The following is an 847,101-nucleotide window of genomic DNA, read 5'->3' on the forward strand; positions in this document are numbered from 1 at the left end:
CACCATGAAGGAGTTAGAATCAGGTTTAAAAAATTGTGTTCTAGGCTTGCCTCCTAAATTACCCTTGATTTGCTGTAGGGACGCACCCGTATACCCGTATATGTAGGGACACACTCCATTGGCCACCCAGGAAGGTTGAGGCCTGATCCTACCGTCACTGACAATAGGGTTGCCACTTCTGAGGCCTGGTCTACACTACAGGGTTAGGTAGAATTTAGCCGCGTTAGGTCGATTTAAGAATGAACGCGTCCACACAACCAGCCCCATTCCGTCCATCTAAAGGGTTCTTAAAATCCACTTCTGTACGCCTCCCCGATGAGGGGAGTCATGCTAAAATCGAGCTTGCGGGGTTGAATTTGAGGTAGTGTGGATGCAAATCGACGGTATTGGCCTCCAGTAGCTATCCCAGAGTGCTCTATTGTGACTGCTCTGGACAGCATTTTCAACTCCGATGCACTAGCCAGGTACACAGGAAAAGCCCTGGGAACTTTTGAATTTCATTTCCTGTTTGGTCAGCATGGCGAGCTCAGCAACTCTGGTGACCATGCAGTCCTAGAATTGCAAATGAGCTCCGGCATGGACCGAAAGGGAGACACTGGATCTGATTGCTGGGTGGGAAGAAGGATCTGTGTAGGCAGAACTTCAATCCAAAAGAAGAAATGCAAATATTTTGCAAAAAATCTCACAGGGCATGTTGGACAGAGGCTACACCAGGGACACACAGCAGTGCCGCATGGCATGAAAGTTAAGGAGCTCAGGCAAGCCTAAAGGATAATGGAGGCAAACGGTAGCTTCTGCTCAGAACCCCATACATGCTGCTTCTATGAACAGCTGCATGCCATTCTAGGGGGGGATCCTACCACTACCCCACCACCTGCAAGGGGGGAGTCTCACGTTGCATGGAGGAGGATTTTGTGGATGAGGAAGAGGAGGAGAATGCGCAGCAGGCATACGGTGAATCCATTCTCCCCAGCATCCAGGACCTTTTTATCACCCTGGAGCCAATACCCTCCCAAGACAGGATCCCTGACCCTGAAGCCGGAGAAGGCACCTCTGGTGAGTGCACATTTGTAACTACAGTACAGGGTTTAAAACCAATAGTATTCATGGTCATGTGGTTGAAATAGGGAAATTTTTGTAAGGGAACAGAAAAAGGACCCCGTTCATGCTGGGCTGTTTACGCTTGGCTAAAAGGGATCATCTCAGAGAATAGCTACTCAGTGGGGTGGGGGTAGGTGTGTGCTGCACATCTACCCAAATACTGCAGCCCCTCCTTTTAAATATGAAAGCCAACCCGTTGCTTGCTCTGGGAAAGGGGGGTGCTGCAGTTTGAAAACATTTCCACATGTTATGAAGGCGTAAGAAGCCACCTCAATTTTACGCTCCCTTTTTATCTCCACCCAGGTGCAAATGTTTTTACACTCCCCCTATCGTCTCTGTCCCTGAAGTTATCGCAGATTAGAAGGTGAAAATAGCGCACTCGCAATGACATGTTTTCCAAGCTTATGCAGTCCTCCCTCACTGGCACAGCTTACTGCATGGAGGCATTCTATGGCAGAGGCCAGGAAAGAATTAAGTGAGTGCAAAGAGCGGAGGCAGGACGCGATGCTGAAGATAAGCGGGGAGCAAACGGACATGATGAAGCGTCTGTTGGGGGAGCAAACGGACATGATGAAGCATCTGTTGGAGCTGCAGGAAAGCCAACAAGAGCACAGACCCCCGCTACATCCTCTGTATAATCTCCTATCCTCCACCCCGTGTTCCATAGCCTCCTCCCCCAGATGCCCAAGAACACGGGTGGAGAGGCTCCAGGCACCCAGCCACTCCAGAGGATGGCCCAAGCAACAGAAGGCTGTCATTGTTTGATTTTTAATGTGGCTACAATAAATAATGTGGCCTTGTTCTTCCATCCTCCCCCATCCACCTGAGCTACCTTGCTTGCTATCTCTTTTTTTTTCTTTCTTTAAATTAATAAAGAAAGAATGCATGGTTTCAAAACAATAGTTACTTTATTTCGAAGGGGGGAAGGTGGTTGGCTTACAGGGAATTAAAATCAACGAAGGGGGGAAGGTGGTTGGCTTACAGGGAATTAAAATCAACGAAGGGGGCAGGTTTGAGGAAACACACACAACTGTCACACCGAAGCCTGGTCTGTCATGAAACTGGTTTTCAAAGCCTCTCTGATGCACAGAGCACCTTGCTGTGCTCTTCTAATCACCCTGGTATCTGGCTGCTCAAAATCGGACGCCAGGCGATTTGCCTCAACCTCCCACCCCGCCATAAACGTCTCCCACTTACTCTCACAGATATTATGGCGCACACAGCAAGTAGCAATAACAATGGGAATGTTGGTTGCGCTGAGGTCTGACCTAGTCAGCAAACAGAACCAGTGAGCTTTTAAACGTTTAAAGCCACATTCTACCACCATTCTGCACTTGCTAAGCCTATAGTTGAACTGCTCCTTACTACTGTCCAGGTTACCTGTGTAAGGCTTCATGAGCCATGGTAACAAAGGGTCAGCTGGGTCCCCAAGGATAACTAGTGGCATTTCAACATCCCCAATAGTAATTTTCTGGTCTGGGAAATAAGTCCCTTCTTGCAACTGCTCAAACAGCCTGCAGTTCCTAAATATGTGAGCGTCATGCACCCTTCCAGGCCATCCCACATTGACGTCGGTGAAACATCCCTTGTGATCCACCAGTGTTTGCAGTATCATTGAGAAGTACCCCTTGCGGTTTATGTACTGGTTGGCAAGGTGGTCCGGTGCCAAGATGGGGATATGCGTTCCATCTATCGCCCCACCACAATTAGGGAACCCCATTGCAGCAAAGCCATCCAGTATGACCTGCACATTTCCCAGAGTCACTACCCTTGATAACAGAACATCAATGACTGCATTGCCTACTTGGATCACAGCAGCCCGCGCAGTAGACTTGCCCACTCCAAATTGATTCCCGACTGACCGGTAGCAGTCAGGTATTTCAAGCTTCCACAGGGCTAATGCCACTCGCTTCTCACCTGTCAGGGCAGCTCTCGTCTTGGTATTCCTGTGCTTCAGGGTGGGGGAAAACAACTCATAGAGTTCCAGGAAAGCGGCCTTACGCATGCGAAAGTTTCGCAGCCACTGGGAATTATCACATACCTGCAACACTATGCGGTCCCACCAGCCTGTGCTTGTTTGCCGGGCCCAGAATCGGGGTTCCACTGTATCAACCAGCCCCACTGCCACCATGATGTCCCAATTGCCACAGCCCGTGCTTTCAGGAATGTCTGTGTCCATGTCCTTATCAAAATCCTCCTCGTGCTGACATCTCTTAGCCCAGTTCTGCATATACTCCAGAATAATGCACGAGGTGTATACAATGCAGCAGCAGTGATGATGAGCTGAGTGGGCTCCATGCTTGCCATGGTATGGCATCTGCAGGAAAGCAGGAGAGCAGAGTTGCAGCGGAAGCGGTGGATGATGACGGTTAGCAGCCCTACTGCACCATCTGCTGACAGCAGCACCCAGGACACAACTCCAGCAATGATGGTGAGCTGAGCTGAGCGGGCTCCATGCTTGCCGTGGTATGGCGTGTGCATGGAAAAAAGGCACAAAACGATTGTCTGACGTTGCTTTCACAGAGGGAGGGGTGATTGACGATGTGTACCCAAAACCACCCGCGACAATGCTTTTGCCCAGAATTCCAATGGGTGGCGGAGACTGCGGGAACTGTGGGATAGCTACCCACAGTGCACCGCTCTGTAAGTCGATGCTAGCCACAGTAGTGAGGACGCACTACACCAACTTAATGCACTTAGTGTGGACATATGCAATCGACTGTATAAAATCGATTTCTAAAAATCTACTTCTATAAGATTGACCTAATTTCATAGTGTAGACATATCCTGAGTTAAAAAAAATAAAAACAGACATTCAGGACTGTGATTAGCTGATAAAACTGGACAACTGGCAGTGTGCAGGAGCCCCCTTACCCATTTCCCTAGGACAACTCTCTCAAAAAAGGAACAATCCTGCAAAGACCTGGACAGGTGGCAACCCTTGCACTTGTGAATTCTGTAGCTTAAAATCAAACCTTGAAAAATGGGCAGGTTTAGTTTATGACAAGGTGACAAGGGATTGGGAGGGAAAGTTCTTCACTCAAGCAGAGAAGAACACACATTTCTCTGGTAAGTAGATATTTTTTTCTGTCTTTGAAATTGTTCAGGTGTGTGGGTTCTTAAAATAAGTCCTGGTCAGAGAAGGCAGGTGAGCTGACCAAAGATTCATTTATTATAACACATCTTCAAATGTATGTGCCTAATTATGTTTCTAGTCACCTATAATTTTTGGGCACCCATTTTATCCAGCTAGATAATTGAATCACTTAATTCACATAACTTCTGTTTTGGTGTTATCTGCTCTCACTCTTGTGAATGACTATACACTCTTTAAAAGTACAGAATGTATCTTGGAACTACTGAGATATAGATGCAATTAAACTGATCACATGAGCAATACTTCTAACCCCAGTATTATGTTCTCTGATACCCTCCAGATGTACAGTTGATCTGGGGGGAAAAGCACTGAGGCATCCCTGAGAGGCTGAATATTGATATCATGATGATTTAAGGAAGTGGCTACAGGGAAAAGCTAGAAAAAGAGTGATGAGGGACAGTAAGATACTATCTGGTACAGCCAAGTTCTTTATCTGTTGTACTGGTAGTTGTCCAAAAAAGATTAGGAATCAGTGATACAGAGAATATGATGGAAACTTCCAGACAGACTTTTGAACTCTTGCAAGAGAAGTTCTAAAGAGCTTATATACCATGGAGGGAGAAGGAGGAGAAAAAAGAAGAAATCTAGAGTCAGCAATCAGAAAACCTAGAGAGGACTACTAAATTAACTACTAAAGTATAGTAACATTCATGGCTTCTAGTCTGACATCCTACCAATGAAAGAAATTTTAGTTCTCGGGTAGAGGACTGTGAAAGAAATTTAGTTCTCCAGATTACGCTAATTTTCTTAATCATAAAATAAAAGCTGAAGAGATAAAACTAAAAGACTGGATTACTGATACCACATCTGACAATATAAACTGAGAAGACTCCTTTTTACAATATGTAAGAAGATGTTTATAAATGTATTGTACATGCATACATAAATGCATTCAAAACCAAATTAGCAAAAAGCTATCAATATGATATTGTCCAATAAACTCAGAAAACTGCAAGGATGAAATGCTGTAGTGAAAATAAGATAAGCATCATTAGATGATAATATCATTAACCCAGTTCAGCACCAGCATGTAGTCCATCTCACAGTCCACTGGACATCTGTCTTTTCCTATCTGTCCATCACAAATCAAATGGATTCTCAGAATGTTGCCAAAGTGCTGACCTATCTTCTTCCAATTTGCTTGAGAAACTACAAGACCACTGACAGATTTCTGGCAGGAACTGATACCTACATTTCTTGTTTCTCGCTGTGGAAATAATAAGGAAGGAGAAGTGGTGGAAACTTTCCCATGAATAATTGCAGCCTCTGCTTAATCTTTGTGATGAAAAATACTCTTGATTCGCTTTAAAATTATATAGAAACCTATAATAAGTAATAAAATGCAATGTTAAAGTTCAGGTAACTTATTTGAAACAATTCAGCATGATAATTTATCCTTTCACATCTTAACAGCTAAAGTAAGATAGACTCCTATTTTCTAACTGCTACACTGCCTGTTAGAACAAAAGAAAGTAATGCATGATTATAGCTTTGAGAAGAAAGGATTTTAAATAGGAGTGTCCATTGTCTCAATAGTGGACTTTAATGAGAATATTTATATAGTACCTTACACTCAGAGAAAGCTCTCAAAGTAGTTTACAAAGTTTACATACTTTTTCTGTTTTACTTAGAAATTAATATAATTTGTGCCACCTCATAAATCACACGTGTATGCGGCATTTTACCGACATATTAGAAAACAAGGTGTAAACCTCTTGACAAATTTACAAAATCAGAAATAGCACAACAGACAACAAAAACCTCACATGATTTGTTTAATTGTACATGTATCTCAGTAGTTCTAAGATATCTTCTGTATTTTTAAAGAGTATATAGTCAAACACAAGAGTGGGAGCTGATAACACCAACATGAAAGTAATGTGAAATAAGTGATTCAATAGCTGGATGATAAATGGGTGCCTAAAATTATAGGTGACTAGAAACATAATAAGGCATCCACATATGAAGATGTGTTGAGCCATGTAATAAATTAATCTTTGGTCAGCTCATCTGCCCTCTCTCTCCAGGGCTTATTCTAACAGCCCAAAACCCCTGAAGAGCTTCAAAGACATAACAAAATCAACTTGCCAGAGAAATGTGTGTCCTTCTCCCCTCAAGTGAAGAATCTCCCTCCCTACCTCTTGTCACCTTGTCATAAACTAAACCTGACAATGTTTCAGGGCTAGCAAGATTTAATCCCTGGGCCAGTACCAGCTTTCCTATACCTAAAAGTGCTGTAATTTTAATTTTTAAATGATATTTTGGGGTCGAGAAAAAGGTACCATAGGGCATTTTTAGAGATTTTTATGTCTTTCTTTAGGATCTGTATAGTTGCATGCTGATAACCAAGGGTTTCAAGGCTAAGGGATATGAAAAAATCCTAGTATAATTTAAAAGTCAAAGGCATTCCCAAAATAGTGTTTCTAGTTAACTTATGTGGCACATACAGAATGCATGATGGTGTGGTTGTGCTGTAAAGATTTTAACAGCATTCTTATGGGATCACTTACATAAATCATTTGATATCATGCCAATAAAATCTTTGTAATCACATTAATGACATCTATATACTACACCATGTATTCTCTAAATCCAAAACCTATATATACATATGCACATATATGTACACATGCTGTAAGAAACCCAATTCTCTTCCTTCAGATCCCTCCTTAAACATATATATTCAGTCGCTTCACCTGTCTCTGAAATGCAGCAATTTCAGAGCTACTACTGCTAAACTTTGCGGGTATTACAGCATCTTCAATGATGGCTGATGATTAGGATCTCTGCTTTAGGTCTCAATCTGCTTAACTTGTGTCAAGACTAGAACTAAGGCTATGATTTTGGCATGGAAATTTTTAGTAAATTTCATGACAGAAGTGCAAGTAAAAACAGTAAGTCAGAGAAAGATCACCAAATAATATAGTTTCTGCTACATCAACATACACGAGAGTATAGTAAGGATGCTGAAAGGTGAGGCAGACAGGGAGAGGGGCCTGAAGAGCAAGCCCACCCTGCAGTCACCCTTAGCAGTGGCTCTTGTCCTATGGGGCTGAGCCCAGCTTTCTGCTCTGGGTTTTGCAACCTGGTGTATGGAGTCACAGTGCTACTCAAGTATGGCCTGTCCACTCCCCTTGAGATGGAGATGGAGGAGCTGATAGGTGGGTCAAACCTGAATTGTGCTGTGACTCAGTGTGCCAGGTCATAATGCCACTCAGTTTGGGGCCTAATCAAATGTATTTTTATAGCCATTTCCAAGATTTCTCAGAGTTTATTCAAATTCACAATATCTGTGATCACCATAATCTCCATGACAAAATCATAGTCCTTACTAGAACATATCTCAAGATCAAATATTGTTGCAATACAACATGGGAGAATATCAGTTTCCGTCACAGGCTCTTTGAATGAGTTAACAGCAATATGTCTTCTGACTCTACCAGTGGGCAGGTCATTCTGTTATTCTTTTTTAAACGTCTGCCCATTTCAAAGTCTCATTAATAATGAGCATAATGTGATTTCCTTTTAGAAGTATAGGGCTAAGTTGGACATTCAATTCTTTGTGGCAGACATATGATAGATGTGCTGCTTCTTGTCCCCATATTTTGAGTTCTCAGAACTGTTCAAAGGTAGAAAGCATGAGACGCTTAGACTATGGAGCTAGTTTGAAATCTGTCAGAATAAGACAGGATATGACGTGGGAACTAATAGCAGAAATTTTTGTTTCTCACCGTGTAACTAATAAATCTTTTGAAGCACTCATTAATTTCACTGCTGCCTCCTGTGTCACCTGGTTATTGGAGTGAACAAGCATCAGTTTTCCTTTTTATCACAGTAGATAGCTTTCCCCCTTCCCTTCCTTGAATTACCTAGTGGTGCAAATACTAGGACAAACTCATTCCTGGTATAACTCCATTAGATTCAATGGACCAGAAATGAATTTAGCCCTGATGACTCCCTGCTGGAGAGGTGAATCATCTAGCTACTGCCAATGACTTTATTGTGCTCACCACTTTTAAGTATGTGTTTCAATATATTCCAATAATTACAATGGCCGGTAATAGAAGAAATGTAATGTATTAAAATAATCCACTGGTGTCAGCTCTCATTTGTAAGACAAGCATTGAAAAGAGTGGATTTAAGAAGCATATACATTGGAGTTTATATTTTGCACTATATGAATTTCATCCTCAAGCATTCTCTTGTAGTTTCAAAAATCTGAACTTTTTTTTTTACATGTACTATATCTGTTATAGCTCCTTCTAAAGAAATGATCCTCAGTCTGTGGCGCCTTGAGATCCTGCATATACCTCTCATGGAATCAACATCTCACGCACAGGTCTGGTCTTAGACAGACCAAGTGAAGATCACAAGGATGCTCCCCATGTCTCAAACATAGGAGACAACACAGGCAGCCTTGAGCAAACAGGCCAAAGCTGCTTTGAGCCTTTCAAGTCCCCTCACATGGAAAAAATAAAAAGAGATGAGAAACCTTGTTTTCCTCTCAGCAGTCAGGATGGGATTGGAAAATGGTATAAAATGGTGGTGTAGTGTAGTGTGTTGGCTTGAGGTTGCACTGTGATGATCGATTGGCATCAATATGATTAATTGCATCACCATGATGCAAGGTCACAAAGCAAATATTATAATGGTAGGTCAAGATTAGGATTACCAACTTTCAAATCACACAAAACCAAACTGGCCAGCCCTTCCCTTCTCCGAGGCCCTGCCCCCACTCACTCCAATCCCCCTCCCTCCGTTGTTCGCTCTCCCCCACCATCACTTACTTTCACCAGGCTAGTGCAGGGGGTTGGAGTGTGGGAGGGGGGTGAGGGCTCCAGCTGGGGGTGCAGGCTCTGGTGAGGGGCTGGGGATGAGGGGTTTGGAGTGCAGGAGGGTGCTCAGCACTTGGGCAGGTGTTAGGGGAGTGCAGGATGCAGGCTCCGGGAGGGAGTTTTGGTGCGGGAGAGAACTCCAGACTGGGTCAAGGGTTGGGGTGCGGTAGTGGGTTCGGAGTGTGGGGTCCCGGTGGTGCTTACCACAGCTCCTAGGAAGCAGCTGCCGGGTCCCTGCAATGCATCCCCTTGGCGCATGGGTGGCCACGGAGGCTCTGGTGCTGCCCTCACGCCCACAGGCGCTGCCCCTGCAGCTCCCATTCATCATGGTTCCCAGCCAATGGGAGCTGTAGAGCCGGCACTAGGGGCAGGGGCAGCACACGGAGCCTCCCTGGTCACCCATGAGCCTAGGGGCCACAAGGATCTGGTGGCCGCGTGGAGCTAAGGGAGATAGGGAGCCTGCCTTAGCACCAGGCACCTGCTGCGCCGCCGACTGAGCCACCAGGGTCCCTTTTCAACCAGGCGTTCCGGTCAAAAACTGGATGCCTGGCAACCCTAGTCAGGTTCTCACTTCACCACATTGTGGCTGTGCGTGACTCCAACCACTGACAAAGTGGCTCTACTGCCCTTTAAGGTCAAAGATCAATATACTAGACCCCTTCAGAATCCTTAGATAGGAGACCAGTGTCAGAAAGCTTACCGAAAGAGGTAGGTATTAATGAGAAAGAGGTCTCTTTGTGCATTGGGGAAAGGATGCTGTTCAAAATTCAAAAAGTAAACAGGTAATAAAGAAGATTTCATAAGTGACTGTCAAATCTGGGGCAGTGAAGGTCAAATCTGAGGCAATATCTTCTCAATTCCTTGCCCCTAAATATAGGAAGCTATTAAGACTCATCTGAAGTATTATATAGGTGTTCAGGTTGTACAGCTCTTTGCTCGTTATCTGGTAGTTTGTATTCTACAATGTAAGATTCTGGAAATACAACTCCTACAACTAAATACAACTGGATAACATCCTAACAGCACATTATGGAATCAACCTCTGGACCTGAAGACTCTCTTGTCGTCGTCCTCTATAATCTAGAATTTAGTAGTGTTATTAACACCTTAAGAGTCCCTAAAGGTCAAGCCATTTTATTTCAATCAATATGTATTAACACACAGAGAACTCTTATAGGATGATAGCTTTATCACAAGGTACATTTGGATGAGGGTAGAGAATTCCTAATCATTTTCCAGTTTATTTTCCTCTGTCCCTGTCCCTACCCAACTTACTTTTCTTTGCAAATCTAATAAGCTGATAAAGCCTGTGATGCTGAGTGAGCACATGCAGAAAACACAAAAATTCACCCCTCAAGGGACAGCAGAGACATGAGAACCAATGTCCTCTAGCTGTTAAAAGCAAAGCACAAAGTCCTGAGTACCAGATCTCATTCTTCCCTTGAAAACCTGCTACCACATTCAGAAAGTTGAAGGCAGTTTGAAACTAGATCAGTCACTGAAACAGAAACAGACAGAGACACAGAAAGAAGAAGTGATGCAGTATGAACACCAAACAGAACTTACAAAGATTTGTTTTTTAAAAGCATCAGGAAAAATGAAAGAAGAGATAGGAGCAGGGAAGCATTGTGTGAAATACAAGTCACAATTTTGAGTGATTATTTTTTATGTCTCTCTGATAGAGGAATGGGGGGGTGGAATTGAAGAAGGGAAACCAATATCTGAGCTAAACAATTGATAGAAATATAGAAATGCACATTGGGTTCTGACTGAAAAGATTCAAGGATGTTCTCTTGAAAGAAATTCATATAATATTTAAAATTATTTTTCCAATACTTGTTTGTGCTGTAAGAAAGATCAAAGCAATAGGAGGATAAAAATACCATAAATCCATTACATATCAGCATAGGCATGAAGCTAATTGCATTATCACTCTCATCATATACAACCAGAGGAATTTCATTGTGCTCATTTCAAATCCCTCTCATAATTCCATTCTACCCCCTGAATAAGTTATTTCAGTAAATTTAAAGGTTTTACTGTTCTTAAAATTCTAATGTAATCTCCCAATTTGATACAGAATTTACTAGCTTTTTTTTATCAGATTCTACCCCCATCCCCACCCCCATTCTTAGTATTTCTACCTTAGCCACGGACAGTCACTTCCTCTAAGTGTATGTTTTAGAATGAGTATGGGGCCATGTCAGTAATCCTGATGCTTCAAGATTGCAATTACATCCAGCAAGGTACTGAGCCAACTCAGCTCCTATGGAAGTCAGTTGGAGTTCACAGTTCTAGGCAATGTATGATTAAAACTTATGTATCCACCCAAAATAGACAAGACTTTCAGGAAGTCTTGCATTTGAAAATGAAAGAGCACAGAGTCTTTGAACCTGATGTACAGTACCTCAAGAAAGCAAATAAAGAAAACAGCAATACTCAGCTAAAACAAACTATCAACCAGAATGCGGAATCCTGCCAAATCTGTCTCAATAATGAAATGTTTTGAAATAGTTTTTAACTAAAATTGGCATTTCTGAAACTGCTAGCATCATAGTTAGTCAACACGAAAAAACCCTGTTCTTCCGATTGTTAAAATAATATTACAACAGGCAGGAATTGTTTTACAGTCACTTGGCTTTGGGTTTTTCCTCTCTTGGGAGTTCATGTTGCTGATAAACACAGATGATGTCATTTGTCTGGAAGACAGCCTTTACCACTGTCATGATGCCTTATGTGATATGGAGTGGAGTGGTAAATAAGTCCTCTATACTCTGGGTGTGACACACAGAATTTTTTATAGAGAGGTGAGGAAAATAAAACAGTAAATAGAGCAACAAATATACATGAAATATTCTCAGACATAAAATGATTTTTGGATAAGCTAAAGAAAGAAGCCTAGAGTGGTCCTAACCCTTTCAGTTCCATCTTTGGCATGCGTGCCATAGTTTGCCTACCCCTGCTCTATAACCTACATCAAAATAAAACAGAGAAAAAAAGATACCCTTATTAATATTTAGTGTTACAACTCCGGGTCTATCAGGGTGTCTGAAAGTCTTTTGGTTATGGATGTAGGAGAACTATATTTCAAGATTAGTTACCAGTCTTACCTGCTTCTCCTCCTGTACCAGCTCAGAATGCTTTATGGGTTGAATACAAATCTTCAAGAAAGCACTAATTTAAGATTTCTTTGATCTCTTCATGAGCTACAATATTTTACAGCCAGTATTTTTTAAGCTCTAGAAGAGATCTAAGGAAATCTGATTTGAAAGACTAACGCTTGATTTGGTTTCATTTCACTTGGCAAAGCACAGCCAATAGGAAATCATTTGATGAAGCGACATTGTAGTGGCAGATTCCTACTGTCCTTTGTTAGACTAGTATGGTTGTAACTATGGCAACATCTTTTCTCCAGACCAAAGTTCAGTTATTTTACAACTTTATTACCACTGTTGTTAGTTCAAAGTTTACTGGCATAATTTTCTACCAGTACAAAACTAGGTCTATAATCTCTAACAGCAGGGAACAGTCTCTTTCAGCTTGGAGCTCTCATTAACAAGACTAAGAAAAGAAGAAAAGTACAACCTGCACCACAAGAACACACATCTCTATGATAAAATGCCATCCAGAAAAAAAACATTGATGTTTGCATCTGCCTGTTTTACCAGTATTTGCTCTTTTGTAATAGTCTGCCTCGTTCTTGCAAACAAAAACTGGGTCTCAAGTAATGTTAACTTTACCGAAGGAAATTCAAGTGCTATTATAACTGTCACATATGGGGTTTTTGAAGGTGTGTGTTCAAAGAAGGTGATTGATGGACTTGAAACACCAGCCAAAAATTTCCAAGGTAACTACTATAGTGAATATAAATGGATACTGTTGTGTTGTCTTAGCTTGATACACTTCATTTTAGCAGATATTATGAAGAGCAGTTCATGTCTTTTATTTGTTTATACTGTTTATACATATATTTTTATTGAAGACTAGAGTATTTACATACTAACATTATGGGATTTAGGAGAGTTGTAAAAATAAGAGAACAAATAGCACAGCACATAATAGCAGCAACACATTTGCAAACAGCAACCCTTTCACATTATCCAGGATCTTATTAGTTCATAGTTTTGTCTGTGGGAAGTATCAAGGTAAAAGGGAAACAGTTGTATTAAAAACAGCAAGTCTAAGTTTGCAGAAGCTTTCAGTCAATAGCAGAAAAGTAGATAGTGCTCATTTTATTATCGTTTTTATTAAAAATTATTTCAAAAAGATAATAGAGTTGCTTCTGATTAGGAATGACATAATCGTATTTATTGTGATTTATAAAAGGTTACCTATCCTAACCTCTAGGTTTTTCCTTTTTTTCCTCCAGATTATTAAGGTGAAATTCATTGTTTGCTATTTCAAAAATGTTATATAGAAAGTTTGTTACCTGCTCAACTCCCATTCACAAGATCACACCTTATGTGATTACTGACAGGGAAAAATCTAGAGTGCTGGATATATACATACTAAATAGGTGTAGATAAATGAATACAAATACTAGAGAGAGAAAAATGCTTGCAACAGACAATTATGTTTTATGTATTGTTTTTACATAAAACATGAAATACATACAGTGTTCTGATCAAAATGCTAGGTTTTAGACAGTAATTTTATTCTAAAACATGATTGTCACAAGTTTCATGTTAGGCTGTAAAACATTTAAACAATTTAACAATGCCAATACAAATATTTTGGCAAAATTTGTATAAATTGATTGTCATTTTAGTTAGGTATTGGGTAATATTCATTTTTAGCCTTTTCTTTTAAGGCTTCTTCATTTTAACTTGTAAATAATGGAGCCAGTCAGGTCAACATATAAACTAGTATTTTTAAAATCTTTTATGTTTTCATGTTACTGTAGCTATATAGTATTAGCAATTCCTTTTTGACTAACATGACACTATGGAATGTACCTTGCATGTGAGCTTGACATACAACTTTTATAGTGATGTTTCTCCATGAGACTACCAAAGGGTGCCTTTCAACATTCCACTTTGATAAACTATGACATGAGATCTCCAACACAACTCAGGGAATTAGAATAAGTTATGTTTTTCCACCCAGACACATCTTAGACTTCACAACATCTGAAAATGTCCAGTAGATTGGGTCAAAGCTGAACTTTACACTTACAGAAAAATCAGACATATATATCTTCAGTTCTTCATATTTACTCTTACTAGTAAATTTACCATAGGACAGAAGGATGACAGGCAAAAAACAAAGAGAAAGTAGCGGGGGGAGGAGGAGAGAGAATATAGATAGGCTTGGCAGAATTCAATTTTTATATTGTTATAATTTTGTTGGATAATATGGATGTTTATTTTTAAAAAAAAATTCAATTTTTATCTATTAACAGCTCTGGAAAATGATGGGGCATGTCAGATAATAATTAATTACAGTAGATGTTGAAATTAAAAACGTTAAAGCTTTATACTATTAGAACACATATTGTCGACATCACATGTCAAAATATACAAAGTAAATACCCTGAAATCAACCTCTAGCAAGTTCCTAACCAGTATTTTCTTACTCTGCCTATATATATATTTAAGTTATCATCGGTGGAAATATTTTTTCATCGCTTTGTGTATGTTTGGTGAAATTGACGATTACTAAATTTACTGATAAAAATCTCATCCTTCCAAGCCTAGATATAGACAAGAAGAGGGGAAAATGAGGAAAGAGAGAGGGAAAAACAATGAAAGATGAAGTTTTACCTAGGCGAACCTTGAACAAAGATGCTATAGATGTAAGACAAGCACATATTAGAAAAATATATTAGAAAAAGCAAAATGGAAATAGTAAAAGCTAGGCATGTACGTAAGTGTTTGCAAGGATCAGGGCCTTACACTGGATTTTACACCAGCATGACTCCATTGGCTTCAAAGAAACTATTCTGATAGTACTCCTTTGAACGAGAGAAGAGAAGCAGGCCACAAAACCTATTGAGAAAGTCGGGGAAGAATGGTTTAAAATAATTAGCAGACAAGATGTATATTTTATAGATTATTTTATATATGATAATTTTGACAAAGACCATGATGCCACAAACAAACAAAACTGACCCAGACAGGACCCCATCCTAGTCTAGGAAATAGTAATCAGGATAATTTATTTTTACACACTTAACATAATCTTTTCTGAGGTTAGTAAGGAGACTCTACCTGCACCCAATGACAAAACATTACCAAGACCACAACAATATGTAACTTTGACAAGAGACTTTCTATATGGTGTAACTGCACTGAAGTCATCTTTGGCTGAATATCTATGATAACAGCATATTATGAAAATTATGAGGATGGCAACGTTATTTCAATGCAAGTTATAAGGACCACATTACAATGGGGAAAAAAACAGTTGCGAGTATTAGTAGCAGAATATCTTAAATATTTTAAAAATGAAAATAGTGACACAGTTTGGTATCAGTCCATTGAAACAATTTCAATTAGAACAAAGGTTTTGGGGACAGATCAGCCCTATATTTGTCTAGTTAAAATATTATTTTAATTTCAAATTTTGTATATAAAAAAGGTTGTTTACATTTGACTATATTCCTCTCACACCAACTGACGTAGGTCCTCATCCTAGCTCCATGCAGACGGACCTTCATTGACTTCAGTGGGACTCCATGTGAGCACAACAGTCTGCCCACACAGAGCTCATTGCAGAATCAGGGCCTTAGATTGGAAGAGTTCAGGGTATGCATCTCGTCTTTGTGTTTTTACAACAGCTAGCACAATGGAGCCCCAGTTCTGATTATGGCCTCTAGGTGCTATTATAAAATGAAAATCAGTCACAGAATACTTGTATGGGTAGGGCAAGTAGGCTTTGACCAAGCAGAGAGAGATTTGTGACCCTGTTTTGTTCTTCTCTAATTAAAGTAGAAGTGAGATTTAAAATACGACATTACTAAATGATTAGCTTACCACAACAGCAATTTATAGTTATTGAAAAATAAGAATGCCTGAGATATTTAAATTTGAAAAGACCCAGAGTTTATTCTGGCCATGAAAGCTACTTTAAGGGAAATTTTTATTATATAGACAAAGATATGTTTAAAGAATAGTCTAAATATAGTTTTCTTTAAGTTAAAAAGTCTCTCAAATAAATTCCTCTAGGAATAAAGTCAGTGTAGAGTGCACTTGTTGTAAAATAATTCTTAGGGTCTGTATTGTACATTATTATTTATTTGTTAAAGTCTATTGTATATGATTCTATAAATTTTTAAACATACATACACTTCTGTGAAAGATTATTTTCTTCATTTTTTAACTTCATCTGTTAAAATGATCATCAAAAAAGTTAGACCACAAAAGTCAGAACATTCCAATACAGTACAATGTCCTCCATCCAAGGGTCTTGAGGAATAGTCATACCTTTAGGTTAATGTGATAGCGGATGGTGAAGAGAGCTCTTCTGCCATCTTCACAAAGGCTGCATTCCATGACCACCTCCCCATCAGTGAAAAAGAAGAGGCTCTCAAAAGGCCGCATTTATGTGAGAAAACAGAAGTGACAATACAAGTTATGCACCTTTAATTAAAAAAAAGTAACCTCAAGAGCAGTGATATCTTTTATTGAACCAACTTCTGTTGGTGGAAAGGATGAGTTTTTGATCTTGACAAAGTTCTTCTTCAGGTCTGGGGAAGCTAACCGGAGTGTCTGAGCTAAATACAAGTTGGGACAGATTGTTAAGCATAAGGGTCTCCACATGCTATTGGAGACCACTTAAAATGAAGTGAGCAATTAAGGGTTAGCATGCAATTGGGTGTGTTACAAATTTTAATAAGCCATAAAACCATTGTCTGTATTAAGTCCATGGTGTTTAGCATCTAGCAGAGTTATGAATTTCAATTCCCAGGCTCATTTCTTGAAGGTGTTGTGCAGGTTTCCTTTGAGAATGAGGATTGAGAGGTTACATATGGAGTGATCGCTTTGTGAAAATTGTTCACCCATGGGTGATTTTTTTTTGGTCTTATTTTTCTGTTAGTTCATTTGAGAGTATAACAATTGTCTGGTTTCACCCACACCACATAGTTGTCGAAGGCGCATTTGATGCGCTGGATGAGATACACCACATGTGTAGAACCTATGGATCTTGAAAGGTGAGTTGCAGAGGGAGGGAGGAGAATACTGATGACTGTAGCAGTGGAGATATGTCTGCAAGTTTTGCATCTGTTGTTCTGGCAAGATCTGGTGTCGCTTTCAGGTCTATGGAGAGCCTAATTCTAATGATAAAGAGCTCGGGGAGATTGTACTGTTGTTTGAAGGCCAGAAGAAATGGTTTGGGAAAGATTTTCTTTCAAGATGTGGTCCCCATCAAGTATGGACTGTAATTGCTTGATTATACCCATATGGGTTCCAGCGTAGGGTAGCAGGTGAAGTTGTGGTGAAAAAAAAATCTATGAGGGAAAAAAAATATCATTGATGTATCTCAGGTATATGGTTGATTTCATAGTACATTTTTTCAGAAATTCTTCCTCAAGGTGATCCAGGAAGAGACATTGGCATATTGAGGAACCATTTTACTGTCCAGGGCTGTTCCCATGGTTTGGACAAACTGTTTATTGTTAAATGTGAAGTTGTTGTGGGTGAAGATGAAATGTATGAGTTTGACAATGTGTTTGGGTTGGATTTCTGAATGTTGTAAATTATCTTGTAGGTATTTGAGGCAGGCAGCGAGTCCATCATGGTGAGGGATGTTGGTACATAAGAAAGTAACATCCATAGAGACAAGGGTGGTGTTCTGGGGGAGGTTGTTAATGTTGCAGAGTTTCTGGAGAAAGTCAGTACTATCTCATAGGAGGCTGGCCCTTTGGGTTGTGAGTGGCCCTTTGGGTTGTGAGAGGATGAAGGAAGGCAATCAATGTGCAAAGTAGTGCACATTGGAAAACATAATCCCAATTATGCGTACAAAACAATGAGGTCTAAATTAGCTATTACTATCCAAGAAAGAGATCTTGGAGTCATTTTAGATAGTTCTCTGAAAACATCTGCTCAACGTGCAGCCATAGTCAAAAAAGCTAACAGAATGTTAGGAACCACTAGGAAAGGAGTAGATAAAGACAAAAAAGATTATAAAGCCACTGTGTAAATCCATGGTATGCCCACATTGGGAATACTGAATGCAGTGCTGATCACTCCATCTGAAAAAAAGATACATTAGAATGTACAAGTTACAGAAAAGGATAACAAATTTGATTGAGGGTATAGAACAGCTTCTATATGAGGAGAGATTTAAAAAACTGAGACTATTCAGCATGGAAAAGAGAAGACTAAGGGGGGGGCGTGATAGAAATCTACAAAATCATGAATGGTGTGGAGACAATAAGGAAGTGTTATTTACCCCTTCACATAACACAAGAACCAGGGGTCACCCAATGAAATCAATAGGCCGTAGGTTTAAACAAACAAAAGGAAGTACTTCTTCACACAATGCAGTCAACCTGTGGAACTTGTTGCCAGGGGATGTTGTGAAGGATAAATAAATGGATTAAAATGGATAAATGGATATAAATGGATTAAAAAAGGTTGGTTTTTTAACCAACTGGTTGAGGGGTTGTAGTTGGTTCCACTTTTTGTCTGTGTGTGGAATGGCAATCATCGGGGTATCATTATTTGATAATTTTGGGTTTCCTCCATGATCTCCAGGTAGGTTTACTGATTTTTTTCTTCCAGCATGTGGGAGCATGTAATGATTTCTTGTCTGAGGTGGTGTAGCGATGCAAGACTCACCCCTGCAGCGCCTCCTGCTGGTCATCCAGGGAATTAGCGTTCCAGCCTCCAGAGCACCCTCTGCAGGCTGGTGTCCCACTGCCACTGGGCCCTGAGTCCCTCCTGGACCCTAGTGCCCCCTTTCACACCAGGGTGCTGCCACCTGCGGTACCCTGCACAGATTTGGGTCTCCCCTCCCCGGGGAACCCCCAACCTTCACCTCACCTCAGTCTATGGCCACTGCTAGTCCTGACCTAGCCCCCATTTCCTCGGGCCAACTGTAGCGTAAGTGCCACTCATCATAGGCAAGGGGGACCTACTGCCTCTGCCTACCCGTGGGCTGCCCTCTGCAACACCAGTGCCTACGTGGCCTTACTCTAGGCCTGCAGACTGGAGAGTTTCCAAGTCGGAGCTCCCCAACTCCTCTGGCCTTCCCCCAGCCCTGCTCCACTACAAGTACTCTCTCAGCTTCCCAGCAGCCAGACCTCTCTCCCTCAACAAGCTAGAGGAAGAGTTCTTCTGCACCTGGCTTCACTGGCTTTTATAGGGCGAGCTGGGTCTGTTTGGGGGGTGGCCACAGCTGAGGCTGCCTCCCAATAAGCCTAGCTTTTCCCCTTCCCCAGCCCTCTCCCAGGGCTGTTTTAAGCCCTTCAAGGCAGGAGTGGGTGATCACCCCTCTACAGGTGGTCATTTGTGGAGTATATAAGGTGCAGGAGATGGTTCCTCAGTTTTTCTAATATCCTTCTGAAGAGCAGTTCAGCATCTTTGGGGAAATAGATGTTATTCAGCTTGGCTTCCTTCTTCTTCATGTTGTGAAGTTTCTATTTTAAATGTCAGAATTTGAAATCTTCCCGTAGTTTGCATTGTTGTTGAGTAGAATTTTCAGCAACCGTTTTTAATCTTTCCAAGAAAGATTCCAACAATTTTAACATATCATTCATTCGTTTTATTATGTGCATCTTTATATTATGAGACTAGCAATTTGCTTCATAGCAATTTAAAAACTAAAAGGATTTTAAAATGCACAAACTATTTGTCATCATTTAGCTCCCAGGTAAAAGTGGAAATATGTCTAGCTTCAGAATCCTGAAAGATGGTATTTTTTCAGAGTATAAAAAGGATGATAAAATAAACGTGCACAAAGAAAATGTGAAGGGAGAGGTATGCTTTTTCTTCAGTAAGTTTTATACAACATCTATTTGGAAGAGTTATGAACATACTTTTAAATATACAGCACATCCTCTCACTAATAGCAAGCATCTTGTGCACTATGGATCTCTATGACATATTCTGTGCTGGTTTCTCTTGCGGAACTCCCATTGATCTCAGTGCATGGTGTGTGTGAGAAATGGAATGAGAAATGTGCTATAAAGATCTGCAGCGTGAAATAAAAAGGAGAATTTTGCCCTTGTAAGACTGTTCTTGGGAGCTAAGGAATTTGCTGGCAACAGCACTGTGATTGTTTTTAAAGGGTTAGTTAATTAGTAGCCTTACAAACAGACTAACAAAGACCTTTACAATGACAGACCTCCCAATTTATTCATTTACTCCTCTGAAAGATATATTGGATTTTCTGTTGTACATTTTGAAAGTTAAAGTATAGAACACAAAAAACTTGACCAAGGTAAAGCAGCCTACTAACAAGCTGCTAATGATTTATATGGGGTAATTCAAGTACTTTATACTTTCATGAGCTGGGCAGAATGAGCTGGCAAAAATTCAGAAGCTGTTAGTACCTCAGAACATTTGTGTACCTACCAAAGTATAAGGAGAGTTTGTGTTTTGATTATTTACCTATGGCGGGAACAGCGGAAAAGTTCTATTCAGCTAATACCGGGTGGGAAGTGTTTTGTCAGTGGCTTGGCTTGTTTTCAATCTGAAAGCAAACTTGGGCCATTTTTAGGGCCATTTATTTTGTGGAGAAGTGGCAGGGTGAGGTGTGCATACATGCCAGTCTTGAACTAACTTTATTAAGAAACAGGAAGTGACATCATTAGAGGAAGTTTTATTATTTTTCCAGTACCTTACAGAAACTCTTGATAAACACTTGAAAAGTACTGATGCTAGAATTGACTTAATTGATCATCAATTTTCATGCAGACAGGTGTTCTGTGATGCCTCATGGGGATGTATCAAGTTGGGTTGGATTATATTGTACTTTAAAAAATTATAGTATGTAATGTAAATTTTTAAATGAATGTAAAACTTGTGAAAGGTATCAAACTGGTAGCACTGGAGATTGAAGACACCAAGGACAGTAGCCTAAACTTGTTCCCACTGAAATCAATGAGAGTTTGAGCATTTAATAGGGTCCTAATGCCAATACATTGTCACAGTCCTAAATATAGTCCAAAACCTGATCTATCCTGTGGTAAAAATAAAATAAGCAAATAGATGTAGGAAAGGCCAGGTAGGGTTGTGGGAGAATTCCACAGGTGGGGGCAAATGTCCATGGCCTTCATATGTGGAGTGTTTTGCACTGTAAATGCACAGAGAGGTTTATTTACATGTAGATTCATAACGATTATTTTCAATAAAATCTGCTTTTGCAGATTCATTTTGCTGGTTACAGCTGTGAAGTATGGGATTTTATTCTAGCATCCAACAAAATATTACAAACCCTAGAAAGGCAACCTATAACATATGACCTAAAAACCTTTTTTTAAAAAAATTCTATGCTGGATGGGACATGCTACTTAGTGTGCCTCTAAATACACTGCACCAGTGTGAAGATATATTGTATCTGCTAACTTGGGATTGCAATGTGCCTGCATAAAATCAATTACTCGTGGTCAGGGAGTGGAGTGGGTCCAGACTCATGATTAGGCTCTCTCATGATTAGTTAAACTTGAGTGAACAGGTTAAAGTAAGTTTGGCAGAGAAGAATGGACTGATCCTATCGATACAGATCCAGACTTATTTTGTGAAATAGACAAAAATTAGTAATAAGGCTATATGCATAATAAAGCTGAGGTAGCACTTGCTTCACTTCAGCTTTGTGAAATGTCCACCTCCTGAGTCACCATCTTTTCCTATTTATTTCAAACAGAATTACTGACATTTGTATACAGTTTACATAACAGAGCCTCATCTGGTGTTACATAGAACAAAGTTTCCAGAAATTGGCTTATGGTATCAAGTATCCTCAGATCCCAGGAGTAACATGTAAAACAGGAGACAGCAGTTTCCTTTCCTGTTTATTTTCAATAACCTATTTTAAAAGAAACACAGTGGAGGCCTGATTACTGTTATGATTTCTCTAGTTATAGACAGTAAACTCAATACTCTACAATAATCTGTTGTATCCAAAGAAGGGGTGGAAATGAGTTTTTTCTGTGGATGCTGACTGGCACAGTTCCTGTTTGAATGATTGTTCTAATGTGTTTGGGGTTTTGTTGCCATACTAATTACGTGTAAAGGCACCTAGAGCTTTGTATAGGTATCTTTTTAATATTATTTAAATCAAAATAAGTAAATAAATAAAATATCCAGGTACAATGGTACCCTAGTCTCAGCATAGACCTACTGTGACTGCACCTGGAATATTGTGTTCAGATCTGGGCATTTTATTACCAGAACAATATTGACAAATTAGGATTTTATGGAAGAGAGAAAAATAATAGACACAGCAATCTACACATATAAAGTAATAACGAAGGTCCAGATCCTGAAATGTATCAAAGCCCAACTGCCCTAGGCTCAAGGCCCAACTGTACCCCAAGTTCCCATTCCCAAACAGATATCTGAGACTTAGGGGCTGTAAGTATATGCTCACAATCAGTTTTGTATTTTCAGCAAAACTTGACTTTTATTAATATCAAATATTGGATCTGGTATTAACGCTGAGCTATCATATTTCAGTGACAGCATTGGGAAAGACAGAAATGAAAAGTTTGAACGTTGTGATTATCTTGCTCCTGGTTCTCAGTTTGCTTAGCTCTCTTATGAGTTCTGGATTTACATGCTGCAACACCGTAACCAATCCCTACCAGACATTTTTGGGACCCATTGGAGTCTATACATGGAATTCCCTAAGTGGTAAGTATGTCATGCATTCTATTCTAAAGGAATTATATAATATACTGCACAGAGAATGCCTGATTGTCATGTACATTAAGGCCCCTTTACACCACTCTGGTAAAGCAAAGAAGGGGGGGGAGTGTGTGAGTGAGAGAGAGAGAGAATGTGCATGCATACATCAATTATAGGACTTGATTCTCATTTACTCATGCATGCATACACACCAACCCATTTCTAAATTATATATTATATAAATTATATATATAGGGTAGACTTCTAATCTCTAGCAAGGGCTCTGGCACTTATCAGGAGTGACAGCAAGTCAACATTATCTTCTCACTAGTAAGATTTAAGGACTGCATGTCTATGAATTTAATGGTTATGGGAGAACTATGAAAATATCACAAACCAGCAACATTTGAAAGAGAATTCTATTTTATTCAGGTTTTATGCCATACCTGTCACCATGGTATCTGAGCACCTTGTTCCTTCAGACAGCAATTAAATTGTAATGGTTATTTTAAATGAATCCATCATTCAGTAAGTTCCTGGGTGCATTGATTGCAATAATGAAAACAAAAAAATAGAGGTAGCTATTTACAACATAATTTAATGCAATTAAATACATGCACATCACAGCAGAGATCTGAAGCTGACCCTTCTCAAACTACTGAAATCAAGGCAGACATGCAGGAAAATGCAGGTATTGGAAGTGACTAAGGACTAAATTTGCAAAGGTATTTAGGCATCTATGTGCTTTTGAAAATCCCACTAGATACCTATCTACATCTTTATGCACCTTAATATCTGGACCCGTGTGTCCAGTTCTGTGTGGCACTGAGCCTCATTAATTTCACTCATTTCTGAAGAAAAGTCAAACCTATCTTAAGAGAGCTTCAGCCCATTGTTTATGCACATGCGAGTGTGTAGGGCCACTCAGAGCAAATTTAACAAGGTCAGAGGAGATAGAAATGCAGAAGTAGTAATTAGGAAAGTACTCATTCTCAAGGAGAAAATGATATATTTTATATTTATGTTATAGACCAGTTTTTAAACTAAGGGCTGGGGGAAAGTTGCGGAGGAGCACGTGGTTCAGACATCCCTTAAGGGAGATTCTATTAATAGATAATGTCTATGTCCTAATGAGGATGAGAGGATGGAAAATGATAAAATACAGGCTGGTCTGATCAGAAACAGTCAAATAAAAAAAAGTCCCATTCAGTCCCAATCCCATTGTGTAATGGCAGACAGCTAAAAGGAGACAAGTTTTTAAAGTGCTTATATAACAGTGCTAGAAGTCTAAATAATAAAATGTGTGAACTAGAGTGCCTCATATTAAATGAGGATATTGATATAATAGGCATCACAGAAACTTGGTGGAATGAGGATAATCAATGGGATACAGCAATACCAGGATACAAAATATATCTGAAGGAGAGAACAGGTTGTGCTTTTGGAGGAGTGGCATTATATGTGAAAGAAAGCAGAGAATCAAATGAAGTAAAAATCATAAATGAATCCAACTGTACCATAGAATCTCTATGGATAGAAATTCCATGCTCTTATAACAAGAATATAGTGGTAGGGATATATTACCAACCACCTGACCAGGATGGTGATAGTGACTGTGAAATGCTCAGGCAGATTAGAGAGGCTATTAAAATAAAAAACTCAATGATAAAAATGCGGGATTTCAATTATCCCCATATTGACTGGGTACATGTCACCTCAGGACGGCATGCAGAGATAAAGTTTCTTGACACCTTAAATGAGTGCTTCTTGGAGCAGCTGGTCCTGGAACCCACCAGAGGAGAGGCAATTCTTGATCTAGTCCTAAATGGAGCACAGGATCTGGTCCAAGAGGTGAATATAGCTGGACCAATTGGTAATAGTGACCATAATACAATTAAATTTAATATCCCTGAGGCAGGAAAAACACCACAGTGGTCCAACACTGTAGCATTTAATTTCAGAAAGGGGAACTACACAAAAATGAGGAGGTTAGTTAAACAGAAATTAAGGGGCACAGTGCCAAAAGTGAAATCTCTGCAAACTGCACGGAAACTTTTTAAAAACACCATAATAGAGGCTTAACTGAAATTTATACCCCAAATTAAAAAAACATAGTAAGAGAACCAAAAAAGAGCCACCGTGGCTAAACAACAAAGTAAAAGAAGCAGTGAGAGGCAAAAAGGCATCCTTTAAAAAGTGGAAGTTAAATCCTAGTGAGGAAAATAGAAAGGAGCATAAACACTGGCAAATAAACTGTAAAAATACAATTAGGAAGGTCAAAAAAGAATTTGAGAAACAATTAGCCAAAGACTCAAAAAGTAATAGCAATTTTTTTAAGTACATCAGAAGTAGGAAGCCTGCCAAACAATGGGGCCATTGGATGATCGAGGTGCTAAAGGAGCACTCAGGGACAATAAGGCCATTGCAGTGAAACTAAATGAATTCTTTGCATTGGTCTTCACAGCTGAGGATGTGAGGGAAATTCCCAAACCTGAGCCATTTTTTTTAGGTGACAGATCTGAGGAACTGTCCCAGATAAAGATATCATTAGAGGAGGTTTTGGAACAAATTGATAAATTAAACACCAGGTCACCAGAACCAGATGGTATTCACCCAAAACTTCTGAAGGAACTCAAATGTGAAATTGCAGAACTACTGACTGTAGTCTGTAAGCTATCATTTAAATCAGTTTCGGTATCAGATGACTGTAGGATAGCTAACGAGATACCAATTTTTAAAAAGGGCTCCAAGCTGATCCCGGAAATTACAGGCCTGTAAGCCTGACTTCAGTACTGGGCAAACTGGTTGAAACTATAATAAAGAACAAAATTGTAAGACACATACATGAACATAATTTGTTGAGGAAGAGTCAACATGGTTTTAGTAAAGGGAAATCATGCCTCACCAATCTACTAGAATTCTTTGAGGGGGTCAACAAGCATGTGGACCAAGGGGATCCAGTGGATATAGTGTACTTAGTTTTAAGAAAGCTTTTGATAAGGTCCCTCACCAAAGGCTCTTAAGCAAAGTAAACTGCCATGGGATAAGAGGGAAGGTGCTCTCATGGACTGGTAACGAGTTAAAAGATAGGAAACAAAGGGTAGGTATAAATGGTCAGTTTTCAGAATGGAGAGAGGTAAATAGTGGCGTCCCCCGGGATCTGCTCTGGGACCAGTCCTATTCAACATATCCATAAATGATCTGGAAAAAGGGGTAAACAGTGAGGTGGCAAAATTTAATAATACAAAATTACTAAAAATAGTTAAGACCCAGGCAGACTGCGAAGAACTACAAAAGGATCTCTCAAAACTGGGTGACTGGACAACAAAATGCAGATGAAATTTAATATTGATAAATGCAAAGTAATGCACATTGGAAAGCATAATCCCAACTATATATATAAAATGATGGGGTCTAAATTAGCTGTTACCACTCAAGAAAGAGATCTTGGAGCGACTGGGGATAGTTCTCTGAAAACATCCAGTCAATGTGCTGTGGTAGTCAAAAAATGAACAGAATGCTGGGGATAATTAAGAAAGGGATAGAAAATAGGATAGAAAATATCATGTTGCCTCTATATAAATCCATGGTATGCCCACATCTTGAATACTGTGTGCAGATGTGGTCGCCCCTTCTCAAAAAAGATATATTGGAATTGGAAAAGGTTCAGAAAAGGGTAACAAAAATGATTAGGAGTATGGAACGTCTTCCATATAAGGAGAGATTAATAAGACTTGGACTTTTCAGCTTGGAAAAGAGACGGTTAAGAGGAGATATGATTGAGGTCTATAAAATTATGACTGGTGTAGAGAAAGTAGATAAGGAAGTATTGTTTACTACTTCTCATAACACAAGAACTGGGGTCACCAAATTAAACTAGTAGGCAGCTGGTTTAAAACAAATAAAAGGAAGTATTTATTCACACACCGCACAGTCAACCCATGGAACTCCTTGTCAGAGGATGTTGTGAAGGCCAAGACCATAACAAGGTTAAAAAAAGAACTAGATAAATTCATGAAGGATAGGTCCATCAATGGCTATTAGCCAGGATTGGCAGGGATGGTGTTCCTAGCCTGTTTGCCAAAAGCTGGGAATGAGCGACAGGATGGATCACTTTATGATTACCTGTTCTGTTCATTCCCTCTGGTGCACCTGGCACTGACCGCTGTCAGAAGACAGGACATTGGGCTAGATGGACCTTTGATTTGACCCAGTAGGGACATTCTTATATTCTGATATACTGCAATTTAGACTAAAGAAATAGAATCCCACTGTCTACTTTATTCCTGTAACTTCTAACCAAACACAAGGATTCTTCTTCAGTCATATTAATACAGGCAACACATTTATGCTCTAGCACCATTTAGGTAACTTCTAAAGTGACTTACATCTCTACATATCTTCTAAAGTTTGTGGGGAAATGTGGCTCTTGGATCTGCAGTTCAGCTCTCTTGTCTTTGGTAAGATCTCTATTATGTATAACATGCAAATGCCTATTGGTGTCAATAGGATTCCTGTATATGGGTCAAGTGGATAATATACTATGCATATCTTTGCTGTGGGTCCAACAGCAAGACTTCCCCCTTAGATGGCTTTACTCCCACTGAAGTCAAGGGGAATCCTTCCATTGGCTTTAATAGGAGTTGAGTTGGACTCAGAGGTAGGTACACGAAACATTGTACATCAATTGTTAGACAGGGCACAGTAAATTCTTTCAATAACTCCCCAGAATATTTTATTTATAGGAAACTCCAGATTTTTCTTCCAATTGGTTGAAATGTCTAGAATGAAATAGATATTAGAGCTGTTATATTTGCATAAGTGTATCCATATAATATCACAGTGCTATTTGTAACATTGTATTCCTATTTTCTAGGCATCTTCGTTCTTCTAACCATGATATTGTTTGCAGTGAACGTAGAGGCAAACAAACTGTCTGTAGAGTTGGCTTCAAACTGTGTGGTTTCTTCAAGTGAATATAAAAACTCCAGAAACAATTATGAATATTCATATTGGCTCATGCTTCTTATCTTTCTTTTGAATATTGCAACTATCATCATCATCGTCTGCTATCACCGTGCAAGGTATTCCAAGAAGAAGGAACAGGAAAGACCCATTGAAAATGCACCAAAAGATGGTATTTTATTTTAGTGATACTAGTTCTTTCATTTAAAGGTGATGTGGAAGAAAATGGCAACTCAATGTGGACAATCATGGCTGATAATTTAAACTCCAGATGTATATTGTTGTTCACTTCAGTTGTTCATTGTGCTGTATGCCTATCTTTAGTACTGACTGAATTAATCTTCATCATTTTAGATCTATTTTTCCATGAATGTTTACAAATTATTTATTGATAAGGGTATCAGTTAAATGAAGTTGTATAATGATCCCTATGTGCATCATTTGACTGTGGGCCCTTTAAGAATGAGCTTTGTGTAGCTCACCTTCCTGATTCCTCCCCTGGTGGAGCCCCTATGTGAAGGTAAGTTTCTGGAAGGAACAAATCAGCAGCTATAGCACAGTGAAGACCAGGACCTCTCAATGGGTGGAACACAATCCAGAATTGAGTTTTTAGGGGATCCCCACTGCACTACTACTGACTGAGTGGGCAGCAGCAAAGTGTAAAGGGCATTAGGACACAGAGATTTGAAAAGTGAATGCAAGGAAACATTCCGTCTTCATGCTGCTGCTCCTTCAGTCCTACCCCATTCTGCATCCAAGCAAATCCTATTGCAGCCCTTCTCTCCCCATCCATGCACCATTCAGCATAGCCAGTTTCCACCTCTTGCATTCTGGCTTTTCTTGGCTGCAGAATGGCCTCTAGGCGCTGTTTAACTTGCAGTGAGGGCTAAACCAGCCCCAGGAACAGGGTGGCTTAAAAATACAAAGACCCTTTACTCTGCCCCTTGAAGTCTGAGCTCAATCAGATGCAAGGACAGGCCCACTATTTTGATTATGCACATAATTCCTGATTGGAAAGAGGTAGACTAATCCAGAAAACATAAGAAATCTTGAAGATTATAGGACAAAGTCACTGGGGCCTCGTGCTTCGCCCTCTACTGCAATCAGTTGCCATTTCCCCCCTCCCTTTTTTTCCCCATCTTTCACTTACTCTTTGAGCCCTATAGTAAATGATCCCGTCCACACTTAGAATTCACTGCTGCTCTTTGCCTCACCAGTCCTCCTCAGTTACTTTATTCTGGAGTATGTACTCACTTCTTCTAGTGACTACACTCACAAAAGGCCAATTAGAGTAGCAAACATTATGAACACCAATGCAAAGTCAGTGCTATTGCTGGAGTCTTATTCCTGTCTAGAGTGGCTAAATACAGACATTGTGGTTTACATGGTGACCGTGTGTTAGAGGGACATTATGTAATCATAAATAGGGAAGGAGATAGTCTGTTCAGTTAAGAGTGAGATGGTGGGTATCTACAAGTCAATTATTAACTGCTTGTTCACATTTGCAAATGTTTTTTAGGACCCCTGTTTTAGACTATATAAAGACTTTTCTTTTATTAACACAGCTAATGGAATGATAAAGCTGCACCTTGTACAGGTGTGGTCCTCCTGTTTCCTGAAAATAAAATCATACTGCCCTTTTGCACTGATACAGATAGTGAATATTTACAGGATAATATAAATGCCATGGCCAAAGCTCTTATTCATTACATGGAGCTGAATAATTAAAGTATAATGCTTCTAACTAACGGAACAAAAAAAAAGTATTCTGTAATATTTAAAGGGAGTTTTATTCTCTAGCTTTCTAACTTCCTGCAGCTAGGCTGATCTGACTCCTTCCCTTTAGGTGCTGCTAATTTTCATCTACTGTATTAACATCTTCCTCTGGGCAGGAAGGCAGATCCCATGGCATCCTGTAAGCTTACGCTTAATGCTCATGTTGCAGGGATGGGTGTTCACAGAGTGAAGTGATCAGCACCTTGCACTCTCTTGTCCCTCACCCCCAACTGCTGGGAGACCTTTCCCAATGGATTAACTGTATCACACAGTCTCCCTTTACCATACCTTATCAAGCCTGATTTACAGATGCATTCATTACATGGGAGGTATATCACGAAATACCACAGCGGCTCCAAAAAAGAACACTTGAATGGATACAGGAGTTTTGCCAAGAACGTAACTTCTCAGAAGGTTGACTTAAACAAATAAAACCTCTTCTGGAGCTGTTGGTTATGTCAACATAATTTTCAAGATTAAAGTATAAAATCTCCAGTGTATTTTGCCAGATGAAGATATAACCCGCTGCAGAAATCCTGCATTAGAGCAGTTTATATGGAGCTGATCAGTACAAAGTTAGGGTGGTATTCTGAAAAAAAGCTTGTGTCTTTTATCTTTGAGAGATTGAATAGGTGCATCAAACAAGAGACCTTTCCAATTTTCACTTTATGATAAAACCCTTGCATAGAACCACTTTCATCACTGCAAACATTTCAGCTGAAATGTCAGATACTGTGCATGCACAAGCTAAACTGGCACAAAGCCAAACATTTGCCAGTTTTGCTTCAGCTACAAAATTTTTCACACAGCTTCCGTGAGCAATTGTTACAGCTTTGCTAAGCCAACATCCATCACGCAACATGACTAAACCTGCATCTGTCATTAGGTAAGATAGAAAGAAAGTAATTGTAATAGAGCATTATTAGAGGACCTATGTCTCCTCCTTTGAAAATAAGAGGGTCAGCATTGTTTCAGTATTTGTAGAGCAGCAACAGATCATTATCAATAATGGACAAACTGCAGAAGATTCAACAGTTTGCTTCTAATAAGCAGCCTCAGTTCTGGGTCCTTATCTGAACCTCATGGGTCTGTAAAAATCAGGCTAAAAATCTCACAAGATCTCATGCTTTTCTTGTGAGATTTACATGTTTTACTCCATTAGTAATCTTTTTGATATACTGTGTAGACTGGCACCGGAATTGAAGCCAAAGTGTGGGTCACGGCAGAGTTGGTGGTTTGTCTACATTCACTACGTTTACAGTACCAGTAACCTAAGGCTAGATCCTGCAACTGGTTTCACATGGGCAGACTCCTGCATGGAGCCTCACTACAGTTAATAGGGCTCCATTTAGGCCCAAGAGCCTGTCTGCATGGAGTCTCAGGCAGGATTGGGGCCTTAGAGACTATGGGCCAATGGCAGTTTTGCCATTGACTTCAGGTGAATGAGTATTTGGCCCTAGACATGAACTTTAATCATGGTACTTATTTATTCACTTGGTTGAAATGTAGATCAAAATTATAATGTTGCAGAAATCGAAATTTTAGCAGCAGACAGTTAGGATTTTCCATACAAAGGCAGATCATTTACTTTTTGTCTGAATGTTTTTAGATTATGGGACAAGAAAACAAGCATGAAAGAAAAGAAAAGTTTCCCTTAGAGAGCACAGAGTTGGGGGAAATGGAAAACTGTTTGCATAAATTGTTGTGCCCCATTTTTCACTGATAATGTTTTGATTGTAATTTTCCTGCCATTTCTAGTTGTAAGTTAGATAGCTACATACCACTGCAGACTAGGAAAATGCATCTGTTGGTAACAAAGAATTTACATGAAACAACATTGATGTTAGTTACCAGGTAACTGTCATGGTTTCAAATGCAACTGCTGTGAGTTTATCACATTATTTCCATAGAATATAGTGCAGAGGTGTTTTGTGGTAATAGTGAAATTAACTTACATCACAATGCTGAACCAAACAAGTCAGGAAACTATTCAGGACAGGGACCAGGCCTTTCTCTTTGATACTAAAGATGTGCTTAGAAAACCTTTGGATGCTGTAAAATAATCCATCATCATCAGACAGTATTACACATACATGCCCATAAAAGAGCTTAATAAAAGGAATTTATCATTCTGCAATAACGTCTATTTCTATTACAGCAGTAAAGAGTCTGCCACTGGATGACCTTGCATTTAGCCTTAGGATAGCAAAAAGAAATTGTTTTGGCTGTTGCCAACCAGCCAACCCTAAAAATGAATACAGCTGTATTCGGTACATTTATCCTCTTAATGAGAACAGATTCTGGCAGTTTTGCCTTAGGTGAAAAGGAAAAAGCTTGCTCTGTCAGCTTGACATGCTATTGAAATAAAATCAAGTGTCCATCTCATCTGAAGACCAGAGTGAGTTATTTCGTAATTAAAGGAGCTGCACATTTATCACTTGCCAACAGTTCACCATAGCTTTCCACAATTAGCAATGTTTGGTCAGGTCCGAAGAGGGATCCAGTCTTGAGCTAGCCTAAAGATGAATTCCCTTGTAACTTTATTTGGCTGATGTTTATCACAGTGAGATCAGAAAGCATGCAAAGCATTGCTTGCACTGTAGCTTATCTTTGGAGAAAGCCCTGTGTATTATGCGGGAAGCTGACCTAGATTTTTCCGTCAAAGCTTGTGGTTTCTTTTATAATCTGGCACTGAATTCTGAAATACACTGGGAATGCTGCAACAGAGTCAGGTAAAGTCAGACCTTCTACACCAGTTAAGCCTGTATCATCAGGTAGAATGGATCTCCTTTACAGGCTAGCATGGAAAGGTGTAATAGGTGCAGGCAAGGGGAGGGCTGATGTTTAAGTGTATCCACTGGCCATAACTCCCTGCACAACTGGGGTGGAAGGGCTGCAGATTCCAACACATCCACCACCACAACCCCTTGGCACTCCACCTATGTAGAGCATGACTACCATAGGCTTTATGTGGGTGAAGTGGATATCACACACATCAGAGGGATGTTTTTGTTGAATTACACATAAAAATGAATAATGATCAGTTTTCCTTGGGTTATTTACTCATATTAAACTGAATTTTTGCCTGACAAACATTTCCAATTTGCAGCTTGCTGTGGAATCAACAATGCATAGAATCATAGGACTGGAAGGGACCTCAAGAGGTCTTCTGGTTACTCCTGAGGGCATTCTGCACCAGAAAATTAAAAGTTCTGCACTAGAAAATTAAAAATTCTGCACACAATATTTTAAAATTCTACAGAATTTATTTGTCAAATAAAAGTAGAGGCTCCAGCATGCCATTGGGGAGCACAGATCAGTAGCTGCACAGAGGTAGATCTCTGTGCAGCTCCCTACCCAGGACATGGACTCAGCGGTGAGGCTGCATCCAACCCTGACACAGCGCAAGGACAAGGCCTGCCCCAAAAACACCCAAGGGCCCTGCCCCTCTGTACCAGGTGCTCCAGGTGTGCAAAGGCAAGCTCCAAGTGTGGAAGGGCTTAGTGAGGGGGGATCCAGGTGTGAGCTGAGAAGATTCTGTGTTGGGAAATCTGGATGCAGACGGCTCAGTGGGGGATTTGGTTTCGAGGGGGGATCTGGATGCACAGGGCCTTGTTGGGGGGTTCTGGGTGCAACAGTAATGGGACTCTGCAGGGGGGTCCAGGTGAAGGTAGTTGGGGCTCAGTGGGGCAGGTAATGGGGTGTCTGGATGTGGGGTCCAGATGCTGGGGGATTGGGGCTCAGTGTGGTGGGGATCAGGGCTCAGTGCAGTGGGGATCCAGGTGCAGCTGGCTGAGCTCAGTGGGTTGGGGATCCAGGTGTGGGTGGCTCAGCTACAGGGAGAGTGAGGCTCATCTGGGGGGGGCTCTGAGTACAGGTGGGGGGTGAGGCTCACAGGAGGGTCTGGGGGGTCTCGATGCACAGGGGTTGGGCAGATGGGGGAGCAGTTCCCTGTACAGGGATACCTCCCCCTGCAATTGAGGAGCAATGAATACAGGAAGTGGGGGGGAAGGGGGTTTGCAGAGCTTCCTGCAGCTGGGGGAGAAATCTGGGGGTGGGTCCTCCCCAGCCCAGCTGGGACTAGCAACTGAGCCCGGCGCAGGGTAGGAACCACCAGCTGGGTCTTCCCCAGTCCCACTTCCTTCCCCACAATAATTTATCTCTCTGCTGGCTGCCCTGGGCACCCGAAACATACGGCTGGAGATGGTCACATGACCACTCTTGTGGCTTCCATTTGCTTCCCTGTCATTTTTCTGTGGGGAAGCAAAGAAATCTGCAGGAGACACAAATTCTGTGCATGTAGTCCCCTGCACTCAAGGCAGGACTAAGTATTATCTAGACCATCCCTGAGAGCTGTTTGTGTAACCTGCTCTTAAAAAACTCCAATGACAGAGATTCTACAACAACCCTAGGCAACTTACTCCAGTGCTTAACCATCCTGACAGTTAGAAAGTTTTTCCCAATGTCCAACCTAAACTGTCCTTGCTGCAATTTAAGGCCATTGCTTCTTGTCCTATCCTCAGAGGTTAAAGATAACAATTTTTCCTCTCTCCTCCTTATAACAAACTTTTATGTACTTGAAAACTGTTACGTCCCCTCTCAGTCTTCTTTAGCCAGACTAAACAAACCCAATTTTTTCAATCTTCCTTCATAGGTCATGTTTTCTAGACAGTAACAGTATTGCATAATGGATGTTGTAAGGCCAGCTTGAGAGGACAAGTTTGTGGGTTTGGCACCCAGGAAACTGTTGAGGCTTTCTGCACTGGGAACTGATGCCTCTCTTCTTTCTGAGCTAAGACAGAGTGACTTGAACTGTTGAGGGGTAGAGACTGGAACTCCTAGTATCCTGCCCCACCAGCCCCTGACAACAACCACCGACCCCCCTCTTTCTCCTGCCTAATATCCACCCCTGTATCCAAAACAGATGGATAAACAAGTCAGCAGGATGTTTCTACTAAAATGACCAGCATTGAAATAGTTAACAATACACATTACAATTGACGTAATTGGCTTTCAGATTCATCACTACACAGTAATAAATGGGGCAGCTCCAACCTCTCAGCGCTATTGCTTCATGTTTTGTGCAGACTCAAGAAGGCAGCAGGGCTTCACCATTTGTCACACATTTGGAAATTTTTATTCACAACCATGAGGATTTGTGACAGGCGTTACAAACCCCACACTAAGGCAGAGACAGAGGAAGGGCTGGCGCAGTACTGGGCCAAGGAGGCTTCGTCTCTCAGCCACCACTGAGCGTACTTCTGGGAGAAGATCAGAATCAATGGAGCTTCTGCAGCCCTGGGTGGGAGAGAAGAAAGAGTCCATTTCCTGGAGGAGAACTGCTCTGCAGCAACAGGAGAGAAAGCTTGTACTGCGGGAACTTGACTGAGTCTCCCTTCCCCTATAGATGCTCCACAAGAGAAAGGGAGGGAGAACCAGCAAAGGCTTGAAGACTGCAAGCATCAGCCTAGGTTGTGGAGGTCTGGAAGTAAAGACTAAGTCCACTGTAACCACACCCCAAACTGAGATGCAATTGTGGTAGGAAATGGCTCAGAGGAAGTGAGCAAGTGGGCCAGCCTAACTTAAGTCAGTATACACAGTTTCACTTTCAGGTTCTCAACTGGGACCTGGGGGAAGGGAAGGGCCAGGGTCCCCTTTTACCCAGCCCTAAAGAGGGTAGGGGTAGGGGTTACGTCAAGGAGGCCAGTCCAACTAAAACTACATCCAGAGGGTGAACTAACAGAAAGGTTGGAGTTGAAGGCTCAGACCAATAGGCCTGTTGACTGCCAAAAGCACCCCACTACAGAGCTATGAATATTTTGTTAAATGAATTATTATAATCTTCTAAACAGTTCTGTGAGCCTGGCTGGATTGTGCGGAAAATGCTATGATTGCAGAATCTGTATCTACGGATACAAAGAAGATTTCCATAATTTAGATGCCTCATGAAACTTTCAATTGTCTTAAGCATTAACAACTATAAAATATATAAATATAAAAACACTCCAATAGGGAACAACAACTTTTAATATAGGGACATCAACTTCACAGCATAACAAGGTCTCATTAATCTTATAATTATAGCCTTATAATTATATCTTATACAGGGAAATGACTCTACCATAGTTTTGCTGTTTTCCAGAGACAGAATGAGACTCAGTAGTATTTAGTCAATAAAACCAATTCCTATTATCCAAGGACAACCACGCTAAAGAATGAGCCAGCCTTTACTACCTAAAATTCTCTGCTTGGAAAACAGCCAGGTATAATAATCAATTCTCAAAATAAACACAGTTTCACTAACATGATAGCTGTTTATGAACCATTTAAAAAGTGAAATAAATTTTTATAAATAGTAATAGTGCTAGCATGCTACAGATTTTGGAATCTGTAAAGCTGGAAGAAAGAGATCCCATACAGCAGGGGTGGCCAAACTGTGGCTCCGGAGCCACATGCAGCTCTTCAGAAGTTAATATGTGGCTCCTTGTATAGGCAGCAATTCCGGGGATGGAGTTACAGGTGCCAACTTTCCAATGTGCTGGGGTGGTGCTCACTGCTCAATCCCTGGCTCTGTCACAGGCTCTGCCCCCATTTCATCCCTTCCCACACCTTCCCCTGAGCCTGCCATGCCCTGGCTCCTCCCTCCTTCCCTCCAGAGCCTCTTGCACACCACAAAACAGCTAATCAGGCAGTGCAAGGAGGGACAGGGAGGCGCTGATCAGCAGAGCCGCCAGTGGGTGGGAGGCACTGGGAGCAGAGTGGGGGAGCTGATGGTGGGGCTACTGACATATTACTGTGGCTCTTGGGCAATGTACATTCATAAATTCTGGCTCCTTCTCAGGCTCAGATTGGCCACCCCTGCCACACAGCATCGTACACAAGGGCTGGAGGCAGGGCTGACTCACTTGCAGCACTGTAATGAAAGAAAAGTACACAATAGTTTTCTCAATAGTGAAGAAATAGCAGGGCAGCTTTGTATGCAATGTGGAGACTTTAGGGAGATAGTTTAGTCATTTGCTAATGACAAGATCAGCTGATGTACTGTTGATTAGAGGCAAAGTGAGTAATTTAAAACCCTTTCTCTAAATGTCCCTTTACATTGTGAAATCACTTTGATAGCCCCTTAAATATAGATCAGCCTAAAGAACTTCTATGCAAAGATCTATAGCAATGCCTTCATCTACTACTGCAGCAAGCTGTTTGCTCTTTTAATAAATTATGGTGAACCATATTTGCTAACTTATGGTCCTTTATTTAGCAATGTCACTTTTCACCAGTCTTCTCTTGTGACTCGCTTTTGTACAAGAAAAACAATTAATCAGATCCATCAAAACGTGACTGTCCCTTAAATTGAGTAAGCTTGCAATCTTATTGCAATTACCTTTGCCATTCATCATCCCACATCTCATCTCCTCCCTAATGTTTATCACTCATGTTTAAAATTGTGTGTCATGTTTAAAGTTGAGCTTGTAAGTTCTGGTGAAAACATATGCTTGTGCAAACAAAAAGACATAATATGCCAGGGGTTAACATTAACAGATCACTTTTAAATTACTTTATGTAATTTTCATTGTGAACAGCTTTAAAAAAAACAAACACACCCCAAGACTCTGATACAAGACTGTTACAATCTGATGCTGCAGGAATACTAGTATTCCTCGAGATGAGATACTCTACCAAGCTGACTGATATAATAGTGATGGACAACCCTGAAAGGGATTTCTCAGCTTATGGTACCTGCTATCCTGGGCAACACCTGGGACTCCAGTGCTAGATTCATGAGTTGCTCCAGCTTGAGCTAAAGAGTCAGGTTCTCAAGCTGAAAGCTGTCACTAGATAAGGCATGGAGGGGGATGTGTAATGTGCACTGACCTGTAGGTTACATACTTCCTCTGAAAGAAAAGGAGTACTTGTGGCACCTTAGAAACTAACAAATTTATTAGAGCATAAGCTTTCGTGAGCTACAGCTCACTTCATCAGATGCATTCCGATGAAGTGAGCTGTAGCTCACGAAAGCTTATGCTCTAATAAATTTGTTAGTCTCTAAGGTGCCACAAGTACTCCTTTTCTTTTTGCGAATACAGACTAACATGGCTGCTACTCTGAATACTTCCTCTGGATAGACAAATCTCATCTTTAACAGCTGAGGCCCTAATAGTCCAAATCCCAGATGAGGCCCCCATCTATGTAACATACCATGATCTGTAAGTTATGCAAGCAAGTTTCTCTGGCACAATAAGCCTCTTAAAGCAACTCCTTCAACCACTCTTCCCATGGCACCTTTGTTATGAGAAGGCTTCTCCATTAGTTCTGATGGCAACATCGTGACAATCCCACCCTTGCTGTCAAAGTTGCTGCATCTGCCACATGCCTTATGGCATCACTTGGGTGCATTTTGGTGAAAACACTCCCAAGGAATGCTTTCCAAAGAGTCAGACCAGCCTTTAAGTCTGCAGTTTTCAGCCTGAATGTCACAACATTTGAGATGTTGCCTTCAGATTGGAAGTGAATTGAAAGAGGAATATGTTGGCACTTGGGAAGCTTTACTGCCATAACAAAAACTCTTACACTAATTTATCCTAGTCCATACAACTTCCTTGGGCAGGGTTCTTGTCTCTATACAGAACTCTTGCTAATTTTGATTTGCCCTCAACCCCATTGGATTGGCTTGCCCAGACTAACAGTTTTCCAAATAAAGGGGGAAAGCACCCAGCTATCTCATTAGCCCTCATGTTTTCCCCATTCACTCTCCTATTTCCCAGAACAGTATTGATGGGAGACACAGTGAACAGCTTCCTACAATGTTCCAGCTTGGAACTATATCTTGCATTTTAATGTTTTTTTCTTCAAAACACCGGAGGTGACTTCTATCAACACTTGTGTCCTGCTCTGACACCAGCATCACCTTTCTGCTGAGCCGTAGCAAATAGCCAAAGCCTTGCAGGCTGGCTTTCCAGGGGAGGAGAACTCTGTGAAGGGGAGTTGTCATGGGGTTCCCTCACCACTAGTGGCACCTCCTCCTGGAAGTCCTGGAGATCAGCTTTGCCAGGTGTTGCGCCCTCCCCCGGCAGCCTCTCCAGTCATCTTCTCGCTGTGTGGCCCCGCCATATTCCAGGAACCACAGATTCCTTCTTATGATTCGGCCCTCCAGCCAGGTCACCATACATGTTCCCCCTTTCCAGGGTAGATATAACAAAGTCTTTCCAGGACTCCCAAGCAGACTGCTGTCCTCTGCCACATCCCCAGTGGCTGGTAGAGGAACCTGGGTCTGCCCTATAGTCTGGGTTCCAGCTTAGGGGCCCTCCAGTCATCAGCCAAGGTCTGTACTCCCTATTCCTTGCTGCTATACCTGAGCCTTCTCTTACCTTCCTGCTTCCCCCCTCTCTAGATTTGCCAGCCTCCGAACTCCCTCCACTCAGGAAGTGACTTCAGCCTACTTCCCTGAAGCCCTCTTCTGTTGCCAGATGCCTGGCTTTTTACAGGTCCCAACTGTTCCTGTCCAGCTGATCGTGCATCCAAATAGTTCCCTGCTCCCTGACTCCTCCTTCAGGTGTACCCTCTGGAGTTAATTGGCTTGCCTGGCCATCTTAACCCCTTCCAATCCTAAGGACACCCCATCACAGGAGCCAAGTGCATTCTAAGTGTAACTTGCTTTATTTACATATATGCTCCTGTCCTGGAACAGAGGTGATCAAACAGCATGCAGGCAATCCCTTTTTCCAGGAATATCACCTCAATGCCTGATTGCCAGGGAGAAACTCTGCTTCAAAAATTGACTTCAGAAGCCAAAGCAGAAAGCAGATTCCCCACCTCCTTGCTCAGTTCCCTTTCCTGGGGCCACTGCCTTTACACATAACCTTGCATAATAAATACTGCCTAAAAACAACACAGCAGGTATTCTCAAGACTAAACATTTTCTCACATTCTTAAACACCCTTGGAAAATTATATGCGACAGCGCCACCTTGTGATGCACAACAGTCAATTTGACATTGTCATTTGTCATTTAACACTGAAGTCAATGGAATTACTAATGTGCTTAACGTTACACGCATGCTTAAGACTTTACTGTATCACAGCCTTACAGACTAGACTTCATTGACACCTTTGAATGTTCCATCTGTACGTTCTTGAACTTTTAGATTCACCTAGGAATTTACTTTTGTGAGCAGAATGACTTAGGTCATAGTGACAAATATTCATGTAAATGTTGTAATTTCACTTAATTGTCCTGGAAAAGAATTTTGGCTACTAGTGAGCTTTCTCTCTACTAGCTGGTTTAGATAGTGTGACTCCTGCCCCTATTCATTCCTTTAGGCCCTACTTTCTAACTCTCTTGTATACAGATGGCTAGTTGTTTAGCAACCATTCACTTGTATTTGTCAGGCACTACTGCTTGCCCTTTAATTCTGTACATCTTAAAGAACAGCTAGAACTGGAAATTTTCCATTCTGTCTGACTAAAGAATGCAATGATCTTCAGCGTACCACAGTAACTCTCATCACTGAGTAGATTCTAAAGGACCTAAGAGACAAATATTTTAGAAATTTTCCTGGAGGTGCATATGTACACTCAAACACACATTAATAACAGGAGTTAAAAATGTCACAGAACTCAATACAAACAAGAAATACTGTGTTTATTCTCTTTCCTATCCACATTCCATTAACTAGAGACATGCATCTTATCTATAGTAGGTTGGAAGCTGGTGATGTCGATATCCTTTACTTGAACTTTTCAAGGTGGCCCTGCATGTAGATTAGTGTCACTGAACACTTCTCTGTGAATCCAAATTGGAGAGTGACCTACTGTCTTGAATACAACATAGTATGTTAATAGGATAACTTATTATCAGTGATATTAAATAGCATGATGGAATCATCTGTGATGTATTGCTATAACAATTTCTTATACGGACCATAAATGTACACCACACTGAACAATCACATCTTCCTCTCCTAAACATCTTACATTTAACAGACACGAGTTGGTGCATTACAATATATCAAAATTCAGAACAGATTTTAGTTCTGTTAATATTATTTATTAATCCTTTCAAGCCTCAGCAATATGTTCAAATCTCCAGATCTGCTGGAGCCCAGCAGAATAAGACAAATAACTGTTCTAAGTCTCATATGTGAAGTATATTGCATTTAAGGTATTTGCAAACATCAAAATGTATTTTTAAACAGGAAAGGTAATTAAAATAAGAAAAATAAAATCCATTAAAACAGCTTATTTGAATGAATCTAAGTCATTTAGAATTATTTTTATTGTAAAATCATTATGGTCACAATTTAATATTATCTTTTATCAGACTTACATTCTCTAGAAAGATAAACTGAACTCTTGATGTCTTCTTAAATAACTTCCTAGTCGTTCTTTGCACTGAAAACCATAAGAGGGCAGCATAATCCTTTTCGTCTTAACCATCTCTTTGAGAAAACTGCTTTGATCTGTATAAACTACATGTAAGATATTAAACAGACTGATGTACTGTCCATTCACCATTTATAGTAACTTTCTTTCCCTGAATAAAGGAAAACAAATGAAAGAGCCTTTTGGCTTTATAACTCTACTTGCATTAGATCATCATAGGCAGAGACTCAGAGGTATTGCAGGAGCACCAGGATAGATTATTTATACACGCCCTATGGAAATGGGTTTTTTTCAGTTCCTAATATAGAAAATATGATTACAAAACAACCAAGAAGCTGATGTACACAAAAATGAGGGCTGGGGGGGGGGGATAAAAAGAGTACAGAGCCACTTAATGGAAGTACATGATGTGATTATGGTGTGACTAACTTTATTGATAGCTTGGAACTGAACCATTAAAATGTAAAGTTATCTCATTTTCAGTCCCAATTTTCAGTGTATGGGAAGAATATAAGGCCAGTTGGATAGCAGGTTTTAATTGTATGCCACATAAACTGCTTGATTCATGAAGTAACAACAAGGATTCTACAAACAACAGTAGAAACTTTCCATAAGATATAACATTTTCCTGGGGCCATCTTATATGCAGAATGTGAGAAGGAGATAGATCCATACCCATATCTTGGGTTGTTGCACCAACCCACAGAATTTTAAAGTACGTATGATTTTCATGTTGAAAGGCCATACCCAGACAAGTCTCACTAATGGGTCAGAGTCCAGTTTCAACCAAGCAGAGCATTTGTTGATAAGGAAAGCCATACTCTCTACTACCTCTTACAATGGTTAAGACTGATGAAGTGAGCTGTAGCTCATGAAAGCTTATGCTCAAATAAATTTGTTAGTCTCTAAGGTGCCACAAGTACTCCTTTTCTTTTTGCGAATACAGACTAACATGGCTGCTACTCTGAAAAATGGTTAAGACTGTGTCAAAAAGTCCTTAAGTTTGATGTGGGTTTTTTTCCTGATCAGTTCTAGTGGTTACCTAAACAAATATTGGCTTTTATTATTTTCCTTAATTTAACAATGATTTAATCATTCTATTCTTATTTGAGTGGTACAGCATTAAGGGCCAAATTTACTCACCTTATGTAGAACCTTAGGCTATGTCTGCACTCAAGACCTTACAGCTGTGCCGCTGTAAGGTTTCCCAAGTAGCCACTCTATGCCGACAGAACAGAACTCTCCCATCGGCATAATTAAATCAGCACCAACAAGCGGTGGTAGCTATGTCAGCAGGAGAGTGTCTCCCACAGACATAGCGCTGTCCACACTGGCGCTTCTGTTGGTGAAATTTATGTTGGTCAGTGGTGTGTTTTTCGTCACACCCCTGATCAACAAAAGTTTTACTGACAAAAGCGCTAGTATAGACCTAACCTTACTCCTTGATTAGGAGTAATATCAATAAATCAATAGGTCTACTTTCAGAATAACACACTGCTAATTTCAGTAAGACTATCAAAAACAGCCCCAATCTATTTAAGGGAAGTGATCAAACCGATGTTTAACTGACCAGAGCATTTTTAACACTGCAGTTTCCCTTAAAAATAATAGAATACTTTCTTACAAAAATCTTTGAAAATCCTTGCTTTCCTATGAGTTCAAGGGGGAATTGAATTATTTCAGTCTGACTCTTCATCATCAGAATGGAGCTGCTGCTGGAAAACGTCTGTACAATGACAGCTTCCACTCAGAGACCATTCCCAGTGTGCTGGAGATAGTGACATACATCATGTCTAAAAAGTGTTCATCTCAGTGGTACTACCTGAGGAGTAAGGCACTACTCAGTGAGAGTAATGGTGTCAAGATCTGGCTCTAGGTATTTACTGAACTATGTAAGATATAATAATCAGTCACTCCAATAATTATTCGGTGTCCAAGTGATGGGAAAAGCTTAAGAGCTGCATAGAACAGGACAACACATCAGTGGAAAGCAGTGGTGTTTGGTTTGCGTATAGTCCCAAGGTAATTTCTTGTGCTAATGAGACCACCAAAGGATGCTAACATGTTTAGATAATATCCTAATTATAGCAGGTTCAAAGAATATCTTCCAATGCATATAATATAAATACAAACAGTTTATTAAGGGCTTCGGGGTTCATTTTAGACAAAAGACAAATATAGTCAAGTCTACAGTTCCTGGTCTCTATAGAGAATTCCAATATATTATAGTAAAGATTTTATGGCAAAAAGAAAGAGAGAGAGAAAACATTACATTAAAATGCGCCAGGAAATCAAGGTTTCAGGTTCAGACACCCAAAGAGAATTAGCAAATCTAGTGAGATCCTTAGACGCTCTATTGCCAAATGCTTCAATGGAAACACTATATTAATAGAGTGTTTGTGAATGTATCCACAGGACACAAGAAAGTCTAAAAAAAATTGGATAAAAAGAGTAAAGCTGTAGAGGAAAACTTGGCAAGATCTAACATGAAGGTTAGCTTTAATAAGAATAACCCCAAACTCTTTCATAATCCTACTAACTCCTCCAAATGTGATAGAAGTAGATTATAATTATCTTATATTTATACAGTGCCTTCTAGAGCCACGAGGAAAAGACCTGGAAACATTCCTGAATGATCAAAATGCTAGCTGCCTTTGGCAGCAGTCTCAGCACAAACAAGCTGGAACAGACTTCAGCCTGGAGAGCATCAGTGACAGCCTGTGAAAGGAAGAGATACTCTTTCAGTGCTAACAGGCCACAAGATAGTTAGAGCTGGACAAAATTTCTCAGCTGAAGCTTCCCCCACCCCCCCAAAAAAAACCACAGCTTTGGGTTGACAAACACATTCTGAATTGGTGTCAAATTTACCAAATTGTTTCAGTTGGGGGGGGGGGGGGAATACTAAAAGACATTCCAAAAAATCTAGATGTTTCATTTTTAGATTTTTTAATTGAAACGTTAATTTTTTCATCCAAAATTACTTTTTTGTTTCAGAATTTACTTCAATTTTTTTAATTAAAAAAAATCTCAAAAATTAAATATTTAATTGTGGGCCAAACAAAACATTTTGTTTAACCCAAAACAATTTTATTTATTTTTCTCATTTTCAGAATGGCCAGCGAGCTGAAAAATCAGTTTTTCACACAGCTCTAAAGACAGCGGTGTCATATGACAAATACAAGAGGAGTCAGGTCAGAGCTGACAAATATACTCACTGGCAATAGGGTGTTGAAAGTGAATCATGACAAGAAAGAAAAGGAGGACTTGTGGCACCTTAGAGACTAACAAATTTATTTGAGCATAAGCTCTCGAAAGCTTATGCTCAAATAAATTTGTTAGTCTCTAAGGTGCCACAAGTCCTCCTTTTCTTTTTGCGGGTACAGACTAACACGGCTGCTACTCTGAAACCTGTCATTATGCATTACAAGAAAGGTATCTAAACATCAAATGCACTTGCTGAGCAGGGGTGCTGGAACAATTTTTATAGTGTGAGGTCCTGAGAGCCACTGAACTAAACTGTAAAGCCTGTATATAATGGAAACCACTTCAAATCAGGGGGTTCTACAGCACTCCCTGCACTCCTAGTTCTAGCACCGATGTTTCTGAGTGCAATTTGCCATTCAGCCACTCTCTTCAGAATTTGGAACTTTCTCTTGACATGGATTTTCAGCAGGGGGAGCTAGATTAAGCCATTTAGCCACAGCCCTGAGTAAGCTGCAGAGTGAACGGTTTCAGAGTAGCAGCCGTGTTAGTCTGTATTCGCAAAAAGAAAAGGAGTACCCGTGGCACCTTAGAGACTAACAAATTTATTAGAGCATAAGCTTTCGTGAGCTACAGCTCACTTCATCGGATGCATTTGGTGGAAAAAGCAGAGGAGAGATTTATAATGTTTCATGTTCTCTGTGTGTGTGTATATAAATCTCTCCTCTGCTTTTTCCACCAAATGCATCCGATGAAGTGAGCTGTAGCTCACGAAAGCTTATGCTCTAATAAATTTGTTAGTCTCTAAGGTGCCACGGGTACTCCTTTTCTTTCTGCAGAGTGAAGTCACACTGCCTCAGGAGAAGTTTGGAGAGCAAGTTGACCTAAAAAAATCTTAGGCCCTGTTTGCATTAATGTACTTGTGTCACTGTACAAAGTGGAGCTTATACTACTAGAGACACACTGGAGTAAGCTATATAAATCCTATTTTGCAAGTCAGCAGCACATCTACATTAGGGGTTTGCAAAAAATATAGATTAAAAATGGTCTTTTTTGAACCCAGCAAAGTGAAAACAACTCTGAAATTCAGATAATTTTCAAGAAAATCATTTTCCTGCATATCAGCTCTGATAATACCATTGAAGAGCCCTTAGATGAGGAGGTAGAAAGCATAAATCTTCTTGTAACAACAATTTGACCCAGAATCTCTCTCAAAAATAACTTATTCTAGTGCCAAAAAATATTTGCTGCAATTGAATGTTTTAATTTATAAGTTTCTCCCTCCCCACCAAAAATGCACACAAAGAGTACGTTAAATATTTGGATATGATTTCTCCATATCAGCCAACTGATAAGCAGTAAAATTTGAATTAGCTTGTAATATAAGATGCACTCCATTAATGATTTATTCCCCTTTGAAACGACTTACATATGTTTCAGTTGCAAATTCCATGCCACTTAATCATGCAAATCATTGTGCTCAGATCGCCTCAGAGAGGATTTAGCTTTCATCTATTTTCCTGCACTGTTTGCTGTTAGAGATATTGTAACTGAACTTTGTGAAAAGCTATGAATTGAGAGACCAGGCACTCTGATCTAGAAAGGCCTAGCTACTAGCCAGGCTATGGCACCCATAAAGCTTGCGGTTGTGAGCCCCCTGATTTTGGGACCCAAAAAATTTCACTTAAATTTAGAACAAAAATGTAAGGGCCTGATTCTTGGATACGATAAGTTGTTCTCTGTGCAGGAACAAACAGGATGAGGGTACAGGTGGCTTTAGGGCATCTTTGTTTTCCCCTGAACCTTGGGGCACATGGGGGGGCAGTTTAACCTGACATGGCACCTAACTGGGGATTGCCAGAGCACAATGGCACACTGGTCACACACTTTTTTTGCCTGGCTATTCCCCGTATGCTACGATGGGGTGGCATGGAACTGGTTTAAGAGAAAAACCGCAGGAGGTCAGTTAGCCAGCTCTACTGACTTTTTCAAGTCCTGGAACAGTGGACAGGAGCCATAACAGAGCAGAGAATCTGACTAAAATCTCCAGCCATTTTCATTGCGGAGATAGTTTTCACTGATTTAATTGCCAGTTACTTTTCCTGGAATTCATGTGATCCCCTTTTTGGCCCAAGAAATACCAAGGGTCAGGCAGAAAAGCACCATTGCCACCATAGTGCTGTGTACAAATTAGATTAGCTAACCTTGAACAACTTCTGCCTGCCTCTCTCCATGGGATTCATGGGCCAAAAGAGGATAACATCTATCTCACAGTCCTTGCTGAACCTTGTAAATGTGAAGCTTTTGCATCAGAGAGACAGAGAGACTAAGGAGGTCCTTTGAGAAACTTTTAGCCATGGTGAGAGAGATGAAAATGTGGGAGGCCAAGGCTATGTCTACACTATGAAATTAGGTTGATTTTATAGAAGTCTGTTTTGTAGAAAGCGTTTTTATACAGTCGATTGTGTGTGTCCCCACACAAATGCTCTAAGTGCATGTAGTCGGCAGAGTGTGTCCACAGTACCGAGGCAACCGTCAACTTCCGGAGCGTTGCACTGTGGGTAGTTATCCCACAGTTCCCGCAGTCTCCACCGCCCATTTGAATTCTGGGTAGAAATCCCAACCCCTGATGGGGCAAAACATTGTTGTGGGTGGTTCTGGGTACATATCCTCAGGCCCCCCCTTCCCTCCCTCCCTCTGTGAAAGCAACGGCAGACAATCATTTCGGGCCTTTTTTCCTGGATTACCCGTGCAGATGCCATACACAGCAAGCATGGAGCCCGCTCAGCTGACTGTCTCCGTATCTCTCCTGGTTGCTGGTAGATGCGGTACTGCATTGCTACACAGCAGCAGCTCATTGCCTTTTGGCAGCAGACAGTGCAGTATGACAGGTAGCCGTCGTTGCCGCCATACTCCAGGGTGCTCTTTTAGCCAACCTCAATGAGGTTGGTCAGGGGCACCTGGGCAAACATGAGAGTGATTCAGCCAGGTCATTTCCCTTTTAAGTTTCATCTCATAGCGATTCAGTCCGGCAGTCCTACTGCACCATCTTCTAATGAGCACCCAGGAGATGACAATGGCCAGCAGTCGTACTGCACCGTCTGCTGCCAGCAAGATGTATAAAGATAGATGAAGTGGATCAAAACAAGAAATAGACCAGATTTGTTTTGTATTCATTTTCTCCTCCCTCCCTCCGTAAAATCAACAGCCTGCTAAACCCAGGGTTTTGAGTTCTATCCTTGAGGGGGCCATTCCATTTCTCCTTGATGCAAAGCCACCCCCTTTGTTGATTTTAATTCCCTGTAAGCCAGCCCTGTAAACCATGTTGTCAGTCGCCCCTCCCTCCGTCAGAGCAACGGCAGACAATCGTTTCACACCTTTTTTCAGCGCAGACGCCATAGCACTGGGAACATGGAGCCCGCTCAGATCACCGCGGCAATTATGAGCACTATAAACACCGTGCGTGTTATCCAGCAGGATATACAGAACCATAACCTGCAAGAAAAACGAAACCAGGCGAGGAGGAGGCGACTGCAGTGCAGTGACAAGAGTGATGAGGACATGGATATAGACTTCTCACAAAGTACGGGCCCCTGCAATGTGCACATCATGGTGTCAATTGGGCAGGTTCATGGCATGGAACGCTGATTCTGGGCCCGGGAAAGAAACACAGACCGGAGGGACCGCATACTGTTGCAGGGCTGGGATGATTCCCAGTGGCTGTGAAACTTTCGCATGCGTAAGGGCTCTTTCATGGAACTTTGTGACTTGCTCTCCCCTGCCCTGAAGAGCAAGAATACCAAGATGAGAGCAGCCCTCACAGTTCACAAGTGAGTGGCGATAGCCCTCTGGAAGCTTGCAATGCCAGACAGCTACTGGTCAGTCGGTAATCAATTTGGAGTGGGCAAATCTACTGTGGGGGCTGCTGTGATTCAAGTAGCCAACGCTATCACGGAGCTATTGATATCAAGGGTAGTGACTCTGGGAAATGTGCAGGTCATAGTGGACGGCTTTGCTGCTATGGGATTCCCTAACTGTGGTGGGACCATAGACGGAACCTATATCCCTATCTTGGCACCGGAGCACCAAGGCAGTGAGTACATAAACCAAAAGGGGTACTTTTCAATGGTGCTGCAAGCATTGGTGAATCACAAGAGACGTTTCACCAACATCAACGTGAGATGGCCGGGAAAGGTACATGACGCTCGCGTCTTCAGGAACTCTGGTCTGTTTCAACAGCTGCAGCAAGAAACTTACTTTCCAGACCAGAAAATAACCGTTAGGCATGTTGAAATTCCTATACTTATCCTTGGGGACACAGCCTACCCCTTAATGCAATGGCTCATGAAGCCATACACAGGCACCCTGGACAGTAGTCAGGAGCTGTTCAACTATAGGCTGAGCAAGTGCAGAATGGTGGTAGTATGTGCATTTGGACATTTAAAAGTGTGCTGGTGCTTACTGACTTGGTTAGACCTCAGCAAAACCAATATTCCCATTGTTATTACTGCTTGCTGTGCGCTCCACACACACACACAGAGTAAGGGGGAGATGTTCATGGCAGGGTGGGAGGTTGAGGCAAATCAACTGGCTGCTGATTATGCGCAGCCAGACACCAGGGCGGTTAGAAGAGTACAGGTGCGCATCAGAGAAGCTTTGAAAACCAGTTTCAGGTATGGTAGGCTATGGTCTGAAAGTTCTGTTTGTTTCTCCTTGATGGAAACAACTCCCCCACCCCGGTTTTACTCTACTTTCCTGTAAGCTAAGCCCCCTCCTCTCCCACCTTTGATCACCACTTGCAGAGGCAATAAAGTCATTGTTGCTTCACATGCATGCATTCTTTATTTATTCATCACACAAATAGGGGGATAACTGCCAAGGTAGCCCAGGAGGGAAGCACCGGGTGGAGTGGTGGAGGAGGAAAGGACAAGGCCACACAGCACTTTAAAAAACTTATTGAATGCCAGCCTTCTGTTGCTTGGCCAATCCTCTGGGGTGGAGTGGCTGGAGGCCCCCCCACCGCGTTCTTGGGCATCTGGGTTTGGAGGCTATGGAACTTGGGGAGGAGGGCAGCTGGTTACACAGGGGCTGTAGTGGTGCTCTGTGCTCCTGCTGCCTTTCCTGCAGCTCACCATACACTGGAGCATATGAGTTTGATCCTCCAGCAGCCTGAGCATTCACTCCTGCCTTCTTTCAGCAAGCTGACGCCACCTACCATCTTCAGCCTGCCACCTCTCCTCACGGTCATATTGTGTTTTCCTGCACTCTGAGATTGTCTGCCTCCATGTATTTTGCTGTGCTCTGTCAGCATGAGGTCAGAGAACATTGCATCACGAGTCTGGTTTTTTCGCCTTCTAATCTTCGCTAGCCTCTGGGAAGGAGAAACATATGCAGCTGGTGGAGGAAAAAAAAGAGGGAGAGTGTTAGTTAAAAGACCATTTTATAGAACAATGGGTACACTCTTTCATGGTACACCTTGCTGTTAACATTACATAGCACATGTGCTTTCATTACAAGATCGCATTTTGCCTCTTATTGAGGGTATGCCAGTTTGGTGTGAGAGATCAAACACACAGGGCCAGGCAGCAGAATTCAGCTTGCAGGCAGCCATGGTAAGCCACAGTCTTTTGGCTTCTTTAACCTTCATAACATGTGGGAGTGGTTTCAAAACAGCAGCACCCTCATTTCTCATACGAAGTAGCCATTGGATAGGCCATTAAAAATGGGCTGGCAATTTAAAAGGAGGGGCTGCGGTTTCTGGGTTCACGTGCAACAGAAACCCAACTAACCCTCCCCCCTCACACCCAATTCTCTGGGATGATGGCTTCACCCCTCCCTAACAGCGGGGAAGATTTCTGTTCAGCCACAGGCAAACAGCCCAGCAGGAACAGCCACCTCTGAATGTCCGCTTACTAAAACCACCCTATTTCAACCAGGTGACCATGAATGATATCACTCTCCTGAGGGTAACAAAGAGAGATAAAGAACTGATGTTGTTTGAATGCCAGCAAACACCGGGACCGTACGCTGCAAAGTTTTGTTCTGCAATGATTCTCGACTACGTGCTACTGGCCTGGTGTGCTAAAGTGTCCTACCATGGAGGACGGAATAAGGCTGCCCTCCCTAGAAACCTTTTGCAAAGGCTTTGGGAGTACATCCAGGAGAGCTTTATGGAGATTTCCTGGAGGATTTCCGCTCCATCCCCAGACACGTTAACAGACTTTTCCAGTAGCTGTACTGGCCACGAATGCCAGGGAAAATTAATCATTAAATACACTTGCTTTTAAACCATGAATAATATTTACAAGGGTACACTCCCCAGAGGTCCCTTCTCTGCCTTCAGGGTCCAGGAGCCTGCCTTGGGTGGGTTCGGGGGGGTACTGGCTCCAGATCTGGGTGATCCCGGCTGTTGGGGAAACCAGTTTCTCCGCTTCCTTGCTGTGAACTATCTTCTTCCTCACCTCCAAAACCCGCTTCCCTGTTGCCTCCCACTCCTTGGATGGAGTCAAAGCACAGGGTTGGGGTAGTGGTGGCTGCACCCCCTAAAATGGCATGCAGCTCATCATAGAAGTGGCATATCTGGGGCTCTGAACCGGAGCGGCTGTTTGGCTCTCTGGTTTTTTGGTAGGCTTGCCTGAGCTCCTTAATTTTCACACAGCACTGCTGCAGATCCCTGTTATAGCCTCTGTCCTTCATGGACATTTCATGGGAGATTTTTTCCAAATATTTTGGCATTTCGTCTTTTCGAACAGAATTCTGCCAGCACGGATTCGTCTCCCCATACAGCAATCAGATCCCGTACCTCCCGTTCGGTCCATGCTGGAGCTCTTCGGCAATTCTGGGGCTGAATGGTCTCCTGTGATGATGAGCTCTGCATGGTGATCTGTGCAGATGAGCTCGTCACGCTGGCCAAACAGGAAATGAGATTCAAATGTTCGCGGGCCTTTTCCTGTATACCTGGCCAGAGCATCTGAGTTGAGAGCACTGTCCAGAGTGGTCACAACTGAGCACTCTGGGATAGCTCCCAGAGGCCAATACCATCGAATTGTGTCCAGGTACCCCAAATTCGACCCGGCAAGGCCGATTTCAGCGCTAGTCCCCTCATTGGGGGTAAAGAAATCGATTTTAAGAGCCCTTTAAGTCGAAAAAAGGGCTTTGTTGTGTGGATGGGTGCAGGGTTAAATCGAGATAACACTGCTAAATTTGACCTAAACTCATAGTGTAGACCAGGCCCAAGAACAGACAGCATAGAAAGGGATAATGAAGAAAAAGAATACATTGGTGATAGTAAAGAATACAGCTGTGGCTGGCTCACTGCAGAGGGAGAGTCTACCCATGAAGTGAGCTGTAACTCATGAAAGCTTATGCTCAAATAAATTTGTTAGTCTCTAAGGTGCCACAAGTACTCCTTTTCTTTTTTTCTACCCATGCTACAATCACTCCATTTGCTCTGTAGGCATATCTTTTATGTAAAGAACTGGGCTAGCCTTTATTTTCTGAGCCTTTTGTTTTTGCAACAATTGCTTCACCCAAGATAAGAATCAATAACATGGTCCACAATGTTTCTAGTGAGGCTCTGGGGGAAGAACTGAATTATCCTCTGATAGCAACCGAGGCAGATTGCTACAAAGTTGACAACACTTTGCCCTTTGGATGCAGGGAGAGCACTAAGCTGACTCCTTAATGAGATCAGAACAATTTTGAACTCTTAAAAAAAAAAAAGTAGGGCCTGATTCTCCACAGCCTTGAACTTTCGCTAATCATTGACACCTGTGAGAACTGGGAGAAAAGTGCTTGCAAAATTCTACTACACTAATTTGATGGCGTTTTACACTCACATTGCCAACAAGTAAACGGCTGCACAAGGTGCAAGGTAACAGAAAATCAGAACCAAAGTATTCAGCTATGACGTACTGGAAGGAAATACGATAAACAGAAGAATGCATCAGCATCATGGAGGACAATTTTAGAAGGATGAGCAACTTGCTTGCATTGGCTTCACAGAATGATCATAGAATATCAGGGTTGGAAGGGACCTCAGGAGGTCATCTAGTCCAACCCACTAGTTATCTCAGAATAACTGAGTGGATGGTGTGTTGTTGTAGCCTTGCCGGACCCAGGATATTAGAGCGACAAGGTGAGTGAGGTAATATCTTGTATTGGACCATCTTCTGATGGGGAGAGAGACAAACATTCAAGCTTACACAGAGCTCTTTTTCAGATCTGGGAAGCTTAATCAGAGGGCATGAAGAAAAGGAGTACTTGTGGCACCTTAGAGACTAACAAATTTATCAGAGCATAAGCTTTCGTGAGCTACAGCTCACTTCATCGGATGCATCTTATGCTCTAATAAATTTGTTAGTCTCTAAGGTGCCACAAGTACTCCTTTTCTTTTTGCAAATACAGACTAACACGGCTGCTACTCTGAAATCAGAAAAAGAAAAGGAGTACTGGTGGCACCTTAGAGACTAACAAATTTATTAGAGCATAAGCTTTCGTGAGCTACAGCTCACTTCATCGGATGCATCGGATGAAGTGAGCTGTAGCTCACGAAAGCTTATGCTCTAATAAATTTGTTAGTCTCTAAGGTGCCACCAGTACTCCTTTTCTTTTTGCGAATACAGACTAACACGGCTGCTACTCTGAAATCTGAAATCAGAGGGCATGGCTACACTGGAAACTTCAAAGTGCTCCTGTGGCAGCGCTTTGAAGTGCAGTGTGATTGCATGCAAGTGCTGGGAGAGAGCTCTCCCAGCGCTCCTGGTAATACACCTCCACGAGGGGATTAGCTCCGAGCACTGGGAGCACGGCTCCCAGCACTGGGAGCCTGTTTACACTAGCACTTTAAAACTCTCTGGGGGGTGATTTTTCACACCCCTGAACCAGCAAGTTAGAGCACTATAAAATGTAAGTATAGCCAAGCCCTGAGTGTCACAGCTAAATACAAAGTGGAACAGATTAACACATATTTCAAGGGACCATTCAAGGTGAAGTGGCTCATTAACATCCCTCCAGTCACATGAAGGAAAGGGGGTGGGTGGACGAGAGATTGTTAGTAGGTTATAGGTTTCAGAGTAGCAGCCGTATTAGTCTGTATTCGCAAAAAGAAAAGGAGTACTTGTGGCACCTTAGAGACTAACAAATTTATTAGAGCATAAGCTTTCTTGAGCTACAGCTCACTCATGAAAGCTTATGCGCTAATAAATTTGTTAGTCTCTAAGGTGCCACAAGTACTCCTTTTCTTTTTGCGAATTCAGACTAACATGGCTGCTACTCTGAAGCAGGTTATAGATTGTAATAGTAGGTTATAGATTGTAATAAACCATAAATATGGTGTCTCTATTCAGTCCATGATTTTTAGTTTCTAGCAAAGTTATGAATTTAAGCTCTCAGGCTCAACTTTTGAAAGTGTTGTGCTGGTTTCCTTTGAGGCTGAGGATTGATAGGTCAGACATAAAGTGGTCTCTTTGTGAAAAGTGAGTGGATGGCTACATTCTAGAAGGTGAGGAGCTGGAATAATTCTACTTCCAGAAGAACAAGGCCAAGAAAGGAAAATAAATGTAAAAGTGATCACAATTCAAAGACTGAATAAAAAACAAGTCTAACTATAAAAATGAAGGGCCAGTTCCCCAGCTGGTATAAATCAGCATCACTCCTTTGACTTCAGTGAAGCCATGCCCATTTACACCAAAGTAAATTAACTTGACTGAAGTATTCCTAGAATTCCCTAAACCAATCCTTGCTTGCAGATCAAAGGACAGATCTGCTGCCCACTGTCCAAATCAAATAGCTGATCTGGGTGCTGGGATAATTGGGGGGAGGAATTCTTTCCCACCTCCATGTCCATGGAGCAGCTGAATGGCTGCTCAGCAGTGGCCACTGAAGCCCTCTGTAATGCGGAACCTTACTAAGGCAGTTCAGCAACTAGTGAATGCAGGGCTTTTCACAGAGATATTCAGCATTGTATTACATAAGGCATAGATACGTACAGAGTTAAAAACATTTTTTTTTAACTCTACTCAAATTTTCTTTGTCCTTCATCATTTTCTTCTTCTGTGGGGGATGGAGGTGGGGAATGAAACTCCTGTTTGCCTTCTCAGAGCATTAGAAAGTTGGGGAGGGGAAATGTAACCCATTGTAACTGATTTTTCTTTCAATATCTTCACCGAATAGCCTATACAGTTCCATTGAGGCAGGAAAAGTTGCTTCATGGATGGTATGAAAAAACCCTTGATAGCCGTGAGGTATCCCTGCTGCCTCCACAATACGGCTGGTTCGTTTTTTGTTGACAGGTTCTGACAGAACTCTGCTTTCCCATTCAACAAAGTAAACACTAGTGCACACAAAGAAAACCCAACACACAGATTTCCTAAATATGCTCTAAAGCTTGACCTGTTTTGAACAACAGAGAAGGGAGTTGATTAAAGAAATGGATTGTTTTTAAATACGTAGATATTGGGACAATTTCTGGCTTTGGCCTATGCATACGTTATATGCCCCAAAAGCTACAGCCAGGAGAGGAACTGCAGGGCCCAATTGTTGCAGCCCTATCATTTATATGCGACAGTCCACATAGTTGACCTTCTAGTTTTCCATGAGGTGAGGTCCAAGTCCCCTTGTTTTAGCAGGAACTCAACAATTTCCAATCCACCTGCAGTTTTTATGCACCCAACCATACTTGAATTACAACTAGCAGGAAGAAAAGGAGTACTTGTGGCACCTTAGAGACTAATAAATTTATTAGAGCATAAGCTTTCGTGAGCTACAGCTCACTTCATCGGATGCATCCGATGAAGTGAGCTGTAGCTCACGAAAGCTTATGCTCTAATAAATTTGTTAGTCTCTAAGGTGCCACAAGTACTCCTTTTCTTTTTGTGAATACAGACTAACACGGCTGCTACTCTGAAACTAGCAGGAGTTATCTGTTTGTGGTAATTGTGGAAGAACCCAGGGTACATCAGAATATACATGAAAAACAGCATTGTGGAAACAACATTAATTTGTTGTTCTTAACCAAGAATTATTCAGTGAATAATTTTAAATAATGAATATATTTGAGAAATTTCTGAACAGTTAGCTGATAATTCAGGAATAGGAATATCAGTGGAATGCCTCAAGTGAATCAGTAGTTACAAGCTAGTCATCCAGCTGTAGTTAAATAAAGGATGAATTGTGAACTGGGATAACTTTACACATGAAGACAGTTTATAGCCCTGAATTTGCAAGTTCATTGCCATGGGCAGCTCAAACCCATCCCCGCATCCCAAAAGATCCAATCTTATTTATGAGCTTGCAGGATTTTGCCTAAAACAAAATTAGAGGTAGGCCACACTGGAAAATTTGGATCTGTGAATTCAGCCCATCTCAAGCAACCATACCATGCATAATGATTAGCGCCCATCCTCACTAGTTTTTTTTTAAAAAAAAGTCCACACATAACATTGGAAAGTATTTCTCCCCCAATTGTTTGATGTTATTATGTATCAAGACACTGGTTTCTAGAGCAAGAGAGTTTAGGCCCAGATTTTTAAAGGTATTTAGGCACTTCTGCATTCAGCATTGCAATACCAAGCTATTTGCATAAGAGATTTAGGCACTTGTGCCAAAATTCCATTTACAGTAGGATTTAAGTTTCAAAGTGCCTAAATCATTTTTAAAAATGAGGCAGGTTCCTAAATTAGTTAGGTTGCAGTTATTGAGAAAATAATCAATCACTCGGTGTAGTCTAAAGATGATATTCCATTACATATACATCTTTAATTAGAACCCAACAGACAATTTTCTGTATATTTTCATTCTGTTTCAACATATAATTCTGTTACAAAAGTTAATGCAAGAGGAAGTTAGCACAAGGAGGCTTTGCTGCTCTTGTACACACTACTACTATGTCCATGAAACAATCTACCGAAAAGTTAGCCATTTCTAAAGAAATGATCCTCCAAAGACCATAGTAACAGCAAATGCAGGAACAAATTTCCTTTTCTCTTAGTGCATGGATTAAACACAATCAAATAGCTAACTTAAAATACACACACACACACACAGCAGCTTCTTTCCATCAGTTCTATAATCCCAGGAATAGCACTGTTACCATGGCACAGATGGAAGGAATGAGGAATTTAAAAAAATAGGAGACAGTTTTTAAACATTTCCCTGAAATACACTGTCAATTTTTCTTCATAAGAGTTGCTTTAAAACTTCCAGTATGAGATGGCTTCCAAATGAGAGAGACCTGATGCATCCACACTACAAACTGCATGAAATAAATAGAGCCTCTTTGAACATACAGAAAATGCTCTTACTGTATCTAATAATGATACCAGAGTAGCTGATAGATGACAATATGTTGCCTCAGCATTAATTCATAGCATGTGCACAATGGAAATTACAAAGAGCAAATAAGCATGAGAAGGCCAGGTTTTCAAAATAAGACACACGATTATGAGTTCATGCCTAATTATGCAGGGAAGTGGCTTGTGTGTGTACATTAATGTAATTGTCTGATATGTCTGAACATTGGATATATGCAAGCATAGGTACGGTACACATCAATAATTGCATGCTCGTACACAGGACCCTCTAAGCCACAATATAATGAACAGGTATCTAGAAGCTCAGATTTCTACCCAGGTTTCAGAGTAGCAGCCATGTTAGTCTGTATTCGCAAAAAGAAAAGCAGTACTTGTGGCACCTTAGAGACTAACAAATTTATTAGAGCATAAGCTTTTGTGAGCTACAGCTCGCTTCATCGGATGCATTCCGATGAAGTGAGCTGTAGCTCACGAAAGCTTATGCTCTAATAAATTTGTTAGTCTCTAAGGTGCCACAAGTACTGCTTTTCTTTTTGAGATTTCTACCCAGTTTATTATTGCACCAACTTCTAGCTGCTTTTCTGAGTGTTTTTCCCAAGACTCAATGAATTTCTAAAATATTACCACCTGTCAGCATTTCTAACAGAGAAGGTAAAAAGATAATTAATGAACATCCTATCTTTCTTCACAGATTAGCTTCATACCTTCCTGAGTTGAGGAAAAGAATTGATGACTGATCCAAAACCATTGAAGAAAAAGGAAAAACTCTCATAGACTTGCATGGGCTTTGGGGATCAGGCTCTTAATGAATTAACATGACAATGATGGGAATCTCTTCTTGTTTACCCTGTAAGCAAAAACTGAAGGGGATCAAAATATCTCACTAATCTCTTCTTCCTTTCCTCACCTTCATTTAAACAGAAGATAATATGGATTAGAGGGACCTGAAAGGTATTTTTGTTTTGTCCCTGAAGTTCTCTAGCACATTTTACATCTCTTTGGGGACAAACGGGGCAGGGGGGTGAGGAATAATCTACCAGTGCTTAACTAAACCTGGAACCTTAGTGTATACAACATCATCATCTAGATTGTAACATTTGCCAGTTAGGTTAAACCTATGAAGTGAAATAGATATTTAAAACAGTGATACATGAATTGCTTAATTCACAGCTAATTGTACCATACTGCTACATTGCTAGCAAACAATGTAACAAGAATGCCAAATTAATTAATGAAACATTTAATCAAAATCTATTCATATAATTGCCTATCCATTTTTTAAACTAAATAAATATTACATTTTAATGCCTCAGTACTGGCAAAACAATACTGGATTTGTTTATAGAGGTCATTAAACAGAGATGGCAGAGGTACAAAGAGATTAGGTATGTGTGTTTGGATCTGGATCTGGAAGTATCGTCAAAGTTACAACTCAATGACCAGCTCCTGAGCCGAACATTCATGGCTGTTGGGCTTCAAATTTGAATTTAGCAGCTGACTCAAAAGTCTCCTGAGAACAACTGTTTCTGTAACATTTCTGCTACCTGTCCGTAGAGCCCCCAGAGATCCTAGCCTTGCCCAGTAGTCAATAGGTCATCTGAATAACCAAGATGTATCTATGCTTAACCTGAGGATCTGTAACCCTTGCCCCACCCCTTCCGGGTGGATGTGATAATTAACTTATCTGTCCAATCCTTTGTTGTGATTGTAAGGCATTTCTATGAAGTACCTACCACACTCGTGAGCAATATTAATACATATATAAAAATCTTTGAGGGAGGCAAAAGGGGGTAGGGATTTCAATCGTCCACATGCTCCTTTTTCGTGGAGCTCCTGGGGGAGTTTCTGGCTATCCTCTCCCAACTACCTTCTGAGGTCTGCTATGTCAGACTATTGCCACACAAATCCTATGCAGTTTTTGAAGAATAGTAATCTTCGCACAATACCACTCACATGGCAACAGGGAACCTTTACTGCCAGCTACAATACAAAAGCCCTTTGCAGTTTCCTACCACAGCTGGGAGGTGGTATCACTAACAGGGAGAGGGATCAGGGCCTGTGCGGAGAATGGACGCAAAAGAGACCAGTGTGGTAAGGGAAGAATGCACATGGGACAGCTTCCAAATGTGGAAGATTGAATCTAACCCACATGTTTGGATGTTGAATCCTGACTCATGAGATCTAGTCCTGAATATCTCCCAATTTCAGAATCTTAATTTGGGCCCATCCCTGAATGAGATGCATAGATACAGAAACATATATTCCAGACAAAGGATTCTCGGATTTTTGCACAACGTGGACCATATCTTCATGAAAAGGACTACCCTCTTCCCCATTCTTGATTGTGTGGGCCACCTCCCTCTCATCTGTGCCTTCTGGCAATCACAGCAATTGCTTCCATGGAAAAGTAGCATTAGGGAAATTTTTAGTGTACTTTTAGCTTCTTTTAATATAATTTAGCAGATGGAAACAATGAGGCGAGCCAGGATCATGTGACCAAGCACTTTCCATAGACGATTGGTGGATTTGCCATCACTTGAAGTCTTTATATCAAATTGAGATATCTTCCTGATACAGATGCTCTAGCTCAACCAGAAGTTATGATCTTGATGCAGGAATTACTTGGTGAAATTCTATGACCTCTGTTAAAATCTATGAATTCAAAACAACACTTTTGGAACTTCTATGTTAGGCATGCATTCGATATAACTGAAAAAGAACAGGAGGAGGCAGCCAAATTTATTAAAGGCAGCCTCACCTCCACATGCAGGTAGATGGTAGGGAAATCGTAGCCATCTTGCTGGCTTCAGCCCCGTTGCCAATATTAAGAGATGATGGCCATTTTGAATAAGGGAAATTTATGAGTTAGCATCCTTTCAACATGTTTCATCACAATCACTGGAGCTGTGATAAAATTGCAAGACTTGGCAATACAGGACTTGTCCCCTTGTCCACAAACTGCAAAGTCATGGTCATCATTTTAGTTAACGTAACTCCTTAAAGTTATTTTCTAACTCACTTATTTCCTAGTATAGACAAGCCTTTAGACTCCACCCTGATGCACTCAGAACAGTTATACCAGGCTTTAGAGCACTGGTGTGCCCATGGCCTGACAGCGAGACAGTGTTTACATTGACCATCCACAGGCACGGCTGTCCAGAGCTCCGAGTGGCTGCAGTTCGCCATTCCCAGCCAATGGGAGCTGCAGGAAGCGGCACGAGCTGGCTACCACTTCCCGCAGCTCCCATTGGCCAGCAAGGGAGAACTGCGGCCTCTGGGAGCTGCAGGTGGCCGCGCCTGAGGATGGTCAACGTAAACACTGTCTTGTGGCCTACAAGCAGATTATCCCGATGGGCTGTGTGCAGCTCTCGGGCCGCAGTTTGCCCACCACTGCTTTAGAGAGAACACTGTCTATTGCTCCCTTAGCTAAATGTAATATTGATGCAACACAAGTTCAAGAGGTAGAGGTGAGTAAACAGGGAGCTCAGTGAATCTCTACCATCTAGATAATGTATTACCCTAATTTTCTTTATAATTTCAGTTTATTATCACAACACAGTTAGGGAGAGAATATAGTAGCAACATATTTCCCAGTGCATCCAGTTTCCTACGTCTCAATTACTTAGAGCAAATCTCTTTGGGATGGGAGTCTCTTCCTAGTCTGTCTATTGTACAGCATCAAGTACATTGTCATCACTAAGTAAATACTGAACAGTGTCAGTGAGCTCTTGCTGTCTTTATGTTATTGTACATTATCTCAAATGCAATCATGTTAACAGTTTTCATCTAGTGCAATGTAACCAATACGTGGCTGAACTAAACATTTTATCACTCAGACACCAAATTGTCTTTTTTTTTTTATGGTTGTAATCACAGGAAAAAAACCCAACACCTCAAGCCAAAATTTCATCTGACCTCTTGCATCTTCTTTGAAGGATTTGGAGCACATTCACAACAGTTATAGAAAAGAGGTGGATGTGTTGCTCCTGGAGTAGGAAGAGACTGACAGACTGTTTTAAAATAAATACAATTTAGGGCATGGTAAGCAAAGCCAAAACTTGCCTAAATACTTTTCTCCACTGTGCTTTCCTAGACATGCAGTCACAGCCTTGCAGTTTCTAGATATGGAGTTACAGCACTATTGCAGTGCATAAGATGGCAGGTAGCAAATAAAGCAGAAAACATTTCCATAAATATGTGCAAGCCACAGAAAATATCTTTCCAATTTCACTTAAACTCACAGCATTTGAGCTTTCCTGTGCTAAAACTGCAGTAAGCATTATTCTCAACATTAGAGTTACTATCTTTAAGGTTTTAAACCAGAGCATCAAGAAACTTAGTTTCTAATATAATGATGTAGCTCCCCAAATACTAATGGCTGATATATACTGATCAATTCCTTTGTATTTTAGGTTCCATATAGTACAGGATTAATTCAGAATTTTCTCCTTAAGCACCACCCTGTAAGGAGCATATGGAGTTCTCCACTTCGCCGGTGGGTAAATATGTACTGATGAGATGCATTTTTTAAAACACATTATCTTCTCTCAGATGCGGTGCCAAATTCCGACATTGGTGACATGGGCCTAATTCCTTCAGACTACACATACGCACAGAGCTATATGAAAAATCCAAATGATTTTTGCCTATGCTCCAAATGAATTAATTCATCAAAATCAAATACAATAATTGTTGCCCTTGTTTATACATAACAATATCATTAAATGAGGTCTTCTAGCACCATGTACTCACATCAAAAGTTGCCTTATACAGCGATATATCAGGTTACCCAATGGTAAATTGCTGTACCAAAGCATACACTGGTTGCTGGAACTTATTTGCAGGCAGCCTCCTGTGGGGTCATTTTAATCTAGTAGTTACATGTCACTCTGTTGATCAGATGACATTTACAGTCTAATTTAGAGTCAAAGAATCATAGAAGATTAGGGTTGGAAAAGACCTCAGGAGGTCATCTAGTCCAACCCCCTGCTCAAAGCAGGACCAACACCAACTAAATCATCCCATCCAGGGTTTTGTCAAGCCGGGCCTTAAAAACCTCTAAGGATGGAGATTCCACCAGCTCCTTAGATAACACAGTCCAACACCCTCATAGTTTTTTCTAATATCCAATCTAGACCTCCCACACTCCTTGTTCTGTCATCTGCCACCACTGAGAACAGCCGAGCTCCATCCTCTTTCGAATCCCCCTTCAGGTAGTTGAAGGCTGTTATCAAATCCCCCCTTACTCTCTCTTCTGCAGACTAAATAAGCCCAGTTCCCTCAGTCTCTCCTTGTAAGTCATGTGCCCCAGCACCCTGATCATTTACCTATGAGTCTCCTCATCAAGAATGTTTACCGACAGTGAAGTTTTTTCAGAAAAGTAATGAAAGAATAAAAGCAGTCAGCATGTGAGATGCAAATGAATTCAGTATAAATATATTTTCAATTAAGTTATGCTGCCTTACTTTTAGAAATGGTATCAGAAGAGAGAGGAATCTAAATGTTTATTAAAGAAACAATGGTTCTTAAAGTGCACCTATCGTACCAGTCTTTAAAGAGCCAGGGAAAGAAAGAGTTCTTTAAAGTATGAGTGAGCAATGTTTAATCATTATGACTCTTAACCATGGCCTTAGTATATTTACTGTACACTCAAAGGTATTTTTTTCTTTTCTGAAAATGTTTTTCTTGTTTTGAAGAATTTTTTAGTCCAGTTTGCTTTTTTCTCTAAGGGATTTTCAAATGCCTATTTCCTTTTTTAATGGGGAATCTCAACTTGTCCCAGAGAATATTTAGAAACATTGACTTTAGCTAGTTCTCAAAGGACAATGTATATATTATGATACATACAGTTTGAACTTTGTAGGAAGCAGCTTTCATTTCTTTTCTGTTCTACAGAGGTTCTTTTACCACCTTTATTCCGTAGTATCTGAGCATCTTCTAAGGTGATCAGATGTCCCAATTTTATAGGGACAGTCCCGATATTTGGGACTTTGTCTTGTATAGACGCCTATTATCCCCCACCATCTGTCCCGATTTTTCATACTCACTGGCTGGTCACCCTAGCATCTTCCAGCAACACATTAAACAATGTGATTAACATTGTCACATGTGGTTTGTTCTTTCTCTCAGAGCATGTCTACACTACAGCCCGACGTCGGCCTCACTGTGTAGTGTAGACCTGGCCTCAGTCTCTCTAGAGGATGAATTGCATGTGTATTGTGGTATTTTGTTTTGGTAGGGTTTTTTTGTTTTGCTTTTTAACTTTTTTGTCCGGACACATTTTCTAGAGCCCACATACTAGGATATGCCATTTTTTTAAAAGGGCATTTGATATTTTTATCCCTATAATCCTGTTGCTTCTGCCCCCTTATGCAGGCATAAAGTAGCAGAGGCAGATAGTAGTGGACCAGGTACTGTGTACAGGACAGTGGGGAGCAGCTGCTATATAGCATATCTTCTACTCTGCATTGATTGGCAGAAGTCCCCTTAAAACAAATTAAGCTATTGTAGAGTAAAACAAAAGAAACAACAAAGTGAATTTGTTAGTTTGTAAGATTTCCACAATCTGTTCATGGACATTCAGCAAACAGAAAAAGAAGCTAACTTCATTGGGTCATATTATGTGCTATAATTATTTGCTCTATTCTGAGCACTGATATGTATACGCCTTCATCGTGAAATCTACAAATGGATGGAAGGGTGGAATAAAAGAAATTACATTTAAAAACCTTGCATGTTAATATATCTGGTGCGTGCTGTTTTTAGATGCATTGATTGTGAGGATGTGTATAATATTAAATCAGCTAAGTCAGCAAATGTCTTAAATTACAAAATATTGTATACTTCATAGATCATTAATTACTGATGTATTGTGATTTACGTAGCATGCCACATTAACAACCATATAGCCAGTCCTTAAATCAACTTGAGGACAAGAAACCCAACAACCCACCCTCATCCATCTTAATTTGTCTTTCACAAATGTAGGTGATGGGAGCAATAATTAGGGCTGCCATTTCACCATTCTAATATAAAGTGGTTAAAATCTTCATAGTTACACTCTTTGTCTCTTTATCTGGTTTCCCTGAATTCTGACAGCTGTATCATTTTGGCCCTGTGACGTTAGACTTGAAATAAAGATGATGCTTGCATCTTTAAACAATTTTTAATAATACAATCTGCTGGAGAAGGAATGTAGTCTTCAAAAAGTAATTCTAGACCAAAGCAGTTACATAAGAAAAATGTCAAATGGAAGAGGGAGTGATGCAATGGAAAGAATACAACAGAGTGGACAGCATTAAAAATTAATATTTACCAGCTACACTAGCTAAATTTGTTATGTTATTTGCAGTCCTTTCCATTGTAAATCTACAGGTGCTCCTATAAACCCAAAATAATGTGGCACTGCAAATGATGATTTTAATAGCACCTTTTGTACTAAGTACAAAATTGTGGGAGAAATATAATATTAAATATCAAATATCCATAATTGCTTATTATGCAACATGATTTATATCACTTAAGTCAAGGCCAAGTTTTCATAGATTCATAGATACTAAGGTCAGAAGGGACCATTCTGATCATCTAGTCCGACCTCCTGCACAGCGCAGGCCACAGAATCTCACCCACCCACTCCTATGAAAAACCTCACCCATGTCTGAGCTATTGAAGTCCTTAAATCATGATTCAAAGACTTCAAGAGCAGAGAAGCCTCCCTCAAGTCAACCATGCCCCATGCTACAGAGGAAGGCGAAAAACCTCCAGGGCCTCTCCAATCTGCCCTGGAGGAAAATTCCTTCCCGACCCCAAATATGGCAATCAGCTAAACCCTGAGCATACGGGCAAGGTTCACCAGCCAGATACCCAGGAAAGAATTTTCTATAGTAACTCAGATCCCATCCATCTAATATCCCATCTCAGGGGATTTGGCCGATTTACCCTGAATATTTAAAGGTCAATTACTTACCAAAATCCCATTATCCCATCATACCATCTCCTCCATAAACTTATCGAGTAGAATCTTAAAACCAGATAGATCTTTTGCCCCCACTGCTTCCCTTGGAAGGTTATTCCAAAACTTCACTCCTCTGATGGTTAAAAACCTTCGTCTGATTTCAAGTCTAAACTTCCTGGTGGCCATTTTCAAATGGGTCTCTAAAATTATTCGCTGAAAAACTGGCTGGTGCACCAGTCTGGACTCTGAATCCGCTACATTTGTACATGCAAATTGGATAATTATGCAGCTAATGAACCTTTTGTATGTGCAAATCTGTTTTGCATGTGTAGAAAGTTTCACAACAAGGTGTGTTATGAGGGTTAATTTGTCTGTAGAATGTTTTGAGAATGTTAGATGAAGAATGCCATATAGACTAAATTTTTCTTATGGTGATAATATTTTGTAATTGGTAGCTACTATTTAATATTAAATTAAGAAATAATCTCCCTTCCCTTGGTCCTATCTATACACAAGATGGCGTGCAAGGGTGGCTTTATTTCCCCAGGATGATGGAGATCATTTTGCCAAACTGTTGCCATGCAACGGATATAAACAAACTTTGGGGATCCACTTCAGTCCAAAAAGCAGGTTTTCTTCAGCCCCTGAGGTGACCTTGCCAGGTCCCAATAGTCATAGAATATCAGGGTTGGAAGGGACCTCAGGAGGTCATCTAGTCTAACCCCCTGCTCAAAGCAGGATCAATCCACAATTTTTGCCCCAGATCCCTAAATGGCCCTCTCAAGGATTGAACTCATAACTCTGGGTTTAGCAGGCCAATGCTCAAACCACTGAGCTATCACTCAGATGCTTTTCAAACCAACGATGGAGAATTTGCCTGAAGGGATCTTGCTTCCTCTAAATTCTTTTTGGAGGAAAGCAAAGATTTTTATGCATTCCATCATAGAAATGGCAGGCAAGTTCTATTTTGAAAATCCAACAAATACAACTCAATTTGTCAGTGTCAGGGCAGGGCAGTGGTCTGTCTTCATCTAGCAATAAGAACCCTTCTAGCTCTTAATGGAGACGAATATTAAAACTGTGCGTGCAGGAAATATTCTCTTTCAAATTAAAATAAGACCAGTTTTCTAGAAAGTGGTATTTTTAATGATAGTATATCACAAAATTATTATACATAATGTGCCTTATGCAGTGTTGTTGTAGTTGTATTGGCTCCAGGATATTAGAGAGACAAGGTGGCTGAGGTCATTTCTTTTATTGGACCAACTTCTGCTGGTGAAAGAGTAAAGCTTTCAAGCTTACACAGAGCTCTTCTTCAGGTCACCTTGTCTCTGTAATGTACTTTAGGCAGGTTAAATAGCAATTTATACAACAATTTTATGATATAATAAATTGTGTGGGACATCTATATATTTTCCCTTACGGGAAATTTGTTCACAATTCCAGGCAGTTAGAGATTGGCTTATGCCCTGAAGCATGTGGGTTTATAACCCTTACAATTTTTTTTATCTTATCTAATGTAATTTATCAAATATCCCCCCATTATCCATATAAATATCTAGTTCCTCACTGAATCCTACTAAGCTGTTGGGCTCAATCTCTTGAGGCAAGGAGTTCAACAGGTTAATTATGGGTTTGTGTTTAAAAAAAAAAAAGGGGGGGCGGGTGAGGGAGTGTTAAGTAAGCAAAGGCTGAGAGTTGGGTCCTAGAAACCTGACCTCTACTCAGAATTTCAGTGTTTTTCAGGCCACTTGGATTCCTGGAATGATCCTTGGGAGACCTGTAACTTTGGCCTTTAAAATGGTGCTCTAGTAACAAAGCAACAACATCAGGACCATACCCAAGAAGTATGTGACTAATAGAGTCCATATCCTTAAGTGAAGTAAACCTGGAGAAGATAATACCAAAGGAGGACTCCATTTTGCTAAGGAAAAGATTTTAAAATATATTAAGTTGTCTAAAGATCAGATCAGTCTATGCTTTTCTCCAAATCCCCATCTCTGGTAGGATTTTCAAAACTCCCTGGGAGTTGGGATTTTCAAAAGTGGCTAGGCATTTAATTCCTTGCCTGCATCTTTAGGTGCACACATGCCTTTAAAATCTAGTCTCAGAGGATTAATTAGTTTATACATTATCTTTCAAAGTCTTGACCTATCAAGTCTTGACCTATCCCATAATAACTATAATACTAGGATCCAGTGGACCTGGGCTTTGTCAGTTGATATTATTCTGTGGATCACTGGCCTAAGATTCCTGGTTCATTAAAGGCATTTGCGCAATTTTCACAAGTAGAGTTTTGGTTATGCTAGAAGTCCCCTTTACAAAAAAGGTGCACATGTATGATTAGCTCTACACTCCACCACTGAATCACTGAAGTATCAGTGGGCATAGTATGCCCCAAGAAGCTTAAAACTGGAAGGGTTAATTCATGACAGAGACAGACGATGTTTTTACCCAAAGGGTACATTTTAACCAGTGCGCATATAGTGTTGATGCATCCAGTATAGAGGGTGAAAGAGAAAAAAAAATACTGAGGTCAATGGGGTCTGGGAAAGAGAAGAAAGGGCAAAGGAAATTACAGAAGGGACCAGCAGCAAGGAAAAAATGTCGTAAGGTCAAGATTCAAGAGTCATTGCAAGACATTTTTAATGATGAAGTACTGTCTGCAAATTATGAATGAAGCATTTTAGCTATGCGTGCCAGCAGGCTGCAACAGATATTCCAAGCTTTGTTAATGTGTGCACATTTTTTGCTTTGGTTTAACAAACTCTCTCTCCCCCCAAATTCTATCCAATGAGCTGTATCCAAGAGGAAAAAGCAGCAAAATTTTAGTCTAGAGGAAACTGCAAAAGACTCACAGCTATGAAGATCTCATGTTTTCCACATCAATATTGGGAAAGTAAGCCTCTAAGTTTTGCATGGGCAGTTCTAGTTCTGGTCTGAATCTTAGCGGAGATGCAGGGTGCATGTTGCACACACCATTAATTCAGCCAATGGAAGAGGGTCTCTATTACATGACAAAGTCTACCTGAAAATTGCAGCCACTAGCTGGCAGTCACAAAGGCCAGAGAGCTCACAGGCAGAAAAACACTTTCATTCTCTTTTTTTTTTTTTTTTTTTTCAGATGAAACTTTCTGTTACAACAATTCACCACATATAGGTTTGGATTTTTTTTGTATGTAATGCTCCTGTTCATAATTTGAGTTAATTACTTGCAAAGCAGATTTGATTAATCAAAGCTATTTCCATAACTATATGTTTCTTAAGGGATCGCAAGGTAGATAGGTAGGTCTCCAGTACTTTTGTCAACAAGCATATTACAGTGATTATCTTCTGATTACGCTAACGGATTATTTGAAATCCGCTGCACATGGTTGCCCATGAGAAAACTTCTCCATGCTCCTGTGACTGATCACAGGTTATCTGCCCTTATTCTGTTTTTCTCCCATACCAGTCGAGAAGCAATGCATGTTCTGTAGGTCCTCCACAACAAAACAGGGTTGTGCCAGGGAGTTGGTCTGCATATATATGTTCATACACCCTCTCCCACCATGATCTAGCAGTAGTTCTTACACACATGCTCTTATGCAAATAATGTATAGCCATATTCTCAGCTGATATAACTCCCTTTGCCAGAAGAGGATTTAGTCATGTGTTCCTGGCAGAAATGACCTGCGTGTGAATAGTTGTTGCAGTGCAGGGAGTTATTTGTGGGGATGCTGCTAGACAGAATATGGATGCACATTATTTTCAAAATTGTTAAAGGAAATTTGTTTTTCCACAAACTTTCTTCTTATTGAAAACCCAGTTTCAGTAAATAATTTAAAAATGATTTCAAAAAAAGTTAGTGAAAAACAGAGACTGGGTTCATTTCAAACTCTGCAAAATGGAAGCAACTTTGAAATTTTGCGCTACATCATAAACCTGTTTTTTTAAAATCTATCACTAAATAGATGTTAGATGAAATCAAATACAGTTCACTATCCTGAAGAGACCAATTTGCATTTTAAAAATAGTTTGCTGCCCTGCAAAGCATTTATTTCAAGGTCGTAGCCTGAAGAATGCAAGGTTCATTAGCCAATCATATTGCTGCAGAAAAATCAAATAGGTTATGTGAGCCTAATGTAGGAAGCCATGTCACTCAAAAATTTGAAAGATCTCAAGTCTATCACGAATCAGTGTAAATTACTGCTATTTGGCAACTAATCTACTTGGGCTTCTGTCAAGACATAAAAAAATTGGCAAGATTCAGTATGCTGGAATTTAATTAGTAACTCAATGTAAACAAACTCTGGATGCACATTTTGAATGGGTGAATCCATTTTTATAATAAATTTTTAACAGCAGACAGACAATACAATTTAATTACCACTCTGATCAGCACTGTATCATAGCATATAAATAGCTTGACTTTGGAAATGACTCTGAAGTAATTTGTTAGTCAAGTGTATTAATTATGAAGACATGCTTTTTATCATCTTTCCAATCTCTTTCATATTTAGTCAGTCATTTTCCACTCATTTTAAAAGAAAAAAAAATCACACATTTCTGGAGGAGATGGAAATCCAAATGCACAAAAAGAAACCCAAAACAAAACATCAACTAATAGTCACACCCAATGCCTGAATGGCTCTCAGCTGTCCACTCATTGAAAGAGATGTTTGATTTTTCCAGTATCACCACTGTAAACAGGTCAGACATAGCTCACATTAGAAACTGTAAAAGACCAAGACAGGACAAAGCACTCAAGATCTATTGCAGAAAAGAATAATGATGAAAGCTAATGGAATTCTAAATAGATCCGGTTATCCCCTTGACCTGTAGCGACCCTACTGAAGTACTAACTTCTGGAGTGCTACACCCTTAACACCTATCAGTGTTTGTTAATTACAGTCTGGTACAGGATTACATGCCAGGGCAGAAGAAGGAATAAAAAGGAATACATTTTAGTCCTTTTGTTTAGTCCATCAGCCAAGCAAATTTGATTTAATAACCTCATATTAATAAACTCCCAAAAACCTTTCATTGCAGTTATTACAAATTATGGAGTAACAGCAGTGACATCCTGTTTCTCCAGTTAAGGCTCCAAAACCCATTCAATTCTAAATCTTATTTTTAAGATCTCTTTTCTGGAAGGTCTTAGAAATTATATTGTTTTGGGCCCAGGATTGTGCAGAGCAGTCTCCATCCAAATATAATTGCTTTTTGAACAATTACAAGACAATAACAAAAAAAACGAGGAGTGGCACCTCAGAGACTAACAAATTTATTTGGGCATAAGTGTTACAGTTGGCATGGCAACACCCATTTTTTCATGTTCTCTATGTGTATATATATCTTCCTACTATATTTTCCACTGTATGCATCCGATGAAGTGGGTTTTAGCCCACAAAAGCTTATGCCCAAATAAATTTGTTAGTCTCTGAGGTGCCACAAGTACTCCTCGTTTTTTTTGCTGATACAGACTAACACGGCTACCATTCTGAAGACAATAACACATTTTGGTGCTCACTTTAAAAAGGGCTTAAATTTTTTGCTTTTGCATGACTCAAAACCAACTTGCTTTTAGAAGTTCAAATGTGGCACACACAATTAATAAGCATGTGTATGTTGCATGTTTGAAAATATTTGGTTTAGAAAGATGCTCTTAATGTTCAAATTGCTATTATTAGTTACTCAGAGCTTAAAATGTACTCCGTGTTATAAAATAGAGTGAGGAAGATTTGGGGTGAACTCCTGGCCCCACTGAAGTCAATGGGAATTTTGCCATTGACTTCATTAAAGCCAGGATTTCACCTAGGGAGTCTACCCCAGCCAGCTACAATCTACACTGAAGTCAATGGAAAAAATTCCATTGATTTCCCTCATATCTGGATTGAACTTGACCTAAGGCAGATTATACAAATCAGATGCAGTTACGTAAAATACGATCCTGTCTCAACATTTTGTAGGTTTAAAACATTGTATTCTTCTTAGGATTATTGTTGAAAAACTTTGTAGTGAGAAGCGTGGATTTGAATGAAGAGAGTCTGGCTAGTTAGTGTACTATTCTAACTTTATGGGTTCAGCATAGAAGACACATAGAAGATAGATGACAATGAGAGAAGGGTACATTTGGAGAGGTGACAAAGGCAGTAAGAAAGGAGAGGGAAGGATGGGTTGTAGAGATGCTGTACAGGAAGAACATACAGAGCTCTGCCTGCCTAAATGTGGATGAGAAGGAGAAATGGGTAGGGGAGGACAACACTAAAGTTACAGGAAGAAGACTGAAATAATCAACCATGACTGAGGAAAGAAAAAAAAGGGGGAAGATTCCATGACAAAAGATGAGTAATTCTTTGTTTTTGCTCTTTGGAGTTTCAGCGTGAACATCCAAAATGAAAAATAAGACACATTCAGCCCCACTTCATACCACCACCTGCTTATCTTTAAGTGAGTCCCATTATCAATCAATGGGACTATTCAGGAGTTAAAGTTAAAGCATAGTTGAATCAAGGCCTCTGAAGATGGGAGCTGGAACAGATATGCTGGAGATATCCAGGTAGTGCATGTTACTTGTCAGAACCAAATATACAACAGTTTAGTTTTTTCAGTAATTGCTTCCCCTTGCCTCAGAATTTTTTTCTCTGTGGGGTGATCTTTCACTTCCTAGCTCTGCTGGTAGTCATTTTCCCTCTCTCCAACTGGATAAAATAAGCAAAATTGCATGGGGGAGGTGGAGAGATCAGGTGAAAGAATCTCCTTACCCCTATTTTTTCTAAATTTGGGCCCACTGTATTGAGGAATTAAGAATTTACAGATTGCTCAATAACTCTCAAATATCTCTCTTTTCTTCTCTATTTGTTTCATTGTGTCAGCACAGTAGTATGCAGTGTCAAGACCGCCTTAAAAAGTTTCACATTAATACATATTGTAAGAAATCCCTGGCCTAGTAGGGGCATCATAATTGCTATTACTCTGGTCATGAGAAGTTAAGAGTGTAAGGAGGGAAATTTCAGATCCTGTTGCTCCAAAAGTACAGGGACCTATCACTTGAGCTATAGAAGAATCTCCATTAACTTTGAGCAACACAAGGCCTATGACACACCGTTGTCCAATAGAGAGTAGTGGTATTCATACACTTATGGTTTCAGAGGGCTGAATTTGATCCAGTGCTCCATGTGGGCGAGCTTAACAGTTAGGGGAGGTACTACTGTCAATAACTTTGTGGCGTGGAATTGTTTCAAATATGCGGATGGTTCCCTATTTTCCAAGAAGGGGTTTTGTTCTGATGGTTGTATGGGAGATGTCTTCCTTCATTTCTGCAAGGTCTGCTTGGCTATTATTACAGGTGGTGAAGGAAGTGCAAAGCAGCCAGAAAGAAAAGGAGTAGAAATCAGGAAAATCAAGGAAAGGGGGGGAGGGAGGAAGCATGGTCAGCAGAGAGCGTTTGCCTGAGACAGGATAAAATCTTGTTTTAAAAACGAAGTTTCGTAAAGCTACATTTTAAGGATTTATAGCCTACCTGAACCTAAGATTAGTTTCTCTGTTTCTCCATGTGTGTCTGAAAATTTTCTTATCCTCTGGTGCCAGGTATAAAATTGTGTTGTCTGTACAGAAACTGGTATTTCAAATCATGTGGGAAACACTGGGACAAATGTATTTCGTAACTGAAAAGAAAACATTTTAAGAACTGCAAGAATTTTGCCTCAGGAAATTTGCTGTTAATCTTCACGACAACACCTCTCTCAGATACTTTTGAGCACTTTAAGCCCTACAAGAGGCCAAAGTGACTATTCCCAAGGTATTTAGTTTCTGCTCACAGATTTTTCCAATGATTATGTGACTTCAGAATGAAAAAGCTGCTCCTGTTGTTGTTAGACCAACAGATAATTGAAAGAGCGTACAAGAGATTGAACAAAGACATCACCTTCTGGACCAACTTCTCCCCTCCCCCCCCGTTCACCCTCCCCCAACACCTACACACAAAAAGACTGACAAAAACCCAGTATCTGTAAACGTAGTGACACCATCAGCCAAATCCTTTCTTCATTTTTTAAAAATAAATTCAATGGTCTCCAGATTTATTCTGTACTGAGATATGCAGGAAAGAATATTTTCAAGCAGCATGTGACAGTAAGTATATTAACAAAGCTGAGGTGTACTTAAACAAATAAGCATTCTGGTCCATGACATGCAGCCTATAGCTTCTCCCAAGTGCACTGAGCATCACAGCTGTTGTGATGGCATCTTCCTCTACTGCAATCCAACTCCTCTTTAGAAGAGGTGGAGTACATGAATTCTCTATGAAGCTGGATACTGGAGATCAATATCAGAGAAAAGTAATTCAGTATAATTAATTGTGAAATGTACTGGGGCCCGACTGTGAACCCCATAATCCCATCAGTGAGCAGTAGTTATCCACACAACTAGAAATATTCCCACTGAAATAAATGGGACTTTTCATATGATCAGCTCATCAGTAGAAGAAACAGTTTCAGAATCTGTCCTGAGTAAATATTTTTTCCAAAGAACCTCAACTTTATTTCTAATAAAGTTCCTGTCACGTACTGGCTGCAGAGTGCAAATGCATTGGGACACAGGACAATAATATAAATGCACTAGAGGCAGATAGAATAGGGAGATGTAATGGTCCAAAACAAACAAATACATTTGGTACACTGGCAGACCAGGTGCCAGCTTGTGCCAAGGTCCCCATGTCTCAACGGAACACTGACAAATGCATATAGTTGTTATAGTGTCTGAGGGGGATTATTCTTGTTAATTTGTTGGTGAAATCTAAGTATAAAACTTCCAGCCAATTTGGGGTGCGTTCCCTGCTTTTTAAACAGTCTGCCCTGCAGTTGGTACTCATGCTATTGAGTCACTGCAGGCAGCTTTTCCTTCCAAAGAGCTTCAAAAACTCTACCCCTAAACACAACTGTTAGCCAGGAAGCCAAGAGGGGGCACACTGGACAGAGAGAGAAGATGACAGAAATGACGCTGAAGTAGCACCAATGCTCTGCTGCCAAAATCAAAGGTATAATCTGTTTAGGATCACATCCTGACCACTGTCTCTGCCCTTGCCTCCCTTAGATCTCAGGGAGGTAGGTCAACAATTTGAATGTGGCAGCGTGGGGTAAGAGCTAATTTGCATGACATCTGTACTTCCCTGTCAGAGTTGAAACAGGTACTGAATAGTTGGCTGGAACTAACCATGCTCATTGGCTGGCACTGTCTTCAGCTGGTTTACATAATCATATGGAACATCTGACAATGATCAAGGATCACAGAAAGAGTTGCTTTCCTCTAACACTGAACAAGGAATTTTTATTAGAATAAGAAGAACACTTACCTCTAATGCTACTTGGGATTGTCTACACGGTGGGGTAAGCAAGCTACAGCAGTGTGATTTTTATAACACACTATCTCAATGAACATTATTTGGTCTATGTAGACTCTGCTGGTGCACACTAATGATCCCTTACTGTGCTTTAACATAGTACAAGCTGGTCAGTGTGTTTTAGAACTCACACACCTGTAGGCCGCATTACCCCACTATGTAGCCAAGGACTGTTATTCTCTGCTTCACTATATAGTTTCTGCCTGCAAACTTCTCCAGCCATATCCTGCTTGGATTTCTGCTACAAATTTAAAGGAACACATATTGGTACACTGCCTTTTACTGATGTGTGAACTGGGCAAAAAGTATAGCCTCAAATGAATAATCATAACTTAAATTAATAGAATGGGCCCGATTCACCACTGTGCTATTCCATGCTTGTGCCAGCATATTTAATTGACTTCAATAAAGTGACACCACGGTGATTGAGGCCTAGGCTATTTAATCTCAAAACACTTCATAAACTATACCCAGGGATCATTTCATCCATAGCTGGGATGAAATGTAGTGTCTGTTTAACAGTGCACAGCAACAGTTCAACACAGTTTAGGACAGGAAGTGGAGAATCCACATCTAATTGAAACTGCTGAGGGAAGTCAGGTAGGCAGAAAATAAAGTTACCCGAGTTGAAATTTGACCAGGACATGATGGCTAAATCCCCACCACCACTCTTACAAAAAGTCCCATGGGATCTTTAAGCAACTCAATGCACTGGCTCAGCACCAACTCACAGGGAAAAAAATCCCTATTTTCTATGGCATTTAGGTGTTCCTTGGTGGCCCCTTATCTAAGATCTTGTAACAGCTGATAGAAACCCTGCGTAAGGAGCATGCATGTTACTATTTCCTTTCTTTCTTAATAAAAATAATTTAAAACAGATACCTGCAGTGATATTCTGGCCCCACTGAAGTCAATGGGAGTTTTGCTATTGACTTTAACGGGACCAGGATTTCACCTCCATATATTAATATTATTTATTATTTCTATTGCGTTAGCACCTAGCAGCCCCAGCCATAGACCAAGATCCCATTCTACTACGTGTTGTAGAAACACAGAACAAAAAGACTGTCCCTGCCTCGTTTTGATGCATGGGCACATGTGTAATTTTAGGAACATAAAACACTCTGTCAATGTCAGTAAGTGGTTTACATAATCATATGGAACACCTGACAATGATCAAGGATCACAGAAATCCTTGGAATTAAGGATAATTATTTGGCAAGTCTACATGCAATGAGTGAAAGATATAACATGGGAGAAATCCTGGCCCCACTGAAGCCAGTAAAAAAATCCCATTGACTTCAATAGGGCCAGGATTTCACCCTATAGATTCTGAATTATATTTCACTAGTTTATAAGCATATATTTGATGACATTTACCACTATAAAATATTGTATGGGAATAATTTCTTATGTCACACGAATGTTTTAAAACAATTAAAAAAAATAAGAGAGTGCGCTTAATAGGTAAAATACTTGGATATATGAACACAATCTCCAACTGAAGTCAGCTGGGGCTTCATGTGTGTGCCTGAGATAAGAATTTGGACAATGGAGTCATGGCCAAATAAAAATGATTAAGAAAAAAAATATTGGTTTATTCATCCAGTAGGAGTTCAGTGAGTAAAACAGTTCAAATTAACTAGGAAAAAAATCACAAACTGCAGTTTATTTTAATAAAAATCGACATAAATCTACAATAATTTATTTTATTCTGCAGATTAAGGCCCTGATTTAGCAAAATGCAGACCTTTAAGCATGTGAATAAAGTAAGTAGGGCTGAATCAGGGCCTATATTATTTATATTACCATAGAATGGCATTCGTGCAAAATGCTACATTATGCAAAGGAAAGAAAAAGTGTGCTTTCACGACTCTCCCTGATATATTTACAAACACCCCTGGAAGCTGCCAGCAGAGGTCACAATCAGAGATTTCCCTATATCCCCCCTGAACTCCCGCATTTCCCCCCGCCGCGTGGTCAATTTAGTCATTTCCAAACACCCCTGCCCCCATAAATTCAAACACCCCCTGCGTCACAATTCCATTCCCAGTAGTCCTAACCTTTTCAGTGTTAGTATTGAGAAAAATAGCAGTGGTACTTGCCTGCTATAAATTCCTTGTTATATGAAGAAAGATTCCATAATGGTGCAATAAAACTGGAGAGATAAGAGAAAGGCTCAGGGTGACATAAACCTGCCAGTCATGACAACATTACACACGGTGAGGAAGAAAACAAAAATAAAAGTGCACGTTTCAATGTGATGGTTTTCAGTAGAAGTCCCAGTGAGATCAATGGGAATGTTGCTCAGCCAGGTTTATTCTTGAGAGCTATAGCTGCAAAGCAGCTCCTATGAACCCCTTCAAACATGCCAGGGGGCTCCCAGAAGAGAATCCAGACCTTAGTTTACAGTACAAATGCAGGGCCACTGACCTTATTGAAGGTTTCAGAGTAGCAGCCATGTTGGTCTGTATTTGCAAAAAGAAAAGGAGAACTTGCCACAAGTTCTCCTTTTCTTTTTGTGACCTTATTCAAACTCCTAAATTGTCTCTTTTATAAATTAAGTTCAGAAACTTTTAATAACTACTTAGGGAGTAATTTTTAAATGTAGGCTGCTTCTGCCATGCGCTGGAGATTTTTTCCCCCTCAGCAACAGCTGGCCAGCATAAAGGCCTTATTATATGATAATTAGCTGTAAATTGGTTTTCATAATAGTGAGATGGAGCTTCCACAGATGGAACAGCCAATGGCCTAGTTATTTAGTTGTTATGCAACATTCCAATTAAAAAGTATTTCCTAAACTATAAAGGCATTTGAAAAAATATTTTGAAATAAAGGCTATTTGATGCTCTTAAACTAGGAGGCACGATACATTTGCCATAATGCAAACATTGCTCTAGTCAGAACATAAGAATAGCCATACTGGGTCAGACCAAAGCTCCATCAAGCCCAATATCCTGTCATCTGCCATTGGCTACTGTCAGGTTCCCCAAAGAGAACAAACAGACAGGTTATCATCAACTGATCCATGCCCTGCCACCCAATCCCAGATTCTAGCAAACAGAGGCTAGGGACACCATTCCTACTCATCCTGGCTAATAGCCATTGATGGACCTATCTTCCATGAATCTGTCTAGCTCCCTTTTGAACCCCGTTATAGTATTGGCCTTTACAACACACTCTGGCAAGGAGTTCCAGAGGTTGGCAGTATGTTGCGTGAAAAAATACTTTCTTGTGTTTGTTTTAAACCTGCTACCTATTAATGTGGTGCAAAACAGCTTCCCTTTCCCTAATTTCTCCAGTAGCACATGCTTGAATTCTTTAGAAGGACTAAAAAATATACGGTAAAAATAGTATATATTTTGATGGCATACTTGCTTAGCCATGGAATAGCTCCATTACACATAGTTGCTTTGAGAATCAGAGCCGGTGCTAGCCCATTGGGAGCCCTAAACAGGAATAGTCTCCCGCCCCCCACATACTAAAATAGGCAAGTTCTTTACTCCCGAGGGAATTGTGCACCAAAAAATTAAAAATTATGCAAATGTTATTGGTCAATAAATAAATGTGGCTCCAGCATAGCAGTTGGAAACACAGGCCACTGGCTGCACTGAGGTGGGAGATCACCCTGAAGCCTGCACTTCCCCCAGTACTGGGACTTGGCAGTGAGGCTGCACCTGACCCTGACAGTGCAAGGTCTGGGCCTGCCCCAGAAACACCTCGGGGCCCTGCCCCTCTGTATCAGACACACCAGGTGTGGGTATGTAGGCTCAGCCTAGCAGGATCCAAATGTGAGGTCAGAGATTTCTCTGTGGGGCAATCTGGGTGCAGGCAGCTCAGTGTGTGTGTGGCGGGGTGTTTATGTACGGAGGGATCAGGATGCACAGGGGCTCGTTGGGGGGTTCCGGGTGCAGGGGCAATGGGACTCTGCAGGGGATCCAGGTGATGGTGGTTGGGCTGGGGGCGGGGTGGGCAGATGGATGTGCGGAGATGGGGCTTGGCTGGGGGGTCTGGGTGGTGGGGGAGTGTGGCTTGATGGGGTGCGGGTCCAGGTGCGGCTAGTTGGGGCACCGTGAGGTGGGGATCTGGGTGTGCTTGTCGGAGGGATCCAGGTGTAGGGGGGCAGGACTTGTCAGGGTGAGGGTTCGATAGGCCTGCTTAACGGGGGAGTCCCAGCTGCTGCCAAGGGGACGCTGCATGCGAGGATCCCGCTCCCCCCCCCCCATGATTCCCCACCCCCCTTTTTTCTCCATCCCTCCCTCTGCCCTATTCCACCCCTTCCTTCCTTCCTTCCCTCACTTCCCCCGCGGGCACTCACAGTTGCACAGAAAACAGGCGGGCTCCCAGCACACAGACCGGGAGCCCCACTGGCCCTAGGACTCAGGAGGCTGTGTTCAGCGGGGCAGCTCTGTGTTTGCAGAAATGAGGAGGGAGGGGAGCAGTGGCACGTAACCTGTGTGCCCCCCCTCCGCATGCCTCTGTTTGGGGGGGCAATTCCCCCCCCACTTAAAAAAAACTGCACACACGGTCGCCCCCCACCGGCTTCCGGGCCGTTTTCTGCAGGGGAAAAGCACGACATGTGTGCGGCGGCGGTGGTGGGGGAGGGAGAGGGCTGCTTTCTGCTCCGGGCGTGCAGTCCCGCACACTCCCCCCAGGAGTCAGGCACCGGGGCGCGCGTACGCCCGGCCCTCCCGTGGCGGTGATCGCGCACGCCCAGGCCCCCGCCCCTGTCTCTGAGGCGGCTCCAGGCCCGCTGCCTGGCCCGGATGGCGGGCGGGCCACAGGGATTCTGCGCCCCCATATGGGCGCAGAATCCCCCGGGAGTTGTTTTTGTAATAAAATACAAATAGGGGCCCCTTGAGCTGCTGGGGGCCCTAAGGAATTGCTTAGTCTGTTTACACCCAGCATCCTGTCCCCCTGTAAATTCAGACTGAACTATTAGGTTTCAGGAGCAGCAGCCATGTTAGTCTGTATCTGCAAAAAGAAAAGGAGGACTTGGGGCACCTTAGAAACTAACAAATTTATTTGAGCATAAGCTTTCCTGAGCTACAGCTCACTTCATCGGATTTTCCACTGAATGCATCTGATGAAGCGAGCTGTAGCTCACAAAAGCTTATGCTCAAATAAATGTGTTAGGCTTTAAGGTGCCCCAAGTCCTCCTTTTCTTTTTTGAACTATTAAAGGTTTCTCGGGGCTGGCTCAGTGTTTAAAGAAATAAAGTGCCTGCAGTTCACTGCTGACGATACTGTACCAGCATGACACAGAGAAGTACAAGGTGTTCATTGTCAGACAGACAGAGGGGCATAAAATTAACTGCTGTGATGTCTTTCACTATCCCTCAGTGGGAGCCTTCACAGTAAAGTACAATTTACCTCGCAGCTAGAGCGTTCATGCTGCAGTTACAATTTCAATAATGAGGTAGTGCACAAAAGCCAGTCAATACCTTACTCTTCAGGATACCATACCCAACTGACAACATCTAGGTAAATTATGGGATTGACTTAAACGCCAGTAAATCTTCATCTCAATGCAGAGAGATTACACACATGATTTACGTTACATTAAAAAAATCCATACATGTCAAGATAGAGGTATAGCCTTTAGCAACAAGTTTAACGTTAGTGGTACAAATTCATACTACATCCATAAATCCTACCATACCCGCCACTTAGGCCATAACAGTGATTTTCTCTGTCCCTCCCAGCTTCCAGGTAATTTTTTCTACCTTTATCTATTTTCTAAAGTCATTCTCTCTCTCTCTCTCTCCTGTAGCTTGAAATAGTTTTGCACATCTCGGACATAGTACTATACATGGGCCTGGAAGCTTGGCATATTGTTAATTGCTTTTTTTATTATTATAATCCATGTGCAGGTTGAAAACCAGATACGGTTATGCAGCTGTAGAATTACCAGCATAGGGCACATGTCATCTCATCAGTGTCTAATGAATCTTTTACAGGCAGCATACATCGGCTAAGTTTTGCTGCCCTGAAACAGTTCTGGGTCAATGGAGTAGTTTTAGTTAGGGCTAAAGGGCAGTTTTGCATTGTCCATGACCTTAGTTTTACAATACTTTAACCGAGCAATGTTTGTGTTTTCTCATTTCTTTCATGTGCATAAGTAAATCCAGCTGAGGAAAATAGAAGGTGCTTTCATCTCTAATGCATTTGAAATCCTCAACCTGATGCCTGCTGGAAGTCATGTTTTTCAGACCAGGTAATGTGGAATATGGGAGCTGGAAATTCCAGGCGCAGACTAATACTCTTCAATTCATGCTGTGTCCATTATGAACAGCATTAGTCTGAGTGACAAAGCAAGGCAACTTATAGCACTTTTGAGATATCAGCATTTAAATTAAATTATCTTGTACATATAAAAGGCAGAATTTTGCAATAGAGGGAAAGTTTAGATGCAGACTTTTAAATAAAGTCTAACTTCAACTCATACAGTCTCTCGTCATTTTATTTTAAATGTTATTCAGTACATGAATGAATGGTAAGACTGGGTTGCTAAATTTGCACAAAAAGGTCATATTGGTATATGTCAGTGTGTACTTTGCACATCAGTTCACATATGCAAATTAGCCCCAGAAACAAAATTCTCAATTTTCAGTCTGGAAAACAACACAGTGGTAATTAGACATTCTCTGGACAAATTGGCCCCCCAAAATGTTTTTAAAAAGTAATCCTAAAAAGGTTTCCACAATTAGTTAAAAAAATTCTAATGAAAATAGTTTTTAAAGCATTGTATTATATTTACAGCCTGCTTGGATATTGATTTCCTGGAAACTTCAAACAAGAGAGATTATAGTTTGCAGAGTAAGGAAAGTTATTTATTTTAGAAACAAATAGATTCATCCATTTATAAGCAGCTTGTAATTTCTGATATATGCAGCATAATTTTAGGGTGACCAGATGTACCAATTTTATAGGGACAGTCCAGATATTTGGGCCTTTTTCTTACATAGGTGCCTGTTACCCCCCCACTCTCTTTCCCGATTTTTCACACTTGCTATTTTGTCACCCTAATTAATTTACATATTCTTGATCAGTGGAACGTTGATAGTACATCATACAACATGCAGGCTGTGGCCTAGGTGCCATAGGTCTTATATATGAAAGAGTATATTGCAGATTCTACATTATTTTATGGAATTCTTCTAAAAGTTTTAAATTTCTTCTGAGCAGTTACAAGGTAAACTCTCATATCCGTCTCAGTGAGGAAAACCTGGGTTGATGACATGTTTCTTTACTAATTTGTGGGAGCATGAGTCTGTCAAACTATCAACAGAAGATTAAGGATCGCTGTGTGAAGTCAATGGGCAACATTTAATTTTTGAACTACTCTCTAATAGTTAAGCAAAGATGAGGGGAAAAAAATAAATCATAAGGGAAACATTTCATCAATAATGTTACCAAGTTTCTGGTAGAGCAAAACGAGGCCCTACACTCAACTTGATGACTTTTCTCTGCTTGTCTGTTCACAATGGGAGTAACTTTTGACTACCACTTTTGATTAATTCCAAAGTTTTGGGGAATGTTCCAGTCATCAATGGGCAGAACCCTATTGTTTTGGGGAAAAATTGGAAGGGAGAAGTAGGGGGGGACAGAGCCCCTGGCATCTTGTTAGTACACCTATCAGCTTTATATAAGTTGGTAATGGTCTATAAAATAAAAATAAAAAAAAAAAAAGTTGATGGCAGCCATTCACATCTTCCAGCATAGCTCCTTCCCATCTCAGCTCTGTCCATCCTCCCAATAATGTTTAAAATTTTGATACCCTGAATTACTTATCTCCCATATAGAAAGGGGAAAATAATTTAACAAATTGTGGGGTGAGCAAAGAGATGCAAAGAACCTCAGGTGTGTGCAATGAGCTTGACCAACAGAAACAATGTAGTGTGTGACCCACTAGCCATGGGTAGATTAAGAAAGGAGAAGTCACAAGAGAAATGGAGGATACATGGAACCCCTGGAATATGGTGGAGAGAGCAATGGGGGACACAGCCTTTGGCACAGATGGGAGAATAGGGGATACTGGAAGATGGAAGAGAAGGGAATGGGCGACACATAGAACGCCTACCATTGAATGGGAAGGGTGCACACAGAGCCCCTGGCACTGTGGAGAGTGGAATCTGGGAAGCACTCAGCGTATGACTACACTGCAGCGGAGAGGTGCGAGCCCAGCGCAGGTAGACAGACTTACACAAGCTTAGCGTGTGTATTGAACAGCAATGGACGTCCCTTGTTCCAACACAGACATAAATGATAGTTGTGCTGGAAATATTTCTTTAAAAAAAATTCTGTTTTAAATTAAGTTTGATTATCTGAGTGTCCTGAGATCCAGGACAGATCAACAGGATGTAAAGTTATTACACTTTACCAGAAGCTTTTCCAATTGTACTAGGGATGAGTGAACTGATTCAGAATAAAAATAAATACATAGTTAAAGGAGAACTTTCTTCTGTGTGCTTTGTGTCTGAACTGTGTTGATTGTAAGTCCCTGAAACCTTTTCTTTATATTTGGTTTCTGTATGTGGCAGCTAGCACATCTGCTTTCCTTTTCTGTTCCTAGTGTTCTATCAGTATGCCTGAAAGGTGTCATGTACACTTTGTACATGGCCCACAATTGTAGCAGGTCAGACTTCTGTACTGATTTGGACTGGCTACAGAGATTCCTTCCCAGAGAGGTACACAAGCTGCATTCATGGGAAGATCCTTTGCCTGTGCTGCCAGGAATGAATGGCTACGGTGAGTAATGTATGTCTCACACTGCACCACCTAGTGGCTGAACTGTATAATGCAGTTTAGCATTCCATTCCAGCCTGTTCCCCCTGAAAGTCAGGTTTAAGCAATTTGGAAGAAAATCCCCATTCTGGAACAGGAGTCACTGGATCTCACTGCTCTAGCACTTCCATTATTAAAAGCACTCGAATTTTGAAATATCTTGATCTCACTTACCACCAAGGATCATGGAATACAGTGCACTCTGGATATAAACGGCATAGTGCTTTCTGTGGTGTAGGTAAAACTGTTAAAATTAGAAGCTATTACTTTAAACTGTAAGGGATTCCCTAGTCTTACTTGCAGGCTAGGGGATTCTGAAGGAAGCCATATGAGCTGGATCCTCAGTTCGAAGTCTGTAAAAAGCCAGCCTGGAGCAAGGATGGATGAGTTGTGTCTCTGCCTTATATAGCAGCCTGGTTTGTCTCTCTGTTTTTGGTTCTTGTGTGTTAGGATTCTGGATTCTAAGACAGGGAGTCATGTTACATTGCCGTCTTCCTGAAAGAGTATTTTATAATTTTTTTCTAACTTCTCTGTGCGCATGCTGTGAACACAACACTTTCAAATATTGAAAGGAACAGAACAGTGAACCCTAGCTGAGGAATTTCTAGGTCCAGGGTCCACGGTTCCAGAACAGGAGAGCTGATTAACCAGTCACCAGAGATGCTCACAGCTCTGGGGAGGAGATGTGGGTGGAGGAGCTGTCCTGCTAGCTGGCCCCTGAAACTGAGAACATTGGTTAACTGACTGCCCTCTGAGGTGGGAGAAGGCCACTCAACTGTTCCCAGAAGCTAGACTGGGGACAGTGAACTTACCTCCTAGATCTTTGAAAACACTGGAGGTAGGCAGGCAGTGGGCTGTCAAATTGCTCCCACGAAAATGAGTCCAGGCTCTAAGGGAATCAGAACAGAGAGGATGGGTGACAGACCTCAGGGCCTCCCATGAGGTAGGAGGAAGATGACTTCTGTTGGAAGGAGGCAATTGCATAGCAACAGTGGAAAGTCACACAGCTTCAGGTGGACTGAAGCATCTCAGAACATTCAAATAAGCTTTCAAGTACTGGATACTTAGCCAAGCTGAAACTCTGATCTTTTTGATACTGTTTATTATTTGTAAAAGCCCTGATAGCGTGCTAAGTGCTCAGGCTTCATCAGTAATTGTATAGGAGGAAACATTCAGGGTGAAAATTCAAAGTACCTTAATCAGAACTATTCGTCCTAAAGCAGAGATCTGTTTTTCTTCCTTAGAAAGTTTTGAGTATGGCAGAATACACACTTTTTTTTTCCACCCCAGAGAACAGGCATATTAACTTTTTCGCCATTTTATAAAATCTGCAGAATTCTGATGCCTTGATCACAGTTAACAAAAGGTGACCTTGGGTTCCATCACATTATTTAGTCTGAATAATATTGACAGTAAATACAGTCTGGAGTTGTTTCAGCTGTTAGGTAGGTAGGGAAGACAGGTGTCTTGGTTTGATTCTTACTACTGTGAAATAATAGCAAAACAATAATAAAAACAGATTTAATTGTCCAAACGTTTACAGTAAATTACCTGCTCTGGACAAATATCTTCAGAACATAAGCAAATAGTGGAATGTATATTTTCTTGGCAATAGCAAGAGCACAATATAGTAAAACAGTTACAATTTCTTGTACCAGCTGTGGCTGGTGGGGACTGTGAGAACTGTGATAATACATTCTTGCTGCAACCACCTTTTCACTAATAACAAAAGTATTTCTTGGGAATAAACAAGAGTCAAATCACTGTTAGACCTGTGATTCAACAGTTATTGCTTATTCCCACTCTTTGTACAAATATACACATGCAGGGAAGGGAACTGCCAGAAATGAAAGGAAAAAGTTTGTCTCACTGATGCTTGCTTTACTCATATTTGCTGTGGTACACAGGTCTGTCAGAAACAGGTGTTCTTTAACCTTTAGACCATCTCACTTCCCCAGCTGGTGACATCTAGCTGGCATGCTCTGGTCTCTTCCCACCAGAGCAAGACTGCTTATGCTATCTTAGCTTGTCATGCAGTTTAAGGCAAGGACATAATGGAGTTCAATTAATTCCAAAGCTGGTCAAGCTTGGAATCAATTAAACAGAAGCCAGAAATAAGGGACAGGAAAGACAATGTAAAATGAAAGTGAACTGACACACAAGACACTGGCTATGAGATATAAAAGACTCCTATTACTGAAATGTTTCAGGGTAGCAGCCGTGTTAGTCTGTATTCGCAAAAAAAAAAAAAAAAAAAAAAAAAAAAAAAAAAAGAAGGAGTACTTGTGGCACCTTTGAGACTAAAATTTATTTGAGCATAAATTTTTGTGAGCTGCAGCTCACTTCATCGGATGCATTCAGTGGAAAATACAGTGGGAACATTTATATACACAGAGAACATGAAACAATGGGTATTACCATACACACTGTAAGGAGAGTGATCACTTAAGATGAGCTATTACCAGCAGGAGGGGGGTGGGGGAAGGGAGAAAACCTTTAGTAGTGATAATCAAGGTGGGCCATTTCCAGCAGTTGACAAGAACGTCTGAGGAACAGTGTGTGGGGGCGGGGGGGAAGTAACATGGGGAAATAGTTTTACTTTGTGTAATGACTCATCCATTCCCAGTCTCTATTCAAGCCTAAATTAATTGTATCCAGTTTGCAAATTAATTCCAATTCAGCATTCTCTCGTTGGAGTCTGTTTTTGAAGAATAGCCATTCTTAGGTCTGTAATCGAGTGACCAGAGAGATTGAAGCGTTCTCCGACTGGTTTTTGAAATGTTGCTTTAGGATTCAGCTTATCTGATGGCAATGGCCTGCTGTCCTCACTGGCTTGTTTGTATCAGAGAATCTCCCCGGACTCTTTTGGAGGAGACGTTGAGCTGCCATAACACGAGGACTTGAGAACATTGCAGGACCTATAAAGATGCCCCCTATGCCGCTCTCAAAAATATTCAGAATGAGAGTACTCAGCCATTATTTTCACACCCATCTGACACTCAAAACCAGTTTCTGGTGTCCCAAACATTTATTTCCATTTAAAGGTATTCTAAGCCCATCATTAGGCCAACTTGTGTCTTCACAGAAGTCTGCATAGATCATCTCTGTCTCAGATTTCAGCCTAAACGAATTCGCTTAATGCAATTCCGTAGACAATTGCATGTGGCAAGTTTACAAGTCTGGACAACTCACGGCCACCTTTGACCCACTTCAAGAACCCGAACATCATAGGCTTCAACACAACAGTAGTCCCCTTGATACCAATGTGAGTGCTCCCATCAGTAAACATTACAGTAAGGAGTAAGCATTTACTGAAATAGTCCTTTATCTTTCTCTTCATCTGAGTCCTTCACTGTTGAAACTCTTTGTAACTAAGGATAAGATTTACAGATGAAGGAATAAGAACATAAAAATGGCCATATTGGATTAGACCAATGGTCAATCTAGCCCAGTGTCCTGTCTTCTGACAGCGGTTAATGCCAGATGCTTCAGAAGGAATGAACAAAACAGGGCAATTATTTTGTGATCCAGCCCTTGTCGTTCTGTCCCAGCTCCTGGGAGTTGGAGGTTTAGGGATTCCAGGATCATGAGGTTGTGCCCCTGACCATTTGGCTAATTGCCATTGATGGTCCTATCCTCCATGAACTTATCAAGTTATTTTTGAAGTCACTTATACATTTGGTGTTCACAACATCCCCGGCAACAATTTCCATAGGTTGACTGTGCATGGTGTGAAGAAATACTTCCTTTTGTTTCTTTTAAACCAGCTGCCTATTAATTTCATTGGGTGACCCCCGGTTTTTGTATTGTGTGAAAGGGTAAACAACACTTTCCTATCCACTTTATCCATACCATTCCTGATTTTATAGACCTCTATCTTATCCCACCTTGCTCAACTCTTTTCTAAGATGAGCAGTCCCAATCTTTTTAATCTTTCCTCATATGGAAGCTGTTCCACGCTCCTCATCGTACAAGACAGTTTTATTTTTAAAAGAAACCTCCAACATATTTTGTTACAAGTGACAGACACAGAATATGTGGTATTATGGTGTGGTATACAGGTTCTCTCACTCAGGGCCTTACCATGATGCCAAAAGAAGTCATCCCAAACTCAGATCATCATGTTCTCCTGGTGTGCATGTGCATGGATAACGTACAGTAATTTGTATTCAAGTCCTGATTGAGTAGTTGTTTTCTTGATTTTTTCAGTGCTCTACACAACTACTGTATCACTTTTCAGTGATTGAGACAATACTTACAGATGGGAACAGAGAACACTGACCACATTAAAAAAAAAAAAAAAGGATCACGTGAATATCTTTTAAAGCAGATGATTGGTATCAAGTTCTTAAATGGGAAGGAGAGGAATCAAATAACTGTGCTGTCTAGGACACAACATAGTTCAACAAAGGATATACATAGCTTAGATACATCAGCCTAAGAGGCATCTCCAAAGCCACCAATACACTATATTATATGAGCTCCCAAGGAAATTAAACAACACGGTTGAGATAACCATAGCTAACATGGATTGTCATGTGGATCCTTGACAATCGCCTAAAGATAACCAATAAAGAAAGAAAGAAAGAAAGAAAGGTGGTGCAACCAGTTAGGTATACATTTGTTAGGCTGGTATAAGAAAGAGACATATAGACAAATACATTTAATTTAGGATCTCCTTAAGTTTTTTCAAAAAATAAAATTAAGTATTTTGAATGCAATGACACTACATGACTAGCAAAAAAAAAAAAATTAAGGAGGATTACAAAATACCCAACGTCTCATTTCAGGAACTGAATATTTCATATGATTTTGCATGGAGGAGAACCTTTAAAACAAAATACTGTGATTCAAATTTGCATAAAGCACAGAGTTTTTTGAACTGTAAATGATGCCTTTTAAAAGTCAGTAGGAAAATGTTATTGTTGAACAGATGAAACGCCACTCTACTGAATAATTAATTTTAATAATCAATGTCATAGCAAGCTCATACAACACCAGTAGCATCTGGCTAGTTATTTACAAAGTAAAACAAAATGCCTGTACTCTAAGTGGAGGCCTCAATGACATTTTCTATGCATGATTTGGAATTCAAGTTTCCATTCAATAATAATAGGCAGTGCTTAGAAGGGCTTTTTTAAAATCCTTTTTTACAGCCAAGAATGACAAATTTTTATATTTCTTCAAGTTACTTTCAGTAAAATTTAAGTATTATTTAGACAAAGGAAAAAAGATATTTATATGACTGACTATGACTCTCAATGAGAGTCATGAAATAATGCTGGGGGATAATTTTAATCAAACATTTATCAGGAAAAAACAGGTCTGGAGTTTTAAATCCTTTGATATAACCTGGAAATGAGGCAACCTGAAAATTTCTGATAATATATTTTTTAAAAGAGCTTTGCTGGAGGCTATGTATCTTGATGGGGTTTTCTTTTCCTTACAGTACAAAAGGTGGTGGTGTATATCCTGAGGTATTAGATTTGCACTGACATTAAGTTGGCATTTGTTCAGAATTTACTGTTTAAATATACTGATTTACAAACACTTCTTGCAGTGTCATGAAGTGACAAATATTTAGTTTCAACTGATCCTGTTTCACTATTAATGTACTAAATGCAGTTTTTGTACTTTAGAAGGTCTGCTTAGATGTATCCTGGGAAGCAGAAAGAAATACTATGCTAGATCAGTGGTTCTCAACTTATTTACCATTGTGGGTGGCATATGCAGCTCTCTGTGTGTTATGTTGGCTGCATCCACACACAATGTATATATACACAACTTGTATGGCCCTGAGGATGTCACATGGACTGCAAGCAGCTCATGGGCAGTGATTGAGAACCACTGGGCTAGATTCCCTTTTTGGTCAGGTCACATTACATCAATAGGGTGGTGCAAAGGGACCTAAACAAGAAGCTGGAATCTGCAGAGTTGGAGATTTCCCCCAGTGTTGGAGTATCCCATCTGGAGCAGAGTCAATATAGCTAGCTCCTACTCCATCCCACTGCAGCAGAGGGTTGGTAGGGAGAATCATAGAATCATAGAATATCAGGGTTGGAAGGGACCCCAGAAGGTCATCTAGTCCAACCCCCTGCTCAAAGCAGGACCAAGTCCCAGTTAAATCATCCCAGCCAGGGCTTTGTCAAGCCTGACCTTAAAAACCTCTAAGGAAGGAGATTCTACCACCTCCCTAGGTAACGCATTCCAGTGTTTCACCACCCTCTTAGTGAAAAAGTTTTTCCTAATATCCAATCTAAACCTCCCCCATTGCAACTTGAGACCATTACTCCTCGTTCTGTCATCTGCTACCATTGAGAACAGTCTAGAGCCATCCTCTTTGAAACCCCCTTTCAGGTAGTTGAAAGCAGCTATCAAATCCCCCCTCATTCTTCTCTTCTGCAGACTAAACAATCCCAGCTCCCTCAGCCTCTCCTCATAAGTCATGTGCTCTAGACCCCTAATCATTTTCATTGCCCTTCGTTGTACTCTTTCCAATTTATCCACATCCTTCCTGTAGTGTGGGGCCCAAAACTGGACACAGTACTCCAGATGAGGCCTCACCAGTGTCGAATAGAGGGGAACGATCACGTCCCTCGATCTGCTCGCTATGCCCCTACTTATACATCCCAAAATGCCATTGGCCTTCTTGGCAACAAGGGCACACTGCTGACTCATATCCAGCTTCTCGTCCACTGTCACCCCTAGGTCCTTTTCCGCAGAACTGCTGCCGAGCCATTCGGTCCCTAGTCTGTAGCGGTGCATTGGATTCTTCCATCCTAAGTGCAGGACCCTGCACTTATCCTTATTGAACCTCATTAGATTTCTTTTGGCCCAATCCTCCAATTTGTCTAGGTCCTTCTGTATCCTATCCCTCCCCTCCAGCGTATCTACCACTCCTCCCAGTTTAGTATCATCCGCAAATTTGCTGAGAGTGCAATCCACACCATCCTCCAGATCATTTATGAAGATATTGAACAAAACGGGCCCCAGGACCGACCCCTGGGGCACTCCACTTGACACCGGCTGCCAACTAGACATGGAGCCATTGATCACTACCCGTTGAGCCCGACAATCTAGCCAGCTTTCTACCCACCTTATAGTGCATTCATCCAGCCCATACTTCCTTAACTTGCTGACAAGAATGCTGTGGGAGACCGTGTCAAAAGCTTTGCTAAAGTCAAGAAACAATACATCCACTGCTTTCCCTTCATCCACAGAACCAGTAATCTCATCATAAAAGGCGATTAGATTAGTCAGGCATGACCTTCCCTTGGTGAATCCATGCTGACTGTTCCTGATCACTTTCCTCTCCTCTAAGTGCTTCAGGATTGATTCTTTGAGGACCTGCTCCATGATTTTTCCAGGGACTGAGGTGAGGCTGACTGGCCTGTAGTTCCCAGGATCCTCCTTCTTCCCTTTTTTAAAGATGGGCACTACATTAGCCTTTTTCCAGTCATCCGGGACTTCCCCCGTTCGCCACGAGTTTTCAAAGATAATGGCCAAGGGCTCTGCAATCACAGCCGCCAATTCCTTCAGCACTCTCGGATGCAATTCGTCCGGCCCCATGGACTTGTGCACGTCCAGCTTTTCTAAATAGTCCCTAACCACCTCTATCTCTACAGAGGGCTGGCCATCTCTTCCCCATTTTGTGTTGCCCAGCACAGCAGTCTGGGAGCTGACCTTGTTAGTGAAAACAGAGGCAAAAAAAGCATTGAGTACATTAGCTTTTTCCACATCCTCTGTCACTAGCTTGCCTCCCTCATTCAGTAAGGGGCCCACACTTTCCTTGGCTTTCTTCTTGTTGCCAACATACCTGAAGAAACCCTTCTTGTTACTCTTGACATCTCTTGCTAGCTGCAGCTCCAGGTGCGATTTGGCCCTCCTGATATCTTTCCTACATGCCCGAGCAATATTTTTATACTCTTCCCTGGTCATATGTCCAACCTTCCACTTCTTGTAAGCTTCTTTTTTATGTTTAAGATCCGCTAGGATTTCACCATTAAGCCAAGCTGGTCGCCTGCCATATTTACTATTCTTTCGACTCATCGGGATGGTTTGTCCCTGTAACCTCAACAGGGATTCCTTGAAATACAGCCAGCTCTCCTGGACTCCCTTCCCTTTCATGTTAGTCCCCCAGGGGATCCTGGCCATCTGTTCCCTGAGGGAGTCAAAGTCTGATGGGGTGTGGCTCTGTGCTCTAGGGTACACTAGCTTGCATGTGGCATCTTGGAAGCTGTAGCCAGTAGGCATAGATTCAGAAGCAAATTAGGGGTTTGTGAGGCCCGGGGCCAGAGGAAGTGGGGGTCCCTCCCCCCCTTCCGCCTGCAGTTTCCCCCGTCCCCGTGCCAGGGAAATGGAGTTGGGGCACAGGGGCTTGCGCCACTCCACCTGACGCTCCTGCTGGGGAGCAGGGTTGGGTGCAGAGGCTTCCCCTGCTCCCCAGCAGGAGCACTGGGTGGGTGGAGCAGGGCAAGACCCCGTGCTTCGACCGGCTCCCCGGCAGGAGCGCCAGGAGGGCAGGCGGAGTGGGTCGAGGCATGGGAGCATCCATTTTTCCAGCCTCCACCACTGCTAGATTAGAGAAGCCTCATATTGGTGCTGGGCATGTAAAATGTGCAAGTCAGAAATGGTTCCTTTGTGGCCGAGACTTGAGGTAATGGAGAGAGTGTGTGGTCCAATGGACAGGGCACTGGACTTGGACTGAGAGGAACTAGGTTCTGCTTCTGTCTCTGACACTGACATTGGCAACTGTTTATGCCTCTGTTTCCCCTTCTACTCCCCCACCAGCCCATCTTGTTCATTTAGACTGTAACCTTTCGGCGGCAGAGGCTGTCTTATTATGTGGAATCTTGGCTTGGGGCCTCCATGCAACACCGATACAAATAATTATCCAAAAGTATATTTGTAATAAAGTAAATCTACATTGAGAGTTCCAAGTATCTAGAAAAAAAATAATACAAACAGCTTGCATATTACATTCCTTATGCAAACACTATACTTACAAATTCCAAATGAAGCAACACATACAAGACATTCAGTAAGCTAGATGCTTGTGCTTCTGCAAGTAGTTACTTCAGGTTTAAGCTCAGCAAAGATACATGAGGGTTTCTGAAATGTAAAAGCTTACTACCCAGATATCAAATGCATTCAGGAAAGCAATTTACCAAGCAAGCACTGAATTTCAGTGTGCTGAAATCACGTTTGCAAAGTACTGACTTCCTGTCACATGGACTGTATTTAAGAAGCCCATGAAGCACAGGACTAAATAGCTGTTTGCTGAAGTGTCACTTCCAGGCTGAAGGGGATTGCCACCCTGTGAAAGCCAGAGAATGATACAGGAATGCCATCTGGGTGGGTAAAAGATGAAACCATAAAGGACCACAGTGGCTCCATTTTACCTTTGCTAAAAATCAGGAAGGCTCTTGATAAATATGACAATGTATCCTCCCATATTTTTATTATTTCTACCCTCCTGTTCATCCATATGCCACTGACTAATTTCATATAAACATTGGTCTTTTTTCATTGGGAAAGTGTTTGTGAACAGAGTTTCTAGTGTAAGTTGTCTGTTTCAAACAGCAAGAATTTTATAAACTTGCTGTTCCAGCAAGACTGACTGATTGCTAGGCAGCGCTCTGTGAAGCTTTCCAAGTGTGGATCACAATGGACATATTATATGGAAACTCAAAACAGATTAAAACTGAAAAAAAAATGAGATCTTTTATTCTGGTCCAGGTTCACATAGGTAATTAATTAGCCTCCATTTTGAAAAGCTTCATCACAGGCACGCCCAAACTGCTGGAGCATGCTCAGTACAGCCCTAGGGCTTCTAACATTGGCCACCAGGTGGCAACAAACAAAAATGCCTACAGCATTACTACATACCATGGGTGTAGGTATATAAAATTCAGGTGAGTTTTCTGGCCCTGAGTTTGTGTTCAAATCCCTTTCCAAATCCAAAGGTAAGGTTCAAGTTTCTGAAATGTTCACCATCTTACATGATGCAGGATTAGCAGCCATGTAGGATAGTATCAAGTTACTTACCCATTGTTGCTGTGAAAAGTCATATGGGGTAACTCAAAATGTACCAGTGAATAGTAATTTCAGACTGTTTATATATATCCTGATGCAGTGGAAGAAAAGTCCATATCTAGCATTGGTTAAAAGTTCATGGATGAACTGCTAGTTTTTACGCATGTCAACCTCAAACCAAGGTTGATTTTGAGCACGACAAGGCTTCCATGTCAAGGTAGGTGGAGGTATGGGGTAGGCACCCTTGCTGATGTTCCCATGGAACTGTAGAACTCACCTCTGACATGGAAGCTGACACTCGCTGCTTAACTAGTATCCCCGGGTGAAAGCATTTTCTCAGACTGTGTTTGTGCAACTTGAATAAAATAAAGGCTTCTCTACATACAGTTAAATCCATACAATTTTTGTATTTGTGTAGTTAAAACAATACACCCCCTGTATTGTAGATGCAGTTATACTAAAGGTGCTTGTACCAGTACAGCTTATTCCTGTACAGTAAAGGGAATAAACTATATACAGATATAAACACATCTTTATACCAGTTTAACGGTGGCCATACTAGGGGTTACGTCAATAAAAATCAACATACCCTTAAACTATAATTGTTAAACCAGTATAAAAAAATGTGTGTCAATCAGTCTAAGACACCGTTTGAGTGAATGGAGTCACAAGGCCATGGGTAGAGCCCATCAAATCTTAGAATTTCCAATTTCTACAGGAAATTCTGGCATTTTGAGATCTGTTATTGTTCCAAATTGGAACAAAAATAAAAAAATTCAAAGTTTCCCATAAAATGAAAATTTGCGGGAAAAAATTCTTTCAGGTCAATCAAAACATTCAGTTTCAATTAAATCAAAATTTTTCACAATGGATTTTTTTAATTTCATGTTCTATTTATAATTGACAGTATAAAATTTCAAAAATGAGAAGTTGCTTTGAAATAAACAAACAAAAAATATGATGTTCTAAAAGTGGAAATGGAATGTTTTAACTTATCAAAATGGCCCCCCTTTTTAAAAAGAACAAAATGGTTAAAAAAAAAATCAAGATTTTCTCATAGGAAGTTTTGTTTTTGCTGACGTGGCATTTTCCAATGGAAAAAATGTTCGGTCAGAAAATTTTTAACCTCCTTTAGTCATGGTGTTCGAGAGCGTGTGCGAGTCCCCTATTTTCTATTTTTTCCCTTTACTCTCAGAGATGCTGCACAGTATGAAGGACTGTGTTTAAACTCAAGGAAGTTCCAGCAACACTTCATTTAAATGCTCCACACTCCACTATACAATCTCCTATATGTGTTTGTGGGAAAGAAGATATAGGGAAGCTAATGGGCAATACCCATGTCCTAGCAGCACAAGATAATAGAGTTTTCTAAGGACATTTGCTCACATTTGAAAATTGATTTCATTCAAACATGCTTAAGTCCCTTTTGTCTGTCTTCTCTGAAAATCCAGACAAATGAATTGTACTCAGACAGTTGCTCACAGAAAGTGAATTGTAACTTTGCCTGCTCAGGATATTTATACTAGAAGCAGTATAAAACAGGGCATAATTATTGACACAGTGTGGGGCTTCTAAAACCCTTTGCAGAGCCCTGGCAAATAGGCAATTAAACCCAGGGCCGGCCCACAACATTTTGGCACCTGAGACAGGGAGCTCAAATGACACCCCCATTCCCCCTCGCTTGGGCCAAAACTTTGAAAGGTCTCAATCCTGCCTTCTTCCTTTTCTACTCCTCTCATGGTACTGTTCTGCTACCTATCCCAATAAAGGAGAACTAACAACCTTAAATGCCGTGTTCAAAAATTTTAAGTAACACAACTTTCAAATGCCTGAACAGCAAATGTAACTTTTCAGCAGAGTAAACACTGGCATTTTTATCTGTTTGATTATTCAAAGTGGTGCTTTCTGTGCTTTCTTGGTTGCAAAGATTTGAACTGCTTCCTGCTGAAGGTTCACAGTCTGGGCCAGCTCGTGCTCTATTGAGATTGTTACATTGTTACCAGCCTCTCCTGTGTCATTGTGGAGCGAAGATGTGTTTTTATTAACTTCAGCTTGGAGAAACTGCATTCTCCACTAGCAACTGTTACATGAAGTATTAGGAGTATGCGCAGAGCAACAAAAACATTTGGAAAGAGGGTGGTCATTTTATTTGTGCACACATGTTCCAGAACAGCCTTTGGAGTTGATCCTGCTGAAATGCATCTTGAAAGGGCTTTCAGTTCATCAAATCACTCATATCAATATCGCGCATGTCATCATGTGTCAACACCATCTCTAGTGCCTTGCATTGCTGGTGTAGGTCTTCTTCAGGTATAGTGAGGAGTTTTGAAATATCATACAACATCCCAAATATATTGCTGTGTTCCTTGAGCTGCATGAAACATTCAACTGACTGTATTGCACAATCTAGCACCTGATTAAAGAATTCAACTTTGAATTGTTGTATGGGGTCTCTTATGGGATTATCCTGTGCCTCGTAATCAAAATGTCATCTTCTTCAGGGTCTCTTGTATTCTTGAATAGGTGGGAAAATAGCTTCAGTGTGAAGTTCCTTTGCCAACTTCTGTGCACTCTTCAGAGCATTTTGAAATCCCTCATCTGACCGGTAAGACTGTAGGTCTGACTTTGCTTTGTCCAGTTGTTCCATTGCTCCAGATATATCAAGGTCAACACCTTGGAGTCTCTTGCATAGAACATTTATTTCAAACAGTATGTCATGCCACAACACTAAGCCACACAGAAATTTGAAGTTATATAGGTTTCTGGTGATTCCATTTCCCTCTGCCACTGTTCTCCCACAAACAGTTCCTGTCATAGCATTATCCTCCATAATGTCAACTATGGCATCATCTATCTTCCCAATTTGGTGTTTGATAGCCTCCGCTCGACTTTCCCATTGTGTGGCACTCAGTGGTTTCAGTGTCAGAGAGGATGTTCCCAGATGTTGCTTCAAAATTTGCTATCGATGAGTTGATGTAGAGAGAAATACATAGATGCTTTGAATTACATTAAAAAATTCAGCAGCCTCACTGGAAGCTGATGCTGCATCACTGACCACCATGTTCAATGAATGAGAACTGCATGGGACAAAAAAAGCTCGAGGGTTTACTGCTGATATGATATGAATGAAGTCACTTAGAAGGGTCAATAACCAACAGTATGGTAATTGTTGTACTGAATCCTCATGAAGAGATCTGGCAGATATTTTGCTAACCACGCATTTACTTTCCTGATGTTGGTGCTCCCACTTTTCTCCCAGAAGTATTTTCTCAGGATACTGATACTTATTTCCATGTGTTGTAGAATTAGTTCCTAAAAAAACACTTGTAACACCTTGTATTATTGTTAGAGCTGGTAAAAAAAAATGCAAACATTTTCAGGGTTCTCCCCAATCAAAAATTCAATTTGTCCATAATTCAAAATTTGAACCAGCTCTAATTATTATAGAATAATATCAAACCCTGGTGGCTATGACCGTGCTACTGTAAGATTTGCTTTTCTTGGATAAGGATTGAAAAAGAGTTTTATGATAATAAACAACAACAACAATCCCAAATCATAAGGTAATTTTGTAGTGCTGATATGCCAGAACATTCTAGACACCTCACAAACAAACATACAACAGAAAACATGAGTTAGAGCAACATAAATACTTGAAACTATGTCACTATACCTTGCCAAAAGTGTTTTTATTTTTAAATACAAAAACCAAAAAGCGTCTTTCACCTCTCTTTAAGCATCATAATGTCTATGGATACTGCTCATTTCAACTACAAAGCTGAAGAGGCAGAGATTTTGGCGGCACCTACTTGGAATTTGCACCTACTTAGGACAAAAAAATCACCCATTTCCCCATCTTAGAGGGCATTGGAACACTCAGCAAAATATTGGGACCCAGTTTCTTTAGAGCCAGTAAAATTAAAGGCATAAAACTTAGAATAGACTCTCTTATATGTACCATGCAGTGCCTTTTTCCTATTGTATGACTGGCTCAATATGTACACCACTTTACATGAGAGATGTTCCGAGTACTTCAAGATTATACAGTATCACAAGATTTGTTTATTAATAGTCACATCATAATCCCAAGGAGTGTAACTGAATTTCTTCATTATGCCATATGATACTTAAAGCAATAATTTTGGAAGAGTGTCTGAAGGGAATTGCTGGATGTCCCATTAGATGTTGACAAAGCACAGGAGAATATATAGTAGGGAATCGCCTTACAATGGCAGGGGCAGATGGACACTATAACCCAATAGGCCTTATCCAATTCTAACTTGTATTATTCTGTGATTTACTTTCAAAGGTGCAGTAAGACAACATAGAATATCTGGATTGGAAGGGGCCTCAGGAGGTCATCTAGTCCAACCTTGCTTAAAGCAGGACCAATCCCCAGTTTTTGCCCCAGATCCCTAAATGGCCCCCTCAAGGATTGAACTCTGGGTTTAGCAGGCCAATGCTCAAACCACTGAGGTATCCCTCCCCCCCCCCCCCATCTGAATATAGTACATTTCATATCCACCTTTTACAATCCCACTTGAAGAAGTCATGCAGAACAATTGTTAATAAAAATATTAAGATGATATATAAAAATAAATTTGTCACCTGAAGACTTTTTCTGTGAAAGTGTGATTTATGAAAGACAAAAGTTGGAAACAGTAAGCAACTTTATTTGCATAATGAGATCTGGAGCCTTTCAAAAAGCACAGTAAACCTCGCCTTTGGCATCAAAGCCTGTGGGCATTATGTTACAACTGAAATGTATCAGTAAATAGTAGGTTGCTTTGCATGAGCTTAAAAAGGCATCAACTAACTTGTCCTGACAATATGCAAATTGCACAATGAAGAATGCACCAGAAGTTTGTGTGCAGCACTTCATTTTATGTTTTGGTTGGTATAAATAGCTAATCCTTTTCTTGCACATGAACAGGAAATCAGAGAGGGGGTCAAACCCAAACTCTAGATCTGAATATCCCCACACATTTTGGAGAAGATCGAAGTTTGGCTCCAAATTCATTGTTCAACTATAGCCAAGTAGAAACCTCTTGCAACTCTCCACCCTCCTCACACCCACAAAGCTTATTGAAGTGAAGCCATCAAAAGATGGCTTAATAATTATTTGCATATATCAAGTGCTGATTTCCCTCATTTCATTCAAATTTCTAATAGGAATAAATAAATAAAAAGACACTGGAAAGTAATATAATTTCTGGCTGCACTTTCACATAATACTGACTACTCATGCATTCAAAGTGCTAACAAAATGAAGCTAAATAAACTCTACAATTATAGTTAAAACAAATGAACAATGGTGTTTAAAAATATAATTTATTGGGAACCATCTAAAAAATACACTTTAAAGTAAAATATGGGTAAAATATCCTTTGTCTTCAAAGCTGCTGTTTTAAAATAGTATCAAGGCAATTTCACATACCATGCAACAGTATTAGAATTTGACCCCTTTCACAAAGAAATGAATACAACCTAGATCCAATGCCATTTTTGTTGTTTACCATAGCTGTGTAGATCAAGACATAAAGAACTTCTGGACAAGAGGCAATATAGTTCAACATTCCAATTCCATACATAAATAGGTATCAATACATCTGTTTTGACAGGAAGCTGAGACAGCGAGGTTCACAGGACTAGGAGAAGCAGGTTTAATGCTGCTTCTGCAGTATTGCCAACCCCATATGTTCAAAAATCATAAGCCGTACTCCCCAGAGTCCTAAGATTGACTTAATCATGAGATTTTAAGATGACAGCTTTTGTGTTGTTTTGTCACTGGGGCCTTTACAGCTCACATTTTCAAACTTATCTCCACAAGCCTGAGGTTTATACATTTTTAAAAAAATGAAAACACAGAGTCTCATGTAATCACATAACTCCAGGGGCTGGGTCTTCAGGAAAAGCACCAAATATCACGAAGCTTGCAATAAAATCCTAAGAGTTTGTAGTTCTATTTCTGACACTATTAAACATTCACAATCTTTAAACTAAGACCTAACATAACTTAAAATCTTGCTTATCCTCTATTGGGAATGGTATCTTGCATTTTTAGGAGGACAGACTCACTGATCCAATAGCTATTTCCCATCTCTAACTACCATAAATCCAGAAAGCATTACACATAGGAGAAGAGATATTCAGTGACTAAGGTGAAACACACACTTAACTTTAGCTTAATGGAGAGGTCCAGTGCAGGTAGTAGTAGCTCAGTAGGGTGCTCTGCCCTATAACACATTAATCAGGTTGAAGTGATACTTTAGGCCTCCCTGTTCTTTGGCAGGTGAAAATCAATGACATTATGTGGGTGAGAGAGTTCTGGGTGGAGATTGATTGTGAAGAAGGAAACACAGCTGAGCTAATTTCTTCTCAGTACCTCTGACTAATTGATTAATAATGCCACACTTGAAGGAGAACATGTGTTTCCTGTGCTCTCCTTGCCTGTAACAAAAGCTGCAATGATGATTGGTCAGAAGGGGTGAAGTTGAGGGGGGAATTCAGGGCAAAATGTAGCTTTTCAGGCTAGGAGATAGATTTTACCCACAAGTAGATCCTGGGGTTCCACATATTAGTTAAAAAACAAAACAAAAACAAACAAAAAACCCAAACCCTAAAATTAAGATTCTTTTTGATCATTTCACCTGAATAAATGTGAAACATACAAGTATACACTCTACTGGTGAATTCATTGCTATTGTGACTTTAAAGGGACACTGTCAGCCTAAGTTTGGCCCAATATTTTATTTTTATAAAATGAATCAAAGATAAACATTCCTCTTAAATGTTTTTGTACAAAACATTGACACATTCTGCCAGTTCTTGAGATCCAGAGAGTGAAAATGATTAGAAACCTACTGGAAACAAAAGAGAAATTGAGTAGTCCATCTTCATGGCCCAAGCTGACAGTAATGCACCAAACAAACAGAAAATTAGATTTTTAACATACTTTCATTTAAAATTACTTAAGATATTATTTGTAGTGAAGAAATGTGTTGCTTTTTTTTAAATTATTATTAACATGGCAGTGTCACTTTAAGTTTGCAATGTGTGCCACAAAGCTGTGGAAATGGTTTAAATAGACATGACTGTGGAGTTCAGGTTGTTTTTTTTTAAGAGTAAATTTCTGCCATGGTGAATGTTGTATAACAATTTGTCCAGGCATCTCCTCCAGAAGGATTAAGCATGGCTTTTGTTTCCATAAATATGTCATACAAAACTGCTTTAATTTGCTCAGGATTAGTCTTATTACTGCTGTCTACTAATTTTCTCTATTTTTATTTGCTTTTTTTTTACCCAGTTATTTTTAATATGCTGCAGTTTTATGGCCTTTCCAGAAGCCATGTCAATGGATTTTGCTGTACTGTATTTCATGATGCATTCACTCATGTCCTTCAATACTTCCAAGCTTCTGCAGACACTTTAACTCTGTAGGATGAAAAAGCTGCATGACATGCACCAGTGCTCAGCAGGCATTGAGGCCCCTGTTAGAGAACTTTAAGATGACATAAAGGCAAGGTTGATAATCACTGTTTGTGTCTCTTTGTTGTTTAAATTACTGCTTGCAGGTGCTATTAATATAATCACATAGGACACCTTGATTTAGAGCCAGTTACGAGTATTTGAAGGGAAATGTTATGTGGCCTAATTATGTCTTTTAGACTGTAGCAACAGTTTCAGTTTGTAAGGGTCAGACTTTTACAGGAGTATTAATTATGCTTAAAAAGACTGATTCTTTATTTAATGTAACTGTTTTAGCTTGTTTAATGGCAAGTGATTATGTGTTCAGTTATCAAGAAAGCAGTAAATCAGTGCGACATCTTTAATAAAAAAAAGTGTTTATGTGAAATAAATTTTTTTGATTGATAATTTCCTGTAGTGTGTCTTTCCTCTTCCCTCCCAATCTAATTTCTCATTTACCATGTATCACTTTTCCATCCTGGTGCCCATATGGAGTAAAACAGTCAATCTTCTCTTGCATGCTACCTGGTATTATCCACACATGAAGCATTGTTGGTCCTATTTTCTTCATTCAGGAAATGACAGATACTTCTTTGCCTGCTCAGGAAACTGTTCTTAATCTGACATGATGCTCTTTGAAAAATGAAAGCTCAATGCACTGATGCAAGACTTCAAATAAAATGCATTCAAGCAGTGCTAAAATCTGAACTCCTCACAACTGACAACAGATGTAGGAAAAAGTCCTTTGTCCTTGAGGCATAGTTATTTATAATCCGAAGTTAGAATGAAGTGAAGGGCAGAAATAAGAGTTCATAATGGCAAATGGAAAGAAACATGACACTTCCGCTATGAAAAAACTGTATTTATACACTTTCCCTCACTGTTTATAGTATGCTTCTCCTTGCACTTTGTCATGCTTTTCAACAGCTCATTTTCATAACTTTGGCAATATCTTCTGCTCTCTTTTTCTTCCTTTCCCACTAATCACCCTTTTTCATGCCACTCCCTATACTTGGGACAGCTTTCCCATTAGTGTACACTGAGACCTATCTATCTCCTGTAAATCTCTTCCCAAATCCCCAGCTCTTCTGCCAAGCCTATCATGATAACATCTACATGTTACTCTTTGGACCTGATCTTCCTGCCTCTTCCAACTTGGAGATATGCCTGAAGAAAAAGTGGGGGATCAGACCCTTTGTCCCCATTTGTGCTTTTGGCCCAGTCTCACAAAATCAAGCTCACGGGTGTAGTCCTTAATTAGGGCTTGTCTTCAATGCAAAGTTAAAATCAAGTTATAACTTGCGTATTGCTCTTAATTCAAGTCCCATCCACACACAAAAATCTTTAACTTGAGTGTGCTGATGCTTTTAACTTGTCTTGGCTAGCTTGTCCGGGTAAAGGCTAAACCTCAACTGAGCACAATTTGTTAGCTGCTCACATGACCACTCTGTATTATGAATGCAGGCTGGCTTCACTTGAGGCCACTAGTCCCCCAGTGCCTTCCCTCAATTCCCTCCATGAGCCTGGAAGGGCTAGACCAGTTCTGCCATAATTCCCTGGGAAAGTACTCAGGGTTGCTCAGGTCACTGTGAGGCAAAGAACCAAGGGATGCACCTGCAGAATTCCTAGTGCCAAAATGATGAGTGTAGCACCAGGGTGGACACAGTAGCTCAAGTGCTATTTCAACTACATGGCCCCTCTCACTTGCGCTAGGCTAACTCATGAGAAGTAGGTTGCATGTAGATGACTTGAGTCAAATCTAAAGTGAACACAACCTCTACACAGCTAGTCATATTGACTTCAGCAGAGAAAGTCCCATTGAATGTCCCTTGAGAAAAAGTTTGCAGAATAAAGATAACAGGTTGTAAATTCTTAACTGGGGCAAGTGTTTCTCTTCTTTATTTTGTGCTTAGTATATACACCCTACTCTGAAGTACCTTGTCCAGTCACTGTGCTATATGGTGAACAATCAGTACAAGCATGAAAAAATAGGTTGACTATTTTCTGCTCTTGAGTTCTGCTTCTGCAGGGGTAACCAATTATTTTTGTCAAGGTCCAAATTTCTTAGTCAAGGTATTGTCAAGGTCCAGAGTGCAGAGAAAATAATACAAAAACAATAATGATAATAATAAGTAAATAAAAAGATGTCACGGTCCGTTCAAAAGCCTCTGGCAGTCTGGATTTGGCTCACGGTCTGCCTATTGACTATCTCTGTGCTTCTTTTTCTGAATTTATTTCCACCAGATTCTGAGCCTTTAGTTCTCAAGGGACTGTCCAGAATTCTAGACCAGGAGTCCAGTTCAGCCCCAACATGAGCTGGGGTGACTCTGTTTACTTCATTAGTGTTGCATTCATATCAAATCTTAAAATGCCTTAAAAATAAAACAGTTGATTACCCTAGTGTCATCTACTGACCTAGAGTATGTGTCCATGCATTTACTAAAACGTGGGCTTTATGACTGGGGTACAGTATGCCAGAACATTGTGGTTTTGAAATCAGATGATTAATTTATATTACAGTAGCGTCCAGAGGCCCCAGTCAGAACCAGAGCCCCATCTTGCGGCTAAGAACTATTCCTAATGCCTTTGGACTTGTTCTGTAACAGATATATATTTAGGTGTTTATGGAAAATAAACTGAAAAGACCAATAAAGGTTGCTGGGTAATCTAAAGGAAAGTATTCTGAAAGAATTTTGAATGCAGTTAGATTTTATGCATACTCTAGGAACCAGTCATAATCAGTTGTAAGGCTTTGTTCATGGCACATAGCAATACACGGTTCATAGTCCATTCTCAAAAGAAAAAAATCTTATTGACATGCTTAAAATGTCTTCACTGTAATGGATTTTTTATTGCTTTCTGAAGTATTCCAGCAGACAAAGGATGAGATTATTATTAGATGTTGGCATCAGGGCATCCTGAGGATGAAAGCATACCTGTTTTAATGCTGATCTCTGATCTTCTTAAGCTTTTGCTCTTTCTGCTTGTCTCTGTGAACTACCTGAATAGTATGATAATGAGCTTCTGTGTCTACCATGGCTTAATGTATGCACATGAGTCTGCCCACCCCATTCTTTTTTTGCAGGACTGGGGCATAAATCAAAGGCTCACTGCTAATGCATAGTACCCTCATCAGAATCCCCCCTCCCTCCGCTCCCTTACTTTATGTCCTGGAAAACTCACAGATCCTTTTGTCACCAAAATGTCAATAATCAGGGTAAAAATAAATGTCTTTGGCCAAGCTTACATAAATGTGATTTATTTTAAAGTTTAGGTATTAAGGGCACTGCATACACTCATAGCCCTTGAGTACTCAGCCACTTCCCTTCCTCACATTCATATTTCCCTTCCAGAGTGGGGCAGTTTTTCACATTCTCAGAAGATTGTATATTTTAAAATGGAGGGTCCATTTGCATTACTGCCCTGTTTCTCCTACCTGCTCTTCCTCTGCCACCTAGAGTCATGGAGGGCTCACCAGAGATGGAGCAAACATGATCCCACTGAGCAAGTTGAGCTTAAGATGCCAAGAAAGAGACAAGATCAATGTTCTGTTCCCGGCTTTGCTGACAGAATTCCTATATGTTCTAGTGCAAGTCACTTTGTCTGTCTGTAGTAGTGTTTGCACTGCCCAAAAAGATGCAGGGGAGGTCAGGGGGTTTACAGTGAGATAAATAATGTGAATGAGCTATCGTGCTGTAAAATCCTGGTGGAGCCAAGGCACAGGTAGGTTTTACTATGATGTAGCTGTAGCTAAGAGAGGTCAACACTATACTCCACCCCATCTGTGGCTGACCTCATGTAGGCATGGTGTAGTAAGAACTCCCTGCAGCTTCTCCTCGCTAGGATTTTACAGCAAGAAAACTAATGCACATTAGTTAGATAATTGTAAAAAAACATATACCTTTACTAGAAGTGAAGATATAGCTTGATACTAAGGCTATGTCTATACTGCGCACCTTACAGCGGCACAGCTGTGCCACTACAGCTCAGCAGTGGGGTTGGTGTGCAGCAGCAAACAGGCCACATGTCTTCTTCCCTGACTTGACCCCAACTGGGCTGGGGGCTCCGCCTTTTGTACTTCCGGCCCCACTTCTCAATTTCCAGTGGAAGTGCTGGGCCCAGCCGGACTCCACCCAGCTGGGTGGAGAGAGTGATCCCTCCCACTCTGGCTCTGTGGGGCCTATTTCCGTTCCTCCCTGGCCTCACTCATCCGGCCAGAATTCCTCTGGTCGGCGTCCACTGTCTCCCTTGACAGCTTTGAGGAGCAGTGTACCTGGGCCAAGGGACAGTCATTGTGAATGGCTCCCTTAGTACTGTTTTATATATATTGTAGTTGTGTCCAAAGATTCAATATAAGGGATGCAACAGAGATAGTTGTGGTACTTGAAGTAGTATGAGATTAAATCCTGTATCATTTATAACATTTCCTTAAACCTTAGCTGTATGATTCAGCAGTTCTGATGCTGGTACTTACAATAATGAGATAACAGGTTTGTGAAGAATGGAGATAAATTTTGGTCAGCAGAGCTATGGCTGTGGTCCATCTGGAGATCAGTCCTGCTCTGTGTCTGCAGCAACACTAGAATAATCATCCTACTGTATATCAAAATGTAGCTTGAAGCTGTCTTCAGTAGGCCTATGTGTTTATGTTAGTTTAAGCAAGATTTGGCCCTCAGGCAGCTGATCAGGTTAGACATTCCTCTAACAACATAGTAGTAAAGCTGCATATACATTTTGTAGGCCTACTTGTGTTTTAGCTCATTGAATAGAATTGCTTTATATGATCAGAAGAAAATGAACTGAATGCAATGTGAAGTGGGGTCCAATGGCTAGGAAAAAAATGGTCTGATTGTTCTAAACACACGTGTTATTTATTTAACTACATAAAAGAGTTTTGGAGTCACATTGACTTTATGAGTGAAAAAAAATCATGCTGCATGTAGTACTTATTTTTCCAGGTTTAAAATGTCTCTGTTCCTCAATTTCTTTCTGTATTGGTTTCACTGCAATTTTAGGCTCTGTCTACTCTAGCATTTTTGTTGGCATAACGTATGTCGCTCAGGGGTGTGAAAAAAAAACACACCCCTGAGCAACATACATTACACCGGAAGAAGCACCAGTGTGGACAGTGCTATGTCAGCGGGAGTTGCTAACATACCTACAGCTGCTTGTTGCGGGTGGTTTAATTATGTCTATGGGAGACCTCTCTCCTATTGGCATAGAGTAGCTATATAGAAGATCTTACAGCAGCGCAGCTGCATTGGTACAACTGTGCTGCTGTAAGGTCTCTAGTGTAGACATAGCCGTAGACTCTACTTCTTCCCTTTTGCCTCCCAGCTGATGTCTGTGGGGAGCATCCAGAGTACAGCAACTGTGTTTCACAAAGGACACAAACTCAGAATCCAAACAGCTCCAATAACATGGCCAGCCAAAGATGTGGAAGGCTGGGGCTTAATTTTCTTTCCCTGTCTTCAGTTACGTCAGGGCTAGTGATTAAATTATTAAAATACAAACCTTATGGCGAAGAGAACTTATATTGATGTTTAAGTCAATAAGGACATACTGTACCACCATGACAATGAAAATAGTGTAAAGTATTCAAGAATAATAAAAAAATACAACAGGCTGCTACTCTGTATTGTTTGGAGCAATAGTATGTAATCATATGTAACTAACAACTGTATCATAATGTATAGGCAGACTACATATGAAAACTTCACTTCTTAATTTCCCAATATCTGAGTGCTTAACTGTGCAACCTGAAAGGTTTCTTAATACACATGCATACATATTAATATATTCAATAGTACACAGTGTGGAATATCGCCAAAGTCCAAAGTCCACAAAGGTGTGTACAATGAGTTACTTTTCCAAAGATGCTGTAAGCTACTTATAAAAAAAAACATATAAGAAAGGCTGATATTTAGTTTAATTACCACCATAAACACAAAAAAGTTCGTTTTCCTGAATGAACTGACCTTTGAATTCTCTGATGTGTATTATCCACAAAAATAGCATGCAAACAGACCAATGGCAATTGCTGACACATGCAAACGGAGGTAACTCTATGGAGCAACATTCCATCAAAAATGTAGAGAGAATACTATCAAGAACAACATTTCTATCAAAACTAGAAGCAGCAGCCTTGATAAAAAAAAATAAAGAATACCTTGAATGTCAAGACCTGGCAATGAATGCACTAAAAATATGATAAAAGAATGGATGCCCTTTCAAAGTGTATCATTTAGTCATCCATTTAGTATCCGTGTCATCTTCAGCTGTATACAAGGAGAATTGAGATTCCTATCACTCTGATGCTGTCCATCATAAAGATGTATTAAATTGTAGGAGCCATGACATTTATAGGATGAGGTGCAGTCAAGGCTCTTGTCTCCGATTAAGCAGTAGGTACAATCTCCTGCGGAGACGAATCTTACTGATAAAATGGACATTGGAGTTTCTTAAATAGCCGTGTGTAGAAGTTCCTTTACCAAGAATATGCAAGTAAAAATTCCTGTCATGAGGAAAAAAAAAAAAAAAGAGAGAAAGTAACTCAGAAATCTCTTGTTCGTTAAAGAAAACAGATCAACCAATGACCTCATTCTCATTACCTTTGTTGTATTAAGAAGACTGTTTGTTTTTCCTAGCTGTTTTTGAATTTGTGTAAGCAAAGAATTCCTCAAGAGATTTATGCAATGCCAATAGATATTGAGAGGGTACAGTTTTGCATTAAATTGATGTTACCAACTGAGAACAAATACGGAGCCATGGATTAAGTATTCTTCTACATTCTCAGGGCCCACTCCTGAACTCTTGCTAAAAAAGGACTCAATTTTCAAATGGTTTTGGCTCCAAACAGGGCTTTTGGACCTGTAAAAACTGCCACAGATGGAAACTGTGCCCACCCAGCAAATTCAAAGGACAATGCAGCTGGGAGTTGTGTGTGTTTGTACACAGCACCTGGGTGAGGCATTCCCAGGGAAAAAAATCACACACCATTGTATTTGTGAAGATGCTCTCAGAGACAAAAATGTGGAGAGACAAACATGTGACACCTCAAAATGGGCCCACAGCAGCTACCATTCACCCATTTGTCTGTATTCTCTCAATACACCAGCCATTGTAAACACACACACACAGGCAGATCCTCAGCTTTGTGTGGATTGTCACTGAATTCAGTGGAGCTAAACAATTTACACCACTGAAGATCTGTCCCATATGCTATTCAGCAAAATGTATACACCATCCAAATCACTGCCAATATCCCCACAGCTCATAGACAGGCCAAACTAAGTTCTGACAGGATGAAAAAAGAGTAGGAGGAATAGGAGAAGACCCAGACACAAACTTCCCAGACACTAACCAGGCACCATGGGACTACTATAATGTCTGGCTGTACTTCTGTGATCTCCCATAGCTATGAGGGGAAAGGGCAGTCCCAGATGCAGGCGTGACAAGGAACTTAGCACCTATCAGTGACACACCAGGGCTCATAAGTCACTTTGCTTCTACCAGGTGCAGAGGGCAGTTTGGAGATGCCAATCCAAGGAGAGGGAGTTGTTAGGAGACATTTCCCCTAGGAAGGGTTTAAGTCCTAAGAAAGTCAGGGCACATTGTAACGTATTCATTCAGTTCTGGATGCTGTAGAAAATAGTCACCAGAGTTAAATGAAAAAAAGATAGTCTCTTTCCTATGATTTTTCAGTATTTTGGAGCTTTCACCCAAATGAAAGTAAAATATATAAAACCATTAGAGATGTTTGATATGAAGCAGTTACAAAAGGATTCTTAATAGACTACACCGATTTTATCCCATATTAAAATATTTCCGAAAGAGTAACATGTTTGATAACATGTTTGCATAATTTAAAAACATAGGTGAGGCAATTTCCTTCAATGTTCTCTGTATATTTCAGAAGTATCCTAGTGATGGACTTTCAATAACAACACTGTTGGAGTCAAATCTTGCTTCCCTTACTCTCTTGGGCAGTCCCATTTAAGATAATGGACTTGGGAAAGTGAGTCAAGAACAATTTGGCCTTTGGAAATATTTTGTATTCAAATAGCTCTGAAAACAATCTGGAAATATAAAGAGCCCCTGGGGAATGGAAAAGTTAATTAACACTGTATTAACTTCACAATCTACTTCTAATCCCCTGGAGATGCTGGTAAAACTCATTACTTCTTCATCTATGTCCGGAGTGGAGTTGACTGTCCTCTTGAGACAACAAAGGTCCCACTCCTCTTCCCATTAACTTCTCTGGCAGGAGGACCAGATCCTGTCTTATGTATGTACTCTACAGGGTTTTTTTTCTCTGTTTGCTTTTCTATTTCCAAATCAGCTGATCTTATTCCTTTACATCATTAGTGATGGTGGATATTTTTTCTTTTACAGTAACCATACCAATATAGAAACATTTAATTTTAAGTCTCCTAATGATGGGGTCACCCTAGTATTTTAGCTACTAATTTTAACATCTCAGAGACCTTGGCTTATTGGATATTTCAGAGCTGGATCTTAGGCAAAATGAATATACTATCCAAATCACAGAGATGGTTTCTCTGCCTCATCTCTGCTTCCAGTGGTTTATTTTTCTCATTCTTTCAGTTTCCAGACACCCATTTTATTCTCTTTGCTCCCAGGTCTCTAATTCTCAGATCCATTGATAACTGCCAGAAATATCCTTTGGGTGAAATACTAACATTAAGGTTGCTTAACAAAGTTGCTTTGGCATTAGAGCTGTGACACAGAGGGCTGAAATCTCTATTGCAGCCAGTGTATCTGTTGGGGACACAGCAACAAGGGAAATTCATTTAAGCAACCTTAGTTCTATCACTAAAATATAATTGCAATGCCAATGGACTATATCATGGATTCCAATTTCTTACATCATATAATCTTGCCAAGCAAAATGCAGTAACAATTAATATAATCATGACCTGTATTTCTTTATAACATGAATTAATGAGCTTCTACTGTCATTTTCAGTGAGAAATATTGAAAGTGTGTATTATTTTCAGGATCTCAGGAGTGTGAGAAAATATCAGAAGCATGAAATATCTCACCCCCTTAGCAAACCCTTTTTTTCGGTTATTTTACAGCCAGCAGGAGAAAACTCTTGTAACTTACTCTGAAAATTGATGACTACTGGTAAAAGATCTTGTAATGATTTGGGTCACTTTGAATTATAAAAGTCATCATTGTACTCTTTGCTCTGAAGTATCTCAGAATATAGTGTTGTAAGTGTCAGACTGAATGATATGTAGTATATTTAGCTAACCTCTGACTCAGAACTTATATGTCTCTGGTTATACACTGATGATGAGAAGTGCAGATACTCAGTGGGGCATCCCTTATAGTAGAGGCACAGCACCAGATATTGGGGCAGTAATTCTGGAACTCTCTAAACATACTTTACAGAAAGCAAAGTTTATGTGAAAACCCACAGTTCTACTGTTTACTTCATAGCTCTACTGCATAATGCATTACAGTTCTCCCAATGTATTGGGTGGGCACCTTTCTAAAGCTAAATAATGCCATGAAAAATATGGAATCATAGCAAACTTTTCCTCAAGTTAACATTTTAATCTCAGAAGCACATCATACACTCATGATAACCTCCTAAATGGAGGACTTTCTACTCCTCTGCTCATGCCATCAACACACCTCCTATGCTGGAGCCCTGAGTGGCTGCGGACAAACATAGGGCCAGCTTTGCTCTATGCCTTTGGAGGATTTTCTTACACCCAGGGAATCCTCAGCTGGACACTTACGCCAACACTGAGTCTGATAAATTCAAGTTTATCATTAAAATGGCTGAAGAACCAAGAGAAGGACAAGCATTGTACAAATGAACAGAATGCAAACATTGTATATACCACAGATGGGGAGATCATCTTTCCTCCAGTGAGTGATTACAAAAAGGCAGTCATCTCCTTAGAGAAGGGTCAGATCCTGCCTCCTTTTTCAGTTTGACTTAAGGGACAAGGCCCCCAGTTTACATGTTTAACCTTTGGATGCTCAGAGTGCAATGTTCCCACCATCTTTTTAGACTAACTGCCTGCTTTAAAGACTTGAGACAGTTTGTTCTCTCTGGGACAGGTCTATGGTGAAGCCTTCTAGGGCCTTTGTCTTATGCTGAACATTGCACCCCAATCTCAGTCTCTTCTCTTCTGTTTACAACAACAACTTCCTGCTCTAATCAAGACCCTTACAGATGCTACTTCAAGTTACTGTATTTTTCCTGAGTCAGACATACTTCACTTGCTGTTTAATCTGAAAACACATAGTCTTATCTCCCGATTTTTCTGCTGCAAATGCGTGGTTGATGGCTGATAATCCCTGAAATCTAGTTTCTGATTCTTGCCAAGATGATACGTTTGGACACCCAGTCCAATACTAGCACAATGAACACCAACTTCAGAGGGCACCATTAAAAAATTCCACCAATTTGAGAGGTCCTACCAACTCCAGAGATATTCTTGACCTTTATAATGTTAGAAGTGGTAGAATCCACTGTTCTGGTAGAATCTTTCACACCAGGGGACTTCATCATGGTGTTTGCTGCAATCTCCAGCATTCAACCTGTGGCAGCTGCCATCTTCACAATCAAGATGGTTACACTTATAGAGAAGCCAAAGCCTTGCAACCCATCTGTGTGACCAGAGAGGCTTCCTTGAAACTGTCTCATGGATGTGTTGCTTGGATTTAATTTGGTGGTGGCTATCTTTAAAGCCCTTCAGTGCCCCAGATAGTTCCCAGCACGATAAATATGTAGTGAGTGGGTTTCACTGTTTAGTTTCCTAAAATATCTTTAAAATAATGTACTGTTATATGATTAGCAGGGGGTAGGAAAACTTTCAAAAAGGAAAAGGACAAGATGATCAGTTGAGCTGTCAAGAATTAACATGTAGATTGAACTACATTGTCACTTCTAAGGAGGATTGAGAATATCGCTGCTACTTCTGTAACTTCTGAGAATACACAAGAGGTCTCGATCTCCGTTAAAATCAACCTGGCACCTTACACAAGCCTTAGAAGTCGCTTAAATGGTTTTAATTTGTTTCCTTTTCTTTTGAGTTAGTACTCTTGACCTGGTAATCTGACTGAGTATAGAGAGGGTATTGCATTTTTAATCACATCAAAATGACGGGATCCCTTAATAGTTCATTATCTTTTGCCTGTAACCATTTAATTAGAAACTCATCCACGAGTGGGGAAGCTGACAATTCTCTCATGAAACTGGCTAAAGACCCAACTAACATCAACATCCATCACAAGCATGTGCTCTTGCATGTGTTAAACTTTCTTCTAAAAGCTTTTTTTAAAGCTCTCTTTCTCTCATTTAAGTTACCAAGCAAATGATTTCCCTGATTTATTGCTGAGATCTTAGTTTAAAAAAAATGTTGGGCTCTATTAAAAATGAAGCAACTAAAAACATATTCAGCCTCTTCATCACCCATTCAGGGACACTGAAATTAACCCCTTCAAAGACCAAGCCTTGGTTTTGACAGTGTTTGGGGAATTCTTCAGGAAAAGGAGATGACATTAATTCCCCCTTCTGCTAGTAGACTGCAGCACTCAGATCAGGCTTCCACAGCTGCTCCACCAGCCCATAGGCTGGAAGAGTGGCTGTTGCTCCTTTTGCACATTTTTTGGATGTGTAACTGCTGACCCAGAAGCCCATCCCCCAGTCCATGCAACAGCCCCTTCCATGTTTTCTTATTTAAATATGTACAATATAACTTTGCTGTGGCTTGGCTAAATGAGGACATGATAATCTACAAATGTCTGAATGCTATAAACATCAAGGAAGGAGAGGAACTATATAGATAGCACATGGTGATATAACAAGGAGAAAAGATTGACAATGTGTATTGTGTTCTATAAACTTTGATTCATAAACCAGAAATTGTCCTGTGAATAATTTACACTACATATATGTGGGATGGAAGTTAATTGAAGTCTAAAACTTAATCTGCACTCAGACACTGGAGTGGTTTAATTTAAATTTTTTTGCTTAGACATTTTTATTTTGGTTAAAGAGGTTTTATCTGGGTTTAATGTAATCCTTTTTTACCAGATTAAGATAGACACTTTCATTTGGGTTAATACACAAAATTTAATTAATTTAATTTCATTTGAAAGCACAACTTTAGTTAAACCAGTATCAGTTTGTCTGTGGACAAAACCTAAAATAAGGGTCAAACCTAGCAGCTGGGTAAAGCTGAAGGTATGTTAAGCTGTACTGCAAATTTGAAAGCACTGAAATGAAAATATAATGAAAGCAGGCGTGAAGCACTTAAATTACAAACAAAACTATACTAAACTAAATTGACTTACTGAAGGTGTCTAGTTCAGCAGGAGTCAATATTTCCTTCATTTCCACCAAAAAGATGACGACTATTGGCCACTATTTCCCAGAGGGTGGCAGCATGATTCTCTCATATCATGCCGTGATTCCCATAGAAAGTTTTTATGAGCGGAGTTTGTGAAATTATGTAACTGATCCGATTTACGGTTGTAGAGAGCCATTAGACTCACATATCAGATATACATTTCATCTCCTTTACAGTGGTGTGAAATGAAGAGGCCATTCTTCATTGAACAGCAAGGATTTGCCCTAGCTGTCATCATACTGTAGAACTAAATATTTAACTGCCACCTGAGATTAGGAATATGCCTGGTTTCACAAGAGCTGCACAAACAAATAGAAATTTCATATGACTAAATTCAACATTCTATTTGTTCCATCATTTTCCCAGACAAAAAGTGTGTTATTTTTTTAAATAAAAGGATTGTAGAATATACCCCCAAAAATGAAAATTCAAGGCTTGTGCCCTATAAAAACATCCTCGAGACAAAAATGCAAGTAAATACCATAGAGAGTGTAATTTCACTTTGTGCTTATTGTCACAAACTCACAGATGACCTGCAGGAAAAAAACCCACAGTAGTCTATCACAGAGGAAATTAATTGTGCTAACTATTAATTGGTAAACTTTTGCACTTTGCCACTGAAATATGAAACTTTAGCATTACTACATTGCTGCAAAATAAATAATTATATCATAGTGAGAAGATGACATTGTTGGTAATGCTAACGAATCAGACACTAACAGCAGCAAACAAACCCATTTATTTGATCCTGTCCTTTGTGGATTGTGATAAGGAAATGTTAACATCAGATTCTTGCTGTAGACAAAATTATATTCATATGCACCTGGATTAATAGGATTTGTCTACTTCAGGTATTTACAAAAATAATATGATGTGTAATTACTAACTGTTGGTTTTTGTTGTTTTGTTTTGTTTTTACAATTGAATGCGGACTTTTTCAGCTAAATTGAAACTACGTCTGACAATTGTAAAAGGATAATCTTTCACAAAAGGTGTATCTATTCCCAAACCTCCTAAACACCTTACTTCTGGAATCCTGATCTATGATATAGCACTTCAAGGAAATCCCCAGCACAATGTCATTTGTAGAGTCAGAAGAGATGCAATAATTAAATTCATTCCTGTTGTAAGGAGGGACAACATTTTTCATTTCAGTGGAGTTGCAAGCCACTTACACAAGATCTGATTATGGCTCTAAATGCTATATTATTGGAAGAGATTAATTCATGTTTTATTACCATTACCAAAATATTATAACTAGACCTGGTCAGAACCCAGAATTCTTATTTCCTAGGAAATTCCAAAAGTTTGATTTTTTTTTCCATTTCAAATCAGAATGAAAAAAACAAAAACAAATTTCTCACAGAATGAAATTCTGTTTTGACCTTATCAAAAAGTTTAGTTTAAATAAGGGAATCACCATAGATCTGAGCACCTTCCGTTAGTGCATTAAGCAACATGGCTAATGTTTGTCACATGTTTTTTCTCTCATCATCTCCCAAGTGGGAGAAATGTGAGCAGTGAAGTAGGGATTTTTTTGGATTTTTACACACACACACACACACGTTGCTCTATGTTGGTTGGAGAAGGCAAAGTCAAATAAATGTGCCTTGCTGTTAGGATGGAAAGAAGGTGATGAGATTTGCAATGGTCCTTAATTCCTGGGAAGGGCATTCCAGAGTCTTGGGCTGGCCCTGAGAAACTTCCATCTGCAGCACAGCTGAGCTTTACCATTATGGTAGAAAGTTCTGTTGTTCTAAAAAGAGTGAAGTCATCAGATATGGTTTGCATCCCAGAGTTTTAGTCAATATTTTAAATATCCTGGGCCCAGGCCATGGAGCACTTTTACAATAAGGACTGAGACCTTGAACTTCATCCAATATTGTATGGAAATCCGATGTAGAGAGTGGAGGACAAATTTGATGTACTCACAGTAGCCAGGATTGCTGAGGATACCTGCTGTAGTGTTGTGTACCAGCTGGAGTTTCCTAAGTGCTGATGGCTTCATGGCCATGTATATTGCATTGCTTGCCAGGAACAGAAGATTTGACACTGGCCAGTAGTTGGCTAGAACTGATGTAGCCTGGGAGTAAAACATAATTCTTGTTATAAATATATTTTTTCTATTTTGTGCTTTAGCAAAAAATAAAAATGGGCATACAATTTTAAAAGTAAAATTATTGATGCTGAAAGCAAGAAGAAGAGCATGAAATAATCCCGGACACCAATCCTGCAAGTTTCTCCATCCATCCAGAACTCCAGGTAAGTCAACAAGGCTGCACAGTGTGCCCATGCACCATGAATTGTAGACTGGGGCCTTATTTTTGTACGTACAAACACTAGTCTAATTTCATGTTCTGTTCTAGATAGAGCCTACAGTAGATTGTATAATTATTCTCAACCAAGTAAATCCAAGTCTCACTCCCCTTACAGTCTCATTGGATCCGATTCTGATCTTCCTTTAAGTAGCTTTACGTTCCAGCAACTTAAGTGAATGTTACTTCTGATTTAGATTGGTGTGGGCTCAGAATCAAGTCATACAATAAAACTACACGTGTGAATAAGGTGAGCAGTGTTTGGCCCATGTTAGGAATAATTCATAAAATAGTCTAGGGAGATGATTGACATCAATATTCACTTAGGGCCTAGCTCTGCTGCCTTTATTTAGGTTGTACAGTGACTTCAGGTGTGTCTATGCTACAATAGCACAACTACAGTGCTCACTTAACTACATTTCTCAGGGATGAGTGTGAATTCTTCACAACCCTCAGCAACGTAGCTAGGTCGACCTAAGTTTTAGGCATAGACCAGGCCTTACTCTATGAGTATTCCCATTGGTTCCAGTTTTGGGACGAGTCCAGTGTGTCTACTTACAGCAGGGGAGGGCAAACTACGGATCCAACCCATCAGGGCTTTCGATTCGGCCTGTGGGAATGCCAGCCCCATGGCGCACTGGGGCTAAGGTGGGCTTCCTGCCTGCCCTGGCCCCACTCCGCTCCTGGAAGCGGCCAGCACAACATCCCTGTGGTCCCTGGGACCCCTCCTGCACCTCAATCCCCTGCCCTGAGCCCCCAACCTCCTGCCTTGAGCCCCCTGCCACACCTGCCTGAACCCCAATCCCCTGCCCATAGCCCCCTTCTGCACTCCACCCCCTCCTGCACCCCAAACCCCTGCCCTGAGCCCGCTCCCACATACCACACTTCCTGCCCCAGCCCTACATTCATGGCCTTGTATATAATTTCCCACCCAGATGTGGCCCTCAAGCCAAAAATTTTGCTCACCCCCGACTTGTAGAATAAGGTCCTGACTCAGGTCTGCGTTTAAACAAATGCAATTCTAAACATGTACTCAAGTCCAAGTGACTCAGTGGGACTTAAATTAAGTACATGCTGTCCTTAATAGGGATGCTTTCCTGAACAGAGGCTTAACACCAGGAAGCAGAGTTTGACCCCTAAGATTACATTACAAATATTTAAAGGCAGTGATTGCTGAGCTAAGCTCACTTTCCTGAAACGATAGTTTTAAAACATGTTTTCTTGATCTGCTATCTTAACCCTCATGAGATGTTTAATTATTATTACAGAAAGAGAACAGTGAAAAGGGAATTTAAGGAAAGGTACCGACTCCCTTAAAATTACACTGGGAACACAAAGGCCATGTCATTTAAAAAAGTCCAGAGTTTAAAATTGCTTGTTTGAATCTGAAACCTTTAATTAAAGTATTAAATCTACTCATTCTTAAAGTCATTTCCATCTCAATGCAATCTAAACAAACCTGCCCCAAGGCTTATCATAGCAGAGGTTTCGGACCAAAAAACCAAGGTTACATCAAACCGGCCAGAGTTACTTTGTGTCAGGTGCTAAAGTTAATGTGTGCCTCAGGCAGATGAAGAGTATTAGCCCATACAGCAATGAAACATCGAAGTACATGTGATAAATTACCATGTATGACAATCAAATACAAGTCAAAGCCTACACATTGTGGCAAAAAGAGTAATATGTATGAAACACATTGTGCAATAAGCTGCTAAAGAGAATTCTCATTGAAGCTAATAGAGAGTTGTGCTCAAAAATCAATTACAAAATATTGCTGTGTATACATTTATATTATAAATGTAATATCTTTATATTGTATATATCTGTGTGTGCACATATTGCCCAATTATTGTAATATGCACATACCTTATCAAATATTTCTTTTTTCTAACTTTTCTCTTGTGATTGCCTCCCTCCCCCTCCTTATGTTCATATAATGACTATTCTTGATAAAGGTTTGTCAGAGACTGCACAGATGAACAAGGGAACTGGATGAAATTGTCAGTAATTCTGGAGACTAAAACAATGTAAGTGTTACAAAGAAAAATGAACTTTGTTATCAGGCTTAGAGACAGGCAGCCAAATCCTATATACATTAATGCTCTTTTATACTGCTTAGGAAGTTTGAGGAGACCTAAAAGTGAATGCAAATTATATTCACCGTATTGGAAAGTACCCTTCATGTGAATGATAATAAGGTCCAGGATATGTAATTATTATTATAGCAAATTTCATAACAATCTAGATACACTGTATTGAACTTTCATAAAGCACCTTAATTTTCACACGCAATGCAGATGTGAGCCTTATATATAAGGCTCTGTGTACATGGATTCAGCAGCATTCTGATGTGGCAAACTAGAAATTTTGTGGTATCTTCATTTAAATTTTAGAAATTGAGGTTTTAATGAACTAAATGAGAAAATGAGATAGTACAGTCATAGATACTAAGGTCAGAAGGGACCATTCTGATCATCTAGTCCAACCTCCTGCACAACGCAGGCCACAGAATCTCACCCACCCACTCCTACGAAAAACCTCACCTATGCTTGAACTATTGAAGTCCTCAAATCGTGGTTTAAAGACTTCAAGGAGCAGAGAATCCTCCCTCAAGTGACCCATGCCCCATGCTTCAGAGGAAGGTGAAAAACCTCCAGGGCCTCTTCCAATCTGCCCTAGAGGAAAATTCCTTCCCAACCCCAAATATGGCGATCAGCTAAACCCTGAGCATATGGGCAAGATTCACCAACCAGATACTACAGAAAATTCTTTCTTGGGTAACTCAGATCCCATCCATCTAATATCCCATCTCAGGAGATTAGGCCTATTTACCCTGAATATTTAAAGTTAATTACCAGTTAATTACCAAAATCACATTATCCCATCATACCATCTCCTCCATAAACTTATCAAGTAGAATCTTAAAGCCAGGTAGATCTTTTGACCCCACTGCTTCCCTTGGAAGGCTATTCCAAAACTTCACTCCTCTGATGGTGAGAAACCTTCATCTAAATTCAAGTCTAAACTTCCCAATGACCAGTTTATATCCATTTGTTCTTGTGTCCACATTGGTGCTGAGCTTAAATAATTCTTCTCCCTCTCCTGTATTTATCCCTCTGATATATTTATAGAGAGCAATCATATCTCCTCTCAATCTTCTTTTAGTTAGGTTAAACAAGCCAAGCTCCTTAAGTCTCCTTTCATAAGACAAGTTTTCCATTCCAAATATCATCCTAGTATCCCTTCTCTGTACCTGCTCCACTTTGAATTCATCCTTTTTAAACATGGGAGACCAGAACTGCACACAGTATTCCAGGTGAGGTCTCACCAGTGCCTTGTATAATGGTACTAAAACCTCCTTATCCCTACTGGAAATGCCTCTCCTGATGCATCCCAAAACCGCATTAGCTTTTTTCACAGCCATATCACATTGGCAGCTCATAGTCATCCTATGATCAACCAATACTCCAAGGTCCTTCTCCTCTTCCGTTACTTCTAATTGATGCGCCCCCAACTTATAACTAAAATTCTTGTTATTAATCCCTAAATGCATAACCTTATATGTCTCACTATTAAATTTCATCCTATTACTATTACTCCAGTTTACAAGGTCATCCAGATCCTCCTGTATAATATCCCGATCCTTCTCTGAATTGGCAATACCTCCCTGCTTTGTATCATCTGCAAACTTTATTAGCACACTCCCACTTTTTGTACCACGGTCAGTAATAAAAAGATTAAATAAAAGATTGGTCCCCAAACTGATCCCTGAGGAACTCCACTGGTAACCTCCCTCCAGCCTGATAGTTCGCCTTTCAGTAGGACTTGTCGTAGTCTCCCCTTTAACCAATTCCTTATCCACCTTTTGATGTTCATATTGATCCCCATCTTCTCCAATTTAACTAATAATTCCCCATGTGGCACGGTATCAAACGCCTTACTGAAATCTAGGTAAATTAGATCCACTGCGTTTCCTTTGTCTAAAAAATCTGTTACTTTCTCAAAGAAGGAGATCAGGTTGGTTTGGCACGATCTACCTTTTGTAAAACCATGTTGTATTTTGTTCCATTTACCATTGACTTCAATGTCCTTAACTAATTTCTCCTTCAAAATTGTTTCCAGGACCTTGCATACTACAGATGTCAAACTAACTGGCCTGTAGTTACCCGGATCACTTTTTTTTCCTTTCTTAAAAATAGGAACTATATTAGCAATTCTCCAATCATTCAGTACAACTCCTGAGTTTACAGATTCATTAAAAATTCTTGCTAATGGGCTTGCAATTTCATGTGCCAATTCCTTTAATATGCTTGGATGAAGATTATCTGGCTTCCCCTATTTAGTCCCATTAAGCTGTTTGAATTTTGCTTCTACCTCAGACATGGTAATATCTACCTCCATATCCTCATTCCCATTTGTCATGCTACCATTATCCCTAAGATCCTCTAGCCTTATTAAAGACTGAGGCAAAGTATTTGTTTAGATATTGGGCCATGCCTAGTTTATCTTTAGCTTCCACTCCATCCTCAGTGTTTAGCGGCCCCACTTCTTCTTTCTTAGTTTTCTTCTTATTTATATGGCTATAGAACCTTTTACTATTGGTTTTAATTCCCTTTGCAAGGTCCAACTCTACTCGACTTTTAGCCTGTCTCACTTTATCCCTACATGTTCTGACCTCAATAAGGTAGCTTTCCTTGCTGATCCCTCCCATCTTCAACTCCCTGTATGCTTTCTACTTCTTCTTAATCACCTCTCTAAGATGCTTGCTCATCCACCTTGGTCTACAACTCCTGCCTATGAATTTTTTCCCCTTTCTTGGGATACAGGCTTCTGATAGCTTCTGCAGCTTTGATTTAAAGTAATCCCAGGCCTCCTCTACCTTTAGATCCATAAGTTCTTCAGTCCAATCCACTCCCCTAACTAATTTCCTTAATTTTTGAAAGTCAACCCTTTTGAAATCAAAAACTCTAGTTGCAGATTTATTTTTGTTAATCCTTTCATTCAGTTTGAACTGAATTAGCTCATGATCACTTGAGCCAAGATTATCCCCTACAACCATTTCTTCTATGAGGTCCTCGCTACTCACCAAAATTAAATAAAAAAAGGCATCCCCTCTAGTTGGTTCAGCAACTACTTGATGAAGGAATCCATCAGCTATCTCATCTAGGAAAATCTGAGCCCTATTATTATTACTAGCACTGGTCCTCCAATCTATATCTGGGAAGTTAAAGTCTCCCATGATCACGCAGTTTCCATTAGTATTTATTTTATTAAACACATTAAAAAGGGCTCTATCCATATCCAAATTAGATCCCGGCGGTCTATAGCACACCCCAAGCACTATCGTAGGAGAGGCTCTACGAGTTATCTTCCCCAATGTAATTTTTGCCCAGACGGACTCTGTCTTATCCATTCCATCGCTTCTTATTTCTTTACATTCTACCTCATCATTGATATACAATGCTACTCCACCACCTATATCTTTATTTCTGTCTTTCCTAAACAGCACATACCCTTCAATATCTGTGTCCAGTCATGACTATTGTTCCACCATGTTTCTGTTATCTCTATAATATCTGGTTTCACTTCCTGCACCAGTAGCTCTAGTTCCTCTATTTTGTTACCCAGGCTCCTCGCATTGGTGTACAAACATCTTAATTTTTGCTGTTTGGCCTCGCTCACATTTTGTACACTATTAGGCACAGTCATTCTACAGCCAGTATAACCTATTAGACTGGTATCCACACTGCCCTTGCTCCTTATATACATTCTCCTACCCATGGCTGTATCCTTTCTTACTTCGTTTTCTTCCCTTTCAATGCTAAAATCTGGCGTGGAGATTACCTGGACATTTCCCAACCATCTCCCCCAAATTCCTAGTTTAAAGCTCTCTTTATCAGTTGTGCCAGCCTCCATCCTAGAAGTCTATTTCCTTCCCTACTCAGATGAAGTCCATCCCGAGAGAACTGTCCTCTGTCCGTGAATGCCTCCCAGTGGCCATAATCCCAAAGCCCTCCTTATAGCACCACTGCCTAAGCCATCTGTTGACAGTCATAATCTTGTCACACCTTTGTTGCCCTTCTCTAGGAACAGGCAGGATCCCACTAAAGATCACCTGAGCCTCCATTTCCTTAAGTGTCTTCCCCAGCCTAGCATAGTCTCCCTTAATACTTTCCAGCGAGAATCTAGTTGTATCATTTGTTCCCACATGAAGGATAATTAGGGGATTCTTTCCCACTCCCTTTAGAATCCTTTTCAACCTCAGGTCTACATCCCGTATCTTAGCACCTGGAAGATAGCACACCCTTCATTACAGATGCCCCAGTGTTGTTATTTATTTTGATATTAAATCCAGCCTATTTGAAATTATTCACACATTTTCCATTTTTAATTATGTCAAATTGAAAATGCAGAACTACATCATAGAAGTTGTCGAGGGAAGTTGAGGATTATGACACTCGGTAGGTGGCAGATGTAGTATGAAGTGGTTTAGGATTGTGGAATTAACACATTAGTTGGATGCATCTGCTAAATGATCAGCAGTGAAGTAGTTAATATTGACATTTAAACTGACATATTTAGGTTTCAGTCTTAACAATATATAGGAGATGTATTTTTAAAACATTTTGGCTAATATGTTTTAACTAAAACTAATGCAGACAAGGCAAATTGTATGTTAACATGTGTTAGTTGGTCATTGTGAACAGTAGGCTTGCCGTTAGGCTTCACCTCAACCAGTTTGTGTTAAAATACAATCATATAAATGGCAGAACTGCTAACTATGGTATGTAACCTATAGCTGAAATCAGCCTGTGTGCCACACGACTGAAGGGTACCTAATGTGACACCAATTTTAAAAAAAAAGTTCCGAGGGGAAATCCTGGCAATTGCCAGTAAGTCTCATTTTAGTACCAGGCAAATTCGTTGAAACTGTAGTAAAGAACAGAATGATCAAAGACACATAGATGAACACAGTATGTTGGGGAAGAGTCAACATGGCTTTTGTAAAGGGAAATCATGCTCACCAATCTATTAGAATTCTTTGAGGGAGTCAACAAGCATGTGGACAAGGGTGATCCAGTCAATATATTGGATTTGGACTTTCAGAAAGCCTTTGACAAAGTCTCTCACCAAAGGCTCTTAAACAAAGTAAGAAGTCATGGGATAAGAGGGAAGGTCTTCTCATGGATCAGCAACTGGTTAAAAGATAGGAAACAAAGGGTAGGAATAAATGGTCCCTTTTCACAATGGAGAGACATAAATAGAGGGGTTTCTGCAAGGATCTGTACTGGGACTGGTGACATATTCATAAATGATCTGGAAAAGAGGGTGAATGGTGAGGTGCCAAAATTTGCCGTTGATACAAAATTACTCAAGATAGTTAAGTCCAAAACTGACTGCGAAGAGTTACAAAGGGATCTCCCTAACCTGGATGATTGGGCAACAAAATGGCAGATGAAATTCAATGTTAGTAAGTGCAACGTAATCATAGAATCATAGGACTGGAAGGAACGTTGAGAGGTAATCTAGTCCAGTCCCCTGAAATCATGGCAGGACTAAGTATTATCTAGACCATTCCTGACAGGTGTTTGTTTAACCTACTCTTAAAAATCTCCAATGATGGAGATTCCACAACCTCCCTAGGCAATTTATTCCAGTACTTAGCCACCCTTACAGTTAGGAAGTTTTTCCTAATGTCCAACCTAACCTGACCATGCTGCAATTTAAGCCCATTGCTTCTTGTTCTATCCTCAGAGGTTAAGAAGAACAATTTTTCTCCCTCCTCCTTGTAACAACCTTTTATGTACTTGAAAAGTGTTATGTCCCCTCTCAGTCATCTCTTTTCCAGACTAAACAAACCCAATTTTTTCAATCTTCTTTCATAGGTCATGTCTTCTAGACCTTTAATCATTTCTGTTGATCTTCTCTGGACTTTCTCTAATTTATCCATATCTTTCCAGAAATGTGGTGCCCAGAACTGAACACAATTCTCCAGTTGAGGCCTAATCAGCGTGGAGTAGAGGGAAGAATTACTTCTTGTGTCTTGCTCACAACACTCCTGCTAATACATCTCAGAATGATGTTCACTTTTTTTTGCACAGTATTACAGTTGAATCATATTTAGCTAATGGTCCCACAGATCCCTTTCCGCAGTACTCCTTCCTTGGCAGTCATTTCCCATTTTGTATGTGTGCAACTGATAGTTCCTTTCTAAATTGAGTACATTGCATTTGTCCTTATTGAATTTCATCCTATTCACTTCAGACCATTTCTCCAGTTTGTCCAGATCATTTTGAATTTTAATCCTATCCTCCAAAGCATTTGCAACCCCTCCCAGCTTGGTATCATCCACAAACTTTATAAGTATACTCTCTCTGCCATCATCTAAATCATTGATGATGTTATTGAACAGAACTGTACCCAGACCTGATCCCTGCGGCACCCCACTCATTATGTCCTTGCAGCATGACTGTGAACCACTGATAACTACTCTCTGGGAATGGTTTTTCAACCAGTTTTGCACCTACCTTATGGAAGCTCCATCTAGGTTGCATTTCTCTAATTTGTTTATGCACATTGTTTATGTGCATTTATAATGCACATTTGAAGAAATAATCCCAACTATACATACAAAATTATGGGGTCTACATTATCTGTTTCCACTCAAGAAAGAGGTCTTGGAGTATTCATGGATAGTTCTCTGAAAACATCTGCTCAAAAAATCTAACAGAATGTTAGGAACCATTAGGAAAGGGATAGACAATAAAACAGCAAATATCATAATGCCACTATATAAATCCATGGTATGCCCACACCTTGAATACTGCATGCAGTTCTCGGTGTCTCATATCAAAAATGGTATCTTAGAATTGAAAAGGGTGCAGAGAAAGGGCAGAGATTAGGGATATGGAACAGCGTCCATACAAGAAGAACTTTAAAAGACTGGGACTATTCATTTTAGAAAAGAGATGACTAAGAGGGGATATGATAGAGATCTATAAAATCATTAATGGTGTGGAGAAAGTGAACATACACAAAACACAAGAACTAGGTGGTCACTTGATGAAACTAATAGGCAGCTGATTTAAAACAAACAAAAGGAAGTACTTCTTCACACAATGCACAGTCAATCCACAATGGAACTCATTGCCAGAGATGTTGTGAAGGCCAAAAGTATAACTGAATTCAAAAAAGAATTAGATAAATTCATGGAGGATAGGTCCATCAATGGCTATTAGGCAACATGGGCAGGGATGCAACCCCATGCTCCTGGTGTCCCTAAACATCCACCTGCCAGAAGCTGAGACTATATGACAGTGATGAGTCATTCAATAATTGCCATGTTCTGTTCATTCCCGCTGAAGCATTTGACACTGACTGCTGTCAGAGTCAGGATACTGGGCTACATGGACCATTGGTCTGACCCAGTATGGCCATTCTTATGTTCTTAATTTGCTCTGTCTACTCAGTGTGTGAAAACAGAAAATAAAGCTAGCAAACAAATTTCATTTGCCACTGCCTGTTTGTATTTATAGTAAACATCTTCTGTTTATCCAAAAATCCAGTGTACCATAGAGAATTATTGCATTTACTATACCCTCTAGAGCTAAGACTAAAATGAATGGGCTCAAATTCAATCCATTTACAGACTAAGGTGTTTTGTGGTGCTGTTTTGTTAGTTTGTTTTTCTGAAAAAAAGTAATTCCCTGTTTGTCAGCGTATTATAGATTTTTTAAGAGATAAGTGGCAAAAAACCACTATCTATCTATCTACACATATATATATATACACACACACACACACACACACATATATATATACACACCAAAATATATTATTTGGAATTCATCATCCAACTCTTCCATTTCTGTAAATTAATCTACCTGGCACCTTACAGGTCTGGTTTACATGCAGCTGAAATTAAGTGTATCCTTATGAGCCAGAGGTCATTCATTATGCACTCTCCAAGCTCACTCTATGCCATTTTGTGGGGAGGAATAGTAACCAAATTATGCCTAGCTGTTTTTGTAAGGAGGACAATTGGTTGCTTAAAGAAACTTCCAAACTCCCTTGGTTTAGGATCTGAGGCTGGGTTCAAACCACAGTTCCAGAGTTAAATGTTAAAGCAGGTTAGCCACTAATCCACCAGCTACAGTATCACTTAGCACTGCAAATGGTTGATCACATTTTGCTTCCAAAAAAGAAGCATTTTGATTATCCTATAGCCTAATATCTGCTTGTATACAAAAGCAGTGCACTGCTTTAGATAAATAGTGGTGGCTTTGGTATATTGTAATCTCAATGTTAGTATAATTGGTCCAGATTCACCAGTATGCCCTGACTCAAATCAACCATAAACCTGTTGTAACTAGCTTCTTGAATATTCTCCCTATGTAAGAGACGCCTTGGTAGTAGTGTATAGAGCCTTCCCTACCCACTCTATGCTTGAATGAAAGGAAGTATTATTATTATGCCTATATCCAACTGTTCCCTACATGGACAGCTAGCACAAGATAAAACAGCCCTCAGATTGCTCTAATTTTCTCTGAGCAGTGAACCAGCTCCTGCACTGTCCCGGATCGGGGGAAACCTCAAGATGTCCTAAACCCACCTTTGCCATCCCCCTAATCCTGCCCCAAGTGCAGTTTGGCTCGGCTTGGAATTCTGGCTCATTGCCTTCAGATGTAGTGAGTGCTGAAGCTCAACAAAATATGTATCGTTTGGCAATCCTGAAAATCTCCAAGAAATAACTCTGCAACTAAGACTACTTCTGGGCTTCAGTGGGCTTTTGGCCTGAGCAAAGAAGGCAGCGACAGGCTCAGGTCTCTAACCACCGGTGGCCGGGATGCGAAAGTCTTTTGTACAGCCCTAAGCTCTTTCAAGTAGGAGCCTGACAAACAGCAAGGCAATGCTTCACTCAACTAGGCAGGGGGAAAACGCGTAGGTTGCTTATATACAACAGCATATATGTATACGTTTTCACTAAAATCAGCAATTATACCGTTTGCCCCACTGCTGACAGAATTCTTCCCGAAGAGATCCATTTACGTAAAGGAATTACAACTTCACCGCGTAGTTTAGACTGATCTGTATTTCTTCCGATCTGAAATGATGCATAAATAGAATTAGACCACAGCTTATAAATAGACAGACGGCTGGCTTTCCTAGACATTTGACATACATTGAGTAAGTGGGAGCAAGATCAGGAAAAGGGATCCAGATTCTGCTCTCGCTGAAGTCAATGGCCAAACTCCTCCGGATTTTAGTGGATGAAGGATCAGCCTCACTGTCTACGATAAAGTGACACAGAATGTCCATGGTCGAAAATGGCTAGACACCTATAGCGAAGTGGAATCTCCTGTTCCAGTTTTGCTGCGTGTTTTTAGGAGAGCTGTAAATGTTACTCTTTACCCTGATGTAAATTGCCCCAAGGTAAAAATACCTCACTCGGTCAATATAGCTGGATCCGGATCACTGTAATCCTGCAGCAGAAGAAAATGTGGTTTGAGTGATACAATTTGTTTCCCAGCTCTGAGGTCACAGTGTCTTCAGTCTATCTCAGGGGGAGTTCTTTGGCTCTGCCAACACGTATTGTCTAGCGGCTGCTAGCACGGAACTTGTTTGTGGGACTCATGTCAATTTCACTTTACTCCTGACCGCAGATGGAAAGAATGCGTTCAATTATAAACCAATTATAAGGTGTTTTACTTTATTTACTTGCTTTGATTTCAGCACATCATGTCTCTTATAAAAAAAAAAAAAGATCACGCGTTTATCTGGGCTAGGGCTGTGTTCCCCAAACCCCTTCCCATCTCCTGCCTTTTATTATCTGTGTTTCATTATAAATTAGGTGTAGTTTCTTTGTTCTTCCTAATAAAACGCAGTTTATTTTAATCAGTGCGTTTCAGAACCTAAAAGCAGATTTTATAGCTTAATGTATCTCTCTTTATCCGTTTGCTGCAAGAAATTTAGTAACAGGAATTTGTCAAGCTGCAAGTTGGCTCTTCACATTATTCTGCAAATTAGTTATTTACTTACCGTATTCACCAGCATTTTATAAGGAAGCAACTAAAATTAAACGTCCTGCAACAAATAACTTCAGTGTTACAGCCAGTTGTTACTGTTTTGAAACGCTATGAAACAGTATTTTGAAACATTGTTTTTTTATTCTGACCGGCTGTAAAATAAACTTAGCGACTAGACGTGAAATATTGTTTTTAATTGACAGTTTTAGAAATAAAAATATACGTAAAAATACAGGGATTATATTTACTCTATTTTAATGGCCAGGCTTGGAAATAGCAATTTTTCTCATATGCAGTATTCGCAACTGCTTCATTAAATAAATGTTATTTACAAGACTACAGTTCGACACTGGTCAAATGCTATAGTTACAGTTAAGTCTCATTCTAGGCCTGTTTTAGAGTTGGATTCTCTTTTAAGACCTCTGTCTAGCTAGAAAACCCCATAACACATAAATCTTGCATATTTAACTCCTCTTTTCTGGAAACACACAATCCAACATAGTTTTAAACTCTTAAGTGTAGTTGTAGTGCTGTTTATGCTTGCTGCTTTAAAAACCAACACATTTTCCAGCATATCTTTCATCAAGTGAATCCAAGGTAAATCAGTAATTTATCCAGCTTTTTCTTTTTACCATACTTATATTTTTATCATGTGCAAGGGGTGGAGGTGGAGCCTCCAAACTCATTTTAACAGATTATGTAATACATAATATTGTTTGTTATTCAAACTCATGGACCTTCAAAGCACGATCTAAAAGAAAGAGGAAAAAGGCACCAGGCAATAAGAAGTTAAGTGAGTACTATTAGCCAAACCGATCTTGATTCCTATCAAATATTTAATAAAAAGTACAAACTTAACCTGAACTTTTGCCCAAACACTCCCCTCTCACTAATTAGAGCCATTGCACTGAGCCAGCTTTATGTAATTGACAAGCAACCAAGTGATTTAGAAGTTTGAACTTTGCTAGCTAAAATCTGCAATGTCAGATTTAGGTTTCTAGTTGTTTAAAGCATCTTATATTATAAAAATATATATAACTTCGGAGTCTTTTCTCCAGTTAGCACTTAGAAAAGGACAAATTAGAACATGGCCTGTTGAAGCAATAATGTTCATTCTCTTTTAATAAATCTCCCGCAAGTACTATCCCACATCAGACATGTTGCAGCACCAGGCATACCTAGGAGAAAAGTTTGTTGGCCTTAGTTTTTCATAAGACTATCCCGAATGGTAAATTAGTATCCTGCAAGCTTCCCTGCCTCAGATAACTCTCTTCCATTTATTTAATTTTAATATTGAGAAATAAAGCTTTTTTTCCCTCCTAACTGGCAATTAATTTTCAAAAATCTATCCTTCTTAAGCAATGACTCACAGGAAAAAGCGTGATACAAGATCTCGGACCGAATTTTGGAAGTCTCCATAGTCGGGGTGGGAGAACAGGGATTGTCCTCTAAATTTCTACCCTCCGCCCCAGAAGAAAAAAAAAAAAGATCGTTGAAGAGGTTAGCATTCAGGAAACTAGTAATTAAAGAGCTCCTCAGCGGGGATCCGGATTAATTTTGGACGCTCGATTAAATCTGAAATACTTCATATAAATTATTGTCAGCTCCATGGGCTGACACAAAGATGATCTTTTGTGTGGGAAAAAATAAAAGAGTTTATTTACAAACGGTCCTGAAGATTGGACGCTCAACACGCGAACCTGCTGATAGTACCGCAGTGTGAAAACAGGGGAACGGATTTTACGCCCTGTAAAACAAAATAAGGACTGCTGGGCTCTGCTCATGGCTGGGTTTATTTCAACAATGTAGGCACAGCTTTTGCCTCAGTCAGCCAGGCTCTATTTGAAGTTAAGCAGTCACTTAAAACGCGTCCTAACCGACACCAAATTCAGCTTTCAAGTTCAGCTTTCAGAGTAGCCCCCGTGTTAGTCTGTATTCGCAAAAAGAAAAGGAGTACTTGTGGCACCTTAGAGACAAGTTCAGCTTTGAAATCTTTTGTCTATTTGGAGCCTCCGTTTAAATCTCTGCAAGGCAGAAAGACAAGACTCACTTTTAACCTGCTGAAATCCTAGCTGGGTCCAGTTGTTTGAAGGCTAATATTTTAAATGCCAGTTCGTTGTAAGCCAGTGCTCACAGTATATTTGTGGGTTATTACGGTAGAGGAGAATGAACAACAAGTAGAATGAAGAAAAACACCTGCTGCTAAAGTATCAAAAATATTTCCCCAGCGTAAGATATGATTCTCTTTCTCCCCCTTTGGCACACCTGGAGCAGTCGGTTGTCGTCCTAAAATAAGCTAGGTATTAAGAGATACTCGATTTACTTAACACAGATCCTTCCACTAGTGAAGTCTCCTTTCGACACACTTGCAGGAGGAGGTGGTAGGTTTTCCTGGCTGCAGGAGAACTCTGCACAGCTGTAACTATCTTCCTAGCGCTTGCAACCATGGTAAACCATTTGGCAGTTAGACTCGCATAAAATCAAGAATGGTTCCCTGGCTCTGTGCTCCTTAAAATCCACCGGCGCCTTGAGAGAGATTTAAGTGGAAGGAACATGACTGCGATCGGATTATTTTGTTCGTTTGTTTTTAAATATAGCAAACATTTAATGACTATAGTATAGTCAGAAGGCCGGATCCTCAGCTGGTATAAACTGGCTGAGGATCTCCCCAGTTCAGATGTATTTACAAATCATTTATATGTTTGACAAATCAATTTCATGGCCGGTTCCCTGAATAAAGGCCCAATCCGAAGCGAAACCCCTCAGAAAAGACTGAATTAGAAATGGCGTTTCGAATAGCAGCCTTAAGGTGATATTTTTCTCCTCTTGCGGGGGCTTTAAGCTCCATTTTATCTTGTCGAAAAATCGGTTTAATCTCAGGTTTGACGTTTCGATTCCGAATGACCTTCCTACCAGACCGGAAAGTCTTTCCCAGCTCTTATTCGCACAAGCGTTTGTCTGATCGCAAAGCTGCTGTACTCCACTCCATTCACCCTCCATCCTATCTGCTCGAAAGCCCTTATCGGCTCACCAGGTTTCAGGACAAATGTTAACTTCGATAACAGACACCAGACTTCCAAGATCAGTATCGGGAAATACTGCGCTTTACTTGAATGTATTAAAGCGCCGAAGAACAACTTTGCAGTTAATTGGCTTCAATTCTGTGTTAAATTCCCAGTGATAATTATTCGTAGTCATTATTTTAGTTTAAGAAGGCACCCGTTTGTTTAAACCAAACTCGTTATGCTGTTAAAGTCTGGAGAAGAATAAAATGGATACCATGCATACAGTGTGTCCAATATCTCAATTATACCAAGCTTAAAGAGCCTCTTTTTGGTATTGCCAACATTAGCATTCCGGGACTGAAAAATATACCGTGTATACAAGAACAATGACAGTTTGAAACCCCGAAGTCATTTGCTATATGGAAAAACCTGAAACAACAAATAAACCTCATTGTCGTCTGTAAGGAAAAGCCATTTTAATTTTAAGTATTAGATGGAAAAATGTTATAATTCCATAAAACGTAGAAAAGAAGAAAATAGTTTTGCATCGCGTTAGAATTAAAAAAAACAACACCCCACACGATTGGGGAGCTTTTTGTTACCTAGATTGCAGATAGCAGCAGCACATTACCCGGGAATGTCAGGTCTAGGCGCTCTCACCTCGATTTTCAAAAAACTTTATTCTAACAGCTGTACAGAGCCATTATATATAATGTATATATTACAAAAATATTCCTATCTTGTGTATTAGTGCATTTTGTTAAGGTCAGTCGTCTAGATCTGTATGCATAGTATCAATACTGTAAACAAACTACTGGCTGGGATCCTGGGTGTGAGGACACCTCAGTCAAATAGAGTCTATAGACATTTAATTCGTGTGTGGGTGTGTCGGTGTGGGTGTGGGTGTGGGTGTGTTCGTTCTAAGGCACAATAACACAGTGTCCAAAACTAACAAGAAACTATTTTGAGTACCATGGTATGTACAAACTTCTAGGCCCAGAACATGACTTCTGTGATTTGCACCGAAGTTATTCCACAGTCAATTCAAACTTCTGTCCCCTCCCTGCTATAAATCAGATGATTGACGCTGAAGTTGTTAATGAGCCCACTGTGCTGGTCGCTGGCACAGTGGTTCATTCTCGAGTGGGCCAGGGGACTCAGTTCGGAGTTCTGGGCAGTGCCGCTGCCGGACGTGGAGCACGAACTCGGAGCAGGCACGTCTTGCCTCCCGTGTGAAAACTCGCCCGCCAGCCCTCCCGAGAGCTGCCTCGCGAAGCCCTGGTCCCCATGGACAATGGCCTGCATGTTGGAGGCGAAGCTGGAGAAACACGGGCTCCGCTGGAGCGCGGCCGCGGATTTGGGCCCGCTCCCGGCGGCTGGAGAGTGCCGCGGTGCAGGGGAGCCCAGGCCCACCCGGCTGGAGGAGTCCGGAGACTTCAAGGCACCGCCGCTCTTGTCTTCCGCTTTGTCGGGCGCTCCCGGGGCGCTGGACCCAGGAGCGTCCGATCGCCTTTTCCTCTTCCTTCGAAAATTGCCGTTGTCGAACATTTTCTCGCAGTTCGGGTCTAGGGTCCAGTAATTGCCTTTCCCTGTGAATAAATGAACAGCACATGGGCTCAGGGGATGAGGGTCCAGCTCGGCCAGGGCTTTGTCCCGTTAGTCAATACCTGACTGGTCAAAGCTTCACAGGGCAGAAGCGCAGAACGCTGCCGGGGCAGTCGCCAATCCCCTGCCCCGTGGCGACAGCACCTTTGCAATGGTTAACCGTCCTGTAACTAGCCACCCGCACGCACACACGCTGCTAGTTGCGTTTACAGCCAGCGTGCTCATGTTAACAGGCCCAACGTTTAGCATCCAAAGGCGTCTCTACTCACCCTTCAGTGAGCTCCGCTGTTATTTCCACCCTTGAGAAATAACACTCGCGTTTTACACTGGGCCTGGGAGCTGGTCAGTTGCAAATGCCAGCGTGGGGGTGACTTTAGTCCCTTGGCGACGCGGTACCTGTATGCAACGTGCTCCCACTTAGGAGAAGAATGGGGGTTTCCTTACCTGGATCGTCTTCATCCCTGGGCACTTTCTTAAAGCAGTCGTTGAGGGACAGGTTGTGCCTGATGGAGTTCTGCCAGCCAGCTTTGCTCTTCTTGTAAAAAGGGAAGTTTTCGGCCACGTACTGGTAAATCTGACTCAAGGTCAACTTCTTCTCCGGAGCGTTTTGGATGGCCATCGCTATCAGAGCCGAGTAGGAGTAGGGGGGCCTCACCATTTTAAAAAACTCCTGCTGGCTGGAGAGAGACAACCAGCTGAGATCTGCCCCAGCAAAGCCTGATGCAGGGGCCAGGAACTGTCTCTGGCTGGTCCCATAACCTGAGGGGATGAAAGAAGCCCCATTAGTCCCAGAGAGATAAGGAGACGAGTTGATGGCAGGTCCATTGATCCAGAGGTAGGGGTTCGCTGCTGGGGGACTATATTCGCTCAGCCCATAGCCTGCTGGATGAGCTGATGGCCTCTGTGGGTGGTGATGGTGGTGCAGGTTTTGCGGGTACATTAGGTTATCACAGTACATCGCCATGTCCAGTAAATCCTGTGCATTGGGATGCTGGAGGGGGGTCGACTGTGGATTTGCGGGCTGCTGCCCAAAAGAGTTCATAATCCCCTGTGATCGGTGGAGTTTGAAGGACTGGAGCACAGATCATCAGCCCTGGATGTCTCGGACTACTGAGCTCCCAGGCACTAGGGAAAGGCATTTAAATAATGGCCTGGGGTAGACTCAGGCTGCAGGCGACCTCAAACCAGAGAGCAAATAGCAGAAACAGGCTGGAGCAGGGGGCAGCACCGCCCATTCGGCACTCCACCTCCACTCAACCAACGGGCTGCCACACCTACCCTGGGCACAGCCTCTCCTCACCCTCTGAGCAACCCACACTACCACCACATGCACCTCACCACTTCCTCCTGCACCCCCCACAGACCACCCGGCCTCTGCACAACCCATGTATCATCCATCCTCCGCATTGCCCTTTCACAGCCTATATACCAGCCTCTCCCGCTCGCTGCACAACCCATCCTCCGCACCGGCCCCTCCCGCACCCTCTGACCAACTCACATAATGCCCCATCCACTGCATACATTCCTCCTGCACCCCCACGTGCCACCCAACCCTCCGCAGCACCCCTCCATACCCCCATCCTGCACCCTCTTCTTCACGATCCAGCTATGAGCCCGTCCTCTGCACTACCCCTCCACTACACCCTCTAAAGAGACACCTGAACTGAGCACCCCCTGCACCACCCCGACACCCCACTCCCCCCTGTACACGACGTCACCTTCTCCCAAGTGCAGCACCCTCCCTCCCCTCCTCCCCCCCCGTGCTCACGACAACCCCACCCTCCAGTCACCCATCCTCTACACAACAGAACACAACCCGCCTTGCACCGCCCCAGCCCCACACAGCCCGCCCCGGTCCCTTGCCACCCGCTGCATCCCCCCCTCCCCCCCCACACTCCCTCCGCCCGTTGCAAAACAGCGGCGCCCGCCAGCGATGCCCGCCGCAGACTGCTACCCCCCCAGCGGCGAGCTCCGCCGAGCGCGCACTGCCCCAGGGCAAGCCACTCACCGGCGCCCCCGAACCGAAGGGACGCCGCGTACCCGCCTCTCCTGCGCCAGAGCCTGCCGGATACCCAGCCTGGGAACGCGCGCAGAGCTCTTCCCCTTCCCGGGGCGGCTCGGTCACAGCCGGAGGCTGGCAGAGCGGAGCCGGGTGTACAGAATGGCCATGCTCACAGAGCAAACAAGCAGATGGCCCAGGAGGGGAAAGAGGGCAAACGAGATCCCGTTTGTACCTCAGAAATCCCCTCTCTCTCCTTAGGCAACAGCAGCAGGGGAAATCACTTTATCGCCCAGGAGCAAATGCGAAGAAGCTGGCAGCCCACGCTGCTCAAGTTCAGCGCTCAGGAGGAGGAGATCGGGGTTCCTGCAAACAATCCGTGCTTTTCCTCCCCGCTTCCCTCCCCCGCATCAAACCGAAACAGCGGGACTCGGGGGTTCCCTGCCATAGCTATTCCGCCCGTGGGTTGTTGCCTGAAAGAGCTGCTAAAGTGCAACTCTTGCTTATTCTCAGTTCAACCGAACATTTCCAACAATATGTGGATTTAAGCCAAAATATTACATTTCCACATATTTCCTAATCATGTTTTCTAAACAAAGTAGGAAGGACACTGTCACCACCCTGTGGTTTTCAGGCAAGCAGAGGCGAAACAAACCTTCAAAGGAAATACAGTATCGGCAGGTGCAATATATAGCTCCAAGGACAGAGTTGCAAAGTCAGGCACACAACTTTTGTATACACCTCAGGTCCAAGAGTGCAAACTGACTTCACCTGTACAGGTGCCCACATACATGGGAGACCAGGGGAGGGGCAGGTGCAAGCTAGAGACCTGTGCCTCTGCTGGCCTGATCCTACTCTGCTGTGCACCCAAACTTCCCATTGCACCAAACCCTGAGGACATTAGTCCTGCAGATAGGAACTTCCTAGGAACTCTGAAGATGCTCAGATCACAGGGGGTATGAAGAGGCTGAACAGCTATTTGTCACAAAGGTCCACAAGGGAACAGTGCCAATATACATGTTTCCCACACTTCCTAGCCTACTTCAGCTGGTCTTGACCTTGTTCTAAGCTGTGTGCACAGACCAAGGAGGCTATTACAGCCCTACACCTTCCTGGTGCAACCTGTACTCAAATGCGAAATTGGAGAACTACTAACTGTAGTCTGTAACCTATCATTTAAATCAGCTTCTGTACCAAATGACTGCAGGATAGCTAATGTGATGCTGATTTTTAAAAAGGACTCCCGGGGTGATATTGGCAATTACAGGCCAATAAGCCTGACTTCAGTACCGGATAAACTGGTTGAAACTATAGTAAAGAACAAAATTGTCAGACACATAGATGAACGTAATTTGTTGGGGAAGAATCAGCATGGTTTTTGAAAAGGGAAATCATGCCTCAATCTACTAGAATTCTTTGAGGGTGTCAGCAAGCATGTGGACAATGGGGATCCCATGGTATAAGGTAGTTAGATTTTCAGAAAGCCTTTGACAAGGTCCCTCACCAAAGGCTCTTAAGCAAAGTAAGCGTTCATGGGATAAGAGGGAAGGTCCTCTCATGGATTGGTGACTGGTTAAAAGATAGGAAACAAAGGGTAGGAATAAGTGGTCAGTTTTCAGAATGGAGAGAGGTAAATAGTGGCGTCTCCCAGGGGTTTGTACTGGGACCAGTCCTATTCAACATATTCATAAATGATCTGGAAAAAGGGATAAACAGTGAGGTGGCAAAATTTGCAGATGATACAAAATTATTAAAGATAGTTAAGTCCCAGGCAGACTGGGAAGAGCTACAAAAGGATCTCTCAAAACTGGGCAACAAAATGGCAGATGAAATTCAATGTTGATAAATGCAAAGTAATGCACATTGGAAAATGTAATCACAAGTATACATATAAAATGATGGGGTCTAAAGTAGCTGTTACCGCTCAAGAAAGAGATCTTGAAATCATTACTCCTTCTCATAACACAAGAACTAGGGGGCACCAAATGAAATTAATAGGCAGCAGATTTAAAACAAACAAAAGGAAGTATTTTTTCACACAATGCACAGTCAACCTGTGGAACTCCTTGCTAGAGAATCAAGGCCATCCCTAACAGGGTGCAGGACCCAGGACGGAAGTGACGGATTTGTCTCTTCTGGGACCGACTGCGCCGGCCAATCACACCAGCCCATGAGGGACCCCAAAGTGAAGGGCCAGGAACGGTTGCCCCAATTCACCCTACCCAAAGGATGGCTCTGCAGAGGATGTTGTGAAGGCCAAGACTATAACAGGATTCAAAAAAGAACTAGATAAGTTCATGGACGCTAGGTCCATCAATGACTATTAGCCAGGATGGGCAGGGATGATGTCCCTAGCCTCTGTTTGCCAGAAGCTGGGAATGGGCGACAGGGGATGGATCACTTGATGATTATCTATTCTGTTCATTCCTTCTGGGGCACCTGGCACTGGCCACTCTCAGAAGACAGGATACTGGGCTGGATGGACCTTTGGTCTGATCCAGTATGGCCGTTCTTATGTTCAGGGGAGATACAAGGGCCTAGCAATGGAAGGGCTCAGCCAGTGGCCAAGGCAACAAAAACCTGAAAAACCTCTGCCCTTGTTTGCAGGTATGAAGGAATGGATCTTTAGAGATTTCAGCCTAAATTTTCAAAAATTGCCTCCTATAATGTGGGGACCATTAAAGGTGAGCCCATTTAGAAGCCTGGCTGTGTGATTACATCCTCAAATCAGGCAGTTCAGATTCTAAATGGGAGCAAATATGTACATATTTAATTGGGGATGCTAAACTTTACCTACAGTATTGGAGGCTGGGTTGATGCTTTGTTAAACATCAGGGCCTTCCTGTGAAAATAAGCAGCTCACTGTGCCTGTCTCTTGTATGAATTATTGACACTGAAACCATTGAATGAATGTTTGCTATGACAACATTTGATTTCCAGCAAACAAATAAATTTGCAAGAAATCACATATGTTCTCTTCCACCCCTCCCAATAGAATTTATTGACATTTGGAACTGAAACTGACTATTTACGAAATAGTCAGGAATATATATGAACTCATGGCCTTTTACACCATAAGCTGCATGTATCTCTTTCCACATGCTAGTTGCTAATCATTTTCAAATCCAGTTCCCCATGTGCACATCTGTCTGTGGAAAAGCTGTGGGAGATATTACCTAATGCTCACCAGCCAAACACATGATCTAAGTTCAACTTATTGCAAGCCCTCCATATCCAACTTTAAACAGACTAAGTACCATGTAATTTAGCATGCTGGCCCTGAGATAAGTTATGCTTCCTCTTACCAACAGATTTGGTTTCAAAAGAATAAAACAGATTTGTCCTTTTGGTATCATTAGCTGTGCACATCAGTGAAACGATAAGCATGTCTCACAGTTTGCTTTTTGGCTATGGAAGGCCTTCTAAACTACTAGTGGTATGTCACAACCAAAAAACATGTGTATGTGACACACCTTTCACATCACTGAGTCATACAAACAACATACCACAAAAGAAAACTCTCCATCCATAAACTAGTTATCCTGGATATGAGATTTTCAGAATTTAATGCCCAATGGATTTTCAGCTTTATTTCTGTGACTATCCTCACTGTGGAAATGTCTTATCCTTTTAAATTTTAGAGTGTTGGTCTTAGAAAAATGGCTACAGTTCCTTCTTACATAACATGGAACATATGAAGACGTGATTTTAGCCTAAGAGGCTACATTAGGTTAGGGAGCTAAAGTACTTCAAAGGGTGTCTCAAATGAATAAAATGCTTTAGAGTGCTAATGTGTGTAATCAGTGTTTTAGATCAGAGAATACAGGTGTGTGGCAGTAGACGCATACCCATCCCCCTTTGGGGTGGAGCATGGTTGTGTGGACACCACAGTTACAGTCTACCAGATTGTCCTGGGACTCAAGACAGTGAGGTTCACTGGCCAGAGTCAACACAGGAGCCCTCAGGTGCTGGGCTGCATGGCCTAGTGGCCAAACCCAGGGGCCAATACAAAAGGCCCACCCTATGTCACTGAATCCCAGCCCAGGGCCCTAGAAGTGGCAAAGTGGTCCACCACTGGGTCAGTGGGAAATCCAGTTACAACAGGCTGACCTTACATGTGTGGGAGATACCACTCATTCCATCTCCTTGGCCTACTTCCTACCATGCTTCTTGAAGCTGTAGTCCATATGAAGTTGGGGTCTCCTTGGCACAGGTAACTCCCTGGGACTCTTACTCCAGCCGGTCAGCTGTAGGCAACAGGTCTCTGGTCTGGGTCTCAGGCTCCCGCCAGCAGGGGCTGTAACAGCTTCCGGGCTGGAGCCTCCGCCAAGCGTCCTTCCTCCTTGGCAGTTAGCCCAGACTGAGCTGGGCTGCTCTCCTTTATACTAGCAGAGCAGTTGGAGCGTGCCCTAGTGCAGGGTATGCACATCCCATCACAAGGTGTGATATTATATACAGCTCACATGAACCTCTGAATTTTGCAGCCTGATTCTGAAGCTTTAGGGGATTGGTTTCTTTCCAGTGGAAGATAGGAAGTGGATGGTTTATGTCCTGAAGCATGAGGGTTTATATCTATTATATATTTTTATTCTACCTAATGAAAATGTGGATGTTCTCCATGAGAAATCATACATTTTTCCCAAATGCCCCCTTGCCCACACAACTATGTCAGTTGAAATTATGCTCTCACCTCTCAAAGATGGGGTGTCTCAGAAGGCAAAATGTAGTCCTTTTTTTTGGTGAATGCAATATGTGCCATGTGCTGCCTTTGATAGGAACAATATCTATTAAGATCAATAGGAGGTATCACTAATAGCCACATGTTCATTGGTTCTGGCATAATGTTGTGTATATGGGGGGCATGGGTGGATTGGGGATTGCTCTGGCTCTCTTTCCTCCACCTGCACACTGCCTGGCTTTGGGGCAATGGTGGTCCAAGATGCTGTGAAGATGGCACAACAGCTTCTTGAAGTGTTGCTTGGGTTGCCCACACAGGACTTGGCTTTGGAGCAGGAGGAATGGGGGTGGAGGTGGGAGACAGGCTGAGGACTGGGAGCTCCCCTTGGACTGGGTAGTGGCTGGGGGGAGAAAGACAGAGGCTGAGGCAGCAAGGAGGGAGTTTTTATTTCATTCACTCCCTAGTTTCCTGCTGCATCCTAGAAACCCAAAGATTTTGCTTCTATCAGCCTCTGGAGGGTGATTCACCAGCAGACACCTCATGACCAATGTTCCCTCTAATTTTTGACAGGCTGTGTGCGCAAAAAAATTCTTCTGTGAAAATTGTTGTGCTTCTGTGCAAATTTCTGTGCGTGCAGTGTTTTGCCATGTGCGCAGGGTTTAGGATCTGGGTGTGCATGCACACGCGCACATCTTAGAGGGAACAGTGCTCATGACCCACTCCTGGGTTATGCCTCATCAGTTTTCACTGAGGGGCTCTTCACCCTGAAACTTGCTTCCTTATCTTGGTTTGGTAGAAGAGCCTAGATCTGTTGACCTTCAAGATACGTTGCAAGGTCCACCTGTTTTCCTAAACTTTTGAGAAAGCATTAGGTTCAGGAGACTATGTATAGGTTTTGGGGGTGAGACTTCATAGGATTTTGTGGTGGCTAATTTGTGGGGTGAAGCTAGGTGAAGTCAGGGTGACTCTGTGATGGTTCACTTCTTGTGAAATTATTTTACTGGAGGGGCTCTTAGAGTACATGGACAGACACATTTTAAAACTATAAATGGATTAATTCATGTCAGTGAGAAGGTGAGTGGATACTGAAGGCAATATATACCTATAAAATTTTTGTCACATTTTAAAACCAATTGTATTCACATCAGAAAAGTAACAAGAGCTATGTCCTCCCCACTTCGGAGGAGTTATTCTGGAAAGAAAATTGGCTCCAAATGTAAAACGATTAAATTATAAGATATTTAATAAATATTTCATTACCTTGTGCTCATCACTGGGCTAGAGATAACCAAACCTGAACAGTTGTCTTTTTCTAAGTAGCAGTGAATGTGTTGATAGATTATAATAATTGGGTTGAAAGGTTGGGTATTTTATTTTGAGTTACAAAAGACAGATAGGTGTCAACTAAAAGTGCAAGGGATAGAAAATGTAATTTCCACATGTGAACAAGATACATGCACGATATCAAACCTAGAGGCAGATTAGTCACTAAAATGCAGGAAAAGAAGATTGCTGCCACCTGCTGGAGTTCTGACTCATTGCATATTTTCAAAGCCAGACTCAGGGAAGATAGAGGGGCACTGAACATACTATAGATTTTCAAGCATAAATTCCTTGTGGGAAAAGACTTGATATTGAAGTTTGAAGTGATGTTGTTGTTTAGAATTTCTTTTAATATACTTCAGTGCAGTTGGAATAAGTCATACTCCCCATCCAGTAGCAAAAAGCAAAATTTAAGTTACTAATAGGAAGGGGATTTGTGCTGTTTGGGAGACATGCCTTTTGCTACTGGGAGTTTTCAACTCTCACTGCATGTGATGCAGAGAGCAGCCAGTCAGCATCAGGCAAACAAGCACTGAGGACTGTTGATCCGGACACAGCGCAATGAGGATAAACACAAGGTGGATTTTAAGTGGCACTCCAGAACTTTCTTAAAACTTAACATAAGGGAGTGGGGTTACCCGCCCTATCATGCAGACTCCCACATACCAGCCATTTTAAATGGTTCCTATGAAGGGGTTATGGGGCTTCCATCATATAACCCATAACTAAGGGTAGACCCTTTTCAGCCTGCTCCTGGGACTTAAGTTCATAATCTGAATCCCACAAGAGCAACAGAAGGGACTAAAGGATGTGGGGGAAAGGGGAGAACCTTGATCCACAAAGGCCACAAAGTCTTCCCCTATCCCATGAGTACAAGGCCTACCAGAAAAACGCAAGGTCTTTTACCTGTGGGAACCAATCCTTTTAACTGGACTGGAAACCAGATGTGAGTTGCGACAAACTAACATCCTTATCAGGTACTACCTTAACTGAGCCTCAAAATGCTGTGAGGCAGGCAAAAACTCTGGGGCCCAATGCCAATTTGGCCCCTATGGGAGGAAAAATTCCTTCCTGACTGACCCCAGAACGGGTGATCAGTCAGACCCACAATATTCACAAAACACAGCTCTGAACCTCTCCGTAGATGGTGGAACTTCAGAAACCGAGCAAAGAGAGGCTCCCCATGGCCTGGGCTAGGGTTTAAATAGAAATCACACAATACCAGCAGATCTTTAATTGTGGTATTTGGAGCCCAGATCTCTAGGCAACCACTCACATTTTAGCAACTCTGACCATCAAACTCAGCCATAGGCCTTTAATCTGAGCCACATGCCTTATTCTAAATGTAATTAAAATCTGTTTCCTTGGCTCATCTCTACTTTTCTAATTAGTCTCTAATCTGCCAGAAAAAATACTCAATGCTACTATTATGGAACTTGACCCATTCTTTCTCTTTTCATGTTTTCTTATATGAGGCTCCACATCAAGGGATCACAAACTGAAAAAAAAAAAAGTGTCAGTAATATGATCACAGAACAGTAATCTTATCCTGGCTGTTGTAATTTTGGCAGCTCTGTGCTCAAAGTGGTTAAAGTGTCATGGCAACTCAAGAACATAGTTTCTGACTCTATATCATGTGTTTAATAATCAAATGCCAGATAGCTGACCGAGATGTGCGTATGCACAAGTAAACCCACAACTAAGAAGTGGCAAATAGTGCACGTGTAGTTTTACAATAGTAGTTTACCATTGCAGCATCTCTATTTCACTGCACGTGCTGAAATCTGAACTCAGACAGATCACAATATTTCTAAATCCAGTTCAAGTACTGTGCATGTGTGCCCCTCCCACTTAAAATATTTTTTGTTTTCTTAATTGTGTGACTGTAGTGCCATCTAGTGGAAATTGTACCAACTGAAAATAGCCCACTTCAATAGCTAGAATCACACATTTTCCAGCATTACTTAATATACAGGAACTGTTAAGACACAGTTATGTGTGTATATGGTATATTATTGACAGAGAGAGTTATGGAATAGAAACAAGTAGTATTTGCCCTGCAACCTTTGTCAAATGGTACCATCTGTTCCTACCTGACGTATTGTTACCAAGCTTAATATTTGTAAATGTGATGAAACAGAACTTGTTAGAAGCTACTATCCCATATAGCAGGAAAACAGAATACATCTCCAATTATGTTACAGATTTGGTCATAGAGAGTGGAGTTCAGGATCAGGTGTTTGGATAATAGACTATTAAAATCTACTTTTGTCTCCCTCTCCTTAAAAATTATATTGCTTTAATTTATGAAAGCTTATGTTTGGAAATGAGCTTCTTCAGTGCCTTCAATATTTCTCCATTTCCTATAACTTGTATGTGCTTTGTTATATCTGCTTTAAGGAGCTGTATTAGTAGAGTTCACATATATGAAAGGTATTGGGCAAGGTGGTTTGTAGGGCTGATGCAAAGTAGTCATAAAGGATCGGAGAATGAGTCATTTGTTTTAAACATTTTATTTATACCTCTTAGTTATTAATATCTTTTATGAACTATAAATTGGATTGTTGACCATATCCATTTTCTTACACCCTGGTAAGCAGTAAGACAGAGCATGTCAGATATAAAGGCTGAGTCAAGGTTGTAGAACTGAGTGGTTATTGTAATTATACACAGTGGTCTGCCTGTACTTTGTACAGTCTCATGTTAGGGATGGTGTAGAGTGGCAGGCTGAAGGGGACCAGAGGTAAAGTGAAGGCTCAGCTCCTCCCTGTTCCTGACTGACCTTTTGGGGGGTGTGGTTCACCCCTGCGACTTCACAGAGGGAGCAGTCCTATGTGAAGGATGTAAGATGCAGGCAAGGTACACAAAGCTATCTGGCTATCATTACTATAAAGCTTGTATCCATGGTTATTTTTTCCATCAGTTCATCTGACTTGGTCCATCTTTCTTCAATTAGTTCAATTGTTAATCTAATACAGTAATTTGTTCTGTGTTTCTTAATCCTTCCATTTTTGTCATCTACATTTCTAGAGTGGGCATTTATTTTTGCAATCATAGCACTGACATACATTTATTAGCTGAAGGATTTTAAACAGGTGTCTGTTTAACTTCAATACAACATTACATTACCCTAAAACCATAATAAATAGGAATTTACGGGATAAATTATTTCTCCAGAACACTGTGGTCGCTCCATAATTAACATCAAGTTAAGGTGAAGAAAGAGCTAGATTTCTTGGTTTTACCAAAACTTGTCTAATCCAAGGTTCCTAATTTTAGAAAGTTTAACTATGAGCAGCCAACAAATGACAAAGCTCAGTAAAATGAATCACATTATTTCTACACATGTAAGTGATTAAAGTTTTTTTATGAGGCAATATGAGTAACTAGCTCTTCTGACCTATGGATAGTCCCTTGTAGTTTATCAGCTCTCAACATTAAAGCAAGACCTCCTAAATTCAACAGACTCAAAGATTGTTTTACAAGGTTAAATAACAAGGGAATAATTTGCGTAAGAGCAAAATATGTGTTCAGCTAAGTATCTGTGACAGACTGCTAGAAGACGCCACAATTCTTACACACTAGAGTGTTATCAGAGGAGGAAATGAGAAGAAAAATAATCCCTCTAGTGAGGCAAAGAGCTTTTTGGAAAAGCTTACTTGGATAATGCTGCTGCAGGGCAAAGAAAGAGAGCAAATGAATTGACATCTCTCTGCCTCAAGGGAGCAGGTGAAACAACTTACTGAGCACTTTACTAACCAGTTGGAGACTCACATGAAGAGCAATGGACATCTTTCACAAAGGGATGCAGCTATAGTGATGCAGATAGTGTCTCCAACAAAATGTAACTCTATCTTCCATATGTCACTATAATTGATGAAACATTAGGTCTTGAGACTGAGAGGTTTTAAACACTTTGCATAGTTCAAACACTCAGCCATTCTGTGTTACTGTTACCCAGTGATGGGGTATGGATTTGTGTCACTTCTTGGACCTCAAGGCACCACTTTTCAACTATTAATCACAGACAGAGGCTAGGAATCCAGAACCTTCATTAAAATGTAGGTGACAAAGCTTCATAATTCTTTCAACACACTGGTAAGTTACCTCTTTGTTCATAGCACTGTTTGCCTTAAGGGATTTTATTTCTCCTCCTTAAATAAGATCTTATTTTAAAACTGTGAAATTTATCAGATAATCTTATACCTAAGGCCAGTAGATCTTGTATTTAGCTGCAAGAACAATGAATTAGTTACAATATAAAACATAACTCTTTAGTAGGCATTAGGGACAACAATGCCTAAATATGCCTGTAGCAACAAACATATTGAACCATGCATAAAAATGCCTATCCATTTAAATTAGTGTCATTAATGCTTCAGTAAATAACATTCTCATTTCTAAATGTTAAAGGGTTAATCTTTGCTCAAGAAAACCAGGACATAAATGTTTCATTAAAAATGTTTGTGGGTTTAATCTATTTTTTAAATGATATTCCTGATGTTTACCAAAGACTTGCATATAAATGATTCTCTCTCTCTCAACTTCCATTAAATGATTATTATATATTATATATATATATTATATATATATATATATATATAAAAACAGACTCACTATGTGAAAGTGTGTACACATACACACAATGGCTGACCACTGCCTGAGAACAGGAAGCAGAGGGGTCAATCCATCTGACACACTGACTGACCTAGGACTCTCAAGTAAGGGAGAGAGCATATAAGCTTTTGTTGTTTTTCCTCTTTCTCTCCTCCATATGCAGATGTCAGAGCTTGAACTCCAGGTTCTGTAACCAGAGAACAATCGGAGGCTAGGTGTAATAGACCACCTTCCAAATGTCAGGTTGGGCACTCTGCCACCACATCAGTTATTAGCTATAACACTGCTCCACAGTCACAGGATGGGGAGGAAACCATGCCAACCTAGTTTATGGTTGTGGCAGAACGCAGCCTGTTGAGCCTGGTCCAGGATCTATGATCAAGTGGGCAAGAAGCAGCAATGGACTCCTGAATGTACTTAGTGTGTTAAACTTCCTTTTCCATAAGAATGGACATACTGGGTCAGACCAATGGTCCATTTAGCCCAGTATACTGTCTCTGACAACTGCTAGTGCCAGATGGTTCAGAGGGAATGAACAGAACAAGGCAATTTTGAGTGATCCATCAACAGTTGTCCAGTCCCAGCTTCTGACAGTTGGAGGTTTAGGGACTCCAGGTGCATGGGGTTGCATCCCTGACCACCTTGCCTAATAGCCATTAATTGGCTGTCCTCCATGAACTTATCTAAATATTTATTGAATCCAGTTAAACTTTTGGCCTTCACAACATCCCATGGCAACAAGTTCCACAGGTTGACTGTGCATTGTGTGAAGAAATACTTTCTTTTGTTTGTTTTAAAATGCCATCAGGAGTTATAGTGTATCACAAATTGAATTTGAGCCTACGAAGTGATGCAGTTGCAAAAAAGGCTAATATTTCAGTGTGTATTAATAGGAGTGTGGTATATAAGACATGGGAGATAATTGTTCAGCTCTACTTGGCTGTGGTGAGGCCTCAACTGGTATACTGTGTTCAGTTCTGGGAACCACACTTTAGGATAGATGTGGAAAAATTGGAGATGTTCTCCTCTGGACTAACAAATTATGAAAGGTTTAAAAAACCTGACCTATGAGGAAAGGTTAAAAAAAAAACTGGTACATGTTTAGTCTTGAGGAAAGAAGACTGAATGCGGGACCTGATAACAGTCTTTAAATATGTTAAGGGCTGTTATAAAGAGGATGGTAATTAATTGTTCTCTATGTCCACTGAAGGTAGGATAAGTAGTAATTGGCTTAATCTGCAGCAAGGAAGGTATAGGTTAGATATGAGGAGAAACTTTCTAACTGTAAGGATAGTGAAACACTGCAACAGGCTTCCAAAGGAGGCTGTGGAAAGCCTGTCACTGGAGATTAGAACAGTTTAGACAAACACCTGTCAAAGATGGTCTAGGTATACTTGGTCCTTCATCAGGGTGTGGGGGCTGGGCTAGATGACTCTTAAGGTCCCTTCCAATCCTAAGTACCTTTTTATATAGAGAGTGATAAACACTGCTTATAGTTATATAGACAAAACCTGTACTGTGGCCTATGATTTTTAATCTTGACAGCCCCTTTACATTTAGTTCTCTGCCCGGGAACAGTTTCTCTGTAATCACTTACTTTATATTATTGTAGATAAGAATATACAGACTTTCAGTCATATTTTGGGCTGCAGCTGAGGAATACCTGGCATGGCTCACAAGGGAAGGGAAGAAATGCATTAAAGCCCATGGAACCTAGATGGCTCCAGCTATTTAAGGGAGCTCTGGCTACACTCCCTGCACTGTTTCAGAGTAGCAGCCGTGTTAGTTTGTATTCGCAAAAAGAAAAGGAGTACTTGTGGCACCTTAGAGACTAACAAATTTATTAGAGCATAAGCTTTCGTGAGCTACAGCTCACTTCATCTGTAGAGATGAGGATGGCAAAAAAACTACAGCTATACACCAAGCTAGTATTTTCCCCACTCTGGAGGAATCAGTGGCTGAGGAAATTGCTTAAGGGCAGCTTTTTGAAGATGCAGTGGCCTCAATATACCAAAAGATCTGGACCTTTGCAGACTGTAGTGTAAAATGCAGACTACTATGATTAAAAGTGATGGAACTTAAACACTTTGTTCTGTGAAGAACATTAGAAAGCATGATTTTGCTGCAAGGCCTATAGGGAGGGTTTACAGGGACTCAAGAGAATCTGTACTAGGACCTGCAGGGACAAGTTTCACTTTTCAACGGTTTTCACTGAAAATTACAACTAGAGGGAGATAATTAAAATGTATGTTCAACAGAGATGGTTTTCAGGTGCCAGTTCTTTTACAATAGAATGGGACAAAAATTTTTGCCAACAGTTGTCTGTCCAAAAAATGCTGATTTGACATGTTCTGTGGGAACAAGTCCATTCCATTGAAAGTTTCAATGGAAAGCAGGCAGGCAGGATGGTTGGCTTGGCCAGTGGACTGGAAGACTGCCCAGCTCCCCACCTTATGATCTAAATGGCTCGTGCCACCTTCCTGGGCACACAGCTAGGTGGCTGCCAAGGATCAGAACAAAAAAATGTCTACAGTCTGAAATTTCCTGCAAAATAGAAATTCCCTTTTGATGACCAGTTCTACTTTAGAAGTACACAGAAATTCAAGCCCATCTGAATCCAAACACATCAAGCCAGATTCTTTGGTCTGTTAATGTTGCTTTAAGATGATCTGGTGATACAAAGCCAGCTTAACTGGCCAGTGGAGGATTCTTTTTGCATAGGGGAATCTTCCTGTGGTGAAGGGCCAATCTAGTGACTTCTGTGGCATCCCCATTCCTATCTCCCAGCTCCCTGTATAGCAGGTATGTCCATCCAACCCGTTAGCCTTAAAGTAATCTTTCCGACTTCCTTCGTAACCTTGGGCATCACTTAGACTCTCCGTGCCTCAGTTTCCCATATGGAAAAATGGGTATAATAATACTTCCCTACTTCACAGAAGTGTTGTGAGGCTACATACAATAAAGATCGTGACATACTTTGAGATCTACTGATGAAATAGCACTATATAAGGGCTAGGTATTATCATTTGAAAAACAAACTGGGTAAAAAAAATCTTCAGTACCTCAACATGCACAGTATTATTATTGTTTCACTCTCTTCCAGTTGTTGCTGCTACATTCTGCCTCTGTCTAAAAGTCTGGTAGGGAAGTGGGATTTGATTTCTTAGGGAACAGACATCTCTGCCTTGCAACTTACATAGTCATTTATACCCGAGCAAAGTGAAAGGAGAGTTCTGATAGGGTAGCATTCTGAAGCTGCTTTGCACAAGTGTAAAGGGCTATACAAGGTAATGGAGAATGAGGGTATGTCTACATGGCAATTAGACACCTGCGGCTGGCCCATGCCAGCTGACTTGGGCTGATGGGGCTTGGGCTAAAGAGCTGTTTAATTGCAGTGTAGACTTCAGGCTCAGGCTGCAACCTGAACTCTGGGACCCTACCACTTCTCAGGATCCTAGAGTCTGGGCTCCAGCCTGACTTTGAATGCGTACACCACAATTAAAACAGCCTCTTAGCCCGAGTCCCATGAGTGTGAACCAGCTGACATGGGCCAGCTGTGGGTTTTTAATCATTGTGTAGACACCTGAAGGCACCTGAAGTTGAAATGTCCTGAATGGTGTATAAGAGGTAACGCAATCATCCTTTGTATGGCAACCCAGATAAACTTTTGCAGTTTCCAGGAAGAGGAAGAGCATGATGGACATTCCTATGACTTTAAAATCCCTAAATGCTGATCCCCTTGAGCTGCGTGAAGCCAGGTGTAAATTAGAGCAGCTCTGAGGCTGCTCTAACTTGCACTAGGGTCCAGATTGTTTCCTGGTAGGCATCAGGATCAAGGAAATGCAAAAGTAGCATAAAGCCATCTTTGCCGCACTCCCTAGTGCTGTACCAAGTGCAGCTTGATTGAACAGGAGAATATGGGCAAGAATGTAGACTCAATTATACTAATCCGTGGATTACAGCAAATATAACTGATAAGATACAGGCAGAAAATGGTACCACTACTGTATATAGCTTTAGAATTTTTTAAAAAAGAAAATCCTATTTTAGAAAAATAATCAGATATAATACAAAGCCTACAGTCAATATTTTGCATTTCCACAGCTATAGTCTTCTTTGCCAGATATTGTTCTTGCAAACTGCACTGTACTAGGGTAAACACAGTAATACATTGTTCAGACTAATGTCTTGTCCTTTAACTGTTCATTACACTAAGTATTTCGTAACTTCCAATTTCCCTATAAAGGGAATAAAATGAATCTAAATGATTTCCAACTTTGTCTCTAGGCATCTCATTAGATATTTCAGCACTAAGAAAATATAATCCAATTTAAGATGGCACTCTAATTTGATGCCTTTTGTAATTTGCAATGCCTTCTAAGATTCCTGTGATATAAAAATCAACTTGAAACAATAGAAACTTTTCTATCCCTTGCACTTTTAGTTGACACCTATCTGTCTTTTGTAACTCAAAATAAAATACCCAACCTTTCAACCCAATTATTATAATCTATCAACACATTCACTGCTACTTAGAAAAAGACAACTGTTCAGGTTTGGTTATCTCTAGCCCAGTGATGAGCACAAGGTAATGAAATATTTATTAAATATCTTATAATTTAATCGTTTTACATTTGGAGCCAATTTTCTTTCCAGAATAACTCCTCCGAAGTGGGGAGGACATAGCTCTTGTTACTTTTCTGATGTGAATACAATTGGTTTTAAAATGTGACAAAAATTTTATAGGTATATATTGCCTTCAGTATCCACTCACCTTCTCACTGACATGAATTAATCCATTTATAGTTTTAAAATGTGTCTGTCCATGTCTTCATTTGTTCAATGAGCACATGCATTCACTGTGAAAAGGATTAGATTAAAAAGTAGTGTATGTTAGAATTATTCCTTTTAGAATATATTTTACAGTACAAGGAGATAGCTGGTAGCAAACTACAAGATTGATTGTGCATTAAGGCATTTTTTCAGGGAAAAAAATTGATGTTACTGCCCGGAAAAATGTTTTTACATGAAGCAAAATACATTCCTCATATTACCAAAAGCCCTGCTTCTTGCTCCCTACTCTCCACAGGCCTTTTGTTTTAGGAGGGTACCACTTCATTTTCCTCCTAGGGACAAAGTTAAATTATTTCCATCAATTCCATACTCCTAGTACATGTAAAAGAAAATTGTTATGCTGCATCACCAAATCATTTTGCCCTCACAGGGAAGCTGTCAGAAGCAAGTGCTGGGTACTGAAAAGAGAAGCAGAGCAGCACTGTGATTCAGAAGTCAAAGTTCTATTCCTGGTTCTGCCAGACACTTGCTATATGACCTTTTGCAAGTCTTAGGGCCTGATTCTAAGGCCAATGGGCTTTGCATCAGGCCTTTAACTTCCTTATATTTCAGTTTCCCCATCTATAAAATGATGGTATACTAACCTACATCAGTAGTTTAATTGGCTTAATTCTTGTTTTAAAGTCACTTCAAGGTCTTGAATGGAAAATGCTATAGAAGATCACTGTTATTATTGTTGTCATTTATTATAATATTAAGCAAAAATCTAAGCACATACATTTCTTTGAGGACCAAACCTTGGAACTGAAATGAACTTTAAATGCCCCCAAAACCATTAGAGTATTTCTTTTGGCCTTCATTTTGAAGGAAATGTCTCCTGCATCAGTTTCTCATAATTTCAGATCTCAACATTTTAACCAAGTAGAGTTCCACTTTCCATGTCACCTGTTTTTGCACCCAGACTAACACAAGTTAGAGATGTATAAAACAGTTTAATTTAGAATTTTTGCTTTTCAATATTTCATTCCTCACCTCTTCCCAAAAGGAAAAAATTTTAATGCTCATGAATGAGCTTTGATTCACATCCCTAGAGAATAAAGCTGTCTATGTGGCCAGAGAGCAGGTATAGCAGTGTAAACTTTCACATACAAAAATAACATTCACTGTAAATATAAAGTATTTCACAAGCAATCTTCTTCTCATAACATAATATATTTTAACCAATGAAAAACAGAGGGCCAAATTAATCCCTTGTGTAACTTCACAGAATTCAATAGAGTTAGACCAGAAATGTTGCAATGTGTTGATATGACATGAAAATAAAACACCACATGAATCAGTCAGTTATAGTTAATGTTCATAATATGACAGGTTACAGGTAATAATTCTGTTGACATTAATTGGAAAAATGTTGAGGTACTATATATAATGGAGTGGAAACAGAAATGATAGATGTAAAAGAGATTTGCTTCTTTGTATCTAGTTCTTTTTCTAACCAATGACCAAGACAGATTAAAAACAGCCAAGTCACTGATGTTAAACAGGGTTGCAAGTTTGTCACCATATTGGCAGAAAACCTATTTTAATACCTTCATTCCTGAGTAGGACTAAAAAAGTAGCTTCCATTATACTCTGTGCATTGGCTGACTATTTCCAATAAAAGTCACCCAACAGCTTGTAATTATACTGAATATCTTCCTGGAACCTTACTTCCATAAATGGTGCTATCTTTTGAGTAATATATCATCAGTGTGCCTTGCTCAGATTATTACACTAATATATCATTAGGAGAACAGCTTGCTTTTGTGATGGATTAGTATAATGCAGCTTGAGAGCCAGCACTCACTTGGATAATGTACTACGCTCTCATTCGGATGTATAAATATAATACAGTACATCATCAAAAGGCGCCACTCTGCTGATATATTCCTCAGAAAGTGGAGCAGCCTAAGGAAGAACAAGCCCAGGAATTTATGATGGGGTGTTTCTTAGCAACCAGTGTTTGGAACCACATCAAAATATAATTTCCATCCCTGTCAAGAGACCCTAATATCTTGAAACTTGATATAAATAGGAAATTCAGTAGTTGTTACTGAACCATGAGGTCAGATAACCTGCCCTGAAGGAAGTGTGACCTAGAAAACAAAATTCAGAGGAAATTTCAGAGCAAGGTCGTAAATGCTCGATTTTTACTTTTGAGATGTTTCATCCTTTTTAGCTTGCAGCGTGAACTCAGGCTGAGGTGTTAGTGAATAGGAGCTGTATCATTGGACCCTATTTATAAGATGAACTGATGTTCTTTATCCTCTCCTGTGTTCCTGTCTAGGATCCAGATCTAAGGTGGGAAGGTGTTGATTGATAACTCATATGTACTCCTTTTCCCTGACACATGTTTAGCAGTGGTACTGCTGGAACTTTTATGGCCCTATGGAGGCAAGGGGTGGGGTAAGAAGAATGTGTCTTAGATATTTATGGCAGGGTAAATTGTAGTTTTCCAATTTCAAAAAGTGTATGTGTGGGTGCTGGCCAGGGGGACAATGAAGCCTAACATAGTGGATATTTGTGTATAGCTGCATTTTCAGTGGTTTTTAGATCCTCTAAAGTCTTCATTACATTTTTACTCCAACATCTCAGAAATTGTTCTCTACAGCTACTGGAGGCTGAGGCTGCCATATGGCAAACTAGAATACATATAAGAGTTTAGCAATATAGGCCTCACAAATATGAAAATTGTTTAAAAATGTAAAATCCTGTAATGGCTTAAATCCCTGTCTATCTTCACAGGAGTGGAGAAAGCCTGGCCAGCATTTGTTCTGGTTTTACAAATTGTTGAACTGTTTATGTTGTTAAGGTTTTTTAGTAAAGTTTAGTTTAGTTTTACTACCTTGTATCCAGGCTAGGGTTGCCAACTGTCTGATCACACAAACCCAAACACCATTGCCCTGTCCCCTTCCCCACCCCTTTCCAAAGGCCACGCCCCTGCCCTGCCCCTTCTCTGAGACCCTACCCCCCCACTCACTCCAGCACCCTCCCTCCCTCCCTCCGTCACTCGCTCTCCCCTGCCCTCACTCACTTTGACCGGGGTGGGGCAGGGGTGCAAGAGGGGGAGCAGGCTCTGAGCTTAGGGAGTGGGGCTGAGGGTTCAGAGTGTGGGGGGGCTCCTGGCCGAGCCTGGGGCAGGGGGTGAGGGGGCAGGAGGAGGTGCGAGCTCTGGGAGGGAGTTTGGGTGCGGGAGGGAACTAGGGCAGAGAGTGATGCTTACCTCAGGTGGCTCCCGAACGCGACTGGCACATCCCTCTATCAGGGGCTCCTAGGTGGGCAGCCAGGGGTCTCCGCACGCTGCCCCTGCCTGCAGGATCCACTCCTGCAGCTCCCATTGGCTGCAATTCCCAGCCAATAGGAGCTGCAAAGTCAGAGTCGAGGCAGGAGCAGCGCGGGGAGAACCTCTCCCCTCCCCGCCCCCAGGGACTGCAGGTATGTGCCGGCCGCTTCCTGGAGTGGCGTGGAGCCTGGGAGCCTGCCTTAGCCCTGCAGGACTTTTAGCACCTAAAATCTCCCAGTTTGGCATCAGTAGCCTCTGAGAGATAGGGCCTGATTCCAGGAGACTCCCGGCAAATCCGGGAGCGTTAGCAATCCTAGTCCAGGCTTTTATTCACTGTATGTTACAAAGAGCTAAGACCAACTTAGTGATGCCTTTGTTCCTCTTGTGTCAGCCAAGAGTTTTGAGGAGAATAGGGCAGAGCTGAGTGACCTCTTGGATGCTCTGAGACAGGTGAGGGAGAAGCAAAAGAAATTGGAATAGGGGCTAAGAAAGGCAGAGACAACAGGCAAGGAAGCCACCAACCACTCTTGAACCCATTTTCAAAAATTTTTGTGCTGTATCCAAACACTGACAATACATTCTGGGAACAAATTGGTGCTAAATGAAACTTTTAAATATATTTTTTTTAGAGTTGGTTTTGGATTTTAGGAATTTTTTTTGTAATGTGGGAAGAGTCCTAGTGTGAACAAGGCCAAGCCATGTTCAAACTCTATAGAAACTCCTAATATTTTTACCTTTCTGGCTGTACATATGTTGACCAACCAAATCATGACACAAATCTTCACCTCTCATCCACACACAGTGAACTCTAAGACTTATTATTCTACTGTGTAACCCCAGCATACAATTAACACAAATTTATAACTAGCAACTCATTTTTTTGTAATGGGATCCTGGATGTACTCAAGGTTCTGCCATTTCCTAGTTATTTGTTAAAATGGGAAAGTGTATTTTTGCACATATGCACTCAGCCAAAGATGGCAAAAACAATTTTCCTCAAAGCTTGCAAAAAATCCAAACCCATAAACGTTTAAAAAAAAAAAAAAGAGAGAGAAAATACAAAAACCACCTTTGGGCGGAGCACATGTAATTTCAAACCTGAAGGAGAATTGTTTGTGAAAGTTATGGCTGAGAAAAAATGAGTCTAAATGAAACCATTTTACAACTTTAGCTACAGTGCTTGCTACCAAGAGACTGCACCATGTTACAAGGACCCCTTATCTCCATTATGGTCCACTTCCTCCTTGTTACTCCAACAAAAAGAAAACACCATTTTAAAACATCTCCTTCAAAATCTCTTTCTGTACCAAAACAAAAATCACAGCAAGAACAGTAAATTAAGGAATGATCATCTATTTTTGATTTTTTGTTTTCCAGAAGCCCACTAACCTCTCCATGATCTTCCTGCTGTCCTCAGATGCTAGTACTGTATGCTATGCATCACATGGGTGACATTCAAATTGACTGGTTGATGAAGAAGATTTACTAAGTTAAATGTGTGTAGAAATAAAAACGTTATACCTATTCTACTCTCATCTGTTCTGTTGAGGTTATGCTGCACTGATAATTGTGTTATCTGAATGCATGACAGAGGTACAGTATTAAGTGATATGACTAGCATCTATCATGTGTGGGTGTTTCTCCTTTCCGCTCCCCCGAGTTAAAATGTGAGAATTTCCCCCCATAAAATATGGGGAACACCCCCCCCCCACTGGAAAACCTCACGACACAAAACTAATTTGTTTATACGGTATTTGGCACCCTCAGACATAGTCCACTTCATGTACATTTCAGGCAGATCTCAGCATGAGAATCTACTCTTCAGTGGCAGAATGTAAAGTGTGACTGTCTGCAGCCGTACATTTTCCTATAATCTCTCCTGAGCCTTGTTAGTGACACTTAAGTTTACAAATCTGACTAGGGTAGTCAGCCAATATCTTCACTGAAGGGCTCTAAAGGCTGTGAGCTAACCAGCCAACAACTTCCTAAACTTTAAAATGTAAGTCCTCTACAAATGGGAATAACAACGAGGCGTCCTTGTGGCACCTTAGAGACTAAGAAATTTATTTGGGCATAAGCTTTTGTGGACTAAAACCCACTTCATTATCTGCATGGAGTGAAAAATACAGTAAGCAGTATTATATATATATGTATATATATGAAAAGATGGGAGTTGCCTTACCAAGTGGGGTGTAAGTGGTAACGAGGCCAATTCAATTAAGATGGAAGTGGTCTATTGAATTGGCCCTGTTAGCACTGACCCCCACTTGGTAAGGCAACTCCCATCTTTTCATATATATACTGCTTACTGTATTTTTAGTCCACGCATCTGATGAAGTGGGTTTTAGCCCATGAAAGCTTATGCCCAAATAAATTTGTTAGTTTCTAAGGTGCCACAAGGACTCCTCACTGTTTTTGCTGATACAGACTGACACGGCTACCACTCTGATACAAATGGGAATGTTTTGGTCTCTGAAATACTGAGCCCTGACAAGTTAATACTCAGTTACATTACCTTTCTTTCACAGACCAATACTGCAATCCCTGCTGAAGGTGCTCAGTGGCCCCTCCCTCAAGCCTCACTGTTTCGTCTCTGCCTTCCTGAATGATTACTTGCACTATTGCTTGCTGCCCTTTTGTTTATTTGGCTCCTCTGTTTCATGCCTTTTGCTGTCAGTCACCCTCCTGTTTGTTTGGCTGGCTGTGCTTGCTGCTACTCCTGGCCTGGCCAGCTGTAATTCCTGCAGTATAATTCCTTCTGCTCCTTTGGCTCTGGTGCCTGAGGCTACCACTTAAATTAAACTCTGCTCTCAATGCTGCAACTCATGCCGAGTGTTGACTCTAGTCCTGAGGATGATTGTTGTTTAGTCTAAGTATTTAAAATAACCTTAGTCTCCTTCCTGTCCCAGATCCCTCTAACTGGGGGGGGGGGAGAGAAGAGAGAGAGTGTGCACTGTTGCTGTTTGCTGCCTGGGGCAGGCAGAAACTACAACACCCTGAACTAAAAGACCTGCCCTGCTCACCTCTAGGGTGAAGGGAGAGAAGGAGCAGATGCACTTTGCTGCCTGGCGTGAGAAGAGAATTTCAGACACTTGGGAGTGTTGTGGATTATCTGCTTTTTAAAAAAAATCATTCAGTGTATGATGTAGCTGTCAACATGTAAGCCAGTGTATTTGCGGGGAAGGCAGTGCAGTGAATGGGAGAAGGAGGAATAGGTGCTTTATTAAAGAACCACAAGAAAGGAGATTGTATTGGGCTTGAATTTTTTCTACCAAAAAGGGGAAACTAGCTACAGGTTAAACACCACTTGTGACCCTCCCTTCCCCTTAAAAAATAATCAGTTAAAGACCTCTACACAAAGTAAATTGATAAGGGTCAAAGGACAAAAGATCAAATAAGCACATCCAGCCTCTTGATTAGGGTTCCTAAGTGCTACCATAATTCAAAATATCAAAAATAAACAATCCTAAAAATTCAAGGTAGTGGAAGAATTATTAAAATAGACAGTAATAGCAATAGGATATAGTGGTTATTTCATGGCTTTAGCAAGTATCGGTTAGTGGGAGTTTATCTAGACCGAAATTTTCAGAAGACTGAGTGTAGTTTATGGGTATAGTCTGTGCCTACAAAATATGTGCCTGGAAATCTGACTGCCTTCATCTGAATTACTGACACAAATCTTTGTAGTTATGTATCAACCAACCTGATTTAGGGAGCAAACTGGGTAATCAGACATATACTTATTGAAATATATGCACTCAATCTGTGGGTGCAAGAAGTGCAGGTGGGCATTTTACATCCACCAATTTTGAAGTTGCATGTTTCACATTAAAAATTATATCTGTAAATAGGGAAGCTGGGCCTCAGCCTAGATAAAAATTTGCCTCAATGTGGAAACAACTGCAGCTTTAAGAACTGAGTAACTAGAAAGATAGACGATGTAGAGAAAATAACCCTAATGGAAAAAAGTCTTATAGAATTGAATATGGATCAAACCTGTAATAGGGTTCATCATAAACTATCTAGAAACCTCTGTCATGTAACGTAACAGAGAATGCCATCCTTTCTATATCACTATATCCTAAGGGTATCATTTTCTATTAAAAGCTATAGGATGGTCCCATAAAACTATAGAAAAATGTTTGTTAATATTTTAATATTTGTATTACAGGGGTGCCCAGAGGCTTCATTCAAGACCAGGGCCCCAGTATACTAGGCCCTGTACAAACACATAGTTAAGTTCTTGTCCAAAGAACTTATAGTCTAAATAGACACGGGCAATTTGAGAAGGGAACCAGAGCTAGAAATGGAAGTCATGTATCCAGTTTAAGGATCACATTTTTTTTTCCCCCAATAAATTCTACAGGAGTTTTTACATGGAAGATTTTACACAAACTTTTGGTTAATATCATTTGCAGGACCAAAACTTTGTGCCTTGGAAAACACGGAGTTTCACAAGGGAAGTATGCAAAGAGCTTTTCCTCTCCTTGACCTCTGCTCCTACACAGAGGGACACAGGGACTTGTATTGTTTACTTGTTAGCGATGTGCCATGGCAATGAAAACCTGGAGGATGAAGGTAGAGCTGGCAGTTTTCCTATCCTGCTAAAAATGTTTGAGGTGTCAGAATCTTTTCCAGTTCCACATGTGGATGAAACCATGACACTTAACAAAGAATAGCCAGGTGTTATGGCACTCACTCAGAATGGCGGAAGATATGGGTTCAAGTTCTTGCTCTGAATCAGGCAGAGCTGAGCTGATCTTGATCTGACTCAAAGCAGCGAAATGGAGCCTGGATTTCCCCCAGCTACATAAGCCACCTGGCTATTATGGGGTCTCTGTGTTTCTCTCATTTTGATCAGAAGTTCTATCCAAGCCCAAAGAAGAGAACTTTTTCTGATGATGAAGTTACATCTAAATAGATATATTCTAGTGAAAAGTTTTAGTTTTGATGAACATTTTCCAGTGAAAAAAAATGTTCTGTCCAAAAGTTTCCAACAAGCTCTTGATGAAGGAGGTTAATGTAATCTCAGGATTGTGTTTTGTCAATTTTGTCCCTTTTACAGTTTTATAAATAGTTTATACAGTGTAATTATTTTGCATAATAAATCTTATGTAGCTAATAAAAACAACTAGGATGTATATTTTGGCTAAAAGAGGTTGGAAGTTTATTAAAGATATAACTTATGGATTTGACTAATGCAGGATAATAAGATTGAGCTATGTTGTGTATGCACTAGAGTAATCAGTCTCCTATTTTTTCCTGATATTCTGTAGATATTAGAAATTGTGCCCTATTAATCTTTGAACTTCTTCCACAGCTTCTTATTGCTATAAAAATGAATAACTCGCAGAGAATCCTAGTGCAACTGCTAGTCTCTCAATTCAGCAGCAAGTTAAGTTACAAATTACAATCAATAAAGCAAACATCAGTGAGAACATAACGATCCCCTCTCTTCTACTTACTAGGAAAAATACCCTCAAGCTAAAAGAAAGCGAACTCTTCCAGAGCAAGATAAACATCTAAAAATTACATTTACACCAGCATAATACTTCAAGTGTAAGTGCTTAAAGCAGAGTAAGGGATTTCAAGTCAAAATGGTTTTTAACAACAACAAACAACTTACTATTTTACAGCACCTTTCATGGAATAGATCCAAAAACCCTTTTAGAGATAATGGGCTAATTTCAGCCCAGCTTTCCCAGGCATAAACGCTTTTGGAGGCACCATACACAGGAAAAATCTAACAAGGAAGAATTTTCAGCATCAGGAAGTATATGTCTGACAACGGTTAGGGAGATACGGGAACTAGTGCATTTAGTGCTATGCAGGAAGGAGGGCATACAAGAGTAACTGGGGCTTGCATTGGCATGGCACATCTTATCACTTTGCCAATCAGCTCCATGCCAACAAAAGAATGATCCCAGCCATCTAACCCATACCTGATTCATCACCTGTCGCTACACTGCATCTGGTGAGGGGCATGGATCAGCATTTATGTCACTCTACCCATCAGTACCCAGTGTGGGGAAGCTAATGATCCAACCAGCGGACCAAATTTGGTGATGAATACTGGTCATGTGTCACCTGAGGTACGTTGCACATACGCTAAGAAGACGACTGCATCCAGTGGTATTCTAGAAAAAGCCTGGAAAAGCGGGCCTTGCTGCATACACTGAAGGTAAGATGATCAGATCTGGCAGACTGAGATGGCTTAATAGAACGGTCTACACAACAATGTCCTCTCGGTGCCCTCCCTCACTTGAACTACTGTCCCGTGTGACATCTTTGCTGGACTATGAACTCTTTGTGTTTGTGACTTACAGCTACTACATTACTTCCATAGGATTCTGTTATGATTTATGAAAAGATATAGCTACAGCGGGTTCAGTCCTGGGCATCAGCTCCAGTGGCTTTGCGCTGGTCAGGGAGTACAAAGAAGCTGGAAAGCTGCCCTAGAGGGACAGAAGAGGAACACGGGAATCCTCAGGTGGTACAAAGTCCATGGAGCCGAGTATCCCCCTTCCAACTTGGAATATGGTGAGTTGACAGAAAACAGCCCTTTGTCATATCCTCAACCATTTATAGCAAACTGTTAGCTTCTTTAAATTATGTAGGGGGCTGGTTTTGCCCTCAACTAGCCGAGGACCAGAAAGGTGGTTTAGATTCACCTTCTTTCAGCACAGTGAGGACTGAGCCCAGTGTATTGTTTTAAAGATAGGTTATTCTCAATGAGGAATGAAAAAAAAACCACACCACATTGCAAGGCCTCTGTCATTCTCTGTCTGCAAATATTCTTGTTAAACATTCAAAATTGCATCTTAAAAATAAAGTTGCTTCCACTACGCATCATCATCAGGGTTTAAAATTAGGACATTTAGCACCAAAGCACACACCACTAGCTCTTGAGCTAAAAGAGTAATTCCCTTTAAGTTGCAGCAGTTGCTTGCCGTCTTCTAGGTGTACTAATTACTAGAAGGGGGAATAAGACAAATAATTTACAAGTGTGTTTCATAAACATAGTGTTTATTACCATGAGTGGTCCTAGTGATATCTGAATAATAATGTTATTTTTCCTAAAGGAGGTGACAATGTTGATTTTGAGGATTCAATAAACTTAAAAATTTAAGTACACAGTCAGCTCTACAATCTTTTTCCAAACTATAGCAGAGTAGACAATTGTGAGATACAGTTAATGGTTTTTCAAAAGTGCATTGGCAAAATCCTGACCGATGGCCTTCTTGGAAAACACTATTCACTGCCACACCGTATAGCACTAATATGTAGTACAGTAGTCACCTATGGTAATGGAGCTCCAGCAGTCTTGCTGTTTTAGCTATGACTCTGTGGAGTATAAATTTAAATATTTAGGGGTTTACAACTTGCTCATATAAATCACATCACTGTTAACCTTGGACTACAGTCCGAGTCTAGAAGTGATTTTATTTTCTTTACAAAATGTAATTCTTATCTGATTTTTTTTTAAATCTTATGTGCAGGATAATAAAGGAAAACTTGTACGTTCAGTGTTGATCATTTTTCTGCTTGTCTAAACAAACGTTAAATAAAATCTTACGGGCCATTGACAGTAAGGCAAACTAGGTACCTATGGTATTTAAATAGGTAAATTATTAAAATTTTTAAAATAGGCAACTCTGCATGCAAAGTAACTTTAAAAAGAAGTCTTACTGCTCAATTCTCGTTTTATATGCAATCTGTAGTAGTATTTGAGTGGCTCTGTATCACATCAATGATCTTATATTTACAAATAACTAGGCCCAATCCTGCTTTTGTGATGGTACCTCAACTCAAAGCAGACTTCAGCCTGGCAGATCCAGCCACCCGAGGATTCTTCCAGCATGAGTGAATCCTCCAGTGTCTTAAGGCTACATCCTCCCTCACTCCTAGTTACTAGCACCTGGGCATGGCCAATGTACCCCTGCATCTGGGGGATACACAGCCGTTGGAACACTTCCTGGGAGTCATTGCAGCTGACATACAATTTATTCTGGGGCCCAAGCCAGCATTTGGGAGCACCTGGATTTGGAGAAAGTGACAATTGGCTTAGTACCACCTTCGTGCTTTCCACTTGCCCAGGTCTTGTGTAGAGCACACTAAGCTGGAGAGAATCTGGCCCAGTTATGTTTAATGTAAAACAGACAATGTACTTTCTATAACAACTTTGCATACAATACATAATCATCCCAAACATAATCCAGAATAGTCATAGTCTTTACAGTGTGTATTGTTTTGAACGGTCAGCAAGAGCTTATATGCAATAAAACTATTTGGGGGGGAAATAGGGCATATGTGAGTGAGGGGAGGCTTTCAAGGCTACACTGAATTCAGCATTCTGAGGAAGTGCTCTGTATCTGTAGTCCACTGAATGTTACCATTCACATTGAAAATGATGAATTCAGAATATATGCTGATCAGCAGGCAGTTAAAAAGAGCATTTCCAGGTGTGTGGAATAGCAGTTTTAAGTGCTACTAAAATTTTACCTGTAAGTAGAATAAACCATCTCCACTTTCCTCTCTTTAATACGTTGTGCGTGAATGCCAAGTAGAAATATGTCACAAAAAGATAGAAACATGGGGGCTATAAAGAAAGGAGGCTTTTTGAGGGAAGGTGAAGCATTCTGTCTCCATGATTTATATTGCAGTCCAAGGAACAACAAATAGGCCACCCTAAATTGAGGCATTTTTAGAACTCCATGAATTTTCATGTCAAGCTAGCACGAGTGTTTTTAGTGCAGGTGTTTCTGTAAATATGAAATAGGGGGAAATCCACAGAGGGTCAATGGGCAGACACACTTCTAATTGTGCTGTGTATGGAACTTTAGTGCTAATGCCACTAGGCTGTGCTATAATACAATAGCCACTGCCTGCAAGCAAGTGAAAGATTTTTTTAATAAGTTTAATGCCCTTGGTGCAACTTTATTTAGATGTTTCTTGTGATATTCCCACATTTATATTCAGCACATTTTAAATACCGTTGAAACATCTCTCTCTCTATTGTAGGAAAGAGAAATGCGGAGAGCAGGCACTAGTGAGCAACTGATGAAATCAGGCATGCTTCTGAACCTTGCAATGCTCTACTTGTTACTTGTTTTTTGTATTGTTTGGAACTATTCATGTTTTGCCTGGTCATCTGGGGCCCAATTTTATACCCTAACTTGTGATGGGTAGTTTCTTATATCATGGAATATACTGACTGGAGCCCATGGGCCTAGTCAGAGACTAAGGGATTACTCAGTAAGGGTGCCAGAATCAGGCCCATTATTTACACTCCTTTTAATGGTCAGATAAAGTTTTGAAAACTGCATGCTATGAATAAACAGAGGTCACCTTAAGAAAAGCAGATTTTGTAAGCATGGCTGTTCAAAGCAACAGCAAAGCTGCACCACACTGAAAAGAGAAAAAGCCTGATGAATGTGAAAGGCAAAAGGTTGTATAATCTGCTAATGAAAAATGACAGAGACATCATTAGAAATGAAGGTCAGTGGAATAATTTCTCTGACCATAGTACAGTGAGGCTTGCCAATTTGATGAACAGCTGTAAGTGTGCTGATTGCCTTGGGATATTTTGGAAAAATGCTTCAGGGCAAATAAGCTCTTTTGAAACCAACTTTCAATTTTTAATGCCTTCCCACCTAGAGAAGCAGGGCTCAGGGCTATCAGCTACTAACAAGGGTGAGCCAACGTTGCAGAAGTTTTTTGAAATTAATGAGACAGAAGGCTTTCAAGAACTGATCTTGACTCTCCGGATGAGACACAAGAAGCTTGGCACCAAACTTCAAAGGAAGAGAAAGGTGGCAAACTAACCACAGAATCACCTTGGCTACAAACATGGAGCCTGAGTCTCTAATGCCTGGCACCTTGTGCCACCATTTATATCCATGCAAGAGTGAGTGAATCGTGTGTATAAAGTGCAACCAACTCAGACTGACAGAATTTTACATCCACTTTTCACTTTGCACATGGTGCAATGCCCTGGAGAATCAGGTCCCAGGACTCTAAAATCAGGTTGTACACAGATTATAATGGGTGGGGCAGATACACTGCCCTGCTCCACTCCAGTTGTGCTGTCTGGGGTGGTACAAACTATCCATATCTCCTAACTGGCATAGAGCTAGCATACCTGGCTCCTATGCCACTTACTTCTTCAGCCTTGCGTAGAGGCTATAGGGAAGGTATGACATTAGAATATGATGCTTTAGCTATCTCCAACTGACAGACAAGTCATCTGGGAACCATTGCAGGCTGATGTACATTACAGCAGCTCACTCTAGACTGCTCTAAACCTAAACAAAGGCTAGGGTGCAGCTGAGCCCTCCTGTTTGCTGCACTGAGTACTTCTCAACAGATAATTTACCCCAGAAAGACAAGTGCTTCTGGGGATGGAAAATCGCACCTGAGAGGTCTCTAAATATGCTCTGAGAGGTCATGGATCTGCATGATGGGAAAGAGAGAATAGAATAGAATATCAGGGTTGGAAGAGACCTCAGGAGGTCATCTAGTCCAACCCCCCTGCTCAAAGCAGACTAACGCCAACTAAATCATCCCAGCCAGGGTTTTGTCAAGCCAGGCCTTAAAAACTGCTACGGATGAAGATTCCAACCACCTCCCTAGGTAACCCATTCCAGTGCTTTACCTCCCTCCTAGTGAAATAGTGTTTCCTAATATCCAACCTAGACCTCCCGCACTGCCACTTGAGACCATTGTTCCTTGTTCTGTCATCTGCTGCCACTGAGAACAGCCGAGCTCCATCCTCTTTGGAACACCCCCTTCAGAGAGTTGAAGGCTGCTATCAGCCCCCCACCCCTATACACTCTTCTCTTCCACAGACTAAACAAGCCCAGTTCCCTCAGCCTCTTCTGGTAAGTCATGTGCCCCAGTCCCCTGATGATTTTCATTGCCTTCTGCTGGACTCTCCAATTTGTCCACATCCTTTCTGTAGTGGGGACCCCAAAACTGGGCACAATATTCCTGATGTGGCCTCACCAGTGCTGAATAGAGGGGGGATAATCACTTCCCTCAATCTTTTGGCAATGCGCCTACTAATGCAGCCCAATATGCCGTTAGCCTTCTTGGCAACAAGGGCACGCTGCTGACTCACATCCAGCTTCTCATCCACTGTAATCCCCAGGTCCTTTTCTGCAGAACTGCTGCTTAGCCAGTCAGTCCACAGCCTGTAGCGGTACATGGGATTCTTCTGTCCTAAGTGCAGGACTCTGCACTTGTCCTTGTTGAACCTCAGATTTCTTTTGGCCCAATCCTCCAATTTAGGACAAAAGATTTCTTTGGGCCTAGTCCTCCAATCCTCCCACCACATGGTCTGCCATACATATTGCTTATGAATCTTCCCTTCTGTCTCTGGGGTTCCAGCCAAGTCTGGGGGCCTTCAGTCATGCTCTCCCAATAGGTTTGTTTGAAATAGCTCTCCTTAGCACAGTGTTCAATTAGACATCATTTAAGGGGAACAAGGGCCTTTCCATTCTTACTCAGCTTAATCAGTACTCTCAACCCCACTTTTTCTGGGAACAACAAACTGTCTTAGTCTTCAATAAATTCAACCCTGAATTAGTGAAGGCAGTTTTAAGCAGCTCAGTGCAATTTAAGTGGCTGCCATACTATAGGTATAGCTTATACCTTAGGACAAATGAAGCCACGTTTTGTTTCCATTTTCATTTGGCAATGCCAGTTTCAGGGGGAAACCACCACAGTGAAACAATATCCTGCCACTGCTCTGTCAATATTGTATTTACTTTTTTATTAACATCCCCCACCTATCCACACATACAAACCCCTTTTTTTAGTGGTATATTTTGGGGGCATTCTATTGTTACAGCATTGAAAAAAATAGCAAAAATTAAAAAACAGAGCAAGAACTAAGTGTATCAGGTGATTTAGTTATAATCTTAGGAACATTATGTTTGAGAGTTATGGAAATGTTCTATCTATATATGTGATATAATATTTTGAATTAGTCTAAGCTGCTGATGTACTTCTTTAGAACCCATACAGTTTTATGTACACACTTAAATCTGTTAGTCTTTAAAATGCCACTAGACTCCTCATTGTTTTTGTGGATACAGACCTACATGACTTCATCAAGCAGGAAAATGGGTAACTGATATACATCAGAGGGGTAAACTTCCCATGCACAACTTGGGAAGCCACTTTAGAAAAACTAAATCTTAAAAAAGGTTCGTAAAATGCCCAAATAAGGACAATGAAGTGACCTTAGCATGTCAAATGTGGTGGAATAGCAAGCCTTTTACAAAACAGATGAATTGTGAACCCTCTGGCATAAGTTATGATGTCTACCTTCCCCCTTCCTTCTCACTTATCAAAAGTCACACCCAAACTAATGAAAACCCTGTTTTAGATTATACTGTACACCTAATTCATTCATATGTAGCCAAATACAGTACCATGGTATTGCTGCAGGAAAGAAAGAAAGACATCCTTATTCACATTGTATTCTTATAGAATACAATGAATTTTACTAATGCCAAATCTGTTCAATACTCCCTCAGACAGAGCAGTGAGTAAAGCAAAAGATATATATTGAATAGCATGGCATTATTGTCCTGGTATAAAGCATTAGTGCACTTGCTTCCTTTGTAGGCATGATGATGCTAAAGGAATTGCCACTGAGGAGTAAGCAACTCACTTTATTTCTGCTGTCTATGATACTAACAATGCTTGCTCTCAAAGATTGTTAGAGGTAAATGATCAAAATTACCAGCACCACCACCACACCAGTGTCTGCACTGAAGAAAAATGATGTCTGAGAAGGATCTGCTAAGGGAACAGGAATAGTCTTGCAATCAATTGCTTATCACAGTTATCCAATATAAGTGGATATTTTCCCAATAAAAATGCCTCAGTACCCACATTATATAGTGCTCCATTGTACATCTGTTTCACAGCCATTCTGGGAAAAATTTGCCATATTATTCGCTATTTAAAAGCAGAAATTAGACACTAGCACGTGTATGTGTGCGCGCACGCATGTGGAATTCAAACCTATTACTACATCTGATATCTTGTTAAGATTACACAGCTGTTGCAACTACAAACATACAGGCCAGATCATAGTGTTTTGCACAAAGTCAGACCACTTTATGTTCAGGATTTGGCACTGCCTGTAAGAGGATCCATATAGCAATACAGGCAGTACACAGGTTTGATAAATCCTGAACTTTGACTAAACAGATGTATTTGCATCCATATGTGAAGCACCGACTTCATGCAGGAAGCAGCAAGACCTACTAAGAGAATGTGTGGTTTACTGCAATCATTTGCACTCTGTTTGCAACCGAGGTAGACAAATTCACCAATGTTTTGCACAGTGCTTGAACTAACCTGCACTGCAGGTTCTGGAAGCTCAGCTCCAAGGTTCTGGACTTTGGTCTTCTGCCCATGAGACATTCAACCTCATAGTACAGGCAATAGCTTGAACACCTTGAAGGGCAGGGCTGAAATTCTCTTGCTCCTCCTCAAGAAAAGTAATGTCACTGGCATAGCCTTGATCAGTGAACACTTTTTGATCAGCTTTGATTCTGACATGGAGAGGCAAGTCCTAATATCCAGTTGGTAGCTTGATGGAATAGTGAGAGTACATCCCTGACACATACCTCACGTTGGAAGAAACGCAATGAAAGCCGTGAATCAATGTGCACTCTGACACCAGTACCAGTATGAAGATCACATACCAAGGTTAGCAGAACATCTTGAATGCCATCTCTTTTCAGTGTGAGCCAAAGTGCGGACATGTTGCCCAAATCAAAAGCCACTTTGATATCAATATACTTCATGTGAAGCAGGCAGATAAATTCTCAATGTAGCTCAGCCAGAAGCCAGAGAGTAAGGGCAGCATCCATAGTCATCCACCTGTCAGTGAAACCTGATTGCTGGGGATGACGATGTCAAGGAGAACATGAATGAAGACCTTTCCTTGGACCAATAACAATGAGATCAGCCTGTGTAGTTTCCACACTCAATATAAGATCCTTTACCATTGTACAAGTACACTATGACAGTGTTTCCATTCTGCTGGTACTCTGCCTGATGCCCACAATTTTATGAACAGTTGATGCATGCCTATGCTTACTGGTTTCAAGACACCTTTTGAAGTTCAGGTGGAATATCAGCAGGTTCATCAGCACATCCATTCTGTAACTTTCAGATGGTCTTTCATACTTCCTTGAGTGTCAATCAGAATTCATCCCTGGGTCTGCAGCCCCATGGTTTTGCTAGGTCACGTAGCTGTGGATGGTCATCAGCAGGCGTGTGGCTCTGCACACCTTCAGAATGTGTTTTGCATATGTCCAAGACTTTGTCTGCTGATGAACAGGGAGAACCATTTGGTTTTGTGATAGGAATTTAGAAGACAGTTTATAACACCAGCTAAGCATATGATAGCTCTGTAGGCAGAATGCAGATTGCTGTGCTTTAGGCTGTCCTCTGCTTCGCTAGCTAGGGAATTGATGTAGATCCCACAGCCACATTTTGCCATGACCTGGAAAATGCCTTTCAATTGTTTACATTCATGGACATCTCTCTGCTTGATATATTAGTGAAAAGGCAGAAGCATCCAAATGCCTCTTTAGAAAGCCAAGGTTTCTTGTGCAATCATCTGAAGCTGATTGTTTCAGCTTTCTGCAGCATGATATAGCACTACATATACCACTCCAGATAATCTCTGTGTTGTACAAGAGGGTTCTGAGATTATGTATGTGATCTTCAGTGGTCTGTGTGCATCTCATGACTTTAACAGGATCCTGGGAAAGATGCTGGATGTTGTACTGGTAGTGGATGTCTGGCTTGTGAGCAGATGGAAGATGCAGCGAGAGCTGAGTGACAGCTAGTTTATGGTTTGTGTTTGCTGGTGCTTCTGCATTGCTGATGACCCACTGAAATATCACTATGGAACAATTTCTGATGAGGATGTGGTCAGTTTCTTTCATGGCATGTTCATTGTTTAAAAACCAGGTCCAATGATGGTTATTGCACTGTCTAAACCATGAACCCATGACAGACAAGCTCTAAGCTGTACACAATGTCAGAAGTTGAATGGTGTTGCCATTTGGGAAGGCCAAACCACAGGGGTCTATCACAGTTTCATACTCAGGTCGATCACAGCCAGTCATAGCACTGAAGTCTGAGCACTAGCAGTGTGTTACATGGTGGAATAAACTGGATTTTTGCAGTTAGGTGGTGGTAAAATGTGTCCTTTTCCACAGGTGATACATCTTCTTTTGGTGTATAGGCCACAAGGACAGATAAACGTCCATGATGGTGTTGAAGCTGAGCATAAAGTAAACATGAAGATTAAGGTCTGTGCCAGAGGTTGTCTAACCATAAGTGCCACACCTGGAGTACACTATAGACTACTGGAGTGGAGGAAGGTTGCTCCTTCTTCAGTGACTTGATCACTTTCTGGAAGGTGGGGCTCTGTGATGCCAGCAATTATGAATCTGTAGTGGGTGAGCTCTTGGACAAGGCCTGTCTCATACCCCGTACTATTCAGTGTCAACACATTCTATGTGGCAACATGGAATGTGCCTCTGAGGTCTGACTTGGACTTCTGGGGAGTTAGGGCCATCTGGGCTGCACCTTCACTGAGCAGGATTTGGTTCATACCCATCATATGCCTGAGAAAAAAATGCCTGACCTCCTGAGGTTGGTAATAACTGGGGATTTAACCCTTGTGCTTTTATCATAATCTATCATGGCTGGCTGCCTGTTCATTTTGCTCTGCCTCCTTGGGAAAGAGTTTCTTTTTGAGGGGCAAACCATCCCCATTTCCAGGAACTCTTCTGCCAGAGGCCATTGGTTCCTGAGGGCATGGACGACTATTTCAAAGATCTAGCTCCTCTTCCTACCTGTGTGGTTTGATGAGTGTTTAATCCAATGTCATAGCTTATCCACCTTCACCACCATTGGTTAACATGACCCTCATCTGCTGGGTCCATCGTTGGCCTTTGCTTGTCACCCTGAGCAGAGGCCCTTGTGGAGTGCTACTGACTGGAGCCAGTCAGATCCCAGGCTTACATGGGCAAGGATGTAGAGCAACACACACCACTATTACACACTACTGGTAGCAGTAGTACACTATTATTCTATGTGTACACAAGCCATCAGAGATTGCCAGGACAAAGTTTGCCAACATGTAGATGCATTCTGGATGTGCCTCTTTGACCATTATATTTAGTTAGTTAATATACACATACTGAGAAGACTAAATATTAAAAATAATGTAAAATATCTGGAGAAACAGAATTAAGTCCTCTCACCTGCTGCCCAGGCTTAGAGATGCTACCAAAGGGTCACCATAATTCCTCTTCCTTGAATTCCAGATAAAGGGGAGCCACGGCTGGTCATGTTTAGCACTTTACTCTCCCCCTCCACAAATCCCACAGAAGGTGACAGCATTGGCAGCTGCCTTGGGGAAGTATTCCACTCTGAAAAATAAGATCAAAGTAAAATAAATTTTTCATCTCAGTGCACTACATTACTCATCCTCATCATTATTCCTTTTTATTAGTTGTATTATCATAGCACCAGCAGCCTCACATGAGATTGTAGATTCAGTGTGCAAGGTGCTGTACAAACACATAGTGAAAGAAAGTCCCTACCCCAAATAGCTTGCAGTCTAAATAGACAAGACAGAACAAAGGGCAGAAGGAGAAAAATAGGCAAAGAAGAACATTTCACAAAGGAGTAATTGATGTATGGATTAATATATTAAAGATTGTGAGATGCTCAGATACTACGGTGATGGGAGCCACAGAGAGAGAGAGAGAGAGCGTGTGCGCGCACACACGAGGTGATCTAACCAAAGTCACAGAACAGGTCAACAATAGAACCAAGAATAGAACATGAGTCTTCTATCCACTGGACCACATTGCACCTCACAGCTATTTGTTCAGCAGCATAGCACTTCTACTTTCCAAATAAGAGATCCATATAAGGCAGCCCTTCATGTGTCTCAGGCTGTGTAGCATATAAATCACAAAGTGTCTATAATTAATACCTAGCTCTGATATAGCATTTTTCATCAGTAAATCTCAAAATGCTTTACAAAATAACCAAGATTTTGTTGTCTCACCCATTGTATTCTCTCTGTAGCTCATGCTTGATCTATGAATTCCATCAGATGAGATACACATTTTCCCCATATCACATGCGATGCTTTAAGATGCCATTATTCTTACAAATAAGATGTTTATGTGGAATAATTTCAGGCATGTCAACATTCCAGTGGGAGCTCTCCCACTTTCTAAGGATTAATCTTTTTGCAAAACTAAGGCCAATTATAATAAATTTTTTAAAAGGACTTTTTAGTCACATCTCTCAGTCATCAAGTGTCAGCTCTGATATGGAGGTTGTCAACCAGCACCTTCCATTTTTCACAGTTGCAACAGATCTGTAAAGCTTCCACTTTCCTTTGGATATCAGTCCATTTGACAATATTTCTCAATAACTGGCTCTTTCTGGTTTGCCTGTGATCTTACCAGAGAGTATGAGTACTGTTCTAGTGATTCTGAAATCAGCACACAATGTGTCTGTGGACAGATGTTATTTTTTACCTAGGGTCTCCAGTAATTGTGCTCTTTTTACATTCAACCTTCTCAGCATCTCATTCATAGTTTTGGTTATCCCGCTAATTGTGGTCACTTATGGATGAAAAATCATGGAGTAAACATCATTCTGACTCAGCCAGCAACTGATCATTTCATATGATTTCTAGACCATTAACAATGCTAGGGTAAATATTACTAATATTAGGATATTGCCAAACAATGTGTCAAATTGCCAATCTAATTACCACACCACCAACACAAACCCTTATGCAGTAAGACACATTTGGCTATATTTGCAGCAATTCAATAAATTTGGTGTATTATTAAATTGTCAATTTAATTTTAGATTCACTTGCACATGTAATACTGGCATCATGCAATTTGTACTCTTTAAGCACACATATAACTCATATTTCCAGTGATCTGGGGCATTTTCTAAAAACATCAGGAAGTTGAGTACCTTTACAGTGAAAAAAATCATTTTGGCTTACAGTATAACTGGCTATCTGTGTTTAGAATGCACAGCATGAAAACAATACTATTTCTGAGAAATTTCATTTGTGTACCTTTCCGGGAGACATTAAAACGAAACATCACTTTGATCAATAAAAGTGACCATTTGATATTTTCAAATGGTTAATGCTGTGCAATAAACAGTAACGTACCACAAATGAAATAACTTCAAAGGATCCATGCAAACCCTGCTTTATTACCTTTGAAATTATGAAAAAATGAATGAATGAATATTGGAACCATTACTCACCATTAATGGGATCTCAAGACTTATGACAATTTATTACTTTCTTAATGTACTCTAGTTGTAAGATTCTCATGTCAAACAGATAATGAAGCTAAATAATTTGAATTAACATCTGTAGTACAATGGCAGCAGCTGGTTTTTCCTCATAAAAAATACATTCAATTCTTTGCTTTCAGCAGGAATACTGCAGGATCTAGATAATTCATACACAAAAACTGTGTTTAAGTAACTTTAGGGCTGTGATGCAAATCATCAAAAGCAAGCAAAATTTTGCATAGATATTGTAGCACGTGATTGTTTTCATGCTGTGCATGTCATCATGTCCCGATATGGCGTGCTTATAATTATGTATTTTAATTAATATGATTCTAAATTGAGCATTGACAATAAGGTGGCATGGGTGTAATATCAATTATTTCCTTATTAGCTCTAGTTCTTGAAGCTCCAGTGGTGCTAGAACTTCGAATGCTGCCACACCCCCGGACTAGAAGTAGCCATAACAAACACCAAACACAGGGATTCCATCAGCAGCAGCCCAACTTTAAAATTGTCCCACTATCCCTGCAATGCGCCGTAATTAATTCCAGGTTCCAAGGTCAAATTACCTTCTTTTGACCATCATCCCTTTCCATTTTGACATCACTAGACAGTTCAGAAAAACTTGGCTTTTCACAAAAGTTCTTCGTCAATATATTCTTAAGTGTTATTCCTGTGGGAAAAAACCCTTGCCTTACCTAAAGGGACATGGCTAATAGCTTATGGCAAAAAAAGGAAGAGGAGGTATCAGTCTTAATTTTGAAATCCACTTTGTCTGTTGGTGTCAGGACAGCGTTAATGCTATGTAAACATAATTCTGTAGGCTAATTTGCTGGTTGGCAATCTTTTGACAATGAAAAATAATCCCTTAAAGACAAGAGTTGGCAGAATGATCCAACATGTAAAACAGAATAACCTTGATTATACAAATATCTGAAAAGCTATCATCCAAACCAAGTTCATGCCCACCCATACACTCACTATATTTAAAATTCACTCAGTTATCCAAAACTTTGACCATATAAACTTATTTAATGTCTCCCAAGATGTTTGGATAACAAAGGTATTATACTGGACACATTTGCTGATTTTTCTTTAAAAGGGCCCAGTGGCAAACTTTTTACTTCTACTGATGAGCAGTTATTTTCCTGAGTAGCTCTATGACTCCAGTGAGACTAACTACACACTAATGGGATCAAAGTGTTCACAATCTGGCCATGAGTGTATATTAGAAAAGGACAAACATCCACATTTTAAAGAACACTCTTATCATTTTTGTTAATTGGCATCAGTGTTGGGTAATCTTGGGAGATGATTTTTGCAAGGAGTCAATGTGCACAAAAATTAAATGGCTCCTCGAACAAAGTGAGTTTCTCCAGAATAGAGTTTGAGGTACAAAAATAGAGTTATGGAGGAAAACTAGCATTGCTATGCCTAAACCATCCTTACTTATTTCCAGCCCCTTTCTTAAGCACTAGAACTCACTAAATATATGACATTACTATAAAATACATACAGTGTGAAGTTCAGCCCTGGTGTAACTGGGCAAAACCCCAATAAATTAGCGTGTCTGCTTACACCAGGGTTCAATATAGCCTACAAAGAGAATTTTAAAAGCAAGAATATTAATCTAATAGAGGCTAGGTAAGAGCTATTATAGCCATGCCACATATTTTCTAACATTGTAAAACTCATGATAATACCTCTGTAGCCTATTATAATAACTTGTAAAAAGTATATTTACTTTTCAGGGGTTATATTGTAAATCTGTACTTTGATTGTTATGGTGTGATCTGTATTAAGACTTACTCAGTCACCCTTTCTATCATGCCAAAAGTCCTCCTACGATATGACATAACAGCTTCAGTATGGTCCACAATGACAAACTCTATGATGAAAATGTGTGTATGTGGTACATCATTAAGGAAGCTTGGGTAACCCACAAGTGCCTGATAGGGAGATCTCTGTTTAAGAGCTGTATTGGGGGAAGGTAGGAATGAGTTGTGTCTGGGTCATTGTTGCTAGGCAGATGCATAATTAGCACTCTACACTCAGAAATTTTTGAAATTGGGTGTGGTAGTTTTGAGTATTCTCAATAGGTTCCCAGTAGTTGGACTCAGACTTCATGAGGGAAGCTGCTTTACAAAAGGCCACGTGCCCTGTGTGGGTTGGGAGATGCTGAGCCCAGGAGCAGAAAGCAGGTGGTTTTCCCCTAACTGAAGCATTTTGCAGCTGGACTCAGTGATATCCTTAACGAGGTGAAAGTAAGCTAGTATGGTCCAGTACAGTGTACTGGCAAAAGCCGGTACACCGTCAACTGTACCGGCAGGGAGCAGCTTCCCCAGACTGGACATTTAAAGGGCTCAGGGATTTAAAGGGCTTTAAAGGGATTTAAATATTTAAATCACCAAAGAGCCCTGCTGCTGGAGCCCTGGAGAAGCGGCGGCTGGCAGCAGGAGCCCCAGGCCCTTTAAATCTCAATTTAAAGGCCCAGGGATTCAAAGGCCCCACCTCTTCCAGTTGAGGCCCCACTCAGGACTCTGGGGTACTGCAAGTCCTTTTAGTTACTTTCACCCTTGTCCTTAACTCTTCCTTGTCTATAGAAAGGGGAAATTGCAAGGGAAAACTAATTTTTTATTTCAACTGTATACTTGGAATGTTTGATTTTAGCCAAACTGTTCTAAAAGTGAGCTATGGCTCATGAAAGCTTACGCTCAAATAAATTTGTTAGTCTCTAAGGTGCCAAAAGTACTCCTTTTCTTTTTGTGGATACAGACTAACAACGCTGGTACTCTGAAACATGCCAACTAGTATGATTCACCAACTTTTCTCTTATTTGAGAGAGATGATGGGGAAAGAATCACTTATATTTTGCTATTCTCAGTTTCTATTTTTCTTGTAACAGGTTTTTTTTAAATCTATATAATTAACCGAGTGGTTGGTTACTTAGTTAGCTGACTAGCTAACTGAGTGATTTCAGCAGAGAAGGAGGAAGAGTCTGCCTGGATTGCAGCTGAAGATTTCTTCAAGCAAGTGTAGGGAAGATGTTGTTGCAGTGCTTTTGACTCAGCAGACTGGTGATCAAAAACTCAGGTGAACTCAACCTAAGCTTTTGGGAACTCTGAGTTACTTCTTACTGTGTTTCTGTTGGGCCTTACCTGTTTAGATTTAATTTGTTTTCTGTATTTATGCTTATGTATAACTTTGAAGATAAGGTATGTGGCTTATAAAGTAGTCCTGTTACATTGTAAAAACAAAATTATAAAATCTTATAAAAAAAATAAAGTTGGTACTTAAGAATTAACTTAATTCCTTTTGTTCTTTTGGACTTGATTGCATGGAAGTTGACCCTGTGCAATCCTTGCTTAAAAGCCTCAATGACTGAATTCTGCGTTTCCATGTGCCTTTTCTGAGGGAGGTACTTTTAGGCACCAGAAGAAGGGCAGTGAAGTAAACTGTAGCCCACCCAAAGGTTACATGAGCATGCATGCTGCCTCCTTATGGCCCAAAGCAATTTACTCTCTGAGGGACTGACTACAAGAGACAAAGTTCCGGAAGGGCTGTGAGAGCCAGAAATCTGCAAAGAAAATGATTTTCACTTGGCTTTAGTAGTTTAAATATATTTCACCATCATGAGCATGATAAACCAAATGCTACATTATAGAAACAAAAAGCCATCCCTGCTATAGCTTGGGCTGTTTGGGCTGGATCCTGGCACTCAATTCAACACTCTAATAAAAATGGGCAATAAATCTGGGCAGCTGAGGAATCCCTGGGTGGTATACTACTGACATAACAGGCCCTACACCACTGCCTTGCAGCACCTGGCTTTGTAGGCATGACAGAAGTATTGCAGAGGTGGGGAAGAGTATGGCTAGAGCACTGCTGTATTTTGGCTGTCCCTGGCAGAAAGGTGCTATTACCAGCTAGGTCACCCTGAGGTTGTTCTACCTTATGCCAGGGGCTGAAAGGCCCTCAGAATTGGTTAGGAACGGGGAATAAGATTAGCTGAGAATCACCTTTGCCTGCCTCCTTTCCCCAGGATTCTGAACCAGTGCAGCTTAGCTGGGCCTAAGGATTGGGACCTGAACTGAAGCCATGTCCTCAAAAGTGTTCATTATAGAGCAAAGGCCCCCTTTGCATCTCCCTTCATGAGCTGCACTGTTCTCTTCAGTCATAGCCACAGATCTGGGCCACTAACTGTACCTTAGAGTTCAAGTCTCTTTTTACAAAAATAACTCTTTTCCAGTAATGAAAATCAAAGCATCTGAAAACCACTCACTTTTATAATTTAAAAATATTTCAATAAAACAGTCAATAGCTTTTTTTCATATTTGGTAATTAAGTTAAATCTCAGCTGAGAGTCTGGGTGCCAGGTTTCAGCTTCAAGTGAAAATAAATGGCTGAGTTATAAAGCCCTAAAAATAGGAATTCAAAATACAATCACTGACAACCTTCATTTGGGCCCCTACAGTATTATAAAAGACATTTAGAAAACAACAAGGTAGCTAATGATGCAGTAAGCATTTTCATACAGCACTCAGAGACAATTCACCACACATAATTAGAGCATTACTAGAGGCATCAACTGTCTAGCATGCCTGAAAAAAAAGTCACCTGCTTCAAAATATGTTAGTGATTCTGGTTAGCTTATGTGCAAAGCTTTAACAGTCATAGGAAGAAAAGAATACAAAATATTATGCTAATGACATGGCTCACATCTTGTTTTGAAAGATCACAGAAATTTGGAAGAGCTCTGTTTTTCAGTGTCATTTATTGAACTTTATAAGCAGCTTTATAATAAAATGAAGGTACAAATGGTTTGTCCATCAGACAATGAGCAAATACTATAAAGTATATAATGTACTGGCTAATGGCCCTGTTCATCTTATTGCAATGGTTGAGTAGGTGTGAGGAATGCAGAATAAATTCCTAAATTAGTATGTGTATTCTGTCTGGGATAGAATGTCAGACCTGTTCAGCTGGTTGATACTGTGCCACCCTCAACTGGTGGATGACGAAGTATATGAACCTCACACTGCTACAGCTAATTGAGCTATAGAAGCCAGAACTGGAAAAGCCATATCAGGTCATCTCATTCATTTTCCTCAAATTTTTTTATATATATATATATATATATATATACACATATATACATACATACATACACACACACACACACAAACTCAAATTGCAAATTCAGTAAAATTCTTACTGATTTTAAGCTAAATATAATCAGTAACATTTGTACAATTATATGCAGTACCAGCACAAATTTATTAAAGTGCTATGATCAGCATAACATTTTCACATATTTTTTAAATATTCACAGAAGTGACAAGAATACACCACACCAGACTTGCATTAGTCACCTGAAACCAATGGTACCTCACGTTTAGATGATAAAACAACCAAAGAATAATGAGCAACTCTGATACAAATATACCTGTATATAGTTCCTTAAATTCCCCTAAGGGCTAAACTGTGGCGTTAAGCCATAGTCCTCCATAGGGGAAAGTGTGAAGGTGTACTACCCAGTCAGAACTTCTAGAAACATTACATTTGAGGTGTGTCGTACTGTGCCACTGCTACACCCTCTGAAAGGTAACTGTTGTGCTCCAAGTGAGACTGGCACCCCTTTGGAGACACCATGCCTTCTCCAATAGGAACCAATCGGACATAGCCCTTGTTCTCCTTGAGCACAAGGAAAGTGATTATACCTGTGCAGATACTCATGGCTTTGCACAGCCTTTTCCCTCATACCCATGCAGGGCAAGTGCAATAATATCTAAAAGTGAGAATTCAGGACATTCATAACTTTACCCTCCTCACAGACTGTTTACTTATACTCAATTTCTTCAGGAGCCTGACATCAGAAATAAGTTATTTATATTGCTCTGTTTCTCCATGAAAGGCAATAGACCCTCCTGAGGAGAACTAGGGAGCTCTTGGGATGCTCCACTCCTGTCTTGAGGAACTAATCCATTGTGATAATCAGGGTCCAGACACCTCCCAAGAGGAGAACAGGGGGCCTGAACCTCAAAGAATATGCAGCTGAATCAACTGGTGGTATACAATGTTACTGTGTATAAAATGTGTTGAGTAAGACCTTTTATGAAAGTTTGTAATGTTCTGAACTTGGTCATTATTGGTGTACATTTATTGGCATACAGACTGTGGTTATAAGCCTCTGTATTTATGTATATAGAATACTATGCCCATGACATGTACAACAATTTCAAATGCACCTCACACCAGGGAAGGGCTCCTTCCAAGTCAGGTGTTTACACAAAGCCAGATGCATATAAGGATCCCTGGTACAATCCAGGAAAAGCAAAATCACAGACCATTACAGTTAATGGGAAGACATTGAGACACCCTGGCTACCAAGTTGAGCAGGAGCTTCTCCCACTCTGAGTAAACATGAATACCATATCTAAGAGGGGCGGGGGGAAGAAAACCCTGCAAACCCCTGAGAGAAAAAAGTTTGAAATGAAGGCTATTCAATACAGAGGGAAATCTTGAGGGTGTGGTGCAGTCTGTGACCACTGAGTCCCCCATTAGGGCTATGGGCCATGCTGATAAACTGTTCAGAGGCAATAGAAGAGGTAGAGGTAGTAGAAAAGGGAGTTTATCTAACATAAAAGTGTAAAGCCTGGTTGCGTCTTTATGTTTATTTTCTGTGTAACTTATAGGCGTTTGCTTTTCCTTACTGTTTCATCTTTGAAGCTGTGGTTACACACCTGAATAAACTTTGTTTATTTTTAACACAAGCAGGTCTCTGGTGTGTGGATTGTGTGCCAAAGTGAACTGATAACAGAAAACTGTTTTCACATTTTGGGGGGTGATGAACCAAAGTGGAAAAGTCTAAGTGTCTGGTAATTAAGAACTTGGGAAGATGGATTTGTGGAGACTCGGGAGGAGAAGGGCTACAAGGAGTAATTAGGCTGGTAGAAGCCAGGGTGAGAATTTTATGCTTATGGGCTGGCTACTGGTGTGAGGGATCTGAGTCATAGCAGCATAACATTAAGCCACCTAAAGTTCCAAGGCAGGTGATGACAGAACCCCTTACTAGTCTGGGTGATCCCCAAAATGTCACAAACTAATACAACTAATTGTATTAAAGGAGGCTACAGTTTTCATTTACAAATGCCTTCAACAAAGAGAGTATACTGAAAAACAGATAAGGGATTCTAGCTATTTTGTAGTGGGAATACTAGAAGAAGTGGGTTTATTAACGATGTAGCAAACTTGTGATTGAGTCAATATAATGGCATTTTTCAAAGTATTTGGCTCACACAATTCAGTGAAAAGTCAGTTGACTGTCAGAATATTTATTTTGGACTTAGAGAAATCCATTGTAAAATTAATAGTGGTCCTTTATTTGCAGAAGGCTTTGTACTGCAGGACTTGCTAAACACTGTCACCACTTTTACTGCTTACACTTAGTTGAAATTTGTTTGTGGTTATTAATCTTTCCTAACTATTGAGAAATTCTTTGTCTCCTTTTTAAAAAGTTAATAGTATTTCAGCAAAAACCCAACTTGCTATGTAATTGACAACTACTGATGGCCTTGCTTAAAGCTTCTTATAAATCTATAAACATGCCAGCTTAGTTATATTTTAGCATGAGTAACCTTCACAAAAGCTTCATAACTGTGATGTATCTAAACATTTTTAAAAGAAACTGGTTCATCTTTTATTCCATTAATTCATTTATCAAAGGGGAATAGGAACTGTGAATTTACTTACACCAACTCAAAGAAAACATCCCAATCAAAAGTAATCCGGATGAAAATTCTGATCGCTATATTAGGGTTACAGGTTTTCCTGAAGGTTCTAAGGTGCTGTATGAGACGTGACACTACTGAAAGAGACCATCCATGAGAGAAAAATAAGGAAATATATAATTCCTGACTCAGTACAATTTTAATTTGTATAAGATAGTGGTTCTAAATTTTACCCTCAAGTATCTGTTTGCATTTCACTCAGTGTAAACATATAATACTGTGTGTAAAATTAAAAACACAGAATCACTTGGATTGAAAGGAAGTTAGAGTTCTGTAAGCAAAACTGCATGTCATACATGGAAAATATTGTGTAAGTTGTATTGCCTTTAAAGGACCTGATCCAAAACTTACTAAAAATCAATGGAAGGACTCCCATTGACTTCAATGGGCTTTGGTTCAGGCCCAAAGAGCACAGTGGATATACTTAATGGGCCAGATCCATAGCTGCAGCCAGCGATTGCTCTGTGCATCTGGAAGGGGTTTGAGAAGGTGCAGAGATGGCTAGACTACCAGCACAACACACAGCAGCCTTTAGTCTACTCTAGCAAGTGCTGACTGCTACCCAGCCCAATGAGCTGTTACTCGTCCTGGGAAATGCTGGAGTACAAGGATGTGTGAACACTTCTTCCCCTAGTCACAACACCTGTTCTAGTCCTAGGAGGTTAAGGATGGTACAGGAACTGCTATGGTGGTACTATGCTGCCCAAAGTTCCCTGAAACAAAGGAGGTTCCCCTTCCTCTGGCCAGTTAGACCAGCTTTGGGGCAAATCTGCTGTGGAGTGCCAAAGAGTTGCTCTTATGGAGGATCTGGCCAATTTTGTCAGCCAGCTAATTTTCTACAGAGATTGCAATCAATCCCATAAATACATTGCTTCTTCCTTCAGACTGCATGAAAATTATAAATGAAATTTAGTATTAGAATGTAACTCAAAATAAATTATGGTAGAATACAGAGCTTTAAAATTTGTTTACTAAAGCTGTAGTTCAGAAGATTGCAAAAAAGTGAGTACTCTATTTTGAGTTATAATGATACTATGGAAGTGTCACAATCTGCCCGCTAGCATCCACCAAAATAAACCAATTTAATATAGCAATATACATATGTGCACAATGCAAACATATCTATCTATCTATGAGCTAGTCACACACATTTACATTTTCAATTTAGTTTTGAGCCATTTAATCTCTATTAGAGTTAAACTAATTGAATTCAAATATTCCATTACATTTTTGTTAAGAAAATCTCTAGTTGAGTAACAAATGACCACTTGTACCACAGAAAAAGGCAGATTTCTAAATGCTTTTTTAAAATGTAAATCTCTTCACAAACATTTGAAACTTTAGTTTACGCTAGGTGTGATTTTATAGATGAGACTCTGAACTGGATCACTGAAGCTAAAGCCATATGTGCCATAGCTGATGTGTAAGAGAGATCTTGTAAACAGTTATCACATCAGTATCTTTATGTGAGCAGCCACAATGAAGTAAATTGGACTATTTACATGAGTAAATTAATCATGAATAAATGTTCACATGACTGGGTCCTAATTATGTAAAATATAATGCTATATAAATGTTAAGTATTATTATGTTTCTGGAGATCAGAAATATCAGACCAAGGTCCAAATGTGGGAACCTGAATAAGGGACACAATAAAATCTTTAGTACCTTCAACTTCAAATGATGTGGGATTTCTCTAACAAAATTAACACTGAACCCAATCATGAAAGCAAGATAACACCCAACATGTATGTGGTATGGAGGTAGGGGTGAACTGAAACAAGGGAAAGCTAGTCCTTATTAGTAATATAAGAGGCATGGTAAAAATAGCATTTAATCAACCAAATGATATTGTAGGCTGTGAAGGCCAAATCACTCACATTTTAATATATATACACATATATGAAATTACAAAGAATATTATATATATATATATTTTATACATGCATAAATATTTATATAAAATCTTATCATATACACAATCTTTCCTCTCCCAACGCTTGTCCCATATTACTGCCTTACATTTGTAGCGCATGCTTTTACATCTCTCTCTTGCTCTACCATCAGTCAGTCTTCAGTGATGGTTTTTCCACAGTAGCCCAGTGCACCAGCTCTGCAGCAGTTTTTTCCCCCATGGACCTCACAAACGCTTAGCATGATCAGAAAAGCTTGAGAATGTTTACCATAAAGTTCAATATGTTGCATATTTGAAACTTCCAGCTTCCTGCCTCCCTTAGTAGTACCTTACTTCTTCAGTAGCTTTATTGAAATTAATGGGATTGTTCAAAAATGTTGGCAGAACGTGGACCTAAATACTTTAAAATCCCATTAACATGAAACCTTGTAGACCCCAAGTTGCAGCCCAGAGCAAAATTTTTTATAGCTGAGCTAAACCTATGGATTTTTAGTGGGAATGTTGAACAGCAACACTTTGCTGAAATGAATATGAAGAACAGAACATACGAGGAGTTGGTAAGGTCAGTGAAAAAAATGGCTGTAATTGTCTCATGTTTAAGCTATTGTGCCCAATGTTACCTTATGACAAATCAGCTACCAAGGAGGTCCAGTTTGTGCAAACTGCTCTTTAGGGAAGGGAGCATTTTAGTATTTCTTAATGAGATATTGGATCACCTGAGAAATATTATGTCCCAAGGAACAACAGAACAATTAATTTAATCTCATATCATAGGGACAAGAGAAGGTTGCAGCACATGTTTATTTGTGTGGAATAATAAATCAAGAGAAGCCCAAAGCAGCATTTGTGGTCTCCTGCTTTGAAACATCGAAGCTGGCAGAGTAGTTGGACTCATTTAATAATTTATCACGATCTCTTGCTAAAACCAATATAATGAATTATTTTAAGTTTTGGTAATGTTAAAGTGTCAAATTGATTTGGTGTTAAGAGGAAAAAGTTAGAAGAAACCTGGTAGCCCACAGAGGGGGAAGAAAAGCAGTCTGACCATTTTTCCCTAGGTAAGAATTCCTTTGCTTGAAGAATTTGATGAGTTTTGCTTTTTCACAGATATCTTCTCTAGTAGGTAATTAGTATGATACTGTATATACCTTTGAGTCTAGTTAAAGTATAATGTAAAGTTTATAGATCACAGTCTTTCAGTATTAATAATCAAATACGTTTTGGCACAAACTGAAATTACTTTCAAGTTGAACCCATATAGGATAGGATTTGCTCCTCATGTACTGACTCAAGGAAAGCTCAATCCTTAAACATACTTATACTGGGCCTGATTCTTCTCTTTTGTACACCAGTTTTATACCAGTGTAATTCCATTACCTTTAGTGGAGTTCCTCTTGATTGAGACCAGTGCAAAGGTTTGATCCAATGTCCACTGAATTCAGTGGAAGTTTTTCCATTGACTACAATGGACATTGGATTGTACCTAATTAACTTGCATCCAAGGAGCTCGAAGTATTTCTCAAATGTTAAGAACAAAATCTGCTCTCCTGTATAATACAGAGCTCCCATCAATTTGCTCATGGATATCAAAGGGAAGAATATGGTCCTAACTAAACCACCAGCGCCCGGGGGAAGGAGGAGGATGATAAAATGGACATCATTGTATTTATTTACATTACGGACTGGTAAATAGAAAATAACCTCTCTGTATATCAGACTTAGAGTTGCACAGCCCGCCATTGACCAAGGGGTGTTCCGATTCTTATGCACTTGCTCCAAAGCACTTTTACAAGCAAGACACCAAATTATTTTAATCCCTCATGTCAATGGTATTGAGTTTTACTCTCAATGGGTTTTATCCAAAGGACAGTTTCCATTGACTTCAGAGGCTTTGGAGCAAACCCTATGTAACTAGTATATGACATTGCAGTTTACTGTCATGTTGACTTGTTTCCCTCCCAAACAGTTTAGGCTAGATTGTATTGTGCCCATGATGGCATATGGGAATAAAGCAATTCTGCTAGAAATGTATGTTTTTCCTGTTTGCTTAAATGACTAATGATACAAGTGGTTTAAAATACAAATCATGTACCTGTAAGCAGGAGTCAAATTGAGAGAGAGGAGGGAAATGCATTTTCTTATTGAAATGTATACATAGACACATTAGCTTAATATATATTCCTCCCGCAGAAGTCATTAACTTTGAGTTAAGTATGATAGACCTGCTATCCCATCAATGCAAACTGTATAAAACCAGGAAATCAGAAGTTAAGCATTCAATACCTCAGCTACACTCCACTACATTGTTACATACCCATGTCTAAATGGTGAATGTGGTAATGGAGTAGAGAAGCAGAGTTGGGGGCAGGGATGTTGGTGATGGGAGTTTAATGAGGGGTGGTGCTGTGGAGCAGGATATATAGCAACATGTAAGGGAGTGAGCCTGAGCAATGTTGTGGGGGGCATGGAAGAAAGCTGCAGGCTTTTGAGGGATGTGGAGATAAGGCACATCAGGGTTGTCTGTGGGCAACATAGGGAAAATGGTAGCTGGTAGTGCCTGGGGAGAAATGGAGTGCCACTTGGTTCCCCCAATCAGGCCACCTATGCAGCAGGGCTCTCCACTGCCCCAGGAACAACTGTGTGTTTTAATTTTAAAAAGTTCAAATAGCCTATGTCTGAGATGTGATCAGAATGTCTGTGTGTATGTGAGAAAGATGGTAGGAGGGAGTGAAGTCTGAAGTTTGTAGGATCTGTGGTTGTTTAGCTAGAGGAACCCAAAGGAATGTGAAGAAAACAGGAAAAAAAATTCAAAATGGGGAACATCTTCAAATGTTTCTACTGGAAATGTCTGTAAAGATTACTCTGAAAATGTATATAGAATATTAAAATTTCCTCTGAAGATTTGGTGAGCCAAATCTGGAAGCTAACTTCAGCTTTTAAAGTGTGAAACAGATGATTTTTAGACCTAGTTTAAGTGGGAATCTTAACACAATGTTAACTATAGAGTAGCTACCAATGTCTCTTTAGGAAGTAGTGGGGAATAAGAGGGTGGACTCAGACGTTCAGTTCAATTCTCTGGCAAGGAAAACGGACTCTTATAAAGAAGTAATGTATTATATTTTTGAAGGTCTTAAGGTATGGTGAAGAGAAGAGGGAAAGACGGGTAAGGGAAAGCTCCTTTGAACTTATCCAGTGGTGGTACATACCTTAGGGATGCCCTGCCAAATGCGATTTCTGACTTCTCAGCTACAGTATCTGAGTGCAGTGGGATTGACAACAGTGAGGTTTTTCAACCAGCTCAGATCTCATGCAACAAGTAAAGGTGCATTAAATGAGGTCTCTATTGTAAATTAAAGGTAGGCTTTCCTGGATAAATGTTGTAAACCAATTAAAACATATTGTACAATATGGAAGATGCAATTTTTCTTTATACTTTAAAAGTGGACAATTTATATGACTCATTTTCATAAACTAAAATCTCCTGTGGAGTTTAGTGGGAATGCCATAGCACCTCTGGGTAAAACTGTAAAAAGGTGGAGTGGAAAAATGTAATTGTAGAACTTAGAAATTATAAGCGATAACAGAGAATTGAAGAGAAAAATTAAAGTCAGGACATTTAAAAATATGCAGTTTCTTAGGGGAAGACACACAACTCCCGACCCACCAAATTATAGAGAGAAAGTGTATCTAAGTATGGAGATTCACACTAGAACATTTTGCACCTATGGTAAAGGCATGCCTTTTTGAGCAGCAAAATGGGACAGTGGCTGGGGCACTAGGGTGGGATTCCAGAGACCCAAGTTGTTTTGAGGTCTGCCACTGACCCTGAGCAAGTCACTTCCTTCTCTGTGCCTCTGTTTCCCTTACACCTTTCATGTCTATTTAGATTGCAAGCTATTCAAGGCAGGGACTGGTCTTTCACTTTGTGTTTGTACAGTACCTAGCACAATGGGATCTAGAACTGGCTGGGGCTCCTAGTTGCTACCATAATGCACAATAAGCAACTTCTTGCCAGATAAATTCAAAATAGAAAAACCTGTAGGCCTGAGCAAAAGAAGAGTATGTTATGAGAATTGGCTGGTGAACTCTCAGCATATGTTAATGACTTCCCTAGAAAGCACTGGATCAGACCATGTTTCTGGGGATATATTCCTCAGCTTTTATTTTCTCTTTTAGGAGAGAAATATTTGTTCTGTGCAAAAATAAACTGTTTTGATGGTGAAAAATATTTCTGTTCCTCAGATAGCATGGAATTAATGACGGCGATTTCTGCTGTAGACTGTTTTGTGCAATGAGAGTTCCTAACATGTCATGCAGCACAGTCACACTTATGTAGTGATCAAAAGGGGAAATGTGCATGTGAAGACTTTCAAGGAGGAAGAGTAACTTTCTGAGACTCTGGCACTCTTGAACCAGTGGAAACAAACCTCCTGAAAGGAGCTCATCCACTCCCACAAGATACTCCAGATGACTCGAAAAACCTTAAGGTCAATGATATTAAAGCCTGCTGAGAGATCTAATGAAACCAGCATGAATATTGTCTGAATTCGTTGCCAGACTAAGCCATACCTAAAACCAGACTGGTGGGAATTGAGGACCCCCTTGCATTCCACTATTCTTCAGCCGCATGATGTGTCAGAGAACCCTGCCTTGGTAGCAGAATTGTGCTCCAGAATCTCAATTTTCATTTTTTGAAAAAAAATTAGTTTTTATTCCTCATGAAGGGAACTTTAAAAACCAGTATTGCTGTCTTCTCAAGTCTGCAGATAGCCTGAAAGAATCGTTCCAAGAAGTGTCAATTGCTCCATTCATCTCAATGGATTATTAATGCTGAAAGCTCAATATCACAATTCAAACACTGATTGAACTTTGTCCCTACTGGTCATATTAGCAGAATATTAGACAGCTAATAGCATTTAGTCCACTATCCTAAATGGCCTCCCAGGACTCCCCTACTGCCCAAAGCCACAAATTTACCCTATTCAGCTACCAGAACATCCAGCTGTCAACCCCATCCCACTGTATAACATCTATGATGCAATAATGAACTCAGAACAAAAATCTGTGACACAATCAAAAGCATAACAAATTAAATTTAATACATCAAAAATGATATGGCACCACTGTGCTGGTTATACTAGTCACAGTATATTTAATCATTTATGAACCCTGATGCCGCTCTGAGTTGCACCAGAACCTGATTTGGCTTCAGCCTCTGCTGGAGGTGGGAGATTGTAAAAATTGCATAAGAGCACCTTAGTCCCCTTCTGAGAGTGAAGCTCAGCTGGCTTCCAGCAGCTAGCCAACAGCTGCTCTTTAACAGTGAAGTGTGCAACATAAAATGCATCCATCACATTTTTTCATGTTCTTTTGTTTAGAATAGTAATGAATGGATGCAAATGTACAGTGCCATTGAGTCTGAAAAGATATTCATTTCACAAAAATATCACTTTCAGATGAGTTGTGGTTTTAAAATATTACCCTGGTTGTACTCCCTTGTGTGAAATTCAAAGCCATTTGTTAACCAGCTGGTGGCAGTGTTCTCATTAGAAAAAGATAAAAGATATTACTTTCATTTTTTCTCAAAACCCACTCTATCAGATATTAAAGTGGAAGCATCTTAGTTGCTAGGTTTCTCCCATGGAAATTCTAAGAACATCCTTATGAAAAATAAAAGTACTCATTCATTGCTGAGGAATCATCTGCTTTTAATAGTTACATAATGCGAGGAAATAAAAGACATGGCTTTGTGTCTCTTCAAGCTAGAGTGTTTATGCAAACTGAACGCTGATTTGTTAGAAGGAGCCTCTTTTCCTGCGTACATTAGTTTAGATTTTGAACAGAGTTGCTAAGAACAAGATAAAAGTATGACAGATATAATGTTTTCTATCCAGTACTATGCATTGTGTTTTGAGAGCACGCGCATGAGAGAGAGCATGCGCTTCTTGAAAAGGAGAGCATTGTAACATTCTCTTCCCATCACCAAACATTTAACAATGGCATGTTCCTATCACCATCCTGCCTCTTAAATACAACCAGATACTTAGCAATAGCTGGGGGGGGGGGGGCAGGAAGGAGGAGGGAGAAGCCTGAGCTATATTTATGCCCTATACTAAAAAGCTATACAATTACTCAGCAAGCCACACACAAAATACAGACAATTCTGTCTGGAAATGGCATCCAAATGCCACACCTGCCAAGGTACCAATAATACCAAGATAACCATGACATATGTATTGACTTTGCATCCTGAATTACACTGCACTCCTGCTGACAACTCCCAAAAATACTAAGTGATAGGTGAAAGATATGCTGACCTCTCTATTTCAGAATAGCATAATACTCCTACTGTGAAATATCAAATATATGATAGCCATGCCATCTGCACTATCTCCACCTGGTAATCGCACCCGATTTCTTCACAAATGCACCCAACATTGATGTCTATGTATGTAAGACACACTGACCTCTATGTCTGGGAATAAGATCACATTATAAGGAAGAATTAAAAAGGCACATGCACCATCTCTATTAAATTGTATATAGTGACTTGAGCTTTGATCCAGCAAAGTTCTTAAACACATGTATATATAAGCATATGAAGAGTGGGGAGGCAATGTGGTCTAATGCATAGGTTACTGCACCAGTGTTCAGGAGACCTAATTTCTCTGCCTAGCTCTGCCACTGATCTGCTTTGTGAACTTGGCAAAGTAAAACTTCACATCTCTGTACCTCCATTTCCCCTTCTGCTCTTTGTCTGCCCTGTCTGTTTAGATGGAAATTATTCAGGTTTGAGACTGCCTTTTATGATGTGTATGTACAACACTTAACACAATGGGACCTTAATCTCAGCTAGATCCTTTAGCTGTTACTGTAATACAATAAATAAATATTTTCCTTGACTTTTGGAGACCTACTTGCATACTTAAAGTTAGACAGGTGCTTAAATGCTTTGTTGGATGGGGGCCTACGTCTCCTTCCAATGAAGAGATGGTCATTAGCTCTTATGATGGTTTTGCATTTGATTTGGCTTTCATGCTAGAATTCACCAGAAACTGAAATTCTCGTTCCATGGAAACTTCTGAAATGTACAAAATAAATAAAGTTCTGAAACAGAAAAATGAAATTTTGAAATTTCTTGCAGACCAGGAACGCCAACATTCCATTTTGAAAAAGTCAAAACAGTATTTCATATTGACCTTTTCAAAGTATGTCTGAGGTTCCCCAAGCCACCCAAGCAAGGAGTCAGGCAGCTAGGGGAGTCCGGGCTTCCAGGTTGCCGAGGAGTCATGGGCTTGAGAGCTAGGATTCCTTGGGCTTCAGGCTCCCAGATCTCTTACAGACCACCAGGCTGGCTGCCAAGGAACAAGACAAGACAAGAGAGCTGGTAGGAAACCAGAAAGGTTTTCTGATGAAAACCACAGATATCTTATGACCAATTCTATTTGATTTCTTTTGGCCATTTCCAATGCTGGATAAGTGGACAACCTCTGAGTAAAGTATAAGCACTTATAATAATAATCTGCCTATAAAATCAAATTATGTCATGAACTTCATTACATTATTCATTTCTAGAGCAAAGAAAATACTTTAAATAGTTTTCAATGATTGTATGCTCAAGTTTTTAAATAAATTTGTTTCAGCCACTCTCATTTCCCTTTTATGTTCTCTTCCTATGTATATTCCTATAATCTAATTGGATGAGCTTAAGTGTTAAAGTCACATGCAGGAGCATTTGTGGAAACCTGTAACAGGACACACCCACTTCTCATGAGCACCCCCTTGGCCAAGTGCATATGCCTGCACTCACTCTCTCTCAGTTTGATAGAGGCCATCTGCTATGTCCCTTAAACTATATCACATGACTTCTCTAATTCCCTGGGCCACTTTCCCAGAGCCTCACCATCTTCACCCTTACCTCAGGGCCATGTCAAAATGGAGTCCCAGCAACCAGCTCAGGGCTCCTTCTCATTCTTCCTGGCTTCTGGCAGCACTGCCCTGTCCAGGATTCTGTAGTTCTGTCAGCCAGCTGCATACCATCCATGTTTCTGCAGCTCCAGCAAGGAACTGAACACTCTCTGGCCCTGCAGCTCTTCTTATACTAGGCTGCTGGGCTCTGATTGGCTGTGTCCCACACAGACACTCTAGGCAGCTTGGAGGACCCTCTCGATTGCCCTTTTTTGGGGCGGGGTGTGGCAGGGCTACGAGGCCTCTAGCAGAGGGTCTCAGAGGGTCTGACATACCCCGTCACAAAACCAAATTTCAAATTCACCATAAAAGTATTTCTGTGTGGATTCTGTGGCCATGAATCCAATCAGGAAACCAAAATCACATCAAATGAGTTATCTGACCAATCACAGCTAACCAACCCAGCTTGCAATTTGCAGAGAGCTGTGTGCCAATTAATCAGTAAAGGTTTTAAAAACTGCAAATAATTAGTAGAATACTTTTGAATAAACAAATGCATTTGATGTAATGGTGATCTGCTTGCAAATATTTAGTGAACAAGAAACAAGATCAGATTTGTTGCATTTGTTATTCATTGTGAATTATTCACTACTCTGTATTAATTTCAGTATTGATAAATCTCCTTGTTTTCTCCATGGCTATAACACTCCTTGCATAGTATTACTGCATTATAAAGATGGAGCAGATCCAGTACATCTTTTGGCTTTTACAATAAATATGTCTTTCTTAATCCATACCCTTTAACCATCTGCAACAGAATACACAATAGCTTCTATTTAGTGTACACTTTTACATCTAAATTGCAAACAAAAGTCCACAAATTCACACCTGCTTTTTCTCTCCTGAAGCACCTACTATAAGAGAAATACAAATAAATATATGGGCTGACAGCAATCTAATGGTGAACTTAAACTATCATTACCATAATTACTTTTACTCTGTAATTGAAGACTTCTGAAAAGTGGTTGCTGACCTTCACTGTGAATGAGTGGCTGTCCGCTTTTATTAAAGTTAGAGATTCTGTCATTGCTGAGGATTTGAAGTGAGGCATTCCTTAAGGATGAATACTATCATGTAGTTCATCATATACATGAGAATACTTTGTGACATCATTGCTACACGTTATCAGTATGAGATGAACACAACGATGCATTTTTTGCTCCTCTTTCAGGTTCAGTCTCTACTCTAGTGAAATATCTGGATGATATTGCTGGCTCGATGCATACTCAGCCTTGGGAAGAAGAAGGGTCATGTAGATGGGTAGACAGCATAAGCATGAGAAGATTCTCTCTCTTCCTTAACATCCCACTTACCGGAGAGTGCTCATCCAAAGATAGTAAGTCAGTTTAATAATTTTGGCATCATTCTGACCTCACTGTTTCTATGGAAATCCAAGTGCTGGATTCAAGAGTGTTTCATCCCATGGTGACCTTGAAACAGCGTGACGTCTGGTTACTGCAATTTTCCATTAGAAAAGCTTTTCCACCTCATGCAGTTTGTTCAGAATGCAGCAGCACACTCAGTCTCAAATCAGAGCTATCATGATCATGTCACTCTTGCCCTACACTCTGGCCATTAAATGTCAGCTTGACTTTTCAATGCTACATTTGACTTTTAAACCCTTTAATGGCATAGGACCTATGTATGCTGAAGTCCTCCTCAATGAACCTCTGCCTAAAGGGTACTCAGAGCCATCCACTGCTTAAGAATCCCATCACATCTTAAATGGGAATTAGGATATGGCCTAATACCCATTTAGGGGAGATTTTCAAAAATGCTTTGAACAGTTAGAAGCACAACTCTCACTGGATTCCAATGAAACTTATGCCCTGAACTCCCTTAGCCAAAAATTCATTTTAATCAGTTGACTATTGGCCTCTATTTGTTGCCTTTCATGCCCTTTCACTGCCTTTCTCTCCCTTTTTCCAGCCACCTTTTAGTGGCTTTATATATTGATTTTACAGGGCAATCTTTTATGCTATTGCTTTTTCAAATACATTTTAACTTGTCTTTATTATGATGTGAACCACCTTGAGCACTTTGACAGGCTGGGGAAGAGGAGCAAAATGCTTTCTAAATAAAATTATGCTTTTTTTTTTAAATAAAACTCACCACAGTTCTGCAAGTATATTCTCTGAAATATCACATTTGCATAATCTTTGTATAGCCAGGACATACAATTTAAAAAATGTAAAACATGTTAACTATTCACATTTCAATAGCCAACTCTAAAGGCTGCATGATTTCCCAGCAGGAAATGGAGTGAGTTAATGCAATGCAGTTCTTTCCTGACATTGCAGGGTATTAAGCTAGAGGTGGCTAAAGGTGACTGGTCTACAGCTATGATTTTTGTGATGACTTTTTTCCAATACCCACTTCAAGAAATGTTTTCAAATCTAAGAGGAAAAAGGGGGGGGGGGAGAAGGTGTCAGAGACCAAAAATGAACAAAGTTGCCTCAAAATGTGCAGAAAATATATTTCTGAGTCAGAGACTTAGAGTGTCTAATAATCATAAAGCCATAAACCATCCATAATGCCATTTCAGCATTCAAAGAGGTAATATTCATATATCAAGGCTGAGGTGGTATTAGCTTCCAACTTTTTTAGGATGGCATTCATCTTTATGTCAAAAATAATTATGGAATACTAACCTGCATCAACTTCAACCTTACTCAATGGTCTTCATAATTTAAAAAGCTAAGTTCTCATTCATGAAAATAAAAAAGGATAAAATATGTGAGTAATACAGGTTTTAAGTCTCTGATAACATTTTTAGTTGTAAGTATTCAATACAAAACAGGTTACAAAATGTAGACGTTGCTCAGGGTTCCCACTTCAGTCTTTTCTCTCTCCTCTGTTTTCTTCTCTATAAACCTTCTCTCTCACCACATTCCAGACATGTATCCCTTTCCATTATTATTTGCATTACTGTAGCACTTAGGTGTCCCAGCTGAGTTTGTATGGTGCCCCATTCTGTTAGGCACCATACAAACTCGGGCTATGTCCACATTTTCTCACTTCCCTGAGTACTTGTCCATGTACTGCAGCATGTACCCCATGCCTGGGCCAAGTATCTATATATGCCGAGCAGGGAACAGATAATTGCTGTGCACACAAGTATACCCACATCCACACTACCCCTTTTCAGTATGTGACGGTAATGCTACTATTTCAGTGGGAGTATCCCAGAATCCAGGAGACACTTCTGGAACTACGTTGCTGGTACTGTATGCTGCCTTCATACATTTGATGACGGCAGCTCCTGCTTATCTGTTCCTTCTGCCAAACTGCATGGGAGACATGGAGCTGGTCCAGGAAGAAGAGGTTCTGCTCCTGCTCGTTGGACAGATGTTCATGCAGTGCAGTATCAGTTACCGAATCAGTCCCGAGAGATTTAAGATAATGAAGACATATAACCCAGAGAGGGAATGAAAATCCACTTGGGTCCCATGGAACTGATGTGTTGAGTGTCAGGATGACACTATGACACTATGCCCATGAGTGGACTGCTGCATCTGGTCCCAGAGAATCATTATGGTGTAGTGGGACCACATCATCTTGGAACTCTGTCATGATGATCAGTGGCTGCAGAACTTCAGAATGAGGAAGCAACCTTTTTTGACTTGTGCAAGGAGCTTCTAGCACCAGACCACTTGATTTTGGAAACCCATATCAGTGCAGAAATGGGTGGCTATTGCCCTTTGGAAGCTGGCAATGTCTAATAGCTACTGGTCATTTGCTAACAGTTTTGGGTTAGGAAGTCAGCTGTCAAGGCGGGGCGGTGGTGTACAAGTTTTCCAAGCTATCAATACTGTAATCTCCCCAGTGGTGGTTGCCACAACCCAAGTCCCTAAAATTATTGTGGGATTTCAGAGGATGAGGTTTCTCAACTGTGTGGGGACCCTCAATGGAACATATTTCCCTTTACTTTGCCCACCTAAAGGGGCCAGTGAATATATGAACTGAAAAGGTTACTATTCACTGGTTTTTCACTGCTTAGTGGACCACAGGGGTCAGTTCATGAACACTGGAAATGTGGTAAAGGTCCATGATGCCAGGGTGCTTAGGAGGTTCTGGTTGTACCCCAGAGGGGAAGAAGGGACTTTATTCCCCTAAAATGACATGATTATGTACGGTGTTTCTGTGCCAACATTGATTTTGGTGGACCTCACACACCCACTCCTACTGGGGCTCATGAAGCCATACCCCAACATCGCTGACCCACGGAAAAAGCAGATTAAACTACAGACTGAGTAGTTGCAGAATGGTAGTGGACTCCACCTTTGAGCCTGTTGAAAGCCCATCGGTGATCCCTCCGGACCCGTGTGGATACCAACGTGGCCAATGCAGTTTGGATTATTGTGGCATGCTATGGTTTGCACAATGTATGTGAGGCTAAATGGGAATACTTCCACAGTGAGTAAGTACAGGTCAGATCTGGTTTTCCAAAGCCTGTGCAGGCAAACAGATCCCACCCATGTGCATGCAGTTCCTAGGTCCCGGCAGGCCAGAACATTTCTTCATGCTCTGTGCTCATACATCATGGACCAGTAGTGAGCCTCAAGTTTGTGCACAACCACCAGTAGCCTGATTCTTTAATGATTAATACTTGTATTGGTGCCATTTGACACTAATTTAATGAGCTTAGAGAAATAGTCCCAGAATCAGACACAACAGAATTAAAACGAACAAGTTCAATATCTTATAGGGAACCTTGGGGTGTCCGGCAAAGACATTCACACTGAGGGCAAAGCAAAGCCTTAGCCACTTTTATTAACATAATTAGTAAAGACAAGAAAGCTCTAAACCACAGAAACAAATATCAGTAATATAGAATTGGGGATCTCTTTGGTATCATTCCTTTCATATGCTCATAAATTCACACCCTTCCTTGGGGATCTGGTGGTAAAAGACAAAGGACCAGTCCTGTCCCTTGCATGCCAAATGAGTCCTAGGGTCTAAATCCCAATGCCTGAAGGTCAGTGGTAGATAACCATAGAATCATAGGATTGGAATGGACCTCGAGAGTTCATCTAGTCCAGTCCCCTGCACTCATGGCAGCACTAAGTATTATCTAGACCATATTGGACAGGTTTGTCCAAACTGCTTTTAAAAATCTCTAATAATAGAGATTCTACAACCTCCCTAGGCAATTTATTCCAGTGCTTAACCACCCTGACAGTTAGGAAGTTTTTCCTGATGTCCACCTAAACCTCCCTTTCAGCAATTTAAGTCCATTGCATCTTGTCCTATCCTCAGTGGTTAAGAACATTTTTTTCTCCCTCCTCCTTGTAACTACCTTTTATGTACTTGAAAACTGTCATCATGTCCCCTCTCAATCTTCTCTTTTCCAGACTAAACAAACCCAATTTTTTCAATCTTCCCTCATAAGTCATGTTTTCTAGACCTTCAATCATTTTTGTTGCTCTTCTCTGGACTTTCTCCAATTTGTCCACATCTTTCCTGAAATGTGGCACCCAGAACTGGACACAATACTCCAGTTGAGGCCTAATCAGTGCAGGGTAGAGCGGAAGAATTACTTCTTGTGTCTTGCTTACAACTCTCCTGCTAATAAATCCCAAAATGTTGTTTGCTTTTTTTGCAACAGTGTTACACTGTTGACTTATATTTAGCTTGTGATCCACTATGACCCCCAGATCCCATTCCACAGTAGTCCTTCCTAGGCAGTCATTTCCCATTTTATATGTGTGCAACTGATTGTGCTTTCCTAAGTGGAGTACTTTGCATTTGTCCATATTGAATTTCATCCTATTTACTTCAGACCATTTCTCCAATTTGTCCAGATCATTTAAAATTATAATCCTATCCTCCAAAACTCTTGCATCCTTTCTCAGCTTGATATTGTCCACAAACTTTATACGTGTACTCTCTATGCCATTTTCTAAATCAATGATAATGACAACGAAGAGCTGAAAGGTCAATGATGGAAGACTTGCTACACTATTTACATGGTGGCCTGGCCTATTATAGGAACCATTATTAATATTTATTCATAACTTCCTCATTCTCATAATATTGGGGTGCTTTTAGCTTATTACCATATATATCCACAATTGCAAAACCAAGTTCGTGGTTAAACATCTGCCAATGATTTTATCCTAAAATATCCAAGCTTAGTATCAAGAAAAGGAGTACTTGTGGCACCTTAGAGACTAACAAAGGTGCCACAAGTACTCCTTTTCTTTTTGCGAATACAGACTAACAAGGCTGCTACTCTGAAGCTTAGTATCAGTTCTATATTCCTGAAGTTGCTTAGTCTCATTATATATCAACTCTGTTCTTAAGAAGCTATTTTGAGTTCCCTGAACTCTAGGATAACTGTTAGGCCATTTTATCTAGGCTAAGGGTCATAGGCCTATGAGCCACGTATGCTAACCTGCTTAAGCCAATGTCTTACAGAATATAGGTCTGTAGGTTCTTTGCATTAGTGCTAATTAAAATAAAAGGCTCAGCTAGCTCTATGGGCTACAGGATGCTTCACCTATCCCCACTTGTCCTGGCTTCTGCAGAGTGGCTCCGTGCAGGGAGAGGATAGACACCAGAGAATGGGAACAGTACAAAGCATTTGAAATGGTCTCAGGGAGAATGAAACGCTCTGACTTTTCTCAGACAACCAAACGGTTCCCTTCTTATTCCCATACCTAGGCAGGCTTGCACACAAGCCACCAGACACCCCACCTGCCCTCCGCACAACTCCCATTCAGAAAGGGCAGAAAAGATGGGAGAGGGCTGGAGGGGAAAGGTTTTACACAAAGGGTCTTTACACAAAGTGTCATGAAATTGTTCTTTTCCAGCACAGGCCTTTTAAAAACTGCTCCTTCCCTCCTTCCATTCCCTCCCTCTCCCGACACCACCCCACCCCCATTTCATGCAGCCCAGGGACTAGCGCTGTCAGTGCTGGCCAAGAAACCCTTAGCCACAAAGGCACAGTGACTGCTCGTTAATAACCTGTTATAGCTTCCTCTACATACTTTACAGCATCTCAGGGGATTTCAATAAAATCATCGATTTACAACTGTGTGTTCCTCCGGGACCATGTCGGGGTGGAGTGGCGTTGTGCAGTTGGGGTGGGGGTGGCAGGCTGAGGCATGTAGCACCAGAGCAAGAGGGGATATTGTAAGGGACAGTGGTGATCCACTGTAAAACTTACCAGTGTCGGATTCTGATTCCTGCAGAGGCTCTGGGTCCTCGGGGGGGGGGGGGAGAGGGGGCTTTCTCCATCAGACCAGCAGGGTACAGGTGCAGAATCACATGCTCTTCCTCCTATGTGTCTCCCAGGGCTTCCTCCAGGATTTCTTCTAAGGTCCCTTCTGCCTCCTTGCCTTGCCCCTCATTGGCACCCCTTCATATGATGAGGCCAGCGGGTTTTGGGAGCGGGTCACGAGTCACTTCAGGCTCCATACTCATCGCCCCGGAGTGATTGTTGGAGTCCTTCACCCAGAGGTGCTTCATGTGCTCCTAGCTCGGATCAGAAGTGTTGAAGTGCTTGGAGCAGGTTGCTATAATTTCTGGAAAGAGGATGGTGGTGGTCAGGGATTTTTATACCTTTGGGTAAGGATCAAGCAGCAAAGGGATCAATACACTGTGGAAATGGCCTTGGAGGACAATTGATACCCATGATCTGGTACATGCCCCTTGCCCAGGTCCACACTTCACTATAGAATGGGTATGGACCATGCCTCACATCTGTCATGCATGCTAGCTCTCACGCGCAAGATTGTCCTTCAGGAACATGCTTCAGTGCTTCAGATGTGGACATTAGGAGAGATATGGCACAACAATGGACATATAACTGTGTACAGTCACAAGTGTAGATGCACCATCCCACTAAAAGACAGGCCCTATTCTGAATAGACTATAACTAAATAGCCAAGCAAAGGATAAGCTCTATTTTACAAATGAGAAACTGGGGCACAGAGCTATTAAGTGATTTGCCTAAGGCCACACAAGAAGCTTGTGATAGTACTAGGAATTGGACATCCTGAGTCCCAGTGCAGTGTCCTAACCACAAGACAATACTTCCAGGGACTCTACGCTAAATTAATGAATGTTGATTGGTTTAGGAGTGGTATCTCACTTGGTCAAGAGATACGTAAATCTCACTGTCAGGTGTTACTGTCCTGTAATTTGTATGAATATCAATGTCATTTTAATAGAAAGGAAGTAAGCCCAATTAATTGGAGTCCATAGAGGTGATGCGCTTTATACCTGTGCTGCATTTGGCTCAGTATTTATTCAGAACATGCCCTAAGAACTGCAACTTTTCATCTTTATTTCAGAGATACAGTGCTTTGATTCTCTGCTGTTACATCTATCATGCAGGAAAAGTGGCCCCATTTCTTTTTTTACATTATTCTATTTGCATAGAATAGATTTGTAGCTTGATTCTATAGCTCTGTAGCACTGCTTTTATGCCATTACAATGCCATGGTATAAAACTGCAGTCACAGAAGACAGAATCAGACCCTCTGTCTCTAGCATATGACTTGATTTGTTTTCCAAGTTGGGCGAGAGTCACTTTTTGTTATATTAAACTAGACAGTTTTCTGAGGTCTGAGATTTTAAATGCAGCCCTGACAAAACAGCTTTCTAAACATTCTAACATAGGGGTACCCCCAAACAACAATTGATTCTATTTACCTTTAGTGGTTTTGCTTACCTAGTCCCTCCCAAAAGCATTTATCTTTAGGAACCCGTGCAACTGTCCACTTTTGTCTTTAATGAGGCATAAAGTAAAATATAAAATTACACAGGGATCACCATTAAAAAGTCAACATTTACCAAGTTCCTGAAATACTATTATTGTAAATATTGGTAAATACTGACTTTTTAATAGTAACCAACATATGAGTCTTGTATAGTCCTAATGAGGAAGACTGCATTTTTTCCCTTCATGCTTTGTATAATGTATAATTCTTGTGTGAGTCAGAAGGAAATAGACTATTGGAATGGAACTTCTAAAGTACAGTAAAGATGTGCTGTTGAAGGGTCAGATTTTTAATATCCTTACTCAAACAGAGTAGCATTTTACTCCTGGAATGGTTCCGTTGAGTTCATTGTGACTGTTCAAGGAGCAAGATACAACTCAACATGAGCAAGGGTGGTCTGAAGAGTATTAGCATCTATAACATTAAAGATATAGACTGAAATTCTGGCTTATTGAAGACAATGGCAAAATTCCTACTGACTTCAGTGGGCCCAGGATTTCACCCATAAGATATTGCCTATCATAGAATATAAAAAAATTGTAATACAGTAGGACAAGTGGCATCCTTGTAATACATATAATCATACTGAGAAATACCTATTAATGCATAAAGTCTGCATATCAATGAAATAAATATTTTCCTAGTAGCATTTAATCATGTCAAGGATAGTAACCCTCAATCATACAGCGCTACATGTAGTACAGATTGCAGTAGCTATAAATGCACTATGGGATTATTGCCAAGATATTCAAACCATGAAGAAAAGAGTCAAAATTAGGGTATATATTAGGGTAAAAAATTCAGGGAGGTAAACACTGATTTTAAAAAAACCTTGTTTTTCCTTTTAGTGGGTCTAATCCCATATGGCTGTTGTCCATTGATCTGTACTGAGTGGAAAGAGATACAGTATTTGAAGAATGTTCTGTGAGGAGAGAGATAACTTGTACTGTGTTATACACTTGATTTAATTCTGACAACTTAGTGGAGATAAATGCAGGTCACTTCATAACAAAAGTATATAAACAACACCTTAATTACTGATCAGGAGGAGTGATTTGCAGGTTTGAATACTAACATATACAAACTGACATAGCACACTGCAAACAAAAGAGCAAAACACAAGCTATTCCTAATGGTAGCTGGGAAATACTCATCCTGCAGTACTTCCACATATTTCTTTTCTTGAATAATGCACTGCGCAATGATCTGACAATAGCACATCACACAGCATCCTGAGCTCAAAGCCACAGCTTTGCAGCAGAGGTTAGAGAGAGAGAGAGGCTGTTACAAAAAGAGAGACCCTGGCTGGAATTTTTAAAAGTGCATAAGTGACTTGGGAATACAAATTCCAATGGGAATTGTGCTGTGAAGGCACTTGCATCTACAGTATAATAAAAGACCCATGGCACTGCCATGGCTGGCCCAAGTCATCTGACTTGGATTCAGGCTATGGGGCTAAAAATTGCTATGTAGCTATTTGGGCTCAGATGTGTGTTCTTATTCATCCTCCTGGTTGAGGGAAAGGTCCCAAGCAGGAACATGTGTATCCTGTAGATGAATGCATGGCAGTGCAGATGGTGTTAACAGGAGGGCTTCAGCTTTCTGCAGAATGGGCTGCTGCTCTGGGAAGGAAGTCTGCTGGAAAGAGATAGGGTCCATCTGATCAAGAAGGGGAAATGCGCTGGCTCACCAACCTAGTGAGGAGGGCTTTAAATGATGTTCACAGGGGGCAGGTGAAAAAACCCCACAGGTAAGCATGAAAAGTTGACTTTAACATTTTTGGGGGAACTTGGAATATTACAATAGGGCCATAGAAGCAACAAGAAGGCAAACAGTGGGAGAATTTGTTCAACTTCTTAGATGTCTATACACAAATGCAAGGAGTAGGGGAAATAAACAAACAAAACTGGAAGTATTAGTATATTAATTAAATTAAGACTTAATTGGTATCTCTGAGACTTGGTGGGATAAATCTCATGACTGGAATATTGGCAAAGAGAAATATAGCTTGTTCAGGGAAGACAGACAGGAACATAAGAATGGCCATACTGGGTCAGACCAAAAGTCCATCTAGCCCAGTATCCTGTCTTCTGACAGCGGCCAATGCCAGATCCCCCAGAAGGAATGAACAGAACAGGTAATCATCAAGTGATCCATCCCCTGTCACCCGTTCCCAGGTTCTGACAAACAGAGGCTAGGGACACCATCCCTGCCCATCCTCGCTAATAGCCATTGATGGACCTATCCTCCATGAATTTATGTAGTTTTTTTTTAACTAGAAAAAAAGGAAAAAAGGGAGGAGGTGTTGCATGACACATCAAGAATATATATACTTGTTCTGAGATCCAGAAGGAGGTGAGAAACAGTTAAAAGTTTCTAAGTAAAGACAAAAGAGGAAAAATAGGGGTGACATTACAGTAGGGGGTCTACTATAGACCATCAAATCCATTGCTAGAACAAATAACAGAAATATCCAAAACACAAGATCTAGTAATAATGGGGGACTTTAACTACCCAAACATCTGTTGCAAAAACCATATCCAAAACATAGAATTTCCAGTTAGTTCTTTGAATTTATCGGGAACAAATTTTTGTTTCAGAACATGGAAGAAGTAACCATGGGGACAGCCATTTTAGACTTGATTCTGACCAACAGGGAGGAATTGTTTGGAACTTGCGAATCTGAAGGTGTAAGGCAATTTGGGTGAAAGTGATCATGAAATGATAGATTTAATTATTCCAAGGAAAGGAAAAAATGAGCACAGCAGAATAAAGACAAAGGACTTTGAAAAATCAGACTTGGACAAACTCAGAGAACCAGTAGATAAGGTTCCATGAGAAAATATCTGAGGGATAAAAAAGTTCAGATTTGTCTGTTTCTCATGGAGACAATACTAAAGGCACAACTGCAAACTATCCTGATGCAAAGGAAAGATGGGAAGAATAGTAATAAGAGGCCTATACAGCTCCATTAGGAGCGCTTTAATTAACTTAAAATCAAAAAGGAATCTTACAAAATGGGGAAACATGGATGAATTGCTAAGGAAGAATACCAAAGAATAGCACCAAGCATGAAGTGACAAAATCAGAAAGGCTAAGACATAAAATCAGTTACAACTAGCAAGGTACATAAAATGCAATAAGAAGAAGTTATTTAAATACAGTAGGAGCAAACAAAAAATGAAGGAAAGTGTAGGTCCTCTACTTAGTTGGGAAGGAGAGCTAATAATGGATGACATCAAGACAGCACCGATGTTTAATGCCTATTTTGCTTCAGGCCCCACTAATGATGACCAATTAATGCTATCAATACAATTAATGTTAACAACAAGAGGGAAGGATTGCAAGCCAAAATAGGGAAAGAACAGATTAAAGAATATTTAGATAAGTTAGATGTATTCAAGTTGTCAGGACATTGTGAAATTCACCATAGGGTACTTATGGATCTAGCTGCAGCAATCTCAAAACTGTTAGAAATTATCTTTGAGAACTCATGGAGGACAGGTGAGGTTCCAGAGGACTAGAAAAGAGCTATACTAGTATCTATCTTCAAAAGGTGAATAAAGAGAAACCAGGAAATTATAGACCAGTCAGTCTAACATCAATATTTGGAAAGATACTGGAACAAATTATTGAACAAACAATTTGTAAGCACCTAGAGGATAAGAGGGTTATAACAAATAGCCAGCATGGCTTTGTCAAGAAAAAATCATGCCAAACAACCAAATTTCCTTCTTTAATGGGATTGCTGGCCTAATGGATGTGGTAAAGCAGTAGATGTGATATATTTTCATTTTAGTAAGACTTTTTGGCACAGTCTCACATGACATTCTCATAAACAAACTATGGAAATGTGGTCTAGATAGAATTACTATAAGTTGAGTGCAAAATTGGTTGAAAGACCTTACACAAAGAGTAGTTACCAATAGTTCACTGTCAGACTGGGAGGGCACGTCTAGTGGGGTTCCATAAGCTTCAGTCCCGGGTCAGGTACTATTCAATATTTTTTTATTAATTACTTTGATATTGGAGAAGAGAGTATGCTTATAAAATTTGAAGTTGACACCAAACTAGGTAGGGTTACAAGCACTTTAGAGGACAGGATTAGAATTCAAAATGACCTTGATAAATTGGTGAACTGGTCTGAAATCAACGAGATGAAATTTAATAAAGACAAGTGCAAAGTATTTCACTTAGGAAGGAAAAAATCAATAGTACAAATACAAAATGGAGAATAACTGGCTAGGTGATAGCACTGCTAAAAAAGGATCCGGGGGTTATAGTGGATCATAACTGAATGAGTCTCAACAATGTCATGCAGTTATAAAAGAGGCTACTATCTTTCTTGGGTGTATTAACAGAAATGTCGTATAGAAGACACAAGAAGTAATTGTCCCACTTTGCTCAACACTGATGAAGCCTCAGATGGAGTACTTTGTCCAGTTCTGAGTGTCACACTTTAGAACAAATTAGAGATAGTCCAGAGGAGAGCAACCTTCAAATATGTTAAGGCCTCTTATACAGAAGACGATCTATTATTCTCCCTGTCCACTGGAGGTAGGGTAAGAAGCAATGGGCTTAACCCACAGCAAGGGAGAGTTAGAATATTTTTTTCCTAATAACTAACCTAACTATAAAGGTAGCTAAGCTCTCAAACAAACTTCTAAGGGAGGTTGGCATCCCCATCACTGGAAATTTTGAAGCACAAGTTAGACAACTATCTGGGAGGCCTGGTCTAGGTTTACTTGGTCCTGCCTCAGTGCAGGGAGATGAGTAGATGACTTCTTGAGGTCCCTTTGAGCCCTACATTTCTGTGATTCTATGATAAAACTAGAGCACCTATAATTCTGCTTTACATCTTAAGGGTGGCAGTCACAATCCAATATTGTTCTGCAGACATTGGCCATAACATATTTCGATAGCCAACAGTTGGCACATCTTTTGAATCCAAGAGATGAAGTCCAGTCAGTAATAAGCAATTGGATAGCTTGTCTCTTTGATTGACATGTTGGTTCTTTGTGTTGTACTGAATTCCAGCCAGTTCTAATTGCTGTCTAATTGTGCGAATGACTTAACACCCTAACTAACATGCCATGGTGTTTAGCACAACAATAATTTTACCACATTTTGAATGTAAAAATGAATTTAAAACTGTGAAACATGAAATGGAAGTGGCATTGCACAGAGTACACTTTGCTTGGCATCACTGAGCAATAAAAAATATGCTTGTGACTGCACTCCTCCTATTATCCAGGAAGTTAACAAGCTTCACATTGCCGGCAGAAAGGAATAATTTGCAGACCTGGCTAAAACTAAAATGTTAAAAAAAAAGCAGCATAGTGAAATACATGACTTGTCATAATGCTGGGGAGCTGGAAGGCAGCCTTAACCAGAGAGATCCTCTCAGGGCAGCCAGTTCCAGTGGGGTAATTATTTCATCATGGCCTTCAGGCATTATTTCTGGCAGAGGACACTCATTTGTGTTCAGAAATGTAGGGCGCATCCCTACAAAGCTTCACATACCTTCAAACGGGGAATATGTGATGATTTGGGATTGGACCCAATTACACTGATGATATGCCCATACATTTATCGACACTTGCCAAAGGTGCCATAACTGCTACCATTTTCCCCTTATTTTATATATACATTGATAAACTGCAAGATGAGTGTACATTATTGGATCATATAATAATGCTATATTGATATAATGATATATTGGATCATATAAACCAAAATAGAAATAAGCCACTCCAGGGTTTACATTATAGGCTATTGGTGCATTGAAAGTGAACCTTCAAGCAATCAAGTTCATCAATGGGTTATGAAAACCCTGATTCAGAAAAGCATTTCTATTCAGGATTGCACTTAAACACATGCTTAGGGGCTACTGAAGTCAATCAGACTTAAGCATTCATGTAAGGGGATCCTTGTAAACCTTGTACACACCCTGAGCCCTCTGCCAGTTGGAACCAAGGGGTCACAGGCACTCCTGTGTCATAAGACGGCAAATACTAGATTGCAGAATTTTAATTTGTTCAGTATATTATATTTTCTCTGTCAGCAAAATATATTCTCAGTTTATTCATCCTCATTTAAGCACACTGTCTTATAATAGGACAAAAACCTCTCCTGTTTTAGAAAATAATGCAATGCCTAACCTGTAATGTATTAGACATAAACTTTAAATATAGTGAAGTATTTTGTCAGACCTATTAAAAGTGTACCTTTAAAACTTTTTTCTTTCCCAACACTATTTAAATGTGTAATTACACAACTCATCAATGACGCATCATATAAACACTTCACTATTAGAAATATTTTTCACAGTGAATCATTTAAGTGCTAGAACTCACAGTAAATTAAATTTTGATTTACTTTATAATTCAGACTCTTAATAGTTATGTTGGCTTCTTTCTGCACTATGATTTTTGTCGGTATTTTATTATGGTAATGACAACAATTAATATACTCTCTCACATCTGTCTTGTTCTTTCCTGAGGTCAAAATGATATTTAGAGCTAAATATGGCAAGAGACTTTTCCTTATTCTGCTTACAGTGTTTTATTGTACTAAATTAACCATCTACATGCATGTAACAGGGTAGCTGGCCCATTAAATGCAACTGGGCTCAGCGTTCTTGTTTCAGTCTAGGTGCTCCTAGTAGGTCGAGTAAAGGGGGTGGGCAGCACCTGGGGGTTATAAAAGGCTTAGTGCCTGGGAAAGTCAGAGCAGACTGAGTCACTCAGGAGAAAGCAGGGAATGAGAACTGCTAGAGGCAGAAGGTGACTCCTGGGAGAAGATTGAAGGAAGGAGAGCAGCAAGAAGGGTTTGCTGGCTGGCATCCCAAAGCCAGAGAAACAGGGCCGTAGGGCTGAAGGTAGGAAGAGCAGCCACAGAGAGAGATGGCTGCTGGCTGTAAGCTGGAGCACCAGCACTAAGGGCCAGAGATGGCTGAAGGAAGAGAGAGCAGCAGAGGAGCTTATGTACCCTTGCTAGAGAGTACCCTGAGGAATGAGAGGGCTATGGGGAGGGAGGGATGCTCTCCTGGCAAGAATGCTCCCTGCAGAGAGACTATAAGAGTTCCCACTTGAAAGAGTGGGGTTGTACCCCAGCAGGAAGGGCTGAGGTTGCTGTCCTGGAAGAGGTACAGAGGTGTGGCAGAAGACTCCAGGATATGGTGAGGACGAAACTGGGTTTTAAGGACCACATGCAATGGGGGCAATTTGGACTTATTATTGACTGCACTATTTTTTTCATTAATAAACTATGTTAATAGACTAAAGGAAAAGATGGCATAGAGTTAGTGGGGACCCAAGAGGGAAAATGAGGTAAGGGGCTACTTGTAGGGCTGCCTCAAGGCCACGAGGGAGCATTTGCAAATAATAGCAAATTGGGAGGTCTAAACAGGAAAAAACTCATGTCTTTAATATATGCTTGGTAATCATAAAACTTTGTATCAGTATGTCATTACAATAAATTATTTACCTGTGAGATTGAAAATTATGTGCCATTAAATCAGGTTATCTAATTGCCTTTATGCCTATAAAGTGTGAAGAAAAAAATATTAATTCCACCAACTAGCATCTGGCAGATGTCACTTGTTTATGTTTTATTGGATTTATTCTTTTCATATAGACATCAGCCTCCTTGTACCACGGTATTGCTCTGCTTAGATGTCTTTATTAGGGGACCTGTAACACCAGACAACATTTAATAATATGCATAGTTCTTTGAAAAGAGATTATTACACTGATGGGCAGCCAAAATTTTAACAAGAAGTTTCCTCAAAAATATTTTTCCCCAGTAAAGCTGGTTGGAAAGTGCAGCTTTTTCCCCATTGAAAATGTCTGCCTCATCTTCCCATTCTTCTTTGTGGGTTGGGTTCTCTGGTCAGATTACATCCTGTATGATGCACCAGCCTCCTGCTTTGCTGAGTCATCACGGTGAATCCTGGGAGTAGCCTGACCACAGTGCATCCAGAGAGAGTGTGTCCTGCTGGGGAACCCAGCCTACAGAGGAGAATGGAGACAGTAGGCACCCACGCTACTGTTCACACAAAGCACAACAGTGCTGTTTCTAAACTGAACATTTTTGGTTTTGTAGTGGTGACAAAAAGTTTAAATTTTTCATGGAGAGCAAACACCTCACAAAAAATTTCTGTCAAAAAGCAGCTTGGACAGAAATTTTTTAGCAGCTCTTTTCCTGAGAATGTATGACATTCCATAGGTAAAACAGTCTTTCACCTTCCGTTCCATATTAATAGCTGTCAGTTCCAAATGCTTCCACCCCATCCTTCAGAAAACCCATCAATCCCATACTCTTTTGCTCCACCTGCCATAAAACCCATCAGTCCCAGCAGAGTGCACAGAGCATCATTTAAAGTACATGTGTGGGGGGCATAGATTTCCACACACAGTGCGTCTGAGCCTCCTCTTCCCTTTTCAGATGTTCTCCTTCTAGCAGCCTGACCCCTTGTCCCATGAGCTCCCAGGAGCCTCAGACCTACTGTCCTCTCCCGGAAGCTCCTGCTTTACCCAGCCCCACTCCTTACCTTACTCTGCCCTCTTCCCAGCCAAACTGCAGCACTGAGCAGAGCTGCAACAGTTTCAGCTGTCAGCAGATGAGGATGCAGCACGCTGTGCAAGCAGAGTGGGACCCAGACGCTGGCTGCAGCATGCTCCTGGCCACGGTGTGAGTGGTTGCTAGTTACAAGATTGCAGCACAAGAGGCTGCATGCGTATGCAGCAAAACCCCTGACAAACACAACACTTGATCAGCAACTGACCAGAGTAGAAAAACTAGCCTGACTGGTCAAAATACCGCCAACTAACAACCCTGTTTTCCTTACCCCAGTTCAGAGTCTATGAGTTTCAGACTTTAACTTCACCCCTCTGAAAAAAAACCCTATAAATCCCAGACTCTTCCAGCCCACTTGTCAGAAAAATTCATCAATTCCAGCCTCTTCCCCCCTCCCTCCATAAACCCATCAATTCCATTTATTTATTCCCTCAGTTAATTTCTTACACTTATCCTGCCTATTTCATTAATCCTTTCATCTCCACTCCAAATTCCACCATACTTTCCCCATCCTACCACCTCCTGGAAGCTTCCCTAGTTATCTACCTTATCTGACAGCTGTTCTTACAGCAGCAATGGTGGCAGGTTGGTGGGCAACCTTTAGCCTCTACTGGCAATGATGGTGGAAGCTGCGTTGTCCTGTGGCCTCTGGCTGTGTGGTGGCTGGTCACATGTAGCATGAACCTCTAGTATAGGCAGGTTGGGAAATGGGCCTCCTTTGGTTCTTGAGGTGGATAGATCTTCTCCTATGGTCTTTTCTAGCTAGTGAGATAGGGGAAAGGTCTTACCTGGACATAGTGGATGGAGGGTACAGGGGTACTATGATGCCAGCACTTTAAACCCTGGGCTGGGTTTCAGCAGGTAGGCCTCAGCTAGGGGAGAGACAGTCTGTGGTAGGCTGCAGTATCTTAGCCTTGTCTCCTCTCCAAAGCCCTCTCATATAATGTCGGTGCAACCAGAGAGTGGAATTCAGGGACTACATTGTGGGTTTCCCTCATTCCTTCCTACATTCACGTACACCTAGCAGCACTGGTGGCAAAGCAGTTTTCCTTGTGTCTTCAGCTCTGGCTGAAGCCATAGCAGATGCTATCTACAGCTCAGCAGGTGTCTGAGTGACCAGCAGCCACCTCAATGCCATCCTCAAAGAGGACTTAAAACAGTACCAAGCAGAGTTGTTGGTACTATTTTTGGACAGGCCTTTGAAACACTTCTCTTCATAAACACAACCTTTCCCTGTCCACATGACCTTGTGTATGAAGCCAGCTTACATTTTTGGGGGTAGTTAGTGAGAAGAGTCTTTGGGATACGCTGCAAATCTGACTGACTCCTTCTGCATTCAAAGAATGTGTGTCTGGAGGCAAGGGAAAAGTGGGGAATCTCTTTGTGCACCTCTCACCTGCGAGCCTCCTGCTCTATAAATGGTACCCAGCTGCTTGTTCCTTTCAAACATAGTGATCTGTTATATCTGCTTATATCAATATATGTTTTCCAGGCTAACTTCTCAAGGAAAAGAATTAGAAAGGCTGAAATTCTCCTTCCTGGGGCTCAAAACTCACACAAGAGGTGGGTCTTAAAAGGCCCATTATCTTTATGGCACATTTCAGAATGGTTTTTCTTGTCCTCCTGGGGAAGTCTTGATGAAATCTTTGATTACCATGAAGTTGATGCAGTGTTCACAGAACAGCCCCCCTGCGATTGCACAGACTGGCTCCCATGTATTATTGTAGCCTGAGAAACCACATATTAGTCCAGAATTCTTGGGTTACTTTGAGAGACAAGGTGGGTAAGGTAATATGTGTTTTAGACCAATTCTGTACATTCCTCTTATGTGCTATGGCTCAGAGGCACTTATATATAGTTCGTGATTATACATTTTTTTACTATTAGCTGAAGTGCATTTTTGTTTGCAAATCTAACCTATGAAATTTACTAGCTCTTTAGGGTCAGCTCCACCATTTCCTAGCTGTTTATACAACTCCTAGCATAATGGGCCCAAATGTAGTTGTGGTCTTAAAGTACTAATGCAATATAAACATTAAACAGTAATAATAATAATTACACCTGAGGAGTACTTCCACAAGCCATATTCCATTTGCAGGTTCAGATTTACAAGAATTTAAAAATATGGCTGTTTATCTGCCCAAAAATCATTTTGGAGCAAAATAAATTAAATACCCTCACAGGACAGAGATTCTGCATACACTCTTTAAAGAGAGTAAATTTGAACTGGCAGTGTCTTTTTAAAAGAATGGATTATAACATCCAGTAAAGAGAAAAGAATAATAATATTTATTTAAATGCTTTTCAGATCCATCACCATAAGGTCTAAATGTCTAAATAAATTTATCTTCCCCACACCTAGGATGTAGGTCAATATTATTGTTCCCATTCTACAGGTGTGTAAACAGGCACACAATGGAAGTCAGTGATACTATTTGCCCAATGTGACACTAGACATCTGTAGCAGAGCTGGGAATAGAACTCACATCCTCTGAATCCCAGTCCAGTGCTTTATCTTAGAAGAAGACTATCCTTTCTCTTGGTTAGCACCCCTGAATCACTTTTTGTCTTCAAAGTACTGAAAAAATCAATTAATCCTGACTGCAGATTTGAGATAGCTGGATAAATGTAATTACTTATTTTATAGGTGGGGAAACCGAGCAGTGGTGAAGGGACTTATCCGAGGCTACAGAAAGAGTCACTGTTAAGAGCTGGGATTGTTCTCAGGCATTCCTGGCTGATTCTATTGTGCTCCAATCCCTAGGTCACACCTCTCTCTCTCTAAATCTGGTTGTCCTTTTGCTCTCATTTTTGCAAGAATAACTAATAAACAGTGTAAGTGAATGAAATGTTTTGTCACGGAATAATGAAAAAGTATTGATGGCAATGTAATTTGTTGTTATAGTTTAATAATGCTATAGGCCAAAATGTCTGCATCCTTCATCATGAGTATTTGTGCGTTGAAAACGTAGCCCTATATATCATATTTTCAGGGTAACAAATCTCTTTATCAAGTGGACTATGACTGTATAGGCAAATGGAGCAAACATTAATGTGTTTAGCAATATCACCACCGCAATCTTACATCCTTATTTTCTGACAGAGGTCACTATGGTTACTTTATGTACTCTTTACTCCTTCCAAAAAAAATCTACCTTTAAAGCATAGAAAGGATTTTAGCATTCCTATAAAAGACAGCATCAGCAATGAGAGAATTGAGTGTGCAGTGAATGCAAGATCAGACAACAGATGGCAGAGCCGCTTGTGTAATTCAGTGGGATACCGGGCATTTTTCAGGCTTTATATCGCTCAGCTTTATATTGTCATTTAGGTGAATACTGGGCAGAATGCCACTTAAAAGTGATTTAGACACTTTGGAGCCTAAGTCTCATTGACTTTCAATGAGACATAAGCTCCTAAGTTCTTATGTGACTTCTGAAAGTGGGACTTAAAAATCTAGTCTGTCCAAGCCTGTCCAAGTGCCTTAGATAGCTATGTTAAATGTTGGTAAACTTCATTCTCACCATACACACACAACCCAGTGAAAAAAAATGTCTAATGCTAATAATTTAATTTACAAGTAGGCAAAGTAAGAAAAATGCTGCTTGAGAACTTATTATGGTTTAAGGATATTTGCTTTGTATATTTTGACATGTTGATAATTTGTGTTTTAATGGTTATAAAGCTTTAACTTCATAAATCTCAATGTTTACTGACATGAAATAATTATCTAACCCACCCCCTTAATTTCCCACAACTGTGAACATTTAAAGCAATAAAAATTGAAAAAAAAATGATTAAAATCAAATTCTGCCAACCCTACTTATAATGCTGAATAGGGCAACACCTTTAAAAATCTGTGCATGTATCAGGGTAGTCCTACACAGCAGAAAAATACCTGCAGCTGTCCCATGCCAACTGACTGGGCTTGCAGGGCTCGGGTTGCGGGGCTGTTTCATTTCTGTGTAGACTTCTGGATTCAAACTGGAGCCCAAGCTCTGGGACCCTCCCACCTTGCAGGATCCTAGAACCCAGGCTCCATCCCGAGCCTAGAAGTCTACACAGCAATGCAACAACCCAGCAGCCTGAGCCCTTTAAGCCCAGTTGGCATGGGCCAGCTGCAGGTTTTTCTTTGCTGTGTAGACATATCCCTAATGGCCTCTGGAGATCTCTCCAGACATGTCCCATAGCTGTTCTAAAGTACATTAGGATCAATATAGAATTGTCCCCAGAATAAGGGAGCAGCAACCACTTACTCTGAACTTCCCCTGCCCCCACACTCAGCCGCAACCAGTAGGCAATGAGCACTGCTGAGCAGAGCACTTGTACCCAATATTTCCTTAAAATGAAAACAATGATAAATGACAATGTTCCTTTTGTGACACTTCAGACAAATAAACACTGTTCCAGTCTAATAACACCACTTCATTCTTCATAATGTTACAAATGAGATATGTGAAATGATCCATACATTGATTTATTAATATATTTTTTGGAATTCAAAATGCATCTGAACAAATACACATTGCTACATTTTTAAGACAACATTCAGAGTTTGTTACATCACTTTTCAAAGGAAATGGCCACAAGGTAAAATTCACACAAATAATTTCCAGCTGACAAAATCTACAATATTTTGAGAACAAACATCTAACCAGTTACTTTACAGCAAAGAAAAAACAAAAATGGACCACTATTCATTAGAGCACAACCATAACAGCAGAAAATAGGTAAGCCCTATTTGGCAGATATCATCAGATGTTTGTTGCCTACATTAATTGATTAATTGAAGCAAAGGAACATGCACTGCTACAGTGATTTTGAATGCTTTCCCAGGACACTCCTGAAAATGAATGACATCTCAAGAGATTACTTCCTGTTGAAGTCATTTTAAATAACTATACTAAAAATAAATTAGAGTTTAAACATAGGGCCTGATTCTTTTTTTTCAGGAATGGCCCTTTACACCTCTAGAGCAGTATAAAGATGTCTTAAATTACATTTTAAGACCCTCTTCATATTACCAGAGTGGTATGAAGTGGTCTTCATGTAAATGAGAATCAGGCCAATAAAGTGCAGCTATGCCCTGCATTAACCATGAGGGTATCTTTTAGACCAAAGATGAGCATATGTAGGATACAAAGCTGCCATCCTAAAGGCTGGTTGCATGTGTGTATGCTTTCAAAGCACAGAACTATTTTTGCGTTAATCAAGAGCAATCTGATTAAATCTGCAGTCTTACAAACGGAATTAACCAGTTGAAAACACATTTATATCAATACAAAACTTTATGATATTGTAACTTTGAAAACAATGCCTGTACTGAACAATTTGATCTGCTTCACTTGGCTTGCACTATTTGAAATAAACATCTGTTTACATTATGAACATGCTGATACATTTGTCTCTTTTGGTTTTATCACAGAAATACATTGCAAATTATTTTAACTTCACAGTTAAATGTTATTTGCTAAAGTTGAGGATACTTTCTTGAGCAGTTATTTATTACTTTGCTCTTTGAAAGGAAGTTTTTTAATTCCTGATCCAACTCCATTGCGAAAGGACCTTTTAATGAAAGACTTCTCCAGGAAAGGTTTTAGAAAAGTCAATTCTTCACTCCTGTCCAGCTTGGCTAAGCAGCTATTCAGCAGGATGAGACAGTAATCAGATTTCCTGGACAGCTGGCAATTCAAATAAAAAGGATTATTGCTCAGAAGATTAAAAAAATATACATCACAGATCAGAAAAGCCATAATTATGGATTTGCACATTTGCTGGGACTTGCCCACTGTAAAAAGCAAAGCCAAAAGACAAAAAAATCATTTATGCTTAAAATGACAAGAATTGACTATTATTTGCTTTGGTTTAAAAGTATCCAAATCGGATGTTTTTATAGCTTTTCTGAAAATGCAAGTGGTGTTTTACCTGTATAAAATTCTGATATGTCTAGTTATTTTTACTATCTGAAACATATTATTTTCAATGTAGCACAAATGATGTTGTCTGTTGTGGCAGGTGACAGTCACTTTCCTCTAGAGTACAGTACACATTTGCCATTATAAAATAAGATTTTTCTATTAATAATGTAACAGCAATTTCACTACAATTTATGTGGACTCTATTTAGTTTAAAAGATAGATAACACCAGAAATGGAAACATCTGTAATGCACAGCAGCTTTTGCGGTTTCTCTTTTGCTACTATAGTTACAGTCATGATTATGTTTCTTAATACTGACAGAAATATTTTTGATTTGCATTTAAGTAATCTGGTATCTTTCTCTCTCTCTCCCCCCCTCTCTCTTTCTTTCTCTCACACACATACACATCGAGCTTTTACTGTATCTTACAATTATAAAAATGTATAAAATACATACCAAGGGAGCCATAATTAGCTATATTTTCTATCCTCTCATACAGTAGTTATGTAAAGCCTTTCATCCTATTACAGTAGCAGTCAATAGGAGATATATATTGTACAATATACATACTGTATATGTCTATGTGTACATATCTTCAGCTTAATGGTTGAGAAGTCACTAAATATAAAAATCTGGCTCCACTGAAGTCAATGGCAAAATTCCCATGGAATATTAGTATTGATCTGGTACTTAATTATTTATAATAATACCATCTACTACTTAATAATATTCTCATTAATAGATCTCAAAACACTTTACAAAAGATGGGTATTATTATTATGATTTGCCTAAGGTCACCTAGAGAGTCTGAGGCAAATTCCCAGTAGCACACCCCTCCACTGGATTACAGAATCTCTCTGTTTATGGCTTTCTTACAAATTGATATTCTCCATTTTTATAAAAAAATAAAATCTTCAAGAAGCATAAAGCAAGCAAATTCCATCTCGAGATTCTAGAGACATCATTGCAACCCATATAAGGATTTGTACTAATGGATAACAAGGTCATCATTCTGTTAATCTTATTTGAAAGTGAAAGGCATTGGGCATATATTAAATAATAAAAAAAGCATTTGACATACTATATCATTGCCATAATGAGAGCTGAAATTAAACATGGCTAGTCAAATAGCTCAAAATAGGTCTAAACAATATATGATCAAAGATGAAACAGTATTAAACAATGACACAAATAAAACATACACACAAAAATCAGAAGACTGATTGATGAAGATGACTTTGAACTCCACATCAATATAAAAAGAAAACAATCACACAAGTAGATACTATTTGTAGTGGAGATAGATTTCATTAATGAAAATCTGGTGATATACAATATATGCCTGAAAGGAAAAAAAGGGAATCCCAACTAAGATTCCAAGAAATAATATTCTAGTTACAAAGAAATAAAGCAAAATACTTTAAATAAAACTACATCCTAACATGGAAATTGAACATACTTAATTACTATTTGGAGCAAGACATCTAAATCAGAACATATTTGCATAATCTTTCATGGGGCACTTCACATAAAGTTTAATATTCTACTATTGTAATTTCCCCCATCCCAGACATCAAATATTGGTATGCACTGCCTATCCTGTTTACTTCTACTTTACAGAACTTCATTAAAATACATAGATACATAATACTGTTCATTCTATAGGCTGATGCTTTTTTCCCCATAGGTTCCTTTGAATAAGACAACTACAATACTACGTAGGAGTTATCCTTCAGCATACAAACCTATTAAGAATGCCTAACAGTTACAGTACTTTACAAATAATAACTAATAACAGTATGGGGAAGCTCATATAGAGAGATGAAATAGAGAGGAAGTCAGTGTCAGAACTCAGTGCTTCCCATTCTCAGTCCCATGGCTGAACCACTCCATAAGCTGCATCCCATGTACAAAAGAATAAACACTTCAGGCCGAATAGATTCTTTTAGCGAGAATTCTGTCTACCTTGCTAACAACTAAAGCAAAAATTCTTCACAACAAGGAACATTTGATAGTAATATTTAATCTACAACTTTAACATAAAAACAAGTTTGATCAAATAGTGTTTAAAAGTAATCCAACTAAATTTAACTAAAATATCTATTTAAAATAGATGAAGTAGATGATGTTCAAGGATTGTAGCTTACCATAGAAGGGACAGTTGGGTAACACCCCCACAGGTGCATTGTTGAGATCCAAATAATTAAAATTAAGTTTAACCTAAACAGACTGCAAGGAAAAACTCAAATTAGTTTAATTTTTTTAAAAGGAAAACTTAATATATACATACATATACACCAATACAAACTTTCCAAACATATAATATAAAGTGCAATATCTTTACCTGATCATTTTTTTCTTTCAGCACTTATGTGCAATTATGCAGTTTTATTGCCAAATTTCTCACATTTCCTATCAGTTCTTTCTTAGATGACCATTTTATACCAAGAGTTCAGGAATGAAAATGTCATCAAATCCTATTTCAGTTTGACTGACTGGTCCTTGGTTGGCCTTTTATTCTTTTTAAATGGGAAAATGGCAAGAACACACACACAGCTGCCATTATAAAACTACCAATTTACTTCATTAAAAGTGTTGCCATTAAAATGTCCTTCAAGACAGTTTACCTCCAACCCGTATTATCATGGCACAAATGGTAAAAGATCTCAAGGTTCCACAAAAATTTATTTTAACAAGAGTTTCATCAATTACTGTATGCTATATTAACCCTATACATGTTTCATGCACACCTAGTAGCATACAAAAAGTAGTGAAAATGTATTTTCAGCTGCCAGTTCCTCAAAGTAGATTATAATTCTTTGGGATCAGAAACAATAAATATTTCCAAGGACTTTTTTTATCTCAGCAAAAATCTGTTTAACTTCTGTTGTGAATTGTATTTTTGTTTTATATGGTACATTCCACTATTTGTCGTTTATTACCAGACTAAGCAGATAGACAATATTTATAAGACTCTTGAAATGAACTGACTTTCTTACTGCTAGAGCAAGATGTTGGGGCCAATGCCCTACTCACATGCATGATCTGGTCCTTTTAGAAAACCCACACATTGCACCATGGAAGTCCCACCATTTTGCAGACCTTACTATGAATATTGTTTAGGCCTCATCTGTACTGAGTTTTTAATGATGTTTAAACTTCCATTTAATACAATTCCAGCTAAAATGGTTTGATTGTTCAGTTTGACAAGGTCCAAATGGATCTAGATTCATATTCAGAAACCATGAGCCTAACATAAGTGCACCTAACTGATGTGCAGAGGGATGCTAGTGTCTGTGTCAGTATAACATTTAATTTATTCTTTATCTGGACTTCTTGGAATTATCATCTGGACTTTAATTTCTTTTCTTGCAGACACTATCTTACTCAACCACAGCTTCATTAATTAAATCAATCTATCGGCTTGTGCATGCAGTACCTGCTGATGTTATTGTTTGTTTATTGATGGGAAGCAGGGCTAGCCTTACCATGAGGTGAACTGTGGGGGTCGGGCGGGGGGGCCACGAGGACTCAGAGTGTAGAAAATTGTGTCTGCTGCTGGTGCACATGTATTCTCTCTGCTCTAGATGCACAGAGATGGTGAGTGCTGTGCTGGAGGAAGGAGAGCACAAGAGACATAACAGGCAGGCAGGAGAAAAGGTGAGAGGGAATAATAGAAAGCAGCAGGAGCTGCAGGGAGAGAAAGGAGGAGGAGCCTCTTATGTACCTCTCTAGCACCCCCAGGAGCCTGGACTGATTAACACCAGCTTCTCAGGGAGCTTCCTGTTTCCTGCTGCTTTCCTGAACCCACTTAAGGAGAACAGGCAGTCAACTGAAGTACTTGCCAGTTAGGCCCTTAAGACACTGATATCTTCCCTCACTCAGGCCCTGCTACCAGCCTGCTTATTTGTCCTCTTCAATTGAGTGTTGAGAGCCACTATAGCTGGCACAGAACAGCAGTCATGAGCGAAAGAAGAAAACGCCCATTCAGAAAAAGCAAGCAAGCAAGCAAAGGAAGCTTTTCTATCTAAGCAGGAAGGACTTCTCCTGAGATACCTAGAGACAAATGTTCACTGTGAGCCTTCCGGCCCTAGTGCGGATGTGAGTGGTGAGGAGATGCCTGATCTTCCAGTTAGTCAGAGTGCAGGTGACCTGGCAGCTCCTGCAGCATCCATATTTCCATCTCAAATGGATGTAACCATGCACATTCCTGTAGAAAAATGTAGTTCAGAGAAGAGTGTGGCAGAGGTGCAAGAAACAGCTGCTGCTGGGTTTAGTTCCTTAAGTCTAGATGATCCAGGACTGTGGACCCACTTGAGCAGTAGCCTGAGGGACTTCCTTGTACTGTATGGGCCACAGCAAGTGAAAAACTTCATGTTCCCCAAAGACAATGAAAATAGAAGTTTCCATTCAACACATTACTGGCGTGAAATCCCCAATGGTGACAAAATGGAGAGGCCATGGCTTATGTACTCAAAAACACAGAATGCTGCATACTGTTTTTGTTGCAAACTCTTTCAGTCTAATGTTCCAGCCACATCGGGTTCTACAGGAACAAAGGTCGGGAAAAGTCTGGCTAGAAGTCAGATATGTCATGAGATGGCAACAAATCACCAGAGAGAATTCCACAGGTGGAAAGAGCTTGAGATGAGACTAAGGTTAAAGGCCACCATAGATGATCAGCATCAAGAGAAGATTGCATCAGAGTCTCTTTACTGGCAAAATGTTCTGAGAAGGCTCATTGCCATTGTGAGAATGCTTGCTACCCAAAACCTAGCACTGCATGGCACTTCAGATCGGCTGTATGTGCCAAACAATGGAAACTTCCTTAAAATTTTGGAGCTGATGGCTGAGTTTGATGCTGTACTCCAGGAGCATCTAAGAAGAGTCACCGCCCAAGAAATGTATACCACTACCTTGGAAAAACCATTCAAAATGAGATCATAGAGTTACTGGCAACAAAAGTCAAACAGAAGATTGTGGCAGATCTGAAGTCAGCAAGATATTACTCTGTTATTATGGACTGCACACTTGACATCAGCCATACGGAACAAATTACTTTAATAGTGCATTTTGTAACAACAACAGAACCTAGTGAAAATGTCCCTGCAATGGTGGATGTCAGAAAGCATTTTCTAGAATTTATTTACATTGATGATACTACAGGAATTGGTATGACAAATGTGCTTCTTAAAAAGCTGGAAGATACGGGAATTGTGATAGCTGACATGAGAGGTCAGGGCTACGATAATGGTGCCAACATGAGAGGAAAGAACAGAGGAGTGCAGACACAGATCCGAGAGTTAAACCTTCGAGCTTTTTTTGTCCCATGCAGTTCTCATTCATTGAGCTTAGTGGTCAGTGATGCAGCGTCAGCTTCGAGTGAGGCTGCTGAATTTTTTAATGTAATTCAAAGCATCTATGTATTTTTCTCTGCATCAACTCATCAATGGCAAATTTTGAAGCAACATCTGGGAACATCATCTCTGACACTGAAACCACTGAGTGCCACACAATGAGAAGGTCGAGTGGAGGCGATATCAAATACCAAATTGGGAAGATAGATGATGCCATAGTTGCCATTCTGGAGGATAATGGTATGACAGGAACTGTTTATGGGAGAACAGTGGCAGAGAGAAATGGAATCACCAGAAACATACATAACTTCAAATTTCTGTGCAGCTTAGTGTTGAGGCATGACATACTGTTTAAAATAAATGTTGTACGCAAGAGACTCCAAGGTGTTGACCTTGATATATCTGGAGCAATGGAACAACTGGACAAAGCAAAGTCAGACCTACAGTCTTACTGGTCAGATGAGGCATTTCAAAATGTTCTGAAGAGTGCACAGAAGTTGGCAGAGGAACTTCACACTGAAGCTATTTTCCCACCCATTCAAGAATACAAGAGTCACCGAAGAAGATGATATTTTGATTACAAAGCATGGGATAATCCCATAAGAGACTCCAAAAAACAATTCAAAATTGAATTCTTTAATCAGGTGCTAGATTGTGCAATACAGTCAGTTGAAGAACATTTCATGAAGCTCAAGGAACACAGCAGTATATTTGGGATGTTGTATGATACTCCAAAACTCCCCACTATACCTGAAGAAGACCTACACCAGCAATGCAGGGCACTAGAGACAGTGTTGACACATGATGACATGCACGATATTGATGCGGGTAATTTAGGTGATGAACTGAAAGCCCTTTCAAGATACATTTCAGCAGGATCAACTCCAAAGGCTGTTCTGGAATATATGTGCACAAATAAGATGACCACCCCCTTTCCAAATGTTTTTGTTGCTCTGCGCATACTTCTAACACTTCATGTAACAGTTGCCAGTGGAGAATGCAGCTTCTCCAAGCTGAAGTTAATAAAAACACATCTATGCTCCACAATGACACAGGAGAAGCTGGTTGGCCTTGCAACCATCTCAATAGAGTATGAGCTGGCCCAGACTGTGGAAGCAGCTTCAGGAAGCAGTTCAAATCTTTGCAACCAAGAAGGCACAGAAAGCACCACTTTGATTATTCAAACCGATAAAAATGCCAGTGTTTACTATACAGACAAGAAAAGTTACATTTGCTGTTCAGGCACTTGAAAGTTAAGTGTTAGTTAATATTTTTGAACAAGGCATTTAAAGTTGTTAGTTCTCCTTTATTGGGGTAGGTAGCAGAGCAGTACCATGAGAGGAGTAGAAAAGGAAGAAGGCAGAACTGAGACCTTTCAAAGTTTTGTCCCAAGCCAGGGGGTATGGGCACAGGCACCAACTTTTTTCTGCACCGGTGGGTGCTTGCGCCCTTCCTGTCCCCGGTCCCACCCTACTGCCCCTGCCCAAATTCCCCACCCCTATTGGACCCCTCCCCAAATCCCCACCCCAGCCCCGCCTCCTCACCTAAGCACATCACATTCCTCCTCCTCCCCCCTCCCTCCCAGACTTGCCGTGCGAAACAGCTGTTCCACGGCGCAAGCGGTGGGAGTGAGGGGGGAGAAGCAGGACGCAGCGGCATGCTTGGGGCAGAGGCGGAGTGGAGGTGGAGGTGAGCTGGGTAGGGCAGGGAGCTGCCGGTGGGTGGAGAGCACCCACCAATTTTTCCCCGTAGGTGCTCCAGCCCCGGAGCACCCAAGGAGTCGGTGCCTATGGATATGGGGGCGTCATTTGAGCTCCCCGCTTCAGGTGCCAAAAAGTTGTGGACCGGCCCTGATGGGAAGTTCCTATTAACTTTAATCGATCCATCAAACCTTTATCTAGCATTACTAGAACATGGTTTCTGAAACTTAGCGGATCACTATTTTGCTCTAAGTATTTTAGTCGGCATCATGTTTATTAGGGAGGATTGAACCATGCTCTCAGTTGCCCTAGTGCAAAGCCAGACAAATTTCTTTGACTTCAACGGATTTACACCAAGGTAATGGAAGAGAATTAGGACTATTATGTACAGGATACACTGTCTTAACAGGTGATTCACCTGTAACTTCATCATCACTCTCTATCCCTATCCATTTTTATGTATAGTAAATATATTTCAGTTTCTTAAAATATAGTCATATTTCAGTTTGTCCAGGCTTTTATGGGCAGTAGGAAGATATAAAAGTAGACCAGCAGCTCTCTTAATCCCCATACTCCAACAGCTCTCATGGGCAGGTGGACAGGTGACCAGCATGAGTTTTACAGCAGTCAATGTGAATACTAGAATTCTGACCTTCCCAAGCCAAGGTGTCTCCATGGCTGCTGGGAAAGTGAGTGAAGCTGGGATTTATGACTGATGGTTATGGCCTGCAGCCCCCAGATAGTGGCTGTCATTTCTATTTGCTACTCTGACATCAAGTGGCCACAAGAGCAAGTCTTCGGCCAGGATCCAGCCTGTTTCTTCTGTCTCCCATTTGACTTTTGAACTATGGATTTCAAAACCAAGAACTATGATCTATAGCAGATGTCTCCTCACACTGTATTCCTTGCCACCAGAGAGGCATTATTCTGTCCTGGTCTTACTCTCCAATGGTTGCTCAGCCCTAGAACCAACCAATCCACCACTCATCTTCTGCCAGTGGGGAATTGTTTTTCCTATTGGGATGTAGTTTCTCCTTTGGGTGCTGGGTCTCACTCTTGCTTCTCAGCTTAGCTGTCTTGTTCTATGCTTAGGTGACTTCCACTGTGGCCCTCCCTTTACCCAGAAACCTCCAGTGCAGTCCACTTCTCTACAGCCACTTACTACAGCTTATCCACAGACCAACCCACCAGCGTGTGCCAGGAGCAATTTTCCAATAGGGTTTCTAAAACCTTGCTATACCCGTCCCAGCATCCTGTTCCTTCAGCGACATGCTGAGGGCATTTGCCAAGGAAATAATCAATGAGTGGGAATCAATGACTGGGTGGCTTTTGGGGGTGGAGGTAGTAATGGTGACCATTTTTCTAAAGCATAAGTTAAATCTTCTGGCTAAAGAGTCATCAGATCTAAGGAAGCTCACCTAGCATAAAGCTACCAAACTCCAATTGCTCTACTCTTTAAGGTACACAGCTACCATAGTGTTATGTAACATAGTAAGGGAAAGGAATAGAAAGGTGGGACACAGATCAATCATTGTGATAGCCAGGCAGTCAACCACCATGTTGGGAGACAATCAATTCAATAGAAATCTGCAGATCTTTGGATCCTGGGAGGGTTAGTTAGGGTATGTCTACACTACAGTGGCTCATTTATGGTGTTGCAGCTGTGTTGCTGTATCGCCATAGTGTAGATGCTTTGACATTGACAAAAAGGGGTTTTCCATTGACGTAGTTAATCACTTCTCCAAGAGTGATAGCTACGTTGATGCAAGAATTTCAACCTACACCATGGGTGATGTCAATCTAACTACAGTGCTCTGAGTGCGAAATTTTTGACAGCCCTGAGGGATGTAGCTAGGTTGATCTAATTTTTAAGTGTAGATCAGGCCTTGGAGCCAGTACTTAGAGCAGTAAGCAAGAGGAGGAAACTAGAGAGAAAAGCCAAGAAATTTACACTGCACGTCCCCACCTTTTATACACTGGATAAATAGGGCTTTATAACTGGGAATGGATAAGGTACTGACAGTTTGGCAAGTTTTTAATTACAGCAGTGTATCCCTGAAAGTGAAATGCACATCAGCAGGCCCATCAACTGGAGGTCCCCTCAATGTCCCAGGTAGAGCCACCTAGGACTAGGGGTGATGATGCAGGCAATGCCAGCTAAGCAGTATGTAAGCTGTATCTTGATGCCCATAGTCCTTGCAAAATAATTAAAAAATTATTTAGACCACACATAAATGAAGGTTCGTGGCCTCATAAATTTGATCATTTGGGATGAAGTGGAATTCAGCCCTCCTACAAATTAGAGATTGATTTGGGATTAATGGAGGCTTGTCACCAGACAGCCCATATTCTCCATACAAGAGGCAGACCTGCCTGCATAAGTGACTGGCAATGTGGATTCTAGCAACTAGCGCATCATTTGTGAGTGAAGAGGGAATTTGGGTAAGTCCCTTCTCCAAAACTCAGCTTGTAAGAACTAGTTTCCATTATGCCTGGTCAATATGTCCCTTTAATTAGTATTTATTTTCTTTCTACCATGTCCACAGCAGAAACTTTTTCACACTACAACCTGCTCTAAGGGATCACCCAGCCCATCAAAAACTTTTTGCCTAGAAGGTCATACATGAGTGTCTTACTAAACTACAGAAAACCTGGGGATGTTTTAAAGTGGCCACTTCACACTTGAGCAAGTTTCACAGTGTGTATAAAATCAAACCATTATTCTGCCTTGCTACAGCATTCAGCCAGGAGACAAAAAGCTCGTAAGTTGGAGGGAGAGGGTGAGAGCAGGTAGCTCAATATCTACACAGCTCTAGTCATCAGTTATCAGATGGTACCCTTTGTTAAGTTTATGACTGACAGCAAGGAGCTTTACTACTACTGCAAATGTCAGCCCTAGATCATTATTTGATGACTATCATCGCTGGCATAAAAGTCCTCATGTAGAATAAAGCCAATGTTGCTGTCGTACAATTGAGTGCCCAGCCTGACATGCCTTTTGTCTGAATGTAAGCTATTGAACCTGATTTCACCCCCAATAAAACAGTTCATCCAAGAATATCACATACCAAGGGACATCAGAGTTTTCAGCTTTCTCCCTTAAAAGCTGTCTAAGATGAGTGGATGCTATCATGCATCCCTCCACAGTTAATAATGCTAATTTAGCACACTGACATGAGTATGTCATTAGGGTGTTTCCTCTGTGACCATTATTGTTTTGTCACTTACATTAGTATTTAATCTACTTGTTTCATTGCCTTTTTGGCCTTCTGAATTCCCATTTTAACTTTAAGGTCCCTATTAATCTGGCTGAGGAGGACTAGACAGGACTCATTTTTGAATCTATTAATGACACTCTTTAATCAGTAATAAGGATTACCAATACTAAGAGGAAGACATTTTCCCTATGAGCAGACTATCCTATAACTGCCTACAGCAGGGTTTCCTTTTATGTTCCACAGAGACAGCTGGTACTGACCATTTTGAAGACAGAATAGTCAATGGACCATTGTTCTGAACAAATATGGTGTGTCTATGTTCCTCGATAACGGGAAGCAGACATTGCAAAGAATAAACTGTAATCCTTCTCCCGCTTCTTGGTTAGGTAGAGCCCATCTCTTCCCAGCAGTCCTCCTTCCCCAAACACCCTGGTACAGAAAGCCAAAGCCATCCATTCAGCCATTTCCAGGATGCTTGTGCCCCTGTCTGGGCTCTTACCTTCAACTGGGAAGATGGATGAGAACAAAACCTGCACCCCCCTGACTCCTTCACCCTTGCTCCCAGAGCCCAGTAATCATTGCTAATCTGTTTAGGGTCCTACCTGGTATTATCATTAGTGCCCAAGTAGATAAGCAGCATAGGGTAGTGGTCAGAGAGATGAATGAGCCTCAGCAACCTTTCCATAACATCTTGGATGCAGGCTCCAGGCATGCAGCACACTTCCTGGGACATCATGTCAGGTTGTCAGATGGATGTTTCGGTCTCCCTCAGAAGGGAGTCCCGAGCATAGCACTCTATTTCTCCTCCTTTTTGGTGTGATGGTTGTGAGCCTCTCAGTCTTTGGAGAAGGTGGCTCCTCCTCTTCAGATGTCGGGGTCTGCTCCTCACACCTCCTGCTGCTAGAACAGCATACTGGTTCTTGACCTTAATGGACAGGGGGAGGGGGGGCTGGAGCACTGTCTACTGCCCAAAGTGCCCAGCAGCCAGTTCTCCTTCTTCCTCTGGTGCCACTGTAGTCATCGGGCTAATGTCCTCTGTCCCATCTCCATGTGCATCCTGCTGATGAAGTCCACGCACTTCCAGAGGCTACACAGATGAGCTTCCTCCTCCTGTAGTTCCCTTACCTGCTTCCTGAGGGACTCTGTCATCACACACCTCTCACACTGGGTCTTTCATTTTGTCTGGCTTTCTTTGGAAGGGGCATGCAAGCTGGATCTCCAGCAAGTCAAGACCAGGACCTGGTTAGGAGCCTCCTGGATCAGGATGTCTGTCTGGCCAAGGCCAGGGCCCTCATGGGTTCAGGCAGATGAAGAGCAATGCACCATTTTCCTCCCATTATGGGTTCTTCCTTGTGTAGTACCTGCAAGTTAAGCGGGGGGAAGGGGGTGAATCTTTCTCCCTGCCTTTCTCTGCTGGGAAACTCAGCTAGCTAACTCCCTCAATCTCCCAGTACACCAAACACAGCAAACCAGCCCAGAGTCCTTCCAAACTTCATAGAAAGTTTCCAGCACAGAAAAGTGCTCCTTCCCCCTCACCCCCGAATATTAGTCAATGGCAATAAGACAGAAGTGGTCTAGAGATATGCACCAGATGGCTAAATCCCTTAGTCTCACCAGCCATGTATCTTACTTCATATGTAGTATTATTACAATTTATATTGAGAACTGGATAATAACTGGGTAACCTATCTGGATACAGTGCACTTGGTACTAATTGGTTATATGCTTGCCTGCCTGTCCCATTTGCACCTAACTGAAAGTTTAGATCTCTGCAGCATGATCATCTTGTTCACTTCTCCTGAGACTTTTCATGATGTCATAATGCAATATTCATGGCATCCCACACATATCTCCATACCAAGGCTCAAATGAAGGACCTCTAAATTGTTTAGAGATAGGAGCAGCAGGCAAAGAATAATACTACTGGCCAGATAAAAATATATGATAGTAAGCAATAAGAAGTAAGGAAATAAAGTTAGATGGGTTTTATTAAAATACAATGAGCCATATTCTGCCCTTGTACCTGGGTTTTCACATTCAATTGACTTCAGTGGGGATTGCACAAACTCATCCTTGGGAACATGTCAGCTCTGAGTATTGTGTCTAAATCCAAGGAGAATATGAATTAGAGAAGAAAGGGGAAGGAAATATAATAATGTGGTGCTAGAAAACTCTTTATATCTCTGGAGTTATCTTAAATAAATAATTCAGTACAATCCTACTGCTTGCTTACTCAAATCACAAGACAACACTGTGCTTTCAAATTTTCTCTGAGGGTTGTATTAATTTCAATGGACTAAATGGACCCAAAGAGGAAAAGGTGTTAACATGACCCTGTCACTGTCCAACATAAAATAGTGTTAAACAGAGGTTGGGGTTTCGTATATGGAGACCTCAGCTTGCTTAGTGCCATGGCAAACACACCAATAATTTTTTTAACCTTTTATTAAAGGTATAGAAAAGAAAGGGGGCGGGGGAGTGTTGAAGCATTTGAAATGAGAAGTAGTAAGGAAGACTTTCATTTTAATGACTTCCCTTCTTCCATTTCCCTTAAGATGAAAAGAGTTTTTATAAAGAATCCTCCTCTTCTCCTACCCAACCCCATTTAGCAGTCTTTTAGATAGTATTAAAGATGGTAAAAACTGTCATTGGGAGTGGGGGAAGAGAAGAAGTTAGTTGAGCTGTGTTAGAGCAGTTTTTGTTACTGTTAAAATCCGATCCCATTTCCCAGAAAACAAAACAAAATACACACAAGAGGGAAGAGAAAACAACAGCAAAGATAGAAAATGCAACTTCTATCTCTGGTGTGGACTCTCACTTGCAACCTCACTACTGGAGAAACATAGGAACAGCACATGGTCTTATCTACTACTTTGAGACCTGGCAAACTTGTACCAGTATCGGGTTGCTTCAGCTATTGCTTTTATCTGACTCTCTGGTAACACAGCGGTGTTGTGAAATATATTGTCTTGGCCAACAAAGTCAAACTCTTATTAGATCGAAGGAAAAAGTAGAAGGATAGGAAAGTGAAGAAACCACGTGTGTGTGTGGGGGAGGTAGGGTTCAGCCAAATCAGGTGAAGGTGGTCATGTCACCTGAGTACCTCTCTTTTGCCTGGTTGATCAGGATGATGAAGGCCTAATAGCATCACAATACATCCTGGATCCTAGAAGATGCTGAGGGTGGCAGCCATGATTGTAAAGCTCACTCTTTCCCTTTCAGTGAGCAATTTTTGTATTCCCTTCCCTCCTAATTTTCCCCTCAAAATATTTTTAGATCCCCAAAAAGGGAGTAATGGTGGAATAACCCATCCCCTTATTATTTTGTCCACCAATTAGGCCTAATTTCTGACATACCATTTTTGATTAATTGATTTCTAGTCTAACACTTCTCTTGTTTATCAGGCATGGTCTTAACACTGTCCTTGAATTATATCAATTGACCTTTTTGTTTATACTAATACAATCTGTTTCCCTTTTGCATCTTTTCCCATAATTTATGATAAATTGTTATGCAATTTAAGAACTTTCACTCACTTATTACAGTTGAGCTCAGAATTTGGGTAAATTGTAGCCCCAGTTATTACAACAGTGTGATACAGGGCTCGTAAACTGAAATACATCCTTATATCATCTACAATCTAGCTCACAAACTGGGACCCAAAGCTGTGTTTCTGACAGAAATACCAAAACCTAGCCATGGACACTAAATTCCATTTTGTACTTCAAGATTCCAGCATATCCATTGCTAGAAACAGTCTTTTTCTCTGGAAGACCCAACTCCTTCATCCAAGAAATTAAGTAGGGGGAGAAGGAGTAGTGGGAGTAAAAACCATGTTACTAGGTCTTTCTAAAGTTCTGATTCTAATGGACAGGGCTGCTCTACTCGTACAGCCAGCAAAGAATCCATGATAACCTTAGCTGAGAATACTTTGCACCCTATAAGCTGCTTAACTGGAGCATAAAAGCATACACATACCTCAGAGGTGTAAGTCAGCATTCAGGAGTGCTCCACTAGCACATTTTTGTCTATTGTAAACAGGGCTCAATATCAGTGTTAAAGGAATTACTGGGATCATGCTGTTAGCACATATGGAAAATGGAGGCTCAGGTGCATATATAGCTAACTTGGATACTTTTTTTTAATTTGAGGCACTTTGGTAGATATTCCAGGGTTTCACCAATAAAATCTACTGCTGCATATGGTACACACCCTACAAGATAATTGTCAGTATTTCAGATGTGGTTCATGTATAAAAATTATACATACCCTTTTATAATGTCATTCACTGTAGTGAGAATTTCCAGTTTATTATGCTCATACTATGCGTAAACATAATTGCTTTACAGCAGGCTATAAATTCCACCTATAAGAGAACATCATTAGTTTTCATTATATGTTTAGTATAGTTTGTTCATGTACAACATAAATGTATAGCAATTCTTCTTTGTGAAAGTATTATAAACAAATGGAGACAAGGTCTTCTATTTCTAACGCTGACCTTTTATTGATAAAGTTTAAGGTTCTAAGGTTCAGGTAAGATGCTTAGAAATTCATTACCAGATTAGGCACTTTAGGAATAAAATGTTATTTTATTTCAGTTGACATCTGATGCTAGCATGAGAGTTGATGTTGCGTAGACCAAACACATTGTCCTAATCACTGTCAGGCTAGCTCTTTGGGATACAAATAAATAAAATTAAATTACATTTTCATCTTTTTTAATGGTTTGAACATGAAATCTGGTAGTTTAGTGCTCACAAAAGATGCCAGACAGACAGACAGAGACCAGTCAGCAGAGACAAATGAAGTTGACCCAATCTCCACCTCCTGCCTCAAAGTTGGCTTGAAAGGATGACCTCTTGGGGTTGATAGGGTAATTCAATCTCCATGCTCAGTCAAATCTTTGGCCTTTCAGCCAAGACTGCCAATAAAGCTGTCAAATTAGTGTTTAGTGAGGTGGTGTTTTTGTGATGTGGATGACTCTCTTGTAGGTCAGCAAACCTATTTCATATAGGCTATCAAAGAGCCACTATCAGCGTGGGCTGGATTCAAACTAGCCACCTAGAGGTAAATGAATCAATATCCAATTACCAATTTCTGGAGACATCCAGTCCCTCTCTACAAAGTTTGTTTTAAATAGGAACAAAATGCCAAGACAGTACCATGAGACAAGAATGTCATCACTGCTCTTTAGCAGGCTTTTATATTTTGTGTTATATTTTATATTGTTTTACTTCATTTTAATGATTTACTATTACTATGACTATTGCTCACAGTCAAAATAGCTGGAGTGGGTGGAAGAAACGGAAGAGCACCTACAGTATTTCACATGCAATTTTAAAATTTAGCAATGGCATTGTGACAGGGTGAAGCAGCTCTACCTGAGTTCTGGCAGCCTAACTCTCTGCCTTGCTACCCTTCAGGCAAAGGGTGAAGTAGTCAGTCAGGCTCAGAAGTTCAGAGTTAAATCAGGAATTGCCATCATAACATGTCTGTGATACACAAGAGAGTGTGAGTGCTTGTCTAAGGAGGCAGAAAACCATACCCATTAGTTTGAAGGGCTAGATTGTCTTGGAATCAGAGCTGGGCCTTTTTCCTTTTGATTTCTACTTATGAGAAACCATTCTTGTGTTTAAACCAGTGAATAAAATCCCTGGGAGGCAATTTTCTTGGCAAGAGACCTTTTTCTTGCTGTTGGATAGGGTGACCCACTCCACTGCTTACAGGCAGTCATTCTCTTTGCAAAACTTCTTATTCACAGTCCAAAAAAACCGTAAGATTTGAACATAAGCTGTCACCTACACAGATGGAATGAACTGTAATACAATAACCCATGTGTACTTTAACCACTTCACCACCACCACAGCTGGCATTATGGGTGCAAAATCACTGTTAGTTTCCAGATCGAATTCAAAGTGTTGGCTTTGATCTTCAAAGCTCTAAATGGTTATCTCAGATCACATATCCCCTTGTTCCACACTAGTATAGTTGTAATCAGCAGAGGTGCTCAGGCTGAAGCCTCCTCACCAGTATGAGGACACATGACTCTGGAATGTGCTTTGCTTGTAGGTCTGCCGGAGCCCAGAAAAAAATCTACCATTCATAAAGAATTAGATTTATGTACAATTTCAGTTCTTTTGCTCCATACTTAGTGGAAAAACCATAACAGTTTTTCAGTCTCTTACCTCAAACATTCTGGATAACACATGCTTGTGCTTTAGCCATTCACTCCTCAAAGGGGTGAATAAATGCCATAGTCAGTAAGTCACTCTGTGTTTACAGATATGTGAAATGCCAAATGTCATGGAGGTTTGTAGCTAATTCAAAGAGTGAGAGCTATGGCTGCTACCATGCAGCTTTTCATGGAAAGAAAACTACCACCCATTTCTATTGCAGCACCAACAGCCTTGAAGCACCACAGATTTATTGCTATCTGTAGACATCTTCTGTGTTCATTCATACACAAGAAAAGAAAGAACTGTAAAGACAACAAGTCAGTGATTACAATTCCTTATTTGAACCTTTCTAATATTAACTGAGGAAGTTCTGAGACATGTAGTATAACAACAGTGGAAATGACAGATGCAACAAAAGAGTACGTGTCAGAGGCATTCTCAGGAATAGTTAATGTCTAGCTCATGTTCCAGTTAATGACCAAGACAGTTTTAGGAAATTAGAAAGAGCTGCGACACAGAGGTCATGAAACTGCATTGAGACAAAAATGATGCAGCAGAGAAATCATGGACAACTAGTGCCAAAACTTAAAAAGCGCGATGTTATCAGGCAGCAGGAATATGAGTGGAACATTAGCCCATTGACTGGAGACACTTAGTGGATGACACCGTGGAACACAGAAATGACAGGTTTTCTGTGTTTTGTGATGAAGGCTTGTCAAGATTTTGTTATTCATTATTTGTATTTCAGTAACGCTCGTGGAGCCCAGTCATGGATTGGGCCCATTATACTATGCACTATACAAATACATAACAAGGAAAGAGTTTAAAAAACTCTTCACAAGCTACATTCTGCTGTCCTGCACAGTTCTTGTTTGTAGAATTTTCCTTGTTAGAGAACCTCAAGAAAAAAAGTATTTCAAGATGTTGCCTTGCAAACTTAAACTTAATTCCAAGATAGCTATGATCAGTTCATTGTCAGGTTGTGATATCAAAGGTAATTCAGCCAATTATCACTATTTATTGTTGTTTGTATTACCCTGCTGCACAGAGGCCTCCAAACAAAAGTGGGGCTCCACTGTATTAGGTGCTGTATGAAAAAAGGAAGGCATGAACCCATGCCCGACAGAGCTTACGAAAACAGACAAGGGATGAGGGATCCAACACAAACCAAAGGGATTGAGGGGATGAATAGGACATAAGTTTGTTGGTACCATTTATTTGATGGTAAGTGTCTGTTGAGAGTGAGTAAATAGGAGCAGGAGAATGGGAGAAAGACAGAAGGGGACGGGTTGATGGAAGGATGGAAAGGAGCACAGAGGTCAGGAAAAGTGGTACTGACAGTGCAGTGACTGTGAGGGAGAGGAGTTTGGGGCAAAACCCCAGGCAGTAGTTAGGCATTCAAAATATAAAATGCTGTCATCCGGCTATCAGTTATGCTGAGAGCCTATGAAGGCTTGAGAAGAACATGGTGCCCCAGCTGGTTCTGCTGACCCACTGCTTCTGCACCTAGTGGTTGATGAGGGAATCTATTCCCAGGGCCTTGGAAGTTCCATCCTGGGAGCTCCTACTCTGCTTCTGTTGGCCGGGGAGGCTGGAAAAATGGGAGTATCCGGTGCCTCTGCAAGGGAATGTCTCCAAGGATTACAGTATTGTAATAGCACTGTTCAGAGCTAAGGTTAGAACTGTTCTGCTTTAAAATAAGAGTAAACAACAAGCAAACATGACTGATGCCCCTACCTATGGAACTCTTGGTCAAAGAGGTAAGGATGAACTCAAGGTGTATCAATTGTAAAGTACACTGCAAAGCCCATCTTTGTGGGCAAGCTTTCCCCAGTAACAATGGCTGAAGTGCTACTGAACTATATACATGAAGAAGGGAAGGAAGAAAAATAAAATCCCCCCCATAAGGAACAGTTGGTGAAATCTAGGAGCAGTGGGGAAAACTGAGGTCCTTTGTGCATAAAATGCAGGTGTTATTTTTTTATTTTGTGTCTATCATACACATTGCAGTGATAGGTGCTTTCTAAGTGACTAGCGTAGGTAAATCCTTTGGGGGGGCCTGGGGCAGGAGATGTTTCTGCAGATAACACATTACAACAGTAATTCAGAACTGCCCATTTATTTTGTATAAATACATGGATCTGAGTCATAGTTTCATGTCCTGTACAGGTTCCTGCCCCCAAAGCTCAGTCAGAAGGCTCCCTCCTTCTAATTTTAACTCTAGTCGTTTCTCCTACCATTTGGGCTGCTCCTCCTTTACTGCCAAAATGGGTTTGTGCTGTTGGAGCAACTTTGCCATACCACCTCCACAGCTCCTCTTCCCTCCCCTCCCCCTTATACCTACCCACCGTCACCAAGGTAATATTCAGTTTCACCACCACTAGAAATGGGTACAATTCAAAAGTTTCAGTTCCCTTCATCCTCCCTTTCCTATCCACCCAGCTGCTCAGTGATAACAGCGCCATCATAGCATCTTATCTCAGGATGTCACAAGCGTGTTCTTGTTAAGTATTTCATGGATTATTGAGAGGACAGATGGTCTAAGTACAAACCTCCACAACAAATTCAGCCTTGAAAGAGATATTGATTTTGTATAGCTTTGGCATTATATTGTGCAATGGCCACACCACAGGACCAGGAATTCAAATAGAACCTTTTACATATGTGTGTTTAGACAGAGTAAACACATATCTTCTCATCTGAACTATTTTCTTTTTTTCTATATGCTCACCTGAATGCAATGAACATAACCAGTACTGTGGATAACTCTAGGACCAGTTTTCAGAGTAGCAGCCGTGTTAGTCTGTATCCGCAAAAAGAAAAGGAGGACTTGTGGCACCTTAGAGACTAACAAATTTATATGAGCATAAGCTTTCGTGAGCCACAGCTCACTTCATAGGACCAGTGAGGCAGGTAAGGCAATTTAAAAGTAACAACTCTCTTCAATCAAATCAGATTAATTTCAAGGTGTCAAAAGGAGCAGAATTTAGAGAATGATGCCAATCACTACGGAAATCAAGTTAAAATACATGCATGCACTTACTTTTCTACTTATATAACAGAAAAAATTACAAGAAATAAGCAAGTAAAATACACAGGTTTTCAGATGTGAAGTGTGGCGTTATTGTACAGGTGTTTGTTGCAATATTGTTGTACACTAATATTGTAAGGCCCATAAGCAGGTCTATCGATCTAAGATATTTATATGGTCTCCATTACTGTAGCTAAGTACCTTACAATCGGTAATGAATTTATCCTCACAAATTTCATGTTAGCTTCATTTTACAGATGGGGAACTGAGGCATAGAGACACTGAAGGTATGTCTACACTGTAATTACACACCCATTGCTGGCCCATGCCAGCTGGTTCAGGCTAAGGAGCTGTTTATTTGCGATGTAGACATTGGAGCCTGGGCTCTAGGACCCCATGAGTGGGGAGAGTCCCAGAGCACAGGCTACAGCCTGAGCCCAAACATCTACATGTCAATTAACCATCCCCTTAGTTTTGCAGGGCTCAGGCTGAGTCAGATGGCACAGGCCATCTCTGGGTGTTTAATTGTAGTGTAGACATACCCTAAGTGGCTTGTCCAATATCACACAGAAAATCTGTAGCAGAGCAGCAAATGAACCCAGGTCTCCAGAGTCCAAGGCTAACCTATAAACCATCCTTCCTTTCACCTGTACTCACAGGTAGGGTATGTGTATATTTTGGGACCAGATCTTTCTTTCTGTAAGGTCAATGTCAAAATGCCCTTTCATTTCAATGGTGCAGAATTGTTTTACTCTGGAAAAGTATGCAAATGTTATTAATTCAGTATATAAATGAGAGAGTACACATGCATATTTACTAACTGTGTTCAAAATTGTGTGCTAAATTATGCCAGGAATTTACAGGGCCAGCAGCTTGCAAGGCTGTGCCATTAAAAACAATGCAAAGTACACTGAAAGCAAAATAAGAATAGTTCATGTATACTAATAATCCAGTAGGGCATGATCAGCATGGAGAACCTAATTAATGTCCTTGAATTTTTAAAAGGGTTTAAGATATTGATAATGACAGTGCATACATAATCATTTATTTTGGTTTTCAGAAAGACATTAATAGACTGTTCCTCATGACAGCGTCTTGTGTAAGAAATGAGCTTGGGGGATGCAGCTTGGAACTTCAAAACTGATAAAGAGCTGGTTCATTACTTAAAACAGATGTTATTTATCTATGTAGAGGACTAAGTGAAACTTGCCATGGATCCAGATCAGAGGAACAGTAAATATAAAGTGTGAATCAAGTGATATACCATAGGTTTCAGATCTTATTAATAAGTAGGATAAGTGGCCCATATGGCATTAATAAATACAAAGTGCAGTGAAAGCAGAGTTTAAAGCTAATTAGATGATATACAAAATGAAGAAAATTGAAGTAAAATAAACCCCAAACTGATTTCTGGGGGAAAAACCTCTCTGTGAGGAGTTTGACAGATTTCCTAATGTAGAAGGTACAAATTCCGGTTGATTGTATGTAATTGTTGCATCATTGAATGCCTCAGTGTCAAAGATCTAGTCAAGATCTCCCCCATGGACACTCACCAGACTGCTGTGAGGGGATCAACATACTGAATCCATGTGTGCTTTAGCTTCCAGAGACTGAACAGAATCCAGGCATTGCCCCTAGCTTGGGGTCTCTAGGCACATCCTCAGGTGCAGATCTTCTCTGTCTAACAGTATGCATGCCCCATCTCCTGCTGAAGTGAACGATGGGTGTGCTGACGCTGTGGTTATGGTTAGGGTTGCCAGGCATCCGGTTTTCAACCAGAACACCTGGTTGAAAAGGACCCTGGTGGCTCCGGTCAGCACCGCCCACCGGGCGGTTAAAAGTCCAGTCGGCGCTGCCACGAGGGCCCAGGTCTAAGGCACTCCCAACACTCCAAACCCCTGCCCTGAGCCCCCTTCTGCACCCAAACCCCTCATCCCCAGCCCCACCTCAGAACCCACATCCCCAGCCGGATCCTGCAACCCCTCCCGCACTCTGAAACTCTCAGCCCCAGCCCAGAGCCCCCTCCCCTATCCCAAACCCCTCTTTCCCAGCCCCACCCCAGAGCCTACACTGCCAACCAGAGTCCTCACCCCCCACACACACCAACCCCCAGCCCAGAGTCCTCTCCTGCACCCTGAAGTCATTTCTGGCTCCACCCCAAAGCCCGCACGTCCAGCCAGAGCCTTCACCCCCCTATCCCCTACCCTCTGCCCCAGCCTGGTGAAAGTGAGTGAGGGTGAGAGAAAGCAAGTGATGGAGGGAGGGGCAGGGTCTCGTGGAAGGGGAGGGGCAGAGGCCTTCAGTTTGTGTGATTAGAAAGTTGGCAACCCTAGTAACAGTCTACCCAACTGTCACATGCATCACCACGATAAGGGACAATGGTCAGATTCAAAAGAGTGGCCCTTGGGTTTAGGGAAGTGAGGCCCAGTGGCCAGCCTCAGTACCACTGCTCTTGGGGTCAGAGTTGTGAGGCTTAGTGGCAGGGTCAGTACAATGGCCCTGGGAGTTGGGGCTGTGCAGCCTAGTGGCCAAGGTCAATAAAACGACCCTTGGGATTGGGTCTGTGCAGCCTAGTGACCAGACTCAGAGAAGTGGGCCACCACCTAGGGGTGAGTGGTGGCAGAGGGGGTAGGGGCCGCTCTCTCTCCACCGGCTTCCAGCCCAGGGCCCTGTCAGTAGTGAGCATGGTCACCACCCAGTCAGCAGGGATCCTACCGCAACACACTGACTTTCCTCGGGTGCAAGGCATTCACTACATCCCCCCTGGGCCACTTCCTACCATGAGTCCTGAAGCTGGGGTCCATTCGTCATCAGTGTCTCCAAGCTCCTTGGCACAAGTAGCTTGTTGGGACTTTGACTCCCGTTGACTGGCTGTGGGCAACCAGTCTCTGGTCTGGGCCTCAGGATCTCTGGTTCCTGCAGTCAGGGGCTGAAGCAGCTCCCGGGCTGAAGCCTCCACCGAGCATCCTTCTTCCCTGGCAGTCAGTCTGGAATGAGCTGGGCTGCTCTCCTTTATACTAGTGCAACATTTGGAGCATGCCCGGTCTGGTCTAAGAAGTGGGACTTCCGCCGCCCATAGTGTGGGATTAACCCTTTCCTGTCTAGTGTTGGGTATGTACACCCCGTCACACACCCCTTCTGACAGCAGTGACAATGCAATTCAACTGTTGACCCCTCAGGCTCCCCCTCCATAGCTTATTCACCTCCTTTCCCAGAATTCTGTCTTTGTGGGTGCTCTGGGTTTATAGTTTACTTCTTCAGGAGAAGGTGCTAGGTAACACACAACACACACATGGACTTTGCTCAGAATTCTAAAACATCATTGCTCTTTACTTAGAAATGCACAGATCTTGACAAAAATAATGAACTCTGCATGTATTTCTCTGCCTTAGTTTCCTCACAACTCTGGGACATTCTTTGGGTTAAGGTTAGGGTGTTTTGGGGCATCCACAATCCTTCTCCTACAGTGCATAGCTTGCCACAGAGCCTCTCTCTCCAGGTTAGCTTGCTTTGACCTTGGTTGGTCCTGCAGTTGATCTGCCTCTTCACCCTCACTACAAAAGCATGCCCATCTCTTGCCCTCTCCTGTTCACAGCTTCTTGCATGACTCTGAGAATCTTCCCCCATCCTTTTTAAAGAGCAATTTCATAAGACCACCTTTATAGCATCTGCCAGAATTCATTAGTTGTGCAGACACACTCTCCAAATCATCACACTCAGCGTATACTGCATCAAGCATGCTAAGGCCTGGTGTACTTTACAAAGTTGTGGTGATGTAACTTGCCTTGTGTATGTTCCTACACTCAAATTTGTCTCCAAAAGCATAAGTGCCCTGTTATGGCGATACAGTAAAACCACCTCTCTGAACAGTGTTGAGCCATGGTTGACCTACTGAGGTCAACCCAATGAAAGTGTAGACACTGTGTGACCTGTGTTGGTCTAACAGATTGCCAGCAACGGCACCACAATGCCCCATTCCAAGCGACGGTGACCATTCTGGTCACAACTGTAAACTCCACTGCCTAGGGAGTGGAAGCCACTCCCGTTTCCTGTTTAAAACCCTCAGCATATTGTTGAAATGTGTTTTCCTGATTCTCCACCTTGGCAAGAATACCTAGCAGCTCTCCTTTGTTATGTGTAGCTGCTCAACTGACCATGCTGGCCTCATGCACAAGACACGATGCTGCCTGGAATAGACAGGAGGTATTAGATTTCCTCAGCCTGTGGAGAGAAGAAACTATGGACATCTATGAAAAGGTTGCATGAAGGAGACAGGCAAAGAGGTACAGCTGTGATCAGCAGCAATGCCATATGAAGGAACTGTGGCAGTCATACCATAAGGCCAGGGAGACCAACAATTGACCTGGTTCTGAGCTGCCAACCTGCTGCTTTTACAATGAGCTGCATGGCATACTTGATGGAGGCCCCTCCAGCACCCTGAAAACCACCATGGATACCTTGGACGAGCCTGAGACAGAGGCTCTTGCTGTCCACAACAAGGAGGAGAAGGGAGACACTGTGCGGGAGTCCAGCCATCCTACAAGGTAGGAGCTATCTGAGAAGCCACCACAGTCTAGCCAATCCTGCCAGCCGACCATGGATGAGCCTGATGAAGGGGAAGGGACCTCGGGTAAGTGTGAGCATGCACTCTCCTTTCCCATATTTAAATGTAAAGATGGTACCTGGTCCATCCCAGGTTAGCATGACACAGAAATCAACTTTTCATTGTTTTACTCATATGAGAAGAGGTAGCAGTACAAAAAACAGAGGTAGAGTTGGTATCTGCTTTTCATTCCTCTGTAGAATTAGACAGGGGGCAAAGAGATGAGGGTGAGCCCATGCAGAGTAGCTTGTTTATCTACATAGGGATATCCCTTGTATCCTTCTGAGAGATCTTGATGAAACTTTCATGGAGATACTTTGCAATCCTTTCCCAATCCTGTGACTTTCCCAAAGGTTGCTAGGGATGGCCGCCTGATTTCTTCCTCCATGCCACTCCACGACCAATTCAACTGTCATCATTGCAGTAAACAGACTAGAGGCACATAAGCCCCAGAGGCTTTGGAATGCCAGTAGCAGCTGAGTGCTCTGTGCACTTGTAACCCTCAGGAGTGAGATATCAGCTAAAATCACCAATAGTGCCAATATTCAGTGCCATTACCAACATTTTATTGTTTCATGCAACTGAAATTCCTTTCCCCCCCTTGCTCCTGCCCCTGGCAGGCCATACTCACCATGGCTGGCGTTGGAGAGTGGTGCTGTGTAGGGGCAGTCCAAAGCTGAAGTGTTAATTAGCATGCCTTATTAAAAGCTTTTATGGGAATAAGGGAAGGGAGTTTTAAACTTATCTTTCCCTTTGCATTGTGACTGTAAATCCAGTGCTACAGCTATCTGTTTTTTATCAGCAGCTGCTTCCATTCTGCCCTTGATGTATTGCATTGCCTGTTTTTTTGTTTTTTCTGGGTTTAGGAGAATACAATTATCTATAGTAGCAGCAAAGAAAACCTGTATTTATGTACATGTAAGCCTACATAATTTATCTTTACTTATTGATTTTATGCAGCAAATCACATCACAAAGAGAAGCTGGTAGAGGATGCTCCTCTAGTCATGGGAATGTGAAGGATCTGTTTTTATCTGAAGCAATAGGGGAAATGTGTTTGATAGACTCAGCAACCATGCAGTAATAACAAGGTCAACTGATTCAGGGCATACAGCTAATTCAGAATGATCTGTCCAATAAAGAGCAGCACAGAGCATAATTATTTGAAGCAATATTAGGATTTGGAACAGCATGTTGAGAAATTTACAATGATCCAAAGAAAGATTGGCTCTGCAAAGTGAAAGAGGCTCGCTCCATAGGTCTGGCTGAGGCAAATGAAGAAGATGTCTTCCTGTTAAGTTACCTTATTGCATCATTTCATTCCATCCATCCTTGAAGTGGACTGCTGGCTAGGTAAATGATACAAGGTAGAAGGTTATGGTTTGGTGGAACACTGGCCCATCTTCTATAGGGAAAGTGGATTGTACAGTTTGGATTGCTCCATTTCAGTATAAAAGCTGTTATCATGGGGGACTTCAGTTTGAGTGATGTATTCAAGAAAGTCTCATGCTGCCAGGAGTACATTGTCTTTGGAATTTCTAAAATGTATAGATGACTATTTCCTAACTCAAAAAGTGTTGCATCCAACATGGGAGGATTCTATATTAGTCCTCACCTTGACAGATAAAGAATTGATTGCAGAAATAAAAATTAGTGGTAGTGTATGCGGAAGAGATCATGATTTGATTATATTTGTTATGTACAAACAGAATAAAGTCCAAACCAGTAATTCATACATACACACACACACACTTGGTGCTTTTAAGGCGCTTGATGCTCCACAAAGTGGAAAACAATTATAGGTCATATCAATTGGGTAAAAAAAGATGAATGATAATTGGGAACTGTTTATTAGATGTCCAAAAAGAAGGCAGCACTGACTAAAAAAACAAACCTGACTTAGAAGTAAAGTGAAGGCAGATATAAAAAAATAATAATATCCTGCCACCACCACCTTATATTAAAAACAGAAGAAAGGGGAAGTTGATAGTATTGAATATAAGTTAGAAACTAGAAATTGTAGAAAATGTATAAGGGAAGCAAAAGCACACAAGTAGAACTCTGTGGCCAGGATTGTTAAAGCTAATCAGGAATTATTTTAAATAGATTAGGAATAAAAGTAATCCTAACAATGTTATTGGTCCATTATTAAGTACAAATGGTAGAATTGTCAATAATAATGCAGAAAAGGTAGAAGTATTCAATAAATATTTCTGTTTTGTATTTGGGATGAAGTTAGATAATGTAGTTATAGCATGTGATGATCATGAAATACTTTCCATTCGAACAGTAACTAAGGAGGATGTCAAACAGGAGCTACTAAATCTAGACATTTTAAAATCAGCATGTCCAGGGATTTGTATCTGACAGTTTTTTAAAAAGAGCCCAAGGAGCTCCTTGGACTATTAATGTTGATTTTCAATAAGACTTAGATTACGGGGGAAGTACCAGAGAACTAGAAGAAAGCTAACGTTGTGCCAATATTTTTAAAATGTAAATGGGACAACCCAGGTAATTATAGGCTTGTCAGTCGGACATTGATTCTGGGCAAAATATTGAAACAGCTGAGACAGGACTCAATTAATAAAAAATTAAAGGAGGGTAATATCATTAATGCCAGTCAACATGGGTTTGTAGACAACAGATCAAGTCTAACATGATTTTTATGAGAATACAAATTTGGTTTTTAAATAGTAAGTGTTGATGTAATAGACTTATAAAGCACTAGACTACCATACAACATAGTAAGCAACTAGAATATAGCATTAAATGGATTAAAATCTGGTTAACTGACAGGTCTCAAAAATGCAACTGTAAAAGGAGAATCATCACTGAGTGAGTATATTTCTAGTGGTTCCTTGCCCTATGGTATTTAACATTTTTTTCAATGATCTGGAAGAGAACACGGTATCATCATTGATAAAGTTTGCAGATGGTAGAAAGATTGAAGGAGTGGTAAATAAAGAGGACAGGTGACTGTTAGAGAGTGGTCTGGTTCACTTGATAAGCTGGGTGCAGGCAAACAGTATGTGCTTTAATTGGCTAAGTGTAAAGTTATACATTTAGGAACAAAGAATGTAGGCTATATGTACAGAGCGGGGAACTCTATCCTTGGAAGCTGTGCCGGTGAAAAGGACTTGGGCCTCAAGGTGTGTAATCAGTTGAACATGAGCTCCAAGTGTGACACTGTGGCCAAAATATCAAATTTGATCCTTGCATGTATAAATAGGGGAATATCAAGTATGAGTAGAGTCCTACCAAATTGACTGTCCATTTTGGTCAATTTCACAGTCATAGGATTTTAAAAATCGTAAATTTCATGATTTCAGCTATTTAAATCTGAAAATACACGGTGTTATAATTGTAGGGATCCTGACCCAAAAGGAGTTGTGGGGGCGGTCACAAGGTTTTTGTAGGAGGGAGGTTGCAGTACTGCTACCCTTACTTCTGCGCTGCTGCTGGCAGCGGTGCTGCCTTCAGAGCTGGCAGCTGGAGAGCGGTGGCTGCTGGCCGGGAGCCGAGCTCTACAGGCAGAGCCACTGCCAGCAGCAGCGCAGAAGTAATGATGGCATACTATGGTATTGACACCTGTACTTCTGCACTGCTGCCTATGGAGCTGGGTCCTCAGTCAGCAGCTGCCACTCTCCATCCACCCAACTCTGAAGGCAGCAGCACAGAAGTAAGGGTGGTATGGTATGGTATTGTCACCCTTACTTCTGTGCAGTGTTGCTGGCAGGGTGCCACTTCAGAGATGGGCGCTTGGCCAACAGCCACCACTCTCCATCTGCCCAGCTCTAAAGGCAATGCAGAAGTAAGGGTAGCAATGCTGTGACCCCCTAAAATAACCTTGTAACCCCCCCCAGAACTCCCTTTTGGGCCAGAACCCCCAGTTTGAGAAACGCTGGTCTCCCACATGAAATCTGTATAGTATAGGTTAAAAGCACACAAAAGACCAAATTTTGTGGTCCATGATGCGTTTTTCATTGTCTTGAATTTGGTAGGGCCTTAAGTATGAGTAAGGCTTTTATATCACTCTGTATATGTTAATGATGTGATTGCTACTGGAATACTGTGTCTGGTTAAACTTTTTTATATTAAATCTATTCTGCATTAATAATAAGAAAAGGAGTACTTGTGGCACCTTAGAAACTAACAGTACTCCTTTTCTTTTTGCGAATACAGACTAACACGGCTGCTACTCTGAAACCTGCATTAATAATGTATCTTAATAGCATACCTTTTTTGGGGGGTGGCATATGTATGTACATCTGTTAAACCACTTGCTTGCTTAATAGAAAAAGAAAAACATCATGTGTGTATATTACTTGGCTGTAGATATGTATGTAGATGTTTTTGTAAATTATAACAAACATCACCTTTCTTTCCCCTTTGCTTTTCTTCTGAAACTCATTATCTTTCTCATATACTATGCCTGTAACACCAGATGTGCACGACTTTTAATGTCTGGAGCACAGAAATGAGAGAATTAAATTCAGTCTCAAGCCTTAGGTTGAGCAGCACCTATCTAGTGGTCCATTGATATCGATAGAACTACTTGTATAAGTGCTATTCAGCATGAGCCAGGATTGCAGAACAAGGCCTAGGACAGATTATGATTTATCAGTTTGAGTTTCCTTACTTTAATTGATTTGTTGCAGCATTAACACTTTTGCTCTAGAGTTTTAGAAAATATGAATTGCATGTCAGTTGTCAAATTACACAGCTTTGATATTTTTCAGTCCTCCTCAGAATTTGGGACTAAACTTCCAGCCTGAAATTGGAAAACGCCCAGGGTTCTATTGCTAATGTCTTGTCACCCTAAATCTTGTTTTAGGCAGGTTGCAGAGTTTCTGCAGCTGAGAGTTCCAGTTATTTCTCTTCACAGGCTAGACCCTGTCTCAGACTGGACTCAGCCCTTGCCTTTCCCCAATTTAGTTCCTTTGTTTCTTCAGGAACTTTCACCAGTCTTCCTTCTTAGGCAGGGAGGCAATGGAGAAGAGCCTAGATTACTTCACTTCCCAGCCTTAAATAGGATTTACATAAGGCGGGAATCCTTTGTTTCCAGTGCAAAAATAACCAGCAGTGTCCAAGGCGGTACTCCGTACCAGGTGACATCATCACATGACCTTGCAGTGTTAAAGCAACGTCCACAGACGGTAACTCCAGGAAGATGAGAGATCAGCATCTTCAAAGCATCTGACCCATAATTTCACCACTGCTGCAGCTCCCTCAGTGATAGCAATGATGGAAACTGTGATGGAGACACAATTTGTAATTATAATTACAAGCCTTAGGCTTGAATAGAGACTGGGAGTGGATGGGTCATTACACAAAGTAAAACTATTTCTCCATGTTATTTCCCCCCCGCACACTCCCCAGTGTTCCTCAGACGTTCTTGTCAACTGCTGGAAATGGCCCACCTTGATTATCACCACAAAAGGTTTTCTTCCTTCCCCCCCACCCTCGCTACCTGCTGGTAATAGCTCATCTTAAGTGATCACTCTCCTTACAGTGTGTATGGTAATACCCATTGTTTCATGTTCTCTGTGTGTGTATATAAATCTCACCACTGTATTTTCCACTGAATGCATCCGATGAAGTGAGCTGTAACTCACGAAAGCTTATGCTCAAATAAATTTGTTAGTCTCTAAGGTGCCACAAGTACTCCTTTTCTTCAAGCTGCTAAAAGAAAATGTATCAGTGAACTGCAAGATGATTATATGATACCCTTGGGCATTCTGACTGTCACAAATTTTCAAAATTAGATGTGAGAATCTAGGACAGTCTGTTGGTCATCATATCTTCTTAGTTATACTCTCTGGCTTTTAATTCAACATTAAATTACAATATTTCTATTATCAACTCACCCGCTATTACTAAAATGGTCTACAGTTCCTAATACAGCACATAAGCTTTGACTAGCAATGAAAGGGAATGATGGGGATGAAATAGGAGGAGAAGGATCGGGATATTATACAGGAGGTTCTGGATGACCTTGTAAACTGGAGTAATAGTAATAGGATGAAATATAATAGTGAGAAGTGTAAGGTTATGCATTTAGGGATTAATAACAAGAATTTTAGTTATAAGTTGGGGACGCATCAATTAGAAGTAACGGAAGAGGAGAAGGACCTTGGAGTATTAGTTGATCATAGGATGACTATGAGCTGCCAATGTGATATGGCTGTGAAAAAAGCTAATGAGGTTTTGGGATGCATCAGGAGAGGCATTTCCAGTAGGGATAAGGAGGTTTTAGTACCATTATACAAGGCACTGGTGAGACCTCACCTAGAATACTGTGTGCAGTTCTGGTCTCCCATGTTTAAAAAGGATGAATTCAAAGTGGAGCAGGTACAGAGAAGGGCTACTAGGATGATCCGAGGAATGGAAAACTTGTCTTATGAAAGGAGACTTAAGGAGCTTGGCTTGTTTAGCCTAACTAAAAGAAGGTTGAGGGGAGATATGATTGCTCTCTATAAATATATCAGAGGGATAAATACAGGAGAGGGAGAGGAATTATTTAAGCTAAGCACCAATGTGGACACAAGAACAAATGGGTATAAACTGGCCAGCAGGAAGTTTAGACTTGAAATCAGATGAAGGTTTTTAACCATCAGAGGAGTGAAGTTTTGGAATAGCCTTCCAAGGGAAGCAGTGGAGGCAAAAGATCTATCTGGTTTTAAGATTCTACTTGATAAGTTTATGGAGGAGATGGTAGGATGAGATAATGGGATTTTGGTAAGTAATTGATCTTTAAATATTCAGGGTAAATAGGCCAAATCCCCTGAGATGGGATATTAGATGGATGGGATCTGAGTTACCCAGGAAAGAATTTTCTGTAGTATCTGGCTGGTGAATCTTGCCCATATGCTCAGGGTTTAGCTGATTGCCATATTTGGGGTCGGGAAGGAATTTTCCTCCAGGGCAGATTGGAAGAGGCCCTGGAGGTTTTTCGCCTTCCTCTGTAGCATGGGGCATGGTTGGCTTGAGGGAGGCTTCTCTGCTCCTTGAAGTCTTTAAACCATGATTTAAGGACTTCGATAGCTCAGACATGGGTGAGGTTTTTCATAGGAGTGGGTGGGTGAGATTCTGTGGCCTGCGCTGTGCAGGAGGTCGGACTAGATGATCAGAATGGTCCCTTCTGACCTTAGTATCTATGAAATACAAAAGTAATAGCAGTATATATTGTTAGACACAGTCTCTGAATGAAAGGGGTGTATGTGCGATTGTATACTACACCGATTGTAAAAACAGTACATTGCATAACTAATGAAAATGCATAGGTTCATACAATACCCATAGTCTTCCAAGATGCTGATTCCACAGATATGTGCATATTTATATGCAGTAGAATAATCCAATATTTAAATATAAAATGTACAGGTTTCATATATTAGATGAAGTTTAGTGAAATGGCACCACAAACCTCAACATAATAGTTTTTGTTAATGAATGGAATGCCTGCATAATGCATTCAAGCAAGAGCAGGGTGTACTTTCAGTAGTGATGCCACAATTGCAGCTAAAGCAGACAGCAAAGTGCCCGTTAAAGGGTTATATACAGTACTTTAAGAATTTTTTCAAAGTCTATTGTGCACAATGAATTTTCTATGTCAGCAGAAATTCAGCTAATCCTATAGCAAAGAGGGTGATTTCTAAAGGTAATTGATGTCTTTTTAAGCTAGACCTGTCAGACTGTATTGAGAATAATGGCACCTGACAAGTCTAAAGTTAAAAGAGAAATTGTAAAATTGATCCACCTCAGGTTCTGAATTTCAACATTAAGTAAGCATTATACTTGTATAGGAATATTATTACAATATTTGCCTTTAAAACTTGGAGTTAAAGTATGGAGGGAGTGTTTTCTAGTGGTTAGATAAGAGATGCGGTGTCTAGACTCCTGTATTTTTCCTACAATTCTGCCAGTTTTTCCCATTTTTACTATCAGCTACAGTGTGGCTAATAAGAGTTTGATGTATTGGAAAGAGTTTGGTCATCTACAATGATAAAAATCTAATCCACTTAAAAGAAAACCCTTTTAAATCTAAAATACACTCTCCTTTTGCAGGCTTGTTGCTGTTACTGTGAGTCTCTGATCCCATGCAGAGAAGCAGAAGGGAGACCTATATGCAGAATTTGAAGGGTTTTTATGACTCAGAGAGGTGAGAAAAGGCACAGAAAAAAAAACGCTGAATTTGTACAGAATCTAGAGAGCATGTCAAGATCAAAGATTTGGATGCCCATGTTAAGGAAACTGAAAATGCTTCTTTCAGTTATGTTATTAATTTTCCCTATAATGATACATAACATGCTCTGTCACAGGATAGATAATCTTGAGACCATAGCAAGGATGAGGAACCTGAGCACAGAAGGAACACAAGAGCAGTTAATTAGGGAATATTACCAGATTTTTTTGCAGTCTACACTAAACTCTTTCACCCTAAAATTTTCCACTGTTGCAGTTCTGCTGATGATAGCAACAATGGGAGTTCTAGGGTATGCAAGGCATCTGCAGACACCAGTGTTTTAGCCACTGTGTATACAGATCTGCTCTGAGCAGAGCAGTTCAAAGTGAGCTTAAAATGCCGATGATGCCTTATTTTGACAAATATTTCCACCACCAGCTACACTGTATGAGTGGTAGTGATAGTGGTACATTTTAAAGAACTAATGCTAGCACACATAGAGCTTCAAGAAACAGCTGGCTGAGATGACTAAGTCAGTTCGAGGGCTTTATAGAGTTGTTATGGTCAATTTATGGTACAGAAATGCCACCAACTGAGGTTTCATGCACTACATTCCTGAGGTCTGTTTTCATCAGATTTTTATTCCCTTTGATGTGAAAAATCTAAGCAACATTTTAAAAAATTGGTGCTTCAAAATAGGCTTCTAAATCCTTGTTTAGGTACTTAAATAAGAGGCTTGGTTTTTAAAAGTGCTGAATATCCAGCAGCTCCATTAACATACAGTGTAAAAATGTATCCTTTATACATATAATACTCAGACTTTATGCTTTGTCATAAACCCATTCACTTTAAATAAATTAAATATTTAAGAAAATTATATAGTTAAAAGAGGACAATAGCTAATTAAAACATAATGTAAGCATAACAGGTAAAATACTAGCTCCAGTGAGGTTAATGGCAAACTCTCATTGACGTCAATGAGCCCAGGATCTCACCCAGTGGTTCCTAGGCCCAGCTGTGCTCTGCTATGTGCAGCAGGGTTGAAAGTGGGGTTCAAAGGCCAAATTTAAGTATTTGCTCTTTGGATGAAACTGGAATATGTCATATCCTGGGACAAACACAACCACAATAACACTATTTTCAACAATGGATTATGTGATGTCAGATATGAAAGGTAAGGTACTAACATCTGGATGCACTTGCATCCGAGAAATCAGAAAATGAATAAATATTACCTGTATGCCATCATTGTTTCAGTGCCAAAATATTTGGACTTAATCATGTAACCCTTATTCATATGCTTAGTTTCATTGAAGACAATGGGACCAGTCATGTTGGAAAGACTGCGGTATCATGCCCTGTATTTTCTCTGCTAGGAAAAAGAGATGTATACTGCTACTGGATTTTTGATGACCGTATTAGGCATTCTATAGTTGCAGCTGTTTGTTTAGCTTTCATCTGGATGGATTCATTTATACAATATAAAAAAAATACCTGTATATTAATCAATCAGGAATATTATTCAATCACACAAATAAAAAACATAAAATTCAGTTCACATCAAAGTGATTTCAGAAACTTTTAAAAATTGCTATCATTTTCCCATTTATACACAGAGCCATGTTTTTAGCAATTTTCTCCTATCCTTTAAACACCAAACATTAATCTCATTATTTATTTCATATTTGCTTGTTGGTTACTGATTGCACAAACCTTAACAGCGAGTAAGCTCAAGATCAGTACCTTGAATAAAACACATTTGCTAAATAATAGACTTACTTACAGTAAGCATGCACGACCCTCTGGTGTGGCCTGGAAGTGAGAATTACTTCAAAGAAAAAATATATTTCTTAAAGAGTTTCTATATTTTGTGAATTAAAAGTTACCCTTATAAAAAAAAAAGATTGCTTAGCAGCCAAAGGAAAACAATGAAATATGTTGCCGGGTTTTTCAGGTTCTGAGAACCCAGGAGATTCATTGATTTCAATAGGATCTCCTGGTTGATCAGTGCTTTTGAAAATCAGGCCCTGTATTAAGATGCATAAATAAAGATTTAGGAGGATAAACAACAACCATAAAGGTTATTAGAAACACTAGTAGCTTGCGGGAACATATCTCCTGGGAGCTCAAATGATGGCTTCCTTAACACTCTAGGAATAAAAGAAAAATCTGATTAAAGGAAAATATTTCCTGCCTAAATCTTCTGTAACCCTAAAGCTTATTTTTTCATATTTACATGTATGCAATAGTTACCATTAAAAAGTCAACTTTTACATTTGAGGTATCACAGTCGCAATATTTCCAGAAATACTTTGATATCATATATATTACTGTGAAGTACCTGCATGTAAATATTGGCTTTTTAATAGTGACCGCTATCTGAAGCTAGTTGTCTGAACTTAAATCACTGATCATTGGGGATCTGCTACAGTCAAAATGGCAGTCATCTGAACCAGCAAGGCATTCCTAAAGATGAAATCTTGGCCCCATTTAGTCAATGGTAAAACTCCCATTGACTTCAGTAATACCAGGATTTCTTTCTGTTTCTGGGCAAACATTGAAACTTCTAGAAAGAAACTCTCTTTTAGGAAATGGTGGCTCCTTTCACAGTGTGCAAGATTCAGGCATTTGAAAAAACGGGCAACAAAACAAAGACGGTATTCTTAAGTACTGCACCACACATGAAAATTGATCACATTGCAAAAGTCCCTCTTTGCATGGTACAAGTAAAGTACCATCTCTTTTAAAATGTACTGCATTGATATATTCATCTTATAGCAATTTTCTGACCTGTGTTCATAACAATACATCCAAATGTCTGAAGTATCACAGTGTGCTGATTAAATGATTCAGGTGAGGTAAGTATGCCTTTTTTTCAGCTAATTAAAAAAAAAGAGAGAAGGACTTTGAGGGTACATACTGCAAAATAAATAAAATCTTAACCTGAGATATATAACAGATGTGATTTCCCTACTGGAAAATAATTCATGTGATCAGCAGACAGTAATTCCCAGTCCGGTGTTGTTGTTTTTTTGCTACCCACTGTTACTTAACAGCCCCTTGTTTAGAATATACAGATGTCACAATATGTTACTGGGAGTTGCAGAATGCTTTCATAATTTTCCAGGAACCAGAATGCTAGCATGTGTTCTATTTTGTTCTTAGCCTGTTCTGCTCTTGCCTGAAGGTGCCTTCAGCTGCTCCGTCATTCTCAGTGGAATGAGAGAAATCCAGAAGACATTTATTTTATAGCTCAAATACAGGTAAATTATCTAGAAATAGGTGAGAGCTTGGCTTTACTCTCCTCATTTTTTCTTATCATAGAAATAAAGCACAACAGATTTATTAGTTTTACAATAGCTAGGTTGGCTGAAGTAATATTTTTCATTCTCAAAGCATAATTATTAATAATAATTATATTTACTATAGGTTTTGCTATGCTGTTTAAATCAAAAGCCCATGCAACATGAGAGAAAAAAAGAGTGATTTTGGGGGAGTTAAAAGATGAGCTTCTCCCCTCTAGAATTTTAGTTTAGACCAGGATGGAAATAAACTTGGTGGCCCAAAGAACCACCAAATAATTCCCCAGGTCTGTGTTTGAAGGTGCTTAATCATACTGGAAAGCAAAGATTAATGGCCCAAATTTGGCAAGTTTTTGTGAAAATTATGGAAATGAATATTAGTTCTTCAGCAGGAGTAAGAACTTGACTTTTAAATTACAATTCAATTACATTAAGATTTTGATTAATTTCAGGATCAAATATAAAGTGACACTAAGAACCCTACCCCCCAAAAACCCTTGCAAGGTGGGGAATTAGACTACCATCAGGTTCTGTGTGTTACCAGAGGCTTCATTTTCCATATATACTAATTGCTTACTGAGGTCTAAGAAATCCCCCCACCCCATAGCCTGCAAGGCAAGTTGGATGGCAGGGAGATCTAGCTGATGTCCAAATGGCATCTGAAGTTCCATGTTGGCTTAGTGTAGTATTTATCTGTCCATTGTCAGTTTGCAACTGAGCTAGCTTTGATTTCCAGGCAGATCTGACTTCATAGTTGTTGTACTCAGCAACCTTCAAGAAGCCAGTGGATAGATGGATCCCATAATTCCTACAACTAGACCATGAAGAAACTGTAAGTTGCTTCTGGATAGCAGGTAGGATTCCAAGAGACAGTTTTTTTAAAGAAATGGGGTGGATATAGGAAGGCCCATTAGGTCTTGCTTGACCACCAGTAGGGTGATCGGGCTTCTTTTTAAAATAGAAGCCAAAGCATTTGTTTTTGCTATTGTCAAACAAGGGAGGGTGGTTTGGGCTTCTGAAGAAAGGCGGGAAACTTTGGAAGCTGAGAGGGGAGGTGGGTTGTCAGTCACTAGATGGGACTTCATAGGAATTGAGGAATTTCCTTTGTCCCCTGAAGATTTTTTTGTTACTAGAAAAGAGGGAGTAATCCTCTAATGTCTGTTCCCTGATGATTCCTTCTCTTAACACAGTCTAATGACATGTCACATGTGGAACTGTGAACATCAGGGAAGTTGCAAAGATACCCACTTTAAAAAAAAAAGAAAGAAAAGAAAGAAAAAGGCCTACCCCACAATTTTGGGATTTCATGCACCTTTTTGCCAGCAAAGGTGTTTATGAATGAAATGTTATTCTTGGAAAAATGTGAATTTATTTGCCTATAAATTAATGGAAGCGTTGGTCTCCATGCACAGACTTGGGGGAACATCCTACTCTGCCCCCTTCCCACCACAGAAGGTCCTGGACACAGTGGAATCAGTGCAATTCTGCTTTGCGAGAGAGCATGATAAACGGAACACATGGACATAGATTTTTAGGGAAGCAAGACAGTCCACGAAGATGAAGCTATGCAGTTGCTATGCAAGAATGGCTCATTAGAAGCTAAAATATTGAGCTTTGGAGTAAATGTTTAGTCTAAATATACTGCAGTGAATTGCATAAGCTTCCTTACTTGTTGGCTCTATTGCTCACAATTTTCAAAATTTTTATCAATATGCCCCAGAGTGAGTACTCACCATTACAACATAAACCAGAAATAGAGGGAAGCTAGGATGGTGTCAGTCGCCATGTAATTTTTCCTCTAGTAGATATTTGTTGAAATAAAAAAAACCACTAGGCAGTTTGGTGCAGTGGCCAATTTGGTGCTAAATGGATCCCTAAGATTTAACAGTAGTAGGGAAGGCTGTATACCAGACCTTGTAAAATATTCTAGGGTATTAAGCCATAACATTGCAACAGCCTTACTGCAAACAGTAGTATTTTAGATGATTACTATGGAATATTATACTATTTTAATTTAAAGGGAGGATAATGGTTTATTGGCAGAGCTGTGATTGAAAGCATGCATAAAGCCAGCATACCATCTATCTTAGGTATTTATATGGCCCCAGCACCACAGTAGCTGAGCAACTCACAATTTGTAAACGTATTTATCCTCATAACACCTCCAGGAGGTATGGGAGTTCCACTATCCACATTCTGTAGATGGAGAACTGAGGCACAGAGAGGGTAAGTGAATTGCCAATGTCACACTGGAAGTCTATGGCAGAGCAGTGAATTGAACCCGGCTCTCCGAAGTCCAAGGCTAGGGTTCTAACCATTTTAAGAGCCTCTCTCTCCCACAGACAGTGCTTTTAAATCCTCAGTTGCATGAGCAAAAATTTCACCCAGAAATATATTTTTACAACATTCCCCTGATTAAGTAAGGTGTGATATGCTGAATTAATGGAGATTCTGTACTGCTTTAAAATGTTTGCCCAACGTTTGTATGTTGTACTGTAATTTGGTGGTTACCATTCATTCAATGTACTATTCCTCTGCAGATTGGAGAGAGGGGGAAGAATAGAGGGAAAAAAGTATCTTCAGTGCAAATATTTTTTTAAAGGAAGAATTCCCACACAAGATTTTGTGGTCACTGGTCACTTCCAATTATGTTGCACCATCAGCTAATGTTTGTTGTCAGCCAGAAACAAAGTGCAATGTAGAAAAATAAGTTCAAAGCAGAGAAATTGTTTCTTCAGTACTATAACGGCCAACAGAAAAAGAAAACAGTTCTGCTGAAGTTATATAATTATATGTTAGATAACCCTGTCAGAAACTCAGTGAAAGCATGGCAGTGCTGCTTTATTCTCATTAAAGATCAGTGCCCTACTGTCAATTACCTGACAACTTGAGTTCACACTGTTCTGGGGATATACTTTTCCTGTACTAAAATGGAGCAAACATTTGTACTATAGTTCCTTTAAAATAATATTCTATGACTAGTGAACACAGGAGACAAAATCATTTTAACTAAATGTAATTGAGCACATAAATAACACCAAGATGCACATTGGTTAGAAAGATTCTGCTATTTTTGAATCACAAAGGCATTCTGCATCTCAGGTTGATAATACTATCTTTTGTAATTCTGATAACTATAAATGCAATTTTAAAGGATAAGAAACTCAATGGAAACTGGTTTAAAATAATTTGCAGGGTTCTCATTTTTAGATGGTGAGAAAACAAAAGGCAAAATCATGCCATCAAGCTTATAATTAGATGATTTTCTGGAGGCCCATTTACGGAGTAGTGAATCCTGGTTGTACGTTGCTTTTGGTGTAACAACAGGCCTCATCGTTGAAGTTCAGATACTGATCCAAAAACATCCTGAATTCTATAGGGATTTGCTTTTACCCTTTATAGAGGTATCAGCCATGAACTCCCCATTTGGCTCAGAACTTACTTTGTCTGAGGTTTTGTTTTGGGCCCATCTTTATGTCACAAAACGTTCAAAACCAGCAGGGGGAAATTCTGCATCATGGAATGGACATTTCTGAGGCACCCTAACAATAATTACCTGAACCTGACCTTTCTGGTAAAGGTCCCAAACCTTAAACTGCTGGGAGGTGAGAAGAAATGAAGAAAGGTTACAGCAAAGTAATGGTAGCACATTCTGTAACCTTCAAAAACTGACAGTCTTTGGAGGATAAGCCTGTGACTGAGTGGGAAACTTCTCATTCCCAAAATGTAGCTGCTAGAATTTTAGTGGGACAGGCCAGTCTATGATACTTTGGGTTCCTATTCAAAGGAAGATGTGCTAAGTCCCATCCTCACCATACCTATTGCACCCTTCCACCCAACACAGGTCTGCCAGAAGTCTGCTGGTGGGTGTGTGTACATTTTATATAAAACCCCCCCTTAGTCTCCTCTTTTCCAAGCTGAAAAGTCCTAGCCTCTTTAATCTCTCCTCATATGGGACCCATTCCAAACCCCTAATCATTTTAATTGCCCTTTTCTGAACCTTTTCTAATGCCAGTATAACTTTTTGAGATGAGGGGACCATATCTGTACACAGCATTCAAGATGTGGGCATACCAGGGATTTATATAAGGGCAATAAGATATTCTCCGTCTTATTCTCTATCCCTTTTTTAATGATTCCTAACATCCCGTTTGCTTTTTTGACTGCTGCTGCACACTGAGTGGACGTCTTCAGAGAACTATCCACGATGACACCAAGATCTTTCTCCTGATTAGTTGCAGCTAAATTAGCCCCCATCATACTGTATGTATAGTTGGGGTTATTTTTTCCAATGTGCATTACTTTACATTTATCCCCATTAAATTTCATTTGTCATTTTGTTGCCCAATCACTTAGTTTTGTGAGATCTTTTTGAAGTTCTTCACAGTCTGCTTTGATCTTAACTATCTTGAGCAGTTTAGTATCTGCAAACTTTGCCACCTCGCTGTTTAACTCTTTCTCCAGATCATTTATGAATAGGTTGAATAGGATTGGTCCTAGGACTGACCCTTGGGGAACACCAGTAGTTACCCCTCTCCATTCTCAAAATTTACCATTTATTGCTACCCTTTGTTCCCCGTCTTTTAACCAGTTCTCAATCCATGAAAGGATCTTCCCTCTTATGCCATGACAACTTAATTTACTTAAGAGCCTTTGGTGAGGGACCTTGTCAAAGGCTTTCTGGAAATCTAAGTACACTATGTCCACTGGATCCCCCTTGTCCAGATGTTTATTGACCCCGTCAAAGAACTCCAATAGATTAGTAAGACAGAAACCATGTTGATTTTTGCGCAACAATTTATGTTCTTCTGTGTCTGACAATTTTATTCTTTACTATTGTTTCAAGTAATTTGCCCGGTACTGATGTTAGACTTACCGGTCTGTAATTGCCAGGATCACCTCTAGAGCCCTTCTTAAATAGTGGCGTTACATTAGCTATCTTCCAGTCATTGGGTACTGTAGCTGATTTAAAGGACAAGTTACAAACCATAGTTAATAGTTCTGCATTTTCCCATTTGAGTTTTCAGAACTCTTGGGTGAATGCCATCTGGTCCCAGTGACTTGTTACTGTTACAGAGTAGCAGCCGTGTTAGTCTGTATTCGCAAAAAGAAAAGGAGTACTTGTGGCACCTTAGAGACTAACAAATTTATTTGAGCATAAGCTTTCGTGAGCTTTTGGTTGTCTGCTACAGCTCACTTCAACCCAGTGAGGATTCCTGTACTTAAAAAACATTTGCTATTACCTTTTGAGTTTTTGGCTAGCTGTTCTTCAAACTCCTTTTTGGCTTTTCTTATTATATTTTTATATTTAATTTGGCAAAGGGTCCAGGATAACCTCAGGAGCAGAGGCTAAGGATGGAATGTTACATAAAGAATCTGATGTAAAAAACCTCTCTGTTTTGTTAATAAACACTTCATTTGTTTTACTCCAAACTGAAGTTTTACTCAAAAATGCATCAGTCACTTTTATGTGAGCCCATGCCTTTCCCTCAGACCAACAAGTTTAAGGTTACCACAACTAATGGGCCTTTTTTTGTGGCCACTATGTGAAGGACTGTATCAACACCCTGCAGTCATTTTGCTTGTATTTACATCAGTGCCCCATGCAACCAAGTTGACAACCATCTTGTTCACTATTATGGTAAATGAGATGAGAGAGGTACTAAAAATGAATGTCCTGACTATAGTGAGTGGAGGAAGTTGAGCGCCTACCTAAGAAACAAGGAGGAGGGAAGAGAAAAGTTAAGAACATAAGAAAGGCCATACTGCATCAGACCAAAGATCCATCTAGCCCAGTATCTTGTCTTCCGACAGTGGCCGATGCCAGGTGCTCCAGAGGGAATGAACAGAAGAGGTTATCATCAAGTGTTCCATTCCCTGTAGCTCATTCCCAGCTTCTGGCAAACAGAGGCTAGGGACACCATTCCTGTGCATCCTGGCTAATAGCCATTGATAGACCTATCCTCCATGAATTTATCTAGTTCTTTTATGAGCCATGTTATAGTCTTGGCCTTCACAACATCTTATGGCAAGGAGTTCCACAGGTTGACTGTGCATTCTGTGAAGAAATACTTCCTTTTGTTTGTTTTAAACCTGCTGCCTATTAATTTTATTTGGTGACCCCTAGTTCTTGTATTATGAGGAGTAAATAACACTTCTTTACATACTTTCTCCACACCAGTCATGATTTTATAGACCTCAATCATGTCTCCCCTTAGTCGTCTCTTTTCCAAGCTGAAAAGTCCCAGTCTTATTAATCTCTCCTCAGACGGAAGCTGTTCCATACCCCTAATTACTTTGTTGCCCTGTTCTGAACCTTTTCCAATTCCAATATTTTTTTTTGAGAGCGGATAACCACATCTTCACGCAGTATTCAAGATGTCGGCATATCATGGATTTATGTAGAGGCAATATGATATTTTCTGTCTTATTATCTACCCTTTCTTAATGACTCCCAACATTCTGTTTGCTTTTTTGACTGCCCCTGCACATATCCACAATGACTCCAAGATCTCTTTCTTGAGTGGTAACTGCTAATTTAGACCCCATCATTTTATATGTATAGTTGGGATTATGTTTTCCAATGTGAATTACTTTGCATTTATCAACATTGAATTTCATCTGCCAGTCGCCCAGTTTTGAGAGATCCTTTTGTAGCTCTTCACAATCTGCCTAGGGCTTACCTATCTTAAGCAGTTTTGTATCATCTGCAAATGTTGCCACCTCACTGTTTACTCCTTTTCCCCCGATCATTTATGAATATGTTGAATAGGACTGGTCCCAGTACAGAGCTCTGGGGGACACCACTATCATAAAATCAGAGAATATCAGGGTTGGACGGGACCTCAGGAGGTCATCTAGTCCAACCCCTGCTCAAAGCAGGACCAATCCCCAACTAAATCATCCCAGCCAGGGCTATGTCAAGCCTGACCTTAAAAACCTCTAAAGAAGGAGATTCCACCACCTCCCTAGGTAACCCATGCCAGTGCTTCACCTTCCTAGTGAAAAAGTTTTTCCTAATAGCCAACCTAAACCTCCCCCACTGCAACTTGAGACCATTACTCCTTGTTCCATCATCTGGTACCACTGAGAACAGTCCAGATCCATCCTCTTTGGAACCCCCCTTTCAGGTAGTTGAAAGCAGCTATCAAATCCCCCCTCATTCTTCTTTTCTGCAGACTATTTAGACTCTCTCCATTCTGAAAACTGACCATTTATTCCAACCCTTTGTTTCCTATCTTTTAACCACTTACCGATCCATGAGAGGACCTTGCCTCTTATCCCATGACAGTTTACTTTGCTTAAGAGCCTCTGGTGAGGGACCTTGTCAAAGGCTTTCTGAAAATCTAAGGACACTATATCCTTAGTGAGGCATGATTTCCCTTTACAAAAACCATGTTGACTCTTCCCCAACAAATTATGTTCATCTATGCGTCTTACAATTTTTTTCTTTACTATATTTCCAACCAGGTTGCCCTGTACTGAAGTCAGGCTTACTAGCCTGTAATTGCCGGGATCACCTCTGGATCTCTTTTTAAAAATTGGCATCACATTAGCTGTCCTCCAGTTAAGAGAGACATATCCATGTCCATCAGTGCTTACTGATTTAGGGTAGAATTCAGCAGCCGTGAAGCAGACAAAACTCTTGCTGACTTCAAGCACTGCAGGACTAGGTATTTTATTGATATTTAAAAAATAACTATGATTTAGAATGAAATATTTTAAAGGGGGTTCAAATTCTAGTCTATTGGCCTCTGGAAAAGGTCAAACAAAAGCTGGAACAATCCTAAAATTCACTTTGGAAGCAAGTGTACATAATATAGAATGAGAAAATAAGATCATTTTTGCTACTCAACCATCGTCATATATATAAAAGGCATTTGGCATCATGTTTGGCATCAGTCTTGGACAATCTGCATTCGTAATTGACTTTTAAGGTAGACTTATAATTTGTGCTAATTTATAATGTCCCCTTGTAATTTGCTCTAGGGTTTTCTTACTTTATATATAAACAAAGTTTTATTTAAAATAAAACCAAAAATGAAGTTAGTAGACGGTATCTTGCAGACCTTGACATCAATGGAAATTACACGCAAGACTTGAATAAAGACTGCACAATTTGCCCTATGTTTTCTATAACTAATGAGCAGAATGGTGATTTCTTTTTAAAAGAATGGAAAGTAAATGATATTGTAAAACAATTTCTGACATACCACAGAAGGAACAAAATAAGCTTTTATAGCAAGTGTTCTATATCCTAATATTACCAAAGTTTAGAATAGCAGTCACATCCCCTACAGCAAAAGCATTACACCTGTAGTAGGAAAAAGAATAATGCAATGTAGATATTATGTGTGTAAGTGCTATGGGCATAAACTTAGTACTGGCCTTGCAGTTTCATTATACTGAAGAGGTTGTTATATAATTGAATGGATACATTTACTCTGAGTAATCTTAAGAGCAGGAGGCTGCAACTGGCCCTTAGTTATACCTGCGAACACTGACTTTGATGGTTTTGCATAGTTGTACTGTAACTGAGGAAAGACTTTATAGCCTACTGTATTCTCTCTCTTCTTGCTTTTAAAGTTAACAGTTACAAAGCTTGTGAGATCGAGACTAAATTTGCCACCAAATAAAGTAGAACTTCTAAAATTTAATTTTTTACAAAAGAAATACCCTAGATTAGAACATGGATTCTACTCTTTACCCCTTCTTCCCACTACCCCGTTTTTGTTTGTTTGTTTGTAAAGAACAATATTTTGCACAGAAACCGAGTCAGGAAGGACAGCACAACCAGTTTTTCAAAGACTGTCAGCTTTCACCACTGTTCATTTCCAGAATCCCCACAGAATAGGTATGGCAAGAATGAAGATTTTTCCCCCTTGTCTAGTGTTACTTTTTTTGATACAAGGTTCAAAAGTGGATTGGCTTTTTTGCCTAGTTAATATTTTCGCTAACATACTTGACCCTGTGTGTTGGGTAGGTCTTCTTGAGTGATTTGAGTTCTAGGAAGACCCAAATGAAAGCACTCAACAATCCTCCACAAATCCTCTCATCTCTGAAAGGATGATGAAGTTATTTATAAAAAGCTGACCTTTGAATCTCTTATTTACATTTTTCTAGTTATTTCCTCTTAAGATGGATTCAACAATAGGATACTGAAAGGAAGAGAAACTGTAACAAACACACACTTAAATACTACCACTCAGTAATAAATGCAAGTAAAGGTCATGAAGAAGTATTCTAAGACCTTTATGAAAAACAGAAATCAACCTGGGTATAGATACATTTCAAGACAGGCTGCTTGTCTGTAGAATATAGTTACTGAGGGGTTTTTTGTTGTTGATTTTCCCCCATTTTGAGCACATATAATCAAGTCAAGTTAATATAACACACACACACACACACACACACTTTTCACAGACACATTAATTACAGCTTAAATGAACTTTCCATATTCTGCGGTGACTTCTATCCTCTGTAGAAGAGTACACTTCTCAAACCAGTGTTCATAATGTTAATTTAACTGTTAATAAGCATTTTAAATAGTGTAAAAATAGCATAATTTATGCAATATACTGAAGCTGATGATTTTTTTTACCTTATAAATTGTTTCACTCTTACTTAGGAGTTTTTGATTCATTGCAGCATGCCTGTCATGCTGCTTTGTAATGGTTTTTAAATATCCATTAATTTCCATTGGTGGCTGTATATTTTTATGTTCTTGCCTAAGTATTTTTTAGTTGGAACATATTTCACTACTCAATTTACTACAACATTGAGACTTTGATCTGTCATTGTCTGCAGGAATGATAGAGAAGAAAAACTCAAATTAAGTTGTGATTATAGTTCTGAATAAACATAAGAATAGTCACAAGAAGATAAGCCCCCATGGAATCAATGTAAATTTTTTTAAAAAAATCATAAATACTGCAGACAGGCCAAGCAGATAGATCAAGAGAAATGGCCTCAGAAAGTCAACCCGGTAGTAATTCTCTTTCTACTTGTAGGAAAAATAAAGATATTGCTTACCTGCTCTTTGAGGAGGAGTCACAATGATGATACCTCCTAGTCCTATGATGAAAATTGGCAAAAAGCCATAACTTTTTAACTGTAACAAGGCAAGCAAATTAACTATGGCATTTCCTCAATCATCTGGTAAATAATCCTTGCACATGAAATCCACATGACCATTACTGATCGTGTAATTGTGACTGTAGACTTCAGACCCAAAGGTCTCCCACACAAGACCCACTTTATTTATGCCAACCACCCATAGAGAAAATGGGTGGCAGGAAACTTGGTGGTCCTGATAAAGAAGCCCATTTATTTACCTATAGCTGGAGTTTGAAGAAGAAGAAGAAGAAGAATGGTTTCCCCTTTACTGTAACCCTTCACCTGAATTTGGTATAAACTAATCATGTGCCTATTTGTCAGTGAGTATGGATCCACCAGAAAATTATCCAGAGTAATTACTGTAAATTTTCACTGCTTATTGAGCACTAACAGTTTTCTCTGTGCTATAATGAACATATCAGGGGATTTGGGGCCTGAATCTGATTTTACCTACACTGTTCTAAATCATGAGTAACTCCACTGACATCTATTGGATTACACTAGATTAATAAAGTCAGTGTAAGAAAGACAAGAACCTGGGTCATGGTCCCTATTTCAAGGAGTTTTTAACGTAATCCAGCCAAACAGAGAACAGTTTAGATACATACAACACATTGGGTGACTGTACAGCTTAATGTAGCAAAGGCAGCAGAGCATTTCTGGTTCCTTGCTGAAGCTGCACTGTGATACCTTTCATGGCTAAGTGTGTTTTATACAGTAGGTTGTAAGGAGTCATTTGGCAAATGAGAAGATGCTGGGCACGTGAAATATATGCAGTGAATAACTGAAGGTCCAGCCAGTGTTTAGTACTCTAACAGCGAGAGGGAGAAAATGCACACTAAGAAACATGGCCCAGAAGTACCAGTATGCGGGGCAAGTGCAATAAAGCCGACAAAGCCAGAGGGGCTGTAGCTCACAAAAGCTTATGCTCAAATAAATTTGTTAGTCTCTAAGGTGCCACAAGTCCTCCTTTTTTTTTCCAGAGGGGTTTGTTAGTCACAATTAGCAACACAATAGCAGAATCTTCCTTTGTTTAGAACATGCAACACCATTCATGGTGACTCACTGAAAAGCTGAGGCTGTTGAGGCCTCACTGCAATTTTAGATATCAACTCTTCCAAAAAGCATGTTTACTTTGGTAATGAAAAAAAAAAGAAAAGAAACTGGGAGTCTCCAACAATAGGAGGATGGCAGAATGAACCGAACATTTTCTCAAACTACACAAAAGGCAACTGCCACTGTGAGGACCCTGGAATACAGAAATGATTTGAGATTGTCAGATGATGTATTTTGTAGTCATTTTGAATGCTGCTTGAATATTTGTTTATTTCATTTGTAGCGTTTGCATTTTTGTTAACATATGTTTTATGTAAGTAAGTATAGGAATGAGAAAGCACTGTCAGGGACTTATGAGCAGAGTGTGTGGATGCATTGAGAAATCTGCCTGAAGCCTCACAGTGGGGAAAGACATAGCTTACAGGAAACACCATTAAAAAAAAACTTAGAATGCAAATAATAAAAAACAACAAGGAGTCAGGTGGCACCTTAAAGACTAACCGATTTATTTGGGCATAAGCTTTCGTGGGTAAAAAACCCACTTCGAAAAGGGTTTTTTACCCACGAAAGCTTATGCCCAAATAAATCAGTTAGTCTTTAAGGTGCCACTGGACTCCTTGTTGTGTTTGTGGATACAGACTAACACAGCTACCCCCCGATACTTGACACAATAATAAAAAAGTTGTACTGCAAGAAAACAAAGCATCATCACTGATTGCATAACACCACCACATCATGGCCAGAATATCCCCCATCCAGTTCCCCAGACAAACATAATGGGTTCATTCATTGTGAAGTTAAGCCCTTCTAATATCATCATCTTTGTAAACTTGGGGTTGGAGATTGGGGCTTAGAGGTGACTCCAGACAATCTGCTTAGACTCCAACAACTATAGAGCGTAAGTGAATAAACAACTGGAGGCAGGTTGGCAGAACAGAGTTTTATGTAATCCCTTGCCATGCTGGGTCCCACTGAGTGATCTCTTAATGACTGGAGCCTGAGGAACCCATCAGTTCAGCCATGTCCTTCAAAACCCACTCTGACTAAATCTGGGGCAAGTTCATTAATTCAGGATTTAAATACTGTAGCACATGTATGCTACAATACAAAGGAAGTTATATTTTCATTTTAGAAATTGGAAAAGAAATCTCCACAAAAAGCATTTGCCTTTCTGATGGACATATCTCATTTACAAAAAGAAAAGGAGTGCTACTCTGAAACATATCTCATTTACAGTAATTATTCAAGTCTGCAGTATATTCACGAGGAGCTTTTAACAAAACCAGGAAATAATTAAAACCATAATCAATGGTACTACTGCAAAATAGCTACTGTATTACTGTAGCTACTTCCCATTGACTAAGAGGTTATTTATTCCCCAAACCAAACTATTCTGTATCACCAGAAAAAATGGTAATTGTAAACCTGAAATTAAGTTTAAATCCATGAAAAATACAAAACTGGAATGAAAGGAAATTGAAATGTCAGAGCAACTGGACCTTGCAGCTATAATGTACTGTATTCATGCTGAAAGCTGAAGATAAAGAAAAAACACACCTTAAAATAGGCTTTTCAACACACACACACACACATTCACATCTAGCAAGCTCTCTCTTTGTGTATGTTCTGAATGGAGTACAATTTGTAGCACCTATCAGCAGAATATGGTCTGGATGTAAATTGAAAAATGCCTTATTTTTCTAATTCTACATATACAGGATCAGACACTATCTTTCCCTAGAACAAAGCTGGCCATCTGCACAGGAGCAAGAAAGCTGCACCTTAAGGCAAAGTCTTAGGTCTGCCTTACTGCAAAGAAATGTCAAGGTAAGTTGTCCACTCTCCCTCTGAACTGGGGCTGGGATGGAGCCTCCTGAGAAACCATCCCTTTCAGAACTATCCTATGAGGGTCCCACTCCCAAACTGACCCACAGAATGTGTGGTTGTTACATGTGTAACACATTTCATGTAATTTAAAGGTACAGAACAGAGTACAGCTAAATTATCGGAGGTGTATATCAAATGGCACAATAAAAATGGGTAAACTACGCAAAAAGAAAATTAATCTAATATCTAGTAAGTTGGAGGAACAGGGAATTTTACAAGAGAATAAAAAATAGCCCAAAATACAAAATCAGGGCAGAGGGATTTTCATCATTGACAACACTGCAGGTGCAGTGTTTGTAATAGAGGAGGGAACCCAAGGAAAATTTGGGAAAAAGCAAATGCTTCTTACTCTATATTTATAAATTGAATGAATTTTTGGGACTATATAAGAGATTAACAATAACAGCAATATGAAATTCTGCAGAACACACACACAGTACATAATACAGTAGATGAAGGAAAAACAATTATGTCACAAGATCTCTGCCTGGAATAAAACATTTTGTTTTGTCTTGTTTAATAGCACCCAACACACTGGTGTTTAAGCACTGCAAACATAAGAGCATGACTCCCAGAATACCATATGTTTATTAAAACTTGTCCAAGCAGATTTAAATACTGAATTGTAATTTTTATAAAACCTTTTATTTATAGTTATTTCATCTGATTGCATCAAGCACTTATATTAAGAATGACTAATGTAACTATGGGAACTTGGATTAAAAATAGTTGATCATGTATATTCATCATAACAGACAGCTTCTTTCAAAACTGCACCAAGTTTCTTGGGCAGTACAATCCCACACAAGGCCATAAAGTTCCCATATGGGAAACATACCTTGTATGAAGCAAACTATGGTGGAGTCTTTTTTAACCTGATACTGAAATAGGTGAAGATGGAAAAACACCAATGAAACTTGCCCCCAACCTAGATTTTGTTTTTAAACTTGCTCCTATTGAAGGCAATCAGTGTTTAATCATTACCTTTAATGGGAACAGGATCAGGACCCCTAAGTTTCTCACTATCATCATCTACTACAAGCTCCTCCTTTGGCTCTCTCTACACAAATGGTCAACACAGACATACTGTGTACTTACATTTCAAAGTAGCAGCCGTGTTAGTCTGTATTCACAAAAAGAAAAGGAGTACTTGTGGCACTTTAGAAACTAACACATTTATTTGAGCATAAGCTTTCGCGAGCTACAGCTCACTTCATCAGATGCATCCGATGAAGTGAGCTGTAGCTCACGAAAGCTTATGCTCAAATGAATTTGTTAGTCTCTAAGGTGCCACAAGTACTCCTTTTCTTTTTGTGTACTTACATTGTACATTATGAAGAACATTTCATGCATTAATGCAACACAGATTTTTCTTACTTTATTATTCTTATACATAGCATTTGTGCCCTCATCAGAGGCATTTACAGAAGTTATAACTCAAGCATAAAAAATTAGTAATTATGGCTGAAAATTGGCTTGGAGTATCTCTTTGAAACAAATTTGATTAAAAAATATTTCAGGCCTATTGTTCAGAGATTCCAAGGCCAGACGGGACCATTGTGATCGTTTAGTCGTATCTCCTGTATAACACAGGCCGTACATTTCCCCAAAATAATTCCTAGAACATTTTTTTTTGAAAAATATCTATTCTTGATTTAAAAATTGCAAGTGATGAAAAATCCACCATGACCTGTGGCAAATTGTTCCAACAGTTACTATGCCTCCATGTTAAAAAATTATGCCTTTTTTTTCCCAAACTGAATTTGTCTAGCTTCAATTTCGAACCATTGTGTTGTACCTTTTTCTGCTAGATTGAAAAGCTAGATTGAAATATTTGTTCCCCATGTAGGTACTTATAGACTCAAGTCACCCAATAAGCTTCTCTTTGTTAAACTAAATAGATTGAGCTTCTTGAGTCAATTAATATAAGGCAAATTTTCTAATCCATTAATCATTCTCGTAGCTCTTCTCAGAACTCTCTTCAATTTATCAACATTCTTCTTGAATTGTGGAGATCAGAACTGGATCCAGTATTCCAGCAGTGGAACCACCAATGTCAACTGCAGCGATAAAATACCCACTTCACTCCTACTTGAGCTTTCCCTGTTGTGTGTCTAAGGATTGTATTACTCTTTTTGGCCACAGTGTTGTACTGGGAGCTCATGTTCAGCTGATTATCCAACCCTCCATCAAAAAAAATCTTTTTCAGGGTCACTACTTTTTGAACTTGAAGGGAGCAGTCTCTGTTGGTATTGCTCAACCACCCAACATCCAAACTCTCAGATACAATGACTGGGGGTCTGGGTTCAACATGACAAAAATACATATGTGAAAACTGCCCTTTATAGCTCAAGGAAATGATAAAAAAATAATAACTTAAATTTTCTTGCTATACAGGAATCCTCGAAAAAACATTCAATAACTAGAGACTGTGAGCTATTCATTCAACATTATGAAGGCTATGTTTGGATTCCCTGTGTTTTGGACTCCTACGTGAATATTTCTTTGCTTTTGAAGATTTGTGTAACAAATCAATTACTGTCTTATGACTCTTTTTTATTGAGTGTACACCAATGGCTGATTTTGCAGTCTTGGAGGCATCCTCACATTGCATTTGGATGTTCTGATGCAACATCACTAGAGTGTGGAGCAAGAGTTTATCCTGCTGGAAAAATGGCAAGCCTACCAGCGTGATCAATGGGTAAGATCATCGTTGTTGGATTAGTTCCTGGGCTAGGTGAAATATGGCTTGCAAGCAATAGCTGTGGTGAAGGGAGGGATTCTTGGTGGCTGGGTTTTGTACAAGTTACTAGAAACTGTTGGGTACTAAACACAGTGAACAATTTAGGTCTCAAAGTGAATCTAAGAGCCTGATTTTCAGGCTCCACCAGTATGTCTGCAAAACTGTGTGTACACATATAAGTACACATGCAAGTGTTAGAATTTGCACTGTAAGATCCATGTATGATTGCAAATTTTACTTGTCCTAAACAGTTTTGCAGGACCAAATTCTAACATTCGAACAAAAGTTAGAATTTGCAAAAGGCACATGCAAGCGTTTGTCCCTGCAAAAAGGATGCAAAAGCACATGTATGTAATTTCATGTGTGCACAAGTAGAGACTGTGTTCAGGTCCAGATGAAAATTTGGCCTTCTGAGGCCAGTTCTTAACTGAAATTAAGTGGAATTAACATGACCAGAAAAATTACCACACACAATGACATTTAGGAGATTTCAGCAGTTACTTAAAACAAGAGCAGGAACCAAAAAAAATAAAAGAAAAAACCCTTTTCTGATTGACTGTAGCCTAGAATCCTTTTCTGCTTCAGCCCTTTGAATCAGAGGTGGCCAACCTGAGCCTGAGAAGGACCCAGAATTTACCAATGTACATTGCCAACAACCCACAGTAATACGTCAGCAGCCCTCCATCAGCTCCCCCCCGCTTACCAGCGCCTCCTGCACACTGACATCCCTGCCGATCAGTGCCTCCCTTTCCCTCCCTGCACCTCCTGATCAGCTGTTTTGTGGCATGCAGGAGGCTCTGGGGTGGGGGGGAGGGGTAGGAGCAAGGGTATGGCAGACTCAGGGGAGGGCATGGAACGGGTACAGTGGGGGCAGGGCCAGTGGTTGAGCAGTGAGCACCCCCCCAGCACATTGGAAAGTTGGTGCCTGTAGCTCTAGCCCTGGAGTCGGTGCCTATACAAGGAGCCACATAGTAACTTCTGAAGAGCTGGATGTGGCTCTGGAGCCACAGGTTGGCCATCCCCGCTTTGAATCAAGGTCATATTAATAAAAAAATAGTGAACTGGAATATGAGGACAACTTGTAACTTGCATATAAGAAGTTCAGTAGTATGGAAAAATTCTGGTCAGGTGGCATGTTCTCTCTCTGTTGTAACAAAAAGTGCTTGGTTGTGATCCAAAGCTACATGGTGCTTAAAGGAAAAATAATTTGCATATTTATCTGACCAGTTGAGCTGTTAGAGTGACAAGGACTATCTGTATATTTAATGAAGTTGTTGCTTTACTGCTCCATAAGTTGTGTCTCTGCCTTTTATTTTATCTGGTTGACACCAAGCAAGCATTAAAGCGCCATGTAAAACTGAGCTATTTTATGTGCTGTTTATACAACAATGGTTTTAAAATTGAAACAGGCTGTCAAACGCAATGTGAATGGCATATAAAAGATGCACCCTCATAGTGTTGAAATTCTTATTTATTTCAACACTACATATAGGCATCATAAACAAGTTATGTAACTATTATAAAATAATAGGGTAAGAATGTAGGATTTATCAGAGGTGGGTTCAAATTATTCTTGTTATAAATCTGCATTTCAGAAAATTAAAAGTACAGGCATTTAATAAAGCAGCTCCTGAAATTAATAACACTTCTGTAAAAAGGATGAAAAATATATCAACTAAATACATTTATTTTCTTTGACAAACCTTTTTTTAAAAAATAATCCTTAATTTTTTGAGTCAGTGATGTATTTAAAACAATCTACTATAAGATTATAAAGACTGTAGATAGTGAAAATATATAGCGTGAGGGCAATAAAAAACACAGAGGAATTAAAAAAAAATGACTTTCCTTTTCTTTTCCCTTATCATTGTCCAATATTTTCAGATGCCAATTTTTGAAAAAAATAAAAAGTTAGCGATTTATACACTTCCAGCAGTTAAAATTAAAAACGTATAAGGAATCATTTGCAGATTCATTAAATCATTATTATATGAAAAGCAGGCAGCAAAAATTAAAAACATTCTAAGAACCGTCATATATACAAACTTCTGTACAAAATGATGACACAGGGACAAAAAGTTAACATTCAATTTGTCCTAATCCACCTAAAATATTACACGTTAAAAAAAAAGCTTTTCCCCTTCTTATGTTCAACTGTTCAGTTGTAGAATCACATCCGGTCCCCTATTTGTATACTTGGTTTCTTTTCCTATAAATTAGTGCCTGTGCAGTAGCTAAAGTTATCTTAGTTTAAAATGGTATCAGACAGAAGGAGGAACAACTAACCAATAATGAAAGTTTTAAAAAAGCCCATCAGAAATCAGCTTATTTATAACACAGAGCAATTAAAAAAGCTACAGGAAAATCAGGTTTCTGAATGTGTGATGCACTGAACACGTTTGTTATTTGAAGCTATCATAATGCTGCTTCTTAGTATTGTTATTAGGCCCAATACAATGCCCACTGAAACCAATGTGAGTATTCTCACGGCAGCAGCGGCTCTACCAATTTTGCCGCCCCAAGCAGTTGCTGCCGAATTGCTGCCGCCGCAACAGCGGCGGAGCTGCCACCGAATTACTGCTGCGCCCGGAAGAGCGGTGGAGCTGCCGCTGAATTGCCACCGCTGGACATGGACTGCTGCCCCATTCTGAATGCCGTCCCAAGCACCTGCTTGGAAAGCTGGTGCCTGGAGCCGGCCCTGTCTCACGGATTTCCATAGGTGTTGGGATCAGGCCCATAATGCCCAACTCGTTTTTACACACCAGTATCCACTTCTATTTTCTGTTAAGTAGTTTGGTATGACAAAGCAAAATGTTCTGGAACAGGGAATAGTGTATTGTCAGTTGACGAATGCTCTCTTGCTTTGAAAATAGGTCGCAAGCTCCTCCCAAACAATGGGTCACCATTATCCTGTGACAGCTTTATTCCAGTGGCATGATCTGTTTAGAAAACTGATTTACTGTTACAAATGAGTTCCGTTCAGAGTTAGAATCATTTCACTAAACATTAGACACTACAGGCATGAATGAGGTAACCATTATATACCTTAAAATATTTAGGGAAATGAAATATTACAGCTTTATCTTTGGAGGAATGCTTTCTTGTTCACTGGACAATCCCAGAGTCAACAGATGTTTGCTTTCGAGTAGTCTTTGGAGGAGGCGGTGGTGGAGTTTTGCTGGGTAATGGAGGTGGCAGGTGCTAGAAAAAATGAATTTTGAATAGAATATGTTACTGATGAACTGATTTTGATGAACTGGTTGTTCATATATGATTTCATATACTGCTGTGACAGATAGGGGAGTGAAACTTTATCTGTTTTATTCCTGAAACCTTCCTCTCAAATTTTGCCATTATGAATACAGTTTTGCTTCTAGCTTTTCACTTACAACCTAATTTTTACTGCTGACAATAACAAGTCTCTCAAGAGTTATTGATTAACTATCTCAATATTTCAGAAAAAGTCTACTGAAAGAACTTGTCAAACTTTATATCCCTATACTTTACATCATATTGATTATCAGCCTGTACTAATTGCTGTCACCCCTAAACATTACATGGTTTAAAAAGTACATTGAATTACAGCTCTACTTCTTGTCTTTTCTTTTTTCTTTTTAAATTTTATATTTTTAGAAAAAGCACCATGCTAAAAAAGAAAAAGGAATAAACAGATTATAAATAGCTTTCACCTTATTATCAGATCTCGATAATCTTCAACATTATTTAAAATAAAATAAAATAATTCTGAGTTGATGAAAAGCATTACAAAAAATTATCCCCCTACATTATAGGAAATTATACAACAAGGTAACAGGGTTCTCTGTTTGCTTCAGAAGTGAATGAAAGGGCAAATACAAACAAGTATTCCAATTGATCATGGAAGTAAAATGATTTATGTTCATAAAATTCAAGATGTATGATGACACAAATTCAAAGAATACAAGGACATTGCAGGCTTGTTCATACACCGTTTTCAGGCTAGATTTCAACAGCATATTGGCTATGAAATCATTGCAGCTTTTCAGTCGCTGCATTGGAAGTTATACGGCAGTGTTACACCCACTAAGTATTGTTTTTCAGTTCAAAACATCCTTCCCCTGCTGGTGAAGATAAAACCCACCTTTGCTTTTTTGGTTTTTCAGCAATTTCCTATCCTTTTTGCCATTTACACTCATTTTATATGCCCCCCGTTTCCTTAACCCATTCTTGTTATACTTTATTAGATTGCTATCCGACACGCTTCCAAACAAATGGTTATAAAAACGTTAGCCACACACTAATACTTTAAATTACAATACACACTGTGAGTTTGCCAAGTTTCCTGATCACTGCCATGGGAACAATTCAAATGTTTGAAATAGCTTAGCCTTTTATTGCATGTACTGTACATGGAATCTTGATATTGGTGTTTCATTTCTACTTCACATGGCTCCATTTATAGATTGGTTTAGTTACTAAAATTCATTGTAAATAAGACCTTATTTTTATTAGAAGGCAGTTCATTATTTCTAAATCATAGTTACACACTCATGCTATTATGAGAACATCATGGATAGACCATGTGAAATTACATTATTTGAAAAGAAGCCGTATGTTGTGATACAAAAACCTAGTGGTTCTCGATGACTCCCTCCCATTTCACATAATTCCCTCCATTCATTTGGGGCAGGATAAGCCCTAGAGCTATGCTTGATATGTTTGCTCATATTGAAACATTCAATTTACTTATTGAGAACCAGCAGAAATGTCAGGGAGTAGAGGAAAAGTACTTTTAAGGTAATTTAAGGTCCATTTTATGGCTCTATTTTAAGACAGCAGCAAACAGAGTTAAACACAGGGCTTGAAGTATTTACCAGCCCTCTATTAGCCATAGGCAGATACAAAAGATGAGGGAGGGTACATACTGGCTGAAACCCAGAAACAAGGAATGACCTGTTGTGAAACTCAGCTCCCTACACAAGCTAGGAAGGGTATTGGATTCCTGCTGAAGCACCGTTCTTGGATCCTAACTCAAGAGAAATGTCTTTCATGTCAGTTTCTGCCTGTTAGGTGTCAAATCTGAATCCTCATCTCCTCTTTCTGGCTGCTGGAGGAGTGGAGCTCTCTCTCAGTTATTCAGTGGTGATTGTGCATACAAAGTCTTTGTTCCTATAGTCCTGCCCGAGCCTCCTGGCTGCAGCAAAAGGAAGTAGATGGCATTTCTCCCCTATACATGAGGAATTTCATATGCACAGTCCAGTTAAAATTTACAATATGTCTTTCCAGGAAATAGCTAGATTGTTAAGTAAAGCTTTTATTCTATAAACAGCATTGCTGCTTTAGTTATATGATTAATTAAAATAATGCTCGGAGCAACATTCGTTTTCAGTGTTTGTCTCACACATGATGTATAATTTGCTCCTAATTTACACTGAAATAAAGTTCTCAGTGACCTCTGTATCAGAAGATCAAGTCAACATACTATTTAATATGAAAAACAGACAGGTACAATTAGAATTAATTTTTGGTTAAATGTGAAACTTTTTTTTTTTTTAAAAATTGGGATTTTTTCTGTTTTGCTAGCAACTTTCAGTTTCCAGGTCTGATGGTCTGAAGCTTTAAGTTTATTCACTCCTATCTGGCCAAAATTTTTGAATGTAGGTGTCTAAAGTTAGGCGCCTGAAGCCATACCTATGCATTTGAATAAAAGTGGCTTGATTATTAGAAGGACTCAAATTCCCCTGGGATCTGCAGATCTTAGCACTTTTGAAAAACAGGGCAGTTCTATTGAAGTACTTAAATATGGATTTAAGAACCTTATGTTAGAGATCCAGTTTTGAAAATTTTGGCCACATTACTCTATAGCTATAAAGTGAACACTTAATGGTCCAGACCATCAGACACAGAAACTGCAGATCACTAGTAAAACATTAAAAAAAATCCCAAACCAAAAGATTTTAGTTTCCTACTAACAAATATCCTTTCTGAAAAACTTTATGGAACATCACAAAAAACGACTTAATATTTCTTAGTATATTTTCCTCACAGGCATTTTAACTTCATATTTGTCATAAAGCAAAACTACTTTAACTTTATTGATCACATAACTTACAAAGAGCCATTTTGAATTAAATTAACATTAAACTGGCAGAAATTGGCAATTTTACAGATCAAAGTCCTTAATCAAACCAGTGGGTTTTTTATATTATCATCACTCATAGAAATCAAATGATCAATTATCATAAAATAAGAGTTGAAGACCTAATAGGGAAGAGCATATATTGAAAAAACATGAGGATGGGCTAAATATACTAGCCATAAAAAACATGCATATTATGTGAAAGCGGTCACATTCTGCAAGTAAATTAGCTAGAAAAGAAATAACGGAGATAGTTGGATAATTAATATAATTGAATTTACAAATTCCATTATAATGTGGGCTAAATTTAGCACTCATTCATTTATATAAGCTACCACTGAATATATTAGTAGAACATTTAATGATGCCAAGGCAGCACTATTGAGAAATCAGACAGACAAAACTTAACAGCCAATATGAATTAGTACAAAAACAAATTTGGTCACTACTCTAAGAGCTTACCAGTCTTTTCTTTTACTCAGCTACAGTATAAATGATGGCATTCATACCCAATATGAAATTGGGAAAATGATCACTACACTCACAAAACTGATATCACCAGTACTCAAAACAATTCCACATAGAACATTTCTGAAATATAAGATCAAATTTCCCTTGTATTTACATTTAATTAAAGGTTCTCTACAGAGTTCATGTTTATGTTTCAGTGGTAATAGTGAGTCCTTCAATTCTTTGAGGTTGCTTTTCTTTCCAAGATAAAGATAGAGTCTGCCAGTGCACGAGAACCTATTTTTGGCAAATTTCCTGACTCATGTGTACCTCAGGAGAAACTGGAACCTTATAAAAAGGCACATCTGGAAAATACAAGCATTTTGTCCTTTCCATTTCAAATATTAAATTGCTCCCATTTGTTTGGTTTTCCCCTGTGCAAAAAGGAGTAATCAAATTTAAAAATCTCTCCTTTCTCCTCACTCTCTTGTAGAAATAGAGCACAAAACGTTGTACACACAGAAAATGAGAATTAAAAAAGACAAAAAAAATTCTTAATCTACAGAAAAGAAGAATATGATGAGTGAAGGGTTTTTGTCGCTCAGAAAGCAGTATAAAACAAACAAACTGAATTCTACAATGAAACCTTGTGGAACCTAAAAGAGATGAGTTCTTGTATTCTTATTTTGTTGGAGTTGAATAGCAAGACATAAGGTAAGCTTCTAAGATCTGATCAGGAATACTTCACTTTTCAGAATTAACTGATTTCACTTAATAAACCATAAATTGTGTGAATGAAAAGTAATCAGGACATAAGCTACATAGTGTTGTGCAACAATTTTCCAGCATTGTTGTCAAAAATTCATTATCTTCTTTTACTATTATTTTTACAGTGGCGCTGAGTCACACAATCTATAAACAGCAGCATGTTTCTTATTTATCTATAGAAACAAATGACATAGCAAAAATTTGGCCCAATATCTGTAAGTCTGTTATGTTTAAAATACTGTACTGTATAGTGCTGATTTGGCCAGTGATGGTAGTCATTAAGAAGATTATATTGTCTCAGCTAGGTTACCTATACAGTTATTGTTGTTCTTTGAGATGCATCATATACATATACAGTCTTTTGCAGGTGTACGTGCACCCAATCACACATTCAAGTGGGAGACTTTTGCCAGCATGTGCCTTCACTATCCTCATATGCTGAGCCAAAGGTATAAAGGGACATGATCGCTGCTTTCCTCTCCATTCCTTCGTACTGCCAGAAGCTAATACTCAAAATAGTGGGGAAAGTGGGAGGGTCATAGAATATGCATAACACATCTTGACGATGATTTTTTTTTCCTTTGAGTGATTGTACACATATACATTCCACTGCAGGTGACTTGCCAGCAGTTTCCTCCCTCCCACCCCACCCCCCACTGTTCCTCTGATATTCTTGTTAACTGCTGGAATTAGCCTACCTGCTTGTCACCATGAAAGGTTTTCCTCCTTTCCCCCCCCTGCTGTTGGTGATGGCTTATCTTAAGTGATCACTCTCCTTACAGTGTGTATGATAAACCCATTGTTTCATGTTCTCTGTGTGTGTGTATATAAATCTCTCCTCTGTTTTTTCCACCAAATGCATCCGATGAAGTGAGCTGTAGCTCACGAAAGCTTATGCTCTAATAAATTTGTTAGTCTCTAAGGTGCCACAAGTACTCCTTTTCTTTTTGCGAATACAGACTAACACGGCTGCTACTCTGAAACCTAATAGGTAGTGGAACTTTGAATTATTTGGAGACTGCAACACTGTCTTGATGAAGTGGGCATCATTTTGGGAAACTTGAGTGATAGCGTAGTGTCTGGAAAAGGCACTGATGTCCATGTTGTTGTTTTGGAAACGTCCAATACAGGAATGTTGCTCAAAAAAGCTGAAGAGGAGTGAGCCCGAATAAAGTGAGCCATTATCTTTGATGGAGGAGAGACCTTAGCAAGATTGTAGCAAAGCTTGAGGAAGTCTGAAATCCAATGTGAAATATGCTGCACTGTAACAGGCTGTCATTTGATCCTTTCAGCATAGATTACAAAGAGTCTAGGAGAGGATCTGTGTAGTCCAGGTAAAATGCCAAACCCCTGCAAACATCCAAAGTTTGAGGTTTTTTTCAGCCTTGTAAGAGAATACTGGGAGGGCAAATTGTCTCATTTAGGTGCAATGCTGATACCACCTTCGGACGTGGCCTAAAACAGACCTTGTTTTTGTGAAAAAGTTAGCTGATCTTCCTGCACAAAGTGCCTGAGCCTCTGGGAGTCTCCTCACAGGGATAATCACTACTAAGAATTGTTTTCATTGACAACAGCAACAGAGATGTTGTCATTAAAGGTTTAAAAGGGAGGACAGTACTATCGATCAAGCAGGACAATACTAAATTCAGGTCCCATGAAGGTGCTGGATTGGACACAGGAAAGCACATGTTAATAAGTCTCTTTAAAAATCTGGAAACCAAGGGATGCAAAAAGATAGAAAACCCATCCAATGAAAAGTGTATGGCAAAGAGGGTGCAAGGTGGATGCACACTGACCTGGCAGAGAGACCAGAGGATTTCATATGCATAGGGGTAGTAGCTAGAAAAGTATATGTCTAATCTCTGTACAGTCTGGAAAAAATGGTGAGATTCCACCCAGATCGAAAACCTTTTCCATTTCATTGCATATGTGGCTCTAGAGGAATCCTTTCTGCTGTTCACCATAATGGCCTGGATATCTTGGGAGCAGAGTGTCTCTTCAGCGCTCAAACAGGAAGGTGAGGTTTATGGCTGTGAGGTGGGAAACTGTGAGTTGGAATGTAGAGACATGACTTAGTCTTGAGACAGGAAATCCTCAATCAAGGGTAAAACAATAGGTGGCCAAGTGGAGAGTTGATTTAGGTCCATAACCTATACTGTCTTGGCCAGGCAGGCACTACAAAGATTAAGTTTGTCTTGTCATTCACCCTCAGAATGAAAGTGACTGGAGGAAATGCATACAACAGATTTCTCCATTATGAGAGGAGAAAAGCATCTGTCATGGAAGCCGGGCTGTGACCTGTCCTGGAGCAGAATCTCTTGCATCTGCTGTTCAGATTGGTTGCAAAAGAGGTCTTTTACCAGGTATCCCCACAGTTGGAAGATCTGGTGCAGAATGTTTCTTCTTATTGACTACTCAGAAGATCTATGAAGTTCCTGCTGAGGGAATACACAATAGTGTTCCTCACTCTTGGAAGGTAAAAAGCTTTTAGAATAGAATAGAATAGAATCATAGAATAGAATATCAGGGTTGGAAGGGACCCCAGAAGGTCATCTAGTCCAACCCCCTGCTCAAAGCAGGACCAAGTCCCAGTTAAATCATCCCAGCTAGGGCTTTGTCAAGCCTGACCTTAAAAACCTCTAAGGAAGGAGATTCTACCACCTCCCTAGGTAACGCATTCCAGTGTTTCACCACCCTCTTAGTGAAAAAGTTTTTCCTAATATCCAATCTAAACCTCCCCCATTGCAACTTGAGACCATTACTCCTCGTTCTGTCATCTGCTACCATTGAGAACAGTCTAGAGCCATCCTCTTTGAAACCCCCTTTCAGGTAGTTGAAAGCAGCTATCAAATCCCCCCTCATTCTTCTCTTCTCCAGACTAAACAATCCCAGCTCCCTCAGCCTCTCCTCATAAGTCATGTGCTCTAGACCCCTAATCATTTTCGTTGCCCTTCGTTGTACTCTTTCCAATTTATCCACATCCTTCCTGTAGTGTGGGGCCCAAAACTGGACACAGTACTCCAGATGAGGCCTCACCAGTGTCGAATAGAGGGGAACGATCACGTCCCTCGATCTGCTCGCTATGCCCCTACTTATACAACCCAAAATGCCATTGGCCTTCTTGGCAACAAGGGCACACTGCTGACTCATATCCAGCTTCTCGTCCACTGTCACCCCTAGGTCCTTTTCCGCAGAACTGCTGCCGAGCCATTCGGTCCCTAGTCTGTAGCGGTGCATTGGATTCTTCCATCCTAAGTGCAGGACCCTGCATTTATCCTTATTGAACCTCATTAGATTTCTTTTGGCCCAATCCTCCAATTTGTCTAGGTCCTTCTGTATCCTATCCCTCCCCTCCAGCGTATCTACCACTCCTCCCAGTTTAGTATCATCCGCAAATTTGCTGAGAGTGCAATCCACACCATCCTCCAGATCATTTATGAAGATATTGAACAAAACGGGCCCCAGGACCGACCCCTGGGGCACTCCACTTGACACCGGCTGCCAACTAGACATGGAGCCATTGATCACTACCCGTTGAGCCCGACAATCTAGCCAGCTTTCTACCCACCTTATAGTGCATTCATCCAGCCCATACTTCCTTAACTTGCTGACAAGAATGCTGTGGGAGACCGTGTCAAAAGCTTTGCTAAAGTCAAGAAACAATACATCCACTGCTTTCCCTTCATCCACAGAACCAGTAATCTCATCATAAAAGGCGATTAGATTAGTCAGGCATGACCTTCCCTTGGTGAATCCATGCTGACTGTTCCTGATCACTTTCCTCTCCTCTAAGTGCTTCAGGATTGATTCTTTGAGGACCTGCTCCATGATTTTTCCAGGGACTGAGGTGAGGCTGACCGGCCTGTAGTTCCCAGCATCCTCCTTCTTCCCTTTTTTAAAGATGGGCACTACATTAGCCTTTTTCCAGTCATCCGGGACTTCCCCCGTTCGCCACGAGTTTTCAAAGATAATGGCTAAGGGCTCTGCAATCACAGCCGCCAATTCCTTCAGCACTCTCGGATGCAATTCGTCCGGCCCCATGGACTTGTGCACGTCCAGCTTTTCTAAATAGTCCCTAACCACCTCTATCTCTACAGAGGGCTGGCCATCTCTTCCCCATTTTGTGTTGCCCAGCACAGCAGTCTGGGAGCTGACCTTGTTAGTGAAAACAGAGGCAAAAAAAGCATTGAGTACATTAGCTTTTTCCACATCCTCTGTCACTAGCTTGCCTCCCTCATTCAGTAAGGGGCCCACACTTTCCTTGGCTTTCTTCTTGTTGCCAACATACCTGAAGAAACCCTTCTTGTTACTCTTGACATCTCTTGCTAGCTGCAGCTCCAGGTGCGATTTGGCCCTCCTGATATCTTTCCTACATGCCCGAGCAATATTTTTATACTCTTCCCTGGTCATATGTCCAAGCTTCCACTTCTTGTAAGCTTCTTTTTTATGTTTAAGATCCGCTAGGATTTCACCATTAAGCCAAGCTGGTCGCCTGCCATATTTACTATTCTTTCGACTCATCGGGATGGTTTGTCCCTGTAACCTCACAGGGATTCCTTGAAATACAGCCAGCTCTCCTGGACTCCCTTCCCTTTCATGTTAGTCCCCCAGGGGATCCTGGCCATCTGTTCCCTGAGGGAGTCAAAGTCTGCTTTCCTGAAGTCCAGGGTCCGTATCCTGCTGCTTACCTTTCTTCCCTGCGTCAGGATCCTGAACTCAACCAACTCATGGTCACTGCCTCCCAGATTCCCATCCACTTTTGCTTCCCCCACTAATTCTATTCTTTTTTAGTGAGATACTGTTCTTTATACAAAAACTCAACAAATGGGTCGCTTCCTGGCACAGCTGATATGACCTTCACCTCCATGCTTGTTCAGCTAAAACAAAACTATGGTATTGTCTGTGAGAACTTGAACCACTTGATCCCTTTCTTGATCTCTCAGGCCCAATGAATAACTCAAAGCTCTAGCGCATTTATATAGAGTGAAATATCCTGAGGATTCCAAAGTGCTTAAGCCTTAAATTGACCCAGATAAGCCCCCCCCCCCCAAGGCTTTGGTGAACATGTCTGTTACGACAGTCATAGTTGATTCCAGCAGAAAAGGAACCCTTCTGCATACATTCTCAGGATCCAACAACCAATCCAGGGATTGAAGCAGTTGTGGAAGTATGCAAATCAGCATGTCCAGAGAACATCTGCTTGGAAGATGTACTGAGTGAAGCCAGGCCTGCAGACTTCTGAGGTGAAACGTGGCATGCTGTCATATACATGGATGAGGCTGGTATAGGAGAAGGTGACCTCCTCCTAGATTGAGATTCTGATGCAGATCTAGATGCTCTGGGAACAGTCCAAGATGCCCAATAAGACTCAGGAGGGTATTTCAATCTTTGTACTGCCCATGGTAGTGGGTACCTTACTGGAGACTCTTTTGTAAGGATACTGTTCAAGTTCCCTAGAACATGACCTGAATGGAGAGCTGAAAGACCATGGAGGAAACATAGGTCTGTCATGGTCAGAGTCTGAAGAGGAGAAGATGTAGCTCTCCTAGTGAATGGAAGAGCAGCTCCAGATGGTTTTAGTGGAGGTTTTGGTACTGCCAATACCTGGTGGGGTCCTAAAGGTGGGAGCAGACAAGGTGTTTGGAAGGCAGAAGGCTAGAGCTGCTGTTGAGGGCTGCATGGAAGATGCAGGAAGAACCAAGGGGACAATGAAGCAAATGACGTTGATGATGCTGATGCACTCAAGGTTAATGCAGTCAATGCCAGATGATGATGATGTATAAGAGAGTCTGGCAGAGAGAAACACAGAAGGTCCTTTGCTACAAGGAAAGCCTGTGCTATAGACAGCCCTAAAATTGGAGGCAAGTATTCCTTTGTCATACACAAGGTATGAGCACGTGTGCGAGTTCTTCACTTTCTCCTAGTTTTTTTCAAAAGCCCGGTGAAACAAACAGACCCTGTAGCGTGCCCTGAAAGTCAGCTATTCTGAGCTATTTCAGGCCGGGGTAGGAGGACATTCCAAATCTCCAGGGATATTCTGGAGACTGCTCTGCCAGCAGCCCATTCTGTTGAGAGGGATATAGCATCAGGGCCCCTGCAGTGAATCTCGGAGAAAAAGAATATCTCAGGTAGGCTAATGCAGGCTAATTAGGGCTTTACAGGTGAAAATGAACTCCTAGAGTCAGATCCTCGGCTGATGTAAATTGTCATAGCTCCACTGAAGTCAATAAAGCTATGACAACCTACATCAACTGAGGATCTGCCCCTAATACTTAACTCAGCCTCCAGCTGAATCGCACGTGGGTTTCTAAGGCTAAATGAGGACAGCACACAGTAAAACCTTCTTATAATCATTTTCTTCACAAACAAAGAGTAAAATAATCTGCAATGCAACATACAAACATGCAAACACTGGATTACTTCACTATAAACAGATTTTTACTATATCCAAAACAGATTCCAGTCTGAATGTTACTGACGCATCAGAATCTCAAAAAGTCAAAATAAATGTTATCATCATCATTTACAAAGTTTTGTTTTCATTCTTTTATTATGCACCACCACTTCCTTCTTTGCCACACTCTTTATCAAGTTCTGTATCTGCTGCTGGATTGATGGAAATCTTCTCATCAGAACTATTATCCTGTGAATAGTAAGTATTATAGCCAATATTTATAAATGTAAGTGCTCCTTTGTCTATTTAATTTTAAGTTTCCCTTTTGACTGTGAATGCTAAAGAGGCAGTTATTTTGTATGCAAAGATGTACACGAATCTGTGAAGGAGCACAAAAGCCTAGAGGAATGCCTTGATGTAATAATAATCCTTGCAAGAGTCCTAGGATTCTTTTTCATGTTCATGTATATTATTAAGATTTTTGTGTAGCAGAAAAAATCACACAATGCAAGAATGAATATGTATATAGATATTCTAGTTCATATTTTAAAAATTACAACAAACAAGAAAACAATCAAAACATTATAGTTAGAAGATTATTGGGATAAAAGACTTAAGCAAGGTAGGTTAACAATGGATTCCAAATAATCTAAACATAAAAAAATAAAAATCTCATAAATAATTACTGGCAGCAGTTAGACCTAAAGTACTCAGAACGATATGCCATTTCTTGATACATTTGTCAATGTACCCTTTTCTGTTCGCTGAAGCTTTTTCATGTTTGACTTCAAGGCAACCAGTATTGAGCCAAGTACTTAATTCTAACACAGAGAGATCTTTCCCATTTCGTAGTATCATTTTTAAAGCAATTGGGATAAGATTATCTACAGAACTTTTCAATGGTTTGTCCTTATTGATGCTAAGAATAGATAATTTAAAACTAATCCATTTACTAGACAGATAATCAAGACTGTTAGTTATTTCATTTATGAAATAGCATAGCCTGTAACCATAAATTGTGGGTGTTCAGTCATAAAAGTTATAAGAGCATACCTGACTGATCTTTTTCATGCCCTGCACCAGTCTTCACATTTTGCTTTTGATAATTTCACTGGGGTCCAAGTACAAAGTGTAATAAATGCAGTCATTGCTATAAAATTGGAAGACTTTCTTAAATTATATGAAATATAATCCCTCTAGTTTTGTCTCAAATCTGTTTTCAAATCTACCTCACAGACTTTGTCACTGTTCATTCACCCGGATTCTTGGCTCTTGAAGAGTTTATGAAGTCTAGATAAAGAGCCAAACACTCAGTTGTTGCCTTATAAAATTTCAGGAGCTTATTATCTAAGGATTTAGAACATGTTTTTGATTAACTTTTCAGGTTGTGTTCAAATCCTGAGCTCCCTCAGAAACTGGTTGTTAGGGATCTGGACATTTTGGCAAACTAGAGTAAAAGAGAGAAAACATTCTGGAGGACTGTAAAAAAATGTGTAAAACTTCACAAAGTTCCAATGAAGCACAGTGTTATGATCCCCATTTTAAAGATAAGAAAACTGAGGCACAAATGTTAAGTGAATTGTCCTAGGTCACTTAGTAAGTCAGTGGCAAAGTCTCAGAATAGAACCCTTATCTTCTGACTCTCAGACCTGTGCTTTAGCTATTATGGTATGTTTCTTTCCTGTTTGTACTTGAATAAATTCCAAGTCCACAGAATTGATGATCATATTAAATTAGTTTTGCGGTTGAGGCACAAGACAGGGAATCAGAAAATCTGGGTTCTATTTCTAGAATTACCACAGACTTCATGCATGACCTTTGGGAAGTCAATCAGGGCCTGATTTTCAGAAGTGGAGAGTATGTACAACTCCAGTTGCTCAGTCCGTCTCAAAAATCTGGCCTGTAGTGACTTGTAAACCATATTCTTCATCTATAAAAATGGGGAACTTTCCACCTAACTTTTCTTCCAGACTTGATCAAGTTTCCGTTAACTTTTTAAAAAACAAATTATTTGAAGGATAAATTTCAGAAAAATCTGTGCATATCTCTGATAAGCAAACTGAAAAATTATCATTCTTATTAGGAATTTGAACAGGGAAACATTCCTGCATAAAACTGCATATCTCTTTTCTAAAAAGTTACACATTTAAAAGGCCAAATGATAGCCTTCTCCAAAAGTGCTGAAGATTTTTTGAAAATCAAATTATTTTTAATAGCTGCACTATATTCTAGTGACTTTTGGGAAATAAGAAAGCTGAAAAAGTATCTTCCCTGCCTGAATCTGAAAAATATATTTATGATGAAAAATGTTTCAGGGATCTGCTCCTTTCAGGGGGCAACTGTGGTTGCCTATATAGGAAATGACACAGAACTCAAAATGTAAAGCTGTCAGAAATATACTTAATTTCTTCTCCTGAAATAGAATTGTATAAGAGTATAAAACTAATTTGCTGATGAGACTACATCCTGTCACTTTAAGCTCCCTTGCTAACACATTTAACAGTGTTTTGCTTTATATTTAGTTTTCTCCAGAATGAATCTAACTTTACTTACAAGTCATTTAGAATGAGCCACTACATTCCTTCATGCCCTGATTAAGACACTGCTCTGTAGCAGTAGGAATCATTTGGATGCATACATGTCTGCTATAAGCAGTACATAGAACTTCATGTTCTTGGCCAGTATAATGTTGCAAATAAACTAGCAGAAAATCATGTGTACCACTAAGACTTACCCTTTGATGTGCAGCGGGGGGTGTTGTAGGGCTAATCAATTCTTGGTTTTCCATGAGATTTCCATAATCTGCCATGCTACCTTTGAGAGGCAGAGGAGGAGGAGTGTCTGCCATTTCCAAACTAGACACCCCATTCAGCTCCAGATCTGTAAAAATTAACATTTCTTTAAGTCTCTGGATCATTTAAATCAATCTTAAGATGCAGAATGTTTCTTCAGGCATTAATGCTTTGATAGAGATAGTGCCCATGCATCCATTTGTTCACTCTTCATTGCATAGACTGTATAATTATTTGCTGTTCATGGAACAATAGCTTTTAAATTAAAAAAAAAAAAAAGAAAAGAAAGAAACTGCTGGAATCATGAAAGTAAGGATCATTGTGTCAGGGTAGGTCAACTTTTAAGTGTACAGTCTATATCAACACTGACAAGGTCTCTCACTGTTTAATAAAAAAGGAAATTGTACAACATTGTCCCTTGTCTCAGATTTCACTTGCTGATATTCACAGATCATTTAAAACAAATAAAATTTTCTCAGCTGTAACCTCTATCTATGGGTTGTACAGTATTGAAAATGTAATGTGAGTAATTTTCCAAAGTATACACAGAATATAACAGATCAGAGCTTTATTTACTTTTCTACTTTTAGAAATTTAGACTTCACAAAAAATTATCTATTATTCTGGAATTCTTTAAAAATGTTAGAGCTATAATTCTTTGAATGATTAAGAGCAAGGCTCTCTGTACTCTGTAGCAAGCTGCACCTAAATAATGCAGCAAAGTCCTAGAGTCCGTAGCAATGTGGTAGAAACATTCTCAAAACTATGTGATAGCTTCAGAAACATTTTTAAAATGGAGGTTTTTATTAAATATGAAAACAAATAAACATTACATTAACACAGCAGCCCTGTGAAATGTAATTCAGATTATATTATGTTTCCAAATTTTCAGTTTTCAATGTGCTAGATTGTCATTTTTGGATTGCTGAAAATTAATTTATATCAGTCAGAATTATTGTTTCAGCCTGCCTGGAAACTCAGGAAGGCAACACTTGATTTACACTTGGTTCACCTTTTTGAGGTTATCTTTCCAACCAGGAAGTGCAGAAACAACCCAAACAAACAAGCCTCCCTCTCCCCCAGATTCTGTAACACACTTCTGCTACACACAGTGAATTCTGTTGATACAGTTATGTGGAATACAGAAATCTTGGATTATGGTTTATAAATTTGCTGTGTGTCAACATTCTTTCCGATAAGTTTTGCTTATTTAAAAATAAAATATCAAATAAAATAAATAAAGCAAACGTGAACTTGCCAGATCTGTAATTTTTGTTATCTGTAATAGAAGTTAGGCACATGCATAGGAAAGGACTTATTTCCTAAATGTTTCAGATTAGCAGCCGTGTTAGTCTGTATTCGCAAAAAAGAAAAGGAGTACTTGTGGCACCTTAGAGACTAACAAATTTATTTGAGCATAAGCTTTCGTGAGCTGTTGTTTCTTTATTAGTTTAGTGCCTGGTGAGATTTTTAGCTAAGTGTCAACAACTGGAAACTTTGCAAGGCAATTTGTGGAAGCTAACTCTGTACACAAAATGGGAGTTGTACTCTATTCAGTTATGTAATAGCAGTTCTTGAAGACTGAATCCAATGTATGAAAGTTTACAGGAGAATTCACTGAGAAATGCAGGGAAAAGACAAGCTATTCTGTCTTGTAGCTACTACACACACAAGGAAAGTCCATCTCAGGTACTAACTACAGTAGCTGGAGATTGTTCCTTCAACCTTTGTACTCTGCAGAAGCCAGCACAACATGAATCTTTAGGCACTTATAAAACAACCATATTTTTAAAAAAATGACACTGTGAAAAGGAGCAGAAAACTTATTTCTTTAAGCAATTTTTCTTGTTTTAGTAAAAAGTCAAAAATAGCTTTTGTCACTTGACAAACACAAGAGGTGTACCATAGCACAGGCCTAAGGAGCAAATTCCTTACTATAGCATGTATCTGCAAGCTACATCTTATGGTCAGTGGCAGTAAAATTCACAGAGAGATCTTGGAGCATGCTGGTGAGAATCTTTGGGAACAGATGTTGATGAAATATTTGACTGTAACACTTATAAATTGCCTGAAATGCTTTGCAGGATTAAGGCCTGCCTCTGTGCGTGTGTGTGTGTGTGTTAGGAAAAATACCACTTTTTTTTTTAAACACGTATACAGAGGTAGAGAAGATGGTATTAAATGAAAGTAACCAAAACTCCAGCCACTGAACTTTTTAAACCAAATCTCTAAAGATATATGACAAATACAGTCATGAGAGATAGAGAGTCAGTTAACAATATTCCCATTATTTTAAATTAATTCTTATATTAAAATGTGTAAGAAATGTAAACGTGACCAAGTGATCAGGTCACAGAAATCATCATCTGTAATAATATAGCTTAAACAACCATACATCTGTTAACTCCCAAAAATACACTTATACCTCATGATGTGAATGTACACATTGGATTATCCTCTTGTTGATCTGACTTAAGTGGTTCAGTTGATTCTGAAATATTTCAGAGTATGGGGGCTGAAATGTAATTCATTCTGCACAAAATATTTTAGGAAAAAAGTTTCATTAAAAAAAACTTACTGGACGGTAAATTGAAAGGAAGTTTGGTCCTTGGAGTGATTGGAGGTGGTGTTGACTGAGAAGCTGGAGATGACGGAGAGACAGAAAAACGTCTTTCACTTGCAATCACATTGATAACTTGGCTCTTTGGTCTTTGTGGTCTCAGTGGACTGATCTGCATTAGGACAAAAACATAAAAATGTGATAGTTTCACCATAATGTGTCACATAGCCTGAGCAGAAACACACATTATTACAGCACAGCAGGTTACATTTTAAAGAAAAGCACTTCTTATTGAGCTGTTATATTGTGATAAGTAGGACATTTCCCTAGATATAGAATGTAACATTGCAATGATAAGATACATGTTTTAGATTTAATTAGTATTGTACTGAGCAAAATCGTGGGTTTCCCTTTCCTGCACAGGTTTTTATGAACTAGAGCATGTAGTCTGGCAATGTTTAATTTTTTGTTCAATGTTTGGAGTTATTCCTGGTCTTTGGTGACTATACTGTGATATTCAACAACTTCTATCATAGTAAAAAATCTGTTATAAACTAAAGAACACTTAAAAATCAAAAGTCAAGGATGCAGAATTAGTTGTTAAACATATTGCCTTTTCTTCACTCCAGCAGTCAAACATGTATTGTTTTATTTAATGTATACTTTTAAAATGAAATTACAGTAAAATAATAGTCTGAAGTCCTCGATACTGGCAACAAATGCACTGAGACAGCCTCGTTGCCATCACGAAGCACAGTTAAGCTCAGTTTCTTGCAAATAATTTTTTCTTTGAAAATGTTTCTTCCGTCCATCCACTGTCTTAGATGTTAAATTAGTCCTCTTTCCCCCAAAACCCCAAAATCACTCAAAATTGAATGCATCCAGGGTGTTCAGATATACACAGTAGCCCCAGACTGACACATTGGCATACTACTTTCAGTTCCATAATCTACAAATCTCTCCTTAAAACTTGTGTCTTCCAGAATTAGGGATTCCCTCCACCTTTTCCACTCAGCTTATTCAGAACAACTTGTCAAGTTCTGGAAGCACAGTTCTCTGGGATCCAAAACACTCAGCTTGACTCCAGATTGTGTCACTCAAGTTTCCTTTATTTGGCATACAGCAACACTAAGCTGAGTTGATAAGCCTCAAATGCAGGGTTGTGGATGCAGAGTAAATCACAGCTCCAAAGTTACATAGAAACCTCTCCCTTTGCATACATTTATATGTCATTGCATTTACTACACATTATATCACATATTTTTGAATTAGCTTAGTTATTTTGCAGGAAACAATTCCTATACATAGGGACCTACCAAATTCACAGCCATGAAAAACATGTCATGGACTGTGAAATCTGGTCTCCCCCTGTGAAATCTGGTCTTTTGTATGCTTTTACCCTACAGATTTCACAGGGGAGACCAGTGTTTCTCAAATTGGGCGTCCTGGCCCAAAAAGGAGTTGCAGGGGAGTCACAAGGTTATTTTAGGGGGATTGAAGTATTGCCATCCTTACTTCTGCACTGCCCTCAGAGCTGGGTGGCCAGAGAATGGCAGCTGTTGGCTGGGCACCCAGCTCTGAAGGCAGCACTCTGCCAGAAGTAGCACAGAAGTAAGGGTGGCAATTCCATACCATGCCACCATTACTTCTGCACTGCTGCTGACAGTGGCTCTGCCTTCAGAGCTGGGCTCCCGGCCAGCAGCCACCACTCTCCACCTGCCCAGCTATGAAGGCAGCACCGCCACCAGCAGCAGTTGAGAAGTAAGGGCAGCAGTACTGCGACCGCCCCCAAACTCCTTTTTGGATCAGGACCCCTACAATTACAACACCGACATTTCAGATTTAAATAGCTGAACTAATGACATTTATGATTTTTAAAATCCTGTGACCATGAAATTGACCAAAATGGACTGTGAATTTTGTAGGGCCCTACTTATACAGCATTCTCTGTCTATGCATTGTCTACATTTGACCTATTCCTTAGCTGATCTCTAGATTCCTAATTGTCCATTGTTATTCTTCTTCAAAGTAAATGGTTCCCTGGGAGCTCTCCCTCTTAGCTTGTTCGGACATTCTGTTTTTTTCAACCTCATGATCTATTTACCTCTGTGATGGGGTAGTCTAGGCCCAGAGGCTCCCTGCTGGAGGTCTGAGGGTCCTACCACACCCCATCCCAGAGAGGAGCAGAAGAGAAGTCCTCCAAGCAGCCTCTGTGGTTGCGGGGAAACAGCCAGTGAGGGAGGCTGAAGGGAGCAGCCAGTCAGGGCCAAACAGGCTCACATAAAAAGAGCATTATACTTGCTGAGGTGGAAGCCGAAGCCTGTGCCCCACCGCCTGGGGCCAAAGCCCGAGCTCCACCACCCAGGGTTGAAGCCAAAGCCCAAGGGCTTCAGCCCTGGGTGGTGGGGCATAGGTTACTGGCTGGAGCCCTTGGGCTTTGGCTTTGGCCCCCCCAACCTGAGGTGGTGGGGCTCTGGCTTTGGCGGGGCTCGGGCAGGCTCAGGCTTCGGTCCTGGGGTCATGAAGTAATTTTTGTTGTCAGAAGGGGATCGTATGCAATGGAGTTTGCGAACCCCTGATCTAGTCTGACCTCCTGCCATAACTATAGGCCACAGAACCTCACTCATACATTCCTGTAATAGACCCATAACCTCTGGCTGAGTTACTGACATCCCCAAATTATGGTTTTGAGACTTCTTGCCAATAATCTCACTGTGTCTCCCTTATCTGAACTGTTGTCTCAAACTTTATCTTGGTCTTTTTTGCCTATATGAGGATCTGAGAATAGAGCAAACCATCTCATATGTGAGTAATGTTATTCTTTTGAGCTCTTAGCCCAAGTCTATGTGAGAAAGTCACACAGGTTTAAATAAAAGCATGATTTAAACTGATTTAGTTAAAACAGTGGGACAGTTTTGTTGACACTCTTATTTCACTATAACAGTGGCCTATTTTTGCAATATGGCCTAATTATCCTCTTTCTCTGACTGTATCTTGATGGTGGCTAACACCTTCTTCCCCATGGTTTCAAACATGTCAGAGGGGGAGAATCTGTCCTGCTTCTCTGGTTCAAGTTTTTCATGATCCAAAGCCAAGCTCCCCTTCTTTGAAGGATGATGAAATTCATGGAAGGAAATGAAGATCTTTATCACTTTTGTGCTATTCATCCCTTTAACTCTTCCAAACTACAGCTGGAAAGGAAGTGGAGGACAACATTTTTAAAACAGCCCAGTTCTTCCTCTTGGGAAGAATAGTTTCAAAGATAAAACATCCTTGCCAAATTACAGCTGAAGAACCAGGGATGGAACCTTGAAACTTCTCCCTTCCAACCGTGTAGAGGTGTCTCTGGAAGAGTCTCAGCTGATGTGGAGGAAGCAGAGGTCCCAAACTCCGGGCCCTTTTCTCTGACATTGTGAGGGTCCACAGGATGGGAGCAATTGTGGTAGAGCTCCCTTTCTGTGGCTCCTGAAAGGGTCTGCTTCTACAGACAAAAGACAGTTCAGTGGCTAGGGTTCTAGCCTGGGACTAAAGAGACCAGTATTCAATTTCCTGTTCTGCTACAAGCTTCCACTGTGGGCTAGTCTCTCTGTGCCTCAGTTCCCTATCTGTAAAATGGTAGGAAATAGTACCTTGCAGGGGTGTTGCGAGGATAAATATATTAAAGATGTGAGGTATTCAGATACTATAATAATGAGAGCCAGGTAAGCACCTAACATATCTAGAGAGCCCCTCTTGGTCTTCAGCTTTCTCCATTTGGCCTGCTTGTCCTGATAAGTGATAGAGAGAATGATTTTGCCCTTAGGAGAGAGTGGGGAGAATTTTTTTCTTTGCTGATGTCCCAAAACCAGCCTTAAAAGGTGTGGTTGCAGCTCTGCTTGTACCCCTGGAGACAGAGAAACTGGCATGAAGACAGGAGGGGTATGGGACAAGTGCTGGAGCCACCTGGACAAGTCTGAACTGCCTCAAATATTTCTGAGTAGAGAGGTGCAGTCCAATTGTTTCAATGTGGAGGACAGGTCAGGATTCAAAAAGAATGATTAAGGCAGATAAATGACAGTGACGGCTATATTTAGCTATTTGCAAATATCATTCAGTGTATACATTGGCTCAGCTCCGTACTGGCAAATATATCTGGAAAATATGATTTGACAAAGGAGAAACTATATGTCCTTGCAAAATAACTGACCTTTTCTTTTAAGACAGAGCAGGTTAATGTCATTTTAAATGAAAACTGATTTCCCTTTCACCAGTGTAAGGAAAGCAAATACGGTGAAGTTAAGCCCACCTTTTAGAAGATGGATAGGTTGATTCAATTAGCTAAATGGAGATCTGCTATCTGAAGACAGAAAATTCTGCTTGGAAGGATCTTAATATGAATAATTTAGTTGTCAAGAGTCCTAAATGGCAACACCAATATGTAGCCAAGTGAAGAGTACTACTATTTTGCTCAGGCTGTACTCACTTTGAGAGACTTCTGGCTATTTCTCTGCAAAAGTGAGCCAAGACCTAGGCCACTTGTCTCCATTATGTAACCTAATTAAAAGTTTAAATGCCTGTGTTCTCATGCAAGACTACATCATATATAAAGTTTTCTTTCCCTCTTCTCATATTGACCTAAGGTTTTTTATTCTTCTCATCTCTTTCCCTTTCTAATCTTTCTTCTCTCTCAATAATTGCTCCCATTCTCGTTTCTCTCTTACATATTGTGTTAGGAAGGAGCTCTCTATTGGGTCCATAAACTCTTTACTTGATGTTGGGTGCTTGTGTTTGTTTGGATAATTGAAATGTCCCAACAGAGCTGGTCTGCCCACTCCATAATCCTCTTTCAATTCTCTGTCATAATCTCTTCAATGAGATACTCCTAATCAGATAGAAAAACAGCCAACTCCTTTCTGCAGTTTACTCCCTTTGCTATCTTTAATTTTGAGTTCTAATGTTTCTGCCCCATCCATTGTTAAAAATACCTTCCATATACCAATCATAATAAAAAAAGGAAATTTTTTACTCTCAGTAGATGGTAGAACATGGAGTAGTGGCCTGAAGCTAAGAAAAGAAAAATATACACAATATATAAACAATATACTATATAAGGGGGCAAATGGAGGTTATTTGCCAGGAATAATTCTGTTTTCTGCATTTGCTGCCTCTACAGACACAGCAGGAGTTGCGTGTCTAGCCTCAAAATATTTTTGAACAGTAGTGGGCACTTGGGCCTGGTCCACACTAGAAAATTAATTTGACTTACCTATGTTGCTCAAGGGTGTGAAAAATCCACACCCCCTCAGTGGCATAATTAAGCTGACCTAGCCCCCAGTGGTGCAGCTGTGCTGCTGTAGCTTTTGAAGTGTAGAGAAGCCCTTAGAAGGCATACACAATCACTCTGAGAATGAAACATTTGGAGTAAATCTAAGTACCGCCTTATCTTTGTGGAAAAAGGTAAAAGTTGGGTTGGCCTTAAAGCACTGTATGTCTGAGACCTTTCTGGCAGAGATGATGACAACTAAGAATGAAACATTCTGAGAGAGAGTGAATACAGGTTTTTATGAGTTCAGAAGTTTGGTTAAATTCAAATTCCAAGGTCCAACTGACTCTCACGTAAAGGGCATCTGTTTTTAATAACTTTTAAATTACATTCTGATCCTTTTCTCAGGGACAAGGTAGATAGAAAAAGCAAATAAGTAAAAGTTAGTAGTTGCTAGGGATAACTGTGATTTCAGAGTCAAGAGAAAGTCCAACATAATTGAAATTAGACAAGAAACGAGGCCAAGGTGCCTGTCTCCAGCAGAAACCTTTTCAAGTTCCATTTGACAGCATATCACCACCTGTTGAAAGGCATTCTGGACTCCAACAGGACTGCCTCAATCTCTGTAGACAAGCACAGGATGTGCCTTAGAAGCACAGCTGCCATGCTACCAGGTGAGATTATCTGATGGGATTAGAATTCTTGATTTGGGGAAGAGATTAGTAGATTAGAAGGCCAGAAGGAACAATTATGATTGTCTAGTCTGACCTCTTGTATAGCGCAGGCTGGCCACAGGACTTCCCTGAATTAATTTATGTTTGAACTAAAGCATATCTTTTAGAAAAATATTCAATCTTGATTTAAAGATTTCCATTGACGGTGAATCTTGATCTAAGAAAAGGACCAGAAGCTCTGAGAATGAGGACTGCAATATCTAGACCAGTGCAAGTATAACCAACCTGGATCCATCCTCTCCAATATATGGCAGTGCTCTTGGGATGAGAAGCCATAAAAGGAAGACATAAAAAAATCCATTTCCCTCACTGTTAACTTAATAAATGTGCAGACTGCCATTTAAATCCATCCCTGTGCCTATCATTGACCTGTGTGTGCTAATCGAATTTCCTATCTATCCTCTGTAGGCATTTCTAAGGTGCCCACCACCTGTTTCCACATCTGTTTCCACACTTCATTGAGACTTAGCTTTGCCCCTTTCAACCTTTCCTTATCACTTCTTGGCAGGATGCATGGTGCCTCATCCAATGCAGAGCAACTGTGCAGACACCCAGGGGATCAGACTCTTCCTCTGCAGCTGCCAGCACAGCTCCTCATGTGTAGATGTGAACATATACAACCTCTGAGCTATCAAGGTATGGGGCCACTGAGTTCACTCAATGTACAGACCAGCAGATTGTGAATGCTGGTGAATTCTACCTTCAAAATATATCAGATATGTGTTGACACATGCTCCATCCTAAGAGCTGAGACTAGGCCATCAATGTTTGATAGTGTCTGCAGTTGTGAAATGAACTCATAAATCACGCATGAAGAATGAAAAAAGATTTTCCAAAATTTGCAGCAGTCCCATAACCCATGTTGTTGTCACCCAGAAAACAGCAAGTAAAATAAAGTAAATTGCTGTTATATACTGTCTATTATTTATCTAAGTATTTATACAATATTCATCACTGAGCATCTCCATGACTAGATGATAAGGACCTTTGGTATGTACTAGTTTAAAAATGAAAAAATCCACTCTAAGGATTCCAAATTGAAATCAATAGCAACAGACAAGACAGGTTGCTGATTCCAACAGCTAAAATATGTCAGTGCAATAGTGATGTATCTGAGATATGTCAAATGCTGTGCTTAGATTCAGTCAAAATATGACTACGAAAAGACCCTAATATTCACACAGTTGACTGCACTGTGCCAAACAGATGAGGCACATTGGAAATGTATGCAAAATGTGTCTTCCGGTTGAGAAGAAGCTAGGAAAACTCCTCCTGCTTGATCTAGTAGAGCGAATCTCCCTTTTAATAAACCTAGGGCTTGACCCCAAACCAACTGAAGTCAATGGAAAAACTCTAATTTCAATAGTTTTTGTGCCACACCCATGGAGAGCACAAGGATTCTGATTTAAGTTTTTGAGTTTTTGCTGAGGTCTGTTCAGGGCACACACAACAAAACTCCAGCTACCAGACAGGATCCTGCTAACAGGGAAGTTTGCGCTAGTAGTCATGACAAAGACTAACACAGAGAAGAGACCATTACATGTATTTCTTGAGGACAAAGTTTTAAACCAATAAAATCAAAATACATGCCCCTCCTGAGCTTCCAAGGATATGGTGACTACTCTAGCAAAAAACAGATTAATTTTTAATTTAATAAATAAAACTTCAGTATTTAAATAAACCAGTGGAGTGGTCCTGGTAAATTGGAAATTTGCAAAGAAGGGTGGGTTTCAAAGAAGAGATACACTATAATGAATATCTTTAAATACAGCCACCAGTGAATTGATGAAAATGTATGTATGTTTCTGTTAAAAATGGCTTTCGAAAAATTATTCCTGGGGGAATTCTGTGCCACTGTGCAATGCAGAATGGGGGTTGCTACTAGGGGCCGCTGAACCTAGCTGAGCCCAGCTCACAAACAGAAGACACTGTTGGTGGGAGGGGGATGGAGCTGGAGGACTCTGGGCAGCTACAGTTCCCAGCATGCCCTGAAGGAAGGAGGCAGCGTGCAGGAAACTTCACACAAGCCTAGGACCCAGCATCAGACTGTTTCTCTGTCTGGATCCCTGGGCTCTGGGAGTGTTTGAGCTGCGGGGGCCTCCACAGCTGGGGGGCATAGGACTGTAGGTGTCTGGGCTGGGGGGGGGGGGGTTCCCCATGGTTGGGCTCTCGGGGAAGGGGGTGTAGGTGTCTGGCCTCCCGGTTGGGCTCTGGATAGGGGAGGGGCAGAGAAACAGGAACTGGATTGTAGTTGGGATTTCTTTAACTCTCTACTCCTGGGGGAATTTTTTGTGTGTCTGCATTGTTACAGACAGGGTTTTTGAAAGGTACTTTGAAATAAATTAACAAAATAATTAAAACTGGGGTGATTATATGTAGTGTTGTTCTGACAAATTAAATATGCAGAATTTTAAAATATGGTACACAGAATTTTTAATTTTTTGGTGCAGAATTCCCCCAGGAATAAAGAATATGTAATTGACATATATAAAATGACTGCACGAACTATATCGTGCAGACGATAACTGAAACCACATAGAAGAACCATCAGAATCTCACATGACCAGCTACTAGAAGAATCCATGCTATGAATAGTGCAACTGAATTTTCTTTAATTATATCAACTATTGTATTTTTCAAAAGGCCATATATAAAAATCTTACAGAAAGTCTATACAAAATACCATTAGTCTGCTCTTTTTGTTTAGTAAAATATCTACTTTTGGTACACTAATGAATGTTTTAAAGAGTATGGCATTTTTTCTAAGAGTTATTTTAAGTCTAAAAACAAAATAAACTGTCAAAATGACCCTTCTGTATTGTAAAAAATGTCAGAGTTATTGCCCACAATTAAATAAAACTCTGTTAACATTACCGTTTCTGAAAGGATCACTGCTTCAGATTGTTGCAGAGAAATATCGGTAGATTTCAATTCTTTATCAAATATCTCCTGGTGTTTGCTGTTCCTTTTTTCCTTCTTCTTTTCCTTCTTATCTAGGTCATCTTTGTCCAATTTATCTTGAGACCTAGAATGCATCTTTTTTGGCAGAAGAGGTTCAAGCACAAACCTGAAGGAAAATTTGGTTTATTTAGACCAATGAAATATTACTGTCAAACAACAAATTTTAATTTCTCCAGTTCCCAACAACAGAATAATTTTAGTCCAGAGATCTTTCGTTAACCAAGTAAGGCTCATTATAACGACGGGGAAAGAAGGTAATTGTAATTGTCTCATGCTAAAATTTAATGCAGAACTGTTAATGAACAGTATTGTGTACCTCCCAGTTCTGAAGTAAATTTACTGTTAGATGGTTACACACACTGATAAGCAGCTCTCTGTGTGTTTATATATCATCACATTTATAGATCACACCATCATCCACTACACATGTACAGCCTACTTCATTCACTGCAAATCTTAGTAATTCACAAATGATCATAATGCAAATTGATGAAGTTCTATTTCATGAATATAGGCAGTACTTGTACATACACTTTACAGTGTGTATATCATATACAGTGATCATATACATATGCATACTGTGTATACATGTACACAAAAAAGTACATTAAAAGATTATTATTAAGGTTGCAAAGTCAAGCACTGAAAAGTTAGGAAATGCCAGAACTAATGTTGCCTCCGCAACCTTAATTCGGCACCCTTGTGCATATGCATTATGATAAAGACTCTAATTACACAATCACATACTATTTTCTCTATAGGACTCCTGCCTCATTCAATACTCAGGACAGACATGCTCGGAGTATGAATCATGGTTATGCAGAGAAGGAGGCTATTGTCTGCTGGCCCCCTGCTTCATTTGTTGCAGAAGTTGGAAGGTGTATAGTGACTAGAGCTGGTAGAAAATTTTCCAGTGCAACAGTTTTGAAGTTTGACTAACTGGTTCCCTGTTGTCTCGCCTTGAACCCAAAATGCCTGCTCTTAGTTCAGGTGCCCAAACCTGGACCCAGGACAACCCACAGCTCAGAGCTGCTGCAATTGCAGGGAAATTCCTGCTCTGCCCAATGCTAGATCATGCCCAGTACAGACGGAATCTTTGGGAAATTTAGCTGCAGTCTAGCAAGTGTCTACTACATGTGTGCAAAATGCGATTTTTCAAAGGCTTATAGCTTAGCTGGCTTGGGATGGGTGGATCTTCACAGGCACAGCAAAAGACTCACCTCCTTGCCAAATTTTTGGTCCCTGCTCCAAAGAATGGATGCATTAGAGATTGTCAAAGAAAAGGTTCCCGGAATTTTTTTTACACGGGCATAACAATGTATTTTTCCCTTGTTTTGTTTTCAGGAATCTGAACAGTTTCAGCTGAAATCTTCCAAAGAAAATTCAATCTGAGGCAGACATCTGGCATGGAAAATTCAACCCACATGGGTTAAAGGTTGGCAAAGTTATAAGCAACTGAAAACAGGGTTTATAATGGGAAGTGTCAGGCAACCTTAATTATAAGCCGTGGTACCAACTGCATGTATAACAACATAATGCATAATATGTGATTAGATGTGTATGTGTATGCATATATTTACAGACTGTGATGTTTGTGCATACACTGTACTGTGAGGATAAGAGAGCAATTCCAAGCTTCTGATGCTATAAAAAAAGATCGAAGGATGACAAGTTAGTGAAAGTCTTTAGGTTCGGTTATTTATTGCCAATAACTAAGGGCAAGGTTGATTTCTGAATAGTAGATGAATTTTCATAACTGGAACAGTACAAATCTCAGGCATTTGGTAAACAGACATGCATTTTGAGTGTGTGAATGTATGCAAGGCTGGTACCCTACTATCATAACCTCTCTTTGAAAAGATTACATTTTTACCCTTCACAGTTGACTATTTTTTGCTCCAACTGTACAGCAGAAGCCTTTAGGGTTTTAATGAACTTTTTAAATGAACTTTTAAAAGAAAATTATAAACAGTTCAATATTTAAACATGTTTTTAAATTTTGTTATTTAAATACGCCAAGGAAAACTCTATGGAACATTTGAATGATATTTTTCTGTTTTGAGTCCATTGGCTTAAATTTCCAGAAAATTAAAGATCTAAACATACTATGACTCCTTTTGGGCTAATTTTTCAGGTATAATGTGCAGTATAAAAGGTAATTTTTTCTACAAAATTAGCTTAAAAAAGATAAATTTCAGACTAAAAATTATTTTGATATGTATTTGATCTTATGAAAGATGAAGAGAACACAACCTAGGTTAAACATTATACTAAAGAATTTATAAAAACAAATTAAAATTATCACATGGCAGAAAGACAAACTGTGTGATACAAAGTCAATCTTCTTTATGAGAAAGCTTTCTTCATAAGGAAGAAAAGTATATACTGAGCTATAATGCCTGCATCTCTAGGGTCTGATCCTGCACTGGGATCCACTAGTGTGGACCTCCCACTGACCTTGAGAAATCCCCTGATGTTATCTGAGGTTCAAAGGCTCAGGGTTGTGTACTAGAGGTTTCCAGTGTATAATCAAGGATTATATTTGCATAACATATATAGTATACATATATATTTCAACATGGTGACTGTGATGGGGTGTACCAGGCCCTTTCAGGCCCTCAGGAAGACCCCGCAGTCCTACCACACCCCACCACAGAAAAAAGGCAATAGAGTAGGGTCCTCTAAGTGGCCTAGAGAGGCTGAAGGGAGGCAGCCAATCAGAACCTAGAAGGCTCATATAAAAGGAGTTGCAGGGCCTGGATAGCTCAGTTGCTGGCTGGAGCCAGAGGAGGAAGTACAATGTTCCTGGAAGGCTGAGGAAGCTGCTGCTGCTGCAGCTGCAGCTGCAGCTGCAGCAGCAGGACAGAGCAGTTGTTGGCTGGAAACAGAAGAAGTGGAAGGCTTGAAGATTCCACAGGTACGTAGAATGGGGAGAAACCCTGCCTACGCAGGGATAGGACTGTGAAGCTCTCCAGGCACAGAGGCCTAGGAGAGAGAGACTTGACAAGAAGGGCCAAAGACTGTTAAAAGCTAATGAGGTAAAGCGCCTGTGAGAAAGAACCCTGAGAGAACAGGATAGAGATTGTTACAGACTCTCTAAGCAAGGAGGCTTGGGAGAGACCCTGCTTAAACACGGGAACAGGCCAAGGACCCAAGAAGCTGATGGGACAGAGTGGGAAGCAGCCCAAGGAATGCAAGAATAAACACTAGCGAAGGAAGCAACAGGTGACTACTAGTTGTAGGGTCTCTGGGTTAGGACCCAGAGTAGTGGGTGGGGCCGGATCCCTCCACCAGACACATGCTGAGTGGCAAAGGGCTGAGGAGGCAACAAGTTTTGTGTGGAGCCCAAGAAGGTAGAAAGTGCTCAAAGAGGCCCAGAGATGGGACTGAGGATCTCGGGGAGGGACGAACCGTTCGTTGGAAGGGAAGGGGTTTATTTTCTATTTGTTTCACATATAGGCTGAGTCACTGAAATAACATCTGAAAAGAGAAACTGCTGTGGAGGGCACCACAAAAGAAGAGTACAGGCAAAAAAAGAGTACAGCAGGAGGCACTTGCAGTCCACATTTTTACAGTGACAAAGAAATATGCAGTACGTATTACAGGCAGGATTATTCATATTTACTACATTATAGTATTTCCAAAGAATGGAAACTGAGAATACTAAGATATGATAATATGCATCTATAAATCAGCTACTGCCCACTATTCAAATATTCAACGTATTTTGTACTGGACGGTCTATATTGAAGAAAATGCGTAAGGAATTTATGCTAGTAACATTCATTTGCATCGATGAAAACAGACTCTCCTTGGGGTTTATCTTCTTAAGAGCCTAGTTCCAAAATTACTGAGTCTTGTTGTTTTGTTTTTTACAATCCTTTTTCAAGTACATTTTGGCAATCCTGAAATCAGAGCTACTGCCTCCATTGTTAATCTGTAACTTTTATCAGCAATGGTGTGAATTTTTAAAGCTATGTTTTAATCTAAACTAAGACTATAATGAACCTTCTGCAATATGTTGACCCATTCAAAACTCGTATTAGACTTACAAAAATGTTGCTAAATAATTATGTAAAACACTGACCTGATTTAAAAAAAAAAATGAAGAACTGGTTGGAAATCTTCAGATGAAATGTTTTTCCACTGGAAAATAATGATTTGCTAAAATTGAAATGTTCAATGGGAATGTGATTAAAATGAAATTCCAGTGGAAACATGGACACCACCTGCTACTGGAAATTTGGTTTCCTACCAGTTTCAGGCCTGGCAGTCTGCTGGGGAGCATGGGCTTCCAGGCTCCTAGCTCCTTGACAGCCTGGAGTTCCAGGATTTCAGACTCCAAGCTCCTTGGCATCACCAGCTACCAGCCAGACTACCAGTTTGACTGCCCCAGAGCCAGGGATTCCAGGGCTGAGGCTGTCCAGCTCCCCGTTTGGTGGGTTGCCACAGCTCTGCTCTGTTGGAGCATTGGAAACATTTTGAAAAGGTTGAAATGAAATGTTGCTTTTTCTAAATGAAATTTTGGAATTTCTGTTCTCTGGGAAATTTTCAAATTTCACTTTTTGTACTAAATTTTTGAGGACAATTTTTTTTAACTTTGGAATTTCCCACAGAATTGAAATGTCACTTTCTGACCAGCCCTTCTTAGAACTTAAGTTTGTTCATCAGACATCTGACAAAAGACATTCAAATCAGCACCTTGAAGAAGTGGGTCTGTGATGAGGTGGACTAGGCCCTGAGGCCCCCGCTGGAGGCCTGTGGCCCTGCCACACCCTATCACAGAAAAGGGCAGTAGAGAGGTCCTCCAAGCTGCTTACAGTGGCTGTTTGGGAAGCAGCCAATTAGGGCCCAGCAGGCTAGAAAAGAAGAGTTGCAGGGCCAGAGTGTGTTCAGCTCCTTGCTAGAGCTAGAGGAGTGCAGATGGTATGTGGCTGGCTGAGGGAGCTGCAGGACCTCAGACAAGGTAGTGCTGCCAGAAGCTGGGGAGAGCGAGAAGGAGCCCTGAGCTGGTTGCAGGGATTCCATCCAGACAAAGCCCTGAGGTAAGGGTGAAGACAGTACAGAGCTGCGGGGAAGTGGCCCAGGGAGCAGCACAACTTAGATAAAGGGACACAACTACAGTTGCTATCTACAGGATCCCTGGGCTGGAACATGGAGTAGTGGGTGGGCCCAGGTCCCCCTGAGCCTCCCATTAGAATCATAGAATCATAGAATATCAGGGTTGGAAGGGACCCCAGAAGGTCATCTAGTCCAACCCCCTGCTCAAAGCAGGACCAAGTCCCAGTTAAATCATCCTAGCCAGGGCTTTGTCAAGCCTGACCTTAAAAACCTCTAAGGAAGGAGATTCTACCACCTCCCTAGGTAACGCATTCCAGTGTTTCACCACCCTCTTAGTGAAAAAGTTTTTCCTAATATCCAATCTAAACCTCCCCCATTGCAACTTGAGACCATTAGTCACTGGGGGAAGTGGATTGGACATTGAGACACCTCAGAAGGGGGAACTCAACTCTTTTAGTGGCCCAGCTGAAGAGCTGGGGCCAGAAAGGCCCTGAGAGGGCAAAGTTATTGCCTCCAGGGAAGGAGTCCTGGCCTATTCTGGAGTAGGGACAAACTGAGAGGTGCAGGCACACACACTCGGCCAAGGAGGCACTCATGAGAGGTGAGTGCACCCAGGTACAGGGCCCTTACTAATTAACCTTATGATCAGGAACTGACTCACAAAAGGGTGAAATGACTTCCCTGAGGTTACAAAGCAGGCTAATGTCGGAGCTTGAATAGAACATGTCTCCTGGTCTTTGTGTTCTAACCCAGGAGTGATTACTACCATTTAGTTAGTGATTTAACTGCTTCTCTTCTGGGCACATTATTAATAATACTGCAATAGAAATCAGAAGTTATTTCTAGCATCAGGGCACCACTTGTGCTGGGAGCTGTACTGAGGCAGCCAGTAAACAGAAAAATTCTGTTTTGGGTCTCCCAAAATGGAATTTTTCTGGAAATCCCTTCCCATGAGAAATTTCATGCTTTTGACTTAACATCCCAATTCAGGACAATTCCCCCCACCCCCCCAAAACCACAAAATTTTCCATGGGAAGGGATTTCCATTTCCTGGCCAGCTCTACTAATTTCTTTAGGTCTTCCATCGTCTAATTTGTTTAGTCAAAAACTTTCTCCACTAATATTAATCCAGCATTGTATACTTTAATGTAACCTATTTCTCTACAACTCTATTTATGATTAAAATGCAGAACAGTTTATAATGTAGATGATTCTTAAAGAAAAAGACTTCTGCAAAACAAGCACTGGTTAGTGTTTGTACATTAAAATATTCTTTGGGAATCTCACTTTCCAATGGGGAACATTAAGACACTAGAAGTAACATCTTTTTTATTAAATATTTAAAGTACAATTCTGCTTGTCTTTTTTATTTTTCTTTCAGGATGCTATCAAACCTTGTATATCAAATTAATATACAATTCCTTAACTAATGACAATCATATCTAATTCCCTGAAATCACTCACAGGAAAACTTTATTCGAACCTCAGTCAGATTCAGGTATTTTATTGATAGACATACATACAATTTTAAGTTTATAGAATGTGTTTTGTCCAAGAGGAAGCATCCAGTCAGAGATAAGGTTTTGCATTTGAGTATCGTTTGGAGAACTTAGCTGATTGGATTGTGCCTGGTTGTACATTAGAATTACAAGTAAGTTTGATATTGTAGTTATGGACTCTGGGTGTATTTTGGTGTTATGATGTTTAGCTGTGATTGAGATTGGTGTGAATATGAATGTTAGCTTAATTGGCGATTTCTTTGATTATTATTTATTTATTTTTAAGAGAATGAACGGATGGGCTTTGCACTTCAACAACCTTACCTCTAAGTTAAAGTTTTTTGTTTAGTTGAATTTTCAAGGGCTTTAATAAGCATGGATAGCTATCAACACAGATATGCCTCCTCCACCTCTCAAACAAAGAAAAGCCCTGTATTTTTTTCATACCCACCACCTTGATTTCACTTAATGGCCCCCCACATAGAGGTATCATCCACTCCGACATCCCCCTGCAGAGCCCTGTTCCACTCAATGCTGACAATGAACAGACCAGACTGTCACCATACTTGCTCCATGCCCCCCAGCCCTGTTGCACGTTCCCATAGTCCTGGTCCTTAATATGCTCCTCTCACCATATCCACACTTCCTACCATTACCTGGTACTTCCTATTCACATTCAGCTTATAAATACATATGTATAATTACTGGTGAGTACCAACATTTACATGTATCAATATTGATACCTATAAACAATTTAAGAGCCCAAAATAACAAAGTTTGGTGTGGACCTTATAGGAAACCATACACTTTCAGCTTCTTAGACATCAGGCAATTTTAGGTGTCACCACTGTTTGAGAGAAAAGTGTCCTTTCAAGAATGTTTTAATAACTACATATTGATTTTGTTTCCGATCAGTGCTGTATTAAATGTGCAAAATACTGTTCCAATTAAAAGCATTTTTCTAAAATAGTGACTTCTGAAAAGACCCATTTTTTCCCAAGTCAAAGAATCTTCAAACATTTTGATCTCCAAGCCATGGGTAGAACTGTTTGTAGTAGCGTGTCTCCTGAAAGGCCAAACTTCTGGGGCTCAGTTCATTGGTGGATTAATGGGCCTAGCTGGACCTCACACAAATAAAGATCCAACTCTCATTGAAGTCCATAGGAATCTTTCAGTTGATTTTAATGGGAATTAGGCAGAACCTTTAACATCTGTGCCACCTTTATGACTTTGATTAAATTGCATTGGTGTAGGTGGTGACAGAATATTCCCCAGTCTCTGTTGGGAGAAGTTATATGAGTTTCACTACTTAACCTCAAGTAATTTTTCATGAGATTGCAGACCCAGTAAAATCATATTCACTTGTTCTCCCTATGGGGAGAACAGCGAGCTAGCTCTAGGTTTACTTAAAGTGAGCAGGGCACCTATACTGAATACCCTTTTAGGAGTGTAATGAGCAACTCCCCCCCCCCCCCCAAAAAACCCCTCCCCTATTTCCCTTTTATTACAAGTAAAAACCTGCATTAACTGTGTAATTAAACAAATTAAGCACCTTTCTAGACCGCCCAGTTTACCCATGTGACCATTTAGCAGCTGAATGTACTAAAGAAATGGCACCAAAATGAAGACAGAAATCCATTAGGTGTTTGCAGTTAAACTCTGAGAAGTGTTCATATAACTTCACCCACCACACCACCCTTACAGATATTTGGATTAAATGCGAGGTTGTGACACACAGGCCCATTTGTGGTTCACTATTCTGTATCAACAGCTCTCATCAGGCCTGACATACAAACTGGACAGTCTCTACGTAAAAGAATGAATGGACACAAATCAGACGTCAAGAATTATAACATTCAAAAACCAGTTGGAGAACACTTCAATCTCTCTGGTCACTCGATCACAGACCTAAGAGTGGCTATACTTCAACAAAAAAGCTTCAAAAACAGACTCCAACGAGAGACTGCTGAATTGGAATTAATTTGCAAACCGGATACAATTAACTTAGGCTTGAATAGAGACTGGGAATGGATGAGTCATTACACAAAGTAAAACTATTTCCCCATGGTATTTCTCCCTCCCACCCCACCCCCCACTGTTCCTCTGATATTCTTGTTAACTGCTGGAATTAGCCTACCTGCTTGTCACCATGAAAGGTTTTCCTCCTTTCCCCCCCCCTGCTGTTGGTGATGGCTTATCTTAAGTGATCACTCTCCTTACAGTGTGTATGATAAACCCATTGTTTCATGTTCTCTGTGTGTGTGTATATAAATCTCTCCTCTGTTTTTTCCACCAAATGCATCCGATGAAGTGAGCTGTAGCTCACGAAAGCTTATGCTCTAATAAATTTGTTAGTCTCTAAGGTGCCACAAGTACTCCTTTTCTTTTTGTGAATACAGACTAACACGGCTGCTACTCTGAAACCACAGATTGACAAGAGTGTTAAGTATGAGTATCTAAAAGGCATCACGTAAGATATCACTGAAAACTAACTCCTCCCTGATCATTAATAGTCTTGCATGACATATGTACAGGGTGTGTACAAAAAGTTAAGGGTATGTGCTAGAATTATGTTCCTAAAATGCACAAGCCCAAGGTCCTAACTGAAAGTCCATCATGGAAAGAAGAAAGATTGGTAAGAAATCTACCTTGTACCAACCAAGGCTGTAGCTTATTTAGTTAAATCTTAGCCATTAGACAGCATATTTTCCTTTAATTTGCTTGTAAACATTTTGTCTTTATCCCTTGTACCTGAACTCACTTAAAACCTCTTTGTTAATAAACTTGTTTTACTTTTAAGCTAAACCAACCCAGTGTTATGCTTGTATTGAAGTGAATGTTAAGTTCAGTTAAGGCAACAAGTTGCCGTGATTTTATCTCTTTAAAGGAGCAACAGACATTATTAAGTCTCAGTGTTCCAGGAGAGGGCTGGACAGTTCAGGACAGATGGTTTTGGGGAAATTAGGGACGGGGGGCATGGTGGGGTCACCCTGCAATTAGTAACCATGACTGGTCAAGACCAGGATGGGGCTGTTGTGTTGTAGGCAGGCTGCTGGGGTCAGAGTGATGAACCAGGGTTGCACAGCTCACAGACACTCAGTGCATTCTTCTATGCTTACTGGGAGTGTCCATACAAGGAGCTACAGCATTTAAGAATTACAGGACAAGTGGTGACACAACCTCTCATTGGTCTGAATTGCAACCCAGAACATGACAGATGTACAGCCTAGCAAAAGTCAAAGGTTTTTGTGCATATTAAGCTATAGGTATGTTCAACTTTCCAAGGCACTATGAGCCTGAGCCAAATTCCATTAAAATAAAATGAAAAACTCCCATTAATTTTAATGAGCCTTGGATCAGGCCCTATTTCACAATGAGCTTCAAAACTAAGTTTTTTTTTTTTCTTTTTCTGGTGATGAAATGTATCCAGTAGGTTGTCGTGCTATTTATTAAACTGCCTTGGGGCTCGTTCGCTGTGTCAGCTGAGCTGCAAAGAGCCTTGTTAGTTTCACTTTTCTGTTCAGGCTCAACTGAGTTCACACACACAGCTGACTTCAGGGGAAGGGGAGGGACCAACCTACATGGCTATAAAAGAAACTTGTAACTGTAATTCTTTGTAATAGTTCCATGTGTAAAAAGCTTACATATAGAAGATGACTTGCATTATAGAGCTTTCTTCTGAATTGCACAACCTCTATGAAGCAGGATTAAAAAGGAAACAGACTGGAGGAGGAGAACAAGGTAAAACGGATTCCAATGGAATAATCCCAAAACTGTCCTCAACATGTGTGCCCCCCGCCACAAACACACAGCCTGCCAAATGGTATGTACAATGGCAGAGCTGGGGTAGAGGTGCAAAATGGAAAAAGCTGAAAGAGGCAAAAATGTAAAAGGCTTAGAGGAGAGATAAGAGCCAAATATGCAGACATGGAAAGAGTAACTTTTCCATGAGGAGTGAGAAATAGAGAATGACACTTTTATGGTGGCAGCACACAGCCAGTTCCTCCCTAGCCTTGTATGGATATAGTTTTCTTTTAAGTCATTTTCTGGCGATGAAAAGCAATCCTACCACAAAGCTTCACTTTTTGGCAGCTAAACCCTGCCTTACCCCAATCTGCACCTGGTGGACAAAGCATGAAGGGGCATATTAACGTTTAGGACACCTGGCACGTAAATACCTTGCAATGCTGGCTACAAAAGTGCCATGTAAACGTCTTTTCTCACTTTCGGGTGACATTGTAAATAAGAAGCGGGCAGCATTATCTCCCATAAACGTAAATAAACTTGTTTCTCTTAGTGATTGGCTCCACAAGAAGTAGGACTGAGTGGACTTGTAGGCTCTAAAGTTATACATTGTTTTATTTTTGAGCGTAGTTATGTAACAAAAAATCTACATTTTTAAATTGTGCTTTCATGATAGAGATTGCACTACCGTACTTATATAAGGTGAATTGAAAAATACTATTTTTATCATATTTATAGTGCAAATATTTGTAATAAAAATATAAAGTGACAATACACTTTGTATTCTGTGTTGTAATTCAAATCAATATATTTGAAAATGTTGAAAAATATCCAAAATATTTAATAAATTTCAATAGGTATTCTGTTTAACAGTGCAATTTAAAATGCAATTAATTGCAATTCATTTTTTTTAGTTTCTTTAATTAATCGTGTGAGTTAACTGCAATTAATCGACAGCCCCAATAAAAGTCAAATGGTGTATCTTGAAATCAGCATTGAGAAAAACAAGATTCTTTTAAGAAATTATCGTATTTGTTAAAAAAAACAATGCTTTTCTTCTCAGTGGTAGTCCGTTTTAGAGAGATGGAAGTATCACTGCAGAGGAGGGAGGGAAAGAATTTTCTAAAATGCCAAATTTCTAATAAGACCCAGGTCTCCCAATATGCATACCTGAAACTGCTTTCCATATAGAAACAACTTGCTCAAAATAAATGTACTTGAGATTTATTTGCTCATACTGGTAACTTTATAAAACAAAGAATTAAGATAACACATGCAATGTACTATACATTTGTAATTAAAGAGATTTTTAGGTGCTGACAGCTTCTCCCAACCCAGTAAGGATTTGCATGCTGAATCTTTTTCCACAATTACAAGCTTTTAATTGTTATACCTTACTTACCCATCAGAGCCAGGTCTGGAAGGGGTACTATCTGATGAGACAGATGATACTGATGCAACAGATAAAGGTCTTGAAGATGAAGGCATTGTGAATGATCGAACCATAGACCTTGGCCGACTGCCTCGTCTATCATCCAAACTTGAGGGCTACAACAAAGAAAAATATGATCTTATTCCTTTTAGAACACAACCTGAAATTTGAGTCATTATCATGTAATGCTGAATGGTTAAATGCTTCTTTTCCACCTAGAATTTTATGCTATTTCAGTTACAAAAAAATTATAATCACACAGATACTGTTACTAGATATATTTAAGGAAAAATGCAAACAGTTAGGCCCTGATTCAGGAAAGAATTTAAGCATATGCTTAATTTTAAACACAGGTATGACTCTGCAAGGCAGGGGACTACAACGCCCAACAGCTCCTCCTCACCCCTTGCACTTCCTATTCTTCTTGCCAGGTAAGGGGAAAGGCCCTGAACCAGGAAGTGGCTGGGCTGTGATTGGAAGCAGTGGCCACAAGGAAGCCAGGAGCTGAGGTCAACTGAAGCAGTGGCCACATGGAAACAGGAAGTTGGAGAGAAGTTGAAAACAGGAACAATATGGAGAGCTATGTGTGGAACAGGCTGTGACTGCCAGACATTACACCTGGGTGCAGGCTAGTGTGGGATTTATGGGGGAGCAGCAGTGGGTAGGCGGGGAGCCATTGCAGAGGGGCCCCAATGATAGACTCTAACTGAGTCTGGCTTGGAGACCTGCAAGGTCCTATTCGCATTGAGCAGAGTCTGGACTGAAGAGGCACTAGTAGGCCTAAAGAACCCGAATTCTCAACTGGACTGCCCTCTAGGGATGGAAACATTTACCATTATTGTACACTTTGCATGATAACTATTAAGCCTCTGTACCTAGGGTATTTGCAATCTTTCCCTCTCCTGCCAGTTCCACACAAAATAACCTTTCCCTTAACCATGTGTCTGAATGGTTACTGGGACTCACCAGGGCTACCAGCACCAACAACACCTAGATGTTGAAGCACCTACAGTTTCCTCCGAGTTGTGGTGCATGTGGCATGCTATTGGTACCCTAGTATATTCCAGCACTGAGTAACAGCAATAATGAGCCAAAGTTTTAAAAAACCACAAATATGGTATTGCTGTTAGCAGAGCCACTTTCACAGAATGACATCTAGGTTGAGAAGAAAATATTTAAACGTTTCTTATGCAGATGCTCTTTTATAGTTCTGAATATTTATACAAGCTTTGTTAGTCATTAATAACTGATATATGCATAAAATAATTGAACTCTTTTTCAGACAAAAATAAGAATCTCCTGCTGTTTAGTCACAGGTAGCTTTTCCACGCTGTCAACTACTGCAAAGTTGGCATTGTACAAGAAAGACAGAAGTGATAAAATTCCATCAATTCTTAGTAGTTGATCAGAGTGACACTGGCAAGATAACCCCAAATGGGTCTGACTTTCCAGTCGTCTCTTTGACAATGTTAATGTATATGACTGAAGCAAGTGACACAAGTATAATTAATGTCAATATCTCGTTTCTCCTTGGGAATAAATTACTATTTAGAGGTACAGTGCATCAAACATATCAAGCAGGGATTTAAGGACCATAAAGGGAACAACATTTACAAGGATACTAACAAGGCTGGTAAGCTTCAGATAGGATTTCTCTCTTCTCTAAATATGTCATTACCTTAACAACATCACCAGTATAGAAGGATCTGAAAATGAGTTTCTGAAGTCAGGGCTGTCATAGTCAAATTCATTGGCCCATTCTGCTCCCCTTGTGCTTCTGGGGATTTCCCTGGTGCACAGGCTCTCATGCCACTCATCCCACAGACTCCCAGAGTAGGATGTTTAGTCAGGGCAAAGAGTTGGTGTGGCTAGTGTGTGCTGTGCTCTTGCTATCTTCAGCTAGCATTTGTTCTCTTGGGGACTGTTGGCACCTAGCCCAGAATGTGCTAAGCTACAGTGGCACTGATCAAAGAATCCGAGAGCTATCCTGTTGTCCCACTCTATTGGGCCCAGTGGAAAACTGTCACAGCAACGATTCTGACTTAGTGTGTTTAAAATACACAATCTAAACACCTGTGTGATCCCCAGTAATAACAGAAATTCAGGGCCAGATCCTGATCCCAATGCCACAAGTGTCAATCTGGAGTAGCACCATCACTGGACATACAGTGCTGTAAATCCATCGTAACTGCGATCAGAATTTGATGCACTGAATCTTGGATATAATACTTTTAGGTTACACATTCCATGAATTACAGTTTGCCTTTTTCATACAAGGGACGTAATGTCAGGCTGCTCTTTCTAGTGGTGGAATCACCCTAGAATTAACCTTTAACAGACTTCTTTGCAAAATTTTCCTATGAGTGTTTCAATCGTTATTCACTAAGGACTAGGCTGTGGCTAGCTCTTTCATGGGATGCACTGTGTGGTGGGGTGGGATTAATGAACCACATCTTGCGCTGCCTCTGGTAAGGGCTATCCAAAATCTCAAACCTGTTGGGAGCTCCTGTCTGATTAATCCTACCTTACAGGTCCATACAAAGTTCAAAAATGGAATAGAGGGAGCCCTGTTTATTCTGTAGCTATGGAATTCACCCAATACTGCAGAATAATGCTCCAAATTCAGAATTTTCATTTTTAAATAATTATGGCTCTAGCCCTTATGGTTGCAGAGAGAGCCTTCAAAACATGAACCAAATGTAAACCACTGCAGCGACTTCTGCCTAAGTATGCAGACTACCTGATATAATAACTCTAAGGGCATGAACTGTCCCCAATCATCCCAAGTGGGGTGACTGTGGAATCTGGCTTTTTCCAAACTCCACAGACGTCAACATTTCACCATGGAATTCACCATTCTGCTGCAGCCAGGCATTCAATATTTTGTTTTGTCTCCTTGCCCTGCTGGGATCTGTCTGCTACTGTGTCTTACTCATCAGCTTTCCTTCTAACAAGGAGTTAGCTGGATTACCATGCATGCTCCCTAGAGTATGCCACAGAACTAGGCAGGAAGCCAGAGTCGGAGTACAGATTGCAGCCAGGCAGCTTGGGAACCAGAAGCATACACTGGCAAGCTGGGCTGCCTGCAGAACAATGTAGTAGTTAATGTTTCTTCAACTGGCGATTTTCCTTATTTTTAATGGTCTTGTTGATAGGAAATGCATTTGCGCAATCTTACAAATATATTAATTGTTTTTGTGGGGGAGTTTCTGTAAGTTTCAATTATTAGTGTACATTTTCTCTTGCTTGAAATTATTCTTTACAATTTCTGGGAAAATATTTACTTAAGCAATTTCTGATATTTGCTTTCTTGGAGACAAATCATATTTCGCTACAAGGTCACATCTTATCAAATTGTTGAGTAGATTCTCCCTTAATTTCTTTTTTCATGAGCTATTTGTGTGGTTACTACAGCTTGAAAACTAGTTAGCCATTTGGGACCAAGATGAACAATGCATGTTAACATAAAGAAGTAGACAAAATCTGAGTTTATTCACTCACTGGTATAGATTCATTTATATTTCTGATAAATACTGAACACATTCATGTATTTATTTTGTTTGTTTTTTTAAACCGTAACAAGAGGAAAAGACTGTACAGTGGACGTAAGTTTTATATAAGTCTTTCTTTTTCATTACAAATCTAACCAAGACCTACAACAAGGTTAAAGAATATTTATAACATTGATGGAGATTTTGATTCTGAGCCTGTCAATGCTACTCATATACAAGGCATAAGAGTTGGAACAGAAGCCTTCAACATACTTTCAGAACACAAATCCCAGCACAGTCAGTCCTAAGGTTAACTCTTTACTTGTATGTTACTGAATTTTTAAAATTTATTTATAAAACGTGCCCGCTTTGCATAATCTCCAAGTGCACTTACAGCTTTCAAAATACATTCTCGATTAATAACCTATGTGCAGGCTACAAGAGGTAGCACTTGAAACACTCTCTGCACTAAGCAGCAACACTCAGTCTTAAACAAAAACAAAATCTCTCTACTAACTAACCCCCTTTAATCAACAAGGTTCAAAAAGTGTAAGGGGACTTGCAAAATTTCTGTCTGCATCTTGAAGCTGAGGCAGAAGGGTGGCCAAAAATGATTTGCTCATGTTGGGAGAGTGCAAACTACAGTACTGAGGACATCCACTGAGAACAATCTACATCCCCCCCGTTCTCCTGAAATACAGTTTGGAGTTATAGTAGAATCATAGAATATCAGGGTTGGAAGAGACTTCAGGAGGTCATCTAGTCCAACCCCCTGCTCAAAGCAGGACCAATTCCCAATTTTTGCCCCAGATCCCTAAATGGCCCCCTCAAGGATTGAACTCAATTCTGGGTTTAGAAGCTCATGGGGTTGAGTACTGGCCATCCCTACTCTTTGTAGCCTGAGATTTACAAGTAAGGTCAAGGATGCAGTGTACTTAAGAGCAACAAGTCATTGCTGAGAATCTGCAGATACAGGACCCTGACTTATTGAAAAAAATGTAAAAAAGCCTTAGAACTAGCTTTGGAAGTGACACACTGTGATATTCCTTGATATGAACCTCTGACTTCAAAGAACAAATGCTTCAAAGATGTCAGAACCGCCTAGAGATTGTAACCTATGTAAAAGATCCTTAAAACCTGAACCCTTTGAAGGACTATATTGACTTCCAATGGACAGACCCTGGTATTTTAGGGTAAGTTTTTTATGCTGAGGAGTCGTGTTGATAAGGGTTTTTGAATGTTTTTTGGGACATTTGGCCACTTCTCCTAAGCACTGACAATTTAAGTGAAGTCTTTAGCTTGGCCCAATGCTCTAAAATACAATTGCTAGTCCAGAGGTAAATTAACCAAGTAGACCTATTCATCTAGCATAGTTACAGACAAAGGTACCTGTTGAAGCCCCTGATATATAACTATGCTTCAGAAGACAACCTTCTGGATGGGCATATTGTACAGGACAAAAACCTAGAAATCAGAAAGATATTATATTCTAATCTCAGGAGAGATACTCATTTGATGTGCAACACAAGGCAAGTCACTACACTTTCGTAAGACTACCAACATGGACAATTTTAGGGATGTTAAGAGAAATAAACCTCTGTCTAAAAATGAGTTTAAATACACCAGCACCACACCACCAAAACAAAATGAAATATATATCCCTTCAGATTCTTAATCACACTCTATTAAAACTGTTTTTTCTATATATTTATTTAATGACTGAAATGTGAATTACAGCAATTCTAAAAACAGATACTTTTTTAAATGTCAGATTTTGAGACAACTTACAATTGTTCTGATACCGTATTGCTTTTCCACTTTTTCTTTAAGCTGCTTAAAACAGGCCTCCATTCTCTCATGAAATGGCCTCAGTGCTTCAGTTACTTTCTCTCCATGAATTCGGATACCTTCTGCCAGGAATGGAATCTAAAGAATACAATTAGATGACAATGAATTTTCTGGTCTTCTCTCATAAAAGGAAATAGAGCAAGGGGGACTCTGCATATACTGTAAGGCTTCTAAGAGGAATATGAGATTTTTATGGAACACTAATAGCAACTAAAGCAGAACATGGTGATTTTTGGTACTATATATGATTTCATTTTCACTCTGTGTTGCGCATAGTCATTTAAAATTAATGTACGCATAATTTGCCAAGCAATTATAAGATACAGCTAAATTTATCAGGTTGAACAAATACCCCTTTATTTTATGGTTAAAAACCCCTCATACATACTGTACTTTAAATTTGACTCAAAAGCTAGACCAGTGATACTCAGTGGTTCAGGAGCCAAATTAGCAATCCAGATTACCCAAAAGAGCCACTGTTGTGTGAATTCATTGTTTCATTTACTATAGTACTACATATTCATATTTAAATAGAAAGATGGGAAATATGTAGTTTTTTTATATATATAATTCTCACAGCAAAATGACTGACCAAGTATTATTATTTTATCAACTACAATTGGTTAATAACATATTAAAAGCGTCCTGATTGGTTAATAATTAAATCATAGTGTTTTAATATAATGTGCTGCAAAGAGCTGCAGGAGACACATTGAAGAGCCACTTGCGAGCCTGAGTCTGAGTATCACTGAGCTACACTATTAATATCAGCCCCACCAGGTTTCATGGGAATAAACAGCAGAGAAAAACAATTTTCATATCTATTTCTGTTTAACACATGCTATTTATTAAACCCTGTGTTACCAGGAAAAAAAATCTTAAGATATTGTACACAACATATTTGTTAAGAAAACATACAGATCTACATACCAAAAATGATAATATTTTTCATCATAAATTGAGTTTTCAGTGATTTTTAATAGAGGTGGTGGTGAGAATAAATTAATTCCCTTTTATAACTGAAAATAATAATTTATCTGCAAGGCTGTGTCACAAAATATCCATGCCAACACAAGGTTATATAATTAGTTCATAGTGTGGAGGTGTAGCTGACTTTTTAAAATGTTTAAAGAGAGACATTTTCATTCCCACAGCAACACAGAAGAATCCGATAGTAGGTCTATCTCATGTTTAAGAAAAATATTTCCTTTTCCAGATCAGCTCCAACCTACACAGTGCTCTGGTTCTGAGTCAGATATTCTTTGCAGCAATCAAGCTAAGAGGTTTTCTCTTAATAATTCATAATTAAACTGTAATACTGATTAAAAACAGATTTTTCTAATATGACGGATCAGCAATCTAAATGAGCAGACTTATTAGTAAGGAGGATAAGAAGTACACAATTAAATTACATGTGAACAAATTTAAGAAATCTTATCCAGATGAATCCATGAATAAAACACATTTTGTGCTATTTAATAGCACACAGCTGTTGCTTCTCTTGGCACTCTTCAAAAAAATACAATATTTCTACAATACAAATACAATATGTCTACTCTATCTACTTTTATTTATAATCCATATTGATTTGTACTCAGTAGCAAAAATATTAAACTTTAGAATGGTCTTGTTCCTAATTTTCTGTCTACAATAAATGAATCTCAGTTCCCCTCGGGCCAACTAAGGAGTGCATTGGCTCATTTGTTTTTCTTCACTATAAGAGAATGGGTCGACTTGGGCAACATATCTTAAAATTTATAAATATATTTTTGCAGCGGTCTACTGTAGTTTGCAGCGCATATGTTGGTGGGGGGAGTGTATGTTAAGCATTCTCTTTAATTATGATGGAGACTAGCAGATGAGCTGGTTCCAGTGGACAATGGATATAGTCAAACCTGTGTGAAGTTCCTTGATGTTCAAGAGCAGCTGAACAAGGAAGATTAGCAGCCAAGTCTGTCTGAACTAGTCCAGGCTAGTTTTGAGAACATGAGCACCTTGCATCCAGAGCTTAATGACACTGGATTAAAGGGTTTGCTAAGCAAAATTTGCAGGGCACAGACATGAGAGAAGACCAGATATGCCTGAGAGCAAGGAAACAAGGAAGACAGAGCTGTTTCTTAGATGAACAGGGCTGAATTTAAGAACTTGATGGTGTCTTAATTTGGGTTTCTGAAAGTGGAATTATTTTGTGCAGTTTTGACCACCTCTTTTCAAGGTAACCAGCACTTGTGTACATTTTGTCTTCAATTTCTCTTCCAAGAGAAACTGACCTACCCCAAATCCTAATGCTGCAAGGACCATCTTTTCTCCCTCGCCCAAAAGGAGACAGGTGGGTCTGATTAGCAGTGGTGTAGAATTTTGATAAGGGGTATCTGTGTGTGTAAGGCAAGGGGGCGAGGGTTAATTGAATGTTATGTTGTTGCCAAGTTATTTGACCTTAGAGAAATGATCAGTTTATTTATTGGCATATTTTAAAAGATTGTGAAGGGTGCCAAAGCTTTAGATAAGTGGTCTATGTATCCATATATTATTTATGCCATAATATATTTTTCCTTATCCTCTATTTTTAAAAGTTTATCATGGCTCTAGCTGCCATTACTTCTTAATATCATTCCATTATGTACTACAGATGGGGTTCTGGGTTTTGGTTTAAACAGAAAACTACCAATAAAATCACACTGATTCTATTTTTTAAAATAATTGAGCACCTATGAAATGGAAAATTTTACAAGAAAGGGATTTTTTTTTAACTTTGCATGTTGTATGCTGTAATTCACTTTCACTGGTATGGGAAGGGTACAGAAATAATTCTTTGTGCTGTGTACTAGTCTTGATGTGCTCTAAGTATAATGGCTAGAAGTTGAGTGACTATTGCACTGAGATGAACTTCATTACTGTCATGTGCTATTTCAGATCTAAATGATACTGTCAAATAAAACGATCTGATATTTCTAGGAAGTGAAAAGGCACAAAATTAGACAAAAATAAACACCTTAAATGAATACAATAGATATAAAAATACAATAGATATAAAAACTAGAATATTAATGGTTGAGAAACACAGTCATTTCCCATGAGAGAAATACCATGGTATTTCATAGGATTTTCATGAATTTAAAATAATGTTCAAACACCTGAAGTTTGGATGTTTTTGTTGTGACTGTTTTACACGGTACTAATTTAGGGTAGTAGCTTGAAGTACACATTAACAGAAGGCACCAGACTACATGGAAGCACTGAAAAATGAAGTTCTCATCCACGATTTAAGTAAAGCCTGGAATGCAACACTGAATTTTTCCCACACGTTGCTCCATCTCTCTGTATTTCCAACCTGTTCTTTAAGGGCCTCTCCAGAGAGTAGTGCCAATTTTGAGACTGAGCCTAGAACAGTGGTCACCAATCTGTAGATCATGATCGACTCTCCCAGTTGATCACTATTTCCGGCCACTAAAAGTCTGGTGATATAGTGGGGAGGGGGTCAGGGGTCTCCGTGCGCTGTTCCTGCCTGCCAGCATCACCCCTGCAGCTCCCATTGGCCAGGAATGGGGAACTGTGGCAAATGGGAGCTGCAGGGGCGGTGCCTGTAGACAGAGGCAGCGCACAGAGCCACGTGCTCCCCCACAGGAACGGCGTGGGTCTGAGGAAGGCAGAGAGCCTGCCTTAGCCTCGCTGCACCGCTGCCAGGGAGTGACCTGAGGTAAGTGCCACCCAGCAGGAGCCCACAGCCCAATCCCAAGCCCTAAGCCCCCTCCAGAGCATGCACCCCATAACCCCTCCTACACCCCAACACTGTCCCAGCCCAGAGCCCCCTCCTACACCCAAACTACCTCCCAGAGCTTGTATCCCTCACCCCTTCCTGCGCCCCAACCCTCTGCCCCAGGCTCAGCCCAGAGCCCCCTCCTACACTCCAAACCCCTCAGCCCCAGCCCAGAGCCCACCCCCCCTCCTGAAACTAAACCCCCTGCCCCAGCCCAGTGAACGTGAGTGAGGGTGGGGAGAGCAAGCAACAGAGGGAGGGGAGAAGGAGTGGGGTGGAGCCTCGGCGAAGGGGCGGGGTAGATCCTAGGTTGCACTTAAATTCAAAAAGTGACCTTGTGTGTAAACAGGTTGGAGACCACTGACCTAGAAGGTACCCAGGAATGAGGCCTTAATCTTTTGCCTCTTTCTCTCTCACGCTTTCTCTCAACAAAGATTACATTTCAACTAAAGAGTATCAATTAAAGATTATTAAAGATTACTTGTTTCCGGTGGTGCCCATGCACACAAGTTACTGCATAAGATGATCATCTTACTGCCAACACTTATATTTAAAAATAAGAATATACAATGAAAAAACTTGTATTCTGTTCCAAATACATGTTTTATTTTACTTTCCAAATAGAAGGCACCATCTCTACCCTGAAGAGGTTGTTTTCCAAAAGACAAATGAGACAAAGGGAAGGTGAAGGGGTGCAACACTACAAACAAAATAGTTATGGAGGTAATTGGCAACATTCGACATCATAATGTTTTATTAACACAATGATCTATATTGGATATCAAATCTCTGAGCACCTATAATATGCTCAGTTGAGATACAGAAACCTATTTATTAGGAATTGGACTGAGACTGCCAACTTACTGTGTTTCATATTGGCCAACGGATACCTATTGCTGAGCTGGAGATGAAGTCAAACTAGTGATTTAATGGAAAAAGGCTCTATACTGTATCTCTCTCCAGTCCCTTGAGCCATCTTGTTCCTTATGTGAAATAGTGTTTAAAAGTTTTCTTTAACCTGCCACCTTTTCTATGAAGTTATGCTATTTGAAAAAGTTTTCAGAAACGTTTTAGGAATCATGACCACTCTAATTTTATATCAGGTAGTTTCAAAATTATTCCTTTTGGTTTTTGATTTTTATCACTTATTGGTGACAGTTTCAGAAAAATATTTGTTTGTATTAATCTCTTGTCTTTAAATTGCTCTGCTTCTATCATACTTGGAACTAAACTGGTGACAAGAAAGTTGTGTGTATTTTTAAACATGTTGACAAAACAAAACTTGCAGATTTTAAATAATGCAATACATTTTCCAGTGTTTATTCTTATTTTAATGTATACGTGTTTCCAGCAGGATGATCCTCTTTTCGGGTAAAATGTGTTCATGAGCACCAATACAATTCATTTTTAATATGGTCATTACGGGCAATGACAGTACTGACATGAAGTTACTCTCTTGGGATCAAATTATTTTCCTCTCTAGAATCTGAACTCTCTAAAATCCAATCTACTGTAAACCTTACAGGGGAACAACAACAATAAAAAAATCAATAAAACTTTTGCAGACCAAACTAGTGTTTGTTCTGCAATATTTTTTTGGCCTTTCGAGGATTTTTGAATTTTGTATCTTTGGTCTCTACTACATCTAAATTTGAATCCTCTAGAAATTTAAATTATTTCATTTATAATAAAGACAGAATTGAATATAAAACACTATAATATACTTTTTTCTGGGTAAAAACATTTCTAGTCACATCTGTGGATTTTTATCATAAAATTATTCTGAGGCCAATGAAAAAATATCAGAGTACAGCCTTCCAAGAAAACTAGAATGTGGTTTCCTGTTTTTCCTGAAATGTATTCTTTGGAAGACAGAAATGTAGCTCTTCACAGAGGAAGGATGATACTATGTTTAAGGCACAGGACTTGGAGATCTGGGTCCTATTTCTGGTTCATTACAAATATCTGTGACACCTCTTAAGTTATTTAAAGTATGTTTCTTCTATGAACAGTGATTGTAAAAATGGCATTGTAGAGTTCCACTATATATATATATATAAATATCATAATATATAATGTATCATCTGTGTGTCTGTATGTGTATATATATTTAATATATATATATATATATATATATATATATATATATATTATATAATTGTAATATATATCTACAGACATCCATACACATATTACAATTTTGTAAGGTGCGCTGGGAATGACGCAAAGGCTTCGCGGACACTCTTGTCCATTTACTATACATTTTGTGTATACGTGACTTTAATCAACTATCTGTCATACACAGTATAGAGTACTACAAGATGCTACATATGCACATCTGTGGTTGTAGAAAAAAAAATATAATATATATATTATTTGGAGAAACAATAAGTGATCATGTAAACAGACAACATTATAAAGCATTTGCACAAGGAGACAGACTTACAGTTGAACATGTAACCTAGGGATTTAAATTCTGAGTTCTTAAACTGTAAGGCTTGAATCCTCTTAATTTAGTTTTTATTGTAATTCTTTATTAATTTAGCACTATACTGGAAAAAATTAGACTAAATTTACAACAGAATTGGCCAACACAATCATAAGATATTGAGTCATTTGAAAGTGAGAGAGAGTATTTATATCTCTAAACTGGTAACAGGAGAAACTATGTAATAAAAAATGGGTTAATAATGTTAGTCACTTGTGGGATTATCAAATGACAAACTATGTCAGATTTGAAAAGATGAACTTTAGCTCATGTTCCAAGACAGTCTAAATGCCACGGAAATGTATACACTAGGGTGAATGGACTGATGCCTGAATTTTGTCACAAGTGACAGCAGGCTGCCTTTGTATGCCACTTGGCCCAGGCATGATTTGAATTAGACAGTTTACCTGCCATGCTATGAGGTCCTTTAGTTTTTCTATCTTTTCGTGATCTTCTGGATGCTCATGCATATATTTTTCAGTAAAAAAAGCCTAATGAAAACAGAAAAATACCAGTTATTTCAGAAAATGATTGAACATTTACTATCTAGGAAGGCTTTTAGTTATAGCAAAGGAAAATGAATCAAACCAAAAGATTTTGTTAAAAAATATCAGTAATAACATGTCTGCAAATACATAATTAAAAGCAATGAATGACAATTTAATAGTGCCTGAGATCATGATATCATCCTTTGGGGGCAGTAAAGTAGGGGGAAGAATATTATCATATGTTGCTCAACACTGAGCCCTCTGGTCAAGCAAGAAGTACTGCTGAAGGGTTCTGCTTAGTCCTCCTCATCTGCAATTATGGGTATTGTGCCCAAGTGCAATTTTGGGGGTCACCAGGAAGATTAGTTAAATTTTGAAGCCTACAATACATGTTGCAGCACAACAACATGATTTACATTCCACAATACTATATATCAGAATCCAGTGGTTTAGGCGTCCTATGTAGGTAAAGTAGGCCAGGGATATTGGAGGCCGGAAGAGTTCTTCCGATAACAGGTCAAAGAGTGCAAATCACGTGTCTCCTTTAGTTATCTTACAAAAACTTATTGCCTACATACAGCAGTTTGAATAGGCACTAATATAGTTTTTACATTTTCACCATTTTTATACTAAGCTCTCGTGTATATATTTATCAGACTAGGTCTGTGATAAGCAGCTGAAGCCATTCAAATATATTTGGATGGACTATATATTAACTAATATATAATAATAAGGCACTTTCACTAAATTAATCCCAATTACTTTTAGTTCATAGATATTAAGGCAGGAAGAGACAACTGGTCATACTAGATGATCAAGTAATATAACACAGGCCATAGAATTTCACCCAGTAATACCTGCATGAGCTCCAATAAATTTCAGTTGAACTACAAGCATAAATTTTATAAAGTTATCAAATCTTCATTTAAAGATTTCAAATGATGGAATTTACCACACCTCTTGGGAAATTGGTCCAATGGTTAATAACCCTCACTGTTTCTCTTTCTTCAACCCACAGAATTCCTTTATAAATATCACCCATTTATAATATACTCAAGACGTGGAAAATTTTAGCTTTCCAAAACTGACCTATAATGCATAAGTTTACTCATGCACGCGTACACACCACACACACTTGATTAGATTCCGTGACCAAACAAAGCTAATTTTGAACATACCTTTTCATAGTTCGTGAATCCTCCCATGACTGCAGGATCCACAATGCCATTAAGTAGCATAGAGAGGGGGTTAATAGGTAGATCTGCATCATTCAAATGTTGTTGAACCATATTATTGATCTTATCATTTGTTAACTGCATAGTTTCTATTGCATTTTCCAGTGGACTGATTTCAACCTAAAAGAACAGCACAAAAATAAGTTTTAATTACTGGTCCAGTAGCCATGTAGCAGGCCACGGTTGAATAGTTTGCTCCCCACAAAACCATCCCAATGATAACTAATAGATTTTAGAGTGAAAGAGGAATTTTAGTCAATAGCTGCAAGAAGGTGCTGTTTCTACTAGGCAAGATATATAGTGTCAATACTGCAGTAACTGATATGAGATAAATAGATAAAAGGTTTACTATTTTTCACTCTTACAGCATAATTACTGCATAGACCAAGGCTCTCAGAAAGATGAAGCAAGTCTAAAACATTGGAATTGCTTGAGCCCAAGTGAGCTTCTTGTGAGATACTGAGGAAAATTATGCATATGACGACTTATGGACAAGCAGCTCTTCGTGGATACAGAAGAGTGATCCAGACACCATTATGGTAACAGCAGAGCCAGCATCTTGGACTGGATTGTCTGATGGACTTTGAAGATGTGCTCTTCAGATACTCAGATATTAAAAAGGAAGAAGGTACTTCTATGTGGCTTTTGCAGTAACTGGTAGCCTTTCAGGAAGTTGTATTAAATATGTTGTAAAAAAGGCCATCATATTTGTCCAGCAGGTACCACTGTCTTCATTCTATTTTGGATAATTAAACCAAAAAGATGCTTTCTTCCCATACAAAATGGGAAATGACTGCCTAGGAAGGAGTACTGCGGAAAGGGATCTGGGGGTCATAATGGTTCACAAGCTAAATATGAGTCAACAGTGTAATGCTGTTTCAAAAAAAGCAAACATAATTCTGGGATGTATTAGCAGATTGGACATTCGGAAAAACTTCCTGTCAGAGTCGTTAAGCACTGGAAGAATTCCCTAGGGAGGTTGTGGAATCTTCATCATTGGGGATTTTAAGAGCAGGTTGGACAAACACCTGTCAGGGATGGTCTAGATAATACTTAGTCCTGCCATGAGTGCAGGGGACTCTGGACTAGGTCCCTTACAGTTCTATGATTCTATTCCATGGTCTAAAGTTATTACATTGTTTAAAGTAGGGGTCCTCAAACGCTTTAATAAGGTGAATCGGTTCTTAATATAGAGATTGCATTATATGCACCTCCCTCCCATTTGAAATCATATGGATCACATCCCATCATTTGTGATCAGATACATCCTTTTGGCAATTACAGCAGTTGATTATGCCTAAAAGTAATATCTGGAAAATATTTAAAATATAGCTAAAATACATATTAATGTGACTAAATACCCTGTATGAGGAGAGCAAGCTCTCTACAGACCACCAGCAATACCCTTAGTTATCCACTCACCACATTTTGGAAGTCTCTCAATTAAAGAGTGTTAAAGTTCTAGCCTATTTATACAAAAAATGTTGTGGTAGGAATGAAAAGGTGTGTGATGGGGGTTAATTGCGGCCTGTTAGGAAAATGCAAGTGTATAGTTGATTACACTCTAATTTACATAAACTCTACATAAATGAAGCATTTCTAGCTAGCTATCAGTTGCTTAGCATGCTTCTGAGAGCCACTTATAATAAAATTTCTTTAGTTGTCACTCTTACACCTGCTATTTGATTAAATCAAGTCTGTTTTAATTACAATTTTTAAAGTGTGTTTTGAGCATTATTTTAGAATTCAAGGTTTCATGACAAATGACTCTGCTAAGTTTGTACACACAAACTTTTAAAATCAATACTGAACTTGTAAATCTGGTTTCAAACCAGAAACCTGATTTTAGAAATTATGCTCATCCATAATATACTGGAGAAACACCAGTATATTATCTGTGAGTCCAATTAAAATTTCAGAGCTCAAATTTTAACATATTCAAATACTCACAACAACCTGTTTGCAAACAATCTACAGACCAAGAAGTATTAGTAAAAGTGAAGCAAATAATTTCAAACAACAAATTAAAGGACATCATAAGCTGCTATTAGTTATTTATAAAAAGAAAAAAATTAAATCATCTATTAAATTATTTAATCCTCTCTAGTCAAATGATTTGATGTGGCATCAACCCTTTATTTAAAATGGAGTTTTCTAGTTCTATCAACAACTTATAAAATATTCAAAGGAGTTTCATTCATTGTGCTCTGCAATGTACCCAGAGTATTTATATCAGGAATTAAAATGTTGTGTTATAGAGGTGCAAGATTTGCAATTATGCTGATGGAATTTTACCTGATACGAATGTTTATGTACAGCTAATAACTGCTTTTGTAGTAAATAGATCTTACATAGTAGGTCAAAAGTCATCCTTTGCTCTCCTTACTTTTGTTTCTGTTTCCTTTTTTCAACTGTGACTAATATAATCCTTGCTTACAAAAGGCTTATAGAAAGAGCTCCATTAAACAGATTCATGCACATTTCTATTAGGTGCACAGCATTAAAAGTGCACATGAATAAACTGGATGAAGTGGCCTATCAGACTGTGTTCTGAACTCAGAAGGTGAAGGAGTTTTCATCAGATATGCCAGGTTTTACAGAAAACAATTCTTGCAACAGGGAAGGTAAATGCTATCATCTCTATCAGGATTATGTTGAAAATATAAAAATACAAAAAAAATCAAAATGTTTTATTCAGTTGCCTAATACTGTCAAATATCACATTCATATTCTGTTACTATAGATACCATAGTCATTTCTGCATTACTTTTGTTCATCTAAATACAACTGTCCAACCAAATCTCAATGGAGCAATAAAATATTTTTAATTAATCATATGCAAATTGTCTTTCCCTTTAAAAAGATAAAATAAAGCCTCACAAGGAAGATTTAAAAACTGCGGCAAGTAACAATGTTTTCATTGCAACTTAAAAATTACAGCTAATTTAATATGTAAGTTTTTTTGGATATATTTTATGTAAACAGTTTTAGTTATGAACTAGAAAAAAGGAGGTAGAGATTTGTTAAAATTCTTGGTGAAGTTTTTAGGGCATATTTTAGCTAACTTTAAAAACTATAGAGAGAACTCAAACAACATTTAATCACTAATGATATTTACAAAAGAAATTTAGTCAACACAAGTAATTTAATTTAGTTAAAGTCGTCCCTTAGATAAATTACAGTTAAATGATCCAATTCCTACTTTTAAAAAGCAATACTTTTGTGGTCTTTACAAATAAGAGCCCTTGGCAGAATTCTCTCTCTCTCTTTTTTTAAAATAATTTTGAAAGATAATATTTTGATTTTAAAGTATTTTTAAAATTCTTGTCAGTTAACATTTTCATAATTGTGCAAAATCATTTGTTTTAAGCATTTTTCAGTTTTCATTTATTTAAATTTTCACAGTTGTGGGAAATTACGTGGAGGTCAGACAACAGGAGCAATTAGACAATATTTAACAACAGCAGATGTTTAGAATCAATAAGTTAAAGCTTTATAACTGCTAAAACACAAATTATGAGCGTCACATCAAAATGTACAAAATAAATATCCGTAAATCAAACTCAAGTAATTCTCAAGTATCATTTTTCTTCCTTTGCCTATCTGTATATTTTTATTATAGCTGGAAATACTTTTTCACTGATTTGTGTGTTTATGGTGAAATTGACACAATGATAAAAATCTAATCCTTCCAAGCCTACTCATACAGCAATGAACGAGTAGTCCATTTGATTTTAATGTGGCTATTCCCGTGCTTAAAAGTAAGAAGTTCTGAAAAATCTTGCTGAATCAGGGCCTAGAGGTTTATACGATTCACCATTTATATTTTTGTACCAATGACGGAAGAATACTACTTTTGCTATCTGAGCATTCACTTTAGTCAATAAACAACAGTATTCCTTGATGAGAAGAGTGGGTATGTAAGTCCCCATTCCTTTAGCAGGTTACATATGGTTCCATTGATTAGACTTTGAGGTTAAGCAGAGTTATATACACTACGTATATTCAGTAACTGGAAGAAAAAAGTTCTAAGTAGTCTTAGTAAATTCATCCTGATTTGCCCTTACCATGAAAACTGATTTGACTTCAAACCATCTTAAAATTCCTGGTAATTTATATGCTGTCACATAGATGGTTCTCTCAATCCACATATTCTGCAAATATAACATAAAAAAGGTTAGAAATAGCATGTTAGCAGATTGATAGCTTTTATCCTAACCAAAGATTTACAACTTCATGATCAGAAAGAAGAACTGCAGCAGTATAGACATTACAAAGCTAAAAAAAAATTGCAAATGGAATCTGTATGTATATTTCAGGGCTATGTCTGTGGCGAGATTGGTCTCAATATGTTAGCTAATGTGCTATTTAACAGCCAAACATTGGTCTTTTAATTAAAGGGTAACATTATGTAAAAGCGCCACCTGCTTCTGTTGAACTGTCATTTTCCAACTAACCTGTCTCTCATGTGAAAATAACATTAGACGAAGTGGGATGACAGACTTCAGGAACAAATTTATCTGTTTACAGAAATCCTCCATTCCATTCTCTGAGTGGACAATTTTAAATAAAGCTGAAAACAAGTTTCCCAGGTGTAACCTTTAGGGTTCTCACATTAGTGCCCTAAATTGTGTTCTTACAGACTGTATCTTTCATCAAAAATCTCAGTGAGTTTAAGTGCAAGGAGAAGCAGCCTAATCTTAAAACTTCTTTGTCTTCTATTTTAAAAGAAACTATTGCTCTCTCATGTCTGTAAATGTTAAAGTCATGATGAACATGTTTCTTTATCTAATTTTGTTTTATCTGGCCCTGCCTCTCCATTTTAAATGGGGAATATATCGGCATGGCTCTGTTTTATTAGCTCCTAACTCACTTAGGAGCCTAAGTCCCATTGAAAGTTAATAGGACACAAGGGCTAGAGTTTCAGGTGCCTAGTGGGATTTTCAAAAGCAACCAGATGCCTAGAGTTAAGCACCTAGGTGCTTTTGAAAATCACAATAGATGCCTACATGCCTTTAAAAATCTGGCCCTAAGCTCCTAAGTGTTTTAGTTACTTTAATTTTTTTTAATTGGAAATCAAGATGCATTGTATATTGTAGCACTTTATCTCGCCAAAACATCTTTGTTGGTTTTTGCATCAGAATCATCCATTGATGATGGGAGCATTTTCTTCCATCTCATCTGGGATCACTTTTATTAGCAGCCAAGTTTACTTTGAGTAGCAGAACAGCCAGCTGTGGTACAGGGCTTGTCAAATGAATCAGGATAGGCTGGCTGAGTATCTTCTGCCTGCAATGACAGTGTGGAGTTACGCAACATACCAGCCCCTCAAAGCACAGCAGATTAAAATTGGCTAGCTTGAATGAAGGTGCAAGACTGCAGCTCTCTATTCAGAGCAAATGGTGAAGTGGACAATGAAGCTGTTCATTGTTCTCTGCTCTAGTAAACTAATTCCAGTCTATTCAAAGGCACAAGGAGCCTCGTATTCTAAAGGAAATTGAGATCTACAATTGAAAAATTATATATAAAGTACAAAGTACTGTTAGTATTATTCCTCTTCCTATGCCATGAATAAGTTGGGTGTGGAGGAGGGGGGAAAAGCACTTGATTTTTGTGGATTGTTGTAACCAACTGTAACCAACTTGGTGGACACAGGCTATGATAAGAGAGAGAGCTTTATTGACCATATGGTGAACCATCTGGCTTTGTAAAATATGTATTGCTGTAGCAAAGATTGATTTTAAAGGATGCCTGGCTGGGATCCTTAAGGTAAGACAGTTTTCAGTGAAGGATGGTTACATTTTAAGGCCTGACGGTTTTGTATTTCTCCTGCAAAGTGGTAATGTTCAACAGACTAAAGAGAAGCTTTGTTCATTTTGCTTAGTGCTATAAAACAGAATTTGTTATACATATAGTTTTTATTGCACTCATAATAAATTCAGTCCCATTTTATTGCAGTTACAAAATCAATCTATCAACCACCAACAAACCAAAACATAACAGCTATGCTGCCTTCACAAAAGAGAAAAAAAATTACCGCAAATTCATTATCTGGGTTTTTCTCTCCTTTTCGGACTGGCCGTGAATACTCAAATCGTTGGACCTCATTCACCCTATAGAAACTGAATTAAGAAAAACCAAAAAACAGATCGCATAACTGTAAACATATTTGTATTAACAACATGTTTAGTCATTAGAACATTTAAATAAAATACTGCTGAACTTCTCTGTTAACAAGGAAAAGGAGTCACACTTTGCCCCACAGCTCTGAGTCTGCAGGCATATACTGATGCAGTATAGTTGTAGCTGTGTTGGTCCCAAGATATTAGAGAGGCAAGGTAGGTGACGTTGGTCCAATAAAATATAAGAACATTATGAGTCTCTCATGGTCTTATCTTTTATTGGACCAACTTCTGCTGGTGAGAGAAATAAGGTTTCAAGCCACACAGAGCTCTTCTCAAGTCTGGGAAAGGAACTCCCAGCATCACAGCAAAATACAAGGTGGAGCAGACTGTTTATTATAAGAAGTTGGCACATATTGTAAGGGTCCATTCAAGGTAGAGTGGCCCTGTCATAAAGGGAAGGGTAACCATCTTTCTGTATACAGAGCTATAAAGTCCCTCCTGGCCAGAGGCAAAACCCTTTCACCTGTAAAGGGTTAAGAAGCTAAAATAACCTCGCTGGCACCTGACCAAAATGATCAATGAGGAGACAAGATACTTTCAAAGCTGGGGGGAGGGGGGAGACAAAGGGTCTGTCTGTCTGTGTGATGATTTTGCCAGGAACAGATCAGGAATGCAGTTCAGAACTTCTGTTAAGTTAGTAAGTAATCTAGCTAGAAATGCGTTAGATTTCCTTTTGTTAAATGATTGGTAAAATAGGTTGTGCTGAATGGAATGTATATTCTTGTTTTTGTGTCTTTTTGTAACTTAAGGTTTTGCCTAGAGGGATTCTCTATGTTTTGAATCTGATTACCCTGTAAGGTGTTTACCATCCTGATTTTACAGAGGTTATTCTTTTACCTTTTCTTTAATTAAAATTCTTCTTTTAAGAACCTGATTGCTTTTTCATTGTTTTTAAGATCCAAGGTTTGGGTCTGTGTTCACCTATGCAAATTGGTCAGGATTTTTATCAAGCCTTCCCCAGGAAAGGGGATGTAAGGCTTGGGGGGATGACATCTTCAAGTGGGCTCTTTCCCTATTCTTTGTTTAACATGCTTGGTGGTGGCAGAATAGGGTTCAAGCACAAAGCAAAGTTTGTACCTTGATGAAGTTTTTAACCTGAGCTGGTAAGAATAAGCTTAGGGGGTCTTTCATGCAGATTCCCACATCTGTACCCTAGAGTTCAGAGTGGGGAAGGAACCTTGACAGGCCCGTTAACACTTCTGCAGTCATAGGACAAAAAGAGGAGGTTAGTGGGTGTGATGGGGCACCTGCTCCTCACTGGCAGAAAAGGGGTTAAAAGGAGCCCTAGGGAGACTGCGCTGGAGGCAGCCAATCAGGGCCAACCAGGCCCATATGAAAAGGGAGCTGCAGTGCAGAGTTCAGTTCTCTGCTTGGAGCCCAGCGAGGAAGGACTGTCTCTCTGGAGGGCTTAGAGAACTGTCCAGGGTGCTGGCAGAGCAGTGCTGTGAGCAGGAACCGGGGGAGCGGGAGACAGCTCCTGGGTTTGCAGGCTGAGGCCCTGGGGCAAAGGAAAGAGGATGCTGGGGCCATGAGGAAGTGGCCTGACAATTCACTGCAGTAGCCATTAAGGGAAGTGGCTGAACAGCGGACTGCAGGTCCCCCGGAAGGGGGAAGCACAGTGTGTGGCATGGCCGGAGGGCTGTGTCATTGAAAAGGACACTGCGGACCTTGGAAAGACATGGGTCCTAGATCAGGAGTGATGGCAGTGAGACACCACCTGAAGAGGGCACAAAACTAATTCTCAAGACAGGCAGCAGGAGGTGCTGGAGTGGTGAATGTCCGCCCGTTAGAATGGGTTACAAAATATTGTAATAAGCTGTAAATCCATAATGAATGGATTTAGACACCAAAAATAATGGACTGAACAGAAACACTGGATTTATTGCTAACTGCAACGATCTGTAATCCACCAACCCCCTTTTTATCTTACAACTGCAGAGGTGTGCCATTGTTTTTAGTAACTACAAGGGTTCTCTACTCAGGGGCTAAAGGTAGTCTGCAAAGATTAAGTGCCAGGTCCTGGAAACTTTATCAGTATGGGCTGAAGAGATATAAGTAGCCAGGTAAAAAGGAAAATTCAGCATGATATTGTTTAAAATTCATACTTTACTTTTCTCCTTTCAGCTCTTGTCATGTCTGTGAATGTAATGGTTGCTTGGTTCCTGCTTGGCTACAATATCACATCATTCACTGTTCTATGATGTTGCAACTAACATAGTCCTCTACTTAGGCATGGAGCCAGCCCAAAGAAGTGAAGTAACTGCAGTAGAACTCAGAGTTATGAACTGACCAGTCAACCAAACACCTCATTTGGAATGAGAAGTATGCAATCAGGCAGCACCAGAGACAAAAAAAACCCCAAACAAAAAAAAAAAAAAACAGCACAGTACTGTGTTAAACATAAACTACTAAAAAAATAAAGGGAAAGCAGCATTTTTCTATAGTACAGTAAAAAGTTTCAAAGCTGTATTAAGTCAATGTTCAGTTGTAAACTTTTGAAAGAACCATAGCATTTTGTTCAGAATTACGAACATTTCAGAGTTACGAACAACCTCCATTCCCGAGGTGTTCAAAACTCTGAGGTTCTACTGTAACTTTTATTATTACTTATCTTTTGGTTTGTGGTACTGCCTAACAGTCCCAATTATAGATCAGGACCCCATTGTGATATGAGCTTGGGCTCACCTCCTCAAGCGTGTCTGTGTTATCTTCAGTGGCTGTTTATAGAAACTTACTTTTAAAATCAAACACACACTATAACAACAAAGAAGAAGAATTACAGTTTACAAGGGTTTATTTAATTTCAGTGTTGTATGCAGGCCATTCACCCAGATTGGTAAGAAGGTAGAATTAATGGAAAACTCACCTTACAATTTGCTCTGATACCGGCTTGTGAAATTTGGGTGGTAAATCAAGTTTTGGTTTTACAGTAAAACACTGAATATCTGAATTGACAGGTTAAGAATTGAAAAGAGACAGAGTTTAAATTATGCAGAAGAGATGCTTCAACTGAGAAACGTCTCTTGAAAATTGGCATAAAGACAGTAATATATCAATAAAAACATAAAAAGTGCAGTGAATTACTGTGCAATTTTAGCAACAATAACAAATTCTCAGTCTGATTAGATTACATGAGCATATGCATGTAGCAATTTTCAAGGATACACTGACCAGGGGAGTTTTTAATATCATCGCCTGGTGGAGATGTTGTCTTCATTTTTTCGGCATTTGGAAATTGGGTCAATAACCTTGCTTCAAAGTCTTCACGACGTTCATATTCCTTCCCCCGGTAAATGAACACTTTGTTCTGGAAACAAATTAAGCAGTGAAATTCATATAGTAATATTCACAGTACATTCACTATAAAATAATATCCTAGTCTGCTGAAAGTGTATCTGGAGGATTCTTCAAATGCTACTACTAGCTGTAGAAATATAAAACATCTAGTTTACAACAGAATGACACACAACACAGATATTATGGTGAAAATTTTGCAAAGCACTGAAGCATTAATTAATCCATATTCAGTAAAGCCATTAAGCACATATTGAACTTCAAGCACAGGCTTAAATCTTATTGAAGCTAGTGGAACTTTAGTATGTGTTTAAACAAGGGCCTATGGCAAATAATAAAGGCCTCTATTCAGGATAGCTCTTGAGCACCTCTTAACTTTAAGTGCATAAGCCACCTTCCTGAATATCTGAAAAAATATTGGCCAAAATAATCCTCTCCATTGCACCCTCAAATCATCCTCTGAAGTGAATGGTGTTTGCATGGTGTATCAGAGCAGAATTTAGCTATTATGTCTAAACATTTACAAAACCAATTCCAATGAAATGAGTATTCAAGGAGTATCAGAGATTCTTGCTACATCTAGCAGGACAGTTCCATATAGTTTGTAGTTATAAAATGACATTTTATTACATAGTATCTCAACTCTAGTGCAGAGCACTTCATATACATCCAAAGATGATACATCTAATTTAGCTTTTCTAAAAAGATCAAGATATTGTGGATTGAAATTTAGCTCTCTCAGACAGGTTTCTATTAATATTTTACAGTTGTCTGAAAAGAATAGCTTCTATATGATTATTTTAATGCTAGGTCATTTCTGCTTATTGCTTTGTGTCACTGAATGATGAAAATTAAGATAAACCGATAAGATAAATCTGAGTTATACATTCAAGAAATATGCTTAATTCTTAAAGATAAGTATGTTGTATAATAGGAGGCACACAAGTTTATAGCACTGAAGTGATCAAGACACATTAAAATGAATTTTGATATGAAAGTAACAATTAATCTGAAAATGTTTTATCTTATTATTCATCTCAGAAGTAAGACTTGTAAAAAAAAATTATTACCAACCTAATAGAAAAACAATGATTTGTGGAGCATAATGCTAATAATTTCTATAACAGTCAATTAAGTTTGGTTCTGCAATGCTGCTCCTTGAAATTGACAAGAGCTGAAAAATATTTATCTCTATTTGAGAATAGAAATATGAAGATATACATTAAAAGTGAATCATTCTTATAACAAAGAAAAAACTGAAATACAGGGAAAATCTTGTATTGAGAACCTTCTCTGTCAGCAATCCATGTAATAGCCAAATGTTACAGTTTTTATTGCTAATATATATATATGACACACTGACCCTTGACAATTTTTGAAGCATAATAAACATGTTGCTGCAATAACACAAAATTATTCAATTGTGAAGAAAAAGATCAGTCCAATATTAGTAAACCTGGTTAACTCTGTTCTTACTTTCCATTATATCCCTTTGAATATACAGATAACACAATGCTTCAACTGGAAAATTGTGTGTTGTACTCTCTGCACATTTCCTGAATGCAAATGTATTACTGGCTCAGATGCTGGAACGTGCGAATATACTGCTATTGCACTCAGATATTCAAGACAGCTTGCTGCCTCTCTTGTGATCCCAGTAGAATAATTTCCACAAAGTTGTATTTAACAGCTCTAAATCGTTGACAGATAACTCTGTCCATAATGGAAAATATGCACTCTATTGTACGTTAATGTGCATGTGGCAAGATTAATAGTAAATCACTCTTTGAGAAGTTACTAGCAATTTTATGGTACCTTCTATTTTCTAGTTTTGAAGATTACTGTTATTCTCACCATTCCCTGTGGGTTTTTTTCAGGAATTTTATAAAATGTTTATCCAATTATTTTCTGGGGAAGCAGTCAAGTTTCAGAATTGCAGATCAGCTGATATCTCACAAGAACAGAATAATCAAAACTACATTTACAACTACGTAGACAAAGCACTAAAAATATAGGGTAAAGACAAATCCTGCACTTACCAGGCGTAAGGATCACATACCCTCATGAAAGCTTTTCATTTTCATACTTTATGATTCTAACAATTAGAATGGGAAATATCTGCCTGTTGTAATCCCCAATTAGCTAAAGATTATATTTTAGTACAATAATTACAATGCAGCTACTTTCTATTCCTAAATCTTCTACACATTTTTTTGTTAAGAATGGTTTCAGAGTAGTAGCCGTGTTAGTCTGTATTCACAAAAAGAAAAGAGTACTTGTGGCACTTTAGAGACTAACAAATGCACCCGATGAAGTGAGCTGTAGCTCACGAAAGCTTATGCTCAAATAAATTTGTTAGTCTCTAAGGTGCCACAAATACTCCTTTTCTTTTTGTTAAGAATATCTTTAAACTGTAAATGAACTATGACAAAATGTAAGTAAACATCACAGTATCACAAACAATTAGAAAATACTTTTATTAGATATCATTTTAAATTGTAACTATAGTTCAGACAAAAATAATTTATTAAACTTATTGGCCCTTCACAACCTTCTAATATTATACTAGTGAAAAACTGTTCTCTCTGACAATCGTTATTTGCACTCTGGATTAAAGGAACAGTCAAAAGCAAGAGAATCATTTAGATTTAAAACATTTTAAAAATTCATTTCCAATTATATGAAAACTTAAGATTTATAAAACACTGGATGTGCTGTAAAGAATAGCTCCTTTGACTACAATTCTGCTAAGTCATAACTGAAAAGAAAATTGACATCTTTTTTGTATAACTACAAAAAGATTCCTATTTACAAATCCTCTCCAGCATGAAAGGAAAATCTGTTCAAACCAAGTGATCTACCTGTAACTCATGAAACAAAAAAAGAAAGAATATTTACCCGTAGAAATGTAGGGAATCCTTGGCCATAGTATCCAACAGCAAAGTAATCTGGTTTAGGTCTTATCACTTTCACAATATTTTCATAGAACTGTGCTTGCTTTTTCTGTAAAGTAAACAGCAACAACACTTTACTTGAAAGTTTCCTTCTAGATTTCACCTGAAGATGAGAATCCAGTGTAAGAGTTTTTCTGTTCAAATCATTCTCTATGAAGTGTTTTTGTCTTTATTCATCTTTTGACCAGTTGACCAGTTAGATATCTATTGATATTTGAAAATGCCAAACTATTTATCCTACACATTCTTTCCGGTTAGAGTGAACTTTTGTGTTAATGGATACAGAATATGGACAGAATAAATGCATACTTCCCCAAAGGAATTTTCCAAAGCACTTGAATTCTGACATGGAACAACCCTGTTGTCCTACCCTCTGGAAATTTCTTGAGTAGACATGACCAAAGATACCGAATTCCATATTGGATTCGGTGATATAGATTAAAGGTTTCAAAGTTGAATCCTGTAAGCACTTGCTGCTGAAGCTAGCTGGCCTCATGGTACTGGCTCACTTTCTTTTTTCCAGCTGCTAAATTGCATTAAAATATGCTAACAGTATATAAATATGTTCCTAGCATTACTCTTCCACGTGAACAATTGCTGTAGCTGCAACTGGAATGTTATGCAATTGTGAATGGGAGTGAAAGTGGTCAACGGGACTGTATTTTAAGATGCCATCCATAAAATTGAAAGTTTGTGAACCCCATGACATAGACAAATGTGCCAGGGACTATTAGGCCTCTCCACTGATCTATAGTTGAACTCAGATCCTTATTTTTTTTAAAATCAGTGTTAAGCTCAAATGATAAGAATGAGCTGTGAGGCAAGAGAACAGAATTTATAACTTTACAATATGTACTCATTAACATAATTTCAGTCTACAAGATTGTGTATGTGGATGTAGTGTGATTCTGGGGTAGCTTTATTACTGCAACCATATGGCAGAGAGCAATTGCCATAAGACATCAACTTACCAAATACATCTCAGTTCATCTTTGGAAAAGTGGATTTTGCAACTGGCGGTAAAAATATCATTTTGCTAATGTCTTAAAGTCCAATGTTTAACATTTGAACAACATCTTCTATATAAAAAGTATTCAGAAGTGCTGCAGCATCCAGCTTTAAAAAGGCTCCCAGGAGATGAACATGGTAGGGACGCTACTTTCATTGTCTTATCTCTTCCTTAATTAAATATTAGGAATCTAAACCTCAGGACTGCCATGCTGTGCTTGGTGCACAACCAAACTATGTTCTGTTGGGGGCAGGTGGGCAAAAGTGGCTGTACGTTACCTTTATTCCCCTGTGAACCCTGCCATAAGTTAGAGCTGCCTAAGGCGAATAAGCTCATGGGACTGGACTGGAAGCTGGGGATTCTTGAAACACAGAAGGCATGCCCTCTTCTCTGAGGGCAGCAAGGTTGTGGGGCTGGGTATGCTGCCTCAATGCCACTGGAGGGATCCTTAGCTGCCCACTGTATCTTTCTATATATCTATCTATCTAAAGTACTTCTGTGGTCCCCATTACCTTGGTATTTGAGCACCTCATAACCTTTTAATGTACATTTATCCTCATACCGCTGTGAGGAAGGAAGTGCTTTATCCCCATTGTAGAGAGGGGAAACTGAGGTAGAGAGCTACTAAGTGACCTGCCGAAGATTACAAAGTAAGTCTGTGGTGGAGCAAAGACTTGAATCCAGGACTCCCAAGTCATAGGGTAGTGTTCTAACCTGTGGACCATCCATCCCTTAAGTCTGCTTAGCGCCACCAAAGCATTGCAGAACAATCTTAACAGGATGGAGCATTAGCCCGAGAGTTTTCACAGATGGTCAGCTACCACTAAAATCAATTTCAGATAACGTGAGATACACAGTTGGATTGGCATAAACAAGAGAGACCAGCTAAATCTAAACCTGCGTTGCCAAGAAGAGGGCAAAGATACATTAGCTACAAGGATTGGAGAGCAGAAATATGCAGCCTATCAGAGATGTTATGGGTATTGTTGTATTGAATGAGATCTAGCATGCCTCCTACTGAAGTGGATTTTTTTCAAATCTATCTTTGAAATCGAGAGAGACAGCAGACAACTTGCAGCTGATTCACTGATTCAAATGATTTTGTAATTTCTAAAAAGTTTGTATTTGAGCTTTAAATTGGAGATGAAAATCTTATGTAATAACTTTTCCTGTTGAAGTTATATGCATGTTTCCCATTATGAATAATTTTTATCTATGAATACTTATAAATACTAAGCTATTATTTAAAAATTATTGTCTGGTTTCATCTGTATGATCCAATTTAAAGATGGACAATAATTAGCCATCCAAGGGATGACAGAATCTATACACAGCATCATAGAAATAGGGGCTCGGACAGACCTCGAGAGTTCATCTAGTCCACCCCCCTGAACTGACGCAGGACTAGGTATCTCTACACCATCCCTGACAATCTAACCAAGGGATCGGCAACCTTTGGCACGCGGCCAAAGGGGTTTTCCCTGGCAGGCTGCGTGCCAATGGTTGCCGATCTAACCTATTCTTAAAAACCTTCAGTGATGGGGATTTCATTACCTCCCTTGGAAGCCGATTCCAGTGCTTAACTATCCTTATAGTTGGACAGGTTTCAGAGTAGCAGCTGTGTTAGTCTGTATTCACAAAAAGAAAAGGAGTACTTGTGGCACCTTAGAGACTAACAAATTTATTTGAGCATAAGCTTTCGTGAGCTACAGCTCACTTCATCGGATGCATTCGGTAGAAAATACAGTGGGGAGATTTATATACACACACACACACACATACACACACACACACACACACACACACACACAGAGAACATGAAACTTTGTGTAATAAAACTATTTCCCCATATTATTTCTCCCTCCACCCCACCCCCCACTGTTCCTCAGATGTCCTTGTTAATTGCTGGAAATGGCCCACCTTGCTTGTCACCATGATAGGTTTTCCAAAGTAAAACTATTTCCCATGTTATTTCTCCCCCCCCACCACACCCCCCACTGTTCCTCAGATGTTCTTGTTAAGTGCTGGAAATGGCCCTCCTTGCTTGTCACCATGAAAGGTTTTCCTCCTCCCCCCCCCACTGCTGGTGATGGCTCATCTTAAGTGATCACTCTCCTTACAGTGTTTATGATAAAACCCATTGTTTCATGTTCTCTGTGTGTGTATATAAATCTCCCCACTGTATTTTCCACCGAATGCATCTGATGAAGTGAGCTGTAGCTCACGAAAGCTTATGCTCAAATAAATTAGTTAGTCTCTAAGGTGCCACAAGTACTCCTTTTCTTTTATAGTTAGATAGTTTTTCCAAATATCTAACATGAATTTCCTTACTTCCTTGTAGATTAAGCCCATTACTTCTTGTCTTACTTTTGGTTGATATGGAGAACAATAGATCACTGTCCTTTTTAAAAGACTTATGATGTCCCCCATAGTCTTCCTTTCTCGAGACTAAACATGATCATTTTTTTAATTGAGGCCTCACCAGTGCCAAGTGTCATAAATATAAAGGGAAGGGTAAACACCTTTAAAATCCCTCCTGGCCAGAGGAAAAATCCTTTCACCTGTAAAGGGTTAAGGAGCTAGGATAACCTTGCTGGCACGTGACCAAAGAACCAAAGAGAAACAAAGGGTCTGTCTGTGTGATGCTTTTGCTGGGGACAGAACAGGAATGGAGTCTTAGAACTTAGTAAGTATCTAGCTTGATATGCGTTAGAGTATGATTTCTTTAAATGGCTGAGGAAATAGGCTTGCTGAATAGAATGAATATTCCTGTCTGCGTGTCTTTTTTGTAACTTAAGGTTTTGTCTAGAGGGATTCTCTATGTTTTGAATTTAATTACCCTGTAAGGTATTTACCATCCTGATTTTATAGAGGTGATTCTTTTTACCTTTTCTTATATTAAAATTCTTCTTGTAAGAAATTGAATGCTTTTTTCCTTGTTCTTAAGATCCAAGGGTTTGGGTCTGTGGTCACCTATGCACATTGGTGAGGATTTTTATCAAGCCTTCCCCATGCAGGGAGGTGCAAGGTTTTGGTGAGGATTTGGGGGGGAAAGACGTTTCCAAACAATGCTTTCCCAGTAAACCCCGTCAAATGTTTGGTGGTGGCAGTGGAAGTCCAAGGGCAAAGGGTAAAATAGTTTGTACCTTGGGGAAGTTTTAACCTAAGCTGGTAAAAGTAAGCTTAGGAGGTTTTCATGAAGATCCCCACATCTGTACCCTAGAGTTCAGAGTGGGGAAGGAACCTTGACATGGTGGCAGAGTGGTGGGATCAACTTGAAATCATTTTGAGATTTTTTGAACCAGAAGCACAGATTTGAAAAGGAAAGATTTTTTTCCTTTGGGCTGCTGGAAAGCAGGTTAAACTGAAAACAGTTAGAGTTTTTTTTTTTCTCTGCTTTGGGGCCAGAGCAGAGACAAAAGGGAATTGTCTTCTCTGAGGTGGAGTTTTCTCTACCTAAAGGCAGGATAGTTAACCTCCTGCAGGAAAATTCACCAGTCTTCACAGACCTGAAGTTTTTTTTTTCCTAAGAGCAACCTGGGGTGGTTTTCTGCCTATTTGCCTGGAGCCAAAGGTGTTAGGGGTTTTTTTTTAGGATTTCTCTGTAGGTTGACAATCACTATCAGAGGATATAGGTATCATATTCAGCCCAGCAAAATTTTACAAGTCAAGTTTTTTTTGTTTTGGTTTTCTGTCTAACTCTCGGGTGTAAAGTTAGTTACAAACAGAGAGGTTAGGATGACAGACTCCACGGATCAACAAAAGCTGGAATTAGCTAGATTTGAGGTGGAGGAAAAACAAAAGGAACATGAAAGACAGACAGAACTCATGCGGATGGGAATGGAGGCAAGGGCCAAAGAACTGGAGGAGAAGGAAAAAGAGAGGAAGCATGTGGAGGAGGAGAAAGAAAAAGAGAGGAAGCATGTGGAGGAGGAGAAGGAAAAAGAGAGGAAGCATGCACTGGAGATGGAGAAGGCAAAGGCTCAGCAGAATATACCAACAAACCCTAGCAATCCTTCTCCAGGTACCAATTCCCACCCCAGAAAGTTCCCCACCTACAAGGCAGGCGATGATACCGAGGCCTTCTTAGAAAACTTCGAAAGGGCCTGCCTTGGGTACAGCATCTCTACAGACCAATACATGGTAGAGCTGAGGCCGCAGCTCAGTGGACCCTTAGCTGAGGTGGCGGCTGAAATGCCTAAGGAACGCATGAACCAGTATGAACTGTTTAAAACCAAGGCGAGGGTCAGAATGGGGCTAACCCCCGAGCATTCCCGTCGGCGGTTCAGAGCCCTAAGGTGGAAACCAGATGTGTCATTTACCTGACATGCCTACCACATTATGAAACATTGGGATGCCTGGATATCAGGAGCAAGTGTTAAATCTCCAGAAGATTTGCACTTCTTACTGCAAATGGAGCAATTCTTAGAGGGTGTTCCTGAGGAAATAGAAAGATACATCCTAGATGGGAAGCCCAAAACTGTAATCGAGGCGGGGGAGATTGGAGCCAAATGGATGGAGGTGGCAGAAAAGAAAAAAACTGGTCGTAGCTGGAACGGATACCAGAAGGGACAACCTCAGACCACACCCTACTACTGGGGGCTGCTCAAGGCCCTATCTACCCTCCAAGGAACCCTCCAGCCACCTTATCATCCCTCCACGCCGTTCTACAGCAACCCACCTCGCCCCAGTGACCCATCAGATGGATGATGTTTTAAATGTAACGAGCCGGGGCATGTAAAGGCCAACTGCCCCAAGAACCCCAACAGATTACAGTTCATTGCACCGGAATCACCCCAGAGGTCCTCAGGCCCAGATACCTCCCAGATACCCTTGGAGTGGAGGGAAACTGTGAGCGTGGGCAGGAAGAGGGACACCAGAGCACAAGTGTCAGCTATCCATGCTTCCTTAGTGGACCCCAATTTAATCAGAGATCCAAGTGACAATTCAACCCTTCAAGTCCAACTCTTTCAATTTGCCTACAGCCAAGTTGCCTGTCCAGTACAAGGGCTGGTCAGGAACGTGGACTTTTGCAGTCTATGATGATTATCCCATCCCTAAGCTGTTGGGGGAAGACTTGGCCAATCATGTGAAGTCAGCGAAGAGGGTAGGAATGGTCACCCGCAGCCAGACTAAACCAGCCATCATGCCTAGCACTGTTCTGGAATCTTCTACCAGGACCCGGTCAGAGGTGATGGACCCGGACCCCAGGCCAATGTCTGCAACAGCAATAGTGGATCCAGTCCCAGAGATCCAGACAGAGCCAGTCCCAGAACCGGAACTGGTGGAACAACCAGCACCAGACCCATTGCCAGCACTGAATCCAGTACTTGCAACCCCAACCCCAGAGGGCCCCACCAAACCTGAACCGGCATCAGCCGATAATCCTACACAAGAGGCTCAGCCGGAGCCTGAACCCCAACATAGTGCACCAGCGGAGAGCAGTTCACAGTCAACAGAAACACCCTGATCCCCTACATTGCTTCCAGAGGGACCAGGCATAGGTCCACAATCCAATGACGAACTGATGTCTCCAGCATCACGGGAACAGTTCCAGACCGAACAGGAAGTAGATGAAAGCCTCCAGAGAGCTAGGACGGCGGCACGGAGCAACCCACTGCCTCTCAGCTCTTCTAATCGATCCAGGTTTGTTGCAGAAAGAGGACTCCTATACAAGAAACTCTTTCTGGTGGACACCAGGAAGACTGGCATCCTCAGAGACAGTTGGTAATTCCAACTAAGTACCAGATCAAGCTCTTGAGCTTAGCCCATAATCATCCTAGGGGCCGTGCTGGGGTGAACAGGGCCAAAGACTGGTTGGGGAGGTCATTCGACTGGGAGGGAATGGGCAAGGATGTTTCTACCTATGTCCGGTCTTGTGAGGTATGCCAAAAAGTGGGAAAACCCCAAGACCAGGTCAAAGCCCCTCTCCAGCCACTCCCCATCATTGAAGTTCCATTTCAGTGAGTAGCTGTGGATATTCTGGGTCCTTTTCTGAAAAAGACACCCAGAGGAAAGCAGTACATACTTACTTTCATGGATTTTGCCACTCAACGTCCGGAAGCAGTAGTTCTAAGCAACACCAGGGCTAAAAGTGTGTGCCAGGTACTAGCAGGTACTTGCCAGGATAGGTTGGCCCTCTGACATCCTCACCGATGCAGGAACTAATTTCCTGGCAGGAACTATGGAAAGCCTTTGGGAAGCTCATGGGGTAAATCACTTGATTGCCACTCCTTACCACCATCAAACAAATGGCATGGTGGAGAAATTTAATGGAACTTTGGGGGCCATGATACATAAATTCATAAATGACCACTCCAATGATTGGGACCTAGTGTTTCAGCAGTTGCTCTGCAGCAGTTGCCTACAGAGCTGTACCACATCCCAGTTTAGGGTTTTCACCATTTGAACTTGTATATGGCCGTGAGGTTAAGGGGCCATTACAGTTGGTGAAACAGCAATGGGAGGGATTTACACCTTCTCCAGGAACTAACATTCTGGACTTTGTAACCAACCTACAAAACACCCTCTGAATCTCTCTAGCCCTTGCTAAAGAAAACCTACAGGATGCTCAAAAAGAGCAAAAAGCCTGGTATGATAAACATGCCAGAGAGCATTCCTTGAAAGTAGGAGACCAGGTTATGGTCTTAAAGGCGCTCCAGGCCCATCAAATGGAAGCGTCATGGGAAGGGCCATTCACGGTCCAGGAGTGCCTGGGAGCTGTTAACTACCTCATAGCATTCCCCACCTCCAACGGAAAGCCTAAGCTATACTATATTAATTCTCTAAAGCCCTTTTATTCCAGAGAATTAAAAGTTTGTCAGTTTACAGCCCAGGGAGGAGATGACGCTGAGTGGCCTGAAGGTGTCTACTACGAAGGGAAAAATGCTGGTGGCGTGGAAGAGGTGAACCTCTCCATGACCCTTGGGCATATGCAGCGACAGCAGATCCAGGAGCTGTGCACTAGCTATACGTCGACGTTCTCAGCCACTCCAGGACTGACTGAACGGGAATACCACTCCATTGACACAGTTAATGCTCACCCAATTAAAGTCCAACCTTACCGGGTGTCTCCTCAAGCTAAAACTGCTATAGAACGGGAGATCCAGGATATGTTACAGATGGGTGTAATCCGCCCCTCTGGTAGTGCATGGGCATCTCCAGTGGTTCTAGTTCCCAAACCAGATGGGGAGATACGTTTTTGCGTGGACTACCGTAAGCTAAATGATGTAACTCACCCAGACAACTATCCAATGCCACGCACAGATGAACTATTAGAGAGACTGGGACAGGCCCAGTTCATCTCTACCTTGCACTTAACCAAGGGGTACTGGCAGGTACCACTAGATGAATCCGCCAAAGAAAGGTCAGCCTTCACCACACATGTCGGGCTGTATGAATTTAATGTACTCCCTTTCGGGCTGCGGAATGCACCCGTCACCTTCCAAAGACTTGTAGATGGTCTCCTAGCGGGATTAGGAGAATATGCAGTCATCTACCTTGATGATGTGGCTATATTCTCGGATTCCTGGGCAGAAAACCTGGAACATCTACAAAAAGTCTTCGAGTGCATAAGGGAGGCAGGACTAACTGTTAAGGCTAAGAAGTGTCAAATAGGCCTAAACAGAGTGACTTACCTTGGACACCAGGTGGGTCAAGGAACTATCAACCCCCTAAAGGCCAAAGTGGATGCTATCCAAAAGTGGCCTGTCCCAAAGTCAAAGAAACAGGTTCAATCCTTCTTAGGCTTGGCCGGTTATTATAGACAATTTGAACCGCAGTTCAGCCAAATCGCCGCCCCACTGACAGACCTAACCAAAAAGAAATAGCCAAATGCTGTTCAGTGAACCAAAGAGTGTCAGAAGGCCTTTAACCAACTTAAAGTGACACTCATGTCTGCCCCTGTACTAAGGGCCCCAGACTTTGACAAACCATTCCAAGTAACCACAGATGCGTCCGAGCGTGGTATGGGAGCAGTTTTAATGCAGGAAGGACTGGATCAAGAATTCCACCCTGTAGTGCTTCTCAGCAAAAAACTGTCTGAGAGAGAAAGCAACTGGTCAGTCAGTGAAAAAGAATGTTACGCCATTGTCTACGCTCCGGAAAAGCTATGCCCATATGTTTGGGAAGAGGGTTTCCACCTGCAAACTGACCATGCTGCGCTATGGTGGCTTCATACTGCCACGGGAAATAACAAAAAACGTATTCGGTGGAGTTTAGCTCTCCAAGATTTTGATTTCGACATCCAACACATCTCAGGAGCTTCTAACAAAGTGGCTGATGCACTCTCCCGTGAAAATTTCCCTGAATCACCCGGTTAAAATCGTCCTTGAGATGTGGAAAATATTGTTAATCTTTATATACTTGGTAGTATATTTAGAGGTGCATGTGTTTTATTAATTCTGTTTTTTCCTAGAGCTCCAGGAAGAAATCCAGCCAGCGTTTCACCCTAGCTGTGATTTGGGGGGCGTCATAAATATAAAGGGAAGGGTAAACACCTTTAAAATCCCTCCTGGCCAGAAGAAAAACCCTTTCACCTGTAAGGGGTTAAGAAGCTAGGATAATCTCGCTGGCACCTGACCACAATGACCAATGAAGAGACAAGATACTTTCAAAGCTGGAGGGAGGGAGAAAAAAGGGTCTGTCTGTCTGTCTGTGTGATGCTTTTGCTGGGGACAGAACAGGAATGGAGTCTTAGAACTTAGTCAGTAATCTAGCTAGATATGCGTTAGATTATGATTTCTTTAAATGGCTGAGGAAATAGGCTTGCTGAATAGAATGAATATTCCTGTCTGTGTGTCTTTTTTGTAACTTAAAGTTTTGTCTAGAGGGATTCTCTATGTTTTGAATCTAATTACCCTGTAAGGTATTTACCATCCTGATTTTACAGAGGTGATTCTTTTTACCTTTTCTTATATTAAAATTCTTCTTGTAAGAAATTGAATGTTTTTTTCCTTGTTCTTAAGATCCAAGGGTTTGGGTCTGTGGTCACCTATGCACATTGGTGAGGATTTTTATCAAGCCTTCCCCAGGAAGGGAGGTGCAAGGTTTTGGTGAGGATTTTGGGGGGAAAGATGTTTCCAAACAACGCTTTCCCAGTAAACTCAGTCAAACGTTTGGTGATGGCAGTGGAAGTCCAAGGGCATAGGGTAAAATAGTTTGTACTTTGGGGAAGTTTTAACCTAAGCTGGTAAAAGTAAGCTTAGGAGGTTTTCATGCAGGTCCCCACATCTGTACCCTAGAGTTCATAGTGGGGAAGGAACCTCGACACAAAGTAAAACAGAACTACCACCTCTCATGCCTTAGAATGAGACTCCTGTCAATACATCCCAGAATATTGGGCTTTTCACAACTGCATCAAATTGTTGTTTCATATTCAATCTGTGATCCACTATAACCCCAGATCTTTTCTGTAGTACTATTGCTTAGCCAATGCGTTTGTTTTTTCCTTTCTAAGCAGAGTAGTTTGCGCTCATCTTTAATCAAAAAAGATGGAATTCAATAAAGACAAGTGCAAAGTACTATGCTTAGAAAAGAAAAAAAATCAAAGATATTAATATTATTAAAAGCAGATTTAAATAGATGTGTTTTGCTTATGCCACACTTGAATAGGCATGAGCCACCAGTGACATTTCAGAATTTTTAATACAAATCTAGGTTGTCTCCAGACTGCAGTTGGCTTACACTCACAAGTTGCGAAGGGAGTGTCACCTGGTTGGCGAGACATTGATTGGAGAAAGAAAGGAGTCTTATTCAAATATACCCAAAGTGAACAAATCTTATCCATTAAATAACAGTAACTAGCTCAGTGAGGAATATTTGTCAAGAAAGAAAAAAAAAAGCACAAAAATACAAGTAACATGGAAAAGAAGTAACGATACAGGGACGGTGCTTAGAGAGTGACCTTATCCGCTGAAGAATTATCATTAGACTTATGAAAAATGGTCTCTTCTCTAAGTAAACAAGATCAGCCTATAACCAGATTCCTTCCATACAAAAGGGCAGAACTATTTCTCAAGGAAAGAAGCTAGGAGTTCTTTCCAAAGTTATATCTGCAGAAGCACAGGTATCTATTATTTGTATTACACTATCATCAGGGGCTGAGACTAGGTCCCACTATTCTATACAAAAACACAGTGAAAGAAAGTCCTTGTTTACATTTGAAAGAAAAGAAAACAAAGAAAAGGGAAACAACAACACAGAGAGGTGAAATGACTTGCCCAAGGTCAAGGCCAGTCACATAGTAGGTCAATGGCATTGCTGGGAATACAACTTCTGAATGCCAGTCTACTGCTTTACCTGCTAGACTATTCTACACCCTACATATAGTAAAAGTATGTGTTGTGGAGTACAAGGCAGCTTTGTAGAACTTTTCTAGGGGAGCAAGTCCTGCCTTAGCCCAATTGGTGATGGTACCTTTCTGGAGTGGATTTCATCCCCTACTGGATTGCTTCTTAGCTTTATGAGCACCCACATTCAGATCCACTTAGATAAAAATTCTTATGGACTTTATGCCCTTTCTTTGAACAAACTCTCACAAACTCACAATGTGTGTGGCTTATGCAGAACTTCATGCCCCTTTTAATATCTAGAGGTATTGCCACACCTCTCAGTTTTGATCGAGAGAAAAGGACACAGGGAAAGAAGTACAATCTCCCAATTCTGACAGAAATCAGCTAAGTGCTTATGGAGGAAAATCCTTATGAAAAGATAAGAAGAGATGTGTGTTATGCCACAGCTACCACTAGAAAAAAGGGATTTAAGATAATTTCTTTGAGATTCTGTACTAGGAAAGAAAAAGTGAAACTGGATTTTAAGAGGACTTTATTACTGTCAGACTCCCTCCTATTGGAGCATTAACCTCTCTTATACCACTCATGGCTCAGTGTTGAGCAAAGGACAGGCTCCTGACAAAGGAGGCAGGGATCCCAGGCAAGAAGAACTTTTTTTTCCTGTGGTAAGCTGAAGTGATCTATGCTGGGGAGCTCCTAGTTGTTTAAGGGAAGACTAAATGACTGGATGAAGGGAGCTCATGCCCTTTCTATTTAGTAAGAAGACTTACCTTGCTTGTGAGATACGCCATTCTTAGGGCAATGAAGTTTTCTCTGCCCAGAAGAGTAGTAGGATTGACTGAGAGAGAAAGCTAGGACTTCTGGTTGATGTCTCACTGTGATGGAGTGTCCACCCCACACAAGCCCTGAATAGGTTAATATGGGTCAGATGGGGCCAATTAACTTTACATGCTGTACCTGGAGGGAAAACAGGGCTTCATAAGACCTAATTGCAGATGAAGCTCAGCTGTGGGAGGAGCTAGGCTAGATGTAAAAGGCCAGGAATTGAGAGCAGGAAGAGCAGGTTGATGAGCATTGTTGAGAGTTTAGTAAACAAAATTATATGGACTGCCACAGGCTTCTTCATACTATCAGGGTCAAAAATGGATAAAGGAGATATGTAAAAAAGAAAAATTGAGGAAACTAAAATTTTTAGGTGTGGGAAATCAAATTACAGCTGAACAGTTACTACCTCATTGGTGAACTTGGAACTGTATGAAAAAAACTAAGGGAAGAGGGGAAAAAACCACATTAAGACAAATGAAATTTCTGAATTTATTCATGAAAAGTGGGTCCAGCTTTGCCAAGTCTATATAGACAGATCAAAAGCTAACAGTACAGGTTGAATGGAAACAGCCTTCTGTGTTCCTAGTCTTGAAATCCAGAAATCAAAACGGCTATTGAATTATGTGACTGTTCTGATGGCTGAACTAATGGGGACAGTGTTGGATTGAATCTGCATAAAAGATATGTGACTGGCTGCAGCTGTAATTTTATCTGATTCCTTGTCTGGCATTATGACAATCAAAACAGAGACTTCAGAAAGCAGAAATTACATAATAAGTGAAATAACATTCCTAACTACAGATATAATGCAAGCGGGTATCTGCCTGACAACAGCATGGAATCTGGCACATATCCGAATCTGGAAATGAGATGACAAAGAAGCAAATCAAGCTCTAAAAGTGAGGAGGTGGGTATTAAGATACCCTTAAGTAGAAAAGAATTTAAAAATGTGGTCACAAAAGAGCTTACAAAGAAATGGCAAGAACTATGGACTAAGGAAACAAAAGGACAAAGGTTTTACAATGTATGCTCACAAATCAAAGAAAATACTATACTCCACAATTATGATAAAGTAAAGTAGTCTTTTTTAGAATGTTATTTAGGGCTCTTATTGTACCATAAATGATAAGTTCAACTTATTAAAATGACATAAAGATGTGCTGGGTAATGTGCTAAACCAAATAAACTGTTTATCATGTTTTATGGCATTGTGGGCAATATTCTATGGAAAGAAAGTTTCATTATGAAAACTTGAATCTGCTTAAAAATCAAAGATTTTTCCCTAAAGGCCAGTAAAAATGTCAGGGAAATGGAATAGAGCAAAAAAAAAGTCTTGTTATGTTGCCTTAAGGATACTAGACTGAGTCAAATAATTGTTTTATAAAAACCCAAAACATAGCTAAAAATGAATGAAGAACATGGCAGTGATAGCCAAGTCTGATCAGGCTGCTGAGCCAAAAAACAAAGACAAAAGAAAAGATTGAAAAGAGGAGGTCTGCAGTCACTCCCTAGGGGGAAAGGGAGTTGGCTAGGGACAAGGAGAAGATCCAAGTGGAAAGTAAGTCCTGGGATCTTGCCTTGGACTAGGGAATTTGAGAAGAGGCCAAAAGTGGTGAAGTAACCACAGAGAATGGAGGAAGCTCCAGTGGTAAACCCAGAGATAGGCCAGGAGGTAGAGAGGTGGGATTAGGAAGGAGTCCAGGGAAACAGCAATAGGAACTGAGACTGAGTAGACCTAGGTTGCTAGTCATAGGGTCTCTGCTCTGGAATCCAGAGTAGCTGGTGGACCCAGGTTCCCCTAATAGTCAGAGGGGAAGTGGCACAGGACCTGGATAATTGGAACAGAAGGCCACTTGAAAACAGTCTTCCAGTGAGAGGGGACTGTATAATGATCTGATCCAAGGGTCAAGTCATAAAGATGGAGTACCCCCAGTCCCAAAGAGAGAGGGACCACAGAGCAAGCACCCAACAGAAGGGGGTGCCAGACAGGGCGAGAGCTAATTCTCAGACCTAGCCACAAGGAGGGACTCCTGCAGTGAGTGGAACCCCTTCACATTCACATAGACAACTGCTGCTCAACTGTCAGACTAGACTAGAACTGGTTTCCTGCTAGAACCTGTTCCACATATAATAAATGTAAGTAGCAGTAGAAGTGTCCTTCATATAGCTCTTGAATCTAGAACTTTTCAATAGAGCTTTATCACTTGATATGACCATGGAGCCATCCTACCATCTCCACATGCATGTTCTAACCAGATAGACTCACAAGTGTGGTTAGAACAGTTAAATGGACATCAGACATACAAGTTCTCTTAACCAGTGTTGAGTTGTGGGAACACCATATGAGAGAAAATCATCTGTGAATTGGTTACAAAAAGTTATATATGCAAGGGAGCTACGTATGCGACTTGGACCATGCTTGATTCTTTGCTGGATATGATGCACGAGAGGAACATCTGATGGATCTGAACCCCAGAAGCAGGCCAAGGATATAATCTCAAGGCAGCAACAAAGCCAAGAAACTGCAGTGTCCCAGGAAGAGATGAGGAGATGATTTGACATTGATCATGCTCTTTATGGATACGAACTATTCCTGAGGTCTATACATAAAGGGATTTCCTGATGGATGAGATTCCAAGGAAGGAATCCCCCGAATTTTGTTGGGATTCACAATGAGATCAAGAATTCAGAGCATGGCTACAGTCTGAAACACTTAATTGTATCTCCTGCAGTTATTGCCGCAGACCGGCAAGTTTTCAGAAGAGGAAATTATTCTGATCCTCTGTTTCTGTAATTAGAAAGAAGATTTTTTTAAAAATGGGATTGATGAGAAGCTGAATTGGAAAGTACATATTCACGATCCAGGTTTCCTGAAGCAGAATTTAGGTACTGTTGGTGCTAAGGAGAAATCAACATATACCTCTAGAACAATAGCGATTCACAACTTTCAGTAATGGATCATTGTCTGTCTTCTCTTCCCCAGTATCTTTTCAAGTCATGCCTTAGTGTGCCCAGTAATAATTAAAATGCCTGGTATTACTTAGTCAATTTGAAAGTAAAAAACACTTTAAGTGACTTTCTGAAGGCTAAATAGTAGGTCAGTGACAGAGATGAAAAAAATTCAATTTCCGGTTTCCATACATACTGAACATACTCTGTTCAGTACACCTCATTACTACTAACAAGCTACAAGCTCCACAGTTATTGGTAAAGTTATTATACAGATGCCCTTTGAAATAAGTGTCTTTACATACAGTTTACAATTTTTAAAATAATTTTTCCAAAGTCTGAGTTCTCTCTATCTTTAATTGCTCCAGGAATGATAAGGAATTTTCATGTACACATCTTGCTAAGATACATCCATCTATTTTTTTAAAAACCCCAAATTTCCTTCTGACCACAAGCAAACTGTAATCAGAATATCTTCGTTCCAACATAAAAAACAAACATTTTCCACTTAAATCACTTCCAAAGATGATCATTTAATTAATCTGCCAGCCAACACCTGCCCCAAGAGGCCAAGTAAATCATTCTTCCCACTGGGATAGTATAAACAAGGTAAGAGGCATTTTCAATATTATTTAAAAAACTTAAGTGAAATTCCAGAGAAACTAGTTGATAATGTCAATGTTAATTTAAACTGAATGGAAAAGAAACCTACCAGCAGTTCACTGAGTTGTTCATAATCAAACATTTCATTTTCATACTGTTCTGCCAGTTCTTTGCCCAAGGCAATGGCCTCTTCCCACATCTGTTTAAAAAAAAATGCAACTGAATTATATACCTTAGTCAAACAATGAAATTGGATTAAAATAAAATTAAACAAAACATAGCAAAATACATTCTGATATGCCTGAAAAGCACTGTGCATAAAATGTGACAAAATAAATATTTGTGGCAGCTTCTTTCATGAGTCCATCTTTTTATTTATTGAAGATTAAATAAAAATAAACACTCTTCCTACCAGCCAGGCCAGGTACTCAGTGTGTGACCAACCCTTACAGTGTACTTGGAAATCCTAAAACTCAGGGTTTCTGATAGAGTCTGGTAACTGTTTATAATCTACAAATCCATATTAGATAAAGCAGGCTACACTTGAGAGATATTTCTTTTGTTTTGTGAAAACATCCATTATATTTCTATTGTCTCTTTTTTGTCTCCTTCAAGCATGAGATTCAAGAGCCATATGAATTGACACAAAATAATTTAGCAATAACTAGCAATATCCTTCATCTACTCAGAATACAGAGAATCTTAGAAGAGGAATAGCAAGTATGTTTTAAATGTGTATTTTCATTTTTACTAACGTACATGTAAAGAATCATGTTTAAATTCGCATACCAAGAAATACAAGAATCAAGCCTTACTATCTGTCTTTACACCTGAAACTTGGCTGGCATCTCACTTAATAAAATATGAGCATCAGAATGAGTTAGATGCCAATTTGTACTATATTACCCTTTATCTTAAATTTTAAATCCCCTCGCCGAGACACCTAATTTTCTTCTCGACACAGTGCCACTCCCCTCCTTGCCATGCTGAAAGACACATGGCTACTGCTTCAAACAGCAAGGGAAGGGGTAAGCACTTGCTTCCCCGTCACTTCCCAAAGAAATCTGCCTTGCAAGGAAAGAATGTGAGATGCAGCAACACAAGCTTCCTGAGCTGGCTGCTCAGAAGGCGTAAGAAGAAAAAGCACTCCTGGGGATATCGTCATGCAGTGAAACCGATTCACAGACCTCTCCTACATGGATACCTGCTCACCTCGAGACTCAACTCTAATAGTGCTAACTGAATCTTGCCAGCCCTTCCCCCTTCTAGCAGAGCCTTTCTGAGGCAGAGATCTGCCTCTTTTCTTCCCCACATGAGAGCAGCAGTGGAAAGGGCTGAGGGACAGGAGAAAAGCTGGTGAAATGTATTCATCCAACAAGCTTCATCTAGAGGAGAAGCAGGTGATTCTGAGGGAAGTGGGAGGTTTCAGTGGGCTATGGATTTCATGGAACAAAGCCAACGGGCAGGTCTAACAACAGTTTGCAAAACACATTCAAAGTGAGCCAAGCCACCCAAAAGTCATGAGATTGGGTTAAAAGTGATGAGATTTTAAAAAATAATAAATGTTAAGTTTCAGAGTAGCAGCCGTGTTAGTCTGTATTCGCAAAAAGAAAAGGAGTACTCGTGGCATCTTAGAGACTAACAAATTTATTTAAGCATAAGCTTTCGTGAGCTACAGCTCACTTCATCGGATGCATTTGGTGGAAAATACAGAGGGGAGATTTATTTACACACACAGAGAACATGAAACTATGGGTTTTATCATACACACTGTAAGGAGAGTGATCACTTAAGATGAGCCATCACCAGCAGCGGTGGGGGGGGAAAGGAGGAAAACCTTTCATGGTGACAAGCAAGATAGGCTATTTCCAGCAGTTAACAAGAACATCTGAGGAACAGTGGGGGTGGGGTGGGGGGAGAAATAACATGGGGAAATAGTTTTACTTTGTGTAATGACTCATCCATTCCCAGTCTCTATTCAAGCCTAAATTAATTGTATCCAGTTTGCAAATTAATTCCAATTCAGCAGTCTCTCGTTGGAGTCTGTTTTTGAAGTTTTTTGTTGAAGGATAGCCACCCTCAGGTCTGTAATCGAGTGACCGGAGAGATTGAAGTGTTCTCCGACTGGTTTTTTGAATGTTATAATTCTTGACGTCTGATTTGTGTCCATTTATTCTTTAACGTAGAGACGGTCCAGTTTGACCAATGTACATGGCAGAGGGGCATTGCTGGCACATGATGGCATATATCACATTGGTAGATGCGCAGGTGAACGAGCCTGCCAACTCGGTCCACATATCTATTCAGGGGACACCATCATAGGGCCTAATCACATCAGCCACACTATCAGAGGCTCGTTCACCTGCGCATCTACCAATGTGATATATGCCATCATGTGCTAGCAATGCCCCTCTGCCATGTACATTGGTCAAACTGGACAGTCTCTACGTAAAAGAATAAATGGACACAAATCAGACGTCTAGAATTATAACATTCAAAAACCAGTCGGAGAACACTTCAATCTCTCCGGTCACTCGATTACAGACCTGAGGGTGGCCATCCTTCAACAAAAAAACTTCAAAAACAGACTCCAACGAGAGACTGCTGAATTGGAATTAATTTGCAAACTGGATACAATTAACTTAGACTTGAATAGAGATTGGGAATGGATGAGTCATTACACAAAGTAAAACTATTCCCCATGTTATTTCTCCCCCCCCACTCCACCCCACCCCGCACGGTTCCTCAGATGTTCTTGTTAACAGCTGGAAATGGCCCACCTTGATTATCACCACAAAAGGTTTTCTTCCTTCCCCCCTCCTTCCTGCTGGTAATAGCTCATCTTAAGTGATCACGCTCCTTACAGTGTGTATGATAAAACCCATAGTTTCATGTTCTCTGTGTGTGTATATAAATCTCCCCTCTGTATTTTCCACCAAATGCATCCGATGAAGTGAACTGTAGCTCACGAAAGCTTATGCTCAAATAAATTTGTTAGTCTCTAAGGTGCCACAAGTACTTCTTTTCTTTTTGCGAATAAATGTTAAGTACATTTTGCTTGCCTCCTGGTTTGCCAGGGTACACTTAGGTCACATTTTCAAGCTTTTCTCCACAATCATAAGGGGTCAAAATTATTATTATTATTTTTTCCCCCCCAGATAAAAGCTGAGGTACTCAGGTAATCACGGTATCCCGGGACCTGGGGCTTTAAAAACAGCACCAAAATGTCACGGGACTTACAATAAAATCATGAGAGTTGGCAAAACTGAGTTTTTCTACATATTATCCCAGAACTTTTTTAGGCCAAAACGAGAGACCCGTGACCTAGTGGTATGAGCACCAGGCTTGGAGTCAGTGGGCTCAGGCAGCCCATACAATTCTGTCAGACAAAGTTATTTACAAACACTCTCTGCATGCATGTGTCCATCCAGATCCATTCCTTCTCTTCCCACAAATCCAATCTATTCCTTCTCACCTCCTGGCATCCATCCATCAATCTTTCCGTCTCTCTCCTCAGCTTCCATTCTTGGTCTTTTCCCCTCACCACAAAAAACAATTCCTTTGCTCCCTACCCACCTTCCCCCAAAAACAAACCCATCCTGTCTTCTCTCTACCATGGTCCTTTATTTATGTGGGGCATGGCAATTTGGAGTAGGCAGGCAGGCTGCATGATAAACAAGACTGCTTCCAAACTGGTATGGTGGCGAGCCAGGTAGCTGGAAGGCAAATGGATTCGTCCTAGGTCTCATCCTTGTACAAAACCCTGGAGTAAGTACCTCTCAACATCTCTGCTTGTCATCCACCCAGTCGCATTTCAGAACCCTGAAGGGAAGCCTGCACAGCTTAGTGGCTGCTGGAGCTTGGAACAGAGGGCAGTAATCACAGCCCATAGCCTGGAAGAAGAGCCACTCTAGCAGCTGGGGCAGGGATGGCAAACCTGAGTCTGAGAAGGACCCAAAATTTACCTATGTACATTGCCAAAGAGCCACAGTAATACATCAGCAGCCCCCCATCAACCTTCCCCCTCCAGCCCCCAGCACTTTCCCCTCCCTCCCATGCCTCCCGCCTGCTGTGATCAGCTGTTTTGCATGCACAGGAGGCTCTGAGGAGTAGGGGGGAGGAGGGAGTGCACAGCACATTCGGGGGAAGGGGTGGAGTGGGAGCAGGGCCTGGGGCAGAGCAGGGGGTTGAGCAGTGAGCACTCCCCGGTACACTGGAAAATTGGTGTCTGTAGCTCCAGCCCCAGAGTCAGCACCTATGCAAGGAGCCGCATATTAACCTCTGCTGAGCCACATGTTGGCCACCCCTGAGCAGCAGGGAGGGGAGAGGAAGGAAAGGAAAGAGGGAGCCAGAAGCTGGAGAGAGAAGTTATTGTCTGGTGTGGGGGAAGGGAAATAGTATGTCTACACTCCAAAGGGAAGCCATTGCTGACTGCAGGTAAGTAGGTTGGGGACTAGTTGCAGGCGGAAAAGATACAGTGAACCTGGAGTCCCAGAGAGAAGCTGCTGTCAGATTTGCAGAGGTGGAATGGATGAAAGAATAACCAAAATCCTCAAAAACTGGATGGGGGGGCAGGAATCTGAAGACTTGAAAAGCAGTTGCTGCTGCTGGTTTGTGTGGGGTAGGGAACAAAGGGTCTAGAGCCCCAAAGACAGGCTCTGGACATCTAGGAAGGAGCAGGGCCTGAGTTGTGCTGGAATGTCCTGGAATGTCATTCTGACATTCTTTTGGAGAGTTGAAATGATGTTCTGGCACTGTTTGGGGGAGCCAAAAGGCTGTTCCAGTACTTCTGGTTCTATCACTTATAAGTGAGTTCCAGTATTTCTTTTTTCAGGACTCTAGCACTATTATGTGAAACAGAAACTGTGTCACCAATCTAATGTCTGCTGCCAGCTGCCTAGTTTAGGACTAATGGGAGCCAGAAATTCATGAGGTCTAAAATTTGGTACATTCAGTTCTCTTTGTAATTTTAGAAGAAATCACGTAACCCCTTTGCCAAAGTTTCTGCTTCTGCAAAATGGGGATCACAACATATTCACCTACTGCACAGGGATAGAATGAATATTAGTTAATGTTTTTAAAGTGCTTTGAAGGTGGAAAGTGCAATATAAATCCATGCTGTGCCTACACCTCGAATATTGTGTCCATTCCAGTCGCCCCATCTCAAAAAGGATACAGTGGAACTGGAAAAGGTTCAGACAAGGGTAAAAAAAGTAATCAAGGGAATAGAATGGCTTCCATATGAGGAGAGACTAAAAGATTAGGGCTGTTCAGTTTAGAAAAGAGACAACTAAGGGCAGTGATGAGCTGCCAAAATCTTAATAACTAGTTCCCTCCTCACCCCATGAGGGGGTCGTAGCCCGCCCCGTCCCTGCCCTATCCACCCCCCTCCCGACTGCCCTCGGAACTGGGCAGGAGGGTCTCGTGGGCCACCGTAATGGGTGCCCACTTCGCCCCGCCCCTAAGAGCCAGAGGGACCTGCGGGGGGTGAGGTGGGGAGTCCCGGTGGTACTTACCTGGGGCGGCTCCCAGGAAGCATCCGGCAGGTCCCTCTGGCTCCTAGGGGTGGGGTAGCGAAGCTGGGGGGGAGCAGGGGGAGCGGCCACTCCCCCACTGATCACATCAAAAGTGGTGCCTTAGGCGCTGACTCTGTGGGTGCTCTGGGGCTGGAGCACCCATGCGGAAAATTGGGTGGTGCAGAGCCTCCACCAGCAGCTCCGCGCCTGGCCCCAGCTCACCTCCGCCCCGCTCTGGTTTTCCAGCCCTCCTCCCCCCGCTTCCTGCAAATCAGCTGTTCATGCGGGAAGCCTGGGAGGGCTGAGAAGCAAGTGGTGGCTTCATGCTCAGGCCCAGGGTGGCAGAGGTGAGCTGGGGCGGGAGCAGTTCCCCTGCGCACCCCCCCCCCGGTTACCTGCTGCAGCATGGGTGGCCTCCTCACACACCCCCCCCCAGCTACCCTCAGCTCCGCCTCCTTCGCCTGAGCGCAAGCCACTGCTTGCTTCTCAGCCCCCCTCACACGCTTCCCGTGCAACAGCTGATTCGCGGAAGCTGGGGACAGAGCAGCAGAGCGGGCGAGCATAACTCAGGGTTGGCGGCAGCTGGGATGGGACAGGTAGGCTGGCCTGGGGTGCTCTGCACCCACCCAATTTTCCATGCGGGTGCTCCAGCCCCGGAACACCCACGGAGTTGGCATCTAAGGTGCCACTTTTGGCCGGTTGATAAAATTTAGAAGCCTTTTTAGAATCAGTTATCCCTTGTGGGACAACCGGTTCTAAAAGGGCTTCTAAAAATGTAACAACCGGTTCCAGCGAACCAGTGCAAACTGGCTCCAGCTCACCACTGACTAAGGGGAATATGACAGAGCTCTATAGAATCATAAAGGGTGTAGAAAAAGTGAATAGAGAAGCGTTATTTGCACATCACAGTCTACAAAAACCAAGGGTCACCCAATGAAATTAATAGGTATCAGATTTAATACAAACAAGAGGAAATACTTTTTCACACAATGCACAATTAACCCGTGGAACTCATTGCCATGGGCTGTTGTGATGGCCAAAAGTATAACTGGGTTAAAAAAAGCTGGACAAGTTCATGGGGGATAGATCCATCAATGACTAGGACGCAACCCCATGCTTGGGGTGACTCAAAACCTCTGACTACCAGAAGCCAGGAGTGGAAGACAGGATGGTTCACTTCATAACTGGCCTGTTCTGTACACTACCCTGGAAGCTCTGGTATGTGCCATTGTTGGAATCAGGATATTGGGCAAGATGGACCATGGTCTGACTCAGGAGCAGCTCTAATGTTCAATGGAATTATTAATTCTGTTTTGAAAACAAGGCATCTAGGCCTGATGAAAATTATATGACAATTGCTACAGTAAGAAACAGATTTTTTGCAAATATAAGGCTTTACTTTCCAGTACAAACTATATATATGAAACAAAAGGTTTAATCTAGAATGGTGAAAGAAAAATGTTGTAAATTTAAACGAAGGAACAATTAGAAAAAATTGTTGAGGAACAATTAGAAAAAATCTAATATAGTCTTGCACTTTTTAGTTTTAGACTAAGTTTCTTCTGGCTCATAGCAACAATATCCTGCAAATGTATATAAACCAAAACTATTTTTTATTGTAGTGTGGTAAGTCAGCAAGTATAGAATTCTTTTTAAGGCAATGAACCTTTCTTAACATTTAATGCTTCTTTACAGCTTCAGTCATCCTTATCTTTTGCACAATTCTGTTTCAAAGAAAATACTCTTACTTTAATTTTCATCTCACAGTTTTTTGTTTGGTTGCTCTAGACTTAACTAGTCATCCTCCAAAAATAGAGTATCACTAGCTTCTGCTTTTGTGAAAATATTTTCGTGACAGATCTAAAGTAACAGATGGTCTGTACCAAATAGTTTTCAAAAAACTTCAGGTTTAAAATAAATGTTATTCTAAATAATTTTGGAATCACACCAACACTGTAAAGAAGCACATTCAGTCTTTTTCTGCGTCAGTACAACAATTCTAGCAGCACATTTCCAATCTACCTTCAGTAACTACAAGTGTTGCTTCAGTATAAATGCATGGTGTCATTTAATATAAACTAACTGGGCCAGATCCTCAGCTAGTGTAAACTGGCATAGCTGCTTTGACTGTGGTGATACTTCTGTCAGTTCCTGGGATAAAACTCTCCAGGACTGGAAACAAGTCATTCTCAGCAGAGGGTCTTTGCCTGGAGAATTTGCTCTTTCTCTGGCAGCTCACTAGAGCTAGAGTCTGGTGGCCTTTTGGGCACAGAGATAGGCCTATTTAATTAACCAGGCTTTTGGAAAAATAATTACATAGCAATTACGAAGTGATCGCTGACAGATGGATGTCCCTATTAAGACCAGGCAGTAGCAGTATATTTGATGTTAGAGAATACTCTTAATTATAAATACTTGATCTTAAGGATTTGATGAACCTAGATGCGACTACGATGGGCAACTTATACAAAATAAATACAAATATTTAAATCTCAGTTGGGACCTGCAGAAACAACTGTAATCCAAATCATATTAATAATACACTTTGATTAATAAATTATTGTTATAGCACGGACAGCTTACACATGAATCCCAAAATTCAATATGATATAGACTATAACAGAGACTCTCCTTTATATCTGCTGTCAAACAACCTCAGCCTTCTTCCATTCTGCTGAAGAAACAATTCATGTAACTAAAATTGTACCTGAATTGGGAGGGACGGGGGGAATCTCAGACACAACCTCATTTTCTGATTTGAAATGCTAAAACTACTTTAATAGCATCCTTAACTCCCCCTTCCCTCAGTTCCCACTGGAGAGGTGTTAATGGGCCACTTCACTTTGAATGGTCCCTTAAAATAAGTTAAGTACTTATACTAAACAATTTGTTCCACCTTGTACATTTCCCACACCTGAACAAGAGCTCTGTATAAGTTTGAAAGCTTGTCTCTAAATCTAACAGAAGTTGGTCCAATAAAAGATATTACCTCACCCACCTTGTCTCTCTAATCATTTTTTGTAATACTAAAAATAAGTTTTGCTGAGTTTTCTTGTTAAAACTGCAACTGGGAGACAAAATTCTTTTAACTTCCTACCTGTGTCTTCACTGGTATCGTTCTGTGGAAGTAATTTGACCAAAAGAAAAGGACTTACTGCTGGTCATTGGGACCTTCCTATCAATTCCACGATACCCCTACATGCTCATCTTTGACCCGATGAAGAAATTCAATTGTCATATGGTGAGGGAGTAAGAAGAGGTTTTTACCACATGAATCAATGTGTGTGTTGCTAAGTGCCCTCGATTCCAGTGGCCCACAGTCAGTTAACCATGTGCCTTTCTCCCTCCTTTACTTTCTCAACAAGGATTGGGAGATCTACCATCATGGCAGAGAGAAGAAAATGGAAGAATAAAACTAATCCTTACAATTTTTCTAACATTGTAAGGGTTTTAGATATCCATCTTCAAGTAAAGTGTGCACCTCTCACTGCAATCTCTCAAAAAAATTCCCTTATGTATACTACACTTAATGTATATTGGGTGAGGGCAGTATGGCTGTGGCAAAGGATTCTGTTAACTGAAATCTATAAATATTCTTGAAGGTCAGCAATGCCCAATCTGCTGCCTCACAGACTTCTTGCTTTGGAACTTTTCCCCGCTTTGCCTAGGACATGGCAAGTCTTTTAGAGAAATTAACTGTAATAGGAAAGGGAGCTAGTATATAGTACTTGTTTGATGCATGATTTCTTAATGCAAGAAACAACTGATCTGGATAGCGCACAAGTGACAATGGGTTCTGATTTTATAGGGAAAATGCCTCTCTTCTGCTAAAAGAATGAGAAAAAAGTGTCCTCCTGAATTCAGTTGTGTGGGATACACAGGACTCTGACTGCATCCTTTTATAGGAAAGCCTTTGAGAATCTGAAAGGATATTCTTTTTATCGAATATCCTATAATTAAATTAATTTTAAAGTTCACATGAAATAGTCACAGCCTGAAAAGAGCTATGGGGTCTAGTTTCATATGCTTTAAAAAGGATCCTTAGCAATAGAAATGGATATCAGTTATGATATTATTTAACTTCTGGCTGAGTTAACGATAAGTAAAAATATAATGTTCCAAATTGGAATATTAATTCACAATACTGCTAAATCTTAGGAAAGTCCTAATGACTGTACCTAAGTTCCAGAAGCTATTATAAAACTACTAAAAGAGCTTACATATTAATTCAATGATAAAATACATTCTTTGTCAGTTCTTAACATAAGATTTAATGTGTGTCAGAAACACTGATGAGAAAGTGTCCAGAAACCCCCTAATAATAATACCTGACTAGATTCATTTCAAAAGAGTTCCAGCAGATGGTCTCACTCTATTGTCGTCATCCTCTATCTGTCAAGATAGTCAATCACCCCTTCTCCTCCTCTGCAGATTTTTCTCCCTGTGCTTTAATGATTCTGATGCCTTCTTTCTTCTTCTACCTCTCTACTCAGCATTTCCTCTTCATCTTCTCTCTAGTCATCCGTTAGTGTGCACCAGGGTTCTGTCCTTAGTCCTATCCTCCTCTACCCTCTCCTAAGGAAAATTCATCTGCTCATGCTGAATCAATCTTTGTAAAATTGCAATTTAGCAAATTATGTAAAGGACATTTTATTATATTATTGTAAAGAAACATTTAATGCATGCTATTGCAATAGAATACACAGGAATCAGCTCTATTCAGTGATTAGAGATTATCTGCAGCTCCTTTTACTCAACCGGAAGTTAACATGGCTCTCTTATGAATGATTATCTTGAACACTACATGTCTCTGTCTACCCAAACTATCTTTGTGCAGTTTTGCATTGCTGACTGCCCTTCTGATGTCTCCTCCCAGATTCTCCTTCAACTATGACAACCTCAAAAGAGTGAAAACTGAACTTCTCAACTTTCCTGCAAAAAGCTTTCTGCTCTCTTTTTCTTCTCCATAACCTTAGACTATTCCAGGTTCTCTCTAAATACTGTTGTTTCCTCCTCTTCATCACCTCTAAAGTCCTTCTGTCTTGCAACTTCCTCCTGTCTGGCCTCCATGCATCTCATTTCATTCCATCCCCTCAGTTTAATCAAAAAGCTACTCCTAAAATTAATCTCCTCCTCCAGCTGCTTTGACCATTTAAATCTCCTGTTTGAATTTGTTCAATGGTTTACTCTTACCTTTTGCATCATGTTCAATTCTTTGTAACACTATTTGTAACATTATTGCTAACTTCTGAGGCCAACGTTTTTAATTTAATAGTTGTGAAAAATATTTAATGGTTTGTATATCATAGTATCCAGCTCTCACCTTAAAACATGTTAAAGAAGTTGTACATTTTACTAAAAAGGAATAGGAACAGTATTCCACAGCTTCTGTTGACAACAGTTGGAGAGACCACATAAATTGGGTTATAAAATATATATTATTTTTACTAGTGCCTCTAGCCTGTTTCTTGGCTTCAGTGGTTCTTTAACATTGACTAACATCTACTTCTCCACATGGACTACATTTTTCTTTTATTACTGCCATTCTATTTTCTACTCTCATCATGCTACACAGCAGCCTACATTTTCAGGAAAGTCCTTGGATTAAGGGCTTTATGGAAAATTACAAGACCTTAGCCAAACATTCTAATTCCAGACAATTCAGGGCAGTTTCAGTGGATCGGTTAGACTGACATGATAAAACTGAACACAAGGCCATTTAGGGGGAAAACCAAAAGATGATAGCAAAAAATACAAAACAAGTGAAGGGTAATTATCTAGGAGAGGAAGAAAATGATATGAAGGCTCCTAGGAAACTTGGAGGAACTTGCATTTTACTTTGGAAAGGACAGAGATTAGAAGAGTAATGGGAAGGTTAAGAAAAAACAGCTTAAAAAGAAGAGACAGGGAGCAAAATACTATAATTATTTTGGAAAAATGGTAAGCATGCTAAAGAATAAAGGAGAATATCAACCAGTCAGAAAAAATAAAATGTTTGCAAGATAGAAGGTCAAATACAAGAAAAAGGCAAATGTATTGGGAATTTAAAAACTAAATTCCGAAATGTTAATCTTGTCTCAAACTACAAAAACAAAGACATATAGAGTTAAAGCTGACATTCTGTTTTAGCCTGCTAAATATATAATATACACACACACACACACCATAGCCAATATGGTATTTAGTGCAGCTCTCCAGCATATTAAGGGAACACTTAATTCTGAATTTTTCTGGACTTGGATCCTAACTCTGAAGGTCTAAAAGCAGTACATTCTCCACTGCGCGGTAGCTTTGGCTTTCGAATTTGCCTTACCCATTAGTCCAAGATTGCATGAGTTTATTAACCTCAAGGCACACTGATATTGTTCAACTATCCAAAAATAAGTGAAAGGGGCAAAATATAGGCTGTTCATCAGATCTTAAACAAGCGGACATTTACTTCCCTCTCTCACTTCTGAACTATACAACAGATAGTACAGTATGTTCAAATTATGTGGGGTTATTCAATCCAACAGTGTTCTCTCAAGCTTTAGATGCCTGACTGTGTAATGCTGCACAGGATGAATGTTTGTAAACAGCAGGTATTTTTGTCTGCTGTTCATAAACAGCTCATTAGTTCTAAAAGTAGCAGAAATGGGCAAGTACAACTTTAAAGTAACTTGGCTGTTTCATATGCAGCTGAGGAGAAAGGACATTATTGGTTTAATTTAAAATTAAAATCCAGTGGCCTGATTTTCAGAAGTACGGCTCCCGTTGAGTCTAGAGGAATTGCAGGTGTTCAGTTACTGAGGAAATTAGGCCATTGAAAACAAAAAAGTGTAATTTATTTAGGAACAAGGGTGAAACTATAACATGCAATTAAAAAAAACCCTTCTACCTGCTGCCCCCAAAAGTTTATACTGCAAAGAAAATTAAATATATTTTTGGTCATGATTTGTAGTAAGGTTTAATTTATTAATGGTTGATAGAGGGTGAATAATATTAATAGAGGTTACAAGTATGTTACATACATGACTAGCATACGTTATCGATGGTTATAAGCAAACCTGGAGGCTTATATAACAATCTAGAAGATTAATCTTTTATTAGAATATATATTATCATTTATTAAGTATTTATAAAGATAACATTAATATAAAGTGACCATATTTGGCTTTTTCAGTGCATAGAATATTATGGAGTTTCATCCAAACTAATATGAAGCCATTAAAAACATGCTTGCATAATGCTGAGCTGGCAGAACAACAATTCAGTCTTATAAAAATTGACAATTATTTTTTGTCCCGTTTCTGTGCAATAAACTGTGACAACATAGACATGTGTACCTGGAACATTCTGATGATGAGTCTGCCATCTCTATTATACATCCTTTTAAACATTTTGTGCCAGATAGGCCTAACGAATGGTGTGCCACCAACTGTATCTCCCCTCTCCTTCCCCCTCCCCAACTTAGACAAACTGACAGAGACACACAAAAAACCGAACCAATGTCAAACCCATATTCATCCAGAGTAAAGTAGCAATTCCAATGAAATATTCCCTTCTGACCTCTCCTCTCCCTACCTCTTTAAGATACCAACCTGAAATTCATTCATCCTTCTAGAGAATTAATTTGATTGTTACAAAGGGGGAAAAAACAAAGATAGCTAACAGACTGCATTAACCACAATTGCCAATGAACCCTCTCAAAATTAGATGCTTCACTTTTCCCCATGCCCCTCCAGCATTTACAATTATTTACCCTTTTCCTATTTACACTTAACACAGCATTTATAAAAGTACCATTGATTTTTTTTAAAGTATTATTATCTGTAAGTGCTAGCTGGAAGATTGTTTACATAAAACGTTACAAATTACAATTTATAACAAGTTTAAAACTCCTTGAAGGTCACTTGATGCAAGTTTACTACTTGGCATTCATTTAGCAAGAAAGAGAGAGCGCGAGTGGAGAGAGAAAAGTGCAACATGCTTTTTTTTTTCTCTCTCTCTTTTTTTACCTTGCCCTTGTCAAAGTAATGGATAATTTCTTGATACAGCTGATCTTTAAGTTGTCCTTGAGTAGTTGCTTGGTATCCATCTCGCTGAGTAAGATGTGCTGCACATGCCTCTTCTGACCACTAAACCAGACATGAAGAGTGAAAAAATGGAAGGCAATAAAAGATGATGTAACATATCAATGACATTGGGCTAATGCGAACATTCAATCTTGGTTTATTTTTAAAAGTGCCTCAGGGCTGGCCTGATATCTAAAAGATTTTACAGCACCTATGATACTGTATTTTGATTTCCACAGCAGTGGAGTTACTTTCCTGAACTATCGTAATTATAGAATGGTTTATATATCTCAGCATCAGCTAAGTGATAGGTCTTTGAGGAGGTTTCCTTTTCTCCTTAATAGAAGGCATTAGAGTGACCTTGCAGTCTTGATCAACACAGTTGGCTGGATAAATAGCCATTATTAGTAGGTTTACACTGAGAGAAAGCCTACAAAACTGGGTTATGTCAATATGAGTGGACAGAACTATATACATAGAAGGTAAAGTGGTAAAATTCTTGGAGAAAAATGACTGGAGAAAAAGGAAAAATAGCAAAAAAAAATAGAGGCTGCCTGAAAGGGGGGGGGGTCTTGCTTTTTATAATTTTGTAAACAATTTGACTCCATGACCATGTTCATTAAGGTTAATAGGGTCTTTCCCACCAATTGCTGTCTCAATGAACAGTCTCACACTTTGATATTGCCATGCCTAGGCATGATACTTCCACAGAACAAAAAAACAGTGCCAACTATCAGAGATATGATGATAACCCTGCATGACCCACAACCTGAATTGTTCTATTACAAACAGGTTTCAGAGTAGCAGCCATGTTAGTCTGTATCTGCAAAAAGAAAAGGAGTACTTGTGGCACCTTAGAGACTAACAAATGTATTTGAGCGTAAGCTTTCGTGAGCTAAAGCTCCCTTGCATCCGATGAAGTGAGTTGTAGCTCACGAAAGCTTATGCTCAAATAAATTTGTTAGTCTCTAAGGTGCCACAAGTACTCCTTTCTTTTTGCTGTTACAAACACAGTCTTTTAAATATGTAATTTATATACATATGTGTTTTCAATAAGAACATTAGGGGTATAGTCTTTTATCTAAAATAGCCATCTGGAAATGTGAGGGGGAGGGATAAAGTGAGACTTCAAGTAGATTAGAAAAATAAAATTCAAAGAACTGCTCATTGTCTCCTACAGAATGTAAAAGTCCTTGTCCCCAAAAATAAAACAACTTTGGGATGAAAAGGAGTCCCTGCAAAAACAGCAATTCATAGATTCATTCACAGAGTTTAAAGCCAGAAGGGACTATTAGGTCATTTAGTCAGACCTCCTTCATATTATGAAATTTCACCCAGTTACTCCTGCATTGAGCGTAATAACTTGTATTTGACTAAAGCATATGTTCTAGAAAGAAATCCAGTCTTGATTGGAAAGAATCAACAGATGAAGAATCCATGACTTCCCTTGCTAATTTGTTCCAGTGGCTAATCACCCTCACTGTTAAAACTGTGTGCTTTATTTCGAATATGAATTTGTCTGGATTCAGTTTCCAGTCATTGGTTTTTGTTATGCCTTCCTCCGCTAGATTAAAGAGCCCTTTGATACCCAGTATTTTCTCCCTGGAAGGTACTTATGCACTGTAATCAAGTCACCTCTCAATCTTCTTTTTGATAAATAAACAGATTTAGCTATTTAAGTGTGTCACTGCTCCTAGATTTATAGCTTTGCATTTGACTTTATTAAAACACATTTTGTCTGACTGGGCCCTGATTACCAAGCGATCCAGACCACTCTGTATGACAATCGTTTGTCTGGGCTAGAACAATTTTAGTATATACTCAATAGAATGAGTTTTATCAGAAACAAGTTGCATCTGAAAGAAGAACAAATGTGCTTCCAAAGACACAGTGATAATTTCAATTTTCAAGTCTCCACTGCTGAACTACAAGTCACATTTCTATAAGTAGCCACTTTTTGTATGCAAAAGCCATATTGCTAAACTACACAAATTCCAAAGGAGTCTAAAATACAATTACATTTTTCTACACACAAAGAGCTACTGTGTACTATTAGCTTGAACAACTTAATTTAAGCCAAATGAAAACAAGAAAAAACATCTCCATGAGAGAGAGAGAGAGATAATGTGTGTATGTGTTTGTCCCTGTCCAGCTGTCCTATATATGGAGTGTAGTAATTCAAAGAACTGAATAGCTGCTCTCTCTGCACACTGGTATAGTTCTGACAAATTTAAAGGTGGGATTTTCTAAAGCACTCAGGGCTGACCTAAATCTCATCCCATTAAAACAGATTTGTGTTTTAACATTGACTTCAATCTGATGACATTTATTCCAGTGCCGAGTGCCATTGAAAATGCCATCCTCAAGGTCCTGTGGAAAAAACCTGAGGCTTTGAAGTTTAAAGTTACATGCTCTACAGTAATGAAGAGACACTACATGAACTGAAAAACCTGTAAATAAACTTTAGAAATGTTGACATAATCTAACCATTCACTGAAGGAGTTAGAAGAAAACATTTCTCAGGGCAGGTTAACCCATAATGCCTATTGAAGGGTTTCTTGCATCTTCTTCTGAAGTATCTGGTCTTGACTACTATTAGAGGCAAGCTATCAAACTAAATGGACCACGGTCTCAAGTATTTTCCAATGGAAAGTAAAGAGACTGTATGCTCTTTAGGATGTGAAAATCACAACAGATCTGATTTATTTGTAAGCCAAAGCAAATGCTACTTTTATTTTTGCCATTTTCTACTGTCTTACATTGTAAGTAGAAAATTGATTATATGATGGATATTTCATTTCCATTAATTAACAGTAGTAAATTAAAATACTCATCTGGTATCTGAAAATATTTTATAAGGGAGAAAAAAATATACTCCAAAGTGTAGTTAATGGAAATAGTTTAAACTCTAAATTGAGGCCACATAAAAACATATTGATTAAAAAATTGCAAAATCTAATGAGTAAAAGACAGTGAAATTATCTTGCACTCTGAAGTCCATCATCTTCCTGGAAGATGCAGCACCTCAGTAGAGGGAAATGTTTTATCTGGTCTGTCAGACTTGATTGTGGAACATATGATCAAGCACATTATGACAACCTAGATGTCATTTAATAACTCCAGTAAGAAAATATTATCCAGACTGTCAATCCATTTAATTTCCCTAATGGGAATAACAGAAATCCTTGTGTCCACAAAATCAGTTAGTTATTCATTCAAATTTGTAATCAAAACCCCTGGAAAATTCAGTGTAACTGAAGGTATCAGAGTCATCTTCTCAAATCTTTATTTTCATAAGTTATGTCTCTGTGAAGTATATTTCATTATGAAAGCAATAACTTCTAAAGCACTTTAGCAATAGCTTTATCCTTTAAGTGCCAGCTGAATATCATTGACATTTTCATTTTATATAATCACCAATCAAGTTTAAAGTAAAGTTGAGTTTATACCTTTGAAAATGTCTTCACACAGTTCCACAAAAAAGTGTTCTGAACCATATTCAACCTTACAACTACAATTTGGCACAATGTATTCACAATCGTGAGAGAAAAATAAGAAGGCACCCAGGGTAGCCTTTAAATGTGTTTCAGTCAACACTTTCAATTGTATCTTTCTAAATGTAAGTTTATTTATTCTTTATTCCAAACATATTTATCTGTGTTCCCCAGATTAAAACTACTAAAGCTACTTTGCTGCACATTATCAGCTAAAAATCCTTACAAAATTAGTTGTGGTTAGAAGGGCTGACTTCTTTCTTATGAAGGACCACCCTATCTTTCATATATCCTCTAACTTAGTGTTTCCCGAATTTGGGATGCTGCTTGTTCAGAAAAAGTCCCTGGAGGGCCCGGCAGGGTTTTTTTACCTGCTGCGTCCACAGGTTCAGCCGATCGTGGCTCCTACTGGCTGCGGTCTCTTTGCCCGGCCAATGGGGGCTATGGGAAGTGGCTTGGGCCGAGGGACATACTTCCACTTCCCGCAGCCCCCATTGGCCTGGCACAGCAAACCGCAGCCAGTGGGAGCCGTGATCGGCCGAACCTGCAGACGCAGCAGGTAAACAAACCGGCCGGGCCCGCCAGGGGTTTTCCCTGAACAAGCGGCGTCCCAAGTTTGGGAAACACTGCTCTAACTGATAGATTTTTGTCCTTTGGCAAATAGCTGTAGATGTGGGGGTTTTTTTAGTGCTTTTTACTACTGGATACTGGACTACAAAATACAAAAATTGTAGGAGCTTTTAATTTATACGTCTGTTAAAGCTCTAGGTACAAATACTGAGCTACATATTGTTTATATCTCTACACATACATATTTACATAAATGCACACACTCTAAATTGATGAATTATTTTGAATTATTGCTATCATAACAATGAAATATTATAGTGACAAATTACAAGAATGAAACTACTTTGTACTCAGAGTTGTCTGGAGAGTACAAATTTGGATTTTACAAATGAAGTGCACACACAAATTTGCACACAAAACTTAAGCATTAACCTTGCAAAATGTGACCTTCTGTTATTTTGCCTATCAATCAATTCTTTATGGAATTCAGGGTTATCATTCTAGTTCTCACAGAAGCTGTGATTTCAATATACATACCTATTTTACCATAAACATTGTTTTCCATAAGTTACCTTTTCAGAATCCTCATTCTAAAAAAATATCTTCAGGGCTGGACAAAATATTTGCATGAAAACTTTTTTCATTGTAGAAAAATGACCTTTGTTCAAAACTGAAACTTTTCATGAAAAACGGTCAAAATTATTGAGATTTTCAATTTTTTGCAAAAACTTTCATATTTTTATTATAATTTTCACCAAATTTTTATTGAAATGCTTATCAAAATTGTTATGGGAAAATTTAGTTTACCAATAGCTGTCTTTTCTTAGAGTTTCAAAAAAAAAGTATTATGAAAATGAACGCAGAACCGTTTTCATAAAAATATCATGGAAGATTTCACAGAAAATGGATAATTTCAAATTCTGCTAAACACAAACAAAAAAGAATTTCAACATTTTTCACCAAATCATTTCCCTATTTTTACATGCTTTAATTATCATAATAAAATTAAAGTTTATAGAAGAACGTGCTTCCTGCTACATGCTCTGCATGAACATCCGTTCACTTATGCAGTTCTCTCACACTGAAGACCAAATTCTGCTCTCCATACACAGACGAAATTCTCACTAAAGTCTATGGGAAGAATGATCAAAAGAATAATGATCTTGACACACTGAAGTATATGCACTATCCAAACTCAAGCCCCAAATTTAATTCTTTCTGCTACCTTTCCATGCCTCATTCTTTGAGCACCCCTCCAGTGACATAGGACCAAACCCTGCAAAGACTTATGCCCATGCTCAATTTTATGATGCGTGAGTGTCCCCAATGACGTCATATGCACAAAGTTAAGTACATATGTAAGTTTTTTTGCACAATCAGGCCATAAAGAGAAAAGCAAAGGGCGTGAAGTTTAGATTTCTACTTCCCCCATCTCTCTTTTAAAGCTAAAAATAAAAACTCATTGGGTGGAGTAATAAAATAAAAATGTGATTTCAAAATGGTATGCATACTGCTGAAGTGCAACTGGAATCTTCTAGATGACAATTCAGGGAATAAGGGAAACTGTTAATATATGCAGCAATATTTATGATGTAATGACATAATTAAGCCACTCGTTTTTGATAATATGTATAAAGTAAAGCTTTTAAGTGACATTACATTATAGCTTTATTACATTGTCAATCAAAGCTATAAAAAGTTAGGTATTATTATCTGGTAATATTAACATTCTGTATGTTTTATAATAATTTAATGTATACTACTGGTCTATTTATTGACCTACTTCAGACATTCCTTAAAGTACAGTGATATCATTAATTAATTAAGATGCATTCGCTAAATCATACCATTGAATCATCATAGACACTCCTTTAAAAAGACATGATCTTGGAAGGAGGACTACTGTTAATTTTTCCCCAGTGCCTGAAGCAAAGGACTAAGTTTAAGATCCTGCATAACAGTGCATTGAGCTTCCACTAGGCTCATGGGCTGACCAATTTTTACTTTAGCACAGTTTTCTATGGAAAGCTGATTTGCAAGAACAATTGCTTAGATTCTTCCAAAGGTTACTAGCATTCCTATGCATTTACCTGTTTGTTAGCTTTTTTATTGATAGTTTATGCTATTTACTCTTGATTTTACTTTTATGCACTTTACTGCTGATATTTAGATCATCATCAGTAAATCATATTGCTCTTCTATGAGACAGAGAACATGGATTCAATTTTCATTCTCTATGCTATGTATTAAGTTTACAATAATATCTAATTATGGAACATATAACAAATCACAAAACAACTTTGAATTACCTTTTTTATTTTGAATAAGTCAATAATCGTAATGTGTAAATGTGGGTCCTAAAGCTCATATGAAAAAATAAACACAAAGCTATATAGTAATCTGCAACAGCAAGATCTTCAAAATGCTAAATATATTTCAAATACTCTACCTTAAGAAGCTTTGCATGCAGGAGTAATGTGTAGGCAGCTTCAGTGTAGTTATCACATCTTTGTGCAGGTCACATAGCTTGTACAAATACCTACAGTAATAAAAGAGAGTCAGTTCTTAAAATGTCACAAAATAATTTGTGTTGAAGACTAGAACAGTAAAAAAAACTGGTATTTTTTTAAAGCTCTATTTCACTACTTCAGACAAATTTTTAGGATACAGCATGCCAAGAAAATCAACAGCAACATCAACAAAATATACTGGTATGTTTTAGAATAGCAATAAAACTGTAACTTGTTCTGATGTCCTGGTTTTGTTTTGTTTTTGTGGAGATGAGCAAAAGAAAAAAGACAAGTAAAGAGTTTGATATAAAAGAGCAATTCTCTTTAAAGAGCAACACTTGCAGTCCTCACTTCATTTTCCCAAACCATTCCTGTCAGATAAAAAATTCAGACAGAATGATAGGAAAATAAATAAAATACTAATTATATGATAAAGAACAATAACTTTGCACTTTCAAAATGCCTTTCTTCCAAAGAGCTGAAAATGCCTTGTGAATATTAATAAATTTAACCTCACATCATACCTGTGCAGCAGGTATTATATCCTAATCTTATAGATGGGGAAATAGACACAAGAGAACAATCATACATGATGTCTGTGGCAGAGCCAGCAAAGAACAAAAGTATTCTGACTTCTAGTCTTTTGCCTGAACCTCAAGACCAGCCTACGTCCTGAGAAGAATTCTGTTTGTTTTTGTAGCAATTAACAAAATATAGATTAATCGGTACTTTAAAATCTTAAATATAGGCTTCAGTGCCAATATTAAACTGAGCCAACAGTTTCTATTTACAGAAATAGGGTTTGATCCTGTTCCCATTGACTTCAATGGGTCCTGGATTGGCCTCATACAGATGTTGTATCAGACATACGCAAGAATAATGCTCTTGAATGCACTTTCATAGTCAGTAATCCATCCTTCTGTTGTAAGGCACAAATTTAGTTTGTGGTAGAAAAAAAATTCAATTAGTTTCTTGCTTTTCTTTTGTCTTAATTTTCTTCTGTATGTCAATACCTTTAAGTATTTCAATGGTTATAATAATGAAAGTGAAGGTGATGCAGCAGGGTTAAAAAGTTTATGAGCCGAATTACTGATGCTTATTATTCTCTGTAAACTCAATCTGTTTACTCCTCGGTACAGGTATGTGCCTTTCATTACTGCCATTTCCCCCCCTCCAAATCAGTAGCTTAGTAGACAATTCATTTTCTCCAATTACAGTAAAGTGAGCTGCAAAAATATGTCAAAGGGCATGCTTACACACCTTATGTACATTTTCTCTTTCAATTTCTTTGTAGAAATTCTGAAATGAAAAATTATAATTCGGTTTTAAAGACTTTGATTTTGCAGTGTGTCATGTACACAGAATACGTACTAAATTAAAAGTCATAAGTGCATAATATCAACCTCAAAAATTGCAAATGAAATTTGCCTCTGGTAGAAAAGCTTGTAAGTTCTTTAACTATAAAATCTAAAATCATGATGATGTTTCATTGCGTAACATTTTAGGACTTATGTTCCACTGCAAAGATTATGAATCAGAATCACAGTGGTGGGAGAAATATACTTCAGACATTTGCAAGTCACACAGCATTAACTACTTTCACTTAAAATTTGGTAATCTACAAAAACATAATTTTAAAGTAATTGTTGAACTATGGTTTTTAAACTCTAAACCTTGAGTAATAAGTCATTCACTCTTGAATTCTAATATTTTCTTAAAAAATAGAAAGTTAAAATTGTTCTTTTTTCGGTTTTATATACCACATCTCATCCTACTGCACGAAATGCCTGAATGCCACTGGCCTTGAAACAGACAGAAAGTACTGCAAATATTGAAAATGTATGATATGAAACATTAGAAAAGATATTAAAGATGCTAGGATTTACCAATTTTCCCCCCAACTGTCACGGAGACTGGTCCTTTAAGAGGAAAAAGGCTAGTGCACCTGTGACTAATCTGGGTTTAAACTGGGTTTAAAAGAAGGCACCTACCCATATAAGTGGGGAGAGACTGAAAAGGAGTCATCAAAAAGGACAGGTAAGGTAAGGCTGTCTGGGAGTAAAAGATTGACAGGTAAAATCTGCCAGAGACTAAGAGACTGTAGAACAGGGTTAAGCAAACTGTGGCCCTTGCGCTGGATCTGGCCCACAAACTGTTTTAAGCCGGCCCACTAGGGGCGCTGTGGGGGCCGGACCATGAGGCTCGGCCCAGCTCTGGCGCTCCGGCCACGGCACTGGGTTGGGGGCCAGACCACGCGACTTGGCCTCACTTCAGCCAGGGCACTGGGTCGGGGTCCAGATCATGCAGCTTGGCCCCATTTCGGCCGGGGGCCAGACCACGCAGCTTGGCCCCGTTTCGGCTGGGGTGCTGGGTCGGCGGCTGCACCACGCAGTTCAGCCCTGCTCTGGTGCTCTGGCCAGGGTGCTGGGTCAGGGGCTGCACCACGCGGCTCAGCCCCGCTCCAGCGCTCCGACCAGGCGCTGGGTCGGAGGCCACACCACAAGCTTGGCCCTGCTCCAGCCAGGGCACTGGGTTGGGGGCCACACCATGCACCTCCCGGAAGCCGCAGCATGGCCCCGCTCCAGCTCCTACACGCTCCAATAGCCCCCTCCAGCGGTCCAATGGGAGCTGCAGAGGTGGTGCCTGTGGATGGAGCAGCATGCAGAGCCACCTGGCTGTGCCACATAGGAGCCAGAGAAAGGACATGCCACTGCTACTGGGAGCTACTTGAGGTAAGCACTGTTTGGTGCCTGCACCCCTGCGTGTTTCCCCATGCCCCAACCCTCTCCCAGCCCTTATCCCCTTCCGCTCTCCAAACCCCTCGATCCCAACCTGGAGCAACCTCCTGCACCCCAAACCTCTCATCCTCAGCCCCACCCAGAGTCCGCACTCCCAGCCGGAACCTACATCCCTTCCCGCACCCGTGCCACAAGCCCTCATCCGCACCTGGCCTCCAAAACCCCCCCAACCAGAGGCCCTCACCCTTCCGTAGCCCAACCCCAAAAGTTAGTGATGGTTTCAGGGCCCACCACATACAATTTCTATTCCCCAACAGGCCCTTGGGCCCACAAAGTTTGCCTTTGCTGTTGCAGGTCCCTAACAAAGCGGGAGGTGGTGGTTCCTGGGGAAGGCTGAAAGCAGTAGAGAAGGCAAGATGGTTTGGTGGCTGACCTTGCGAAGCCAGAGAACCAGGGCCAAAGGACTGGAGAAGGCTGAAGGCCAGAGAGCAACAGAGGGATTTTCCTGTTGACTTTTAAGCGAAAGAGCCAACGCTGAAGTCCAAAGAGGACTGACAGCAGAGGTTTACCTATTCAACATCTCTACATTAGATAGCTGGACCAGGAGAACAGTGAGAGGCTTGGGGCAGTGATAGATACACCCCTAGTGAGGATGAACTCCCTGCAAAGCGGTGTACAATTCAGCTGGGAGAGCTGGAGTGGCTGTCCTAGTAAAAGGACTGGAGAACTGAAGAAAAGCCCATGTGTGGTATGTGCTATGTGGACAGACTAGAGCATGTAGGCAGTGCTTAATTTGTAATGAAATTGGGGCCGGGGCTCAAGCAAGTTTTTTTACTTTCGTAACTGACACGGCTAGCCCAGAGGTGCCGGGGTTATGAACTGCCAAGTCTAGAGGTGTCGGGCCTCAGCCCTGGCAAGCCCTAGCCCAAATTAAGCACTGGATGTGAGGTTTTAAGGACTATCACACTGGGTGTGAGAAATGGCTGCACTCGTAAAAAGAAACACTGAAAAAGCCAGATGACCACTCATGTCTGCACAGATGCAACACAGAAAAGCTGTGTTTGAAGAAAGCTCGAGATCTATTGGAAACTCCATGCTTGGCAGGATGATGGGTTATTGAGAGAAAGTTTTCAGTTCCATTTCCAGGGTTGTGTATCCCACATCTTTTGCTTTGAGCTCTGTATTCAATAAAGCCCCCAGTCACACAAAATTCAATTGCATTTTCTGTAGTTAGCCCTGTTTGGGTTCAAAACTCTATAAAATGCTGAATTCCCAGGAAAATCATGTGAAACCACTAAAACCAAGCTGTTGCCAGCTGCTCTGCTCTTTACCCTGAGCTCCGGGAGCTCAGAAAGCACCAAAGTATTACATAATTAGCATATAGGAGCGGGTTCCTAGCTCTAGTACAGGGTTGGGTAACTTTTTGGCTGGAGGGCCACATCAGGAATATAAATTGTATGGCGGGCCATGAATGCTCACAAATTGGGGTTGGAGTGTGGGAGGGGGTGAAGGCTCTGGTTGGGGGTGCAGGCTCTGGGGTAGGGCTGGGGATGAGGAATTTGGGGTACAGGAGGGTGCTCCGGGCTGAGATCGAGGGGTTTGGAGAACAAGAGGGGGATGAGGGCTGGGGCAGGGGCGTGGGGCATGGGGGATGCAGGGCTCAGAGCGGTGCTTACCTCAAGCGGTTCCCGGAAGCAGTGGCATATCCCTTCTCCGGCTCCTATGCGGAGGCGCGGTCAGGTGGCTTTGCACGCTGCTTCATCTGCAGGCACTGCTCCTGCAGCTCCTGCTGAAGCGCCGGAAGGGGCCATTGGAGTGCGGCCATGCCATGGCTTCTGGGAGCTGGGTGCAGTGGCCCCCGACCCTGTGTCCAGCTAGAGTGCTGGAGTGGGGCCATGCCATGAAAGCTGTTTGTGTGGCCCCTGACCCAGTGCTCTGGCTGGAGCGCTGTAACAGGGCTGAGTGTGTGCTGTGGCCCCCGACCTCACTCCCCAGCAGGCGCTAGCGGGCCCAGCTTAAAACATCTCGTGAGCCGGATCCAGCCCTGCAGTTTGCTCACCCCTGCTCTAGTAAGTACGAACTAAATTCATCCCTGTGGCAAAGGGCTAGTGCAAGGCCTATGTCCCAGTTAAGCCGTACTTTAAGGTTTTAAGAAGGAATTAATGGTGAAGTGACATTAGGCTGGTCCTCCTGTACAGGGATGAATTTCGGCCATAGGCACACTAAGGATGAAAAGATTATGTTAAAACCCAAAGGCCGAATACATCTTTAAAATGAGACCATGTCATCAAATATGATTTAAAATCTATGAGCCAAGTACTGCCCAGAGATGTTTGCATGCATGTCCCAATGTCTCAATGTGAGTGTTGTGTAGGAGTATCTCAGGGCAATTTGGCTCATGACAATAAATCCCCATAAAATTTACCATATGCAAATATTTGAAATATTGAGATCACATCCAGTATAACAAAAATTCAGCATCAGAAGACACAGTTACAAAAATTTGTCTCTAGATGGATGAAGAAAGAGAAGTATATTAACTGAAAGACAAGATGTGGTTAGAGTGACACTCAAAGTGCACATTTAGATTCCCACATAGCTGATATGAAAAGTTTACTTAGCAGGATTCTCTGAGTTGACATTAAAGGAAAAACAACAAGCATAGGGTACGAAGAATGGAAGGAAAAATAAATCTCTTTCACACTAGACTTTCCAGTTTTATAATTACTATAATTTGTTCTTAACTTTCTTAAAAGCCACCGCAAACGCCTCTTTATTTTGGTAACTTCTTTGTCAGTTATCAACAGGCAGTGTCTTGGCCACTCTAATTCTAGTCAGAATGGCAAATTGTCTCTTCCACAGCATCTCATTCCTTGGATCACTGATCAGTGGCAACTTCAAGAGTTCTCTCCTCCTCAGATTATAAAGTGCTCAGTCGCCGCTATACAGACACGGAGAAAAGCAAACTCTAATGCAGAATGCTCGTTCTAAATTGACAGATCTGTATGCTGTGCCATTCTGTCACATGGGTGTGGCAACTGGGCCAAGTATCCACCATCTGTGCAGACTCCCTCATTCAACCAATTTGCTAATTGCATGCAAATTAGCTTCAGAGTAAAGCTGGTGATCAGTTGAGTCCCTCTGATGTCACGGAAAGAAACCACTGGCCACTTGCGAAGCAAGGGACAGAGGCACTCCCGACTGACCACCACGGGCAGTAAGAAGGAACTGAGAGGGCACAGGGCCGATGGTCCCTGATATACTGCAGCATGAGCACGGCACTCCAGGGGGGGTGCCATAGCCAGCCCTACAGATACCACTAAGGCAAAAATCTCCCATGACCGCACACATGGGCGCACACACACCTACAATGGAATCGACATGAACAAGCACCCGAAGAAGAACCTGGTGATATTCTGAACCAAAAGAGCTCTCAATCATTCTTGTAGCTGCTTCTATCACTTCACACTGACTCAACAGATATTTTAGGCTTCAAAGTAACACACAGGTGACAATCCTGGGAACTGACTATACAGATGATGATGTGGTATATGGGTTTGTACTGACAGGAGCTGAGGATGACTACATTACTGCCCTTTCTAAATTTAAAAAAATAATATGAAAAACTAAATAGGATGAACAATATTTGTCAAGAAGTCCCCTCTTTAATCAGATTCATCAGCATTATTTTAACAGCTGGGTGAAATCATAAGATCTTTCATTTAGAACAAACAGAAGCTGCTGTTAAAATTAAAATTCAGTACCCATTCTAATTTTAGCCAACTATTTCTTCTCACTCACCAGTACATTGACAGTGCAGCTCATGCGATTTTCTTTGTTTTCATCATGCATTATAGTTCTGTAATCCAGCAGTCTTTCCATGAGACGGACAACAAGTTTGACAAAAGTTTCTCCATTTTTAGCAAGATATTTATGTTTTCTGCAGTGCGCTAAGAGACTGAAAAATATTGCACACTGCGTGTTAATCACACTCAAGAAGAGGTACTAGACTAAGGTACAATTTTAACTATTTTGCACCATTAACAGATTTTAATTATTTCTGGGCTACAAAGTTCATTGTAGTACAAAGATATTCTGACATAAATGCCATGCAATCAACACTTACATTTTGTCCAAATACACTTTGTACTGTTCATTCTCCTCTGCCTCTTCTACTTCATGATCCAGTTTTGTGATGATCTCATTTCAAACTATAATAAACAGAGCAAGCATAAATAACCAGTATGGCAAATATTTCATTTTATTACTGTAGCATTAATGGCTGATAGATTGGTTGGATATCTCTATGATATGTTTAACCACTGTTTTTAAGCCTGATGACTTTAAAAGTCTGCAATCTCAGATATCCATTATGATCTGCTGCCCTATAAGAATTTTCATTTGAGGAACCCATTGTCATGTTGGTTAAATGAAGCTTAAATATATGCATTAGGGAAATCTAATAAGGTGGCTGATGACAGGAAGAAGAGGGGGTGGAAAGAGCATACAGAGCAGGACACACAATGTCCTCCTGCAATGATTACAATAGCAACAAATACAACTCAACTGAATGAACATCCTAACATCTCTTTTTGGCTCACACTGTAACACCTAATAGACGTTTCAACATCATTCCTGAAGGGAAGAGAGTTCTTTTGAATGGGTTAAGATCTGTATTTGTATTTAAGTAGTAATACGAGTACATACTCAAAGGGATATTAACTATTTTAATAGCAGATTGGGATAATTCCCCATGGATTTTTTAAGTAGTACAAAGCCTTTTGCCTCTAGTTGCCATGAAATCTGGTCCAGGTTGGTAGTAAACTAAAGTTGTTACACAGGATTGGTGGCTGACAGCCTACCATACATGGAATGAGTGATATTATCTTATAATATCTAGGTACAGGTTTTCACATCACAAATATATATTCTATTAGTATCAGTTGGCAGAGGGGCTAGAACTGAATGGGTCAGTGAAATTGAATTACCCTATCGCAGCTGGAGATAGTCCCATTAGGTCAGAGTGGGAGCACATTGGGTAGAAACAGTGTCTTGAAACTTCACTGCCACTTGCTCATGCTGCACCTATTCCTGTTGGCTAGATGAAAGACTCAGTCTCCAAGACTCTCCATCCAATATCTTTCACAAGAATTAAAATGTACTCAATTGCTTTAAATATAAAGTTTCAGAGTAGCAGCCATGTTAGTCTGTATTTGCAAAAAGAAAACGAGTACTTGTGGCACCTTAGAGACTAACAAATTTATTTGAGGCATAAGCTTTCGTGAGCTACAGCTCACTTCATCGGATGCATTCGGTGGAAAATACAGTGGGGAGATTTATATACACACACAGAGAACATGAATCTTCCCCACTGTATTTTCCACCGAATGCATCCGATGAAGTGAGCTGTAGCTCACGAAAGCTTATGCTCAAGTAAATTTGTTAGTCCTCTAAGGTGCCACAAGTACTCCTTTTCTTTTTTTTAAATATAAAGAGGGTGTATTTTCCCCTTGCACTTTGCATCTCTTTAATAGTAGAGTAGACAATAATATATTTCTATGAAAAAGAATTGTCTTCAGCCTGAGATTCTTAGTCTAACAAACTATCCATTCACCAATAACTTAATTCTCAGTTAAACCAGGGTCCTTTATGCCACTCCTGTACCCACAGGGGCCTTAAAGTGGGACATAATTACATTTGCATCTACTTTATGGCCTGTTTATACTGCCAGAGCAGAGTACTGGGCCTTACTGTAACCGAAATTGAGTCCCAAGACTCTACTATTGCAATGACATATATATACAAATAACTAAGCAAACACAGATGCTTTACCACAAGGGACAATAAAAACGGGACAAAAACAAGTATGACTTTAAACAAGTGTAAATAGAGACCAATTGCAAAAGATTTAGATGAAGTCTAAGTTCTGGACAAATGTTCCTCATCAAATGTCATATACCCAAAACATAGTGCAACTGCCATGAGAAAAATTCCTTCCTACTCCCACATATAGCAATCAGGATAACTATTTGCATAAGGTCAACTCACATCAACAGTAATCATTCAGTAGTTAAATAACTGCAATATGCACATGATCTGTCAGACACCAATATGGGAAGGGCCAATGATGTCAGTGCTTACCAAGGAAAAGCTATGGGAAAAGTTGGTGAGAAGAAGCATCCTGCAGTGGACAAGAAAGTGGATATGTATGACTGCCTCCCATTAGCAGCCTTTCCTGGCCCCTCACACACCTGAAGCGACCATAATCAAGAGAGGTTTGGAAACACATCAGTCTCAGACCAGCAGAATTCACATACAATCCTGGCCATTTGGCTGAATAGAATGTGTGGGACAATCTGTTTTGCTCTTAGCAGTCCTACAGATGGCAGGAATCTGTGAACAGCTTAGTAGCAACAAAGGAAGTCTAACATCCACTCTTTAGAGTCAAATTATTTGATTCAATCTGTTAATATCTTGATGTGCCTGCAGTAACTCTTCCAAACAATATCTAGCATTGTTTGCATCTCCCCATAAGAGGCCCAGTCCCCCTTCAACTCCCAGTCCCAGGTCGCTCTCCCAGGTTCCTCGACCCAATTTTCCTTCCCCAGTCTGGTACTGTCCCTCTGCTTTCAAGTCAGGTGGCTTCCCCCTCCATACTGCCTAGGATCAAGCAGGGGGAGCACTGAGAGCAGAGGAGAGCCAGTCTCCATGCTCTGAGTTTGGTGGCTGATGCTGCCATGTGGTGAGCAGCAACAGCCAGAAACAACAATTGCAGGAAGTCCTGCTCAGCCACTGAACCCCTAGAATGGAGCATGCTCAGTGCAGACTGAATCTTAATGATCACTTAGCTGCCAAACTCCCAACAGGTCTCCAATGAGCATGTGTGAACTGAGATTTTCCAAAAGCTTATAACTTGGACAAATTAGGCAACTTTTTAGGGAAAGCAAAGGCACATCCCTGACTCCAGGGTCCCAGGGAAACCCCTCAGCCAAATATCAAACCCATGTTTCAAAGCACAGAGACTCTAGTGCAGTAGTTCTCAAACTTTTGTACTGGTAACCCCTTTCACTTAGCAAGCCTCTGAGTGTGACTCCCTCAATAAATTAAAACCCTTTTTATATATTTAACACCATTATAAATGCTGGAGACAAAGTGGGGTTTGGGGTGGAGGCTGACAGCTCGTGACCCCCCATGAAATAACCTCGCGACCTGCTGAGGGGTCCTGACCCCCAGTTTGAGAACCCCGGCTCTAGAGCTTCTCAATAAAGTGATTCTAGGATTTATTTTAAAAACATGGGCAAAATAGTGTATGTTTCCCTAATATCACTCTCTGAAATTGGCTGAATCATTTTTGCTGAAGCTTTAACACACACACACACCACACACACACATACACACCACCTGAGGTAAGCCAGGCAGATCTGTAAAACTTCAACCCAAATGTTTAAAGTTTGGTAAAGTTATAAGCAACTGAAAACAGGGGTTTGTAATTAGATGTCTCAAGCAACCTTAACTATAGGTAGCGCGGTTAGCGCCGCCTATAAATATACAATATTTACAGTATTAAAAATCATCTGAGTATCCAAGATATAGTGCATACTATAACCATTTTAAATGCTCTGTTTGGCCTGATATTAAAAAATGAAAATCCCATAAAACCAATTAAAACAGAAGTTGTGGAGAATTTTGGATTTCCCCTTTTGTGCCCCAGCTGAAAAAAGTGACTCTTAATACATTACACGTATTATTCCAGAAATTAAATGAAATTGAGAAAAGGAATCCACCACTTCTAAAAGCAAATACAAATACAAACTATGAAGCCCAACCCTGTAGTACAAGGACAAGTCCAATAAATTTAAACCACTAAGTAAAACAAAAGTCACAAATTCATGTTCTCTAATGAGGCACAAAAAAGAATGGTCTTTCCTCACCTATCTGAAGAAATGACATTTGCGGCCAGCATCAGCTCTCTGTGTGCTTTACCTATTTGTTTGCCATCACTCATAAGAGGAGGAGGATTACACTTCACATACAGGATCTCCAACATTTTGTTGACATCAAGATTACTCAAATCACATTTCACCTAAATGCAAATTCCTATAAGTTCTAGCTCCTTCTGTAGACCCTAACACTATGGTCAGGGTAGCCAGCTATGGTGGCACATCCCTCTGATGCTCGCTTTAGGTTGGCTGAGTGGGCTGAACAATGCTGGTATATGCTAAGGTTATGGCAATTGCTGTGGGAGTGGCAGAAGGGAATGATTGTGGAAAGGTTTTTTTCCTGGATCCTTGGTATGGTATTTGGAAGGAAACTGACTGGTTTAGATCAAATAGCAGGCACTGGCTGAGAATACACTATTGAATATTACTTTCAGGGTCTTTTTACAGAAGATTAAAGTGCCAGTAGTGGCCCTGGGTTCATGTTGATAAATTCAAGGCTTATAAAATTGTTGTCATAAAATTGTTGATTAAGGGATGATGCCCTAGCATTGCCTACATTAACTATTCAGGGAGACTGCATCTGATGTAGTCAAGTGTTACTTGCAATGAAGATTTTTCACATTATTTTGCATTAAAATTGCTCAGATTCAGACTGAGCAGTCTGCCTCTACAGTGGTGGAACTGATTCTTAAGGAAACAAGTGCTGAGTCCGTGGTGTTTAAGTTCCAGTTAGTGATACTCATGGAGGTTGTATCTGGAAGTTTAGGGAATGTACTTGTCAGGACCCATGAGTTAGATCCATATCCTTCCCCTGGTTTGTGAAAGCCAGCTGGGTGATGTTGGGACCACTACTGGAGATTACTGTTAAGTCTTCCTTAGAGGTAGTCAAGATGTCAGCTTCATTTTAAAATGGTTGCAAGATCTCTGAGTCAAGAAACCATCCCTTGATGTAGACTATCTACCCAATTATTTCCCTGCTTATTCTGCCATTTTTGAGAAAGACTACCGTGATATCTGAAGGGAGGATATGCCCACAATATGTGGCATCCTCAGGTCTTTTTTAACACCATGAATCAATTTGTTTTTTGGCCTAAGAACAGTATGAAGAGACTACTCAGGTTGCTCTGGTTTATGGCTTCCTTCTGCCAAGGATGAAGATCAGATGCCCAAGCTAGTATTTTTTAGTACAGTCAAGCTGCCTTAAATATCACTAACTTTGTGAACTCACATTTGCCAAATGAGAATCTCAGAGCTGCAACTAGGAAATAAGTTCAAATAAAGAAACAAACAAGATTTCACATTAAGTTTGTACCAAGGTTAGCATGAACCTTAATGAAACTTCAAGTGGCTTCAGCCCCTTCTTTTATTATACCCCTACAACATCCATCTCCAAAGATGGACCGAGGACCAATTACTTACCACAAGGTGATTTGTTGTTCAGTGACCTTTACTACCTTACCCCTTTTCTCGATGTCACTGTGTGGGCCAATCAGCTGTCTTTCAAAGAAATCAGAAGTCAGGAGAATATTAAATGCCACTGATACTTCATCCCTAGAAAACCCCTTATGATAAGCTACAGAACAAAGTCCTATACCCTTTTGGGAAGAGGGTTGAGTTTGTGGGGTTGGGGGGAGTGTAATCGCCCATGTCACTGCAGCATTGTAAGATCTTGGAGAAGTCACAACACCTTGTGCCTCTGTTAGCCCATCTATAAGATGGGTATATTAAAACTTCTATATACACGGATGTGATGTCACTTGAAATTGGCCTGTTCCGTTCATTCCCTTTGAAGCATCTGGCATTGGCCACTGTCAGAAGACAGGATACTGGGCTAGATGAACCATTCGTATGACGCAGTATGGCCATTCTTATGTGATGTCTGCCTATCTGTTGGGTTATAACTACATTATATCAAGGTATATTCCAATTTCTATGGATATAGGACAGATGTGCTGTGGTGTTCAGTGGGGCTCTTTTCTTAGGTCATTACTTTTCAGTATTTATGTGCACCTCTTAGCTTTAATATCATAAGAAACTTGTTGGAACTTCATGATTATATTAATGACACTCAGCTACTGGATACTATGTTGGTCCTTCTTATTTCTGTTGTTCAGCCTTAAAGTGCAGAAATGGACGTCTAATTTCTTTATGCTCAGCACTTTGGGGTATTTTTGTGGGGAGAATGAAGAAATTCTGTGGTGTATTATTTTACAGATAAGGAACCTTCTTTCCATATTATTTTATAAGAAGTATGGGCAACTATTTTGAAAAAAAATAGGTAATAGTTATTTTTGACTAATTTCTTATATTTTTTGTTAACGATTCTTTTCTCTCTTGGTGAATATGCTAATTCTACCTATTACGGCTGTTCAAGGTTAAAATGATCTTTATACTATTATAATTCCAAATTTGGATTTTAATAAGGGTCATTTCAACCAGTATGGATTAAAGATGAGTTTTATCCAAACACCCATTAATCTGGGGAATGCTGAGATCCTGAGCCAACTATTCAGTTAGTGCCCATTTGTAGTTGTGATAAAATGAAAACCTCACTGGGGCCTTCATCCAAAACAACACAGTAATTGCAAAAAGTTCTGTTAATTATTTTAAAAAAGAGGTGGTGGTAATATCTGGATTTGACTCTGTTCTTCATGGCTCAAGCGAAGAGAGGAAGCAGTGTCCTAAGAAAGGCTATTTTGGGCCAGTATGGGAATTAAAAGCCTGTTTGACTGAGATTTCTAAGTCATTTTTGTGGATTTTTTGCAGGTTTCATTCCTACTGCCTTTATTCACAACCTGGACCTGTATTTTAGATAAACGTTTACATTTTGTGTGATATTCTGTTCTCACTTGGACCCAAACGGAATCTTTTGGGCTATGCCCAGGGATATCACTATAATACTCTGGGGGTTTTTTTGGATCTGGCTGAAGTTATTTAGGTACTCAGAATGGAATAAAATTCTGCTACCAAGTTCCTACCTATACCATAGAGTCTTGTTCCAATATTTTTCATTATTTTGAAAACTTTACACTAATTTGTTGCTGAAGCTTATATTGATTATCAAATCACTCTTTAACCTCTTAACATTATCAAACTGTCCAAGTCAATTAAATGAAATGGTGCTCCTTCTATGCACCTGTGATTTATTGATGTGGAGCCAGCGGTGAATCTAAGTTTAATATTTTGCTCATGACGTTGTAAAATGCCTTGAGATGTGGCTTCATGAAAGGTGCTAAACAAATTTGCTGCTGCATTTATACAACTTTGTTTCCTTAGCTAGGAAGATCAGACTGTTACATTGAAATTCAGATAGCTTACTAATAAATGTAAAATCTGATTTCATTCCTATTAACTTAGCAAGGCTCCTTCAGACATGCCAAAGCTGCAGAAAAAAAATGCAAAAAACTGGGCTTGTTTTTGGCTTAACTGGCTTGTGAGTTGCTTGTTGGCTAGTGTTTTGCTTGTAGCTTGTTTGGCTTGTACTTTTTTTTTTTTGATTGGCTCCTGGCAAGCAGGGGCAAGGGAGAGAGTCAGGGTTCACAGCAGGCCCACCACAGTCCCAGGGGGCTCTAGTCACATAGCGTGATTGGGTTCTTAGGGATTGGCTTGTTTGGCCTTGTTTTGAAATGGGATTAGCTTGAATTTTTCGCTTATTGTGAAAGTCGGGGTGCTTATTTACAACGTGAATGTTGGCAACTGTGGCTCCTTGTGTGTATATTGAGTTGTACACCATACATTGGATAATTTATATAATCTTAAATGGAAAGTCAATAAGAGGATATAGCTTTACTATAACACTATTATTTCATATCAAACTTTTAACATGAGTACAGGAATTGGAAAATTAATCATCATTAGCAATGGGTGAACCGCAAAGGTTCAGAATACTGGGTCAGCTAAGTACCCAAGGATTCTACTTGCTGAGGTCTGGTTTGGAAATCTCACATGATTAAGTTTTTTCTACAGAATTCTCCTTGGTGTAAACCTAGATGGAAAGTCCATACACATCAATATATTATGTTTGTTTCTGTTCTGTCCCACACCAGGTAGCACAGAAAGGTGCAAAGACATATAAAAAAAATTGAACTAGCGCCTCAAAAAAGTTCTCTTTTGTTTGGTTCATGTTTTGAATGAAGCTACAAGTCTGTTTTTATTTTAATCCAGACCGGTTCATCTAACATAAATTACGCTATTTTAATCCCTAGGACTAGCTAGCTCCCCAATGAAACAATTCTAATTGGCTTTTTTCCTCAATTGTTTGTAGGTCACTTTGGGGTGTTTACATGCAATTTAAGAAAGGATTTCTAGCAGCAGGTCTGGATGTGAGTCCTGTCTTGCACATGGTGCCAGCCTACCTCACCCCTCTGCTGATGGAAACCCTCGCTGATCTTTGGAATGCACTCTCCAATGTTCCTTCTCCCACCTCTCATCCCCCATTCCCAATATGACTCTCATTCTCAACTTCAGAGAGATAAGGCTGGAGTTAGAGAAGGCAGAGCAAGGAGACGAGCAGAAGTGAGGTGAGAGGGGAAAGCAATGGGATGGGTCCAGGGAACGAGAGCTAAAGCTTTGAGTGTGCAAAGGGACCGCCGAGGGTCCCCCCGCTGCCTCCCAGCCCGGGGCGCCGGGCTTAAGCCCCGCCCAGACAAGAAAATGAAGGGAAGTGGGTCCAAAGAACGTGAGACAGAGAGAAATCAGGTGGTGCAGTCAAGGTTGTAGACCAGTGGTGCCTAAACTTGTTATGGTATGGGCCACCTTTTGTAATATGGTCATCTCAGGGACCACCTTCCATCCTGCTGCTACATGTGACCTTTTGTGTGCAGCTCCAGCTAGGACACACCACAAAACAAGGAGCATGGGCTTGCCACTAAGGTCCTCCCGGGATACCGGGAGGAAGCACAGGCAGGAATGTCTGTGAGGGGAGGGCTCCTGCCTCATACTGGGAATGAGGGGCGATCAACAGGTTATCTCAAGTGCTTATATACAAATGCACAAAGCCTTGGAAACAAGCAGGGAGAACTGGAGGTCCTGGTGATGTCAAGGAATTATGACGTGATTGGAATAACAGAGACTTGGTGGGATAACTCACATGACTGGAGTACAGTCATGGATGGTTATAAACTGTTCAGGAAGGACAGGCAGGGCAGAAAAGGTGGGGGAGTAGCACTGTATGTAAGGGAGCAGTATGACTGCTCAGAGCTCCGGTACGAAACTGTGGAAAACCTGAGTGTCTCTGGATTAAGTTTAGAAGTGTGTGCAACAAGAGTGATGTCATGGTGGGAGTCTGCTATAGACCACCGGACCAGGGGGATGAGGTGGATGAGGCTTTCTTCCGGCAACTCACGGAAGCTACTAGATCGCATGCCCTGATTCTCATGGGTGACTTTAATTTTCCTGATATCTGCTGGGAGAGCAATACAGCGGTGCATAGACAATCCAGGAAGTTTTTGGAAAGCGTAGGGGACAATTTCCTGGTGCAAGTGCTAGGGGAGCCAACTAGGGGGAGCGCTTTTCTTGACCTGCTGCTCACAAACCGGGTAGAATTAGTGGGGGAAGCAAAAGTGGATGGGAATCTGGGAGGCAGTGACCATGAGTTGGTTGAGTTCAGGATCCTGACGCAGGGAAGAAAGGTAAGCAGCAGGATACGGACCCTGGACTTCAGGAAAGCAGACTTTGACTCCCTCAGGGAACAGATGGCCAGGATCCCCTGGGGGACTAACATGAAAGGGAAGGGAGTCCAGGAGAGCTGGCTGTATTTCAAGGAATCCCTGTTGAGGTTACAGGGACAAACCATCCCGATGAGTCGAAAGAATAGTAAATATGGCAGGCGACCAGCTTGGCTTAATGGTGAAATCTTAGCGGATCTTAAACATAAAAAAGAAGCTTACAAGAAGTGGAAGGTTGGACATATGACCAGGGAAGAGTATAAAAATATTGCTCGGGCATGTAGGAAAGATATCAGGAGGGCCAAATCGCACCTGGAGCTGCAGCTAGCAAGAGATGTCAAGAGTAACAAGAAGGGTTTCTTCAGGTAGTTGGCAACAAGAAGAAAGCCAAGGAAAGTGTGGGCCCCTTACTGAATGAGGGAGGCAAGCTAGTGACAGAGGATGTGGAAAAAGCTAATGTACTCAATGCTTTTTTGCCTCTGTTTTCACTAACAAGGTCAGCTCCCAGACTGCTGTGCTGGGCATCACAAAACGGGAAGAGATGGCCAGCCCTCTGTAGAGATAGAGGTGGTTAGGGACTATTTAGAAAAGCTGGACGTGCACAAGTCCATGGGGCCGGACGAATTGCATCCGAGAGTGCTGAGGGAATTGGCGGCTGTGATTGCAGAGCCCTTGGCCATTATCTTTGAAAACTCGTGGCGAACGGGGGAAGTCCCGGATGACTGGAAAAAGGCTAATGTAGTGCCCATCTTTAAAAAAGGGAAGAAGGAGGATCCTGGGAACTACAGGCCGGTCAGCCTCACCTCAGTCCCTGGAAAAATCATGGAGCAGGTCCTCAAAGAATCAATCCTGAAGCACTTAGAGGAGAGGAAAGTGATCAGGAACAGTCAGCATGGATTCACCAAGGGAAGGTCATGCCTGACTAATCTAATCGCCTTTTATGATGAGATTACTGGTTCTGTGGATGAAGGGAAAGCAGTGGATGTATTGTTTCTTGACTTTAGCAAAGCTTTGACACGGTCTCCCACAGCATTCTTGTCAGCAAGTTAAGGAAGTATGGGCTGGATGAATGCACTATAAGGTGGGGTAGAAAGCTGGCTAGATTGTCGGGCTCAACGGGTAGTGATCAATGGCTCCATGTCTAGTTGGCAGCCGGTGTCAAGTGGAGTGCCCCAGGGGTCGGTCCTGGGGCCCGTTTTGTTCAATATCTTCATAAATGATCTGGAGGATGGTGTGGATTGCACTCTCAGCAAATTTGCGGATGATACTAAACTGGGAGGAGTGGTAGATACGCTGGAGGGGAGGGATAGGATACAGAAGGACCTAGACAAATTGGAAGATTGGGCCAAAAGAAATCTAATGAGGTTCAATAAGGATAAGTGCAGGGTCCTGCACTTAGGATGGAAGAATCCAATGCACCGCTACAGACTAGGGACCGAATGGCTCGGCAGCAGTTCTGCGGAAAAGGACCTAGGGGTGACAGTGGACGAGAAGCTGGATATGAGTCAGCAGTGTGCCCTTGTTGCCAAGAAGGCCAATGGCATTTTGGGATGTATAAGTAGGGGCATAGCGAGCAGATCGAGGGACGTGATCGTTCCCCTCTATTCGACACTGGTGAGGCCTCATCTGGAGTACTGTGTCCAGTTTTGGGCCCCACACTACAAGAAGGATGTGGATAAATTGGAAAGAGTACAGCGAAGGGCAACAAAATGATTAGGGGTCTAGAGCACATGACTTATGAGGAGAGGCTGAGGGAGCTGGGATTGTTTAGTCTGCAGAAGAGAAGAATGAGGGGGGATTTGATAGCTGCTTTCAACTACCTGAAAGGGGGTTTCAATGAGGATGGCTCTAGACTGTTCTCAATGGTAGCAGATGACAGAACGAGGAGTAATGGTCTCAAGTTGCAATGGGGGAGGTTTAGATTGGATATTAGGAAAAACTTTTCACTAAGAGGGTGGTGAAACACTGGAATGCGTTACCTAGGGAGGTGGTAGAATCTCCTTCCTTAGAGGTTTTTAAGGTCAGGCTTGACAAAGCCCTGGCTAGGATGATTTAACTGGGACTTGGTCCTGCTTTGAGCAGGGGGTTGGACTAGATGACCTTCTGGGGTCCCTTCCAACCCTGATATTCTATGATTCTATGATTCTAAGGATGTGGAAAAAATTGGAAAGAGTCCAGCGCAGGGCAACAAAAATGATTAGGGGGCTGGAGCACATGATTTATGAGGAGAACTGAGGGAACTGGGATTGTTTAGTCTGCAGAATAGAAGAATGAGGGGGGATTTGATAGCTGCTTTTAACTACCTGAAAGAGAGTTCCAAAGAGGCTGGATCTAGAGTGTTCTCAGTGGTACCAGATGATAGAACAAGGAGTAATGGTCTCAAGTTGCAGTGTGGGAGGTTTAGATTGGATATTAGGAAAAACTTTTCACTAAGAGGGTGGTGAAACACTGGAATGCGTTACCTAGGGAGGTGGTGGAATCTCCTTCCTTAGAGGTTTTTAAGTTCAGGCTTAACAAAGCCCTGGCTGGGATGATTTAGTTGGGGATTGGCTTTGAGCAGGGGGTTGGACTCGATGACCTCCTGAGGTCTCTTCCAACCCTGATATTCTATGATTCTATGATTCTATGTGACCTATCACCACTACCTGACTAGGATTTGGACTCTGATAGTCAAAGTGATTCTCCTCACTATCTTTCTCTGGCTCTGACATTCCCTCCAGTCTTTGAAGTGTGGAGTGCACTGATGGAAGGGAGGCAAGGAGGGAAGCAGAAGAGAAAAGGAGGCAGCTTCTTCTATGGGGAAGCCTCAGTGGACCTTAGTGGCAAGCCCATGCTCCTTGTTTTGTGGTGTGTCCTAGCTGGAGCTGCACACAAAAGGTGAGAGAGGGGAAGTGGGTAGCATTGCTTGTCTGCCCAGATCTCCACATATCATGATTTGGGAATGTATAACTTAAAGACAGTGCACAATTTTACTGATCTTCTGTTCTTTCTCAAGGCTGCAAGTACAGTAAGGGTAAACACAGTCATGCTGTCTAAGACTGTCTTCACCAGAAAAGAACGATACTGAAATAAAAGTAGTTTTGGTGAGAGTTACCTGTTAATAATATAGGCCACATGTTCTAGTATTACAATTCTGTGAAAAATCTATATTCTTCCCACAAATTATAGGTTTACACATCTACTGGGGAAGTGGAGCCAATTTAAATTCTTGCTAATGTGACTAATAAGGTTAGATAATTGTATTTCTGGCAGATTAGTTAAACAGCAGCGAACCATTCAATTCTAAGTTCTCTTTGCAAGCAAAGCAGAACAATAACTGGGAGTTGCATGTACATAATATAATGCAGGACACACACACACAAAGTATGAAAGTCTACTTAGGTACTGGTAATATTTCTTGAAGAAAGTATGAATACCTTTCTGACAATGCATAAATCTATTTTTGTTATTGGGAGCAGGCCACTCATCATAACCAGTAAACAGCAAACCAGCAATGGCCTGCATGACAAGACAGGAAAACCTCTGTCTGCTCAGCATAAGAAAGCATCAGGGAGCTGGAGCTAACTGCCTTCTTCTCCAGGCTAGAGTCAGCCCCAACACTGGCTTAAGGCCCTGAATCCACTCTGAGCTAGTGGAATATTGTCAAGGCAGTGCAGGGCTCTGCAACACCCAGACAGCTTGGTGAAGGGGAAAAGAGGCAAAGGGTCTGGCTGCTGTTTAGCTATACCAGTGAAAACTTCCTCTACCTCGAGGAAATTCTCTACTGGCCATATACAATTGCCTTTCAGCCCCTTTGGGGTACAATCTAATTAGAGGACCAACCCACTGAGTTGGATGTTGAACATGAAAGAATTTTTTTGGTGAGGTATAAAGCGGCACACGTATCGAAAGTTGAAGTGAGACAGGGGTATTTTAAAACACATACTCACTGATTAAACAATGTGGCTATGTCACATTCTATGCCAAATATAGTCTAAGGTCTTGCTTAAATGCTGGAGTTTAACACCAGCACACAGATGTGAACACAGTAATGTGCCTTTCAAAGTATAGATCTCTTGCACTTATATGAAACTATGAACGGACAGATTGGATATTTTCTGTTAGATATAAATATGCATTCAGAATGTATTATACAAGGGGCTTAGTGCTTCTGTATATGTAATGCTAATGTTGTATTAATAATGAAGCAAGCTGTTGTGACACGAGGATATAAATATATGGAATATTTCTATTTAAAATCCAAAACATCTGTGGTTTAAGCATGAGGCATATTTCTTCTTGAAAAGGGAAGAAAGTTTACATTAAATATTTAAGTTGTTCATCTATTAAAATCACCAGACTATTCTATGCAAAGAAATATAGAGCCATAAATTAAACAATAATGCATCCTTATATAGTTCATGATCCATACAGTTACACAAATAAAACAAACAACAAGTAACAAAAGTAAGCCTCTGAAATGAGAATGTGTAAATGGTATCTCATTGAGCACTTCAGATTTTTGTTTTGTTACTTTTCATTATGGCAAAGTTACACACAACGTTAACATACTACACAGTATGTTACTTATTACTGCAATAACATCAGAGATAAATATAAAAACTGATTCTTGAAATTGAATTGAATCAAAATACTGATCAAAAGTTCCTCGTTCATTGCAATGCAACTGAAAATTAATAAAGCTAATCATGTTTTATATGTTTAAACTGATTCCTTGTAGACATTCATTTATTTTGCCTCTAGATATGTTAGAAGCTTGTTATGAATACTAACTTATGAAAAATAAGTCCAGCACAGAATTAGATTAGTCCCCATCCAATAACTACCCTGCACCTTTAAGCAGGGAGTAGGGGCCATATTTGGCTGGCTGGTCAAGTGAAGGGAACAGTGCTTTATGGAGGGGCATCTTTCAGGCCTTGCTATCTTTGTACAGGTTAGTGATAGACACACACCAACTCCTGAGTCCTCATAGACTCTAAGGCAGAGGTGGGCAAACTATGGCCCGCGGGCCACTTCCGGCCTGCGGGATGATCCTGCCCGGCCCTTGAGGCTAGCCCCCAGCCCCTCCCCTGCTGTTCCCCTCCCCTGCAGCTACGCCGCTGCGTGGGCAGTGGGGCTGCAAGCTCCTGCCGCTCTGAATGGCATGGTAAGGGGGCGGTGGCATGCACGGCTGTGCGGGGTAGGGGCCCCAGAGGGAAGTCAGGGGACAGGAAGCAGTTGGATGGGGCCGAGGTTCTGGAGGGCCGGGCGGTCAGGGGTTGAGGAACAGGGGAGGTTGAATAGGGCATGTGAGTCCTGGGAGGCCTGTCGGGGCGGGGGCGGTCAGGGGACAAGGAGCAGGGAGGGGAGTGGATGGGTTGAGGGTTCTGAGGGGAGGCAGTCAGGGGGGCGGGAAGTGGGAGGGGGCAGGGGCCAGGCTGGTTGGGGGGCACAGCCTTCCCTACCTGGCCCTCCATACAGTTTTGCACCCCGATGTGGCCCTCGGGCCAAAAAGTTTGTCCACCCCTGCTCTAAGGTCAGAAGGAACCATCATGATTATCTTTCTAGTCTGACCTGCACACTCACTCACCCACTCCTTTAATAGACCTCCTAGCCCCTGCTTGAGTTACTGAAGTCCTCAAATCATGATTTAAAGACTTCAAGTTACAGAAAATCCACCATTTACACTAGGTTAAACCTGTGTGACCCGTGCCACATGCTGCAGAGGAAGGCGAAAAACCCCCAGGGTCTCTGCCAATCTGACCTGGGGGGAAATTCCTTCCTGACCCCAAGTGTCCCTCTGAAGCACCTAGCCCCTTATCCACTGAACACTCACAGAACTCTCATATTCTCTGCTCCGAAAGGATTAGTACTCACTAGATGACTAGATTCAGCTCAAGATCATCACACTGCTTAACATGCAGTACTCAAGATATATTTATAGTGAAAACAGGAATACGTTTATTATCAAAGAGAGATTCAAATGATAGCAAGAACGAATACTGGAAACAAATGGTTACGTGCAAAACAAAATTATAAGAAACTTTTTAGAGCCTAAACTTAACTCACAAGACATTATCCTGTCTCCTACAGGTTAGCACATCCCAAAGTCCTTTTCCTAGAGTTTTCAATCAAGATAGCAAAGATCCTCCTTTCTTAAAATCAAGTCCAATAGTAGCTTGTCTTCCTAGATTGAAGGATGCCAGATGTACCTCCATACCCTTAATTATTCTTCTAAAAGTCATTGTCTTTACTCAGACAGGATAATCCCTATTGTTTTTGTTTTTTCCTGCAATGTATACATTAGCTTTGACGCAATATAACAATAGACTTCCATTTTAAGATACACAATACACAATCATCAACCAGGGCGATAAGTGTCTCCCACCTCCTGTCTGGAGAAGTCTGTCTCAATGTCTCTGAACAACCTATGTTTATCAACAAGGACTTAACATAGTTTTCAGTATACACACATCACTCCTTACACATTATCTCCACACATATTTCGTAATGGCCATGATGACCAGAATGCATGCTTTCTTAGAGACCTTACATGACCTCTTTTGGTGAACCCTGAGAATAACTGTAACTCTATGTGTATCTCTGTGCCTTTTACCAGTGGGCTTCAAAATGTCCTTGGGTAACACTCATAAACCTAAAATATTTGTAGCTAAACAATGCTTACCATTTGGAAGCTTCTGGTAGAATGAAACTCGCACTGCATCATGTCAAAGAATATTGGGATTGTAGCTTTTCGAAGCTCAGTTTCAGGAATCAGTGTCATTTCCAACATAGGTCCAACCATTTCTGGGATGAATTTGATCTTATGTTGACCTGGGGGGGGGGAATGTACTTCAGAATTAATGAAAAGCCACCAACAGTGCTACAAGATTACCTTAAAAAATGCTACAGTGAATAAGCTTTGAATATCCTGAGCGTAAGAATGCATTTCTTGATTTTGGGCTCAATTTCTTAATTGCAATTTATGTCTTAATGTAAGTCACTAACCCTCAGAAAGAGAAGTGAACTCTGTTCTTAAGGCTGAGTAAAACTATTAAAGAACTGTTCAAGAGAGAACCAAACCAGAGCTTGCTATACTTCCCTAAACCAAACAAATCCACACACATCCATATTACACATTAAGTATTTGAGTTACATCATGCAAATAGGATGGAAGAGGGGGAAAAAGCCTATTTTAAATTATTTAAAATTCCATACATTTCCCGTGTTACAAAATGTGACACTCTATCAAAATGTCATTATGACTGCATACTTACAGCCTCAAGATATGAAACAACATCTAAGACAGGTCTAGATTATGTCTTCTTTCTTCCAGAGTTGGTTTGACTGGCTAATTTTATTTACATTTTTCTTCCCAAATGGAAACTGTGCCTCCCCAAATTCTTCCCCCTCACAGATTCAGAAAGTAAGTTCTTAACAGCAACTTGAATAATTATAAAAATTAGACCATTTAACTAAAAACATCTAATTACTGTAAGCAGCATTCATATTCATATTCTATGATATTAAGGAAGGAAGAATGGATATCATGCACAGTAAATGAAATGTAAGACAGATTTGGGAGCGCTGGGTAGGCGAATATATAGAAATCTTAGAAATATGATTGTATTCCAATCACAGCAATAAACTTCCTGGTGTGACTCTGAAAAAAATCACTTAACCTCTCTAGGCCTCAGTTTCCACATCTGTGAACTGGGGTATGTAGTGAAGCGAAGACTCACTGGCCTGGCACCTCCTGCTGGTCGTCTGGGAATTAGGTTTTTTCCAGCATACGGAGCGCCCTCTGCAGGCCGGTGTCTCTCCTGCCGCTGGCCCCGTGTCCCTGCCAGATCCTGGTGCCCTTACCTCAGGGTTCTATCCCAGAAGTACCTCCATGCTCTGGGTCTCCCCTCCCAGGGGAACCCCCCACCCTCCAAATCCACCTTGCCTCAGTGGCTACTGCCAGTCGTCATCCAGCCCCCTTTCCCTGGGGCAGACTGCATTCTGTAATGGACACTCATCACTGGCAAGGGGGTTGAATGGGCTGCCTCTGCCTGTCCCCAGGATGCACCTCTGCAGCCCCAGTATCTGTTTAGGTCTTGACCAAGGCCTCAGCCTGGCGAGTTGCCAGGCTGGAGCTTCCCAGCTCCTCTTGCCCTTTTCCCCAGCACTGCCTACTTCAGGAACCGTACGTTCCCCAGCAGCTAGGCCCTCTCCCTCCTCTGCCTTCTGGCCCTGCAGCTCTTTCTGGCCCTGATTGGCTCTCTGGGGCAGCCCTTTCCCAGGGCTGTTTTTAACCCCTTCAGGGCTGGAGCGGGGTGACTGCCCCGATACAGGGTAAATAATGATTACCTAATTTAGAGGAGTGTTGTGACACTTAATCTCTTAATTTGTAAAGTGCTGTGAGGTCCCTGTATGGAAGTTGCTATAGAGACCCACATATATAAACTGCCTGGAACACTAAAAAAAAATTAGTATGTCATATTGATTTTTAAATTAAATGTAATATCTATGTGGAAGAAAAATGCACAGTATAGCATGAATTCACATAATCTGAAATTTCAAACACATACAACCATGGAGCAGTATGTAATACAGTGTGTTCATTAACATGCTTGTCCTCATAAGATTACTGTAGTAATCGCTGAGGCAGTATTCATATTTATTACCAATTTTAGTTGTGATTGCAATTAACATTAACATAAGATCATTTAATACATGAGGTGATCAAGAAGAAGATCCTTAGTAACAAAATAGAACATTATAATCAATTTATTTTTTTCAACAAATAAGTTGCTTTATTTGCTTTCTTGATTGAGAATTTAAATTGAAAGTAGCAATGGCAGAACTTTAGATATACCAGGAGGATGAAGGGATGATCATTAGCAGCCAGCATGGATTTACTTAAACAAATCGTGCCAAACCAGTTTGATTTACTTCTTTGACAAGGTAACTGGTTTGGTGGACAGGGAGAATGTAGTGGACATAATATACTTGGACTTTAGCAAGGCTTTTGACACAGTCCCACATGACATTCTCATAAGCAAGCTGGAGAAATGCAGGCTCAGTAGAAATACCATTAACTGAATACATAATTGGTTAACACAAACAACAAGTAACTATTAAGGGAATTATGTCAGATTGGAAGGAGGTTTCAAGTAGGGTTCCCACAGGGATCTGTTCTGGGTCTGGTGTTATTTAACATCTTTATTAATGACCTGGATGTAGGAATAGAGAGCATACTGATCAAATTTGCCCATGACACAAAGCTCGGGGGTGGACGGGGGTTTGCAAACACTTTGGAGGACAGAGCCAAAATGTAAAGTGATCTTGATAAATTGAAGAACTGGCTATAGACAACAAAATGAAATGTAATAAAGACAAATGTGAGGAGCTACACTTAGGGAATACATATCAAACGCACAAATACAAAATGGGGGATAATTGGCGCGACAGCAGCACTGCTGAGAAGGATCTGGGAGTTGTGGTAGATCACAGCCTCAAGATGAGTCAACAATGCAATGTGCCATCACAAAAAAGGAAATGCAATTTTGGGTTGCATTAATAGAGACATAGAAAGTCACAAGAGGTGATAGAACCTTTGTATTTGGCACTGGTTAGGCCTCAGCTGGAGTACTGTGTCCAATTTGGGTCACCACTGTATAGAAAAGATGTAGAGAAAATAGAAAGGATTCAGAGGTGAGCGACAAAGGGATGGGATGAAAGGGATGGAACGCAAGCCATATGAGCAAAGGCTAAAGGAACTGGGTATGTTTAGTTTGGAAAAGAGGAGATTAAGCGGGTGGGCGGGGAAGGGGAGGTGTGTCAACATGTTAACAGTCTTCAAATTCTTGAAAGACTGCCATAAAAAAAGATGGAGAAAAATTGTTCTCTCTTTCCACAGAGGGCAGGACAAGAGGCAATGGGTTCAAATTATAGCATAACAGGTTTAGATTATATCTCAGGAAAACTTTCTAACTGTAAGAACAGTAGGACAATAGAACAAATTGCCTAGGGAAGTCATGCAAGCTCCTTCACTGGAAGTTTTCAAAAAGAGGATGGATAACCATCTGACTTGGATGGTTAAGAAACAATAAATCCTGCATCTTGGCAGGGGGTTAGAGTAGATGACTCTTGCAGTCCGTTCTAACCCTATGATTCTATGATATACCTAAATCTTATTAGCATGTTTGTAAGAGATCGGTTAGTGTTTGACAACATGTGACCCTGCCAATGTGGAATGTTTCTGAGGAGCATGCAAGTAAAAGTTGTAAAGCTTTCTATTCTATTCTTTTCTTTTCTTTTTTTTATGTTATTACCTTCAGCCTCTCAGGTGACAGTTTTCTTGTATTATGCCTGAAAAGTGTCAGAGCCAATATTTCAGAGAACAAATGATAGTGACAAAGTTATTTGTCAGGCGCAACATCAGTGTCATGAAGTTCTCTATCTGTCACATTGAGTTTTTCATTGCTCCAAGCTTAAAGATACATAGCAAAGAATAATTAGTATCTTTTGAGGACTAGATGTGAAAAATAGCAAATTTCAAAAATAATGCATTTTAAACTTTGATTACTCTTCCTTTTCTGTAACAGAATATATTGTTTCTGCCCAAACAGAAAGTTACACAATATCTCAGCTGAATGACTAACAGCTACATATCTTGACTATGCATCTTTGAGTCCAATCCTGTGAGGTGCTGAGCTCCTCATACAAATTACTGACATTTATGGGAGCTGTGGGCACACTCAGGACTTGCTCCAGACCTCATACGTTCAGGTCCTTTACAGGTATCAGCAGAATTTAGGGAAATTGCTGCTGTAAGTATTCAGAGTCCTTTGTGTATTTAGAGTGAATTATATTCACAGTAATCCTCTCTCACAGATAATAATCAACAGAGGTTTAAATCAATGAGGACAGGGGGAGGTTTTCAGCAAGTGAAATAACAAGAGAAGAACATGGGGGAAAAGGGGAGTAAAAGTGATTAGCAAAAATATTAAAATTATTTGTATAATTTTGTATAATTTAATCTGCTTTTTGAAGCCCATTTAGCACTTCACCTCATCTGCAGAGTATGTAAGTGGCTTCCACCAGAATTTACACTCTATGCTGCATGGAAAAACAAGTACAATAATCTGTAAGAACTGTGGAGTCAGCACTCTCCCTGTTTTGGATGCTAAGCATATTGCCTCATGATCAGATCTACTGTACCCACCTGAGATTTAAGACACAAAGTACATTCTTAAATATAAGGGAGTTGAAGAGGACCACAAAAAATCAGGGCAGAGCAAATGAAAATGCTAAATAATCCTCATCATTATCCCAAATTTACATTACACAAGGAATATAAATATTTTGGCTTGTCCAGTAAAATGTGAGCAAACCGTTCAAATGGAAGCAGGTATAAGCCTCTCACTGACACCCTTCTAACACATAACTAAAATTATATACTATATGATGTATTTCAGTATATCAGTCATGTACAGAAATACACATGTGTATTTGCCATGACTACATGATCCAATGGAATGTTGTGCCACAATATAAAATGTTACAGACAAAATCCACAAGGAAACAATCTTATTCTGGGACCTAACAGCATCTACTCCACTGTCTGTCACATACAAAGCATATCCTGAGATAAACAAGTGAACAGGTTTTTTTCCCCTGAAGCATGAGAGCTCCCATGTACAAATTCAAAATGTTCAGGTTTGGAAGAAAATTTAGCACTCTTGTCTTTGGCAAGGTAATATAATGGGCAGCTGCTTTAAAACTATAGGTGAAACAACATTTGCTGTTAAACAGCATGTACATTTTTGCTTTATTTTGGTCTCTGCTTTGCTATAGTGTGCACTGCCCCTTTTAGAGTGCTTTCAGCATAGTGCCTTATGATAGATAATAATTAATTGTATCAAAAATAAGATATGGAAGATATTAGATAGTTGTTGTTTTCCTCATCTCCCCCACTTACCCTACATTTTAATTGGGTCACAAAATCATTGAATAATATTCTAGTAATTTCATACCTCACTTGGATCAGATCTGAGCATGTATGACTAATTCAGAAAATGGTAAATATAATTACTTCTATTGTGTTACACTCAAAGTTCAGGTCTATTTTTGACCTTGACTTTCCCTCCAACAAAATTAACATCTCTGTCAGATACCTTTCTTGACATCAAGTATTGGGTGAACTGCTGGACTATATGTGACTAGCACACTGATGGGGAATGCATAAATAGCAGTAATTTTGCTATAATTCTGGGGAGTTCATGTTTGAAAAGTAGACCTGGTTAGTTTCAGATATTAGCATTAAAAATATTTTCATTATTTTTTCCTCTATCAGCATTATTGAGAGTGGGATCAAGGTCTAGTTTCAAATAATTACAATTCTTTAACATTTCACTATTCTTGACCCCCAAAACTGCATCACACATGAACCAATGTCCAAGTCTACCAACATTTCAATAATGCTTTATTGACTCACTTTCTTCCAACCCTTTATGTGTCACTTATCTTCCTCGACCTTAGAGATAGAGGTCTTCCTGTTCATTTGTATAGCATTACCCCTCTGTGATTTCAACCTTTGAAAACTACTGGATAGTAAGTAGTAATAATAATATATAATGTTATGTTGGTAATGTGATTTCATTCACAGATCAAGAGGCACAACAAATACTTTGCAAAACTTTGAAAAAAGGGGACATTTAAAACCCTTTATATATCAAAAAGCAATTAGTTATTTAAAAATGTTCAGACAACAACATTCTAGTAAAAGTGAGCCCTAAAAAAATTCTGAAGGTTTGACACTTTTAAAAAATGACCAGGGTTCAAAATGAGCCTTATAAATTGAATAATATTACATTAATAATGGAAAGGCCATAAGAAGACAAACACATAGCAGCAGAGCTGTAGTTAGAGCCTTGGGCAGGCAGATTCAGCATACTGTAAGGCCTTTGTCACTTAAGCCAAATAACATATTTGCCAGCACTAAAAAAAAAAAACCATTTAAGTTCTTTCAAAGCAGCAACTACACAATAGAATGCAACCCCTGCAACCCAAAGGCAGTGTGGCTTTCTCTGGTCACGTGGGAAGGTGTTGTGGCCCCTTTAAGGGTCCCATCTCCTTCAGATTGGAAGGGAATCAATCACCTGTGCTAGGCTGGCAGAGGGGCTCAGATAAGCCATTGCCCCTTGCAGATAAGAGGGAGGAGCTCTCTCTCACATCCGGAGCAGCAGCAATCCAGTGAATCAGAGTTGGATCCTTTTTTTTTTTTGGTCTCCTGGGGGTATTGCCCTAGTTGCCTTTTTGGGACAGGGGAGGAATTTCCCCCTCCCTGCCAGACTGGCCTGAGAATGGTGGTTTTCTTTGCTTTCCCCACAACAGCTCCAGGACATATGGCTGGAGCAGGTCACGAGGTTCAATACAAGCTGTCACAACTTGGCAAGTGATAGGTAAATCCAATGCGGGGATGTTCCAAATCCAGGTATCCGGGGGGATGTTCCAAAATAAACTGGAGCTGGAAATGAACTTAGGGGAAGGTAAGAGCTGGGGAAATCTAGTATCTGATACAGTGAGGAGACACCCTTCTTTGCCAGGAACTTTACCCTTAGGCAAGTGGAGGGAGGTGGGGTCCAGCAATGGGCTGGGACCAGGTTTGGATAAGTGAGGAAGGAGTGATGACCTGCACTGTACGAGTTATTGCTGGATAATTCCCTAAGGAGCTAAGTTAGAATCATAGGATATCAGGGTTGGAAGGGACCTCAGGAGGTCATCTAGTCAACCCCTTGCTCAAAGCAGGACCAATCCCCAAGTTAATGAAGTTGTGGCCTAATTAAACAGCACCTCTCACATCTTGTCATTTTCCTTGTGTGTCAGAGACAGTTTGCTCTGACATACATATGGGTGCCTAAACCTGCTCCTACTAAAATCAACAGCAAAACCTCTCACTGATGCGAATGATGGGAACAAAAGAGGGTCTGTAACTACCACTGAATCAGTGGGACTTGGATCAAGCCCAGACCTACACACACAGAAAACTGTTGACACCCTTGATTAATTACAACCTATTATGTTTTTGTTTCTTCTCTCATTTTTTTTTTACTACTTCAAACTTTTTGGTTAAAGCCCCCAGCCTTTAAGTTAGGGTGCTATTAGCTCATGAGTCCCAGTGATCACAGCTGTCACTGTGTCACACAGGGAGAGAAGTTCTCTCTCAGGTAGCCAGGACCCAAACAGTATATAATTAAATTGTCTGTCTGGAGTTCTTTTTTATAGGCTCTTAAACAACCAAACAGGCTTCAACAAAGATTATACTCCTAGACTATTATAAATATTTGAAATGTATTGAAACTTATGCATTGCTGCTTTCTAGTACAAGAGGTTTTTTTGCTATCTATATATTGGCACAGACACCACAATAGTAATATATGGTGAAAAGATGGATATGTCTAGTATTCTTTAAGTAATTTCAAATAAGCCCTTTAGTTTGCCTTGTACCGGTCTTCACCGATGCATATAAAGTATGCCACAGTTGCTTTGCACCTGCTCTGGGCTACAGAGCTCCAAACCACCAGATATGAAGCCTTAATCACAATATTTGCAGTCATAAACTGACAAGATAAAATGGGAAATTTCCAGTCTGAACCTTGTCATTTATTTTGGATATCAAAAGTCACAGCCACTTGGTTTCATAATATTTTTTGTACAATGATAGAGTGACGTTATAAACATGTTCAAGGACATACAGAAATAATAACTTTTCACTTTTGATTTTGTTTCTGAGCCATATGCAACAGTGATTTGACTACTTAGTGTAATAAACACTGTCAGACATAAAAATGTCAGTAATCATAGGAATCTATTTATTACCAATGGTAATTCAGTATTCTTAATCTTTGCTCTGAAATATATGCAAGTAATGCAGAGCCAGGGAATAAGCATTACCAGCATACTTCTTCCACCAGTAATAAGAGGGAGGTGGAACGAGGAAAGATTTCTCTTCAATGGAGGGTGCAAAGTGCTAGTTGGAATGGGATCGAGTTTCTTACCTGATAGTTAACTTACTCTTCCCCCTTTTGTTGGGGGGAAAAAACCAACAGTTTACTAAGTCCCCTAACATGTGAAACTCCAGCATAAATTAATAATAATACTGTGCTCATCTACAATATGTTGCAGCTAAGGATCAAGCACAAATAATAAATAATCAGAGCCTCACAACACCTCTGTGAGGCAGGTAAGTATCATAATACCCATTTTACAGGAGGCACAAAGCAATTGGGTGACTTGTCAAAGGTCACCCAGAGTCAGTGACAGGAGTAGATACTAAGAGTCCAAATTCATAGTCCCATTATCTTTATTTAAAAGGGAGGAGGAAAATGAGTCACAGAACTATTGGCCTGCACTAATCTGAACATTTTAAAGGGGCAGTACATGGCTGGTGCAAACATGTATCTCAAAGGGAACATTTAATTCTGCCTTGAAATAACAATCTGATGGATGGAGAATCTGGGTGCCCACAGTGAATGATGTGTGTATGTAATGATGTTGATTTTACCTTTTACTTTTGTAAATTTCTGGGGAGGCGCAGATGTTTAAATATTGCCTTGGCAATAGAATGCTGTAGAAATTAGTAAAATAAATAATAGATAAATAAATAGCCTTAAGGTTGGAACAGTGAAAGGAGATTCAGGTGAAAATTGACAGAGACTGAGCTTTGCTGACATGACTTACGGGAACGTAATATTGATTTTGCTATCTGTCTGTCAAGTAATATATTATTGTGTACTCTGCTTTATTTTGGTCTCCAGCCACTAATTCACTAAAGACACCTTTAACAAAAAGAGAATTCAGCTGTTCTCAAAAAGGCCTCTTTTTCCATCACTACATAGCCCTGCAACAGAGTGAATGGGAACACTTCCTCCACGTCACATAAATATGCACGGTTTCGCTCTTTATATATGCTGCACTATTTTTTAACGTTTCATCAAACATGGTTTAGCTATTTCTGGGAATGAAGTTAGTGTAAAATAGGTGTATTTTGCTAATTTTAAAAAATCTGATAATTTTATGAACAGCTCTAGTGCCTCCAAAGTTTGGGCCAGGAACTGGTAACTTGGCAGATGGAGAGTCCTAGAGTCACTGTGATATCGTGTGTTTTTCCTGTGAAATTCCATCCAGGTATGGCTAACATTATAGCAAAGGAATATTGCCATTTGTATGTGCACAGCAGAACTTGTACGATGTGCCTTAATTTTCTGAAAATTCCAAATGTGTTGTGCATGCTCCCAGGCCCTGTTGATTCTCCATCATCATTCTGAAGTAGCCACACAGAAAAAACAGTTACTGACCTGTTCTGTAACTGTTGTTGTTTGATATGTGTTGCACATGTCCATTCCACTTCAGCTGAATGTGGGCACAGAGCATCAGAATTGGAGATTTTTCCCTTAGTGGTATCTGTTGGGGTGAAGCATGCACCCTCTGCTGCCTCACACTGCTGCACGATGGTATAAGTGATGGAGCTACTCTCAGTTCCTTCTTACCAGAGACACTGATATTGAAGGAAAGGAAGGTGTTCATGGGTCATTTTCATTGCACATGTCCATTCCACTTCAAGTTACTCACAAGTAATTCAATCTGGAGGTGGGACTGGAGTCTACCTGAACAATGACTGAAGGACTATTTGTCCAAATTTTCTGTCTTTTTAGAATGCTGAGAAATGGCACAATGAGTAACAAAGGTATGTATCGATGACCAAGTTGCAGCCCTACAAATGTATAATATATGCGCTTGAGCCAGATAAGTTGCAGAAGTTGCTTGAGATCTTGTGGAGTGTGCTAGCACTCTGCTTGGTGGGGTTATGTTGGCAGTGTCACAGCACACATGATTACAGGAGGAAATCCATGACAAAATCCTCTGAGTGGAGACGGGAAGCCCTTCATCTTGTCTTCAACTGCCATGAACAGTTGAGATGAGGACCAAACAAAGTAAAAAGCTAACACCCTTCTGACATCTAAGTTTTGGAATTTCTCTTCATCCTTATGAGAATGAGGCTTACAAAAGAAAGTAGGCAAGTATATCACTTGATTGAGGAGGAAGTCCAACACTACTTCAGTAAAAATTTTTGGATTCAGGCACAAGTATACATTGTCCTTATAAAAGACTGTGTAGGGAGTGTCAGCTACCAAAGCTTGTAACTCCCCACTCTTCTCGCAGGGGTAATTGCTACCAAAATCAGGATCCACCACTTTGGGGACATAATCTGTCCAGACCTGTTAAGAACCAGAACTCAATCACCCTGAATTCTACCTGGCTCTTGAACCAACCTCTCACCAACCTGTTGTTCAGCTACAGGAATATATGTACTCCTCTTTTTCTGAAGAACACAGCCACCACTGTTATGCATTTTTAAAATACTCATGAGGCCATGGATAGGCCAAATGGCATGACTGTAAATTGATAATGGAGGTAGTTGAGCAGAAATCTTAGGAATCTCCTGTGGGTTTGATGGATAGCCACATGGAAATACATATCCCTCAAGCTGAGGGCAATGTTGCTGGAATTCAGGAAGGGGATACTAGAGGTTAGGGTGACCATACACACTTATTTTGTTTATATATTTGTTCGATTTTTCACAGGTCTAGAATTGGTCTTAGGCCTTCATTTGCCTTTGAGATCAGGAAGTAAAGTGAATAAAATCCTTTTCTTTGGTGGAGGGCAGGAATGTCCTCTAAAGCTCCCAAATGGAGAACAGGCTGCATCTCTCGGAGGAGGACAGCCTCATGAGAGTCGTGTTTGAAGAGAGATGAGGAAGGAGGGATGGGAGGGAAGGACTGAAATAAACAGAAGGGTGTATCCCCAATTCTACAGTGCTTAGAACCCATTGATCTGTGATAATATGGGTCTAATCACATAGGAAGTAGGATAATCTGTTGGAAAACACAGGGGTAGGAGAAACTGGTATGATGTAAATTGCCCTCAACCAGGCTGTCAAACCGACTGCTTGGCATTATTGGGCTGCCTAGAAACAATGGCAGAAGAAGGACAGTGAGGAGATAGAGGTCTCCTCCTATGATTCTTCCCCTTCTTTCTAGACTGGTCAAGGTGCCTAGACATGAATGACTAACATTACTGGTATGTTTGAGGGCGGAATTGTATTACTTTAGGCAGAAGCATATAAATCCCCAAAGACTGTGAAGTTTCTTGTCAGCCTGTTGAGATAAGAGGGTTGGATCCTCAAAGGAGAGATTCTGTATAGTCTGCTGGACCTCATGAGGAAGAGCTGATGATGGAAGCCGTGAACATTTGTACACCATTACTGTAGATGCCCTAGCTCTAGCTGCTGTATCCATCACATCCAACACAGCTTGAAGAGTGGTCCTAGCCACAAGCCTGCCATCTTCCAATACAGTCTGAAACTCCCGCCTGACACCTTCTGGTAATTTGTCCATGAATTTAAGAGCATTGCTGCGGAGCAAGGCTTGCCGATTTGAGATACGAAACTGCAGGCCAGCAGTAGAATAAATCTTTCTACTAGGGCTGTTGATTAATCGCAGTTAACTCATGCGATTAACTCAAAAAGTTAATCATGATTAAAAAAATTAATCGTGATTAATCGGAGTTTTAATTGCACTGTTCCCGAACTGAAATTTATTAAATATTTTAGATGTTTTTCTACATTTTCATATATATTGTATTGTTGTAACTGATATATTTTTATTACAAATATTTACACTGTAAAATGATAAACAAAAGAAACAGTATTTTTAACACACCTCATACAAGTACTGTACTGCACTGCAATCTCTTTGTCGTGAAAGTACAACCTAGAAATGTATTTTTTTTTTTACAAACGCACTCAAAAACAAAACATCTAAACTTCATAGCCTACAAGTCCACTCAGTCTTACTTCTTGTTCAGCCAATGGCTTAGACAAACAAGTATGTTTACATTTACAGGAAACAATGTGGTCTTCTTCTTATTTACAATGTCACCAGAATCTCCATTCAGTCCTCTTAGTTATCACTGGCAGAGATGATGGCATCTGCCACAATAGCCTTGTGGGTGTCCAAATACAGCTTCGTTTATAGGCAGAGTCATATGAGAGAGTCCCACTGATTCCAATATATCCACCACTCTATGGGAGCTCCCTTGCACTACCTCCACCTGGACGTCTAGAGAGGAAGCAACCATCTTTAGCAGGACCTAGTAGGCCGTATAGTAATCCTACTATAGGATTATAAGGGAAAATAGGAACGGAAAGAACTTGCAGCCAGAAGGAACAGGGGAGAGACTGGAGAATAGCACCGTCACCAGGAAAAGGCAGGTCTATGTGATTGGGGACTCTTTATTGAGAAGAATAGACAGGCCTGTAACTAGAGCTGATCCAGAGAATAGAAGGGTGTGCTGTCTCCCAGGTGCTAAGATACGGGATGTAGACCTGAGGTTGAAAAGGATCCTAAAGGGAGCGGGAAAAAATCCCCTAATTATTCTTCATGTGGGAACAAATGATACGGTTAGATTCTCTCTGGAAAGTATTAAGGGAGACTATGCTAGGCTGGGGAAGACGCTTAAGAAAATCAAGGCTCAGGTGATCTTTAGTGGGATTCTGCCTGTTCCTAGAGAAGGGCAACAAAGGTGTGACAAGATGATGACTGTCAACAGATGGCTTAGGCAGTGGTGCTATAAGGAGGGCTTTGGGATTATGGCCACTGGGAGGCATTCACGGACAGAGGACAGTTCTCTCGGGATGGACTTCATCTGAGGAGGGAAGGAAATAGACTTCTAGGATGGAGGCTGGCACAACTGATAAAGAGAGCTTTAAACTAGGAATTTGGGGGAGATGGTTGGGAAATGTCCAGGTAATCTCCACGCCAGATTTTAGCATTGAAAGGGAAGAAAACGAAGTAAGAAAGGATACAGCCATGGGTAGGAGAATGTATATAAGGAGCAAGGGCAGTGTGGATACCAGTCTAATAGGTTATACTGGCTGTAGAATGACTGTGCCTAATAGTGTACAAAATGTGAGCGAGGCCAAACAGCAAAAATTAAGATGTTTGTACACCAATGCGAGGAGCCTGGGTAACAAAATAGAGGAACTAGAGCTACTGGTGCAGGAAGTGAAACCAGATATTATAGGGATAACAGAAACATGGTGGAACAATAGTCATGACTGGACACAGATATTGAAGGGTATGTGCTGTTTAGGAAAGACAGAAATAAAGGTAAAGGTGGTGGAGTAGCATTGTATATCAATGATGAGGTAGAATGTAAAGAAATAAGAAGCAATGCAATGGATAAGACAGAGTCCGTGTGGGCAAAAATTACATTGGGGAAGATAACTTGTAGAGCCTCTCCTACGATAGTGCTTGGGGTGTGCTATAGACTGCCGGGATCTAATTTGAATATGGATAGAGCCCTTTTTAATGTGTTTAATAAAGTAAATACTAATGGAAACTGTGTGATCATGGGAGACTAACTTCCCAGATATAGACTGGAGGACCAGTGCTAGTAATAATAATAGGGCTCAGATTTTCCTAGATGCGATAGCTGATGGATTCCTTCATCAAGTAGTTGCTGAACCGACTAGAGGGGATGCCATTTTAGATTTGGTTTTGGTGAGTAGTGAGGACCTCATAGAAGAAATGGTTGTAGGGGATAATCTTGGTTTAAGTGATCATGAGCTAATTCAGTTCAAACTGAATGAAAGGATTAACAAAAATAAATCTGCAACTAGGGTTTTTGATTTCAAAAGGGCTGACTTTCAAAAATTAAGGAAATTAGTTAGGGGAGTGGATTGGACTGAAGAACTTATGGATCTAAAGGTAGAGGAGGCCTGGGATTACTTTAAATTAAAGCTGCAGAAGCTATCAGAAGCCTGTATCCCAAGAAAGGGGAAAAGATTCATAGGCAGGAATTGTAGACCAAGCTGGATGAGCAAGCATCTTAGAGAGGTGATTAAGAAGAAGCAGAAAGCATACAGGGAGTGGAAGATGGGAGAGATCAGCAAGGAAAGTTACCTTATTGAGGTCAGAACATGTAGGGATAAAGTGAGACAGACTAAAAGTCAAGTAGAGTTGGAGCTTGCAAAGGGAATTAAAACCAATAGTAAAAGGTTCTATAGCCATATAAATAAGAAGAAAACTAAGAAAAAAGAAGTGGGGCCGCTAAACACTGAGGATGGAGTGGAGGTTAAAGATAATCTAGGCATGGCCCAATATCTAAACTAATACTTTGCCTCAGTCTTTAATAAGGCTAAAGAGGATTTTAGGGATAATGGTAGCATGACATGGGAATGAGGATATGGAGGTAGATATTACCATATCTGAGGTAGAAGCAAAATTGAAACAGCTTAATGGGACTAAATGGGGGGGCCCAGATAATCTTCATCCAAGAATATTAAAGGAATTGGCACCTGAAATTGCAAGCCCATTAGCAAGAATTTTTAATGAATCTGTAAAATCAAGAGTTGTACTGAATGATTGGAGAATGGCTAATATAGTTCCTATTTTAAGAAAGGAAAAAAAGTGATCTGGGTAACTACAGACCAGTTAGTTTGACATCTATAGTATGCAAGGTCCTGGAAAAAATTTTGAAGGAGAAATTAGTTAAGGACATTGAAGTCAATAGTAAATGGGACAAAATAAAACATGGTTTTACAAAAGGTAGATCGTGCCAAACCAATCTGATCTCCTTCTTTGAGAAAGTAACAGATTTTTTAGACAAAGGAAACGCAGTGGATCTAATTTACCTAGATTTCAGTAAGGTGTTTGATACCGTGCCACATGGGGAATTATTAGTTAAATTGGAAAAGAGGGGGATCATTATGAACATCAAAAGGTGATAAGGAATTGGTTAAAGGGGAGACTACAACGGGTCCTATTGAAAGGCAAACTGTCAGGCTGGAGGGAGGTTACCAGTGGAGTTCCTCAGGGATCAGTTTGGGGACCAATCTTATTTAATCTTTTTATTACTGACCTTGGCACAAAAAGTGGGAGTGTGCTAATAAAGTTTGCTGATGATACAAAGCTGGGAGGTATTACCAATTCAGAGAAGGATCGGGATATTAAACAGGAGGATCTGAATGACCTAGTAAACTGGAGTAATAGTAATAGGATGAAATTTAATAGTGAGAAGTGTAAGGTTAAGAATTTAGGGATTAATAATAAGAATTTTAGTTATAAGCTGGGGACGCATCAATTAGAAGTAACTGAAGAGGAGAAGGACCTTGGAGTATTGGTTCATCATAGGATGACTATGAGCTGCCAATGTGATATGGCTGTGAAAAAAGCTAATGCGGTTTTGGGATGCATCAGGAGAGGTATTTCCAGTAGGGATAAGGAGGTTTTAGTACCGTTATACAAGGCACTAGTGAGACTTCACCAGGAATACTGTGTGCAGTTCTGGTCTCCCATGTTTAAAAAGGATGAATTCAAACTGGAGCTGGTACAGAGAAGGGCTACTAGGATGATCCGAGGAATGGAAAACTTGTCTTATGAAAGGAGACTTAAGGAGCTTGGCTTGTTTAGCCTAACTAAAAGAAGGTTGAGGGGATATGATTGCTCTCTATAAATATATCAGAGGGATAAATACAGGAGAGGGAGAGGAATTATTTAAGCTCAGCACCAATGTGGACACAAGAACAAATGGGTATAAACTGGCCACCAGGAAGTTTAGACTTGAAATAGACGAAGGTTTCTAACCATCAGAGGAGTGAAGTTTTGGAATAGCCTTCCAAGGGAAGCAGTGGGGGCAAAAGATCTATCTGGCTTTAAGATTTTACTCGATAAGTTTATGGAGCAGATGGTATGATGGGATAATGTGATTTTGGCAATTAATTGATCTTTAAATATTTAGGGTAAATAGGCCTAATCCCCTGAGATGGGATATTAGATGGATGGGATCTGAGTTACCCAGGAAAGAATTTTCTGTAGTATCTGGTTGGTGAATCTTGCCCATATGCTCAGGGTTTAGCTGATTGTCATATTTGGGGTTGAGAAGGAATTTTCCTCCAGGGCAGATTGGAAGAGGCCCTGGAGGTTTTTCGCCGTCCTCTGTAGCATGGGGCACGGGTCACTTGAGGGAGGATTCTCTGCTCCTTGAAGTCTTTAAACCACGATTTGAGGACTTCAATATCTCAGACATAGGTGAGGTTTTTCGTAGGAGTGGGTGGGTGAAATTCTGTGGCCTGCGTTGTGCAGGAGGTCGGACTAGATGATCAGAATGGTCCCTTCTGACCTTAGTATCTATGAATCCTAAAGATAGGAGGCCACTACAGATATTGCTGCCTCATACGATGATGATGACAAGGAGATAAAAAAGGTTTTGAGATGGAGTCTCTTGTACGTCCTCTGCAGGAGGCTCTGTCAGGAAGGATGGTCAGGTTCAGTATCAACCTTGGAATGGGGGGTAACCTCATGATTCTCTGCATGACAGCTATCCTAATGTCTGTTCAGGGATCTGGAGGAGGAGGATCTGGTGCTGGGAGGAAACTTCCATGGGTTCCAGAACAGCCATTGGTAGGATAGGGGACCCCAACCTCTATCAGCCCATAGATCTGGGTCCTTGGACCACTGTTGGACCTCTGCCTGGTATTTCTTGTTGAAGGTGAGTGATACTTTCTATTCCAGATGCGAGGGGCACAGGAGTCTACTTCCAACTCTGAGGAAGAGCCTGAGTTGCCTGACCAAGAAGGTGTAGAACCATGCAGTACTGAGGACTGGAAGTATGTCTCTGGAGATGTAGGTACCAGATACAGGCTGTAAGGCTTGCCTCTAGATGGCACTGGACAAGGAGGCACTGGACAGTATCAAGTGGGCCCTTATATTGGGAGTTGGATACTGCTACTCGCAGAGGAGCCCAACAAAGACTGCAGATTCATCAATACCAGAAGATTTGTCTCCAGAACTGCTGAAGAATCTGATACTGAGAGGCATAGGAGATCCCGCACTGCAGCACATGCCTCTGGTGTCGTGGATATTCTACTGTTCTCCAAATGCTGCTAATGTTGCATCAAAGGGGTTGGTACCACAGAGTGGATAGGCCTCGACCACAAAGGCACCAGGGTCAACATCCCCATGCAAGATGAATGGTACCAGGGAGCATCTCTTCTCCAGGGACACTCTACCCTGCCTTCCAGCCTGCTTGCTGGCAGCTGGAACTGGGGACCTTGATCTCCTGGTGGAGGCTGGCTTCTTTAAAGCATTTTGTCTATGCTTCTTCCTCATAGTGGGGAAGGAGAGTGGCACTGACTCTCCACAATATTTGTATAGCCACTTCTGATGGAAGCAGAAGCTTCTGGCTCCCGTCCTGAGTGGGAAGGCTCTGCTGGTGGGCTGAAGGCTGCCTTCATGAGGAGGTAACACAGTCTCACCTCTCTGTCCTTCTTAGTCTGGGGCTTGTAGTCTCTACATATTTTACACCTGTCCCAGAACGGGACCCTCCCCAAGGCACTTCAGACACCTGAAGTGAGGGTCACACACCAGCACTGACTTCTTGTTGTGGATGCAAGGCTTAAAGCTCAAAGACAGAGGCATACCCCAGTACTGAGAGATACATTGCCCAGATACACAGGAACCAATACTCTAAGTCAGTGGCTGTCAACTTTTTCAGACTACTGTATCCCTTTCAGGAGTCTGATTCATCTTGTGTACCCCCAAATTTCACCTCACTTAAAAACAACTTACTTATAAAATCAGACATAAAAATAGAAAAGTGGCACAGCACACTATTACTGAAAAATTGCTTACTTTCTCATTTTTACCATGTAATTATAAAGTAAATCAATTGGAATATAAATATTTGACTTATATCTCAGTGCACAGTATATAGAGTAGTATAAACAAATCATTGTCCATATGAAATTTTAGTTTCTACTGACTTGGCTAGGGCTTTTTATGTAGCCTATTGTAAAACTAGGCAAATATCTAGATGAGTTGATGTACCCTCTAGAAGCATAGACACTGACTCTGTGGGTGCTCCAGGGCTGGAGCACCAACTTCGTGGGCTGGAGCACCCACAGAAAAAAAATTGGCAGATGCCTAGCACCCACCGGCAGCCAGTTCCCCTCTCCCCCCGAGTGCTTCCCGCCCACTGGCGACCCCGCCAATCAACTCCTCCCCCTCCCTCCCAGCACCTCCCGCCTGCCACAGATCAGCTGGAGAGGTGAGGTGGGAGTGGGGGATTTGGGGGAAGGGATGGAGTGGGGGTGAGGCCTGGGTCAGAGTGGGGATTGAGCACCATTGGGGCAAGAAGGAAGCTGGTTCCTGTGGCTAGAAGACTTCTGAATAACTCTGGTTGAGAACCACTGCTCTAAGTAACATTAAATATCTAAAATAAATAAATAAATGGAACATATTGAAAAGCTCTATTAATAATGCCAAGCCCACTGTAACTATATACAAAAAATCTGAAACGGAGAACACTTGGAAAGCAAGTCAACACAATACCACTACCGATCATGGGAGGCAAGAAGGAACTGAGGCTGGTCAGGGGCAGCTTCACCCTTTCTATCATCACACAGCAGCATGAGCCAGTAGAGGACACATGAAACTCAACCTTATTGAGTTGTTGGTCACAGCCACAGAGAACTATACCACCACCATCAACCAGAATTGTTAGTTGTCAACTTTCATTCTGTCCATTGTGCATATGAATCTTGATACAGTCTCCAGTGATAGGATCATGTACACAGATGAGGATAAAAAAATAATTGAATAGTTGCCATTAACTGAGCATCAACTACCTTGTGTGAGGTGAGAGTACTGTGGAAAAAATACTGTATAATCATGTAATAAAGACTATCTTAAGCTTGCAAGGGAAACTTCAACTCTGGCATTACGTGAAATCTGAATGCTTGACTTTGCAACTATTCTGTTATTTTGGAAAGGTTTTTTTTTTAAATGCTATTTAGTTTTAAATGAATATCCACACAAAATGAGTGATCCAAAACAAGAAGTGCTCTGACTACTCACCTAGGTTATACCACATGTCTCTGATCTCAAACCCAATTTGCCTCCTCATGTCACCATACCTAAAAAGGAACACATTTCTTTATAAATGGCTGTATGCAAAATGAACTGGATATGACAATTTGAGTAGCATTTAAAATTCTACTTGAACTTTTAAGATTCCTAAATTCCTAAACCAACTTATACTACTAATACAATTAGCACCATTCATTTAGTACTCTAAATATACCCTGGTTTAAGCCACCCAGAATATGGTAGCACAGTCAGGAGCTCTGGCTCCCAGGCCTGTGTTGTAACCTCTACACTACTTGCTCTCCCTTGAAGGAAATAATTGCAATTTCTACAAAAGAGAGCACACAAACGAATCACCTGTGGGAATCTCTCTTTGTCATATCTGCGTATTACATAACTTTCCTTTGGGAGCATGGAGGTGGTTGTGTAGATTAATGAGAGTATTTTCCATTTTCCAGTCTCTAATGATGGGAGAAAGCATACTGCACAGCTTTACAGCCTAAAGGATATTTTATTTTTATACATATTTTTAGCATTTCTAGATTGTCCTAGAAAATGAAATGAGAAACACATCACCACATCTTATACACTAAAGTCAGCAGCACAAAGCCACAATGATTCAGGATTTTTGGATTTGAAGTTTATGCTGGGATGCAGTGATGTCCTGAAATGGGGCTGATGGCACTAATGCTTCATATCCCATGCCAATACTCACGACTTAGCAAACTATCATGGAGCCTCTCTACAGTAATGAAGATTGGGGCCCAATCCAGCTCTCAGAAATCAGTGTAAAGCTCCCCACTGATTTTGATCGGGACTGGATCAGGGCCTTAGTGAGTTCCTAGAATATATTTGCTTGATGTTGTATATATTTTTTAAAAACATTGCTTGTCTCATATTAGCAAAATCACAACATTTAGTAATTGGCAAAGGGTTTCCCTGATATTAGTGTGGATTAAGAGATTCGACTATATTTTTACAAAGTTTGCTGCTATTTAACACTCACATAAAATCCCAGCTGAGTAGGAGTGATATTTGTTTACAAGTAAATAAAATCTTATGCTTCAAGACCCATGACTTTATTGGTTGCTGAGCAATTTCCTTTTCGTTTTACTGCCTAGACAAATCTAATTCTATTAAAATTATAATTCATAAAACCATCATCACAGAGGTTTACAAATCAGCAAATTTTAATAACTAGCCTTGTCCAAGACCTGGTCTATTTACTTTTATTATCAGACATGAAGAATATGGTGAAAGTCTGTTGATCTCTTACATTTCCTCCATAGTGCAGTTCATAGCACAGTTTTATGCACATGTTGGTGGAAAAAGAAACCCTTATAAGGTTCTCACCTTATATGGGAATGTGAACAATCTCATTCACAATCTCTTGCTCCGAGATTAATATATAAGGCATTTCCAGTCCCCACCTCCCAGATTCTCCCTGCTCTTTATTCCTTGAATCTCCTACTGTTTCATGGATGTATACAGGAGATGTGCATATCTATATGCGCACACACACACACACAGAGTTAATTTGTGTATGTATGAAACATTATATACATACACAATTTATCATGCCAGTATTACCTCTACATACATGATGCATATGTACCTTATATTATACAAATAGACATATATATATACACACATACATTATATATACACACACATTCACAATTTAAATAAATAAATAAAGACACAGAGACACAAATATATAATGTGGAGGTGATATCCATATAACAACTTGGAAAGGTCTGTAATTCTCACATACCCATGCAATTTCAAACATAATTTACTATATGTCTATGACCACATTATCTACCTACTAATCTAGCTGCCTGGGACTTATTCTAACATTCAATCCACTCTCCCAAATAGCTTCAGACACATATATTAAATGTAAAAAAACAAAAATAAAAATACAAAATCCTCAGCCTGTCAGAGAAGCATTTCCTCCTCTTAAAGTTACCCTTGCCTGAGGCTTGGGATGTGTAATATTCAGTCCTACGCAAGTAATTACCTTTCTATACATAAAAATGTCATGATTTTGAAGTCTCTTATTTTACAGCCCTGTGGGGCAAGACACAGGAAGGTACCCAGCCTCCTCAGTGGGGTCCAACACTCCCATCTAGCTCTGGAAGGGTATGGGATTATGGATTTTAAGGCTGTATACAAGTTTTTAAATAAACCTCTCAGATACATTTTGGAGGTTTTTATAGCCCTGTACAGTTGGACTCCGGGTTAATAATCTAGTTTAATAACCTAGTTAATAAACTAGGGAAATATAGCCTAGATGGAACTACTGTAAGGTGGGTTCATAACTGGTTAGAAAGCCATTCCCAGTCAAGCTGGTAAAGCATATTGAGTGGGGTCCCACATGAATAGGTCTTACATCTATTTCTGATCAATATCTTCATCAATGGTTTAGATAATGGCATAGAGAGTACACTTATAAAGTTTGCAGACAATACTAAGCTGGGAGGGGTTGCAAGTGCTTTGGTGGATAGGATTGAAATTCAAGATGATAATTTGGAGAAATGGTCTGAGGTAAACAGAATGAAATTCTATAAGGACATATGCAAAGTACTCCACTTAGGAAGGAACAATCAGTTGCACACATACAAAATGGGAAAGGACTGCCTCGGATGGAGTACTGTGGGATCTGTGGGGCATAGTAGATAAATATGAGTCAACACTGTTGCAAAAAAAGCAAACATCATTCTGGGATATATCAGCAGCAGTGTTGTAAGCAAGACACAAGAAGTAATTCTTCTGCTCTAATCTTTACTGATACGGTCTCAATTGGAATAGTGTATCCAGTTCACTGGGCATAGTGTATCCAGTTCATTTCACTGTATCCAGTTCTGGGCACCACATTTCAGGAAAGATGTGGACAAATTGGGGAGCAACAAAAATGACTAAAGGTCAAGAAAACATGACCTATGAAGACAGATTGAAAAAACTGGGTCTGTTTCATCTGGAGAGGAGAAGACTGAGGGGGGACATTATAACAGTTTTTAAGGACATCAAACATTGGTACAAGGAGGAGGATGAAAAATTGTTCTCCTTAAATTCTGAGGATAGGACAAGAAGCAAAGGGCTTAAATTGCAGCAAGGGAGGTTTAGGTTGGACATTAGGAAAAACTTCCTAACTGTCAGAGTAGTTAAGCTCTGGAACAAATTGCCTAGGGAGGTTGTAGAATCTCCATCATTGGTGGCTTGTAAGAACAGGTTAGACAAATACCTGTTTGGAATGGTCTAGTTACAATGTAGTCCTACTTTGAGTAAAAGGGACTGGATTAGATGACCTTTGAGGACTCTTCCAGTCCTACACTTTTATGATTCTATGATTTAGATTCCATGGAGGAATAATTGATCTTTCCTTTGGTTAAAATAAAGATTCAGTGTTAAAAATGTGATCACATTTAATCCTAATGATGAACCTTACCTGTTGCCTCCCATACCACTTATGGTTGGCATCTGGTTGTAGCCTAAAAGGGCTCTAAGATTTGGGCCATGACATGATTTCTTGGACATTTTGTGAGGTGAGAGCTGGTGCTGAGTGGGGGACTGTAGGGTAGGAGGGTCTCTCAATAGCAAAGCATTCAACTCTGGGCAGTGTTGGTTTCAAAGGCTGTGAAGATGGCTCTACAGGTCCTAGCAACAAAGGTTTCCTTGCTTCAGCTGAGTGCTGTGTGGGCAGGAGGACAGAGAATTAGGAAAGGGAGGAGCTCTAGTTTGGCTGGGTTGGGGTAGAACAGGAGGAAAGGTAGCAAAAAGTAGAGGGGATCTGGTGTAAATTGCTCCTTCCTTCCCCCTCCGAGGTCTCTCACTAGATATGCTCACTGGATTTTTGCTGGGACTTTACCTCCCCTCACCTAGACGGCCCAACCCACAAGGGGGTTCTTCATGAACCAATTAAAGAAATGCCCCATAGGTTGAGTAGCACTAACTGAGCTATGCTGCCTCTTACTATAATCCAGACATACTGCACTTCTATACTATCAGGCAAAACTAACAGTGATACAAAAGGCTACATAAGCACAAGGGTTCTGAGATACACGTGGTGAGGGAACCATAATATTGAACTTCCTAGCATGTGTGCCATTAATGCAGTGTTTTGGCTGAAAATTTAAATACAGATTTTTTGCACTAATTTATTAAAAATATTTGGATTTTGAAAGAGTCCACACACATTGTTTAAAACCACTACATTGATTTTTATTGTCTCTAGCTTGTTTGCTCAGTGAAGAAAGGGAACAATGTGCCTGAATTTAAAGAAATGAAGGCAGTAATACAGTGGGCAAATATGACAGGTTTCAATACTTTGTGTTCCCAAATCTTTGCGTCTTCTCCTTTTGACAGGTTTTATTTGCTGTGAAATTTAGAACTTAATTCAGACAGTTCAAATTCCCTGTCCAGAGGTAGGCAATGTAATCCCCTTTGACCAGGAAACCATACAAGTCTGCAGCTATGCAACAAAACATTCTTCAGGGATATCACAGTGACACTGACTGTAGTTATGAAGTTTCACTGTAAAAGGCCTTTAGGAATTAGGCAATAAAGAATACAAGTGAAATAAGATTAGAATAAGCACAAACCTAAAGCGGCTTTAAAAAAAACCCTACTTTTAGAATATGTCCATATTTCTGAAAGTCTTGACTATGAACATACTGCAGCATAAGCCTTTCAGATCTTGATTCACTGGTAGGAATATAAGCTATATTTGATTCATAGTTTTAAAACCAACATTTCATTACATCACGATTACATCTAAATTTGGATTTATCTAAGGAACCAAAGTAAAATTATGTTAATAGTCCCTTAAATTCTTACCCATGGTTTTATATTGGGAATAGGACTTACTTGTTAAGTATTTTGGCTCTTTTAGCACTTGAAAAATTCTCCAGTTGTAAAGATTCTTGTGTAAGAAAAGCAACAGCCAGATGGAAGTAGTTGTTCCAAAGCTGAAAATCAGAGAGAGGACAAGAATAAATACAATTAAATCACTGAAATGTTCTTCTGCATACCTCCAAAACATTTTAAAATACATAATTTTCACATAAATATTAATAGAAAAAATAGACATTGCCTTCTTGAAGAGATCTTTTAATGAAACATATTTTTAATGAAACAAAATGGTCCGTTTACACAAAATGAAAGGCATTTTGATTATTCAAACATTATCTTTATTCAAAAGATATGAATATGAGTGTGTATATGTTTTTATATATATTTTACACACCCATATATCGTGCATGGGTGTATCCAGTTCATTTCACTGTATCCAGTTCTGGGCACCACATTTCAGGAAAGTGTGTGTGTGTGTGTGTGGTGTGTGTGTGTGAGAGAGAGATTTAAGTTTACTGAATGTCTATTAAAGCCTGCTGAAGGACAGATAGGGCTGGCTGTTCTTTGTGCAATTATCTTTAGAAATACTTACAGGAACATAAGTCTGGAAGGGACCTCCTGGGTCATCGAGTCCCCTGCTATCACAGGCAATCCCATCCCATCATCCCATTCATAAATGTATCAAACTCCATCTCAAAATTAATTAGGTTGTTTGCTCTCATTGCTCCCATGGAAAGCTGTTCCAGAACCTCACTCCTCTAATGATTAGAAAGCTTCTTCTAATTTACAGCTTAAATTTATTCATGATCAGTTTATACCCATTTGTTCTTGTTGGGGACACCGGGCATGGCCACTAGGTAACTCAAGGGGATGGAATACCACGAGTGTCGATGAAGCCCCCTCGCTCTAGGCCCAGATGGCCCCCCCTCCTTCCCTTTTCTGCCTGGAGATACTCAGCCTTCAGGCTGAGAAATTTGCAACAGTGTATTGCACTGAACGGGGAAATGGAATGAATATCTGTATGCACATTTGTTTTTGGCTTTGTGTAATCGATCAGATGTCTTACAACAATGTAATTTGACTTTGACTGGTTCGGTAGTGGCTAATGTTAGTCCCCAGACCTCCATCCCAACTGTGATGGCAGGTCCGGTGTCCCCTTCGGCCCCCATCCCCCACCTGATAGGGCCCCTACAGTGGGCTTATATCTTTTACTTACTGAGACTAAGATCTCCTGTACTGGCACGGGTGAGCGTCCGGCCACGACTATGCAGGTCTATACCCATGTGCCCTTTAACCCTATGGATTTGGCTGCTTTCAAAGTACAGGCAGGGGAGTTTTCCACCAACCGAGTAGGTTTATTTCAGTTTTTTGAGGGCTGCCTTAGCAGCTATAAACCAGATTGGGACGATTGCAATGTCCTCCTGCTCACTTTATTGTCTGAGGTCGAACAACAACAGGTCGTGTCCAAGGCAAGGGAGGAGGCACAGAGACGGTACGACCAGGATCGTAATAATGTTCCTGACCCGATGAGCAGTTCCCCCGAGTAGACCCCAGGTGGAACCCAAATGATCCTGCGGGTATGACCCGGCTACCACCTATAAGCAGCTGCTTTTGTATGGACTCCGTCACGTGGCTGTCCGACATAACAATTGGGCAAAACTGTATGAGGTAATGCAGGATCTAAAGGACAGCCCAGGGGCCTTCCTACAGCGTATTCGGGACGCTATTAGACAGAACACCAATGCAGATCCTGATGATCAGGAAACTGAGGCAATCATTAAGGGAATTTTCACGAGCAGAGCAGCCCCTGATATTAAGAGAAAGTTACAGAAAAAAGATTTAATGGGCATGACCATGGCACAAATCTTAGAGACTGCAAACGAGCTTATAGTCTAAGGGAGGCAGAAAGGATAAAAGCAAGTTAGAATGATGGTAGTGGCAGTACAGCCGGCACTACGGAAGTGGCCGGGGGGAAGGGGCCGTGTATCTGGACCTCCGGGCCGCAGGAGATCGACTGGGTCACAACCAGTGTGCCTTTGTAGACAAGAGGGACACTGGAGAATGAGTGCCCAGAGAGGAATGGAAAGGGGGGCGCCCCTATGATGGCAGTGGAGAACAGGAATCATGGTGTCAGGGGGGACGGACTGCCCTGCCCCTGGAACCCCGAGTAAAAACGCGGGTGGGAAGTTCGGAAATAGACTTTTAGTGGACTCTGGAGCGTCACGAACTGCCGTGAATCGACCCCTTTAGTTGCCAGTTAGCAGACTCCCTTACCGTGGTTGGTGTGCCACAGGCAGAGGCACCAAGTGCCCAGTGTATGCCCCAGCAGAAGTGCTTTGGGAAACAGGACTATATCTCACAAGCTGGCTTCTCCCCCGAGTGCCCGACGCCTCTGCTGGGACGGATCTGCTTTTTTTGCCTTGCGCCACCTTGCAGTTTACTCAAGAACGAAATACCCTTACCCACCCCCGAGAATGCATGATCATGACCCTTACAGTTATCCCCCAGCTATGCAAGCCCCAGAATGGAGCCTGTGGGAAGACCGGGTGTACCCTCTAGTGTGGGCGGTGGGGGTCCCAGGAAAAGCTACCCATCAAGTCCCTGTTAAGGTTCAGCTCCTGCCAGGAAAAGGCCCGGTGCGAGTTAAACAGTATCCAATTGCGAGGGAAGCCAGAGAAGGTTTACAGGACACTATAGATCGATTCTTAACATATGGAATCCTCCGGGAATGCCAGTCAGCCTGGAACACTCCCATCCTGTCCGTACGAAAACCTGATGGCACGTATCGCTTGGTACAGGATCTGAGGGCAGTTAATGAACGGGTTAAAACTCTGCACCCCCTGGTTCCAAATCCGTATACCTTACTGGCTTCTGTAGGAGGCCAGTATACACATTTTTCGGTCCTCGATTTGAAAGATGCATTCTTCGCTATTCCCGTAGATACCTCGTCCCAAGAAATCTTTTCTTTCGAGTGGGAGGACACAAAAAGGGTTAAAAGGCAACTATGCTGGACAGTATTGGCCCAGGGATTTAAAAATTCCCCCACCCTTTTTGGCCAGGCTTTGGCCAGGGATCTGGAAGAGTGGAACAACGAGGAGGGGGTGGTTCTTCTTCAATATGTAGATGATTTGTTAATTGCTACAGTGGGCCTAACCCCATGCCTCAAAGCCGCTGTGGGTCTCCTGAATTTTATTGGCCTCCGAGGATATCGGGTATCAAGAAACAAGGCTCAAATTGCCCTCCCAATGGTACAATTCCTGGGGTTCCACATAAGGCAGGGGGAGCGTCAGCTTTCCAGTGAGAGGAAGGAGGCTGTCTGCCAGGTTCCCGTTCCCATTAATTGTAAATGCCTCAGAGCCTTCCTGGGCATGGTGGGGTTCTGTCGGATATGGATCCCGGAATTTGGACTGTGGGCTAGACCCCTGTATGACTGTGTAAAAGGAGCAGATCATGACCCCAGAGGCTGACAGGGCATTTAAAATCTTGAAAAGGAAGCTGATGGAAGCTCCGGCTCTGGGCCTCCCGGATCTCACTAAGCCATTTCAGCTGTATGTACATGAACGAAAGGGGGTGGCCCTAGGAGTGCTCACACAGTTGTTGGGAGCATGGAAACATCCCGTGGCCTATTTCTCTAAGCAGCTGGACCAAGTGGCAAAGGGATGGCCAGCGTGCCTGCGGGCAGTTGCAGCCACAGCCCTGACGCTGGCTGAAGCTGAGAAACTAACTTTGGGAGGGACAATACAGATATACCCCTCATATGGTCCGAGCCTTATTGGATGCAAAGGGAGGCCTTTGGCTCACACAGGCTCGGATGGCTAAGTACCAGGCTAAATTTCTGGAGAACTCTGAAATTACTTTACAGTCTTGCCCCTCCCTTAACCCCGCCACCCTCTTACCGGAGACTGAGGAACAGGAACATGATTGTTTAGAGATCATAGATGCCCAATATTCTAGCCACCTGGACTTAAAAGATATACCCCTCCTAAATGCAGAGCATGAGTGGAATACTGATGGTAGCAGCACTGTGATAAATGGGCAAAGGAGGGCGGGCTATGCTGTCGTAACCCTCCATGACACTGTGGAAGCCAAGGGTTTGCCCACCTGGGACCTCTGCCCAGCTGGCTGAACTAGTTGCCCTCACCCGTGCGCTTGAACTGTCAAAAGGAAAGCGGGTCAATGTTTTTACCGATTCAAAATATGCCTTTGGAGTGCTACATGCTCATGCTGGCTTATGGAAGTGAAGGGGAATGCTGACAGCTCAAGGCTCCCCAGTGAAGAGGCCCCAAATCCTCCGGCTCCTAGAAGCCGTACAACTCCCCTCAGAAGTGGCAGTGGTACACTGTAAAGCCCATCAAAGGGAAGATCAAGATGTGGCCAGGGTAATGCCCAGGCAGATAGAGAGGCTAAGCATGCTGCCACCCTGATATCCCCTCAGACTGAGAATGCCCATATGCATGCCCTTATCCCATCTGTGAGGGACCTTCCAACTCCCCAGTACTCTGGAGAGGAGAGACAGCTAATTGACAAACTCGGTCTCCAGGAAAAGGAGGGATGGCTCCATTCCCCGGAAGGGAAGGTCCTTCTACCGAAGGGCCTGATCCAGCCAGTGTTACAAAAATTACATCAAACCACTCATGCTGGCAGTAAAGCACTTATCCAACTGATGGGAAAATACTTTATAACTTCTGGACTCCGACCCCTGGCTACCTAGGTACAGGCGGACTGCTTAGTCTGTCAAAGAATAACCCCCAACCAGGACATCAAGGGCCACCCGCTGCTCTGGAACCCACTCCGGGCCCCGGGGGTGTGTGGCAAATAGATTTTACTGAGTTTCCTCAGACCCAAGGGTACAAATATCTTCTTGTCTTAGTGGATCGATTCAGCGGATGGCCAGAAGCCTTCCCATGCCGCAATTGCACTGCCAGGACGGTGGCCCTTAAGTTTGTTAAGGAGGTCATTCCTCGCTTCGGACTTCCCCAGTGGATGGAATCTGACAACGGGACACATTTCACATCAAAGATTGTCCAAAGCATCTCGAATGCCTTGCAGATCCCCTGGAAACTCCATACGCCCTGGAGGCCACAAGCCAGCGGTGTAGTACAGCGTACCAATCAGACTCTTAAACGACATCTTTCAAAAGTGTGCCAAGAAGCCTCCCTGCGATGGCCTGATGCCCCCCTCATGCTCTGCATCTGCGCTCTCCCAAAGGGTAGATTAGGGCTTAGTCCCTTTGAAATTATGTTTGGGAGGGTATGGCCTATGAATGGCACACCGGTTCTATCAGGGGAGTGGGAGCTGGGTAATGGTTTTTTGTCTCAGTATATGTGTTCCTTGTCTGCTGTTCTCTTGTCTCTTCACAGGTATACTAAAGACTCCCAGCCTCTTCCCTTGGACTCTCCCGTCCATTCCTTGCAGCCCGGCAACTCTGTGCTTGTTCGCACCTGGAAAGACGAGCCTCTCCAGGAAAAGTGGAAAGGACCCTACATCGTCCTGCTAATCTCCCATATGGCGGCAAAGGTCGAGGGACACAAGAACTGGATTCATCACTCGCGTCTGAAGGCAGTACCCACCCCTTCATCAGCAGAGCAGTGGACCGTCCACCCCGTTGACTCCTCATCTAGTGACGATCTCGGGCTAAAGTTACTGTTTAAGAGACACATACAGTGGGCACCTTAACGCCAAAATGGGCCCACTCAAAAACTGGAAACCCTGGACCGGGAGGACCCCGGTAATAATTAATCGTGTAACCCTGTTATTTTCTATGCTGTTATTTCTAAACTGTGCATATCGGGAATATAATTCCTTTGTTTTACTTGCGCACCATGTTGCTACTTTAACAAACCAAACTGATTGCCGGGTGTGTGCTCCGACTCCACTTTCCCCCAGAATAGGAGTGCCCCTTGACATGCTGCCCTTAAACCTAGCAGAATTTGCCTCCACCAAAGAGCAGAAAAGTAGAAATCAAATCAAATCAATCCCATTCTGGGATAAGATCTCTTTGCAGCAAGCTACCTACCAGGATCAGGAGTATTCAGTTGCAGTGCTCACTGAGGGAGTGTTTTGTTTTACCCAAAACCAATCTGATCACTATAGGCGTCCTGTGGGAAGGAGCTCCTGTGTTATTACACAGTGGGCCAATGGATATTGGATAAAAACCGAGAGGGGAGGTCAACAGTGTGGATGTAATGGTTCCTCCCCTTTTGGGGAAACTCTTATGAATGATCCTTCCACAAAAGAGGGTCAGGAAATATAAATTGCCGTTCAGTTAATATTTCCACTATAGCAGGTCAATGGTGGGTTTGCAGCGGTCCTTATGGTGAGTGCAATTTGAATGGCACAATTAGGAATACCCCCCCTTGTACCCACTCGGGAGGATGGGAAGCCCCCCTGGGGGCATATGAATTGTTTGGAAAAGCGGCCTTAAATATCCCAGGAATCCCTCTATGAAACAGTCCTTACTGGGCCCTACGAGGCCACTATTTTGTATGTGGCCGAAAGGCTTACAAGGTATTGCCAGCCAATTGGACAGGTAGCTGTTATATAGCTTATGGAGTTCCTCATCTTTCAATAATCACCACACTGCCCAAAGGAAAGATTAGGAATACCCGAGATACCTCTGTTGAGTCACGAGAAGAGACCCTGTGGCGACTCAATGCCGCCTTGGAGGGCAATGCTAAGAATCCCCTCACAACTGAAAAGCTTACAGGGTGCTCCATACTGGGAATTGTGCCACTGATTACCGGGCCAGCCATAGCATGCATAGGCCGCTATATTGTAAGGCTTCAAATGGTGCTTGAAAAAGTAGCCTTAGAATTAGAGGACTTGATTCGTGATCTAGGATCAGCAGTAGTAACATTAAATAAGGAGGTACAGCAGCTCAGAACGTATTCCCTCCAAAACAGGCTGGCCTTGGACTACCTTTTGGCATCCCAAGGGGCTGTTTGTGCCCTTGTCGGGTCCCAATGTTGTGTATATGTAAATGACAGCAGTTATGAGATTTATGATAAGGTAGTACACGCTGAGGCCCATGCCCGAGCCGGAGCACAGTCTGCTTACACTGCCCCCGAGGGTGATTGGTTGCAAACCTTGTTTTCAGGCTGGGGTTTGTCATCTTGGCTTGGTGGTTTATTTAGTCTGTTGTTGAAAAGTTTTCTTCCTGTCTTAATCGTACTAATGGTGTTATGTTGTGCAATATCATGTGTTAGAGCCCTTGTAAAAAACATGGTAATGCATTCCCTTCAGGGCTACCACAAAGTGCTTATGCAAAGTCCCCTTATAAAAAGATAAGAGCCCAAGTGAGAAAACTCAGAGACAAGGCTGTTGAATATTCTCAAAGGAGGGAGTTGTTGGGGACACCGGGCATGGCCACTAGGTAACTCAAGGGGATGGAAGACCATGAGTGTCGATTGAAGCCCCCTCGCTCTAGCCCAGATGGCCCCCCCCTCCTTCCCTTTTCTGCCTGAGATACTCACAGCCTTCAGGCTGAGAAATCTGCAACAGTGTATTGCAGGCACAGACTGACTGGAGCAAGATTAGGTCAAGCAGGACAGGAATGTTAGATAGTGCTGAACAAACAACTCCATATATGGGGGAATAGATGATAAGAGGAAAAAGGGGAACTGGCCCGGTATAGCAGGATTGGCTATATGGATACTTAGGACAGCTTGCTATTGGATAAGCATGCTAAAGAATGAATGTATAAAATATGTGTAACTGCTTGCACTGGTGTGCAGGATTTGACATTGTTGTCTCCCTGTACCGCTTGAAGCTTCAAATAAACTTTTCTACTTCTCCATCCCGTTGTGATTATTGGGCGATGCACACCGGGCAACAAATCCAGCTGTTGCCTGCCTCGGGCATTTTGTGCCAGCAACATTCTTGTGCTAAGATTTTCCTTAATTTTAAATAATTCTTTTGACTCTTTGGTATTCCCCCCCCCACCTGCTGCCCTGACGAACTTAGTAAAGAGCAATCTCAACCTGTCATTTTGCTAATCTAAACAAGCCAAGCTCTTTTAGCTCCTGTCCTAAGATAGGATGAACAGATGAATGAAGAACCTAATAGCCCTTATAGTTCATCCTTCTATGCCACTGTTCAGTTTGAAGTCATCTTTCTTGAAACTGGGTGACCAGAACATTACACAGTATTCCAAATGAGATCTTATTAATGCCCTTGTATAATGGCATTACCACGCCCCTATCTCTACTGGAAATACCCTACCATGTCCTATGATCACATTTGCCTTTTCCATGGCTACATCACATTGGTGGCTCATAGTTATCTGATGATCGACTAATACACTCAGGTTCTTCTCCTCCTCTGTTGTTTCTAACTGATGAGCCTCCAGCTTATAGTAGAATTTCTTGTTATCAGTCCTAAATGCCAAACTTGCACGTTGTACTATTAAATTTTCATCCCATTTCTATTACTCCCAATCCGCAGTTCTTCCTGTGTATATTCCAATCCTTCCCTGATTGATTATGCTCCCCACTTCATGTCATCAGCATTTCATTAGCACTTTCTCCCCTTTTTGTGCCAAGGTCATTAATGAAAGTATGAAATAAAATCAGTCCAAGACCGATCCTTGAGAAACTCCGCTAGTAACTATCAAAGGAAGTTTCCTATAATGAATCTCAGCAAATCACAACACTGTAATAATGTTAACACATTCCACTGTGTGTGGCTACCTCAGAATTTGATTTCAGAGAACCATTGCCAGTGTTCGCTCCTATTGACACACTATCCACTCAGACCTCAAAGCATTTCCTATGTATTTCTGAAGCATTCTGCATACTTACAGGCTCTATAAATGAATAAATAAATAAATAAAGTGCGTCCATTATCTGATTAAAAACTAAATTTATATGCAAATTAGGTACGGCCCTCAAGCTCTTGAGAAGTTGCCAACAGGTCTCCCAGTGCTGCAAAGGTTGTACAAGATCAGTGTATTTATTTTTGCAGTGGCAGACATAATGTACAGCTTACTTATTGGAAATATAAATTTTTCACTACTCTATTAAAATATTTAATTGATTTTTAAAAAGTCCTACTACTATAAAGAAATCTCTGGGTGACACAAACAAAATAAATTAGTTTAGTCTGTATCTCTTATACTATTCCTAAACCAGAGGCAACCATCAGAGCAAGGAGAGGAAGGAAGGCTATGGCTCACCAGTTCTCTGGGCTAGCTCCAGTTTTCAACATGACATTCAGGCAGCTACCAGGATGCTCTAAGTGATGCCACGGCATAGGGTTTTTTAATGGGTCCTATGCTAGAGGAAGATAGGCATAGATGAACTCTTCTTCCTGTGACATCCTCTACTGCCTTCCCAGACCAGGAAGGGTGGAGTGCTACAGGTGGAGGACCCAGCTGTGGCATGTCTGGTGCCAGCAGGCGAGGTCTCTGACAGCAGAGAGCTGCCACATTGTAACCAGATTATGGCCCTTCTGCACTGTTGCTGTAATGAGAATCTGGCACACCATATTATTCAGGCTTGTTAAACCGAACAGTGGAAATGATGGTCCACACTGAGAAACCCTGCAATAGATCTTCAAACATTTAAATCTGAACAGTATTAGCTGGTCTCAATTGTCAAGACAGACAAAAGCAGAGACACAGTTTTTACAGTAGTCAGGTCCCAAATCAGTGCAGAGTTCTACAGATCAATAGTTATACTGATAAAAATTATTGTTGAAATTAATAGTTATACTGATACTGAATTAAGTGAAAAGAGTGCACTAGTTACTCTGCACAAACTCTCTTTGTGGACACTTTTACTGTGCACTAAAAGTTCCTTTGTGCGCATTAGCTTAATACACTTGGGAAATGTACTAAGCTAAACCACCTCAGGGCACCCTTTGTGCACAGTAAGAGGGAGTTATTGCTGACTAGCTAGTGCACTTTAAATTCACACCTTAGCTTACTGAGCACTAACTTCCCTGTGTGTCTTCATCCAAACCTCACATTCAGAGAGACACTAGTAAAATTGAGAGACTGCACTGCCAGAGTCTGATGAAAAGGTAACTTAGAGTTGAGTATCTTCAGCATATGATGGAAGAGCAACCAAACCACCTCACCATCTCTTCTAGTAACTTCACAGTAGCAGGAGGGATGAATGAACAGAACCCTGAAGTATTCCTCATAGGAGAATTCTTGGAGAAGAGTTGGATCATCTCAGAGAAACTAATGGAGACACCCAATGTGCCAATCCCATCTATACCTACACGGGTTCACAACTAAAACAATTCCTTGAGGAGAACAGTCATAGGCAGATGAGAGATTTAAAATAATCAGCAAGGACATTTTTCTATTGTTCTTTACCCAGAGATCATTTACCAACCAGACCAGGACTGTCTAGGCGTTACAGTCATGTCATAAATCAAATTGAAAAAGGTCCAGGAAATCTGAGATCACCAGATAATACCAGAGCTACTGCACCACAACATTCTGAACAACCGCTTGTTCACATGAGAAAGTTGCACTGATTTAACCTCATGTGATTTTATACTAATTTAATTAAACTGGGACAAAACAGTACGTGGACACATTGATTGTATTCTGAATGGTTTATCTTAAACAGATTCCTAAACAATTTAAAATGAACTGAAATAAGGTTGATTTAAACCAAAATAGGGGCATTCACACAGCCTTTTACACCAGTTTAACTAAATTGGTTTAAAAATTATACTTTAAGTTAAATAGGCGCAACTTTCTCATCTAGGCAAGGCCTAACTTTCCATCAAAAAGGAATGTGAGAGTAGGGCTGTAATGAGGATGATTATCAGTATCAAGACATAGCTTGATGACCCCAATAATCACTTCTTTGAGATATACTGGAATCTTGCCCTCAGAATTTGTTGACCGTCTTTCTCTAATAACAGATCTGCTATTTTTGGTACCTGAAAGGTGCATAGCTCCAATGAGTAGATTTCACTTGAAGTTCTTTAAATAGCTCTGGAAATTCAGTAGGTCAGGTTGACTGAAACTCCATGTTGCAGTTGTGCCTTCTCTCAAACCCCACACATGCAGAACTGCCAACTGCAGAAGCAGCAAATTTGGCCCATATATGAGTATTAGCCACAAATTAGGTAGAAAACTGCTCAGAGCAAGAAACACTTAACTCTGAATTCAACCTAGATTCACCTTGCTGTTTACCACCCAGAACTGTTCCACTGACAGACTTCGTAGATGCTAGGGTGGAGAAGAGGGAATTTTTCTTTGCATACATTATGACAATGGCATAAGAATATAATGTGATAAATCAGAATAAAAGTATGATTTCCACTATGGACATGTTAGTTTCCTTCTTTCACCTTTCATCTGCTGAAATGCCATTTGTGACTTAGTTCCTTGCAACTAAACCTACCAAAATTAACTAAATGAAAATTAGTGTCCAAAATGGCAGGCCATGACATTTCTAACACTGAACAGGATTTTTCCTGTTACTCGAAACAAGAAGCAGTCTTTCAGTCACACTGCTTCATGTGCCCACACAGCAGTTTTCCAGGCAAGGAGAAAGGCAGCAGAGTGAAACTGACTAGGACCACCTGGAAGAACTGACGTGAGAGTTCAATACAATTAGTGCTAATAAAAAAGAGAATGGGAAATACTCAGGCCTTTAAGGCTTTGTGATGATTTTGAGGAATAAGATATGGGGAAGCGTTCTGGGCCCTTCACGTTGAGAAGATAAAAGACAATTTCAGCATTTGAGCCATTCTTGTTGTGGGGAAGAGTAGACCACGGAGAAGGGAATTGGCAGAACAGAGTTAACAAGCCAAGAAAAGAATTTACAATTCAAAAATAGAAGAAAACTAATTAATTAATAAAAAGGATTATAAAGAAATATCAAAGGTGAGCATGTGTGTTTTGTGTGTGCACGTACTGTATGTATATGAGAAAGAGATACTCAGACAAGCTTAGGGAAGAACAAGATAGACTGAAGAGGAGGAAATAAGCTTGGGGGCAAAACAGAAAGAATCAGAAAGTAAAACATCTTGGAAAAGAAAAGATGAAAGAAATACAGAAACTGAATGGTTCCACATCACTTCTTGATTAATAAACTACGTGATACAAAATCAATGCAGCACATATTACATGGATTCAAAACTGGTTAAATTATATGTCTCAAAATGTAATTATAAATGGAGAATCATCCTCAAGTGGCTGTATTTCTAGTGAGGTCCAACAGGGATCAGTTCTTCACCCTACACTATTTCACATTTTTATTAATGGCCTGAAAGAAAACACATAATCATCACTGACAAAGTCTGCAGATGACACAAATATCGGGGAGAGTACTAAACAATGAAAAGGACATGTCACTGACAAAGAATGATCTGGATCACTGAGTAAGCTGGGCTCAAGCAAAGAAAGTGTGTTTTAACATGGTGAAATGTAAAGTCATAAATCTAGGATCAAGAAGGCAGGCCATCCTTACAGTTTGGGGGACTCTATCCTGGGAAGCAGTGACTCAAACAGATTTGAGGGTCATGGGAGATAATCAGTTGAACATGAGCTCACAGTGCAACACGATGGCCAAAAAGGGCTAATGCAATCCTTGGATTATATAAATGGGTAATATAAATTAGGAGTTGAAAGGTTATATATTACCTATGTATTTGGCCCTGGGGCAACCACTAATGGACTATTATGTCCCGTTCTGGTGTCCACGATTCAAGAAGGAGGTTGATAAATTGGAAATGGTTCAAAGAAGAACCATGAGAACAATTAAAGGATTGGAAATCATGTATTTTAATGATTGAGGTCTTTTGAGTCTGTTTATTTTAACAAAAAGAAGGTTAAATTGTGAGACAGCTTATAAGTGCTGTACCTTCATGGGGAACAACAATTTGATAATGGACTCTTCAGTCTAGCAGACAAAAATACAAGATCTACTTGCAGGAAGTTGAAGCTAGACAAATCCAGATTGGAAATAAAGAGCAAATTTTTAAGTGAGGGTAATTAACCATTAGAATGACTTACCAAGAACTGTGGTGGATTTTTCATCACTTGCAATTTTTAAATCAAGATGGGATGTTTTTCTAAACAGATATGTTTCAGTTCAAACACAAAGTAATTCAATTAAGTCATATGGCCTGTGTTGTACAGGAGGTTGGAATAGATCGGGGTTGGCAAACTTTTTGGCCCGAGGGCCACATCTGAGTGGGGGAAATTGCATGCAGGGCCATGAATATAGGGCTGGGGTAGTGGGTTGGGGTGCGGGAGGGAGTGTAGTGTGCAGGAAGGAGCTCAGGGCAAGGGGTTGGAAAAGAGGAAAGGTGCGGGGTATACGAGGGGGCTCAGGGAAGGGGGTTGGGGTGCAGGGAGGGTGCTGGGTACAGTAGAGGGTTGGGGTGCAGTCAGGGGGCTCAGGGCAGGGGGTTGGGGTGCAGGAGGAGTTTGTGGTGCGGACTCTGGCCTGGTGCCGCTTACTTGGACTGGCTCTGGGGTGGCAGCGGTGCACACTGGGGCCAGGCCAGGCTCCCTGCCTGCCTGCCTTGTCCCTGTGCCGCTCCAGGAAGCATCTGGCACCACATCCCTGCAGCCCCGGGGTAGGGGGAGCAGAGAGCTCTGCGCGCTGCCGTCGTCTGTGGGTACCTCCCCTAAAGCTCCCATTGGCCATGGTTCCCTGTTCCCGGCCAATGGGAGCTTCAGGGGAGGTACCCACAGGCAAGGGCAGCGCGCTCAGCCTTCTGCCCACCCTCCCCCAGACGCCACAGAGATGTGGTGCCGGCTGCTTCCCGGAGTGGAGTGGGGCCCACGGAACCACAGGGGTGGCAATCCCACAGGCCAGATTCGGCCTACGGGCCATAGTTTGCCCACCCCTGGACTAGATGATCTATGAATGATGTATGATGCTATTTCTAAATCAGTCATTCTTTCCACAAATACACATCTAAACGGAAAGGAAGATGCAGCCTAGTGCCAAAGTCAGAGAGCCTCCTAAATCTGAAAGTTTGCAGCCCTCAGATGACATTTTGGAGACCCAACAGGACACCTCTAAATGAGAATATAGCCTACAATGCTTCCATCCTTAATTGAGGAATGCAACTACATCCCCAATTTTTGAGCCCCTGGCCCGTGCTTCTCACACTGACCTGACAGTTGGATTCATTAAAATTTTGTATAATCATTTCAAAAACTGAATTATTTTTAAATTTAATGGGATCCTGTTGTAGTTTAGATTTCAGATGGGCCTGAGTTGCATCTGGAAGTTTAAACATTCTCAAACAGGACCGGTGGTTATGGTATAGGCGTTATAGGTTTGTGCCTAATTCCCCAACTCCTGGAATCATGTGATTAGATCAAAAATCAGATCTTTTATTTTTGCAAGTAAGTTTCTTGTCCTCATGATTGGGAAGAAAAGCTTGAAATTTGTGTGACTAATGTAGACATGACTATCTGAGTCTGCAGACAGCCTGAAACAATGGCTCTAAAACAGGGATCTGCTCCATGCACTTTAATGAAGTGTTAACTCCAAGACTGACTGTTCTGGGGTATCCCACCAACACAACACGAGCCGAGAATGCTGTGCATGGCAGGAGGAAAGGGAGTGCTATGGCTTGGCCCAGCTGCCCAAGCAGATACACCTCAGCTGCTGAGGTAAGTAGCAAGAAGCCCTCTGCGCTGCCACCCTTCCTTCTCCAGGGGTGAGAAGAATCTGCTGCCACCCTTGCTTCTTTTAAGGGGAGAGGGAACCTACCTCCCTTGTTCCCACTCTTAGAGCCCTGAATGCCTTAATCTGGCTCTTAATCTCAAAAATCATTGCTATTCAAATCCAGGTTTTTGGTTCAACCTGGCTCCTGAGAGAGGGGGGACAGGCCATGACATGGATGTCAGTTTCCTCAAAGTACAAAGGTGTTTGGGTTATATGTTTAGTTTAGCATGTCACAGAACACATTGTATAAATTCAGCATTCACACTCCAAGGAAGAGATGCATAACAACAAATAAATATATCAAAACTATTGGTTTGTACCTGAAATTTATTAAAACATTAATATTAGTACCAAATATACTGTTTATATCTTCTCTTACCTGTAACTCAAAGTTGGCTTGGTCAAGAAATTTTTTGTTTAGCATATCTGCATATTGATTAATTGCTCGCAGGAAGACTCTGAAAGATCAAGAGAAAATTACATATTTACACACTTATACTTTGGCACCTTTGTAAGTTTGGCATCGCAATTAGATACAAATCTGAGACTATCTAGAAAGTGAAAGCTGTAGCAGTTATTTGAAAAGCAATGTGATCTCACCACTGTTAAGCATACAGAATTATACGCAGATGTTCTCAAAATTAATCATGTAAATTAGCATATTCAGAATAAAAGAAACAGAAGCAATGTTTTGGATAAAATCACTTCTCTCTAAAATACCACAAGATAATCAAGTGAACATTAAAAATTCATTTCATTAACAAAAAGTGCAAATTAATTACTTTATAAAGTCCCAGTATCTTAATGTTATATATTTAGTATTAAACCGTATCTTAACTATTAGTTCAGGCAAGACACATTTTTGAACTAATTATCAACCATTCACCATCTTACTTATGGTCCAGCGGCCCAAAGTACGTATGTGGTGCCTGAGAAAAATGTTTTGAAGTTTTCTAGTCCAATGCTCTGCTTTAAAATGATAAATTAGGACCCTTAGCAGTTTATTACTTTTCTAAAACAAGAAACTTCTCATATAGTAGAAGGTGTTATTTTGAGAAGCTTTAAAAATAAAAAGTGTTTAATTAGGATATGTAGGTCTCTACTTGGTGTCATGGTGTCAAAGAATAACACATATTATTCTTTAGCCTCCTGGTTTCTACTTTTGAGACAAGCATTATATTCCAGCTGTAAATTGCTTAATTGATGCCATTAGATTGTCAAGCTAAACCCTGGGTAAAGGAACATGCCCTTTGAGCAGACTGTAGATACTGTAGATTTGATTACTTTTCAAGGCATATGCAATAATAAAGACCAGTCACAATGTCTTTTTCTAATGGCCTCTCTCTTTTTGCACAATAGCAATCTGTAAAGGAGAATCCACATTAGGATACAGATGATAAACTTGTTTACTTTTTCTATATTTCAACAGCGAGCAACAGAAAATTTAAGAAACTAAAATAAGGGACACATGATGTATTGGCAGCTGGAAATCTCTTTCACAGGAATTAAGAGTCTTATCCACATTTGAACTAAATGAAAAACCCCCGGTCTTTGCCACATCTCTCTCACAATCAGAGAAACAATCCCCCAGTTGCACGTACACAGCAAGATAGGAAAGGAGTTTCTATATATAGACTACCTGCTTGCATTTACTTTATTTCTTAAGACATTCTGATACCATTGTGATAAGCATGGTAAAATACCTATACCTGATAGACAGACCAAATACCTACTGTAACACTGTCACTTAGAAATTAAAGAAAATGTATGACGGTGCATGGGAAGGAGTCTTATTATGGAGTCAATTATGCCTAAAAACTAGAGTGATGTTCCATTTCCCTAATAATCTTTAATAGTAGAATAAAGTACAAAATTACTTTAATGTTATTTTTTTTTGGTCTTACACTAAACTCTTCTTCTCCCCTTTTTATATGTACACATTTTTCAGTAAGACCCTAGCACTTCTCAAAAAACACACACAAATATATGTATGTGCATCCCTACCATGCACATATGCACTGGAGGGTTTGCACAAACATGCATGTTTGCATTAGTTATGTTTGTCAGCATATACATTTTGGGATCAATTTATTTAATGGATTTTACAAGTGGGATGAATTTAGTGTACACTGAAAAGAAAACCAGAGACACATAATATATATTTAGATCTTACAGTGATTCAATTACTCTGCTGTGATATATGCAAAGACTGATTACCTTTCCAAATAATTGAATTATGTTGCCTCAAGATATTGCCATAATAGATTCAATGTGATCTATCTAATTAAGTTTTGGAAGAATTTCAGGATTTTACGGACAAATATTTTCTTAAAAATTTAAGGTTCATATTTTACTCTATGCTGATTCTAGTACATAACAATAAGGAACAAATTGACTATTGAAAAGCAACCATTTATATATATGTATATATATAAATATATATATACATACACTCACACATACACACTTGACTGTATATAAACTTTAAATTAGAAAGTTGTACATTTTGTATTATTGTTTGTGTATTGGAGCTGTAAGGATAACAAATATTATCTATAAAATATATATTTATGAGTAAACTACCAAATAAATTAGGTGATCGGAAAGATCAAGGCCCCGATCCTACAAGTTACAATGTGCAAATGAACCCATATTCTTATGCAGAACCTCACTGAGTTCAACATAACTTGCAGAATCAGGGCTCAAAAGAACAGCATAATCTATCTAGCAAACAGGTCTGTTTGCAAAGCACAATAATACACACAAATTACTTCCTACAATTCATTCATACCAGAGTAAATATTCACTTATGGTGTCAGAACTATTTAACATTAATCAGTAATCCTACTAAAAAAAAAAGGTTTTTCTGTTTGGAAGGTGCAACATTGTAGACACAGCCTTTTGGTAAAACTATTTTTATTATAAATTATAATTCATGTGAACAACACATGTGAAACCAGAAAAAAATGAAAGGAAACACTTTAGAGGTAAAGCTTTTGTAGAGCTCTGTATGAGGTTGCAAAGAAATGTTAAAACACCTTTGCTACATAAATCAATGGTCTGGACATTATCAGAGTGAATTACGTGACCATCAGTTACGTGAGTCCAAGCTCCACAATTCAGATCTGGATTGTGATTAATACTGTGTTGAGTGGAAGGATGCAGTGGGGTTGAGTTCATACCTTGGTATTTAATTCACTCCATTATAGAAGCAAGATCACTTGTATGAGCTGAATAGGGAGTATGTGGATCTGGATTCTTTATTCAAGCTTGTCTCTAACGATAATGTTACAAAAACAACAAAGGCCCAAAATTCTGCTCTCTAATGTTAAAGACATCCTTGTGATAACCAAGAGTTCCAGCTTTGCTCTTAACTTATTATTTCTAATTTGTATAGAGCTCAAAATGCATTAGGCATTTTAGACAGAACAATAAGGCTAGGTCCTTCTGGGCACATTACAGTATGCAGACAAACAGGGGAACAATACAAGGCAGTGTGCCTCATCGGTGGAATGGGGCACACTCCTAGTAGTTCCATCACATAGAGCTATCCTGGAAGAAGTGTGTTTCAAGAGGGACTAGAAGAAGAGGATGGTGGCACAGCACAGAGGATCAGGGAGGAGCATCACAGAAGCAGGCCAGAAGAAGTGAGTGAAGCGAGGACACAAAGGGGGAGTTCACTAAGTGGCCTGGTCAGACGGAACAGTCCGGGATGGAAACAGGTCTACGTGTGTGTGGGGTGAAGTGGCAAGGTAGTATATCAGTGTAAACTTGTGGTGGTAGGTGATGGGACATTAATAAAGGGACCAAAGGAAGACAAGGCAAGAACTTGAATATTTCCTTGCTTTTGTGGCTTTGACTCTTATCTTCAGAATGTGAAAGGATTTTTTTTTTGGTGACTTTTAAAAAAGAAACAACAAAACTATTAACCCTGCCTCTCCCTTATCACTACGGACAAAACTCTGGTAATCTGCAATTGAGATTAATGCAAACCACTCCCCTCTGGTTTTCCTCATTCTCATTCCTTTCCCATTTCAGCTGATCCAAAGCACGTACAAAAGAGCTTTCTTTATGACCCTGACTGACTTTCTGGCCCCTCTGAAATCAACTGGAGTTTTTCCATTAGCTTTAATCGACCAGGACTGCATCCCATGTCTCCCAGTTACTGATTCTCCTCATTGGCTCCAACTTTTCTTCTGCAGGACATTCAAGCATCTCCTGTTCATAAATAACAGAATGGATTTATTTCACACTTTTCAAAAATAAATCAGCCTTTGGAAACTTTTTTAAAAAAACTTAGAAGCAAATGAAAATAGTGGCTAAAATGAAGTCAAGTTGCAACCATAACCATATTGCTTGCTCCAGCCTCTCTCTTAGATACCACTCTGCTTTTTTGTAAAACTGTAAATGAGTTTTCTTTTGTTTGCTGACAAACGTTTTTGTACACAAACACAAAAATGGCTGGCAGTAAACAAAAACTTTAAGTTTTAAGTTAAAAATAGGAAATTTAAGGTTACTTTTTCCATTAAGGTAGCAAATTTAAAATAAGAGACATAAAATGTGAAAGTTGAGTTTCATACTATACATAAATGCGTATCTTTATCAAATGTGGGTATATACAGACTCTATACATATATAAAATCATCTTGGCCAAAATATCAGCCAACTGAGAGAGGAGGGAGGGAGGGAGGGAGAGAAGTAAATTTAGACCTGGTCTACCCACAGAGTTACAGCAGGGTTATTTTTAATCAATTTAGTTAAATTGGTACAAATTTGTGTTTAGACACACTTGAGTCTATTTAAACTTGGTTTATACTGGCAACCAGTTGTAAAATGGTAACTGTATCCACACAGGGGTCTGCGTAATTAAACTGGAACAAGTTGCATGTAAGCAAGCACATAATTGAGACCTACTGCCCTTGCATCTGGCATTTTGTTTTGTGTCCCATCCCCTGACCCCAAGTATTGACCAGTTCAAAAGTGACTAATCTTCTTGCAGTCGTGTCTTAGTTTGATTGTTTTAGCCTTTGATCCTGTTACCATCTTAACTTTCTCCTCAGACACTTCCTTATTTATTTATTAAAATGTTGCCATTTTCTGCTATCCCAACACCCTTTTTGGAAGTAGGATTTCTTCAGACAGAGCCCAGAAATCTTAGGATGTCTGCCATGGAGCTCAGGTTTCAGAGTAGCAGCCGTGTTAGTCTGTATTCACAAAAAAGAAAAGGAGTACTTGTGGCACCTTAAAGACTAACAAATTTATTTGAGCATAAGCTTTCGGAGTTGCAAAAGAGAGCTGCTGCAGCAACTATTAAAGGACTAGAGCTATCTGGAAAATGATAATTCCATTTCAAGGCAACTTTCAAGATTTCAAAATTTGTTTTTGTTCCCCATTGGAACAAAACCTAAACTTCTAGAGCATTCATACATTAAATGGAATTGTGTCAAAATGTCTGGTTTTGGATCAAAACTGGAGCTTTTTGATTCAAGACAGAAATACTGACTAAACCTTTACTGTGGTATAGTTGAAGGATGATGATGTCAGATATTTAGCATAAAACTATTCCAGAATACAGTACCGCATGATGAAAAGCAATATCTGCATTGCAATAAAAGCAACATCCACCCTGAATAATTACGAGTTAATTGACGAAAGGGGAAGTTAGAAAGGGGAATAATCAGAAACCAATTTAACTGCTATAGCCTCCTGACACGATTAAAGTTACTAAAATGACATTTGTTACGATCAAGCCCACAGCACTTTCTAGCATGTCTGTTACAGACAATATGGTGCCAATAAAACACAATTTTTTTGATAAAAAGAAAAGGAGTACTTGTGGCACCTTAGAGACTAACAAATTTATTAGAGCATAAGCTTTCGTGAGCTACAGCTCACTTCATCCAATGAATTCATAATAAATGAATAAATAAATAAATAAACTAATAAATTTGTTAGTCTCTAAGGTGTCACAAGTACTCCTTTTCTTTTTACGAATACAGACTAACACGGCTGCTACTCTGAAACCAATTTTTTTGATGATACAGTATCTGATAAAAGGAGGAAATGATCTAGCTTTGAGTAGAAATACTAAAACCAAAGGTAAATTTTGTTTCTTATTAAACTTGATTTGGGGCAGAGGATAGTTGAATTCTGCCAAATATTTCCAGGTGTATTTTGGCTGACCATAAAATGAATTTGCTTCAGGCATATTCACATATGTGTTTGTTTTTCACAATGCATTCATCAATGTATGTGATACTTGCATGAATGCACACAGAAAGTGAAAGTGTTCACAACAGTAGTGGTCTACTGCATTGGATGGAATACTATTTGGTACAGCAGGGTGACCGGGGGCCTGATTCACCACTGCATTACTTCTGTTTTACCTAGGTGTAAATCAATTTTGCAATAGACTTACATAAATGCAGGTCATAAAATTGGACTGATGCAATGGTGTATTAGGACTGCATTCTCCAAAACCCATGAAGACAGTTTTAGTAGAGAGGCAATTAAATAAGCCAGGCAAGGATCTGACCACAGACATCACAGCTAGGATCATGAATACACATGCAATTATTTTGTGTGAATGTGATGTGGAAAATTAACTTGTAATTCTGCACCAAGACAGTGCTTTTTTAAAATATCCTAATTCTTCTAGGACTGATTCTCAGGTAGAGTCTGTGTGAGCTACAAAGGAAAAAGGTTATAATTTTCAAACAATAATCCCTAATTCTGCTTGTCTGTTCTATTCTCCATGGACTACTACAGCTCCCTGAGAGGAATCAGAAACAATACAAATAATTATGTGATTTATGTGACCAATTTCAACTAACCAACAACTTGAATTTTGAATATTGATCTCTGCATACAAAATGTTTGCAATCAATCTGTTATTAAAAAGAAAAAGATCATGCAGTCACCGTGGACAGTTTTGGAAAACTTCTGCTCTCAAAAAGGCTAACCATATATTAGGAACAATTAGGAAAGGGATAAAATATAAGACAGAAAATACAATGATATCACTATACAAATCCATGATATATAGGGCCCATACTTTGGATAGAGGGTTAAGTTGTGGTCATCCCATTTCAGAAAGGATATAGTGGAAGCGGAAGAAATTTGGAGAAGGGCTATAAAGCTGATTAACAGTATGGAACACCTTCCATATGAGGACAGACTAAAAAGATAGGACTCTTCAGCTTAGAAAAGATATGATTAAGTGGGGACCTGATAGAGGTCTATAAAATCATTAATGGTGGGGATCAAATGAATAGAGAAATGTTTCAACAGGTCACCCATTGAAATTAATAGGCAGCAGGTTTAATACAAACAAGAGGAAGCACTTTTTCACACAAAGCTAACCTGTAGAACTCATAGCCAGAGAATGCTGTGATGGGCAAAAGTATAATTGAGCTAAAAAAAAGAACTGAATAAGTTTATGGCAGATAGATCCCATGAGATTGCTGGTAGCCAAGGTGACCAGGGATGCAAGCCTAAATCTTTCACTACCAGAAGCCAGGAATGGAAGACAGGGTAGATCACTCCATAATTGCCCTGTTCTGTATATTCTCCTTGAAGGTCAGATATGGGCCACTGTCAGAGACAGGATACTGGGGAAGATGGACCACGCTCAGACCCCAGTAAGGGAGCTCTTATGTTTTTATGTAGTTATTCATCATTTATTGTGTCCAAAGTGCGTTAGGTGGTTTATGGATATAAACTAAGAGAGGTCCCAGCTCCAAAGAACTTAAAAATGAATTTGCCACTTAATGCATGTGGAAAGATCCTTGCACTCACACATAGTTCCACTGATCCCAAGGGGACACCTACATGTATCAGAATGCAAAATCTGCTTAAAAGACAAAAATGTAGATGAAGGATGGGTAAAAGAATGCAGCTTACAAGCAAAGCGAATGGAAGTTTGGCACACAATTCATCTCTGTGTGGGTTTTTTCTTTATTTAGTAATGTCATCCTTCTCTTCTGCCATTCTCTTTTACATTCATTCAGGGTGCCCTGATTTGCTTAATCACCAAGGTTTTAAAAAGTCCTTGTGCTCTGCCTTCTCTTCACTCAGTCCCCTTTATCCCATGGGGGTTTTCACAAGCGTAGGGGGAAAGAGCGTAAGTCACATAAAGCCTTAAGAGTGTAAAACATCTAATTCACAGAGCAACACTCTCTGTCACGCACATATCAAACCCAACAAAAATCCAACAAGTAACTGTGAAGAAAGGATGTATGTGAACAAATCATAATCCTCATACAGACATTTCATAAAAAGGACAAAGCAGAGGACATTAGTCACTGCAGATTTAGTTAGATATAGTTTGGGATTCACAATTAAACTGTAAAGCCCAATACATTGCAGTACTTCTGATATTAAAACAACTCAAGCTGCAAATACTCCTCTCTCAATAAATGCTTTACTCAAAATGACACCACCTCTTCTAGACAGAGAAAAAAAAGAGTGACCGATTCAATCACCATAGAACAATTATCCAGATAACCTTACATGGACTCAGCTTTTTTATTATTTGGGTCTACTTGAGAATTCTGTGAATGAGAGGGAGTTTAAAGTCGGATTACAAAAGGCACTATTATGAGGTCACCAATTAAGTTAGATAGAAGGATAATGAATGCTTTATTTCAGCTGCTCAACCTCCCAGTACATCATCCACCTTTGCCTGTTGAGCTTTGGAAGTCAGATGATTCAATAGGTAAGATTCAGATACCTTCTTTCTCGGTACATTTGAGATGAAACTACAGCAAAATAAACAAGAGTGACCAGAACCTCACTAAAGCATAACATACTCTTTTCCTTGAAAGGCTACAATCACATATAAATACAAGTAAAAACTATTGTTTTTAATTTAAATAAATTCTTTCTTTTCAGTAAGCTTAGAAATTCTAAGAATCAATAAAGTGTGAATAACTAATTGGCTTTATGAAGCACACTTAATTTTGAACAACTTTTTACTTCATATATAAAAAGCTCTATTAAAACCCATATTTTAATATACTACCGTAAAATGGTTTTATTCATGGAAATGTACACATTACATTGATTCAAAAAGATATAGTGATCTGATGCGGTATTAAATATTTATGTGTATTAGCAGTATCCAAGTTTTATGATAAAAAGTTGCTCACTGATATCTTTATTGTCATAGGTTGAGAATGGGAAACCATGGAAAGTGGGAAACCTCATGGAGGTATTGCTGCTGTTGTGGAAGTAATCACAAGAGGCTTGTGTCAGTCCCCAGCATTCCCCAGAACCAGAGGGACCATCATACCTATCACTCTGCTCTCTCCCCCACCACCTGAATAGCATCAGCAAAGGAGATAGGAATTTCCAATTCCCCCTGACTTTCCTCCCCACCAGCTCAGAAGGACCCAGCGTATGCACCAAGCGAAAGAGTTTGTCCATGTAAGTTTTTTGTGCCGCTTTAACTGTACCAGTTTAGAAATCGATTAAAACATAGTACAACCCCATAGTGCGGATGCAGCTATACCAGTATATGGGTGTTTACAATGGTATAGCTTATTCCCATGCATTTATCAGCAGAAAATCACCTCCAGCAATTTGCAAATATGCCAGTTGTAACATATGCAAGTGGACACAAATTAAAAACGTCAACTCTTATAATTTTTACACAAAGACAAGAGAGTCGTCAAGGGACATAAGTTCAAAGGCAGAATTTGCTTGCTTAAAACCTAAAACAGGTTTCAGAACCTGGCTGTGGGTCTGTGGAGCTGAGCTAGGGAAAATGGGAAAAATTATACATATCTCTTCTGTTTAAAACTACACTCCAGGAAGAGAATGCTTTAACTGACGTGATACAGGAGGGCCAGGGAGCAACAGTAGAGTGGTAGAGGGGAAATATATAAACCCTAGGCTAATTAAGGTATGGTTCCCCGTAGACTAGGGGAGGGTTATTACAGGTTAATTGGAGCACCTGTAGTCAATTAAGCCCTGTCAGGAACCTAATAAAACCCCCTGCTTCAGGCAGTCTGGGAAAGAGGAGGAAGGAGAGAGGACTGGAGCTTGGTGGTATGTTGTGAGAGCTGAAAGACCAGAGAATCAAAGTAAGAGAGACCCTACCCTGGCAGGGCAGGGAGACTCCCTCCCGCAGCGTCTAATGACCGAGGGTAGTCCCACCCAAGAGGGCAGGAAACCCACAGGGATTGAGAGGGGCTGGGACTCAGAGTGAGGAGCAAACCCAGACCCCTCCCCCACTTCCCTCCTCTACCACTTTCCTAGGCCACTAGTGGGGTCTTCGGCACCCAAGAACAGGAGCAAAGGGTGGCGTCTTAGCCCCCTCCCCCCAAAGAAAAGCGCAGGACCCACCATATGAACATCGGCCATCTTGTCACACAGAGTCTCAAGCTGTCCCTACATAGGTCTGATCCAAAGCCCCATGAAGTCAATGGAAAGCCTGTTATTAACTTAAATGAGCTTCAAATAAGGCCTTCAGCATTCAAAGATTCTCGGACTGCAAGGTTCCTGCACCTTTGTATGACAAGCTTAGCGTGTAGACAGAAGAAGCTTAAGCATGAGTTAAAGGCAGGTGTAAAGAGTTTTAAATGGGTGAAGTTCTGTGGCATGCAATGTGCAGGAGGACAGACTAGATGACCTTGATGGTCCCTTCTGACCTTAAAGTCTATGAGTCTATGATGGGGTGGTCACACTTACTGACCCTCCAGGTGGCACATGATAATCTTCAGAAGTTTGAGATCTGGGCGTGGCGGCTGGGACTTGGGGCTTCGGGCTTCAGCTCTGCAGGGCACGTCTGCAGGGACTTGGGGCTTCAGCCCTGCTACTGCTGAAGCCCGAGCCTCAGTAGGTGCCTCCCACAGGGCTGAAACCCTGAGAACCCACTCCCTGTAGGGAAGAAGCCCTGAGCTTCCCCAGCCTCAGGCTGGTAGGTGGAAAATGGGGGCCTGGGTGGCTCCGCAAGCCGCAATTTAAATGTAAAAGATCTGCATGCAGCTCGTGAGCCATGGTTTGGCCACCCCTGGTCTATGAGATACGATATTTTAATCAGTTCTACACCACCACTCCCTTGCAGCCCCTCATTAGACATGGGTCTCTTCTCAGTTCCACCGATATTTATATGTATTAATTTTAAAAGTCCTATGGAATCCCCACATAACTTTGTTGATTTAGAATTAAGGATTCTCAAGTACTTTTCCTCATAAAATAACCATCTTTAAAAAGCCAGGAAATAGTAATTTAAGGAAGCGAGTTATGTTAACCTATAAGCATCAAGATACTCAACCACATCATACACAAATGCCCTTTTTAACAAATGCACTTTCAACAAGACGATCACCCTCTGTACACATAACAAAGGACTGAAAATGTACACTGCAACCTACACCCAATCTATCAGTTTGTTACTTACTTATGCAACACCTTATAAATTATCAACAGCCATAGCCATATTGAAACCGCCACAAACACACCATTTCCTAATATTTCTGTATGGTACTATTTAGCATGCAGTGTATTGCCAATCTGATTTCTGAAGATCATTACCTAAATATGTTGTCATTTGGTGACTAAACTTCTGATAAAACCACTATATTCTACATATGTAATCCCATCCTCATCATCAATTCTGTTTTGCTCCTGCCCCATCTTTGTTTTTCCTTCTTACCTCCTTGACTTCTCCCTATTTTTCTATCATTTTTTACTTATTAGAGAGATAAGGTGAATGAGGTAATATATTTTATTGAACCAACTTATTTTGGTGAAAGAGACAAGTTTTTGAGTGTACACAGAGCTCTTCTTCAGACCTGGGAAAGGTACTTAAAAGTGTCACAACTAAATATAATGTGGAACATATTGTTTAGCATAAGTAATACACACATTGTAACAGACCATTCAAGGTGACGTGGGCCATTAATACCTCTGCAGTCATAAAAAAGGGGGTTACTGGGCTACAGATTGTTGTAATAAACCATAAATACATACATTTTTACTTATGATCGCCTCCAAAGTTAGTCTTATTTTTACATTAGGATTATGTCCTGTCCTTGATCTTTGTACAAACCTCCCACTGTTGCCAGTGGAAGATTGTCTGTGGATTGTCCTGGATAATACTGCCAAGAACAAATGTTAAAAATCATGATGAGGCCCTAGAGCACATCATGCGCCTTAAAAATCTTGAGTTTTTAAACGAATTTTCGATTTTTTTGTTCGAAATCTCTTTTCAAGCTTTTCTCCACAACCATGAGGCTAGCAACTTACTTAAAATAGAAACAAACAAAAACAGATTCTCATCTGATCTCATATGTACGGAGCTGAAGCATTAAGTAAAACACCAAATATCACAAGAGTTGGCAGCCTTTTAGTATATGGATCTAACTCTATATCCCTGGCCCACAAATCCCAAATAAAAATGCAATTTGACCTTCACCATAGATTGTGCTTTACATCCCTGAAATAACAGGAGCAAAGTATGAGTATTAAGGATTTTTTTGCTCCCAAACAACTTTGCCAGTTTTAAAAACCTCTAATCTGGTTGTTTTTTTAAAAATTCCAATTTAACACTTAATCTTTGGATAATGTTTCTCTTTTAATGACCTTGTCTTTACTTCCTTATTGAGGGCAAGTGTCCCAGAGGTCCCTTTCTGATGACTTTTGGGATTTAACTAAATAAATAAATGAAGAAGTCTGACATCTGTATCTTTGCTCTTTTTGAAAGCATAAGGGGAAAAGATCAAACCTTGTTTTCTCCTCAAATTTTTAACCAACATTCAATCATGGACTGTGATCTGACAAGCAAAATTTCACTCCAGAGAGAATTTTTCTGACTGAGTCATAAAAGCTTAGAAATAGGGTTTTGTAATGGAAATGTGACTTAAAGAATTGTTAGCCAAGGCCATGATATTAGGAAACTGAGCTCACTTTAAGGTGATACTGTAAATTTGGCTTTCCAACATTTTTTCAACAAATTCATATTCTAGAAAACAAAGCTAAGCTTGTAGGTACAGAGCTCAAAGCAGGACCCCTCCAGGTGTCAGGTGGTCACCAGCTCACAGCTGCTCCCCCGCCCCCAACCTGACAGCCCAACTGTCAGCCAGGTGCTGGGCTCACAGCTGTGACCCCCTCTCCTAATCCCACACTGACAGCCATGCTCTGAGCCCACATGGGGCTCAATTTCACAGCTGGGAGCTTACCAGCAGCAAAACTGACATTCTTGTCAGTTTCCTGGCTACTGTTATTTCATATTTCAGCTCAGGTTCTGGCTGTCAGCCTGGGGGGGCTCAGAACTGGAGCCCTCTGCCCCCTGTCCCTCTGCCCACCCTGTCCGCACCGGGTTCACAGTTTAGGTTGTCAGGTCTGGGGGAAAGGTGCGCTCCCACTGCGAGCCCCACTGCCAGAGCTGGTGAGAGATGGCGGTGGGAAAGGAGAGTCGGGCTTGGACTCTCTTCTCCCCTAAGTCCCTCACTGGGAGGCAGCAATGGGGCTCTGGGTTGTCAGTGCCAGGGTAAGAGGGAGAAGGGCTCCAGCTGTTAGCCCCTGTAGCGCTGACAGCCAAAAGCTGATATAAATAATAATAATAATAAACTACACTGACATACGCACTATGTCTCTCTCATGGAGGTGGAGTTATGATGTTGCTGTAGCAGGCCATTTAGGCTATGTCTGCACTGCGTACCTTACAGCTGCCAACAAAATAAAACAGCCCCCAATGAGGGGCGGTAGCTTTGTCGGCAGTAGATGCTGTCCCGTTGACAAAGAGCTGTCCACACCAGAGCTTTTCATCGGTAAAATTTTGTCAGTCAGGGGTGTGGTTTTTTACGCTCCTGACTGACAAAAGTTTTACTGACAAAAGTGCAGTGGAGACATAGTCTTATTTTGGCAGAAGCAGCACTGTAGTATAGATGCTGACATAACTAAGGCGACATAAGCTGCCTTACATCAACCTAATTCTGTAGTGTAGACCAAGCCTTGACTTTAGCAGAGGTACAGAATTTAGCAGCAATTTATTAACAGTTTGTGATTACACTGTACCCAATTTTTTACATAAAGACAGATGCTATAAAAAGAAATTTTAAAGAAGAAAATTACAATGTGGTGCTCTGTCATACAAAACAAAAATCCCACCACCAGTCCCTTCTATCTCAGCTTTTTGATACAGATTTTATTATTTGTTAGTAAAATTTATCACCACAAAATTGTTAAATGTAGTGGAATTCAGTTCAGCTGTCTTATATTTCATAGCAACAGTAAAATAAATGTAAGAAAAAGGTTGTGTACAATGTGCTGAGCTATATCAAAATGCAAAAGTCTGCTGTATATTCAGGTAGCTATATTTCAAGAAGATACTAAGAGTTGCTGGACTTGAGTTCTAACATACCTGTTAGAAATTACTACCATTCCAAAGGTTGCATATTAAAGTACAATTCAACTAGTTATTGCAATGTTAGAATCAGTAAGGTAAAAGATGCTTTTTACTAGTGCACTGCTTTGGGAGGAAACATTAAGTTCTAAAAAGAGACATAACTGAAAAAAATGAATGAACTCATGCACATTGTGGGAATGTGAACTGTAGGCAAATTTTTCAACAATGCATAAGAGTTCTAACTACGAAGTTGGCAAAAAGTTTTCAAATACCTTGCCGTACCTCACAGACTATCCCCTTGTGCTGACAGCACAGTATTTTGGAATTTTAAAATTTCTGACAATATGTAGACCTGAATATATGTAAAGCTCACTCAAGATAATTATGGATAAAAACAACACGTTTAATGAACTCATTTCTCCATGTCCCAAATTATTTGATATTTCCATCAATGTTACAATCAGCTGTTAAGGCAATTGCTGATGACTGAATAAAACATGTAATATAACTAGAAAAAATCATCCTTTATTCTTTCAGGCATTCAAATACCTTGTCCAATGTCCACCATAAAGTGCTAATAAGGTGCAACAGAATAATCTGCAGATGAAGGAGGTGTCAAAAGGTCAGTTTAACACCTCTTCAATGTTGTTAGAGATAAATTAGGTATGCCTCAGCAGCAATTTAATTCCTTGGAAAGGTCTCTTTCTCTCTCTCTCTTACCAAGACAGAAAAGCTAATCATGAAGCCAGATGGACAAAAAGTTTCGCAGTGAAAGCTAGCTTAAAAGAATTTTGTTCTCAGCCCCAGATCTTTGATGCAAACAGCAGGGAAATGAGGACAGAGAGTTTACTAAACTTAAACTCGGGGAGAAGAGCTACCTGCCCATCACCAGACTCTCCTATACCACAAATTTAGGTGGTTCCTACCAGACAACCCATAATGTGGGGTAGGCTCTCCTCAGCCTAGCTCAGGCTGGAGGAGAGGGACAGAGGGTGCACAACGGTAGGGACCTCAGCCCCCAAGGTCTCATCGTATCCCACAAGCCCAAGGCCCACCAGCAAAATCCCAGCCCTTTTACAGCTGAGTACCATTCATTTTATACTTTTAACTACACTGGAAAGCAGCCACAGGGGGCACCAGTGACGAGCCTGGCCACACCCTGTTCAGCAATGCTGCCCGTTATCACAACTCCTGCCCCATATGTTCCTTCACTTTCCATAGCTGTATGTCAGTGTCTCATCCGAGAAACGTAGACGATCATCCCTGAAAAATTCAGGCCAATTGTGACAGACAAACAGGCAGAGAAACACATACATACACAAAGAAATCCCCCCAAGTGGTATACAAATTCAACCCCCAACGTAATGGGAGAGAATGATACAATTGTTCAGCTGTTCTACTTTGTTGGCCTGAGAATGCTTGTTCTTTAAATAGATCACTAATGCTGGTAAAGTGGAAAACCTTACTGCAGCTTTAGATAAGCTTATTTTGGTCTAAACGATGGCTGGTGGTTATATTTTAACCCGAAACATTACATTTTTTAAAAGGCACTGGTACGTGTAGAGAGAGGAAGAGGAGACATCAGGGAGGAAGAAATACTGGTGAGCATGCAGAGCGCATTGGTTGCACTTGATTTAATTTGCACTGTTAACCCTTGGCTAAACACCAGTGTTGGTGCTAGCCTGTAGCAAAGAGACAGGATAGGCTATATTTCTTGGCAAGAATAAGTGTCATCTAGTCAAAGCTTCTGGCAGTCAGAGGTTTAGAGACACCCAGAGTATGGGGTTGCATCCCTGACCATCTTGGTTAATATACTGCGTGAATTGATCTAATTCTTTTTTTAATCCAGTTACACTTTTGACCTTCACAAAATCCAATGGCAATAAGTTTCACAGGCTGACTGTGTATTCTATGAAGAAGTACTTCCTTACGTTTGCTTTAAACCTGCTGCCTATTATTTTCATTGGATGACCTCTGGTTCTTGTGTGCTGTGAAGGAGTAAACACTTCCTTGCCCACTTTCTCCACACCATTTATGATTTTATAGACCTCCATCTTATCTCCCCTCAGCTGTGTCTTTTCCAAGCTCAACAGTCCCAGTCTCTGTAATCTCTCATGTGAAAGCTATTCCATACCCCTAATAATTTTAGTTGCCCTTCTCTCTACTTTTTCCAATTCAAACATATCTTTTTTTTGTAGATACAAAAGGGACAATCAGAAATATATGCACTATTCAAGGTGTAGCAGTGACTCATATAGTGGCATTATATTTTCTATTATCTATCCCTTTCCTAATAGTTCCTAGCATTCTGTTAGCTTTTTTGACTGTCACTGCACATTGAACCAATGTTTTCAGAGAACGATCCATGACGACTTCAAGATCTCTTTCTTGAGAGGTAAGAGCTAATTTAGACCCCATCTTTTTATATGTAGAGCTGGAATTATGTTTTCCACTGTACATTACTTTACATTTATCAATGATGAATTTCATCTGCTATTTTGTTGCCCAGTCACTCAGTTTTGTTAGAGCCCTTTGTGACTCTTCACAGTCAGTTTTGGACTTAACTACCTTGAGAAATTTAGCATCGTCCGCAAACTTTGCCACTTCACTTTTTACCCCCCTTTTCCAGATCATTTATGACTATGCTGAACAGCACTGGTCCTGGTACAAATCCTTGAGGGCAAAGGACATCAAGCAATAGGAGATTGGAGGTGGGTGTGGGGGAAGGGCAGGGTAAAGGAAAGGACCTGTCTTGTGGGCAGGAGGTAGTTGTGGTAACATTGGGGAGAAGGAAATGTTTGAGTAGGGGGAATCAGGGAACTGCAAGGGCTCAGAGCGCCTTCGAGGGTGGGGATGATGTAAGGTAGAAAGAGATGGTTGAGAAACTGAGAAGCATTCACCAAAGACAAATGTACCAATTGGCCTCCGTGCTAAGGATTCTGAAACCATACCTTTCAGAGTAGCAGCCGTGTTAGTCTGTATTCGCAAAAAGAAAAGGAGTACTTGTGGCACCTTAGAGACTAACAAATTTATTAGAGTATAAGCTTTCGTGAGCTACAGCTCACTTCATCGGATGCATTTGGTGGAAAAAACAGAGGAGAGATTTATATACACACACAGAGAACATGAAACAATGGGTTTATCATACACACTGTAAGGAGAGTGATCACTTAAGATAAGCCATCACCAACAGCAGGGGGGGGAAGGAGGAAAACCTTTCATGGTGACAAGCAGGTAGGCTAATTCCAGCAGTTAACAAGAATATCAGAGGAACAGTGGGGGGTGGGGTGGGAGGGAGAAATACCATGGGGAAATAGTTTTACTTTGTGTAATGACTCATCCATTCCCAGTCTCTATTCAAGCCTAAGTTAATTGTATCCAGTTTGCAAATTAATTCCAATTCAGCAGTCTCTCGTTGGAGTCTGTTTTTGAAGCTTTTTTGTTGAAGTATAGCCACTCTTAGGTCTGTGATCGAGTGACCGGAGAGATTGAAGTGTTCTCCAACTGGTTTTTGAATGTTATAATTCTTGACGTCTGATTTGTGTCCATTCATTCTTTTACGTAGAGACTGTCCAGTTTGGCCAATGTACATGGCAGAGGGGCATTGCTGGCACATGATGGCATATATCACATTGGTAGATGCGCAGGTGAACGAGCCTCTGATAGTGTGGCTGATGTGATTAGGCCCTATGATGGTATCCCCTGAATAGATATGTGGACAGAGTTGGCAACGGGCTTTGTTGCAAGGATAGGTTCCTGGGTTAGTGGTTCTGTTGTGTGGTGTGTGGTTGCTGGTGAGTATTTGCTTCAGATTGGGGGGCTGTCTGTAAGCAAGGACTGGTCTGTCTCCCAAGATCTGAGAGAGCGATGGCTCGTCCTTCAGGATAGGTTGTAGATCCTTGATGATGCGTTGGAGAGGTTTTAGTTGGGGGCTGAAGGTGATGGCTAATGGCGTTCTGTTGTTTTCTTTGTTGGGCCTGTCCTGTAGTAGGTGACTTCTGGGTACTCTTCTGGCTCTGTCAATCTGTTTCTTCACTTCAGCAGGTGGGTATTGTAGTTGTAGGAATGCATGATAGAGATCTTGTAGGTGTTTGTCTCTGTCTGAGGGGTTGGAGCAAATGCGGTTATATCGTAGCGCTTGGCTGTAGACAATGGATCGAGTGGTATGATCTGGATGAAAGCTAGAGGCATGTAGATAGGAATAGCGGTCAGTAGGTTTCCGATATAGGGTGGTGTTTATGTGACCATCGCTTATTAGCACCGTAGTGTCCAGGAAGTGGATCTCTTGTGTGGACTGGTCCAGGCTGAGGTTGATGGTGGGATGGAAATTGTTGAAATCATGGTGGAATTCCTCAAGAGCTTCTTTTCCATGGGTCCAGATGATGAAGATGTCATCAATGTAGCGCAAGTAGAGTAGGGGCATTAGGGGACGAGAGCTGAGGAAGCGTTGTTCTAAGTCAGCCATAAAAATGTTGGCATACTGTGGGGCCATGCGGGTACCCATCGCAGTGCCGCTGATTTGAAGGTATACATTGTCACCAAATGTGAAATAGTTATGGGTCAGGACAAAGTCACAAAGTTCAGCCACCAGGTTAGCCGTGACAGTATCGGGGATACTGTTCCTGACGGCTTGTAGTCCATCTTTGTGTGGAATGTTGGTGTAGAGGGCTTCTACATCCATAGTGGCTAGGATGGTGTTTTTAGGAAGATCACCAATGGACTGTAGTTTCCTCAGGAAATCGGTGGTGTCTCGAAGATAGCTGGGAGTGCTGGTAACGAAGGGCCTGAGGAGGGAGTCTACATAGCCAGACAATCCTGCTGTCAGGGTGCCAATGCCTGAGATGATGGGGCGTCCAGGATTTCCAGGTTTATGGATCTTGGGTAGCAGATAGAATACCCCAGGTCGGGGCTCCAGGGGTGTGTATGTGCGGATTTGTTCTTGTGCTTTTTCAGGGAGTTTCTTGAGCAAATGCTGTAGTTTCTTTTGGTAACTCTCAGTGGGATCAGAGGGTAACGGCTTGTAGAAAGTGGTGTTGGAGAGCTGCCTAGTAGCCTCTTGTTCATACTCCGACCTATTCATGATGACGACAGCACCTCCTTTGTCAGCCTTTTTGATTATGATGTCAGAGTTGTTTCTGAGGCTGTGGATGGCACTGTGTTCTGCATGGCTGAGGTTATGGGGTAAGCGATGCTGCTTTTCCACAATTTCAGCTCGTGCACGTCGGCGGAAGCAGTCTATGTAGAAATCCAGGCTGCTGTTACCAGCACTCCCAGCTATCTTTGAGACACCACCGATTTCCTGAGGAAACTACAGTCCATTGGTGATCTTCCTAAAAACACCATCCTAGCCACTATGGATGTAGAAGCCCTCTACACCAACATTCCACACAAAGATGGACTACAAGCCGTCAGGAACAGTATCCCCGATACTGTCACGGCTAACCTGGTGGCTGAACTTTGTGACTTTGTCCTGACCCATAACTATTTCACATTTGGTGACAATGTATACCTTCAAATCAGCGGCACTGCGATGGGTACCCGCATGGCCCCACAGTATGCCAACATTTTTATGGCTGACTTAGAACAACGCTTCCTCAGCTCTCGTCCCCTAATGCCCCTACTCTACTTGCGCTACATTGATGACATCTTCATCATCTGGACCCATGGAAAAGAAGCTCTTGAGGAATTCCACCATGATTTCAACAATTTCCATCCCACCATCAACCTCAGCCTGGACCAGTCCACACAAGAGATCCACTTCCTGGACACTATGGTGCTAATAAGCGATGGTCACATAAACACCACCCTATATCGGAAACCTACTGACCGCTATTCCTACCTACATGCCTCTAGCTTTCATCCAGATCATACCACTCAATCCATTGTCTACAGCCAAGCGCTACGATATAACCGCATTTGCTCCAACCCCTCAGACAGAGACAAACACCTACAAGATCTCTATCATGCATTCCTACAACTACAATACCCACCTGCTGAAGTGAAGAAACAGATTGACAGAGCCAGAAGAGTACCCAGAAGTCACCTACTACAGGACAGGCCCAACAAAGAAAACAACAGAACGCCACTAGCCATCACCTTCAGCCCCCAACTAAAACCCCTCCAACGCATCATCAAGGATCTACAACCTATCCTGAAGGACGAGCCATCGCTCTCTCAGATCTTGGGAGACAGACCAGTCCTTGCTTACAGACAGCCCCCCAATCTGAAGCAAATACTCACCAGCAACCACACACCACACAACAGAACCACTAACCCAGGAACCTATCCTTGCAACAAAGCCCGTTGCCAACTCTGTCCACATATCTATTCAGGGGATACCATCATAGGGCCTAATCACATCAGCCACACTATCAGAGGCTCGTTCACCTGCACATCTACCAATGTGATATATGCCATCATGTGCCAGCAATGCCCCTCTGCCATGTACATTGGCCAAACTGGACAGTCTCTACGTAAAAGAATGAATGGACACAAATCAGACGTCAAGAATTATAACATTCAAAAACCAGTTGGAGAACACTTCAATCTCTCTGGTCACTCGATCACAGACCTAAGAGTGGCTATACTTCAACAAAAAAGCTTCAAAAACAGACTCCAACGAGAGACCTCTGAATTGGAATTAATTTGCAAACTGGATACAATTAACTTAGGCTTGAATAGAGACTGGGAATGGATGAGTCATTACACAAAGTAAAACTATTTCCCCATGGTATTTCTCCCTCCCACCCCACCCCCCACTGTTCCTCTGATATTCTTGTTAACTGCTGGAATTAGCCTACCTGCTTGTCACCATGAAAGGTTTTCCTCCTTCCCCCCCCCTGCTGTTGGTGATGGCTTATCTTAAGTGATCACTCTTCTTACAGTGTGTATGATAAACCCATTGTTTCATGTTCTCTGTGTGTGTGTGTATATAAATCTCTCCTCTGTTTTTTCCACCAAATGCATCCGATGAAGTGAGCTGTAGCTCACGAAAGCTTATGCTCTAATAAATTTGTTAGTCTCTGAGGTGCCACAAGTACTCCTTTTCTTTTTGTGAAACCATACCCTATCAGAAACATACAAATTGTGATGAATCTACATTTTGGGTGTTTTTTTTTCCTATAAGTAATATATTTTTCTTTTAAAAATTAGCTTGCAAGGAGCATAAAAGCTAAGTAATCGCTAATATTCCAATTTAAAGAACAGTTTTTAAAAAAATGTTTGGTTTTATTATCATATTAGCAATAATCACTTACAATATTGCAACATGGAGAAAACAGAATGAAACTGTATGTCAAGGAAAAGAAACACTTGTCACTGATTTTGTTAGTAGCATAATCCAATTTGTGTCCAGTGATTATTATTTTTCTTTGCTGGATGTTAACCTTGGAATAGAAGGAAAAAGTATTTTAAAGGGGAAAAAAAGCTCAAGGTTGCATTCTAATTATGGGCCTGACCCGGCAAATGCATACTACCAAGCGGACTTGTTTACTACTATGAGTAGTTCAATATACCTAATGTTTAGTAGCAAGTCTTTGGGCCCAGCAATGAGTATTTGCATATTTGGACCCTATGTCTACACTGTCTACTACATTATGTCTACACTGTAATGAAACACCCATGGTTGGCCCAGGTGGCAAGACTACAAAATTGTAGTGTAGAGGTTCGGGCTCGGACTGGAGACAAGGCTCAGGGATCCTCCCCCTTTCTGGCATCTCAGAGATGGGCTCCAGTCTGAGCCTGAACCTTTTCACTGCAATATTATAGCCTTACAGCCCAAACCCAAGCCTGAATCAGCTGACCAGCACCAGCCGCTGGTATTATATTGCAGTGTACATGTATCCTAAGATACATGTATTTTAAGCCCAATGTAATAGTGCTGTTTTGATCGAAAATTCCCTTTTCAAGAAGGTGTTTGTCAGTTAAGTTCATGCCACATACTGTGTGTAAAATGATTGCTGAAGTCTTGACATTTGGAAGAATTATCTCCTGCCATGAGGAAACGAAGAGAGGCTTCAGATTTTTCATCTCCTTGTGTAAGATTTGAACTGAATCCTACTACCAGTTAATCACTAGATATTTCAGGCGAGTAATTGCCAAATGCTATAACGAAGTTCTATCTCTTACTTTTTCTCCTAGTATCTCAGATACTCCATATAACTTTGTTACTGCTCCCTTAATTTGAGAGAGTCCCAGAAAATAAATCAACATTCCTTTGACAGGCAAATTCCTTGAGCAATCATTTCAATCGCTGATATTTGTTTACTTAATTTAGAAAGGCTAAATGGTATCCCAGATAAAAATGATCTTTCCCATAGTTATAGGAGAGTGTTATGAAACTGGTGAAATGAGAATATTTGTTTGTTATTTCAGAAACCATTCTATATTTAAATGGAATTCTCAAAAGTTTAGACATGTTTTTGAGGTTTTAGATTTAGAAAGAACATCTTCCCTATTAAAAATGGTGTGTTCGCCAATTAGCTAACTCAAGGTAAAATCCTAGTGAAGACAAAGCAGTCTGTAGTTTTAATTTGTTAGTAGGTTGAGATAAAGACTATAGGGGAGCTTAGCATTTATCTTGACCTACTAACTCACGTGAAAACTACGAACTGCCTTGACTTCACTAGGATTTTACCTCATGTTTCCACATATTAGCTAACTTGAATTATAAACACGCCTTTGTTCTAAGTGAAGACAAGCCCTTGGGGTGATGTAATATATTTTGAAAGGGAAATAATTGGAGGGGGAATTTAGATGTCACTATATGAGCGTCCCCAATAGAGTTGTGAAAATTTGATTATGGGTATGTCACATCTGACTTTCATTTGGTTAAGAGGTTTAAATTAATTTTCTAGGCATTTATATTGGAAGATATTAAATTCCACTCTCTTTCCAGATTTTGACTGTCATATCTGAAAATGTATATGGCACACAAGAACTGTTATACAAAAGAAGAAACACATGCAAAAAAGATTTATTCCCAAAGCTCTCTAATCTCTCTTCAGAGCCTTCTGAAGTGCAAAGCTACAAAGTGCCAGCTGGTAACACAGTCATTTTGTAGTGGACTGTGAGTTTCTTTGTTCAAGTTGAGAAAATATTGTCTCCAAATGGGTGTGATGGGCAATTTCTTTAAGCAAGTTACTTGGATTGATAAATCTTACTGCTAAATCCAGTAGCATGAAACCTGGTCCTGTAAAACCTCTCATGCATATACAACACTCTTAATGTCTCTCCTTTTATTGTTTATTGCTGCCCCCCAAATATGATATAAAGTGATAAAAACATTTTGAAAAGTATTGGAAATTACCTTTCTTCTGCAGTGTAGACATGATTGCAAGAAACCATTTCTTGGAACACCTTGAGCTTGAAATTGTGCTCCAGGTGGCTGAGCTTGCAAAACTGTTATAAATAGTTGTAATGGGTGGCTGCAACATCTTGGAATAAGTCTTAACAATAGGTCCGACTGAACCAGAGCCATCTACAATGTTTTCTGTTAAATGTGGACATAAGGAAACAAGCATGTCAGCTGCCATCCACCCTTCAGCACTGTGCATTTGGAAGTTACCCAAAAACTCCAACAGTGCCAGGAACTGTAGGACTGGGATTTCATAAATCCCGCAATGCACTGGCATAGAAGATGAAAGACACACTAAGAGGAAGTGACAAAAATGTTGCATCAGAAACAGTTCTGCTCTGTGAATTACTCCTGGGAGAATTTTGCACCAAAATATTAAAAATTCTGTGCCAAAAATTAAAAATTCTGTGCACAATATTTTAAAATACTGCAAATTTTGTCAAAACAACACTACATAATCATGCCAGTTTCAATTATTTTGGTAATTTATTTCAAAATACCTGTCAGCAAGTATGTCTGTAACAATACAGACACACACAAATTCCCCCAGAAGTAGAGAGTTAAAGAAACCCCTATGACAACCCAGTTCCTGCCTCTCTGCCCGCTTCCCCACAGAGCCCGGCTGTGGGGCCAGACACTCACACCCTTTTCCCCCCGGGGCCAGCCATGGAGGCCCTTGCACAGATACCTGCTCCACTTCCACTCTTCCAGAGCCCAGCTTTCTGGTATAGGGTGGTGTTTATGGTGTTTATTTGCACTGTAGCGTCCAGGAAGTAGATCTCTTGTGTGGACTCGTCCAGACTGAGGTTGATGGTGGGGTGGAAATTGTTGAAATCCAGACAGAATTCTTCAAGGGTCTCCTTCTCGTGGGTCCATATGATGAAGATGTCATCAATGTAGCTCAAGTAAAGGAGGGGCGCTAGGGCACGAAAGCTGAGAAAGCATTATTCTAAGTAAGCCATAAAAATGTTGGCATACTGTGGGGCCATGAGGGTACCCATAGCAGTGCCACTGCCTTGAAGGTATAAGTTGTCCCCAAATCTGAAATGGTTGTGGGTGAGGACAAAGTCACAAAGCTCAGCCACCAGGTGTGCCATGGCCTCCTTAGGGATACTGTTCTTGACAGCTTGTAGTCCATCCTCATGTGGAATATTGGTCTAAAGAACTTTTACATCCATGGTGGCCGGGATGGTGTTTTCAGGAAGATCACCAATGCATCCGATGAAGTGAGCTGTAGCTCATGAACGCTTATGCTCAAATAAATTTGTTAGTGTCTAAGGTGCCTTTTCCAATGCATTGTAGTTTCCTCAGGAAGTCAGTGGTGTCTCAAAGATAGCTAGGAGTACTGGTAGTGAAGGGTCTGAGGAGAGAGTCAAATAGCCAGATACTTCTGCTGTTAGAGTGCCAATGCCTGAGATGATGGGGCATCCAGGATTTTCAGGTTTATGGATCTTAGGTAGCAGATAGAATACCCCTGGTCAGGGGTCTAGGGGTGTGTCTGTGTAGATTTGTTCCTGTTCCATAGCAGGGAGTTTCTTGAGCAGCTGGTGTAATTTCTTTTGGTACTTGGGATCAGAGGATAGTGGCCTGTAGAATGTGATGTTGGAGAGTTGCCTGGCAGCCTCCTGTTCATAATCTGACCTGTTCACAATGACTACAGCACCTCCTTTGTCAGCCCCTTTGATTATAATGTCAGAGTTGTTCCTGAGGCTGTGGATGGCATTGCGTTCTGTGCGGCTGAGGTAATGGGGAAGTGATGCTGTTTGTTCACAATTTCAGCCTGTGCACGTCTGCGGAAGCATCCTATGTAGAAGTCCAGTCTGTCATTTCGACCGTCAGGAGGAGTCCATGCAGAAACACTACCATATACCGGAAATCTACTGACCACTATACTTACCTACATACCATCCAGGACATATCATATGATTCATTGTCTACAGCCAAGCCCTAAGATACAATCACATTTGCTCCAATCCCTCAGATAGAGACAAACACCTACAAGATCTTTATCAAGCATTCGTAAAACTACAGTACCCACCTGGGGAAGTCAGGAAACAGATTGACAAAGCGAGACAGGTACCCAGAAGTCACCTATCACAAGACAGGTCCAACAAGGAAAATAACAGAACACCACTGGCCATCACGTACAGCCCCCAGCTAAGACCTCTCCAGCACATCATCAACGATCTACAACCTATCCTGGAAAACGATCCATCCCTCTCTCAGATCTTGGGAGGCAGGCCAGTCCTTGCTTAAAGACACCCTCCAACCTGAAGCAAATACTCACCAGCAACTACACACCACACCACAGAAACACTAACCCAGAAACCAATCCCTGTAACAAACCCGTTGCCTACTCTGTCCCCATATCTACTCTAGCCAAGGCCAGCTCCAGGCATCAGCATTCCAAGCAGGTGCTTGGGGCAGTAGTTAGAAAGGGGCGGCAGTTCCTCCGGCTGCGGTGGCAATTCAGCGGTAGCTTCTCTGTTCTGCTCGCCGCGGTGGCAAATCGGCATCAACTTCTTCCTTTTGCCGTCCACGGCGGCAGTTTTTTTCACTGCTTGGGGCGACAAAAACTGTAGAGCCGGCCCTGACTCTAGCGACACCATCGGAGGATCCAACCACATCAGCCACACCATCAGAGGTTCATTCATTTGCATGTCTACTAATGTTATATATGCCATCATATGCCAGCAATGTCCCTCTGCCATGTACATTGGCCAAACCGGACAGTCCCTAAGTACAAGAATAAATGCACACAAATCGGACATCAGAAATGGTAACATACAAACGCCAGTAGGAGAACACTCCAATCTCTCTGGACATTCAATAACAGATTTAAAAGTAGCCATCCTTCAACAAAAAAACTTCAAAAACAGACTTCAAAGAGAAACTGTAGAGCTACAATTCATTTGCAAATTTAACACCATTAATTTGGGCTTGAATAGGGACTGGGAGTGGCTGGCTCACTACAAAAGCAATTTTCTCTCTCTTGGTATTGACACCTCTTCATCAATTAAAGGGACTGGACCACATCCACCCTGACTGAACTGGCCTTGTCAAGACTGGTTCTGCACTTGTAAGGTAACTTCCTTCTCTTCATGTGCCAATATATTTATGCCTGTATCTGTAATTTTCACTCCATGCATCTGAAGAAGTGAGGATTTTTTACCCATGAAAGCTTATGTCCAAATAAATCTGTTAGTCTTTAAATTGCCACCAGACTCTTCGTTGTTTTTGTGGATACAGAGTAACACGGCTACCGCTCTGATACTTTGCTTAGGATGACATTCGCCCTGGGAAAAGGGCCGGCACAAAGAGTATGCCACTGAAGTCCCATTTGACCCTTTGTGATCTGAATTTCACCCTTCATGGCTACATCTAGACAGTTGGTTTATAATGTAAACTGTTACACTGTAACAGTTACACTGTAGGTAGCTTCTGTAGGAAAATCTGTACTGATTTTAGGAACCCATGATATAAACCTTTATGTAATTTCCATATGTCTGAACCATCTGGTATCAGGAAGGAAAAATAATCCACACTGCTTATTTAGATTATTCTGCAAGGGATGTTCCAACCCTCAGAGCCAGAGCGTGAAAAGGACAAAGCAAACCGGCCACTTAAACTATAGTAAAACCATCCCATGGCTTGCAAGGTTCAAATGCTTATTGAAAACTGGAGTAGAAAACTAGCCAATCAGGAAAAGAAATTTGCTCTGGGGTAATAAAGAACAGTGCAATCCAGAAAAGAGGTGACCTTGTCTATCCAAGGAGACACTTGCTTAACCATGCTAGGATTCATAGGGTATGTCTACAGTGCATCTGGGAACGAGCCTCACAGCCTTGGTTGATAGATTGGTGTTAGCAGGGCTGAAGATAGCATGCTAAAAATAGCCATGTAGACATGGCTTTGGCGTAGTGGCTCAGGCTGGAGTTCAGGCACCCAATCTGGAAGGTGGAGCTGAGGCAACAACTACACAGCTATTTTTAGCACAGTAGTGCAAGCCTATGGACATGGGCTCCGGAGACTTATTCCCAGATGGGATGTAGAGATACCCAATGAGACTGTGAAGGATCACTGAAAAGGAGGCAATTTTTAGACTCCAAAGGGGTGAGAGATGATTTGTTGCAGTTGCTCAAGGTACAACCATGTTTCTAACTCACTTAAAGATATTCTTCACTAATCAGGCTGAGGTATGTTTGGGTTTTTTTTTAACCTTTTATTTTATTATATTCTCATTGATTTCCTCATATGAAACTGTTTTTAATTTATAATAGAATAAATTTTGATTATGGTGTTTGCTAATGGGGAGTATGGGGGTAAGGTACGGGAATGCTCCCAAAGAAAGGAAAGTAACTTCTTGCCTTAGGAAGCAAAAGCTGAGCGGTGGGAAAGGTTATGGCTACGTTTATGTCACAGAGGTCGTGGAAGTCACGGAATCAGTGACTTCCAGAGACCTCCATGACATTCTCTGCTTCAGCCCCAGGGGCTGAAGGACTCTGGAACTGACAGCCAGTGGGGCCCTGGCAGGGTTCCAGCGACAAGCGACAGGGGGCCCACACAACTAGCCAGATGAGAACCAAAATAATATAAATGTTATTGCTCCTAGACAACTGTATCATAACTTCACAAGAAACCCAAACAACAATTTCACCCAACCACTGCTTCTAAGCTTAAGCATCATCAATTTCATGTCAGAAGATATATTTCTGACTCTAGTGACCTTGTTTTGAACATTCCAAGCTTGTAGCAATTATAAACAGCTGATGTAGGAGGTTCAGGACTGGAGAGAGTCAGACACATCATGTGAACATCAAGAACTGATTTGAAGCAGCTGAATTTTTCCTGACTCAGTAATTAAGCTACTGTTACAACCCTTCTCAAGTGCCAGGACCAATACACTACAAATAATTCAAGCATTTTGCAGTGACTAACAATAGGAGCCTCTTGTGAACAGTGAGATTCTGATATTGCTGAATAGTTTATGAAGGGCAGTAAAAACACTTCTCGTGGAAAGGATATTTATGCTTAAATAGAGAGGACTTGCCAGCACACCCAAACTCATATGCATTGGACATTATGGAAAGTATGATGAAAATAAGAGGCTATAGGGAGGATCACACAATGCAACACCAGACCCTGACCAAGGTTTTCTATAAGCTAGATAACACAACATATTTGGTGTCACTAGGTACAAGATTAGCAAATAAAAAGTTACAAACAGAATGGCACATGTAGTTGTTAACATTTTAAATAACTTCAGTTTTCATGTTTTTAAATATGCTCTATAAAATGCTGCACTGACTGCCATAAAGGGTTTGGTGATGCTAAAACTGAATAAGTGTACTGTTATAGCTTCTCTGACTTTGTACCTGTCTAACTTGGAAAAATAATGCTTTTAAGAACTAAACATTTTTAAAATGTCTGATACTTGCATTATTTTTGCAACAACTCACAACAGTGCTATCTTTACAAAATCTCAACATGAAGATAAACATTTCTTCACACTTTCAGGATCTTTTCCTATGTTCTAGCTTTATTTTAAAAAGTATCAAACACGTTAGGTCAGTTAATTTAAATGTTACTTAGGGGCAAACAGTCAAGTTTTTTTAAATCTACTTACCTTAATACTTAATCTGCTACATTACAACTGTGAAGCTAACAACAAAAGTCTACCTATGCATTTCTTATGTTCCATACAAAAAAAGTTAAGGTGACAATAAGCCTAACAGGTTATGAAGTGATTAAATGAATAGTAAGCCTTAAACAGCAATCATGACACTCAAATATTACTGTTGTAACTGGTGTATACTTACATTAATGCAACATGTCTTCAGATTTGTATGCGATTATAAACAAATGGTAATAGTCTGATTAAACAAAAAAATTAAGTACTTAGGACACCCTCAAAGGTCACAAAAAGACGACACAGGATTCAACAGAGACCTCAAGTAATTACAGTTTTGAAAGTATTAAGGGTTCACAGAACCTCTCCTCAGAGAACTCCTTATTTCAGAAGGGCTGAGCACTGACAATTGGGGCCACAAACTTCTCTATCATAGAGCCCACTTCCACCTGACAAAGACCTACTCCCACCTCCCTTATATGCAGGGTGGAATTAATAAGCCACATACCTGCCGCAAGTCTTCAGAAAACAAACAGCATCTCATTGCAGGGTTTCAACACTTATTAACAGGATGGGTTAACAGAAGATTCTTGCCACTAATGCTAGTCAGAAAACATATTTTTCCCTCTGTGGAAAATTTCAGTTATATCGACCAGGGTGCACCCTGGTTTCCTCTCTTGGTGATGGGATGCAAGGCATCATAGAGTTCAGCGGGGATGCCCCGATTGCAGGAGAATGGGGACAAGAAGCAACTCCAATGAGGCACCCAGGGTAGTATATCAGAAATCAAAACACTTCATTTTTCTGATAAAACTAAAAAAATTGGTGGTTTAGGTGCTTAGTTTCTTGATAAAAAACAAAAAATAGCCAAAGAAAGCAGATAAAAAAATAGTTCAGTTGAAAACAGAATTATCCATTGAAAACCAGTTTTGAGGGACAAATTTTAACTAGCCCTACTAGGCACCTTGTAAAAGGATATTTTGATAGTGTATTATACATCCAGATATTTTTATTAGACAGTTTTTGACAGTGTAGAAAAGGAGGGCAGGATTGACCAGGTCTACTAGTTCAGCAGTTCTCAACTGGGGGTCCGCAGCCCCTCATTTCAAAGGGGCCCCGTGGCCAAAACGTGGTGGTGCTGCCAGTGTCGGTGTCCCCTGGCAGGGCTCAAGCTGGAGTGGCGCGGGATTGAAGTGAGGTCCATGCTAACACACTGTTTGCAGGATAGTGAACTTATAAAACTGATTAATTTTTCATAATTTTAATCACCTATTTCTTACTGCATACTAAAACTTATGTATGCATGTGAAAGTTTGAACTAGTCACTGAATTTCATATGATGTTTACAGACTCTTTAAGGATGCAAATTACACTGACTAAAGTAATAGCACGCATGGCAATCAGGGTAAAGAAATGTGACATACAATATATGAAGAGTAAGATGTACAAACTTTAGCATAATGTATTATCCATAGATCATGTATCAATACATACAACATTTTTACAAGTCTGAGAGTGATGTACAGGGAGCTGCATGCCAGCTATATCCCTAAAGCACAAAATATCTGCATAGCATAAATACGGACTGTTTTTGTAACAATGCCCACGTTTTGCTGAGGGTATTTTTTCCATTCCATTAAAAATATTAAGTGACAACCCAGTACAAAGTCAATTTATTGCACACAATTATTTTTCCATGGCACAGAAAAGTAATTTAACTGCACAAAACAGAACAAAAAACCGAGGCAAGTTCTTCTTCTATATGGTGCTGAGTATGTGATAGGAGAGCAAGATCATCTGCAAAGTCTAGGTCTTCAAGGGATAAGAAGGATGACCATTTAATGCCTCTTTGTATGTCTTCTGTTGTATGCTGCATTACCTAGTCAATGGCAACGTTGAAGAGGATTGCAGACATGACACACCCCTGAGGTACTCCTGTTTTGACTTCAAAACTGAGCTCACTGTGATCAACACTGCATGTAAAGTTGGAATAGAAGCTTTTGATTATGTTGATTATATGGAGAGGGATTCCATATGCCCGCAGTATGCGCCATAGGCTGGTCCTGTGAATGCTATCAAAGTCTATGAAGTTTATGTAGAGTTGCCGTTGCCATTCTAAACATTGTTCTATTATGTTTCGTAGAGTGAAGATCTGGTGTGTGTATCCACGCCCTTTCCGAAAACCGGCTTGCTCATTTCTGAGAACGCTATCAATTGCATCTGATATACACTGGACTATGATCTTACACAATATCTTGTATGGCACAGATAAAAGTGTGATACCACACCAGTTATTACAATCACAGAGTTCCTTTCTTTGGTCTCTTCACTATAACCCCATTGGTCTACTCATCTGGCACTTTTTTCCTTTCCCAGACTGATGTAAATAGAGGAGCCAGGATAGATGCCAGGATATTTCAGGGAACCTTCTTGCATACCAGCGACATTAAGGAGGATTTGTGTGTCCTGACACAAACACCCTTTCTGAATTTTCCCCAGGCAGTGCAGCACTTCATTGCCGCAATCCAGCGTTGCACCTTAAAGGCACAAACTAATCTAAATTAGTACACAAGGGTAGTTGAGATGAATGTAGCCAGAAGTAGAACAATATAAATAGAAAGTTAAAGGTCACCCCTACTTTGACATATGTATTCTTCTAGGTCCTCTTCATGCACATTACATCAATGTCTTCCCTTAGATTTGCTACTGATGTATGAGGGAGCATATATAAGACTAAGGAAACATAAGTTACACTACCAAAAAAAAATGACAACATGATTGGTAAATTCACCTTCAGATGCCTTACTATTTTTTCCCTCTAATAATATCAATGTGTTGGTTATGTGAGAGAAGATCACACTGTGCACACAGTATATGTCTGCTCCAGCAATGCATATAAATAAAAAAGTCCTTGAGAATTATTGTTTGTATTTTCTTGAGCCCTATTTGCTTGCTTCAGTTTGTTTGTGAAGAAAAATATTATATCAAAAATATTAAAAAATACATTAGTCAACATTATCTAGTCTACATTCTAAAGAACAGTAATTTACATATTTTGCCCTTTACATTGCAAGGCTATACCATAAATAGACATCACTGCTATGATAACCTCAAGACATTTGGGTGTTCATGTCACAAATGGTCTTGTCAACTAAAACTGAAAAACTAGGTGTTTGCAGAAACTATTTTTGTTATGAGGAAAGTTTCCCAATATAAGTATTAGGTCCCAATCCTGTACAGGTTTGTCACAATTCAGGATATAGGCTTAAGTGAGTGAGGATGATGATTTGCGGCTGTGGAAATACCATGCTGCATTTCTTTGCAACATAAAACATTGTATCAGAGAGCTCATTTGCTCATCAGGGACCCAGCTGAGAATCAAACGACTTTCCATCTTAAAGAGACCTGAGTTTTACTCTATCTGAGTCACAAGTTTGGCTTCACTACTAGATAAAGACAATCTGCCCTTAGGTGAAACTTGTACATCACAGAAACCAAAACCTGGCAAACCACCATAGCATAAATTCATCCAGCTGTATATGAAATACGATGATGTACATCTGAAAGAGAAAATGTTTAAGCTTTTTATCCTTTGTTTATTAATACAGAACACATGATAATCTCCATTTACCCACAGCTAATTGAAAATCTAATCTTTGGTACTGCCACTGAAAATAACACAGGTCTGTTTTTTGAACAAGTCCTGCCCCCAAAACATGGGGATCTGTTTGAATAATTAAGCAAAGCTGTCTCTCCATGTTTCTTCCTCCTCAATTAAACTCAGTGTTTCCTTCTTTCATTTCAATAGGGTATTTAATAATAACTTTATTGTATTATGGACTGCTCAAATCTGGCAAGATCGAGGCAGGTACAGATACAGAATACAAGACCTGCCTTCCAGGTGGTTCCTGATAGTTCTTGAATTTAGGTCTAGTGAAAAATACCAAAATGAAATCCTAGCAACATCCCCATCTACAGAACAAGCACAGCCTACACTATCTTAGCAACATACATGAACTCCAAATTAGAGGGAAATTTTTAAAAATCCTTCTGACTGCGACATGTGATGCATCTAGTTAGGAGGGAATGTGATTGGCAGGGCAGTGTGGGCTGCATTTGTGCTGGATCTTTTTTGTAGATGGAGACTCTAGGACTGGCATTTTGGTACTTTCACCAGCCCTAAATTCAAAAGCCATCAGAGATCCTAGAGGGCTCAGATTTTCTGTACTGGCTTGTCAGCTGAGGTTGCCAACAGCAATGACACTTTTTTTTAGAGGCAGATACTGCATGGTAACCCTAGATGTTAGTCGCAATTAAATTTTTTTTTTTTTTTTACTTGAGACACATCCCCTTATATTGCATTCAAGGACGTCTCTGTTTTCATTGGAAGTAAGAGTTGTAAAAAGAAAAGGGTAGAACAGAGAAAAGAAAGGCGTGGGAGAAAGAGGAACAAGGAAGAAAGGAGAGTGGAAAGAGTGTTTCTTACCCCCACATTCCTTTTTATTTTATTTAAAAATATTCAAAAGCCCATTTTTTCAAGGAATCTGTGGCCATCGTCTCAATATATTAAGTTGGTCTTTCCACATATAGTTTTAACACAAGTTAGTATGTCAAAGTAAAACCCTAGGCTACCCCCAAGTTTTTACCTTGACCTGCAAACATGTAAAAAAACCCAACAGACTGCCTTGTCTATAGTAGATTTTACTTTTGTGTTATTACCAGGTCAGAGCACATCTTTTTTCCTCATGAAAACACACCCTCTAATGACAAGGCACTTCTGCTGGCAGTAATATTGACTCAGAATTGTTCAACACAGACTGATTGGCTGCAAATAATCTTCAGCAGCTGTTAGAAAAGTGGTCTATCATTCACACTTTTGCTGTACATTGGAACTATCTGTAAAGCATCATGTGTGAATGATGATGCTAGTGAAATAATAGTAAGTTGGAGTGTGTAAACACTATTTCATAAAATAATGAAATTCTTTCAAATAAAACATATTGATCTATGTGCTGCCGAACAATTGCTGCTTCTAAACATTTTTTTAAAGAAACAAAATTAACATCTACCTTTCTTCGTTAAAATGTTCTTTTCAGAGCACATGTGAATGCAATCTACTGGAATAAAAATATACACTTGAGAGAAAAACCCATATGATGAGATATCCTAAATAGAGCACGGCAGCTTGAGAGCTATCCCTTTCCTTGCCAACTACTCCTCTGTAACACTGTTAGGGTGACCAGACGCCCCTAGTTTAGGGGACTTGTCCCGCGTCCCGACCTTACATCGGTCGGGATGCCCTCTGTCCCAATATCGGGACCGTCTGGACCGCAGCCGCAGCGCTCCCTCTCACTGCTTCCTGGGGCAGCTCCTGGCGCCTGCGTGCTGGTAGGAGAACCGTGTGCTGCAGGGGTGGGGCTTGCAGGTGCCAGGATCAGGCAGAGAGCCCTCTGCCCCCTACACTCCACCCAACCCACGACCCTAGGAGCCAGCTGGATGCTTGCCGGGACGGGAGCAGCCCCAGGTAAGCTCCGCCGGGATTTCCCCATCTCCCACCTGGCAGGTCCCTCTGACTTTTAGGATGGTGGTGCTCTGTCTGCTCCCAGCACCTGCAAGCCCCACTCCGCGGCTCTGACAGCTCCCATTAGCGCTTCTCCCGGCCAATGGGAGTCATGGAGCTTGCGCTTGTGGCAGGCGCAGCATATGGAGAGTCTGGAGACTCCCCTCGCCGCTCTCACTCTAGGAGCCAGAGACCTCCTAGCGGGGCCGGAAAGTGCGGCCAGGGAAGGGGGCAGGACATGATGGAGTGAGTGTCTGGGAGGTCTGTGGCGGGGTGCTGGGCTGTAAGGTTGTGGAGGGCGCTGGGCAGTGGGGGAGGTTTGTGTGTTTTGGTGCTAGACAGTGGGGCCTGTTGTGGGGTGCTGGGAAGTGGGGGAGATCTTGGCTTGTTTAGCCTAACTAAAAGAAGGTTGAGGGGAGATATGATTGCTCTCTATAAATATATCAGAGGGATAAATATAGGAGAGGGAGAGGAATTATTTAAGCTCAGCACCAATGTGGACACAAGAACAAATGGGTGTAAACTGGCAACCAGGAAGTTTAGACTTGAAATCAGACGAAGGTTTTTAACCATCAGAGGAGTGAAGTTTTGGAATAACCTTCCAAGGGAAGCAGTGGGGGCAAAAGATCTATCTGGTTTTAAGATTCTACTCGATAAGTTTATGGAGGAGATGGTATGATGGGATAATGGGATTTTGGTAAGTAATTGATCTTTAAATATTCAGGGTAAATAGGCCAAATCCCCTGAGATGGGATATTAGATGGATGGGATCTGATCTACTATAGAAAATTCTTTCCTGGGTATCTGGCTGGTGAATCTTGCCCATGTGCTCAGGGTTTAGCTGATTGCCATATTTGGGGTCAGGAAGGCATTTTCCTCCAGGGCAGATTGGAGAGGCCCTGGAGGTTTTTTTGCCTTCCTCTGTAGCATGGGGCATGGTTGACTGGAGGGAGGCTTCTCTGCTCCTTGAAGTTTTGAACCATGATTTAAGGACTTCAATAGCTCAGACATGGGTGAGGTTTTTCATAGGAGTGGGTGGGTGACGTTCTGTGGCCTGCGCTGTGCAGGAGGTCGGACTAGATGATCAGAATGGTCCCTTCTGACCTTAGTATCTATGAATCTATGAATCTGTGTGTGTCAGGGCATTGGGAAGTGGGGGTCTGTGTGGGGCATTGTGTAGTTGTGGTGGTGGGGCTGTGGTGAAGGGCACTGGGAGGGAGAGGAAATCTGTGTATTGGGAAACTCACAAGTGGGGGGTTCTGTGTGGGGTGCTGGGCAGCTGTAGTGGGGCTCTGGGCAGGGTGTGTGTGTGTGTGTGCGCACAGCACTGTGCATTTGTGGTGGGAGGGTTGTAGGGGAGCTGTGTGGCGCAGCATGGTTCCACCCGCAACAGGAAGGGGCACGCTGGTAGCACAGGGCCAGGTGGACCAGTGTGCCTCTGGCTCCAGTTGGGGCTGTGCCCCTGTGTCTGTTTCTTCTCTCCCCCGCTCGCCCAATGTGTCCTGATATTTCAGTCTTGCGATCTGGTCACCCTAAAGACAGTATTCATAACAGGGAAAGAGTAAGATAAAGTTATTGTGACACAGTAAGTGATGTGTTTATTTGTTTTAGATATTAAATATGTGAAGCAATCACATCAGAATTCCATCTCTTTTGAATAGATAATTTTATATAATCTCTGTATATCTCACTACAATAAACCCAATCAAAACATGGAAACAAGCTTTAAAGCTAAAAAATGGACTTGGATAAAAGAACAGAAGATGCTTGTCCTATATTATTTTATTTCAAATTAATTTTCTGCCATCCAGCTTTAGTAGTTCTTATTTTCCCCTTCTCTGAATAAGACCTTATCAGGGTTCCTTCCCCATTCTGAACTCTAGGGTACAGATGTGGGGACCCGCATGAAAGACCCGCTAAGCTTATTCTTACCAACTTAGGTTAAAAACTTCCCCAAGGTACAAACTTTGCCTTGGCCTGGAACAGTATGCTGCCACCACCAAGCATTTTAAACAAAGACCAGGGAAAGAGACCACTTGGAAACATCTTTCCCCAAAATATCCCCCCAAGTCCTACACCCCCTTTCCTGGGGAAGGCTTGATAATAATCCTCACCAATTTGTACAGGTGAACACAGACCCAAACCCTCGGATCTTAAGAACAATGAAAAATCAATCAGTTTCTTAAAAGAAGAATTTTAATTAAAGAAAAGGTAAAAGAATCACCTCTGTAAAATCAGGATGGAAAATACTTTACAGGGTATTCAGATTCAAAACACAGAAGATCCCCCTCTGGGCAAAACCTTAAAGTTACAGAAAACAGGAATAAACCTCCCTCTTAACACAGAAAAAAGTCACATAAAACAAAAGATAAACTAATCCGCCTTGCCTGGCTTACCTACACTGGTTGCAATATTGGAGACTTAGATTAGGATGGGTTGGAGAAGACAGATTTCTGTCTGGCCTCTCTCAATCCCAAGAGAGAACAAACATGTAAATAAGGAGCACAAACAAAAGCCTTCCTCCGCCCCCCAAGATTTGAAAATATCTTGTTCCCTTATTGGTCCTTTGGGTCAGGTGCCAGCCAGGTTAGCTGAGCTTCTTAACCCTTTACAGGTAACAGGATGTTACTTCTGGCCAGGAGGGATTTTATAGCACTGTATGCAGAAAGGTGGTTATCCTTCCCTTTATATTTATGACAGACCTAATAGGTGATAAATCAGTTTCCGAGTTTTGAGCATTAGGAGATTGTAGTGATATGTTCTGCTAATGCATGGAATTTATATCATTTTGTTTCACAACAACTGGGGCATTAAATAGTCTTAAATCAAAAGGCTGTCCCCTTTTCTGCTCTATGGCCACTCCTATGGCTTTGAAAATTCAATATGAGAAATCATTCTTTATGGCAACTTCTGTAGCTCCAAGCAAAGCAATTTAGAGAACATTTTAACCAGAGCAGTTTCTACGTACTGCTTCTGTTACAAATTACTTTGTGGTTGACCACAGTTACAAAATACGCTGTTTAAGTAATACAAATGGGTTATCAAATAACCATGTTGTAAACAGATAGAAAAGTTGTTTCCTATCAACAAATCCATTATAACTAGCAACATAACAGGAGTATTTATTCAGCATCTATTCATTCCTGCTAATTTGGCACAATGTTATTACAGATGAAGCTTTAAATGCAATTCACTCAAATCTTTCAGTGTAATTTGCTAATGCAGTACATGTTGCCTAATCCATCTTTTTCTATTAAAAAACTGGAACAAACATCCTTGCTAACATCAAAAATGATTATTCAACTCTGATCAAAGTATTTATGTTCCAATTATAGTTGTTATTATTAAAAGTCTGAATAAACTTGACATTTAAGATATTTTTGGCACATTATGCACCTTCTCTATGCTCTAAAAGCTGTAAGCTGTTAAAATGCTATTAGTTAATATTAAGTTCATTTGCTCTTAAGAGTCCCTATAAACCTATAAATTAGACATAATTATAACATTTTCATAACAAACAGTCAAGGTTTTAAAACTGAACTAAATTTCAGAATAAAACTCAAGTACTTCACTACATGAAAGCCATTTTTTTTTTTTATAACCTTGAATAATTTCTCCAGTGTTTCAGTGAAAATAAGATGTATGCTTTTTTCAACTACAGTTAGGGCCTGTTATTCATATGCACAACTACTACACAGGGAAGTGAAACCTGATTAAGGAAGAAGACTATAAACCTGAGCTCTATTCTGGACTATCACTGACTCACTGTGTGAACATAAGGAAATTACTTCACTTCCCTGTGCTTTATCTATCTGTAAAAGGGCATAATGTCACCTATCTTCCTAAAGTGCTTTGAGATCTGTGGATGAAAGATTAAGTTCAAAGCATTGTTATTATTCTTATTACATGTGAATTTTCCACCCTGCAAAAAAGAGAATAAAGTTATAGCCCATTTAATAAAGGCAGCATTTTAGCAACAGATCACTTGCACCTATTGCAGACATCAGTTGTCAACAATGGGCAATTTTCTTACCATAAGCAATGCCCAAGTGTCCACATGAGAGATCTGAATATGTTTTGTAAATTATTATGATTTAGCAGATAAATATATACCATTATTACTACTTAGTGTATCTGAGAATAATTTTATTATATCAGGCAAATTATGCAAATATCACAGTGTACTTGTCACAGAGTAGTTATTTTATTCCTTTTCTTGAAAACAAATAAAGGAAACTCAATATAGCTATATCAAGATGATTAAACCAGAAGCTAAAGAATTTACAGACTCAAATGCAAAGTTAAGGTTGATTCTTGGTTTTAGGTCAACAGATTTGTGTTTTGGTGAATGAAAGATGGAAAGTATATTTTAACTTTGAATTTATTGGATTAGTTCATTTTTTACGTTCATGAATATATTATTTTCCACTATCATAGATATATAATAACAGACACAATTTTACCTCTGTCAAGGCCAAGGTTTTGTGGAGATTTGGACCAAATTGCAGTTTTGTACATTACAAAATTCTGTGCTGTTATTTAACTACAAAAACAATGTGAAGTGGTTATTATTTATGAATTTTTATATATTTATTAAGATTAGAGTAAATGAAAATCAAAATTTTATAGCTGTGATGCTACAATTTAATTTAGGGTGATTTATTAAGATTAGTGCACCAGAATGCAATATGGTTTTGTGGAGATTTGAACCAAATTGCAATTTTGTACATTACAAAATTCTGTGCTGTTATTTAAGTACAAAAACAATGTGAATTGGTTACAAACATGTTAAGAAAAATTATCCAGTCGTCCTATTGGGAAGATCCTTTCAAAGTATTCTACAACACTATGCCTGTTTGATGCATCATACAGTACATGCTATTATACCAACACCTGTGCCCAAAGGCCACTGTCCCTTCAATTTACACACATTATTTTGAAGCATATCAGCACTTCCAGAAATGAATTGCATTTCATTTAGAAAAGCAGTCTGTCTCTTTTATGTAAAATACTCTATTGCCCACATACATGTTCACCATTCAATTTCAATTAATTTTTTAAAAAATTGATGTCTTGATATTTGTTGCTTCTACTATAGATCTCTCTCTCTCTCTTTTTTTTTTTTACTATGTATTCAAACCCCACTATGCCAATATAGACTTAGACCCTGATCCTAAAAAATGTACACACATTTAGTGCGCTATGCGTAACTTAGCACACTCTGACACTTTCCAGGACCCAGAGTTGTGGACCTCCTCACTACCTGCCTCTGAGTCTTACCTGTGCCTGCTGTGGATCAACTCTTAAATTGCCAGCCTCTGGCAACACATTCACAGCCTTCCAGGCCTCTGCAAGTCTCACTCTCTCTGTACAAGTTAACAATAGGTACACACCAACTGCCAATGCCTCTGACCATCCCTCTGGAGTGCCTAGTTCCTGCTCCACTGAGCACTCACAAAAATCTCAGATATGATACTCCCAAAGGAATAGCACAACCCAAATTGCATGATTCAACTCAGGGTCACCACTTAACTTAGAACACAGCACTTACATATATACAGGTGAAAAAAAAAATACACTTATCATCACAGAACAGGGATTCAAGTGGTAGTGAGAATATTGGAAACAAGTGGTTACATATAAAACAAAATCATGTTTTCTAAAGCCTAAACTTATCTAACAAAGCATTCCCCTATCTTCTGCAAGATTGCTTGCACCAAGACCTTTCCCCAGTATTTTCAATCAGTTTGGCTGAGATTCCTTCTCATAAGATCAAGCCTGCTGGCAGCTTGTCCTCCCCTACTGCTGGTTCACTTCTTCCTGTAAATGTTCTCTCTTTGAGCATAAGCTTTCGTGAGCTACAGCTCACTTCATTGGATGCAACCGATGAAAGCTTACACTCAAATAAATTTGTTAGTCTCTAAGGTGCCACAAGTCCTCCTTTTCTTTTTGCTAATACAGACTAACACGGCTGTTACTCTGAAACCTGTTCTCTCTTTAAAGATTTCCCAATCCTTCATTAGCATTCAGCTCAGACTGTCAATGGATGCCAATGGAGAGCCATACAACATGTAATTTACATGTAAACAGACAGATGGACAAACATTTCTTGCCTGAAAGAAAACCTGTTTTTCCCCTTTTTGGTGACCAGCCACTAATCACAGAAGTTAACGTAATTTTTGGTATATAACATCTTGTACAACATTGGTACACACATTTTGCAATGATTAGGATGATGACCACTGTGATGCATTTCAGAGTAGCAGCACCTCACATGATATTCTTTTGGTGAACCCAGGGGATCCTTGTGGCCCTTTGTGTTCTTGTGCCTCTGCCAGTTGGCATCCAGAGTTTCTTGGATCACATACCAAACAGAGTAGGCCCCCTGGCTTCAGGTGGGAACCACGTGTGTTTAATTTAACACATTCCGAGTAGTCCCGTTGTTTTACATGTTATATTATACTTCAGTGGGGCAACTGAGAATGCCTTAAGTTAAACAGTTGGATAAAAATTGTATAAAAATTGTTTCCTTAGGTTTTCGCCCTACCTTTGAAATATTACTTTGGCAACTCTCCTACTTTCACATGTTGTATAAAAGTCATACAAAATTAGTTATAAGAAAGAGGAGATAAATATTTACACGAGCAAAGTTGTGCACAGTATGGGGAAAGAGTAGCAGCCGTGTTAGTCTGTATTCGCAAAAAGAAAAGGAGTACTTGTGGCACCTTAGAGACTAACAAATTTATTAGAGCATAAGCTTTCGTGAGCTACAGCTCACTTCATCGGATGCATTTGGTGGAAAAAACAGAGGAGAGATTTATATACACACACACAGAGAACATGAAACAATGGGTTTATCATACACACTGTAAGGAGAGTGATCACTTAAGATAAGCCATCACCAACAGCAGGGGGGGGAAAGGAGGAAAACCTTTCATGGTGACAAGCAGGTAGGCTAATTCCAGCAGTTAACAAGAATATCAGAGGAACAGTGGGGGGTGGGGTGGGAGGGAGAAATACCATGGGGAAATAGTTTTACTTTGTGTAATGACTCATCCATTCCCAGTCTCTATTCAAGCCTAAGTTAATTGTATCCAGTTTGCAAATTAATTCCAATTCAGCAGTCTCTCGTTGGAGTCTGTTTTTGAAGCTTTTTTGTTGAAGTATAGCCACTCTTAGGTCTGTGATCGAGTGACCAGAGAGATTGAAGTGTTCTCCAACTGATTTTTGAATGTTATAATTCTTGACGTCTGATTTGTGTCCATTCATTCTTTTACGTAGAGACTGTCCAGTTTGGCCAATGTACATGGCAGAGGGGCATTGCTGGCACATGATGGCATATATCACATTGGTAGATGCGCAGGTGAACGAGCCTCTGATAGTGTGGCTGATGTGATTAGGCCCTATGATGGTATCCCCTGAATAGATATGTGGACAGAGTTGGCAACGGGCTTTGTTGCAAGGATAGGTTCCTGGGTTAGTGGTTCTGTTGTGTGGTGTGTGGTTGCTGGTGAGTATTTGCTTCAGATTGGGGGGCTGTCTGTAAGCAAGGACTGGTCTGTCTCCCAAGATCTGAGAGAGCGATGGCTCGTCCTTCAGGATAGGTTGTAGATCCTTGATGATGCGTTGGAGGGGTTTTAGTTGGGGGCTGAAGGTGATGGCTAGTGGCGTTCTGTTGTTTTCTTTGTTGGGCCTGTCCTGTAGTAGGTGACTTCTGGGTACTCTTATGGCTCTGTCAATCTGTTTCTTCACTTCAGCAGGTGGGTACTGTAGTTGTAGGAATGCATGATAGAGATCTTGTAGGTGTTTGTCTCTGTCTGAGGGGTTGGAGCAAATGCGGTTATATCGTAGCGCTTGGCTGTAGACAATGGATCGAGTGGTATGATCTGGATGAAAGCTAGAGGCATGTAGGTAGGAATAGCGGTCAGTAGGTTTCTGATATAGGGTGGTGTTTATGTGACCATCGCTTATTAGCACCGTAGTGTCCAGGAAGTGGATCTCTTGTGTGGACTGGTCCAGGCTGAGGTTGATGGTGGGATGGAAATTGTTGAAATCATGGTGGAATTCCTCAAGAGCTTCTTTTCCATGGGTCCAGATGATGAAGATGTCATCAATGTAGCGCAAGTAGAGTAGGGGCATTAGGGGACGAGAGCTGAGGAAGCGTTGTTCTAAGTCAGCCATAAAAATGTTGGCATACTGTGGGGCCATGCGGGTACCCATCGCAGTGCCGCTGATTTGAAGGTATACATTGTCACCAAATGTGAAATAGTTATGGGTCAGGACAAAGTCACAAAGTTCTGCCACCAGGTTAGCCGTGACAGTATCGGGGATACTGTTCCTGACGGCTTGTAGTCCATCTTTGTGTGGAATGTTGGTGTAGAGGGCTTCTACATCCATAGTGGCTAGGATGGTGTTTTTAGGAAGATCACCAATGGACTGTAGTTTCCTCAGGAAATCGGTGGTGTCTCGAAGATAGCTGGGAGTGCTGGTAACGAAGGGCCTGAGGAGGGAGTCTACATAGCCAGACAATCCTGCTGTCAGGGTGCCAATGCCTGAGATGATGGGGCGTCCAGGATTTCCAGGTTTATGGATCTTGGGTAGCAGATAGAATACCCCAGGTCCTGGCTCCAGGGGTGTGTCTGTGCGGATTTGTTCTTGTGCTTTTTCAGGGAGTTTCTTGAGCAAATGCTGTAGTTTCTTTTGGTAACTCTCAGTGGGATCAGAGGGTAATGGCTTGTAGAAAGTGGTGTTGGAGAGCTGCCTAGTAGCCTCTTGTTCATACTCTGACCTATTCATGATGACGACAGCACCTCCTTTGTCAGCCTTTTTGATTATGATGTCAGAGTTGTTTCTGAGGCTGTGGATGGCACTGTGTTCTGCATGGCTGAGGTTATGGGGTAAGCGATGCTGCTTTTCCACAATTTCAGCTCGTGCACGTCGGCGGAAGCAGTCTATGTAGAAATCCAGGCTGCTGTTTCGACCTTCAGGAGGAGTCCACCCAGAATCCTTCTTTTTGTAGTGTTGGCAGGAAGGTCTCTGTGGGTTAATATGTTGGTCAGAGGTGTGTTGGAAATATTCCTTGAGTCTGAGACGTCGAAAATAGGATTCTAGGTCACCACAGAACTGTATCATGTTCGTGGGGGTGGAGGGGCAAAAGGAGAGGCCCCGAGATAGGACAGATTCTTCCGCTGGGTTAAGAGTATAGTTGGATAGATTAACAATATTGCTGGGTGGGTTACGGGAACCATTGTTGTGGCCCCTTGTGGCATATAGTAGTTTAGATAGCTTAGTGTCCTTTTTCTTTTGTAGAGAATCAAAGTGTGTTTTGTAAATGGCTTGTCTAGTTTTTGTAAAGTCCAGCCACAAGGAAGTTTGTGTGGAAGGTTGGTTCTTTATGAGAGTATCCAGTTTTGAGAGCTCATTCTTAATCTTTCCCTGTTTGCTGTAGAGGATGTTGATCAGGTGGTTCCGCAGTTTCCTTGAGAGTGTGTGGCACAAGCTGTCAGCATAGTCTGTGTGGTATGTAGATTGTAATGGATTTTTTACCTTCAGTCCTTTCGGTATGATGTCCATCTGTTTGCATTTGGAGAGGAAGATGATGTCTGTCTGTATCTGTGCGAGTTTTTTCATGAAGTTGACAGATTTCCACTCTATACGGCTAAATTCAGTGCCTTGCATAATCACAGGTTTCAGAGTAGCAGCCGTGTTAGTCTGTATTCGCAAAAAGAAAAGGAGTACTTGTGGCACCTTAGAGACTAACAAATTTATTAGAGCATAAGCTTTCGTGAGCTACAGCTCACTTCATCGGATGCATTTGGTGGAAAAAACAGAGGAGAGATTTATATACACACACACAGAGAACATGAAACAATGGGTTTATCATACACACTGTAAGGAGAGTGATCACTTAAGATAAGCCATCACCAACAGCAGGGGGGGGAAAGGAGGAAAACCTTTCATGGTGACAAGCAGGTAGGCTAATTCCAGCAGTTAACAAGAATATCAGAGGAACAGTGGGGGGTGGGGTGGGAGGGAGAAATACCAGAAACAGATTGACAGAGCCAGAAGAGTACCCAGAAGTCACCTACTACAGGACAGGCCCAACAAAGAAAACAACAGAACGCCACTAGCCATCACCTTCAGCCCCCAACTAAAACCCCTCCAACGCATCATCAAGGATCTACAACCTATCCTGAAGGACGAGCCATCGCTCTCTCAGATCTTGGGAGACAGACCAGTCCTTGCTTACAGACAGCCCCCCAATCTGAAGCAAATACTCACCAGCAACCACACACCACACAACAGAACCACTAACCCAGGAACCTATCCTTGCAACAAAGCCCGTTGCCAACTCTGTCCACATATCTATTCAGGGGATACCATCATAGGGCCTAATCACATCAGCCACACTATCAGAGGCTCGTTCACCTGCGCATCTACCAATGTGATATATGCCATCATGTGCCAGCAATGCCCCTCTGCCATGTACATTGGCCAAACTGGACAGTCTCTACGTAAAAGAATGAATGGACACAAATCAGACGTCAAGAATTATAACATTCAAAAACCAGTTGGAGAACACTTCAATCTCTCTGGTCACTCGATCACAGACCTAAGAGTGGCTATACTTCAACAAAAAAGCTTCAAAAACAGACTCCAACGAGAGACTGCTGAATTGGAATTAATTTGCAAACTGGATACAATTAACTTAGGCTTGAATAGAGACTGGGAATGGATGAGTCATTACACAAAGTAAAACTATTTCCCCATGGTATTTCTCCCTCCCACCCCACCCCCCACTGTTCCTCTGATATTCTTGTTAACTGCTGGAATTAGCCTACCTGCTTGTCACCATGAAAGGTTTTCCTCCTTTCCCCCCCCTGCTGTTGGTGATGGCTTATCTTAAGTGATCACTCTCCTTACAGTGTGTATGATAAACCCATTGTTTCATGTTCTCTGTGTGTGTGTATATAAATCTCTCCTCTGTTTTTTCCACCAAATGCATCCGATGAAGTGAGCTGTAGCTCACGAAAGCTTATGCTCTAATAAATTTGTTAGTCTCTAAGGTGCCACAAGTACTCCTTTTCTTTTTAGTATGGGGAAACAAACAGATTAACTAGAGGCCGATTCTCTCTCTCTTTTTTTTTTTTATATCCCATACATTTATTCTCTAAATAGAATAGAATAAAAGACATGGTAATTGATGCATTTTCTGTAGTGCACTAAAGAGCTCTAAGACCACAAAACTTCAAAAACTCTGTGCTGCAACTTCTCTGATTTGGACAGGACTTCTACCACCTGAGGGTCTGCCCTCTTCCCTCCCAAATGATCTGAATATCAGGGTGACCTGTAAGGAGGAAGCTAAAATAAAGGACATTTATGAGCCACTGTGTCAATAGTCAATAGGTGTGCAAAAATGCCTGTGCACAGTAATTGTGCACTTTTGATAGTGTAGGCCTTCTCTTGGTTGGGGGTTCTGGTTTTTCGGTTTTGTTTTTTTAAATACATGAACAATCCTAGATTAAGTATAAATAAAAATACCGACGCCCAATATTTTTCCCTTTGAATCAATGGGTAATGCTTTCTATGACTCTTCATACCGTTTAACAGTGCTCAGCTTTGAGGCAGATCATCAACCTTTCCATTTCCTGGTCCTAGACAGCAATCTTAGCAGCCCAACAATTTATGTTCCAGTGAAAAAAGGAAATGCTTAAGAGAACTGCTTTATAGGTTGACAATGGTCAAAGCAATTGCTTGATGCAATCAAGGAGAACTGAAGGATACGACAGTACATTTAGAAATCAAGAGAAACTCATAATTACAAAATGTACCATCTAAAAAAATTTATCATTTTAGTAAACATGAGTTTTTACAAAACAATGAACCCACAGATATGGATAAGAGTCCTTAACAAATTAACATTTAACTTTTAAGCAAGCGACCAACAAACAAAGAGCTTAAAAAAAACCAAAGAACAGATTGATTAATTTTTAACTCCCGACAGATTTCTGTATTTTATAGTTCCAGGAAAATCAGTGCGTACCTTATTGATATTACTGTGAATACACAAAAGACTAAGAATACTGTATAACTACTAATATGCTCACGTATTCTACCACATATAGTGCTTTGAACTGTTAAAAAGAAATTAGACTACAATTCACAATTTGCCCAACTCCTGCTTTTACTGAAGTCAGTTTTGCCTTTGTCTACAGAGGGAGCAGGATCAGGCCTAATGTGTGATATTCAAATCAGTTCTTTCATAATAGTTAAAACATTAAGCTACAGGTAGGGTGCACATCAATGATATGCTTAGAGGGATTTTTTCCCTGATGTTTCTTTTTCTTTTTCCCAAGACCCCAAAATGCCTCAGTGGCAGATTCTTGCGTTGTATACGAGAGACTGAGGATTTTCTGGACCAAACTCAGGATAGCCTTCTAGGGGCACAAAGCTCTAAAGATATAGAGCAGGTTGCACAGAGGAGCCAAGAGGCCAGTGAAGAAGCTTGGCAACATGTGACCTCCAGAAGAGGTAAGCGGAATGTCCGGGTTCCAGTAACACAGACACAGGTAACTAACCGCTTTCATGTTCTCTCCACAGGTACCAATGCGGAGAGCGGACCAGATGATATGTCTGGGGGGAGAAAGCGGAAGGAGACCCCGCTGGTTGGGAGGCATGAGATGCGATGTCCTGAGGTTGGGGGTTCCACGACCACCACTCCCAAGAGGAGAAGGCGGGTGGTGGTGGTCGGGGACTCTCTCCTCCGGGGGACTGAGTCATCTATCTGCCGCCCTGACCGGGAAAACCGAGAAGTCTGCTGCTTGCCAGGGGCTAAGATTCGTGATGTGACGGAGAGACTGCCGAGACTCATCAAGCCCTCGGATCGCTACCCCTTCCTGCTTCTCCACGTGGGCACCAATGACACTGCCAAGAATGACCTTGACCGGATCACTGCGGACTACGTGGCTCTGGGAAGAAGGATAAAGGAGTTGGAGGCGCAAGTGGTGTTCTCGTCCATCCTCCCCGTGGAAGGAAAAGGCCTGGGTAGGGACCGTCGAATCGTGGAGGTCAACGAATGGCTACGCAGGTGGTGTCGGAGAGAAGGCTTTGGATTCTTTGACCATGGGATGGTGTTCCATGAAGGAGGAGTGCTGGGGAGAGACGGGCTCCATCTTACGAAGAGAGGGAAGAACATCTTTGCCAGCAGGCTGGCTAACCTAGTGAGGAGGGCTTTAAACTAGGTTCACCGGGGGAAGGAGACCAAAGCCCTGAGGTAAGTGGGAAAGCGGGATACCGGGAGGAAGCACAGGCAGGAATGTCTGAGAGGGGAGGGCTCCTGCCTCATACTGGGAATGAGGGGCGATCAACAGGTTATCTCAAGTGCTTATATACAAATGCACAAAGCCTTGGAAACAAGCAGGGAGAACTGGAGGTCCTGGTGATGTCAAGGAATTATGACGTGATTGGAATAACAGAGACTTGGTGGGATAACTCACATGACTGGAGTACAGTCATGGATGGTTATAAACTGTTCAGGAAGGACAGGCAGGGCAGAAAAGGTGGGGGAGTAGCACTGTATGTAAGGGAGCAGTATGACTGCTCAGAGCTCCGGTACGAAACTGTGGAAAAACCTGAGTGTCTCTGGATTAAGTTTAGAAGTGTGTGCAACAAGAGTGATGTCATGGTGGGAGTCTGCTATAGACCACCGGACCAGGGGGATGAGGTGGATGAGGCTTTCTTCCGGCAACTCACGGAAGCTACTAGATCGCATGCCCTGATTCTCATGGGTGACTTTAATTTTCCTGATATCTGCTGGGAGAGCAATACAGTGGTGCATAGACAATCCAGGAAGTTTTTGGAAAGCGTAGGGGACAATTTCCTGGTGCAAGTGCTAGGGGAGCCAACTAGGGGGAGCGCTTTTCTTGACCTGCTGCTCACAAACCGGGTAGAATTAGTGGGGGAAGCAAAAGTGGATGGGAATCTGGGAGGCAGTGACCATGAGTTGGTTGAGTTCAGGATCCTGACGCAGGGAAGAAAGGTAAGCAGCAGGATACGGACCCTGGACTTCAGGAAAGCAGACTTTGACTCCCTCAGGGAACAGATGGCCAGGATCCCCTGGGGGACTAACATGAAAGGGAAGGGAGTCCAGGAGAGCTGGCTGTATTTCAAGGAATCCCTGTTGAGGTTACAGGGACAAACCATCCCGATGAGTCGAAAGAATAGTAAATATGGCAGGCGACCAGCTTGGCTTAATGGTGAAATCCTAGCGGATCTTAAACATAAAAAAGAAGCTTACAAGAAGTGGAAGGTTGGACAAATGACCAGGGAAGAGTATAAAAATATTGCTCGGGCATGTAGGAAAGATATCAGGAGGGCCAAATCGCACCTGGAGCTGCAGCTAGCAAGAGATGTCAAGAGTAACAAGAAGGGTTTCTTCAGGTATGTTGGCAACAAGAAGAAAGCCAAGGAAAGTGTGGGCCCCTTACTGAATGAGGGAGGCAAGCTAGTGACAGAGGATGTGGAAAAAGCTAATGTACTCAATGCTTTTTTTGCCTCTGTTTTCACTAACAAGGTCAGCTCCCAGACTGCTGTGCTGGGCAACACAAAATGGGGAAGAGATGGCCAGCCCTCTGTAGAGATAGAGGTGGTTAGGGACTATTTAGAAAAGCTGGACGTGCACAAGTCCATGGGGCCGGACGAATTGCATCCGAGAGTGCTGAAGGAATTGGCGGCTGTGATTGCAGAGCCCTTGGCCATTATCTTTGAAAACTCGTGGCGAACGGGGGAAGTCCCGGATGACTGGAAAAAGGCTAATGTAGTGCCCATCTTTAAAAAAGGGAAGAAGGAGGATCCTGGGAACTACAGGCCGGTCAGCCTCACCTCAGTCCCTGGAAAAATCATGGAGCAGGTCCTCAAAGAATCAATCCTGAAGCACTTAGAGGAGAGGAAAGTGATCAGGAACAGTCAGCATGGATTCACCAAGGGAAGGTCATGCCTGACTAATCTAATCGCCTTTTATGATGAGATTACTGGTTCTGTGGATGAAGGGAAAGCAGTGGATGTATTGTTTCTTGACTTTAGCAAAGCTTTTGACACGGTCTCCCACAGCATTCTTGTCAGCAAGTTAAGGAAGTATGGGCTGGATGAATGCACTATAAGGTGGGTAGAAAGCTGGCTAGATTGTCGGGCTCAACGGGTAGTGATCAATGGCTCCATGTCTAGTTGGCAGCCGGTGTCAAGTGGAGTGCCCCAGGGGTCGGTCCTGGGGCCCGTTTTGTTCAATATCTTCATAAATGATCTGGAGGATGGTGTGGATTGCACTCTCAGCAAATTTGCGGATGATACTAAACTGGGAGGAGTGGTAGATACGCTGGAGGGGAGGGATAGGATACAGAAGGACCTAGACAAATTGGAGGATTGGGCCAAAAGAAATCTAATGAGGTTCAATAAGGATAAGTGCAGGGTCCTGCACTTAGGATGGAAGAATCCAATGCACCGCTACAGACTAGGGACCGAATGGCTCGGCAGCAGTTCTGCGGAAAAGGACCTAGGGGTGACAGTGGACGAGAAGCTGGATATGAGTCAGCAGTGTGCCCTTGTTGCCAAGAAGGCCAATGGCATTTTGGGATGTATAAGTAGGGGCATAGCGAGCAGATCGAGGGACGTGATCGTTCCCCTCTATTCGACACTGGTGAGGCCTCATCTGGAGTACTGTGTCCAGTTTTGGGCCCCACACTACAGGAAGGATGTGGATAAATTGGAAAGAGTACAACGAAGGGCAACGAAAATGATTAGGGGTCTAGAGCACATGACTTATGAGGAGAGGCTGAGGGAGCTGGGATTGTTTAGTCTGCAGAAGAGAAGAATGAGGGGGGATTTGATAGCTGCTTTCAACTACCTGAAAGGGGGTTTCAAAGAGGATGGCTCTAGACTGTTCTCAATGGTAGCAGATGACAGAACGAGGAGTAATGGTCTCAAGTTGCAATGGGGGAGGTTTAGATTGGATATTAGGAAAAACTTTTTCACTAAGAGGGTGGTGAAACACTGGAATGCGTTACCTAGGGAGGTGGTAGAATCTCCTTCCTTAGAGGTTTTTAAGGTCAGGCTTGACAAAGCCCTGGCTGGGATGATTTAACTGGGACTTGGTCCTGCTTTGAGCAGGGGGTTGGACTAGATGACCTTCTGGGGTCCCTTCCAACCCTGATATTCTATGATTCTATGATTCTATACAGAGGATGCAGAAATAATTCAATAATTTGATTCTGAGTAAAGTTTGTGCAGTTTACTTTTACAAGCCACTGAACTAGACTGTAGTTTCAGATGCAGTGCATCATAATTAAGAGAGTGGCATCTAGCACTCTATTAAACATATATTTTTGTACACAAATTTCATACAACATATTTTCTGCTACCGATGTGAATTTCAATGCAAAGGTTTTTTCATATTAAAGCCTCAAGTTTCCAGTTCATGCAGTGCATTTACTAAAACAGCATTAGAAAATAAGGTAAGGTCTGGCCTCTAGATGGTGCTTGTGTGAGAATCAATAAAATGAAATACAAAAAGCTGTTTTTTAAAAATCTTTGTTCTTTACCCACCCTACAGTCCCTACGTATTTTGGAGAGTCTCCAAAGACTATGATATTGCACGCTGCATGTGCTGCAATACGTACCTTCACAAACAAGGTAAGTTACTATATATATGGACAAAATGAGATTATTCATTGTCCCAGGAAGACAGACAAGACGTCAAGACTGTGATTTAAATAGGCCACAACTTTATTAAGGAAAGCATCTTGGAACAATCTGGCAATAACTCATGTAGTATATGTCATCCTTCCTTTGTAATCTTTACCCCCTGGTGGAGAGCCCCCAACTCCCCATTACAGCTGGTGGAGAGCTGTTGGTATTCCCTAGTCCCATCAGCCACCCCTCAAATGAGGTTTAAGAGGGTGCGGAAGAGGGGGTTGGCTCCTTATTCTCTCTGTCTCACTCTCTCAGGACTCAACTGCTGCCACTTCATGGCTTGGCCCTTCAGCCAGGTCATGTGGTTTTCCCCTTCCAGGGAAATCATGTGCACGTAAGTCTCGCCAAACCCACTGTCCCAGGAAGTCTTCTCTTTCTCTGCCCCTTTAATGGTGCCACTTCTCCAATAGCTGGTAGGGGAATCCAGGCCCACCGTCTACACTGGGTTCCAGCCCAGGCAGTGCTTAATTTGTGCCAGAGCTTGCCAGGACTGAGCCCCAGCACCCATAGGCTTGGCAGTTCATAGCCCTGACACCTCTGGGCTTGCCATGTCAGTGATCCAAGTGTATCCAAGAGCAGAGAGCCAGGGTGCTCCTTGAGGCAATTTGACCCTAAAACTCCTTACTATACTGGAAACAGACCTTCATGAATTATATTGCAGGAAGCTGGATTTACCTAAACTCCATTTCAGGAACATCATTTCTAAATAATCTTTTCTTTAAGAAAAATGAGTAATTTCAAAACACCTCAGTGTAATCAAATATTTCATCATGTTAAAAAATAGAAGAATAGCATAGTACAAAAATCTAGCCTTACAATAAATAAAATAATTTAGGTTGATTATGATTGCCAATATAAATAAATATCATAATCAATAAAGCTTTGTGAGGGAGATATCTCTCACCACTCCACTATTAGTTGGTAAAACACCACTTTCATAAATTCATAAATTTTAAAGCCAGAAGGGACCTTATAATCATCTAGTCTTGCATAGTGCTATACTGTATATCATATCTTTGTTCAGTACCCTACAGTACTCTATACACACTGCCCATACTCTGTATGGAATCATAACTGTGTAGCATACGTAGTATGAATACTTCAAACTGTTTACTTTGTTTGACAAACCAATTACAATACCTATATTAAAGAAAGACAACCATTGTATTTCACCTGTTTTAGTAAATCATGTCACATTAAGATGAAGTTCATCAACTATTCCTTTGTCGGAAGGGGAGCTATGTCCAGATAAAATTTTTATGCCAGAACAAGAGGACCACCTTAGCAAAACCATATAAATAAGCAAAAAGAAAAGGAGTACTTGTGGCACCTTAGAGACTAACAAATTTATTAGAGCATAAGCTTTCGTGAGCTACAGCTCACTTCATTGGATGCATTTGGTGCATTTGATGCAAATGCATCTGATGAAGTGAGCTGTAGCTCACGAAAGCTTATGTTCTAATAAATTTGTTAGTCTCTAAGGTGCCACAAATACTCCTTTTCTTTTTGCGAATACAGACTAACACGGCTGCTACTCTGAAACCTGTCATATAAATAAGATAAGATTACATATTTTACATGGGAGAGAACAGCATGCTCTATCCCAAACTGCAAGCATAGCAATTGTGAACTTTACCTGGATTTGATTAAGAATTTGTAAAGGAAAAAATGAACGGGAAGTGGAAATGATGGAGGGAAGATCTAAGGTGAAATCCTTACTCCGCTGAAGTAAATGGAAGTTTTGCCACTGACTATAATGAGGCAAGGTTTTCACTCCTAATATTCAGAGTAATATTCAAATTAAACAAAACTGCAGGTACCATAAGACATGAAGACACTTTAATGTGGTAATTTAACCAGAAAATGGAATTCAAACAAGCAAATGTGTTTTATTTCTCTTGATTAATGATTTCATGGATTCTGTCCAGTATGGATTTTTGTTTTGTGTGTATGATATTCACAGATCTTCCAGTACATACTCTAATTTTTTTTTAACATATGTGTGACACAGAGGCCCATTGGTGCCAAGTGGCAAAGGGCTCGCTGTCCTTTACAAATAACTCCTGTCTCAGACCTGACAAACTCACTACTCTTAATACACTACTTTCATGGTATTTATCCGTAAAGGATAGCATGTGACATCTCTGCTGACAGCTTGTAACTTATCAATACTTGTAATCACTGTGAAATGTGTGTACAGGTAATATTTAAGGAGTAATGTAACTATATTGAAAATTATAACCATATGCTTTTGGCATGAAAGTGAATCACAAGGGGATAATACAACCCGGTGATGGCCCATTCAAGTGGGAGGGAGTTGTCACCACTCTATGGCTAGTCAATTATGTAATGTATTGCTCAACAGTCCACCAGGCAAAAAAAACCAAATCAAAACAGGAAAGTCAACAGAAAACTCTCAGACAAACTATAAATATTGAAACCAGCTGGCAATGAAAAGGAATGAAAGTGAGAGGATCACCCTATCTGTGAATGAACACAACTTAATCAGTACATCAGAGAGAAAGATGCTCTAGATCTATTCACAGAGGAGGCATCTTGATGAGCAGGACAACTTAATGAAAGACTGGTTTCAGAGTAGCAGCCGTGTTAGTCTGTATTCGCAAAAAGAAAAGGAGTACTTGTGGCACCTTAGAGACTAACAAATTTATTAGAGCATAAGCTTTCTAATGCTTTCTTTTTAATTTTAATTTAATTTTCTTTTTAATGAAAGACTGGGTCCTTATTCCATAGAGGTAGTGAGCACTGCAAAAGACTTGAATTTTGGAGTGAGAATCCACTTTATTAGATAGGAAAGGTAACTATTCATAAGTGTAGGCACTAGTTCACATTGGATTTTATTTTATACATAACCATTTGTTTCAATCACTCACACTTATTTCTTAAATAAACTTCCTTTTGTTTTACTATACTCAAACTCACGTCCTGTATGTGATACAGGAGTGGTGATCTAAGGAAAAACTTGAAAACTTTGGTACAATGTTCATTGGAGAACTGAGGATCTGGAATTTCTATGGGTATCTGGTGATCAGGGACTGAATACCAAGGTTTCAGAGTAGCAGCCGTGTTAGTCTGTATTCGCAAAAAGAAAAGGAGTACTTGTGGCACCTTAGAGACTAACAAATTTATTAGAGCATAAGCTTTCGTGAGCTACAGCTCACTTCATCGGATGCATTTGGTGGAAAAAACAGAGGAGAGATTTATATACACACACACAGAGAACATGAAACAATGGGTTTATCATACACACTGTAAGGAGAGTGATCACTTAAGATAAGCCATCACCAGCAGCAGGGGGGAAAGGAGGAAAACCTTTCATGGTGACAAGCAAGGTAGGCTAATTCCAGCAGTTAACAAGAATAACTACAACTACAATACCCACCTGCTGAAGTGAAGAAACAGATTGACAGAGCCAGAAGAGTACCCAGAAGTCACCTACTACAGGACAGGCCCAACAAAGAAAACAACAGAACGCCACTAGCCATCACCTTCAGCCCCCAACTAAAACCTCTCCAACGCATCATCAAGGATCTACAACCCATCCTGAAGGACGAGCCATCACTCTCACAGATCTTGGGAGACAGACCAGTCCTTGCTTACAGACAGCCCCCCAATCTGAAGCAAATACTCACCAGCAACCACTCACCACACAACAGAACCACTAACCCAGGAACCTATCCTTGCAACAAAGCCCGTTGCCAACTCTGTCCACATATCTATTCAGGGGATACCATCATAGGGCCTAATCACATCAGCCACACTATCAGAGGCTCGTTCACCTGCGCATCTACCAATGTCATATATGCCATCATGTGCCAGCAATGCCCCTCTGCCATGTACATTGGCCAAACTGGACAGTCTCTACGTAAAAGAATGAATGGACACAAATCAGACATCAAGAATTATAACATTCAAAAACCAGTTGGAGAACACTTCAATCTCTCTGGTCACTCGATCACAGATCTTAGAGTGGCTATACTTCAACAAAAAAGCTTCAAAAACAGACTCCAACGAGAGACTGCTGAATTGGAATTAATTTGCAAACTGGATACAATTAACTTAGGCTTGAATAGAGACTGGGAATGGATGAGTCATTACACAAAGTAAAACTATTTCCCCTTGGTATTTCTCCCTCCCACCCCACCCCCCACTGTTCCTCTGATATTCTTGTTAACTGCTGGAATTAGCCTACCTTGCTTGTCACCATGAAAGGTTTTCCTCCTTCCCCCCCCCTGCTGCTGGTGATGGCTTATCTTAAGTGATCACTCTTCTTACAGTGTGTATGATAAACCCATTGTTTCATGTTCTCTGTGTGTGTGTATATTAATCTCTCCTCTGTTTTTTCCACCAAATGCATCCGATGAAGTGAGCTGTAGCTCACGAAAGCTTATGCTCTAATAAATTTGTTAGTCTCTAAGGTGCCACCGGTACTCCTTTTCTTTTTGTGAATACCCAGGGGAACTCTTTGGTGTTGGGTTACATCTGTTGTTAAGCAGAAGAGCAAAGGCAGGGCTGGAATGGCCCAGAGGAGAGTACTTAAGTGGCTGACAAGCTGGTTGTGTTATGGAACTGGCACAAACTAGACTCCCTTATGCTGGAAGCAGGTGGCAACAAGGTGCCCTGACAAGCATCATTCAATATCTTCATTAATGATCTGGAGGATGGCGTGGATTGGACCCTCAGCAAGTTTGCAGATGACACTAAACTGGGAGGAGTGGTAGATACCCTGGAGGTTAGGGATAGGATACAGAGGGACCTAGACAAATTAGAGAATTCGGCCAAAAGAAATCTGATGAAGTTCAACAAGGACAAGTGCAGAGTCCTGTACGTAAGACGGAAGAATCCCATGCACTGCTACAGACTAGGGACTGAATGGCTAGGCAGCAGTTCTGCAGAAAAGGACCTAAGCGTTACAGTAGACGAGAAGCTGGATACGAGTCAACAGTATGCCCTTGTTGCCAAGAAGGCTAATGGCATTTTGGGCTGTATAAGTAGAAGCATTGCCAGCAGATCGAGGGACGTGATCATTCCCCTCTATTCAGCATTGGTGAGGCCTCATCTGGAGTACTGTGTCCAGTTTTGGACCCCACACTACAAGAAGGATGTGGAAAAATTGGAAAGAGTCCAGCAGAGGGCAACAAAAATGATTAGGGGGCTGGAACATGATTTATGAGGAGGGGCTGAGGGAACTGGGATTATTTAATCTGCAGAAGAGAAGAATGAGGGGGTGATTTGACACTGCTTTCAACTATCTGAAAGAGGGTTCCAAAGAGGATGGAGCTCGTCTGTTCTCAGTGGTGGCAGATGACAGAACAAGAAGCAATGGTCTCAAGTTGCAATGGGGGAGGTCTAGGTTGGATATTAGGAAACACTATTTCACTAGGAGAGTGGTGTAGCCCTGGAAAGGGTTACCTAGGGAGGTGGTGGAATCTCCTTCCTTTGAGGTTTTTAAGGTCAGGCTTGACAAAGACCTGGCTGGGATGATTTAGTTGCGGATAGGCCCTGCTTTGAATAGAGGGTTGGACTAGATGACCTCCTGAGGTCCCTTCCAACCCTGATATTCTATGATTCTATTCACTTCTGTTCTCTTTTAGAGATTCACACATAGGTGCTGGAACTAGGGATGCTGGGGGTGCAATTGCAGCTGCACCCCCTGGCTTGAAGAAGTTTCCATTATATACAGGGTTTATAGTTTGGTTCAATGGCTCAGCACCCCGACTATAAAAATTGGTCCTGGATTCATATTGTTTTCCTGCTCACTGTATCCTGAGATCAAGATCTGACACACAAGGGCTGAATTTGAATTACATTTGTATCTCTTTGCATTATACTGTTTCAGGCATATCAAAGGTTCACTCTTTCCTCCTAAGACACATGGTTCCATGTGATATAAAAGCATCACTTACGTTTCTGAGATACATTCTAGACTATTCCTTTTTGTGAGAGCTGGATACAGAATGATTTTGTTGAAATGTGTCACTGGCGGCATTTTAGTTTTCTGCTACAAATGTCACTGTCCCTCTTTGGTTAATGCCTGTTTCAACAAGGCACTAAGAATCTCCTGAGAGGGGGCAGAGTGCCCTAAACTGCCACTCATGTTATTGTGAATTAAGGGTGCAGCACCTTGCAGGATCTCAACCTAGTGTCCAATGTTTATGCTAACCCACATAACCAATCGCCCTGCTTTTTCCCTTTTAGCAGTTCATATTACCAGCTATGAATTTGAGAAGATGGAATTTCATTTTCCAATTGGATAAGTTAATCATTCATGCTGGTACAAACTCTTCTGCAATATAGCCTCATTTCACATTGTACACTCTCTTCTTGGCAGGGACCAATAACATCTGGATCTAATTTTTAAAAAAGTCTGCGTTCAATAATACTTAGACAAACAGATATGACAGGGTTTATTACCCATATGCATGTGTAGTCATACAAAGAAGTATGTAACAATGCTTTTGTAAATAAGGATACTTCAAATTTCAGAATCACCACTGTGAATTGCCACTTACCAATTTTCTTTTCTTCACACTGTTCTTTCCATCACTCATTTTCATCTCATGATTCCTTTAGGTCTTCATATTCTGTATCTATCTGTTTATAAACTCAGACCTATTTACGAGCTGCATTTTGTTTCAATTCTGCACAGAATGGGAAATATTTGAGCTTTTGACCCTCTTAAATCTATCTAGTAAATAAATTATATTATTAAAAAGGCAAATGCTTCTTTTAACATAAAAAAAATCTGAAATTCTGCCTTGTACTGAAATCAAGTATTTTTAAAGGTAAGAGATACCATCTTCTTGCTCCACCACAAGTGAATCAGGCTTAATTTTCATTCCCATAGGCCTCAATCCCAATCCTAGAACTCTCCATCTTCCAATTTGCTAACTGTTCTCCTCCCCAACAGTGTCCTAGGTCCTGTCATCCAGCCAAGATACTCCAGCCATCTATTGTCCCACCTTTGAAGATCCATTGCTACTTCAATTCTATGAAGGAAAGACCCACTGAACAAGATGCTAAATGATTTATTACAGAAATAGTAGAAAAAGCAGGAGGAGACTGAGTCATCCAAAGCAAGAAAGGATAAGACTTAACTAACGGTGGCTATGATTGACAGCGTCAAGAGCAGAGATCAAGGAGGATGAAGACTGAGTAGAAGCCTTAAGAAAATGGTCGTTCGAAACCTTGGTGAGAACACTTTAATGGAGTGGAAAAGGTGCAGAAACAACTACAGGGACGGAGTTGGAGACAAACTTGAGACAACAGATATGAACAGTGTATTCAGTATGGCTAGAGACGAAAGGAAGATGAGAAATAGAGTGGAAGCTGAAGCAGCAAATGAAGCAAAAGGTGGATTTTTTTGAGTGTGGGCGGAGACCAGAGGATGCTTTCATTTTGAGGGGGAATGGCCGGGAGATTGTGACTAAATTCCTGCCAAGAAGGATTTTGCAAAATGAATCTGACCATTATGAGAAATGACATTTCATTTTTACTTAGGGTATGTCTACACTGCCCACGTTACAGCCCGGCTGCACTGTGAAGTGGGCAGTGTAGTCATGTTTTATCGCTGGGAGAGAGCTCTCCCAGTGATAAAAAATAACCACCCCGAGCAGTGATAGCTTTATCGCTGGAAGCGGGGCTCTCAGCGATAAAGAGCTGTCTATAGTGGCGTTTTTCAGCGCTAAAACTTTTGTTGCTCAGGGGGGTGTTTTTTCACACCCCTGAACGACTAAAGTTTTAGCGCTGAAAGTGGCAGTGTAGACACAGCTTTAGTTGCTACCATCTTAAATTAATCACTAATGCACTGGGGCTCTCTCAAGCCTAGAAAAACAAGGCAGAGAGCCATGCACGACGGGAAAGATTCATGCTGTCTCAGTTTCCCTAGCCTTTTTATGAAAAAGCCCAACTGAAGCTTCTGTGGTTGAGCTGAGTAGAAAATGCTGATTTGCAATCCTTGAAGAGACATTAAATTAGTGATGAGAACAAGAACTCTCATTTAAACTAGACCCAACTGTTTCCTTTCGCATCATTCTGAACACAACAAAAACAAGTTATGGGGGGAAAAAAATCATCAATGAATTTTGGTCTGCATCACTGCATATAGAGAGGTGTCAAATCAGTAATAGCCAAAGAACGCTTCTTTTTTGGAGGAGTGGTCATTGTAGGGGTTTGTGGAAGAACTATACTGTACAGAGTGATTTGATTGAAGAGCGAGAACATGTTTGATGGGCAAGGAGAAATGATGTCTAACATTTTTGAGGGTTCAGATACTCTTCACTTTTTCCTCTTTTGTTTAAATCCGATTGTGCCTCACTGGTGTTGCCTCTGGCTGACAAACTACAAGGAAACCCAACACAGATCATGTGGGAAAAGTCATGACGAGAGGATTATTTGTAAGAGTGAAGCATTTCTTTCATATTTGTCCATCAGAAGAATATATATTAGCAATTTGTTGCTTCTCTGTGTAAAATAAACACCCAGCAGTGCTTGTTTTTTTTGTTTTATTATCTTTGTAAACAAAGTGTCGGAACATCATTCACTACCTTTTTTATTTAAACTAACATTATTAATACTTTTTCTGTGCTTAATACATTGTGGACAACACTGGGAATACAAATAATAAAATAATAATTACAATATTTTTGATCACTAGAACATGATGTGGGGAGGGAGTAGACATACTGCTGACAAAACACCTGACTGTAGGGATACTTTGAATCTGACAGGATATAAATTATACCAGACAGAAATTGTTTTTATTTTCTGCTGCTACCACCAGACCCTCCTGCTACTACCAAAGAGGTATCCTGGAATGACTCCAGTGAGAACAGGATTGCCTGTCATGTGAGACAGCAGGTGAAGTAGTTTCGCATAGGGATAATGTAGGAAGTCTTACATACTTACAAAAACAGTAGCAAAGAGACAGAGACACACACAACCAGGAGGGAATGGAGACAAAGGGAGCAGGTAAATAAAGAGAAGAGAGAGTAGGTAGGATTGTTATAGCCTCCCACATTTATCTTGTGAGCACTACTCCATCTAATCTACATTTAATTCATCTTTGCAAGTGAAGAGTGTGATAGGCATTCATCACTATGCATAACACCATCTGGTGGACTAAATTCTGAATATTTTTGAGAATAAGTTAACTCGCAGCATGCTGTAGTGCATGCTAATGTATAAGCATTATCACAGAACTTTTCATGGCCCTATACATTCTCTTGTAACTGTAACTGTACCTTCAATGACTAATTAATTTATTAGAGCATAAGCTTTCGTGAGCTACAGCTGTAGCTCACAAAAGCTTATGCTCTAATAAATTTGTTAGTCTCTAAGGTGCCACAAGTACTCCTTTTCTTTTTGCGAATACAGACTAACACGGCTGCTACTCTGAAACCTGTACCTTCAATACAAGTCTCTCAACAGAATTAAATTGGTTAGTGATTTAAATTTTTTTGAAAAGTATTTTACAACAAAGTTAAGGATTTGGTCAGGACCCATAAGAGCAAAAAACTAAATTAAGTCAAAAATCCGGGCTAACAGGTATGCACTTGCCCGGAGCCCCTTGGTACATACTCGGGCAGGGAGCCCAGCCCACTGCCTGTGCTACCCTGGCTACACTGCTTATTTTCAAGGCAATAGCTTGAGCAGAGGAAGCGTGGATGTATATGCACAGTGCGTAGATGCACAGAGTACATCTACACTGGAATAGGGGATTGTGATTCCCAGCTTGTGTAGGTGCATGCTATGCATTTAAGTATTGCAGTTTCAGAACATGATGTGTCCCCCATGTGGACTACAAATAATATTGAAGTACAATGCATTCAATTAAGGAAGAACTGTGAGCCCAGATTTTCTGAGAGACTTTCTATTCTAGTCTATATTGTTTCTTACCTCACCTTCCTCATAGTAGTATGTGAGCACCTACTCTGGATTAAGAAAAGGAGTACTTGTGGCACCTTAGAGACTAAAAAATTTATTTGAGATCGAATACCCCAGTCGGGGTTCTAGGGGTGTGTCTGTGCGGATTTGTTCTTGTGCTTTTTCAGGGCGTTTCTTGAGCAGATGGTGTAGTTTCTTTTGGTAACCCTCAGTGGGATCATAGGGTAATGGCTTGTAGAATGTGGAGTTGGAGAGCTGCCTAGCAGTCTCTTGCTCATATTCCAACCTATTCATGATAGCACCTCCTTTGTCAACCTTTTTGATTATGATGTCAAATGACTTCGGATTGTCATTAATCATATTGGCTTTAAAAAGTACCTCAATTTAGGGTTACAGCATTAAGGCTGAGAAGCAACAAGAAAGACCCTTCCTACCATCAGTTTTCCTGAGATCACAGGCTCCCAAATTCAGAAGCTAAGACATGATCACGCAGTTTCCATTAGTATTTACTTTATTAAAAACATTAAAAAGGGCTCTATCCATATCCAAATTAGATCCCGGAGGTCTATAGTACACCCCAAGCACTATCGTAGGAGAGGCTCTACGAGTTATCTTCCCCAATGTAATTTTTTGGTGGCCTCAGAACGAAGGCCACAGAGTGGAGCCTGAAACCTCACTGCCCCGTGGCTGGAACCCGGGGCCAGAGCCTGAAGCCTCGCCACTCCACAGTTGGGGCTGGAGCCTGAAGCCTCCCCGCCCTGCGGCCGGAGCCTGGGGCCAGAGCCTGAAGAGTCCCCATCCTATGGCCGGAGCCCGGGGCCAGAGCCTGAAGAGTCCCCATCCTATGGCCGGAGCCCAGAGCCAGAGCCTGAAGAGTCCCCATCCCATGGTCGGAGCCCAGAGCCAGAGCCTGAAGAGTCCCCATCCCATGGTCGGAGCCCAGAGCCAGAGCCTGAAGAGTCCCCATCCCATGGTCGGAGCCCAGAGCCAGAGCCGAAGCCCCACCGTCCCCAGGAAAGTGGGTCAGGAACTCACCAGCTGCCTGCTCCTCCAGCATTGTGCCCATGTGCAAGGAGCCGACCCATGCTGGCGGCCCCACCAACCAACACCAAGGTGGCACATCCAGGATCAACTGGGAAGGGAGGGGCTGCTGTTTCCCACCTGCCAAAAACACCACCCAGGAGGGCTGTCGTGGCTGCAAGAAAAGCTGCTGGTGGCCGCATGCAGCCACAGCAGCCGCATTTGAGAAACGCTGCTTTAAATCACTGTTCTAGAGCAATCACTTATTTAACTGCATTTCAATAGGTTACTGAAATTTTGAACAATCAAAACACAACACTCACAGAGGATGGATTGTAATGCTGCCCCACAGCTCAAAGTCTGGCATTTTGAAAAGATGCAAAGTGCAGACAGACAAATAGGGATAGGGTAGGGTCAGACAAGGTAACAGTAAAGATCTTTGGATAGGCTACTACTCTCAGTGGTCAGAATAGTGGTCACTAGCTTAATCACTGCCAGATGGCTGTGATTTGTAGGTAGCACAGCAAAAATAGCCTTCATACAGCAATTTAAAATGGGATATGGTGCTGGCTTTGTAAATTTTGATGAAACATTCTTCCCAAGTGTAAGGCATTACATGAGAGATGCAAAGATGTTTGTAGCAAAAGTGGACAAGTCGGATGATTGAAGCCAGAGTTACTAGCAGAGTGAAGGAGAGGGTCTTTATATTAGGGATGCTTATTCTTTGGTGCATATATCGTTAGTATTTGTACTAGAACCTGGACGTCCAGATTGGCACTTTATTATACAAATTTCACACACAAATAATTAAATTATAGCAGGAAGAAAAACAATCACATTTTATCATGGTGCGTATAAATAATGATTAAAAATCCAGAAAAAATTAATGTTGGGGTCCAATTCTTCCCTCAAGTACCGGTATCCAATCCCTGTCAACTTCACTGGGAGCTGTATTAAAGTATATGAGGACAGTGGGTGGCTCCTTATGAATATCTGACAACATTAAAATCAAAACACAAACAAGTTGCTATAATTTTGATAGGAGTTTTAAAAAATGTTTGTTCCAATATTTACCTGACATAATGGAATTCTCTAGATACTGGGTTATTAAAATGATCTCTACCATCCATAATGGCTGATTTGGAGCTATTAAATGTGTTCATGTAACACTGTACATATCAACTTCTAAAAATGTCAATGGTGACAGCAATTTAAATGCTACTTTTTTTTAAACGTAACATTCTGTAAAGATTTAGGGCTATACTTATACTTCAAGTAGCTATACTTGAACAAAAAAACTTCACAAACAGACTTCAAAGAGAAACAGCAGAACTAAAATTCATTTGCAAATTTAACACCATTAATTTGGGCCTGAGAGTGGCTGGCTCATTACCAAAGCAGCTTTGCCTCTCCTGGAATTGACACCTCTTCATCTATTATTGAGAGTGGACTACATCCACCCTGATCGAATTGGCCCTGTCAACACTGGTTCCGTATTTGTGAGGTAACTCTCCTCTCTTCATGTGTCAGTATAATAATGCCTGCATCTGTAATTTTTACTCCATGCATCTGAAGTGTTTTTTTTTACCTACAAAAGCTTATGCCCAAATAAATCAGTTAGTCTTTAAGGTGCCACCAAACTCCTTGTTGTTTCTGTGGATACAGACTAACACGGCTACCCCTGATACTTAATATAATTAACGTCAATCAATATGTGTTTCTCGACAATATGTCTTTTTAAACTAACTTGATATCATTTTTTTATAAGATTTCAAGTTGGGTTGATAATGGTAGTAGTTTACTTAAACTTCTGTAAGGCATTTGACTTGGTACTGCATGATATCTTGATTAATAAACTAGAATGATACAAAATCAACATAGCATTCATTAAAAGGAATCAAAACTGGTTAAATGATGTGTCTCAAAATGTAATTATAAATGGAGAATTGTCAAGATGTGAATCTAGTGGGGTCCCGCAGGGATCACTTCTTGTCCCTGCACTATTTGGCATTTTTATTAATAACTTGGCAAAAAATGAAAATCATTACTGATAAAGTTTGCAGAGGACACAAAGATTGGGAGAGTGGTAAATAGTAAAGAGGACAGGTCACTGATACAGAGTGTTCTGGATCACTGGGTACCAAGTATAAGGTCATACATCTAGGAACAAAGAACTTAGGCCACACTTACAAGATGGAGAACTCTATCCTGGGAAGCATTAACTTTGAAAAAGATTTGGGCTCCTGGTAGATAAGCAGGTGAATGTGAGCTCCCAGAGCGATGCTGTCACCAAAAGAGCTGCAGGAGGACGGTCTTGTGGCACGTCTGATGACAACTAGTCTCAGTTTTCCCTTCATTCATCCATAAAAAGGAGCATGGCCAATCTCAGTGTCCAGTACAAAGTCCCACCTTCAGGCATAATTTATTCATATAAACCATTGCAGTAATTCCTCAAAACTATTATAGGAAAGCCATTCTCAAGTTATCACAGTAACACACATAAATAATACAGTGGTTTTCCATTCCTCTCTCCAGGGACAGCACTTCCTTTTCATCCACTGTAGAGTGCACCTGCACTCTGTCCCCTGTTCATAGATTCATAGATACTAAGGTCAGAAGGGACCATTCTGATAATCTAGTCCGACCTCCTGCACAGCGCAGGCCACAGAATCTCACCCACCCACTCCTACGAAAAACCTCACCTATGTCTGAGCTATTGAAGTCCTTAAATCATGGTTTAAAGACTTCACAGAGCAGAGAAGCCTCCCTCAAGTCAACCAGGCCCCATGCTACAGAGGAAGGTGAAAAACCTCCGGGGCCTCTCCAATCTGCCCTGGAGGAAAATTCCTTCCCGACCCCAAATATGGCAATCAGCTAAACCCTGAGCATATGGGCAAGATTCACCAGACAGATACTACAGAAAATTCTTTCCTGGGTAACTCAGATCCCATCCATCTAATATCCCATCTCAGGGGATTAGTCCTATTTACCCTGAATATTTAAAGATCAATTAATTACCAAAATCCCATTATCCCATCCTACCATCTCCTCCATAAACTTATCAAGTAGAATCTTAAAACCAGATAGATCTTTTGCCCCCACTGCTTCCCTTGGAAAGCTTTTCCAAAACTTCACTCCTCTGATGGTTAAAAACCTTCGTCTGATTTCAAGTCTAAACTTCCTGGTGGCCAGTTTATACCCATTTGTTCTTGTGTCCACATTGGTGCTGAGCTTTAATAATTCCTTTCCCTCTTCTGTATTTATCCCTCTGATATATTTATAGAGAGCAATCATATCTCCCCATAACCTTCTTTTAGTTAGGCTAAACAAGCCAAGCTCCTTAAGTCTCCTTTCATAAGACAAGTTTTCCATTCCTCGGATCATCCTAGTAGCCCTTCTCTGTACCTGCTCCACTTTGAATTCATCCTTTTTAAACATGGGAGACCAGAACTGCACACAGTATTCCAGGTGAAGTCTCACTAGTGCTTTGTATAACGGTACTAGAACCTCCTTATCCCTACTTGAAATACCTCTCCTGATGCATCCCAAAACCACATTAGCTTTTTGCACAGCCATATCACATTGGCAGCTCATAGTCATCCTATGATCAACCAATACTCCAAGGTCCTTCTTCTCTTCCGTTACTTCTAATTGATGCGTCCCCAACTTATAACTAAAATTCTTGTTATTAATCCCTAAATGCATAACCTTACACTTCTCACTATTAAATTTCATCCTATTACTATTACTCCAGTTTACAAGGTCATCCAGATCCTCCTGTATAATATCCCGATCCTTCTCTGAATTGGCAATACCTGCCAGCTTTGTATCATCTGCAAACTTTATAAACACACTCCCACTTTTTGTGCTAACGTCAGTAATAAAAAGATTAAATAAGATTGGTCCCAAAACCGATCCCTGAGGAACTCCACTGGTAACCTCCCTCCAACCTGACAGTTCTCCTTTCAGTAGGACCCGATGCAGTCTCCCCTTTAACCAATTCGTTATCCACCTTTTGATGTTCATATTGATCCCCATCTTCTCCAATTTAACTAATAATTCCCCATGTGGCACGGTATCAAACGCCTTACTGAAATCTAAGTAAATTAGATCCACTGCATTTCCTTTATCTAAAAAATCTGTTACTTTTTCAAAAAAGGAGATTAGGTTGGTTTGGCACGATTTACCTTTTGTAAAACCATGTTGTATTTTGTCCCATTTACCATTGACTTCAATGTCCTTAACTAATTTCTCCTTCAAAATTTTTTCCAGGGCCTTGCATACTACAGATGTCAAACTAACTGGCCTGTAGTTACCCGGATCACTTTTTTTTCCTTTCTTAAAAATAGGAACTATATTAGCAATTCTCCAATCATTCGGTACTACTCCTGAGTTTACAGATTCATTAAAAATTCTTGCTAATGGGCTTGCAATTTCAGGTGCCAATTCCTTTAATATTCTTGTATGAAGATTATCTGGGCCCCCCGATTTAGTCCCATTAAGCTGTTTCAGTTTTGCTTCTACCTCAGATATGGTAATATCTGCCTCCATATCCTCATTCCCATTTGTCATGCTACCATTATCCCTAAGATCCTCTTTAGCCTTATTAAAGACTGAGGCAAAGTATTTGTTTAGATATTGGGCCATGCCTAGATTATCTTTAACCTCCACTCCGTCCTCAGTGTTTAGCGGTCCCACTTCTTTCTTAGTTTTCTTCTTATTTATATGGCTATAGAACCTTTTACTATTGGTTTTAATTCCCTTTGCAAGCTCCAACTCCACTCGACTTTTAGCCTGTGTCACTTTATCCCTACATGTTCTGACCTCAATTAGGTAGCTTTCCTTGCTGATCTCTCCCATCTTCCACTCCCTGTATGCTTTCTGCTTCTTCTTAATCACCTCTCTAAGATGCTTGCTCATCCAGCTTGGTCTACAACTCCTTCCTATGAATTTTTTCCCCTTTCTTGGGATACAGGCTTCCGATAGCTTCTGCAGCTTTGATTTAAAGTAATCCCAGGCCTCCTCTACCTTTAGATCCATAAGTTCTTCAGTCCAATCCACTTCCCTAACTAATTTCCTTAATTTTTGAAAGTCAGCCCTTTTGAAATCAAAAACTTTAGTTGCAGATTTATTTTTGTTAATCCTTCCGTTTAGTTTGAACTGAATTAGCTCATGATCACTTGAGCCAAGATTGTCCCCTACAACCATTTCTTCTATGAGGTCCTCGCTACTCACCAAAATTAAATCTAAAATGGCATCCTCTCTAGTCAGTTCAGCAACTACTTGATGAAGGAATCTATCAGCTATCACATCTAGGAAAATCTGAGCCCTATAATTATTATTATTATTACTATTGAGCACTGGTCCTCAAGTCTGTATCTGGGAAGTTAAAGTCTCCCATGATCACGCAGTTTCCATTAGTATTTACTTTATTAAAAACATTAAAAAGGGCTCTATCCATATCCAAATTAGATCCCGGAGGTCTATAGTACACCCCAAGCACTATCGTAGGAGAGGCTCTACGAGTTATCTTCCCCAATGTAATTTTTGCCCACACGGACTCTGTCTTATCCATTGCATTGCTTCTTATTTCTTTACATTCTACCTCATCATTGATATACAATGCTACTCCACCACCTTCACCTTTGTTTCTGTCTTTCCTAAACAGCACATACCCTTCAATATCTGTAGTCCAGTCATGACTACTATTCCACCATGTTTCTGTTATCCCTATAATATCTGGTTTCACTTCCTGCACCAGTAGCTCTAGTTCCTCCATTTTGTTACCTAGGCTCCTCGCATTGGTGTACAAACATCTTAATTTTTGCTGTTTGGCCTCGCTCACATTTTGTACCCTATTAGGCACAGTCATTCTACAGCCAGTATAACCTATTAGACTAGTATCCACACCGCCTTCGCTCCTTATATACATTCTCCTACCCACGGCTGTATCCTTTCTTACTTCGTCTTCTTCCCTCTCCATGCTAAAATCTGGCGTGGAGATTACCTGGACAACTCCCAACCATCTCCCCCAAATTCCTAGTTTAAAGCTCTCTTTATCAGTTGTGCCAGCCTCCATCCTAGAAGTCTATTTCCTTCCCTCCTCAGATGAAGTCCATCCCGAGAGAACTGTCCTCTGTCTGTGAATGCCTCCCAGTGGCCATACATCCCAAAGCCCTCCTTATAGCACCACTGCCTAAGCCATCTGTTGACAGTCATCATCTTGTCACACCTTTGTTGCCCTTCTCTAGGAACAGGCAGGATCCCACTAAAGATCACCTGAGCCTCAATTTCCTTAAGAGTCTTCCCCAGCCTCGCATAGTCTCCCTTAATACTTTCCAGCGAGAATATAGCCCTATCATTTGCTCCCACATGAAGGATAATTAGGGGATTCTTTCCCGCTCCCTTTAGAATCCTTTTCAACCTCAGGTCTACATCCCGTATCTTAGCACCTGGAAGACAGCACACCCTTCTATTCTCTGGATCAGCTCTAGTTATAGGCCTGTCTATTCTTCTCAATAAAGAGTCTCCTATCACATAGACCTGCCTTTTCCTGGTGACATTGCTATTCTCCAGTCTCTCCCCTGTTCCCTCTGGCTGCAAGTTCTTTCCATTCCTATTTTCCCTTATAATCCTCTTCAAGCCATCCTGTATCCTCCTGGGGCTCATATTTGATGTAGTCTCACTTGACTCTTCTGCTTTTCCTATAGTACTAGCCTCTCTTCTCTTCTTCCTTACCCTTCCACCTTCAACAAGTACCTGCTGAGCCCCTTCTTCATTTTCCAACTCTGCAAACCAGTTCCTAAGCTCTATTTCTCCTTCACTAGCCCGTCTTTTCCTCTGCCTGGTTCTTTTAGTCACATGCTTCCACTGACCACTTTCCTCACCCAGTCTCCCCTCAAAATTCCCCAGCCCTGCTTCCATCTGTGAGTCTGAGCTTTTCCCTTCAGATACCTCATGTCTTTGCTCCATCACCTGCTCAAACCCCTTCCTAAACTCAACGAGACTTTCCACCTGCATCTCCAAACCTCAGATCTTTTCCTGCATCAGCTCTATCAGACGGCATTTCATGCAGAAAAAACTCTTACTGGGTCCCCCGTCCAGGATCATGTACATACCACAGCTTCCACATCCAGTCATCCTCAATGTGTCTTCCACTACAGGAGTCACTCCCACAGCTGCCTCCGAATCTGTCATCGCCTTCCCACCTAAATCCTGTTCATCTGGGAAACACAAGCCACACCAAAAAGACCCCCCCCCCAGCAAAAGCAAACCCCAAACAAGCACCACAATACAAACTCCCCTTGCAAACTCCCACTCAAACTCCCCTGTTTACAGCTGTGTTTGCTAGCTCCTGTGCCACTGCAGCTGTCTGTGCCGCTGCCTGACTGGCTGGCTACCTTTATAGGACCTCTAGTTAGAAGCCCCACCCCCTAATCAGGGCTCAGCTTCTCTCCCAGCACAAAGCCCCACCCCCTAATCAGGGCTCAGCTTCTCTCCCAGCACAAAGCCCCTACAAGCCTCTACACACACACACACACACACACACACAAAAACTAAAAATACAAAACCAAGTACAAATACCTTCTCCTCCAACAGAACTCCCACTCAAACTCCCCTGTTTACAGCTCTGTTTGCTAGCTCCTGTGCTGCTGCAGCTGTCCTTTTGCCCCTGTTCCAGGGCCCACTCTCCAGGTCTCCACATGAGAGTGACCAGTCTTATGACTCATCTACCACAGGCCCCACGTCAACTCTCCTGTAACAGAGCACCCCACAATGTTCCATTACCAAGGCCTTCCTGCCTATGAGTCCAACCCCTGCTGAAGGAATGTCTCTTTGGGATCAATCCCTTGTTCCTGGTTCTACTGCAGCCATGATCCTTGTCCAAAAGGCTTCATTTTCTGCAGGGTCCCACACCCCAAGCATCCTCCTGCCTGAGAGTTCTACACCTGTGGATCCACCCTTCAGCAACAACTCTCTTGTTTCTGGGCTGGGCTACCCCTGACCAAGCTGGATCTTTCCCTTTTACTAAAAACCTGAGCTTTCTCAGACCATGGAGTGTTCCCAACTTTGGACAGTTCCAACCAACAGTTCTCTTCCAGCTCTTATCAGAACTCAGTTCTCTCTCCCAGGTCCCCAGTAGCTTTCTTCCAAGCACCTCACGGCAACTCTCTGCTGCTCTATTGTCCCTCGATCACTTTTTTCCTCCTCAGGCAGTTCTCACCTGCCTTTCTGTGTCTGGCTCCTCTCAGGCTCTGACTCTCCCTCTCTCTTCCCCTCTAGGGCCCAGCTGCCCCCTTTCAAGCTGGGGATCAGCTAGCCAAACAGGTGCACTGGCCTCTTCCGTCTTACAGAGCCAGTCTCACCCTGTGACAAGGACTAATGCAATCCTTGGATGTATAAACAGGGAAATATCAAGTAGGAGTAGGAAGGCACTTATATTGGGCATCAGAGAACTGCTTCCAGAATACTGTGTACAGTTCTGGTGTCTACAAATTGGAAAGGGTTCAGAAAAGAGCCACCAGAATAATTAAAGGGCTAGAAAATATGCCTTATAGTGAAAGACTTAAGGAGCTCAATCTATTCATTCGCTTATCAAAGAGAAGGTTACGGGATGATTTGATCACAGTTTATATGTACCTAGATGAGAAACAGAAATTTCATAACGGGGGGCTCTTCAGTCTAACAGACAAAAAATAAGATCCCATGTCTGGAAGTTGAAGCTAGACAAATTTAGTCTAGAAGTAAGGAACATTTTTAAGAGAGAGAGTAACTAGTCATTGGACCAACTTACCAAGGTGTCTGGTGGATTCTCCATTTCTATAAAACTTATGATCAAGAATGGATGTTTTTCAAAAAGATATGTTGTAGTTCAAGCACAGCTTTTGGCCCTGAAGCAGGAATTAATACAGGGAAGTCCTATCATCTATGTTATGCAGGAGGTCAGATTAAAGATCACAAAGGTCCCTTCTGGCCTTAAAAATCTATGAATCTATTAATGTCAGGACCTACCTAATTTCTGATTTTTTTCTTTGTTTATTATTACTCTGGCAGTACTTTCTGATGTTTAAAACTTTAAGGAAAATGCTTTGCAGAATATTGACAGTACACTACAGTTTAAAAGGCAAGGACTGAATCCTGCTTTTGATACACCAGCAAGGGGCTTTCTTTTCACTTTGTGCATAAAGAAAACTCTCCCTCACAAACCAAAGAAGTGCTACATATTTATAAAATTGACAGCTATTTAAAAAAGCAGACCCAGCCCAGAAAAAGCAGACACAGCCCAGAAAAAGTCATTAAGTTAAAAGCTGGCATAGATATCAAGGAGACAGTTTTTACACTTACTAGACTTAGACAATGGATTTTACAAGAGTCTTCATTTACTTCTAGGTTGCCCTCTTCTACCAATATGCTACATAGGGGGACAAATTCCTTTCATCTCCCCTGCATTACTGGACTTAACTAAGAAAATTACATGACAGCATATTTAGGTCATGTCTACAAAAGGACACTCAGGAAAGTGAAGGCAAATTACCTAAGGTGTGAAGTCAAAGTGTGAAAATTAAAATGCATTCAACGCCTTCGTGGACGCTCTGATTCCAAATTAAAGTGGCCTTAGTTCACTGTAACTTAATCCTCTTCTTCGGATTAACAGCACCCTGTCAATTTTCAGGTTCAAAATTTCTAGCGGCTCTCTAAGAGAGTTTTGTTTAGCTTCAGGTTGATAGGAGAGCCAGCTGCCATGTTTTTAAAAGCAATATGATGTTTGTGAGCCATGAGGTACCATCACCTAGAATGGCTTAAAAGTGTCCAAGGAATCTGCTTCTCTGTCTAGTTTGGGTACATCTACACTGCCAAAAAACCCTGTGGCAGTGAGTCTCAGAACCTGGATCAACTGACTTGGGTTCACGGGGCTTGCACTACAGGGCTAAAAATAGCAGTGTATATTTCCCACTTGGACTGAAGCCAGTTGACCCAGACTCAGACTCATTGCTGGGAGGGATGGGGAACGGGAGGGTGACAGGGTAGGTGTACCCTTTATCTATACAGTTCAATGTTCAAAGGGTCTCAGAAGCTCCTCAAAAAGACAAAAGCCCCAGAACTATAGAAAATGGCTAAACCTAATGCAATATTAGGTATTAAAAAAATAAAAATAATACTGCACATTTGGTAAAACATTAGTACTTTCTATTAAAATGCCATTACATTGATAAAATGAAGAACAAAATGACATGATTGTTGTTATTGCTGATTATGCAACTATTCATGTATAAACAGAAGCTTTTTCCTATACCTTCTTTCTAATCAGCCTCCTCCTTATGCCCAACTTGGTCTGTAATGTTGCGCTCCAGTATTTATGATAGCAAAATCATGTCCATAGAAATGAAGAGGGATTTGTAGCGAGTTAACCAGTTCACATAAGGTTAAAAAATATTCTGTCAAAACTTTTGTTTTTATTTTAATTCCTGTGCCCCATATGCGCCCTAAATTGGGCTGCCACTGGAAGCAGAAGGAAATATAATAGAAAAGGTTATTCTTACAGGGTTTCTGACCACATGAAAACCACATGAGAAAGTCTATTCTTCAGAGATTTCCAAGTTGATTTTTAAGCCAAATAGGTTCAGATAAGCTTTTCTGTTCCTTAAAATGATGACTTGTCACTTGGACTAAATTGTGACATTAAATGAATGGAGGAAATTAAGAAGAGGCTGGTTGTATAAGAGAAAGCTGCTATTAACACAAAAACATCTTAATAATCAGTTCTGATAGGAAAGGAAATACATAAGTAAGAGTGCAACAGATTATGGGTAACATGAAATATTTTATAGTTTGGCTGAGCACAACGGCTTTTTAAGTGAACCTGTAGCTGATGTAGTGCTTCTTGGGTAGACTAGCCCTATATTCCTGAGGGAATTCTGCACCAAAAAATTAAGAATTCTGAGCACAATATTTTAAAATTCTGCATATTTTTGTCAAAATAACGAATATAATCAAGATGGTTTCAATTATTCTGGCAATTTATTTAAACTACAATACAATGGATGGAGAATGGGAGTGGGGAGCACTGGAGGAAATCACCAAATTCTGTTTGTCTAATAGTAATGTAGCTAGTATTGACCCTTTACTTTTAGTTATTAGTCAACAAATATATGCAGCCATATGCTCAGTGTTACCTCATAGGCAACTGAAGAGCAAGTGAGGGCTAGGGACTCAAACTCACAATTTATACTGGCTACTGACCACCTCCAAAAAGGTCAGTAGCAAACAGTTCATGGAGCAAATTTTGATAGGAAATTTTTTCAGGCCAAACATTTAGACCAGTTCTAATCACTAAAGCACCATAAGCATTTATAAGGCCATACTGTCCTTTACAATAAAGCTCCTTTACACCACTCTGGCAATATAAAAGAGCCTTAAAATTTTTACACCTCTTTTATACTCCTGGGGGAATTCATTAAGAACAACAGGAACAATTCACTAAGCAGGTAGGATACTACATTCTGCTCTGCCTGAGGGGACAGAGCCTGCCCCATACCTACCTCTTCAGAAACATCACAAAGTTCCGCCCCTCCAAGCTGAGTGTGTTGCAACAGCAAGCGAGAGGGACACAGTGTCTCTCTCTCTCACACGCACGACTGTCCAGCCCCCCCCCCCCATCCCTGGCAGTGATTTATGTTTCTACTGGCTGCTATGGGTGTCCAAACCAACCTGCCTGCACCACCGGGGTGGGGGGCGCATGACCGCTTTTGCGGCTTCCCTTTGCTTCCCCGTCAGAACTTATTTTTCTGGGGGGAAGCAAAGAAATCTGGGGGAATGAATTCTGTGCAAATGCAGTGATGCACAATTCCCCCAGGAGTACCCCTAGTAAGTCACAGTCCTACTCTAGCTCCCTTGCTGGACTCACCAGGCCATTGTGTTTGGGTCCCATATGTGCTTTTAAGTTTTCCTGAGTCTGAGCAGAGTCCAGGCCATGCCTTCAGCTCTGGGTTTCTAGGCACACTCTCAGGGTGCAAATTTTCTTTCTAGTACCCCCTTCTGAGAACTGAGACTTTGTAGTCTAACTGCCTAGATCCTCAGACTAGTGCCGACTCCCCTTCCCAGAGTTACAGTCTTGAGAGTACTCTTGTTTACAGTTTTACCTCTTCAGGGACACATGATAGTTGAAGCAAACAGACCTAGGCTTTTCTAAAGGTATTTCTAAAACAAGTACTCTGTACTTTAAATTGTAAAAGAGATATGTAGATCTGGGTAAAACAATAAAACCTATACACCATTCCCTTCCCATCACTCTTGAGCATTCTTTGGGATTTGGTCAGACTCCTCTAGGGCGTCCAGAGTCTACTCCTGGATTCTCCTCTAAATTATGGAATGTCTTTCTTTCACACCCCTGAAAGACATAGCTATACTTAAGTAAATTCCTAGTGTAGCCCAGGTCATAGGTTCCCCAAATTGTTGCAGTGTTGTATTGGTAATTCCAACACAGACTTTTAAAGGACCATAACTCAGCCCTAGACTGTTGTGTAATATTTCTTGATGTGTTAATCAGTTGCCAGGTTTCACCCAATAACTGGCTAAAATAATCACATTTTGTTGTTTCTAAAACCCTGCTCCAGGATACAATAAAAACAAGATGATATAGTAATGGGAGTAATGCCAGTCGTAAAGGCCACATTCCAGACAAGAAGTGCAACATTCGGTAATCAGAGACTGTCTGATAACCTGATGTATTCCAGAGATCGAGACATACACAACCAGTCTCTCCGATTTAGTGTGGGAAGGATAAACCTCAACAAGATTATTCTGACTTTTTTTTCTCCCCAGCTACTTAAGGCATAAAACAGGTTTAAAACTTAGTACCAGCCTCAGGAAAACCATTTGTTGGTCTTCCCTGGTGCTGATTCTTTTGTATTGGTATGCAAAAAGGATGATAACTTTTTAAAAAATATTTCCCAATCATTTTCGTTCCCTAATCAGCAAAAAGTACTCAGTACGGTGGTTTGCCAAAAGTATAGCATTGAAGGATCAAGGACTTTGTTGCTGGAAGATATAGACACAGGAATATGAACGGAAATAATTATATTTCCTATAGTGGTCACACGGACATAAGGAAAATGAGAAGAATTATCTTTTATTTTTCATGACCATATCAAGGCCGAGTCATAGTTAGCCAGACCTAGTGGTCGGAGCCAGACCCCACAGCCAGGAATTGAGAGTCACCTGGGTTAGGATACCAAGAGATCAGAAGCAGGAGATAAACTGGAGACCAGAATCTCAGCTCGGTAACCAGAGTCAGGCTGGGCTAGTATTCCACGGGGCCAGAGGCAGGAGACTAACCAGAGATCAGAACGACAAATCAGAGGTCAGGCGCCAAGCCAGGTCAGGATGCCAGGAAGTTAAGCCAGGGGAGCAGGAGCAGGAAGTACAAGGTACATAGTCCAGAGCAGAGTGGTTTCCAGTTGTTCAGATAGTTTTCTGTTCCTGTTGCTGGCTTAAGTAGGGCCAGTGGGCCAATCAGCTGCTCTGGGACTCCACCAATAGGACTTCAGGGGAGGAGCCTCAAATTGGGGATGGGCTTCATGGGCCTTGGATCAGCAGTTGTCAGCAGACTGCCAAGTGCAGGATTGAAGTGTGGCTGCACTTGTAGATCCGGGTTTTAGGCTGGTGGGTCATGACAGACAGGCTTCACATATTCATTTACATTCGCCAATATACTACAACTACTTTCCTTCAGAGAAGAATCTAACCTTAGGGGAAGTGCAGAGGTTTTTTTTTGTTTGTTTGTTTTTACTTTGCTGCTGGTTATGTGGGTTTTTTGAGAGGGAAGATATCCTAGGGTATTCCATCACAGAGCAGAACTTAGATATACAAAACTCTCCTATGTTGGGGCTCTTTCATTCAAGTGTCTTATACGAGTCCCTCTAAATAACAATACTTTCCTCTTACCTGAAATTCAGTAATACCAAATCTAGAAGCTTTTTTCAAGCACAGAGATAGAAATACAGTCCGCAGACAACATTTTGCAGAAACAGTAAGTAAAATGTTTCCTCAAAACGGCAAGCATCCTAAAACATCATTTTTCTCCTTTTCATGTTTGAAGATACAAGAAAGGGAGACAAATAAAGAGGCACTAAAGCCCTTGATGGCCAATGCCAAAGAATCTACAGTCCAGTTTCAAAACTTCTTACAGAAATCTTAAATGCTTCTCTCAGCCTGTAATCATCAACGAAGTCTGAACTACTATTTATGTAGTAGAATTTCTGCAGAATTTCTGGTATTAACGAATGTGGAAAGGGGTAATCAGATTCTTTTACATAATGAAAAATAGGAGAGATGAATAAGGCTACATTTACAAATGTGAAAAAGCAAAATATCTATCATCCACTAGGTATAAACCCTAGGTAAGAGCATTATTTTAAATTAAATTGCCAAAGGAAAAAAACCACCATTTTAAATAAAATACAATATCCTCTGTTCAAAAATAGCTATCACATGATATAACAGCTTTTTATGGTAATAAAAAGGAATACTGCTAAAATATTCTTTTTAATTTAACACCTCCGACTTGTTTAATTACCTACTTCACACTCCTGCTTTTATAAGAAACAAATATCCACACATTCTTGTTCCTAACACATATTGTGTCAAAGAGAAAATAAGTAAACTTGGTATTTTGATATATGATGCTAACAACATTTCATTGTATTGCTTTTAATAAAGAGCCTGATCCTGCAAGTCTTACTCTCACAAGTAACAAAATGGGACAACTCACCTGAGTACTTGCACTATGGGGCACCAAAACTGTAATCATTACATGAAACGACATATTTGTGGAGGGCAGGGTATTTTCCTCCCAATCATTTTGTTTTACAATGTCGCTGGAAACATTTATAATGTCAACTTTCTGTGTAACATTCGTATTTCTTGAAACAAGTTTTGTGCAAAAACTTTTCATATCGATATTTATTTGGAGCTAGATTTTGGTATGTAGTTAGTCCTTAGAAGTGGGTGCTGTTTGAGCTACACTCCCCTAGGAGATCTCTGGGACTGACTTTGCTTCAGGATGCAAAATACCTCCTGGTGCAGGGGCAGCACACATGGTAGAGTATTATCCCCTCTCTGCATTCTACCAGCTAGGTGAATTGGTGAGAAAGGTACTGGGCCAAGTACTTGGTTCTACTCAAGCCATTTGGAGAGATTTGCATTCCAAGAAATGTATGAAAGGGACCAGTCCCGCTCTCCTGCCATTACTGGGATTTCAATTGCCCTTGGCCTTTGTGTAAGGATGGGAACAGCCCCTAAGGGTGCCCATAATAAGAATCTTAAGCTAGTCAACTCTGTAGCCCATTTAAATTGTACCTACCACATACATTTATATTTGCTACTTTTTACTTCAAGGATGCTAGACCACCCTGCATCACACAATTATTTCATCTGCAGAAATATAAGAGTAAAGAGTAAGAACAGTTCAAATTGAATATAAATCAAGAATGGAATATATAGTTACTTAGACAACAACTATCATTTGGAGCTTCCCAGTGTTTCCATAGTGAACTCCTTTCTACACTTAGCTTTAAAAAAAAAAAATCACATCGGGTGAAACTTGTTGTCAGTTGTTAAACTGAAGATTGGGACAGAGTTGATTACCACACCAACAGAATTGTCAGCTGTCCTGTTAAGATAGCTTCCCAACCTCTTTACTTTGAATTGAGTGGTGGCCTAGGTCTGGCCCCTTATTTGTAAGATTAATGACAGCACCCGATAACTTCATATGACACAGGAGTGGATTTCTCTCCTCTAATGGAAAACACAGACATGCAAGTGAGAAATGTGAGATTGCTAGGGATAGTTGTTGTCAAGTTCAAGTGATGCAGAAGTTAAGGGCTTTGTTTTTGTTCAATGTTTTTTGGGTTTTTTTTCCTATTGCTTGTCCCCAGTTATTTCTGTATACAATTTTGAACTGCCACATAAAACACTGTCAAAAAGGTTAAGCTTGTTTCCATGCTATGCCTTCTGGCACAAACCCATAACTGTAAGGAAATTAACAGTTAAGTACTGCAAGGTAAGAGACCTCCAGGCACACAAGTCACCATTCAAAACACCTCAGTCAGCTACAGCTTTCTCCACAGCAAACTCACAGTATTAACTACCACCACCACATTTGTGTCCTTCCACTCACAAAACACCAACTTTCTTTGTATTAATATTTTCACAACATGTTCACTTGTGAAATATGTGCAGTAGAGAGAGGAGGGAGCCACACATATGGGGCAATACACTATGAGCATCCCACATCTGAGCAAGAAATGGTCTGACTACATTTGCCTACCTGGAATAGGAAAGACTAATTATTTCACCAACTTGAGAGCAAAGTTTTGCAATGTTTTGCTAAAGCATCATATGGATGAAGAGCACAGGAACAGCCTCAGGGACTCCCAACACCTGTGCAAATGGCAGCAGGCAGAGGGTGAAGAGTGCAAGTGGAGTCCCAGAGACACCCCTGCAGTCTCCTTTACAATTGCAAAACACTGTAACATCAGGGCGTTCAAGTCTTTCTTTGAACAAAGGATGTTCCGAATGGGTTCTGGGAGACTCCCATCTCTATGTGGGGCAGTGGGGAAGAGGAACCATTGGAGAAACAAGGGTTTTTTTGGTTTGTTTTTAAGGGAACTAACACTATTAGGAAGAGGGATCACTGGGGATTATTTAAACAGAATTGGGGGAAAACAGGCAGTGAGTTCAGGATCATTTTGGGGATGGGCTGAGGCCAATGGAAAGTGTTAGTGAGCATGAAGGGTTATATAGTTACACAGAGTGTATCTGAAATTAAAATTTAAAAAAATGCTTACAGTAAGCCGATCAAATTTTGCACATAGCTAGCTTATGTCACTACATGATGGTTCAACTATTACCCTCATTTTTTCCACATAGCAAGATTGTCTGCTCTTCAGGCAAAGCCTGTTTGTACAGCACTTAGCATGAGCCCAAATTCTATCTGGGTCTTTTGGGCACTCCCATAATATAAATAATAATTGTAAAGAAATACTCAACCCTAACTTTGGCTTCGCCTGACTTCTGAGTGCTTAGTCTTATCTTACTGCTTTAGGTCTTTTTAAAAATGGAGTATATGTACATATCAAATCATGTTATTTATTAGTAATGGACTAAGTGGACTAAGACTTAAGTGACAGCAGACTTAAGAGTATGAATACCTCCTAAATACTAAAGAAATGTTCATCTTCATTCGTAATTACTTAAAGTGCTTTCTAAGTGAGGACTAGAGGTCACCAAAACAGTATGCAGAAAAAACAATGAACTCTTGGGTATACTCCAACAAGGACATAAGAAAGGCAACAAGTTTGAAAAAGGTATTCTGGAAATACATGGATCTGATGGTGAAAAACAGGAGCAAGAGTGTAAAAGAAAGATCTGTTAAAATACTCACTGGAGAAGAGGCTGTGTAAAGTCCTATAGGCATAATTTATTTTTCTTGATAAAATTTATGAGATTGGTTGTGTACATGTTACATATTACCACCTACTCTGACATTGAGACAAACAGACAAGCATGCATACTGCTAATTTGGGAATCCTTCAAAAATTTAAGACAGTAATCTCTACAAGCACAGTCTGTCAATTCTTATGAAGATTGTGCTATTAGTCATTTTTATTTGCTGGCAGCATAGCGGGGAGCTCTCTGTTCTTCTGTAATACACTTGTTTCACCATTTCAGCAGCTGCTGGAAGAGAGCAAAAGCCCTTCAGGACAGTCTCAGGGAATGTGGTGGTCCAGGAAGAGCAATTGGTCTGGCACAAAAATTGGATATGAGGAGCCAAGCAAAGTGAAATTAAGCAATAAGGCATAACAGGGTCTATGTCACAGCAGGATATCACCACACCTCGGGTGCATTATGGAGCATGAGCGCCTTTAAGTTGCCAGAGGTAGGACAGCATCGTATGGATGACACACGCCCTGAAGTGCCTTAATGAAATATACACACTTTGCTTCATCTCCAATACATATACAGTTAAAAAATGTGCTTTCACACTGTTACAGTTTGGGCCTGTCTCTATTTTACACACTGCTATGAAGCTTAAAACTTTCACTTAAGAAGAAATGGTAGACCAGACACCCAACATTTTGTGTTTTAATAAAACTGAAATAAAATACAGCAAACTCAGCTGATGGATTTTCACTGAAACTCACGGCTAATCAGATCACAGGAAGAGAGACCTGAGCTTCAGGATCCCCTGCAGATGACCTGGTATTCTGTTGTGTAACATCCAAAGCACACATTAGGGCTGCACAACTAGTTCTGAAACTAGGAAACAAAGGGAGCTCTAAGAATTAGAGAACATAAAGTTGGAAAGTGAATCTTCCACTACAGAATCCATTTTTATCTCAATGTCATATGCTAAGGGTTCCTATCACCTATAATAATATTAATTATAGTGTGAATCAAAGAGGGACAAAAATAAAGAAAATTATTTCAATCTTTCTATTCTATCTAGAATATCTGGGCTTCTTTTTCAATTAGAACATGTGTCAACCAAAAAAAATTGCATAAAGATGAACTAACAACAAATGTGTTGGTTTGTCTTGTGCTGCTTCCTCCGGTTCAACTAGTCACATATTATTTTAATATCAATATTTTGGTACTAGAAAAAATAACGTATCCAAAAAAATAAATTAATTTAATTTCATTTTTCAGTAACCAATCTGATGTCACTTAATTAGCTTTATCCATATAACGTAATAGCACATGGAGCGCTTACTGGGGATACTCAAATAACATTTCAGATTTGTCCTATAGCTTTAAGAGACATTTCTGAATTTTCTTTCTAAAAATAGTTACGTTTTCAACTGAATACAGGGGTGCTGAAACAATTTTTATAGTGGGGGTACTTATGATGTTTCTTATTACTACTTCAAGCTGGGGGGGTGCAGCAGCACCCCCAGCACCCTTAGTTCTAGCACCACTATATATATATATATATATATATGGAAGTTTGAAAAAAAAACCGTCAGAAATATACAAAATGCTGTATTTAGTTTTATTCTAGTTAGGATCCTGTTAAAAGAATCAGTGAACACAAGACTCTTTGGATGATGACTCAAAAAGTCATCTTGGAGAAGAACTCAGAGTAAAAATAACAGACTTGTATAATAATGTGATCTAATCTTACTTTTGCTGACTATATCTGTGCTGAATGAAGTTGGTATGTATTTTTAAGTTGACTGTGCATAACCAATATGTCACATTTTTCTCTTAAAAATAATTTCTGAACTACAAAAAAAATGTTAAGAATGGAGGGCAAATATTTCCTTGAAGATTCTTCTTGCTCTTCAATTTACAAACTGTGAGCTGGATCTTAATTTCCTCATTATTATTTTGGTAGAATAAGCATTACAGAGCAAGTAAAATGTATTGAAGAAGGCGAACAGCAGTGCAAACTGTTAGCACTGCAGCTCTCCCAACAGTGAAGTCACAAGAACTACCATGTGAATTAAGAAAGGGGGTGGGAGGTTTCATGGAAAGTTCACTGGACTAAACCATGCTATAATCTTATAAATCTCTTTACAATTGTCATGCTTCATACAATGCATTTAGTATTAAAAATGTCTTGAAGAGATTAGATCTTCCATCGCTCATGGAGGAAGATAACCAGCTAATGAACGAACAAGGATATTTCTAGCTTCAACTCTGAGATTGTCCTTGTTAGTTAATGCTTTGCAAGAAGGCAAAACTACCAGTCGGTGTGGATTAGAAATACAATCTGATTTTTTTTTATTTATTTCATGTTATTTACTTGCTTTCAAAAATTTTGGAAACTTTTATAAAGGATAGCAAGTTGGATTCTTGTTATGCCTTTACTCATAGGTGCTGGAATTAAGGGTGCTGCCATACACCCTGGTTTGAAGTGGTTTCCATTATATACTGGGTTCAATGGCTCTCAGGACCCCCACAATACAAATTGTTCTAGCAACCGTCTTTACTACCAGAAAAGAAGAAAGACGCTTCTCAATGTCGAATATTCTTTTTAAATTCTGATTTCAAAATAATATCCAATTTATCAAATACAAGTAATCCCATAGCATACAATAGGTTGAAATAGCTAAAAACAATGCATGCACATTCAGAAAGCATTAATTACTAATCAATGGTGAAGCTATGCATATTAGTCTAATGATAATGCTCTACACTGATATTTTTGAGGCACACATTAAATTTCTGAGACCTTCCTACCTACATCAGATGGGAGTCAGTGGGCCCAGCCTCTTTCTCTGTGTGTCCCCAAGCCCCACCCCAAAGCTTTCCAAAATACACGGTGGCACCAGTACTGTATAATAATTAAGTTTGACAACTGCAGTCTTACAAAATTAGTTATCACCTTTATGTTTACCCACGGGAAGCAATGAATCAGGAAACAAAGTAAGATGGTCAAGATTAATCAGTAAAGCAATAATACTCTTTTCTTTAAAAAAAATCTCATCAGTACTGGCAAGCTCAACTTCATTGATTCAAAAGATCACTGTAGAACTTCTGTAGCAAATCAGAGATCTAGGAAATAGATAAGATGGAAAACAGATCCATTACACCTAATGGTCTGCTAGGGTGCCAAGAAAAACACTTATCCCTAAATACTCTCATACAATGTCATGATCAATATGATACCAATGTCAAGCACAAAACAGTTCTAATACAGAATGGTTCAGATAAAATAACCCACTGTAAGATCTACTGTTTCTCCCTTACTACAGAAATACATCCCGCTGAAAAGAGCATTCTGTCAAAGTATTGTCCTGTGAGGTACAGATACAGAGTAAGAAAAATAATTGTATTTTAAAACATAACTGGAATGTTCAATTTAATTTAAGTTCTAGTTAATTTGACAGGTGCTATATCAAGCAAAAACATCCTGCATGGCCTTTATTGAAAAGGTCAAAGCACTATACAACTAGCTTCAAAGGACAACAGAACTCCCTTCCATTTACCGAAATGTAGCCCTGTGATACTTAATGTAGCTTATCAATATCCACTCATGCTTTGTATAATAAGAGAAGATTAAGGTTCTAATCTCAGTCATTTTTGAAAAGTGGCTCCCAAATCACTTACACCCTTCTGAAAATTATATCCTGATCTGTAAATAATTACAGTTTCCCCTTTTGAGTATATGGGAAAAAATAATATTCAGGAAAAATATGGAATGGCTAACATTGGTATGTCCTATCTCATTCTCAACTCGGAAGGATCCCATACCTTTCAGTATGCAGACTCTTAACAGGACAGTCTTACCAAAGGAATAAAAGTAGTATGGTGTAAGACATATAACAAGACAGCAATACTGATGTCACTTTGCTTTAGCCAAAGCTCCTCTACTGTCCAGACTCAAAACATTATTGCATATAATAATTGTCTATATATCACAATATCTTGTTTAGAAATGTCAAAGTGTTACTACTTCACATCAACAAGTAGACTATATGTTGTAAATGAACTTTACCCCAATTATCTATTTAAGCTTTCATGTTGTCTTTACACCCAGCTATCTCCTTGAATAGTGCATTACCAAAAGTTCTTTGGTAAAGTGGCTCCTAATTTTGAAGTCTCTCCTTTTTATAACATAAATAAATAAATAAATAAATAAATAGGAAATTATTTGTTGATTCTGAATTTCTGGCAGTTTCCTTTCCAAAAATGTCTACACAACCTGCATGAATTTCCACTATTCTGACAAAATACTGATCCATCAATAACCAGTTCATGACTCAGACAGTCTTTCCTGATTCTTCCTATATCATTACAGGATATGATAGCTGAGATCTAGTAATCTACCTGAAACAGACAAAGCAGATCTCCCAAAAGATGAGAGTTAGAAATGAACTTTACACTGAAAACCAATATATATATTCAGACTCTATATTAGAATTTGCAACTATTTTATAATTTCAGAAGGCTGTTTTCATTCATTCATAGAAAACCAGATGTGTTCAAAACATTGCAGATCAAATATTTACCAATAAAGCAAATGTTTAATATTTTAAAAGTCATTTTCATTTGGCTTTGGTTATCAACAGGCATAATTCACTAAAGTAATTTAAGTTAATACAGCACTATAAGCTTTAAGGTTAAGATAAGCTTGTTTTGTTCAGAATGAGACATTTGTTGCAAAGTTTCCACAATGATGACAGATACACACACAGTAGACATTGCTTTCAAATTACACTACAGTTTGACATATGCTGATATGACAACCATGTAGTAACACACCCCCTTTATTTCACTGACTGTTATAAACAACCAGAATAAAGCAGTATGTACAAACTATGCCTGCTACTAAAAAATACCAGAGAACAAAATTAATTTCTGAAATGGGTGCATTTGCTGATGGTACTACTGTACATTACTGTTTAACTGTATTTTTCAAGGGCATTTCTTTCCCTAATTTGATTTCTTTTCTATTAGGAAGAGGGGAAGAGGATAGGAACAACATAGGATAAAAAGCAGACTGCACAGGAGACCTTGATAATGATCTTGGAGGTAAGTAATGCTTTCATTTTCGAGAATGTTTATAGATTTTTGGTTTTGTGTGTAAAATACAGAGGACATCGGATTACATTTCTTATACAGATGAAGTACCATTTAACAACAAAATGAAGTATCAGTATGGGCAACTAAACCTTCATGACTATTGGTGTGGACCAAATTCTTAGTAGAGATTAATTTATCACAAGATCTGCCATCACAACTGGTGCTGCCAACAGAAAATTCAAGGATTAAGTAAGTGTTGAGATTGAACTATCCTTTCATCTACAGAAATGGTCCCTCCCAGTCAGGGTTGTGACTTGTGTGTAGAATCATGTGGGGAAACTGGCACTAGAAATGACTATACAGTGCCTGTTTTATGGAAAATGGACTTCCATTTTTAGGGCTATCAACTGTGTACTTATCACAAACACTGTAGATTAGATCACTAGCCTCTGACTTCTGGAGTGAAAAATCCAAGTTCAAATCTGTCCCAGATCACAAGTGACTTTGGTAATCAAGGAACAAAAGGAAGTTTAATAGGCAGCACTTGTTTAAAACAAACAAAAGGACACACTTCTTAACATAACACAGTCTACCCGGAACTCATTGCCAGGGGATGTTGTGAAGCCAAAACTAAAACTGGGTTCAAAAAAGAATTAGGCAAGTTCATGGAGGACAGGTTCATCAGCGACTATTAGCCAAGAATGGTCAGTGATGCAACCCCATGCTCTAGGTGCCCCTAGTCTCTGACTGTCAGAAGCAAGAATAGACGACAGGGGATGGATCACTAGACAATTGCCCTATTCTGTTCACTCCCTCTGAAGCACCAGGCATTGGTGACTGTCATAAGACAGGATAGCGGGTGAGAAGGACCATTGGTCTGTCTCAGTATAGCCATTTATGTTCTTATCTCTTACTCCCCATTTCTGAACATCACAGGAAAGCCACCCAACAATTTGGCCTTATTCAATATAACTGGCAGTCTATCTCAGGGAGTCTCGTGTCTGAAACCTAGAATTCACTGATAGTGTACTGGAAGGAAGCTAGTATTACAATTGCTTTATAATTAACACTATGCCACACTTGGGCTCAGACTAGTAATATTAGATCCTCCCTTGCATAACTACTAAATTCTGTCAAAACATCCACATACATAAACCTTAAAATAAACATAACTTAAAAGCAGCTAGAGTATCTTAAATGTCATAATTCCAAATGAACTGATAACGATGGCAGAATTCCAAGAAAAGTTCTCTTTAAAGTTATTTTGCTTCATCTTTATTTCCTAAACAATTTAAAAAAGAACATATTTAGTAACAAATGTTCAGTGCCAAGTGCAAAATTATCTGTCATATAAAGCAAGTGTCTTACACAGAAACTTCCTCAGCTGACTAATGTAAATTTAGCTAGATACAATTCTAACTCAGTACAAGATCAAGAAATAGTTTTAAACTGGAAGATATCTAATAAAAGTACTAATAAGACATACGCTAAAGAAAAAAATGGTAAGGCCCTGATCCTGCACGGACTTATGCATTTGCTTAATACACACTGAGTGGCACTGCTGATGTCAGTGGGACTTCTAAGAGTGCTCAAAAATAAATCTTTGAAGGACTGTAGCCTAAATGGTTTAAAAAACCTGCAGTCTTCTGCTATCTGCAACCATTCCATCTCAGAGCATGATTGCATCAGACTCACATGCAGGAATAATTGCCTCTGGTAACTGATTGGATGAGACTCCTTCAAGGAAAACAAAAGGTACTATTGTAATATTCTTCTTAGTAAACAACCAACTTTGCTCTAAGCATGGTGTAGGTAAGCATCATGCTGTTGGGTGTTCTACTTTTTGGCTAAAAGAAAGTCTGGACAACTTGGTCATTAGAAATCCCACACAGAAGTAAAACATTTACGTTGGTGTCCTTACCAGATTCCAAATGGGTAGCATTTCATTCCAAATAGAGTGTCACTACTGGTAAACTTTGCAGATGACACACAGGTTGGGGAAGTGGTAAACAACGAAGAGGACAGATCACCAATACAGATACTAATACAGTGCGATCTGGATCACGTGGTAAGTGGGGCTCAAGCAAACAATATGCATTTTAACCTGTACCTCTAGAAACAAAGAATGTGGGCCATACTTACAGGACTGGGACCTATCCTGGAGAGCAGGGATTCTTAAATGGACTTGTGGTAATGGTGAGTAATCAGCTTAACATGAGCTCCCAGTGCAATGCTGTAGCCAAAAGAGCGAAAATGATCCTTGGATGCATCAATAGGGGGATGTCAAGTAGGAGGAAAGAGGTTATATATTCCATATTTGGCACTGGAGTGACTACTATTGGAATACTGTGTCCCAATCTGGTGTCCACAATTCAAGAAAGATGAAGAGGCTTCAGAGAAGAGCCACACGAATGATAAAGTTTGTAAAACATGTCTTATACTGAATAGACTCCAGGAGCTCAATCTATTTAGCTAAACCAAGAGAAATTTGAGGGGCTATTTGATCACAGTCTATATAAGTACCTATATGGGGAACAATATTTTGATAATGGGCTCTTCAATCAAGCAGACAAAAGTGTAACAAGACCCAGTGTCTGGAATTTAACTAAACTTTATTAGCTAAACTAAACTAGAAGTAACTAAAAACTTTATTCTTGTGATTGTTGACAAATTTGACACTTGGCATCTAGCAAGCAGTATCCTGATTTTAAATCTGGGTAGGAGTCCTCCTACTGGAATAATGACTGGAGTACCACTCTGTCAAAGCTTGCATCTGACCTAAAGGCCTGCCCCAATGCATAGGTGAGTACTGAATGTGTGGGGCTGAACTCCACCTTGCTGCCCTACAAATCTCAGTCAACGGGATATTGTTCAAAGAGTCTGTAGAGATTGCCTGAGTTTGAGTTGAATGGGATCTAATGTGCAGATGAATCTTCTTCACAAGAATACTGCCAGTATGTATGCAGTCCAAAACCCACTTGGATAGTTTTTGTTAGGATATTGGCTGTCTTCTTATCCATCCTGCAAACACCATGAATAGTCTCAGAGAGGTTCTAACCATTCTGGTTCTATCCAGGTTAAAGGACAAATGTCCTACCCATTTCTGGGGTGTGAAGCTTTACCTCAACTGGTGAAGAATGAGGTTTAGAAAAGACAACCATGGGATGAATAGATTATTATTGCTACCCAAAATAATCATAGGCAGGAACTTAGGGTGAAGTCTCAGGGTGACCTTGTCCTTGTGGAAGATAACAGAGAGGGGATCTACCATGAGGACCTGAATTTCCCCATTTGTCCTGGCCGATGATATGCCCACTCGGAAGGCTGTCTTTTTAGAAAGTTGCTGGATTAATCCGGTAGTCATGGGCTTGAACTGAGACCCTATTAATCCAGCCAGCACTATGATGAGATCCCAAGCAGGAAAGTGTTCCTAGTTGGTGGAAAGGCATGAGTCAGTCCTTTAAGGAATCTCATCATGGTCCTGGCAGCTATGTGACAAGTCCTGTGCTGTCTGGAGTGCCATTCTAGAAGTGACCTACCCTTTGGACATGGTGGATCTTAACTCCTTCTGATATTCGTTGGAGAGCTTGTCCATTAAAGAAGAGAGTTGATTCCAAAGCAGAAAATGGTACTTTGCGAAGACTGCCTGATAATTAGTTTTCCCAGCCTGAAGACTCACTAACATGTACTCTTTATGTCTGAAAAGGTCCAGTTTTTTAAGATCCTTTTCTGTGGGAATAGACCTAATTGTTGTTCAGACCTTTCTTGTGGATCTTGGATGATAAGAGACCTCAAGGTGGGGAGCTGCAACGAGTACTCAAATCCTTTCCCCAGTGCCTTATATCTCCTATCTGCATACATGGAAGTTGGCAGGGATTGTTGCAGAAGCATGCCATACAGCTTTAGCTGTTTCTACCAGTACCTCATTGATTGGTAGGACCATTCTACCTGATTGAGAGAGCCGGAGAACACCCAGCACACTGTGCAGCTTTTCTTGTCTGATGCCAAGTGAAAAGTCTAGAGTGTCCATTAACGGCCTCATCCAGTCCTGAGACTTTCAACTCATCTGAAAGGGGTGTGGATGGAGGGTTGGTCATTTCATCTGGGGACAAGGTGGAAAGGGGCAGTGGCTATTGGTGTTCAGGAAGAAATCATGCCCACTGACTCTTTGTTCCTCCTCTACTACAGACTGTTGAGGGGTTGATGTCAGGGCCAATTGCAGCAGCTATTTGTGGGAAGACAATCTTAATTTACAATAGAGCTGAGGAGATGCAGTACCCGATGGTGTCATCAGAGATTGGGAACATGATGGCTGGACTGCAGTACTGACTTTGGGGGCTTCCTGGCTATCAGTACCGTGTGCTGAGGCAAAGTGATTACCACTGGTTTTGGAACTGGTTTCATGATCAATGGGTCAGCAACATGGAAGGCAAGGTATGCACTCTGGCAAGACACTATTGGTCTGAGTAATCTGCTAGGGTGTACTAAGAGGCTTAGGAGATCTTTTGCAGCTGCATAGGTCTCCAGGGTGGTTGGTACCAAAATAGACTTTTGCTCCATTATGATCAAGGGTGATGGCTCCAGTGTCTGTTCTAAGGAAGCAGCCAGCCGCAACTGTCCCAGCTCAGGAACCAGAGTCAACAGCTCTGTCCTGATCAAGCCACTAGGGAGCGATATTGAGGAGTAGCAGTTGAAGGGTACTCTCTACCTTCAGTACTGGAGTAGTTAGCCTCTGCAGCCAAAGAGTCCCCCACCAAGGACTTCAACAATGTGAAGCCATTCCTTTCTTTGGTTTTGAAGGCTGAGAGGGCTCTAAGCATCTTTAAGGAGAACTCTGACAAAGAGGAACTCCTTTTGCTGCTTTCTGGTGAGGACGGGGAGCACTCCTGGATTAAGAGGAACTCCCTCTAACTGATCAAGGATGATGGGCAAAGGCATTCGTCTCTTACCTTCTTGGTTCATGAAGCCTTGGCGAAAGACAAATGCCACTAACAAGCAAAAATCACTAGCTGCATGTTCACAGAGTAACAACTGACAGCACACTCCGAACAATGACAGTACAAAGGAACAGAAGGAATCCCATGTGCCTGGGCATCAAGAGAAAATAATTAATACTAAGGGATGGATATGCACTTATTTCTTCTTTTTTTCTTTAACTATTTAGGAAGTTTTAACAAGTTTATTAAATCTTGCCATGTAAATATCAGGAACAAAACAATCATTACAACAGTTCTCTTTTGTTTAAAGAGACATTATACAGGAATATAGCCATCAGATCTTTCCATTTAACAGTGTTACCATATTATAGAGTGAGCATCATTACAACACCTATGACATTTCTAGTGATTTTATTAAATTGAGTGAAACCTCTATATCCACATATTTAACAAACCATGTATCATCTATCAAATGTTAAAATTCAAAAAAATTAGATGGGGTGCTTTTTTTTTTCTTCTGAGTAAGGAATAAAAGGTAACCAAATATCAAGTATCTACCTGTTCTCTTTCTGTTTTGCTGGGTACATAATTAGCGTGTTAATTTTTCTACAACCACAATCTCCCATATTTTTGAACCATTCTTCAATGGCTGGGCTATTTTCTTTTCCATTGAGAGGCTACCAATAGCCGAGAAGCTACTAGCAGATAAGAGATTAATTCTTGAGTTCCGCATGTAGTTTTGTATACAGAATTATACAAGTAAAATGATTTTGAAGTAGGTATATTACTAAATTTGTAGATACAAATTTTCACAAGTTCTCCTTAATGTTACCCAAATATTTGCAAGGGTTCTTCTTCATCTATGCAATATTCATCTGTACACAAGAGTATTCCAATGTGCAAACTGCGTAATTGTGTCTCTAACTGTAAGATTTTCTGGGCACAATTAAAAGGTGAACTTTGAAAGGTTGCCCCATACTGCCAGATCACAACGGTATTAAAAGTACTGAAATAAATTAATGAACTAGTACACACTTTTTAATTATTTTTTTTGATAGTGGTGTGGCACTGTGTACTCAGATTCAATATCTACTGAAGACAGGAAGCTATTTCTGCCTGACAGATCTGCTATATGTTACTGGATGTTTTAGTGACTCTTTTCCAATAGTAGCTTGAAAACAAACAAACTAGACGGGAAGATATTTTCAAAATGTAGTTTTATATTTTTGGAAGCCCCACCCTACTTTAGAAGTTAAAGAGCTTAATCCATTTCAGAAACATACACAAAGATACATTTAATTAAAATGCTCATATTACCATTACATTTAGGTAAAGAAGTTAAACTTAGAGATGAACAAGTCTCTCTCTGGATAACTGTCAACACAAACAAGCTTGTGAATACAACATTCTTTTAGCCTGTACCTTCTTCAAATACTGTCTCTAAAAGTATGGGAATGATAGCACAGAAGACCCTAACATTGTGACAGTATAGCTGGCTTTTCTGCTTTTTCAGGAAGTAATGTCCAGTATAGAAAAATACATGTAAGCCGCACATTGTAGGTACCAGAAGATCAGGCAAGAATCAAAATACATCAGCTTCCTGCAGGCCTCTGCAGACTCCTGTCTCCAGAGTTATTCTGGTTTAGACACTGTCTTCATTTCACCTCTATACTAAGTTGTTGCAGACCTTTATTCAGTTGTACTGTATTAAAGTTACTTGCCATAGTCTGAGACTAAAAACACCATGCTTGAAAATACTGCTAAATTTGCTGAACTATATGTTAAAAAAAAAAAGTAATTTTTTTGCTACTATAATTTCAAATTAGTAACACACAGACAAAAAACCCCAAACAAACCAAAACTACAAACAAACATTCACAAGGCATTTGGCCCTGCCACTTAGGAAATTTGGGTTCAATTCCAGGACAAGTATTTCATTCTCAGCAGTGGCAGAATCCTGGGAAAATATTGTCAAGTTTGGGGAAAGAAGCATATCAGTCTCTTAACAGTAACTGCTGCATGACTAGTAAGTGGGGCCAATAGGCTGTAAATAGAACCCTTTCCAGTACTGTCTCAATTCTTCTTAAAATGATAGTGCACAGAAAAAAGTAGAGGGGGAGAAGAGATATTTTCAGGATTTCAGCAAGGGCTGTGGAATAACATATGCTGTAAAGGCTCCCATGGTGATCTCTGCATATTATAAATCTGCAGTAAAATCCTCAAAGTAGCTGGAGTTTATGAACAGGGGGCCACATTTCAGACCTGAACAAAAAATCCAGTAGGTTTAGTCTACATTATCAACTAATTTGAAAAAGTTCTTTACTCAGAACACAGTGTTTTTTGAGTTACAGCAGGACAAACATGTTTGACCATAGCCACTAAACATAAATTCAAGGATGGCTGAATTCATTTTAATCCAATTTATTACTCATAATAAAATACATTCTTGAGGGGAGTTCTCATATGCCAAGTTTCAAGTTTCAGTGGATTTTTATGGCAAAAGTAACCCCTATTTTATGGGTTAATAGGGTAAAACTGACAATGTTTAAGCCATGATAGCTAACAGTAAGCACAAAATATTTCTCCAAGCTACATGGAAACAAGATGTTTTTTTAAAAACTTGCATCAAAGTGAACAAAAATGTGTGGGAGATATTTACTAAAATGGCAAATGTAAAATATTCCACTGAATCCTGTTAAATAATAATTAAATAACGAAAAACAGAGAAGCAGTGACAAAGCAAAAAAAACATGATTTGAAAGATTCGCAACCTGTCACTTCATTATCAAGCTGATGGGGACAGGTTTTAAATCCCTGCTCTTTCAATTAGGATGTATGAAAATGCATTATCTATATGTTAACAACATCAAAACACTCTCACAGCAGATGCTCAACCCTGCACAGTAGCCATTTATTTCTGAAATATGTGATGTACAAACACATGTATCCTGACTGAAGTAGTATTGGAAATTCAATTAACTAATAATAATATTAAAAATGTTGGTTGAATTTTCCTCCTCCACAATCTGTTCTAAAATTGTTGGTGTACATTTTTTTTAAATGACACCCTCCCTTGATTTGTGATGGACCTGAAGAGCAATGCTTTACTGCTTCTGTTTCAATAACAGGTCTACTGCAATCTCTAGAGCCAATTTTTCAAATAATTATTTGCATCACAGAAAAAAAAATCTCTGCTGCATTGTGTGTGAGACTGTTTCTAAGCAACACTGTTGTTTCAGATCAAACATGAAATAGTCATCTCAGTAAAGGTTCAGCGCTTTTTCTCTGTACTTACTTATTCTGCATCATGTTCATTATAACCCAGTCGAAGGGATAGACATTCTTCCCAATGAGATTCTTGAACATGATGAATGTTTCCATCAGAAAGTCCTAAAATAAGAGGGAAAACACTTGAAAAAGGCCACTCTTTCAGATCAAATGTGATACCATATGGCTGATGAAAACTCACTTGATTAATGACTAAATTCAAAAAGGTATCTCTTGCTTTGTTGAATGAAAAAAATATAAACTACTGTTAAAGTAAACTGTATATTAATTCTATGATAATTATATGATTTATCCCTTTCAGAAGATAGCTGTAACAAGTATAGGTTTTTTTTCTTTTTTTAAACTAAATAGTTCTATATTGTAATCAACCAATTCATTATATAATTCCATGAAAAAGAACAAATGACAAAATTAATCAAATTGAAATACTTTGTTGAAGGTGGTTCCAGCTCTCATTGATAAATATGTGGTTAAGGATAAGCATGAAGTCTTACAAAATGGACTTCATAGTACATTACAACATATCACACCAGTCAAAGAAGAATAGATGTATAGAATTGAGATCTGTCAATCCTGTTTTGAATATAAATGTTGAAACCAACTATCTGTATATGTAAAAAGAGGGAGGAAGATCGTGTTAAAAATATTTCTTATGTTAACCAAAAAAGGGTCCAATTGTACAAAAGTATTCACTGGTGAGAAGGTGCATTCTCCAGTGTATACTTGTTTGAAAAGCTATGCTCTGCTTTGAATTAGAATTAATTCAGGGAAGTCCTATGGCTGTGTCATATGAGAGATCAGAGTAGACAATAATTTTAGGCTCCCCCTAAAAAGAGACACGAATTTGGTTCTGCAAGAGAGAAACTGATTCTGCACAATATATGCTTGGTGGCATTGGCCAGTTGTTCTTTGTGTAGACATGAAGAAAAAAAAATTCTCTGGAGAAAGAAACTTGTGCAATTTACATGTGCGTGAAGCACCTAGCACAATTTGCGGTGCTGTAAAAATAATAATGCATATTAACATGTAACACTTTTCAGAGCATCAAAACCACAGAAAATATGCAGACAGCCAGAAACAGCTTATGCAACAGCTCCTCGTCCCACAGAATGTACCACCTAGTCCCACTGAACTTTTTATTCTTGATACGATTGTCTCTGTGCTGGAGCTTACATGGAACCTTGTTCAACACCATCTCTTCAAAATGTTTCTCCAGATTTCTCCAACACAGAAAAATGTCTGTCTTTTCATGCAAGACAGTGTTCTCCCATTTGCCTGTCCATTCAAAGTCTTAATGGAACTTCATCCTTGTTTGAGTTAATCTTTCTTGCTCATTGTCCTTTTAAACATTTTAACACTGGTATGAGTCCTGGTATTGAACATACCCTGGGAATGTGTTATCGCTTTCCCTAGAATACTAGAAGAGGTGCATGTATCCAGGATATACAGCTCTCCCTGGTCAATATTAGGAATACTGCCATTGACCGGCCAGGGAATTTCTCACCTCCAAGAACCAAGGAGTTTCTTAGCATGCTCAGTAGCTGTGCAGCGTGGTGGGAGTGAGAGAAAGGATGACTGGTTTAGAATGTCTCGTGCAACATTCTGCAGCAACCAAAGGAGGAAATATTTCACATATTTTTATCTGATGAATCATAATTAGGTGCAATGTCTATACAGCCAAAGAGGCCCACAAAACATCAGATGGCACAGAATATGAATTTTAAAGAAACACCACTAGGTGAGTAAAACTGCTAATGGTAAAATTACTCTCCATAACACATCAGTAAAAGAAGACATTCTGACATTAAAATAATTGACTTTCCAGACTATCAGAGTTTTCAACTGCTAATCATTAATATGAGATGCTACTGCTGCACAAGGCAAAATTCATTTCGGGCAAATACTTCACTAGCTCAGTAAATGTGTCCTCAGTTTAGTGATCAAACTGCATACTTCACAGCTAGTTTTTCAGATATAAGTTACAAATTTTTAATGATCATATTGCATATTTTGTTGACTGGATTCATGCAGTATTTCTTTCATTAAACTACATTTTTACTACATGAAATGGTTGATTTTCTTGTTGATCCTGCTTCATAGCTTAATAACTGAGATTTCAGTGGGAGTTGTACTTATGTGAATGAGGGGAAATTTGGGCCCATAGAGTTTATCTTTTTGAATATTTTACGAATGCAGATGCATACTTTCCTGATTTCTTATAGCATATTTCATTTTGTATTTTATTAGTTCTGCTAGATGCTTCAGCTGTGGAGTTTTTGCACACTTTGCTGATCAAGCTGCATGTGGTGGCAGATGAATTTTTCATGCATTTTGTTGATCGACTTGCATACTTTACTGACCATGAAGGTGATGTAATGTTTGATTTGTGCTAATTTGCTGATTCAGCCACATATTTAATCTATTGACATTTACACTTTAATAATCCCATTTTCGCAAAGGTACTTTAATCATCAGCATGTAAAGTTTATTGAATAGAATTTATACCCTCTGAAGTTTACTTATTCATTATGTATTTATATCAGTGCTCTCTTGGCAGTTTAGATTTTATCCTTCCTCTATGAAAAGTAATTGATTTTGTGCCAGCATGGCTTGCATTATGAGCAAAAATCTGGATTTTATATTTAATCATCAGCTCATGCTATGCTTCCTCGGCTTTTAAGGTAAGAGACTTTTAGTGGTAGTTTGAACCAATACAAACTGCTCTAACTGTAAAGCAAGGATACAGAATCAAATTGTAGGAGCAAACCATGCAACTCTTTCTTCATTATAGCCCAGCTTCCAACTTCTGCCCACCTGAGAAACCTATTTGATATGTCACTGGGTACAAGAAAGGTCTCAAGCCCTCTTGGCTGCTGCACCAGTGAGCTTCACACTGGTGACAGTGAAGGGGCATCTCTGAGACGATGAGTCCCATTTGCAATCTTTCTGTTTTTTTAACGAAGGGAAAGGGAGAGGATTATGGACAGTGTGTAGACAGACAAACAGGACTTACAAACAGATCAGTGTGAGGAAAGGGAATGGAGAGCAATTTAGTTCTGTGTCCTTTAAACATGTTTAGCTGGGATTGGTGTGAAAAAAAAGAAGGCGGCAATTTTCCTTTTTTCAGCTGACTATCCAGCAAGCCCAATATACAAAGACCTCTAGAATGGTGGATTATAGGATTTCAGAGTGAGGGTTTCTGAACACAGAGAGAATAAAGGAGATAGGAGAGGGAAGAGAAGCCTGACATTGTCTGCCTGCTGAGTGATGGCCTCTTTCACTGCCTCACCTGACTGTTCATAACAGGCAAACTATGTATTTTCATGAACACCAGAAAGAACAGAACCCTCTGCCTTGTAGTTCAGTGCAGAACAGAGAAGAGAATGCCCCTTTCCATCCTTCAGGCCTCCAAACATCACACACCACATTTCACAAGCTCTACTGTACACATAGTTGTGACTTTCCAGGAGTTCTCCAATACATCCCAAGGCTGAGTAAGATCATTTGAAGCTCTCTACAGAGCGCATAAGAAGCATGGGAATTCCATAGAAGGAGGATTTTAGGGGACAAGCAACTCCCTTCTAAAGCATCCCCTATGATAAGTGAATCCCCACCTACCAGTGACATGTATTAGCAGCCAGGCCTTCCCAGGGCAGCACTATATAAAGCAGATGGCAGGTGGTCTCCACACCAGCCCATTTATGGGGATGGGGGCACTTGAAGAAGGCAGATATGCTAGGGTTTTAATAAGGGGGGATGTTTTCATATTGCCCTGCAAGTTTGTTTATTTTTTTCAAAAGAGAGTAAAATCTTCAAACTACTGTGGCTTTTCTGAAGTAGCAAGCAAAGTAGTGGTCAAAGAAAGACAAAGAGCAATTGCTTTAAACTGTAAAGCAGCCACAAAAGTAATCTCTCACACTCCCAGTAGTGCCAGTTCAAAATCTGACTTCAGATGAAATACTTAAATCACTTAGTACAGTGGTTCTCAACTAGGGGTCTGAGGGAGTCTGTGACCCCTTTCAGGGGGTCCGTGGGGCCCCGCATCTGAAACCCGGTGCCCTGAGCCCTGGCACGCTCTGTGGGGCTGAAGCCGGGAGCCCTGACACTCCCCTCTGGTGCTGAAGCTGGCAGCCTGCCCCAAAGCATCCAGGGGCTGATGCTTGCAGCCCCAGAGCCCCATCTCCCTGCCATGGGCAGAATCCCTGAGCCCATGGGCAGAGATGAGGGGGCACAAGGGTGTTGGCCACCAAACTGCAGTGCCTTACCCAGAGTGGGGCAGCTCCACCTCCTCCCCCTCTCCTCCACCCTCCTCAGGCCCAGCCCTCTGGCCAGGTTGTAGGTGGGAAGCCAGAGCCAGGCAGTGCGGGGCAGCTACTCCTCTGGCTACTGGTGCCATGGAGCGGGCAGCTGTGGCATTCCCCCCGTCTGCTGCTGGTGCCCGGGGTTGTGGCTGCTCCTCAGCTTCCAGCCTTCTTTGACTGCTCACACAGCCGGTAAGAGCCGCCTGAGTGGGGAAGCCCGGCTCTGGGGCCAGCACAGCCTTTGGGGAGCAGCCACCACAGGGGAAGCCCTTCTGTCACATAGCACCTAACTATCCTTCTACCTGCACCCTGAGCTATCCCCCACACCCTAGCTACCTCCTGCCTGCACCCTGACCTACGCCCCTGCCTGTACACAGCCCCTAGGTACCCCCTGCCTGCACCCTGACCTACACCCCTGCCTGCACCCTGACCTACCCCTCGCCTGTACACAGCCCCTAGCTACCCCCTGCCTGCACTCTGATCTACCCTCCTGCCTGTGCACAGCCCCTAGGTACCCCATCTGCACCCTGAGTGGTTTTCAAACTTTTTTAGCCGAGTCCCCCCCCTTTGAGTTATATTTTTTGGTTGCAGCCTCCCAAAACCCAGACAGGTTGGGTGGTCTGCTCAGGTGAGTCTCGGGGTGGAGGTGGTGCTCCCTCCCTGGGTTCCGCCAGTCCTTGCCCCTCCCCCTCACATAGAAATCCAATTAAGCCGATACCCAAAGGTCCCCCGCCAGCCCAGAGACCCAAGTCCCCCTCCCACTCCAGCTGGGTCCTGGGGTTTTTATACCTGTTGATGTGGGGGCTCAGCAAGAAAAAGGTGGAGAACCCCTGACTTAGTAGACAATTAAACTTCCTGGAATGGAAGTATAAATCTTACATTGTGTTCTCCAGACAGAATCTATATGAATCTTCACAAAATTTAATAGCCCCCCAAAATGGTGGGAAGCAGTAAGCAGCACCAGAAGTGCCTCCCAACCCCTTCAACCAGGGTCCCCAAACAGAGACAGAAACAGGGGGAAGTGGAGGAGCACAGGACACAAATAAGGAGAGATAGTTTGAGCTCAGTGTCTGAAGTTGAGGAGTTTCAAGGAGGGAGTGAATGACCACGTCAAAGGCAGCATATATGATAGGTCAAGAACCATGAGCACAAAGAATTGCAGTTGCAACCTGACCAAGGAGAGGACTTCAATGAGTGGAGGTTGTGAGCAGTGGATTTGGTGGAAAATGTAATTGATTACATTTATTTGTACAACAGCAAGCCGGATTCAGCTTCTCTCTTCACTTATTTAAGAGACAACTGAAACAAGCACCCCAAACCAGTAGATTCAATGTTTATAAAAAAGGTGGTGATTTTTTTAAATTAAAATTCTAAACATAATGTAGACTGTTACTTTCATTTGAATCACATTTATTCTGAATGCTAGATTAGAGTAGAGAACTCTACAAAGTATGTAAATACTAAAATATGTACATTGATGAGAAGTTACAGACTTTGTTGATGACTTTCAAGCCACTCTTCTATAGTTAGTCTATTAAGAGAGGCCCTGATTCATTAAGACTTTTTCAGGAATGAAACAGCTGATTGTCAGTAGAGTAACCTAAAGGAATGTTAGGTAGCATTACTGGCTTATTCGGATAAGTATCTCTGCTCAGATTTCCTAGCGGTTAGAGAGGCGGTCAAAGCCAGATGTAGGGTCGGGCCCAGGTTGAGGGCAGTGCTGAAACTGGGGACCGAGGACAGGCCATGGGTCAGAACAAAGATCAGAGTCAGAAGCCAAGACAAATCAGTATCATAGTTGGAATCCAGATGCAGGCCAACGGTCAAAGTAAGGTGGTCAGAGTCACTAGACAAGCCAAATCAGTATCATTGTCAGAGTAGAGATGTAGGCCAAGGGGTGAAACCGGGTTGGAATCAGTCCAAGTGTCTGGAGGTCAGGAGCCAGATATAGGGCTGTAGCAAGGTCAGATTAGAGCACGGACAAGGCTGGAGCACCCTGGAACAAGACTCGGGCAAGGCTGGGGCAGGAACAAGAACCAGATCGGGGCAGGCTGTAAGCCTAGAGAGTCTGCAAGTCAGCAGGAGGGTTCCTGTGTTGTTGCACAGACTAACCTGCAGCGCTGGCAGGGTCAGTGAAATACCTGTTCCTTTCCTTTCTTGTGCGGTCCTGCCCCTCATACTCCTACTTATCTTGCTTTCTTTCACCCTCTAGTACCTTTCCATGCTCTTCCTCCCCTTTCGTCTTCTAACTTTAGCTTCCCTCTCTTTTTGCTCCCTTCCCACATCCAATGCTCCTTCCTCTCTCCTTGCTTCTTCCATCTGTCTGCTTTTAGCTGGGCTGTAACTGGGTTTCAGAGGAAAAGCTGCTGCTGGCCATACCACATTCAGGTCTTTGGCTGTTACAGGGGTATAAAGAACAAATAGCTAAGTGCATACCACCCTACATACAGCTGACCAGAGCAGGACTGACAACAGCAGTAGCTTCTCTTTTGAAGCCTTGCCATAAGCTACCAAAAGGAAGGCAGTGGGGGAGGAGGGCAAAGGTGAAGAAACTGGATGGATATGGAGTAACAGATTTTAAATATACATACCTCACACACACGTGTATATGTTTGCTTGATACACTTAAACATAATGCACTTCACAATGAAAAATGTATATGACTCTAACAATAGAAAATTAGCCCTTTTAAACTCTCTCCAAGGCATCCAGAATTTTACAGAAATTATATAGCCTCTAGCTGTATCATAGCAAGTGAACACCTTACAATGGAACTATTATCTTTAAAGCAAAATAGAAGATCAATAATATATTCCAGGCTGTGTATCAGTTAGCCAAAATATGCTCAACTTGACTATGCAAAGGAAATGTATCCTTTGCCCTTGTTTACCTAGCAATGCATGACCTTCTAGAATCATGAGCCAGCATGCTTGGCCTACAGACGGCAGTTTAAATCACTAAGATCTCCTGGGCGAAGTGAAAGGATATTATGAAAATAGCAACTCTCATAGCCAAATACTAACACAGAACCTTTTGCTAGCTTGAAAAAATGAAGATGAGATCCCACCTCATTTAAAGTCTAACCACTGACAGTTAATATTTTCAAAGTTGTATAAAATGAATGCATGTTCCTCTCCTAAAACATCCCCTTCATACAGATTCCCAAACTAAGGTGAATGATCTCTACCATCTTAGGCCTAAAGCAGAGAAGAGACTTGATAGAACCTATTTTACACATCTGTTTAGTAGAAAGCATGAAGAACATTTGAGGTCTAACATAATCTGGAACTAAAATTTCGTTTTCGAATCCTCTTCCATTATCCCAGGCTCTGCCACATGTATACATCTGTTGTATAAACCCTAGGGCAATCTATATCTATAGTGACAGGTTTCAGAGTAGCAGCCGTGTTAGTTTGTATTTGCAAAAAGAAAAGGAGTACTTGTGGCACCTTAGAGACTAACAAATTTATTTGAGCATAAGCTTTCGTGAGCTACAGCTCACTTCATCGGATGCATTCAGTGGAAATATATTTCCATAGATAGTTCTTATCTTTTGAAAATGCTCACATTCTACAGCATCAAGTTAATCTTTGTTCCAGTTACATTCCTGTTTTGGGCTTAGGGCTACTGACCTGTACATACTCTCTACCTATGTTTGGTCACCAGAAAAATCAACTCTATAAACCAGATTTTCAGGAAGCAGGTGAAAGTGCTAGCATCACCCATTGCTAAATACCACCTATTTTGTATTGCCCAGATGATATGAGAAATCAAATACTGAGCACAGTCCAATTTATGACAGGATGACTGGTTGATGCCATATTCAGATAAGCTGTCATGATTCTATGTAGTTTTACTTTGTCATTCAAATGAGATGACCACAAATCTCTAAGAATATTGGGGTATTTGAGATATCTCAAGAGTGGAAAAATTCAGTTACCACAGTATCTATGGTTCTTTGGCAGTGTTATCTCTCCATGTTCACATTTGGAGGTGTGCCCCAGCTCTGAGGAGCTTCCAGTACATTCTAGAGTTATGCCCACTAGGGCTGCACAAAAACCTTTGTGGGAAACTCAAAGTTGACATTATAAAAGAGCCATGCAGCTCAAACCATCTCAGCTCCTTACAGCAAGCAGAGTTCAGTAGCACTCCACTGAAGGACATCCTTTGGGCAGGTCTAAAAATGGACCTTGACTTTCCTAGATCATCTTTTCATAGATTTTCATAAGGGAGCACTATGATCATCTAACTCTGACCTTTTGCATAACACAGGCCATAAAATTTAAATCAACATCAAGCTGGATTGAGGTAGAATATATATTTTTCAAAGATATCCGATTTTAATTTAAAGACTTCAAATGATGGAGCCTCAATCATAGCCTGAGGTAAGCTGTTCTAATGATAAATCACTCTCACTTAAAAAGTTGTACATTATTTCTTGTCTGAATTTGTCTAGCTTTAACTTCCAGCTACAAGACTTCATTATGCCTCTGTGTTAGATTAAAGAGCCGTGTACTATCAGAAATTATCTCTGTATGTAGAAATGTATGAACTGTGATTAAGTCACTTCTTCATCTTTTGTGACCCCAACGGCCCTGGCAGAAAGGCTGCCAAAACCTTGGGTTAAAGAGTCTCAGGGCAGGATTCTATAAGCCTTCCTCAGAAGGGTACATGCTCAGAGGAACATCTATATGCTCCAGTAGTTGCACTGACAGTCCTATACTAACCAAAGAGGAAGGAAAAGAACTAGGAGTTCTACGAATTTGGAACATGGGAAAGGCAAAAGAGCACTCAACACTGATGATGCCATGGTAGGCAATTCTTTACATTAAATCAAAGCCTTGATTTCAATATTCATTATTGTATGATGTATTTTAAAATGACACTGTTTTAAAAGAATAAATGGTATCTCAGAGTTAGATGTCAAGAGGTACTCAAGAGTCCGTTCTGAACATAACCAATACAAATACCATTTTAACACAGCAACTTAACTTTTCCCTCTTACCAACAAGCAACAAGAATGTTTTCCTTTGAACAGAAAACTACACAATTTAAATAATAAAATACTACTAGCTATGTCAAAAAGGAAAAGTACTGATTTATTATTACACACTGAGTTACATACTGTAATTTCATGCTAGTACTTTGAACTGATAACTCTATTAGGTACTGTACACATTAAAATACTAATCAGTTTATTCATTGTCATTACCATGCCATTAATTTGCTATTTTTTCTTTTCACCAGAGAATTATGATCCATTACCATTACACATCCAATTGTATAATTTATGTTCTAACATTAATTTAACATATAATTATTTACCATTAACATCTTACATATTTAACATTTGTTATTATATTATCATATATATTACTCCCATGTAGCATAAATTATCATTTACAGATCAACAATTTATCACATCATTTCTTAAGAAGCAACATTTTAGTTCAAGGCAAAAAAAAGAAGCGTGTCAAAACTGATGACAGAAATATTTCTTTTCGCATGTTTGCTGGTTTATAAGAAATTTTGGAAATCTATAAATGTGGGAGAAAAACTGTCTATCTGAAGTAGACTCATAATACAGAGATGAAGCTCTCTTCCAAATAATGATCTAAGATAAAAAAAAATCTAGAACAGAGAATAATTTCTTATATAAAATCCAAGATCATATTCAATAGGAACTATGTATGAGGTAAAGACACAAGGGGGGAAAAGGGGATTGTTAGTGAATAACAGAGCAGTGGTAAAAGCAGACAACTCACTAATTCTTCTAACTAGCAATTGTTAAATCATCAAATTGTAAACTTCAAAACCATAAATGCTCTTTTTTTTCCCCATAAGGTGATCAAACTGGTCAACTAAACTGATTTTCAGACCTGCCGAGGAAGTGAAAAAAATAAAACAACAATGGGCGAATAGTCATATCAAACTTTGACAAACCCTCATTAATGCACTAGAATAATCAAAGGGATGTAATACTTATTCCTCTGATTCAAGTTATCTGCTTTTTGTTGCTCAGAATTACAATTTGGAGATCCTGTTGGATCCTAGATTGCTTTCTGGTATCGTGTTGCAGCAGCAGACTAGAATGTTTTCCCATAATTGTTTAGCTAAGAGGCTGTGATTTTCTATTTTCTTTCAGAGATGGAACTTGGATTATTAATACACTTTATTTGGGACTACATCTGAAGGTCACTCAGAAATTCTAGGTAGCATAGAACAAGTCTGCCCTGATAACTCAACAAAGCTCCTGACAGGAAGTGTTATGTTTTTGGATGTAACTGATGGCGTTGATCTTGATTTAGAAAGCACTTTGTGTTTATAGGTGGATCCTGAGCTAACTGTACCTATGTATCATAGGTAAAATTGGCAAGCCCTTAAGAGCTACCATTGTATAAATTAGATGGGGGTTACTTACCTGTATAGTAACGGGAGTTCACTGAAATGTTTTGTCCCTATGTTACTCCACGTCTGGGATGTGCACAAGCCCTTGCACTCTTGATGGGAGATGTGAAATCTGGTCTCCCTCCTGTGAAATCTGGTCTTTTGTGTGCTTTTACCCTTTACTATACAGATTTTAGCAGGAGCGGGGCTGAAACCCTAAGCCCCAGCAGGCGCCTTCTGCAGGGCTGAAGCCCCGAGTCCCAGGCCCTGGCAAGTGCGCCCCAGCTCTTGAACTTCTGAAGATTGTTGTATGCAGCTCGGAGGACCAGTAAGTATGGCCACCCCTGCTATATACCCTCCTATCACAGCATGAGGGTGCCTAGACACTGATGACGAACATCTCCAATCCAGAGGGCACAGGCGAGCACACACCCTGACATGGATCACCCAGAGGGAAAATGCTCAAAGAAGAATCAGACACATGTAACTACAGAGTAGCATGTCGTTATGCTGAGCTATTTCCTTTACTCCTCTTTTTTCATTTTTCAAAAATAAAAATTTAAAACACACTAAAATGACATATTGCAGCAGGGATGAGTGAATTGTTGTATCAAGGAAAGCACTAATATTGTTCCTACAATAAAACTTCAGGCAAGAATATTAAATTACACAATGTTGAGGTTGCCAGAAATCAAGAAACCTGTTCTTCTCTTTTTTGTATCTAACTCACTACAGTGAATAAAGAGACAAGGTGGGCAAGGTAATATCTTTTATTGGACCCAGCTTCTGTTGGTGAGAGAGAGAAACTTGCCAGCCATATAAATCTACTCTTCAGGTCTGGGAAAGGTAATCCCAGGATCACAGCAACATGAAGGTGGAACAGATGCTTTAGCATAAGGAGTTAGCACAAATTGTAAGGTATCAATCAAGGTAGAGTGGCCTGTTAAACCTCTGTAGCCACTGCATACAGTGAATAAAGGCGCTTCTGGAATTAAAATATATCCAAAAACTGCTTAAAATGCTCTAACATGAAAACCCATTGTTTCTAAGTAACAGAATGTGTAATGTAAAGCAGATCAGATCTCAGCTTGTCTGCTGCTTGATGGATCTCGGCCAACAAGTTTGGTTGCTACTTTGCCTTATGCATTTGCCATATGGCAATGATAGTTCCAGGTCATTAGAGTTATCTGCTTAGCAATAAATTCCTTTTATGCTCTAATTATGTTGTATTATAGGTGGAGTTAAAGAATGATTACAAAAAAAATATGATGAGCTTCAATCATTATTGCTGATTATTAAATGAGAGCATCTTTAAACTTAAAATGTTTTGGATAAAGCTTAAAAATGGCAGTTCTAAAAATAAAATTAAAGTCAAGATAGAGAGAAAGTTGGGACATTTAGCGGATACAATTATTTATAAACAGAAGTGTAAAAGATTCACACATTAAGGAAACATCCTTTCATAAAATAGATCTTTAGGAATACCATGGCAGTGTTGTCTCCTAAAATTTAATTGGTGTTACCTGTCCTAAATCCAATATTTTAGAGGCACGTTCATCAAATTTCAGCATTGCTTGAGAGATCAATTACTTCATCATTTGGTATTATAATAGTAATGATAAAGTTTCACACGCCGGTTCTGGATTCAGAAGATGACAAAATAGTAATACTTCATTGATCCTTTTTTAATGTCAGGTTATATGAATCAAATACCTTTTTTTCAAATCTGTAACTGCATTTATCAAATACTAAGAGAAACAGAAAGTCAGACAAATGCTACATAGGGTAAAGATGCCAAAGTTAAACTTACCACAACATCTGACCTCATCTTTCCAAAAGTCTTGATTAAATGAGCATAATGATAGTCTTCCATTTGCCTTAAAATGGCTGTCATGCTTGCAACGAAGTTTCCCTATTAAAATAATATAATAATAATAATGGTTTAACAGATGGGGCTAAACAGTACCTGCTATCAAGATGTTGTGTCACTAGGCTCCAACAATTTCTTTTGGTATGTCAATAAAATGGACTAGTCAAAGTAAAACTTTATCATTAACATGTCATTAATAGAAAGAAATCCAAGGGTCCATGCATAGTCTGCTGCTAGTGAATAGGCACTTAAACATATACAAGACATGAAAATATAAAATTTAAATTTATTTGTTTCATACTTGAACAGGCATTTCAGTCCTTATTTTGGACTATATTTTGATACAAAAACTATCTGGAGATATAAACCTTTTCTGCATTACAGACTTTAAAATCTAACAAACACATTACCAGTTCTAGTATCCACATGTGGGCAAGTCAGTATAGTCTGCAATGAAAACATCGCTTTAAAAATCATTACAATGGATATTGTAAGAATGACCAACTTTATGAAAAAAGCTGTCATCAATATACAGTCATCAAAAATATCATCTGACACACCGTATCTCTAAACTCATGAAAAAGGTTTTGCAAGTGTTATTTTTTTTTAAATCCCAATATTTAAATTTTTCTGCACCGAAAAGTCTTAACCCCAAACTACATTCTGCTAAGAAAAAGCCCTATTGGTACTAGCATATCTAGGGTATCATCAGGTTTCATAGTAGAAGCCGTGTTAGTCTGTATTCGCAAAAAGAAAAGGAGTACTTGTGGCACCTTAGAGACTAACAAATTTATTAGAGCATAAGCTTTCGTGAGCTACAGCTCACTTCATCAGATGCATTTGGTGGAAAAAACAGAGGGGAGATTGATATACACACACAGAGAACATGAAAAAATGGGTTTTATCACACACACTGTAAGGAGAGTGATCACTTAAGATAAGCCATCACCAGCAGCGGGGCGGGGGGGGAAGGAGGAAAACCTTTCATGGTGACAAGCAAGGTAGGCTAATTCCAGCAGTTAACAAGAATATCTGAGGAACAGTGGGGGGTGGGGTGGGCGGGAGAAATAACATGGGGAAATAGTTTTACTTTGTGTAACGACTCATCCATTCCCAGTCTCTATTCAAGCCTAAGTTAATTGTATCCAGTTTGCAAATTAATTCCAATTCAGCAGTCTCTCGTTAGAGTCTGTTTTTGAAGCTTTTTTATTGAAGGATAGCCACTCTTAGGTCTGTAATCGAGTGACCAGAGAGATTGAAGTGTTCTCCAACTGGTTTTTGAATGTTATAATTCTTGACGTCTGATTTGTGTCCATTCATTCTTTTACGTAGAGACTGTCCAGTTTGGCCAATGTACATGGCAGAGGGGCATTGCTGGCACATGATGGCATATATCACATTGGTAGATGCGCAGCTGAACGAGCCTCTGATAGTGTGGCTGATGTGATTAGGCCCTATGACGGTATCCCTTGAATAGATATGTGGACAGAGTTGGCAATGGGCTTTGTTGCAAGGATAGGTTCCTGGGTTAGTGGTTCTGTTGTGTGGTGTGTGGTTGCTGGTGAGTATTTGCTTCAGATTGGGGGGCTGTCTGTAAGCAAGGACTGGCCTGTCTCCCAAGATCTGTGAGAGTGATGGGTCATCCTTCAGGATAGGTTGTAGATCCTTGAGGATGCGTTGGAGAGGTTTTAGTTGGGGGCTGAAGGTGATGGCTGGTGGCGTTCTGTTATTTTCTTTGTTGGGCCTGTCCTGTAGTAGGTGACTTCTGGGTACTCTTCTGGCTCTGTCAATCTGTTTCTTCACTTCAGCAGGTGGGTATTGTAGTTGTAGGAATGCGTGATAGAGATCTTGTAGGTGTTTGTCTCTGTCTGCCGGGTTGGAGCAAATGCGGTTATATCGTAGAGCTTGGCTGTAGACAATGGATCGAGTGGTATGATCTGGATGAAAGCTAGAGGCATGTAGGTAGGAATAGTGGTCAGTAGTCCCTCTCCAAGGAGAGACTGCTGAATTGGAATTAATTTGCAAACTGGATACAATTAACTTAGGCTTGAATAGAGACTGGGAATGGATGAGTCATTACACAAAGTAAAACTATTTCCCCATGTTATTTCTCCCCCCCCCCCACCCGCCACTGTTCCTCAGATATTCTTGTTAACTGCTGGAAATAGCCTATCTTGCTTGTCACCATGAAAGGTTTTCCTCCTCCCCCCCCCCGCTGCTGGTGATGGCTTATCTTAAGTGATCACTCTCCTTACAGTGTGTATGATAAACCCATTGTTTCATGTTCTCTGTGTGTGTATATCAATCTCCCCTCTGTTTTTTCCACCAAATGCATCCGATGAAGTGAGCTGTAGCTCACAAAAGCTTATGCTCTAATAAATTTGTTAGTCTCTAAGGTGCCACAAGTACTCCTTTTCTTTTAGGGTATCATCAATGACAGTTCTATTAGTTTAGTAAACTTGTTCTAATATCCCCTGTTAAGAATATGTTAAGTGGACTGCTCATGATCAAATAGAACATAAACCTTTGGAATGATTCTTAATAAATCAACAAATTTGTCTGATTTTTAGGAAATTCTCAAAATTCAAAGGAAAGTTAGAGAATAAATAGGTAATGCTCTTTGATTTCTATACTCCCTTACATAACATTTCAAATTAATCTTTTTTTCTACTTTGAAGATTATTCTATTTCATGCATAGTGTGATATAAATTCAATTTGAGTGGCAACATAACACATGAGAAAGTATTTTTTTGATTGAACACTTTCTTTCTAAGCAGGATATTGATAAATTCTTGCCATTTAAGGCCTTCAATAGTTAGCACTCCAACCTCTTTGCTACACAAATCTCAAGTACCTGAGGTCAAATATCAGGCCATGGAAGAGGCTTTACTTGTGCATCGGTGTAATTGTTGATCCACCACACACGCACCCTGTCCCCAAACTTCCTAACATATGCAACTGACTGATTCCTTGTATTGGGTTTCTGCATACCCTTCCTCCAGGGCAGCAGACCTCATACTTGTTCTGCTGCTTAGCTGGCTTTGTTTGTTTGTTGCTGGCAACAACTGAGAGATGAATTTTGTACCAAGGGAACAGATAATGCTAACTTTGTATTTGAATGGAGAACTAACTTGGGAAAACGGTCAAACCTTATGGATTTAAACATGCACTTTTCAGATGCATCAACACTTAGAAATAAAGTTTATCTTATATTAATTTATCTTGTATGTATATTTGTGGCCAGTTCCCCATTAAACGGCTAATTATTGAAGATTAATGTTTGCAAACATGAGCCCTCTCCTTCATATTCCAATACCTCTAGCTCTTGCCTTGTGATCATAATCCTCTCTTTATAACAGCACAGTGTTTGTCTGTGAGAATTACTACGATCATGCTGATAAGCAAGAAAAGAAAATGAGTCATTGGAGACAAAGATAATTACATAAAAATATCTTATTAATTAGCATGGTAAGAGTTAGACAAGATACATGTAAGGTAAATACTTTATACTTAAATGTTGTGTTTCCATATGAACCATAAAATATTTTCCTTTTTTTAAACTAATGTTTATTAGTGAAAGAAAAACACAGGAACAAACACACTACATATGAACTCACCATAATGCAAAGTAAAGAATGAAATATATCAAAGAGTACATCCAGGTCAGCAACAATCCATAAGACTAGGGTATAGGCCTTTATCCAACTAAGCACAATTTAAATAGTAATACAGGTAAGTCCATGGAAATAAATATACATAAAGAACACACAAATAAACAATATACCCAAAATGAAAAGAACAAAAGCCCCACAAAATATTTTGAAAACACAAAACCTCAAAGTCCAAAAAAGGAGATGGGATGCTTGGTAACAGCTGACAATGTTAGATGGGACTACATTTCCACTAGGAGATGAACTAGGGTTGCCAACCCTTCAGGATTGTTATGGAGTCCCCAGGAATTAAAGATTAATCTTTAATTAAAGATTGTAATGCGATGAAACCTCCAGGAACATGTGCAACCAAAATTGGCAACACTAAGAGGAACACAGAGTCCCTTAGCCATCTAAAAATCTGTTCATCCATAAAGAACCTGTGTAGGGCAAAAACTAGATGCTCATAAAATGAAGACAAGAGACAGTAATCAAATCATCTGAATGGTACTCGCTGTATCATACCATCTGACCAGTATGTGTTTCCATTACCCCACTTCCTCCTGAATGCAGGGTCAAAAAGAGAGAGAGGAGTTCATCTTTATCCTAATTCTGAGGGAGTGGGAGTTTGCGGGGGAGGGCTGGAGGAGGAATGGGGCCTTTGCACTATTTCATCTTAAGTCCATTAACGCCATCTTAAAATATATATAAAGAAGAAAATCATACAAAAGTTAAAAGTACACTATAAAGCTTCAACCATTTCCATTTATTTTAAATCTCAAGGAGCATGGGTGTTCCAAATATATTTGACTATGCTGTATTAATTTAAATGACCATCCCTATAAGATGCTTCGAATTGAAAAAACCTCATTAAACTTATTTTTGCTTTTCATGTGTCTTTAGATTTAGTAATTTTAAGATTTTTTTCCATTTGCAGCCAGCACAGTGTGTTATTAATTACAAAGCTGTCTAAAACTGTAATTTTATAACAGACACAAGGTGGGTGAGGTAATATCTTTTATTGGACCAAATTGTCTCTCTCATATCCTGGGACGAACATGGCTACAATACTACAAACATAATTTTCTAATACTTAAGCTTATTTCATATGGCCTATTAGCTATTTAGCAATAACTAGTAATATTAAACACTTGTCTTAAGTTGATTTTTTAATGTTTAGTTGGATTCAGAAAATACCATAATCTCATATAGCAGATCACTCCAGGCAATACAAAGCAAAAAATCTAATTTTCTAAAAAATCAATTTCAATTTTACTGTAGCAGTAATTGCAGACCCATATTTATGTAACAAATACTGCAAAGGGCAACATATGGGACTTATTGTTGCCCTTTGCAATTATTAGCTATTCATTCAGTGTCCAGGTTTTCATTGCAAGCCCTTCACACACTTTCATATTTACAAAGCAGGAAAACAAATACTATAAATGAAATACTCACAAATGACTAATATGATCACTCCATACAATATAAGAACAGAGCACTTCATGTATTTTTGTATGTTTCTTAATATAATTAAATTTCTTTCTAGCACAAAAATCACCAGCCAGCACAGCTGCTAACTTAATCCTTTTTTTCTTATCAATAAACCAGGTACACTGAGGCAAGAGAGAGTTTTTGATTCCCAAAATAGTATTTTGTGATGTGCTGTGTCTGCAACCACATCTTAATATAAGCAAGAATAATTCATTCTTAATAAGCTCTCAGTGGCGAAGAATCAATAACTCAGCCCATTTAAAAAAATACTGTTGACTTCTTTTGATAAAGGATTCTGTTATTACTTGGATTACATATTTTATTTGAGAGTGATTGTCGTCTTCTTTTTTTAGAATGCAATTTCAGTACCTAATTCATAACTTGTTAAAATTTCTACTTTTTTAAATGAAAAAAGGTGGAAATTGCATATGGACTTAACGAATCAACAGAATGAAGCAAATATTACATTTTCTTTAAGAACTCAATATTCAAACTATTGTTAAAAGTGTAAATTCCATTTTAATTTAAAAAACTTTTCCCTTCACCAATATCACTAGGACAGCGGTTCCCAGACTTGTTCCGCCGCTTGTGCAGGGAAAGTCTCTGGCAGGCCGGGCCGGTTTGTTTACCTGCCGTGTCCACATGTTCGGCCGATCGAAGCTCCCAGTGGCCGCGCTTTGCTGCTCCAGGCGGCGTGGGCCGAGGGACATACGGGCCGCTGCTTCCAGCAGCTCCCATTGGCCTGGAGCAGCAAACCGCGGCCACTGGGAGCCGTGATCGGCTGAACCTGCGAACACAGCAGGTAAACAAACCGGCCCGGACTGCCAGGGGCTTTCCCTGTGCAAGTGGCGGAACAAGTTTGAGAACCACTGCACTAGAAGATTGCAATATGAAAGCCAATTTCATAGAATCATAGAATATCAGGGTTGGAAGGGACTACAGGAGGTAATCTAGTCCAATCTCCTGCTCAAAGCAGGACCAATCCCAGGCAGGGCTTTGTCAAGCCTGACCTTAAAAACCTCAAAGGAAGAAGATTCCACCACCTCCCTAGGTAACGCATTCCAGTGCTTCACCACCATCCTAGTGAATTTTTTTTTCCTAATATCCAACCCAAACCTCCCCCACTCAACTTGAGACCATTACTCCTTGTTCTGTCATCTGCTACCATTGAGAACAGTCTAGATCCATTCTCTTTGAAACCCCCTTTCAGGTAGTTGAAAGCAGCTATCAAATCCCCCCTCATTCTTCTCTTCTGCAGACTAAACAATCCCAGTTCCCTCCTCATAAGTCATGTGTTTCAGTCCCCTAATCATTTTCGTTACCCTCCGTTGGATGCTTTCCAATTTTTCCATGTCCTTCTTGTAGTGTGGGGCCCAAAACTGGACACAGTATTCCAGATGAGGCCTTGCCAATGTCAAATAGAGGGGAACGATCACGTCCCTCAATCTGCTGGCAACTTCCCAAGGGACACCAAGAGTTTTCTTTGCCTTGAATACCAGGAAAAACATAGAAAGTGGGAAACAAATAAGCCATTATGTGTATTGCACTTGTAAACTGGTGTCTCACATGAAGTTTATCCATCAGTCTGGAACAGCTACCAAATCAGCTGCTAAAAACTGGGTCTCACCCAAAGAGAGAGAAGCAGCATATGCTTTTTTATTTTGTTTCTTGTGCCAAGATACTCTGCTTTAAATAGCCTCTGGTAGTTCCCAGAAAAAACTCAAGCTGGAATCATTAAACTATTTATCTACAATGAGAAAACCTCTTTGAAAGAAATGGAACAGAATGGAGCGATGTTCCATTATTATTATTACTACTTGTATTATCGTAGCAACCAAAGGCCCTAATTAGGTTTTAAAGACGCATCTAATTTTCCTCAGACTCTCCTCAAAATTTACCACTGGACTCAAACCACTATGATAAGTTTCTCTGTAAGTTATCATTTAGGCAGAAATCTATAAACAAATTAAAACATGTAACTAGAATTAAAGGGCCATTTAAGTTTTAATTATAGTGTTGTTACTATCATATTTTCTAATTGATGCCTTTACTTACATCTGTGCAAAATGAGTGAAAAGTAGATATAAGATGCTCCTAAATAATAAATCCATATATTAGAAAGCAATGATCTACTTCTGGAAAGTAATTAGTGAAAGTGTCTCTCTCAATTTTTGACATCCTAGTTGAGATACCTGAAAGGGGACTGATTTGCACGCACTGCAAATCCCCTTTAAAGTTCAGTGTTCAAGTATCACATTCAGCACCCAATAATCACTAGCCACTTTTGAAAACCTGGCCAGTATGTAAACCTGAATTAAAAGACAATTTGTCTTAGAGACTGGGAATGGATGAGTTATTACACAAAGTAAAACTATTTCCCCATGTTATTTCTCCCCCCCACCCCACCCCACCCCCCACTGTTCCTCAGATATTCTTGTTAACTGCTGGAAATAGCCTACCTTGCTTGTCACCATGAAAGGTTTTCCTCCCCCCCCCCCCCCCCCGCGCAGCTGGTGATGGCTTATCTTAAGTGATCACTCTCCTTACAGTAAAAAAAAAAAAAGGAGTACTTGTGGCACCTTAGAGACTAACAAATTTATTAGAGCATAAGCTTTCGTGAGCTACAGCTCACTTCATTGGATGAAGTGAGCTGTAGCTCACGAAAGCTTATGCTCTAATAAATTTGTTAGTCTCTAAGGTGCCACAAGTACTCCTTTTCTTTTTGTCTATTCAATGTAATGCTGATAAATAAGTTTACACATCATTTTACTTAAGCAAACGAAGTGACAATCTAATATGGTACAAAACAGAGGATTTCCAGCATTTTGCATTCTGTAGACTACTTTCTAAGAGAAATTATCTTTCATCTTCCTGTCTGCAACCCTTCTCCTGCTTGGCCTCAAAGTGCTTCACTTTGTATATTCCCACAAAGGGGTCTGCTGTTTGAGAACCACTGGTGCAAAGTATGTGCTAAAACACATACAAAGAAATAGCATGCAGTTTTTTGCAAGACAAATAATGCCATTTTTTGGTTAGCATGCACTATTCTGGTTAATCTAATAAATTCATATATGGTATTTATCACTAACTCTTGGTAAAAATACATTAGTGTGGATTTCAAATAATAACAGATTCCTATAATCATCAATCAAAGTATGTTGCAAAGGTTAAGACAAAACTGCAATAATGCCAAAAAGCAGGCACTGAAATTAATCTGCATGCACGTATTCAGGTCCCTAGAAGCATAAAAACTCATTTCTGCTAACAGGCTTTTCATAGCATTTGAGAGAACATTATGCTCAAGTACTCTCCACTGGTCAGTGCGCAGTAGATTAGAATCAATGCTATTATTTTGTCATATCAGTGTCTGTGCAGCATTTAAAACGTTTTTGACAGAACTTCCCTCAGCTTCTAGTAGCAAGACGTCAATCTATATTATAATATAAAGGGGGATTGAGGTAAAAATACATATATGCTCTCAGTATTAAAAAATAGATAGCTATTCCCAAAATATGAAATCTGAGAGTAAATTCAATAGCATCTTCAAAAAATAAAGTATTTTAGAGAAATGGCAGCAGAATTTAAACAAGAACAAAATGTTAATATTTGTAATCTTTTTACTGGTTATATGATGTTCTGATATTCTTAGGGCCCAATCCTGCCATCCTGAATAAAAACAAATAGAACCAATACAACATTTGAGTTTATCTCTATGAGATAAAGGTAGCAGCATTTATAAGATTTAAATGACAAATGTTTGTTTTTTCTGTGGCTGCAGACATAATTATGAGAATACTTCTTCCCCTCGCGTGATTGCCCATCCAGATCAAATAATGCTAAGTGTTCCAACATTGTTTGAATTTACGTATTGTTCTCCTTTACAATTTCCCTGGACAATATATGTTTTCTTTCTTTTGTATATTAACCTGAAGCAGATGTCTCACCATTGGTTCTAAGGTAATAACCCTGTCTGCCTCAACTAGAAAAGCCATATGAAGCAGTCAGGTTTCTGAAGACTGGTGAGGAAGGAATTTATAGGTGAGTAATTCATTGATTCAGCGATGTATACACTCCATTTTGCAAAGATGACTCTCAAATCCACATTTGGTCTGTGAGTACTGGATCTCTGAGCTAGTAGAAATATGCTTAGAAAGAAAGCTCCTATGTACCCTGGTCTTCATACATCTAGCTCTATCCTCTGACCAGTAGACAATATTGCAGCATTTTACATTTTGTTAAACAAAGTCTGCTGATTTTTTAAAAAGACAAATAAATTATCTGATATAACAATAAATTAATGAAGTCCGAAATATATTTTTCATTTCCATATGTTGTGCTGTAGAAGAATGAGACTATATTTTTGGTTTTGGTGTCTGATTATGTAGACTATAATGACATTTATATCCTAGAAACACATTTAAACAAATGTTAAATTAAGTGTTTTGTTCAAAGTTAAAATGGAAGGTATACTTCCAAACTGGACCTTTGTGGGGAACTATTCACTGTGGCTCTTAAATAAGGCAGACCAGCGGTGCCAATCTGGGAAGATCTCCCTAACTGAATAAAAGAATTAAAAATGATCATAATAAGCAGCATTTATGGTAAACTGAAGCATCACTAGTAACAAGAAAATTTACAAAAAGAAAAGGAGTACTTGTGGCACCTTAGTACTCCTTTTCTTTTTGTGAATACAGACTAACACGGCTGCTACTCTGAAAGAAAATTTACACGGATCAAAACTAAAGAAAATGGTTGAAAGACATCACATATATGCTTCTCAGTTTCCTCAACTGTATTGTGTGTATAGTGATTCTTACCCTCTTTTGTAGAATGTTTTGAGACCCACAAATAAAAAGTGTTATACAGGAGTTAAGTACTATTGTTAGGGAAAAAACTGAATCCATAATGGGGAAAGATTTTAATTATCCATGTGTATTCTCTTTTAAGGCGCGTCTGGGCCAACATGTTTTCAAACTAGTCTCCATGAAAACATAGCATTGTTATGAACTATTTATTAGAACTGCTATAATTATGTTCTGTCTTAATGTTATTGACAGAGTCTTAGTTTATAAGCCCCAAAGATATCATTGTAGTCATCTAGTCTAACCTTCCATACAGCACAGATCATTGGACTTTCCTTAATTCCTGTTTCAACTACAGCATATCTTTAAAAATAAATTATAACCCTGATTTAAAAATTGCCAGTGATAAATAGTCCACCACAAACCTTGATAAATTATTCCAATAGTTAATTACTCTCTCTGTTAAAAATTTGCCCCCTTATTTCTAGTCTGAATGTGTATGCCTACACTGCGGCTTGGAGTGCGCCTTCCAGCTCATTAGACAGACACACACTAGCTCTGCTCAAGCCAGCATGCAAAACTAGTTTGGACACAGACATATGTAGTGGCTCGGGCTAGCCACCCGACCCCAAGTCCATACTCTGGAGGCTAGCCGGAACCACTGCTCGTGCCACATCATTCACACTGCTATTTATAGCACAAATCTGTCTACTCAAGCTGGGAGACACTCTCCCAGCTGCAGTGTAGCCATACCCAATTTATCCAGCTTCAGCTTCCAGCTATTAGATCTTGATATACCTTTGTCTGCAAGATTGAAGAACTGATAAATAAACTTTTGTTCCCCATATATGTTCTTATAGGCTGTGATCAAGTCAACCCTTACCTTGCTCTTGGTTAAACTAAACAGATTGAGCTTTGGGAGACTATCACTATAAAGCATGTTTTCCAATCCTTTAAATCATTCTCAAAGCTCTTCTCTGAACCTCTCCAATTTATTAACATCCTTCTTGAATTGTAAACCCCAGAATGGGAACACAGTATTTCTGTATTGGTCACACCACTGCCAAATACAGAGGGAGTATAAACTTCTTACTACTACTCAAAATTCCCCTATTTATACATCCAATGGTTGCATTAGCCCTTTTGGCCAAAGCTTCACACTGGAAGCTCATGTTCAGCTGATTATCCACCACAACCCCCCCAAGTTGTTTTCAGAGCCATTGCTTCCCAGGATAGAGTCCTCCATCCTGTAAATATAGTCTACCTTCTTTGTTCCTAAATGTATGACTTTACATTTAGCCTTAGTAAAATGCTTGCTGTTTGCTAAAGGCCAGTTTGCCAAGTAATCCAGATCGCTTTGTACCTGTATCACCAACCTGTCCTCTTTATTGTTTACCACTCTCCCAATTTCTGTGTCATCCACAAACTTTATCAGTAATAATGTTATATATTAATTGATGAAAATGTGAAATAGCACAGGGCCAAGAACCAATCCTTCCGAGACTCCACTAGAAATAAAGTGGCTCTCTCTACGATTCCCATTTACAGTTACATTTTGAGACCAATTAGTTAGGCAGTTTTTAATCCTCTGTGTGTGTGTGTGTGTGTGTGTGTGTGTGTGTGTAATATTAATTTTGTATTGTTCTAGTTTCTTAATCAAAATGCCATGTGGTACCCAGCCAAATGCCTTAAAGAAGTTTATTACATCAACACTATTACATTTCTCCACTAAACTTGTAATCTCATCGAAAAACATACAAGGTAGTTTGACAGGATCTATTTTTCATAAATGCATGTTGATGGGTTTTACCCTCCTTTAATTTTTTTATTAATTGAGGACTGTAACAGCTGTTCCATTATTTTGCCAGGGATCAATGTCAAAGGTGTTTAATGTAATTCTTATGAAAATACATTCCTAACCAACTTTATTTCTAGCAGACACAGAGTAAAGCTTCATTAATTTGTTATGCCTCACAGGTGTTCTATTCATGGATGAACCATCTGAATGTTAGCTGCCCATACAGCTTGAGCAGTTGCAACACCTACATTGCTTGACTCCATGGTTTGTGATGCAGCTGTCACAATTATCAACTATTCCAAGTTTACGTGCATGAGATTAGGCATATCCAAGACATGAAAGAGGGCTATTTATAGTATTTTAGGGTCATTATGTCAGAATAGTGTTCAATTTCTGTATATTGTTATCATCAATATTATCAATTTCTGTATATTAGTTATTAGTAAAAGAATTGTTTTACAAAAGTAATTTACAATGGTACAACAATAATCAGGTGTTTTAATTGCTAATGTACTGATAATCTGAATAAAAGCACATAGCCTACCAAAAGAAACTGCAGCTTCCACTGCATTTCACAGGAGAAGACTTATTATTTAGAGCTTATTACTGCTGGCAAGAACCAAAATCTATGATCACTTTCCACCTCATTTCCCTGATAGTCTGCTCCCATTTAGTCTGTCTGGGCAGAGAGAAACTGACAGATTCCAACCCCTCCCCAGCAAGTCAGATAAAGGTAAGGATACTCAACCAGCTCCACTCTCATCTGCCTACAGATGTACAAGATCTGTGACTGGCTCTGATCCCTTCCCTTTACCCACTGAGATCATATTTCCAGTACAAGTTTCAGGCATACTTCTGCCTTCTTGGACTGCAAGAAGTAAACATTATTTTCCCTTCTAAGAGACTGAGAATTATTTTGAACTAACATGTCTCTGATTTGAGTGTAACATGAATATTTTTCTATCTTGTTTCAACAGTTTACTGTCTATTAATCCTGCATCTTGTGTAAGTATATTTAATGAACATTCTACTCATTGCAGAAACTAAAGAATACACATTTACTGCTTTAACTCCATTTAAGTAATACTGACCATAAAGCATGGAACTTCTAGGGTCAGACAGATGCCAAAACTTTGAAGTGTCACATTAGGAGAATTAGCAGTGGGTGCTAGGGAAGCGCACTGTTAGTCATGTGAAAGACATCTTTTTTTAAATCTATCATCATAGATATGATACCTGACAATATCTGAGAGAAAAAACAGTTTATGATTTTTAGATAAACTGATCAATTATTCTCATGTTAACGACCTGGCTGATTATTTATTTATTTATAAGTGTGTTGAGAGATGGATAGGTGCGTGATGTAAATAGAAAGAATGTGTCTTCAGACCCACTATACATAGACAAGAGAAGTGTGCACTATGCAAAGCATATGAGAAACAAACAGTGAGTCAGATCTTCCATTGCTGTAATCAGCATAGCTCTTCTGAAGCACATTTACTCCACTGAGGTTCAGGCCCATTATATATAATTTACAGATTGAATAAATATTTATTTTGAAATCAGATATAACATGTTCAAGTTAAAAGCTGATTAGTATTTATATTGGTATAAAAGAATTATAAAGGACCAGTAAACAATACAACTGGTCCATTTACTTTTAGAGACACATCCCATCTTGCCCAGGTGGACATAGAAAATCCTAAATGCACAGGAACCTCTTGTTCTGTATTGGGAGGGGACGGCAGTCCACAGAAGACCATCCCCATAGTATGGCGGTGATGTTGTGAGGATAGGCTATTTAGAGACCAGGAGATCAGCCATTATACAGATCTAGAAGCCTGAAATACCTGCCTTGGAAAGTCAATGTGCAGTGGCTCATTGGTTATAGTACTGGGAGTACAATAACTTCTCTTCTGCTCCATGCCCAGCTGCTGGAACAGAGAAAATAATTCCTTTCCCCAAATCCTTTTTTATAAGTCCATTAACTTGTTTTTTGTTTATGGGATGAATAATAGTTGGGTTGCACCATTTGACCCTTATGAATTGCATAACACAGCACCCATCTTAAATTATAGTACAAAACTGAGACCCAGTAGTGACTTCATAGAATCACAGAATATCAGAGTTGGAAGGGACCTCAGGAGGTCATCTAGCCCAAACCCCAGCTCAAAGCAGGACCAATCCACAACTAACTCATCCCATCAGGCCTTTATCAAGCCTGACCTTAAAAACCTCTAAAGAAGGAGATTCCACCACCTCCCTAACTAACGCATTCCAGTGCTTCACCACCCTCCTAGTGAAAAAGTTTTTCCTAATATCCAACCTAAACCTCCCCTACTGCAACTTGAGACCATTACTCCTTGTTCTGTCATCTGCTATCACTGAGAACAGTCTAGATCCATCCTCTTTGGAACGCCCTTTCAGATAGTTGAAAGCAGCTATCAAATCCCCCCTTCATTCTTCTCTTCTGCAGACTAAACAATCCCAGTTCCCTCAGCCTCTCTTCATAAGTGATGTGCTCCAGCCCCCTAATCATTTTTGTTGCCCTCTGCTGGACTCTTTCCAATTTTTCCACATCCTTCTTGTAGTGTGGGATCCAAAACTGGACACTACTCCAGATGAAGCCTCATCAGTGTCGAATACAGGGGAAAGATCATGTCCCTCAATCTGCTGGCAATGCTTCCACTTATACAGCCCAAAATGCCGTTAGCCTTCTTGGCAACAAGGACACACTGTTGACCCATATCCAGCTTCTCGTCCACTGTAACCCCTAAGTCCTTTTCTGCAGAACTGCTGCCTAGCCATTCGGTCCCTAGTCTGTAGTGGTGCATGGGATTCTTCCGTCCTAAGTGCTGGACTCTGCACTTGTCCTTGTTGAACCTCATCACGTTTCTTTTGGCCCAATCTTGAGCCACATTAAACAGCAGGCACCATAGTTACTAACTAAATATGCCAATTTTTTTAAAATAAATGAGTGCATGAACGTCGGGTCCTAAATGTACATTTATGCACCCAGATACGTGGCCTAATTTTCACATCTATTGAGTAGAGTGGTGCAAAATAGAAAAATAATTTTGTGGGGGGAAATGAAATTTCAAAGTTGTTTCCTTTTTCACAGGGATCACAATGGAATAATTTTACATTTTTGGTGATATTTTAATTGAAATTTTTGATGAAATCACTACTTATATTGTTCATTTACCAAAAAACACTGCTGTCAATGAAAACCAGGTTTTTGAAGAATAAAATTTTTGCTAATAGTTTCAAAAATAATTTTCCATAAAGTTTAAACAACAAATGTTGTGGAAATTTTTTATGTCAACATTTTTTCATGAAAAGTTTCATTGTTGCAAAAAGCCTACTACAACAAAAACACTTTTAATATGAAAAATTCCAATCAGTGTTGAGCAGCTTGCTGTTCCCATTGAAATTACAGTCCTCAGCACCTTTGACAATCAGGCCATTTATTTAGGTAAGTAAATACGGGCCTCGGGGGACTAACCTGAGGTACCCATTTTTAAAAAATCTTGGAGGAAGTATTTACTACTTAATAGGCAATCCAGAGAACAGCCCTGACAAAGCCTCCTGTTGGAACTTCAGGGTTTGTTGTTTTTGTTTTTACACAATCTAATCACTCTAATATCACATACATATTGATGAATAAGGCCGTAACAAATATAGGAAAACTCTTTTCAAATTTTTGTTAAAGGAACGAAATAGAAAATCAGATTACTGCCATGAAATTTTGTAAACCTTGATCTGAACTATGAACTCCATCAAACTGGGATGAACTCCAGCATTCTTTTAATCAGTATTTAGGATTATTATAAAATGGTTGAAATACAAGGCCTTCATGCCACTCAAGTCTCACATCAGGACATGCAGTGAGACATGGCCAGAGTGGCAGAACAGCAGGTACCATGTGCTTCCAACAAGTCACAGAAAGGGTCTCCACACAACCCCATATAGCAGGAAGATCAACCTTTGATTATAGCTTGATCGATACATTCTCATAGGAGAACCACACACATGGAATAGTTTTCACCACAGGAAAACAGAGGTATCTAAAACAACTACTACCTACTGTTTATGCTTTCACTCAGAAAGAGAAAATATTCTTTGAGATCTTCATAAAATGGTATTGGTTAGACATCCATTAAAATTTACTGCATCTTGTAGTCTCTTACAGTTAAACTGGAATCCAATCTAGTGCTTGATCCAAAGCCCATCGACATCAATGGATGTCTTTTGACTGATTTTAATGACTGTGATTCAAGCCCTCAGATCAGCAGTTAAATCTGAAATATATTATGAAAAAAAAAATTACTGTATGTAAGCGAGTTGTTAAAATTCTGACCATGTTTCCTTTATTTCTACTACTATATTCACCAGATCAAAGAGCAGCTACTTCAACCTGCCAACAATTGCATTTAACAATTTTACTTTGTTGTTTGGTAAATGAGAGTAAATATACATTAGAAACTACTACTAAGAAAATTGCAAATAATTAAAATCACTCCTATTAAAGTGAGTTTCAAACTTTTTAACTGAAATCCTTGAAAATAGACTGTAGACAAACAAAGTTGCCACTAATTTTATTACAGGATTGAAAATGAGGAACTATAAAAAAAGATTTCACAGACTACAAAACGTACATATGAAATTTGTTATACGTGAATGAGTTATACATAAAAATATAGTGTTATGTATAGTGTTAGGTACTGTACAGACGACCCCCACCCACAAAATTGCTCTTTTGAGTGCAGTCTGCACAGTTTCCTGTTATGCTGTTACAAAGCCACAAGTTGTGGAAGCTCCCCAATGATGTTAGATGCTTGCTTAAAGCTGCATTGCTCTATATTACCAATTGTATTCATGCTTATGAATACGGAATCAATTAATGTAAGCAACGAGTGAGAGAGTGCGAATAACAGCCAATGACAAAACAAAGACAGAGCATTTTTACAAGCAATGTCCTCTGGGGATGCTAGTGCTCTCCTTATGATTTTTTTTTTTTTTGCTTTAAATACAGATTTAAAGTAGTAATGACAAAGTTATGTCTGGCAGTGAAAAATGTTTTCAGTGTTGCGGTGGGTAAAAGATATTGATTACAGTAAAAGTGTTAGTACATTCACAATTCTTGTCATTTCATTAGTAAGTCCTAGTCCTCTAAAATGTAAAATATGATTTTGAATATGGGTTGCCACATTCCACTCTTATAAAATTTAAGATATGTAACCCTATAGCACTGCAACATGTAGTTTAACAACATGGACTTTTGTGGTACAAATTACAAATGACACCAAAAAAAGTAATGGATGTTGATATGAAAACTATTTTCCTGATGGCACATCCATTAAACTAAAGTGGCCTGTTTGCAAAATATAATAGTTATAATAGTGCTTTCTCATAAAACAACAGAGTCTGTATAATGTTTAAAATAATTTTGTTTGTATCTTATAGAATACAGAATAGTTACATTATAGTAATTTTCCTCACAGAAAGCTGAACAATCCTATTTGAAGATGACAATATATCTTTTCCCAAATAGCTACAGTTCATCATTTTGGGCCTAATTCTGCAAGGCTCTGAGTGTTCCCAGAGTGGTGCTTGGTACTCCCAGCTTAGAGTGGAAGACCCTCAGCAAGTGTGCAGCACCTTGCAGACTCTGAACTTTTCACTGTAATGAAAAACAGTAATAGATAATTTAAAAAAAATTGCTAAAAAATCCACAAATTAAATTTCATTCCAAACCATTTCACTTTTTGCTATCATTTCCAAGAAATGGATGGCTTTGCTCTCTAATATGTAGAAATGAAAATGTTCTGCATATTGTCAAATAAAAATTAATCAACTGCACAAAAATTTCAGATTGAGAAATATTTGTGGATTTACTCCAAGGCAGGATCAAAAAGGCCTCTGCCAGAAGCTGGGAATGGGAGACAAGGGATGGATCACTTGATGATTACCTGTTCTGTTCATTCCCTCTGGAGCACCTGGCATTGGCCACTGTATGGAAGACAGGATACTGGGCTAGATGGACCTTTGGTCTGACCCAGTATGGCTGTTCTTATATTATGTTCTTATGAGAAGAGACCTGGTTTTAGTCAGAAATTAGCTTAACTTTTGATTGAAAACAGAAAAAAGGCCAAGCAGAAGAAAGGGAAGGTTGATAATGAATATAAATCAGAAGCTCAGAATTACAGAAAATTGATAAGGGAGGCAAAAGAACACAAGGCGAAATCCTATTGTCCCTGACTCTGGTGGCGATAAGAATTTTTTAAGTATATGAGGAACAAAAATAATCCTGACAATGTTGGTTTATTACTAGTGTGACGGGGCAAGGCCAGATGGCTATAGAAAAGTAGTGGGAGATAGATATATTAGCTCCAGGCTAAACAAATCCCTGGTACCAGGATAAGTGAAATGGAAGCTGCTCCAGGTCAATTAAGACACCTGGGGCCAATTAAGAACTTTCCAGATGGCAGGGAGAAGGCTAGGTTGATTGGGACACCTGAAGCCAATCAGGGGCTGGCTGAAACTAGCTAAAAAAAGCCTCCCAGTCAGTCAGGTGGGTATGCATGTTAGGAGCTGTGGGAAGAAGTTGCGCTGTTGGAGAGGCTGAGTAGTACACACCATCTCAGGCACAAGGAAGGAGGCCCTGAGATAAGGGTGAAGTGGAGCTTGAGGAAGTGAGGGCTGCTGTGGGGGAAGTAGCCCAGGGAATTATACATGTCATGTTTCTAAAAGGTCAGCTACCATAGCTGATACTATTAGGGTCCCTGGGCTGGAGCCCGGAGTAGAGGGTAGGCCTGGGCTCTCCCCGCTCCCCACTTTTGCCCCCTGTTTAATCACTGAGACTGGGAGACAACAGAGACTGTGCAAGGAAGGATAACTTCTCCTCACCTCCCTCACTGGCTTATGATGAAAATGGCTCAGTAGACTGTGACCCTTGTCTCTAGAGAAAGAAGGGTTACGTGGAGGGTCACAGTGAGCCTCTGAGGCTAGTGAAATCCGCCAGGAAACGTGGGACCCACAGGGGCAAGGACAGAGCTTTGTCACACTAGACAGAAATGGTAGAATTGTCAATTACAATGCAGAAAAGGCAGAAATGTCAAATAAATATTTCTATTCCATATTTGTGAAAAAAAATGATGTCATGTCATATGATAATGAAACCCTTTCACTTCCAACAGTAACACAAGAGGATGTTAAACAGCAGCTTGTAAAGCTTGACACTTTTAAATCAGCAGGTCCACATCATTTGCACCCAAGAATTTTAAAAAAGCTAGCCAAACAGCTCTTTACACCATTAATGTTGATTTTCAATAACTCCTGGAACACCAGAGAGGTTCTAGAAAACTGGAAGAAAGCTACTGTTGTGCCAATATTTAAAAGGAGTTAACAGCATGACCTGGGTAATTATAGGTCTGGCAGCCTAATGTCAATCCTGAGCAAAATAATGGAATAGCTGATATGGGACTCAATTAATATAGAATTAAAGGTGGTAATACAATTAATGCCAAGCAGTGTGGGTTTACGGAAAATAAATACTATCAAACTAAATTATTCCATTCAATCCAATATGGAACAAAAACAATTTTAAAACCTCAAAATGGAATTGTCGTTCTCCAGACAGCTATAATACTGATTTAGGCCCCAGTTCAGGAAAGTACTCAGGCATCGGCTCAAATTCCATGGACTACAACAGGATTTAAGCATGGGCTTAGACGCTTTGCTGAATCAGGACCCTAATCCTGAGACTAGCCCAGATCAGAGCCATTAATACTGGCAGTGTCTCTAAAGATAGATGTTAGAGGCCAAACACTCAGCATAGCTGAGTGTAAATTCATTACAGCTGAAGAGAGTGAGGGCGGGGGGAGAAAGGTGGCTCTAAGTCACCTTCACATTGCCCTGATTCTGGGCTGCCTTGGGGTTAATTTAGAGTAGCCCTGTCATAAATATAAAGGGAAGGGTAAACACCATTAAATCCCTCCTGGTCAGAAGAAAAACCCTTTCACCTGTAAAGGGTGAAGAAACTAAGACAACCTCGCTGGCACCTGACCAAAATGACCAATGAGGAGACAAGTTACATTCAAAGCTGGAGGCGGGGGGAAACAAAGGGTTCTCTCTGTCTGTGTTGTTTTTTGCCGGGACCAGAGCAGGAATGCAGATCAGAACTCCTGTAAAGAGTTAATAAGCAATCTAATTAGATATGCGTTAGATTCTGTTTTGTTTAAATGGCTGATAAAATAAGCTGTGCTGAATGGAATGTATATTCCTGGTTTTGAATCTTTTTGTAACTTAAGGTTTTGCCTAGAGGGATTCTCTATGTTTTGAATCTGATTACCCTGTAAGGTATTTACCATCCTGATTTTACAGAGGTGATTCTTTTACTTTTTCTTCAATTAAAATTCTTCTTTTAAGAACCTGATTGCTTTTTCATTGTTCTTAAGATCCAAGGGTTTGGGTCTGTGTTCACCTATGCAAATTGGTGAGGATTTTTATCAAAGGGGGTGTATCAAGCCGGGAAAGGGCTTGGGGGGATTTGAGGGGGAAAGACGTTTCCAAGTGGGCTCTTTCCCTGTTATTTTTGTTAGACGCTTGGTGGTGGCAGCAATAAGGTCCAGGGACAAAAGGTAAAATAGTTTGTACCTTGGGGAAGTTTTAACCTAAGCTGGTAAAAATAAGCTTAGGGGGTTTTTCATGCAGGTCCCCACATCTGTACTCTAGAGTTCAGAGTGGGGAAGGAACCTTGACAAGCCCAAGGAAATGTTGAGTACTTTGCCACACCACTTCTCTGCTTCACCTATGTAGGGAGCAGGAGGAAGAGTGGGTGGCATACAGCTAGTTTTGCCAGCTCTACATTTCCTGAAGTATCCTGGCAGGGAAGCCTCAGCTGCCCCTTCAGGCAGCACCAGCTCCAGGCACCAGCTTTTCAAGCAGGTGCTTGGGGCGGCATTCAGAATGGGACGGCAGTCTGTGTCTCGCGGCAGCAATTCGGCGGCGACTGCTTGGGGTGGCAAAATTGGTAGAGCCGCCCCTGCCTTCAGGTCAGTTTACTGTTTACATTGCATTGCTAAGGCAGCACAAATCTAGTGGAGTCAGGGATGACAATCTGACCCTAGATTCGCTGCTACAGTCTAAATCTAGGAATGATTAGCAAAGAGTAACGAAACTCACATGAACTGAGACTTGAGGTTGTCTTTATCAGACAAAATTTTACCAAGGCAGTTACTTTCCCTAGAAAACTTTGCATAAATAAATTCTCTCCATCAAACAGGTTGCCTGCCATTTACAGCTCACTGTGCCTTCATGAAGGAAGTTCTTAGAAGAATGCTAAGGAGATTTTATAAATTTTATACATTTTCAGTCACAAGAAGTATGATAAGTAAACAGAAGACCTTGGATTTGGGTGCAAAGAAATAAACAGGACAGGAAGTGAGAAACAGACTCATGGTGGTCTGAATATAAGACTTTGAAGCAGGATTTTCTAAATTCTGAACTTACGATACAGACCTGGCAAAGTCTCTAACCCTCAGATTCCCTATTGCTAAATACAGATGATAATACAGACGCCCCCTGACTTATGCAATCGTTCCATTCTTGAAAGCCCTGCATAACTCGAATTTTACGTAAATTGGAAACGTATACCCGTACGTTATGCAAAAATTTCCTCAACTCAAAAATCCTATTTCTAGCTTATGGAACTTTTTCCATAAGTGCGAATTTGAGTAAATCGGGTCTTGAGGTTAACCTGAGGAGCGTCTTTACCTACCTCACATTCGGAGGATTAATTAATTATATTTGAGCATGTATCTGAAGTGCTTTGAATATGAAAGTCACAATGTCACTCAATTTTAACACTCAATCTGTAAATGAATTATATGGAAAACAAATTAGAACTTTCTCTAAAGAAAATAATGTAGATAGAGCATACAGAACCCCCTGAACAACTACAGAGAATTTACAAAGATACTGAAAACTCATCTAAATGGAATAAAATATGCAATGCAGCTGGGGGACAGACACATACATAAATACTACAGTCAAGTGTCCTCTCTTTACATTGCTTTTCACTAATACAAGTACTGGATGTTCTTATTGTGTCTTTAAAATACCTGCTTAAAATACAACTTTATTGTTGGCATGTCATCTGAGACTTTATCAAGTAGGAGAGTCTGTTTGAACTAAATGACATAGTGGGTTTTGTTTTTAATGCTCTCTCTCTGTCATCTCCACTGAGATGCTGTTAAACTGACCACTGGCTCTGAAAACAGAAGACTAGATTTAGCAGTAATTTTGCATGTTGTTTTCCTCTGAGAATAAGATTTTCTTATGATTATCACAAAACAAAAACAAAACAAAAAAGAGAAACAAGATAAGATCTCAGAGGTAGATCTTTGCCCTTCAGTAAGACAGTTTTTTTTCAGGGATGCAAGTGTCAGTGTGAAAGCAGAAAGCACAGTAATGCACTTGTATTGTTAATTAACTACATGATAGTATTTTGTGTGTGTGTGTGTGTGTTTGAAGTGAACATCAGTCTGGGGCTTCAAGCTTATTTGAGCTTTGCTGTAAGTTTACAAAAAAGATACGTCTACCGCACTAATGGATTGTCAAACTCTGTACAGGAACCTGGCATCATGATTAAGTAATGACAATTAATGGCTATAAACAAGACAGAGAAAGTGAAACCTCTATGGTCTAGTCCTACATGGCAAAATTCTACCTGTGGCTGAACACACTTGTGAACAGCAGTGTTAGCTGACATAATCCTCAACGCAGTTTAACCATCAGTGTAGATCAGTGTTGAGCATTGTGTCAATTAACTGAGATTAAACTCTTCTCAAATCAGATAAAGTATTTGCCTAGATCTAAAATTTACAGAATCCCACAAACACTAAGATATAATTACTTATTGTACACAAAACTAGCAAGTTTTGATGGGTGACAACTGTATTAAGAAGGGTTACATTTCAGTAGCTCCAATGTTTGTGATGGCCTTCACATATTATAAGTATTGTTCCTGTTGCACCATATTATGTTCTAATATGCTGCAGTAAGATATGCCAGATGGTGGGGTAGGCTGACTGCTGAGCCCTGCTGCCTTTAAGGGCACATAGTCCCATCACCGGTGGCTTAAATACGATTGACAAACTCCCACCAAATGAATTTTCCACTGAATGCATCCAATGAAGTGAGCTGTAGCTCACGAAAGCTTATGCTCAAATAAATTTGTTAGTCTCTAAGGTGCCACAAGTCTTCCTTTTCTTTTTGCAAATACAGACTAACACGGCTGCTACTCTGAAACCTGTCATTATATTACAGTAATTCTTAAAGGCTGCAACTGAGATAGGAGCCCCATTGTGTTAGGGATTGTACAAAGGTATGGGTGTACAGTGTAGGAAAGTGGGGTACAAAGGTGGGGGGAGGGATAGCTCAGTGGTTTGAGCATTGGCCTGCTAAACCCAGGGTTGTGAGTTCAATCCTTGAGGGGACCATTTAGGGATCTGGGGCAAAAATTGGGGATTGGTCCTGCTTCAAGCAGGGGGTTGGACTAGATGACCTCCTGAGGTCCCTTCCAACCCTAACCTTGTATGATTCTATGATCAGCATAAGTCATAGGGATGTTATGTTTTTTTTAAATGAATCACATCTTCAAATGAAACATGTAGATCCTTCTTAATGAAGACCAAGTAATTATCTTTGGAAATTTTTACTTTTCAGGGAAATGCTGTCTAAATAGTAGCTGATCAGATGAACAACTTCAAAGGCATATGAATACTGTATCCTGCAAATGTTGTAGCCTAGTTGGACCTCCAAACATTATCACAGATACACCTGTCAAAAGTGATCTTGCCATTATTTCAGAGTTCCTCTCCTGGCAGATATGGAAATATGTCAAGGAGGATTAAATATTTGAAAACGAGAAATATAAAGCAAAATCTTTTTCTCTAGGATGAAAATTATATTTATAATCTAGCATTTCTAGAAGTGGAATACATTTCACAAAACCTATAGCATACAGAGTATACAAAAAACTTCTCCTGCTAGCTTCAGGAATGAAATGTATTAATGGATTTTAGTAATTAGCTATGGAGTATCATAAAACTAAAATAAACCTTTGCAAATCTGCTCATATTATGTGGTTTAATACCATCAATAGCTTATCAGAAAACATAACAAAATAATTCCAACTATTCATTCATATAGCATTTCAAAATACAGATTTGTAATACTTTTCTGCTTTACATAGGATTACAACATTATGCACCACAAAGCCAAAGTGTCCCAGGATCTCGCTCCTCAGAAGCATCCAGGAGGGCATGAAGGAGAGAAGGCATTTTGTGAGTTGGCCACTTAGTGACAAGAATATGGCCTGTAGATGCACAGGCCACAAAACGCATGCATTGGGAGGAAAGTGCAGGTGTTCCCTGCCCTAACTGAAATCTGGCAGGTGAAATAAGCATAGATTACAAACCTTCAGACCATGCTGTTAGCACCATCTTTTTACATAGACTTATCAGGAGAAACCTGAGGTGGTGAGTTTTGTGAGGGAAGTCAGTCTTTGGAAAGGAAAGTTCTTTTTCATTGTAGGCTGAGATTCAGTTTTGTTAGGGGTTGGCTGCTAGTTACAACTTGGACTGCTATTTCAAAATTCTGTAAAAGATTCCTACAGTACAAAAAAGAGCAGTTATTTCATATTTTTATATCAAAATCAAAACAAACAATACTTTGGAATCCCATTATAGATAAACAATATTTTTTTTCAAATCAATGTGTAAGAAAATTATTCCAATACAAAATTCAGACATTATAGAAAGTACTTTGTTCATTTATTTTGACTTGTATAATTTAATTTTAATTTACTGTGATAATATTTCACAGTATGTTAGTAAATGAATTTTATTTATACAGAACTGCAGGTGATCATGGTACTTTAGAGACTGATAGCATTACAAATCTGTATATCAAGAATCTTATAATTTAAATTAGATTTCCCATAACAAAGGATGGCAAAAAAGACAATGAGAAGAAATTGGAATATTAGCTTCTAGTAGATTTCAGCAGAGGATCTGAGAGGAGAGCAGCATTCATGTGGCAGCTCTATTCTCCTCTTCCCAGCAGTTTCCTTATGCTCTAATAAATTTGTTAGTCTCTAAGGTGCCACAAGTACTCCTTTTCTTTTTGCGAACTTAGCCATACTGTATTTCATCTCTCATGTGACCATTTTACTCGGATGCTCGGACATATCTAAAACTAATGGTTGGAGGAGGCTAGTATTAGTAACAACACTTCTCTAGCAATTTTCATGCGCAATTACAAAGTGCTTTACAAACATCAGTGGATAAGCCTAATGTCCATTTCAGTAACAGAGAAACAGAGGTACAAAACAGAGCAAGGAAGGTGACTTGCTCAAGGTCACTTAGTAAGTCAGTCACAGAGTTGGGATCAGAATCCAGATCTCCAGTCTGGTGCCCTATGTGCTGCAGCATGCTGACTGCATTGATTGGACCAACGTAATCTGACAACATAACCTGACAACATCCTATGGATGTTTGTAGCAGTAAGAGGAGCAGAGAGATCACCAAGGGCTCAATGACTCTCTGAGGGGAATTTTGAACTGGCAAGTAATTATATTATTATTTGTTTTTGCATTTGGCACGAGGTCTGAATTTTTATATACTGAATCTGCAGCCTGGTTTACTTTCCAAAAAGTGACACATGTGGCTGAATTTGGTGACCAAGTAGAGCTTAAAATTTTAAGGATACATGTCTGTGGAATTTCCATTTGGACAATGTTCCTACTTAAGTGTTTTCCTCAGGACAGTACTGGAAACTGCTTACATTTTTATTTTATTTTAAACTGCTCTCTGTCTATAGTTACCTTATCTTGACACTGGACCAAATAATTTAGTCCTGATTTAACTAAATGGAAAGTGTCCTAGAGAGTAGCAATTTATTGAATTAGTTCATTGCAGTTGAAACCAAGATGGATTTGGCCCAATGATTTATTTGTGGTGACATTTGGTGGTTTCTGCAAGAACAATATACTCCTTTCCTATAATGGTATCAATTACATTTGAATTTTATTTCTTATTAAACACAGAACTATGCAGAATACTAATAGGGATTACTTCAGACAGTCTGTTACTGAACAAGGCATAGTTACAGGAAGAGCTTCAAAAACTCACAGTGCATTTCAATGAAAAGAATACAAGATAAATCTACAGTAATAAATATGGATAAAAATAGCTGAACTTTATACATTGGAAAAATAAATTCATTAAACCTTTTCCAAATAGGTTAAGAAATCAGATGATCAAATATTTCAATACAGTATTTCCTAACACAAACTCTTCTAGGTGAAGTAATTTCTTTTAAAGTTTTCACATTCCAGACTAAACAGAACAGCTAGCGTAACTGGACTTGGCAGAAGTAAGGTGTGGCTCAAATAAAAGAGGCAAATTACTCCCCATAGGACAGATAGTGAATCAGACCATTTAGTGGTAAGCTGGGAATTTTTGCTCAATTTGAACCTCATGCTTCATTCCATGTCATCTTTGAAATAGTGCCTTAGAAAGCAAAGTCTGAGGGCTTGTCTGCATAGCACAGCAAAGCACACTAGAGGGGTGTGATTTGTAGAGCGCTCTAACATGCAGCACTTTAACTGCCCCATGTAGACCCTGCTGGCATGAACTTGATACCTTTTAGTTCACACCAGTAGGGTCTACACAGGGCAGTTAGAGTGCAGCAGGTTAGAGCTCTACAGGGCTGGCCTTACCATGAGGGAAACTGAGGTGGCCGCCTCAGGTGCTAGACTGGGGAGGCGGGGACATCACTAGGACCCAGAGTGTAAAAAATTGTGTCTGCTGCTGATGCAGATGCAGAAAGCAGCAGGAGCTGCAGGGAGAGAGAGAAGGAGGAGCCTCTTATGTACCTCTCTAGCACCCCCAGGAGCCTGGACTGATTAACACTAGCTTCTCAGGGAGCTTCCTGTTTCCTGCTGCTTCCCCCAACCCACTTGAGGAGAACAGGCAGTCAACTGAAGTAGTAGGAGCCAGTTAGGCCCTTAAGACACTGATATCTTCCCTCACCCAGGCCCAGCTACCAGCCAGCTTATTTGTCCCCTTCAATTGAGTGTTGAGAGCCACTATAGCTGGCACAGAACAGCAGTCATGAGCGAAAGAAGAAAACACCCCTCTGGGGCAGCATTCAGAAAAAGCAAGCAAGCAAAGGAAGCTTTTCTATCTAAGCAGGAAGGAATTCTCCTGAGATACCTAGAGACAAATGTTCACTGTGAGCCTTCCGGCCCCAGTGCAGATGTGAGTGGTGAGGAGATGCCTGATCTTCCAGTTAGTCAGAGTGCAGGTGACCTGGCAGCTACTGCAGCATCCATATCTCCATCTCAAATGGATGTAACCATGCACATTCCTGAAGAAAAGTGTAGATCAGAGAAGAGTGTGGTGGAAGTACAAGAAACAGCTGCTGCTGAGTTTAGTTCCTTAAGTCTAGATGATCCAGCACTGTGGACCCACTTGAGCAGTAGCCTGAGGGACTTCCTTGTACTGCATGGGCCACAGCAAGTGAAAAACTTCATGTTCCCCAAAGACAATGAAAATAGAAGTTTCCATACAACACATTACTGGTGTGAAATCTCCAGTGGTGACAAAATGGAGAGGCCATGGCTTATGTACTCAAAAACACAGAATGCTGCATACTGTTTTTGTTGCAAACTTTTCCAGTCTAATGTGCCAACCACACTGAGTTCTACAGGAACAAATGACTGGAAAAATCTGTCTAGAAATCAGGCATGCCATGAGAAGGCAGAAAATCACGAGACAGCATTCCATAGGTAGAAAGAGCTTGAGATGAGACTAAGGTTAAAGGCCACCATAGATGATCAGCATCAAGAGAAGATTGCATCAGAGTCTCTTTACTGGCAAAATGTTCGGAAAAGGCTCATTGCCATTTTGAGAATGCTTGCTACCCAAAACCTAGCACTGCATGGCACTTCAGATCAGCTGTATGTGCCAAATAATGGAAACTTCCTTAAAATTGTGGAGCTGATGGCTGAGTTTGATGCTGTACTCCAGGAGCATCTAAGAAGAGTCACCGCCCAAGAAATACATACACCACTACCTTGGAGAAACGCTTCAAAATGAGATCATAGAGTTACTGGCAACAAAAGTCAAACAGAAGATTGTGGCAGATCTGAACTCAGCAAGATATTACTCTATTATTTTGGACTGCACATCTGACATCAGCCATATGGAACAAATGACTTTAATGGTGCAATTTGTAACAACAGAACCTAGTGAAAATGTCCCTGTAATGGTGACTGTCAGCGAGCATTTTCTAGAATTTATTGACATTGATGATACTACAGTAGCTGGGTATGACAAGTGTGCTTCTTAAAAAGCTGGAAGATATAGGAATTGCAATATCCAACATGAGAGGAAAGAACAGAGGAGTGCAGACACAGATCCGAGAGATAAACCTACGAGCTTTTTTTGTCCCATGCAGTTCTCATTCATTGAACTTGGTGGTCAGTGATGTAGGATCAGCTTCCAGTGAGGCCGCTGAATTTTTTAATGTAATTCAGAGCATCTATGTATTTTTCTCTGCATCAACTCAACGATGCCAAATTTTGAAGCAACATCTGGGAACATCCTCTCTGACACTGAAACCACTGAGTGCCACATGATGGGAAAGTCAAGTGGAGGCGATAAAGCCTATCAAACACAAAATTGGGAAGATAGATGATGCCACAGTTGCCATTATGGAGGATAATGCTATGACAGGAACTGTTCGTGGGAGAACAGTGGCAGAGGGAAATGAAATCACCAGAAACATACATAACTTCAAATTTCTATGTGGCTTAGTGTTGTGGCATGACATACTGTTTGAAATAAATGTTGTACGCAAGAGACTCCAAGGTGTTGACCTTGATATATCTGGAGCAATGGAACAACTGGACAAAGCAAAGTCAGACCTACAGTCTTACCGGTCAGATGAGGGATTTCAAAATATTCTGAAAAGTACACAGAAGTTGGCAGAGGAACTTCACACTGAAGCTATTTTCCTACCCATTCAAGAATACAAGAGTCACCGAAGAAGATGACATTTTGATTACGAGACACGGGATAATCCCATAAGAGACTCCAAACAACAATTCAAATTTGAATTCTTTAACCAGGTGCTAGATTGTGCAATACAGTCAGTTGAAGAACATTTCATGCAGCTCAAGGAACACAGAAGTATATTTGGGATGTTGTATCGTATTCCAAAACTCCTCATTATGACACATGATGACATGCGCGATCTTGAGTGATTTAGGTGATGAACTGAAAGCCCTTTCAAGATGCATTTCATCAGGATCAACACCAAAGGGTGTTCTGGAATATATGTGCACAAATAAGATGATCACCCTCTTTCCAAATGCTTTTGTTGCTCTGCGCATACTTCTAACGCTTCATGTAACAGTTGCCAGTGGAGAACGCAGCTTCTCCAAGCTGAAGTTAATAAAAACACATCTACACTCCACAAAGACACAGGAGAGGTTGGTCAGCCTTGCAACCATCTCAATAGAGCATGAGCTGGTTCAGACTGTGGACCTTCAGCAGGAAGCAGTTCAAATCTTTGCAACCAAGAAGGCACGGAAAGCACCACTTTGATTATTCAAACCGATAAAAATGCCAGTGTTTACTATACAGACAAGAAAAGTTACATTTGCTGTTCAGGCACTTGAAAGTTAAGTGTTAGTTAATATTTTTGAACAAGGCATTTAAAGTTGTAAGTTCTCCTTTATTGGGGTAGGTAGCAGAGCAGTACTATGAGAGGAGAATAACAGGAAGAAGCCAGAATTGAGACCTTTCAAAGTTTTGGTCCAAGCGAGGGGGAATGGGGGTGTCATTTGAGCTCCCTGCCTCAGGTGCCAAAATGTTGTGGGCTGGCCCTGTCTACAAATCACACCCCACTATTGCACTTTGCTGATGCCACGTAGACAAGCCTTGAGCAACATAAACTTCTCAACAAATGTGCACTGCTCAGACAATAGCAACATACATTTTCACTGTTGCTGCACTACGAAGTAAAGGGAGCATGACTCGGCTTAGTTAGGAGGAGAATGTGGAAAGTAATGACTCAAGCATCATGCTCCCATGATAACCTGTCACTTATTCTGTAAATGGACAAATAGGATAATGCAGACAATTGCTACATGGTTTCTTCATACTCTTTTTATGGCCTTCAAGGTAAGAACACACAGAAAGTGGTAACCCAGCCAGTGGTATTACAGCATGGTAGAAAATAGCTGTGTAAGCTGATAAGCAGGCAGAGGATTGAGCAAGAAACATGCAAAAGTTTACAGATTTATAGAATCTAACCAGGTGTTTCTGGTGACTTCTTGGTCCCAGTGACACTGGCAGGCCACATCCCCTATCTCCAATTCACTTTCATTGTGAATTCACATTCACTTTCACTGGACAAAGGGATGACTATGTTTTCTATACATGTTTTGTCCTGCTGCAAAAAGCAAGCTTATTACTATTATTATGAGACATTATTTTAAGGAGCCTTTCCCTTTCTATGAGGAGCCTTTATGATTTATTTGATGTATCTCTATGTATTAAGAATTAGGCTCTTTATATTGTATATGCAGTTTTTTCATATTAATTTATTTCTTCATAACTTCATGTTTAATGAGATAGTAGTAGTACACATAAAATAAGATCTATGTTTTTAAATGACCAGTATAACTTTGGGGTATGTTCTGTGCTCATCAAAGCAAAGTCATTATTAAAGTAATTTGTTAGTCTCAAATCCAGTAAAACAATTGTTTGTACTGAGGTCTCTCATCAGGGAGTCCTGCCTCAAGGTAAGAAAGGAACTGGGCTTGCAGGCTCCACTACTTAGTGTCCTAGGGAGCCTGACTCACCAGCGTGGGTAGAAGCAGTCATTCACACAGAGGGGTTTTTGTAACATCACATTAACATTTATTCCCCATCTGTATTCTTTTTAAAAAGAAAGAAAAGGAAAACATCCTAATATATAGTTTATCTGGAATTAGTTTGCATATAGGAGTATATTTGCTGCTCTCTCTGGTGACCAATCACACATTTGTTTAATCTAATTTCATGGTAACCCACATATTTACCCATATGAAACCTTTTCACCAGATGTTAAGATGACAACAAAGGTGAGGGCAGATAAAAAGTAAACTTAAATTCATTTTGTGTATCAGATCTTTAACTTGTGTACATTTTCATAGCTTAACTGAAGTTAATGGCACTATGATAATTTACACCAGCTGAGAATCTATTTCTCTCAGGACATGTGAAATGAAAGAAGTGGAGGAGATGGGATAGACACTTCTATTCTTGGACTTGTGTTACTTATAGCTCAAATGTTTCTTCTCAAATATACCCATGAGATTGCATTGAAAACTGTGGGACTGATTCTCCTCTCTGTCTCAAACCTATATAACACTGAACTTCAACGGAGTTACTCCCAGTTTACAAATACATACATGTGGGGTGAATAAAGCCCAGTGTTTTTAGCTACTAAGCCCCTGGAGGAAAAACTAAAAGTAAAAACTGATGCATTTGTACCAAAGGATAAGTAAAAATGAAGACAGATTAGATGTTCTGGAGGGGAAAAAAACACACTAAAACTGTGAATAAAAGCACTCAACTTGTAAATGCTGAAATGGAAAGTTTAAATAATATCTCTGGGGCTTTAAATGTAAGAAAATACTTTCTCTGCTGCCAAATGGAGACATTGGAAAACAAGACAAAGTCAAAATGGAAGGGTTCTGAAGGACCTGAATTAAAGGGTTTCATTGCTGCAACATGTAAACTGTTGGAAGTGAGGAGACACATTTTATGTTCAAATGTATGCGCACAGTTCACACTGAAGTCTGTCAGATCCCCACATGTGTCCAATGGCAGAACTGACCCTTGGTTTGGAACATTTGATTCTCCATTAAAGAAAAAGGGTAAGTAGAAAATGCATTTCTCATTATCATAGAAATCTCCAGAGCATGCATAAAAAGAATTAAAGGCAAATTCCACACACTTCCACATTTTTATACCTCAGACTCATGTGAAAGGACTGTTATAAACTTTTGTTGTTATCTTAGCAGAGAAAGAGGCTTCATTCATTTTGAGAATCAAACAAAAAAAATAATCGAGAAAAATAAATGGCATGTAGTGTCACTAGATCTATCCCTTGCAAGTATGGGCATATGGAGAAGGCTTGTTATACTGAAAACCGTCTGTTCTCAAATCACAGCAGATGTGCTTATTTTATACCTAGCCAAACCCTGGGTTATTTAGAAAAGCTTTAATTATTTTATTATTTGGATAATGCTAAGACTATTCTTGAAACAAATTCACAAATTCCCCTCTCTAAGGAAAACAATGCAGAAAATTCAAATGGATATAAAAAGGTAGTTTTGTTGCTGTTTCTTTTGCCAGATATTTAATCATATGTTTGAATTTAATGGATTATGCATCTGGACAAACCACATATATAGAAGGGTAAAGGAAAGAGTGTTTGTTTATTTTCTCAGGTAGTTGTATTTTGTATTTAAAAGTAGATTTTTAAAAATTTTAAATCATTAAAACAATAAATCTCCACCTTCTCTTCCTTTAAGTCTCTCCTGAAAAAAACACTTCAAGGTTTATAAAGCCTTTCCCATGAGCCCAGTTTCTTCTAGGTGTGAACATTTGCATTCTTACCAACAGGAGAGTTAACAAGATGTAGGTTTAATAATAATTATACCTAGCTCTTATACAGCACTTTTCATTAGTACATCTCAAAAAACTTTACAATAGGAGGTCATAATGCCCATTTTAAGATGGGAAAACGGAGGCACAGAGAGGTAACATTCCTTGCCCACGGTCACCTGGCAGAACTGGTGTCCTGAGTCCCAGTTTAGCACTCTATCTAATAGGCCATATCACATCTATGCTTTCACCAAACTAAAAATTTTTAAATGACTCATTCTCAGCATATAATAGTCTCAAAAAATAGCTATACAATAATAATACCATGGAGAAACCAAATTGCCAATATACTTGATTCCTATACAAAACCAAACAGATGTACTCAGAATATGGCACTTTAAGAATGAAAAGTAAGGAAAGTAAAAATCCACAGAAGAATACAAGTAACCACCCATGAAAAGGGTAAGGAACCATTTCAAATACACTCTTGCTATGAGCATTACAAAGATTTTTTTTAAAAGTCTGCTGACTTTAATAACCTCCCATTAGTTTGAAAATATTTTTCCTTATTAGCCAGCTATACGCCAACCCCAAGTAGCCCTCTAGTGGAGGGAATATGTTGAAGAGGTGGCTGGGAAGAAAAGGGTGTGCTAGAGTGCTGTTCAGCTGTGGCGACTCCCTGGTTGCAGAATAGCCCCAGCTGTTGCCAGCTACCAAAACTCAGCCCTGAAGATACTCAAAATTGCACCGAAATCCAAACTGGTACTCCAGCTAGTCCCCAGATCAGAGGAGCATAAAGGCATCTTCCCCTTCCGTCCCCCTCCCTTTAGCATCCACAAATACTGAGAGGAGAACAGATTGCCCAGACCCAAACATCAGGACTTTGGTCTCAGCATACAGGAAAATTAAACATAATCTTCAGAATGCCAATAGTCCCTCAACCTAGCCAAAATAAAGCAGTAAATCACTCCGTATTGGTATATACAGCAGACTGAGAGTTAACTATTGAGCAGGTAAATTTAAAGAGATTTTCTTAAACTAATACCTCAGAAAACACTACTTAGGTGAAGATATAAAGTTGTTTGCAGTGATAGAGAAACAAATAAACCACCAGGTCTTCATTATCTTTCCCTTGATAAATAATTGTCAGGAATATAGACAATTTCTGCACAAAGACAGCCCAAATATTATCCACCAAGCCATTAACTTTCAGTGGGAACTAATAATTTTACAATGCAAGCAAACTGATAAATATATGTAAATAAAAGCAAAAAAGTCATTGCATCCACCTGCATTTTCAGTCCTCTTTTAAATGGGAAAATGAATGTGCACAATTACCCTCGTTCTTTCCCATCACTGCTAGTTCAACTTTTCAAGCCAGCAATCCTCACCCAATATTTGCCAGACACATCTAGAATTAAGAGTTTTGTTCCAGATTCAATTATTTTTAATTATAAAAATATATATATTTAGAGAGAAATCAGCTCTCTCTACTCATGGGTTAGGGCCCAACTGCCCTTCCCTGAAGACAATATAAGGGCAGGGGTTAAATGGGCAAAACCTATGTGAGGTCTCATCACAAAGATTAAGACAATTGTTCTGTCAGAGGGAGGCACGTAGATCTGTCCCCTCAAAGCTGGACCCAGTCACAAGATGAGAGAACCCTCAGACAGGAGCCAGGCATCTCTATACAAAGGCTCTGTGGCTCCACAGCAGCTCTGTGTGTGCTTCTGACTGAATGGCTCCCCTGTCCACTGCTAACCTCAGAAAGGCAGCAGCAAGATAATACAGCCTATTGCTGTACTACATTTCCAGGGAATTGCCATTGGGCATGCATTTAGTCTCTTGGACAGTTAACTGGGAGAGTGGGGGAGAATGGAAAATACTGCTGTGGAAGCCCTTCTTCTCTGCAGGAGGGGGTGATTAATGTGGGAATGGTTCCTGGCCATGTGTTGATCCTGGGGACACAATTAAGCCCCTGGATTTTTTTTTTAATTTGCTTGTTTTAAAGTGTATTTTTACACCCATAGAAGGCAATGAATTGACACACTGACAGCCTTAAAAAGCAAGTTCTCAGCTGATCTTCAGAGCAGGTACAGTATAGTTTCCTGTAGAGCAAGTTTCCCTACATTTTCAAAATTATGTGCATAATCTTGTTCTAAAGGAACCTCTTCTGGGGGAGAGGCCAGTTTAGTCAGTCACTGGTTTGTGTACTGGACCCATCAACAAGGATATTTAGTGACATTTATGTGGCACCTTTTGTGAGGTCAATACTATCTACTAGATACTGGACTAAGTCCATCAGCACCTTTCCCATAAGACATCAAATACCTATTGGATTATAAATTCCATTCACTATTTATCTGGGATAGATTTGAAAAAATTACCTGTAGGTGAAAGGCACAAGCACTCTTGTTCTGCAAATGTTAAATGTCTTAAACCAGACCAAACGTGCACCAAGAATACTGTTTTTCAATAGGTCCCTTTGTGGTCCTTACTGAATTAATGAAGACGTTTTGTGTATAGAAAAAAACTGTTTATATTTATTTTTTTAAATAACTGCAAAACACAGTTACAATAAACACCATATCTCATACTTTAACTGGTATGAAAAACAAAATAAAGCATAACAACAAATACTGTATGCTTGTGATACCAGAAAAATTGCAAATATTCTACTCCTTCTCAACGTACACTTAAATAGATCTGAAATAAAAACCCAGTGTTATCTATCAAGTGTTGTCTTTGTCTTTTTATTGACATCTTGACTAATAAGATATTCTCTCAAGGAAGTAAAAAGTGCAAAGAAAATTCCAAACATGTTTCTCCAGTTCAATTAAAAATACTACTACATAACTTTGGTCTCAATAATTAAACTCAATATTACAAATATGTTGAATAGTTAGACTGCTCTCTACCTACTGACCCAAGCATGGGAACAGCTTACTCTACTTTCGAAGCTTAGAGTTCCAAAGGCCAAGAGCCTTCAAGTACTGTACAACCCTCAAGCCTTAGAAGTGAATCTTGACATAGCTGTTCATGAACAGATAATATGACAACTAATTCAAAACAGTGAAAGTGAAATGTCTACCTTACAATAAATGGTAATTTTCCCATAGTACAGAAATACATCAGGATAACTCTAGCAGTGGGTGTGGACAGAGATGAAGCATTAAAAGACAATTATAAAAATTTATAAACAAGCGCGGAAACACAGATCCTTTCTGAGAGCAATTTAGTACAGTGTTATATAAACAATGGTCAATGCTGAATCCATATCTGCTATCTTTTAGGGTATATGATTTTTATGCACATCCTGGAATTAACAGAACACAGAATTATCCATGTGATGACTAAATCCTCTCTATACCCATCCTCCATTATATTCACAGTTGACTAAGGAAATCAAAACCTGTCTATATGCAACAAAATCTCTGTTCTCCACTTCTGCATTCTTGAGCCCAACTGTGGCAATCTGAGTATTCTTGGCTACATGAGGGAACATATGAGCCTGGACTTGACCCACTGATCACAAAGACTTAAAATTAAGGAGTCTTCTCAACCATAACTAGAACATTTGGAGATAGATTTTTAAGTGACTTGTCATTGATCTGTATGGTATTGTATAAATATAATAAAAATAAATAAAATGTTAGTAATATGACACTAAAAGTACACATTCTTTCTGCTCAACATTACTAGAAATAATACATCTTTTTACCATGTTAAAATTATATTATATAACATGAGATATAATTGCCAGAGATATCACACAGTGGTATGTGAAATATATTAGCTATTTCCTATGTTATATATTGGGAAAAACTGTGATTACTACTGTGTTGTAGCTGTTAGGAAATAATGTCTTTAATGAGAACTTCTGTACGCAACTCCCAGCTTCACTTGATTACTCACTATAGTATCTACAGAAATCCCAGAGGGTTCTAGCTAAAGGGCTCCAAGTAATATACCAAAACAGCACTCTGAATTCTCAGTGGAGCCAATGTTTCTCCCGGTATGTAGCAGATCCCCTCACTGACTCCCAGTAAAATACTGTATTGATTTTAAGTTCACATTGTTTGCTAAGGCCCCCCTCTACCTTTCTGACCATATCACATTTATTTCTCATCCTATTCGGGGAGATAAACTAGTGTCAGTGTAAGGGGACTGTTGCCTCCTTACTAACATTCAGTGGGGGTGTTTTAGTTCCTAGCTCCCAGTACTAAAAAGGGGGAAGGGTCGATGGGGAATCAGGACCCCGAGACTGATAGCCCCCAGTAACAACGGGGAGAGGTCAAGGCTCCAGGTCAGCCTGAATGACAGGGCAAGCTGGCTAATCAGGGAGTCAGGAGGCCAGGGAGGTCTGGTCCTCCGTGTGAGCAGGAATTGCCTGGGTCAGACAGAGTGGGGCCGAGCTAAGAAGAAAGCTAGGGCCCAAGCTGATCTGGGGAGTAGAGTTGTGCCAGATCCAGAGAGAGCAGACCCTGTCCTGGGAGCAGAGCTGCAGCCCCAAAGCCAGAGGCACAGCCCAGAGAGAGTAGACTTGCCCTGGGAAGAAAGCTGCACCAACAAGAGCCAGAGGGTCCAGAAAAGCAGTCCACAAAGCAGGTCAGTGTTGGGAGCAGAGTCACAGAAGCAGCCTGCAGAGCAGACCTGTCCTGGGAGCAGAGCTGTAGCAACCAGAGGCAGAGGAGCCAAAGAAGCAGCCCAGGGACCTGGAGGCAGAGCAGCAGCAGCGCTGAGTGGTGGAGCAGGGGCTGGAGCAGTCGAGAGCTGGGTGCGGTGAGCAGCTGGGGAGACCGAGGGGGACCCTGGGCAGCAGGCCCAGCACAGGGAGACTCCTCAGCCAAGAGGCTCTGCAGGCCAGGCTTGGATCGTAACCCCGACAGGGCGGGGGCAACACTGGGAAGAAGGGTCCTACCACTTAAAGCCTGAGAGCGTGAGGCCTCCACCAGAGCGAGTGTCCAACCCACAGCATCCCTGCAGCACAGCCAGGGCCTGAGAAGGCGGCCTGGGACTGACAAGGAACAGACTGTGAACTGCCCTGACATTCCAGAGACACTGTTTGTGATGTTGTCTGCCACAGAGCGGGTTGATGAGTTTCCTTTAACCTTTCCCATTTCCCCTTATTCTTTTTAAAATTAATTGTTGATTAAATAACTTGCATTTGCTTTAACTTGCATGTAATGGTCAGTGGATCAGAGAAGTGCCCAGTGCAGAGAGAGTACCCCGGAGTGGGGACACCCTAGCCCCTGTCCTAGGTGACCACAGCAGGGTTGGGGGTTGAGCCCCCCAGGAATCCTGGGCCCAGCCTTGTTGGGGTTACGAGGACTCTGCCAGACAGGAGAGTGGAAGGGGAGTCCTCAAGGGCAGGGAGGCCACTGGATAAAGGAAGTGGGAGCGAGGACTCAGATCCTTTCACTAGCCCACTTCACCGAGGTAGTGCAGAAGCCAGGAAAGTTCCCCACAATAGCCAGACAATTGCCCCACTTACATCAGTATTCAGACTTCTTCTCCACAATGCTGACTGAAGCCTCTTTCATAGAATCACAGAATATCAGGGTTGGAAGGGACCTCAGGAGGTCACCTAGTCCAACCCCTGCTCAAAGCAGGACTTTGTCAAGCCTGACCTTAAAAATCTCTAAGGAAGGAGATTCCATCACCTCCCTAGGTAACCCATTCCAGAGCTTCATCACCCTCCTAGTGAGAAAGTTTTTCCTAATATCCAACCTAAACCTCCCCCACTGCAACTCTGATTTCAACCATTTGCTAATTATGTTATACAAATGAAGAATCTGCTGACAATTAATATTTAAAATGCTGAATTGCTCCTAGTTTAAAAATTTAAATAAACCAAAGTGTGATCATATTTTAAATAGTTTTTATAAAGTGTCCTGTAAATAACTTCTAAAAGACAGACATTTTCTATTGTACTATATTTTAAGCAATAAATATTCCCAGACTAATAATGGCTACAGCACATTTACTTGGGACATTACTGCCTTTCATTAAGTCCGTGTTATCTAGTTATATATACTGTTAGATTGTTGTCCTGTATTACCTGCCTTATTTTAATGTTTTGTGCTTTATAATTTCCAGACTGATTTTTTGCTGTAGAAAACTGTTATATTATTTGAGAACTAATATGTAATTGTGTATATTATAACACATAGCAAAAGTGGGGAGAGTTAAGGCTGTGTGTTTAAACACAGCTTTGGTATTTTGTGTTCTGTGAATGCCTAACTTTGCATGATTTTGGTTTTGGCATATTTTATATCTACATTTGAACTCTTTTTCCTCTTCAGTATTGTGGAGGTATGAAAAAATTTTCACCTAGAGCACCAGCACACCTTAGACTTACCTGGTTATTTTCCTGTGCATCAAGTTGTATTCCTATGGGTGCTCCACTGTAGGTGTGTCTGCGTCCCTTCGCTGCTGATCAGAGAACTTCGGTAGCAGCATCCATGGGGACCACAAATGCTGTCTCTCCTCGGGCTGTGCCTGCGTGTGCGAATTAACAGTCCTCAGTTCCTTCTTCACCGCACAGTCATAAGCGAGAACTCCGAAGTAGAGGGGTGGGTGGGTTGTGGAGCAACCACAGAGACACATCTCAAAGAACCATCATTACTGCACAGAGTGAGTAACTACTTCTTCTTCAAGTAGTGTCCCTATGGATGCTCCATGTTAGGTGACTCTTGAGCAGTACTCCCCTTGGAGGGCTGGGACTTTGGAGTCAGGTTAGTCACATATGATAGTACTGAGGAGCCAAAGATGGAATCAGAGGCAGAGTCCCCAGTGATCACATAATGTTCTGCGAAGGTGTGGACTGACCCCCATGTCACCGCTCTGCAGTCTCTGAGATGGGGACAAACTTAAAGAAGGTGACTGAGGAGATTGATCTCATGGAATGCGTATGGATCGAGTCCAGAGGGATCATGTTACAAAGTTGGTAGCACAGTCTGATGCAATTTGAGACCCACTTGGAGAGTTTTTGAGATGAAATCGCGGAACCCTTAGATCTTTCTGCAATAGAGAGGAATAGCCTAGGGGACTTCCTGAAGGCTTTTGTCCTATCGAAGTAGGATGCAAGGGCTCGCCTAATGTCTAGGGTATGTAGTATGGCCTCCCTATTGTCTCGGTGAGGCTTGGGGTAAAAGGCGGGTCGGTGAATACACTGATTCATGTGAATGAGGAGTTCACTTTAGGGATGCAACCTGAGTGTAACCTTATCTGGAAAGAACACTGTGTAGGAGGGGTGTGTCATCAGAGCTACTATTTCTCCTATTCTTCTAGTTGAGGTAACTGCAATCAGAAAGATCGTTGTCATCAGTAGGTATGCTAGTGAACAGGTGGCCATACATTCGAAGCGGGGCCTGCTCAGCCCTTTCAGCACTAGATTTAGGTCTCACGAGGGGGTAGGAAGCAGAGGTTGAGAGAAGAGGTTTGTTATTCCCTTAAGGAAACGTTTAGTATTGGGGTGCAATAGTACGGAGTACCCATCTACAGGTTGGTGAAATGCTGTGATAGCTGCAAGGTGGACCCTGAGAGAACCTCAATTTTTTCAGGGTCAGGGTATATTCCAGAACATGTGGAAGAGTTGCTGACACTGGAGAGATTTGTTGGGATGTGCACCAAATCTGGAACCTGGACCATTTCTGCAGGTTAAGCGCATCGTGTGAGGACTTTCTACTGTGCAGTAGAACCTCTGCACTTCCTTTGAGCAGGAGCTGTCTAGATGCTGAAACCATGTAAAAGCCATGCTTTGAGATGGAGGATCACCAAGTTAGGATGTATGGTACTCCCTTTGTCCTGAGAGAGGTAGTGTGGAGTGGTCAGAAGGGAAATTGGTGGGCACATCGTGAGTTGCATCAGGTAAGGGTGCCAGATCGGTCGCGGCCATGTGGGAGCAATGAAAATTAAGTAAGCTCTGTCCCTCCTTATCTTTAGCAGGACCTTCAGCAGAAGAGGAAATTGGGGAAAGATGTAAAGAAGGTCCTTGTCCCAAAGGTGGAGGACAGCATCAGTCAGAGAATGCTGTCTGATCTCCACCCTTGAACAGTGTTTTGGACACTTCTTGTTCTGGTAATTGGTGAACAGATCTGTGCATGGTGTTCTGTACTTGAAATTTTGCGTATTCAGGAGATAAGCCACAACAAGGTGCTATCGTGAGAGATGCACCAGTTCCATGGGTTCATCACCTCTGTGCTCAGGGAGGATGATCTGTCTCCTCTTGGACAATTGATATAATACATGCAGGCTATGTTGTCTGTTAGGATTTTTGTATGTGATCCTGTTATCAACAGGAAGGAAATTGGCACAGGCATTCCTGACTGCTCTCAAAGAAATTGATGTGCCGGGATCTCTCTGCAGGTGACTACCTTGTGATTGTAGAATATTGTAAGATCGAAAAATATTGCTCGGGCGTGCAGGAGTGAAATCAGGAAGGCCAAATCACACTTGGAGTTGCAGCTAGCAAGATATGTTAAGAGTAACAAGATGGGTTTCTTCAGGTACATAAGCAACAAGAAGAAAGCCAAGGAAAGTGTGGGCCCCTTACTGAATGAGGGAGGCAACCTAGTGACAGAAGATGTGGAAAAAACTAATGTACTCAATGCTTTTTTTGCCTCTGTCTTCACGAACAAGGTCAGCTCCCCGACTGCTGCACTGGGCAGCACAGCATGGGGAGGAGGTGACCAACCCTCTGTGGAGAAGGAAGTGGTTTGGGACTATTTAGAAAAGCTGGACGAGAACAAGTCCATGGGACCAGATGCGCTGCATCCAAGAGTGCTAAACGAGTTGGCGGATGTGATTGCAGAGCCATTGGCCATTATCTTTGAAAACTCATGGCGATCGGGGGAAGTCCCGGACAACCGGAAAAAGGCTAATGTAATGCCCATCTTTAAAAAGGGAAGGAGGAGAATCCGGGTAACTACAGGCCAGTCAGCCTCACCTCAGTCTCTGGAAAAATCATGGAGCAGGTCTTCAAGAAATCAATTCTGAAGCACTTAGAGGAGAGGGAAGTGATCAGGAACAATCAGCATGGATTCACCAAGGGCAAGTCATGCCTGACCAACCTAATTGCCTTCCATGATGAGATAGCTGGCTCTGTGGATGAGGGGAAAGCTGTGGATGTGTTATTCCTTGACTTTAGCAAAGCTTTTGATATGGTCTCCCACTGTATTCTTGCCAGCAAGTTAAAGAAGTATGGGCAGGATGAATGGACTACAAGGTGGACAGAAAGCTGGCTAGATTGTCGGACTCAACAGGTAGTGATCAATGGCTCCATGTCGAGTTGGCAGCCAGTATCAAGTGGAGTGCCCCAAGGGTTGGTCCTGGGGCCGGTTTTGTTCAATATCTTCATTAATGATCTGGAGGATGGTGTGGACTGCACCCTCATCAAGTTTTCAGATGACAAAACTGGGAGGAGAGATAGATACGCTGGATGGTAGGGATAGGATACAGAGGGACCTAGACAAATTAGAGGATTGGGCCAAAAGAAATTTGATGAGGTTCAGCAAGGACAAGTGCAGAGTCCTGCACTTAGGACAGAAGACTCCCATGCACTACTACAGACTAGGGACCAAATGGCTAGGCTAGGCAGCAGTTCTGCAGAAAAGGGCCTAGGGGTTACAGTGGATGAGAAGCTGAATATGGGTCAACAGTGTGTCCTTGTTGCCAAGAAGGCTAATGGCATTTTGGGCTGTATAAGTAAGGGCATTGCCAGCAGATTGAGGGACATGATCATTCCCTTCTGTTCGGCATTGGTGAGGCCTCATCTGGAGTACTGTGTCCAGTTTTGGGCCCCACACTATAAGAAGGATATGGAAAAATTGGAGAGTACAGCGGAGAGCAACAAAAATGATTAGGGGGCAGGAGCGCGTGACTTATTAGTAAAGGCTGAGGGAACTGGGATTGTTTAGTCTGCAGAAGAGAAGAATGAGGGGGGATTTGATAGCTGCTTTCAACTACCTGAATGGGGGTTCCAAAGAGGATGCATCTAGACTGTTCTCAGTGGTAGCAGATGACAGAACAAGTAATGGTCTCAAGTGGGGGAGGTTCGATGTTAGGAAAAACTTTTTTACTAGGAGGGTGGTGAAGTAATGGAAGGGGTTACCTAGGGAGGTGGTGGAATCTCCTTCCTTAGAGGTTTTCAAGATCAGGCTTGACAAAGCCCTGGCTCGGATGATTTAGTTGGGGATTGGTCCTGCTTTGAGCAGGGGGTTGGACGAGATGACCTCCTGAGGTCCCTTCCAACCCTGATATTCTATGATTCTATGATCTTATGGGTAGCCACCACTGAGAGAACTTTGGGAAATACTCTTGGGGCTGATGAAAATCCGAAGGGGGGGGCACTCTGTATTGGTAGTGGTCATGTCCCAGAGTGAACAGGAGAAAATGTCTGTGAGCTGGTAATATTGAAATGTGAAAGTAGCGTCGTGTAAATGGATGGCCAAAAACGAGTCTCCCTGTTCCAATGATGGAATGATTGTTGACAGTGTGACCATCTTGAACTTCTGAGCTTTGACGAACTTGTTGAGAGCTCTGAGGTCCAGAATGGGTCTCCAACCTCTCTTCCTTTTGGGTATTAGGAAATAATGAGAATAGAGCTCCTTGCCGCATAGATGTTGAGATATTGGTTCTTTGGCTCCTAACTGCAAGAATTGATCCACCTCCTGCTGTAGTAGACTCTTGTAAGAAGGTTCCCGGAAGAGGGACAAGGAAGAGTGTTGTAGAGGGCATAGGGAGGTGAAGTGGATGGACAAACTGGATCTGACAATCTCTAGAACCAATCTGTATGATGTTATGTGCTCCCAAGCACTGTGGAATGCTACCAAACATTTGGTCAAATGAGTGCATAGGCCAAATATTGGTCAAATGGGTGTATAGGCACAGGTAGTAGTGGGGAGAGGTTTCACAGTGACTAAACCTGCCAGTCAAAAGTGGTGCTTAGGGGAAGGTGGTTGGTTCAAGTATTGGGAGCCAGAAGGCTTCCATTTTGAGAATTTCCTTTTTTATTTTTTAAGGGCTCATAGTGTTGTTGTGACAGGAATTGGAACAAATATGGCCTTTGTTGGTACTGAGGGTTAAAATGTTTCTTTTGTCCTGGTATGTAGATTCCCAGTGACCCATGGGTGGCCATGGAATCCTTCTACGAGTGGAGAGGTATGTCATTCTTCTCAGTGAAGAGCTTCACACCCTCCAAGGGAGGTCCTCCACTGGGATCTGAACCTCCTTCGAGAATCCCGAGGGGTGAAGCCACAATGCCTGTCTCATCAGTTGGCCCTTCTGGATGATGGCCTTGAAGGAGTCCCAGGAGCTCTCCAGCAGTGAATCAGCCAAGTCATTCAATGTATTATAATTTGTGTAGTCGTACTTTGCCGTGAGCGCCTGGTAGTTGGCTATTCGAAACCTGTAAGGTGGCTGAGGAGTACGCCTGGGTCTATGAAAGCTCGTTGATTGGGAGGACAATTTTGGAAACAGATGAAGCATGGAGGATAGAGATGAGCTTGTGCTGTGGATATAGATGAGCTTGTGCTGTTTCTTTTTATGGCATGTGGAAGGTGTCTGCCACTCTTTTCTTAGGTGTTACCTCCTCCTCTGTCTCTTTCTCCTGGTCCTTTGTTTCTTGAGGATTTGAGGCCCGCGATGCTGTAGCCGAGGGGGCCTGCCTGGGAAGCTCTTGGACAATGCTTGGTGCCCTTGAGGCAGACTGCTCAAGGGTCCCAGTATGGCCACTACTCTGGCATAGGGCTTGGTGGAAGTGCCCACAGGTGGCTGTACCAAGATGGTGGTGGTGTCATCTTGTGGTATGTTCCTGGATCTTGTTGTTAGTGGGTCCCATATGGAGTTTGGGAGGAGTACTGTGAAATTAGTTCCGCTTTTCTTAACTGATCCCTCGCTTGACATTGGAGGGGCATGGCATGATTGTGGTTGACCATGGCTAGGTGCTGTGATTTCAGTACCAAGGGGCGGAGAGTCAGGTGGTACCAACATACTAAGGTCACCTTGTGGAATTCCACTGGTACTGAGCGTCGTGGCATCGGAGGTGGTGCCGTGATAAGTGGGGACCTCGCTTGTACTGATCTCTTTGGTACAGAGTGGGTCACTGTCACTGGTGGTACCAGTGTCAACTCATATACCGGGAGCATCTTAGGGCGTTTGACCTTACCTCTCTGTACCATAGATTCTGTGCCTGTGCCCAAAGGGTCCATGGGCCTGTCAACGGTATCAGACACCAACAGTCGCCATGAGGTGTAGATGCCGGATTACCTTGGTGCTGGTGGTGCTGAGAACACTGAGTTAGATGATGTTCACTTTCGACTATCCCTGGGCTCACTGAGGGCACTTCCCACTCTCTTTTGCAACTTGTGAGAAAAATCCCCAGACCGTTTCTTTGACCCACTATCCTTTGAAGTCGAGGGGAAGACTCTTGCACGCCAGAGGACTAGGGTCGGAGACCCACCTCCATACAGATGATTTTTTGGTAGAGCTTTCTGTCCTTGCAGGATCTCGGTCGGAGCTGCTGGCAGAGGGAACACTTTTGTGGGATGTGGCCCTCACCAAGGCAGCAGATGCACTGGGATTGCTTGTCCGCGACCGGGATCACTTTGCTGCAAGTGCGACACTTCTTGAAGCCCAGAGAGCCGTATCCTTCTCCAGGAGGAGTCACCCACTCACCCGGGTCAATGCAAGAAGGAAGTCTTTCTTTTATTTTTTTTAAGGCACGGCCATAGGAGTCAGAAGAAAAGCTAGATTTCTAAAAGCTAAAATTTAACAAATGAAAGGGAGAGTTAACGATCAGCTAGTAGACAGCTAAAGGCTCTGTCTCTAGCCAGGGACTGCTGAGAAGGAACTAAGGACGGTTAGCCCTCGCACGCTGGCTAGCCTCGTGGCACAGCACAAGGAGGGAGAGCACATGTGTGGGTCCAAGAGAAACTGCTACCAAAATTTTCTGATCAGCAGCGCAGGAATGCAGGCACACCTACAGTGCAGCACTAATAGGGTCACTATTAGAAGAAGGAGGTTAGGCTCCTAAATAGAACGGTTCTGATTTTAAAGAGGCTGACAACCCGCAAATTCCACTGACTATAATACAAGGTGAGGTTGCTCAGCACGTCTGAAAATCAGGCCAATTCCATTTATGTGCCTACATATGATTTTGGAATCTAATCTCAGGAACTCAAGTCCGAGAATTTTGACCAAATATCATGGTTAACTGTGATTTTTCTATCTTGTTCAAAATCAGCACATTGACAGAAATAAGTTTATTGACCTTCCACCATTTATATTGTTTACTTTTACTGTTTCACTAACTCGGAGATGTACTGGCTACCGCTTCCTGCAGCACCCATTGGCCGGGAACGGCAAACCTGGGCCATTGGGAGCTGCGGGGGGCCATGCCTGCGGACAGTCAACACCAGCAAATGTCTCACAGCCCGCAATCAGATTACCCTGATGGGCTGCTTGCGGCCTGCAGGTTGCCCACCACTTGTCTAAGTACAGTCAGAACCATAATCAGAGATTTTCTTACAAGACACTATTTCTTCCTTTATCCTTAGAATAGCTTGAGATATATTTCTATGATTCTAGAGGATGATGAAACAGACCAGACCAAAAAAAATATCAACTATGTTCACTAACCACTACCCTAAAACGTAAGTTTCACAATACTTAGGAGCTTTCCAAGATATCTTAATCAAGTATGTTTTATAGTTGCTCATACTGAACAAATTGAACAAGGTAATTTATTATTCAGATAGGCACAAAAGATTTCTGAAATACAAAGAGAAGGACTATAAAGGCACAAATCATCAGTAATGATGACAAGCTAAACTGCCTTTCAAATATGAACAAAATGCAACCATTTAGAATATCATATATCATGGTCTCACAGACCCTCATTTATTTTCTAACCATAGAGACTGCCTGATAATTTAACTGGTACTGTATTTCACATCTGTTAAGAATCTCTTTGTTAGGTAAGTGTTTCTTGAACTTGTACACAGAATAGAAAATTCTTTCAGGATCTCAGCTATTTGAAATTCAAACAAATCTGTGCATAAACTTTTTCAATCAAGAGGATTATTTCCTTCACAACCATATTTGCACTTTTAAAATGATTTTTTGCAGCATTGGTGCCACATAGAAAACTAGTGATAATATGAAAAAAACCTGCCCTTCACACCGAGAAGAAGATAAGGATCGCTTAATCCGTATCAGTAACTAAAACATTAACATTTACAGTGGTTTGGATTCCTAATGTGATAGTACGCAGCTGAACACAATCAGTTTTACTGATGGGATTTGTTGTTTTATTGTTTTTTCAATGCTCTGTGCAAAGCAAAATTAACGTTAAGGACCAAATTCTACTCCATTACACCCGTGTAAATACCTACTGGAGTAATAAAGTTACTCCATGTTTACACTGACAGTACACAGCAGAATTTGGTCCTAAAGAAACTGATAGCCTTAACTCAGCTATTTTATTTATATATTTTACTGAATATTTTATGTACTATAGTTTTCCATTTATCATTATATAGTTTAATCTTATATTCTTAACAATAAGACATATGTTAAATCAATCTTAATTTCTGGTCCTGCAAATAAGATGTGCAGTGTAGATTTCAATTAAGCCACTGCAACTCTATGCAGAGTTAGGATCTACTCCAGGACATCTACTTCAGAAATGGGAGCTTAGTAACTATAGCTCCAGTTCAGTAAGATACTGAAGCAAGTGCTTATTTTGAAGTATATTTATCTGTGGTACTTTTATAGCCCCCCATTACCACAGTATCTGAGTGCCTCACAATTTTATCTTTATCTTCACTGTGAGGAAGTGCTATTATCCCTATTTTAGAGATGGGGAACTGGAGAATGGAGAGAGTAAATGACTTGCCCAAGGTCACAAAGGAAGTCTGTGGTTGAGCAGAGAACTGAATCCAGGTCTCCCACATTCCAGACCAGTACTCTAACCACTGGACCATCCTTCCTCTCTATTGAGGACAATGGGACTTCACATGTTTTTTGAAACAAGGAATATGCTTAACTACCTTGTAGAATCATGGCTGATAGAAAAGGCAAGCAAAGTTTTGAGTCATCTTAGCTAGTCAAAACACATGATGACAAAGTTCAAGAACTGCACATGTAACATTTCTTCTTCTTGATTCCAATTATAGGTAAATCGAAACGATTTAGAAGGAAAGCTAAGCAACTATCACAGTGCAGAAACTAAAGTAATGACCTACTTAATTTCAGTGAAGATTCAGCAATATGAAAATAATTGCTTTTAGCAGAACATCTAATGATGGCGTTGGTCCCAAATGATTACATAAATGAACAGCTCACAGTTCACATCTGCATGTTTCAAATTAAACAAACTCACTCTCTTTTCAACTAAATAAGGAGCAGCTAAGATGATGATACCAAATCAGGCTAGTCCTAAACAATTGTGTAGTCACAGTAATCTAGATCGCACATTTAATACCAGTAATTACATTTGCTTAATAAAAATTACTTAAATTATATCAAATGGCAAGCACAAAATTTTAAGATTAGAAAAAGAACCACTAAGTTTTATTAACTGTTAGAAATAAAGGATAAGTCCTCTGCACATTGTCATTTGATATGTTGCAATTTAATTGAGATATAAATTGGAACACAAGACTAGCAATTTCAGTCATAAAACACAAGACAAGCATGACAAATGTTTAAGGCATAAAACATGACAAGAACATGTGTTAGACAAACTGAACAAATATAGACTTGTGAAATTAATTTTTGGTGTCCCCACAATTTGCATTATGAGGAGAGCTTGACACATACTTCATAAAAAATGAAGACAAAATTTGACAAATTTCCCCCCTCACAAACTGTTCAGGAACTTTGATTTATATCAACTTGAAATTTTGTTTGCACTGTAATTTTGAAAGGATTTTGAATTATGTAGAACTAAGTTTACGCTATATATTTGCTATTTATTATGCCTACTCTGACTGATCACCATAGTCACACAGTATTTTTTTTTGATTGGATGAATATGTAATGTAATCAAATTGCTGAGAATTAGATTCTCTCAGAGAGGAGGAGGGGCCATTTTTGGAATTATACATAGCTATGCTATCAGGATTAAAGAATTAGATCATCATAAATCTTTTCCCTTTGGGCACCACTTGAGTTAGGTGTTGCCACAGACATTACACCCCCAAAAATCTGTCTATTGTAACATTATTGGTTGGATTAGGTAAGAGGTAATTTTCTCTTTTTACAGTCATATCATAATTGCATGTGGGATGTGCATGCATGGTCCAAGCTTTGAAGATCATTTTCCAAGGCTCTAGTCAGGGTTTTGGGGCACTTATAGTTGCAAAGTGTGCAGTTACCTACTTTTATCAGTCTCATTTAGCTCTTTTAGTACCAGAAACATTAATTCATTTTAAGATTTTGGCAATACAATCCTCACATCATACTGTGTCACTTGTAACCACTATACCAGGAGTTCTCAAACTGGGGGTCGTGATCCCTCGGGGGTCATGAGGTTATTACACGGGGGAATCAGAAGCTGTCAGCTTCCACCCCCAAACGCTCCTTCACCTCCAGCATTTAGAATAGCATTAAATATAAAAAAAGTTGTTCATTTATAAGGGGGGGGATGCACCCCTTATATAAGAAAGGGGTCACCAATACAAAAGTTTGAGAACCACTACACTGTACCCAATCCTATATACAGCAATATTTAATGGATCTACAAAATACATGTACTCAACTAAATGGTTTTCAATTTTCTATAACCTATCACCACAATCCGTTACAGTCATTGTCACAAGCACAATAATAATAAACAAAAGTTAATGGGTTGCTTCACATAGCTACCTTGCAGACCTCAGAAACTGGCATGTTCCTGAAGCAGGCAGAAGAGGATGCTTGTACCCTTGAGGAAAGCACCTCCCTATTCTGAGTGAGAGGCTTGCTAGCCATTTGATAGAAGATGGAAATATGCTATGTGATCCACTTAAAGATTTTCTGCAACAGGTTGGCCTGTTGATATGCTGAATATGGCCACAACGATGCAGGGAGATGGCCTAAATGTCTTGGTGCAGTTGAAGCTCTGGGGGTTTCCAAAGTATGAAACTTTTTTTTCTCCTGGTGTTAAATGTGGTCTTGAGAAGATTACGAATGAACTTGGAATGTGATCTGAGAACTACCTTGTCCCTAAGGACAAACATGTAAACAATTCAGGCATGAGGGCTTGCAGTGCACCTACTCTCTGTGCTGATGTAATGGCCACAAAGAAGACCATCTTGATGGAAAAGTACTGCATTGAGCACTCTGACCCTGGTTCAAAGGGAGGTTCCATGAGGCTTTCCTTTAGAAAGATAGTATTGAGGCCCCACATGGGAGTCAGGCCTCTGACTGGAAAGCAAATATGAAGGAGGCCCTTAAAGAATGTGGAAAACATAAGGTCTTAAGAAGACCAACTACACCTCTACTGGAGCATGCCATACACATATCAGGTGGACCTTAACAGAGTTAAATGTTAGCGCTACATGTTTCAGGAGCAGCATATAGTCTAAGATCTTCTGTATTAGGACCTGCACAGGGTCAATATAATGTTGAGCTGTCTATATGGAGAATCTTCCATTTCAATGAATAAGTTTTTCTGGTGGAAGGTTTCCTGCTTTGTATGAGAAATTCCTGAATTTTTAGGAAACAGTCTCTGTCTGTAATACATAGCCAGCCAACATCCAGATCGTCAGTGGCAATGACTGTTGGTCTGGGTGTAGTATCTGACCTGGGTTCTGAGATGACATATTCAGGCAAGACATGGCATGTACGGAAGGACGTCAGTAATAAGTCTAACATCCAAAACTGGCCATACAGGGCTATTATAATCATGGAAGCCATGTCTCATCTGATCTTGGATACTATTCTGTGGATTAGGGGAATCAGTGGGAAAGCATATAGGAGCCGGCAAGACTACCAGAGGAGAAAGACATCTGGCAGGGAGCCCAAGCTCACGCCTCCCCTGGCGTAGACATTCGAACATTCCATGTTGTCATCTGCAACAAACAAGTCTATGACAGGAATCCCTCACTGGCGGAATACTCTAGATGATGACGTTTTGGCCTCATGGCTCATAGCTTGCATGTTCTAATGTAGAAGAACAAGTATACCAAGATCTGCTCAGTATATTCAATTCTCTGAGGCCCAAGAGACACCTGTGTCAATCCTTCAGGGGGATTGCAGGATGGACAAGCCTAACATCTGCCATAATAACTAGCCCTGTTCAGGGAATGGGTGTGTGTTGGGGGGGGGGGGCATAGGAGGAGGGTCTGACTAACAGAATTCAGTCCAGATGGGTTGGATCAGTTTGTGGTAGTTGAATATAATAGATAGGAGTTGCTCTGAAGACTATGGAATGCTTCAAAGAAGTGTGCTGAGCAAAAAACTAGCAGGTTGGATGCTTGCCAGGTTCTGTCTTGCTGCTGGTAGGAGAGAAACTAAGAAAGATCGCAGCTGCCCTGCACTTTGTATCCTAATATAGGAGCACAAGGAGACATAGGATGCCTGCATAACCCTAAAGGGTACTGTAATTAAAAACAAAACTGTGGCCTTGTTCAAAAGCACATGTGCACTTAAAGTGGGATCCAATGTAATTCAAAGAACAAGGAAAATTCACAAGCAAAAAGTTTTGTTAACATGGAGTTACGGTTGCAGGCACTCATAAGTACTCTGTGCCCCCCATTCCATTCCAGAACACGAGTTCAATTTCCAAAAAACAAACTTGCAAATCAGGAAATGCTGATTTGAAATGTTCTTACAAGAACGTTAGCATTACAAATAAAACATAACACAAACATTAGAAAATCAGGAAATGGGGAGTTAAGGTGACATCTCTCACAACACAACCACGGGATGCCAACAACTGGAAAAAGAAAAGTAGTACTTGTGGCACCTTAGAGACTAACACCTTTTCTTTTTGCGGATACAGACTAACACGGCTGCTGCTCTAAAAGAACAACTGGGAATAGCATGGTACATTATGCATCCCTAACAAAAGCCGCTATTTTGTCTGTGTACTCTGAACTCTAAATCAGAACCAGAGCTGTGTGAATAACTGATTTTTTGTTTTGGTAACTGAAGTTTTTATTTAGAAAAAAATAATTTCAAGTGAAACTGTTTGACCTGAAACTAAACATTTTATTTACATGTTTTTAAATCTCTTCAAAATATTAAATTGCAGTAAAATTCTACACAAAAAATGCATTTCAAATAAAAAATTATAACTGTTTCTGGTGCGGTTTCCCAACTGAAAGAGTTCAGCAAATTTGACCAATGAGCCCAAATCTACCCCGCCCAAAGAAAAAAACAACCCAAAAAACATTTTTGCACAAAAAATTTCCCCCATCTCTAATGAAGACTGATATCCATACATAATCCATCAACATGCATGCCGATATATGGAAGAAAAAAAAAGGGAAGGGCAAGACTGTGATTTTCCTGTGAGACTCCTCAGGACAGAGTCAAGGTTGTCTGATCATTTCATAGATAGTTTCATTGTCCTATCTGCTTTCTAAGTTAATATGAAAACTATTTGTATTTATCACTCTCAAATGACATTGTGATTTTCTGTTGTTGTTGCATATCATTAGACAATAGTTATACTCATTAATGTCTCTCCCAGGACAAAATATTTGCAAACGGAATGATGGGAGCGACATTTTTATTTTAACATGTATTCTGCAGCAATGAGGATTGCTTACTCTGTTGTCATTTACTTGTGTAGTCACTTACACTCTCAAAGTGAGGTTAAAAATTAGAAGACATTTTGGACAGTGGAAATTCTTCCCACCCATTTCTTTGGAAATTACACTGTGAAAAACACTGTCAGACCACAAGCTTTCTTAGTGTTGCCATCTCTTAACAAGGTCATCAAGGCACTAAATTTGAAAAGGTGCCGCAGCAGTGTACAGAAAATGCACAATAGCATTTCCAGCCACTATCCTGATACAACAGAATTACATGCACCTGATCAGGAGGGAGTTTTCTACAGGGGCTTTTCCAGCACAATTCAGACTATCAAAATGTTTCTCTACCTTAACTGGGGGTCCATTTACATTTAGTTTAAGGATCAATAGTTTGATGGTGTTGAACTATTTTTTTGGTGCAGCAAAAGGCATGAAAGGTGGTGATGGAATGAGCCAGTAATATCAAGAAAAGAGATACTACAGTGTCACTGAGGAGGTGCGAATCCTGCAGACAGACTACAATTGTGGGATGCAAATATTCCATTGTGGAGAAGATGTGTCCTAAAACAGGAGGCGATATAGGAGACGGTGCTTAAAGTGTGCTTCAGCAAAACAAGCCACAGAAACAGGAAATACCGTTTCTAAAAACCAAGACAGGTTGCTGAGGGGTGCACATTTTTAGTATCACCTAGGAGAATCTACCTCTCATTGGCTGCTTTCCCCACTTGCCTGCATCCGGAAGAGCAGCTAACCAGGGTTGCTGCAAGAAAGAGACAGAGCTCTTCCGCCCCCTTCCCCGACATCATTCTCACAGGAGGGGCAGGGAGAGGGGCAAGCAGGAGCCCAGTATCTCAGGACAGCCCAGCTCCCCACTCCCCCTTCCCTCCTGTGAGTAAGAGATGGTTCTTCTGCTGCTCTCCCTACCCCTTTTAACACCCAACCTGTGAAGGGGCAGAGGGGACCCCACTGAAACCGCCCCGCCCCCATTCCTGGGAGAGAAGAATGAAGAGCTCAGGAGGTGCAGCAGAGGTTGGAGGAGGCAGAACAGGTGACAGGGCAGAACTGATCAGGGTCTGGAGGGAGCAGAATTAATTGTTGGGCAAGGATAGGCAGTTGTAGGGATGATGAACCGCCCTACTCCCCTCACCCCACCCACTTTCAGATCACTTTAAACATAATTGTTAAATACTGGAAAACTCAGCCCAACTCAGTTCCCAGGAACCAACACTCAGATCAGATACATTCTCAAGAGTTCTGTCCTGCCTGCCAGACCGATTTAGTTAAACATTAGTACATTCCAATGGCTGGGGCGCAGACAATCACAAAATCTCTGTCCTCTTCTTTAAAATGCTGTTGGGGGCCCAGGGGAGAGGAGGTGACAGGGATGGAAATTCTAGGAAAAGCAGCACAAGATGGGGTTTTCCACATTGCTTTGTCAAACTACTTCAGTTTCAACCTAGACCCATGCTCCTTAGGGATCAGAAGCAAGTGAAAACCTGTGTGTTTATTCTGCATTTTGAACATCCTTTTCCAACTAACAGCTTTGAGACGAACACTCCACTGAATTCCCAAATGCACCAACATTACCTACTCTGCAGTACATACAAGAAAAAACATAAAGGAAGAATGGCTGTGATTTGGTCCTAGTGATTCAGTAATTTCTCAATAGTTCCACATATTGTTGCAATGCTTGCACATAAATTATCCATTTTTATTCAGTACATCACTGCATGCCTATGCTTTAACAAAAACTGGTTAAATAGATACCAAAAATTATAGATGAATTTAAAGTATCTAAATAAAAATAATGCAATACATAACTGCAAATTTTCTATGATTTTCACTGTATTTTCTCATCAATTTAAAAGATCATAATATCCCAGCCACATTTTGTTTGTTTTCATTTCATTTCTCTGCACTTTTAAATTTGCTATGCTTGTTTGGTCACTGGAAGCTTTCCAAGGTTGCTGATCTTTAGTTATATTTCACTTATTATTTTGTTGTTTTCCTTTCTTGTATCCCCAGTACCACAAGTTGCTATTATATATGTTATACCAGGGATTCTCAACCTTTTTCTTTCTGAGGCCCCCCAACATGCTATTAAAAACTCCAGGACCCAGCAGGGAGGTCTTGGGGCTCCAGCTATGGAGTGGGGCAGCCTTGGGCTCAGGGCTTCAGCCGCTGGGGGTGAGGGTGTCAGGGCTTCAGATGCAGACGGTCCAGGCTTTAGGGCTCCATGGGGTGAGAGGGCTCTCTGTTCTTGGCTTTAGCCTGGTGGAATGGGGGACTCTGGGCTTTAGCCATGCAGAGGCTGGAACTAGGAGCTTCTGACCTGCAGGGTGGGGTAGCTTGGGGCTCTGGGCTTTAGCCCCATGAGTCATGGGGACTCAGGAATTCTGTCTTGTGGAGCACCAGGGTTTCTGCCTCACAGGTGAGGGCACTCAGGGTCTCTGCACCAGGGGCTTGGGGCTCAGTGCTCCGGGCACCAGCCCCATGGGGTGTGGGATTTGGGTCTCGGGGCTTTAACCCCATGGGGCAGGGGAGCTCCAGGCTTTAGCCCCAGGAGGTAAGTGGGCTCAGAGCTGCAGGCATGAGCCCTATAGGTAGCCCCGTGGAGCCTGGGGTGGCTCGGGGCTTCTAGCCCCATGCAGCTTCTGCCTCTGTGGGGCGGGGGGCCTTGGGGCTCCAGTCTTTAGCCCAGCAGAGCAGGGGCTCCAAGTTTTAGTTGTGGAGTATCAGCACTCGGGGGCCCTGCTTTGCAGACCTCCTGAAACCGACTCACGGCCTCCCGCTTGAGAACCGCTGTGTTACACTATACTTGTGTACACACTCACACAAAAGCCAAAAAGATGCTAATTCAACTCAACACGCTAGTACAGTCTCCAGTGTTGTCTTGCAGCTTTGTTTACACTGAAAGAGAGACAGACCTCATGGCGCAGATAGAATCATAGAATCATAGAATATCAGAGTTGGAAGGGACCCGAGGAGGTCATCTAGTCCAACCCCCTGCTCAAAGCAGGACCAATCCCCAAAGATGTAGCCTAGTAATAAAGAAAATGTACATCAAATTCCAAAATACGTGAAAAAATTCTTCCTCTGTCAGACGATGATTTCCCCCCTGGTGTGAATTAGAAGCCAGTGTCACGGCTCCTCCCCCCTCCTCCGTCACTGGACCCAGAATAATCATCAACTATTATTTTAAGATCTGCACGTTAAACTCAACAAGTTCCTTGTCACAGTCCGTCCACATCAGAGTGAGTGAACACGAGAACTCTCCCTAGTGGGGAACCGGCGCCAGTGGCCGCTGCTCCCTCCTTCTTCCCACTGCCTGCCTGCGAGATGCACGCACAGAGCTCTTCCTAGCACCACATCACACGCCACGCTCTCCTCCATTGCTCATGCCTTTCCAAAAGTAGCAGGGAATTCAGCTTCATCAAATCATCTGCCTGCAAGACAGGAGCATTACAGAGATGGCTTCATCCTGAGCAGATCCGGAACCCAGATTGGAAACGGTGTCTGCTGAAACGACTCCCCCTCCGCCCCCTTCCCCCGGTTGGATTCCAGATCTCAGTGAAGACAATTGCAGTAAATGAGGACATTTCAGGAGTGCGTGGCTGCTGCCGCCGCCGCTGCCTAGAGGCGAACGCTCTCTTGGTCACAGCTGAATAAATGGCTCAGTGTGATAGCTAAAGGGGTGGTGCTGATCAAGTCTCCGGAAAGCAAAAGAACATTTCCAGCCGGTATATCTTGCAGCAGATGCTCTACACCCGTGGATCGTTTCACTGCAAGCTTGCAGAAGTGAACGGAGAGAAATGCATCGCAAAGGAATTGCACAGACTTTTAGTTATTTTTAAGGCAGCGTAAGGTAAGCTTTCCACTGCAATTAGACATGTTACCCTGAACTGTAATGCTACCCACAGATCTGGAGGGATCAGAGAGCCTGCTTCCCCACCTCCCTGAGAGAGGATTCATGCCAATAGTGAGTTTCCAGGTTTTCCTAATTAAAACTTCATAATGAAAAGTGTAAAGCCGCTGAGCCTAAATGTTTGGGGAGGGACTGTTATGCAATAGTATTTGGCTGCCTGGGGATAGGTATTGCGTCCTATAACTTTAATGACAGATAAGCGGAGAAAAGGGCTGAAGAAATATCACTGTGTGTCCAAACCATTTCTTTGTTCTAGAAAAATACCACAGCTTCACCTAATAAAACACCTTGCCAGGAGATTAGTAGTTAAAGAATTTTCAGAAGATGCACAAGGTGCTTCAGCCTTACAGGATTGATTACAACTACCACGGTTTATTAACTTTTCTATTATAAAGCCCAAATATAGTCCCAACAAAGAGATTATAATTATACCTACCTCTAAAACATGGTAATGAGATTATTACCAAGCAGATTTCCTTCCCAGTAACTTGCTGTAAAGTACTGGGGGTAGGGGAACACACATCTTGCTCCGGTGTTGAAGCTCTTAGCATTTTGTGAACTATTATTATAGTTGGCAAACAGTGGCTCTCACCATTTAATATTCCCAAACCCCTACCACTTAACGCATTTCAGTTGGAGACGGCATGAAAATGTAGCAGACAAATAGGACAAAGGATAGTATACATCAAGCACCAAAGTCAAAGAGACTGCCTTGGACCTTGCATCTTGCTGCTTCATGCAGTGGGGTTTCCGTCTTGCCTTTGTATCACTCAAATAAAAATCCTCTCCTGTGACCTCAGCGTTTCTATTTAATATAATACTACAGAGAGCTCCAGTAATAAAGGGGGAACTCGGATTGTGGTTAGCCCGGGTTTGCAGGGGGTGGAGAACCATGACAAAATAGGGCATATCTTTGCATTCTGCAAACCAAGAAACAAATTCTCAGCTTGTGTCAATGTCTCCCAAGAGGTCTGTCCCAGTGGAACTGCGGCTCCACTCTCTGCCAGAGGAGCCAGAATAGGCAGTGAAGCAGTTTAATTCGACCTTGTATGTCTAAACAGCTTAAATTCTGTGGAAGCGTAACTGAGAGAAATTTAACTCATTAGGCTCTGGGATCTGGAAGTTTGAAAAAGATCCATTTTTTAAATCTCCATGATTATATTATTTTACATTTGAACACTGGAAGGCAGCAACAAAACAGACAACAGTAAAGGATCACATCAGTATTGGACATTTATTTCTTTCCTTTAAGTGTTTCATTGTTGTTACCTTTCATATTTACTATCAGTGTCAGAGATGCTGTACCTATGAAGGTTAAAACCTAGATGCTGGGTGAAAAACTAACCAGTAAATTTCATGCTGTGACCATTCCAATTTGTATTGTACACATTAAAATTAATGTAACATTAATTTCAAAACCACAAAAATATGTCTGTAATAATTCTCAGCATGGAGAATCCTAAACCTTATTCTTACTCTTGGTGTTACACAGATTGTATTCCACCAATCTGCTAATGGTTCACTTTCTTTACTACAACAATATTAGTCTCTGGCCAGATTGGCAAATAGAGTTTGAAATTAAAAGCTGTTGTTTATTTTAGTATATCTATTACAAAAGTATGCAAGCAGTTCAAATAATGGAAACACTGTCATCTGAATTTTAACTAGATATTACTAAGTTAACATCTAGTGGTTTAAACCCTATATGGATGACATTTTTAGTCATACTGGTTCTCATACTGGTTCTATTAAAAGCAGATTATGAACATTTCTAATGCAACTACCCACACCGAACAGTTTCTTAAACAATTATCAGATACAGTTTTAATGTGCTTCTGCATTTAAAGGATATTAAATCATCTAAGGAAGACTCAGGGCTACTGAAAGCTTACAGTACAGAAAATATTTTTATTTTAGTAATGACATCATTATGTCCTTGATGGAAAAAAAAACCCTGTTAACACTGCTTTTTAATTTTAACATGATTAACAAAATAATTCTAACTTTTAATAAAACAGAACCCATTCCTCATCTCCACGCCCCTCCCCAACACAAAGAAGAGTAGACAGGTGGCAACAAGCCACCTGATAAAGAAAGTATTAGTTACTAATCTATGGGAACAACATTTAAACTGCTCATCAATTGACATTCAATGCACAGGTCTGCTCATTAAGCAAGTACTTCACAGGATCATCTTTGTGGTTTGCAATTTAACTATTTCACTGACAGAGGCACCTTTCATAACAGAATAATATAAATATCTAACAAATTTGGAGAAAATAAGGAGATTAAATTCTCATTGAAATTATGTACAATGAAAACATGGCCTACAGTACCATGAGCCTCTGCACAAGAGATGAATCACAAAGCATGTGTACTCCTCATCACACTCACCATAGTGGACAGAATTCTATTGGTCACCAAAACACATTGTCACGTCACTTGGAAATCCAAACTCAGCAACAGACTTTATGCATTTTATGTTGAGACACCAATAATTTTTTGTATAAAAGGTATTATTTTTAGAATAAGGTAAGAGCAAAGTTACACAATAGTAACATAAAGCACTGATAGTGCCACTGTAGTGACCACTGTGGTAATGAAAGTCAATGAAATCCATTAGCTTGCCAAAAATCTATGCTAAAACATAAGCAGAGCTCTACAAAGCAATTGAGCTGTGAAATCTCAAGGCAATTCCTTGTAGGGACCAGTTAGCTTGGGTAATCATACAAATTTTACAGACCTGAGGCAAATCATAGTAAATCTAAAAAAATTTAGAACGTAAAGACTCCCCAGACAAAACTTGCTTAATTATTTATTAAGACTGCATTATGTATTTCATGCCCTCTGATAACCACAATTTAGTTAACCAGCTGAAATCCCACTGAGACTCTAAACAAAAACATGGATGCAACAAACTTGTTTATAGTACATAAGTCCCTTACATTTTATTATATCTACCTTTTAAACTTAGTACTATTATTTCTTTTAGAGATTGAGATCACAAGCATATTTTAGAGTGAAATCCTGAAGTGATGAATTCAATGGGAGTTGAAGATACTAATCTCTCAAGAACTGGTCCTTCAGTTTTTTTGTAATTGGATAAATACAGGACAACATGGCAACATACAAAGCTACAACTAATATAATATTCAAATACAAATATTTTTGTGAAGTCTTTAGATTCATTATTAATTACAGAATATGATCAGATGCATTTTTATTATAGTGGAACATCTCTACACTGAAGTCAATTTACTGCATATTTTACTCAAAGAGAATAGAATCTCTACTGATCCCTTAATGCTTTCAAAAACAGTATTACTACTTTATGCATATGCACAGAACAAAATCATGGGGATGGATCACTGGCTTAAAATCAGGTACTTTTCAGTTATGCATATGAGCACAAATCTCACAGGCAAAGATAACTGGTTGTAAAAAAACAATACAAAGCCCTAAAAGCTCATTTTGATGTCCTTCCTTGTGCATACTTTTCTCCTTGAGCTGAGGAGAGATATTGGGCCTCATTTTGCTCTCATACCAATTTTAAAACTAGGCCCACAGACTTCAATGCAATTAGTTCTTATTTACACCCAGTGTAAATTAAAGGGGAGTTGGGATCATTTAATCAGAGATGGACAGAGCCAAAACCCCAGGTCTGAATATTCCCACATTTTGGCAATTTAGATCCCAGATCTGTGGCGTGGGTCCCTTTCTAGTTATAATATAGACTCTGTTATGATTGTTTAGAGTGAGCAGACAAAGTGGGAGAGGAATATGCATTCTCATTGGGAATTGCTAAACTATTAAATACAACACCAATTCCTAACTTTAAGCTATGGTGTATGCCAATTCCAATGGCATGCTACATCAACTGGTCTCCAAACCCACCACGAATGAGACCAAAAACTGTATGAAATGTCTCATCAATGCTGTGAATATATGTGCACATACAGTGTACTATTTAAGGACCTGATCCTGCAAATCCTTATTAACATGAGTAGTACTGCTGAAGTTACCAAAACTCAGTAAAGGATCACAGACCCTAATATGCTCTCTGAAATAATACAGTCATTAGTTTTGAATGTGTTTACTTGCTTGGCGAAATGCAGATATACTTTTATAGGGAAGTTTCTATGGAAAAAAATATTAAACTCTTTAACCATTTACTCATAAGTTAATGCATTAGACCAAGAATGTATTTGGTAAAATAAATAACCGATGAGATGGCTAAGAAATAAACCTCAACCAAAAGTATGCACCCATTCTCTTGTACTTCATGTCCAGGAGAGCTGCCATTCCAGCCAGACATCATAAAACATTCTAAGTGAGGGCTGTGATACTCCCAGACAAATAATTCCTTAGATTTTCTGCACAAACATTACCAAATCAGTTTACCATTTCATACTTCTGTCCCTAAAATGAGCCTTCATTAAGCAATCTAAAGATCTGCACTTACACAGTGGACCCAACCAAATGTCTAGGTGACTTTCCTACCTGGTAAGAAAAAGTCCACGCTACCTGTGTAGTGTCAAGATAAAACCCCTTCCTGGAGTTTGACATTATTTACAAATTAACATAAAGACCAGCCCAAACTTTCTCCACAAGCTTGGCTCTCCCTAAGGTTTCTACTTTAGATCTACCTACCCTGACCCCTGAGTCTTTTCTGTGTCAGACCCATGATTCCTCTTCTCAGGGGAGCACTTGCTTTGAGGCCTACTTCCTCTCTTTTTAATTACCTTCCATCTGGATAGTAAGGTTTGATGTTGCTGGTAGGTGTTATGGGGTGGGGATAACTTCATTCCATCAATCCCTTCTGCAGTCCACCCCATCACAAGATGGCTTTTCCGTCTCTAATTGTCTGTGTTTAACTTTTTCTTTATCCAGTTTATCTTTCATTTTATCCATTATTATTATTTATTAGTTGTATTGTGGTGCACCCAGAGGACCCCACTCCTACCTTGATTTTTACATCAGTGTCCACATCTGTGAAATGGGGATGGTGATATGTACCTCCCTTTGTAAAGCTTTTTGAGATCTACTGATGAAAAGAGCTAGGTATTATTGTTGTTTGGAAGGAAAAGAGGAAGGGGAGGAGAGGAAGAGGCTGATTTTGATTTTTTTTCCTTCTGCACTATCAGTATAATGTACTTATAAATATCAGCGGTCAAGCTACAAAACCAGATCCTAAAAACTGATTTTAAAAAAATAACCTAAGTGAGATCCACTTTCACGATGTGAAAGATGAGGAGGGGAAATGTCAAAAAATAAAGGATGTGAGCTATCCAAATTTCATAGCTATTCGTTTGCCTCTCCATCCTCCCACATTTATGACAATTAAGTGTACCAATTTGTAGGACTTTTACAGAAAGACATGCATCACTGAACAAGCAGTTGACATCATGCATAGAAGACTGCTTGTATTATACTTTCTCCTCCTCTCCAGTTTCCACTAAACAAGCAGATCATCTCATTCTACTGACACCTAACTGTAAAATAGGTTGCACCAAAACGCTGGATTCTCAACTAATCCCAACTTTGGAGCGATATCAATATGAATCTAAACGTTGCCATTCAGCACTGTCTCTCAAAAATCCCCATCATCACCGAGACCAGACAAGTATTTAAACAGAAAATCATACCCTAGAAATAATTCTGCAAACTGTATGATTTAATTCATCTTTTATCTCTAACTTCTCCGAGAGAGAATTGCAGAAGCAAACCAGACGCTCCACATTAGAATGATCAGATATTAATATGCCCAAAAATAGATCCATCTCTATTTAGCTATTAAATAGAAATGCACTTATTTTACTTGATTCCATGAAAATCACACAAGATAGCTCTTAATACCACTAGGCCCCGTCTGCACTGAGAACCATGTTAATGTAACAGTCGAAGCAGAACTCCCATTGAATCACTTTCTAATATGGTTTGGTTAGGCAGCATGGGAAGGGCCAAATAATGTTAAAAAATAACTATTTGGGATTAGGTTCTTAGCTAACCTTGAGCACTTTATTAAAAAAAAAACAAAAAAAACTCCACACTTTTTATCATGGTTTGGGTCATTCTATAATGGCTGAATTATTAATATTTGTATTAGTCACCCCCAAGAGCCTCAATCAGGGCTGAAGCACCATTATGTTAGCCATGATACAAACATATTGGCCCAGATTTTAGAGGTATTTAGACATTGCTCTGCTCTTTTGAAAATGGGACTTAGCCATTTAGGTCTTGCAACACTAAGTGAAGCAGTGCCTAAATATCTTTAGAAATCTGGGCATGAGCTCTACCCAAACTACTAAAGAATCTAAGGAGACAAATTACATGAAAGGCGTGGGTTGTATGGGGGAAAGGTATGAGAAAGAAGGCAGTCAAATAAATACAATATCAACGTTTGCAATTTTTGTTTCTGTAAATAAAGTGCCAACTAACCCATTGGTTATTTTCTTCCTGACATCCCTCCACATGTGAGTGAAGAGATTATATGCAGAAGAGGGTAGTGATCTAATGAATCAGTTCTAGAACCTTTCTGTGCATAAAAGCCAGCATCAAAGAAAGTACAAAGATGTGTCTGCGAGAAGCTGACAAATGGACAGACAAGACTGGAATCAATGACAGCAAAATGCAAAGACAGGAGATCAGCAGGAACTATGTGTGAATTCAATATGGTTAACACACACTGCTCCATTCTGAGCGTAGACTAGGGCTAAATTCCCTGCATTTTAAGTGAAACCTGTAAACTTTACATAGCTTTTTGTAACTATACAACTCAGTGACAAAAAGGTGTTCAAGATTTCAGTCACATTCCTATATTCATATCTACCAGTGCTGTTTAAACACAAAAAGCCCTATTAAAAATGACACAAACTGTCTAACTAATGTATGACCTTGATACCTAGAGCTTTATTCAGGCCATTCCTATTAATGCATATGGGAGGTCTCAGCTAAAATCCTACACAGTTACATAAGCAGAGCACAATTCAAGCCAACAAAAGGAGGAAATTCAGAGTTCTAAGACCTTTATTTAATTTTAATACATTTTTTGTTATCCAAATCCCATAAACCCCATCTTAATATAGCCACTACCTCATTCATTTCAGCCTCCTAATTGACATGGTCTTCCATGTTCATAAAACCTGCAAGCAATTCCCAATCTTGGTTCGAGAACCTTCTCCCCTGCAAATCATGTCAGCTGGAACAAATCTTCGTGTATCTGGTGTCTCATTAACTGCCATTTCTTATTTCAAATTTTGATTTGACAATATTGTATTCCTCTTGTCTATACATGTGAGTCGTGCTCTCCCTTTGCTATTATTTACCTAAGAAGCATCTTGAGAAACAGCTTTTATCAAAGATGCTTCACAACAAAGACGTCCTGTAACATTTTACTATATGGCAATACACTTTGGTACAACAGCTAAAAAGTATTTTCTCTACCGATTTTGTTCTTTTCCATTTAGCTAACATTGATTTTTTGTACTGTCTCTCCAGTGTGTTGCAGAAGCTAGTTTTGCTTACTTCTCTTTTTCTTGCAGTAGCATCACTAAGCACAAATATGCACAGGACTTGCAATACTTTTTGTTAGTTAACAGCTACTGCAGAGCCAGCACAGGAAGCAACTGAGGACAAAAACTGCTGACATACAAGTTCGTTTGTTCTTTCTCTCTTAAGTGAATATTGCTTTTCTTTTCTTTTCTGGTGACTGGTAAAGTTTGGAGCGCAGACAGAGATATCTACAATCCTGAAGTCATTCATCAAATAATATTCTATTAAAGACATGTTGGATTCGGGACCTAAATTACTTACCTGCATTCTTTAGCACTACATCTACACATGCTTATCTCATCACCTTATGTCTGTTATTACAAATGGCTTTTGAACAGCATCATATCATACAATACATAATGATAATCATTATCCAAACAGAATGAGGTGATGATATTTGGATGCCTTAACTCTGGCACTGACCTCAGGACAGTCATTAATGCCTTTGTCACCTCCTACTTGCAGTGGGCTCTAATGAAGGCTACCCGTGAAGGACAGTTCAAAGCTTCAGTAGAATGAGACCTACACCGCTGTAGCTCACGAAAGCTTATGCTCAGATAAATTTGTTTGTCTCTAAGGTGCCACAAGTCCTCTTTTTTTCTTTTTGCGGATACAGACCTACCACGGCTGCTACTCTGAAACATATGAGTATTAGATATAACCTTGACAGACTGAACAGCTACAAGGATTACATTGCAGACAATTCTGGTAAAATGTAACTGATAATTTCCATGCTATCAATAAGGTACAGTGCACAGTAGAAAAATAAACAAAACTTTTATTATTTTTCCATCAGTATCCTTAATCCCAGCAATGTTTGACAGTAATAACTACTCCATGAATAATATAAATTGACATGGAACTTCCTTTGACATTGTATTTGTTCCAATGTCAAGTACATAGTTATTAATTTGGACGTCAGGGGGTCTATTCACCTCTTGATGCAAATGCCTAACTCCAAGTGTTAACATTGGTTACACAACCATTAAGGGAAAATAAACCCATACTATACAGAATTTGATCAAAATAAATAGGATTATATTTAATCTTGTGCATGTAATGCAGTATATAAGATGTAATAAAGAAGAAATACCATTAGAGACTGTGGCAGCATGCAGAATCTCTTTTTCAGTCTTACAGAAGATAAGTTTAACAAAGTGTTTATCCAGCGGATTATTTTAAGGAATATTTGCAAACTTTTATTTTTCAATATACTGCTGTTTTTGCTCCAGCACTGTTCTATCAAAGCATACATATATCATGAATTTTTTGTGGGCATTCATCCCTTGAGCTAATCTTAACTATCTAAAGAAGCACAATTTAATAAAAACAAGAGAAACTCTTACAATAACAACACATGTTCTTTTTTGTATGTGATGCAATTATTGTACATGCTTTGCTACTCTATCTATAAGAAGAGAAGGCAACCAGAAGCCACAGCCTCTTATGTTGTTCAGGCAGAAACCTTCACATTTTTAAGGCAATGAAAAAGAAGCAGTATGTTCACATGAGTTGTCATAAATTATTGTAGTAACTATGGTGCTGCTATATCCAAACTCTGAACACATCAAATTTAGTGATTTTACTAGTAACTGTCACAACAGTGCTGAATCTACAATAGTTTAGAATACATTCAAAACAATTCACACTGCAGCTATTGTCTACAGAAGGACAATAGCAACTTTAAAAACAAAGCATCACCTTAGGCTCACAGTGGTATTGCTCCTATTTCTTGCAGTAATACACATGTATCAAGAGAGGAGAGATACATGGTGAGAGCAGTTTGCATTTACGTTGGTGAAAAGAGGGATCCATAAAAGATTAATAATAAGAAATAACTTTGATAAAAGATGAATAAGGAAGCCCAACACACTAAGCAAAGTAGGAGTCTAAAATCAAATGCATGAGGTCTCCAAAACAGATTTCTTAAAAAGTTTAATTTGGCAGTTACTGTCATTGTTAGCGCCATTATTCTAGGTGAGAACTATAATAAAGAGTTAAGAGAGCGGTGTACACAACTGACACTTTTTTAAACTCTGTATAACATCAGCTGTGCTTTTTTGCTTTTTAACCACAAAATCTAAACATCTAAAAGTATTTGATTATGATTGAAAATCAAACTATAATAGTGTGTCTGCATTTTAAAACTCAATGAAAAATGCATCTTACACAGGAAAAGGTTCCACAAATAATTGGCAAAGATAATTAGTATCAGCAAGGAATATTGTCCAGAACAGTTTTGCTTGCACACCAGTAATCCTCAGTTCCATATTCAGGAGATGAGTCTCCTGATTTTTAAAGTTTTTCTCATAGTAATTCAGACAGTTTACTAACAATTAAGTACCTTTATCAGGACTGCAAAAAAATCTAAATATGTTTACTGGAAGACCATAATGCATGAAATTGGGAGAAAAAGTTATAGTATTTTGTAAGCACAAATTCAAGGCACTTTAAGTGTAATAGCCGTGTGGTATTTAGAATGAAGAGAGATTTTGGCTGCCATGTTGGATTCGTTCATAGAAAGTAAATCCATGGGTTGCTTCAGAAGCTTTGTTTCAACTGAAGAAGCCTATTGTGCACTCCCTGTTCTTACAGGAAAACTCCTGGAGGAGGAGACAGGACACATGGATATTCATACATTTTGAAGTAAAACATGCTTTTCTCATTAAACCATGTGATATTATTTAGATTTATCAAACGCCACACGAGATTTCTTGCTAAAGGTGAACCTATGGTATATTAGTCTAAAGGGATCACATACTACTGACTCCATTTTTGCTTTCTTGTGGTGAAAGCAAATCTTGTGCACAGTGGTGAATTTCACCCTAGGCTATCAAATATAATCAGAATCCCTTGGTACGTACATATAACCTTAGAGTTGTTATTCTATTTTGTGTGAAACTATACCATCTGTGAATTTACATCTTACGCTGTTATGGAAATACAAGATGAAGTTAAAATATCTTTCATTAAACATACTTTTTGTAATAAAGTTTTACTTTACATATATGTTTCTACAAAATATAATTCAATTTTAAATTAGAGTTTGGTGTCACTTTCAGACTGCAAGACTGTTTTTTCTCTTCACTAGCAAATCAATAGTTTATAAAACTGCAGTAATGTAATGTATGTTGTAACATAGATGGGTGACTTCCCTGATCCTGAAAAGACTTATACACATGTTTAACTTTACATATTGATTTTAATGGGACTCATCAGCATGCATCTATTTTTGCAGAACTGGGGCTCAAATCATATCAGATAGGAACCTTTGCTGGATTTGTAAATGCCAGTACTGAAAACTGGATGGTGGGAAATCTGGATTCTTATCTGGGGATGAAGAATAGCAGGGGGAGAGAAGTATCCAGTTTAATAAAATATGCCACAGAACACCTGAAACAATGTAAAAGTTAACAGCTACTGTGATTTTCCATGAAGACTCTCAGTACTTTTGACATAATTTTGATAGAATACTTCCAGATTCAGACAGAAAGTGAAGCCTTTTAGTCATAATCAACCTTAAACAACAAAAACAAAGAAATCAAGGATTAGGGTTTAGCATCTAGAAAAATAAGCTCTCTGATCCCTTTAATATTTAACTTGGCAAATCATGTCATTCAATCAGTTAATCTCTTCAAATGTAGCTACAGCACAAGAAGCTATAATGCAGTATCTAACATGGACGTCTGCAAACTGAACTTCTGCAGTATTTATGCCTATTGCTGAACTTCATCTCAGTAGTTTTTTTAAGTTTCTGGAAGAGGGATCTGTTCATTCCATGTGGTATTGTCACTTATTTTATATAATTGAATGTTTGTCACCTTTTGTCTTCTTTCTCAAAAAACTCTACAGAGTTAAGTAATGTTAGCAGAATTACAGAGAAATAACATAGGGCAAGGGAGTTAAGTTGTATTTAGGGCCCTATCAAATTCATGGTCCATTTTGGTCAATTTCACAGTCATGGGATTTAAAAAATCATAAATTTCATGATTTCAGCTATTTAAATCTGAAATTTCACGGTGTTGTAATTGTAGGGGTCCTGAACCAAAAAGGAGTTGTTGGTGGGTGGGGTCGCAAGGTTATTGTAGCGGGATTGCAGTACTGCTGCCCTTACTTCTGCGATGCTGCTGGTGGCAGCGCTGCCTTCAGAGCTGGGTGGCCTGAGAGTAATGGCTTCTGGCCGGGAGCCCAACACTGAAGGCAGAGCCACCACCAGCAGCAGCACAGATGTAAGGATGGCAGGAGATGGTATTGTCACCCTTATGTCTGTGCTGCTGCCTTCAGAGCTGGGTTGTCGGTCAGCAGCCGCCACTCTCTGGCCACCCACCTCTCAAGGCAGCAGCTCAGAAGTAAGTGTGGCATGGTATGGTATTGCCACCCTTACTTCTGCACTGCTGCTGGCAGGGCACTGCCTTCAGAGATGGGTGCCCACCCAACAGCTGCCGCTCTGCAGCCACCCAGCTCTGAAGGCAGCACAGAAGTAAGGGTGGCAATATGGCAACTCTCCTAAAATAAATTTGCATCCCCCCACAGTCCCCTTTTGGGTCAGGACCCCCAGTTTGAGAAATAGTGGCCTCCCCTGTGAAATTTGTATAGTACCGAGTAAAAGCCCACAAAAGACCATATTTCATGGTCTGTGACGCATTTTTCATGGCCGTGAATTTGGTAGGGCCCTTGTTATATTACAGTTTCCCATATTAAATTGGCCTGTCCAGGGGCACAGATTTAGGGGCACAATCTGGCAAGGGACCTGTTCCTGCTCCCACTTAAATCAATGCGAGTTTTGACATTGACTTCTGTGGGAGCAGAGCAGGCCTTTGGGCCTCCCTCTCATAATAAGTCAGGAAAGACTTCTGCAAAACTGCTCATTCAGGTTTTCAAGTACAAATGAACGGTTTACCCACAACTTTCCAGTAGGTTTTAGACTTGATAGTAGTGCCTGGCTAAATAGAGCATATGTTTCCAGTCCCTTGGTGAAAACAGTACACGCACACAAAAGTACAGTTTAAATCCTTAATAATTTTACTGTGCATCAAATGTTTTGTTGAGCAGTCTGTCAGCAGATATGCATGTGCAATTCTCACTGAACACAACAGAAATTAAATAAGGCAAAGACTTTGCAGTTACCCTTTTTCATTGCAATCATCCCGATAACAGATATCTAGAAAATTATTAGTTCAAGCTACGACTGGAAATAAAAGTCTCTCTAGCTGAATTACTCAGGCTAATGCAATTGGGAAAGGGAGAGAGCCATTTTTGAAGTATCAATTTACTGGCTATTAAAGCCACACTTAAAATTAACTGCATCACAGAATATACTACATCATTTATCTTATCTCCATTTTGTAGAGTATTATCAGATTCCTGGGTATATCTGTATTAAGAACAATATTAATTCTGTCAGTTACCTCATTCCAAAATAACCTAATGTTCTGGCATTCCTAAAGCATATGGGACAAAGCAGTGGCTCAATTTATCTGGAAATTGAGCCAGGATTTTCAATCCAGAGGTGTACTAACAAAACCTCATGCCAATTCTGTTAAATCTATCAGTTGCTAGCATATTCTAATGCTAAATAGCAAAGTCACTGAAAAACTCAGCATTCATATACTTCAGTTTCTAGTACCTTTTATAATAACTTTTCATTATGAGACTTTCAGGGATGAACGCTGAACACTGAGTTTTGTTTTTTGTTTTGTTAAAATTGTTTTTATCCTGGATGCCTGTGTCCTTCTTTAAGGCATAATCATTCAGTGTTTGACAACTTAGTAAATGCAGCATATTCCATAGCTGATTAAATTTAATAGTTTAGTTTTTATCCAGTGGTGCAGCAGTTACAGAATTGAAAGCCCACAGACAAAGGATTTATTTCGTAAGTATATTCACTTAAATTTACTGTTAGGGTCATTGGTTTAACAGATTGCCATGGAAAACTGATTTCCCATAGATTTGAACATCTCAATAACTGGCTACCTGACAAGTTTCAAAATGTAATCATAAATGGGGAATCATCATCAAGCGTGTTTCCAGTGGAATCCCAGAAGGATAAATTCTTGGCCTACACTATTTAACATTTTTAATCCACGACTGAAAGAAAACAAAATCATTACTGGTAAAGTTTGAAGATGACACAATGACTGAGGGAACGGTAATTAATAAGAGGACAGGTCAGTGATACAGAGCAATGTGGATCACTTGGTAAGCTGGATGCAAACAAACAAACTATACATTTTCAGTACAGTCAGATAAAAAGTCATATCTACGAATAAAGCATCACTGGGAAGCAGTGACTCTGAGAAGCATGCATGGCTCATGGTAGATAACCAAAAAGAAAAGGAGTACTTGTGACACCTTAGAGACTAACAAACTTATGAGCTCCCAGTGAGACACTGGGACCAGAAGGGCTAACATAGTATTTGGACGTATAAACGGGAATCTCAAGTAGGACTAGGGAGGTGATTATCTTTCTGTCTGGCACTGGTGTGACTAGTACAAGAATACTGTGTTCAGTTTTAGGTTTCTCAATTCAAAAAGGATGTTGATAAATTGGTGCAAGTCGGAGAAGAGCCACTAGAATGATTAAAAGGATTGGAAAACATGCCTTATAGCAATAGACTCAAGGATCTCAATCTAGTTGGCTTAACTAAGAGAAAGTTAAGGCGTGACTTGATAATAGTGTAAAAGTATCTAGGTACAAAAATTTGATCACGGGTTCTTCAGTCAAGAAGACAAAGGGGATGACAAGATCCAATGGCTGGAAGTTGAAGCTAGACAAATTCAAACTGGAAATATGGCATACATTTTAAAAAGTGAAGGTAATAAACCATTCTGTTATGCTGGATTTTCCATCACTAGAAATTTTAAAATCAAGATTGGTTGTTTTTCTAAAAAGATATTCTCTAGTTCAAATAGGAATTAACTCAGGAAAGTTCTATGGCCTGTGTCATACAGGTGGTCAGAGTGGATGATTACAGTTGTCCCCCTTGGTTTTATAGTCTATGAATAAGCAATAGGAGGATAAAAATGTAATTGATTATACTAGCCTACATTTTTGACCTACTCCAGTGAAGTCTATTTCAGGTTTGTCTGTTCTCTGCAAGTCGGCTGGTCACCATATTGTATTTTACCAAGCTTTACATAACTTAACTACCAGCATTCTGAAAACCCATCTTTAGCTCAAATTTTTATTTTTGGTAGCTATGAAACAGATGGCATTCAGTATACAGAACCCATGTAACAGAAATAGGCATCAATCCAATGAAACAGTTATAGATGAATATGAATTAAAATAAAACTAAAAATAGCAAGTATAGGTATACTAATATTTTGTCGCATAACAAACATGGCTGACTTTTTTTATATTCTTTACTGCTACAAGACTGACAGTCATGTGTGGCTCATTAATAAACTATTTGCCCTGAGTCCCTACCTGGTCCTCAGTAGAATGCACAAGGTGAAATGAATGGGAGTTTTTCCCATTGACATCAGTGAGGTGAGATTTCACCCGAATCCCAGAGTTAGACTCATAGACTTTAAGGCCAGAAGGGACCATCATGATCATCTAGTCTGACCTCCTGTACGTTGTAGGCCACAGAACCTCACCCATCCACTCCTGTAATAGACCCCTAACCTCTGGCTGAATTGCTGAAGTCCTCAAATCATGATTTAAAGACTTCAACTTACAGAGAATCCACCATTTACACTAGTATAAATCTGCATATGACCCATGCCTCATGCTGCAGAGGAAGGCAAAAGCCCCCAAGGTCTCTGCCAATCTGACTCCTGGAAAAATTCCTTCCTGATCCCAAATATGGCAATCAGTTAGATCCTGAGCATGGGGGAAAGACCCAGCAGCCAGACACCTGGCAAAATATTTTCTATAATAAGTCAGTGCCCTAATTCTCCTAACTTATCCCTTTCCTACCGTTTGGCTTTATTGATCACTCACTGCATGAAACTCACCTATGTTTCTTCTCTAGGCTTGGCTGCCTCTCGTGTTTTCTTCCAGGACTTGCTCTATCCTAGCTCCCTGTTACCACTGCGTAGAGGGCTACTGCTATCTTTTTATATTTAGGGTTGAGTTAAGAAGTGTACCTTCCACAGTGAATCGGCAGAAATTCAGCAGCTTTATGCAGCATAGTGCATAAGTGATTTTAAAGTGATGTGTCAACAGATGAGCCTCTTATTATTTTAATTGTATTACAAGGCCTCATTATTTTAATATTGAGCCTGAAAAACTAATACATGGGCAGTAAAATCTTTTGTGATCATTTGAATGCTTTGATTCTGCTTCTGTGTCTCTCCCCCACACTCAGTTTGAACATTTTCCTTGCAGGCTCGTGCACAAAATATTTCCCTTTTTACAGTAACTCTACTTCACCCACAGCCACCTGGAGGTAATGGTAATAAATATAGATTAGACTAGACATAATATGCTTTGGCTTCTAGAAAGTCTTACTTCAGGTGTTCGCTAATGATTGATTATATCTACAGAACTTAGGGACACAATTCACTACAATTAATGGCAGCTGTGCATGAGATTTTCAGAAGCAGCTAAGTGGTTAAGAAGCACAAGTTATTGAATTTCAATGGGATTTGTGCTCCTAAACCACTTTGCTGATTTTGAAAATTCCATCCTAAATCTAAATATCCTCAGTGGCTCTGAAAAAAATCAACCTTAGAAGGATATTCAAATCCAACTAGTGCTCCAGTATTGCACCAAGCTCATTGAACTGTTAAGTTTTGCTGCCTCTTGGTGTCAGGCTTTATCCCCACAGGGAGAGAAAGAGAGAGAGAGATGATAGGATTTAGGGCACATCTAACCAACAAAAGGTGGTGCTAGCCCATTCTGAAGTCCATGCCGCTATATCTTCACTGATATTATTACAGGGGCTAGCTAAATTAAAGCTACTGGAGGCATGCCCACTAGAGCTGCAATCATACCTTCATATGCTATGGAGACATCATACCTTAGAGAGGAGAAAGAAGAATCTATATTCTGCCCTGTTCATAGGCAGTTCACAAAAATGGCTTCAAAGTGGTAAGGGGTGAAGAGCAGTGATCCAACAACTAACACAAGCAAAAAACAAACAAACAAGGATTTAAAAAGGGAATATGCCCCGAAAATAGATATTTCTGCATGTTCAATACGTTACCTGAATTCCAGCAGTTAACAGTTGAGGAAATACTAAATATTACAGATGACAAAAAGACAATTTCAAGGTAAGGCTGAAATTGTCAGTCAGTGCTCACATTTCCTTCTGTTGGCTTGGCATTGCAAGAGTATTAAATCAATGTTAAGTGGTGTATTGCATAATACCTCTTTGCAAGTGTGATGGACCCATGTCTCCGAAGGAACTCATGAAGACATCATCCATTATGATAAGTGGAAATGTGTGTTGTGGGCATTCGGGTACATTTAAGAAGTGTGACACAACTTGGCATTCCTGGGTAGTAAGGGTTTGCGTTGAAGGATATCATACTTAAACATTGTTTTTTTCTTTATGAAATCTAAATCTTTCTTTTAAGATACTACTATTCCTTGATTACTATACTAACCTAATATAAAGTTTTAGCTGGATTTTCTTTACATTTTATCCTAATTATATATATTTATATTTGAAAGGCTTTCATAATGCTGAATTAGTACCAGCATAATCATGTAATGACAACATTTCTGGTGGTTTGAGAAGGTGGATGGGAATACGGACTCCTACATGCTATTCCAGCTTGTCATAAGGACTCTTGGATTCACTTCTTAACTTTATCATTGGCTTGCTTTATGACCTTGGGGACATCACTACCTGCGTGCCTCCGTTTCCCCATCTATACAATGGGAATAATAATATCTTCCTGGGAGTGTAAGGATGTTTTAATGATGTTTGTAAAGCATGTTGAGATTACAGATAAAAGACACTATAAGTAGAAATCTTTCCATGGCAACAGACTGATATGGAGGATATGACTTCATTGCAGGATCAAGCAAAAAAGATTGTGAGGGACAGAAATCTCATTCAAGTATAAATGTTTAAAAATGGCAGGGAATACAATGAAAAAGGATTAGCCATGTAAACAGCTTTTTACATAATTCACTATTTTTCCCATGTTTTCCCCAGCATGCAAGTCTTGCTGCAATACCTAGACACATTTTTTACTTTTTATGAAACCTAAAAAACTTCAGCTCATTTATCATAACAGATTCTTACTGAATGCGGGGGTGACGGATGGGAGGGACACACCATCAATGAAAGACACTAACTGTTTGCTGGTGTAAATATACACAAATTCATTGAGTTCAATTTACGCTGTGAATTTATGCCAACAGAGAATTTGGCCCAAATGTATTTTCTTACTTCAGTAATCATGTAAACTTTTGCATGCACATAAAACTGCTGTAAAAAGCAGCATAATAAATCCAGGTGTTCCCCAATGGCATTCCTAGTGTGAAATAATCAGCCACCTGTATCTTAGCTAGACTTAATAATTGAGCACAGGATGAAAACTGAATGCTCAGAACAGAACTCCATATTTTACTATTTCTTTAAGACAAAATTTCTCTGTTTTAACTGTTGGATACTGTAAACAATAACAGGCTTACTGTACAAAAAAAGTTACTACAGAAAAGATTTTTTAAAATGGTGATAACTGGTTTTCTGTCTAAGACTAAAAAAGTTCAGATGAATCCACTGTCATAGAAGTAGTAATAAAAATGCCCTCCATCATAATCATTGTACTTGCTTGCAAAAAACTATCAATATGTTTTAAAAATCTGGATGTCTTCTCAAGCAGAGCAACATGTTCCAAATATTTAATCTGTCCATATGATCTAACATACAAACAAAACCTATTAAGCTCTATACCCACTGCACAATTACTAATCCTTTCAAATGTTCTGATCTTAGATACATGTATACACTTCTACCCTTGAACTACAAAAGCTGGATTTTATAGCCAGGGATTTAAAGACAATTTTTCTTTAAGTCTAATCAGAAATTAATTATGCATGATTCAAAAAATTAGTAGCCAAAACTGAACTCAATTATAATAATGGGAGGACTACGCAGTAGTCTTAGAACTTTAAAATTTCATGTCTCTTACAAGAAAGAAGCATCTTTCATAGAAACCCAGCGCTGTTCATTGACAGTCACCCTGAAAAGTGTTTTCAACTTTTGGATTGTGTGAATTGCTGATGAAAATAAAACATTCAACAGAGAAATACATAATTATCCTAAAAGCAGTAAGGTATAGAACAAAAGAAGTAAAACTTTTCAAGCGACCATGAGGATCTAGTTTTCCCCACGCAGACTGTTTTTCACAAACATAAAAGGGGACTACTTAAAGATACAGGATATTTTCTGGTTTCTGAGTAGCAGCCGTGTTAGTCTGTATTCGCAAAATGAAAAGGAGTACTTGTGGTACCTTAGAGACTAACAAATTTATTTGAGCATAAGCTTTCGTGAGCTACAGCTCACTTCATCGGATGCACAAATGCATCCGATGAAGTGAGCTGTAGCTCACGAAAGCTTATGCTCAAATAAATTTGTTAGTCTCTAAGGTGCCACAAGTACTCCTTTTCATTTTGAGGATATTTTCTAGAAGTTTATAATATTTGAATTAAGGAAACATTTCTGTTTTAATAAAAGACTTCTTAAACTGTTTTTAAATACAGGCATCATGGTGAGTAAGGAACCCAGCAAATGCTTACTCACAACCTCTGAAAGTGAAGTTGAGCCAGCCGCTTCACTTGCTTTGGAGATTAAGTATGCATTGGATCCCAACCGACAGATTAAGAAAAGAAACAAAGCCCTTCAGGTGAGATTTAAAGATATCTGCGAGGCCCAGAATGAACAAAGGGACAAACAACTATCTACAGTACAGCATGCAGACAAAAGAGAAACAAAGCCCATCTCTTATAAAGCAGCTTATCGTAAATATATGACAGTGCCTGCACGAAGGTCAATACCTAATGTTACTAAGAGCACAGGAGTTCAGACCTCACCAGATCTTAAAAAGTGTTACCAGACATTCCCTTTGGACCGCAAAAAAGGGAATATTATTAAAAGCGTCTCAGCTGTTGATACCTTTAAGAGTCAAAACAATGGATTTTTAATAGATATTAAGGATGAAGATAGTAAAAACTCAGGGGAGGCTGCTCATTGTAGCAAGGTCAGTGACCTAAAGACAGCAGAGTTTATTTCCCATATTAATGAACGCATGAATGCGGTAGATCAGCCTTCTAGTGACAACTGTTCAGAGGCATGTAAAAGCACTGATTTGCACAGCTGTACTAAAGAACCTCCTTCTCTTCAAAACTCAGCAGACTCTACTTCACAAGAGCCTGATTACCAGCTGCATGATAATGTAAAACATGATACAGTGCCACTGGATAATGAGGAATCTAATCAATCAGCACATGGGAAAGTGTTTAAGACGGAAGTAGGTACAATTTATTTACCTGCGTCCAGTTCACATGCCACACAGCCTGACCCGCAAAACTCTGCAGCAGAGATTGAATGGTCACTATGCCCAGCAACAGATGTGGAAAAAAAGAGAACTGTGCATCTTAATGGTCTGCAATCCCAGTCAGTAAACGCTCAGGCCTGCTCAACACAGGCACAGTGCCAATCAGCCGAATGTAACGAACAGACCCTTCAGATAAATGTTTCACCTATGGAAGAAAACCAGCCTTGTCAGACAGCAGTTGCTGTGAGTGAAGAATGCCAACAAATTGTGCCTCACACAGAAGTGGTAGACTTGAAAGCACAGCTTCAGATGATGGAGAATTTGATCAGCTCAAGCCAGGAAACCATAAAAGTGCTGTTGGGTGTCATTCAGGAATTAGAAAAAGGAGAAGCTCATAGAGAAGGGTAAGTATAAACCAAACTGTTTTTAAAAGCTTTCTTAATATGTACTGTCATTTAAATTTGCTAATTTAATCTACACAAGAAGCATAAATCTTAAGTAAATTCCTGTCTACTGAACTAGTGTCATATCTTTCATACGTACTAAATGTTTTTGCTTTAGAAATATGTCCTAGGTTAACTACATAGCCGTCTTTAAAAATGGGTCTTATTTATTTATATTCCTTAAGTTGAATATTTAGTTGATTCATCTTTCTTGCTATATGTATTTTTGTGAAGGAATTGAATCTATTAGTCTAAGGATTAGTGCTTGAAATGACAATGAAGCTATTTCACTTTTTCTAATATGCACATAACAAACTACCTTTCAGAATATGCATTATTCAGAATGCTTTTTATATCAACAATTTGTATGAACAATAATTCTCTGTATGGCACTAAAAATTAGAAGAAAAGCCTCATTCCATAATAGATTTATCTTTTAAGATTAAGGGATATTAATACAATTCTGAACAATCTCATTAATTGCATGAGAATCTTGATTGTTTTATTCTTTAAACTTCAGAGTTTTTAACCTTATTTGTATTACTTCAGATATTTAATATAAAGGAAATATTTGAATAGCAAGTCTTCTACACAATGCTGATACTGTCCAAAATATGCAAAATTTTTCATCACAGCCAAAGGAAAAATTATTTTCTAATTATTTATTTTCTTCCATAAGCTTGCAAAAGTAATACTACTTGTAGAAAATGTGTATGAGTGCAAGTGATAGATATGTAACCAGATACAGATAAATTAGTCTGTATCTAATAATTACAACCCTTGGGTGCTTTTGGTGTCCCATGTACATTATCTTTATTTAATACTATAAGGATTCATTGTCATCATTTGTTAGTTTTTACTCAATGGCTGCATTTCAGAAGAAACACTTTTCTAACAGTTGCTCACATATTTTTAAACCCTTCTATAATATACAAGGTTTTAAATTTAACAACACACACACACTCAATTTTTCCCTCTCAAATAAACATTAGATCTTTTCATCGTGTTTGGAGTAGATTGTATTAGTCACCAAAATAGTAGATTTAAGACTTACACTTTAATTTGTTGATTATTAAGGCACTAGAGAATGTTTTGTCAATTCTTAAATCTCTAAATGTAATGCTTATAAATAATTTAAATGTCAACCAGTTTTCTGAAACATAACCTTTGTTTTAATTTGCTTACAGATGGTTATAGTATGTTCAGGATAGACTGATAGTATCTGGCCTTTCAAACTAAGGATCTACTCTCTCTCAAGCAATAACTGAAATAATGAACTCAAAGATACCCTTTAAATAAAAAGGGCAACTCCTCACCACCATCAATTCTGCCCCATATTTCTCCTCACATAGATGGGTCCATTCAATGCACCCAGTCCTATTGCACTGATGAATCGCCTTCCCAAAACCACAACTCCTACCTTAATCAGTGAATGATCCCTTATAAAGTTTTTCAACATGACAAAGCCCTTGTCCTGTATTTCCCCTAATCTATAACAGTAAATGTCTACCTTCAAAATAATACCGAAACCTAACAATATTAGCACTGAAAGACACAAGATAGATGAGGTAATATATTTTGTTCAACCAACTTCTCTTGGTGAAAGAGATAAGCTTTCGAGATACAAAGAGCTCTGTGTAGCTCAAAAGCTTGTCTCTTTCACCAACTGAAGTTGGTCCAATACAATATATTATCTCACCCACCTTGTTTCTCTTGTATCCTAGAACAAATACATGTACAACATCACTGCAAACAATATTAGCATTGACTGTTACACCCATCTTCCCCATATCTTGCAAACTGATCAGAAAGCAAGTCCTTTTCTTTCTCTGATCACCAAGGTAAGAGGTATTAGAACTCCATTTTCTACTGGGATTATTTCCTGCTCTACCCCACCACTTTCAACACCCCTCATCTGTGCTCAGATTGTTTAAAATAGGTGAACTGCAACAAGGAAAAATGTAATACTTCTGGACAAGTCAACTATTCAACACTGACTATTGTTGAAGTTCCATTAGCATTTACATTCTAAACCCTCTTGGTATATGCTTGTATGCTGGCCATTACATATGGATATAAAATAGCATACAGCTTGTCAGTCTGAATGCACTCTTTTTTGTTGATAAATAGTTAATATTTTAGTATCAATCTGAATTTACAAAATGGCCTCAATTTTTAAAGATCAGGGTACTTAATCCAACATGTGGACTGTTCTCTAATGATGTTTGTCATTGTTTTTAATTTTGAAAAAGACCTATTGTGTTTATATTGCTTACTACAGACATGCTAATATAATGATATATTAAGGAATCATAAGACAGATCCCTTACGATATGAAAAATAATTGGATACAGATCAGAGAACGTAAAATCTTTACTGTAACATGTAGTGTAATCTTTATTAGGATGGCAAGATGGAGTGTAGGGCTGTTCTAACTTACAACAACTGGCAATAGTCCTTATGCACTAGGCACACTCTTGACATATCCCTGTGACGGTTTCTCAGGGTGCCCAGGACTGTGAGTCACCTTGTTACCCCACTGCCTCAGCAAGAGAGAGACTTGCTTGTGCTTACCTGGATGTCAACTCTAGGGTGACTAGATAGCAAGTGTGAAAAATCGGGACAGGGTTGGGGGGGGTAACAGGCACCTATGTAAGACAAATCCCCAAATATTGGAACTGTCCCTATAAAATCAATACATCTGGTCACCCTAGTCAGCTCCCTGACACCATTCGTCACCACCCAACCAATCTTGTCAGGGCTCCACCAGAGCTTATGCTGCCTCGCAGGTAACCATAAGTATACACTAACCCCAGAACCTCTCTGAGAGTATCCCTTGTAGTATTCAGCTGCTATCACTGGACACTCTCAGAAGTTACCAGGTTCACTGTCCCCAAAGGAACAACATACATGCAGCCTGACTGAAACATCTCAGGATCAGCTCCTTTATAACATCACAGTCCTGAGATATAGTTATCGTGAAAAGAATTATAAGTTTAGTACTGGAGATAAGTATTTAAGAGAAACTGAGTAAGGATAATGGAAACATCAATGGTCAGATATAAAACAAGCAGAACACGCTTCCTAAGGGTCTAAACTTAATTTTAACAGACTCTCATCTAAAGCAGTCTCCCAGCATCCACCTTTCATGAGTGTAAAAAGTGCTGTCCATTTTGCTGCTCCCTCTTATATTCCCAAAGTTCATTGTTTTGCTTCCAGAGTCAGAATAACCCCCCTGTGATGTAGGGCAGGTCTACGCTATGGGGGAAAGTCGATCTAAGCTACGCAATTTGAGTTACATTAGTAGCGTAACTCAAGTCGACATAGCTTAGATTTACTTACCGTGAGCTCCACACTACGCTATGTTGATGGGAGATGCTCTCCCATCAACTCCCCTTACTCTTCTCATTCCAATGGAATAACGGAATTGACAGGAGAGCGATCTGCGGTCGATTTAGTGGGTCTTCACTAGACCGCTAAAATCGACCCCCAGTGGCTCGATTGCTGCAGCGTGATCCACCGGTAATTGGAGACAAACCCTTAGTTTCCAATGTCCTCCCAACCCCATATACTCCGTATGCAGATTTAGCTTTCATTGTGTTGGCTTACAATGCTTAATTTACATAGCCAGTACTGAGCCAACTTCCTTTGTCTGACTCAAAGTCTATTTGTCAACCCTGCCTTGATTTAGACATCTATTTAGTACATATACACAACTTCTTAAATAACATCTGTACATACATCACACAACGATTATGAAGATCAGTATGGTCCTGGATTCATTTAAAATCCCACATGACATTCCTTATAGATAAATACTATGTCAGCAATGTGTTGGGTGACATGAGTTTATAAGGCCAGTTGGGACTACTGTTATAGAACAGTGAACCCTCTGCTAATTAGCACTAAGTGGTTCTTAGAGTCATAATCTCTATCTACTTAGAAATGGGGGGTGCTGTGCAGGAGCTGGATACACCACCTCTATGCCAGCCTAGTTTCCCCCATTGCCAAGGGAATTCTCAGAATGCCAGATCTATCTGCTTGCCAGACTGTTTGCATCAACTGAGCAACCCAAAGAGATCAAAACACAAAAAATAATCTGACCCTATGCATAGGGTAAACCCATGCTCCATTAATTAGATTCCATAAGACTAGCTAGAAGAGCATTCTGATCCCTCAGAAAATGTCTACCTCATGAAGACCAACTGTATCTTAATCACTCTTTTCCCCAAAATATACAACTCATTAATAAATAAACCTTGCATTGTTCTAGGAATTTTCTTCCATAACTTCTTCATTTCTGCAACTTTTTTTCTACAGTGACCAGAAATGTACAAAGTTATTCAGACTGTCCATCAGATCTTTTTTACAATGCTAGAATACTCACTTTTATTCAATATCTTGTTCTGAACTGATCCTGTCCTTGGTCACTTGGTTTTATGAAAACAAAAAATATTCCTCTAGTTCTATGCCTATCATAGCAGGCTCAACCATCTCTTCTGCCAAAATATCAACAATGCTCAGCATTTCTACAACTTCATATTTTTTCACTTATTGAATAATGTACATACACTTGTGAAGTAAATATAGCTTACAAAAATAATTTATCATTAGAAGATAAGCACAAACAGCTTAATATTTGTGGTAGTGCCATGGAATTAGTGCTCAGTGGAGTAATTTTCACTAATATTTTATAGGTCTTGAACTGCTATTATGTACCACTCATCACTAAATATATCTGTGCTAGCAACAGCTATATCAACATCTCCAGTGCTAGTGGCATCACACTCTGGGTGACATGCATCCCTGTTCACTTTTTAAGACTGTCATTTCTACATTCTCTCCACTCATATTTGTTCATACAGTAATAACATGCAGTAGTATTTGACTACACTGAAAATGCATTCTGAACAAGTGCTGCAAAGAGAAAAGCTATAATACTTGACAGCAAGTAGAGGGCTCTGTTTGGCTCTTTCTGGTTTACATTCAGAAATCGTACATTGGTCACAGTTCCTCCCCCAGTCCTGACATTTAGAGAAATAAAATATGATGTCTCTTTTGCCTCTGGACTGGGTTCAGATCCCTGTATGCTTTTCACAGAACATTAAAATTAGGCCATAAAGAAACACTACTAGCCATACTGAAAGTCTGAGGTTTTATTTAAAAAAAAAAACATTAAAGAAAGTTTTGACATACTAAATGTCTGAATGTTTTGTAGGATTTTCTAGGGGAAGCCAAAATTTTGTACATCTAACCTGTGATCAAAATTCAAAGAGGGAATTGTTTAAAAAACAAACAAACACAGCTTTGTAGGGCTCTTTGTGTGTGGACATTTTAGGCAGTCTATAGAAAATAAAAGCTTAAATTGCGCAAGTGACATATGTAAAGTATCTATTATATAATCACTATTTACTATTTTGTTAGCTATTCATTTCAACAGAGAAAAGTAACTTTTTTTGTAGTATAGCAAACTGCTACAAAAGTGATGTGGAAAAAACTGGTATGATTGTGGAAAAAGCTACTTACATTATTATTTATTTATATTATGGGAAATGGTGATGCGGATACAGTGAGCTAAAACTAAGGTTTAGACTTACAGGGTAAGTTAAAGCTGACTATGTATTAGATATTGTGTAATCTTTATCAAAACTAAATATACAAGATGCAGATTCAAAAACCAACAAACAAACCACAAACTCCCTGCTGGCAATTGAGGGCAGATATTTGGAATACCTTCCAGTGAGCTGTCATAATCATGTAGTCAGGTATTTCTCATTTAAATGCAATGGATACACATTTTTTGAGCCAAATTCTCTGTTTCGTTTGTGCAACCTTAGTTATGCCAGTGATGTTACACAGGAGCCACTGAAAGCAGAATTTGAACCACTGTCTTAAAAATTGGTTAACTACAGTACTGTACATTGAATTTATGTTGAATATGCACTGCTTGAGCATTAGGAGGATTGCAACATACTTAAGTGATTTGTTAAATTGTAAAACATCCGTGGCCAGTCCTTTGAAACTTCGAAGTATGACTAATGGCTATAAGCTAAGCCCTTTGTACTATATAGCAAAGTAGCCTGAAATTCTGTAGAAAGGATCTGATTTATGTGGCAGAGTTGTATGGGATTATATGGCAATGTCAATTAAAAATCCATCAAGGTAAAATTTTCAGAAGATTCTAAGTGACTTAAGACCTTAAGTCCCATTGACTTACAGGCTGGGACTGGATGACAGAGGATGAATCACTCAAATTGACCTGTTGTGTTCATTCCCTCTGAAACATCTGGCATCAGCCACTGTCGAAGCCAGGATACTGGGCTTGGTGGACCATTGGTTCTGACTCAGTAGGGCCAATCTTATGTTCTTAAGTCACTTAACATTTGAAAATGTGTTGCCCTTTTCAGAGTATTTTTCGATAAACTTAAAATGCACAATAGTGAGAATATATAACTGTTATTTGCACTGAAAAGATGTGAAGCAGCTCCTAGGCTAACTTCAGCTGTTTGGAGCTCATAGAGCTGACAGTCTTAAAGTTTAAAATTCAGGATTCACACTTAATTCAAATGAATATGGGTGCTCATATTCGTTACTGCTATTGTTTGGAATATTATTTTTGTGTTTGACTGGAAGGTAGCATAGAGAGAGCATGTGTGTTGGAGACAGATGGGGGACAAGAGGCATGTCCCATACAGTTCTAAGCTATTTGTAGTAGCAGCCTCTTCCTGTCCTCACAAATACTGCTGCTACTATTGATGCTGGTTGCCCCTACTCCCGCAATTCCTCCAAGAGAGCCACAGTCTCCACGCTTGGGAAGTTCCTAAGAACCACAAAAGCTAAACAACTTAGAAACAAAGTGTTTCCTCCTTATGCACAAATGGAAAAGCAAAGATCAAAGAACCCATATAAATACACTCTATGAAAGGAGTTCTAGTGGGAATCGGGTGCTCACAGTGGCCTGTTCTCATTCTGGAAGGAGCTGCTTCTGCCTGACGCCTGCTCTTCTCTTTTAAGGGAAGTCATAGCACAGAAACAGGAATGGGAAGTTCAATAAAATTACTGTGGGTGAGACTTTGGCCAGGGAGGAAGGCAATATGGCAGATGGAGAAGCTCAAGAATAGAAGGCAACTGCACGTTTGCAGTTTTCTGCAATACCAACAGATTTTTATGATAACTAGAAACAGAGAGATCACATAATTACATTATACACTGAATGTATTTAAATCTTAACTTCCGTAGCAACAATCCTTTGGAAGACAAGAAGACAGTGACTGTGCTTTGCTTTCTGCTCTGTAGTCTCTACATTTTTGTTTGTTTGCTGATGGAATTAGTGACTTACTGAGATTGTCTCCTAAATTTTCAAACTAGTACTGCCATATTGCAGTGGATGCATTGTTTATAGATTATTCCTGAATGCAGACGTATTAAGATGGCTTGGAAACTGTGGTGGCTCACCCTTCTGAAGCAAAGACAGCAAATGTCCTTGGATATGTCTTCCTGGTCAAAGCAAATAATTCCACACAAGTTAGTGCATTGTTGAGGCTTGCTCAGAGTGGCCTGCCACTTCCTTGAATGTTTTTTTTTCACTTACACTGCTCCTTTTCACTGTCACCACCACATCTGCCCATCAGACATTTCTCATGTCTTCTTGACACAGCTATACTAGTAGCAGCGGCAGTTGTGTTTTAATTTTCTAGATTCTCTCAAAAAAACCAGTATCTCCGACTTCATTCTTCTTACCCTCCACACAAACACCCCTCTCTTGGGAACATCCAACATCTGAAGTTCATTGAACTCTGATTTTGAAAATTGTAAGTTTCTGAATTGTCAGATGGGTTCTCCCATTCCTTGAAGCGGTAGTAATATTGGGACAAACACTGCATGCCTTCTTGCATGGGGTCATATTCTTACATGTGACATTTCCATAACTTTACTCCTCTGTAGCACTTCTGTAGCTAATACTTTTTGTGGGAATAGGAAGGGAGAGAGAAGGTCCACTTCTTTCTCTTCTCTGTGTGATCCCGTTTTCCTCATTCTAGCTTCACAGTGTCTTCAGTGGCCCTCAAGCTATCACCTCTAGGCCCTATGAGAACATTAAATGTTCATATAGGTGCCTCTTGGTAGGTGCTAGGTCACAGCATAGCTACTACTCGTTACCCCTTACACCTCTTCCATAATAAAAACCTAGTGGACATAGAGCACAAGTTCTTCACACTGGTTATTGGGAAGACTTAGGATACACTACGTGCTTGGGATACAGACCTCATGACCTCCCCCATACTGGTTGTGTTGGCATAGACACACCTGTTCAAACGTCCCCTGCTTCCAGGTTAAAACCCAGGGTCAGGCATCTTCCCTCAATACTGCCTGAGAATTCTGAACAAGAGGGATCAGTGGGCCCCAAACCGAAGATCTTGCTGTTAAACTCAAGGTTGGTCATCAACAGATCCAATACCATTCAAGTTTTAATCACAGATTCATCCCCACTTCTGGCCTGAATCTCCAGAACTGGGCTAGATGTCTCAACTAGACCTGTGAGGGCACAGCTAGCTCCAGATGGTTATCCTGTGTTCTGATGAGCAGCCTATTTTTTCATCTAACTTCAAGTGCAAGTAAGGTATTATCCATGTAGGGGGAGCCAGAGGGCAGAGCTTTATCTCTGAAGGACCTGTAGCTGTGAAACAGATTTCCACTAGATGTGAACTGAACCCCCGTCTTGTGACTTTGAGAACATGATGTGCATTTTGTATTTTTTGGGCAGGTGTTTTCATAGCAATTGGATGTGATCATTCTATTCCTCTTGGATTAAATGTCTAGAGAGTGGAGAAAAGAGGACACCCTTTCTCTATTCATAGAGTATTCCTTAAAATACCTTTTCAGAGAACCCAGATATTATGACAATTAAGGTTCTAGAAATACAATAACTGGCCTGCCATGTGTCTAATCAGAAAAATCTAAAGGCAAGCTGGAAAAAAAAAGGAATGAATGCAGAATGAGGAGGTCATTAAAGTGGTTCAGCCATACAAAGCTGCTGATAAAGGAAACTTCAGCAATGGCCAACTTGCAGAAAAAAACAAGAGTAGGAAAAATTTCAGTAACTGAGTGAGTTTCAGAATCTTAATACTTAGCCTTTTTCCTCAAAAAATGATGTTAGGATCCCAGAAAACACATCTCATTTTACTAATTCACTAATAGCTTGGCTGCACATACCATAGAAGCACAATTAGAATATATTCTGTCAAAAATGGCCATTTAACTGGAATCAAACTTTCTATCTGGCCTTTCACATGAGCCAAGATTTGAGGCATTCAAAGAAGATTCTGATGTACTTCTAGTGGCTATTTAATGTGACTGATTTTAAAGACAACTTGAAGTCTCATCATATTTTACCTTCCCTTCAGCAGGAACTCTGAAATATGTCTGAGACTAGGGTCCTTCAGCATGAAGAAACTTTGAAGCTAGGAGGACCATAGTGGTATGGAAGTAATTGTGATCTGAATTCTCTGCTATTCATGACTAACTACATTTCCAGGGTGTTAGGTCTCAAAAGTTCCCACATTCCTTTGTAGTGCTGTAAAATGTTAACTAGCCTTCCTGATAAATCCATTCATATTAGTTGCCATAGATGCTTTTCCAGATGTGTCAAGTTGACCCTCCCTTCCTCACACTGTCCTCCAAATTATGTACCTGCAAGGACAGCTTTTCTACTAATCAGTCATTTACAAAGGATGCTATTTAGGCAGTAAATATTACCAATTTTTACTTTAAATGAGTAAAGTAATCCTATAATAAATTCATTTTGACTGTCAGTGGTGAAAGCCAGAGAGATAGGGGAGTGAGTCAGATATCTATCCAAACAAGCTAAAATGAGACACAAAGCTTTAAAGGTATCCACATTTGAACTGGTATTGTTCTGAGAGAGATGAATCTATCTTTCCTTTAGGATAACCATGACAGTTGTGTCTGAGCACCTCCCAAAACTATCAAGTACATAGAGATACATTCAACTTTTTCACCATTATCAGAAAAAAAGAGACTTCAAGAGTGTGGGCGGTTATTGTGCAATGGCTAGACTGAATAGGTCAGTTTTGTTTTGAAATTGCTTGTTTCATGATCGCACTGATTCTGGAGCAAAGTTCCAGATTTGCGAGTCAGCCAGCAACAGAGTTCTCCACGTGAGTCTTACTTTTGAGGCTGACCATTGGAGTGGGCCATAACTATTGTGGGAGGTCATTGGGTGAAGTGGTTCTTATGTAAACTCAGTCCAGTTCTATGGAGAGCTTTGAAGATGAAGACCAAAACCTTTACTTTGACCTGATATTCAATGGAGATCCTAATAAGAAGCAGAAAGCATGGTTGAGATGTGTTGTCAGTGGTTTGCGTTGCTGAGCAGACAGGCTGCTGTGTTCTGAATCAACTGTTGACTTCAGCAGTTTAATATCTAGGTCCAGAGAATCATCAAAAATGTGTGAAATACTATGCAGTCTACTTATATGATACAGATGGAATAGTGTGTCTTAGACAGCTGTGGCTATCTGAGTATCCAGGAGCAACAAGGAGTTGAGTTGGGCACAAAACCTGTGCACAGTTTTAGCAATCTGATGGCTCTGTATGGAATCAATAGTGTACTGGATGTGTCTGTCTCTCCCTCCTCTTCCTCCACAACCATCACAGCATCACACTGTCTTTCCAAGATTCAGTTTTAGAGCTAGCTGCATTTCAACTAGTTGCTAATCTCAGTCAGGCACTTGGACAGGCAGGAGATGGTGCTATGTGTGTTTGATATGATATAAGAGCTGGGCTTCATTTGTAAATTGCTGGCATAATCAACATTGTTGCACAGTCTCCCCTAGTAGCTTCCCAATGGATCTTTGCAGGACTCCACAGATAAGAACCTTAGAGGCAGAGGAGCTGATGCCTATGGTCAACTGTATCAAAACTGGAAAAGCAGTCCAACACCACAAATATAGCTATGCAGACTTTGTCCATAACCAAAACTAGATCATCTCTCATTGCCACCAGCACCCTCTCTGTTCCATGTCCCTAGCCTGAAAACTGATTGGGAGAGGTCCAGGGTATTAGAATATTCAAGCAAGATGGAGGCAACCCTTGGTAAGCTTCCTATTTCTAAGCAAACTACTTAAGAGGCTGCATACTGGGTGCTAGTTAAGGAGAACAGTTGTTCGAGCAGTGGTTTAATTGCTGGTTGGATGATGGGTTACTTTAGGATGGCAGATTTTCCTCCTCAAGAGAGTTGCCAAAAGTCTCATCTAATAGGTCTCATACTCTTGGCTTGTGAAAAAGAATCAAGGCAGTCAAGGATCAGAGTTACAGGTGGGTTTTCTGCACTGCCTCTTGTTTCATGAATGAATTAGGTTGATAGCACTTTGTTGGATAGATGTATGTTCATTGGTTCCTCGCATTCTGAAAAGATATCTTGGATGCAAGTGATTTTCCGCAAAAAGTAGGATAATCCTTCATAAAAAATGCCAGGTTCTAGAAATGAACAGACATATAACAAGGCAATTCATGTTCCATAATAGTTCAGCATGGCATGATTCAGCAGCTGCTTTGGTGGAAGAGATGCCATCGTTCACCATCACCTCCAGATCACAGTCTCACCATAATTCTTTGTGCCAGAACCTATCTGTATCTGCTTCTGCTTTCTACCAAGATGCTCAAAGTTTTCTTCCTTCCACTTTATCTGTCACAAGTCACCAGAGAACCAGACGTGCACAAAGTCTCACAAATTCAACCATAAATTGAGTTCACACAAATGGGAAAACAAAATTACTAAAACCTGAGAAGAGGTATTCAAGTTCAACTCATTGGACACACTAATAAAAAGTTCTACCCTTTGCGATGGCATGTTATTTTTTTTAATTGTTTTTTTCTTCCATAGATTTTTTGGCCCTAATTACAGATACTATACATTTAGTAACATTGCAGGTTACTTTTCCTATTATATCTCCTTTATTTCATTCTACTTTTAATGTTTAGGATTTGAAACCAGGGTGGTTTTTTTTTTTTTGCATAGTGTCTATTGGACCAGACAATATTTTATTATTGTAAGTCAACATGTGATTATGTTTGAATCACACACACAGAAAAGGAGTATTTGAATGACGTTTCAGTATAAAGTACATCTGAAATTATTATATAGTATAAAGATGGTTGGCAATTTAACTTTTGTTTTAGTGTTTTATCTGTTTCCTTGACAGTTGTCAGAAAATAAGCATTTAAAAAAGTTATACTTATTGATAATGTATTGAAAGTGGAACCATCTCAGACATCCAGAGTCCAAGGTTTTCTATACAGTTACTGACCCATAAATATGCGGTTAGTCCTCTGTTATGAAATTCACTACAGTCTGATTGGTTGAGAGATTTTATTTTGCATAACAACTGTATGGTTATAAATCCCAGTACTCTGACTAAGGGCTATTAGCCACAATGCAAAAAGCTGAAAAATCACTGTACAGTTGAGAAACAATTCAACTGGGGGTCATAAGTGATAGGGAGTTATGAAGGCAATAGTCCACAAGGGCAGATTTGCATAATGCTTGTATCAAACGTGATCTCAGGTAATCCAAGATATTACACACAAAAGAAATTAATTTAAAATTTAGGTGGGGTTTTGCTGGGGGCAGGGGAGTAAGCGGAAACAGGAAGAAGGAATACAGATATTCCTAAACGGCAAGCAGCAGCAGTGTGGAGATACAGAGATATTAAAGAATGGCTTTGTAAGGGGGATGGGTTACAGATGTTGGTTGGGAGCATATGTAGTGATGAGGTTCAGTGGCAAATCGGAGGAGAGAGATTTATGACAGACGGCAGATGTTGAAAAGACAGAGTTCATTTTAGTGTAACAGCTTTGAGTATATGCTCCAATAACGTGGTTATAAGTGCTTTGCCCCAGAATTTATTAGTGCAGGATACAGTTATTACATCATGTTCCAGTAAAAAAGTATGCTTCAGCTACAATTTAAATATTTATTAAAATAACCTGGCATTTTTATTACCTTCTTTGATTTTACTTATGGGGAAATCAAGGCACAAAGTGATTTGCTAAACATCATATGGTTCTTGACATATGGATTCTATGACTCTTCAGTCAGGGATACAACTAAAGACCCCTGATTCTCACTTCTGGTCTCTAACCACTAGATATGCTGCCTTTTTAAAAAACGCCATGTGGAAATTAAATTTAAATTCCTGACTAATCTAGAGTAAACTACAAAATATAGTTACAATGGGAAAAAATACATTTGAAATTGTTGTCCTGGATTTATTCCATACAAACACAAACCTCAAAAAGGAGATTAGTCATCCAGTTGCAATTGTCAAAATTAAGTTTAAACAGCACCACAGACTACTGATCTGGGAACAGTTTGAAAAAGCTCATCATTGAGCCATCATATAATTCAATATTTTTGGACTCACTCTTCATCATGAGCCAAATAAGTAATTTCAAGGTTAAAATCAATGTAGTATAAAGTTTGATATGAAGGCCCCAGTAAGTAGGAGTACAAAATCTGCATTCTCATCATTCCCAAATTGTTTTGGAAGTGTGTGGTATTTTTGCATTTTTCATTTAAAACATCAAATACATTCTGTTAAAAAAAACATTATTCCTTTTAACGTGTTACTTTTTACTATCCTGTTGCTGCTAGTATTGATCAAACCAGTTGTGTACAGTACATGGTGACTATTCCAGGACTTTCCCCTTCCCCTTTAGTGCCTGCAAATAAAAACGGCCATAGTGCCAGTTAATGGGCAGCCTCTGATCCTCTGCCAACAGTGCAGCAACAAACTTGGTCAGGCTGCGGACTGCCTCCCACCGTCATTGCACCTTCCAGCCATCACTTTTCCTCTGAAAAAGGGAGATGCCTTACTCAGGATTCAATTAATCCAAGTGTGGGCTCTCTCCCACTTGATGACTAGAATCAGGGAAAAACCATCCCCCAGCACACATTGTCCTTTAAGGATGTCAGTCACTATCATAAAAGGAAAGGGATAATGTTAGGTCATCTTCAAACCAGCTAAGGTCAGAGATACTATGGCTTTCTCTACATTAGATTACATCAAAGGTGCTTAACTAGAATGATTAGCTTCATGCAAACTAATGGGAGTCATGGTATCTGCACACAGACCTTTCACATGCATTCAATGTATCTGCTGTTATATCCAATATCCACAATAGCTCTACACTTGAATTATGTTGGTTGAAATTATTTCTGGGAATGCATTATGTTGTACATATGTTGGTATTAATTGTGCCAGCCAAATTTGTGAAATGTTGATGCATCAGCCCAAAGTTCTGATGGTGGCCTCTGGGCAGATGGAGGCCCTCTGTGATATGTTCTTAGCATCCATTATAGATCTATGTTCTTCAAATACTTCAGGAATCAGTATGATGAAGATGTTGGTCACCATGAAAGCACTAGAAGGCATGTGACTGTGACTGGCAACATATATTGGGAAGCGGGTTCTGGTTAGGTTGACCTATTGACACTAGCTATCTAAGGCCATTCTGCGGTCTCTGCAAGGCATTATGGGACAGTATTAAATAATTAGCTTCCATTGATTGTTTTGTTTTCCATTGATTGATTCCTGTTGGCACGAACACAGCTGACACTCAACACACTTTAGCCTTACTTGGAGCCAACCCTAGGCCACAGCCTAGACTTACGTCTCCAAATTTTACCTTGACTTACATATGATAGTGTTGTGTTGGACACAGGTATTTAAGGAATGCATCTGATGAAGTGAGCTGTAGCTCATGAAAGCTTATGCTCAAATAAATTTGTTAGTCTCTAAGGTGCCACAAGTACTCCTTTTCTTTTAGGTATTTAAGGGTCATGCTAGAGGTTAACCAAATGGTCAGATTACTCCTGGGAGAAATTCGTGACAAAAAAATAAAAATTCTGTACACTATTTTAAAAATCTGCATATTTTATTTGTCAAAATAACACAATATAATCATACTAGTTTCATTTGGGTACTTTTATTTCAAAATACTTGTCAGCATGTATGTCTGTAACAATACAGACAACAAAAAAGATTCCCCCCAGGAGTAGAGAGTTAAGAAACCACTATGACAGCCCAGTTTCTGTTTCTCTGTTATGCTTTTGTTTGGCACCTCAGTCTGGGTGGGTCACGTGTCAGCTGGGCACATCTTGGGGAAGGAGAGGGATAAATCTTCAACACTCACACCCCTTCCCCTAGAGCCCAGCCACGGGGCATCCATGGCCCACAAACTCACACCCCTTACCCCCCAGCTCAGATACCTGCACCTCTATCTTCCAGAGCCAAGCCGTGGGCCACCCCCCAGCCCAGATACCTCTCCCTCTAACCCCCAGAGCCCAGGGATCCAGAGAGAGAAACAGCCTGATGCTGGGTGCCAGGCTTGTACAGAGTTTTCTGCATGCTGCCTCCTTACTTCAGGACACGCTGGGAATAGCAGCTGCCCAGAACCCTCCAGATCTCCCCTCCACCCCAGTGTCCTGTATGTGCGAGTTGGAGAGGCAGGCTCTGCTGGTTCCACCGGCCACTAGTGGTGGCCAGCAGCTCTGCAGCACCAATTCTGAACAAATTCTGCATTGTGCAGTGGCACAGAATTTCCCCGGGAGTATCAGATAGACCAAGCATTACTGCAGACAAATCACCTACAAAATTTCATCCAGGAAAAAAAAAGCGAGGTAGAAACAAATTTTATAAAGCAGAAAAACAATTTCAAACCTACATTTAGGTGAACCAAACACCAAAGTCTCAAGACTTGAACACCAAAGTCTCAAGAGAATTTTTAGAATAAAATTATAGAGCATGAAAAAATGGTTAACAATATGTTCTCAGTTATTACTGTACTAGCAAAGCAATCCACAGTAGTGTCTGGAAATGAAAAGTCTGTGCTTGTACTTAGGAATATAATGCAAGTTCAGCACCATTAAGGCTAGGTCCTCCCAAGAATCTTTTGTCAGTACAATAATGTTTGAGTATGATTTTTGACACTTTTATATCAGCAAAAGCCCTAGCAAAGATGCAATTATACACCAACAAAAACACTTTTTTGCTGGTAGTTTATTTCATTCAGGAAACTACACCCCACCAAAAAGCAATTTTTTTGCCAATAGGAGCTGTGTCTATGCTAGGAGGATTTGCTAAACCAGTAATCTGACAAATTTACATATTTAATTTTCCTCCAGTAAGGAGAGTGGAGGAAGTAACTTAAATCATATCCTGAACTAAAATACAAGGTTAACTGTTTAATGCTTTTCCAGTAGCAAGAAAATGCATGAACTTGGTAAGTTACCAAGTTACAACCAGGATTTCCATTTTAAGTCCCCAAGCCTGCAAAGACTTATTCATATGCTTAACTATACACATCGTGAGTAGTCGACTGTGAGTGGAACTAGTCACAGTGTGGAACTACAAGCACATATTTAAAGTCTTTGCAGGATCAGGACGTAAATTTTTACTATACATTTGTACAGTAAGTTTAAGTGCTACAAACTTCCTCAATAGCGGAAGCAGCCAAAACTGTCACATCAAAAGGATTTCAAAATCCCACTGCCCTCCTCAAAATCAAATGTAACTAGTTTTTTATTTTATCCATCCCACCATCAACCTCAGCCTGGACCAGTCCACATAAGAGATCCACTTCCTGGACACTACGGTGCTAATAAGCGATGGTCACATAAACACCACCCTATATCGGAAACCTACTGACCGCTATTCCTACCTACATGCCTCTAGCTTTCATCCAGATCATACCACTCGATCCATTGTCTACAGCCAAGCGCTACGATATAACCGCATTTGCTCCAACCCCTCAGACAGAGACAAACACCTACAAGATCTCTATCATGCATTCCTACAACTACAATACCCACCTGCTGAAGTGAAGAAACAGATTGACAGAGCCAGAAGAGTACCCAGAAGTCACCTACTACAGGACAGGCCCAACAAAGAAAACAACAGAACGCCACTAGCCATCACCTTCAGCCCCCAACTAAAACCTCTCCAACGCATCATCAAGGATCTACAACCTATCCTGAAGGACGAGCCATCGCTCTCTCAGATCTTGGGAGATAGACCAGTCCTTGCTTACAGACAGCCCCCCAATCTGAAGCAAATACTCACCAGCAACCACACACCACACAACAGAACCACTAACCCAGGAACCTATCCTTGCAACAAAGCCCGTTGCCAACTCTGTCCACATATCTATTCAGGGGATACCATCATAGGGCCTAATCACATCAGCCACACTATCAGAGGCTCGTTCACCTGCGCATCTACCAATGTGATATATGCCATCATGTGCCAGCAATGCCCCTCTGCCATGTACATTGGCCAAACTGGACAGTCTCTACGTAAAAGAATGAATGGACACAAATCAGACGTCAAGAATTATAACATTCAAAAACCAGTTGGAGAACACTTCAATCTCTCTGGTCACTCGATCACAGACCTAAGAGTGGCTATACTTCAACAAAAAAGCTTCAAAAACAGACTCCAACGAGAGACTGCTGAATTGGAATTAATTTGCAAACTGGATACAATTAACTTAGGCTTGAATAGAGACTGGGAATGGATGAGTCATTACACAAAGTAAAACTATTTTCCCATGGTATTTCTCCCCCCCACCCCACCCCCCACTGTTCCTCTGATATTCTTGTTAACTGCTGGAATTAGCCTACCTGCTTGTCACCATGGAAGGTTTTCCTCCTTTCCCCCCCCCTTATCTTAAGTGATCACTCTCCTTACAGTGTGTATGATAAACCCATTGTTTCATGTTCTCTGTGTGTGTGTATATAAATCTCTCCTCTGTTTTTTCCACCAAATGCATCCGATGAAGTGAGCTGTAGCTCACGAAAGCTTATGCTCTAATAAATTTGTTAGTCTCTAAGGTGCCACAAGTACTCCTTTAGTTTTTTATTTTAAATTTAAATCTTTAGAAAAAAATTCTCTATTTATCCCCCTTGCAGGTGGGTTGTGTTTAGTTCATAACTCTTGATGTATTATATCAGTACTATCTAAAGAGAACACTCACTGCATTAATGTAAAGTATAGTCATGTCTATGAAAATCATGCCACCAAGTAAGGATAAATATGAAGGATCCCCTAGTTTGTAATCTCTTCACTAAAAGAATATTAAAAAAACAGGAAGGCTATTTGAACTCTTTTTACACATATACAAGGATGCACAGAATTAGACTCCAGCACATATCATCCAAACAGCTATTGAAGATGTGAGAGAGAGCATCTGCACTTCAGTTTCTTAGCTCCATAGTCTCCCAATCAAATTAATCTAGCAAATGACAACTCAAATGCAAGGAAGATTCCATTATGCATTAAGACGATGCTTTTCAAAAAAAGCCTAAGGCAGTTGGTAGCTCAGCTCCAAATTAATTTCAGTGGGATTTTGGAGCTTAACTTCCTTAGGCGCCTTAAAAAAAAAAATTATAGCCTCTTTTTTGTCTCTAGTCTAAAAGTCACAAAGATGTCTGTCTATGTCAATCCATTTATTTATTATTATTGTTGTTATTATTTGTATCATGTTAATGTTTAGATGCTCACGCTAAGATCAAGACCCCATTGTGCTAGGTGCTGTACAAGCATATTGAGAAAGTTCCTGCTCCCAAAGAACATACAAACTAGACAGAGGATGGGAGCGGAAAGAGGAAGAGAGGTCAAGTGACTTGCCCAAGGCCAAACAGGAAATTAGACCAATTCATAGATACTAAGGTCAGAAGGGACCATTACAATCATCTTATCCAACCTCCTGCACAACACAGGCCACAGAATCTCACCCACCCACTCCTGCAAAAAACCTTTCACCTATATCTGAGCTATTGAAGTCCTCAAATCGTGGTTTAAAGACTTCAAGGAGCAGAGAATCCTCCCTCAAGTGACCCGTGCCCCATGCTACAGAGGAAGGCGAAAAACCTCCAGGGCCTCTTCCAATCTGCCCTGGAGGAAAATTCCTTCCCAACTCCAAATATGACGATCAGCTAAACCCTGAGCATATGGGCAAGATTCACCAGCCACATACCCAGGAAAGAATTTTCTGTAGTAACTCAGATCCCACCTCATCTAACATCCCATCACCCGCCATTGGGTCTATTTACCATGAATATTTAAAGATCAATTAATTACCAAAATCATGTTATCCCATCATACCATCTCCTCCATAAACTTATCAAGTTTAATTTTAAAGCCAGATAGGTCTTTTGCCCCCACTGCTTCCCTTGGAAGGCTATTCCAAAACTTCACTCCTCTGATGGTTAGAAACCTTCATCTAATTTCAAGTCTAAACTTCCCAATGACCAGTTTATATCCATTTGTTCTTGTGTCCACATTGGTACTGAGCTTAAATAATTCCTCTCTCTCTCTGGTATTTATCCCTCTGATATATTTATAGAGAGCAATCATATCTCCCCTCTACCTTCTTTTAGTTAGGCTAAACAAGCCAAGCTCCTTGAGTCTCCTTTCATAAGACAGGTTTTCCATTCCTCGGATCATCCTAGTAGCTCTTTTCTGTACTTGTTCCAGTTTGAATTCATCCTTCTTAAACGTGGGAGACCAGAACTGTGCACAATATTCCAGGTGAGGTCTCACCAGTGCCTTGTATAACGGTACTAAAACCTCCTTATCTCTACCGGAAATACCTCACCTGATGCATCCCAAGACCGCATTAGCTTTTTTCACGGCCATATCACATTGGCGGCTTATAGTCATCCTATGATCAACCAATACTCCAAGGTCCTTCTCCTCCTCAGTTATTTCTAATTGATTCGTCCCCAGCTTATAATTAAAATTATATTATTAATCCCTAAATGCATAACCTTATACTTCTCACTATTAAATTACATCCTATTACTATTACTCCACTTTACAAGGTCATCCAAATCTTCCTGTATGATTTGCCCGTCCTTCTCTAAATTGGCAATACCTCCCAGCTTTGTATCATCCGCAGACTTTATTAGCACACTCCCACTTTTTGGATTCTGTTGCCAACTCGGTCTCTCCCAATTCCCAGTCCAGGCTATACCTTCTTTTGGAAAGGAAAGTCATCTAAAGACAGGCATATGCATGGGGTTGGTTTTGCCATAAAGAACAATATTGCTAGCCAGCTTTTAAAACTCACTATGGGTATTCACAAATGTCTCATGACTTTGTTTTAAGCTTAGTAACAACCAGTATGCCACGGTCATCGGTGCATATGCTCCCACACTTGACAATGATGAAGACAACAAGGAGCAGTTTTACAGTGCTCTTAATTCAATCTTCACTGATACAGCCAAGGAAGACCAGCTCATCTTCATGGATGACTTCAGTGCAAGAGCTGGACAACACCCTGAATTCTGGAGAGGTACCATTGGGAAAGAAGGGTTAGGGAAAGTTAACTCTAATGGCATTCTCCTCATCAGCAAATGTAGGGAGCATGATTTGCTTATCACAAATACCATCTTTAGACAGAGGGACAAATATAAAACCACTTAAAAACACCCAGGTTCCAGACACTGGCATCTTCCTGATTATGTCATAGTCAGAGCCTGTGATTGTACTCATGTCCATATTACACAAGTCATGAGACGTATGGATGACTGCTGGACAGACCATCATTTGGTCAGATCAGTCATAAACATGCGGCTTGCACCAAAACACTGTAAACAACCTAAAGGAATGAGGAAGAGATTTAACATCAAAATCACGCTAGTCCCTCACAACACCTCATTGAGAGTCTATTTGACCTACCTGACATCCATGTCCAATGTCCAAACACATTGGGAGGAGTTATTCAAGACCATTATTCACAAGGCATGTGAGAGTCGACTGGATACTCCATTCACCGCTATCAGGATTGATTTGATGAGAACAACAAGGAAATTCTAGCACTTATTCATAAGAAGAGAAGCACATTTTGCATTTGGCACATTTTGCTCTAACTAGCAAAAATGAGATTTAAAGCTGTTGTTCAAAGAAGGCTGCATGACATTAAGAACCAGTGGGGACAAACAAAGGCTGTGGAGATCCAGAGCTCTGCCAATCAACTTGATATGAGAAGCTTTTTTTTTTTTAAAGCAACAAAAGACATTTATGGGCCAAGCTCAAGCAGCACAATCCCTCTGCAATCTCAGGACAGCTCAATCCTTCTAAAGAACAATGTAGCCCTCAAGCTATGTTGGATGAAGCACTTCAAGACTCTACTTAACCACGAATCTGAAGTCTCCACCATTGAGTCCATTCCTCAGCATTCTGTAATAGAATCTCTTGCTAGCCCCCCATTTTCTGAGGAAGTTTGGCATGCCATCACTCAGACTAGAAAGAACAAGGCACCAGGCCCAGATGGCATTCCTTTGGAAACCTTCAAAGCTGGTGTAACAGCACTTGTGAAAAAACTTCATCAATTTCTTGTTGGAATTTGGGTTAATCAAGAAATTTAATCCGACCTAAAGAATTCCTAAAAATGGTCACAATAATGGCAAGGGGACAAGTCAATGTGCAGGAATTACTGAGGCACTGTCTTCCTCTCCGACAATGATTTTTGTTGCACAACAGATCCAAGAGCTGTGTAGAGAACAACACCTAAGCTATTGTTTATGGCATTTATTGACCTAAGGCCTTTGATTCCATTAATCATGCAGCATTATGGAAGGTGCTGTCTAGGTTGGGTTGTCCATTGAAGTGCATTCATGTTCTCAGGTTGTTTCATGATGGGATGACCACCACTGTCCTCTGTAACGGATTGGAGAGGGACTTGTTCACCATCCGTACTGGTGTTAAGCAGGGCTGTGTTAGTGCCCCTACCATTTCTTCCATATATTTTGCTGGGATCTTGATTCTTATTTGTGACCGCCTTTCTTCTGGAATTGGGATTGCGTTATCACACGGGCAGACAGCTCTTCAACCTGCGGTGTCTTCATTCTAAAACTAAGGTCACCATGCTGTTATTACTGACCTTCATGATGCTAATGACTGTGCTATCCTCATGTACAGAGAGGCTGACAAGTCATTACAATCCACCCTAGATCTTTTCTTAGGCGCCTATCATAGCCCAGGACTTTCCCTCAATATTGGGACAACTAAGGTGCTCCACCAGTCAGCCCCAGCACAAGTTGTCCCTGTTCTCCCATCTAATTGTCAGTGGTAATGAACTCCTGGAAAGAACTGAAAATTTCCCTTACTTTGGTAGCCACCTCTCTCAGACAGCCAATCTTGATGTGGAGATCGAACATAGGATCCTTTGTGCCAGCACATCCTTTGGAAAGTTGCTTCATCGTGTCTTTATGGACAAAGATCTTCAGATGGAAACTAAGATCCTGGTCTACAATGCAGTAGTCATCCCCATTCCTCTTTATGCTGCGAGACATGAGTGACATACTGAAACCATCTTAAGGGTCTGGAGTGGTAGCACCAGCACTGCCTTAGGAAGATTCTCCGTATCAGATGGGAAGATTGTCACACTAATGCCAGCGTTCTCTCTGCAGCTAACATCCACACTGTTGAGGTGAAGATTATGAAACATCAGCTTCTCTGGGCTGGCCATTGTGTGCGGATGGCTGATTCTCGTGTTCCAAAGCAAGTCCTCTTTTCTCAACTTAGTCATGGTAAGAAGACCCACAGGGGACAGAGGAAACGCTACAAGGACACCTGAAAGTGTATCTTAAGAAGGGAGGCATTGACCCCACGAATTTGGAAGAGCTGGCTGGCAATAGACTGAAATGGTGTTGCATCATACATCAAGCCTCATCCCATTTTGAAGAGGATTGCCTTGCTCAAGAGGCTGAGAAACAGCACAGGAAGAAGGAAATTGTACAGCATCCCAACCAGCAGTTCTACTCTCTCCAAGCAATCACCTATCACATATGTGAAAAAATCTGTGGAACACAGATTGGATTCCACAGCCATCTTACGTCTCACCACTGACACCCCCTCCGGCCCGAGGCCCCCGTCCCGCAGACATCATCCTCATATCAAGTGATAGCCAACAATGACAATATACACACAACGGTCTTCTAGAATACTTGCTGATCAGCACTTTCATGTTCATTCTTGCAGAACATGTCTCTGTGTCAGTACTGTATGTTTTCATATTTACCTCACAGTGTGTAATATATCATATTTACTAACACTCAAATCACTACTTTTCTGATGGCTTCTTAAGGAAAGCCATCAAGTAGCAGAGATTCTGTCCAATTACCCAGAAGAAAATTTAAACAGCGTTTTCCTTCAGTGTATACATGGTGAACAATTTTTATTTCCAACTAAAAACCAGGACATCTTTCTTAATAATGTCACTGGGAGGAAAGAAAGTAAATAGAGAAGAGATTTTTTGCAACTTTTGAAGGAATCAGAATGAAATACAGGCAGGGGAGGAGGTGATGGCAAATGTTTCTCTCTGCCTGTTCCCTCCTTACCTCCCACCCCCAACCATTCCTTCCAGCCTCTCCATCCAGGAATATAATGGAGATAGGAGGAAAAAAGATCTATGATGTGGGCTGAGCAACTCTGAAAAAGAAACTAAGGAGCAGCTAAGCCTAAGGTGAAGGGCTTCAGCTAAACTTTATCTCTTGGAAGGGAAAGAGACTGGACTCCACTGAGTATGTGAACTATGTTCATTGAAGTAGTTGAGCAAGGCAACTTGTTGTACCAAAGGCAAGAGAATTCCATGCCCCACTACAGCAAACATATGATGCCTTGCCCATGTTCTTATGCAAGATGAGACAATGGGACTCCTAAAAGCCAAGTGACATCAAGCAGAAACCAACATTTAAGAATAAATAGTAGAACTGAGTGAAATTCAGAATTTTTGTCCCATGGAAAACATTTCTTTTCATCTCAAAATCAGACAGAAAGTTGACATTTAAAAAAAAATTGTTGAATGAAAATGCCAAAAAATTTTAATTTGGAAACGTTGAAATATTTCATTTACAGAGTTTTGCTCAAACTCCCCCCATCACCCATGTCAACATTCTCAATCAAATTTTGGGTTGTTGAAATGATTTGAAATGCTTAGAATCATTTTGGCATTAAATCACATTTTCCCACTGGAGTACATTGCCTCCTGGGAGTTGTAGTTTAAGACCGTTTCTTTCATGTCTTTTGGACAAAACGAAATATTCTGATTCAGGTCGAATAGATCCTAAATCAAATATTTAATTTCAATTTGACAAGAAAAAAAATCAAACTTTTTCCTGTAGAAACTTCAATTTTGCAGAACTGCATTTTCTGTTGGAAAATCATTGCAATAGAAAATTCCCAACCAGCTCTAATAATTAGTGAAGGATGGATGCTACTAGGTTTATAATCAGGTCTCTTGTGAATTTGGGTCTTGGTATCTCAAGCAACGTTTCCCTCCATTAAAATTTTTAAAACAGCTACATTTAACATTCCCCCCCCCCCACACACACACTGAAAGTACAGTCATTTGTATACATGCTCACTGCACACAGAACATGTTCATAAACTTCTATTTCCATGTATGTTTGGGAAGGAAGAAAAGGTCATCTTTAACAGCTCTATTTCTTAACAGATTTGTATTTTAAAAGGACCTCATTGCATATGATTTTACAAGGAAATTGTCAGTTAAGCACAACATCATCTTTTCCAGCCTGAAGGAGAATAGCAACAAGATGAATTCCATGCAATTTTCTGTTAAGTAGATGATTATATGGAAATGAGAAAGTGTGATCCCAGTGCTTCAAGGTGAACAAGATAAACTCTTTCTGTCAAGGATATCTAACTTAGAAGAAATAATTGAACTTACATTGGTTCAACCATTCCAGAATCCTGTCTTAGCCAGCTAACAAGCTACCTTAGAAATACCTAGGTCACTCCAATATAAGAAAAAGCATGTGAATTTTAGCATCTTGCTGTAGTTACAAATCAAATGGCACTTCCATTCTAAGTTTGTATTTTCCGTAGCTAATGAAGAATAAACAATTTTTAATTTAACAATTCAAACATCTCACAAATATGATCCTCATTAAAGAACATTGCTTTGCTATGTGAGAAAAAAAGTTGGTTGGTAAATCAAGTTAGTTACAAAGAAAATAATCAACTGTGTATGTACTATTTTCCTTATAGATTTGAATGCACAGAGTGTAATTACATTAATAGATTCCAAGGCCAGAACGGACCACTATGATTATCTAGTCTGATTTCCTGTATAATTCAGGCCATAGAACTTTCCCGCAAATTATTCCTAGAGCATCTTTTATAGAACATCCAATCTTGATTTTAAAATAGTCTGTGATGGAGGAGTCCATCACAACCTCGGGAAGTTATTCCAATGGTTAATTATTCTCTCTGTTAAAGTTTTACACCTTATATCCTATTTGATTTGGTCTAGATTCAACTTCCAGCCATTGAATCATGCTATACCTTTCTCTATGAGACTGAAGAGCCTAATATTATATATGTGTTCCCCATGTAAGGACTTAACTGGTATGTCTACACAGCAAAGAAATCCTGCGGCTCACCTGTGCCAGCTGAGTCAGGTTCACAGGGTTCAGGCTGTTTCTCTGCTGTGTAGACTTCTGGGCTCGGGCTGGAGCCCAGGCTCTAGGACTTTGTGAGGTGGGACAGTCCCAGAGCTCAGGTCCCAGCCCAAGCCCAGAGATCTACACAGCAATGAAACAGCTCCACAGCCCAGACTCCATGAGCCCGAGTCAGCTGGCATAGGCCAGCCACAGGTTTTTCTTTGTTGTATAGACATACACATAGACTGTAATCAAGTCACCCCTTAACTTTCTCTATGTTAAACTAAATAGAATGAGGTCCTTGAGTCTGTCACTATAAGGCATGTTTTCTAATCCTTTAGTCTTTCTCTTGGCTCTTCTCTGAACCCTATAATTGATCAACCTCTTTCTTGAATTGAGGATACCAGAACTGGACACAGTATTCCAGAAGCAGTGGCACCAGCATCAAATACAGGGGTAACCTAACCTCTCTACTCCAACTCAAAAGTCCCATTTACACACCCAAAACTTACAATATCCCTTTTGGCCATAGTGTCACACTGGGAACTCATGTACAGCTGATTATTCACAACCCCCAAATCTTTTTCAGAGTCGCTGCTTTCCAGGATACAGTCCTCCATCCTGTACGTACGTTCTTTGTTCCTAGATGCATACATTTACCCATATTAAAATGTGTATTGTTTGCTTGAGCCCAGCTTACCCAGCAATCCACATTGCTTTGTATCTGTTACCTATACTCTTCACTGTTTATCGCTTCCCCAAGTTTTATGTCATCAGCAAACTTTATTATATGTTTCTTTCCAGGTCACTAATAAAAATGTTAAATAGTGTAAGGCCAAGAACTGATCCCTGCAAGACCCCACTAGGCATACACACATTTGATGATGATTCCCTGTTTACAGCTACATTTTGAGACCTATCTATCAGCTTTTAATCCACTGAATGTGTGCCATGCTAATTTTTATATCATTCTATTTTTTTTAAATGAAAATGTCATGTGGTTCCAAGCCAAAAACCTTACAGAAGTTTACTACTTCAGCATTATTGCCTTTATAAACTAAGTTTATAATCTTATAAAAAAAGATGAGACATTACTTTGACAGGATCTATTTTCCATAAACCCATGTTGATTAGTATTCATTATATTACCCTCCTTTAATTCTTTATTAATCGAGTGCCGTATCAGCCACTCCGATGTACGTCCTGGGATCAATATTAGATGGACCAGCCTACTATTATCCGGGTCATCCCATTTACCCTTTATAACTATTGGTTACCTTTAGCTTTCTTCCTGTCTTCTGGAACTTCCTTGCTGTTCCAAGACTTATTGAAAAAAATCAACATTAATGGTCCAACAAGCTCTTCACACAGCTTTTTTAAAAGCTTGGGTGCAAGGTATCCAGACCTGCTGTTTAACGTCCTCCTGAGATATAGTTAAGGTTAAGATTGTGTCACGGAAGTCACAGAATCCATAACTTCCAGAGACGACCGAGACATTTTTTGCTTCAGCACTCAGGTACTGGGGCTGGAGCTGTCAGCAACAGATCCCAGCTATGTTGGGCAGCAGGTGGGAACCCCGGAGCTCCAGAAGCGGTGGGTGCTGGACCCTCTTCCCTCCCCCCGCATTTTGTCACAGTTATTTTTAGTAAAAGTGAGGGACAGGTTACAGGCTTTCTTGAATTTTCGTTTATTGCTCGTGACCTGTCCATGACTTTCACTAAAAAGAACCATAACAAAATATTAACCTTAATGATAGTGCAGTGGAAAGAGTGTTATATTATATGATGATATCTGTGTTTTCCCCAAATACAAAAAACATTTATTGAACACTTCTGCCTTTTGATAATTCTACCTTTTCCATCTAGTAATGGACCAGTACCAGTGTTAGGATTCTTTTTGTTCCTAAGACACTTTTAAAAACTCCTTCTTATTGTCCTTAACTCTGCTGGCCACAGATTTCTCCCTGTGTCTTTTTGTTTCCCCAATCAGTTTTCTACAATCCTTAGCTTCTGATTTATATTTATTTTCAATGTGCCTTTTTTCCATTTGTTAGGGTTTTTTTTATAGCTGCCTTCACTTTCCCTCCAAACCAGGTTGGCTTTTTAACCAATTCAGCCTTCTTCCTCAGTTGTGGCTTTTTGGTCATTTAATAAAATTTTCTTAAATAATTTCTAACTCTCAATCACATTTTTTCTGATTCCCAACCCGCACAGCAAGCTATATATAGATAGAGTCACTAGAAATCCACGCTAAAAATCTCATGAGCATTCTCTCCATACTTCTGAAATCTTAAGAAAACTGCACATGCTACAATGTTGAGAAAATAAAGCTAACTCAATACAAAGCTTTATTTTAGGATGAATTTCTAGTGTCTCTACTATAGCTTACTGTGGGGCTTGGGAGACATGGATATAGGGTAGAGAGAATATTGCCTGCCAAATATGGTATTAGAAACAGCTGAATTTTGGAAAGCAACTGATCTAAATATATAGCAGTTCATTAAGGGCTCCCCTTCAGCCGAAATACAGTACAACTTAAAAAGCCACACAACTGATTTAATTGTCCTTCAGCCATATTAAGTAAAAATGTGTTCAAAACATGGAACTAAGTTTTGGCCAGGTATTTGGCAGCTTGAAGCAGATTTCTATTACATGCCACTCTTCCCCATCATCCCTGCCCTTTGCCCCATAGCAAATCCTTAATCACTAGGCCAGAAACAGTGCAAGCTATGTCTATGAAAATTATTCTTTGATTTTCGTAGTTAATCCGTAATCCAACACCGAGTGCAAATAACAAACTCAAGATAGACAGATGCTTTGGTTGTCCTAGTTTAGATTTCTTTTCTCAAGTTGCACACAGATGGGAGCACTTGGTGTTTACACTCAGGTCATATATTAAGATAGTAGCTTGTGTATTAAGAATGTGGAATAACCATCAGATTAATGCACATGTCCAGTTAAAATGTTAGCATTTTATTGTAAAAGCTCTATCTCGCATTTAAATCCATATTCAGGCAGCAATGCCTCATGCCTTCTGAACTAGATTACAACAGCTGGTACTTATGTGCTGTATCCTTTATGGTCTTTATTGTTTCATCAGTACATATTTTTAAATGTCAAATCTATAAGAAGAATGTTAAATATGTAATCTCTAGAGTGGAAGATTAAATCTGAATTCTTCAATAATGCTGGAAAAATCCTGTTTCACGCTGACTTTTAAGTGTTATGGGACAATTTGAAAGTCAGTGGTTTCTAAAATTCTCTTTGAAAGGAAAATTTACATGTCATCAGAGAAAGATACAAGGCCATTACACTGACAGACAACACAAGCAATTAATAAAACACAGTGGTTCCCTAGAAAGTAATGCTGGCATAGTACATATAACTATCACATGCAGAAAAGAGAATTTTATGAAATGAGTGATTTTGTTACTAAATTTTGAACCTGGTGGATTAAAAGTTAACTTGAATAGGTTCCTGGAAGCATTACTGATGCAATTTAGTTAACACTTAAGATAGCGAATGAAAAGAGAAGATGGATGCCTTAAGACCAATTGTCCCAGTTTACTGATAAAGAAACTAAGCCACAAAGAGGTTCCAACTTGCCATGTTATTATTTGTATTAGCATAGTGCCTAGGAGCCTTGTTCATGGACCAGGACCCCATTGTGCTAGGCTCTGTACGAACACAGAACAGAAAGACCATCCCTGCACCCAAAAGATTAGATTCTAAATAGTTCTACTTTAAGTAATAATGGCAGAGAACAGAGGTCTCTGGACTCTCAGATCTAGTCTCCACTTTCTAGATCACACTGATTGATTAGCAAAAATTAAATAAAACACGGTTAATTTCTTTTGGACTGGAAAAAGTATCTTTTAAGTACTTCAGTCAATCCAGTGGACAAGCTCAGAGGCCACAGAGAAGCAGGGGTGTCATAAATATAAAGGGAAGGGTAAACATCTTTAAATCCTTCCTGGCCAGAGGAAAAATCCTTTCACCTGTAAAGGATTAAGAAGCTGGGATAACCTTGCTGGCACCTGACCAAGATGACCAATAAGGAGACAAGATACTTTCAAAGCTGGAGGGGGAGAAACAAAGGGTCCTCTCTGTCTGGGTGATGCTTTTGCCGGGATCAGAGCGGGAATACAGGTCAGAACTCCTGTAAAGAGTTAGTAAGCAATCTAGTTAGAAATGCGTTAGATTCTGTTTTGTTTAAATGGCTGATAAAGTAAGTTGTGCTGAATGGAATGTATATTCCTGTTTTTGTGTCTTTTTGTAACTTAAGGTTTTGCCTAGAGGGATTCTCTATGTTTTGAATCTGATTACCCTGTAAGGTATCTACCATCCTGATTTTTACAGAGGTGATTCTTTTACCTTTTCTTTAATTAAAATTCTTCTTTTAAGAACCTGATTGCTTTTTTCATTGTTCTTAAGATCCAAGGGTTTGGGTCTGTGTTCACCTATGCAAATTGGTGAGGATTTTTATGAAGCCTTCCCCAGGAAAGGGGGTGTAGTGCTTGGGGGGTATTTTGGGGGTGGGGAGATGTTTCCAAGTGGGCACTTCTCCTGTTCCTTGTGTAAGACTTCGGTGGTGTCAGCTTTTAACCTAAGCTGGTAAGAATAAGCTTAGGAAGTCTTTCATGCAGGTCCCCACATCTGTACCCTAGTGTTCAGAGTGGGGAAGGAACCTTGACAAGGGGAATAGTGATGGATTGGATAAGCTATTTTGAGGATGACTTCCAAAGGAATGGAACAGTTAAACAGGCTTAGAGAGGAAAAAGCAAATGTCCATTTTGAGACTACATGCTGTGTGTGTGTCTTGTGGAGCACCATGAATTCAAGTTGTGAATTCCTTAAGTAACATTTATTCTTCATGTTAGAATTAGACCTGTAGAGTAGCTTGAGTGATATGGCTACAGGTGAGTATTTAATATCCTTCAGATTTTCTCTTTAATAATCTATTTGACATTAAAGCTCTAATTTAAGAAAACCAAAAGTGATTTCTGTAGTTATGGGGAAGTTTTTTGTGGGGGAGTGTTGTTTTTAATTTGTCTGTCAGGGAAGTAGAGAAAAGGAGGTCTCTACCCACAATGGGCATAATTAGAACCCTGGAAAGTGCAGAGAGTTTATAAAAGAATAAAGATTGACATTAAAATAATTTAATGGAGTTCTATTAATATTGGTCGTTAAAAATATTTTTGGAGGATGGAGGGCACATAATGCAACCACCAAAATGACAGCATTCTTTTAAATAAATTGTAAGTACTTCAAATGATTACCTATAAGAAATAAACACTTCCATTTACTGACTAAATATTTTTCCATTTAATATAACCAGAAAGGAATTTTGCGGGTAAACAGCCTGTGTGTTTTCCACTGAATGCATCCGATGAAGTGAGCTGTAGCTCACAACAGCTTATGCTCATATACATTTGTTAGTCTCTAAAGTGCCACAAGTACTTCTTTTCTTTTTTGCGAATACAGACTAACACGGCTGCTACTCTGAAACCTGTGTGTTACATTGTAATTTTCTCAAGTTAAGTTGACCTTATCAATAATTAATGGTTTCTCTTTGTAAAAGTGTTATAAAGTAAAAGCTTTGTTATCTCGTATGTTGGGGGAATGGGGAGTGCTGATGAATCAAAAATTCTGGTTAACTAAGAGGGAGGGAGTTTGGGTCCGGGAGACGGCACAGGCCAGGGGACTGGGGCACTGGAGGAGGGTGTGGGGTGCTGGACCTCAGGTGGCTCCCTGCAAGTGGCGACATGTCCCTGCTGCTCCTAGGCGGAGGCGTGGCTAGGCAGCTCTGTGTACTCCGTCTGCCCGCAGGCGCCACCCCCGCAACTCCCATTGGCCACACAGTTCCTGGCCAATGGGAGCTGCGGAACCAGTGCTCGGGGTGGGGTGGGTTGGGGAGCCACCTAGCCTAGCCTTCGCCTAGCAGCAACAGGGACATGTCGCTGCTTACGGGGAATGGCCCGAGGTGAGCACTGACTGGATCCAGCACCCCACACTCCCTGCTGTGCCCCAACACTCTGCCCTGAGGCTCCTCCCACACTCCCTCCTAGAGTCCACGTCTCACACCTGCTCCCACACTCCGAACCCCTCGTGGCTGTTCCTCCACCTAGAAGCAGCAGAGATATGTCATCACTTCTGGGGAGTCACGCGGAGCCAGGTAGGTAACCTGCCAGCCCTGCCAACCAGACTATAAACCGGACTTTCAATGAAGATCAGAAATGCTTGTTTATAGATCTTTCCGACTGGTAAAGTGCCGGATAACACAGCTTTTACTGTAGTATGAATTCCACATCAATTAATATTTATCCACTGACAGTTTGAATTATTTTATTTCACTTTCTATATATATATACACATAAAATGTAGAATGTTTATGTCGCACAAGAAACATAAATAGGCACTGAATAAAAACTTTTTTTTCCATTTAAAAATCCATTATGCATGTAAGAAAATTTCCCATAAAGCAGAAGGCAATTATAACAAACAAACAAAAACTAACGGACAGATATTCTACTTTTTCCATAAATTTAACAGATCCTCCCATACTATGTTTGCTTCCTGGTGTGAAAGGGACATTCAGAGAAGTCTCTGGTGCATTTCACAACATTAGATGGAAGTTACACACAGGGCAGGTAGGTAAGGGAGATACTATGAAAGCTACCTTTTGCTGATTTTTGAGATCATCACTGTAACAAACCTTCAGCACCCTCCTCCCCTTACAGGCAAAATTCCCCCCACAAAATGCTACCATCTAAATAGTACAAATTGATAGCTTACACAATTATTATAAAAGATTATACATGTGCAATGCTTGCTAGTGAAATCTCTGTGGTTTACTGAAATTTCTAAGGCGGCTATACAGAAAAGTAGTTAAAACACCATTGCTATGTCTTGTAATTGCACAGTAATGAGGCAATTTAAAATGATAACTCTGCATTTTGGTGCACAAAAAAAGTAAGTTAAAAGCTGGCTTTTACATAATTTGCTTTGCTCAGCATTTTATATAGAAATGTTCATAGAAGTATAGCTGAACTGAATCATTACATTCCCTCCCTTAATGATTAAATAAAACTTCTTCATAACTTCCAAAATTTCCTCATCTTCATGTTGCAAACAAAGTTGAAGAACACTAATTTTGGACAGTGTTATTTCCTATAGACAATTAGAGTTTTATAATCAACATTAAAATGGAAAAAACAAAACTACAGCTTATGTTACAATGAACAGCAATGATAGAGGACAAAAAAAGGATAAAACAACCACTTGTAATGATGTCATGTTCTTATCTTTGTAGGCTTTCATATCGGACTGGTCAAGACACAGCTAATTGTGACACATGCAGGAACAGTGCATGTATTATCTATAGGTAGGTTAAAAATTCTAATATTCCCACTTTTTATTGAGTGAAAGTAATGATTTTATCCACCAATGCAAGATCAAATGTTAATCACTATTATAAACTGCTATTTCAATGAGAAGAAAGGCGAAATAAAAAAACAGAAAATTAATCTTTATTTCACTATAAAATTCAATTAATAAAATATTTTTAATATTAAAACTAAAATGCAGAACATGCATATAATCCATGAATGAAGCAGATTCTTTTCACCTCTGCTTTGCAAGTTTAACTGGCTGTTTTAAGCAACACGCTATGACCTGGAGGGTTTTAGCGTAATTTTGCATTTTTCACCATTGTAAAGAAAACTTATACAATCTTACAGCACTACTCTTATTCAGAAAAAATAACCAAAAGTCCTAGAGAAGACCCTGAATGTAGTGGAACAGGTGCAATTGCACTGCACTTGAGGAGGGAGCAGGAGGGGTTTCTGGCACCTATTGCCACACAGCTAGTCTTCATGGGAAGCTTCTCTGGAACTGCCATAGAAGGAGTTGTGGCAGCAGAGAGAATGGGATCTGGCCATTGGATATGCATGTACCTATACTAGTGACCATTATCCCTCTGAAGTAGGGAGGGGCTGTAGCAGTGGCTGTAGAGCAGCTCTGCATCCCTAACCCACTCCATTTACACAGGCTGTAAGGTTATCTTCTACCTACAAAATTACTTCAGATCTTAAAGTCAAACCAGTGCAAAAAGAGAGGAGTTTCCACTGCTCCCAGATCGCAACCTAAGCTTCACCTAAAATTAAACAAAGCAAACAAAAACTTTACCTAGTAGCAATCGCTTGAAATTTTTTTTTCCAAACTGAAGCCCTTAATGAATTAATGCAAACATCATATTATTTATCAGGATTGTCATCACCAAAGAGTAACAGTTATTGTTCCATGGAGACCATTAGCAAGCAAACTTTCTGCAGAGAAAGATATATGAAAGTCTACAAGTTTCTGCACAAAATCCATTACATTTGCACTGCAATGCATGTTTTATGTAAAGTTTTTCAGAAAAAAATCCTGCACCTCTCTAGTTGTTGCCACTTCAGATTGACTTCTAAAATGAATAATTCTATATTTAACGCATCATTTATGAACCTTTTGTGTAAGTGTTAAGATCATTCTTAACCATCATAAGATTCATCATTTATTTCTCAGGTTTATGATTTACAAGTAAAACTGGATTAACAATGTACCCCCCTCCGATGTCAAACTGTACCAAGCATTAATACTAGTGGGTTTCATTTTAATATTGCTGAGTGTATATAGCGTTTTCTGTACTATGTGATTTGCAGCAAAATATTTCAGAATAGCTTTTCATAGCAATCCTGCATTAGAATTGGGGAAGTAGTATTGGCCAGACCTTATAGCACAGATCATAATCAAATAGACATGCACTAGATGTGGAAAAATGACACTTCATCACCACGCATTCTGTACTGTAGGTCAAATACAGAGAAGTCCAAATTAAAGCATACAGGATATATCTTGCTTGCCTAACTTGAATAGCACCACTAACTTCATTAGGATGAACCAGTGCCTTCTGCATACACATGTGCATGTTTAATAATATTGCCGCTCACATGCTTCAAGTTAAGCATTCGGTTGTTTTCAAGATCACAACCAATTTGAATAAAGTAAGCTGTATTTTGTACCATCAGAGCAATTGATGGACAGCAACAAATTTGGCTATGATATTAACAGATTTCTTTACCAGAACCTTTAACATGAGATGAGAGTTCTGCAACAGCAAGAAAGTTTTCAAATTTATTGTAACACTGGATGTTTTAATCACTAGAGAGAATGTGCACAGTGTGCACAGATTGTAAACATGCATTTCATACTACCTCAAAAACAAGTCTTATGATGCTAAATGTAAAATTGTGGAAGACAGTTTGGATTTACTGCATACATTGCTCAGTTTCTGCAGACTATCATATCGCTTTTCTGAACAGCTTAAATCATGTCTACTCTGTAATGAAGTGCTCCAACAATCAATGAGTGTGACAGGGCTATGTCATGACTTTTATAAGGTGTTTTATACTGACAACACAGTTATTGTCATCCCACTGTAGTGAAGGCTACACAAAACCATTTGATGTCTTCATGTATTGCAAGTAGCATGAAAAACAGTATGTCTCAGAATTAAATTATCATACTATCAAGAACTCCTTTTCTGTCTCCTGTCCAGGAGATGCTTATGAAAATTATTTCAGGGATTCAGGGAACTGTGTTCACAAGAAAATGTGTAACAAGCCTATTAATTATGAGCTAGCTTTTTACACCCCTTACTCAGTCATGCAGGGAAATAATGACTTGCACACCTCATTTCTCTACGTAGTCCTGTTCTGACTGTGACCCACAATGGGGGGGAGGAACTGGGGCTATTTACCCAATTTTCCCTCCCTGCAAACAAGAGAATGAAGAGTGAACAAAGAGCAGAAGTCCCCAATTCCATCTTCTCTGCTCAGCAGCTACCTATGATCACGAACGTGGAGACAAGAGGGTGGTGAGGATGCTGCTGTATGAAGTGGGGCAAAGCAAATTAGGTATTCTTCCTCTAAACAACGGAGAGAAGAAGAAAAAGTATAACTAACACAGCCACAATTTGCTCTCAGATCAGCTCTGGAGGCTGGGCAGCTGTGTACCACCCCTTTCTCAAAGCAGATTGCAAAATTAAAATCTAGCCTTAAATGATAAAGAGCTCTGATTTTGTTTTACCTGTTATAAAAATAAGAAAAATTAAGAAAACAGATACTATGTTTATTTCCAATAGACAGTTCCAACCACTCAGTCTTTCCATTTCACATGCAATTAAGAACCATAATCACATACATAATACTGTAGTGTAGTATAACAGTAATAGTATTGCACACAATAGTCTAGTCAGTGTACATCTACTAGAATTAACAATGAAGCCTCCAACCCTTCAGGCAGAAAGGTTGTAGATAAGCATCTCTGATACAAGAAATATGGGACATTAAGATGTTTATGGAACAAGGATTTGAAGAACAAAATGACAGGTTAATTACCCTTTAAGTAGACTCCATATGTAAGGGCCTGTCTAGCTCCCATTAAAATAAATGGATGTCATTCTGCTAACTTCAGTGGGAGCTGGATCAGGACTAGATGGTGCAATGTAGAAGGATGAACTTGCAATCTATTGTAAGTATCCTATACGCCTGCTGTACAATATACCGTAATAATTCTACCATTGAAGTTAGCTAAATCACACAGCCCCTCCCTTTAACTTTACACCCATTATATTTATTATAATTTATAGGAAATTAATAGAGAAATTTACTTTAAAATGGTTCACTACAGGTGGTTCTAGTAACTCCATCTAAAGTGGCTTGATGCTTCCCATTACAAGACCCTGCTTTCAGTTGCTTATAACTTTGCCTGATTTCAATCATTTGGGCTGAAATTTTCAATGACAGGCAGTTGTCTGAGATTAAAAGTTTTAGCAAAAATGCTTCATCTGTTTCAGAGAACAAGATTAGGGAAAAATATGCTGGCTGTGCAAGAAGACTGGGAGGGGAAGACTGAAATCAAATGAATAGCCCAGGGGGAAAAGAAAGGGGAAGCAGAGTGGCTAGGCAAGGAGATTGAGATTTGGATCTGTTGAGAGGAGGGAAAAACAGGTACTTAGACAAAGAGCTGATAGGGGGAAAAGGACTGAGATATAGACAGGCTACAGGGGAATGGGAAAGAATGGGTAAGGACTGGGCTGAGAAAAACAGGAGCAGGAGAGTCTGTGACCAATAGAGAACACTTCACCTTCCTGAATCTGGAACAGAAACCAGTATTCCTGAGGCTCACCATTCCTCTGTCAGCAAAATACATGAAATCCATTAGCAAAATATCTCATCCCCCCTCTAGTGCTGGTCCACAGAAAGGATGAAAACCTACTACTGCTATCACTTACTCGGTTAGCTCAAGTGGCAGGGGTCTGTGTGGTGGATCGAAAGTTTCCAGCTCTGCTTATGAACCTCCTGGGGGCAATATGATTGCAGATAATGAGGTTTTTTTTTTAAATCTAGAAAATTATACACAAAAAAAGTATGTTCAAAGAACATTAAGGTTGCACACAAGCTAAAGCCAGGCACTCAGAAGACAGGAAATGCCAGAATTAAGTATGTGTGTGTAACGTTAATTTGCCCCTTCAGTGTCTGCATTATGAGTCTTTAATTACACAAACACAATGTTTTTCCCCCACAGGACTCTTACCTCATTCAGTGTACAGGATGTTCTGGGGATGTGTTATGTAGTGAAGGAAACTGTTGTCTGTGGGACATCTACCTCATTTGTTGTAGAAGTTTGAAGTTTAGTGACTGAAACGGGAATGCAGTAAGAAATTCCGGCCTCTGCCACAGAGTTACTGTGTGTTGCTGGAACAAAATGTCCAAACATTTCACGGGTGGTTACTAATTGAGTGTTCATTTTCTTGGTCCTGACTTGAGCCCCTGGGATCCAATTTGTAGAGGTGATGAGCATACACAGCTTCAACTGACATTAATGAAAGCTGTGCTTTGAACATGTAAAATGCTAAATATTCTGAAAAATCAGGCCTTAGTGTCTCAAACTGGGCACCCAAAATTCATGTACACTTTCGACCGTAATTTTTCTGTTCCTCCAACTGTGAAATGGGGATAATTGTCCCTCATTTCAGACGGTGTTGTGAAAATAAATTAATTAATATTTGTGAAGCACTCAGATATTACACTGATACGTGCTATAAAAAAAACCATGAAGAAATTAGTAATTCGGTCTTCAGAGAAGGGTTTGCATCACAGTTGCCAACTTTCACGCAGTAAATAAGCACCCCAGTTTTCACAATAAGACAAAAATCAAGCTAATCCCATTTCAAAATAAGGCCAAAACAAGCCAATCCCTCAGAACCCCAACACTCTATGTGACTAGATTCCCCCTGGCGTGCAGTCTGGACTGTGGTGGCCCCACTGTGCACCCTAACTCTCTCCCCTGCTTACTGGGAGCTGATCAAAAATAAGCAGCAACAAGCTACAAGCCAAACAAGCAACAAGCCAAAAATTAGCCAACAAGCAACTCACAAGCCAATTAAGCCAAAAACAAGCCCAATTTCTGCATATCTTTTCGTAGGTTTGGCATGTCTGGTTTGCATAGTGTGCAGTAAGTAAAGCATAGGGCTATGTATAGAATAAGGGAAATAAAACAAAATATTAAAAAGCTGCTCATGCAATAAGTTATTAAAGAGAACCTCATAACGAATATACACCAGGGGGACAAATAATATTGTACAAAGAACCTTAAATCTGGCAGTCCCTAAATTTAGAGTACTTGACTTGGCAACCTTTATGTTCTCTTAACATAGTTTTTGTGTGCAATATAAGAGCATGTTCAAGTTTAAACAGGTTAATAGTAGAAAATGTGTGACTTTCTCAAATAAGCAATCCCCTCTTTATTTTTTAAACTGGTTTAAGTGAAGCAGAACAGCACTTTTACAGCAATGAATCAATTGCCTTGCTAACTATCCAACTGCATCCAGTAATGTCAAGTGCAGCAGAACTGAGAAACTGGAATGTAGAACTGATTAATGTAATTAACTTTTTTCTGAAGATGACATTTTAAAAATATTAATGTGATCTAGCTTAATAGCTGAAGTCTAATTAAAGACCATCATGACATGGAAGAAGATTCAAAATGATTCAGTACTTTAAGTTTTTATCTTTTTCTTGAATTTGTAGATTTTGTCAAAATATTCCGAGTATTTTAGCAAACATTTTAAGTTTGCGTTACTAATATGATATTTGCAAATATGTAGTTTACATTTTCCACAGAGATTGCTATCACTTTTGTAAGTTTTTAGATTTTTTTTTCACACTGATAAGAGTGAATCGCTAATACTTTTGAAGAGGAAAAAGCAAAAGAGAAAAAGCTTTTAAGTCACTTTTCCCCCTTTTAAATAAATGGATAACTGATAAATCATACGAGGAAAAGCTCTGTGTACTGAAAAGTTAAACACTTTTTAAAAGAGAATATATTTGATTTTTTACCTTTTGAGGAAAGGTAATAGCAGTTTTCTTGAAATTCTAACATTATAATGTGGACTTAGACTAAATTTTTATTGCAAAGTTTACCTGACAACACTTAGATATGTAGTCTTTTGTACATACAGCTTTTTATTATAAGCATCAGCTGGATGAAACAGGCCATATCCTGCTATTATTCTCTATGCCAAATTCCAGTGCAAGTCAACTATATAACAATGAGAGGGGAAACAGAGGTCTTTTTTCCTTCAAAAATGCCATGCAAAAATAGACAGTGAAACAGGTGTTCACTGGATACACCGACTATACTGTATCGTACAGGCACATACATTCCCACTAGTTAGTACAGAGAGATTGGGAGGGCCCAAAATTGAAGTCTCTATAGAAATCGGTAGGGCAATAATACACATTTAAGATCTTCTTTTCCCCAAGCCCCAATTATTTTTGCTATTAGAAGTAAACTAAACAGTTTGACAGGGATTAAAAACACTGACATACTACTGTCTACTTTCTCCCATTTTACAAGATAAGCAAACTTAACTACATCTCCCTATTTATAGCACATATTAATTCTTCATTATCTTTAATGCAAATGAAAAATTATCTTGTTAAACCTGGAGAGTGTAGGTAGATGGTTGTGTAAATATAACAACGGGTTCTCCCAGTGTAGTACCACTATTCAGTCACTACACTTCTCATGAGTCAATTGTGGTAAATCATACAGAGGTTTTATGATGTAAACTACTAACCTACAGAGGTTAGCCTACTTTAAGTTCAAAGTCAAACTTCTATTAACAGAGAGCTCCATCACCATAACCCTTAAAGAATCGATATAAAGCCCTTATTATATAGCAATAGACTAACATTTAGTTAACAAAAAAATATTCAGCATACTATGGAATGACAAAGTTCTAGACCACATATAGGATCATGAAAATAGTCAAAAATCCCCATTTTAAGTAGTAAAATAAACTTAACAATTCAAGTGTTCATTTTGCTTTATCAAATGTTCAAGTATAGCAAATCTGTTCCATTAGTATTAAGAGATCACAAAATATGAGATCACAAATACATCCTTTCAGAATTGGCTATCTTTTACAAATGGAGGTATACCACTGAATTAGATTATAAAAACAAAAAAAAAATTAAATGGTGCATTATCAAGACAACTCAAATACTAAAGTCTAATGAAGTCTTATCGTTAAGGGAGGTAATTGTATTGGTAAGCAGAAACTGTGCCAATTCAATCATGTCCAATGCTTGCTTGGAATAAAATCTTTGCAGCCTGTGTCATTCTGTGATTATCTCTTAGTGCCCTTTCCATTCCTGCTTAAATTATTATCACTTGTGAATTTAAATTCTTTAACAACATGAATCAATGTGGGGCAAATTAGCCTTTTGTTTAATATTTTGTGCATTACTCTTAGGCATTTATCATGAATAATATGAAAATGGGAACATCCTACAGAATTCACAATAGATTTCACATTGGTCAGAAAGGTCAGAAGTACTCTATATTGCCCATTCAAGGTTATTTTAGCTTCTGGAAAGATTCTTTTATTAACCAGATTAGTAGTCAATTTCTGCAGAGGAAAAAAACCGGATTAAACCAGACTATAGAACTGTAGTTATTGAGAAATATTACTGAAAGCCACATCAATCAATAATTCAGACATTTTCTACTCCTACAAAATTTTTAAATTGCATTTGCTATTTTTAACAAGTTTTGTCCTTGGTATTAAAGTTCTTCTGATGTTGAGTTCTGACAACTGAATTGAAAATAGATTATTCAAGTCTATGAAATTTAATCCTCTCAATACAACAGCAGCAAATGAAACAAGTTCATAGGTTAAAAATCACAAAAAGCTAATTAGATAGCAGAAAATCCTCACAGAACTAAGTTTCCCTTACCTATCAATGTCAGAAGTCTATGAAAAGGTCTATTAAATTAAAGTCAATATGGGATAGAGAAAAGAAGAAAAAAGTAAGTAGATAGACTGAAAAACTGCCAATATATATGCATAACCAACTGCATGTGCATCACTTGTTTGTGAAGTATCAAACATACTTGTAGTAATATTCAATTTAAAACTGTGTAATTTTAAAATTTTGATATAAATCTGTTGGCCTGTATTTTCAAAAGCAACTAGTCATTTTGGCTCCAAAGCTTCAAAGAATTTACACATGAGTAGTCCCACTGAATCCAATTAATTAAAAAATATATTTTTGTAAGTTAGAAATGGGGAGGGTGGATAAAGTGTAATGGTATTTCAGATATTCTTCTCTTCCCGTTCCACTCGGACTACTTGTGCACATCAGTTAAGCAAGCATGTAAGCACTTGCAGGATCCAGGCCTTAATGTGTACTCATGTCACATATTAGGTAATCAAGTGAACATACAAAAGGCACTACTTTAGGCCTTAAGTATATTAGGAACTGACTGTAACCAAGCCACATGAGGTATTCTCAATAGATGTTTCAGTAATTGCAAATACACCTACTGTTCCACTGCATTCTCCTGTGTGTACACACACATCCTTATTTTTACCTTGCCAAGTATATATGTTTAAATTCATAGGGCTGATTAAAAAGATAAATAGTACTGGCTAATAGATAGAGTTAGGAACAAAAAGGTTCTCCAAACAGTGTTGTCAATGCAGCTTGATCATGATTGCACTGAAGTCCTGACTCTCCTAGTTATGCCCCACTCTTACACCAACTACAGTACAACAGGCCAAATTGTGTAGTGATTTTATTAAATGTGTAAGAGACCGCCAAACTCCTTAATATACACAACGTCTCCTAGCCTCATCCTCCAAATTGTCATCAGACATCTTTACTTGGAAATAGTTAGAACAAGGCATACAAATACAAATCTTTGAAATCCAGTGCCAATCATCGGAATGATCCACCAGCTCAATAGTTCTCCACATCAGGGGGATGCTTGGGTTTTTATTTTTTTAATTTAGTCAAATAGATGAAATTAAGAGGTATCCATTCTAAAATAATTCAACTCTGGACTTAAGCCAACAAAAAAAAATACTTGAGATAAATGTTGACAGTTGTGTCTAAGTATTCTACAGTTTCCTGATCAGTGCATAAACATAGCTATCTTATATGGTAAAGTAAAGTAGGAAAGGAAAACTCCCCTATTCAGGAAAGTGGTTAAACACACACTTAGTTTTAAGCAAGTGTAAGTGCTTTTTTTAATTGGATCTAGAGCAAATAATAATGCTAAATTCTTTTGGTCAATTTATATTAATGTCTTCAATATTTAGTTTTAAGGGGTTTTTTATAAACACACACACACAAAATATAAGTGTTTTAGGAAGTATTTTGGGAATATTCTATTGAACATCATTATATAAATTTATATTCTGATTTACAGAAGAGTTGAGCACCTTCATCTCCCGCTGAAAGGTAGGCTACAGAGGCTTATCACTTCCAAAAATTCAGGATACATCATATTTACTTCCAGAGATAAAGTCAGTGGCAAAACCCCACGTTCTCTTGAGCTATGAACCAAAAAGAGAGAGAACCAAAAAACAGCAGAAAAACTGCTTAGGAAGTGACATGGGAAAGCAGGTTTCAAATGCTTCTCAGTCTGGCTATTGGAGCATTCAATATACTGTTAAGGCCACTGAAGTTTAGTAACTTTAGTTACACAGGTCACCTCTGAAGTGTAGTTCTGATCTGAGAAAAAAACATTTGAAAATGACACCTTCTTATTCAACAGATCTGCTCCCTTTACACACCGAGTCATATTCATTCACATGAATGAGAAAAGTACATTTTTGCTACTCTTACCCATTAGTCCGGCAGAGCTAGCATAGCTATGGGTGAGCGGTATGCCAATTCTTCTAGTGCATTAGCAGAATAATCCCAATTACAGAACCACGTACACCTGGGCAACCCCACTGACACCAGTGGGATGCCCCAGATGTAATGGAATGCCGCAGAACCTTTAACAACAGTGATATGCTAGAAGGAAACAAATCTGCTTGGTTTTCTGATCCTAAATTTGCAGGATTAATAGTTAACAATTTTTTAAAATCTCTTTTTGTTGTAAAGTAAGCCCATTTCATATTCAGGCTATTGAGAAACAAACAAAATAAATTATTTCAACTTTTGATAGCACCCATACCTTACTCTAGACACCTTACAATAATTAGAATGAGTAATACTAAAATATATAACAATATACTCACAATGCCATAACAGTTGCCCTTAATAGTAACCACGCATCTAACTTCTCTGCATTGTAATCATGTCCACACGTTAACAAATCTGCATTCTGGGGCACGAAGGAAGGGACAAGATTCCGAATTCAGAGCCCCTCAGAAAAATACCTTCCTCTTCAGCCCCATTCTTATTTAATGCTGCTCAATTAAGCATGTCTGCTGATTGTAATTCCTATGGTACTGTACCAAATAACAGAGACAATCTGTAGAATAGAAAGGGCCCTTAAACTCTATCCAGAAATTAACAGCCAGTGCAAACTACAGAACGATGACTACATGAAGCTGTAAAGTAGGCAGGCTTGGCAGAATTCAATTTTTTTGTTATTTCGATGGATACTACCAATACTTATTTTTAACCAGTTTTTCTATTTTTGGTTATTTAAATTTTCACAGATGTGAAAAATTATAGAGAGGGTCAGACAACTATTTAATGACAGTAGACACAGATGCAAAAAGTTTAAGCTTTATAACCATTAACACAAATTTTTAATGTTGTATTTTAAAATATACAAAGTAAATAGCCGTAAAATCAAATGCTAGTAAGTTCTCAAGCAGCATTTTCTTACCTTACCTATCTGTAAATTTCAATCATCATCATCAGTGGAAATATTTTTCCATCCGTTTGTGGCTATAGGATGATATCGACATTTATCGATTTTTACTTATCGGTTAAAAAACCAAATCTTTCCAAGCCTAAAAGCAGACCTGGTTCTAATCTCACTAATATTAGTTTTACAAGTATAAGGAGGATACACAGAGAACAGCAGCATTTTCTTACCTTACCTATCTGTAAATTTCAATTATCATCATCAGTGGAAATATTTTTCCATCCGTTTGTGGCTATAGGATGATATCGACATTTATCGATTTTTACTTATCGGTTAAAAAACCAAATCTTTCCAAGCCTAAAAGCAGACCTGGTTCTAATCTCACTAATATTAGTTTTACAAGTATAAGGAGGATACACAGATAACCCTTGCCAATGCATCAACCATGCCAGGAAACCTAGTCATAGAATTAGTTGACTGCTGAACAAGGACATGCCACTCATGTCGCTCCACTAACCCTCTTACTGGCCTTAAATACACATTGAACAGGAGGGATGAGAAACTAGACCCATACAGCACCCCAATCTGAAAGAGCCATCACCCAAAGCCATCCTCGGGATCTCTCACAATTTACCCATGATACTGTCATGCTTTCCTCCAGCACACTGCATCAGAATGCAACCTCACAGACAGTATCGCAGAGACCAGAGGAATCTATTGGCATAGCATTTTTAATAAATCAGAATGTCAGTGAGGGCTTTGCAAAACTGTTGTAATATTATTTGGTTTTAGACATGATTTCTCAATTGTTACCTTGTAAACAACCAACATGTTTCAATTTGTTACTATTTTATTTCTTTCAGCAATGTGTATTAATTATGTAAGATTCTTAGATAAGGAGTAAATCCAACAGAATTTCCAAGTTTGCTGCTAGATCTCCTTTCACATACCATATGGGGGAAACTAGTGTTTACGACTCAGCAGACTCTATGCTCAAAACCATACACACTATCAACAGTAATTTTAAAGCTTGTTCTGCTCCCAGCATTTTTAAATATATTCAGTCATGAAAAAAATATTCTACAGTAATAATGCAAAACACTACAGTTTCCAATATTTGATCCTGCAGTGTTTGTGGTTATTACTGTTGAATGCTTTTTTGTTGTTTTAATAAAGGACTGCTACAAGCATATGTTATCTTAAAAAGCTTAGACAAATTAGCAAAAGGAAACCAAAGGAGGAAAAAAATGATTACTAAAGAAAAAAGATCCAGCTATGCTTTAGGTAATATATTGGTTTCATTTACTGCAGATGTGGGTTAAAATGAGTTTGTACACTCATCCACAGTTTTAAAGTTAAAGGCTCTTATTATGTTGCTGGAACTCCTCCTCATCAGAAACAAGACAAGAATCCTACTTGAAAAGAGTGAAGAGGAAGGAGAAAAAAGGGGATGAGGAAGGAGGGAAACTAGTTTGACGGGAAGTGATAAATGAAAGGCTACAATGGAGGCAATTCCTAGAGTAACCTTGCTGGGGAGTCACAAATCATGATGCTATCCCTGCTGATTGTTCATTGCAATTTTGGTATAAATATGTAGCTATACATCTACTATTAAAGATAAATGTCATTGGTTAAAGGGACTGCTGCCTTATATTTCTTTATATTTAACATTTGTATGTAGTTCTATTGGCATGGGTAGCATTTTACAGAGACAAAGACAAGCTCCTTGCCTAAAGAGTTTATAATCTAAATTAGATATGACATGAAAGGGGGGTGAGTGGGGGGAATATGTCAAGCGAGAGGGAGGAAGGCTAATTTACACAAACTACCATTATGACAGATGTATGCTTTCACAAAGTATGCATTATATTATGCCAATTACAAATGCATGAGCGTGCACGTACACGTGCACACAAAATTAAAGGACATTGTTGGGCTTGCAAAGCACTCAAAAGTTAGCAAATGCCAGCATTTCCTAACTTTTGAGAGCTTGACTTTTCAACTTAAATAATGTTCTTTTAATATTTTGGGGGGGGAGGGGTGGTTGTATGTAGTTGTCATGATATAATGCAAATTATTAAAGCAACTACATCTCATAAGGCTAATGCCTGTAGACCCTTCATTTGGCCCTCTGAGCAGATGCATTATGATCTTTAATTGCATGATCATATAAGTGTGTTTTTCCACAGGACCTTTGCCTCTTTCAGGGCACTGGATTCATATCTTATCCTCATGGTTCAATGTGGGGCCCAATCCCTTCTTTGCTGCACATTCTTCAAACCCTGCTCTGAAGACAGTATTATTAATTTCCTCATGGGCTTTTCTCTGGCACTCATTACTGTAAAATCCGAGTGTTTCACAACAATTGATCTTCACAAAACACCTGTGAGAAGAGTGGATATTATTATCCCCATTTTATAGATGGGAAAGTGAAGCACAGTCAGATTAAAGTCAAAAGTAGCTACTAATTTTGGATACCCAATTTGAGAAGCTGAGGACCCAATTTTTCACAGTGCCTAGCATTATACAGCACTTTATATAGAATCACAGAACTATAGAGGTGGAAGGGACCTCAAGCAGTGTGGCATGACCAAGTATACCATCCCTGACAGATGTTTGTTCAACCTGTTCTTAAAAATCTCCAGCAAGGGGGATTCCACAGCCTCCATTGGGAGCCTGTTCCAGAGCTCAACTACCCTTGAAGTTAGAAAGATTTTCCTAATATATAGCCTAAATCTCCCTTGCTGCAGATGCAGCTGATTACTTCTCCTACCTTCACTGGATTTTCTTACAGTGTGGTGCCCAGAACTGGACACAGTACTCTAGTTGGGGTCTCATCAGAGCTGAGTAGAGTGGGACAATTACCTTCCAAGTCCTCCAGACAAGACTCCTGTTAATACAGCTCAGAGGATATTAGCCTTTTTAGCAACTATATCATATTGTTGACTCAGTCAATTTGTGATCCATCATAACCCCCACTTCCTTTTCTGCAATATGATTACCTAGCCAGTTATTCCTCATTTTGTTATTGTTCATTTGATTTTTCTTCTGCTTAAGTGTAGTACTTTGCACTTGTCTATACTGAGTTCCATCCTGTTGATTTCAGGCCAATTCTCCGATTTTTCAGAGATATTTTGAATTCTTTTAATCCTCTCCTCCAAAGTGCTTGCAACCCTTCCCTGCTTGTTGTCTTCCACAAATTTTACAAGCGGACTCTTAATTTCCTTATCCAAGTCATAAATGAAGACAGAGACTAAATTCAGAAGGTCATTTTCTTTATGTCCATATTATTTCTGCTTTTATGTTGTGTTTGAATGATTCAGGATATGAATGATTCAGGAACTGAAATTTACTACATGATATCTAGAATTGATTAATGATGACAATGGAGCTAAAATATAGTGAGACCATCTGTCACTGTTTACCAAGTAGAAAAGTCATAACAGGCAGAAATAGTCAATATAGCGAAATTTATTTCAATGGGCTAAGTATGGCCAGTGCTAATCTATACTTTGAATAAACAGAGAGATTTGCTAAGCGTGGACTAAACTGTAATGAAGTTTGACCCAATACAATAAATTAATGGTGGTTTAAACATAGTGAGTCAAAACCATTAAATAGGAACTTTGTGGACCTCTCTATAATGCACCAAAAACAACATTGCATTGAACCAGAACCTGAAACAAAAGTCATTTACTGCATATAGAAAAATTCTGAAAAAAATAAATGCAAGCTTGTATTACATCTGTCTGATTTTTCAATATGCAATAAAATCAATTATTTCAATAAATTAATAAGACTGAATGTAACAAATAGACCCAGGACTGATCCCTGCAAGACCCCATCAGATACATACTCCAAATTTGACAGCAACCCACTGAGAACTCCTCTTTGAGCATGGTCTTTCAACCAGTTTTGCATCCACCAAATGGTAATTACATCTAGACCTTACTTCTCTAGTTTGCATATGAGAAAGTCATGTGGGACTGTGTCAAAAGCCTTACTAAAAATCAAGATATATTATGTCTACTGCTTCCTTCTATCCAGTAGGCCAGTAACCCTGGCAAAGAAGAAAATTAGTTTGTTCTTGGCAAATGGGCATTTGTTCTTGACAAATCCATGCTGGCTATTAGTTATAATCCTATTATCTTCTGGGTGCTTACAAATTGATTTCTTAATAAATTTGTCCCAGTATTTTTCCAGGAATCAACGTTAGGCTGACTGATCTATAAATTCCTCAGGTCCTCTTTTTTCCCTTTTTAAAGAGAGATGCTATATTTGCTCCTCTCCAGTCCTCTGAGACCTTACCCATCTCCATGATTTCTCAAAGTTAATCAGCTAGCAGTTCTGAAATCATTTCAGTTAGTTCCTCAAGTACCCTAGGATGAACTGCAACTTTAATACACTTAACATTTCTAAATATCCTTTAACCTGTTCCTTCCCTATTTTTGTAATAGGCTTGTAATACTTCCCTTTTGTTGTTAATATTCATTATAATTATCTATGTTAAGCATCTGGTCCCAATTTTTCCTTTTCAGTGTAAAAAAGCAAAATAGGCATTAAACATCTCAATTTTCTTGGTGTCATCCATTATCATCTCTCCCTCCTTGCTAAGAAAGGACCTACGCTTTCCTTTGTATTTCTCTTGCTCCAAATGTATTTGTAGAACCTCTTCTTATTGCCTTTTTTGTCTCTTGCTAGGTATACCTCATTTTGTGCCTTAGCCCTTCTGCTTTTTCCCTACATGCTTGGTGCTGTTCTTTTGTACTCATCTTTAGTGATTTGTCCATGTTTCTACTTTTTGTAGGATTCCTTTTTAATTTTCAGGTCATTACACCGTTCTCATGGAGCCATATTGGCCTCTTACTGTTCTTATATTTCCTTTCCATCAGGATAGTTTGCTGGTTTGCCTTTAATATTGTCTGAGAAACTGTGAGCTCTCCTGAACAATTCCTTTTGTACAAAGCACAGCTCCCACTGACCTTAGTTGCACTGTGAGTGCCCAGCACTTCTGCAAATGAGACCCCGAGCTCTCAAATCAAGTACCCATGAAATGAGAATTAGTGGATGCCTGTGAAAAGTTTGGTGTTACTTGCCCATCATTACACAGGAACTCTGTGACAAAGTCAGGGATAGAATCCCGTTTTCCAGGGCAGCATTCAACTGCCTTAGCCATGAAACCATCCTTTCTTTCCCTTCAATCCCCGCCTCAATCACTGCACACCTTCCAACTTTTGCAATAAATGTAGCAGAGGTTCTACACACAACAGACTTCTTCACTACATAGCCTTGATTAACTCCCAGAGCAGGTCCATCCTGTGTACTTAATGAGGCACGTGTCCTATGGGAAAAAAAAAGAGCATGTGCTCATGTAATTCAAGACTGTCTCAATGCACACGCACAAGGGAGGGGGAACCTTCATTTTGGGGTTTCCTATTTGACTATGCACCTTTCATAATGTTCTAACAGAGGGATAAGGGTGTAGGTTTTTTTAAAATAAGCTGAAAAATCAGAAATGCCATCATGTCACATCATATTGATCCCCACATGGGTCATTCTGCCATTTGAGCTAAAAGAGCAGCTGATAGCAGTAGCAGGTTTTCATCCAGTGTGGACCAGCACTAGAAGGGGATGCTATACACTGCCACAGGGTTTCATAGATGAATGATGAGATTCAAAAATCACGAGTTCCGTTCCAGGCTCCAGAGAGGAGTGTGCTCTAGTGGGCACAGACTGTTCTGCTTTTCTTTCCCTCTCCCTACACTCAATCTTCTGCTCATTCCCCAACGACCTGTCACCCCATCACCCAGTGCCAGTCCTTTGGCCAGCCATTTCCAGTCACCACCACCCCCCAACTCCCTTGCCCAATTTCTCCCCTCCCAGCTCCTCATCTAATTTTTCTCTTCCCCCTCCACTCCCCCACCTCCAATTGCCTGCCCCCTACCTACATTGCCTGTCTCCCACTCCTGGTCTTCTCAACCAGGAAGTCCCAGCCTCTTTCCACCCCAATCCCCAGGTTCTCTAGCCCTCCCCCTTCCCGCCCCTGCCCTTTCACCAGCCTACAGTCCCAGTATTGCACTTCCATCCAGGCACCTGTCCCAGTCTATGCCCCCTGCTCTGGCTCTTGTCTCCTCTGCATTGGAATTATCCACTTTCCTTTCCCATGTTGCCTGGGCATCAGTAGAGGGGAGTACTAAGAACTCGGAAGAGGTTCCTTTCCCTTAGTTCCGGTGCCTAGCCCCAGCACAACCAGTAGCAGCACAGAGCTTTAATTCAAAGCAAAGTCCTGCTCAGCTGCAGGCTGAATCATGTTTTTTGAAAATGTTCTGTGTTCATAGATACTAAAGATCAGAAGGAACCATTCTGATCATCTAGTCCGACCTCCTGCACAATGCGGGCCACAGAATCTCACCCACCCACTCCTGCGAACAACCGCTCACCTATGTCTGAGCTATTCAAGTCCTCAAATAGTGGTTTAAAGACTTCAAGGAACAGAGAATCCTCCAGCAAGTGACCCATGCCCCATGCTACAGAGGAAGGCGAAAAACCTCCAGGGCCTCTTCCAATCTGCCCTGGAGGAAAATTCCTTCCTGCCCCCAAATATGGCGATCAGCTAAACCCTGAGCATATGGGCAAGATTCACCAGCCAGAAACCCAGGAAAGAATTTTCTGTAGTAACTCAGATCCCACCCCATCTAACATCCCATCACAGGCCATTGGGCCTATTTACCATGAATAGTTAAAGATCAATTAATTACCAAAATCATGTTATCCCATCAAACCATCTCCTCCATAAACTTATCGAGTTTAATCTTAAAGCCAGATAGGTTTTTGCCCCCACTGCTTCCCTAGGAAGCTCTAGCAAGTCTCTACTGAGAGTGCGCAGTTCTTAAAGACTAATAATTTGGGCACATTTGGGTGGATTTTCATAGGGATGACAAAAGGCACATTCTTGACACAAAAGTCACTCCCCTTACCCACAAAATTGCAATTTCTTGGAAACAGGTGAACTGCTTGGGTTGAAATTTACACACAAATACAAATTCAGCCAGAGGCAGACACCTGGCATGGAAAATTTCAGCCAAACTGGTTAAAAACTGTCAAAGACAGAAGCAACTATAGCTTATCTCGGGCAAACTTAATATTTAGATAGTGCTACCATCCCCGTATATCATATTTAGCATTGTCTCTTGTTTCTGGTGAGGTTTGTTATTTATTAATTTTTAGGCCAGTCTAATAAAAGCTAAAGCTACTTATTCTGCTTCCCTTTCACATGTTCAGTAATACCTCACTCAGAGCACTGATGCCAACAATAAAACACACAAGTAAGGGTATTGCAGCCATCACTTTTATTAAGCTTGTGTGGGTCATTGTGGGAGAGACCGAGGAAAAAGTGGGGAAGATTCTGAAGGTGAATGAGACTGTGTGGCTGACATGAAGGTATGCAAGATTATCAGAGTGTAGAGTTCAAGCAGAAGAGTAGTAAGAGATAACATCTAAGTGGCCAAAGATCTGCAGCTCCCTGAAGACAAGGGCAAGGGGTTTCAATTTGATATTGATGTAGATGAGGAAAATGAAGGGACTCGAGTGGGGATGACCTGGTCAGAGCAGCAGATGACAACTTTGGCAATGGTATTTTGGATACTCTATAAGAGTGCTATGTGGGAATCAGGTAGATCAGAAAGAAGGTTGAAATAGTCTAGGCATGAGATAAGTGTTTGGAAGTAGGAATAAAGGAGGAGGGGTACATTTTGGATATATTTGTAGAGGAGGAAATGACACTTTTTTAGCAATAGCCTAGAAGTACTAAAGCCAACCAAGCCCAGAATTTTGAAAGGTAAAACAGGAGAAAACTACAAATAATGGTACATCAGATATGTTGAACATGATGGACAGGTCACAGAAAAAGAAGATTAAGAAAAAGTTCTTGGACTTGGCCAGAAAGAGGATGTAAGTGCAGGCTCAGTGGAGCGAGAGGCCAAGTAAGACTGAAGAGTCAGGGACAGAGCCAGCAGCACGGAAGTCAAGGTAACAGGACAAGACAAACAAAAACAATGTATATGACATTCCTGTTTGTAAGGTTTCCAAACTGTTATTTATTTATTTTTAAAGTAGTACTTGTATACACAGCCAAACATTTAGAGCTCAACTGTAAACAGAGCTTACGTTTTAGTGAGGCTTCTTTCAAAAGTACACTGAAACATCTGTATCAGCAGCATAATGCTAGTAACAGCTAAGCAAAGTGTAATGACAAAGCAGCATATACTGTAAGTAAACCTCAGTATTTAGACCAGTTCCCATTACTTGAAGTCTTGCATTTCTTAAAAACTAGTTATTAGACTAGTTCAGAAATATTCAGTTAAAATACTTGTATAAATTCATTAATACTCGTGGCTTTCAAATTCTCATTTTCAATCTTCTAAGAACAACATCCTAATTCCACCATCACCAAAATACATATTAGATAAAAATACAGCTGGTCATTGAGTGTGTGTGTGTAGCTATCTATAAACATAGATATAGATATCTATAGTTATCTAGATAGATAGTTATCTAGATAGATAGATAGATAGATAGATAGATAGATAGATAAACACGTGACCAGCTCCCTTTTTTCTGCATTATAAAAAGGAAGACTTTGCATATTTTATCATTGTGAAACAAAAACAAATATGTATTAAGTCATTAATTTGCCACCAAACAAGTTATTTGCATCGAAGGTTACAGGAATATAAGAAAATTCCAGTTTAAATGCATTTATCTTCTGAGCCAACAAGCCATTCTCTTCTAAAACCTATACAGTTATAAAAGATGACAGAATGTAAGTGTTAGTATTCTCTCACTCTCTTCAAAGTAACACATTGTTATTTTGATGCCAAGTGATAAAAACAGCCTAAGATGCAGTACAGATGGTTTTATGCAGTGCAGAATAACAATAGTTTCTAATCCAAATATGCTTTTCCTCACAGGAATTAAAACTGCATAAGCTTTTATCTTGCAGTCAGTAAACATTTTGTAATAAAAACGGATTATAAAAATTTGCTTAAGAGGTTATATATTATTTTATTTTAACAATTATCAGAATGAACAGATCTGTAAAGCAAAATCTGTCTTTTTCTATGTAAGATATTTTTAATTGCCATGCTAATTTTTCCAGTTTTATTTTTGGAAATATACACGCAGCATGCGCACACACTCTAATGGTATCCCAGCCTTTTAACAGCAGCTTTCTTGCTAGCCTTTTTTTTTTGCTAGCAGTGCAGCTAAACTGCAAACAACAATTTGTCATCCACATAGTCTTGCCGTTTTGTTAACAAGGAGCTGGATTATATTATTCTGTAATTACATGGTTCTGTAGTGAGATTAATTGCTTAACAACAAGATACCCAATGTAGCTGCGTAATAGAAATTCAATATTCACAGGTACAATACCAAATCTGCACCGTAACATACAAAATTAAAATTTTCAGTCAGTCTGAAGCAACATAATTTTTTTTACGTTACAGTTTTTAACATATCTTTCATACTGTTAGATTAATACTCAATATCCACTTTGAAATGTCTCCATTCTTAAAGTGTATTTACTTTTCTCTTATACTGGCAATCAGAAAGGATATGTAAAGATTTCAAACTGACAGGAATGTCCATACTTATATGGAAGCCTAGAACACATTTAGCCATTCTCCACAATTTAACCAACTAGGCCCTACTCCTGCATTTATGAGCCACATAAATGGATCCTCACACTAGTGCAGAGCCCCAGTGACTTCACAGGGATGTCCTGCAGGTAGATTCTTGTGAGCTCTGACACCAGTTCCTCTTAGTTAAGTCTTAACATCTCTGGTTTTCTTTTCCCTTCTGTAAAATGAGGATAACATTTAGCTACCGCACAGGATTGTAGTGAGAAGTACTCAGTATCTGCAAAATGCTACATAGGTGTTAAAATACACCAAAACCTTCCAATTCCTGGAGGCATAATGGCTCCCAAACATCCAGCATATCTAAAAAACATTTTCCTTGAAACTCTTTATAATGTAACGTTAGACATGAAGCAACAAGGCTTCACATCTCATGCAGCTTGAGGTGGGAAAGGAGGAATCAAAGGTCTCCCGTTTTAGTATACATGTAGCCAGTTAATTTGGTGATGGCTTAAAGAATCTCTCCCCTAACCCACATCAAAATCATTAAGATGAACCCTATGCATGGAGTTGACTACGCTGGGAATATGAGGGCCTACAAAATTAAAAATGCTGACACGTGGGTCAAAAAGGACTCAAACCAAAACTATATTAAATGCAAAAAAGCCCCACAAACACCTAAAAAACAAAGAGGAAAAATACATTTGTGCAATATTACTGTTGCACAGTTAAGTGCTGAAAAGCCTGGAAATACCAAAAGTTAAGCTTGAATGGGCAGGCTTATCTCTGCCCCTTGAGCACCTGCATTATGATACACAATTTTTTTCACGTTAATCAAATATTATTAAAGCAGCAGGTAGCAGAGCAGCTGCTGAATGGGGCCAGATGACTCGTCCCAGGCCATCAGTAAGCCCCTTGCTATCTCTCAAATTTCTCCCTGAGCCTGAACCTGCCCTGTCCCCTAATACTCTTTCCAAAATCCTACTGTGCTCCCTAACACATAGAGTGTGATGAGAAGCCCCTCTGTCAACTTCCTCCACATCCAGCAGCTATTCCACATGCATTGGAACAAGATCGTTTCTGCTTCACTCAGTGCTTTTGTGGTTCTTATTTGGCTTGGATTACTGTGCCAAATTCCCATTTTTATTCACCCTTTTGCTGCATCTTGAGATTGCATTTCTTTGTTTTTACAAACTAAATTTGAAATGTACTTAGTGCTGTATGTTGATCCTAGGGCTATAAATTCATTGGATCTTTTTTCTTAACTACAGGGCAGCCTGCAAGGTTTTCCACTCCTCAAACTGCTTACAATTTAGGATGCATATTTTATGAGTTTAAGTTTAACTTTCATGTGTTAGTTTTAGATTGTTGAATGAGTAATACATTTTATTATGCATTTTGTTACTATAATATGGGGCTATCAGAAAATACACCCTAGACTTTTCTTTCTTTAGCTAAAAAGAACTTTTTTTTTTTGCTAAAAATGTGAATCTCCAACAGATGTTTTGTCTTGCAATCAAAATAAAGACTCAAGCATGTTTTGGACTTGGAAGGGTTATTATTTGCAGTAAGTTAAGTGTGCTTTAGATTATGCTGCCAGAAATATGGTCAAGTTCAGAGCCAATTAGTGTATGCTAGGGAGCTTGAGCATTAAGGAGCCTTAAGTCACTGTAATGTGCAGATAAAGAACATGAACATGGCATAAGTTTATGAAGGAAGACTGACATGACCTAACAGCCTCCTCTTGGTAGTTTTTCCTGCTATGTTCCTCTCTTCCAGCCCCTGGGCTAGATTCAGAAGTGATGTATAAAGGGGTGCTATGCATCACTAGATGCACATGAACTTAAGGGAGCCTAATTTGGTGTAGTATAAATGAATCTCCTGGCAGTCCAAGGACAAGATCATTCCCTCCCCTCCCCCTCCCGCACAGTAAAACCAAGAAGAAGGGTCTAGGATCCCCTTGTACATGTACCTCATATCATCCTGTGTGGACCAATGTGTTTTACCCACCTGTGGAAAAAGATGTAAGGACCTGCTCCCAAACCTTAAAAATCCCAAGAGATCTACACAGATCCCAAAATATCAGAGGAAATCTGTTTCTCTCCACCAGCTTTGGCCCCATCAGAACTATGCCACCAGGGGGTTGAGCCCTACAAATAGCTGAGTCCGAGATCCCTGTGAGGGTAATCTCCACATGACTGGGAATTAGGGGAGCAGGGCATACCACTTCCTCAATATAGATGCAAACCCATAGGGACGTGTTTCCAGATTCCAAGGATGAAATTGCCTAAGGAGGTTGTAGAATCTCCATCACTGGAGATTTTTAAGAGCAGGTTAGACAGACACCTGTCAGGGATGGTCTAGATAATACTTAATCCTGCTATGAGTGCAGGGAACTGGACTAGATGACTTCTCAAGGTTCCTTCTAGTTCTATGATCTGCCACATAGCAAGTTACTGTGGAATCATCTCTGAATGTGGCCAGAATTCATATTTTTCTTTGTGGTACAAGGAAATTTTTTTTCCAATTCACATTTGTTGGAGTTACAGAGATCTAGTTTAACATTTCTTTTGTTTATACTGTTAATATCTTTGCACTTGGATATCAGTGTTGGATGTTGTCTTAATTTAAATCATTATATCATAATAATTCAGCACTTAATTGCAATTTTAAAAAAATTTTTATTTTTTTTTTTTAAAGTGTGGAGTTGGATTTTAAACAGCAGGAAGACAAACTACAGCCGGTTCTGAGAAAACTTCACCCTATTGAGGAAACTCAGGTTGCACCTTTGCCTTATTCTCAGGAGAGTTACTCCTCAACTCCCAAACAAAAATCCAAAACTGAATCAAAAAAGCATGGAAGATGGAAACTCTGGTTTCTTTAATTAAGTCCATTAGCTATGGAGTTTAAGGCCTTCTTTGAAACATATTTGGAATTCAATTAATCATCTAAAAAGGGATCTTGGTAAATTAATCAGTGTTATCAGCCACGGTTACTCTGGTTATTATGGGCAGCATTCAGTTCTTACCATATGTACCAAAAGGCCTTTGTACCTATAAACTAATTAAATCATACCTTGCCAGCTTTTATTTGCAGTTCACCAATGTGGGATGTAAAATCAGAATTGAAATCTGTATAGACAAAGATGAGAAGTAAAACTGTTTTCCCGCTATCCCCTGCCCCCCTTAGATCTGCAAGTGTCACGTTTCATCCTGTACACAGCTAAAATCACTATTTTTAAGCCTTTTTATGTTCTGTTTTGTTTTAAACATTAATGAGGAAAAAAAGCAAGCCTTATGTTTGCAAAGATCTTCAATTTTACATTTAATTTTGAAAATAAGTGGGGGTCATGAGAAGTGCAATTTTTAGCACATAATATCCTGGAGAAAGCACAACTTTTCAAATGGTCCAAGACCATGAATAATCTCTATGATGTGACTATATATGTGTATTTGCCTTCATGTGCTGTAGAGTTAAACCAAGTTATTACATCTCAGCATCATATTGACACCTCTAATTTAGTGTCATCATTATCACCAGACTTATGACATGTTTACTGCTCATTTCAAAGGATAAGCAGCCAGAAAGCACCAGAAGTCAGGACACACCTTTAATCACTAAAAGTTGACGGGGTTGAAACTCTGGGACACTAAGCTTTCTTAGATCTCATTTTTATATTTTGGTACCCAAAGGCCAAAATGCTATATTCTGTCACAGAATATGAAAAAAATAAGATGGATAATATTAAAATGATAGATTGTTGGTAGTTGCCATAATTTAAATCCTTTTTGTAATTCAATCTTCAGAAAAACTGTACACTATTGTAGAGGGTGCTAGAAATGTCATTGTATGCATTATGCTTTACTACAAGAGTTCAGAAGGGCCTGGCAACTTTAATAGTTATTTATTTAGCTGAGCTTCTAAGATCAATTTCCAGACCAACATAATATCATTTGTATTAAAATAATATATTAACTGTACTAATCAATCACAATTAGGGGGAAAAGCTGTGAATCAAATTTCTTCTTAGATTTTTAAAAACAGAAACACTTTAAATCCACTATCAGTTATACACTGCAATCCTTTCCCTTTCCATATTAAGCAATGTCATTTAAAAAACCCTACTCTAGGTGACTGGAAAACTCTTGTAATGATAGGGATTGGGAATCCTGTTTCTTTTTTCTTTTAGTTAAATAATTTGAATAGTGTACACTCATGTGACAAAAACTGGGATACAAGGTACTGGCTCTGCAATTTCATATCCCAAGGCAGCATTAAGATGTGAATTTTTCAGTCTTTAGATGCAGCAAACAGGTGGAAGAAATGAATCCCTAACAGAAGAGTCTGCACCTACTAAATAAACCTGGAGATGTTTATGCTCAACTCTTTCTCCCCCCCGCCACTTACCTCAACATCAAATCCATTCTTAAGTACTATTAATTCTACAAGGATCCTGAAGCAAGCAATGTGGTCTTAGTCTTCAAAGTAAATAGAAAGTTTATGTGAGTACATAGAGTATATGTGAAACTGTTTATGTCCACTTCAAAACTATTTCAACTGGATGCTTTAATGAAAAACTCACCTTTGTAGTAAATGTCAAGAGGGCTACAAATCCTTGTACATAAGTAAACGGTATTCTAAAATATTTTTGTGAGAGATAAAGGATGAGAAAAGGTGTGCCATGAAGGAAGTGCAATTGTTTCATGTGGAAAAAAATGTTTCATGTATTTTATACTGATTTTAATTAAAGCTATAAAACTGTTTACAAGATATCCCATCTTGTTTTAACAATCCCAACTATTTCAAAGCATTAAATATATATATAATTTATTTACTTATTTTTCCTAAACAGGACAAAGTCTCAAATACGGGCTTAAGTAGAAAAAACACACACATTCAGTCTTTTAAAAAAGTGCTATACTTCAAAGTATAGTGTCACAAATACAAAGAAAGTATCATACAAGCCAAGTATATTTTTTAAAACACAGAGTCAAACATTTCACAAATGGGATTCTTTACAGATGGTTAATGTCAACTAATAAAACAGACTTCTTAAAAATCCATTCTAAATATTCTTGTGTGCAGGGACTCTAATGCAAAAGTCTTAAATGTTTTTATGCTTGGTTATCGAGTCATACCCAAAACTAGTATTATACAGGCATTCAGAATGAAAAAGAAGGATTCCTTGGTGAAATATTTAAGAGCTAAAAAACGAAAGTTATCACTGAGCGTTCTCTACATGTCCAGACTATTTTCTTAAACAAGTTGCAGATTTTTAATTTTTTACATTTTTTTAAAAAAGAAAAAGCTAACATGCAAGTAAAATACATATTGTGTTATACCATACTATACTATGTAATTTGTAATAAAATGTTTTTGCAAGTGTGTTAAACGCATCATATTGTGTTACATTTAGGATCAAACAGGCTCGATTTAGATCTTGAAAAGAATATTTAATTCTTATAACTTTTAGCTACACATGGTATGTGACTAACATAGAACTGTTTCCACCCTAATGTGATACATGTGATAAAAAGCAGGAACAAAATTATGACAAAGGAAACATCACCACTATTAGTGTAGCATATTATGTAATTTTGCTGTTAAATTCACTGGCAATATCATGCATTCTCAGACACTAAATTTACTATTTGCACTGCTCCCATAACATGCTTTAATTACTTTCTAATCAATAAATACTGCAGTAATTTTGCATTACTTACTGTTTTCATACTACATGGACAATGTTTTCTAAGTCTGCATAATTCCCATTAAGCAACAGTGATATTCCTATGTTTTGAAATTATTATTAGGAAACAATTTGTGTAAGTACCACTTGTTTTCTTAAAATTAATCACTGTAAAATACTTTATAATCAGGGTAAAATAAAAAAAATAATGATTAAAACTGAAAAAAACCCACAGTAAGTACAAAGTGTTTGGTTTTTCTTGCTTCAGACAAGATGCTATGCAATGAACAAACAATAAGTGGCTATGCATTCTTTATTTTCACTCAGTGTTATAATGGTACATTACATTTAAAAAACCTAATAGATTATTTTTTCATAAGCATTTTGAAATCAAGCTGTTAAAATTTCATTAGTCTAATGGCACACAGTACGTACTACTCTTAATTTTGTGGCTGCGATTGTCACCAATAATATAATGGCAGTATGTTTACAGCTCTGCTATACTAGGATGAAGCAGAAGGCCTGAAACATTTCTTAGCATTATTTCTGTATTAGTAAAGTACAACTGTAGCTGCTGGAAATATGCTGCCAATTTATTTAACTGAATGCAGTCTCGAGGTAAAACTTGGTATATTATTTGTATATTCTATGTCCATTAGCTCCATTCATGATAATATTCAATTCATACTTCAATGCACAAAAAGCTAGATAATAGTGAGGGGAAAAGGTCTTAATTTTTGCAATAATAGCTTGTAATGAGTAATTTGAAATGTGTGTAGAAGAAAAAAATTTTACATTGCGCCACAAGTAAATACTATTTTTTAATTTGCAGTAGCCAATGAAGAAAATGCATTGCAAACCTTCTGCCCAAGACTTTGGCACTCACGGTACCTCATGATTCATAGAGTTTGAGACCAGAAAGGACTATTATATCATCTACGCTGATCTCCTGGTATAACATTGCCCACTGAATTTCATTCAGTCATCCCTGTTCTGAGCCCAAAAACTTGTGTTTCATTAAAACACATCTTCCAGAAAGGCCTCATTCTTGATTTGTAGACTTAGATAATCCACCATTTCCCTTGTTCATTTGTTCAAGTGGTTCAGTGCCCTCACTGTTAAAAATCTGTGCTTATTTTTAATTTGAATTTGTCTGGCTTTAACTTCCAGCCATTACTTCCTGTTATGTCCTCCTCCTCTAGATTAAAAAAACCCTTTAATGTCCGATATTTTCTCCCCATTAAAATACTTCTACACCATAATCAAATTACCTCTTGATCATCTTTTTGGTAAAGAGATTGAGCTCCTCAAGTCTCTCACTGCAGGGAATTTTTTCCAGCCCTCGTATCATTTTATGGCACCCACTCCAATTTTTCCACATCACTTTAAAAATTTAGATGCCAGAACTGGATGGAATATTCCATCCAACTGCCATTTCCAAAATTAAAATCACCTCCCTATTCTTATTCTCTTTTTTTTACATTCAGGGATCAGATTAGCCCTTTTAGCCGCAACATTTTGCTGGGAGCTATGTTCAATTGATTGTCCACTGTGACCAATAAATCTTTTTTCAGAGTCCTGATTTCCAGGATAGTGTCTCCCATTCTTAGATATGGCCTGCATTCGTTGTTGCTAGATATGTGACCTTGCATTTGATGGTATTAAAATATATTTTGTTTTAATGGGCCCAGATTATCAAGACATTCAGATTGTCTGTCTGACTGTGTTGTCATCATTATTTGCCACTCCAACAATCTTTATGTCATCGGCAAATTTTACCAGCAATGATTTTAAATTACTTCCTTAAATTTTATAAGTAAAGATACAAAATAGCCAAAATTGGTTGACCGTTAGCAAACACTGAAAAGTCCATTTATTTATTTTCATTTCTGTGTTTGTGGGGGAAACATATTGAGTTGGTGGTTTTGAGTAACTTGGGGGATCTCTGTGATTTGTGGACTTATAACACTTATCAAAAGTGCCTAGAAGAGTGCATCAGAACTTCTAAAATGTGTTTACAGGACACTTTCCATTTATCATTTTTTTAAAGCAGCCCATTTTTCAGCACCAGAGAAGCTTAAAGGTCCTGGTTCTGTCAAAGCGAAATCTTGCTGCAGCTATATACATTAAGCCTTTATTGGGTCTTCAATAATAAAGGAAATAAACAAATAATCTAATGTGGACAGAGTGACTACAGATAGGAGAACAAACAAAAAAGGAAAGTGAGAGGAGACTGGAAGAACACAGACTTGAAGAAGACAGACACTGGAGATTGGGTGTAAGTGTACAGAGTCACTTACAACAACAAAAAAGGCCCTGGTTATCTTGCAAAAATCATGGTCCATATCATATTCCAGTAACTACTCACGACTCTCTTCACCTGGGTATCAATGAGATAAACTGATACAAATTGTTATTAGTTTTACCAACACTGCAAATAACATGCCCATATCAATACACGCATATTTACCAAACACCTTTTAAAAAATATTGTATAAAAAGATTTAATTTCATGGGGAAAATATTGAAAAACCACCAGTATCAAAATGGTGAAAGTAATTCCCCTCCTGTAAATTATAAACCGTATTTAACATGGTAGACTCAGAATTTAGTCTCATCATTAAGTATATAACTTCACAACTCTCAATGAAAAGAGCTGATTAAATGAACAGACTGTGTTTAAATCCAAGCTAATACAGCCCATACCAGCATATTCTTCTGCATGTTAAACAGCATGTCAGGTTTTTATAAATCATCTGGGGTAGAATAAAATATAGTGCTAGCATTAATAGTGACTTGGCCAGAAATAACTATTCTAAACCTGACCTTCATCTATTGCTTCCAAGTTTTGTTTGTTTTTGTGGGGTTTTTCTTTTTTTTTTCTTTTGTTTTTTTAGAACTAAATTTTCCCCAATCTTATTTGAAGAGATATTTGTCTGTGAGGAATTAAAGTATTTCTATCTAATAGATTCATAGATACTAAGGTCAGAAGGGACCATTCTGATCATCTAGTCCGATCTCCTGCACAGCGCAGGCCACAGAATCTCACCCACCCACTCCTATGAAAAACCTCACCCACGTCTGAGCTATTGAAGTCCTTAAATCATGGTTCAAAGACTTCAAGGAGCAGAGAAGCCTCCCTCAAGTCAACCATGCCCCATGCTACAGAGGAAGGCAAAAAACCTCCAGGGCCTCTCCAATCTGCCCTGGAGTAAAATTCCTTCCCAACCCCAAATATGGCAATCAGCTAAACCCTGAGCATACGGGCAAGGTTCACCAGCCAGATACCCAGGAAAGAATTTTCTATAGTAACTCAGATCCCATCCATCTAATATCCCATCTCAGGGGATTTGGCCTATTTACCCTGAATATTTAAAAGATCAATTACTTACCAAAATCCCATTATCCCATCATACCATCTCCTCCATAAACTTATCGAGTAGAATCTTAAAACCAGATAGATCTTTTGCCCCCACTGCTTCCCTTGGAAGGCTATTCCAAAACTTCACTCCTCTGATGGTTAAAAACCTTCGTCTGATTTCAAGTCTAAACTTCCTGGTGGCCAGTTTACACCCATTTGTTCTTGTGTCCACATTGGTGCTGAGCTGAAATAATTCCTCTCCATCTCCTATATTTATCCCTCTGATATATTTATAGAGAGCAATCATATCTCCCTTCAACCTTCTTTTAGTTAGGCTAAACAAGCCAAGCTCCTTAAGTCTCCTTTCATAAGACAAGTTTTCCATTCCTTGGATCATCCTAGTAGCCCTTCTCTGTACCTGCTCCAGTTTGAATTCATCCTTTTTAAACATGGGAGACCAGAACTGCACACAGTATTCTAGGTGAGGTCTCACCAGTGCCTTGTATAAAACCTCCTTATCCCTACTGGAAATGCCTCCCCTGATGCATCCCAAAACCGCATTAGCTTTTTTCACAGCCATATCACATTGGCAGCTCATAGTCATCCTATGATCAACCAATACTCCAAGGTCCTTCTCCTCTTCCGTTACTTCTAATTGATGCGTCCCCAACTTATAGCTAAAATTCTTGTTATTAATCCCTAAATGCATAACCTTACACTTCTCACTATTAAATTTCATCCTATTACTATTACTCCAGTTTACAAGGTCATCCAGATCCTCCTGTATAATATCCCGATCCTTCTCCGAATTGGCAATACCTCCCAGCTTTGTATCATCTGCAAACTTTATTAGCACACTCCCACTTTTTGTGCCAAGGTCAGTAATAAAAAGATTAAATAAGACTGGTCCCAAAACCGATCCCTGAGGAACTCCACTGGTAACCTCCCTCCAACCTGACAGTTCACCTTTCAGTAGGACCCGTTGCAGTCTCCCCTTTAACCAATTCCTTATCCACCTTCTGATGTTCATATTGATCCCCATCTTCTCCAATTTAACTAATAATTCCCCATGTGGCACGGTATCAAATGACTTACTGAAATCTAGGTAAATTAGATCCACTGCATTTCCTTTATCTAAAAAATCTGTTACCTTTTCAAAAAAGGAGATTAGGTTGGTTTGGCACAATCTACCTTTTGTAAAACTATGTTGTATTTTGTCCCATTTACCATTGACTTCAATGTCCTTAACTAATTTCTCCTTCAAAATTTTTTCCAGGACCTTGCATGCTACAGATGTCAAACTAACTGGCCTGTAGTTACCCGGATCACTTTTTTTTCCTTTCTTAAAAATAGGAACTATATTAGCAATTCTCCAATCATTCGGTACTACTCCTGAGTTTACAGATTCATTAAAAATTCTTGCTAATGGGCTTGCAATTTCAGGTGCCAATTCCTTTAATATTCTTGTATGAAGATTATCTGGGCCCCCTGATTTAGTCCCATTAAGCTGTTTCAGTTTCGCTTCTACCTCTGATATGGTAATATCTACCTCTATATCCTCCTTCCCATTTGTCATGCTACCATTATCCCCAAGATCCTCTTTAGCCTTATTAAAGACTGAGGCAAAGTATTTGTTTAGATATTGGGCCATGCCTAGATTATCTTTAACCTCCACTCCATCCTCAGTGTTAAGCAGCCCCACTTCTTCCTTCTTAGTTTTCTTCTTATTATATGGCTATAGAACCTTTTACTATTGGTTTTAATTCCCTTTGCAAGGTCCAACTCTACTCGACTTTTAGCCTGTCTCACTTGATCCCTACATGTTCTGACCTCAATTAGGTAGCTTTCCTTGCTGATCCCTCCCATCTTCCACTCCCTGTATGCTTTCTGCTTCTTCTTAATCACCTCTTAATCATTCTCATAATAGAGAATATTTAGAGAATATCCTAATCTTAAACAACAGAGTATTCAAAATAAACTAAAGAGATTTTAAGTATATAAGCAAATTCTTTGATGGAAGTAGCCCTTTCAGCCTATTCAAATACTGGAAGGAAGAGAGGAAGAGTGCCTCATATCATTCATGAAGTTACCATCTAGCTAATTAAAGGGAATTCTTTACAGCATTAGCCAGAAGGTTTGCAATGGTGGTGACACATGGCCTTGAAGATTATGGAGAATCTTTAGAATTCCTACGAGCCCAAACTCTGTATCTCCTTCCTAGTAGCCAAGAGTGGTGAGGGAAGGCTGACATCCTCATGACATCATTACTGTTCACTTCATTGGCAAGGAACCACCTTGCCTTTCATACTAGCCTGTGGCTAGTGAGCTTCATTCTCACTAGGTGTCTGAAGGTTTTCAAAGCCTGGGGAAGGCGGGGGGGAAGGGGGGGACCCTAGAGAGAAAACTAAATGATCAAAAATAGATTTAGCTTTTATAGCAAAACATATTTAGGATAAAAATGGTAAAAAAACAATAATTGAAGGGGGTCCTGAGGTTTCCAGGAATCTTTGCAAATTTTAAATTTCACACACAAAATTAAAATGTTCTGATCTCTAAAATTTGTTACTGTGCTCACATGTGGAATGCAAGTTTGTGACATATTGTACGTGACAGCGTATCCCATGTTAGACATAGGTATCTGGGCCCATTATATACAACAGAACCATCTATTGTCAATACTTTTGTTGAATCAATTTAACAATTGTCATAACAGTAATAAAGATTTTAAATCACATCCATAAGTTATAAAACAGAGAAAAATCAATCTTTTTGAATAGTCCAAAAAAACTGTCAAAGTATTATTTATAGTTTCATAACTAGACTCTTGAATTATATATCCTCTTGCAACAGCGAATATTTTGCGTGTTATCTTAGTGCTTATCTACAAATTTCATGTCCTACTGATGATCTTTATCCTGTGATCAGAAAACACTCTGTATTTAACAAAATAACCATCAATATACCTTTACTCCCTCTGTTTCAAGGTAACTCCATTCTACCTTTAATATTTGAATTCTGTTAAAATCCCCTGTTGATATCCAAAATGCTAGGCTCTCAAGAACAGACACACACACACTTTGAGGCATACTGCATACTTGTGCACAGTTCAGAAGTTGGAGATGTGTGTAAACAGTATTATCTATGCAAATTAAAGCACCAACAAAAGAACACCGTGTTGGATATTTATACATAAAAAGCACCCAGTACAGTGCATAAATACCACCAAATAAAAATCCCACTGACCTTAAAGCCAAATTATGAAAAGAATGTGTAATGCGAAACCAATGTTATCTGATTAACTTCTGTCGTATTGGGCCCAACCCTGCAAATCCTTGTTCAGATATGTAGTTCCATTGTATTCATTGGGGCTACTCAAGCAGAACCACTCAGGAGTGAATATTTACAGAATCAAGACGTAAATTTGTATCATAATGAACATATTTCCTTCTTTTAAAGAACAAGCATCACCAAAACACTTCCAATATCTTTGCAAATACATAATATGCAAATTCCATATTATTATCAGTGCAATACATTTTAAATAAGAGGTGAAATATATAGTCATTTTTTCAAGGTGAAAAAATTATTTAGATTCAACTACTGAAACATCTGTATAGCAATTTTATGTAAGAAATTAATATATATGATTTGTGATGCATTACTTTAAAAAAAAGCCATCACCTAAACTATCCTCCTTTATGGTTCTTTGTCTAGAAACTGTTTTTTCTTCTGGTTTGTTCTGCTATGATCTATTCTCTAATCTAAATTCTAGGTGCAACTTTCAAGTCAAAAAAATGTAATGCATAAATCTCAATCTGATGCTGATCCAAGAAGGGTAAGGTTATGCATACTAAGTATTGGTTTCATTTCCATCTTACTCCTTTATTGACACCACAAAAGTGAATCATTATTGGTTGATTACTGAGAGATGCTTTTAGAAATGCACTGAATTTTAAATAGTAAGTGCCCTCTTAAAAATTCCTGATGCTGTCAGTATTCATTAAATAATTATAGTGTGTTCAGATGTAATGCATTCAGGCTATGTTCATATTCACAGTGTGCATTTTTAATACAATTGCACTTAGTTAAAAATATATATGTGCAAGACTTAAACTTTCAAATACATTATGCTGAAGTTAAAAAGGGGGAAAACTAACTATAGGTCTACTAACGTAATGCTTCAGAATATATCCTGTTGTGGTTTTGTATCATTTCAAATATACAGACATCACCACAGTTTAGCAGAGGGGAAATAAAATTAAGGAATTTTGATAAATACATCAGCTATATTTCTACAAACAATTTAACCTACAGAAACAATAACAATATTTTGTCTGCATTCTACTGTCTATATATTTTATTATATACAAACACACACAATTCAAACCTAATGACTTTTGTCTGCTTTCTCAATATTAAGTTTTTCTTCCATATGAATTATAGGTACTTTACTTACTCAAGGATTAATCCTTGTCATTTTGGGGTGTGAGGGGTACAAAATCATTAAAAGACAGCATGTTGTTGGAAGTGGGAAAGCAAGTGCCAAGATGATAGCTGGAGAGAGAATTAGAAGTAAGAGAAGGTTTTTATCATTCTCAGGGATACAAACACCATTACAGATGAAGAAGAGTGGAGGACAGAGGGTGAGAGAGGATGGTATCCAGGAGACGGACTGAGAGCCTAGAAGGACGAAGAGAGATAACAGTGAGAGACTGGGGTAAAGGAATAATATGGAATTAGAGGAAGAGAGAAGAGAGTTAATTCAGAACTTTCTCAATTTTGATTTTTTATAAATGATGTAATACAGTACAGAGAAGGAAGAGGTAAGGGAAGTAGTTTTAAGAAGAGAGTCAAAGCCATTCAAGTGTATAGATTGGCAGGAAACATTTCATGATCTCTCTTTCCAGGTTTCCACCAAAATATTTTTTTCAGAATGGTACAGAACTTTAAATGAATAATGTTCACCTAAAATGCAAGCTTTTACACCAATTAAGTACATTGTGTGCATATATGCTGCAAATAGTGACAAACATTTACAGATTTTTTTTAAAAAGTTAATAAAGGCCCATATCTTCACCTGATACAAACCAGTGTTGCTCCACTGAAGCCAAATTTCTGATGCAGAATATTTAAGTGGTCCAATAAACAAAATATTTTAAAAGGTAACAAACTTTGTTAAATATAAAGTTGAGCAAAACTCAACAAGAGTTAAGCTCTTCTAATATTAAGTTATGTCATTGTATTCTTAAATGGATAATCTTGGAATAACCATATTATTTCTCAGGACTTGCATGGGCACACATCAAAGTCTTTGTTTCATTATGAAAGTTGTAATTGCCAGGGCCATATTCTGCAATCCTTCACTTATTTAAAATCAGTATGCCTATGAGAGTCATCACCCCAACTGAACAACCACAATGTGAGTAAATGTTGGCAAAATAAAGCCTCCAGTCCAATTTACATGTCAACAACCAAAGTTTTTTTTAATTTACACAACATTTTTAGCTAGTTAAAATCTTATAATTGCAAAAAACAAAATTAGTTTTGGTTAAACATACCCAATTAAATTCATCATTTGATCACTGACAATTTAAATAGGACCTTTCTCCTCCTACTATAGGCCACACAAAAATTATAATCCAAAACTTTACAGTTTACTGAACACACAAGAAGGTTACAGGAGGTTTTGATTGCTTTTTACCACCTGCGATTTAAATCCTCTATTATGTCAGGTGCAAGAAGTTGTGATAAAAATACTTAAGTTTATGTCAAGAGACACTTACAATGAGCTCTGAATCGCGTCCCATGGAAATGACTGTTCTATTGACTGTCCTCAGTAGCTTTTCCATGATTATCTGGACATGGCGCTGTGTTGGTCCCTGGAGAGAAAGAATAATTTAATGGAAACTATCACCAAAAGACAATCAATACAACTCAAATATTGATGCTTGTTATTAAATCCATCTATCCTGTTGAAACCAAATCAGTTATAACTCCTCACAACTACTGCTCAACAAGATGAAAAACAGTCTTTGTTAAAAGCAAAGACTACACAAAGAAAATAGACTTTTTATTACTGCTGCTACTGAAAGTCAATTACATGATTAGAGTACTTTAAAAAAAAAAAAGCAAATATTTGGGGGGAAAAAATGCAGTGTTTATGGCATTTGGTTAGGTCACAATTTAGTTTTCCAATGACATTTTTTAACCATTTAAAATCAAATGTCTCTGACGAAGGTAAACATGGCACACTTAATAACAGTGCATCCAATAAATTAAACAATTTAGCTAAGGCCTTTCAAACTAATTCTCAATTGTTTTATTTATATTCTGGTTTAGAGGTGATCTGCTAGGATTGTTTTTTTAAAAACATTAAAAGTGTGGTGTTGACCGTGAATGCCCTTTGTGAACACGTTAGGGATTTATGTCCCAACCTTGTAGGGGAGGAAGTCCCACAAAGATTGGGGGTAGGGAAGTATCATACTAATATGGGGAACTTGCTTCCCCTCCCACAATGTAAATGTGCTCCTTAAAAGTTACTTGCCTGCCTTGCCCTAATGCAAGACTTAGAGACTACTCTATGGTTGTCAACATTTAAAATGTTTTGCCAGACAATTCTCTGAATAGGATATGCTGTAGGCTGTTGCTGGACAGCTGTGCAAACCTACTAGTGAAATGCATTTTATTAATTATTATTATTAATTATTATTATTATTAAATGAGAGAGAAAAATAACCCATGGTTCATTCACCAGGTTGCATTTAACTTCCAGAGGCTCCAGCTGGCATATGTGAAAAAGTATCCCTCATCTCCAGTACCTGTATGTTCAGCTACTGTTCTGGAGCACCCAAGCTCCCTGCTGGTGACAAGCAGGGACTTTCCTATTCTCACCTCCAGGGACTGATTCCTTTCCCCACAGCTCCTCCATCTCCCTTTTCTACCTGCATACAGGCTTCAATCATCTGGCAGCTCAGCAGCCCTCTCTCGCCCAGTTCTTGGTTGTCTCTCTCTCAGTAACAGAAACCAGCTCCTAACTCGGCATCCACCCCTCATGCAGACCTTCTCAACTATGTTCAGCTCAGCAGGTGGTGGAGCTGCAAGCCAATAAGTTCAGCTTGCTGAGAGAAATGCAGACAGCAAAAAATAGGGAGGGGCTGCTGTGCTGTCAGGACAGAAGCTCATTTTTTTAACGTAATCTGCTTCCGGATGCCAAAGAATCGGGATCACTGGAAGAATACAGTTACCAAGGACAGTTTTTTAAAAAGCTAGAACTTGCTCTGGCCAAAGTGTAGGTAGCTATGCTGCTCATGTACAGGAATCCAGACTCGGGACCCTCTGGTCCAAAAATCTTTAACGCTGGCAACTAGCCAGAATGGATTATAGCTCCCCATCAAAGGAGAGAGATTTGTACAGTCACTGTCTAGTCCAGTGGTTCTCAAACTTTTGTGCTGGTGACCCCTTTCACATAACACACCTCTGAGGGTGACCCCCCCACTTATTAATTAAAAACACTTTTTTATATATTTAACACCATTATAAATGCTGGAGGCAAAGCAGGGTTTGGAGTGGAGGCTGACAGCTCGCGACGCCCCATGTAATAACCTCCTGACTCCCTGAGGGGTCCCAACCCCCAGTTTGAGAACCCTTGCTCTAGTCAATAAAAAATTGGGATCATGCAAATGACACACCCACAACTGAGCACAGGGTACTGCCTAACACAAAAAAGTTGTGCAGTTTTGCATGTGTAATTGTACAGCATCTTTACATTCTGAATGGATAGGACTGTTTAACTTCCCCATAATACTCAGGCAGAAGGAAGCACTATCAAGTTAATTAGTTATATCTTGAGAGAATTGGCTAGAGGGGGACTGTTTTGTTTTACTGAGCTGTCTGAAGAGCAGCCTACTTCCAGCAGATTGTTTTTAACTGTCATAGATCACGTGGGAATATTTCTGTACATTTTAAATTCCTGACAAATTGTTCATTCACACCATCAAACCAGCTTTTTGGATTTTCCCATGACTTGAACAAATCTTGTTGCTAAGAAAGTCATTTAAGATTACTCTTTCACTGTGAAAGACTTTTAAGAGACTATTTTTTCCTCTAGTGAAATTTTCTGCTACAAATTTCAAAACAGCACACTCAGTTTTTATCCTCTTTAGTTGATGAACAATCACCAAAGGACCAAAAGCTGGCCCAATAAACAAGCATCAATGCAATGAAGAGGCTGAAGAATTCATATTCCAAACTCATCCAACACTCCCCATCTGGCAGGACATGCAAGTGCTGTGGAGGAAGGATACTCAACTCCTATGAGTATTTGACCAATATCTGGAGCGGTGTTATGGGATGAGTTCCAGAGGGAGCCGTATTTCCTCTTGGCCAGAATAAAGGCCGTCATAAGTGAGAAACCTTAGAGCCAGAGATCAACATGGTGAAAGAGTAAACATCAGTCAACACCACCTCATCACCGACCACCACAAGAGAGGAGGAGAAGAAAGAAAAAGAAAGGAAAAACTCAGAACAAAAATAAATGACAAAAATGAAGTCATTGCCAGCTTTACTTCATGATCACCCCTATCACTCACAAGACATAGTATTCTTAAGGGCTAATTGGTATAAACATCAGTTACTAACCACATCTTTCCTGTAAAGGACTTCCAGGATGTTACTAAGCAGTTGGCAGCAAGCCTCCAAGTCTTCCTGCCTTTCCAAATGATACTTCAACTGATCTGTCATCATTGGCAGCAAGATCTCCCTGCAGTCTGCACATAAAGATACGTTACAAGTATGTCTTACATAATTTCATAGTATACACACATCATATTGCAAACAGAGCGAATATTTTAAACAAAACTTTCAGGAAAAAAGTTAACTTCCTGGCAGACAGAAGGCCAGACCAAATTTTGGGCAAAAGTTTAAAAAAACAAAAAAACCAGACAGTCAATAAGCAAATGCAAAGTGACCTCTTTGTATCACAGTACAACTGCACAGCAAAAAAATCCCTGCAGCAGTGAGTCTCAGAGCTCAGGTCAACTGAGTCAGTTGGCTCCGGCTTTGAGACTTGCTGCCATATGTCTTTTATTGCAGTGTCTGAAGTATGTCTGAAGTATTTCAGTGTCTGAAGACAATCTGAAGTATAAAGATTGGTACATGCTTTGTCCCCAGACTCCAATTCAGCAAGGTACTTAAGCATATGCATAACTTTAAACACACAACTACTCCTACTTATGATAACTACATGTATTTAAGCATTGTGATCATGCAAATGACACAACCACAACTGAGCACAAGGCACTGCATAACTGAAGAAAAAGTTATGCAGTTTTGCATGTGTAACTGTACAGCACCTTTACATTCTGAATGGATAGGACTGTTCAACTTCCCTATAACACTCAGGCAAAAGAAAGCACTATCAAGTTAGCATTGACACAATCCAGTGAACATGTGCTCTGCAAATTAGGCTGCAAAAAGAGTGGAAAGTTTTTTCATTATGTTTTTGTTTTAAGGGGAAGGAGGTTGTAGTCAAGAAGTAAGGAACTATCCTGACTTGACACAGAACCCTTAATGGTGAGTTGGAGCAATGCAGTGATTTTTGTGGGTGTCCCCACCCCAACTGAGAAGAAGGGATGGTGGTGGAGAGAAACAGTTCTTTCCTCCTCAAAAAGGAGCAAAGCTAGATGTTTCTTGTCAGAGGTGAAAGAGCAACATGGGCTGCCCTCGAGGTATTCAATTGGGGACAGAGATGGGAAAAAAAAAACAGATAAAGAGGACACTACATTCCTTGAGGAGAATGCTGCTTCACACTAATTGGTTTATGTGGGCATAAGCTTTCATGGCTGGCTCCTTACAAAAGCAGCTTTGCCTCCTCATCTATTGACACCTCCTCACCTATTATTGGGAGTGGACTACATCCCCCTCTCCCCCCGATCGAATTCACCCTGTCAACACTAGTTCTCCACTTGTGAGGTAATTCCCTTCTCTTCATGTGTCAGTATAATAATGCCTGCATCTGTAATTTTCACTCCATGCATCTAAAGAAGTGTTTTTTTACCCACAAAAGCTTATGCCCAAATAAATCCGTTAGTCTTTAAGGTGCCACTGGAGTCCTTGTTGTTTTTGTGGATACAGACTAACACGGCTACCCCCTGATACATGACACTAATTTGTTGTCATTTTTTCTGAATTTCCTTCCAAGGCAAGTAATGAAAATGTCACATTCACATGAAAAAGGGAAAGTATTATGGTTATGTTTTAATACTGTTTTAATTAATGGTATGGCTAATATTTTACAGTCTCTCAAATAATGCATTCGTTATTAGCAAGTACTTCCAATTAGCTTCAAATAAATATTGTCATTATAGGGTTCTATGTACCTTACAGGTAAGTATTACCTATAGATTCACATTTTGAGAGACTAGAAAGCTCAGGGGGATGGTCTACACTTAAACATTCATCAGCATAGCTACATCTCTCAAGAGTGTGAAAAATCCACACACACTTTAGGAGACAAAGCTATGCCAACCTAATCCCTGGTATTGACAGCACTAGGCCAATGAAACAATTCTTCTGTCCACTTAGGTACCACCTTTCAGAGCAGTGAAGGTAGAACCCCTCCCGTTGCTGTAGTGAATGTCTACACTGAAGCTCTACAGTGGCACAGTTGTAGCTGTGCTACGGTAGCATTTTAAATGTAGACATAGCCTAAAAAGTTAACATACTGTAACAGTGGCCAAAACTGCATTTCAGTTTTTAAAAGTACAAACAAAACCTTAGGGGGTCTATAATAAATTAATAAGATTTTGTGTTATCTAATAGACAAGAAAATGTATACATGCATAACAAACATTAATAAAATAGCACATTGACAGAATCTTTTATTGTATCTGAAAACAGTTTATGTAATATGAAGTTGGAAAATACTCCTACATGGCAGGTAATGAATTAAAAGTAAAAAGAAAAAGAGTACCTGTGGCACCTTAGAGATTAACAAATTTATTTGAGCATAAGCTTTCGTGAGCTACAGCTCACTTCATCGGATGCATTTGGTAGAAAATACAGTGGGGAGATTTATATACACACACAGAGAACATGAAACAATGGGTTTTATCACACACACTGTAAGGAGAGTGATCACTTAAGATGAGCCATCACCAGCAGCGGGGTGGGGGGGAAAGGAGGAAAACCTTTCATGGTGACAAGCAAGGTATGCCATTTCCAGCAGTTAACAAGAACATCTGAGGAACAGTGGGGGGTGGTATGGGGGGGGAGAAATAACATGGGGAAATAGTTTTACTTTGTGTAATGACTCATCCATTCCCAGTCTCTATTCAAGCCTAAGTTAATTGTATCCAGTTTGAAAATTAATTCCAATTCAGCAGTCTCTCATTGGAGTCTGTTTTTGAAGTTTTTTTGTTGAAGGATAGCCACCCTCAGGTCTGTAATCGAGTCACTGGAGAGCACTCACTTTGCTTCTCCACAAAAGAAAAAGGACACTAAACTATCTAAACTACTAGATGCCACAAGGGGCCACAACAGTTCCTGTAACCCACCCAGAAATATTGTTAATCTATCCAACTATACTCTTAACCCAGCAGAAGAATCTGTCCTATCTCGGGGCCTCTCCTTTTGCCCCTCCACCCCCAAGAACATGATACAGTTCTGTGGTGACCTAGAATCCTATTTTCGACGTCTCCGACTCAAGGAATATTTCCAATACACCTCTGACCAACATATTAACCCACAGAGACCTTCCTACCAACACTACAAAAAGAAGGATCCTGGGTGGACTCCTGAAGGTCGAAACAGCAGCCTGGACTTCTACATAGAGTGCTTCCGCCGACGTCCACGGGCTGAAATTGTGGAAAAGCAGCATCACTTGCCCCATAACCTCAGCCGTACAGAACACAATGCCATCCACAGCCTCAGAAACAACTCTGACATCATGATCAAAAAGGCTGACAAAGGAGGTGCTATCGTCATCATGAATAGGTCAGAATATGAACAAGAGGCTACTAGGCAGCTCTCCAACACCACTTTCTACAAGCCATTACCCTCTGATCCCACTGAGAGTTACCAAAAGAAACTACAGCATTTGCTCAAGAAACTCCCTGAAAAAGCACAAGAACAAATCCGCACAGACACACCCCTAGAACCTCGACCTGGGGTTTTCTATCTGCTACCCAAGATCCATAAACTTGGAAATCCTGGACGCCCCATCATCTCAGGCATTGGCACCCTGACAGCAGGATTGTCTGGCTATGTAGACTCCCTCCTCAGGCCCTACGTTACCAGCACTCCCAGCTATCTTCGAGACACCACTGACTTCCTGAGGAAACTACAATCCATTGGTGATCTTCCTAAAAACACCATCCTAGCCACTATGGATGTAGAAGCCCTCTACACCAACATTCCACACAAAGATGGACTACAAGCCGTCAGGAACAGTATCCCCGATAATGTCACGGCTAACCTGGTGGCTGAACTTTGTGACTTTGTCCTCACCCATAACTATTTCACATTTGGGGACAATGTATACCTTCAAATCAGCGGCACTGCGATGGGTACCCGCATGGCCCCACAGTATGCCAACATTTTTATGGCTGACTTAGAACAACATTTCCTCAGCTCTCGTCCCCTAATGCCCCTACTCTACTTGCGCTACATTGATGACATCTTCATCATCTGGACCCATGGAAAAGAAGCCCTTGAGGAATTCCACCAGGATTTCAACAATTTTCCATCTCACCATCAACCTCAGCCTGGACCAGTCCACACAAGAGATCCACTTCCTGGACACTACGTGCTAATAAGCGATGTGTCACATAAACACCACCCTATATCGGAAACCTACTGACCGCTATTCTACCTACATGCCTCTAGCTTTCATCCAGATCATACCCACTCGATCCTTGTCTACAGCCAGGCTCTACGATATAACCGCATTGTGCTCCGACCCCTCAGACAGAGACAAACACCTACAAGATCTCTATCATGCATTCTTACAACTACAATACCCACCTGCTGAAGTGAAGAAACAGATTGACAGAGCCAGAAGAGTACCCAGAAGTCACCTACTACAGAACAGGCCCAACAAAGAAAATAACAGAACGCCACTAGCTATCACCTTCAGCCCCCAACTAAAACCTCTCCAATGCATCATCAGGGATCTACAACCTATCCTGAAGGACAACCCATCACTCTCACAGATCTTGGGAGACAGGCCAGTCCTTGCTTACAGACAGCCCCCCGCCCTGCAGCACATACTCACCAGCAATCACACACCACACAACAGAACCACTAACCCAGGAACCTATCCTTGCAACAAAGCCCGTTGCCAACTCTGTCCACATATCTATTCAGGGGACACCATCCTAGGGCCTAATCCATCAGCCACACTATCAGAGCTCGTCACCTGCGCATCTACCAATGTGATATTGCCATCATGTGCCAGCAATGCCCCTCTGCCATGTACATTGGTCAAACTGGACAGTCTCTACGTAAAAGAATAAATGGACACAAATCAGACGTCAAGAACTGTAACATTCAAAAACCCAGTCGGAGAACACTTCAATCTCTCCTGCACTACTCGATTACAGACCTGAGGGTGGCTATCCTTCACAAAAAAACTTCAAAAACAGACTCCAATGAGAGATTGCTGAATTGGAATTAATTTGCAAACTGGATATAATTAACTTAGGCTTGAATAGAGACTGGGAATGGATGAGTCATTACACAAAGTAAAACTATTTCCCCATGTTATTTCTCTCCCCCACCCCACCCCCCACTGTTCCTCAGATGTTCTTGTTAACTGCTGGAAATAGCCTACCTTGCTTGTCACCATGAAAGGTTTTCCTCCTTTCCCCCCCGGCCCAGCCTGCTGGTGATGATGGCTCATCTTAAGTGATCACTCTCCTTACACAAGTTTATGTGTATGATAAAACCCATTGTTTCATGTTCTCTGTGTGTGTATATAAATCTTCTCCCACTGTATTTTCCACCAAATGCATCTGATGAAGTAAGCTGTAGCTCACGAAAAACTTATGCTCAAATAAATTTGTTAGTCTCTAAGGGTGTCACAAGTAGTCTTTTCTTTTTGCAAATACAGACTAACACGGCTGCTACTCTGAAATCTGTCATTATGCAAGGAATTAAAAGTATTTAACCTAATAGTCCTGCTGTGTGTTTTTAAGATACATGATCCTAAAACATATTCACTAAAGATTATGGCAATGAAAAAATAGGCATATGGGACACAGAAGATTATCTTGGCCATCAGCTAAATAAGAAGATGTATTAGAAATGTTTGCTAAGAAACTCTCTTATAAATATTAATCAAACTTTTATTTTCCTGTGAAGACTGTTTTGAGGTAATACATTGCAGATTTTTAGAAAATCTATCACGTTGGGCAGCCTTTCAAATCTGTTATGGAGGAGGTTATACATACTGTCATAGGTCTGATTAACTATGCTTTAATATGTTTAACTCCTAATAAGGAACAAGACAAATAGCTTCTTGAAACACTACCTGCTGTGAATGTATTCATAAGTAATTGAATAAGATTAAATTGTGAGGGACTTCATTTACCTCAGACTCAACATAGCTATCTTTTTTTTAAAAATAACTGGTTGTGGAATACTGCTTTTAATGAAATGAGTAAAAGGGGGATTCTGACACACTGTTGGCAAGGCACTATGAAGAAGTAACTGTACTAATTTCCAGAACCCTGCTAGGTATAAGCAGACTAAGCAATTGCTTTAGGGCCCCAAGCAGCTCAAGGGGCCCTCCTATTAATTATTAGTATGTGTTTGGGGGAGGGGAATATTCCAGTTTAGGGTCCCCAATAAGGTAGCAGCACCTCTGCTAATGTATCTTTGTGAAGACTCTGGGTGCATCAATCAGTACCATTACAAAAGCCCTTAATTAGAGACTGCACATTTCATGTCCCTTTAAATCCTACTACTAGAGAATGGCCACAGATCAATGTAGTATCTGCAAAGCATGTGGAAAGCTAAAATTGCAGTTACATCAGCTTTGAGTGGGTTGCCTGGAGCTGAGACTGATCAATAGAGAAGGTAAGCAAGCTGATTTTGAGAGACAAGGAAAACCACCTAATTGATTTGTCATATTACTTCCATTTGAAATTATAAACCTCTATACTGAGAGCTGGCTCCTTTCAAGTAGTGAAGAGGACTTGACAAAATTTCTCAGTCATCATTTCAGTGGATCTCTGCCTTCCCAAGCTGTGAGTAAATGAACTGTGTAGTTTGTAAATCTTGCAGGTATTCAACATGAAGATAAAACAACGAGTCAAAGATGTCTAAGGTGCACCATCAATCAATATCAGTCACACGCACACAAAAATTTTCACAGAAGATAACTGTGCTATTGGATTTGGCCTTAGCTTTATTTCAAAGGCTTCACTGAAAAAAGTTATTCACTCCCATACTTGTACTTGTTTGGGACAGTAACACTAGTTATACTACTTGGAGATTTCCTATCCAGACATGATAGCTTTCATAGGCAAATAAAAGTACATTACAATCACCGTCATCACCATGAGATCTTTCTGGGACCTGCTGGTACCCTACACCTAATTATGGGAGGAAACACTGTACAGAAATAACTCTACACTCTAAAGCTTATTTTCCAGCAGTCTGAAAGTAATAAATATCAGAAACTAAGAAAATGGAAACTGTGATTATGATACATTGGGAAATATAACATAAAAAGCATTTGACAGTAGTAGTGGTTAGAGGGGCGAGTGATTTTTGTATCAACAAACACTTCCCCTTCCAGCATTCAAGGAGCAGACCTAATATTTGTGCTGTGAGGCAAAATTCTTTACCTTTGGACTACAAGATTCACCCTCTGCTGATAGCATGCATCACAGCTAGAGGAGGTTGAAAAAATGTTGACAATGTTTTTTCCTGTAAAAAAAAAAAAAAAAGCCAATTTGTCAGGAATGTTTCTCAGTTCCAGGATGGAACTAAACATTTTGAAAGGTCTCTGCTTCATTCTGCATTAGAATGAAAACATTTTCAAAACCTTAAATTTTCCCACAAAACCAAATTGATGTTTTCTCGCCAGCCCTAATTTCAGGCAGTATGACCCAGATTTAGCAATCCAAAAATAATTTCAGGCAAATTATTTTACAACCAGCACTACAATAATATGGTGGTACAAAGCAGGTGATGCTTTAAATGCATCACTTCCTACAAACCTGAATATTATTCTCAATATTTTATCATCTATATTAAATTATCAAAAAGTACAGAATAGCAAAAGGTTAATCTTTATCAAAGTGCCTGTCACATGTACCTAGCCCAACACTGATTAATGAGCAACCTAATAAATCTATAGTGTATATCACAACTCTCCTGTTCAAAAGCCAGCTCTGAAGGTAGCTCACAAGTATGAAACACGATTACAGAAAACAATAATTGATCATCTGTTCTTCCCCTGCTGCACTGGTCTATCCCACAATGATTAATGTCAGAGTAACGTGCACGGAGAATAAAGTATTAATCTTTATAAGAGGGCACTCAACAGGCATTATCGGCTTATGAATATCCAAGCAAAAATCTCTCACCACAACACATAGGGGAACTTTGTTACAGGCAAACTGCATGACATTAACAAATTGTCAGTTTAAAACATTTATTTTTATGAACACCAAGTAGTGTGTTTTTTAATTTTTTGTTTGGACACATTAAACAAAATGATCCTAAGTGATGTTAAATAACTGTGCTTCCATTATATAGCACTGAGACAAAGAGTTAACATTTTTATGAGAGTTAAACATTAAGAGTTAATATAAATGGTGTATTCTTCTATTAAACTTTTATTGGCAACAATTTTCTAATAGAGAAATCACCTATTTTTCAGCTAAAAACCTAGAATTCACATCATTCTGTTGACACTTGGCTTTGTTTTACAAGAGTTCAAGCTACAGAAAAGTAGTTGGAAAATAGTTATAGGCATGACAAAGCAGATAAATCATTAGTATAAAACCAATCTTGGAGTTTGAGTTGTATATTTCATGCCTTACAACATCCATAACATAAATTAAATACATTTACAGTTATTTAAAAGCATCCATTAGGGTTATTGAAAAAAACAATATACACACATACAACAACTCCCTATGTAACTTAATGCAGCACCAGACCCTGCCAGAACAGATGCAAAATCCTACAGACTTATCACCACTACTATGATGATCAGTTACCCCCCAAAACATACTTTTTCAAGATCCAAGGTCCTACACATGCTATCACAACATGTGCTATCACAACATCCAGTGCATCAAATGCCTCAAACCATATGTGGGTGAAACAAGATAAGCACAATGGTCCTTGAATGAACTCTCAGAGAAAAATGATAAAAACACGAAAACATCCTATCACCTGTGGGTGAACACTTGTCACAACGCGATCACACATCCATATCTGACCTCTCATTCCTCATCCTCACAGGAAACCTACACAACACTTTCAAAAGACAACCTAATCACAGTTTCAGAGTAGCAGCCGTGTTAGTCTGTATTCGCAAAAAGAAAAGGAGTACTTGTGGCACCTTAGAGACTAACAAATTATTAGAGCATAAGCTTTCGTGAGCTACAGCTCACTTCATCGGATGCATTTGGTGGAAAAAAAACAGACGAGAGATTTATATACACACACACAGAGAACATGAAACAATGGGGTTTATCATACACACTGTAAAGGAGAGTGATCACTTAAGATAAGCCATCACCAACAGCAGGGGGGGGAGGAGGAAAACCTTTCATGGTGACAAGCAGGTAGGCTAATTCCAGCAGTTAACAGTGGAACAGTGGGGGGTGGGGTGGGAGGGGAGAAATACCATGGGGAAATAGTTTTACTTTGTGTAATGACTCATCCATTCCCAGTCCTATTCAAGCCTAAGTTAATTGTATCCAGTTTGCAAATTAATTCCAATTCAGCAGTCTCATCATTGGAGTCTGTTTTGAAGCTTTTTGTTGAAGTATAGGCCACTCTTAGGTCTGTGATCGAGTGACCAGAGAGATTGAAGTGTTATGCATCCGATGAAGTGAGCTGTAGCTCACGAAAGCTTATGCTCTAATAAATTTGTTAGTCTCTAAGGTGCCACAAGTACTCCTTTTCTTTTTGCGAATACAGACTAACACGGCTGCTACTCTGAAACCTGTGATTATGCAAGGCACTGAATTTAGCCGTATAGAGTGGAAATCTGTCACTTCATGAAAAAACTCGCACAGATACAGACAGACATCATCTTCCTCTCCAAATGCAAACAGATGGACATCATACCGAAAGGACTGAAGGTAAAAAATCCATTACAATCTACATACCACCACAGACTATGCTGACAGCTTGTGCCACACACTCTCAAGGAAACTGCGGAACCACCTGATCAACATCCTCTACAGCAAACAGGGAAAGATTAAGAAGAGCTCTCAAAACTGGATACTCTCATAAGAACCAACCTTCCACACAAACTTCGTCGTGGCTGGACTTTACAAAAACTAGACAAGCCATTTACAAAACACACATTTGATTCTCGTACAAAAGAAAAACGACACTAAGCTATCTAAACTACTATATGCCACAAGGGGCCACACAATGGTTCCCGTAACCCACCCACAATATTGTTAATCTATCCAACTATACTCTTAGCCCAGCGGAAGAATTTGTCCTATCTCGGGGCCATCTCCTTTTGCCCCTCCACCCCCACGAACATGATACATTTCTGTGGTGACCTAGAATCCTATTTTCGACGTCTCAGACTCAAGGAATATTTCCAACACACCTCTGACCAACATATTAACCCACAGAGACCTTCCTGCCCAACACTACAAAAGAAGGATTCTGGGTGGACTCCTCCTGAAGGTCGAAACAGCAGCCTGGATTTCTACATAGACTGCTTCCGCCGACGTGCACGAGCTGAAATTGTGGAAAAGCAGCATCGCTTACCCCATATCCTCAGCCATGCAGAACACAGTGCCATCCACAGCCTCAGAAACAACCTCTGACATCATAATCAAAAAGGCTGAAAAAGGAGGTGCTGTTGTCATCATGAATAGGTCGGAGTATGAACAAGAGGCTACTAGGCAGCTCTCCAACACCACTTTCTACAAGCCATTACCCTCTGATCCCACTGAGAGTTACCAAAAGAAACTACAGCATTTGCTCAAGAAACTCCCTGAAAAAGCACAAGAACAAATCCGCACAGACACACCCCTGGAGCCCCGACCTGGGGTATTCTATCTGCTACCCAAGATCCATAAACCTGGAAAATCCTGGACGCCCCATCATCTCAGGCATTGGCACCCTGACAGCAGGATTGTCTGGCTATGTAGACTCCCTCCTCAGGCCCTTCGTTACCAGCACTCCCAGCTATCTTCGAGACACCACCGATTTCCTGAGGAAACTACAGTCCATTGGTGGATCTTCCTAAAAACACCATCCTAGCCACTATGGATGTAGAAGCCCTCTACACCAACATTCCACACAAAGATGGACTACAAGCCGTCAGGAGACAGTATCCCCGATACTGTCACGGCTAACCTGGTGGCTGAACTTTGTGACTTTGTCCTCACCCATAACTATTTACACATTTGGGGACAATGTATACCTTCAAATCAGCGGCACTGCAATGGGTACCCGCATGGCCCCACAGTATGCCAACATTTTTATGGCTGACTTAGAACAAACGCTTCCTCAGCTCTCGTCCCCTAATGCCCCTACTCTACTTGCGCTACATTGATGACATCTTCATCATCTGGACCCATGGAAAAGAAGCTCTTGAGGAATTCCACCATGATTTCAACAATTTCCATCCCACCATCAACCTCAGCCTGGACCAGTCCACACAAGAGATCCACTTCCTGGACACTACGGTGCTAATAAGCGATGGTCACATAAACACCACCCAAAATCGGAAACCTACTGACGCGCTATTCCTACCTACATGCCTCTAGCTTTCATCCAGATCATACCACTCGATCCATTGTCTACAGCCAAGCACTACGATATAACCGCATTTGCTCCAACCCCTCAGACAGAGACAAACACCTACAAGATCTCTATCATGCATTCCTACAACTACAATACCCACCTGCTGAAGTGAAGAAACAGATTGACAGAGCCAGAAGAGTACCCAGAAGTCACCTACTACAGGACAGGCCCAACAAAGAAAACAACAGAACGCCACTAGCCATCACCTTCAGCCCCCAACTAAAACCTCTCCAACGCATCATCAAGGATCTAACAACCTATCCTGAAGGACGAGCCATCGCTCTCTCAGATCTTGGGAGACAGACCAGTCCTTGCTTACAGACAGCCCCCAATCTGAAGCAAATACTCACCAGCAACCACACACCACACAACAGAACCACTAACCCAGGAACCTATCCTTGCAACAAAGCCCGTTGCCAACTCTGTCCACATATCTATTCAGGGGATACCATCATAGGGCCTAATCACATCAGCCACACTATCAGAGGCTCGTTCACACTGCGCATCTACCAATGTGATATATGCCATCATATGCTAGCAATGCCCCTCTGCCATGTACATTGGCCAAACTGGACAGTCCTCTACGTAAAAGAATGAAATGGACACAAATCAGACGTCAAGAATTATAACATTCAAAAAACCAGTTGGAGAACACTTCAATCTCTCTGGTCCACTCGATCACAGACCTAAGAGTGGCTATACTTCAACAAAAAAAAAAGCTTCAAAAACAGACTCCAACGAGAGACTGCTGAATTGGAATTAATTTGCAAACTGGATACAATTAACTTAGGCTTGAATAGAGACTGGGAATGGATGAGTCATTACACAAAGTAAAACTAGTTCCCCATGGTATTTCTCCCTCCCACCCCCACCCCCCACTGTTCCTCTGATATTCTTGTTAACTGCTGGAATTAGCCTACCTGCTTGTCACCATGAAAGGTTTCCTCCTTCCCGCCCCTGCTGTTGGTGATGGCTTATCTTAAGTGATCACTCTCCTTACAGTGTGTATGATAAACCCATTGTTTCATGTTCTCTGTGTGTGTGTGTATATAAATCTCTCCTCTGTTTTTTTTCCACCAAATGCATCCGATGAAGTGAGCTGTAGCTCACGAAAGCTTATGCTCTAATAAATTTGTTAGTCTCTAAGGTGCCACAAGTACTCCTTTTCTTTTTTTGAAAAGGACAAGCCTAGGAGCTTAAATTCATAACTCTCCTGGACACTAAAAAAACATGTACTTAACAGAGACACTGCTTCTATGGCTTATTACAACAATTTGTAACAAACCCTGCTGCTGACTAAGCCTTCCTTTATCCCACGACTGCAAAGATGTTAATTGGCACACTTAATTTAAGTGGTCTCCTACAAAAATGCATAAACCCCTTATGCTTACCATCTGTACCACCTTGCATTTAGCTTGGACACTCTGGTAACCTTCCCCAGACCTGAAGAAAGAGCTCTGTGAAGCTTGAAAGCTTGCTCCTTCCAGCAACAGAAGTCGGTTCAAAAAGATATTTTCCTCATCCACCTTGTCTCTTTCAGTTGTATTGCTTGCATTCTTAGAGTTAGGCATGTACCCAACTACCTGGCTGAATCAGGATTTTAACTTCTAAATATTAACATACTCATTACTGTGCAGAATTAGACTTCAAAAATGCTGTACAAAGTAAGACAGTAGCATCCCAATTTTTAGAAATGAAGCTGGGATTTTCAAAGGAGCTGGGGCACTTAATTTCCCTTGAATTCCAAAGGAATTTTGGCACCTAACCTGCTTAACTTTCTTTGAAAAATCTCTACAAATTCACAGAAATGTTAAGTATCTTGTTCAAGATACCCGACTCCACATATCCTCATTCTCAGTCCCACACTTTTATTCCTATTGACCACGCTGCTTCCAATATTAATATATCTACAAATTGCAATAAACCAAAAACAGAAATCCTCCAAAAAACCATAAAAGGGGTGAAAGAGCATCAGCCTCTAGATTTTGAATAACTCTTGCAAATCAAACAGGACACACTTGGATCATCTTTATGATACAATTCCAAGGCAATAATGTTTGTCCAAGACTGTAATCAACTTCTCTAACAACATAACTGTGACTAAATGATCTTTTCAATGCCTTACAGTAACTGTTCTGTCAAATCAGATCGAGGACAAATGAAGGTAGAAGCAATTTAATATAGTTCTTTTGTGAGAGGAGAGAGAAGTTTGGGTATCATTTTCCAAGAGCTTTGTCCATAGCCAAAGAAAGACCAAGATAATTAGCTGTTTGTTTCACACCCCAAGGAAAACACAAACTCAAATCTAATTTATCTATCAAGCTTCAGAAAAATGAGTATGTAAGTGAGGATATAAAACTAGCTGGATATCTAACTGACTAAAGTAGAAGTACAAAGTAGCCTTGGATGGAACTCAATGACTATGACCCTCACAAATTTATATAAATTGATTTGGTTCTATTAGTAGGGGAATAATTTCCAGCAGAAAAAGAAAACTTTTTTCTTCAAACAGTAGTGAATATTCATTATCTTAAAGCTAGAAATGTGATGAATAACCCAAAGCAGAATCAGTCTGTACAGAGTTCTATGTTTATACTTGGAAGTTTAAGTAGAAAATTTGGAAATGGTCACAGGCCTTGAAAAGTGTGGGTCTTGGAAGTCAACTGGTAATTTCTCACCAACAAAATTTCCTGCTTGATATTCCTTTGATGGATTGGCTAATTTTAAACACTAATCAATCTCTGTCCTTTTGGTACAAGTTCTCTCCATTTTTAATCACTGCAGAAGCAGAACAAGCAACAAAATTTAAGTATTGTATAGGAGTTTCCCTCCAGAGCAACAGGAATCCTGCTAAAGTAATGTAGGTTCTATAAAGGGAAAGGAGTAATCTAGGACCCTCAGAGAGAAGAAAATTCCTTACACAGAGAATATGGCACAACAGTGGATAAAATAAGTAAATAAATTCACTGCTCCGGTATGTCCTATATCATCTATTCGGAAGAAATAGGGGGCTGCAATACAAATGCAAAATCCTATATCTTACTTGGATATTCAATATCAGTGTAATCATGCAGATAATTTGGACTACCAAAGAACCGTTCATGTTTAGTAGGGAACCCAAGGGTTTCCATAAAGAATAAAGACCATTGGTTATGGTTCAGTATGCTTCCTCCAGCATTGTCAATAACTGATACTTCAGTTGCTTGGGGAGAGGGGGGAAATGTGTGGAGAAAATATCCCAAAGTCTTCTGAAATCCTGTAGTCCAGGAATTCTGATTTATGAAGTTAGGCAGGAAATACCACAAATAAAACTGTCCTGTTCTCTAGTGGCATGTACTTTGATAGCATATTTTTTTCCTGATGGGGAAAGATTTTTGGGTTAAGTGCTTCTTGATTTTCTACACGTCTTAAAGCTTTTTATGTATTCCAATAGCCTGTACCGTCTTTGGCTTTTTAGAAAATACACTTGTATAATATATACACGTGGGCACCAATGATACTGCCAAGAATGACCTTGAGCACATCACTGCAGACTGCATGCTCTGGGAAGAAGGATAAAGGAGTTTGAGGGAGCAAGTGGTGTTCCTCATCCATCCTCCCCATGGAAGGAAAAGGCCTGGATAGAGACTGTCGAATCGTGGAAGTCAATGAATGGCTACACAGGTGGTGCCAGAGAGAAGTCTCTGGATTCTTTGACCATGGGATGGTGTTCCAAGAAGGAGGAGTGCTAGGCAGAGAACAGGCTCCACCAAACGAAGAGAGGGAAGAGCATCTTCGCAAGCAGGCTGGCTAACCTAGTGAAGAGGGCTTTAAACTAGGTTCACCGGGGGAAGGAGACCAAAGCTTTGAGGTAAGTGCGGACGTGAGATACCGCGAGGAAGCACGAGCAGGACAGCGCAAGAGGGGAGGGCTCCTGCCTCATACTAAGAAAGCAGGACAAACAGCAAGTTATCTCAAGTGCCTATATACGAATGCAAGAAGCCTAGGAAACAGGCAGAGAGAACTGGAAGTCCTGGCACAGTCAAGGAATTATGATGTGATTGAAAAAACAGAGACTTGGTGGAATGACTGGAGTACTGTCATGGATGGATATAAACTGTTCAGGAAAGACAGGCAGGGAAGAAAAAATGGGGAGTTGCATTGTATGTCAGAGAGTAGTATGACTGGTCTGAGCTCTGGTATGAAACTGCAGAAAAACCTGAGAGCTCTGGATTAAGTTTAGAAGTGTGAGCCACAAGGGTGATGTCGTGGTGGGAGTCTGCTACAGACCACCGGACCAAGGGGATGAAGTGGACGAGGCTTTCTTCCGGTAACTAACAGAAGTTACTAGATCGCAGGCCCTGGTTCTCATGGGAGACTTCAATCACCCTGATATCTGCTTGGAGAGCAATACAGCGGTGCAACAGACAATCCAGGAAGTTTTTGGAAAGTGTAGGGGACAATTTCCTGGTGCAAGTTTTGGAGGAACCAACTAGGGGCAGAGCTCTTCTTAACCTGCTGCTCACAAACCGGGAAGAATTAGTAGGGAAGCAAAAGTGGATGGGAACCTGGGAGGTAGTGACCATGAGATGGTTGAGTTCAGGATCCTGACTAAAGGAAGAAAGGAGAGCAGCAGAATACGGACCCTGGACTTCAGAAAAGTAGACTTTGACAAAATCAGGGAACTGATGGGCAGGATCCCCTGGGAGAATAACATGAGGGGGAAAGGAGTCCAGAAGAGCTGGCTGTATTTTAAAGAATCCTTATTGAGGTTACAGGGACAAACCATCCTGATGTGTAGAAAGAATAGTAAATATGGCAGGCGACCAGCTTGGCTTAACAGTGAAATCCTTGCTGATCTTAAAGACAAAAAAGAAGCTTACAAGAAGTGGAAGATTGGACAAATGACCAGGGAAAGAGTATAAAAATATTGCTCGGGCATGCAGGAGTGAAATCAGGAAGGCCAAATCACACCTGGAGTTGCAGGTAGCAAGAGACATTAAGAGTAATAAGGAGGATTTCTTCAGGTATGTGAGCAACAAGAAGCAAGTCAAGGAAAGTGTAGGGCCCCTTACTAAATGAGGAAGGCAACCTAGTGACAGAAGATGTGGAAAAAGCTAATGTACTCAATGCTTTTTTTGCCTCTGTCCTCACGAACAGGTCAGCTCCCCGACTGCTGCACTAGGCAGCACAGCATGGGGAGGAGGTGACCAGCCCTCTGTGAAGAAAGAAGTGGTTCGGGACTATTTAGAAAAGCTGGACGAGGACAAGTCCATGGGACCAGATGCGGTGCATCCGAAGTACTAAATGAGTTGGTGGATGTGATTGCAGAGCCATTGGCCATTATCTTTGAAAACTCATGGCAATCGGGGGGAATCCCGGACGACTGGAAAAAGGCTAATGTAGTGTCCATCTTTAAAAAAGGGAAGGAGGAGGATCCTTGGAACCACAGGCCAGTCAGCCTCACCTCAATCCCTGGAAAAATCATGGAGCAGGTCCTCAAGGAATCAATTCTGAAGCACTTAGAGGAGAGGAAAGTGATAAGGAACAGTCAGCAGGGATTCACAAGGGCAAGTCATGCCTGACTAATCTAATTGCCTTCTATGACGAGATAACTGGCTCTGTGGATGAGGGGAAAGCAGTGGACGTGTTGTTCCTTGACTTTAGCAAAGCTTTTGATACGGTCTCCCACAGTATTCTTGCCAGCCATTCAAGAAGTATGGGCGTGATGAATGGACTAGATGTGGATAGAAAGCTGGCTAGATTGTCGGGCTCAAACGGGTAGTGATCAATGGCTCCATGTCTAGTTGGCAGCTGGTATCAAGGCGGAGTGCCCAAGGGTCGGTCCTCGGCCCGGTTTTGTTCATATCTTCATTAATGATCTGGAGGATGGTGTGGATTGCACCCTCAGCAAGTTTGCAGATGACCTAAACTGGGAGGAGAGGTAGATACGCTGGAGGGTAGGGATGAGGATACAGAAGGACTTAGAGAAATTAGAGGATTGGGCCAAAGGAAATCTGATGAGGCTCAACAGGACAAGTGCAGAGTCCTACACTTAGGACAGAAGATCCCATGCACCGCTACAGACTAGGGACCAAATGGCTCGGCAGCAGTTCTGCAGAAAAGGACCTGTGGGTTACAGTGGACGAGAATCTGGATATGAGTCAATAGTGTGCCCTTGTTTCCAAGAAGGCCAATGGCATTTTGGGATTATAAGTAGGGGACATTGCCACAGATCGAGGGATGTGATCGTTCCCCTCCTTTGACACTGGTGAGGCCCCATCTGGGAGTACTGTGTCCAGTTTTGGGCCCCACACTACAAGAAGAATGTGGAAAAATTGGAAAACGTCCAGTGGAGGGCAACAAAAATGAGTAGGGGACTGGAACACATGACTTATGAGGAGATGCTGAGGGAACTGAGATTGTTTAGTCTGCGGAAGAGAAGAAACGAGAGGGGATTTGATAGTTGCCTTCAATTATCTGAAAGGGGGTTTCAAAGAGAATGGATCTACACTGTCTCAGTGGTAGCAGATGACAAAACAAGGAGTAATGGTCTTAAGTTGCAGTGGGGGAGGGTTTAAGTTGGATATTAGGAAAAACTTTTCACTAGGAGGGTGGTGAAACACTGGAATGTGTTACCTAGGGAGGTGGTGGAATCTCTTCCTTAGAAGTTTTTAAGGTCAAGCTTGACAAAGCCCTGGCTGGGATGATTTAGTTGGGGACTGGTCCTGCTTTGAGCAGGGGGTTGGTCTAGATAACCTCCTGAGGTCCCTTCCAACTCTGATATTCTATGATTCTATGATACTGGGCTAGCACATAACAATATTTTCATATTAATAGTCTATCATTTTTAAATGAGCTTCTTGAATAAATGAAAAGATACTGGGGCAGGGGAACTATGTAATAAGGACTCATTAATCACAAAAGGCAAGAGTTAGGGGAGCTTGGCTGTGGACAGAGCTATTGGCTTAATTTATTTTCAAACAAATGTTAATGTTTGTGAAAAGTCCCCAGGGCAGTCAGCTCTCTAGCCACAAAACTGGTAGAAAACCTAATGCCTTGCTAACCTACGTCAACCGTGATCTGGAGCACTCCATTCCCATTCAGTGTTGGCCTTGTCCACTTTGATTTACATTTGTGACCCATCTTCTAAAAACTGTACTGAGATCAGAGGCTCATTTCACTTATAACCCCTGAAAGCCATCAAACATTGTCACCAAAACTGGGCTAAGAGCAAATGGCCTAGTTGTTATATTAAATTAGAATCCAAAATGTGCTAGGCATTTTCCAAACAAACACATGTAAGAAAACAGTCCCGGCTCCAAAGAGTCCACAGTCCAACAGCAGACAGGACAAATGAAAGCTACTACATGTTGAGGGTGCGGGGCTGGTGAGAAAGGGAAGGGAAAATGGAAGATGAGAATTACAGAAATAAGGTCATGCTGTTATTTAGTAGTTATACACATTTTATAATACAGACTATATACAGACTTTATGAATATGTCTAACACTAAACATACATGCACCCCAAACCATTAAAATGGTCTTCTAGAGAAGAGTGCCCTCTTACTCACATCTCCCATCACCACATCCTCTCTCACCATCTGTTCAGTCAGTCACCCTCACCTTTCTTCACCATTCAATCAATCCCCTCACATTTCATATCCTGTCCTCCATCACTACCCAAATGCTCTCTTGTCCTCACTCTTCACTTGAATGTCAGAGTAAGTCAATTATGTGGTGAATACTTTACATCTCCTCCACACCATTTCTGACCATCAGAAACCACAAGGGCTTTGAAAGCTGTTTCTAGTCCTCCCCATCTACCATTGGCTAAGGAGTCTGCTTTATTCCTCTTGCTGTTAGACACCAACACAAGGAGGTTATCACAGATGTCCAGAAACATAACAGGAAACGTTCAGGTACAGTAATTTCTTAGGGGCCTAGAGAGCATGAAGATCCTGCTCAACTGCACTACTGGTGTGATAGGGCTTTTGCTGGTGCAGTTTTCTGGCTTGTTCATGGTACAGTAAAAGCTGTTTTATCCGACACTTTACCAACCAGAAAGTTCTATAAACCGGCATTTCTGATCTTCATTGAAATTCCGGTTTATAGTCTGGTTGGTCCGGGAGGGGGTGTGGAGCACAGGCTCTGGGAGGGAAATTTGGGTTCGGGAGAGGGCTCAGAGCAGTGGTTTGGGGCGCAAGAGTGTGTGTGGGTGCCGGTTCTGGGCGGTGCTCACCTTGGGAGGCTCCCCGCAAGCGGCAACCTGTCTTGGCTGCTCCTAGGCAGAGGCCCAGCAGGCGGCTCCATGTGCTGCTCCTGCCCTGAGCACTAGCTCTTCAGCTCCCATTGGCTGGAACTGTGGGGCAGTGCCTGTGGGCGGAGACAGCACGCAGAGTCGCCTGCCACGCCTCCGCCTAAGAGCGACCAAGACAGGTCACTGCTCGCAGGGAGCTGCCCGAGGTGAACGCCCCACAGATCCGGCATCCCACACTCCCTCGCGTGTCCCCTCCTGAACCCAAACACCCTCCTCTTAGTTATCTGGTATTTTTCACTTACCAGCACCTCATTCTCCCAATTTGCCAGATAAAACAGCTTTTACTGTAGCTTGTTCTTTCAACCTCATCTACTGAGGTTACTAAGCATTTAATGTCATAGTCCCAGGTGTGTAAACAGAGGATGGTTCTACTGGACCTCGTTCCATGCAGCTCTGCTGGTACAACTGTTTTGGATGCTGCTGGTGTAGTTTCTGACTCTCATTATCAATCTCATTAGCCATCCAGTCTCTCCTGAAGTGTGAGGTTTAAGTCAGTACCTTTAACATAGATCATGGGTCCTAGAGGGTATATCACACTTATTTCAGTATTAGGGACACGCAAGTACAATATCAGGGGGTAGCCATGTTAGTCTGTATCCATAAAAACAACAGGGAGTCTGGTGGCACTTAAAGACTAGCAGATTTATTTGGGAATAAGCTTTCATGGGTAAAAAAACCCCACTTCTTCAGATGCAAATACAATGTGACTATAAGAAGTTTTATGCATATACTATCATGTTTCCTTGCTTTTACAAAATTATTTTAGCCCACGAAGTAACCTCAGAGTAAGTTTTTACCCTTTAATTTCCTTTATACATGGTAGTATATTTTGCATTCATGTTGTTCCATTTTGATCCTTCTTCCTGGTTTCTTATCTCTACTATATACATTCCTGCATTTATGTGCTAGAGTCACCTTATTATGAAAGATTCATGGAATTTATTTTATTAGCTACCTGCTAAATTTGCCTCCTAATACACTAAATGATCTGTGAACCATTGGGAGCAGTTACTCTCAGGCAGGCACTCTGCATGTGAAAGCATATATATTGCTTCAGAATATCTGTGTATGTGTGTACACTGGGTTTAACCAATCAATTTATTTAAAAAAATTCAAAACAGGAAAAGCAATTACTCCATACATTTAGGACTACATTTTCACAGTTCGGTTCTATGAAGGTACATATAATTCAGATAACTACAGAACACTACCGGTGCAGAGGGTACTTGTGTATTTTAAGGAGCAGCACATATTGCACAGCCCTTTCAAAATGTTGGGTGTTAAAGACTAATGCACTCTGAAAAATCAGTTTCATACTCCTCCTATGAATAATTTTAAGAACTATTTCCCCAACAATTTTTTATCTAGCTCCTTTCCCCAATATTTTAGCAACAAAAGGAATTTTTCCAACATAATCACTAAATTCCTGAGAAATATAGGTTAAGAATGGAAAGACATATAGCCCATGAAATGTACAGTATAATCTTAAATAAAAGCATCAATGCATTTTTCTTTTCAATAGGACACAAACTTTTTAATCGACTTTGGGTTTTGTTTTTTTTTTTGTTTTTGTTTTTTTTGGGGGGGGGGGAGCGAGGGCAGGGTTTGCCTTGCACACCTTGCAATGCTGAGGAAGCCTATTTATCAAAGCCCTACTACTCTATGTTCCAATCATGAAGGTCAGACTTCATTTATTTTTTCAGTGTGTCATCTTTACCTACAAGTAAAACTGACAATAGATAAAAAAGAACCACAGCCTTCCTGAAAGTTTCAAGTCCCTGTTACTTGTTACTTCTCTCACCTAAGTGGCTTCTTTTTATAATTATATCAGACAAACAAGGAATTATGTTTGTTAAATCTGTAACATTGTTACCCAGAAAATAGACACATTAAAAGACATACTTTCAGGTTTAATTTGCTTTAAAATCTTTATCAGTATTACTAAAATTCCCTTAAATAATCCAGACTGACCCTATTTTTAAAATAAAAAAATGTACTTTTCTTCATCCATGCTGTGGTAGTTTCATATAAATTGGGCAGCGAAATTAGGCTGCTCTTTTTTATAGCCCATTTTACTTTATGGTCCATATATATACATACATCAATATAAGTCTGCCTGCTTGTGAACCCCTCAGGGGGACATTTAAATCCAAAAATAATTTTTCACTGCTCAGTCATAGTTTCATAAATACAGCATTTATTACTATTAAGATTTGTAATGCTTTTAAAAAAGAACCCATCAAATCTAAATTTGGAGTCCCAAGGGTTTCAGCAGCTTCCTTTTTAAGCTATCCTGGTTAAATTCACTCACCCTACTTGATCACTACAAAACATCTAAATGAAGAGAAGAACTTTGCCTCTCTCTCCTCAGGCCTTTAGAACTCTGACAAAATTGAAGAGATTACTAGGAAGGGAGGAGAGGGCAACAGTTAGTTGATCACTATGTTAACTTATCTCACCAGGAAACAACACTTCTGGCTACACAATAGCCATCTCGAAAGAAAAGGCAATGCTGTACCTCAAATGAAAACCTAGATAATCCATAAAATAACCATTTTAACTTTTCCTTCACTGGGCCACTAGCTGCAAAGTGGAATGAAAACATGCGTGCCTGGTATAGTGTCAATGTATTTAATTTGGAATTTGTGGGAAGTATTTAAAAAAATAAAACATCACAGAGTTTTCTCTCTCAGTTTCCTTGACACAAAAGTACATTACAGAAATGCGAAAGTGACAATTTCATATTTTAAAAATTGCAATTCATGCCAATTACACTAAGTGTTAATGCTCTTTTAAATTACAAATTACAAGTTTTTGCCTTCATTTTTCCATGATCTACCACCTACAGTAATTGTGAATTAGCATTTTCTTACATAGTCTAAATCTGCTTGTCCTTGTAGTGGAACAACTTTAATTGGTTGCAACCTCGACTACCTTCTGCAGTGAGGACAAAACTAACACTGACGGAGGTCTAGAGACAATGAATAATGTGACAATGTAATGATTTCCAGGGTTTTGCTTACCATGCTGCGTGAAGAGGTCACTGTGAACTATTCGATCAAACAGTACAGCTTCTGAATTGTGAGCCGGCCCATTGGAACATTTAGGATGAAATCTGTAAACAGCTTGCTATACAAAAATGCGCAATTACGAAAAGAAATATATTAATTTCTCAAAAGTAAATGAAAACAAATGTCTATAGCTAGAGAAGAAATTGATGAGTTAGTTCAGTAAACACTTGGGGGGGGAGGGGCAGAGAGAAGAGGAGAACCAGGTCCTTTTCTACATAGTGACGAGTGATAGAACGGCAATTCAGTGTTCAGAATTAGTTTAAATTTCTTTTGCCAATATATTTATTTCTACTCTTCATTTTCGTCCCTCACTCCACTACAGATGAACAAGGCTCTACTCATGTAGCAGCATACACCACTCCATTTTTCATTTTGGCTTATGTATTTCAAAGTCAACTGAGGGGCGCAGAGGACAATGCACGTAAGACAATTAAAACATAAATAGGAGTTATTGTAAATGCAAAAGCTACTGCTTAGGTAGGGGAAGAAACACAATAGTAAGGCTCTTTATGTGAACAGCTTTGATTGGGGTAGGGGCAGAACTGAGACTGAAGCAGAAAAAAACATAGCTTTGGGACCAGAAGGGACCTGTTTGAAAACCTGAATAACAGAGGTCTTGAACTTGACCCAGTAGTTCCTGCCTCAAGCCCTATAACTTGTGGTTGAGCTAAGCATAGCTCTTAGAAAGACATCCATCTTGATTAAGATGTAAAGTGATGGAAAAATATACAAACATCCTTAGTAAGATGGTCCAATGGCCAGTATTTCACTTTTGGACAAATTTTTCAATTCTTTTTGCTACCATACATCTTTCAAAATGGCTTAGTCTTGGAACTCTATACTCATGGCCCAAGGAGACTTATAGAAAAGGATATAAAAAGCTGTATGCAGAATAGGGTAACGAAAAGTTATATATTAGCTTCTGGGTGCAATGAAAAGTTTCAAGCAACAATTATAATTTTTTTGTACGGAGTATTTCCAAACTGAAATTCAGCTTTTGATGATAGCCTCGCATTTTCCCCAGCCTCCAAGCATTTTTTTAAATTAACATCTGAATTTCGACATTTATTTTATTACACTTGAAATGTTCTCTTAACTTCCTCAATAATATCACAGAATATACAACTGAGACAATGTAGAGTCGGTACAATCAAAACATGTAAATAAATTAACTATATTTTTTTCTTCTTTTTTACACATTAGCAGTGCTACAAAATCTTAGTTATTTGTTTGTTTTTAAACAATTTTTTTCCCTTTTTCTTTCGTAAAAGGGATCCATGGAGAGAGAACTGTTTTTGCTCTTGTAAATTTCCACACACTAGTGTGCATTGAACTACAAACAAAGCTTATCATTATTCAAAACAATTGAGGTGCAGAGTGATGCATGAAACATATGAACTATAAGTTCTGATATCATTCATATGATTTACAATTTCTGGCAATCTCATTAGATGATCTTTACTAGACAGACTTCCCTACCACACATACTTTTAAAATAAAAATATGTAAATGAATACTCCTGAAGATGGCTGGAGCAAAGAATTCTGATCAAAGTGAAGTAACATAGAATGGATTATAATTCCTTGTCCTAGGGATTCAAGTTACCAAGATAGCAATAAAATCACATAAAATATTGTGCATTAAATAATTATACACAAGATCTAGACAATAGGAAGTACACAGTACATTACTTTATTAACATTACTTACCTAAGTTCTTTTGGATCAAATACCAATTTCACATCATTGACCAATAGTTGGCAAGTATTTAAGGTGCAGAGCCCCCTAAAAATTAAAAACACAGCAATGCCCTTAGTGTAAACACCAGTTTTGACAGTTACCACACATTTAAAGTTACGATGCAGAGTTCACTGAAAGGGAGAAATTAAAATAAAGGAGTTGTACAAATATTATGAGATGAAACAATTTAAACCTTGCCTGCTAGTACTCCACACTAGGGATCTGTGAGGCTTGTTGCCTCTGGGTTTGCCAGAGGTCTCAGTATGGCCACTGCATAAAGGGAGCTGGTGGCGGAATTGTGGCTGCCCAAACTGTTGGACAAGTATGGTGGCCTAGGACACACAGTAGAAACTCCAGTCCTCTCATTCCTATCTGAGTCTGAAGAGAAGAGGAGAAACAGTGCAGGGTTTGGATATGCCATTGTGTCCACTACTCATGGTGAGCTCGTACTGGAGCCACCCGGTACCGAGAAGGGGCGAGTGCAAGTGCATCAGAGAGCAAGAGGTCCAAGGCGCATCTGTACGTAGGTCGGTGAGGGTGGGTACTAGTATCAGTTTTGAGTGGCTGTTTGGTGCCGGTGCCCGACAACCTAGTTGATGTAGCCTTCCCTGGTGCAGAGACATCTAGTGTTTCTCATTCACCTGTGGTACCAGAACTTCTTGCCCATGCCCATTGGGTCTTTGGACGGTCCCAACTGGCTCTGTCGGCTTGGAATCATGCGTGCCCTGGGTACCAGCTCTAGGCAGCTTCAGCACCGTAGGTACCGAAGATACTGATGGAGCTGCAGGTCATTTCCCACTCTATCTGGTCTCATTTCGGGGACTCACAGACCTTTTCGTAGAGGTTTTTAGTGAATGGCTCATTTCTTTGGGATCACCTGCTTTTGATGTAGAAGGTTGCAGTGATAGTTCTCACCGGGACTCTGGGGAATGAAGGGCCGACTCCATGAGCAGGAGTTTCAACTCTCTGTCCTTCCTGGACTTGGGTTACAGCTGCTGGCACCAGCCACAATTTTGTAGATTGTGCTTCTCCCCGAGGCAGTGAATACACTGCAAATGTCCATCCATTACCGGGATGAAATCTTTCCAGCTAAGACACTTTTTGAAGCTTGGGGAGCCAGGAATACCATTGTGCAGTGCAGGGGGATCGCTCCCCACCAGGGTTGGAAGGAGGCAAACTTTTTCTACTTTTTCTTCCTTTCTTTTCTCCCTCCCCCCCCTTTTTTTTTGGCATGGCCAATGAAACACAAATAAATACTAAAAGAAAAGACTATTAAAGAAAAGCAAAAATTTGCAAAACTAAAAGGAGATAATGATCTATGAATGGACAGCTCCTAGCTCCATCTCTAGCCTAGGGCGGTTGAGAAGGAACTGAGGAGGGAATACCCGTGCGTGCCAGCTGACCTCATGAGCGGAGGAAAGCCTCATGGGAGGGACGGACTGCTATTGAAATTCTCCAATCGACAGCACAGGGGTGCACAAACACCTACAGTGGAGCATCCATAGGGACACTATTCGAAAAAAGTAAACTGACATTCCTTCCCTTACCCCTTTAGTCACTGAATCATTTAAAGTATTCAGCTTCCCTTTCTGGCTCACAATATATTAGCTAATAAATCCTCAAGTTTATGAATTTTATTATGGTTCAAATCTTTTTCATGGCGCCAAAACTGACAGCCACTAACTCTACATAAATCTTAATTTAAGGTTATTGCAGCTTCCATCTTTTACTCTTGACCACACACACAGATTAAACATAGTATGACATCAGATAAGTGTCTTGCAATATTTATGTACACATGATAGCTTAATACTGTGTACAAGTGACACTGGTTAGTTCCACTGTCATTGCAAAATCTAATTACAGCAAAAAAAATGTTGCACAGTTCAAATAAGAATTAAACACAACTGTTAAGTCAAGTGAAACTAATCAGAAAAACACAGAAGCTCACTGAAAAAGTTAGGCTCAGATCAGGCAAGTTCTGCTTTGTGTCAAACCAAGACCTTTCTTATCACAGGACAAAGGGTTTCCTCCCTCTCTACCTTTATTTTCATTTATCACCTTCTAACTTTTAAGGTAGATAAATAACAAATATTTACAGAAGGAACTAAAAAGTTATGTGAGTGCAGAGTCAGGAATAGATATCAGGAGTTCTAATCCCCTCTGCTGACATATTTTAAAGTGCCCCAAAAGATGACAAATGCCTCACAAAACAAGTGTAGCTATGGGTCTTTGCTCCAGAAAGTGTAAGCATTTAAATTCAACATAATGTAACAAATCAGGTGTCAACCAGATAAAGAAAGAGAGTGGAGGGAGAGAAAAAGTGTGACAGGAAGAGGAAGCACAGAGGTGAATTCTTCAAATTACGCTGCATCTCTAAAATAATATTCAAGCCAAATTATATACACAATAAATATGAAATATTTGCATCATATAGTATCAAAACTATTCATCGAATTAGATTGTTAGATTGACTGAAGACTCAATAGCTCATTTTTAGAATTTATCAAGCTGTGAAACATCAAACATATCAGTTTCCAAGGTACTAGTAAGAGTTTTCTCACACACATTACATATATAATACACACACACACACACAGATCCAAAAAACTATATTAAAAGAACCTTACGATTACAAAATCAAGCACTCAAAAGTTAGAAGATGCCAGTCTCAAGGTTGCATGTGGAACTTTAATACTGCCTCCTTGTGCATATACACTATGAATGAGGACCTTCATTTAAGGTTTTTACTGATTTTAGCCAAAAATTTCCCATGTTTTACAGAAGCTATGATGTGGGCTTTACTGATTTTCACCCTTATTTTGAAAGTGCTGGAACTTCGCAGACCCAGCTCTCCACTCTGGAAGGAGAGGCAGTTCTGTAACTGCCATCTCTCTTTACAGAGCGGGAAGCTGGTCAGGATTCAGTGGGGGGGTCATGTTCAGTACAGTGGAACTTCCCAAACCCCAGGTTGACAAGCCTCTCTCTTTTCTTCCAGAGCAGAGAACCAGATCAGGTCGGAAGTACTGTAATACGTCAAACACTGGCATATGTATTGTTGTCAATTCTGCACCCATCCAACGTCTAGAAAACATGACATGCAAGGCAAGACTGAAAAAATTGGGTTAGTTTAATCTGGAGAAGAGAAGACTGAGTGGGGACATGGTAACCGTCTTCAAGTATGTAAAAGGTTGCTATAAAGAGGAAGGTGATCTATTGTTTTCCTTATCCACTGAGGATAGACAAGAAGTAATGGGCTTTAATTGCAGCAAGGAAGATTTAGGTTATACATTAGAAAAAACTTCCTAACTGTAAGGGTAGTTAAGCACTGGAACAAAATACTTAGGACGATTAAGAAATCCCTGTCATTGGAGGTTTTAATAACCGTTTATACAAACACCTGTCAGGCATGGTCTCAATCAGCTGCTCTCAAACTGTGGGTCAGACCCCAAAGTGGGTCGTGATCCCGTTTTAATGGAGTCGCTAGGGCTGATGTTAAACTTGTTGGGGCCCAGGGCCGAAGCCCAAGCCCCACCCATCAGGTGGCAGGGCTCAGGCTTTGACTTCAGCCCTGGGCGGCAGGGCTCAGGTTATAGGCCCCCTGCCAGGGGCTGAAGCCCTTCGGCTTTGGCTCCACGTCCCCCCACATCCCCCCGCTCCCAGCCTGGGGCAGCAGGACTAGGGCGGGCTCAGGCTTTGGTCCTCCGTCCTAGGATCATGTAGTAATTTTTGTTGTCAGAAGGGGTTGTGGTGCAATGAAGTTTGAGAACCGCTGGTCTGGATAATACTTGATCCTGTCTCAGTGAAGGGGACTGCAGAAGATGACCTATCGAGGTCCTCTCCAGTCTTAGATTTCAATGAATCTATGATTACCAGCTTTACAGATAACTCTCCACACTATCAGCATTCAAAAACAATAAAAGAGAATTACTTTTCATGCTAAAATGGGTTGAAAATGAAAAACTGTATCATCTACATTTCAGATTATCAGAGTTTTTTTAAAAGTTAAAAAATAGGATGATTGATATTAACACTGATATTTACCCAGAAAATTGTAACATTAATTTTTTGCAGCAATTTTCACCCATTTTTAAATTTTTGTAATAAACACAGATAAATTCCCAGAAAATTAAGAACGAAATAAAACCAAAAACTAAGGGCCTTAACCATGAGACAGTCTTTAATTACAAGACCACATTTTTTTCACAGGGTCTTTGTTTCATTCAGTGCACAGGATGGACAGTGCTCTGCGAATGAATAAGGACAGTACAGTTAATAAGGCTGTGTTCTGTAGAATCAGTGCCGCATTTGTTGAAAATGTTGGAAGGTGTGTGTTGAATAAAACCTGTGGTGAATAAACCAACAAACTACAGGAACAGAAAGAATGAGCTCAAAGTTAAGGCAGCTGAATGCACCCTGGAGAACTAGATTCAATTCCTGCTTCTGCCAGAATTCCGACATGATGCGTGGCAAGTCACTTAAACCAAAACTTCACAGGTGGCCACTGTGTAATTCCCTCATTTTCTGGGTACCCAAATTGAGACATCTGGGGGTTCAATTTGCAGAAGCACTCATCGCTCCTACTGACATCAATGGGAGCTCTGCTTCTGAACATATAAAGTGCAATAAAATGCTAGTATTCTGAAAATGAGGCCCATGGCTTATCAAATTGAGCACCCTAAAAATTACTTTGCACTTGATAATTTAGGCATTGATCTCTGTGTCTCAGTGCTCCATCTGTAAAATGTGGATAATACCACCAGATCTCACAAGGTTGTAAAAGGATAAATCCATTAAGAATTAAGATACTACAATGAGAGCAACTAGCCAATGAGGAAATTAATTCTGTATAAGTGAAAGGTTTGGTATGGTGTGGAGCAAATAATGCAACAGGGCCACACACAATGATGATGGGAAGAAGAAGAAATGAACATCAATGAGCAACATCCATCCTGTGCACTGAATGAGGCAGGGTTCTTTGGGGGGAAAAAAGTATATGATAATACACGCATATGCACAAAGGGGCTGAATTAAGATTGCACAGGCAACCTTAATTGTGGTACTACCTAACCAAATGCTTGAATTTACAACCTAATTCTCTTAACATAGGTTTGTGTATAGGGTTGTCTGTGTGTGTGTGTATTTATAATGAGTGTATAAATGTGTGTATATATACAAATATTTCTAATGTGAAACACACACAAATGCAATTTTAAAGCTAAAATTCAAAATGGCTTTCTTAGGGCACACCTATAAATATTTGAATGGTGTAAAAACCAAGAAGGAAAAACAATTATTTATTATGTACATGAGGGTGTAACTCAGACTAAGTAGATATTAATAATAGACAATCCTAGTTATTAGTGAGATGTGGAATGCCTCCATAGAGGTGATAAAAGCCTTGTTGATTGGGGACTCTGAAAATCAATTGGATAAAATACTAGAAAATGCATTGTAGAGTTATGTCCTGAATTGACAGGGTGATGGACCTGGATGACTTAATAGGCTTTTTTCTGTATCTAACTTCTATGATTATGTGCTTATAACATGTGCCTTCCTATTATAGTATTGTTTCTGGAATAATTTGGCCAAGATCTCTTGGTTCTTGCCTCACCCCAGTTATTGAAAATGTGATAATCATAATGTGAAAGTATAGTAATTTATTAATTTTGTAAAACTCCAATAATTATTGATACACAGTTATTTTAAAATCTTTCTTAATAAGTCAACTGTGATAGTCCCTGATCATTTTTGTTGCTTTTCTTCAACCTCTCTCCATTTGCCAGTATATTTCTAACGATGTAGCGCCCAGGAAGGAACATAATATTCCAGATGCAGATGTAACACAGCCATTCAGAAAAGGAGAATTATCTCCCTTTGTCTTGGGTCTTACTATTGTATGAAAAAGATCTGCATTACTGAATAACTTCAGCCCCTTAAAAAAAATTCAAAAAGGCAAAAAAGAATCAGAGCCATATATCAGGGCATCATTCTGAGAAATGATGAGCACCTGCAGCTCCCATTTAAGTCAATGGCAGTTGCAGGTTCTCAAAATCAAATCAGAATAGACCATAAATCACTAAACAGAGAAGTCCTCATATTTATTTATGATCACAGCTCCTACCAACACCAAGTGTCATGATGTCACAGATAAATTACACTACCATTACTCAAGCCTAATCTTTAAACAAAAAAAGGGAAAAATATTTGGTTTGTTATCTAATATCAATCGAATATTGTAGTTGTCTTTGTAGCTAGAAATATGACTACTGATGATAATTAATATGTACTATTTTAGGGTAAAGTTCAGGGTACATTATTCAGTATAATTATTTTAATTAAATCCATTAGCATATCTTTATATAAGATTAGAAGAGCTATCAGTGATACAAAATAAGCTTTTTCTTGAATAATGTATGAAGCAATTATTAATTTACATATTTCTTAAGAAAACGCATATTAAACTGATTTCAGTTGGAGTGCTGAACCAGAAATACACACCACTGAGAAAAACAACTTCAAAAAGGAGATGTTCCCTTCTCCAAATAGTTAAGAGCATCTACTAAGGTTATTAGTTTTGTGGTCTTGGCAACAGATCTGAACATGACAAGATGGATCCAGTGTAGGAATGCCTTTTAGTCTTCTTCCACCTCCACTCAAGAAACACTGGCATTGGTGTCTAATGGCACATCTGGCATCCAAATCCGGGTCACTATCAAGGACAAAAAAATTCCTTAGGCCTATATTGTAAAAAAGGCCACCATCTGGCTAGTAATGGTCTGATCCACATCCCCATCAGCCAATAAAAAGACACCTACTGGAGAAATGGGTTTTAGGTCAAACCGCAAGTGAATAGCTTTGTGGCATAGAATCCTAAAAGTAAAGAAATAAGCATTATGATGTATGAGGTTGGCAATGTTTTATATTTTAATAACCAACGGTTCTACATATTGGAACGGATGTTTGCATATTTCTGATAGGCTGTAATATAAATTGGACAAAATAGAAACAATGGCAGATTTTTTCCAAAATAATGAGGAGTTTAGCTGGCCATGCATGTGGTAGGCCATTTCTTCCTGATGCCTCAGTGATTTCAAGGGGACATCTACATCATCTTCCAGGTCATGAGAGGGTTCCAGCGTCTTCTTCTGGGGAGTGGCAAAGTGGTCCTATCCTTAAAAAATCTTCCCGCACAGGAGTGGGGCAGGAACACTCTGCCCATGCCACAGAGCAACACCACTGTAAGGAGTGCCCACTCCTGAGAGCACTCGCTTTTTTCTGCTAGCAGACTTTCTCCCAAGCCAGATACAGAGATGCCTCATAATTCCCAGTGTGGGAACCATATGGAATACCAGGGGTTCCTGACAACTGCTTGGTAAGGATTCAAAATTTTCTCTTCCTTGGGGGGAATTAGCAAGGAACTCTGGGCTGAGGTTTTCTGAGAGTAACAGAACATGAACCCACCCTATTTTCCAACAGTCACAAAACATATGCTGCTTTAAAGATTAGAGTCAAAACCCTCCTTTTCCTTTAAGTTTTGACTGAAGAAGTGATTCAGAGTCTCAGAGGGGACAGTAGGATAGAAAGACTTCAGATTAGGAGGTCTCTAAAACAATCCTATTTGATCCCTGGACTTCACCAAGTCACAGAAAAAAAGCCTCCCATGAGCTATGAAATGGGGAAAGTATTTGTAGCAGTGGGAAAAAAAATCATTCCAGATAAAAGGGCAGGCATATCAACTCTGATATATAGGTAAAGACATCTACCTTCACTTTTCACAGCAGGTTGTCTAATGTGCTAATGAAGAAAATGAGAAAAGTATTGCACTCAACCCTGAGTAAACCTCGATCCACAGGACAATCCCCAGGCTGCTCTGTTGCATCTCAATCCACTGGACCCAGGTGCTTGAAGCTTCCCTTGATCTAAGCAGGCTCCAGCACTGTCTCTTTCCTTGGCTTCTCCAGAACATTTCCAGGACACAGGTTGTCAGTCTGTTATCTCTTCACAGAAATGGGACCAGGTGGCACAGATGCCAAGGCCCCAGAACCTTTGCTGACCCCTCATACTCTCCAGAAACTTAAGTAAACCATCCCCAAAACTCCAACTGCGTGGCCACTCCAGTTTACAGTTTAACTCTTCTGGGGCACATGATACTGAAAGCAAACAGACAGAGAGACTCTGCACAGAATTCTAAAAGAAATTACTCGTTACTTAGACTGCACAAGAAATACACAGATCTGTACAAAATAAAATACACTTATACTTGTTTCCCTGCCTCAGTTTCCTCACCACTCTGGAGAGTTCTCTGGGTGGCTAGGATCCTTCTCCTGGAGCTCATGACGTCTTCCCTTAATCATGGAGTTTCTCTCCCTCTCTAGGTCAGCTAGCTTCCTTCTTCCTCAGCTGATCCTGCAGTTAAACACGACACCCCACCACCACTATGAAAGTACACCAGCTTCTTCTTTTCTGCTCTAGCACAAAGCATCCTGAGTGTCTCTTGAAGGTATATGTCCCACCAGTAATACCTGGTTTCTTTGTTCTGCGACTAGGAATTTTCCACTCACTAAAACTGAGCACCCTCCAGGGAAGTTGGAGAAAACTGGCTGCCCTGGCTTTGATCAACCAGTTGTCCCCAAGGCTTTTAAACTCAATAGGCAACCATTAAAGCTAACAATTGACCATTATCCCGGTCCAGTAAATATGTGACACAGCCTGTGACCAAATGGAAGATTCCACATACAGAGTCATTCTATGATTCCACAATTTATAAGATGATATACATAGACAGATTCCTCAAATCATCACAGAAAATATGGTCATGTCTTAACATATCTAACTCAATTACAAGGTTAGTGTATTATATATTTTTTGCATACGCCTGGAGTTACATAACATGTCACACTAATTTTTCGCTAGGGAAAGAAAAATAATTCAGTCTCAATGTCCCTTTGGGCCTAATACGTCTCGTTTATGGCTAGTTAGAGGTTTCTTATCTTGTGGTCCACCAATTAGTCAAACCAGAATGGTTCCAAAGTAAGTTCCTTTTTGGCTCATACATTTATCTATCATGGAACTTCTAGGCTCCCAGGCAGAGGTTGGCTAGTGATCAAATAATCTACATAATATAAAAATCTTCCTTTTAACAAAAAGAGAAGGTCTTTTCGGGGGAGGAGAGAAGGGGAAGACACGTACATGGCATCAGAATACTTTACTGTTTTAAACAGTGATATTTCCACTAAAACAAATAAATTAAGCAACTAGTGACAGAGATATAGAAAAAAAATATATAGAAAATCCCCTTCATAGAAAACTGGGAGAACTGAAAGTTCAGGCAGGGACCAGCAATACTGGCCTGACCCCACACTGGCTGACCCAAGGTCAACCTTATAACATTGTATCAAAGCAGTAATCTTAAAAAGAGTATATAATGAGCATCAACTTGCTGCCTGGCATATTTTGATAGCTGTCACTGCCCTGAAGCAAGCTACTATCAATGTTCCAGCTTTAATTAAATAGACTTTAATTTGTTCCATGGAAAACCAATGAGAAATGCACAAGGACAACCATTTCAATGACTATTAAACATAGGCACTGAGTTATTGTCTTAACATCCGGAGAAGCAAAAAAGATTTAATGATTTTTCTCCTGGTGTTCTATCCATTACTGACAAAAAAATCAAAGACCATGTGGAAACACAGTTTGGAAATTAAATAACTAAAGGACAATTAGACTGATTTCAGATCAAATAATTTTAAAATTCCAAAGCCATCTTTTACTGCATCTTTTTGAAGAACTAGAAAACTCCATTCTTTATATAAACCTAAACGAATAGATCAATCACCAGTGTTTATTTCTCATAAATTCTACAAAGCAAAGAGGGAGAGTCATTTTGGTGTATACACTACATGCACAGAAAAGCCTTGAGAGAGAACACTATTCTCAATTCCCAGGCTGCCATTATGAAGCTTGTGACAGAGAGCTGTGGCAGATAGTTTATCTTAAAAATATATGGATCATTTATCACTGTAGTGTTTAGACATTAAAATGATATTAAGAATTGCATAAAGATAGCCCAAACTAGAGTCTGCTACTGCCAACCCTACATTCAACCACTAAAAGGTGTGTTTTCATTCCCACTTCTTCCTCCCATCTCTTCTCTCAAATGAATTTCCCAACTGCCCTCTCATATCGTGCATAGAAAGGTTCACTTTGCCTTCATCTCCAGTCTTCCCATTTGCTATCTGGGGTCCACCTAGAGTCCAAAGAGCCTTACAAATAAGCAGCAGTTGGTTCATCACAGACTCAGGGAAGTCTAAGCCAGGCTGGAGAAGAAAAAAAAATCAGAACATAGGATTGAAAGGGACGACCTGGTTCATCAAATCCAGTCTCCTACTATCACAAGAAATCTCATCATATAATTCCATTCATAAATTTATCAAACTCCGCCATAAAACTAGTTAGATTGCTTGCCCGTACTGCTCCTAGTGGGAGGCTGTTCCAGAACCTCTCTCCATAGATGTTTAGAAATCTTTTTTTAATTTCCAGCCCAAATTTAATCATGGCTAGTTTATACCCATCTGTTCCTGAGCCAACATTTTTGTTTAAATAGCGTTTCTCCCTCTCTGATGCATCTCACGAGAGCAATCCTACCACCAACTCACAGCTTTTGTTTTGGTAGGCTAAACAAGCCAAACTTCCTTGGCTTCCTCAGGTAAGATAATCTCCTTTCCCCAATCACCCTAGTAGTCCTCCTTTGCACCTGTTCCAGTTTCAATTGGAAAACTATGTCTCATATTTCCAGAGTAGTACGTGGGAACTGTTGATGGGGCCCCAAATGTTATTTCACACAGGGCTACCCAAAACCTAGAACTGGCTGATCACTCCATAGTGCAACATTTTCACTGTGATTTCTGTCAAATTCATCCCATATGATGCTTTCAAATTACCTGGGGAAAAAATAAGCTCACTTCTCAGCCCTGTAATCTGAAAGTTCAAAAGGTAAGCACTTCCCAGCATGACTAAACTGTAAAATGATTTTGAAAATAAGTTTTTATTGACAACTGACATTTAGAACTAATTTCAAGTATATGTAAGAATGTATTCAAGTGAGAAATATTTACCGTCTGAAATTTCAGACTGCCGAGCTGAGTAAGGGTTGGCAGAGTTACTCCCTCCATTGGGCCAATTTATGATCAATTACTTCAACTTTGTGCCCCCAGTAGCAATGCACGGCTGCAAATGAGCGTAGAAATGTTCTTAACAGTAAAAAACCAGCAGAAATCAAGAGGGAGCAGTATTGACAAAAAGGACAATTAATTTGAAAAGATATGAACTTTAGCGCAAAGAGAAAGTCAAACAGCATGAACAAGAAACTAATCTTAGAATAAAATCAATTCATGTACTCTTCTGAAATGCAAATGCACAATTTTGTTTTACTGAACTACACACAATGATATACATTCATGACTCTTAAAATATTATGACTGATACAAAGATGGAACAAACAATAAAAAATATTTATCACTAGTTAAATAGAAAGGCGTTCTAAAAACAATTCTCAATTTCAGCACTGAACTAGAGTTGGGTAAATACTTCAAAACATTTGTACTAATAAAAAATAAATTTGTTCAAATAAAATATTAAATCTGCTTTCATTGTGTGCATGTCATTTTGGTGTTTTCTTTACATAAATCTGATGAATGAATTTACTGGCAGGAATAATATGATTAGGCAACATAGCCACAAAAAAGTGAATCTAAATTCGTTTAAAAAAATCCCATTTAAGTTACTCTATATAAATACTAACTTTTATAAAAGCTAAGCTGTGAACCTAACTTTTACTCTGTTAAAAAGGTGCAGCTGAAAATAGATCCCAACAATACCAGAAACATCATTACAATCTAAATTATTCCCAGATGCTGAAATAAAGAGTGCAAATTAATTTCATAAAATGACAAACAGTCTTCAGATACTGATACAACATCAGGAACAACTCCAAACAATTAAGCAGTTTATTAAATTCTTAAAATTAACATTTTAAATTAGAATTACTAACACACTTGTGCAGCACTGGGCCACGGTTCAGATCCCTGTTCTCAATCATAGAAACTACAGGTTTTAATTAGTCAAAAGAAAAGACCTACTTCCATATAAAAAAAAAACCTAAACACATATGAAAAAGAGCACTAGAAAGCACAAAAACTAAATGCTTCAATTCCAGAATTTTTAACACTGAATAGGATTTTACCAGGTTTCAGAGTAGCAGCCATGTTAGCCTGTATATTCAAAAAGAAAAGGAGTACTTGTGGCACCTTAGAGACTAACAATAATTAAGTGATCTTATTAGGAAGTAAGCAGTAGCATATAGAATTAGAAATACTCATCTCTGGTATATTTGCACTATTACTGTATATCTATTTGATTTGGATAATTTCAAACAACTACGTTGTGATAAATGATTATTTTATACCACACAAGAAATGGGTGAGTACTTCAGAGAAAATAAATAAAGCACTTAACCTAAATTGCTTGCAAGCTAAATTTTAGATGTAATACAACAAATGAGGGAGACAAAGTAGTAGAGAGGGAATGGGGTAGGAAAGGAGAAGAACAACAGACATGTGCTTATGTGGTTATTCAGTTTAAAGCATTTGCACATCTTGGTAGTTCTTCAAAGCGTATCACAGATATGAAATTTTTAAGGGGATGTGATTAAGTGATTGATCCATGGTCAGTGAAAACTTTAGTGGGCTTTTTTTCAGACTGTAAACAAAGATGAAGAAGAGGAATTACTTCTTCTTAATGAAAAATCTGATGACATTACCCTGTTGAATCACTTGTAAACTATGGCAAAGGGTAATTAACTATGCCAGGAAATAAAGACAAGTAAAGGAAAATAATACTGTCCAAAAAAGTCTAATGTTTGCTTTAAATAGTTTAAAGTAACCAGGAACTGATAGTCACAGTTCTTAGTACATGCAATATGCAGGCTGAATTTCTTATATTGTATAGTTGCACCAGAAAATTGCAGGTTATTTCTACAATCATCACGAACATCGCTGCATGTCATCCTTTGAGGCCTTTTAAGGCATTTAAAAATAAAATAATTTGAATAATCATTAAATCACTTCTCCAAACGTTTTAAAAATTTACAAGATTTTTATAATGCCGAACAATTATTTCAGTGGTAGCCTACCTGAAACTATTAGGGGCAAAGACAAAACTAGTCTTAATTTTTAAATTTCCATGATGAAAGAAAGCACTAGCCTCTTAATTTTTAAGTTTCCTATTTCAGCCTCTTCCCCATTAGAAAATTGTGTTTATCATAAAAATTGCCATATTTGATAGTTAGGAACCATTTAGAAGTACTGGGAAGATTTTTGCCAATAACCTAGTGTGACAGAATATACTCCTGTATTCACACTCTACTGTAAAAACTTTTGTGCAATGTATGCTTAATAAGCTATCATTTGAAAACTAAGTTTGCTGCTCAGTATTGTTCTGATAAAATACATGTGGCAACACTATATCTAAAGGGGAATCTTATAATACAAACTCCACAGCACTGATCAAGAAGAAGTTGGCAATCAGGTCTGTCCTAAACAATGGAACCTGTGCTTGCCTTAATTTGCATTTAAGCAGTAAACAGAGTCATCAAGCAGGAAGGAAAACAAAGGAAGCTCAAACAGGTGGGAAAAAAACAGCAGGGACGATCCTTCCACATAGACTCTTTGTCTCCTAGTTTCCAGCTGGAAATGGTTTTTCAAGAGGGGGACTGAAACTAAAAAAAAAAAAAAAAAAGGGGGCAGACTCTCCCTCTCTCTTGGCATTGCATCTAAGACTACAGAGGAAAAGAGCCAGTGGACTCTCAGGATGAAGGGTGGTCCTGACCTGAAGAGTCTGGTCAGTAAACTTGCTGGAAGTATGTGGTGAGAAATTTTGTTTGAATTTAATGTAGTTCATTAAGTTCGGCACTATTAAGCATTTTATCTTTATTTTTCGTAGGCATTTCAGACTTTTACGCTTCATTACCTGTATTCACTTAAAATCTCTCTCACTTTGTAGTTAATAAATTTGTTTAACTGTTTTACCTAATCCTGTGCGTTTAAGTTGAAGTGCCGGGTAACTCTATTTAAGGTAATAAACTGGCATCTTATTCTCTTAGAGGAACAATGGACTTAATATATTTGTACTGTCCAGGAGAGAGCTGGGCAGTACAGCGCATACATTTCTGGGGTAAAATCCAGGACTGGTGGCAAATACACCTTGCTATATAACCAAGGCTTGTGACAGTCCCCTTCTGGCAGGCTGCAGTTACACACAGACACTCAGGGTGACTTATGTGCTAGAAGGCTGTTTGTGAGCAGTGACTGCAGGGCAGGGGTGACAAAGCCCCCCACTAGTTGGGTTGGGTGGGTTGTGCCCTGGTATGACACACCTAGTCATTACTAGTTGGCCTATATCTTTATCTATATAAAGAAGAAGTGGGGCCACTAAACACTGAGGATGGAGTGGAGGTTAAAGATAATCTAGGCATGGCCCAATATCTAAACAAATACTTTGCCTCAGTCTTTAATAAGGCTAAAGAGGATCTTAGGGATAATAGTAGCATGACAAATGGGAATGAAGATATGGAGGTAGATATTACCATATCTGAGGTAGAAGCAAAACTGAAACAGCTTAATTGGACTAAATTGGGGGGCCCAGATAATCTTCATACAAGAATATTAAAGGAATTGGCACCTGAAATTGCAAGCCCGTTAGCAAGAATTTTGAATGAATCTGTAAACTCAGGAGTAGTACCGAATGATTGGAGAATTGCTAATATAGTTCCTATTTTTAAGAAAGTGGAAAAAAAAGTGATCCGGGTAACTACAGGCCAGTTAGTTTGACATCTGTAGTATGCAAGGTCCTGGAAAAAATTTTGAAGGAGAAATTAGTTAAGGACATTGAAGTCAATGGTAAATGGGACAAAATACAACATGGTTTTACAAAAGGTAGATCATGCCAAACCAACCTAATCCCCTTTTTTGAAAAAGTAACAGATTTTTTAGATAAAGGAAATGCAGTGGATCTAATTTACTTAGATTTCAGTAAGGCGTTTGATACCGTGACACATGGGGAATTATTAGTTAAATTGGAGGAGATGGGGATCAATATGAACATCAAAAGGTGGATAAGGAATTGGTTAAAAGGGAGACTGCAACGGGTCCTACTGAAAGGCGAACTGTCAGGCTGGAGGGAGGTTACCAGTGGAGTTCCTCAGGGATCGGTTTTGGGACCAATCTTATTTAATCTTTTTATTACTGACCTTGGCACAAAAAATGGGAGTGTGCTAATAAAGTTTGCAGATGATACAAAGCTGGGAGGTATTGCCAATTCAGAGAAGGATCGGGATATTATACAGGAGGATCTGGATGACCTTGTAAACTGGAGTAATAGTAATAGGATGAAATTAATAGTGAGAAGTGTAAGGTTATGCATTTAGGGATTAATAACAAGAATTTTAGTTATAAGTTGGGGACGCATCATTGAGAAGTAACGGAAGAGGAGAAGGACCTTGGAGTATTGGTTGATCATAGGATGACTATGAGCTGCCAATGTGATATGGCTGTGAAAAAAGCTAATGCAGTTTTGGGATGCATCAGGAGAGGCATTTCCAGTAGGGATAAGGAGGTTTTAGTACCATTATACAAGCCACTGGTGAGACCTCACCTAAAATACTGTGTGCAGTTCTGGTCTCATGTTTAAAAAGGATGAATTCAAACTAGAGCAGGTACAGAGAAGGGCTACTAGGATGATCCGAGGAATAGAAAACTTGTCTTATGAAAGGAGACTTAAGGAGCTTGGCTTGTTTAGCCTAACTAAAAGAAGGTTGAGGGGAGATATGATTGCTCTCTATAAATATATCAGTGGGATAAATACAAGAGAGGGAGAGGAATTATTTAAGCTCAGCACCAATGTGGACACAAGAACAAATGGGTATAAACTGGCCACCAGGAAGTTTAGACTTGAAATCAGACGAAGGTTTTTAACCATCAGAGGAGTGAAGTTTTGGAATAGCCTTCCAAGGGAAGCAGTGGGGGCAAAAGATCTATCGGGTTTTAAGATTCTACTTGATAAGTTTATGGAGGAGATGGTATGATGGGATAATGGGATTTTGGTAAGTAATTGATCTTTAAATATTCAGGGTAAATAGGACTAATCCCCTGAGATGGGATATTAGATAGATGGGATCTGAGTTACCCAGGAAAGAATTTTCTGTAGTATCTGGCTGGTGAATCTTGCCCATATGCTCAGGGTTTAGCTGATTGCCATATTTGAGGTCGGGAAGGAATTTTCCTCCAGGGCAGATTGGAGAGGCCCTGGAGGTTTTTCGCCTTCCTCGGTAGCATGGGGCATGGGTGACTTGAGGGAGGCTTCTCTGCTCCTTGAAGTCTTTAAACCATGATTTAAGGACTTCAATAGCTCAGACATAGGTGAGGTTTTTCATAGGAGTGGGTGGGTGAGATTCTGTGGCCTGCGCTGTGCAGGAGGTCGGACTAGATGATCAGAATGGTCCCTTCTGACCTTAGTATCTATGAATCTATGAATATCTTGCATATGTCACTTCAAAAGACAGGCCCTGGGGAGGAATTTGACTTGTTATGAATCCTCTAAACACGGTGTAATTAAACCTCCTTGAAAACTCAGACATAAAATATGTTTGAAGAAAACTGGATGTAATTAAGCAAACTTATATTTTTTGTTGTTTGTCCTTCCATGGGGATATCTGACTTATGTATATATTGAAATATATATTTATATTTCTTTCAGTACTACAGTCTTAGCTCATACCCCACAGTAAGTACTACGTCTTTCATCAGTAATGTAAAAACAATCCCTGCATTTATTTGTATTGATGAGAAGAGTTGGTCTCACTTTAAGGTGCTGAATACACACAACTCCCATCAATGTAACTGAACATCAGGCCTACTATGTTGATGGGTTTTTTTAAGAGCAGTGTGATATTTACAAAAAGATTGATTTTAACTATTAAGTTCTCTAGGTGCTCAGCTTTTGTTTAAAGGACATGCAATTGTCATTTAGCAACCTAAAATAAGATGCAGAGTGGTCCAGTGGTTATGGTACTAGCCTAGATCTTGGGAGACCCTGGTTGTATGACTTTGGGCAAGTCACATAGCTCTCTGCATCTCAGCTCCCCATTTGTTAAAAATGGAGATAAATGGGACTTCCCTACCGCACAGAAGTGGGGAGAGGATAAGTACACACAGACTGTCAGGGGCTCAGATACAATGGTGATGGGGATCAGATTAGCATCTTGGATGGATGTTTCACTTTGAGCTGGTGCTACCTTTAGCATGCCATTCTCTGGTGTTGTTTCCCCTAGCATTCCTGTAGCAGTACACCCTTCCCTGGTGCTGCCTCTCCTTCTATGTACTGTCATAAAAGAGATTTTTATAGGTTCCAGAATCCTCTCACCGACAGCATATTTTCCTAAAGCTCACTACTATCCCAGGCTCCCCTCTATCATTGGGTGATGCCACCTGCACCACAGCATAGTTCTAATCCTGACTTAGATGAATACTTTCTATATCTTGCTTCCTTGTATATTCAGCCCCTGAAAGACCTCGAGTTTTTCCTTTTTCCCTGTGACAGTTTACTTTGTCACAACCAGCATTAATCCTTTGTATATATTCTATCACCAGTCCCCAAAGAAATCTAGACCACCTTGGTAAATGACCTTTTTAACATACTAGATCACCAAATGTAACAAGGTGTGGAAGAAAAAACCTTAACAATATCGTAGAGCTGAAGCATGTTTTATATTCGTATAGTTGCAATAATAATCTTTTTTTCTTAAAAATAATATAATGAAACGTTGCTCTACTCAGCAGATTTATTATGAATTTATGTTTCCAGATTTGGGGAATGTACGAGACACAGAGGACATTCCACTATGAAAATGTTATGCTAAAACCCCAGAATTTAACAAACTAATATTCTGTCATGTTAGCATAAAGCTACATTAAAGGATAAATAAACATTGGAGAATTATGTTGCATCACGGCACTCTTCTGCCTCTCGATATTAGACTAATATTAAACCGCAAAGCCAATGTCTATAATGCACAAGCATTTCTTTACCATATTAGAGCAAATAGAAAATGAGATGGAATAGCCCCGCTAAGTGGTTTAAAACCACTTCTGACAGCTTTTAAATAATGCAGTACGTGAAAGATGGGGGACTTTATTTATTGATTTTATTTTTGCTCATAATGTAGGCCTCTTGTGAAGACTGAACCATCCTTTTGGAAATACAAAAATGGGACTTAAGAATAAGAGTAAAAAAAGAGTCAGTAGCAAACCACTGTAAAAACAAAATGATAGTTCTATGTAAACAAAAACAAAATCTAACAATAGAAGAAAATCCCAGTATCCAATCCATTCTTGGATTTATACCAACAAGGAACAACAGAAGTAAAAAACCCAAATACCTGTCAAAGCAGCTGTTTTTAAAAAGGGATTTTATATTACTAATTCAATTACAGTATTCTGTTTAGTGTTTTGAATAAACAGTATTTGCTGAAACATCAAACTACGTGTATTTTGCATGAATACAAGAGAAAAAACACAATTTAATCTGTATAGATTAACAGGAACCAGTTTCGTATCCTATCGAATAAAACACCCAATTTAATATGTGTCTGTTTTTCTAAATCATTCATTTGAAATTGCATTGCTAGTCGTGTAGTCAAGAAATTGAGTATATTGTTACTGAACATCCAGCATGTACATTATGAAAGCTATTTATATGATGAAGTAGTAAAGCTGCTTTTACTAGATTTATTCATAATGTGATTTCAAGGTTACTTCCATCTCCCATGTATTCAACAGAAAATACAATACAGCTACATGAGTATTACCTTGGGCTGTGATCCTGTCAAACCCACAAGCTTAGCAAGATCAGCCCTAGTCAGCATTTGTACAGACTACCACCGTGGACACGAACATGCTGCAGTGGCTCAAAATTACAGCATTCAGATTTTCTGTTTCCCGCCTTAAAACTAAAGAAAATGTTTCTTGTGGGATGAACCATAGTTTTTAATTTACCATAGTATTAAAGGAAGCTAACATGAAAGTGCAAAAGGAAACCTCAAAATTCCCTGTCACAGATCCACAAAAAATATATGGAGAGAAATTAACTTTTTTCAGGCAATGGATTGCAAAACAAGCTCTGATATGCATTAACAAAGTGACTGCATCTAAATATAATTTGTATTATACTAACTCCGGAAATCAAGGTTACATCACTTAAAATTATTTGGTACATAGGAGAAAGCATTTTCACTCATTCTTGTTAGTTATATTTAGTTAAGTCAAAGCAAAGTTTTCAAATATATCCTATTAAGTCAATAGTTGTACAAACTCAACTAATCAATCTTGATCAGAATTACCTGTTTTTAAATCATATGCGTTAATTGTTAAAAATCAAAATTTAAAAATATATGCAGCTTGAAAAATTGCTTTTTGTAAAATTAACTCCAAAGAGCTCCAGAAAGGTAACCAAAAAAACTCCAAAAATCCATGCATGTGCTCTCATGATAAATATCTCTCTCAAGTATAATTTTTGCATCAACAAATACAAAAGTTAATTTTAAATATTCTGGGCCAGATCCTTGGCCCTAGAGAAGTATAAATTGGCAAGCCTGGAACAAGGCAGCTGAGGATAACCCCAGAACAGGCAAGTTAAGAGATGGCACAAAGCTTTATGCCAACCATTCCCCCTCAGCAAAATGTGTAGGTCAGGGGCCAGCTGGGTTTGGGAAAGCACAGAAAGCTGATGCAAAATGTTCTTTGCTGATCCCTGGCTAACGGAATGATTCTTAGAGAAATATCTACTGGAGGCTAGTTCAATTGCTTGCCAACTGCAGGATTGGGGAAGGAGTAAAGATTGCTTAAACTTAAAGCATCCCCCAAGTATGCACAGCGTGAGGTTGGCACATCTGAGGACTATCTATTTGGGAAGTTAGACTCAGGAATCATTTTTATTTTTATTTTCTAAATCTTTAAACAATCCAGGTAAATTGTTCTAAAGCACCTAAGTGACTTAGTAGCCTACATCTCACTAACTTTCAATGAGATGTAGGCTCCTAAATGGCAAATTCTCTTTTCAACATGGGACTTGGCCACTTTTCAAAATTTTACAGCATCCTCTGAGACTACAATGCTACAGTGACCACCACATGGATGGATACACCTGTGCCCAATGACTCCAAACAGGGCTCAGTGCAGGGGTTTTCCTGCTTGAAGCTCATTACACGATTGGCACCTGAGGAAGGAGATCACATCCATTCCAAAAAAAATTTGTTAATTTGTCCTGCAATTTACTAATTTTCAGTAGCATAGTTTCCTCATTCTCAGATAAGATGATCAGGGATATAATTATGCTCTCAGTTGCACCAGTGTAAACCATGCTGCCAATGCAGAACAACATTGCCATAAATACCTAATACATATTCCTGCCCTTCACTGGACAGTGCAAGGGCAAACTGAAAGTTAGTTGTATCCTGCAGTTTTGAGGAAAGATACCACAGGAAATTAAATCCTGACTAGGTCCAGAAAGCTGGTTCTGAGAGAAAACTGGTGCTCCAGCACTTGTTGGGAGAGGGCAAAAGGGTAGTAAAAAGAGTCTGGATTGGTCAAATGAATTGGAAGTCTCTGCCCCACTCCTTTTGTTAAGAATATTTTAGTTGGTGACACTTTTGGCCTGGTTCCATTCTTTTTGTGGATGCACTGTGTTGAGGAGTTGTACCACCCCTGATTATAACATTTGAAATACAATAAAAATACTAGTTTACCAGTTGAAAACACTGATAAGATCACCAAATAAAATAATTATATGTTGATTACAAACATAGCTACATAAAAATATGTAATATTTTACATGGAGAGCAAATCTAGAGACTTTTATAATGACAGAAAAAGACTTTCCTGAACTAATCAGAAAAATAAATTAACCACACATACAAACACAGAAAGAAACCAACAAAACAAGGGATAACCGAGGCACCTGACTCTAAGGGGCCATTCAAACAAATATGGACTGCTGCGTGGCAGGGATGTCTCGGCCATGCATGTTTCTCTCTGCAAAGCTTGCAGTGCCGGCCCCTGGTAGCATGTCAGGTGCACCGTGGCTGACATTAGAGCAGCAGACACTTCTACACAACCGACCTTACAGTGGCACAGCTGTGCTGCTGCAGCTATGCCGCTGTAAGGTCTCCCAGTAGCCACTCTATGCCGATAGGAGAGAGCTATCCTGCCTGCATAATTAAACCACCCCCAACGAGCAGAGAGCTCTCCCATCTGCATAATTAAACCACCTCCAAAAAACGGCAATAGCTATGTTGGCAGGAGAGCGTCTCCCGCTGACATAGCGCTGTCCACACTGGCACTTTTGTCAGTGAAATTTATGTCGGTCAGGAGGTGTTTTTTCACACCCCTGACTAACAAAAGTTTTACCGACTAAAGTGCTAGAGTAGATAAGGCATAAGGCTCTACAGCTTGAAATACTTGGTGGGTCCCAATGTACAATCCTCAACTTCCTGCAACATCATGCTCCTCCAGGGCCCTAGATACCCTGTTTCTGTACCTCACTCCTCCCAACTACCACAGAATCTTCTTGTTGGCGATCCATCACTCATATGTGTAAGAAGAAAGGAGCAGCAACAAAATCACCTGTAGCAAATTCACCACACTGTCCTCTGTTGAGCATCACTGTTCCTCACAATATAATAAGTTATTTTATTAAGTACTCTTTTAGAGATCAGGATGAGACCTACATGAGGAGCACATGATCCCACATCTGCCTACTGTGGAGTTCTTACACTTTCTCCTGGGGCATATGTGCTGCACTAGTATAAGATGGGGCTTGCATACCTACATCAGGTATGTTTAACTATACAGCCAGACACACCTTTTACTAGAATGCATTAAGTATTAACTATGTTCAAAGTACAATACACCACTGGCACACTATACAATTTCATGCTGCATCAATTGCATAATTATTGCTTCTCAATGCAATGAAAATGTATTATTTAAGTCATGCTACCATATTATACAAATGTAAAGCCAAGACATTTTTATTTGGAACACCTACCTTCACCATCACAGTTTGGTCAGAGACACTACTCATCATCTCATTGATAGACTTAAATAGCTGCAGCAAGGATTCCATGAAGTCTGCTTCTCCTTTGTTTTCATAAAGTCTGAGAAACAAATAATTGCTTGTATAATATAAGCATAAACCATAAGGGAAAAAAAAACCCTGGCAATATTGTATAGAACAATGAAAATTGTTCCCAAAGCAGTCATTTTTTGTTCAAATGACAACTGACAATGCCTTGTATTACTCATGACATTTAAAATAAAAGGGGTTCTTAAATTCTACAACTTTTATCAATCAGGCAGGAGCGTTTGGTATAGAACAAATAGTTAACCAAAAGGAAATCCGTTCAAGTCACAGACCCAAAATGGATTATTACTAATTTAAAGCTTCCCCTGGTAAAACATCAAATAGATAGAGATTTAACACTGAATCCTAAATCACTGAGATACTATCAGTCCCTCTCATTATCACCCAACTCCACATAGCTGCAAAATAATGGGCTAGATTCACTCCTTCACTCAGCACCGAAGTAAGCAAGGAGGTCGGAAGAGCATGCCAGGAAGCCAGTTCCAGCTCCCTGATTCTCAGGACCAAACCCAGCCTAACTTACAAGTGGTGCTAGTCATCTTTAAATCCTGCCACTGTTGTAAGGTACTTAATAGGCGCTATGCAAGGAGAATTACTGTGGCAGCCCCCTTTCCACCACCAGCAAACACCCTGCGTGGGAAGAGGGGAGTTTGTATTAATTGATATGGAATATATAGGCTAAAGGTGTTAACATAAGTCAGTTACTTTCTAAAATTCAACAGTGTTAAACAAGATTTGCTATACACGCAATTAGTCTTCTTAGGACATGGCAAACACACCACTAAACAGCCTTTTTATTAAAGATAAAGAAAAATAGTTACAATATTTGACACGTAAAGTATTAAATAAAGCATTTATTTTCACAATATTCCTGGTTCCTTTTCTTTTTAACTGGAGAGAGTTTTTAGAACTCCTTGTGAACAGTCTTTTAGATGGTATTAAAGATGGTAGTAATTGTTTTTTGGAGAAAAAAAGTTAGTTGAAATGGGCTGGAGCTGTTGTGCTGCTGATAAAGCTTGATTTCATTTTATTTTAGGTGGTGTTTGGGATTTAGCAGGAGCCGACTGATGTTATTTGGGTCTCTCTCTCTCTCTCTCTCTCTCTCTTTTTTTTTTTTTTGGCCCAGTTTGGTCAGGACATTTTTCAGGATTAGGAAAAAGGTCTGGGGTCTTAAGAGATGGTGGGAGTGGTAGCCATGATGGTGAGGCTTGATCCAACAGCCCCCCCATCGGTTTTTATAAAAGATGGGGGTTTTTAGACTTAAAAAAGGCAGTGATGGGGGAATAGTCCATCCCCTTCTTATTTTCTCTATTAATTAGGGTTAATATCTGACACACTAATTTTGGTTTATTAATTTTTTGACTTGCTTTTTGTTTAACTAGTATGATTTTAATATAGTTTTTGAGTTATATTAGTAGCCTTTTTGGTTTAGACTAATTCAGGTTTTTTTGTTTTTATTTTTTTGTTTTTATTAATATTTGTTATTATAGATTTTTGTGACAGTTTATGAACTTCTTCGTACTGTTTATAGATGAGTACATAATTAGGGTAAATGTGTAGGCTTAACTATTGAAACAGAACTAATTCACAGGGCCAATCTGAAGACCAGATATACTAGTAGGGAGTTCCTCCAATGCCCGAGGATCTCTATTGGTGCTTGAGGCCAGATCACAACTCCTTTGTGCCACCTCAGTGATGCAAAAAGGATGTAACCCAGCTAGAGAATTTGGTCCAATCTCTAAATATGGCAAAGAAGTGACTCAGTTCCCAAACCTCCTTTCTATTTTAAATGCAACATGGATTTTGCCTAGAATGAAGGGGGAAGGGTGAGATGAGGAATGCTTCTATCTATGTCTAACAAAAGGACAGCACCATTACCATGAACAAATTTCCTGTAGAAACTTAAAACATAGTTTGTTCTGTGACAATCTCCATAGCTCACATTTAGCAGGGATGCAGTCAATAGACTTCTGAGAGCTCTTCCCATTTAACGAGCTTCAATTAAAGAAAGTATGACTAGACAGATTTCATTTATGCCACAGAGGGAAACAACAGTTATGGGTACATGGTATATAGGAGACAGAAGGGCAGAAGGCCAGCGAACCATGACATCCTTGTCAAGTCTAAATTGTGGTATTTATAAAAATGGTTGTGGGAAGCACCAGAAATGTTTCCCATGAACTATACATTCAGTTTTTGATTGGCTATGGGCCTATTTGAGACATTTAGTCCCAGGCCTCTTTCTCCGTCTCGCTACGTTCTATTTACACCAGGTGCTGAAATGCCCCTTTGTTGTATGTCATCACTATCTGTCACAGTAGCTATCAAAAAAACATAAGAACGGCCATACTGGTTCAGATCAAAGGTCCACTTAGCCCAGTATCATGTCTTTCGACAGTGGCCAATGCCAGGTGCCCCAGAAGGAATGAACAGAACAGGTAATCATCAAGAGATCCATCCCCTGTCATCCATTCCCAGCCTCTGGCAAACAGAGGCTAGGGACACCATTCCTGCCCATCCCGGCTAATAGCCATTGATGGATCTATCCTCCATGAACTTATGTAGTTCTCTTTTGAACTATGTTATAGTCTTGGCCTTCACAACATCCTCTGACAAAGAGTTCCACAGATTAACTGTGGTTGTGTGAAGAAATACTTCCTTTTGTTTGCTTTAAACTTGCTGCCTATCAATATTTGTGCACTTCCCTTTTTTTAATCCTCTACTTTACCCGCTGATTGAACTGCATCAGAAGAGAGACTTCTAAGTTCAGCATATGGTTCTGCCTTTCTAGGGCAATGGGAGTATTACAGGTAAGCATTTTACATATTTATACCTTAGTCTGATTTCTTCATACTTGAAGACAACACATAAGATTTATTTAAAACTCACTATGGAGAATCTATATTACAAATTCCAAACGAGGAACAGGGATACTTTTTTTAAAAAGTGGTGCATACTACATTACACTAAAAATTAATGTCTATTATTTCTAGCATAAAATGCTTATTCCTTGGGAGCCATAAATACAAAAAAAAAAAGGCAGCTATTAAACTAGTACACTAGTGAAAATGGAAAAAAAAGTTAAACTGTACCATTTTGCTATGAAAACTTTGCTTCCCAACTAGAATTGTAGGCCATGCAACACAGATTATTAAAATTATATTTTAGGAATAAATTAAGAAATTGCAATGTTCCCCTAATAAAAGGAACTGTAAAGCTTAACAGACAGTATCCATCAAGACATTTTATAGATACATGAAGCTGGTTAAGATAAGAAAAAAAATCTTTATGCTTTAGTAAATCCTGAGCACCTGCAACTCCCAATGACATTAGCTGGATCAAGGCCCATACATTTATCTGAAATTGTAATAAACTTGGCATACGGAGGGCATGTGCGTATGTTTGTTATGCAGTACCAAACACAGTCAGCGTGTTCAATAATAATTTATTTATTTAAAAAAAGTTATTATTTGTAATAATGCCTTTTTAAAAAGCTTTTTCTTTAGAACAGGAACTACTTGCTTGTTAAGTGTTTCACACTAAAACACTAGCACTGAGACCATTTCTTTTAAGGATAGTCCCTTAATGCCATAGTTTTAAAATAATCACCACATATTATCCAGGGTCTCAGCTTTACAACTGAGAACCAACTGTTGTATCATTCCAATTTAGTAGCTTCTCTGATTAAACCCTTATCATTCAGACTTGTGATTTCCCAGTGCTAATGCATTTTGAATTAGTGCTTAGCACCAGGAAATCCAATGGCAAACACTAAGGGATCATTTTTTTCTGTAAATCTCATCTGCAGTGAGAGATAATTATTTTTTTTCTTGTAAAATAATTTGTAAAACCAGAAACAGAATAAGTGACAGTCAGTACCTTATAAATCTCACAGCAAGATTATTATTGAAAGCAATTACATTGCCTAATTCATAAAAAAAAAACTTGGTAACGTTGTTAACTTCAGAACTCTACATAAATCCCTTGTAATAACCTTGTTATATCCTATAAGAAATAGCAAAAGGGTTACATTAAAGGTTAAATTAAGACACATACATAATAAACTTGCTTATTTATAGGTTTGTATATTTGGTGTATGCAATTCCATGATAACTTTTAATTTGCTGGAAGATGATTGTACTTAGCTTTACTGGTGAATATTGACTTCAGGCATGGCAATTCAAGTCACAGAAAACTAAACAAACTGGAAAATAACATGCTAGAAAGGCTGAGATTCTCCCCTCCCATATTAAAGCCACAGGAGTTTTTGCAAAGAAATCTCCTCAATGATTTTCTCATGGAGAAGCTCTACATCATTCTATTGGAGGAAGAGAGTGAGACGGGTTTGCTACTCCCTACAGAAAAACCCAGCCCCAAACCTCACAGATACCCTCAGTATCTGCAGGAGGCCACGGTCAGCCACCATGGCTCCCTCCTACTCCTTTGGTTATGGGAGCTTATAAGAACCTCTCGGATAAGGGGTTCTCTGTGCAAATGCTAACATTTTGTCATAAATTGCATTAGATTTGAGAGGGGACATTTTGAATCCTCTCTTCCCTACCTCCACACCCTCCCCCTCTGTGTGGGATTTGGAATAAGCATAAAGCCTTTTGCAGGGTCCCAGGGAAGGGGACTGACCTGCAGAGGCCCCAGAGTTGCATGCAGATCATTCTGATATCAAAGTGATTTACATCATGATTTAAAACAGGAAACCTTGATTGAAATTAAGAATTTTAACCTTGTGGTTTATTTGTACTTTTAAGTTATTTTCCTAAATAAAGGTTCATTCTCATTGGTTGGTATAAATTTGGTACAACTTTTTGCTAGCCATGAGGATACACTATATCTACACATACATATTTAAGTAATTAGAGAGTTTTAAGTACATTTATTCAGATTCTTAATTTTCACTTTTTTATTGTGTTAGAAATGGTGAATGATGAATTTTTATTGACTAAATTAACTTTTTAATCATGATTTACTCCTCAAGCTACATTTGGTTAGAAATTGGAATTCAATTAAAATGCACAGAAACAGTCTTTTAACTTTTTTTGAATAGTTAAATAAAACTACCTTAAATGTGCTAGATGCACAAGGAGAAAAAAGTTTATCAAAGTTAGTTTGTAATACAAAAGTTAACTTTTTAAACAAATCAAGTATTATCTGCTAGGGAATTGACTTGATTGCTTCTGATCACCATGTCCTTCAAGATTTTAGAAAAAGTAGATCTCATCTCCTTACACCTTATTTTTATTCATAGGTTGGAAGAGGAAATCAAGTTTTTCTGCTTTTTCAACTACCAATCAATCAATCAATCAGTTTCTCAACTTCGAATGAACTAGTTATTGAACTGAAATGAAAAAAATTCTCTCTCTGCATCTGGAGAAAAAGCCAGTGTTGTCCGAGTGGCATGTCAACAAACTCTGGTTCCAGGTGCTTAGCTGGTGACTTTCCCCAGTTCATTGGTTTGATTTTCTTTTAAACTTCAGCTTGAATATTATTGTTTTTATTTTATTTAAATTATTTTAAAAGATTATAGTAAGTTGAGGCCTTAACAACGGTTAGCATGGGAAGACAGCCTTAATTGTGGCAGTTACTCTTGCTGTAATTAGAGTATTTGATGTTGTAGTGAGGTGTAACAACTTTATTAGCATGGGTTTTGAATGGCTATGTTACTTACAAGTGGCAAACTAATTAGTTATGCTGGTCATCTCAAACAATTCCAGTCAAACTTATAAATCATACTACGTTAGTATGAATTCTGCATATGTTACCAGGAACACCATTTTAGAAATGTTTTGAGTGTCTTAAATTTATTCATATTTAAATTCTTTCATTCTCATGACTAGGATTCCTTAGTTTTTAATCAACCTATACAAACAGAGGGGAGAGAAAAGTTAAACCTAACAATCACCTCAGGTAGCATAGAGATATATAATAGTGTCATGGCTTTAAGATCCAATACCTCAAAACAAATATTGTGCATGCCACTGGAAATCTGTGAAACTCGCATTGGCATCAAGATGGTAATTATCCAAATATTAATGCTACTAATGGGATGCAGCTCAGTAACCATCACTGGTCCATGGCTGACTTTTGCTAGTTCCTCGCCTCAGATTACTGTAACTTTTTCACCTGGTTGGAAGATATTCAACCTTTTGCAGGGAGGCAGAAGGAAGCTTTTCTCTGGGCCACATCATTGAGGGTTAACTAAAAATCAATGAAGTTATAAAAAATTATTTTAAAAAAATTAAAATAAATACATTGTCTTTTCAAAAAACCTATTTGAAATTATGGGAACCTTCTGTTTTCACATCCTTACAACATTTAGAAATCTATGAGCAACAATGGAAGCGCTTATGTGCTCTTTCTAAACTGAGGTGTCACCCACTGTGAGGTCCATGCTTAAATATACCCACATATATTCACTATTTACCTTTGCAAGTTTTGGCATATGGCAGCTGAGAGAAGGACGCTGAACTAATCATTGGAGTAGTTAGGATTTGGTAGCTGGAAAGGGATTACTACAAGCTATAAAACCAGTAGCAGTGTGGCCAAAAAATAAATGGTAGCAATGTGTCCACAAAACCATTACACCTCACAAGGTCTAGCACCCTCAATCTTATTCCTTCTGTCTAATGCCTAAATTACATTTTCTTACACTTTGGGGATAAGCCAAATTTGTGCAGAGTAAACAAGTGCTTTATGAAGAAATAAATAATATTCTATTTACTACACAGTACTTACCTTTAAACAGCCAGTGCCCTTATGAAAAATGCTTTGTTTCATACCAGTCTACTAGTAGGCACAACATTTACAGTAAATACAAAAAAAAGCCAGAACTCATCACAAGCGTCTCTAATTGTAATTTTTAAATGAGAAAAATCATATTTAAGAAAGGAAAAAATATGAACCCCAAGGTTGTTTTTTTAAAAAAATTGTTAATACTTACTGATTAAACAATATTCTGGACCGTACTATAAATTTGAAGATGTATTCCAGAGCTTTCATAGCTTTAAAAAGTTGATCAGTTACACCAGATTTCTCAGCATTATCCACGTAATTTCTTAAAACTTTAGTCAGCTTTCTATTAAAAAATAATAAAGGTTACTTGTACTTTTTCCAATTAAGAATTTTGCTTCCTGAAGAATTTAACATTAGCCACAGCTAGTGCAGATAACATTAAAGCATTTTATCATATGAGAGTAAGGACTCTTTATTCAATTCTGGTCCTTACTAGTGACTAACTGTGACTTTGGGGAATTCCCTTAACCTCTGTGTTGCACATTTTACCAACCTACAAAATGAGCACAGCATCATGTATTTCATAAGAGAATTAGCAGACTTAATATTTACAAAGTCCTTTGAATCTTGAGATGTTCAGGTGAAAGGCGCTATGCAAGTGCAAACAATTATCATAAATATTTGTGAGCAGATTTCTAAATGTAATTCTATTTAAATCAATAGCTCCCGCTGGGTTGTATCTAGTATCCTTGCATATGGCTTTACTTTGGAGCAGTGACAAAATAGATCCTGTAAAACTTGCCTTTTCAAAATTATAGACAGTAGCAATTGACATTAAAAAATGACTTCGTCTCCAACTTCGGGATTTTTTGTATTTTGTTCCTACAGACTAACAAAAATTACCATTTCTATAGCCTAAGTTTTCTTGACTGGAAATCACTTTTTAAACTGGAATATAGACAATTCCCAGTTTTAAAATCACCATCTTTAGTTTTATATTAAATATACTATGAGTGATATTTTTAAAACACATATAACCCACTGAAGCTAGTGAAGACCTAATTCTGTCCTTATTACTTAAGTGAACACACTTCACACATTTTCTTCCCACATAGATCATAAAAGTAATTTGGCTACCAAACTCCATTCCGAGGAAGCGAAAGGTGCCAAGCAAAGCTATCCATTACTGTTTTTTGTATCCAACAATAACAGTCTGAAGTAGCAAATAGCAAAAGAAAATTGAAGGGTTCTGGTTTTGTTTTGTGGGGTTTTGTTTTTGCTTAAAGATGACAATGGTGTACGCATAATAGAAGATAAGCAGAACACCAATTTTACACTGTAAGCAAGATGGATTTTAATTTTTTTATTATTTATTATTCCTTGCACAAGTATAATTGGCAGTTGTCATGTTTTGTTTATGATGCTTTTCTCCATAAACATGTCTGAAATAGTTCAAATCACCATCTCATTAAAAAGGAGGAACTATGGGCTTCATGCCTCAGGATTGACAGCACAGTTACTATTAATTCAGATTTGAAAAAGGAAAGCAGGAATATCTCCTACTCAAAAAACAAAAAAAAAACAAAACACATTTCTTCATGTTTATAGGTGAACGCCTATTTAAATTATGCAAAAGGGAAATGTGAATACCATCTGGATACTCTGTACAACGTTTTCATTAGAAAAATATTAAAAAAAAAACAAAAAAAACAACTTACGTGTAGGCTAAAGTAGCACTGAAATGTTTCTTAATGTACGTTTCCAAGACAGGATTAAAATGCTGAAATTTTCTGTCAGCAATCAGTCCAATGATAAATACCTGTTAAATTAGTATAATTATTCCATTATCCACAAAATCTTTGAATTTCTATATTCTCATGAGCTAACCAGTTGAATCATTTCAAATGAGCCACACTAATAACATACAGGGGACACAGTTACAGACTGACCTTAGTTAAAAACAACAATCCTACTGTTCTATTTACTTTACCAGCTTTCTGTTCCTAACATAGGAATGGTTCTTTCTCTGCCCCACCACCACTCCTCTACTTTTACCGGTGTGCCAGCACAGCAGCTGGTCCACTATATGCTTCACCATTTCTTCTGTCTCTGACACTGTCAGCAGAGCGCCTCTCTTACACTTGTCTTCAATCACTATGATGCAGTGTGTCAGAACCCTCAATCACTATGATGCAGCGCGTCAGAAACCTTCATCCCCTTTGAATTAAAGCCCTACTGGGAGTTTAAAAAAAACCCACTTCAAATAAAACAAATTTCAAAAGGTGTGATTTGCAGGTGACAGGATGAATATTATTTATGAAAAAGACCATAATTAAATCTATACATCAATAAATTACATTTTAGCCAAATACCTATACACAAACAAGTCAACTTACCAAAGCATCAAACACCAGGGTATCAAACGTCTCACTCTCGGAATTCTCCATCATTATGTTAAAAAGTGCATCTAGTGTATCTTGTAAGAACTGCCGATAAATATTCAGTCATTATATTTTACAGGAAATTTGAGATTAAATTTCCCACATTGATATTTTACATGGATTTACATACTAATTTGTATTTTTACATTATATAGAATATAAAAATAAAAGAGTTAGTTGGAAAATAGAACAAGAATTTTTTTCCACATTTTGTTTTGCAGTGAATTTTTATAAAATGTAGTATTTATATATCAGAGTTGGCCAGAAAATGCATTATCTCCCCTCCCCCCAAACACACACACACGAGTACTTGAACAGAAACCTTTACTTTTTATAGTGAATATACCAATAAACACAGGTTTCAGAGTAGCAGCCGTGTTAGTCTGTATTCGCAAAAAGAAAAGGAGTACTTGTGGCACCTTAGAGACTAACAAATTTATTTGAGCATAAGCTTTCGTGAGCTACAGCTCACTTCATCGGATGCATTTGGTGGAAAAAACAGAGGAGAGATTTATATACACACACACAGAGAACATGAAACAATGGGTTTATCATACACACTGTAAGGAGAGTGATCACTTAAGATAAGCCATCACCCACAGCAGGGGGGGGAAGGAGGAAAACCTTTCATGGTGACAAGCAGGTAGGCTAATTCCAGCAGTTAACAAGAATATCAGAGGAACAGTGGGGGGTGGGGTGGGAGGGAGAAATACCATGGGGAAATAGTTTTACTTTGTGTAATGACTCATCCATTCCCAGTCTCTATTCAAGCCTAAGTTAATTGTATCCAGTTTGCAAATTAATTCCAATTCAGCAGTCTCTCGTTGGAGTCTGTTTTTGAAGTTTTTTTGTTGAAGTATAGCCACTCTTAGGTCTGTGATCGAGTGACCAGAGAGATTGAAGTGTTCTCCAACTGGTTTTTGAATGTTATAATTCTTGACGTCTGATTTGTGTCCATTCATTCTTTTACGTAGAGACTGTCCAGTTTGGCCAATGTACATGGCAGAGGGGCATTGCTGGCACATGATGGCATATATCACATTGGTAGATGCGCAGGTGAACGAGCCTCTGATAGTGTGGCTGATGTGATTAGGCCCTATGATGGTATCCCCTGAATAGATATGTGGACAGAGTTGGCAACGGGCTTTGTTGCAAGGATAGGTTCCTGGGTTAGTGGTTCTGTTGTGTGGTGTGTGGTTGCTGGTGAGTATTTGCTTCAGATTGGGGGGCTGTCTGTAAGCAAGGACTGGTCTGTCTCCCAAGATCTGAGAGAGCGATGGCTCGTCCTTCAGGATAGGTTGTAGATCCTTGATGATGCGTTGGAGGGGTTTTAGTTGGGGGCTGAAGGTGATGGCTAGTGGCGTTCTGTTGTTTTCTTTGTTGGGCCTGTCCTGTAGTAGGTGACTTCTGGGTACTCTTCTGGCTCTGTCAATCTGTTTCTTCACTTCAGCAGGTGGGTACTGTAGTTGTAGGAATGCATGATAGAGATCTTGTAGGTGTTTGTCTCTGTCTGAGGGGTTGGAGCAAATGCGGTTATATCGTAGCGCTTGGCTGTAGACAATGGATCGAGTGGTATGATCTGGATGAAAGCTAGAGGCATGTAGGTAGGAATAGCGGTCAGTAGGTTTCCGATATAGGGTGGTGTTTATGTGACCATCGCTTATTAGCACCGTAGTGTCCAGGAAGTGGATCTCTTGTGTGGACTGGTCCAGGCTGATGTTGATGGTGGGATGGAAATTGTTGAAATCATGGTGGAATTCCTCAAGAGCTTCTTTTCCATGGGTCCAGATGATGAAGATGTCATCAATGTAGCGCAAGTAGAGTAGGGGCATTAGGGAACGAGAGCTGAGGAAGCGTTGTTCTAAGTCAGCCATAAAAATGTTGGCATACTGTGGGGCCATGCGGGTACCCATCGCAGTGCCGCTGATTTGAAGGTATACATTGTCACCAAATGTGAAATAGTTATGGGTCAGGACAAAGTCACAAAGTTCTGCCACCAGGTTAGCCGTGACAGTATCGGGGATACTGTTCCTGACGGCTTGTAGTCCATCTTTGTGTGGAATGTTGGTGTAGAGGGCTTCTACATCCATAGTGGCTAGGATGGTGTTTTTAGGAAGATCACCAATGGACTGTAGTTTCCTCAGGAAATCGGTGGTGTCTCGAAGATAGCTGGGAGTGCTGGTAACGAAGGGCCTGAGGAGGGAGTCTACATAGACTGCTTCCGCCGACGTGTACGAGCTGAAATTGTGGAAAAGCAGCATCGCTTACCCCATAACCTCAGCCATGCAGAACACAGTGCCATCCACAGCCTCAGAAACAACTCTGACATCATAATCAAAAAGGCTGACAAAGGAGGTGCTGTCGTCATCATGAATAGGTCGGAGTATGAACAAGAGGCTACTAGGCAGCTCTCCAACACCACTTTCTACAAGCCATTACCCTCTGATCCCACTGAGAGTTACCAAAAGAAACTACAGCATTTGCTCAAGAAACTCCCTGAAAAAGCACAAGAACAAATCCGCACAGACACACCCCTGGAGCCCCGACCTGGGGTATTCTATCTGCTACCCAAGATCCATAAACCTGGAAATCCTGGACGCCCCATCATCTCAGGCATTGGCACCCTGACAGCAGGATTGTCTGGCTATGTAGACTCCCTCCTCAGGCCCTTCGTTACCAGCACTCCCAGCTATCTTCGAGACACCACCGATTTCCTGAGGAAACTACAGTCCATTGGTGATCTTCCTAAAAACACCATCCTAGCCACTATGGATGTAGAAGCCCTCTACACCAACATTCCACACAAAGATGGACTACAAGCCGTCAGGAACAGTATCCCCGATACTGTCACGGCTAACCTGGTGGCAGAACTTTGTGACTTTGTCCTGACCCATAACTATTTCACATTTGGTGACAATGTATACCTTCAAATCAGCGGCACTGCGATGGGTACCCGCATGGCCCCACAGTATGCCAACATTTTTATGGCTGACTTAGAACAACGCTTCCTCAGCTCTCGTCCCCTAATGCCCCTACTCTACTTGCGCTACATTGATGACATCTTCATCATCTGGACCCATGGAAAAGAAGCTCTTGAGGAATTCCACCATGATTTCAACAATTTCCATCCCACCATCAACCTCAGCCTGGACCAGTCCACACAAGAGATCCACTTCCTGGACACTACGGTGCTAATAAGCGATGGTCACATAAACACCACCCTATATCGGAAACCTACTGACCGCTATTCCTACCTACATGCCTCTAGCTTTCATCCAGATCATACCACTCGATCCATTGTCTACAGCCAAGCGCTACGATATAACCGCATTTGCTCCAACCCCTCAGACAGAGACAAACACCTACAAGATCTCTATCATGCATTCCTACAACTACAATACCCACCTGCTGAAGTGAAGAAACAGATTGACAGAGCCAGAAGAGTACCCAGAAGTCACCTACTACAGGACAGGCCCAACAAAGAAAACAACAGAACGCCACTAGCCATCACCTTCAGCCCCCAACTAAAACCTCTCCAACGCATCATCAAGGATCTACAACCTATCCTGAAGGACGAGCCATCGCTCTCTCAGATCTTGGGAGATAGACCAGTCCTTGCTTACAGACAGCCCCCCAATCTGAAGCAAATACTCACCAGCAACCACACACCACACAACAGAACCACTAACCCAGGAACCTATCCTTGCAACAAAGCCCGTTGCCAACTCTGTCCACATATCTATTCAGGGGATACCATCATAGGGCCTAATCACATCAGCCACACTATCAGAGGCTCGTTCACCTGCGCATCTACCAATGTGATATATGCCATCATGTGCCAGCAATGCCCCTCTGCCATGTACATTGGCCAAACTGGACAGTCTCTACGTAAAAGAATGAATGGACACAAATCAGACGTCAAGAATTATAACATTCAAAAACCAGTTGGAGAACACTTCAATCTCTCTGGTCACTCGATCACAGACCTAAGAGTGGCTATACTTCAACAAAAAAGCTTCAAAAACAGACTCCAACGAGAGACTGCTGAATTGGAATTAATTTGCAAACTGGATACAATTAACTTAGGCTTGAATAGAGACTGGGAATGGATGAGTCATTACACAAAGTAAAACTATTTCCCCATGGTATTTCTCCCCCCCACCCCACCCCCCACTGTTCCTCTGATATTCTTGTTAACTGCTGGAATTAGCCTACCTGCTTGTCACCATGGAAGGTTTTCCTCCTTTCCCCCCCCTGCTGTGGGTGATGGCTTATCTTAAGTGATCACTCTCCTTACAGTGTGTATGATAAACCCATTGTTTCATGTTCTCTGTGTGTGTGTATATAAATCTCTCCTCTGTTTTTTCCATCAAATGCATCCGATGAAGTGAGCTGTAGCTCACGAAAGCTTATGCTCTAATAAATTTGTTAGTCTCTAAGGTGCCACAAGTACTCCTTTTCTTTTTGCGAATACAGACTAACACGGCTGCTACTCTGAAACCTGTTATCTTTCTGTAATCACTGGGCACGCAAGTATTTGCCTGGTGTATACTCTCCAAGGTAATTTGGAGAACAACAAAAATTACCCATAATAACGTTAGTTGGCAGTGAGCATCAGCACTGAGCTATGGCTATCAAGTAATACAAGAAAAAAATGTAATAAACAAGGCCACTCTGCAAAGTCCTACATAAGAGGCTATTTTTTCCTTACTCAGTAAAGAACAATGACTGTGGTCTCAGCTGTGCGAAGTTTCCTTAAGATGAAGCATTCATTAGTGCTTTTTTACTTTATTTGAATTTTAATTTGGTTAATAGAAGCATAAAGGCCCTTAAGGTTCATCTACTCCTGATATATTACTTCTGCTGACATTATTGTATTCGATTTAGTACAATGTATTCAATAAAGTCTAAGCCTACTGTTTTCCACAAATAACCCTGTCTTTACGCTGGTCTCTACAATCACCCAATGTCCTTATAGCCTTGGCAAATGTAAATTACTTGGCCCAGCTACATCTTCAGCAGGAAATATAATTAAAAAAAATATTAGCACCACTTGCTGAAATGTGGTACTTGCACTCCACATTCAAACATAATAAAATGCACTGAATATTTATTTACAGAATTGAACTTTTGCTATGCATTTTATTACCTCACAATGATTGAGGCACTCTCCCTCAGCAATAATTTCAAGAAGTTTTGATTGTACTGTTTAAATAAAAATCCCTTTTGGCATTTAAATGTGCATATGAAAGCAAGTTTACCGCAGTATTCAAAATATCTATATTTTAAAAACCTGTGCATTACACATCTGTATTAAAAAGTAGTTCCTTACTTTTCAGCGGTGTTGTGAGGACTCAGACATTAAAGACTGTGAGGCACTCATATACTACATTAATGGGGGCCATATAAATACCTAAAATAGAGGGACAGAAAAATTAAAATATCAAATTCATTAAAAAATTTAACTTGTTTCTTACCTTAACCACTTCACCACCATCAACTTTCATCAGCTGTCTCAAATTCTGCTGCAGCAAGTTTGTGTTAGATCGCCATTTCAAAAGCCCCAAGAGATCCACTGTAAGTGAGAAAAACATTCAATTATGATGTGCTGCAGGAGTTATGCTCTGATTCACATACCAGGACTATATTCATAATAAATAAAAACTTCACTTCCAAGTTAGTCATTTTTATTGGCTGTTTACATATTTCACTACTGTTTATCTGCATTGCTGAAATCTAGTACGACTATATTCCTACTTTCAAGTGCATTTACTCTGAGAATGTCATCCATGGAAACTTACTTAAATTAAAAATCAATAGTAATTATGATAAGGATAACTATAACATCTTTGCTCTATAGCATACAGGCTATGATTCCTATTATGAAAGCACTGCCGTTTTCAAAAAAGTGGTTACATTTGCTAAAGGTACTTTTAGAAAGAAGGCTAAGAAAGTGCTGGTTTCGCAAATCTCAACACTTTGTTTCATCCAGGAGCTATCAAACAATAATTCATACAGTGCAGGTCAGGGGTTTTCTTCCAGAATCATTTCTACAAGTTCGAGAGTTCCCTTCAGGTCTTCAGCCCATTGCTGGAACTTCACTGCCCTAGCCTGGTATGAGGGTTAAAGAACTGGGGAAGGAGGTTATCTCCTTGCTGTGCCTCACATTAAGATTCCCAACCCCATTTCCCAGTTTCTTTATGGGATGCCTTCCCCTCAGTCCACTTTCAACTCCAGTTTATCACGCCACTATACACCTGTCACCTGCTAAATAGTAACAACCTGAACAGGACCTTCTGTCCCATTCCACCAGGTCCCTGAGCTGCAGTGGATAAGGTAAAAGCCCTTCCTGCCCTGTCCAATCTAGCAGTGAAGACAAAACTCCTTCCCAGTCCTAATAAAGGTGAAAAGTGCAATGCCCACAGCAGACCAAAAAAAAAAAAAATCTGGTTCTATTCTAACCCAGCAGTGAGTGAGGCTCATATACTCTCCCCAGGGTGAACAAGGGTCAGTGGCTTAGCTTAGCCCTGCTAGCCAGCCCATCAATTTACGTGTTGCTTCCTCCACTCCACCACAGCCCCATCCCCTCTCTCAATCAAAAGGGAAAGGGAAATCCCTAAAGGAGCTATACCCTTACTCCTTACCCCTCCAACCAGTCTGGATCTCATGCCTTTGAAGCTGCTGAAGGTGCATTCTTCTATGGCTTTTAAAATAAAAAAATCTGCAGAAAATATTTTTTAAGGCTAATAGCTGGAGTGGTGATCTAGCAATGTATTTTGAGAATGCAGCAGATGTACATGTTAGATATTCCATGGAAAAAAATAAAGTACATAACTAACTAATGTACATAATAAATGCATCAGTTCTTTAAACCATACAACAGTATGGCAATTTACTATTAAAAAAAATGGTACCTCTGAGTAGTATTCCTCCAAAGGAAAAGGTCAAGCTCCTACTAGATAGGGTTTTGTTTACAGAATACTTAAATAACCAATAGCAACACGTGGAGTAGTATAATTTTTGAGCATCAACAAATGTTTCAAGGCTATTACCTTCTCTAAAGTGAATGCCATAACACTATGAAGGAGATACATTTATAAGTTGAAGGTGAAAGAGACACTGATTTGGCTGAAACAGATTAAAGTGATGGGGAAGGAGAGGAATGGGGGAAAAAAACCTTTCATCTGGAAAGTGCAAGCTAAAGAAGACTACCCCTTAAGAGATACATTTCCCAAAGTAGGACAGTAGTAAGTGAAAAGTATTATTAATTCAACTGGCAATAAAATATAATCTCCAAAAAAATCAAGAATGGGGTTTTAGGGACTTGCTTTAGCAACTGAATTAATATTTTTTCAGAAATAGACAAGTTTTATCTGACTAGGTAAGAGCTTGCTAATTCAAGAGTTGATAGACAAACTACATCTGAGAGGCACTGTCGCTGAAGGAATGGAATTCCAAAAGAGCATGTTGTCAAACATGTGTATCAGAATACACCAATATGGAATATAGAATGCAATGCAAAAACAAAACCAGACATATCATGATTAATTGACATATGGGAGGTATAAAAGCTGAATTTCAAAACTGTTCTCTCAGTCTTAGTATTCACTATATTTACTCCATGAAAGTCCCATTAACTTATTGACTAAACTTCTGAATATTACTAACATTAATTAGTAAACACATAAGAAAAACTGTAACAAACATCATTAATCACAAACTACAATAATGTGTCCAGCAGTGCGACCCTCTATATTGGATTCTGTGAGCTATGTTTTATGAAACTATAAAATTACTGTGTTATCATTAGGATGTTATCATATATTTGGGTTGCAATTAGAATTATTGCTAAGTATCTCCTTATGCCATAAAATTGGTTGACTGCAGTGAATCTTATGCGCTTTGAATATAAAACAAACAGGAATGTGTTTCAGAGATGTCACAAAGTACTGCAGTATAATTGTGAGGTGACTACGAAGTCATATCAGACCTGTGATTTTTCTAGTTGGATAGGAAACTGAATAAAGAATATATTTACAGGACAATCTTAATGGTTGCTGGCAGTAACACATCACTCAGTATTGTACGCTTTACACAATATGTGTATTTATAACCACTTATGTAAAATACTAGTGAAAGGGGTACAGATCAACACAGTCATTCATGGTGGTAATTCCACTGAAAGTTTTAATTAACCTGTGTAAATTCGATATTGAAGTATTCCAAAATACTATGCATATGAACTGTCAATTAAGTTAAACTATCTCTAAGGCACAGATGCAACCTAATTTTTGAAAGAGAGGACAGAGAAATTAGATATCGCAGAGGACTTGTGTTCATTAGGCTAGACCCCTCTAGGATAGGTTCTTTCTGGGCTCCAAAGTCTGGGGTCCCACCACTCTAAAATAGCCAGCCTCCAAGTACTACCTGATCCCTCTCCCCCGGTGACTCCTATAATGACTATCTCCTTTTCCAAGATCACCCCCAGATGACCTCCCCTACCCCATATCCTGAATCCTATCCACTAGTCTAGAAGCAAGGAAGGAGGCTGATCACTCCATGGGAACAGAGTGAAAACAAAAAAGCTGGCTGGAGAAGAGGGTCAGCTGCTTCAATGACCTGTGAGCTGTATCAGTGACTATACCAGAGGCTGCCAAAGGAGCATGAAAAGCAAGTCTGAGGCTGAAGGGTTTAGAGGAGATACTATGATACTAACCACATTTCTACCACTCCATGCCCAATCCTTAAACTCCAACCATGGGGCACATTCTACAGAGAAGGTGAGGCTTGGCAAGTTCCTCCTCCCTCCCAGACCCTTCTATCCATCCCTGCTCTGGTCTCTGTGCCAGACACAAAAAGAGGGTGGAACTTGTTACTTGAAGAACCCTGCACACACAATGAAAATCATATAAGGCAGCTCATTGGGGACCACAGCCATTCCACCACCCTCCTTACCAGCTCTTCTATACAGAGAGGCACTTTGAAGCGATACTAGGTATGTGTTCCATTATCCACTCCCACACACCTGTTTGCACCCATGCTAGAAACTGTAAAGTTTTAGATAAAGCCTATGGTGCCCTGTTTTACACCCAGAAGGACCTTGGCTTAAATAGACGTAGAAGTGTTTTCTCATCCCTAGGCACAGCTGGACTAAAGCATATAGGCGAGCAAGGTTTGGATGCTATACTGCCAATTCTCATACTGTACTTGTGCTGTGTTTAGACAGAACTTCATTTGCCAGGGCTGTCAATCAAATCCCTTCACAAGCAGAATAAAATAAAACAATACTACATTCCCTCCCCACTGATAAATAGAGGAAGTTAAGGGGATACGTGGGGTGGAAAGATATTTCTTCTATTAACTCACCATTCTGAGTGAGTTTTGTTGAACAAACAAGAGTAGAAATCTGGAAAGAATCTTTGCTGATGGTGCAACTTCCAAGGCTTTGCATGCTCTTCCCAGTTGTGGCGTGCCCTTTTTCTTCCAATTCTATTTTAGTGGACGGCAAGCTTAAATACGTTGAGGCATCCTCCAACTTCTTTGCTTCTGCCTGCAAGATTTTTTTTAATCAAAATACAACATGATAAATAATAAAAATAATAAAGAACAAAGTTATATAGTATATTCTCAAACAGGAATAAAGATATTTATCCTAAATCTCTATGTAACTATTTACGGTCGGTGTACTTAACGTTTGTTGCAGTTTTAGAGAAATTTCAGGTTAAAGTTCTTTTGTTTTTTTAAAAAGTCCTAACCAGATCTAGCACCTACAAAGTTTGGAGCAGGAATGTGAAATTTCACATGGCCAAAGGCGTGCTTTTTTTTTTTTTTTTTTACTTTCCCATGAAAATCCATCCATATGCAGCCAAATTACAAGCCTTACAAAATCACCATTTCCGCATATACAGTACAACTTGTTCAAGACCTGTCCCTCAATTTTCTGAATATCCCAATTGTACGGTACATGCTATTGGGTCCTGCTGAGCCCTCTGGGCATCATTCTGAAGGAGCCATACAGAAATGAACCTCCATTACCTCCCATATCTTTAACGTTTCTACTGCTTGACTCTGCTAACAATGTTCTTTTAATACAGTATTTTGCATGTACTTACAACTAGACTGATGTGTAGTAGATTCCATAAAGTGAAGCTTTCACAGTAACCAAATCTGTGCAAGGACTGAAGCAAATATCTTTAAAATTATACCTTGTACACTATAAGATCATGCTCTCCATCCCTTAAAGTTGTTCCATCATATCTCATCAGCTTCACAAATGCTAAAGCAAATATTTTCTCTGACTTATCTTTGGCTGTTAAAAAAATAAGACACATAGAGTAGTTTAAGTAATTGATATTGACAGAGACACTACTCCAATACCTCAAGGAAAGATAAATAATAATAGTAAATATGGCAGGCGACCAGCTTGGCTTAATGGTGAAATCCTAGCGGATCTTAAACATAAAAAAGAAGCTTACAAGAAGTGGAAGGTTGGACATATGACCAGGGAAGAGTATAAAAATATTGCTCGGGCATGTAGGAAAGATATCAGGAGGGCCAAATCGCACCTGGAGCTGCAGCTAGCAAGAGATGTCAAGAGTAACAAGAAGGGTTTCTTCAGGTATGTTGGCAACAAGAAGAAAGCCAAGGAAAGTGTGGGCCCCTTACTGAATGAGGGAGGCAAGCTAGTGACAGAGGATGTGGAAAAAGCTAATGTACTCAATGCTTTTTTTGCCTCTGTTTTCACTAACAAGGTCAGCTCCCAGACTGCTGTGCTGGGCAACACAAAATGGGGAAGAGATGGCCAGCCCTCTGTAGAGATAGAGGTGGTTAGGGACTATTTAGAAAAGCTGGACGTGCACAAGTCCATGGGGCCGGACGAATTGCATCCGAGAGTGCTGAAGGAATTGGCGGCTGTGATTGCAGAGCCCTTGGCCATTATCTTTGAAAACTCGTGGCGAACGGGGGAAGTCCCGGATGACTGGAAAAAGGCTAATGTAGTGCCCATCTTTAAAAAAGGGAAGAAGGAGGATCCTGGGAACTACAGGCCAGTCAGCCTCACCTCAGTCCCTGGAAAAATCATGGAGCAGGTCCTCAAAGAATCAATCCTGAAGCACTTAGAGGAGAGGAAAGTGATCAGGAACAGTCAGCATGGATTCACCAAGGGAAGGTCATGTCTGACTAATCTAATCGCCTTTTATGATGAGATTACTGGTTCTGTGGATGAAGGGAAAGCAGTGGATGTATTGTTTCTTGACTTTAGCAAAGCTTTTGACACGGTCTCCCACAGCATTCTTGTCAGCAAGTTAAGGAAGTATGGGCTGGATGAATGCACTATAAGGTGGGTAGAAAGCTGGCTAGATTGTCGGGCTCAACGGGTAGTGATCAATGGCTCCATGTCTAGTTGGCAGCCGGTGTCAAGTGGAGTGCCCCAGGGGTCGGTCCTGGGGCCCGTTTTGTTCAATATCTTCATAAATGATCTGGAGGATGGTGTGGATTGCACTCTCAGCAAATTTGCGGATGATACTAAACTGGGAGGAGTGGTAGATACGCTGGAGGGGAGGGATAGGATACAGAAGGACCTAGACAAATTGGAGGATTGGGCCAAAAGAAATCTAATGAGGTTCAATAAGGATAAGTGCAGGGTCCTGCACTTAGGATGGAAGAATCCAAAGCACCGCTACAGACTAGAGACCGAATGGCTCGGCAGCAGTTCTGCGGAAAAGGACCTAGGGGTGACAGTGGACGAGAAGCTGGATATGAGTCAGCAGTGTGCCCTTGTTGCCAAGAAGGCCAATGGCATTTTGGGATGTATAAGTAGGGGCATAGCGAGCAGATCGAGGGACGTGATCGTTCCCCTCTATTCGACACTGGTGAGGCCTCATCTGGAGTACTGTGTCCAGTTTTGGGCCCCACACTACAGGAAGGATGTGGATAAATTGGAAAGAGTACAACGAAGGGCAACGAAAATGATTAGGGGTCTAGAGCACATGACTTATGAGGAGAGGCTGAGGGAGCTGGGATTGTTTAGTCTGCAGAAGAGAAGAATGAGGGGGGATTTGATAGCTGCTTTCAACTACCTGAAAGGGGGTTTCAAAGAGGATGGCTCTAGACTGTTCTCAATGGTAGCAGATGACAGAACGAGGAGTAATGGTCTCAAGTTGCAATGGGGGAGGTTTAGATTGGATATTAGGAAAAACTTTTTCACTAAGAGGGTGGTGAAACACTGGAATGCGTTACCTAGGGAGGTGGTAGAATCTCCTTCCTTAGAGGTTTTTAAGGTCAGGCTTGACAAAGCCCTGGCTGGGATGATTTAACTGGGACTTGGTCCTGCTTTGAGCAGGGGGTTGGACTAGATGACCTTCTGGGGTCCCTTCCAACCCTGATATTCTATGATTCTATGAAAGATCATTTAGAAATGGCCTGACAGTGATAAGGGTTCCCATATGCAGGAAAAGGGCTAAGAAATTGAATAAGGATGCAGTCCTCGATACATATGACACAAGCTAGATAGTAAAATAAAGATTTTCAAACACAGGTGCCTAAAACTGACATCTTTGGGAGCTGCTGGGCGCTCAGTACTTCTGAAAGTCAGGCTGCTTATGGATTTAAAAGGCTAAATTAAAGTACCAACGTTTTAAAGTCTTGACCTACATTTTTATACAAATCCCAAAATTACTGTTTGACAAAGCAACAAGTCGGTATCTCTTATACCTGGAATGATGATATTTTGTCAGTTAGTTTATTACTACTACTTATTATTTGTATTACCGGAGCACCCAGGAGCCCTACTTATGACCCAGGACCCATTATGCTAGTCCCTATACCAACACAGAACAAAAAGATGGTCCTTGACCCAAAGCAGCCCACACATAAGCATCCTTAATGAAAGCCTGTCACATAATTACACTGCAGTACAGATGAGGAGGTTACTTACCTGCAACTGGAGATTCTTCGAGATGCACGGTCCCTATTTGTATTCCCAACACAGGTGTGCATGTGCACCATTCACTGAAGCCAGAAGGTTTTCAGCAGCAGCATCCGTTGACCCCAGCATCCGTTGCCTCGTGTTCCAGGAGAGGTTATAAGAAGCCATGCGAGCCGACGCACACGCAGTCACCCTCTTACTGGTGAATAGGGCCGTGCACAGCACAGGGGATGGTGGATGGGTATTGGAATACAAATAGAGACCACACATCTCGAAGAACCTCCAGTTACAGGTAAGTAACCTCTTCTTCTTTGAGTGAAGGTCCCTAAATGTATTCCAAACACGTTTGAGTATCAAGGAGTGATCAGCTTGGAGGTGCGTGCCAGAATGTGAGAGGTATTGCCCATCTGCAGGATGGCATGGCCCACAGTCACATCTTCGGCTGCCCCTTGGCCGATGGCATAGCGGGTGGTGAAGGTACGTAGAGAGCGGCCAGGTTGCCACTCAGCAGATATTGTGCTAGGGGACGTCCACCAGAGGGGCAGAGATGGTTGCTTATATCCTCATGGAGTGGGCCATAAATCTGCCGGGCAGTGTGGCATTGAACTGTGCATAGCACTCTGTGATCCACTTGGATATACGCTGTGAGGAGAAGGCCAGGCTCCTCAACCGCTCAGCAGTGGCTATGAGAAGGTGTGGAGAGAAAGGCACAGGTTTCTGTCTAGGTAGAACGCGAGTGCACAGCAGATGACCCAAGAGTGCAGAGTCCTGTGCGCGGGAGTGGCATGCAGTTTAGGATGGAAGACCGGAAGATGGATAGACTGGCTGAGGCAGAATTCAGAGACGACTTTCAAGAAAAACTTAGGGAGAAGGTGTAATGAGACTTTGTCCTTACGAAAGACCATATATGGGGGCGGGGATGGGGGGCTGTCAGCCATCGTGGCCGCCAAGTCTCTGACACACCTAGCGGAAGTGATGGCCACAAGGAAGATGACTTTCATGGGTAAGTGTGAGGGGGAGCACATGGCCAGGTGGGTAGTATATACTATACTATACTATAAGTATACTATAGTATACTTATAGTATACTATAGTATACTATAGTATAAGTATACTATACTATAAGTATAGTACTATAAGGTGGGTAGAAAGCTGGCTAGATTGTCGGGCTCAACGGGTAGTGATCAATGGCTCCATGTCTAGTTGGCAGCCGGTGTCAAGTGGAGTGCCCCAGGGGTCGGTCCTGGGGCCCGTTTTGTTCAATATCTTCATAAATGATCTGGAGGATGGTGTGGATTGCACTCTCAGCAAATTTGCGGATGATACTAAACTGGGAGGAGTGGTAGATACGCTGGAGGGGAGGGATAGGATACAGAAGGACCTAGACAAATTGGAGGATTGGGCCAAAAGAAATCTAATGAGGTTCAATAAGGATAAATGCAGGGTCCTGCACTTAGGATGGAAGAATCCAATGCACCGCTACAGACTAGGGACCGAATGGCTCGGCAGCAGTTCTGCGGAAAAGGACCTAGGGGTGACAGTGGACGAGAAGCTGGATATGAGTCAGCAGTGTGCCCTTGTTGCCAAGAAGGCCAATGGCATTTTGGGTTGTATAAGTAGGGGCATAGCGAGCAGATCGAGGGACGTGATCGTTCCCCTCTATTCGACACTGGTGAGGCCTCATCTGGAGTACTGTGTCCAGTTTTGGGCCCCACACTACAGGAAGGATGTGGATAAATTGGAAAGAGTACAACGAAGGGCAACGAAAATGATTAGGGGTCTAGAGCACATGACTTATGAGGAGAGGCTGAGGGAGCTGGGATTGTTTAGTCTGCAGAAGAGAAGAATGAGGGGGGATTTGATAGCTGCTTTCAACTACCTGAAAGGGGGTTTCAAAGAGGATGGCTCTAGACTGTTCTCAATGGTAGCAGATGACAGAACGAGGAGTAATGGTCTCAAGTTGCAATGGGGGAGGTTTAGATTGGATATTAGGAAAAACTTTTTCACTAAGAGGGTGGTGAAACACTGGAATGCGTTACCTAGGGAGGTGGTAGAATCTCCTTCCTTAGAGGTTTTTAAGGTCAGGCTTGACAAAGCCCTAGCTGGGATGATTTAACTGGGACTTGGTCCTGCTTTGAGCAGGGGGTTGGACTAGATGACCTTCTGGGGTCCCTTCCAACCCTGATATTCTATGATTCTATGATTCTATGATTCTATGAAGGGAGGTTTGGTGAGGGCAGAGAGCACAAGATTGAGGTCCCAAGGAGGGGCAGGTTTAAGGACTGGTAGAAAGCTGTTCGTCTGCCCTTCATGAAATCGGGCAATGATAGGGTGAGTCAACACTAAGTATCTTTCCACTGGTGGGAGGAAAGCACTAAGAGCTGCCAGGTGGTCCCAGACAGAGCTAAGGCCGAAGCCTGAGGTCTTAAGTTTTAAGAGGTAGGCCAGGATAAGGGGGACAGAGACATCTTTGAGGGGGAGACAGTGGCGTTGCACCCAAGACATGAAACACTTCCACTTTACTGCATAGTAAACCCGTGTGGAATCTCATCTGCTATGCATAAGTATGTGCTACACTGGTGCCAAGCAGGCATTGTCTACATGCGATCCCCATCCAAAGCGGGGCTGGGCTGCGATGTCGGACTCTGCCCTGGTCTTGGGAAGAATGTCTGGCAGATCAGGGAGACAGATTGCAGGGGCAGGCTGAGAGTCTGAGTAGATACTAGGAGGACCCTGGCTCGGTCGCAACAGATCTTGCGCAGAATTTGGAGGAGAAGGGGAATGGAGGGAAAGGCGTATCAGAGACGACTTTGACACGGAAGGAGACAAGCATCACCCTGGGAATCGTAGCCCCTGGCACCCTTTGAGCAGTAAAGGAGTAACTTGCAGTTTTCACAAGTGGTGAAAAGGTCCCAGCAAGGGGTGTCCCAAGCATGGAAGATGCAACTGAAAGTGGGGTTGTGGAACTCCCACTCGTGATTGAGGTACCGGGTCCAGCTAAGCATGTCTGCCAGGGAGTTCTGCGCCCCCGGTATGCCGCATGCAGTGTAACATATTATCCAAGACAATCATAGATAATACCTATATCAAATGAATACTGTCACAGTCTAAGTAAATCCTTCTTCTATTACTAGAACAGCAATTGCTAACATATGGAAAATGCTTACTCACAAGGCATCATTCTGGAGGGCTCAGAGTATGGCTAAACTGCTAATGATTTTAAAGGAAGATCAGTGGGAGCTACAGAAAGGCAAATAGCTTGCATATCCAAACCATAATTTGAAAACAAACAGCAGGTCTGTATCAGAACCAGGATTAGAACCCAGGTCTAAACTGCCTTATGTACACAAGACCACAGTGTGTCCCAACCAAGTCAAATTCCCTGTCTCCATTTTTCTCATCTGAAACAGGAGGATCCTCACCTTCTACTTACCCACCTACCTACCTACCCACCCATGGGCCTCTTGCTTAAGGCAAAGCTGGCACTTGATTTATTTACTGGATCTCTCATTTGGTGACTTGGGCAGAAAGTTTATAGGAAAGAAGGAAGAGGGCATGAAGGCTATCGGGAGAGGAAGAAGAAACAGAGGAAAAAGGACAAGTTGTACAGCACCTAGTACAATGGAGCTCCTAGGTGCTAGGAGAATAAATAAATAGTAGTAATAGTAGTAGAAGCACCTCATCCCCACATGAAAAGCCAGAAACAATCTCTCCATTACAGCAGATGCAGGCACCAGGAATTGACAGGTGCACCAGGGGAAAGACTGAAATACTCACAGTCCTGTGATGATCTGTGACGGAATGTAAACCTTAAATGACTGCGGTTCACATCTTCAATAGGAATTGCCACCTTCACAAATTAAAACAGGAGAGAGAAATAAGACCCATGACTTCAGACAGTTTTTACCAATACCAGACTTTCACAGAGGTTCTTCAAATATATTTTCTGCATTTTCAGAGAGAGTAATGTAATTTTAGCTTTCTTGCATTTCTAATAATTTGCTTGGCTCTTTCCAAACGAGGTATTTAAGGACCAGCATGACTTTCCCATGAAAGGCCTTTAAAGGCCCTAGCTCCCTTGGAAGAAATCTCCATTCCCTCAGCCATTAGGAGATTGGGAGAGAGCCACGCCTACTAAGTTCCCCATCACATGACCTTATGGGACAAGCAGGCAAGCTACACAAGGGACAACAAAACCCAGCAATCCTCACCCCCCACCAATATCTGAAGCAGCCTCTTCTACATTGCTCTTCAGGGCAGAGCCTTTACACAGAGCTTACATAGAGCCCTTCAGTTCTATGGACATATTCACATCATCAACAGACATTGTATTCTTTACCTCTCCAACGTTCTCAGTTCCTTTTACCTCAACTAATAAGACCCCTGACATTTACACTATAACTACATAACTTTCTACACCAGTCTCTCTCTCTGATCCACACACACCTAGGGTGATGCATTAAATAAATAAATAAATATTTGAACAAAATCACAAGTCTATATATTTCTCCCCTCGGTATTCAATTAGAGTAGTCCTATTTTCTTAAGCATATTTAAATTTGGACTGCATTTTGCTGATCTACATGTCTGCAATTCATTCTGCCTCACCACAACCGTTTTCTGTGGGTACGACTATACAAAAAAAAAAAAAGCAGTAGTGAGTCTCATAGCCCAGGTTAACTGACTCGGGCTCGCAGGGCTCACTCTACAGGACTAAAATTAGTTCTCACTCAGGCTGGAGCTCGGGCTCTGAGACCCAGCAAGGCAGGGAGCATCTCAGAGCCTTGACCCCAGCCCAAGCAGGAATATCTATGCTGCGATTTTTAGCCCTGTAGTTCAAGCCTCACAAGCCCTAATCATTTGACCTGGGCTCTGAGACTCACTGCTGCAGGGGGGTGAAGAGGGGTTGCAGTGTAGATGCACTTAATTCCCACAGCAGCTAACTCCTGGCTGCAACTGCAATGAGAAAGCCTTCTTTTTTGGAAAGAATATTGAGAATGAAAAAAAATTAGCCAAGTCTCCTTTCAATTCATATTCTTTCCAGCAATAACAGCCAACATGTGTCTTTCAGAAGGCTACCCCAGCCTCATTTTTAATATTAAATCTTTGGCACCTAGCTTGGGGAGTTGTTACTATGGTGCTAATTTAGCATCATTAGCATAATGCATCAGTAAACCCAGCATCCCAATATACTCATGAGTAAGTCACTATAATGTATGTTTACCATGATTTCTTTGTACTGTTGTTTCCAAAAGAAAGTTATCTTAAATAGATGGTAGAATATCCCTGTGAAAAATCTATTTTGACCACAAAGATGGAAGAGTAATTTACACTCTATTCAATGCCAATGTTCCTTAGCAACCTTGAAAGGCTTTTGCTTAGCTGATCCTTTTATCCTTCCTACAATTGACCACATTAATTCCCTTCAATTTTGTTCTTAAAGATTTATTATTAAAAACTATTCTCATTTTATTTTAAATTAACCCATTATGAGGAAAATTATTTTATCATCATCTGTACCTTGACAGTCTCAAACCAGCGAGGCTGCTTCACTTGGTAATAGATCACTGACTTGTATTCCGAGATAGCATCATCACCAGCCCCAGGAAAAATCACACTCTTGAAAGACAAGGAATAAAAACATTTACCCACACATACATACCCATCCAACAGAGAACAAACTAACCAACATTGTCATTCAATAGTGAAAGAGAGGATCCAGTAGGTAGGTTAGAATAAAAGAGGTCTTATGCTCTAAATTCATCCCTAGTTAATTTCAATCAAATTGTATGCAATGATACCACAATATTTATTTACTTGTCACAAATGACAAACTAGAGTCTTTATCTTTTGGGTGAGAACTTGGGCAAGGCATTCTTTTTTTAAAAAAAAATAAAGTGCCCTCAAATTTTTACAAATAACAAAGATGTTGATAGAAAAATTTGGATAAATATACTGAAATATTTCAGAGATTACATTTTCCAATAGAAATACCTCCAATCTTTTGCCATCTTCGTCATAAACGGATATTGTAACTTCTACATTCTTTGCTGTTGTTTTGCTGCCTTTGTCAAAATCTCCTTGAACTAATGTTACATAGATATCATTGCGAACGTCACCTGGCAGGACAAAAAAAAATATTGAACTCACAACGTTCATAGTAATTTTCACAGTGTGCAGTTCTGCATAGAACAGTGAAATATAAAACCATAATAAAAAACTTTAAAGGAACATTTGTTAGGCAAAATAATCTACATCCTTAAATTTTAAACACACAGTATTGAGGAGTACCACTGACTAGTGTCTTACAACAATATGTTCACCTACAACTCATACTGAAGACACTGTATTAAGAAAGCATGACCAGTGGTAATGTTAACAGAACATGTGTATTTAACTATGTTTGGGTTGAGGCTAAGCCCTGGTCTACACCTGGGGGGGGGGGGGGGGGCGGAGGGAGGGCCGGAAGAAGAGGAAGGAAATCGATCTAAGTTACACAACTTCAGGTACATGAATAAAGTAGCTGAAGTTGATGTACTTAGATCGACTTACCGTGGTGTCTCCACCGCGGTGAGTCGACTGCTGCCACTCCCCCGTCGACTCTGCCTGCGCCTCTCGTGGCGCTGGAGTACAGGAGTCGATGGGAGAGCGCTCGGGGATCAATTTATTGCGTCTAGACTAGACGAGATAAATCCATCCCCGCTGGATCAATTGCTGCCCGCCGATCTGGCGGGTAGTGAAGACATACCCTGAGAAAACATACCCCCAAATCTTTGTTAGCAAGATTTTTTAAAACCCCAATCTACCACAGTAGTGGAGGTGAGAGTAGTGCAAGAAACTAAACAGAACAGAAAATAAATCCAATAATTGTAGTTATTTAAGATGACATATTACAATAACGTGAAATGTTTCAACATGCTTTTATTTCCTTGGTTTTCCCTTTTTCAAACCTAATTTTAATTCAGTTTGTGTGGACTAGAAAGGTAGAACTGCAGGTGACGTAATGTTTTTTAATTTAAATTTTCCATGGATGAAAGTGTTTAATTTGATGCCTTATATATAGCAAACTGTCTTACAAATATTCTTATTTAAAAGGTATCATGAAAATGAAACAAGTGAAACACACATGCATAGAGACAGGTAACTCTGGCTGTCTTTTCCTTTCTTTTCCTCGGTCATTTGCTTAAGAAGGGGCAGGGACAGTCCTCTTATTTTAGGGAGTGTTCTTTTCCTTCATAAACAAGCAGCAAATATCTGTTTTCAAAATTTTCTACACATGCCCCAAGACACATGAAGAGGGCATCTTTTATAAAACAAAACAATAAAGTAATGCTTTTTCCTCAAATTGGTCTTTTTTTTAAAATCATAATTTCCAAACTTCCAGATACACAGACACATTTAACGGGTGACTTAAGAAATAAAGCAATATTTGGTATATATAACAGTCACCCGAACCGTTTGAATACAATTACTCATTATCGCATTCAAGTACGTGAACTAAACATGTAATCCATTTGTACATGTAGTTTAAGCTGCCCCTTTTGAAACTATATAAATTGCTTCACAGATTCACTGGTAACACAGCAATCAACACCACTCAGGTGTATGTGACTTGAAACTAAAACTAGATGCTCTATTGTCTGAGTATGGCTACTCCATAATGTCTCTCACTTTGCGACTAAATCATCAATATACATTTTTTTGAGGCACTTAATATAAACTGAAAAAAAAAATTATGTACCAAAATATTAGTTATTTCATGGATTTGATTCAGACAGTTATATTGTATTATTTGTGGTAATGTATCAATTTACTGCCCTAAAAAGCATGAACTTTAGCAGCATGCCCAATTTTCCTCTTAATATCCTAATGCAATTATTGACACCTACCGGGCATAATAATCTCAGGAAACCCCATTTTCCGAGCCACAGCTGTGGACCTATCCACCAAGTGAGGAAACTCTTTCCTAATCTGATGAATATCTCCTGGAAGAAGTTTCAAAGTCACCCATAAACCTGAAGCATAAAATGTAATTATTAGACATATTTTCTAATTTTTTAAACAAACAGAAAAAGAGTCTTATGAACTTCAAAAGACAATGCACATAAAAGTTACTAAGCCTTGCCCCCAAAGCATTTGCATTTTGCAACACTAGCTTAGAAATAATTATTTAAGAAAACCTTTGAAACAGAACTACAACTATCACATCTAGAACGCATTGGGTATATCAGATTAGAACAGATTTTAAGGCAAACAATACAAACCAATAGAAAAGCTAGAAATCGTGTGTGTGTGTGTGTGTGTGTGTGTGTGTGTGAGAGAGAGAGAGAGAGAGAGAGAGAGAGAGAGAGAGAGAGAGAGACATAATGGATGCGGCTCATGTAGCTGACACAATACCTTGTAGGAGATTCCTAAAGGAGGATATAGTATTTTAGGCCACAATTCCACAACTGCGTGCGCAAGGGCAGGCAGACCTCTGTGCCCACACAAAGTCAATGGGGTTCTGCGTAGGTGCAGCTCTGCACACTCTCACACATGCAGACACACACACAGTACCAGAATTAGGGCCCTAGTTTATTTTTTCTCTGGAGAGTGTAATGCAATGCATTAGCAGTTTGTTGTCTATTGCATGTTAATAGATGGCAATGATAGGAAGGAATATCCTCTTTTCACACAGGAGAATATATTTTGGTAAGCATGATGGCTGATTGGGTGGGATGGGATCATCTTTTTCAAATCTAAGAAAACAGAATTTAAGGAAGGGCTTCAGTAAAACAAAACTTAAATCCAGTGTAGAAACAGTTTTTGCAGTACCACACAACATGAGTATGGATGGAGAGGAAGATGGAATCTTCAGTGCTTAATTGGGCGCAGTGAAGTTTGCACTGTGGAGCTGCTATAGCACCTTTTACATAAATTTTGCACTGAACAAGATAAAATAGATGCCACTGAGTATCCAAGCTGTCCTCAGTAACTGGAGAGCTAGTTCTTCTCAGACTTGAATTCAGAAAATGGTTATTACGCCATCTATAGCATTGGTCTGCAACTTACGCCTGCCCTCTGATTTTTCATAAATCTTCCAAATGAGACAGAAAAGGGTTTGATTCTTTTCATAGGAAAAGTACAAGGGGCAGCATTAGTTAGAATGGAAGATCTGAGAAGAAAGTATCAAGTAACTGAGGAAGATGTCCCCAAACCTGATACTCTTCCCCAGTGCACATTATCTGGCTATGCCAGGAGGAAGACAGGAGACTCTGGATGCATTTTAATCAGGCTACAACTTTAGCCCTAAAAGTCTGGAAGTACCCAGCAGGTAAAATTTTACAGTACAGGTAATTCCATAACCATTTACATACCTCGGAGGGGTGAGGCCGGGCTGCTGTCAGTCCACCCCCTTACCCAGCCTGGTCACCAGGCAACCTGCTTCTGGGACCTCAGCACACTTCTCTCTCAATCAAATGAGGGTTAAGGGTGACTACTGGGGGGTGGGGGTTGACTCCCTGCCGTAACAGTCACAGGAGACCCGAACAGCTCTCATTTCCGCTCCTTTAAAGGATACCTCCTTTAAATACTTTCCCATTTGATCTGATCACTGTATCCACTCCCTAAGGAGTGCCTGCACTGGACATCTGCCACAAGCTAACAATGAATTGCATCATCATAGCCTAACCACCGCCCCTTTCCCCCTCAGCTCCCAACCCACTGTAGAGAAGGCAAAAAACCCACCTCGACTTGGCCAATCTGGCCATCAGGAAATATTCCTTCCCAGTCCCCCAAGAAAGGAGCAACTGTCCTAATGCCTACAGCAGATCATGACAAAACCTGGTATTTCAAGTACTTCCACGAGAGGGAGGGTGGGTGCTGCTCAGCCTGGTCCAGGTTTTTGTTTCTGAATAGGCTTTTATTGTACATGGGGGCATAAATAGCTTCTCCCAGACACACACCAGTCACCTGGTGGGAAGGATGGATCAGTGTTCCCAACACTAACCAGGCATGGAGCCGCCTGCCTCTGTAGCAGGTACCTCTGATTCTCTAACCCTGCAAGGAGCAACACGCTTCCTCCAACAAGCCAAACAAACGGCCCCACTGCTTCATGTGCGGTGAGGTCATTTTTGCATTTTATCTATGGGGATAACCTAGGAAAGTATAACTCGTACTGTATGTATTGTTCTGAAAACTTCAACGATGCCTTTAAAATGTCAGCATTTGCCAACAGACACCATGCAATTACTTCCTGTGCTATGGCACAGATGAGAACTGTGGAATCTCAGATACCAATGAGTGATAACTTGGTAAATAGACTCCTTAATGGAAGTCATTGCAATTAAGTATAAGTGTTAAATAATAACAAAGGCAACTATAGAAGTGAAAGAAAAAGAAGCAATACAATAAAACGGTATACCTATGAAGCAAATTTTATTAAAATAACGAATGTATAATGTTTGTAACAGGATAATAACACAATCAGCAACTTGTACACTCACAGCAAGTACTCTCCCATCCACTAATTTTTTATTTTTACAGATGAAGAATCCAAAAGTAAATTTAAGAAAGTTACAATTTAGTAACTTGTAATAATATACCTCCCTATAAATATTGGCTGGAGTGGCAGTTCAAAATAGCAGAAAAACTTCTTAAACAAAACCCATTCTCCTCTTTATATTGTGATTGTATAAAAAAAGCTGTGTTATGCACACTTCTCTCATATTTAAAGTATATGAGTGATCAAAGTGTATTTTCTTTAAACCCTTTGCTCAGACACTTTATAAATAGAAGAAAAACAGTGCCAAGAGAAAATTGGTAGACTGAGATTCTGCATTTACTTACACAATGATGAGTTAATCCAAGACCCAGCAAAAGAACAAATCAAATATATAGCAATAGGGCTGGAATGCATTTAATTTTTTTTTAACCAATATATATCTTTTATATTTATATTCATGTCAGTAGAATTATCTGTTCAACCTACAGACAGTAATTAACAGTGTTGTTTATTTTGCAGCCCTCCTTTACCAACTCAAAACACAAGTTGGTATCAATTCTGAGGAGAGTAACTGCCTTGTCGTATTGACAGCAGACCAACTGCTTTGACTACAACTGCTAATAGGAAAAAATGAGAAAAATGGTGGGAGAGGAACACTCCCCACAATCCCCTTGATGGACCCAGGGCGTGCCAGGGTTCAAAGGCATGAAAGCCAGTTCTTGAAGTCATTGCTTTCAATACACAAACATACAAGAGTGAATAGGGCAGAAATATAGACGCATGTAAAAGTGGTCAAGCACTGCATAAGGACAGAAGACAATCTGTAGGATAAAAATACTCCCAAAAACGGAAGCGGGGGGGAAAGGGAGCACGGGGGGAAAGAGAGAGGGAGGGAGGGAGGCAGGGGGGAAGAAGCAGGGGAGTGGGGAAAACAGGACAGGTGTCTTTTTTGGTACCAAATAATAGCAAGCAAACAAAAAAAAATGAATCCTCCAGTCCAAATTAAAGTCAGATGGTGTGAAGCAAGGATATATTTTGTATTCCAGTTTACATAAAGAATAGTACCTACCCTGACCCTTGTGGTTAACTTCTTTAGCAGCAATCACTTTGTTTATAACAGTCTGAAGGAAATCATTCTCCCCTGCCACCCTGGGTGAAAAACGGGATGATATGTTCAGCTGCTTGTGTCGAATGGCGTCATCCAATGCTAGCCTGGAGGATGCACATGACGACCAACACCAGGAAACAAAGGGTCACAGAAAACCAGAAGTCACAGTAACAAGGGAACACAAAAGATCATATCATAGTTGTGACGAAAAGTATTTATTAGTCAACGCAAGACAAAAGACAGGAAAGGTAACAAGAAAGACATAGGAAGATCATTAATCAGGAAAATGCTGACCTGCTAAAGAGAAGTCAAGCAATCCTATGTTACTCTTCCCAGCAGAAACATGCATGTGTCAGGTCCCAATCCCACTTCCAATAAATAGCATGTACAGTAGTAAAGAAGAACACTGATCTCCAGAGAGACCCATGTTAAATACTGAAATCCAATTGGGATGATTTTGCAAAAATGTACAGTATGTTAATTCTGTGCAACCTTCAGGACAGCTTCTACAAATTGAATATATTAAGAGGTAGTGTATATGGTTTGATGGAATTTACAGAAGAGAAAACTTTTAAATTTAACTGAAATGGCTTAGTGGAAGAAAAACAGATAATCCATCATTTTGTTATACTAGGTGAAGAAAAGAAAATGTGAAAATTATAAATGAAATGCAACATTTACAAATGTCATTTAAGTACCACACCAGTCGTGCCAAGTGCTTCTGACAGCTGTTGTGTTGGTGGCCAGTGAATGAATACAAACAAACACACATATGAAAACAGAACTGCATGTAGCACAACAAAAGCACAGCATGAAATGAGTAAGAAAATATGCCTCTTATACACAGTGTTTAAGTCAACACTGGAAACAACGACAAAGCTATTCTTTGTGTGTTTGCACATTACTCATATTCTTGGTGTATACTTTGAAGAATATTTTAATTTACTGAAGAAAAATACAACAAAAACATATTGCACACCCTTTCCAAAAGCTGGTTTGTATATAAACAGACTATAAATCCGTTTTAATGGAGCAAAAAGCTAAACATTCCATTAGCATCCACTTTCTTGATCCACAAAGATTCATTTTCTGTGCATACTTCCACACTCACTAAAATAAAAGCTTGTCATTGTTTAAATACAATAAATAAATCTCACAAAGACACTCTTCTTTAAAAGCTTCTACTTTCCTTGAACAATAGAATTGTGTTACTGTTCTACAGACTATTATGTCTTATACACAAATTCCACTGATATCATGAAATACAAACATGAAGTGGCTAGGACTAGAGCCATTAGGCACACAGTGCTAGTAACCTGATTTCTTTCTATAGATTCTGCAATCTCAAATTTTCTGTTAAGCTCCCCAAACATCCCTGCTAACTCTTGTACTTTTTAATTAGACCTAGTTTCCATACTGAAGTTATTTGATATTACATTATTTTAATCTATTGCTCTCTAGATTTATAAAAAAACATTCACGAAATCTAGGAGTAGATTAAGTCAAAAGGGACTCAGTTATATAACAGCATTGTGGTCTACATTTCTTACAATGGTAAAGCTGAGACAAGATGGGAGAGGTAATATATTTTATTGGACGAAACCTGTCTCTCTCACGAACTGAAGGTGGACCAATAAAAGATATCACCTCACCCACTTTCTGTCTCTCATATCCTGGGACCAATACAACTACAACAACACTGCATTCAACAATGGTAAAGCTGAGTATTCATATTTTAATGGGGATGTACTTTTTTTTTTATCCCCGCTACCCCTTCCTCATTTTATGATATTAAAGTTGGAATCTTTAAAATCCCCACACATTTTAATACCTTTGTTAATAGTAAGCACACACTTCTAAAAAGGACTATTTTTTTCATTAAAAAAAGGAAGAAAGCCTATCCACATACACACAAATACAAACATTCAGACTTACTCAAACCACAAACAAATTAAGAAATTCAAAGTAAAATCTATGTCTAACCTTTGACAGTACATTTCAGTGCTTTCTTTTAATCTTAAAAATATCTGATAACACTGTATGAAGTTTCACATGGCATAGTGGTTCCTTTTATTTCACTGGAAAACTAGTTATATGTATGAGGAGTATTTCAGTTCCCATGCCCATTCACTCTTTGGTTTCTCTATCTTTAATTATCTGCCAATTAGTGCCAATTATGGTGGCGATTTAGTGACATGGACAGTCATGTGATTCAACCAACTCATTTCATACAGGACACTTAACATCCATCAGGCAGTAATAGCTTTTGGTCATTACCAACCTTGACTAGACTGGAACCAGTAACATATAAAGAAAAGAAGCTTAAAACGTCTATCTCAAAAATCCTGGGCCCATCTAGTTAGTTCCAGGCTCCTTCACACACAAAAATGGAAAAGACACGTTTAAAGTTGAAGCAAGAAAGCACTTAGAAATGGGTGAACTTTTTTTTTTGGCACCACTATTCATTCCGAATAAATAAGTGAAGAACTAAAAAGGGGGGGAAAATACATTTAAGACCTCATGTGTTAAAATTCTAATCTGTAGCAAATTTACCAACTTCAAAATATCTACATAACATTAGTGGACTGTAAGATCAATTTCAAAAGTTGACATTGAAAAGTGTTTTACATTTAATCTGCCTTAAATCCTCTGACAATGCTTTACATTACTCTATATACTTACGGTTGAAATGGTATAAAGTGTTGTTTGTCCTCATCATCAACTTTCCCACTAATTATGTCAGTTACATCCATTACTGAAATAAAAAACAAAGTTACTGCAATAAATTGATCAACAAAGGCAGGCGAGGGGAGAGACAAACAAACAATGTACTACAGTCATTTCATCTCTAATGAAAAATTAACAATGGCATAAAACCAGTATAGTTCTTTTGCAGCATAGGTTCATGTTTCAAACACAGACTCAATTTTCACATCAGTGAAATAAATGGTATCCTCTGAAGCTACTAGGAGATGTGGATACAAGCTTTTGTTTTGTCACATGTACCATCATGTGACATTATTTTAAACTTCTGCTTACATGAATAACCAAAAAGAAAAGGAGTACTTGTGGCACCTTAGAGACTAACAAATTAAGTGAGCTGTAGCTCACGAAAGCTTATGCTCAAATAAATTTGCTAGTCTCTAAGGTGCCACAAGTACTCCTTTTCTTTTTGCGAATATAGACTAACACAGCTTCTACTCTGAAACATGAACAACCAAGAAGCTTATTGCCTCCAGGGATCTAAATCTCAATACAAGTCACCACTTTATTAATCTAGGGCCTGGCCTGATGAGGAAAACTATTAGTGAAGTTATTTCTTCATTTGAGAAAGAGAGAGAGAATATTTTAGTCTTCAAATTTATATTTAATTTTCAATAGCCATGAGATGTGGCATAATCAGGTGCAAGGATGAGTGGAGGTAGAAAAGGTCATAAACCGCCTTTGAAATAATTCACCTCAGGATCCTTCTATGATAGTGTTAATATAATATTTTGTGAATATATAGAAAAAATCATGTCACTGCTTTACAAATGGTATCTGGAGAAAATGACATTAGGTTGGTTAGTAACACTGCCATATGTTCCTTGAATAGTACTATAAAATGAAAGATAGTAGCCCACCAAAGTTCTTCTTTGTTGTGTCAAACAAAAGTTACATGGCCTTTATATCAAGATTGTTTGATTTATATAGGAACTAGGAGATCATTGGCATAATACTGGTGAACAGAGCCATTCAGACACAACCAGTCATGAAATTCCGCCCTTGAAAAGAACACAAACACACAGAGCAGTCATTGTTTTCAGATTCTATATGCATTGTTACCATTACGCCCTCCTGGGAAGTTTATACCTCCTCAAGTTTTTGTGATTATGTTGCTCTGTAGTGGCTAGACCACTGAAGGGATGTAAATTTACTTTAATTAGAAGGGGGGGAAATTCCATATTAGTCTAAATGAACATGATGAAATATTGTATATCTGAACATTTCTCCTAATTTGCTGTAAACTGTTGTACTGTATTTAAGAATACAACAAGGAAAGGTAGAGCTTATTTGAATTTCAACATATGGTTACCTCAGCATTTGAAGAATTTCCTTTACTATAGGGAATAGGTAGAGAATAGTAAGGAACTTTGGGGGCTCGTCTATATAAGGAAGAGGACCCCACTTGCTACTCTGGACTAGCTTCTCATGTGGACACACTTTCTGTAGACTAAGCTAAACAGCCCAAGTGCCTTAAGCTATTGCACACAAAGGCACTCGTAGTGCACAGAAAAAGTGTCCACACAGGGAGTTGGCACAGAGTAGCCAGTGTGCTTTACATTCACACTCGAGCTTATTGCATACTAACTTCCCCATGTAGACAAGCCCTTAATTGTCAAAAGCCTTGAGAATTTTTTTAAATGACCTCCCTGGTGCATGTTTTAATGTCAATAAGAGCCCATTAAAAATAAAACCTAAACTAATCAATGCTTAAATCTTCTCACTGTGTACGCCATGTGAGCAAGAAGCCTACTTACTACTTATGTTTTAGGAAATATTATCTTAACATACATCGTTCTCGCACAACTGTGTGTGTTAATAAAAAATGGCTTCCTTTTGCTTGTGTTTTTATTAAGAGCAAAGTAGTTGTTTCTGAAAGCAATTACAAAGGGTCGCAGAAACAGGACATATCATGAATTCATGTAACTATGCAGTGAACAATTAAGTTATTTGTGTTCTCCACTTTATTTGAGCAATTTTATCATGTAATTTCTTTGACCTTCCATCTCTCTGCACCTTATCCATAATAATTCTGAGTATCTGCCTTTTGTTCATAACCAGCTAAATCACTTATTCCTGAGTGACTTCAGAACCTCTAGTCCAGTTGATGCTCTGCCATTTCATACATTTTAAAAGGTAGTATATTCCACTGGAAGAGAATTAATCGGATTTAAACTCTAAGCTATAGTGCACTTGGACATTTCCATTCAGGTTTTAAAATACCTGATGCTATACACAGAATCCTACAGAATCATAGAACTGTAGGGCTGAAAAGGACGTCAAGAGGTCATCAAGTTCATCCCCCTATGCTGAGATAGTACCAAATAAACCTAGACCATCTCTGGCAGGTGTTTGTCCAACATACTCTTAAAAACCTCCAATGATGGGGATTCCACAACCTCCGTTAGAAGCTTATTCCAGAACTTAACTACCCTTATAATTAGAAATTTTTTTTCTAATATCTAACTTAAATCTCTCTTGCAAGATTAAATTACTTGTTGTCCTACCTTCAGTAGACATTGGTAACAATTGATCACTGTCCGCTTTCTAATAGCTGTTAACAAATTTGACTTATCAGGTCTTCCCTCAAGTCTTCTTTTCTCAAGACTAAACACATCCAGCTTTTTAAACCCTTCCCTTATAGGCCAGATTTTCTAAACCTTTAAATTATTTTTGTAGCTCTCCTCTGGACTCTCCCAACTTGTCCACATCTCTCCTAAAATGTGGAGCCCAGAACTTGGACACAGTACTCCAGTGGAGACTTCACCAGTGTCTTACATACAACACTCCTGTTTATACTGCCCAAAATGATATTAGCCTTTTTTTAAAAAATGCATCACATTATTGATTCATATTAAACTTGTGATCCACCATACCCTCCATAGTACTACCACCTAGCCAGTTATTCGCCATTTTGTAGTTGTGCATTTGATTTTTCCTTCCTAAGTGAAATTACATCAAGTGTAACATATGTATCTAAGATATACACAAAAGATTTAGTAGCTTGTTTTTTCCCCCTTACCAAAATGCTGATAAAAACATGGAACAATTATTCAATATTAAAAGCAGCTCTTATTTACAGTGAATTCTGACTATGTAAAAGCTAAGAAGAATAGATTACCTGCTACTCCAAAAGGTCGTCTTAGCCCAGAGGTTAGTTTTCTTGTATTGTTGTCTCTTAGTTCCATTCTGCCTACTCTTACAATCTGACAGACAAAACTGATTTTCTCTCTTTTCAGGTCTTTGCTGCCAAGGTCCTAGAAATATTAATTTCCATACATTATAAGAATCCTGTTCATTTCAGGTTCTACTTTAGTAGCCCGCAGAAAGACAAGTTGTTCAGAATTTAGTCTTTAGCATTAGAATAAGTTATTCTCATGACAATAGAATTTTCATAACAATACTTAAGCCATTAATTTACACAGAAGCCAAAGAGTCCAACTATTTTTGAACAGTTTAAATCCTTTTCACAATTGTCAGAGGTTCAACTTGGCCTTTAGCCACATGAACCACAGTTGTCAGAAATTGCATTAGAGTAATTAACAAGGAGTGACTTATAAGTTTCTCCAGGATCTAAATTCAAGTCTGCAGAGGTAGTCTACTATCTGTTAAACTCTTTAGCATTTTTCAAGATAGGAAACAAAGCAAAAACAAAAGCACACTTACAGTGAACACAGCTCGAAGATTATGTAACCTGTCTATGTCTTTAGGCAGCCCAGAACTTGACCATCGAACTAGATAGTTTTCACTGTAAGAACAAAGTTTTTTACATATACATATACATATATATATATGTGTGTATTTAGATATACATATGAGTTCAGATGTTACAAAATTAGGTTAAGTTCACATTAAACAACCTATTTTTCAGCACTATAAGTGAGGTTCTGCTCAGTGAAATGATTATACTAAATAGCACCTTCTTACCCAATTGCTTGTTCCTTTTGTGTAAACATTGCCATTTCTGTCATTTTACTGACTAAATTATATTTTTGGGTTTTCTTATTATTTTGGGAGGGGGAGGGTTTAGTTTCGGTGTTGATACAGGAGTGACAGTGCAGCTCTGGGACAATAAGCTGGCTTCTTACTCAGCTCATGAAACAGTAAGACAATTAACTGAGATCTGTCATTGGCGATGCATGAGCCAAAAGAACCCAGCTTGACTTTCAGTTCTCAGTTTGAGTTTGCATGGCAGGCAATTTGAAAAAAACACAAACCAACCATCCGATTTCCAGACCTAATCTGTTTAGTGAGTCACAAATATGGTACCACATAATTGCATTTTTATAGTCACTTTTTAGAGTAGAACCACAATTCAAAATCTAAACCGTATCAACATTAACTTTAAGATGCCTACAGAAGTAATTTTATAATTCATATAGCAACATATGGATACTAATGATGAAGTTTTACAGGAGTCAAAAAGTAATATACTCTTTTGTCTCTTTACACCTGATATCACAGGTGTGCTTCACTTCTATTACAATCACAGGAACGTTTACTCGGTGAGCAGCTGCCATTGTGCTTCGTGCATGTAATATGAATAGAAGAGCAGTTCTTCTTCAGCCTAGTAGAATGCAGTCCCTGTAAGGAAGCAGGGGATCCAGAACACTCACTCTCTCTAATGACTGCCAAGGCAGCTGAACAGTGAATGAGCCAAGCCTTGTTCATGTGTCATTTACCTCTACACAGGTGGAACTAAAGACAATGTGATACGGAACACTAAAAATTTCTAATGTACTGAAGCAAGGCAGACTAATCTGTTGCTGTGTTGAATAAAGCAGATGAAGTGCTGTATAATCCATACTTCCCAGCTAACTTTCCGCTACAGTTTACCCAGCAAACTGACCTTCCAAACGCCCTCTTCTATCTGCCGTGACTCCTTGACCAAATCCAGAGAGGCACAAGATAAACAGGTATACATAATGCAGGCAGACAGACGACACTAACCTGATAAACTTTGATTCTAGTGGGTCGTACAGAGACATCAGGACTTCAGCATCTTCTCCTATTTTGCAAACTACATTTTTTAAATTTACAAATAAAGCAAATGAAGGTGTGGCAGCAAATTTGGCTTGTCTGTTAATATCAATGTTCTGCTTTTGAGACTGTAATTTAAGAGAGACAAAACAGTCAAATTTAAACAGCACTAACAACTAGAATCACGCCCTTAAATCATATCCTTAAATCTTACCCTTCCACTACAAAACGTTTACCTGAAACATTTAGGGCAAAACAAGTGTGTCCCCCCTCCAGGGGCAAGAAGCTCTAGACCTTGCCATTTTCTATAGTGGGAATGGGAAGGGTGCTGAGACTTCTGGCAGGCTGCTCTATCTGGATCCTCCTTGGAGCTATGTTTTGTATTAGTTTCTAGCTACCAAGGGGGAACAGACAGAATGGAGCAAAGGATCAAGCTTCAAATTTGTCTGCTAGAACAGAAGAGCTTTCCTTCTGTCTCCACTCTTCTACTTTTCCCCTAGCCTCCTACAGGCTGCAAGGAAAAAAGGGGGAGAAGACAGGATCGCTACTCTGCCCTTCCCCTAGGTTTTTAGTCTTTCTCCACAGTGGATGACTTTAGGGCCTGCCTCTGTTGTTGCTGCTTCAAGCTTTCCCAAGAGCAACAAGACGACACAGTAAACATCACCACAACCTATCCAGACCCTTGTTAATTACACTCTGCTCCTGGTTGGCAAACCAGTGAGTAGCAGCAGAGACAATAAAGCCATCTACATAAAAGCTCAAGAAGAGCAGATTTCAAAGTTCACATTTGGACGGGTCTTTGGGAGAGAGAATTTATTTTTTAAGCGAAGTTTAAATTCTGCAAATTTTTTGCTTTGCCTACATATTTACCAGGGAACCTTTTTACTTGCCACAGATGATTCAGCAAGTGCTTTTTTAAAAACTCAGGATACAGATGCCATATACAATCCTAATTAAAATATTAATTGATCTGAACTAGAGTACTGTATCCAAATTAAGCCTCAAGAAAAAACACCATTAATATATACAATTTCATTAAATATGCATCTCCTCTCTCATGTCATCTTTGTAGTTCTCTCTCATAGTAATCCATCAATTAATGAATTTATTGGTAGAGTATTATATCAACATTGATACTTCTGAAGTATATGAATCATTTTTTAAAAGATGGGTAAGTTATAAAGCCCAAATAAGATAAGCTACACAACGTATTTTTGATACTTTTAATCTTGAGAATGCTTCATGGACTAAAACAGAAGACTAAGCCAAATTCCTGCTTTAATTATATTTTATCATTATTTTTGACATTAATTTACATGATTCTTAATTTAAAAAGATAACAGTTGGGGATAGTGTATCTTACCTTTTCTTCTAGTAGTCTTTCCTCAACTTGCTTGGAAGCTATTTCATGAGCTCTGAAAAGGCTGATTGTGCTGGTTTGTTCTGGATCTAAAATGTTGCCATCTTCATCCCTTACAACCAGATCCAAATCAAGAATCCTATGTAAAAAGTTACAGATTACTTATCATTATGCATAAAATGCCTGCAAGAGTTGCAGAATGTTGAATATGTAATCACTGATTTATACGAAGAGAAAAATCTCTTTTTCTGCTCTGTCTCATTTGACATTCTGGACAACCAAAGTAAGTAGTATCTCATACAAATTGGTTGTCAAAAAAATGAGTTCTAGCTTCTTTTTTAAAAATCTTCCTTGGCAGGCAGTACCATGTTCCTTCAGAAATCCACAAATCCATAGAAGCAAAAGCTATGAGACCCAGCAAAGGAGATACTAAGACCTTTATCATTCCTTAAGGAAGAGTACAATTTTCTGTCAGTAGGATCCAAGTGTCAAGGGTTAGGCTGTTCAGAAAGATTTTTTTTTCCCCATACACACAGTCTATCTTTTGGGAGGATCATCTGTTTTCCACCATGCCAGCTCCAGAACTTATCATAAAACCAAGGGATGAAGAACATACAGTTTATATCGCTCCAAGTCTCTCTAACAATCTTGGCCAAGGCCTTGAGGAAGAGAAAAGATCTTAATCTTCCAAATATGCTCAGGGAACTACTCTTTTCTGTTCTCCTGTAAATTCTTGTTTTTGCAGTCCTTTCATCAGGAGTTTGCTAAAACTTAAGAGTCCTAGAAATCCCAACTGGGTGAATCCCAATCCAGCACGGAAATGTGTCATACAAAGCCTGACTCTTCTGAGCCGGAAGCACAAAAACAGGAGGTAGCAGTTTCTCCTTCCTCTCTTCTGCAGGGAAGAATCTGGACCATTTCTAGCTGGGTACGGATGCTGGAGGAGCCACCCATAAAGGTAGAGGAGAAGCCTCATGAGCATATGGAGCCATGGAGTCCTTGACAGTGTGACACTGTGTGTCCAAGTGTGACACACCAAGGACAGGATCCCAGGGAAAATCCCCTCTAGATAACATTCCAGATTACCTGAAATAACACACTACCATGTGAGGACCTTAAATTAATGGCCTTAGAGTATCATTCCCATGAGAGGAGGAAACACGGGACTGTTAAGAAGTTGAGCATCCTCCAGTCTCAGTGCAAGAAACTCATCAATGATTTGCCTTGAGTTGAAGGAGGAAGGGAATGCCAAGTGCTGTGGTGTTCCAGGGTCTTTGTACAGAGCGATCATCTGTCCCTAGGTTAGGAGAAAGGATTGGAGTGCTAAAGTTTATTGGTCTGCTGCTCAGAAAAGCTGGGGCAGAGGATGTGATGATTTGGGAATCTGTCTGTAGAATTCATGAACAGAGTGAGATTACAAATTTTGTGTCTTTACCAGGCTGCAAACTCAATTTTGAATGTGCATTATTTTGCCTTCTCTGCTGTCTGTTTGCCTCTATGTAGGGCCAAAATTCCAAAGGTTTGGGGCAAAAGAATAACAAAAGAGTTGTCACAGTTAACTGCTCTTCCAGTGAAGGAGAACAGCTCTTTACAAAAGATGGGCTCCCAACCAGCAGAACAAGTTTAGCAGGGGACAGGTCCTCACGGTGACAAAGTTACCTGGCAGGCTTTTCTGGTCAACTTGGAAGGCGGAGCTGGATGTCACCTGACAGAAGGAAAAGTTATCAATAGTGAAGAGCTGATGGGTCAGACTCTCTTGTGTCCAGCAACTTAGCATTTAGAGGCTGCATAAAGCAGGAAGCCCTCCCTGTTTTCTTGAGCCCAGAAGAGTTCCCAAGGAAAGGAGGAGTTTACTTACCCATACAGTAACTGGAGTTCTTTCAGATGTTTTAGTCCTATGTGTGCTACACTTCAGATGTGTGCAAACCCTCAGGCTTTTGACCTGAGATTTTTGGTTGCAGTGTCTGCAAGAGCTGCATCTGAGCTTTATACATTCTTGTGTTCTGATTCAAGGGCATATAAGTTAGGGTGGACCAGTCGCCGCTCCGGTACCTTCTCAACTAGGCAATCCAGCCAAAGCAAGGACTGCAAAGTAGAGGGGAAGAAGGGCAGGTAGTAGCGCATTAATAGGAACAGAAAATCTCGAACAGTAGCAGTTATTGTACAGGTAAGAAATCGCTCCTTGTTAGAGTAATTGTCTCTATGGGTCCTTCACTGTAGATGAGTTCCAAGCAGCGTACAAACTTCTGGAGGTGGGTGCCAGGATGACCAATCTAGTACAGATCAAAGAACAGCTGCACCAAAGGCTGCATCTGTCCTCGAAGCATGCACAATAACACAGTGCTGGGGGAAAGTTTCTGCAGATGACAAAAAGAGCAAATGTGTTAGGCCTGTACCTCTCCTGTGTGTAAAATGCTTTACAACTACTGCATGCCCTGGGAGAGAATTCTACTGCAAACCAGAAAGTTCACACCTTTGGGGTAGAGTTCTGGGAGAAGATATGTTTAAGTATGAGGGAGTCTGAAGGGTCAGCATTGAGCCCAGAGGGGCTAGGCAGCTGGACAGCAGTTTCCAGCTCTCAGGATGAGGTGCAGACAGGAGGGCTACACCCAGAGCGTGTGCCGAGGGACCCAGAGATTAGAAGGGTGGCTGGATTCCATTCAGCCTTGAGAGGCTTAAGCCATCCAGGGACACAGAGGCTTGGATTCCTTCTGCAAGAGGGTGCCCAACTGGATCTGTGACAGTGGGGTCTTTGAAATACTGTTTGCTCTGGAATGGAACATGAGTGCTAAAGAGAGTGGGGTTGCCAGAGGACAGTTCAGGAAACCTTGCAATATGCATTGACTAGCTTCGCTCCCAAGGAGGACTACTGGGTGAGGAGCTGGACTCTCCGACTGAAGCCTGAGATAAAGAGCAGACATGGCATCCACATCTGCCACTGCTGCCACAGGTGTGGACATGACACCCTCTCTTGCCTGTCGTGAGAAGACAGAGACACTCCTAGCCTAGGTTTGGAAGCAGAACAAGAGATTTACAACAACTGTGGCTACAGGAGCCTGCCACTGGAGATATCTGGCACACCCATCCAGCCAGCTGTCCACTCTATGAGAGGCCAAATGCGTCTGCCGGGAGCTAAGGAAAGCACAGGAGCCATCCTGTGTCTAGAAGAATGTAGACAGGCAAGGGGGAAAAATAATCTAATACTCAGTGACTGATCACTCCACCTTGCAACTATGAACAACAGAGTGGAAACCCACTGGCACAGATTGTCAAATGAACAGGAGCAGAAACTATGTTGATTTTATCTTTTCATTTCTACTTAACTTACAGGTGACATTTGTAAAAACATGTTGATGACTAAGGAGTTGTTCCCAAGTGTTTCATTTTGTTTACAATCAGCTTTTCAACCCCAAAAAGACACCCATCATTTATACACAATAAACTGATCTAGTCTCATAATCTCATATCTACCCATTTAAAAAAACAAAAGTCCATAAATCCACAATGATTACATTTTTGATTATTGCAGCACAATAAAATTAGTATCCTGCCTTTATTTATGTAAAAACCCATTCATGTAATTACTTTCAGGAAACAATGGAAAAATCAAGATCATACATGAAATCCATACAGTATATATTTAATGCATAATGAATATTTCTTATGTCTGGATATTAGAAATTTTCATTTTATTTCATTTTACGCAAAACACGATATATGGCTACACTAAAAAGATACTGCACCCTTTAAAATGTGCATATTTACTCAAAAGTTCAAATTCAATTCTCCCCCCTACTCTACAGGGAATGTTTTGATCACTTAATTAGTCCATCAGAACATTATGAATAAAAGACACAGCACAAGATGTTCTATTGTGTTGAACACTGAGCATCTGGACGTTATTAAGAGTAACTTTAACCAACTTCTTAGCCAGATGGTAAAATACAGTAGCCAAACAAATAATATCAACAACATCTGGTTAACTGTCTACTGGGGTACAACAGACCATATCTTGGATTATAAATGCTAAATTACTTACTGAATGGAGTTAGCGATTTTTTTATCACTATTTTTGCTGATAAAGTACATGGGCACAAGAACTGAAAAAGCTGCAGTATTTAAGTAGCAAAGCACAAATTGATGAATCCTCATGAGCTAATCATACTACAGTGGCACTTAAAGAAAGTTTGGCTGATCAATCTTCCATCCCCAGGAGTTCAATAACCTTATATTACCCCATCTTCTCATTATTCAGACTGTTACTTTAACCAGATTCCAATTTTGTATATAAGCAAGGTAGAGATTTCTCGCTTTCAATTAAAAAATAATGTCACAACTGAGTAGTTCAGCATTCCTCCTTACCATGGGACGATTTAATCTACCGTTAACCAGTTCAATTTTCAAACACAACATTCCCTCCATCTAAATAGTTTTCAGAAGGCTTAGCCTTAAATCAAAAGTCACCTCATCTAAATTGCTGACATATCTGATGTATGCCCCATTGTAACATTTGTCATTAATTAGGTGCCATTCCTGGTTTTTATCCTCATCTTCTGGATAAATATAAATGCTTACGAAATCTAATCAACTGTTAACAATATAACCATTAATACAAGCTAGATACTACACAAGCAGCAGCACAATGAAAGACCCCACATTTCCCCGACAAATCCTCGAGCACTGCATGAGAGCATTAACAAGTTCAGAGTGCAAACAGCTGATGGTGCTAGAGAGGAAGCAACAGTTTATATGAATTGGCAAAGGGTTTTGAAAGACAGGAACATTTATATCTTTCATCCGACCTCAGAAAAATCATAGCTTTAATCTGACATCAAATTGATAGTGTCACAAAGTTTATGAGTGACAGTTTAACAGAAGGAGTCTAGTACACAAATTATAATTTGTACTGTATCAAAAATGCTTTTATATTGCAATTTTTCCCACTTTGCTGTACTCTAAAAAGATTGCTACTTAAACTACAAGTACTACTCCTTACAGAAATACTTTCTTCATGTATATGCAGTGCCTTCGAACTGCTATATCATACAACAAGGCTGATTCCCCCCACTCCCTCAAGAAGCACACACTATGAAGTAGTCATCACAAACCTGTTTCCATAATCTATTTTGGCAGTCACTTTCTTTTTCATTTCCTTGAGCTCATCTTGGGGAAGAGTTCCAGAAAGTATCTGTGATCTCCATTCAATAAGATCATATATCATGTGTCGTACACTGTGGAACATATCTCTGTTATCTTGCTGTTTGAAAATAAAATAAACAAGACTGTAAATGTTATTTTAAAAGGTAAATAACTATGCACATTTTAGAGTTTTTATATGACAAATTAAAAATATGGGCCATGAGATTCAAAACTAGGTGTCTTAAGCTAGGCTCCAAAATTAGACGCCTGGTTTCCAATAGTGCTGAGTACGCAGCTGTCCTCTCAATGGGAATTGTTGGGTTCTCAGCACTTTTGAAAGTCTTGCCTCTTATTTAGGTGCCTAAATACTGATTAGGAACCTAAGTCCCTTTAAAACATTAACCATGATTTACTCAATACAGTGAATGATTCAGGATTAAGACATCTTTTTTGTTTATATGGTATCTTTCCACGGACCAGGCATTACCCAGAATTCAGAAGGACAAACAGACAGCAGGGACAATATAGGAATAATATGGAAAAGAACACCTTGGCTTTAAAGACTCATATAATACTGTATAATTTACTGGGGTGGAGGTGATGGACTTGTTCTGCCTTTAAAAGAAGAGGTGTTTCTGGATCTGTGATGATACTGAATACTTGTTTACAGCGCTCTGGGGTTGCAAGAGATCAGATCTTAACCCGTCTAGCTCAGAACTGAATATAGGCTCTCTAGCACATCAGGGCAGTAGAATATTTTGGAGGAGGGGAAAATAAGGTAGAAAGCAGGGGACAGGGAGATAGAATTCCATATTTGAGAGGAAAGAAGTAATTTCTCTGATAGTATTTTTATAAATATACACAGGATTAAACTTTAGCAACCATGAAACAGGGCCACCTCTGGAGTGAGATGCAGTGGTTGCTTAACAGCGCACAGCAATGCTACACAACAGTTTAGGGCAGCAAGTGAATGTTATATCTAGGGCCCTACCAAATTTGTGGTCCATTTCAGTCAATTTCACAGTCACAGGATTTTAAAAATCATAAATTACATGATTTCAGCTATTTAAATCTGAAATTTCATGGTGTTGCAATTGTAGGGGTCCTGACCCAAAAGGGTGGGGGGCTGTGGTTTTTCTAGGGGAGTGGGGGGTTGCAGTACTGTTACCCTTACTTCTGCGCAGCTGCTGGCAGTGGCGCCGCCTTCAGAGCTGGGCACCCGGCCAACAGCTGCTGCTCTCCAGCCACCTAGCTCTGAAGGCAGCACAAAACTAAGGGTGGCAATACTGCGACCCCCCCGGGCAGCTGGAGAGGGGTGGCTGCTGACTGGGAGACCAGCTTTGAAGGCAGAGCTGCCACCAGCAGCAGCAGAAGTAAGGATGGCATAGTATGGTATTGCCATCCTTATTTCTGCACTGCTACCTGCAGAGCTGGGCCCTCAGTCAGCAGATGCCACTCTCCGGCCACCCAGCTCTGAAGGCAGCAGCACAGAAGTAAGCGTGGCATGGTGTGGTATTGCCACCCTTACTTCTGCACTGCTGCTGGCAGGGCGCCGCCTTCAGAGCTGGGCACCCAGCCAACAGCTGCTGCTCTCCAGCCACCCAGCTCTGAAGGCCGTACAGAATTAAGGGTGGCAATACCGCAACTCCCCCCTAAAATAACCTTGCAACCCCCCCACAACTCCTTTTTGCGTCAGGACCCCCAATTTGAGAAACGTTGGTCTCCCCTGTGAAATCTGTATACTATAGAGTAAAAGCACACAAAAGACCAGATTTTATTGGGGGGGGGCCGACAAGATTTCACAGTCCGTGACACATTTTTCATGATCGTGAAGTTGGTAGGGCCCTAGTTATATCCAGCGGAGAAACTACAGTGGCTATTAAGCAGACAGATTACTTAACACAGTTGGCGTTTGGCAGCAAACCAGGGTTAATCTCCCTATTCTTAAAAAAGAAACTATGATATATTTAAAGAAATGAGAAGTAGTCAGTTCTAGGGTTGCCACCTGCCCAGGTTTTCCCAGGATTGTCCCTTTGTTGAGATAGCTGTCCTGGGAAATCTGTAAGGGCGTTCAGTACACACTGCCAGCTGTCCAATTTTAGTTTTTTGTGCTCAGGCTCATCCTGGATGTCTTGTTTTTTTGTACCTCAGGGGATGACAACCTTAGTCAGAACCTCAGTTATATCTAATCAGAAAGATAGCACTTCCAACATCATAACGTCATGCAGTACATGCTAGGGCACCGATTCAGTACTGATCCAAAAGGGAATTGCCAACATCTTCCTGGTGTCATGATATTTCACTGAGGTCTCCCATGCAGGCCATGATCAGGCTCAATGCTATTTATCAGTCCCACAAAGACTAGCAGGGATAACTAAGCCCTGGTCTACACTACAACTTTAGGTAAAATTTAGCAGCATTAGATCGATTTAACCCTGCACCCGTCCACATGACGAAGCCATTTTTGTCGACTTAAAGGGCTCTTAAAATCGATTTCTTAAAATCCCCGGAGAGATCACCGCTGAAATCGACATCGCCAGGTCGAATTTGGGTTAGTGTGGACACAATTCAACGGTATTGGCCACCAGGAGCTATTCCAGAGTGCTCCATTGTGACCGTTCTGGACAGCACTTTCAACTCAGATGCACTAGCCAGATACACAGGAAAAGCACCAGGAACTTTTGAATTTCATTTCCTGTTTGGAGCAGCGTGGCAAGCTCATCAGCACAGGGGACCATGCAGTCCCAGAATCGCAAAAAAGCTCCAGCATGGACCGAACGAGAGGTACTGGATCTGATCGCTATATGGGGAGACGAATCCGTGCTATCAGAACTCCATTCCAAAAGACAAAATGCCAAAATATTTGCAAAAATCTCCAAGGGCATGATGGACAGAGGCTACAACAGGGACCTGCAGGACTGCCGCGTGAAAATTAAGGAGCTCAGGCAAGCCTACCAAAAAAACAAAGAGGCAAAAGGCCACTCCGGGTCAGAGCCCCAGACATGCAGCTTCTATGATGAGCTGCATACAATTCTACAGGGGGCCCCCTACCACTATCCCACCCCTGTCCGTGGTCACCTGCAAGCAGGGAGTCTCATGCAACAGGGATGAGGATTTTGGGGACAAGGAAGATGAGAAGGAGAAGGAGGATAGAGCACAGCAGGCAACTGGAGAAACCGTTCTCCCTGACAGCCAGGGTCATTTCTCATTCTGTTCTTCCTAGTTATTCTTCCAATTCTGCCCCTTTCATATTTTGTCCCTTCCAGGTCCTATCCCACACATCCTTCTCTTGCACCAGAAAAGCATTACTGCTCTAGTATTATGTCAGATTTCTACTTTATATTCACTTGTATCTGATATTCTCTCTCTCGCCTCAACTGTACCATATTACATCTCATCCTCTGATTCACTTCCAACATAATTCATTTTTGTCTCTCCTTTGTGGGCCTCATCCAAAGCCCATAGAAGTGCGTCGGAACATTTCCATTGACTGCAGTGGATTTTGCATCAGACCCTGTAACAGTCAAAGTTTCTAGCTTCTTTTAAGTGTCCCTTTATGTGAGACATGCTCAGTACCACACTCAAGTAGTAATTTATTTCGTTTTTATCTTCACTTTTCCCAAGTTATGTTCTCAAAATCTTATTTTTGGAGGATATTCACTCTACTTTTGCCATAAAAACAGAAGTCACATAATATACATTTCATACAGCTTTTCGTGACATCTAGAAATTTTGCATCAAATAGCATAAAACATACTTTGAAGTGGAAATTTCCCATCTTCTTTAAAGAAGATGGGTTTGCTAATCTTACATTCTTAGTGACCTTAAACTAAGAGTACCGGGATGCTGCATCTCCTCTAATGTGGTATTAGACTAGAATACTACTATTTATATTTCAGCCATATTTTTTTAAAAATCACTATATTTAAACAGAAGTAAACTATCTGAAACTGCCCAGATCGTCACAAAATATTCATAACTAACTCCAAGCTTGTAGTTTTTCAGTTAATCTGACAGACGATTAATGTTTATTGCTGTACATTTGTAAAATGCTTCTGTGTAATCAAAAACAAGCATGCATAGAACACAGCTGTTGAATTTTAAGAAGTTTTGTACGTGTCAGAGATATTAACATATTGGTTTAATTAATGAGTACTATCTTTTCACTCAGAATTTATGCATATGAAAATAATCTGACTGAGGGCTGAGAATTTAAAATTTGTGCTAACCATACAAAGCAATGTAATTTGTCAATAAGTACTTTATATGCCAAAAAGGCCTATATTGATTAATTTTAAGGATGATATTTTAACCCCCACAAAAGTTAATCTCAGCTTTCTGAATTTCTCATAACCTTGAATCTCTCTGCCTTAAAGATAAATATTGCAATATGGATCTTTCATTACCTGATCACACAACATGTATGTAACAAACAGCTAGATCCTGTACTACTTTATAGTTCTATAGTCCCTTCAGTCTGAAGACTGCAAATAATTTAACAATGATTTAGCCTTGAAACATCCATTATGAGATACCTAACTATGGCACCTATAAAGTAATAGATAACAGCACAATTCCTTTCCATTATTCCAGTGTCATAGTAATACTGTCCAGGATGAGGTAGCTATTGTGATAAGTTTCAAAATATGTCATATTATATAACCCCCAGTGTTCCAAAGCTATCTGGGCCAAAACTGAAACCCCAAATCCAAACCATTTTTAAATTTAGGGAAAAGAGACTTCAAATTTGAATCCCTGATTCCAAATCTGTCCCTATTTTACAGGGTCCGAGTCAGATCCCAACCCAGAATGGAGACTATTTTCTGATTCCTTTTTGGACATAGCTGAAATTTCATTTGATGTCTCATGAGATGAAGTTTGGAGACTTTGGTATGATCAAATCCTAATTCAAACCCTAGCCCCGATTCATCCGCAAACTTTAAATAAGAGCCTAATCTGGATGAAGATCTAGTCAGTAAACACTACTTATCTGTACTGTATATAATAATAATAATTATAATAATAATAATAATAATACATGAGTTGATGTTAATTGGCACAGAAGTTTCTTTTACTTGAAAAAAAAAATCTGATCTGGTCTACAAAAATCTACAACAGATAAAAAGCCAGCCCTTCAGGGTGACCTGCTCATGTCACTACCTCTTGGTGCGGTGACTGAAATCACAGGCAGGCATGTTACTAAATCTTGTTGCATCATTCCTCAGCTCTTACTGCATACCATGGTCATAAACATAAACATAAGATACTGCTATACCAAGATCTGCTCTCCAAGTCCCTGAGCCTGCATATCATACCCCACAGTTTTCAGAGCATGACACGGTATGGAAAGGTATGCCAGGTTGCCTTGCCACAAAAGCCCCAAAATAGCTTTTCAAAATGAGTTTCAGAGCTACTTTGGGAGAGTAAGAGTAAGGAAAGAGTGACCTTGGTTAAACAGTGCATCTGAAGAAGTGGTTTTTTACCCACGAAAGCTTATGCCCAAATAAATCTGTTAGTCTTTAAGGTGCCACCGGATTCCTTGTTGTTTTTCTTGGTTAAATAGACTTTCTCTATCTTACATTCTACTATTCCTAATTTTTTAAATATCTGTCTTTTCTCCTTTTCACTCAAGTCATAAAGCCCAAAATACTGTAAACAGAGGAAAAAAATTAGCGCATTTTACTTACCACATATAGCTGCCGCCATATTATGGACCACTCTCGTAGCGTTGTGGTAACTTCCTGAATCAGTGGGAGTTCACTGGGTATGACTGTTTCATGCTGTCTAAAGTTTGCAAAAACAATTTTTGGTAGAATAGTAAAATGGTTAATATAGTTCAATTTGTAGAAGCGATTAGTATTGCTAAGTTTCAAATCCAATTCCATAACAACAGGATTCAAAAGAAAATACAAACATATTACAAGTTATACAGTATATCTATATGCCAGAAGAAATGTGGCCTATTGCACAGAGCACTGGACTGGGATTCAGGAGACCGGGGTTCCATTCTCGACTCTGCCACTGGCCTGATGTGTGACCTTGCACAAATCTCACTTCACTTTGTCCATCAGTTTCCCCATCTAAAAAAATGGGGATAGCAATACTGATCTACCGATGAAAAGCACTATGTGAGAGTTAAGTATTATTTCCACAAATATTAATGCACTATTTACTTCTTTTGTAAAGTACTAATGTACTAATTTTGTAGGAACCGACTGGGGGAAAGCCAGTTATGTGGCATGTATGATACCATGCCGTTATGATTGATCCTTTAGCAAAATACTGTTTTTACACAGGAAAAACCTGTTTTGTAGGTCTTCACCATTGGTGTCTCTAGATGACTATTTTAAACTAGTGCATCACCTGAGTATGGAACAATAGTTAGCTCTTTTAGCATGTCAAAAGTGCAGCACATAGAAGCAGTTTTGTAATCAGCCAGGAAGATGCCATTATGCAGTAATCATATCATTAGTAAGTAGTTTTATCATTTACATATTTAAGAGGGTTAAAAAAAGATTAGGCAAAACGTAGGAAATATTTTCATTCTTTGCACCAACGCTCATATCTGGCTAGTCATTTGTCAATTTTATTCAACATTATTTTTGTTTCACAAATATCTTTTTAAAATGATTTTCTGTAACATTATTATGACTTTTAATACACATGTATAGTAAATGGATAACAGAGTTCAAATTCATACACATCAATGTTAGTACTCTTTAATTAGTATAAATTGCTTTTATATAACAGCTCAAAACGTCTGCAGGCAAGTAAACTCAGGACAGTGGAATGTACATAACACAACAACACTTGGCACTGGGATAATCTTTTGTAGAAATGCTTTTCAGCAAGAAAACAAACGACAGATACCTTACCACGAAGAGCTAAGTTTACTTAGCTTATTCGAGAAAAGGTCAATAACTGACTTGAACATCATCTACAAGTTCCTACATAATGAGAATGTATCTGCTCTTAGAGTCATCCTTAGCATACTAGAGCAAAGCATAAGATCCAAAGGCAGGAAATTGAAATCGGAAACAATGACACTGAAACTGCGACTCAACTGCTCAATAGTCAGGGTAATTACTAACCATGGGAGTAGTTTATCAAGGAATGCGATAAACTCTCCATCATTTGGAGCGTTTCAATCAAGACAAAGATATCATGCTCAATGCAGTAATCAATGGATGAAATTCTATGGCCTGTGGTACACAGGAGGACAGACATTTGCTCATAATGGTTCCCTCTTGCCTTTAGATCTATGAATCAATTTTGAAGTGTTCAGCACATCCTTTCATTAGTCAATAGAAAATGAGATATTAGCCTATGTCATAAAAGCACAGAAATTATATTTCCACAAATAAGTATTTTATTCTTGTTAAACTTCAAGTTTCAACTCACCCTTTTCCTTCAACTATTGCTTCTTTAAGCTGAATATAGGAAGCAGGAAATATGCCCTTGGGGGGGGGGGAAAGAGAGTTAGGTTTTTTATATATATATAGGTAACCAGACATACATTCAGATTAATTATTATCTAACAAATAGCCACTCTCTGTTCTGCACAGAGTTTTTCATATTCTATTCAATAGCATTAAATAGAAAGGCTATTTTATGAATGTCTCAGATCTGAATTTGATTTTGCATGTGTATTTTAAAACCGTTATTATGTCTCTAACTTTATATATTAATCTTTATAAAACTGCATTGTACAGCAGAGGTAGCTCCTTAGTTAAAGTATAGTGGCCCATAAGGAGATGCACTTCCCCCTCTGCTCATGTATTTGCTGCCTCAGGTTCCCCAACTCAGTTCCCAGAAGAATGCATGAAGACTCATGAGCTAAATCACATCCCCTCTCTAAGTCTGGTTCATTAACAAAAACAGTTCAACTCAATTCTTCCCTCACAGACTTTATGGTTCCTTCCCAAACCCAGACCCTGCTGCCTATCCTGTTTTTAAGCCTCTCCCAGAAGAGATTTCTACTCCTGCTCTCTAAAGGTATCTCCTGCTGTCCTCCTGACCCTGGTCTTTCCTGCCTGCCGCAACAGGCTCCCTATTATAGGAACTACCACCTTTGGTTACCTGACTTGGCTACACACACACACACACACACACACACCCCCCAAACCTATTCTACCATCGCAAGGCATACATATTTCAATGAGGGATCTCTTAAAAGATTTCTGCTGGAAGTTGGCTGCTTGCCTGAAACAAATACACTTTAAAAGTGAGTTGTTGCCTCCCTCCCCAATTATAGAGCCTAGAATTAGGGCATAATTTTTAAAATCTAATTTGAAAGTTAACAAATGCCCCTGAACTAGGATAAGATGATACCTTTCCCATACCTCAGCTTTTAAAACTAGTGGTCAAGTATCTTGCCTTGACACTCACACCCAAAAAGTAGACATTTTGAGATTATAAACACACAAACATCTAAGCTACGTTTCAGATCTTACTCAGTACCAACACTAATAAAGATGGATAGATTTTATTTTGCCTCTGCAAGTTTTCCAGTTACCTAGACTAGCTCTCAAAGGCAGAGAAGCACAACTGAATCTAATTTTGTGCAAAAGCTGTAAAATTCTGTATTCATGCACACATTAACATTAACTTTTCATAGGTTGGTGCCACTTTAACATAATCCCCACACAAGTTAATTTAACTGAGGGAGCCAAGTTACAACCCTTGAGTGGTTAACTTTCTTTTTAACCTCCATCCCAATCCTTTGAATACGAAACACATTAGATACACAAGAGGGATGGGAGGAAAGGAGTGAACAACATAGTTGAGGAACAGACTCAGAAAGCAGGAGAAAATGCTAAATGCCAGAGGAACAACCAAGAGACACTGGTCAGAGAAGAGACAGTATCAGGAGATCAATGATGGGATGTGCAACTAAGAAAAGGTTCAGCTGCAAAATCTAGACATAAGCCAAGAAAGGAAAGGAAGCAGAAAGACCAGGGTATTGTAATAGGAAGAAGTTCTCTTTACTTAGCTCCAATTCTTAAGAAAGCAGAGGGGTGGAAATGGAATGAGAAAGAGTAAGAATACACAGGTATTAACACTGTCAGCATTCAGGAGCTTTTCTATAGGGAGCAATGCAAATACAATCCATCAAGATGCACTAGCACTAATTTAGGACAGGCAAGTCTTCCCTACACCTATACCCAATTAAAAAAAGATTCTACAGGAATTCCCCATTTTAAATATAGGAAATCTCTCTCAAAACCAGTAAGATCTTTCAAAACAAAAAGTTTTTTAGGACTTGCTACATTTAGCGGCAGTCAGATTAATACAGCAGCATCAGGAATTAATTTCAGTCAACACAAATACCCACTACTTAGAATTTAGTGAGACACATTCTTGAAGTTTTACTTCAAAAGAATTTAACATACCCCAAAAGAAAAACAACAAAAAGGAATAGAAAACCAAAAGGTAAGGAAATCGGAGAGGCCTACCACAGAATTCAATATGTAATTCCTTTGGTTACTTTTAGACATGCAGAAGGCTATGCAAATGAAAGGAGCTCAAAGTTCATTTCTGAATACAAATATGTATTTCTAAACATTTTTATTTTAAAAGGCAAAAATCAAGACTATAAATCTTTAATTCTGGTTAAGTACTATTATAAAATAACCCCCACCAATTTTTTTTAATGCAACCTTATAGGCAATAGTTCAGCTTTTCCCTTTTTTGTTTTGGAATATCTGCTGTCAACAGACATTTTATGCTCAATTCAAGTCAACAAGACGACAAAATTGCATTGCAGAAAGCAAGATTACTCCATCTTTCACAAAGGCTGAAAATCACAATGCTATCATTTTGCAAGATGCAATTGCATTTTATGAGTAATTCTGTATTTAAAAGAACATGAAGCTAACATTAGCATAACAGATCAACTAGATTTTAAGTTCTTAGTTGACTTTTTAACAAAGTTCCAATATACAAATGAATCTTAACAAATATTTGTTACAAGAGAAAATGAAATTGTAACTATGGGAATAGAACACTTACCTTTTTAGATTTTTTTCTTAATGTGTAACCTCTGTACCAGCCTAGAATAAAGTTATGAAAAGTTTATTAACACACTGCAACAGAATCTCCTTTACAGTTGCATAATATCTTAGTTTTCTTTCTGTCCACAAAGATTTTCTCATTGTAGCTGAATTTCAAATCTTCGTAAAACTGATAACTTAATGTTCATCTTTACTTAAATCAGTTTTGGTTAAATTGGTATTTCCGGAATCAAGCTAAGCCATTTTAAGTGCACGAACATTAGAAGTTTGCACTAGTTTGCTTTAAAATTGATTTATCTAAACCAACGCTAATTCTTTCATTTAGATCAGCCCTTTGTCATCACTTCAGGGAACAGCAGCATGCAATTTAGGATGCTATTCACATACCACTAACAATAAATAGGTGAAGACCCAGATGAAGCAGATATTTTGTGAACAAACTACTGGCTGAAATGTGTTTTCATAAAACATCTGAACAACTTCAAGCAAACAATCAGAAAAATTAAAATTCATGAATTATTCATGAACTGAAAAAAGGGTTACAAGTGTTTGTTAAATTATTCAAAGGGTGCCCCTTGGGCACCCTGCTGGGGCATTGGTGCAGTAGAGTGTCAGAAGGAAGAGTCCCACCTACTGTTAGTTAAACCATGGACTCAGCAAGAGAGAAACTACAGAGCAGCATATTAACAATAACTGCTTAGGGATCCAACAGCAACGGAAAATACAAAACCTGTGATGACAAGTTCTGATGACTGTAATGACTGAATGGATATTTAAATGGCGATGCTTTGGGGGATTTGTGTTTTACCTTTCAAAAGTAAAATTTATGTTGGTTCTCCAGAGTTCTCAATGTTAAGGGGCCTGAAGGCCTAGTTCAATGCCAGCCAGCAAGGAAGCTGGCATTCCAGCTTTTCCCCCGACAATTCTATTGTAGTGCAATCATTCCAATCCAGTAAGACATTTCTCACACTCACAGAGGCAGGTGGCATGCCAGGAAAATATGGAGGTAATCTCTCATTTATTGTGCCCCCAGTTCACTACACATCTGCAAGCAATCAGCATTACAGCTTTTATTGTTTCTGAGACCATTCTGCTTCTTTGTGACTGTTTAATTAAAAAATCCCACAATACAGTCACTCACTCCCAAAGAAGGTGCTGTGCCAGGCAGATCAGCAGGAATCTCTCTTGCACACTGCAAGCCAGTTTGTACTGAACTGGGGACAAACTTGCTTTTATGACTATTCTGTATTTCAGTTTGTGTCCATATTGGTTCTCTTGCACGCTCTCACTCCTGCCTTAGAGAGCCCACAGTAAAATGGTACTGCTCTCCACAGTTTTATAAAGACAGTGAAGTGCAGCAAAAGATTTTGAATTTGGTACAAATCTACCACATGGACTGTTCCAATAAGTCAGGGAGTCCATGCTTGCACAGCAGCCTGTCTGCAAGTACTAGGCACAGTTGTCCCACCTCTAAACCTACCTTCCCCACAGTTCAACACATGGAAGATAGAAGGGTAGAGAAACAGACCACCACCACCAGTCAATCCTCCTCCGCAGTCATTCATGTAAGAGCCTGGAGGCTCTGCATGGGAGCATGAAGGGAAGGAACAGAAAGGAGAAAATACTTTTTCTACCTTGCAGAGAGATTCAGAGGATCTTCAAAATTCAGACACATATTAGCCTGGGGCAGAAATTAAAATGAAGCCCCCAAGCATGGCCCAGAAACAGCATGCTAGAAGGAAACTCAGTGCCCTCCCCTTTCTCACCCATTTGCAGGAGATGTTGACTTCTCACCGAAGTATTGCCTCCTACTCCCCTCTCTCATAATGTCTGTGGCTAGTAAGTGTCACACTCTATTTGGAGTCTATAATATTTCCTAAGCCTACGGGGTGGGTTTGTGAAGGGGGGAGGGCAGAAGGGAGAAGAGAAATGGGATATATTAGATTGAAAAGTATAGTACAGAGATGTACCATAGGTATCTTTCCACTCTGGCTAGCAGGCTTAGACTGCAGGCTACTAGATGTTGGGGGAAGAGACCAGGACATGACTTCTCAGTTCTGGTATGTGACTGTTAAAATGATTTGTACAGCCCATAGCACAATGTAGTTCTGGTCCATGACTAGGGGGTCTCTGCACAATAGTAATAATACAAATAAGAATTCCATGAAATGTTTGCTTATACAAACAACTATGGAAAGATTTGTTTCTCCAAAATATTGAAGATTGAAGCAACACTCCTGGTATCACATTGATTTTACATTTATGTTATATACACACACTCTGGGTCAGATCCTGGCTTCCCACTCCATCCCCTTTCCATTGGCAGAGAACTGTCAAAGCACCAAGTGTGGGCAGGGAATGCATGGGTGATTCAGAGATAGCTTAGCAGGCTGTGCTCTGACAAGTCTGAGCCAATGGAATAGCTCCTAGAGCCTGCTGAAGTGGGAACAAGTTTGAATAGTCCAGATGCTGTTCTAATTTGCACCAGGGTCAAAATGGCTCCCAGCTGTTAACAGAACTGAAGTGGAGAGAGGAAGGGAACGTGGCAGAAATCCATTAACGCACACACCCCCAGTTGCGGAGAGTGTAGATGAGTAACTGATCTGTTTTCAGTTTTTATTTCACTTAATTTTTCCTGGGATTTTATCTGTGTTTATTACTAAAACAACAAAAATAGGTGAAAATCGGTGGAAAAAACCATTAATAATTTTTGTGGGTAAATGTCAGGGTTTATTTTGGTGGACAGAAGGAAAAAGTATTCAGTAGATTAATGCTTTCATGAATGGAATTCAATTGGGTTTGCTGCAGAATTAAAACAGAACTCAAAACACAATGCCACCTCCGAGTTTAAGAAAACAATACATCTCTAATCCCCAAGTAAAACTTTTCATTTGAACAAACAGTTTATTGTGGTAGACTTAGAACTATTAGCCTATAAATATTTACATTTAATAATTGGACCACACCATTTGCAGCGGATACACTCAACTTCATCCTTTTCTCCTATTTGTTTGGTTTGTTTTTTTTTAACTTTTGAATACTTCCTTGTGTTCTGAAACATACTCGGATACATATTTTTGTTTTCTTCCGATTTTAGTGTGTCAGATCTTTAAACTGTTATCTGCTAACAGCTTGAAATGTGTACATGGTGAGCGTGAAATTCATCAGTATGTTCAGATGCGCATGCAGATCAGAGCTTGTCGTTGTGCCTGCTAGTATATTGCATGTATATTCTAGACTAATACATAGCCTTACTTCAACTGTCAGCTTTGCATATACATACAGACTAATGTATTATCGTAATACATAGATCTCATGCAATGTATTGTATTTTCCTAATAAAACAAAGTAATTTTTATATATTTGAATGATACAAAAGCAGAATGAAAATGGGAGAAAATCAGTTTAAACTGAAAATGAAGGGACTTACTGATCTATTAACTCTTCCAGGCCTTATTTAGGCAAAGAACTATTCCTAAACAACAGGATTTGTTTACTACAGTTCACAGTCTATTTGGAAGTGCTCAATAGGGGGTGACATGATGTAGAGGTGAGTGCAAACAAGCAATATAGTTCAAAGGGTGTATTGAAGTAGAACTAGGGTTGCCAACTAGGATGATCCTGGAGTCTCAGGAATTAAAAGATTAATCTTTAATTAAAGATTTTGCCATGTGATGAAACCTCCGGGAATACATCCAACCAAAACTGACAACCCTAAGTAGAATGTAAGATACTCATGTGACCTGAAATGCATACCAGAATCTCCTTTTCCAAACAGAGCAGTGGGTAGATAATTCACTGACCAGATTTTATCTAGGCAGCCTTAATTTGTGCCCCTTTACCTGTATGCAAGATAATCTTTAATTACTTGATCAGATGCTATTTTTTTTCATAAGATCCCTGCCTCATTAAATGCACAGGAAGGACTTGCTCAGGGGAATGAATCCAGGTTCTGCAGTAAAGGAGACTGTTGTCTATAAAATCCCTGCTTCATTTGTTACAGAACTTTTAAGATAGGTAGTGAATGAAGCAGATGATTGAAGGAAGGGAAAGGATGGTCTCATGGATAACGCAATTTAACGCTGCCCTGGATAACTTGATTAGATCTCTACTTCTGCCACCGAGTTTATATGTGATGCTGGGCAAGTCACATAAACCAAACATTTCACAGAGGGGTCACTAACTCTGTGTTCCTCATTTTCAGGTCCTTGTAATCTCGAATTGAGCATTCCAAGTAAGTGGACACTTTTGACATACTATCTTTGTACCTCAACTCCTGTTCTGTAAAATAGGGATAATACCGTCCTCTCACCTCACGGGACTGTTGTCAATATTAATATTTGTGAAACACACTGATTCTATAGTGATGAGCACCAGATAAAAATTCATAAGGAAATTAATAATTCTGTCTTCAGAGCAGGGCTTGATTAGTATAAAACATGGGGCCACATGCTGACTGATGGTAAAACAAAATATTTAATGGCTGCCCATTTAGTGACCACTGTCCATCCTGTGCCCTGAATGAGGCAGGGATTCTATGGAAAAAAATAGTATATGATCGTGTAATTTAAGACTAATATTGCATATGCAAGGGGCCAGATTAAGCTTGCTCTGGCAACAAACTCTGGCATTTCCTAACTTTTGAGTGCTTGATTTTGCAACCTTAATGTTTTTAATGTAGTTTAGTGTGCAATTAGATTTAATTTAAGATGATACTTTATTCAATTTAGAAACCTGGTTTGTTTTTTCTCTAAAGCAGTGATGGCAAACATATTTACCCTCAAGTGACTAAATGAAGACCATACTAGAGAAATTACAAAATTTCTTCAATGGACTCTTTTATTGGCAGTTTGTTTTAGGCCAATATCAGTAATGGAAAAACTCGCCCAAGCCTCAAATGATTCCCGAGGTGACCTGGATTTTGAAAATCTTTTAATTATGTTGTGAACTATGCCTAAATTTTAGAATGTCCCATGACCAATGTTGTGAGATTTAATTTATTTTTAGGTGGGCATCCAAAAGAATCCCAAGTAAGAAAAACCTCATGTGTGCATGCACACACTATATTTCACTAGCTCACTCTGCAGAACATTAAATGATATAAAATCCCAGTACTGTACTTTGTCCTAAACAGTGCCTTCTCTTTGTTACACAGTCATCTAAATGAAGCAGGATAAACATCCCCTAAAAACTTGAAATGGCCATCACCATTACAGGTGAACATGAGGCAAGGCCCGCATCTCAGATTAAACTGATTAAGAGCTTTGTTTTGAAAAGCTGATATTCCAGTTGAATCCTGAAAAAGAAAATGCAGGTACTGTAACATGGGATTTAAGGCAATACTTCTAAAGCTAGAATAAGGAGACCTGAAAATATCCTCCATCTATTACTAGGATGTCCCTTTTATAGGGTTGCCTTCCAGAATTTTACAACAACATACTCAACGAAAAAAATATCAGGAATAAATTCCTCAAAAGAATTGGTTTTGGAATTCCTCCCTCACCTAAACCAGTTCCTTTTGGGGCCTGAATGACCTTTGGAAAATATTAGGTCATGAAAGTTAAAGGATTTTTTACACATTTCTTTTCAACAGTCATTGGATTTACTGGATAATTTCCACTGGCCGTTTGTTTGGTTTGCCCATTACACCAGAGTGAGATTAGGTTAACAGGACTAAAACCAGATAAAATATAGATTAGAAAAGTGTCAGCTATTTTGTTCTAGGAAATATTTTTTCAGACTACCGCCCTTCTTTTCTCTTGTACCAAGAAAAATGCATGTAATTGCATAGGTTTGCTTTTTTTTATTATTCCATTAACGCTCTAAATTACAAAATGTGGGAGGGAATTTTCTAGTTGAAAAAATGTCACTATGCTTCTGCCTAAATAAGAAAGCATTAAACTTGACTTTTGTAACTTCAGAAGATTAGTTATTCCCTCTGATTATTTTTAAAATTTAGTCTAGTGCATTCTTGAAGAGCATGGTTTCCTTGAAGGGAAGAGAAATTAACTTCAATTTTGATCGTGAATTTGTGTTTCATGCTCTAAACCACAGAGCTTTTCTAAAAATTATAGCAGGATACATGCTGTTTGCAGCAAACTTAATAGCCTTGAGAGGATACACATAGAAAATTAAGTGCAGGTTGACTTGAAGACACATTTTTTATTTTTATTTTTTTTTTGCATTCGAAAGGAACATTTATACATCTTACTATAAACTACTTATCAAAGAACAAAATTCATTTTAAGCAATAAAGAAAACGTCAAATATTATTTAATAATGTAGTTGGGAAAAGTTGTTAACATTTTAAATACTGTACAGGAACAAAAAACAACCCTAGCAATCCACCCTAATATAGCTTAGCAAATTGATTTAAATTAGATATATACAAAGGTTTTATCTGACAAGTGGCTAATATAAAATAGCTTCCATCAGTTCTGTCCTTCATGTTAGCTTTTTCTAGCATCTCTATCTGAGTAGTAAGCCCATTTTACTTTCCCTCCTCCCTTTCCCTAGACTACTGAGTGGGAAGGGTTGCACAGATAAAATTCCAAAACAGATGGATGATCATCTTATTGTGGTGGAGAACAGAGACAAAGATAAGTCAGTTTTAGAGCTACTTGTCCAAACCTCAGATTCAAAATTAGGATACTTGTAAATGTTTGCTGATGGCTGTTGAAATGAACTCTTCCTGGCAAGTTATTGACTATAAAAATGAATTAATTTTTCACAGTAGGGAAGATATAGTATGATTTTGTCAGCCCTGGTCTGGAAAGTAAACAGAGGAAAATATTCCAAAGCATTGACCAGTAGACAGGAAAATGGCAACATTCACAACTTGTTTAACAATGTTAGACATGTCTTCTTCTTTGTACTTTCTAGATGAAATCACATGAGACAGAGGTAGAATCTTCCGTCCCATAGTTAATACCCAGTGATCAATCTTGTGGCAATGAGAATGTGGTTAAGTGGAGAAAGTGGCTGTTTGATCAGATCAATGAAAAGCAAATCAAGGGAGGCTTCATCTTAAAACAACAACAACAAAAATCTAGTCCTTAAATGGTTAATGTATCTGGTCATGAGAAAGATTTGCTTCTAATAGAGCAAATTTGGCCATGGAGCCCCCACTACCACCACAAAACCTTGTTTACAAATGGGATCATTGCAACTCAAAATGAAGCATATTAATGGTAGCTTCAGTAAATGGGATTATAATTTCTTGTGCTTGCTCCAAATTCTTCACTTGACTATCCTCAGCACCTTCACCCACCGTATCAAAGGAGAAGAGGAAGAAATGCTGGACATGATTTTAAAACATGGGTGGGCAAACTTTTTGGCCCGAGGGCCACATCTGGGCATAGAAGTTGTATCGTGAGCCATGAATGCTCACAAAATTGGGAGCTGTGGTGTGGGAGGGCTCCAGCCGAGGGTGCGGGCTCTGGGGTGGGGCTGGGGATGAGGATGAGAAGTTGGGGATGCAAGAGGGTACTCTGCTCTCGGATCGAGGGGTTCAGAGGGCAGCAGGAGGAATCAGGGCTGGGGCTTGGGAGGGGGTCACGTTCTGGGCAGCGCTTACCTCAAGCAGCTCCCAGAAAGAGCACCATATCCTCCTTCCAGCTCCTACGCGGAGATGCGGCCAGGTGGCTCTGCACGCTGTCCTGTCCGCAGGCGCTGCCCCTGCAGCTCCCATTGGCTGCAGTTCCTGGCCAATGGGAGCTGCGTGAGCAGCACTTGGGGCGAGGGCAGTGTGCAGAGCCCCCTGGCTCCCCCTATGCTTAGGAGCCGGAGCGGGGATATATCTTTGTTTCTGAGAGACGTGTGGAGTGGGGCAAGCCCCAGACCCCCCACTTCCTGGCAGGAACTTGAGGGTCAGATTAAAATGTGTGGAGGGCCGGATGTGGTCCCCGGGCTATAGTTTGCCTACCCTTGTTTTAAAACAAGGTCTGTAAGCAACTGCATAGCTATTTTGTGTGCAATTACTGATTTGTATTCAAATGACCAGTTCCTTTGGCATGCACAATTATCTGATTTGCGTATGCCGTTATAGTAACTCTGTATGACTAACAAAACAAACTTCAGACCAACAAATTGTAAAGCATATCCTAGCTCGCATGATCAAAATATAGTACACATTAGAACTAGGCATAGTAGGATGATAGTGATCCTCCAATGGATGACTGCCAAGTGTTATTACAGATGGTGCAACTGAACCCTTTTAATTATTTTTCCCTCCCTTGCTCCGCTTCTGTATTGCTACATTGAAAAAGATCATGGAGACGGAAGCTGGAGAAAGAATGCAACCACATATATTAGAAAACAGAAAAATAAAACCCAAGTGTAGGAAAGCCTTTAAGCATATGCTTAAGTGAGGCCTAGACACTCAAATGGCTGACACCTTATGAATGTGTATAGTATTTTATAATAATAATAAATTAGATATAAAGGGATCCATGCAATAATGTTTATTAAGGGTGCAAAACTTCAAGACAGCAACAGCAAGTTGTAACATTCACATGTTCTAAGGGGAGTAGGAGTGGGGCGCCAAGGAGTTAAGTACACAAGATATTAATGTTTTTAAGCATACAGTAGGATTCCAGAATAGTGTAATTTAGTCTGGAGGATTAGTTAAAAAACACCAAACAAACAGAGATAGCAAACCACTAGACATCTACCTTTACGTTTGCTATTTATTAAGAGTTTAGGAGCACCGAGTGCAGAGATTAAAAAAAGCTGCCCATGCAGGTCATCACAGAATTCAAAAAGGATTATTATATAAAGGCATTTGTAGAACTCTTCAACAGGATACTCTTGTGCAATGGATATCAATGTCTTTTTGGTTTTTTTTTTTTGGTTTTTTTTTTTTTTTTTTTTAAGGTTATGCTTGGTAGTGACAGTAAAAATAACTCTCAGAAAAAAGTCAGGAAACCAAAACTTTTGCATTGTTTCTCCGTTCCTGACAGCAACACACACATTAAATTAGAGGTTTTTATTTCTACTGTCATAATAAAGCATCAATGAAGTTTGAGGTTAGGCAACAGTTTAAGACAAAATCACTAATTCATTTAGTTAAGAAATTTGTGCACAAAGCTGGGAAGCAAAACATGTATCCAGATGGTCAAAGAATTTTTCTGACACGCTGTCCCATATCAGCTTCACAAGTCCCATTTTACTGCATCACAACTGCAAGGAAACCGACAGGAGACAGGTTAATTATAGGATGCCAGTGATTTAATAAGTTTCTGTTTAGGGTATCTGGGAAACAAAATTAGTGCAAATGCTGAGAAAGTCTAGAAAGGTATAGTCTGCATATTGTTTTAAAGGAGTGGCTAGCAGATTAAACAGATGGAAATACTGCCTGGAAGTGGCTGCTCCTTCGAAGGAAAGAACTAAGGATTATAGCCTCCTATTTCCCAATATAGAGGATGAGTAATGATCAAGCATGGCAGGAAGCATATCAGCCTTTGGAGGAACCTTATTTTATTTGAACTTCTTTTTAAATAAACCCAGCTAGCACTGTTGAGGCCTAATAACCATTAGAGTGTGTGTAAAGTTCATTCCATTATCTGGTCTAGGGAAAAGTGAGTCATCTGCATTGTCCCATTTCATTTGAAGCATGCAGGGGTTCAAAAAGTATAAAATTTTACACAGCTATGATAGACAGATATTATCTGTGTTACAGGCAAGCTTTAAACATGCTGTCCAAGCATCAGTGTGGTACACATATTAGGAAAACGCACCCATTTTCATGGAAATCATAGCATCAGAGAACTGGAAGGGACTTCAAGAGGTCATCTAGTCCAGTCCCCTGCACTCAAGGCAGAACTAAGTATTATCTAGACCATCCCTCACAGGTGTTTGTCCAACCTGCTCTTAAAAATCCCCAACGATGGATTCCACCACCTCCCTAGGCAATTTACTCCAGTGCTTAACCACTCTAAGAGTTAGGAAGTTTTTCCAAATATCCAACCTAAACCACCCTTACTGCAATTTAAGCCCATTTCTTCTTGTCCTATCCTCAGAAGTTAAGAAGAACAATTTTTCTCCCTCCTCCTTGTAACAACCTTTTATGTATTTGAGAAATGTTATATCCCCTCTTAGTCTTCTCTTCTCCAGACTAAAAAAAACCCAGTTTTTCCATCTTCCCTCACAGGTCATGTTTTTTAGTCCTTTAATCATTTTTGTTGCTCTTCTCTGGACTTTCTTCAATCTGTCCACATCTTTCCTGAAATGTGGTGCCCAGAACTGGACACAATACTCCGATTGAGGCCTAATCAGCATGGAGTAGAGCAGAAGAATTAGTTCTCATGTCTTGCTTACAATTTTCCTGCTAATATATCCCAGAATATTTGCATTTTTGCAACAGCATTACACTGTTGACTCATATTTAGTTTGTGATCCACTAGGACCCCCAGATCCCTTCCCGCAGTACTCCTTCCTAGGCAGTCTTTCCCGTTCTGTATGCGTTCAACTGATTGTTCCTTCCTAAGTAGAGTACTTTGTGTTTGTCCTCATTGAATTTCATCCTATTTACTTCAGACCATTTCTCAAGTTTGTCCAGATCATTTTGTATTTTAATTCTATCCTCCAAAGCACTTCCCACCCCTCCGAGCTTGGTATCATCCACAAACTTTATAAATGTACTCTCTATGTCATTATCTAAATCATTGATGAAGATATTGAACAGAACCACACCCAGAACCGATCCCTGTAGGACCCCACTCGTTATGCCCTTCCAGCATGACTGTGAACCACTGAGAACTACTCTCTGGGAATGATTTTCCAACCAGTTATGCACCTTACAGTAGCTCCATCTAGGTTGTATTTCTCTAGTTTGTTTATGAGAAAGTCAGGCTAGACAGTATCAAAAGCTTTACTAAGAAGTCAAGATATACCACATCTACCGCTTCCCCGCATCCACAATGCTTGTTACCCTGTCAAAGAAAGCTATCAGGTTGGTTTGATGCAATTTATTCTTGACAAATCCATGCTGCCTGTTACTTATCACCTTATTATCTTCTAGGTATTTGCAAATGGATTGCTTAATTATTTGCTCCATTATCTTTCTGGGTACAGAAGTTAAGCTGACTGGGCTGTAATTCCCCGGGTTGTCCTTATTTCCCTTTTTATAGATGGGCACTATGTATTATAATATAATTTCCCTTTTTATCAATGGGCACTATGTATTATAATTATGTCTAATTGTACAGCATTCAAATATTCCTGTTTACATGTGTATTTAAAATAAATATATAATAAAACTGCAAATATTTAAAGTACAGAGTATGCAGAGTAATTTTCAGTGGACAAATTTCCTCTCTGCAGCTTTGACAGTATCAGGGGTCATTTACTGCTAGTGCAAATTGAATTCATTAACAAATTGCTAGCTAATGAACAGTTAGTATATTTATTGTTTTTGTTAACCAAATTAAGGTTAGTTGATCTAATTAGCAACTTTCCTATTTTAGTAGATCTACATAATAAAAATCACCTTGAATCCAATTTCTAAAACAAACTTACCGCCAGTATTAATTTTTCTTTCCTAACAGATTCTTTGGCAGTGACAAGCGGAAATTTTAAACCCATGTACAAAGGCAAATCACATATCCAAAATGCAGAAAGTTATCCTATTACTGTGATGATTTCTAATTTTCTAACACAAAAGCCATCTAGATCACTACTTCTCTTCTAAGCTACATCATACAACTGACTGAATGAATGAGAAATCAAGGATACGTGACCCCAAAAAAAAAAGAGAGTTGTACTTAATCATTACTATTTGATCACTCAACAGCAGCAAAACTAACTAAGAATTTTCCCTCATTCTCAAATTAAATATTTTTCACATAAATTACTATTTTATGGGAATCAGGGAAAAGTACTAATTGAAATTTATATTGTATGCAATATTGCTACTGCTTCTCATCAAAATAAATAAAATGCGGTATATTACTTTTTAAATGTTGACTAAATAAGTAGCATAGTAGTAAATGTATCTTTTACAAAGAGATATGAATAATTTAGAGGGTAAATAACTTTCAAATTAAAATTAACAACATTAAGAAGCAAACAGGTCTTGTGCATTATCCGAGGATATCTAGAGAACGTCTATCATTTTGCTGACCACTCAACAGATGGTACCATTGATCCATACAAATTAAAGATACAAGAACATTTATCTTGCATAGAAAGAGAAATTGTGCATTCAGAAAAAAGTATTTATTAAGTATTTTATCACCTGCCTGTTCATTTACATGTAGCACTTGTTAATTCTGTCCCCAATACAACATTAGTCATGAAAAAAATAGTAGTTCACCATCTGCTAAAATAGAATGATATGTTAAAATTACACACACAAGAGCAGTGTGACTGTATGAACAATGGCTCTGAATCAAATACATGTTTTACTTACCTTCATATGTTTCTAATATATGTACGGTGTCACCTATTTGTAAGGAAAGTTCATCTGCTCCCCTTGCATCATAATTATAGAAAGCTAGAAAGAGAGAATACTGTTATTAGCACACAGAAAAATAGCGTAATTTTCAAGCTACTGATTTTTACTTCTACACATTTGAAAGTGACTTTACACCACAGTCAGCCTCTTGACCCAATATTTTATACTGGCTTGATACATCTCCAGTACTGTTCTAATCCACTACTTCTTCAAATCATAAAACATACCAAAAAAGCCACAAGTCATCTTTGTAAAACTGTAACATTTCACCCAGTTTCTATCATCACAAATTTGAAACATCACAAATATTTTTGCAATTATGTCGCAGATTTGTTATTTGAAGCAATACATGTTTCTGTAAATATAATTCCTGATTTGCTTTTTTCATAAAAATATGTACATCCTGGAAAACAAACCTAACAAAATATGTAAAAATACTTTGTGTTAACCTCATGAGGTTTTGTAATTATGGTAACAGTGATGGTAACCGAATATATTCGATCATAAGCCGGTCGTTTATAAACCGACCCCCCCAAGATGGATAAGTAAAAATGGTAAAAACTGTATGACCCTTTCATAAGCCAACCCTATATTTCAGGGGTTGGCAAACTTTGGCTCCCGGCCCACCAGGATAAGCCACTGGCAGGTCAGGACATTTTGTTTACCTGGAGCGTTCGCAGGCACAGAGCTCCTCAGCTCCCTGTGGCCGCAGTTTGCCATTCCCAGCCAATGGGAGCTGCGGGAAGTATTAGATATTCAATGATTTCATAGAGTTTAAAATCACCAGATTTTGGTTTAGACCCGTTTATAAGCTGACCCCTGCTCTTTGATATGTCACTTTTTTCACCAAAAATATTCAGCTTATGAATGAGTATATACAGTATATTGTTTTGTCCTTCATTGTCACCTTTATAACAACTTTATTTAGATACACTTGTAAACTGTTTAGAAAGCTTGATTTATGAATTTTAAAACAAAGCACCTTAATATTACTAAAATACTAATGGATAATCCGTGTCTCAGGCCACACACTAACAAACTATGCTTTTATTGCATCAATACTATATCCTAAAAACAAAAACCAGGATTAAAGAACTGTGCATACAAATTAGGCACATTCATTATTAGCAAAGGTTAGTTATGAAAAGCAGAGGATATGAAATTTTGAGTTAAATACCTTAACCCTCACCTGATTTGCGAGAAAAAGCCAGTATCCCTGATTCTATTCAGGTTCTTACACTTCACCCATCACTGGTATCGGATTGTCTGACAGCAGACCAATATTGCCCTATAATTACCACTAATCCAGAAGATTTGTCAAACAATAAAAAGGAAACATTTATGTGCATACAGTGAAGTGTTGGGCTTTTTTAAAATCTGCGCATGTAAGCCCGACTTGGACTTAAAAAAAAAAAAAAAAATTACCAGGAGTGTTTGTTTTCACAGAAATTTCCAACAGTCCCAGATAATTGTACCTAACATGGCGGTAAATGGTGAAGTGCAGTATCCAAGTATTCACTTGCCCTCAATGTTCAATTCACAGCGTCTTTGGTCACACAATTCATCATAAGCAATAAGGGACTAGCTGAATGGAGACTTAGTGCTTGGCAAACTGAAGTGTGAATCTACCGCGTTCTACTTTGCCACACACTAAATGGCCACGCGGATCCTGCTACCATACACTAAAAGTTCCATAATGCACTCATGGAACTTTTATTACATGGAAGCAAGGCAACACAGCCACTTCAGTGCACAGCAAGTTACAGCGCTGTACATTCACACCACGACTTGCCATGCACTACATTAGTAGAGATGTCCATGCTATATTCAGTGTGAACAGTTGACAGTAGTACAAAAATAAACTGATACAAGAAAAAAAAATGGGGGGGTTGATAGTGCAAAAGTTCTCTCAAACCATATTAGACTACAAATACATCTAAATATCTTCTGGCAATACTTTCATTTATTGGACCTCCTTGTGTATTGTAATCACTCTGACAAGTCAAGAATTTCTCCCCCCTCCATATTAATCAGTAGTTTCTCAAATGAATTTCGTATTTTGCTGTCTGCATTTAAAAATTAACAAAATGGCATCATAAACCTATACAATTCATTAGTATAGGATAAGCCTATTGTAACTGGATTCTTAGGTCCATCTGATTCTTGGGTGGACTAATTAAAACTCTAAACCAAGAATCCAAGCAATTATATTAAATATAACCCAGAATTTTATCCAGATTCAAGCCTCACAGTGCACTGGACAGAGTGAATCTCAGGGGAATAGAGAAGAGCTCTAGGTCATTGGTCTACAAGTGATGTCTGGGTAAGATTGGACATTCTTCTAAAAACTATGCTCTAGGAATTATTTTGGAGAAGTTCTATGGCCTGTGTCATATAGGAGGTCAGACAAGAGGGTCACAATGGTCCCTTCTGGCCTTCAAACCTATGAATGCCAAAAGCACAGAAAATCATGCAAAAAATTATAAATAGTTTATAAAGAAATTCCATAAATATGAAGTGATAAAGATACACAAGCCATGTAAATGTATCAATGGCAATTTAATGTCATTTTATTATAACTTGTGAACTCCAGCTAGTAGCTTACTGTAAACAGTTGCAGGATACATAAGTGGGCTGTAGGATGCTGAAGTCTCTGCCCAGTAAAACACCAATGAACCCTGTACCTGTGCAAGTGTATATCCAGATTTATCTTACAAAAAATTGTACAAGCTATGCACTTACAGACCCTGATAAAAAATGTCCCTAAAATGAACACTGGAAGTTAACTGCTGTAAATTGCTAAGGCCCAAAGGCACTGCTGAGCTTCACATGACTGCATGAATACATTGTTCATTCTCTGCTGGACCTCATTCCTGTCTGAGGAGTAATTTCAGAAAGATTAATTGTTTTGATCAGATGTACAGTAGCAAGATGTTCCATTGACAACTCAAAGAAAAATATTCAGAAACACAATTAAGTAAAACATGACTTTACATCAATTATTTAGAAACTATAGTAGGTTTTTTGAAGTGCTAGCTGACAAAACGACAAAACGAAAATACTGAAATTTTCACCCCCCCGTTTTTGTTTTGTTTTTTCTTAGTAAAACTTGAAATAGCTGAACCGTTGTTGTTTTGTCTTAAACTAGGGATTCCAACAAGAATACATTTCAGACATCTGGCATCTCTGCGAATTCCACAATAGAGCGATCTTGTAGAACAATGCATCCCATGCAACAGATATGGTTTCAAAAGTTGTAGGAGGCCCAATAGCTACCAAACTGAATACAGCAGCTTTATCAAACAACACTGCTGCTCAACATGGTAGCGTCATGACTGAGGATATTTCAGGAACAATTGCTTTCAAAACTCATGTTAAAAATTCCTTTCTTAGCAATACAAAGTGAAGAAGCAACCTACATCATTGGTGAAGAACAGAGTCTAGGGTATGAGAATGTATCCATCCAATAGTTCCCTTCAGGAAGGTTTACTATTTTATAAAGCTGTGCTGGGACCCACACAACAGGGGAAAGTTCATTCAAGACATTTCAGGAGGTAAAAATTTCACTATGTGCTAGGATTACTTTTTTGCAATCACATGGATTGTGCCGTAACGAAGACGGGTAAGAATAAAGCCTACTCACACAGATCCAAAACATTGAACTTCACACCTCAGGGCTTTATTTCACACACTGCCAAGATCATGCTTTTAAGAAAATGCCTGAAAACTTGAGCCGAATTATTGATTAAGCTGTTAAAATACAGAACTTTATTCAAGACTGAATGCTCAAGCCTTCTCATTGCTCTATTATAGCTAAGATTCCCTTCAACAAAAACAGCAAACGTAAGGAATTTGATAATCATGATGAAATGACAAAGGCCAGACTCCTCATATGGCTTCACAGCCCTAGACTCCAAATATGAGAAGAGTGTGTGCTCCCCAAGGGGACAATCCATTTAGACTACCTTTTTAGAGCCCTTCAGAGCTTGCCAGCATCAAAGCCCTTATTCCCCCCCCCTTTTTTTTTTTAAATACGAGTATCCCATTGGCATGAATTTTATTGCTCAGACTAACGAATTGCTGTAGCTCACGAAAGCTTATGCTCCAATAAATTTGTTAGTCTCTAAGGTGCCACAAGTACTCCTTTTCTTTTTGCGAATACAGACTAACACAGCTGCTACTATGAAAATTGCTCAGACTGTTTTCCTTAATCATTTCTGAAAGAATCAGAATAAGTTTTTCACAGCTGTCAGCCTTTCATCACCCTGCCTCTGTTAGCTTCCAGGTACACTGTTTCAAGAAACAAGTCTAACTGTTGACAAAGTTCTTAACTACCCTTTGAGATTTTGATATATTCTTTTTTTTAAGTTCCACTTTGATACATTCAGAGGAGCCCAATATGGGTTGCTTTTTCAACTGACCCATTGGACACCTTTTGTTCTGTGAAAGGCAGACTTTACAGTTAGCAAATGAAATGCTAACAACATATAAATGAACAACAACAAAATATAAAACCGAGCAAATAAGGAACAGCAGACATGACACCTATTCGAGGACTCTGAAGGAATACAGGAGATTGTTTAAGGTAACAAAATAAAAATGTTTCAATAGAACTGTCACAAAAATAAATTGCAGACTTTTACTGGAAACTAAGCACTTCAGCAGTACTTAATGTAAACTTTAGGGAACAGTACGGTTCTACTAACTTCAAAACCAGACAATTTAATTAAACCTTAAATAAAATTTTCACTTTTTCATTAAAAATAGAAACCTCTGCTAAATATCTGAAGTGGACCACTTCAAAAACAAAATTGCAATTCGGCAAAAGTATTCCATGAAAAAATATTAACACAAATTTTTTGAACGGTACTGAACAGTGAAATGTTAACAATGAGTACACGTCTTGTTTCCTAAACAGCAGAACAAGGGACACTCTATTTGATTATGAACCATCAGAAATTTTCCAGCTTATCTGTGTTCCCAGATTTGTACAGCCCAATGGCATATTTTTAAGGCTTAGGTGTCTAACGTTAGACACCTAAATTCATACTTAAAACTCCTAAGTGAAAGTGACCTGATTTTCAGATCTGCTGAGCATTCCTGTAGCTCTGAATGAAATCAAAAGGATTTGTGGGTGCTCAGCATCTCTAAGATAAAGATGTCTTGATATTTTTCCCTTGGGCTTAACCATAGGCACTCAAGTCTAAAATCTTTGAATCAAATGTTTTCCTTTACCCATCTAAATTACAGACACATCCTGACTACCCATTTCTCAGGCATCTCAACTAAACAATGTTAATAGGACATAAACCACATGTGGATAGGAATGAAAGACATTAAAACCATGTCTTCTCTCTCATGCAAGTGAATTCTCTGCTCATGAAAAGGGTCAACTGGCAGTCCTGTAAAATGAATTTTTCTGTTTAGCTACTGATATTACAGAGGAAGAAGCACTGCATCTATCCCACCCTTTCCTGCCAATATGCTCAGGTCAACCGGACAGGACTACCTCCAGGCCTGAACACAGCTCTGCCTAGATCCTGATTCAGTTCATCATCTCTCTGAGATGGAGAATGAGAGTAATAATTAGTGCTGACTGATTTGAACACTCATCTAATAGGCAATCTACTGTGATGACCAATTTCTTTCATAGAGGACACTGAAGAGTCATCAGATAGTAACTGTCCATCACATCATCATTGATGTGGGCTGAATAAGGAGCAATGACCCATGAGTATTGTACAGAAAGGATTAAATTAAAAATCACTTTAAAACAAGCATGTGAAAGTGTACCTGTGGCATGCAATTCAGCCAGGTTTTCTACTTGCAGTAGTGGCTAACAGGGAATAAGATAAACATCTAAAATAACTGAAAAGAATGTTTACCAAGCACTATGGTTACAAAGCAAGAATTGGTAAAAAGCACTCCACATAAGGGATCTAAAACACACTGCAAAATGATTTTAAAATGTACATTCGAAAAGCTGCCAAGTGTCAAAAGATTCCCTTGCAGAACAGATACTTAATCTAAGTCAGTGGTTCTCAACCAGGGGTATCTGTACCCCTGGAGTACTCAGAGGTCTTCCAGGGGGTACATCAACTCATCTAGTTATGTGCCTAGTTTTACACAGACTACATAAAAAGCACTAGTGAAGTCAGTACAAACTAAAATTTCATACAATGACTTGTTTATAGTGCTCTATAAACTATACACTGAGCACAATATTTATATCCCAATAGATTTATTTTATAATTATATGGTAAAAATGAGAATAATTTTTCAGTAATAGTGTGCTGTGACACTTATATTTTTGTGTCTGATTTTGTAAGCAAGTAGTTTTTAAGTATGGTGAAACTTGGGGATACAAAAGACAAATCAGACTCCTGCAAGGGGTACAGTACTCTGGAAAGGCTGAGAACCACATCTGAGTGCCTGGACACAGTCTGAGGGCAGATTTTTATGTACAGTAAGTGAAACAATGCTGTTCTATTTACTATACTCATTAACATTTTATCCATCGCACTAAGGTTATTTATTATGAGAAAAGACAAAAAACTCTTCTGATTAACAAGATACAAGCCCAGAATATTTGAAAGTCACTTTGGGTCAAGGCCATTCTAAGGACTTGGCTGGGAAAAATATACAAAAGGAGTCAGGAGTGACGATAGAAATCCAGTATTCAGGTGAGAGGAAACAAGAAAACGAGCAATTCATGGCCTCTAGCTCTAGGTACAAGAGCATATGGCATCATTTTGATGATGTGAGGGAAATGGAGCTTAACTCATAGGAAGAAACTTGAACTAAAAACCAAATTACCCCCTCAACTTCCCCCAAAAAGCTGGGGCGGACAGCATTTGAAATGTACAATCCTCACTTGGACCAACAACCCCTTCAAGAAGTGAATCCCTTTGGCACAAGCACTAGCCAAGTGTAGACACAGGAGCACATGCCAACACTATGAGCCTGATCCAAAGCTCACTGAAGTCAAACAGAGGCATTACATTGAGTTCAATGCACATTGGATACAGTCCTCTTATTTGCAGAATGCATCACATTCAACGTCATACATTAAAAACAAAAACACACACAAGTGCAGGGCAGAATAGATTATTTCCTGCCTAAGGATCTTGCAACCTAAAAAGCACACTTATTGGAAGCGTGTGATGACAACTCCTGTGGAATTGTGGTATAGTAAAATATGGATTGTCTTTATAATGGAAAAGCTTTACATCAAGTACGTATACAAGAGATGTGCCAAAAAGAAGCCGGTATTTACAAATTTGGTCACCTTTTCCAGCATAATCAGAGAACAACGACTCACAGGCAGCAAGCCAGATTCTTTTGTCAGGTTCATTACTATTACCTGATCTTTAATAAGTAATATACAATGTAGTATGTTAACATTTTATTGTAACTTGGCCTTAATAAAGTTTTAAAAAATTATTAATCTAATAAGCCACGATTGGAAAGACCAATATCAAAGCAGTACTGGGTTTACATTTCTGTTAGACTTTTAAAAAAAAAAAAAAAATAGAAGGGGAGACAATAGACAGGTTGGTTAATTTCTATGGTAGGTTATTGCTGAAAGGTTTTATGTAAGAAACATACAAGGGATCTGACAAATATTATGCTGCTTCCAAGGAAAGTCACCATTTAAAAGTTTTAAAATCCTGAATGATAGCTTTAGAACTTTTACTCAAAAAAAGCTTTGCTCTATATGCCCAAATCTCCAGCGTAGCAGAGGGAAAGATTTTTTTTTTTTAAATTGTGATCACCTAGCTCTGAAGATAGTAACTTTGACATTTCATCCTTCACTCAATCTGTGATTTTACAAGCCTTATGCACCTTTGCAGTCCTTTGTACAGGAGTTAAAGAATGCCAACTGACTCATGGATGGATCCACTTCAGCAGAGATTGGTAAATTCAGGACAGGAATCTTTGCTAAAATTAAATAGAAACTATAAAGTTTTAATGTAGGTGAAGTGTTGGCAATGGAATTCATGATTCACATTGTCTAAAACAGTATCTTGATACTTTAAATTTGCAAGAAGATTTTTCTGTTCCTGATGGACCTGAGCTTACGACATTGAGTCTTTGTAAGACCAGCAAGTCCCAAATCTGGCTTGGTAGAGCTGCCTGGCAGCACTTTCACACTGCCACCAAGTGGCAACTGTAACCAGCTTGCACTTCACTATCCATGACCCACTGCAGACACAAACCTCATGAAGTCCCACCTCCAGGGGTCCGACGGGCAGCAGCTTCCTGGCTCCTGATTAGCTCCCCATCCTGTATAAATCCAAAGAGCATTCCAAGAAGTGTCCAAGCAACAGTGCAGGTCTCCTGTAGCTGCCAGAACCATTCCTGCTCATGAATGCCTGGCTTCAACCTCATCTTGATTTGGACCTCACCTCCTGAACCAGAGCTTGAAACCTGACTCAGACTCTGATCCTTGGTATTGACCTCAGCCTGGAACTTAACTACAAACTCCTCTGCAATACTCAGCCTCAGGACTGATCCTTTTCTGACCCTGGGTCTTGACTGCCTTTATCAGGATAGGTTTCAGAGTAGCAGCTGTGTTAGTCTGTATCCACAAAAAGAAAAGGAGTACTTGTGGTACCTTAGAGACTAACAAATTTATTAGAGCAATTTTCTTAATCAGGATACTGACAGTCTTTTCCATTTCAATTAATATTTCTCCTGTAGTTTACTTTTTCAAAAACATATTTTTCTGTGCCTCTTCTAGCAGCAGAAACACACACAGGTAAGGGAAGATTGAAAATGCAGGCAGAAGTAATAAGAAAGGAACTGGAGCTCAAGAAGGAGCCCAATTCCCTAGCTGATAAGCACAATGCTTCTCCCCAGATGTAGCAGCTATACAGCTAGCAGGGCAGGGTAGGATTGCTCCAAGAACTTGCTGCCCAAATGCCATCACAGCCAACAGAGTTAGACCCGGGAAGTCCTTGGCAGTGTAGATGAAGCACCAAGTGCCAAGTTGATACAGTTCATTCAAAGCTTCTCCTTGACCAACGCAATATGTGGCAGCTTCTCTTGTGGAATGGACACCAATCTTGCCTGAGCAGGGAAGCCTTTTTGAAAGGAACACAAGCTGGATCCTGTATAGTTCCAGGCAGAGAGGACTATTAAGTCTTCGTATTCATGACAAGGATGAAGAGAGACAATTATTAGTTGAAGTCTGTGGCCTGAGCTGTAACTATCTAGAAGGCTAAAAATGTCTTTTATAATTGTGTCTATAAACAAAAGTTAACATGCAGAAAAGTACACCTCAAAAGCACACAACAGCACCTTATTAAAAAAAATATAAAAATACACATAAGGCCTTGTTTTCAAAGATACTGAGCACCCATAGCTTTTATTGATGTGATTTGGAGTTGCAGGTGCTCAGCACCTTTGCAAATAAGGCCTGTGTTTTCTAGAATGACCATATTATGAATATTCTCAAATACTGACTTGCAGCAGATAGCCCATAGCCCATTTCCAGTGTACTACTAAATGTAACCCACTGCTGAAACTGAAGATAGCAAACCTTATCAAAATAGGAACAGCACTTCATAATGTTAGAGGACACAATGATGAATAAGAAGAACTGCTACTGTTCTTTAGATCTGCATTAACAAGAACAGTTCCAGATGGATTTAGTAATTTTCCATTACCTAGTCGATATGGATCTGCCTGTAGGCTGAAGAGCATTCAGTGAATAAGACAAACTACCCCAGTGGATCTGAGAGCTTCAGTTATATGATTTAATGAACCAAGCAACTATGGTAAGGGAACAGTAAACAAAATAAACTAAAGTTAAAAAGGACAGAGAATGCCCTCCAAGCATCTCTTATATTTGTATGTGAATGGGTAAAATATATTATTCCCTGTTTTTAAAAATGCATTTCAATTGAAATGGCACGTTCTTTTCTTCATCGGTACCTGTTTTCAGAAATAATGGCACAGTGACTCTATTCCAGCAAACCCCATCTTTTCCCCCACACCACCAAAAACCAGGCTTGAATAAGTACTCAAGTGTTAGAACAAAAAGATTAGCATGGGCATAAAGAGACTATTTTCTCAACTCTGGGAGGAGAAAAAGGAATGAACAACAGATTGGGTGATACTGTAATTACACACACACAAAAATCTATTCTTTGTTAAAAGACACCTAAAAAAATAACATTCATTAATCTGTGCATAATAGAAAAATGAGAAGTGCAACATGGAAGAATTGGAGCAAGGTGTATATGGGGAAAGGAACAAAAAACAAAAGTAACCAGTGAGAATCTCAGTATATACACTGAAAGGACATTTCTCCCAAATGGTTGAATGCAAAGGTATCCTAATATACCAAAAGATGTTAGGGTATTATATGTTCCCCCGTTAGCTTTACACTTAAAAACCAACACCCATTTGTTTTTTAGCTTCAGGAAGACACAAATATATTTAATCACCACCACCCTTCCTTCACATCTTAAAGACAAGGCACAAAGGGTATGTCTACCCAGCAAAGAAAAACCACAGCTGGCCTGGGCCAGCCCACTCGGGCTCATGGGACTCAGGCTGCTATGTAGACATACCCATGGAGATTGTAACTTTATCTTTCCATAAAAATCAAATACTACTACAGTTGATGGCTTTCATACACCCATTTGTACACCCAGCATTCTGCTCATCATTCTCTTAAAATTAGCATTCACTTACACCACTATCACTAGACAAGCTTCAAAATAAAAAGTCTAGTGATAAAATATGCCCTGGAATAGAAAAGTTACTTCCACAGTACATCCAATAAAGTGATCCTACTCATTATCCTGTGGTCAAGTAGATTCTGCAGATATCCATGATCCTCAGCAGCTGCTTTTCAATAACTGAAGTCAGACAATTTGGCACATTTCTTCATCCAGGTTTAGGCTGGGATTCCCAAAAGGAGTTAGGCACCTAAATCACATTGAAATCCAACAGAATTAGGGCAGTTAGTTGCATTAGGTTCTTTTCAAAATTTAAGCCTTAAAAAATAAACCAGAAAAGAGGCAGAAAAAAGGAAGAGAGGATACTTATTTTCTAGTCAAGCTGCTTTCTTGTTCTCTCTGTATTTACTACACTAATAAGTCCATGTCAACATTAAAGAGTGAAGTTGACTTAAGTTACAGTGACTATCATAAACTGCTGAAATTACATCCCTTGTGCATGTTCACACAACACTCCTTGTGTCGGTGGAGACCATCCACAGTTGGTGTTCTAACATTGACAGAGAGAACAGTGCCCTGTGGGTAGCTATCCTACTGTTTAAATCATCATCATCTTCTCCCACTAAGAGTTCTGGGAATGAATCACAGTGTATCATGGGGACGGGATCACACCCTCATGATGCAGTTTTCTCCATCCAATAATTCCAAGGGCTTCCAACTGCATTTCACACTGGTTTTCAACTGCCTCTATAAATTTTGTGCCTGCCATCTCTACCTGAAAGCATGGATCCTGAACTGCTCACCAGTCTTGTGGTAAGTGTTATGGACACAAATGCGGCCGATCCTCCAGTATTTCTTGAGATGTAAATCTGAACAAGAATCCATGCTACCTGCCCTGTTGTGTGCCATGGAAAGAAACCATTCAAGATTGACGTTGGCATTCAAGAGCAGCTGCACACGTTAGACTGTCGCTATTGGGCTCAGGAAACAAGCACCAAGTGCTGTGATCGCATTGTGATGCGGGTATGGGGGATGATGAGCAGTGGCTGCAGAACTTTCATATGCACAAAGCCACCTTCCTTGAAATCTGTGTGGAGCTCGCTCCTGCCCTGCAGTGCAAAGACACCAAAATGAGAGCTGCCCTAATGGTGGAAAAGCAAGTGTTGACCACTGTGAGGAAGCTGGTAACTCCAGACTGCTACTAGTCAGTCACAAATCAGTCTGGAGTTGGGAAGTCCACCACGGGGGTTGTGGAGACCATTAATCATCTCCTGGTATGAAGGACTGTAACTCTGAACAATGTGCGGGGCAATAGCTTACATATACATCTCAATTTTGGCCCCTGAACATCTTGCGATGGAGCACATTAACATACAGGACTGCTTCTCTATGGTATTGCAGGTGCTGGTGGATCATCAGGGTTGTTTCACTGACACCAACGCAGGGTAGTCAGGGAAGATGCATGACACATGCATCTTCAGGAATACTGGCCTGTATAGAAAGCTGGATGCAGAGACTCTCTCTCCAGACCAGAAGATTCCAATAGGGGATGTGGAAATGCCCGTAGTGATCCTGGGAGACCCAGCCTATCCCTTACTCCTGTGGCTCATGCAGTCATACAGTGGAAACCTTGACTGCAGCAAGGAGCACGTCAACAGGTGCAGAATGCCTGTAGAATGTGTGTTTGGAAGATTAAAGAGTCACTGGTGCTGCCTTTTTGACAGGTGAGACCTCAATGAGGAAAAAATTCCCATGGTCATAGCAGCCTGCTGTGCTCTGCGTAACTTTTGTGAAACCAAAGGGGAAAGTTACCCCAGGGGTGGAGCATTGCGGTGGATCATTTTCCAGAAGTGGCGGGCGACTAAAGTTGAAATCACACTACTGTGGATAACTGAAGATGCAAGAAGAAAAGGAGTACTTGTGGCACCTTAGAGACTAACAAATTTATTTGAGCATAAGCTTTCGTGAGCTACAGCTCACTTCATTGGATGCATTTGGTGGAAAATACAGTGGGGAGATTTGTATACACAGAGAATATGAAACAATGGGTTTTATCATACAGATTGTAAGGAGAGCGATCACTTAAGATGAGCTATTACCAGCGGGGGAGGGGGGGAGAAAGGAGGAAAACCTTTTATGGTGATAACAGACTAACACGGCTGCTACTCTGAAACCTGTGAAGATGCAAGGGTGCATCTCCTGTATGCGTGCGGCTTTAGACCAAGTCTGTATGCTGCTCGCCTGTGTCCTGCTTTGGTTCCTCCAGAAGTACTTACCAATTGATGCGGCAAATTTCCTACAATGGGGCAAGAAACAAAGCAGCTCAGCCAAAGGAACTTTCAGCAGAGGATTGCAAAGTATCTGCAGGAACGTTTCCTAGAGATCTCTGTAGAAAATCCCTGTGAGATCTCGATGTGCATTAACAAACTCTTACACAGGGCCCCACTGCATAGCTGCACAGCAGAATACAAAGCAGATGCAAACAGTACCTAGTGTTATTAATTTTGATTCCTTCTCCCACATGCACCATGTAGCAAAATAAAGGACACCTCTACCTCATGTAACCATGCACTATCAAAAAAAAAAAAAAAAATAATGAGTACTTACCAGAGTTCCCCTCGCCTGCTTTAGGCGCACCAGAGCTGGACTTCTGGGACTGTTCAAAACTTCTGGGACTCCTAAGTCAAAAAGTTGTCCTGGCTCGCCACGCCACCAAACAAGCCTCTCTCTTGTCCCACATCCTCCTCCAACTCTACCTCCTCATCCACCACTTCGTCCTCGGGGTTTACTCTGCTGGCCATTGCCTCCAATCCCCCCCAAAGTATTTACGGGGCTCTTCGCAGTAGAGGTGGGGTCACCTCCGAGGATGGCGTAGAAACAGCATGTTTTTGGTGCCACACCAGAGCAACAATTGGCCACCCTTGCATTCTGGTACAGCTGCCTCAGCTCCTTTATCTTAGAACGGCACCGCCGAATGTCCCTTTCATGCCTCTTCTCATCCACGCCATGAGCAATGTGCTCGTAGAGGTCAGCGTTCCTATGGCTCAATCAGAGCTGCACCTCCACAGCCTCCTCTCCCCATAGACCCAACAGACCCATCAATTCCGGTGTATGAAAGCCAGCATGGTCAGCTGGGAAGATGTGATATGAGGTGTTCACACCAAGCAAACTGGAAGTGGAATTTCAAAAATTCCCAGGGTTTTAAAGGGGATGGGGCACATGCTTGTGTACTTGGCTACATAGCAGAAAAGCAGAAACTGCTTACCAGAACAGTAATGAAGAGCATTGTGGGACACGTCCTGAAGGCCATTTAGGGCAACATAAGCAAGCTCAGTGTCTACACTGACACTGTGCCACTAACTATGCCACTCGCCAAGGTGGTTTTATTAGGTCGGCATAGCAAGATAATTAAGTCGGTGGGAGGAGCATTATTACATGTACAGCTTCGTTTTGTTGATGAAACCTGATTTTTGTCAGCAAAAAACTATGTAGTGTAGACAAGACCTAATTCATTAAATATTTAAACAAGGAAAACCGTCTCTCTTCACTCCTTCCTGAAGCACAAATTGTTGGGAGAGAGAAAGCTGAATGAGGGAAAGGAATTGCACTGGTGAGGAATGAGAAAAAAAGTCTACATAGGAAGAAGGAACTGAGACAAGAGAGGAGGAAGCTGGAAAAGGGAGAGAAGTAAAACAGTGGATTGAAAGAATTAGCATAAATACTGATAAATTGCTAGTAAGGGCAAATTAAGAGATTGTAGTAATTAAAAGAAAACTCCTAGACCAAAGAATTTATTTAATAATTACATTTAATATGGGACTAAATATATGTTTGGGGATAATTTAGTTTTAATTATACAACATATTAAGATTGACAGTACTTGGAGAGTTCATCTGGTGCAGTAATGGTAATTTTGAGATTTATTTTCAGAAGACATATAGAGACACTCAGACAGCAGCCAGTATATAAAAATTCAACACATTCTTGTTTTTATCCCCAACCAAGACAAGAGACAGACAGGGGAGTACAAGGAAACAACGAGACCATACTGGTCAGCATGAAGCAGTGGTCTCAAGCACACCAGTGGCCTGTTGTCAAGAGTTTTGTATGCATCACAGCCAAGAGAGTTTTGAGGAAGGGTTTTAAGGTGGATAATGAGTTAGCTTTGGGACTATTTATGGGCACATGGGGAGAAAGCATGAAAGTGCTTCTTCAAAAATTTAATGGAGGCTGGCATCATGGGCTGATCGGCAATATCAACACCTCCATAGCGAATCAGAGATAAGGAAGATGCGGATTGACCATGAATACGAGCAGTTTATGTTTTATGTGCTAGAGAAGAGGGAGCCAGTCAAGCGATGCAAAGAGAGGAGTGATATGCTCATAGTGACCGGGTAGGAAAATGATCTCTGCAGCAGCATTCCAAATGGGATACAGTGAGAACATCCTTCACCAGGAAAGCTTCCTCCCAGTAGGAGCGGGGCAGCACCAGTGATTTGCATGTGTACTTAAGTATAATTGGTGCACTGACACCAACTCTTATGAATTATAGCAATATATAACTGAGCCCTAAGCCTCACTGAACTATTATTCAGACACTTCAGATTGGGACATATTATTAAGGGCAGGAGGTGTCAAAGGAAAATTCTCAGCACCATCTAAAGGGGAGAAATAAAAAAAAAAGTATTTTCATCTTCCTGGATGTCAGCCATCAGTGTGAAGGTGAACATAAATGCACTGTATTTCATCACTCCTAACTGCAGTCAGGCCAATTCACAATTCCTTCGCGGTCCTCCATGTATTTTACAATCTATGGTATTCTTAGGAGATGTGTTTCCTAGAGAAAGGAGGAGCCCTTAAGAGGATAAGGATATCCCCCAATTCACAAGAAGAGATTAAGCACAGAGTTCCTGCTCACTATCATAGCAATAGTCTTATTTGTTGATTTCACAAACACGGGTATGGGTTGAATATGGCCTCTTCACCAAGAAGGGAGTGCTCAGTGGAGAAGGTGTTGTGTCTTAGAGGGCTTGGTTCTCAACTAAGGTTTAGCAGGAACAGTGTAAAAAAGAGATATCTGCAGAGATTACATTTCTGTGCGCCTTCCATCTTTTATAGTGTCTGGAAGCAAGATAAGCCAGGAGATTATCTGTAACTGGAGCTTGCAAGGTGTTTCTGCACATAGTGCACCTGTAGCACATGGTGTCATTAAAATTCCATACAATACAATTCCATATTGACATCAAAGTACAGTCGCACACCTAACCAATTTACAAATGGCTAACAACTCTCTGCCTGAGAGAACCAAACTCTGCAGTCTACATGGGTGGAGCTCAGATGAGATCACATGGAACAAATATGATGTATATTATGTTACTATTCTACCAGTAATACTGTACAACCTTAGAGATACGAACACCTTGGGAATGGAGGTTGTTAACTCTGAAATGTTCGTAACTCTGAACAAAACGTTATGGTTGTTTTTTCAAAAGTTTACAACTGAATATTGGCTTAATACAGCTTTGAAACTTTACTATGCAAAAGAAAAAAGCCGCTTTCCCTTTATGTTTTTAGTAATTTACATTTAAACACAGTACTGTACCGTACTGGCTTTTTGAGGGTCTCTGCTGCTGCCTGATTGCGTATTTCCAATTCCAAATGAGGTGTGTGGTTGACTGGTCAATTTGTAACTCTGAAGTTCTACTATAATAGCAACCCATCACCTCAAGAGAGAAACTTTAACACACCCATATTGAAAATGAAGAAAAAGCTCAAAGTTCAAGACACATGTGACAAGAGTGAAATAAGAAATCAACCTACCTTGCAAAAGGGCTTCCTTCTCCTAATGACCCCTAGCTCACTGTTAAAAATCTGTTAGTGGGGTTATTTACACATTAAGGTTTAGGTGCACCCAACAGTGGCTAAGGCCCAAAAATCAAATCAAAGGGCTGGGTCAGTACTGTGAATGTGCCAAAACTCACCACCAACCATACAAAGCACAATTGAATTAAATAAAACTGTGTTTGAAACACACTGCACACAAAGGGTAATCTACCACACCAGCCACTGAACAGCAATCTTTGTAGGAAACCAAGATACTGCTCTATGTTAACATTGTCACTTTGCCCAAAAAGAAACAAACAGTTATTTACTGTAACTGTGGTTTTTCAAGATGTGATGCAGATTCCACTTAGTTGTGTGCATGCCCAGTGCCCTGGAGCCAGAGACTTTTGCCTAGCAGTACCTACAAAGAGGAGGCGCTTGCTATATGGGTGGTGCCGTCCCAACCCCTATCCATCTAGAGATGGTCTATGCAGAGGCTGCTTGCTCCTTCATGCAGTCTGCATGTGACATGAATAGGCGAAGCGAAACACAAAACTGTTTAGTCCCATCTAGATAAAAAGCTAGACATTGCCGGACATCCACAGTATGAATGCACCGTTATTCCAGGGAAGAGTGCAGCTTAGGGACAAACACAGGTAAATACACCACCTGATTCAGACAAAACTGAGAAACCACTTTGAATAAAAACTTTGGATGTAGTCACAGCATTACCCTGTCCTGGGGTAACTGAGTGTAAGGCAGCCCAGCTATAAGGGCCTGCAACTCATATCCCCTTCTACCTGAAGTGATGGCTATCAGACGCTTAGTTTTCTGAGAAAGGATGACATAGGCTCGAATTGAGGGCCCATCAGAACTGCCGGAAGCATGTTTAGATCCCACAAGGGAACCGGTTCTCGGACTGGAGAATGTAAACTGAGAAGCTCCTTCAGAAATCTCATCACCATGGCATTGGAAAAAACTGACTTTCCGTGAATTGGGGGATGGAATGCTGATATCACTGCCAAATGCACTCTCAGCAAACTGAGTGCAAGGCCCAATTTCTGAAGATGTAGCAGGTACTCCAAGATGGATGGAAGCCCCTGTTGGTTGGATCCTGGGGGCCAAGAACCACACTTTGGTAAGTAGGCTGACCTAGTGGAGAACTTCCTACCGTTGAGTAGGACTTGTTGGACAGCCACTGAGCACTGCTCCTCCTCTTCATTAAGGCATGAAACTGTCACGCTGTAAGGTGCAAGGAACTGATCGCAGGATGGAGGGTGAGGCCCTGATCCTGAGCGACCAGATCAGAATGGAGAGGTAGTGGTATGGGAGGTTGAGCCAACAGAGCAAGGAGGTCTGGGAACCAGCACTGCCTCAGTCACGCTGCAGCAATGAGGATGAGTTTGGCCCCATCTGCCTTGAGCTAGAGGCTGACCTGTGGAATGATTGGAGTGGAGGAAGGCGTAGAAAAGGGCCAACTGCCAGCTACAGTAGAAGGCATTAGAGAGAGCCCAGGCTAAGGGCCCTCGAGAGCAGAATAGTAGAGACTTCCTGTTTTCCCTCATCACAAATAAGTTGATCGCGGGGATGCCCCACATTGCAAAAGACAAGCCAGAGAACACTCTCCTTCAATGACCATTTGTGGCTTAGAGAGAAAACCCTGCTGAAATGATCCACAAGACGATTTTGCACCCCCAGCAAATTGATTGCTTTGGAGTGAAGTTTTCTTCAATGCAAAATTGCCACTGGTTGATTGCCTGCAGGTAGAGTAACCTGGAAAGCACCCCCTCTTGCTTGTCCACATAATAAACATGGTGGTATTACCATTGAGTATGTGAACTACTGCGTGTCTGATGTGGTCTTGGAAGGCACAACATGCATTGGTGATGGCCCGAAGTTCCAACACACTGATATGGAGTGAGGCTTTCTGTTCCAACCACAGGCCCTGCACTCTCAACGAGTCCAGATGCACTCCCCACAACCCAGAAGGGAAGTGTCATAACCACTGTCTTGGTAGGAGAGGACTGAGCGAAGGGGACCCCTTGGCACACTTGCATGGGGACTCCCACCTAAGGAGTCTAGGACAGGTGGAGGAAGATGAAATAACCTATCCAGAGGATGCAGGGCAGGGCAATAAACTGTCCTGAGCCACATCGGAAAGGGATGAAGTGCAACCTGGCCAACTAGACCACCTGCACACATACAGACATGTGGGTCAAAAGGCTCAGATACATAAGACATGGACAGCTGGGATTGCAGACTGAGGCAGAGCTGATGAATTGCCTGGGTGCATCAATCAGCAGCAGTGCTCTTGACCTTGTGGAGTCTAGCAGGATCCCAGTGAACTCAATTTTTTGAGTGGGGGCTGAGGTTGCTTTGCTATGAGTCTCAGATGGTCAAACAAATGCAATGTGGGGTAGACATGGGCAAGAACCTTCTCTCTGGAGCCACCCATCAGCAACAAGTCATCCAGGTATGCAAAGATGTGAATTACCTTCCTCCTGAGATATGCCATGACCACCATCATGCATTTGGTGAAGCTTTGGCAGGCAGAAGAGAAGCCAGATGGGAGAACAGTATACTGAAAGTGGCGTTTCCCTTCCACAAAATATAGAAGCTTACTATTGGCTTAGCACAATGGCCACGTGAAAGTAAGTGTCCTGAACGTCCAGAGCAGCAAATCAGTTGTTCTGAGACAGCAGGGGAGAAGGAGGGACATAGCCAAGAGAGCGACCACTCAATCTCATGTACTTGATAAATTTGTTGAGGCTGCGAAGGTTGAGAATAGGTCTCATCACATCCTTGGATTTTGGTATCAGGAAGTACCGGGAGTAAAAGCCGTGGCCTTGGTGTTCTGGTGAAACTTCCTCCACCACTCACAACTTCAACAGAGAGCTGACCTGCTCGATAAGCAGTGTCTTGTGAGAGGAGTCCCTGAAGAGGGGCGGGGAAGGAGAACGGAAAGGGGGCGTGGATAGGAACTGTACTGCATAGCCCGATATGACAGAGTCTAGGAACTAGCTGTCAGGGGTAATCGAGTCGCATGTATCGTAAAAGCAGACCAGCCTGTCTCCAAAAGGACCTCCATACCCTGGAATCTTTGAAGGTGTTATTCATCTTGTCCAAGAACAAGACTCAGCCATCAAGGGGAAAGTCCTCACTGGTTTGCTGCACATCTATAGCAATACCAGAGTTTTACAACTACCTCATAGTTACTGCAGAGACCATGATCCTGGCTGCAGTGTTCACAATGTCAACAGAGAACTGCAGCTTCCATTTCCCTACCCAATCCTGGCTCTAAGGGTTTTATACTCAACATCTGTTACTTATCTGCTCCTTCCCTCCTCCTTCTCTTGGCTACAAGAATCTGTCTCCTCCCCTAACTCTTATCTTCAGGTGTATAAAGGAACCCACCAGGTTTCAAAAGCTCCCATGCTGGCAGTCTGTCGCTTTCTCCACCTTCTTATAACAACGTGGTGGAGGCAGGAGACAGCCCTAATAGCAGCTCATCTCCACTGCTGAAGATATATCTGACATTAACCTCACAGAGGATGGAAGGCCAGGGTTTGAGGATGCACTATTCTGACAATACCTCTTAATGTATGTGATGAAAGGACTTGCGGAAACCATTTTTTAAAATTTCTATTTAGCAAAAGTACTCATCTAAAAAAACTCTATCCTAGCACAGTGCCAACTCTTGACAATCCAGAAAAGCCAGACTGCACGGACTCTGGGGATGGACTACAGCCTATTTGGAAGGAGAGGGATCCAACCACTTGCCAATTAGCTGAAAGTGTAATTTCCCCCCCTCATACACAAACTGGGTGCAAATAAGCCCCACTTAGCCCCAACTAGCCCCTCTTTACAAGCCATTCAGGGGATGAAACAACTGAACTCTTCCTCTCTGACACAGAAGCTTGGCAAGCTAGGTAACTGTAGTTCTAACACTAGTACACTTTGCAGTCTTCCCTTTATGTGGCTGCACAAAACCTAGTGCCAAGGAAATCTGGCTACATCAGTGTAAGGTCTTTGTAAAGAAGACAATTTTAGCTCCTTTAGATGATGGGAGATGCCTGAAACACCAATCCCCTGCTTCGACAAGTTTTTCTCTCCCCATTGCAGCAGATCTCTATTGCAGTAAATACAATTTTGCAAGAAGCATGGCTTTTGCTAAGTATTTCTATAGCAGTGCAGTAGTGAGTTTAATGTGCTAGCTATATTTTAATAGTCATTTCAATTGACTATAAAAATACAACTCTGCATAATAAAGCTGCTATTGCACTACTGCAGAAATACTTAGCAAAAAAATGGCCCCTGCAAGACGCTACTCACTGCAATAGGGCAGGGCAAAAAGCCCAGAGCAAGAGGGGAAAAAAGGGGTGGTGGCAGCAAGAAATTTGCATTTTCCTTCTGTCAGAGTCTTTTTCCACAGGCAGAAAATCAACCAATTCCTATATTGATTTTTTCAGGAGCCATAGTGTATTCATTTTTGTTTAAGTTCTTCAGAGATCAAACCTTATTACATTTATCTTTACTTTCAATTACCTTACATACAGACCCCAGTCCCTGAGGCTCCCACGCTCCTGCAGGAAGAACTGCAGAGAAAGAGCAGAGGTACATGCAGAAGTCAAATAGTCCCCCAGGAACTTACTCTCCTCTGTTAAGAACAATTGCCAAAGAGAAAAATTACTGCAAACAACTATAGCTTGTCCCACCAACATTTTCTCTCTTACACCACAGTCAGCCAGCTGCATAAATATGAACTATGTGGTGTGTTTCTGAGGTCTTATATACACAGAAATTAATATAAGATTCAAATACGTAAGCAAGCTAAACAGTATTGCAGGCATAAAAGAGAAAAGCAGCATTTTGAGGGGGAAAAAAAAAAAACCCACAGGAGGGAAATTGTTTTACTCGAATCAATAAGAAGTCACATGACTTATGTAGCTTTCAGAACAACAACAGAACAGACTCAGCTTGGAAGCAAACCCAAACAAAGAGCTACTGTATGCCTTAGTCAAGGCTTCAAAACCCCACACTCTGGTAATCACTCTTTTTTTTTTTTTTTTTTTTTTTTTTTTTCTTACAATGGCATTTCCCTATAGTGGTGTTACAATTTTTCAGGGCCTCAAAAACTGCATCTTCCCCATTTAAGGAAGGCCTTTGAACCAATATAAAATGATATGTCCATTCTGAAGGAAATGGAGAAGGGAAATTCGTACAGTATGTTTAGTAACTCAATCAAATATAATTATTTCCAGCATCTCCAACAGTTAAGTGCAAGGTTAACCTACACTTACAGTTGTAACACGTATTTGACAAATTAATACAAATTAACTTATTCAACATATGATTTCTAATTGATTGTTCTAAGCTCTTTCTAGTCTAATCAAAATACATTTAATACAGGGCTTTGTCAAAAAATGATAAATCTATGGTGATAAATGCAAATATTATAATTTTCCTATAAATATTTACTGAATGCTATATTACCAGTAAACTGAATCCTACGCTTTCCTCTCTGCTGTTAGACATATTTTAACGTACTTAATAAGTCAAAGACCCATCAGAAGTGCTGTCCTTGCACCCTGAAGATATAAAACATTCCTATTAAACCACATTAGCTCAAATAACATTCCGTACTATAAATTATTACTTGGTAAACATAATAATCTGAACAGAGTACTTAGAATGCTGTTGAAGCTTATACATATTAATGTTAATATGATATTTAAACTGTCACTAGCCTAACAGTGATTTGCTAACTACTTTCTACCTTTACATAATAGATCAGATAGCACGTTCAGTAATAACAGGCTATTTGTATACCAGTAACCACATCTGTGCTAATTTAAAAAAAAAAAAGATTACCAGACTAACCAATCACAGAACTAACATATTAACCACAGAAAGATAAAGATGAAAAGGTTGGATGGAGAGGGATTTCAGCAGTGAAAATTGGTGCAACCTGATGCAAGCTGTTGGACTCCCTACCAGGTTGCTGTCCCTGAGGCTCTATCTTTCATAACAAAAGTGGCTAGGAGGGGTCTGATGTTTTGTCTACATGGGAAACTTGCACTAGTTTTTATTAAATATGAGCACATGCACACAAGTGCGTGGCCACACTTCAATTTAGCTTAAATTTTTTTTTCCCAGTCAATAAAAGGGGGCAGCACCAGTTTAACCTCACACCTTAGCTAAACCAGTGCAATTTTCCCATGTAAATAAGACCCATGTAAACAAGGCCAATGTAAACCACCACCACTACAAGCTTCCTCTCCCTGCTGAATAGGAGACAGCACTCTTGTTTTGTTAACTCCTTCTAAAGCCTGTGAGGGTTGTAAGGCAGCAGGAAGAAACTTTAAAACATTCCACTAGCAAAAGGAACATTTTAGATTTTCTCCCTTTCTAGCCCTGCACAATTCTTTCCACTCTCCCTTTTACTCTACCATGTGGTGTTGACCTCAGAGGGCAATGTCAGAACTCAGGTGGCTGCTATAGCTTTCTAGTAACATATTGAGACATAGGACCTGGTCAAATTCCCATTCAAGGCCTCCCATTAATAGATTAACTTCAGTTGGCATCAGGTCAGACCCATAGCATCCAGCCATACAGACCTCAGATTTTAACACTATCTCATTATGGATATGGCTGTATTTTAGAAAACAGAGCATCCAAATGCATCTTTGAGCCACCAAACTAGGGCATGGGGAATGAAATCTATTTAATGGGTCACTGTTTGTTTCTTCAAAATCAGCATCAAAGTATTGTGAAACTGCCAATGCCCAATGGTTGGTTGTCCCTTTATATTTCTATACCATACTCCTGATCCTTCTTTCCATCCTTCTCAGTGTGGTATTGTCCCATGATAGCTTAATAAATGCTGGGGGGCAGAGGAGAGTATTTCCTGCATGTTTGTCTTACAAAGACTGATTGATGCTTAGCAACAGTTAATACACAATTGTATCTCAGATACTGCTATTTCCTATTCCAAGAACATTTTCCTAAGAGTAAATAACTCTCTGGTATCTCTGATACAGCTGTGTAGTAACTCTTAGTAAATGCTGATGTAAAGATAGCCATTGTGCCCCCACTAATTTTCACATCCAGTACAGAACACTGCAAACATGCTTGAAGGAGAATGTCAAGCTCTTTCACTGGAACTGTGAACAAATCTTGTGCTGGACTAGCTCTAACTTTCACAAATCACCTTTTCTTTTCAATTCTTTTCTGTGTCAAGAAAACCCCACTCACGTTCTATGCATTACGCATAGAGCTTGACATAGTACGGTACTCAATTTGTTAAACACTCAATTCATTCTTCATCTTCAGTTTGTGAACGTCCATCTCAAGACAAGACTATTAAGGAATAAAAGGCAATGATAAGACAGACATCTATTGTTGATAATCAAAGTTTCTATGTCCTGAAAAATCAGCTCACTTTTAATACACAAGTCAGCGAGCTTATTTTGTGTAATGATTAATGATGAATCATTATTTAACTTCAGGGACCTCATTTTCCTTTTCATTCTGCCTTCGGTTTTATACTTTACAACAAGTGCTGAGAAAAATAAAATAATGTGTTAGCGTCAAATGCAAAATGTGGTTTTGCAACTGTATATTATTTAAATTTTAAAAACGCTTATGAAAAAGGAATCTTAAAAGCCACAGAAGCCAGCCAATAAGAAACTAAAGTTTAAAAGTTTAAGAAAATTATGCGCTACACTGTCCTTCTACAAGAAGAACAACTAGCACACTCTTGTTTTTATTTATATTAAGGGAGCCCTAAGGAGGTCAATGGCAATACAACTGGGGTCGCCCTCACATTAGATATTGCATAGTAAGAGAGAGAATCCATGCTCCAGAAAGTTTACAACCTAAATAGAGCAGGCAGAAATAGATGGAAACTAACAAAATATATCCAAGAATTAAATTCAGTTCTTGCTTCAGGATTTTTTTTTTTAAGTTTTTTTTTTTTTTTAAACCTAGCAAACGTCCTCCCTCCTGTCTATTTATATGCTAATTAGCCCCAAATGCCCTCCAATCACCCTGCCCACCCCAAATTCAGATTCCCAGACTAAACAAAAATTGATAAGACTTACCGCAGGGGAAAAAAAAAAAAAAAAACAGATAATTCAGAAAAAAAAAAAAAAAAATTAGAAAACTAGAGATGTCAAGTTTAAAAGACCTGTACCTTCTACAAATAATCTTAAGCCTGTCTCCAACACACTGCACATTGGCCACATGGTAATTTTTCCATCATCTCTTCTTTACCTACTGTGTGCAGCACGTAAAGTTGCACCCTCTCTAATTTGTTGTAGACAACCAGGCATTGTATTGCTAGCTACCATTATCTATCCAGTGGGTGAGGTACAAGTGGAAATCTGGTAGTAAATGCGTATTTTTCCTCAGATACACACAAAGCACTAGGAAGAATAAGAGTCCTAGTGGTCTTTCTATTGTGACCAGAGAAGGGGAACATTTGTCTGTTCTAGTTCTTCTGACTTGACGGTATCAAAGAGGTTCAATGCAAGATAGCGGCTGCTGGGGAAATAAGACATAATATGTGAACAAATTGTGGTTTCTTACCTGTAGCTAGAATGTCAGATGGATCAGGTACAGGTCTTGAGTTAGAATACAGCAGATAAACAGGCTATCAGGTGACAAAATTAATAATATTAGGTGACAAATCTGAGGAACTGTCCTAGATTGAGGTGTCATTAGAGGAGGTGTTGAAACAGTGATAAACTAAACAGTAATAAGTCACCAGGACTAGATGGTATTCACCCAAGAGTTCTGAATGAACTCAGATATGAAATTTCAGAACTACTAACTGTGGTATGTAACCTATCATTCAAATCAGTTTCTGTACCAAAATGCCTGGAGGATAGCTAATGTGATGCCAATTTTGAAAGAGAGCTCCAGAGATGATTCCGGCAATTACAGGCCAGTAAGCCTGACTTCAGTACCAGGCAAACTGGTTGAAACTATAGTAAATAACAAAATTGTCAGACACATACATGGACATAATTTGCTGGGGAAGAGTCAACATAGTTTTTGTAAAGGAAAATCATGCCCCATCAATCTACTAGAATTCTTTGAGGGGGTCAACAAGCATGTGGACAAGGGGGAATCCAGTGGATATAGGGCATTAAGATTTTCAGAAAGCCTTTGACAAGGTCCCTCACCAAAGGCTCTTAAGCAAAGTAAGCTGTTATGGGATAAGAGGGAAGGTATTCTCACGGATTGGTAACTGGTTAAAAGATAGGAAACAGACGGTAGGAATAAATGATCAGTTTTCAGAATGGAGAGAGGTAAAAGGTGGTGTCCCCCAGGGGTCTGTATGGGGACCAGTCCTATTCAACATATTCAGAAAATCATCTGGAAAAAGGGGTAAACAGTGACGTGGCAAAATTTGCAGATTTTTTGGATACAAAACTACTCATGATAGTGAAGTCCCAGGCAGACTGCGAAGAGCTACAAAGGGCTCTCTCAAAACTGGGTGACTGGGGAACAAAATGGCAGATGAAATTCAATGTTTATAAATGCAAAGAAATGCACATGCTATAATCCTAACTATACATATAAAATGATGGGTTCTAAATTAGCTGTTACCACTGAAGAAAGATCTTGGAGTCATTGTGGATAGTATTCTGAAAACATCTACTCAATGTGCAGCGGCAGTCAAAAAAGTGAACAGAATGCTGGGAATCATTAAGAAAGGGATAGATAAGATAGAAAAATATTATATTGCCTCTATATAAATCCATGGTACACACACACCTGGAATACTGCGTGCAGATGTGGTAGCCCCATCTCAAAAAAGATATTAAAATTGGAAAAGGTTCAGAAAAGGGCAACAAAAATAATTAGGGATATGGAACGGCTGCCTTATGAGGAGAGATTAGAAAGACTGGGACTTTTCAGCTTGGAAAAGAGATGACTAAGGGGGGAATATGATAGAGGTCTATAAAATCATGACTGGTGTGGAGAAAGTAAATAAGGAAATGTTATTTACTCCTCATAACACAAGAACTAGGAGTCACCAAGTGAAAATTAATAGGCAGCAGGTTTAAAACAAACAAAAGGAAGTATTTCTTCACACAATGCACAATCAACCTATGGAACTCCTTGCCAGAGGATGTTGTGAAGGACATGACTATAACAGGGTTCAAAAAAGAACTAGATAAATTCATGGAAGATAGCCATTGATGGACCTATTAGCCAGGATGTACACCATCCCTAGCCTCTGTTTGACAGGAGCTGGAAATGGGTGACAGGGAATGGATCACCTGATGATTACCTATTCTGTTCATTCCCTATGGGGCACCTGGCTTTGGCCACTGTCGGAAGACAGGATACTGGGCTAGTTGGATCTTTGGTCCGACCCAGTATGGCCATTCTTATGTTATTGATGTGGCTCATAAAAACAGTATCAGAGCATATGCCTTCAGTGTTATGAATTTTGCTTGCACATTAATGTGTCAAATGTACGATGGTATAGTTGGGAATGGAAATAACAAAATTATAGAAGAAGCTATGATGTGTACAGATGGAATATAGGATGGGATGGGATGGGATGGTCACGGACACAAAGAGGTAGAGCTAAGACGTCACAAACTTCCCCTAAATTTTAAAAAGTTATATTTTAGTAATTAATTGCTCTCTCTTAATATTAATGCTACAGTATTTTATTCTTTTAATCTGAGATTTAGCTAATTTTTACCAAAAAAGTTATTTTTATAACTTGGTTTTCCTATTTTTTCTTCAGTTGTATTATAAGAGCACCTGGAGCCCAATGCCCTGTTGTGGTGGACACAGTAAAACATGTAACAGGCAGTCCCTGACCAAAACAGTTTACACTTTCATGTGCAAAAACTTTTTATAGCTCTTGCATCCTGTCTTGGATTGCACAAGGACTGGACTCAAAGAATTTACAAATTCCCTGCAATATTTTAGATATTCAAGAGTCTCAGTGGTAGAAGCTTCTTCACATGAGGCTATCTTCAACTCCATGTGTCCTGGCCTGATCAAATATGGAATGTTAAGTTGTAAGCCTCATGCAGTGACATTGTGTGGACTTTACATACTCGTTCTTATGGGTTTAAATAATAAATAATTCAGACATTAAAAACCTCACACTTTGCAAAACAGTCAAAGGCATCAGCTTTTACTGAGGCCACAATTTATCTGTTCTAGAAACTTCAGCTTGTTTTTTGAGGTGAGGTGGCCAAAAAGAAAACCAACCTCACGTCCCCACAACACAAACCCCAACTTACTGAGAAATTGAACAGGCCCCCTGTAATTAAATTATTTTCTTTCCAATATGCCCAATTTCTTCATCTCATTACTTTCAGGAGACTGTTTCTGGCAGAACACCATACAGACACATGAAGTTTAGCACAAGCTGAAAGTGAGTTTCAACAAAGTTAGTGAGGGCGAGTTTGTGCCCCAAAGACATGCTTTAAACAAAAACCTAGTGAAAACATTAGGTCATTATGAAGACCTAATAGTATCTCAAAGAACTAATCTAACACAGCAAAGAAGAAAATAATATCAGGTATACTCAGAATTCACTGCCAAAAAGTCATTGTCTGTAGCCTAAACAAATAACTACTGTATTACATCATCAACATTTTATGCATGACTACAGCCAAATATTCATAATCTGTCATCACTCTTTTAGGACTTGCATGCATATTAAATGCTGCTACTCCTAAGAGTAATATACAGGAACTGCCCGACTGGATCAAACCATTTCATCGAGTTTAAAATCCTGTCAGTTTCCGACAGTGGCCAGTACCGGATGTTTCAGAAGAAAATGCAAGAAAGCCTGGTGGACAACTATGGAGTAGTCTCCACACAGGGAAAACCCTCTGTCTGTTAGTGATTGTCTCATGCCCTGAAACAGGATTTATGTCCCTTTAGATTTTTTAATCCTACCTTATGTAACTGTAGATCTTCACATTATCCATGCAAGTGTCTAATCCTGTTTTGAATCCTTCTATATTCTTGGTCCCAATGACTTGTTATAAGCACAAACTGACAAATTCACCTAAGATAAACAGTTTATAACAATACAGTAGAATGAAGAAATCTTTGGTTCCGTCAGAAGGTTTGGGGGTCCCCCCCCACTCAGACTATATGGATATGACCACATTAGAAATGCCTTTAAATAAACTTGGTTGCCACCTTAGCTGTTGAACTGGTGTCTGAGCAGCAGCTTCTCCATTTTCCCATTAGAACATTCCAAGAGCTGTACATGCCGAACTACAGATCCTTAGTATCTTCTTCTGTTTTAGTCCCTTCTAATGCTTAGTCGTGTTTCACAACCCATTTTACAGAGATTAACACAGACTGCTCTATTTGCAAGCAAAGCCCCAGTCGGCTGAAAGTTACTTGATAAGTTTTTGTACGTATCTTTAAATCAAACTGATAATTTCTCAAGCAATATTTTCTTACATTGCCAAGCTATACATTTTGATCATCAGTGATGGAATTTTTTTTCCATTGATTTATATGTGTATGGTGAAACTGCATTTATCTACATTTACCATTACAAATCTAATCCTTCCAAACCTAATTACAAAAGCCACCTTTAATTACATGATTACACGTTGCTTATCAGATACAACATACTGTTTTTCACCTGTAAGGTTGGATACAGTGCTAGAAAAATCTAGTGTACCATTAGTTGCAAACTCCAAAGAGGTGTGCATGCATACACACATACACCATAACATCTCCAATTATTTTGTGTTCCATACTACAAATTTAAGCATACAAGTACTGTTTCCTTTAGATTTTTATTATGCATGGATTATCTGGCACACAGAGAACAGTCACATGAAACAAAATGCTCAAATATTATTCTAAAGCTGAAAAAATAAACAAAGGGCCAGTCCTTCAGTCAGCCCTTACTGCACAGTGGGGTCAGACAGACAGAATCACAACCCAGCAAGACAACAGCCCCCATTTCAAGGACTACCCTCCTTTGTTAGGGAGGTCACCACTGCCTAATCTCAGGGCTTCACTGAAGGAACATCTTTTGTTCCACTTTCCACTGTTTCAAAATCCCACTCTTTGCCTCTGCTGATCTGTGTTTTTGGCCTGAAATGTGACAACCTAATTAAAAATTGTATTGTAATGAATACTCACAAGGGGTACTATTTAAGGTTGCAGACAACCTACACTATAATATTTCCTAACTTACAGATGACTAACCACACAGTCTTACTGTTCTCCTAACAAAACTTTATTTAATAGAATATTTTTGTAGCTTTTAGTACGGATTACAGTATTCCCTGAACATTTCAAATAATCACCTTGAAGATTTATATTTGTTTGGTATGATTAGTCTACTGAATTCACATGCATGACAGATTTCCTCTTTCTTTCTGTCCAATAGATTTTTGAAAATGTGCAACCTTTTGAGTTGTTCACCATCTGTCGGTTTAAGATCCTATAAACTCATATCATGAGCTACTTCCATCTGGCCCAGTGTTTAGACATATTTTTGTTTCAAAGGCCACTGGAGGAATATTTCTTATATTACCAACAATTTCCATTTCAGTTTATTTCTAATACACTGCCTTCTCCCCACATTACTTTAAACAAAATCCCAATGAAGCAACTAAATTCTTTAACTGATAATATACAACTACAATACCCAACAGATTCACTCCTTACTGCTAGTTCTTCTGCAGTCCCCTTAGACTGATAATATGACCTCTGTCACAGAGAGGCTAAAAGAGGCACCTGGGTCACAGTCACTGTACCAGGAGAGAGTTTATCACAAGTGAATGAGCACCTCAGCACTAGCAGCCTAACCTGGATTCTGATCAAGTATGTCTTCAAAAATCAGAAGTTCCTTGGTTTGCATAGCATAAAATTACAAAGTGGTTAAGCAGAAAATTTCAACCTGATATGACAGCAGACGCAGTGATATCTGGTACAAACAGCCACAGAAAATAAGGCCAAGGAGTAAAATACCACCAATACCTATGCATTTTGCATCTAACTTGTGCTAGAGTGAGTAATAGATAGGTGTTAGTCAAGAATGGTGTAAAATGCTCCAGAAGCTTGCAGTTTTATTTTGGTACATATTTATACCCGTACCAACCTATTAACTGCTGTATTTCACATGATTCTTTAATCATTGCTTTTAAGACTATTTAGGCTTTTAGCTAATTTAATAGCAACCTTTTTTTTTAAACCATACAATCCCCTTTTTCTACATTTTCCACTTAATAAAAGAAAAAAAAAATGAGAATCAAAACAGATTCTCAGACATCTTTGCTGTTCCAATGCCCTCTGGTCATATTAAACAATACAAGCCACTGAAACACATTTTGTGAAGTCCATGCTGCAACAATATGACCAGTAGATTACAACAGAGCAGCAGGACCATGAAATGTTGTATAGAAAAAATGCAAGTTTCACAGCTGATAATTATTTTGGTTGTTGATCCATCGGTTTGCTTTTTCATATAGATACAGATACATTACATATAATAGCTCTCAACAGCATTATCTTGGTTTTGTTACAAAAATACATAGTGGCAATGCACTTCAGACATTTTAAATGTTACTGCTAAAACTGAAATTGTGCAATGACTACTTTTTATATTACCCAAGTTTCTATGCTAAAACAAGAGTTTACTTAATGCACTAATTATATAAACATGGCAAAAATTATATTAGTTCTAAGGAAAATACATTAGACTTTGTTTTTACAACCCTAGTTTAAAAATTACTACTTACAGGTTCCAGATTCACCAAATTTTGAACAAGCACTGGTTCAGGTAGAATATACTTGATTTTATACATCCCTCCAAGCTGGTATGATTCTAATATCTCTATAGTTATTTTAGGCGTTCATTAGTCTCGTAAAAAGCAACATTTTTGTTGCAATATTTAAAAAAATAACCTTTGTACAAACAGCAAAGAACTAGAGCCAAAAAAATCTTCAAATTAAAAAAAAAAATCCTTAGCTTTTAAACTGTAAACATTAATGGAATAAAGATGAAGATAAAAGAGCCCTATTAGATTATCCAGTCCATCTTCCTGCCAAAGAAAGAGTATTCCGACAAACAGCAGCCCATAAATCCTGTACAGACTATGACTAGTTGCCATTGTTGCCTTATTCAAAGTGTCAACATTATAACATGTAGAAGTACATAGATAAAACTAACAGACATCTTTAATATAATAAATCCTTTAAATATGGATTAGAACTAGTTCCTCATTTTCATTTCCATTCACTGCTATAAATCATCTATTGTTGATTCTTTAGATAAATTTAAACACATATATACAGGTATTTACCGTATTGATCCGGTAACAGACTCAATGTTATGATTAGGAAAAGTGCATCTAATGGTCTACAGCTGATATTGAACAATACGATCCATAAACACATTTACTTCAGCGAATAAATCTTACAACATTTGTTGCATTTAAGATAGGAAGCAGAACAATAGTCCTTCCTAACAGAGTACATTCATTTGACTTTGAATTGCATTCACTTCCCTTTTCCTTTTTCTACCAGCTTTTCCACACACCAAAGCAGATACTCCAATGGCACAGTATTATATCACAAAACTGTTAAATATATATAGCATATAGCCATACCACCTTGAACGATTACTGAATCAGCAGCTCCAAATTAAGCAAGTTTGGGCAAGATCAATATTTGAATAGAAAACACGAAGATGTTACAATAAGTGGTATTGGCAAGTCAGTACTCTTTCCTCTGAATCAATACCAAATCAAAATCCTAGATGAGAACACTATTTTGCTACAGGTTTGGACTTTTGTATGAGATGTAAACCTGAAATTCTGATTACTAAAGATACATGGAACTTTTTGCAGGAGCAGTTGTGTTAAACCAGGTAACCCAATCAAATTCCAAGTCCTAAACCATTCTGTAGAGTTGCTAAATGCTGTTAAAAAGATGTCATGTTTCACTCCCATGGGCAGATGAATATCAGTAGTAGATAAAGTGACCCACCTAGATAATTTGTAAAGCTACATGGGATCCTTGATCCTGAAAGGCTTTCAATAAAAATGTACAGTATTGCATAAAACTTTATAAGAACCTTTTAGGCTAATGGTGCATTTGCAATTCAGATATGGAACAGGGTCTTTTGCTGAAATAGCACAGCATAGTCACAATGCAATTATTTACATTGCAGAACAACCTCACTGAGATTTGCAATCATCACCAAAATGAAACTACACAGGAATGGCTTGGATAAGGAGAAATAGGTGATGTAGTTCCCTTAGAATTATCAATGATGATTTATTAGCCTCAGGAGCCTCTAGCACAAAGCTGGCACAAGAAAGGTGAAAGGTCAAGACCTCTCTAAGCTGTCAATACTAGAGCTAAGTAGCCAAAACATTTTGATTAAGAAATTTGCACTATGCAAATTGATATGACACATTAAATGGATTAAAATTAGCTAATGAATAGATCTCAGAATGTAGTTGTTAATGGGGAATCATCAGTGAGCAAGAGTGATTTTAGGGATATTCCATCTGGATCAGTTCTCAGTTCAATGCTACTCAGTAATTTTATCAGTGACCAGGAAAAAAATTTTTATTATATATAAAACCATTGATCAAGTTTGCATATGGCACAAAGGTTGGCAAGGTGGTAAACAATATTGAGGGCAATTTACTGAGAGAGAGAGAGAGAGAGATCTGGACTGCTTAGTAAGCTGAGCATAATCAGTCACGTTTTTATACATTTAGGAACAAAAAGTGTTGGCATACAATTCATATTTTCAGCTTGTGATACTTTACCTTCCAGTCACATGTTGCCAATAAGATTGTAGTACTATAATGGGCCCCAAGAACAAGTAAAGTACTAAAGAAAACGATCATTTTCGGACACTGAAAACAGGACTCCATCAGAACATATAGGTTAAAGTATAAAATCAATAATACAATTAACGTCTTCAGGACAGTAAGTTTGTATATATTTCTTTACTGTCTTTAGAGAAGAAAAGTTGGTAAATTCTACAGCTGAAAATGGTGATATCAGCTATCGTCTATGACACAATGCTCAGTAGTGCAATACAGGATTTCTTTCACTGGCTAGAAAAAAAGGTATGTTTAAGAATTAATTGTACTCTTCAAACTTTTTAAGTTCTGCATGATATAATTATTACTGGAACATTTTTTAAATCTAATTCCACAAGTGAACAAACATCCTATTATAAGAAAATCAAACTGTCCTCATAACTCAACAACTCTTACCATGAACTTTAAGTAATTCTAAAATAATTTGCAAGTCTTATCAGAGGACTAGCAATTTAATGGAAATGAAATTCTGCATTAATTCTGGCAAAAGGCTCCAACTGTCTAACATTACACAAAGTATTGCTGCAAAAGTGTAAACCGCACAGACAGGATAGCTAAAGATAACTAACTTAATTTTACCTCCCTAAATTTTATCTTCTCCCATGCTGGAACCTAACGCTCCATCAGTCGAGTACAGATGGGCTTTCTGCAATTTAGAAAGGTAACTGCAGGAAATCTGAAGCCCCTCTTTAGCAGGCTCTTGATCTTTCGGTCTACAAAATCCTTAAGGCCTCTGCTCTATCCATTCAGTTTAGGATCTACCTGTACTGGAAGCAGTCCTGGCCAAGATGAAGAAAGAAGAGTCAATCTTGGGGGTGGAAAAGAACTGAGGTGTTCATTTGCACCTAGTATAGCTTTTGAATAACTGTGCCGATGGACCCCTTCTTCTGGGATGGGGTAATTCAAATCCACTATTGTCTCCAGAAATTCTAGCATAATGAGGACTGGTTGCCTTTCTTCCTTTGTTTAATCTTGAGAAGGCACTGAGTTAAGGACAGCCATGAAGAAGAGTTCTGACAACAGTAAGAAAGATCTGCCAACTCATCAACCTTATTTTTTAGGCCTCTGCTGATGACTGGAAAAGGGTTGTAGCCGCTCATCAACTCTTCAAATGAGGAAGACTGTTGGACCTCTCTGCTGCTAATAGGTCTTCATTTCTTGTGATAAGTTGTGTGTGGGAACCAAGAAGGTTTTGAGGCGTCTGAGTGCTATTCAGGAAACTTGAAGGACCCAGGACAACTTGCAACCACCAGACCAGCGGCTGCTATGATCCTGCAGGAGACAGGGTGAGAGAAGAGGAATGAGTGCAGTCTGGATCTCCACTGAGGACTTAGGCCTGAAGCTTTGGGCCAAAATAAGTGGGGGGGGGGGGAGGATCTTCAGAGTCTAAAGGCTGCTTACATGTAAAGTCACTGGGAGTTTCAAGCCAGGTGAAAGTGGTGCTGCCACTGAAGACAGAATGCCTGGCTGATCCCTTAGAAGAGCAATCAGGAGCAGAAGAACGGACTGAGAATCAGAAGCTTTCTCCATCCCCAACATGTACGACACATGGAGCCAGCCACAGAAGAAGTCTAGAGAGGGTTGACGGAAAAGTACCATCCTGGGCATTTCCTTTCCTTTTAACTGGCCTGTTGCATTATCTTGTAGCTAAGCTCAGTTTCATTTGAAGGGAGCTAAAGTGGATGTTGGGAATACCTACAAATCCAGTACCTGCTTTAAACTGTCCAAAAAGCTCCTCAGACACCTGTGACCACTGCTGTTGCTCAGTGGGGGAGGGAGTCTAGGTGCTAGGAGCTCAGTGGCCATGCAGGACCGTTTAATTGGAGCACTTGGTCCCAATACAACCACCAACAGTGCTAAAGCAGAGAATTCTTAAGTTCCCTTAAAATCCTATAGACTGACCCTTTCGCTAGCAGTACTGCTGCTAAGCTGAAGAAAAGGCAAAAACATCTTTCTTGAAATGAGGATCCATGAAGAAAGCCCTGAAAAAGGGAAAAGAAGACTGTCTTGCACGGATTACTGAGCTTCATGTGGCCATAACACAAAAGTGTGCTAGCTGACAATCAACCTTTCAAAGATATGGTCAGGAGAATTTTTCCCCCCTCTGCCTCTGAGGCATGGAACAAAAGCAAAGGACTACTTGATGGTACCCATTAGGAATGCAAAATGTTAACCGGTTAACCAGTAAGCATTAAGCTTACTGTTAACCGACCTTAACCATTACCCTGGCGGTCCTGCACCAGGCCCGCCGGCCAGAGCAGCCCCGGCCGCCCCAGCAGGACCCCAGCCCCCCCACACCAGGCCGGCCAGTGCGACCCCAGCCCCCCGCCGCCCCACACCAGGCCAGCCAGAGGGACCCCAGCCCCCTGCCGCTCTGCACCAGGCCAGCCAGAGGGACCTTCGTTAACCATTAACCAGTTAAACGATATAATTTTAGTCATTTAACTGGTTAAACTTTTTATCCAATATTTACATACCTAATACCCAAAATGGAAAAGGCCTTTTCAGCATGAACCAGGACAGCGTTTTTTTAAACCACAACAGTTTTAATAATTGATTTAAACCTTTTTTTAATCACTGACTTAAATCAGACTGAGGCTTTGTAAAATTAATTTGAAAATCTCTGCTACTGCAACTTTAGATTAAAGTTTATAGTGAATTAAATTACAAATATTGGTTTTTTTAAGTGCAACTATTGGCATTAGATACTAGACCAGTTTTTACAAAAATGCTATAGGGAAAAAATAAAATACTGAAATTTCAGGCCCTAATCCTGCAAACACTGAAGCAGATATATAACTTTAAGCACATACGCATGTTCTTGAAGTTAAGCAAGCACTACAGCATCAGGGGCTAACATGATATTTTTTATTAAAAAAAAAATATCTTAGGCCTGGTCTTCACTAAGAAAGAAGGTATGTTTTTAACTCAAGGTCAAATCCCAAGGAAGACAAGGCAGTTTATAGTTTTCAAATGTTGAATGTAGATCAACTTGCTAATTCACATGAAAATTAGAAACTGCCTTGTCGTCCTTAGGATTTTTACCTTGAGTTAGCTAACTCAGTTTGAAAAACGCACTTTTTTTTTCTAGTGAAGACATAGGCAATGATCATAAGTCCCAGCGACTGCAAACACCAATGGAGGAGTATAGTTTGGCTCAAGTACTTAATCTTTCTCAACTTGTAGAAGTTCAAATGTTGAAAATGGCGCTGGTCACAAATATGGCACAGACTATTTGCTTTTCAATTTTGTGTGTTTTTTTCCCCTCACAGAAAGGATGTTAATGAGAGCCTGGCCTTGCTTTTCTTCTAGTACAAATAAGCATTCTAAGTGTGAAAATTCTTGATTAAAAACAAACTGTAAAATCTGAAATTCTAACAAATTCTACTAACTTGAAAAATATATATAAAAGGTCCACTTCAGCTATTTAAGACTATAAAATGGGGATAAAGTAAAGAACTAGCAACATGGAAATAAAAACGTGATTTAAATAGAAAAATAAATTCTTAAGTCACGATTTTTATCTACTGTGATATGAAGTGCTTTACATGTCAAATAATTTACACCAAGAAAACAAGCCACACACTCCAGAATGGGGTCAAATTAGACAGGGGGGTGGTCAGCATTGTAAGTTGCCTGCATAGGACGGTATTTCCTATATTCAGAGAAACTAGTTGCCACTGTCAACCCTAGACCAAACAGAATCCTCCATAGAAGCCCCAAGAAAGATACATACAATGTAATTCAACCACCAAGAAAGCATTTTATGAAGGCTAATTTAATAGATATTTTAAAACATTCCTTAAAACTCTCTCAAACATATCAGATCTAACTCCATCTATGAGACACTCGGATAAGTTTGTATACTATAATGAAGGGAAGGACATACATAACTGACACCTTGGCACTGGAGAATCAGAAGCTATTGACATTAATATTTATGAAAAATGTATCACTGTATTACAATGGAAATTCCCCTCTCTCAAAGCTTTCAGGGAACAGCTACACCAGACACCAATCAAAATATCAGAAGAAATCAGATTGCTTCCTTTAAAATGCTAGTCACATCTTTTATGAAACTAAGTTTGTAAGTACATTTGCCTTTTTTGTTTCTCTTTTTTAATTTAAGAGTGAATTATACTGTAACTATAACTCCTGAGATAGACTGAGCACTCCCCTTTAATGTGATTCTCAAGAGCTCAGCTCCTTTCATGACTTGTCCCAAACAGAGGAAATTCTGAAATTTAATCATGATCATCTGATCCATAACACACTTGCATCAACAGAAAGATCCTCACTGGCTTTAAGAGGCTTGGAAGAGGCCTTATTTACTTGTTGAAATGTAGTGTACAATTTTGCACAAAGCTATCAGGAATTAAACTATCAGTACTTTTTCCTACTGCAGTCTCACAAAATAATTACATATATGAAAGGACTTAAAAAAACAAGTCTTTTTTATTATTATTATTATTTAAACAGTAAATAGGTTTAGACTAATATCACAAGCCACGTTTACAATTATTATTTTAAAAATTTCTCTGGGAGTACCTCTTAAGATACACATCTCATTTTTATGAGAGTCCCAAGAGAACAGCAGTAATGCAGTGTTGCTTTAGCACAGCACAAACAATAAAAAGCAGGCCACTCAAGATAATCTAACAGAAAGCACAGTGAGCAGTTGCAATTTCAATAAGTTATTTAAACCAGGAAACTCCAAATTAAGCCTGGCACAATGTCCTTGACTCACCTCAGATATTACTAGCACACACAGAAACAGTAGCATGAGAAGGAAAATATCAGCTTTAAGATACCTAAGCTTCCATCCATATTGCATTTTTAACTCTGAATACTTCATGTGTATTTTAATATCTTTCATGGCTTGTAGCTAGGTTCCCCACCAGCAGAAGTTTAACTATCCTATATGACCTGTCAGAGAACTAACCTGCATTTCTGGGAGGAGGGATTCACTGTAATACATTATGAACCTTTTCTTCTTGGCATAATTCTCAGAACCCATGAATGTAAAATCAACAGCTCTACAAATCAAAACTATGAGGAGAGTCCCCATAAGCTGCTAGTCATAGCCCTCCATATACTATCATAGGTGTCTGTCAAAGCCCCAAACCTTATACTAACAATCTTTCTCCTTCTGTCTCTAATGGGAAGGTCTGACTCAATGAAGTGAGCTGGCCTGCCGAGGTTCCCATGCTTTTGGGGAGCCCTGCTTTGTCAGCACCCACTCCCATGCCATATCCTTACACCCGTTTAGAACTAGAACAAACACCCAACCATTCTCCCAGTTACTAAAAGCTTCTGTATTGTGATCAAAGTAGGCAATTACAAACCTTTTGATCACTCGTACGATCAACTGCCTCATAGTTAGCTCCCTCTCTCTATTACTAAAATGTTCCCACATACTCCTCACCACACACGTTCCTGACCCAGCTAGCTGCTACAATTTACCACCCCTGAAATCTGCCCGAGGCCCATATTGTCTTATTTCCTGCAGAACCTTGTAAAACCTAAGACCAGCCCCATCAGCAAGTTTAACAAGATGTCACCAGTGACCGGCAACTTGAAGAGATGCTCAAATCAGAGGTTTGCAGGAAGTTACACTTGTAGCTTTTGTTGGATAAAATGAGACAGTCATGTATGTGCACAAGCCAATGTGCTGCTCAGAGCTAACAGCTAGTATCCCTTACCTCAAGTAAAAGCAATGCCCTGTATTCTTAGGGCCAAAGAGAGAGTTCTTTTACCCAAGTCACATAAACATGGTATAGCAGAGAAGACTAGTGCTTGTACACATCTGGCCACAGACTTAGATCAAAAATACCATGCCAAGAAAATGATTTGGCATAATTTATTAGTCCAACAATTACAGAGCTAATGGATACCACCTGGTGAAACCCTACTTAACTATATGCTCACACCAGTATTTTGAATATGGCTTGCCACATTTAGAGAACCTTCCTTCATCATCCTCTTGCTCCTTGAATTTAAGAAAATGGCCAATTTATCCAAAGCCAAGAGCAGAGCAATAAGGGTGAGATTTTATGGAACCGCAGCAGACAGCAGCAGCAGAACTATCCATGCCTTTAAACTGCTGGCCATTCAGAGCAGCATGCCAAAGAACAACCAGAGACATGAAAGGTAGTGCAGTTTGAAGGTATAAGCACAGGATTGGGAGGTAGGCGGTCCTGTGCCTTGATCAAGATACTTCTTCTTTCCACCTGTTTACCCCCATTTATAAAATGGAGATAATGATCCACCTCTCTCAGTATTGTCAGGATTAAATATCTGCAGGGCCATCCTAAATGTTTTGTGACCCAAAGCAGAAAATGTTTTGTGGTCCAGAGCAGAAAATATTTTCAGTTCCCCCGCACATATCCACAAAAGCACCCACACAAAAAATTAAACATGAGGATTTGGCACTCCCAAATGAAGGCACCCAGGACAGCTGCCCTGCTCATCAGTCCCTAACACCAGCCCTGAATCTGGACAGTGCTTTGAATACACAACCATTACACAAATGCTAAGTATTACATTTAACCATGGCCAAGGCAAAATAAATCACCAGCATGAGTGGCACTGTCTCTGCACCTTACCCCAGTTTAAAGTCCAGCTGGAAAGGGTCCAGAATATTAGCAGAGGTCCAGTGTACTTGGAGAGTCTCTTCACTAGCTTTTCTATGAAGTATAAGTTGGGACCATAATGATATGTCTACACAGCACATTACCTCTGAGCTCCGACTCAGATTTAAGACCAACATCGCCCCCCATTCTTCCACACAGAAATTGGCCTGACTCAGGTCAGGAACCCCTCTGGACTCAGACCCATGGACCATGCTAGGGGGATGCATCAGAATCCAAGTCCCACTGTGATGTGGATCAAAGCCCAGTTATTTTGCACTGTGGGTGCAACTCCAATCTGAGTCACACACAAATCTAGTGGAGAGTCCACCAATACTATCCCATGATCTCCTGGGGCCACATTTCCCACTCTTTCCGTCTAGATACTTCCCAATTACTTTCCAGGAACCATAAGGAACCTCTTTGTTCAAATGCAGCTGCTTGACGTTTAACCCTTAATTTCTACATGGACTGCTCAACTAGAAACACAGGCCAGCACTAACAAGTTATCCAGCATCAAGCACATGGCTAGATGGCCAGAGGAATGCAACCAGATTCAGTTTAACCTCTGGTGCGGTCTGACTTTAGCAAGAACAAAAAAAAAAAAAAAAAAAAAAAGATCATATCTACAAAGCTATATCTGAACGGCTGACAGCAGAGCGAAGCAGAGAGCAAACAAAGAGGCTGAAAACATACTACAGCAAATTGAAAGACTAATGGCACCTCTGAGCCCACAGTAGTGCACGGCAATCTGATGACCAGAGATGTCACATGTAAAATACACCAAACAGCCCAAGGAAAAGAGAGACAAACGACATCTAGAAATAGTTTGCCGTGTCATCTGTTTATATGCATCTTTTACTGATTGGCACTGAGTTTGGTTATTGTGTTGCATGTTTTGTTTTGATGTCAGCTGGCCTGCTTCGCTGGTTTTTACATTGCCATGTAAATACATGTGTAAAATAAAATGTTGAATTTGTATACAAGACTACAATAAGCAAGTTTTATTATATCTAATGTTAAAAATGGCACAAACTTTACCAAACGTTATCAGCTCATTCTCAAGAAATATCATAATAAAAGTTTTAAAAAACTGTTATCACAGTAATCCATAAACTGTAACTTTAAGTACCTGGCCAATATTTACAAAATGCATAACATATCTTTACATTTCATGCAAGTGTGTACAAAATTCATAATACCAATATGTTTTTAAAAACCCCAAAGCTGCCTCACACCCATACACAGCGCAACTTCAAATACAATTTAATTCCCCATCAGGCATGGGACTGCACAAACCCATTATGAGGGTGCATAAAGCATCCCTGATTTCTGTTAAGTGTCTGGATCCAGCACCATTCATGACAAGTGCATTGTTTGGCTGTGTTTACCCATTCAGAAATCCAGAAATATCTTGAATCCACTCCTGGCAAAAAGGTTCACTCTTCTCCTTACAGACATTGTGCAGGACACAGTAATGCAGACTATATTGACAACATGGTTTCCAAATGGCTTTGAAGGCAGCATCAACAGGATTTCACTCTGCCAAATGCACATTCTACCATCATCCTACAGCCACTGAGTGAGCAGATGAACCTTCTTTCACCAGATCCTCTGAAATCAGGGTACAGTTTCATAAGGATGACAGCAGGGAATAAGAAGGGTCCCCTATAACAGTGGGGACAGCGAGTCCATTTATAACAATGCCATTCGGTGGGAATGATATTCCTGCTTATCCATAATACCGAAGTCCTGATCTCTGGAACACCCTGACATCATTATTAGTTCCTTATTAGTGTATCCCACATTTAGCGTCCATGAATCTGCCCCTGTGGTCAACCAGGCCCTGCATGTTGGAGCCCTTTACAGTTTATGTTCTCCTGTGCTCCTTGCAGTGAGCAAACCATAGGCGCAGGAGTCCCGCCAATGGCCCAGGCCCAGTTTGCAACGCCTGTTCTCTCAAAGCCAGCAATTATTTCAAGAACATTGTAATGTCCACTACTTTTGGGTACATAGAATCCTGATCACAAATCTCTGCCACAACAAGCCCCACAGTTGATTTGCCAATTCCAAACTGGTTAGCCCTGTACCTGCAGCAGATGGGGGTGGTCAGCTTCCATATGGCTATAGTGATCCATTTCTGGACTGGCATGGCCTCCCTCATATAGGTATCATGGCACTGGAGGGAAGGGGCAAACTGATCAGAAATCTCCAAGAACATCCGCTTCTTCATGCAAAAGTTCTGGTCATCCCAGGTCCACATAGTGATGTGATCCCATCAGTCGGAGCCCTGCTCTAGAAACACCGATCTACATAGTGGGAGTCTGCAGCTAAGGCAATGGGTATGAGCAGCATCAGCTTGGTCATAGCTGGAATGTCAGTACGCCCTGCTGAGAGGTGCCTTCAGCAAGTCAAAAACTACCAACAAAATGTTCACCAGCATCTTGCAGATGCTCCACCTGAATCCGGAAATAGGATTAACAGCATGAGATGCAATTCTTCCACCAGGTTGGGATCCATGTTAGTAGCTCCAGCTGCTGGGAGCATATGGTCACATCAGCTGGATGTGATGGTTGGTTAAAACCACCCAAAACACTTCTGGTCAACTCCAGCAGGACAGTCAGACAAGTTCTCTCACAACCCAATGAATCAACACTACAGCAGATGAGGGCACTAGGAAGCCTGGGATATGATAGTGTATGCCCAAAGAAGATGAAGTTCTGACTCAGGTCTGCGTAGTCTAGAAGGGACACAGCAGCATAGTTCTGAGGCTCAGGTTTCAACACAGAGTGGATGCTGAAGCGCAGGCTTGGAAACACTGAATCTGCAGGCGTGAGTTACACAGACTCAGATTTACTATATTTTGTGGACTTATCTTGAGTCTTCTAAGACAGCTCACCACATTTAGCTCCTCTTCTTGGCATGCGTGAGGGCGAGCTCAGACCAGGACAGAAGAGCACAAAAATTACAGTGCCTACATCCAGACCGAAGGCAAGTCTGTGGTGAACTGTGTAGGTGTGTTTCATGATCACTTGGGACAACACCACAGCGGATAAGACAGACATGGAGTTTCTGGACCCCTGTAAACCACTTCCACTATTGTGTGCAGAATGCTATATATCCACCTGGCTGGCCTGCCTATCTGCATCTCGCTGGCCCCGCAGGGTTTGCTGTATTTCAGTAGTGTTATGTGTATAATCTTTGTGAAATGTTTTGAGATGAGCGCCAAAATATAAAATTAAGACATTACATGTGGAATGAGAGTGAAGGAAGATAACCTCATTAAACTGTAGGATTACTGATCATAACAGTGGTTTAAATTATGCTCTGTGTTAATCCAATAATGATGTTCAGTCTGCTAAGAGAGACAACACATTCCCCCACACCCATTCCTGGGCTGATCTCCCCCGGTATGAAGTGCTGTATTCCTGCAGGAAATGAAGCTGAGTCACACTTACAACTGCATTCTGTGATAATATTTATAAACTGCATTACAATGCCTTTCATTTAGAGGGAGCAATTTTAGTTTGTACATGCATGGGATATGCAGGATGGTTTATAAATCCCACACCAAAAGATTAAGTTAGTAGAGAGGAAACACCATTTCTGGGACATTATATCATACTACAGTATCATACGGACACCACTACCCATGAGTACAGATACAGAGAATAAATTATTGAGATTCATATCAACATAGCCAGTAAATTTTTGGAACTTGATATATTAAAAACACTAGTCACGTACAGAAACATACAGCTCAAAGGAAAGAAAATACTTTCCTGAGCTCCTATGATTGCAACAGAGTAACAAACAACAACAACAAAAATGTAAGGAGCATTATAATCCTACCACTATTGATGGCTACTCCTGCTTAAGGGTAGCACATATATGGTAAGAGTGAGAGGGTTAAATATTAATTTAATATACATCACTAAGAGTCAACTGCGGTTGGATTAACAATCCCATTGATGAAGCGATCGATGTTCCTGTTTTACTCTCAAATCATCAGATCATATTGTTCCACAGTCAATGTTATTAACAGCATTTTCCAAGACAGAGCAGGGCAGGTAGTTAGGCTGTTTAAAGGAATTTTTGCTTCTTTGATGGAAAGAGACAACTGATTTAGAAAACTCAGAACTATTCCTCTTCATCCATCATTTTCCGCAATAATTCCATCAAGATCTCCCTGACGTCAGAGGCTACACCATATGGGTAGAAATAAAGACCACTCAACAAGAAAGGAAAAAGAGAGAGAGAGTTAGAAGAGATGGAAAAGAGGCGAAGCAGCAAAGGGAAGCTGTGAGAAGAAAGATGTTTCAAGATTCTTTTAACATCTTAGATTTTTAATGTACTTAATGTCAGTCAGTCGAGCCACTTGCATCAAAAATCTCAGTGGGAACACTTTATTACCAACCTTTTAACTAGCTTTTCTTTGCACATAATTTTGGTTAAAAAAAATAATAATAATAATAAGATGTTCATTTACATCACATTGATTTTTCCATAAACAGATGCATATTTAAATGGGAAGCTATCTCCTCTCTATGAAAATGTTCAGTTAAAAAGCATACTCCCATGAATCAAGAATACTTCTTATTGATACAGAATTGATATGCACAAACACTTTTTAAACCATTTCAGAAGTTTTAGGTTTCCCAAAAACAAAATCTGGCAAGACACAGAAGTCTCCTAGTTTAATATACAAAGACATGAAAAACTCATGTACCCAAATTGAATATATTAATCATCCTTAGAAGGAAATTCAGTGATGCAGAAAAAAGGATATTCATCCTAAATCTGTTTTGAGAGCCAGATTTTAACAGTACAGTGCAAGCAAATGAAAATATCTATGTTCACTTAGCATCAACTCTAACTGTTCTTCACAGCAACAATACATCTCTTTTCAATTCCTACACCCTTGAAATTCATTAGAGAATTTCCATAATGTAGCTAGTGATCAACACTCACAGCTAATATGGGGGGTGGGGGGGAGCTCCAGGAAGCTGTTATACCAAATAAAAGAATGAGGTTTTTCTAAGATCTTATACTTAGAATTTAGAAACTTATATTTAGAATTAAGAAATATATAGATATTGCACCATTCTTTTACAGACTCTGAAACTATTTTTAAAGAGAGAAAACATTGATTCAACACTAGTACGTCAGCCAGTTCCAAAATACTTCTGTCTTTTATAAATATCTAAAGCAGTATTTCAATTTTAATTCAGTGAAGTCTAGATCTCTAAAATGTGATAGTTTCCCCACAATGGATACCCAGATTTAGTGAAAGAACTTTACCCTCTACTCCACCGCATCCCCAAAGTAAAAGACATCACTTTGACTCCTGGAAAGCAAGCTCTCCAGATTCCTCGTCCAATTTTTAGCCTCTTAGCAGTGGTCCTACATCCCAGTATTCCAAAAACCAAGACATGAAGCTTGCAGTTCAAACTTTAATCCGCTTTCCAAGTCGCCCACTAGATCACTAAACACACCCATATTTACTAGATTTTACATATACTCAACCATTATGACTCTTCCAGTTAAACAGACAAGCATCTGTCTTTTAAACTTTCAGTTAACTAGATTTCAGTAGATATTAGCAACAACTGAATTAACTGTCTGTTCTTTACCATTAAACTTCCCAGCTGCACCTTGGTGTTACTGGAGAAGAGACAGAAAAACAGAACTACACACTGCTGTACTTGTAAAAGACCTTACATAAAATCCATACGTGAATATAAACGAGTAGCTTTATAGCATCCCCTTTAATTCATCCCATCATGCCTAAAAAAGTTGCAGAATATACAGAAGTGAATCTATATACAATGTGATCTGAAATACTGTATTTAGATACATTTGGGATGAGTTAATGATCCACTAGTAGTCTTAATTTTTGAATTTCCTTTTTTATTTTCCTTATAATTGAAGTTGTGTCTTACACATAAAACATCGCTCCATTTACTATCTAGGTAGTAAGAGGCTACTACTAAACCAGGATCTAACACAAAGACATGAAATTTTTAAAGCTATGCACTACCAAAAACAAACCCCTGAAGTTCACTATACTCCTCCCAGTCTCAGAACTTCCTTCTCCATTACATACAGTGGTTCTTCAATAAAAAGTAAATAAATACCAAAAAAAAAAAAAAAAAAAAAGAGGTTTAGGCACTGAACCAGATGAAATAAAATTCATTTTCACATTTGCAAGCAATATTTCTAAAAGAATCCACAAATTGAAAAAAATTTCTCACATTAACATCTCCAAATGGAATACCAGATTTTATATTTCCTTCCTCATAAGAAACACTCTTACATATGCAAGATATAGCCTGCTCCCTTCTACTCATAGCAAATGTTTTTGATGAAATGGTCCACCTTGAAATTCAGAAAGTTTCTGGTTATTTAAACATTCTGCCAAGACGCTGACTTTATTATGGAGACTTTTTAATTAAAAGCCAGCTGTAGTTCCTCTCTCTCTCATTTAAGAAAGATAGAAATTGAGAAATATCTAAAATAGTGTTTTCTGCAGAATAGGGTGCCCTTTTCTCCCTCTACCCCCAAACCTTGCTTCTCTTAATGTGGAACAGCAAAGTCAGCCAGCACTCAGTGTTGTCAAAACGTTCGTTTGTGCAGGGTAGGCACTACAATTCATGCACTGAATATTCATTTGTTAGTCTCTAAGGTGCCACAAGTCCTCCTTTTCTTTTTGCGAATACAGACTAACACGGCTGCTACTCTGAAACCTGAATATGCATGAATGGTCTCCCAAGGGAGAGGAACTAAGTCAAGTAAACACCCTCTAAAATGTCTGGAATCAGTTCTGGAATTTTACATTTTATTCAGCTATGAGCAGCAGAGAGCTATTTCAATAAATCTGAAATAAACTGTGTAACAATTGTGTCCCCTTACACTCATCTAAAATGGAGCCAAAAAAAAAAAAAAAAAACCAAGTGACAGGGCAATAACCCCCAACAGCTTCGTTTGCCGTGACCACTGAAATATACCGTCTCCCATGTTTCCCAGCCAGGCATTTAAGAAATTCAAAGCAGCAAATCCAAAGGGGGTAACAAACCCGTAATACACCGGTAACACCGGCGCTCACAGTGCAGGAGTCGAACCCCTCTGCAACTAGGCTGCTTAAGTAAAAGAAAAACTGACTCAGCGAACGAGACTCGGCTACAGAGAGGCTCATCCTAGGTCACAGACGACAAAAAAATCAAACCCAGGCTTGTCCTGGGGAGGGACAGAACTTTGGAGATTTTTTTTTTTTTAAGGAGGGTGGCAAGAATGCCCAGCTAGCAACTTGCCAGCACCGCAGTGCAAGCCAATCCCGAGGAGAAAATGCGGTTTCCCATGCGAGTTTCAGAGAGGCTACAACGGCGGCGGCGGCGGCGGCGGCTCCCCATTCCCACCCCCGCGACGCAAGGCCTTGGCCGAGGGAATAGGCGGGCGGGCGGGCGCGCCACCTCCTCCTCCTCCCCCCTGTTGAACGCCAAGGGCTGAAGCAGCCACGAGCTCCGGCGCGGGGCAATCCCAGCAGCACAGCTCGCCCGCCCCTTGAGCTCGCCGATGCGGACAATAAGCCCCCGGCATGGAAATAAAGGGAGAAAAGGCTGCCGGCCCCCGGGGAGAGGCCGGGAGCAGGAAACGCTCCGGCGGAGGAGGCGTGCGGGGTGGAGGCGGCGCAGACTCCGGACTCGCCCGGGAAAGGAACAAACTTGGGCAAAGTTTGAGCCGAGCAAACAAAGCGCAACAAGCGGGATCCCGGAGGAGAGGGCCTCACCCACGCCGTATTTCTCCTCCCTCTTGGTGGGCACCCAGCGAGTCATGCCGCTGGGGGAGGCTCTCAGCCAGGCAGGCGCTGGGGGCCGCGACGGCAGCCGCCGAACCGGGATGGGATGCGGGGACTCTGCTCCTAAGCCGCCATTTTCCAGCCGCGGGACGGGAAAAGTTTGCTCCTGCGGATGGAGAAGTCATGTGGTGCGGGCGGAGTCAGCACTGGGAGTCCCAGCCCCCTGCAAGCCCGGCTGGAGCAGCCACTGCCTGCCAGGCGTCCGCCCAGATTGCCTCGGCCCGGGGGAGAGCGGGTGTGCGGCTCCCCTAGGGACCCCAAAACGATCGCCCAGGCCACCACAAACCAGCCTGCCACGGCTGCCCCGGCCCAAACCGGCCTGCCCCAAGAAACCAGCCTCCCACGGCTGCCCCGGCCCCAAGAAACCAGCCTCCCACCGCTGCCCCGGCCCCAAGAAACCAGCCTCCCACTGCTGCCCCGGCCCAAACCAGCCTGCCCCAAGAAACCAGCCTCCCACCGCTGCCCCGGCCCCAAGAAACCAGCCTCCCACCGCTGCCCCGGCCCCAAGAAACCAGCCTCCCACGGCTGCCCCGGCCCAAACCAGCCTGCCCCAAGAAACCAGCCTCCCACCGCTGCCCCGGCCCCAAGAAACCAGCCTCCCACTGCTGCCCCGGCCCAAACCAGCCTGCCCCAAGAAACCAGCCTCCCACCGCTGCCCCGGCCCCAAGAAACCAGCCTCCCACCGCTGCCCCGGCCCCAAGAAACCAGCCTCCCACTGCTGCCCCGGCCCAAACCAGCCTGCCCCAAGAAACCAGCCTCCCACCGCTGCCCCGGCCCCAAGAAACCAGCCTCCCACCGCTGCCCCGGCCCCAAGAAACCAGCCTCCCACCGCTGCCCCGGCCCCAAGAAACCAGCCTCCCACGGCTGCCCCAAGAAACCAGCCTCCCACCGCTGCCCCTGCCCCAAGAAACCAGCCTCCCACTGCTGCCCTAGCCCAAACCAGCCTGCCCCAAGAAATCAGCCTCCCACTGCTGCCCCTGCCCCAAGAAACCAGCCTCCCACTGCTGCCTCGGCCCAAACCAGCCTGCCCCAAGAAACCAGCCTCCCACTGCTGCCCCTGCCCCAAGAAACCAGCCTCCCACTGCTGTCTCGGCCCAAACCGGCCTGCCCCAAGAAACCAGCCTCCCACCGCTGCCCCTGCCCCAAGAAACCAGCCTCCCACTGCTGCCCCGGCGCAAACCAGCCTGCCCCAAAATACCAACCTCCCACTGCTGCCCCTGCCCCAAGAAACCAGCCTCCCACTGCTGCCCTGGCCCAAACCAGCCTGCCCCCAGAAACCAGCCCCGCATTGATGCCCCTGCCCAAAACCAAAGCAACCTGTTTTCAGACAACCAGCCTGCCTGCCCCTGCCCAAATGCACCTGCTCCAAGAAACCAACTTACTGCCCCTGCCCAAACAACACTGTCACCAAGAAACCAGAAAAAAAAGAAGCCAGATCTACCTCAATCTTGCCAATTTTTGCCCTCTCCCCCCCCCCTCATTAGTACCATCAGAAACGGAACAAGCCTAGCTACTGTACAAAAAAAAAAAATCTGAGTCCCCATTTTACTTGGAGGATGAGCATAGCATAAGCTCACCACAGGTGTATGTTGGTTTCAGACAAATTTTGACCTGAATCCCCCACATTATAAGCCTAAATAAAGAACAAGTCTAGCTGCTCCTGTTACACCAATACATTCTGGACCCTGGCATATCCAAGTGCATGAGAGCCACAAACAGGAATTATTCTGGAGAACTTCTCCAGCCTGTGGTTTATACAGGAGGTCATACTAGATGATCATAGTGGTCCCTTCTGGCTTTGGAATCTATGAATTCCAGATCCGCCACATGGATCAATTCTTGGTCTTAGCCCTTCATATTCTATGGCATGGATAAAGAATAAATATTGCCACTCCTGCTGCACTAAATAATTCTGGGCTCTGATGTATGGGCTTGAGATCCAGAGCTGCTGCTCAAGCTGCAACATCTACACTGCTATTTTTAGTGTGCTGTTTTGAGCCAAGCTAATCTGAAGCTGTCTATGCAGCTTTGGAGGCTTGCTCCCAGTTGCAGTGTAGACATACCCTCATTCTGCTGAGACAAGGTGGGTGAGTAGACAGTGAGCCTACACCCTATTCCTATGTTATTCCTACAAGCAACCAGCCTGTTTGCCTCTCATTCTCTATTCAAAGCAACTAAAATTCTTCTCTTTTCCCTCCAAAACCCAATTTTTCTCTGCCATAGTGTCCTCCAAAGCAACTGCTATCCTGTTTCTCCTGGCCCTAAGTTCTTCTTTCTCTTTTCTTCACAGAGAAAAGAGGTGATAAGAAGATAGTCTAGTATCTGAGACTGGCAATGTCTTTGCCAGCAGGCTGTCTGGGAGAGTTTCCCTGGAGTTATCTCTCTCTATGGATCCATTCTATGACTATAAAGACTGGAGATTATCACTCCCAAACCCAAAGTTCTGGGGGTTCTCTCAAAATTAGAGTATGTCTAGCGGCTATTCCGTGTGTGGGGTGTTTCAGTTATGAGCGGGACAGGTGAACAAAGGAGCTAAGC

At 40.0% G+C, this 847,101-nt stretch overlaps 5 protein-coding genes and 1 long non-coding RNA gene across 6 annotated transcripts; 2 read left to right on the forward strand and 4 right to left on the reverse strand.

Annotated features, from left to right (window-relative positions):
* Positions 1–12,562: 12,562 nt before the first annotated feature.
* On the forward strand, positions 12,563–29,493 carry CLRN3 (clarin 3). Its single transcript, XM_038411439.2, has 3 exons — positions 12,563–12,940; positions 22,716–22,892; positions 27,763–29,493. The coding sequence occupies exons 1-3, from the start codon at positions 12,712–12,714 to the stop codon at positions 28,035–28,037; spliced, it is 681 nt and encodes a 226-aa protein (XP_038267367.1). The 5' UTR covers positions 12,563–12,711; the 3' UTR covers positions 28,038–29,493.
* Positions 29,494–111,880: 82,387 nt separating this feature from the next.
* FOXI2 (forkhead box I2) lies at positions 111,881–132,831 on the reverse strand. Its single transcript, XM_038410164.2, has 3 exons — positions 131,935–132,831; positions 129,146–131,474; positions 111,881–114,622 (listed from the first exon to the last, which is right to left on the reverse strand). The coding sequence occupies exons 1-2, from the start codon at positions 132,530–132,532 to the stop codon at positions 130,930–130,932; spliced, it is 1,143 nt and encodes a 380-aa protein (XP_038266092.1). The 5' UTR covers positions 132,533–132,831; the 3' UTR covers positions 111,881–114,622; positions 129,146–130,929.
* Positions 132,832–159,226: 26,395 nt separating this feature from the next.
* On the reverse strand, positions 159,227–188,364 carry LOC119859332. The gene is made up of 3 exons (XR_005294185.2): positions 188,240–188,364; positions 168,531–168,698; positions 159,227–159,567 (listed from the first exon to the last, which is right to left on the reverse strand). It is a non-coding gene; the product is annotated as an uncharacterized LOC119859332 (long non-coding RNA).
* Positions 188,365–210,672: 22,308 nt separating this feature from the next.
* Positions 210,673–216,555, reverse strand: NPS (neuropeptide S). The gene is made up of 3 exons (XM_038411424.1): positions 216,542–216,555; positions 213,665–213,737; positions 210,673–211,279 (listed from the first exon to the last, which is right to left on the reverse strand). Exons 1-3 carry the CDS (start codon positions 216,553–216,555, stop codon positions 211,097–211,099), a joined length of 270 nt encoding a protein of 89 aa, XP_038267352.1. The 3' UTR covers positions 210,673–211,096.
* A 49,420-nt stretch (positions 216,556–265,975) lies between these two features.
* Positions 265,976–844,696, reverse strand: DOCK1 (dedicator of cytokinesis 1). The gene is given in 56 exon segments (XM_038408546.2): positions 265,976–266,094; positions 279,358–279,503; positions 281,994–282,147; positions 290,826–291,018; positions 302,619–302,764; positions 307,928–308,065; positions 314,640–314,723; positions 315,899–316,075; positions 320,023–320,109; positions 321,993–322,077; positions 325,007–325,085; positions 325,306–325,447; positions 328,333–328,437; positions 344,176–344,265; positions 357,580–357,699; positions 364,150–364,208; positions 364,211–364,239; positions 365,469–365,509; positions 370,750–370,906; positions 371,075–371,159; position 387,179; positions 387,219–387,367; positions 406,501–406,559; positions 411,379–411,479; positions 426,400–426,478; positions 519,346–519,440; positions 531,837–531,938; positions 676,690–676,785; positions 679,544–679,671; positions 702,248–702,277; positions 702,280–702,353; positions 704,005–704,045; positions 704,047–704,079; positions 726,196–726,304; positions 733,244–733,378; positions 734,754–734,854; positions 735,432–735,521; positions 740,954–741,051; positions 744,843–745,026; positions 745,682–745,785; positions 752,178–752,250; positions 753,921–754,019; positions 754,395–754,519; positions 756,290–756,415; positions 759,953–760,095; positions 762,674–762,746; positions 765,876–766,011; positions 766,421–766,502; positions 767,705–767,862; positions 769,098–769,233; positions 774,203–774,351; positions 779,921–780,017; positions 781,635–781,690; positions 784,245–784,285; positions 796,656–796,739; positions 844,495–844,696. Coding segments are annotated over 56 exon segments (5,646 nt in total). The 5' UTR covers positions 844,541–844,696; the 3' UTR covers positions 265,976–265,998.
* On the forward strand, positions 587,312–667,779 carry INSYN2A (inhibitory synaptic factor 2A). The gene is made up of 4 exons (XM_038408543.2): positions 587,312–587,989; positions 607,269–608,466; positions 641,306–641,377; positions 664,557–667,779. The coding sequence occupies exons 2-4, from the start codon at positions 607,274–607,276 to the stop codon at positions 664,738–664,740; spliced, it is 1,449 nt and encodes a 482-aa protein (XP_038264471.1). The 5' UTR covers positions 587,312–587,989; positions 607,269–607,273; the 3' UTR covers positions 664,741–667,779.
* Positions 844,697–847,101: the final 2,405 nt, after the last annotated feature.

Source organism: Dermochelys coriacea, chromosome 7 (genome assembly GCF_009764565.3).
Source record: "Dermochelys coriacea isolate rDerCor1 chromosome 7, rDerCor1.pri.v4, whole genome shotgun sequence".
Lineage (NCBI taxonomy): Eukaryota > Metazoa > Chordata > Testudines > Dermochelyidae > Dermochelys > Dermochelys coriacea.

Bases quoted from the DNA above. Each gene is read 5' to 3' on its own strand.
- CLRN3 (XM_038411439.2), top strand. From the start codon at position 12,712: ATGCCATCCAGAAAAAAAACATTGATGTTTGCATCTGCCTGTTTTACC. The intron at 12,941-22,715 runs GTAACTACTATA...ATCATATTTCAG, and splicing joins ACCAGCCAAAAATTTCCAAG to TGACAGCATTGGGAAAGACA. The intron at 22,893-27,762 runs GTAAGTATGTCA...CCTATTTTCTAG, and splicing joins TACATGGAATTCCCTAAGTG to GCATCTTCGTTCTTCTAACC.
- NPS (XM_038411424.1), bottom strand. The intron at 211,280-213,664 runs GTAAGCTACAAT...TTGAATTGCCAG, and splicing joins ACCCAACTGTCCCTTCTATG to CTGTCCAGGAAATCTGATTA.
- FOXI2 (XM_038410164.2), bottom strand. From the start codon at position 132,532: ATGAACTCTTTTGGGCAGCAGCCCGCAAATCCACAGTCGACCCCCCTC. The intron at 131,475-131,934 runs GTAAGGAAACCC...ATTTATTCACAG, and splicing joins CAGGGATGAAGACGATCCAG to GGAAAGGCAATTACTGGACC.
- INSYN2A (XM_038408543.2), top strand. From the start codon at position 607,274: ATGGTGAGTAAGGAACCCAGCAAATGCTTACTCACAACCTCTGAAAGT. The intron at 608,467-641,305 runs GTAAGTATAAAC...TTATCTTTGTAG, and splicing joins GGAGAAGCTCATAGAGAAGG to GCTTTCATATCGGACTGGTC. The intron at 641,378-664,556 runs GTAGGTTAAAAA...TTTTTTTTAAAG, and splicing joins AGTGCATGTATTATCTATAG to TGTGGAGTTGGATTTTAAAC.